This window comes from Anser anser (assembly GCF_964211835.1).
Source record: "Anser anser genome assembly, chromosome: 10".
NCBI classification, from domain to species: domain Eukaryota; kingdom Metazoa; phylum Chordata; class Aves; order Anseriformes; family Anatidae; genus Anser; species Anser anser.
This window is the reverse complement of record NC_139730.1, coordinates 17,282,301-18,193,982: the sequence shown is the minus strand read 5'-3', so window position 1 is coordinate 18,193,982 and position 911,682 is coordinate 17,282,301. Positions and strand designations below refer to the sequence as shown.

At 38.4% G+C, this 911,682-nt stretch overlaps 12 protein-coding genes and 3 long non-coding RNA genes across 59 annotated transcripts; 8 read left to right on the top strand and 7 right to left on the bottom strand.

Annotated features, from left to right (window-relative positions):
• The first annotated feature begins 3,011 nt into the window (after positions 1–3,011).
• On the top strand, positions 3,012–32,619 carry AQP9 (aquaporin 9). Of its 3 annotated transcripts, none has more exons than XM_083851188.1 (6): positions 3,012–3,345; positions 16,544–16,670; positions 20,267–20,404; positions 22,075–22,193; positions 23,890–24,107; positions 25,733–27,026. In XM_083851188.1, exons 1-6 carry the CDS (start codon positions 3,244–3,246, stop codon positions 25,752–25,754), a joined length of 726 nt encoding a protein of 241 aa, XP_083707314.1. In that variant the 5' UTR covers positions 3,012–3,243; the 3' UTR covers positions 25,755–27,026. The 3 variants fall into 3 exon arrangements, with proteins under 3 accessions (XP_083707314.1, XP_083707313.1, XP_083707312.1); XM_083851187.1 differs by lacking the exon at positions 25,733–27,026 and adding an exon at positions 28,889–32,619 and having other exon boundaries at positions 3,013–3,496; XM_083851186.1 differs by lacking the exon at positions 25,733–27,026 and adding an exon at positions 28,889–32,619 and having other exon boundaries at positions 3,014–3,345.
• Positions 4,735–133,744, bottom strand: LOC310905206. Of its 3 annotated transcripts, XR_014588859.1 has the most exons (8): positions 132,895–133,744; positions 131,184–131,274; positions 125,825–125,953; positions 71,980–72,164; positions 21,030–21,167; positions 16,177–16,295; positions 7,863–7,958; positions 4,735–7,019 (listed from the first exon to the last, which is right to left on the bottom strand). It is a non-coding gene; the product is annotated as an uncharacterized lncRNA (long non-coding RNA). The 3 variants fall into 3 exon arrangements; XR_014588858.1 differs by having other exon boundaries at positions 4,735–7,958; XR_014588860.1 differs by lacking the exons at positions 4,735–7,019; positions 7,863–7,958; positions 16,177–16,295; positions 21,030–21,167; positions 71,980–72,164 and adding an exon at positions 123,153–124,308.
• Positions 63,195–134,887, top strand: LIPC (lipase C, hepatic type). Its single transcript, XM_083851163.1, is given in 11 exon segments — positions 63,195–63,947; positions 63,949–63,994; positions 84,832–84,957; positions 118,591–118,778; positions 120,368–120,547; positions 123,029–123,146; positions 125,203–125,436; positions 126,895–127,137; positions 131,008–131,128; positions 131,825–132,043; positions 133,752–134,887. Coding segments are annotated over 11 exon segments (1,656 nt in total). The 5' UTR covers positions 63,195–63,869; the 3' UTR covers positions 133,855–134,887.
• A 3,482-nt stretch (positions 134,888–138,369) lies between these two features.
• ADAM10 (ADAM metallopeptidase domain 10) lies at positions 138,370–187,872 on the bottom strand. The gene is made up of 16 exons (XM_083851162.1): positions 187,554–187,872; positions 177,172–177,322; positions 164,417–164,535; positions 162,818–162,976; positions 154,887–154,990; positions 153,334–153,483; positions 152,127–152,219; positions 151,319–151,502; positions 149,032–149,195; positions 147,272–147,455; positions 146,204–146,354; positions 143,742–143,925; positions 142,418–142,526; positions 141,907–142,127; positions 141,072–141,198; positions 138,370–140,619 (listed from the first exon to the last, which is right to left on the bottom strand). The coding sequence occupies exons 1-16, from the start codon at positions 187,606–187,608 to the stop codon at positions 140,525–140,527; spliced, it is 2,250 nt and encodes a 749-aa protein (XP_083707288.1). The 5' UTR covers positions 187,609–187,872; the 3' UTR covers positions 138,370–140,524.
• Positions 179,391–187,545, bottom strand: LOC310905208. Its single transcript, XR_014588864.1, has 2 exons — positions 186,705–187,545; positions 179,391–185,980 (listed from the first exon to the last, which is right to left on the bottom strand). It is a non-coding gene; the product is annotated as an uncharacterized lncRNA (long non-coding RNA).
• A 1,331-nt stretch (positions 187,873–189,203) lies between the features above and the next one.
• Positions 189,204–223,139, top strand: MINDY2 (MINDY lysine 48 deubiquitinase 2). Its single transcript, XM_083851164.1, has 9 exons — positions 189,204–189,953; positions 197,733–197,790; positions 199,516–199,580; positions 201,853–202,011; positions 203,441–203,543; positions 204,679–204,821; positions 210,231–210,404; positions 211,741–211,914; positions 213,385–223,139. Exons 1-9 carry the CDS (start codon positions 189,309–189,311, stop codon positions 213,502–213,504), a joined length of 1,641 nt encoding a protein of 546 aa, XP_083707290.1. The 5' UTR covers positions 189,204–189,308; the 3' UTR covers positions 213,505–223,139.
• A 1,390-nt stretch (positions 223,140–224,529) lies between these two features.
• SLTM (SAFB like transcription modulator) lies at positions 224,530–250,829 on the bottom strand. 10 transcript variants are annotated; one of them, XM_083851124.1, is made up of 21 exons: positions 250,516–250,828; positions 249,665–249,752; positions 240,873–240,937; positions 240,362–240,547; positions 239,886–239,933; positions 238,930–238,957; positions 237,110–237,578; positions 236,496–236,545; positions 234,334–234,452; positions 232,567–232,716; positions 232,370–232,479; positions 232,203–232,282; positions 231,718–231,809; positions 231,330–231,493; positions 230,132–230,306; positions 229,411–229,535; positions 228,244–228,414; positions 227,057–227,371; positions 226,454–226,607; positions 225,529–225,686; positions 224,530–225,195 (listed from the first exon to the last, which is right to left on the bottom strand). In XM_083851124.1, the coding sequence occupies exons 1-21, from the start codon at positions 250,708–250,710 to the stop codon at positions 225,087–225,089; spliced, it is 3,051 nt and encodes a 1,016-aa protein (XP_083707250.1). In that variant the 5' UTR covers positions 250,711–250,828; the 3' UTR covers positions 224,530–225,086. The 10 variants fall into 10 exon arrangements, with proteins under 10 accessions (XP_083707250.1, XP_083707243.1, XP_083707248.1 ...); XM_083851117.1 differs by having other exon boundaries at positions 232,122–232,282; positions 250,516–250,827; XM_083851122.1 differs by having other exon boundaries at positions 232,122–232,282; positions 237,110–237,524; positions 250,516–250,827.
• Positions 250,830–250,875: 46 nt separating this feature from the next.
• On the top strand, positions 250,876–304,088 carry RNF111 (ring finger protein 111). Of its 8 annotated transcripts, none has more exons than XM_083851105.1 (14): positions 250,876–250,982; positions 268,531–269,426; positions 278,794–278,920; positions 281,686–281,849; positions 284,716–284,913; positions 285,819–286,132; positions 286,970–287,225; positions 287,978–288,329; positions 290,849–290,974; positions 291,721–291,847; positions 297,704–297,796; positions 298,744–298,839; positions 300,411–300,538; positions 301,192–304,088. In XM_083851105.1, the coding sequence occupies exons 1-14, from the start codon at positions 250,978–250,980 to the stop codon at positions 301,307–301,309; spliced, it is 3,000 nt and encodes a 999-aa protein (XP_083707231.1). In that variant the 5' UTR covers positions 250,876–250,977; the 3' UTR covers positions 301,310–304,088. The 8 variants fall into 8 exon arrangements, with proteins under 8 accessions (XP_083707231.1, XP_083707236.1, XP_083707235.1 ...); XM_083851109.1 differs by lacking the exon at positions 250,876–250,982 and adding an exon at positions 257,521–257,763 and having other exon boundaries at positions 300,435–300,538; XM_083851106.1 differs by lacking the exon at positions 250,876–250,982 and adding an exon at positions 257,521–257,763.
• A 1,304-nt stretch (positions 304,089–305,392) lies between these two features.
• On the top strand, positions 305,393–312,695 carry CCNB2 (cyclin B2). Its single transcript, XM_083851171.1, has 9 exons — positions 305,393–305,575; positions 306,573–306,701; positions 306,782–306,895; positions 307,296–307,466; positions 307,540–307,698; positions 309,811–310,047; positions 311,239–311,379; positions 311,957–312,067; positions 312,391–312,695. The coding sequence occupies exons 1-9, from the start codon at positions 305,408–305,410 to the stop codon at positions 312,490–312,492; spliced, it is 1,332 nt and encodes a 443-aa protein (XP_083707297.1). The 5' UTR covers positions 305,393–305,407; the 3' UTR covers positions 312,493–312,695.
• Positions 312,696–313,965: 1,270 nt separating this feature from the next.
• Positions 313,966–480,120, bottom strand: MYO1E (myosin IE). Of its 7 annotated transcripts, XM_083851096.1 has the most exons (31): positions 408,508–408,647; positions 407,474–407,597; positions 406,418–406,482; positions 405,833–405,933; positions 366,417–366,560; positions 363,612–363,701; positions 362,590–362,684; positions 355,275–355,362; positions 353,907–353,996; positions 352,776–352,907; positions 351,521–351,655; positions 350,151–350,283; positions 347,887–348,083; positions 346,774–346,854; positions 346,323–346,409; positions 345,034–345,120; positions 344,213–344,380; positions 343,401–343,486; positions 342,730–342,811; positions 341,454–341,560; positions 337,653–337,751; positions 334,527–334,671; positions 330,644–330,758; positions 329,970–330,139; positions 329,398–329,543; positions 324,664–324,810; positions 322,915–323,072; positions 321,752–321,844; positions 319,880–320,084; positions 315,523–315,692; positions 313,966–315,054 (listed from the first exon to the last, which is right to left on the bottom strand). In XM_083851096.1, exons 3-31 carry the CDS (start codon positions 406,449–406,451, stop codon positions 314,978–314,980), a joined length of 3,462 nt encoding a protein of 1,153 aa, XP_083707222.1. In that variant the 5' UTR covers positions 406,452–406,482; positions 407,474–407,597; positions 408,508–408,647; the 3' UTR covers positions 313,966–314,977. The 7 variants fall into 7 exon arrangements, with proteins under 7 accessions (XP_083707222.1, XP_083707223.1, XP_083707224.1 ...); XM_083851097.1 differs by lacking the exons at positions 406,418–406,482; positions 407,474–407,597; positions 408,508–408,647 and adding exons at positions 442,089–442,175; positions 480,004–480,120; XM_083851098.1 differs by lacking the exons at positions 406,418–406,482; positions 408,508–408,647.
• FAM81A (family with sequence similarity 81 member A) lies at positions 408,797–425,985 on the top strand. 4 transcript variants are annotated; one of them, XR_014588847.1, is made up of 11 exons: positions 408,800–408,981; positions 410,145–410,542; positions 411,892–411,957; positions 413,219–413,492; positions 414,236–414,354; positions 421,082–421,211; positions 422,378–422,484; positions 422,767–422,902; positions 423,253–423,448; positions 423,867–424,122; positions 425,298–425,985. XR_014588847.1 is itself a non-coding variant. In XM_083851177.1 (10 exons), exons 3-10 carry the CDS (start codon positions 411,911–411,913, stop codon positions 424,004–424,006), a joined length of 1,149 nt encoding a protein of 382 aa, XP_083707303.1. In that variant the 5' UTR covers positions 408,797–408,981; positions 410,149–410,542; positions 411,892–411,910; the 3' UTR covers positions 424,007–425,985. The 4 variants fall into 4 exon arrangements, 3 of the variants coding, with proteins under 3 accessions (XP_083707303.1, XP_083707302.1, XP_083707304.1); XM_083851177.1 differs by having other exon boundaries at positions 408,797–408,981; positions 410,149–410,542; positions 423,867–425,985; XM_083851176.1 differs by having other exon boundaries at positions 408,797–408,981; positions 423,867–425,985.
• Positions 430,075–439,455, top strand: LOC310905198 (uncharacterized protein). Of its 4 annotated transcripts, XM_083851173.1 has the most exons (8): positions 430,075–430,251; positions 430,568–430,616; positions 432,311–432,661; positions 433,617–434,027; positions 434,930–435,025; positions 435,129–435,156; positions 435,267–435,301; positions 436,138–439,455. In XM_083851173.1, the coding sequence occupies exons 1-8, from the start codon at positions 430,243–430,245 to the stop codon at positions 436,302–436,304; spliced, it is 1,146 nt and encodes a 381-aa protein (XP_083707299.1). In that variant the 5' UTR covers positions 430,075–430,242; the 3' UTR covers positions 436,305–439,455. The 4 variants fall into 4 exon arrangements, with proteins under 4 accessions (XP_083707299.1, XP_083707301.1, XP_083707298.1 ...); XM_083851175.1 differs by lacking the exon at positions 430,075–430,251 and having other exon boundaries at positions 430,263–430,616; positions 433,779–434,027; XM_083851172.1 differs by lacking the exon at positions 430,075–430,251 and having other exon boundaries at positions 430,265–430,616.
• CHRFAM7A (CHRNA7 (exons 5-10) and FAM7A (exons A-E) fusion) lies at positions 452,692–497,513 on the top strand. Of its 3 annotated transcripts, XM_083851166.1 has the most exons (10): positions 452,694–453,353; positions 454,376–454,515; positions 476,114–476,158; positions 479,982–480,091; positions 486,811–486,890; positions 488,063–488,230; positions 488,613–488,807; positions 490,205–490,291; positions 491,220–491,329; positions 493,419–497,513. In XM_083851166.1, exons 1-10 carry the CDS (start codon positions 453,299–453,301, stop codon positions 493,935–493,937), a joined length of 1,509 nt encoding a protein of 502 aa, XP_083707292.1. In that variant the 5' UTR covers positions 452,694–453,298; the 3' UTR covers positions 493,938–497,513. The 3 variants fall into 3 exon arrangements, with proteins under 3 accessions (XP_083707293.1, XP_083707292.1, XP_083707294.1); XM_083851167.1 differs by lacking the exon at positions 476,114–476,158 and having other exon boundaries at positions 452,692–453,353; XM_083851168.1 differs by lacking the exons at positions 452,694–453,353; positions 476,114–476,158; positions 479,982–480,091 and having other exon boundaries at positions 454,395–454,515.
• A 19,771-nt stretch (positions 497,514–517,284) lies between these two features.
• LOC310905207 lies at positions 517,285–570,417 on the bottom strand. Of its 3 annotated transcripts, none has more exons than XR_014588862.1 (3): positions 522,629–522,928; positions 520,442–520,549; positions 517,285–519,466 (listed from the first exon to the last, which is right to left on the bottom strand). It is a non-coding gene; the product is annotated as an uncharacterized lncRNA (long non-coding RNA). The 3 variants fall into 3 exon arrangements; XR_014588861.1 differs by lacking the exons at positions 517,285–519,466; positions 522,629–522,928 and adding exons at positions 569,079–569,158; positions 570,170–570,417 and having other exon boundaries at positions 520,441–520,549; XR_014588863.1 differs by lacking the exon at positions 517,285–519,466 and having other exon boundaries at positions 520,441–520,549.
• A 2,034-nt stretch (positions 570,418–572,451) lies between these two features.
• Positions 572,452–873,340, bottom strand: THSD4 (thrombospondin type 1 domain containing 4). Of its 9 annotated transcripts, none has more exons than XM_083851128.1 (18): positions 873,236–873,340; positions 846,930–847,034; positions 843,057–843,126; positions 827,645–828,090; positions 813,622–814,048; positions 793,927–794,029; positions 743,518–743,654; positions 637,939–638,143; positions 604,572–604,747; positions 601,305–601,401; positions 600,104–600,346; positions 597,761–597,890; positions 596,636–596,840; positions 594,001–594,174; positions 584,252–584,425; positions 581,468–581,647; positions 579,053–579,197; positions 572,452–577,511 (listed from the first exon to the last, which is right to left on the bottom strand). In XM_083851128.1, the coding sequence occupies exons 2-18, from the start codon at positions 846,956–846,958 to the stop codon at positions 577,369–577,371; spliced, it is 3,084 nt and encodes a 1,027-aa protein (XP_083707254.1). In that variant the 5' UTR covers positions 846,959–847,034; positions 873,236–873,340; the 3' UTR covers positions 572,452–577,368. The 9 variants fall into 9 exon arrangements, with proteins under 9 accessions (XP_083707254.1, XP_083707253.1, XP_083707255.1 ...); XM_083851127.1 differs by lacking the exon at positions 873,236–873,340 and adding an exon at positions 868,203–868,469; XM_083851129.1 differs by lacking the exon at positions 873,236–873,340 and adding an exon at positions 868,162–868,434.
• Between the last annotated feature and the right edge of the window lie 38,342 nt (positions 873,341–911,682).

Below are 911,682 nucleotides of genomic sequence, written 5' to 3'. Positions count from 1 at the left end.
CTTCCATTTTTGAAAGTTGTCCGCAATTTCTTCCCTCAGACTACACAGCTGTTCCTACTTAGAGGTGGCACAGCTATTATCCTTACCATTGTGACACTGGGAGCAGGGCCCAGGTAAGGGAGATTGGCAGAGAACAGTAATCACTGTGCTATTTTCTTTTCATTGTTCAGCCACGTTGTCCAAGTATTGTATGTGACAAAAAGGCAGTATCAGGGAACATGGATTAGTAATTAAGGTCAAAGATTTCCTGCATTTCTTTCATCTTTACATTTCTCTCAACTTTCACATAATGCCATGTAAATATTTATTAGATTTGGGAAGTGTCTTTAGAATCTCATTTTGAATATAATGAAAGGATATACTGAATTCAAATTTTATGCGTTGCCCCTTTTTTGCATTTGAAAAAAAAAATATTTAAAAGTGTAGTAGTGACTTTAAATTGCTGGTTGCCAAAAGCTGGAAAGATTTGCCAAATTATTGAAGAAAATCTGACAAAGGCAAATGTAAACGGTACATACTTGTGTCAGGAACATGGTTCTCCACCCTGTAAAGAAAAAAAAAAAATTATGGGAAAGGCAACATCATCTGGACAAATGAGTAGGGGATTCTGTCTCTGTCACTGACATGTTATTTTGATGTCGTTAGTTGAAAAATAGTTAATGCTTTCATACCTGTTATGAGACTAAACTAAGAGGTAGTTACATACTACTTTGTGAAGGAGACCTGCATCTGCACAAGAGAAAGATCTGCTATGGACAAACAACTAAAAATTGCTCTCATAAATGTATTTATTTATTTCTCATTTTCCTGGAAGAGAGGAAGCAGTTTATCTCATTCCTCCTGTAATGAATGGCCTCCTCAGGATCCTCCCTCAGCTCTGCTGTACCCATAATTCTGCAAGACAAATTCTCTCACAGACATAATAAACATATACTTTAACATCCTGTGATAATTAAGGTCCTGAAAAATCTTTGTTTTGCGGCTGTATGGGGTAAAGGTTTGAAAACTGCAGTACATAAGCTGTTTTCTGTGGCTTCCCAGAAGCAGCTTCAGCTGTCTCTGTGCAAGTGCAGACCTCCACTACAGAATAAACCTCTGCATCTGTGTGTGCCTGCTGCTGCACAGGTGCTCACCCAGCTCATGGAGCACCAGGACAGATGCAGTCTTCTTGCAATTCATCACCTATGTGGCTCTCTGCAGGCCAGCATTTTCTGAAGCAGCTAATGGCAAAGTGGTATTTGAATGCTGAGGCAGAGATAGCAAAAAGAACATGCAAAAAGGCTTAAGCATTAAAATTGGATAGTGAGGGTAAACTGGGTGGTAAGAGGGATGAAACTGGTGGTGGTAAAGAGGCTACAGCTGTAGTGAACATTCAACAAATCCTAGACTGAGAAAAAGATGAACACTGATGGGATTGTAGAAGTGACCCATTTGCCCAGTTCCATAAGTCTTTGTCCTGTTCACAGCTGAATAGGGCAGTACTGACGGACCTAAACACATTTGCCACCAAGGTAAAAAAAGGAAGAGGACAGATACAAACTGAGGCACTGGACATCTACAACACATGCTAAAATAACCTACCACAACTGGGCTCAGCTTTTGGTGTTAAGTCAAATGGCAGAAAATATTTGTAAATCAACCAGATGACATGTCAGTGAGGTTAGTATCACATCTGATTGTCCTGGTTCCAGTTAGGACAGAGTTAAGTAGCTCATAGTAGCTGGTAGGGTGCTATGTTTTGGATTAGGATGAGAAGAGCGCTGATAACATGCTGATGTTTTAATTGTTGCAGAGCAGTGTTTACACCAGGCCAAGGACTTTTCGGCTTCTTGCTCTGTCCTGCCAGCGAGCAGGCTGGGGGTGCAGCAGGAGCTGGGAGGGGACAGACCCAGGACAGCTGACCCAAACTGGCCAAAGGGGTATTCCATACCATCTGACGTCATGCTAAACAATATATAGGGGTGGCTGGCCGGGGTGGGGGGGCCGGCTGCTCGGGAATAGGCTGGGCATCGGTCAGCGGGTGGTGAGCAATTGCATTGTGCATCACTTGTTTTCTTACACATTATTATTGTTAATACTATTACCATTATCACTATTATTATTATTATTGTTATTATTATTTTCCTGTCTTAATAAACCGTCTTTATCTCAACTCACAGGCTTCACTTTCCCGTTTCTCTCCCCCCATCCCAGAGAGGGAGGGGGGAGGGTGAGCGAACGGCTGTGTGGTGTTTAGCTGCCAGCCGGGTTAAACCACAACACTGATAAAAGCATTCACAATGCATAAAAGATTAAAAGTGTAATATTTTTCTCTAAGAAGTCCAATTCTTTGAGATATTCACCAACTTCAGGTCTTAAGATAATGGCCAATAATAATATAATGCTTCATATTATAGCACCTATGCGCTTTTAAGCTAAATATAATTGGGAACATACAGTCATTCTCAGTGCTTCATTTGCCTATACTGCATTATAGAGAGCCACTGGACCAAAGCAGATTTCATTAAATGTTCCTAATTCATTCTGCCTCGTTGCTCTTTTGTAAACAGGGCAGGTCACTAGAGAGCAAGGCATTGAGTCCAAAAAGAGCATCGTGTGTGAATGTACAAATTCAACATACAACCAAGGTAAGATTCCTCATTAGCCGCTAAAATCCCTCAGAACTGACCAGGTAAGAGCTTTTATTTACAGGGTAGAGCATAGCATCCTCACAAGCATTCAATCTCTTTTACAACTTCCCCTTGAAAAGGTTTCAGACAGCCAATAGTAGCATGGCTTAAATCCCAATCTAGGTCAGAGTGAATTTTTCAACCATATTTTGGCTCCTTACTTTGTGGTTTCTCTTTTTGCCTTTCTTCTTGATCAGGGTGACAGGAACATTTTATCCATTTTTACCAGGAAGAAAAAAAAAAAAGTAATGTAGCCAGAAAGATAATGATTAATCCATTCTGCAAGAAAAAAAGAAAAGTTCTGATTGTAAACTTACTGGTATTATCTAACCAGTATAAATAGAAGCATACTCAGACAAGGCACAGGATGGAAAACTCATGATGAATTGTTAGGGCATGTTGTGTTGGTTCTGTCAATGCCTGCAGTCAGATGATTTCACTGGCTGTACAGGATGAAATCTCATATTTCAATGTATAAGTAAAAGTGTCAAAGTTCAGCTGAAGCAGGGACGATTACAGAGCAAATTTTGTGTGTATTTGTAACTAGGGCACCAGAGCAATAGAGGAAGCCAAAATGAGCCGGAAAAGCAAAAGGAGTTTAAAGGAGAAATTTGCCTTGAAGAACAGCTTGGTTAAAGAAGCCCTTTCAGAATTCCTGGGAACTTTTATATTGATAGTAAGTGTCAGCTGCTTTCCTTCCTTCCTACTAATTTAATGTTGGACAGTGCTTGTAGGGGGACATGTATGCTTTTTCTTGTACTATACCAGCAGCGTGGTTACTGCCTGAAAAACAATGCACACCCTTGAATGAATTGCTTCTATTTATGGTAAGTTTGTAATTCCTTTCTTCACCTGATGTAATTATCACTGGCTATTAAAAACTCATAGCTTTATATATTACAACTGATAAACGTTTGATTTTTATAGAAGCAGAATTTCGTTGAACAACTATGTTTTAAAACATCCAGATATACACAGTGAATATTAACAATACTCTCGTATTTGTTTTTTAAAAACTCAGCATTTTATTCTACTTTCACTTCTATGCACAACTTCCATTTGCTTTAAAAAACCTATTGTATTGCACATTTAAAAGAGAATTTTAGCTGAGTTATTTTCCTGTGCTACAGAGATTTAGCCATGTGACTTGTAGTGAATTTATTCAGTTACACTGCTGAATCTTCAGAGATTTTGTAAGCTAACTATTTTTGGTTTTGTTTTTAACTATATTACATAAATTATACATTTGCTTGGTTCTGTAGTGCTGTTACAATATTAGGTAAATAACAAAGCTCCATGTTTTCATATCCCCAAAGCTTTTTGACTTCATTTCTTGCTCAAGATTTCTGTGCATTTTGCACTGGGAAACAGAGCTGTCTGGTGATATACCAGGGTAGAGAGCAGGCTCAGTAGCAGAGCTGGAAGTCAAGCAGCTAGAATATTTATGCCAAACTCTCTTGCTCTTCTTAGTCTGAACAAGACCGTCTTGCTTATTGCTAAATATTTCATCATAGTGAAAGGGCAGAAAAAATAAAAATCGGGCATAGGAATGACATAGTGTATTTTATAACTGTAACTATATTAGCTAAATTTCAAGTAAGCCATCTAAAAAATTCCAGTAGCTCATAAAATACATGAAAATAATGGTCTTTACTACAATTCAGCCAACTGAAGTGCACAGGCACTAAAGTAACATTATTCTCAAATTTAATACGATCCATAAGACATTACAGTAAGGAGCACATTTAGAAGCAAGGAGCACAAAGCACTTTACAAACATTAATGAATTAAGTGTCACAACACCCTGGTAAGGAGGGGAAATGTCATTATCTTCATTTTATATATTAGCAAACCTGATTAGAGCAGACTGCACAGGAAGCCTGTTGCAGAACTCTGAATATAACCCAGATCACCTGACTTCCAGTCCTCTGTCCTCGCCACAAGATCATCCTCCTCTGTCCATTAATACAATTAAGCAAGTGAAGAAAACGTATTAAAGTGCAGATTAGATTGCAAATGCTATTATTTAATGTCCTGCTGCACAAGACTAGAAGGAAATGGAAACACAGAGTCCATTTTCTATTATATTCCCCATATGAATATAGTAGAAAATGAAGCTTTAAAATTGTTGTTGATAATTTGACTGAATTTCTTAATTCTATTTTACCCTTTCTAGTTTTAAGCTTGGCTTAAAGCAGAGAAGATCCTCACATGGATTAAACTGCAGCTTTCCAAGTGCTCAGATACCTCAATTTATTTTTAGACTGTGCAAGTTAGCAACAGTACAAAGTTTATTGGGAAGAAATGGACTTTTCTGCTGTTATTTATTGATACCGCTTTTAGGCTCTGTCAGCTAGTAAGTTGTTTCTCTTAAAGAGCAGACAAATATTAAACTTATTAACTTAAATTAGAGCTAATCAAAGGGGCACCCTGATAAGTCAGGAGGCAGAAATCCTTGAAAAACAGACTATGTATGCAAAAGAAGTGATAGCTTTCTTCCACTGTACTACAACTATGTTTTAATCCTGTTACAAACTGAAAGCAAGATGAGAGTTCACAGCCTACAGCGCTGTTCATTTGAATCTTTCCTGAAAGCCATTTTTTGCCACTGTGATGGGTTTTACAGCTTGTATGGAGGACCTGTGCCAGGGAGCAGGGCAGGGATGAGCCCTTCCATTATCCACAGGCTCTCTCTGGAAGTCAGTGTTAACCGATGGTACCTAAACCTGTGATCAGCCCAGTACCTCTAGAAGCCAGCTGGGTGAAACTCCATCCCCCCAAATCACCTATTTCTATTTCTTCTGGAGAACGTCACAGACCATGTACTATTAAGAGCTTAAGTTACCATCTTGGGTAACTCTCAAGTCTTGCAATATTATTTTCCAAACTGTAAAGTGTAAAATCTGTAAGATTAATTTCAGGACACCTAGAACATCAGGCAAATAACAAGCCTTCCCCTGGAGGTGAGAAGGGCTCCACCTGCAGAGCTGAACAGAATTGAGACGACAAGCCTTGAAAAAGTCCCTGGGTATAGAGTTTGGATAACATCTCTTGGTCATCTCTACTTAATATGCTGTGGTTTGCCTTGCAGCATAGTCTCAGAGCCTGCAAACTGAATTCTTTTCAGATGAAACTGAAGTGGAAGGAGAGCTCCAGAAGCACAGCAAAGGTGCTGACCGTTAATAGATGCTCAGCCACTGGATCAGACTAGAGATACGGCTAAGCAATCCCCACCCTGAGATGTCCATAGTTAGGTCCTCTAAACTGGCTGCTTCACAGATCTGCTTATATTGCACAGCATGCCTTGGTAATAAGGACTAGCCGCTGCCAGCCCCTTTCTCTGCTTACCAAAGCACCTGATTTGAGGCTTTCTGAGGGTTCAGTGAACAACACCATACCGTACAAATCTGGAAGTCCTCTGCTGTATAGGCAGATCCAATGGTATACAGAGCAGCTGCTGTTATCGCCTGGCTGGGTAATCCTGTTGGTGATTAGGCTACTTTACTCTTAGACCTATTCTTCCAGGGGAACAATATTTCTTTCAGTATCAGGCCGTGAATTATTCCCTAAGGCACTGCACAGCTTCTCCAGTTACATTCTGGGACAAGAATTGGAACAGTAGAAAACATACATTTTTCAGTCCATAACCAAATGCAAATTGCATGTGGTTTTGGTTATACTGAGCTTTTGGTTAGTGTCTTGAACTATATCACATCCACTTTATGAGGTTCCATCAAGCTGAGAAAATGTTGTGCTTAAACACATATGTGTTTTCTATTAAAAACAAAACAAAACAACAAACAGTGATGCATTTTTAATATAACTAAGTTACACTTGCAGCATAGGCAATGAGGAATGTGCATTAGGCTTGGTATTTCTGTTTTCACATTATTTGTGAGCTCCAGTCTATGCCTTGCATTTGCCTTGGTATGTCCCATGGCAAACCCCCAACCTGCAAAGTTTCATTGTGCCATTTGTAATTTAAAATGAATATCCTCACAAATACACAATCTGCCTATAAAGCTTTGAACAAACATTTGAAAAGGAAGACGCTTTCTATGAGCGGATATTGAGTATTGCAGTTTTTGCATAGTGTGTTTAGAACCAACTTCTGGGACAGGACCCTCCATCCCACACCTGTGCAACAGGTCCCGCAGGCAGGAGAATGCCAGCCCCTTTGTAGTGCGGTGGGCTCAGAGGCCAGTGCATACACACATCAGTCTCAGCCTCAGCCTTCTGTAGTTGGGGCTGTCCTGAGGCCTCCCTTGAGAAAGAGCACTCCGGGGAGCTTTTTGTTTTCCAGCATGTCTCCTGGTTCAGTATGTTTCCTCTCGGGGCTCCTGTGGGTTACTGTGGGAGGGACCAACTGGGTATCAGCACAAAAGAGTAAAGAAGCCATGCTGAATCAGATAGATGGCTTATGTGACTTTCCAGTGAGTCTGCCTGGAACTCAACTAGCCAACTGCCTCTGTGCTTTTAATCATGTTTCTCTCCATATTTCTCCTTTGGGACTTGGCTGCATTGCTCTCAAACAAAATGGGATTTATTCTGGCTTATGCCATTAAGTATATCTGAATTGGAATAGTTCCAAAAAGAGAAGCCAAATGGGCCATGTGGCTTCCTTTACCAGCTACTGCTCACCTAACATAGTTTGTATTTCATTTTCACTCTGAAGAGCATCTTACTAAACAGTTTCCCAGAAAGGAGCTGCACAACAGCCAGTGTCTCCTGAGTCCAGAGCAACGTACGTTTCTTTGATGAAACAGAACACAGGCTTCCATTTAGCATACAAAGACGAGTAGGCAGCATATTTGCAACTTTCCCTATCTATTGCTTCTCTAAGGACACAGTCAGATAAGTGAGTATGACCAACACTGAGCAAATTAAGACATCATCATCCTCAGTTGTTACTGTTGTACCAAGTGGAAAACTAAATGAATGTTCCCACAATTCTCACTGTGCATGGCCCCACCCAAAGTAAACAGGGACACAAAAGCCAGCTAGCAGTGAGAAGGATTCCTTTTCTATTCCAAAGCCCAGACCCCATCTGGAAGCAGGGAACCTCTTGCAAAACTCTCACTGAGGCAAATGTTTGTGTGTGCAGAGGCTGCAGTGCCTCAGCACCTGCATGAATTGAGTGCATGATATCGCCCACTGCAAACAATCCAACTAATTAGAAGAATGGCTATTTACCTGTTGCTCATCAAAATCTTTTTGTCTTGTTTTCATATTCTGACCACTTCATTATGTAAGTTATCATTTCTGCTTTCTTGGGGAGTTCAGTCTTGCCTGAAAAATTTTTAAGTATGACATTTCATGGATTTTTTCAGTCTAGAAGATTAAAATTTAAGCAACTGTTCAATATCTTTCTTTTTGTGGCCCTAGATTCCAGTGCATGTTACTTACAATACTGTACAGTAATATATATCCATTATTCCAAGCATGCATTAGAATCCTCATTACATATTATTACATGAAAGCAAATCTAGCTTTTCATCATTTACTCCTTAGGTAAGTGTTTAGCGTTTAATACAAAATTACTACTTAGAATTTTTACACAAAGAAAATAAATTCTTGTTCTAAATTTTTGTGAAATGGAGACTTTGTATAGAACGAAATGGCTTACAGCAATAGTAAGTAGGAGTAATCTCTAACAAATTTGTTTGAGATTAGCACTGACTTTCCTGCAGTACAGAATCTTATATAATTGCCTGTTAGACAATGAACTTAAGTTTGTCAAAGGTAGACAAAAAAGATTATTAAAACATTTATAATTGTGATATATCGCTCAACAGATTTTTAAATATTATACAGTGCTACAAATACCATGGGTCTCAGCCATGGCTGTACTCTGAAAAGTGGTTCATATTCCACAGAGATCCATAAATTAGGGTCTCTAGCAGTAATATTAGAGTTCAACCACTAAATAATTGAAGTCACTCATGAATCTGATGTCACAGAACTTAATCCTGAACTTCTAGACCAAAACCGCTCATTTTATGGGAATAAGAGGCTTCCTTTCCATGTCATCCCAAACTCAGAGTCCTTTCTGTTTCAGTTAATGTACTGGTTGTATATATTTTAAGACCTTACATTTTGCTAATGATTCTGTTGAAGATGTGCAAACTCTTCCACCTTCTTACAACTGTATAAGATTAGCATTGTAAACAGAAGTCAAAGTGGTAATAAAGATCCTCAGGTGGGCTCAGTTTAAGGAGGTGTTGTTGTACAGTGCTATTATTTCTATAATTTTACATTATCAAATTACTTTTTTTTTTTTTTCTAGAAAACACTTAGATCTCCCTGAAGTCATTCTTTAATTCAGCTAAATAGTTAGCAATGTGAAGGAACTGAAAGGAAGGTTACCCAACCATTCTTTTACACTGTGTGTTCATTACGGCAAATAATTCTGAAAAGTCACAGGAAATCCTTTGGTTTCAATACAAACTGAAGTGCAAAAATTGTGGTTATTTGTTTTTTTCCAGTATATGACATTTTAGACTTTCAGGTGACTCAGATGTTCTGTATTGCATGAAAGATTTAGGAGAGAGTTATCTTGAACTTTGCAATATCAGCCCTAACACATAACGGCTCTCATTGTTCAACCAAGAGGTTCCAGTAAATTGAACCTGATTTTGTGAGAAGTTTTTCTGTAGATGCTTTTTATTTTTTTCCCCCAGAAAGTCTGCATCTATAGAACTGAAGTGTAGGCACTCTCCCTTAGCCTCACAGAAGATTCACAGTTGGAATCTTTGAAGGAATGAGAGTGCAAAATGTCAGTTTAGGTTTTACAGGCAGAAATTTACAAGCTTTTTTTTCAAACCTTTGGCCAAATTAAAAAATAGTAATAAAAGTAATCACTTTTTAAAACTGTCATAAACTGTTGGAGAACAGAAGTGATAACAGATGTGGTTCATGCCATACAGTGAGTTTATGTCTCTGTGATCTCAGCACTTCAGATGAATGAACCACTCTGGCTAAAAATGCATTCTAGTGAGGTCTCCAGTCCATGGTCTGGTTTAAAGGAGAATTTGATTCAGTTCCTTCTAACCCATCCCTAAAAGGCTTCTTTACCAAAAAAGAGGAAGCGTTCAGCTCAAAGAAACATTTTTTTTTCCCCCAACAGAAAAGAACTTAGAAATAAAACATACTGAGTCTTTACTCGTAACCATGTCCCTTGAATATGAGGGCACAGCAAAGCTCCAGTTGCCCTGTTTCTGCACCCAAAGGAGAGTCAAAGAAAAGATATGTACCCTTATATTGTTAAGAGATGATAGGAAACCTCCTTTCTCATAAACGTCAAAGCATGCTCCTGTATTCTCCAAGCACCATTACGAAGACTAAACACATTTAATCCTAGTTTAGAGAGATTTTAATCTTTTCAGTTGGTGTAGGAAGCAAAGCAGAACAGCACACCTCAGATCAAGAGTAAGAGTAACCTGGGAGGGCAGCAGCACCTGACTATACTCCTTTTTTATGAGGCTGCTAGGTAAGATTTTCTTCCCTTGCCTCATCTTTGCTTCCTAGCCCCTTTGTAAGGGGCCATGTTTCACTCCTGACAGTTTGCATCTAAACATGAAATGTTTCATTTCCTTTCTCTCCTAAATTTCTAAAACTTAGTAAGAAAATAAAAACAATCTTCTCTCAAGAAATTGACTCAAGCCAGTTACCCTGTATAATTTAGGAAAGCATTTTAGCTTTTCAGGATGAAGAGTGCAATATTAATCATAATAAAATATAAGAGAATGCAGACCTTTGTATTTCAAGTGATTTCAAGCTTTTATTTGTCTCCTATTGCATGTGCAAAAGCAGTAATAAAAATTTAAAGGCATCAATTTATATAACGCAGCATAGTCTGTACCTCAATATTTTCACTATTTTTTTCCCACAGAGCAATTTGAGTCAAATCTTTGTTTTAAAAGCTTTATGTACACATTTCATCCAAAGCCTTATTAAATTTACATTCATGTCTCCAAGTAGTAATGCTTTCCGTCATTAAAAAAAGTTTCAAAATGGCAATCATTTGAAGGCTTATGTCTATAATATTTAATTAACTAAATGATATTTTTTTTTCAAACCTTTATTTTATTAAACAGTAAGTCTGAAAAAAATAAAGGGAAATCCATTTGAACCTAAGAGGATATTGGTTGTGTCCCAGGGGATCGTCAGGAGAACGGATGTAGTGATTTTTTTATTACTCCAAGTTTGATTAAATTGTAACGTACAAAAATCCCCCTGCCCCCACCAAAATATGTAATTAATGATAAAATAAAAGCCATGTGCTTTTAAACTATTTTAAAATTACTTGCCTGTTAAGCTCTATTTTTATCTCACCTTAAACTTTTTAAGTACTATCTGATTTAACAAAAGATGGCAAATATTAGACAAGAAATGAGATGAAGATTGCTTTTTCCTGGAAGAACAGGAATTTCTTCTGAGTTGAATTCTTGCAGAGCTCATGCCCTGAATTTCAGTAGATCTAATGCATCTCTGTTTTTGTTGCTGTTGGCATTATTACCTCTATTGAAAGAATGCTTAACAGCCCAGGCTGAATTAAGGCTATACATAATACACAAACATAGCAAAACCATGTCTCTGTATGTAAAGATTTTCTAATCCATGATAAAAAACCTTGTTATGAAATGCAAACAGATAAATTCTTAATCAGAATTGTTTTGTAAATAAAGAGATTAGAAATGAAAGTGAGTTCTAAAATACACTCCGAATTAGAGCCCTTTAGAAGGACACCATCAATTTAGTAATTGGACTTTCATCTGAAAAGTTTATTTACTACTTTTATAAGCAACACCCATTTGGGTGATCATGCATGGAAATATTAATGGGGCCAGAGGAAAAAACTGCGTAAGACTACAGAAAATCACAATCAACCCTCTAATGTTTTCATGGGCAGTTTTGGCCAGGGAGATCCCTACCTGACGTGAAGGGCAAATGCAACCACTTCTCCCAGCCCTCTCCCGTGTTCCTGTTTTAAGGGCCTAGATGCTCGGTGCTGAGCCTGGCTGTGTGGAGGACCTGTGGCAATCTCCCTTAGAAATGAAATGCCAGGGCTTGCTCTCATGTCCTCGAGTGTCCCAGCAGTACTGCTCTGCTTCTGCAGGCTCAGGACAGGTAATTTTGGGACAGCAGAAGAGTGCTTGCAGCAAGCACACAGCTTTAGCCTAACATGCTGAACAGCACCCGAGCCTGTCCCCTTCACAGCATGGCGCAGGAACCTAGCACGTGCGGCAGGACCCAGAGCAACGCTGCAGGCCCATCCAGTCTGGAAAAGGGGAGCAGCCAAGTCACTGACTAGCAGGAAATGCCTGTCTGGGGAATGGGGAGATTACAGGTGGGAGTGTGGCATGGGAAAGGGCAGGGTTACCGCCTTTCCTGAACAAAGGCATCCTTACAGAAAATTGTGAAGTGGTGGAGAGATCATTGGAGATTCTTCATGATTATCTGTAGCTGTTTAACTATGTCTTGAAAACTAACTAAAATGGAAATTCTGAAAGTATTTTTCTAATATTTCTCTATTGAAAGAGTACATCTTATAATTAAATTATTATTATTATTATTGTAACAGCTGACTCTGGATTCACTGTATCACACTGAATTCTTGTATTCTAGCAGAATATCATCAGTTGTGGAGTCACTGAGGCCATACTTTGCCTTCATGAACATCTATGCTACCCCACTGAAGGGATTTAACTCACCAGAGCTTGGCAACTGGTGATGTACAAGATAGAAAAAAACACACATCATTGCCTCCACACTGATAAAAAGCAGGAGACTTGGCTGCTTCTTTACTGTTACAGTAAGAGTGTATAGCTATGAATGCACATTACCAGTAGATATGTTTAATAAGAAGGGGTCTTTTTAATATAAACTTTATGCTTTAAGATGTCTAAGGCTTTACAGGCCATGTAGAAAATTAGATTCCCTAAAATTCTGGATTCCAATCTTGCAAGAAATCCTATTTACACTGAAAAATGCTATTTCACACATTTGTAAAATAAAAAATGAAAATAGTGCAGACAGAGGCACTGTGATCTTCAGTCTGAGTGGGATAAAGTTCTGCAAGCTGCCAGAGAATAACAAGACATTATGCTCACAAGAGGCCAGTTGTTTTCCTTTCTTAACATTAGCCTTCTTACCCAAGACAATGGGAACGATCTAATGTCCATGAAGCAACTTTTTTTGGCAGAGTTTGCAGACAGCTATTCCACACCCAGACATATTATTTATGACAGCAATCTAATTACTTTGTGAACAAAAAAGTCAGAACTGAAACTACTTCAGTAAATTTAAGATCAGGAGATAGACAACTGGTAAGATGAAAACCTGGTAACGTAAGACAAGATAAGATAAAGATACCTGACTATATTCTACTCTAAATTACAGTCCCATCAAATTTGTGTGCTTGGGTTTGTGTGGGTGCACTGATGGCTGAGCTTGGCCTAGAAACTTAGAATATTTAGTTACAACTTGATGATCAAGTTGGTCTTAACTCAGCCAAGCAGAGATTCACAGGGTATTAAATTGCTGCTCACGTAATTACATGATTAGGTGATAGCTTCCAGTTATGTCAGCCTAGTAGTAGTAAGTATGAGAAAAAAAAAGTCTTTCTCTCCTCCTTAAAATGACAGCAGATAAAGTATTTCTGTGACATGGTTCAGATTTGCAGGTTTAGTCCCCAGTTTCCTCAACTCCAAATGGGTACACACGGACTGTGCCTGCCTCATTGGTCATACATGAGCAGGCAGTCACTCACTAACACCCACTGAGCACAAAGCCAGTGCAGCTGTGCTCAGGCTGGCTTGTATGCCTTCTTGTTTGCAGATTCAGTTTTCTGAGACCAGTTAGGACAAAAATAGAGCATCTGCAGTTGCATATTTCCCTGTAATGTGTATAACAGTAGCTGTTATGCAAGAAGACTACACAGCTGTTTCTCTATGATTCTTCTTGGTTATGGTAATCAGGGAAGGGAGGCCACAGCCATCCTCTCTTATTTCCTTCCCTCTTCATGTGAATTTGCAGTTGATGTACATAGATATGGTTACTGTCCCTTATCCTTTTCTATAACCTTCTCTCCCACTCCTGTTCTCTTTTTTCATCACCCTTACAGTAAAGGTTGTTATTTTCAAAAGAATGGCCTTTTCTTTTGAATTTGCTAACTTTTGTCCATGCCATTTCAAAGCATAAGTACATACTTGTAGACCTAACTACTTCCCTAAAGGCAAACTGTACCCCAGCTCACACAGGGCTGCAGACCATCCCATACTGATCCTCCTCCATATCTGAGCCATACCTTTCACTAAATCTTGCTTGGGGCAATTCCTGGAATACTCCCTTTGAGAAGTCTGGAAAAATGAAAGCTGGAGAACGCTAATTCCGCCTCCTCTAGCCTTGTGCCATAATCTTAAACTTTATAAATTTCAGCACACCCATTCTTTCCATATTCATTAAACATATAAATATATGATGTGTAGAATTCTCATATGAAGTTTTAAAAAAACATGTAATTTCAGTTGTGAACAGCTGAAATGTTTTTTGTTTTGCTTTTATATCTGTATGTGCATTTGTGCTTAACATTGGAATAGTGAGGTATTAGATATGAACAGAAATGAGAGAATGCATAACATAGTCGTATGTCATCCATTCATTGCACAGCAGTTGACTACAGCTTTGAATGTCTTGTAACTTTCAATTATACAGTCCAATAAACTACTGCTATCTAACACCACCCTACCCTCACATATCCTGACAGCTGTAATACTTTGGCACCATACAGTTCTCTGTTTGCTCGCATCATTATAACCTCAAGGCACGAACTGCACCTGGGTATAACGACACATTCTTGGGGCACTTTTATAACAAACTCTGTCTGCATTGCAAAGCTGGTTGAGAGTAATTTTACTGAGAGTTTTCTCTATCGCATTTTGGAATTAGTTAAAACCTTGGGGAAATAATGGAAACAAAAGTTTGAGTTTGCCTGTTTAAATTGCATCTATTCTAGCAGGACTTGCTTGTTAAACTTCAATCACCAAATCTTTTTGGTATAGTCTATTTCTAAGGCAGGAGAGATTTTCCCATTACATTGTTTCTCATTACACGTTTCTGAATGGAACTGCCTCGCAACTAAAAGCAAGCCTTTCTCCAGCAAATGTATTTTAGGTATTCAAATATGCATAGTTAGGAAGGTCATTTACAACACAGTCATGGGTGACGTGCAGTAATGGCAGAATGCTAAAGTGAAGCAAGGAGATAGACCAAAGCAACTGCATTGGATAAGATGCAATACTTTTACGAGAAGGAAAAAAAACAAACAGATTCCCACGTACCATAAAAGGAGGAAAATAAATATCTAATTTAGCATCAAATTAATTAACATTGCTCAAGATAAATCTCATCACATCCCAGAAATGTTATGATTCAGATTGCTTATACCTGCGGAGGAGCAAATGACTTCAGATTACAGATATTATATGGTATCTTCCATTGAGTGTTGGGTCCTTATTCAGAAATAGGCGTGTATTTAAAAAGAAGATTTTTCAAAGAGACAAATTGATTTCTAGCAAACACAGACCACCTAGTCCATCCTAAACTAAAGGCCTTTTGTACCTTTGAAAATATTTCCTATTGACTTCAATACATACTTGAAGCTAAGCACGGTTTTTAGAACTGAATAAAGATTATCTTAAGCATACATTTAAATGTTTTGCTGAATTTCATTCTGGGAAGAACCAGCATAAAATGGAAGTTAGTTTAAATCTCTTGAGTACACTCCAACGTGGACTATTCAGGTATCCCCACTTGAATTGACTGTTCAAATGGCAAAGCCCATGAAATACCCTGAAGCTTCTTGACTCCTGTGCATTCTAGAACAGCACTGAACCAGCCAGATCCAGACTTTCACCTGTACTCCACAGCCAGAGCTCCTCTCCCTTTCCCTACAATATACCCTGCACTCAGCACTCGCAGAAAGCTAGCTGAGCACAGCAAGGGGAAAAATTATACCTCAGGAGTATAAGTAACCACTTACTTTTAAGTCTGTCCGAACTATGATGCTACAAACGTTATTTGTCTGATTTCACTATGATTTGCCCTAACTTGTCTTTTCTTTGCCTTGGTCCATAACAGCTCTTAGATTTTAATCTCTCTTGCCCTTAGTCTTGAATCTTCTTGCATGGCTCAGAGTCATACTACCTGTTCTGGCTTTCTCCCTCATTTATTGTCTTCATTTTAAAATCACTGACAGTAAGGTCTAGCAGTTCATGTTTTGACAGAGCAATATATGACATCAAGGCAGCGTAAGAGTAACACACTCTCTAATCTTCAGACAGCTGTCTCATTCCAGAGTTTCAGTATTAAACATTAAACATTTTTGGACTATTTTTCATGACTTTTATAGTAAGAGTCTTTTATAGTTTGTTTTTTGTTTTTTTTTTTTTTTTTTGTGTATGTGTGTGTCATTGCTTATAACTATAATCTGGAATTGGAAACTTACCACAAAGAAATAATTCCCTCTTCACTTTCAGATTCAGAGATTTGTTGTGGAGACTGTGAGATCTTTTCCAGGCTCCAAATTCAGAGTTGTATAACACCATTATAGTTGAAAAGTGTTTTCTGTAGAGAGACAGAGAGGTTCTTACTAGCAGACATTCTTTCTGGTCACAAAACAGGGGAAAATAAGAGCAAATGTTCATTGTGGTAAAGGCAACAACAGTACCCATGCCACTAATGGCAAATTCTAGCATTTTTTCAATACGTAAACAACATTTTCAGCTATACCTGGACATCAGCAAGAGCTGCAAACTAACCAATAACATTTGACAGACATGCTTAAGATTTCACACTTTTCTTTTAAAATACAGGCACTTGGATGTGGGTGTGTGGCGCAGGCCATCCTTAGCCGAGGAGCACATGGCGGGCCCATGACAGTCTCTGTTGGATTTGCAATGGCAGTCACCATAGCAGTGTACGTGTCTGGGGGGATTTCTGGTAAGTGACTTCTGTTTTCTGATATAGCATTTATTGCCACAATTTTAAGGCTACCTTATTATATTATTTCCAATTAATGGAATAAACAGTTATGTATCTATCAGTAACAAACACCATTACAACAGAATCTGCATCAGAGTTTTGCTAGTAATTATTTTGTGTTCTTGTTTCCTTCTATTTTTCTGTTTGATAACCAGTTCCAACAAATTCTAATCCGAACTACAATGTGGTAGTTCACACCCTTGGCACACCTCTGGCCTTTATGAGCAGTGGTCTGTGCAAACCAGAAATCTATTTGGTGTTGCTTTGAGAATTCTGTCAATAATAACCAGGAAAAGATTAGAGAGAATCCTGCATTCACCAAGTAAAATGGTTGCCAGCCAGGTAGGAGGTAGGACAACCCATGAAAGGGTATAAGCAGCAGAGTTCGCTTTAGAGAGTACAATTCAACTCTCCATGTCTTATAACGAGCAAGTCCTCTCCTTGCCCCAAATTTTAAAAGAAACTCGCTTTGTTTGTTCTCAGAAAAAACAGATTAGAGAAAGCAGAAACAGCAAAAAGATTCAGTACTTGAGATACATTCTGTGATACACTATCAGTGTACTGTCATTGTCCCTTTGTTTCTGCTTTAATGTTTCCTCTATATATTGGTCAGGAATCCTAAGAATGGCTAAGCCACAGGTGTCTTTGTGTGCTACATTTGACATGCCTTGCTTCTCTACTATTCTCTACTACCTCTACTATTCAATTTGACCCAGTTAATACCAGGAACATTGGTATAACTGCTTTAACATTTTAATCCTCCCTGTAAAACAGAAACTTATGAGTTGTAATAATACACGGTGTATGTATTATAATACATAATACTCTGTGTTGTATGTGGAGTTTATATTGCTCTTAGAGCAAATGGTTCCCTTGTACTCCAGTTCCCATAGAGGAATTTCTGACCATTCATGAGGGGGGTAAAATTCAGCTGGGCAGGTATCTGTAGGTATGTATAACTGGATCAATAAATAGCTGCCACAGCAGAAACTACTGCGGCAATCTCTCTTCTACAGAGATTACAATTTCTTTTACAAAGCAGCAGGCATGAGGAAGTTTCTAAGTTCCTATTAGAAAGTGCTTGAGGTACTGCAAAACGTGCAGTCTTGCTACTGTCATTGAAAGTGAGTAGAATGGTGCACTGATACCATGCAAAGTTAATTCAGCAGTACATTCCTATTGTCTGAACAACTTTAAGCTGCGGCTCTTGGTTTACACATAGGCAGGTAAAACCTTCTAATGCAGTATCATGAAAAAAATCTGTAAGGACACTAACCTTTCCTATATTTGCTTCTCTAAGGGCATTCATCTCTATTATAGAGAAAATTAGAGTTCAATTCTAGCAGGTCTCAGTGGTTGCAGAGGTTGCAGTATTGTGCTTCCTGAGTTTTTTTCCCACGACAAAGGATTCTGCATGCAGTGCATTTTCTCTATTAAAGAATAGGAACAAACACTTCAATAGGCTGGGACAACATCTGATTACTGGTAGACATTTTAGAATATCAGTTCCCATATATCCTTTTTAGCAAATTCCATGGCTCTTTGGCCATGAAGTCTCATGTTTACGTATTGGTAAAATATTTTGCATCAACTCTTTGTGGAATTCTAAACTCACAGTAACACAAAATATATTGTCTTCACTTGGTGAACTTGAGCTCTTTTATCTAGGTAAATTCCCTTTAAAGCTTTTTTCCATCTCATTTTCCTCAATCTCTATATAATTTCTCACCATTTTTTCAAATTTAGCATTTCAGACAAACTCATCATTGTGATCACTGTAACTAGAAAAAATGGGGAAGTTTCCAAAGCAGACTTTATTTATTTTTTAAATCAGGAGACTGCCAGTGGCACAGGAACCAAGAATCTTTTAAGTCCTCTATGTCAGCATGAGAGCCTTCAACAAGACTTTTCCTTTGCAGATTTAATGTTAATCAGACTGCTAATATTAATATGACTTGTCCTGACCATCATAATCACCCTGTATTATATACAGGTGGGGAACAGTATCAGGTGTTGAAAGAAAGTAAAATGATTCATTCCAGCCAGAGTAAAGAACAAAAGACAAGACAACAATTTATCAAAATTCACATGAAGGGCTGTTAAACAAGGTGCCATCCATCTATCTGCTCTGCACTGAAGAATTTGAAACACAGTGAGGAATTCAAAATTAATTCAAGACTGATGCTACCAGGTCAGAGTTTTGGAAATGATACAAAGAAGGTTTTATCCAGCTTGTTATCTGTGTTTGTCAGTTCTTTATGTATCAAAGGTGCCTGGATTTCAAAAGATAATGACTCAGTGACCTGAAGTGCAAGCAAACACAGAAACTGTACATAGAGGCCCTTTCTCCAACACTATCCTTTGACAGACAAAGGTCACTCTCTTTTATTTATTTTATTAAAGACAAAGGCCATTTTTTCTGATAGCAGTATGGACTGAAATGTGACTTTGCCTGGAAGGTAAGCAATGGACTTGCTACATCCTTGCAATGCTTGTGTTTTACTGTATTTTTACCATGGAATACATCTGTTTATTTATTTGGCAAGAAATTTGGATTTTTTAAGTATAAACTACATATTTGTGAAAACTGAAGTTTTCCAAAGGCATTCAACACTTTTTTTTCCCTATGTTGATAAAAGATATTGAGGAAAGTGACTAGCATGTAGTATGATAATAAATACATTTCAGAAATTAAAACCATCACAAAGACTTCCAGTGTTGCTGAAGTCTCCTATGTGTGAGTTCAGGTGTAGTTACTCCTAAACGTGAAGGAGGGAAATTGCAGAGGAATTCTCTGATTTGGTACAGGTGCCTTATCAGTTCCCTCATTGCAGAACCTCCTGCAGGGTGTAAGAGCTTGATGAAAATGTGTGATAAAGAATTATGCACTACTTTCCCCTCTCCCATCTGGGCATAGCTCACCAGCAGTCAGCATGAAGCTGGGCAGCCCTAATATTATTTTATGTTCACGAAAACAGAGGTAACCCCTTGCTGAAGAGAGGGACGTGAACATGACTTAGATCCATTTCTCTTGAGTGTAGTCAAGATCTAGCTCAAGATTCAGAATATGATCAAGTTGGTAATCGTCCTTACTTTCAATACATGACTGTTAAATTGAATCAATGTTTTGCTGCCCCAGTCCTCCCTTAAAAATGGATGAAAAGCCAAAGTCCTTGAGGAGAGAGAATACCTGCAGAGTGATGGACCCTCCCATCACAACCAATAGGACAGATTCAGGCTTTTTCTAGAAAAGTTATCTGTAGATTCATAGATTATATACTGCAGGACAGCATTCTGATACATAGCACAGTCTGCGAACATCAGTAGGGAAGCTCTTAGTGGATCTTCGGCTCCCTCCTCCTCCCCTCCTCCTCCCCCTCAGTTTCATCCAACTTATTTCAGTTTAATTGCAAACAGCATTTAGTCGCAAAATAACCTCTGGGAAACCATGTACATAGTCTCATGCTCAAAAGTGCCCATGTTTTTGCAAATCCTTCACCTATTCTCATGTATCTGAGTCATTCCTATGACTTACTTTGTGATTTATTTTTCAGGTGGTCACATAAACCCAGCCGTTTCATTAGCCATGTGCGTGACTGGAAGATTAAAATGGACCAAATTACCAATTTACATATTAGCACAACTCCTGGGAGCATTTGTTGGAGCAGCTGCTGTCTTTGGGATTTATTACGGTGAGTACACCTTAGACATGGTCATGGGACAAACTAGAGGTCAGGCTGTCTCTAAGGCCCCAGTTTTTCAATAAATGCCAAGCAGGCAGAGGACTGTTAACACAGAGCTAATGGCAGGACTGAGGCTGAAACCATAAAGAAGAAAGGAAGAAGTATAAAGAATTTGAAGAAAAAAAAAAAGGCTCAAACGTTCCAGATATCCTACAACTTTTCTGAAACACTAATACTGCAGGAAATGTTCTGAAATTTAGAAAAATTATTCATGGGAAATCAGATACTCTGAGATCATGTATTTCTCAGTAAGGATTTTAAATTACTTAATAGCCAGGATATAGGGCTATTCATCTTCCAGGCAAATTAGAAACATTAAAGACGTGATCCAAGTGCCTGTAGGCTAGTATCACCAATGCCATTCATTGAGGTTACAGGATATGAGATCAAGTCCCTCCTGACTAAACTGCAGACCACCCTAGACAGAGAACTCTCCAAGGCAATGAACTCCAGGTAGTGATGAAGGGGTCATACACTGGGGGTAGGCGGGAGAGATTACCCCTATCCTTTAGGCATGTTTCTATTTTATAGTGTGCCACAAAGGGAAAAACAACTCGGTAAATCTTTGACTTACATACACAGGTGTCCCTGAGTTGATGAATCCATGCAGTCAGATCAGTTCCTTTAATCACCTCCTCCAAAATTCTGCTTCTGCCCCAGCCTCCCTTCTCCAAAGCCCCTCTTACTGCATTGTGTCTCCAGAGTGCTGGGTCTGGATGCAAGAAAATAAAAAAATAAGAAAGGAAATGCCTACTGTAAATCAGTTAGGTGCTCAGTACCGATAGAAATAAGGAGCAGGGAAAAAAAAAAGAAGAAAAAAAAACAAGTTAGGAACTGTGGTTACTATTTTGGGCTTGGTGGTATTTTTTATTTGATTGTTTGGTTTTGGTTTTGTTTGTTTAAGGTTAGTGTTAGAGTTTGGGAACTTCAGGGCTTGCTATCAAATTATTCTGATGCAGAAGCCATATTATACTATTTAAAATAGACTTAAAATATATTAACATAGATGCATGTGGACTTACAAATACACTAACTTAAATAAACAATGAAGTGAAGTTTTGGGCTTAGCCCTTCCCTTCCCCTTGTGGACGACTAGCATAGCAGTTGGGTGTTAAGCTCATGCAGAGTGAAAAAATCAAACTTCTTTAGAAGAGGAGATCTCTCAGGAGAGCTCATGCCCAGAACAAGTCATTGCACAACTGTCAAAGAGAATAGCAGTAATTCCTCCTGGCTGGGAATTCCAAAAGTTTACAAAGTACAGTCAGGATGCTATGCATTTCTCAGGGCATTGTGCCAAATATTGCACCTCTTACAGAATAATGCAAATGTGCTCAGAATCAGAAAACTACCTTGCGCTGATTTTGGAGCAATGTGCAGGAGGGGAAAAAAAGCCCCATTTTGAAGGCTGTGGTACATAAAACAAGTCCTTCAATGCACGGGAGGAGAGATGAGACAGGAGGGAATGAGCACATCACCTCAAATCCATTGACTATGCTCCCAGATAAAATAAACATTTTCAGATGAGAATATGAAGTGCACACATCTATCAAATATATTCTAGTCCAAGAAAACCTAATGTTTATGGAGAAGTGCAACCAGGTAATTGCTGTTTTCTATAGACGCCTTTATGGAGTACAGCAACGGAACGCTTGAAGTCACAGGACCTAATGCCACAGCACATATCTTTGCAACATACCCAGCTCCATATCTATCCCTCATAAATGGATTTGCAGATCAGGTAAGTGCACTTGCTGTCTTGACTCTACAAATTAAACATACTGAAAACTATAAAACTAGGCAATAAAAAATACATAGCTCTTTAACGGGTCTGATGACTCTCACCATTTTGGTCATACATCACTATGTACAATAGCAATGAGAATGCAATGCTGTTTGCGGGGGTTACATTTTAGTCATATTTTACAAGCACGTTAATTTCAAGTTGTTCTTTCCACATACATCATATTAATTGTTGCACTCTACATGTGTTTAATGTGATACGTGTAAGAGGTTTTCCCCAGCATAAATCAGTGTTTCTCCATAAACTTCAGCAGCACTATGTCTATTTGCATCAACAGCCAGCTCATTTTGTGGATCTGTTATTCCTTAAGAAATGCTTAAACAGCCATGGTAACGTGAGTTTTCTGCTACCATAAGCCTCCTCTCCAACCTTCTCTTTGCAAATAGATTTGTGATATTTGTTATTCTTTCAAACCACTGAATCTCCAAAATTCTCTACTTCATTTCCAGTCTGTATCTTCTAGTCCCACTTACCAACAGTGAAAAATGCAGCTTCATATCTCCTAACTACTTCTAATTAATTTACCTGTTTTCTTCAGGCATACATGAAACAAATACTGTGCAACTGAGCTATGAAAAACTAGGGATTGCTAGAGCACAGGAATTCCTCGTGTAAAGGGCAGGACAATTGTGAAATCTGAACAAAAACAAACAAACAACAACAAACCTTAACACCTTTGTTGTGACTTTTTGTGACAATTTCTGAATTTTGTTTTGGAGCAGTCAGCAGATTTTTCTTTCCATTAAGATCCTTTTGCCAATGGATATTTTAAAATCAAAACCAGATGAAGTAAAAACAAACAAACAAACAAACAAAACAAAACCAAAAAAAAGCAAAAGAAAGCCCAAACTTGTCACTTTAAAATCAATGTAAAAATTGTATGTTTTGACATTGCTAAAACTTCTTTCTGTTTTTCCATAAAGTTAATTATTAGCAAAATCAGCATTTACAAAACATTTGATTTAAGCAGAGCAGCACTTCCATCAGAAAGTCATTCCAAGAAAATTTCTTTCACCAGCTCAATTAGTACATGCAATAGAGAGATCATGAGATCATGTTACAGTCACACATGCAACCTTAATGCAGGTGATTTGGGTAAGTTTTTAGCTGCTCAGTTTTGATGTTGTAGACTTCACTTTTTTCCCCTGTGCTATGAAGTGTCTGGATAAAGAGGTGCATATTTAGTCTGGTAATTTATTAGAATAAGCTACTGTCACGTAAAGCACTTTTTTATCAATGTAGTGGCAGAGCAGAACTACAAAAAAAAAAAAACAACAACAACAACCAAAAAAACCTGTTGAACTGAACAGAAAAAAGATGTGGAAACAAAGCATTAGACCTCACACAGGAAATACCTTTTAAATCCTCTGTTTTTCCACACCAGGTTGTTGGAGAGTTTTTGCTATCTACTGAGCACATTTCTTGTTCTTTTCTTTCATCACACATATCTAAATTTCTCATTACTGTGAACTAGAGAGACACCAGGTTCAAACTTCGATACTTTGTATAGTGGGATAGATCTAAATACCAGCTTTAAGCCACCACAATCCACAGAGATGTTGTAGCTCTTCTTTTCATTATTAGAAGCAACCTGCACATATTTATTCAATATTCTTTTCTTTGCATTGGCCAGGTGATGTCAACAGCTGTTCTTCTTCTGGCTATATTTGCTATTTTTGACACCAGAAATAACAGAGTACCAAAGGGCCTGGAGCCAATTGCAGTTGGACTTCTTATAATCGTTCTTACTTGCTCCCTGGGAATGAACAGTGGCTGTGCCATGAACCCAGCCAGGGACCTCGGCCCAAGGCTCTTCACAGCCATTGCGGGATGGGGAATGGAAGTATTCACGTAAGTAAGCCTGGATATGAAGTGAAATGCTTTTGGCTGAAATTGCTTCCTAGGAAAGTAGGATACTGATCCAACATGGTACCAAGTCATCCTTTATATACATATAGGTAATTCTTTGCATACCAGAAACTACTCATGCACTTTGTCAGACATGCTCTAGGTACTGGGCTTTAAAAAGGATTTCCTGCTTCTAGGGCAAATCAAGCACACATTATCTCTAATATCAATCATTGCTTCAAGTAGACCCTTCCCAAAATATTAGAAATTCTTAGAGGTCACTGAAAATATAAAATAAGTGCTTTCTTCTCTTCTCCTGCAGCTTTTGGAAAAAAAAGAAATCATGAGAGAGTTAGGTGGGAATATATACTGTGTGCTATATAAAAACACAGATGTATCAGACTGATTTAATCTGTTATTACTACTGACTTATTGCAGAAATATACAACAGCCTAAAAGCCTGACTTCCTGGCTGGGAGTGAAGGAGTAAATGAAAGAAAGCTCCCTTCATTTCCCCACATTTCAGAGCACGCTCTCAAATCCCTGTGCATGTGTGCACACAGGCACACACACACTCTTGGCTGGCCAAACACATAGCTAATTAGTTGCACATCAAATCCACAGTTTACACATATCCAGTGTAAAAGCCACTCTGGGAAATCTAAGTGAGAGTAATCTGTCATCAGTAGTTGAATCTTCTGGTTTATTTTTGTATGGTTTGTTTTTCCGGTTATTTACAAGTAAGAATCCCCAGAAGTACTGTACACTGCTACAGAACCCTACCTAATGGAGATTTCATTTTAGCTACTCCACTAAGTACAAATAATCTGTATTTATTTAGTATGACTTCCATCTACACAAATCATGTGCCTTGCTAGAGGAGTACAGTAGCAAGGCTTTTCTCTTACAAAAGAGCAAGACACACAGAACAGAGGAAACAGGCACAAAGTCATGCCATAGGCCAGCTGCAAGGCTGGGATGTAACACAGCTTTTGTGAGCCCAAGGCTGAAGTCTGCTCTCTAGCCCAGTTACCTCTGAACTTTTCCTCCTCAGCAGCTCTGACCACTGTGCCATTAGACTGCGCTTCTTAGAATGGCAGCCTGCAGAGTGATATCCCATACCAAGCATCCAATACCTCTTATTAGTTGTTTACTATAATATTAACTATAGCATTACGTCTTAGAATCTGTAACATATTATGAAGTTTGCTATTGCATTGCTGAAAAGTTTGAAAGCCTGATTGTACTGTGATCTAGTCACAGAATACCTGTGAACTGCACTCCTCTCCAAAAGTAACATCACATGACATTACAATTTACGGTACTTAAGAAATTACAAGGAAAGTCTACATCTATACCAACACGGTCTCTTCCCTAAATTAATTTTAGGATTTATATACAAGGCAGAAATGTATTCCCACTGTAAAAACCATACTAAGAAATCTAAAAATGGGAATATAATAAGCGAGATATGATATCTCTGGTCATGGCCAGAATAAACTTATAGCAGTCTCAGGGAAGTATGAATTGAGAAAGAAGTTTTCCTCTCTACCTTCAGTTAGAATCCTACAGCTCTAACCAATTTCAAGGGGGTGGTACAACACGAATATTTTCTCATCCATTTACAGAGCAAACCCGTATGGGACTTAGGAAGAACTCGAGCTTTGTTAGGTACCTGGAAGCCTTGGATCAGCTGCAGGCCACATGAGAAGTCTGTACAATCGTAGCTGGGATCCTGAGCCGCCTTGTGCTCTGCTGGCATCACATATGTACAAGGGACTTAAGTGATACAGCCAAAGTTGATAACTAAACCTTGGATGTCTCAGCTTAACCAGGATTCACAGCCTTGAGACGGGTGTTTAAGCTCTCTGGTAAAAGGCAGGAACTGAGACCTAAGCATGAAGCCTCTTCTGAGACATGAGGGAAGTGTTGCACAAACTGAGCAATAGGAAATACTGAAGAGACATTAAACACTGCCTGAAAGCATTTCACGAGGTGACTGAGTCACTCTGTCCAGGTCACTGAATGCTCAAGTGGTGTGTACAGAGTAGCCAGGGACCACCACTAAAGTATCACTTTGGACTAGGTTAAAGAAGGATGAGACTCTCTGACACCATGCTCCATACATTGAGATAATCAGTTCTCACAAGGAAAGTCCACTTTACCCTTTTTCATGCTTGACAGACCATTAAATTCTAGTTTTTATCTGGCAGAGAGCTGTGAGTGCACCGGAGGGAGTTCTCCCACTGGACCATGGTGTTGTCCAGAGGTTTGAGAGGCAGCTGAGATGGGGTCTATAAATGTTGCTGTTACTGGCACGCACACACCTGAAGGAGCAGTTTCCCCAACACCTGCTCCTAGGGACACAGGCTGTGGCATGGTTTCCCTAGCTTTAACCAGCCTAGCTTTGGTTAGAGGCTCCCTAAGAAGCTGTTCTGACTGGCTGCACCTGGATGGGTGTGGGTGTCCACACGGCCTGCTCTGCAGAGCTGTGGTCAGCACGGCGGCCTGATCCTGCGCAGGCTGCCCTGCTTGGTGGGTGCCTCAGAAGCACTGTCCCTGTCATGGGAGGCAACGGCAGGCTTTAGGGACCTGCACGTTTCTAGTGAATTGCCTTGTAACGACGGAGACAAACAGCAGTCTTCCTTAAGCACATACCTAATACTTGAATACGCTCAGAAAAACCCCACTTTTGGTTAGCGCAGTTTCGACTGTCGCGAGAGAGCCGCCGGAGCTGTGGGTACGAAGCCCCGGCCCGGATGGTGACGAAGGTATCACCGCGACGAGGCAGCGGGAGGGCGAGCGGCAGCCCCCGGCCGGCCGGGCCCTGTCAGGCGGCGGGGCGCGGAGCCGACGCGCGGGAACGCTGACACCTCGCGGCCGGCGGCGCTGCTCCAGGGAGCTCTGCTCACTGCTCTCTGTGCTCGTCACAGGGAGCTCTTGCGCCTGTTTCAGTGAAGGAGGGTTGAGGGTCACGGAAACTCGTAGCTCAGCCGTGCCCCGATCTCATTTCAGCTTTGGCATCACGCTCTGCAAAGGCTTTGCAGCCACCGTCTTAGCAGAGGATGTCTGAAGCGCAGCTGGGAGCAGCTGCTGCAAGCCTAGGCCGTGGTCTGCAGGTCAGGCAGGAGCCGACAAGGCACAAGTCAGGCCGTGGCACAAGCACAGAGAGAAACCTGCTGAGAAACACCTTCATTACACGCCTACACGTACACACATACACAGGGATTATATGCAGGTAGCTGATGTGGAGTGTGTTGTGCTGATTAATTCGGTAAGACCTTTGTCCATGCTTGTTCCAGAAACTCAGGGACTCAGCAAACATTCATGACTAAGCAACAAACAGATCTGTAAACTCAGTAGAACAATATCACGAGTTACATTATACCCACAGGGCAAAATTTAAGTAATTCTAAAGGCAAAATACGCACACATAAACGCACACAAGGCATTTTTACACAAGGAATAATAATATCATCAGTAATATCATCGGTAGGGCACTGTGAGATAAGCACTGCTCTGTTCTTGGATTGCAACAAACACATTTACTCTTGCATAAATCTATACAACTGAGTGCTGAATAATTATCCATACAGCTTCAAGATTTCCCTGGCAGGTTCCTGTAGAGTTCCTCTCAAATGAATTTGTGCCTTGGTATTTCTGTGAGGAAAAAAAAATTACTTCTCCATTTTCAATATGCATGAAATTGAGGCGGCTGGGTTTTCACTGAAGGCTCACACATTGAATTAATACAGCATGCTATTGAATCAAAACACCTTCATGCACCAGTACAGTTAAGAAAGCCTGTGCTCCAAAAGCGCTAGTCAGCAAGTTACTGTCTGAATGTGAGCCTCCAGGAAAGGGAGAGCAATTATGCAGAAGACTTGGGCTTGTTGAAAGAGGCTGTTATGTATTGATTTTATACCTTTTAATGGTGGACTTCTTTCTTAAAAAGTGTTTCTAAATCATAGAATGGTAGAATGGTTCTACGCATTTTGAAATAAATCTTATCAATTGCGCAAAGTGAATTTAAACATTTCATTGGAACCAATGTTATTCTGCTGGACTTTTTAACTGAACACAGCAATTTTATGAAAAGTCAATTTGTAGGTGTTTAAAACTTGTGAATACTTGTTTACCTCTTACCGAAAGACCCCATGGTTTAAACACAGAGAGAAGACACTACATCATGAAATTGAATCTTGACCATTCTAGTCAAGTATTTTTTTCAAGTACTTTACAGTCTGTGCATTTTATTACATTCCTCAAGGCAAATACATTGGAATCAAGTGTAATCTATTATAGGTTGTCAGGAGGAACACTGCACATACTATTGCAGGCCTGAACCTGCAGATCTCCATGCAGATGAGACAACCCATTACTGCAACATGCATTGCATTAATCACTTCTGAAAACCCATTCATGAGCATCTGGCAATAGCATCATTCAGGATTGCTGTGCAATAAATATGTCCCAGTTCATTTCATTGCAAGTCAATGAAGCCTGTTTTCCACAAGGGAGAAATTATCACCTGCCCCCAAAACAGCCATGCAGTAAAGAGGCCTTATTTTCTAAGGTGCGTGTACAGTACTTAGACCAGTGCCTCTGGTCGTTATTACTTAGTATTTCATTCACAATATGGACAGGACAGACAGGGATGTCATACGTTTAAAGATATGTGAGACAAAACAGAAAGGTCTATGGCATATTTCTTCACTGCCAAATAAAATGTAGGGCGTTAACTAAAGTAATGGATAATGATAATTCTTGTTTATTTCTTACAGGGCTGGAAATAATTGGTGGTGGGTCCCTGTAGTTGCACCTATGCTGGGAGGAGTACTTGGAGCTATTACCTATATCATTTTTATTGAAATTCATCACTCAGACGCTCATCCAGGAGAAGAAAATGACGTATACGATAAATATGAATTGACAAACATGTAGTAAGAAATGAAGAATTTTCTTTCTCATTTTGTTGTATTGTTTTTTGTGCAAATGATTGTTTGGACCGTTTTATAAAACCCATATGCCTCAATTAGATATTCACATTTCAAAACAGAAAATTTGTGTAGAAAACAAGTTCAAAACTGACTTCTTTTCATGAGACATAGGGCCGATCACATTCAGATCAGATAATTAAATTATGAAGGGAGGAATAAATTGTTGTTTCTTTCATACAGTTTTCAGATCCAGTTATCTCCTAGATGAAATTGTAGTGAGATGATACACTGACCTGTTAATTCAACACAGATGATCTTAATCATGCTGCCTAATTAACTGAAAATAGATGAGATTGTTATGAAACTGCGTGCAAAGGTAGTTAATTGGTTCAGTGCTGAATTAATGAATTAAGAGCACATCTCACTTCTTGTAGCCATTATTTAAGAATGCCTTGTCTGAAAATAAAAAAAAGCAATAAATAAAAAAAAGCAATGCCTGAATTGCCTAAACATCAATCGAAGTAGTTTTACTAAATCTTTATGCAGCCACTGGTTGAACAGTGAGGAGTCAGCTCATCAGCGATGAGGTTTAGTAATTCAAAATATGAACATGAAAGATTAAAAAAAAAAAAAAAGTGTTACAAGTTCAACACCAAAAAGATAAAGCTGTACTTCTGCACAGGTTCTTCGTGGCAATAACATCCAGTTATTTTAAAACAATTTACTTGACCTTTTTGTTATCCAATATTAAAACCTAACCTAGAATATTAGTCTGAATCTCTCCTGCTGTGCTTTCTGGGTAAGTTCCATTCCTGTGGAGATGGGCCAGCAACAGAGGCTTGTGCTGTGCATAAGTTAGCACATGGCCTGTGTCTGTACAAGCTTCTAAGAGGCCCTCTGCTGCTGCTGATCTATGTGGGGGGATTTCATCTGCTTACTGGGAGTAATTTTTATTTTGGTAGCAGTAATTAAAATTAGAAACTGGTCTCAGGCCTACTCCTAGATCTGAATTTCTCATCAAACGTCAGTTCCACATTAGATTTCTGAAGCATGGGTTCTCTCTGGCTAAACAGAAGTGGTTGGGCATATGCTGCTTCCTAAATACTTAGCTGATGCTATTTCAGGACTGTGGTCAAGCTTCAACTCTGAAAAATGAAATTATTTCTGCTTAATCATTGTGAATTGAATGCATCCAATAAATTCAAAGTTCATTTCTAATATACATACAAACGTATATACATACATGTGTGTGGTTGGTGGTGGTGATCATGAATAAATAGACATCCTATTCAATGATGCTCCTGAGCTATTTTCAAGGCAAAACTTCAAGGTAACTCTTCAATGCACTCATTTTAGGGTCCTATTCCCTTTGGATTCCTACAGTTCTGCTCCCTAGAATTCCACACTGTTTTCTGATCTCACTCCTGAAGGAAGGAACCCTTTGTGTTGTCAGTAACAGCCTGTGCACTTCAGTGAGGTATCCACAGAAGTGATTTGGAAGAATACTGTTGTCAGAATCAGCCGCAGCATTTGGGCAGGTCAGGCCTGCATCACTGTGTGTCTTTATCATGCTCCCTGGCGTGCCACACCGAATTCATGGCAGCAGAGGGATAGAATTAGCAGGTCAGGCAAAGCTTTGCTTGCTGCAGCTCTAAGTCAGATGATGCTGTATACTTGAGGGAGTATAATTTCCATTTTAATGATGTTTTTGAAGAAAACTTGCAGAACTGTAATGAATTTATGTTTCCCAGACACTGTATCAACCTTGTGCAAAATGCTGATTTGATTTACCCTTTCTCTGACATGGGTTAAAATTTATATAGCTATATAATGCAGCTGAATATGAAAGGGTAGGATTATTTGGAGAGCCACATCAACAAAAGGGGAAGGTCCACAGAATAAGTCCTCTATTTATCTGAGGATATCACACCGGAGAATCAAGACAATGCTGCAGTTATTCATAACTGTAGACTTTATATTGACAGCACAGACAAGCAGGTTCATCTCTCCTGTATACACTGCACTACGTAAAACCAATTGGTGTGTAAAAGTGATTCAGACCTGTTCTGTTGCAGACTGAAGCTCCTTTTACCCCCCATTGCAGAGGGCACTCTTGTGTGTTGGTGGTGTCTGACAGTAGCTGCCATAGGTGACTGCCAGCCACCTGTGTCTGAGCAGAGTTTATGAAGGTAGGAACAGCCAGAGGCTGCCCTGCATCTGAAAGGCCCTTGCTCTTCCACTAATGCCAGCACCTAACATGAAATATCTGTGCATGAAAATAAAAAGAGACAAATAGCCAATTAACCAGAAGAAACTGCCGACGTTGTTTTTTATCCAAAATGGTAGAGGCAGGTTTTATCACTTACTGTGCGAGAATTTTGCAGTGTCAGTAGGCTTCACATGCCTCACTGTATTGCTTCCTTTAATGCACCATGGAAAACAGCGAAAAACACGGTACAAGTCAGCAATGAGAAAGGGACAGTTTGTTTATACGACATACTGAGTGACCAGCCCACACTTGCTGTGTGGCTGTTGGCCGAGGTATATAAGTTCTACGTTTTCTCAAAGTCCTTCTGATTAGAACAGGTTCTGCCTGTAAATCAACAGTAAATCTTGTTTCTCCTACTTAGGCCATTCCTGTGCTGCAAATTACTGTACAAATTACATCTACTTATCTAAAATGATCAACATGCAAGTCATAAGTGGTGACACACTAGTAAAACAGCACAGCAATATCAAAAATATGCTCTGATCAAGTTGTTGTCAATTATGTTTGCTTAAAGAACTCATTTTAAAACTTTATCATCACATATGTTCAAAAATTCTTTGAAAATGCATGGTACCAATACTGCAGTTTGTATTGACTTCACAAAGGCCAGAATTTTATTCAGAAGAAGGTGTTACAGATCTACCTCAGAGGTGGTGATTTTCATTTTTAGCAATACAGATGAATTCCTGCTTCAGGGACGAAACTCAGCTGAGTCTTAACTATGGAGCCATGACCAGTATCTCCATAATAAAATGGGAACAATTATCATCTCATACTCTAAGCTTTTGCAGACATCAAGATCGGTTTTGTGCAAAGAAAAAAATGATTGTTAATTTGCATAAGCTATGCAATTTTCTAATATCGACTGATATTCAGTGGTCGCACTCATACTGAATCAATGTAACAGTTGGCAACAAGAAACAGTTTTTTCAGCTGTAATATATGCTGGTTAATGAACTAATAGTAATCAAACTTGATCATACTAATGTTGAAAAAAATCATTTTCAGAGCATTGCTCAATTTTCAGTTTGCATTTGTTCTTTTTTGGGCAACGTGTTTGTTCTCTAGAGCTAAACTTAGTACTGAAGTAATGTGGAGAGTGATCCTGCAAAGAGTACTGGGTTAAAGGTTGGCTACTGCATGTTTTTTCACAGAAGCCAGTGGAATTATTCACAACGGGAGGCAATATAGGTGTTTGGAGAATCAAACTTGGAGTATTGTGGAAACTGTACTTTCTTGTAGTTTTGACTGTGGATTTGGATGAATGTGTTGTTGTTCAAAATAAATACAGTCATTCCCTAATAAATGCATTCCAGTGCTATTTTTATTTTTGTAACCAAATAAATAAATAAATAAATAAAAATCCTCCCCTCTGGCATCTAAGGACATATTAAGAAATAAATAGCTGCCTGTTACGACCCACAATGTTTTACAGCCTCATGCTGCAAGAACACGTTGACTAACAAGCTGCATTCCCAAAGCACAGACCCCCTGTGGCAGATTTTGTGGGTCATAGCAGTGCCAAAGCACAGAAATGCTCACGAGTGAGTAATGGCCACCGCTGGGCCAGGAGGCACCCATGCAACTCCTCGCTTCTGGACCTTCTCCTGCTTCTGCCTGGGGGTGCCTCCTGCTACGGCTTTCCCACCGGTCTGACGACAGCCAGAGCCTAGGGGGCTATTTTGCTTAAGTCCCACTTCGGAGACTGCTTTTAAGGCACACATATATCACACCAAAATTTCGCCGACAGTGCTTACAAAATGCCCCAAGTTAATTTATCTGTTTTCTACTCTGTTAAGATTAATGTTTGTTACAGAGATGTGCTTTGCTCCTTTCATTTAAAAATAAAGTAAAATAATAATAATAATAAAAATAAAGCTGTTCTATGGGGGTGAAAGGAGAGAGAACAATTAAGGAGCTTCAAATTTACTCAGGAAGCCACAAAAGAAAAAAAATGAAGTGGCAACAGGCATTTTATCCTCTGTCCATCCTGAGGGCTCTTACCTTCCCAACAGTCCTTCTGATTTTCTACATTCTCCTCTCTTTTTCTGGCCAACACTGCCTGCTCTGCTCTCTCTATATACAGTAATCTCCAGAGATTTAAATACAGCATGCTTTTCTCAGCTACTTACGAATCTTAGAAAGTTCTCATGAGAGCAAATTCAAGTTTCACCTCACGTGCTTGGTTTTTGGCAATTGCTTGCATTTTTCCCCCACACTGTTCCCACCAGGCAACCTTATGCTGGAAAATACAACAATTAAGTGCAACTTCCAGTAACAGCTGCTCTTTTTCTGTTTAGCACAATTGTTATTGCATAATAGATCACTTGTTTCAAACGCGCTATTTTTAAGAGCAGTTTGAAAGAGGAAGGCTTTAAAAGTTGAACAAGATCATCCAGGAAATAAATATTCTGTGCAAACCAGTTAAAAGTTTGGATTTTTTATCTTATTGTTTGCACCTGCATCTTGTTATAAAAATTTACACTTATTGCACTATGAGTGTATTTCTGCTTATTTGCACACTCTTACAGCATAGCATCAGAGGAGAGGTAGTAGATAAATAGCCATTGGTGTTTCTTTATGTATTTAAATCAAATAGTAAAGAAATCCATGTGGTATAAAGCTAGACGTTAAACATGTATGTTATTTTTTCTCTCTTTTCTGAACCCCAGCTTCCTTCAAAGGATGTTACTAAGAGAGGGAATATGAATATTACAGCACCTTAAATCATCACCTTAAACCTTCCAGCCAAATGACCCAGCTAGCTCCTTTCCCATGACAGGGGAGGACAGATTAGTGCTGTCCCTCTGACCTGCCTAGAGGCTGAGCACCCTGCTTTAAATTGTTGGAAATTGAGCTTTCTTTCACATTACAAACATTGCTACAACCATCCAGAAATCAAGAGTGAGGATTCAATTAGACACTACACCAACCAATAGAGGGATAATAAAGGAGAAATAGAACTTCAAAAGCTGGTGAAATAAAGCAAGCCCTTTTGGGGAAAGATCATCCAAAAGGCTCATAATGCCTGGTTACTTCAGGAAATACTGAAGATTTTACTGGGGAACACCAAAGGAAAGAGACAACAACAGTATGAAGATCAGAAGATTGTCTCTTTGTTCACCTATCAGAAAACTTGTGTGTATCTTGAATAGAAATTCAGACATTCTCAGTATTATCAAAAGGACCAGTTTGGACTCATTAATACTATTATTTTCTCAGCATTTGGCACACAATAGTCTAACAGGTGAAGAATATTTTCCGTATCCTCAGAAATAACAGTACTCTCTTTCACTGCTTGACTCTTCTCATGAAACCTTGCCTGCTTTCCACATATTAACAGAGTTCTGAATGAAAAAGCAACAAAGCAAAGAATATATTAGGATTTGAGAAGTCAGCATTGAAATAGAAGGAACTGAACAGTATCAACCAAAACAGAACAGATGCAACACTTTCCATAGCATGACCGAGGCATCGAATAACAAACATAAAGCCAAAGAAGCAGCATGTGGTTGGCAGCAAACACTACTAAATTAGAGTTGGGTGTTTCATCAATACCTATTAAATGGACTTCAAAAATATGATATTTGAGAACAGGACTAAACTGTAATGATGTTGTATTCCATAGTAAAGGAGCAAAATGTATTTGAACATTTTCAGATTAGTGAAAAAATGACAACAAAAAACAACCCACAAACAAACAAAAAACAAATCTCAGTGGGAGAGAGGGAAATAGTAACTTCCCTGAATTAATTTCCAGCTCTGTGAACTCTGCTCCAACCCCTCAAAAGAGGCAGTAAGACTCTCTGCATCAGAACTGCACAGTACCAAACCCAAGATTGTTATATCTTCATTTCCAACAGGCAGGTGACAGCATTTTGAGTGCTGCTGTTTCAGATGTTCAAAATATTGGCAACTGATGCCTATACACTGCAGCAAACTTCTTTTACATAACCGTTCTGACATCTAAGGAAGAAAGCCCGTTTGGCTACAGTGCAGCAAGTATTTCATCTTATGTATGTGTAAATCCCCAGTGGTCTCATGTTTTTCAGGCTATAGAAACAACACAGGTTTTTGAAGATACTGGCACTGAAGAACAGCTATCAAATACAAGTAAACGAGGAGACGTGAATCCAGGTGCCAGACTGCCACGTAATCCCAGGGGATAAAGCAAGTGCAAGGGCTGCTCCTGCAAGTCGTCAAGAACGACAGACACCAACCTTGGCTCAGAAGCACAGTCTTCACACCTCCAGGCTGCTCACAGAAGAATACTTCAAAGACACGGGCCATTTACAAATGCATATGCAAACACCACTAGCACTTCTAAAGCTTCCAATCCAAGAAAAGAGAAATGAAAATATTATGGCTGAACAAAATAAGGATGTGAACACAGACATTTCAATCTGCTCTGTCACAAGACAATGCTAAAAGCCATGGGACACTGGAAGCCAGTATAATCCGCATTTGCTATTGCAGGTGCTTCTTTGAAATTATAGCAACACAAGAAACTGAACAGTACAGCTTTAAAACAAAGAACAAAAATCTACCTAAAATAGTTATCCTGCCTGCAAGTAGAGCTGTATCCTTTTCTTCTTCCTCCAAGTCTTTTATCTGGTTTTCTAGTACAACTGGCAGCAGGCCTCTTGTTCTGCCTCCATGGCTCCTGTCTCGAGTGTGTGCCACCAGTCTTTTGTACCACTTGAGCACCAGCCCTTACCCACAATGTTCTACTTCCATGAAGAAGAATGAAAAAAAAAATGGGGAGGAGGGATTTCAGGCATATTTCAAAATGCAAACAGTTCCATGCAATTTCCAAATGTACATTGCTAGTTAAATGGGCTTTCAGCAACTCATATGGCAATGACACTCTTTTTCCTTCCTTTTGATCAGCCATGTTGCGTACAGCAACCTGACAGGACAGTAATTATCTCCCTAAGGAACATCTAAACTACATAGGTCTGGACATCCCCCCAAGGTAGTCCCTAGAACAAGAGACCTACTCAGGTGTTGGTGGATTGTTATTTGGTATAGAGGATTGACCCTGAGAAACTGGAGTTAGCTACACTCTGCAGTCTCTGCCACAGGATAGGATGCATAAATTGGTAAGAACCAGCTTGTGTTCCAGATGCTGCATTGAGGTTGTTTAAGGTTAGCACAGTTCTTATTTGTACATCTTATTTCAGGTATTTTCACTAGAAAATGGAAAGCTAGAGACAAACATATATCCCAGATAAACAATAAAAAGTAATTTTTAGGGCACAGCCATTGTGAAAAAATATATCTTCAGATATAGAAACTTTACTCCATCCCCAAGTAGGAAATGGGTACAGTTTATAGAAAAGTTGTAAGAGAAGTCCTATGATCTAAGCCTTTTTGAAAGTGTTTTAACATTATCATGACCAAAATAACCATGCTCAAAAATACTTAAGTATTTTTTGCTTTAAAGTTTGCTTTGCTTTAAAAACTTATTTTTTCCTTAATGGCTTTGTAACATCTCAGCCTCTGGTTATAGATTTTTGTTTCTGTCATCACTTTTCTTGGTGCTCCTAGATGTGTTGAGCTCTGTTCCAAATCTTCAGATTTTTATTCTTTTTTTAATTTCTATTTATTGTTTGTAATAAATACAAATACAGTCCTTTTTTTGTTTGTGTGTGTTTTGTATTTTTTTTGTCTGATAATAAAGCAGCTTTGGTATATACATGGAAGCTCCTGATTCCATGCACATGGTGTCTAACCACAGAAGAGCAACCCATTATGCACTGGGCTTCTGAAAAACTGCAGGTGCTCAGTTAAGGAAGACCCTGAAGGCTTGATCCCACAAGCCTTATTACTGCTTCAGTGGTTTGGGCAAGATTTTCCCTGCCAAAACAGCCCTTTATTCTGTAGGACAGCTTTAACAGAAGCAAAAAAGCCTAACATAAAGGCCATAATGGTACCTCAGCGTCACCGTTGGGAAAGGAAGAGAATGGCCAGCCTACCTAAGAGGGTTGCAGTGTCCAGTTGTTCTGCAATAAGGATCAGATAAAAGCTGAGGCAGAAAAAAAATAATCTGTTATAACGAATATAACGTTGCTGATGACAGCACTGATGCATAAGGAGGTACTTCAGGCACATGATTCCTCTGCTGAGCACCTTTGACCAAGGGGTGTTACAAATGCAGGGACAAGGTGAATATAAGTTGCCGAGGCTGCTGCCATAAGCATTTACCTGGCAAAGAGCAGTTCCTGGCAGAAGGCAGCACCTTGAAGAGCCCATTCTTTTTCAGAACATCAGCACTGTAACAGCACCTGGAATACTTTGCCAGTTGTGTATCAAAAGCCACGGCTCTTCTAAACTTTAATAATCAGTCCCATACTCACTGGTGGATTAAACAAAAAAAAAATTCTTTTTAAAACAAGTTTTATTTTTATAGGACGCTCTTTCTCACCATTATTTACTATATAATTTTCTGAAGACTGTGACACAGTGATCTAAGTGCTGCAGAAATATATTATCTTGATGTAAAATATACACAGTAAGTGTGTATATCAAGATCACAATAATTTTTTAAAAATATTATTTAGCTGCCTGAGTCTTGAAATACATGGACCATATCTGACTTTATTAAGCTGTTTGCTTATTTGATTGTCTTAATTTGATCATTTTTCAAATGTTAACAGCTTGTTAAGAATTAATTTGTAAGAGCAAGATCAATTGATTCCACTGTTTTTACAGAGGTGGCTTCTGTAGTCAGCAGCAGTGTAAGTCTGAAACAAAGCAAGCAAATGTGAGGCAGATAGGAGATGCCAGACTTAGATCACTTAGATCCTCTCTGCCCAGATGGAAGACAATTATTAGACCTTAAGGTCTGGGCACAGACTTTTTTTGTTAGGTGTTTGTATGACGCCAAGCACAACGATGAGGCCCTATAGTACTGGAGATGATAATATGAAGTGCACCTTCTCCATGCTGTCCTGCAACAGGCCTCAACCCTGAACTCAGCAGCTTTTATTGTAGGGGAAGATAGCTTCCCCTACACCTTTTCTGCAATCCTTGACCTCTCTGCTGAGACTGCTAATAATCCAATGAATGCTGAGATTGGTGGCTGCTTTTTATGACTAGATAAGTTTCTAGTAAACTGAGATCACCATACTCTATGCACAGAGTTTCAGAGGCAGATTCTGGTCCTTTTTTTGCACAGAGAGAAATTCAGCACAAACCTACTAAAAGCAGAAATGAATTCTTTATATTTAGCAATGAAAACACAAAACTTATTTGTATCCAAAGGGAGAAGTCCCTTGCAATAATTGCATCAATAACTGCAGTATTTGACAGCTGTGGAATATGTGAAACAATGTTTTGAGCAGGACTTCTATGTTCATATTCCATCACCAAGCTCCAAGTGCCCTAAATTATATTGTTTGCATGAGGCAGAATGACATTATGCTACTCTCAGACAGTATGACTAGTATCTCTGGGGAGCATCATAGAAAGGTCATGTGTATCTCACAAGACTATTCCAAATCCCTAGATTTTTAATAAACACATTAATCCATCCTAAGTAGCTCACATTCCATCTACAGTTCTATTTTTAGGTTATTTGTTGTACTTATTTAAAAAAAAAAAAGTGTCACCAGTTCTGGAGGATTTTTTAAGATAGGAAATAACAGCTACCTTTTTATGTGAAAGGCTGCAGGGGGAGTGGGGTGCTTTCATTACAGCACAAGCTGCCAGCTGCTGGAGCTACAAAGGAACTGCTTATTATTGAAATAACAGGTTGGAATATCTCATGTCAGCAAGGATCTGATGTAGCAGCTTACTCCTTAGTCAACGTCTAAGACTTTCCTAAGGGATAACTATTTTTCCCCCTGTTGCAGTGTTAGAAGCTAAAATATTAAAGACAGGGATTTGCTCCAACAAAACAAAACAAAACATAGAGTAGCCCCTTAAAAAGACTTCAGTGTCCTGAATACTACAAAAACAAGCTCTCCGCAACAGGGTGGAGAAAGGTGCAGGCCATAGCTATGCCAGTGAGGGTTAGGCAATTTGTAATAATTGCAGACAAATTGCAAAGACATTCTGATTTTAGCATTCAAGTTCTGGAAGCCTACACACAACTCTTTTCCTCAAGATATTTATTGGAAAAAAAAATTTGATTATGAACCCTGGGTGATGTTTATATGTGTGCCCATATTCAGAAATAGATATAAAATAGTAAGGAAGCTTTGCAGGTATAAAACAAGCTGTTGGCATGAATGAAGTATATGGACGCATGACTGCTAAAATGATATTTATGCTAAAATTTTGGCATCAACTAGATGTGTGTTAAAACTGGGTCTTCATCTAAAATAACATTTTCTGATTTATTAGAAAGTTGCAGGATGAAAACAGTATTTTCCTGTTCAATTTTCAAAAATAGAATACTTTAAGTGTAACAACTTTGACTTTTCCTCTTTTCAGCCTTTTTTTTTTTTGGGGGGGGGGGGGAGGAGGGGGAGGGAGAACCACACATTTTTTTAACCTTTTCCTTCATTTAGTATTTTTTCCATTTATCATCTCTGTATCTTCTCAATATTGAAGAAGTTTTGCAACAGTAGAAGAAAATGTGACCAGTATATCATTGAGGACAAAAAGTTTCAAAAAGCAAATTCAGGAGACAAAGAATTGAATATCTTGACCAAGCAAAAGACAATAACTTGGAGAGATCAAATAAAATAAAAGTTATGTGAGACCTAGGCAATATGAAGAGAGAACTTGGGCTGTACATGGGCTGTACATTCTCTACCCTGGTAGAGAACACTGTTAGGAGCACCATGAAAATGAAAACTTATCAAAAGAGTTGATTACCCTACAAGCAAAAATAGGCTAATTGGATAGACTAATAGTGAAAGATCCATAAAATGTATAGTTTTAGTACATTGCCTAGTGATGCTACAAAATAACATTTGATCTTATGGGACCACAAATTTCTTGTCATTGTAATTTCTTTTATCAACTAATGAATTTTAATCAAAGCAATGTTTGCATGGTAGCATTTACCAATATCAAATTATGTATACATAAGCACATCATTATGAGAAACAGGATAGCAAGTTCATTGCTTAATTACTTAATATAAAATTTTGTTTAGACCAAAGATATAACGAGAAATTAATGAGTTCCCAGGATAGCTGAAAATAATATTAAAATACAATCTGCATATTTATGTTCCAGAAGTTCTTTTTGTTTTGCATAATGTTCAGAGAAAGGCTTAAAACTCAAATCAAATCACGCTCACACAAATCCATCTCAGCTTTAATAACAGTGAGTGAAAGCAAACTGATTCATGGTTTGAAGTACACATAAGAGTATGAAAACATACTCCAAAATTCCCTGAACTCTGTAAATGTATAAAAATAAACTTATTCACTGTTTGAAGTTCCCAGAAGAAAATGAAAACATACTTCAAAATGCTCTAAATCTTGAGTCACACCAAATGGACTGAGCACATTTCCAAATCCAAAACATAAATTGGAATTTTAATTCCTGAAAAATCTCCCCATTCATTTGGAACCTGTCAGGTGGTTGTGGTTTTGAACTGCTGTCCTGATTAATTGATGAGGTCCAGACTTGCTAGAGGAAGTAAAGCAGTGCATTAATTTAGGCCTTGATTCCCCCTGAAAGTGAGCCCTCTGATTTTAGTGAGTTTGGGATCAGGTTTTCTCTGTGGGCACAGCTAAACATATGTATCTCCTTTCTCCATCTCAACACTTATCAGGATAACTGCATTTTCTGAGGGATTCACATGTTTCATGGATGAGTAAGCAATCGTTTCACACTAGATTGTTTTGATTTGGCCATACATGTTGTCATCAATACTTATGTCATACATAGTCAATATTTAATGTTTTTATTTCACAATAATAACCAACACTGTCAGCAGTAAATAGGCCATTAGAGTAATGTGCTTCAGTCAAACTATTTGGAATTGTCCACTATTTAAAGGAGTTGCCTGCACTTCTATTAACAATCCGTATTTAGAAAATTATAAACAAAGGTAGACATTCTTTACCAGCTAACCCTTAGCAGATAGCTATTCTGAAAATAATTTATACCTTTAAAATAAACATTAATCCATAAAGATTTGGTGACTTGGTGTATTTATTCTCAGTGAAACATGTTGCAAATAATCTTGACACAGGTTTCTTATTCCCTCATATATATGTAAACCATACTTGATCTCCTCCAAGACACTTTCAAATACCATATTCATCTTCCCCCATCTGGAAGAATACACAATACTCTCAAGATTGTAATTTCATTATAATGTTCAGCTCCTTATGAGCACAAAACCAAAAGATGCACATATATTATAAAATCTTGGCAATTCAGTTTTGAGATACAAGTGATAAAAATTCCTATTTCTTTTCACAGTTTGAATTTCATTAAAAAATAAAAATAAAAAATTGGCCTGTAGTCTACTCTCAAATTCATCTGAAATCTAGGCCACCAAAAGCCTACTGCCTTTAAAATGAAAAATTCATCAAAAACTGGGATCAAGTCTTTAAATAACAACGAAGTAGTCCAGGTGCTGATTATTTTTCAAAAGGCATACCTTTTATCTGAGAGCATATCTGAGAAGACACCACAGATGTATCTCTTCAGTCTTGGGGCTGCCCATACTGTGGTAGGCAAGTCACAACAAGGACTCATGCCTCATAAAGTGAAAGTCCACAGGAATAGTGGAGAAAGATGGTTATCACTCAAATTGTGATTACTTATGATGAAATGGAACTCAAAAGCTGCCCAGTATTTTGGAAAAGCTCTTAGAGCATACAAATACAGTGAAACACAAGGCATTGCAGATGCCCTCATCAGATTTGGCAATTGTTTTATGAATACAGGAGACCTCCTCTCAGCTCTTTTAGAGCTGATCAGCCATGTGTACCAAAAGGCAAAGAAAGTAAGATGAGCTGTTGACCAAAAGGGTGTGAAACAAGTGTATGATTTGGAGAAAGGAAAAAAAAATCAAACAAACACAAAAACCCTCTGAAGTAGCAATGTTAGAGACTTTGAGTAGTTGATGGCTCCTGTGTCCTAGAACAGTTGATCAGGATTTGTTATCTTAGGAAGCTGCAGTTCTCCAAAGACCACACTTTCATGTATCTAATACAAGATAGCTGTGGGGGAGTTCTAGAAGGCATACAGACACATTAATGAGGCTTCAGTGCGGGCTCATTAACTTCACCTGATCCTGAAGTTAATTGGCCAAGGTGGAACACCATGCTGACACTACTGTTTTGCCCCACTTTGGGGGCTGGGCTACCCTGAGGTAACTTTTGTGTTCAAGAAGTAAGAACATGCTGTTACTTGTTGCTACTATTTCTAATTCTTGATAAAGCAACTGAAGGCTTAACCCTAATTACTGTCCTCTTGCATGTCGCACTTCTCAGCTATGCACCCATTTCACAACCAGGACCACAGAGCAAATGCCCTCTCGGCAAGCTTAGCTCATTTCCATGGAAGTTTCCTTCCCTGAAAACTAACATCTGCAGACTGCCATGGCAGTGCCTGCAATCAAAGAACAACCCACCTTCCTTGCTGCTATCACATGGCCTATTTAAGAGGAATGTTATGATACAAACACTAACTTAGGACCTCAGTCTTGGTTGTCTCAGGGAATCCTGTGATTCTCAAGCAATTCTGCTAGTGGAATGGGACATTACACGTGGGGCAGCTCAGTCCCCCAAATCCACTTGTAGTGGCTTGTTCTGTCCGAATTTCACTTGATCAAAACATGATGCTACCTACCAGTCTCATTGCACAGAAAGTTGGTTATCACTTTGGTTAAAGTGCACATCCATTAGAGCTTTTGTTGCCTGACCAAGCAGGCAAATAATATGTGAACTGTTAAACTTCAAATTGATGTAAGTAGCTGGCAAAAGTATGTCAATGTAGAATAAGCTATTTCACCCAAAGCATTTCATCAGAGGCAGAGAAAACACAGGCAAGTGATAGTTTCTAAATCCTCTGTATCCCTAGCCATGGTTACTTCGTGATGCTGCTATGCCGCTTTCTGGGCAAAGATGCTGGGCTGCATTATGCTGAATGTGAGTTCCAAGCAGAGAAATGCTTTGTCAAAGCTTTGCAAACCTGCAGTGGGGAAAACCATACACACTGTGCAAAAGAGAGCTGTCCTATTACAAAACCTGGGAGCAGTCTACAAAGCCTCGTGTCAGTATTAAACATCACTGAAACATTGCAGAGAGGCAGCAGGTCTGCATGGTGGATTGTCATTCCTTCAAAGAATCACATTCCACAGGCCAGAGACAAGTAAATCAGCACAGTATCTGCAGCATTCGATGTGGATTCTGGCCTCTGAATCTACTCAAAAATCTGGCCAAAGCTTCAAGTCAACAAGGTATAGCTTTAACTTTACATCAACCTGATTTAAAATGTTTACTTACAATTATTTGCTGAATAGGATTTGTCCTCAGGTTCAGCATAAAAGATTGAGCCCTTACCTACCATCTGAAGATTTCACAGGCTGGAAATCTGGAGAATGTCTTAGAAGAATTATAAAGATTAACAGTTCAGTATCAGGTTTGAAATATCTTGACCTAAGACACACAGAAACAGGCGTGAACACGGTCCCAGCAGAGTTTCTATGTTTCTAATTAACTTGATTTTGGAGCAATGGATGCTGTCCAAAGATTTACATAAATAACAAATACAGTGAAAAGTACAAATTTCCCAGGGTGTTTTAATTTAACGTTAACCAGATGCACTTGCAATAAAGGCTGAATTAAAAGTCTGTTGCCTTAAAGCAGGGAAACCATTTACAATGAGGAACTTCCTATCTAGAAGGAATACGCCCCAAGAGATTCATATGGCGGCTTGTAACTATTCAACACGGCCAATATTTTAAGTGCCCTTAGCCAGGTCAAGCCCTATGGTACCTTCATCAGTCATTGGTATGAAAATCTGGTTATTAGGTTCCCCAAGGAATATGTATATATTAAATGTTCACATTAGCATATCCTGCAGGACCTGCTCAGGCACAGTCTACTGATGCAAACAGAATTATTTCTGAATAAGGTTTCTTTCTCTCTAGGTAGCCACCGAGTATTCACATCATGCTTTTCCCTCACAAACCTCACAGTGCTTGGTGGGAAATGGGAAAGCACCCACAGAAGTAAGCTGAGTTGGTAACAGTTATACTGGGAGGGTCACCAGCAAGAGCAGGGCCTGGCAGAGAAGCTGTCAGGGCCCCGAGCTGTGGGATCATGCTGCCACACAAGGACGGAGGGAAGCCTATTTCAGTCAACGGGACTTCAGAGGGCAGAAGAGGAGCTGAATTTTTGTACTGATGGGTACAAATAGGCAGGTTTAGTCAGGGGTTGCTTTGAAGGTTCATCTTTCCCTTCACATCTCTGTATGTGATTACCATTTTGGCACCTCTTAAATTATTTCAAATCAGACTAGGCCTGTATTTTGCATGGAATATCAGGATGTATCCGGATACACTGAAGAAGTGACAGTGTATTTTTAATGAATTCATGTAATTAAGAACCAGTGAACCAGTTACTTGTCATGCAAAACAATCTCACTGAGCCTGCTTAAAACCTATGTTCTTTTTTCCTGCTTCCCTGTTCTCCATTTATTAACAACATCTGCATGACTGCAGTTTTGTGGTTTTTTTTTCCTTTTTTTTTTTTTCCTTGAGGTTCATTAGTTCCAATTGCTTCTCCTTCATCTGAAATCACAAGCTGCTGGCTGTGAAATCTCAACTCCTCATGATGAAAGAGAGAACTTTTGCAATACAACAATTAAAAGGAAGAATGTCTTATGCTGGAATGAAGAAGCAAATTTTCAAACAAAGTAAAATATTGCACTTAAAGGTATAAATGTTACATTTTATGGAGATTAAAAAAAAATAAAATGGATCTTTAACCAATGCAGGTATTTTCTGACACTTCCAAGGACTTTTTCTGCAGCTTACTGGGAAGTCCTTCCTCTGAAAATTTTCAAGAACTCCCAGTTTCTCTTTCTCCAAGTTCTTTCTAGGAATTCCACTTCTGTGGTTTAGCAATATTCCTGAAACTTTCTAGGAACACTTGCTACATTCTAGCAATTCTAGCAAAAAAAAATCCATGCTTCCCAGGAATTTTCCCAATACTTTCTAGGAATTCATCTTCTTCTTTCTAGCAATTAGTTCGCTGCTTTATAGCAATCTCCCTACAACTTTCTAGGGCTTCCCCATCTACACTCTAGAAATATTCCTGATACTTTTTATGTTCTTCCTACCTGTTCGTGGAACTCTCACAGGGCATTCTAGGAATTCACAGAGGTTGTCTGGGGATGTTCCTTATGCTTTCTAGTACTTTTCCCCTCGCTTTCCAGGATTATTTTTTTTTTTTAGTTTTCTGTAAATTCCCCTGTTCCTTTATAGGAATCTTTCCATTCTTTCCTGAAGTCACTGTCAGGTAGCAGGGCTGTTTGCTGAGGGAAGCTGTGAGCAACCACAGCCCAGACAGGACTGTGACCCATGGCACCTGGTTAGGGCAAACAGAGAAGGGCTGGGAGAGCGGCTGGTTGTGTCAACACCACAGCAAACATCAGACGAAGCCAAGGTAGAAAGTCGTGTCCAAAGTCAATGCAGGAAACCCAAATAAGAATTTAGGAACACCAGGGAACTGTGTTTGAAACAGATACATCTACCCAGTGTAACTCTGTCAGGGACATTTCTAGGATTAGGAAGCACCCTCATTGAATAATATCCGCATTCACTGTTTTGTAAAACAAACAACTAATTAGAAAATCTGTATCCCTAAACAAATGGTGAATCTTTATAGATTTGTAACATGAGAAATTATGAAATGTTTGTTTCACAATTTTCCATTTATAATCCATTAAAGGATTTATTTAATGGTGGCATTTAGGTAAAACAGAATCACAGAATCACAGAATCATCTAGGTTGGAAGAGACCTCCAAGATCACCTAGTGCAACCTCTGACCTAACACCAACAAGTCCTCCACTAAACCATATCACTAAGCTCTACATCTAAACATCTTTTAAAGACCTCCAGGGATGGTGACGCAACCACTTCCCTGGGCAGCCCATTCCAATGCCTAACAACCCTTTCCATAAAGAAGTTCTTTCTAATATCCAACCTAAACCTCCCCTGGCGCAACTTTAGCCCATTCCCCCTCGTCCTGTCACCAGGCACGTGGGAGAACAGACCAACCCCCACCTCGCTACAGCCTCCTTTAAGGTACCTGTAGAGACCGATAAGGTCGCCCCTGAGCCTCCTCTTCTCCAGGCTGAACAACCCCAGCTCCCTCAGCCGCTCCTCGTAAGACTTGTTCTCCAGACCCCTCACCAGCTTCGTTGCCCTTCTCTGGACTCTCTCGAGCACCTCCATGTCCTTCTTGTAGCCAGGGGCCCAAAACTGAACACAGTACTCGAGGTGCGGCCTCACCAGAGCTGAGTACAGGGGGACAATCACTTCCCTAGCCCTCCTGGCCACACTGCTTCTTATACAAGCCAGGATGGTGTTGGCCTTCTTGGCCACCTGAGCACACTGCTGGCTCATATTCAGCCGACTATCAACCAGTACTCCCAGGTCCTTCTCTGCCAGGCAGCTTTCCAGCCACTCATCTCCCAGCCTGTAGCTCTGCTTGGGGTTGTTGCGCCCCAGGTGCAGGACCCGGCACTTGGCCTTGTTGAACTTCATACAGTTGGCCTCAGCCCATCGGTCCAGCCTATCCAGATCCTCCTGCAGAGCCTTCCTGCCCTCGAGCAGATCGACACACGCACCTAACTTGGTGTCGTCTGCAAACTTACTGAGGGTGCACTCAATCCCCTCATCCAGATCATCGATAAAGATATTAAAGAGGACCGGCCCCAGCACTGAGCCCTGGGGGACTCCACTAGTGACCAGCCTCCAACTGGATTTGGCTCCATTCACCACAACTCTCTGGGCCCGGCCATCCAGCCAGTTTTAACCCAACAAAGCATATGCCAGTCCAAGCCACGAGCAGCCAGTTTCTCGAGGAGAATGCTGTGGGAAATGGTGTCAAAAGCCTTACTGAAGTCAAGGTAGACCACATCCACAGCCTTCCCCTCATCCACCAAGTGCGTCACTTTGTCATAGAAGGAGATCAGGTTCGTCAAGCAGGACCTGCCTTTCATAAACCCATGCTGACTGGGCCTGATCGCCTGGTTGCCCTGTAAGTGCCGCGTGATGACCCTCAAGATAATCTGCTCCATGAGCTTCCCTGGCACTGAGGTCAAACTAACAGGCCTATAGTTTCCCAGGTCTACCTTCTGGCCCTTGTAGATGGGCGTCACATTTGCTAGCCGCCAGTCGACTGGGACCTCCCCTGATAGCCAGGACTGCTGATAAATGATGGAAAGCGGCTTGGACAGTTCTTCTGCCAGTTCTTTCAGCACCCTCCTTCTTCCCTCTGGAAACATGTGAGAGTTTATTCTCATACAGAATGATTTAATCGTACATGTAACGTAAAGGTATGGTTTCTCTGATTGTTCTTCCTTCTCTTTACTACGTTGCCTACATATCGTACTGGTCCTATTCAACCCATGCACTACAACTTGTTTTCATCATTCCAGTTTAGTCCACGTGGTAGAAAATAATTGTTAGAATTCCCATCTACAGGATTCTTTTACTTGCTGAGGTTTACAGTTTGTTTGTACAAATATTTGATAGAGTTTTCATTACTGCTGAAACGTTATTCAGTTCCTTTGCTAATTATAAACAGCTGGCCAGCCAACAGCTTTCAAAATGTGTTTGGTGATTGATTTCAATGAATGCGCTTGGATTCACACACAGTCCAAGTTAATGTTCAGTGTGGGAGTGAAGATTAAATTTTAAGTCCTGTCCCAGTATTTTGGGTGTATCCTCATTGCATAATGAAATATGAGACACATATTATATACAAGCACACACTAAGAACTTTCATTAATGAGTATTTCACATTTAAAAGGTGGGAACCAGTATATATTTAGCATGCACACAGACAAGAGAACAAACCTTCCTACACATTGTTTGCCAGCTGCTACACAAGCTGTTGAAATACTCACACATATTTTCATTCCTCTTTGTCAGATGCTAAAGGTGGGACATTCCCCACTACAAAATCACTACAAAAGTAAGGTAGAGACAGAGTTCTCTCACAGAGAACAGAATTATTCACCGCTCTCTGAAATGAAATATACTGCAATCGCTCTTGCAACTCAAATGGTAAAGTGGAAACACGGACTCCATGAACTTACTGCTCCCCTCAGCCAGGTTAGTTGAGACATGCACTAAATCCATCTTAAAAGAATGTTTTCAGCTTGTTGAGAGCTCAGATCCCTTGAACAACCTAAGCTACATCTGAGCTCCCCCAAACAATGTTAAGATGTGAAACTGAATATTCTAATGAAGATTTTTTTTTCTGAAGTTTTGCACTGATGGAACTGTAAGTTTCTTTCAACCTCCAGTATAAAATGAATGTGGAGTTTCTCTTCAGGGTACGACATACATAGGAAAACATAAAAATGTAAATGTAGTGCACAGAAAGTACTGCTACTTTAAAAATACCTGTTTTGATCATTTTAATGCTATATTCTTGGAGCCAGTTTTTCACACAGGGAGCAATAGAAAGGTGTTTAAAGATGTTTATATAAAAATAGATCATGAGGCATTCTCACTAATTTTTGCTTCAGATGCTCAAAGAAAGAAAAAAAAAAAAAAGAGAGAGAAAATCCCTCCAATTCAGTACATCCTTATGGCCCTCCAGAAAACGATGGCATTGAAAACTTGTACTATTACCAGGCTTTTTCTGTATTTGCAAAGACAATTAAGAAAATTGCCTTTAGTAAATACAATTTCAAGTTTCTAATAAAACCTCAGTTCCGGCTCTTTATAGATCAGTTGTACTAGTGGACAGAAACCCAGATATACTGAAATCAGTCAAGGTGCCAAATAAGTTATGAAAAATGTCTGCAGGAAGTTGAGATGTTTTCATAGTGATCATTTCCTATTTTGCTGAGATTATGGCTCTCCAACTAAATCACTGACCTACCAAAAATAGTGAAAGTCCACAAGAGCATATAGACCTGATTTTGTTTTCATTTGCAATGTGGTAAACCAGGGGTAAGCTCAATGAAGGCATTAAGGTTGCACTACTATAAAACTAATGTAAGTGAATGGAAAATCAAGGCAAGATTTCTACTGAATTTGGTATTTTTCTCTTCTGATTGTTTACTGAGAAAGCTTTAAGTATGCGCTATGTATGTGTGGAGTATCTGTGATACTTAGTTTTTTAATTCTCTGATTTCACCTCCACACAATCAATCTACATTCTTACAACAGAATAAACTTCCACAAACACATGTGGGTATTTTCTGATGCAGAATTCAGAAAAAAAGAGAAGCAGACAAAACAATATTTTTGGTGTATGCCCATGCTTGCCAGGGTTCGGAAAGAAACATTTCCTTGCCAAGTTCTCCTCTGTTCCCAATTCAGAAGCAAACATCATAAAATAATTTAACATAACTGCCAAACAGATTCTCTTTTCAAATATAATTCATTCTTTGTGTTATAGCCCAAATCATTGCATTCAACATGTATCTTCTCATCCTCCCTCCATGTTTGATTACACAATGAGCTCCTGATTTAAAGACCATTGAAATCAAGAAGAATCAAAACACTCAATCCCATTACAAAAAAAAAAAACTTTTCCATTTAAATTACACAAATGGAGTAAGAAAATCTGATTCAGTATGGCCTCTTGTGGATTATGAGTGCAGCCCAGCCAGTGGCAGATCTCTGAAGGACTGGGTGCTACTTATTTTTGCCTATGTGACTTGGAGCAGGCCATCTCCTATTGCAAACAAGTTCTGGCTGTATTTGGAGAGTCAAAGGTACCTTTTGTTTGCTCTCCCTGTTTGTTCTGTAATTCACATAGAGGCCGGAAGATGGAGGGGTTTCTGTAGGCACTGGGAAATGTCATAAGCTACAGTTGTCTAAGGGCTTGCTCCCTGCACAGCACTCCATTCACTTAAATAAAATTGCACACACCTAACAGCAAGGGAGCTGAGCCTTCAGCTGCACCTTTCTAAATAAAACCCTTCCTCCCACACAGCATCAATCAGATGAATGGTGATGCAAAGAACTTTCCACGAGAAGTTAAATAAATGACTGTACCCTCTGAATTGCCTTTTTTCTTTTAAAGAATTACTTGAAATTCTGTTTACTGAAATGCATTCTGCTGTCCCTAAATTTTAAGACATTTGTGCAACCATTTTACCCTGATAAATGGATTTCTTAACAGCAAGCTAGGGAAATCTCACAGTCTATTTTTAATTAGCTAAATGTATTTTATATAGAACCTAGATTACCTTGAGCATCAGGTACTGCTTTAAAAAATAAAACAAAGCCCTATTGCCAGAATGGTTAAGAGCACCATAGTACTTATTTTGTCAGATTTTGCAAGGCAGAGTTACAGCTGCAAAACTCACAGAGCTGACCTTCCCAGGTAATCTTAAGGAGAGGAGACACTGCTCACCAGAATGGGAAATACATGCTTTGTATTTCAGAGAAAGGGTTTACCATGTATGCTGAAAAGATGAGATAAGAAAGTGTTCAGAGAGTTCTTTATAAAAAGTTCTTGAGAAAGGAACGTTGCTGGCAGCATGGCTTTGGCCTGTCCCACTTTACAGAGCAGGCTCCGATCTGCACTTTGGAGAACAAAAGTACAAGCAAAAAAATTACTAGTCATTTCAAACTCTGCTGGCTATAAAACCCTGAAAAGTCAAACAAGATGGACATACTTTTTTTCTTTTAGGACTAAAATTAACTTATCCACAATAGCAATTACACCCCTGTGATCATTAATGAGGTGTTTTATGTTTGGATTTGCCTCACAAGAAATGCTCAGCCATTTACAATTTCTCTTGTTTCCTCATTTTTCAAACAGGAAACATATGACCTCTCTTAAGAAAGGATGTTAGGGAAGTAAGCAATAGTGGGAAGGGTGAAGCCCATCAGTTTGTTCCCACAGAGGTGGCTTTTCACACGTAAAGCTGTTCTAATTTTAGGGCAGGGGAAAGAATTATGATAGACATAGCACACTTAAAATCATGGTTAATTTGCTGGACCTCCTGTTCCTCTCTCCCAGCAGTTGCTAATAAGCACTCTGTGATGCAGCACTCAGTGTCTGGGAAGGGTAGGTAAGCAGCAGCTGTTCCATCTGGGTACCTACACAGTGCCAACAAGGGGAGTGACTGAAGCACTTGCCATCTAGCTGTTAAATCAGTTGTCTTGGATGCTGATAGTAAGAGTGGCACAGGCCCTGTAAGCCTTTTGGGAAGCTCAGCAACTCATGTGGCTAACCTGTGTAAAAGCCTCACGATTCCTGAGTTTGCCATGCAGAAAGCTTGTGTGTGCTGTAGTCAAAGCTCCTCCCTGCAATGTAGCCAATCATTTGTGCTGCACATTACTATCATCACAGTCCAGAATGAGATTTTGGGAAGATTCCTGCGAGCTCCCAGTTCTCTTCCACTGGTTCAGCTTCCATTTAGGTGAGCTGATGCCACCAAAACCCATGAAAATAACTTGAACATTGACTTCCAGTACCAGTTAACATAAATTCAACTGTGTATAGTTTATTCGTGTACCTAAAATTTAATCTCTTTCAGTGGACCTATGACTGATGTGAAAACCTGAATAATTCTTGGGGCAATTTCTGGCTGAAGAGTTCACAGCTGGGCCAACTAGTGTCCTGAACCTTTCATTCCAGACAGCTTTTCCTGCTATAAAATTCATTGATAACACCTATCACTTTGTGAAGCATGTTCTATCTTACCGTTTTGCCTGTGGATGGATAAGTGTTTTGCCCAGTCTTACTCATCCTGAAGAAAGAAAAGCGTGACCATATTCTTCTATTTACAGCAACTTTCAAACTCTTGCATTAATTATACAAAGAGTGGATGTTATGCTTTCTACTGATCCATGATGAGCAGCGATAACTAGTATTCCATGCAAAGTATAGACTACTGAGGAAATTTCTCACAGAAGACAGCAGAAATGAACGGGCCTTTTAAAGGGATAGATTTAGAAGTTCAGAATGGCTGAAAAACACTCATGTCATAATGAATGAAGTGCAACTAAAAAAAAAAAACAACACAGAAAGATAAAAAATAAAGAGAGACTGAGAGAATCATATGCCTCAGAGAAAGCTTTATAAACAGAGTGGTGTCTGGAAAAGCAGGTTTAGAAGCATAAACAAGGGATCTCCCTGCTGTATTGAGGGGAACTGTGTTTTGCCTACATTTTTTGGTCAATTAAAAGGATTTAACCAACTATCTGGCTTCAGCACGGATTTCTTTTGGTAATGGAAACAGCTTGTAAAACCCTGAACATAAGGAGAGTGCCGACTGATGTCTACAAATTTCAATAAAATACTCAGTACTGTTATATTTGAGAACTGATAAAGACTGAATGCAATAAATTGGTTGTTCTTGTTTATGAGGGATAGTGAAGACTGGGTTGTGCAATGTCCTTATTTATCCTGTCTGGCAATTTCTCAGTTTGCCTGGAGTTCTTAACCCAGAAGTCATTGGTCTTCTGGTTTATAGAAAGTTCTTAGTTTACCACAAGTCTTTTAAATCTTACTCTTCTGTGTTTTCCAGCATTAAGTAATTCCCTGGCCACCACTACAGCATATTCTGTATGTAAGCTGTACAAACTGATTCTCCTGCCCTATTTTCATAACACTGATTAAAAGGGAATGACTCAGCTAACACCCCAATGTATCAAGCACTGGGCCAGAACCAAGGCATAATCCTGACCCAGACTTGAAGAATTGGACGCATCTCCATAGGCCCAACATGAAGCCTTTGTTTCTGTTTATAATCTGCACTGAATGAAAGAGGAGGGGCTGGGGAAGATGAAAACCAATGTGTGTCTTAGACTCACACTTGAAGACAAATTCAAAGCTGCTTGGATTCTCATTGCTGTGAAGTGGATGCTTCCTGCCCTGTTAAATTTCCTGATTCCTACAGTGTTCTCTCTAAAACCCCATGGATTCACAGGTGCACAAAACACTTCAACCTGAGTCAAAGTCTGAATTTAATTATGTAATTCAACATAGATTAATCCTGTATAAACACAGCCCCATCAGCCAGTTCTGAAGTGTCATCAGCTTTTTTTTTTTTTTTTTTTGCCTATCAGGAAACCAGTTGTCTGTCTATATAAAGACACAATTCCATTTTCTACCATTAGAGCTTACTTATTACCAAATCTTACTGATTCTCATTGAAACTTACTATTTAAAGTAAGTAAAGTCTTTAAAGTTTTTAAAGTAAGAGATGCATGAAGCCGGCAGAAATAAAGATCTAATCCTTAGTGTGCAAGCTTGTTTAACAACATTGTGCTGTCTAGGAAAAAAATATATGGGTTTTCTTATAGAAAGTACCTCCAAAAATTTTCAAGACAAAAATAGTTCTGTTATATATGTTTGGCAAATTTAGCAAGCTACAGTCATATTTTTAGTTGATTATATTTAAGAGCCCTGCATAAAACTGCTCTTAGCAACACAAATTTCAGTATTCCTGGCAAATGTGACTTACTAATAATAAGATGCCATTTCTGAAGACACACAAAGCTGATGAATGCACACAGAAAGACATAAAACTGATTAAAGACACTGTACATCCAACTAAGGAGCAACAGACTTTTCAGATATTGTTGAAATTTGTACTATTTCAGCATGTCATACTACCCAAATTTTACTTGCTGTTATATTGCCTCCAGTTGGACATGCGTTAAAAAAAAAACAAACCACTATTAATTGTTACAAAAATACAAAATTTACAAAAATACAAAATGAAAAAGGGAAGGAAACTTTGGTACACACAACAAATGTCACGAGTAGCAAAATTTATGCTAAAACCAAACCAAATTATAGATTTTCAATAAACCTAGGAGAAAACGTTTTCAGCAGAACACACAAATGGGAAGTCTTCCCCTTCCTGGCAGCATCAAACTGTTCTGCACATTTGGTGAGAGAAGAAGCACTATCATCCCACGTGTCTTTCAGAATAGCTGTGTCAGTTGATGTGTACAGTTGACGTGGTCCTGACTGATCAGATCTGCTGGGTGCTGTTCCTAATGTGTATAACCATGGAACTTGTGAAAACTGGACTTTGGCAATAGTTGCTGTCTGCAGCATAGGATAGCTCTATTGTACTGGTACACGGTGCATTAAATGCTTTAACTCCTGCATGCTGGTCATTTCAGTAAAGTTATGGAGCAAGATATCTGGCTATTCTGATTTAGAAAAAAAGCTACACAACACAGGTGTGTCAACTTTTAAAGGTGAGAAGTGTTGGCTGACCAATACCTTTTGTGCACATGGGACAGTGGTGAAATCAAAATTATCCCCTCTAAAATTTTCCAAATCCATCACTTCTGAGAGAGAAAGAAGAAATGAGACTGTTATAATACCTTTCTTCATTTTCTTCCCCTTTAATCAGAGCAGCATACAAGCTTCTCCGTTTCCTGTGCATGGTCAATTCAATTACCTGTCATTAGAAAACACTTTTCAAAAAGCATTACAATATTAAACTCTTTAGTAGAATTCTCCATCTGAAAATGGCAAAACATTTGGTAAGAACAGACCCAATAAAACGCTGCCAGAAAGCCATGCTGAAACAGTTTTTTCCCTGTGTTGTCTCTAGTTTGCAGATAAACAGAACCCAAGAGGAGTTAGATCACACAGTTGGGCAGTGTTAAATCTGGCATTAAAATCTGGGGTCAAAAATCCTTGCCCATTGAAGTCAATTTTAATATTTCACTGACTGCAACAGGACCCACTCAGCATATTAAAACAGGATTTGCCCTGTGCTCCAAGGATGCATTATGCTCTAAGAGAGAAGTGTTTAAAAACAGCAGAGCTTTTAAAAAGCCATGTTCAGGTATTTTTCTTTCAAAATTACGTAATATTTTCTTTTATTGCTGTACCTGTATTGGCTTGAACTGACAAAAAATAACATCAAATATCACAAGAACTACAGACCCAGGATCCTTTCTATGAAGTATTCCTACAGATCAGTACTAGTGCATAGGGGCAAACACAGCAACGTAACTGCAACTCCTTGGTCCCAGACTGGCTTAGATGCAAAGTACAGATGTTATGGCCAAAGGCTTTTTTCTAGTAGATGTTTACCCATCTTGTTCAAAAGGATGCAGGACAAAAGGAAGAATGCACAGACAAGGCAGAGGAACTGCACAAAATACTAAAAATGAACACAAAAAAGTGCAACCATACCTCTTCTGTACATTCAGTTGTAGTGTAACTGGAAATACAAATCAACACAGTTTGACCCACAGTTATGCTGGCTACTTCAATGCTCACAGAGCAAGTCACAATGAACTTCTTGGAAATTTGAAATCATTGACTGGTGACTTTGAAGTGATGGTGAAGAGGACGAGAAGCACTGATGTTTTAATGCTGCAGTAAATCTGCAGAGAAAGAGGTCCAGGCTAAGGCTCATGTAAAGGGTTTATCAATGATTTCTCGGAAAGCTCAGCCAAAACAATCAGAAGGCAGAAAACAACCAATGCAACCCAACCCAACAACAAAAACAGCTTCTCCTTGTTATAAATTGTGGCTATTTTCCCTCTGTGAATCCAGGTTCTCTTCAAGGCTGTACACAGTCTGATCTCAGGCAAACTTCTCCCAGGGTTTTAGCCATGTCTCTCTGTAGCCACTAGGTGTCACTTTATTAAGATTATTTTTCAAGTCTGTGGGCTTTATTCGTTACAGCACAAAACCTCTTAATTTCATTCCCTTTTTAAATCTTTTTCCTTTTTAAATGAACCGGTAATGCTGATGAATATTTTATCTAATTTAATAGTGATTATTATTCCATATTCCCAAATCTGAGCTCTCAAAACACAGTGGCAAATTGAAGGGGAAAAAAAAAAAAGTGAAATCATTCCCTTTATTCAGAAAAGTGTAAATGTCATCTAAATTTGGCTACCACATTTGCAGTTTGGGACCAGTATTTTAGCCCTACAAAATCACTTTTGCTTTGTTTTGTAATTCTGTCACAACTTAGAAAATTACAGGACTGGAAAACACTGGGCCCTTGGCATGGGCAGGCAGCACTGACAGATTGCGATTGTGTGGTGACTTTGAATGAAAAACATGAAGCCTGAGCTACCGGTTCTCATTTTTCTCTTGCTCAGTTCATACGATGAGTCAGAAATGATGCAGTGGAGAATGAAAAGCAGAGAAATGAACACACTGAGAAAAAAAGCAGTGTCACTTGCAGAGCAGATGGTATAATTTGGCCTACTGCAAGTAACAAAGAGGCTGTCAGGCACAGTGTTTATGGCTTAAAAGCTCCATGTATTTTATCCTGAAGGTGATAACTCTCAGCTTTCTGATGCTTTTGACTTTAAACTTGGACTAGAAGTTCACCACTGCTGAGTGTGACCCAGTTTGAAAATGGTTCTCCTGTACAGCCAGATGGAAAGCTTTGCAGTTTTGGTACCAGTATTAAGGAAAGCTGCTATCCAACCAGAAATAATAATCAGGGGAAGCGTGAGTCCATTTACAAGAGGAGCCTCTAACAGCTTCCTTGCTTGTCCAGCTAGTATGCTAGCTTTCTATAAATATATCAGGGTGAACAGTAAAAAATTGAGCAGAGAATAAGCTATAAAATGTTCCCAACAAAAAGGAGCTGGAAATCAGAAGGTTTTTAAATGATACCGTGAAAATCTGTATCAGCCTCCTGGGAGAGTGCAAGATGCAAGAAACTTAACTCATTATAAGGCAGACTGATACAATAGGTATAGGTAGGAGAGGGATAACACAACACGAATGTCTGTGCTGACCCAGGGGTATCCCCTCTAGTCTGTACCCTCAGTGGATGACAGCTTAGCCATGCCTATGCAGGAGAGCTGGCGCAGAGATTGATATTAAGCCCTGGGGCTGGCAGAGAACAGAAACATAAAATATCATGAGAAATTCCAAGGGCTATAGAATATTTAAAAGACATGCAGAATGAAGAGATCTTATGTTGCTTTTATGGTTTATTCCAAAACATTATGCACTTCAAAGTAATGACTGCTAACTCTCTTAGTATGTTAGTTCCACCCTAGCAGCTGTAAACTCTGTTCTAAAAAGTTAATTGTCTTGCGTGCCTCAGTTCAGCTGATTATTCCAGTTTCTAGTAATTAAGATTGCATTTCATGATTCTCAGCCTTATTAAATTAATGTTTACTGTTTTGTATGCTACAAAAATAATACTTGCCATTATTTTAATTAAATTATTCGCAAATGGCATTGGTTCCACTTCAGATGTATATATAATGAGAAAAGGACCAAGCAGATGCATCATTCATCATACATTTTTATGTAGTTTTTTTCTGTTAATTGGAGATACACAGACCATTCACATTAAATGCAAATCTTCCTAATTTATCTTACTGCTTTTTGAAAAAAAAAAATCTTTGAACTAAAACAAGGAAATCATTCTTTATTCATCTTTACACCTCATTTCAGGCAATTTTTTCCAGCCCTGCCATGGTTCTGAGAGTCTCCTTGCCCAGATGCCCTGGTGTGCTGCAAAACGCACCGAGAATAATGAGAGGATGTTTTTTTCTCCAGTACTGCCACACATATGTTCAGTACTGTAGAACAAAACAGGATTAAATCTGATATTCTATCCTGTTACAACCCCATCCAGAGCACATCCCAACTTATGTGAATTTCAATTTTATTTTTTTTAAATATTATTCCTTGCAGCCAGAAGACTGACTGTTTTAATAAGGTGAGGGGCCTAAACCAATGGGCAAAATTAAATTGTCCCACTGAGGCCAAGGGGCTTATCCAATTTATCCTGTTGTAACTGAGCCATTTCTGACTCACACCAGGGAAATGAAGCAGCATCTGGCCCAAAGTCCAAAAGGTAAAATTGTCTGGGGACATTTTCTGTCCTGTAAAATCATCATGTAGCTGGTGCAAAATGAGTTAATGAGGCTACATGTTCACTAAATCCCAGCCCACAATAGAGTCTGCTTTGGAGGACAGCAAAAGGGACTGTAGCAGTCAGCAGCTTAGGGTGACTTTGTCCCTTAGCTTGTAATTTGCTGAAGGACTGGGACAGAGAATCAGAAGAGCTTTCTCCTGCAGAGCCCGAATGTGATGTAGCAATTTACCGTTCCTTCAGATACAGGGGATGGCCTGTCATAGGCATGCACCAAAGTATGATCCAAATTTAAAATAACATGCAAAGCTGTGTCTTGAAAGGATGGATTTAAAATTGGGCTCTTCCCTTTCTGAGCACACAGTTAAATGCCTTCTGTTATGAATAAAAATACTAATCTTTATTTGCACTTCTTTTCTTAAATTCTCATTTCCAGTCTGATCTTTAATTTAGGACCAAGTAAAACTTAGCACAACCCAAAGGAACAATCCAACCAGATATCAGAGATCAGATTGTTGAGAGCTAAACTGAGCTTTGCTGTGGATTTAGTCAAAATTTTGCTGGCAGATTTCTTATAGCATGCAACAGTGTCCAGATACACTGAAGATGGGCTTTAGCACAATGTTAATATGCACACTGGATCAACAGATTTAACTTGCCCGTGTATCTAAGGTTCCATCTAAAATTCATACACCATAGTTGAGTTCCTTCATTAGAACTGACTATTTTCGTTGATTGTGGCTTGTTGAAAGGAGGAGAGGAGCGAGAATAACGGCCATCTCTGAGGAGTAAAGGTACATACACACTTACATGCCTTCTCTAAGAAGCTACAACATAAAGCAAAAAGAATCCACAAGTATCTACAAATTCTAGGTAACACAAAAATGTATGGCAGACTTTTCATCATCCTGCCACCAGATTATTGCCACAAGTGATGAATGAATTGTACCTTCTACAATGATAACTTATTCATTGCATACTTTTATCTCTGCAAAAGCTCATGAACCTGTCCATATAACTTCTTTCACTGTGCAGGGCAGATATTCTTTAACCAGCTCTCTCCATATGTTTCTGTGTCCAGTTAATTGTTAACCTTTGCTAATCCGCTTTCTTATTTGCTCATAATCACTGGGATCAAGGATGTTAGAAGCACCTAAGGCAATCTGCATAAAATTTAGCACAGGAGACTATATAGAACATCTGAGAGCACTCAGTGGAAAGGGGACAGGGGCTAACAATGGAAAGCACTGCTTCTAACATAGGAAATGAGAAATTTGCAAAAATTAGAGAGAACAAGGAGAAGAAGAGCTGTAAAATCTCTGCTTTTATAGCCAAGCATGTCAGATGTCTTCTTTTCTGATACATTTGGAAAGTACAGATCATTGTTATTTGCAAATCATATTTTTTCCAGGTTGGAAATCTGGGAGGGAGGTGCCAAAATCCAAGCTTCTTTCCACAAACCAGTCGTTATCAGATCACGGTCAAATAATTGCAGATTCATTTTTATGACTGTGAAAATGTTTCCTCAGTGATTAATTAGGCCTGCATACTGTAATCAGGGCATGCTGGGTAGTATTTTATTCTAGAACGGATGCACTGTTGAAAAATCATGACTCTTAGATAAAAGGGATATCTATTTTTTCACATTCTGTTACTAATTTCTAGGGAAATTCTACCAGCACCTTTTGCCTTTTCTTAAGAAGAATCTGGAAGTCAGAGCATGGGGTGTGTTGCCACAAACTTACCATGCCTTTTCCTTCCCGGAAAGCTGGAAGCACTCAGCCTGTTCACAGAGGCATTAGCCATTTTGTTCTGAGTTGCTAGAGCCTGTTACAGATCAGACTGGTTGCTCACAGAAAGTTACATTTGTTCTTTCTGCTTTCTTTGTTGTTCCCTTAGACCAAAAGTAGAAGGCTGTTATTTGTGTTTGCCGAAACAGAAGAGTGCCTGAACTGGAGGAAAAAGGCATTCACAAACAAGCAGGAAAGGACACAAGGAAGCATCCAAGGTCATGTGGCCTGACTGGCGTCATCCTATTTCAGTTTCACAACACTTATTTCTTTTATCCATTGTTTCTCCTGAGGTTTTTCTTCAGACCATATGCAGATGAACTCTCACCAGTTCGCTTCTCCTAGCAGAGGTCGGTATGAAATGGCTGCTCTGACCTGCTGTGGTCTGGATCTGTTCCCTCCTGTTATGTTTTGATGGTGGGAGAACAGCCTTCAATTTGACATGCAATGTAAGGTTTTTCTGGCAGTCCATGCTCTGCTACAGTCCACTTCTAAAATTATTTCTCTAGATAGGCTTATGGTAATTTGATGACCCATCAGTGCATGGAAAGTTCAAAATCTGGCTCCCAAAGTCTACAGTAATAACAGTTAATTCTTATATAGTGCATTGTAGCTATATAAGCACTTTATGAGGCAATTTTAGTATTATTATTCCCATGTCACAGACAGCAAAACAGACAGAGTGTCACCATGGCTGAACCAGGAAGAGAACCCAGAGCTCTGGCTGTTTGCCCTCTCCATGCTGCATTTTGGTATTAGTTAAGGCAGCGGTTAAAATAAAACACTGCCCAGCAAATCACTGATGTAGAAATATTTATGGGGCACAATTCAGTGTAAGCCAATGCATTGCCATCGACTTTATTATAGTGACATTTGCTTATACCCCAAGCAATTATTCTTGGAAAGCGAGGTCTGTACCTTGGCAGCAGTGTGGTGCAGTACAGTGAAGAGCATGAGGCAGAAAGGAGAGGTGACTTTGAGAGTCACGTAACCCTGTCTGTTCAAGAGAGGAAAATGGTCTGCAACACCACACACAGCCACAGCCAGTTGGCTCCAAGTGGCTGTAGTCAGACCTTGTTCAGACACAGCCCAGGGCGTGGGCACAAAATCACCCTGTGGTGACCGACAATGGTAAAATAAACAGTTGGCTCCTGCCAGTAGCGTGGGATTTTTTTATGCTTCTTGAAAGTTTACAGCTGTGCAAGGAGGTGAGTGTTGGAGACAAAAAATCTTCTCCAGGTCAGTGAAATGTATTCAGCACTGTCTGTAATTAGGGGGGTTTTAACTTCACCACGTTGTAGGAGTCATGACTGAAAGAGCTGCAGTCCCAGTACCCCCAAAGCCCTCAGCTCTCCGCTTGCTGTTTGACAGCAATCTAATTGTGCCAGTCGTGCCATTTGCTTGGAGTTACTGATCTCTGTGACACAAATGTCCGGCCCCTATGCACAGGACAGGAGCCACCAACTCATTTCACACAAGCCGCGCAAGAGTAACCAGGGTACAAATCCACAGGCTAAAGCAGGGCAACACACTGGCGTTTAGCTGACAGCAAGGCCTGCTGGCAGAGCACGCGGGCTGAGGATCAGGCTTACTGTTTGGATCAAACTACAACAGATTCTAATCTTCAGCAAGAGATTTTAGCCCAGAAGAGTAGCATTGGTTAAAATACCCCAAATTAAGCATCTGAATCCAAATGTCCAAAATCTGACGCCACTGACTTCACCCTGCTCCAAAACCCTTAGTGTCATTTTTTATGCTTCTGATCTGGAACTAAGGCCACACGAGGGCAGTACAGGGGGGAAATAAAATCCACAGATACGAATTTAACAATAAACCTGAGTTTCCTGTCTTGTCATGAAATCTAGAGAGGTAGAACAGTGTCTGCTTAGTAGAGTGGCCTGCATTTATCCCACTAACTCCAGATAAATATTTCCGTTCAGCCTCCTCTCTTTTTCTCTGTCTTTTTCTCCCTCCTTACTTTTTATTTCCTTCTCACCTGCGTGAATATTCTCTCTGCTAAAGCTTTAGCTGTGAAGCGCTTTAGAGATTGAGACTTCGGTGCACTTTGCTTTGCAAATACACAGTGATTGGGCTCCTAACAGGAGAAAAACTGTATGAGATGTGGAAAGTGATATGCCATGCCTGCAGTTTGGAGGGGTGAACATTTTGTGCTGGAGCAAAGTCTCCAGGACTGTGGTTAAACACTCATGGTTTCCATCATATAAACCAAAAATGCAAAATCCCCTCAGAAAGCAAACAAGAGCAATGACCTTGTGTTAGCCAAGCGTCATTTTTGCATTATTTCTCTAGACTAGGAAACATATTTTTCAGTACCTCTCAGCTAAGCCCTTTTCCCCCTCAGACCCTCAATAGGGTTCATTCCTCTAATTCACTGGGACAGCTGTTCAAGTACTTTTTTTAAGATGAAAGCAGCCACAATTCTTAAAATCCTCTAGTTTGGTTTTACTATGAACATGTTCTTAATACATGCAGTATGTATTTATACAAACTCAGGAGTACTAATTTAAGTTTGTGTGTATTGGAATTCACTGATCATCTTGCTCCACTATCATCTTTAAAAGATAAATCTCCTAGGATATATTTGCAATACTCCGCAATTTCTTCATATTCAATGTTGGTTTCATAAGCAATTGATTATTTTAAAATTGATATTGCCATCACATATAATTAGATGCAGTGATAAATGGAAGAGGTCTCTCTCAGATCCTTAAGGAAATGTCCCATTTTCTAATCATCACACTCAGCATCCTGTTCAAAGATGGATTTTTATCCATTACATGCTTTTTCTCCTGCTGTGCAATTCTTACTAAAGCAGAGAATCATATTTTATTTCAACATGCTCTGCATTACACCCCCTGTATCACCCATGCTAGCCACAGCTGTGACACTGTATCCTCTAAGAAAGCAAGAAAATTAATGTGGTAGAACATTTCTGTCTTTAAATCTAGGCTGATTGGCTTCCACAGAATTATGCTTTTCAGGGTATTCCTTAATGAGATCCTGCAAAATAACCTTACAATATTCGCAGTCACAATCGATGCTAAGGCAACAAAGACCACTCCAACTGTTTCTACATATCGTATAAGCCTTTCCTTGAGCAGTGGTTTTGTACCTATCCCTGTATCCAATCAATTAAATCCCATGTTAGGACTTCATTTTTATTTTTGCATCCTTCCAAATTCCTACCTGATTACACGGGCCTGTTTTACCATATGAGTTCCAGTGTATAGAAGACTACTGTGCATATTTGTTCTGCATACCAGCTAATGCATCTGTGGTCATAACAGGAAGTCTGATCTATCTCATACAGGGTTCCTGCACTCTGCTCTAAAGTCAGCTTCAAAGTAACTGTTTGTTATAGGCAAAATATCAGTCTCTTTTAAGGGAACGACAAATCAGCCTTTGACTTATAAATGGCCAGGATTTGGGCCTAAATCTTTTCTGTCTTCTGTCTCTGATAGTTTGGTATAATTTGAGAGTACCAGTTCTGCTGATTTTAGGTACACAAATGTTACGGTTTTCTTACAGAGAGAATGGCATTTAGCTCATAATAGAGGCCTGTATTTTTAAAGTTAAAAAGCCAATTCTGAGACCCTGTTCTGGATGCCTAAATGCATATGTGTCTTACTTATATAGGGGATGTGTATTTTGGCACATGAATGTAGTACACAATGATCTTATTTAGCAACATTTTTAAGAACATGCCAGTTTTGCAAAACCAAGCACTCAAATATGTGACAGAGTAGTGCCTTCTGTTGAAGAGGACATACAACTGAGAAATGTTAGCTTGTGATATCTATTCACTGTTCCTGAGGAGTGAATCTTCATTAAAGGCTTTTTTCAACTTTCATCTTACAAAAAAAGCTTATGTTAAAGTGGAACATATCATCAAGTAAGGCACAAGGTAAGCACTTTTTTTTTTTTTTTTAATGTAATGAGAAATACCTGGTGGTCTGGATTCTGTTCAGACTTGTTGGTTTACCAAGCTGCTTTTTTTTACAGAGATATTAGAAATGAAGGCTTAAAATTAGATTCCTTGTTATAAGATTCCTTGTCACATATGACTGAGAATATTTGTGAAAACACAAATTGATTCATATGAGAGGTTTAGGAATCTACTGTTGGTTTTAATTTCCAGGTTCAGTCATTCAAGTCAACAATCAACAATTGACTCACTCTCAGACCCATATATTGCAGGGTTTGCTGATTTTCCTATGTGATTAAGATGTCTATATTCTATTGAAAATCAAAACAAGAATCTGTAATTCTGCTGAAATTGTTAGTAATGTACTCACTGCGTTTACTAAGAGTTTTCTGTATTTTCTTTTAAAGTTATTTCCTGATAGATAAAGTAATAAAGTCCAAAATGAGAGAGAGGTAAATGCTGTTCAGGCACCATCCTAAAGATATTTTGTGATTTAAAATATTTAACATTGTGTTCTGCCATCAGTGGATGGATACTTGGCAAGATTGACTAAAATAATTGTTGAAACAGGAAAACCAGTAATCATTTAACAGTGCAAAAGGCTTCTAACGTGATTCAGAGCCTGTGGGAAATGTAATATGATTGGTTAATGCTGTGTCTGCCAATTAAACAAAGCTAGTCAAATTATCCCTAGCAAATAGTCTGCTGAAAAGTGAACCCCTTTTACCCATAGCAGACTATTCAAAGATGATTTTTATTTCTCTAAACACACTTTTTGTTCTGGTAAAGATTAGGAGACCATCCACAATGGTCTGCAGTCTCTCTGACTGCTAAAATGCACAGTATGTGTGATTTTTTGTTCATTGCAGTTCCAGGACCCTGTACTGGCAGTGCCACTGGATTACAGCACTGCGTCAAGACCTCACCAGCTTTCTGGAGAAGGTCCTATCTTCTTAGTTTTGCTAAGTACTAAACTGACTTTTATCCAATTAAAAATATATTTCAGTGGCAGCTTTGGTGCTGGAATAAATTTCATATTTTTCCTGACCATAAGCCTGCTACTCAGTGAAGGAGAAAGGAGCTGCTTACAGTTAGCAGAATGGAAGAATGGGAACCCAGCCCTGCTTTCTACTTGTTTAACTCAAGTTACTCAAGAAAAAAACCTCTCCAGCACAATCTCTACTTTCAGGCTATATGAGAAGATCAGCCAGTGCAGCCAGTGCTTCTACTCCCAACACAGAGACAAAAGTTAATGAAAGCAAGGTCTTTAGGTGAAAATCTGTTCCTTGCTGCCACTATAACCATTCTGTGAATTACCAGGAATGCTTTCTTTTGTTACATGGCTCTCGTACAATTTGAACAGGTTTACATAAATCATTTTTTCACTTCACTGTCTGTGTATAAACTATTCTGTTTTTAGTGTTGTATGAAGAAAAAGCGGGTAAAAGCCTCTTGTTGATATCTTACACTGTCTCAGTCTTTCCCTCACCTTCCAGGCAGAGTATGGATCTTTTTTTAAGAAGCTGCAACACAATCAGAAGAAAATATAGAACCTTAAGAAACAATGCATTGAATCTCTGAAAAAGTTTATCAGGTTTCTCAACTTTTTTTTTTTTCCTCTACTTCTGGAAACAAACAAAATGCAGCCTGCCAGCTAGCCTCATTTTACAGGAGCAGGCACCCCCAAAGCACTGAGCCTCCTATATCACGTAAATCTCCGTTCTCCTTTTGTTTCCCATATTGCTCCACAATTTTGCAATGCTTCTCAGTGAAAGCACCTTTCCATGACAATCAGTGGCCATCAGCTTCCCAGCCCATGGGCATACATTCTCAAATAGTAATAGTCTCTTTCCTTTATCCATCTGCATCACTGAATGCCAAGAGTTTCTCCTGTTCAGAGAACACATTTCAGCTCCCACACATTTTGGGTCTAAAATGATTTTTATGATAGTATTTATATTTACAGCATCTTTTGTCCCAAAGAACTTTAAACAAAGGAAAGATATGCAAGCTTTGTCCAGAGGTCATTTAATCCACCACAGCAATGCACCACCCACAGCTTGAAATACAGCAACTGTTAATAGTGCATAGCAATATAAAAGCAGTTTAGGTCAGCAAATTATGAACGCATTTGTTCCCTATGAAGCTGTTGCTGTAATTTAGGAAAGGAGTAAGCAGAATAATTACTCTGTTTGGAGTTTGGCCAGGAGACCAAAATTAACAGCATTCAGACTTTAGTAAAAGTATACAAGTTTTAAAATGGCCACAAATTACATGGACCTAAGATTTACATTTAATTTGAGAGATGAATGAGCAGGTCATTTTGCTGCCAATGGGTCTGTAACTGGTTTGCCTCCGAGCCTTTTAAGATAAGTTCTTTCTACTTCTTTGTTTAAGAAAGATTCTGCACTCAACATCTCTTTTCCTTCTATATTAAATGCCTTGCAATCCCTCAGTTATAAAACCCATGCAAAATTGTATGGCAAAAATGAAAAAAAAAAGTCATTATATTGTACTGTGTACACTGAAAAGCCTTAATTTGTTTTAATATAATTATCTTGTCTTATGCCCAAGAAGAAGAGCAACAGTTTTCTATTGAATTGTTTCAGGGCAAATTAGGCTTCTGCTAGGAGCTTTTACTTCTACTTGCTTACCAAGACAAAGATTAGAAAGAAAACCATCCTTTGCAATTTTAATTTGATGACTGACTGGGGTTCTGGATGCTCTAAGATGATTTGGGGTTATCCCAGGTGAGGCATTATTTCTATTCCTGCCTCATGTGGAATCAAGAGTCTTATGAAAATGTCCATCAAGATCCAATAGAAGGAAAGGAATTGGCAACTACGAGGATTTACTGTCCTGTCTTCAGGAGTATTGGATGAAGGTGTTCACCCACCAACCCACTGGAATGCAATGTAGTCAGCAAGGAGTTTATGCTCTTGAGAGAAAGTAAGTCACATATATTCATAGAGATTAGGAAGGAACTTTCACAGGAGGACCACGTGTTTTCTTCATAGCTGTTTAGATAGATCTTGGTAAAAGTTAGCATATACTTTCTACCAATTTATAGATAATATGAACCCCCCAAGCTGGTCCAGAATGGCCAAGATCTTACTCAAAGATGTCTGGAGCTTCAGGGACATAGCTGCTTTTCAGCTGTAGGCATACAGCTGGGAAGATATGCTTGAAGACTGGTGGGCAGCGAGCCTTGGAAAAGGAAAAAGAGCAGGAAATCCAACAGGCTGGATCACTTATTTAAAGGTCCTTACTACAATTTCTGATACCCATGCACAGGACTCTACCTGCTTATGTAATGCAGAATAATGCAGAATCCCAGCCTGACTACGCACAGCATGGTGATGGTAGCATGCCAGCTATTCCCCCTTTTCTGCTTCTCAGTCATACAGACAACAGGAAATCCTGGGCCTCCCCTGTCACTGCTCAACCCCTTCACCAGGGTATAGGGCAAGGGCTCAGCTTAGCCCTACTAGGCCATGAACTGAAGGCTAGGCTTCAGACCGTTTTGTGCCAGCACACCTTTATTGGGCAGCTGTTATCTAATGTGTGTAAGAAGCTTCTGAGTCAGAGCTGGTAAATAAATACTTTTGATACGAGAATGAACCAAACTGACATACAGTTATTTACATAAGCAAAAGCCCTAGTGCAGACACAGTTCTGTGGAGGTTGTTTTTTCTGGGAAGGCGGGGAGGGCGGGGGAAGAGCATCTCACCCACAGTAAACAGGAATGTGCTGCGTCCACATTTGTAACATGCTCTTTGCTAAGGGTAGCACACCAAGACTGGTGCACCAGCAAAGCTTCATGACTGCAGACGTAGCCAGGCCTATAATCTACATTTGATCTTGGCAGTAATCTCCCACTGACATAATTGATAGGTCTGGTCTTAGTCATGGATTTCACAGAGCCTACCATTTACACTCTGACCTATAATTATATTTAGACTATACACACATCTCTTCCTGCTCAGAGAATAAAAAGCTGCACAGTACATCTTTCAGGAAGACCATAGAGACTCCACACATCCATCTCTAAAGACAAAATCCCTTTTCAAAGCTTTCCATCATGTTGTGCAGTAGTTATTAATATGTAGCCAACATCCTATACGTATCATACACAGAAGACCAGGGACATAACTACGATATGATTTCATTATCCAGGTGAAAAATGTCCTTCCTTAAAGCAATCTGGTTATTGAGGAAGTACTGCACGTTATGAGATATGACCAAGATATTTCTTTCATCAAACATAATGAAGCTGGTGCAAGCAATGTGAGACTTAAAATCTCTGTGACTTTCTACCTCAGGAGGCCAATACAAAGCAGAAGGCTTTTTCAAGTCATTTTATTATAAAAGCGAGAGAGTGATATGCATGCTTAAAACGTGCGCTGAGGGAATGAGAGGCTGCAAAATATTAAAGTAACCCTAGATCACATTAGCATAGCTTTGATCGGCAAGAACAGTACTGGCAATAAACTTTAGCTTTGTACTAGTTATTTAAAATTTTACCACAGGTTCTTGTAATATCCTTTGTATACCTAATTTTAACTTCAAATTCAGCATGCAAATTGACCCATTTGTTTAAGTCTGGTCCTGATTTATATAGAAAACACATTCTGTTTCTTCAAAAGTTGACTGACTGAAGTCCAAGAACTGTAGTCAAAGGGTGCTATTTTTTCATTTAAAGTTAGCAGTTGAAGCTAAAAGATATGATGCATGTGTTGCCTAAAGTTAATATTGTTATACCATAGTAACCAGAAAGCTCACCATATAAAATCCCTAATAACTGTGTAATGAAAACATTATTTGTGGAATTTTTAAAAGGCCATCTAGTTTGCATCAGGAAAGGAAAAGGATCAGTATTTCTTCAGGTGAACCAGAGTGCCTGCCCAGGGAAAAGAATATACTCACCTCTGAATTTTTCCATTTTTCATAGATCTGAGTTTCTGTCACTCAAAAAAGCACAACAAATCTTGAAAGAAATGGAAAAATATACCTATTTCCCAGAAGGCATCATACTGACCACTGTAGCTCAGATATTTTAAATATTTTTATGGACTATATGTATTGCAGTAGTTCCTCCCTTGGCAGCCCAAATTTTTAAGGAATTTTATTCACTTTATTCTGGGACTGAAAATTATTTTCCTCATGATTCTTTCTGTTCCAGAAAAGGATCATAATGGCATTTTGGTGTTGCTTTAAAAGGAGGTGACTGGATCTCCACGCAATACCTATGTTATGAGCTGCATCCTCAGGGCCTGCCCTGGAGGTGCCACCAGCTCGAAGCCAGTGAGCACTGAGGTACTGCTCCGTCTGGCTGTATGCCATTACAGCTCGCGTCTCTAGCTGCCTGATTTGGTTCATTCCTTGTGAATGAAGCTCAACTCATGAAAAGTCAGGTTTTCAGTGAGCTTCCTTCCCTGCACCCACTAGTCTCAGTGCACCCATTTTGCCTGGGTGAAATCCAGAAACATCTTTCTTAACACCAGTCCTATTCATAGGCAACAGCAAAACTGAGCAGCCTTTTAGGGAACCACTTTCTTCCAGAAATGGTAGTATACGTGCCCATTTTACACTTTAGCTTTCCTTGATACATTAGGGAACTGTCCACATTGTACAATGTCAGCTGTTATCATGACCATAGTAACTGGGCCATGTAATTCATCACTAGTAGCTATCACTAGAAAGCCAAGTGCTTAATGTAAAATTGCTTGTGCAACTTTGATTTAGCTTATCACATGCACTGAAAGAATGAGGAAACATTGTCTAAATATTTATTTTCAAGTTATTGTTTAAATCCTTTTCTTCAAGTTATTACCTAAATTCTTTGTTGTCATATTCTGTTGTATTCATTTTGGTAAGTGTTTAATTTAACATCAGGTAATTTCTTTCTTCAAAGCAATGGGATCATCTTCTCCCAAAAGCAATTCCTTTTGCCTTCTATTTTGTTTTGTGTTGTTTTATAAAATAAAACCATCCCCACATAATCCAGACAGCTCCAGTAATAGCTCCCCAACAATGTGTCAGCAAAATAGAGGGATACATGGCTCAAAATGTAAGCCAATGCAAACCAGATACTCTATGTCCAAATCTTAGGTTGTCAAAATTCCGAATGAAGACTGTCTGTATGCGAAACACTCGATAACAGCACTGATAGCTCTCTAAGGACAACAGCAGTAGTCATCTACAGTGATATAGCCTAGATACGCTTTGTTCTGAGATCTAAGATGAATATACGTATATCCTGTAATTCCAAGTAAGAACTTAATTTCATCATGTATTTTGTTCCTCTCAAAGGGAATAAATATTACAATGCATGAAACAGAGTCTTGAAAAAGTGAAAAAATTTGTAAGGAAACTATATCTACATCAAAAAAGAATCAGGAAATGACACCAGTTCTTAAAGGTGAACCAACTTTGCCTAATTCTAAATGGAAAACAAAACTATATGTAATGGTGTATGTTTAAACTTAACCTTTAATCCTCCCAAGAAGAGCGATTACTCTGGAAGTTACCCAATTGCCCAAATTATTGTGTCCGCTAATTTTGAAATTGGTTATTTTTAGAGGAAAGGGACTGAAACTGCATTAAAATTGGGAATACTCAGAACCTTTGAAAGCCAGAACTGTGGGCATGCTTTAATATTAAAGAACTATTCATAAAATTGTGATTTTTTTTAAATGTTCAGGTTTTTTTCTGCTGGGAAATATTCTAAGATTAATTCATAACAAAAATTATCATAATCTAGCTGGAATCTCTAGGGACACTTCTAATGGCTTTTATGGAGATTTCTATTTTTTCTCTAAAACGAATTATAGAGAAATTCTGCACCCATTTAAAATTTTACATTGATATATGATCTATAAAGACATAATGGCATCCCAATTTCTTGATTTGAATTTCTTATTTCTGCAGGAAAAAGGAGTGGAAAAATATTATATCAAATATTCTGATCAGTGCTCAGCCTTAAACTTTGAGTAAATGACTCATTTAATTCCTTGTGTTAACTTATCTTTTCATACATACTACATGGGCAGGCAAAAATTGAGGTACCATTCTGAGGAATTTGCTGCTGCCATTTGGAGACTGTGATTTCAGAACAAGTGGAATTGAGTTTTTATCTTTTCGCATTTACAAAAACTGATGCATTTAAAGTGTAATAAATTTTGTAGGATTTCACATGGTAATTTCACTAATATGGAATAAACAGAGTGGAGGACAGAATTTTTTAAGAATCAGTATGCTATCTTGTAATTAGAAACACAGCAACTTCTTTCTCTAAAAAGAGAGAGAGAGGGGGAGAGAGAATAAAAATGGTCCTGTAGTTGTATAAAGAAAAAACTCCCAAATTTTTAGTTACAAATGGAGTTTTAAATATGTTTCAGATATCAGATTTTTGGTACTGAGCAATGATGCATCTTTATTAGGCCTTCTGTATCAAAATGAAATTACTATAAATATAATAAAGTATGCACTTGTGTAATGCACCAGTAACACAAAACCACGACATATTATGCAGTCTTATTGCACTTTTCATGATGCAGTTTCCCAGAGTTCATTACATGAGACATATATATGTAATTCAATGATATTTTAGGAACAGTATATTGAAGTAGGATGGTTTAACTAAATTCAGTAGAGAGTCTGACCTAACAAATTTACAATGCAAAGCATTTATCCAATACATTGCCAAAGTTTCGAAAATGTTTTATTTAGTGCAATGGTTTTCAATCTTTAACTTAGACTCCCGTCTTATTTTCTAGAGAAGGTGAAAGTCCTTGAATAGCAAGGGAATGAGCTTATTTTTCTCAGTAACCTTTTGTAACATTTTGTAAATTGCCCTAAATGTCTCCATAAGTGATGGTAGAAGGATCATTCTCTTTAAATGTGGTTTGTGTGCCATTGCATGCCTACAATTTCAGGTTATAGAACATAGCTGAGGTGCTTACCTGAAGCTGATCTAGACCTTGCATTTTCAAATGCGTGTTCCTGCACTGCCAGATTAACTAGCTGTCAGGCATACACTGCAGAGCAGATTGGACCATCTGTGAGGGAATGTGCCAAGAAAGGTTTCTATCCAATAGTCTGAGTTCTTTCTCTGCAGGAAATTTTGGTACAAGATGCCAAATGGAATCTGGAAATTAAAACAATAATAATAATAATTTTGAAGTTATAATTAGAACAGAGAAAAGAATGGAACACACAACAGGGCACTGAGCCCTGCTTGAGCTAAGCTAGACAAATCTTGGGAGGAAGAGGATAGCTATGTAGTTCTGTGCTGGTCCTAAAGGTGGTGGGAGGGCACTGCAAGTCAGCAGTAGCTGCTCTGAGCTTCATGTCACAGAATAGAGTGAAGGAATATGCAGACATCGGGGTACAGGTCCACATTGCCACAGCAAGTATGGGGTTAGAAAGGTTTGCATTCCGTGGATGAGGTCTTTGCTCATGGGCCTCTTCTTTTTCTCCAAGGTAAATGCATTTCAGACTGCTTTCCTATTCCCCTATCACCATAAGTCCATTGGGCAGCTTGATAATTTACCAGATCAACACCTGTGCTTTTTCTCCCAATTTATTCAACAAATAACATGCTACTTCTTATGGTTTTGAGAAGGACAACTATCATGTTCCTCAGTAAGAAGCCCTACAAAAAGAATCAGGAATCAGAGCAGACGCAGGGAGCCTGTGTGTGAAGCAGTTTGGGTTTGTCATTGATTGTAAGAGCAAAAGCCTCAGGTTATATGCAGCGGGCGATAGGGACGCAGACCCTCCTTGTGGGTGTCATCGTTTTGCTGTGAACAGAGCCACAGCACACCTCACCCTTCACTGCCAACAACCAGTCTTTATTTAAAGCCCACAGAAAGTTGATCAGCCCACCAGACTGCAAAAGATAGTCAACACATTTCTAGAGCTATTATCTTCCTCAGGAAGAAATGTGCAGGATCCCAACAGATATAGGTAGGTGGTGGGAGGGAGCAAGACCCCGCTGCAGAGGAGCAAAGCTGAGCAAACAGAGCGTGGCATGGCTGTTTGCCTCTGCACTGAGAGCCTGCCCTGGTAATGTGTGCAGTCTAAACCCAGTAACTTTAAAGCTTTTGATGTGGGAACATATAACTGTGTGGAAAAATGTATTCTGTTAACATTTATGTTCGTTTAACAGGCATTCACTTCAAAGTGAGTTCTGAGATACAAAAATAGCAGAAATATGCAAGGGAAAAAATGTTCCACGTTTTTCTTAAGCCTTACTCCCATCTGCTAGATTGAAGCGTTCATTTAGATACAGAACTATTGCTTTGACTTATATAGCACCTTTTCTCCAGAAAATACATTGTCATTTACAGAGGATTCATTCAACCTCACCACATTCTAGAAAAATAAATACTACTAAACTCCTCTTTTCCATGGGACATCCGAGCCAAAAGAAAGTTGAGTGCATTACCTATGAGCTAACAGGGAACTGGGAGACAGAAAGAACCCAGATCCAAACACCTGTTTCCTAATGGATTTTAAAGACTAGATATGATGTTATTGTTCATGATTTTAAGCAGAATATTTCAGAACTGTTTAAAGACATCTCTTAACAGGCAACAGAACAGTTTAGAAAAAAAACAGCTTGAGAAGCCAAAAAGCTATTTTTCCTTGCTTTTTTCTTTACAGTCTGTAAACAATATTAATGGTGGCATTAAACACATCTGCCTTGGGCACACTTTTTACCAGCTTTGCCTGATGCTGCAGAGGACATCGTACAATATTTTTATCAGTCAATTCCTCTTAACCTTTAAACAATGCTAGTGAGTGGGAGACATATACAGATGGCTTGGAAACCTCCTTCTCAGGAGAGCTTGAAATGTGTCTCACCTGTGCCAAGGAAGAAGTAAAGAATAAGGGAGAGAACTGCCAAGAGATAAGATGCAGACAGAAAGAGAGAAATAGTTCTCAGTGGCAGAGTATGGGAGACAGAACAAAAGCAAAGACAAAATAGCTGGAAACGACAATACTCACTGTCATGCTATTAGATTTTATCATTAATAAATATTTTTTAAAAATGCATAGAAACAGTCCTTGATGATCTGCTGTAGCTGGGCTGAAACTTTTAATGGTCTTTCTGGAGATCAAATCAGATTCCTCTTTCCCTTGCTATTTACTAGAAAGGTACAATAGCAGAGACTTTCAGCACCCTGCACCAGTGACTGTACCAGCACCAAATCACCCCATACCAGGAAAACACATCCATGGCTAGCCACAACAGCTTAATGACAACAGCATACAAAGTGACTAGGCAAAAAGGAATGAAGGAAATCCTCTCGGTACTACATCACAATCTGGGGCAATGCTGTCAGCATCGTGAATACAAATCCATCTGCCCTGGTGAAACAACTGAATTACTCTAGGGTACCTGAAAGCAGAATCTGTATCTCATAAATCGACCTTTACTGAGAAATCCTAAACCAGCAGATTTTAAGTATGTGCCTACTCTTAAGTAATTTAATTGAACTTTATAGAAATTGCTACATAATTAAAGTATTTGGATGACTCAAGTCCCTAAAGACCAAAAAAAGACTGAAAACGAAATGTCTCCAACCCTATCATTTCTCTAGCATCAGCCACAGTGATACTGCCATGGTCATACTCAGGGACACGTTCTTAGTGTTTGGAAAGTAAACATCTAAAATGCCAAACTAGTAGAAAAACAGAAACCAAAATCACAGTTAAGTGGTGATGAACATTTTGCAATTAAATCATGTCCTAGAGCTTTATTTCTCAGCCTTCGAGAACAGAAAATAAATTGTATTTACACAATTTTAACACTTGGAAGAATGGGAGGAGGATCAGTGAACTGCAGCTTACATGAGGGATTCAATTTCTTAATGTCTCTGAACACTGGTTGATGTGCTCAAGATGAGAGGAACCATTATAACAGCCTTGTCTGACTGCTGCAGAGTCCTCACTTGAACCAAGGTGGATGTGCTCAGAGCTAGTGAGGTTCTTCCCCCAGTGGATGGCAGGATCCTGGTATTCCCCTCACAGTAAAAAATGTGCAATTTTAGCATCAGGAATCTACTTCTTTCCTTGGTACTTGTAATTCTTGATCAACGCATTAAAATTATTTTCAAAAACTAAAACTATGTGGACGAACCTTCACAAGCATCTCTTTTACTTTGAAGAAAGTTTCTGAGATCTCAAGTCACTTTTACAGGACGCTGTACCCCTGTCTTTTAATATTATATCGGATCTTGTTCTGTCTCAGAAGGCATTATGGACTTCTGCAAATGGAATTCACTTTTCTGGTGCAAACTTAACACTGAAGGGTAGAAGAAAACAGAAGTTAAAATATAAGTAATCCCCAGATCCCTAAGCCTTTAAAGTCATACATCCAATGCCTATATCTATGTGGGTGAGAAAGGAAAGCTGACATTCAACACTGAATAAAAATGCCTGAAAGAGCCTTGAAAAGATGGTTTACACAATAAATTGTGTCTCTGTTTGCAATGCATGTTCTGGACAAAACTACTGTTATGCTTGGTGCTTTCTCTTTTATCTCCCCACCAAGTTACAGAAAGATGAGCTTTGCCATTTGAGTGGGTCTGTGGCAACCGCCTTGGTTATTGACCTGTGGTGTTCCTACAGCACTCACCCAATCACTCAGCAGTTTGCCTTCAGCCCTTTGCTCAGCTTCCTCTTCAAGCAAAAGCACTTCCCAAGCAGTTTGTTAAACAAAAGCTACTTAAAAACCGCAAGCACAGACCGGTCATTTGGCAAACAATACTATGGTTATGCAAAGGGCACAATCAGCCTTTCTCCATCATCACTTATGTATGTAGTATATGCTCAAAAGCTTGTTTGTGATGCACTGGGCTGCAATGTGTGACTCCCAGATGGAGAACTAGCTTTGTCTTATCCATGTTGCCCCCAAAAAGGATCCCATATACAGAACAAGGAACATCGTTAGAAAAATGGAAAGTGGAGGGAGAGAAAACACCCCAGTGGGTCTTCTTTTATATGTCTGCTTTTTTGTTCTATTCTGAAATCCTAGAAATTAATACCACAGATGGAGGGTGGATACTAAAGGCCTACCGAATACCAGAATTTTACTAATATGTTTTAACAGGAAACATCTGTGCTAAATTCAGTGTTTAATAGCTCTTTGCATTTCTCATCTCAGTTGTGGAACATCAGCACAGGATGCTACCAAAACTCGTTCGAATTCATAGCCACAGTCCCTTCAGGTATAACACTGATTTGTTGCCGTGAATCACTTCAACAAGTATGGACTTTGGAATATCAATACATTTAATCAATTATCCTGTGGTTAATCCAGCAGACAAAGATTTGCAGCTTCAGAAATAACAGAGAAACAAGAATTTCAATTCTTGCTGGTAGGCTATTTTCATTTGCACTTCAGTGAACAAAGTTATCAATGCTTTCACCATTCAGTAACACTAAACTTCCCAATCGCTGTCCCTTCAGTCCCTTCAGCAAGCTGATTTCAGCCTACATTTGTCACTGAAGTGAACAAGAAATCATTGAGCACTGAATTTTATTTATTACAACGTACAGGCAGAAATTTTCAAAAAGGGATAGCTGCTTCTAGGAAACTTATTTCTCATATGAACTCACTAAAATATCTACCATACCTCTCCACATAACCACTACTTACCTTCTTTTGCCTTGACAAGAAGAAGAATGAGGTACATGTTTTGCATACATTGTCCTTTCCCTTGTTAGGTGAGGTCTGGTTCCAGTAAAAAAAGCAAGCTGTTGTGGGACTGAAGGGAGCAGCAGCATTCCCCATCCAACAGGGAGGGAAGGAGAATGCAGGAAGCAAACTGACTGCATGAAGCTAGAAACTAGAAACTAGCTAGGAACTAGAAACTAGCTAGGCTAGAAACTAGTTGGAGCATTTTTCATTGTCTGAAGGGTTTTGTCTTTGGACTTCTCTGCCTTTTTAGCTGTTTTGTTGTGAACTGAACTGGAATTATTCTGACAAGATGTATGTGGGCAGATACCACCAGTCCACCCTCCTCCAGCTTGACTGGCTCTTCATTTTTGACATTGTGCTCACTCTTGTATATTGAGCATATGTATTACTCAGCCAGCCACGCAAATGATAGTTAACCATTACTATCTAGACATACATTTGGCCTTCTCATTTTAAGATGTCAACTTGTACTTTAAGTAGTTGGGGTGTATATATTTTTTAAATTTAAAATAATTTTGTTGCTCATGAAAGAGTCTGAGATTTATCAGTGTGAGAGAATAATGAGTGATCCATAGCTTACGCCTGGCAAAAGCTTTTCCTACACTTTCCCTTAGGTATCTAAAACATAATCTGCAGATATTGCTCTGCTTATTACAAGCTACAATCTAACAGTCATATTCTTTAATGGTGTTCATTTGCTGAAGACTTCTGGTCACTTGGGATGCCAGTCTTATAGCTGTACCTTTAGACATAAGACGACAGAAATTTTTAGATATGTTCATCTTACTATAAGAAATAAGCATAAGCTTGTGCCTTTTCCAGAAGAACTTGCAAACAATCATAACCTTTATAAAATCCAACCCCGTGGACCACATCTTCCATTGCCACAGCAGAAAGCAGACTGAAAAACCACAAGGTTGTTTCAAATTCCCTTGTTACACCTACAGAATAACCAAGGGAAAATAAAAAAATAAAATAAAAATAAAAAAAGCAAACAGCTGACAATACAATCTGCTGACATAAATCCCCTTAAAAATATCACATTGCTTGTCCCAAATCAATTAAGACTGGTCAAACTGATTCAAAAATATATGCCAAACAGAACATGAAACCGAGCTGAAATGTTAAGGCTCAAAAAGGTTAAATACTTCCAATATTGCTTTACTGCTTCATTCTTCTGTCTAGCTCCAGACATTTTGGAAAGGAAAAGCTCCTGAAAATATTTTCAGGCAGTTTTTCAGACCAGATTTTCAGAAAATTTGGAGAAGCTTTTAAATGTATGTTTATCCTAACTGATGCTTGAAGTATTTAAGGCTTTGCCATCCCTTAAGTAAGCCAATTTTCTATTCTGTAATCTTCTCTAATTTTGTAGAAATGTAGGAACTGCCACAATACATCAGGTCTAAGGGTCTATCCAATCCAGTATCTGACTTCTGGTAGAAGACTAGCAAAAGCTGTTTCAGGCCCCGGAGCAAACCAAGCATTTGGAATTAACCATCTCAGTCTGCTTACTGCCTATACTTTCTCATCCTACCAGTTCTTTACACTTGCTAATAAAAAGCCAAAGCGATGCTAGCTGCACTGAGTTAGAGCAAGGAAACAGTAGGGTGAGGAGAGAGTGGAAGCTCTTCAGAGTGAGGGAGGGTGATGAAGGATGTCTCAAGGAAAGCCCCCCCCCCCCTTTTTTTCTTTTTTTTTCTTTTCCTGATTTTGACCTTCAGTATTGTCCTTGGAGCTGCCCCCTTGCCCTGGTGGCCAGAACCACTTGTTACAGAGACGTGTTGAAAATGATGCAGTCAGTGGGTACAGGAGAAATGATTGCCTGGAAATGTTTTTTTACTACTGATTAGTCTGTCTATGCTATTAAGATTTGTATCCATTCAGATATCATTTTTTTTCTTCTCACTGTTTTTCCTTTTTTCCAAAGGGATTTTTCTTTCAGCATTCAGATTTATTTGTTCATATCTACTCTGTGTATGTAATTCCAATTCTTCTTCATTCACCTTTGTTGTTTGTTTGCTCTTCCCTTTTCATAAAGACTCAATTTCAGTGACAGCAACTCCACAGAGACATCCAGGTTTTGCTCTTGTAAGTGTGTTAACTCCTAAGAGTCATCATCAATCAGCACTTGAATGTTTAATGTCTTTCAAGTTCTTTTACTTTGGCATGGTTCTCTGCCTTTTATTTTAAGTGCTTTCAAGTGTATTCTCTTCAAATATGTTGCCTGCAATAACCCCTAGTTGTCTCGTTCTTGCTGTCCTCTTTATTCATAAGAGCCATCAATCAATTTGTGAAACAAGTCTGCTTTATATCTGTTATCTAAAAGTCTCCCTCGTTCTACGCACCGTAGTGGAAAGGGAAGGGGGAGCACATTGTTGTTTTTACCATGTATTCATCTCATTCAGTTGTGATGCTCTTTGATGTGAGGGAGGTGAACAAGTAAGGCAGCTTCAAAAGGCATTGCACTTGTGTTGTTTTTCCTTAAAACCATAAAGCTCAATCCCCAGGGGGGAAAAAAAAAAAAACAAAAAAAAAGGAATGAAATAGAGGAGGTTGGATTGGGTCTCAGTCTTCCAATGAGATTTGTCGCACAAGTTTAGCCATTTCATACACAGTCCAATGAAGAGAAATGTCCTGTCTACACACTTCTACGTACAGGCTTACAGCACTTTGCCATAAACAGAAGAAACAGTATCAGCAGCAGCCATGCCATGGTTACCAAAACCACATCTATTCTTTACAGCATGACACTGCAGTGCTGAATCACGGAAGCTTTCCTACATGTTAGAGATCACAGCTCTATGAAAATTTTGCTTTAACAATAATAAATTCAGTACAAAATTTTAGAGGCCACACAATCATCTCTGAGATAGGGAACTGACAGCAGTGAAAAACCAAATTAGATTGAATGCAGGTGGAGAAACATTTTGCAGCCTGGCTGGACAACCCTTTCCAGTAATGCATAACCATGCAGAAATTTAGCCCAGTATTTGTGAAGAGAAGAACTACTTGTAAAGAAAGTCGTTCAGCTCCTTACCTGTTTTAAGGCAGGAGTGTGCACAGAATATTCCACGCATAACACAAAAGTGTGGGCAGCCCACATTTATTGGGAGTTGTTGTCCCCTTTGTTCATCCAATCTGTGTTTTGCTGACTTGTGAAGCTTTCAGACATGCCCCAAGTGAACAGTGTAGCCATGAGGGAGAAAGGCAGCCACATAAGCCAAGAAATAGCATTCCTCTAAGGCAACTAAACAAGCCATGCATTGTTACAAAAAGTACTATACCAACAAGGAAGGAAATAAACTTTTTTTTTTTCCTTTAGTTGAAAGTAGGAGCACATGACCCATTTACCCCACAATTCTCTTTTTGCTTGGCAGATGCAGTTTGGTTCTCTGTTTACAGCTATTTCTAATACAAGGTATTCAGTGAAGCATATTTTAAAAATTATGAAAAGACACACTTATATAGAATATGTTAAACTTGCAAGAAAACTGAAAAATGCATGAACATAATTGTTAGTCCCAACCATGCTTTCAGGGAAAGTCAGACAATATTCTGGGTGATAAGTCCTGGAAGAAAGCTACTTTATCAGGGGCTACAGAGTATGGAATACATCTCATAAAAGAAATCCTTATTTCACGGGGCTATGTTTATGAAAACAAGTGGTTTTCTTCCATATCAGAGAACAAGGTTAGCTTATCAATTATTTAATTGTGAATTTAATACTGAAAAGTCTGATTGCTCAATAGATATTGCTGGAAAGGAAGTTTCAGATGCACAGAAACTGTTGTACATTTGACATAGGCCATGAATCCACACAGAATTCCATCTAAAAATGTCTTTTCAGAGTTATTTGATATTAAAAAATCTTAGGAATGATGAAACTGGCAGAATAAATTCTGGATTTAAAAATTGCATTAAAAATTCAACCACATAAAAATCTTCCTGCTCTATAACCTCAGATATATTAGTATAACCATTCACATGAATCTTTTTTCAGATGTCTGTGGGTAATTATAGGAACAGAGGGTGGATCCTGAACTTGTGAAAACTGTTATAGCTTCACAGAAGCCAATTTATGCCAGCTGAAGTTCTGGCCCATAAAATCTCTTCTAAACCTGAAAGAACATCTTGTACTACAATGCTATTGGTCTTCAGGTGATTGAAAGCCATCCTGATGAACAGTTTGATCTCAGGAAAATAAATAAATAAATAAAAGCTGTATGTCTGTCAAACTTCTGCTCTGTGTTCCTTTATTTAATTGGATTAAGAAGATATATTTAAGTAAAAAGCTTGCCTGGTACAATGCACCATTAGTCACGTGCTGCTTCTCAATAGTGAAACCATCAATTTTATTATAGATGTGAATAAGTGCAAGATGTCTGACTATAATTGGAACAGGAGCCAAGAAGCAGATGGGGATTCTGATTAAGAGCATACCTCCTGGGTGTATGTTGTACAAGCAGCATCTCTAGCAGAAGAGAGAAGGTTATCAAGCCATTTTACAATATATATATGCAAACCAGATACAAACACAGTAATATAAGCTTGAAGTTTATTTTTGGAAGCTGTGTGTTTAAGAAAAAGTTCTATTTCATGTAAAGTAGACAAGCATTTGCATCCACACAACATAAAATATGTTTTATCTGTTCCACAGAAGAAATGTGAAAAGAAGAACTATTTGGATGATCTGTTTTTGAATGTAGTATTAAAAAAATAAATAAGTAAAAATCCAGAACACTGCAGTAGGTATGAGTGACTTCACCACGGGAAATGAAGTAATGTGCAAATGCTGGGTGTTACAGAAAAAAAGAGATCAGATCTACTAATTTGGTAGAAGGATATCATTTTTTCTTAAATGGATCCTTTACATTTTATGGTTAACATATTTAAACCTTAAATTTAGGAATTTAATTTCAGACTGTTTTTTAGAAACAGGATTTTTGCAAATACAAAAATATGCCACTGCCTTACCCAGAGTGCTGGCAACAAACTCCCACTCAGAAGAATAAATCGTCCCCTCGCTCTTAGGACAGGCTAGGACACAGTATGACTTGCATGTTCACAGTGCCTTTTTCCTACATCACTCTTCCATCTTTCTTTATAGTTTCTATATATACTTTTTATATAGGAAACTAATTCCTAAAGCCAGCTTAAGTTATATATGTGTAGAATATTATATATACTATACAAACATAACCATTAACCAATAGGAGAGACAGCAGCTCAGGCAAAGTAGGTACCTTCCTCAAGTGACCAGATAAACATGTTGAAGTTGGTGAAGGTTATGATTTCAGTATTTGGATTCACAGAAAAATTATTTATCAGGAGTCTTCTACCTCTAATGGTCATTACATTGCAGGAGATGCATTCCTTTCTTTATGACTAGATAGTAATTGGAACTACTCATGTAAATCAAATAGAGAATAGATCTAGGGAAAAGAAACAGGCGCTAGGAAAGCACCTAGTGTAACAGCACTATAGAGGCCATCGTGAGCAGCTCCTTCCTCCAGAACACAATCACATCTGCTCTCTGTGGATTAATGTGCCATAGCATGCAATTTTGTGCTACATAAACTCATCTTGAATATACATTGTGGAATCTCTCATTCAAATACTGTACAATATTCCTGCAGCACTGCCTAGCTCTCTTATTGTTATTGCTGATATTCTGTCAAACCTGAGACGATAAATTAATACTAGCAACAACTGACGTAGGATCGCCAAATGAAGCGCTGCAGATAGCAGGGGGAAAGGCAGGTTCCTGGTTCCCCCTCCTTTTGTGACTCCTCCTTGTGCCAGCTTTCCTCTTACCACTTTAAGCAATCTTAGATCACCTAGGTTGGAAAAAATCTTCAAGATCATGAAGTCCAACCACCAGCTGATGAAGCCCAATTCTTCACAAGATGCTTGTAGTGCCATTTTGGTTTCTCAGATGGGTGCTGTAACGAGAAGTAAATCCAAGGACTGATCCCAACAGTCTCTTCCCAGGCAAGCTCCTCACAAAGATCCAACAGTTTGGTCAGTACCTGACACATCTATCACCCTGTTCCTGAACAATTCCTGTCTGCAGAAAAAATCATCTCCTAAGCTTTCTCCCCTCGGTACTCCCCTACTTTCTTGATTCCTGTTGTTCACTGCAAGGCTGTACTAAACCATACCAGTAATTTCCACCAATGCTAACTTTACTGAAATACACATTTCCCATCCAACATCACAGCCTAAATTCTTGTTGCAGATTCCCTGATGGCATCCAGAACATCTCTTCCCCTTCCCTCTCAAATCCAAATCAAAAGGGCCATCTTTCCAAGACCAATGGCAATTCCTTGTTCCAGCTCCAGGTTGGAGGCATTTTCCCAGGCCTTTTGTCTTCCCTAAGAACATTGCTTGTTCTTTTGCATCATTTAGCTCTCCTGAAATACTTCTGGAGACTCTCCCTAGTTTGCTGATGTTGGTACATTCAAGAAGGTCTGCAGGAAAGAAGATACAAGTTTCCGTAGAGAAAAATCTCAGGGCTGGGCAGCCCTGAACACCAACACATGCACACACTCAGCCTGCAAAACTCAATTTCCATGATAGCTTCAGGAACGTAGTGCCAAAGAAACAGCTGCACTTCCACCGTCCATATGGCAAGAACCTAGCTTAAAAGCAAATGCTTTATTTAGGAAAGAATATATTTAGACCTCCAGTGACACCAAGAAAGAACAAACTGAATGACCTATTCCTGTTTGTAAGAGGAGTACTTATAAAAGATTAAAACAGAGCCCTAGCAAAACTCTTTCAAATGCATGTAAACAAAATACTCTGGATCAGGCAGCCTAACAACAGAGATTTCTATTCTTCAAACTTTATTTTTCTAAGGCACTTTAACTTTCAGGAGAAAGTTCTGAAAAAAAAAGTTTTTCTTAACTTTGTATCACTGTATTTAGAAAACAACATTTTTGGCATAGGGAATGATTTCAGAACCTATGAGAAAATTTACTCTGTCAGAGGCCTCTTTCTAACGAAAATTTTGCAATGCTGTAAAGCATGGCAGCAAGGTATAGTATAGACCTCTCTGGCTAATTATATACTAGGAAAGGTATGCAGGTAGCAGTGGAAGTTGGCAACATTAACCCCTGTGGGCTGGTAACTCAACAATTAGTGGAAATGCAGGTTGATTTGCAATCTATGCTAAGGCCTGTGCTGCCACAGCTACATCATTATCGGCAGGTTGTTGGTTTAAAATGAGTGCAGGTATGTCTCAGGAACCCCGACCTACCTGGGAATACCGGGATGCTCCAGTCTGACGCTGACTGGGCCCTCAGGAGAGCATTTTGTCCTGCTCACGTGCAGTCCCACTTCATGGTAACACTTGCTGACTACCCGAGAGAATTTTTTCCCCATCCCACTTTGCATTTCACACCTGGTCACTGTGGCATTTAAAGACACTGCTTTAATTAAAATTCTGCTTTGATTTCCAGTACAATACTTTCTGTATTCATAGGCACCATTTCTCTGAAACTCCTATAGATATTACACACACTTGCACATGATTGTTTAACTGGCAGTGGAGAGAGATGTTGGCTAGTTGTGCTCCACTCGTCATTTTTTTATGTGATAAAAATTCGTTCACTTAATTTGAAACGTTTTGCAATTATCCAAAATCTGGTACTAACTTTACCACCGATAGAGAAGCTCTTCTTAAACAGAGAATTTTAGATGTTTCCCATACTGGGATTTGTCTACGTTAATGAAATATTTAGATTAACCTTCAGCTCTCATGGTTATTTTGCAATGTGTTCAGACTGAGCTGCTGACCAACCACATTTGAGTTAGCTACCCATGGCCTTTAGCAGGATTTCTGAGCACAAACACCCTCAAGTCTGCTGTGTTCAAAGCTGAACACTGTTGAGCAAGGTAAGAAGATCCAGTTCCAAATTATTTCCACTGCAAATGGCATAAAACAAAAAGGAAGAGGCTGGAAATAGGCAAATTCTGTTTTCTTTTCTATAAAAGGAAAGAATGGAGCAGTGAACAGGAGATTTCAAGGTTAATGATTAATGGGCAAAGGAATTCTTGCAAAGCATTGATAATTCTGTCCTTTCTTCCCATCTCTTGGCAGAATTTAGCACTGAATTTCCCAAATCTCGTTCAGAGAAAGAAGAAATGAAAAGTTTGCAACTTCTCTCTTTTTTGTTGCTTTCTTGTATCATCACCCCGGCAGATACATATGGAGGAAAGAAAAAAGGTAAATATCCTAAAAAAAAAAAAAAAGATATACTTTTTTGAAATGTTTATGTTATAAAAAAAATAAGTAGTATGGAATGTCTGGCAATCAGTATATTGGGGCTTGTGTTTTTTTTGTTTGTTTGTTATGTTCCCTTAAAATGTGATATTTATAACTGTCTGTGGTTATTGGAAAATGTAGTTATTTGCAATGAAAACAAACATTTCTCAGTGGAAATCTATACATTCGGAGACTATAGGCTTAAGGTAGTCTGACCTTTAACAAAACTTCCACTGAAGGCTAAATTAAAAATGTATTAGTTTGAAAATACACACTGAACTGGTAGCAGTTCAAATCTTCTTGGGGTGGAAGTATTCTTTTCAGTCTCCTACTAAGAACAAAAATTTCTAGCTATCTGACAGTGGTGAAGCTTTCATTTTCTGAGTTGCCTAGTGCAGGCTGCCTTTCACCTCAAGTGTGATGAATATCGTTGAGTGAAAGAGATAACTCTGCAGTGTGTTTTGTGAGAGAAGTACTGTGGAGGATCTTTATCATTTACACGGGGATACAACCATTTTCTCTGCATTTGTGACACTACACATTAAGTCTGTATTCGTGTGATTGTTGGAGTATGACAGTGCACCACAAAACTGCATTTCTTAAACCTCCAATGTGACTGACAAAGTCAATTTCATTTTTGCCCTCATGGCTAAGCTGTACATAGTGAACATTAGTTTTCCTCCTTATCTGACTGCATTTCTAATACTCTAAGTCTGGAGGGGATAAATGTAAATTTTGCCTTAGCTGGAAGTAAAGCAAGATAAGCACATTCACAGAAGTATGGCCTCTTTTAGTAGCTGTGTTTTGCACTTATGTTAATTCATATTGCTGGTTTTACAAGGAATTTGCTATAAAAATGCTTTATGCATAATAGGCGCAGACCACCTTTCTTTGATTCTGCACATTAAACTTCACCTTGTGTTTCATTTTGAACAATATAAAATCTTGAGGTAAATCACAACGAGAACTATAAATTTCAATTAACGTCGTAATAGCTTGGCTTACCAGGCAGCAAGGCCTGCACATCCTTTTAAGTTGCTAAATCTCAGCAAGCTATTTATAAACTTTCAACAGGTTCTATATTTTTAGGAGAACCAAAAATCAGAACTTTACTTTGAGGCTTTTCACTGCCTCAACTGTCCCAGCTTTGCCAAGACCCTTTCAGACTCCAAGTTTAGTTCACCTTAGACACAAACACAGGGCAGAGGCTGCACCCCTGTTCTTTTCCAGCCGCAGCTCTCATCTTATGCCAGCTCACGTTCTCCTGCCATCACTATCTGTGGCACCTTTTATAGCAAGGTCAGTCACTTCACTCTCTCCATCCCCCTTTCCTCTCATGACCTAGTACTCCTATGTCAATGGACTTCACTTGTTTGCTCATTGCTTCTGCAGCTTAAACCCCTGCTTGTGGGCTGCAAAAGACAGGTCACATGTCAACGTAGTGCTAGCAGATACACCTAGCTCATAGCACGTTGAGACGAGACTGTGGTTTAAGAAGCAGTTCAGGTGCATTTGGAAAACTTAAAGGAGAGGGGGAAAAAAAAAAAAGTCCGCTGTTTTTTCTTCTAGAGACTATCCAAAGCTTAAGTACCTTTGCTACAGAGAGTAGCTCCAAGCTTAAAGCCCTGATATTCCATTACACTGAACTTGGGCTCCTCTGAGTTTTGAAGCAGTACAATTCTAACTCAAACTATACATTAATGTATATTTCTGCAACTGGTACTCCCTCGTTGTCCTTCCCCAATCCAACCTTAGCCACACCAGCTTTGTGCCAAAGATAACGCAATGCTTTGTTCTCAAAGCTTTGCCTCGTTTCTGTTACCAATTGATCCGTTAGCACAACTCAGCTAGTTCTCTGACCAAACCAGTGCTGCTGTGGTGGCAAGACCTCGAGGAGCCTTCTTCCTCATTCCGCTCCTCAGTGAGGCAAATCTGTTTGCCATAGTGGCTGATAAAAATGTCAATAAAGCATTAATCCTCACTGAGGAAGGGCTGAGAAGTTTTTATCCTTGCGTGGGAGGCCTTTAAATACTTTGAAGTGAAGACAGCTTTCTGTGAGCGTAGTACATGTTGTACCTAAATACCCCTTCTACCTCGGAGCTTGCTTGTTCCTGCTTTAGCAAGAACTGCAGCAATGAACGGTGTAACTATAAGGAACTACAAGGCCTTCTCAAAGCTGAGCCTGGTATGTAATTTTAGCACGAGCAATTGCCTACAAGGGAACCATCCTCTGAAAGCACAAATAGTGTGTCAAGTTCTTCTCATTTATTTGTACTCAGAAAATAAACAACTCTGCTTCAATTTTCTCCGTATCAGTCTATCCACCTACACAGTGAAAGAAATTATATTACAAAAGATAATTTATATGAATTAGACTGCAGCAGCTAAAACTGTAGGTAGGTATATGCAAATCTTTCTCTTCAGACTAAGTGAGTTACGTTTAGACATATATACATATATTACAGGGTTTTATTTTAAAATTATGTAGAACAAGATGGACTGGGTTACCAAGCATACAAAACATCATATTTAAAACACACAGAAAGGTTATTTTAAAAACCCATAGAATGCTTCAGAAATGCCATGGTTTTCTTATATACTTACATAGCAGGAAAAAAGTTTCACATTTTTTGGCATACGTTCATTATCTAAACGTAGAATGCCATAAAAGACTAGAAATAACCACCTAAAAATAATATCCCTGAATTTGAGCCACGATGATTCTTTCTAGAAGTACGCAAAATATATTTTAACATAAGCTCTCATTTACTTTGATTCTTCTCCTAGAAATATAAAATTAAGTCACTAGGTATAAACATATTCCAGTTCTTTATATAAACTAGAAGAATTCAGTAACTGACACAGAAATGCCTATTGTTAAGCTACTGCTTTTTACTTGAGAGAGTCACAGCTGGCAATTTGGCTGGACTTTGACACCGGGAAGTGAAGGTAACATCTTTACGTTTATAACGTAGACCATGGAAATGGATTATGCTGAAACTGGAATAGCTGTTACTTTTTCTTTATTTTCCAATCATATTATAGTTAGAGACATAAAAGGTGTGTTAGGGATATCAAATTCTCCAAAGCCTATAAAAAATTCCTCAATAAAGTGCAGTGTACTTGGAGTATTTATCACATCTGAAAAATTCCCAAGATGATAGTTTTTACATGAAGCTTAAGAAATACTGGCAATATAAGAGACTTAGAGAAGATTAAAAAGCTAGTTAAGCTGCAGAGAGAGAGATCTAAAGTCTGCTAAGACGATGAGATGGTAACCTTTAACATTGAAGGTGATTATCACTTTCACTGTCTTACAGGTCTTTCAGTTTTCTACTGAAAACATAGAGAAATAATTATTTCCTTGAAGCATATTCAATGCAGTAATTTCACACTCAACTGGAACAGGCTTGGTCTTCCTCCCTCCTCACGCAGACAAATTAAGCGTGCAGTACCTACAGACCACGGTTTGATGGACGGCTGAATTCAAGACGAGCACTTTCATGACCAACAGATCAAATAATTATTTTAATTCCAGTCATGTCGATCCTATGTACCCTAAACTCATGTCCTCATCTCCAGCTGTTTCCATGACATTCCTATCCCAATGTTCTCAGTTCCTTCTCTACATTTCTACAGCACATCCATATTCCTGAATTGCCCCATGACACTCCCGTGGTACCCACAGGCCCCAACACACAGTCTCCATCACATACCATCACAGCCCTTGCTAGGACCCTCCTCAGTCTGAGACCCACCCCATAGTCCCCCTCCCAAACCCCGCCCTACTGTCACCTGCTTCTCATGTCTGCTACCTACTTTTTTTTGGCTTGCTCTGGATACATATTGTGACTGTTTCAGGGGTGTGCTTGTGTCCATGAACTAGCTAGTAACTGGCCCAGGGCTGCTCCCCGCACCACGTGGGCAGCTGGTGTTCTCCTGTGTTTGGTACTGGTGCTAAACAAGATCAGATTCCAGGGTCAAAATGTTTCGAGCTAATTGCACTCACAATGTCTGCATGAGTTGAACTCAAGTATAAGCCGGTCCTCTCTGAGTTTCCGTGTCTGATGAGCAGTTGGTTGTCTCCATATAACAGCCAGAGTACAAGGTGACAGGTAAGCTTTACGGATAATCAAGGTGCTAGCACTACATGTATATCTGAATCCCGAGTTAATGCAATAGCAAAAGTGTTGCTACAAGGGTCTCTCTTCTCTATCCAGCTGTTGATTTTGAGAAAACAAGTAGGAACTGAATATTTGAGACATCTTTCTCTACATAAAATTGGATTTAAATTGGCTCAAACATCCAAAAATCGCTGAAGAGATTGATTCTCTCTTCACATGCTTGAATACTCCATGATTACTGCCTATGGAAACAAGACTAAAAACCAGTAATATTTCTAATTTACTTCAACAGAGTTTGTGCATCACCAATGACCTTGACCAGGTCACTTCTATCTAAATTATTTAATCATGGATTCAGGAACTACATTTTATCGCATACAGAAATATTGGTCCAAGAATTCAGACTGTTTTCCTTATGGAAGTTGAAAGTCCCAATGTTGGGGTACTAACCAGTTACAGTAATGATCTGTGTTATGCTATTATTAGAAAAAGTGCTACAAATTCCTTTGCTGCCATTTTCTGAGTGGCTGTATTTCAGAAATGCTATCTGTGTACACAGCATTTGCAGTGTTCTCAGGAGTCTTGGGATTCTACCAAAATTCCTATAACCTAAAAGAGTTATTCTGCCTTTCAGGCCCTTATCTACAAATATATTTTTATAGCTATACAAATTTACAAATATAATTTCAGCAATACATTTCCACCACGGAGTCCAAACTATAACTGTAGTCTAACTAATTAAAGACCCTTTGCTTTTGATCATGGAAAGATACAATCATAGAAACTAGATCAACAAAGGAACTATCCATGCATAAAACAAGTTTCAATATTTCTACTAATGCAAGTGACTGAACATCTTAATGAGGAGCTTACATTCACCAGAGGTCTGTACTCTGTGTTCACTTGACTTTGGCATTACATTCTTCTGAATACTCCTGTATGAATAGTGGCTGAACTCCTCTGACACTTGAGAAACTTGTCCGTAAAAATCATTTCTTGACAATGTGGCAGTGCAATTTAATTGTCTAAGTCAGTTTCTTCCTTTCTCTGTCAAGTTAGAGGAGGTTACAATTCTATATATGCACTTATATGTAGTTTTATCAGAAAACAAGCCAATAAAACATTCATTATTAAAGAAATCATTTTTATTTCCTTATTTTGTTGTACACTCCAGGTTTATACTGCATGTTTCATTTTGAAAACTTGGTTATGCCTAATCCGTGTGGAGCTTTAGGGCTAGTAATAGGGTTGCATCAACGACAGTACATGACTGCTGATGTCGTTCTTAAGACCGTATGGTAACCTAGGGTGGCCTCAGCACAGTGACCGTTTTTCCTGTATGTTACCTAGAGCTAAGAGACTTCACTGGGGCTAAGTTGGACTCACAGAGTGGAATAGCTTGGCAGCAGGTGGATAGGCCAGCAGCCACTTCCAAGCAGCATGATTAAGATTTCCTGGCAACATAAGCAATAACTGGCAAAAGAGACAGAAGGGACCATCTATCTGCACATGCCAATACTGGGTGATAAAGTTTGCTGCTTTGGCAATAGGCCAAACAGGAATTAAAATTTTCTAAAAAAATGTTAATGTCTATGTTCCAAGTAAAAAAATTACCATGTTCATGCTCAGTAGCCTTTCTTCTAGAAAAAAAAAATAAAAAGTTATATTACTACCACATCATTCTCGTTAGTTCCTTTCATTTATTTTTTAAAAATTGTTACAATTGCTGATATTCTTGGGAAGCATTAACTGCACAGGACTGCATGCTTTTACGCACTCATGCTCTGTCCAGTAAATTCCATTTGAACCTGTCTTTTATCAACAGTAATGTTTATATTTAGGCTCCTATATGGCCTCCAGACGTCATGGTGTTACTCCAAGTGCAACAAATAGTTACCAGGAAAATAACTGAAAGGAAGGCACAAAACCTAAATCTAGATATACAGAGTATGGGTAAAGAAAGTATTTTATTACATGTAGCCCTCTGGAATAAAGCCAGCATGCCCTGTCTGAAAGATCAATTTTTATCAGAGAAACCCTCAAAACTTCTTCTATTTGATCCAAACATCATTTTTCCAATTTTGCATATTACTTCACCCAGTAAGTGAAACTGATGGAGACTACTTACAGGAGAAAGTACTGAACAGTGGGCAAAATGATGACAGAGCAGGTCCAAGGACAAAAAGAAGAATATACTCATATGTTTGATCTTGCTTTGCCTCTGGAATTGACAAACTCCAATAACATTCTGCTACTGTGGCATAATTTCTCACATTTTTACACAACTTTATAAACAAACTTAGAGAAACACTGCTGAGATGAAATTTTTCATTTTAAAATCTTGTGTATATTAAATCACCTGTAGCTCTACTTTATGTAGCTCTGTCTAAAAATAATCTGTAGTATCCAACTGAAAGATTTTATTCAGTATTTCAAGTGCCACTATTATCCCTTTCAGCCACAATGAGTCAATAAGGGGTGTTGATGGACATCCATTAATTCCATGTTTGCAAATCTTCACTTCCAGAATCCACTCAGATTAGGGATCCTGTCAAATCTGGGTTTCCTTAGTTATGTTCATTAAAAAACTATACTGAAAAACTAATAAAATATATTCTGATTTATTTACTAGGCAAATCATTGCCTAATTCTCTAAGTAATTATTTATTGTCCAAACAATTAGTTGTCATGACTTCAGACTAAAAGCTGTCCAGAACTGATTTTTGATTGAAATTTCACGTGACCTTATAAAAATACTAATAATTATATTTTACAGACTTTCAGGGGAAAAAAAAGAAAAAGAAAAAAAAACATGTTAATGAACACTTCTTATGATGTATGAGGGTAGTATTTTGGTTAGTTCTATTTCTAGTTGATTATTTTCTGTGTTGTGGTGATGTAGAATTGTTAGTTTTCACATTTATGCCACTTGCACTTTTAACTTTAGATGACTGTGCCAGTGCATTCAGGGTTCCTTTTTTAGTGGCTGGCAATGTGGCAAGGGGAAGAAGAGGAACATAAGAGAAATTCTGATCTTGTTTTAAGGGGGAATTGTTGTTTTGGCATTTTTTTATTCAACATAAACCAAATATTTGGAATGATATTATACTGGCAATGCTTTCACTCAATTTGCTGAGGATAGAGACCTTGACATCTGCAACTTTAGTAGCAGAAATGAATACAATTACTGCAGAGCTTCAGTTACACAGAGAGGAAAACAAAACAGAGTACGATATATTATTCCATCCAAGAGAAATCTTTGCACTGCCATTCTTCCAAACCTACTTCTGGAATTTTAGCAAATTCATAGGAGTTGCACTTTGGATTTGTTTGCTTTTTCTCTTGTGATTCTGTGTCCTTTTCTATCTTTCTAGTCCAGTTTATGAAGACTGTATATATCAGTCAAAAAAAAAAAACACAAACAAACCAAAAAACCACAAAACCCAGAAAAAAACACATTCACTTTAACATAACATTAAGAAGTGCAAGTGAATGAATTCTGATGAAGAATATGCATAGCCTTAAGATATATCTAGTCATTCACTTAAAGGAAATTTTACTTTTCTGAATACCATCAATAGCTGATATTTATGGCCATACCAGAACTATTGAAGTTACTGATTACTTTCGATCTGTGAAAGATCAATGTTTCTTCTTAAACTGGCTGAAATTAGAAAACTTTTCCAGCTTTGAATACTCTGAATATAATAATCCTGATGTGAAGAAAGGAACAAGAATTCTCAGACATCTGAGGGTAACAATGCTCAGGGACAGAGTACTCGAGAGGTCTTCTCACGATGTATGCATCAGATTAGCATTTAGTGCTTTGCAACCCCAGCAGGTCATTGCTACTGATACCCTCTTTAGTCATTCTGGACCAGCTCCAGAAAGATCTGAACAAATGAGTCTTGGGTCTTGGAATGCCCTTCAACAGTAAAATCAAAATGTGGCTAAGGATATCAGTTATGCCACATTAAGAACCTAACAAATATATTAAACTAATCAATATATATAAATAGTGAAGAAGGGCTGTCATTCCAAAACTGTCCACCTCTAAAGAAACCCAAAGCCTCAGATACTTGATTTTGTGTTTTTTATGTAACCTGTGTTCAGAGATGGCAGATGAATCTTCAGCACCTTTCAAAGTCAAAGGGAAAGGCTGTAGTTCATTATACATTTAGTGACATTAACAACTTATCAACCCTTGCCTCAGGCCACTGGTTGCAGTTAATTCATAAGCCTCTCCATTGTGCCAGTATAGCTGCTTGCAGCAAAACGGCTTGGAAACTGATCCAGGTGAAAACCTATCCTATTTTTCTCTGGTTATCCTACTTTTTAGCTGGATTAGTTCCCTGATTTTGTTCACTGTGCAACTAAGCAAACAGCTGTGTGGGGACAATGATGGGACACACAGGAGGTCAGGAGTGAGTGGGTGGCAGCAGGATGGGGATCTGCTTAGGGTTGCTCTGGCAGCACTGAAACCAGATGTCTAATCAGGAACTAAAGACCCTCATCATGGAGCCCTTCTTTTATTTTAAGTTTTCCTTCAGGAAAAGAAAGAAAAATCAGAAAACAAGCCTAATTTGTCATTCCAATAATAGCTCATAAAGGAAAGTAAATTTCTTTTTCTGGCTGGTGTTAATAATATTTACATTGGAAAGGTCTAGGGCAATCTCCTTGAAAATACATTTGTTTTCTGCACCATCCACAACCCATTAGTTAGATAAAATAAAAATCTCATAGCTCAGAGTTTTTTGGGTACTTGCTCAATTTAAAGCTTTGATTTCACTCAAACTCTTTGTACATAATTCAGCAAACTAACCATGAAAAATATACCAAAACTACAGAGAAAAGGGTTAACTATGAATAATTCAAATCCTATTCTAATTGCTTTCTTATTATTATTTCTAGTTTTAAGAAGACTATTTAGCTAACAGTACAAATCCCTCTAATAATGGTGTTCCGGTGTAGTATTTTTGAGAAATCTCTTTGCCTGTTCTTCCTCTTTGCTTCCTCAACATGACCCACTTCTCTTTCATCCACACATAAGCACCCACTTAGTTAATTGTGTGTGATCACTAAACACAGAAACATGAAGACATGAGCATCCTCAGCTAGCCATGTGCACAGAAACAAAATCTCTACCCTTCAAGGACAGAGTAAATTCTGCTAAGCATTTTAAAGCCAAGGCAGGTCATTGAAGTTATTATTAGCTCTAACTAGCACTCCCACAAGCTGTTGAATTCTTTACCTGCAGCCAAAGGGCATTCAATATGGTGCAGAATTTGCAAAGGTCTTTGAAAGAATCAGAGAAATAGCTCCTCTTTAGAAACACGGGTCTATTACATGTGAATAAACTTTTGGTAAAATGATATCTGATCTGTGTACCAAGTGATCTACAGAAGCAGAGATACGATAAAACTATTCCAAAATAAAAGAACTCTACAAATGTCTAAACAGAATCTTAATGGGAAAAGGAAGATGTGTGGCCTTACTAATTATAGTTGTGCTATATTTTATACTTACTAAGTATACACTAGAAGAAGGTTACAGACAAATAATTCATACCTCCATCTCAGTTACAATACTGTTCTTTCAAGTTAGTGATTTATGTAGCAAATTGAAGACAAGTCTGTATAAAAACTGAGTTCTTTCCTCTTGTGACCAGTCCCCACTCCCCCTGAGAATTGCAGAGATCTGAACTGAATCACAGGGCTCCAAAGAAAATGCTGATCCTAATTGTGAAATCAGTTGAGAACTGATAAAAGCTCAGTAAGCCATCACTTCTGTATGTTAGGCACATTTCTAACAAAGTACTATAACAGGGAAGCCTGGCAATTGCACTCATTAGTAAGAAGCACTGCTACTTTAAAGACAGAACACTAGAAGGATTTATTTGAAAGAGGGGAGAAAGAAAATGGGTTAAAATCAGCCATTTTGGGTCTACAAGATAATCCACAGTATGATCTACAGTCTAGAGATAAATTTTCTACAAAGAATAAGCAAAATTCTAACAGAAAAAGCAACATATAATGAAAAATTAGACTATAATATTTTTTTTCTCACCTAATATATTCCTACTTAATATGTAGGAACCTGGCACAGAAAGGATTAATCTCCAAAACAAATACATCACTATTCTCTAGAGCAAGAAGGAAGTCTGAAAAGATACAGACAAGACCTATCTCTAATTACTGTTACTTGCAAAAGTAAAAAGCAGAGAGCGAAAAACAGACCAAATGCTGCCATATTTGCAAAAGAGCCAAGGCCACAACTCCACCACAAGCTTCACTTGCCATTGTGCTTTCATATTCATTTTCATACCGCCAATGTCAAATCAGACAGCTGGGAACAAGGACCTGAAGATATGCAGCAATCACTCCTGCACGACGCAGCACACCAGGCTTTGGGGCTGCAGTGGTCAGTCAGCCCCTTTCGACTTTATGCCATCCTTAACGTGCCACCCCAAAATTTTAAAGAACAGTAACATAACTCCAAAGCACCTGTAATATTAATGGCCAGAGTTTTAGAGTGATCAGTATTATTATCTCTGCTTCTAGAGACACCAAAACAAAACAAAACAAAACAAAACAAAAAACACTAAATCAAGCTTTAGCTACTGTCAGGCAGTAAGTACTCGGTGCCAGGAGTGGAATCCATACCTTTAACCTCACAGGCCCATTCTTGAAGCCCCTACTTGCCATTTTCTTTGTTACTCTACAGACAGCAATGTATTTCCTCTAAAACTAATATACAGATAACGTCAAATACTGGCCTTATCCCCCAGTAACATTACCATTAGGAAGATGAATCAAGGCCAGTGTTGATGTAGGATACTACTTTTTGAATAGAAACTGCCAGAAACTGAAGCATGTGAGTAGCCGCCAAAGAAATCTCACTAATTTTCACTAATCTCACTGCCATTTTCACTAATGTGAGATGTGCATTTGTACTGTTTTCATTAGCTAGATACTTGATTTTCTGACACCAGGGCAAAGCTATACGGTATAGTTTTGGGAACGTGCTCAAATGAGTTTCTTCCTTCAGTATTATGCCACCAGCTGAAGGGTGAAATAATTGCCAGCAAGTGCATTGAGTGTTGCTAAACTAATTAGTATAATGGGAATCGTGGAACTAATTCCCCAGACATCTAACTAAAATCTTGGCTTTTAAACACCATGATAGAAATTATCATCAAATGCATCAGGAGCCCTTTCCTTCCTTGATGCAATAAGACAAACTCGTCTACAGGAACAAGCATTGCTGACCCAGAATCAACTCTCAGAAAGGAAAAAAAAAATATAGAGAGATAACTGATAGTAATGATCCTAACACAACTGGCTCATTGAAGTCATTACAAAGTTAAGTGAAGGTTGCCAAGCACTGATGGTGTAATAGGACCCTGGGATGCCGGGGCTCTGCGTTTAGCGAGTCATTTTACCAGATAAATAGAAGCTAGACACATTCAAAGAATGAGGATGGTGTTGTAGGAGACATAAAGATGGTTTCCAATTGAGCAAAATTTGAGCACTGAATACAAATACAGATATTCTTTCAGAAATCTCTAAATCTCCCTCTCTTTTTTTTTTTGTTTTGTTTTGTTTGTTAATGCCACTATTCTGTACTGAGAGATCATGGTTCTGGTATCTCAGGACTAGAAAGCATGTGTCCTACTGTGTTCACTGGACAACTTTAAAATGAAAATAATCAAATATATAATGCATATTTACAAGCAAAAAAAAGCTCAGCTAAATTGAATATGAGAATTGGTAAGTGTTTCACTCACAATTTCACTTATTAATGGTTATTTACCTTATCTCGAAATCATTTTCAATAAAGTAAGACAGCCATATTATAAGCTTGCCTTCAATACAACTTCCATGCTGTTCACACATCCTGCATGTTCAGCAGGTCACAGTAAGCCACTTCATTAACACTTCTTGGAAGCATCAGGAGATTACTTTTTGCTTATTAAAAATTTGCAAGATTTTTTAAATCAAATAAAGAGGCGTAGAAAACAGGCACTCACACAGCATTCAAAACTTTACGTTGAAACTGGGTTTAACAAAAAGCCCCTTATTTTATAGATTGTTAGTGAATAAGGCTTACCTTGTGAATTATGAGGAATATAACAATGGGTCTTGGAGAAGAAATTGAAATGGTACAAAAAAACCACGCACATAATCATTGTATTTGAAGATTCTTATAATTCACAAGCAACTTTATAAGGTCTCATAATTAAAGTGAATGGTTAACAGTCAGGCCTCCACATTTTTTAAACTATGCTATATCAAATCTATATGATAATGTTCCTTTTTAAGATTATATTTACAACGTGTAAACAAATTTTATATTCTGGTGGCTGACACACTTAAAACAAGTGGCAAGAAATTAGATACAATGCATTATTATATTTTTACTTTTAGTACTGTGAGACTGTATGAAATTTTGTTGACGAAATATCATTGTCAGAAAAACATTTTGTTCTAGTAACAACATAAATGTGCAAATTTTCTCTCTTTTTTTCCCCCTCTTCATGATGTGCCTAGAAAAATATTTATACAGAATCCTTTCCACCTCCTGGAAGGTACATCTTTGCTTGGGAAAGTTTCCCATTACCTTAGAAACACAACTGTCTCAAACCTGAGTTGTTTCACACCGAATCAGCCTCGTACCTCCCTTTGCCAGCTCCTCCTTGTTCCCACAACCTCCCTCTGCCAGGCACAGCCCGACTGCAGCTCGCGTTGCAAACCCCCCGCCCTGAACTCACCCCCACTGAAGAACATGCACTTGTCTTTCTAGGCAGGCTAGGCTTGACACTGCTGATGACAAATGGGAAGACAAAAGCTACACATTAATGTAGGGTGGATGAAACCACTCGATTCCTGCTGGCAGACAGCCCTCTGCCTGCTTTCCACATGACATGCTTCCTAACATAATTCCCTTTCATTGCGGGGCTCCGGAGAATACCTGGAACCGTAGGAAGAGCAAGACCAAGTCTTGACAGCCAGGATTTAGGCTCATTTAAAATATCTTTGAAACAGGGCCATATCCCTAAAAATCCATCTTTGATTTATTTTTTAATGAGTTCAATTCTTTCTAAACCTATTTATAAATTGGAACTCCTTCACATTATGCATGCTGAATATCTTGCTAGCTACATTTTATTTTTAGAAGACTCCTTTGCCTGACAATTTTGCAGATTCTACTCAACCAGTCTCTGATAAATTCAAATTAAAAACATGATAATTAAATACAGAGAAGTATTTCATCCTGTCATAATCTTTGGCTGTCTGGAACATCAGAAGCTGTTATAAAGAAACTGATTTGTTGCCATAGCAATAAGGAGAAAGATACCTAGAAGTTTGTCTGCGTTAATTAATCTGTTGTAAGATAGTTTTTAGTGGAAAGCTCAACCCAGCAGGCAAATTTTCAGCATTCTGCATAAAATTTGGTATTTGAAGAGATGCTTATTCTCTCATTCCAGCTCTACCATCGGTTCAGATTGCAGTTCTCTTGTTTCTGTGGCCCATTCCCTATTTTCTCCAATGCAGAGAAAATCCAGAGGTGACTGGCCTCAGGTAACAGATTCTGTGACACATGTCAAACAGTTGGTAGGATTTACAGCTAAAGTAAATCACAAACAGAAAAATACAACAGAGGGTTCTCCTAATGAAGCCCTTATTTCGTTGAGCAATACTTTATCTGAGATGCCATAAGTAACTTGAAGCTTTCCTGTGTCTCCAGACTTGAAAGCTCCATATTTCTTTCCCTACAAGACAGCCTGCCTTCATTTTTAGGAAATATATTCAGTCTGCAGTCTTGCTGAAAGGTAACTTTGCTTTCAAGTTGGCAAACAGACCAGCTACCGTGTCCTCTCTGAATACAGCTTTTATCAGGCAGGTCTAGCTCCCACTTTCAGTACCACACGCACAACCACTACAGCACTTTGTTAAATGGACGATGTTCGGTGAACATGCCTTGGGCATGTCTGGGCCAAAACCAACACAGCGGTAACAGGATTTAAACTTATAAGGGAAATTACACATATTCCAAGACTACATTGGCTTTTAATTTATGCCTCCGGACAATGTTATCTTTCGGAGTGGCACAGAGCAGAAAAAAGCACAACTCTACAAAGCCAAAAGCCCTGTAGGCGTGGGAGGGCCCCGAGGGCCCAGGACTGCTGCTGTAATGGATGCCAGTTGTCCTGGTTTCCCACATCAATACTGTGTCTTTGCACCAGCACCACACTTACGACACGTGGAACCGTGCTGGATTGTCCAAGCACGTTCCCTGCATTCTGGCCAAACGTTTTGCTTGCTGAAACGTTCACACCTTGCAGAGCCAAGGACAAGATTACGAAAACTCACTCAATTGTAATCTGTTGCCTAGGAGATCTCAGATACTTCAGTGCCAGAGAACAACTTTCTACCCTAGGCTGAAATGCTACAGTAAACTTACCTGTTTTACTGCCAAACTACATTCAACAGAACATAACGGTTATTTGACTGGAGGAATCAAGGAACTGAATTAGAAGCTATTTTGAAGTGTGGCTGCTGCTCACTGTATCTTTCTGTCCCGCACCTAGCCCTAGGCTCTACCCGTCTGGGATGATTTTGTGCTGCAGACACACTACTTGGTATGGTTCCTGTCCAGAGGAATATATGGGCCAAACAGAACTGACTATAGCAAGGTTATTACTTAGATTTTATGTTTTATTTATTAGGCATTGGAGAGAGAGAATGAGGAATCTCTGAAGACTTTTTATCCTTTTCCCACTTTTCATTCATTCCAGCCCCAGCACAGACTGTCCTGGGAACTGTTCTTAATCACAGTAGATAGCAGTAGCCCTTTAAAGGTCTAGGAACGAACCATGGACTATGCTGTTTCCACCTGGACTTCAGGATGGCAGAAACTCACATAGTTTGACAGACACCAACTGAAAATTTCTAGCCTACTAAAAGACTAACTTCTTTCACCTTTGTGCCAGGGACAAAAGAGATAGGTGAATGTGAACTAGAATTTTGTTTTCTAATTGCATGCTTTTATTCTCCACTTCTCATGCAATAAAAGAGGCTATTTTAATTCCGTCTAGAATTGGGAGGAAAATATTTAAGTAGCATTGTTCCTCTTCCATGAATATTTCAGGTATACATTTCAGACAAATAACTTTTCAGTATCTGAAATGCATCAGGAAATGCTGAGCTGGGAGAACTATATTAGGGACATAGAAATTCTTCAGCACACATGAAGCAAACTTATGAATCAGTTCCACTGGCGGCTGTCCTGCGGATGACAAAAGAATCTAACAGATAAAAAGCTACCAAAATGAAACTGGAATGTTGAGAACTTTGGACAATTTTGTTACTTCATTTCCACTTGATTCTAGCTAGAACTGCAAACATGCTGAAGCACCATGAGAAATGCAGCCCTTGTGATACCTCTTGCCTGATTTCTGGGAAGCTTCCAGTGCATTCCAAAGTTCACAGCCTGATGTACTGGGACATGCACACAAAAACGTGATGTGAAATTTCCAGATCAGTTCAGTGTGGCAGACTAGCAAAGTTCAGCTGGCAAAGGTGGGTGAACATCTCCTAGGATGGTTTTACAAAAAACGATTGTGAAGGAAGTATGCTTAATACAAAATGAATATTCATTTTAAGGAATGATTCTAACTACATTTCAGCAAACTTTTCCCAAAGGATGGCTACAGACACAGAGCATCAACTCAGGACTGCACAGCACTACTGAGGAAACATTTGTCGAAAAGCTAGAATAACTGCTGTATAAATTTAGAATTCAGAACACTGTAATTACATAACAGCATAATTGCATTTAATTACCTGAAAGCTTAGGAAAGAACTTCTGCAGAATAAAGGAAACTCTTCCTTCAGTTAATGGAAGGTTTTGCTAATAGGTTTGTTAGGTCTAGGTAGAAGAGAAGGTATTTTCTGTTTTAAAAACATCATGCTGTCTAAGTGAATCCATAGAGAGAATTCCGGGAGTTATTAAACTCACTGCAGAGGGGTAATAGATGGACCTAATTCAAAAGGAACCGAGTAGAGAGTGACTTTTCCTGCTTGCAATGCCAGTTGTTTAGTTTAGGCAGTCTCCCATAAATCTGAACAAAATCCATGACGCTGCTGCAAAATGCAATGTAAGAGGACAAATTGCTTCACTTTCTTTTCCCACAATTGACCCGCCCCCCGCCCCCCGGAAAAGGTTTGATATATCTCCAGCTGGTGGCTACAGGAGCCTGAGAAGCAAGCAATACCCACCAGTGCCCAGCACATGTGTATGCGGAATATCTATTATCAGGTACACACTTTTTCAAAAACAACAACAAAACAAAGAAATAAAAAAAATCCACCAAGAAAAATAACAGAATTTATTGTGCAACGACTTTGCTTACCTCCTATTTTCTTGTAAAATATACATTTCTTAAATTTGTCAAGTCAAATCAGTTCATTGCCTTTTATTAATCTGAACTTCTTGCTGGGAAGTAGCAGCTCTTGTTCCCAAATGTTATCATCAACAGTGAGAGTTACTACCTAGGTGTCCAGCTAGATAGTTGTATGTCCCTAATGTTTAAGTCAGGCTTACCTTCCTTATTTTCTTCACATACTTATTCCATCAAAATCAATATACTTATGAGTACACACAACACTCAACTTCTGCTAAAGTTTCTTATAGCTGAAGCTATCAGAATACTCTATTATGACAAAGTTCAATTTTTTAAATTTCCAAAAACCAGAGGCATGACATGCCACTAGAGAATTCTGCCTTGTAAAAGCCATCACTAAGGAGGATGTACAGTTAAAACTGGACTGGACAGGCAAATTGGTGCTTAGTGAAAGGGAACGCAGCAGCAGCCTTCCAAAGTTAGATTTCATTTCTGCTATGATCTATGGCTGAATCCACCTGTTCACTTAATACAAAGTGACTGACTAACCAAGATTTCCCCCTAGCTTCCTCCAAATCTATTGCCCAATAGTTTCAGTCTAGTAAGAACTATTTCAGTGATGAACCAGTTTTAAACATATCCTTTTTTTCCTTAGACTCTGCATGGAGAAAAATAAATTGTTCTACTGCCTGGTCACACAGTATAACAATTATTGCTAAAAATATTTTTCAATTTTTTTAAAGGATTCTACCAATCTTGATGAACATTTTCTCTAGCAATACTGAAACTCCTGAAATAAAATCTGATGCTCGCTTTTTAAGAAAACAAAACAGCACGCACAACTCCCGGACTGAAAACCATCCTTCTTTTTTTTCTTCTGTTATTAGAGAATAGAAAGAAAATGGTTAACACAATTGAGATGCATAGTGGGTACTGCAGAAGGAAGAAAATCCAGCAGCACACAGAAGTGTCCAACATGCTGAGCTAGGGAATGTGAACGCTTAGACCTTTGTTTCTCTGCTAATACACCATTAACTCTCACACTGTACAAGATATCAGTGTGAATGCACTTTATACATATCCCTCTTCCCATAACAATATAAAGATCACTAGAACAGTGAAGGACTGTTAGGGTATATTTCTGCTACCATCATTCCCTGTCAGTAAAGGGCAGAATACAGTGTTTGATGATTTCTTTAGCTAATAATTATATGGCAGACAAAATGTCCAAATGTCCATACTGTTTTTGTTAAATTTAGGAACTTTTGATAAACCCAAGCCAACTGGCACACTACTAGAATAGAAAGGTTTTCCCTACTTACTTTTCTGTGGTTTTCCACAGTGGTCTCCAAGGAGAACCTGAGAAGAACTGGATGGTGAATAGGTCTCAGTAGGTGTTCCCCTGCCAAAGTACTGTGGGATTCTTTCAGTAGCATTGACTAGTCTGCCACCAGCTGTAAGGAAATTTGGGTGCCATTAGTATGCTGAAGATGTTCAGCTTATTTTCTATTTTTTACCAGATCAGAAATGCCATTTTCAGCCAAAAGGCAGACAGGAATGAGAACAAACTTGGCTGAAGCTGGTTCTGCAGTGGACAGAAGCCATGCTGGCAGTGCAGCCTCTCTGCTTCATCTGGGAACTGATATCAGCATCTTTTGGCTGTTTCAATGTCAAGGTGCAGCTGACATTGAAACATTGACATCATTCCAGCCTGAAAAGCAGTCCCCAACCAGAGATCACTTCTCTTATCATGCACAACTATAATGACCAAGACAGGAGAGGCGACTTTAAAAATTTTATTCTTTTTTTTTTTTTTTTAATAGATGGGGACATGCAGGGAGACTGGAGTCTCTAGAACTTGCTTCAGTGACAGGATGTTTCCTACATGCAGCAGCATGCACAGCATCTTTTTGGATAAAACATATGGTACTGGTCTAATGTTTGGTTGCTTTGGTATAGGAGAGGGAAGAGTTCAATTGCATATCTGAGAATGTGGATTTGCTGAGTCCATACAAAACAACACAATACAATAGGAGGCTACAGCATTTTATAAAGTAAATATTAAACACAATGGTGTTTGTTTTTTCAAATAACGAGTAAACTGATATGAATGTTTACTGGATACGATCATAGCTCTGAAGAGATGGACCAAAGGGAAAAGGAAATTATGCAGTGAATTGAACAGAGAAAACAAGATGTTTTGTTCAGTGTGCATTATATCATCACCTTCTGTGGCCTATCTACATAAACTACAGTATATTATAGCTTGCTTTTTTTTTTTTTAATGTAAGACTTCAGCTCTGAGGATTCTAGGTTGAACTCGGGTATAATGGTGAATAACAAAGCGGGTAAATTCACTTGCTTTGTGTTCCAGGCATGACAGTCAGAAGCAAATAATTGTTTATCTGTGTAACCTTTTGACTATGCTACCAAGTTGGTCACTAGAGATGAATCACATGATGGTTTACAGAGACGAAAGAGCACATTGGGATCATTATAGAGCTTTCTGTAGTTTAACAACGGGGAACAATTCAAAATTACTTCTGGCCACAGAAATTTTATAAGTTTATGATGTTGCTTGCTGAGAATATGATAAAATACATAGATCCTGTCTATTTATACTTATTTTACATATCTATACTACAGTGAAAAGACTATATTGTCCACAGTAGGACCGAGTGAGCATTATACACAAGCCAATTTATCTGATCTACATTTCAAAATCCTAAGGAATTAAGAAATTCAATAAAGTGGTCTTCAGGAAGTTACCGAATCATTGCATGCACGTGTCTCAGGCTGTGAACAAACATCCTTTTTCACGTCAAGGGTAACTGCCTGCAGCATTCCCCCAGCTATTCATCATTTCCTGAAAGCTACCATTTTATGTAACTCATGCAATAGATCACTTCATGTAAGCATGCCCTCGTTTGTTTCAAACAAAATAAATTAGGTTAGTTTAAACAGTTAGAAAAGGTGATCTGAGGTAGTCCAGCTTATTTTGTTTGCAACAACTAGGCAGTGGTCCAACATCGAAGCAGTGGCAACAGAACAGTAAGGGTGGTGGTAATCTCTGTCTGGTGGGAGGTGATAAAAAGCTGGAGGTGGTAACCTCTTTGCTGGCACAGATAGATGCAGCCAAGGGTGTGTGTCCACTGTCATAATATGCTCCTTTATAATGGGTGTTAAAGTACTGGTTTTCCAGAGCAGAGTTATATACTCTGAAGCACATTCAGGTTCTTAGATACAAAGGAAACTCTGTATCCAAGTAGCTTTGTTTATACAGTTACAGGAGTTACAGGAAAAAAAAAAAAATGTTTTTAACTGCAAAGGGAAAATAAATATAGTAAAAGCAAAGAGCCATTCTGGAAGGAAGGACTTTAAAGGAAGAACTTTTAACTACAGTTTTATACAAGCTTTCTCCTATTTCGAGTCTTTAATTCTTTACACGTGGATAGCAGTCCCACTTTCTTTGCCCTACAAAATATGACAGATTCTAGATAAAATGTGCCAAACCAAATCAGGAACATGAGTTAGTGCTATATGTACCACCTATGTGGAAGACGGGAAAGAAACTTCTGACAAACTAGAGTAGTTAAGAGGACAATGCAAAATTGAAATCCTAGGCAGAAATTCTACTCTGCAAGGAGAGATAATCTCCGTATTTGCACATTCAGGGTTCCTTCTCTCCAGATCCTGTTACTTCCTCACTTTCCCAGAGAACTAAATGAAATTCTGATCTGCAACTGCATCCAGCTGTTGCTGTACCCTGTGGAGTACCCCTGCCTCTGCCCAGAGTACTGCAGAATCAAGCCCATGGCTCAGCCTCCCTTCTTACTGCATGTCCTAATGCAGCTACTTGGGCATGAGCATCCGAAGAGCAGCCATTAGGATTTTACTCATACAGCCGTTCTCATGGCCGATTGCGAGACAATTTTGATTGCACATCTTCTGATGCCTTTGTCACATCTATACTCTTCACAGAAAGGTTGGAAAGATGTCATTCTAACATTGTTCTAGTCCTTTCTGTATGCTTGCCACATTTACCAAGGGCAGCTGTTCACCAAGCAGCAAAAATGGCTATCTGGCTGTTGAGCTGAGACACTGATCACTCTTCTGGGCTTGTGAATGTAAGAGAGAGCAATTTCTGGATCCATAAACCATTCCTTTCTCCCACGTTGCATTCATAAGACATTTGGGCTCTGCTGTGTCCCCTCTCAAGCATTAAAGAGGGATGTGTTTCCAGATGTCTCACTAGATTCTCCCAGCCACTTCTATAAAGTTTCACATTGTTGCCCAAATAAGATTGGTCTGTAACTATTTGGAGAATTTTAAGTTCTGAGCCTACATACTTTGTGCTAGTTAACTGAATACAGAGATTATAAAAGCAGCTTTCCAGACACTTTCAAAGATACTTTTTCTTATGCTAATAGAAAAATAAGGGAAGATTTGAGCTGGCTACATTGATATTTTCCACAGAATAATCTTGAGTAAACTGAAATGTAAATTTTTCTGTAATCATTGCTGCTGGGAGACTTAAATGCTTTGTGCTAGTCTTCAGGAAACCTCTTTCAATCTTCTGTCATACCTCTGTTTTGAGTTTCATATGTGGAGTTTCAGGGAGTACTTGCCTGATCAGTTGTGTGATCCCATTTCTTTCTCACCCCTTATGATGACTTAGTACTCATCTGATTTCAGCACAAATTATTTTAGCTTCCTAAGTCAACGACAAGCTAATCCAGAGGAAAGAAAAGTGAATTTTCACATGTTGGCTGAGTGAACTGAATGAGTGCACGAGGCATAGCTGCACTGCTAAGGAACAGGGCAGTGGGACCTCTGAGCTCTCCTCCATGGATGTACAATTCCCAGGACCCCTTGGCAGCAGCGGGCTCCCTGTCACCAATACTGTACGTGTCTCAGTGAAGTCGTAAGGAGCTATTTCCCTACAGAGTATGACTGCACCTCCTGGCACCTAGGCAGAACACTGTCCCTGCCCAGCAAATCTCAGCAGGGATCCTCACCAGCTGAAAAATGTTAATGCAACCACCACCTAGTATCTCTACAAGTAGTAATTTCTAATTCTGAACGTCTCCACTCTCAGTGATATATGCCTTCTCACGTATTTTTTTTTTTTGGTACAATGTCTTGCATCTTTTTTTTTTTTTTTAAATTAGCTCCAATCTTTCAGCTGAATACATGAGATTATCTTAAGGCCATATAAAGTTGTTTTACTGGGACACAATATTTATAGACCTCAAAAGTGAGCCATAAGGATATGTCTCCAAGCTCCTAAAAGAAAATCTACTGAATCAATATAGTTCTCAGAGGAACACAAATCTGTTCCCCTAGTCTTCTCAGATGCATGGTAGCAATTGCCACAATGGGGCTCATATCCTGAATAGGCCTTTGAGTATAAATAGAATACAAATAATTTTCAGTTATTACATTCAGGGAAATTACTCCGCTGTACTAATTTGTATTTTACATGTATTATTTTTATAGGAGTCCAGAAAGACTTGTTAAATGAACAGCTTAAAATGCAAGTAGAATGTAGATAGCAATCTAATCATTTATACTTAAGAAAGAACAACACAGCATAAACACATCAATTTCATTTTACAATGGTTGCAATGTATTAAATTAAAATTATATCTTTTCTTTCCGCATTCCCTTCTTCCCAAACCACTGTGACACAGTTCTGCAAGGCTATAAGGGATTTCAGCAGTGATACTGTTCCTGACTTTTTCCAGTTAGCTAATGTGTTACCCTTTGGTGCATGACTATTTCTATGTAAGAAAACACTCAGAAGGACTGCAGACTATAGAATTTGGACACTAGACCCAAGCTATTGTTCTCTTGCAGTAAAGTCTCAGCAACAAAGTATTTTTTTTTCAAAGTCAAAAATTTTCCACAAGCCTATTTCATTTGCTACCAGATTTATTCCTTACCACTGCATCTATTAAACGGAATAAGTAGCTATCGCCTATATGTGAATTTTTCTCATATACATGATAAATTACAGGCATTCTTATGAATTTTATCTTCATATTATCTGAGCTGTTCACAAAGGTGACTAGTTTGTCACATAGAAGTGGCAGAATGCAATGCAGAGGCTACAGAGAGGTTAATGTTGACTTGGGAGAGGCTACTGTGCACGTCCATGACAAATAGAAAAATTAAATGAGTAACTTCACTGATCAGCTAATATCTTATCCACAAGCATACCCCACTGCTTCCTTCCCAAGAGGTAATGCTAATTACCGGGGTGCAAAGTTTACAGGTTCAGATGGTCAGCATACAGTGCTTTTAGCGATGGCATCTCATAAAATGCACTTTCTCAAGGCTCTGTGTCCTAACTCTACTCAGATGCTGATTTACTGAGATTTCAAGGCCACTATCACCTGTCTGCCTGTCCTTTTTCTCCTAAGCTATAGCCGGGATACTTACAAACTTGGTAAATCAGACTACTTATTAAGGAGCTGAGTTCATCATGATCAGATTCAGCATTTGTCATAGGGTCAAGTCTGCTATGAGCTAACTCCCCATGTGTATCCTACAGGAAAGCAACCACACACTGAGGTCCACTAATTAGCCAGCTGATTGTCATCCACTTTCCACCAAAGCAGCTGTAATTCAGTAATATCCTATGTACACATGCTGTGCAGGTCACGCATACTTCTTGGGCATGAAAGAAACTAAGAAATCTAAAACCTAACAACAGTTTAATGGTCAGAAGCTGTGTCACCGATCAGCCAGCCTCCTGTAAGAGGACTACAGTTTGTAGGGCACTGGGCACTGCAAGAGCAGAGAACTCCTGAGGGGAAAGTCCACAAACTCGCCACAACCTACGCAAGACACTAAGTACTCCCAGCTCCCACTGATTTCAAAAGGAAATCTGCAGGCCCTTTGTTAGCCTTGCTGCTGCGTGATCAACTCTGAACAACTTCCTTTTTCACCATCTGGCAACTGAACTCTTAATTCTTTGTTTGTGCTTTCCAGGCTGTCAGATTTAATATGTCCATTGGTTAATGATCCCATCCTCACCTTTAAGTTTATGGAGGATTTTTCTGTTCTAATCATAGCAAATATCACAACAAACATCCTTACATTTCTACTTCTTGAAGATGAGATCACATTAAGCAAAACGGACACTTCTTTTGGAAAAATTTCATATATCCAACTTACCGAGCCCATAAATTTAAACATTTACAGTAAAATTTAATATTTTTCATGCTCATTGGACCTTCTCCACTAAAACAGATCCATTTTGCTTTGTGAAACAAATCAGGCTTCAGCACACTTGCACTGTGCCGCCCTGTTGGATTCTGTCAAACAGCTCCTGGTGGCAGAACATGAGGCTGTTTCATTAACCATCCACCAGCAAATCTAATAACGTGAAAAATTTCAGCAGCTCATTCATTCATGGTTCAGTTAATTTATGTTAAATTTCTCCCTGGCGAAATATCACAAGCAAAGATCAAAGAAACTCAAGGGAACCATTTTTCTTCTCATATTCATACATTTGTGAAGTCTGGAGAGAATGAGCAAGAGCAGCTGATAAATTCAGACAGTTTGCACTTCCAACACAGGAAAGAGTTATAAAATAAAACCCCACCCCAGCTAGGAAAATATGACATGGGGAAAGTTAGTAACTTCGTTCAAAGTATGTTGTTTATTATCAGAAACTTGTTAACCAAAACAAAGCTTTCGCTGACTGGGAGACCGAAACTCTGCTCACATACCAAAAGCATCACAGCAACATAAGCATCCCTGAGCTGTTCTACCCCTGCAGCACCCTCTTTCTGTCTCTCCCTGGCTTTCAGTTCAGATTGTTCTGCTGACAGCTCCTGCTTAGGGCAAAGTATTGGGAGACACTTTTTAGATCGGGAACTTTTCCATTCCAAGCTTTCAAATAAGACTTGTGGTTCATATATTTATTTATTTTCCCAATTGTTTTGCAATAGGTTTTAGCAATCTATAATTAAAACATTACCTGAAAAAAATGTGAGTGCAGTCAGGTGTTCTAGAAAATAATTACATAATAATGGTACCATAATTCACTTTTGAATATAGTCCTGTTGTTAGCCAATTTCTATGCATTCAAAATATGGAAAGCAACTTCATTCATCAGTTTGGTTCATATCATTTTACAACTAATAAGCCACACATGTAAATAATAATCCAGATGAAGGTGAACAGTCTGACACATTATCGCCAAAGCCCAAACACTTCAGACTACTTAAGCGATCTAACAGATCAAACCAAAATTAAAGGTCTGGTCAGAGAGAAATTGATTAGAATAATTCTGTCTGGCTTTACAGGTCTAAGGGATATAACTCCTACTAAGAGTTTCATATGCTTTTAATCTTTTAATGAGTTTTTGCATTGTTCAGGGCACACTGTATTAAGAATTCTACAAAACAATATCGTGCATAGGAGTTTTCACAGGACACCTGCAATAGCCTGCAGAGCTCAGCTATAGCCCTGCCAATTTTGATAACTGCTCACCTCACTCACGCTAACAAATCTGTGTAGGACACCACTGTGAGATGACTATAAAATCGCTCTCTTTCTCTTAGTAAAAGAGAAATCAGTACTAGAGTGCTAGACAAAAGTACTCAATCTGTGAACTACAGCTCAAGTGATAGCAGTTGTTCTAATCAGGACCAAGTTCATCTGTACACAAAGTTGTAACAAAAATTGTATGACAGCAACAATAAGAACCCTAATAACAGGTTCACAATGCAAAATCTACTTCAAAATAGGTCCACAGTATATCTTCTTAAAGGCTCTTTTTTTTTCCCTGAATTTCCAGTCAATGTTTGATACAGAGTTTCATTTCTAGACCTTATTGCATGAAGATACTTTTGTAAACAGTGTGGTTTACACACTGAGAGGTTATTGCAGAGGTTTCAGAGGAACTACATGCAGCCATTATAAAATATGAGTTTGGAGAAACTCAGGATACACTTAAGTCTTTAAATACTGTACTAGTGAAAACATCAAGCTCTTGCTTAGATGAACACACCTAGTGATTCTCAAAGCAAACAGTTCCAACGTGCTGCAAAACCAGGATTTCCGCTCAGCTATTTTGGCTTAACTAAGGCTTTCATACAAAAACAGTGAAAACAAAACAACTCTGTATAAAAATATCAAAGGCACAATGAAAAAACAAAACAGGATCACATCTGAGAGGCAAGAGAAGAGGAAAGAAGAAAGGGAGAAGACTATTAAAGCAAAATATAACTCCTAAGAACATATCCTTTAATATTTTCCCATCATTTCTTTTGAATAGATTTCTTGGAAGTGCAAACATTTTGTGGGATCGGATGCCAAGTCACCAATTCTTAGACTGAGACCTTTGGATGCTTTGTCCTATCTGCTGCCATGAACAAAGACCACTTATACTGGGATTTAATTATACTCAAACTGGGCAGATTCCCCCACTGAACCAATGGGCTGCCTGGTGTTGACGTATTATTTCTTTGTAATTCTTACTTCAGCCCTAAGGAAAAAACTCATCCAAATTCTGTCCATTTTTCCTTTCCATTGCAACACTCAATCATCTTCCATGCACCGCTGACCTCTTTATTTCCCACTGCCATTCTGCAAACTCCGAGACAGACGTTTGTCTTATTTGGAGTATCAGAATGGTGCCAAGCATAAATATTCACAAGGGTACTTTGTGAGAGTAGCTAGTACCAAAAATTCATAAGTAAACCTAACAATTCACTAACTTCCCTGTTTGTGCAGACAAGGCTGGCTGTGCATATGAATACTGTGCCTCTGCCTGTGCCTGCCCCTGCCCACCAGCTCGGCTCTGCAGAGAACTGCCTTCCACCTCGCAGGGAGCAGAGCTATTACATAGCAGACTGCTCAGAGGCTGTCCCACGGCTCATCGAGTTTCACTCAATGATGCCCTCCTTTCCTAATAGTCTAAAGATTCTAATGCTTCTATCTTCTCATTCTTTCAAGTTCCCCATTATTTCTTCTGAGTTTCATGCGCTCATGCTGCATGAATTTCATTTCTCCTCATCCTACCAAATGCTGTGATCCAGAAATTATGCTGAATTTCTGACCTAGCAAGTTGGCACCAGAAAGTGACTTCACTGCAGGATCACACAGCAAAAAAAAAGTGAGGCCATAAGCAGAAAATGAACTCCCACTTCCAGCACAGTTCTCCTAAAAATACAACTCGGAGAACGTATTATCTCTTGCTAAGCTGTCCATTCCCCCCACCACTCTTCACTCAATTTACTTCTGCCATGACAGTGGCAGTATACATGAAATGTTTGCAAGGAAAATGAATATGAGCAATAGAGTTTTTTTTCTTGGTCCCTTGGAAATAAAATTGAAGAAAACCATGTTCTGAATCACGAAGTTATAAGCAAGATACATGCACAGTTTGAATCCTTCGACCTACATTTCCTATTTAGCTCCTGTCTACCTCTTCCAGGTTTAGAGCCGATTTGGCTTTTCAATGGAGCTGAACAGAAAAACATTTTCATATCCTAAGAACGTTTTCCAGCCCAAACTGGATATAAAAGCCAAAACATCAACAGCAACAAAACTGCAAATCAAAGCTCCAAGCATTTTGAAGTAAATTAGCCAAAATGTGCTGTTGATCAATTCTGATTTCAAGATTATTTAATTACAAAAAAAAGTACAAATATTTCCAGACAATTAATAATTTTGAACAGCAGCAGCAAATATGAACGCGGATAATGCGGATGTCAAGATGGAATGAAAGTTTTCAACTGAGATATTTTAAAGCCTGTTATTTTCCACAGGTTGTTCCTGTTTCAGAGATCTGCCAAAACCAAAGGTGATGGCAGGAAGCTCTATGTCAAGCATTACACAGTGGCTGTAGTGGATGAAACCAAAGGTCCACTTAGTTCAGCCACCTGCTGCTGTGGCCAAAAGCTGATGCTTGCTGAGCAGGGGAATTTTTCATATACATATAGCACTTCCAGCACGTACTCTCAGTCATCAACCTTTTGCAGTTTGAGGATCTTCTGAGTAAATGGTGGTGTTGATCCATTTAGTAATCCTCACTGGATTTCTCTTACGTAGACACATCCACTTTCCAACTGACCTTCCATAACTGCCTAATACCTGCATTACACCCAGCAGGTAATTCTACACATTAACTAGAGGACTTGTGGTGAACTGTTTCTTCTTTTATTGCTATCAAAATAACCCTACCAACTTGTACTAGAAGAGACTTAAATAACTGATCCCTCCTCTATTTTTTTCCATACAGGTTATGATTTTATAGACCTCTATACCGTATCACTCTCTTATTGTTTCATTTCCTGTCCTGATCTACTTAGCTTTACATTTGTCTTTATTCATTTGCTCTCCCCTCTATCTGATAACATTGTATGAAGGCATATGTATCCATATGTATCCAGGCAGTTTGTGACCATTTCTTCTTTTTGCTTTTAATGTCAAGGAAAAGGAAATGCAAACTCTAAATCAGGCATCTGAATATTTTGGCCGAAAACCTGGCCAAAAATTTAGTCATGCATATATTTGCAAACAAGCACTTCCATGAAGGAAGAAAAAACGGTACTGGAAAGAAAGACTGCAGATAACAAAAGGTCAAAGTAAACAAAGTTTAAGACTAGAACACATTGCAAGTGTTTTTTTCTTTTTACAGATTTACCTACTTTTAAATATTACTTGCAACTATGCAAGTTTTGGTTAGGTAACAGATGGAGTTTTATTTTTGTTGTTGTTAGCATTTATGTATAGTAACAATTTTAGATACATATTATGGGTTAGTCCAAACCATTCCTGGAAAGACCAATGATTCTAATGATTTCCCAGTATTTTGGTTCATAAAATTCAGATTAGGTCAGATGAAACCCTTGGGGTACTAATTTCAATTTAGCAATCATGCATCGTGCAAGCAGCACTTAAACGTTCATATTTAGAAGTGTTTTACTTTAGATGAGGAAACAAGGAGGACAGCATATTTGCTACTCCATAAATAATGCATGCTGCTTAATAGTTGTGTGGTTGGTGCATCCTTCTGCTCCCTTTTCAGGAGAGGAGACCAAGGGAGATTGTATGCATTGTTCTGCACAGGGCATCAGCCCAGAACCCAGGAGTTGACTTATAAACTCACAGACACTCCTCGTTTCTTTGTGCGCTGGTTTCCCTGCTCTTTGGAACAACTGCCTCACAAGTTTATTGATTATTGTACTCAAGATCACATTTTTACTGGTGAACAAACTAATATTTGTACATTACTTCACAATAAAAAAGAGGAGTGGGAAAAGTAATTTACCTTACTTAATGGGAAAAGAAAAATATTATCAAGTTTTTTACAATCAGCATTCTTTCAGTAAGTTTTCACCTGATACACAAAGGCAAAAGGACAGTTTGGGGGTGAGTGTTATCCCCTTATTTGCCTTGTTCTCCAATCATCACTCTGATACTCGATTCTAAATAAAAGAGATGTGGAAAATAAGTTTTGAAGTATCACATAGTAAAGAGAGGTCTTACAGGGAAGAAAAAAATTAGAAAAGTAACACAAGAACCAAAAAGATGTGATTCTTTTGAGTGTTTTGGGGCATCCAAGTATTCAAAACCAATGAGAGAAACAATTCAGCAAGAAAAGGAATAAAAATGCATGCTCCGATACTTGTAAATAATAAAGAATCAATTTAGAAGAAAGTAGAAAGAAAATCTGCTAATTTTTGTCTCTTGAAAGACAAGTTATACTTCATTTTACTCCTTCCTTTATTGAAACCATCAATAAATCTATTATTTGATTCACAACTGACTCATATAAGAGACACAACTGAATAGTTGAGGCAAACAGCAAGAGGAAATCAAACTATGATAACTACTTAATCTGTTTCATCATCTTTTCAAATACTTCTTAGTAAGACTTCTGCTTTGATGTTCTCATTTTTTCCCTCCAGATCCCCAAATACTGCCATTTAAGGCACTCTACAGAAGTAAGACTGTTTGTATCTATCTCTACCATCTGCCCAAATGCTTTCAAGAGAGGCAATTTTAAATAAACAGCAGCAGCAGGTACATAAGAATAGAATTTAAAAGGAACTGACAAGGGTCTTAGCAATTATATTTGATAAGCAATTTCTGAGAGTTATTTGCACTCCTTTATGTCTAAGGCCACCAAGCAAACAAATTGTACTAAACAATGATCTGCACTGAATATTCTGAACATATTTTACAGTTCTTGTATATGCCATAAATTCAGTGCTGGGCATTTTTTACAAATTACTTTTCCTTTGGAAAGTGTTCTGACTTTAAAGAAGAGAGAAAGACAGACTGAGACCTATTATTCTAGGTCTTAACTCCTTATTAACATGTTAGTAGCACTTTTAAAATCACAGTTCCATTACTACTGAACCAAACATTACATTTCCTGCTTTCTCCAATACCCTGCATGCCAGAAAATAAGTTAGAAAGGCAGTAACTAGAAAATTATAGGGATATGGGACTCTGCTGACAGTTATGCCTGTTCTGCTTCAATATATGGCTGTAAATCAGTAATATAAAAGCAAACAAATGCTCACTTAATGTTTCCAGTCCTATCCTATCATGTTTTTGGTTCAACACATTTTTGAAAGGCAGAAGTCCAGTCCTGATGCAGAATATCTATGATTATTGTGTGTTGTACCTTTGTATTTGTGTCAGCTATTGTACAGGAAACCTTGTTCAAAGAGATGCAAAATGCTTAGGTAAATACACACCTGATGAAACCTACCATTTCTTTACAGTTTATATAAAGTTGCTTAAATTTTGTACTACTTTCATGCTTGTTCTAAGAGCCTGTCATTTTCTTGTGGTGTTTTGTGTCAGATTTACCTAATGGATTTGCTTAGAAATCTCACAGTCTGGGGATTAGGACAGGTGCTTCTACAGAAAGTAAGGGGGGTTGGTGAAAAAGTTTTCTGATAGCCAACTGCAATGTGACAACTATGGTTCTAGCAAGAATAACTATAAGGGAAACATTTATCAAAATGAGGGACCTGAACACTTCCCTGTCATTAGCTTCTCTTCTAAGTGATTAAAAATAAATAAAAATCTGGCTATTGGAAGCGAGGCAGTGATAGAGTCCACTTGCCGTGGCCCAAAGAAAAATCACCAACATGCCAATGCCTTCACTCAATTTCTCCACAGAAATGCCTAATTCTTGGAATTGCAGTAGTTGTGTCAATTGTTCCTCAAATGTGTTGGAAAGTGGTCACATTGGAATACCATAATACATAAGCACTCTTTTGGAAACATTTTAATGCATGTAAAAGTGGCAAGCCACCTGAAAGATGACTATAGATTTCCTAAGGCTCAGACAAATCCCCTGACAAACATGAGGAGTGACTGCAGCAAGGGTCAGAAGGCAATTCAGAAAAATGTCGCGTCTAGGTAGTGGGGTGTGTATGTATGCTTACGTGTATGATTTTCAAGTATACTTAACATACCAGCAGCCCAAAGTTCAGCTTCCGTTCAGGTTTACTTAATTAATTTTTCAATTACCTATGGATTAGCTGAGTGCCATTGAGAAGTTCTCTTCAATCCTCTTCAGTGAGACCTTATTAAGAAACACTTCCTGCAGAATTCCATGACAGGAGGAAGGATGCTGAACCTCATTTTTCTCAGAAAAAAAATCACTTTCCTTAATTGGGAATGACAATTTAAATCAAAGGTTTTAATGCTGTACTGTGAGATTAATTTAAAACCTATGATTTAGCAACAATTAAAATTTTGCTCCTAACATTAAATAGTTCCACAGTATTTTGTCATTCTCATTCCCAAGACATCTTCAGGCAGATTTTGTGACATGAAACAGATATTTTAGTGTGGCATTTTTATGCCCATTTAAACATGACGCAGAAAGAAACTAATACTTAGATTCTGGATCTCTTCCCCCCAGAAAAGCATACAATATTTCACGGTTTCAAACCATTGCCAGTGTACAGACCTTTGCATACTTTCCAGTAAAGTATGCAAAAGTAGCACCAAAAATTCTGTAGTTAAGAAAAACATGTAACTTCTCTGCTGAGGTGATTCAATCCAAGTCAGAAATTGTTTCTTCACATTTACTAGCTTTCTTATTATTCTTCACATGGTCCTTTCATCTTAGTTTGGAGTTATTAGAAGCAGGACTGAAATCACCTAAGGCAATAAACTCTAATAATGGGAATAAAGTAGCGGGAAACAATAAATGAATTTATATCTTGCACATGCCAATGTGCATAGCATTCAGATGGCTACTAGAGCTACCACTACCAGGAACATAGGTCTCTTCTTTTTTTCTTCTCTTCTCTCTCTCTCTTTTTTTTTTTTTATAATCCCAGTTGATAAAAATGTTTTTGTTCAACTGGGAATCAGTCCTTTGGTTTCCTTTTAGCAAAAAAAAAAAAAAGCCAAACAAAAAAACAACATAATTGTTGGACTAAGATCTTCAGAGAACAAGGGAAGTCAGCCAGCAAGTCACTCAATCTAGATGCTTGGAGTTAGAGATGATCTTGGTACCCTCAGCTGCAACTAGTTCAGGAAAATTTTCAGCAGTTTTATTTTGCAGTTTTTGCAAACTGACCTATGAAACTTTGCAGCTCCCTTTGATCATGTCACTGAGTCACTGGCATGACATTTTTAGCTAAAGTGTTATACGAGCCAACCTCTTTAGACAATATTTCTTTCTCCAAGTCATTACATGGATTAATAGATTGAAGCAGTTCTTTGTCTAATAACAATAGATCCTACTGGAAATTTTCACTTTTGACAGCCATGAAGTTTAAACTGTATTTTTAATTCCCTCTCTCAGACTTACTTTGCTTTTGGCAAGCCAAAAGCTAATCCATTAAAGCAACAAAAACATTTTCACAGTGGATGTATAAAGAAAGCAGCTTTTTATGATTGTTTTCTGTAGTATGTACAAACAATAGAGAGTGACAAAATGTCTTAGCATTGTAACAAGCACTGAGAAAAGGTGAAAATAAGTCATAAACCAAAGAGAGGATGTGTACAAAGAAACAGACAAATTAGATAATTTTTATGTTTTTCTTTTTGTATTAAAAAATAGAGCACAATGCTTATTTTTGTGTAGACTACTCACCAAGCCCTGAAGTCATCAGAGGTTAAGACTACCAACATCATCAAACCTCTTTCCAATTTTCTGTTCTTCAGCTAGACCTTCACCTTCTCCTGATATTACTCTCATCAGAAGCAGTCCTCTCCCAGCAAAAAATACAATAGAAATGCTCTTAAATAGACTTTTTAACAGAGAAATTATCACTCTTAGTCCTAAATAGCTATCACAGAAGTGTCATTAAAGAAAAACATTAAACGCTGAAGCTAAGAATTTTCATGACCAAACCTTCACTAACTTTGAAGATTTTTCAATTCCAGCTCTTGTAGATGGCTGAAGAGATTTCTAACTTGGCTAAAAGGATTTTCTAATGTTTCCTAGCTACGAAACATAACATCGTCTGGAGTTACTTTGAATGTATAACAATTAGTGAGAGAAGGAAAACAGTGCACATCCAGTTCAGTTCAGTTCGGGAGCTTTATTACCAGGATAATTATTCACTGAACCAAATTAAATATGCTGCTTGGATCATGTTTTTCACTGTACCAAAATAAAAACTTGAATCAAGTTTCCAACAAGATTGACATGTGGCAAAAATAGTCCAATCTAAAACCAGAATGCTTTCATGTTAGGGTTCTTTGTACTGTATAAGATGCCACTACTGCAAATACATATAAATGGGAGTATCCCAATACCAAATGTGCTTGCAGAATAAAGGCTTATGTGCTTTTAAAAGAATAGTTTATTACGTTCTCTAATAGTTTAATTGTTATTGTTCAAATAGATGGACTTGGATGCACAGCTGGACCACCTCAAGCATCAAAAGAAAACACTTTTTAACCTAATGTACGGTTTAGGCCCATCTGGAGTAGGTAGCTATTATATGTAACTAGAGTTTCAATCTTACTAGTTTATGTTATAAACTGTCTCATTAGTAACTACTTCAGGTTTTAGATTCCATCCTATTCTGACTGTTATTATGAATTTCATTTCAGAGGCACTGGGATCACAGAGTGAGCACACTAGAACAAAGAAAGATCAGCAAAGCTTAGAAACCAAATTTCAGCTCTATACAGATACAACTGAAGAAGGATGTCAGATTTTGTTCAATCAGTTGGAGACTCTTGACAAATGCAGTTTCAATGCCTCTCTTCCTCTGGTGATGATAGTCCATGGCTGGTCGGTATGAACTCACATTTTATTTTTAATTCAAACTACACCTGATTTGATATACTTTCCTCTTCGTTATGCTAGTGCCAAAAGCAACTTCGGAAGAAAGACTGGGATCTGAAATATGGTGGATTTCCCTAGTAGCAATCATGGCTAGAAATAATACAAAGTGGATATTCCCCACTGAGATTCTGAAGGAACACTCAACAAGCAATTTTTCATTTGAGAGTCCAATGCCAGAAATTAGATTCATCCCTGGTTTAAAGCCAGAGTTCGAACAAGCAGCTGAATTAATGTGCTATGCCTCTGGAGGACTGAAATCCAGTTTCATTTCTCTGATATGTTTAGTGCCAAATATTTACAGACTTACTGAAAAAAGTGCACACAATCTCCCCACATCTTTCTCATAGGTACAGCTTTAAAGAGAACTTCTCTATAAGCCTTTTCAGCTGAAATCGAAGCCCTGAATGTCAATGAATTACCACTGAACTGCTTCAAGTTAAATGGTTAAAAAAATCCACCAAAAACCTTCTTCAAATGAACAGAATTGCTGTGCTACAGTGAATTTTTTTCTGATCTCAGCTGGAGAAGAAACAAAAGAAAAGAAAGGATAGGAAGTCATGTCATTTGAACAGATCTTTGATTCTCATAGAACCAATGTCATCACTTAAGATGGCAAAATACAACTGTGTCACTGCAAATACACAGTCAGAGAAAAGTTGAACAACACACTTGATGTGCATAACTCTCAATACGTGTAACAGCAGAGATGGAATATTGCCCAGATTAATTTAGACAAGCCTCCCAAACAAGAATTTGTTCAAAGCCTATACCCTTCTCAAAGAACTACGCAGCTGAGGCTGCTGCCATTGACACTCAATGTTCACATTAACTTAATCTACAGAAGTATTAGGCTCTTAGAGAAAGAAGTATGTTTGGAAACCCAAAGCTAACACATCCGAATTCTGTTAAAAGACCTGAAGAGATTATTATGTTCCATTAATTGATGAAATATGCGCAACCAGCTCTGCTTAAATCTGAGATTTATTAAACAGTAATTCTGGTCCCTCAAATTGGAATCAGTAAAGATGCTAGTAAAGAAAGTTTGATCCAGTCCTTGAAAAAAAGAATGACTCAAAGGAGAGGAAAAAAGAGGATTTCATAACAGAACAAATATAGAAGGCAAACACTCACAGGTCTGCAACACTCCAGCTTTCTTCACTCTCCCCTTCAGCTTAAATTTACAGGGACAGCTGCTCCTTAATGAAATCAGAAACTTCCTGGGCATTTCTGTCTTTCTTTTTAGTCACTAATACCAATTATCTCAGGATGCGTAATAATATTTAAGGAAGTAATTTCATCGATAAGAGCTCACATCTATCTACCTAAAATATTATACAGTTCATATAAATTCTTGATTTTTGTCCACCCAAAATCAAGGATTCTCAGTAATGAGGCATGTTGAAGCCCCTAAGATCTAGTTATCAGCACTAACTCACCTTGTTTATTTTATGTTTTACGTTTCCTTGAGCTTTTCACACAAAATATTTGTTAGACACTGCTTTTTCTTAAGACTCTTTTTTTTTTTTTTGAACAAAACAGGTGGACGGGATATTAGAAGACTGGATTTGGAAAATGGCAGCAGCTCTGAAGTCTCAGGATAAACAAATTAATGTGATCATTGCAGATTGGCTTACATTTGCTCACCAGCACTATCCCATTGCTGTACAGAACACCCGCCACATAGGACAGGAGATAGCAGACTTCCTGGAATGGCTGGAGGTAAGGGCGCCCAGGTCAAAATGTGCTTCTTTGGAAAAGACCTATTTACCTGTTCTTATGCTTCTACCACCTTTCTGAAATACTATGCTGGCTAATGCTGTTCATTGCAATCAGTTATGTTTCTTCAATACACTGTACATTTTTCTTCCATCAGTTTTCATTGGACTTCAAAAAAAATTGTCATTCAATAGAAAAAAAGCAAGTAGTCTTTTTTACTAGAATACTTTGATGTGTCTTTAGAGTTGAGATCATTTCATGCTACTTTAGTTTTTCAATTAGCATGTGTGCAGAGAGCTGGCATTCTTTGCATTATAAAGCTACTCAATATTTCAAGTTCAGAACTTGGTCAGTAGAAGAAAGTCAGAGCAAGTTCCACACTTTGCAAACAGGCACGTTGTCATTTGCAAGTAGCTAGTTCAGCACAAGGGGGTTATGTGTCCTATGTCTAATGCAGAATTCGAGCATGACATCACATCAGATTTTTGCTTTAGTTTCCCATAGATTATTCTAAAATAATAGTTGGTGATTGAGTGTAAAGGTAGACATTTTAGGAGGACAGATACGCATAGCAAAGCAGATGGCACAGAGGCAGTAATGAGTACAGAGCCATGCTAATCTAGTGACTACTCATCAAAACTCCCACTAGGTAGGAAGCAGAGGCCATGTCTTACAGCAGTTTTAGCTATACCTGCAGCTGCCAGACTGAAAATATTATAAAGGAGTCTGCAAGGGATCACTGGTCTCCAGCACGATTTTTGAAAACACAGAGAGCAAAACACTAGAAAGAGACTTGCACATATGAAGCATGTACCCTACGTAACTTGTATTTCACCTGTCTTCAGTACTATTTCAAGCTACCTGATTTGGAATGAATTTATATCTCTGTACCTTACAATGAAATTTTTAATACATTAATTTAAATATGGTGAGGTCTAGGGTAGATGGGAAATATGCTGCAAAGATGAAAGGTTTGCAGCAAATTCCGCTGAAGGACTAAGCTGCTTTCAACGGAAAAGACAGGGCTAGGAGTTACCAGACAATACAGCCAGTTAGGGACAGCAGGCACAAAGAAGGCAGAAGAGTCACCATTCTTCCTTGTGAGAAGAAAGCTTAGCTCTTGCTCAAATGTAGTCTAAGTTGCTAGAGACCTAAAATCATATTTTGAAACTGTTTAATTATTGAATGAATCAAAAGGTGGACTTTGTTCAGTTCCCAGGACATGCAACATTGTCAACAATAAAGACAGTCTGTGATTTCTCCAGTGTCAGCAAAAAATAAAATAAAATCGAGGCTTGAATAAGTGACTGTTTGCTATAGCATTGTAGGTATCTTCTCTTGTACCATGATATCTTCCAGGATTTATATATGCCATAACTTTTTACAGCATTCAACTGAGAGTGTTCAAGTAGTAAAGCTTCATTCAGTTGAGAAGCACCCCTTCATGTGTTTAAAAGTTAAAAAAAACAACCTCCTGCAACTATCTTTCCACTGTGCTTCAATCTGATTTGAAATGCCCTCAGTGGATGTAACAAAAGCTGCAGCACTGTGCAACATTTTAATTAAGAATAAAAATAAAGTAAATCTTAGCACTCCTAGTATAAGAGTAAACAGGGCATGATCAATAACAGTCTCAATAACAGCCATCTCAACATCTGCCAAGCAAGTCATTATGGATATTCTGATATCTAAGACGGTTGTCAGCTTTCACCTCATCTTCACAACAGATAGGTATCGAGACTGAAAAACCTCTCCACTGGGACAGGCAGTATCCACACTGAAATTAAAACAGAGGTTTGCCTTTCCTGCAAGAAAAATATTACACATTTTTCTTTACAAGCCAGAACAATTTTGAGCCTCACTGCTCAGGTGGACAGCTTAAGATCTAGACAGTATTGATTAGGTAGAAAGAAGGGCCTGAGGCCAATGCTTCTCAGGTTTCTTTCACAACAGATACCCAGTTTTGTAAAAATCAGTCAAAGAAATATCATCATCGTATCACTTAGCATGTCAGAACAATGTTGTGATACTTTGGCTTCTATTTTGGCATATATTAATATCTCAGGCAAAAGAAGCGATACACTTCATATAAAAGAGTGTTTTACACTGAAATTAAAAGATGGATATCCAGGTTATAGTCATAGGAAAGTCAAATGCTGCATACAAAAGGCAATGCACATTTGCATCATTTGCAACCAACAGCAATAAAAATCCTACTATTTCTGTTAATGGCTTTCCTGAGCATACCACATAAGTAGCGACGCCCAGATGCATTTTCCTGATGCATGAGAAGGAAGCAAGGAATAACACGCAGCCAGCAAAGAAATTTAGTGCATGATCCAAGCACCTCATTTCACCTCCAGCATCAACATACGTACTAATTTCTTGGGTTATAATTCATGGTATACCTGGCTTGTAGTAACTATTTTACTAGTTTACTTTTCACATTTTCTCCATCTAAATCAAGCTGCTGCTTTCTTCCAGGAATCCATTCAATTTTCCAGAAGCAATGTTCATCTAATTGGGTACAGCCTAGGAGCTCATGTTTCAGGGTTTGCCGGCAGTTATATCAGTGGTACAAGCAAGATTGGAAGAATTACAGGTAAAAAACAAAACCAAAAAAACTACTTACTTTAATAAGCTTAATAGTCAACTGATTTCTTTGCATACATTACACAGATATTTGGCATATCATAGTTTATATTAGAACTAAGAACTCCTCAATCCTGTTTTTATTAATCACACTGACAGTGTTACTTTTGCTGGAAATTTAACTATAGCTGCTGGCTAAAAGCTTGCATTTAATTTATAAAGTCTTTTTAGGCTCATGGCCCTAGCTAAATTAACGTATGTAGACACTTTTTCTAACAGCATCCTCTCCAAAGTTAAAATATTCACACGTATAGGCAACTTAATACACTTGCACAATATTTTAAAACCCAAGGAAACCATGCATTGAAAGCCATTTACAACTAACTTCATGCACTGTAAATACATACCACCTTGTGTGTGTTGCGAGAAAGCATTTAACGAGGATTGATTTTAATAAACAGAAGAAGGTAAACAACTCTACTGTTCCCTTAAAGATAGACTCACTGATTCATGATCTAATATTGGAAGAGACTAGAAATGCAGTATTTTAATTTGTACACAAGAAAATAAAAGAAAAAAACAATGGGGGGATAAACCAAAACAACAGAAAACCCACCATCAACAAAAACAAAACAAAAAGTCAGACCCAAGGTTTGGGTCAGACCAATAACCCCGAACTATCTGGAGAACAAGATCCTGAGCATCTTCCTGAAACAAAATCTCTTTCATGTTAATTTGCCTTAAGAACTTACAGTATCTGACATTGTGTCCCTGCACGACTAAGACATAATCCACACATCGTCTAAAGTCCAAATGCAAGTCCCTCTTGGGGTTTGCCATTACAATGAAAGATTTAGAGATAAGGTAACATCCACTTCAAGCTTCCACCCAACCTTGGCTACTCTCAGTAGTCCCACCTCCAGCTCAAGCTGCCTTCACCAGCCCTCTGTGTGCCACCTACCTCCCTTGGATAGTTGCAAGTCCCAGTTGTGATCTATGATTCACCATACCATAGTCAGTTCTATGTCAGTCAGCTCAGTCAGTTCTTGTGATGGTGCCTGCATGCCAAGAAGCTTATTTTACATGATGCGTCGTGATATTACACCTGTGTACGCGCTGAAGAACTTGAGATCATCAGCACTGATTGTTCAGACCATATTAGTACATGAAGCCTTAATAATGGATAAACAAAACCATTAATTTATTATTACAAATTTATGCATTTTTCATCCAAAATTATTCAGACTTGTAACAATAAGCTTAAAAAAAAATTCATACTGATTAAAGCTATTAAAAGGAAAAGCTGTGACTTTGGGGTGGCATCTCTACTTGTATCCTCTGCTATTAGTCTTGTCCAATTACATCAGTGCAAATACATTAGTCCATAATACCAGCTGAAGAATGTCAAATTTAATTGCTTGTTCTCAAAACTAAAAAGCAGCTTTAAACTATGCAGGAAGTCTTTTTCCACAAATCAGTTCCCAAAAAGGGCCCTGTACAGAAGCATCCAGTAAACTAAAATCAACGTCTCTAACTGGAATATTATTTTCCTGAACACTGTAATAATTTGAAATCTTTTAACACTGAGAAACTATTATAAACAGCATCTACCAGACAGAGCTCTTGAATCAACAAGTGAAGTTTTATAAAATTGCAAGTCTCAAATGTGGGCTAAAAGTCAACCTTGTTGTGGGACTGCTGTCTTCAAAGAGCCTCTGAAATGCATGACCTCTAGAGTATCAAAGAACAAAATTAAGTAAACATCCCTCAAAAGACAAAGCAGTAGCGAGCATGGTTTGTCTATAACAAACATATCTATCTCTGAGCCTGTGTCCTTGTGCATGCAGCAGTTACTGTTTATTACAGTGCCTGTGTTTATTTTACCTTTTGGTGTTACCGTGTACCCCCACAGTACAAGTGTTCCTACCATTGTTTTTGTCAGTGAAAGACCTTGTAAACTACCAGCGCTGTATGTTTTTAAATATATATAAGAGACTTTTCTCAAAACAGTATAGGAAAAATCCATCTGTACTACATCACAATCAGATTATTTGCATTTATTGCAGGCCTTGACCCTGCTGGTCCCTTGTTTGAAGGAATGTCACCAACAGACCGTTTATCTCCAGATGATGCAAACTTCGTAGATGCAATTCATACATTCACTAAACAGCACATGGGTCTCAGTGTTGGCATCAAACAGCCTGTGGCCCATTTTGACTTTTATCCCAACGGAGGCACCTTTCAGCCTGGCTGTCACATCATGCATGTCTACAACCACATTGCACAATACGGAATCACTGGTAAGAACCGACTGGGCAGTGAGGGAAGCAGCACTGTAGCTGGACTGACAGTATGTCAGGGAAACTGCATAGATCTGTGGTCTTAAAACAGTATCTAATGGGAGCATTGTCTTGCATTATATGCAAGGAAGTTTCTTTTCTAGAATTTGGTGATTTTTACATGTATTGAGTTCAAATTGTTCTAACTGACTGGTAACAAATGTGGCTGCCTAGAACTTCTGAAAATCAGGCAGTAAGCACCCTAGTGTCAAGCACTTTTGAATAATTTTCAAAAGGTATTTGTTGTGGTGGTAGAGGAAATGAAAAAACTTATTCTAATTAAGCCAGATTCATCTAGTGTGCAATTAATTATTTCAAATCAAACAAAACACAGGGCTGTACTACTCACCTTCTTTATTCACCTTTTCCCACGTCACTGTCCTTCAACTGCACAGCGGGTGATGCTTTTTCTGGGACTCAGCTGCCAGCGTTCCAGGTTTATAGGGTTTATATTTATAGAAGATTAGTTTCAAGGTACCTGAACATAAATGTACAGAGAAACTGATGCAACATACTGAAAAAAGATAAAGGTACTGATGTACTGTGACAAACAGAACTTTTCACTGAACAAAAAAAAAAATCAACAACAAAAAAGAGTACAACCAGCATACCAGACTGCAAAAATTTCTCAACTATCACACTATATAAAAGTAGACCATCTTAGAAAATAATTGACAGTAAATGTGAAAATCTAGAAAGCTTATCTGTGAAGACATGTATAAAAAGTCCACAGTGACATCCCAATCGCATAGAAGAAAGTAACTTTCATAATTTGATTTTTTTTCCATTTTTCACTTGATTTTTATTTTTTTTCAATTAAAAATGAACATTGAATTCTGTTTTGAAATCTTTTAAAAGTAAAATTTCCTTTTAGGAAAGGAGGAAAAAATATATTTGTCTTAAAAGCATATCTATGTACTTAATACATACAATGTATTTAATATATTTTTTGCTTTTTCCCCAGTAGTAGCAGCTAGCAAAATTCAACATTAGTCTGTCAATCTGATGAGGCCAAAATGACTTTACCATGTAAGCATCCAACAGTTACTATTCAATCATTCAGAATGAGACTGCTGCCTTTAATATAGTATGGTGAAAGACTGCATGTAGTCTCATATTGTATTTCATTAACTGAACAGCCATGACAATGAAATCAAGGCTCATATTTAGAGTCTTGTACAGGCAGACTAAAATTTAAGCAGCAAATTATTCAGTTTTATTAACATGTTGGTTCAGCCAAGCTATCTTTGCATGATCCCAGAAGTATGGTTGCTACATGTATGATTTCTGAGACAAATTCATGACATTTTAGTAAGCATGAAGGATGTGAGAAGAACAGTAATATATACGTACGGTTAGCTGCTCTGTAGTTGGAATGCTAAAAAGGGCATGCAGAATTACTGTTCATGTCTTTTTCAGGCATCACTCAAACCGTGAAATGTGCCCATGAGAGGTCAGTTCATTTGTTCATCGACTCTTTGCTTCACAACGACAAGCAAAGCACAGCATACTGGTGCAACGACATCAACACTTTTGACAAAGGAATGTGCCTCAGCTGTAGGAAGAACCGGTGCAACACACTGGGCTACAACATCCGGGAGGAACGGCTCCCAAAAAGTAGACGACTCTTTTTGAAAACAAGAGCACGTATGCCTTTCAAAGGTGCGTGGGAATACTTGTTGCAGTCTCCAGATTGATAACAAAATGGGATAATGAGCCTAGGCTTTGTGATCCTGTTTACTCATTTATTAAAGCTTACAAAATCTATGGTAATAATCAATTTGCTGAGCCAATTAAGAATCCCAGTAGGCCTTCCTGATGCCCTTTCATCAAGATCTTGACTCTTAATATTTTTACAGGAAAAAGCTTGCTGTGGCTCTGGGGCCTCAGAGCTGCTTAGGGCCCTGATCTACAGGATTTTCCTATAGCTGGCTTGCGCAAGTTTGTTACAGCATATGGAGGTGTACAGCCAAGTCAAAGAAGCACAATTGCTCTCAGAGGCCTGTAAAACCTCCTCTTCAACTTTGCCCAAATTTTATCTGTAGATGGTCTACAAGACTACACACAAATTATTACTTTTCAGACAATGGACAGACAGCAGAATAGCATGGACTTTAACAGGGCAGAACCGTGGCACTAAAAGTGACTGGTACTCCAGACTTTATCTCCATTAAATTATTTCATCAAGAGCACAATACCTATCTAAGCTCAAAGAGAGAATCCATACTGCCTGCATTATCAGATAGAGGGATGCAGTCTGACAGGGAAATGATGCCTATCTGCCCATCTCCTTACAAAATGGCCTGGGCCTGGCTGCAGGCCAGTTAACCCTCGGTTGTCAGGGAGCCCACCAGGCCACTCCTGCTGTTGAGCAGACGTCCACATACCACCGTGAGGTTTTACATACGTTTTAAAGCAGGACTGTGTGTGGCCAACGGCAGGACGCCTTTTTTCTAAGTTATTTTTGGTGCAGGGACTTTTGGCGTGTCGTACTTCCCCTCACCACCCTCCCTCCTCCCCTGGCTGTCATGAGGCTGAGGTGGGCGGCACAAAATGGTGCCGCCAGGCCCCTGGCCCGGGGCTCCCGCTCACAGCTCCAGGCCACCAGGCATGGAGGAGGCACCGCCTCGGCCCCTCGGGCCGGTGCCATCCCACAGCCTGCTCACCACCACAGCCCGTCTTCCTCAGGCTCCCCCAGCCCAGCCCCGCCAAACAGGGGTTCCTCTCAGCACCTCACACCCACGGAGGCCTGCCCCTTCAGCAGGGCACAGCCAGAAAGGGGGGCCCGGAGGGATCCTGAGGAGAAGTGTATAACAATCCTGCTTGTATTACACAGCTCGTTTCCCCACAGTGCCTGGTGCTCAACTGCAATACCACAGATTAAAATAAATAAAATTAATGTACTATTAAAATAATTTTAGAAGTCTTCCACATACAGCTGTGAACTACATGGTGATGACCACAGAGACATCTGCTCAGCCCTGACTGACACTCAGAGCAGCTGAACCTGCTGGATCTCCTTACACATTTTTTTATTTTTTTTTTTAATGCCACAGGAAGCTGCTTGTGGTAGATTTACATATTTTTAAAGGCTGTGTCTAGTTCTCAGTGTTATTTTGCTGCAGCACAGTTAAGTCACCGTCAGAATTGGGAAAGTGCATTGCTCTGACGACCCTGAATCCACCACCACACACACCTGGACACAGAAATACCATCTCTGCATTGTTTTTTTCTCTGGATGTGGAGATATGTATTTTGCCACAAGCTGCAACTGTATCTTGTTGGCATTGTTTTCCATTTCAAACATGTTTCATTTTTATGCTTGGAAATGGTTTTCCTTTAAGAAAAAAAGTTGTTGGCATGTACCCAGATACCAATAACCCCAGACAATAGTTTCCTTTCATAAAAGTTCCAAAACAAGGCAGCAACTGTGGAAGAATGTGTATAAAGTGATCTTTGTAACACCCTTAAAAAAAAAAAAAAAGTTTGAAGATCATGAGAGAGGCCCAAACAGAAGAAATTTGAGAAACTCAGCATTAAATCTCACAATGCTTTATATTTCTTCATGAAATCTGACATTTAATTTTTCAAGTTAATGGCATTATATTCTGAAGCATTCATTAATCCAGCTCAAACAAACAGACAAAAAAGCAGTTGTTACAAAAAAGTTAAAATTCATAATAAGGCCATGATTGCGACCCTGAGTCAACTAGAGTTTTTATACAAATACACTCACCTTTTTCCTTAGAGCAAGCATCATAATAACCACAGCAAAAGGCTAAGCTTTTATAAGGCATTAAGAACATATATTACAGCAATCAACTTTTACATGGATAGAAAACTCAGAGCAAGGCAGGATAGTAATAAGTGATCTATAAACAAGCATCTGCCCACTTTGTCCTCATCAGGTTTGCTTTTGTGGTTGCCAGCAAAGAACCATCCATTTTGCTTTCTGCAGAGTGGCACCTTCTCAAAAGAAAATACATTGTTCACTAACATGCAGTAACTATGAAACAATACAAAAACATAGTTTTTCTAGAGAACACCTTCCATTGTGAGAATTCAGAGCTCTACAAAAATCTGTGCATATACATGAAAAGATTATTCCCTTAGCAGGACAGCTGTGCCATTCAGAGCAGTAGCATCATCTGTGAAGCATGGAGTGGGTGAGAAGAAGAATTGAGGACAGAGCATCTTTCTTCTCAAAAACTACTGTGCTACAATGTTTAACAGAACAGTTTTCCATGTGTAGTTGGACTACAGTGCAACCTCTTAATTCTAACCAAGTACTCTCTGGTCTTTGTTAAATAAAAGTTACTTAGGGTTTCCTTCATTAACAAATAAATCCACCAGTTTTGTCAAGAAGGCAGTTGGCAGAGAGCAAAGCAACATTTCACTCTGCAGAAATGCTTTAGAGCTGACTAATGCCAATTTGCTTTAGAAATCTCCAATACAATGGAATGTCCAGCTTTATTTTTATACAAATAGTATATCCTGATAAATGGTGTGTAAAATAAAAGCATTGGTTGTTAATACTTTTATTTAGAAAATACTAGATCTGATGTTGGTGTCAAAACTAAATAAAGAGCCATCATGATTGGATATCTTCAAGATGAAAACACTGAAGTGCCATCCTCACCCAACAACTTTTCCATAGTAAATTTAAACAGTTACTGCCAAATCTTTTCTTTTGGTAAATAACCAGACAGAAGAGTGTTGGACCTTCAAATCTAGCTGACAATATTTGTATGCACATGGTCTCTAACTGTACGGTGTCTTTTTTTTTTCTTGTTTTTCTTGCTCATAATTTACTAAATGTCAAACCATTCATAATCAGTACACTGATGATTCCTTAGGCATTCTTTATTCTCAGAAGCATGTCGTTTTTTTTTTTTTCAGTTCAAAGACTTTCCTAAACACTATTCTTCTAGAAACCACCAAACCTCAAAGCACTAATGACAACTTTCTTATAATAACGTGCTTGAACAAAGTCATATTGTTGACAGATGCATGTTAAGCACAATATATCATTCTGCAGTCAAGAAAAGTTCATTAGCCCTCTGTTTTGCAGGGAGATTTTCTAGCTAGTCAGAGAAGAAGTCTGACAACATCACATGAGGTTTTCAATCTGTGCTGTATAATCCCTAATCAAGTCCAGTCATAAGTATTCTTTGCTAGCTGGATAGAGAGCTTGCCAGACATTCTAACAATTAAAGTTCAGAGAAGGTGAAATATTTCCCAAGGAAGAATGTTTTATTCTAAAAGAGAACTCTGCCTAGGTTTCCTCTTCCCCACCCTCCCCACCTCACCCTCCCCCCTTTTAAATAGAGCGATAGGGCCCCAAGACCCTAGGGGATAATGCAACACAGCAACAATCAAAAAACAATGTTTTAATTTTAACAAAATTGATTAAAAATAAAATGGAAGTATCAGTCAAGTTTCTGCATTGAAAGGCATAATTATTTTGTCTGAGAAATCTATTGCTTTTTTGACCATTTAACTCGTCACTGTCTAAATTCTTCCTTTCTATAGTCTATCATTATCAGTTCAAGATCCACTTCATCAATGAAATCCAAGGCAAGCAGATAGACCCAACTTTTAGCATCTCTCTGACAGGCACAAAGGAGGATGCTAAAAATCTGCCCATCACACTGTGAGTATTGATATTACATGCCACTGTACAAGTGAGATACAAGGTGCCAACTTACCATATTACTTGGATAATCAAGCTGTGAATGATCTGGTTTAGTACTGTTAATTGGAGATGAACGGGAAATCATCCTCTCTTCATCCACACCCCTTAAAAAACACAATTTTTGATTTACAAAAAATGCATGAATATTGTATAAGATCTCTATGAAACAGACCTTGTGATCTTGGAAGTTTCTTATAATGCTAGATATCCTGTCCACTTATGTTCAGTTGACCCCTTGGCTAACACAGGGCAGTAATCAATTAAAACATAAATAGGCAACTGTAATTAAGGTAAAGAATTTTGGATATTTCTCATGATGGAGACATTATTTGCATTAACAAATGAACAGGCAACAGTGTGGGCCAGCCTTTGCTCTAGCAGACAGAAGGCATAAAAAAAATACTATTGTGGATTACATTTTGTCTTGCCACTGGTGCTTCACCACTTGTCCAAGCTTTTTGTACTTTGCCTTTTTATTCTTTTAGCAAGTTGCCAAATTTCACCAGTAGAGGAAGAGTATGCTAGAGACAGTAATGTTACTCCTGGAGAAGAGAGAGGAAACAGTTCTTTCTTTGATTTCAAAGAGAATAGATTTTTTATTTTTTTTAATCCATATTAATTGAGATAGCATTATTCTGTTTTTGTTTTCTGCAGTGTTGAAGGAATTAATGGGAATAAAACCTACTCTTTTCTCATCACACTGGACACTGATATTGGTGAACTAATAATGATCAAATTCAAATGGGAAGGAACTGCAGTTTGGGAAAATATCTGGGACACAGTTCAAACCATAATACCATGGACAAAAGGCACCCGCCGACCAGGACTTATAGTGAAGACAATACGAGTGAAAGCAGGGGAAACACAGCAAAAGTAAGTGTAATGAAAACATCTTTTTTCAGTTTGTAATAATGCAGACATTTGGCAAACAAGCTATCCTAGTTCAAATACAATCATCTGAGTCCCCACACTCAAACCTATTAGTTTTTCCACACACCACCTCTGACATTTTCATTTTTTAATTTAATTTGTTTTTTTTTTTTTTTTTTTTTAATTTTATTGTCTCAGATTACACTGCATGATTTTAAGTGACTTATAAGAATTTCTTTGATCCAAGGTAAAAAAAAATAATAGTGGAAAACATTCTGAATTTAAACTGAATTTAAGGCATCAAACCTTGGGTGACAATTTTATTTATTCTTAGGAATAGAGGATAGAGGAGTTAGCAAACAGATACAAGGAAGAACTCAAGTTCCGCACTGCGATTTTTCTACACAATTGTTAACAATATCTGATCATCATATCCTATGCATAAATTGCTATCTCACTCCAGAAGGACATGAAATTTCAAAGAAACAGGATACAACAGAAGATAAATATTGATTTCAACACTAAGACCATGCAAATTCAAATTCCTGCTTGCAAAGTATGACAAATCTCAGTTATTTGCCTTTCAATATATACTTTTTTTTTAATATTCTGAAGGCAAAATAAACCGGTAGTTTCCTGCCCTGTCCCAGTTGCTTTGGAACTGTATCCACAAATTTGAGTGTGGTAGTGTTCTCTACATACTGCAGTGCTATTAACACTTTTGAAACTGCTTATTCAGAGAAATTTCAGTCGGAAGACAGAATAATAAAATTAATAATGATTCCAACTGCTTTAATCATTTGAGAATTTTTAACAGCATTTTAATTAAGGTGAATGAGAAAACTACGTGTTACCTTGTAAGTGTGGCTCAGCCTCAGATGGTGGTCTTTCCCTGGTGCAGTCTTTCTTATCAGCACCAGTTAAAACTACTGCAGACTTTCTGTGGAATGGTACTAATTGGCAGAGCTGCACCTCCTTGATGCTGGCAAAAAAGACAAATTAGACAATTTAAAGAGATTTTTATATGGTAATACATGTGTGTTGGGGTGGGAGGAAGGGCAGTGGAGGGATCATATTTTCTTAGGCTTTTTCCTCTCTGAAAATGTATTTTGTAGGTATTTTCCTCCTCCTAACTCAGCACTTTGCACATTTCTCTGCCATAAAAAGTAATTGTTTCTCTAACATCTCTTGCTGTTTTTAAAGTGATGATCCCAAATCAGTACTGACATAGCTGCCAAATGAAATTAAACATACTACACAGTGCAAATTAGAGAGCTGTTTTAAAACAGATTTTTTACCTTGATAAAAGTATGAAGGCTGTGAAAGGATTATGTCAGATATACTCACTTTTTTAACCAGGAAACTCCACTCCAATAGTACTGTGTCAATAACACAGAACAAGCCAATTACTACTGATGTACCACTTAGGAAATCCTGGAAAGACGTTAATTGATATGGGGAGTTCAGGCGGTATCTTCAGGAACCTATTGCTATTTAGAAGCTTTTTGCTGTAAGCAGAGGCAGGAGTTTTTGTCAAGGTTTTAATGGGTATTGCTTAAGTGATGTTTTCTTTCTGTGCAATCTGGGATGTCATGTGAAAGTAAACAAAGGATAAAGACAGTAAAAGTCAAAGTATTTAGAGAGCACACTTTTATACATATAGTATCCCTAGAAAGTAATATTATACTTACATTCTGCATTTTCTTTCTAGAATGACATTTTGTTCTCAAAGTATCGAAAACATTCACCTTTATCCAGCCCAAGAGAAAACATTTGTGAGATGTGAAGATCGCTTTCGGAGACAAGAAAAGTGAGCAAGAACAAAAAGAAACTACTTACCAAAACACACTCAAAATACCACACATCTAGTAAGATATTTTAAAAACACACAGCTATGTTAAGCATAAATTTAAATACCCTGATAGTTTCAGGGATAATGAAGAAAACACAAAAATGTAGATGTTGTGATACAACAGTAACTGAAATGCACTTTGTTCATCTGCTAGACTACTCTCAGTGATCGATGAGCAATTTCATCAACAGCAACTGTTAATTTTAAATTCTTTAAAGCTTTGAAAGAATGCCTGCTCATTAGAAATACAAAGGTTACTATTTGAAAGAAACATCTTTGAAAAAAGGAGCTTAATTTCCAATTAAATGCTTTGAAACATTAATAGTGACTACTATCAATTAAATCTTTCCTAAATTATTTCCTGGAGAAGGTGGAGCTAAGTAATTGTAAGCATACTCCCAAGTAGATAACATTATCAAAGATTTTGAACTTCTTACTTTGTAACCTTCATAAACTAGAAAACATCTAAACGTATAGAAAGCTTGAGCTATCCATTATAACTTGATGACAAGCAAAATAACAGTAACACCTAAAAAAAGATGTCCTATTGGAAAATGCTTTGCTGTTTAACCATTTTAGAGTACTAATTAAAATTACTAGTAATTTAACAATGCTTAGTGTACTGCACACAATTGTAGCACAACTAAGTTTTTAACTTTTGAATTAAAATCATATTGTTCATGTAATGCCTGAGATTTTTAGATTTTAAATCACTGTATAGCAGATTTTAGCATGATTTGGAACTGTATTAATAAATTAAAATGGTCAAAACTTTATCAGATATATTCAGTGCATATAAATTTAAAAAATTCAAATATACAAAATTCCATTGTTTCCTATGTCAGAATATAACTACATAAAGAAACACTATCATATCAGATTACTTATGCTTTATACTTCATACAATAGCATTAATAAATATGTACATCAAAGTATTTCATTTGTCACTTTATAATGGTAAGCACAAGATTAATTAAAATTATGTTTATGACTATTCTGAATGTAATTTATTTTAAATATTCTCTAAGTGGGAAACAAGTGTAAAATAGTCACAAGACCTGGAGCAAAGCATATTTTCCATATCAAGATACTGTAGGAAATTTGGAATGAAAATACACCTTACCAGGATTTAAATGATTGATTTGAAAATCATGACAAATGAATGAGTTGAGCTGAACTGGCAATCCTGCAAGCATGAACCATCATCAGATGGTGAATGCAGGCAACTTTGCCAACCATCCAGAATACTAACTTCCAACTTTTAAATGCTCTTTTCAATGGCTAGCTTCTATTTAAATAAACAGGAATATTAAATACAGAAACAGAAGGGCTGATTAAATACAATGGAAACTGAAGCATACTTTACACACGATAATGGTTGTGCTTCCGGAGGTGTAAATTTCAGAGGCTGATTTGATATTAGAAAATGGACACTTGAATAGCATCTTGATTATGAGAAATCCTTGTAGATTTAGGTACAAATTCCATGTAAAGAAAATCTTTAGATCTTCAAAGTAAGCTTTGTGCTTTCATAGATTTTGCTCAAAAAAGTGCTTCATTAACACCAACATATTTCAGCTTTCTATGTCAAAAATAGAATTTTTAAGCAAGGAATTCTGCGCCTTGTTATCCCCAATACTCCAATTTCCTAATAATAGCTTTGTTAAAGTTTTGTTTTGTTCCTTAATGTAAACACAGAACATATTACAGTCACTTTATTCAAAATCGTAGTACAGTAAACCAGAAAGTCAAATTAGGAAAGAGGGAAATTTCAGTACAAGTATTCCTGAACCAGCTATGTAAGCATTAGACTTGTTTTTAGATGGTTATAGCTACTATGAAGAACAAAATAAAACAAACAAACAACAAAAAAACACCGCCAACAAAAACAAAACCAAACCAGCCTTGAAAAGAGTTAATAGCTAGAAACCAAGTGACAGCATTTTAAGGTGAATGAAGTTAAGATGGACTCTGTCCCGAAGACAATAAAAAAAGCAAATTTCAATGTGGTCACTTCCGTGCGTAGCTAAAGGCATTTCAATTTTCCAAGAGCAGATCAGTAAAGCACAATGAAAAACAAGGTAGGGTGGGTGTTGGGGGCATGGGGTGAAGTGTGTCCAGATACCTCAAATTATGCCTCTCCTTAGATTGTTTGCAGAATTCAATTGTTTCTGGAATTCAGTTTTTGCTTCTGGGAAAAGGTAAAAAATCAGCCACTTTTACTTATCATGCTCAGAGTTATTATTTTTATTTATAAAATATTTTTCTATTTACAAGAGAATTGAAATACTGATGTTGGTAATTGCATCTACAACATTGGTTATCACCAACTTTCTAAAAGCTGTGATTTTTGTTAGCTTCTTGAACCAAATCCTGCCCCACTCCTCAAAGGCTTTGGTTCAGAAGATATTGAAGGATTACAGAGCAAGAGGCTACTCAGAAATGGCTTGTGCTTCCCTTTCAGTGCAGTTGTTAGCATTGCACTACACCAGAAAAAGCATTCAAGAGTTGATACAGCTTCTAAATTAATTTCTATGGTGTAACATATGCACATTCACAGACTTTCAAGTTGTGATTTTTCTGTAGCTACACACTCTAACACCTAAAAAATATTTTAGACAGTAAAGTTAGTATCACTTACTTGATAAGAAGGGATCTTAGCTGTAGGAAAAAAGTTTGAAAGCGTTAGTTGAGGTAAAGCAGGTGGGAAAAAAAAGGTCAAAGACATCTACAATGTGCTGAAACCCAAACAATGGGAATAGTGCAGCTTGGGGACTTTTAAAGTTTCTGAGGAAAAATATTCTCTAGCTCAACTGCAACAAGCCAATATATCCTCAGATAACACACTTTAAAAACTCCTCTACAGTCAAACAAAAATTAAGAGAACATTCAATATTTAAACTCTTGCTGATACAAATAAATTTATTCTGAGGTCTTTAGGTCTTTATTTTTATTTTTTTTTAGAAATTGTATGTCCAAATAAATTCTGTCCCAATTTTTTTGATAACCATTACACTAATTTCTGATATAAAATTGACATTAAGCCTATGTTGCAGCATACTTATAGTCTTACATAGCCAGAACATGATGTCAAGGTTATACCTCCAATTCCAAGTGGTTATAGTGGTGCCTTACTTTGTGCTCACTGGAATTACCCTGTATCACTCCAGAAACTGAACTGAGACCCTGAAAGCCATCAGAGGCCTACCTCTGTCAGCACAAGCACAGCTTAGAATGGCAAAGAATGCTGTGCTTTTAATCACCTCTGTGTAATAACAGGCATCCAATATTCTGAAGTAAAATCTGTGTGTGTTTGGTTTTTTTTCCCTGAAAGCAATATTGGAACATTTAATTAAAAGGCAAACTATTTCACTGACTTATAGTCTTTACAGTTCAAATAAAGTTTCATTCTTTAAGAGGACTTTGTGATGTGCTTCTCACATTCATTCAATTCTGACTATACGTGCTTCGACAACAAACAGAGATGTTTCATGAATAAAGCATTAAGAAATAAGATTAAGTGAATAGCTATAACTAGGAGCTATTAGGTCAAATATTAAACAACCATTTATGTTCTCATTGGTTTCCCCAAACACATTTAAAGAAATACACATATTTTGTGTTCTATATGCACAGGCGTTATTTCTATCCCTCTGGCTTGAAACCCAAGGTAAAACTTTAAATACAACCACAATCAAATCTATTGGGTATCTACGATACTGATATGCAGAAGGGATTTGGTCCAAGTGATTCTTTTAATACCTTTTGCCCTAACATTGCTATTTAGCTAAAAGGGGAAACGCTTCTATTAAAAACTCAGGGAAAACAAGTACTGTAAGGAAGGAACTCTGAATATGCTTTGATTAAATCAAAGCATATGCTGTCCTGTTAGGGAAACAGATGTCTGAGCAGGCTATTCTTAACAAACAGCTCTAAGAATGAAAGACTGCTTTTAAAATCCAAATTCTGTCAGCTCATCTTATCACTTAAATCAATGATACACTACAAAAGAAAAACACAGACCCAGCCTGGCAGTTTTAAAGCACCTTGAAGTTTTGATCCTTCAGAAAGTCTGATCCATTAACTGTGCATTCAAAACACTGTAGGTATGTCAGTTGAGGTATTCCTCCTCAACAATAAACTTATTTCACAAAGTATTATTCACTAGCTATGGTGCCAGGCTTGAATACCCCAACAGTCATGAGTTCCCATTTTAAAGATGAGAATAAAGCTTTATTTCTGTGATAATAGAAGTAATTTAAAGACATTCTAAGGGCTTTTCCATAAAAAGTTTACACAGAATATTTACTTTTGCATTTACCTTCAAGATTTGAAAACAGAGATGCACTTTGGGATTATACAGGTAGTGCAATGACTTCTCAGTGCACCTGCCCCTTTACAGTGAAAGACAAAAAACCAGAATCTGTATATTCCTTTTTGCTTTCAGGGTTCAAAAAGTAAATGGATCTTCAGAAGATGATTTCATCAAGTCTATTTATTAATGCATTTCAAGTTTCAAAAAACCTTACATATCTTTGCACAATACTTTTTTTTTTTTTGCAATTTTAGTAAAAATTTCCAAAGTGAACAAAAAAGATACTGTATAAAACACAGTGGACATGAAATTGACAGTAGTATTCCATTGCCTTGAACTTTTTTTTGATTTACCACATCTTGACTTGCAGTGGAGAGTTCAGTGCACATTTCTCTTTTCAGAAAACATTTAACTTAGACTCAAAATAAAATAGGGCAGCACTTCTCTGCCAAAACCCTACCACAGGATAACATTACAGGCAAAAAATTTACATGTTAAAGTCTACCACGCTCAAGAAGTTACTAAGAACTCTTGCTGAAGAAAAGTCACCATTTTAGAAATGCAAACCCACTTCCAATTTTTGCACAGTCTTAAAACAAATGTATTTAAAACGATTTAAAAGCAACTACATACACTTCTAACTAGTTAAGATCATTTAGAATTATTTATATAGTCTATTGGACTGGGGTTTCATGTACAAAATTTGTCTCTAAACCATGTACAAAAAGCTGTATTTTGAAAAAGTCACCACATACTGTACAAGTTTACAAGGAAGAGATCCCATTATATTCAGTAATATTTTTGGCCTTGCTGGCTTGCGTCACATTATGAGAATGATTGTGTAAACCTTATACTCTTAAGAAACAAAACAAAAACAAAAAACAAACAAAGGAAGCCTGTCCAACCCTTAGTAAATTTTCTCCTAAGCAAAGCCAGGAAAATTATAGCCATTTGCGCCTCTAATTAGCTGGGTGCTTTTGGAAAACAAGCAATAAATATATCACGAGCTTAAACATTTTGTTTGTAATGCCCCCTTTCATCTCCTGCATAGCAGTAAGCACCTTAAGACATCTTTTGTTTTCTCTTTTTAAAAAAGCCAATTATTTTACATTCGTAATACGAACTTTGGAATGGGACATTGTGCTGTTGAACTTCACTACTGTTATAAAATGTTTCTGAGAAAGTTGGTAGTCCTAACTACAATTTTAACTGCCACAATAGCTGGGCAAATCACTACTTTAGTGGTTATCACTCAACAGTATCATGCTGAAAAGTTATCCAAATATCTGATAAATTAAAAAAGAAAATAAACTACAGCTTTTCTTTCTTTCCACATCCCTCGGAATCATGAACTTAATTATCATACTGCAAGAATAGCTGAAGATCCGAAATGAACTGGTTGCAAATTTTAAAACAAGTTGAATAACAGGCAGAATTTTCTACTAAAGCATGGAAATATTACATCTAACTATTCATTATTTAACTGAATAATCAGACAAATTAAAAACATTTATGCTGAGCTACAAGAAATCATTTGTATAAAACAATTTTGAAACATTCTGGCATTAGCAAAGTTTGCACACCTGCTATATATCTCTAAAAGATCATTCAATCTTGTATGCTATCGCTTAGCAGCTGTTTGATAAAAGATGAAATGAGTGCTTGAAACAACTTCGATCATGATAAAAAGTTTGATTCACAATTGCTGTGTAAAGCATCACAGGATCCTTGACCATTACACACATCATCCTCTGTTATCCTGAGTATGTCAATTAAACAGTAATTTCTTCATTAATAGCGGAAAAGTTTTATAATACAAAGAAACATCCATATTGCAATTCTCTTGTTTACAATTGCACACAAGTACGGGTGTACGTAAGAAATACATGTCTGCATATAACAATGTATATACATTGGCAAGTAATGTCTCCAATGTTGAGGTGGTCTAGCTTCCTAGCCTTGTCTGGCAGTTGAAAAATATATATTTTTTTCAATTCTTGAATAGAAGTTTTACTACAGCCATATTTGCCTGCAAGTGAAGAAAATGCAGCAATGAAGAGCACAGAAGGGGGAAAGAACCATGATGCTCTAGGACTTTGTGCCACTAAATTAAAAGTATGCAAGAAAAACATTTTTCTTCTTTTTGAGCTGGAAGATTCACTCAAAAATTAACCATTTCCACTTGCTTTGAGGGGCATATCATGCCTTTTTCTTCAATTTCTCAGAGTTTGACTGGGGACAATGATTTATTAGGTTTTTCTTTGGAGTGAGTTTTCCCATTGTAGGCACTAGGAAGAACCAAGGCAAAAAGCTGCAGTCAATGTCTCATATGTCCCATCTGATAACTCTCTCGGGGCCTTTGCCGCTGTGGTGGCTGAGTGGTTTGTGGTGGTCTCCTCCTTTTTAAAGTGCCTGTTTCAAAGAAAGGCAAATTATTAAAACAAATACAAAGGAAGAAACAATCTCCAGAAAAGTTGCCCTGGCCACAGAGGTTAAATATAACCACTTTTCTGAAAAGCTTCAGATTTAGACCTGCAAGGTTCTAAATATATGATTAAATGCATGGAATATTTACAGAATACATTCTATTATCGCAATAGTAGTTCCTTCAACAGTAAAATTCTTACAAACGGTAGCATGAAATAAGAAATGCAAGGAACTCAGAATCAGAAAACCTTTTCAATGCTTTCTTTTGATATGTATTATAGGAAAATAAGGCAAGAGTTACATTTTTATGAATTCATGCCAGTAGAACAATTCCATTTCGAGTTTCATAGTGCTAGGCAATGAACTGCTGGTTGGGACACCAGAAATTTCCCCTTCAGAATAAAACAGTTGAGTTGATAAAACATTTCTCTGCTTACCTGGAAGTGGTTTATGAGGAGGCAACTTTGGATTACTGCTTGGAGTATGAACACTGCATATCTTAATGAAACCAGCCATTAACATGATCAGGGCAATTCCCATAAGCAATACTGCCCACCAATGAGCCTAAAAACATTTAAAAAATGTTTTTTTGTATGAAGGAAAGGCATGCATGCACATGAGACATGAGTCATTAAATACGGCTCTCCTTTGCCTTTAAAAAGTCATCGAAAAGCACCGAAACATCACCTAAAAGAGCCTAACATTTTAAAGAAAAGAAGTCGTCAAAGTTCTTACACACCAAAAAAACCCCTTAAGATTCATTCTGTTATCAGAAGAGTATCTCTCAGAAGGTACTTGCACTACAGTAGAGCTATATAAGCCTAAAACAATCAATAGTTTATATAACATTGACCTGGCAGCTATATGTTTCTTTACAGCTCCCCCACCCAATCTATTACTAGAAAAATGAATTATCAGAAATGCTAGAGGTCAATACACTCAGTTCCTTAAAAGAAAACAGAATATTCAAATATGAAGAGTTAAAATGGGAAAATACAGTGAGTTAAAAAATATGAACATTAACACAGAAACATAGTGGTTTGAATAGATGTATTAAGACAAAATATTTACTCAAGACACTTGTTTTCATTCCCTCCATCTGTTAAACAATTTGCTGCACTCAAGGTGCTTATAGAAAATATCAGTGAAAACTAGGACTGTTTATACTCTGAAGAATGCTGAAGTACTGCACATATATAGTGATACTTACCAGCTGTGAACACTGATTAGCAACAACATTTTATATTATACTGGCAAGACAAAAATACTTACCACAATCCATTCTGCAATATTTTCATAAAGCTCTGGATTAAATATCGCTTTCTTTAATCTAGCTAGAGGGCCATCAGCATCTACTAGCCGACATCTCATAAACACATCACAGTAGCCTTTGAAATCATTACAAGGAGATCCAGGTTGCAAAGTAATGGTTTTACGACCAAAATGTTTCTCCCACCGGTTAGACCCTGTACTTGCACAAGTACTTGGGTCCACTGCAAAGTGAATACAAATCAGATTAGTTCAAAACATTTAAAAACATATGTGCATGAATACGCTAGTGTTCAATTGTTCAAAATATTTACTTCTGAAAATTTTCAAGTTATTCTGTAAAACAAAATAGATTATTTCCTACAAAATACAAAGCAATGTCTACCCAAAAATAAGTATGAACCAAAACCATAGTATGATCTCATGCTAACAAGAACTATAAAAAAATCCTGTCAGAAAATTCCTCAGATACCTACTGCTATATTCATGCTTACACAATCCAGACAAATCTTACTTTTTCTCATGCAGCAGACATGACACAGTTCTCTATCGTCCTTGCCATCTGAACTAGCACACGTACATTCCTCCAAGCCATACTTCTCACAGATAGAGCCAGCACATTGCTGTTTGAGACAAAAGCAAGAGAACTGAAGAAATAAATTTCACTTTTAAGCAAACTGACATTAGGGAAGATACTAATTTTTAATAGCCGAAAGCATAATTGCAGAGATGCTAAAAAACAAAAACAACAAAAAAAAACAGCTTGAATTTTTTCTGAAGTTTATATAACAAAAAATGATTATAACTATCCAATTTCAATGTTTAGGCATACTTGAGAATTTTTAAAGGTGATTTAATTTTTTTTTTAACGCTATCTTCTTTTAGGGTACTCTGTAAAAGCTTCATAGCACTGGAATGCACCGTAATTCACATTCAAACATGATTACTCAAAACCTTGATTCATAAAACAAATCAAGAGCATGTCTTCAAAAATATTTTCCCTCAGAAAATAAGAATAAAAATTTTAGGGCGGGAAATATTGTGTATTCAATTACTGTGGGATGACTCTTCAAATAAACTTAAATTAAAAAATCAGTTTATTTACAAACTTGTTTCTAAATCAAGTAACTCTATGCAGCCAATTCCTCTATCTTCACAGTGACTCTTAAGTTTATAATAGATTTTTAGCTAATTATTTCATTAAAAAGTGAACTGTGAAAAATGAAGAGTTAGAACAACAGGATTTACAGCTCTTTAAAAGGATGACTTTTGCTTTTTTCCCCTTTCAAGTAAACACAGATCAACTTATAAAATATTTCCCATCCATTTTTAATAATAACTGCCATGGACTGTATAACCCAGGAAACTAATGGCAGTTCAGAGTAATTCCATATCCATGCACATGTGTTACGTGCACGTGGCAGGGAGGGAAGAACTGTATATTTTCATTAGGCCAAATTCAGCATGTCCCAGTAATATAACTAATTTTCTAAGGCAAGAAATTCCTTGATCAAGACTCAGGAAAAACGAGAAAATATCACTAGGAGGCAAAACATACTTTCGTATGCTTCATTTTCACAAAAACTTTAAATGGAACCTTCTCAAATAGTAAAGCTAGCTTGACACTTGTTAGCTGTTGCTTAATATTTGTCGTATCTTCACAGTTACCTTGACAGAAATCTATAAATAAAACATTCCTATTGAAAGAAGATTATTCTTACATTGTTCTCCATTAAATATTGAAACCATATAACTTCACAATGTAGTGCCTTGCAATAAACAACTGCAGAGTTACATATAATTGTAAAAAAACCTAACAAGTGAACAAAAAAACATACCCCATTTAGGCAAACTTGTGTACGTCTGTTGCAATCTGTGAAATTTGGTTTGGGCTCAGAGGCTGGACATAGAGCACTGAAACCATTACACATTCCTTCTCTCGCACAGTCAGAATCATTTCGACACTTATCAGTCTTTAGTTTGAAAATACAGTGTGCAGTACAGCAGGGACCTTGACTAGGGCTAGAAATAAACAAAATATGAATATAAAGAAAAAGTGAACTTTTATGAAGAAATATTCATCTTGAGACCTTCTCAGAGTAATTTATGATTTGTGCCAAGTAAAAGGTAAATTGAAAAATATTTTTCCTCCCTTGAGGTAACAAGGTTTCTGCACAGAATACCAACTTCTCCGTTCACGGCAGTAATCAAACCATTTGCAATGTATAAGAAAAATAGTACAAATGCATCTTAATTTAAGATATACAGAAAATAACAGCATCTCAAATCTTGTATATACAAAATGTTAAATTAAAAAGTTAATGAAATTAGTTCAGGAATAACTGATGAATTTGACAGTATCAGTTTCATTACAATCAATAAGTCAAGATTTATCTGTCACTGATGTAACATCCACAAGTATTTTTTTCTACTTTCTGCAGAAATACCACTTACACTGTTTAAATAAATGAGAAGAGGAAAGGAGACAGGTCAGAAGAGCTTATATCAGAAATCACAGGCAGCTTACAAAGTTTTTGTGAAGGAAAGACTTTTTGAAGAAGCCATACAGCTTAGGTTTCCCCAAAACTTTTTGGCACCAACATGAAGGTATCTGAGGGTCTTATAGCAAGGCCTACCAGCATATCATCCTACTCTACCTGATGCAACCACAGGAAAACCATTTCTTCCTGAAGCTATATTCAAGTACACATCATTACAAGTAGCAGAAGAGTGAGGGTTATAACACATATATAACTACTTGACTAAAGCACAGCCTCCTGGGTTCTCATTTCATAGTATTCTATAACTCACCACTCACAATGCACTTAATGGAATTCAGTGGACATTGGAAGATCGTGCAGACCTTCTGGAGGTCATTATCTCTATTTTAAAACTACGGTATGCCATAAAAATCACTCATGTCACACAGAAAAGACTTAAAGATACACAACACTATTGGATAGCTACCAACATTTTCCTAAAGTATTTAGTACTTTGACATGCAATTTATGTGACCCATTCTTACATTTGGATTTTGTTTTACAAGTCTTTGGAAACATCTTTGAACCACAAAGTTTTCTATCTCAAATAAAACTGGAAAAAGGAAATTCTAAAAGAAAAAGGATGCAGCAACTAATATTTAAGACTGTTTCAGCAGGGCTTAAAGCTAGACTATAGTCAGCTGAACATAAGATTTTTAGAAGACAGAAAAGAAAAGGTGGCAGCAGCACCTGGTGTACTCAGAAGCAGTCAGCTCCTCACTCACCAGATGCACGATATAAAAGAAAATCTTACAAACCAATGATAAAGCAATGTAAGGCTTTCCTCCTTCCCCAGAAGAAATTACAAGAATTTGCAAGGTGGAAAAAAAGGCATACAAAATTATTGTGACCACAAATTGTCCTTCTACCACGTCTACAGAATCAAATACATTTTCATAGCAGATGTTATTTCTACTTCCACTCACAGGACGACAAAGGTAATATTTTAAGGCAGGAAAGATTAATTAGAACACAACTCTGCATGTTGTATGATAAACTTGAGCTGTTTTAGACTTCAACAGTAACTTTCTCTTCATCTTTGGCTAACCAGATGTTATATTTTATGTCTGTCTCTGGAGAGGAACAAAAGCTCATGGGTGAAAAAAATCTAAGTTTTTAGATGAGGTCAAAATTTAACCTCTGTGTTAAGTTATGTAACCAAAAGATAGTAGTTGACTTGTACTTCACCTTCACCATAGCATCAAAGTCTTATAATCTTTAAAAGCTGCTCTTATAAATCACTGTGTGTAGAACATTGCAAAGATATGGGTGACTTAAAAACATAATTTCATCTATAGAACAAGCATAAAAAGAGAAAAACATTTGGTCATGTATAGCCTTAAATCATCTTCCAGTTAGGCAACACCGTAGAAATGGTACTAGGAAGGATCCAACTTCAGAATATCCTTCCATTATTATTTGAGAAATTAATGCTTTCTTGTACCTGTCTTAAAAACAGCACACTGGTCATGTTTTTCTGAACTATGCAGCTTTTGCAAAGACTTTTGTGCAACAAATTTCAAACAAAGACGACCAAGTTTCAACACACTTGTCTGTGCTGAGTATTAGGATATATTAGCATAGATACAACTCAGCATCATGTAAGTTTATAAAAACACTAGAAAACAGTCATTTGACTACCAAGGGAAAGCAAGCTACAATTAGCACCAAGAATTGTATACCATACTTGTGCTGATCAACTTCTCACTCGCTGTATGAGGTATTTTAAATAAAAGTACTACAATAGAAATGTACAATACCTGCAGGATTTGCCTGGTTTTAACTTGCATTTTTTATCTTCCGATTGGTTTGCATCATAACAGCACTCATCTTTACACTGGTCGCTATATCCACAATCACACTGTTCTCCTTGTTCCACCAGTCCATTACCACAGATTGGCTGACCAGACTCTGAAAAATGACAGTACATTTTGTATAAAGCAGTACAAAGAATATGAAAATAAGAAAATATTGACTTGCAACGGCATCCAACTAGGCAAGACTGAGAATATCTGCTCAAGTCGAACTTTGTGCAGACTAGGACTCAAGTAAGTCAACTTGCACTACTTGTTCACCACCCAGTTTAGTCATTCCTACAGTTCATACAATTTAAGCTTCTGAGTAAAAGGATTCTGCTGATAACAATGGGAGTTTCTTGTGCAGATAGGAAGCCAGGAGTGATAATAGGATGAAGCTGAAAGGCACTTCTGGAGGTTGTGTAGTCCAATCTTTCACTCAGAGAAGGGTCAACTACATCAGGTTGCCCAGGGCTTTGTCTAGATGGGTTTTGAGCATCTCCAAAGATGAAAAGATTTCACAACCTTCTGAGCAACCTGCTCCAGTGTTCAACCACCCTCACAGTAAAAAGAAAAGAAAACAAACATATGTAAAAACCCAAGCCATCACATATAAATAGGACTTCCTGTATTTTAATTTGTGCCTCTTTCCTCTTGTCCTTTCACTGGACACCAGTGAGCAGAGTCTGGATTGGTTTTATTTACTCCCTCCCACCAGAAATTTATACAGACAGACACAAGCCACCCCGTTCCCAGCCTTCTCTTCTCCAGCCTGAAGTCTCAGCTCTCTCAGTGTCTCCTCACATCATATGCTGCAATCCCTTAATCATATTTGTGGCCCTTTGCTGGACTCGCTCCAGTACATCCATGTGTTTTCTGTACTGGGGAGCCCAGAACTTGACACAAAACTACAGATCTCAAACTCAATTCTTTATTTACAGAATCCTTCAGTAATTAAAAAAAAATAAATTTCTTATTAAGCTTATTATTAACAACTTTGCTGTTCTGCTTTCAGGATGGCTAAATACATACCAACAAAGCAATTATTTCTCTTTTTCTCAAGAACTTGGCTGATATTTCGAATACTACAAATAGAGAACTTGTTGTTGTTAAGTTTGTCCCCAGATGTAGCTCTTGCATACATGATAAAATTGCCATTTTCTTTCTGTCCCAAGTTCTTGGATTCTCCTGGAGTGCACTCCATTCCAGAATCATGCTGCAAAATTAAAAAAAAAATAAAAATCATATTGCTACAGCTTCTCTAATTTCTTGCTTTTTCTACATGTGAACAAGGTACTTGATTTGCTAACTTTACAAAACTTTAATTCTCACTGTCTTAATCATAAAACGCCATCTTATACCGTAAGTATTTTCAGATCATAAAAAGGAAACAGAAAAAGGTTTTACTGACAATAGCAACAAGCAACTATTTTTTCAAGTTTTAGCTTATTTAAATTCTTGGGAATATACACCCCATATGCACGTACCATAAGGAAAACAGACTTGAAAAAAACTTGATATAAGAATGGCTTTATAGTCGGAAAAGGGTGAACTACTATGTGGAAGAAAAACTGAAACAGCAGTCCATCTTTTTGCTTGCTTTCAGGAAGGGGTAAAGAGAACTTTAGAATAGAGAAGAAATTGGTTTCTGTCCTCCAGTGACAAGCCTAATATTCAGTATGACACACTGAAAGCTAGCATACTAGCCATGAGACTGAAAAATAAATTGCAAAGATCAAGAGGAACTCCAATGCAGTTCTGATGTATCTAACTTTCCAGAAATGTAACCTATGTCTCTAAAAGTAGCAGGTATATGTTAAAACTAAAGATACTTGTGAGAACTGTGTAACTTAGAGTTTGGTAGAACCAAATGTGTACTTTTACATATTTCCTGGACTGAAATTGTTCTTTTTAATTTCACTGTAAATTGCATCTTACAAACTAATCCAAAAGATGTTTCACTCAGTAGGACTAACTTTTTCAGTTTCACATGCTCATATTTTCAATTATACTTGCAATACTTGTTCTTATTGTTCCCACTCAAAGTGGTTGTATTATGGATGTTCTCAAGGTACATGAAGTAAGCATACATATGCAAGCACCAGTTTCTAAACAACTCATTATTTCTGTCGTATCTTGATATCATATTACTTCCAAAAGTAGAAAGCCTATATACTTAAGTTAGAAACAAAAAAACAGGCCCCTGCCCCACAACCCCCAACAAAAAAACCCTCCACTTTGTTCTCAAGTCCAGCAAAATCACAAAAGCCTTTTGGTTTTGGTTTGTCACAAACAAATCATATCCCTAAATGAGGGGAGAATTTTGCTCTAAAATGCCATTCTAGTTATCTTAATCTCCTTCATTCATTTTTTTGTAATCCTGTAAGTAAAAATAATTGAACAAAAAAAGGCATTCCATTTTTCCTCGTTGAATAAAGTGTCATCTTAATCAATTTTGCATTGATTCTTCCTCCACTCTAGCATAAACCAAAATACATTTAAAAAATGTGTGCAACCCTAGTCTTCAATAAAAAAAAACATGAAAGTTTTAGGGAATAATATTACAGTTTATTTATAAGACATTGAACTAGTAGAAATGAACAATTCACAAAAATCAACTGGTGCAACAATGTTGTAAAATACTCACAGAAGGTCTTACTTCAGAAACCTATTGTTTTTTTTTTTAATGATCATATTTTCCTTACTTATAAGTAGTAAAAACTCCATTCACAAATCATACCAACCATGCATTTCAAAATTATTGAAAATAACAGATCAATAGTAATACTCACAGGTGAGCCAAAGTTATGTCCAACCTCATGAGCAAAAGTGATGTGAGAAACCTTGGGAGGAACATGAGAGCCATAGTTCTGAACAGTGATTATTCCAGTGTTCAAAGATTTCTTCTTACCATCAGAATACAGTTTGCTCTTTTCACATATTCCCCCAGAGCTCCCTGCATTTAGACCAAAGTATAACAGTCACTTAAACACTGTGTACTTTTCATCTGCCAGTTAAAACAAGAAACCACTCACTGCCTCATTGGATCCTTACAGACCAGGAGTTCTTTTGTGTAATTAATAATAACCCAACTTTGAAAGTAGATTAAGTTTATCCACGCTATTGCTCTCAGCACTGAATGAATACATTCACACAAGAAATCAGGTATTTCAGAATAGCTATTAGAACAGACTTATTTGGGGCTTTCACTGTGTGCACAAGCCCTGATTTTATCATACCCACAGTACAGGACTATCAGGGTGCAACATCCAATACAGGTGTTCTCAATCTACATCCCAATTGGATTTCACTGAGTTAAAAAAAAACAAACACAAACAGTACAATCACAGAAAATCATCTATCACAGCAAGAACAGTTATAAAAAATGCCTAAGATTAGCTATTTAGCCTTGTCAGCAGAAGTGACTCATTTTTCCACCATACAATTTAAAGCTGAAAATGGTTTTGATGTGTGGGTTATCCAGATCCTTATTTAGAAGGTCAATAATCAAGTACATCACACTTACTGTTTGAAATAGTTGTGAAATTATGACTTTAATTTCACCAAAATTTTCTGTAACTGAAGTTTGTACTGAGCCACTAAGAACATTCTAAAATTCAGCTATTATACTACTGCCAGAAGTGGTGTCAAAAAAACACCACTCTATAAAGGCCTTTCCTTACTTTCTGGAGTAAAATTTCATTTTAATGAAATATCCCATTTAACCTTTGTCAGTATGTGCATTAAGGATGAAAATGTATCAAAGCAACTTCACTTTTGCCAGTCAAATTCTTTTTTTGGAAAGAGGGTTTATGGAATATACACTCCAATTCATTCTGTGTTTGCTCATTCTATGTACTAGGCTAGACATCACAGACTCAGTTTCTTATTTATGTAGGTCACCTGTGTATTATGCTTCCTATGATTTTTCCACAGTCACTAAAATTAGTGACAATTAACATACCTACTCCACTCCAAATATTCTACTAACACTTATTTGAGTATTTTACTCTTCTAAAATGAAAGGCAGACTGTCATACCACATTTCTCCACATAGCTCCAGTGCTCTTTAGCTAATGTGCTTCAGAGGAAAATACAGCAGTGGATAAAGGGAGGTTATAATTTATATCTACATCTCTTGAAGGGCTTAATGTTTGCTTTTTTTTTCCCCACAAACTCTGTTTAAACTTTTAACTCTGTTAAAGCTCTTCATAATGTTCTCACAGAAGTATCTAGGCTCATGCAAAGTCTGAGATCTCTTATTTCTTCCATCAAGTGACTGCCATGTAATCAAGGATTAAGCTGTAGAACGAATGTACACTGATCATTCTGAATTTGATTTCTGTGAAGTTTCCACAACTTTGAATTTGTGCTGAATCATAATTATTTACTTGAATTTAAAGGTTAACAACTCTTAAATATACCGTTTTATAAAACTAATACATACATGACAAACATCTCAAGATCCTGCGCACATATAAACCATTACTTGGTTTTAATTTTTTTTTTCTTCAGCATAACTCAAAATACACAACTAGATTGAAACTAACGAGAAGCAGTTCAAGAACAGTGAATCTGGTATCTCCCAGAACAACATCTCACCGGTTTTACTTTTGGATAAAAATAAAGCAAATAGCTTCCAACACTACCTAGAAAAACTAAGGATTCTGCAGTGTTATTCTACCACAAAATGCAAGCTACATAGTTTTGAGCTCTGTTTGTATATAGCAGAAATACTTCTTTCTCTTTTGTCAATTTACTCATACCTGTCATAAATAAAAAGCTATCCAATATCACCTTTGTATACTAAAAGAAATATGCCTTTCCTTATTGTTGAGATACTGCTCATCAGAAAGACAGCACAACTAATTGAAGTGAGATTTGATATTCTGTTCCTATTATAACAAAAATCAAAGAACATCCAGCCAAAATTGTGAAAAGTCAGCTAGAGACTGGCTTCAGCTGTAAGAGACTTTGTCTACTTGCTGTCAACTTCAAGGACAGTTTCTACTTTTCTTCTTTGTATGTACCTACAATACTTTCTTAATCTCATAGTGCTGAAGGTTTGGATACAGTTACCTGAAGGGGCTCCAACCCAAGCCAGACCAAGGACTCCGTCATCAAAATCACGGTCTGTAAACACATAGGCCAAGCAATAATCATCATGGTTCTGTTCTGAGTTCAGTTCCAGAAACTTTTCCACACCAATGTTAGGAAATCGGAAGGGATTTGAAGAGTCCTTCTCATCTACAGTTGTGTTAATCTAAAAGTAAATCGAAACAAACTGTTACAAGTGATTCGTTTTCAATGGACTTGTAAATGCCAGCTAAGATGCTTACTGTTGTCAATACCTTATTATGTTAATAGTTAAAGATGCTGCTAAAGATTTACAGGCCATGACATATTACAACCCCAATATTTCAAAAAACGTTCTAAAAATAAAGAATTGCATTTGTGTAATATATCCTCACTCCTTTAATCACTCCTTTCTTTTTCCTTATCATCAGCATGCATAGGTTTATATTTATCCTCTTAAATCATCACTTCTAGAAGGAAATTTTACCTAAATAACAGCTACCTATTTTAGAACTAAAGTCCTTGGAGAGCAATACAGTATTTGCTGGGAGTCAATACTAGTAAAACCTAAGTTGATTCTTGTAAGAGTTGACTACAACTTAACAATAACATAGCATGCCTTTGACAATACAGACTAAAACCAAATCAAATAAAGGGGGTAGGGAACCATTTGCAAAAGAGACTCTCGTGTTACATATTTACTATCAGTAAATAGTAAAGCTAAACAGCCCTGGAAACGCAATAGGTCTTTTGAACAAATAGCACTTCCAAGCAAAAAGGTGAAGCTACAAGCATTGCCAGCACAACTTACTCTTATTCGTTTCACCATAAAGCTGATGTTACGGATTCCTGAGAAATCTGTTGACTGGTAAATTGTGTCAATTGCTTTAACATGGCTGGATATCTGTCAAAAACCAAAAAAGTACCCACAGTTCAAAGATCTATGCGCTATGCCCAACTAATCTTAAAGAACAACTGCACAGTCTATACTTTTACATAAAAGATATTGTGCCGTATAACTAACAGGCCTTCATAAGCAAATGATAATGGCAAGTACTGGAAATAAATCACTTCATAACCCTAGTATTTACATTGCTAACATGCCAGGTAAAAGCAAAATCTTTTGCAGTCAAGTTAAATTTCTTTTACATATTTATATTAACTAGAAATTCAGATACTTATTTGTGATACTCATTCAATTTATTGTTACTACAATATAGTACTGCAGTTAAAACTTAATTCAAAGCTTTGTATTAAAAAAATACTTTTTAGAGCTTTATTATTTCATTTCTGTTAGAAAACAAGTGTGAAAAAAATCATTTACCTTTTACAAGAGCATAAAAATGCTAACTCACTGAACTCCTGACTTTAGAAGGTGACTTCAGAGCTTTGGAAAATATTTCTCAACTGAACTGTGTATGTATAGTGCAATGAACAAACACTGTAAGTCAGATTTGCAAGCATGCTAAATGTGCTACGTATATTTTCAGTCACAAATGGTCAGCAACAAATGTTTTCCAGGTAATGGTATGCTGACAAATGAAAAGCATCTATCTTAAGTTACTGCTGCTATTCTGACCTTCCACTATAGCAGACTCTAGACGTATGGAAAATTCTGTGTTATGAACTCATAGTATTTTGTGCTAAAATTTCGAATGAAAGACTACAGGAGTGTTAACAGAAAGGCTGGGCAGGTTGTCAAACAGAACAAAAGTCTTCAGGAAGCATGTGTCTGAGTAAGAACTGAGAGAAGAAAAATCAGACAAGTCTTACTCAGAAGTGTTCAACAAACTACAGCCGTGATTATTAGCTAAAGGAAGCATAAATGCCCAGGACCTTTTTAACGGCATATCACATCCTTTTAGTGAAATAGGAAAAGCTGCTTCAATAATGCCAGGATCGCTGTAAGAAATGAAGCAACTCATTCTAAGCTAAATAAATAATAATATACACAATTTAATTAAATCTGTCAGAAATAAAGTAAAAGCAGATTATTTAAACAGAGGGCTTGGAAATACCTGTGCAATTACAGCTTCCCTTGTTCCATAGTGCTTATAGAAGAGATGATCAGTCTGAATATAGAGCTGACAAGTATTTTTTTCAGCCTGAGTGGCACGCTTTTTTCTTAAAAGCTGTGGACCATTGCTGTTAGGTTCTTCAAAAGGCTTCTACATATACACAAGAAACAAATATATTAGTTTTGCATGTCTACATACTGAACTAGATTATCTAAAAATAGCAATAGATTTTTCTAAACGCTCAAATAATATAAACAGATTTTCATTATTTTTTTAGACATAAAGTTTCATGAAACTTGAATTAAACTAAGTCTATTATAGCCAGTCTTCAAGTATGCCATCTATTTTTGATGATACCTCAGCCAAGCCTTTCATGCATTTCATGTTTTTTATTACAAAAGGCAATCAATGTGAAATAGATTTTTTCGTCCATGCAATCTTTGGAATTTTTCTTCCTCATAATCCTTTTCAAAAATGAACAGTTTGTAGGTTAAAAAACAGTGCTGTGGGATTTAAATGCATCCTCCCTAACACAGGTTACTTCATACTGTGATTACCTTAGTCAGCTACCTCAGCACACAGGGATACTTAAACACTTCAGCATAGAACAAAAGGTACACCAAACATTAAGTTAATATAATTCTCATTATTTACAGCAGTATCTTCTAATAGTTTTGCATTATGACATTCATTGGTTGATAGCGCACACACTCTTCATAAAATTTTTTGGGAAAGTATGTTATCAGTACCAACAATGAACTGAGTAATACTGTGGATAATCTCTGAAGTTACAGTATAAATACGGTAAGCTACTGATGCTATTTTATTAACTGTAGCGTGTCTTTTTGTTGGCATATACTTAACAATACAAAATGATGCCAAAAGTTCAAATAGTTCATAACAGACCTAAAACTAAGATGAACTCAATTTGGAAAGTGCTGAAAAATACCTAATGTCATGACAAGTGGTGCAACTCTGAAGACAAAAAAAAAAAAAAAGCAGGAATCTGAACAGATAAGCAAGTCCCTTCCATAGACAACTTACCTCCTCTCACAGGCAATTTGTAGTATGCCCTTCCATCTTTCAACATTGCTAGTAAGACCCTCGCACTCATACTGGCTTCATTTACCACTGAAAGCACTCAGATATTACATGAGTGTCACACTAACAGATCTTGAAAATCTGACAGTTAGTGCTTTTCAAGGACCAATATACTACTTAGAGACCAAGGGAACTTGAAACTCTTCCTTCTCCACTGCAATAAAGTATATTCCTTATCTCAAGCTTACTTAAAAATTCATCTGAAGTTGTGTCTAAAAATTTGAGACCATGTAGGATTCATCAAGACTATGAGCTAGCGTATCTAAGCTGTAGAAGCAAAGGGAAAAAAAATAGAAAAAATATTTTAAGAAATAACTAGAAATAATTTAGGTTATTGTCTCTCACAAAATAGAGAGATGATTGACCAAAAGTGAAAAAGAAAACATACAAGAAACAGGCAGATATTACACTAATTTCTAATCAACGTAATGTATTATAGCTTGGTTTTGTACCTCTGTTGTTGGTTCTTCTATACCAGTCATCTGGTACTTCTGCATTCTTTCAAATACCGAATGATCTGCACAACCTCCTTGTGGTCCATATTTATGAGGATATTCTAAAAAGAGGAAAGCCACGCTGAGGTTTTAAATTCAAATGTGTAAACGTTAATTCTATATTAAATATAGCTTTATCTCTGCAACTTTCTCAGTTTGTGTCCAATATTGCTCATGTAGTTTTTGAAGGAAGCATTCTTAGATTCAAGCAGCTGTCTTTCCACTCACCATTTCTACTAAGATACATTCTTAGCTTAACATGCCAAAATTGCGATGACTGCTTTTTAAAGTTTTCTTACAACTAGCAATAGAAATTAGGAAGCGAGCAACATATAATGTAAGGAGGAGAGTTGTTATCTAGGCATCTTTACATATTATCTTGAACTAATAGCAACATTAAAAAAAACTGAACTCATAGTGACAATTTGAGATCAACTACATCAAAGACAACTTGGATAAGAGATAGCTTGGATATTTGTTAAACTAAAACTATGAAATCTTGCTAACATTCTTATAGGATTCTATTACTTTAATTAATTCACCTTTCACAATTGTTTGTATTGTTAATGGCATGTTAACTGCCAATGCATTAGAACTGAAATTCAAATGATCCTTGGTTTCAAACTCAACTCTACTACTCTCAAACTCTTATCAGTTTGTTAACAATTTTGTTGACAAGGTGAATGCATGATTTCTATTCTGGAAAGTAAATGGCACAGGTTTCCATTTTGGAAAGTAAACAATAGTAATAGAGAAGGGTGTGTGCATGTACGTGTGTTGTTAAAAATTACAGAATTAGAGATTACAAAAATTGAAAACATAGGCAAACTAAAATGAGGCTGAAAAGAAACATTTTCATCACCTCTTTAGTATAGCTCGCTGTTTAAATTTTAGTAGCAAAACAGTAGTATTATCTGGGTACACATCAAAGTTAAATAAGCTGGGAAGTTAAACTAGCTCACTGAGAAGATTTTACAACAACTGGCTACTTACCCAGGGCAATTCTTTCAGTACTTGCCAATGCAGACCTCATCGCACACGTTAATGTGCTTAAGAAACACAGTCAGGTTTATCAACTTTGAATGTCAGTACCTACTGAAGATCTGTAAGCACACTGTACTTGCAGAAACTCCTTCCAGAGGTGAGAACTACCGAAGGGAAGAGGTCTTGCCCCTTCAGTTTCTCTACAGACTGGAACCCATCATAAATTGGTGCCCCAGTAACAAATAATAGAGGAAAGATTATGGGATGGTGATCCACATATACTAATACTTACAGAGCCAGTTTCTGTAGGACAAACTCTTTTTACCATCAGCACAACAGGGTGCAGGTTTTATCAAAAATGCATAAACTTCACCAAGATGCCTTTTTGTTGTTGTTGTTGCTGTTGTTGTACGTGCAAAGATCCAAAATCAGAGAGTAAATAGAACCATAGAATCGTTAAGGTTGGAAAAGACCTCCAAGAGCATCTGGTCCAACCGTCCCCCTACCACCAATATCCCCCACTAAACCATCCCTAAGCACCAGGTCCAACCTTTCCTTGAACACCTCCTGGGACGGTGACTCCATCACTTCCCTGGGCAACCCATTCCAATGCCTAAACACTCTGAGAAGAAATTTCTCCTGATTTCCAACCTGAACCTCCCCTGGTGCAACTTGAGGCTATTCCCTCTAGTCCTATCACTAGTCATCTGTGAGAAGAGGCTGACAACCAGCTCACCACAACCTCCTTTCAGGAAGATAGAACAGGCTTGTAGCAGTACAACTCTAAAGCCTAAGAGCTAGATCTTGAAAAGCTGATCTCCACATTATATGTATTTCAGGGGATTTTCCTAGGAAGTATATCTAGGCTGGTTCTGTGGAGTCAAACCCCACTAGCCATTACAGCACAGTACACGCACTGTTGTGTTATGTATTCCGGTTCAGCTTCATCTGAAAGTTGCCTTTAATTATCTTTGATTCTCATATATGTTTCCTGCATTCATACTATATGATATTGCTAAACTATTTCAATATACAAGCCCAACTTGTTTCAGATGTTCTCCCTAGATCATCAAGCTCTGAATTTCAAATTTCAATAATTAAAAGCTGGGGAAAATTAAATAGCAATAGGAATTAAAATATTGTATCCTTGGCATGCAGCCTTGGAGCTCTGAAAAAAAGCATTCCATACGAGTTTATGGTTCAAAATACCAACTAACAGTACAACAATATCCAACTGAAACAATGATAAGCTTAAAAGGACAAATAAATCAACAATTAAAGTAGCATTCCAACCTTCCTTCTTCCCAACCATATATATTTACAAACGTTTAACTGGTTATAAAAAAACATATGGCTTATTTAAAGATACATTAGGCCAATTTAAACATAGTTAACATCATTTTTTCAAATTGGATCCTTTACTAGCTACAAAATATTTTACTGTGATTGTAAACTTTGCATAGTAGGAAAGAACCTCTTAATAATCAAGCTTCTCTGCAAAGAAAATCTCAGCTTAAAGAGTAATTGAAAGCTTACAGTTGCATGCAAACAGTTACTCATTATCTCACTAGCAAATTAATTTTATCTATTATAACAATATCCAAGCACAGTATTGTATTTCAAAGTGTATTTTAAGTCTGAACTTTATAGAAGCTACTCTAACATGAAACAAAATCACTTTCTTCAGTCAACTTTCTTTTTTTCTTTTTCACTAGTGTTTGCCAATGAGATTATTAGCAAAATCTTGATTTTGCACAGAAGATAAATTTGTTTGGGTTCTATTAAGGATTCTAGTTTAAATTAAAAGAAAAAAAATAATCCTCAGAGGTAACTCTAGTAAGTGTGCATTAATTAGTATTTTGAAAAAAATCCTAGACTTATGAAAGAACTAGTACTGTCCTTTCACTATTTCATGCACGTGTTCATGAGTTGTAGTTATTAAAACCATGTAAATTTATTTAATGATTTTCTGTATATTTGTTTCCCATATTTCAATTTTTAACACACAAATACCATTTTTGAACAGTTGTCTCATTACATTCCTCCCAATATGGCTAGCCCTAGCACAGTGCCAGAGGAATGAAGAGACAAAAATGCTCATATTACAAGCCACTTCCTCCCTTCACCAATTTGATTAACAAGCTGGTGTAATATTGGCTTTGCTACAACCAAGATTGAACAAACAGCACTGCCCAGTCACTACCTTCTGCACTTCGTGGTACCCTGGCTACCATGACTATACTGGAATTATTAAGTACAAAGGATTATAGATGCAACTCTTCCCTTCTCCATTTCCATTGTAGAACAATTCTACTTTATTTAATCTGTGATTCTCATTGCCTGCTTTCACATCACTATTTATCCCTGTGACAAAGGCACGTTATACAAGGGCAGGAGTTAGAAGCTAATGGACAATACTGTCTCACCTTCAGCACACTTCATCTGTGTAAAGCTACCATAGCTTCAAAGCAATTGCAAGCGGCAACTGCAGGAATCTGCAGAAAGTAACTGGAAACATGACTGCACAGCATATTTTGCACCAGCACAAAACGCCATTTTATGTTATCACTACACTTCTATTCATTCTCTGGCATGATGACAATTGACAGTACAGTACTAGAAAAAAATGCTGTCAATGTATTACACAAAATAAGCAGTCTTCCCTCTGCATCTTTTTTCCCAAAGAGGTTAGGAAATCCCTTAATACATTTCTAAAATTGACTAACTGCAATTCAAGCAAATATTTATCACCTCAAAAAGTAGTAATTTGGTAAGAAACACTCTAAGTGTACGACCATTAAAATTGTACATTAAACAGTCTGCAACAACAATTGCCAACATTTAGCATATGCTGGGAAAAACAAATCCCAAGGACAGATTTGAATACACTCCACTAAAAACAGGAGGCAGGTAATAGTGGATAGTACGGCTTGGGAGCATGCCTTGTTTACAGAGAAGGTTACACACAAAGCTTTCTTTTGTTAAATAATGAATTACCCCTGAACTGTGAAGGCACTGTTCCCTGTTCATCTTCCAAGATTTATTTCCACCATCCCCTGCAGCAGTTCCATTGCTGAAGCTAGACAGGAGTTACATGGTGTCAGATGACTTGGACAACTTTGCCCCCCATCACAGCAGTCTGATCCACGTTCCTGTGATGCTTTTAAATGCTTTGAGAGGTACAACCTTCTGCTGGCTCTTTGGTATCACGAGCTTCTTGGCTTATCCCTACCACAACCCCACGAACCGATCACAAGAACACGTGCTTTTACCATCAAAATGGCTGCTTACAGTCAATGTTAAATTGAAAAACACTAGACGCCTACTCTCCACCACAGCCTATAAAAGAAGAATTTAATTACAGGATCAATTCTCTAACCAGGAAAAATCTTCAGGTAAAATAAATACTTGATTTCTCTATTGTTCAAAGTTTCTGTTTTCCCATTTCCATTTTGGTACAATCTGGCATGATGTTAAAATAAAAGTAGTAACAGTGATTAAAAAACAACAAAATCTTTTTCATTTCATTCTTATCTTATTCTAGGTAGATAGCAGAGAGGTATAAGTTATTAATGACATATACAACTATAGACACTCAAATGAAATAAAAGAATTTTTATCCTTTAAATACCTTTGGCAGGTATCCTTTACACCTGACAAAAGGAAAAAATGTGATGAAGAATCTTTGTCAGCAAATAGTATAATCTCTTAAGTATTTAGGTTAACTATGTAATGGATACTAGCTTTAGGCAGCAGGGGCAAGGACATGACAAGGTTCCACTGAAAATAACGAAGATTCAGTCCTTCAACAGCGATGGAGATCTGGCCAATACTACCAAAAGCAACAGTGTCAGAACAAAATCCAAATTTATGTAGATAGAATTAAAACTGTATTAAGTTTTTTTGTGTTGTTTTTATTATTATTATAGGCCGTCTGTCATACTGTGCTCCCATGACAAGTGCCAAGTAGACCTTCATTACAATATTGGCAACGATCATGCGAAAAAAAACAAGAAATCACGTTCTCAAATCATACATAGTCTGCAATCCTCACTCAGTTCAATCAGCAGATACTGCTTTCCGAAACTACAAAATCCTTTACTTTTCAGTTGTGGAGTTCTTCCCAGACCATAGAGAATTAAATGTCCACTTTCATTTCCTTGAAGTTCTGAACAGGATTTTCCTGTCTACTATTGATCTGAGGAAATATGCAACTGATTTTGTATTTTACTGTATGAACTCGGGGATACATTTGCAGCATACAGGATTTAAATACAGTAAATACAGCTCCAATGAAATCTTAACCCTTAAAAGAAAATAGCTTCCAAACATTTTAATGAAAATAGTAGTTTACATCTCTCTTGCACTAAATTATAAAATTGTTTGATCGGGAGTGGTTTAGAAACTAAAATCATTCAACTTGTGTTTCAAGTCGTGAATAGAAGGCTGCCTTCCACTGGTCACCACATCTACTGTAACACAAACAAAAGCAGCCTTAGAAAATTGACAATATAATTCCCATTTACAAAAAACACTTTTGTTTGAATACTGAAAAAGACCTCATTGAGATGCTAATCATATGTTACATTGTGATATCTGAAAGGCACTAAAAAGCATATTGTTTCAAAAGGCAGATATGTGAGTGACCAAAAAATATACCAAATTAAAGCAAAGATTTCTCCTCCCCCAGTCTCTCCTAAATTAGCTATGTGAGCATTTTTGTCGCCTTTGTCTTGTGTAAGATACTACAAGTTTGGCTCTATTTCACAAGAATTAGCTTAAGTTAATACAGTAACAGATTAGGGTTTGTTTTTATTTTTAAAGCTACTGTAAAGCCTACTTTTTTTTTTTTTAATTTGGAAATGCAGTTCAATTCAAAAATAGCTCTAAGGAGGTGCAAAAAAAAAATTAATCTCAAAAGCACTATTAAGAAAGCAACAGAAGCAGTTGTATACTTCAAGTATTTCAGACCACAGAAATCATAGAAGCATCAAGGATACCAATGAAAAAAGCATTAAACTGTACAATCATGAGGCATGCACATCAGACTCTGCCTTGTAAACAACAGGAGTGGTGCATTTTCAAATAGTGCTGCTTGGAATTAGCTTCATGATGGGCTATTTTCAACCATGCTGAGCAAGCTCCAAAGCTCACTCATTTCCAAATCACTCATTTGGTGATTTGGAAGCCGTATTTTACTGTTGCTTAGATGTGGCTCTCTGGAAAAGATTGAGACTATCCTCTCTGATAATCTGATTTTGTTTCTAGCTGATGACTGATGCACTAGATTCAAGAGCAAAAACAGTGTAAGCCAACATACTACCATCTAAATAAATAATTGAATATACATCCTACTCCTATTAAGTTTAATAGGACATTACTATGAACCAAGTTCATTGTTAGCTTTATCCAGCTCTCAACTGATCAATTTACTCCTACAACAGGGATTGCTTCTACAAGACAGCAATACTAATTTTCATAAAATCAAATCATTTGGTCCTTTAAGGTATAGTTCGATTTATTTCATTAGTTGATTTCAGTGAAGAGTATTTTTAATCCCCCCTATTGTTTACAGCACAAGGAACAGGGACAGATAATCTTCCTGCTTGCCTTGCTCCTTGGAAACAGGGAAAATCTCTTATGTCCCTTTAATTCCCGTCTCCCATTTCTACAACAAGGTTAATATAAACTCCTATGAAGCAGATAAGGACTTATTTACAGAAAGTGCTATGTAAGTGGTAGTCCAGTATTCCCATTATCAGGCAGTGAATTAATTTTTCAGTTATACTGAAAGAATTCAGAAGCATGTGCAAATTATTTACAGATAACTTGTTATAAAACTGTATCTTACAGTTTCAGTACAGGATTTTGTAGTTTTTTACTACTTTTCCCAACTACTCTTTTCATGTTACAGCAGAGAACCATGCAATACTCCAAGAACTGTTCTTGCCTGTTCAACAGTTGCCTTGTTCCAGCAAGGCAAAAGACCTGCTCGGACTTCCACCTGCAATGCTCTGTAAAGCCGAAAATTAAATTCATTTTGCAACTTCTGAGAGCCAAAATCAGTAAGTGAAACACTACCCTATGAGGTTACTTCATTCTCAAATATGGGTCTTGTAAAAAGCAGGAAGATGCACATTTAAGCAGTCAGAGAACAAGTGCCACTCACAACGTACATATGACTCAGTAACTGCATTAATTCAGAAGCTCTTTGAAATTATGCAAGTTGTATTTGTTTGTATTTCTGTCAGCTGAAGACTGATCATATATACAAAGGCAGGCAGACAGCAGAACTGATGCATCAGTTCTGAAGACATAGAAGTTCTCTATGGTACTTCACTGTCCTTCTGGACATTTACATCCAAAGCTAGACTTCTGAGGCTATACTCTTCAAGTAGTATTCCCTGTAGACTTAAGACAGAACTCCCGTCAGAGCTGTTTAAAACAGGACATACTGGGTGCCACCACATCTTTTAACAAGCTATCTGAAGATTGTTGTGACCTATACATGCAGGTGAAGCTTTCATTTTCCACAAACACCACCGTTACTAGTTGTTGGTAAGTGCATAGGGTCTTGAACTTTAATTACACTTTATTTTACAGATCGCAGGAAAGATCAGTCAGACCAGGGAGTGTTAAGAAGGCATTTTTCTAAAGAAATGTGTGTCCACTGAACAGAAAATACACTGCTTATATGTTAAGGATTGCTTAAAATGACAGAATAAGGAAAACTCAATTGGATTTGCCCTAAATCTTTTTCACACAAGTTTTAATCACGTTAGGACAGCACAATTCACATTGTCACACGCAAACCAAAGTCTCACTTGATGCATATAAATAGCTTACAGTTTTTGGCATTTAATAATAAAAATATTTCATCTGTAGCACAAAATGGAAGTACTCACTGATATCATCTTCATGATAGATGACAGAGTGGAACGGTAAAGTTTTGTCCTTAATGTATCTCTCTGCTGGTTCAATATAAAAGGTCCCACTATGAGTTTGGATGAACCCTTCAAATCTTCCATCAATAACAGATCCATGGCTAAGACTCCCTTGCTCACCTGTTAAGGAAAAAAGGTACTTTTTTAATACCTTCCTAAAAGCCTTCAGTCCTGTACAAACTTCAAGAATACACTCTACACAAGGTGTTAATCAGACAATGCTAAGACATGATACTTGCATAATTATCTTAATAGTGCAGCAGTTTCCAACTGCTAAAAACCTATTAATTATACAGTAGTAAGATTCTATATAATAGCAGTAAAACATTCTTGCAGCAAATTTGTGCCTGAACTCTGAAGACTAAGAATATTCAACAGTAAGACATGGTTGCCCAAAATCATAGTTCTTAGGTTCGATAGCTTCCAAAGCCTTCATTACAAATCAAGATACATACGTGACAGACTTAAAAAGCATACAATGAAGAATTCAACTCCATATTCCAGAATTGTCATGTATACAGCATTAAATCTTATAATCAAGTGCTGTCATTATGCACCTATTCATACAATTGTAAAAAAAATCATTGACTGTATATTGAATTCTGAAAGCTTTCTGAGGAAGATTTCCCGATATGCAAGACACCCATGTTTCTCTTCAGGCATAACCCTCTAAAAACTGTAGCTAGATTTAAATGTGGGATGAAATGATTATGTGTTTGAAACATTTACAATCTGGATAAGTACAACTGTCTACTACAATATGCAACATCCCCAGAATCCTTCTCCATAAAAAGCATAGAAGATTACTGAAAAACGTTTATACGCTTCTCCATTGAGGAGGGTTCAGAATCACACTATCGAATTATCAAAACTGTACTTCCAACTCCCATACCTCAAAAGCCATCTGACCTACTTAAGTCAACAAGCACGTTGGTCTACCTAGATGCATATTAAGCACTGTGTATACTTCTTTTTCCCCAGTTCAAAACTGTCACTTTAAGACTGCAGGACATTACTAATAGGGATCTTCAGGAGCCAGTTAGATTTCTTTCAGATCTGAGACAGACTGTACAGAGGGACAGAGAAAGTCTTAATCCTCCTCTTCATCTACTTTTAATTCCTTCATTCTCCTTCCTTTTTAATCAATTTTCTTCTATATTTACTGAAATAACAGAAATCAGGTATTTTACCCTTAATGGTGGCAGCTCTATAGTCGTTCAATTTCTTTAAACTAAGAACAGTATCTGATTTTACTTTTTTTTTTTGTTTAAATGCAGACAGCTTTTTCTTTTTTTAATGCATCAGACTTCTATAAAGAATAAGTTCATAAACTGAGTTGAGCCTCAAGTTTCATGGATGTATAAGAAATACCAAGTAAAAAAATCATTTAACTATCACTCATTTGAGAATAAAAGCAGGGGGAATTTCATTTAGATGCATTATTAAAGTTTAACAATGAAGGTAACCTAATCACATAGATATTCACTTCCTGCATGTACTTTTAAAAACTCCTGTTTTAAAATGACTGCACTTTAATCCATTTTAAAGTGTAGTACTTACCATAAATGTGTCCAGTGTAAATATGGGAGGTATCATAATCAATTACTTGATTTGATGTTTCTACTTTAAAATCCTCACTAAAAAGAGATGTATCTCTCTTCATTCGAAGGTTGAAATGCCTGAAGTGAAAAAAAACAGATGGTAAACTGGCTTTGAGCTTCAGTTACAAAAGCACTCAGTGAAGTACTTCTGACCAACACTGCCATGCAAACAATTTGCAAAATTGTAAAATTTACCTATAGAAAATGTTTATACTGTCCGAGAATTTGACCATAGCCTAGAAAGATTTCCTTAAGCAAGACTATTTAGATGCTTTTGATACAAGAAGCTAAATCTACAAGATTTAAGCCAGAACATAGGGTTAGACCTAAGTGCATACATCTAAAATGCTGACTCTGAGTTGTTCCCACTCTTCTAGAAGATGCAGATTTAACTATAGGAAAAATCAATTATTTCTGTGAGACAGATGAGAAGCAGAATAAATAAGAACCACTATCAGCTTATTTTACTTTCTTTGCCAAAATTTAAGTATAATGTGAATGAAATGTGGGTAAGCTAATTACTGTATCATCTGAAACTGAAACATTTGTATTGAAACAAATACTAAAACTGGTAGAGTTATGTGTGTAACTATGTAAACAACTCCACTCTTTTAATTACCTTGTCCAAATTACAACACTAAGTTCTTTGACAGAACTCCTACTGCTAGTCTTTGTATGAAACATATGACATTCTTATCTTTGTAAGAAAACAGAAGTTTGATTCAGTAGAGTCACTGTCATAATTTGAGTGTTATACATGAATTCACAGAATGTTAGGGATTGGAAGGGACCTTGAAAGATCATCTAGTCCAATCCCCCTGCTGGAGCAGGAACACCTAGATTAATTCATACCTGTGACATCCATTATTTCAGCATTTCATTTGTTATTTTCTTAAATTCTGTATCAATACATTGTTCAAATACAGATCAGTGAACTTATATTCTTGATTTTCTTAGATTTGCACAATCTTGAATTTGAAGAAATATTATAGTTATGTCACCAATTTGTTACATCAAGAGTAGCCTTGGTAAGTTGACTAGCTCTGTGTCAGAGTATTCATCCAAAAGGGCACGACCAGTCTCTCAATACACACTGTATACTAATGACGGAGCTGACTTTCCACAGGGAAAGCTTATGTCCATTTGTACTAACAGAAGAATAACCATAAAAATTAAGGACCACAGTGTAAGGTCAATTAGATACACTAGGAAGTAATTAGGCTTTATCCAAATTAAATACAGAATATCTTCAATTTTTGCTTGCATATTAGCTATTATAATGAAACTATAGGTATAAATATTTTGAAACTACTGTATGCTAAAATGTAAAATTCAAGATCAAAGCAAAAAGGCATGCCTACGCTTGAAAGGGCTCTATAGTGACTCATGTTGGCTATTCTATAATGCATACATTATGCTACAGTCAAACTATATTTATTATTGTCGCCACAGTGAAAATGAATCTTCAAAGCAACCACTATCCTCTGCTGATGCATGAGAGTTATCTCCTGTGAGGTTATAGGTTATGAAATTCTGAGCTATGGCTAATAGATGTGAAAGGTTAAACTTCAGCAGTTCACTGTGACACTCAGGGACACTCACAGCCAAGCCAGCCAGTGCTCGCGTTATTGTTTCAATATGGACGTAATATAGCTGGGCAGATTCTCCTCTTAAAATGAAGAAACAACTCACTACAGATGCACTTGAATATCTGTCACTGAAAAATGCACGTCAGTAAATAGTCACTAACTATCCACGCACAGATAGGACCCACATGTGGATGGTAACCATCCATGCGTGCTTTACAAAAGCTAGCTAGTACTTACACTATCATGGACAGACACAGTACGAGTTCTTCCCCTTTAAGTTAGTATCTTTACTAGCTCTAAAAAGCTGTCTTTTCATAACAGGATAATGATGATGATGAAATAACATGAATGAGCATCCCAGGAAAGCATCCTATACAAAATTATACAAGACATTATGGGTGGATGACACGACACTTTATTTTGTGCGGCTTTTCTGAGCAGAAGTTGGAAATGAACAGGCAGAAAAAAGACCAGGAATGATAAGAACTTGAAGATTTTCACTCACGTACTTCAAGAAGTTCTACTCACTTTGTAATACTTTGAACTTTAGTTTTGAATTTCCCCTGTGACCAAGTTCCCCATAGTTATTGACGATGGATAAGACTCTCTCCAAGTACATCTGAACTGAAGTTAAATGAGCAGAGACCCTCAGTACTTTAGAACAGCTCTCCTCCCATGTCTAACATATGATAAAGACTTCGTACTGTAATAATTCTATAATTTTGTCTGTGGTGAGTCAAAATTTCTACTAATCTCACCAAGATCATCTAATATGGCTAAAATGATGTTTTGTTTTGTTTTCTGGTGAAGAAAGTAAACTTCCAGAAAAAACAAACAGACAAAAAAAATATATTTGCTCAGAAGTACAAAACAAGAAGTACAAAACAATTACTTTCCAATTAAACATACACGAATACCACTAGAAAAATGTCAATTAAAAAGACACTGAAGAAACTGTTTCTAATAGCCAATTGCATCAGGAACTTCTATGCAGGTTTGAAATACACTTTGTAAGACAATGTAATACTTCTTACATGTTAACTCCTGTATATGCAGTAAGTGGAGCAGGAAAAATTTGGACTTCATCATAGAATGAAAGTGAATCATTTATCAATTTGAGCCTGAAATAACAAAGTAGGTAGATGAACAAGCCTTAGGCCTCGACTGGGAGTCATCCAAGCTATCCTTTCCTCAGTTACCAAGTCACCTAAGTTAGCATCTTACAAATTAGCATGACATTTAGTGTTGCACTTCTGGACTACCACTGCTGACTATCCTCTAACCACACGTTAGGGTCAGTTTTGAGTAGATGCCCTGCACTACAGCACTGTGCCTTTGGAAGGGCCAGGGGAAGCTGAGCACAGTTTATAGAAGCTGGAAATTGTTCTTCCTCCTGGGTGGCATCCCCTTCCCATCACTATTATGCTACCCGTCACTTCAACAGGGACTGTTAGAAGTTAGATGTACTAAATACAGTTTCACTGGTTTAAAACTAAGAAGCCTTTATTTCTTTTTTTTTTTTTTCCTTTTCATTTCTTCTTCTTTCTTCCTTTTGGCACTGGTATATAACACTAAATTGTAACTCAAATGCTAATTCAGTTATGCTGTCAATTATCTGACTATTAATATAATTAGCTCTCTTTGCAGGATTAGAGAACTTTTTCAAGTACAAAATAATGCAGATGTGTTTCATATGGACAATTCTCAACCATTTGATTTCTTAATTTAGCCAAACTATTAGATAACCCGAACACTTCAGAGCTATTTTTAAATAGGTCTTTTCTTGGTCAAACATGCTTGATGGTAACAGGATTATCTGTCTGGACTGCTGACCCTTCTCATTCTGAAAATGAAATGACTACTCTTCCCTTAATTCTCCCCCATCAAGAAAAGGAGGGAGAAGATAAGCAGTCAGGGAAAGCAAATAAACTACCAATTAGTCTCTACTTTCAAGAGTTAACAACTTTAACAAATTACCAAACTTTAAACAACAATAATCATAAAACTCCATGTATTACATGAAAGCTATAATAGGAAAAGTAAATTTCATTTTTATGGCTATGCAGAGACATGTTAGTGCGCTTCTTACAAGTGACACTGAAATTAATTGCACTGAAAGATGACAGCTTATAGCTGGGGAAACTCCAAATTGTAATGGCTGCATCAAACAAATGCATGGCTGGCAGGGACCCCAAATAATCCAGCTCATCCCACTTTACAAAGACAGAATTAAGAATGCTGCCACCAACTTCAGTAATGCATCTGATCTGTCAGTAAGAAATTTCCAAAGACCCTACAGAAAATCCATTTTGGTGTCTCACCTGATATAGAAGTTGATCTAACATTTACTATAGATTTCTTCTAAGTAAGTATTTCTTCCCCTTTCTTAAAGGGACTATGCACAAGACTCTGTCCTCAAAATTATATGGAAGAGAATGCATCTCTGTTTTCTTTCCTGGGTTAAATCTGGTAACATCATGAATTGTTCTGAGGACAGAAGACTCCAGAGAAGAGCAACTGATTTGTCTGTATCACTCATGGATATGGTTTCTAAACCCAGCCACAATGGAATAAGCAAGAAGCTTCAAGGTTGTTTTTGTTTGTTTTTGTTTTGTAATTACCATATCTGCAGCATGTGTAGAGTTCTCTGTGCTAGCACCTGTAGCAGCGTAGACTAAGCTATTTCCTAGGCTAATTACATACCAGGCAGAAGGTAATTATTTCCAGAAAAATAATGCTCATTTTATTTTCACACTTACTAACTTGCATAAGACATTTCTCAGCAGCAGGAGTGTCTAGAATAGGCATAAATCAATTAAGACCAAGATTTGACCTTGCTTACTGATTGCAGCTTCTGTCTTACACATACCTGGCAACTTAATTTAGTTACTGTGTGGCTGCTCATTTGACCGAAGCCAGAATTTTTAGTAAAACTGTTCACATTGTTACATAATCAGCTTTGTTAACAAATACATTTTCCCATGCCTTGCTCATTAACAGCAGTACCCTAAAGACCATCAAGAGGCAGATTTTGATTTTACCGTAGTTTACCTCCGGGAGACTATATCAGACTTGCAAATACATAATGCAGCAACCTGGTGATAATTGAATAAAAATACGTGATAGTGACATGTTTAGTTAAAAAACCACTAGTTTCCCATGGGCTCCAGTTATTTGAATCTTGTGCTCTAATCACAGAGCAAGCAGTTTTAAACAAAAAGCTGTGTGCATATGCTGACAGCACAAGACAAAAAGAACATTAAAGGTGCAAACGCAAGAATTAATGTTTAATCTATTATTCCATTTCTTTTCAGTATGAGTCTAGGGTCAATGATTTTGCCATGATGAAACATTCAAAACATTATGCTACTGACAAAATCTGCAGACTGTTTTCCAAAACTGGCAGAGAAAGATACTGTCAGCAGTATGCAGAAAAGGTACTCGGTGCTTTTTCTTCCCTATTTTTCCTCCATCAGATTCCCATTAGCAACCAGTGGCAGGCTAAGGATGCAGAATTACTCAGGGACCAGAGGAGATTGTTAACTAAAAAAAAATATGAAAAGAGGAAGATGGAGGAGTTACACCACACCTGGAAAAAGTGCCTGAGAAAAGGAAACAGAAAGTTATGGGCTTGCAGCAATATGCAGTGTGACAGGGAAGTCCATCTAAGGTTCACATTCTACTTCTTGGTAGGAATCAGATGCACAACAAATCTTTGCAGATGTGTTTCTGTGAGTCTCCTCACAAGGCAGGATCCAGAAGATACTACTCTGCTTGAGGTACAAGTCTTTTACCCTTACATTTTCCCATTTAAGAATTCAAAGACTCTCATCTCTGAGAAACTGAAAGTCTATTGCTGGAAAATAATTTGAGCCCCTCTTTCTACCTGCCCTCCACATGAGGCTTCACAAAATCTAAGTTCAACACCCACAGGCTGTTCGACTCATTCCAACCCTGAACTGTAATAAATAGGAGACAGCTTAACAACTGAATAGTGGGTTTAAACTACTTACAGGTGAAATCCACACTTAGGGACATTATTTTTTTACACTGTTTTTACATACTAGTAAGCCCACACAACATATCCATCATCATGTAACTGACAATTCCCAAGGTCCATCCACCTGCTCTAAAGAAAATGCATCTTTGAAACAGCAGGTGACAGCGTCTCCAGGTTTAGCGTTCTTTCTATTAACTACTTAGATGCAGGTAGACAATATCAGCCTCTAGTAGGTATTTATATAAAAACCAATCTCAACAGCATCAGTACACTGAGCAATCCCAACTAGAATGCTTGCAGCTAATGTTTGTTTGCCGTTGACACCCCCTACAGTGGCTTTTCTAATTGCTCAGAGACTTCTTTCCTGACCTTCAGAAGTCAGACCTGCCAAGCTTGTTATTCTAGAAGCACATAACTGAGGAGGTAGCCTTCACCTTAAACAATGTGCCACTGATTATTCTTCATATACCTAGCTGTAAACACATAAGCTGGCTCCGATAGCAGAAACCATCCAAGTAGGTTAACAAGTAGCTATGGGTTGTCCAGTGTACACTCCTAGAAAGCAGGTCAAGCATTTCTCTGTCCTCAGGAGTACAGTGCTCAGATTTTAAGAGCAGATAATCTTTATCCAGGGCTTTTTTTTTCCTTTCAGTACAAACTTTTAGTTAGGAGAGTTAGGTACAAACTCTATGCCACTTGGTTTCCTGTTCATCCAAAACAACCTTCCTATCTGTATTTACATAAGGTTTGAAAATGTGCCACTTTCTAACAGATTTCAAAAACAGGTGAGGAAAAAAAAACGCAAAACAAAACCCCAAAAAAACAGGTGAAGAAAAAAATGTAAGCTACTCCATTAATTCAACCTAAGAAACTAGTTTATAAAGAAGTTTCCTTAGTGAAACAAAGAAAGACATTAGGATAAATCTGCTAGCTGGTAGCATGGCATGAGTAGATAGAAAATGCATTCCCTAAGCACTTTCATTTAAGTCTATCGCTTTTCATTTGGCTACGTACACCAAAGCTTGCTGGCCAAAGAGTTCTAACACCTTAACACACCGGGAAGCTCTGCGCTGCAGCCGCACAGGCTCACCTCGATGCCAATAGACATTAGAGTGAGACTTGGGTTTTCCAGGCGAACTTGACTGAAATGCTAAATGCTTTTTTTCCCAAGTGCTAAACATACTCCAAGGTACTGTATTTAAACCCACAAAATGCAAGACATTTAACCCATAGATCAAACTTTTTTTTTCCTTTTTTTTTTTTTTTTTTTTTTTTTTTAATATCAGAGAAAACACATTAAGCCAGCAATGAGTAAGAACTTAGGTTCTTGCTTATCCAATCTCTGTAAGACAAATCTTTAGCCTACAGGTATTTTTCATCAAAATGGATGTAAAAAGGGAGACCTGATTCGTTGGTCTCTTGCCTAGGAAGTTATTTTTAAAGGTATTTAACTTAAAAGAAGTTATAATAGATACAGGATAATGGAAGAATGGCCACAGAGCATTGAATAATGCTGAAAAGGTTACAGTTTGGGGTAATTTGTTTTTCTTTTTAAATTCAGGACAGCCTAAAATGAATTGTAGGAGAAGAATCTTGGAAATAAATAAATCAATCAATCACAGAAGCCAGCCAGCCCTATTGGATGACCATTAAAACAGCTTACTTAAGAAATTAGTCTGTTTAGTTGGGATTTTAAGTACACATGGAACTGGAAAACAAAGACATGACAAATTTTTAGATTAGCCCAGTAACTAAGAATATGCTTTACCTTACCAGACTCGCAGAAAGTAGAAGACTAATTTCATGAATTATATCGTATGCAAAATTACAGGAGTACTTCAAAATAAATTAAAAGCTATAAAAAGAACATCTGATGTGAAATAAAAGCCAGCAGATGACAAAAAAGTCTTCTTTAATCCAAGAGAATCTAGCTCAGTTACTTCAGTCCATTTCCGACAGCATCTCAGAATGCCACTTTTGAGATTCAAGAGATCAGATGTGACTTCCTTGTGGGTAGCCTCCTTGACTCTTATAATCTGCTCATTCAACAACTGTCCTAAACACAATTAACAGCTCTGAATAATGAGGGCAATAAAATAGGTTACGAATTACAGAGCCAAGAATAAAAAAATTAACACTTGGAAGGAAGATTGAAATTGTGCTCCACTCCTGCCATTCACAACTGCACCAGAAATGTTGCATAGCTCATAGCATACAGCAAGCCTCCCAAAGCATTTATGCAGTGTTCTGAAATGTGAAATGATAGTCAGCAGATGACAGAGCAGAAGTACTTTTGAGTCCAGATGAACTGCATAAGGTGAAGGCTGAAGATCAGGTTAATCCAGTTGCACAAACTGACATAAAACCTTACAGTCTTTATGTCATTTTTTTCCTATATTGAGTTAGTTTTTAAGATTTGAAGATGTTGGGAATGGGTTTAGCTGCCATGACTTGTAAGCCCAAATTAAAGTAAAAACCTAAGAAAAATGGTTGTTAAATTGCAGAAGATCTGAAGGAAGCTCTTGGTGTACCTTTAATTTAGTAGTAAGGTGTTATGGGTTCAAATGCCTCTTGAAAAATTCTACTTGTTCACTCACTGAAGTTGCATAGGCAACTTTACCAAGCTAGAGTCATCAACTAATCCAGGTGAAAGAGTGAACGTGGGTGTGGACTGGTTATTAAGAGGACAAATGAGGAAAAAATTAGAAAGCATAAGTTATTAGGAAAGCATTAGGTAAAACGACTGACAGCACAGTTAAACACTACATAGCTGTAGTTCCTTTATTGCTCTGAATGTATCAGGCTCTCAGCAATTCACGGTTTCTAAGCTGAGAGATCACCAGAGGACAGGCAAGTTTTTGAAGTTCTGTCCTGAAAATGAAATCCCTAATAGAGAAGCATCCAGCATATGTTTGACATTCTCCAGTTGATAGGAGCTCAGTTTAAGATATTCTGCGATTAGTATATTGCAAACATCTATACTGAAAAAGTAAAGAAAACTTTCAAACTTCTCTGCATGGGAAGGGTTGTGCTCAGTAGGCAAATGAGTACACATTTTATGGTTTAGTAAGCCAAGACAAGTATAAAATACTATGTCAATTTCAGCGATGTTCCAACTTCATTCTCAAAATTGCTGACATTACCTTGACATGCAAAATAAAGTTATATCACATTAAACTACTTCACTGTATCTCAGCCTGGTGCCACAAGCATTGCTCTTCTATGAACCATCCCATTTGGGTGCTTTCTTTTAAAAAGCTAAAACATAACAGGAACTTAATTGGTTAATAGTAACACCATGCATTAATTAATTTTGTGTGAATCCTGCCTGTGCTCAAAGGACACCTTAAATTAATTCACACTAAAACATTCACTATAAAATGACACATTTGATACAGTATGATTCCTAACTATATTGTTTTAAACTTCAAATTCCTTCTGATTTCAAGCCTTTTAGAAACAAGCACATTCTGCACCACTGGTGAAGCAACAACGTCAACTCATCTAAACTACATGGGTTATGATTCAAAAGAATTCATAGCTTACTTTCAGCGATCTTAAGTTACCTATTAAGCTAGTGTTTTAGCATTGAATAGTGGCTGGTATGTTTTAATACAGGCATTAAACCTGACATAGCAAGTTGTATTTTAGATCACCTAACAACAAGAAGTTTGAAAAATGTGTTCTTAACAGACTTATTGTGTAACATTTAACTTTCAGGTGAAGATTAAATAAGGCAGGGTTTCTCAAACAACGGTGTGTTATACACCCATTTGCAGAACTACTTAGTCTGGTGTGAAGAATGATAGCTGTGGGTTTAGTTCTATCATTACAGTACCTATTGCACATTATTAAACAGTTACTAAGCCCATGGTTACACAGTCACTTGGTATTATTTCTCTTTTCTCTTTTTCAAAACAGTCCTGTGAAGTAGAGCTCTTAAACCTGAACAGTCTACTGAAAAGAAACAGATGCAACTTCCACAGAGAATACTTCTAGCTGCCAACCATTTTCTGGACAACAAACCCTTAATTTTGCTGAATACTATTCTGGCATACATCAGCACTGCCACTGAAAAAAGTAGTGTTGCATCATCCCTCTTATCACAGCTGCTTATTTCTGCACCCATTTTTATGACAGCAAGTTTGCTTACAGTGAATTGAATGAGCAATTAGCCAGGCTGATAAACACCCAGCCAAATCACTTCCCTATCTTGACCGGCGGTGTGATCAACAGGCCCTTCTGGCCCAAATAGGAAAATTAGGCTTACAAAGTTCAAACCGGTACCCGAAATACAGCATAAAAGCCATTGTGGTGCAGCTAGCTCCATTTGCTATTTCCAGCAGTGAAATGCTGTAGATATTAGGACAGCTTCTTCAGTGTTTCCTGTCCACATAAGACAAACAGTTCTTCAGAAGCCAACTCAAAACAGAGATTAGCATCAGGGTACTGACATAGGTAATAGCTGTGTACTATCTTTATTAAGTTAACTAGATGCAAGTTGGACAGCATTAGTAAATTATACAATCATTTAATTTTTCTAGACTGTACTCTAACAAAGTTTCAGAGAGCAAAGACTTATCATACAAATACTTCACACTGAGGTCTCAAAAGTGCTCTGGCTATATGCCAATAAATCACTGTACCTGCCCAAAGTCTTAATGAACTATTTAGTATAACATTAAAAAAAAATAGGGTCGAGTTTTCAGGAGCTCAAGCCTCATGTTGACTGAATGCTTTAACGTTTCATTGACTGTATTAAAATAAAAATACGCTTTGAGAGTCTATGGGCTAAATCAAAATGGTTTAAGTATTTTGCACAAGTGTTTTTCTACCTTATTACAAACTAATTACAATATCTGATAGAAAGGTTTTAATGTTGTCATGATGATACACATCACTTAAATAGTTTGTCACAATACTCCAATTTCAACTACAAAAAGGCAATCCTCTTCACGCTTTTTTCCAAACTGTCATTATACATTCTTCAAAAGTTACTAAACATACTGTACATATTAAAACATAATTCATTTGATCCTTCATAATTCACTTTTAAAGAAAAATGAAAACAATTTTTAAGAACACATTCAAATTCATTAGCAGGACTTTGTGGACTAAGTTTATATCTTGGCAACTATTCTCTCTTTGGCAGGAAGTGTTGCATGTATCACAGGAAACTACCAAAATCCTGATATATAGACTGGTTTCCCTTACATTATATTTCCATTCAGCCTCCTCCATTAATGGAAAATTTATCCCTCAGAGCACAGGGACTTAGAATCAGTTCCACATATAAAAATAAATACCAACAGCTTCCTTCATGAGTAACAGTAGCTATTCTCAAAATCTTTTTAGACCTGCTTGTCTATGGCCAGATGCAACTAAGATCCTGGAAGTGAAAGAAAAGAATTTTTAGACCTCGTTATTGCAGGTACTGTTAACTTTTTTTTGAGGATTTTCAGCCCACCTTATTAACACAGATAGGATGCACAGGCTATGCCAGGAGCTCTGTTTTACAAAGAGTGTTATGGAGTCTTTACCAATGACAAGATGAACCTGCTCAAGCAGACAGAAACGTGGACTGCTCCCAGCAAGAACAAGTCTGATCCTCCCTGCATTACCCTTTCAAGTCATACCGATCTTTTTTTGCCAAATAATTTTCAGCTCGATCAGTTCCCAGATACTATTCCCTGCATAGTTCTAAGACTACTTGTACTAGCACACAGAAGATGCTGGGAATGCTGTCAGGCCTGTTCCCCTCTGCAGCAGAACACACTTTGGTAAGCCTAAACAGCTGGCTGACGGTTAATTTAAGAGTGGCAGCACTACAATGAAACTTCACTGTCTTGTAACTTCCCTGGAGATTTAATTACAAAGTAGAGAGGTTTACATTATGAGGAGCCTTTGCAATATTCTACTCTGCAGTTTTGTTTATAAGAACAATTTAATAGCAAAGACTAATGATTACCTGTGAAGCTAAAGCAGAGGCAGCAGCCGTGCGACTCTCCTTTAAATAATAAAATTTCTTGGACTAAAATCACACCCAAAAATGTGGTTTTAAGGACAGGAATTTAGGATTTTGGTTGCTGTTCTACAGCAGTTGCAAATACAATGCTAACACTAACCTTTTGGGAACATGCACTAAAATTTAGTCATTACAACATACACCTCCAGTAGCAACACTTCATTCCCTGAAGAAATTACTTGCTGGCGCAGAAGGAACAAACACTCCAAACATGGATTTGGAAGACCTGGTTTTACCTTTGTTCTGTCAAACTTCCTATGTTTCTAGATATGGACAGCAATTATTTAGCAAGTGCTAATTATTTAAATTTTATTTGAAATCACTAAACAACCAAGGGCATTACATATTCCTAAAAAAAATGTTAAGACAGTGGTGCTGCACAGGATAGAGTTTGCACAGAAACAAAGATACAGACAAATATTTTAACTTACTTTCACTTCCTTCTTAATTATAAAAAAGAAAAAAAAAAAAAAGGAAGATCTCTCTATTTCAGAATTGCCTAGGTAAAATCTTCATATTATACTTCAGCTGCTCACACTGGATATCTAACTTCCCTACCTGAGAAGCTTCAGTCAGAAGTTAAATATAAGGCTAAGCAAATCTTGTAGCAGCAATCATGTTTTTCCCATGTCAAATAACTGCTAAATTCCACAGCTGCACAGAAAACAAATGCCATTTTACTACACATCAAGCAACACTTTGGGGGCCAATTTTGTAGTTTCAAATGCAATTTGAAAGTGTACTTTTCTTTAATTAAATTTGCTTAGGCAAGGTTTGGCATCTTTTTTGTAAGCCAATATGCCAAGGCTGCACTAGCAGCTCAGAATCATGTGCCACTCTGTTCCCAATATGTCTCTGTTTAACCTTTGAATTACATTAACAGTTACCACCAGAAGTTGAATGAGTGATTACAAGTAACGATTTCACATTTATACTGGAAACCAGAGCAAACACTCCATAGAAACTGCAAACATTGCATTTTAGTATATACTAGCTAACAATCTAGTGACTGTATTTCACCATTTATATATCACTATATAAGTTAAAAAAAAAAAAAACTTAAATATTTAAAACATGTACATGTTAAAAATACCACTAACCTTCCATGAGCATGAAAATCTAGGCGCAAGAACTGATCTTCATGCGATACTGCTCTTTTGGCACGCTGGTGTTTTTGGTGTAACAAATCCATATCATAAGATAATCCTTCATAATGTCTAATGTATTTATTTAGAGGATTTCCATACTGGCCTGAAAAGAGAAATAAGGAAAGTTTAGCATGTCTGAGAAATTATTAAGGTTACAACCACACTACAAAGCATGACACATCTGTGGAGCAAAATGGTGATGATGAAAACCTGACTCCCACACAACATACATTTTGGTTTTCTTTTTTACCCCCCCATATACCTCAGATTCATTCTACTGTGGTCCTACAGACTGAATGCATACTTGCAGCTGGAGTGCAATAGATGGACCTTGAAGGGCATCTTCCATTCTAATTTCAATCAAAACTACTCCAACAGTGCAAACTACATTGGGAATGCTTGAGATACATTTCAGAAACTCACTCCTGATCCAGACATGAGAAGTGTTAACAGCTTAGCATCTTTCTTCTGGTTCCCTAAAAGAATCATACTTCTGTTTTCACTCTACTCTCACAGCACTGAAACACCTGCTCAGGTTTATATTCTAGATGCCAGATACCCAGGAAAACTAAGAGCAAATCATGCCATCTAGCAATATGTTTTGAATTACATGGAACATTCTATCACCTGGAAGAGTTTTGTCAAAGATGTCATCACCAAAGATGTAAATTGAGTTCAGTCTATTTTGGATACTTCTTTTTAAGATAGGTTCATGGTTGGACTTGATGATCTTTTGGTCTTTTCCAACCTAAATGATTCTATGATCTTATTAGTTAACATAGCCCATGCGATCACAGAAACGTATGCACAGTAAATTGACAGTACAGCATGTATTCAATGTGAAGTGTACTTTCATACCCCAACAACAACCAAAGCCTCCATCCTCTGCTGCTGCACATCCGACTGTGCTTCTCTTCACAAGAACAACACTTGACTGCACTTCCATATCAAAGACCAGCTCTAGAACACCACGCATGGAAAATATTGCATCTGCTTGCCAAAAGTAAACACAGACTTGGGGAAGGAGCTGAGAGGAGGTGATTCATTAAATGTGGTCAGAGACCAAAAAGGTAGTTAAAAGTTCAAACAATAGAATATAATATGGGAAGAAAAAAAAAAAGTAGATCATTGTGGCTTTACAACAGAGGTATGCATATAGGATTTTTTGTTTGTTTTTACATGCTTTCTGAAAATATTTTAAAACCCTTTCAGTATTTAAAATATCCAATCATAAGAAGTTACTTAGATACCTATATCTAGAATCTACTACAGTCAAGAGCAAGATCGCTTCAGTGGTTCTGGTTTCAAAGCCAGACTATATGTGACCCAAATTGTATCCTGTTTCTTGATGTACTAAACACTGAAGCCTGGAAAGAATTAAGTGTATCAAGCAATGTATATTGTTTCAAACATTCAAAGCCTAGTTGTATGTTTTGGTATATAACTTTTATCAGTAGTTAGCATGCAAACATTCACCCTGTTTGAAACAAAGGCTAGCAGTATCCCTTCTATATACTTTATACAACTAACATAAAACTAACTTTTCTCTTGTAACTCCACAGAAACAACTGTTTCTGAAGAACAAATCAACAATTCATTACAGAAACTACTTTGTGGATCACATCACTCAAAGGTAAGTGTGCAGTTATCATGCAAAAGTATTTTTTTTAAGCAATCTGTAACAATACATTGACAAATTTATTTCTAGAAGGAACATTTTAGAACTGTTCATGTGCAGTAAAAATTTCTATACAAGTTCTTCCCTTTGCTAAAGCATATTCTAACTTTAGAAGGTGTTTTGCTGAACTATTTGTTTTTATTGAAACAAGTCAATTCTGTCCTTTTAATGCACTGAGATGTAATGTGGTGCTACAAACATAAAATGAGTACAGTAAACGCACTGTCATCGTTTTTACTAGTCATAGCACATTACCTTTCACAAAAAGGACACAATTTCAGTTGTCAACAACTTCATTTATGAAGAGATTGAGCTGACATAAGCCTGAATTGTCTATTGAAAGCTACAGTATAAAAACAGTCTTAACTACAATATAAAATTAGAGCATAGAACTTGTAAGTTGCTATTTTTTCAATTTCATGATTAGTCAGTAATCTTTAAACTTTTCCTGAATGCAAAGCATAGCATTTGTTTAAATATCATAGCATCTACATTGGTATAGCAGTATCTACTACCATGTTCTGAAGTTTGGGCAACCAAAAATCAATGGAATAACATTATGCACCAGTTTCTGCTTCAGGGTTGTATAATTTATTTTTTTTTCTTTTTCCTTTTTTTTTTTTTTTCCTTCTCATTTTCTGTGGTACTTTAGTCACTGAATGTTGTTCTTAGTTGAATGTATGCATTTGCCCCATTGTTCCTGGCTCCCCAGCTAGCTTCAAAGCCTTCCTTCCTTAATCTCCTACTTCAGGAAAAACAGCAATTCTTTAGTTTATGCTTGATTCAGGAACCTCACCCTTGAGCTATCTTTTTTTTTTTTCCTGAAGAAATATTGAAGTACAGAATCTGAGAGATCACATGAAGAGTCAAACCTCCGATTTGCTCCAGAACCATATAAAACAGTACATCTCATAATCAGTTAATGTCAGATAAACCTCAAAGTGAGAATTCTCAGAGATTCCATGCAATATTTCCCTTCAGATACGTATACTGACAAGGCCCAGGCATGCTCAGTGAAAGAAGCGTATCCCAAAACTTTGCCTCAGTAATATGGTACAAATAGTTACATTTTCACAAAGAAAAAAGTTATTATACTAATAGCACAATTTTGTAAGCAAAATATAAATTTACCTTTTCCTGTATTTATTATCATGAGGTCTTCTTTAAATTAATATAACGAATTTCTCAGCACCTCTGTTCCTTTTCAAGGGATTAGAATGTCTGATTTCCACGCACCTCAATGAGTGATACAGAAGATGACTAATTAAATGAATACTTCCAAATGTGTCACTTGCATTTAGTAGGAACGTGCACAACATGATACTGCCATCTCTCTTTAAAATTCAAGTAATGATATACTGCAGATAAACTCCACTCAAATTTCCTCCTGGTACTGAAGGCCTATGTATCTTACTCTTAGTCTCAGAAGTCTATTCTCATCTTGTTTACCAGAGGCTTCTTAAGTGCCTTTACCATTCACAAAATTTGTTATTTAAGCATGCCTACATTAGTTCTAATCCCAATAAGAAACTCTACAAAGCCAAAGTTTCACCAACCAGCATGAGGAATACTGAGGGTGAAGAATGTTGTCCATGTCTGATGTATCTCCTATCACTTTAGGTTTACTCCCACAAAACAAACCAGAAACACCTCCTAGTGCACAAGACTTCCGTACACCAAACACAATTAGCCCGGGCCCAGTTGTTAGATCAGACTGATGAACAACATGCATTTACCTGACTGCTGGTACATGCCTTCCAATTCCAGCTATGTGAGCCAAAAGCATCAACATTAGAGAAAAACTTCAGAATTAGCTGGCATAAATTACTGACATAATTACTGGCATAATTAACTGAAGTTTTAATTTTAAAATGAATGTAAATCAGGAATATGATATGAATACTCTTTGAAAACGTCAAAACTAAGGAGTTTGTATGCTGCAAAGCTGCATAACTCTGTGCTCTACCAACACAGGACTATTTAACAAGTTAAATTAAGTTAAATTATCTTCAACTTTTCTGTGGTAGGCAACTACTACTAACGCATTCTTTAAATTGCTATAGGCCATTTTTTTTCCTTCAGCATTGCAAGGTACTTTTTAAACAGCATCAGGCACCTAGAAAAAGGTTTCAAAGCAGGACAGCTTCCTGAAAGGCCCAAAAACACTTTGCACCTGTTCCAGGCCTCATGGTCACCTGGAAAGCTGAGGCTGCCCTCAGCTGAGTAACATAAAGAATAGTTTTAAAATGGGACAAGAGAGTGAAAGACTGTTGACATTAAAAAGCCTTACAATGTTCTTTCTGCTAAGCAAAAGTTAAAATAAAACAAAGAGAACCCTTCTGCTAAAGCAAAGTTACACACATTCTGTGATCACACAGAAACTTTCCCCAAAACTAAAAACAAACACACAAACAAAAACCCCAAACTCCACACCTCCTTTTAAGTGCCCTCATGGCAAGTACTTGCCACAAGCACTCTCCCCTCTTAAAAAACCAAAGCAGCTGCACGCCACCCAGGGCATGTGCCATTACAGAGCTTTTCTAAAGATGGATTTCAGACAGGGCTGAAAGCAAAGTTTCCAAATGAACGTTAACTTTCATTTCCAGAAGCATGCATAACGTTAACACCACAGTAGCGCCCAAAGTCTCAAATCAATTTGTGATCTCCTTTTAATAAAACCAGCTACAAATCAAAAGTGATTCTCTTCTTCACAAAGGTAGCTCAATAAGTAACTCAGCTTCTGTAAGGTACGAATTTATAGGATGCCAACGGCAAAAGTTGAGCTGGAAAGATGACTGTACTTCCCATGCAGTATCCGGTACAAGATGTCTCAGGTTCTTCTCTTGCCAGACTCAGTGTTTAAGCTGCGTATAAGCATCACCGCCAGAGGCACCGCAAACACACCCGCAGACACTTCAGTGCCCTTCCTTGCGGCCCATCGGGCAGGTACAGCTGGCTAGCTGCAGCTCCCCTAACTGGAACAGTCTGTGTCAGAAAGGAAGAAGCCTATCACAGCATCTGAGAGCCTTTCACCCCAAGAATCTCTTACAACTGCAAGCACACAGACCTAAAACTGCGACGAACTACTGTGATTACTTTGATGCCATCGAAAAACTGTTGTTTTTTGAATTGAGACTTCAAGACAGATCTATTAAAATAAGCACACAACCAGAAAACCTGCAAGAAGGAATACTGAACCACCTGCACCCAGATGAAGTTTAAGAGAACTGTTCTACAAATTTCATGTATCGTGTTGCCATCAGACAAACATCAAAGATGGCAGGACGCCTTTCTAGGCAACCTAGTGAAACAAGCCACTGTTGTACTTTGGGGAAATGCTAAGCCAGAGGACAGGAACACAGGATACAGATACCAGAGAGTAGCAGTGGGATGGCTTTTGAGGCTGACAGGAGATTGTTGTATGGACTTGCTAAACTAGATGTCGCTTTTCCCAAGAGAAAAAACCTCCAAGAACAAAGCTTTATTTTCAGGGATTATAAGTAAACACACGGAAGGACTTACTCTAAACAGGACTAGGCAGAACATTTAGGTAAATGTCTCAAGGCGATAGTCCCTGTAAAAATCCTTGTGTGTGAGGGTCTAGAGCTCTTCAGCAGCCTTTGAAAATTTTATTTTACTTCCCGAACAGCCACAACCCCACCGGACGCATAAGGTGTCTGAGGCATACCCTCTCAGCTCCTACCTAAGCTCCGCACATCATACAAAGGGTGAAACATACCAACCACTGGATTTGAGCTGTAAGCCTCTTGGCACACCTTGAGCAGCTATATATAACTGCTGTTTGGTGGTCTGTGCTAAATGGCTTTGCTGCTCATTCATGGTGTTTATTTTTTTTCAAAGATTATCAAAACTTTTTCTTAGACAAAACCTTTGCAGTCTGTGAGAGAGAAGCAGAAGAAATGCGTTAGGGAATGTGTAAACCACGAGGACGTACAGAAGTCCATGGAACTAGAAGGGCTGCATCCCAGAGCACTGAAGGAGCTGGCTGACGCCATTTTGAGGCTTTCTATCACCTTTGAGAGGTTATTGTGAGAGGGAGGTTCCTGACAACTGGCAGACAAACATCATGCCTGCGTTTAAGGAGAACTTGGAGATCTATATGCTGGTCAGACTAACCTCAGTATCTGCAAACACTGTGGAGGAAATTCACATAAAAGCTCACTCCATATGCACAAAGATTAGTAATAAGCAGTGCTAAAATTTAGCAACACAAGCAAGCATCTATTATGTGTATCTGTATCATGGTAAAAGAACATTTAACTGTCCTTTAAGTCGATAAATCCAGCACGCACTGTTCTAAAAGGTGAAGCATACATTAAGACGCTTAGATTAAGACTTCCACAAGAATGGCAAATAGTTCAAATACAACTCAAGTTTGTTAGTGGAAAAGAAACACATAAAATACAGCATGCTGGACTATCAGAAATTGTTCAGTGCTCAAGCTAACCTACTGGACAACTCTTTACTGCAAGCATCATAATTGATTTGCAGATTTGAAGTGCCAGCATGTGATAAACACCTTTAAGAGAATGATTATTAGTATTTTAATTTAGATAAAGATTATCAAAACAGGTTGTATTTTTTCAAGCTGTTTTAAATTTTTGGTTAATTCTCTTAAAAAAAAATGGTCCCTTCACATGGGACACTCATTGAAAAGTATACATAGCATTCAAATTTAGTATTTGTGTTGAAGCGCATCAAAAGCCAGTAATCCTAAAATCTATCTCCCAACAAGAATTTCACTGAAGAATTAATCTAGGCTGTGTTTTTGTGATTGCTAGCAGAAGGGCAGGTCCTGCCACCCTTTTTCATCCATCCTATTTCTGCTCTTCCCTTGTGCTGGCACTACAACCGATTGGGATGAAAAATATATGTTTTCTTCTGGTCAAGTTAGTTTTTGGTGGAAAAAAAAACACGTGCAAACAAAAGCCAAGTCAGGATCATTCCCCTTCACTGGAAACTTGCATTTAAGGCACAGTTAGTACAGCACCACCAGACTAACTGATGTCTGCTTTGAGGTGATATGTATGGCAGGAAAACAGTCACTGCTTTCATTTAAATTTGCAGGTTGAATTGGCTCCTCATGTCACCAAACACCAGAGGTGGTGAAGGACAGATGGGAATGCAAGGCCAGGGCAAGACAATGCAGCTCATGAGAGTGGCTCTGCCATACCGCAGAACTGAACTGTTTGAGCCTTCTAAAAGCAATGATGAAGTACTGTCTTAGGTTCCTAGGTGATGGTATTTCAAAGTTGCTATTTAAAAAAACTGATTTTAATTAATTACCATGGGTACTTCTGAAATAATCACCTGACAGCTGCCTTTACCAGACACTGCCTCATCCAGCCATATAAAGGTCTAAATGTTTTAATTTTAAATCCCAGATATGTGCTAGAGGCTGAGTGCCATTTTAATGAAGGGTAGTATTCTTCTCAATCTATAGCAAGGATGCAGACTTAATCTCTCTGATGGTGATAGCTCATATAAATACCTTCCTACAACTCCCCCATGTGTCCAGAAAAAAACAATTTCTCCCGTGCACAGTGGGAAATAGGTTGTTTGATATCCCGCAGCACAAGCCACTAAGACACAACTCAGAAGTCCCAACAACATAGAAGCGTGTGCTGTACCAGGAATTTGTCACAGATTTGCAATGATGTTCAGCATCTGATCAGCCTAGGCAAAGCACGACCATTTCTTAATTCCAAACTTTTTGGGGTCTCATTGCTTCTTTTCAGTATTTTCTAATACTATTTCCACACTTCTTTAAATCACCCTCAGATTTTATCAGTTATTTCCATTCCTCAAAGGACATTATAATAATTATGTAGCATTTAACATATTTGCATGCATTCCCATAACATTCAATGAAGCATGCTCCTAACAGTTGCAAAGAATATTGCCCCTAAGGACTGCTTTATAAATGTCAAAATTGCTAATAACATCAGTCAGTGAACAGATCCCTAAACTAAGCAACTCTGAAGGTATTGATGAAAATACTGAGATTCACTTTACCTTTTTTTTTTTTTTTAAGAAGTCTGAAAATTCAAGGCAGTATATGCTAGAAACTTAAGATATGCGTATCTACTTAAGGTGAGTTCTACCTTTCCCCAGTTTCTTAATAAAAAAAAGAAAATTGGCATGACTTTTCTTCTCACGTGATTGAAACTATGTTCAAAATGACCAGCTGGAATACCTGTTTTAGGAAGGTTGTATTTATTCATTGGTAGTAAAGAAATAAATTTCTAGAACAGCCCTAAAAGTTATCTAATATCAGAACCTGACCAAGCATGATCAGGTCCTATCAGAGTTAATCACTGCTAACTCTTCTGTCCTAACCATAAGCCATATAGACAGTTGTAAAGCATCATAATATAGACATTGCAGTACACTTCATTTGTACAGCAACACTAGTGATTGCTTTTGGTTTTGTTCCTTTTCTAGTTTAAATTTTTCTTAAAATTATGTAAATGTAAACAAATTCACAATCAATTGAAACAGATTTCATTTAGGCATTAAATTGTTCTTTCTCCTCAAATGAGCCATCAAATAAAACAGTACACAAGTAAACCATAAAAGTTGTATCTTAGTATTAAAACATACAAAAATCTTGACTTTGTGATCCATTATTAACTATGAACTGAAGCTGTAATCAGTTCTGTTAATCTACCATTATTTAACACTACCCCAAGAATACCACAATAGAGTACAAACAGGGTATACAGACATAAACCCTTAAGTACTTCTGAAAGAATTACTCTGGTATCCCAGAAAAACGTTCCACGCTCAGTCTCAATATACAGAAACACATTCAAAAAAGTACAAATTCACGTAATTTTCAAAATTATTACTATTTCATATGTATATAGCTTAAAACTATACATCTTTGAAGAACAATATTATTTGGCTTCTAGATCTGTGTAGAACTATTGAGCACAAGAGGCACCATACTCAAACGTAGCACAGGTAAATTGTGTTTTTCAGTTGTTTCCAGTTTGTATTGCTCTCGCAGTAACACTTAAGAATGATGAAGTTGCCTTTTCCACAGACGTTACTGTACTCCTAGAATATAAGCATTTAAATAAAGAACTTTATAGTTCAGCAAAAACATTTACAGTAGGTAAGAAATTCTAGAAATGTAAGTAGAAGTTAATAGATAATTCTATTATTAAAAAGTAATTCAAAAGCTAAAATATTTTTTTCATAATTATGTTTAGACTTTCAAAAAGAGGAAAAAGCTTCATAGGTTATTACTGACATGCGTATCAGCCAGCGTTCCCAGGTTCCTATCAAGCACTGTTAAGCTTTGTTTAAAGATTGATCTATATTGCTAAGCACTGTAAGTCACGTGCTTCTGTTACCCAAAGTGAGGAGCACTTCCTACTGCCGATAACATTGAAGGTGTCCATTTTTCTCTCAAAGAAAAAATTAAACATGAATTTCCAAAATACATTTAATGAACTTGTTTCTATGTACCCGGAGTATACATATGTTACCATGATTTGAGCTTGAAAGCGTACTTGCCTGCTCGAAATTAAACCGTGAAAACAACTCTCACAACTGGTTAATGAATCCCTTTGAATTAATTCCATGCCAGCACAGTTTAGTTTAGAAAACAAGAAGGCTTTGAAAAGTATGTCAATAGTTTTAGTCTGCGGTACCCTAATAACTGACTGGAATTCATGAGGTCAAAGTCACGAGCAAAATCTTGTGTGCATGTCTTGTAATCACACACAACGGGGTGAGTTCTGGCCATGTGCACCACTTTGTTTTTTATCACAGTTACCTCACAGCTCGGCCACAAGCACGACCCGCTCGAGTTCTCTCCTGCTTGGATGTTACTTTTTGACAACGCATAAAAGGCCGGGTTTGGGGCTAGATCCCTTGTTAATAAGCCTACGTATCGGCGTACACAGATGCGGGGCCGAGGTAAGTGCCAAAACGAAACAAGAAGCAAGCCCTTCATCGAGTGCTCCACGCATCCCTCCCTAGGAGCGGCGTCACAAGTCCACCTCCAGCGCTCGCCCCTGCGAAAGCGCGAAACTGTTTTCCTGCCTGCCCCGGCTGGTTGAACGCCGCCAGCCGGGCCGGGAAGCCCTCACAGCTGCCTCCCCCCCGCGGGGCTGCGGTCCCCCCGCCGCGAGGAGAAGCAGCAGGGTGTTTGCCCCCGGCCTAGGGAGCGGGCGGAACCCCCACCAAGCCGCTTTACCCCCCCCCCCCCCCCGGCGCTCGCGCTGCGTTTCCTGGAACCGAACGTCCCGGCCCGCGGCGCTTCCTGGTGCCGGGCACAGGGAAGGGCAGCTCTCGGGGAGGCTCCGGGAAGCTCTCGGGGAGGTTTCGGGCGAGGAAGGGAGAGAGGCGGCTGCCGGGACGCCGAGGAAAGTCCCGAGGAACGGCAGCCGCCGGGGCCGGGGCGGAGGAGAAGCGCTCCGCGGCGGGGAAAGTCCCGGGCCGGGCGCTGCGGGGAGAGGGCCCGGGCGCGGCCCCGGGCCGGGAGCGAGCGGGGGGAGGCGAGCCCCGGGGAGCGGCCCGGCCGAGGCCTGGCGCCGAGGCGCGGCGCCCCGGGGAGGGGAAAGGAAGGGAAGGGGGACCGGGGAGAGCCGTGGCCCCGGGCCGGGCCCCGTCCGCTCCTCACCTCCGGCGCCCGCCGCACAGGAGCACAGCAGGAGCAGCGTCCCCGCCAGGTCCATCTTCGCCGGGCCCAGGCCCCGCCGCCGCCGCCGCCGCCTACCCACGGCGCATCCGCCCCGGTCGGCGCCGGGATGGGGAGGGGCGAGCGCCGCGCCTCCCTCCGCTTTGTCCCCCGCCGCTCTGCAGGGCCGCTGCCACCCACGGATCGCCTGGCAGCGGCGGCTCGGTTCGGCTCGGCTCGGTTCGGCTCGGCTCGGCTCGGCCCGGCCCTGCCCGGCCCTGCCCGGCTGCCCCCGCCCCGCTCCGCTCCCTCCGCCCGCCCCCGCCCGACGCCGCCGGAGGGGCGGGGCCGCGGGGCTCGCCCAGGAACGCGCCGCGGCCTCGCCTCCTGCGTGCGGGAGGGGCGGGGCCAGGCGGCCGGGAGCGCGCGGCCCGCCTCGCAGGCACAGGGGCGCCCCCCGGCGGGAGAGAGGAGGGCGGGGGCGGCCGCGGGCTGTGCCGGGCAGGCCCCGCCTGAGGCGCGGCGGCTGCGACCCCTGGGGGGGGGCCGGGAGCTGCCCCCTGTGCCGTCACGTACCCTTTGCTCCGTGCCCCAGCTCACCGAGTTCCTCGCGTTTCGCGCTTTGCCCCAGGACCCCCGCCTCTCGCGATGCCCCCGTCTGTGGGGAAGCGCAGCACGCGGCCGCAGCGCGGGACCCCCGCCTGCCCTCACGGCCCCGCGCTGCCCCCGCAGAGACTCGCTTTAGATGTAAGGCTTTCTGACAAGTTCCGCTTCGCTGTCGTGCCCCTCTTTTGTTGTCCTCTCCCTGTAAAGATAAATCCCCGTTAACAGTATTAGTTGATTCCAAAAGTCCTTAACTTGATGATTTATTTGTTTATTTTATTAAATAAGCATCCTGCAGTGGTGTGGGGAATCAGCCTGGAGGTTTCTCTCCTCTGACCTCTGCTCTTCCAGGAAATGCGGGACACCACCCCTTTTACAACAGTCCAACTCCCACGCCGTGTTACTTTAGGAAGTTAGGAAAACAATAGCTTTTGGTAAACCATTGTTTTTACAGGAGAGCCTACCTTCGTGTCCAAACTCCCCCGAAAAGTTGTGCAAACACGTATGCAGAAAGCACCATGACAGTGAAGGCGCTTCAGATAAGGTTGCTGAAGTTGATGCAACAATTTACGAGGAACCAAATCGGAGAACCCTGAGAACGGAAGCGGTAAGGGAAGCCCTCACCATCCCCACGCTGCCCTCAAAACGCGTCACTGAGAGGTGAGGGGCAGAGGCACCGAACGCGTGCATCGGGGCAAAGCCCGGGTGACGGGGCTGCGTTCTTTCTCCCCGCCCCGCCCCGGACCACACACCCGTCCCGCAGACACCGCGCCTGCCGCCTCAAAACCCACCGGGGGCTGCCCGTGCCTGCCCCACCCGCGTTACTTCAGGCACAGCAGCCGGACAGGGCCGCTCGGACATCGGCCGGAGGGGGCCGGCAGGGGCCCGGCGCCGCCGCGCCGCGCCCGTTTCCCCTCACAACTCGCCCGTTTTCCCTCAGAGCCCCCTCCGCCGCCCGTCGCGCCCTCCGAGCCCCGCCACCGCCCTCCGGTGCCGCCCCGCCCTCGGGGCTCCCCCCTGCCCCCGGCGGCTCCAGCCCGCCGCCCGCCCCCACATCCCCGGCGGGGCGGAGCCGCCGCTGCTGTCATGGCGTCGCGGGCGCTGCTGGCCGAGGAGCGGCCGCTGCGGTGCCGATAGAGCGCGGAGGAGCCAGGCATGGAGGGCCTGGCGCAGCCCCCGCCGCCTCCGGGCTCGCCGCAGAGGGGTGGCGGGGGCGCCTCCGGCAAGCTCCTCCTGGAAGAGGCGGCGGCGGGCGGCGGCTGCGGGGACGGGCCCGCGGCGGCTGAGGCGGGCGGCGGGCAGCGCAGCCCTTCCCCTCGGCCGGACCCCGCGGCCCTCCGGCCGCCGTCTCCCCCGCGGGCCACGGAGGACGCGGCGCCGGAGGAGCCCGGGAGCCCCGGAGCGGCGGCCGGCTCGGAGAGCGGTCCCGCGGGGGCTGGCCCCGGGAGCAGCGGGGCTCCCAGCCCGCCGGGGGAGGAGTCCCGCAGCCTGGACTCGCTGGAGTCCTTCTCCAACCTGCACTCCGGCTGCCCCAGCAGCTCCGAGCTCAACAGCGACGCCGAGGAGGCGGCGGCGGCGGCGGAGGCCGCCCCGGGGGGCCCGGCCCCGGAGCCCGGCGGGGATAGGCCCGCGGCGGGCGCGCAGCTCCTGTCCTCCTCCAAGGAGCGTTTCCCGGGCCAGTCGGTGTACCACATCAAGTGGGTCCGCTGGAAGGAGGAGAACACGCCCGTCATCACCCAGAACGAGAACGGCCCCTGCCCCTTGCTGGCCATCATGAACGTGCTGCTCCTGGCTTGGAAGGTACCGGGGCTGCGGGCGCCGCCGTCGCGGGCCGGGCAGGCGCTGCCGCCCGGGGCTGGAGGGGGGAGGGCTCGGGGCGGCGGGCACCGGGGCCGGAAACTCGGCAGCACACCGCCGGGAACCTGTGCTAACTCACTTCTGCTCTGAAGCACGTAGAGAACTTGGAAAATAAATAACTGCTGGCGGGCTGTTGCCAATACACTACTTAGATGTCGCTGTTATACGGGGGCTTACTCTGTTGCCTTAATGTAGAAGTCAAAGCCTAGATGATGCTTTTCTAAACTGAACGATGTTTTGTTGGCAGACGTGTTGAGGTTTTTAGGAAATATTTCTATATATAGCATTGAAAACTTAGGCAATGTTTTTGGAAGATAGATTAATTCTGAAGCGAGACATATGCAGGATTTAACAAAATACAGATTTGCACAAATAGCTGCCTGAGTAATAGGGATGTGTTTGTACAGTTACGTGGCATGGATTGTAAATCAGGTCATGACCAAGTACTGCTTTGAGACCTGGAAGTTCTTGTGTTCTACATAACCATCGTGGATACAACTTCCTGTAGTCTTAGAATAACTTTTAAATATTTAAAATAGGCGACTTGAATGTAAAGCATAATAAAATTATTAGCATTTACAGGTAAAAGGAATATCAGTCAGAGAAGAGCTAGTGAGCTGCGTGTATTGCAAAACAAGAAGGGGTCCTTTTCAAAAAATACTTATAATTCGACCCCAAAATATTGATGAGATGATAGAATGAAGTCCTTAGGATAGGAAAGCTTTATGAGAGTAGTTCTTATGTTGTAGTATCAAGGGGAATAAATTTGGTATTGGAGGAGTAGGAGGCTGTTCACAGGTATAACAGGTGATAGAGAAGAAGGCCAAAATTAAAATAATAAGAAGAAATTTGTTCAGAGAGGTAATTTTTCAGAAGATTAGTGATGGAGTGTGTGTTTTGTTTTGTTTTTTGAGTTGATGTCCCTGTACGCATTCCTTAGCAGGATAGCTCATGCGTCAGGAGGAATGCTGTGGACTCAGATTCTGTAGTGATGATATTTAGACATTGGTGAAAGCAGTACAGGGGAGTCATGTGATTTTAAACTATCATCTTATACAGTAGTTCCTGCGAACCTCAAGAGGGTGTGAAGGTCTTCATAGACTTCCGTACTTAATGCTTTCTTCTTATGCTCCCTCTGTAATATGTAGAGATGAGTACAGGGCCTTGGAGAGCTTGTTCACTATCGTTAGTTGTGGTGGGGTTTTAAAAGAAGTGGCCGGTTTGAGGATTTACCTTTTTAACTGTCCATTTAATGAAAGGATGGATATAAATGGGACTGCACTGTCCTTGTTGTTTGCTCTTAATTTTTGAGAGGTTTTCTTCCTTAGTGTTCTTCCTTTCCTTCCATAATTATATAATAACTTTCTTCTGCTGTCCTCCATGCAGAATTCTATCTGACGGTCTGCTTTGATCAAATATTATGTTAGCAATAATAAATGTGATATCAAATTTTAGGAGTCGGTGGAAATCAAAATGCATCTTTGGAGTGTCCTTACACTTCTTGTTGCTAGGATTACAGAAAGGGTTTTCTACAATTTTATCAGTTTATATAAAACCTCAGCAGAATTTACATGATTTGCAGACAGACAGCAATTCACCAGTTTAGGTGAAACTGCCCATATGTGACTATTTATATGCTTCAGTGTTTTCTTGTTAGTTGGTTGTGTATTTCCCCTGCCTGTAATTGATTCTCCTAATTAGCGCCTCTCCAAATTAGCCTTTCTTTTCCCCAGTTTATAGTCAAGAACCATGTTGGCATTGTTTGGAGTGGCAAGCTTATTGGCAGCTCACCTGCACATCATTGACAGTAGCCAGCTACATACCAAGGCTGAGGATGGACATCCACATTCTTCTCACTTCTGAACCAAGATGAACACTAGATTGGGTCAGGTAATTATAATTTGGGAACAAGGGAGCAGACGAAGAGTTGAAAATAGGCAAAAGCAGAGTGAGAATACCATAGCGCGTGTTAGATGAAAAGGAATTAACGTGGCAGGGGAAAAACTGCAGTAAAAAAGGAGATGAGAATGGGGAGGAGGGGGAATAACTTGGACAGAGTATAACGATGTGAACAGTTACACTTCAGTGCCTCTTCCCTGTATCCACCGCTAACGTTCCTTCTTAGAACTTTGTCATGACAAGGTTGAGTGTTGTGGTCAAACTGTAGGTAAATATGGTCTCAAATAACTTCAGATAATGCATGGAAGTTCTCAGAGTTGAGAAGTGTTACAGTCAAAATGCTAGTTTTTGTTTTCATGAATATTTCCCTTTGGATGTCCAATTATATGCTTTGCTTATCCCAGAATGGGAGTGATAATTTTGAGATCCAGTACTACATGCAGTAGTGAAAGTTGAATTCGGATTTTTGTTTGTGATGAGTTGCACACAATCAATTTGTTTAGAACTAAAATTTACCTTTGCTTCTTAATAATGTAAACCATAATCATGGAAATATTTATACCTTAACCTCAAATATGTATTAAGGAGAACTCGCTTTTTCCAGATGTTTTAGTGCCTCAAAGTTCAAGCTTCTTACCCCTGTGCTAGATTATCATTTTAAAAGTTAGCAGTTTTGTGTTCTCCTGTCTGTGTCCCGATTGCCCTCCAATAAAACAGTTTTTTTTTGAGATAGCATCTCTTGACTGTGAGGGCAATAGGTACTATATTAATTTGCTTAAAGGACTGCAATAACTACAATACAGGAAGACCTAATAGGTATTATACCTTAAATGTGTCGTGTACTCAAAGTATTTCTTCCTAGTGGTTCTTGAAAATCTTGTTCATTAGTTGAGCAAGATTCTTCTCTGTTCCTAGTCACTATTCAGCTTTTACTATGTCTCAGGGGAGGTATTTTTGAGATTAGATTTAAGATCTTTATTTAATGATACAAGCATAAAGACTGCTTGAAAATAATTGAGTGTTACGCCTATATGTACTCAGCTGTGAGACAGTGGCTTGGCAATACCTGGGTTTTTGGAAACTCTGAAGTAGTAGCAAGGGGTCTGGATGCACAACTCTGAGGTGGCAGATTGTACAAGTTGTACTTTCAAATGTTACAATTATTATTGTTTTTCTTTTGTTTCTGCAGACTGCCTGTTTAGCCTTTAGGAGGTAGAGCTGAGGAGTTCTTAAAAAGAAGTTACAGAAATATTTAAAGCAAAGGAAAACAAAAGCAGTATGAGACCAACCTGAAAAAGTAACTGTTGTGCAAAACAATGTGGAAACCATTTAGGCTTCTGTGATGGAAATCATAGGATCGTGAATGAAAACAAAATGAAAAAATGACTTTTCATGAAAATCATTAAATGAAAATAAAAGTAGAGCATTGAAATAGGCATATAAAATGTATGTGGAAGCATGAGTTTTCTGATATAGAGCAGCTTTGGATACAGTCTTTCAGCTTGCTAAAAATTGCAGACTGCTCAGTTTTCCTTCAGGAGCGTGGCTTACTATGTACTTGAGCTAGCAATGCAAAGCTTGCTTTTCTAAGTACCTTTTGTGATATTTGTTAGATGTAGTCCACTCATTGCTTTCTGATAGCTTCTGGCATTGTATTAAACTGCAATTTTGTGTGGGGTTGTAGAATATCCCTTATTAAGATTTACCGTATGGTGATTGTTGGATGCTGAAAGCTTAGTAAATGTGCCATGTAGTTCTGTTGTGAGTTCCTCAGGTAGGATGTGATGTCATGTAGCCAATGAAGTCTATGAACTTTAACACAAAGCACAGAAACTACATATCTGAAATAGGCAACACAGAACACAAATCATATTGGAACATAAAATAAGCCTAAGGGAAAACATATTTAAATAGAAATATAAATAACTAATATTAATGAAGTCTCGGGAAGTGAATACATAAGGAGTATCTTGTTCTTACAAGTTTTTGTATAGGAGAATAATTCTAGTAGTATATATTGACATCATCTGTAAAAGTTTTGTAGATCACAGCTCTCTTAATAAATGGAAGGTTTTAAGAGCGACATTACCTGCATGCCTAGTTCTGCAAAACTGTTGGTAACTTTCAGAACTCCATGAACTACCTATTTAGATGACTATAACAGTTCTGTAAATGATATTATATAACCACTGATGCTTAGGTGTATCCAAACTGAGATGTAGAGAAGAGAGAGAGAGAGTAAAAAAAATTGCTAGTTAAAAATTTTTAGTTTTAAGTTCTTGTAAAAATGGCCTGTTTCTCAGAGGAGCTGAGTACAGTATGCTCCTGCTGATATCCATTTGGTTTGTTGGAATCTGCAGTGGCAGTGCCTAGTTTGAGGTCTGGCATTGGCTTTTTACATGTGTTCTGCTTTTCCTTTTTACTGAGCTAAACCTTCTTATGGCCAGAATTTGCACAGATTGCTCAGATGAACTTGCTCAGCTTCTAAGATGAGTTGCCAGTGAGTTTCTGATGAATACTCAGCAGAGGCCTTGGCAGCTTTCCTCTGCATCTGTGAGATGAGTTGAGCTTGCAGATCAATGGGCCTATACTTGTGCATTTTCCAGGACAGGAAGCCTATTCTAAGGGACTGAAGGAACCGTGTTTGAGAGGGGAGATGTGAGATTACCAGGCGATAACGCATACCATCAGGCTATGAGTTTACGAAGCTTTTCCTGCAAGGCGAGAGGTATGTGTTTGCAGGAGATACTCATCATCTCTTGCTGGCGCAGGTTGAAGTTACCCTTACCTCTTCCAGAACACTGAATTGAGAGAGTTGCATACTGTAAATAAGTATGTTTTGAGACTATGAATAATAGGCACTTAGAAATGTTTATGGTCCCTTTCTATATACATAGTATTTACAGAAGTGTTAGTTTCAGTGCAGAGCTATATTACTTATTTTTTTAGGCCCTTCTGAAGTGTTGGAGAATACAGTTGAAATTATCTCAAGTCAGTATTATTTCATTTTTCAGTTTGTAGTCTATTGCATAGAAACGGCATAGGTTTTGCCAAACAAACTGTTCAGTATGAAAATTTGTTTACCAACTATTTTAACTGCAAAAATGTCTCAACTGTACCTAACATAGTTGGTTAAGAAAGATTTTTTTTTTCCCCACATTGGAGGACTGGAAGGAAGCTAGAATGAAAACTGGACAGGTTTGAGGGAGAGATTAGGGAGGAAGACAAAGAAACAGCAGTAAAAGGGTACCGGAACTGGGTGGGAGCTGAGGAAATGCATTTTTCCTAAAATGTGAAAGTAATGTAAAATCTAGCAACAAAGCATTGGCATGTATTTGTAAGTTTTCTGTCCCTCCAAAGAACTGTTGCGGACAACAGCTTTCACTACTACTGCTTACATTGTTTTCTTCTGTTGATTTATGTGGAGAATGGCTGTGGTTCTGTGTGATTTTTTTTTTTTTGTCTCCCCACTTAAGTTTTAAGGTATTTTTCTTTCCTTTTTCCTCTTTGTTGTGTTGTATTTCCTGTAGTTTAAGCGCTTGCAGTGAAGCCCTAAACAGTTAGGAAATGTCGTGTTTTCTGTGTATCAAGACAGTTCTGTTCAGAAGTACTCATGACTGTTGGAACCCAATTAGCCCACTGTAAAGGTGTGATCGATGTCTCATGAAACATGCAATGCCTAAAATTATGCTCTAAACTAATCCATTATCTTTGTTTAGCATTTAATTAAGCAGTTCATTTTGGTATTTAACTTAAAACATCTGACTGGGAGATTCTGCAGATATGAGCAAAATTACTTTGATTCAGTTCTTCGGTTAAAAATTAAATAAATTCCTAACCACTACAGTTTGAGGGAAAGTTGAGATTTATTAACCAATGACACAAATACATCCTTTAATCCATAGTCTGAAACAGTAATATATTTATGCAGTGTTTAAATATGGGCAAACCAAGTAATTACGCTTTATAACTGCTGTTTGTAATGTAGGCATGCTTCTAGATTCTCAAAATTGACACAGAGCAGAAATCCCCAAGTAATGCTGGCTGAGCTGATGTGTATGTTTAAAAAACAAACAAGCTATCTTCAGTCCTGAAGGAATCATAACATTAGTCCTGCTAATAGTTGAAGTGGCATGATAATTTTTCTTGATGTGATGTTGATACAGCTGTACTGTTTGTAATCCCAAAACCATTTTGGGTTTAGGTAGTTTAATTCATTCTGTTCCGTGCTGTTAGATATGCCTTAGGAGCAGTAGTGACCCAGCCTCAGCTCAGGCTGCATCAGGGCTGTGCACAGCTAATAGTTGCTCGGGTTTAAATGCTGCCAGCTCAGAACTGGATGTGCAAGAATCAGCTTTTTAAGCCTTCAGTCCTGTTGTCTATGTGGCAAATTACTTTGCATTTATGTGCACACTCAATACACTCAATAGGAATATTATGAACAGGATCAAAGATTCTGGAAACCTTTAGCATACATAGTGTTAGTTAAACTTAGAAAAGTACAGGGAAGAGGTTAAGGCATTTTCCAAGTTACAATCAGTCGCTGCTCGTTCAAAAGATGCTTTCAAAAATTCATGCGCTTATGAATGCGTGACTGATTTTTTTTCTTCTTGTTTAATTCATGTACTTTTAAGGTGGTTTTTTTTTGTAAGTAGCAGAACTAATTAAACTTTCTTGCAAGCTTGTGCTCCACTAATTTCCTGCTTTACTAACAATTTATAGCCCCCTAGCCTCTAACTCCAATGCCTTCCATGTTCATACTTTTATTCTCATCCTTCCCCAGATCCCTGATAGTACTGTCAGCCTCTTTCTGGTGGAGAATGGTGATTAGTGTTGAGGAATTTGATTAATATGTATGTATGTGTGTATATACATCTCCTAATAGTCAAATACCAGACTTTCTTGACTTTCTCTAGTAAGATGTGGAAGAGAGGACGAGATGAAAAACTGATGAGAAAGTTTAAAAAACAAACAAAAAAACAGAAGAGTCCTGTGTTACTCCTTGACACTGCCAGAAGCATGGTTTTGTGTGAGTCTGTGCTTGGGCTTTTATTGCAGGGAAATATGTAAATGGGAGTGAGCAACCAAAGCATTTATTTACCCAGGATGCTGGATGGAGGAGATGACTATCTAAGAAGTTTTTGGTCCTGACAGCTGCCGGGGTGGTTAGTTGTAGTACATGATAGTGACAGGACTGGATCAGGGAGAATGGAAGCTTCACACTGAGTTGTATGTATTTGGTCTTTCTGTATGGCGTTAAACTGAACCCTTGAAACGTGAGCATGGGATGAGAGGCTGGGAGGTCATTTCCTCAAACCTGTGTGAGTCTTGTCTTCCCTGTCTCAGCAGCAGCTGCCCCCAGATTTTCTACAGCCTCATGTCTGTTCACTGGAACTTTTGAGTTAAGACCAGTTAAGAGATATAAAGAAGTAGAGTTGTTGTTTTTTGTTTTGTTTTTAAACTAAGTATGGCTACATTTCTCAGACTGTTCTTCCTGCATGCTTGCAGCTGAGCTATGGTGAACAGTGTAAACTCCTGTGAAGTTGAGGGGGATGCTGGTGAAAGGTTTTGATGGGAGAAGGGAGCACTAGGACAGAGCTGCAAGTGAAAGAGAGTACTGTGTGCATGTAGTTTCTCTAAAAACTGAAGTGTGACCTTATCCTTCTCATAGCTTTTCTTTTGTAGAAGTCCTGCTAGGCTAATGGTCTTAAAAGTTGGTGAGCCAAAGGTGATCAGAAGACTTCAGGCTAGAAATACCTTATTAATACTTCCTAATCTGCATTGTTCTGAAATTTTAAAGAGAATATACTTTTACTTTCACAGGTTAAGCTGCCACCAATGATGGAAATCATAACGGCTGAACAGCTGATGGAATACTTGGGTTAGTAATTACTCACAATAGATAGTTTTTGCTTACATGTTATACTTCTTAGTGAGTAGTAGGATAGGAGGACTGTGTTATTTACTAACATTTTTTTTATTCAGCTTTACTTGAATGCATATTTCAAGAAAATTACTCATGGTATTTAGTAACACATGTTTTTCCTCAACAGTTTTTAAGTCTTCTGTACTGTTTTCCTAAGTTGTTAGCCTAATGATGTGGTTTAGTATGCCAGTGTGTTGGTAGATTTAAACTTATTCATGTCTTTTAATGTTTTGTTACAGTCCACAGAATGGAACAAGTCAATTGTGCTTTTAATTGTCAGCAGTGACTATAATCCTTGACCCAATTAAGATAACATGAAAAATGAATTAAGTTGTCATGGTGACTGGGGTCTCATTTGTGGGCACTGTTCCATTACCAGATTCAGTCTTCGGCAAAACTGCAGCTGTTTCCATCTGACAAGTCTAACTTCAACAGCTCAGAGTGATCCAGATGTTACAAGTGCATTTGCCCTAGTTCTTAAGCTATACGCACCACAGTTCCTTGCCTTTGTAGCCTAACAAATGTAAAACATTTAAGCTTAATATACTAACTAGGTTTAGTATTCTGAAGCAGAAGAAAAACTTACTATATTTACTTTTTTCTGTTTGTAAAGAAAGCTTCTCAAAAGCCTGTTAATGAATATTCCAATAGCAGAAAAAGTAGTTAAGTAATTAACTTGGGGAAAAAAAAACAACACACCAACATCTTTTAAGAACTCTAATTTCCTGTGCCTAAACACTTTTTTTCTAATTGTATTGATAGAACAATGCTATCTGAACTCACTGCCTAATCACAGTTGGCTAAACATGTGCCTTGAAGTGTCTTCTGTCTTGAAGACATATTACCTTCTGGAATGATTTTATTAAATTGAATCTCAAAATCACTTTCTTAGATTGTTTAGATTCCTATTTAGTCAACAGGATTAGCAGTTGCCAAATTGTTCTCCTACAGCTTAAAAAGAACTAAAAAAAAGAAAAGCCCCTCAACCATATTGAACAATTTGAAGAGGTGATAAAATAAACCTATGATGATACTTTTATTAAATCTATAGAACTTCTTTGTGTAGAAACATAGTTTTTAGGAATGAAACAAGGGAATAAAAATGAAAAGCATAGAAATAAAATTGAAAATTCTGGGTGAAGCAGGTTATGGAGACTAAAATTTTTGGTCACCATTTTTGTGGTCACTAAAATTTTCGCGGATCTTGAACCCCTGTGTCTTGATTAACTGATTAATAACCTTTATGTTGCAAACACAGATGGAATACAGGCCTTTCAGAATTATTAGGGTATGGAAACATATTCCAAAATGTACATTATGTCAGTCAGGATGAGCAGTTGCAATTCTTAAATTGTATTATGCAATTACATGTTTTATTGTGAACAGTTTTGACTTTTTATGAATCAAGGCACAGAGGGAAGGTAAATAATTAAGAGGCTGGCATGATACTCTAAGTGATTATGGAATGCTGTTTTAGTAATGACATTTGAATTTCACTTCTCAATATATGACCTTAATATTTAAAATATATTTTTGTTTTACTTTGTACTTATAATTCAGGCTATAATACAATGGCATCTCATTTAATAGAAAGCTTAAATGGTTATATTTATGATCAGTTAGCTTCAGTCAGAAGTGTTCAAAGAAATGTTGAATAAACTATATTTTTGCTTTTTTTAGGAGATTATATTCTTGATGCAAAACCGAAAGAGATTTCTGAAATTCAGCGTCTAAATTATGAGCAGGTAAGAAGCTGCTCCTAAAATACAATTGCTTATGTAAGATACTAAAAGGTACTATTTTTTTTCCTCACTTAAGGTTTATTGATTTGTTAAGAACCAGAAGCATACTGTTACTAGTAGTTTTCCTTTTTCTCTAGGCTTGATGTAGAGTATTATTTGTAAGTGTTTCTTATTAGTGAAGAAAAAATTCTTATCTGTTAACACAAACTATTGCTTTTCTTCTTGCAATGAGTGTAACAAAAGAATATTTTCATATTGAGGAAGAATAACACGGAAGTACACATGGAAGCGTGTAACAGGGTGGTTGCTCTTTGAAGTCTTCTATTTTGCATTCTTCAGCATGCTCCATTCTGTGGTCTCTGCTAGTCTTTCACTGATGATACAGATGAAACGAGATCTGTTTTTAAGTGTTGATGGACAAAAAGAGGTTGATTCCATATTATACAAGGCAATATTATTTGCACTGACCACTGTTTTATCGCAGAAGTCTTTCTACATTAAAATAAAATGTTATTCTTTTCCAAAAATATTGATGTATATATGTATCTTGGAGCAAATGTTTCAAGCTCTGTGATCACAGCTGTTTCTTTTTGATTACTTGTGGGGGGAAAAAAGTGATTTGAATTTAAGTATTTCAAGCTAGTTCTCTTTATTGTTATGTCATCTTTTCTTGCTAATGTTCAGTGTTGAAAACCAAAGTATCTTGGGATGATTTAAATTAGAATGAAGATTGAATGGATTCTTTTAAGAATCTTCCAAAATACGCCTTGTGTCAAGTTACATGAATTATCCTTGTGATAACTGAATTAGCTATATTTCTTTTTCCCCACAAAATGCTACGCTGTTAAAGATTATAGCAGTAATCAAGTTACAGGAGGTTGAAGAAAATTATATACCTGGTAAAACTACAACCTCTGTGGCTTTCCTGTGCTAAATATATGTATTTACTAAGTAAATGTCACAAATCTTTTTGGTAGATGTTTAACTGTACAATTTTAAAGAAATCTCCCATTCTAGGAGTATTCTACATTCCATTCAAACATACCTGTAGATGCACTTGTGATACTACATGAGAGGGAAAAAGAAATTAGGTAACTGAGTCTTATAAAATTATTACATTTCAGAAGCATTGCAACTAAGTCTTGGTGTTACTCATAGTTTTGTGTTTATCATGTCACACAGTTAATACTCTGCCTAAAACAATAATTTTCTTCTTACAACATTGAAGAAATTTGTATATTCTTTAGAATATCAAGTTACAAGATGCATGGAGTGACTTCTTAAAAATACTAAGATCTGCCTTATGTTCTAATATACAAGCCTGTATTGGCATCCTGCCCTATTAATTATCAATCTGTTAATTTGTCTTTTAATGTGCTGCCAAAACAAATGTTCAAATCAATGTATTGATTAAGTTACTGTTTAATGAAGCCAGTTATTTGGAATTCAACAAATTGCTTCTGAAGTGATGAAATGTCATCTCTACATACCCCACTTACACCTTGTTAGCCTATCTAGCTCTTTATTAGTTTTCTCGTTATTCATCCAATATATAGTCATTTATTTACATTTTTGTCTTCCCTTATTGAGCCCATTAGTAGTTGTTTTGCCATTAACTGTCTTATTAAAAGAAGACAGAGGCAACTGTCTTTCACAAACAGTGGGCTTAGTCTGTGAATCTTGTCTCTGTTTCATTTCTGATCTGTATTTCTCTATTTTTGTTGTGCCTTTTTAACCATTGTTGCAATCCTGAATTCCTCTTAAGCAACAAACGTTGCAAAACCAAACAAACAGTAAACTCTGTTTCCCTGAATCTCTTGCAAACACTGAAGTACTTTCTGAAGATATTATTTGCGGATTCTTCTCACTTGGTAGAAAATACCGCAGCCTTCTAAGCTATGTCTTTTTTTTTTGTCCTTGTGGCAAGTGTGGCTTAGTGAGTGTGAACTTCATCATTTAGACACCAAAATTAGTGTTTTAGTCCGTGACCAGAGAGACACTATATACCGTGATGATACAAACAGCAACACTGCTTCCTTCCAAATAAGCATTTTATATACAAATGCAATTGGGTAAACTTACATTTAAGTGTGCACTTGCCAGTGGCATGAATAATGTGAATGTGTTGAAGCAGTTTTCTAGCTAATTTCTCCTTTTCTGTTTTTTTAAAGAAATATTGAGTTGATGAGCACTATGTGATGAAAGATTACAAGGGTAATTACCAAGTGTACAAAGCTCTAGTTGGTCATCTGTTTCCTTTTCTTTCTGTTGTCAGAATATGAGTGATGCAATGGCAATTCTACATAAGTTACAGACAGGTCTGGATGTCAATGTGAAATTTACAGGTGTACGAGTATTTGAATACACACCTGAATGCATAGTGTTTGATCTTCTTGATATCCCTTTGTACCATGGATGGTTAGTGGATCCCCAGGTAACCTTTTTTTTTTTTCTTCTTCCATATAACTCCAAGAGAAAATAAGTTACCCAAATTTTATTGGGGGTAGGAGAGATGTTTCAGAATTTTAACTGCAGTCAATAATAATGAATATGGTAATGGATGTTCTTAAATCTAGTATTAAAAAAAAAAAAGTATTTAAAAAAGTATTTTCCTTAGAGGAGTGAATCTAGACTATTTGTTTTTTACTACAGTAACTTTGCAGAGGGTAGGTATTTTTTGAAGCTAACATTCCAAACCCACTACACTGAAATCACAACAGTGTAAATGAGAGTTTTTGTTCTGAGGGACATAGGGAATTGCCAGATACAATGTACCAGTTACTGTTTTTGAAAGCTCAAGAGAGAACACTTGGAAGGAATGTGAGGTTACTTTCCTCTCCTGTTTATGTCTGATTTACATCTATCAGTACCAGCTTTTGAGAACTGAGGACTTTAGAACCAATTAAGGAGAACCGCATCTTTCAGAAATGTTAAACTTTTTTTTTAAAATTGTTCATGATATTCAGGTGTTATTTCAATAAACAGTAAAAATGATACTGTTTACTTAGGGTGAAACTGAGGAGTTTGTCTGGAATAATCTGCCTCTGAGATTTTTATTATTTTTCCTCACGCCTTGTTCATGAAAGCTACTATTCTCTTATTCCTCTTTCTTTATTGGAAAGTACTTTGTCCAAATTTAGCGTAATGGTGCCAATCAAGAAGAGATTGTTATAGGCAAATGGACTCTGTTCAAAGATGCATGATTGTGGTGTGACCTACATGGCTTATACCTTAGCAGATCACAATTTATAACTGTAGTTCTAAAACGCAGTGTATCAACAATGTCTTTTAATGATGCTTTATGTTAAGATCCACTGGGATTCCTAAATGATGGCTGTTCTTTTTGCAAAGATTATAAACTCACTGAAATTATAGTTATTTACATTTTTGTGTGGCTATTCATGAGGTGAAATCCTATAAAATCTGATTTCTAGAAGTACCCGTTTTTCTAATGAAGTACATGCTTACAAATAAAACAATATTGATGTGTATAACATATATTCAAGATGATAGCATTTACCTGAATCCTAGGGGGTTCTGTAACTTGAGCTGTAAACACCATAATGGAGAAGTAACTGGAAGGGAGAATGACTCTTCTACAAACTGCATCCCATACTCTCTTCCCTCCAGGTTAGCAACGGCTTTTGATGTTAAGTTTTATCTTTAGGGGTCCAAAATGGGATGTGAGACTGCAAGATGTTTAACAGTCTAGTGTAAAGCTTTTTGACCTACTATTCTTAGGGGGATAACATTCTCTATTTGTTGAAACTTTAAAAAAAATAATCTTATGAATAATTAGTCTAAGCTTACAATTTTGTTCTGTTCTTCACAAAGATAAGTTCTCCTGTTCCCTCCTGCTCCAGGTTGCTGATATAGTAAAAGCAGTTGGTAACTGCAGTTACAATCAGCTAGTGGAGAAGATAATTTCTTGTAAACAGTCTGACAACAGTGAACTGGTTAGTGAAGGTGGGTAACTTTTTTCTGTTCTTTATCTAATTATCTGCCCTACTGAATCTTAATTTCTTACTTTGAATGTAGGTCATAGTATGTAGCAATATAGGTGTGGTGAGCTGCATGTTATCTACTTCCCCTGGGCAGACAAACAGCACTGTGCTCATCTTAACTTTTCTGATGCAGTTTCTAAAACAAGGATCAACCTTGTTCTCTCGGTATATGAAATGTGCCTTTTAAAAAGATGGATATAACTTTCTTTTATAAAAACGTAATACAGGCAACATTCAGATTTCAACTTGGCTACATATCATCTCCTATAATTATTATATAATTATATACTACATGATGACAAGCAAAAACTCAGTGATACCAGAAGTGGATACGGCATTTCTAAACAGGAGAGGGTTATTTACAATGCACAGGTTTATTAATCTTTCTATTCATTTTCTTCTCTCTGAATGTGTTCCCCTAGATTTGTCGTAGTAAGGGGGCACCTTCGTAGGGAGGAAATTGGGGGGAGGGGGAATAATTTAATTGTTGCATTCAAATTTACACATAGGTAAGTTGATTGCAGGTTTTTACAAGTCAAAGGAGAGGATCTCCCCTTTTATTGTTACTCTATAGTTCAAGGATGTATGTCTTAGTTTTTGGAAGAATTCTTAGGGTTTTATTTGCTTGGCATATTATCCTAATGATATCTCTTGTATTATTTTTTGTTTGGCCCACTTTTACGGGGGTTATTTACTGAGCAGTGAATGCAGTCTCAGTATTCAGAACCACCTGCTTATCCAGTGCAGAGAGTTAGCAGTCTTGCAGTAGTGTGGTGAGGACAAAACACAGCCCCTTTTTTTTCCTGTATTTCTTGGCATTAGACCAACTGTATATAATGAACAGTGTCCACATTCCACTACCAGCATTATAACTCTGGGTCTCTAGGTTAAGCTTAGGTTAAACTTGCTTTTAACTCAACCTTAGCAAGACAAAACAGATAAAAATGAATTTGTAGGGTTTTCACTTTCTTTTTTTCTGTGTCATCACAGCAAATATTTTTGCTTACTTGACATAAAGCGGGTTAGAGAAGATTACCAAGTATTTATATGTTTAGAAGTATGTAACAGACCCATAACAGTATGTATTGCTTTTGTAGGATTTGTAGCTGAGCAATTTCTAAATAACACAGCTACACAGTTGACATACCATGGGCTGTGTGAATTGACTTCAGCTGTCCAGGAAGGAGAGCTCTGTGTGTTCTTCAGGAATAACCATTTTAGCACTATGACCAAATACAAGGTATATTCAATGTTTTCGTTGTTTTTAATTTTGTGAGTTTTGTTTGCATTTCAGAGGAAATCTTGGTTTTCCCTGTCTTGAAAAAGAAATAAATTCCAGTTTGTTCTTGTTAAGTAAGGATGGGCTGTGATGAATATAAGGTCTATCGTGAATGCTACTTGCAATGTATTGATTGCTGTCTTAGATACGAGGATCCATTATCACTTTAAATCTTACTGTAACTTTTCCCTTTACGTTCAGTTTGTTTCTTGTATTAACTCTTTTTGTGGTTATGTGTAATGATGTAATTTTTCTTATGTGGTTTAAATTTACGTGAGTATGTAATCGGCAAGGGTCAGGTTAATAGATTCGTTTAATTTTTTGTTCCTGAGGATATGGAATTTTCTCTTATTTGGACCAGGAGGTGAGTAGCTCCATACATGTATCCTGGTGTTCAGAATACTGAATATCTGGGGAAGTTGAGATGAGCCATAATATTGGTTCCCTTTGTTAGGGAAGTGATTGAGTCTGAAGATGAGGAGACAAAATGGTGAGAACTGTGGAAGGAGTACTGCAGAATGCTAAAAGCAGGTGACAATTTGAATGTTTCTGACACTCCTTTTTCCATGGACTGTAAAATCTGGCTTAGGCAAGTTTATAATCGCTTATGGAACATCTTTGTTTTTAACACAACTTTGCCTCTAAGGTGATTGTGTATTTCTACATATCTGAGTGTTAGGCAGAACAGGTTGCAATAAAACTGCCTCCTAAGATTTAATCATTCCCTTCTTTTCAGTGATAAAATCATGTATTTTGAAATAGATTTTTCATAGGATTACCATATAAAATCATACATGTAGTTAGATATTTCTCTCAAATGTAAATATAATGAGTTCTTACATTTGTATACAACTATTGAAATTATATGTTGGTTTGTTTTTTTTAAAATAAGACAAATTCCATGGACATTTAATAATGCTAACAAATGGGGGGGAAAAAGTATGTGCAGCATACAAAAATGCAGGGATTACTTTTTTTTAAACCATCTATTATTTGGTGACCTCATATGTGAAGGAAACTCTTCCATTTGGCAGTACTAGTCCTTTTTCCCCCCCAGGTGTTAAACTTGACTGTCATATGCTTATCTTTGGTATTTATAACTGAATAACTGCTCATAAACTGACCTAAAGATCTGACTCATGCTATTAAAGAGTGGATTAACTCTTCAAGGAAGTAACACAGCTGTCTTCTAATAACTTCTTAGAGCCATGCCTATAATTTGTTTTAAGTCAATGATGTTCTTGAAGCAATAAAAGTGGTAAAAGTATCTTTCTCTTCCCTTCCTTCCCCCTAACCAATTAAAAAATAAATTAAATATATATGTGTATATTTGTTTTGGGGCAAAACTATAGTTATGTTCCATGATGAAGAAGCTCATTTATGCTACAATTTTTAGAGTTACTGTTTTGCTTCTCTTTATTTTCCTATATCTGCCTTTTGGAATAATTGGTAGTAGTTCATCATGTGAGGCCATACAGGAAACTTTTTTTAATTTAGAGTATATTCCAGATAAAATACTTGTAAATCCTGGACTCAGATTTTTAAATGCTTCACTTTTGTACTGTAACTTTAAAATATAAAATATTCTTTGTATTAAATATGTTCAATGAATATCATGGTATATTTTACTTCTTCGAAGTTGCTATTGTTTTGTAACCCAATCTTCTCCATTTTGAGAAGTTTTAGACCTCTGATATGAGAAGTTTTGGAATATGGGTCAGAAATGTTTCCTCATCATTATGACCTCACTTGCAATTAGTGTTTAGTTTCCATGTTATCTACAGACTTCTAGTTTTTGGGGTTGTCATTTTCAAATGGTTGTTCAACTTTCCAATGATATCTGGTGTGTTGTATGTTACAGGATATAAGATATCAAGAAACTGTCTTAATAAAGACAAATTCTTCATTAATTTATTTTAAAAAGTTAACAGTAACCTTTCCATCTATTTCCTAGTTATTTGCAGTAGCTGTATGACTAACTATATTCTTGATTATCAAGGAAGTCAGAAAGGGATTTGACTTGGGCTTTTAGCCAAGATTAGCTATCCGAAATCTTTGTACTCCAGGATACTCATGAGTGCTAAATGCATTGTTGTCAGAGTTGAGATTTCTCAACTGCTTTACTCTTTTATTAGATTTAATGCTGGCTCTGTAGATTTTTAATGGGTTTGCTTTTATTTCAGAGTTCTAGCAGTAGTCAGCAGTAGCTGTGTTATGGAGAAATGCCCATCAATTATGAGAACTGAAGATGCAACATATGTCAAAAAAGCTGAAGACATAAAACTTTAGGGTAGGAACAAATAGGCTTTCTTCTGCTCTGTACTGGTGCCACATAACAATTATATGATTGTGATTGAGCAATTATTATTTGTGGTGCTGGGTTGAGCAATTTTTTTTAAGTTGCACATTAGTTTTTTCCACATCCTATCTGGTGAGATTGTTTTAGAGGTAATTAATGTTTTCTGTCTTTAAATTTATTATAATATGCATTTAGCTATAACTGCTCAATAAGGTATTATCTTGCAGATATTTTAATACAGGGATGTTGTATTGCAGATATTTTAATTGGGGAGTTGTAGACTCTGGTAACATCCTTTCTGCATATAATCAGAGCTTCCTAGTTCTTACATGTTTAGTTCAAAGAATTTGCAATATTTGTCATTATTTTACACATTATCAATTTAAAAACAGATTTACCAGCACTGCCAATACTTTACCCAATTATATACTGAGTTTAGAGGAGTATTGCACTGTCAGATTGAAGGATGTCTACCTTGCTGTTGGATTACTTACTTTAAAGGGCTATGTTACTGAAATGAGTTATGTGAAAACATGGAGAAACAGCCCAGTACCCTAAATTCCAAAATTTTTGCATGTATAGTAAAAGAATTTGTTCCATATAAGGAAGGGAAGTGGAGTGACTCCTTGCAAACTTTCTTTTTATTTTTTTTGCATTATTACTAACTTAACAGTAACAACATAGGTTTGAAATTCTCTTTTTTTTAATATTAAGTGCTTCTTGAAACATCAGAAATGTAATGTTTATATGTTCATAATAACAATTTTGAATACCTGCCATAGATTAGTAAAGTATGAGTGTCGTTTCATACTGTAAAACAATTTATTAACTCTAAAAATTTATTAACACTGGTAGCTGACCTGTAAAAGGTAATTCTATGCTAGTTATAGGGATGAAGATAATACTTTGGGCTTTGACATACACAATAGGTGAGAAGTTGTTTGTATGGGAATGCTTTTTGAAATATTTGTTATTTTATAAAGAATGTTTGGCTTACGAACAAGAGAATAAGTGAAAGGAAGAAAACTTTTTAATTTGGTCTGCTGCTTTATTAAAATATTTGTTATTTTGAAATATTCCTGTTCAATGCAACATACAGACACCTCTAAAATGTTAATCTTCAGGCAGGTAATGTGATTTTTTTACTTGGCTTTTTTTCCTCACTCGAGTGTCAAATGGAAAGGGTGCATTTAATAGTTTTTCAATTTTAGATGCATCATTCACTTAAATGGTGGAAGTTGAGTAATAAAGTAGCAATAATAGAATGGTGGCAGTGCATTCTTTCAGAAATTAATATAAAAAGTTTTGAAGAAATCTTCCTCTGAAGACTTCCGTTTCCTATTTTTAAAGCTACTGAGGTGATATTACAATGTAACTGAAGATTCACAGATTGTATTTCAGAATAGAGCATCAGTTCATTTATACACTTTAGGTTATTTAATATAGTCTTGGATAATTAATCCTTCACTATTGCTCTTTGAAGAGTTGAATGATAACTGCATGATACAATATGAAGTTGTCATTTCTAATTTGGAAAAGTTCAAGTACTATTTTGATATAAAATTGTGGCATTTTAAAAAAATCCATAATTTCATATAAGATAAAAGCAAATATGGCAAAGTATAGAAGGTGTTAATGGTAGTTCAGTTATAACAACAAAAGGGAATAAGTATCTGATTTATCCATTTGCCCAAGTACTCATTTAGTCTTTTTCCTGTCTCTTTAATTGGATATTAATAGTCTTGGCTCTTGTGATTATACAGTAATCATTTTCAGCAGTTAAAGGCTGTTGTTTTCTTTTTGCCTTTACTTTTCATAGCTACTAAATATGTCAAATGATAATTCCCTAGATCAAGGAAAAACAGGACTGTAAAGAGGGGATCAGTTTAAGAATGTCTTAGTTCAGTTGGAAAGTTTTTCCCACTGATGTGACTGTGATACAACCTGGCAGTTTTCTTCCTGAAAAGTGACAAGGGATTTGATTTTTTGAGTATGCATATTGCAATGATGCTCTCTAGGTTTATAAATAAATGTGGGATTTCTGTTTTGATACTCCACATGGGCTTTTGTTCAACTAGAAAATATATTTCGTAGCAAAACCTGCATTTTTTCCTTGGGGAAAAAGATGTCTGAGTTTGCCATAGTTAAAGCAAAATTGTTCTACAGAACAACCCAGTTAGTTCTTCCAGTTTGCACAAAAAAACTTCTGAAATACTAATAGATGCAGGCTGCAGGTGATACTACTTGTTACAAGGCCTCCTTTTCCTGTGTTAATTTCATGAGGAGATGAAGTGATTAAAAATAATGCTTTTAAACTACTTGTTCTGAGGCTAATTACCAAGTTTCCAGTGGTTTAGAAAACTGAAGAGGAAAGTCACACACTTGTCCAAGAGCTTCACATATGAAAGACAAACATTTTAAGCCTCATCCTTTAAGGACTTTAAGGTGTAAATGTTCTCTTGGACTTCTGGATCTGAACCTTTGGATTTTATGAAAGTATTTTATGTTGATGTGAATGTGTGTTATTATTTTGAGATTGATCTAATCTATCTGAATGTTTTAACTTCTCGAGATTTTATTATTATTTAAACTGACACCATTTGATTCAGAGTAAAACAGTGTTTACGCAGAACAAAAACTGTGCACTTACCATGAAAGGGGCTAAATATTTAAAAGTTTTTTAACAAGCTATATATATCTATATATATTGCCTTTAACTATGCCAAACTCAGACATCTTTTTTCCCGGGAAAGTACTTCAGGTTTGTTTCCAAGGAGTTATCAAGGTGTTATGTTCATTTCTTTATATTAAATTTTATTTAATATTCACTTTTGTATAATGAAAAAATAAGATGTACAGAAATTAAATGTAGTTAATTTAACAATGAATACTAATATCTGGTCTTCTAATGCTATATGTGGATTCATTTAAATTTAGAACTCACCAAAAAATCTAAATGAATGTTTTACTGGAATGCAACAGTTGCTAGGGGGTCATTTATCATAACTGTATATCAGACTGTGAAAAAGCATTTTCATAATTTTACAGGTTCTCTTTATTCTTCTGCATAGGGTCAACTTTACCTGCTGGTGACAGACCAGGGTTTTCTTACAGAAGAAAAAGTTGTTTGGGAAAGCTTACACAATGTGGATGGTGATGGAAATTTCTGTGATTCTGAATTCCACCTACGGCCTCCATCAGACCCTGAAACTGTCTACAGAGGGCAGCAGGATCAAATAGATCAAGTACTGGATTTCTGCCTCTCTATTGTATTTTTGTGTTCGCTGGTGATTATATGTAGTAAATACTGTTTATTTTTAGTCATATGTATATACAGATGTGTACTCATAAAAAATGACTAGAAAAAAATCTTCAGATACCTACATTGAGGTTTTCAAAAGTGCTCCTTTGAAATACTATCCCAACTTTAAGGGAGGAGAAGACTAAGACCAATTCTGAATAGTTTGAAAGGTCTGATTTTAATCTCTGAGAATCCCTGTCTCCAAAGAATTTACTCAGGTGAAATGTCACATCTGCTTTGTATATGGAAACAAGAACAGTACTGTGAAACTTCTCCTCATTTTATAGATTCATTTCAGCACGTTGATTGTCATAATGGAATTTTGTGTTCAGATGCCAACTTTTCTGACTGTAAGACAAGGGCCATAGTAGAATGCACGTGATGGTGGTAATGTTATTCCTAACTATAAGTAATAGTTTCTGGAATTCCAATTGGAGACAAGAACTATTTGTATTAATGCATAAGCATGTAGGAAGACCACTTGGAAATTCTGCTTGTTTAGAATGTAAGATTTATCTTTATAATCACTGTTATTTTTTTAATACTTTAAAATATATATATGAATAAGCAGATGCTTTAAATATATATATGAATAAGCAGATGCTTTAAAACAACAACAACAAAAAAAACAACCAACACCTCAAGCACTGTACATCTCTTTCAGTAGAATAAATAAAGTGGTAGAGGTAACAGAGCCAGTAAAATCTTGAGTTGCCACTGCTGTCTGTCTGTTTGGATATATCCCAAACTATCTTGATTATTTTCTCCTTGGTTTAGGAGTCAGTGTTCCTCATTGATTATCACCGATTATATACCTCATTGGTATCAACACAGCTCAGTGCAGTGGGAAAAGATGCTCTAATGAGCATAAATCCCATTTTTACTTAGAAATAGCAAATAACAATGAGACAGCATCAAAATTGTTACTTCTACCTTAAATGGGTATGAGCTGGGCACTATCTTTCTTTTGCTGCTGTCCAAGTAAGGGAATTTAAAACGGAAAGCCATTTTTTTAACTAGCTTTTGTGTTTTATATGCTGTGACATAGCTACAGTGAAGGGAAAAAGGCCAAAGTAGAGTTTTTGGCCTTTCTGTGGCTCAGGTTATGAACAGGTTCTGAAACAGAATTTCTGCTTGCTTCTTTGAGGTAGATGGATTTGAAGATGGAGGCTAGGGGAAAAGGGATGATACTGTGTAGCTGCCCTTGCTGAAAAATGTACTTGTTACGACTTGGCTCTTTTCTCTGTGAAAGAGCATTAATAAGCAAGTTTACTCTTTAGGATTATCTGATGGCTTTGTCTCTACAACAAGAGCAGCAAAATCAAGAAATTAACTGGGAACAGATACCGGAAGGAATTAGCGATCTAGAGCTAGCAAAGAAGCTTCAGGAAGAGGAGGACAGGCGAGCTTCTCAGTACTATCAAGAACAAGAACAAGCAGCTGCTCAGGTCCAGGTAAGAAAACATTACAGAAGATGATCACCAGTTTTAGTGAGTATTAACTTAATACTTAACACACACATCTACGTTTGTAAATGTTTCAGACAGTTAAGACTGATGCTGTTTACATTATAAACAGCAAGTAACAAGATGAATATAGGAATCTTAACAAATAGCGCTACAACTTTTGCAGTATGCATGCAGATATGACAGTTGCTGGCACTTAAATACTTCAAAGCATGTCTAACCTAAATCAAAGTTTCATTTATACTGTGTAAGTTGGAGTGATGGGATGAGTTACTACTTAAGATTGCAAAGATTGCATTAAAAATATTTTACATTAATTGCAAAATAGCATTCAAATAGGAGCTTTTCAACAGTAGTCAAAATTGTCTTTGTTTTGTGTTGTGGAAGTTTGTGGTTTTACCTTTCTACGTGTTTCAGTCATGATACTTTGTGAATCTATTTTGTCCTGTTCATCCTGAAATTAACAGCTACTGCTGGTATGCCTTCTCTGCTCCCCCTTAAAAAGCAGTTGTGTTCAGAATGCGTGGAAAATATGATTCATGCACATGTATATAAGAAGTTGCCATATAACTGATTTTTGTATGCCAGAGGCAATATTTAAGTTGTCCCGGATTCAGGGGGTTCTTTCCTGCTGGAGACTTTCAAAACACACACACACTCCACATATTTGTAAATAAAAGCAATCTGTGTGAAGGCCAAGTCTTTGGATTGCCTGTGTCAGTTCAGAACCCTTAACGGACACAGTTGTTAAAAGTGAAACAAGAAATTTCGATGGTTCCAAATTCTGTTATTTCTGCTGCTTATTGCTTACATACAATCATCGGTAACTACTTCTAAGACAAAGACGTGAACAGAGTGAAAGGGGATTTAATTTCTCCTGGTTGCAAAAAGTTGTTAAGCAGGTTCCTCAGTTCTTTCCAAGACTTAACAGCATCCTCTTTTGCAGCTATGAATGAATAGTAGCCAGAATAGATGGCGAATGTACAAACCTTCTGTTGCCTTCTGTCTACAACTCACCAAGTTCTTAAGCACTTCCTAGTCAGAAAAAAGTCTGCTTTACCGCATTTCAGCTGTCGAAAACCATACTTTCACTCACAACTTCTGAAATGTGGATTATGTTCTTATAAAAAGAAATTCGAAAAAAAAGGTACAGTAAATATAGTAGTGCCAGAAAATGTTTGAAGACAAATTCAGATCAGTTGCTTCAATAATAAAATACGTGAACACAATAGAAGAGACTCATAGGACTTTAAATATATTTTCAGTTAATTTTGTTTTTCAGAAATAAGTTTGCATGGAGGTTTTGGAAAATTTTCACTGAAAGACCTTCTACCTGAATTCTGCTGTTTGCGTTAAAGCTGAACTTCTGTGTACTTTAAACTAAATAACACTTCAAATTTTTACATCTACAATAACTTTTGCTTGTTTTATTCAAAATGCTATTTTTTTTCTACATAGCAGGTGCAAGGTGCTCCTTCTTTAGCAAGTGGAAGACAATCTGGGAGCAATGAACGCAAACGTAAAGAGCCTCGAGAGAAAGAGAGAGAAAAAGAGAAGAATAGCTGTGTTCTCTTGTAACAGAAAATGGATTTATTCTGGAGCCAAGTGCATGTCCTCAGAAGCAAAAGCAAGGAGTAAAAAGGAAGACAAACCCGTTACATGCCGCCTGTGCCTGATTACCCCACGGATTTTGTTCACGTTTCAGGAGAGGATGGGTGACTTTGTTACAATCATGCAGACTTTCTTCAAAGTCATAGTGTGTGCTGCTTGAGATGGAATTCCAAATCACAGTTGGATGCGGCTGTGCTTTGAGTTAGTCATAAGTTGTACTGCACCTTGTAGCTGAACACACAGATCATGGCAAGTTTTGTGTCATAGTGACATCCATTACTTATTACATCAGTTAGTAAGCTATTTTATCTTCTGCTCTAAACAAAGGAGGTAATTGGTTTTGTGTAAGACTTTTTTCCTGAAGTCTGTACACTAGCACAACAGAATCCTGTGTTACTTTAATGATAAGAAACTATATCTTAGGTTGGGTATAGTCTCCATAACACAAGAGCCCAAATAACAGATGGGCACTGCCTCCTCAATGTGTCCAGATATTCTCGCTTCTGGATTTAGTACATTTTTTTTTTTTGAACCCAGATTTATACTGCATTAGTGCTCTTGTTGCACCCCCTGGCCAGCTTTCTTGCCCCAAAAATATATGACTTGATTATACAAAAATTGTCATAGAAAATGGGGCATTTATTAATGAGCAAGATGAATATTGTTTGCTTTTCTTGCAGTTATAAACTGGGTATGGCAACTCAGATGTTATCAGGGTTAAACAAGTGATTTTATAGGTAATGTTTTTTTCTTTTAGTATTTTTTTCCTCTTGTAGGTAAACTGGACCAGATAATTTTTTATTTATTGACCTCTCTGTATGATAGGCGAATGATGAGAGGAAACTAAAGTCTATAATAATCCTTATTCTAAGAATGCAGAGTTAAAATAACTGTCTGCCTTTTTTTCCCAGAAGTACCTTTAACATGTCCACTTGCATATTTAATTTTTTGTTTCTAGGTCATATATCTTTAAAAAGCACACTTCCAAAGGGTGAGAGAAAAGCTAGGCTGTTCTCTGAGATTGTCTAGGAAGGTGGTCAGGTGTAATATTTTGTGTTTTAAATCACTAATTTAGTATTTTTGGAAACAATTTTCTAATTTATGGGAACCAAATAAACATGTTGCATCTTACAGTATTTATAGCATACAGAAACGGAATATTCACTGAATTATGAGGGAACCGCAAATCCTCCTCCATTTCCATTAAGTCAATAAGAATTACCTTCTTGCTGAACCTTTTTGATAAGATTTGTATTTCACAATTTGTAGATACTTTTGAAAAAGGCTGCTTCTCCTGGACAAGTTATGATTCATGCTCTAGGCCTGGGTAAGTGCATTAGTATACAATAGTCTAGGACAGCTAAGGCAGCTGAATAGAATATGACATTCCTGGTTTCAGGTGTTTGAAGAACGTCTGTAAGAGAGTGGGTGTTTAAACACAAGTCCACAGGTAAAAAGCTGCTTTACAGTTGCTTTAGGCAGACCTGCTGCAGTGATGGCAACCAGTAATTACATAAAATCTGTTATGAACTTAGAAGGAAAGTTAGACTTGTAAAGGAAGAATGTCTTACTAACTGAAGGGCCAGTTTATATCACCTTTTTCTTCCATGACAATTTTTTCTTTTGTTTTTCAATTTTGTTACACTTTTTTATAATAACAAAGTTATGAATGGTAGCTATCTAATATACAAATTGTAAATGTAAAGATTTCTCTATATTCTTTAGTAAAGTCATACCCAGAAAAGTCATTTTAACACATAATGTATGCAGTTGAGTTAACTGTCTAGGTCAAAGCAAAGGTTGACCTCTTTTTTCCTTTGCAGCAGCCTAACTTCTTCAAACTAATGTGATGGAGGATCACCAACATAATGACTTGTCTACTTTAATCAAATCAGAATATATTTCAATAGTGTCAATAACAAAGACTTTAAGCCAGAATGTTGTTTAAAAACATTCTGTTAATAAGATTTTTTCCAAATTTGTGTATTTACATTTATTTATTGCCCTTGAAAAATAAATATGTCGAGCTAAGTGTTTGTTATCTTATTATTTTTCACTGACAGTATTGCAGTATTGACAATTTAAATTATTATTTTTTAAACTTTAACTTGAGCAGGCATTGTGGCTATTCAGAGTATCTTTTTGCCTGAGATACTTGCTCGTATTAGAACAATTCATGTAGCATTTCAACTTTCAGACAGATGTGTCTGAAATCTAATATACTGTCGTGATGGTAATGTTATTTGGTCACAATGGAAGAAAAGTTAAATGTCAGTGCTCATCACAAAGTCTGGACTCCCCAGTAATTCAGTTTCCCTTTCAATAACAGGGTAAGGTTTTCAGGTTATTTGAGATGGCAGGCATGCTATTCAAACAGTTTTCTGTTTATATCCTTTTTTTTCTTTCCACATCTTGGAGCTTTGGGGGAAAAAAAAGATAAAGAATTCCTAAAATTTAGGGCATTGTTCTGCATGGGTTGAGCTTGATAGTGGCAAAAGTTATAAGCAGGTGAGCTTTTTAATATCCAATATGAAGTATGCCTGGAAGATTAATTAACGCCCCACTACAACTAACCATTTCAAAAGTAACTGTCACAGTTGGTGTATAAAATATCTGAAACTGAAAAAATATCAATATATAAAATATCAAAAATATCAAAATATAAAATATCAAAAACTGAATAGGACTGCTTTTATCTGTAGTAGTGAACTTGGAAAACAATGTCAAAGTAATCAGGGAGCACTAGTAAGATGATACATACTTCTGGCTCTATTTACTTCAATTAGTCTTTTTTTCAAATCTCTTTCTGGCAAAAGGTACAGATTTATATTTTAAATCTGTTTATACAATTTAGCATGCACGTGCTACAAATACCTATGTAACGTATATGAAAGTGTCAGCAAAGTAGAGTAGAACTTTGTTTTCCACTAGATAAAAGCTAGCACAAAAGACAGAATCATAGAATTTTTTGTTGTTGCATTACAGTCGTGAAATAAAGCTACAAGCACTGCCATAGTGTTAAATGTCTTTCTAAAAGGCACTTTGTAAATGCTCAAATCTACCACTTAAGTTACATTTATGTGTAATCTGAAGCCCAACAAAGCAGATCCAAATAAGGTTGTAACATGAGAAGAAATTAGCATTCCTGAAAAGTCACTTAAACACAATGCAAAAAAAAAATTTGTAGCAAGCCATCTACTTAATAGAATAAAGTATATGTTCAGATTGTCTTTACAGAGCTCTTCTTGTGGATCACAGACACACAAGTTGAAAGTGAACCATATGCTCTTCTGTATACACTTGCATTGAATTGCCAGTCAGTCTATGCACTTGCTTGATACTGCACATTATTGTCAAATGTTTCTTCAAACTTGTACACACAAGTTTGTGAAATTTTTTTCCAGTATGTAATAAAAGGCAATTCGACTTTATGAAATTGGATCTTCTGGTGTATTCAGCAGGAAATACTAAAGTAAAATGTGAAGCTGATATACTTTTAACTGTTCTTCTTTCCTGCTACAATAGATCTATAAGCCAAAGCTAACTTATTGCTTATGCTTAGATCAGCTTTATTGCTTATGCTTAGATTAGCTTTTTTTTTTTTTTTACTATTAGGATGCTTATCACGATTGATCACTGAAGTTTATACAAAGTAGATCTTTAAATACAACATAATGAATTAAGAACTGTATTCATTTTACAACCTTAAGAAGTCTACTTTTATGTAATCTTAAGCAGCAGATAAGTCAGCAAATGCAAGTTAATTGGTGTTCTTGATAGAAAGCATATAAGGAAAATGCAAAAATAAAAAGCCTTAGTTTGGTTGCACTATAATGCTCTTATTTCTCCATCCGTGCTGTGAGAGTAAGACCTTGGTAAAAGGAAAAAAAAATCTGACATTGAAAAGTGTTCATATAGTCCAATGACAACAAATGTCAATGCAGCAACTTAAACGTAGGCATTTTATTTCTTGATTTAGTGCAGTTACTTAACAGTCTTTTAAGCATAACCAGCACTAGACTGGTAGCAGTGTTATTTTGAATGCGAAGTTTCGGTGAGATGAATGACACTCATCCAAATTCATCTAAACAGAAATCTATTTGATGTTAATTTCCATAGTGTTTCCACATACTCCTCCTTGTTAACAGCTTGTTCTTACAGTTGTCCAGTAGAAAAGCAATGTATTTAAGCTCAACTGTCTCTTCCTCTGAAGTGGAAGAAGTGTGGTGGAGAAATGTAGAGAAGAGGCTGGAATATAAAAGGCCTCTATGCTGCCTACTTTTCTTGAGATTGTCTAGGGATTTGTCCTCAATTTTCATACAATCAGAATGGTTTGGGTTGGAAGGGACCTTTGAGATCATCTATTTCCAACCCTCTGCCACGGGAAGGGACATCTTCCACCAGACCAGGCTGCTCAAAGCCCCATCCAGCCTGACCTTGAACACTTCCAGGGATGGGGCACCCACAGCTTCTCTGGGCAACCTGTGCCAGTGCCTCACTGCCCTAATTTATTATGCTGTAGCATAGTAAATATGCTTTATGCAGCATTTATTATGCTGTAGCATAATAAATAGCTGTAGCCATAGCATGTACTGGCCAAACCTCACCTAAGTAAGGCCAGGCTTAATGCAGCTCTAGGCAGCCAGCTCTAGTGGTTGGCAACCCTACCCAGAGCAGGGGCATTGAAACTAGATGATCTTTGAGGTCCTTTTCAATGATTCTAAGTAATGACCAGCATACATGTTTTGTAATGGGTTGGCAGTGTCTGTCTCTGTACACCTTCTTCTTCACTCTCATAATGCTTCTAGGTTAAGACTAGCTGTTCTGACCCTCTTAAAAACTCAGAACATTTTTAATAAATGTCAGTTGTCTGCTGTTTAATTTTGGTCATTATGTCAGCTTTGTCACTGAGCTCTTTCTTTACTTGGAGAGTTACCTCTGGAGAACTTGCTGAAACATTAAAGTTCTTTACTGCCTTTAAAGTTACTCTTCTGGTTTGTAGGATTATTTGTGCTCATAGAGAAAATTCATATGTTGAAGTGAACAATTCATTGTGCTTTGAGGCTAAGAAATATAAACATCTAGTTAATTGTCTTTAGAAGTCAAAATACCATGTTTGCCTGCTTGACACAAAGAATTTTCAACGAAATGTTGTCAGGTTTGGGAAATCCATAGGAATATTTCAGATGAGCTTCAGTGCTCAAAAGTACAAACTTAGTTTAAACAGTATACTTTAAAAATAATTTGCTGTACCAATATGAAAATAAAGGAATCTGTTTCTCTAAATGTGTTGATGAAACATGAAATAAGGCACCCAGTGCTTTCAACACTAGTTGAGTCACACATTTAAGGAACCAGGTAGGGGTCTTGCTACAGTCTTGCTGGGGCCAAAAGTGAGTGAAATGTCATTGTCTGCTATAGTCAAACACTAAGCCAAATGCATATAAATCTTGGTAGTAGGTAGGGACATAAGATCTTTTGTAAGTTTATTTCTTTAATTAATCTTTTGAGAAAGTTAACATAGTGTTAACCTAATTTCAATTTAGGTCCCACCCAGTTTATGATACATACTGTGAAGCTCATAAATTTTGGGAAGTGATCTACCGGTGTCTCATGAGACAGTGCCTTTAGCTCACACAAACTCGGATTCTCCGTAGCAGAATCCAGAGCTCAGTACTAATAGTACTGAATCAATATGGGGAACATGACAATAGGGGCTTCACTGTGTAATAATATGTCTATTCCGAGTATGTAACTGTCATAAGTCCATAATTTATTACATGTACCAGCTATAATAGAGCTAGTATGATTATTTCAGTCTATGCTATAGTTGCAATTCCTTGCTGTGAAAGAATTAGAGAATTAGATGACTGCTTTTCTAATAGGCTTTGAAACTACCTTGAAATGTTCTTTGTAATACTGGATTTTTCAGTCTTGGGGTATTAAACAATGCATAAAAATTTCTGAATAAGAAATGTAATGATTTAACGCATAATATTTTTCTTCTTTTGTAGTATGTTTATAGGGAACGTAGTATTTAAAAATATGTATTTGATTTTGTATAAGAATGCTGTAATTACCTATATATGCTGCAATCACCTTCTAGAACTAACAAACTGCTACATCAGTAACAAGCCTATGTATGCTCTAGAAATTTCACTGGAAGAATTTAATAAATGTTAGGAACAGATTTATTTCTAAATAATATAACGATAAATTCTTTTTTCAACTATGGTTTCTACTGTGCATTCCTACAGCTAACAGTTCAGGGCTATCTTATAGTAACTAGTGGTGGCTAAATTATGTGTTAGGATACTTCTAAACTTCCTGAGCAGTATTGCAATGCTACTATCACTTGTCCTAATTTTTTTTAAATTAAATGTCTGTCCAATCCAACCTCATACTACAACACACAGGCATGAGAAAGAAATTAAAACATGGCATTTCGGTATAGGCTTATGCAAGCCAGTCATTTAATTTATTAAATTTTTGAAAAATCTTGGACAAAATAAGGAATCCAATTTTTTTCAAGGAAAACTACTGTTAGATTATCCTTTGCATTTTTTTCAACAAAAACAAGCTCAGTTTTAAATGTAACCATGTCTTATAGCTTTGTACAAAGCATGCACATTCAGCATTTTATGCCTATTTCCAAGACAACTTTAGTTTCTCTTCAGTATTTTGGTGCCAGGGCAACAACTGGTCTCTTAATTTTAAGGGTTTTATTATTGCAGGTTTACCAGAACCAGAAAGTGCTGTATAAATTGCTGTATAATATACAGTTGGGTTTTGGTGAAGTTCTTTAGATTGAAAGCTTTAAAACAGGTTGTATATGAGGGGAATAATGAACAGTATGCTTTTTTTGGCCAATTGCAGCCTTGTTAGACTTTACAATTGAGTTGTATTTACTGTAGGAAGAAAATTACTGCTTTGGAAACAAAATTCTTCTTTCACTTGTAAAAAATTTAATAGCTGATTGTATTAGACTATTGTAGATAGATACAGCGAACCAATGAACCTACCTGTGACTTTTTAAATTACTTTTTTCAGCAATTTGCATTTTTATCTCAAACAGTCGTAATAATTACATGTTCATATTTCATATAAGTTGACATCAGTATGCTTGCATTTCTGGATTTCTTACATGCTTTCTCTTTGAGCTTGACCTTTTAAGAATCCATTAAAAAAAGGGACCATAGGTAGCAAGTGTTTCTCCACCTATACTTGGCTAACTCTTGAAATGGCCAGTGCTGTTACGTTATGCTAAACTGTGACTAGTCAAATAATTACAGTATAGACATTCATTAAATAAGCAGGACTGTGCTTTTGGTACAGTTTGTACTTGCAAAATGAAAGCACTTAATAGTTGTTCCCAGATTGCTATCAGACCATATTTGACAAATATTCCCTTCTTGTACCTTTTTTCTCCTATACTGATATTTCTGCAGTGTATAATCACAGTTTACAGGTCGAGACTCAATAAATTTGTTAGTAATACTTAATACAAAAAGTATCTTGTCATTTTCTATAAAAATAACTTCTAAATCTGTTGCTACCTGCTCAGTACTAGGTCTTACATTAAAAAAAGTCACAATATGAATACATTATAAGAGATGATTACAGCTACTTTCTTCATAAGGCAGTGAAAAATACTATCAGTGTATGTTCTCCCCAGCCCCCCATTAAGTGATACATCTTTCCTGTTGAGTGACATGTTTTTGGTTCATCTTTCTTATTACAACTTTCAATTAAAGAAGTTCTTATCAAAGTTTTCCTAAATCTTGTCAATCTCTTATCAAGTGAACAGATGCATAGCTATTATACGTACAACCTTTGATAATCACCTTTAACATATGTAAGCTTGAAGTTAACTACATTTGAAACAAACTGATGAAATTCAAATGAGTCATACAGAAATTGCCCCTCACTCTCCAGCATTGACAAATATTTGCCATATTAACTGTCTGAATAGTATTACCAGGAAATTTAAAACTAGAAGTTATTTTAGAGAAGTTCAAAAAGATTTGCTTATTGAAGCAGATCAGTAATGTGTTCAAGATGATATGCTTAGACCCACCAGAATCATGCAATTGCTCAGCTGCGATAAATCAAAAGTTGAGTTGTAAGCCTGTTAATCACCTAAAGCTTATCTTGTATCTCCAAATCTAGTTTTAACAGGAAATACATATTAAAAAGGTAATAGCAGCTACTATAGATTTACTAGCAAATGGAAAAATTAAAATTCTAAAACCTGTGTTTTAGAAGCATGACATGATTAAATCTAGTCCTGCAGTATCATTTGTACCAAAGTGTATGATGGAAATCCTTTTCGTTATGATGCTAATTGTAATGGCATGTACAAGATCAACTACTGAATGTTTTGTGTTTTAAAGGCCTTAATTGTTTATATTGTATTTAAAGACTATAAGGAATTGACACTTTCCTTGTAAACTGTTAAAATACTTTTGAACACTTAGATCATTTTCAGAGAAGTCTAATTCTGTATTTTAATACCCCTTTTTGTTGTTGTTTTTTTTTTTTGTACAAGAAACGTTGCTAAATTCTGGTATCTTTAAAAAGAAGTCTGATTATCAACCTCTATAGTCTAAGGTCTTTACCCTTCTGAGATTTATTTTGGTTAATAGTCCTATGAAAGTCATCATCTGTGAAAAAATTTGAGCAAAGTGAAATAAACACTTCATTTAAGCATCTAAACTCTTTCATAATAACAACGGTTGGATGAAATAAAAAAGACTGGAGAAGGAAAGAATAGATTTCAATTGATCTAAATACTCTATAAACTCAAAGTTTCTGGTAATTTGTTTTCAATTAGATTTATCCCATTACTCCTGTTTCAGTACTTTCACTTATTTTTATTCAAGTGAAATATCTACACATGCACATTTTCTTTTAATTAAGCAAAAAAATGCCAAGAATTATTGTTAATGCCTTTAACAGTTGAAATGCACATCTAGACCTATTTACTTTAGGTACGACACAACTCTGGTTTTATTTTTATGACTGCCTGTAGCTTTGTCTTCTAAGACTATTAACTTTCATATTTCCCCTGTGATCTATCAGCTATCCTACAGCAAATATTTTGTATATTGTCACTTAAAAGCATGGATTACTGTCAAATTGCTTGTTTTTAAACATCCTCTAACCTGTTGATTTGTACTTTCTCTTATTAGAATCTGCTGCAAAAAAATCTTAGGGAAAAAAAATCAAGAAGTTCAAATTAGTAAGAGATGAAGATGTATTAAATCATCAAGATAACTTTATTAGAGAAAGGTGTCTTGGCACACTTGCTAAAATGGCGTATTTCTTTTGCTGAAATGTATTTGCTACTTTTGAATATTCACAAAGCATTACTTATAGAAAATACTGTTGTACCAGGTTTCTCTCTGTTCCCATCTTTCCTGAAAGTTTACTTACCAGAAAAATTTAACTCACTTTATTTCATTCCTCTGGAACATTCAAGATACTTAAGTTTTTCCATACAGCAGACTGTAACTTAGCATGATCTGTAACTGAACTTGATGCTTCTCTAAAAGAAGATAAAAGACAGTCTGGACCAATAAAGGCTTTCAGCCTTTATTCAAATACTTCTTTATAAACTCTTGAGTTTTATTTGCAAACTATGTATTTCTGTCCAGTATCCAGTTTTGTAAATACACAATTCAGTGTAGTGGATTAATTGGCTTTTAACTTGTTAAACGCCTAGGTTGTAATTATATGCTCATGCTGACCAGGTAACAGAGGTGTCTTGTACCTAATACTGCTGATAGGTTAAACCTTTCTTGACTGAGCCCCAAACCATTCAACATTAAACAAAAGAAAAATACGTCCTGCTTGACACCACACAAATGAGCAATTGTTGGTATACCTAACCAACACTGTGTATTTAGGACTCCTCAACCACTATAATTCAGTGTTAGTAATCCAGATTAAAATAAACTATCCAGGCCCTATTAAGGGTAACATTCTATCAGAGCTTTGCTATACAGAAAAAGCAGAAGTCTATAAATAGTTCTTTAGGCCTCCCCTGAGAGTTCAGTATTTTTTTGGTACTAATCTTTCTGGTGCTATTAAAGGCACTTCTGTTTTCAATTTAATAATAGTTAAGGAGGCAATGAAGGTAAAAGCTTTTTACAGTCAGTTACATGATGTTCATATAAAACTACTGTATTTTGGCTACGTAGATGTTGGAAATCATACTATTCTTAAAGCCCTTTATAATCCACCAGAATAAGGTAATCAATAGTCAGTACCTCTAGGACTCCGTCTACTCAAGTCACAGCAATGGTAAGATAACATGTATTTGTATGAAATACAAAGATCCTGTTGTCTCTTAGCTGTTAATTTTGTTAAATCACGTGCTACTGAATGCACGTATGAAAGCTCTTCATGAAAGTTTCTCTATTTTACAAGAAGCGTACTTAAGAGCATTTTCAAACTATGGTTTGGGTTGAAAAGTATACCTCAAAAAAGGTATCTGCTTATTTGCGCAAGACTACAGACCACTTAGTGTTAGAAGAAATTTGAGCAGCCAAACATTTTAGTTGCACTTTGAAGCAAACATTTTTGTTGGTAGACTTGTAATTGTAATCTCCTGTGCTCTTTAGCTATGTTCTCTAGAAGAGCTAGTACTAAGTAGTAGGGGAGGTCTTACTGTATGATTAGTTACTCCTTTATTAAATATATATTCCTATATAATATGTGTATGTTGGGGTCGATCTCTATTTAAAAATAGGCATGCTTTAAGGATAAGTAAAACATCTTTTGTAAAGCTTTTTTTTTTGCCAATTAGAAACTGAATTGTTATGATATAGTACAGCTGCAGCTTGACAATGTCTTCATTACAACAGAATGGTTTGGGAACTTTAAACACTCATGCTATTCAGAAGGGTTTGTCAATACTTTTTAATTTGCTATACTAACATGTCAGTTTAATATTCTCTTCCTTCCCAAAAGACTCTTTCAGAGACTTACTAGAAGCTATACAGAATATGAAGGTTTATTTCAAAAGAATACATTTGCAAGAATACACATAATGCACTCAATGTAACAGTACCTTCTGCAAAAATAGGTTACATAATACCCGGTAATGAAAGAACAATCGTATTTCTCTACAAATTAGAAAGCAGAGAGAATAGCCTGGATAACCTTCAAAATGGAGGTTATAGTTGTGTATGATGGTGTGATAAGTAGCTAACTTTAAAGCATGACACCACAGAGCTAATGTTGGTAAATCAAACTACTAGCACACAGCTGCAAACTACTCTTTTTGTACAGGATTAACAAATATTTTGGTTCCAATTTGTTTTTATACAGCTGTAGTGCCTCAAGGAAAATGCTTATCAAAGATACACAAAAACTATCCAAAATTACAACGTAACTATTAAAATGCCTCCAAAATTGAGAGGAAAGTAATCATGTTAAATTAAAAAAATTTAACCAGGACTTCCAGACAAGATTTCCTGTTTTTAATCAAAGAAAGTTTACAAGAGATTTCAATAAGTTATCTTGAAACCAAGCAGCTGTAGATCTTAGAATCTTCGTGGAGGTCCACCTTTAAACGGCTTAAATCCTGAGCCACTTCCCCTCTGCATGGAATTCCCTGTGATCTGTACAACTCTATTAATTGGTGAAGAATTACTGGAAACAAAGGTTTCAAAAAAAAAAAAGAGTTATCAAAAGTATCTATACTCTGGGCATACAGGTAAAAACATTTATCATATTACCTAACTGTTAAACTCAAGTCTCAAAAGACTTGAAACCACACAAGGAAAGGCTTTAACAGCACTACCACTAGCAATACAGGAACTGTGGAACCAGAAGCTGGCATGGAAAGAAGGATTATATATGATATACAGCAGCAAGCTATCCACAGAAAGTAACACTGATTGTACCGAGACTATTACACTTCCTAAACATAACAAGAGCTTTGAGGGATCGGAGGGGAGTGAGAAGAAGGAATATTTTCTGTACCTTGTGTGTGGAGACATCATGCCACCTCCTCCACGGCCATCTCCCATTCTCCTTGTGTCATGATACCCACTTCCTTGAGAACTAGGTCCATGCCATTCTTTCCTTGGTCCAGTTTCACGACTATGGCGTTCAACAACATGTCTGTCCTCGTTATAGTGCTAGCAAGAAAATGAATCATTTTCAGAAAGGCATTTTTCATTATCAAACACAAAGTTAGCTTTTCAATAAAGGTCTCTGTTAATACTATTCAAAAATCAAGTAGTTTTTAAGACTTTAGTCCGTAAGCAGCTACCCAATCCATGAAGTCTTGATAAAATAACTCTAGATAATAAAATGGAACAATTTTGCAGTAACGAGTGCATGGGTGCCCAGGGAATGAAGTTCCATGAGCTCATACTTTACTGCCAGTTCTGTGCTAATCTCTCAATCACTGACAAGCACATTCCATGTATATATGTAAACACACAGAAAGAGGAAAAAAAATGCTTCAGGATCTAGTAGCATGGAGCATTTAGTCTGTAGGCTTTAAAAACAAGTGATGCAGAATGTTTTTTTGGTGAGTAGTATGCTATAGCTTACAGTGACAAGCTGCACTAGAAGTAACATGCACTGTAAGATTAAGACCCATTAGATTAAGACCCCAAAAGCAGAATGACAAATTAGAAGTCTGATCAGCAACTCATTCACCTATTGTTCTGCTCCACCTTAAAGATGCTTGACATAAGTACTGTGTTTTCTGCAGATTTATTGGTTTATTAAAAAAAGCAAGACACATGCACCCTTTAAAATAAAAAAAGTAACTTGAAATTAGTCAGAATGCTTGTTATGATTTATGTGATGCTATGTAGAATCAAAGAATATGGTCAGCTTATTCTTCCAGTATTATTTTGTATTCTCCAACCCCAAACAGAAAGAAGTGACTTACTTGTCCTCCACCTCCTCTTTCTCCCATCACGCCTCGTTCTCCTTCCCTGCCTCCATACCCAGAAGCACTGCTACGGCTACCAGGAGGTGCACCTCTCACATGTCCAGACACTTCTCTTCCTGATCGGTCTGGCCTCTCACCTCTGTAAAAATTGCTTTCATCAAAATTCTGGTTTCAGTATAGTAGAATTGGTACCGAATCATAGTACGTATAGACTTTACATATCGACTTGTGGTTTTTAGTTTCCTAGCAACTTGCAGTTAGCTTCTTAGAAAAATTCTTTTAAATCGATATAGCTCTTTAAATAATTAAAGCTTGCATCTATTAGTTTATATCAGCAGTCTTACATAGATAGCCTCCTTACTGTATGTTGCCATGCATAATTAGGAATAAATTGCTGGGAGTGAGCATCAAGTTTATAGATGAGGTTTAGCATACTTGACAGCTGACAGTTTTTTCCTAATCTTTCTGGAAGGTGACTTTGCCACTCTTTAGGATGGGATCTGTTCTCTTTACACATCAGTTCCTGAGGAATTATTACTATGGATAGATTCTACAAGAATCAGTACTGTCACTAACTTCTTTATTATCCAGCAAGCTCACCTGCCATCCCGTTTATCTGTGCTTATGCTTCCCTCACTCTTCCAATTTGTTTGCCTAGGTGGATTTGAACCAGTCTCTCTTGGATGTCGACCATGTGGTATTTCAGGTCTGTCATGAATTATCACTGTTCTTCTTTCATCTCTGTCTCCTCGCACTTCCCGTCTGTCTGTATCTCGAAGTTCACTTCTTGGTTGTGGTGGTTCGTTTCTTCTAGAGTCACTGAAGTTCTTAGGATATCTCTCAAACCCTGGCTCTTCTCTTCGGGCTGTTGGGCGAGTCTTCTTTGCTTCACCTTGATTTACAAAACGTTCTCGCCTAAGTTGTTAAAGTAGGAAAAAGTAATTTGATTGTTTCCCATTACTCGCATTTCTCCATACATCTAAGCACAAGGGTTAGAAAATATTCATAAGTATTAACAGTATTTTCAAATGTAAATCTATGTGGTACATATCTCAAGGCCCTTCCCACACCAAGTTATATTTATTTTTACAGTTGTCCTTTTGAGCTTGAGTTCTTAAATCCAGCATAACATTTTTTAATGGATTTGTCTGCTTAGTTTTGGCAAGAATATTTCAACAAATACAGGACCTCCCTTTTACCTTCCTAGTATGAAGCACAGGGAATGCTAGATTTCTATTTCTTAAGTCAGCTAGAAAATATATTTCATGTACAATGCAGCATAGAAGTTGAAGTACAGAAGTCACAGCTATGTGGTCTTAAATTAACTGGTTATTGGAAATATTTAATGGAAACATTAAGTTGGTTCTGAAGTCAGTATCTACTGCAGAGTTGCACAGACTCTAGCCAGTGTGACTCATGCAAGTCTTCTTAATTCTCATTAGGTCAGTTGCTTTTAGCCTTATTTCCTAAGATGAATTTACCAAGCACAACAGATCTAATCCATTGGAACCCACTTATGACTAGACATTGAAGGAGGAGTAATTGCAAAATTTCTTTTGAAGTGTCATGAAAAAAAGACCACCAGTCAGCTAATTTGATGTCGCCAGAGAAAAGCAGATTAGATTTTATGCTATAAAGGGCAAGTCCCAAAATCATTTCAGGAAACTACTGCAATTCTATGCATTTATTGCATAATGCTTTTAGCACGACTTTAAATTTTGAGTAGTAAAAAGTGAAATCAGGAGAGATGTTGGCAGGTAAATACCTGCCCTATTACTTGAACTTACCTATCAAAAGAAGATGATGGAACGGAAGAACCTTCTGGATATCGTCCCCGTTCTCTGTGATCAAAATCATTAAACCTGTTCTGCTGGCGACTGTAATCTGAACCATGACTAAAACGTGCATCTGTATCAAGAGCCATCTTCTTATTCTCATTCCAGTAAGGATCATCTCTCCTTTAAGAGAAGCAAATGAATCCTTATCAGTTACATATATCCAAATCATGGCCTAACAGAAAACAGTTCAAGTTACCAGTTACTTGTCTGCTTTAAAGACATGTATTTAACCCGTGAAAAGCCTCTAACAGTCAGTCACTCTTTAAATAGTGAACAAAATCACTTAAGAACCCCCTCCCCTCACTCTGGTCTGCAAATTAAAGAGTTAGTATCAATAAACAGTAATAAAAATCTATGCCACAGTATACTGTCTTGGGCAGTTTAAGTAAACAAAACATTTTATGCCCCATCCATGCAAACGGAATCCATGCAAGATTTTGCCTTCAAAGCAGCCTTCTAGAGAAGCAAAAAATTCAGAACAGTGTTCTCCAGAAAGAACAGTGTGGGAAGTGTCACAGCCTTGTTAATTAGAAGTACGCAGGTACAGTCTTTATGATGAGAATGCAAGATACTGAAATATATACAAATGAAGCTGTCTTTACTCCCCTAATGAAGAAATTAGTGTTCTGCTACTATCTCTACCATGAGAACTTACACTTACATTCCACTGTACCTCTGTTAGGTAAATTTTATGGCTAACATCTCAGCCATGTGACTCAAACATCAAGTGATAGATGTCAGCTTCAGTAAAAATTAAAAGCCATCACATTGACTCTGAACCATTAATTTACCAGATATGTGAATTCTTTATGAAGTGGAAACTAGATGTTTCAACCATTTAAGGAGAATGAACAGCTTTTCTCAGCAAATGCACACAATTACATTATGCTCTTTTGGTACAGGAAGAATTTATTCATGGTATGCTTCTCTTATTTCAAAACCCTGTTTCATACTTGGCATAGCCTAATGTAAAAAACGTACCAGAAATTCAGTTCTTCTAGGAAGATTCATTTCAGGCACAAACACCTTTTCAGGTCTGACATGAAGGCTGTAGCTGTTTGTTTTTACTAAGCTGTTTGTTTTTACTCTAAAACAATGGTTTGAGAATTAGATTACCTGTGATCTACATCACGTGGACGTTTCAAAGAATTCCTCTTTTCCTGTTCATAACGAAGTTGTTGCTGTTGTCGACGAAGTTCTTCCCTTTCACGAGCAATACGCTCCGCTTCTTTTCGACGTTCCTACCATGAAAGGGTGAAAAAAACACAAACACAAGCTCTTACTAGGGAAACCTGTGAAACAGATAGCAAGCATACAGACCTAATACTTGATAGTTTTCTGCTAGAGGCTGTCTGATATATATCATCCGCATTAAAGAGCATAAGGAACACTTCTCTAAAGAGGAAGTGTTCTTCCTCTTTATATCTGGAAAAGCTATTGGCTATTAGGTACAAAAATCTCCAGGTGCTTCCTTATGTTGCTAATGCGTTCACTGCCCAGAAATGCATCTCATTAAGTTCGCTCTGCCACTGTTCTCTAGAAAAAAACAGTGAAGTTACTTAAGACTAGTATGGACAATGACCTAGTGAATTTCAGTATCAGTGTTTGTGACAGACACATACAGCTACTGTATAATCAGTAGCAAGAACTTGCCATCAATTTACAAGTTAAACAAGATAAAAGACTACAGTTGTTTTACATTGTGAATTGTTTGTTTTTACATTGGTTCTTTTAAGGCCTGGGTGGAAGGGTGAAGAGAGAAATTCATAGCAAGTGCAAACTGGGTTACAGTCCATTATGATAGGCATATTTGTATTGTTTGACTATAATGCAATACCTGTTCAATACGAACACGCTCTCTTTCCAAACGCTCACGTTCCATCCTTTCCCTCTCTAGTTTTTGCCTTTCAATTTCTAATCGTTCTCTTTCTCTCTGCAAGCATTCTTCTCGTTCGTGCATTATTCGTATACGTTCTCTCTCACGACGCTCCCTCTCCGCAATTTCTCTTCGCCTGAAAAGAAAAAGCAAAGGAGGTAGCAGAAACTCATCTGAAAATAATTCTCATCCAAAACTAACATCACCTCAGGCAGACATTGACAAACTATTGGAGAGGAGACTATTAAGAGAAGCCCTGGTATTAATAAGTCTACTCCTTCTAGCCCCAAGTAGCCAAACTGTCCTTAGCATATCCTGCAGAGCCATTTAAGCAGACAACTGATACTAGAAAAGTTTATGTTAAGAATCATCAATTTTATTTTTTGTGCTGCATTCATACTGCTGTGTTTATTATCCACCAGATAACAGTCTAGCAAAGTATATGATTTGGATCTTTAAAATACTTTCTATTTTAGCTCTTGCCCACTTCAAGCTAACGAAAGTTTACTTACTGCTTTCTGTCCAAAAATAAAGACAAAATAACATTGTCAATATTCATTCATAATTCTGACTTGCACAGGTTAGGTATACATGTGAACAACTTGATTTGGCTTTCTTCTTCCCACTTCCTATAGAACAGCTTACAAGAAGCAGGAAAGGCATTTTCTACTATAAAATTTATGCCTGCTGGGAGTTCCTTTGTTTAGGGAAATCCAGTCAACAACAGGTCACTTTATCCTTCGCAAGATTTTGGCCATATAAAGTGAGACAAATAGAACAGACCAACTATTTAGTCCTTTTATGTAGAGACAAGATGGTATTGTGCTTGATTTGTCATTTAGGCATACAATAGTTCTCTAAAAATCATTATTTTTGGCCACATCTCCTATTCAACTTCTCATATTTTCAAAAAGCAAACTAGCATGCAGTAACACCCCCTCTAACAAACACTAAGCTATGCGTGTACACACATGTGGCTATTAAAAGATTAAGCAAATTTTGGAGTCAGTTAATTTGTATAAAGATATTGTTAGGTAGAGTCCCAGACTTTAACATCTGAGTAAAAGGCTTGACAGAACACATTCTAATTAGATTTCTAAATATAGTATCTGATCAATTAATGTGTAAAAAAGCCTTTAGCAAAAAGTTGAATTACTACCTTCGGAGTTCAACAGCTCGTCGTATTCTTTCCAATCGAACCATGTGTTCTCGCAATCTCTGTTCCTTCATCTTTTCAAAAGGCAAGATATCCTTTCTACCCCTGTATTCCCTGAATTTCACTTTATCTTGAATAATACGCTCTTTGTTCCTCAATATCTGTGGCTATAGATAGAGATTACAATGGTTATTTCAGAAGTCTCATTCCTTAGGGAGATTTCTGGATGCTATGTTCAAATATCATTAACTACTTATCTATCCCAAAGCACATAGAGCTTCTATCTATGCTTAGCAGTGTGTGATAGTTTATTGACCCATCACAGTACAGATATCAACAGTATGGTAGCTTCAATTCAAATAAGGATTCTATCAAATCTATAGGTACTTACTTTTTCAAATCTTCCCCTTCTAACTGTCCTAGTGTGGCCTTGGTCTCCTTTTGTTTGGTCTAGAACTACAACTTGACCTGGGCTTTTACCACCTAGTGAAGGGGGAAAAAAAGGAGGGGTTTAAAACAAACACGTATCTCCATTTGCCTACTACAGATTTTTCTTTGGTGAAATTTATGAATCTCTAAACCAAACTGTTACTGGTAGAAGCATACCAGCACGTCTGTAGTTAAGTAGTAATATAAAATATGGAAGCTTTCACATCAGATATAATAGAAGTTACTGGAGTCTAAAAAAAAAAGCCAGGCGTTTAATTGCTTTGCTTCCACTACGAGCAGGAACATGCCCCCAAAATAAGTCAGACACACAGATTCAATAGGAGGAAACATGGCTATATTGCATACTTATTCTTTTCTTTTCTTCAGTTTTTTTAGCGGATTCTTGATTAGGGCCACTTGCTCCATTATCATTCTTCTCATCTTTACCTTCTGTTTTCTTGGCTTCTTTACTTTCTTTTTTTTCAGATTTCTCAGATTTCTTTTCTTCTTTTTTGGTTGATGGAGTTCTTGTTAGGAGAGATACAGAAACACAATGAGGAAGATTCAACTTAAAGGATTTTCACAACTTCAAAAGACACATAAGAAGTTCTTACTTGCTGGCTTTATCACTTGATGCAGTTTTCTTATCTCCCGTGCTTCTACCTGAACCAGATTTCTCATCACTTTCCTTCTTCAGCTCCTTTTTGGAGGGATCACCTTTCACCTACATTTTTTCCAAGAACAAAAAAGTTAGTACAGATTCTTGCATAAGATGGTCTATTCTAGGAAGTTTGCATCTTATTAAACCTACTTTCTCAACAGAAATTTGTTGTCCATGCAGCTCTGTTCGATGAAGGTGTGCAATACATCTAGCCACTTCCGTACTTGAAGACATGGTTACTATGCCATAACATTTTGCCCCTGGGCTTCGTGCATTTGTGACCACCTTTGCGCCAAGTACCTGCATAAACAGGTGAAATTTAGGGTTTTAGACATACATTTATAATAAGGAAGCGATGATATTACAACAGTATTTTTTACCCTAGTTTATATATAAAACAAAAACCTACACTCTACTAGGAGTGATGCTGCAAATTTTTAAAAGCATAGTTCACCTTTTTGAAAATTTTAAAATCATGACAAATTAATGCTTACATCATGTTTTGACCAATAAAAGCCTCACACACATTACCTAAACTCTTTTTTTGACAATTACCATCAAAAATTATTCACAAAAACACCACTGATCTAAATTTGGTGGTTCATCTCTGATGGATGAACACCCTCAAAAAAGTCAGCTGCTGCCAATTAATTACAGGAAGGTATAAGCATTATTATGCAGTAATTTAATGAGGCAGAAAATTCTTCAGAGGCAGCTAGCAAATGTGTCGGCTAAGTAGTTTCAGCAACCAGCTCTTTGACACCTTCATCTTGACAAAGCATTAAGCCTTGAGTTGCTGCTCCCTGTTAGAATTTCTTTAACTTCTGGAGCTAATCTTTTTGATCTAGTCTTGCTCTAATGCAAGAATTTAATCTTTCTAGCAGCCTGCAATGGTATAGTCATTTAGACATCAAGTATTTACCAATTTATTTAAATAAGGAATGTAAGTAAATACAGGTGCTGCCAAGCACCTCTACAGCAAAAGCAGACAAAGAATTAGAAATTTTAACAAAATATACTCTCAGGTTTCAATACCTGTGAAGGCATTAAATAAAAACACCTCCTTAATTTATTAGGAAAATCAGATTTCCAATAATCGGTACACATACTTATTAGCCACAGTGTGAAGTTTCTAACTAGTCCCAAAGATAAAACATTATAACTGCGTAAGTTTACACAGGTGCTATGTATTCACACAGTTAACAGTTAACTCCTTTGAGCAAGGAGAAAACAACTGTTTTCAGAATAATGCTCAGCTTATATGGATTTTTCAGTGTTCTATGCAATTCCCATGTTAAACCAAACCAAAATCCAGGAAAAATAAGTTGGTTTAAGCAACATGTAACAAAGCTCATAAAAATATTAAAAGACTCCTTGAAAGAACAGACATTAAAAGCTATCCTATTTTTTACCTATTTTTTTCATCATTCAGAAGCCCTCAGAACACTCTTTTTTTAAAAAAGAAAAGGTTTCCCAGTGCAGCAGATGCTATAAAGACTGCTTATTTTGCAATTTTACCTACTGGCAAATTATCTTACGCTAATGGTTATACATAGCTGTTGCAAAAGAACATGGCCATCATTATTTATTTTCCAAAATAAAAAAAATCAACAAGTTAAGCTCAAAGTCAGTCCTGACCAGTCATATTAGTGACATTTATTTTCTATCTTACCTCAAAATGAAGACAATTTTCATACAAAGTTAACTTATGGTTCTTCCTGTAAGCATAAACTCTTATTTTAGGTGCTGAAGGTATTGTGTTTTTGTGGGTTTTTTTTTTTTTTTTTTTGATTACACTGGTTAGACATTTCAACTCACTTGTGTTTAAATGAATTAATACTTAATTTCTGTATCTGAATAGAGGAGGGGTGGGGGAGGAGACGCACACAAAACACAATATCACACCACATGGAATACCTTTCCATATTTGCCAAAGAGATTTTTCAAGTCAGCAGCTTTTGTGTTGGAAGAGAGTCCGCTAACCCACAGGTTTCTAGTTGAACTTCCACTGCTACCACTAACACTGCTTGCACTTCCTGAAACAAGTTTTGCAAAACAGCCAAAAAATTAAGGAAACAAAAGGTATTATCAATATTGAACTAAACTGTTGCTGAAAAGAGAAACTTAGCCTGTTACCTTTAAGTAACTGTTTATCCGGTTACCTTTCTTGAAAAGACTTCTATATAAAAAAAATATACGCCATAAGATTTAATTCATTCACCCATGTATTGAGACCAACAGCTTGGCTAACTCATACCCAAAAGACAGAACTAGAAAATCATACAATCCTCTGTTTAAAACATGCTTTACACCTCATTTAGATACGTAAATTTAGCTTCAACTTTTTGATTCTTATTAAATAACTTCTATCCAAAAAGGAAAAGATTTTTTTAGTGCCCAACATTAATACTTCATCAGTATGTCTTTACACTAGTAATATTAGAGAGACAACTGAAAGGTAAACACAGAGGAGACAGTTAATCCTCATTATAGCTTATTTTTCCTAGCCCCAGAATGTGCCCGATTTCCACAACTTCATGAAGCATCTGCCCTCCATCCAGAGCAGCTTTTTAGAAGTACTGCTGGATGTAGCCCACCAAATATGATTTCACACATACTAGGAAAATACTAATAAAAGCAGGAAAAACATTAAATCTTTACATTAAATCTTTAAAAACACCCATACAAGCCAACAATACAAAACACCAGACAACAACACAAAAAACACCACTTACACGTATTAGCCATTTCTGTAGCAACACAGAACTAAGAACTCAAGGAAGTCATGTATAGGTGTTCTCAACATCTACTGTATTATTTTACTCAGTTTCTTGTTGTTTCCTGTTAAATGTTTGAACTGCTTCTGATTAAGGTAAATTATAGCTAGTCATACAGGCAAGACCAGAACTAGAGCTCCAGTTAAGCAGTTGGAAAAACCTGGTAGTATGTAGTCTTTAAAAGATAATTTAACCACCTTGTTAACAGGTAGTTCTCCTTCAATGCATTGGTTAATTAAAAGCAAAAGGTAACAAACCCACCATTATTTTCATCTAGGATTATCCCAATAGTTATTTTGATAATCCTAATTATCTTGATGAACTGCAATATGCTTAGAATATCCTTAAACAGCCACTATAGTGGCTTTGCATATGTATTTTAAGACAGCCTTATGATAGTTACTATTACAGTTATTGTATTTGCCACCCATAACATGAAAATAGATTTGCTGTATCTTTATTTAACTTCAAGTATAACTATCATGAACAGACAGGCATCTACAGAAGACAGTTATGTCTGTCACACAGATTTCCCCTCAAAAATTCATTTATCAGGTAGAGTTCTATTCATCCATTGTGATACGCTAGAGATTGTAACGAAGATTTTTGGCAGAGAGCTAATAGGCAGAATAAGGAGACACAAAGAATATATTTGTTTGGCTCTGAGACATCGGTATAACTGTTGACATTAACACACACTGGAGCTCCACTCTGAAGTTTTACATCATAATACCAAGTTTTATGGTAACAGAAGGAAACTTTAATGTATACAAATAGCTTCCAACTTTAACATACTAAATAATCACAAGTGCAATTTTGTTAGCTAGCATGCTAGCTGTTACATTGTAGTTGACAGTTCATTTTATTTAGAAGTGAGCTAGAATTAGTCTATGTAAGTAATTTTGTTGGTGTTATGTTTAAGTATTTGCAAGTGTTTTTTGCATTTTTTCTGTGTATATATATACACAACCATTTGGGTTTATGTTGAGTAGGCATATTTGAAAATTATACCAAATTCTCACAAAACAAACACCTGGGAGATGTTAAGTAGAATTTGCTTACAGTAATGTTTTGAAATAAAAGAACATTTTCCATAGAGTCCTTAGAATAAATATTTTATAAGGAATCCAATATAAGGAGAAATACAAACACATACAGAGCTAATGACTACTGCACCTCCAGCATAATTTACTACAGACAAATGAGTTCAATTATATAAGCCATTTTAGTGCATGGCAAGGAAGTTCTCAAATAGGAAGGCATTTACTCCAAGGCAATACTACCCTAGCTTGCAATAGTTACCTTTATCATCCTTTGATGTTGTCTTGCTTTCTTTAGATTCCTTAGTGGAGCTAGAGAAGCAAATTAAAAATCAGAAGAAAATTGAAAACACAGAATTTGTAAGTATTGCATTTTATACTACTAATACTAATAGACAAGTTAACATTTCAAAAAATAAAAATAAAAAGGGCTAGACTGTATATTTGAACAAATGATTCCCTTATGGATTCTTGCACTGATTTTCCCCAGGATGCCTGAAGATCTAGATTTTCTGACAACTCTATTCAGTGGATATATGGCAATCTTCTCCAGATTTCAGGACGGGGACTTGACTTCATTTTGTGTTCTTAGAACTGATAGCTGTTCATTACCATCATCACAAGGACATTTAAAAAACTCGTCAATTTGAAAAAAAACAAATAAATGCTGACAATTCGACAATGCAATCACAGTAGGACATAGTGTCTATACGAAGATCTTGAATTTTAAAAAGTAACTTATGGCGGTCAAAAAAATCTATAGGCAGGAGCATAGGATACTAATTATAAGATTCTTGCTGCTACCCCCTTAATGTAGAGTGATCTTATTGAATGCTGGTACTCAGTATCGTAAAGAACTGACATAGAAAAACAAACCTCTTTGCTTGACCAGAGGCCCCAGTAGACGAGGGACCTTTCTTCAAAGTATCCTTTTCTTTGTCTCCAGATTCTGCTTTCTTTGAACTTTCTCTGGCTTCCTTCTTGACAGGATCACCCTTCACGCAGTCTTCCTTCTTACCATCTTTATGGTTCTCAGTCATCTCATAGTCCTTGCTTTCCTTCTCCAGGCTCTGTGAAATGGTATCCTGCCCGTCCTTTGGCTTACTTGCTTCAGAATCTGTAATTTTCACATTTTTACCTGTTTCTAGGAGGTCATCACCATCAAAATCCAGAGTGATGGCATCTTCAGCCTGGATTGTAACCGATATGTTATCATCCTCAGCTTCTTTCACAGAGGTGTTAGCTTCCATCTCTTCATGAGCCGTGTGATCAGCCTCAGCTAGGCTTTCTTCTGAAGGAAGAGGTTTAGATACTTCTTGTGTACCATCACCAGAACCTGCTTTATCTAAGAGGATTTAACAGGAATAAATATGGCAAAACAAGAAGTTTAAACAATTTCATATGCATAAGCTAGAATAGGACCTAGAAAATACAAAGCCAGTTATTAGCACTGATGGAAGGTTAGGAAAAAAACACAAGGTGTATTAACACAAATATAAATCCTTTACCCAGGATCACTTATTCTTCATGGCAAAACACATTTTCTAGAGACAAATACCAAAACATTAGGAGTCAGAATATGGTTCCATCCTGGAGATACCCGTTCTTCATAAGAAGTATCCATTTTCCAGTTTAGGATTTAGCATGTCGTAAGAAAATAGTTGCTTTGGATGCTCACAGTTTGGATTAATCCATCTTTGAATCTTCCAGGTTTTAAGACTTCCAGACTTCCCAAATCCAAAAGAGTTACAGTCTTGGAGAATTTCAGTCAGTCTTCCATACTGGTTTTCTTAGGCTTTTCCTTTCCATGAGTTGTTTGGCAGTCAAGTTAGCTGTACAAGGTTGCTGCAGAAGACAGAGGATCGACCTTTAATCCAGAGTTCGTAGACGAAGGGTTCTCAGTCTTCATCCACTGGACAGATTTTCCATCTCAGTCCCACACTGGCATCTCCAACAATTCTTGGGTTTGCACTGAAGAGATACTTCAGTTGTAGGTCCCTCGTAAACAAGGAGTCTGCAGTTTTATTCTGTAACTTCAGTGTTTATTCCATCTTGTGTAAAGTGATGGTGTTCCATGTCCTTTCTAGTCCACAATATGTAGAATCCTTAAGACTTCTGTCCAGAAAGTCTGTTTGCCCAAATGCATTATATTCCTTCTATAGTTTCACTAATGAGCACAGCTTAAAAAAAGTAGCCACTCCATAGGTTTCCAAATACTTGTTTTACCATTCTATATACAACCAGTATTTCCAAGTGACAGTTAACTCAAGCATATGATGGTCCATACATATGTTGGGTGCTCAAGTTCAGTGTAAGAACGTATCATTTCCACTCAAGTAAACATCAGTTACTGCAGTGCAAGTTGGAAGCATTTGCATCAAGACTTACCGTATATTAAAATCAGAGTCCTTGAATACTATGTTTTTTTTATTCAGTTAAGATTCATAGTATTACAACTATTTTATACATCCACCACAGTAACTGATAAGTACTGTAATCAGCTCTTAAAAGTAAAGTAACTCTTAAGAGCGAAATAAACCCAATGACTGCAATGATTCCAGGTGCTGAACTTTAACAACTGATACTTAGTACTTGAGAGAAGACTACTATTAGTAAACAGACTGAAAGTTACAAGAGAAAATTGCTTGGTCTACCAGGCTAAAGACCTCTTAAACTCTATTAAACTTCAAACATACCTTTCTCATTTTCTTCATCTTCACCATCCTGCAAGAAAAGGAAGTCAAGACTAAATGTCTTCTATTTTAGAACTTAAAGTAGAACAGTTCATATTTTCCATAGAACTTCTATCATACGAAGGTAAATTAATGAACTATAAAAACATTTCCAAAGAAAAGATAATAAAACAAACCTTTTCAAATCACTGAAAATTTGTACTAAACTTCACTGGTATTTATCTACAATACTTGCAATCGGTTGCAACGTGTAGCTGTTTTCTCCCTCTGGACACCACCTTCCCTTAACAAGATGTTTCTAAACTGTCCCTTATCCTGCTAAAACCTCCAGAACAGATGTTACACTGAGTACTACTTTCAACAAAATGCAAGCAATCCATCATCAGCTTTGAAAGAAAAAGAAACTACCTAGTTTCAGAGAAGTCTGAAACTAGGTAGACTTCCTTCATTAACTATTTCTAAATGAAACAGCAATTCTAACATGTATTTATTTATCATTAACACTACTAATCTGTCCCTTTTCAGATGTCAGTTCTATGGAACGCAGAATGAATTTCTGATCTTAAAGATGTTACGAAAGTTAGTATTAACAAAAACATTCTCCAAAGGCAAAGTTAGAAAGTTAAAACAGAAGTTGTAGATGTATATCTAGAAGGCTGTATATACTTGGTTATATACTTTGTTATCATTTGTCATAGCCCTCTGAAGTATTTTTTAAGAGAGTTTAAAAAAATATACCTTACTAAGTCTATGCACTGAATACTCCTAAATTGTAGACAGGAGTTTGCATTTACACACACTTTTTTCTTACTAAAAAAAGCTTTCTATAATGTAATACAATAAAGGTAAGCAGTATCTGACTCTCTAAGATGCAAACTGGAACAGAAAGCAAGTGTAAAATGATCTTTTCCGAATTAACTGATATGAAAATCAGCTTATACAAATGATTTGGAACTTACATGGACACTTGGAAAAGTGTAATCTTCTATGTCTTGACCTTCATTTTCCTATGAAAACATAAAAAGGACTTGCTAAGCAAGCAAGCTATTTGTAACATACTTTAAAAACATTCAGAGTCAAGAAATTCAATTAATTCAGAAAACATTTTACACTCAAAGTGAACATCAATGAGTGCTTTTCCTAACTTGCATCTTAGATTTCAGTGTTAGGTTATGTATGTCATTATTAATAAAAGGGAAAAGAACCCCTTGGGAACTCAATTGTGGACTGTGGTACAGTTTTATCAACTAATACCACATTTGTTTCAGGACTATTCAGATATAGGCCAAGAAAAACAGGAAAAAAGAACTAACACATTATCTTTTGGAGATAAGCAAGCAAGACAAAGCAGAAAAACTAGTTCTTTACTTCCCATTAGTACAGACAAGAAAATAAGCACTTTGCTGATAAAGATGCACATAAAATACAAGAGTACCTGACTTTCAGAATCCTTTTCTACATCTTCTGTTGTCTCTGCTGGCTCCAAGTTGTGGTATCTTTTCTTTTCTGCAGATGGAAGTTCTTTAGAATTCAAGTTCTCATCTTCAACAGATTCTTTAAAGTCTTTTAATTCATCATTTCCGTCTTGATCACTTGCATCTTGAGTCTCCAATTCACTTTCCTTTTGATGTGAACAACAAATATTTGGTATGAGTATTAGCTATACTCTGAAAAAAAAATCACTGCCAGAATTGCTGTTTTTGCAAAATACTGTATCACAGCCATAATAAGAACTTAGTATGCTTCAAAAAAATCCCACACCTTCACACACTTCAGCATGACAGCTCTGAACACAGTAAAAAACAATGATCCAGATTTCCATGTAAATTAGTCCAGAGAAAACGGAGGTTTGTTTTTTTTTTGAAATAAAGCCAAACATTGAACTTAAATAGCAACTGGAATATTCTGCATTTTTTTTTTTTTGAAAAAATGCATACTTTTATTACCTTGACAAAGGAATCTTCTTCAACTGAAGCATCACCAGTTGATTCATCAGCTTCCTGCTTTTTACCTGAAATGACAGGATATGCTAACGATGAAAGCTGCTAAGCAGAGCAGGCTTTCTTCCAATACTGATTATGTGCTGGACTACAGTTTATTATTCTCTACATCCTCTAGAATATCTGAACTGTTCACTACTATATAGCCCTCCCAAAGTCTAGTGTTTTTGAGGTGGGGAGAAAAAAACATCACATGAGCTAATATGAACAATCAATGCTGTTTCATAAACAGTTACATCCAAGTTAGTGATTTTAATATCAACTCTTCTACTTTCAGAAATGAAAATGAAGAGAACACTACAGTGTATTTCTAGAATTACTGGAGCTAAACTATACTTTATAACTAAGATTTTGGAAAGGCCACTCTATAGGATAATTAGCAGCACAAAACAATTTAGGTTAGAAGGGACCTCAGAAGGTCTGCCCAGCCTCAGGCTCCAAAGAACGCTAACTTTCAAGTTATGATCAGATTGCTCAGGGTTTTATCTATGTTTTTGAGTATCTACAAGCATGTGAAGTCCACAGCTTCTACAAGCCTTCATTTTCCGCGCTTTTCATCACTAGAGGAACTAGCAGCAGAACTTAGATCAAGTACTGGCTTTTCTACATATTCTTTAGAGTACAGAGGGCATGTTCCATCAAAGAATTCTGTTCTTCCAGTGCACACATGCTTTTTTCCTAATAAATATGGCTCAGCAGAGATGACTAGACAGAGTTCCCTTTGGAACCCATTGCATTTCCTTAACCCGCTGCAAAAATAAGGCCAAAGAGGACTAGATGTAATATATCCATACAAACAAGCCCTTTTTAGAGCATTCTGTTTCATTTTATCAAAGATCAGCCTACGTGACAATTTTCAGTAGCTCAAGGTGAAAAAGCAGTTCAGTTGGGAAGGAGCTTTAGTATTTTCTGTTGAAACTCAGTATCAATTCAAGACATAAATGAGATGGCAGTCAGGATCAGCACTTAATGCTTTAGTTTTTGACCTCATCTCTCTGCTCATCGCTTCATCTTCAAACAAATGCTAAATTATCAATTTTATACTCTGAAGGAATAGAAAAGAAAAACCCAAGCTGAAGTTTGATGTAGCATGCACATTTCTGTGACTTGGAATAGTTTTTTTTTTTAAGTCAACAATTAATTTTTCATAGTCTTTCACACACAGCTCTTAAATTACATTTCAAAGTTAGAAACTGCTATACTACAGGATGAAAAAAGAGAGACTACTGTTTCCTTTCTACTTTGACTCCAATTGTTTTCCCTTTTTTCACTGAAAGGCAAAACTGACAGTACTCCTGTATACACCATTTTGCATGATGAGGTCAGAAATGCACTAGTCTCCAGGAAAAGATACACTGCAGAAGTCTTTGATTGCAAAACATGAGAAAGTTCAGATCTAAACGCACAGGAGAACCAACAACACATTCCCATTTTATATGTGGAATGCAATAGATTTGTGAGATTTTGGAGTAAAAACCCAGCAGCAGAGGTATACTTAGGGAAGCTTGGCTTCCCTCAAGGAGTTGTGGACTTATACTAGAAAGGACAGTTTTTGATATGCTTCACGCCTGATGTTTGAAAGACAGACTAACCCAAACTTTGTATTAACATTTCAGCATTCTGCAACAGAATCTATAACCACAGATATCTTCAATGTAAGAAGAAAGCAGTGAAACAGCATGGATTTTCTGTTTCAACCCTCTCATTTCAGTTCTTCAGTTTCTTAAAATTCAAAGTCCAAGTTCTTCCTGCATCTCATATCCAGAGAGGCATACACAGATAAGCAAATACAGCAGATGCTGGACATTTAGTAACTAGCTAGCATGTGCTGTTTTGAAAACTACTTTAATTCACTTGTTTTGTCTGAGGAAATTTGGCAGGTGAACTTCAGAGGGAATAGAAAAAAACAATTGACACAGCTGCCTCAAGTAAGTCCCATCATTCTGCAATGACAGAGAACTGCATTTTATTGACATGTCCTCATCAAAGGGAAGTTATACCTTTGCATAAAGAAGCCCTCTGTACTTTTTACTTTCTGCTAGAGTAAACGAGACAGGCATATATGTTTTCATTAGTCTGCCTTTGCAATAAAAGCCCAGTTTGCTCTGAGTATCAGAGGTATTCAAAGACATAAGGAAACCTGAATAATGACCTTTGCTTTGCAGCTTCTAGCCAGAAAGTGGTAGGAAGCTTACTTTCCCTGCTAGTTCTGTGTTTCAGGTTACTTTGACCTGGTTAGCATCACAGTACTTCAAAGGTCTGATACAAATAGTTTCCAGATGTTGGTATAGGTTTGTTAGTGACAGTAACTTGCTAAACCAAAAAAAAAACCACACCACCCCTGCATCGATGAAAATTCAAGACTTTTCTACACTGATACTCATTCACAATGGACTCTCATTTACTTGGCTCTCATTTCCACATAACTACTGTGAGATTACAACAAACATTTTCCAGAAACCGGTAGTATTTGTGAACATACTCCAGACCAGTCTCACTTTGAGGAAGATAACTGGGATTAAAAGGTATGTTAACAACTACAGTCAGAATAGCTGGGCCTTCTGCAGACAACAGGTGCAGTGGGTCTCAAGTCACACAAGCTTGCAACACAACAAAATTTCTCATGTGTACAGGTTATCCATGCAGTGGCTATTGAAAGTGTCAATGTTGTAAACAGTACTCACCACAAACCTGGGTCCCTGAGCTAACAACACAAATGCTAATTTACCTTGATGTGTTGGTACTCTTATAAGCTGCGCTCAATCACTTTTCTGGCTATGGCAATTGCTACACACCATGAAATTGCAAGAGTATTTACATAGAGAATGGGTAACCTCCTTAGAGGTAAGTAGAAGATTTGAAACATCTTTAAAGCATTGGTTTAATATTATGCAGGTTTACTTTCTCATTTACAAGTCTTACAGTAAGATAAGTTCATCATATCCATTCATTGTCCTCTACACAGGGAATTGAGACTACCCAACAGTTATCCATTAGAATTATCTAACAGTTTATTCCAGACAACTCAAACTAGAAACCTGCATCTCATGCAGAAGTAGAGTGACACTCATCACCAAGTTTTGGAAGAATTAGTGACTGCATCTCCTCTGGTATTCCTGGTGAACCCGCAACAATGTTCTCTCATAGCTGATGCTAAAGAATCATTAAAAACATGGGACAGGAAGTAAAGAGGAAGATGGGGAAAGACAACCCTTACAATGGAATAAACTATTTATAATATTAGAGGCCCACAACTGCTGCAACTTGAATAGGACCACTTGCCATAACATTAACAAAAGTCACCTTGTTACATTACTGTATTCTTAAATGGTATCATAGGGTACCAAGAATATTTAAGTTTTTTATAGCTTCTGCACAATACTGCTGTTACTCATTTATTTATTTATTTTTTTTAAGAAAGCATGCACTTTGCAAAACCAGGTATTCTCTAGATAATCACCAAGTTGCTCATAACATTTGCCATCATTTCTAATCATATGATTAAACATTCATAATGCTTCCTAGGGCAGCTCATTAGAGATATCACTCACTTGCACCTTAATGAAGTTACTTAGGAAGTATTTAGCAAGATTAGTTTTTCCTAACAAGTTTTCCAAGAGCAGATAAAAAGCTGTAGGTAAGACTTCTATACTATTTATATCTCACTTCAGTAAGGCTGATGTATCCCAACTCAAGTGATGTAAACAACTTTCTAACGTTGGAGCCACCTATGCAAAGCATTCCTAAGAGTAAGACTGTGTGCTATTTTTCAGGTGTTGATTGCAACTTACGATATCTTCAATTTCTAATCATCAGATCAGAACTGAGTTCAGGTATTTTAGCTTAAGAATTCCATTCCCCAAAGAAAGATTATTTTCTATATATCACTTACTGAATAAAAGGCAAGAATTCTACCTCCAAAGGAAAGTTCTCTTTACAAATAATTTAAGTACATCTTTCCTCAAAAGAGGAGAACAGAACTGCATTTATTATTTCCTTATGATGTACTTTATCTTGAGTAAAATACTTGGGAGAAAGGAGGGTCTCAACAGTTGGTTTAATATTGACAGAAATACTTCAAAGTTTGCAGAAATACTTTGATTGAATGCACCACCGCTCAGATACCTAGAAAAAAAATTAATTAATTGACTCACAAAGTAGGTTTGTTAAGACAGACATGACTTGCAATACTAACAGGCTTAGTTAGCTGACACTGCAGCAGTGCTGTGTGCAAGGGCAAGCCCCCCAAAAGCGCATTTGGAGAGGTCACTTTTCAGTCTGTACTACTTTATTCAGCAACTGTGAAACAGATCAACAGAACCGGCCAGCAAGGTCAAACAAGCTACTTGTTTGCCTCAATAAATACATAAAAAAACAATAATAAAAGCAGGTCAGCAAAGCTCAGGAAGATGACTAATTTGGAAAAAGTATTCTAAAAATATTTATTTAGAAAAAAATCGGGTTATTCACGATTAGAATTAAGACATTTGTACTAGCACCCAGCAGATTACATCACATACATAACAAACAGTTAAAATGAAGTTTACAGTCCCTGTCCTTTCCAATGCTAGTTCACTGGGCCAGAGAATTCTGATCTACTGCTGGGCACACTTCACCACACTCTGCAGTGTTTCAGAAGTCAAACCACAAAATTACCGTAACAGACGTTAACACCTTTAACAGGAGAAGAAATAATGGACAGCTTGCTAAAACAATTATTTTAATATTTCTGAAGGACAGATGACATCGCAACAGATCATTTTCCTCACTCCAGTTTCCTTTTAAAGGCCAACAACTTTACTTGGTTCTTTTAGTCACTTAACAGGTTTAACAAAGAAATCAAAATTATTCAGGCAATAGTATAAGCTAGACACTGTCAGGTATCAACATTTCATCTGAGAGTCAGTATTGTCAAGCTGGAAATAGATGGAAACCAGGAGGAGACTGAAGCTGCAAAATAATAGGTGACTAAGGGGCCTTAGAAACTTGAAAAGCATCAGAAAATATCTTTGCCCACATTAACAGTCTGAAGTTAAAATTGCTTAGTCCAAAATCTGTTCTTCATCTGCACTAAATGCAAAACTTGGCAGAAAAGTAATTTTCAATCACCGCATTACAATGTATCAATAAAATGCTACCATATTTTTGATTGCAGATACTTCAAAGGAATGTTCATATCACAAACTTTAAGAGGATTTAATACTAGCAGTAACTTGCTCTAAATTCTAGAATAAGCAACAGAACGTTCAAGCTTGAAAAGAATATCTTTTTTAAAAGCTGCCATATTTTTACAAAAATGAATTTTTCTTAGCAGCTGCTAAGTTCCAGGGAGTGGAGGCACAACTGAGGCAATTACAGTTGGTTCGATGGAACACCTGGTATTTATTCAATTTCAAGCTTTCAAACTTGAATCGTCAAAGCCAGCCAATCTCACCTATATAGCTCTTTTAATTAGTTGTTCTGCAGCTCTTCTTTACTCCACATAGTTAAATTAGCTTCAGGTAAGAAGTGTTATTTTGACTAACTTTAAATATAGAATTGATCAAGGATTTTGCTTGCATTACAGATTCCTTCTGCAAGTAGGAGTCTTGATGCAAAAACCTCTAACAGCATACTTACCTCATGAGTGGATCCACACGGCTCCCTGTGTTTTATCTACATGTTGGCAGGTCTGTAAATGCTCTGTTTTAAATAAAACTCCTTCTCCCCCCCCCCCCAGTATCACATGCTGCAGAACTGGTGAGGTACTGTTTGTAGAAGAAAGTCTATATTCAAGTCAGTTTAATTAAGACCTTATTCTTCTATTCATAGTAACTTTTACAGCCGTTTCTTCCCCATCTCGTAAAAGGCTGGTTTAGTAGCATCACTGTCAAAAGCTTGTCATAGTCTAGTAAAAATCTACAGTATACACTCAGCTGATAAATCAATTTATTGAGACGTTAAAAAATGCTGTCCTGCAAAACTAAGTCTCAATCTTAGCTTCATGCCTATTCTTGTCCATTTTTGTCAACACACACAAGGAGGCAATGAGAGGGAAAACAAATAAAGTACCCTCCCCCTTCCTCCCAACTCAACCTGCATCAATATTCTAGATTAAGTTTTTGTGACACTGCTATGAAATTAGCCACCTCGCTGTTTCCACAGATCTTAAGAGATGCAGTAGAACTAGCATCATTCAGATCTAAAACTGATGGCCACCTGACATGATTGATTCTCATGATGAAATGCCCTTCCTCCCCCCCATTCACCTCTCCCTGTCTGCTGAAAAAAGCTTTATCTATTACTCCCACTCCTTGGCCTTTTCTGAGGCTGTATTTTCTTTGTAACTCCAACAAATATCTAGTATTCCTACCTTCCTTTGTACAGCAGTGATAGCATGAAAAAATACTATAGAACCGGTAGCGTCATTTATTTTACTGCTAGGCAGCAGTAAAATAATTAAAATAAAAACTCACTAGAATTAGTCTGAAGCTATTGGGAGAGGGGTGTAAAGCATTAGCAAAAGGCTTGGAGCAATCTGTGAGCAAAATCAGTACAGGGCGCAACACTACTCATAGCAAAGACCATATACAAGTACAAGGAGGATCAAGATAGTTAATTTCAAGAGAAAATCCAGTTGATAGGCATGCATCTTCTACATGCCTTAGAAAGTTCCCTAGTGACATGGCTGGGAACAGATTTTTCTAAGTGCTAGATTTCCAAGTTTAGAGGGATAACTCTTGGTAACCAGTAATATATTTCAACAACAAGGATAGGAAGAGGGGAAGATAACATCAAAATCAGCAGTTAAGACCACAAGGGACAGCTGAAAAGAAAGAAAAGAACTTCTGTGGAACACCTTTCCTTCCAGCTCAAAGGTACTTAGCAGAAAGAACAGTTAGTAGTGATCCATTAAGATCCAGAAAGATTTTCCCTAGACAAATTAATGAGTTGTTCTTGTTCCTTACTTGGAAGATTAATGCTGCATAAACCTCTCAAAGTTTTGGCACAAACTTCGCTCATAAGACTTTTGTAATCTGAAAAGTAATGAGAAATTCTCAAGTTTACAGAGTGAGCTGATAAGAACTTCATGAAGGTCATATTTTGCTTTGAGTTGTAGCAAGGCTGTACATGTTGTACATGAGCCTTACAATTTAGTTCCATAGAAGAGGTGGCAGCACGCAGCTACTGAATGAAGCCTCGGCTCAGGCAGCAGCATCACTAGTAGGGAAGCTATCTTTGCAGAAGCGAAATAGCACAGCTACAGAAGAGGCCAGTTCAAACACATCATGCATGTCATGAATCTAGTTTGGAAAATAGGAGGATGAAAAACAGGAGATAAGGGAACAGCAGAACAAACAGCCATTTTGGTCTCTACATTAAAAATTGTGGAAGCGTTTCCTTTTTTAGCTTCCATATAGTTTTCTTCAGCATCAGTTACCTTTCCCAGAATAAGGAATAAAGCAATGCCACAGAGAATGAAACCACATTGGTAGCTTATTTTCCTCACAATTTTCTCGTGTGCTAAAAGCACAGACGAGTTATTACTCAAACTTCCTATACAGATATGTTTTATTAATAAATTCCCCATTCACAACACCAGACGAAAATGTTAATAACCATTTCCATCACAACACTCAGCCTAAGACAAATGACACTGTTATAAGGTTGATCATTTCCAAAACAGGTATCTATAGCATATGTATGAACATACCTAGCATATATGTTCAATGAAGAATGCTATGCATAAAACAGAAGTTTCCTTCCCCAGTATTACTTTGCAGGTTATAGATGTCCCCAGAAAAACAGAAAACAGTCGTTCCCCCAAAATATCTTTAAATAGTTATGCATAAGGAAACACAGCCAACACAACCATTGCCAAGTATGCCAGCTTAAAATCTAAAGAGTTATTTTTCACAACTTAAGAACTGAAATCTCTTCACTGGATGTTTCATTTCCCAGTAAGCCTTCAGATCATAATCAGGAAACTCTTACTTATAAATCTTGTCTTACTTCAGTAAAAAGTATGTTAATAAATCTGCACAACACAATACTGTTCAGGCTGTGACCCCTACCACAAACATCACTACTCTGGGTCCTTTCCCATGGCTAAACAACCTCTTCGTTTTCCCTCTGCCATTGCACAGATACTCAGTCACTACACTGATGTCCATGTCCAGCATCAGAGCTGCACGGCAGTTCCTACATCCATTTTACCTACGTTCAGGGTCTGATCCATGCTCAGGACCCCCAGTACACAGCATATTCCAGAAAAAATAAATAAATCTCACAGACCATCTGTACAGTCAGAGCACACACAGCAGAAGTCTCCAGGATCAGACCCAGTCAGAAGGCTGTACAGCCACTACCTCATAACACATCACCTACCCAACCCATTTTCCATATATGCCCAGCATCCCTATGCGCTGCAAGACCCCTTTAAGCCTCAACACATTTCTCCACACATCCCACACCCTCAAAGATAAGTAGATGTGTGACACTGAGAGACAGACATAGCAGTTTGCAGGAGAAGGAAACGAGCAGGTGAAACAGGTGGTGATGGGGGGGAGCGGAGATGGGGGAAAGAGAAGCAGTGACTGAAAGCGCGTAAGACAAGGTGTGTTACGTGACAGAAGTAATAAACAGTAAGGTCAGAACTGCAGCCATGCTACAGGCTACAATCATACACTCCTTCTTAAAGGCGATATATGCAACAAAAAGCTCTTTTAAATACATAATCTATATCAACAGATTTTAACCTTTGCCTTTAGTTGGTTTCTTGGTGGGTGTGTCAGCTGAAACAGTTATTTCAATATTATCTGGATCACCTCCTTCCTCTTCAATAGCCTGAATGAGACAAAAAAGGATAATTTTTAACTGAGTTCAATTGAAAGCTAGACAATTTGACTTCAGCAAGCGTCACTGAGCCAAATTATATATTTTTGAAACTATTAAGTATTTTAAGAATCACTCTAGGTTAAACCTTCCACTTAAAGCTGGGGGAGGCTGAGGAAAGGCCAGAGATAACGGCCACAGTTCAAGCTGTTGTAGTGACACTTTGAGAAGGACAGCTTATCGAGTATCAGCACGCTTCTCTCAGCAATCGCAACGCTAGAAGGCCACCACGACATACACGATGACATTAAGGGCCAGACAGTAACAGGAGAAATTTAAAAATAAATAAATAAATAAAGAGCCACCGCCACAGCAGCCCTACCGCAGGCACCACCCCCGGGGCTCGCCCCGGCGGCTGCCCGACGAGGCGGGCGGGCCGCAAGGCCGCGGGGCGAGCTCCACCGGCCGGCCCGGCCCGGCCTTCGCGCTCCGCAGCCCGGGCCAGGAGCCGCCGCCCCAGGCCAGCGGCCGAGCGGGGCGCGGTGCCCGCGGGGCTGCCGGGCGGAGCGGGGCCAGGCAGCGCAGCGCAGCCCCTCGCCCTCCGCCGGCAGGCAGCGGTCCCGCCCCCCTCGCACCAGGGCTGCCGCCGGGGACGCCGCCCCCAGAGCCGGTCGCCCCGCGGCCCCGGGCCGGGCCCCCTCGGCGGGCCGGGCCCCTCGGCGGGCCGGGCCGGGCAGGGCCGGTCGGCGGCGGGCCGCCCCCCGCGGCCTCTCACCTGCTTGAGCCGGGAGATGAGCACCGTCTTCACGCCGGTGATGTCCAGGTTGCGCCGCTTCAGCTCCGACTTGAGATCGATGACCCGCAGCTCCGCCAGCTTCTTGCTCTCGGAGGGAGGCGGCACCGCGGCCGCCGGGGCGCTGGGCGCCGCAGGAGCCCCCGCGGCGGCGGGAGAGGAGGCGGCGGCGGCCATTTTAGGGCGACTGAGCGCGGCAGCTGCACGCACAATGAGCCCCCCCGCCCGGCCGGCCGCGAGTACCCGGATGGAGGCCGCGGCCGACCTGGCGGCGCGGCGCAGGCGCGGTGCGGCTCACCTGGCCCCGGGACCTCCCCGCGAGAGGTGGGCGGCGGGCGGGCGGGGAGGGGGGACGCCGCTTCGGCCCCGCCGGGCCCGCCCAGGAAGGCCGGGCCGGGGCTCGGGGCCGGGCTCTCGCTGCGGCAGGGAGCGGCGCTCCGAGCCATGAGGTGCCCCGGGGCGGCGGGAGGCGCGGGGCCGCGTGCGGCGGGGAGGCCGGGCCGGGAGAGCGCCGCGTCAGGAAGCCCCGGGTCAAGGAGCCCCGGGATCGGGCTGGGCTCGCGTTGCGCCGCGTCTTGCGCGGGCCCGGTCGGGGACAGATAGCGGTGTGTCGGGCAGCGGCCGCGCGCCTTCGTTGGCGCGGGCGGTACCCGAGCGGGCGGCCGCGGGCCGGGCCCCTGTGCACCGGCCCCCTGCAGGCCCCGGCCCGGCCGTGGCGCTGGCGGGACGCGGGGGCTGTTGCTGAGGTGCCAGGAGAGTTGGTCCCTGCCGGTCACCGCTGCCCCTCGGGCCGCGTTAGCGGGCTGGGCGGTGCCTGCAGCCTTACCCTGGCCGGTGACTGGCCTGAGTTTAGGAAACGTGCTTAAGTGTTTGGTCCCGATTGTACCGATTTTACTCAGGTTAAGTAGCAGTTTCTTTAATCGGTGGCTCCAGTGGCTTTAAAACCCAGCGGGAGAACAACCCAGGGAGAATTAGATCTGTTTGCCTAGAACTTCTTTTGTGGAAGTACCCCAGCAGTACAATGCTAATGTTTGAAATCAAATTCTTCACAAACGGAGAACCTGTTGTGATTTTTTTACTTTGTGTTTGTACCACACAATGGGAGGTATTACCTTTTAGTTGTCATTTCATTCACTTCCCATGAGAAATGCTCACAGTAATTTTATCGATATTAGATTTTATAAATGCTATTAAATCTTCAAATAAGGAAGAATCTGTGAACTTGAATGCATCTGAAACCAGTTTGTCACAACAATCCTCTTGTTCTGTCTCTTCACTCAAAAATCACCTACTGATAAAATTGAAAGTGTTCATTTTATTTAATAAACCTTAGCTAAACCTTTTTTTTTTGGTGCAAAGTAAGTCCCAAATCCAGCAAAGGCCTGTAACGCCATCCTCTTTTTTGTTTTCAAAATGCAATTGAAGTATGTAAGAAATGCTTACATAGTTACCATTTAAAAAAGACTAATATCCAGATATGTAAAAGTCAAGCATGTAGTTAAGTCTAAAAGGAAACATAACTTGGACTGATGATTGCATGAGTGTTTTAAATGTGCAGTGGTGCTGCTCGATGCGGTAAAGATTTTATAAAAAGAACAATCTCAAGTAAGAAATCTGTATATGTTCTTGCTTATGCTGTCCTCTATGATAACATTTGCCTTGACATGAAATACATCAGGATTGCCTGTGAGGTTAACCAATTAACTCCTTAGCTTTACTGTAGACTATTGAAACAGATTTTGTGGGTGTTTGTGTAACATTTAAACAATACATAGAAAAGTCCTACAGTTATTTATTTACATACTGTTTTGAATTCAGGAATGTATCAAAATCTCAGTCAGGACTGAGCTTCTCAGTGGTAAACTCCTATACAAATACAGATAAAACCCACTGGTTAGGTTCTAATCTCTGTCTCAGGAAAGACACAAGTGTTTTATAGGGGTTGCTTGACTTACCTAAACTTCAAAATTTGTTGATGTCCTGTAGATGTCAAAGCTGTAGATTTAAAGAGCTAAAAGTGACCTCAAGACGTAACCTCAGTCATCCTGCCTTGAGGCACGATACACTATTATGAGAACAAACTTGATCGATGTTTGTCTAACCTGTTCTTGAAGCCTTAAATACAGATGCCACTCATTCCTCTGGCTGTCTAGTCTAGCCTTTAACTATCCTTTTTCAGATGTCTGAACTAAATCATTTTTGCTGCAGTTTAGCATTCTTATTCAAAGTGAATCTAAAGGACAGTATTCCCTTTGTCTTTGCAGCATCCTTTTACATAAATGAAGACTGTTAGCATATTTTTGTTTAGTCTTTCAGTTTCTGTATAAAAGCCCAGATTATTTCCTTTTTTAAACAGAGTTCTAGAACACATGACCTTTCTCTGTTGCACCTCTCTAGCTCTTGTCCAGTCTTTCCACAACTTCCTCAAGTTGTCTTGGTGACAGCCCTTCTGATTATGCATCTCAGTGGGCTGTATGCTTTTTTCAGCCTCACAAAGTTGTTGATATATATGGTTTGTGATCCACTCTACCTATTGGATTCTCTTCTGCAAGTACCCATTTCTCTGCAGGTGATTGTTTCTTGCTAAGTGCAGAACTTTGCACTTGTGTTTATAGAATTTCTGTATTCTTTCAGGTGATTTCAGACTATTGCTGATTTCTGCTCTGTGGTACCTGTCAACGTTGTATTAGCTGCAGGTTTATAAATACAATCTCTAACACCTTACCCAAATATATTAAAATATTGAAGTGTATGAGGGAATTTATATGATTAAAAACTTCTGTTTTGATATTAAACTACTAACAGTGATCCTCTGGTAACAAACAGTTTGGCACCACTTTTGTGCTTTCTATCCAGATCAAATTTCTTCATCATCCTTCCTATCCAGATCAAATTTCTTCATCATCCTTACTGCCCTTATGTCCTTACTGACAGTAAGTGTGAATGGAACAGAATGTCAAAAGCCTCAATAAAACTAAGATCTTCATTTTATTCATGTCTCTGGTAACATAACTGAAAATAAAGTTGTTTTGATAGGTTGCTGTAAGCAAGTCATGGTGGTTGGTATTTATCAATTTGTTATTTTCCAGGTATACCTGTTATTTTCAGGTATATTTTGGATTTGCTTAGGAATTTTAATTATGTTGGCTGGTTTCTAACTTCCTGGGGTATTTTGTTTGTTTTTAAGAAAAGTACTCTGACGTTTTGTGGTCTCTCAAAACATCTACTGGTCTTCAAGGAGAAGACTTCTATACAGTTAGGTTCTGAAATTTGCGGTAAAGTTTGATTAGGAAATAGCAATAGCCTTTCAAAGAGGAGAGAGAAATGGTTGACCCAGATATTGGTATTTAAATAACAGCAAAGACAGAAACCCAAAACTGTGCTCCCATAAACTAATTTTTGTCTACCTTATGTGAGACACGTGAAAGCTGTGAACGTCCTTAGATTTTATTTTTTTTTTCATGGCCTCTGTAATTCTGCATAGATAATCTCCGTCTTGATGGTGCTGGCTGGTCTATTTCCTGCCTCACACTGAAGCCTAACAGAGGATCAAACATTAGCTATTTTATCTTTTACGGCTTCATGTAGTTGGTGTACTCTGTGCAGTTCTAATGACTGGACTCTAAAACAGTATTATTCAATGACTTCAAAACACAGAGAGGAAGTTCCTGCTCTTTTTGTTTGTTTGATTAGTTCTTTAAGAAAGCCTTATGGCTAGAGCATTCACCTCCAGTAGAACAGTGTCCCAGATTTCTCCTCTTCACACAGGCACCTGTTTGTCAGTATGCCCTTCCAAAAAGAAGAGATGTTGGTTTAAGAACATGCAGAGGGGGAGATGCAGCTTAACAGGCTGTTCATTTAAAAACTCATTTTGGAGTACAAAGTTTCACTTCAGCTTTAGCCTTTTTTTTTTTCTTCAGAAACCTAAGTTTCTAATACAGTATTTTGGATACTATGGCTGCTAACTGCATCAGAGCTAGTTATTACAACAGTAAATGATGCAATGACTCAGTTCCTTCTTAGATCTTTTTTTTTATATAGGAGTGATTAACTGAAATCAACAGGAAGAGTCCATTTTACTTTGAAAGGCATTGACTCCCAGTTATTATGTTATATTGCTTAGTTACTACAACTTCAAATTCTGCTTTTAGTAATTCTGATGTCAAGCTGATTGTATTCAAACCTCCGACCAAGCTTTCAATGGGCAATTATCAGCTGGTGTGCTTGCGGCACCATTTCTCTCGGGGGGGGGGGGGGGGGGGGGGGGGGGGGCGGGCAAGGGAGGATAGTAACATTTGAGATATTTTCAGGGAATATCTGACAATAGATGCATTTTGAAATGAAGAATCACTGCTAATTTAATACACATCATTGCTAGAAAAACAGCTTTTTCCACTTCGGATGTAGAGTTTTCTTTTTGTTGTATTATTGATATACTATATGATGAGCAGTCAGGAGGCTGTACAAATGAGTTTTTGATCTGTAAGTCACTCACATTATCATTCCTCTACAGAACAGCAAGGCGGAGAACACAATGCGCTTGTAAATCAAGGACAAATATTCTCCTTTGTGTGACTGTTGAAAGTATATGTACTGGCTAGGAAGTGGCTATGGAATTTCCTCGTGTAAAATCAGATCCTTGAATTCAAGGAGTTTTTATTTGTTTTAAACCTAATTGCCCTAAAATAGTTGGTGATTCATAATTAAAATACATATATTTTTCCTCATTATTTTATAAGCACTGTAAGAATTTAAAGGAGTATCTCATGTTTCTGTTAATGGGTTGGTGGCATATATGTGTTTTGGTAAAAAATGAAACTTTTTTCCCCTATTTAAAAAGAAACAGCGACCTTGTTGACAGTATTTAAGAAATTATTTATACACACCTTTCAATTATGTGACAACTTAAATACTTAAAATATCTTGCTTAGACTATCTAACTGCTTGAGACCTTATTAGGGATTTGCGTGCTCTATGAAGTAATGTGTTGCAAAAACGTCTGACCTTTCAAAGCCTTATCACATTGTATAATATGAAGTGAAATGAGTGACTAGCGGGTCATTTCTGTTTTACTGTAATGTAGGATATTTTGCTTTTCCCTGTGTCTTAAAAAATGCAGTTACCTGGGTGGTGTGTGTTACTTTCCAGAGCTTTCAAATGCTCCCAGATGAATCACATTAATTCCTATAGTTATCCCTATGAAATATATAGCACAGAGCTTCAGAGTTTTATTTTTTGAATATGCAAGTGTGTCGCTCTTTTCTTGTTTCCTACCAGGAATTTTTCACTATATGGATTTTTAAGGGTTTATTTTACCATTGTCCCCGTCTATCCAGTTTTCATCATTTGGTAAGATCTTCATTTGAACTGGTGGGAGCTGTGGCAATTTGTATCATCTGAATATCAATTGCACAGATTTTGTGCTGCTTTTTCTGTCTCAGCCTCATAATGTTATCACAAGAGGCTATTTGTTAATGTTACTAGCAGTTGAGAATTGACTAACACTTAGAAACACCTAAACAGTTAAGGATGGTCCATTTTAAGTCTACACAGCTGCATACGATGTAAGTGTCAAGGAAGGGGGCTGCTTCATCTGGGTTAATACCCTGGCTGCAAGTCATTTTCAGCTCCTCCAGATGGTGATATTTGTGTATTTGTGACAGGAGATAAAGTGTATAGTATTCCCACCGTCCTGGACACTACCAGGCTTGCAGTTCACGCAGCTCCGAGCAAGGACACCTCTTTCTGACAGCACACACCTTGCATCTTGGCCGTGTGCCTGGTGGGACTAGGTTCCAAAAGCCGGTGTTTGCATCTGGAAGAAGCTGTGCCTAGCTTTCGTTTGTGGACACTCAGACAGAGACAGTGCTCCTGGGCTGCACAACCACATCCAACGACAAAGCCAAACTGCTGAAGGTGTCTCAGGATAGTGGTTGGTTTGATTTTTTTAAATTTATTCACTCCCCAAATATGAAGTGCAATCTCCTGCTGGTTGGCATTGTTTTGACCTTAGATGAGATGGTTTCTTCTCCGTCTTTAGTTCTGCCAGGCCCCGAGGTGTCCCTGGAATGGTTTTGTTTGGTGCCAGTTAGAAGCAGTTGAAGAGTTCAGTACAAATCGATGACACCGTGGCCTGCAATCTATTCTGAATTTTGAATTTTGAATTAGGCATTTAGAAATACCTGATTTAACTGTTTGGGTTTCTGTAGCTAAGAACTCTGAGAAGGAGTATCTTTTCATTATTATTCTTTTTATTCGTCAAGGAATGTCTTTCAGCTGGTGAGCACAGGGTGACTGTCCTTTTCTCTGCCAGGAAGTACCTTTCTGTCATCTCTGGCACCAGTGTTCAAAACGATTATTAAGTAAAAAGGTAAACGTGTAAACACACAACCAATTGGTATGTTTCTTTGCTGGTGTGAGGCTCTGACCAGCTTATGCAGAACTCCCCTCTGTCTCTTCTTAAGGTAATGCAGCCAAATTTATTTTACTTCCTCTCACGTTCCCTTGAGTGTCCTCTTAAGCTTAGACTCCATCTTCTCAGAATATATATCATTAAATAAAAAAGCTGTGTAAACTATTTTCGAGACTATATCTGCAATACTTTTTACGATAGCATTAAAACTTCTCTATGAAAAGCACTTCCACTAAAATATTCTAAGGACGTTTGCATTTTCTCAGCTCTCCATCGTGGTGCTGGCTGCTGCTCCTTGTCCGGACTGCGCAGTTCGGTGATGTCCTGCGCTCGTGTGTTGTGCCTGATACGTACCGAAACTTCAGTCACCGATATTAAAGGGCACAGCGTTTATATTTGCATTTAATGATTCTTTTTTTATTTTATTCATTTTTTTTTTTACCTTGCTCCTGTTAGTCTGGCCTTCAAGGTTAGTTGCGTTCAGTTGCTCCCCCCCGCCCCGCCTTTACTGAGCGGCCTCAGCCCGGCGGCCCCGCCCCGCGCGGCTGCGCTTTGCGGGCGGCTGTAAAGCAGCGCCGAGTGTCGCGCCGAGTGTCGCGCCGTGCCGCGCCTGCCCGCCCGGGGAGCGGCGGGGGCTGCGCAACAACAGAACCGCGCCCGCCTCCAGCCCGCGCACCGCGGCCGGGCGGCTCCGCGGAGGGCGGCGGAGGCCGGGCTGTGCCGTGCAGCGCTGCGGGGACCCTCCGGGGCCGTTTCCTCCCCGCCGGCCCTGGGTAGGGCGCCGGCGGCGGCCGCTCCCCCCTCGGCCTCGCTCTCAGGTACCGGGCGGCGGGCGGGGCACCGGCGGGTGGAAGGGTCGGGGGGGCGGCGGGCTGCTCCCTGCCCTTCTCTCCCCTCGCCGTTCCTCAGCTCCCTTCCTTCCGCTCCCCCGGCCCGGCCGGTAGCGGGGGCTGCCCGCGGCGGGGCCGGGCCGTTCGGGGCCGTTCGTCCCCTCGGGGCCGCCCCTTCGGAGCGGGGCCCGGCGGGCGGAGGTGGGGGCCCCGCTGAGGGCCTCACCAGGCGCCCCCCTGCCGCACGAGCCCTGCCGGGAGCCGCCGTGCTCTTCGGTCTCCTTGAAAATTTGTCACAGATTTTTCCCTTAGGGAAACGAGTTTTGTTTGCGTGCGTAATAATCATAACGTCATCTGGTTTGCTTGCGGAGTTGGTGTTCTGTGTCTTCAGCCGTTCGAAGCACCAAAAACCAGCCGGCTGCGTGCTGCCTGGTAAACAAGGAAGCTGTGCTCGTTCAGGGATGTAGGCCGGATCCTCCGAGATAAAGAGGTTTGGAACTCATGGAAATAGGTGGGTGTTAAGCGTGCTCTCCTTCAAGTGTCGATGTTTCAGGGATTAGAGCTGAGCATACGTTTGTGGAGTTCTTGTTTGGTTTGAGTAAGCTCCTCCGTGGCTTCAGATGGCTTTGTGAAACCATGAGTGAGGCCTGACTGCCTCGGCTGATCAAATGATACCTTTTATTCCTTCTACTGAGGTACACCTCTGAAAGAAGGTACTATGCAGAAGTTAGGATCTTGCTGTAATTGTAAAACCTTATTTGATTTTTGGTGGGATTACTTCAGAAATTAATATATAATAAAAGTAAAAGAATTGACTGCTGGGCAGGGGCACCTCTAGGTAACATCATGGCGCAATAGCAGTATTACAAACTAATAAAGAAAAACCAGGTTATCAGGTGGGGAAATAAGGCTTATGTTGCCTTTGTTGTAGCTAGTGAGAAATTCCAAAAATAGATTAATTGTATGTTTAGTGAAATATTTTATGAGGAGAATCACATGAAACGGAAACGAATTGGAATATTTTGTCAGTCTTAAAAATTAAAACTTCTAATAGTTGACATACCCGTAGCTCTTGCTGCCCAAGTAGCTTTACACCAATTTAAATGTTCTTATTCCTCCTTTTATGGGATAGAGGAACTTTACTGACCCCTCCCAAAAAAAAAAAGCTATTAGCCGGGATTACCTGCAGTTCAGGTTGTACTCTTGCTCGTGTGCCGGGCTTGATAGAGAAAGATGTGATTGATCTCCATGCTTGTGAATGTCTGGTCACCTGTCGTGCTCTCATCCACAGTAGAAAATGACCTCCTTTTGAATTCATAGGACAGGAAAGGCTGTGTGCACGTATTGTTTCATTTTTTTTTTTTAAGTAAAAGGATATAAGATACCAAGCTTCCTGTTTTAAAACTCTTGAAGTTATGCATATTGAAACTTTATTCACAGTTGAAGCCCCCACAGCTAGAGCTGCAGTTATGTCTAGTGTTGGGAGCCCGGGGGTGAACAGCAGCCCTAAGCATTTATGCGTATTTTACATGGCCTTTCAAAATCTGCATGAGAGCATTCTGACCTTTCAGAAGTGTCTTTCATGAAGCAGTGACTTTCGTAAAGTGTACCAAGAGTATATCGTGGTAGATCCATGAATTGCACTTTATCTTCAAATTAATAGTTTTGTACACCTCTATAAGCAGTTATAATAGCCTGGTCTTTCAGTGGAGGTGGCTGTGCTCCAATAACAGTTAGGTGACATCAGTTACAGTATTCTTTTCTTAAAGTCAAGAACCTTTCATCTCAGTTGTTACCATTTCCTCCAGTAGTGAAGACTTGAATTTGAGAAGATAAAGGTAATTGTGCCCCATCCTCAGCTGATGAAATCCAGAGGTCAAGGTGTTAGGCAGTTTAATAAATGGGGAAAAAGTACAGGGGTGCAGGGCATAGGGACCCTTTGATTCAGAGGTAAACAATGGGGTTAGCACAGGGAGAGATGGATTTGCCACAGGCAGATGTTATATAAAGATTTCCCAACAGCTTTACTAACGCATAACCTCTTTAAGGTCAATTTTATCACCAGGTCTGTAGTGCTTCAATTCTTTGCATGTCATTTAAAGAGATTTAGAATTTTGAGTAATGTTGGATAGGAAATATGCACAACATAAGAATAGGATAGTTATTCCCAGTCATAGTCACTAAAGATTTTTCAGTGTAAGTGGTAGTGATCAGCTGTTGCTGAAGTCTGCAGTGTTCTTAAAAGAAACAAAATGCATTGTTAGTTTTTACGCTAGTGAACTTCATTCAAAAAACAAGGCCTAGGTTTAGTGTTTGTTTTTTTTTTTTTTTGTGGTGATTTAATGTCAAGCCAAACAGAGACCCCTAATAGAGCAGGGGGGAAGAGAGAAGGGAATATGTTTCCTTCACTAACCCAGAATTTTTTAGTTCCAGCAATTTGGAAAAGTAATTGCTGTGACTTAGTGATATTTTCCTTAGTATCTACCAAATGAAACTTCTTTGGAGAAGGCTTGTCCAAAACTACCAGCAAGAGACTTCCTTCTGTATTTGGGTAGGGGAGGGAGGGTGGTGGCAATGAAGTGCCATCCTAATAATATCTGGCTGCTGTCAAGTAAAACGTTTGATTTTTACCCACAGCTGCTTTGCTCTAGTAGGTGAAAGGACTGGAGAAGTTGCATTCTCCTTCCTTCTTAACCTGGCATGTCTACTGGGTTTAGTGTCTGCAGGTTCTCCTACTTCTCACTAGCTTCCTAGAGAACAACGTAACCCTGCATTAATGCTTAATTTCTTAGTTCTCACCTGCAGGATTTTTGTTAGCAGTCATAGCAAAGATCGTGTCATACTTAGCTCCTTAGGGCTTTATCAAGAAGTGTTTGCAAAATGATACTGTATTAGGAACAGTTATGCATACCTGAAAGGTCAAAACTGCCAGAGGGACTAATAAATAAGTTGTTAAATTACTTTTGATGGCTGTGTAATTCAGAACTTCCCTAAGCATCTCTGGAAACAATTCTCTTAAAGTTGGCTGAAGCAGAATCCCCAGTTAAGATCTTAAGCTCTAGTAAAAGAGTAAGTGTATTTTTGTCATTCTTTTATAAAGCTGCATCTCCTTATTCCCAAATTCACTGCAGTTATGTTTGTCTTTGAGTTCACTGAAGCCAAAGCATTCCTGATTGCCAAATCATAATGCTTCTGTCTTAAAATAGTGATTTACATAGTGTTAGCGTAGTTAACAAAGTTTAAGCCTGTGACAAAGCAAAGAAATGTCTAGACTGAAGAATGTGCTCATGAGCACCATGTTTGTCAAATCACTTGCTTGCATCTGTTGTGCAAAGGCAAATGGTTTCCTTGCTCAAGTGGGTAAGTGCACGTTAATGCTTTGCTGATGCTTGATTTGGTACTTGGATTTCCATGGGTGCCTTAACCATCCTGGGCTGATTCATGGTGTATTGCAGGGAAACTTGCTTGTTATTCAGAGGGCTCTATGCAGAGTTGTTCCTAGCCTGCCAGCTCATCTAGCTGAGGTGCATCCAGCTGCGCATGCTCCTGTGCGCTCCCTCCATTCCAGCTGGAATCAGGCCATAGATCCATCCAGTCCTCGGGAAGAGCTCTTCTGCTGTAGCTGTCCTGTGCTGGATTCTACTTGAAGATGTAAGAGACAGTGCAGTGCTTTCAGTGGCCTCTTGAATAAAAATAATAAACAAAAATCCAATGGTAGTAAGAGTCAGAGGTGAATGCTAACATGGCATAACGGAGGCTTTCTGTACCTATTTTAAAGGTGCTTGCTTTACTGATATGAATTGACTACTGCATGAGGAAACAGACCTGGAAGGTCCCTGAAGAGTTTTTTTCAGGCATAAAATTAAGGAGTCTGCTGGTCCAGAGGCTGGTTTCTGTTGGTTACATGTACTGTGGTTTGACTTACCTTTGAGATGCCTTTGCAAGGTTAATAAGAGTAGTACTGTACTTAAAGTAGCATTGTTTCACTTGGAGAGTAGACTTTCCACATCAGCCATGGTTCCTAGAAGTGGCTGCATGGGGTAAGTAAGCCTGCCTGCTGTGCTGTGGCTCAGGTAAAACTGTAGCGCCCCTCTCCAGAGCACTGGCATTGTCTTCCATCAGGGCTGGGTGTAATGGAGCGTCTTTGGGAGACTGTCAGCAGGAACCTGTCTTCAGAACATTGTCATGCAGCTGATAACTAATGCTACACGTTATTCTGATATGCTGTGCCTTTATGTAGGGCAAACAGTAAGTTTTCTGCCTGGAGAATTCTCAGGTAGTTCTGTCACTCAAAAATCACGACATCCGTTATAGCTCCAGCTGTGTTAGAGCACAAAAAGGGAAATTGAGAGTGGTTGGGAAATTGGGAGTGATGCCACCTAACATCAAAGCAAACATAACAGAAATTCAGACCGGCTTTTGATTGTTGCTGTTTTGTAAAGGTGTGTAGATTTTAAACTATCAATTGTTTTATTTTCCAGCAAAGATTAAAAGACCAAAATACAGCATACTAAAAATTTGGTGTTAAACTCTAAAAGAGCACAGTTTCTCATTACATAGTGAAAATGAACATCAGTCAAAAGCAAGGCAAAGAGGCATAGTTCTGAAGTGATAGCTCTTGTTTTGCTGACAGTGGAACTGGATTTTGGATGTTTGTGTTCTCGCTACTCGACATTGTACAATTTCCTCTGCTTGACAGAGTTGAAATGAATAGGGCGTGACTGCCCCTTTGAGGCTTACAGGTGTTTTGTCCTGAGCTGCTTCAGTGAGCCCTTCAGTTTTGTTGAAGCAGGGCATGGTAGCACTGAGATTTGTTCTTTGTGGAATTGTAATAGCTTCTCAAATGGCTCCCAATCCCCTGTCAACCTCAGTTGGGTCAGGGTCGTGCGTTAATCAGTCTTGTTTGGCTCTCTGCCCTTGAGAAAGGGAAGTAGTAGTACTTAGGTTATCTTGCATTTGCCCAAGGACTCGTACAAATTTTAAAAGCTTAAGTTTAAGTTTACCCCTTCTCTGGTGTCTTGATCCATCTGATGGAAGAGCCTTGCTGAAAGAATAAAAATGTATCTTTTATTAACAGGACGAGAATGACTGTTGGTGTTCCAAGATGCCGTTTGTATTCTACTTTTATTCACTGGTCCATTCTTCAAGCTCTTGATAGCCCTGTTTGTCAGTGTGAAAAAATACTCTGGTAGGAACAGTATACAAAACAAGGTCTGTGTGTGTACCAGAGGCTAACAGAAGTTTTCTCATGAAGACAGCTGTACCAATGTTAGCTTACAGGTGTAAAAATAATGTTAAAAACAACTTTTAGAGAAGCCATTTTATAGTATTAAGGAAGGGAGTCATTTTTAAAATTGTAATAGTGAGTTCAGCATATGCAAAGAAAATACAAGTTAGGACTTAGTAAAGGATTTACATACGGAAAGTGGTAGAAACTTTCTTTCTGAAAGAATCTAAAATAGCTTCACTTGCCTGGTGTCATCGTATGCATGGGCAGCTGAGGTGGGTTCATAAATGGTCCAAGATACCACAGAATTCTTATGGAAATGAAATTGCTGCATTCTTTTGGGGTGATGATAGTGATATGTTCTGCAAGCTCTTGGTACTCTCCGGAGCCATCATATTTGGAAGAATTTTTCTCTGTATTGTCCTCTAGGTTCAACCCTGGTTACCTGAGTTACTTGTAAGTGCATTTAGGGTCTGTGTGGTGGGGAGTGCATAGAGGCAAGGGGAAATCACTGTAATGAGAGAGGAGAGGGAAACCGAAGATGAAGATTCGGTACCTAAAGGGGGATATAGGAAAGCTGGGGAGGGACTCTTTGTCAGGGGATGTAGTGATAGGACAAGGAGTAACAGCTTTAAACTAAAATAGGGCAGGTTTAGATTAGATACAGGGAAGAAATTCTTTACTATGAGGGTAGTGAGGCACTGGCCCAGGCTGCCCAGGGAAGCTGTGGATGCCCCATCCCTGGCAGTGCTCGAGGCCAGTTGGATGGGGCTTTGGGCAGCCTGGGCTGGTGGGAGGTGTCCAGTGGGATTGGAACCAGACAATATTCAAGGTCCCTTCCACCCCAAAGCATTCTGTGATCTAAGATGGGGAAATAGCTGATTCGTAATGAAGCTTTTTTTGTTTGCTGCTTTCCATCAAGCCTAGGAAGGCAGCCTTCCTAGAACTCTACCAAAATAGTTCAGCCAGGAAATACCTTTTATATGGCTCTCTGGGTTTAGGTGTGTATTACACTAACAAGACGGAGACCGGTAATTTGGGGTTATGTAAGAAGCCTGTTCTGAAGGTAAGCGGGAGTTCTACAGGGTGGTTGGCTGGTCATGTGTCAGAGCACGGTGTGCCTACTGTAGCTGACTTGAATTGATCAAGGTGCTTTTTGACACCTAAAAAGGAGGTTGTTTCTTGATGACAAAGGGAGCTGAGTATATTTTACAACCTACCTGAAAATACCTCTTCAAAAAATAATGATAGATTACATGTATTCATCAAATTTACATGAAAATTTGAGTTAATGTGTCATGAACTGTTTTCACTTTTTTATAGTGCTGACTTCAGTGCCATCATGCTTCTTGACTGTCAGTAGTGAAGTTAATTCTTAATGACACCTTGCTCTCTGATAACTCATGTGCTTTGCTCTTATGTGATCATAAACTTCTGTCTGATGTAAAGATCTCAAAACTTGCACTTGTGTTTTGACTGACAGAGCAGTTTCGAGGGACTTCCCCAATTTGCATGAGTTTTCTTGCAGTGCTGTATGGCTTGCAGTGACTGATATCGATTTCTTCAATTTGTGCAGTGAGTGGATAAAAGTCATGGATGGGCACTTCTCGATTCTGAATCGAGTCATACGCTTTAGAGAGGAGCTTAGATTTACGGTTTTCAGATAGCTCTGTTACCAGCTGTTCAAGTCTTTGCTTAAAATGGCATAAAAGATGTTACCTCCTTTTTCTTTCCTCTCAAAGTCTCGATTCCCTGAGTTAAAAAGGAAGAGGAGCACTTACTGCATCTTGTTGCTTTCTGAAAAAGCTTCTGAGGACTGTTTTTAGTGGGAGATTTTGTAGGATCTTCTAATAGTTTAACAGCAGATTATATTCTAATGAGTTTTAATTACTTGCATAATATTCTTGTAGTCACTCTTAAAGTTTTTCTTAAATTCCATGTAGAAGCATTGGACTTGTATGTAGTATGTATTTCTTATGCCTGAACACTGAAAATACTTAGGAGATTGGACTCCAGTTAAATAGTAAGTTCTTCTTGCTTCTGTCTCTTCTGCTGATTTTTTTTTTGTTCAAAGATTTCTAATAGCATTTCTAAATACTGAATGAGTAGGTTATTAGTAATTGTTGATTGCTGCCATTCACTTCAAAAATGTTTAAGCTGTTGTGTAATTTTTAAATGGAAGCCAGCAGATCTCACATGAGCAAGCAGTCCATCAGGATGTGTATTGACTAGCAAAAATGAAAGGTTCTTGATTATTTACTTAGTTGAGTTACTGCTGACTTTCCCTTGTTTTTAGTAGTGCAAATACACAAGGTATTTGGCTCTGAGTTACCTGGCTATAATATCTAGGCAGCTTACTGGAATAAAGCTAAGCTAGTAACTATTTCATGTGTGCTAGTTTTCACTGTGTGGTGGTTGAGGTGTTTTTGTCATCTTAGAGTAGTTTGAAGTTTCTCACAGTGTAAAGTTTCTCGCTTTATATTTTTGTTGTAACTTCAATACCTCTGTATTTTAGTGCAATGGCCTCTGTGCTGAAGTAAGCAGCTTACATAAGGGTGTATGTTTTGTGGTTGCATAATGAGAAAATTTGTTGTTGTTTTTGTTCAGGTTTCTGTCTTAAGAAAAGTTCAGAATTAAATCGAATTATTCCTTTAGTTTATCATATTAAAAGAACAGCAAACTTGTGAATAGGCTGGGAGTATAGTGTAATGTAAGTCGTGATCGTGTTCAAAGGGAGCAACCTCTCAAATTAATGTTTTCATTTGTTTACCAAATTTAAGTATTTTGTGGATTTTCTGAAAAAGTTACAGTGAAATATAGGGTTATTATGGGAGGGGCTGGCTTGCATTTGGATTGTGGAAAAGTTTGTGTTGTGTTTCTATGAAACGGTGCTGAAATAACAGACCAAAAGAGCTGCTTAAAGGTGACCTTGTAAGGATGAGAGAGACTTTGTATTCCTTCTAGAATAGAAGAGAATAGAATAGAATTCTAGAATATTCTAGAATAGAAACACACATAGAAAATTCTAGAATAGAAACACACATCTCTGTGTGTTTCTAACAGCTTTGAATTCCAATTTCATGTTCTTACTAGAAATAAATATTGTAAAATGGAAGTCTTGGGTTTCCGAGAGAGGTGGTACATGTATGGGGGTAAGCACATGTCAGCAGAGGAGCAAGTGAGAACTGGTGTTTTCCTTCAGGAGTTGTCAGGAGCAGAGAACAATTCCAGTGCTTTCATAGAGGCCTTTTTTTCATTTTTGTTTACTATGAAAACTTATACTCTCTTAATGTTTGTCCCCAGTTCGATTCCAATTTTGCGTCTTTATTCATTCCTAGAGAAGGAGGTAGCCTTTCAGCACATGCCACTAAACTGTATTGCAATAAATAAGAACATGTGTTGTCCAGGGTGCAGCAGCTCTGTTAAAACTTGTAAATAAGAAATACCTCCTACTGCCAGTTGTGTTTTGTTGAAGTGAAAGTACGAACCAGTCCTGCTGTATGTACTGACAGGAAGAGTTAGAGGTTTAACAGCTCTTAAATGCTTAGTCCGACTTGCGTGCAGTGAGCTTTCAACTTACAGCATATGGTTACATTTTCCATCAGTAATTCCGGTAGAAAACAGCAGTGCTTTCTTAGCTGGTACAGGGTATAGGTGTCACGTTTAACAGTAACTGTTAGAGATGTTTGTAGGATTCCTAGTGAGAAGACTTGAATGATCTTTTCAGCTGGGGTTCTGGGGTCTACAAGACTCTTGATCTCCAGGAAGATCCAGTGAACATCTTGGCTTCTCTAGGTCTTAGTACTGCAACGTTTATGCCTCGTGCACATTTTTTTTTCAGATTGCATCACTTGAAGAATTAGATGAGTTCCTTATGGCTGTGAGAAGAGCACAGGCTGACAGGGATAACACATACATTTAGACCTCTTGCCAACTCAGACAGGTCATTCTTGAGAATATTAACAGCAGCTGACTCACAGCTGCTCCTGAAAGCATCAATTCGTGGAACAATCTCAGAAATGTTAATTTGACTCTTTTGTAGTTTCAGTCTTGTATTGATTAATTCTATGACAGCGACAACATGTAAGAACATGTTAGCCTTCTGAAGACTTAATTTGGTGGTTCAGGCAGAAAATGCTGACCGGAGTAGGCAGTGCTACCTACCAGAGATCTAACCATTGCTGACTTAGTCTTTTCTTTGTGGCCTTGCGGACATACCAGATGTGTTGCTTGAGGAGCCTCATTTCCACACGAGGTACAATTACGCAGGTTTTTTTTTTTTTTTTTTGAAGCAGCCTCCTGGTTGTTCAGCATAGCCTGCTGTAAGCCAGGTACCACTGGTTATGTGTGTCAGGCTGGTGTCTGATCTGGCTGGGAAATCTTTCTCAGTTTGGTCAGCTCTGTAGTCTGTTTCAGTGTATTAACACTTCTGGCAGAAGAGCATGGGAGATGCTCTTCAAACGAGCTGGGGGGGTGGCAGTGAAGAGGGAGCACTTAGCTGCTTAAGTAGTACAAGTGTCAAATGTCTACAGGAGCCTTATTTATATGAGGTGCAAAAAAATATTACTTGCAGTAAAGAGTACTTCAGTGGTTATCACAGCAGGAACTAAATTATTTTGTCACTTCCTTTTGGGAATTTAAGCAGAAAGCAGAGGTGCCAGGTGAAGCAGGTAGAAGCTGAAGTATTACTGAGGTTATTGTTTTATTTGCCTCTCTGTAGTCATCTGGTACAAAAGGTTTTATTGGAAATAGTCTTTGAGGCCAACTTTGTATGTTACCAGCCTGGTATTTGACCTGGAGGGGAGCCTGCCTGGTGCTGACTATTAAGGGTACATGTGATAGATGCTGAATTTCTATTGCAGAATAGTACATGGGCTGAAAATAGCTTTGTATATACACTATACTATTAATGTGTGGTTGTTTATTTTTTTTAATAAACTAGTTTTCTATTACTTTACCTCAAAATGTCTCTGGTTTTATTCATTCCTGTGTCAGAAAGTAATCATGAATTCTAAGTAACTCATTTTTGTAGCTCAGTTGTCACCATGCTGTACTGTGTATTGTATGCAAGGCATTTAATACCTGTATATACAGTTTTAGGGGAAGATATAGGCCTTATTTAAGAATACAATTTAGTTGATGGTTAAATATCGGAGCTCTTTAGCTCAAGTTCATGCAACTTCTGTAAACAGTAGCCTGTAATACTCGTGCTTAACCATTGGTAAAACAGACATTCATGCGTTTTGCAGGCATATGTTGATATTTCCTCCGTGAAAGCGATAGTATTTTTGCTGTCTACAAGAATGTCTATTCAATGCAAGTTGTCTAAACAGTATTATAAATACTGCTTAACATGTAATTTTTAGTTATGAAACAGTTGTTTCATTTAATCCTGTTTTGTGTTTCCTGAGGGGTGGGGAGTCTTGTCAATAAACGATAAATGACTTTTCTTATTTTGGTTTTGTTCTTAAAAAAAAAAAAATCCAGTGCTTTCTTCTTTTCTAATGCATATCTGTTTTTATTTCTAGGCCTTTCTTAAAACTTTCCATGTCTAAATGGACTCCTGAATGTAATATAGTTTATACTCTAAAAGCGGATATGAAGAGTGAAGTTCCTTCTGATGCACCAAAGAGACAGGAGAGTCTGAAGGGGATCCTCTTGAACCCTGAGCCTATTGGGGCAGCCAAAAGCTTCCCTGCAGAAGTTGAGATGATTGCCAGTAAAGTAGGGAATGAGTTCTCTCACTTATGTGGTGATTCTCAAAAGCAGAAGGAAATGAATGGCAACCGTACAGACCCAGACAAAAGTATTGTGGTGCGAAAAAAACGCAAGAGCCAGCAGGCTGGTCCTTCATATACTCAAAATTGTCCTGATAAAGAAAACCAAGGCATCTTAGGATTAAGACAGCATCTAGAAACACAGAGTGAAGACAATGACTCTTCTTTTAGTGACTGTATCTCTTCACCTTCATCCAGCCTACATTTTGGAGACTCTGACACAGTAACGTCTGAAGAAGAAAAAGATGCTCCTGTAAGACACCCTCAGGCAGTGTTGAATACTACAAGTAGAACTCATAGTGCAAGGTCACAAAAGTGGCCTCGGACTGAGGCAGACTCTGTACCTGGGTTATTAATGAAAAGGCCCTGTTTTCACAGCAGTTCTTTGAGAAGACTTCCATATAGAAAGAGATTTGTGAAAACCAGTTCCTCACAGCGGACACAGAACCAAAAAGAACGAATTTTAATGCAGAGGAAAAAACGGGAAGTGTTAGCTCGAAGAAAGTATGCTTTACTACCCAGCTCTAGCAGTTCAAGTGAGAATGATCTCAGTAGTGAATCTTCTTCGAGTTCATCTACTGAAGGGGAGGAAGACTTATTTGTGTCAACTGGTGAAAACCACCAGAACAATACAGCTGTTCCTTCAGGTAAAACTGAATTCCTGAGGTGTTTTTTTTAACTTTTACTAATATTTTTGTTACTGAGTTTTCATTATGTGCAGTATGATTTTTTTCAATTTATAGGTGCTTTGGAGTGGTTGGTTTTGTGATTTTTATAGAAGTTATACTGCAGATAGACTTAGTATAATAGTAATTTGAACATTAGACCATAAATTCTCGGGAAATGCACATTGATAGCTTCCAGTAAAATTATAAATCTAGAATCCTTCAATGTAAAAGGTGAAGTTAATGGTCTAAACAAGGTGCTGGAAGGTTGTTGAATCTGATTAGTCACATGCCATGGAATTGTTCCATTTTAAAAATATTTTAAATAGCATTAAAGATGTTAGCTTTTACATTATAATTACAATGTTTAGCAATACAGCTTTGTTAACCAATTGTGGGAATGACAATTGGTTTCAGAAGGTAGGAAGAGGTATCTATAACACGTCTGCTAATACAATTAACAATGCTTGACAACTTTAAATGAAAAGACATGGTCACTGTGATAATAGTGTAAAATAGGATTCAGTGGAACATAGCTTTATTGCAATAATAAAAGAAAATTTTAAGGCCTGAAGTTGTGGAAAGCAGAGTATTGTATATATACAAATACTTAAAGTCACTGAATGATCTTGCAGTTGTTTATATAGATGCTTCTCTAATATGTCTTGATAGTTATTTATGGATATGCTTGAATATTATTTTTCTCCCCCTCTACCAATTGTCTTAGAATTCCTTTCTTCATAAACTTGCCAAGAGAAAGGCAGTTGCAAGACTGGGACCAGTGATATTCATGATGTTGCAGCTGTGCCTTCTGTGAATCATTTCAGCTTTTTGTCGAGTGTGGGGAGGTAGTTACACAGGACACTGCCTAGTGTTAGTCTGTGCTGCCATGTTTTATTTATCTGTTGTTCAATGACAAATGTGTTTTACAAAATGAAACCGTATCTTGGACTGAGCTGATCTTTATTTGAAGAAAAACTGACTGAAATTGGAAGTACAAGTTAAAAAATCTGTATGTTCATGTTAGGGCACAATTTATGCTAGAACAGAACCACAGTACTAAATAGATTATTACTTATTCATTGTTGCAGGAAATAATTTGCATGTTATTCTTTAATGTACTGTTTTAATACAAGAAGTAAAATTTGTAATGCAAAAATCTTACTCAAGCAGTGTTAGGACTGCATAAATAACTCTAAAATGGGAGGACTATTGTACAGGTTTAATTATCTCCATGCATATTTGTGGGGACAGAAATGCAATTTTTTAAGCTGTGAAAAGTTACGTTTCTGAAATGCATGTCCAAGCATATAGAAGGGTACAAGTTGTAAATAATTAAGGTAGGAGGATATGCATACATTCATACTAAAAACAAATTTGGGAAATTACTATGTCAACACTTCTATTTCCTGGTTAATCATTTCTTCTCATTTTCAGAGAGGATGAACTTTCTTGTAACTGTAGAATGATGTAGGACCATTAACAACGCTCTTTTCACATGCAAGCACACAGAGCGCACCAGGCAACAGTGAAACTAGTAAATGGATGAGGAAATGTAGGTTATGGCTTCTCAGGCAACCATCTATTTCTCTCCATAAATACACTTATCGTGGTTAGAACTTTCAGTTATTTTTTGATCTACTTGAACTGCTAAAACCTATTGCCCTTTTAAAATTAAAATTTAATTAACACCACGTCTGAACTTCTCTTTCCAGTGAAGGGTAGAACACAAGGATTTCTACAGCAGGGCTTTTCTTAGGTATTTGAAAAGAGTCTGTTAGAGAGCTCTTTAAAAATGGATGTAATAATCACTGAATATTCAAGCTGGTCAGGTAAATTGTAATAATTGTGTGATATTCTGATGGTTGGGAGACTGGAATTTGCAATTTGTTTCATGTAGTCTTGTGGAAAAGTAAATATATTGTCTGATAGCTTTATTTTTATACTTACTTTAAATGTGCATTGAAAAAGCACATTTAATTAATTTGAGGTAGTGTTTATTCTCATCATATTGATTAACTCTGCACCAGTTAATTTGAGATGAAATTACAGGTGTAAGTTGTAACTGAAATAAGTTACACTTAAAGAATATGTATTATGGTGGCTGTACTGCAGAATTAACACTTGCAGTGAGCTGAGAACTAATTCTGGGTTAGAAGATATGAATACTGTATTTCTTTTTCCAGTGAACACATTGATGGAAAGGCTTTGAGCATTTTATTTACGTGGACGATAGAATGGGAAGTTGAGCATGCTTCCTCTGTGCTAGTGCCCTATTTTTAGTAAGAGAAGGGCATGATTAACACTTTATGTAGCTTTTTGGTTATATAAGGTATTTCTAGTTATTGAGCTAATTGGGACAAAAATGGTGCTGACTGGGAAAATAGTATTTAGTTTCTCTATATAGTGAACAAGCATGATGATAGTTTTATATATATATATATATATATGGAGAGGATTGTATTGCTAGCAATGCTACCCTAGCCTGTTAATGTTTGGGAAGATTCCCCTCACCCCCCTCTAGATTGGCACATGAGGGTTGTGTATGCATCTGCTGAAAGTACACAATATATTGAAAGACAAAGATCTTCCACTATGATTATGAGGCCTGCAGCATATATTTAAAAGTACTAGAGGGTGGTCTTAGGAAAGGAGAAGAATAATCAGAAAAGAAAAAATACTGTTTTGAAAGATATGGTAGTAACTAAATGCCTAATAAGCTGTCAGCACAGTGATGTGACTATTATTGTGGCCTACTTGCTAGCAGTTTGTGTGAAGGATATGTCAAAAATACTTTTTTGTTTCAAATACTGATTTTTTTTTCTAAAGACAATGCATTTAAAGACTTGGCAATTTTGATTAACATATGCTGTTAATGAAAACATTTGAGTATTGCAAGAAATTAAAGTAACACATCTTTTGAGTCAACTAAGTAATACATGAGTTCCTGTAGGTAATGAAACTAACTTGCTTATTTTTGGAAAATGTTGTGAATGGAGGTCTGTGTTTTCTTTGTTATTCTTTTAATGATGCCTTTTATAAAATCTCTACCACCCCTGCACTCCAAAAAAAAAATCACAGCAACAGAAAAACACACCCAAAAAAAGCCAACACTTTATAGAGTTTTTCCTCCTTTTTCTTTTCTGTTACAGGGCTTCAGCTATTCTTCTGGTGGAATTTAGGTGCTTTGGGAATAGAAGGAGATTGAGCAAGTACCAAGTCAAGACACCTGGGATTGGATTAGGTTGTTTTACCAGCTGTTGGCCATAAAGGGCAGCTGTCCTCGTTAATTTGGATGTGACCACATGAGGCTTGTTCAGGGGAGGGAGGAGAGTTTGGGGGCATATGGACAATGTAAAAACAACTCTGTGCAGTTTAATGATATGGTTACACTTGAAATTGCAGTGCTACTAGGGCTATATATTCTAATCTATATGTTGCTCAGTTGATATTAATTGAAATGGGGGGCTCACAGTTAAAATGACTGCAAACAGCAACATTTTTACTGTAAAATGGGTATTTCATTGTGTTTTGTTAGGTAGCCCAGAAACTTTTCTCTCCTCCTTAGAGGGAGGACCTATGTAAACACCTGTAGAGAAAATCCTGTGGCTTTCCAGATTGTTACTGGAATTGGATCTCTGTAATGTTCTAATGAAACTTCTCTGATATGCTGGTACAGATATGATTTTCAGCTCGGATGTAAAATGGCTGGGGTTGTCGTTTGGAGACAGCCAGCACTTCAGAAAAAGCTAAAAGTGGAGCAGGTTTTAGCTTTATATACTCTCAGTTGGCAGTAAATCTGAACCACGAGTAATGGGAAGTGGTGGTGTTTAAAAAAAAAAAAGTATAATTTTGTATTGTTATAAATTGTTGGCTTGCAAGGAATCTTAAGGCCTATTAGGCCAGACTTTGTATTTTTTTGGTTGCTGGTGCTCGACAGGTATTGTCACTTTGCTTAGAATGTAATGCTGATGAGAAGCTGCTCCAGCTTTTGTTCAAAGCTGATTGGAACAAGCTTCTATTAAAAAAGAACGATGAGCCCGAATCCACTCACATATTTGTTGTGTGTCTTCCAAGAATGTTGAATGTAGACATCTGATATTTTAGAAGCCAGAGGCTGGTGAAAATGCTAATCTGAACAGGAAGTGCTACCCGTTTGTATTAACGGGTTTCTGTTAACAGTTCAAGATGAGCACATATGAAATGGAAATGAGCTGTCGTTTGTTAATGATTTTTCAGTTACTTAATTCCTCCTAGAATCACACTGTGCTCTTCTCTTCCTACAGTAACTGATGCAGGTCATAATTAAGAGCTTTTATCTCAGTAGTGAACAAGGAAGCGAATGTGTCCTTTCTACTGTGTTATTTAGTAGACGGACGCTAGGGAAGAGCTACTAGTAGTGAGGAAAGCAGCACCTGGCCGTGTGAACAGCCGACATTAGCTATTCTCACTGTACCTATCCAATGTGAATTGAAGCTTTAAATAACTGCGGTAATAACTTAGCTTGGGGATTCACTTCAGCACTTCACTGTAGCTGCTGCAGCTTTTTGTGCTGGAAATACATTACTTACAGTGCTGGTTTGCTATAGCATTGCTGATAGGACTAAGGCCTATGTGCTTGGTTACAATATAAGTAGAGTTTGGGATTAACCCACATCAGCATACCTCACAGTTGGATGAGATCCCCTAAATTCTGGTTGACTCCTTTTTCTGCTAGGGTGCAGAGTCCTAGGCAATTGCATGTTTTTGCAAATTTCTCCCATCTTGCACAGCTATTGAAAAGTATGTTCCATATAAGTCACATGTAGAACTCATTAACACTATTAGGATGATATTATCAATTTCAAGCGGAATTACTAACCAGGTAATTAACTTGAACTCATCATCACAAGGTGCTGCAGAGGCAGGTAGTACCAGCAAGTTCAGAAAGGCATTAGATGTTTACTGACAGCTGTCCATGAACAGCGAACAGGCAAGGATATGCCTTCTGGTGTTTGTAACATTGTTGTGGCTGTTCAGTGGTATGACAGATTTCAAGTAAAGGTTGTAGCCTGGATTTTCTACTTCCAGGGCATGGTTGTTTTTTTTTTTGTGTTGCAGCTGATAGAGAATATGGATCAGAACAGGCCCTAGGTCTGATCCAGTGAAAGCTTGGAACTCAAAATAAGTCATCTTTGTCAATGGAAATTGACTATTTATTTAAAGTATCTTTTGTTTTCACTTATGGCTTGGTCAGGCTGTCTCATTTGGAATTGTATGTTGTAAAAGTTGTTGACTATTTTACATGTAATATTTCATGTGATTAAAATCTAGCAACATAACCTCCAGGAAGGACAGTAGTTGGCCAACCATAACCTTGGATGTTATAGCAGTAATATTTGCGTCCTTTGTAGGAAATTGGTGTTAACTGGTGATTGCTAAATCTCTAAGCCATGCTATGGTGTGTCAAAGTGAAGTGATACTACTGTGTGTAACACCAAGCTTGTTTATAACTTCTGGGTTGTTGAAGCATTTAATATTAAAACTTGCTTCCCAGAACTGCTTGTGGTCTGTCAGCGGCACCTAGCAGATACACTTTTGACACCTTACAGTTTTCTGGGGAAAAGTTACGCTCATTTAAAGATCTTAATACTGGATGGCGGAGTGTTATTTAAGAGTTGTACTTGGCTCAGTAAATTAATCTGACAGATTTGCTGTCTTTGTGGCGTAGGGCCTGCGGTGGGGGTTGTTTTGCTTGTTAAGGTATGATTATCATTTGAGCCTGCTTGAATTTGGATTTATGCCGGTCTAGTTCATCCTTTCCCTTAGGCTGGCTGAGCACTAGGTTTTTAATATAAAGAAGGGTTTAAAAAGCTTCAATTATGTACAAAACCTAATTGCTAACTACTGCTAATAGGTCTAAGTTTGTAAGGATATGTGAAACTTACAAACTGAAATTTGGTGTCTTGTATGTGCTGTAAAATATAACTTGTGGATGTGGGTAGGGCAAATAAAAAAATAGTGGAAAATAATAAAATTTGTAATTTTCAGTAGAAGTTTTGGTTTTAACAAGATCATTTAAAAATGTTGAATGAATCCTTTAGCGGTAGCCCAAAGGCTAATTTTGTCACAAAACATAGCAAGCGAATTATTCTCCAGTTGTTTGTTACTCAGGACAGCAGAGAGTGGTGTATACCTACAGGAGGGTTGTTTTCTGCTTGCTACATGACCATAGGTACTATGCTGAGAGCAGGGGGCAGGGGAAACAACAAGACAAAAAAAACATAAGTCAGGATAATTATTTTGCTGCCATCAGTCCAATGACTATTCTTCATGAAGAATGAATAATTTCCAGTAGTACAGGATTGTTATAGTAACACTCATTGTACAAATTCAGCTGTTCTCTTGCAGGGTAGATCACTGAGATGATACATTGACGAGTGATGTATTAATATTTATAATTGAAGATCAAGTTTGTTAGAGTTCATTCCAGGAGAAGTTACTGGTTAGTGACTGGTACATCCATTAAAACAAATAATTGTGTACCTTGTGATGGCAAACTGTATAAAAACATCCTGTGTGGTGGACTGCGGGGTCAGAAATAATACTGAGGACAAAATGCAAGTATTTTCACACTTTGTGCATTGTTGGGTTTGGATATTTTCTGTTTTTGTTTTTCCCATTGGCTGTTGGTGTGTTTTATAAATTACAAAGTACATTAAAACTGGGTTTTATTGAAAATAATTGTCTCTACAGAAGAGGTGCTTCATAAGGATTATAAACATTACCTCAGTGGTGTTTGTTTCTGGAACTTTGCTGTTCAGCTGATCTTTTCAAAGTTATTGTTCAGATAGAAGTATGTAATGAAATTGGTTTATATTGGTAGATTGTTGAATTTTTATATGCCATTCTCCAAACAACTACAGTGTTCTTAAAATATCCAAGGTTCACATACACGCACTTTTCCTTTTGGTGTGCTTCTAATAAACCTTACGCAGAAGACCCTTTAATTTAAAAAGGGGTACAAAGTTTGTTGTATATGATCATAACTTAACATTCCTATCTTTTTTTCCCTAGGAATATAATCTTACAAATGTATGTAAGGCATTTATTGTAGCGTAGAGACTTTTTTTCTGCTAGTCTTCATTTTGCAGTGTATTACTGATTCATTGTGTAGTTGTTCTGAAAGTGCTCTGGCATGAAAACCCAATCGGTTTGTGCTCTTGACTTCGAGAGCCCAACTGGAAAGCATAAGCAGCAGGTAGGAAGGCAGAAGGTTGGAATATAGCCACACTGTATCCTATTTATAGTACCTTTTGACTATTTTCCTGAAGACTTCTTTTATTATTTTGGAGGTTATAAAACCTGTTCAGCCAGTAACAGTCCTGATGTTTTCTACAGTCTGACTCGTGTAGTCTGTAAAATCATGTCTTAGCTAAAGATTTGCTTAAAAAAAATAAAATCAACTTTAAAACTGTGGCAAAGGTGAGCATCTGAATTGCATGGATATTCAATTGAGAATTGCCTTTGTTTTTCATGAGAAGCTTGCTTCAGAACTCGTGCAGAGATGCACGCTTGAGTTACACAGCATATGGTTTTGGCCTCAGGGAGGTGCTGTTTGTTCTCAGAAATACTGAGATCACACTTCAGCCTAAATCTTCTTGCTTTTTGACCTGTCTTAAATTTAAATAATTACTGAATCTGAGGCCATTTGGACTCCCAGGAGTGCTTTCAAATTTACTGTACTTAAAGCAGTGCGTGTTTGGAAGCACGGAGATGGGGTGAAAAATAGTTAGGTGTTTTCTAACTGACCTTTCACTAGCTGCTTAGCTAGTTGTTTTTACCCAAGAAGTTCCTAAGACTGTTTTGTGTAAGGAAGCTGTTGTGCATTTGCCTGTGACTTGTAAGATGTCAGAAGCATGACATTTACTTTCTTCTGAACATGGTGACGACTTCAGCTGCAGTTCTTTCACTTTGAGTAAATGGCCTGTCTGTATTTTTCAGTTTTAGCGTCTTTGTTTTTGAGACGTTGTAATAATGTGCTCGGTTTCTGCCAAAATTTTCAAGAGTTTCGTGACTTAATTTTGTCACACACTACTTGTGCTCATGACATTTTGGTGAATAACAGGATTTGGAAGTATGGCTGTTTCCATCGTCAGGCACCAGTCTCTCTGGGATTAGTGTGACCAGAAACAAAGGAAAGCTGTTGGTTTTTCAAAACATAAAAATGCTGGTGCTTGGGGGGAATAAGAGGGAGGGTGGCCCACCCCCCACCCCTGAAATTCGTTAGTCTTTGCTGCTTCACTTATAACGGCACGGCTAAGAAGTTGCAGAGCTCTTGTGGATCTTTGCTACAGTAGGGCGTCCCTCTAGACCAGGGAGCTGTTGCGTGCTGTGAATGAATGAAGAAAGGAGCATACACCTTGTCATGGGGTAGAACAGTCCATACAGGACGGAATTATTGACTAGAGTGAGGCCAAATTCTTCAAGCACTTTTCTTAAAGAAATTCTCAGATCTTAAAATGGTAGGCTTTGTTGTTTCTAAGCTAGATAGCTCATTTATTAAATAAATTCCTTTATGCTCAGTGGCATTGGAACAGTGAATAAATTTATAGCTCAATTTAAGTATTCTAGGTATTCAAACTTGTCATTGCCACTATTTTAGCTACAGAGAAGGGTTTCCATATGTATGGGTGTTAGACTGGAACATTAACCACTCTTCCTAAAGCAGGAATTATTTTTGTCTCTGAGTTGATTTTGTGAGGTATTTGGTTGTTTATTTTTACCACTAATAGTTCCATTTTTAACTTTACCAGTCTAGTATATGATTGTGAATGCCACTGAAAGTATAGACTTAAAGATGTTATAAGCATCAATGCGTTTGTGGTCTTCAATTTGTTTTGGAAATGGATAACATTTCTTAGTTGGTACATCACTTTTCCTGTTGCTATTGTCTAGCCTTAAGGTTAGGTTTGAATACATATGAACATATGAAAAAAATAAAGCTATTAAATAATAATAAACCACTCCTGCTTTGCTAGTTTCAAAGCTTTTGTTTTCATATTAAATGACTGAATTTCATTGGTGTTACAGCTGATAAAATTCACCAGAATCACTTCCAATACACAGTAGAATGTAAACTTGCACATCTGTAGCTCCCCCCCCTTTGTCACCTTCCTTCTACACTTCAATATTTAAAGCAGAGTTGCTACCTCTCATAATTAGGTTGTGTGTTTGACAGTTGCACCTAGAGTTTTGACATAAACTATGAAATTCTGTACCTACATCTTAAGTCAAGGGGAAAAAGTCTCATAAATGACAGCTTTTAAAATTAAGTATGTGAACTTTCTTCTTCCTCTTTCCTCATTAGGGAGTATTGATGAAGATGTTGTTGTGATTGAAGCATCCTCCACTCCCCAGGTCACTGCTAATGAAGAAATAAATGTTACCTCAACAGATAGTGAAGTGGAGATCGTCACAGTTGGTGAGAGCTACAGGTGAGTGAGACTCGTGTCTCTTTGTATTAGTAAAATTTTGCTTGACTCAGTGTTTGTCACAAGGGTCTGTATCATTAAAAGTCCATAAGGTAATGTTACAGAAATTCTGTGCTACCAGGCCTAGTATGCATTTGTGATTCCAAAACAAAAGTCAAACCCCACAGCTTTGCTAAAGCTTGAAAATACAACTGATAGGGATTTGGTGAGGTGATTGTGGGTAGCGTGACTGAGAGAGAACTTTAGGGAAGCAAAGCTGCGTAGTGTGATCCTAGAGAGAACAAGCTTGCTCTGAAAGTGTCTTTCTTTGAAGCCGATGCCTCATGCTTTCCTGTTCTTCCATGCCCCTATGGAAATTTTATTCCATATCTGTCAAGTTCTGTAAAATCTAATAGAGGAGTTTCTTGAAGTGGAAGACTTGAAACTGTCATGTGCGTGGGACTGTTGGAGATGACTGCCAATTAAATATACTTGTTTGTTTGTGAACATGAGGACGAAACTGTGGAATATGAAGAATGGCCATCAACTTTTTATAAAATGACAAAGGAAAAATAGTAAAATATACAAACATCCCATGTGTTTCTCAGCAGATTGTGCTTTCATTAATGTAATTTTAAATTTAAAAAAGATAGATTTTCCTACAGACATCACTTCATTGGAATAAATGGCATTACCTAGCAAAACAATTTCATGGATTAGTCAGGTGCGTACATAATGAGGAGGGATTTCATGTGTGCTTCAAACAAGCTCCTTGGTATTTTTTTAAACTGGCACACACAAGATGTACTTATTTGGGTTACGTATTTTGTAGCAGGGAGAAAATGGAGAGGTGAGAGAAATCAACATCTTAAAAACGCATTTATTCAACAACGTGTTTCTTTGTTTCTTCATTTTTAAAGATGTAGAATAGTTTTTCAGTAAGAAAGCAAAAGCTGCAGAATCAACAGACGCTTTCTCTTGAGATGGTTAGAAATATGTTTCCAGAAATAGTTAATTTATCCATATGAATGTGTTGTTGAGAACAATTGTAAAACTTAAATATTTTTGCAAAGACTTGAGCTAGAGCTGGATCAAGTTTGTTTTAGCCTCTTAAAACTTCATGTGAAGCTCTAGGGGGTGTTAAAAATGAGGCTATATGAAACTGCTTGCAGAACATCGGTTGAAACCTGATTAAAGATGTATAAAATGCGTTTTAAAACTCAGGTTTCCTCTTCTCATCATTAATAGGAAATGTTTGCTGTAGTAGCTATAAAAGAAGATTACATGCAAAAAAATTACTACTTTCTACCTTACCTTCTGCAGTGGTACTGTCAAGAAAACCAACAGCAACACCACTCTCATTTTTATTGATGTCAATGGTGTCTTTAACTTCACTGAGGAAGAGGCTGAACCCAGGGTGTTTTCTGGTGTATTTAAATTTTGATCCATTCAGTTTGTTAGACCTTCTAACATGCAGACTTCTTAAATTAATTTTATTATTAAGTTAATAGTGGGATGGGCAAATAGTTTTTTTGCTGTTGAGCCTTTTATATACTTTCCCTCAAGAGTTGAGAAAAGATTTTACTCCAAAAATTTCATGAGAAGATAAGAAATAGTTTTGTTTTGTATTGGAAAATATGATTCTGTGTGAATAAAAAATACGGTACAAAAACAATTCCAGGAAGCTTGCTATGGCAAGGAAGAGTCTTAAATTCAAATTTTGATACCAAAATGTCAGGAAATGTCCCTTCCACACTAGTCTTTTATACTTCGAACGTTAATTACTACGCAGATTTTCCTGTGGCTCAAGAATATTAGTTTTGCCAAAGAACAATTTAAGGAACAAAGGCAGCTATTGGAAGTCTTAATGGTAGTTCAGGATAAAAATGTAAATGCTGTAAGTGAAGTGAACATTATGAAAATTATTTACCAAACTCCAAATACTGTTCAGAGCAAAATAAATGGTTTCCTTTATTGTCATGTAATTTGTGTACAGGCTTTTGCCTGTTTTAAATTGTAAAAATGTATTTTTGGTGGAAATAAAAAAAAATCAGAATAGCAAAAATTAAAATACTATTTCTGATGCTCTCTACTACTGAATAGAATGGGTGCTGTTATATTACAGAAACAAACCCATCCATTTCCTTAGGTATGGTACAGGCTTATGATTTCCTTTCCTCAGCTACGTTTCGCTCAAGCTTCATTAAGTGTTATACAAAGCTGTGCTCATTCCTAGATGGAAGTGAGGGAAATGTTTAGGAGGTAAATGTCCAAAGCAATCTCTGAACTTTAACATTAAAGTTTAGAAATTATCCTCTGAAAACACTTCATCGCAAATTAACACTCAGAAAAACTTAATATTTATGAATTTTTCTAATCTTTATGCTTCTTTCATTATTGATAGATCTGCTGTTTCAGACTGCATAGGAATAGCGTAGGATTCAGAGACTCATGTTCTACAACAAAGTTAAAACATAGTATTGATGTAATTGGTGCATGACTGATAGGGTTTCACAGTGTTTTTTTAAAACATAAATTACCTGTGTTTATTTCATAGAAACAAATATTAGAGTCTAAATTCTACCTGTTAGGTACGTGCTGTTACGTCATCTGTTAAAGGCTGCAATAATACTTAAATGCCCTGCCGCTCCATATTCACTAGATGTGTATTTCAGCATAACAAAATTCTATTCTATTATTGAAAAATAAAACAGCAGCCTCCCAAACAGTGAGGTGGGGAAAAAAAAGGCAAGATTTAGGTCAGTAGTTAAGCTAATACCTTTTTTAAGGTCTCGTTCAACGCTCGGGCACTCAAGATCCCACTGGGGACAAAGCTCTAGTTCTCATGCTGCACGGCCTCAAGAGCAGCGGAACCGCAGCAGGATTTCCACAGTCATACAGCCACTCAGGCAGAACGCAGCAGAAGTCGTGGACCTTACGGTGGATGAGGATGGTAAGTCATACTGGTCTGAGAAGTTTCTTCCTTTAAGGTGAGCTGCATTAATTGTATTAACTCTAGCATACTGTTTTGTGAAAAAGTCTGGTAGTGTGTCAGAAAATCTTCTTGCAGCTTTATTTTTAAAATTAAAAGTTTAGATATTTCAGTGGATCCACCACTTTTCTTAAAGCTGACTTGAGTGTGAGTCTGAAAGATGAGTCACCAGGCAGGAATTACAGACCAAGTTGGAACTACTGTTTTAAACCTGTATGTTAATTTCAGTACAACATTATAAAAGGAAAATCTCATGGTAGTGCTTTGGAGTAAAAATGAATAAAACAACAACAAAAAAATACTAGTAAAGCATGCTAGGTTTCTGAAACTGTGACCTTTCATTGCCTCTTCACGTTAAAACATACTGGCACTCAAACTTATTTCTGCTGAAAATCATAAGAATGATTTCCAATTATTGTTGGATGTTGCCAGAGGAAAGTCTTAAACTCATATGTGTTTTTGTTGGTGTTGCTGGTAGTCACTTTGAAGATTTTTTTTGGGTGCACACTACTGTTAAAGTTTAACAGAAGTTTTGCACTATTATAGTTCCATCTCTGTATGAAAGTTAGTGTATTATTCTTTAAGATGTCCTGATTTTTGGGGTGATTTGGATGGTTTGGAATTTTTTGGTTTGTTGATGGTTTTAAAGGAAGAAGATAGGTTGATTTACAGCTTTTTTTTTTGCTTTATAGTTTTACTATGAAATATCCCAACAGTTCTATCATTGGAGAGGAAATGGCATTTATTGATGTAACTTACATGTTTCACATACGAACTATTGTAAAAATAGAGACATTCTGAATTGAAACTGTTACAAGGCAACTATGTACTTATTCATAACTTTATGGATGTCTTCAAAGATACCAGTATTAAAACTTTGCTAATGACATGAGTGTAAAAGGGTCATCTTCCCACTTACCTTTGTGAATTAACACCTGGGAAGGGTATTTAAAAATAAGTTTTTCTTAGCTAGCATTTTGAGACTGACCAAGCCTACTGGCTGTTACTGGTTTTGTGTTTTTTTGGGGGGGTGGGGGGAGGTGGAGAGGGAACAGAACTGCTTGCATTATTGATAACAAATCAAAACAGTAACAGGCTAGTAGGATGATTGAGGCTAATAGAATAAGTTGCGTGACTGCAGGATTGCTTTTAGAATGCATTAGCATCCAGTCTAATGTACTATGTATTCACATACTGTGAGAAAAATCTCAATTTTCTTCAGACAGGATCTTCTGTGAAGCTATTTTATTTGCGATTGCAATGCTGGGAGTCCTGTCAATCAGGAGTGCATTTTAGTAAACAAATCATAACCTTTTATTCCCTATTACCCGATGCCTGATCACCTCCCCTGTTTCTTCATTGGCTGAGTACTACAGGTTCACAAGCTACTCAACGCTCCTCCATACCATATATGTACAATTTTTCTTTTTATCAACCCTTTAATTTCTCCTTTCTTATGTTTTGAGAACTTGTGATCTTTGTTTTACTGTTCTCACACTGCTCATCCTGTTTTTCTCAAGCTTTTACCTTATTTTGGAACAGTGAGGCCTTCAACTGTCCACTTATCTACTTAGCATTTCTCCTTATTATGACTACACAACTACCTTGGAATATAGAAAAGTAATTCTCTACTGCAAAAACACAACTTTGTTTCTCACACATACCAGTCTTAGGCTCTGTGTCCTGTTCCATGGTTGTTTTTTTGCCTGAATTCAAATGTACTTCCCAAAAATATTTTCTTTAATTAAAATCAATGTATCAGAACGCGACATTTATTTATTATTCCCTTTCTTGCTGAGTTGCTGATATGCCTATTAGATTTGGAGAGAAATCTTGAAAAAAAGTCAAATTTTACTTCAAGACTTTGTGCAGGAGAAGTATTTGAAGTATCTTAATGCTTTTTTATTATATCCATGCAGACTTTTTTTTTTACTAAAAAAAGCTGATCTGTTTCTGATCTTACCTTTTATGGTATCTTGTATTCCTAGTCATGTCATTGCCTTGTCAGTAGTTAGAGAGAAGTTTCAAATGTAGTCAAAAGCAGACTTTTTAAAACTGAATTTGAACCATGTCATCACTTATCCTTTTAAAACTAAAACTTAACCTGTTCACAGTTGTGTAGTAGAGAACAAAATCTATCAAGCGTGGTATATTTTCTCTAGGTCCAGTGAAACACACACACACCACACCACCCCCTCCCTTTATAATCCGCAAAATGAACTTGACGTCTCAAATACTGATTAATGAATCTGGTTAGTCTCAACGTCTACTGAGACTAGAAACCAAGTTTATCTCGTGGTGGCCTTTAAAAATGTACGTCTAGAATAGCTGAAGCCTGTGAAGTAAAGTAGCTCATCTAGTTTAGATGTTAACTGTGATGTTGGTTAGTTATCTAAAAATTTTCTTGTGCTTTGTAGGCATTAAAAGATGGTAAGGGTAATACTTAACCTTAGAATACTTTGCCTTTGAATTTATAGAAAACTTCAGCAAATACGTTAGCAACTGTTTTCATCATAAAGTACGAAAGTAATGCATTTAGTAAATAAAACTTGATATGGCTGATTTGTTTAGGGAAGTGATTTTGTATTTATAAAGTCTGAGTTAGTTTTAAAAATATGACTTTTTCCACATACAATTGAAACAACTTTTGTATTTTATACTCATCAGATTTTTGTGTTTGAACTTTCTCAGTATCTGGCAAGACCAGCATCAAGAATTTATTGTAGACTAATTAAAAATGTGCAAAACCAGCAATTTTCTTAAAAAAGGAAAAACGGAAAGCTTTTAAATCTTGAAGAACATGGAAACTTTTTTCTTCCCCTGCTAGAGCCGACAGTTGTGCCAACCACATCGGCTAGGGTGGAGCCCCAGGTTGTGAGTTCTGCTTCCAGTAACAGTTCTAGTACGTCTACCTCAGAGCAGGCCTCTGATGCAGCTCCAAACGTCTCCAACAGCCAGCCCTCTGCAGCACCAGAGACAACTTCTAGTCTTCCGAATAGCAGCATTGCTGGTTCTTCAGCTGGAGGTACAGAATATGAGAGCTTTCTAAACTGTTGTATTGCCTGCCAGTACAAAGGAGGTAGAGGAGGTTAATCAGCTTTCTCTAGCTTAAGTAGCTTGTGATCTTTTAGGACTGAAGATAGCAATAATAAGTTGAGATTGGTTAGATTGACTGTGTAAAGTTGAGAGGAAAGGAATCTGAAAAAGGTGATCAATTTTCTCCCAAAGATGAATGAGGTTGTGCAGGAGCATTCTGTGCTCACTTACTGGGAAGGTTCAATTATATCTAATCAATAACCATACCCTTAACTTCTGAGGAGGCACAATATAGTTCGCTGGGAGTGGAGTCCTCCATCACAGTGTTGTAGGGTTTTTTGTGTGTGTGGTATAAGGAAGTGAAGGATGTGAACCTGTAGATTGCTTCACTGGAAGCATGGCTATACAGTTCTATATAGATACAGACCTATAAGAGAGCTGTAAGTATGGGTAACACTTGCAACATCTCTGAGATGTGGGTGCGCTTTCACTTACTGCAAGTCAGGTGATGTACAAAAAAAACCTGAGCTGACCACACTGACAAAGGAATTTGAGGATACTGGATCAAAACAGGTCTGGGCATATTAGCCACAGGGACAGTCTTTCCTCCTTTCCCTGCTGATAATGTGTATTAAACTACTGGAATAATAAAGCAAGTCTCAGTTTAGTTCCACTAGTGGTTTTCATGTGTACATCTACTGAAACCATTCATTTTTTGCTTCATTTGGCAGGCATGGCTAAATCCTTTTTTATCCAGTTTTGGTTGTAGTCTAGATCTGTTTTCTGATCAGTTAGTTAATCATGAATTACTGTTTTTTAAATTTCAGACTCTGCTTTATGGTGTTTGGCTTTACTAATTTCTTCTGCTTTAATGTTAACTTCCTTAATTTAAAGATGATACAAGAAGAACTGCATCTAATACGACACTGGAAACTGGCCCTCCGGCCATGCCACGGTTACCATCTTGCTGCCCTCAGCATTCTCCATGTGGAGGATCTTCACAGAATCATCATGCATTGGGGCATCCGCATACAAGCTGCTTTCAGCAGCATGGCCACCACTTTCACCACCACCACCACCACAACCCTCACCCAGCTGTTCCACTGTCTCCTTCATTCAGTGACTCCAGCTGCCCTGTTGAAAGGCCTCCTCCAGTGCCTGCCCCTTGTGGAGCAAGCAGCAGTTCTGGCACCAGTTACCATGACCAGGCATGTTTAATTTTTGTAACTATTCCTTTGTGATTTCAAGTTGTGTTATAGGTATGGAAGGATAGAATAGAATGCTGAATTGTGGATTATTTTCATGTTCTGTAGCAGACACGATAAAAAACTAAATGGAAAATTTGAGTTAGCTTGCATTTTTGTGTCCATGTATTATAAGAAAAGTCATAACCTGACAAATAATCGTTGACAGCTGACATTATCTTGATGACTATAAGACTATTTTATGTTGATATTTGGTCAAAACAAACGTAAATATCTTGGTATACACTTTGCAGATCATAGTTCTGTGCATAACTGAGCTGCTTTAAGGGAAGAAAAATTAATGTTCAGTTTATAAAAAGGAAAGTTGCTTTTCTAAAGTCACTGCTTTTAGGACTTGTAACTAAAAATCACAGATCTAAAACAATACTGTTAAAAATCTAAGAACAATACTGATAGTTCTACATGCTGTAAGTTAAGTTTGCACAATCTGGTATATGTTTTAAGTGTAATACAGTAGACACAACTGAAAATGCTAAAGTTTGCCTGCAAATAATTCAAGGTGTGCAGCTTCCACATACTTGATGATTTATCCATCATAGTTGCATGTGTTTTTTTACATGGTACGGTATAGTTACTTTGGTCTCTTTCATCAGATTCAAGAATTTAGGAATAAGAGATGTTAATCGTATCTAAGGAATGTTCCAGAACCAAGCCTTAAAACTTAAAAACCTGGATCCCATATAGTATTTATTCTTATTTTTTAGCATATTATGTTTGAGGGTGACTTTGTTTTCAATGTCTGAAGAATTTTTTTGAAAAAAAGGTGGTTTGTTTATGCAGCAGGCATTGCCAGTAGACTTAAGCAGCAATGGCATAAGAAGTCATGGAAGTGGTGCTTTTCATGGAACGTCTGCTTTTGACCCCTGCTGTCCTGGTTCTTCATCTCGAACTGCAATTTATGGGCATCAGGCTGGTGCTGGCCCAAGCCAATCAATAACCATAGAAGGATATGGATCAAGTATGGTTGCACAGCCCCAGCCCCAACCTCCTCCTCAGGCATCACTTTCTTCCTGCCGGCATTATATGCATTCTCCCTGTAAGTACTGATAAGTTCTGGATATCTCTTGTGTTGGGGGAGGAGGAGGGAAGGATGACAAACAAGAAAACAGCTTCCCTGACAACATATGAAAACTTCTACTGTCTGCTTACTTTGATCGTAAAAAAGGCCTAGAAAAATGCATGCTAAGAAATGTATTTAAATGGTGAAGTTTATGTAGAGGAATTACACATAACCAAGGGGAAGTTAAAATATTTTCTTTTGGAAGAACTCATTTTTGAGTGGCAGCTCTTAATATTCAAACTTCAAAAAAAGTATTTACTATGAAAATATCTTTATCTTCTTTGTTTTTAGTAACACCTTTTCATTTTTTTCCTTCTATCTTCCCCTTCCATATATCTGCAATGAGTTCTGCTTTAGCAGGCTCAGAATCAACTAACTTGTTTGTGTTATTTCTTTTATTATGTCTACAGAATAGTGGACTTGAGGGGAAAAAGAGTATTTAAAAATAACCAAGTAAAACTTCTCACGTATATCCTTTTCAACATGCATCACAGATATGTACTTTTTACCAACCTGAGAAAGAAGAGTAGTGGCTGCAGGAAATGTGGGCTTGTGGGATATATCACTGGAATCACTTTATTGAGAAGCTGAATATACACAAATTCCCATGTTGCCACTGTCTATATTGGTATAATAACATTGAAGCACCTGTGTGAAGATACTGGTTTTTATAAATTTCATCCAGAAACTACTACTGACAAGATTAAAAGTATCTGTTTTCATTGCAGATGCTTCTTTGACCAGACCGCTTCACCATCAAGCTTCTGCATGTCCCCACTCTCATGGAAATCCTCCTCCACAGCCACAACCTCCACCTCAAGTAGATTATGTTATTCCTCATCCAGTGCATCCCTTCCATCCTTCAATCTCCTCTCATGCATCTTCTCATCCTGTTCCACCTCCACCACCAACTCATCCTTTAGCCAGTGCAGCTGCTCCGATTCCACAGCATCTTCCGGCAGCACATCAGCCTATCTCCCATCACATCCCTGCAACAGCACCTCCAGCACAGAGGCTACATCCTCATGAAGTCATCCAGAGGATGGAGGTCCAGAGAAGAAGAATGATGCAACATCCAACGTATGTCACAAATGTACTCAGAACATTATCTAAACATATAATTCGTTTCCCTCAGGTTTGTAAAATGTTGCATGTGGATCTCAAATTGTAATTGCATGGTTAGGAACTGTTAGCATTAAACCATGGTAGGAAGTGTCTTTACATACTGTAGCAGTTGAGTGAGCATTAAGACTGAACCTGTTCTTGTTACTACATTCATTGTTGTGTCCAGGTGAGGCAAGAAGTACAGTGAACGGGTTATGGAAGAGAAGTGAAGCTTATGTTTCTCTTGCCCATTAGTTATCCTTTAGATAACAGGCAGGAATTCCTTTTCAGGCTGGACAGCCTAAAAAGTACATCATAAGCTCCTTCCAAATGTTTCTTAAAAATGTCTTTTGCGTTGCTGATACTATTAAGATCCTTCTTACGTAACTAATGCTTTAAGATAAGATGGACTTCTCACAAGAGATGGCTTACCAGGCATAATGAAGATTTAATCTTAGATACCTGCCTAGCTTTACTACACCTTGGTCTTCAGCAGAGAAGAAAGAGACTGAATAATGCCTATAAGAATGTGACCAATGTTGAGATGTAGCTTTGGTGATAACGTTTAAGAGATACTGCTGTTGCTAAACTAGACCTGTGACACTAGTATCAAGAGAAATCAGGTCAGTATTGTCTTGGAATTCAATCATAACATAACTGAAGCTATTTTGTTTTGGAGATAATGCTTTTAGATATTTAAGAGCATTTCAAGCAAGAACTCTCTAGTTGTTTCTCATAACATTTTTATATAAATTCTACTGGTACCTAATATAAAACAGATTTAAATGTTAATGCTGAAACAAAAATTTGCTTTAACCACAACTTCTTAAGCAGTTTTCAGATACTTAAACAAAACAACCACAGAAGAACCCTATAGGTATTAACTCTGCTGACAGTGATACATGACAGATCTGTGTTTTTCTTTAGGGAAGTCATATATTTCTTTGCTTTCTCAGTCATGACAATTTTGATCTATTTGAACCTGGACCTGTTCTTTATCTGTTACGCAAATGGTATAACCTCTAAACACCCTGACTTCAGTGCACAAGGGTACTGGTTGTGTATGCCTGTGATTATGGAGTCATATACAAAAATCAATTTTGGAACGCTCAAGCCAGCTCAAGTGAGAGCCTGAATTTCAAGCAAAAACAGGAGTGATAGTGATCTTACTTGTTCTGGAAACTTTGTGATAGCAGAATTCTGATTCTTTCAGTTCCTTGTCTCAACATCTCAAGAGTGCTTAGGATGTTGTTTCATCCTTCATTTCTAGAAATAGCATATGGGATAGTCTTCCAGCTTGTATACCTTCTAGTGACACTCTTTCAAAATTGTAAGTAGAGTGGTTAGTATCCTCACTGTAATGTCTCAAACACTGGGTACAACAACTATATCTTTTGGATCTTGGGATTGGCAACAAAATGTGCAGAAGGCAGCATATGATGGTGCATTGCTTTTGTATACCATACAGTATTTATGTTTAAGATCTCTTTTAAAGTATGTTGTTCCAGATTTTTCCCATAGTTAATGAACTGAACAGAGGTGAGACTAGGAATAGGTTCTGCTGTGATAATTGTGTCCATGTTGGTACGTAACATTGCAGGAAACTAACACTTGTAACATAATTTATACAAGCTCAACATATTTCTCTGGAGAAGCATCAATTTGCAGTGGTTAGACTAGTATGCCATAAGTAATTTCCTATTTTTTTTAGATGTACGTAGATTACAAAGTGTACTAATCTGCTCTGCCTGGAAGTTTAAGGTGGGACTGAATGTGAAGGGAGTTTCCTACTCTTAGCAAAATCCAAGTCTCTAGGCTGAATAATAATAATAATAAAATAATTCTGCTTTGAATGCAACGGAAATAAAAACACTAACTTTTTTTGGTAAGTGGACGATGGTAAAGTAGCAGAAATCAGCCAGCAGGTTTTTGTGAAGATTTTGTCAAAAACTGTAGTTGTTCTGTACCAGCTGGAATGGAAGAAACTGTTCTCTTATTACTTGAGCTATGATGCAAACATGTTTCAAGGCAAATTACCTCCAATTAGTGTGTTTGTTTTTCCCTAATAATTTCTGATGGTATAATTTCACTGGAAATAGTTTATTTCCAGAATCATTCATGGCAATGCTACAGACTACATCCTTAATCGTGACATGACCATTATGTGCACTTTCATTGCTCTCCTGTTTTGCAGTTTGAGATTAGGATTAAACAGTGTCAGTCCCTTGATTGTGTCTGTCAGGTGAAGACCAGATCGCGGTAGCTGACGGTGTTTGCAGTATATCTCAGTATATTGCTATAAAGGCAACTATATGGTCAGTTTCATGTTTGAGTATGAAATTCTAGCTTTAGACATAAGTTGGAATTAAAACAGCATGGGGAAATTTTCTTTTTAATTTTAACTTGTTCCAGTAATTCAGCCTGTGACATTGATAATGAATTTTATTTTCTCCACCCTAATAAGTGTGTGGAATTAACTGTTGTTTTATTTTTAGACGTGCTCATGAGAGGCCTCCTCCGCATCCTCACAGAATGCACCCAAATTACGGTCATGGGCATCACATTCACGTGCCTCAGACAATGTCTTCCCATCCTCGACAAGCTCCAGAGAGGTCTGCCTGGTTAGTAATCAGATAACTATTTTAGTTCTTTGAGACTCAGTACAAAGGACCATAAGATGCGCTGATAATGCAGGCTGTTTTTAAAAAAAAAATGCTGTGTGCACCTGTAATTTAAAATTGGTATATCTTGATTTGGCTTTGAAATGTTGCTTTTAGCACTCCATGTATAAAGCATATTTCTAATTTTTATCCATTGATTTTTGAAAGGAGTTGAGGATCACTGACAGTAGGTAGTTATTTCAAGAACTGATTTTTTAAAATAGGCAAGTAAAATATTGCTGAAGACAATTCCTGTATTTGTTGTTTATAAAATAAGCTTATAAATCAAATCCAGACTTTATTTATTATCTCTTATGTATGTTTTAGCTTGCTTAAAATTGCATCAGACCACTTGTGAAGATTAGGTTTAAGTTCTGCTATGTATTTAATATCTCAAAAAAATTACTTTTGAGCCATCAGAGAAGAGGTTCATGGGTTATGGCTTCTGTTCCCATAGTGTGTGAACTAGTCAACACAACAAATACGTAGTTGTCTCTGCTGATTTATCGTACTGAATCTTCACAGCTTATTTAAAAGGTGCTTTTAGTTATGGTAGGATTAAGAAGATTTTCAGCAAAGTTTACATATATTTTAAAAAATAAGTGTTAAGATACTGTTGCTGTGGTTTATGCTGTCCAAAACAGTGGAATTGTATCTAGGAGGCAAGATGTACCATTACTGTAATGCTGCTTTCATTCATGTGACAGGGAACTCGGAATTGAAGCTGGTGTGACTGCAGCTACTTACCCTCCAGGGCCCTTGCATCCTCACTTGGCCCATTACCACGCACCTCCTCGACTTCATCACTTGCAAATAGGGGCTCTTCCCCTAATGGTAAGGAGATGGCTTGTGAAAAATCACAATAATTGGTCACTGTAATTATTTTGTTTGTTAGGAAAATTATTTGGGGGATTACTGTATTTGATTAGGCATGTATACCTTGTTGTAAAAGGTATTGGTTTAACTGAAGAAGAAAATAATCCGGTGCTTTTATGTTGTTCCCAGATACAGAGCTACACAAACAGACAGGCTCATGTCTAATGAGAAAAAATAGTTTAGGACACTAACATTTCTAACTTCAGCTCTTGTAAAATGAATCATATTTTAAATTGTCATGTGCATTGCAATGCATTGACCCTCTGCATCTGATTTCTAAAACTTGTGTTCTTTAATGAGCTTTAGTTTGTTAAAGGTACCAGCTTTCCACCCAGTGCATAAGGATTGGCACTGGTGCTTCATTTAATTTTAAGGTCCATATGTACAGCTAGAATTCTGTCTAGAGATTTGGTTGGTTTTGAATAATATTTGGTGTTCATCAACCTTATTCCATATGATAAAATACAATTTTGTAGCATGAAGCGTTACAAGCAGAATGAAGTGTGAAGGTTAGTCCCTTACCGAACACATTTTTAAATCTACAGTAGAAAAACAACGAGAATCTGCGTATCTTGTGACTTATACAGAATACTAGTTTTTGAAAGAATTTTTTGTATGGTTATGTAAAAATATTCTTAACTTTCAAGACATTTCAAGACAGAAATGTAGTTGAACTGAATGTTTACCATTTCTGTGTGGGTATTTTGTATGGCTAATCTGTTTCATTTAGCCCTCTAAAAGCTAGACCATCTAATCAAATGGTGGCCTCATCTAGTGACAGATGCTAAAACTGTAATTAAAAAAATCAACCTGCAAGTCGTGTCCATACAAGATTTCTGTATTAGAGGCCAGAAGTGACATCTAGAGATTGGATTATAAATTTATAACTAATACTGTAATAGCAGTCTCTTTGTAGTCTGTTCTTAAACTGCTTGATCCTTGCTACTTAACTAATGTAAAAATCCTCAGGTACTTCCCTGATGTCTGTAGGGTTGGCAATTCATTGTTGCACAGCTTTCATAGTTACCATATACCGTTCAGAGCACTCTTAAGAATTCAGTATTTTAGCATAGCCAATAAAATTATATAGCCTTATCCCTATGCATCATCTGTACAGATAATTTTTCTGCAGTCGTCTTCAGTTAGGTTTCTGTTTTTACAAGTGGACAAAAAATGTTTTTCACATTTCATGCAGTGTTCAGTAACAGGTAACATCAGTTGCTTTATGTTCTCTATGAGAAAGAGCCCTTCAATAAATAGGTCAGTGAACTGCAGTTGTATTAGGAGGCAGCAAGTTAAACGTGCCTATTTTATCTCACTATCAGGGCTAGTTAAGTCAATTATGAGACTTATTTCCACTGTTGCTGTGGAGCTTCTAGAAACTTGAGAGGTGAGCTCATCCTCGTGTTAATGTGTTGAGAAACTTACCTGTATTTTAACTTTCGCAGGGGTGTGCATACATCTAAAATGATACATGAATAAGTAGTTGGGACCCCCCTTTTTACCTTGTTAGCAGTAGAATGGAAAAAAACTGATAGAGAATATTTAGAAGTATTTGATGAATGTCTGATAAAATACTTTGGGGAGTCTTGCAAATAGCTGCTGTTAGGAACCGATATGTTAGATGAAGTAGGGTTCTTTAACTCTACAAAAACTTGTGCATGTGTTTGTGTAGGGCTATCTGATTGTTATAAGTCATTCATGAATCTCTGGATGAAGTGGAATTCAAGTTGTTTGTGTCAAGTTTTTGTACACATTGTCCTGACAAGCCGTTTTGCAGTGTACAGACATCTGTAAGCAGTAATTCCTTGAAAGTTTGGGATCTGTTTTGAACCCTGCTGAAATCAGACCGAGCGTTAGGCTTTGAAGCGGTGGTGTTCTGAGTAATTTGAATTGTATGCGGATTACGTGCACTAGAAGAACATAAAGACAGGTTAAAGCACTGCTAGCAGTCATATACAGAATGGGCTCAAAACCTTTTGATGGTTCTGCCCCTTCTATGGTGGTAATGAAAGCCAAAATTTTCCTTATTTACACGTATGTGAGAATATAGGAGATTTGTCAGCAAAAATGACTACTGAACATGGAACAAATCTGTGAAGTTTATGGAAAATAAATATTTGAATCTTAACCAAAAGTGCCATTGTATTAAAGAACAACAGATGTGATTGCTTCTGTCACCAAGGTCTTTTCATTGTAACTTTAGGAATTGCGGCAGGGAAGGAGAGGCTGAAATAACTAACCTTAGCAGAGGGACTCTAACTATAATGTTATGAGGAGTGCTTTCTTTTTCAGAAAACAGGGTGTACTGAGTAGCAATTTGCAAATTCATTAGTTGTATTCTTGATGCAGGTGTCATAAACTGCTGATGTTTTTTTTGTTTTTAAAAAGTCTTTTAAAGTAACTTATGCAGTAGCTCAACTGAATCATTTGTGTTTAATATATTTTCCAAAAACAGTGAATTGCCTGGTAGGTAGTGTGCATTTTTCTGTCTTTTTTGGAGTTACAAAAAACTCCTGGAAACTAATGTCTGATGTAAAGGGCATAATGGATTGTTAGGGCTAAAATGACATCAGTACTTTGATGTATCAATTTCAGATCTTAGTCGGATGCAGGTAATCTAATTTTCATCTAGTCTACTCAAACAGACTTGCAATTTCAATCCTCAGCAAGACAAGATAAGGATGCATTAGGGGATAGGAGTAGCATTCAGCAGCTTTGCCAGTCCAAATAGAAAAGGAGATTTTGTTTCCCCCACCCTCTTATTAGCTTGGTGGAGGCAATTTTCACTTGTTTAAGTGTTGCTTCAGGAGGAATCCTAGATTAAAAGCAGTTTAGAGAATTCTTCTTTCGTGCCTGCCTAGACAAGGATTAGTCTACTTCCCTCCTTGAGTTAATGCAATTACTTTGATCATTGTGACTCTGCCTTAGAGTAGTGTGTGTTCCCATCATTATTATTTCAGCGCCTTGCATATGGTGAGGGGAAAAAAGCTTCTGTCGAAGTGACTTCTGTGATGGATTCCATTCTGCGCAAAGAGCTACTCAGCAAACTTGAACAATGTTTTTCAGAAGAATCAACTAAAGGATCCATGTGTCACATAAATAATGCAGCACCACATGAGAGACACAGGAGATATAGGCTGTAAATGTTCCTCCGTAGTGTAGTTCAAGGTGCATGTTAGGGCTGAAATAAGTTTTAATTAACTGTAACAGATTTAACTGTGTTTTTCAAATAGGAAAAATGGAACTTTGTAATACAACTGATCCTTTTTTCTCCCATATAAACATGAATTTGTTTGTTTGCTTTTTAATAGAATATGGACTATTGAAGAGCATTTATTTTATGTTCCCCTTTGGCACAGATAGACCTAGGTCTTTAGCTATGCAACATATGTTAATTGTTCTTTCCCACAGTGTCTCTGAAAACTGCAACTTTTCCTTGTTTGAATTTGGCTTATTTAAGATAATTGATCAGCTTTATTTTTTTGAATATTGATGTGGATTTAAGCAGTTAACTGGATAAGTATATTGTTAAGATCCTTAATGTGAACTGTTGAATGGAAGGTTGGGATGGGGAAGATAAATAGTACAATTGGATGGAAAAATCACTGATGGCAGCTGAGAGGCAGAAGAATCCTGGAAATATGGAAGGTGTTGAAAGCAGGATAGCAAGGAAAACTATCTTTCTTGTAGGCTATTTCAAACTGTTTCAGAATGTTTATATTGTAAGTGGTTCAGACCTAAGCTTGAACTTGAATTTTTATTTTTGTTGGTAGTAGGAAACGTCATAAGGAAGCGCAAAACCAGAAACAAGTGATCCTTGTTCTACAGGAAACACAGTTCTTGGCAAGCGTGTACTGAACTTTGCGGATTCAGAGTATATTGCTTTAAATCGTATATTATTGTTTGACTATATCCAAAAAAGTAAATTACTTAACATAGACTGGCATTAGCTGTCTTTCCTTTCTTTTGCAGTTTCAAAACTTACTGAAAGTGCACTTCCATCTGTGCTTAACTTTTTTGAAGCTGTTTCAAGAGAGCAGAAATCTTCTCTTTGCAATTGGTGACAGTTAAATGGGTAGTAGTTAGGCTATTCTCTCTTGGGCATTATTGTTCTTTCTCTTGCCCATTGTTGTTTGTAGGCACAAATGTAATCAGTTAAAATTTTGCTGTGTTAGCACACTACTTATTCTGCAGGCATAAAAACTAATTGGTTCTTACAAAGATGGCTGTTTCAAGATAGTGTTTTTACTTGGCCAGAAATGTAAGCTGCTCTTCAAGAATATTCTGTAAAAGAGCCTGTATGTGCCACGTTCAGATAGTTGTATGGAGGTGCTATGTTTCCCATCAGGCTAATGTGAAGGCACGTTTATTACTGTGAAAATATCATGTCCTGCCCAGTGTTTCTGTTGTGTAAAGTCGGTTGGTTGTTTGTTGCAGTATGTGCTCTGAGAAATTCTTACTTGCTTTTGTGGTGGTGTTAGGTTTCTCAAATAGCTTCTAGTAACAGAATTCACTCTAGTTGGGAGACCTGACTGGCTACATGTCACTCCAGTTGGTAAGCTCTGACCTTCGAGGCAATGTTAAGTGTAATTACTGCATGTGCTAGGGAAATAAAATTGTTTAGAAATTTTTGCTATTCATGTCAGCTTTTAGCTACCAGACTGGATTTGAAAAATATAGAAAGTACTATATTGGTCTGTTAATGTTATGTGAGTAACTTTGTCTAGAACTGTGGCTTCTTACGATGCATTAACTCAGGTTTATGCCCTTACATACGTTAAGCATAGAAGCATTTGCTGGAAATCAAGGAAATCATGCAAGTATCTGACTTAAAGGATAATATCTGAGATGTCTAATTTGTTGATGGATTCACAAGATGAATTTTGAGCTGTGACGTACAGCAGCAGGGGCATTACTAGCTGACAGCACAGAAAGGAAGATAGCACTTCTAAAATACATTATGGTGTTTCCAAATGAATTGCTTCTTACAGTCCTTACATCAGTGTACACTCCGTGTTTAAAGTAAATTGAATCTGCTGATCGTTTTGTTTTTTTCACCTTTTTATTAAAAAATAAATAATTGCTGCTGGTATGTTTCTGACCAAAAGGCAGCATCATTATTCACTTGTCTTGTGGGGGCCAAAATGCAACTAAGAAGCTCCGCTATGAAGGCGATGCTTTGTATTTTAACTACCTTTCTGCTCTTCTGTATGAAAGCACTGGTGTTTGAAGTGCCTGCAGGGTAGTAAATCTTTGAATGCTGGTAATTTGCTCACTGCTTGTATCTCTTGATATGCAAGGAAGTCAGTGGATGCTTGAATATATAGTGTATATAGAGATGTCTATGATGTTAGATGATCAGATTTATTCAAGTGTTACTTTTATCTGCCTCTAAATGTGAAGGATGTCTAAAGATGTTCAGTTTTCTTGGGTAAGGTAAGGAAAAATGAGTTTTTCTGGTAACTTCATGCATAGTCTTAGGGTGTTTGTTTACAAATACAGGCAGATATATAGGGTGTGTTTATACAAAGCAGGTTGAAACTTTGAGAGCTGGCAAGTGACACCAAGAAATAGGTAATGCAGATATGGAGAGCTGATAATAGAGGATCTAGTCTCACTTCTGTTTTGTTCCTGGTTATATTCAGAGAGCTCAGAGTGGTGATAAGCTGTCAGTTATAATTGTGTACTCAAGCTGAGGAGTATAAATAAGTGATTCAATAAAAGCAAAAGGATCTTAAAATTTACAAAGTGAACAGTAAAATTCTGGAACTGTTCTGAATAGGTTTAACTTAACATCTGCTGTTTGAATAGGTACCAGACATGGCGGGCTATCCTCACATCCGTTACATTTCATCGGGATTGGATGGAACATCATTCAGAGGCCCTTTCAGGGGCAATTTTGAGGTTTGTAATAGAATAAAACTAGATCAATGCCAAAATATGTCATGAGGGAATATGGGGAGGGTGTATGGTAGAGCTAGTTTTATATGTAGATGTAAAAGAATCATAAAGAAAATATCTTTAATTCACAGAATGTCCTCACTGTCATGGACTGGGAATAGATGCTGAAAGCATCTTGAGTCAGTCAAGAAAAGGTGCCGTGGATAACATAGGTTTAGGTGGTTATTAACTGACAGTATATCTTGGTCTTCTCCTTCCCCTATGTAACATGTAATATTCACATGTCGCTGAATATCTGTGCCAGAATCCTCCTAGTGAGGGTGAAACTTGGCAGCTTTGACAGTGCTGTCCTGTTTATTATGTAGTGCAGGAGTTGAAGCTGTTTTTGTTTTGTTTTTTTAAAAAAATGTATTAATAAAAATTATCAGATGCAGAGAGTTAATGACCTAGTCCACTGAAAACATCTTCAGTGACATCTTATGTTTCTAGTAAACTCATTGCTGGAGAAAAAGAAATTGGTCATAGTATTCATTGTATTTCATCTTAAGAAACGTCTCCCCCTGCCTCCAAGCCTTAATGACTGTTAGAAAGCAAATACTTTCCTGGTACATTTTAATTGCTTTTTCCTCACTAGAAATACAAGTATGTGTAAATATACTGATAAACATTCCTAGCTGGCAAGCAATTTTTGATTCTCTCACTATTAAATGAGTGTTTCCCTGTAACTTAAAATACCAGGTAGTGTTGTGTTTAGGGGCTTTAGTTTGCTTTTTACATAAACCCATAACTTCTCCTATACACTATATCCTTTTTTACTTTTCTTGCAGTTGAATAACTAGGGAATTAACCCATTTGCAGATTGACAGACAAATTTTAGAATAAAAAATATATTTTTTCAAGGTAGTTGAACTATCAGTTCTTATGCTGTTTATTCCTTGATAATTTTTTAGGAGCTGATTCACTTGGAGGAACGATTAGGCAATGTAAACCGTGGAGCAACACAGGGAACTATAGAAAGATGCACATATCCCCATAAATACAAAAAGGTGAGGATTTTTTAAACTGGGGGCTGTTATATTTTCCCTAAAATGTAGTAACATTTGTATTTAGCAAATCTGCTGAAGTGTTGATTTCAAAGAGTGCATGTTTACCCTGTCTTGCAATTTCAAGGATTGTAAGCAAAGCATACAATCACACTTCCTTCATGAGGGCAATGTAAAAAACGTGGTTTGTAAATAGAGATCATTTGTAATGTGATAAACAATGTTTTGGTATTCATGTGTTTCTGAAACACAAACAGGTCAAAGCATAGCCTTATTTATTTTGTAGTGAATGCTTGCACATACAGATACCACCTTAAGATAAGGGTGATGAAGAGTATTCCTGGTCTTCACAGACTAAAAACTAGAAACAGGAAAACGTTCTTTCACAGACCAAGGGAAAAGGGAAAACAAGCTTAATGGGCCAAAAAGTTTAAATACATGGTTTTGACGAGATTCATAGCCAAATTCATACGCACGGTTTTGCTTGGGATGCTTGATAGGTCTGATCAGTCCCACGCTTTTCATTAGCACCATAAACCCACTATGAGGTGTTAATCTCCTCCTCCACCTACATTTCCATTTCATTCTGTATTTCTCTTCCAGATCAGTCAGAATGTTCTTTCAATTGTTAGATGATAACGTTACTGTGGTTTTGAACTGTGCATTTTGCATTGAAAACTGTATTTTGTAGAATACCTTAAGCAATGAGGGGGACAGGGAAGTAAGTGTTCTAAATGTAGATAGGGAGAAGAATGGGACAGCTGAAATTTTCAAGGTGGCTTCTTCAGTATTCAGAATAATTGAGTACTTAAGAGTGGAAATGTGCCTTCTCTCCTAAATGCCTCTCTTTGGGTAAGAAAGGAAATGGTAGGTTCAAATTTTGTTTCTTCCTGCATCCCAGCAGTGGCATTCAGATGCCATCTTCAGCCACATTACTTAATAATTTGTCCAGCAATTATGAATAGCCTTGTGAGCAATGAAATAGCTATTGGTAATAATTAAATAGCCAACAGGCTTCAGGGATAACTCATCAACATAACATCATCAGGCTTTATTTGAAGTTGAGTTGTAATAATTCGTTCACAACATTTACCAGCTTGATACTTAAAATGTTAACCTTCACCATGATCACACTAGGAAGACGGTCAAGTTTTGAGTCTGGTACAGAATTTTCACAACTTACGTTCTCTCTTAATTGGTTTAATATACCATAATACAGAATCCCACCCACATTTATGCAGTGTTCTTTATCACTTGATAAATATTGACTTTAAGATATTGTGTGTATATTTTTTTGCCTCATCGTGAATGAAATGAAGATACTTGCTTATAGACCACAAATGAAGGGACTGGTTGCAACAATACTAAATACATATATTAACAGTCCAGTCACAAGAATTAAAGTTGAACTATCTTGTGATTTTTTTCTACAAGTGATAATTCTTCAATTGGTTCAAACACATTCGAATAAGTAATACTTAAGAATATGAAATGTTTTAAAAGAAATGTGTGTTGAACTTGTATTAAAAACAGATTTTACTCAGTTTGTCAATAATGTCATCTCTACTAATAAGGTAACAACTGATTGGTTCTCACAGAGGAAACTGCACTGCAAGCAAGATGGGGAGGAAGGAACAGAAGAAGACACAGAGGAAAAGTGTACCATCTGCTTATCTATATTAGAGGAAGGTGAAGATGTCAGGTAAATAGTACCACTGAATATCATAATACTGTGCTAATATTCTGGATTTGAGACCATACTTGGATATGTTATGCTACACTTTGCAACACTACCTTGTTTAACTTTTACAGTTAATCATTATCTGTCCTCATAACCATTGTGTAAAACAAGCTTTAATGGGAAGCACTTATTGTTCATTCTGTGTTGTCTTTGGGTAGGATGTAGGTTCTCTTCTTATGGTCTTCCGTAAGTTGACTGTCTATCTTTTAACACAAGACCAAGATGATACTATTTAAAAAAAAGTTAGGGTATGGATGATAGTACTTCATTCAAATCATACTGTGCTCTCTGCTTTTGTATCTTGTGTAAGGAGTTAATCAGGTGAATTCCAGATTGTTAATTTCAACTTTTTTGGAGTAATAATGCTATTTAAGAGGTGTAACAGGTTTAAATTGTTGTAACACATTAGGAGCAACCTAGTACTTAACTTCATTGCCCATTCTTCTTGGAACTAGACAAAATGCAAGTCAACTGGAAAGGCTAGTGAAACTTGTGGGAAAACATACACATACAAAAAGAATACAGCGAGGTCCACATATCCATGGAAAAAAATGGCAATGTTGATATGAAAATGCTATATTAACACCAATGCATTTTTTCTGTTTTGATGACAGGCGACTTCCATGTATGCACCTTTTCCACCAAGTATGTGTAGATCAGTGGCTGATTACTAACAAGAAGTGCCCCATTTGCAGAGTGGACATTGAGGCTCAACTGCCAAGTGAAAGTTGACACCATTTTCCAGAACTGTTGTCCTCCTTCTTGCTCCCTCTCATCCTTCCTGGTACTGCAGTCAACCAAAGATGGCATGACTTACCTGCGCAGATTTGGAAGCATTGAACCTAGAGTGCTGGCTCTGCTATATGGTACAACTAATGCTAGACCTACAGTTTAGGTAGAAGACAGTTGAGTTTCAGTATATTTATAAAACTTTTTTTTAGGTTTTACATTTTTCTTTTGATTCATTACTGTATTTTTGCATGGTTCTTTGTATTGCATTTGTTTGCACATATTATGGGCTTTGTGACCCCAAACTTGCAGGCAAGATTAGCTGCTTTAGTAAGTAGAACTGTGTGGTCTCTTTTTTTGGTTTGTTTTACATAGTATCGAGCTTTGAAAGTATGATTTCACTCATTACTAACCTCGAATTCCTTAATTTAATCAATCATATATTTTAGTTTAATGTATAAAGATCATCTAGAAGAGGATAATAATATGTATTGAGACATTCCTTAATTAGGAAAAAATGGCTGCTGTATATTTACAATATCAGTTCTGAGTCAAATAACATCCTTAATAGTGGGAACAGAATATGAACTATATTCAGTTTGACTGATACATATAGCATACTCATCACCAGAGTTTTTGTCTGATCATATTTTTGTGTTTGTTTGAAGATTTCAGCACAATGCAGATATATTTGAATGTCAATATTAAACATTTAGACTGCTGTTCAGATTGTATTTATCACTTTCTTCCTATGTCTAGAAATTTGAATCCCTAACTTAATATTTGCTGCTGTGAAACAGCTCTCTAGTGAACACTAAATGTTGATTTCAGTTAGCTGGATTGTAGATACTTGCAAATTGAAAGAATTATTAGGGAAATGGAAAAATAGCTTAGAATCTTTGTTTGGTCTTCTAACTTAAGTTGAAGTATCTGCGCACATCAAGGTGGTTTGTTTTTTAATATAAAAACCATTCAGTCAGGATTTAGAGCTGCAGGGGTTTTGTTTCTTGTTTTTTTTGGTGTTTTTTGACAGATATACATGCATTCGTAGAACTTCTAAAGGTTCCAGGCTTGTCTTGGGATTTTTATTAGTTTTCAAGTTAATAAAATTAGCAAAATTCAGCTGTCTCTTGTTTTATTTTTCATTAGTAAATTGAAAGCCTGTAAATTTCTGTAGAAACTGAGACAAATTATGTGGTTACCTAGTTTTGCCTTGATCATAGATTCCCTCTATAAATTACCAACAGTCCATCACTGATTGAAATATTTTCTATAGTTAAGATTTGCTGCATAATATAGTGTATAGAATTAAGTTATAATGTACTAACATTTTGCCTTTGGAGGAGGTTTTAATCCACATCAGGTCTCAAGTTGCTCATCAACATTGTTTCACATATAATAGATTATAGTTTATTTAAATGTGCTCAACAGTTGCTGAAAATTGCAAAAACATTGAGACAGTATTACTGTCACATTGGAAAAGATGTTCCTAGGGGATCATATATGAACATGTCAATAAGCTTGCATTAAGCTACCTGCTTTGTAAGTGGATTGAATAATAAATACCTTCAGTTTCTCTTGTCTTTGTCTTTCATAATCAGATTAAGTGTAAAACAGTTTACAGTAAACCTAGAAAACAAAATGTTATGTTTACACTAAAAAAGTGATCCATTTATAAATATTACCTTATCTAATTTAATGCCTGTTTTTTGTCTGGTTAAAGCTGCTTCCCCTTTTGTCCTCTAATCTGTTAGGAGTAGCATTTCCCAAAGCAGTGTCTATTGCTGGCAACAAACTTTAACACCTCTGGCACTGAGGCATTAAGTGGGGAGAAATTTTTTTTCCAGCATGTGTGATAAATGAACGTTATCAAGCTTAATTGCATTGCTAAAACTGAACTTAAAACCACTTTGCTTGTACAATGGGGGATATGGGAGAGAGGCAACATGATTTGATTGCTTCAAAACCTGGCGTGGTTTTATGCTAACCTTCTTGAATATTATGGCTATAGGAAACGGAAAGTGAGTGTGAAATTGAAGCAACATTGTTTTTTTTAAAAAAGTGACTGGGAAGGACTGAACAGTAGACACTTCCTATTCTTCAGTGACTGTTGAAAAGGAGGGAAGTTAGTTGACCACTGATGCTTGAAGTTTGACAATAATCACTTTAAAAAGGTTTCCAAGAAGCTACTTGAGAGACTTGGGGCAAAAAAACAACAACTAGGGCCTGTGAAATAAATGAGACCCTAGGTATGCGATGTAATCTCTTTTGGATTTCTTAAAAGACAAAGAAGCACAGGTTTGGGGGATTTTTTTAGGGATTCTCTTAGGCACCTAGTCTGGGTGTCTGGTACTAGAGGTATTTTAGTGGCCCACGCGTTGACTTGTTTTATAACTGCTACTGATATTGTCTTGCTCTTAAATGTATGCATAACATTGTAATGTGATGTTGAACACTTAAGTATTTGCCAGGAATCACAGTGTTCTGATCGATATGCTATTGCAGGGGCTAATAAAGCTGCAGCCTATTTCTATTCCAGAAAGTTGTGACTTAACCATAATTTAAGGGAAGGAAAATGAATAGGCTTTTTGATTTTGAAAATTTCCACCACTTACTGTGCTTTACATGCTTAGATGCATTGCCTTAAGTTTTCTGCAGCATCTTTGACTTTGAAGATAAGATTCTCAACAGTATGCATTAAATTACTTTTCATATAAAGTTCCATTGTCAAAAGAAATCCTTTTGTATGCAATAAATAAAATGTTAGACTGGTATCATTCAAGATCTGTTTCTTATGCAAGTTTTTTTTCCTTCTGCCGTCCTTACTTTGCCTTTAAGTCTTGATCTGCAAAAATTCTCTTGTACGTATATTCTTACAGGTACTGACAAGGAAAAATTCTCTCAGTGAAGGATCAACCAACACTTAGCTGCAGTTCAATGTGATAATAAACAGTGTGTCATTTATCTGGAATTTAGGAATTCAAGAAGACTGATCTTACAAAGGCTATCAAAATGCTAGTGTGTGCATGTGAATAAACAAAGCCAGTCACTTTTGGGAGATTGTTAAGCAATTATTGTAAATAGACTTTTCTGTCTTGTTTTAGGCAACTACTCTAGTATCAAAACTCCTGAATCTCAGGAGCATGGTACAAAATGAATTTAAGAAAACTGAAAATTGCATCCTAAATACATATATATTACTGCTCTTTTGCAATTCAAGTGACTTGTGCCAGTTACATCTTCACTGTGTACAGGCTCCAAATTTAGAGCTTTGGAGGCTTTTACTGAATCTTCAGTACTGGTATGTTTTAAAATACCACAAGCAAGGTAAGATTTATATATTTAAAAAAAACAAAACCCTAACTGTAATAATATTGAAATGGGGAAGGTGAAGTGGGGAATTGGCAGCAACAGCAGTTGAGCAATCTTAAGGCTTTTTTTGGGGGGGGGGAGGGGTTTCTTGGTTATTTTTAGATAGCTTACTTGCAGGAGGAAATACAAGAGCCACACACCAGTGCTCGTTATGTAGAAGTGCTTGCTTTAGTAAGCTATAGTAAAAACCCTTGCGTTATGTGTTAGCTCTTTCTTTAATGAGAGGGGATGGGGGAAGAGGAGATCTTCCTGCAGAGCGCTACCCTCCTGTCCTACTTCCACTAGTACTAACTAGTTGCTTCTTGCGTTTTTGTTTGAGCTCTGATGCGTTCAGCCATGCGTGGGGCTAGCTCCGGGGCGCCGGGCCGCAGCCTGGCCCTGGTGCGGTGCAGGAGGGAGGAAGGCGGGCCGAGCTGCAGGCTCTCCCAGCAGCCAGTTTGATGGAACGTGGCTGGACGCCGCCTGATCAGCGGAGTTAGCAGCTTAAGCTGAAGCACATCTTAACCCTTCTCCTCAAGGCTCACTTATGGTAAAGCACAGCCCGCCCCGCGGCTGCGCTGTGCGCGCACCTCAACGCCGGGGCAACGCGGGGCGCCCGGGCCCCGCCCCGCCCCTCAGCGCCAGGCGCCTCGCGCGAGACTTTGTGGGGCGCGAGCCCCGCCCCCTCTGGAAGCGCCGGACGCGATTGAAACCGTTTCCTCTTTGGGCGGGGCCTCGAGGGGCGGGCCAATGGGGCGCGTGCATCGTACGAAGCTGCCCAATAGGAGCGCAAGAGAGAGTTTAAAGGGGAGCAGCGGGGACGCGAGGCAGCAGTTGGGGTCTCTGTCTGTGAGGAGCGGCGCGGGTGGTAGTGGCCTCCGAAATCTCTGTACCATGGCCGTAACGCGCCGCGCAGCCGTGAGTGCCGCTGGGCCGGGGGGCGGCCGGGCCCCGCTGTGAGGCGCTCAGCGAGCTCCCGGCAGCCGCAGGAGCGTGGGGCCCGCGGGCGGTGGGCGGGCGGGCGGGCAGGGTCTGGGGCTCCCAGCGCCGCGTGCCCTTGGGGGGGGGAGGGGGGAGCGGGGAGCGACGGGGGGAGGGGAGCCCCTGAGGGGAGCCCCTGAGGGGAGCCCCTGAGGGGAGCTCCGGGGGCACGGGGCCGGGAGCCTGCCCTGGCGGTTCCTCAGCTCGCACCTGGTCCCGGCCACCCGGTGCGCCAGGTGCCCGCCCCCGGCCTCCCGCTGCTAACGAGGGGCAGGGGTGGGCACGGCAGGGGGGAAATGCAGGCTGCTCAACGGCGAGCTGAGGGAAGGAAACGAAAAAAACAGATATTTTTTTTTCTGGAATAACTCTGCAAGGGTTAAAAACTTCATTAGTAGCTCTTGAAAAGTAGCGTGTGTTTGGTGTTGCTTTTGTTTTGTTGTTTTTGTTTTTTTTCCCCACGATAAACAGTGGACGCTTATCTCCATCTGTATAGCAATTTTTGTTACATGGAGTGGAATTGGGGGAATGGTTGGAACAGACGATCTTGGAGGTCTTTTCCAACCTTTACAATTCTGTGAACAAAAAGTGCCTTGCTCATCTTCATGGAATTACTGCTCTAGTTACTGAGTGGGGAAATACAGTAGATAGCTGGGTGGCAGGTAAGCGCTCTAACTTATTAAATGGAATTAAAAGGCTGTAAGGAAGAGTGAGATGGGGTGTGTTTTTCATGGTACTCTCTGTAATTTGCATGCTTGAGACTTCTTCCCTGAGCCCATGTGAATGTGTAGGAAATAAAAACTACTGCATTTGGTAGTAGATGGCATACATAGAGGTATACCAGTACAGTGGTGGTAAGTGCTATAAACGTAGTCGGGTATCTGAAAATTAAATGAAGTTAGTCTCTGACTTTTAAACTAAATTTTTGTTTTTTTAGGTTGCCAGGGGGTTGGAGAATGCTGTGACTGAACTTAATGGTAAAGCCAAAAGCCAAATGACTGCTAAAAGGGCTGCTTTGGAAGAAATAGGAAACAAAGTTACAACAAGAGGAACACGTGTAACTAAGGTAAAATAACATTTGAAATCCGTTGATAAGGAAAAGATGCATAACTAGCTCTATACTAATAATCGTTGATTTCACTATAGAAAACAGACTGCTTCAAATCATCCGTAAAGCCCAGTAAGATGACGAATACAATTATACCGCCTAAACCTCCAGCTGCTGTGAAACAAGTGCTCAAAGAAACTACTGTTCCAAAGGTAGGAAGTTATGATGCTAATGTGCTTCTTAGTCTCAGCTCTGTAAGTGAGAGCGTTAACATCAGATTTTATTTGTAGATGTATCCCATTTCCATACTGAAAAAGCAAAACCTTTGTACTGGGGTTTTGGTTCAATACATGTGCTTAAAGGCTAGTATTAAAGCAAAAGAATTAGTTGTTGAAGTACTACGGGGTGATGCCTACAGATTTCTCTTTCAGTGGGCAATAACTAAAAGGTCTGCTGATTCTGTCTGGCTGGCATGGGGGTGAAAGCTTGCCATACTAAGCAAATTCTGCTTCAATTTTATCTCAAGAAATTGTTACATTAGTAACTTGAAAACTGTGGGGATAAAGGAACATTGCCACTTTGTAGTTAAGTAAGCACTGACCTGTTCCTTAGGTTCTGTCTCCTGTCCCTATGGATGTATCTATGCAAGAAGAGGATTTGTGCCAAGCCTTCTCTGATGTGTTGCTCAACAACGTAGAAGACATTGATGCCGAGGACTGTGGGAATCCCCAGCTCTGTAGTGACTATGTAAAAGACATCTATCTGTATCTGAGACAGCTTGAGGTATGACATACCGAATCTGTGCTGCTGCAGCGTAGTGTTTATCTTGTTGCTCATGAAGCTCTTTCTCCAACAGCTGCAGCAGTCGGTGCGCCCACGTTACCTTGATGGGAAGACAGTCAATGGGCGTATGCGTGCAATTTTAGTTGACTGGCTTGTCCAGGTCCACTCAAGATTCCAGCTTCTGCAGGAAACACTGTACATGTGTGTCGCAATTATGGACCGCTTCTTACAAGTAAGTCTACAATGTTTATCAACGTGTTTGGATTACATGATTTGTTCAGTGACTGGAGATTAGTCAGACTTGTTAGTGTCACTGATAAGCACCAGCCTCAGGCAACGGGGAGATGAACAGCTTGTTCTTCTATCCACTATACAAATGTTGTGGATGGAGGTCTGCAAGCTTGGTAAGAGAGCTTGCTGAATGAGGGAGTCCTCTGTTGGTGGGATGGCCCTGTTCTTGTGACATAACAGAATCTCGAGGGCCACAGTGCTGGAGTGAAAACTTTTGCTTCATTATGTGTAAAATGAACAAAAAAAGTTAACGCCCCTGGATATGATAATGAGCTTAATGAGGTACATCCTAAACATATTATTACTGTAGTACTAAACTCTTCACCCAAATCGTGCTAAACATCACACCTGAGACGAAACAGTTGAAAAAGTTTGTGTTAGGGGGAAAAAAAAAAGTTATAGTGAGGAAGAAAGAAGAGCTTGGGGAAGAAAGAAGAAATTGGAAACCTGGAAGAGGCAGTTGATGGACTGGGCTTCTTCTCCTCTGCCAAGACAGGGACACCTTGGTAAGATCTGTGCCTTCACCTTTTGGTGAGGGATAGCATTTTGCTAGCACTATTACGTGTTAGTGCTATTGCAGTAAGTGTATTTATTCAATGGCAATTCCAAATCTGTCATATCTGTCACCTTATTAAATACATTCAACTTTGTGAAACTCTCTCAGTGAAAGCTCTTGGCAGGGCTGTGAAACAAGCAGACATTTGACTCTGTTCACTTTAATGCGACAGTAAAATTGGTGTACTCAGCAGGATTGCCATGGGTAAACTGCTGCAAAAATCTAAGTGCTCACCGTCCAAAGCAGGAATAGAATGGGCCCAAAAAATATGGAAAGATGAGGACAAAGTGACAGAGCGAGTAAAACAATCATGGAATCATTTAGGTTGGAAAAGACCTCTAAGATCATCTACTCCAGCCCTTAACCTAGCACTGCCAGGTCCACCATGTCACTAAGCTCTACATCTACATGTTTTTTGAAGACCTCCAGGGATAGTTACTCAATTACTTCCCTAGGCTTCACAATTCTTTCAGTGAAGAAACCTTTCCTAATATCCAACCTAAACTTCCCCTGGTGAAGCTTAAGGCCATTTTACTCATTTTATCACTTGGTGCTTGGGAGAAGGGATCAATCCCCACCTTGCTATAGCCTCCTTTAAGGTAGTTGTAGAGCACCATAAGGTCTCTCTGAGCCTCCTTTTCTCCAGGCTAAACAAACACAGCTCCCTCAGCCGCTCCTCATAAGATTTGTTCAGCGGAAGTGAGCAAAGATTTTGGAAAGGTAAAGGAATTATTTGTCCAGTATTGGGGGCTTGCTTGTCCTGTGTGCAAAAGGAAATTAAAGAATCTCCTCCCCCTGAAAGAACTGTGGATACGGAATGTGCTGCATTAGAATCAGAAAATGAAGTGCTGAAAACATCACTGTCCTTTGGAAAGGAAAACCAAGAGAAACCAGGGACAGAAATTAGGGAAATGCTATTGGTCTCAGCTGAAAGGTGAGGAAAAACAACTACAGGAAGAATTTGATCTCTTACTAAATCATGCTATCCTTGGTCTCTGCTAAACAAATCCACAAATTAATACACTGTGCAAATCCTGAGACACGGGATGGACATTGGTATGGTAATAATAGTAACAATTGGTGGGATCTTACGATCTTACCCCAGAACCAGTACTTACATGACCGTTAATCAAAACTGAAATTGCAAATGATAGAGATAACAATGTTCATACTACAGTATGAACCATCCCATGGTCTCTAGCTGAATTAGCGAAGTCACAGAAAAAGTACAAGATAATAACTATCCTTTTAAAGGAGTTTGATTAATCCTAAGAAGTCTGCTGCTCTTCATGTAAGAGTTCTGTAACACAACATCTTAACTCCAAAGCTGTGATTCTCTGAGCTTGTCATTATGGGGACACTTCTGACTCAAAAGTAGAAATTTTTTTTATGTCTTTAAGAATAAACACTGACATACTGGCATTTAAGCTGATGAATTTGAATCTGTGTCTAGAGTTCGATATTTTGGGTCTTACTTTTCAAATTCCTATATTGCAGACTCATTCAGTACCTCGTAAGAGACTTCAGTTGGTGGGTGTAACAGCGCTGCTTCTAGCTTCAAAATATGAAGAGATGTTCTCTCCTGATATAGCAGACTTTGTTTACATTACTGACAATGCTTACACTGGTGCTGAAGTTAGAGAAATGGAGATGACGATTCTTAAAGAGTTGAACTTTGATTTGGGACGGCCTCTTCCACTTCATTTCTTAAGAAGAGCATCAAAAGCTGGAGAGGTGGGTACTTGTCCTGATTGCCTAGAACCTTCCTGTGTATATATCATAGAACGGTTGAGGTTGGAAGGGAGCTTTGGAGGTCATTTCGTCCAATCCCCCTGCTTAAGCAGGGACATTTAGAGCTGCGTATCCAGGACTACGTCCAGGCAGCTTTTGAATATCCCCAAGAAGGGAGACTCCATAACCTCTGGGCAATGTGTTCCAGTTCCATCGCATGCACTGTAAAGAAGAGCTTCCTGCTGTTCAGACGGAACCTCCTGTGTTCCAGTTTGTGCCCATTGCCTCTCATCCTGGCATTTGGCACTGCTGACCCTGTCCCCATCCTCATTGCACCCTCCCTTCAGGTATTGATAAATACTGATATGAACACCCCTGACAGTCAAGACGGTGTAAAGACAATCATTATTGCTTTGGGTGTTATTATCTTGCTTGCTTTGTGCTATGTCAAAGAATGTTCAGTTATGAAACTCCAGGCAGAGGAATAAGACCTCACACTGTGGCAGCCAGTAGTGGTTTCATTTTTGTATTTACTGGGGCCTGTGTTCAGTCTTAATCGCAGTGAGTTTACTGTTACAGTAAACTGAACACACCTAGAGCAGAGCCCCAGTTTTCAGAGTAGCCTCTTGTCTGGTAATCAGGGTGTTTCTCATAAAAGGCAAGCAATATCAGTTCTTCATGATTCTTGGATGCAAATGCTGTATTATCTTAAGAATCAAAAGGTAAGCTTTCTGTTTGAGCTGAGTCTTCACTATTAGGAGGCTCTTACACTTAAGTAATCTGCCCGCACTTGAAGTGGGCTTCATTTACTTTAACAGACCACTAAGTAGTTCTTGAAGTTAGCTGATGCCTTAATGAAGATCTACTTAACGTATATTTCCCCCCACCTAATAGTGTGTTACAGAGGGAGCACTTGTAGTGCTTAGCTGGGCACAGCAGTGCCTGATGCTGCTGTTTTTCGGTTAAAATCTCTCACTTGCCTGTGTCTAAATGCCAAATGGCTGCTAGACTACACTGCTTTGGAATTTTGAGGTAACTGCTAATTAATATGGTCCTTAGGCCTTAATAAATATCTTCTTGGCAAAACAAGATTAGTCAACTTATTTGTAAGTTAATTAATAGAATAAGTAATTCTGAAGTATCTTGATGAGGTGAAGTGAAACTTTGTGTATTAACAAACTCTCAATCTGATAGGCTGATGCTGAGCAACATACACTAGCAAAATACCTGATGGAATTGACATTGATAGACTATGACATGGTGCACCATCATCCTTCAGAGATTGCAGCAGCTGCGTTATGCTTGTCTCAAAAGATTCTGGGACAGAACAAATGGGTAAGTGTTTTAATCAAACACATTGTGAGGTTTTTTCCTCCAGTCAATGGAATTGAACTGTTAAAACCACTACTGAAGGAAATTGTGTTTAGGTCAGTAATAATGTGAGGGATCAAATGACATCAGGACAGGCTGATGCACAGCTGAAGGTAGAATATGGAACATACCATTAAAAACAAAACTCTTTTTTTCTATATGAACACCATTATACAATGGGATTTTTCCTATGGAAGTGTTGAGTTACAGAAGACTACACTCTAAGTAGCTCAGGTAGAATAATGAAACCATGGACTGTGAATAGTGAATAGGAAATTGTAAATCAGCTACTGGTTACTCTTGCAAGGGTTGTTTCTTTTGTTTTCCGTGCAGTACGAAAACATGATTCTTGGTATTTATGCGTCCAGATTTCACTGCACACTAGATACGATTCTGAATCTGTCTTCTAAACTGACAGTACTACAACTTCTGGCACTCAAAATTAGTAGCTGAAGCTTGGGGCGCTGGCTACCTGAAGTGATTGTGCCGTAAGCAGAATCCTCACTTTGTAAATCTTAAATTTCTTACTGTTACGCTTTAGGGTACAAAGCAGCAGTACTACACTGGGTATGCAGAAGACAGTCTTGTGATGATTATGAAGCATATGGCCAAGAATGTGGTTAAAGTAAATGAGAACTTAACAAAATACACTGTAAGTATAACTACTTAAACTTTCTAATGTTTTAGAAATATCTTTGCTGCATATTGTGACTCCTTAGATAAATGTTCTGTGTATGTTACCTTAAAGTGTATGCTATTTAGACAAGCCTGTGAAAAAATATTCCATCAGTACTATCAATTACAAACATTTTAAGTATCAGTACTAACAATTACCAAACATTTTAAATAAAACTCTGCTCTTGCTATTCTGTATGCTGGTTCAAGTCTAACCTTTTGTTTTCAAAACAGACTAATTGAACAAAGTAAGGATTGCGTGTGTAGATCTTCTGTAACATTATTCCTCTGCCTCTGCAGGCTATAAAGAACAAGTATGCGAGTAGCAAACTCCTGAGGATCAGCACAATCCCTCAACTGAACTGCAAGACAATCAAGGACCTAGCATCATCACTCCTATGATAACCCTAGACAGATGTATCTGATGATATGCACTTTGTCCTTAGTTGTCTATTGAGGCAAAGCTACTGCTCTTTGTAAATAGCATTCCAGCCTTACCACAGACCTTTCAGACCCTCTGAAGGTGAAATTTTAAACTTGCTTTGTAATACAACTGTATGCTCAGAAATAAAGCTGTTTTCTTTAAAAAAAAAAAAGAACAATAACCCCCCCTCTGCAACTGTGAATCTTTAAGGCAATATCTAGAAGTGCCTGCAATTTGATGCTGAATTAGGACATTTGACAAAGTAGGTGACTGATACAATTTGCAGTTAGATATGTGTATTTTCTGTGGTTGTTCAGTATCTTTTGGCTTTGTATTTAGTAATTTGTTCACACTTTCAAAGAGCAGGACTTTCCTTGGTATACATTATGGGATAGTAAATACGGTGACATTTCAGTGACGTGTCTCAAAGAAGTCGTCAAGAACTTGTTTTTTTGTAGTTTGTTTACTTAAAGCTGGGAAAAGTAGGAGGCTGTAACAGATGCAGCCTTGTAAGGCTTTGTGTTTAGGCAACTGAGTGCAGATGAGATAATGTGTTGTCTGTCTTTGTATGCCTAAACAGAGAGCTGAGGCAGGAAACTCCTCTGTGTGCATTGGCTGTAGATGTAGAACTACAGGGATCAGACCTTTGTATCAGCTTACCTCTTAAAACCTACTCTACTTCTTAGACAAAAACAAAAAAACCCCTAGCTTCTCATTACCTGTTCTTTTCCCCCTTTTTATTTTTTTCAGCAAACCTCAATACCTGAGAGAATACACTACACTTACAGTTTTTGATTTCCTTTGTTATTTTTTTCTTCTAATAAGCATTTATAAAATTAAACAAGTATTTATTTGTATGCTCAGAGGAATACAAGCATGTAAGTACTGCAGCTCTTCTGCCTCACTTTATTTATGCTTATGTATTTAGTACTATAGTACTAATAGTGCTATAGTACTATGTATTTACTGTTGACTTGCAAACAGATAGTCTGTAAATTAGGCTGAACTCTGTGTCTCTTCTCTATGAGGGTGCGGGCTCTGATGTAGAAGGCAAGTCCGCAGTACTACAAAACTGTGCCTAGTCCTCAATGCCGTGCCTGCTGGAGGTTGAAGCTACAGGCTTTTATCTTTATGGCAGGAGACTTTTCTCCTATAGAATAAGATAAGTAAAGTCTAGCACTTAATGCAAATAGGTATTTTTGAAGGAGTCAAATCTCTTAATGGAGATGGAGTTTGTGTGCCTAAATGAAGCTTAGGCAGTGGCTTAGGAGGGACAGGATTCAACTCTTTAAAACAGAAAAAGCTCAGAGGAAAAAGTGTAGTGCATAGCTCTTCAGCTGGGCAGAGTGAAAACAATCAGAGCACAGTAGAGGGATTTTTTTTAAACAAGTGGTTGTTAAGAAACGTTAGTATGTATAATATCTGAAAACAAACTGCAGTGAACAGACCTGTTGAGTAAACTGCTGCTTGTTTTATTTTATGGAGGTTCACAAGGCAAAGCAATGAATGCTGATCACTGTATGGCAAGCAACAGTCACTCTGAATGGTGTGGGAGGCAATTAGACTTAAGCAGTAACACTTGCTTTTACCATTTAAAAGGAGTAGTGCATATCTGTAAGTACCTGGCATAAAAATTCTAGTAGAACTACTTTATGGTAAGAACAGTGGAATACTACATCATACATTCATACATGTTTCTACCATATTCAATTTTTATATACAGTATAGGATTCATTTCTATAAATGTACAGCTGTGCATAAAGACATTTCTTACAACAGGTAGAGCATTAAACAGAATTCCAACATGGGCCAGCCATATTCCAATATAAATCTTGAAGGCAACATTGTTTAGAATACAGTACTACATAGTTTTGTTTAAACTTTTTGTAGTGCCTGTTGGGAGTCCCTAAATACATCAGCAAATGCAAACCAATTCCATTACACCTCTGTACATAATTATTTAAATATACCATCGCAGTAGATTTTTAGATGGTAATATCCTAAATGACCCTAACTCTTTTAAACACATAGCAGCATACTTAACATGTTCCCCAGAATGATCTGCATTAGAGGAAATGTGCATTTAACATAATCTTCATCAGATAATTAAAAAGATTACTGATATTCAACTAAAGGCACTTATTAAATACACCTTAAAGTCCCTGGTGCCAGACTGCAAAGCACCTTTCTGTTTCAGAATGATGATAGGTTTGAGTATCTTCACTTACTAGGTGTTAACCAGGTTTTAAATGTAATAAATAATTTGTTAGTATGTCCATTGCTGTATGTTTCTGAGACAAATATCAAAGTCTCTGTTGTGGATAAGTTTCTTGTTCCTTGTATACAACTTCACTGGTGAAAAATGCTGAGAATAGCAGATCTCGGGAGAACAGTGTCCTGAAGGTAAGGGAAAACATCTTCAAACATTGTTAGCTTCATAGCATTTTCTTGTCTAACAGTCTTTTATATCTTGGTGACATAATTGTTAGGGAACAGACCTTGTTTCCCTCGTAGTCTTCCTGTCCACCAACCAGAAGGATCTGTGACAAAGAAAGTAAAGTAAGGATTGAGGTTTTGTATACCTTATTGTATACTTTCTGAGGCAGACTCACAAAGCTGTTCTACTTGCTGACAGCCTTCTCATGAAGGATGATGATAAATGAGTTGGAGAACTGAATTTGCTAATCACAGCAAATTCAGGTTAGGTTGCTTTGGGAGAAATCAAAGAGTTAGAGCTGGATTTACTTGGTTCTTGTGGATTAGGCTAACTTTCAGTCAGAACCTGAATAGTTACACTCTAAATTGACAGATCTACAGTAGCAAATAAAGTGAATAGCTTTCAACTGTCAACTCTGATATTTTAAAGTGCATAGGTGTGACTGTTGTGGATGTCTGCTCTCTGAGCTATCACAGAAATTTGCAAGCTTTATCAGGGAAGATAACTCTGGGGTAACCAAAAACCATGTCTTAACTATTAGTAGCAAAAGCTTTTTTCTATGTTTACGTACCTTCTTTGATTATATCGATCACGTCATTGGCATTAAAGCTAAGTTCATCTGTGTCCTGAGCATCGTATGCATACAGTGCCCTGCACTGTGGTACCTGAGGCTTCGGTTTTGGCTGTGGTTTAGGCCTTCCTCCAGCTGGTGGGGGCCGGTTTGTGGTCTGCCTGCGAACACTTAAGAGGATGGGAGGGAAACGTTAATGTGTTTCAAAGCTTATTATGACTTGAACCTAAGCTTTATCAACCCATCCCAATGAACAGATTGTAAAGAATATCATAGAAAAGGGAAAAATAGCTCTTAAATTTCACACCAATTAAAAATAGGCATATAAGACTTCCCTGTGAAAGGGTTAAGAGTTGCTGTTTACTTCATACTGAAAACGGATGAACAAGTACTTCCAAACAGCAGTTTAAATGCATAAGTGAAGATGGTGCTCAGACAAGAATGTAAATAAATGGGCACATGCAGTTCATGCATATCTTGGCAACTACATGGCTTAGTCTATCTCCTTCTATGCCCCAATTCAGCAGGAATTTAATTTCCAGTAGTAAAAACAAAGTTCTAGCTCACAGGTTTGCTACTTTACCATTCTTGTGACTAAGCTGTAAGAGAGACTGTCCTAGGTTGTCACAGATTCCAGGACCATCTATGGACTTGTTCTGTTATAGTCAACTCTGAAGCAGCAGGGGAGATGCTGCACAAAGTCTGTCACAGCTATGACCACTCCAAAGATTAGGAAAGGGAAAGGGAAGAAATGCGTTTTGCCAGCTCATCAGCTAATAAAGGCTGGAAGAAAGAACAGGTATTAGATACAATATGTCATTTTACTTGTTCATTGCACTTCCTATTGTAAAAGCTGTGATGGAGGGGTGGGGGAGCTGAACTGTGATAATGATACGTGATACCAGGACAATGCTACATAGCTCTTGCAGAAGAGGTTTCTAGTTACTTATTATAAGTCCTACACTTCATTTTTGTCAGTGTATTTCTAGCAAATTCTAGTTTAAGTTCCTGTAGTGAGCTGCATCACAGAATGAGCTGGGGTTGTCTTAAAGCGTGACTTAGCATTTTGGTACTAAATTTATCAAGTGGAGGGAGGATTGTTCTCCTGTTGTTAGGCTGCTGACTTTGCTTGGGATACAATACAGTGTGAAGCCTAGACCAACTAGACAGATGTGGAAATATGGTAAGCATAAGTGTCACAAAAGTAACAGCTTTTCTGGGCGTACATCAGAACAAGAACATCTTAAATGAAATGTCTTGATGGTGAGAGCATGGTGGGTTTTTGCCTTTTTTTTTAAAAAAATCAGACTTTATTAGATTGTTAGTAATGACTAGAAATTAAAGATGTGTTAATACAGAAACCTTGCTAAAGATAAAACTTAACTTGGTAAAAATAACTACCCTTAAAATGACATCTATAATGGCTGTGGTCTTAAAAGAGTAAATTCATAACTCCTCTAGCTCATGTCTTGTGTACAGGAAAACTAGAGGAAAAACCAAAAAAAAAAAATCGGGAAGCCGCTGCTGAATATAGCAATACCACTTCATTTTAGTAAATTAAGGACCTTAACACTTAGGAGGAAAAGCCTTGCAAACGTAACTTGTGTACTTCCTTTGTTCTGTTGCTTTTTGGGATATTTGTTTTTCATAGTGGCTGAATGTATCAGAGAAACTTATGGATAGGTACTATTGAAATGTCTGGCTATGCCACTGAACAGGTTCAGCTGAAAGGAAGAACAGGAAGAACCCCTCAGGTGTCCTTTCTGAACTCTGGCATACCTCATGCCTCCATTCCTTTGTGAGCCTGTCTCTTTTTTTCTTGTTTTTAAACTGTTTTTGGACTAACTGGGGGAGTGGTTATAGGTAGGAAATGATACGCTAGCTTGAAATGATGCGCTAGCTTGGTGAGATAGTGTTTGGATCGGTTGTGTCCCTAATCGTGCTGGCCAAGAGCGCAGGTAGTAAGAAGTGAGGTGATGAAAAGGAACAGAACTTGCATTGCTGGCTGTATGGGATCTTGAGGTATTATTGAGGTATTAGTATCAGGGAAATTAAAGCCTGAACTATATTGGTGCCTTATCATACTTCATTGCACAGATTTCAATGCAGCAACCCATGTGCACTAATCAGTGTAGTTCCCATGCAATGGCAAGGTTTTGAGGTTGCTGCCAGTCCCCAGGACTATATACAGGATTAGGAAAATAAATTACTAGGAAGAGAGGTGCCAGGTAAACTATTTGTTTAACATGTCTTCTGCTGGAAGATGAGCTACACCTGACATGTGCCTTAGCCTTTCTGCTGGAGTGGTGAGAGACACTTGTATTTGTCCAGGCTCTCTAAAAAAAAATGAATATACTGCCCCTTTGCAGCAGGAACAAAAAGCCAGGCAGTGCAGAACTCTGCTGTGCAGTGCGCTGTGTGGTCATATCAAGTTCCAGCAAAAAAACACTCACCTCCAGTCAGGTCTGCTCCTACTGACTGCGCGTGGCTTGAGCCACCCCAGGCTACCAGCAGGGTGCATGCGCACGCCTCAAGTGTAATACACGGCCCCTGGCTGCGGGGCACAGCCGGCCTGTGGACCAGCACGAGTACTGGGCAAAAAGGAGGCCAGCCTTTGCTGGAGCTAAGTTCCCAGAACTGCAGCTTTTTGACAATTTTGACTTATATTTAATATATTTGCTGTTTTCCCTCAGGACACGACTGTATTCTTATAATGGACCATTTGACAGTGTTGCAGCGTGCTTTTTCTGCTTGGAAACAAGATTATAAAATGGCTCTGGAAACACCTACTGAAATATGGCTCAGTAATGATTAGTACTGGTAGGGAGAACAAGGCTGTATTATTACTATTATGGCAGTTACAAATTGGACTTCTGAATGTATGCTCAGAGTTGGGTATTATTAGCATTAACACATTGAATACACAGTATCAGAATAAATCTGTCTTCTTCCTGTAGGCTTTACCACTGTATATTCACTCCAACAATATCCCAACACTTCCCAAAGCTGTAATGTAATGCCCACCTGAAATTATTATTTGGCTGTATTCTCCTCAGAGTGCAGCACCTCCCAACATTTTTGACCAAAATACTTGTTCCCCAAGCTGTATTTTACTGTATTTCAAAATGTGGAACAAACTATTTGGTGAAGTTGTGGGGATTACTACATAGCCAGCAACCTGTGTATTGGAATATTAAGGCCTAAGAAGTGACTTTGCTGGTTTTTTTGTTTTTGTTTTGTTTTTTAGAACAAGAACAATAAAAATCAATCCTCACTCTCTCCAACATCCTCTTCCTTCCTTGTTTTCTTCAGAATTGAGCAGTCTTTCTCTCATTTGTGGCTTCTTACAGAAAACTGACATCCATAAAATCAGAGAGGTGGATGGCTGATCCATACTTGTTCTAGTTGCAATTACTGCTGTAGCTGGTTGTGGGTTTAATTGCTGTTGTGGTTTTTTTCCTAGCTGTCTCAAGCATATACTGTTGTCAGTGCAAGCTAGGGCAGACAGTGAAGATGTCTGAGGTACTGTTTTTATTCTTGGTGAGCTATTTTAAATGGCAATTACAAGAAGTAGAAACTTTGATACATACTAATGATCCTTATAAACTGATGACTGAAAGAGATGGGTGTGTTGGTGTATACCCAGAGCATTAGGAACTATACAGTATGATGCAACTGATGTTTTTAACCCTGTGTGATAGCGTGACTAACATTACCTCATTAGGTACTTGATAGGTGCTACATTTTACAATAATAAATTTTATTCGCAATTGTCTGGTGGAAATCACAGTGGCTTTACCCTGCATATGGCTTACAGGTTTTGTTGCTGTTACATGAACTACTCTCAAGACAAAATAAGAACCTAACATTAGCAAAACACCTTTGCTCATTGTACGTCAATTTAATGAACTTCACTATTTTAAGGTTTTGAAGATGGAAGCATGCTTAAAAGTGTTAGCATCTGCTGAGGGTTTTGAAATTGTCAAAATTAGTAGTGGCTACAAATGATCAGAATACACTTGCAACTTTTTGTGGTTAGCATGTGGTTGATAGTTCCCAAGAAACAGCACATCTACTTTTTATTATCCCTAAACCAGAAGGGAAAGAAGGCCTACTATAAGTATTTTAATATCCTTAAGCAGAAGGCACCATGCAAGTTTAAGATATTTAACTGGAACTGGTTTACCTTCATTCCTAAAGCCCTACAACCTGTTAAGGAGCATGTGTTTCATAATCCTATGGAAGGTGAGTTGTCTGAGTGCAGCTTAATGGCCTAAGCTGGTCATCCATGATAACTTCATCACCCATGAACAGTTTGTGTATTAAACTGTTTACAGAAATTAACGTAGAAACTTACCCGGCTGCTCCTTGGTCAGGTACTTTCAGAAAATCCAGGCTTTCTGGTTGCTGTGAAATCTTGCCCGATCCTCCTGATAGTTGCCGTGGTAAAGTTGGTCGTGTCATATTTGTATACAGATTTTTCTGATTGGCCTGTTGATTTGCTGGAACTTGGGGATGTAGTACAAACTGTGAAGGATTTATTACTCCATTTTGCTGATGTCCTGGAAGTAAATGAAGTATGAACACATCCAGTCCAAACTATGGATATGTGTGCATTTGTATGTAGGCACACATGAAAAGTATACACAAACACATTGATACATAGATGTACATACGTGCAAATGTACAAACGCATGCACACAAGTATGCATGTGTATACAGATGCCCATGAACGTGTATGTGCACACATGTACAGACATACATGTGTGCACGCACACTGGTCTAGCTTCCTGTAAGTGTACATGTACCTTAAAAACTGATGTGACTGAATGAATGAGTGAATGAAAGACGTCTGCTCACCTTTTAAACAAGCTGTTTCAATGCCTATGGGTCAACACAGCAACTACTTAAGTTCAGTAGCTACATTTATCCTGCGTGAACACTGCAGCATAGTTTTACTGCTCTGTGATTTTCTACTTCAGTGCCACGGTAAAGTTAACCCAGTGTCTTGCTGAACACTGCATCAGATTCTTTTAATTAGGACTCTGTGACATGTCTGTTCAGCAGCTGTCATGAGCGCTGGGGCTAGGTGATGACAAAAGGCTGAATTGCAATTGTGTGTTGGCTATGCTTTGGACTTGAATGCAAAGAAAATCTACATCCAAACTTGCCTTATTGTAAGGCAAGTTTGAACTTGGTCTACAGTCATAAGACTTCTTTATTATTTTTTTTGTGTCTTTTTCCTGTAGCTGTGAAAGTGCTGAGTTTTTGAAAATGCAAGTGAAAGTAGCCCTCCCTTGCTTTATTTAATTCATTCTGTATGAGTATTTACTGCCTGTGTCCACGAACTGGTTAACTTCTTTAACTACAGTAATTTGCCACTTTACTAGAATAATATACAGTTCTTGTTGATCATGCAGTCCTTTGTTTGAGTCATATGGCTATGAGTTGTGTTTTTTTCCAACAGGATCGGGAGTTGGCATTTGGTAACCAAGACTGGTTGCACACTCGACTTACAGTCTTATCATTGTGCTTCTCAAAAAAAACAGCAGCTGACTGCAAGAGAACCTTTTGTTTAAATAAATAATTAAAAAAAACACTCTGGGAATGTAGAAAAAAGAACTACTTGGGAAGTTGTAGGTCAATGGGATATTGTTCTTTCCTCTGAGTTCACAGACTAAATTAATCATATCGCTCAAGGGCAGATGTGAAACACCCTAATTACATCAATCCCATACAGAAAAAAAAGCTACGCAACTTGCTGGCAGAGCTCATAGGGCTCAGTATTCAGTACACATGAAAGTTCTTATCTAACAGGGTAGGACAAAGAGACATAAATTGCATTCTCTTGTTTATGGCCCTGAAAGCAGTTTCATTAAAAAGTGTTGTCTATATCCTGATTAATGTGTATATTTTTCCCTAAAGAGGAAAATAGAGAGGCTATGGGGTTAGTTTTAAGATTCAGTGTCTTCTCCTCAGTGACTGAACACGCCAGCATCCCTAACAATCAAGCTGTCTCTGGTGGAATACCAGTTTGATTCCCATTAATCTCCCAATGACACACTTCAAAAATGCCTGCAATGTACGTTTAACTTAAGATAGTAAAATTTTAATATCCTCTTAATATGTATTTTTTTATGGAAAGGGAAAAAAAAAACACAGATGAAAAGAAAAAAGTGAAAGCCTAAATTTTGAATTTTGTTTTAAACTTGAGGCTAAGAAAACTTACCAGGAGGTGGAGGCGCAGCTCTCATAGGGTAAGTCTGAGTTTGAGACCTGTTAGAATACCCTCTAGTTTGTGTAACATTACGTCTAGTAGGACCTGAAAGAAACCAGCAACATTTTGTTACCCTTTTGTGATTACCTTCATTAGGTAGGGTTATGGCTACCAGGCCCCTCTGTGTTCAGAGAGGCTGATCTTAGGAGTAATCACTCTAATGTGCGGTGTTGTTGGCCATGTTCTGCTAAAGCTTTTGGTGAAACAAGGATGCCTTCGGCATATCCTCCCTTTTCAGCTGTAGGATTTAAGTTAGAGATGTCTCAAGACTGCAGTAAATTGAGCCTTAAAGACTATTAGCTTTAGGGACTAGTTTTAGAAACCACAGATAGCTGGCACAACAGTACTTTTTATACCATTTTCTGATCATCAATTTCTCTACCCATATAAGTAGACTTTTTCCAGTTCAGTGATACCAAGAAATCCCCCCCCAGTTTTATTGCACTGTCCTGTTTGATAGGAAAATGACAGGAAAACAATCTAGCAGTATGCTTCCAGGTCTGGTTAAAAGATAGGTGTTTTACTTTGAAAGAAGATTTAGTTTCTTCCTTCTTTCATCCTATAAGGTAGCTGTGCCAAAAAACTTTCCCTATTCTCCCCATAGAACCCTCTTAAGAGGTAGAAGCTTCACAGAAAGCATTTAATATGGCAAAAAGGTAAACACTTTTAGAGACTATTTTTTTTACAGACAGTACTATTTGGAGCTCAGTCTTTGGTGACGTACAAAGGTCACTTCCTTTCTGCATCAGCATGACTGTAAGAACTGCAGGAGCTCTGAGGAGACTGAAACACTCGGCTTCAAAATGCTTGTCTAATTGTGCTTGCTGTTTGTACTATGTCATGTAAGTTAACACCCTTATTTACTTTGCCACAAGGAAAAGAACCTCAGACACTTCAGAAGCATTCATTATATAGGGAAATAAAAATTTATAAATTGAAGCATTTATTAAATTCCAGAAAGACTGTAAAACAGTAGGGAAATTTGCTGCATCAGTACGACCTATAACTTGGATCTTCTTTTCAGTGTAACAGAGAAACAATGAAAATGCTGATGTGAGAGAGAGGCAAGGAGGGAAAGCAGGAGTCATTCATTTCTAAAGGAAAATCATACATACGGGAATTCTTTGGTAGCCCTGGTCCAATGCTGATCTGCAGTACTTTATTGCTTGGCTTGAGAATGGCTATATCTCCTTGGCCTTGCATAAATTGCACTTGTCGAGAACCACTACTGCTCCAGGGCCCCCAGCTCTCCTTTTTCAGCTTTACTTCAAGCCTAATATAAGCACATGAAAACAAGAAAAAAGAGAAAGGAAAAAAAAAAACACCAAAGAATTTACATGTCAAACCAGGACATTATCACTTGGCAGCAGATAACTTAGAGATCTAAAAATAAAAAGCTTAGGTTGAGAATCTTCTATTCAATGCGTGAATAATGATATAAAACACCTAATTATTTTTTTTTACATGTTCTACATAACTGACCTTTTGGCTTTCATAGTACAGGAAGGAAGTTTAAGACACTCTGGAGAGGATAAGAAGATAAATGAGCTTTGAGGAAAAACATGCAAAGGTCTGAGCAACAGATGTGTCTACCATAAAACAGATTCCACTAGAAGAAGACTCTACTAGTGCAAGCTAGTAAGTGCTCCATTCCTAAATGTTCTTCTGTATATACCATTAGGTGACCAATATGTGCTTCATGAGTGGGCCTTGTGCATATTTGGGGAGTGAACATTTTTGCACGCACTTTTCAATCTTTCTAATTATTTTCACATATATATGAAATATATAAATGACTATACATATATATATACACACACACTCTCTTTCCAGGTATTTCCATACTATCTGTCTGCTTCTGCTCTGTAATGCAATCAGATACAAGCTAAGAAAATCATGGTTTGGGGCAAGACCCAAGAACTATAACACACTACAACTGGCATGAACAAAAATTTTTATTCCTGGTACTGGATTATTAAAAATATTTATTCCTGGCTTTGAGTATAGGAGCATATGCTACAGGAATGTTCCAAACTTCAGTTGTCCTCCTATACCCTTTCAAACTAAAATAAGACTCTCCTGTTAACTTTCATAATTCTTGCACTTCTTTTAAGGAAATGAACATATGAAAAATCCAAGGCCTGCTGCTGCTAATCTACTTCAAGGGTAGGAGTATTAACAAAAACACATTTGTTGGGATAGTTTCCAGCACGCCCTTACAGCTAAAACACACATCAAACATTCAGTAGCGTTTCAGGCTTGTTTATAAGGAATGTTCCCAAAATAATTTACTTAACAAGCTCCTCCAGGAATTATCGTCTCACCTGGCAGACGCGACCTTATTTCAGATTATTATATTATGTCTCTGTAATTGTGTTCCAAATATCATAACGTTTCCACTACTGGGTCAAGGTTAAGGAGTTTGAAGAGGATGTTCCCTTCTCACGACGGGAAACAGCAGGCAGCAGAGAGATGGGAAAGCTTGCTCTATGGGTGCACATTAATTGTGCAGTGACTGGCCTGGCCCCTGCTGCGCAGCCACAGCACTGACAGCACAGAGTTGATCTGTGACAGGGCAAAGTTGCGGACCCTTGATCCTGATGCATGTTCAGGAGAATGAAAACAACTCACCTACGCACACAGACAGTGGAAAGTGGCAGACGGCCCAGATATAATCCCAATCTATTACTCTGATGAGCTAAAAAAACGTCTGGCTTCCTTACATTTTTATAGTGTACTGTCTCTTATTATTCTAAATCAAAGCACTAGGCAGGAGCTCAGCAAGCAGCTTTCACTCATCTGCCTTATCAGCAAGAACAATGATTATTTATTCTTTAAAAGCCCATTGAAAAAACGTAACTCACGTATTGCTAAATTTCAGAGGTAGTTTTCTTTGTGTTTTCTCTTCGTATCGTTTTGATAAAAGGCTTAAAAACTCAGTTTTGAAGACTGATTCAAGCAAGCTATCATATTCCTGTTCATGTAGAATGAAAATGTCATCCTGCATCGTGCTGAAAAGAAATCAGAGTATATACCACTCAGATTAAAATTTCAATAGCAAATAGAGCCAGCATTATAATGCAATTTGTACACATGGTTGATTTTTAAAAACACAAAGTCCAAAGAGCATGTACCTTACAGTCTTTCTTTATGAGAACACTTTTTTTGAGCAGTTGATAATGAAATACCTGAAAGAATCCTGTTTGAAACACAGGAAAGCTATTTGGTCATTTTACAGTAATCACTGTTTCATAAGAACATGTGCTATTGAAGTTAATATTAAAGTCCATTTCTTCAACAATGGCAAAATCTGTGATTAGAGATGAATTGGAAGCTTGAAAGTTACTAGTCATAAAGTAAGACTGAAAGTCAAAGCAAGCAAATTCTGAATGAAAGCTCTTAACTCTCCATCGTTTTTAGCTTAATGGTTATACAGTACACAAAGAACACACATGTTGGGATCTATTGCCATCAATGGATTGATTCCTGCTTACAGATGCTGCAAAATACTCCACAGAACATTATATCCACATCAGCAATTTACTTGGCTGATTTCTGCCGAGTCCCCACAGTTCCTTTGAGTTCCAGCTAGATTAGCGTTGTTTCAGCATGCTAATTTGTATATAAATGTATTGTTTTTCCTTTTAACAACATGCTGGCATACTTCCTCGCTATAACTACATTGGTGTCTCTCTGTTTCTGCATCCTCTCTAAAAAGCAATATAAATAACGCTTTACAAATAAAACAAGAACAAGGAAATAAGTGGGTTTTTGTTTGTTTTTTTAAACCTAATATAACATGATGTCTCTGTGAAACAAGATTTCACTTTGTCTAGCCATGACCCCCTCGCCTTGCTCCAACAAAGATGATTACAGGATTTTATTTTTTAAGAGAAGAAAGCTGAAAGCAAGGAAAAGAAGGCAAGTCATAAATATGGTCAGCAAGCTATCATAGTCACGACTGATAAAGATATTGTCAATACAATTTCTAGCAACTCCATCCACAGCTGCTGCACTTAAAAAAAACACCCTACAATTGTTACACTGAAAAGCTATTTACAGCAACGTTATTTACTGCAAGGAAGCAGCTGACCTCCCTTTCACAACAAGCTAAAATCTCACACAAATTTAAAATTAACCATATTAGTTGTGACTTTGTTATTTATTTGCTTCCAGCTAATCTTCATCTGCTTTTAGTAATATTAGAAAATATAATTGTAGCATAGCAATTTATTTCAATGCATTAGATGTCTCATAAGTGAAAAAGATGCTATCTGATTGTATTTCTTTCTGGAGAAATGAACCTTTCAAATCCTGGATATAAAAGGTTTGGATTTAGAATTAACATTTATTAGTAGTTTTCACACTTTCTTCTAAAACCAATATACTAAAAACTTACTTGCTAATGGCATAAAACTTGGCAGTGTCAATATCATCAGTGATTAAGGTTGTGGAAAACCAGGCAGGTGGCTTTGGCAGCCAAGTGAAGGGCAAGCCAAAGTTACATAACGAGCACTAAGGAAAAACGTCTTTAAATGGTTTGCATAACAATAAATCACACAGAGAAGGCATTGATATCCCATCTATGTATTATGCATTACTTCAAAGTTTCACAGTAAGTCAAAAAGTAAATTAAGTCTTGCAAATAAGGACCTTGAAATAACTTTCAGCTCAGAAAAGAAGTCCCTTCTCTTCCATCAGAGAGAAAATTAAATCTATTTTCCCTCATCACTCTTTTCTGATCCTAATTACCTAGCAATTAACAGCTTTCCACTTTAAGCATGCTCTTTCCTTTTCCTCTCACAGCTGGTTTGCCTGATTGCTGACTCTTTAGATACGAAGGTGGTAAACAGAGGTAGCTTTCTCATCATTTTTCATCTAGTTACTGAAGACTATGCCTCCCTCTAGAGACTGTGAGTAGCAATTTACTTCATGCAGAATTAAAAATAGTTTCATGCTATTGCTACAGATACTCTTGACTGTTAGATATGAAAATGTTTCTAACCTGACATGAAGAATAAGTCGTACCACTACCCATTTTTCTAAAAGTTTACCCGCTATTTCTGTATTCCATAATCTCCTTTCAAACTCTGAAATCTTTCCTATAGCTTATGAAAGTGTGTATGAAGCCACAAACTTACCTAATTACCTACCCCAGAGTACCTACTTAGTATTTAAAATAGCAGTAAGAAATGTAAGAAAATAAAGTAAAATCATGACCTCCCTTCCTACCATCAAGCAAACTTAAGAGTCTCAGCAGGGTTCTGAAAGAGACATGTAAGAAAAACCCCAGCACTATAGGAAATACTATCCAGCCAGTGGTCCTATTTTAGCTTGCTTGGCAAAGAGCCCGCCTTCGCAACACTGTTAGGATATCCTGCGTCACTGCTTATCAGATGAATTGTAAAATTCAGTTACTTACTGCTATTAAAAACACTAGCAGACTTCTATGAGTATTTGTCATACTCAATTCACAGAACAAACTACAAATTGGGTAGTTGTATTTTAAAGGGCAATTCCCTTAGTAATTGTTATGTGGTGTTACTTGATGTAAATATGTGTCAGTGGTGCTTGAATATTCTGCCCTCCTTGTCTGTAATACAGAACAAAGCTAAAATTCAGTCTGGATAAGCTCCTAAAAAGTGTCATTTCAATTATTTTCTTCCAAGGCAGAGGACTGAGATTCACTTCAAAACTGGTCAGAAGTCAATTACCTTACAGGTGTCAAAATTTAAAGTACAGGGAGTTTCCCTTCCTTTTTAGTTGAGAATTAAAATTTTCTTTAAAAATAAACTACAAACTAGAGTTTTGAAAATACATGAGACAATGCAAGCTAGAGAGCTAATGCAATTTTTGTTTTAAGACTGACCTCTGAAAAAATTATATTTCTTTCAAAAATACAACGGAGGCAATACTTGTACTGTGTAAAAGTTTCATTCTGGATTTATTAATTGAAGACCGTTAAATACTACAAGCTGCATCTCTGGTCACTGACACAAGATTATCACAGATTCTAGTGAAGCAGTTATTTGTGTAGCCTCTGCAGCCAGGGTATTGTATTACTAATAAACTGTATCAATACAGAGTTAAAATATTCCTTAAGTATGATCTGTTATGAACTCAGCCCATACTAACATGAAAACAGGAAAAGCTCTCCTGATCCTGTGTTTTCTAGGTAGCTTTGTTCTGGGGGGAATACCTGGATGGCTTGACAGTTTGTAATTCTGACACTATTTTTAGAATATACAAAGAATGGCTTTTCCAACAAAATAAATTCAATAAGCTAAGTTTAAAACATTATTAGACACAATGTAATATACATATTTCCTCTAAACTATGCACATCTTGTTTTCCTTCAAAACCTTCTGTGGAACTGTTATTTACTTGTGAGAAGAGTGTAACAGCTTTCGCTAACTTGGCAGGCAGCTGTGCTTTTAGCTGACTCAATGCAACTCTGCCTTTGGAATGCTACAGGCCCAATTCAGGTGTCTGGCTGAAATCTGTTTAATATTTGTACAGCACGCAGTTGAAACTTGGAACGCTAAATAGGCAAATTCCACTCTTTTAACCTGGATCTATTGTTGCTGCAGCTTTTGTTATAAAGATGTATGCTAAAATAAACCACAAGATTTGAAAATGGTATTGTAAAAGTGGACATTTCCCTAAGCTTGGAAAGATTTAATTTAGTCAAGAAATGCAGAAACGTGAAAACCTACTTTTTTTAGTACTGGATTATGTCTGTGGGAAGACTTCTGAATATCTTAACAGGAACAATGTTCTATAAGCATATTATAAAAAAACAAAACACCTTTGCAGTAGCTGTCAATACATAGTACTCAACTACAGAGTATTCTCTTAAAATACAAAATTTTAATATTTATAGAATTCTTGTTGGTCCATTAGGCTGGATCTGTATTCTTTTTTATTAAATTTAATTCTCAGCTGCCAGCTCTGATAAACTGCAATAACAAATGCAAAGATATTCAGAGACTTTTTTTTGTTCATCTTCAAGGGGATGAAGCGATACAGGCAAAAATCTATGGGTCTCATGGGCAGTTTCTTCCTGTTCTTACTTACTCACCTAACCAGGTTTCTCAGCTTTTTGTGGGCACCACCACTGATCTTTCCTGCAAGTTGGGACTGGTTTGATATTCAGTCATCAGAAGTGATGTGAAATCCAACTAGGAATAAAGGTTTTAACAGCTCACCACAGAGAACCACTCTTTAGGAAGCACTGGATACACACACGGTGTACTTACATATCCAAGATTTACTTCTCGGATACAAGCTTAAGCCAAAACTCACTAAACCTTCTTGAGCACGTTACGGTGCATATATGCTTCACAGAACACATTTTGGGTGACACCAGATAGGTGAGACTTAAACCAAGTGAACCATTTTAACAACTAGTCAGAAAATGTTTATTAACATAAACATCTGTTGTTATAACATACTAGGGCTATGAGTAAAAGTAAGTCCAGCTCGGTTTACAACATTCATTTAATACAGCTTATGGAATTCACCCTTCATCAATCAACTTATTTCATTCTGTTTTACACAAATTTCTGTCAGTGGAAAGATGTGTTCAAGATACTGACCTTAGAGAAACAGAAAGAATTCTCTCCACTTCCATTCTTCGCTTTAAGACTTCCTTAACTTGACCCTTTTCTGGACCCTGCTTTATCTTTTCACGCCCAATCAGGTATATGCACTTTGGAGTGAGGACAAGATCTCGCTTCACACTCTGAAACAGAATCATTTGAAAATATATAGTTATACAGAAATCAATGCATTTATGTCATGATGCTGTTCCAAAAATACGTAATGTACTGTGATTTGGGGCAAGGCTATCAGTCTTTGATTTGAATGTGTGCAGGGGAATCTGATGTGATAAATCACAACCTCAGAGTCAGATTGCACTGGACTAAAGTAGCTTTTCTTCCCTTTCTTAATTTAGCTTTCTGCCCAGCAAGTCCCATAAAGCAATTCCCTTTTGCCCTGGAACAAAAGGCTTGAAAATCTCAATGTTGAGAGTAAGAGCGGTCAAATACTATTTTCAAGCTACTATCCTAGAATTTTTTGACACATGGAGTTTGTTAAATGATCCTAGAGACATCAGTATAACTCCCTAGCAGAACTGATCATTAGCGGATCTTGTTCTTAAGCCTACCTTAAACCGCCTATCGTATTTAGTTACGGTGTCTGCAAAATCAATTTTCTCCCGTTTGCCCACAAACTGGCGTAGCTCTGGATGGTCCTCCATGCCTATGTAATCTCCCACAAAATTCCTGTTGATGCTGTTCCGTCTCCTCTCTTTTTTGTTCAGCAACAGATCTGATGCTTAAATACAAAAAATAGACATTGTGAATTTAGAAAATTTAGTATATAGTATTAATCAATGTGAAGGAGCATTAATGGTTTAAAGCAGAACTTTTGGGGAAGAAGTGATAACCAAATTGCTTCTAATAGGGAAAGAATAGTGAGGCACTGCTACTAATGCTTATGTAAGGATCCATGTGGTTATTAAATCCATTTCTATTGAAATACACTGATGGCAAGCTTGGCAGTCCTGACAAATCAGGAGCGCTTCTGGAACTACAGAAATTCTCTCCTACTCAGTCTGGCTTTGTTTTGAGACCAAAGTACTGGGTAGTCCAACAAAACCACACATACAGAACAGTCAACCTTATAAGTGGTACCTCAGGGGTCCAACAATTTCCAGTCATTCCTAGTCTGCAAAGCAATCATTTGCTTTATAGAGAGGGAGGTGTTTCCTTTATCTCTTGCACCATATTTTTTGTTCTTGGAATCATGTGAAATAAGTCATCAAAAGTTAGAACCTACCTTCTTCTCTCATCTGTACATATTTTTTCCTGGCTGCATACTTCCTCCATGCCTTCTGGATGGCCCTGGCATACCCATCATACTTCCTCTCTCTCATTTCTTCTAACAAAAAGAGCTGCACAAAAAGACATTGGGTAGGTCAAACGTTTTACAAGATAAGTTTCAGAAAAACACTTTACTTTCAACTTTTCAATGTATTTCATTCCGGACCCAAGCTGGTGCTTCTGCTATGACCAAGGATTCTTGGATCAGAATGGTAAGGTAGGAAGACATGAGAAGCTTTAGTGGTTCTGTGTTTTACCAGCTTACCTATTAACCTTGAAACCCGATTAGGAAGAAAAAGTAATATGGATTCTCCTGAAATACTACTGGTGCAACTTGAAGTTCTCCACTGGGCATCCATCCAGTCCCCTCTCCAGCCTGACATATTCTTTAAAATTAACATTTCTCCTGTCAATGTTAGAACGTCAATGGGCATCTGTACAATGTGTAACACAATAATGCACCATATTCATATGTAACTTACTTCCTCATCTAAATTTTACCCTGCTGTGTCCACTGGCTCCACTCTTCCTCAGCAGTGAAGTTGGCTGCAGGACTTATAACTAGAATATGATCTTATATTTCAGTATGCTATGATAAGACTAGTTTCTACAGTGTTGTCAGAAATCAAGAGGACATGCTGATTTATGAAAACTGAAATGGCAGGTGCATCTCCTTTCCAGGTCTCACTACAATATATGTGAATTTAATGCATTAGAAGAATTTCATAATTATTTAATGAGGATGGTATATTTTACTACAGTCTTTTTACATAAATTATTTTTTCTTGTCTCATCAGAAGCTCAACATTTGGCTAACAATTATAATATTAAATCAGTTCACTAACTCGGCTCTTGCTAATTACTTTCCTATACTGTGACTTAAATACACATAAGGACTTCTCTCCTAGCTCTCAAAAGTGAGAAAGTTAGTTTAAAAAAAACAAAACTACAAAACAAACAAACAAAAAAGGTATATCAAGAAGTGATCTTGGGCTATGGGATCCTTTATTAAATTTGCTGCTAAATGATGCAAATCTAGGAAAAGCATTGTTCATATTGATCTTAAAGGAAACTTGATCTAATGCAAACCATTTCTGCAAGACCTCACTTGTTCGTGTACAGAGTTATTTATTCAGGTGTTTGATGGAAACGTAAATAATGAAGCCTCATTTCTGCTACTCATAAAACCTTATTTTGCAGTTGGCAAATCTCCATCTACAGAAACTTATTTAAAAAAAAAATCTCTTCACAAACACAGAAGCATTAGATAGGGTTTCAGCACACAGGCATGAAACACACATGCTCCTGATGCAAAAACTTCCTAAGCTTCAGCAGGGGCATGATCAAGCCCTTGTCTAATTCAATTTACAGTAATCATTGATCTCTCATGAACATGTGATTTATTTCTCTAATAATGCTAACTGCAAAATATCAGTGTAAAATAGTCTGTCACCTGCAGTTGAAGGTCAGAGTCCCAATTAAGGAAGTTCACTGAAAACATCAAGTTAACTAATATTTTACCGAACCACATTATAAATTAAAAATATTGCATAATTTTTTTCTTAAAATATGTATTGTAAAGCCTCCCCTCACGCTCCCGAACAAATCAAATACTTTTTCATCCAATTAACTATAACGGTCACTTTCTTTAGTGGTGGAAGAAAATTTTTCATTTACTATGTCAGAAGTAATGACACTAGCCTTAAGTTTAGTAATTTCAGGGATGTTTCTTCAATACTTTAAAAAAAAGCTTTAGAATATTCACCTCACATTCTTTCAACTTAAAATGGAAGAGGCCCCAACTGTTTTAGTATTTTTAAAATTAACCTCATGACTTTTCAAAGAAAGACATTCTTAAAAGAAAAATATATAGTAATCAAAAGCACTACTTTAAATTAAAATTGCAATGCAACCCTAAAAGTTTTACTATTTTCAGTCACCCTCGTATTGTCTTATACTGCAGAACTGCCCTTCAATAAAACTCAGATATGCCTTTAAATGTCACTGAAATATAAACAGGACATATTACACAAATGGGAAGATGCTGCAAAACTGGAAACATTTTTTTTTCTGGGAAACAAAATAGTAGGATGTGATGTTGGGGTACAGAAGATTAAGGTTTTAGCTACTTCAGATTAGGCCACACTGGATGCATCAATCCTAAGTGACTAGTTGAACCATTTAGCTATTAAATAGAAGATGGGTACCAGCAAACATTTTCATTCCTTTCTTTGAAGATATGGCTGCTGGAAATCTGCTCTCTTATAAGGGGCAAGCATACCAAAGCTTAGGGTCTTTCAGCATTCAGGGAAGTTTAGTTCCTTAAGATTTATTATATAAAACAGAAAAACAGTTTAAAACTTTAAACTATCCTTTCCTGAAAATAGCATAACATCAAGAAAATGGCCTTTACACAAATTATTTTGGTTTCTGTATCTCCCAAACTGAGACTGCATTGGGTTTGCAACTTACTACAATGGATGCAAAATAATTTCAGTGAAAACAGGAAAAAACAATTTTCTACAGTGTAAGACAAACTGGAAGATACTGCTTAAATTACTAATTCTGGTCCCTTGTAATTACAAGCAACTAAGTAATCCGTATTACTCTAAAATGCTACTTGACCAGAATGGGTATTTGCCACTGCCCTATCATAAACTTGAAGTCATCAGCAAAGAATTGTAAGTCCCAACTTGTCACAAGAAGAGATATCAAAGACATCCACTGATGGCCAAGACTATCACGCCAACTTTGTAAGACTCACCAAAATCTTAATAAATAAATCATGACCTGTGCTACAGTGGAAGGCAAAGCTCATGCTTCTTTATAATCGGCTGGTTAAGGCTCATTGACTGCAATGATTAAGTGAAAATAATCCTCTACTAGAAATTCCTGCTCTGTCAACATGCATACAAGTATTCAGATACCCTATACACCTTGAGCACTACAATGCTTTATTATATAAACAGATGAGACTATCTTACCCTATTCATGGTAGAAACAATTTTGATTAAGACTTGGACAACTATTATTTTCCCTCTAAGCTTTTACCATGTGAATGGGCACAGCAGTCTACTGCCTGAATTTTTGCTACTATACAGAGCAAAACCAAGAATTTTCTGAAAAGGAAAATGACAGCAACAGAAATATTCTGCTCTTATTTTGATGTGTAACTTAAGGCAAAGCACCAAGAAGTCACCTGCTTCTAATAAATAAGGAACACAGGATGGTGAAGTGTGTACTTTTCTTCCTTGAAAAGTTTCCTGAATGATGTATGAGCAATTTAAAAGCCACAGGAAAAAAGCAGTCTTAATATGCCTACCTAATGTTCTTTCTGGATGGGATTTCAAGTTACAGTCATTCTGGGACATTGATTTACTCCATAATATATAACATATCCTTACTATATTTGTTGCTATTCTCTTATTTTCATCAGTAGTTCTTATACTGAGAAAAGGACCTGTTTTCTTGGACTAATGGCCACAGATATCTTCTCAAACCATCTTATTCCTTCATATGAGATACACTGATGGAACATCATATGTAACCTGACAAAGCATACAAAGCATCCTTATGTGTCCCATCTCTTCTTCCTGATGTATTTAATGCTCCTTGTGTGTCAAATTTATGCAGTGTCCTTATACTGTACCCATCACCGAAGTGACTAGAATCTCTACTGCACCCACAGACTTGAGGCATCTGTGACAGGCCTGCCCAGCCTGACTTATATTCTGATGTTTCTCCCACCCTAGCAGATACTATGTAAAACTTCTGAGTGGGCAGGCCTCTTATTTCAGCTAAAGTTTCATATTTATAGACTCATGTCCTGCCACACTTACAGACTCCGGAGCTTTGATGAAGACTTTGGATTTCCCGAGTTGGTATTGGTCAGGATCCATGTTGACGGACTGAAGCAGATGGAGAACTCCTTGCTTCTCTTCTCCTTTCCAGGAAGGCCAGGTTGCTTTGGTCAGAATGGCGTACCTTAACCACCAAGGAAAATAAGAGGTTAAAACAGCAAAGAGCAGCAGCAGAATACCACTGATTCTTAGTATTATTACCCAGGGGGTATACTGACCACCTTGGTAGGACTTACAGAAGCTCGGAGCACGGGAAGATGCAGAATATTAAGGTGTTCTTTGCTTAGCAAGACAAAACAGCTGCATTGAGAATGGCAAGTGTCCACAAGCCTCCCATTTCCAGATCCTAACTTAAGTATTTGGTAACTGCAGTAGTTAATTACAGAAAGTTCTGCGCTGCTCTCCTCTCCTTAAAGCCAGAACAAGGTTATTTACTAGCAAGGACTTACGGTACAAGTTTAAGTACCTCCATATCCTTAATATGCTAGATTTTTTCCCAAGTATGTGATCAATTTCCCACTCAAGCCTTTGTCTTCCTTATTTTTACAAAGGTCTTTTGTGTTTCTGAGCAAGCGGACAGCTCATGCTCCTAACCCACCTGTTAACAACAGCTGGTCCACATTTAGCAAGGAGCCAGTCTTGGCCTTACCCCAGAAAGCCTTTGGCTTGGCATGTGCTACAGGAGGGAAGATACTGTGATGTTGGTGCTATCTGGAGGGAACGTTGAGGTGAACTGACCATACAAACAGCTAGGAAAGGAGGCAGGGAAGTGCTTTGTCTCATAATACTCCCATGCTTATATTAGTAAAACTATTCAATTAATGAAAAAACTGATAGAGTATGGAGTTTAGTTTGTTGTAATTCCCAAATTCATGTTTCTTAGGAAGATTCAGGCAGCTTCTAATAAAATTTCTCAAAATCACACGAGTTGTTAGAAACCTAATTCAGGAAATGTTCATTTCTCTATCTTGTCATATCTAAATTGTTATCTAGCCAGAAGCAGAAACAGTGTCATGCAACTTAATACCACATAAAAATAACAAACTGTTAAAAAGTAGCATATCACAAAAAACACAATACCTCTAAATAGCATGTACATGAAAAGAAAAGGCTAACATAAATAATTCAGTAAGATTCAAAGGGCCTATACTGCTATCCTGTTGAAGTTAGTTATCAAATACTCAGACACTAGCATGATGTTATAACAAAAGTAGCTCTTATGACATCTTACAGATGTCCACTATACATAATCTGTTTAGAGACAGTATAACTTACTTATCAGTATTATGGGATAGATAGATGCGTAGTAGTAAGGAGGAGTTGTAAGTTAAACTAATTTCCAGCTTATTTAACAGCCTTTTTTGCAGGTTCATCATGTAACTCCAACAATCTAGTTGGATAATGAAGTCTGAATATAAAGGTGCTGAAGTTAATACAGGTAATGAAAGTTGTGCAGCCCCTCACGTAACATAATTAGACACTACATTTCAGCATGTTACAAATTCTTTCCTACATCTAAGCTATATAAAGGAGGGCATAGGGAAAATATGACTGAAGACCTTTTAATGTAAGTAAAGTTCTCAGGTACAGAATAAGAAAAGATTAGAAATTCTCCTTTTTCATAAACTTAGACTAGCTTCACATAATTTACTGTTGTGACAAGTCTAATGGGCAGAAAAAAACACCAACATATTATTCTGTAACATGCACCAACTGAGCATATCACAATTCTGGAATTTAGTATTTTATGTGCATCAATTCTATCATTGTCCACTGCTGTTTGGGAATGAATAGCACCTTCCTCCAATGTACTTCTGCATACTTCTCATTAAACTGGTCGTGTTGATATCCGTATATCTAGGTTTTGTGACTTTACATGTAATTTGGGCTCATGAGGGACTTCAGCACGCCTGTGTTCTTAAAATGCTGTGAAACAATTCCATAAAAAAAAAGACCAAAAATATTATCTATTACAGATTCACAGTAAGGAGTTAGGTCTTATCTCTGACTATGGAGTTCAGCTTTCAGATTGGTTATGCTTTGAAACACATAGGCCTTTTCAGTGACATTGGCTTTTTGCATGCAAATGTAAATTTCGTATATAATAGTCTATTCAGCCCCAAAATCTCTTCTTACATCAAGGTGCCAAGTAGCTCCCAATGAAAACAAATGTACAAGCATGCATTTCCTGACCATCCCATGCCTCAGCCCACTTTTACTCACACTGACTCATCGTGTCAGAACAGGTTGTTCTGGATATTAGGAACTGTGAATGGAAAGGTTGCAGGAAAAGGTTTACTCTTAAATTGTTAAATTTTACAAAACTGATTTGAAACAAATGGATGAATTCCACAGAGAATGGTTTCAGCTGCTTGTGAATCTCTGCACATGAAATGAAGTATAGAAATCTATTCACCTTCCAGAAACACCATGTGGCTTTCCTCTGTGCAGACCTCAGGCAGATTTCTAGACACAGCCCTCATAATCAGTGTTTGACAAATGTTAGGCTAGATTTCATACTCATTATTATCTGTTATTCTGTCTCAGCAGTAGCCTTCACATAAGGTTTTATACTCTGAAGCACATTCATGTTTATTACGTCTGGGCTTGAAGATAAAGAAAAAAATAGGATTAAAAATTATTTCATAATGAAAACGGAGTCCATACATTAAGGTATGAATTTGCACTGAAATGGCTGAATGGCAGGCACGTATTTCTTTGCCTATCCTGTCACTGGCAAAGAGCAGTTGGAGAGCTACCCTCAGATTCCAGAATACACAGCTCCTAACTAAGTTCTCTTGACTTCAGTTCTAACTTTCAGCAACCCTTTCAAAAGACTACAAAAAAACTGAATTCTTCAGCAAGTTTACAGGAAAGTGAAAAGACTTTCAAAGACAACAATAGACAATCTTTAAGACACATTTAAATCTCTGCATAGCCTAGATGAAGGTAAGTAGGAGAAAGGTAATATCGGTAAATAGGTCAACAAGGTAAATAGGAGAAAAGAAAAGTGGGACATGAGAAGCACTTGAAAATTGCAACTTCTTTTTTTCCTCATCATGTAAACAAATGTACTGTAATATTTCAAAATTAGTATTATCCTACCTCTGCAAAAACTTCTTGAAAACCCGCCTGTAGGCGTAGCCAGCTCTTCGTACTCGAATATTTTCTTTAAGACCTAAGTATTCCACTTGATGTTTTACCCTGTGGACAAAGCAAGATTTAAAATCTATTTTATTTTTAGAAGTAAAGAAAAGACTACTTGTAAAATGCATGCACATATGAAATAATAAAATTCATATATGAATCTATTTATTCTTGCATATTACCATGCACACTGCATGGCAGAACAACTACTCAGGGCAGGTAGACTACATTACCGAAATATATGCAGCAAATTTACCATAGCATTCCCTATTGTAGCCTAACTACCTACCTCCTAATTCATGTATAAATTTCTTCACTAATATTACCCATAAAAAGCCAAATAACTACCTACACAATTACATACCTGATATCCAAGGCAGTGGGAAATTGCATTCTTTTATTGTAGTTTTCACCTATGTTTTATATAGCTCAGACATTGACAATTGCGCACAGCTCATTTTTGGCTGTTCTGGAGAAGAACCATGTCTGAGGAGAGGAGAAAGGCCCAAATTCCAAACTTCCAGAACACAAAGAATCAGAAATAGGATACCTTGGACAGTATATTCATAAAAAGCTAGCACTGTTCTTGACTTTACCATATTGCAAAGGGAGGGTCTGAGGATAGGCACAAGACTTGCAGAAGTGTGCCTGGTAAGCTTGCTCATGGCATACTTTAATTCTAAACAAAAACTGAACTGGTACTAATCCAGCTGAAAGTGTTAATGGCTGTGGGGTGATTCTCCTGTACACACAAACTGAAACATCGTTATCCCAACACCATTACAGTTCCCTCATGCAAAACTCTCCCAGGTTCTAAACAAGGAACAAGTATTTCCCCATAAATCTTTTGGAACCTTTTCCTGTCTTTGGAGCTGTGGAACATATTTTAAGTTCTTTCTTACATATCCTGCTAGTCTGCTTTTTAATGCTTGGAGATTTGATTTGATTTGAGGAATTTCAGTTAACTTTGCTAACAATGTATGATTTGTGCTGTTTTCCTTTGTATTTCCGTATTTTTCTCATCTAAGTCATGTGGTTGAAAGAAGCAATGTCAGCTTTTAATTCTGAAATGTGGTGTTCAGGGGTTCTGTTGCTGTTTTTTTTATAGGGCAAATTATGCAAGCTTTAGCTTTCAGTCAGATGTAAGTTTTTAGTCCTGTAAGTTTAATAAACAGTATATAAAAATTCTTCACATATTTAAAAAAAAAGTGAGTCTGTAAGGAACCATTTAATTTTAATCCTTTTTAAAGTACCATTTCTCAGATTTTACAAATCAAGATATTTCAAATCTTGAAAACCCTCTAAGTTAATTTGGTGTTATTTCTTTAGGTATTTTGAAATGCTAAATTTCAATATAAATTTCATCACTTGTTGATATTTTTTTTTGGTAGAGACATTCTTTTCACATGACTCAGTATAAGGCGAAAAAAATTGAAATCTCATGCTACAAATGACAAAAGCCCTGTGGTTATTTCTTTTTAGAGCTTTTTATTAAAGAGAGACACCGCTCTTTTATCTTATAATAAAAAATACTGCACATCTTAAACTTGCTGTGTTCAAGGAATAAAGTATGTTTTGTACTTACTCTAAAAATTCTGGTACAGTAACAGTAGAAAATTGATAGACAAAAATACATTTTCCTGTTTATAGCTTTTCCCTCCTGTTCACATCTGGAATAATGCACTGCAGCAACAGTATTACTCCCTTTTTCTTACTGTCCTGCCAGTATTAGTGTCCAGCAACAGAGAATTTGAGACATTTTTCTGTTTTTCTTTTTCTTTCTGAGAAAAAGCACACTGAAAACCTCCCTCCAGACATCAACCTCAAGCAGGTCAGGGTCTGGGAATTCAGCTAATGCAGCAATTTTGAATACACGTCCAAGTGGCTGTGCCAGGATCTGAACAAAAACACATTTCAAGGAACACCCCAATTTTTTGAATAACTGAGGTATTATACAAGGTTTAGGTATTATACAAAGTCTATCTTAAAGTACAAAATAATCTGAAATTATTCAACAGCTGTAGAAGGCTGAAGTGACATGGGTTGTATGAGCATTAAGATGGGCTTTTGTGAAGTTTCTCCTTACTTGATAACACTTCCACTGTCTAGTAACATGCTACTAATAAGCAGATTAAATATACTATTCCCATCATATTTTTAAGTATGGCAGTATGTGTATGATACAAGACTAAATGATCACATAAGAAAACCAAAAACACTACTGCAACATTCAGAAAAATAACACATACTCAGTTGTGTTTTTGTTTCCCTCAACAGAACTTTCTCATGGTAAAATCATGAAACAAAATTAAACAAGCTGAAGTTTGAGTTGATATATGCATATAATTACATTTACTTTTCCTGCAAATTTCACTAAATGTTACAGCATATGTATACAATATGATGTCAGAATATATGAGAAATGGCTTGAAAAGCGAAAGAATGTTAGTATTTGTAAACAGGGATGAAGGATTATCATCCTAAGAACTAATTCTGTTTGTAATTGAGTTTGATACTATACAGTCATTTGTATTTCATTTATCTTAGCGTCACCAGTTGCTGCATTTGCTAAATACCATCCCTGTTGGGAGGGGGGAGAAATCTTACCCACTTTTATTCCGAAATGGGCTTCCTGAAAGCTGGCCTTTTGTCAGGATTAGTTTTTTTTGTTTTGTTTCATTGGTTTCCTAGCAACACTTCCCACAATAATAGGCCTGTTTTCCAATATGTAAATGATTGATTTTAAAAGTGCCCCCAATTCATATTTTTTGCTTTGCTACAACTTTTAGACATACTTTTACTAGAATAACTTTCCTCCTTCGGTCCCAGTGTGGGTGAGAAATTAAGTGCTGCATAGTAGGATTTTAAAAGGTGGGAAAAGCTAGAGAAAGAGGGTCTACGTTTACTGCCAAGACCTAAATGACGCTTTCAAGGGGCAGTCATGATTGTGGCTTCTGTAAGTGCTCTACATCTGCATGTAATTGTGCTAGTCTGTGTGCCAAATGGCAGGAAGTGAATTCTGGCATGCTGTTGATGTGGTCAAGAATATTCTTTATCAGACTTCACAAATCGTTTCACCGTGACAAAAATAACTAATTGCTATTATCACACTTCTACCAATACCAGAAGTACTTGGTATATAATTAAAAATGTTAAATACTGTACCTGACCTCAGTGCAAGAAAGAAACGTATCTTTTTTTTAGATACTATGAAGATGTTAAAAAATACCACATGGTTAAAGGTGACTTAAAACAGATGCAATAAACCGAATTAATGATTTAGGCATCTATTTAAGGTCTGTATGAATGATATTCTAGTTATTTCTCTTTAAAGAGCCGGCTAATGAAACTTAAATGTTGGAAATTTAAAAGAAACAACGAAACCTATATTCTTTGCTATAGACACTTTTTTCTGTTTTTCTTTTTCTTTTTTGTTTGATACATGACAGCAAATACAGATGTCGCTGGCTTTCAGCTATCTAATAGAAGCTGCTTTCAAAGCATAGAGCAAAAGTTAGAATTGATGTGTAATGCATTTAGTGTGCAAATTCCATATGAAAAACAAAGTCTTTAATATACTTATAGTTTTACTGCTACATATTCTGCAAAAACCTAAGAACTGCTTCTACTAACTGCTTTTTTAGATCTTGTGCCCAATTTATTGTCTGTAGGTTATAGGATTAAAAATTATGATTTTTTGGTGGCTGTTTTTTTTGGCTCAGTGCTGGTTCTCATCGCATCCTCTCCTTATTCACATACCTGCTCTCCTCCCAGTCTCGAGGTTTCTTTGTCTCATTTGGTTTGATACAGCGAATGTAATGGGGTGTACACTTCATCAGGGTGCCAACGAGATCATTTGCTTGTTTCTGTAAAAATCAAGGAAAAAATAATAGGATCTGACCTGAAGAGAGTAAATCCTCTGAGAGAGTTCTAAAAATATCAACCATCTACTGATGATCCAGTTGACTGGATCCAGTTGGGTTTGTTTCTTTTCTCCAGAACTCTCTTGGGATAATATATAGCAGTAGCAGACCTGCACTTTTAGCCTGGAAACAATCTACAGAAAAATTCATGTATTTGCGTGTATGTGTAAGGTAAGAGGGAGAAAGTAAAAACAAAACAAAAACACCTGTTAATACTAAAAACATCCAAAATTCAGGAAAGGATGCTATTATTTTTATATTACTGGAAATTTTTCTGCTCTTTGTTCCTGTGTTTTTGCAAATCACTTTTGCTTTATCAAATAATTCTATTCTTACTATTTAAAACTTACCCACGTTGGTCTCTATGAATATGTATGTAAAAGATGTATAAACACATCCACTAAGAAACTCAACACCTTCCACAAGTCTCTCACCTCAGGAAAACATTTTCAGTAAACAGAAGGCACTATTATCTCCAACCATGTAATATATTTAAACTACTATATAAAAACAGGGAGTGGGGAATGCATGTCATGGGGAATGTGTTAGGTGAACTTAACCATCAGAGTAAAATATACGGAAAGACACTGAAAAAATATTAATTTCCAAAGTCTTTAAGTATATCATCTAAGCATATATTTTACAACCAGTCTCAAAAAAAAAAAGACGCTTGCCTTCTAACACTTGTTGCTTTATTCAGCCCACACTATGGTCAATAGATAGACTTCTGTTAACTTCAGTGGGTGTAGGGTCAGGCCCTGCTGCATTTCTGCACTATAAAGAGACTAGTTATCTGTAGTTATTTGTAGGATATCAAGTGGCTGAGTGAAGGGGCTCATTCATTATGCACATGCAAGTAGTATTATCACTACCATCAATTGCTCATTTGGAAAATTCACTGCTGTAGAACGCAGATGAACAAAAGGTTTAATGAACAGTGATGCTGGGCAAAACATGATTCTAACAGCTGAAACAACGCGTTGCTTTGCAGTCAGAACACTCCACTGTCTATCTTTTAAAAATATCTGGATAATAAAAACAAGCAAAGACTACTATTTTTTTTTTTTTAACTTGCACAAACACACACTAATATAACAAAAATTTAGTCATACTTTGATTTTACTGCCTGCAGTGGTAGGGCGACCCTTCTTGTCCACTTGAAGATTTTCAGGAAACAGAGCCTTTATAAAAGGCCTAGAAAAGAATAAACAAAATAGCATTGGTATAGAAAGACAATTAAATGCTGGAATGTCAAGAAATACGCTGTTAAAGTTGATAGTTGAGTAGAATATAAAGAGCTATTTATGTTAACCCAGAGTTGTATCGAATCTATTTTAAGATTACTATTTTCCAAGAGCTTCATTCGTCATAGAGATCCCTCAGTATTTTAGTGAGCCTTGTAAGGACATGTGATAACAGGTTTCAAAACTCAAAGCAAAAAGCACTTCCTAAAAGTCCTCAGTTAGTTAAAATAAATAACAAAAAATGTTTATGTTAAAACAGTTCCTGTTCTGAGATAATGCCAAATCAGCGATGGCCTGCTTTGAGGCCAAAAAAATGTTTATCAATATACTACCTACACTTTGGTACTTTACATAATTACTGAGATTTGCAGAACATGAAGACTGAGTACAATGCAAGTGATGCTGTTTTTCTGTGATGGTTTACTTCCATTTTTATGCAAATCAGTTGACATGTTGTGAAGTAGTAGAGAAGGCAGGCCTTCTGCATCCATCTGAACTAGCACATTATTCCTAGCTTTAAGCAAGTTTTGCTTACGTACAAATCACTGCTCTGCATGAGTTCAATCAAGTCCATGAAAAGAACATCCCGATTTCTCTCGCAGAATCCATCCATATCATAAGATACCTGGGCCAAGGTGGAAATTGATTGTTTGTGGTAAGTTGAGAACCCAATAATTACAGAAAATTTATATCCTGTCCTCATCAGTAGCTGATCTGAACTTTGTGGTTAGTCTGGTATTACTTAAAGACAGTATAGCGATTAAAAAATTCTTGCATATATTAGTTAACTCTTTCACAACAAAGGAATTCAATCCATATACTTAAACTCAAAGAAAAAAATGGAACTAGTGAGTAGAATAAAATGCATGTGATTTCAATACTTTATAGAATAAAAATATTTAGCACAATAAGGGTTTGCTGTTATTGAATATAACAGCAGGAAATCATGAATAGTCTGAGAAATATGCCCAAGTAACTGCATATAGGATCTGTAAATATTTCTAATTTGACTAGTACATTAAGGATTATTTTTATGCCTGAATGCTTTAAACCTACTGCTATTATAACCGACAATGAAGATTGAGGTATTTATTACATTTAATACTAGGTTTTGTTTAGTACAGTTGACAGCAGCAAGGCCCAGACATCTATCCTAAGTAAGGGACCTATGTCAGGGCATGTGTGTTTTAAGTTCCATACGTTGTGAAAGGATGGCACTGTCTCCTGAGATAATCTGCCTATTTAAAATCAGAATAGCCCTCTAGTGGTAATACTTCCCCCTTCCCTTCATGCCTGTTCTTTTCTCTTATAAATGCATTATGCAGAATTCAGTGATGATTTTCCATACTACCTTTCCAGCATAATGATGAATGATAAATCCTTGGTTCCAGCTGTTGAAATGTTCATGAGTCCCAATCTGCATCTGGAGTTTTTGTAGCAGTGTTTGGTCAGCCCCTTCTCCCACTGCATGCATTGTGGCACATACGTCATCTAAAATGCTCATAATTCCAGGGGGATTCTAATGCATTTGAGGAAAACAACAAAGTGAGGGAAAAAAAAAAAGCTCAATGCCTACCCCCAAAAGAAAATTCTTTAGTACAAAAACACATGAGCAAAGTCACAGCAGGAAGAAATCTCCATCAATCTATACAGTTCATAGTAGAGGTTAATTTGTACACTAGCATGCAAACAGTTTAACGAGAGATACAAGTCCATGTAATGCTAGTGACAGAGTGGGAAATTATGCCTGTTTAATTAAGAACTTTTTAGAAAACTTTGCAAAGTAATCTTCTTTCTCGTTCCACCAAAAAATACCTATGTATATTACCAAAAATTACCTAATGTATACAGGAGCATATGTCATGAAATTGATGACAAATTTAGGTGGATGAAGTTGTAATTTCCAACCAGTGAATTTTTGAATCACGTTTATCAAACATGCTATCTTATGGTTCTCTTTTTGGCCAATATCTTAAATAACCTATCTTACAGCTCTTGTAAGATCTTATAAGATACCTTATGTAAGATTTATATATAGGCCTAGTATGACTCAGTTACTGAACAACAATATTTGCATTTTTCTCATGAATGTTCTTGACAGCAAAGCAGTTGCCCAAATATTTTAGACAAAATTCTTTTTGTTTTTTTTTCCCATTTATGCCAATTACTTACCACTTTGTTCTCTATGAGGTCACACACTATTTTGTTGTTAAAATAATCTATTGGAGTCCATCTGATTCCTTCTTGCACATATTCTTCCTGTTAAGTAAGAGGAAAAATGCAAATATTCCACGCACCATGGCTCTAGGGGTAGATCTACAATATACTACATATATATTCTATTTACGTTTCGAAAAACCTGTCAACTCTGTTTCTGGGTAAAGAAGAGGAATGACCCATATGATGATTAAATCCAGCTCTCTACTGCCTAAGAGCTGAATTGGGATCCTTCTCTGTGCTCCCCACGCATTCTTTTGTCTGTCATAGCCATTGAGTAGTCACTAAGACAAGCAGGAATATTTTGCCAGTGCATTTATTGTCAAACTCCTTTGCAAATAGCAACAAAGTGAGCTTTATGTTGACAATGCAATTAAGTATCCATGTTCTAAAGTATTTTACAAAATAAGTTTGTGACAGGCATATCAAGGATCAGGTCCTCAAAATAACACATTCAGAAATGGACATAAAATGGAGACAACTCTACTTTTTATTTCTGTATACAATTACTATGACCATAAGGATAGAGACTGGAAAAAAAAACATACTGAAATTTGATTAAATTGATTTGCTTGGTTGCATACATATGAATCTAGCTAGACACTTAGAAGGTTATTTGTGTGCTCAACTGCATTGATCAGTTACTTTTATACAAAGGCAATTGTGTATGTGCATTCTCGAAAACACTGTCCTAAAGTCGGTGCCAGGCCTGAGCTCATACTGTACGCAATTACTGTCTCAGCTGCATTATGTCTGCCCTCCCATGCAGAAGCTCCCATTCACATAAAGAGAGGTTTTTCAGTGAGACTGTGAGCAGAGAAATGCAAATACACTCAGAAGTATTTGTGCATTTGCCACAGGGATCTATTTTGTATACACAAAAAAAAAGAAACGGAGAGGGGAATGGGTGTGGAGGAAACTAAGAAAAGTATTCCCATTTTACTCTGTCACGTCCAATGAAAGCACAGGGATGGAATAGAACTGCAGTTTTCCATTCCTGTCAGTGAGTCAGAGCACACAGCAAGTCTAGGCAGTCATATGACTACATTAGTACACAGTATGACGGACTCGCTTGGTTTACATTTTTAGGGTTAGCCAACAGCAAAGATTTTGGTTTGGTTTGGTTTTTTGTTTCTTGCTTAACAAGGCAAATTTTATTGTTAACAGATGATGAAACCTTACTTTTTCTACCAACTGAGAAAGTGATAGCTCATTCTATGAAGTCAAAAATAATGTCTGGTTACCTGTTCTGCTTTCAGTGTCAGTTCAATAAAAATCTGCTGCAGTTTTTCATTAACGAAGTTGATACAGAACTGCTCAAAGCCATTTTTCTACAGAAAAAGAAACAAAATTATTCTCATGCAGTAATTCTTAGTTCTTATGTTGGCATTAGTAGGAGAAGCTTCATAGAAATATTGTCAATGATGGATAGGTTTCTGATTTTATAGGCGTTGTGTGTAATCTCAGATCTTTGTTTTAGGATCAATGACCCTCCAAAGTTTCTTTGAGCTTTTTTCAATATTTTGTGTTTACTAAGTGAGACATTAGCAGCAAGAACTTTACGTCCAAGAAGCTGTCTTTTTTTGGCTTCTATTCTGCCCCATTTTTTTTTTTCCTGTTAGATTTTTTCCCTTCTACGTAACAAAAAACTGTCAGGTCAGATCAGCTCAAATGCTGAATGTTGCACCGTCTCACCTGGAATATTTCAAAGCCGTAAATATCGAGGACACCAATATTATACTCTTCATGGTCCTTCTCCATAGCCTTATTAATGGACTAATAAAACAAACACAAAACATAAAACAAAGTGAAGCTTAAAATATTTAAATGGTATATTCATAAACCTTTATATAAACACAGAGTTTCTTCAGAAATAACATATTGGAATGGAATACATATGTATTTAATAGGGTACTTTACTTTTTAATAAAGTGTTATTAATATCTAGGAAATGAACATTATACTACCCTTTTTTCCAAGTCAGTGAGCCTTTGAATTTTCTGTTTGTAAAAATCTTCCTCCTTTGGAGCAACTGGCTCAGTGCAGTTGAAGAAAAAAGAGTGAACAAAAAAACAGACCAGCTTTAAGTCTGATATTTGATGCATTTTGCAGATAGTAACATGATTTTTTTCACCAATTTCTGTAGTCCCCTATTTCATATAGCAGGAATTTCAGAACTGTCATGAACAGGAAGGCTTCTGAGATACTAGCAGTGCCAACACAGAGCAGATGAGCAGACATCATTTAATCTAGCTAACATCTGTGACCAAAGGTAAGGTTTATCCCCTGCCAATTCAGCCTACAGTGTCATCCTGAACACTGAACACATCCAGCACTGCAGCATGGAGAGTGGAGTTTGAGCATTTGCTCAAATGCCACAGTATCAGGATGCTGAAGGAGATTCTCTGCAGGAGAATGGGGTAAGAGAACAGGGGACAAGTAACATAACCTATTTATTCTGCTCATTTGAAAATGCTCAATTCTGTAGGAGAAAAATAAGGCTGATTTCAGAGAAGTATGGATGGTGACAGGACGGAGATGTCAGAACATCATACAGGTCAGTTGTGGCAAGAGACTGAACAAATGCAGCGCTGAAAGCACAGCTCATTTGCTTCAAAGGAAGTGTAGCATTTGTAATATAATCAGTGCCTTGTATGTGGTCGTGTTCCCACTGTACTACTCAGTGCTGCTGCGAAGGCTTAGGCAAAGGAACATATACTGGGTGCAAAAAAGATGGAAAAGAAAAGCTCTGCAAGGAACATTCCCACTGTATCAATACTTCAACAGAATCAAGGAAATACAACTTACATCCACCAAGTAATCAAAAACACGGGCATGAAGGGCCTTGGCCAGTGCATCCCTGGTGTAGCAAGCTTGTTCCACGTTTAGTGTTACATTAATGGACTCAGATTTGCCTCCCCACTTGCTGTCCATCTGTCTGCTGGTCAGTTTTTCCTTTAGGCGGTCCTGGTTAATTCCCAGGAGGAAAGCAGGGAAAGCCAAAACTGTAAGAAAAATCAAGGTTGCTAGATTATGACTTATACACTGAATCAGTGCAGAATAAAAGAAAAAAAAGTAGCTGTATCACTAGTAACAAACAGCAGTAATAAACCTCATGGGGCATGCAGCTTTAAAAAAATAAATAGGTATTTATGTCTTAAAAATTCCTCTAAGCTTCCCAAGGAAATTTTCAGGTCCTTGCGTACATGGATTTCAATTAAGATAAACTACCTCAAAGTAAAATAGTCATCTATTTCTGTACCTTCAGTCCTTCAAACATGTAAGCTGTCTTAAGCCATAGTTTTGAACTATGCGGTTGATGGAATGGCTGGAGGAGATGGAAAGAAAAAACGAAGCTCACACATTAAGTAAAATTGAAGCAATTGAAAAAAAATTTGTAAATACATGAAACGTATAAAATATAATAAGGAAAGAGTACTATTGCTTCCTAAAATCCTTTCCCTTTCTTCCTCTAAGAATATTGCAAAAAGTCTTAAATTCCCTTCCATTTATTTGTTTTTTAAACCCTTATTCTGAAACTACAGGGAAAATTCTGGTTCCCCTTGTATAAAGGCAGAGCAGAAAAATACACAGATGTTAGCTGCAGGTGTCACACACCTTAAGGAATGGGAAAAGAGAAATTGCTTAAAAGCATATGGAAATAGCTCCCAAGGGTAGGTCTCTTGGAGTTACTATTGTACTTCCACTAAACCACATAATCCTCTAACAATGTTTCATCCATGTTCCATTGCTTTCAGATCTGCTCCACTGGTGTGAGGAGGATGTAAAATAATCACCAGGACAGCAGCCACTTGAGCTTCACACACCTGTAATATGACAGCATGATCTGGCTTCTTTAAACCCTTTACTACATTAATCCAAAAGTATTTTTAGAACTGTTAATAACTGCCAGCTTTCAGAATTCGAAAACTGTTTAAATTTACCCAAGGGTACTAGTAACCAAGGAACTATCCAAAGTTGAGTCTATAGCAGCATCTCTGATAACTCACTGAGAACATGAAAAGGTTAAACATCATATATTTTAAAAGGCAAGAGACTGTAGGGAAGTATAGACCAAATATGCTCACATATACTGTAAAGATTCCAGAATAAATATTTAGCCAACATTACTGTAAGGATTTATGAGGAAAGTAAAATGATAAGAGCCACATCAAAAATTCCTCCTTCACTGTGCTGACAATTTACTGTAAAGGAAGCAGAACCAAACATAATATAACTCTACACTCTTAACGCAGAATCATAGAATGGTTTGGGTTGGAAGGGGCCTTAAAGATCATCTAGTTCCAATGCTCTGCCTCAGGAAGGGACACCTGCCCTAGATCAGGTTTCTCAAAGCCCCATCCAGCCTGGCCTTGAGCACTTGCAGGGATGGGGGCATTCACAGTTCTCTGGGGAACTTGTTCCAGTGCCTCACCACCCTCTGATATAAAATAGCAGCAAGAGGCAAGAGCTGAAGGATGCCAGGTCAGTACATTACAAATAAGGAAATATTTCCAGGGTAGATGTATCTGATAACAAAGCATGGAATGAGAAATTTGAGACAAGGAAGATAACATTTGTAGTATGTAAATTCTGAGCTTCAATGCATTTTCAAGGCTACTGTGTTGGATGTGTGTACGTATGCCCAAGCGCTAACTGTGTACCTGAGACTAGAGATACTCTACAAGTTGATAGCTGCTTCCACATGAGGATGATGTCAGACAAACCATTAAGAAACTTTTTTTTTTATGAATGACTGTTGGTGCACTGAATGGAGAATACTTTTAAGTTTGCTTGAAAGACGTTTTCATAATTTCAATTATTTCATACTTAAGACTGGAAAAAGATTTCTTAAATTCAAAATTACATTTCTGTTAAAGTCAATGGCATTGTACTAGACAGAACAGGGGCCTCAGTACCATTATTGTTTTTGGAAAAACCTAAATTAGCAGCCTCACACTAAAAGAAATGATGCACTGTGTTTGGATAAGAAGCTCAAGATGGCAGTTCAGCTCATGCCATCTGGGTTTCAGCCCACTGCTAATTCTCCAACAGTTTCCAGAGGTACTTACACTCTTCACTTTCCACTCCTGCATAGTTGCCAACTTCTTTGAAGCTGATGTTTCCCAAATGAAGTATTCCAGCCACTATTTGTAGTACCAATGCCTGCTCTTCCGCAAAGATCCCAATCACACTCATTGCATGCTGGAAGAAAAAAAAGTCAACAAAACTGTTCAATTACTTTCACCATAAAAGCTTTTTTTAAATTTTTTATTTTAAAAATTTTAGTTTATGAAGAGTTCAAATACTTAATGCATCCAAATTACATTACAGCCTGAATTATCTAAAGGTACCAGATATCCTACCTGAGCATTTCTATTTTTTAATAATTATATACAGAAACATCTACACCATTTAGAACATGAGTTAGCAAAATAAATTCTGGAAAAAATGTAGTACTGAAATAGCACCTGCCCTTGAGTGTCACACTGAAAATAAATTGTTTACTGCAAAATGGGGAACAACGAACCTAAGAGACAATGATTTTCTTCCTTCTATGCATAGTTTTTCTACTGAGACTAACAATTGTGAAGAGGTACTAGATGACTCTCAACATTACAGTAGCACAGTCTGTCTGGTTTAGGCTATTTCAGCTATTTATTAGAAAGTGATCCAGCACAACATTGTGTGAGCCAGTCTAGAGTACATGACAACTTACAAAATGTCTTTTCAACTTACTCTTTTTCCAAAATACCCAATTAGCTAGAATGTAGAAGTAATGATTTTTTTTTTGAATGCATTTATAAGTGTGCTACAAATAGAAATAAGAAGACATGTTAATATGCTTATTTTAAGTAGTGATTTTCCAATAACAGGAAATCAGGAAGTTGATGTGACCTCCATAAATGTTACACAATGAACTGACAACAATATTGGGTAAAGATTTCTAATCTATGCTTTTTAGGTCCCTTTATCCAGCCTTTCAGTTGTGATGTTTTAAATAGGAACAGAAGATAAGGCACCACCAAGAATTCAGCTAAAAGGGTGCTCTTTTGTATTTTCTTCTAATGGAAATTCCTGAGTGTGTTTGCATTTTCACATTTTATACTGCAGATTCTAAATGTACAATTCATCTGCACACAATTCACAAAATTTTCACCCTTATGAGAAAGGACAAATGGAAAACAAAACACCTCCCTATCAAAAGACAGATTTGTAGCCATCTTCTCAAGATTCTTAGATTGGATCTCCTCAGATCTCCTGGATCTCCTCTTAGATAGGATCTCCCCTGGGTTAATACATAATCTTCTCCGGGTAAAATACCATTTAAGTTACCTCTATGTGAATTTCTCATTCCCACATTAATAACATCAATATCTTTGCAATGGGCAGTGAAGTGAACATACATCCACCACTACACAAATCAGCATCAAAAACCCACCAGTGTTTCTTGGAAATCAGATTTGTCATTGATGTCATCTACTTTGTAGGACCCAGATAGACTCAGATAGTAATAGTAATCCATAGTGGTAATGCCAAGACTGCTTTTTTGTTCTGAAGATGCCCCTTCGATCAGCTACAAAATAAAAATCCCAATATTAGGCATCATATAACAACCTTCAGCACAGATGAAGCTGGTCAGAAACAGGACTGAGTCTGAAATTATTAGGAAAGAAGAGTAATACTGTGCAAAGTTTGTAACCTTCCTATTTTTTGCTAAGTGAAAGACCAGATATTCCTTCCCCCCTCTCATAAATGGTTTGGTAAATGTCTTCTGTTATCTTTATCTCAAAGATTAGGCAAAGCTGGTTTTCCAGTCTTCAATGTTTTACCTAAATCCTCAGGAGAAACATATTTTCCATATTTATTGAAAGGCAGGCACAGTTGTGCAGACATACAGCTGCAATAGGAAGGAATGAACAAACTGATCTCAGAACAGAGTAGTCAAAACCCCAGAGTCTTCAAACTGCCTACATCAAAAAGCTTCTCCTAGACACAGAGGAAAATTCGCAGGGCACTGCAAACTGTTCGTATACCTCAGAAAAGGAGAGTACACAGTTCCTGGAGCAATTCCTGCTCCAACTCAGCTTTCCATCCTCACAACAACACTTCAACTTTATGTGATGCCGTTGACAGTCACTTACTATGTACTGTCTTTACTCTAGTTTTGTAGAGCTAGGTCAGCAGCACTTAAGCAGATAAGAAACTCTAAATAAAGGACCAGCGAAGGCTAGAAAAGCCTTTTGTAACATAAATTCAGAGGATTTTTGGAGAATTCACCATACTGATATAATCCTAAGTGTCCCACAAAATAGAATTAAATCTCTCTTTCACAGCTGAGCTACAGAATTTCAGAGCAGAAAGTAAAATTATATAAGCCAGTTTAAAAAGAAATTTGTTTGAAAGTTCTCATTTTCTATTATATTCTATTGCATTTTTCCATATGGGAGATCACACTGAATTTCCAAGTTCGGCCTCTGAAATATTGAAGTAATTTCTTTAGAGTTAAAAGGCAGCTATATAGGTCTATGTCAGATGGTGCCTTATGATGCTATAAAGTTTCCCAGTGATATCCAGATTATCCTTTTGAAAACGTGTTCAATAATCTCATTGGGTTGAGAATGACTTTTCAACCAAAAGGAATAACAGGTACAAGTTATTTTAAATAAATCATAAAAGAGCTGTAGGCTTCTGACCTGGTAAAAAATGTGAAAACTCCTCTCTCCAGGATTCCTCATTACAACTCGAGATTTTTCCAGTAGGAAATTGGAGATTTTTCCTCCATCTGGCTCTCCACCTGGGCTAAACTGGATTTCAAAGTATTTCCCCTGCAATAAATAAAGTTGTTGAATGACTAGTAAATAGTAAATCATGCACTACTTGTACTATATCTCAAGGAAGGTTAGTAGCATATTTAATCGTTATAGGTATTGTGACTCAGCTACCTCAAGATTTACCAAAGCTTAGAATCTTGAACTATCACATCTTTCCTTCTTTCTTCACTTATACAGTGCTAGACTAGGGATAATACGTCATGCAGTAATGCAAAGGTAGAGAGGAAGTGAGGGGCTTCTTTTTCATTGCTGAGACTCTTGCTTAGCATAAAGGAAACCATAATGCCCACCTGTACTGAAAGTAAATTTAACAGATTTATGACCAATGGCAAACGCAGTGTTCTGCTTGGAAGCAAGGTAAAGCAATTATTTTGTCCTTTTAGGGAGACATTAATCGTACTAACACTCATGTTGGCTTAGGAACAAATAGCAAATTTCTAAAGCCTATGTGTAACTTTTAAAAACAGAACCTACAGTATGTTAGCTAGTGAGCAGTTACTTCACAATAGTACCTTGAGTACTTTATAAGGACACACTGAAAATAATTCCTGCTTTCTGTACATACTAATAAAGGTATTTAATTCTCATCATATAACTCTAAGGATGCTTTTATGTATTACTAATATATATATATTATTGCATATATTTTACTAACCTGGATGGTTTGTTGCTGTTATTTGCTTACAGACTGAGAATTTTATAAATTTTGACCAGTACATATTGCAAGACTAACAAGTGTATAGTCTATACAGAATTAAAGAGGCCTCTCAACATATACTTTACGTTTTAAAACAGTCTATATTTAATATAGTTTTCCTTCATTTGTATTCATTTTATATTACACTCCTGAATAATTTTATTTATACTTTATATTTTATCCTGATATATATTTTATCATGAACAATATAAACAATTTTATATTAAACTACTGAATAATAATATAACACTATAGAAGTTGGAAGCATGAAGGAAATCTCTAAGAGACGGACTTACAAATCTGCTGGAGTTATTGTTCCGTACAGTTTTTGCATTCCCAAAGGCCTCTAGTAAAGGGTTGGACTGTAGAATTATATCTTTCACGTGCTAAAATTTGAGGAAACCAAAGAAATAGAGATTCAGAAATAATTTTTTTAACAGCCTTTTGTTTGCTTGTTTTAAGTTCTTAGAGTTTTTCTAGAAAACCATGACATCTAAATTATATATAAAAAAGTAATAAAGACCGTATCTGGAAAATATCCTCATGGATGCAATCTTTTTTCAGAGCTTTCATCTTTTTGAAGCTTCTTAGTTTCTGAAGAAAATCTTACAAAACTGAACAAAATGCCTGAGGCTGCAAACAACTGGTCCTTCTGTTCACAGTTGGGCAAAACAACACAGCCAATAAATTGATATGGTTTTGTTTTTTCTTTCATCATCTTGTTTTTCAGCAATTTCCTTTCTCCACATAAGCACTTAGATCACTTTGAGGGTCTGCAACCGCAATGTATGAAGTCAGAACATGAAATGTAGACTTCTCCAAGTATTTAAGCAACCTGTTTGAGGACCAGTGATGCTGCTACCTAGCTATCTTAGACAGCCATACAGTCTGTTACTATTGTTTCTGTATCTGATCCTAGGAGTTGGAAGTATGGTCTAGCTATTAGTTTCAGAAGAAACTTAATGCATGCTGGGCTGTATAAAGAAGATTGAATTTTATTTCAAGTGAAATTTCTCAAGGCAACTGGCTTTACTTCATGGGCTTCTTCTATAGATAGAGCAGACATTGGTAATACAGTTATTAAGAAAAGGAACTATTTGTTGTTTCAGATAGCTTTCAGATACTCTACTTTTGATTAGATAACCTGATGAAACAAGATGATGTTCCTGCTGTTGGCTCTCTAATGCATGCCTACAAATCAGAGACATAACAGAAGTAATAAAAACATGAAAAGCCAGTTCAGTTTTCAATGCAATACCAGTCCAGGAGGAAAAAAAAAAAATCACACCTACTAATAGAAGATTGCTTAACAAGGTTAAGAACGATAATTAAAGTAACTTTTACACCACCTTAACTAAACATATAAATATTTACGCTTTTAGACATAATTTAGTGTGAGAGCTAAAAAAAACTTAACAGAGATCATTCTAGTTTTGTGGGTTTTCTCCTCACACAGGTGGCCCAGAGACCCGCAAGCAAGCAGTTCAGTATTCTCTTCAGCTGACTCCCTACTGTTGAGGACTTGTATATACTTATAGCTGATCACAAGCTTCTGCAGTTAAGTGCCTACTGGCTGCCAGCATCTGCCAAGACTTTGCCATTCTACCTCTGCACTCAATCTTCAGACAATGCTTATGCTTCAGTACTGCCCTAAATCAACTCACCTGTACTTTAGGGCCACCTCCTGAAATTTTGGAGATATAGCTCATAATATATTTAGCAGCCACAGTCTTTCCAGCGCCACTTTCCCCGCTATGAAAAAAGGAACACAAAAATGTACCTGTTAGTTTTTAAATAACTCTAAGAATGGAGTAACTTATGTTTTATCTTTTTTAAGTATCTTAATATTGAATAATAATACCATAATAATGAATAATAATAAGTGTTTTACATCAGGAAAGTTGGTAACACAGACTGCAATACAGTGTTGTAGCATGGTTACTTGTATATTTTTATGAATAAATAATTCTGATTAAATCATCCTGCATGGATACCAGAATCTCTATGAGATTTCAAAGTCAGAATATAATGTAAATTGAGAAATAAATATACTTAAACCAATATGCTCAAAAGAGCACAAGTGTGTAAAGAACTCAATTCTCATTTAAATTTAACAGGATTTCAGATCTCAACACAAAAACTCATTTGAAAATCCAAGCCCTGAGTGGCATGCCAGATGCCTACTTCTTTTGTTTTAGGTGTTCCTGAATGAAATAATGAGACATTATTAATCACATCCTGAATGACGGAAGAACCACCTTCCGGTTCCTATGCCTCTTGACACAGGGTACAAGAAATCTTAATATTCCATACTAGCTTTAATAATTCCTTCCTTCCGTTTGAATATTTCACTTCAATGGTGAATACAGTTTACATTAGATTTGTTTTATTCTGATTATTAAGAGTTTCTTAAGATAGAAAGGAGATCCAATCCAACCTTAACTGTTTATTTCATACCTTAAAGCTAACCTCATTTCAACAGAATTTCTCCAGTCTTACATAAATCTTGCTGCAAATTAGCTTTGCCCTTAATGAATCTACCCTGACCTCAACAACTATAGGAATACAAAAAACAACATAAGGATGTCTGTTCAATGTCATAAAGATATCTGAAATACTTTTTTTTTTCCTTGTGTGAAAACCTGTGCCATCATTAGGCTCCTGAGTAATTTCTACGAATGTTGACTCTTCTGTCCTGCGCCTACTTGTTCCTGGATGTGGATCAACTGCACATCTTTTCCTGCACAAATTTTAGCTATGTTTGCCAGAGAAACATCAGCATGTCCTGCACAGGAAGAGGACTTGCTGAGAATGTCTACTCTTAGCTCCTTATCAGCATGACTAATGGAGGCATTTACAAAGGCTTAATTCTAAAAAAGCTTCCCAAAGCTTCCAAAAGGTACAGAAATACTGGCAGGAGTTTTCTTTTTCTTTTTTTTTTGGTCAGAAATATTTTCAGGTGTTTGTCTTCTCCTGACTGCAGTTTTACAGATCAAACAGGATACTTAAAAAGGTGAAAAAATACTTCTTGATCAAGTATGGATCATGACTTCTGTTATTAAGTCATCTTTTCCTAAACATCAAGGAGAAGAAAGCCTGTATTATTGGTATCTAGGACATTCACAGGAACAGACCAAGTTTGTTAGATAGCAAACCATATTTGGAAGTCTGTATCAACAGTATTTAAAGATGTTTTAGAAAAAAATATTTCTTCAAACCTAATTTGCTCAAAGTAATTTGCTTATCCTATTGCAGAACAGGACAGAGAAGCCAATCTACCCCAAAACATATTCTTGAGTTTATATACGCATTTTTCAACTGATTACAGACAAGGATCTGGGGTCAAACACTGAATAAATATGATCAGATGTTATTTAACAAGCAGTAAAAATGTAATACATTTCTTTAAGTTTTTATTTGATGCATAAATTATCCTTCTCTTTGTTCAAATTAAGTATGGTTTACATTACTCGTTCCATAGTGTCTGTCCTGAAAATCAATATGGAGGAATATAATTCCATTTTATTGTTACATCTCTGTTTCAGTATAAGTTATCCTTTATATTAAATGAATTTGGCCAAAAGACTGCCTTTCAGAGTTTGCTGTAGATTTATGCATGCATACACTTTTTCTCAGTTTTATAAGTTTACTGATCAGAGACCAGTAAACAGGTCCAATTAAACTACAGTTGAGCAGCATGAGACGTTCTTTATGAACTGAAGTAATTTTATCTGATGAGATGGTGTCTTTCCCCCAGTAAAGCACAGGTACTCTACTGCCATAGGAGAATTGTGGCATTCCTGGCAAATGATTCTCATGCAGAAGCTTTTTCACATACATTTTAGTGCTCTGTTGCTACTATTTAAGATGAGTTAAGAATCATTTTCTAGCTTGGTAGTTTTAAGTATGTTGGAAGTACAGTGGTTTTTAAAGGTTGAAAAAGTAACGATAATGGCTTAAAGTGAGAAGTGTATTATGGTACAATTTTCTCAGAAACTTTTCTTACTAAAAATAAATCATTATATAGTCTCTATCACTAAACAAAAAAGAACGCACTGAAAGGCATCATATTGTTTTTTTAGCACTATTTGCAATTCCAGAAAAGTTACATTATGTTCAGCAAAGTCAATTAACACTTAGCTGAAATCAGAATAAGAGGGAAAGTTTTTAGCTCCTTCCTTCCTCCCCAGAGGAAATATAATCCAGTGAGTATAGAAGCAAGACCCAATACAGAGCCTCATTCTTCTCTCTAAAATTAATTTGCTGAGTGACATTTAATATTGTCTCCCTGGCTATAAAACAATACTAGTTATCTACATAATCAGGACAAGGTGGAAATTCTAATAATAAATTTTTATAAAGAACACTTGGCTCTACCAGCAAAGAACACCACATATGTAAAATATTCTGTCATGTTTGAATAAGCTTTCTAGTTTGCTTAAATACAAAATTTACTTTCTCCAGTGATGTTCAGAGACCTCAGCAGCATAACAGCAGTGATATATTTTCCCCTCTGAAACAGAGAGCTTTTACCTAACTTTTTTTTACTACATTAGACTTGCATTTCTACTACTTCCTCATTAAAATTCAGCCATATTTCCAATTAGATTCTGTGTAGACGTTTTAGAACTATCAGACATTCGAGTCTTCTGGAAGTTTGAGGCACAAAAGCTGACTAGAAATCTCATATTAAATTTTTAACTTGGTAGACTTAAGATAGATAGATAGTTGTTTGCTATATCTCCTGGCAGAAATCACAGAAAGAAATGGAAAATATAGTCCTCAACTTCATAGAGAGGTAAAACCTTAAGAATAATCTGAAGAAATATTTATAGCTACACAATAGAAAAATACTTATCATAACCTCCACTCTCTTAACTAAAGGACGGTGATAGACCAGAAGGAATTAAAAGCCACAACAGACAATCCTTCTTAATTAAAATCTTGATTAGACAACTCATTGTTGCTCGTTTCGAAGGGCTGCCATTTCTAGTGAGGAAGAAATATGAACGGTCTGCTGTAGCAGACACAGATTTATCAGCTTGGTTCAGTAGAGGCTTCAATTAAGTATCACGCTTCAGTACAACATAAGCTCAGTAAGAAATCCAACTACAGCATAACTGCATTACTCGTATGAGCAATCTTCCTTTGTAATTCCGCCTGGTGCATACTAAACTAGGGAAGAAGCTTGCAGATGCTGCTCCCTCCTCCCACCATAGCACACACTGCACCTGCATTCAGCCCAGCCAGAATCCAGCCCAGGAATAACTTCATTGTTTACACTGTTAACAGCCATTCAAAATAACTCTCGGCTCCTCAGCTATAATTAGACATGTGTACATATAATTTTCTTAAAACATACACATATATACTGCAATTATTCCACTAATGAAACAGTCTTTCCCAGCCCTGGAATGGTTGGTCAGTGAGGATAATACTAATGAAAAAGAGAAAATCATGTAAAAAGATTATTTTTGGTTACTATCTATGCAGTCTTTCAGAGAATTGTATGTTCTTTTGGATCTGCCTTCTTAGTTAATTCAGTTGTTTTTTTTGAAGAGGAGGAACTTTTCCCATCAGTGTCCAAACGCATTAGTAAGAATCCTGGAACTCAATGTCCTGTGAAAAGGTTGAGTGGTCCCCACATACAGATAGGTTCCTGACCACAGTGGGGTGCTGCTGGGACCTTCCTTCACCTGCCTGGAAACCTACATCTGGTCCCCACAGTTTGAATGCATGACCCCTCCCAGGTCTGGAGGTGGATGCCACAGGTGCCCAAACCACATGCTGTGGAAAGACAGAGCTGTACAGCAACCCCATCCCCATCATTGTTTTGTCTCCACGTGCACCATAGGCCAGACTCAGCCCACTCTACACATGATTTTGTCCCTTCCCTCTTTGCAAACCTTTCTTTAAAAATGTTGACTGACATCTTGAGGATGGGGGAAAAAAAAGAAAAACAATGGACTTGTTTCTGTACTAGCTTGCTCTGTTTCTTTTGTTCCATTAGGGATTTCCAGTGAAGCCAATCCAACTTTAGACTGTTAGACTGGCTGCGAAGAAGAGAAGCAAATCAGTACCTCATTGCATTGCCATCATCACTCATTTCCCACAGGATAAATTTTTATGGAAAAAGTTATGGTTCACTGAAATGCAAAGGTTTGTATGAAGCTGCTTACATTCCACAGACTTCTGTGGAGCTGAAGACAAACAAATGGAGCTGTATCTCAGTTTTCTGACAATCAGCAGTTTGGGGACGGTAATGGTAAAATCCTTGGCAGCTATTAGGTGAAACTGATGCTGTGATAGTAGACACATAGCTAGCTAAAGCATCTGCTTAACTCAAGAGCTGCAGGATGTTGGGAACTTCTAGTCTGCTAGCAATTTCAGTGCTTTCTGGTCCATGAAATAACATAAAATGGAAGCAACAGAATGCCAAATTTCACAAAACTTCCCTTTTAAGCCAATCTAGTCATTAGAAATTTTGATGTCATTCTAATCGCAAAATATGGGATATAGCTAAACAATTTAAATGAACTGTGGTCAAAAGGATTAAAATATCATGCAAAACAAAATCAATTTTATGAAAGGCTCAGTTACCAATTTCACAGAAATTAACTGTGTCCCAAAAAAACAAATACTACCATGAAAACTACCTGTAAGTCTAGTCTGCAGTCTTTCCAGTGTTTGTAATAAGAAAAATCATAGGACAAATAAAAAATGTTGAGAGTAAGAGGAACTCTTTGAAATATCCCTGGAAAACATGATTTTTCTTGTTTCAGTTTTGCAGTATATTTTAATTAACTCCAGCATATTTTGAATAGTCTGTGCATATATTGAGAAAAAATTCACTCTGCACAGACACAACGCACACACTCTGAAGAGTGTACCATCCATCATTTACGCACAAGAATGCTCTCAAGAATTTAACCTGTGAATTCAAAAAGGCCTGTGACTCCACTCTGAAAATGTGACTCCTCTGTATACATTACTTTGAGGCATTAGCAACATACCAAAAATTGTGCTTTCTATTAACAGTCCACCACAGTTTAAGAATTTGCACTATAAATTTAGCTTAATATGAAATACTGAAGGTCTGGGATGTTATTTTGTACAAAAATCAAAATAAATCTCGATTTTACTCATTCCTAACAGGTCTGAATTTGACCAAATGGTACTAGTAACTTCATCATGGCAACAGGCATCAATTTTCCCCAAAAGATAACAGCTCAGGGATCAGTTTAGAAATATGAGAAGCAAGATATGAGCTTTGGGCTTTTTAAGTTATGTGGCACCATGTAACAGCAGCCTAGAAATAGGGAGGCCCTTGTAGGACAGCTCAGCATCACAAACTCTTAATGCCTGGCTGACCTTCCTGAATGTAAAACCAACAATTTCTGCATACCTACATGCACTTTTTACTAATACTAAGAGGGACACCTGTCGGTTTTTCTAGTGTAACCAACCTGTCACCCAGAAATGCTCTGCCTGGATGACCCCCAGGCATAAATCCAAATAACACAATGAATGTAACTTACAAACAATTATTCCTCACAAGCTCTCTAGGCAGCTCATTAGTGAGATATGTAAATATTATATCTGTTTTCACAATGAATCATTCAGTAGGGTATAAGAAAACTTGCACATGGAGCACCTCCACATGTAAGATCCACTCACTAAGCCCCTGTGCCTTTATATTACTGCTGTGAAACTGAAATTAGCAAGTGGCTGGGGAAAGGGCATTGAGGCTTAACATCAGTGACCCTTCACCATTTCCTGGCAGGTTCCAGCCAGCAGTAAGTTACACGGCATCAGATCGGATCACTGACATCCTGCCCCTTGGGGCTGTGACACTGCAAGGCACACAGCCACCCCAGGGAGAAGAGCAGGGAGGGTCCCCCAGACAAAGAAAAACACTCAAGTCTTGAAATCTCTTCTGTTAAATTCAGCAGCAGTTAAATTCATAGTGATGTCTCTCTGAGTGTTCTGAAGAAAAATGATAGAAAGCTTAAGAATGACTGTTAATAAAATAATCGCTGTTTAACTTAAGAGAATTTTTTTCCTTTTCTTTCTTTTCGCTGCTTCTTGACTGATACAATCCCACAGGCCAGTGATCTCCAAACTTTTTTTTGACTGTGCACCCAATCAGTAAGAAATTACTGAACACACACTCCCAATATATATAATTTAATTATTTGCAAAATATATAAATGTATTTGGACAACAGTGCCATATGCAAACTGCGGTTCCAGGTGAACTACAGTGAACCTCTTAAGTTTTCCATTCAAAAAGGAAAATATTTAAGAGGGATAGTGTATCAGATCAAATATCCTGCAGTTCTTGCTCTCTGCACATTTTCTTTTATCATAGACCATGTACAAACTCACAGATGAGACCAAAGCATACCTCTGTACCCAAAATTCACTGTCCCTGTGACTTAAGTAATGCCTATTATTAAACAAGCTCAGTAATAAATTCAAAGTGAATTCCCTCAGCCTAATAATTAAAATGGAATAATAGCGAGGACAAAATTAATTTGCTTGTATCTCTCTTCTCCTTTTGTCTCTGACTGAATACAAGGAAAACTATAAAATGAACAAAAGTGCATTTATTTTTAATGGGGAAAAAAAAGAAAGAAATAGAACTAAACCCAGAGTATGTTAATGTAGTCAATGTGAGCATTGGATTTTGCACTGCCTGTGGATGCTATAGCTGTTAATCTGTACCTCATGTAGTCATTCAAGCTATTGCAGATTTGATATCGGGCATGAAGCAGAGAGAAAGCAATTTTTTGTTAAGCTACCAGGATTCCACTGGAAAACAAAAGGGAGGATCAGAAAATACTTAGCTATCCTAGAAAACCCCAAAATATTCAGTGGTCATGGACACAGAAGGTTTTTATTAGTATAGTAAAAAATAAACTTTTCCATTTCTTGAAGTTAAAACAAAAAAAAATTTTTTTGCAGATCTTTTTCTTACCTAATAATGACGCACTGATTTTCTCTGTCAATAATCATGTTTCTGTACATGCTGTCTGCAAGAGCATAAATATGTGGCGGGTTTTCATATTGTGCCTAGAAAGGGAAACAGAGCATAGTTTTTTCAACACAGCATTAAGCAATGAAGCAAGAGCAATATAATTTTTTATTTAAATTGGAAGAACTATTTTCCTGAAAAAAAAAAAGGAAACAATTCTCTATCCCACTTTACACTGAAGATTCTGAGGATTTTTTTTTGCTTGTTTAATAAAAGCAAACCAAAGCCTCTACTTTTGTTACTGATCTTTCTCTCATCTATAATTTTCTCCTGAAGTATTGTAAACAGTCTGATCTAAAAATAGGCCGTGTTTGAAATACATTACTTGTCCAAGAGAAACTCATATAATTTAAGCCTATCCCACCAGTGGTCATATGCTAACAATAAACTACCTAAGCCACTACACAGAGCCTGGTGCTGTAACGGCCTCATTTTCATCCACTGCACCCACTCAAACCGAATGGTTTCCCTAGTCTTCTATCTGTGGGCATGTGAGCAGAGCAGGAAACTGCATTTTAACTCCCTAATGTCCTTGTGCTGCTCACTCTTCAAGCAGTATTTTCACAACTGGTATCTAATTTTGGAATCTTGATTTTCTTATTGTTCTTTTCGAGTCTGAGGGATCTCTTCCCATATTCTCCAAATCCACTATGGCCATTTTGTATTATGCACCACACTTTAAGCACCCAATAGCTTAAAAACTGCTTTTGCAGGGGGAGAGACCTATCAAGGGGAAAAGCCTGGTATGGATTAGAGTTAATCAATGCAAGTATTTTCTTGAGATACTAATTCTATGTTCTGGGGAATTCAATTTGAAGACTCAGTATATGGTAATGGATAACAGCCGATTTCTCCAATACAACGCACTACCAAAACCCAGAAACATGCTTTCAAGAGTTTAACCATGTAGAATAACATTTACATGCCTGCCAATACTGTAGTACATTAGAGACTGCTTTACTTACGGCTCCTTGGTACATCTCAATTTCCTTTTCCCCAAAATATGGCATTTGTTTGAAAGGATTCACAGAGATTAACACAGAGCCAATATATGTCTGTATTTAAAAGCAGTTAAGGTAACTACACTTTAAAAAGTATTATCTTACCTCTAGCGACTGCCAAAGAACCTTTCCATACATTACGCAGTAGTACATAGATTCAAGTAATACAATAAAAGAAACACAGCTTAAAACAATTATTAATAAAAATGAAATTAGAAGGCTTACAAGAATATAAAAATATCATTCAGGGGGATACTTTCATATTATCAAAACATGTATTTTACAACAAGCTAAGTACAGGAACATGTATTACAGGCCCAAATCCAATACTTCTTGAGTAAAAATACAGAAAGGAAATGGTATATTTGAACTGCTTTGCTCCTTTGCAACTGAGGAGATCGTGTTGCTAGTATTGAAAAGATTGTTTTGACCTTCGCAGAATGAGCTGTACTGACACATTCTGATCTCACAGAGATTGTGCTGAGCACGCAGACAGATGGAAACAGCCTGGACTGAGCTGAACTGGACAATTACTCAGCTGCATGTACAAGTCACAGAGCTAAGGGAATTAGGTAATTCAGTTATGTGGTGTTACTTTATGAACGTAACTATTAACAGTCCATACAAGTCATAATATCCTGCAGGCTGTATAAGAAGACAGTTCCTAGAAGTCTTATCCTGCAGGCTGCCCTATAAGACAACAATCAGTTACAAGCTATTATTATGCCCAGAAAGCTTTTTGCAACATTTTGAAGATTAGTGTTTCACAGTTCTGCACTGAGCTGTACATGTACCTATATTTAGAAAATACTTTAGAAACCTTTAATATTTGAATTGTTATATACATAAATGAAGCAACTGATACTGCTTTACAGGCAGGACTGGTTCATGAGTTAGGAGTTGACAGTGTAATAAGTCCAAAATACTGTACTGCTGGTTTCATTGAACAATCTGGGGTTGTTCAAGGACAAACTTACTATTTAAGCTTTCCATACAGAAGCAGGAAAATTAGAAATTTATCCTGCTGTGTTACCCTACAAAATAACCTACTGTCTTGGTGCCAGAGCACAAGACAGTATCACATTAGTTGGAGAAGAACTATAAATCAGTGAACATGACCTCTGTATTGTTAATTTACAATGTTTTCTTCATATATTTTTAAATTTAATTCAAAGAAGATTAACAACATCCGGGTCAAAACAAGCACTCACTGCATCAGTATAAACATCTGAAGTGATAGTTCTCTGTTGGTAAACAATACAAGCATTTTCTGGGAAGAATAGTTATCTCTGTGCAGAGTGGCACTGAGAAATATTCATTCATGGGGAGACATAAGAACAATTGAAAGGTTCAAGAGATGATCTCTAGAATAAAAATCCTGCACAGAACTGCAAAAGGATTCTTCTTCCCTACACAGAAGAATTATAATGCTTTTAAAAGAAGACTCTTAAGCCTCAGCGTGACCACCATTCCCCTTGGAAAACACACTTAATCCTGCTTCAGTAAAAAGACTATGTTACTTTCACTTTTTTGTAAGAAAAAAAGCATCAAATGGTTTCTTCAGCACTGAAGACTGTGAATGTAATGCATGGAAGATGCAGGGTTCCACAGGGACAGAAGTGTTCATTTTACTAATAGGATGAGAACTATAGGTTGCCCCAATGTTATCAGTTTGACAAATTTATCACATTTCTGTAATGCAAAATTATTAATGGTGTGGTAATTTATTGAACAGAGGATCCAAAACCATGAATGCACACCTATTAAAAACTTATACAGTTTGGGATGGAAATGTCAGCATAGCTGCAACATTACTTATCCTCTATCAGTCCTTGCTAAAGCAAGCTGCCACTTAGCTCTTACTATCTGAACATATAGAGTTAGCCAGGAGGTATTATATATTTATTTTTTTAGCAGAAAGGGAGAGAAAAAGTTAAATACTTCACGGAAACTGTTCACAAGATACTACTAGGAAGTATGAAAACTTGGCTCAAGCAGAAGTAACAGTATCATACGGACTAGAGTTTACAAAATTTCTTACTGTAGCTCATGTTATATTGTGAAAGCTAAAAATGAAACAGTGTCTAGTGTTTTGTCTCTAGGAAGTCTTTTCATACGAAATTTCAAAAAAAAGCAAATTTTTGGTGCTAAAATCTGTTTTTCTTGCTGGGTTATATGTTCAGGTACTTAAATCTTTCATGTTTTCATTAATCACAGTAAAAAAAAAAAGAATCGAAGTGCAAACACTTTAGATTTACAGATGTTCATATGGTCATCTGTTTCCATCAGTCCATGATCCACAGTATTAAGGATTCTAGAACAAGTTGTAAACAGGATTATGTCACAGAAGAAATGCTATTTTGAAACTGTCAGATTTTGATAGACAAAGACAACAGCAATCTCAAAACACATATATAACACTTAAACCTATTAATTCTTGATCGTCGAAGTAGCGTAATTGTACCTAGCTTCAGAGGTCACATGGATATATAAATACATGGAGCTACAGGCCTATCTTCAACAATGGCAAGAACACTACCATATACCAAAAAGAATACCATAAAAACATTTTTCAGATCTTAATTTCAAACCTTAAGATCTTATTTTCAAATTTCAAAATTTCATTTTCTGTACTCACAGGTGCACTGTCATATAAAATGCTCAGGATCCTTGACTAATCTACTTAAACAGAATACATACATACTACTAGTCTTGCATTGCCTCAGTAAGTCCACAGGGCCCAAATAAAAGTAGTAGTATAAAGGATACAAAAATATAGTCATCCATGTATCGCTTCTTAAGGTTCTCCACTATGGAATCCTCTGTGATTTTGGAAAGAAGGACCATATCATCCACTCCACTGTGCTTGACATTGTGGCTCTGCCAGTGGTATCTGTAGTGCCCTTTGCTGCCCTGCAGGAAAATACAAGAAGCATAAAAATGTTACTATATTTCTCACGAGCGTTAGGTAACTGAAAACAATCCATATAAATTCCAACTTCCAAAATAGATTGCACACATTGAATTCCATCCCTTAATCCAGGCATTACAGAAAAGTATACACAAATGATGTCACCTTACTCATCTCTGAATTATTAATTAAAGCATCACTGCCCTCAAAAATTAGAAGGTAATTTCATGGGGTTTTGTGAATGTCTGCACACTGAAGGGATTTCAGATGTCAGACATTTCTAAAACTAGCAGAAAAAAAAAATATTCCAACTGAGATGCAGTCACTGGAAGCTAAGGATGCTAAAATTAGTCTGCTACAGTGCAACTATTAGTCGTGAGGATAGTTAACCACCTGAACTACATTAAACAGGGATGCAGTGGATTCTCCCTCCTTTAACAGTCTTTTACGTCAAATGCGGACATGCGATGTTACTTAAATAGAAGCTCAGCCTGATGCAGAAAGCATTCAGTGATGTTCTGCAGATTATGCTGTGCAGCCTGACAAGCTGCATGTCTTAACAGTCCCTTTTGATCTGTTAGTCACCATGCTTAACTGACATCTAAATAGATATTCTCTCCCCACACTTAGAGACTATTTCAGGATGCTACTGAAAACTCGTGACATTTCAATTTGCAGCAGTTGAAATCAAAATCTGTTTTTTTCCAGCTGATTTGAACAGTAGTTGGGTTCTGTGGATGCACCCCTAAGCAGAATTAAATCCTGTCTAGATGCAATGCAGCTATAAATCTGTTCTTTAATCCCAAAACTACTCCTTGCAGCCTGGCAGGGAATTCTCATGGAGTTCAGCCCTCTTGCGTTTTTATACTTGAATTTTTGTTTGTACAATACTGATATTAGTAATACTAAAATTAATACATTTTACACTGATAAATTACCAGGTATGCTGTCAAGGAAGATGTAGCTAACAAAACAGCAATTTGGTGTACTCTTCCCATTTTCTAACATTACAATTCCAAATAATGAGATTTAGCTGTGCTGCTTTCATGTATTTTATGGGATCAAGTCATATTCATCAGAATACATGCAAGTTTTTATAAAGTGTTTCGCAGAATAAAATAATGCATAATCATACAGGGTAAGAAAGAAAATGTAGGTACTCCATATACTTTGGCCGCACTAGTATTTTGAAATGGGACATCAGCGACTGATAGATGTACAACTTTTGTGTGCACACTTCTATACCAGCAAAAGACCTATGCGATTGTACGAAGGTGCAGAATGGCTTCCTTGTGTCAATAGTCAAGCACTTGTACTAATACCAGGTATAGGAGTGGGAGCAACAAATGGAAGCAGGGGAACACAAGGTTCTTATTTTAAGCTGGGTTGGCTGCAAGTACTCATTAAACTAGTCTCAGAGTATGTTTTCCCACAAAATTCAGTGCATCAATTGTGAAAAAAACAGAACAGTAAAAACTAACAAAGACACAATTTAATGCATAATGTGCATAACGTACATTAGCAAGTGGAGTCAAGCCCGTAGGTTGGCCTCATCTCAGCTTGATTAACTGACATAAAAAACAAGGACCAACTGGATTTTTATCTCAAAATAAATTAGTGTGCTCTAAAAACAGACCCATTTTCCTACTGCAGACAGCACGGGACTTCTAGGCTTTGTGTGTGTATTTTATTAAGTCCCCAGCCATTGCTACCACTGATTCTGCTCTATCACTGCTAACAATACTAGAGAATATTTGTAGTCTTTAATGAAAAGAATGCTTTTAAATACAGGATAGCAAAGGACGATATGTCTGAAAGCACACAATCTCAGCAATTCTCCTGAACATAATAACCTTACACAAGCATAAACAAAATGATCTTCAAGATCTTTTAGTTTGTATAAGACTTGTCAGTTTTATATTTGCAAAATGGAAGCACTGATCTGGAAGCACTGAGAAAATGAAGGAACCAACTGATTTTTGGAAATTGTTATAAAACACATGACAGAAAAATAAGTTGAAGGTCAGGTTATTTGAGAAAACAGAAGTCCAGCAGAAATGCATAATTTCCTTCAGTGTACTCATCAACTATTTGTGATATTACACTTGGAAAAAGGGACTGGCAGCATGGACAAAAAAGGTGTAGTATAAAAATAAACACACAGAATGACATAAAGCTATGCAGAATGTGGTTTAGCATCAGAAAATCAAATAAGCTACAGAAAATAGAAATGAGATGGTGGGAGAAAACCTAGCTCCCATTGGAAATTCAGTGAGAAAAGGACAAAGCTCACAAAGCTCATTGGATGTATGGAAAATATGCACACAGTTCACACAACAGCAAGCTTTATAAAAGTCAGTGACTGTTGGTTGACTGTGAGTCACACACTACCAGGCCAAAAGCTTCTTTTTAAAAGCAATGCAAACCAGCAAAAGGCAATGCCAGGAAGGCTCAGCTTACCTCGAGAGCTGCTCTACCCAGTGCTTACGCTGATTTAATGTGCAGCTGTAATCAAATCTGACTCCTACAGTATCACACACAAACGGAAAAGGCAGCAGAGATGTAATAAAAAAGCAGCAGCCTAAATATCCAAGAAACCAATTGCACTGAAGACAGCCAACAGCGTTAGCACTAAGTAGTTCACAATAATATTGTATCACATTTTAAATAAGTTTCTATTGGTAATTTGGGACTATTTCTCCCTTAAGGCACAGCCTTACAGGAAACTATATGGAGAAGCAGCAAACCATTGGCAGACCTTTGTCAGATTTTTCCTGTGGATCTAGAAGTAAGTCCAAGCTTTAGCAGTAACTAATTTCATTTGTATGTTTAAGCTTTGTTTTCACCCTCTTTTTTTTTTCTGAGGAACCTAGCACCAGTAGGGTGGCCACATGTAGTGCTTAGCACCTCCTTGGTCTGGGCAACAAAACAGGGAGCGCTGTTCCTACAAGGCACCATCTACCCCCAAGTTCTTTCTTTTCCAAGCATGAATCATAGTATGGTGTTAGAGTCTGACCTGAATTTATCAACCTCAGCCCCTTCCAACTGGTACTATAACCACGTCCAGCTAACAGTTAATATTCTTCTATTGTTCTGAAATCCAAAAAAAAAAAAATCTTCCTGTCATAAATCAACCAAAGTCCACATCACAGCAGTTGTAAATGAACTCTTCACACCTCTCCAACACTGCACACTTCCTAGAGGTCAAGAATATATATTTAAAAATTATGATGTTTTTAATTGCATTTTCAAAACTTGTTCAAGAAGCAAATTATAGAAATGTACTTTAAATGTCTCTCCCAAAACACTATCATATGTGGAAGCCTTTCCATCTCAAAATTATACTTGATATGTTTGTAATAAACAACTCAGTTAAAACTGAAAAAAAAAAGTCATCTCTGAAGAAGTATAACTACAATTATTTTCAGATTCATAGAAATAATACTGTAATATATACACACACACACAATATAGACTTTTAAATGATGGCTTTGTGTGGTACAGTAAACCAAATTTGTAGAAAGCTGTACAGACTTAGCAAAACAGTAAGTAACCAGAAAAAGAACTTCATAGGCAAGGACGGTGATCCCTCATAAATTAATCCTAAGGAGTGATATTGTTCCCTTACAAATGAAGGGGCACAGGCAGTGGATGGAAAAGGATCTGCTCATGGAATGGAAAATTCTAAGGAGTGTGTTATCAGGCAGGAAAACTTAGCATGTCATCACATTATATAGTTAGCCTTGTCTTGCATTCTTTGAAGGAGTTACAAATAAACCAAGCGAGCTGAGCACACACATTGTAATAATAATAAAGAATATGGGTAGTAATGATTTTGGAACAGTGAAACACAGCAGGCAGGTACTAAAACTAAGAAAGAACATAGGTAGTAATGATCACAGAGCACTGATTCATAAAGTTGTAAGTGCTTTTCAGAGGCGGACAGAAACATTAACTCTGTCTGGCAGGAAGACAAACACTGATCAAACGTAGTCCAAAGTGAAATTTCTCATCTCTGATTCTGCTGCACTTCCAGGAGCCAGTATTTCTATATTATTTTAACTATGGAGAGAAGACCCAGACAAATTACACTTCAGAATATGGTCTTTCTTTGAGTTTCGATGCCACACAGATTTAATTTCTACAGCCTCTGCAGACCAAAGCAAACCAGCAGAATCATTTTTAAATAGGGGCTGTACTAATGTAGTTATTTCATTAGCCTAAATTTAGAATTTAGATTTAATCAGTGTCTACACTACCAAAAAGCATGTTTTTACTGTGAAATAACTACGTAGGTTTTGGTATTCCGTTGTAAAAATACAAGCAAAGTGAACTACGCTGAGCAGGGAAGGGATAGGGATTGCAATACATGACTTCTGGCCTCCCTCAGCTGGCACATTTCAAACACAAATGATTTGTTCTTGTTGCATATTTCTTGAGAATTTAACCTTTATTTTAGCTACAGCTTTCTATCATCCGCATAAAAATGCAATATTCTAATCTGGAGACACTTTAAATCCAAGCTACTTTCCTGGTGTCCACCTTAACTTGACCCTCCTCTGCAAGGAGGACCCAAACTAATTTAGCCAGCTGCTGATTGTCCTGTGCAGCCCTTCACACACCACACTCGGCCTCCACCCGCTCCCGAGAGAGGCCAGGTCTCCCACAGTTGACCTGGGAGAACAAGGGTGGCTGGAAATGCTCACCTCAGCACCAGTGAGGGCCCAGTAACTTGAGCAGAGCAGCACTGTGGCACGGTCAGATCCGGGCTAACACAGAGGCTCAGGGCTGTCTGTGGACCCCTGGGCTGAGCGGCACATTTAAAGGTCAGCAAACCACAACTCAGCCTCAGGTTTTCTTAGCAAAAGATGTGCTCAAACTGTACAATAAATTAGACAATACAAGTCTTTGTGTCAGCATTAACAATGTGTAATCAGCTGGAAAAAGACAAGCTTGGCAGATTAGAAAAAATACAAAAAGCCAAAACCTCAGTGGCCTGCAAAAAGCCCTCAGCACCTCTGCCTGGTGAAAAGCCCCAGCAGTGGAAACGCAAGCAGGCACGGAACAACCTGGCTGCCAAGGCTCCTCTGGGCTTCTCTGAGGGCTTCAAACCCCATGCTACAAGTTGCGCAGGGAACGAAGGCTGGGCTGGCAAAGTAGGAATTAAAGGCGTGTGCTGCACTGCTGTCAGCTGTTATTATTCATTTGGTTGCTGTGTCAGGCTCAAAATCAGATCTGCTTTGCAATCTGACAAGAATAACATTTATTGACTCACAAGATGACCCCGTGAGCCAAAAGCCTACTGTTTCAGAGCCGTACCACTTCAGGAGCTCATATCCACAGTCACAACTGGCTGGCAAACGAGGAGCACTGTCCTGCAGACCTCCACAATTTTACCACCTTCAGTAGCAAAACAATCAAGACTCTAAAGAGCCTAAAATGAATTCTACTGTCAATTTCCAAATTTCTCTTAACACCCACATGTTAACAGTTTAAGACAATTGCTACATTTACACAAAGAGATACAAACATTTTACTTAGCAAACAAGCAAACAGCACTAACCATCCATGTCCAGGGGATTTCATCACGTACTGCTACGGCAGTCCTGGAGATAAAAAACCTTCTTATGTGCTAACTATCTAAACCTTCTGTACTAATTTTGGTATGATATGGTTAAAGCACAGTATTATTTTGTTCAGAATGAATAATAATATTGATGAGACATCTATTTACAAAACTTCTGTTGCTGCCCTCCACCTTGCGTTACAATAGCAACTGTTGTTTTCTTATTTTTGCCTTTATTGTTGTTTATACATTTTTATATTATCCTAAGCAACACGTATTTGATGTAGCTATAAAAAGATTGAGTCATGCTGTGTCACAACAGGGTTTTCTTTTAACTGGAAAAAAGGCAAATATTTTTGTATTTCAAGCTGTTTAAAAATAGTATATCTAAAAATAAAGCGCTAAAAACAAGGGATCAGAAGACTGTATATTCTGCCCCGGAGAAAGTGCCTTGTTTCTCTCTCTCCTCCTCTCCCTCTCCATCAGCACTGCCTAAAGTACAACAACTTACATATGATTAAAAAAATCATTTCTTGGTTCCCACAAAGGGAAAAATTGCCAACCTGCACTCCTGACTGCTTTTTTCAGTAGCTAACACTCACCCTTCATCACGGTGCAGAAGGGACTCAGCCTCCATGAGGGAGTAAGAGTGTCAGATGATCACAAGCATGATCTTTTCTTTCCCTTTTCAGGTATTTTCTTTACCTATTCCAGACAGAGTGCTATTGCATAAAATCCTTGTAGTTTTGGAAGCATTCGTCTCTCCAGTATCATCAACACAGTTATCATCTTAACTCAGAATACTGAAAAAGCTGCACACCATTTACTCTACACCTGACATCAATGCTTCTGCCAATGGAGGCGTACCACTACTCTCATACATGCATAATTCATACTAGTTCTTCCATCTTACAAACAACAAACAAACAAAACAACAACAACAAAAACAACCAAAACACACTGCCAGCTTTTTGCAGTACCATCCACCAAAATAGTAAACTTTTAACAATCTAATGACAGGAATCTCTCATGTATTTCTAAGAAGTGAAACAGTCTGCCTTTCTCAGTAGAAAATATTTCATAAAAGCTTAACTTGAATTTTGGGTTTTGATTGGTATAATCAAAATTGAGAAGCCATAATAGACATGCGCATCAAAATAGCTCTTGTGTATGTAATGTTTGAGGAAACAGGGACATTGGCTGCTGTGATGCGACCACATTCCAGACACTAAATTAAAGGAAGACAGAAGCAGTAGCTAGATGGACAAAGATAAAACGCAAATGATTTAAATTAAATATGATGAAAACATTAAGGGAGAAAAAAGGCAGTACTTAAATATTTGAGAAAATAGCAAAGCAAAAATATTAAGCATCTAGTTGCAGGACAGACATTTTATACAAAGAATTAAAAATTCCAAAAATGTATTAAAGAACGGGAACTACGACCAGCTTAATATCCCAGAAAGACACACCTAGGGAAGTGAAGTATCAATAAAAAGATTTCTGAGGGGAAAAGAAGTCAATTCTCACAGTTTGTTGTAGGACAGGATTCAGCCTAGCATGGTTAGGACAGACTCCAGAGCTGGTGACACGCTGCTGGGATGTCCCACTTGCTCAAGCACTTGCTCCTCATCTGCTCCTGAGCTGCCCCTTTGCAGGACTTCAGAGGCAGCAGGGGTGGCCCTGGGACATGTCCCCACCACCCCACTGCTGCCTGCTGCTCTGGGCACTGGTTCCAGGGCATGGCTCTGCCCTCCTGGCAGCCAGCACCAGCACAGCCAGGGCAGCTGTGCTCAGGAGGAGAGCAAGGGACAAACTACAGCCTGCTCACCCGAACAGCAAATGCACACCTGAAACACAATACAAGCTATGGGAATATGAGATGTCTACAGGGTATATGCATTATGCTCATTTGTCGGAGTCGGGAAAGACATCAGCATTCTCATAAAAGCAGAACGTCACCAAAATAAAAATTACTTCAGTGTTTGACTATGGGAAACAGGTATTGCATCAGTATTTTTTTTAATTAAAAAAAAAGGTTATTTTTAAAACAGGTAAAGATACTCTGCAGAACAAATAAGGATATGAACGAACTTAAGAGCAGATGTGGTAGCATACATTAGTTTTTGATACAACTTACACAGAGAGAGAGTAGGCAGTCACCAAAAAGTGTCTAATGAACTGCAAATTCATGTTTGTCTATCCTACAGCTTTTTGGATGGCTGTGACCTAAAGTTCCAAGAAATAATCTTCTCAGGAAAATGCAATGCTGTTAAGTATTTAACATGGCTGATTTAGTCCTGAATATTCACTGCTTTACTTGACCTACTGAGCAACCCCCAGAGATGTTCTGTATTTCACCTGTACACCATGGCATAAATAGCTAAATCCCCTGTGACAGTGATGGATTACAGACAGGCCTTGCAATAGCAAAATTTAGTCAGGTTGTACATATCTGCCATTACAATCATCCGATCACTGAGCAGCATCCATTCACACTGACTCCCAATCTCTAAATTGTACATGCAGTTTGCACTGTATATAGTTATTATACAAGTTAAGAAAATGCAAGAGAACAATTACAGCAAACATGTTTCACTTTAGCTGTATTTGTCCTTTACAGATAATATTTTCTGTCCCTCTTTTCCATTTAAAATAAGTTTAAAGAGGTTTTGCGCAACCAACCATCTCAAATGCAATACTACAAAATACTGTATATTTTAATCAAAACTTGCTATCATGTTCCACAGAACAGAAATTCATTTTTTTAACTGTACAATATTAGGGTATCTATGCATACGTGAACTTTTTCTTACTTTCACTCTCATTACAAAAAAGGACAAGAGCTCATTCATTCTCCTGACATCTCCCTGGAAAAGGCATGTTCTGAGACTATTTCAGTATCACCTCTCGCAAAATACTATGTAACAACTGGGATCTCAGAGGCCAAAAATCACAAGATTTTCTATAGCTGGAATGCTTCCAAATGTTTCACCCCTTCTGGAACAAAACACTTTTTTTTTTCTTTATTTATTTCAAGCAACTGAAAACAATTTGTCTATAATGAATTTATTCCAAGTCTTCCTATGTGTGTCACATTAATGAAAATGTATTATGGTCTTTAATTGAAATACATAGTTTGAAAATCTCAATCAATAAATTTAGACAAAGTGCCACAGACTCTCCTTTAGCATCACACTGAAAATATTTTTCCTTGATCATCCTGAAACTAAATACAGAACTGAAGTCAAGTGGGAGCTTACCATCTGGTTTCCAGAGAGAAGACTCTCAGAACAGCATGACTCAGAAGCTCTACACATGGACCAGTGTCTTCCACATGCACTGCCAGAAGACAGCATTTTGACGGTGGTACATTACTGTATACCGGTGCCAGCTGAAGTTTTTGGAGAAAATAAAACCAGCGGCATATTGCAGTAACGCCATCACAAGCCTGTCCTGTTCTAGCTGATGTTACTGCTTGTTTCCCTTCCCCCATCTTCCAGTTTTTGGGATCTCAGGCCCTTAGCACCAAACCGTGTTCACAGGCCACAGCTCACTCCAGTGGATTCCCTTCTGCTCAGTCACTGCCCTATCTGTATATCTACAAACAGCAATCGGAAGTTGCTTTTGTTTTCCCCCTCCCATTGACCCTTTTGTTTCATGATAAAATCAAGGTATTTGTTTTTCTCACCAGACTAATACTGCTGAGACATTAACCTGAGACCTTAAAGCCAAAGCCTGTCCCCTAAGAGTGCCCACAGATGATGGCTTTGAGACAGAGGGTTTTATTAGGGAAGTGATTTCTCTGCAGCCTGTGGCCTTGGAGCCTCCAATTACCCTTTCACAATGAGAATACAAGGAGGGCTGTTCACATCAGCAGACTTGCTATCAACTGCGGCCCCATCAACCCTGCAGCTCCCTGGGCTACCTGGTGACAACTGTTCAGTGGCTGATTAGCCCGGACTCCACATACTGCCTCTCTCTACCACTGTTCTATTTTCTACAAAGACTACAGAGCTCCTCATGAGAGGATGATTCTAGCTTTTTCTCAGCTCTCATCACCTGGCGTACAGCCGTGCATTTAGTAACACAACCATTTAATATCTGTGGTAACGCACCTGAAGGCCTGCCTTTGCTACTTCACTACATTTCATTCCCATCAAGTATTTACACAATTAGTTCAACATTTTAGTTATAAACAGGAAAATACTATACCCTGAAAGAAAATAGTCACAATTTGTATTCTTAATTATGCAATTAAAGCGTGACTTATCCTTGAAAAACTTGTTCAAAAGCAACTCCACCAGTAATCATGAAGCATGACAAAATGAGGAAATGCCAAGCATTTATATTTTTGAATCTTTAATTACATTTAGTATAAAACTTTAACCATGTTATTGTCTTATAATAAAATATTTACTTTTCAGCAAATATTTTTATTGAGATAACATTGCCAAATGAAACTTTTACATAATAAAATGATAGTAAATCTCTTAACTAGTGTATTGGCACTGCATGAAAATATTATTTGTATTAAGAATTATGTGCCTATCAATATGACTTTTGCTTTCATTTTTCATTAAGATCATAATATTTCCCTAGACATTTTAATTCATTAGATATATTAAAAGTGAGGCATAAAACTATGCTCCCAGACCGATAAGGTTTTCAGGTGTTTTTTCCCCATTCTGCATCAGTACATACAAAAGGTATCTGCATTTTTTTTCATTAAAAATACTAAGACATTGAAAAGGCTTAATGAAATTAGAATAACCAAAATTCAGAAATTTGTTTTCACCCTGTAGACCACTACTTTTAGAAGATGAACAAAGGTTCCTGGGCAAGCTACCCTACGAGGCCCTGCTGGAGCAAGGGGGTTGGACCAGATGACCCCCACAGCTTCCTTCCAACCCCAACTATTCTGTGCAATCCTGTGAAAAAAAGTAATCTTTAAAACCTAATTATTTAGTAGCAAAGCAGTTCCTGCAAAAACTGTTAAGTGTCCCACAGCTTGAAAGCAAACGAAAACAACCAGCTGGGGAGAGAGGGCCCAGGGATCCCAGGAGCCCAGCCTGAGGGAGTCGCGCTGCCTGGGCCGCCGCCTGACCCCCTGTTGCACAAGCTCTGTCAGCTTTTCAGCTACTGTAATTCAGTTTGCTGAAAGCTTGCTGAAATAGGTGACCGGGAGGGGAGGGAAGGGGAGGGGAGGAGGTCTGCATAAATAACAATTCCAAAAGTCCCAAATAACTATTCACAACAGCCTTTCTAACCCTGCAGTGCTAGACCTGCAGTGCTTAGTCGGACATGCTGTTTTTAAAACTGCTCGGTGTAAGTCCTAGAGAAGGACAAACGATAACTGAAATTTAATAACCTGTGTTATTTTTTAACCTTTTTATGCATTCTAGTATTTTACCTCTACATGATTTTTGAAGGTTCTTGGGCACTGAACTCTGTTCTAAAAACTCACATTTTTACTACCTGAACACTCCGGTGAAAAATGCTCTTTAAAAATAAGGGTCTAATACAGTGTACTAGTGATATGCAAGTATGACAGAATAAAGTAAAAAAAAATAAAATACTATTTTAGGAAATAAAACCATCCTTCCCAAATTTGTAAAGAAACTGAAATAATCTCAATAAATGGATGACTTGGATGGCTTAGATATTTATTTTATTAAAAAAAAAAAAGATACCTGTGCCCCATCGTGCCTGTTTCATTAACTTAGAAATACACCGCCTATGAACACACTCTTAATTGCCCAGCATCCCAAAACTACCTTTTTTTTTTTCCTCATTTACTTAGCACATAGCCTTAAGACCTTTCTTTGGATACAAAACAACTCCAATGTGATGTACTAACACACTCAACCAATAATACATAACATTTCTACATGTAAAACAATATTGGTTTACTTTTCAATAAATTAGTCAACAGCTACAATTTTGTTGGGGGTATTTGTCCCCATTTCATAAACTGTTAATAAGAATCTAACAGGTTGTGCAAGTTACAGAAATTCGCATGGACCTTGTTTCATTACCCCTGTTTTTAATCAAAAATAACAAGCTAAATGTTTTTATGCCAACAGCTTCATCCAGTTGGGTAAACGTACGTGACAGTTCTGCAAAGGAAGACTAATGTATAAAATAAGCACACCTGCTAAGTCATCCCCCCAGAATCACATTTGGATTTAAAATCATGTTGAAAAACCATCCTCAAGGCTCTTTTGGTTTCTTCTTTTCCTTTTAGGTATAATAAAAACATGTATATATACGAATTTTTATTTACAAATCAAAGGAAAGAAATTTTTTTTTGCGACTTATGTAGTCTCCTATCCATGGTAGTTCAAGCTAAATAAAAACACCATTTTTTGTAATAGTCATGATAAATCAGCCAAAGTTGCAACGCAACAGATGATAACTGTAGCTAATGCTGGTGTTTGAACAGTACATACCAAAAAGCATCCTTGTGCTGATACCTCAAGACTTTATTAGTGTAATGCACTGCCAAGATGCCCAAAATAAAACATGCCAAATTAAATCTACTGCTGATTTATTAACGTGGGCACAGGAATGTTCAGTGGCTTCAAACCAACCTATTTTGAGATACTTACTCTGACCTTCCTGCCTGGTGTAATCAGGGCCTGCCCTCCTGTGTACACAGCCGATCCTGGTGGCATCACCAGCACGAGATAACCGCTGCCGCGCTGGTGCCCTGCGAAAAGGAACAGGCTTGCCAAAGGCCTGGCTGCAGTTCAACTTATCTGGGACTTTCCCCATCAGATGGCTGCAAGAATACCTGCTGTCATGTTGGATTGAGGAGTTGCATAATCTGTCCTTAGACTGTGCTCAGCTGTAGAGCTCAGGTCACTGTACTGGGGGGGAACCAAGAGCAAGCAGAGCCCCCAGCAGCACTGACAGCTGGGACACTGGGAGGCAGGATACACAGGGAAATCTCTTGATTCCTTGCTGAGGCAGGAGCAGTTCCCCCCTAACACTGACATGTCCCATGGGAGCAGTCAGCTCCTCTTTCTGAAGGCAGTGGCTGGAGGTGCTTGCTTGGGGTGGGCAGAAGAGGTTCCACAGCTGGGGAGGCTCTAATGTAAAAATTGCTTTCTATATTTGCTTTAATTTCACAGGGTGCTAAATAAACACACAATAAAGGTTCCAGGACTACAGCAGCTTCCTGTTTACCCCCACGCTACTGACTCAGTGCAACAGGGAGCAGCGTCCACCCCACCTACTGGGGAGCTGACACCAGGCTTGTAAGATGCATGTGGCTTAGCCCACAAATTCCCTTTTTATTAGCTTTCAAGTTTTGCTATCCATGTGCAGAAATCAGATTTGACTTCAGAGTGGAGTAGACTACTTGATAACACTGGTTAAGCCTTTATTGCAACCCTTCAGAATAATCCAACACTAATTTTTGTTTCAGTTCTTCCAAATACAAATTCTTGTTTAATTATTACACAAATATAAGCAAGGATTCCTTTGAGCATCCCACTTCAGAAATTAGTTCCATATATCTTTTCAAAGAACCAAGTCCTACATATTCACATCAGCTTTTAACCAAAAGAAGCAGGAAGAAGCAAAATCTTGGGAAAAGCTGCGTACATCAGACCTGACAAAGATCGTGCACCATGTAGGAGACTCTTTCTCAGACACTTCACTTTCTCAGCTGTACCTCCATACCTGGCCTGATCTGCAAAGAGCTTACTATTTGCTTCTGGCCTAAGGCTCAAAGACTGCTACACAACTAAGCTGCAGCTTAGGAGCATATGCTTTCTAGAGTTCACAGGAATGCCAGTAGAAAGCACATTCCCCTGCCAGCCTGAAGATACACCAAGGTTATTAAGATCCCATACAGAAAACTTTGCAGATCGATCACTCCAGGTTTTCAGACATGCACATAAGGACCTTACCTAATCATTCAGGAGGCAAAAGGATATTTCTCCTGCAAAGTACATGGTGACAGCAGGAAAAGTCTAAGCTACTCAAGGTAAACATACAAAAGTGGGAACTTAGTGACTGAATAATGAAAATACTTACCCGTTGCGACAATTTCCTGCACATCCTTTGTCAGGGACTGGTTTTCACTTGAACCAATAACTACGCTATGCCAAAGCAAGCAGGTCCCACTGAGTGTCTATAAATTAGAGATGCTCTCATAACCAGATCATCTTCCACATACCCATTATTCATATGGAAACTTAACATTTGCTGTTACACTAATTTTCTAAAATATTTTTGTTTATTCAGTCAACTCTGTGGTAAGAGCAGCTTCAGGAAGAAAGTACATAAAAAACAGCAAGTAATATTTTGGTTTTATAGAATACTTAGCTTCTTTTAATACCTTGTTTTTATTTCACTGGCTTTTATTAGTGTTTTCCTAGTCAACATGAAAAGCATGCTATTCTTTGAACGCTTTTCCAAATAACGCAGCCTGCTTAAGACTTCATAAGGCTGTCATATCTTCTTTCTGTCAGATCCCATGCTTTGAATTATTTACTGTACCTTTCATTAAGCTTTTATATCCACTCTACAGACTTTCACATTTGCATAATAATTCATAAGGCACTGAGAAAAATAAAGCTAAAAATGAATATACATGATCTCCATTGGCTAAGTACCTCGTATCATTCTGCCAGGAAAGCTGATGTCCCAAAAAGATGGAAGCATAGCAATGCATTCAGAATACGAAGAATTCATTCTACTCCAGTGGAACACCAGGGTTAGTAGCTGAATTAAAGGAAGTATCTGGCCCCATAATTTTTAATACAACCTTTTACAGCTAGGTGATTGGGTCTTCATGGTTATTATGTAGGTTGCAACAACGCATATGTATGATCCCGGAAACTGCAGTGTCTTCATTTTATGAACTGTGTGCAGAAGTTCACTTGGTAGGTCAAATGACAGTTCCTATTAGTCTACACCAAAGAGATCTTTTCACACAAACAGCTATTCTGCTCCCCAAGCTTTCTGTCTGTTTTTTTTTTTGTTGTTGTTGTTTGTTTCTTTTTTGGTTGGTTGGTCGGTTGTTTATTTGGGGAGGAGGGAGTGTGGGTCTTTTTAATTGCTGGAATGTTTCATGGAGATATTTAGCATTCAAATTACTGAAGCAAGAAAACTAATAGAAAGCTAGTTCAGACATCCAGCTACCTCCATAGCTACAGGTTTTTACCAGATGTGTTGACAACTGATTTCACTTCTAAACCAGCTTTCTTCATGTATCTGCTAGAGGAAACTGATACTATCAGGATACATATTAGATTCAGTTTTGCAGATGTTGTATTGGCATAATTATGTTTTAGGCAGAGATGCCAGCCAAACAAGCTCTGAATATATTCCAGTGGGTTTTTTAATGACTTCTAAAAGCTTGTTGTTTCACAAAGTCAGTAGCTTTTTCACCGATTTTGCAGAAATATGTAAAACACCAAAATTAAACATCTGTTATGACTTCTAATTCACTATCAGCATCATAAATATCTATCGGTTTCGAAGTAATTCTGTTAAAGGGAAATTGAATGGAAAGCTACTTATCAGCTTTGAAGAAAGAAATGTTGCATACCAATACAGGTAAGTTGCTCAAATTTTATTTAAAAACATCTCTGAAGTGGAGCAGTGTGATACTGCATATTCCTGTCCCCTTTATTGTTTCCATACCCATGTCTGACTCTGGCTTCCTGTCAGAAAATTATTAACATTTCCTTTGTTGAGGACACCTCATTTAACTGAAAGTTTGTTCTATTTGAACACTCAAGAACAGTGAAAAGATGGAAAGCATCCAAATTGAAACCCAATCCAAATAAATTACCCCCCTAACTGTATTGATGCAAATCTGTATTCAGCATTATCTTGAGTGTCATCACGCGGCACTTGCAGGGCAAGCAGGCGATCAGGCCCAGTCAGCATGGGTTTATGAAAGGCAGGTCCTGCTTGACGAACCTGATCTCCTTCTATGACCAAGTGACGCGCTTGGTGGATGAGGGAAAGGCTGTGGATGCGGTGTACCTTGACCTCAGTAAGGCTTTTGACACAGTTCCCCACAACATTCTCCTCAAGAAACTGGCTGCTCGGGGCTTGGACTGGCGTACGCTTCGCTGGGTTAGAAACTGGCTGGATGGCCGGGCCCAGAGAGTTGTGGTGAATGGAGTCAAATCTGGTTGGAGGCTGGTCACTAGTGGTGTCCCCCAGGGCTCAGTACTGGGGCCGGTCCTCTTTAATATCTTTATCGATGATCTGGATGAGGGCATCCAGTGCACCCTCAGTAAGTTTGCAGATGACACCAAGCTAAGTGTGTGTGTCGATCTGCTCGAGGGCAGGAAGGCTCTGCAGGAGGATCTGGATAGGCTGGAGCGATGGGCTGAGGCCAACTGTATGAAGTTCAACAAGGCCAAGTGCCGGGTCCTGCACCTGGGGCGCAACAACCCCAAGCAGAGCTACAGGCTGGGAGATGAGTGGCTGGAAAGCTGCCTGGCAGAGAAGGACCTGGGAGTATTGGTTGATAGTCGGCTGAATATGAGCCAGCAGTGTGCCCAGGTGGCCAAGAAGGCCAACAGCATCCTGGCCTGCATAAGAAGCAGTGTGGCCAGCAGGGCTAGGGAAGTGATTGTGCCCCTGTACTCAGCTCTGGTGAGGCCGCACCTCGAGTACTGTGTTCAGTTTTGGGCCCCTCACTACAAGAAGGACATGGACGTGCTCGAGCGAGTCCAGAGAAGGGCGACCAAGCTGGTGAGGGGTCTGGAGAACAAGTCTTACGAGGAGCGGCTGAGGGAGCTGGGCTTGTTCAGCCTGGAGAAGAGGAGGCTCAGGGGCGACCTTATCGCTCTCTACAGTTACCTTAAAGGAGGCTGTAAAGAGGTGGGGGTTGGTCTGTTCTCCTACGTGCCTGGTGACAGGACGAGGGGGAATGAGCGAAAGTTGCGACAGGGGAGTTTTAGGTTGGATGTTAGGAAGTACTTCTTTACCAAAAGGGTTATTAAGCATTGGAATGGGCTGCCCAGGGAGGTGGTGGAGTCACCATCCCTGGAGGTCTTTAAAAGACGTTTAGATGTAGAGCTTAGCGATATGGTTTAGTGGAGTACTTAGTGTTAGGTCGGAGGTTGGACTCAATGATCTTGAGGTCTCTTCCAACCTAGAAATCTGTGATACTGTGTGATTATTTCACATTCTACATTGTTCCCTTCTTCATCACTACCATCTGTATCCTTACCAAAATTAGTAGATCTTACTGTCTTCAAAGACCTCTTTTGTATAATTTTAAAACAATTTATCAACTACTTGTCTACATTTCTTAATGGTAAAAGAATTTGGCATCTTACCCTCAAAAGAGAAGGCTAGCTAGGTTTTATCTTAAGCATATGCTAAACTTCACAATGAAAACTCAGAACAGGTAAAATTCAAGCTAAACCACAAGTTACTTTCACTGAGGTTTCCAAATCTGAGAATTATCAAGAAAACACTTAAATTTCAGATATTAACTGTCTGATGACCTCAGCTTGCTGGACTTAAACATGAATTCATATTAAACTTAAATGCCTGGGATATACAGTGCTTTTAACTCTTGGGCTCATTCAAATTGAACTCCAAATTAAAACCCACATAAACTAAACAAACCAAAAAGAAGGAAAAAGTCATTGGAAATGTAAACTAAGACCAGCTGAGTTTCACACAGTACTCAGCAGCAAAAGTCTAGGTGTAATATTGACTTTCCATCTAAGCTCAGCACTGATTCACAAGAGACAGCTGTTAAGATGAGTACTCTTCCCCCCCCAACCTTCACACAACCTAGACATGAGATAAATGCTCGTTACCAATATCCTTTTTATTTGCTTTTAGCTTTTTAGCTGTCTCAATTCATTACACTCTGTTGAAGCCTTTTAAAGAAAGCTTTATGTTTTCCTACATTAAGTATTTAAGTCAAGATTAGTGGCCTTTTAAAATAAAGTTCTTGCTTAAAAAACAAGTTGTACTGAGGTAGTTTTTGCTCTAAGTTTGTGTGTCAGCTTGCTAAATATATTCCTCCTAACCCCACGAGGACCAGAGGACTGGCTTAGGTCTTTCAGCTGTGACATAAATGCTGCCTTTGACTCTACCTTGCTGAAAACAAATACCTTTTAAAGTGGTGTGCTAAGAATTTGACCCAAATACAACACCAGTAGCTGTAGTAGTAAGAGTGCATTCTGCCACATATACCTCAGCTGTTCATGTGCACCATCATCATGCAAGCAAGGCATGCAGATGGACAGGGAGAGCTATTTGGTTACTCGGTATCCATTAAACATAAGTGATTTCCACTTACCCTGCACAGGTCTATCATGAACTTTGACAAACCTTTCCACTGTATTTCTCCTTTCCACACCAGTTTCTTTTTACTCCTCACACCTGAGATAGAAACACTTGGACACAAATTGAACCAAGAAACAAAGGAGAAAGAATGCTAAGTGTTGGAGAGCATCCCAGAAGCAATACCTAAAAGAAACTTCTTAAGAAATATAGACACTTTTCTACAGACTCCCCTGATGCTGACTTTAAGGGTTCAACGTGCTCTATTAGCCTGTGAATAATACCAAACCTGCAGATCCATTGTCAGGGCTTCAGTCACTGGAATGCACGAAGAGCTTTACTCCATCTTCAGACTGTCAGAGGACAACCTCTAACTCTGCCACTACACAGTTGCCTGGTTTTGACCCTTTCTCTCTGTGAGTGCCTGAGCTGACCTTTGGTTTGCGAAGCAGATGTCCATAGCACATCTGGTTCTTGAGAAGGGTTCAGGTGAACAGGCAGCTCCAAGCCCTGGTTAAGAAACAGACTACTGTTTCTGCTACTTCAGAAAGTTAAGATAGAGCAACAGAGACGCTGCAGTTGACTGCAGACCACAACTACTGCCTGTTCTCTACTACTGCATATTCGGTGTTTTCCCTAAATTCCACAATAATATTATTATGTAAGATTCTTACGACAATCCAGAATTTAATTCAATGTCATGAACTTTTGGAGCACTGACCTATGATGTCTGAAAACACATGAGAAGATGCCAAGGCACTGATGGAGTACATGCTTCTACATTTATAAGTCTACATCCATAAAATTCTGTTTTCTTCCTTTGAAAAAAAATCTGGTTATGAGATTGCTAACAAGGGGTTCCCTGTAACTTCAAGCATGATTTCTTCCTCTGTCTAATCACAAACATTTCCTCGTGACCACTGTCAGACACTGGATTTGGTAACTATTTTACAAAAAAAGCAAGCTATTCCTTGATAGTATGCTAACCATCACTTTAGTGCAGTCTGAAGAAGTCAGTGCTCCGAAAGTTTCCTAAGGACAGAGACAGACACCCCTCTTTAGTCTCTATAAATAAACCTAACAAAACAGTCCAGCATAGCTCATTTTGGAGTGAGGCTGCTTGTACTTGGTGATAGCATCCACACAACCCTGAAAATAAAGAAAAGGACCCTTAAAAAAAAAAAGACTGGAAACAAAATGCGTCAGAACATTTGTCCATGGAATAAAAATAATCTAGAAAGGGAGGAAGATTTGGAGGGCCCTCATAACACAGTGCTAGGGCTACGCATAGTGCCAGTCTTCACATAAACATTTTGCCAAGACATTTTGAATTTAAATGTTATTAACCAGAGGTGAATAAAGGAAGGTGGTAAATTTTTTTTTTTTTAAACTGTTGCTTGAGGTTCTTTTTGGTGCCATAAACAGTGTGTAAACAAACTTTAACATAAATTATGCAACAGCTAAAGTACTGAAGCTCATTGAGGCTTCTGAAGAAACAATTCTTCTAATTATGTACACATAATTAAAAAAGAACAAAGAACCATGAAACATCCAGGTATTTGTAATAACTTGTCAACTCATTTTGCTGCTTAGTCTTTTTTTTTTTTTTTTTTAAAACTTAAAGAAAACTATCCTCACCTTGCTTACAAGAAAAATATTCAGGCGAATTACGAATGTTTGTCCTTGAAGGACTGGAAGTAAAGACAGTACTGAAGTACCCTATCCATTTTTATAGGCACTGCCCTCCCAAAGGAAAATAAAGGGAGGACCTCATCGACAAGTCATAAGGTTTCATCCACGTGTGCACATTTCAGAGAACTAGCTAAAAACTGAAGTTACAGATTCCATTTAATCTATCACTCTAAAGTGAAAGTCATTTTGTTGATCATAGAATTGGATCTTCAAATATCCTCCATGGTAAACCTTTCATGTGTATACACATTTTTATTTTTTTTAAATAAGCAAGGCTATAAAGGCTGTAACTACGGCAACTGAACAATTTTTTTTTTTTATTTTACTGCTGTAAGAACATAGCTTTTAGTATTTCAGACTCACTACATTGTTAATACATTCACAGTTAAGGAAAACCTATGCTTTTTTTTGTTGTTGTTCAGACTTTTCAGTATAAAAAGACAAGCTAGCACAAAGTGTTCTTCAGTATAATTTCTAGCCTGTTGTATTGTAAGTGATAAAATGAATCTTCTGTAGGTCATGTTGCATTTAAATGCAGTAATGTGTATCTAAAACCTGTGTGCACTGGAATGCCTCATTTAGTTAAGTTCTGAACTATGTAGATGAACAACTCACTTCACAATTCCCTATTAAGTGTTCCATACATGGTACTATTAAATCTCATTATCATTTCCGATGTCTATTGATTTCACTTTATTAAATTAAAGAAATGCTGGGTTTTAAACACCATATCTCCTCATATTACTGTAGCTGTACGCTAGGAGTGAATTTGGGCAAGAGTATACAGCTCACAGCCACTCTGCCATCTCCCACTACTGTTAACACTACTGGACACAGGCATGTGGTCATATGGAGTGGGCCATATGCCCCCACTGAGGTCACTTGAGGGTAGCATGCTATCCTGTCGCAGGACTTCAAGCACATAATAGAAAAGGTAAAGGTATGAGCTATGGAACACAACAACTGTTCCAGCAAATAAGCTGGGATTTGAAGCTGTAAGTGTGATCATTTGGTGACATCGGTTTGGGATTCACATGCTCACTCACATGCTGATGCCATTACATGATTTGGTCTATTTGAAGTATAACACTTGAGGAAAAGCTTGTTTTCTGCAAGGTTCCTTTACACACACAGTTCTCTGTGTCCTCTATGAAGCAATAGAGGAAAAATACACTGTACATCAGGCACATGATCTTTAACCAACACAGCCCTCCTCTGCCTGTGCATTTTTCTTTCTCTAACAAAATGTCATGTTTGTTCATATTAAGTATGAAGTATGCTGTGCAGCTAAGCATGCCTCATCCAATTAATGAAAGCACTACTTAAAATCTGTCGATTAAAGAAGTAAACCATTAGATACACAGATGTGCTTCTGCATACTCCTTGCGCAATGTCTGACTGCCAGAATTATTTTATTTCCACCAATTCACAGTGCAAAAGTACAGGAGGCAGCCTGCAGCTATCTTGCTTTGGAGTTTGCTCCTGTCAAATCTTGTAATGTTCAGCAAGGCTTGGTTTACCTAGCATTTGCATGGGAGAGCATCAGGTGAAGCCCAGGATTTTACAGAGAGCTACACCAGTAATTTAGTCATGGATGAGTCAGAAATGGCCCACTGGAGGTGCAGAAGGACCATCAAAGAGGAAAAGATCTTTCAAATAAATTGTTAAAGAGGTTTAAATTATTTGCAGTGATTAAAGGTGCAATTGAACATTTTGCAAGAACAGATTTATTTGCTCCGGAGTCCAGCCCTAAAGTAGTTGTATTGCTTTTAGATACTGCATTTCCAGCAGCTTGAAAAAGACATCGTGCATTTTAAGTTGTACAGTAATAGCCTTTTTGTGCTAGCATTATGGAAGGCTTTCCCATACCATTTGTTAACACTCAATTGTGGTCTGTGGTGTACAGGCAATATCTAACATCAACTACTCCATAGATTCCTATATTAGAGATCTTACCAGTGGTGTTTTGTCAATTTAGTGCTAGCACAGGACAAAGTAAGCGTTTTCATTTTAATCTACTGTAAAGACATTTCAGAATGAAGGCAGAAGTAATAATAGGACCTATTCATACAGCCAGCTTTGTGAATGGATATAATTGTACATCCATTTTCATCTCCACCACTTTATTGCAAACTACAAAACAAAACTTTGCCTTTATACCATGTGTTTTATTGTAAGTGTTCCTTTAGTATGCACTATATAGAAACCTTTTTAAAAGGAAACAGAAAAAAGCTCCAGTGTTTACACACACCATTTAAGAACTATTGACTGAGTAAGTCAACTACCAGCTGTTTGGAACTACCAGTAAAGGTGTAACTTACACATCGCATTATATAGAATTACAGATAACATTTAAGGCAAATCCAAAAATCACACAAAGCCTGTAATAAAGTGGGACGTGTCCTGTGGGATTTGCAGCAGAACACAGGAAGATGTGCGTAAAGGCTTACTACAAGTAAAAGATGTGAAAGGGAAAGTTGTGGAAGACAAATCAGAGAAGCCAAGGAATTAGCATTATGACCACACATTCAGGCTGAGTATTTTGAGGTCATACGGCTGATCAATAGGAGAGAGGACAAGCACAAGTTTCCTACATGAGGTTAGAATTACAGATGTTAGACTAAACCAGTTCCATCAGCAGCACTGAAGGCTCATAAACAGATGAGTTTAATGAGTTGATCAAAAGATGAGTATTAAGGTGGCACCAAAGGAGCAGAACTTCACAATGGGGCTGGACACAGTTTACCTGGATTAAACTAGGCTCCCACCATCTCTCTAGCCCAGACTGTTTTGCCATTCCCTCTTACATTTAATCCCATTATTCCCTTTCTTATTTGAGAAGGGAGGGTCTGCCACTCAGACTACTGCAGACCAAGTCATACCTCCCGTGACAGAAGGCACAGTGTGGTTTGGATACACCGTCTGTCAGAACCAGCATAGGACTCCAGTCCTCTCACGTGCTGCAGATTATTTAAGGTCCTAAAAGCTCCACAGCACAGAGGCTGTAGCAGCCATCAGGAATATGCCCCCTAGCTATATTCCCTAGGAATTATTAGAACAGCACCAGAACAAAACAACATCCAGAGAAGCAGTGATCACAGCTCTGGTACTTCACAGTAAGGTTCTTGCACATCACACTAGACTGAAAGACAGGAACAGGAATTAATAAAAATGCTATATATTTTATTACAGCTCCAATAGAAAATAGAAAGTACTCTCCCCCACCTACCAGTTCTGATATTCCGTTAAGACTTGTCTTAGCTGACCTAAAGAAGACTTTTACTCAGTTTTAGGTCTTGAGTATAATCCCAAGTTGTCAAAAATACCAATTAAAAATTAACGACTAAGCTTCTAATCAAGATATCATGCCAAGAAAGTAAATGGGTTCATTTAAGTGAGCTAGATTTCCAGCCCTGCACCCCCAACAAATTTCTATTGGCCTAAACTAAACGCAAAACAAGCCCTAAAAGGACACATTTAGCGACGGAACTTTAAAAAAAACACATTCTTCATTGTTCACCATATCCTGTTACCAGCTTGAACATAATTTTAGCTACTGAATTGATGCTTTTTTGTTTTGGTAATCAGATGATATTAGCTTCCCCTTTGTTTTTTCTTTTCCTGTGTGTACACCTGCACTTTGAGAGCACAGCAACAGGATTAGTGGTTTATAGTTAGCCTGCTACTCTGCATCTGTATAGAGCACAATGACAATACATTTTCAAAGACCTGGAGAGGGGTGTGTGTGGGAGAAATAAGTTGAGTTCTAACTTTAAGATCTAACTGTGGTCCTCATGTAAAATTATTATGAAATCAAACTGGATATCCTCCCTCCCAAAAGACTGGCCACTTCAAATGCAAAACTCATGACCTTGGCTACCTGACAAGAGGGAGTTAACACCCCAGTTCCTGACTCTGTGGCTACATTTTGAAGAGTAGGTGAGGAAGACGAGCTCTCCAAATTCGTAAGTGGATTCTAGAAGAGTAAAAAGTTACCATTAGTATTTTTAACTGAAGTCTTTTCCACCACACTAAATTACAAGCTATTTAACTGCTCCTGAGCATCAGGGACCCAGTACAAACTGTAACAGGCAGGCTGCAATCAAGCTGATATAAGCAGTTCAACTTGATTTGTCCCTTACAGTCCCAGGTTGGACTCTAGCCAGACAAAAAAATCGATTTATAGACACCAGGAAGAGCAGCTATTGATAGGTGTTCTGCAGGGCTTGAGGAATCTCCTGTTTTTTTGGGGAGCCATGCAGTTTTTGCCTGTTTCCCTATACAGGCAGAGACTGGCAACCCCTGTATTTGCTTGTAAAAAAAAAACATCCTAGGAGAAGAAAAAGCCTGCCAAGGTACTGTCAAGGAGGAGGCTATGAAGAGGATAACAGAACTGAGAAGTTAGTGGGCAGAGAACTCCAGCTACTGAAAGCTCACAAACCCTCAAAACAAAAGAGGCAAGAATCCTGCATCAGAGCTGCCAACAGCTTCAGTTGCTTACTAAGTGCCTATTAGCTACCTAAGCAGTAAAGCATTCACACATGTTTTGATGAACAGGACTAGTGGTAATTAAATCCATGCAGAAAAACAACATAAGCTTCTTTCTTCAATAACAATTTGTGTGATCTAACTGGAAAAAACAGTAGTATCAGCCTGCAGTTGTTGCTGTTATTTAACCTCCAAGCAGAAGGGTTACTCAACCAGAGCAGTGAGTAAGGACTACACACTACTTCAGTGTTCAAGCTACACAGACTCAGCACACAGAAATCATCCCGTACAGTAGCAGGGCATGCCAGCTAACTCCTTGTTCAATTTTAAATGTATTCTGGTCTAAGGACAGAAAAGACTGAAAGAGTCAAGCTACCTAATGACCTCATGTACAAAAATGCCTCCGCCTGTATCATTAAGAAATTATCTGAACAAAAGAAAACCAGGTTTCAGTAGGTGAACACTCTCGAGGTGTGTCAGACTAAATAGCTATCTATGATTAATTCATTAATTGTGGTAACATGCTTCTCTATCACATACAGGCTACCACCTCCAGATTCATCAGAACATCCTTAGTGACTGAAGAAGGTTTATGAGGTATCTGCCTATACACCCAAAGGTACAAGCTGTACTGTCAGCACTGCCCAAATATACTTGCTTCAGCATTTGCTTTCTTTCACATAGTTAAGATTGTTTTCAGAATAAACAGCGCTAAAATTCCTTTCCACAAAAGAAATTTTGAGGACTGACAAAGAGTTAGGCTAAGTTTATAGACTTATCCTATGTCTCTGAGACAGGGCTCATTTTGAGAGCTTTGTATTGTGTACTGCTTTTCTGGGTGGGTTTCAGACATTCCTTCCTTATCCTGGTCATTTTTAGTTCTCTCAAGAATGTATCCATAACAGTTTAATTTTGGTTAGTCTGACGCATGCAGCTGAATTTTAGTTAGTCTGAGTTTAAGTACTGATTGCAACACTTAACAAGAGCAGGTCAAGCTCAGGACTCCTAAACTAAAAACCAAAGTATGCTGTCACAGAACTAATTGGTATTTTTACAAATGAGTTACATGGGAGCAGGTAAAGCAGCCCGTGATGGCAGCAGGAAGCAGGGAGTATGTGTCTAGTGATTACGATGTTCTTCTGAAATACACTGTATTTGCTTCATTCTATTTTATTTTTAATTAGTGCCTGATTAAGAAACCAGGTTTAGGACTTGAGTTCCCCCCAACCCCAGATCTCTACTTGGAATACAGCAGATAACATGAACCCATCCGAGTACACATCAAGAAAAAAAACAAAACAAGGAGTAAGTTAGGAGATGTAGCTGACATTTATCTTCTATTTATTCTTTCCTCTTCCACCATCAGCAGTTAAAAGCTGAACATTTATTTCACTGTATTTTATAACATCCACTAATTCCAATTCTGTTTAACATAATCTTAAATATATCCCTATTAATGCCTAATACTAAGACAAACTCCCTTGTAGAACAAGGGCTTGTAACTATGTAAAAACAAGCTTTTATTGTTGCAAAAGATGCAAACATTTATCTTAATCCACTTCACTCTACTAGTGATACCTGACTGCTTAGCATCACCGTAACTCCCTGTAGAGAACTGCCCTGTATGCAACTACAAGGAAAATAAGCCTGACGTGACCTTGTCAAGATCAACCCATGGTTGTCACTGGAGGGCTGGATTTTTCAGAAACACTGTATCATCCATTTCTCAATGGAAGAAGGATATTCATTTTGTCTAGGGTGATACCAAATATGGGAATAAGCACCCACTGCTCATTTCCTCTCAAGCATTCCTAGAATGAACCAAGAATAAAAACACAAAGTGAACTACAGGAAGAAACCACTGTTGGTCATGAACTTTTTCTGCAAATTGAGATCGGGTCTCTGTGGACTGGGTGTGCTGGTATTTCAGGCATTAAAAGCCCTGGAATCAGAAATCCTATTTACCACTATAAAAGCTTTAAAGAGTAGTACTCATGGGAATAGCTCTAAGACTTCTGGAAAAGTCAGCTGGGTAACTGATGCTACAAACTGGTAAAGTAAATACTCCTTTCAGTATCAAAGCTGTCAGTTAACAGTAGTACTATCTACATGAAATAATCAATCCATTCTGTACTGTTGTGCGCCGCTTAAGTTTAACCACTTGCAATATGTTCAAGTACTTTGTTCAACTAACTTTTTCCTGAGACCGATGCCAAGGCCAGCGAGGACTGTGCTGAGCTCTGTCAGAGTGCACGTTCCTGTGTGTTTGACAGCAGCCTCAAGCTAGAGCCGACGAACCTTTGTTATTGTACGTACATTTTTTTTAAGCCATAACTATTGCAATTGTACAACATTTTAATTTCATTATCTGGCAAGCATCATATATGCTGATTTAATTGCTATTTAAAGCAAATACCAAACTGGGCAAATTTTCTCCAGTACGTTGGATCTAGTTGTTTGTCATACAGATGCAAGTGCTTACACAGTGCTATAAGACAGGAGTGACAGTTACAGACAAATATCTACAAGCAGTTTAAGACACCAGACTAACATTTTAGTTCCTAGAAGCAGTTGTCTGACTTCAAGAGACTCAACATACACCCTGAGTTTCACATATTGGATACTCAAGCACTGTCAGGTCTTTTTTTCGCTTGGGTAGGTAGGTATGCTCCTCATTTGACTTGCTCTGCTGAAGACCCATCCTTATCCTCCCATCTGAAAGCAATCACGTCTTGACCTCTGTGGTTGCAACCCAATGCCAAGATGAAGACAAGTGCAACATGGCCCAAAAGCAAAAGCAGTGGCCTCTGTCACAATGAAGCCACCTTGCCTTCCCCCTCTTTCCCCTCCCCATACAACCCTGCTTTAAATGGAAGTCAAGTTTTCGATTGTTAAAGGCTAAATCCTGAATGAGACCTCCACAGAAATACGCAGTGTCACACCAGAACCTCCATTTGACACAAGTAACACCTGAGTTCATTTTCTTCTTCATAACCATGTCAAGCCTAATTCAGGCTTAAAAAACAACACAGCCACACTACCCACAACAAATAGCACAGTCTATGGAAGTTATTGCAAATACAACTTGAAGAGTCAAGACTATTTGCTGATACTCCATTCCCATGAATAGGATCACCAACAGAACGGGACATGGATCCTTATGGTGTCCTGAGGCCGTTTCTGCAGGGACTTTGCCTTCAACTACTGCAAACAGAACTTAACACTGACCATCAAATATGAACCCTGAGGTTCTCTGCTGCTTAGCTGGAAAAAAAACCATTGGTTTCTCCTCACGCAAACACTGTGCACTAATGCCACCCCCAACCGCTGCAACTAGCATAGGCAGGCTCTAAGCATCTGTAATTAGGAGCTCTCCGGCACCTCAGGAAGGGGGAAGAGATGCCTCGCAGAGCCAACGGCCATTGCAGAGTGAGTGAAGGGCTAACAACATGGAGGCCATTCAGGATAGACTTTGACCCAATTTATGTATTTCTAGCACTTCTGCCACAAGCATCTCAGCAGGTTTAAGGAACTACTACATCGCAGCGGGCCCGTGCTTCCCCCACCCAGGCCAGTCAGCTACGAGAAGTCACCTTACTGCAGCCTGTTTGAGTTGTGCAGGTAGCACATAGAACAGCAAGGAGCCAAACTGCCCTACCCTAACAAGTTATTTTGACTTTTCCACTGCAAAGACCAGAATGGTTTTGTAGGAATCTTTGGTTTGCTGAATCTAGTAATTATTGACCAATATAGTAGTTTCCAGTGCATATTTAAAATTGAGGGGAAGCACTGAAAAAGGCTTTGGGAACTACCAACAAAACAGTATCAGGTCCTAGAAACACGACTGTGCATAAGGCCTAGTTTTTAAGGAGAGAGTGTGGGGCTGGAAATCTAGCTGAAGTAGTTCTGTACTTAGTGGAACTACTTTTGCTTTCTAATTGGCAAAGTCAAATATCTGTTCTCATGAATTAAAACAACTCAGGAACAAAAATTTACACAACAGTTGCAGCAGGATATTATATGGTCTGTAGCATAGAAGCTATATGTAACAAAATTATATACATCAGTTTCCACACTATCCAAAATTTTAATTCAAATTATGGCAGAAAATATCAGAAGTTTCTTGACAAGAATACTGTATCTAGTCTATAACTTACTTCCATAAAAACTGTAGTATCAAAAATCAAAGATCACAGAACAAAAAATGATACAACAATCTAATACAATGATAGAGTCCTGTGATTAATTAGTTTGTTCCCTAGACAATATAGTTCTATCACTAGCTCCTGCAAAAACATCAGATTTCCTGATCCATATTTAGGAGGCAATTTACAAGTGCCAAAAACAAGACAGAAAGAGAGCCAGTTAAACACGAATTTTTGCAATTATTAGATAGTGTAGAACTATTTCATAATTCAGACTGTGTACACCGCTAGTACCTATGTCAAAAAGTGAGAATGCATTGCTTTGTAGCTTTATATCCTTTCTGGAACGAATCTCATCAAATTTGAAACAGCCCACTTAAGCATACCTATACTGGAAAGGTGACTCCTCAAACACTTATTTGCATATTTGCCCTTTCTTTAGGTATATATGGAATACAACCGGGGTGCAGTACAGGAAAACAGATTCTTTCACAACGTGCAAACATACAAATAAAATTCTTCTCATACTGAAAGAAAACACAAGTACTCCAACCATGCACTTGTCTTTGAGTACCATGAAATGGCCATTAAGATTAGGTTTAATAAAGGAGTACTCCTTCAATGCAGCTTAAGAACACTGCTTTCTCTTAGCAAATGAAGTATATCAGTATATCACCAAAACATCTGCAATCAGTATTCCAAAAACTGAGCAATCAAAACGCATTCAGTGCATGTTGGAGAACTACAACAGCTCAAAAACTAATTAACAAAATTATGTAAATACACAAATATTTACAATATATAGGACAACCTTTTATCCTTGGACTCTTCCTACCAACCCACCTCACACAGAGTACTTTCATACCAAAAGAGCTATCAGTGCAGAGGGATTGCAACCTGATGGACTTGGTAGCATTACTTGTTGTAAGAAATAAAAATAAACTTTGTATTAGCGTATTTCTCTAGAATTAGGAGTGACAAAGGGTTAAGGGTTAACTGCAAAAGCAAATTTGGAAGCACTTCAGCATTGTACAGACTTGTATCCTTCAAGACAGGAAAAAAAAATGAGAAATTCTTGACTACCCCTTGGCAATGCAAATGTATTACTGACAAAAAGCCCCAATTTCCATCTTCCGTATTTATGTTATTAGCAATATACAACTCAAAGCACAGGAGAAGATATAAATCAGTACAAAAATAACAGCAAGAAATGGTAAACTGCCTAGAATGTAAAGCCTCACAAATGCTGTGGAATGTCAGATTGAAAACAGAAGACCGTCCTAGGTGCCGGATCAAACATCTGGCAGCATGTTATTTCATAAGACATAAGCATGAAAGATTTAAAATCCTGAGCGTTAAGAACATTTGCCAGAGCGTAGATGCCATAGTTTATAAGTGATATCAGGCTGCACTGTTCAGACTTGAACATTTCTTCAACACTTAAATTAGACAAGGCTGACAGAGAGCTGGTTGCAGACTCACACTCAGCTGACAAAGGTGATTCAGTGAGTGGTTCTGAGCTGGCAAAGAAAAAAATCCTCACACTTCCTGCTCAGGAACAAGTGCAGCCAGTCACTACAAAACTGCTAGCCCTGTCTGAAGAGTGCCAAAAAACTTTATTTAGACTTCAGACTGCTGAACAAAGCATCAAAATAGCTTTCAGAATCACATGTTTTTGTTTGAAGTACTTATGTTCATTTTCTTTGCTGAAGTCAGCTAAATAAATATATAGCTATCGTCCCACCCCGGGGGGTGTGCTGTCACCTTTTGCGTTGCTCCCCTGACAGACAGAAGCAGCTTTCACCATTTCTGGCATTTCTGGCAGCTGAAGAATCACCCAGCTGACAAGAAAGCAGAGTGCCGACCGTTTTACAGTCCTTTCTACACTTCCAGAAGCATGAAGCACGCTGAAGATCTGCTAACTGCTGTACTTTAACGTTCATTTAGTTGTTGAATTTGTTTAATTATGTTAGCAGGCAATTTCTCAGACTAGCACAGTTCCTCTTAACTACGCCTTCCAGTAAGCATCACTGCTACTGAGGCTGGGAACCCCTGACTCTTGCTCCAACCACCAACACACACTGTCAGCACCAACCTTGTCAGCTCTCCCCTGGCTTTGTTCAAAAGAACATTCGCAGTTTCAAGTAAAAGCTTTTAAACAAGTGGACAGTTTATGACCTCAACCCACCGATGGTTTTAATGGCAATTAAATGCCTCTGTCTTTGGAAATGGATACTCGACCACCCCCCTTGCTAGGCTATTTACATTAATCCTGAGCTTAGATGTAGCTGCTGTTGTACATGGAGCAGTAACTCGCTGGCTATGTACACATCTGGATGAGGTGTATTTTGTTACACAGGCTAATAACACCGGTGAGGTTCAGCACGTAGAAATGCGTTACCGTAGGTAAGAAACCTCTTTCCACCTGTAGCAATAGCTTAGAGAAGCAGAGCAGAGGGATTCCCCGCCCTGCCAGGACATGACTGCACACCTGGTCTCCCCAAGGGTATTTGCTTTTTCAAAGAGGTCGGGGGCAGGAGAAGGGGAGGAAGTCAGTAGGTGGAGGACAGGAGAGCTGGAAGATGAGGGTGAGTCAGGAGGTGAGCAACAGCCGCACTTCCTGGGCAGGTCAGGCATCGGGAGCCCAGAAGGCAACAGACGGCAGCAGGAGCGGGACGGGCTGCGAGGAGCCCAGGGAGGCACGACCGAAGGCACGCAGCTCCTCACGGCCCAGCCCCCTGGAGCGCAGGAGGCTGGGGAGCTTGCACAAGGGTCCCAACGACTGGGTGAGGTCAAGGCCTAAACAACTCCTCTGTGTAAGACTTCGTTCAGATCTTAAGATAAGGAGAAAATTCTTGTTTACTCTCGTGTTTCTCAGATATTTACGAATACCTTTATGCCCATATAGTAAAAACAATTGAAGCCGCACAACCTACAACAGCTAACAGAGCCTTTTGGTTACAGAAATGACTGAGCAGCCCACATATCTATAATACTTCTCCACTCCCAAGCAGTAAAAGACACTTCCACAGGGGTAATAACAATGCTGGTTATTTGCTTGTGACTAGCATCAGTCCGCCACGGAACTGTTCTGACAACAGGATAGTGGGGAAGTGACTGACGTCCAACAGATTAAAAAAAAAGTCTAAGAGAAACTTTACATGATTTTCCCCACAGGGCTTTTAGCCTTCCATGCTGATGTAAACCCCTGTTGCATATATTCAAGATAAGACTCTGATTAGATAGTACAAAGCAGCTTCATTCAGAAAGCTAACAATAGCACAAGCCAAGGCTTTCTTGCCAAAGCCTGTGGATGATTTCTGTTTGCAGAGGGACTGGCCTATTTTTCAAATACTTAGTTTTATAAAACAAACATACTCACTCTTCACAGTTCTGAGAACTGCTGCTTTGATTTTCTCCCTCTAGTTCTGAGCTGTTAACTCCCAGAACAACCGTTTTAATTAGGTACAAAATCCCCTTTAGCAGAGCTCTTAATACTTCCCAGTAGCAGCACACCATCTAGATCTACAGTCCGGGTTCAAAAAAAAAAAAAGCAGACTGATTTGTCATTTATAAGCCATGTGTTGCGGCAGCAACCAGAACCAAGGGGTAAGCAAAAAATCTGACAACTAATAAGCTGACACAGTAAGCCAGGTCACAGGCTCGTCTCACCAGCAGAACTATAGCAATTTATGTCAGAACCCTTGAAATTAACCCCAGTAACATTGTGCCTAGGGTTACCCAAGGTCCTTGGCAAAGCAACTACAAGAACCAGCAACTTTGCAAGCAAGACTACCTTTTACCTTTCTCTTCCCTTCCTCATCAGATGCAACAACTGAAACTAATTAGGTTTTACTGCTATAAAGGATTCTTTTGTAGCTCCAAAGATGTTTGTTTACATGTTCATTATATATACACTAGTAATACATGCGTACTGTATTAAATGCCAAACCTAAACACGCAGGCATTTCTGATTCCTTATACTGACATTGTGAGTAGAAAAATACAAAAAACTTCATTCTGAGCTGTAACTCGGATAAGGCGGTGCATGATCTTTTAGATCAATGTCATTTTTACACCATCTTTTAACTCATAGAAGCTGGGAAGAAATCAAATTGGTATTGCTGAAAGAAAATTAAATATTTAAAGTCATTACAGGAGTAGCTGAGAAAATTCTCTGAAGAGATGTGCAACTACTTAATGTTTCAAGTAAGACAACGTACTTCAAGATGAGGTTATTGCTAAGATTTTACTGAGAACTTTTTGGGAGCTGATGAATTCAGCTTGACAACCTTTCACTGGCCAACTGTCACAACAGCTCTAAAAAGATTGTTTCAACTTTCCCCTCACTCATATGCAGCAATGTTTAAAGACTAGGCAGTAAGACGAGGGCAAGTTACCTCGTACTTCAGGTTAAAAGAAGTGGCTGTAAGGAGCTTAGTTACAAAGTACTAACGGCGTTCTCACCCCATTTCTTTTACTATAAGGTAGTTATGCATGAACAAGAAAAAAAAAGTAATTCTGGAAAGTAAAAGACTTATGAGGAAAATGTTTAGGATGTACATAAATATACATTTACATGTTCAGTTTTTAATCAGCTGCAAAAGCCGCATTTGGGCAATGTTCCACCTACATTAATGTTGTCTGAAAAGTGCTCTAACATCCACAATATATCCACAAACCGTTCCAAAGGTCTAGACTAGAAAGAGGCAGAGAAAAGCATGCACTTGATGTAAACCCAAACAAAACACATCAAGTATGAATCACCAGTTTTGCTATTGAACATGCTACTGTGTTACTATATTTTATGTATATCCCAGACAGGAACACCATATAGCTGGAAGATTTTTCCACGAATGCACCTCTAGTCATAATGCAAAGCACATGCTGTTACTGTCTCTACTATTCCACTTTTGGCAGAGAGCAAGGTTTGAGCTTATGCTACTGTCTGCAGCACCAGACAGAAAACCACCCTTCTAACATAGAAACATCAGTGTCTTGCCTGTGAATTTCTTACAGGAAGGTGGCTTAAGACAGTATAAGGTCCCAGTTAACATCACACAAGCTCTTTTAGGCCAAATCCTAAAGCCTAGCAAGTCCACACAGTGTAATTGAGTCATTTTCATTTCTGCAGACCTTCATGAGCACTACACGTAACCAAGACATCCCCAACATCTTGCTGGATTGAACTATAAACATCCAACCTCTACTCATATCAAGCTATGTTGAACTTCTGTACAGAGAAACCTTTTTTTTTTTTAAATCACCCAGTTCTCCTTCCACCTTTGTTGAAGAGGTGGAAACAGGAAGCCACCAAACATGCCCAGAGAATGCACATTCTGACTGCAGCACAACAGCAAAATGCTTGTATTGAAAAGTTGATTAAAGGCTACATGTGAACACGTTTTTTGCTTGACATTATTGAAATTGAAAACCCTGTCTTGATTTTGATATCTTCTGCTCAAAGATACTCCAGATGCTGTTGAACCTGCTTTCTCTTGGAGCCCTCCCTTTTCATTCCCCTCAGTGACAAAGTGCTAACAGGTAACAAATTGGTACTACAGTAAAAGTAATGTATAACAGATCATACAAAAGCAAGCCAAGTTGATCACTGATCAGTTGCTGTTGGGACGTTTGTCTTTCACATAAATATGGTAGCAGTTTATGCCTTACCAACAGTATTATGTGATCTCATTAGTGTCCAACGTCTTACCCTTGAGAAAGCCAGGGCCAGATGGCAGTACTCGTGGGAATAGTCCATCATTGAAAGCTACGGAACTACTTTAAGTGCAATGTTTAAGATCAGACCTTAAAACACATTATGACAGGACTTTTAAAAAAATATTTTTGTAGCACAATTCAGATTCTCTGTGCAACTTGAAATAAGATCCTCTGGTAGGCTCTCCGATGCAACAGCATGAACTATCTAATTGCACTGTGACGGTCAAGTGAAAGTAATTCCAAATTCACAGCATAAAAGCAAAAGCCGCAGAAAGTTCACCTGATCTTATGTGCCATTTCAAGAAAGTTTCAGCTGAGGTTTGTTGAGAGGTTTCCCAAATATTAAGGATCTAGTCCATGACTGAACTGAGACAACTTTATGCTTAGCACAATATAGATTTTTGAAGTTACAGATAAACCATTGGAGGTTCTAGTTTCTTCACTCAGAGGGTGGTGAGGCCCTAGCCCAGGCTGCCCAGGGAAGCTGTGGCTGCCCCATCCCTGGCAGTGCTCAGGGCCAGGCTGAATGGGGCTTTGGGCAGCCTGGGCTGGTGGGAGATTTCCCTGCCCATGGCAGGGGGATGCAACCGGGTGATCTTTAAGGTCCCCTCCAACTCAAAGCATTCTATGATTCTGAATTAAAAAAAAATATATATAAAAAAGTAAAAAATAAATAAAAGGAATGCATTTCAAGATAAAAATCCCAACCGTTATCAATGTTCCTTAATGCTGTCAGCTTTAACACAGTTTTGCCCCATTCTTTCTCATTCCCACGTCATGTTGCAGTGTACGGTCACAAAACAGCTCACCCATTCCATGACTGCAGAACTCCTCCTGAAACCACACTGTTAACCGGATATAGATATTGACCTGGCTTAAAAATAAACCAGCAAAAAAGTGCATGCACATAGCTAAGCTGCATACAACTGCAGTCTTGCCAGCAGACCCAAGGAGGGCAATGCGCAATGGCAGAGGCTGAAAGAGAAGGAACATTTGCACTGGGGTCACCACCTTTGCGTACTCTGCTCTATCAAACTGCCTGAAAATCACCACGTGAAATAACTGCCACTGATGTCAGTGGTAACTTCTTCCCCTCCACACAAATCAAAATTGTCAAGGCAAAAATAAGAGAAACAACATTATTATTATTATTATTATTTTTTTATACAGCACAGAAAAGAGTGCAAAGTTACAGGACAGCAGTGTGATTCATGTTCATAAGCAGCCATTAGAAATCCTGTCAGACAGTCCTTCTGCCAGCTACGTTATAAAACACCACCTGCTAATGGATTATCAAACAATTGTTTGGGTATAGGTCTTAGAAAAAGCAGTGCTTTTAAAAACATCAATCTTTTCTGGCTTGATTGTAATGATTGCTTAGGGAGAACCATAAAAGTACTGTTCACGAGCCAGGCAAAAACTGCCTGCGTAGTTCGTAGAAGAGAATATCTTCTAATTAGAAGATATCTAAACTAATTCTCTCAGTTTGATAAAGTAACATTTGTTGAGTGTGTTACCACTTATTTGCATGCATTTACGAGAGCTATACTTTGATTAAAGCCCTTCATTAGAAAGGAATTAATGGCACCCGCTGCAGTTTGGCTGCAGACAGGCTGATCACAGGCAGACATCTCTGCGTGACCTGTGCTGCGGCTCCTACCTGCCTGGACAGATTATCAGCAGCCCAGGGAACGATACTCAGTTCCTACCAGGAAGTCCACAAGTGCCACAGGTATCCATGAGGTAAGGCACGCTGAGGAGCAAAGGTTACTTACTAACGACTGATTTGAATCACCTGGTTAAACACCCAGCTCACTGGGAGCACATGGGCTAATCCCACCCAGCATTACTCGCTCCCAAACGAGCGCCGCGAGGGGTGGGGGGATTCGTTACCCGGCGGTGTGGCGGAAACCTCGGCTCCATAGCCCCTGCAGCGCTTTACTTCACGACAAAAGCCAACCCAGCGGCCACCCCCCCGCCGGCTCCCGATCGCGCGGGGCTCGGGGCAGGCGCAGGTGCCTCCGGGCGCCAGGAGCTGCGCGAGGGGCTCGGGGGGAGCCGCGGCCGGGCCGGCAGAGCCCAGCGCCACCAGCGCCCGGAGCCAGCCGCGAGGCCGGGCCGGGTGGGAGCTCACGGCGCGTCCCAGCGCGGCTCGCCGGGGCCGGGGCCAAGCCCCTCCCGCCCTGCCCGCGTCCCGCCGGCCGTGTCACCCCTCGGCACGCCGCCGGCCGCGGCTCCCGGCGCCGCGGGACGAAGCCGCCGCCGGCCTCGCCTCAGGTGCGGCCGCCGCGCTCCCCCCGGCAGCGAGCGGGGACGGCCCCGACCCCGGCCCCTCCGCTCGCTCCGCGCTCCGTCTCCCGGACCCTCGCCCCCCCCCGCTCCCCGCCGCCCGGGCTGCAGCCCCCGGGCCAGCTCCCCTCCGTCCCCGCGCCTACCATCGCGGCTGCTCCGCGCTGCTGCGCTGCCCGGGGCTCCGCTGAGGCTCCGCTGAGCGCCGGCCCGGCCGCAGGAGGCAGGGGGCGGGCGGCAGGCAGCAGCAGCGAGCCCGCCCTCCCCTCCCTTCCCCTCCCCTCCCCTCCCGCGCGCGCAGCTCGCGGCTCGCTGCTGGGGCGGGGCGGGGCGGCCCCGCGAGCGCTGGGGCTCGCGCCGGCGGGGGCAGGGTGCGGGCGCGCGCCGGCGGCGGGCAGCGCGTAGCAACGGGTGCCCCACGCCGGCCGCGCGGGCGCTGTGTCCATAAATGGCGAAGTCTCCGCGGCGCAGCCAATCGCCGCGCGCCGCCCGCCCGTCATTCCCGGAGGGAATCCCGGCGCCGCCCGCGCCCCGCGGGCCCCCGCCCCAGCGCCTGCCGCTGCTGCCGCTCCGCTCCCGGGCCGCGGCGCCCCTCGGCCCGCCCGGCCCCGCGGCTCGCAGCGGCTCGCTGCCCGCCGCCCGGAGGAGAGCGGCGGCTGCACGGGCCCGCGGCCGGTGCGTGCCGCTCCGGGGACCGAGCCCCGTGAGGGGACGGGCCGGTAACCCGGTAACGTAACCCGGTAACGTAACCCGGTAACCCGGCGCGGCCCTGCCCGCAGCCTCCCTCCCTCCCTCCCCACGCTGCAGGCCTCGGTTCCGACCTCAGCCGGTCCCCGAACGCCGCTCCCGCTACACGTAACCCCGCCGCACCGGCACCGTCAGCCCCCTCCTCGGGCACTGACAGCGCTTCCGAGCCGCCCTGGAAGCACGCCCAGCGGGCACCTTTCCCCTCTCACTCCACGCTACAGGTTTCTGGTTAAGCTCTAATCAAACAGAAGTGCAGCTGTCAAGAAAAAGTAAGGAGGTTCTGTCCAGAACACCTTTCCTCAGAACTGACTGCTTATTCTCACAGCCAAAGACCGGCTTCCAAAAGCACCCGGAGACGAGCCGCGAGCGGCCCCACTGCTGCCTCGCAGAGCAGAGCCTGCTCCGGGCCAGGCGCTGGCTGCGCGCCCCAGCAGGGCCGTGCCGCCCCGCACAGCTGCGAGTGCCTCGGTGGGTCTGGCTGCAGCACCTGCGTGCTGCTCTGCACACCTCCAGCACTTGGTCAAGCGTTACAAATTCAGCCCCCCCGGTGTGTTCAACGCAGGAAGGGGACAAAACTTACGCTGTGTACCTGGCCCCTCTTTGGTCCCACAGACTGTGGTGTTTGGATGAAGCAGAACGGCCTCCTTGTATACGCTTCCTCCGCTGTTTTAAAGAGGATCAGAGCACCTTCTCAGCTCAACTGGGCTACGCTGTGATCATGGAAAGCTGGGCATTTCCTTACCAGATTGCTTAGACATAATTGATATCAATATGAGGGGGAAGGGAATATTTTCATTGAGAAAGTAGCTGCGTGGTAAACATGATCTGCAACTACCATTAAAACACAAATATATCTGAAAAGTGAGCAGAAACCAAGCAGGAACAGAGTTCCACGCTTCAATTCCCAACAGAAGGTAACAGCAGTTGCATTGTACTAGGACAAAAACAGTTTGCCTAATATTTCATTTAAAAATTGAAACATTACAGAAATTTGTAAGTCTAAGATGAAAAACAGAGAAAACTTGTAAAGAACCCACACAGCACATAGAGGACAGACACGACAAAGAGAATCTCCATAGGTTTTATAGGTTTTTTATTTGCTTTGGATGTGGATCTTTCTTAATGCCTAGGTTCACTTTCCTAAGACACATATCTTTACATGTATATGCGTTTACATACATACAAACAACTTTATAACAAGCTACAAAAAAAGCAGAGAACTCAGGTTGTGGAAAAAGATTAAAAAAGTGCATTTGCACTGCATAGCTAATAGAGAAACTAGTCCCAACTTCCCTGCATTTTACATGTGCTACTAGGGTCCATCTACTCTAGATGGACTACAAGATGACATTCAACAAAAAAATTTAGGGCCGAAAGCATCTGTGCTCTGCCTCTGTACTAATCTTTGCACAGTGTGTACCAAGCAGTCTAACTCACAATAAAGTCTTTTCATGCTTTTAAACATAGTGGTTTACTTCTGCTTATTTTAATGGTAAACATCGAATTCCCAAGCTGACTATATTAAGTGAATGATACTTATTCAACATCCATGCTCAGAAGCAGGGGAAGGCATTTCCCTTCCAATGTGAGTGGTGGTGTGCCTAAATGTTCTGCATGCCTGAGCTCCTCCAGCTAATCATGTGTAACAGTCATCTCTGAGGAAGGCAGAACCCACATTTTCATCTTAAGGAGCTCCAGCAGAGTAAAAAAAAGAAATCTGTGTACATTTAAAATGACGCACAAAATTTAGAAGTGGTGACATTTATATCATGAAATTCATATTGACAGGTTACCTATAAAAGACCTAATTTGAAAAGATGCAAGAATTCCCTGCATCAAGAACTTTCATCATTTTTTTTTCAGCAAGCTCATTCATGCATATATTGTCTGACAGTGTTGTGTTTGGTTAGTAATACTATTTCACGCAAGGAAGTGGTAACATCAAAAACTATCTTGAGGATATTTTTTGGATGCAAGCAGTTGCAGTGCTTGATCTTCCTGATATTGATCGCTATTGCTAAGCTTCAGGGGGACATTTAAGCTCAAGTTTCATTTCAGTGCCTGAGTAGGTTGATTGACTTAGAATAAGGGACTTGTTTCAGGGCTACAGGCATAGTGCCGATGGAGCCAATACAGCCTCTTTGCCATCATGCCATTTGGAGCCTGCACTGCACCAGTCAGTGCCACAAAGAGAGAAGCTGTTGCCTCCTCCATCGTGCAGCTGGTAACCCACACGTTTCTACCTACCCACAGCCTGGTTGACTGAGCCAGCACAGAACAGGAATCAGGCTGGTGCTAAAATGCATAAAGACTAAACTGTCTTCAAAAATACCGTATCACTTACCTCTGGAAACACCACAGAATACAATCGTCCCGTGCTCTTCATTCTAAAAAGAATGTACTGCGGCTTCAGAAAGAAGTAACTCTTATGAGCAGTCAGTGAATCTGGAAAAGATTAGAAATTTTAATGAAATAGGCACTGCCCTGACTGATTTTTAATTGGCTAAAACAGGCAGCAAAGAAAAAAAAAAAAAGCATTACTGCTTTTCTCTTACTCAGGAAATACATTTAGAATAAGTTTTCCAAGCCACATATTTGTGTTCTGTTGATCACAATCATTTCATTAATCATTTAACTAATGCCTGAAGGCCACTAAAATAAGGCTTAATACCCTTAACAAAATATCATACTTTCAGTTAGAAAACCACACAATCTAGTATTTCTTAGAAAGATGAAGGATTTGTATCACAGAAAAGCAAATGGTATTAAATTAAGGTCATTTTAAAAATTCAGTGCAGATATCTTTGCTGTATCTACTTTCCAAAGAATAAACGTACACTTCAGTAATCTTAACATTTTCTAAATGCTAAAATGCAGATGGTTACATTCTGCCCGCAGTTACACACAGTGAATGTAGAATCCTACTTACAGAAAATAAAGTAAGGATTCAGCAGTTTCTTCATGCGAAATGCAGGGAGAAATTAAATTATATATCTAGAACAAAACCAGAAGTTTATGACTTTAAATGCGGTGAAATCAATGATTAGGACAGGATCTCCATGTTGGATGACAGTACAATCAGTTTAACTCTTTCTTACTCCCTTTCTCTATATCTAACAAGACTCTCCTCCCTTCCTCCCTTTTGCTGGCCTTTAATTAGAGAAGCATACCTGTTCAGGAAAAATTCTTACTAACATGTTCGTCTAAAATATCACTAGAGTAAATGTACCGTAACAAAGTCAACAGCCTTCTTCACCCCCTGTTTTTCTGAGGAATACATGTGGCTCTTTTACTCTGGATCTGATTAAGAGAAGCCTCACACTTGAGATGCTCCAAATACACAGTGTTGAGTTCTTCTCCAACTGCAAACCGAAATGTATGAATAACGTTGTTATTCTTAAGGCTGCTATAGATATGGAAGAACTCCACAAGGACTTAGCAACCGAGAAGTTTTGTCTCCTGTATTCCTGTGGCTTCAGTTAAGCTATGTGGGATCACATCAACAAAAATACAAGGATTATATTTTTTCCTCAGAGGAAGATTTATTGAAACTCTACAGAAGTTTTTACGATAAAAACTTTATGTTTGGATGAGCAACCTGATCTAGCATCAATATTAACCCCTCTTTGAGTGGGGAGTTGGACCAGATTACCTCCTGAGGTCCCTTCAAACTTAAATTACTACATTCTGTAATTCTATGATTACTCAGAATGGGGCTCCACATGAGTGAGACAGTTGAGCAGTCTATATAAATGAAAATTATTGTTACTGCTGTGCCTTGATAGGGAAAGCAATCTGAATTTACCTTAAAGAAAATAAATCTGTTTATTATCAACTATACTGAAGATACAATTATATCAAATACAACAGTTTAGTACTGCTTCAGTTAGAAACATCAAGGGAGCAATATAAGTACAAAACCAATGATTTCTGGTAACACAAGCTGAACAGAATATCTACATGGGTCAAACCAAACATCACTCACCTTAACGTTCTGTTTTGGCCTGTATGAACATCTAGGGACGAGTGTAAGAACAGACAAACATTTCAGCATGACCATCACACCTCCCAGAGCCCGCTGGGGTAAACACTGTTACCAGAGCGAAGGCCTGAAGGGAGAACGCAGGCTGAGAGTGAGTCTGTGCATCGGTTTAACATTAATTGCAAGGCTACAACAGGAAATATAAATGTTGATCTGTTTTTAAAATAAAATAACCTTAATCAATTTGCTTCAAATAACAATTTGCTTTTAAGCCCACCTCCTGCAGCCATATCTATACTAGAAAACACTAACTATCCAAGCAGTTCTTTAACAATAAGAATCCCAAAACAGGTGTGTGAAAACCACACCTGTGCATGAACTTAGTTGAGGCACCAGTAGGTGAAGGAACACACCTGTGCACATTAACAAACCCGAGCAAGCTCAGCAGAGGATCACAAGGACTGGGGGCTGGAGGCCTGGTGAGAGGGGTTCGTGTGCCAGGTGGAGGCAGACTTTGGGGGACCCACCAGAAGCCCCCCTGATGAGGAGGCCATCAGGATGACAAAGCCAAGTTCTTCACAGCAATGCACAGTGGGAGGGCGATAACATAAACTGAAACAAGGGAGGTTCAGACTGGGTGTAAGGAAAATGTCTCCCCCCATCAACTGCTCAGAGAGACCGTGCGGTCTCCGTCCTTGGAGGCTTTCAGCGAGAGCAGGCCGTGTGAAACCCTGAGGGACTTTGGCTGGCCTAGCTGATGACCTTGCATAGTGCCAGTGGTTGGATAAATGGGGGTCCCTCTAGCCTTAGTCACCCTATAGTCCTGTGACACCAGGCGGGTTACTGCCCCATTTTGAAAGCATCTGTGGCACGTTTTGTTTCTCGCTCGATCCTCTCTTGTGAGAACTACTTTAAAATAAATGGGTCGATAAGGCACCAGTAAGGGGAGGGGGGGGGGGCTGTTTTACCCCGCACGGGAGCCAGCCCGCTGTCCCAGCGCCCATCTGCGCACCAAGCGCCGCTCCGGTTCCACTCACCTCTGCCCGCCCAAGGCCGCACCGGGGCCCGGCGGGCGGCACGGGCTGGCAGCGCGGCCCGGGCGGGGCGCTCCCCCGGCTGCGGGACGCCGAGCGGCACGGCGGGGAGGCGCCGCGCCCCGCCCGGAGCCCCCCGTCCCCGCCCGGCGCTGGGCTTCGCGGCCCGGGGCCCCGCGGCGCTGCCCCGGCTGCGGCACCGCGCCCCCGCCGCGCCGTTCCCATGGTGACGGCGTCCTGGCAACGGCGGCAGCTCCCGCAGCGCGGCCTGCGCCAAGGCCCGCGCCGCTCCTGCGCCCCGCTCCGCGCCAACGGCGGGCGGGCGGACGGGAGGACGGGCGGACGGGCGGGCGGACGGGCGGGCGGCCCGCGGGCGGGCACCCAGCCGCGCAGGCACGCAGCGCACCGAGGAGCGGGGCTCTGCCGGCCGCGGGGATGCCGGGGAGGAGAGGCGGGCGGCCCCGTCCCGCCGCAGTGGTGAGTCCCGGCCCCCGCTCCCCGCGACCCCTCCGGCCGAGCAGCGCCGCGCCGGGCCCGCGGGCTGCCCCTGTCCCTGCCCGCCCCCGCGCCGGGCGGAGCCCCCCGGACCCGCCGAGGCTCCCCCCGAGGTGCGGCGAGGCGCACGGCCGCGGGGCAGGGCGGCCAGCCCCAAGCCGGGGCGCGGCCCCGGGAGCGGCCCCGGCCTGCCGGGAGGGGCAGGGTCGCCTGAGCCCTCCAGCTCCTGCAAGGGGTGCTGGCGACTTCGGGAAACGGTGACCAAGTGGCTCGGGTCTGCACGGGACAGCTGCCCAGACCAACGAGGGCAGGGCTATTTCTGCGTGCCGTCAGGCGTGCCGCTTGGCGCCGGTAATATCTTTGTCCTGTCAATGTGACGAGCGCAGCCGGAACACTTGGTAAATTAAATAGATCACTCTAAATTTACTGCGCTAATATAGCACGGTTTAAATTGCCATAGCAATATCAAGCTGGAGACACCACCGCTTAGAACAACACTTAAACACACGAAGCCAGTGTTTCGACTGGTATCTATGTTATCTCAGCGCAGCACCGTTAAATCTGGAGCTACGTAACATTGCACTCCTCCGATTCTCGACATTAGAACACCTTATTTTTTCTTGTATTTGATATTGATTAGGCTAAATGGGCGTTTGTTAAATACACTGAGCAAGAGGGAATCCGTCATCAGTCCTGACACCCAGGTGTTCCTGACTGCTGCACGCACCTCACAAGTGCAGTGGAGCTCTGTGCAGCTGCTGAACAAGACCTTACCACAGAGCCCTGCGGGATGCTGCATCAGGTCAAGTCATCTGGTAATTGATTAGGAGGGATTTCAGTGATGAGTGACGTGCTTAAATTAAAAGAACGAGAAGTCCATCCATGTGCCTTTTGTTTCATGTGCACAATTTCTCCAGACACTTGCATTTAGCTGTAGTCTGGTAGAAAACAAAATTTTCAAGCAATCCTATGCTTATTCTACTCCAAAAATGTTTTTCAGTTGATATTAAGGCCATATGTTGATATGAAGGCCATAAGAAGAAAACACTTGAGTTAAGGACTTTTTATTTGGCTGTTTTTATAAGGAGTATTTTACTAAGATATTGCTAGATGTACAGACTTTAATGCTTTTTTTTTTTTTTTAGGTAGAATCCAGTGTTTTGCCTCAGTGATGCATAGCTCCACTCTCTAATCTGTGGGATATTCCTGTGTTCATAGTTAAATTGCACGTTCAAATGCTTCGCTGCATCAAGATCATTAAACTGTGGTACGGCGCAGAGCACCGGGAGTAAATGAGCTCCGGCCTACCACGGCCTCGGGCACCACCAGGCAGCTGTACAGCCCCCCGGGACAGCCAGGAGGGGCTCCCCAGGGACAGCGGCACCATTTGAAAAAACGTGGGGAACCACGTGTGCGAGGAGCAGACTGCAGGACTGGACATTCAGTGGCTGTGCAGAATTCCCAATGCCTCAGTCATCATAATGATACCCAGCTCTTATTCAGGGCTTGTTACTTGCAGGCATGTAAGAGCTTAAACGAAGAGGTAGGTACCATTATTTCTGTTTTCCATATAGAGAATTCGAGTCATTAGGCATGGAAATAACGTCCACAGCCATCAGGATCAGAGGTTGCGCAAGGAATTAACATCAGACCTTTGGAATTGCAGACTAGTGTCACTGCTGCTCAGCAACCCAGACTCTCTTAAAACTATTTTTTTTTCTAATTTGTAGTTTCTGAAGCACTGTGCTATAAATAGAACACACATACTGTGACAATGTTTGCTCTGTTTTTAGGCAGTGCTTTCATAAGTTTCTAAAGCACAAACATGCTTGGCATTTTGAAATCTCAGCGGACACTCCTATCACTTCTTTACAGTCAAAATTTTACAATTTTGTTTCAATAACCCTGTTTTCCTCTTTCTGTTTGTACAGCATATTGCACCAGGTTTCATCAGCAATTGCAAAATTCTCTTCATATGTAAGCCTTTTGTTTTCAGTGAGCATTTTAGGTTCCCAAGGAATTCAGGCTCAGGCTTCCAATAGGATAGCCATGCTCACTGCTGCCATCTTTGTAGGTTAAAATGTGTGTTTGTTTCATATGGGGTGGAACACTTGGATTTGATTGAGGCTACTGCTTTTTTATTGTTTTAATTTCTGTAACCAGAGGAAAGCTACTGTGCCAGGTACTGATCTCACAGTAAGATATCGAAAATGTCTTTTTGAAGCTATTACCAGAGCTACTCTGCTGCAATGTCTGTCACAGTCTGGCTCGCTATATCTAAAAACTAAGAACAAAACGTATAGTCTTCCTACATAAGAATTTACTACATAGTGTACTCTTTTAGATTTGAGAACAAATGGGTAAAATACACATTTTTGCTAAACCATACTGATCTCTAACATTCTATTTAGATTACCTGAAAAATACATTATCCCCAGTAACTTGCTGTCATGAAATACTTTCATTTCATTCTCTAGCCAATGCATTCTTAAGCTTTACTATAATCCCACATATCTCACTTTTGTATTTGCTAATTGATGCTGTCTGAGATCAGTAGACGTATTTGGGTCAAGAAGTTTGTTTGCCTCTGTCCTGCCAAACCAGTTCTGTGGGTCACAAGCAGATTTCGGTTGTGAAGTTGTCAACCCTGCCCTTTTCTAGAATACTGTTTTCACTATAAAAATACTTCCTATCAGGTTTTAGTTTGCATTCTTTTGTTCCTTTATATCAATTTTTAAATGCATCTATTCCATAAGCAATATTTAAGCTCCAAGATCAGACCTGTCAGCGTAATCTTAAACTCTTCTTGAAGGTTCACTTAAAGCAGAAGCATTGAATCATTTCATGCCAGATATAAACTATTAAATAATTCAATGTGTACTTTTTCAACAGACAAATTATTGACCAGAAAATGGCCCAGCGAAGCCCGATCTTCCCAACTCTTGCCCATTCTGAAAGGTACAGATGGAATGTAAAAAAAAAAAATAAAAAATCTTCATATTGTCGAGTATATGTCTCTCTTAATTCTCTCTTAATTGTCTAGTTATAGTAACGCTGTAACATGGAACTTCGGCATTTTATATGCAAAGCAAAATGAAATACCCTAGACTCATGCAAATCATGGCCCATATCACAATTCCTTACTCAGCTTTTACTTAACCCTTTCTGAACAAAATTAAATAGCTTAAACTGTAACTGACTAGAAGTCCAAGAACGCTATACTTAAGCCAAAGCCTTCTAAATACGGAATAAGTATGAAAACTCAAGGACAGATCTCACCTTTGTTAGAGTCCTTGTACATCTCTATCAGTGTTATAAGGGTGAAAGTAAATTGTCAGGTTGGTTCATTAACAGGAAACAACATGGACAATACACAGTAACTAACAGAGTTCCAAAAAAAAAAAAAAAAAGAATAACAACTCCTCTTTTGAGGGGGGTTCAACTTATGCTTCTGAAAATTTTCTTTACTCTTTACAGAACATAGCATCAGGAAATGATTACATGCATCCACAGTCTATGCAGTCAATTTTTTATTTATTTCTTTTACTTTGAGCATCCATGAGCTACCATTGCTTGTTCATGGAAGCTACATAACGCAGAGCTCTTGAAAAATCTAGACCTAAATATAAGGTGTGTGTTGTTTGTTTTTTTTTTTTTTAATTTGGCTTCTGAGACTGAGAAGCTTGTCATAACTTTGATCTCTCCTCACTTTTTACACCTGCATATGCTCCTGTCCCATTTGTGGGAGGACAAGCTTTTGTACAGTATTAGAAGATAGCTGTATAGACTGCAAGAAGGAAAGTACACAAGCTGCTCCTTTTTAATCTTGGTCTGGTCTTGTTTAGTTTGCAATATCTACCTTCTACAGTTTCTGCTTTGATTAAGCCTGAAGAAAGATGAAAGCTGTAGAGACAAGTAACATTACTTCTGAAACTCAGTAAGAGCATCTGGGTTTGTGTTCTTATTCCAATTATAGTTCTGAATTGTTACTTTTTATAATGCTAATGTTCTCTTCTTAAGATCCTATGCCTTGTAAGCTTCCTTAAAGAGTAGGAAAAAGAGCCTAACTTGCCTTTCTACAGGACAGATAGATGCAGTAGCAAGCAGCATCTGTTTATTTGCAGCAGTGTGCCCTCTCTGTAAGTCTTTTGGTGCTTCTCCCCAGTACTGCCAGTTTTGTGTGAGACCTTAATAATATCTGAATATTCTTCTTCACTAGACGGGTTCGAAACATACCGCTGCATAGCCAGGCGTTGACAGCGGTCCCGCTGGCATCTGCAAGCCTTGTGGATCAGCTGGAAGACAGAATCCTAAGCCATGAGAAAACCACGGCAGCGCTCGTGGAGCACGCTTTTCGCATTAAGGAGGACATTGTTTCCACTCTGCACAGAATGCAGAACAAAGGGGGGGGCGATCGGTTGGCTAGGCAACTCTTAGAAGAACATATCCGAAACATAACTGCAATAGTGAGGCAGCTTAATCGGGACATTGAGGTATGTTAGGAATTTTTCACAGGACTAACACTGTTTCAGCTACTTAGTCCTTCTCATTTAATAACAAAGTTTACCACAGGATGAGAAAGTTCAGACAAGGTCTGAAGATTCTGTAAGCTTATAAATTGTTTTTATAACTTGAAACACTGTTTGCAAATCATGCAGTTCCTTCAGCGGCTATGAAAATAGTACAGGATATTAGCATATAAACACAGAAACCTTTGTGGTACTAATAAGTTTGCTTTCAAAAGCAACACTGGAAAACCTTGAAAAAAATGAATTAACGTGACACTAATACCCAGCTCAACTTCAGTCCAAAGGCTGTGCCGAATAAACACTAGGAAGTGCCTTAGGTCTGTAATAAACTTTCTTTTATTTCTGACTCGCTGACAACACTAAGTAGCCAAACCCAACTGCTCATTTTTCTGACCTAATCATACGCAGATACATGACCTCTGCTCAATGAGCAACATGGGCGTGGTGGGAAAAACTGATGGATAAACGTTAATATTTAGAACTTTATTCCATTGTCAAGTTCTGCTTTATACAGATTATGGTAAGGACAGTACGAATAAGAAGTGACCTAGAGGTACCTCTTCTAGTATATATGAGATGAATCTTTTATTAAAGGCATGATAAAATGTATCTCTTTTTACTGAAATACTGAAAAATAATGAATGACATTTTAAATGTACATTAAATGTAACATTCTGAATTTGTATTTGCATATGAATACTTTGTAGATGCTGCAGGAACAGATACGTGTCAGAGACAATCTCAGCTATGGAACAAATTCTACCCTAAAGAGTCTGGAAATGCGGCAGCTTTCTGGTTTAGGAGATCTTCGGGGAAGAGTGGCAAGGTAAATGCCAATATGAAAGTATATTTTGGGGACTAGCTAATGTTGCTTTAATCTTGAAATATGAATGTAAATGCTAATGGGCTGAACTTTGGCAAAATTCCCAGGATAATTTTGCTTGGTGTTTTCCAGAAAATGAATAATAATCCTTTGCATTCCAGTATTACATATTAAACTTAACAACATGACCCTTAATTCCCCAAATTTGTTTTTAACAAATGACCTCAAATTCCATAGGAATCTGGATACAGTTCAGTTTTAAAAAGAATTATGGTTAGACTTTAAGACTAATTAGCACAATTACTATAAAGGAGGTATGGTATAATCTGCACTTGTAAAGAACTTAGTAGATGCACATTTTTGCATATATGTTAGAGGTAGAAATATGTGCATTAAATTATTGGTTAACCATATTAAAATCTACATAGGCTACCTGGCATGTAAGGAACAGAAAGCTATAAAACAATTGAGTTTTTACAGGCTACAGTTGTGCAACAACACAGACTTCAGGTTGTGCCATCGCTGACACATTTACAAACCAAAGTACAACAACATTTGTTTCAGTGTCTGTGAAGTGGAACATAAAAAACGGTTTTGTACAACTACAGAAAAAGGACCAAATCTGTCCTAAAATATCCTGGCTAATAACTTCACTGGAATTACACTTGTTCTGAATTTGACCTATTATCTATATTGTACAGGTAACTTTTATTTTTTCTTCTCCTTCAGCTGATTTAGTGATAACAGCCTACAAAGATATCCAGGGAGGGATTTTCCTTGAAGTAACATTTTCTCATGAATTCTTTGATTGTTTCAAGTTTCCACAGTAACTTAGCCCATTTTGTAAAGAATACTTTAGAGAGGTTTAAATACTCGTTATGTAACTTTTTAAAAAAGTTATGCTTTACTAAAGTTATTCTTTAGTAAACAGGAACAAACTAGACAAACTCATTTTGTCAAATGAAAAACTGATTGAAATATATATTGTTCTCTGAGAAATTTTATAGAATCATCGTAGAATGGCTTGGGTTGGAAGGGACCTTAAAGATCATCTGGTTCCACCCCACTGCCATGGGCAGGGACATCTCCCACCAGCCCAGGCTGCCCAAAGCCCCATCCAGCCTGGCCCTGAGCACTGCCAGGGATGGGGCAGCCACGGCTTCCCTGGGCAGCCTGGGCCAGTGCCTCACCGCCCTCTGAAGGAAGAATTTCTTCCTAATACCTGATCTGAATCTCCCATCTTTTAGTTTAAAGTCATCACCTCTTCTCCTATCACTACACCCCCTGAGTCCCTCCCCAGCTTTCCTGCAGCCCCCTTTAGGTAATGGAAGGCTGCTATAAGCTCTCCCTGGAGCCTTCTCTTCTCTAGGCTGAACAACCCCAGCTCCAGCTCTCTGGTCATCTTTGTGGCCCATGAGGATGGATGTGGCACATGTACATGCTTGGATCTTCCTGCTTTTTATATAAAATGTCCACTTTGAGATCCCACTACATCATAAGACTTGTCCTTATCTGGAGCAACACAGTTACTGACAGCTTGTGCAGCAAAGTAAAGTGCCTTTAGTTTCAGTAGAGAACTCACATGAATAAACATGTGCCAACATGAGCTTCTCCATGGGGCGCTGCCTGACTGAGTACTTGGTATGGGGAGCGGTGGTGGACTAGCTCAGTCTTTGCCAGGATTTCTTCCTTTATTTACTTAGGGCAACTCCCTTTTATTCTGCCTGGGTTGCAATCTATCTGATTATTTTAAGAGATTATACCTATCTGCCCTTATGTCAGCATGAACAATGAACGTTGGAAATTTGTATTCATTACCACAAGAGAATTAGTTTGTCTTTTAACTGTTACCTTCTACTCAGTATTATAACCTAAATTTTCTCTATGTGCAGAAGAAAATAAGCTTCCCTTTCACCAGAAATCAAGTTAAAGCAGTGGTCCACGAGAGAAGGTTATTTTCCTTCATCTACAAACATATTCTACTTCAAACTCCTGTGTTCCTGTGAATAATTATTATGGTATTCCTGGAGATTATGATCAAAATTGCTGTTTGTTGTGCTATACAGATACTTACCAGAAACTTTCCCTTGCATAAATATTTCCTGATTACTCTAGCCAATACATTACATAAAATAAGCCAAACTCGCCTAATATAATTTTACTTCAGCATCTGGTCTTACTAGCTCTCACATGAATTCAGAGAGTGAAACCTTAGAAACATGTTGAAGCTACTGTGGGTTACCAGCTCGGGTCCATCAGCTAACCTCTGCTCTCAGCCACAGCCAGGGTGCTGTGTGCAGCTCAGGCTGTAGTGACAGTAGGCTAATTTAACTCAAAGTACATCACATTTGCTCTAGGCTAGAAGAATACACGTGGGCTATTGCTGTGACTCAGTTTGTATATGCTGAGTGATGGTAAATCACCTGTGTCTGAGCCTTTGGATCCTGTAAGGATTTTCCTGTCAGTCTCAGGATCCTGGCCAAATTTCAAAGCCAGTAATTACATGCATACTAAATATCCTATTCAACTTCAGTATTGGAGAGAGTACTATTTATTTCCTAACACCAACTGTTCTGTAACATGTCAATATATCATTGAACAACTGTCTCATTAATTCTTGAGGGTTGCTGCTTTTAGCGGTGAGAACAGGGATCCCTACATGCACGTGCACTTGAGAGGCACAGCTCCAAACACCCCACAGCTCCGGAGGCGTGTGACTCGGGGAGACCTCAGGGCTGAGCTCACCTGCATCACAGCATCAGCTCATAGCCCTAGCAGGAGAGGATGGAACCCACAGAGCAGGTCATGTCTCTGGGCCATTTTTCATTAAGAATTATTGATGAATTTGTAAAGCATCATTACAGGGTTCAACACGAATAATGCTGCCCATATTCCTAAGAATCAGCATTATTATTAAGACAGAATTTACCTCTATTAAAAGCAGTGACACACTGAACAGGAAACTAGATAGATACTGATAGATCCATTAGTCCAGCCTCCTGTCCCTGATGTTGCTAGTTTTATATAACACAGCTTTACCATGTTTATTTCTAGTGATAAATTCATAAGACCATAAAATTCACGAGTGCTGCCTTATCATTTATTTACAGAATGTTTTGTGGACTATGACTACTTGTCTGGGAAGTTTAAATACAGCAGCCTTGTCAGAACAAGAGCAGTTGCTGTCTCTAGAGGTCGCCCTCTCCTGAAAACTCCAGAGAAATAGCAATTAACACGTGTTCACATTGCGCCTACTAAGCATATATAGTTGATTTTTATATACATTATAGATCTGACTCATTTCAGATGCCCTGGACTTAAAATATGTAGGCAGATTTTCCTACACTGAGTAGAAAATGAGTCTGATGCATCTGGGATGCACTGCATTTATGATCCCTGTAAGTAAAATAAATCTGCTGCACTCTGTCTACTGGTGGTGTACAAGACATACAGGGAAGACTGATCTGGCCTCCCAGGTGCAGGCCATGTAGTATCTACTAGCTCTGCTGTTCTGGCCCAGTGGATCCCCTGGATGCATCAACTTGTTTTTTTCACTACCTCTCTTACAGCTACCTGTTTTTCACTGAAGCATTGATATTTTAATCAAAACATCTCCAATTATTAAAAAAAAAAAAAAAAAAGAACGTTACCAACCTGTGCATGCCATTTTAGCATAACTTTATAGCATCCTGTTGCAGAGTATTGGCATAGTTCTCAGCTTTTTCTAGTCATTGATGATACTGCATAGAACAGCCATTGCAATTTGATTTCTTAGAGACGAAAGGCAATTAAAATATTCTTCAGTGTGCCAGAAAAGGAACTACCGCTTTTGCTTACTAACATTTGGAAGACTTATTATCAAATAAGATTATCAAATGATAATTTTGATTTGATAATCAAAAGATTATCAAATGACTATTTGATAATTTCACTGGTTTTATCAAATATTACAATTTTTTTTTTTGATTTATACCGGATTCTGAAACTCAGAATGCTTGGTACTACAAAGTCTTCTCTCCATTTACTCTTCCTATACTAATTTCATTTAAGTACACAGTTTGGTAATCATAACTTTTAGAAAATGTCCTCCAAAGTCAAATAACAGTACAACAAACTCATCCTAGTGCATCTTTGGCCCAAATTTCAACAGTGCATGTGTGCAACTGCAGCATGAAAAACTGCTGTGAATAGTTGGTATGGCCTACTCTCTTCATTCTAAGCATGAAGAGCTTTTTGTTGTGCATTTCTTTGTACAAAATGGTTTTCTATAAAATCTTAGGTGTTGCGTAAGCTGGAAGCATAGCTATTTTTTCAAATCAATTTTTTTATATCCTTATCCTCAGCTCTTACGTTTTTAAATTAGTATTCTTCCTATAAATCTTAATCTATTTCTCATTTTTTTCCTTGGGCTTTTAAGATGACCAGACCTCAAAAGTTGATTTCAACTTTTGTCTTTCTATCCATTGGCTTCATCTATAGTCTGATCTTACTATTAATTATATTAAATATTTCTGAACATTGGATTTAAATTGTACTTTAAAGAAGGATTTATTGTAATTTTAACATGAATCTATAAAGAAGTCAGAGCTTTCTGAGATATGGAAAATCGAGCAGGTATTGTAATGTGCCTCTTATCTGTAAACAAAGAAAAATTCCAAACTATAATGAACCATTTTTTTTTAGATTACCAATTTTCTTCCCATCCATCGTGCAGGAGGAAACCTAAATCAAAAGTGTTGGAAAGACCATGGTTTTCTGTATGTTCATCTTCGTACTGTTTAGTTTTTCTCTGCACTATTTGGAGGCTAGTGGAAGCATCAACTAAAATTATTTGTTATAAGTTTTAAACTCAAAATATATACTCACATAACTGGTATCAGGATCTCATTCCATGTATGTAGCATACTACTGTTCTTTTGCAGGTAAAAACTAATCCGGTGTTTGGCATTATGTACAACACATATAGCAAAGAGACTGCTTTGACCACTTAAACACTGAGAATATTGTTTTAAAAAATATCCCAGGATAAAAATGAAGTGCATTCCATAACTACATTGATATTTAAAATGTATTCCAACTTTTGTTTTAAAAGGGTGCTAATTATAGTATACCTGTAGAAATATTAAATAATACAATTAATACACACCAGATTGACACTAAATTAACAGTCAGAATTTTTAAATTTTCAGTTACCGTACAATTACATGACCCTTTTGATCATGTAACCCAGTTCCACAAAGAAGAGACGCCCTATGATTAAATCCATAATACTAATTTGCCTTAAAAGCAATTACAGATGCCTACTCTTTGCTTTTGGTACAGTAGTTTCAAAGCTGTTGCTTTTTATATTTTCTGTAATGCCTCAGAAAAACAAGACTTTTTTTTAATAATTTTTATTTTTATTTTTTGAGTTCACAGGCTTTTGGTGAATAGATTTGTCTTCTCTTGCCTTTCTAAAGGAACTGCTGGAACTACCTGATTCTAAGACCTGCAATTCACTGCTGTGTGCTATTCTGCTCTTTCTATAGATATTACTAATCAATCTTGTTATGCTGAACTGCTCAACTATAAATTACTTTCTACAAGTTTTCTAATTTGTGATATTTTGCTTTATTTATTATTTTTATATTGAAATTGTACTGTCATATTTATAGTAACAGTTGTTACTGTAACCAAGGTGATGAAAGCACATTTTGAAGTGAAAGCTTTCCAACTGAAACATGAGTTAAAAGAAGTTAAAATGTGTCATGGCTTTGCATAATGACTTAACCTGCCATAGTTTGTCCCATTTTACTGCCTTTTTCCCCTTTAAATTGTAACTGCTGTCTGTTCTTCATCAGTTTCAGAGATCAAATTTAGTAACTTTGATTATTATACATCTAAAATATATATATATATATACACGACTGATACTTTGCAGGGGTCTTACTCCTGAAATTACAGTACTTGTATTTGTACAGCTCAGTTAATGTTCTTATTGTATTACTGTAGATGAAATCCACCTGATTAAAATATTTTTGAAATGTTGTAGGAAATGCATGTATTCTATAGCACATTTGCCCTTAAAATGTTACAGCACTGAGAAATGTTCCAACGTGAAGAAAGGAAAGTAATTATTATGTGCCAGTACTGCATTTTGTAGTCTTTAGCAAGACAAAATTGGCATGGCTTTAAATGACAGCTTTACCTAAATACAGACTGTATTAACTAAACCATAACTTTTCCCCACATTGCTTACTACATAGATTGTGTACTATTATTTTGCAAAAGAAAATAAAAATAAGAATGTAAGACTCAGAGGAGCACAGCTACAGTAATGGAAAAGTCATCTTCAATTAGTTAGGCCTCTAACTATATAGGCCAAATCTTACAGGCCATGACAGATGTCTGCTGGAATATGACAAAAGTATGACACATTGAAATCCTGCATATCTTTGAAATTGTAATGTGATTACCCCAACTCTGATAACAACACAGTCTACCCATATTATGCCAGAGCCAAGAAAACGAGTGCATCAGGTGTTTGGTAGACTATTTAACTTCTATTCCCATTCAGGAGCAGTTTGATGGCTACTGTGAGATATATCAGCATTCTTACAGCCTCATAGGACAATGTTTTGCTAGACAGACATCACTTTCACAGAAATACCCAGTCTAAAATGGATATTTTTAAAAGCCTGGACCTTATGTTCTATTCAGCTGTTGCTTTGGTATTTATTTATTCAAACAGGTGTGATGCCGGGTTAGCCAGACTGTCTGCAGAACATAAAATTACATATGAAAGACTTCAGAGCCTAAGTAAAGACCAACACACCTCTAAGCTGATCTTAGAATCTAAAATCAAAGAGGCAGAAATACAGGTACAGTATTTAGACCCGAGTGATCCATGTATGGGTAAGAATTATAGTCTAATTCAAACACACACCATTACTGTTAATTATTTTCTTGGGAGTTCAGAGATTTAAAGATGGAGAGTTATATCTGCTCACAGTCCTTATTAGATTGAATATTGCTACATAGCTACATTACTGTATTGGTCTAACTGGAAAAAAAGTCCATAAATTGTTGCCTTTTGTATGCTGTACAGAAGGTCCTAGTGTTTAAAGGTACCTACAAAGTCTCCAGGAATGAACCACCATCAGTGACTGCTGATGTGAACAGTTTCTCGAGGTCAGAATGTTAAGGAGACATGGATGTTCTACAAAACCACCGTAACAATGCAAGCTTCAGTTTACCCTGTATGTTTTGGCCTTCCCAAAATTATTTTGTATACATTTGAACACTATTTTTGAAGGTCAGCAAAACAAAGCTGTTTTGTGGCTCTAAGAATCCCTTAACCTATCTGTTGGCTTTCTCTCCCATTGGGTATGAGAATGGAATTGAGCACTAAATAGAAGCAGAGTCTCGAGACATTGCAAAAAAGGGTTCTTCATAACTCTGTCTCAAACCCTTCTCATTTTCTTAGGTAACAACAATATTTTGCACCTTCACTTTGTGGTAGGTAAATGGCTAAAATTCACTTCACTTTTCTCAGAACACTCAGCATGCCAGGAATATATTGTCATGAATCTTGTAAACAGAACAGTATGTTTTGTACTGCCACGACTGCTTTTGTGAGAAATACTTTATGTTAGCAATAACCGATCCCCAGTTAAATCCAGCACTTGTATCACTGCAGTAGGTATTACACGAGAAGTGCTGAAGACTGTCACCCAGTCGCGGTGGAGGGTCTGCATAATTGACACCTGGTGATGTATGGATTGTGTAAATCCAGCTGCCTCAGAGCAGGACGATGCTTTCAAGGCAAGACTGTTCACTTTATTTGTGGCTGAAGGAATTATAGCTTTCATAGTGTTCCTACTTTTGTCTTGTGAGACAATATACTTTTCATGAGAAAGTAAAATGCAGAAACTCAATGATTTTGGAAACATCAGCAATACAGCTCTTCTACTGACACAAAAAACGTCCCAAATGAGACTGTGGCGAAATGCTGTTGAAAAGTAGTAAATTCTGAATTCTGTTTCAGATTTCTCATCTCCTGAGCAGAGTGGAGCAGTCAATAATGCAGCAAGAAGCAAAGCTGAAGGTTGCCTACAAGGAGAGCACGCAGCAGCTCCACCTGCTGGACACCAAGTGAGTGAACTGCCACCGGCCCGGAGAGCCGATCCCATTGTTTTCAGTGCCGCAAAGCATTGTGACATTTCATAAAAATACTTCTGTTTTGTTTTCACTATTTTCCAAAAGGATGTTGCCTGCCTTGTCCCATTTAGTAGCCTTAAAGCTTGAAGATTTGCCTTTATAGGGTGTCAAGAATAGAGTAATTATCATTAAATTTTTGTGATCATCATAAAAAAATGCTGCTGAATGACTGAAAATTCTGCTCTTTTTATCTCCTAATTCGTATCATACTTTTAGATTAAAAAACGCTATTGAGGAACTCAGCAGCCAGATTTTGTCTGCACGCAGCTGGTTGGAACAGGAACATGAAAGGATTGAAAAAGAACTTGTGCAAAAGCTGGACCAACTCTCATTGACTTTTAAGGAAACCACGGTAAGTTTCATTAGAGTCTCCTAATACTTCTCAGGAACTATTCAAAAGCATTATGAGTAACTGGGACTTTCAGACCTCACCAATATTTGTAGAACTCTTTTCACTGATGTCAAGCATAGCATTCCCACGGCCTGAGAGTCTTGAAATAAATCTGACCACTTTAAAAACGTCAGTATTTTAGCCTACTATCAAGTCAGTTTAACGTGTTTTCTAAAATAAATTTTAATTCCTTACGCCTTTAAATTCCACATAAGAAAAGATGATTAATCAATACCTATTGCATATCTGGGAAACACCACTCTAGTTTCATATACAAAAGAAACCATTAAAGTTATTTTTCCTGGCTCCAGGAAATGAGTGAAAGAGCTATAGAGATGAAATTCAACCAAATGTCAGAGAAAATTGACAAAATAGAAGAAATACAGAAGATAACCATGGAAGCACATGAAGCACAACAGACTGAAGAAAAGATAAATATTCGCATTGGCAAACTTCAAAATGAGATTAATGAAGACATAAAAGAAATGAAAGCTGAAGTTAATGCTGGTAGGACTATAATCAATCAAGATCTTTCTTCTGAATTGCAGTAACAATGACTGACCTTTAATACTCTTCAAAATGTCTTTGTACTAAAGTATTTTAAAGACACCGGGGCCAAATGTAGTGGTTGCATCTGTTCCATTTAAAAGGGCTTTCACTAAGTGTGAAGCTCACAGAAACAAGAGGTGACATCTTAATAGCTTAGAAGTGCTCCCCAGAATGTACATAAGCACAGTTTGGCTGCAATCAGGGGCATTATTGCCATCAGCACACCAGCATAATTAAAGTCTTAATTTTCTTCAGAACTTTTGCTATCTTTCTAGTGTAAAATTGAGTGTTATGGTAGGAGGCATATTCTGATATTAACTACATCATACTCTATTTCTTTATATTATAAACTAATTCAATTCTCATGTGCAATTAGGGTTTGCAGCTATCTATGAGAGCATTGGGTCTCTACGGCAAGTTCTAGAAGCGAAAATGAAGCTTGACAGAGATGAACTACAGAAGCAGATCCACCAAATGAAGCAGGAGATTCCAGCATGGGGAGAGGCTGGACCGTGACTGCAAGATTTTGTTTGAGATGAATATTTCCCTGGCTAATAGGCAGACTATAATCTTGTTCCAGTCTGTAATCCAAATGTAATGTATGTACCGAAGGACATGCTGCTGTTGCACAGGTTTGTATGTTTAAGTGGTAAATGCAAGCTTTTAATAGATCAACTGACAAGAAGCTTTTATGGGCTGAGGTGCTGATTTACCACTGCACTGCTCTAGTTGCTCTCAGGAGATTACCAACATAAAACTAGAGTAATATATTGGTGAAACTGGCACCTAATTTGCTAAAGGCATTTCAATGCTCCCCAGTTTTGTAGGCTTGACCTGGCAGTTATATGCTTATATGTATAAGCATCTCGATATATTCTTTTTTAAATAAGAAGTTGGTATAACTTGTTTATTATCAGTTCGGCAAGGTTCTCCACCTTGATACAAATTACTATGTTTGAAGTCACCACACATTTTTGCAGTGACCTTCTCTACTACTGACTCCCTGAGGAGACAGAATTGGCACCACACAGACCAATTTTCAAAACTTAGATACTGTCAGAAAACTTTTGTTTAGCTGTGCAAATATCCTGTGTGCGTGCGTACGCGTGTGTGTGGAAACTAAATAGTATTATATAATGTAGTTGTAGACTAAGATGATTCATGAACAATATAAGAAACAACTTGTGATCTTATGTATTGTGACCTTTTTAAATGAATAACCAAGTAGACTTGAGACAAGGTAAAAGATTTATATACAGTATTTTATAAGCTGGGCATGTGTTCCTGTGACTTGTTTCATTATATTACTATGAACTTTGAAAGGTTTGAAAACAAAAGAAAAAGTGACGATCTGGAGATAAAGTCTGGAGAATTTTGTGTAAAATAAAATGCAGTTTATGATCTGCTTAGCAATTTCTATTGAAGTAAAACAACTAACTCTTCAAATTTAAGTAGATTTTAATAATTTAGTAGGTTCGAACTGGTAATTCATGGTATTTCCAAATAATAATGGTGCTTATTTCCATTCCCGTAATAGTTTACACGCTGAAAATGAGCACCCATGCAGCATATTAATCTAGATGGGAAAAAATATATTTTGATTCTTTATCTTCATTCAGAGCTTGTTATTGCTTATGTTTTCAAATCACGCAGGATTAAGCAGTCATGAAGAATAACAGGCTTCATCCAGTATCCTATTAATTTATACAGTAAACAGTACTTCATGTGCAAAAATACCATTAATTTGTACAAGTGTTACTGCCAACTTGTACAAGTTGATACAATATCTTTCCATTGTCTTTAACAGGCCTTTCTTTTAGCCAATATTTCAAAACCATATTCCTGTTTGGACAACCAGTGGCAAACGTCTCATCACATCCATGAAACAAGGTTTGGCCCACACAGTCAACATATTAAAAAAATGCTCCAAAAACATATGTGCATTAAGTAGGACAGCGTATGGTGTAAAAACAGGAAAATATACATGTCTTTACAGGATTAGTGCCTAAGTTGATATTTACTTCCTATATAGTTGAAAGTATTTTAATGCATCAAAGATACCTGAGCTTTTTGCAACTCTGGCTTCTAGTGCTCTCTGATAACAATACTGCCTCTGTTATTCCTGTTTTGTATCATCCACATGCTATGGAGTATATTTACAATGGCAGCTAAAAGGTAAGCCCAGTTCTCTAAAGGGACACAATGAAATGCTTGCAGATACGCTTTAGGAATTGTCTTAATACTTCATTCTTTCTTCATTTCTGTATTCTCATCTGTTCTTAAATACTTAGCCAACTACAGTGGAAAAGCTATCACTGGTGTTTTGTAAACAAACAGACACACACCTTGAACACACAAGGAAGCAAAAAGAGATGAACAAAAACTCACTTTTTCTTCTGTAATTGCAAATCTGTACCTGAGAGAGTCTTGTAAATATGGAAGAGTTTACAGAGAAACAGTTTATGTATGACTAATAAAATGTTTCTCTTGTAAAATCTTGTGTGATTCATCACATATAAAAAAAATGTAGAACATTCTAGCTAATTCTACTTCTGCTGTTTTCCCTAAATTTCAGCTAAGGTAAATAACCAAACCAGAACAAAACAAAACACACACAACAACATTGAAATGTGAGCTCCTATCAAGCAATGTGTTCCAATTACAAAGAAGTGCTATTGGAGGAAGTTCTCTGCACAGACTAGGCCTACAAAATCTTGACTGCACCTTCTGTCAGGGAGTGTTTGTCTCTGGTAAATAACAGCTGAGTTCTTCAACGTAGAATTAGAGTCCCTACATCTTTCTATCTTCTAAAATTGTATAGCAAAAGCCTCTCATCAGGCAGAAACAGCCTGCCCCCAGGGGAATAACTATGAAGTCAGGAGGACAGTATTATGGATACTGTGTTCTAGGAAAGCTTGATTTTAAAAAGCAGAAACCAGTTCTAAACACTGACCTGCACAGATCCTGCAAAACTAAACAGAAGGACATACCTGTGCTTGAAAGTGGAGCTGCCCCTTTATTTTTCCTTTCCATGTTGGTCTCCACTGACATTCCTTTGTGTTAGGAGTGCTAATTTCATTCCTTCAGGAATGCAGAGGGCTTCTGATTGTTGAAGTAATATTTTCTCCACTCAACATAAGTACTTATGTTAGTACCTCCAGGAGTCACTATCTTTACAGCACCAAACTGGGCTGCCTTTTCTCTCCACAAAGGGAGAAAAGAAATGTAGTGAGAAGAGGCAGTGTTAGTCTGGGTAATTTTCAAGGTTATGTTGAATCTCTATTACCCCGAAGGAAAAACTGCTCCTTAACTCTTGCTCCTTTAAACTGAAATAGCCTTTGCTGGACATTGGTTTGTTCCACTTACTTGACTATGATCCCAACTTCCATAAAATGGGAGGTAATCACAGAATCACAGAATCGTCTAGGTTGGAAGAGACCTCCAAGATCACCTAGTGCAACCTCTGACCTAACACTAACAAGTCCTTCACTAAACCGTATCACTAAGCTCAACGTCTAAGCGTCTTTTAAAGACCTCCAGGGATAGTGACTCAACCACTTCCCTGGGCAGCCTATCCCAATGCCTAACAACCCTTTCAGTAAAGAAGTTCTTCCTAACATCCAACCTAAACCTCCCCTGGCGCAACTTTAGCCCATTCCCCCTCATCCTGTCACTAGGCACGTGGGAGAACAGACCAACCCCCACCTCGCTACAGCCTCCTTTAAGGTACCTGTAGAGAGCGATAAGGTCGCCCCTGAGCCTCCTCTTCTCCAGGCTGAACAATCCCAGCTCCTTCAGCCGCTCCTCGTAAGACTTGTTCTCCAGACCCCTCACCAGCTTCGTTGCCCTTCTCTGGACTCTCTCGAGCACCTCCATGTCCTTCTTGTAGCGAGGGGCCCAAAACTGAACACAGTACTCGAGGTGCGGCCTCACCAGAGCTGAGTACAGTACAGCTGAGTAAGACTTCAATGTCTTCAGAGCTTGTGCTCACTATAAAGCTTAAGCAATACAGAAACAAAAGTATGCAATGTTTTTCTTAGGGGATACAGAGCTTCTGAACAAAGAATAAAAAACAAAACAAAACACACCACTGCTCCCCCAAAAAACAAAAAAACAACCAACCAAAAAAAAACCTGAACAAAAACAAACAAAACCAAACAACACACAACCACAAAACAAACGGAAGAAAAAAAAAAAGGAAACGCAAAGACCCACTATCCCCTACCGCTAATGACTTCTAAACCAGCATGAGAACTTGAATCAGCAGGTCCAGCAATGGCCCCTAAAGGAAAACTCTCCTTTCTCAAAAGGTGTGGCACACTTAGTAGTTTAGCTGAGGTAGCAATTCATATCTCACTCAACGGGGAACTTCTTTGTGGAATACGCAAAGTACAGGAGGCAAGAATAATGACTACATTCTTCTGGACTGGCTGAGTTCTCCTTATGCAAACATTTACAGAACCAGGAATTTCCAGGGTATCTGCAACTCCAAACTGTGTATTTGTAGAGTGTCCCAGTTCTATAAATTTAAAACCAAATTTCATCACTGTAATGGCCTTTAGTAATATGAGATAAAGAGAGCAGATAGGATCTGCTGCAATGCACTACTTTAAATGCTGAAACATCCTTGTGACTGAAGCACAAGAGTTGCGTTTCCAAGAAAGTTTCTGAAATCAGAAGACTTTTTCCCTCCTCCTCTCCCCACAACTTTAAAGAAACTGCAGGTATACATGTTGATAACTGTGCAGCTGAAAGTGAGTACGAGGAGATTACATAGTGAATCAACAAACCCCAAAGCTCTAAACTCATAGATAAAATCACTCGGGTGGGATAGAAGAAAATTGACAAGTGATGCTAGTATTTTTTGATTTGCTTTTTAGGGAGCAATGCTTCCTTAAACTCACTAACAAACCTGAATATCTAGGCTCCAAATCTGGGTATTAAATTAAAATCAAATCAAACCAGGTGCCAAAGCAAACCCAAAGCAGAATGCTTTCTAATACAATAAAAAGAAATTATGTTGCATGAGGTGAATGGAAAGACTCTTGCTGGGGCATGGAAACCAGGAGTTCACATGGGAAGCTCAAGCTAAATTTGCCAAGGTTTCTTAAGCTGATCCCATTGCCTAAACAACTGGCCAGACTCAAATATGTTTCAGTGAATGCTTTTCAGTGAATGAGAAGTCAAGCAAGGATGTTACCTAGCATACACATGACTTACTCAGAGCTATTTATCAGGTTTGTCTTTCTAAAAAAACTAGCTTTCCAAGGAAATACAAACAGAAGGCCTACAGCTGGAAAAAAAAAAAGACATTTCCATAATCCAGTTTATGATTAAGCCTTTTAAATCTGAAAGGAGAAGAACAACAGGCTTTATGAAATCTTTTTGTACATATCCCTTATTTGCATACCCTGTGGCTCTTTCTTTATCTCCCTGATAAAAAGTGTGATCTGGCTTTATCCAACACTGGCCACAACAAGATTTGCATGCAGTAAAAATGTCACCACATCACACCATATGATACCAGCAGTGTCTTGATGCTTCCTATTTCTTCTTTTAACTTATTCACTTCTGCTTCTCACTCTGCACACTGTGGTTAATAAAAACCTAACAGGAACTAAGGTCATAATCAGAAACTTCTTGTAAAATGTACAGCTTTACTTCCTCTTAAGAAAAATTTCTTAAGCTGCTATTTAGTTCTCATCATAGCCTTTTATAAAATCATATTTTTTTCTGGGGAGTTTCATTCAAGTGATACACATGTATACTGCTATTTATCAACTAATAACCAAGACACAGGGACTAAGTGCCTCCTCAAGCCAGAGGTTCCCAACTTGTCTTTTAAATAGCTATAAATGAAGAGATAACACTTCTTATTCTTCACAGATACACATTTTCTATATAATTTTCATTACTTGCATCTCACACTGAGTTACTGTACTATGCCAGTACTGATATAAGAACTGTCTAGAGAAGGCGTGAACTTACGGGGAGGTTATTTCTGGAAAAAAGGGGGGGGGGGGCAAGAAATCTGGCAAAACCTATTGCAGACACATTTTTATGTATTTTATTCTTTAAGGAAGAGAAATATAAACACTTCTGAAGAACAGCAGCAAATGACCACAGAAATTTCTTATTTACTGATGCTGATCCCAACAGCTGCCTGTGGCCTAACTCCACTAACATCACTGCTCGGCAAGTTGGAGGGGGCAGCAGTGGCAGGAAAATGGCTGGAAGGTCTTAACATTAATGGCGCTGTTTAACACGTGTGCTTCAAACACCTGTTGAAATAAAACTGCACTTTCAAACCTGTTGCTGTGTGGGAAGGCGCGTTGTTTCTGTGATGCTGCTCTGGTGGCTCAGGTGCAGTTCTGGCCGCACATTCGAGCCGCGGTTCTCCTAGGAGCGCTCCCGAGCAGGGCCTCTGGCCAGGCATGGGCTGCCCTTGTTTGCCAGAGCTGCTGCTTGCTGGCACCTGCCTGCTGCAGTGTTGGCCCCGGCCAGTGACCTGGAGGAGATCCTGGCCACCATGGGCAGGGCAGGGATTTACTGGGCCCCCTCTGGCTGTCCTTTTTCTACCAAAGATTTCCTCATACTTCTTGGGAGTACACCTCTGCTGCTGACGCTCCTGTGAGGACAGACATGGACGAACAACCTTTAGGACCAGTGACAAGACTGCTGTGACATCCTGGTGCTTACCATGATGTGCAGCAGCCTCAAAGAGGCTGGGAAAGCACTCCAGGACAGCACACATGCTACTGGTAACTATGGCAGCACTTCACTGATACAGGGGCTCTCAGGTTTTAAAGTGAATTATGTCTATGCAGACAGTAGTACGGATCTCATCCCTGTGTTGGCCCTTCATTTCTTGTCACACAATTTCTTCTTGAGAAGAGGCTCTGTGGAAGATATGGTGAGGGAAGGGCATTTTGAGGGAGGAAAGGCTGCGGTTTTGCATGCTGTCAGCACTTCCTTTTCTTTCTACTTCTTTCCTCCCCATCCATCTTCCTGAGCACTATTTAGAGTTAAGAAGCAAGAGAACTGAAAAGGATGAAGGCTCTCTCCTCTTTTTTGCAGAAAGTAATAACCTTCCTGATGACCACGTCTTTTCTAGGAGAAATAACAGGTATGTTTTCTCTTCACATAAATCATTCAAATTTTCTCATTTCTCACTTCAGATACTTGTAAGTTTTTTTTTCTTTGTTGATTTAAGTACATTTGGTAGAAGTATCTGAATGCAGATACGAGTCCTCAGCTTGATCAAGCAAGTGGCTACGGCCATGCTTCCACCCCTGAAGGGCTGCGTTTAACAGCTGTCACAAGAGCACTTCCCTGTCTCATAGCAGCTCTGTGGGAAAGAACTGATGGGCTGATGGACAGGTGAATGGGGGAAGAGGAATGAGGGAAGGCTTTGAACAAGCTACAAAGTGACTTGGAAATGTCAGAGCACTGTTCATTACCCCCAGGGTCAGGGCTTTAGCAACTACCCTTTAGTACGTAGGAAACTGTAAGCAGCTGAGGCAGGATGTCAATAATAATATTTCTTCTTACATCTGTCTATCACTTCCTCCAGTTACTCCAATTGTTGATAAGTAGACATAATATTTATTGAGAGTTTTCCCAGCCAAAGGGACAGACAACTTGCAAACACTATCTTTTTTAATTGATTCATTTTCAGTCTTGCTTATTCTAGGGTATTACGAAGTATGTGACTGTAAAGGCCAATTACTTTGCCTCAACACATCCTGCCATTGTTGGTTATGCAGATCCAGCCCTATTAAGACTTTGCAGCTAACTGCAGGGACTTGACTTCAACGAGCTAGAATCCTCCAGTATATTAAAAAATTTTTAAAATATATATTGACATGCACTGTTGGCTATGTTTGATACCTGCTGCATAAAAATATCAAAGGTGGATTCTAGTTCTACATATGAGTAGTTTCATCTGCCTGCATTAAATGTTTGCAGAATCAGAGGCTTGCACTTATGCCCAGTAAGGTACAAACAGCAGGCTCAATCTGTCATGCAAAATGTAGTGGCTGATTGCTGCTGTTACTTCTCTAGTTAAACTATGTGGCCTTTTTAAAGTACAGAAATGTCTGTCTGTACCCTATTTTCATCTAGTGTCACTAATGTGTTCAGAAGCGTTCACAAAAACACTCTGTTCAGAAAAGCCTATATCTATGCCTGTACTGCATCATTTGGTCAGTGTTAATATTGCTTTTTTCCACTACATTGCTCACTCCAACCCAAGACTGTCAATGATGTTCAGAAGGCTTTATCCTAGAGAGTACTGCCAGGAGTGCAGGAAGAGCGAGAGCTCAGCGCTTGATGCTGGTGCTGGGAAGAAGCAGAACACACCCAAGGGGAACACAGCAGTATACCCTTCCTTGCAAGAAAGGATCCATCACTGCATTTGCAATACATTCTGTTGTCAAAAAAAAAAAAATGAACAAAACCATAATGTTGTATCCAAGTGATAAGACAAGGGGAAATGGCCTGAAATTGCACCAGAGGAAGCTTAGGGTGGATATTATGAGAAATTTCTTTAGTGAAAGTGTTGCGCAGCATTGGAATAGGCTGCCGAGGGTAGTGGTTGAGTCACCATCCCTGGAGGTCTTCAAGAAACGTCTAGATGTAGAACTCAGTAACATGGTTTAGTGGTGGACTTTTACTAGGTTAAAGGTTGGACTAGATGATCTCTAAGGTCTTTTCCAACCTGACTGATTCTAAGATTCTATGATCTCACTAAGGATTTTAACGATCAGAGCGTCTTTCCAGATCACTTTGCTTCACCAACCATTTAAATATGCTTCACAGGCGAAACTTTCTTTCATCGACAAGAACATGAAAATCTTGCACTTCAGTGCAATCAGCAAGCTGCTAAAGGAAAAGCAGAAATAGCTTGGTATATAGCAGACAACAATCTGCAGCAATTTAACTTAATTAACTGCTCTTCCAAGGAGTCTACTTTCTCATGTGGAAAAAAAGGGGGACCTTCAGGCTGCAATGATACCTTACAAGTGACCCACGTATCCCCTGAAGGAGGGCTGTTTGCATGTGGAGCAGTTCCTAATGGTGGAACACCAGCAACTTGCCCGCTGTTTCACAATATCTCTCACTGCAGGCACTACGACTTCTTTCTTACACAGACGATTTACTCCACACAAGGTGAGTGATGCTTTTTAAACAGTGTGTATTTCCATACTTCTCTTAGTAAGCCTGTCTTCAGCTCAGATGCCCACTAAGAGTATTGGTAAACTTGCATTAAAAAGGAGACAATTCCAAGAATGTTGCTCTGTGGCACTATCTAGGCCCCTTTTCTTACTGTATCTTAGATACAAAACCAGAGCTCTTTGGAGAAGATGCTTAGTAACAGGATATATAACCGCAACTTGTGACTCAAACAGAACACTGTAGGAGAACAGGAACCTAGGAAAAACTAAAGAAATCAATGGTTGAGAACTGTAAGAGAAGCTGCTGAAAACATTAAATACATATCAAAGAAAACTAGAAATAAGAAAGTCTAGTTGGTACGTTACACTTCTCAAAGTTTTATTGTTTCAGGTTTTTAAAAACATTTGCAATTAGACATGTGAAAGTTTTCTGAGGATAGGGTGTTGTGCCAGACTGGCACACTGGTGACATTAGGGAGTTCAGTTGATAACTCTCCAAGTTAACCCAGGAAAGCACAGATTTGCTATGTAACACCCCCAATGGTGAGAACAGTGTGACCAGAGACACACCACTGACAGCATATGCTACTGCATTAACAACAGAATACTTTGCTTTTCGTATGCTTTCTTAAATTATCAAAGCATCATCCTTTTTGAGGCAATACTGCCTAACAATGTATGTAGAAGCCAAGAGTTAGAATTATTACCAAGAACTCAGTTATCTCAGTGCCAGGTAGTTAGTTTTGTATTATTAATAATTATTTGTTATTCAGATGTAACAGAGCACAAGTATTTTAATTGAATTACAATTCACTGTGTAAAACACTGTTTAATCTGTGTCTGAGATTGCGCAGTTTTTCATGCAGTTTTCACACTTCAAAATATTGCCAGGTTAGACTCACTTGCAACATTTTTTGTGTTTGTTTTTCTGTTCATTTCCTCAATTTCAGAAAGCAAGTCCTTAGACAGTGTTCCTGAAACACCATACAGCAGCCTGGTATTTGAAGACAACATCACTTTGTCATGTGAATTTGAAACTACCTGCTCAGGAGAATGTTTTACTCTGTATTGGATCAGAGCTGCAAAAACAAGTGAATGCATTTTTTCTCTAGCAAATGAAGCTGGGACCTCACATTTGACTTACAATGAGCATTGCTGTATTGATGAAGACATCCATGGACGATTACTGAACAATACCGACTTCAGTTCAACTGACAAAAAAAGTAATGTGACTATTCTGAATGTTACTAGTTCTGACAGTGGAGAATATTTATGCATTGTTACTACCTGGATAAATGGCAAATATGTGTGGAGAGTTGCTAATAACCTGTCTGTGGAAGTTCGGAAAGACAAAACTACATGTAAGTTGAAACTGTATTCATAACAGACTAACTTGGAGAGGTGACATCTGTCTTAGTCCAAGAAATTGCACCTGGTTGTCATAGAAATATTGTATTCTAGCACTAGATTTAGTCATGCAAAATCCTACCTCCCAAAAATATGATCAAAAAAAACCCGAGAATTTTTCTTTTTAACAAGCAAATTGATTGTTCTTTAAATAACTTAAAAGAAAATAGAGCAACTCTGCATCAAGTAGCAGCATGTCACAGACCATTTGTCTGCTATTTCACACAGAATACTTTGTGGATGAATTATTAAATTGCATCACATAAAAATCAACTCCATATTTGTAATGGTTGTACGGACATGAAGAAAAATAGGAAAATGAATGACAATGTAAGTGGATGATTGGCTCACCATAATTTCTTTTATGATCCATGTTTGAATAGTGCCAAGCGTGAAAACAGTCTTTCACTATCGTATTAGTTGCTGCTGACCGCTGCCTAGATGTGCATTAGCATCATTCAGCCACCTTACTGCAGTAGAGCACTAAGCCTAAGGACCTGAGAAGTTATGGGAGCAGGATAGGCAGCATCCCATCTTCTTAAGGGAAGGCAGAAAATAGAAAGACCTTGCCTGCCTTCCTACTCATGGTGTGCTTTGAGAATACTGCAGTACCACTAAATATCAATAGTTTTGTTTGTTTTTTAAATGAAGGAAATTTGCCTAGAGAAATCAAGATATTTCCCAGCATACAATACCCTGGAGTCATCCAAAATGAGATTTATATGTAAGTTATTTTCACAGTAACTAAAGATCAAGTGATCACCTGTAAACCACTACAGATTACATTAAAAAAATCTATCTTGACCCAGAAGTCACTATCAGATCATGTTCTAAATAATATATCAATTTTATATAGATATACAGTGGTATATCGCCTCTGGAGCTATAGCTGGGATTATTTTTCTGTGTGTCATAACATGGCTAACCTATCTCAAGACAGCCAAATCAAAAGGTAAGGAACATGTTCTATTATTTTGTTGAATTAAAGCTACTAAGTATCATTTGTACAAATATTTTAATTACTGAAGTTTCATGATTTCTTTTATCTGTTTCAGGAAAAAAATCATCCACAGAATTTACCAGGTATTTCCTTGAAAACACTTATATCCCGGAATATTGAAAATTAATTTTGAAATTACTTACAATTTGAAAGACATGACTATAAACAGACCTTTTAATCCTTTTCATTTTAGATATTATGATGTTGTTGGAATGCCAGAAGATGAATGTAAGCAAGAAGTTTTGAACAACCTTCTAAGTGGTTACCTTCAAAGTAGATTTATCAGGGTTTATGTATACACAAGGGCTCAGGTGGAAGTTGCTTGCTGGCAGTTACAACAAAATTTATAGGATGCAGGCTCTTCAGCATTAGCTTCCTTACAACACACTCTGTCCCCATCTCCAACTCCCTGCAAGGATCATGTTTACATAGTGAATCCAAAGTGAATTTAAAGATGTTCTTGATGTAAAAAACAAGCATACACATGGGGGTTACTGCACAAAGAGCTATTCTTCAGTAGCTGTACACTGGTTCAAACTTATCCATGTACACAGGCACACTATTGTCTGTGTATATTTTTCAGTATCATGCTGTCAATTCTTCTTGGCAATTGAAACATACTAAGTGAACTAGGTTAAGTAAGCTGTAGATATTTGAGGAGGCCAGTATACACCAAATACTATAAGAAGCTCTGTTTCATAGAATGGTTTGGGTTGTATGGGAACTTGAAGAATTTTCTCATCATGTCTCTTTATTCATGATTTGTGATCTTGGTCAAGTTAAAATCTCCCCATCTTAGGCTTCTGTTCTCCAAATGAAAGAAGAATGCAAGCCCATTGTTTCATAAGGTGGGAAGACATACAAAAGTGCCAGTCAGTATACCGTAGCTGGTAAATCGCTTATCTCAATTCAGACTTAGAACAGAGTATGAATTAGCATTTGGTTGCAGGGCAGAATGGATTCTTATTTATTAATTTACTAAAGAGGACAAGTACTTTTTCTTTAAATATCAAAATAAGAAGTTTTAACCCTGTGAAATTCTTATATCCTTTTGTTTTTCACAGGTTCTCCATATGCAACAAGTTGTGTCAGTGACATGCAAAGAAGTGAGCACCTTTATTGCCACGTAACAGGGACTTACGCGAAAGTCTCTGCCACAGATAACAACAAGGCTTCTGGGACAGGACTGGAAGCAGATATACATACAGTATATGCATATGCTGATGAATAAGTAAGTTTCAGCTACATCAAGATTGGAAGTTGCAAGTATTTTTTTTTGCAAAACACATGGCAGACTAAATAACATCCTGGCTAGATGTGTACTAGCTTTACCACTAGAATGTTTGTATACTCACAGATCAATACATTTCCAATATGTGAATCACCAAATAAAACGTGTGTGTGTTTATTTATTTATTTAAACTATAGCAATATGGAAAAGGTGTTTCTTTCTTTCTGCCTCTTTTTCTACCAATAAAACTGTGGGTTATAGTTTCTGCTTCAGGCTGAAATGCCTGGCTAATATGGATGACTCATCCTCTGCAAACTTTACACTAGTAATGTGTATGAGCTAGATGGTCACTGAGCAAGACTGATGTTGTACACAAAACATGCAATATGGAAAGTGCAAGGAGCCATGCAGTGATCTTGCTCTATGTGCAACCTTGTCATCCTGCTAGGGCAGGAACTGTCCCTCCTAAGCACTTCTGGGGCACAAACTGAAACAAAATGGAAGTCTGTGGAGAAGGGTCCCTGGCTGGCCACATCCAGAAAAATGCAATGAGCACCTTTCACTGAGCTAGGAATCTATGAAGAGTCAGCGATTTGCTTCTTCATTCGTCTGGAAGCAATATTTTTTGGCAAATCCTGAGGTTGCTGAGTTGCAAATACTTCTGTAAAATGGTACAGATTTGCATACATTTTAGTAGTTGGGTTACATGAAAATATTTTCTGGGAAGTCTGAACATTTTAGAAAATACAAAACACATTTCTGATCTGTAGTTTGTGTTATGTTTTTTGTTTGTTTGTTTGTTTCAAGTTTGACCAAAGTTTTTCTAAAAGGCATCTTGTCTACTTGATAATAGGATAATATTAGATGGACCTGAATTGAGACTTCGAATGAATTTCACAAACTACTGAATAGACTTCACACATTTCTTTTTTCCTTACAATCTTAACCTATGTAAATCTACTACACAGATTTGTTATCAAGATTACATATGACAGGAGGTTCTAACTGTTCTTTGCTGTACGAGTGAAAGCTAAATAGTTTGCATTAGCCTGCTGGAAACCTGAAGTGTACGTAAAACTTTACTGCCCATACACCAAATTCTCACCTCTAAGGTTTAAAGACCTCTTTAGTCTCTAAGACTTAACTGGAAACAGAATTATGTGGGCAGTTACAGAATAATAATGTTACTTAGACTCATTAGGTAAGTTAATGATACAAATGAGAAGTTAAAAAGATTATCTTGACTTTGAAACCCGATCGTTTATGCAGTGCAGTTTTATATTGTGGATGTTTATTTTGCGTCCACTGGATTATATCAGTATGTCAAAACTGTAATCGCATTACAGAAAAAGTGTGAAAGAACACATACAGCAGTATACTTATATTACATCAATTTAATGTGAAATATAATCTTGTCTCAATTTCTACATTTTCCTGCTCTACCTTCTCAGGTTATTAGCCATCACGGGCAGAGAACACTTTCCTTGTGTCTGAATTAAAGTGCTCAAAAGACATATATTCCAATAGTGGAAAGGTCTAGTGAGAGACATGAAAAAAATTATGCCCTCATATTTGTAGGGAAGGGGTTCCTCCTGTGACCTTCCCTACGGCACAAGAAATTCAGAGGTCACGTGAAAGAAAAACACTCAGAAATTCAATGCAAGTCTGCTATTGAATTGGCCACAGGGTGTCACCATTACTCTTGCCAACGATAGGAAGATGCCTGTTAAACCTGTGATCTATAAATGCTCTAATACCGCTGAGATGGGAAGACGGGACTGCAAGCAATTTAAACAATATTACACATTCTGACAAAAAAATGCATTCCAAAGACATTGCTTCCTAAAGTTTCAATAAAGGCAGATGTTTCATTAATCACAGAATTATCTAGGTTGGAAGAGACCTCCAAGATCATCTAGTCCAACCTCTGACCTAACACTAACAAGTCCTCCACTAACCCATATCACTAAGCTCTACATCTAAACGTCTCTTAAAGACCTCCAGGGATGGTGACTCCACCACTTCCCTGGGCAGCCCATTCCAATGCCTAACAACCCTTTCAGTAAAGAAGTTCTTCCTAACATCCAACCTAAACCTCCCCTGTCGCAACTTTCGCCCATTCCCCCTCGTCCTGTCACCAGGCACGTGGGAGAACAGACCAACCCCCACCTCTCTACAGCCTCCTTTAAGGTACCTATAGAGAGCGATAAGGTCGCCCCTGAGCCTCCTCTTCTCCAGGCTGGACAATCCCAGCTCCCTCAGCCGCTCCTGGTAAGACTTCTTCTCATAAGACTTGTATCTTTTATAAACCATAACTTTCTAGGAAGGTGTAGCAAAATAGAACATTTAAAATGCAGGTAACTGAAAATGATAGAAGTTAAATATTTTATGCTATTGCCACATTTTGAAAAGGTAAATGCTAACTTGTTTACAACAATAATTAATAAACATTATTCAGCTCAAAGATCTTATGAGGGAATCAATCACTGTATTTTATACACTTGAATACATGAAGCACTGTGACCCAATTCCACACATGCTTTCCTTTCTGAGATTAATCTCACTAAAATGAATGTGGCAGCTTGCAGCATACAGTAAGCTGCTTGCTTACCTCTTTGCATATGGAATGTTTTATGTTGCAAAATAAAAGGGATCACTGGTTTCTGGTATGGTCTCCTGGCAAAAAAACCAACCACTATGTAACATTTTGGATTTCCAGTTACCATGGGCTAACAAGACAAAAGAACCACACATAATATTATCACCATTAATTTGTATTGATGTACCTCCCTTCTCCAGAGCAAGGGGAGACTAGGAAGATCCAGATAATACCGACACTGAGACAGAGCACAGTGCTGGACACTAGATCCCAGATTCATTTGGGCCCACAGTTTATAGCTTTGCGCCCTTTGTTTCAGTAAACTATCTAACAGCAAATCAATTATTTACATTCATTAAGTTGCTCTGGTTGTGGTGATTCCAGCACCACACTGAATTCAAAACATAATGAGAAAAACAAGTAGGAAGGAATTTGGCATTACTCTGCCCCTGAGGCTCTGCTGCCACCTGATGTCACCACTGCTCTTGTCGAGTCAAGGCAGGCAGCACGTCTGCATGAATTGGCAGCTCTGGAAGTGACTTGAGCAGGCAGGGAGCACTGAGGGAAATAATTCAAGTAATTTTGATAAGGCAAAATGACAACTGCTGTCCATAAGATACAAGACTAATTCATTAACAGAGACAAAAAATATAGAGATTTGGTTAAGTATGAGCCCCTCTGCGGTCTGCTGAGGGCAGGCTGGGACTGCTCAGTGTCTGTGCACAAACGGACAGGAACGCCACAGAGCAAACGCCAGACCAGAGAAAGAAGCCCTCCTCCACCTGCAGCATGATTCACAACAAGGCATAATGAAAAAGGAGAAACTCCATAAATAGGAAGACAAGTTATCCAATACAAAAAGACAAGCAGAGCCCAAAAACACTCACACATTTAATGATGACTGTGAAGCTTTTTCAGGGCCAGTGATGAGCAGGAAAGAGTCTTCAGCATGCTTGTAGAGCAACAAATGAGGATTTGAGGTAAGATCTAAACAAAGGGGCTAAGAGTGGAGTCATCTATATTGTTGCAAGGTAGTAACTTCACATAGTTAGAATATCATGGTATGAAGAAATGAACAGCATGATTTTCATAAAGATATTTTAATCATTCAGAAAGTTATGAAGGAGAAATAAAAGTTCACGGCTATGTTCACTTGAGCACCTCTCGCTATATAAGCATTCGGAGAAGCACATTAAGGCCCAGCAGAACAACATCTGGCTCTCAGGGTTCTCAGCCCAGAGGCATGGGGGCATTTATTGCAAGTGACAAACAAGCTCAACTGTTATTTATACTCTGCTCACAGAGGTAGGTAGTGGTTAATACTCGAACTTCTACACATACATTCATGTGGCACCTAAAACGTGTCTTAAATTTGGCATCTAAACAAGCCTGCTGCTTCAAGAATGATGAACTTGGTTTTCCCAAGAGTTCAACACATTTAAAATGCTTGACTCAGTGAAACCACAGTCTCAAAGATGTCTAATGCAATTACAATACTGGCCAACACCAGACTATCCCAGAACAGCTTGTACACATGCTAAGTCCTCTTGTAAAAGTTTACTATCCACTAAATCAATGTCTTTGCGTGAGGTTAAAAAAAAGTACAGAGAAGCATTAATGAAGTTAGTGCAAAAGAGAAAGAGAATGTGTAAACAACCAAAAGTAACACAATATCCTAGCTCTTGCAAACTGCAGCCAATTTTTGCTCCTAGCTCCAGGTAAGTAAAGTAAAAGTCTTTTTTCCTGTGCAGACTTCTCTTCACTCAAGACAATGAGTTAAATGTATTAATTAAGCTTGGTTAACTATCATCTTTAATTCACATACTACATAACTTGTTTTCACCCCCAAAAGCCAAAGAGTCCTTTGTAAATAGACATTCTTGCTGCACGTTAGCTAAGGCTAAGCACACTGATACCTTTTGTTGCTTGCAATAAGTATTATGACAATTCGAGTTATAGGAAATAGCACACTTAGTTTCAGTCCTCTCTCAATAGTATGCAGCAAGCCAGTAACAGCCTTTACCTTTCCTGCTTATCAGTTCCTGCTTATCTTCCTCAAACATCAAGCTTCAAATTATGCCACAGCAGCAAATAGATGTTATTTATACAAAGGTTGCTGCTCAAGTGTTCTATAAATGAGTATAGAGGAAGGGTTGTGCAATATCAACTCATAGTTAGTATTTAAATTTCTGCTCGTTTACACTTTAGGCAGGTTTCATTGTTGCTGTTTGCAGAGAATTTCAAAGCATAGAGTTCAGTGATTCACTTCAAGTGTTTTTATAAATAACACTGTTTTAAAAAAAAAAAGAGAGAAGTATTTGTCAAGGAAGTCTTCTGGGGAAGAATTTGTTTTTCAACACAGTATTTCTTTTTTAACCTATAGAAAGAACAGATTTTGGTCTGTCATAAACAGTTATTCAGGAAGCGAAACGTTCCTGTTCCAGTTGACTAGGCCTTACAGGCGTCCCTCAGAAATACTGGGAAAATTATTCCATTGAAGAAGATCTCCAGTTTAAAAGAACACGAGATATTACTACCTTAGATAAAATAGCACCATTTACTTCAATCAGTGGTAGTTTATGTCATACGTATAAACATGCCTTGTAATTAAGCCTCAATTCCACTAATAATACAAGCATCATTTTAAACAGACATTCTGATTTTCCTGAGGGAGTTTTGAATTATTTTTCATAAGGTATGTGAGACAGATAGAGCACACATGCCTTCAGCACAGAGGTAGGGAGAAGGACAATGTTTAAACCTTGTGTGTATTCCCAGTGTTTCATAGCCACTTCACCTTAGGTAGCTTTCTACCCAACACGCTGCTTTTCACAGAACCCACTCCAGGTTCTCCATATAGATTTAACAGACACCCAAATCAAAATTAGGAACCTTGCCTAGTTAGTGCTGCAGCCTTATCTAAACCTGGGCTCCTGTTGTTAGCTCCTGGTCATTAAAGCCCTAGAATTTCCATTACATAGCTCAAGTTAACATCGGAGAGATGCAATTAAGCCTTGCAGACCTCAGAAAGAAAAGAATCAGAATCAGAGCACTGCGGAATATTTTACCATACTAGATTTTAATCTTATTTTCTTAGAATTCATTGGAATTTTCCCCAAAAGAAAACTCTCTAGAATCACATTGCAAATTCACATAATGGCCAAAGAGAAAAATTGAAGACTTACCTGTCATCTTCATCTACCTTGTTTTGTGTCTCAGCTTCATCAGTCTAACAGTTATGCTCCTGTTTTTCCTCACAGGCTATGCAGTACCTATTGAAGAAAATGGATGCATGGAAAATACTTGAAAACTCCTTACTAGACTTAGAATTTACAGAAGTATATTTCTCAAATAATTAACCTAAATACATGCTAGCACCAACAACAAGATGCTCTACAAACTCACAAACTTCATTAAAAAGAAAAAAATTAAAAAGCCAGAAGTTCTACAAGCATTCATTTTCTTAACAAAAGAAATACCCTACTAAAACCTCGTCCAAAATTCAGTTAATTCTTCCCTAAAGGTAAGCTACATTAGCTAGGCAAATAACAGTTCACTTAAATAAATAAATAAATAAATTCAGAACAAACAAACAAAAAAAGCTACCACTCTAATAGAGCCAACATACTTAAAAGAGCATCTCTATCTTTCCTGTTCCTGTTCTTAACCCTAAAATACAGTCAATCTTCCTCAGGTGGGACTCTATCAGTGTCCTGCTCTTTATCACCTGGCAACTCCAAATTCACAGAACAAACATCCTTCCTCCTCCTCAAAGGAATCCTAACACGTTCTTAAAGTCGCCAATTCTTCCTAAAACTGGAAAATTTATACAATAATATTGGGATTTGGGGCTGAATTTGACAACATAATGCATGAATTAAAGAAGCTGTTATGCACAGACAAAGAAGCAGCAGAAAACACAGAGCAGCTCAGAACACATCAGAGAAATGAATGATTTACTGGAGTGACTCAACTTCAGGCCAGGTCAACAGTAAGGAAAAACGTGTTACTGCCAAACATCTGTTCAGTGAACTATCCAAATCGAGATCACGCTGACAAGGCAGTAATCAGTCCTGTGTCACAAAATACCCCAAAGCAATCAGCAGTAAGTTAACACCTTTGTTTGGCTTACATAAGACACATTCAGCTGATTCCCATTTTGCAAGAGACATTTGGGGAGATGGTATTTCTGCAACATGCTTATCTGGGGATTTCCGTGCTTTGACACTCAAAACTTTCAGAATCAACAGTTTAGATGAGTTCACTACACAATATTTTAACTTTAAAAAAATAAAAATTAATACAGGAGATACTCTAAAATCTTACAAAATGCTCAGGTGATTTATTAAAAACCACACTCCTAAGAATAAAATGCTTATAAAACCTACTCTTAGGCATATAACCTCATTGGATTCCCCTAAGACTTAAGATACCAGGTGATGAAGATCTCTTTAAGACATGGGCTCTAAATTACTGTAGCACTTTTGAAAATTGTACTATTATTAACATACTTTATATACTGATCATCATCATGTGAATACACTGAAATCTTTGGGTTATAAATACTACAGACAATGCATCAGCAAACTGATAGATTGAATTAAAATATTCAAGCCATCTCAGCTACTTACAAGCTATCCTTGCAGCCTGACATTAGCAATGTCATTATTCCCGCTGAGCTGCCACACCGCATTAACTTCATAATTAAGCAGGAATCCAGAATAACAGTCTTGACCGTGACAAAAAGACAGCCTTGAATTACAGCCATTAAGGAGATGTGCAGCATTTTTGTTTAGGCATCCTAGAGGATTTATTAGGAGCAAGAGCTTCAATTAAAAATTAAGTTTACTTATGTGAATTAGCAAAAGCAGGAACACTGTTTTACTTAGATATTCTATGTACACAGTAAGAATAGACAACTCCCTGAAAGCTTAGCTTCAATAAAGGAAGTCCAGGTATTCAAACATCTCTGGCTGAAAAATCAACTTGAAATATGACAACAGAAAGCTTTCAGTAAGCTCCCTTATGTTTCTTGCTTTATTTGCCTGGCCTAGAAAACCATGATAATTTTTCTTCTGCTCTTTTCTTGTATCAAATGAGTCAAGTTCAATACCAGTACCATTAAAAAACTAAGGATTTGGCTTCTTGTATCTGTGCTAGTAAGACATGCAGAAGAAGAGACTCCCAGAGCTGTATGAAGTGAGGTTATCTCTGAATGTAAGACATTCCTAGTACATTGTTCTAATTGCTAAACAAATTTTAGGTCTGTTTTTCATTCTATTTTGATCATTATCTTTTATTTTATAATTAGTCAGTAAAACAACCAGTGGTTTAAAATTCCTCCTGCAAACCAAATGCTATAGGAAATACCTGAAAGCCTACCCAAACTTGAAAAAAACCCTGCAACTTAACTAAAAAGCCTGAAAAAAACCAAGCAGTTTCTTCCTCTCTCTACTTCATGGCCTTACTCTCTTTTCATTTTTTTTTCATCCTGTCTGCCATATTAAAAGAAGTTTTGGAACAAATTTGTTCATAATAGCTGTAGGAACTAACTGTGCTGTTTTACATGTAATTCAAGCACACTGAAAGAAATTTTCATCCACTCATATGTAAAAACAAAAACAAAACTCTTAGTTTTATTGAAGAACAGAGAAGTTTTATTTATTTTTTATTAATTAATTAATTAATTAATTAATTTTATCACCTTAAAATCAAAGGCAGGTTTATTACTGGAAAGGTCTTTCCTTTGTACATGTGTCTGATTTCATTGCTACCAAACAGTTTGCTCATAAGGTAGTTACTTCAGATATCTGCTGGGAAAATTATTCAGTCATTTCTTCTGATAGGTGCTTGAGTGCTGAGGAGATGAGTCACATATGGCCAAGGGTTTTATTTTCTATGTATTAGTTAAACATCTGATTATAAGACACCATTCATATGAATACGCCATTCCCACTCTGGTGATCAACTCAGCTCTGTGGCACTTGCTGTTGTTCAGCAAGGCCTTGTTTTAGTCAAGCACCTCAGCACGTTCTTGAACAATGTGCAGGTAAGTGGGTCTTAAATATGTGCTTAAAATAAATACACGTGCTTTGCAAAACACACCAATCAAATCTTACATACCTCTAAAATCTTTTGAGACAGAACACTCGAGGTTATGAGAGGATACTACCCTGGATCACACACACTTCTCTTGCCAGCTCAGAAACATCAGGTATTCTTGCTATCTGCATCTGGCTTATTCAAAGTGTATACGGTGTTGTATAGTTATTTTCCAGGGATGATATGCGTCAAAACCCACCCCAATAATCCCTCAGGAGTATCATCAATAAACAATATTTGTTTATTGTCAATAAACAATAACGCTAGCTGTCAGTGAGTCATAACCCCCTCCCAGCTTTGTAAAACAGTCACAAGCCCTTCCTCCTCTGCAAGAAAAGAACTAGAAACCACTGGAGCTGAGCACTGGGAGAAGAAACCCAGTGCTTTAGACTCTCTTTTCCACTTCCACTTGCAACAGTCAGAACTGCTTTTGTGCACTCTTCTGCTTCATGATTTATGCTACCGACACTACACCCACATACAGTCCCTGGCTTCGCAGTCAGTGTGATGTGATGAGTAGACTGGCTGGTCTTCTTTGAAACCAAGAATGAGTAGGAGAAAGTCCCACACACTTTGTCACAAACAATAACATCAGAAATGAAGCTGGAAGAGGGACCCACTACTCCTACACACTTGGCTGTTTCCGAAAGTCCTAGGAGCCAGCGGATTGTTTCTGTTGGCCATGTTTGGAAAGTTGGAGCACGGTCCTGCTGTGCTGCCCACACAATAAAACCTCGCTGGCACTCCTGAATACAGCAAAACCCACGTCCCGTCTTCTTCAGCACTTTGGACGTGCTGTGCCTAGGTCCTCATTTCTGTATCTGAGGCATCCAGACAAAATGGATCACATCCAGTGGTTTGAATTATTTGCAGTGAATTTTCCATCAAAACACGTATCTACAGGAGTTTCAGCTCCTCCCTCAGGTACACAACAGCACCCACTTCCTATCGCACACCCTCAGTGTCTCTGACCTTAAGCTCAGCTAAATAATGCTTTACTCACTCTTCCCCTGTGGTACAGTCTGCACTCGGATGCACAGGGCATTTTATCAAGATGTATTATAACACTAATTAAGTACATTAAAAATAATAAAAATATACAGAGAAGGGATTGAAGAAATAGGCAGGCAGAATGAAGCAGCTGTCCAAGACAGGGAAAAAAATTCAGTCTGGCAGTGAACAGGCAACAGCAGATATTGACAAAGACATAACTGCTCAGCAAAGCATTTGCTTTGCTTAAGGTTGTACCTTATTTAAGCTGAAGAAAAGTTACTGCTAAATGTAGTCTCTTGATACTGAATGGCTATTTACTTCAGAGTCACAAGTCCTGATTTAAATGTGCTAGTGCTACAGAAATCTATCCTAATGCAAGCACAGCCTTCTGTATGTGTCACACAGGTTTTCAACAACGATCTTCAGATTAACAGTTGTACAGATGACAGGAAAACCAGTCTTTAGAGCTAGCCTCCTTCAGCAGGCACTTTCAAATAAAACTAAACTTTATGACTGACAACTAAGGTATTCAAGTATTTTTATGTGTAGCTGAGATGATCCAACAGACATCACTAAATGCACTGAAATGTACTCAGAACACTTACTATTTATAAGGTTGTAATTGCTGAGACTCCACTGATTGCTTAAGCAAACCCAACAGCTGTGATGTTTCGCTGGCCACTTCCCCAGCCAGAGCTCTGTAACTCCTCATCAGCAAAATGACCTGGCTTGAGAGTTCCTTTTTAGCCCAGTGAGGAATCCATTTTGAAAATCTCCCTGCCTCTGAAGGATCCACGGGCTCCAAACAAGCTCTATTCTGACAACAAAATTACTCATTTTTGTTTCCATTCTCTGAATGCTGCCCTTTGCAAGACTTTCCTTGAAGAAACTGCCACCATTTGGAGACAAAGAGCATTTTTCATTGAGGCATGGCTGGCAGCCATTCTAAAGAGCCGAGCAGGATGAACTCCACTGCTGTCCCTGGCAAATCACCGTGGCACTTGCCCCTTTGCAGACTTGTGATGACAGCAGTGTGCTGTGCTAGCACAGGGGATGCAGTTAGAGGGAAAGGACAAGATCTCATTTAAAACAGAAGGTGATACATGATGTCTGTTGTTCTGAATGCTTGAGAAGTATCAACTTCACCTTCAGCAGTGATTAATTAAAATCAAACCTACATGGACTGGACTGATTTATTTTAGGAGTGATACCAAGACTTTGTGGGAAAAGCTGAGAGAAGTACTGGGGAATGCTGGCTTTTTTACAAAATATGTATTGCACTTGCAAATTTGCAATCCTTGCATTCCGTGACAAAATACAGAGACCTGTAAACATAAAAAATTGTTCCTCCTCACAGCCATAGTAAAAGTGCATTTATTTGATGAACCTATGCTTAAGCAGTAGAATTCTAAAAACAAACAAACAAAAAAACCCAAAACAGCATTCTTTGCAGAGGAGAATATCCTGACTACTTTTTATTTTAGAAATCTTATCTGTACAAATTTGACTTTTTAAGACTGGTCTGTTTCCTTCCTGTCCCCTGCCTCATCTCTATCTCCAAAGTTTACATGAATTTGCACTCAGTTTTGATACAACATTACTTAGCATTTCTGCCTGGAAAAAAAAAGGCATGTTTCAAACATTTCCATCTTTGAAAGGATTAGAGCTTAGCTTTACGGTCAAAGGCCTAATTAGTATGGTCTTTACAGATAAAACCACCCTTTTTTTCCAGAATTCATGTCATTTAAATTTTACCAGATGGTAATTTTTTCAGCAAAGAAAAATTTGTAGTGTGTTGCTTTAGGACAAGATAGATAAGGTTGATTTTTAGATGCTTTTAGATGAGGAACTGTTAAAGCCGCAGGCCTAACATGCAGATTTCTTGTCAACTTTAATTAGCTTCTGTGAACCTTAAATTATGTAGTTATTTAAAATTAACCAGGGTGAAGAAAAACAGTTTTGCCAACTTTCCGCTGTTCACACTCATGCAAAAAGATGGCAAAGTAACTCTGTAATGCTGTGAACTCTGCGCCTGTGAGAAATGAATGCCAAGCCCTGGAATTACAAAATGACTCAAAAGAACTGAAAATGACAGCGGCTGAAATGAGAGGAACAAGTAATTCCTTATACAGAAAACAAAGTGGAAATGTGCTAAGCATGACATAAATAAAAATCTGCCAGTTTTCAACAGACAAAAAGCACCAGTAGGGTGGATATGCTGAGAAACCTCTGCAGTTGCCTGATGTGACACCTAGTGACTGAGACTGAGCCATTAGATCCAGGAGTATCCATACTTACGTAGCTTGAGCTCCAGTTACCAGAAGAGCCTAAAATTTCTTCTGGCACATTTTCATAGTGTTGATACTGCTGCTGCTTAATAACTATACTCAGACATAATGTGTGTGTATGCTAACAACAATAAGGGATGAGAATGAAATTTGAAAGGTGTTGGCATTATAGAAATGACCATGTGCCCTATTACAAAAATCACTAGTTACACAAATTCATTAGACAAATTTTACAAATCCTTATTCTTCACATTAGAGCACTGTTTAGACATGCTCTCTGTTTCTGCTTCTTGCAGAGTGGAAGTGCAGCAGCTTTGTTACTTTTACACAACAAAATAGTTTGTGCCCTTCTTTATCCTTTCCAACCACTGACCATTTGGGGCATATATTGTTTTCTGGAAATCACATACTGGGGTTGGAGCTAAGAATCTAGAAAGAGATTACCTTTGCAAACCTCTGTTTGAGATTGGATGTATAGAATATCAAGTTTAATTACAAAAATAACCAGACTTCAAATTTGTCCTTCAGTAGAAAAATCACTATCAAAGCTATCTGCTATCTCTTGGCAAAGAAGAAGCAATATATTATTTCAGGGCATTTTACAAAAAAAATTCAAGGCCTTCACTGATACATTTTCCATCACTGAGACTACTAGTTGTGCGAAATAAACCATAGAGAATAAATAATAGCATGAGACACCATTACTAACACTACATCAAAATTCAAAAATAAAGGTAACAATTCAAGAGGTAATTAATTAAGTTGCTTAACATTCAAATAAATGTTGGCATGTCTCACCTAACATATACTGTAAGTTACCATTTAAAATCCTAGCCTACTCTGAATCCTAGCCTACTCTGCCTTCTTCTCTAAAAGAAGGAAAGGCAGACTTTTTTGGACATGGAAGTCCTGGGGCACTGCAGTTGCACAATAATTAGATCAAAGTCAGAAAGTGCTGCAGGCACTTTCAAGTTGCATATAAGATGGTCACTTCTTCCAGCCCAGTCTCAGGACTGTCTTACCATCTTCTGTCACATTAGGCAGGTGAATGCTTTTGATCCCCCACAAGTCTGTATAGAGAGAAAATAAAGATATTCCTCATGCTTGGGGATATTATAATCCTTGGACAATTTCAACATCTTGTAATGACTGCACGAGTCGTTCTTAATGTCCTTCAATCCCTGGTTCTTTTAACTGACCAATGTACTAGTCAGCCTTATAAATGAAACTGGGAAACATGTTACAGTTATGAAGAGGGGCTTTTCTACAGACACTTTATTTCACAATTCCATGTCTGTTTCTGTGATAGCTCTGGGCCTCACTCAAATTCTTGAAGTAGCACTTGAGTGAAGACTTGTGCCTTTTGCACAAGGATGTATTTAATTCTTTGCTTGCCAGATAAAGGAGCAACAGGAAGCATGCTGACATTAAATAAATACTATTACCGAAATTATTTTCTTATGCCTGACCTTCTTGTGAAGATATGTGATTTGTGCATACTGTTGTCTCTGTGAATATATTGGCTATTCACAAATAAGACATGCACAATTGCCTTGCCTAATTATGTCCAATCTACATGACAAATGAACTGATGTTAAGGGGTTGTCCATATTCTGGCAATGAAGCGGGAGGTGGACTGGGAGACCCACAACAGCTTTTACAACCTATAATTGTGAAATGGATTTGCTCTCATCATTGTGTCTAAAAATGCATTACCTGGGGAGGGGTGATGGTTCCAAATCACCTGCCTGGATAATGTACTACAGAAAGAAAATTAAAGCCCATAGGAGAATGGGTCTTATCTCTGGTGGGCATTGGAGTCACAGAAAAGAGCCTCTGCTGGCCACAGACTGTACATCTTTCTTCCCAGTTGCATACAATGTACTTTTACAACAACAACATGTGCCGTAAGTGAAGGCTTTTAGAGGACTTAGTACAGTATGTGCTTATCTTTCTTTGCTAGTACATGTAAGTTTTTGTGAAATTAACTTCTGCTAGCCAGGATATCTACCAAAAGCAAACTCCAGCCTTTCCTGCTGTTCATGTGCATTCACATCAGCACCTTTGACTAGAAAGGAAAATCCTTTAGCAGGAATGCATCTGACTGAGCTGCCCGCTAGCACTTAAAGAACACAGTTTAATCAAGGTGTTTGGCTGCAGATTGCTATTATAGAATATCTACAGCGTGCAATTTCCAAAGTGCCTATAAAATTTAATTTGCTAACATGAAAAACAAATAAGACCGCCACAAACAGAAAAATAAGTCAAGATTTATCAAAGAAATAGTTATTAATTATTCATTCAGTCCTTCTATTACTGGAATTTGGGGTTTTGGCACCATCCCCTCAAGAGTTTACCTTTTTAATCTCTTCTAATTAGCAATTATATTTTTATTGATCTGTTCTCAAAAACAGAGTCAACTTTGTTTTTTTACAAGCAAACCTACTAAAGTCTAATAGATTTATTATTAAACGAGTAATAATTCAGAAGACATTATTCTGAACACAAGTGCCAGTGCGCAGGGGGAGACGCAAAGATCAGGTGCCAGGAGAACAAGAGAGGTCCCAGTGCCCCCTAGGTGAGCACAGGAGTACTTCCAGCTACAGAGGCTGCAAGCCCTGGCAGAGGGACACTCGGTGGTCTCCCTCCCTGCCACCACTCCACCTCCTGCTGACGGGCACCCAGCCAGGAGCTGCAGTGCTGAGAGGCATCTTCTATCCTATTTGCCTCCAGCAGGTTTCCAGAGCTAGTCGTATATGACAAAGACCAAAGACATTCAGAAACTTCTCAGCTTTCCTGAAACCATTCCAGAGACCATTCAGGCATTGCGAACTGCCTCTCTTTTCAGCCATTGCTTGGAGGAGGAAAGAGGTAGCCTCAGCAATACCTCTCAGAGTACTTCTACTCTGCTTTCCCAACTGCTGTAAGGTATGCAGACTCCTGAAGGGTTTCTGCCTAACCACAGTACCTCTCTCCCAGGCAGGCTGCTGCCAAGACAGCAAAGCCACTTCCTCATCCAGCACTGCCCAGCAATCCTGCCTTGTGCTCCTGCTACATGGAGAGATGGAAAAGGGGGCAAAGGTTTGGGGCTGTGTGGCCTAGAAGGAATGGGGATGCAAGAGGAGATGGAGGGGTCTGGTGCAAACAAGTCAGGAGATACAGGCTGGCATGGCCTAAAGGGAACGGCTGAGTCCCCTGACAGGTCGCTGAGGACCTTGGGCTGTGCAAGCTTCCACAGTGCTGCCTTCACCAGCTGGGGTGAGGCAGTTGTCAACAAAGCAATGTGCAGAGCGAAATGAGCCAACAGTAGAGGTCAGCCTTGAACTGTAAATTTCCTCTCCAAATTTGCTGTTTGAACAGTTGCTGCTGTTGACTGTCCACATAGAAATGCCTGAGGGACCTATGCCAAAGCAGCAGTGGACAGCAGGAGGAAGAGAAAAGGAGTTTCCTTCCAAAATGCGAAGACGCAAAATCTGGGTACTCAGAGCACTGCCATGTGAGGGTTTAATTACAAATGGTTAATAACACTTGGTTCCTCTGTGAATAACACAGAGATCCTAGTAACTTACTCCTGTCTGCTAGCTGTTCCAAAAGGGTCAAGATCTCATGGAACAAAAACACCTCAAAACAAAAAAGGGAAATAATAAAACTCAACCTAGATGGACTATTTCAAAATACTTGAGAATGTAATCAGTGTATGCTCCTATATTAGTTACATCCTGGCTTTAGGAGAGTTACCATTGCCCCTTGATGGCTTCCACTACCCCTTGGCAGAGCTGTCCAGCAAGTTGGTTCATCTGAAAGAGGAATGGCTCAGTCCTGCTGTATGTAACTGGCCGAACACCTGACGCAGGGATGTTCTGGGCTACTCATGTTGCCCTTTTTCATCTGGTCCTGCGCTCAATGTCTAAAAACATTTAAACGGTAGCTACATAAGTTAGGTCAGTGCTTTATACAAAACACACTACCTGGATTTTTAAAGCTGAAAATTAACACGGAGTGATGGACTGCTGTTTGCTGGGTGATGTGAAGAACAAGCATTTATATTTAGTTACCTCTTGCAAATGGGGAGATCCTACAATACCATCCTCCCTTAAATGCAGCTGCCTAGATATTCATTTAATGCAGCAACTGAAGGGCAGGGATTCGGACTGAAAGACATAACCCTTACGTGGTGTCAGAAACATGCTTAAAGTTGCAAATGGGAACCTGATGATCAACAAAAAATGCACTGAATTTTCTAGGCCTGCTTTCTAACTGCAGCGCATTACACCTACACCAGGCGGGCGCTCTGGCATCCTTTCACTCAGGCATGTGTTTGCCAAGCACTCAGCACCACGCAGCTCAACCACAGCCGGTTTTCCTGTATCTGAACGCAACATCCCACACCAGCGCCACTGGCCTCGCACCTCCGCTGGGGACTGAACAACCACACGTGCACCTACACCGTGTTGCCATCTCCATCCTCCCCAAAACGTGCCCGAAGCCGAGTTCCCACCAGGGCCCTGCGCTGGCTCCCACCTCGGCGCCCCCAGGCAGGGCTGTCCCGCCCGGGGCCCCGGGTGCCCTTCGGGCTGCTTCGTGCTTCTGGTGGAACAGCCGCCGCGGGCGGCGAGGGGCAGGTGCCGGGAGGAGGGAGGCTTGCCGCTGCCGGCTGCCGTTTCGGCTCGCCGGGGCGGGAGGTGCCAGCGGGCGGGGCTCGGCTGCCCGGCAGGGAGGGGGCTCCCCGCTCTCGCCTCTTTACCGGCGGAGCCGCTCCGCGCCGCATCCCCCGGCTGCAGCAGCCGCCCCCGGGCCGGGGCCGCGCCAGGCTGAGGGAAGCGGGGCTCTGTCCCAGCCCCAGCCCGAGCCGCCGCAGGGCGCAGGAAGGGGCCGAGCCGCCAGAGGTCCTCGGCGGCTCCCGGGGGTCGGCGGCGGGAGAAGCGCGCTGCTGCTGCTGCTGCTGCTGCTGCTGCTGGTGCTGCTGCTGCTGCTGCTGCTGCTATCGCTGTCGCCTTCCCTCCCTCGCCGCAATGGGCCTCCGGGAGCTGGTGCTGTGGCTGCTGGCGGCGGCGGGGCTGGTGCGCGGTGAGTGAGCCCCGCACGGGCGGCCCGGGGGGGTGGGCTGCTGCCTTGGGGGTGCCGCTGCCCTCCGCAGCTCTGGGCAGCGCGGCGAGGTGCCGGCCGGGGCTTGGGGGGTGCCCGGGGCGGTGGGGAGCGGGGAGAAGCCCCTCAAGGCACTTCAGCCGCAGCTGCTTGCGGACAAAGCGGTGCTGCTCTAGAGGGGGGAGTTGGCGACTAGGAAACGAGAGGGGAGAGCAAAGTCTGACTGGAGCGGGGACAGAGGCGGCTCACGTGCGGGGGACCTGTTCTGCCCTGACCCAGATTTCCTCTCCGTCTGAAAGTGCCGCTGTGCCTGGTCTGCTGTGCTCCATCCGTGCGGAGCTGCTCCCTCTCCCTCCATAGAAAATGGCAGAATAAAGATCCTCCCCGGATTCGATGTGTAAAAAGGATAGAAGTCCCTGAACGTTATCAGGTGCATTGATGTAACGCCTACCATCCCTGCCGGGGACCTGGTACCCACGCTTTGTAGACAGCTGCGTGAATAGAGAACAAAGCGGAGAGCACCTGCCCCAAAGAGTTCTGATCTGTAGCGCTCAGAGAGCATGGGTTGGTCCTAACCTGTAGCCATTTTTCTCCCGTTGTCTCGTTGATGCCCTCCGCTGTACCGCTCTGCTCTCCTGATTATAGCCATGCCCAGGCAGGTGTCACAACAGAGGTGGTGTATTTCCTCCTCACCGCCTCTCGCCGCTGGACCACGGCGTGCATGTGTTGACGAAGCATCACTACCCACTAGAGTTTGCCACTCCTGGCCAGCCAAAGAAGGAATCCCTCTTATAGGATGGGATGAAAGGAAAGGATGATAATACATTTGTGGTATGATTTTGCTACAGTAGCTGATGAACTATACGAATCCCAGTGGCATTTCTTATGCAGCATGTAGGATAACAGCTACATAATATCTGGTATAATGAGAAGAACATAACACTGTAGTTTTACTTTCCAGTGTAGAATCCCAATCATTTTTCTATTTATTCCTGTGCCCAAAGAGTCCCTGCAAGGAGAGTTCCAAAGGAAGCTTTATAAGGAGCTGCTGAAAAATTACAACCCTCTGGAACGACCGGTCGCAAATGATTCCCAGCCTCTCACTGTCTATTTCACTCTCAGCCTCATGCAGATCATGGATGTGGTGAGTCTGTAACCTCATAGGAAACTATTTCTTTAAAAGGATGAATTTTCCCTTCCCAGAACAAAGATATGTGATAGCAAAGGAAGACTGCAAGACCTTGGAAAGCACAAATAATTGAAGAGACAATGCCAAATTTTGACTGCCTTTTTTAAAAAAAAAGCAAATATAACAGTAAAGTTTGTCTCTTTCCTAGAGCTCTTGTCAATATTCCCCAATGTTCTTAGCAGTATGAAGTATTTAAAATGATGCTCAAACTTTATATTTTGCCTTTTGAATCCTTAATTGTACTCAAGTCCAACAAGAAGTGTAGTCTGTGGGGGAATATGCAACAACAAAGGTCTTGCTTACTGGTGGTCACTTGAGCTTCTTATTTGGGAGTGGAGGGAGGAAAGGGGTGTTCTGGCCAAAATCCAGATTATTTTTTATCTTATTTAAACAAGATTCTTAAATTCTCTGCTTACTTTTTAGCTGCTCTGTTTGCAACCACAGTTGGGTGGTATAGAAATGGATATTCTTGTGCATTGCTTTCTAGGCTTATAAAATGCTCTGTAGGATCTTCTGGGTTCAAATATGAGTAATTTAAGCTTCATTCTGTCACAGCTGCACAAAGATCAAACTCTACACATAAGCAGATTTACAGTATTTATTTTTACTGAACTCAACTAGCTATGGCTGCTAATAAAGAAGTTAATTACTTAAAGCTAGTAGTTAACCTCCAAACACCATCATCTTTCCATCAGAACCTTAAAGTGTGAGGCACAACAAAATTCAGAAAAGAAAAAGATGGGATTATTCATGACAAGTGGCTTGCTTTCTGTTCCCTTGGAAGCTGACAACTGCCAAAATCCAGACACTGTTCATTTATTATCTAAAGGTCAGCGCACACAGAGAACTCTGCAACTTTAAATGCTCATAGTTTCTATGCACATTTTTGCAAGTTTTAGGTTTATTAGACCTAGGGTGAACACTAGGATATGTATTTCCACTGTGATATTTCCTATTTGCTGAAGTGAGAATAGACAGTTGTAATCAGTGACTTGTTTCAGTGTCAGTGCCACTAAAGCCAGCAGGCAAAACACATCACACATCCTGTCTGTGGCAGATGAGCTTGCAATATGCAATACCAGACAGTCAAACAGAAGCTGTATGGGGTATGCCTACTGGAGTGAGGGCAAGGGAGGAATGTATGTTATGCAGAGTGCAACAGTTTGTAAAGGTGCTGCCAGGTTGCCTCATGCAGACTGGGGCTGTGCACGGACGCCTGGGAGCCAGCAGAGAACAGCCAGACATCAGACCAAACTCTGATGTGAGACAACAGCCCGTACCAGGGGCTTATAGCACAGATGACATGAACATCCCTTTCCCTGTAGGTGGGCATGCTTTTGTTATTAATGATACTGTGGGTGAGCTTAAGAAATTTTAAAAGAAGGGGATTTCCTCACACTGCGCACTCTGCAGATGCACACAGGAGGTGACTCCTGACACCAAGACTCATTCTGAGGAGACAAGTAAGCAAGAAAACCTTTGGAGTATCAGAGACAATAGAAAGAGCATAAAAATGAGGGACAACACAAAAACAGTAACTGATACCGTGTTAACCAGGGATATATTAATTTCACACTTCATCTTCTAATTGGATTCCTTTAGGGTGTATCAAGGTAAAAGCAAACAAAGAGGGATTTGAAGGGCAGGGGGAGTTGTGAGGACCGGGCCTGGATGGAGTGGAGTGAGAGAGGGAAGCTGAAGTGAGGAGAAAGAAGGGCAGCACAGACAGTGCTTCAAAGGTCTGAAGGCCTGACGGCCCCTGTTTGGGCCGCTGCTGCAGCTATTCCTGCTGGCTCAAACCTTCCCCAGTCTCTTGCCACGTACGGCAGGAATGTGGAGGACAGGGCAGAAATAACCACTAGGTCCTCTTGGCCCCACCTACTCTGTGGGCTGGAGTGTCAGTCTAGCTGCACTTTCCAGTGCAACAACAGCCCCTGTAGTGGCTTCTGCAGCAGCTCCTGCTGGCTGGAGTCTCCAGCTGTGGCCATGCCTTCCTACCTGCCTGCTTTTAGTTAGATTTGTATCTTCGGCAGTACTAGGCCAGTATGTCCCGGAAAGCTTAGCCAGTCTGAAGACCTGTTCAAACTGAGCGCTTTAACAGAACGTATTTTAATCATACTTCTGAAGATATCCCCACAACACACGGTGCCTCAAATGAATCTTGGACCAGGCTTCGATTAAAACCCTGTCCCAACCATGAACATACTTCTTAACACAGACTTCTTTACATCATCACCGAAAGCGTCCTGAATGGAATAAGCTGAACATCCATGAGACTTCATGAGACTTTCAAACTTCAATTGAATCTTTACTATAAAGGTTTCCCTTGCATTCTGCGTCAGTTAAGAGTGGGGCTTTCTCTTCCCCACACTCCTGACGCAGCTATAAGCATGACCTTGCCTACTGTACAGAGAGGTGGCTGCTGGGCAGACAGATGGCTAAAGGCCAGCAGTCAGTCAACTTCAGAGTTAAAAACTTATGGAGCTGTCAAATTTAATTAATAATAATAATAATAATAAAAAGTAGAACTGAAGGATTAAACTGCAAATATTCACAGATTGCTAGCCAATCTGGGTATAGTCAGTAACTGGCAGTCATGGCTAATATGATTCAAAAGGGAGTTTTTGATCCTATGTGCCTTCCAAAAAATCCCCTTCATTATCAGTAAGAAGCCACGGTTTTTGTATTGACAGTTTAGTTACAGCTCATTCTGCTTGCTATAAAACTGACTGCAATTATTTCTCAGAGGTCTGGGATTGACAGGCAAAGAAAGAAACAAACCATGAAGTAAATTAAGCTTCACACTATAAAACAAATGAGTTTTCTTCATTGTCAACAAGAAGCAAATGCTGGTGCGAAAGACAGCTACTTGCAATAACAATTACTGGTTTAACAAACTAGAAACAAAACATGTCACCATCATGCTATTCCTGCATTTTATATATCCACTTTAATGTCTTCAGCTAATACAAGATATACTGAGCGCTAGACCCATCCAGAGCAGATCTGTCAAGTCCCCGGCAGAACTCCAGCTGCTGATTTCCTTACTTGAACTCTCTTCCATTCCACTCTGACTTTGCCGATAGCAGAAGGGAGATAGCATATGAAACCCTTTCCCAACAAAGTGGACATTTCCTACTTCACATTTTTAGTTAATCCAGATTGCAGATATGCAATTACAAATATCTGCATAATTGCAGGTATGTTTTTCTTTTTATTAATATTTTATAATAATATGCATGCTAGTATCAGGACTACCTAATGAGGGACCTGTAAGTTCAAATTGCCCCACCTTAGTTTAGTCCAGTAGTAGAAAACAGCTAATGAACTGTCTAGTGAGAATGCAAACTGACAGCATGAATTATGCGAAGTGTTTCCAAGTGAGGAGGGAAAACAGGGGCAGCATATGAAAAATGCAATTTGGGAACACATTAAGGAAGAGGAGAGCTAGGAAATTGGGAAATGCTTAGAAAAGAGGTGGGAACACATGGTAGACCTGAGAGTTTGGAAGAATGGTGAACTTTAGGTGCATGAGGAGAGAGGGACAGAATGGAAAGAAGCCTGTTTGAAAGGGGTGGACTTTGAAAAAGCTTCTGTATCTAGTTAAGAAGCACTTTTAATAGAAAGATCCTAGGTATATTTTAGTTCACTTTATTCCTAGATTCCTTATAGAAAAATTGCTGCTCTTAAGCCTTGCAAACGATCTTACAATTAAATCATAAATCAGTGAAAACAAAGTAGAAACAGCCAGATAGCCAGAAGTGCTCTTCAAGGACATTTGAGATTTATAATATCAGAAGAAGAATAAGAGATTTCTTTTGCTTTTTGTAATTATTTGCTTCAATTTTCTTGAAATGAGAAACGCCAAGCAATTCAATAAAATAAATGAAAAATAACCTTCCTGTGTGATTTAATGAAGTCTTGTTTCAAAACTCCTTGCAGGAAAGCAATGTATATTGAACTAATAGACATAATAAACCTGTCTGGATCTGAGTTATAAAACATTTGGAGACGTCTGACTTAAGGAAGCTAAACAAAATTTAAGAATGAGCACAGAAGGAAAATCCTAACAGATGAATCCTAAGGGTATCTGCATGCCTTAGTGGCAGTAAAGGAGAAGGGATTAGTGGGTGGTCAGAGTTGCTCATGGTCACAGCTTCAGCACAGTGTTAAAAAAAAATTCAGGACAAGGTGTAGAGAAGCTACTTATTTTCTCTGCGTCTCACCTGATGGAAACCCCATTATCTCCACAAAAAGTCTGTGGCATCTGCCTATGTAATATTTCAGTGCTGGTGTGGAGTATGAACCTAGCCTATGCTTAGGGAAAACTTTCAACAGATACATTTTTGTGAAACAGATTCTTGAAATTTGCTGATATTGTATAATTTCGACACTGGATACAATTACAGCCATCACTTTCTTAAGCACTTTGTGGAGGCAAGCACTTAATATTCTTATTTCCTCCCGTAATATCCATCCCAACGACAATATCAGAGAATATCCAGCCTATTGGTTTAGAGTGAGCACTAGGAACAGACGCAGAAGCAGTGCTCTTCCTGCTCTGCTAAATCTTATGCAGAACAGGGAATGGCATAGAAAAACAAATATAGTGATAGTGAAGGTATTAATATTGTACCTAGCCTGACATTTTTACAAGACATATTCATATTTGCTGTTAGTGCAGTTAAGAGAAACACATCTGAGAGAATTCCATCCCCAAAAGTCAGAATATGAAACATTAGAAGTTAACACAAAATGATCATACATTTACACTGCAAATTACTGCTTAGAGACACAGAAGTGAAGATCTGGAATACACTGAGATATACAGTGATAGTTCAAATTTCAAGTTTACTGCTATCTAGACAAGCAGAAAAATCCAACACGTATTGCAGTTTGGAAGAGACCTCCAGAGGTCATCTAGTCCAACCCCCTGCTCCAAATATGTCTAAATAGATCCCCTTACTCAGGACTGTGTCCAGTCAAGTACCGAACACTTCCAAGGACACGGACTCCACAAGCTCCCCGGGGTAACTTGTTTCCAGTCTGTAACTGCCATCAGGGTAAGAATTTTCTCCTAACATTGGATCAGAATTTCCCATGTTCCATCTTGGAAACAACACTAAAAACTTTCTAGAAAAATAAGGTACACTTCCTTCTTCAACAAGATTGGGTACATAGCATAAAGATACTTCTAGTGAAGTATATCAGATTTCTTGACTATTTGCTGCAAAGTATGTATTTTGACTTTAATAAAGCCTTTCTGAATAACATTCTCAGAGAAAAATATGTAGAGAGTAAGGCCTTGGCAAACCCACATTGCAGAATGGGTTATAAAATCATGGAGTAGTTGTCAATGATTCACTGTCAAAACAGTGAGATTTAGTTACATGGTGAGATTCCCCAGGAACCTATCTTGACCTCAATTATTTTCATTAATGGAATAGCATAGGTGGAATAAGAGAATTTTTCATTAAATTAACAGATGACATAAGTTTGGGAGGGGCTTGCAGAATATTGAGGGAAAAAGTAGAATTTACCATTGTCTTGTAAAAGTAGAGTAAAGGAACTGGTATGACCCAATTTGATGCATGTTTTTTGCAAAGCCTAAATTATGTTAATTTTTGAGTACTATGTTTTAAGAAATATTTGGATGCAGTGGAAATAATCAGTGGAGGCTTTGCTTGGCTTGAATGAGTTTAATTTGATCCCTAGGTGCTTTCTTAACCAGAGCCAAAGATAGGTCAATACTGCCTTCAGATGAGGGCAGATATTTGTATTATCTTTATCATTCTAACGAGTATAAATTGTAGTCATGGTCCAGGCTTTCCCTGTGCTAGATGATATGTAAACACAGCAGAAAAGTTCATCTCTGTTTGTAAACACTTACAGACAAGTTATGTGTTGACAGACTAGATTTCTTTACCAGTAAAATCATTCATGTCACTGGAACTGTTGATGAAGCTCACATGACAGTGTTAGTCAAATAAAAATGCTAAAGTTAAGACCAGACAAACTATTGCACTGGGATCAGAACAATGGCTTTCTGATATTCATTCTCATTAATATGCCTTAGATTTTTCTAAGGACTTTCAGCAACAGTACTTTGCAACTGTTGACTACGTTACAGTGTTCTGGTGCTCTCTGGCTTGAATCTCGAATTTTCACCAGCTCTCTCTGTGGAACTCAGAACACCATTTTGTGAGTGTCCTAAGCTGGATGAAGCACGCTGCTGCTGAAAGAGGTGCTCTCAGTAGTCTCTGGCCTCATGTCCCTACCCCTCTGGCTTGCACTAGTGCCTCTGTGACTGAGTGGTGAGCTATAACAATGTTGTGCGTAGTCATTTCTTTAGATGACTTGTCTTTAGTTTAGAGTTAGATTAGCTTAAATTGCACACAAACCTCTACCCTTGGCTTTTTTACTTCTTTATTTAAAATATGTTATGTTTAGAAAACTCAGGTTAGTTCCATCTCTGTCAGAGCCATGTTTCTCAACCTGGGAAAGTGCTGGCTAAATACGCTTTTAGCTTGTGAGTTCTATAGCAAGACTTACAGTGACAAGCATTTGGTGGATATAAATGTGTCCATTTTGCTGAACTCTGATAGTTATTATTTTTTTCTTTTTACTAGCAGAAAAATCAGCATTAAGTCATTTATTTAAGGAAATTGGATTTAGTTATTAATCTCTATGAATATTCAAATTGTTACTTATGTTGCACAATATCATTTAGATTGGAATCTTCCATAGCTTCTCCAGACATTTCCTAGCTAATTAAATCTTTTAGTACATAAGCTTTCACTTATTTTCCTGTTTCTCCTGGTTCTTTTTTGAATTTCTAGTTGGGAGAAAGAAAAGTGCTGAACAATTTTTTTTTTTACCTAGTGAGCAATAGCAGAATCTCAAGAGAAATCCTGTTCCTTTAGGCTGTTCAATTCACTTGTGCAGACCAAAGAAAAAAATGAAAGCATGAAAACTTTTTTATGTTTATCTGAACTCAGTCAAAGTTTGCTCATTCTATATTGCCCTTGGTTACTTGTATGATTTAGAATTATATATTCAAGGGCTTTCATCCTTGTCTCATTTTACAAAGCATAAGTATACAGCTGACTTCAATGACTTACATACAGTGCTTAGAAAAGCCACTGCATAAGAATCTGCAGGCTCGGTATTTGCAATCAAATACTCTGGACCCACTGGGCAAGACAGTAATGTGAAATATTTGAAATTTTAAAAAGAAAATTATGCTATCATTCAGAGAAGCAGAACAGATTTTATAAAGAAACAGACTATAAAACAAACACCCCCTCAAAAAAAAACCAAAAAAATCCAAAAAACACGAGAAATTTAAATGTGGAAAGACAAATAAAACAACCAGATCAACAGGCTCATTGAAAAATGGTGCTAAAGAAGTTTTTAAGCTGTTTATCAAACCTCAGCAGCCGCTTTGTAAACAATGGTTGTGGCAGAAGCTCATCAAATCTGCATTATACTTTTAATTTTTTGCATTCATTTCGGTACACTAGAAAAAGTCTCTCCAAGCTTTATTTTTCTTTAGCTTGGCTGCTTCCCTCCATGCTGAAGGGAGAAAATATTTTCATTGTCATCTTGCAGCCATTTGCCATTCTACCGTGATTTATTCCTTAGAATTTAGAAAAGCAGAACAGCTGGGATATGATTTTCAATATTTTTAATTAGTTTAATACCTGTGGAAGTTACTGGATTATAACAAAAGTTTTCTGATTCCCCTCAAAATATGAAGACCAGATCTTCTCCAATAACAGCCTAAAATATTCTGATAATTGATGTATTTAAACAAGCAGCCAACACATCTCCAACCCTACTGTTGAGATTCAGATTTGCTAGGAGAAATTGCAGACTTATTTTTGTGGTATTTGTCAATTTTTCCTGTACTTTCAAATTCTTTTATTGAATATTTTCTGGCCTTTTGAACTAATTTTTTCATCAGTATCTTTCTTCTATCTTTGTATCTTTTACCAGTATCTAGTCTTCTCGGACAATGTTAGTTCAGGAAAGAGTAGATGTTTATTGTATGAGAACTTCAGGACTTTTTTTTTCTGGTTTCACAGGAGAGGTCTCCTGTTTAAACCACCTGGGAATTGTAATCCAGATCAGGTTTTGGGTTTGCTTGCTTGTTTTTAATATCATAGAATCATAGAATGGTTTGGATTGGAAAGGACCGTAAGGATCATCTGGTTCCAAACCCCTGCCATGGGCAGGGACACCTCCCACCGGACCAGGCTGCCCAAAGCCCCATACAGCCTGGCCTTGAACACCTCCAGGGATGCGGCACCCACAGCTTCCCTGGGCAACCTGTGCCAATGCCTCACCACCCCGAGTGAAGAATTTATTCCTAAAACACAAGAAAAGCAAAGTAGTTTCTTTTAACATTCCTCTCATCCCTTGAGATATAATCAGCCCTAATCATAAAAGCTTAGTACTTTGTTTTCTAAACACACTGGTGTGGATACTCCATTAACACAAGATGTGAGCAGATATCTAATGGTATGTGACTTGTGATGAAGGTTTTTATCCTTACTATGAAAAGTATGATTAAAGTCCTAGAAAGTAGATTCTGATGTGCTGTATTGCTGTAGAGCACAGGACGAAGAACACAAAGCTTACTAGAACAATGGAGTTTTCAAATCACCTAGAAATTATTACTAGTCCTCAGTAACTACAGCACAAGACATAGTTTCTGAGAGTCCTGTCTTTCTAACTAGCGCTTGTCCTTACACAAGGATTTAAATTCAGAGAAGTTTAGGGCCTGAAATGAATACACACCTTGTAATTTTAAGAGTTCCTCTTTTTATAAAGACTACAGTTAAAATTACAATATTTCTGTCGTATTCAAGTACTAGACAATATATCATGCTGTGGTTTTTATGTGCACATGGACTGATTACATGCTCTATAAATCTGGTGCTCCTCGGCAAAGCCTGTTTTACAGTGCATGTAAAGATGGCAGCTGACTTAATTCTTCCTGGATTTGATTTGCCTCTGAATGCACTGTGAACATGCACTGAGGAAAGAGTCCAGTGCAGGTGGTTGCCCCTGCTGGACCCATTTCTTGCCCAGGAAGGCTCCTGGAAGTGCTGTGGGAAGATGCTGTGGGCTGGATGAATTCTATGGGGAAAAGCAACCCCTGCCTAACCAGCACAGCCTCTGCCCCACTCCTGTAACATGACCTGTGTGGGTCCACAAGTTGGCAGGAGAAGTGCTGCAGCGATTTCAGGGCTGATGACAAGGGAAGCCAGTAACTGCTGCAAGCAATGCACCTAACCTCCAGTGCTGTCCTCGGGAGCCCCTGTGCTACCAGAGGAGCTTGGGGACTAGAGTAAAGCACCAGTGTTGGTTTAACAGTTCTAAATGTTAGTCCTGATGGGTATGACTCTTGAACAATGGAGTATGTGGTATTCTGTTTCATTTATGTCTGTATTCTCCGACCTGTGCAGATACAGTGATTGCTTTTCTCTCAGAAAAGCATACACTATAAAAAGTTTTCAGTAATTTGCAAACTAATAGTGCTGACAACAGTTGAACAAAGCATTGCCAAAGGATTGCAAGCAATTTTCTATCTATGAAGAGTATATTAACATAGAAACATTTAAATGTTAATTACTTCAAATTTAGATGATACAGATTTGAATTCTTCAGTTTCTGTAAACTCCTCACCATGCTTGACTGAATAGACTACTGAGCAATCCAACTGTTCCCAAGCTAAATATATCTCTGAGTTACAACAAAGTAAACAAAAAAAAAGGTGTGGGGGGAAGTATCACAATGGGTTGGCAGCAGGCAGCACACAGTGTATATGTACAAGCACGCATATAGAAAAATAAAATTTAAAATTCATTTACAATTTCAAACACTTAAACATTTATTTTCAGTGTGATTCAAAGATCGGAAGTCCAATTTCTTTAAGTGATATATTCTTTATTAGCAGCGCTGGATGCACAGGGGATCTCTCCGCCTGTCATGCATACCCGAAGTGAAAAGCCTTCCCAAATTTATACAGCAGAGTGATGAATATTTTATTAATGCCTATACATATTCATTATCTAACCCCGCCTACTCTCGCTTCTCATGCCAATTAGTTTTTTTGTGTCCTGCGTCTGCGCAGATCCTCTCGGTGGTCTTGGGCAGGGGTCGTCGGGCTGTGGTCGGTGGTCTCAGAGAGGAAGGCCATAAGTCTTCCTCACAGTGTACTTTTCACCCTTGGTCAGGATTCTGCTGAGTTAGCTTTCTTCCTAACCGCAAGGACTGGTTTTCGCCGATTCTCCTGCTTATTATTTTCTTATCTTGGATTCCAATGTCCTGTTCGAGATATATTGCCCGTACATGTCCTATTTCGAGATGCATTGTCTGTACATCTGTTTCCTGTCCTATACCTAATGTTCTGTTTTCCTCAAATATTTACATTTTTAACCCTTACTTATCTGGAATCGCCTCAGCTTCCTTAATCAAGTGTCAACTAATTTATTTTGAATTTTTAAGTTATTTAACATTAAAATAGATTGTTTTCCAAGAATAACTAGAAGAAGCCTAACGTACAGTTAAATTCAGATTTAACCTTCATTTATGATCGCATGTGCATGGCTGTTCACTGAAACCAGAATTTGATTTGTAAAGAAGAAAGGTTTCAATTTGTAAAGAAGAAAGGCTTCAACACTAGCTGTACTGGGAAGTGCATGGCATAAAAGATTTTATTGGCAGCAACATAAGAATATGAAATCTATCCAGTTTGTCCCTCCAAAATCCTCTAGCAGTGATGCGAAGCTGTATTTGCATGGCCTGTAAGCATATCCCTATGTTACATACATGATGATCAATAACCACGTGCAAAGTTGGTGGACCCATGCCCATGTTTATACAACACTACCCCTTGGGACTTTTATTGTTCTCTGTGTTCAGCTCTGAGTATTAAGAGATTTCTATTGTTGGTAGCCCCATAATTACTCTCAATAGCTATGCAGTTGTGTCAGTTGACTATCTGAGAAGAAAGAAGCAGACCTTTCACACCCCACCACCAAGAGTACAAAAGGCAAGAATGAAAACGATAAAAGTAATGAGCACTGCTAAGTTTGACTGAAACACTCACTGAGCTCAAGAAATTCAGATAAGCACAGATTTTATGGAATTTGTAGACTTTGCTCTATCTCTGACCCCATCAGCTGAAATGTTCATTTCATAGGAGAGAGTTTGCTCTTTTGTGTTGCCACAGACAGCAGCCTGAAGGACCATGTAGGTGTTCTGACGCTTGTTGCATTTGTGAAGAAAGACACACAGGTGATTTTCATCAACATGTTCCTCTCAGCCAAGCTCATTGATCAACATCTTTTTTTAGTGACTCTGTATAGACACTAAAGAGAAGTGAGGAACACATGGATTCTCAGGGAAATTTTAAAATGAAGACCCTGTAAAAGAAGACTGTTTCCGTGCATCTGCATTTCTCCCTTCCTTGCCTAACCTACTCTCCCCCTTCATTTCTGAATCTGGTGGTTAACTTGAAGTAACCTTGATAATGAAGAGAGGACGTGTAGACATCTAAGTTCCTACAGACTTCTTGAAAACACACAGTGAGGTAGTGGATGAAGAGAAATCACTGGGTGGGGGGGCTTACCATTAAGTCATTCATTTTGTCTCTTAATATAAGAGAAGTGATGTCAATTCTGTGTCTACTCAAAAGTAATGTGTAGCCATGATCTTCTTGCAACATAAATCTGAACAACAAAAAAATAATGGCACTAAAAGCGAGACATGGCACTAAGGGGCATGGTTTTGTGATGGGACTCAGTAGGTCAGGTTGATGGTTGGACTTGATGATCTTGCAGGTCTTTTCCAACCCAAATGGTTCTGTGATTCTATTCTGATTCTAAAACCTGTCCCTGACAAGATGTAGGGTGAGGAATACCTAGATTTATGCAATGCTGATTCATCCTCTCTTCCTGGGCGATTAAGGTGTCTTTGTAATACTTTGTGGACCACTGTGCCAAGAGCTGCAGAGACATCCAGCAGGATAAGCAATGTATTTCGTATTTCACCCTTCTCCAGGGTATTTTCTAATAGCCATGGTGATGTGTCTGTGCTGTATCCTGGATTGAACAGAGACCTTGAGACATCTAGAGACATCTACAGACATCTAGAATATTGGTTTATGTTTATTATTACAGAAATTTGGGGAGTTCTTGCTTAATTTGCCTACATTTCAAAAGTTGGAGGAAAAACAGCATAGCCGGAGAGACTGTCTGAGATGGGTGACGGCAGTTTGCTAACTGGTCCTCTGAAGCTGGCTTTAACTATGTCCATTTGCAGTGGACTGTTCCTCGTGGTTGTGGCCTGGTCAGATGCCTCTGTCTCTGTGGCTCTGGTGTGTGCCTCAGAGGTACTGCTGTTTTAGCATGTGCACTGATGCTACAACACGGCTGACATGCTCTGGTCAGCTGTGGAAATTTCTATTGCACAAACGAGCATAGAAGAATACTGACAACGGGCTGCTGCTGGAGCTGTATGCTCTGATCACATTGAGGGAGAGGAAGAGGCAGCTCTGTGTTCAGCTTCTAGTTCTACCACGAACCCTGTCTTCTCTCCTTGAAGACATCACTTGCATTCCTTCCACAATATTTTACTACATAAAAATGCTATAACAGCATTTCCCTGTGATTTTGAACATTTTGAGGAGGAAGACTTAATAACAAGTCATACGTGACTTAAAATTGATAAGCAAGAATAAAATATAGTTGAATCCCCTAGATATAAGTCTATCTTAGCATTACTGTTACATCAGGGTGTAACAAGCTGACCTTTCAACTTCTGTGTTTTGCAGCTCATCTCTAGGCAAATACATCAGCTTCAAAGGCTTCAATTCCCGTTTTAACTCTGTTTGGGGAGGAAGGCTATGGGAGCTCTTTTATTCCCTCTTAGTCTGGGGAACTGTCTGTACTTGCCAGATCCCAGCATGCGTTAGGAGCTGGCGTGCCTATCCGTGTCAAACTGGCAATGGTAACCACCACCTAGAGCCAGTACTGAACAGTAATGCAGGGTTCAGTCTTCTCAATGGGAGCGCCTTGGAATATAATTGAATCAAGACTTACTTGTAGAGAAGGTGACAGAATACAGTTATTACTTAGCATGTTTGCAGTAAATGCAACGACACTTTTAGGTCTATGCTATATTTAATAATTGAACTGAGTGAAACCTACAGTGAATCATGGGAATTCATAAGTTGAAATAAATTCACCCTCCCTCTCTTGCTCTTCAAAAGAATATTTTTTCCCACAAGATGTTCTGAAGTATGTTCCTAGCTATGCTGTACTCTGCTTATTTAATAAGCCTGATCCCTGCTTGTCTTTGCAAGGATGAATGTGTTCAAATCTAAATACAATCTCTTGTTAATAATGAAGTACTGAAAAAGAAAAATGACTGCTATTACAATTACATCTCCATGGTAACACAAATGGTACATCATGAGCCTGTTACACACGTCTGTAATCTCCACTTCTTTTCTGTGAAACTAGGTGGAAATAAGTCTCAAGTCCACTGCCAGGACAAAGCTCTGTTACAGTCAATGGCAGTCACAACTGTCAGGTGTTTTGTCAGGGTATAAATGGAATGGAAACACATTCCCATGTTTTAAGTAGGCTCAGATGCTCTGTCCAGAGTTAAGATGGCTCTTCTGTGCTCCTTCTCCAGCAGTTTGGCTGCTGTATAAGACTTGCATCAATCCAGAAGACCTGTACATTGTTTTGAACAAACTCTGCCTTTCTTTTAAAGCAGGACAAAGTAACTGGGGAGAGAGCACAGGCTGCTCCTTGAAAAAAGCATGTAAGACCAAATGGTATAAAGGAACCACTGGAGTTTTTCAGACTTGCAAAACAGAGCACATATGGGACAATTTCAAAAACAAATCAAAACACCAAAACCCAAAACCCTCAGAATTTTACTTGTAATTAAGGGCAGCTTTTTTCTTCCCCTTTATGTTCCCTAAAAACCTATTTCACATTATCAACTCTCCACATGGCTTTTTATTCCTACGCAAAAAAAAAAAAACAACAAATAATCCTTAATTCCATCCCAGGTTGCATTTTAATAAATCTTGCTTTTTAGCAGGGGAAATGTAGGCAATTCCTTAGGCTTTAGGGGTAACAAACATGCCCCACTAGGCAGCAGCCTCTATTACAGTCTTCAAGATCAAGACTTGCTACTGCCTCCACCTAAGGACTACAGGCAGTCCTTGGCAAGCAGCAGCAATTTTCATTTCAATGTCTCTGCAGAAGTGTTGGGCTGGCTTTTTTAAATAACTGATAGTTATCTTTATCCTCGAGATGGCAAAATTCAATTATGTAAGCGCTCCTAAGAAGTGGGCCACCTTTGACTTTAACACAGAAGTTTAGCACTAACCTCAGCACACAAAGACCAAAGAATTGCAAGTCTCTCCCGCATATTGATTTAATGTTAGAAAGAATGTGAGCTCACTGCGGTGCTTTCAGGCGGGCTCCAGGTAGGTGAGGCTGGACCACATGCTGCCCTGGCCTCTCCTGGGGGCTGGCCACGCAGGGTGCCACTGTGCACCAGCAGGATGTGCAGGAATGGGGAAGTCCAGCCCCTCCACTTCTCTCCATAAAGTTTTGAGGACTTCAGCTTCATCCTGTCGCTATGGCTGCCTAAAAGCATGCCTGCAGCTCCAACCATAAGATACATGAGCACCTTGCTGGCTTCAATGTCTTTATCCTTACATATAGCACAGAGCTGAGGAAGCATTATTGCCCGTTCTTTCAAACAGGAAAGTGAAGCACAGTGATAATCAGGTGTCCACCACTCAGAAGGACCATTTCAGGATAAGGAATTCCCCGTTCCCAGGCTTTTCTCTGACTTTTTCTTCCTTTCCAATTTCCTGCTACAGGAGCAGCTTGCTATGGAGCCCATCTAGGATCTGGCTTTGCTGGGGAGCTCATTCTATATCCTCTTTTATCCTCTTCCAAATTTATGGCACTGCTTCAATGCTGGGCTCTCAGATATGATCTTCAGCACATTGCTTATACAAGGGATTATGTCTGCTCTATCGTTAGGGCCCGATAGCTTCCGTGAATCTTAGCTCCACTTGACAGCAGCTTGATCTGACAGCATCAGAGAACTGCCAAAAGAAGCCAAAAGCTAGTAGTAGATGTATCTTTTGCCAACTGGCCATATGAGTGCTTAACTCACCCTCCAGGCCCTTCTCTCAGAATTAACACTCTAAGTATTCAGGCCTTTTCACTTTATACAGCGCTTAGTGTGTGACCCTAAAAAGGAAGAGGAAGAAAACCCCAAGCTGTGTTATGCAAAAATTCCATCACTAATTAAACATGGCAGGATTTTAAATGAGGTGGGATAAAACTTCATTAGGTGCTAGTACTTTGACAGAAGATGCTGAGAATATTTAATGAACAAGTGCTGAGACAGTGAGGTAACAGCTAATGAACTAATTAACCTTCTGGTTTTAAGAGGCTAACATTCAAGCAAACAGAAGTGAAAATCTATATTGGAAGTGCCTTACTAGTCTCTCACTGGCTGCCAGCCCATTCTTAATTTCAGACTGCAATTATGAACGTTGGTCTTGTGACGAGATGTTGGTCAGGAACCTAGCATTTTTGCTAATAATGAGGGATGTCTTAACATGTTTCTAGGAACTTTTATTAAGGTTCATAGTAACCGAAGTGCAGTTCAAAGAGGTGCTGAAGAAGGCTGGAAGCAAGCTGTGTCTCTAAAGCCTTATAATGCTGGTTCTTGAAATGCACAACAAGCTTTCTCTGAAATCATGGGGTGAAAACTTGACTCTGCTGCTATCAGGAGGAGTTCTGTTGCTTACTTTGCAGTTTGCACACTTGTGTTTAACTAACCTTAAGAGTTTTGCAGTATGCCACTACTATGCCAACTCATTCAGAGTTAAGGCTCTAAGCCAAATCATATTAACTGTGTTTCTATAGAAGCATTACATGAATTACCCTTCAACTGTGAAGGCAAAGACTGCTGATGCTAAAATTTTCATAGCCATGTAAGAGGCTTCTGGTTCTCAGATGTGAACAGTGGTACAATTTAAAAGTCCTTCTGAAAACTGAGGCCCTTTCACGTTGAATCAATAAATAAAGGTTTTTGGAATTACATATCTTTTATGAAAATTCTGATTTAGTTAAATATTTCTCAAAATGGAATTCAGGAACTTACTAACTTGTTTTTCAACAAAGCAAGTGATTTTTTTTTTTCTTTACAGCTGTATGTAATTATTTATCAAAACATTTAGAAGACTGATGCAGTCTGAAGAGTTAACATAGCTGTTTTTACAGAAAGAAAGGAGATTAACTGGTTTTAGGAAATGCTTTTATTAAAAATAAGCATTTAGGAAATGTGACTGTAGTCAGTCATTTCACTAGTTGAAAATCTTTAGCTTACTTATGGGGGAGAAAATACTAAACTCTTCTGAATGGGAATTTTCTTAGGAGTCTTGCAGAAAATGGACAAAACAGGGACAAGCATTGCCTGGAAAGATGAGGGAGCGGGAAGGGGAAAAGACTTTCTATAGAGAGTATGACAGTGCATATAAACACCAGGTCTCTCCTCAGACCCAAGGTGCCTACAGAGGAGCATTTTAATTGATGGACAGCAGCATTGCTTCCTCCTATGCCCAGAAATGTGCTATCTATCTTGGCCCTGAGAAACATAAATGATGAGTGAGCGTGTCTGGAGATTAGAACAGAAGGAGCTGAATAGACTCTAGCGTATGAGCAGTGACAAGCAAAAAAGCTTTCTGTGAAGCTTTCATTCTCTGAAAAAAAAAAGTCATTCCAGTCATCTGGAAGCAGTTTGCTAACTTGGACTGGATTTTGTTGAAAGGTTTTAATTATAAAACTGACATGGTTTGTGCTGATGGTTCTGTTGACCCTCAGTTTTCCACCAGCCCAATGCTCTGCAGTCCTATGACACTTCTTGTCATGCTTTCAGGTTCTCCTGTTCATGCTATTCTGTTTCAGAAATAAATAAATAAAATCTATGGAGCAGGAAGTAGATTCTGCATTTTTCACCATGCATGTTATTACCACACTAAAAAGTATTTTTTTTTTTTTGTTGTTGTCATTAAATAAATATTTAATTTCTTCTCTTCAAGAGGGAAGGGAATATGATGGCAGCCCCCTGGTAGCAGTATATTTTCGAAGAGGTGACACGGTAGGAGTGGCTGCTCCCTGACTACATCAACCATCTTCACCCAGGAACCCCAGACACAGCTGCAGTGCTGTGAATAAACTCTCTGGTGACATTAGCAACATAGCCCTCTTTCCTTAGGTCTTACTTTTTCTGTGATTTAGGTGACATTTAACCATGTAGAAATAAATGAAGAATTGAAGTGCAAGAGTTACTGCTAATAGATTTTAGTTAGGACATCATTTTATGCAAGTCTTCTGGGAAGCATTCATTTCTTGCTACTTGCACGTCACCACCTCCATGCCAGTCTACAGTCATGCAGGCTTACTTCGCTTTTCCCCTTGCTTTTTGCTGGATGGCTTTTCTAGTGTGGATGCTAAATAAGCTGACGTCCCTTTGAAAGTAAGCAGATAATGTCCCCTCCCTTACAAAGTTTATATTGCCCAGGCTAATGTCCTGCCCAAAGCATTGTCAAATTTCCACGTATCTTCTTTTGCATATTTTGTTGACCATAGAGTAAGGGTAGGGTAATGTGAGAATCTGATACTCTGCTTCCAAAGGTGATCAGTCTGACAGACTGTTTTAAAATGAAAAGGCAGACAAAATCAGACAAGAAATGGAAGAACAGAGACAGTGCAATTCCCTGCAAGAACTTACAGAAAATTTTGGTACCTCTAGCTTCAAAAATGAGTGAAGGACCATTCAAGTCTTCCTGATGCCAACTACTTTCCCTTCATTAATCATGCTACCATAAAACAATGTGATAATCAATCCAGTAGCAGCTGCCATCTGCCATCACAAATCATGACTACAATTATGAATTAAGCAGACCGAGGTAGCCTCCCACCAACTTCCCCCTGCACAAATGAAACCTAACTCCTTGTGAGCTGTGCCACTTGTCCAGTACCACCACCTGCACAGCACATAACCTAACATAGCTGGCATGGGAAAAAATACCATACCAGTCCAGACTACATTATATAGTTACTGGCCTCATTCTCTGACTAATTTTCCCAGCATTTGAGAATGTCTCAAGGTCTTTTCTTTGCCCCTTTATAGTAGAAAAGGTTTGTAACAGGAGCTGCCTCACCTTGGCATTCTACGCTTTTTACAAAGTGTTCATAAAATACTGCGATGCAACAAGAAATGGTGACATTCTGTGGAACATTTCAAGCCCACTCATCATTTTATGGAGAAGTACTGCACAACTCTGATGAAAAATGATAATAATGCAGTTTGCTGTAAAGCTTCTAAAACAGTATCCAAAAAAGTCCCCTAGACAGGGGAAACTCTGTAGAATGTCTTCTGCCCCACCTCCACCAGCTTCACTTGGGCCTGGAGAAAGGGACAAAGCCTTTAAATCAGAAGCTTTCCTCTAGCAATGGGTGAGTCAATCCAATAATGACTACAATTTTGGAAGCCATTTGCTCCTAGGATAAATGCTATAAACCAACTCACAGCATGCAACGAGTTCTTATAGCTGAGGAGCTGTGATAGGATTTACGATTCAAACACTGATGGATCCTGAAATATAGTGATCCTAGTGGGAGCTATTTTGATCAAACATACTCTTTAAGGCTCTAAACATTTAAAATACCAGAAAGAAACACCAGGAAAGCAGCATGGTCCATCTTCATCTAGGGCTTGTCTTCACCGTAAAAGTTATTTTTGAATTAGTACTCTCTAGATACTCAATTTCAGGTAGGTTTTGAATGAAAGATTATTGCTCAGAATAACTCTTGGCTTTCAGTGGCTGGATTAGTGCCCCAGAAAATGTCTGCAGAGTCTCCTGCAGGCAACCTGGGATGGCTCTGCCATGTGCCCAGCTGCAAGGCAGTGTGGCAGGCAGCTGAATAACTGCCAGCAGCACAGCTGGATTAAAGGGCTGCTGTTCTCTTCAGCTGGGCTAGTTTCACTGGTGAGTGCTAGCTTTCTACCCTGGTTCTGTGATGTGTGCTGGTTGATAGTAGAGCTCTTTTATGGTATTCCAGAAATAGTTCATCTGACTACGCTGTAGACTCAGGGCTTCAAAATAAATCCCCATGGCATATCATTAGCTTGAGCATCAGCAGCGCTCCAGCTTTAGTGCAGTCTTTTCCTGCTACTCAAAAGGGAACTTTTAAAACATCACTTATCTAAAGCTGGAGCCATTTGTGTGTAGAAAAAGATCACACTGGGAGTAAAATGTGAGTTTAACTCAGGATTTAACAGTGCAGGAGTACATGCCGTTTAGCTAATCGTCCTGAAACAAGTTTCCCACAACATAATGGATTCTGAATTGCCCTGCACCTTTGTGTAGCCAGTTAGACCTGTGCAGAGCAGCAAACCTACTGTGTCCTGTGGTGAAGCCACACAGCAGTGGTGCCCTTAGCTTTGCTTAGGTGCAATAGATCAGGCATCATGTCATAGGAACTTGGCATGTTCATCTGGGATGATACACAGAGCCTTGAGAAAATGATACTGAACTTTACATGCTGTTATCATTGGTGGTGTTTACGTCTGTCCTAAAATGATGAATAGAAATATATACAGGCTTTACATATCCCTTATTTGCAACACTTGTTTATAGACTTCAGTTCATGGTATGAATGATCTCTTAAGCATTGTTTCTTTCACTCATTAATTAAAGATCCCATGTAAATTAGTTTTATTTTGCTCTTATACCATATGAAGGTTACTCAGAGAGGCATCAAGTTAATGTTTGCATGGCTAGAGAATAACAGCTACTATTACAAATTAATTTCTACTTTGCCTGGCTGACATCTTCAGCAATGTCTTCAGCACGCTTAATAATGTATTTCTGGTACCAAAGAGTTAAAGAAGCCTGTTTCCCCAGGATGCCATTTAAATGAGTTGTTCACTTGAGATAAGATTCAGTGAAAAAGTAAGGTGCACGGAGGTGATGAAGCAGAAAATAGGAAAAGTGCTGAATCACTTCCTGTGGTCTGTGATTCCTTATATTTTTTATTTACTTTTTTATTTTAAATGAATGTAGGAATGTGCATTTGAGGGCAGACTTTATTGAATCACATTACTGATCTTTACCTAAATATTTTACTTGTCTCTATGTCATACATTTAGTTCAGATTACACACAACGTAGTAATGCTGGCATGCGCTTACCGATGCTGTTCCTCAAAAGGCTCCACTTGCTTTCAAAATACTGTTATCCCTTGCACTGTGTTTGATTTTGCATGCTGTGTAACTCTTTACTGTAGTGTTAATCTAATATCACTTAAATTAAACATCACTTGGAACTTTTGTTCAATTATAAGTCCACCAAGCAACAGCAAAAGAGTATTTATCTTTAGTAAAAAGTATTATCAAAAAGACAGCTGTTTTGGTATGAAATGTGATTAAATCTTTTTTTGGCCATATTGGGGCATTTAGGAACAAAATTTAAGTTCAAGAGAGAGAGATTTAAATTCAGAGGTCTAGATAGACAAGCGACTCTGACAGTTCCTGCTGTACAGGTGACCGAAACTTGCTATCTCACTTCCTTAGACTGCAAATGAAGCTCTGGCTGTTGCTGGGACAGGGATTGTGCATTCAGCTCAAAGGGTGGAACACAGACAGTATATGGTATATTCCATTCACTTCACACAACCCAGGTGGATGCAGATACAGTTTGAGGGATGAGTAATTGCTGGTACCTCCAGAGGAGTAAGATCACCAGCATTTCCCTGTGTCTGAGAAATGAAGAATTCATCCCCTTAGTTAACTGCAGCATTAAGATGCCAATTCTGTCACCTGAGCTTACATCAGACAGTCACAGGAGGTGAGCAGTAAGGCCTTCAAATTGTAACTTCCAGGCACAAAAATAATGTTCTGCCCCAACAACCCTTCTCAGGTAAAACTGGGATGGAACACTTCGATGTGTAGTTCCACTGAAACCAGTGGTGCTGCTTGCCTGTTAAGAAGCTACTCGATACAGCCTCAGTACCTGTCATCTGAGGTTAGTCACACGTCCTGTGTTCAATGTTGTTTCTATTAGCTGTGTATGTCTGGTGTGTAAGGTTAATTAGTGAGAGGGCTGCTCCTAAGCAAAGGTGAAATAGGCAACCTCTCTGATAATCTCTTTTGCCTTTTGAGATACTATTAAAGAAGGAGCCCCAGGAAAAAATCTGGCAGAAAGATACCCTCCAGTAACAGTTTGACTGACAGCAGTAATATGAAATACATTAAAAACTACCTGTGAAAACTTCCCATGCAGTTAGGCAGGGGCAATGATTCCTTTTGTTTTAAAAGGTACCTTAGCACAACTATTCCATAATAGTTGACTGTATTTACTAGTGTTAGCCACATGATACTAAGCTGTCATTTGTTTTTTTTTTCTCCCCTCCTTTCTTTCTTCCTTTCAGGATGAAAAGAATCAGGTATTAACAACAAATATCTGGCTACAAATGGTGAGTTCTGAGAAACGAAGCAAGATTTTCCTCCTTTGGTCTTCACATTTCATCTTGTGATGGTGTGAATTTTAGGAAGCTTTCAAGCTTTTGTTCTGTATCTCACCACACAGTATACAAAGCTGAAGTGAATGGCAAACTGCAAGGCTGAGATTTAGGACTTGATGTTGTTTCAGGTGTTTTTGAAAACTTTTATGAATTTGAGTCACCACAGCTAGATATGTCACAAACTTACTGGCCTTGATTTAGTCACTCTAAAAACTCTTGACCACCCTAAGATACCGATGTCCAGAGTTCCAGTAACCGTAGGTACAAGTTCCTTATCACCCATTTCAACAAATCCACTATTTGCTTTGCTTTCAGTCTATCTCTTTAGGAAACTGCAAGAGAATTTTAATTAAGATGGACATGCTATTTTCATGTTGTTCAAAATACTGCTTTTGTTAAACATCAATCATCATCAAAGATTAACCGTAAAGATGAGATTTTTTAAGGTTATTTCTCCAAATTCTGTTTCTCAGTTACATGACAAATATATATTGGAACACAGGTTCAGCTTCCTAATGTTCAGCTGCGAACACTATATTTTTATCCTGGTTTCCCTGTTTGTTTTGCATACATATGGTGTTTGTTTTTCAAGCAGTAGCTTTATTTTACCTTTTGATGCAATGTTTAGCTGCTACAGTTGTCACAGAATTTTCAGACCTTATTTCAGACTTAACATACCTCTGTTGCCACCACTAGATAGCACAGCAGAGAACTTTGCCCCCCATTAACTCAAGGATGACGTTACTGGGTAGGAGTAAGTGTCACGCACTTTTTAATAAATGGAACAGACAGTAGAACAGTCAAGAACGTTGTGAGAGTATTTTAAATTTCTTCTTTCTTTAAGTTTAACTAGAGAGAGAGCTGTCCCTAAGGCAAAGGAGCCTACACAGATTTATTCTGACTTGAATTTTTAACTAGTTTACCACTAAAATTTAGAATTAACAAGATGCCTCTTACCATGCTGACTACTGGGCTCCTAGTGCTGCCACAAAAAATTTCTTCCATAAACCCATGCTTTACAAAGATGGGGTGATGTGGGCAAATTTTCTCCATACTACAGTAGCTGGGATGAGAATTGGCATTTAATTCCCATCTGTATTGCAGAAACTAAACTGTTTGGGCTAAGTAAAGCTTTACAAGAGAGTTTTACTTTTCAAGACAATCATTCTGCTTCAACAGAAACTTTACACCTTTCAGTTTCTTTAATCAGCTCATTTGATCTAAATAGATTCTTTTTTCTTTGATTAGAGCATTTCTACAGAAGGCCTCTCCTGCACTGTGGAGGGCTTTAGGAAACAAATGAGAGATTGTTTGGATGACCCCTGGAAGGACAGCATGGCTATTCCATTTATTCATAAAGAGAAGTTGACATGGAAGAAGCATTTAGCTCATGCTGTTTTATAGGCTTGTTTTACAGCAGGGTTAAAACTGTCAAATATAATATGGTTTTGGCTTTGACAAAATGTTGCTATAATTTCTTACCAGGAAAATATATGACAATTCACACTCAAGAAGCTATCACTTATTTTTCCTCTCTTTATCCTAGTGTCCTTGTCCTTTTGGAGGTATTTTTCCCCAAGTAAATTTTTTGATTCTTTTATATATTCACTGTATTTCTTTTGATTTATTCACCTTAGTACATACTGTATGTGGAACATGTTAAGACCACAATGAGCAGATCACTTGAATACTACAAAAAATGCAGCCACTTTTCATAGCCTGTGTTTACATTAAAAAAAAAAAGTGTTTCTGTATTCACTGTTTATTCAGTGTATACTAGACAGATTCAAAGCATGATTGAGGCAACCATATGACATTTTATGACGCAATGGTCTGCATTGAGAAGTTTTTCCCTGTATGTCTGCCTCCACTCCCTTCCTTGATAAATCATATATATAATCAAAGATGTATCTTAAATATATTTTATCTAGTCATCAATGAAATACTTAAGTACAAAAAATAACCTGGGAGAAGGGCAAATAAAACTAGCATTTATCCAGACTCTTTGGTCATGAACTGTATCTCCATGGCAATACTGCTCAGCATCAGAATCTTAAATTCGATTGAAGTTACAGCAGGAGCCTTGCCTAGTCAAACAGGTAGTACTAAGCCAAGTACCCTTAGATGTTTGCTTTTCTAATCTGCATCAAACATACTTCAGCTACAGTGGAAACTGTAACTCCAAAGTTAAAACAAAATGAGACAGCTCATGTCCAGCTTGATGAGTAAACACTCTGTAAATGTGGCTAAAGAGAGCAACCACAATCTGCTTAGCATTATTTCTAATCCAGTCTTCAAAATTAAGTTTTCTATTAGACTTTTGACTGTCTTTACAGCATTCAGTGCCACCCTGTGCTACAACATGTTGGCTACAATACCTTGTAGAAGTTAGAATAAGAAATTCTTGGATACATTGGTATTATTTTAATGCTATTCAGATGGCAATCAGCCAGAGAGTCTGGGAGGCCAGTGAGCTCAGCAGCAGCTGCCCCATGGCCCTACAGTCCCAGCCATGTGCCTGCTAGTCAAAAAAGTGACTTATTCTGTCAGCTCTTGACAAAGAGTCACATAATGCAAACAAGGACCCACAGGTTTAAACACAACACCTCAAAACCACACTCCAATTGGTTTACGTTACTACACTCGGTAAATAAATAAATAAAATATCATGAGGATCTTGGTATGTCTAAATTCTACAAAAGATAAGTGGTAGAAAGTACAGTGAATTTTTGTCAATCAGGGAAGATCATATAATACAATTTACCATAAAAATGGAGTTAAAATCCTGAAATAAAAAGATGACAAGCAGTTGATCAGGTTATATAAGCTGTGTATAGATAAACGTGAGCAAGACACACAGTTTGTGATTAGAGAACTGTGAATGGAGCAGGAAGTGAAAAGAAAAAACTATTAACAGACATATTCTGATTTAAGATTCCTGTAAAAACAAAACAAAAACCAACTAGTATCTGTAGAGCAAAAGGAAAAAAGCAATATAAAACTCAGATCATTTGTCCAGGTGACAAAGAACTAAAAATTCTTAGTAAAAAATTAATGAGAAAAATATGGAAGCACATGCCAAGAAACACAGTTCTAAACCCTGTTGGTTTGACCACAACAGAACCCATGCCTATATTGGCAGTCACGGAATTGTTGTAAGGAGCCCAGAGAGCCGCCAGGGTGGCAGCTTCCAGTGCAGGAAGCGCCAGCCAGGAAGAAAGCTTCTGGAGCAGTACGGTGCTGCTGAGCACCTGCTTCAAAGGCTGGCTAACTTCAGGCCACAGGAGCTGCTAAGGCCTTCTGCTGCCAGTATTAACTGTTCTGCCATTTCAGTTGTTTTTCCTATCAGCAGAGACTGTTGGCTGCTCTACCACACACCAGTAATCAAGTTATTACAACCTAAGAATTTGCAACCACAGAAAACAAAGTTGTCTCTGATGAAAAAAAAAAGGTCATTGAAGTTAAGTATGAATTGTAAAACAAAATCTGTTCTATCCCAAACTGATACCTGAGCCAGCATGAACAATAAAATACAAGCATATCAGATCTTCTTTTATATGCTGTTATATGCATTGCAGTGTGAACTGAAAATGAGATTTTTATGCTTTCCAGTGAGCTCTTGGTAGCCTAATTCACCCTTTTCAAGCATTTTACTGTCTGAAGCTAAATAAGATCTCTAACAAGAAAACATGTATTGTTTCAAGCTATACAGTCCGGAGAACAAAATTAAAGCCATGGATGAGAAGAGCTAACATGTTCAGTTTGTATATTTTAGTACTGGACAGATCATTACTTACAGTGGAATGTGTCTGAATACCCTGGAGTGAAGAACGTCCGTTTTCCTGATGGACTGATTTGGAAGCCAGATATTCTTCTCTATAACAGGTGGACACGCTTTTTTTTTATTATTATTTTCCTGTGGGGAAGGAGAGAACATAAGACAAATGACAACCATTTCATTAAAATGCCTAGGTTTTGCAGATTTGGAATACTGGAAAATAACTACTTTACACAGTGGGAGGTCATATTTGCAAATACTTAGTAAATACTAACAGCTTCTCTATAATCAATTCTAGTTGGATTTTGTGTGATGATTAGAAAACTAAACTTTCCTGCCTGTGTTTAATGGTACAGGTAGTGATATTTTTCTCTGAAATTATTTGCTTGGTGTAAATATTTACTGGTGAATTCAATCAGCTGCAGAAACTTGGCTGACATGAGAGATTCTTTGGCTGAACCATTATATGCAGGTTCCCATTGTGGAATGTATTTAGTTTAAAAAGGTGGCATATTACTACTTCTTAGAAAGAACAAAAACTTAAGAGTCTGTAATAAAGTGTGGTTTTTTGGTAGTGTATGTAAAAGAGAGTAAATACAAGCGACTTCGAGTATATAAGATACAGAGAAAATGGGGGTGTTAAACAAGAAAACAGAACAAATGCTAATTGCTTGCTACCCTGTTCAGGAAAGGTATGTTCACTGGAGCTCTGAATCCTTCTGAAAGACTACGTGTAAGAAATTAGTGGCCCATTTTTTGGAGTATTCACAATAAACTTTAGGTGTGGAATCATACTGCTTTAGCAAGGTGTTGTAGTAAATCTCAGCTGAAATTGGATGCTAGTCTGTTTAAGGATTCAAAGTGTTATCTGTGAGCAAATTCACTGCAAACCCCAGATCTATTTAAAACAACAGCACATCAAAAATAAAAATAACATTGTTTATTAAGTAGAAACATTACTAGTGCTAATGGGAGTACAAAACCTAGGCATACAATTGCATGATACAGACTGTTTTAGTTAAGTACTATTCACAATACTTTTCCAATATATCACACGATTGTGACATCCCCTGCACTGTAGGTTTCTGTTATGAAAGCAATGCAGCTGCTGGATTTTATGTATAAAAAGTAAGTTTTTCTTCCATCTGTTGTGGTTTTAACCCAGCCGGCAGCTAAACACCACACAGCTATTCACTCACCCTTCCCCCTCCCTCTCTGGGATGGGGGAGAGAAACGAGAAAACTGAGGCCTGTGGGTTGAGATAGAGACAGTTTATTAGGACAGAAAATATAATAATAGTAATAATAATATGTACAAAACAAGTGATGCACAATGCAATTGCTCACCACCCGCTGACCGATGCCCAGCCTATCCCCGAGCCCCGAGCCAGCCCCCCCCACCCCGGCCAGCCACCCCTATATATTGTTTAGCATGACGTCAGATGGTATGGAATCCCCCTTTGGCCAGTTTGGGTCAGCTGTCCTGGGTCTGTCCCCTCCCAGCTCCTGCTGCACCCCCAGCCTGCCCGCTGGCAGGACAGAGCGAGAAGCCGAAAAGTCCTTGGCCTGGTGTAAACACTGCTCTGCAACAATTAAAACATCAGCATGTTATCAGCGCTCTTCTCATCCTAATCCAAAACATAGCACCCTACCAGCGACTAGGAGGAAAATTAACTCTATCCTAGCTAAAACCAGGACACTATCTTTCTATAGAATTCAAGTAACCAAATTCTTCCCTTAGATGCATACATGTAATATCTGTGCAGCTGTTGTTGGGGAATAAAAAAACAATTCCATCATACCAATGTTTTTCTCTGGGGGGGGGTGTGGAGGGAGCAGAAAGTACATGAACATCTTGAGATCAGTGCATGCATATACCTTTATGTAAACAAAATCATGTTTTCAGCCAGGTTTTCTATTCAATGGCATTATACAGAATTACACTACCCACTGATGAATTACTTCATAGTACTCTATGACAAAATGAAATATGAAAGAGAATATCCATATTGATAAGCTGTCATCTGCTCTATGCCTTTTCTCATTATTTCTTTGTCCATTTCACTGTTGAACAGTAACTAGACAAAAAAGTTCTTGGCAGCATTCTGAAGCTATATTTACCAAAAGAAAAAGAGTAAGAATATCAGCTTCAATTATTGAAAACCCTACATCTTTAGAAACTCGGTATCTTTAATTACCTTTAAGTAGAATCTTCCCTTAGTCTTACCATCTACTGAGTACAATGAAAAACTGGCAAACGCATCGTGTCCAGTGTTTCCTATAAAGTAAATCATTAAAGAATCTGTAGACAAAAATTTTCCTTATGCCCCCCCCCCCTCAATTAGGGAATTAATTGTTTACTTACAATCTAACTATTCATTCTGTGCTGCTAAGGAACAAGATCTGTGCCTGTACCTTCTAGAACAGTCTGAATTTTGAAGAGCAAATGGTCTTCCATTTGGGTAGCAGGAACAGCTATAGCCCAGCTTCGGTGTTGGAAAAAATGAGCATGAGACAGTGATAGTTACCATTGCTCCTTTCCTCACTAAAGCATCCAAGTTTTGTTGGTTGTTTGTTGGTTTGTTGTTGTAGTTTTTCTTCACTTATTCCATGTTAAGCAATTATAAGAAGAAACCCCAAAGAAGTACTAAGTTCTTTATCTCCAACAGTCCCGAGTTAAACTGAAGACCTGGCTATGCACACATTTCATTTCATACACATTTTCATAAAAAAACCTGTCTTGATGATACGCCAATTTCCATCTGTCTGTTGTGCTCAGCAAAGACTGTTTTTGCCTCTCACAGAGGCTCTTATAGGAGTACATTGAGCACATATAACAGTGCAGTTCCCCTCTCTGATTGCTCAAGCTACCCTTTATAGAGAGCATTTCTTTGGGAGTGAGGGTCTTCTTCTGTCTTTGGCATGGATATAACCACATACATCAAGGCAGTCCCACATAAAATAAACAGGGACCCTCTTCCAGCCTTCGGAATGGTCTCAAACTTGCTGTGGTGTAAGCTGACACGGTCACGGCTCTGTAGATGTATGGGAGCCTGCTCTGTGGCCGGTGCTGGCCTCCCTGCCTAGCGTGAGGCTTGGCCCGAGCAGCCTGTGGGGCTGTGACCCAGCTCTTTCATCAGCCATCGCTCTTCAGAATTCGTAGCTCCATAACAGAGGCTACCTGAGAGTCTCCTTTCCCATCAGAAGTGCCCTGTTAAAGCACTGGAAGATGTCTGTTCTTCTGCAGTTATTGTGGACCCGTGTGCAGTTCCCCAGCTAGTGGAAAGACCTTACATCTGCTTTGTACATCTTGCTCTGGTTGTTTTGTGGTAGACAAGGTACTTGGTGTTTTATTTGCCTGTGCAGGTGACACAAACCTTTTGTCTTCCTGATGGCTTTTTTCCTCAGTGTCTCTCCCATATGTCTACTAAGAAGACAGCCTTGCAGTGTGCATCCACCTGACGCCCCTCTCCACTGCCCTTTGTGGCAGCAACACCCATTCAATAGCTGTACCAATGTCAGCTGCAGCTATACTGTCCTTTTGCCACCTGCTCATCACCTTTATGATTAATGCCATTCTCACAGATGTTGTTGAATTGTAATGCTGTGGTGACAGCACACGGTGACAGCATTTGTCAGCTAGCTGAGTACTTCTCTCCAGGACCTACACACTGCTTATAGCACGCTTCCATGCTTCTCTCAGAGCTACAATTAACACTAAGTGATTTGAGGAGGTCTCTGCTAGACCTCACCACACTTACTGTAACTGCCTGCCAGGATTACTTCTTGTTTCTGGTTTAAGCATTGCAATTAGTGCTTCAGTTGTCCAGAAACCAGCCTAAAAATGCTCTGTACATAGAAATGTAAACATGCAACCTGAACAGGTATTTTTGCAACACTGATCTTGCTTAATGTATTTTTCATTACAAATTTGTTCTCTTGACCATCTTTTCCTACCTACCTTGATTTCATAAATGACAGAATTCTTGGGAAAGACCAACAAATCATTCATTCATTTCCATGTTCCTGCTGAATAACACACTAAGTATGCCATAAAATTGGTACTCTACAACAATGGTTTAGAGGTTTCCAAAAGAATGAATCATGACAATATTCTTCCTCACATGTACCACGTATCTGAGAGACTTTCAGTGCATCTGGAGATTTATGCTTATGTGTATCCAAAATTAAAGGATGATTTTAGCAATTTTCGACTATTCTTCATAATACCTGTACATCCACGCTAACTGTACCTGAAGCACATTACAGAATGAGAAGGATAACATAGTACCTGGACAAGTGGCAGCTGTATTAAATTTTACTACCAGTCTGTTGTAAAGAGACCGGGCCCAGTCCATCTGTAGTTTATCCAAGGGAGGAAAATGTTGGTCTACGTACAAATTACAGGACTGACTGTATTAGTGTTGTGTCTGGCTCTGTTCTACTTTGTTAGTTTTACTAGATTCATTAGAAGTGATTATTTTTGCTGGTATTACTTTCCAAATGGCCACATAGTGTTCATTAGCTCACGGAATAATACAAATTCTGGTAGTTAGGTCTCAGTTTCATATTTCCAGTTTCATAAACCTGAGATTCTCCAGATAGGTTCCAGTGGGATTATGTCTACTAAGTACAGCTTTGTCATCTCAACGTATTGCAATCAGTATTTGCTTTCAAGTGGCTATAACTTCAAGAAGAAACATAGCAGAGATGATTTTCTATCATTATATTTGAGTCCAAAATCTCATCAAACAAAGGCTTTCCTGCTTAGTGTAATCCCAATTGAAGCACTGCATTTCAAAAAACAATTAGAAGCACAGTGTAGGAAACCACATATGCTTCTTTTCCAGGAAAAAATATTTTCAAATTCGAGTCTAAGTATCTCTTGATATCCTTTTAAGAATATGTCTTATTAAAATCAAAACCACATGACAATGAAACAGATTCCTTGGTGACTTGTGTCAATCAAGTGATTGACATGTGATGCCTTTTGAAAATTTTATTTTTGCGAATGACCAGAAAGAACAGCAGGGTCTTAGAAGTGGCCTCCTGGTTCTTCACTGACCTCTGCTTGAGGGAGAGAAAACAGAAACTAGCCTAGGAAGCTAAGAATTTCGTTTTGAGTTATTGATTTCCACTTTACAAGCAATTTGTTCAGCATGGATATTTTCACATCCTAAATTTGACTACACTGCTTGAGTTTCCTAATGTAGCCCTAATGAGGCTACACTGAAGTCACTGCAATTACTTGCCTATGTCCAATATCGAAACCGGCTGCAGAACTTTAAGTCTGCTTTTCTAAGGAAACGAGACCTATGCAACTGGAGGGTGTGCGTGCCCACCTGTGAACGTACGTGTTTGTGTATGCGTCTTGCTGCATACAGCATACTTCTGCATACATACATACTTCTCCCAATATCCTTCGAATCTACTTCTGCAAAATTTGGCAGTGCAGTTAGGAGACATCTCAGCAGTATGAGTTCCTCACAAACGCCAGGAAAAAAGGCAGCCAAGATGAGGCAGAACAGTTAGTGCTCCATCTAGAAGAGAAGCTGCGACAAGAGCTCAGTCTGTTAACCAGCAGAGAATCCACCCATGAGCTGTGAAGCTGAAGGACAGCAGCCTGCATTACTTCAGCTGCCTTAGAGTTGAATTCCCTTTTTCCCTCCAAGTCCTAGAATCCACTCACACTACATATGCAATATTTAGACTCCTCAGCTTATCTTCAGAGTTCAAATTAAATAGTTGGAAAAACACTAGTGAGCGACTTTCAGCACTATGAGCATTCAACTCACCAGTGGAAAAAGTGCATCTCCAGGTGGGAGAGTAATTATTTGGATTTAATTTTTTCTTGTCTGCACATTTCACAGATCAGTCAGATACTTTTAAAATGTAATGTCTTTGAAATACATATGGGGAAAATAGAATGCAAAGTAACAAAGACTAAAATAAAAACTGCTTTATTTTAGCTTCTGAGATACACAATTTTTTATCAGAGTATGCCGAATTTCTTTCTTTTTTTTTTTTTTTTTTAAAGAATATTTCAATAGGAGCTATGCTGCTGGGAAAATGTACCCCTTATAATTTCTTTTATGCCAAAATTATGAATATTTCACTCTCTCCCCATCTCAGAGCCTTACTGTATTTTTCTGACAATGTTATAAAAGGTGATTAGAAAGCCATGAGATACTAAACCACTAATAGGCAGAGACACACCTGAGACTTGTGATTTTCAAATCACCCTAGAGATAACATGGTTTTTCTGATCAACGCAAGCACCGGCTACAGCAAGATGCCAGACCCTGCGGCTCCCGTGGCCTTTCCTGTGCCCGGAGCTGCTGGCACGGTGTTTAACTCGTGTTCCAGCCCATCCCCGCGAGGCGACCGTTCAGAAATTACAAACAATACAACAGAGTAGAGTAGTGTATGTCTCATTTTGCTTATCCCCTGCACAAATGAAAGCCCAAAAAGGAGCTGCTGTTTATGTAGACAGCAAGAGAACAGATTTCCCTGTACAATTGCTTCAGAAGTTTTTTAGAAGTGCTTACTATCCAAATGGGAATCAATAAAAAGCCGAGGCAATGTGGTGAATCTTGCAAGGTGGGTGAGCAGAGAGAATGACGTGGTTCGCCTCCACTTACAGTGTAATCAGGAACAAATCCGATACCATCAGGGCCGGTCACCCTGAGGCCACAAGAAACTGGTGCCAGAAGAAAAGCTGATGGGTTTTATTTTGGGGATAAATAATCCTTTTATGAAGAACAGATTCTTCTCAGGTATTTTGAGCCACAGAGTGTATAACTCATTTTCTTTTTTCCCTATTCTAGTGCTGATGAAAGATTTGATGCTACATTTCACACTAATGTTTTAGTCAATTCTTCAGGACATTGCCAGTATCTGCCACCAGGTAGGCTGTTTTCATGTCATAAATTCTTATAACTCAGACCACCTATATATGGTGCGGTTTCAAATTTGACATAAATTCCTTGGTATTTTATTTACGTAGCTAGCTGTCATCTGCTAGATATAAGCCTAGATGCATCATGAATTGCATGGTTAACACTTTTGTATGAAAACCATCACAGAAGATTTTTTTATTGCAATTATTTAAATTTTTCTGTCATAATGCACTATTACAATAGTGTGGAAGAATAAAAGAAGATAAAAAATAGAATCCCTTAGTATAAAAAGTTATTGTTTGTCAAAGGTAATGTCTCTAAATATAAATGAAATACTTTAGTGCTTTCTTCTATTAGTATGTTACTTTACAATGAGATGTTTAGGAACATCTTGGGACATCTCTTCAATTGAACCGATTCATTGAATGCTTCATCGAAAAATTTTTGACTCCTGAAAGGAATATAGTCTGTGTTTGGTATTTATTTGATATCAGAAGTATATCATTGAATCTCGGGTGTGGATCAGTGGAGTAGTTTCTGTTCCCTAATTCAATTACCACAGTTCCCAGAATTAACTCTTCCAAGAACCTGAATTTTAGAAAGTACGGTAATAGAGCCACGTGCTTTCCAAATTAGTTTTTCTACCTAAGATCTTTAGGGGTTTGCCTGTTCTCATGTAAGATGTTCCATTTAGTGTGCGGTTTTCAGTTCCATTCTCAAAGCTGCTAAATGACAGAGCCTGACTCAACAAGTGAAAATTAAGCTAGCCTTCCCGAATAAAACAAGATCATGTAAATCTAATAAGATAGCAAATAATCTTTCAAGATCTCTTATTTTATTCAGTAGCAGAAATAGGAGAAACAGGTTGCATATTCTGCTTCATTTCTTTCTGATATACAGTATCTAGAAATCTGTGCGCTTCTCTAAATCTTTATCTACTGTGTATCTAAATAGAAATGGGTAGAACAGTTTATAACATCAATACATAATTGATGCAGTTCTTTCCCATTTCTATAACTGACTTTTGCTTTTTACATCTCAAGACACAGCTGAGATTAACTGTGCTTTACAACTAAATGCCAAAGGGTGCAATGTGGAACAAGGTCCAGATACAAAATGGACATGAAATTATGTGGAACAAACATTTCAATTTGGTGTTCTTGTTTAAAATCCAACCTAGGCATATTTAAGAGCTCATGCTACATAGATGTGCGCTGGTTTCCATTTGATGTTCAGAAGTGTAACCTGAAGTTTGGGTCCTGGACATATGGAGGCTGGTCCTTAGACTTACAAATGCAAGAAGCAGATATATCTGGCTATATTTCAAATGGAGAGTGGGATCTAGTAGGTAAGCTCTTGATTTCTTATTTACACTCTGAACCTGCAGCCTTGACAGCACTTCACTGCTGAAATAGCTGAAATAATGATTGGGAAATTAAGAGAGAAACTAAATTAATAAATGACCTAGCTAGTGGTGCTTGAAACTCTGAGAACAGACATAAGATGAAAATCAACATAAAAAAGTCAGCTTGAAGTCAGTAAATATCTTTTATCTGATTTTCCATTATTATCTGGCAAAAGTGACTTAATTGGGAATTAAGCTTGAAGAAGCAGTTTTACCCATAGTAAAACTTAGAGAGCTACAACTATCCTTTTATAAAATAATCACTACATAATATAGAGTTTATTGACATTAATTTTGTGTTTTCTTCCTTTTCCCTCTTACACAGGAGTTCCTGGGAAGAGAACTGAGAGTTTTTATGAATGTTGTAAGGAACCTTACCCAGATGTGACATTCACAGTAACTATGAGACGCAGGACTCTCTATTATGGACTCAATCTTCTTATTCCCTGCGTACTGATATCGGCACTTGCCTTATTAGTTTTTCTGCTTCCAGCAGACTCAGGAGAAAAGATCTCACTAGGTAAATCTTCAGTAGGATATTGTTATTGTAAATATTACCAAACCAAAAAAAAGTTGTATTCTAAAATTTCTTTTTAAACAGTGTTTGGAGACAAGGAGGAATAGATTATGTGCCCTGGCTCATAAACTGTTTTTACTGTGTGATGCTGCAGCACAGGTGTCACTGTTAACCTTTGCTGTAAGCTTTAGGGGACAATGAAGCTGTGAAAGGGAGAAATTCTGGCCAGCCAAGTGGAAGCATGACAATTCCTAACCAGCCTCCTTCAGAAGCAGGGTTTCATTTTGTGATGTTTAATTGCTGAAAAAAAAAATCCATGTTCGCCGGGTAAAGCTTAAGCTCACAAATCTGCATTTGAGCACTTACATATGGAATTCTTGTTAATGTTTCCTTTTAATTATGACTCATATTAAGAGCCTAGCATTGCTTTTTGCCTTCTCAGAACGATTGATTCGATTTAACTGCTGCTATTACTATTTTTATAGCAATTTTAAACTAAATTATTGGCTTGTGAAACAAGTCTGATGAGTTTAAGTACTTGATCCTTAAGATGGTGGTTAAATATATAATGAAACTTTTTGCCCCATATAAATCTGCAAATACACTGGCTTCTACTAATTGAATGCAACTGTTAAATGTAGGAACATAATGAACATTTCTCCAGAAAGACATTCTCCAAGAACTCCCTCCCCATTTTTTTGAGTTCTGTGTTCCTAAATCCTTTTCTACCTGACAGTGACTCCCTATTTTTTTCACACTAATCCTGAGAAAAGAGCTGGACCTTGTTTCATAGAGATGGGAACTGATCACTGAGTAACAGAAGTCAAACTCCAAATATCAGCAGTCATGACTGCTTGAACATAGCCACACGCAGAACTCAACCGCTTTTATGAAGAAATATCAAAGTCTGTCCAATACAGCAAACTTGTTTTTCAGGAATCTTTTGCATTATACTGCCTGTAGCTTCTATGCCAATTAATCAAGTCTCATATGCTCAAATACTAAAAATCACACCATGTTTCTAAAGCAAACAAGCAGCAAGAAGTACTTTGTTTTACCTCAGCTAATTAGCAAGTGGTGATACATGCTGAATAGTTAACAAGGATCTAAAAATATATACATCTGTGCAAGTTCAGAAAACGCAGACCTACTCAACCCTTGTAATCTCTCTCCTATTCACGGCAGTCTCATGGACTAGTATTGGCACTAGTTTCACAGCACTGCCACCATGAACCTGAGGTAGCCCCAGAAAGGACTGGAGTCTGCCCAAACCTACCTCTCTGCTGGGGTGGGGGGTAACCACAGCAATACATTTGCCTCCTTCAGATTCATTCTCTGCCACTTATTGCCTTGCTATTACAACTACTGATCTAGTTTCATACTTCATGCTTATCTTTCAGGTATAACAGTTTTATTGTCTCTCACTGTCTTCATGTTACTTGTGGCTGAAATTATGCCAGCAACATCTGATTCTGTGCCCTTAATCGGTAAGCTAACTACAGCTTTTATTCACTTTTATTTTTTGCTAAATGAGAAGCAGTGACCTTGCATGAAAGCCAGCAGTAGAGCAAATTACATGTACAATTAAATTAGAAAACAATGTTCTGACTCGACTGTGTGAGCATATAGCAGTGACTTCCTGAGGAACGGAAGGTGCCCGACCCCTCTGCGTGGGGAACAGCACAGGCACAAGGCAGCAGATACAGGGAGGGAAGGAATGATGCCAGCAGCAAAGGCAGCTCCCCCAGGAGAGCTCGACAGGAAACCTCAGGGAGGGGGAGAGCAGGTGGGCTGAGACACCACAGGGCTGCATGAGGGGATTACAAGCCCTCCATGAGGGCTACCAAGTTGCCTTTGTTTCCTCAGTGCAAGGCAGCAAGTGTTGCCAATTGATGAGAGTCTCCCACGGGTGTGATCGCCTGTACAACCTCTGTGCTGTCTGGTCTGAACAAAATACAGAGAGAAGCTATGTGTCGTTTTGGGAAGGCATAGGGGAGTCAGTTTCCCACAGGAAGAGTTGCAGTTCAGACACAATTAGGACTACAGAACTAAACATGATTAAATCTTCCTATTGTAATTGCTCAAACAGAAGGAAAAGCTTTTCAAAAGAAATACCAGCCAATCTCTAAGATACTGGTGAAAGAAAATGAGAGGGCAAATTTTTTCAAGGTTGCTTAGAAAAAGTAGGTGCTCGTTTCCACTAAGACTTTTATTATTCAAATAATGGCTCTGAAAACAACAGCTGCACTGTCTGCTTTTGAGAAATCTTTCACAACTACCTAAAGTAGCATATGTAGCACTACACTGGAAAAATTAACTTCATATTACATTTACAGGGACATAAACGCTCCTTTTAACAGATACAAAACAGCATCAGTCAAAATATATCGCTATAATTAACTGTTTATTTTGCAGCTCAGTATTTTGCCAGCACTATGATTATTGTTGGCCTCTCTGTTGTTGTCACTGTTATTGTTCTACAATACCATCATCATGATCCAGATGGGGGAAAAATGCCTAAATGGGTAAGGTTTGATTTTAATACACTATCCGTTGCATAACTGTCCAGATCAGAGATGTGCCATAGCAGGTTGTGACTCATGTTTACTTTTTACCGTTAGAAAAATAAATTTCGTTATCTACATCTCTGTATAAATCCTTGCTAAACAGTTTGTTCTGAAAGGTAGTTTCACTAGAAATGGCACGTCCAGATACCTTTTTTTCTGAGAGAGTGAGAGTATATGAATTTTCTTCATCTTGGTTCTGTATTCAAAATCTCCTTCAAAACAGCTAGAAGTACCTCAGTGTTTTGCTAAAACCAAAATATATATAAGTGAGGTGATTTTCGAATAAGCTGTAGCCACCAGAAGTGAAGCAAGTAGAAGGAAAGAGCAGGGTACTGATGGAGATTATAAATGCATGAAATACACTAGCCTCAAGGTGAAACCGTGCAGCTGTTACATATTTAGGTGTTGTGCATACAGAAACATAAATAGCCTAAAGAGCACCTGCAAAAGATGGCTGTTGAAATGAAAGTAGCCTGGAAAATTCTGATCTTCACATCTCTGGTCAAGAGCATCTGTAAAGCGCAAAGAAAAAATGAAGTCTTTTTCTAAGAGCAGAGGACTTTATAACATACTTCTGTAAGTCTTTTTTTTTACAGAGAATATCAGTCTTGATATTGGAGTTACTAAATATTGATGAATACCATCAGGTAACTGTCCAGTCTTCCTGTCCAGCAACTCGTGACAGCCTGAGGCATTAGTGAAGATGGAAAGACCTTTCTCTTTTATCTTTCTAAAACAATGAGTTATTATTATCCTTACTAGCCAAAAAAGAAGTGCATACAGCAGCGCCCTGCAGATGAGAGTTAATGAGATATTCCCTGGCCCATCCGGGAGCAGTGGTTTTAAAATACATTTGAACGAAGAGAATAAAAGGTATATACCTCTAGAGTGACAACTGATGACCCTAAATGGGACAAATCTTCAGTACTGAGTTAAAAATCCTCAGAAAACTGAATACTGGAGGTTGAGGAGTAGGCTTTGGTGTTGAGAAGCTGAAGTCCATTGGAGTTTCCTTGGATACTGGTGAGTTTTGTATCAGGCTGTCAGTTAATAAAGTATTATCCTTCTAGGCAAAGCATGACAGTAGAGAAAGAGTAAGAAGGCAAGATCTATCTTTGATTGGGATGTCTGCTTGGATATAACATCTACTCTAAGTGGTAATCTGCACTCAGTAAATGGAGCAAATCTAATATTAATTACAGTGCAAGATTTTTGTATTATTTGAGACAATATTTCATTAGTGCTCTGGAAAAGAAACACTGGAATGAGCTCTTAAAATTTGATTGAAATAAATTATAGAAGCTTGCATCTGAACTGGAACAGTCTTCGACTTGCCTGCACTTTCTGTATGGCTGGAATAAGGCAATATGGAAAACAATAAAATGATACACAGAGATTAAACTTGAAGATTATTTTTTTTTAAAGTAAAAGTAATTTATCCACTTTTTCCTCTATGTTACATCCAGATTTGTTTTCTAAAATCTGGAATCAACTGTCATGAAAGTAATGTGATAACAGAGCCAAAACACTGTGAAGCTTAGTGGTCTATTCCAGTCCAGCATAGCATCTGTTTTAGCAGCCCCATCCAAGCAGTAATCCCATATGGATTTAATATCAAAGCACAAATATGAGTGAAAGAGATTTAATTTATTGACTACAATCTAAAGTAGAGCTACTAAGACTATTCAAAAATAATGCCTTTGGTAAGCATTTTTTTTCTCTTCCCGGTTTCTAGTAAGGGTAGAAAAGGCTGCCATGTTTCTGCTCAAGTGTAAGGAAAATTAAACACTATGGAGACTCCCAGTGGGGGGCACTCCCAACAGTGATAGTCAGCCTGAGGCAATCGACAGCACTGCTGGAGTAAGTAAGCAGCCTCAGTGACAAGCAAATTAATCAGTTGGAAAACTATTGCACCATTTTCTGAAACTTCTGTGCAGGCTAAGCAGAGACCATGGACCTGACACTCACCCAGGCTGTAAAAATACAAATAGTTGCGAAAGGCAGTGACTGTGTAAAGAGATGCTTATTCTCAGTAATTTTCTTCTAGACAAGAATCATCCTTCTGAACTGGTGTGCTTGGTTTCTGAGGATGAAGAGACCAGGGGAAGATAAAGTGCGTCCTGCCTGTCAACACAAACAGCGTCGATGTAGCCTATCGAGTGTGGAGATGAACACTGTGAGTGGACAACAGTCCAGTAATGGGAATATGCTGTACATTGGGTTTAGGGGGCTGGATGCTGTGCACTGCACACCTACCACTGATTCAGGAGTGATCTGCGGGAGGATGACCTGTTCACCAACAGAAGAAGAAAACCTTTTGCACAGCGGCCACCCCTCTGAAGGCGACCCAGATTTGGCTAAGATCTTGGAAGAGGTCAGGTACATTGCCAACAGATTCAGAGACCAGGATGAAGAGGAAGCCGTTTGCAATGAATGGAAGTTTGCAGCCTCTGTAGTGGATCGGCTCTGCTTGATGGCTTTTTCAGTCTTCACAATCATTTGTACAATTGGTATTTTGATGTCAGCACCAAACTTCGTAGAGGCTGTCTCTAAAGATTTTGCTTAACTATTAACTATGATTTGATTCTCTGAATTATAATATGTAGCAAATAAGAGTGTATTTTTTGTTTGATTGCTTGTTTTTAACAAGTATGCTGCTTCTCATTGTCCTTTTTCTTTTGTCCCCTCTGGCATCCCTCTCTGGTCCAGAGTTCCTGTCTGAAGAGTGGCACCATTTCAGAAGGGCTTTGTGCCAGCTCCTCTGAGCACACTTGAGCACTCTCAAGTGGGTGCAAGTCCCTTCAGAATGATGGTATTGCACCAGCATCTTTTAGGCATTTTGAACCGGCTTATTACAGAGTTATGGGTAGGCAATGCCAGAAACATAATTTCTTCCAGACTTTTTTTTTTTTTAAAGATAGAAGTTAGTCCATCTTAGCTACTTGAATAAGTGATGGGAAGCACTTAAGTTTAGGAAAGGATCAAATCCAGATGAATGGAAGCTCAAACAGCAGAGAAAAAAGGGAAAAAAATACCTTGCTTTTCAATGATTGGTTCTTACTGAGTTGAGGTATGGAGCTCTTTTGCTCACAACCAGTCAGACCCACAACTCCCTCAATGCATTTTACATAGAGCACAAGTGAGGATTCTGAATTTGCCTGGGACACCGGAAACATAAAAGTTAAGATGAAACAGCACATATCTTGTCTTTCTATATATTTCTGGACTTGACATAGAAGTTTGGCCGGAATTCTTAAAACAGGCTTCACAGTAATTGTTGTGGTGTTTACTACAACTTCCTTCTCCTAAGAAAGACATTCTTTCAACTGATAACTTCTGTCAGTCTTTAGCCTTAATGATGATATAAAGAAAATGAAGGATTATGGTGACTTCACTTTCAGCTGTTCATCACAGAAAAATCCACACACTTGTCTCTTTACTGTTAACTGGATTCCAACATGGAAAAAGTAAACGTCTTGTACAGGCTCCAGTATAAATGACAAGTCTAAAGCAAAAAAAGCTATTAAATCCTGAGATCAAGGTTTTAATTTCAAAATTAAATGTTTGATCTGTTGTTTGCTTAGCCTTCTATAGACCTCTTTCTGTTGAGTCACCATAACATGTCCTAACAAGGAAACTGCATCCTTTCTGCTCAGTTTATTATCCAAGGAGCACTAATGAATAATAAAACTTTTGGGGGTTCAATACAAACTATAAGCTGTACATATATATATATATATATAATAAACTGCATATATTTCCCTGGAAAGACTAAGACTTAAATACAAATTCTTTTTGTCTAGACAGGCATTTTCAAAGGCAAAACTAATAGTTCAGCACTTTATTTATATGTTATTTCTGATTCTGAAATTCTCCCATCAAATTATGATTTGTTTTCACGTGACTTCAGTGTATTAATGAACAGTGCTAACATGAGAATACAAAGACCTGAAATTCTGTGCTTGCAAAATAGCTAAGAATTAGTCTCACGACCAATAGCAGTATTCCTGACCAGTGCTATAAGTGATAAAAGATGTGGTGGAGGATTACTTTAGCATTGACTGCTTGCTTGATGCTGCAGAAACACAACTTTTTGGCTGAGGTAACAGACACACAAATAGAGGCCTGTTGTAGTACCATGTTTTTACTGTGAGATAAACTTGAGGCCTCAGTTTATCTCCCAAGATGGATTAAAATAGCCACTTAAATGCTTGCTCTCCCCTAGATATCAATTTATTTTCCAGACGCTGCTCCCCTGAATGCAGAAGAATCAAATTTCATGTAAACCAAGCCTAGAGTTACCGCAGGTACAGTCCATCACCTGAGTTAACCAGGTGACAGGGCAGGAGAAGTGAAAGGAAGCAGGTTATTTCTCACAGTTTTTGAGTTCTTTCTTCCTGAAGTTTCATTCAGAATCTCACACTATAAAGACCTGAGTAAAGAACTGAAGACCTTATTGAAATCTTGTCTTGAAACCTTGTCTCTGAAAGTTGTCTGTGAAGACTTTATTTTTTTCAGGAACAATTATTAAGAATTAGCCTTGCAATAATTCCTGCAAGTATTTTGTAGCCTGTAGATTGCATTTGAATAAGAAACCCGAGTCCAAAATCTGAAATGTGAGTTTTGTTCATTTTGTGACTAACATAGTGTGGCACATGCTGCTCTTCTGAGTAGCATTTCTAGAATAGGCTTCTTGATTCAAATGTTGGTTAGCATCAATATTTTTCCTTCTGTAAGTATCCCTAAATAGCTACACAGAATAACTCATTGAGTCTGTAAAGTTTTGGGGTCCTCTTGTATAAGAATGTTTAAAAAAAAAAAGATTTTGGGGGACTATAGTGTACAATGGGATGCAACAACTGCAATCATGTACTACATGACACATGTAATACAAGAAGCATGAGAATACCCCTCTTTCCACCAGAATCCATTTACACTATCTGTAGAAATCACCTTGCTATATATAGGAATTCTTTACAGAAGGAGGGAGAAAGCAATTTACAAATTGACAGTAAGCTTCATTAGCAACAACATACATGTCTGTGCTTAAAAGCTGGAGACTGGTAGTTGGCCTTCAGTGAAGTCCTGCTGAAGTTTGTAACGCTGGGATTATACTGTCAGCAAATACCACGTGCTAGACATATTAGTTGTAAGGCTCCAGCATCATGCCTACACTACTGCCTTTAATATCAGCAGGATTAATGAAGGGGGAAAGTGAATTCTCATTTTTCTGCTGTTAACACAACCTGTAAACATTTGGTAATAACATGGTTATAAATCTTAAACACAACAGTGACAGTCTCAGTTACATTATTTTGCATCTTTGAGTTAAGTTTTTGTGTAATTGAGCTGAGCAAAAGTGGTATATTTCTTGTCAAATTGTATATGTCAAATATTTGTGTATGCAATAAATGATATTTTGATCTAAATGCTAGGAAAATATTTACAATTCTGGACATAGAGATGGGAATTAAATATGGTATACAGTATGTCTATACAATATGATAGACTGCATATTGGTAGCAAGTATCTGTTATGATCTTACGAGTCCAGAAGATAGGGTAAGCAAGTGGTTCACCACAACTAAGCTATGACTTGTCTGACAAATTGAAAAGTTCGCTCTAGAGCTCAGCTGTCTTGTACAATACTATCTGTGAACAATGTATATTACTTTCTGTTTTTATATTGACTTGTATTGAATATTTAAAATTTTTTTAATATGTAAACATTTTTATTTAAGCATTAATGCCAAAAATGTTCCAAACAAAATTTTAAAAAGTTAGTTTTAAATACAGATAAATTATTTAAACAGTATTTAAAAATCATAAATTATTTTATATAAGAATTGATAATACTATATGATACTTTTTTTTAAAGGTTTCTTTAAAGTCTCTTTCCAATCTCTCTAGCTGCAGGATGTAATCTCAATTCACCTGTGACATTTCTGCTTTTCACTTTCTTTACCAAGAAATGAAGGTAAACCAACATTCTGCATTTTTTCCTTTTGTTATGCTACTTTTTACATTAAGTAATATTGCATAGAGGGCATTAGAAAGTGATGTTATATCTGTCAGGTTCCAATCGTTATATAAGCAATTCAATACCTTTTCAGTCCAGTACAAATAAAAGATTTAGATCGAGAATTTTTATTCTTTCTCATTTTGCTAAGATGGAAATGAAATCAAGCAGTGAAAAACATGAACAACCATGAAAGAGAGAAAAATCTCTTTGGAAATACCATTCTGTGATGACAAAGGTCTTTGATAATTAAAAATACATCACATCCTCCTAGCAAAGCAGTCCTACACCAAAGTTATATATTACTTCAGTCATGAACTGTCAAAGTTAACTGAGTAGGACTGAAATACCATATATACTTTGGGCTAGCCTCAATTAATTCACCTAAAGGTTTAGCACTGAAAAGATAAGAGAGGAGAAAAAAAAATCCATACCAGCTGAATAAACTGCTGATTTTGACAGCTGCAAAGTTTGCTTGTTGGCTACCCATGAAAAAGTATCTACTCAGAAGAATACCCCCAGATGGGGAAAAATACCAGGCAGTGTAGCTGCTTGTAGGCAGGTGTGCGCTGTATTGGCCACCTGCTGTGACAGCTTCCTAAGGAAAAGCTTGCTATCTTTACATCGTGCTGAGCATGCGTCAGTAGCAAGAATCAAGGGTTGCTGAAACACAAGCAACCCAAGACTTGATTCCCTCCTTGCTCTCCCAAGCTCGTACAGAACCACTGAGGAAGACTGGCGTGGTGGAGGCCAACACGCCCAGTCATACAGGCACGGAGCCAGTACTGAATCCACTCTGGGTTTGGATCAGAGCTGCCGTTGGTCACGAAGTCAGGTGCGCAGGTGAGGCTGATGCCAATGGCTGCTCACTCAACCGAGCCAAAGTCCATGCCCTCTCTTCCAGGGTGCTGACAAGCACTGACCTCAGACTTAACCCTATACTTGAGCTTGGTCACACAAGTTTAGCTCCGTACATGCCGTAGGCAGCTTCCTGGCCCTCTGTATACACCTATCATCACACACACTCCATCTCTGAAGCATTTAGGAATGGGGATTGATTTCACACTGCTAACTGCTACCGCTCTCAGGCATCTGGTCAACATACAGACTGCAAGGTGCTATGGCTTAGGAGCTGATACGCCAGCAGCTCCACTTCATTGCTCTGTGGGTGGTGACGGCCATCAGAGCACTGGGTCTTGTGGCTGCAGAGAGTAAGTGCCAGCCATCCTGTTTTAATCCTGTAACAACGATCAAAATACTTTTTCTCTTCAGCAAAAAGTGATTTCTTAGCCTAACCTCATGGTATTTTAATGTCAATATATCTCAAAAGGCTGCGAACAGAATCTGCACCTGCAATTACAGCAAATCTAACCTGGGAATCAAACGTGATCTTACCAGGACTACAAGCACAAATAAAAGCCTTTTGCTGGCACCTTTTTTAAAAAGGCTTCTACTGCTTAGGGGGAAAGCTTAATGTTTGTGTAACATGTATTTCTGCTATTAAGCAGTTTGCAGATAATGACATGGAGAGAGAATATGCAACAATCTCTCACATAAGCTCTCTCTTCCTGACTCAGAAAAGTCCCTCCATTCTTCTTCCTCCCTGTTCACTCCCATGACAACATTCAGAATTGCAATTTATTAACAGAGTACAAGTGAGAGTGTTCAAGGCCAAAATTTAATATCAGTGTCTTAGCTGTACCCTTGCTGTGAAGATATCACTAGAAAATCACTGCGTATTCAGAGCTGCAGTGACTTGTCCCTGTAAGTGAGCTATACTGCAACAGCAGCTTAAAATCCAAAGTAATTTGATCTGCATATTTTTATCTTAAAATAATAATTAACAGTCATGACATGATATAATACTACTTTGGGATATGCGTATATCAGAATAACATCCACAGAGATTTTCATCTTACCTAACCAGTTCAGGATATAATCCAGTGCCAGTAAAAGACCGAAAAATCTTTCTACCGAGTCCACAAGTCTTGGATTGGGACTATATTCAGTCCAACAAATCTCACAGTTATCATTTATGTATTACTCTGGTTCATGGTAGGCATGCAAATGTCTTAAGAATGAGCTAACTAATAAATATTTATATTAAATGGGCTTTAGGCTTAGAAACCTAAAATCTGGGATCTGCTCCCAAAGCAAGGTATATCCGCAACATCCTTCAAACAATATTATCTTATTTCACTGCATACGTGGATTACATACAGCTGCGAATCACTTCCATAACAGCTTTGTTACCATAAGGCATTCCTGTTTGAGGTTGCTTTTGCTGACACAACACGTGTGATGCTCCCTGTCTTTCTTATCTCCAATTTCTGGCCAAAAGAAATCTAATTATGAGACTACTTTGATCAGAAAAAAATGTTACAGGACCAATGTTCAGAGAGAGTATGCAAGTTTAACCCTTGACTCAAGAGAGACTAGTTACAAAATTTGACATTATCATGCCAACCTGTGCACTAGAAGGAATACGCTGCAATCGAGTATTCATGCCAACACTGCAGTGCGCATATGCCTGTCGCAGTGGAGGAAGCCTTCGTAGATGGCAGGGGCACAGCTGCAGCATGGAGCAGGCGAGCCAGGCCCTCTGTGGGGCATGTAAGGTGAATAAGTGTTTTTCTGGTTCTCCCAGCTATGCTCCATGCGTGGGTATAATGAGAATATACTGTCTTTACTGGCTAGCACTTAGCTCAGCTTGCAAGATATTTCTTGCTTGTGGCTAAGTAATGACAGACTTAGAAGTGATGGGCTGCAGTATGTAGCCCAACACAATCATAATTTGGCTAAGACCACTCAGGATTTGTTTTTCCATCTTGCTGCCTTCTATTCTGGGAGAGAGTACATTCTCTCAGCAATTAAAGAGATAAGGGAGACTACAGCGCAGGAGACTTTAGGAGTTCCTGTGTTTTTCTGCACTCCCTCTGCCTAGTTCTCTGGGAACTGCTGTTGTGGACCATCCTACTACTCCCACAGGTCCCATATGTTGTCCACACCAAATGTTTTCCGAAAGGATGGGGAAGGCTTTGCTGCTGAGAGATGCACATCAGCACCTTTGCTGTAGGGACTAGGCTCCCCCACTGCACTGCTGCTAGTAAACTCCACGTGAAACCTGGAGAGCTCCAATGTGATCCAGCCAAGCAGTGCTGAGCTCAAATGATGTTGTATGTTTGTCTTGAAAACTTCCACGGATGGAGACTGCACAGCCTCTGGCAATCTGCTCCCACATTTGCTTGCCCTTATGGAGAAACAGTTTCTCCTATCTAGCCTGCATCTTTCATCTCAACAAACAGCCATTATCTCTCATTCTCCTGTCACACACCACTGTGAAGAGCCTGGCTCTGTCTTCTGCTGACTTCCTCACAGATGGTCCAGGGCTGGAGGCCAGGCTCTGTGAGAAGAGGCTGGGGGAGCAGTGTTTGTTCAACATGGGGATGAGGAGGCTTTGGAGGGACCTAACAGGATGCCCCTGCTCCCCCAGCCTCTCTTCACAGGGCCTGGCCTCCAGCCATGGACCACCTCTGTGACCCTCTGCTGAACTTGCTCCAGTTTATCGAGGTCTCTCTTGTGCTGGAGGGGCCTCAAACTAGACACAACATTCCAGATGCTGTCTAATGAGTGCTAAGTTAAGAGCACGTCCCTCCAGCTCGAGGCTATGCTCCCTTTGATACAACTGAGCATACCACCAAATTCCTCTGCTGCCAGAGCACTGGGCTTGCTCATGTGCAGCCTGCAGCTACTGAAAGCCCTGTGGCCTTTTTCACAGAGCCACCCCCAGCCCCAGGCCTATATCATCACAGGGGGGGCTCTTTCTTCCCAGGTGTAGGACTTCCCATTTTTCCTTACTGAATTGCAGCAAGTCCTTGTCGGCCCGTTCCTCCAGGCTGTGTAGGTCTCTTGCTGTGACAGCCCTGCCATTGGTGATGCCCTCACTTTGGTGTCACTGAAAACTTGATGGAAGAGCCCTCTATCGCTTCCTCTAGACCACTGATAAAGACACTAAGCAAGTTCAGGATAGACCCCCTGCAGTAATCCATTTGTTTCCAAACGATAAGTATGACCCATTAACCAGGACAACCTGAGCCCAATCACCAAATGAGTTTTTTTTTCTCTTTTTTACCCATCTAGCTGTTACTTACAGTTTGACTTTTAAAAAATAATTTCCTTTTTTGTCTTTTTATTTTTCTTCCCTTAAGCAAGCCTTTGACATAGATCCAGGAATCCTTCATAACAACTTTTAAAGATAATGCTGCCAGCTCACAGAAAGTTAGTTAGACATGGCAGCATGAAGAAGTTGAACTGGCTGCAGAACAGAAAAGTTGTAGTTTGGATTAGGGTTTAATTGGCTACTGCAGAGGACAGTATGAACATCTTTGTCTTGTTTTTTTCTTGACTATCAGAAATGGGCTTAAACTGTACTAAACTGAAACCAGGCTAACAATATGCACAGTGTTTGTAGTTCTTTCTTCATTAAATCAATTTTAAAATCTATTGAAGGTGAACTGCTGCATCTTTTTTTTGCAGTCAAGGTTAATACTCTTTACCCTATCTGGAATTAGCAAAGACCTGCTGTAACGTTGATTAATGGACACTTTACACACTGTCCATGTTGTCTATAATAGAAAGTAACTTCCAGTGAAGAGACTAGAAACTCCTATAGGACAAGCTGCCAAAATGTCACCTTTTAAAACAAGCTATTAAAGGTAAAAGGGGGATATGAAGGACTGACAGAGAATGGGGGGAGGCACATTACATACCAACAATGAGGTGCAGCATACAGCACCAGTACCAGACCTGTACAACAGAGGCCACATAGCCCGCAGGCAGGTTCTTTGAACAGTACTTGCTGTTTGGGCCTGATGGAGCTGAGAGAGGGCAGGGCCACACGGACTAGGGGACAGACCAGCCACACTTCAATTTGGGTCCTTAACATACATGTGTAGAGCCTCCTTTGCGACAACTCATCTGAGCTGCATTTCATCTAATGATGTACGTACGCATCGATCTTGTTACAGCTTCAAACGTTGTCCCTTTTATCTAACTCTGAGAATATCTCCACTACTCTCCCCATTTCTGTGTGTTTATATAAAATCTGCCTCCTGAGGAAGACCAAGTTAAACAAAAGATACTGAAAGATGTAAATAAATGTTTATATAATGTTCTGAAAACTGTATACAGAGAAACTGTCTAAAATATGCTGTATATTAGCTCAAATCCAGTACAGCTGATATTGCTAAAAATATACTAGAATTCATAGCTTTCCAGTAGTTTTTCAGTTGCAGTAATATGCCAGGGCTTTGTGTATGCCAGCTGATAAATGGGACAGGGAGATGACCTTCTTGCTGAAATTTTCTAGCAATCTGTGTGGATTGAATGGTGTATAAGTGAAAACTCCGAAGGCCAGCACAGCTTTTAGCCCTAGCGCGCTATAGCCTGTCTTTTAAAAAAGCTCACTGTTCATTTTCAATCATTTAATGGATTGTTCCGTGCACCCAGTGGAAGCCAGCCCATAATGAATTGCACTGCAGAGATCTAAAGCATCCAACCTCGGTTCTGAAAGACAGGATTCATGCCCACTAAATACAGTAATAAAAGCCCATTCATTTTCTCATGCACTTTCCCTAATGCACTGGAAAATGTCCTATCTACTTGCAGCAATATAAAACCTGCACAGAGCAAATTCTGAGACTCACATCTCCAGGCATTGACTTTACCATATTTTAACAGTAACCCTACATCTGTGTAATTGATAGAAGACTTAGAGAGCAATATTATAACAAAACATCCCTGCTCCACAGCTTCTGCCAGTTCAAGCTCTTCTGCTCCATCCTACAAAGACCCCAAGAATAGTGGTATCATGTCTTTGCAGAGAAGACACAGTAATAACAACAGAAAGATGTTTTATCAGAGCTAAACCATGCCAGAACTTTTTGCATAACAACAGAGACTTTATGAATTGCAGTATTTGTCGCCTTTGATACAGAAACCTAGTTTAGGCCACTGGGGCTCAATATTAACTTATTATCCAGTTCTTTGAGATATCAGAGATGGCATTTTTAATGTCTGTTTTCTCATTTGTATGCAGAGTGTTTGGTCAAAGAGCTTGCATTACTGACAATTTTCACAAAGGGATCTCATGTCCAGTGAGGGTGGAGAACGTCTTCTCTTGAACAGAGTTAGAGTGTAAAACTACAGTAGTCTTTCTATAAAGCCAAAAACTGGATAATTGTTTTGGAAAAATTATCTGTGTTAGGGAGCATCATGAGGTTACAGGTAGTCCATAATACTTTTCTTCAGACAGCAGCACTGCTGATTTTCCCATTAAGTTGATAAAATAGGCATTTGGCATTCCATAGAATCCAGTATACATGGTAGCAGACCTCCGCTAGAAAGGCAGACATACTTAAAGAAGCTTGTAATGGAAGATGTAGCTTTCATCACGAGTAGTTCAAAGGAAAGTGTAAGGCAGTCAATTTTCAGTACCTGCACTGCAGAAAACTCAGTCTGCTATTTTGTGACTGAGCAGAGCATGAGCTCTTGCTGAGTCAGAAAGCTGCTGAAGATGTGTGAGCGTGGAAATGCTCGGTTGCAGGCAGGCACATTGAGTCATATCGCCATTTGATACCAGGCAAGTATCTGCAAGGAAGAGGGAGTACAACAACTCTTTGCAGGCAGAACTTCAGTGAGGGCAAACCTCTACAGGAAAGAAGTTCAACCTTTCCTCCAAGACTTGATCCTCTTTGCCTGTCTAGCTAACAAGAATGGAAACACAAATGAAGACTACTCTATTATTATAAAGTGTATTGGAAAGCTTTGTGTACAGACAAAATCTTTCTTTATACTCCCTTTTCAAATAAACAGAAATATGCACATACAACCATGCCAGAAAAAAACGTTTGTTTGTTATTTTCTAGATAAGATGTGAGCAGATTTTGTTTACCTGTAATTCACCGGCCCACTGGCTGCAGAGATTAAGGCAAGAGCCAGAGCTGAGGCAAATTTAGCTATTTAACATATGTCACTATCTACTAACTGAATCAAATCTTTCTCTTTTTTGTTGTTCATTTTGTTGTTATTTTTTAAAGTGTAAAAGTTTTAGGATTTTCGAACAATGGTCAGATGAGAATGGATGTACTTTGCTCTGAAGAATGTGGTAAGAAGTAAATGAAGGGGTGCTCTCTGGAAAAGAAAAATGGCTTCTCAGGGGACATGAAAAGCAACTTAGAAATCTTCAGAAATGAAAAGCATGACAAGAACTTACTATGGTGAGGATCGCCTGATGTTAGAGAGGCAGCAGAGCCACTGCCCTATATGATGTCTGGAATCTTTTAAGTACTATATCCATGTGAGTTATACATGGTTTCTATTACAAGTTCAGAATATTGTGAAGACCACAAGCCTTACAAAACTGATGTCCAACTACGGGTCAAACATATGATGGAACTTCTAGATCTCAATAGGTTTCCAAGAGTTCATGTTAGTAGGAGGAAGAGGGAGACAAAGGTAATGAAGGAGTACAGTAGATATCTGGAAATTAGGAAGGGTTCTTGGAAACAGATATACAACCTTCTGAAAAATAGTATCTGTACAAATGTTCAGCAAACCACCCAAATGAGCACAAGCTGCTGAAGAGTTAGAATTGGGCTGATGATAAGAACGATAGCATTGCCCCATGACAAAAAGCACAACATTGTTGGGAAAAAAACTCTGAAACTATTGGAAGACTTTTTTTTTTTTTTTTGGCAACACTTCTTTCAATTATTGCTTGTATGACTGTACCTAGAACTCATTCATTTTTGTGTTTTACTGAAAATCTTGCCTAATGTAAAAGGCAAGCTAACACACCTCTGACTGTACAGAGGCAACAAGTCAGTATCAAGAGATGTCCCCCCTTGAGGATACACCTGGGCAGCAAAAGGAACCCATGCTAACCAGCTTGTAAAGAATTATTGTTATACCTGTGTTGGTGGGTTTGGGGTAAGGAATACGTTCTGTCTGCCTTACAGTCCTCCTGCAGTGAGCACAGACAAGCTCTTCATAAATGAGTGATTCATGCTCTGACCTGGAGTATCTCTTCCTCCTCCTCCTGCAGCTTCAGTGATTGATAGGATTATATGGCCTAACATGACTGGCAGTTAAACACAGACTGGTAAGAAACCCACAAATTGTTCCTGGCAGTATTTATTAGCTCCTCATATTTCCTGTGCGAGTTACTGGCATCTATATTTAAAAGGGCAGCTGCTGGGCTATCAAACCTCCTACTTTCTATCTGCGAAAACACTTTGAATCACCAATGAGAATATCCTACTGAAATATACTATGTGTACTTATAAAAACAGAGTGTGTCTACCATTATACAAAAGAAAGGAATTGAGTCTGACTTCACGTAATGCTCTTGTGACTCCTGGCACACTGTTTACAGGAGGAACCCTACTTCCACAGAAGATATAAGGGACGATGTAGTTGGCAGAGACGGATTAATGCCTGGCTTCCAAATGCTACTGCATTATAAATAGCTTTATCTTAATGATAATAATTTATGATAAAAATTATAATTTACTATTGTAAGCTAAAGTGACATATGCCTAAACAGAAATTTACTCAGTTAAAGTTGGAGAAACCAGCTGATTTCAGCAGGAAAGGCTATGAGGTTGGGGATACTGTGAAACACCTCAAGGTAAAAATACAGACTGGGCACTAAATCCTGGTGCAATCATGCCATTTCTGTGTGGAATACCACACACTGCATACAAAGGAAAAATCACAAGGGTGGAACACTGTGGCACAAGCAAGTACAGTGTTATTAACCCAAAAATGTCTGTGAATACATATGCAAAATATTAGTATCACAAAGATATTTAAAACATACAGCATTACCTATAGGTTTGAAAAACTTTTGGTATGCACACGTGAATTCTATTTGGGCATTAATTGCTATTTTACTACTCTGTTAAAAATTCTCCCTATTCCTAGGAAGTAAATCAGAAAAAGGCTATGCAGTAAAAAGATCACTTCTCTGAAGATTCAATACTACACAGAGCCCTGTAAATACAAGTTCTGAGAATGCATTTAATTCACTTGATAGCTTATATATTGACTATAGCTATATGCATGTGCATTTTTACATAAAAGGCAACATTTTATCAAATTCTCAGTATCACAGCAACTTTCTAGACAAAATAATTGCCTTCTTTCAAACTCATGGTGGATACTGCAAGGATTATAACAAATAGTATTATCTTGAGATCTCCCTCCCCACACACCTTGGAAATTTATTTTTTAGCAAGTATTAAAAATCACTATACTTCTGAAGCTTTTTACTGCTAACCTCATTCTGTCTTCCAAAAGGGTATTTCCCTGGAAAATTGTATGATCTTTAATAACAGACTAAAAAAAGCAAGCCATGTAAAAATCTTTGGAGGGATTCAGTTCTTATATTATTCTAATTAATTTTTTTTCAAACAATTCAAGCAAAATGTATAGTGACTCTCAACTGACAGACTCACTTTGAAGATGCAAGATTTTTCAAAGATTGGAAATAAGACTGGTAAAAGGATTAGAGGGCACGAGGCAGAACTTAAACTTCAGTAGGGTTATAAAATTCACTATGGGGTTAAGATTAAATTTGCTTAAAACCATTAATGGTGAAGACTCCCACTGAGTGTAATGGAGTTTGGATCCTTCTCCGTGTAAGAAAGGGCAACTTCTTACTCAACAATTTCATTCTGAGGACATGCAATTTATCCTGTGTAGAGGTTCAAACCATTGGGAGCCATTTGCAAGAAGGCAGTAGTTGGCTCTTAACACGTCTGCTCATGCAGCAGTTGCAGTGGTGAACTTAAACAAGAGAGCATACAGTTTGACCAGATTTTTGTTTGGTAGGCAGAAAAAAAAATGTAACTCAATTCCACATTTACTGTCAAGATCCTCCAAATGACTAAGCATAGTCTTACTGGCTGTATGCTTCCATCTCCATCTTCCTATTATACACGTCAGAGCTTTGGTGCTGTTTTCCGTTTCGTCGTTACCTCTCTTTTTGTCAGTCTTCCAAGCAGGGCTGCTGATCCTGGTAACATTCCTTAGAAGAAGTCTTATGAAGGAGTACCACATTGAGACTTGATTTCTACTACATTCATTAAGGGGCTGGAAGAAGAAAACATGAGCAAAAGATAGAATAGGAAAAAACATGCAAGGGAGGGGCACCCTATTGTAATGCCAGGGTCTGAATTCTGCAGATCTACAGAAATCTAGATCAGGCTTCAAATATACTACTGAATGAAACGAGTGCTTTCCCTATAAAACTAAAACTACATGAAACTACATTTTTGTTCAGTGTCAAGCTTTGCAAATGCTGAATACTTATTTTCACCCTTAGCAAGTAATTGGTAATTTGCAATAGGCTTTTCTCTGGGCTGAAGAGAATCTCTGTATTCTCTAGACTAAGAGAAAACAGGATGTTAGCACAAAAGCATCCTTGACAAGGAAAATGAGGAAAAAAAAAAGCAAGACAATGTGCTGCTATGTTACCTTATTTTTCTATTTAAAAATGTGAAATCAAATTTACATTTAAGCTGTCTACAAAGTTGATATGTAATTACTCTTCTATCTCATTTTAAGTCTGGCTATGTGATAAAATATGTTGCTTTCTCCTGTATAATAGTATTCAGCTTCTCTGACTTGAGGCATCCAGAAGTGATTTGTTTAACAAGTTTTCCCTCAACTCATCTGCAGGGTTTGCAACCATGCTACAGCCTAAATAGTGCCACCTTTCATTCTGGTTAATATTCCCAGATATAATTTTGTGACAATTCGGTAGCAGCTACGTAAGCAATTGATTCCCTCCTACATTAGATCTCAAGAATGAAACATGCCCAACATTACAATGATGGCAAAACATCTCCCACGAAAAAGAAATTCAAATTTGCTTGGGTAGAAAGCCTTTAGATGTTTGAAAAACAAGAAGTATGAAAACAGCAATGTGTTTGACAGAATTACTGTAATAAATACAACATTAAGAGGTCCCATGAACAGACACTGAAGGAGAATTACAGTTGTGTGCCCATAAACTTACATTTTATTTTAAGACAGGTCTGTCCGTATTAGCTAGCTCTGCCTCTCTTCACACACATTAATGTATAGTACTAAATAATACGGTTACACACTTTTCTCAACTAATATAAAAATCATACAATAATAAGCAGATATAATCAACTAAATCACCATCTGCAGATAGAGATTTTCATGAGGGATATTAATTAACTATAATGTAATGCTAACTTCACTTGAAAGTTATCTCATGACTGTTGGAAGCTCATGGAGATTGATTATTTACAGAAGAGCCACAAGAAGGTTTATACACACCTATGGGACTTTTTCTTTTATTGCCAGATGGCATCACATGAAGGTATGTCCTCAGGCAGAAATGGATTAGAAGCCTATCTTTTTGCCTACTGCTTTCCTGTTGCTGTATTTACTGGCTCGCTAATCAAAACACAGAAATGGAGCACGGGAAAGGAGCCAGCAGCTGCCACTGGAGAGCTGGCATCACTGTGTGCGCTACTGGGTCACCTTTGTTTTCTCTTGCCTATAACAGTTTATGAAGACCCTAGCTGCACATAAATGAACTTACTTTTTTGGATACTACACATGAAAGAATATTATATGGAGAATCATGATTAAGTACATTTACTAAATACAGTCAAAAGACTGAGAAAAATACTAAAAGTAATGGTATGTTTTAAATTACAAAATCCTTTTCTCTGAAACAATCAAGCAAAAGCAGGGATAATAAAAAAGCCATCACACTAAGAAGGAAGTGGGGGTCATTGTTCATGTAGTAAACTTACAAACTTCAGTGGAAAATATTCCCTCGCATTAGCTAGATCCCTTACATGTTTTACTGACAAAGCTTCCTTGTTGTTATTACTGTGCATTAAAACGATACTTGGTACTATTAAAAGACATAATAAAATATTCATTAGTATTATTAACCTCAAGCTGGGGGGTTTCAAGTTTTCTATCAAGACCAAAGTTTTCAAGAACACTTTCAAGACTAAATGTGACACACAATACATGATTTCTGCTTGAGCCAAGAAATTATGACCAACTTGCCTGAGGTTAATTCTTGCTCACACAACGGCTGCATGAGGCTTGCTTACCTAACTCTTGCGCAGTCAAATATATCATAACTAGAGAAATGCAGCATTTCTGTCCACAGCATTAAGTGTCCACACAGCTTGAGCAAATATTTCCCTCTAAGAAACAGAGGGAAATCCTAGTTAGCCAACTACCAGCCTCTCTGATAACATTAAAATACTCTGAAAAGAATACCAAGAAATGGGGGAGACAGAACTACTTGGGAATTTGTTTACATAATATACTGGCAAGCTATATGAATAAAAAGAAAGCTATGTGTTCTCTCTTTGCCTGGGAATTGTTAAAAATTGAAAGTGAAAAATCTACCATTGGGTTTCACTCCTCAAACTTTGTTTTTCTGCTTATCACAGAACAGATTTTATTACAGATTTATTTCTAGAGAGCACCACTACAGTGCTGCCATGTGGAAAGGTCGGCTCGGTTTTAAACCAGGACACAAAACCAGCCTGTTAAGAAATATTTTGCAGCAGAATATTTACACCCTGATGACACCCATTACAAACAACAGCTGTAAAGCAGACACACTGTTGCTAACTTAGTGCCAACAACATTTTCATGAAAACGGTCTTCATATGTAAAAAAAAATCAGAAATAATCAAACGTTAACAAATTTTTTGGACTAACGTAAAGATTTCTAATACTCTTGCCAACCCTGCAGAGAATTACAAAGAAAGTTCCATGGGACCATGGAGACCACCCCTGTCTATATCTCCCATGGTACTTGCTGAAGATATACCCCCAGGTCTACTTGCTTAAGAATGTAAAGTCAAAAGCAAGTGATGCCAGAGATCTTTAAATTCACACAGTTGCTCTTTGTCATGGTTGTTTTCACGTAAGTTAGGAAAAAAATTAGGTTGGAAGGGACATCTGAAGAGACCTGATTCAACCCTCCACTCAGCAGAGCCAGCTCGTGTGCATAGAAGATTTGATGGCCTAAAAAGTTCAAGGAGATTCTCAGCAGGCAGAGAGCACCCAGGGGCTCCTAGACCACGCTCCCATACAGTTGCTAGGTGTCACTCTAGAAGGCAGTATTTTATAATTACAAAACAGATTACTGCATAAATCACATTTTCTCTATACTTCTTTTATTGTTTTTTATTCAATATGGGAGCAGACGACAATTCAGAGACCAGTGCAGGGTTTGAAAAACACAAGTTATTTAAAAGGAATATTTGAATGGCTCTGCAGCTACATTCAAGCCTTATTCATGATGACCAGCTCACAGAGGAACTCCCTGTAACTAGTTAAAATTGCACTTGTAAGTTGAAATAAATTATGCTCTGTCTTTAAATTCACCACATATTTGCTAAGGAATGCACATTATATAGGCAATGGGTGTTGTAGAAAGTGGACCAGAAAATATTAAAACACAAGGATTTGAAAGTGAGATGCTATGACAAATTGGATAGCTCCAAATAAAGTTCTTCCACCAAACAAGCCTTGCAGCTGTAGCAAATCACTGGACAGACTACCAAATGTAATGTGTATTTAAATTCAAACCTTCATGTGATAAGAAAAAGAAATCTAAGAAAGCTGTACCTGCAAGGTATTTAAGTACCAGTGACCAGAACCAAACACATGCTGCGCACCGCTGGCATCACACACAGGCCGTCAACTTCAGCATGGCTTCGAAACATAGTGTCTGCTTAGCTTCCCATTTCAATCAAATTATTTTGCTTTATGTCAGTGCAGTGTAAATAAGAACAGAACGCTGTATTTAATAGTGTAGTCACTGAGGGTAATTCTTTTATAGATAGTCTCTCTCTGCACCCCTCTTACCCTGCTCGTGTAGACAGACTGTAGATGAAGCCAGACAACAAACAGCACTCAAACAGTGTAACACCTTATGAGAAAAAACTGACAGTAAATCAGACCTGTCTGCCTTGCAATGAACCAACTGTTTTCAATCAGCAGAGTAAGACTTCATCTACCGTAGGGATGAATATAGAAAAACAACAACACCCTGAAATAAATAAATAAAAAAAAAATGAAACTCGACAAATTAGATCTCATGGTTCAGAAGCTAAAAATTCCAGAACAAATCAATATAAGAATGTTCCCTACAATGTAATTCCTACTCACAGCACCAGGCTGCCATTTGTTTCTTTTGGGTAATACTGAAATTGATTGGAACTGAGTGCAGGATGCTCTCACAATAATAAAATATTTGTAAACAAAAGATTTTTATTTCATTATAAAGCTGTTAGACCCGGAGCACTGGACAAATTCCAATCTGTGTAATTACATTCTGTCTACCTAAATTCTCTCTGTAGCCTTAATCAGAAATGATGTTTTTCTTCATTTCCTATCTTACATTATGGATCCATCACAGAAGTCCCTCCACTTGAATGAAATGACCTCTCATAGCCAGCACAAAGCACAATCTGGGATGCAACGGAGTTGTTACATTTGTAAAAGTGACATAAAACTTTGAAAATGGTTATGGTAAGGAACTTTCAGACTCTTCTCTTTGGTGGGGAAAAAAAACAGGAAAAAAGTAGGCTTCTATCGGTATGACTGGAGCCGGCTAAAGTTTCTTTGCAGGATCATAGGGTAATTCAGGCGGGAATGGATTTCTGGAGGAGCGTCACTCCAACTCCTGCTTAAAGCAGGGTCAAATATAAAATCAGACCAGGTTGCCCAGGGCCCTACCCAGCCTGCTGTTGGAAACTTCTAAGGATGCAGACTGCACAACCTCTCTGGGCAACCCGCTCCCATGATTGTTCCCCTTGATTGTTCTCAAGCAGGAAAATATTTTCTTCATTGAAAAGTCCCTAATAAGGACTTTGAATGTGTCCTTCCTGTAGCCATGTTGTGCCTTGCATATCATTCAGTGTAATATAAATAATTGAAGAAGCATTTCCCCACAATGCTTCTCTACTGTGAAAGTCACTCATGCATTGCAAGCAAACCCTGTACACACAGCGCAGCTACACAGGTCCGGCCTGAGGCCTGGAAAATGGGGATTTCACTCACATCTGTCACGTGTTAGCGACTGTGGAAAGAAGAGCTGGAGTAGTCAAGCCATCCTCCACAGCACCTTTCCCTGTGAATGAACCAGGCCTCTTGGGTATGGAAGAGCAGGACGGGGAAGGATTAAGATAGAGTTACTTGAAATAACAAGTCTAGTCTCCGCCCGCATTTCCTCCATAAAGGTCTTGCTCTAGCAAGTGCACAAATACTGTTTATCTGTGTAACACACGTAAATTCATACTCAGATTTTCAGATCAGGTTTGAGTTGAAGAAAATGATTGTCTTTAGAAAAAGCTCTCATAATATGTGGTGGAAAAGCTGTACACTCTATCTCCTATAAATTAGTAAAAAGCAGACGCCTTTTTCTTTGGAGAAGCACATAGAAGCATGTACTTCTCTATTCAGCTTTCTGGCCACAAATGCAGATATTGATTTTTTTTCAGAAGAGGGGCAGAGGGGACAGACAGCAGGGGAGCAAAGAGGATGAAATCTTTAACTCGCAATTTTGGTAATGAGATACTCCTTGAAAATACATATGAATACTTCCACAACCAACTGAATATATTGACCATAACTAAGCGAGCTACAGTGTATATGCCAACTCACATATGTATATAGAGATACACAGCTCCTATACTTCCACTGAAAATAGCAATGACCCTTTATATGTACAAAATAATAAATATTCAGAACTTACAGAACACAAATTAGCATTCAAACAATCCTGGCATCTAATAAATAGCATTTTATTTTAGACAGAGGATAACAAGATCCAACAGAGATCCAACAAACTGGAGTTCCCCAAACTAGCTACAGCCACCAACTTGAATTAGCTAGAAGTTGTCCTTCTGTACCTTGCCCCAGTGCTCTCCCCCACATTGAAGTGGATGGCCAAAGCACTAGTTTACTTGGCAGAAGTTATGCACAGAGACTGAAGACTGTCCTCACCACTACTACAGATTTTCAAAACTAACTTTTTTAGCCCTATTTGAAAAGAAACTATGGAAAATAAAGGTGAAGCTTTCCCATCTCCTGGTCGGAGGTTCCAGGAGTATATTCACATACGTAGTTTCTGAGATCCTATACTCCTTCTAAATCAAAAGCTGGTATCATTTACCCTTTCTAGGGAGTTCCACTGAGTGAAATAAGCTTCCAAACACTCCATAGGTATTTGCTCCCAGTCACCAAAATGTATTTGTATTCTCTGTTATTAATCTTGATGCATAATCATAAAGTACATACCTGCAACATATGTTCCATTTCAATCAATGCAGAACAGGGTTGTAAGGGATATATAAACATGGATATATGTAGTTAAATGTGGTTATATAAATAGGTTATATTTATCCATTATAAATCAACAGGCAGTACTGCACAGCAGAAAAACGTATTACACTATCACAGAGGATGTATACTTGTTTTACACTTGAATAATTACTACTATTCAAGCCATGAATAATATAAGCAAAAGTTCTTAGGTGAAAGCTGGAAGAAGGTTTTACAGCTCAGTGGGAAATATCATTTTAGTAAAAAAAAAAAAAAAAAAAAAAAGAAAAAAATGAGAGTCACTGTGTCTTGTATAAGATCTCATAGTGCTAAAAAATACACTTTAAGAAAATACTACACTGGTGATAACATTTTAAAAGAAACTGCCACATTATGATACATTAGGTGCTGCCATGCCCAAGCTGATGAAAAAAAACTAGAAGCAGAAGTCTCTCACTGCAGAAACGGCTACAATTCCATCATCATTACCATCATCATCTCTCACAGCCTTATTTATTGTCCAAGAAAGCAATGAGATATTTATTAAGATTGCATCATAAAAATGACAGAAGCTATAAATGAAAGCAAGCTTTAGTTTATTTTTTTTCAAGCTATTTCAGTAACTACTTCAAGCTAAATCTTTTTTCGAATGAACAGTCACAAAGGAAACTGACTAGCAAAGTCAGACTGACAAATGAAGAGACTTGCTTGTTTACTGAGACAAAACATAAATTTCCTTCAATTACTACCAAAAAGAGATAGGCAATAAAAATGCGTATGAGTAAGAATATGCTCACAATAATTATTAATCCAGCAAACAGTATTTTATCACTACCATGAAAAAGCTGATGCGTTGCTAAAGCTCTCTCTGGTCTTTTTCAGCCACTTGTTTTAACTGAAGCAGGTCAGACATTTAAGCAGCTGAGTTGACAGATCTGATGGGTGGCAAGTATCTGGGAGAGACAGAAGTGGTGACAAGCACTGCAGAAGAGGCTTTAGGAACAAGTTGTGAATAAAGTGAAGGAAAGAAAAGAGAACATTCTTACCATTTTATTTAACCATAGACACTAATTTTCAGTGGTGCTTATTGCTGCACAGACACCCATGAACAGTGTTCATTATGAACAAAAACTTAATTCTAGGTACTGGTTAATGCTCATATAGGATATCAAACCTCTGCACCAGGATGGGCCAACTTCTGTCTGGAAGGCAATGGGAGTCTTTGTTGTCAGGGTCCTTGCAGTGGCACCTTCCCCTGGATTGTAAAAGACTACCGAAACCGCTGTTCTGCTCAAATGTTACAATCCAGCTTGCCCAGCATCTTGCATGATCACTCCAGCACACACACGCACAATACATTGCTATTATCCTAACTATATACAAAACATTAACATTGCTATACCTTATTCTTAAATATGTTCACTATGTAGAAAAGTCTGTCCTAACTGACATTTCTGCATCTGCAGAAACAGTTTCTACAGATCACTTACAAATGTCTTGCTTATATTCCGTTTGACCAGTCCTGCAGCAGGTACTTTCTGGGAATCCCTGGGACATGCCATTGAGGGCGGTGGTTTAAGCATACAAATTGGATTAGATGCAGCAGAAGCTGCCTGGAAAAATCTTAAGAACTGTCCAAAATTTCCTCTTGGAAAGGTCCTGAAGCTACCAAATACTTCACCCTGAAGGTGCCTGGGAGTTCAGTCAGTCACCCAGATGCAAACTACTCCATTATCTCCTCTATGCAGAAGCTGAGCCAAGGAGATCCCCTAGATAATGAATTAATGACTTACATGTACTGAGTATGCATACAAGCACAGTCCTGATATCCAGTTACACCACTACTATAACTATAGAACAAACAATTTTCATATTTACAACACAAATCCCCCAGCTCTCGCCATGCCTACAATCTGCAGTTCCTATCGATTTCAGTCAGAGCTGATCTGATCTCTAATTGTCTGAAAGCCCCATAGAGAGGTGATTCAGCACACTCATTCTAAGATCAACCTACTGTGAGAAGTAAATAACATTTTAAGATACTTGATAACTTGATAAAATACACTTACTAACTCTAAGGCTTGCTGTATTGCAAATGACCTTGATTTTCTGCTAGATACCGAAATACACCCTTTATAGAAATAATCAGTGTTCCATCAGCCACAGAATAAATGCAAGTAACTGTAACGCAAAGGAGATTCTTTTGCTTGTGCTCAGATTAAGTCTTCATATTAATCCTAATGCTTATCAGAGAGAGATAGACCTCAGTGGCATTGGATGAGGGTTATCTTCCACAAAATAAAATCTCTCTCCCAAATAGAATAATAAAGAAAAAAAACAATGCTCTCAAGAACAAGAGTTATAGATTCTGAGATGACGAAAAGTCCACACATTATATACAGAAAACGCTATCTTTTTCTTTCCACCAGCTTCTTTCTTTCTCTTTTCCTTTCTTTCTTTCTTCTGTGAGAAATAAAATAAATGGCTGCTTCTTTGAGTTTAATGACATAGTTATGCTCTTCAAGAAGACACTCAAATTCATTGGATGAATGACAATAAACCCACGTCACAAAACAGTTTTTTTGCTTTCTAATAAAGCTGACACACAGTCCGGATGTATTTGAATTCCTGACCAGGAAAGCTTCTAAACTGTTTGCCTACCCACCTGGCTTTTTCTCCAGGCTTGCAGACTAACACACACAAGATTTAATAGAAATAGAAATATTAGAAATAGAAATATATATAGAATATATATTCTATATATAGAATATATAGAAATATATATAAATAGAAATATATATAATATATTAAATATATAAAATATATAATATAAACAGAAATATATATAGAAATTAGAAATAGAAATATTATAGAAATAGAAATAAATAAACAAAAATACCCTTTCTTTAGGCTCTCAGGCATTGTTAGAAAGCAAAACGCTGCTGATTGCAAATGAAGGGCCTGATATCAATCTCCTTCATGTATCACAACTATAAATCCCTTTACATGTAAAGAAATAATATGATTATTTTAATATATAGAAGAAAAAGTCAACTCCTAACAAGTTACTGAGTGCATACAGGGTGCAAAGTACATCCAGGGTAGATGGATGGAAAGGATATCCTCAAAGATTCCTGATAACATTTAGACACAGACTAAGCCTTAAATTTGCATTTTTTGTGTGCATTAGCTGCCATTACCAGCTGATTATAACCTAATTGTAGCATACTGCATTTTAATTAACAATATACAAATGTAAATTATAAATTAAATGAATAATTAAGGAATAATTACTATTCATCAGGAACATTTACTATTCTAATTCACTTGTCATCTGAGAAGTATTAAAAACGAATAGCTATCCAGCCTTGCAGGGTAGAAGTATCACAATTGCATTTCTAACTAACTCTTCCTTTCAGCCAGATTCACATTAGTAAAACCAAAGAAAACCTGAAGACACCTAGACTGAATTAACCTAGACCTGCACCAGTGGCAATGAAGCCAGTATTTAGCTTACTGTTTAACATGGAAGAACCGAAAGAAAGAACCGAAAGAAAGAACCGAAAGAAAGAAAAATAAAAAGGTTGGGTAGGTGTACAGTTCTACCCTCTGAAGCAATTCATCCACAAATTGGTTTGAAGAGAGAGACAGACACAATCACACAAAAATGATTTTAATTCCCTTTAAATACTTAGTTACCTCTGCTCAGAATGGCTGCCATTTGTTTTTACTGCAGAGACTTAAAATGTAAGCCATTCAGCTTATTATTTCTTGCTCCTTGATCTCAGTAAGAGCAGAGTTGTACTCTCTGCTTGGATACGCAGGGCAGCCAGGCTACCCAATTACTTACAGATGAGCATGCCAAAACCTGCTTGTTGCCTGCGGTCGTACACATTGCTCTCCCAGTCACAGACAGATATGCAAGATACAAATTTTAATACTGGACCTTAACCACAAATAACATTTCTGGTAGGTAGACATGATGCACAGATATCTAACAAAGGTTCATCGGTAAGTGATAATGATTTGATACATACTGAGAGATCACTGTCATGCTCTGTAAATCACCAACACAGTGATACAAAATGCACCGTTGGTAAGACCTAGCTGTGAGGAGTATTATCCTTAGAGCAAATAAGTACATTAAAAATACACTTTGACTTACTGGGAACAGTTATTTCCCTTTTTTATTTATTATTCAGAAAATGGTATATACCCGTGCATATACAACTCTTCAGAAAATGACTCTTCAGAAAAACATAGTGCAAGGAAGTAGCATATAGTCTGTAATTAGACCAGATACCTTTCCAAGTGAGAAAGCACAGATGTTTACATTTGAGTGTTTTCAAGATGATGTAGTACATTAAACTGAATAGGAAGAGACAATGAAATCTGTCAGCTAACACATAAGACTAGTTATTACAAAGGGTATATACCTGAAGGGGATAATTATCAATATATGTCAGTGATTCCCAGCACAGTTAAGTCACTTGTTTATTTAAACGTTTTTTTTTAATTGCACATTCAGTACTGGACTTTTTTTTTTCTTCTTTCTTAAGTGAAACCACTGTCTCATCTCATTTACATTATCCCTGGATTCCAGTGTGGAGACATTGTGTATGAAGACAATATGTGGCCTTTAGCACATTTAGCCTTCCTGACAGCAACAAAATCCCCTGATGATGAAAATAGACAGCTCTTTCTTGCATCTCTGGACTTCTTCAATATATTTCAGTGAGCTTTAAATGTACTTTTTTGATTACTTGAAGAAGAAACTACATATAAGAGACTGACATGGGGAATATGTAGTGTTTGTTCCTAAGCGACAGAAAAAAAACCAACTGTGTGCAGTTCTGAGCTCTCTAACCTTTCCTATAATCCACTTAAAAGACAGAAGCATGCCTTTGGCACACGTTATAGTCAGAACTGCAGTGGAGCAGACATAATGACACACAACCGAAATAGAGATTTTGCTTCTGTGGCAGCCGCAGCAATAGCTTTATGATTAGGAAGCTCTATTCACTTTTTAGTTTGCGTTAATCCTTTTCTATGCTAGGTTTAGTATTTCAGCAGTACTTACAATTTGTGACTACCTCTGCCCGCCTCATGCTATAGTTGGAACTACAGCCCATTCTCATGTGTACACGGATGATTATTAGCACAGTGGATGAAGCTGGCCTTTCCTTTGCACTGCCTCTCTCTGCTCCTCAGCACACTAGGGAAACCATTTGCATCAGGCTCTGTTCTGCTTTCTCCTGTTTGAGCTGCCCACACGTACTCTCCACAGAAAACTCCTTACAAGCATTTCAAAAATGACCTTACTGAATATATTCTTATAACCCTAATTTATATATAATTTGTACTACACTGATTTTCTCTCCCATTCTCAACCTCTATTACCTCAGATAACTGAGAGATGACTAAGTAATTGGGAAGTATATTAAATGTTTTGAACTGTTGCTATAAATAGGGTTCTTTAGCACTGGAAAAACTAAACACTTTCTAAGTTTTTTTGTTTGATGGGTACACTGTTTTAAAATACAAAAATGCTTTATCTGATACAAAGCCATGACAAGCAGATTTAGCACAGGACTGTCCAAAGCTGTCTTCCTTCACAACCACTGCAGCAGGAAGAACAGGAACATAAAGGCTCTCCAGCTGCACAGTTTCCTGCACAGGAGAGAATGGCTGGCAGATCAACATTGGTGATTTGCCCTACAAAAAACCTGCTTCCAGCAACCCACAATCAAATCAGCCATATTCACTAGGACTCAGTGTCACTTCAGTAGGACAGACTCCCAGACATTGTGGATCCTTTCCCATCTCAGGAGGAGGGTTTACTATCAAGACTGCTTAGTCCCCAACTGCAATCCCCAATGAATAGCCAATTCAAAAGAGAAAGCTGGTATTTAAAAAAAAAAATCACTTCTTTTCTAATAATCCATTAAATATTATGGCCATAGTTTACACAAGAAATGTATAATTGTTCATCAGTACTGTGGATATGTGGAAAATTCCACTGAAAAAGTGTAACTCTATGGTGTGAGAACAGACGTGACACAACAAAGTATTACCCTCCATAGTATAACTACAGTATGTCTTGTCAAGGAAAAACTTTATGCTCCTTTTACAATTTATACCAACTTGTCATCATTAAAGAGTGAAATATAAATAATCAGATTTTCTTTTAGAACTAAGTCTCATACAGTCTGAAAACTTTCCAGATGCTTTAGGATTGTATTTATGCAAAATTGCAGTGATTCTCCCAGGGCCTGTAGCTGCCACCTGCTATTTAATTTAAAGGCTCTCTGGATACTAGTATATGAAATGGTGGGAAATGAAACTCAAATTCAATGGATGTAATTCATTGGTGCATCTGTAGTCAGTTCTGTTTGTTCTTATTGCTGCTGTTTTTACTAAAATTGTAAAGCATCTCAAGTTGCCAAAAAATATAAATTCAAGTTATTTTAAAATAAAGCCTGATTAAGAGATTTTTAGAAAGTTATGTCCAGAATTACCCAGAATTACACAAAATTTGAGAGAGCAAATGAGGTCATGAATAAGCGCGACCATGCATCTGTCACTACAGGATATTAGATATACCTTCATAAATTACTCAAAACAAAAGACAAGCCTTACACCTACCTCTGTCTTGGCTGGAACGTAGATCCTTGTGTTCCCTAAGAACTGGCCTTTGTCACCATGTCATGATACGTCCTGAGAAGAGGTTGTGTTCTCACGAGCTCAAGTGACCTGAAAGAAGATTAAAAAAAACAGTTCAAGGTTAGATTTGTATTTGCCAAATTTTAACTACTGAAGTATTCTCTGCATTTAGCATAGAGATTTGGAGTTAAACGTATTTCAGTTAAAAAATCTTTTAAATTTGCATATTTTAAAAATCAACCATTTTGTTGTTAATAATCCCATACAAAAGCTACATTTATTTTTAATCTGCATAGTGTCAGAATAATTATTTTCTTCTGAATTAACTGGTGGCTTCTGGAGTATTCAGTTTCTAGAGATCCTTTCTACAGTTAGTTACTTAAAATTTTCCAAAGAAAAACTTATTAGTATAAGCTCGATGTATTTTCACAATTACAAAATTCTCTACTTGAGTAGAAATGAGTAGTATATTGGCATATAGTTTACAGACCTATAAGATAATAAATACTATAGTTACCACGTGACTTTGGTTATTTATGGACAGGAAGTGTTCCCAGAAGCAGTATTTCAAGATCAGGGATCCATTTAAATACCACCAGACTGAGTGACTCATTTCAAATACAAGTATCTGACACAATGGAATGAGCTGGTTCTTAGCTCTCACGGCTACGAGGAATATGGAATTTATACTCTTGAAATACACTTTAAACGTTGACATCACAAAGTTTAAAATAAGTTAACAATAGCTGACTATCGAAATGTATGTGTAGAATATAGTATCTCTAATAAATATAATTTCTGAAAGACTGTAGTATCGAGAGCATAAATACAATACAAAGATCACAGCCTATGGTGCTTATAAGGCTCCATCTAGGTCAAGAAAATGACAAAAGATGACTCAGGAAGGCATCTCAAGGTTTCTCCTTGTGAGTTAGACTTAGTGAAATAATCCCTTTGAACAATGATGTTACTTTACACCAGCGATTCAAGTTTATTTGAATTACATGCTCAAGGCTGATGACTAATATTATAGCACTTTTTATTTTTCTCTCAAAATTTTATTTCAGATTTTTATAGCACATTACACAGCATTCAATTGGACAACAGCACACAACTGAGCAGATGGATTTTAAATCACACAACTGAAATTAGAAAGGGAATGTTCCTCTGCAAGTATTACTACATCAACATGGAAACTTACAACACTGTAAATACAGTGGGTTCTCTCTACAAATAATATTCACTGTGCTGACTGTAGTTTTAAAGATATTTAACCACTTGCTTCATCGTTAAGTATACAGTAATAATTCAGAAAATTTCATTTTCTTTTGGTTTTATTTATTTTTAGTAAGCAAGATTTTCAATTTAATTGAAGCAAATTTTTAAATGCAAATAGAACTAATTTCACTAACACGTGAGAAGCAAAAGGTTTGTAGGTTCAGCTCCCCCTGAACCCAATGAAAACTACAATCACTTATTCTAGGGACATAGATTAGTAAATTCCATCACAGAAAAGATATCCCAAATTCTCAGAATTCTGTGTTCTATTTTAAATGAATAAATGTAATAGCATAGTGCCGAGGCCATAGACATGGTTTGAGTGCAAACCACTAAACATTCACAACAAACCAGATGGGCAAACAAGCAAGCAGAAGCTCCTTGCACAGCTTGGCAAGACTGTCCAACTTGAATGAACTAGAAAACCACTGCTATTGAAATCCAAGTCAATTTCTTCCACTGCAGCCAAGACACAAAGAAGTTGAATAAAAGTGAAACTTATGAAAGCATCAGCATAATTGACATAATTCCTGTCGAAGGGAGATCTATTGATTTCAACAACAGATAGATCACATTTTTTTGAGAAGAAACCCACGTAAAGGAAAGGCAAAGACAAGATTCCAATCCATTTTACCACATATATATTGTAATGCTAATGCCTTATCTCACCCTCTCAGCAATATTAGCATTGTCATGAGTTTATACCTGTAATCAAGGTGAATAGCACTTGCAGACTACATACAAGCATCATATAGTTTTAAGTAAGCCCCATATCTACATTAATGAGACCACAAAGGAAACTGTACTGTTAAGTACTGTACCCACACAGTTTATTGCTAGTACATCAGGACGCTAACAGTGTGAGTGACCTTGAAGCACATTAACACTCACCAGAACAGCAGTTAGCCAGTTTCTGTTGATACAAATATTTTGTCTTTGCTGAATATCCTTCCCTGCTGGTATTCAGAACAGTTATCATCAGGTCCTAAAGCAGTAATACTCCTTATTGAGATAAAGTATTGAGATAAAAATAGCTCTTAATAGCACAAAACATTTACACCCCTACTTAATGTGTGTAAGTATCACTAACACTCTCTTATCTCACATTAAGCCCAGAATGTTTTATGGAAAACTTCCTGAGGTATCTTAGCAAAGCTCTTCTCATCACCCTCCTCAGCTACCAGACCCCACACACACCTGCATGCAATCCAGCAGCTGATCTGAAAGCACGGGTCTGTCCCACAACCAGGGCTCATGTGCCACCTGTTTGAAGTCACGTGTAGCTGAAACAGAGACAGTTTATCTAGAGCAGGAAGTGCTGGCCATAAATCAATTGTATTCAGAGAAAAGTGAAAGTAGTATTGCCCTCCACTAAACATAAAATGACTGTTTTTTAAATGAATTTCTACAGAACACTGCTACAGGCTTTGTTTTTTTGTTCAATTATCTCTGTAAGGCCATTTCCCAGTTTCTTTTCCTCCCTCTACAAATTTAACTATTTAGCAATTAAGGTGACAAACACAAGAGTTCGTACCACACAAGTACATCATAATTAGTTTGCTACTTCTAATGCATGAATTATTATTCCAAACATAACCAATTCTGTTCTAGAGAGCTCATATTAGGAAATTACCTTGATTCAGAGCAGCACTTCTTACTTTATGCTGCTTTTTCATGAAGAAGCTGACAATAATACTCCAGGGGTTTTGGAACAAAAACCACATTGCCTTTCTGTCCTTAAGACCCTATGAAAGTTATGGGCCACTCAATGTAACAACAGTAGTTCTTTCACAATTGTAAGAGTGAACCATCTGAGCAAAACTTCTAAAAAGTGATTTTATACAGAAAGTTATGTATTTGATGGGGAAAAAAATCAATATTCCTCATAATACCCTTCACAATAGTTTTCATTTGTTTACTTAACTGTAGTCCTCTCAAACAAACTGAATCAGGCAAAAAGACATGCATAAGGGAGAAAAAGGAACAGAAAAGACAAATTGTTACCAGAAGTACTTCCCCCTCCCACACACATTTTTATCTGTCAGCACCAACACAAGATACAGCTGCTGTCCAGGCCTTCATGTGCTAGTGCAGCTTAGGCTGCCTTCTTTCACTGCTTACCATGTATGCTATGACACACACGAGCACACAAGAGCCCTTTTTGAGGTAAAGCTACCTTCTGCCCCAAGAAATCAAACTGATAAACACAGGGTACTGAAAATAAGTATTACGGTTATGAGACTAACACAAATACCAAGCTTCACTTCAGAATGCAACTTCATGAGCCTAAGGAAATTCAAACTACAAGCCTAAGAGAAAAGCAGAGAGCAGCAAGTAAATCTATGGATCTATTCTTGGTCTAGTTGTCCAAGTCACCAGGTCCCTGTGGATGGGAGAGTGCCATTCACCATGTGAGCTGCTTCCCACCCAGATTAGGATCAGTCGCACATTTGCTGAAATTATATCCTGCATCATTGTCCAGGTCACTGGAGATGTTTAATGATATGAGTTCCTGGGATACCTCTGGGGTTCCTATCACTGCTTCAGTGAACACTTAAATATACCATGTGAAACTGCTGCAACATGTGAGATCATAACTAACCTGCAGTGGAATCTGTTTGCCAAGCTATTCTTCAAAGAGACAGAAGACCCCAGTTGACATTCTTTCTATGGATCAGGTGATCCTGAACCTAAGGCTTTATGTCCTTTGCTTTCTGCTTTGGCCATTAAGGCATAAATCAGAAGCAGAGAACAGTTCGTCTTCAGCTTTTACATTCACTCCAGTTTTGCGCCCAATGAGAAAACTTGAAGCTAGTCAGTGAATTAGGCCTGGATTTGTGAAAAGCTTCTCACCAAGTGAAATCAGTAGCCAAAAAAAATAAACCCCAACAAAGAAAAATAACCTTTGCCCTAGCAAGACAAGAGCATGGATTAGTCAATTAGTTGATGCCCATTTGCAAAAGACTCCTCTAGTCTGTAATGGCTGAAGGGCAAGCTTCCATTGGACTGCACTTGAAATCCTGTAACGAAGGACACAACTAGGTAAAATGCATGCCAAACATATTTCAAGATAAAAATGTCCAGATTTCTTCATCTGCTGCTGCAATAAATGTTACAGACTTAGATTTCCATAGGCCTTGAATCTCATCTACTGATCTGGTGACCCCATCTTTGCATCGTTAATGCTGGTTACTCCCAACAGGATAAAGAAGAAAAAGAGAGTTTAGAGCATGAATTTCACATGTTAGGGAAAACATCTGAAGCTCCCTGACTGCTCAGAAGTATAAGTAAATAGACAGCAGAAATATATCTTAAAAGTCTTTCCCCATTTGCTGCATGAAATCTTTATAGCTGTTATTTCAGGATACTATTTGCCCCAAACAGCAAATTATGGCTTACACACTAGTCTGTCCCTCTGTTTCTGAAAAAGCTGGCCTTGCTTGGAGGTGCTACATGTTATTGGTGTGAACATGAGTAGAAACAAGAGATACATGCCTCTCTAACAGAACGATTAAGAGAGGATGGCTAAGGAACAAACATCACAGTGTAATTTTAGGATATAAAATATCATGAAGCGAACACTAACTGTTTTTACTTGTAAAAATTCAACAAATTCAATGACTCTTTCCAGCCTGCCAAGAAGGCACAGACGTTTTCATTAAAAATCAAAGCCACTGAGAACTCTTTCAGATAGCTTAATATGAAAACGTTTTGTTCTCATAACATTACCGTTAAAATATTCCTATATACATCCATAAAACACTGGTAAATGATCAAGGAAGTTAAACTGAAAGCTTCTTAATTTGAAGCTTTATAAATTTTTTACAGAAGATATCCAAACCATTTTTAACACACAAAGTTATTATTTCCACACTAAACATGGAAAAAGTAAAGCAGAAAAGTATTTTTATAATACTGATTTTTTAAACATTTTAAGTGCAAAGTATATTCATATGAGTATTTTGAGGTTAAGCTTTTGTCACTGACAGAAAGGAGATGAAAGAGAAGATGAAAGGATCCAACAAATCCAGCAAAGCCAACATAAGTTTGTACAGCAATAAAATATTTTTGGTGAAGCAGTGACTTAATGTGACACGGAGATGAAAAGACAACTTGTCATCCAGAGCATTTCTCTGAAAAATGCAAAACTGTCATTTTCCAATACAGATGTATCACTTTCTGGAGCAAATGAACCGCAATATAAATTGTACATCAATTGTAAGTGGATTACAAGACTTACAAGAATAAAATGCTAATAGAAAATATAACTCTTTTTTCGCACTAACCATGCAAGTATATTATGACAAATCACCGCATTTATTAGGTCTCCTAGTATAAGCGCACAGCACGCCAATTGATGTGCTTGGAAGTTGGGGAGATTTATTAAGAGAGTTTTGAGAGTTTAGAAAGGATACATGAATGAGCTCATATTTTGCACTTTCTTCTCCTTCTCATAGCTTTTCTCATTGTGCAGACTCATTTCATTTCCTCAGTGAATCCGTCTGATCTGTACTTTATACTGAACTGATACACATGAAATACTTTACTATCTTATGGTTCCACTTCAATAACTACTACATGCTGTTGGTAATCTCAGTTTTTGTTCATTCTGCTTTAATCCTGACTGTATTTCACCAACAGATAAAATACGAGTATTTGCTGTTTAACATTATTATCCTTTGAGTATCCTTTGACTTTCTTAATATAAAGCATCTCTCCCTCAACCCACTCAGTTATATTTGCTTGCATTACATTCATTACCATCTGTTGGAAAAAAAATCCTCTGGTTCAATAAAAAGCTTTTGGACAATTAAGATTAAAGCTAAAAGGAAACGTGTAGTTGAGTCAAAGACATAGGGAAAGAAATTACAAGGAACTGTGTATGTACTGTGATACAACACTGTAAATCCAGTTCTGAGTGGAACTCAATCCTTTCATACTGGAATGCATCAGAAGGCAACATCTCATGCTGCTTAATAACCACCCTAAACTTAGCTCAAATCTTCAAAATCTGGACATGGCACAATGCCTTATCACAGCTGAATAGAAGTGCCTTTGTGCTTATACAAATTTAAGCAGAAGTAGTGATATATACTTAACTTTTTAAAAAATTGAATGTAAAGGATTTCCTGCATTTGTTAAATAACTACTGCTATCTCTGTATCAAACCTCACTTCTTAACCTTCTATTTTTACTATTTACCTCATTATTTTGCTAGACATAAGAACAGCAGCAAATGCACGTAGTTTAACAGAAATGTGGTAATGAGTGCATATTTGGGCTACTGAATTAGCACCTTAGTTACCTCTTCTCAGTCTCCTGGTGCTACTTCACCTCTCAATTGTTAAAATGAGGCTGAGATTGGTGAGTTTATTACTGATATGATCTATATATTCCAAATAACCTAACATCTAAACAACAGCTCAAGGACATATAAAATTGTGCTAAGCTTTTTAAAGATTGTCCTTTATGAATATACAAGTGTTAAATTTGATGTAAATTAATTTATATGCTCCTGTAAGATGGAACTGTTTTTTAAGCTGTTTTGAGATAGCAATTTCTTTGTTTAGTGAAAACATTTTTCTACATTATGCTTTTGGAAAATTTTTAAATTTTATTTAGTCCATCTCCATCAGTTATTTTAATTTATTTATTCTTTTCAACAACTTTTCATATGACATGGCTCCTACAATGGATGCAGTATTTCCAACACTCTTCCACTGTTCCTAATGAGTCGTTCCTAATATTTCCTGAAGAACCTGAATTCTCCTTGTGGAAAACTGAGGAAACATATTTGACATATGAATAATTGCTCACTCTTCAAATCAAAACACATGCACCAACTTCACAGGAATTTCTTCCTCATTCTTAACTCCATCAGACCCTCCAAAGTTTATCCTTAATTCACTACTCATTATGTTACACAGCAGTTCCCTGAAGCCTGTTCACACCTCCCAGACTCTGTAGACATCTGCTCTTTTTAATGAGCACTGTGTGCCTGTATTGCCGTAGTCTTTCGATACCCTCCCACCCTCTATCTGTGAGCAGCTGGAACTGACCCCTTAGCACAGCTCCACAATCCAGTACACTGGAAAACTGGTAGCCTCACATCTCTTATTTCCCGTTGGCAAGTCTGCAGATCAGGATGGAGTACAGGGACTGCATTCATTTCTCACTTATGCATGAGCACTGGCTTGACAAACACTGGTACAAATACGTGTTATAATGATAGAGGAAGACAGGCAACATTTATTCTATCTTCTACATCCTGTCTTCAGTGAGGCAGGAAAATTCATTAAAGAGCTGTTCCCATTTATTCAGCTAAATTTTTGCTTTAAAGGGTGAAAGTTAAAAATTACTTTTTGAATGATGAATTTAAACAATATAAGGGTAGTAATTATTCAACACTACATGGAATTTGTATTCACATGAAAAATAAAACTGATCTCTATGACAAGACACAGTGTTGGAACCCTTGTAAGGCCTTCAGCTGAACACCAGTCTCACCACCATAGTAACTGTGCCATTTTTACCACAGTGGATGTACAGTGCCATGCAAGATCACACACCATCCTATAAAAGTTCAATTATTCCCAGTCGCAGGAATGCACATAGCAGCTGCCAAACAGGAAAGCATATCAAGGCAGAATACACTATGTTTCTACTTCTGATTTATCAGGCTGATTATGTTATATAACCAGATATTAGATATGTCAGCACCAAAAAGAAAGTAATAGCAAAACAGATGTCACTGTGTAACAGAACTGTTGTCCATTGCATATCAGAAAAACAAACATGTTGGGAGATGGTAGTCTGTGACATGAATTTCTTCTACATAATGAAAAATGACCTGTCTTAAATCCTCAAGAGTGTCTGTTTAGGGGCATCACTCTTACTATTTCGTTCTACCAGCTACTCAGGCTGCAAAACAGATTAACTCAACCAGCAGAAATTCTGTTCAGTGAGATTATTTGTGAAATATACACACAGTTCATGTAACTCTTCATCTATCATTTGAGGTTTCTCAAGCTGACAAATATGAAAGATAACATATCAAGAATTATTAGAATTAAATAATAAAAAGAGCCTAAAAATAAATAATGTCAAAAATAATAAGTGAGTAGATGCTGCTCAGCAGATCCTAAACTGAGATGTCTGCACCTATTAAGAAGTCACTAAACATGACTTCAACATACTTACTCTCACACTGTATTCTATTCATCTACTTTTATAAACGGAAAGCCGGGGCATGCAATATGGCTGCAGTGGAGACTTGGTTCTCAGTCTAAAGAAGTTTAAAGTAAGCCTTACTATATATTTTCTTCATTAGGGTATCTAGTATAAGCAGAAAACATGAACCTGTTTTAACACAGGATACCTGAAATATCCATTTTTTGGACATTTGAATTCCAGATGTCTTAAAGTACATTTTAGATTGCATCTGAGTATTACAGACTTAACAGTGATGAAGCACTAAATCCAAAAGTAGGCTCTAAGTAATATCCTAGTAAAGTCTTAATTGTCTTAAGAATTCTTTCACTTACTTCTCTTCACCTACCTTTGTATACATATACACTTGAAAGAGGCAGATATAAATAGACTAAAAGAGGAAAGCCTCAGAAATGTAGCTAAGGTAGCCATGTAAATGCTCAGTGAAGTTTTTGTCCATCCTTCTCTGAACTATCACGCAGCACAGTGCTCACTGTGTTCATCAGGTCACAGACACTTCAGATTTTGGTTGATAAACAAGTTAAGCCCTAAGGAAGGGCTGACTAAATTTCTCTTTGTGAGGCTTTCTGCAGGAGATATCTCTAATAAGGACAAACAGTCTTCTGGAGCACTACATCAATACTGCAAGGTTACAGAACTATGAGGGGGGTGGTGATGAAAATCTGCCTCAGGCTATGAGGTTTGTCATTACCTGCTGCAGGAGCTTATAATGTAACTCATCAGATGCTCAGCTCTACTTCAACTGTGAAAATGGCAAACAAAATCAGTAACACCAGAACATACTGTTTTAGCAAAACTGCACTGCTAAATTGGGAATGACTGTTTAATCAGATTGTACCTCTGCTTCTTAAGGCACGTTTTACAGAACTATAGAAAATGTTTATAGAAAAGCCTTATATCAGCTCTCACTCTGAAATGCAATGAGCTAAAATTAAAAAAAAAAGTTTAATTTATTCTTGCCACAGCCACACTGCAACCTGTCTTTTCTGCAGACTGCCAGTAATATCTTTACATAACTTCTATACATGCCATCTGCCAATAACTATCCGCAGACCTCTCATTTAATTCTAAAATTTCCAGTTAAATTTGACTCATGAATTAAAATGAGGGATTAAAGAACACTACGGAATAAACATTTGCCTTTAATATCATCTGAGTGGAAACTAACTGATGATTTTTTTGGTACGTTTTATTGTATTTTCCTGTATAAAAGCCCCAGAGTTTTAAGCCATAACTATGAAAATACTCAAGGTCTAACTTTATTTTTATGTTACCCTCCCATGTAAAACAAACAAAAAACCACTTCGTAAATTTTTCCATCTTCCAACTTCCAGTCTATAAAAGTTTTAAAAGAATTCCTATTGTCATGAGCTTTAGCAAATTAGCAGCAGTAAAAATGTCAGCTGCCAATACAGTCAACTCTTCTGATGTAAAGAAAATCCCCATATAATAGTATATAAATGCTTCAATTTTCTCAATGCTGTCAGCTGGGAAGTAGAAGATATAATTTAAAAGACAGAAAGAAATGACAGAAAGACATAACTGATGAACAGCATAGTCAAAAGGTCAAACATACACAGGTTTAACATACACAGATGTCAAAAGTGAGTTGTGAGTCTTGCTGTAGGGTTAACTTGACTTCAGAATAGTAAGCAAGGAAGGATGGATGACAAGTCAAGCTTGCTAACTTAAGAGCTACTCACATGTGCATTCTCAGATATCAAAATACTTCATTGTTAACTTGCCATACACATTTTCCTCCTTGAGAGCTGTAAGTCAACTCTATTCTGTGAGCAGTAACATTTTTGAGTGATTTGCTGAATCCCAATCTTTTATTTCTAACATCTTAAGCATCTTCCTACCTATGCCCGTCCCCCCCCCAATTAGCAAGAAGGCTCAAGGAATTACAAAAATAAAGAAAATTCAACCTTATTAAAATCTGTAAGACTTTGTGGCTGCTGAAGGCTAACAACCCAAGTTTGAATATATATTTTTTTTTTTCCTTAGAAGTCCTACTATGTGTTTTTGGCAGATGGTTTCCAAAATACAACAGCAGCTTAACTACTTGTATTCCAAAAGGAAGACTCACTAACAGCTAGGCTAACCACTCACAACCGGTTGTTTCTCATTGAGGCTAACAGACAATGGGCCCAGGTTGCAACACACATAGCGAGTTATATCACTAATAACTGATGTGATTAAATTTTAGTTTGCTTGCAACTTCAGTGTTAAATTAAAAGACTGATTGATCTTACCAGAAGACATCAAAAGACAGAATGCCATTATCTTATGGAAGAAGGATACCTAATGCAAGATAATTGTACTGTTATAGCCCTTTGGCAGTTTTCATTCTCTGGGAAAATTGCCTTCCTTTCATGATAGTGTAGAACCCCATCTGTTATTATTGCTCATTTGCATTTTAATTTTATGAGGAATGCCTTCCCCAAAACCAAACACGATAGTTTCTCTTGCTACAACAGGAACATGAGGCCTTAATTTCAGAAAATGCAAATGCCACTGATGGCCTGTTTGTATAAGCTACAGCACATTCAGCAAGTGTTGGGCAGCACTGCAGATCAGGACTATGAATGTGAAGATACAAGATGAGAACAGATTCCCAGCTATGTTTTCACTGCACAATACAATACTGAAGCAAGAGAATCACAGTTTAAGTTCGTATTTAACGCTGACTAGGTGATTAAGTAGCAACAAGCAAAAGTAGAACCACTCCTACTGTGGTCCCCTAGACTTACCTAGAGACCTTCCATCTGGACTATAAGCTACCACAGATGCCCACAGAGTAGCACAAATTGCAGAGGTAATCCCGAACTGCAAGAGCCTAGCCACATGCACCTTTCTTGTTCAGGCACCCCTTAATCCCTGCCACGTCTCCTCCATGTAAAAGGGAATTTATTCTGCCACTAACTCCCAATCTTCAGAGGCAGAAGCGGCCCTATTTAACCGGGATTCAGCATATGTGCTCCCACCTAACTCCCTTCTGCCCCACCTGTGTAGTTCTGCACATAGGCATTATGATTAGGCTGCTCTCTCCAAGCAGCCCTGAGATGGGCTATCAGATAGTGTTGGTCCTCTTCTGACAGGTACACTTAGGTTTAAAGGGTACGCATTGCTGTACACATCAATAACAGAAGGCAAACCAGGGAAAATGTGGGCCCACTACTGAATGGAGAGAGAACCCTGGCAACGGTGGACAGAGAAGGCAGAGATGCTGAATGCCTTCCTTGCTTCAGTCTGTACTGTCAAGGCCAGCCCTCAGGAATTCCTGACCCAGGAAAGCAGGAAGAAAGCTGGAGAAAGGAAGATCTTCCCTTGGTTGCCGAGGATCAGTTCAGATCATTTAGGCAAACCTGACATTCACAAGTGCATAGGCCCTGATGGGAGGTACCCATGAGTGGTGAGGGAGATGGCACACATCGCTGCTAGGCCACCCTTGATCATCTTTGAAAGGTTATGGCAATCAGGAGAGGTGCTTAAGCCAATGTCACCCCAGTCTTCAAAAAGGACATGAAAGAGGATCCAGGAAACTACAGGCCAGTCAGCCTCACCTCAGTCCCTGGAAAGGTGATGGAACAGCTCATCCTGGAGGCCATTTCTAAGCTTGTGGAAGACAAGAAGGCGATCAGGAGTAGTCATCATGAATCTGTGAAAGGGAAATCAGCCTTAATCAACCTGATTGTCTTCTACGATGGGATTGTCTTCTATCCTTACCCTCTCCTCAGCCCAGGTGAGGCCTCACCTGGAATGCTGTGCCCAGATCTGGGCTCCCTGGTACAAGAGAGACATGGAGCTCCCAGAGCAAGTCCAGCAAAGGATTACTAAAATGATGAAGGGACTGGAGCATCTCTCATAGGAAGAAAGGCTGAGGGAGCTGGGCCTGTCTAAAAATGACAAGAAAACAATCTTTTATGTACAATGACAGGAAGAAGACAATGTTTCCAGAACTACTTTAGCTGCAAACCCAAACGACTACCCAGGAAAAAACAACAGGTAAAGACAGTAGGAACCATGTTTTTCTGCCTCGCCTAGCCAGCTACACATCTGGTACTATTTTTCTTCTGCTATCTTACACACAAAGCAGCATGATGAACTGGTTCTCAACAGTTTTCTCTTAACTGCTTTTTTTTTTTTTTTTAAACCTGTGCTTAAGAAGGAAAACAGCCTGTTTATTGTATTTAGTAGCTATTGGATATACCTAAGAAATAAAATCATTCAGAATCACAGAATCATCTAGGTTGGAAGAGACCTCCAAGATCACCTAGTCCAACCTCTGACCTAAGACTAACAAGTCCTCCACTAAACCATATCACTAAGCTCTACATCTAAACATCTCTTAAAGACCTCCAGGGATGGTGACTCAACCACTTCCCTGGCCAGCCTATCCCAATGCCTAACAACCCTTTCAGTAAAGCAGTTCTTCCTGATATCCAAACTAAACCTCCCCTGGCGCAACTTTAGCCCATTCCCCTCCCCAACCCCCCCCCCCCCCCCCCCCCAAAAAAAAAAAAAAAGAAGCATTCACACAACCCCTGACAATCGGCAAGAGCTGTTTATTGCCGGGACATCTTGCAAGCAAGCCTGTGGGATGTCCGTAGTGTTTGGTGGCTCCAAGCTAATGCTTGTGATGGAGCCTGAGCAACAAGTAAGGGGCTCACCGGGCACTTTTGCGATGCTGTTGGTGCTCTTGGATGGCAGAGCACAAAGACGTGCCACAGTAGTCCCAGGTCTGTTCTGGCAGAGGTGGATCCACTTCCATCCATTCCTCCACATCTGGTGGATCCAGCTCCATAGGCTCCACGCTGTTGGGCAGAAGGCTAAGCCAGTCCTTGCCTGGGATTGCCCAAACGGGATGCCTTCCGTCCGGAATGTTCTCAGGCCAGGGTGCTGAACCACGGGGTTGTCCAGTTCCATGTCTTGGTCCCATGCCACTGTTGGGTTGATTTTCATGCATGGGTCCGACGCTGCTGTCTGGTTTACAGCCATTACTGGGTCCCGTACTGTGCTCTGGACTATGGGCACACCTCTGCTCCCTGCAGCTGTCTGTCTGATGCTCCCGCCTTCACCCCACATCACCATTGCTCCTATGGTAAGGCCCAGGCCCCCTGTCACTGGGTGTTTGAGGGGCCAGCCTGTTCCCCGCATCATTGTGGTGCCAATGATACCGCCTGTATCTGTCTGTGGGCTGGGCGCCAGAGGTCCCTTGGGCACTGGTATCTCTTGTGCCACCAGCGCTATCTATCCCTCCGCCCACGACACATCTCCTTCTGGTCAGGTGCATTCCTTCTTGGTGCCTCACTGGACTGCATCGCTGTCCTCGCACACCAAGGAGGCCTGCTGCTTACCTTGCTCTTCTAGTCTTCTTCATGCCACACAAGCTGGCAGTCAGAGGGCCCAGATGCTCAGCGAATGGTGGGCCAGCTACAGGGAGCCTCTTTTATATGGCCTGCAGCAAAGGCGGGGCAGTGGTGGCCACTGTGACCTCAGCAAGCCTCTGTGATGGAGTGGCCCACGCGTGGCCAAAGGTGGCTGTGTTGGGAGCGGCCTGGAAGATGCCCTCATGTGGACAAGGAGGAGGGTTGGGGGGGCCGAGGGCCCCTTTTCTGGGGCTGGCTCCCCTGGGCCATTTGGCTTTCCAGAGAGAAAGGCTGCCCCTCGGCCACAGGGACTGCCCTGCACCTCCCATCCTGTGCCCTGGGTTTATTTTTAACACTGGTTTTTAGGTAATTTCATTCTACTCTTTATAGAAAAGAACAGAATCAAGGTGTATCTTCAGCCCTAATTCCCATGTGTGCTTTGTGCTCCCAAAAATGTGTGCTTTTGTCAGCCTAAGTTCCTGACCTGTCTGCAATCTTCAGTAACTGAACAGTCCAACAAAAAAAAAAAGCCCATTGAAGTTGTTTCTGACATTTTTGATGCATTCGCTATGACAAATCTTCTGTGTACATCACTTTTTTTTGTTTTGCTTTGTTTCTTTTTATTTCCTTAGCAGTAACCACTGAAATGCAGTTTTCTTAGCAAAAAACAACTGGGACTTTGACAATGGAAAAAAACACAACACCAAAAACAAACAATACAAACAAACCAGGCAGTACTCCAGATGATTCATTGTATGACCTATCATACAATACCAATTTAAATCACTCCCATCAGTTTTTTCTCCCTTGGTGGAAATGAGGACATATACTACACTTTCAGAATATTAAGATTTATGATATTAGGATTGATTATTCTAGTGTACATTTCCTATATCTAACAACCTTGTTCTCCTGAAGTATTCTAGTCTTGCTACTGTGTTTAGAAGCATACATAGTACCCTATTCTCTGCTCATTTGCACAGGCCCCCAAGTTCTATTATACACTTTCAAATTACACAAGATTTGCTGCCATACTTACATTAAACAACAGAAGCAGCCACCCATATTTTTCTCTGCATATAACAGTATAAAACAGAGGATAATTTCATGCTTCCTTATCATTCATATTTAACATATGCCTTATATTCAGCTTGGCAGCTTTATGGTGCTTCTGTAGCAAGTTTTATAACCAGCTTTTATAAAATATTCTCATCTAATTGCAAATGCTTCCATGAGTCATGTAGCTTGCTACAGATGTTGTGAGAATGAGTCCCACCCTTCGTCAAGTCACTTAGTGCTGGGGGTTGGACAGAGCAAATTAACCACACCAGCTCACAACCACACAGTGACACTCCATGCAAATCCTATAGCTGTAGCCATAGCTTTTACATTCTGGTGTTTCATATGCTGTGGTGGATGTTCCCTAGCATTTGAGTTTTTTAGACATTTCTCCAATATGAGTTACTCTTGCGGCCAGCACTGCATCATGCTGTTTTTTGCATGTTCTGAGCAATATATATTTTAATTATAAACACATTATAGAAAACTGCTACTGGCACACAAGGTGCCCAAGTTACAGGAGTATGGCACATCTCCCTGTGTCACGAGGTTTGAGTAGATACTGCCCTTAAGCTTCTGAAAAAAGCATCTTTGAACCTTTTTCTTCTCTCTTTTTTTAAACTGTCCTCCCAGGTCACAGAACACGATTTCTTTTGAAACTGCTACCAAGAACTATCCAATTTGTACAGAAACAAAAGTAGGAGAGTTGCTTCAAAATGTGCGTCTTCTAATCTAATAATTCATCTCCTTCAAGGCAAAACAAAATTCTCTAAATTCAGTAAATCCATATGTCACAGAGAAGATAAAGCTATTTGGCAAAACAGCCAGAGCAGACTTATGATACTTGGAAAATGCACCCCATTTGGGGAAAGGAAATGGTTCAGAGAAAATTACACAGTAACGTGTTCAGACTATTGGCTTGTTTTATGATCATGACAAAACTTTCAGGGACAAAGTCACTGCATAAGCAAACAGTGAAAAAGTCAAATTATATCAGGCACCGTGAAATCTCTGGTCAAACCTATACTCACACTGTGTTATTGTATGAAATCTCATGCATTTACCTATCTTCATAGTTTCTATTCCATTCAGGACTGGTGTCAATTGCTGACATACATTCCAAAGTTTTAGAATAATCGCTTTTGGGACTAACTCAGACAGGAAAGAAGAAAACAATTGTATTTTAAAGGGTTTGTTAATCCTAAGGATTTCCCAGTGCTTAGCTTACTTAACTTTCTAATTATCTTTCTGATCTATTCTTGCCGTCTTTTAGCTAGAAATGTGGTTTAAAAAAAAACCACAAACCTCAAAAGCTATAAAAAATGAGAAAGCATTTTTCATATACCACCACTTTCATTTTATCTTTTCAATGAAATTAGAAATAATTCTGTTCAACTTACTTTTGGAGTTAAACTCCCACAAAGCCTTTTCAATGTTCTGTAATTTGAGAAAATATGAAAGTGCAGATAAAGGAATACATCCTCACATTTTCATAACTATATGCTGTTAGCTCCTAACATTTGTCTCCAATTTCCGTATGATTACTGTCTTGGGAAATATTAACATACAAACAATTTTTCTGTAACAATTGTGAAGCTGCAATGATACAGATCTTCAACTTTTGAAAGTCCTCTGCTTGCAAAATTATATTAGCATTACCAGAACATATGCCTTTTTGTATGATGCTTTCCAGTTGTTTAGAACAAAAGGAAAGATAGGTAAGCATTATCCCCATTTTACACAGAGAGACCACAAAAAAATTTGTCAACATCATCCGACAAAATAAACCTGAGAGAACAGGAAGTAATCTCCAAACATTTAATTTTTTAATATTTTGTTACATAACACAGTTCCTATATATGTCTAAGTATTATTGGATACAAAGTCAGAGCCTGAAAATCAATTCCAGGATATATATATATATATATATATGTTTAATTTAGCAATACATTTCCTACCTCCACTAACATAAAATTAGTTAAGCTATGGACAATTCCCATTTTTAAAATGAGCATTATGTCTGCCATTGCCTTGTTTGCAGAGGAAACAAAGTCTAATTTTAAGGAACAAGATTATTTGGCATTTAATAGTTTAAGAAAGTACATGGATTTTAGGAGAAAAATTAATTTGATGTTTCTGCAGTTCTATTTAAAAAGAAAATGACCTTGCTACATTGAAGTAATTCTTCTTTACATGTATCCACATGAAAGCAACTCAAATTTAGTTTGCATGTCATATTTGAGCATACGTATTAGTAAAGCATTAGATGTGGATATTCTGGCTATTCTCCTAAGGGTAATTAATGCCATGAACAGATGTTTTTAACTTGCCCCAAACATTTTATGGACAGCAAGAAGAGAGAATTTACGTTTTGGATTTGTCAGGTGTATCTCAGGGAACAGTTCTTAAAAATAATTTATGGGCAAATGTTTGACCCACATTGCCAAGTAATATGTCAATTACATGAGACATCTAATTTACAGTCTTACAATAGGTACTTCACTAAATTTTGCATTCATCTGTCACAGCTGTATTCAACAATTTGACCATGATTAAAATTCAGACAGTTCCCTTCTGTGACAATTCCCTTTGATATTATAATTTTAATTAAAAGAGGAATAAAACAGGAACATTCTAGACTCAATTGGTAAATAATACCAGTTGTCTGCAGACTCCTGCTACAAGAGAACGACACAAGTGCAGTTAACTCCCACAATAAGTGTCTGAGGAATGAGATAAAGAAGTCAGCAATATCCCCCTGTTCTGATCGCAAGATCACACAGAGCATTACAGACAAAAATAAATCAAGCTTTCAAACAACATCACAAGGAAAGAAATCTTCTAACCATACTGTGAGCCAAGATTGAGGAACTATGACTGATAAGGTAGTCTGGAACAACTAGACAGTCATTTCCAGAACGTGTGGAAACAGTGAGGTTCTTACTGCATTACAGAGTCTATCATAGCACCAGCAGAGAAGAAAATGGGAATGTAAGAACGTACAGTACCAACATTTATTTAGACATGCTGTGGCTGCCCAGTATTGGCGCCTGCATGAGTTATCTTTTGTTTGCTTGGTAGCGAACAAATGACTTGCAATCGCAGCCATGTAAGACATTAAAGGAGGAAAAAGTTCAAACCAATCTCTCCTCTCACATGGAAGCTTACAGCGCATGTTCAATTGCTACAAAAGCTTTGGCAAATGTCAGACTGCACAGAAATCTATAGGCTAAAGCTGTCAACTGATAGAAAAAAAGATTTTTTAAAATCAACAGTTGAGTATGAAAATAAAAAAAATCTCAAAAAGAAACAGAGGTTCATTGGAAATTGCCCTTCAGAGATAGTATTAGATGGACTCCTACTGCAAAAGCTCAGAACCATTAGTTGGCAACAGGCACAGATGCTTCCTAATGCAAGAAACAAATCCAGCATGGGTTCTTCAGGAAAAAGAAAAGATGGCAAATACATCTTTTCTTGATGATGAGACAAGATTTATGTTGAAAAAACTTTATACAGAAATATGTAATTGAGCAAAATTCCTCCATGGCAAGCTATTAGCATACCCCTCTGATGCAAAATATATATAGCTAAATAAGAGCATGGTGAAAACAGTGGTAACTGTGAGAAATACTGTCAAACAAGGCCAGAGACTATAAGACCTCTGAAACTTTTCAAATGCAGTGGGATAAAGGACTGTCAGTTTAAGAACTTCCACGTAAGCAAATTACTTTCCATACTCTTCAGTGAAGGACATGACGGAGATAAGTGCTTCTCACACCATCTTCAGAGAGAACAATTCATTGTAATTTAACAAGATCCTAGGTTGCTGCATCTTCCAACCCACAGCAGAAACATTAGTGCAGCCCAGCAAAGCTACAAAGAACAGCAGTACCAAGAAAACACAGCACATATGCTGAAGTTTGGATGAAAACTCCAACCACCCAGAGACATGGTCTTTGCAACGCCGTGTCAGTCGAAGCAGTCACACTGGCCAAGGGAGAAAATGAGAACTGCTTAACATGGATACAGCTGCTACCTCTTAGCATGCTCACAAAGAGGAACCCAGATGTAAGGGACTCTACAAGCACGACTGGCAGGAAGCTGGGCTCTAGTACAAAGCAAGGTGTTAGAGGCAATAACTGCCCTTAACTCTCAAAGGCAAAAGCACAGCTTTACCTATAAGCTACGGCAGAGCCCTGCCTGCCAGTGGAGAGAAGTCAGAAGCTATGCCAAATGTAAAGGTTGGATCTGGTTATCAAAACAGTACACAAATATACACATACTTGCTACCTTTCAAATAGCCTGTGTTTTGAGCTACTGGTTTTTAACATTCATTCCCTCTCAACACACACGTCTTTGAAGAACCCAGAATCACGTGAATTTATAATACTTAATCAAAAGAAGAAGCAACAGGTGTCTGTTGAAAATCCTACTTAAATTGCCATATCAATCACTAAATTCCAAGCCCTCCTAGAAAACTGCCGCTCTGAAGTTCACTAGAAAATTGCACAAAATAAACTGCTCAGGTTTGGGCTGCTCAGTAAAGAAAAATACTGACAGGGAGGAGAGACTCCAGCAGGGGCCTGCTATGACAGAGAGCACTGGAATACATCACACGGAAGGGGAGGGTGAGGAAGCAGGGCTGGGCTGGATGACACTGGCAGGGAACGCCACATAGGCTGCTGGCTGTCTTCACCTACGCAACAGAGGTTCCAGCAAAGACTTTGGTCTTTGAAAAGCAATGAACTTAAGCTGCAGCAAGGGAAATGCCAGCAGGATGTTGTTTTAAAAAGTTACAAATAGAATGGTTAATCACTGGGACAAGGTTGCCCACAGAGAATTTAGAGTGTCAGTCCTTGGCAATATTCAGAGACAACTGGACCAGGCTCTGAGCAACCTGATTTAACTTTGAAGTTGATTCTGCCTGGAACATGAGGCTGGGATAGACAGCCTCCAAGGGTCTCTGCAAATTGAAATTATTCTAAAGATACTAAAAATAACTTCATAATATTGCTTATTCCATTTTCAGTGTGCATCAGAACTTAGAAATGCTGCAAGTATAACTGGAAAAAGAAAAGTAAAGGAAATAGTGTATATTGGAACCATGGGCCTAAAAAACTAGTTGTGAACTAACAGAAGTGAGTCCCACAGCAGGAAGTAAGTCACAGTTTAATTATTCTCATGCCAAGAAAAACTTAGAAAAAGGTAAAGCTGAGAAAAGCTGAGGTATCAGGGCAATTGACAATGTAGCATGACATCCAAAATAAACAGTGTGACTTCTGGCTACCTCCATAGAGGAAAGAATGATGAATCTTGCACACATTAATGTTCTCCTGCACACAGGACATGTGACTGCCCCTGAGATACTGCATTCACATCAGAAAGAATCAGAGGAGGTGCAGTAACAAAGTGATTGGCAGCTAGAGACACTGATGTATGAAAGCTTAAGAGAATTAAGATACCAATGTGATTACTGACCAAGAACATCAACCTATAAATATTTACTTGGCATTGGGGATGTTTGGCTGTTAACAGGAAGACAAGCTAATAGCCTTCTTTCCCCATAATTCTTCAATTAAATAAAAATAGCCATAGAATTCTTAAACAGGAAAAGGGAACATCACTGTGACCAAATCGCTAATACCATTATAAATGCACAGTGCAAATACTATTACTTGCTGTACAACACATTTTTGATACTTAGATTCTTTTTTATTCCAGCACAGCATCAGTAACAGAAACATGATCAGCAAAGCCTTTGATGAACAGATTTGTTGAGTCCTTAGAGAAAAAGCAAAATACAGCATTTCAAAAAGGCAAGAAACATTCCTTCTTTCAGCAAATATCTAAAACAAAATTATTTTCCTTGACTGCACTCTGGGAAAAGATCAGATCCTCAGCTGACTAAAGACCTGTTGGTGTCCTTTAAACTTGACATTTAAAAGGTTCTTTTATGGGATTCCTTTCTTCTCTCCCCCCACCCTTGTACTTGCAGTGTTTGACTAGAACACTAGAGATCTCCATTATTTTTATTGATTTATGCATGTATTTACTAAATGATGCCTCTAGGCCTTTCCAAATAACACATAGGACATAAAGACAAAAGGAAGTTTGATGATCCCCATCCAACTGTTAATTGCCATTTCCATCAACAGCCACCATCAAGACAGGGAAAGCAAATTCCTTACTAAATTATTTCCACCAAAAATGTCAATTCCAGCAGATGCTAAGATTAATTACAGACCTCTGCCTCTAACTACATAGATCTCAAAAGAAGAAAAAAAGCAACATTATATCATACCTCTGCTAACAAAAGAAGGCGGGTACTAACTTGAGACAACCATTTTATGTTAAATCAGTGCAAAAAGCAGTTACTTAAGCCTAACTGCTGCTCACATCCTCCCATGATATTAAGAGATGGCTAACGCAAACTAACCACATTTGTGCTCCCAAATTCACAAGTAGGAAACAGCTTCTGAGGAGCTAACTTTGGAGGACATTCTTCTAAATCTTTGAATCCTGAGCAAGCTGCAACAATTACCCATAAATCCACTGCTAATAAGATGGGGTTTGGATGGCTGATACAATTTCTAAAAACAATTTAAGAACATTAAAGATGATTGTATATCAATTTGATACTACCTCTTCTAATTGTTTCAGAGTATCATGTATTCGTAAGTTTTTTTTACAGAAAAAAATCTTGGACAAAACCAAGAATTTATTTTTTTTTTAACTTATTCTGTAGCAACTAATGCCACATGTTTGTATTTCACTTACTGACATGGGAAGCAGACATACAAATATTTTTCATTTGCCACCTTTCCCAATTCTTGACATCAATCAGATTAACTCTGCTGATCAGACTATTCTAAGGCCAAGCAAAACAATAGTTTTTTAAATACAATCTAATCTCAAACAGAAAAAAAAACTCCTTCTTTTGTCCTTCCAAAAGCATCTTTATTTATAACTGTACCCCTTTGTTTGAACCACCTTCTTCTTGCACTTACAGTGGAAGAGTTTAAAAAAAATGACAGCACAATTAGTTTTTTTCCTAAGATGTAACTGCAGTTACTTCCACTTGCGTATCCATCCAGACTTTCTAGACCAACTCACAGGAATATTATGCAATATCTACTTTCTATATATAGATGAATTCCATTACCTAATTTCACCTGTGTTGGGTTCTGACCTAGGAATTTTACAATGCTGATTGCAAATTTTGCTATCTTGTATAATTGGACTTAATTTGGACTTTCTAACGTAAATAATATTCCCTATCAACACTTGATATCAACAAGGTGATTACATTTCAAAAAACAAAAACAACATAGAAGAAAGGGGTCATCATCCATATTGTTTTTCTGTTTAGTAACTAAAGACTGCTGAAATGTATGCAATTACCTTCACAAAATATTGATTATATATAAGCCTTAGGAGCTTGTTTAAACTTGTTTAAGTTATATTAAAATATTTCACATATTTAGAGCTTTAAAAGCAGCTGTTAAGAAATATCTTTTAGTTCTTACATATAAATTGCATTTTATTTAGATTTAGATTTGAGTATTGGCACCCCAAATGCTTTACCTCATTGCTATTTTCACCAGTTATTTTAGAAGTTGTGTGAAGTGTTTAAATCATAAGGTATTGCATCAAAATTATCTTCTCCCATGGTGAAATTTCAACTTTTACAAATACAATGTCAGTACTTTTCTATAAAATTTGAGTCTCCTTAAGAGAAAATTGCTTTTTAATCAAAAATTCTATGAAAACATCTCAGCAACTTATTAAGTTTTCTTTCGTTTTTTATACTCTGATTGTACAGAAACAGCAGTTCAAACAGACAGGTCTCTCATTTTATTTATGGACAACCATACAGCATACATATATGCTTTTAAAATACATAAATCTGTCTTGTCTCCTAAGATGTCATGCTTTTTTAAAAATGCTATGCAACACTAGATGCCATAAAAACTGCATGTTTTGGGCAACTAAAAAGTACAGAACAGCTCACATTCAATACCCAAATCACCTACCAGCTCTTCCTTGAAATAAAATGCATTCATGTGAAACAGGGACATAGTTCTTTACCAAAGACATTACAAAACAACTGGTTTCTTATGTCAATACTTGCAGATAGCTTCTGGGAAGTGAATTTTAAGACAGAAAGGTCATCTCAAAATGTAATTCACTCTAATAAAGCCTAGATCTTAAAGCAGAGATGCAATCATGGAGAGTTTGGTGGCTGAGTAGTAGCTGCCCACGTAGCTGAACCAAGTTCCAGCTTCTTACTTATTCTTGATAGAAACTAAGAGCCAAGAAGCTCCATGGCTTTCAAACGTCTCTCCCTTATATTTATTCTGCTATTTGTGGGTTAAAGCAAAGTCAACTCTCTCTCAAGTCCTTCTCTTCAAAAGGTAAGTGACCCATAACGGCTACACTTTTCTCAAATAACCTTGTAATACACACTTGAAAGAGAAAGATTTGTAGATGAGAGTAAAACATATTCATCCCTTCCTCCTCACATCAGAGGTGGCCCTGACAGGCCATTTGCTTTTGCTATTTATGAACTACTTCTATGAACCATGGAGGAATAAATGAGATTACACCATTCGTTAACTCTGTTGACTCATCCAGAATGGGAAGGTTATTACATTAATTTGGATTTACATCAACTAATATGAGTTTACCCCACCCCACTTGTGTCAGTATACCAAATGACAATGACTGGTTGTAAGCAGTCAGGCACACAAATGCAATTCTGTTTTCAGTTTAATTCTATTAATGAAACTAATGACAGCAGTAAACTCACTCTTGTTGCAGGTTTCCTACAGTTTGCCAAATTCTGAGCCCCCTGCCATTCAACACAGCCAATCATTATCATCTTCCTCAGCACAGCACATTTTTCATTACCTCTCTCCCTGCTCCCAATATCATAATAAGCAGTAAAACGTAATTGCCCTCAGAATTTCATTCACAAATAAAGAGAAAAATCACTTTTTCAGCAACAATTCCCTTGACTGTGCTTGGCCAAACAGGACTAATCAGCGGTAAAGTCATGCTGTGTCGTTAAGGGAAGAGAAGACATTCACAGAAGTATTCTCCACAGGCACAGCGCTGTGCTACATAAACTTGCCTACAGCTTAGTGCAGTGTGCCTCACACGCTCAGTCTGCAATGCTTATGCAGCTGTAACAGAGCAGGAACATAAGAACTATCTCAGTGATAATGTAACAGGAAAAGACTTGCATTTCACTCACACTTAGCTGTATTGGTCCCCCAGCGTTCGATATGAAGAGGTCAAAAAATATAAAAATCTTTAAAGTGCCCAAGGAATAGTCCTTGCACTATCAGCAAGTCAAAAAAAAGGTCACAGAGGGATTACACAGAACTGGCCACAGAACCCAGCATTTCATATAGAGGTATTTAATTGGCTTTCTTCTCTGCAGAAGCAGCTCAAGCTGTTCAAGTACTTAGCAATGTTAAATGGCAACTGTTGGCTTATTTGGAAAAGATCATTTACAAAGGTCCCAGGAGAGACATCATGCATTTCTACATGAAGAAAAACTCTTATTTTTAAAAATGGATGAAAAGAGTTCAAAGGTATCATTATTTTACGGATATTTAGTCAGAATGTCCCTCTATTTTTATCACTGTACTTGTATTGGTATCAGCTGTTTTGCTTTCGGTTTTCTCAAGCAATCAAAACTGAAAAGCAGATTTGTTGCCTCAGAAATGTACTATTACAGAAAGTGTGTTTGGCAAAATGCTTGAGAAAAAGAATTTGATCATAATTATTCCTACATTACTGATGCAAAATAAGCAAAAAGTGTATTACCTAGGAAAATATTAATTCCCTTGAAGATGTCAATGTACAAGGACCATTCCTCATCAAATTTCAGACTTCAATGAGAGCATAAGGCTTATGGCTTGGTTCCACTGCTTTCCAATTAACGTTGTTATGTTCATACATTCCCAAGAAGAAAGTGATAGCATTGTAAAAATATTACACATTACTTTTGCAAAACTCAGTTTGTTAGCCAAAAAAATTATCTATTTCATCTGTGCTCTAAACAAATGTCAACAACCTTTAGCTACTTACTCAGGGTACAATAAAGATTAGAAGTCATCATGCTGTATATATACAGATGGGGCTAACATCAATATGGCCCTCTACTTCCTGGCAAGGCACTGCTTGCACATTTACAAAAAAAATACCTCAGAAATGCAGGGTTCACTCCTTTCAGAGTGTTAAAGGGACATCTCTAATGGTTAATAAAGTTAAAGAAAACTTTCTTCGTTTAATTGTCCTTATCTGAATACACACTGCTTACACTGACTTCGTTGTGTGTCTCATGCACTGAGTTAAGCTGCTCAGGAAAATGCTTTCCTAGGATACCAGGATCTGCGTAATAGCACCACCTAGAGGCAACAGTTTCTGAAGTGACACTTAACGGTAAGTTATTTGTATAGAGCTATTTTTTTCAGCTTTATAATAATTACTTTATCACGAAGAAGTCTGAAGAACTTCTATTTCTTCCTTAAAACTCGTCCTGCCATCCTTTTCAGAGCATTGAAGGTTTGTTGAGTCATCTGTTTTTTGTTATTTTTGTTTTTTTTTTAAGGTTTTCCTTTTTCTGCTGTAAAACAAATCCTACAAGACAATCAACCAACAAATCAAACTGACAGAAGGAATATTAAGCCCACAAGTAAACAAACATTACTATAGTTAACACTTGTGATTGCCCTGTTATGTAATCACGATAATAGTTTTAAAATTTGATATTTCTGAAATCTAAATGCTGTAATAAAGATTGCATTTGAGAGGATTTTAGGAAAATTACTGTACCTCTTCCTTTAGTTATGGCAATACCATATTCCATACCAAAGGCACTGTTTCAACGCAGGAAATTAACTTAAACTACTACTACTATTCTGCTCGTCAGAATTTCCAATTTCACTAGTCCTCCTCCAAAGGCAAATTTCTCAAATAGCACACAAGTGATATTTCTTTTGAAAAAAGTAGCAAACTGTACTGATGATGTTGTAGACTGAAAAAGGATCAGATAAAAAGAAAAGAAAGAATAGCCTCCCCTATCTGTGCAGGTACTAAGATAGTACAGTGCCAAAGCCATTCATTACGCAAGACACCTATTAGTTTGGAAACAGATTTGGTAAATACTTGCTCCATTAAAAATAATCAGATCTTTTCTCACGTGAAAGGTTGTTTTTGCTCTGCAATACTGAAGATGATACAGGAATACCATCTTTCAACCTAGGAAGAATAGGAAGCGAAGCAGATATGGGTTGAGACATTTGTCTGCATCTTTAAAATGTTCCAGATAGTTGGAGCTTTCATTTTCTTCCCTCCTACTTCCACTTGGTCATTGATCTCACAGACATAGATGGTAAACAACTCCTTTTGTCTGAATGCAATTACCCAGTTGCTCAGCTCTCACAAATCCAACCAGGATCACAGTAACTGATGCCTCAGCAAATCATATCTTATATGTCTGTTACATGGTCAAAACAGACAATTTAAAGAGCTGTAACTTTCAAAACAACTCCTAGAATATTCATTTCATAAAACATTCTCTTGGTAGTACTTCTGCACATGTTTATACTCAAATGCCACTGACTCTCTGGCAAGGAAGAATTAAGGCACAGGAAACAGTGTTGTCTCTTGATGGGCTGAAAGGACAGAGAAACAGATCCCATTTATTTATTCTAATGCAATTCAAGGAGAAATATTGAGAAGTTTTACAAGAAGTAGTGTATTCACTTATAAAGCATATGAATTGATACCCTATTGTATTAGACTAGCAGCAAATCCTTTAGCTTCTCTAACTATTGCTCCATTTATTGATACACTTACCATCAGAGCAGGTATTTTATAAAGCGAGACATCAAAACATCTTTTGTGGATAAAGTCTAGAAATGGGGCAAGAATAACTAATGAAATGTTCAAAACACTGCATTTATGTTTTTTTGCAGTATTCTCTAAGAGCAGTTCAATCACGAATATCCATACTAATGGTGACAAATCATGCTGGTCTAAAGAAATTATTATGGTTAGGAACTAAGTGTTAAACATGCCTAAAAACATTATCTAAAGGCTTTTTAAAAAATGAAAAACAAAACAAAACAAAAATGGAGGCATTTAGCCACCAAAAGAAAAAGCAAAATTAAATGATCTCTTAATTATGCAATCCAAGTTATTTTGTATTACTAAACTCAACTAATATCTCTATTAAGTTCCTTGTAGGACTGTAAAGAAATAGAAAGGGACAGGTTAAAATAATAAAAACAGAGAGGGAGAAAAAGACACAGCCATGGTTAGACACAATAGCAATTGCTTTCTCAATCTGCAATTTCATAATTAACAAAGCCCATTAAAAACAAACAAACAGGTTTACATTCCAATGAAACTACTTCCCAGAAGACAGCGATTTGGTAATGAGTGGATTCACCCCATGTTTGGCAAATTACAGGCCAAACTTGCAACTTGCCACATTAAAGCTTGGATCCAGTATCTCACTTAACTGCCACAGGCAGGCTATTGCGAAGCCCCTCTCTGTACTGTATTATATCAGCTTGAACAGTGAGCCAAGAGATATGGGGATCATATCAGCCCTTAGAAGTACTCTAAACTTCTCAGCACTACAAGACTCTTATAAAATCTAAAATAAAATACAGGGATACTGTAACCTAGCTTCCTGTAGAGAATTCACATTTACTAAATGTTTACTGATGACTGCAATGACTTCTTTTTTTTAATTCAGAGTTACATTAGATTGACAGTTGAATATATGCATTGTATGTAGAACTACTCTGCACATGTATATCCTACCACATATGTAAAAGTAATACTAGTTTAAGTCCAATATTTTGCCTTTAGATTCAAAACTGTTGGAATTCTCTTAGAAGTGCTTCTAACACCCATTTTCTGCACACAGTTACACGATAACCATCATCTTCGCATATAAATGCAGTAGAGCTAATTTCTTTTATTAAAAAACATAAATTCATATGTAATAATGCACCCACTGAGAAATTCTATAACAAATCTATCTGCAATAATGAAAGCACCTCTGCCATATCATAAACTTACAGGGCATTCATACTCCCTTATTGTACTTGAAAAAGCACTAAAATGAACTTCACTTCCAAAAAGTAAATGAGAACTCAAACCCTGTACAATAACATACATATTTAAATGAGAGAAGAACTTTTTTCTCTAGTATTGCTGTATAATAAATGCAAAACAGATTTTTTCCTGAAAGGGTAAAATCTGCTATTGGTGACTATTAGCACAGACAAATAACAGCAAATGGTGGATTGAAAACATACAGCCATGCTCATACCACTATACTTCCTCAAAACGGTAAAAGCATTATAAATTCTAGTACTCATTTACTGAAGTCTTGTACTCTTTTGGTAAGCTCAATATTGCTTACACACCATGTTTCTTATTAAATAAACAGGAACTTATTGATTGAAGCATACAACTGCAAGCTACATGGGAGTAGACATTCAAATGCATTAGGGTAGGTAAGCAAAATAATGGCCTGTTCTCTTTTGATGCAACTTAATTTCACCTTGCTAGAGGAAAAATCAACATGTGTTTATTGAAGAAAAAACCAACATAGCAAACGAGTTAACTTAAGTAACCTGAGCTAACTGTAGAAAAGAGCTCATGCAGGAAAATCAATGGGAAAACCTGCAAGGTAATGAGCTCAGTTAAGTAACTTGTTAACTAAGCAGCTAAGTATTCCAACTCATGTAGCATCCACCTGATACATCAGCACCTACAAGTTAACTATGCCACTTCATTGTTTCAAACCAAGAAGACTGCAAGAAGGAAATTCTTTGAAAATAATAGTTTAGTACTTCACCCTTACAGAGGAAAGCCAGTAAGATCATTGTAACTCAGATTTGCATACCAAACCCATGTGTTTTAGCTGTGAGTATATAAAGACAGTCTGATCAGCATTTCTTGAACATAACCGTACTGTAAATCACTCCAGCCTCTTGCCCCCAACTCTCAGGTCACCCAGAACACCCTTGGCCTTGCCACAAGTGCCCTATGAAAGACAGAAACCTTTAAAAACCTAGCACATTATGAAGTATCGCATGGATCAGTGGAATTTATTGAACAACCGTAAAATTCACAGATTTTTTTTCTAGGTTGGAAGAGACCTCAAGATCATCGAGTCCAACCTCCGACCTAACACTAAGTACTCCACTAAACCATATCCCTAAGCTCTACATCTAAACGTCTTTTAAAGACCTCCAGGGATGGTGACTCCACCACCTCCCTGGGCAGCCCGTTCCAATGCTTAATAACCCTTTCAGTAAAGAAGTTCTTCCTAACATCCAACCTAAAACTCCCCTGTCGCAACTTTAGCCCATTCCCCCTCGTCCTGTCACCAGGCACGTGGGAGAATATACCAACCCCCACCTCTCTACAGCCTCCTTTCAGGTAACTGTAGAGAGCGATGAGGTCGCCCCTGAGCCTCCTCTTCTCCAGGCTGAACAAGCCCAGCTCCCTCAGCCGCTCCTCGTAAGACTTGTTCTCCAGACCCCTCACAAGCTTGGTCGCCCTTCTCTGGACTCGCTCGAGCACGTCCATGTCCTTCCTGTAGCGAGGGGCCCAAAACTGAACACAGTACTCGAGGTGCGGCCTCACCAGAGCCGAGTACAGGGGCACAATCACTTCCCTCGACCTGCTGGCCACACTGCTTCTTATACAGGCCAGGATGCCGTTGGCCTTCTTGGCCACCTGGGCACACTGCTGGCTCATATTCAGCCGACTATCCACCAATACTCCCAGGTCCTTCTCGGCCAGGCAGCTTTTCTGCCCCCACATCCTTTAGTAATAGAGTAATCCTATATTACTGTGTTAAATCACTCTGTGGAATGAACTAATTACAAAATACCTTTAATTGGGATAGGGAGCAGCATATGCAAATTAATGTTACAGTCATTCTTCCCTGCAAAAGAAAAGCACATTCTGCCCTTCTATTTACAGAGGCTTTATCACTGGAAAAAGGTACCCAACAGGGCAGGAGCTGCAGTTGGCGAAGATGCTGTTTGCACCACAAATTCACTCTGTTTGCTAACACTGCTGTCTTGTGTATTTTAATCGCCTTGGTCCAACAAATTAGTCTTAAAATATTAATAATTTATCCTAAAATGGAAGCAATTCCAAAATTTCACATGAAAATGTGCCTACCTCATTTCTGTAAATGATCTGGACCTCATGCTGACAAAAGCTCTGTCTGGGCAGCGTTCAATCAGTAGAAAGAGTGCCTAATATCCTTTTCCCTACCTGATTACCTCCACACTGAAAGATCAGACACCTCTCTACACCGTGCAAAAAAAAAAAAAAAATTTCACTGTGATTTGTGTAAAGACAATCTGTAGCAAATACATGAAAAGAAAAAAAGCTATTAAATAATAGTAATAATTCCACCACTAAAAGAGACATAGTATTCAAGTTTTTTTATTTTTTACATTACATTTTCTCCATTCTGTCTAAACCAAAAACATAGAAGTAAATTGGGCACAAATGGTTAACTGCAGCATTATCCTTGCAACAGCAAGGGAACAGGAGACAGCTGAACAATCCTCCCCTGAAGTTCTCAGATACTTCAGGAACTTGGCTATCAGCCTGCTTCCTCAGTCCTGGAAAGCCTGCAGCCCTATGATTGCTTGTGTTAATGCTCAGCGAATAACAACTTCCAATTTTCTGACATTCTGTAGTGCCTAAGAAGTCAGCTGCTTGGGAGCTAATTACTCATTCCTTTCCTCTGAAGGACAGTTTCTCTGACGCCCTTTCAACTACTACAGTAAGGTCACAGTTCTGCAGCACCTCTTTACAATCCCTTCTACAAGACTCTTCCCAATGTGGAGCCCAAGACAACTGACATGAGAACAGCAAAGTCACGTCTGAATGCAACTCTTTTTCTTCAGCAGTCTACAATAAGTGTCCCTGTTCTCTCCTACTTCATGCGGAAAATACCATGTACCTTTGAAAATAGCTTTGCACTGTAATCACTGTATCAAACATTTTGCCCATTGCACATGGTAGCAGTTGCCCTCTTCATTTGTGAATTGTCACAAGGCCTCAACAGATACCTGCTGCACAAAATCCTGTTCTCATTAGTATCAAACATACTTACCATGCATGTTTGTGAAAGTGTTCCTTTACTGTCAGGTAGAGAAAATCCATTAAAAAAAAAAAAGCATGCAGGCCCTGCAGCCACAATTCTTTTATCACGTCATGGTGAAAGAGAAACTTAGATACTACACTGATCATATTTTATGTCTGGAACAGCAAGAATCTCCTCCAACAGTTTCTGTTATTTACTGAGCTCCCCAGTTTTGTTTTGGGAAACCCGTTAGTTGTGGCCACCCCTGACACAGTTACTGACTGATGCCATCTAGCACATTCCACCTCTGGTGGCTCCTTCTTATCTACGACAACTCTTTTCCTAGTCCAGCGTTATTTATTACCTTGCATGGATTACAGTTATACAATTCTTTAATAGAATATTGTCAGTAGTTCTCTGTTCCTCAGTATATTTCCCATTTTATTTTTGGACAAGCATCTTATTCCAAAGCTAGGCATGGTTACGAGGAGCGATGAATATGGCTCTGAATGTACAAACACACCTTAACAGCCCTGGCCAGCCTCACCTCGGGCCTCCCTCCATACCCTCCGCAGACGGACCCAGAGGCTTAAACTGCAGCTCAGCCCTGAGCCTGTCGTAGCGCAGCCACTGTCTTGTCTGTGCCTGGCCATGGACCCCACGGAGCTGGATCCAGACCCGTGGGCTGATTTCCTGGACAGACCTGACTACGTCACCACATGGATCTGTCCGGTGATCACTGGGCCGTCTCTGGCTCTGGCCACCATCGCTGGGCCTGATCCTGATGTGACAACTAGCTTAACCTTGGAGACCTGCCCCATCACCAACTTCCCTGGTGATCTGACTCTTGGCTGAACCTAGCCCCCTCCCCAGGCCTGTGCCACCTGCCTTGCTTGGGTCCTGCAGGATGGAGCCCTGCTTGGCAGAGCCCCCTCGCTGCCAGCCAGCTGCTCGCACTCAGCTCCCCCTCCCTCGGGGCACAGCCGGCACTTGCTGCAACCTGACAGTGACAACTCCATGAAGGCAAAAATGGAAGTGAGAAGTGAAGATGACCTGACCACAAGTGCTACTAAGTTTCTTCCACAGGACCTTACCTCTGGTTTATGTTAGAAAGGAAATCAAATGTAGCCAGGTTAAGAGGTTTCTCTGAGGTTACTCTCAGCCACCACTGAAGCTGACTTGCAGTGTTGAATTCCCACCAAATTGCAGGGTTATCACAAGCGAGTCCAAGAAGCAACTTAAACAAAACCACAGGCTTTGATAGTAGCTAAACAAACAAGAAATAAAAAAAACAGCCAACCCTCAAACCCTCCAGCACTATATAAGATTAGGAAAGTCAGAGATAAAATACTGCTGAGGTCTAGATATGAAAAATGAGAACCACAGACTCGCAGATACTTGTAAATGCTTTGATGGAAGTCAAAATGATCTAACTAATCACTGTTCTAAAGAACTGTGAAGTGCACGACTTGACTTCATAAAAGTAACATGAATTCATTATTGTGTAATTTCACCGATCATCTGGTTTTCAGTTTCATCGGATCATGTTCCTCCCCATGTATTTATAATAACAGTCAAAATTAATAAGTGCCTTCAACAGAAACTAATCAATGTCAAGTCATACCACTGCTATTCAGGTTCTTAATAAGAGAATAATTCTACATTGTAGCTGATATGAATTTTTTATGTTCTGATATTCCTTTCTATGTTCATAGTTCATTTAGCATGTGCAAAAGATTTTTAAGCCTTTTTTAAAAGATTTTTTTAAATTAACTTTTATAAGTTTTATATATATATATGACAGTGTTTGCAAAATACATTATATATATAGGCACATACTCAAATATATATAGTCAAATTGCAAACACTGTCAAGGGATAGTTGATGATTCCCCAACGCTGAATTGATATACACAGATATATACAGATCTGCCTTGAGAATAAAAAAGACTTCTCTCCTATGTGGCACTGATGATACTGAATAAGGTACAGAACAGCCTGAAAAGATGCATCAGAGACAGAAGAATAACGTTCACTGAAGGAAGCTCACACTGTAAACAAGACACACACATTTCCAGTGCAATTTATACTCACTAGCAAGAAGGGCATCCGTTATTTCTGAATTCCTGAAACACATAAAATATCCATCTTGTATCATTTCTACTTTGAGTGTGAGAGATCTTTCTATTTTAGTCACATTCTGCAGAGCCATTAAGTGGCATACATCATTACTTGTTCACTGAGGCATTATACAGAGGAGAGAAGAACATTTGAAATGATTTAAACCAAACATAGAAAAAACCTTTGATGGCTTTTGAGTCTTTAGCTTACAGCAGGCTTCTCCCTGTAAAAAAATATATAAGGGAAGCCACCCTGGCTAAGTTATCTTGCACATCACTGATTTAGATAACTGTCTTCAAGACGGCAATTTTTAAGTCACTGCAGAAAGTTAAACTAAATTAAGGAAAAAATCCCCCTTAGCCTCTGCACACATCTTCATTGTAATGGTACCGTTCTATATCTTGCTGTTTGAGAACAATTCCAACTCATGTCCTAACTATAAAAGAAATTTTAACACCTGTTAAGCTTCTTACATTAGCAGACATTCATCTTTAGCCTGCAGAACCTTCACTAAACCTAAAGAAATCTTTGGTGCTGACCTATTACCATACACATGAACAGAAAAGTTTTTCAAAATTCAAGTACGTTTTTTGTCCTGAGAAACAAGGATGTGCAGTACATCACCTTATGCACAGTTTTCATGTCAATATACACCTATGAGTAATCATTAAAATGACAAGATGAAGATATCAAAAATTTGTGAAGTGTTTTTAAAATGCTTTGAGACTTTATAGATTATTTGGTTTTACATTTACTATTAGCATTCTGTGTGCTTTGGGATGAACTTCAGCCATAAATAAGGAACCTGATGTGCAAGGCATAAGAAAGAAAATAGAACAGAAAATATCTGCTCTACAACCAATTCTACACAGTGTAAGAAAAATATGTGGCAAAACACAGGCTGAGGGCAAACCAGAAAAACCAATGAATCACTGATTGCCAATCTCATCTCTCTAACCCCTAGAATCACTTTTAACTGTTTTGTTTGGTTTTGCTAAGCAACATGACCAACAACAGGTTTAAAAAGCAGGACCTGGGGATCTGAAATCTCACACAAATAGTCAGTTTAAGAAACGTGGCTTAAAAGATAAACCCTTAGTTTCTACAAAAAAAAAAATCAGCACAGATCCAACCAAATCTGATCATCAATGTCAATCTCCATCTAGGCAATAGTGTCTCATCATATTATAAATACCTAAGGATATAGTCAGGTGTGCCAAAAACTGCTTTTGTAGGAAAAAAAGCTCATGGTGCTGTATTGAGCTAATATCTTTCCTGGTGACCTCTGACAATATAGAGTAGAACTTCCTGTACTTAATCTTTATAAACTTCTTGATGGTAAATTTGCACTTTTGTTTCCTTATTACATAGTCTTTTACTGCAGGATGACTTCCATGCACCACCAACAGTAAATATGGAAGTTGTTTTAGTCCCCAGCTGTGCAAGAAGGTTTCACGAGCACGGAAAAAAGCAGCTGAATTACATCCTGAGCACCAGAAACTTACAACACAGCATCCAGCAGTACAATGCTAGTGAAATTTTCATAATCTGAGCTCTTCCTGCAGGTCTAGCATTTGATATGCTGAGACTTCTATTTGGCCTTTCACAGATCACAGCTGGAACTGCACAAAAAGCAATAAGGAAAATAACTTCCATATAATTCTCAGGTGTTACCACCCTGCAGAAGTAACTACATGGAAATGCAAAGGCACAGATGTAGAAAGTTATGGTGAACAGAGCTGGTTTCATCTCTGCTAGTAAGTTTTGAGAAGTTAAATGTGTCTTTCAACATAACTATAACTCAACATAACATAACTCAAGTTTTTCTATGAACAGAACTTTAAAGATACAAAACACTGGAAATTTTGAAACAACTCCTGCAACTGTTTAAAACTTTCTCTGACCCATAAAAACGTCTACACTTCTCAGTATATATTATTTCATGACTCTTTATTCTCCTCCTTTGTCTCAATGACTAATTAAGGCTTGTTGTACTGGTTAAGGTTTTGATCAGTATAGAGGTACATTTTTCTCAAAAAAAAAAAAAAAGTAAACCCCAACCCAAACAAACAAGCAGCCAAAAATATCCCACCACAGCCATGAACCATGCACCCTGAGCATTGCAGTATAAAAGCCATTTCTGTGGAAAAATGACAACTCCTAGCTATATGACTGAAATTAATAAAACTCACTGGAACCAACAGAGCCATGAACATTTCTACCAGCTGAGAGTCCACACAATGGCATTTTAACATTTTGCTCTTATTTTAAGAGACAGTAAATAGTGTATAGGGAAGTCCTTTTTTTTTCTTTTTTTCTTTTTTCTTTTTTTTTTCCCCCTAACCATGTGCAGTAAACTCTGAATTAATGTAGCCTGTGAGGGGGGAAAAAAAAAAAAAAGAATTAGATCATTTGCTCCCCACCTCCACCCACATCATTTAGAAAGAAACAGCTGCTGCCATTAATTCTGAAGACAGACTAGTTGGAGAGAAAGCAACAAGGGTTTTTCAATGCTTGGAGACTGCAATATTGAGAATTGGCAACTCCTACAGGAGATGGAAATATAGTAAAATAGGCCTCAATATCCTTGATATGCTTTAGGCAGCTCCAAACACAATGAAAGCTTTTCATCCACGTGAACAGAGTGAACGGATGCCTTAACTTGCCTATGGAATTCAGTCTGAGCAGATGCCTCCATTTTTGTAAGAGTTGTACCTTTCATGATGTTGGCTTTTGCACTACCGTGTGTCAAAAATGCAATGAGAATAAACCATTCGTGGCAATCCCAGATCACAATAATTAGCCACTGATTTCAAAGCTCCACGTAACACAGTAATAGAAAATGCCCCAGTCTACATATAGAGAAACTGAGGAAAAGGTGAACGAGAAACTTGAAATCACAGAGAAAAAACAAAGGGAATAAAGTCTGTTAAGCCTCAGCCTAGTATTCTTATCACATCACACTAACTGCAAAAAGTAAGATATTGAAGACTGAAAGAGATTCATCATGGCAATCAACTCCTAGAGTACATATTTACTGTTAATAAATTTTACTCGTATCATCTCTATATAGAGAATATTCTTTACAGAATGCAAATTTATCCTGAACTCAGGTAGATTTTACTGTTGTATACAATTTTAAGCACACGTAACTACTCAGTAGAGTTAAAAGATTCATATTGATAGATGTCCACACAGCTAACGCTTGGCTTACAATCTGTCCTTCTAAACAGAATTTCACAGTAAATCTTTTGAGAAAAAACAAAAATTATGTATTAAATCTAACTTCCAAACTAAAAAAAAAAAAAAAAGCTATTCCAATTACCTTCTATTAGGTTGGATTTGGATGTGCCCTCTGACCTAAAACCTCAGGTTGCAAAGCAACTCAAGTTTGCAGCATGATAAAACAGAGACGCGAACTCTTACAGAAGTTGCTTCTTGTGTCTGACAACAGAAAGGGCTGCCTCGCAGCTTCTGAGAAGCACTGCTCAGGCAAGCAGTTAATGAAGTTAGATCTCTCAACTGGATTACGTTCTAGAACCAGTAACAAAGCTGAACTGATACAAGATAATTCAAATAACTAGTTATAAATGAAAATAAGTACTATGGCAGGTGATTGCAGCGTAACTGTGGAACCTATACGCATATTCAGCCAACTGTTAAAGCATGCCACGATAATTGTCAATTCATAAGCTATTTGAAAAACTCCATGGCCCAAAGCCTTCTTAGGCCCTTCACCTAAAGTCAGATGTTATTGTTCAACACTTACAGACTCAACATGTACAGAACGAATTGTCTTGGCAAAGTTCTGTAAGTACAATCTGGTAACATGGATGTAAGATCCCAGAGAAGCTAAATAGTGTAAATACATAATAGCAAGAACATCTGCAGAATGATACCAAGGTTTATTTAATAAGGAGGATATTACCAGAATTCAGAAGCACGCATCTTGGCACAGAAGACTAATTTAATATCAGGCTGCTTTAAAACCTACTACCACATCATTTGTGCCACCGTTGTCTCCAAATGAAAGGATGGGATCTGTATTCAGCCACTCGGGTAGACTTCTGCCAAAGGAAACCACCTACAGTACCTCAAAACAATGCTCAGTTCCTCAGAGCACAAACCTTCTCAAAGCTCCTATCTGTGCAAACGTGGCTTAAAGACAACTTGTGATCTAAGATTTATGTAAATATTCATTTAGTTTAGGATAGAATATTCAATGTACCATTTTCCAATCACCACTTACTTCAGAAAATGCTGCAGAATCATCCAATTTACTCTTCCACCCCTAGAGATTCAGTGCTTAGTATTCTAGTCTTATACTTTCCAAATCCAGGATTGCTACTTACTTCAGTATGCAAATGTTAGGAGTCAAGAGGAAAAAATATCTGCATTAGCCACATCATTTTTGTTAATTATGTTTCCTGTTTACACACCCAACAACACAAAAAAGTGTTTTCACCAGTGATTCTGCAACTGTCAAATCAAAGATTTTCTTCCATAGATAACTTCCAGTTTATTCCGACTTCATTTTGCTTGCAAAGCTGGCCACTGCCCTCATCTATACTTTCAGAGATACTATTTAAATTCTGAGCCCTGCTTACACTCCGTCATTTAAAAGGAAATCACTTTGTGTTACACAGTTCTCCGATCCATTCCTTTCAGATAGGTTAAGCCCAGCAGTATGTGGATGAATGCCTTATTGTCATTCTTTAAATGGTTACTGATAACGACGTGATGGGAAAAACAGGTCATCCCCTCACACTCAAGCTCTTCATTCTTAAGACTCGGGTTTCATTGTTCATTCATCTAAGCCAATAGGCTTGAGTTGCTAGGATTACTGCAACATTTCTAGGCAATAAAAACAAAAACAAAAAAACACCACATTTGCTATTGCACTCTGCAAAGACAAAAAGGCCACTAAATTTGCTGAAAAAAGAGCATTTAAAGGGACATGAAGAAATATGCTCTAATTCAGCCAAACTACACGTTATGAAGACTGGAGATAGAGAAATGTACTTAGTACTAGCATGAAGCCCAATGCTGCAATAGCCATCTGGAATAAGGTAAAGAACCCTTGTAAATACCATTTAAAAAACAGACTAACAGAAGAAAACAGCGAAAACTGAGAAGCCCACCTTGCTGCTGTGTCATCCTCCCAAAACTCACAATAGCCTGCCTTATCACAAAAACCGGCACAAAATACCCACCTACAGCGTGTTACAAATATTATGGTGGCTTGGGCCTGGATTTTCCAAAACAGAGAATTCTAAGTAATTCAAAGTATTTAAACCTAAATGACTAATTGTATATAGACTAAATAACCTTAGCAGATCAGCTTATAAAGATGTTAGCATTTAGATTACTTTTTTCCCCTTCAGGATAGCTGCTTTTGGAAATTTTACTTTCACATAGGACGTTTGCTCATTTCATATAATTTCTGAAAAAGAAACTGTAAGAGCACTTATTTTGATAAAAATTGTTTTGTATGTCACAGGGACTTTCAGGTAACCGAGCTTGTCACTATAAATGCATTTCTCAACCTCTCAAGCTCTTACTTATTTTAAGTCATAACTGATTTTCTTCAAACAGGATTTGGTGATAAAATAGAAGGAAATCAAGGATAGCAAATAAGCTAGAACTCTACAAACACAATTCTTGTCATCCAGCACACATTAAAAATACAACTACATAACAAGAAAAATAAATTTAATCTTTGCACATCACAGACATCTTGACTGAACAGAAGAAGGGGAAAGATTAGCCATGAAAACATACAGAATCCCAGATTCTTTATGTCCTGAAAATATGGGCTGACACTTCCCCTAAAATCTATATGGCATCTAATATTTAATCTCACTCATGTTTTCACTTTGTAGAATTTCCCTAGCAGTGTTCACAATTTACAAATTTAATGGAAGATGAGGAGGGACCTGCTTGGGTTGGGCCAGACAGCACATGGACCCTCCCCCAGGATGCTCTGAATTGGGAGTGCTGACGTACTTTGGAAACTCATTGCCATACTGGTCTGTATCAAATTTAAATTTCTTTTCATATTTCTAATGTAGCTGCCTTCTAACCAAACCAAAATAACAGTATTATTCACACCAGAATGTTTTTCAGCCACAGGAGGTAATGGTACGTTTCTGTCCTTACAAGTTCTGCCACCACCTGCCCAGCCTGCTGTGCAGAGCTGGGGACAGAGCCAGCTGCTCGCCTAATCACACCGCCAGGCTTCCTCGGCTCAGGTGCCATGGAGAAGCACAGCACGCGGGTAAAACACAAAAGCCCACAGCTTCCACATGTACTTACTCTTAGCAGCAGCAGGACTAAGACAGAGTGGAAATCACTTCCACAGAGCACAGCAGCAATCTAGTGCTGGTGGTACTAACAGGAGACATGCTCACAGACTACTTGCAGAGATCAAGAACTTGACTGGGACATGTATCTATCCTGCACCAAACAATTCAATTCAGCATTGCTGCCCCTAAAAAACAATTGAGTTCTTTCAGTGAAATATGGGAACAGCAGCTGCTACTGTCTCCTAGAAAAGGAAAAGAATTAAATCCCTCAGTCCCCAAAGATGGGTAAGTGAGTTTAAATAGCACTGGAACACAATCCACTGAGAGAGACTGCTGATTCTTCTGGGCTACGGGATCTACCCCGACTGGTCAGCACTTTCAATACTACTACAAGAGGAAGCAAATCTAGCCTATATTTGTATATATAACTAATTCCCAAATCACTATCGCTAGGAAGTTTCAGAGTGTTTTGAACTTTTTTTTTTTTTAACGATTCTCATCAATGCATTCTAAACAGGGCAACTTCTACATCAAAAAAGAAGAAAAAAAAAAAAGCAAAAATGATAGACTAGGCCCAAAAGCACATTATTAACCGCAACTCCAGATCTGAAAAAAGATTGCCTACTCTGATTCTCTACAGATTCCCTACTCTGCAGAGCCTTTCCAACATGGTATGTGAAGACTGCTTGCTGTGGTACTTATGCTACAACAACAATGAACGCTTGCCTTCAACATGTTTGCAAGCCCTTCTGCTATAACCAGTGCTGCATCTTGATCTACTGATCCATAAAAGATGAAAAGATTAAGCCAAAAAAAAAGCAGAGAGCAAATATTTGAAAACAAGTTTCCTCAGGGACTTGATATGTAATTCAAATGCTTATAATCATCCCACGAAGAGCAGAAATTCCTCTTCTGTAAATACTTCAATTGTAGTATGTTGACACATTAACACTGCAGAATTTCCTTCAAAAGCTGTAATGATATACATGAGCAGAAAATTAAGCACTTAACTCTGCAAAAGATGGTGGCTTTTTCCGTCCTTAATACAACTCCTCATAACAACTGGACTTGGATGCCAATTATTTCTTTGAAAAAAGTTTGCTTCATATTAACAGTAAAAAGGCGTGTAACAGTGAAACCATCAGTGATGTTGATAAATTTTAGGCTCATTCAAAACAAATTCAGCTTTTGGAGAGATACTAGTACTTGTCTTTGACAGAAGACCTATTTTCTAGACTATCATCCAAATAAGAGACCAAGAAATAAAGAGCACATTCTTGCCTACATTCCTGTGAATGACGTATAGACATGAGCCAAAATGTCGCTAACAAGGTTAAATAAAAAATCAGTTAATTTCAGTTAATTCTAGAGAGGAAAATTACATGTAACTTGAACTCATCTGAAAAAAATACACAAGATTTCCACCAAGCTTTTTTTCATGTGTGTGTTTTTATAACAAAACAAAACAAAACACAACCAAGAAAAAAAACCTGCTCATGTGACGGTACACCTTTCAGGTTCATGAATTATTTATGTAGGCATCACAATGTCTCTTAAAATAATGGAACTCCTTCTCACAAATTTGCCAGAGGCAAATATGTGAGCCAATCTTCATCTCAAACGTTCATCTGCACTAACTGCTTTTTACTATAGCTCCATTCTTACTTCAGGTTTAATTTCCAGCACAGTTATTTGAGAGCAGTTCCAACATCTACTCACAAGTCCAATCCTCTAAAAAGAGCATTCTGACTTCTGTCTTTTAAAGACCACTTTATATTTTCTTCTCAGAAAGCAGGGGCCCGCACCTGCTCAGCAAGCTACAGATAATTAAATATCATAGTAACCTGCATTGTTAACAAGTTACCCCCGAAAAAAAGGAGGGATTTACTTATTTTACAAGGCTGTTTAGCCAGCTGCAACCCACGTCTGCTACTCAGTACATCTTTTACCACCAATCAGTCACTCCAAATTCCTGAGGAAATGCAAGGTAACAAGGATTAAGAAGGCTAAATTCTATCATTGCTACTGCTGCTTGCAACAAGGAGCCCTAAAAAAGCTATTTGGAACTTCTACTTCAAAGCAATATGCCTATTAACATAAATGACTAAGTCTGTCATGAGAAAAGAAGAGATGCATCAGACTGGGTTTGATTGCTCCTATTACCATCCTGCTTTTTTTTAAGATGTGCATACACAATTAATTTATTCATTTTAAAGAGAATACACAAAAATATGGTTGCTAGGCCCCAGCTAGCAGCCAAGCATCCACACAGCCACTTGTTTGCTCTTCCCCTACTGGGACAGGGGAGAAAACAGGAAAAACAAAAGCAAGAGGATTTGTGAGTCAAAACAAAGACTGGGAAATCATTCACCAATTACTGTTGCAAATAAACAAACCTAACTTGGGGAATTTAACTTAATTCCAATTAATATAATCATTTAATAACTGATTCAGGTACTGAGAAAACGAAGACGACAAATAGTTAAACACACACGGAAAATACTTTTTCACCCTTTCCCAGCCTCCAGACACACCTCTCCTTGACACCCCAGTCTCCACTCCCTTGTCATCACTGCAGGACCCCCTGCCCCTCAGCTCCACATCCTAACCTCAATCAGCTTTTAACCATTTACCAGCTTTCTGCCAAAGGCACGTACCACAAACACCCACAAAATCTCTTTTGTGGTAACTTCCCTGATTCACCGATCAGTTAGAGCACACATTTCACACTGACTCATTCTGCACCACTTTCTGGGCCACACTGCCAGCAGCCTGCAAGTAAACAAAGCCTTTTCAATAGCTGTGCAATAAAGGTAGAAAGGGTTCTCGGGACTGTTAGTGCTGCTGAGTGCTAGAGGAAAACACTGTGAAGAGCAGCTCTTGCCCCCAGCATCTGCTTTCTGACAGGCTCTATGCTCAAGGCAACATCTTACAAACCCTCACAACATGAGGCTGAGTGCGCAACCCACTCACACCCTCCAAGTGCATCTTCGCTTCCACCACATCCTTCTACGCCCTTCTATTCATTTTTCCTGCACACAACCATGTAAGTAGGAAAGTGATACCATTCCTAATCATTTTCCTATGAATATGAAAAATGGAAATGTATTTAAGAAAGGATAAAAAGGGATAATCCAGAAGTTTGGATTTTGTTATAGGTTCACTGCAATGGTACTCCTGTGTGACTGGCTGCAGTAAGTAATCTTACACACACATGAAGTCACTTATTTTTATACTAATTCCCAACTCCACCCTGTAAGTAAAGAAAGCAGAAGAAAAAGCTGTTAAATGCTGACAGCGGTCAGCTTGAACATAGCATGTTTCCCCTTTTCTTTCCAGAGAAACTGACACAGTCAGACCTCACTGATCGCATAGCCATTCGTTGACTTGTTGCCCGGCTTTTGCAGTGCTACAGCAATAATCAGATAATTAGATTTCCTAGTGCTCACATTACAAAGTTAATTGATGCCTTTTCCTAACTTCTCTCATCAATTCCCTTGTGCTGCTGGCAAGGCTGAGCAGAATCTGGTTGGGGATGAGCAACTGTATTTCATATCCTCTCAAACAGAACAGTCAGCTATTGAAGCTTTTTTTTAAATTTTGCTCTTATTATAAAATTATAAAAAATGTTGAAAAGAAAATTATGGAAACAAACTTGTTGCAGATGTGCATTTCAGACTTTTTTTTTTCATATAGCTTTTTTTATTAAGCAAAATAGCAAGACATACTTTTCTGGACCTGCTTGGCAAATAAAGCACGGACATATTGGTCCTTTCACGCTCTATCTCGTACTCTTGCAACAGGAATATAGCAAACCACACCAAAAGGCTTGCAGCCCAGTATCACATTTACAAACTCTGCCCATTCCAACCCCTTCTGCCCCAACAACAGAGAAGAACTGAAGGCAAAACATGGTGAGAAGCCACTGAAAGCAGCATCAAAAGACAAAGGGTACTCCCAGGTACTAAGTCTCTCTGAGCCAGGCTCCAGCTCCAGCCATTTGCAAGTCAGGGACTTTAGGAACCTGTTGCTGCGCTGGTTCCTTCAATAAATTCTTTTTCATGAATTTACTTAACCTTAAGTAGATTTTAGCATTTGCAGCATGCTTTGGGGAGAATTTAAGGTAAAAACACATTGAGATGCTCTGTTAGTAGCTAAGGTCTTCCTTAGAATTCATATTCATGAAAATCCACAAGCTTCTAAATATTTGCTTTTACTTAATTCTGAACATCTGGGCTCTTATGTGTTCCCTTTTACGAGGCAACATTAACTAGCAAGTTGTAGTTTATCTTTCACACTCAAATTAAGTGACAGAAGTATACAGGATATTGCTTCTATGGGAAGAACCTGATCATTACTGAACCTAAGGACTTGATTTAACTTAAGGTAAATATTCCTTCATGTCTTGCCATTGCAACTTAAAAATTCAAAAATGACTTTTTTTTCATGTGTTTAAGAAAATTAAGCTGGACATTCCAGCAGTGAAGCACATCATTTAATAAAACATGAAGCAGCTTGCCTGAGCACATTCACCCCCTCCTCACTACCTATACAAGCATCAGATGTGTAGAGTTGTTCAAGAAGCTGTGGAGGAACTTGCTTGAATGTCAAAGACTAAAAGGAAAAGAAAAAAATGCAGACCTCTGAAAAAATAAAGAACAAAAGCAACAAGCTTAAAGTCACTAGCTCATGCCACAAATTATTAGTGCTCCATTCAAGTAGGAAATAGGAGCAATTATAAGCAAGACATGCAACAAAAATATATCTGATTTTAATAGAAACACTAGTTACATGATTTTAGCAACAGTTTATGATTCATCAAGCACCTTATACTCTACTACATGCAGTGACATTTTTAGATGCCAACTGCCAGATTTGTTGAGCTGTTATACAACTCTCAATGAAACTAACTGCATTTCACTGTATGTCTTCTTCCCCTCGTGCAGTTGACTTGGATTAGACTTGTAACATACTGCTCTTTTAGCAGTATTTGAAATTAAATACTTATTTCCACCTGCACGTGCCTTAAGGAAACAAACTGTGAGTGCACAATTTCATTCTCTCTTATTCTTCACTACCTCGCAAATGCTAACATGGACAAGAATGCTCTCAGTCAGGAGTGTCAAGAACTTGCACTTTAAAAAGCAAGCTGAAATCCTGGAGTCATGACAAACCTTGAGGGCCTAGGGCTCTAAAGCAACACTCAAATATCTAGAGAATTGTGCATCCAAGTGGAAATAACATTTGTGCTGAGAGGTGTTAGGAAAGCGTAAATCTCCATTGTTACACCAGTCTGAATTTATCCCTTATATCAGCTACCGGATTTGAATCCCCTGAACAGCTGAGCCCTAAGTGAATATTTCTATTTTGCCAGCCACCGAAACCTTATGTTAATGGCACATAAAGGGGGAAAAAACAAAGCGCTTTCTACAGTATGTCTTAAGTGGATTTGACAAATATTATTCAGCATATGGAACAGAATTAGATTATTAGATTTCCTTATTTTAAAGAAAAGAAAGTATAAATAGTAACCTCTTTTTTTTTGTTTGTTTTTGTTTTGGAAACTAATTAAAGCACTCATTGCTCAAATAATTTCATGGCTTTTCTTTCAGCCTTGAAAAATCCTCAGAATATTTCTTACAAACAGAACTGAACACTCAATTCTTGTATAAATTGATTTTTATTGCCTACTGTTTCTATTAAGGCGATTTCTGTATGGAACACTGAGCTCTACTCCGTCTGACAAAGCCGTGTGTTTAGATGAAGATTACCCTGCACAGTTTGGCAAGGAAAACAACACCGAGCATAGAATAGTAGGCAACTGCATTTCAGTTCTCTGTGATATTTCATGTCCTCTTTTATACCACTTTGGTAAATATCATGATGAAACTCTCAGAGAAATGCACACATTTTCAAAGAGTTTGTTTTAGTTCATTTAACACACTATATACTAATAACCTTCTAGTATCATACAGCGCACTAGGATCAGAGCCAAGCCCGTTATAAGAATACAGAACACTAGGAAAGCATTTACAACCTCAATCTCCACCTGATGTATTCACAGAATTTTTAGCAGAATCTAGACCAAAGAAGGTTTTAGAGATAAAATGCTGAGTTGAAGGATTTCTCTTTTTTTTTTTTTAAAATATCTCATAAAGCAGTACTATTTCTGACACCATATTCATGCTTTTTTAAAGAAGGAAGGAAAAGTCTGAAAGGTTAACATATGCGTAAAAGCTAAAGGAGAGCAAAAGAAGAAAGCTAAGTCTGCTTATTCTTCCTCCCCCCCCAGATACACAACAGCACATTTCTTGTCCTCCTCCCACAATAGTTTTCTTTGTCCTTGCTCTCTCCTCCCATTACTATATCGCTCCCATAGTCATTACTGTGAGACTCAGAAACTGAAGCAAGACCTTGTCAAATGCCTTTCACTGCTGTAGATTTGCTTTTGCTTTTAGCCAAGCTCAGGTATACTTTGTTCTCTTGAAGCAAGGGACTTGAACATGATCTGTTTGCTGGCAACCTTCTGTCCTAGTTCTATGCAGTTAAACTCCAGTGGAATGTGTATGCCTAAATGGTACTTAAGCATTGGCAATTTTCTTCACAAGAAATAATAAAGACTACCCATTTCAACTGTGTTCAATTGGTTTAGGCTGCAATGGAAGCAAATCCTTCGTCCCATCCAGCAATGAGCATTAAATGCTTAATTAATCAAGCTTAATTACAACTATCAATCATTCAGTTGCTTAATCGCAACTATCATTCCTTTCTACTTTCCATTGCACTTATGAGGTTGGATATTGTTATGAATGACTTAAAGATGCTAAACCCTTTGCACACAAAACCTGCAAGTCTTTAAGGACAAGATATGCTATGGATAATGTGTATTTCAGGAGTTTAAAACCTTAGAGGTGTTACTTCAGCTGTCCTCTTTGCTAAATGAAAACGCTTGTTATTATTACTCTCCATTTACAAAGAAAAATCCTAACAATGCACTTTTTAGCTCTGTAGACAGTACCACAGCTGCAGCTCATGCCAATAAGAAAATGCAGGCATTAACATTTGGTAGCAACTCATCACCTGCAGGTAGCATGTTGGAATGAATACATAATTAGCTCAGTACCTTAGGAATATTTTTGTGAGCTCATTCAGATACTTGTCACCAATTGCATCTGCTTCTTAAAACTTAATCAAACATCATTAAAAAAAAATCTTCTTCCAAAAAAGCTCTGCTTGGACTATGAATTGTCCAGAACAACCTACAGAAAGAAATCATTTGAATTCTTTGAAATAAATGGCATGCATCCACCTGTTATACCTTACAGCCTGACACTTAAGATGTGCGATGAATTAAATGATTATGTGATGAATTACCACACCAAACCATAACATACCACACTGTGATATTTCTCAAGACCCTCAACAGTAACCAACAATCCAGACTCACATGTCAAGCTTCAAATCCATACGACTTTAGTAAGGGCCAAACATTTGTCCCATGTCAATCAAAAAGTCTCCAAAGCAAAATGCATCTTCTGGCACCTGTTCAGCAGTGAAGCACTGACTGGAAACACTGATGACAATTCCAGTTGATCTATACGTACTGTATCTCTCTTTTCATTTACAGTTGTTCCATATCATTTAAGCTTTTAGAAATCCATAGATTTCTAGTGTAATAGGAGAGTAATAATAAGAAGGGGGTTATGCTACAGGGTTTTTTTTTCCCTTTTTTTACAAATTACATATGGAAAAAACATTAAAAGTTCTACTGAACAATAATTTGTCCGTATTAACAACCACTAACACCATCTAGACTTAACTTAATTTGGCCATGCCTGCACATCACTGTGCAGGCAAGAATCCTTGCTTTTTAGAACCATTGGATTTAATGGGCCTGTTTTTCTTCCGGCAGTTGAAATAGAAATCAAGGTCCATTACAATTTTACTTATGTCTTATTTTCCTCAGCCATCTAGTGTATAAATGATCTGAGTTAGTTAAACATAAACGTGTTCTCAACCTTATTTAGAGAAGTATGTGCAAGATAAAAGCTCTATCAGAGAAAGTTCAGCACTTAGGTTTGCAAAGTAACTCCTGTAAAAGTCAGTAGCAACCAGCCACCTCATACAAGCCTCTCATGGTGTTACACACAAATGCAAAATTAGTAAGTACAGAAGAATTTTCAAAACCAGCAGCCCAAGGAGGATGTAATTTCCTTTGTTTTCTAGCAGCAACAAATCTAGCAGCAGGATTCAAAAGCAGACATCTTCTTGGAACATACTAGACTTGTTCATTTGCATCTAACCTGCTGCCTAGGGAAAGAGGGACTGCTGATACAGTGAAGGAGAACACACCTTGGAAACCAGGAAACAAGATCAAAACAAAGAGCTGCACCAATCTGCTCAAAACCATCTCTTTACACTTACCATTGCAATACAATGTATTTTTTTAATATAGCAGCATGGTGAATAGTAATATATTTAAACAAAAGATTATATAGCATAAACATGGTATCCATGTGTTTTTAACAAGGCCTCTGGGAAGTCACAATTCTTCTTTTTATTATTGTATATCCAATTATCTGTAACCAAAGTCTTGACTACCAGCATATGGCCAATTATAATGAGAAATATTAAATCAGTGGGATAAATTAAAAAAGAAACAGAGATACTAAAAAAGCTGAATGATTTCAGCACCTTCTTTCCCAGGCTGTTAAGTACATGTTTTAAGAACATCTTTTATAGATTTACTGCCTTAATTTTGGATCCTTTTTTCATCACTTAGTTGTGTGGTAGGTACAACAACAGTTTTTTTTTGTTTGTTTTAAAAAGTACTGCTTCCCACTAGCTGGATTTGATTATGTCATTACAGAGAAGGGTATCTTGTGTGTGCTGCTCCAACTGGTTCACTTAGGATATTAAGGTGTACGTCATCAGGATCAAGTACAAGGATCAATCTGAGCACAGGACACATGTAGACTTAGTGGAATGAGTCCAATGAAGGGTCACAAAGATAATTAAAGGACTGGAGCAGCTCACACACAAGTAGAGGCCAAGACACCTGGGACTGCTCTATGTGGAGAAGAGAAGGCTCAGGGGAGATCTTACCAATGTGAATGACTGGAGACAGCTGAGCCAGGCTCTTCTCAAGGGTGCCCCATGACAGGTCAAGAGGCAGTAGGCACAAACTGAAACAAAAGAAATCCCATTTGAAATTAAGAAAATGTTAAAAAAAAACAACAACCCACACACAAAAAAACCCCTGTGAGGGTGGTGGAACATTGGAACAGGTTGCCCAGGGATGCCTGTTGTAGAGTTTCAATTCTTGGAGATACTCAAAACCTGACTGAACACAGCCCTGGGCAACCTGCTGTAGCTAAGCCTGTTTGGTGCAGGGGGCTGAAGTAGATTATCTGTCTTCCAACCTCAACTGTTCAGTGAAGAACTTTAAACTTCTTTTATGGATAGGTGTTACAATACATTCTCAATCAATGCTCACATAAGTCTATTTATATTAGAAAATAGGTCAGGAAATACCACTGACTTTCTGTATTTGTTCCTTATTGGAACTTGCATCTGCAGAGAGCCAAAATTAAGTTTTTTTCTTTCTGCTTCTTTTAAGAGCAATTATTTGACTTTATGTTATGAATAATCCCTTGATGTTTTCCCTCAGTTCCCATTTCCTTGTACAAGTTTGTGGCTAGCTACAGTTACAGATGAGACAGGGTGTGGAGTCAGGCATTAAAGATCTGCACTTGGCATTCGACAACTCATCACTAGAGGGGTTAATCCCACAGTTTACCTAACTTTAACTTTTTTAATATTAATCTCAGGACAGGCAGCCATGCAATAGGTCTGCCCTTCACACAAGGTGTGGGACATGGAGAACCCCGTCTGTCTAGTGCCAGAAACAGGTACCACGTGAAAACATGAAACCTTCCTCACTACCCAGACCTGAAAGCCCTGACAGCCTTACCACACTTCAGGGTCACCTCATGGGGGCTGATGTACCGCTTCTGAACACGGATGAGAAAACAAGTACTGCATTTGCTCCTCTTACTATTTTTACTTTTATTTTTTACTTTAAACGTAAAGAACTTCTGGTAGAAACTCGAGTAATTAATTATCAAGGAAGCTTGTGGGTCAATAACCCAAGTTCTGTTTTTTTTTAACGAGACAAGTGTCCATCACGCACTTACAGAAACGAGCCTCAGCCCCTGCGGCGCCCAGAGGGGGAGAGGAGCGCCGCGTTTCCCAGCAGCCGTGACCGAACTCTGGCCGCTACGAGGCTCGCTCTGCCGGCAGGGTGGGCGGGAGGAAGGGAGGGAAGGAGGAACACCGCCCCGCTCCGCCCCGCCCCGCCGACACCGGCGGCCTCCCCGAACGCCCGCCCGGGGCGGGGGCTCCCGCCGGCCTCTCCACAGCGCGGGGCGGGGCCGCCTAACGGTCGCGCAACGGTCGCGCCGCCGCGTGCCCGCGCCTCGCCTGAGGGGGCGGCCTGGCGCGGTGGGGCCGGCCGCTGGGCGCCAAGGGCACGAGGCGGCCGCGGGGGCCCGCGGCTTCCCGCCGGTGCTGCCCGACCCGCTCCTGGGGCGCGGGGCTGCCTCGGTGGGCAGCGTTAAAGCCAAAGTTAACGTGCGCTTTGCCCCCTGGTAGAAAGGACAGTTGTTGATTTGCAATTGATTTTTTCACGGGCACGAAATTACTCAGGTTTTGTAGTGTAGAAGTGTTGTCCGTAGGCTACACGAACTTAGCTTGCAGTAATACTCCACACGTTTACGCTTCCCTCCTCAAAGAGTGGCAGCTTTTCAGTGCTCGTACCGCAGGCATTAAAAGCACCACAACGAGACGTGGGTGATTTCAGCCGGTGGGTAGGGAGGGTGAGACAGCTGCCCAACGCCTCCAGGAGAGAACTGCCTGGTTACAACCCAAGGCTTACTCCTTGCATTTGCTCCACACAGAAAACAGCAGTTGTTGCCTTCTAACAAAAACATCTTACCTCTGCATTTAATAAAAAAATTAAAATAGATAAATCCACTTTGCTTTTAGCTTTAGACTTTGCTGTGTCAATCTTGTGCAAGCCACGGGAGAGCTCCCTGTGCTCCAGAAGTCCAGTGCCTCAGGAAGCATGCATGGCTCTCTTCTGTATCCACAGTTACAGACACTGCTTTGGAAATACCTTGTTAAGATGTAAATTACAAACACAATTAAAGAGAATTTAATCCTCCAGCAAAAATGCTAACATTACTGACTAAACTGCATTACCAACTTCACTGTATGGTTTAAGCGATAAACTATATTGTTTAAATGAAGGCTGAGCAGAGGGAAAACACCTGGTGTGCCCTCAGATTGTACTGGTCTGTGATGACCGGTATTGTGTGATTGCTGCACTTAAAACTATGAAACGCTCTGACATATTAAAAGGTGAAAATTATTTATTTAGCCAGAAGCATCCAGTTCCAAGACATTGCATGTATTGCTGTATCATATGCATATCCTAACATTCTAACTCATTATTAACATCTATTGATGAATGAGCTTGGACATGGAACTTTCTAAAACAAACTACATCTTTCTCTGGCATGCTGACAGCATACAGTTCTTAATTTATTACTAAGGAGTACATCCCTTTTGTGCCTACCAAATTTGACCTTTTCTATTCATTAGTAATTTGGAATTCAGGAACAAAATCCAAACTCAAATAACTCAACAAATAATTTCCACTTTTCTTCAACTATACAGATTTTCTCACAACAGCAAAGAAGAAAGATGAAACAACTGATGATCTCTAGAAAGGTTTAGGTATAGTTTTTCCTCCCTTAGAATTTCACTAATTTATAGTGGAATTATAATAAAATTTGTAATGAGGTGTCTACACTACTAGTCTGCTTATGCCAAATCGGGAGGAAAAAACTATGATCTTTGAGCAGCTACCAACAGAGATTCTACCTACGCATTCACCCGCACATTCCCTCAGCACCCAGGATACTAGTTTTACAATGTATAACATCGTCTTATGTATGGTATGACTGCACCTCAGCTGCATCCAGGCTTGGATAATTTTGCAGTTACATTGATAATTTTTTACTGGTAAACCACTATGAGTCTAGACACGGAAGTGACAGAGCCTTATGCTACAAACACACAATATGGTTGAGAATACACTGGGAGGAAACCTGCAAGAAACTGCACAGGAGCTCCCAAAACACCAGGAAATGGCCTTCTTTCCCATTTCTAATATATGTGATTACCATTAGGGACAGTCTATCAGGATGTTGCAATCCCTTTTGCAAAGCTCTAACAAAGTTCTGGTTATGAACCTTTTTGCAGCATGGTTGTATTTTGTCCCCTCAATACATGAGCAAGGATTCCTTTAGTGCATTATACCTTTGTTGATACTTGTGCTTAGTTCTCCAGAAACAATGACCGTGGAAGAAATCAAACAAATCAACCAAATAATAAATAAATCATGTCACATAAATTCATCTTGAATTACTTTATTTTTCCAAATAATAAAAAATAAATTAGTCATAAACAAAAATAGTTAACATTTTTCCATCAAAGAGAAAATGCATACAATATGAAAAGGATGCTGTACAGTTCTGGTTCAGGTGCATTGCTATGGATACATATTCCTGAACGAGTCAGAAAGCAATTTGCTTCTACTCCTCCTTTAATTCACTCAAGGAACTGGCTAATCAGAAAGTTTAGAAAATTATATTACGGATTTCCAGTATGACATATATACAAAAATATATATGTAATACTTGTGCTATAAAATTCCATAAAAGCTGGGTTAGTATAATGAAAGAGCTGGACAAAATGTGAATGATATATGTAAATAAATACATATTAGGTCCCTTTTAATAAAAATCTGCCTATTCTAAATATTTGAATTATTTTGGTGCAGTGGCTTGTTCCATACACACAGCTCAGAATACATATTTCCCATAAACATCTTGTATTTACAAATAACAACAAAATAAGTTATAATAAAGTATATCCTTCTGCCAAAATCAATTATTAGGGTCAAGTAGACATTTTTTTTTAATATATAAAAGTTTTTTTTTCTTTTTTTTGTCACTTTTTGTCAGGTTTAAATATCCTTAGAGTTAAGGCTCCAGTCCCTCCTGATCCTCCACGTGGAGCCCAAGCGACTTCAATGTGGGGTTCACAAGCTTGTATGCACCCACCCTGCCAAGGCCATTGCAAGACTAGGTCTCACGAGACCCAAACACAACCTAGACGAAATAGTTCAGGGCAAGCAGCAATGACGGACTGTCACTGTGAGGTCACTGATTTCTCAAAATTAAGCTCCCCTCCTCTCCAAATATAGTGGTAGTTTGTTTTGTAATCCAGTAAAGTAAATGGTGTTATAGAAGATTAGGAACTTGCATTTGTAACTTTTGGTTGCTAAAAGCTGATAAGTAAAGAGCCAAGTTCAGGTCTGGTGTGAGTTCTCTTAAATGAAACTTTCTTCCTTCCACCAGGTCTGAATTTTACCCACCCTATTAAGATATTATAATGCTGAGAAGTTTCCTTTAAATTATACTAAAAACAATTACTGGATGATTTATCATTTGAGATATTAGGAGGTACAATTTTAATACATTTTCTAAGCAATAGCTAATATAGCTCCCACAAACATATTTTGTAACTGATGCTAAGAACAAAGGAAGTTTACTTTCAGTGTTCAAAATGTCATGTTTTGTGTTCCAAATACAGACACGCACATAAATAATCTGCCTAATACACCACATTGCTCTAAGAAAGAGATTAGTCAGACACTAAGTGTAGATCTCAAGAAAACCATGTAGACAAGTTTTTACTTTTTGAGCGTAAAGTTTTTTTCTTTGTTTGTTTGTTTTTTTAAATATATGTTAGATTTGAGAATAAAGGGCCAATACATACTTCAATAGTTGTGTAATCATAGGTTCATTGAACAGGAGCTCTTTCAGTAGTTATTTTGATATCATGCATTTAAAATTAGCCAACAAGAACACACAAAAATCACTGAACTGGCAGGAATATAGCTCTCTTCATAGCTGGGCTTATTTCTAACAGATTCTTAACCAAACCATTGAGGATTTTCAGTAATGCAGGCAAAATTTAAAATTGGCATCCAAAGCACAAAGGGATGGAGGTGAGATAGGAAGAGAAGAACACTTGTCAGTGTAAGAGAGGGACTGCAGGATGGAGATGAACTGGAAAGAAAAGCCATGGAGAGCACATTTTACTCTCACTTTACATATGGAGGTTCTACTAGCCATTAGCTGCTTCCACCTTCCTCCCTCAGTGGTGACCACTGGCACGTTCTAGGACTGAGACATAGGCAAATGCCACCTCTGATTTACAGTAAAATCATGAAATTAAAATCAGGGCCTCTGTAGGCATCATCCTAAATTGGTATACTGCTCTATTAAAACAAATGCTATAGTCACAATTTCAAAAGTGTACTTTGTGTGACAGTGAAATACTAGCATAGCACTTACTTTGTGTAGGTAATATTAGTTCTTCTACATCAAAGTGCTGAAAGAAAGGTTCATTAGTTCATATTTCAGGAACAAGTATTTTGATTATGCTGAAACATGAGAAGAGATGATAAATGATTAAGTTCAGCAAGACTTTAGTAGTTTCCTTATCACCAGATGTTCAGTTAGGTGATGCAATCTTTTTTTAACTGATATATCTGAAACCTGTCCTTTTACTAAAAAGAAATATATAGTTTCTATAAACATAATTCACTGCATGAAATTCACAAGGCTGTATAGCTTAGGAGTAATACAGGGTTATAGCACTACATGTATGTATAAATTCTTTCTTATTTAGCTCCCATGAATTGTTTACTTTAGTTGCAGCTTAATGGAGCCTACGTGATTATAATCCTTGTAAAATAACCCAATTGCCCTATATTCCAGAGCATAACAACAGATTTTATGGAAGACCAGGATCACCTGTCTACTTGCTAACTTGCTGTCTCACAGCCAAGAGTGTGTGCAAGCAGATTGTCTATGAATTGTTTGCAAACCTGATTACTTCTCTGTATTTCATTCTCCTCGTGGTTTTCAGTACAAGTATTTCACTCTAGCTCACAGGACACACTTCCTTGGCACAAAAGAGATAACAGCAAAAATTATGCACTCTATGTGAAGATTTGCTGCAATGAGATTTTGAGATGAAAATCTGTATTTACAAATACTGGATTCCAGAGTTGTTTGTGCTGTACTTTCCCTGTATCAGTCTTTGGTCAAGAATCTTAATGAATATAAAATATGACCACAAATTTTTAAATTATCTTCATGAATAAATTTTCATAATCCAAGGAAGTAGGACTGCAAAAACTTTGTGAACTAAAATCGAAGGTTTTCTAATTAGCATGTCTGTTTCTAAAGGGCTTACATCAATTAATTACAGTGAAAAAGCCCAAACCAAAGTATACAGAAACAGCCAATAACGTTAATGGTTTATAATCACAAATACTTCAAAGTTTAGGGGAAACACTTCTTAATTTCATTTAGCCAAACACTACAGTTCATCATGGCTGAAATACATTCTTCGTAAGTGACTGAATCAAAAAATCTAAGGTTTGTCTCAGTCCAAGGCAGACTTTAGACTAGAGGTGTTCTACCTTTCTGTGCCTGTAGCTTCCAGTACATGAACTGGTGTGACTAGTAAGTAGCATGCCCAGAAACCTTTGCCTCCCTGCGGCCCATTCTCTCTTCCGCATTGTCTCCACCCAAGCAGTAAGAACAAAATAAAAACAGATGAACACTTACAGATGGATCATCTGGGATGAGCTCTAGCACAAATCCAGAATGAAGTTCAAACATGCCTCTAATCATTAGCAGGACACATTAATCACTCTACTACCGCATCACTGGGAGTGGCTTAACATACATTATTAAAGCTGCTTTTCAATTCAGGCACCAAGCACCTTAGAAATAGATGCACAGTTAGATATCATGAACTTAAAAGCAATATGCTGTAATAAACAGTTGAATGAGCAGAGGTGTTTCTTTCTTCCCTCAGCCTTATTTACACATTTGAAAGACCTCACAGGTAAAACCTAGAGAATGTGCAGATAACGCAAAAGCTTTCTTCTGCCCTGCACAACGTGATCTATTTACCTTCAGCACATCCTAAGGCTGAGTCTAGTAATTGCAGAAATGAAAAATCACCACCTAACTTTAGGTCTAAGAAAAGCTATTCTTGAGTACTATAAAGGGAGTGGTATTAAAAGATCTGATGGATGAAACATGGAATGAAGCAAAAATGACAAATACGTGGTAGTAAGTGATCAGAACCTGAAGAACATCAACAGGTAAGATCTCCTTATAAATACTTGGCTACTACACTCACAAAGACTACTGACACCGAGAATAACAGACTACTATAAAGCAGAGAGGTCTGCATCTGTTGGTGGTTGCTTCAGAAACTGGTGATGTATCCAGACAAGGTCTGGACACAATACTTTTGTATGGTAGTTGTTAAAAAATAGTGCAGAGACAAGACATCAGGCAAGATATCAATTCACTGAAAAACTGCCCTACAGGAAAGAGACCTTGCCAGTGGAAACAATCACTCTGTGTATTTCTTTTTAAGTATCAGCAAAATCTCCTCACCTTCCTGGTAAATCTCACTGACAGCTGTAGTTATTAAAGGCTTAATTGGTTAGGCACTAATGGCACTCTGGTAGGTAATGTATTTTAAAAAACATACAGTAGAATAGTATAACTTCAAGAGTTTATGAATTAAATATGAAGGCACATTTTGGCAGTCAAGTGTGCATATATTTGCCACCTGAGGACGGGAAGTTAGCTAAAAGTATACGTGAAAAAGTTTAACCATTACTATAATTTATTATGAATGAAGTAATTAAAAATATACATTAGTGTGCTAAGAAACTGAACATGAATGAGTCTTCAAGGGGCTGGTTTCTCTGTAAAATAGTGCTTGTCATGTGCATGTTTCATTGATTTGGTCTATTACTTTAAGGCAGTCCAAAATACCAAGTAAGAGTTAAGCACTCAGAAAATAACTCAGCAGTTGCATCCACATTGGTAAAATATCTCCAGTAATTGCCTATGACTGATTTTTTTTTTTAACAATAATTTCACAATAGTAAGGCTGGTATATTTTTAAAATAATTATCCGATGAGCAGGTGCAAAGAATATTATCATTAAAAATTAATGCTTTAAAAAGATCATGGTTTTACAACAAACTTTTTAAAAAAGACATAACTGCACAATAAGTGTAACTGAAATGGTGCGGTGTCTTGATGCACACAGCAATACAAAAACCATCTCTTTAAGAAGCGAAAACCTGCTGTAGTCAAAACAGTAACACTGTTCAAGCTCCATCTGAAGACTGACATTGCTGCTTTGAGAAGAGTATTTGTTATCTGCGTCCTAGAAACCCTGATTGTCTATTTGCCACACGCGTACAGGATGCACAACAAGCTGTTTTGTAATAGGTGTAGACACAAAGCCGGGCCTGAACCACCACATTGCAATTGTAGTATTTATCTTTGCAGTTCTCATCTGTGGAGAAAAAGGAAGAGAAAAGAAACTGAAGAAAATAACAGTGGAATAACAGGCAACCAATCCCCTTTCCTTTACCGTGTAAAATCCTTTAACCTCTATTCAAACATTCATTGTCAGGTTAAAATAGGCTACCTATGCAAATTGATTGAAGATTTTCCACATTTAATCAAGATACACAAAAACACAGATTAAATGTACCTATCCCCATATACACTGTTCATTAATTTTTTTTTCCTTCTGAAAAATTTGGCTTAAATAAAGATGATCAGGAAATTTCTAGTATTTCCACTTAGGTACCTCTATCCACTTCATTTTTAGATTCCCAGATACTAAACTATTGCAGCAGTGTACAGATGGCACCAGAACCTGCAAATGTTAATTTTCAACTGCTAAATTAAAATAATCTACTGCTGAGTAAAACATCACCTTCGTTACAAATGTTGTGATTGGTTGAAATTAACCAGATAAAAACCAAACCAGATAAACAAAAAACAAAAAACAAAAAACAGTTGGTGTTCTTAACACTCCCCATTATCTTCTAAGCTGTTATAATATGGTCTGCTCACATTTTGAGGTTTTCCTTTACAACCAACAGGGTTAGAAACACTTTTTAAGTGACAGCTAGTATTTTCGTATGATCAGGTGACCACTGTCCACCACACACGTGTTAAGACAAAGACAAAATGTCAAAGTGCTAGGATCGGATGTAAAAATGAGCAGTTCTGAACAAGCGTGTTTTAAATAGAGAAGAAACAACAACAGTAGCACAATATAAGTATTTTTAATGCTACAGGTATACCAGCTTTTAAGATAATTATCTTAAATTATGTTAAAAATTATTCTAATTGTTAAAATAATTATTGTGGAATATGAGTTCAAATTGTTTCTAAATACTCGCATCTTCCTTTCCCTAGCATTCTCGTTACTGTTAAAATTAAATCTGGAGGAGAAGAACGATTAATTTCAATGCTTGATAATAAAATTTGATGTGTGTATATACCACATATAAAATACTATTTCTAAATTGCCCATAATGTCTTAGTTTAAGGCTTGAAAATCTTGAGGAAAAATGTTTAAGCCACACTGGAAGTTCATAATCAAGAAAAACAGTATTTTGCTATTTATGTTCTTATATTAAATATCCATAATGTTATTGTTTCTTATAGAAGCTGTTACCAAACACAGTATATGATGCATGACCTTTTTGTTGTTGTTTTTCAAAGACTCTGCCAAGAGAAACATTTCAGAATGCAAGGAGGCTGCTTAAAAACACCTCTATTTGTTGTTTTCACAGAAGCGGATTTCTCACATTCTCAGCAACTTCAAAAGTAAGCCACTTTCTTCAATGCTTCAAGGAAAACATTTTAAATCAGAAGTGGAAACCTACTTTCACATCACAGAAAAGAGCCATACTTTGTATTAAAACAAACCTCTGGACTTTAGAAAGAAAATAAACTCTAAAACTTGTGCATGATTATTAGGTATTTTATCCACTAGATGGAGTTCCATAGTTAAAACACAAAGTTTCTCTACCGTACCTATTTCAGGGATACAGTCTTGTGTGTTACATGGTTCTTTTTCTTCAGGTTTAAGCTGTGGATCACACTGAGTACTGGTTGTCATGTCATCTGATAGACATCGTACCTCTCGAACTCTAAATCCTCCTTCACAGGATTTGGAACACTGAAACACAAAAGCTGAAGTTCATGAAGACTGCATGCAATGTGCAAATATAGAGATAAAAACAGGGACCTGAAACCCAGATACAGATATAATCACTGCAGCCTTTTATCAACTTCACCACTGCTGTAGTTTTTTGTTTTTTAACTAGTCCTCAACATACAGGTGAAATTACCTTTGAAGGTTCAAAAACGTTCTTGTCTATAGGGGGAGCAACTGAACAAAGAAACATAATGGACTTCCACTGAAAGCATGCAAGAATCTTTCCCTTTCTGAACTTGTTAGCTTCTTGCTTCTCTAATTTGTGTTGTTGGTTAGTCTTGTTAGTCTAATTAGTCTTGTTTTCTTCTGCTTATTTATATATATCTCCCAAATCTACTCTTTCCACAGGGTTCACACATTTCTTATTTAAGAACTTCCTATACTGAACTTTGACTTGACTACTTGACTGCACCGGTCTCCACTGCCATTTTTACCTCCATTTATATACAATCAGGAATCATTTTAATTGCCTTTTGTCTAGTGCTCAATTATTTTCCAATTCTTTCAGCACAGCGATTTTAATAAGCATTATAGGTTTCCTTTAATTTCTGAAGAAAATATTTCTGTGTTCCTTGAAAATCTGTTCTGAAGCCAAAGACTTTTGTACTTGCTTGTCCTGGCATTTTCAAAATCAATTATTACACAGATTAACATTGAAGCAAATCCCCTGTTGACTTTAAAAATTTTTGCCTGAGTGAGGTCTTTCAGGCTCAGTGTCCAGTTTGACCTAAATGCTCACAAGCTTCATTAAACCTGGATCATTTATAATTATTGAAACTTTAATAACCCCAAAGTAATCAGAATGTTTTCAGACTTTTTTTTTGGCATATTTTTTTCCCTAACTTTATAAAAACAACTTATCACTAACATAAAAACAGATATTGTAGCAAACTAAAATATTGCCTATAATATAGTCTTGAATTATCCTTTGATTTTGGAGTACAACGCTTCTGCAATTCAGAAAAGACACAGACCTTCAGAAACAGTAATAAAACACTTAGTTTTTTTTTTTTTAATATAATTACTCATTACGTGCCTGTATAGAATATTGTAATTATCCCATATCTAACAATAAAACGTTCCATTCAGATCCGTAGAGATCTTAAGCACTTTAAATGGAACCAAGACAGAATTTAGAAGTTACATACAACATACTATATACAAAACCCAGCATTTTGCATTAGCCAACCATTAAATCTCCATGACTGAAGGGACTGTGCCATTTATTCTGGATCATATAAGAAGTCTGTCGAAGATAAGAACTGGAGAGTTTCAAAACCTAGTATAGAGGGCTCTGAACCTGCTATTCTGCTCACAACTAGTCTCCAAATCATTTCTTTTCATGTCAAACGGTAAGAAATACTACATACTCCATTAATAACAGTAACAGTATCAGAAAGACAACTGAAAAATGCTTAGAGTATGATCTCAGAAACCCTCGGCTACCATACGTATTTGCACAATGAAGAAGATGGTCACAAAGGCTTAGACCTTTAACGACTTTAAGACAATTCCTAGGAAGTAGGCACTTAAACAGTAGCCAGTGATCTCTAAATACCTATCAGATTCTGATTTTTAGCAGTTTCTTTCTTCCATGCCTGAAAAAGAGCAGATTCTTTCTGAAAGTGAAAATATATATATATGCTGTGTCCTGTGGATGTACGTCTGGATCTTTTGTGGTTACACACTAGCAGGTTCACATTTGAAAATGGGTTTCCTAATGAAAGTCATTTGAACTAAACTAACAGTAAAGAATTCAAAGAATTTCCAGCAACATCAAAGGAGATACTTCAATCTACATGGTTTTACCATGAGCATAATTTGGATCTTTGTTCTTCAAATAACTATCTATACACACCTGCAAAATAGGGAAGAAAAATCCGTTTTTTCTTCAGCTGATTTATTTTTGTTAAAAACACTCTACCTTCTTTTCTACTTTCTAGAGCTGCCATTGGGATAGTCAAATAACTGAGCAAGGAAAACAATAAAATTTCTATCTTTTATGTCACTTGAATGAAGATTTTCCCAAAGGTTCCTGACTAAGGGAACTCAAGATGAAGCATAAACTCCACTGGCTGCTGAAGAGTATGCTTTCCTTGCAGTATCACTCCTGTGAAAGATTAAGCCCTATTTCATGATCAACAGTTTTATCCAAATGGTGTTCCCTTTCAATATACATAGAAAAAGATGCATCAAACAAAACCAGATGTAGAAGAGCATGGTAGACTTACTGTGCTCCATTCTGTATGAAACCACTTAGATCCACACGGTTTGAGGTAGCAGGATTGCTGGCTGGGAGGTCTTTCCAAATATGAACATTCATAGGGGTTCAAAACATCAAAATGGCCTTCAGTTTTCCTAACACAAATTACTTCTCTCTGTTGAGTTCCACTGCCACATTCAATAGAGCACTGTATCAGAGAACAAAAAAATGGTGGAATTTGTTATTCTACTTAGGTTCTTCAACTTGGTTCTGAAGTAACTTATTTGTCCATGTTATTTGTTCCTAAAATAAAAGAACATTCATGCATACAGATGCATATACTTGCCCTTTAAATTAATACTCATCACCTAAATTTATAAAGCATTGTTTATTTGCTATTTTTGGATACATATTAAGACACCTTCAAACAAAATTTATTTCCTTCTTTTAATAGGCTCTTTCCTCAGTAAAGTTAACTATATCTTTCCTTCCATCTCTGGCATATGTATGACTTAAGGAGAAGGGCAAAGGGTAAAACATTCCTTTGGTACCTGCCGTAGGGTTTTTATCCCTCAGACCCAGAATAGTAGCCTAGATAATGCTTGGGTTGTTATTATATTTATGTAGTACTACCATAGTACCCAGAAGTGCCAGTTAGGAACTAGTACAAGAAAATGCTACAGGATATAGTAATGACTTAATTCATCAAGTGAATAATGACTATATGTTTTGGGTATTATACATTTAATTATAAATCTTAAAAATGCTTACAGTGTAAACTGTACTTCTATTCATTTTTATTCCAAATGGTACAAAAGACTGAAAATGCTTTTCTAATTATTGTTAAAAATAAGAGATATGACTACAACTGTGCTTTTAGAGAAATCTAGAACTTTCATCTACCTGTAGCTACAAAAGGAAATTGATTTTAATTTTTCTAATAAAAAGAGGAGCATAACTTACTTTCTCCATATACAGTGTTACTGCTTCTGACCGAAGCAGGATTGCATGCACTGAACCTTTGAGGTTATAAGGTTAGAGCACAGTTCTGCAGTTTTACAAATCCCCACATGGTGTGGTTTTTAGAAAATGCCTTGATCTGCCAGGGTGTTCTTTTTGTGTTTGCAAATATCGATGTGATGCAGTGTTGGTTCCAATTCCAAAAAGCAAATTTTACTCTCACAGACTCTTATTGCCCATTTAAAGGTTAAATGCACACATAACATTGTTACTGGCACTTTTAAAATGTTTTTTTAGAAGATTATTCCAGTGCTATATTGATTTCTATGTTGCATAAAGGGCCATGATTTTCAAAGGCTTATTCTAACCTAAAACAATCAAGTGTTATTATTACTATTTTTAATACTTTGTGTGGAATTTACAATCCCTTTACCAGATACCCATAAAAACTTTTGAGATGAATGAAAAACCTCAAGATGACTGCACCTAAATAAATTCTACAGTAAGTAATGTAACTCCATTTTCTTTAACACTGAACATCTCTGTCACTGCTCTCTTTTAGCACTTCTTCCAACAGACACTATCTTAACACTTAGCCTCAGCTCTAATGGAGCACAATGCAAAACGTCATCCACCAATGCTCCCTGCTTTGGTCTACTGACTGTCTGCTTTCATTATGGTATTTAAAGTCAGGATTTGGCTGGTAGAACAGACGTTGTCAGGCACTTCTTTCACATACTATACAGTGAACACTTTGTATAACTGGTATGCATCAAACAGAATGCAATCTCATACAAAGAAAGAAGGTGAATTAGGCTTAAAAGAACAGGAAATTGTAAAGGAAAGAAACTTTCTTATTCAGTACAGAATGGGGAGAGTTAGGATAACCTTAGTGTACATTTCTCTCTATGGTAATAGGGTACAAAGTTCCTATTCACCTGCATGGATAAGTGTAACTAACAAGGCCCAGACTTTACCAGTTATTAAAACTGCAGCAAAGTATGTTTTAAATCTGAATTTATTATTACTCTCATACAACACAAATAATTATCACTTACACTTGGAAGCATTTGCATGTAATCTCCATCTCAGCTGTACCAGTTTAATTTCCAACTCCTTACCAGCTGCAATCTGAAATGCAGTGAGTTAACAGCACAGCCAAGAGACTTTTCCCTAACAACCTGATGAAATGCTGGTATCAGCAGTCCAAAAGGCTCTCTGGGTTATGTTAGAGCCTACTTAAATTAGAGGGACATAAATGACTGGGCACCAGCTGACAGCTTCTGAAATTCCTTTGCTCCTGACAGCAGAAGTGTTTAGTAAGAATGAGAAAGAACATTGAGATGTGGATGAAGGAAATAATTTACCGTAAAGAAAGAGCACCAGGATACTGGCCACTAATTCATTTCACTTATCATCACAAACTTCAGCACAGCAAAACAGAAGCCAACTTTTGGTTTTAGCCACTGCTTTTGTCTTATTGTGCATCCTTTGGCTATTGCCTATACACATCCCACAGGTATCCATCACAAACGATCTAACTTAATAGGTGTAAATCTCTTACTTTTGCATTCCTTTGAATATGCTGGGCAGCTTTCTGATGTCTCTCATTTTATAAATATACTGGGTCAGTAGATGAGAAACAAAAATTAAGGTATAGAGGAAAAGAACCATCCTGAAACATTGAACATTATCTCAGTAAAATACAGAAGAAAAAAAAAACAAAACAAAAAACAACACTTATCCAAACATTCCACAGAGATGCAGAAATACCTTATGGCACAGATCTTCCTTGTATGGAAAGGATTAAAATGCCAACAGAAAACAAACGCGTGTTAGATGTGGAGCTTACCTGTGTCCAGCTCCCAGCAAACCACTCCACTTTACCAGCGCAGGGTCCATTGTTACAGGGAGTTGTTTCAGAGGGTCTGTTATTGCCACAGCCTTCCAGAGGCAAACTGCTGACATGGTTGGTCATACAAACCACTGAACGTGTACGGACCCCATCACCACATTCTGCAGAACACTGGGGAGCAGAAGACATAACAGGTGTTCACTAGTCCATCCTCCAGACTGCACAATGAAATGTGCAGTGAAACAACCATGGAAAATAGATGAATGCATGTAACGTCAATTATTTTCACTTGTAATTCAATTGTAGCAAATAATCTTATGGTTTCACACCTCTAAATACAGTACAAATAGTACCTGTCCTTCATAATCACAAATGAGAGAACCTGAATGATTAGGAAAGAAAGAAATTTCTTATAGGTTTTTAATAGCTTGTTTAGTTTTCCTTCCTTCTCCCTATCTGTTAATTCTTTCAATTTTAATTTTATTCATCTTTTGGCATACCAGTTAACGCATCTGAGAGGTGATAATTTCAACAAGAAGCTTTTCAGGGAGCAGTTATGTTTCGGCCTATGAATTGTTCTGTGAGTTTCCCCTCTGACTGTTCAAGCTGTTAGCCCGGTGAATTCTTACACTGGTTAAAAGGATGAGGTGAGGAAGATCTGAGGGCTACTGGCATTGAGTGCTGCTGATATTGGTAGCAAAATGACTGCATAGTGCATCCTGGAACTTTTCCATATAGGTTGCTGACAGAGTATGAGAGCACAATAAAGTAGAAAACAGGTAGTTTCCAGAGACTCGGGTAAATCCTCTACAAATAATTGTAATGGCCACTACTTATTGCTCTCCCTGTTTCAATTGTAAGTTCTTTACTATGGTTTTAGCAGCAGAGGTGGCCAGTAACTAATATTCATCTTTCTCAACTTTTCACTGCTAAATTATGAAAGCTTGTATTAAATAGTGATATGCAGAGTGTATGTCACATATTTGGAGATGGTATGCATATGACCCATAAATCATGCAGGATAAATTCCATTTATCATGACTCTTTGTGCCCTTATAGCTTGGTCATTCACCTACTTCAGTGGGAAAGTCTCACATTCCACTGTTCTGGGCAGCATCAAACTGTTGATATTTAAAAAGCAAACGTGCCTGGGAGATAAGCAATTCATGTGTTAACTGTTTTTTGTTGTTGTTGTTGTTCCTTCTTTCTTTCTTAATCTTCGTTTTCTTTTCTTTGAAAACACATTTGTCATTTCATCTCTAGACCATGAAAATAAAGAAAAAATGTGCAGCTTGCTGAAAGATACGTATATGTAATTGAATTTAGCAATTACAAGCAATTATATTACACATGTAAAGAAAACCACAAGTAAATATGCAGTATATGGGAGAAAAGATATATTTGATTGATGTTTCCATCTTATTTTTAACATACCAAGTAATAAGTTAGGAAAAGTTAGGCATAGTTAGGCATTACTTCCGTAATGAACAGAACATCCCTTGTGAATCAATGGGATCAATGTGAATGGAATCAATGTGAATCTGGGACGTTTTTATGTTTTAAATAAAAGAAAGAAAAATTTGAAGAGAACTGATAATGAGACACAGAACTGCCCACTGGCTTAAGCTGGCTTCCATTGGCAATTATAATATAAAGGTTTCCCATCCAATAGTTCAACTACAGAACAGCAGGTGCCACTATCAATAACAGGCCTAACCACTACAATTGCTCACCATCTCCCAGAGACACCAGGCACTGAATGTACAATTGGCTGCAAACCAGTCTTTAACCACACACCAAGGAATACTGGTTGTGTGAAATATGTAGTCATGTCATATTTATTCCACAGATACAGTATTGGAAAATAGTTTTCCTTCCACGAAGTCAGTTTCTTTCACAAGATATTCAATAGAAGAACAAACTCTTTGCTGAAATGGAATCCCTAGAAAGCCAAAAAGGTGATTAAGCTTTTTACATGTTTTACCTGTACAACTTGTACATTTTTTAACAAGATACAGTTCTGGAAATAACTAGGAGTTCAAAATTTAAAGCGTTGCTTATGTACTCCAATGGAGTAGTAAAAAACTGCACTTCCCCCATCTACAAGATCAAATAATTGAGTGTCTCTTAAATGATTCTTGTAAGTAGCACAATGAACCGCATGTTTTTTGTTGGTGGTGCACAACAAAATTTTCCACTTTCATATCAATGTGTGAAATAGACTCAGCTCCTCAGCAAACCACATTTGATGTCTGAGGAGGTCTTTTCAAAGTAAACGGACAGCATCTTGGAAATACCAAAATGATGTACATTGTGCTAAGTACTGAACATTTTCCTTTTATGTAAACTAAAACTAAACTAAACCGATTTCAAAATGTTCCACTCCTAGGTAAACTGTTTAACTGAGCCCCATAAATGGCTGCCTTTCAAACCCACTGTACTAAAATAAGTTTTCTGTCTGTTCATATTTTATCCCAGGGAAGTTCAATTACATTATGCATAGAGAAATATGCATATACTCTGCAAATACTTTTCTTATTTCTAAGTAATTTTCATTTGAGAATCTAATTTGTTTTCCTGCTTTGCAAACAAACAGAGCTGAGAACAAGTTTAGTCTATAAATTAATCCAGAAAATCTCCAGTCTTATGTTTTAAATGATTATGCATGAACGAGGCTTACATATCAAATAACAAAGGAAATTCCAAATGGGAAGGCATAGGGTAGTCCCACCCTCTGCTGCAAGATTTTACTACAGATTAACTACACTCAAAGGATTTACACAGCAAACCTAAATGTGAATGTTTCTGAGTTAAGTATTTGTTTTTTCTTTTTTTCTTCTTCCTTCAAGTAAAAATCTTCTGTGTGAAAGCCATGATTTCCAAAGCCCAAGGCAGGGAGTAGGGAGTGTTTGGATAATAAATCCTCTCCCTTCGGTTTCTGCAATTGACACACCCACTATTGTCAATTTTGTGCCTTTGATTTGTTACATTAATACACAGCAACTGCCATAACCTAACACTGTACGACATGTTTCCTTACAAAACCTGAAAGGAACTTCTATGATCTGCAACTTCTCTTTTCTGGTCCTATTATTAAAGATATTTTGTTTCATTTTCTTGTTTTAATTGGCACAAATTCCCTCAAAAATGTTAGTCTGCGGAACACCCTCCCTAATTTTAAGGAGTTTGTCATTTTCTCTCTTCTCGATGTCCGTTCCTCATCAGTTGAGTTTTAGAAGCTTTCCATTCCCATTAAAAAAAAAAAAAAAGGATAAAGAAAGAATCCAGTGTCAGAAAACAACTGTAACAGCAGCCCAGGAAAATAAGGCTAGTTCCTGCAAAATTGAAAAACTGCAAGTGAAAGCCTGAATTTTTGTCCCATCCACATGGAGTGGCAAAGCAAGTAAAACCCTTTAACTATGCCAGTTCCTTTTGAGTGATGTACCAGTACAAGTCTTTGCCTTCAACTGGGACTACAAGTACAGCTCATGGGAAAGAAGCAGCAACAATCCTACCAACCTAGTCCAGAGGTTTTTTTGCCCAGGTCTCAGCATCATTGCTAGCTTTAATAAAGTTTTTAAAAACCAGCCAAATTAGTTCTTGTAAAATGTTTCCCTATTTGTACAGGATTTGTCTGTCACACTTTATTTATTTTATCACACTTTATTTTATCTATTTATCTAAAACCCTATAGAGCACATCTGTGAAGAAAGTTAACAAGTCATCCTTAGCTATCCAAGTTCAAAGTCCAGGAGGAGATTACATATGTCACTGCAGGGATAGGCTTGAAAAATTGACCCTGATGAGAAAGCTTCCGGAGCTGGTTTTTACTCCCACTTTGGAGTGCTAGCAAAGCTAGTTCACCTGAGTGTATGGACAAACCTAACTTCCCTAGGAGATAAAAAAGAGAAGACATTAAATGTTTTCAAATGTATTCAATCACATTCAAAGAAGTGGGCTACAGGTGAAAAGCAAAGAGAGGGCTCTGTATGATGGCCCAGATTTGCCTGAATGAGGCTAGTTGGACAGCTAAGAGAAAATCTTGGTCACTGTACTACTAAAAGGCTGTGCGCTCCATACATTACATTTCCCAAAACTAGGAGAAGGCTTATGTGAGGCTTTTGATAGGTGAATAGAAATAGAGTGGTGGGCATAATAGAAATAATACAACAATAGTTTTTAAAGCATTCACCCTTGCAAATGGCAGTGTCTCCATACATGATCTGATTTAGTAAAAAAAATAAATAAATTACTTTCCAGAATTTGATTTCTGGGAGACCTGAAACAGTAGGTTACACACATATTGGGAAATATGTATTTTTAAGTAGCATTTGTGAACACTATTTATCTTTGTTCTTAATGTCATTGCTCTGTGATGAAATACTAGCATGCCCTACTGTAATTCTAATCTCTGTGCATAACTTCCAGTATTAAGTTGCCTGTCTTTCTTTTAAAACCAAAGATATGACAGAAGCGTGCACTCGCCAGAACTCTCCTATCTGCCTTTAAACAAACCAGTTTACTTTTGGCAGTTACATGTTGTTTATAAAGTCTAAAGCAGATGAATTGTGGCAAAGAGAGATCAGCTGGGGAGAAGAAAAAATAAATTATCTGTAGGTTTTGGCCATCCTATCCATGTCTTCTTCAAAACTCTCCTGGCTATACGTTTCATTGCAAATCATGAAGTTAGTTACAAATTTATGCACACAGAATGCAAAACTTCAACTTCCATATGATTTCCACATGAAAACCATGTAAAGGGATATTTTAAGTTGTTTTAAATTTTAAACTGGATAATCAAAAATAGCTAAAAATTGCACAAGCTCCATGGTGGTCTCTTTGCTTTTATCTGTTCAGGATCCAGGAGATTGTACTTGAGCTATCCAGATTTAAATAAAGACCAGTGAAAGAGGAGTGTGAGGTACAATACGCTTTTGTGGTTCCACACCTTTGACTGGTCAAGAAGCTGACCAGTACATGCTAGGAAATGTTTTAGGAGTGAGAGGAATAAAGCATTGATTTTTATGAAGCATACTGTAATTCTCTAATGAAAGCTACTATAGAAGCATTGCTGTTTCTCCTTTTAAAAATGACTGAAACCCAGAGCATGCATTTGATCAGTTCAGATTTTGTTCCCCGAGGTAGAACTTTTTTTTTCTTTCTTTCTTACATTTTATTTTGGCCTCAGAATCTCATTAATGTGTAACAATTGTTTGTATTTTGGCTTCTTTTCCAAATATGCTCTAAATCAAATGAGAAACAAATCAACAAAGTAGATGGCAATGAGGAATAAACAAAAATGCAAGAAGGGAATGCTCCGGATAGTTGGCAGAAAACATTGGTGAATTTCCCATTGCTGTAAATCAGGAGGATACAGTTTCCTGCTTCTGACCCATAGTAGAAGTAACCTTTCCAGCAATTAGAGCTATCAAAAAATCAGTTGTGAAATGTTTGCAAGGATCTCATCTACCCCCATCAATCCAATTTTGCTGCCGAGTTCAGTAAGGTTCACCAGGTTTACTCTGCTGATTAAAGGATGCAGTTTGGTGGCTCTGCAGTTTTAACCTGACTTCCTAAGTCAATTATGAGACAGGAAGCCATCTTTCCACAAATGCACTTTAGTACTTCACAGAATCACAGAATCATCTAGGTTGGAAGAGACCTCCAAGATCACCTAGTCCAACCTCTGACCTAACACTAACAAGTCCTACACTAAACCATATCACTAAGCTCTACATCTAAAAGTCTCTTAAAGACCTCCAGGGATGCCGACTCAACCACCTCCCTGGGCAGCCCATTCCAATGCCTAACAACCCTTTCAGTAAAGAAGTTCTTCCTAACATCCAACCTAAACCTCCCCAACTTTAGCCCATTCCCCCTCGTCCTGTCACCAGGCACGTGGGAGAACAGACCAACCCCCACCTCTCTACAGCCTCCTTTAAGGTACCTATAGAGAGCGATAAGGTCGCCCCTGAGCCTCCTCTTCTCCAGGCTGGACAACCCCAGCTCCCTCAGCCGCTCCTCGTCAGACTTGTTCTCCAGACCCCTCACCAGCTTGGTCGCCCTTCTCTGGACTCTCTCGAGCACCTCCATGTCCTTCTTGTAGCGAGGGGCCCAAAAGGAGGGTGGGAGCAGAGGAAGAGGTGACCACCCTGGGCGGGAATCGAACCCGTGCGGCGGCGGCGTTGGGCGTGCCGCACGTTAAGCAGTAGGCTACCCAGGGAGGTCTTCACAAAGGTTTGCCCAGATTGTTTAAAGGCAAAGGGTGTTAAGGATTGTGTACAAGACAAAGCCATGAAACTTAAATTAATTCTCTTCATTTGTACTGAAGACAGAGAAATAAATGTACATACGGGCACGTACAAAGTAAGATGAGCCTTACTCTGCTGCTAGAGACTTATAACCTCTACTCTTTCTTTCCCACTGAAAGGAGTAAAAAATGGTGTCTACAACTTCTTCAAAGCAGAACTTATAATTTTCAGAAAAATAACAGTTTGTTTCTTAAGGATAAATTGCTTTCCTTCCTTCCTTTACATGGTCCATTGGAAACATTACAGTGTGCACATGGTTAGCCGTGCAGCTCATAGGCTTTGCAGGTAAAACAGTGTGTATAACATACATACACTGGACTCCGATGCCCATTTGGTGAGAAGGCAGCCAAGTGTGCTTAATGGAGAAAAGCTACGCACAATTCTCCCTGGGAAGAAGACAGAACTGCTACACATAACTCTATATGTAGCCTGCAGTTTTTGGGTGCACATATACTATATTGTAGTTACATTTAGGATGTGTTAATTACAGAATCTTCCAATTTAGAACCCAAAACACTATTAATGAAGATGGGAACTAAAATGAGTTTGCATCAATTAAAACTTTGAAAGGTTTCCATAAAATAAGAAAAAAAATTCATTCACCAATCCTAAACCAGAGCCTGCCTTTTTCTTAAAACTCAGATATGACTATTCATCTCTTCTACTCTGTTTTAAAGAATACCTTTGTCACATTCTGCAGAAATATGTATCAGTTATTAAACTGTGAATTTTAACATGTCAGTAGTAAAGACAATTGTCGTTTTAATGTTACTGTACTGTTTTTCCTGATGTTTCGCTAATTGACCAAATCTATATTGAAATGCTCCATGTATCATATAAATCCGCATGTGGAAGTTTGATATATACCTTGCTGAAAGAGAAAGTATGGGCTTAACTGATCTTTGACAGATCTCTGGGATCTCTACTTGCTGCACATGCATCAGTAGACATCAAGTGTTAGCAAAATGGGTTCAGAAAAGTACAGATCAGGCCTTATGACTGTATGACTTCTCTTACGACTGTAATCGAGTTTGAACTCAACCATTTTAGAGTTCCAGCGTTCTCAAAAATTATGACAGGTTCTTTTTCTTCTTCCTAGCCACAGCTGAAATGTCAAAATACTATAGAAAAGACTGTTCTGTGGTATTTCCAGCTGGGGCGTGAAGTAGGCATGTAATAAATCTCACAAAGAAGACCTGTTCTTGTGAGATTTCCACCACAGTTTTGCAGACTCAAGAGGTTTGAACAAGTTTTCTTTAAGCATCTGAACTTCTGGCTGCTTATCTGAACCATTTGTGGGCCACCCATCACAGGTCTATGTTTATTGCTGAAATGTCGCTTGGCTTAAAGGATTTTTTTTTAAAGAATTGTTTGGGGAAATTGCACATAGAAAGCCCATACACCTGGGGTTGCCCATTTCCATTCCATGACAGAACGCTCCCCTTAAGTATCCTTCAACAGAAACATACTTCTATACAAAGAAAAAGGTCTGATTCTAGAAAACAGGCAGTAAGAGGTAGAGTCAGAAAGCTAATGGCCAAAGCCCTGCTACGCAATACTATTGATTATTCCCACATTCCGCTTTCATTGGAACCACTGCCATTAAAGGTCTCTGAACATCCTTGTTAGGTATGTATGAACCTTTGAAGATTCTGCACACTCCATTTGGAGTCTATTCCCCCCCCCGGCAAAATGACCTGTTCCTTTCACTCTCTTTGTGAATCAAACTCCAAACTGATTGCTGGCAGAAGTAATGGTGAATAATGCCAGTTACAGTAGCAAGCATTTGGAATTAATTAATTAGTTCACTTATAAAAGCTGAGAAGAAAAAAAACACCATTATTTACTCTCTGACCCTAAAACATTTGCAATAAGAAAAAAACTCCAACATTTTCCACATTACCTGCTTCACATCTATGTCTCATTTAACACACATAAGTAAGCATAATAACATTTTACAGTTCCAACATCCAGCTACAAAAAGTACTTTTAATTCTGCAGTTTACAAAATATCAGTGTAGGATGATGAAGAAAAAACTGATGCTATGGTCTTCACTGGAATATATCTGCTTTATCTGGTAGAACCCCACGAGCTGAGAGTAGCTGAAAATGGGGGTCTTTTTCTTTTCTTTGCCCAAGAAAGATCATCTTTGAGGATAGAATGCATTTTTCTTTCTCCCTTGTAAATAGCACTTTAATAGCACTGTAAAAAGAATGGCTCTAAAAGGTAAAAATAAAAGGCACTGCCATAAATACTACAGGAAAATCTTTGCCATTTGTACTAATATCTGTAATTCAACTGGTACCTTTCTGTCCATGCTGTGCAAGAATGTACACTGAGTACACAAAAACTGGGAAAAGAAAGTTTAAACGATAACAACAAAGACTTACTAGTGTATAAAGATTTTTTTTCTTCATAAAATCTACTTGAGTTGTCTGGAGGCTGAAAGTTTTACCAGCGTCTAACTGTAGCAAAGTTTGATCAGCCTTTTTAAAATTATGTGACATACCAGGTACTTGTCTGATTTGTTAAGTTCCTCCCCCCTTTTCTGCATATGAAACATAATGTAAATCTTTTCAGCACCCAAACTAGCATGTAACCTTTGAGCCAGACAATCCTAGTTGTCAAAGATGCATTTAAAGCATTTAAATAATGAATCAGTGAAGTTAAGAAATCTTACAGTTTCTATGATAAATGAGATTATTTGCCTGCCAAAACAACCAGTCAAAGAAAAGGGAAATATTACCAGTATATTATATAGACTGGAAGCTCACCTTGTCTATAGATTAAACCTGATACACAAGAATCCATGAGAGGGACCAAAATACCAGGCTTGTCTTAGCCCATGCATATGAATATCACCGTTGAACATACTCTCTGAGCCCAGTCATGAAACAAGGTAAATCACCACTCTTTTTATTGCTTTCATGCTGGGAATCAGACTCACTGGAATCAAAAAATACATTTGTGTTTGTGAAATACAGAAAATCTGAATCTACCTTGACTGAACTTGTGAAGTTGTTCCTCTGTTTTCACAGGTATAGGAAAATTGTTTTATGGTTTCAACTTAAAGCCAAACATCAGGCCTCAAACCTCCACCACTTAAAAAAAACAGTAGGGAAACTTTTAAAATCTGAAGCTTGAGACTCAGGGTTAAGCAAGGCAGAATAATAAATCTCAGCACACAGTATTTTGGGAAGTTCAGACACAGATCCAGTTCTAAATCCAGATGTTTGGCCATGCACCCAGAGTCTTGCCCAATGCCTGTGGGATCATTATTTTCTGTTTGCTCTTGCCTGTTTCACAGATCAAATGTAAACATGGAAAATAAGATCACTCCTTTTATACCTCTATATGTATGTATTTTTTAATTCTGATGCACCTAAGTTGTTTCGGAAGATTTGGCAGCACACGGAGATAATGGGAAGCCTTACCCTGTCACTCCATTCTGTAAGGAACCAGCTCTTAGCACAGGGTCCCATATCACAGTTCTCAATATCATTTGGCCGCAGCTTCATGTTACATTCCTCATCATCAACAATGTCTCCAAGGTTGCTGACACATTTCACATCTCGGGTCCTCTGCCCCACTCCACAAGGTACTGAACACTGTAACAAATGGTAGGTTGTATCAGGACTCTGGGCTGTAATTCTCACGGTTTTTTATGGAGCTGAAAATGTACAGCTCATTTATTCCTACTAACACATCCACAGAAGCTACAGAACTATTTTAGATTGTTAGGAATAGGGAATAAAAACATGTTAGTAGTTTCAAAACCATATTTTCAGTCTGTAGCATTCTACAGTATACTATGTAGATACATTTGGAAAACAAAAAAAGCAAATCCTATCATCAGTGAGCCATGCTGTACCTAATCAAATTGAACTGCTGGTATGTGAATAGCAGGCTGACATACTCTGCATAATTTTGATCTTGATCTATATACAGATATGAAGCAAGGGAAATGCAAAGAAAAACAACTTTTGAATCCCTCTTCAAAGTTCAGGCCTTATTCCCCTGCTCTCTTTTCGTCAATCTCAGAGAACACTGACAGGTATCAATGTCTCTGCCTGGGGACATGAAGCATCCGGATCTTCAAGAAAAAAAAGAGAACATTATTTTATATTCTGTGTATGCATGATATGTTTTGATGGGTCCTGTAAACACTCCAGAATTAATGTGGAAAAGTCTCTGGGAATCTGGAGATTAAAGACCTGAATACCTACGCACAAGGATAGTTAGTTGAGATTGCAAAGGCAACCTCATTGTTCTTCCTTTACTTTCAAATGCTTAAGCATGTCTACTATATTTACATGTCCAAGTTATTACATAAAATAGATTCCTTACAGCAAAATACCTTAAAGATCTTACCTTCAGCATGCAGTTACTTCTTCAACTGTTCACTCTAGAACACTTGCCAAAACCCAGACCAGATGCATGAAGCAAGTCATTACACAGGAAAATGCTATTAAAAACAACTACCCCGTTCTTTGTCAAAAAAGCGGTGATTTGACCAGGGGTTACTCTCAAAGTCTGGCCTTCAAACTTAAAATTGTTACAATGCTATTTCTTCATTTTGATCGAAGTTTTTTACATTTGTATGCCAGGAAAAATGGTCAGCACACTAAAATCTTAAGATGGGTTTACTTTTCAGATCACAGACCTGTCTCTAGAGCAAAAACCTAATTGTACTTCAACAAGAACAAACTAAAATAAATGTTCTGCTGAAAACACAGTTTCCAAATGCAATTGCTTCTTTCCTTATAAGTGAGTCTTCCACATGCCAAAAACTTTAATTCTACTTCCAAGAGGAAATTAATCACAGAATTTTACTGGGATTATTCCTATATTCAACCAGCTACAATTTCTAAAATATTTGTTTATGTTGATTCACTATAAGCAGTAAAGCTCTGAAGGCTGTCTGCACACTGAAATACTTCTCAAAATGTAATAACACATAAGCCATCTACTCTTTTCTTAGGGGCAACACAAAGGTAAAGTTTTGATTGTTTTCTTAAGAGCAGGTCTACTGTCCTTTAGCCCCAGACAAATTTTAAAACATGGTGAATACATAGCCTTACATTTGTCTGGCTACGTATTTATGTTTTTTATCTCTGAAATATCTCAACACATCACCAATATTTCATGACTCAGGGGTTAATAATGCCCCCATTAACCTCAGAAATGCAGAAATTTAAGGAATTAACCCATGCAGATCAAAGCCACATAAAGTCTGTGGCATGACTCCTTAGCCTACCATGACTGTGTGGACAGAAAGCTGTGCTTCTACTGGCAATGCAGCTAGCCCATGGATGCCACACGCATTCCAGCACATAACTGGGGAATTAGGAGCAATGAAGCTCTTAAATAGAAAGGAGAAAGAAGGTTTAGGTTTGGTGTTAAGCTGCAATTTTTCAAGTACTATCCACCCACATAATTCAGCACTTCTATGAATTTTTTTTTGCTTTGCTTTGTGGCTAACTGAAAAGAGACTTATTTATCACTACACCTAACACACCAGAATATTTCTTCTCTCTACACAATGGCTGTGAAAGTATCTAGGATGGTTGTCAGGTTGGCCAAAACTTTTGTAAACGACACAAAACCATACCATTCACATTTATCTGAAAGCCTTGGCATAACCTCAAACCAACTATAGCTACAGCAAATACTGACTATCTCTAAATTTAACACGTACATAAGGTTAAATCAGTCCTGTAACTAAACACCACATGCTAAGAAAAACAAGAAGTTTGCTACAATAGGCAAACCTCTTAGCTCTCTCCCAACTCTATTTCATATAGTACTTAAAAAAAAAAAAAATGTTGAGAAAGCTTGTGTGCTTCTGTACATACATATCTATGTGTTTTGTTCAATGCAATTGCTCTTTTTCACCTTCTGAAAACTAACAGTCACAACCATGCAGGGTATTTCTGAACTAAGATTCACTTACTTCCAAGGCTTTTCACATTCCAGTTCCACCAAATTTCATGTTTGATTAGTGATACCTGTAAGAAAATTCTTGTTCTCTTCTGAGGTTTATGCCCCAAATTAATCAATCATACTTACTGAAGTCCATTCTGTCCTAATCTGCCATTCACTGCAGATCTTCAGCTGGCAAGTGCTGGTTGTCTCTGGTTTCTCCAGGTGATGACAGCGGTATTGCTGAACTGTCAAGGTGCGATTGGCATATATTTGTCTGCATAAGATCTGTCGATGCTGCATACCAAGGCCACATGTTTTGCTGCACTCAGACCACTCCCCTATATCCCAGCTACAGAAAAGGGGGGAAAAAAAAGAAGTTAAAAAAAAAAAAAAAAAGAGGGCATCTCTTTCAGATCTCTTTCAGTGAAGATTCATCTAATACTACCTCACCAGAACTCTACGGACATGATTTTGATGCTGGTAAAGAATCTTAAAATAATACTTAAGCTTCTGCACGCAGAACTGAATCCTTTATGAAGAGAACATTATATACTTATAAATGATCTACCTGACACTACTAAGTATGCATTTATGCATTTGTATTTTAATAAATAATGTTTAAAATAAATATTTACACATCTCTGTTTACATTCTTGATATTGTCCTCTGTAAAATCAAAATAATTTTAAAAAATGAATTAATATGAATTGTTACAAAGAAAAAAAGGTGAGAAAAACACTTGGTGATAGAAAGTATCTCCAAGTAAAATACTCCAGAAGAGTTGCATCTGAGCCTGTGATACCAGCAGTTCTAGAAACAAGGTTTACCACTTTGGGATCCAAACTCCGAGTTAAAGAACTACTTAATTCCAGGAAAGAGAAGTCATGTTTATGAAGGGGTGCTGAGAGTGCTATCAGGCAAATCTCATCTTTAAGTATGACACCATGCAATGAACAGTTGGGTACTGCAGCACGCTTATCCAATGTGAGGTGATATAACCTACAGACCCCCTTCTTTAGACAAGCATTTGTGGAAGACTATCACTTGAAAAAAAGAGTTCCCATAGAGAGACCACAGGTACAGTGTGTGCCCCTGAACAATCACACAAACTTTGAGAAATTACTAGACTCACTTGCTGCTCACTTCATGACAGAAACACAAGTTTTGAACACAAGTTCAAACTAGTTTCATACTTAGGATATCTTCTTGCATGTGCAAAACTTCAATGACATTGGCTTATTTCAGTTGACTTAAACACTAATATCTTACAAAGCTGGACATGGGAAGAGGTTGCAGGCCTCCTCTTCTGGAATAGGCTTGGTGCTGCTGTCACAGTAACTCTCAGGAACCTCCTCATGAGTGATTCTGTTGACACAGTGGAAAATTGGGTACTGGGACCCTGAAATTAAAAAGAAAATTAGGTGATGCCTTGCAAAAGATACTGCAATATAAGCTGTTCATATCAATAGCATCAAAAAGCATAAGATAACAACAGGAAATCTAAGATTTTATCCAAAATTTCCAAACGTAAGTGAAAACTATATTGTTTACATTGTAATATTAAGAAAAGTGCTTAGTATATAGAAAGTACAGCATGGCATTGTATTAAAGGCTGAGAAAACGTGCTGCTTGGTCTGCATGAAATCATCATAGTGCAGAGATTACAAACATCAAGTATTCATGCAAGTGGAAAAATGCAGCCAAGCAGCCAGGCCAGAACACCTGCTTTAGAAAAGTAAAGATTTAGCAGTCATCCTGTTCTGCTTCTGGAAAGAGACTGAACCTCCACCCTTTAAAGTTATCTTGGAAGTGAACACATCCAAATACTACTCACTTCACCTTAGTTTTGAGACGATTTGTAAGATAAATCTTACAGGTGAAATATTACTGTAGACTGCAGACTTGTTAAATATTACAACTCTCCATACTTATTGCAGTGTACCAGCCCCTTCTCTCTCTGGACAACAGAGAGAGGGATAGTGTGCTAAAGATACCTCACTTCCCTGACAGGATTCAGTAGAAGTTTCCAGACCATTCTAGCACATCTATTTTCTCAGTCATCTTAAATGGAAATCTGGGACAAGAGTTGGTAGAAGTTCTCATGTGAAGCATTGTCACTTTTTAAAAATAGTAATAGCCTTCTTTTTTTCTCCAAGTAAAAATTTTAATAAAAAGTGCTTTGAAATCTCTCAGCTTTTCATCAAAACTTTTATCATTTCTTTTTCCTTATTTAACATAAAAATCTATTTTCTTTCCTTGTTTCTATTCCCATCTTAAAAATTCCTAAAGATACTTAACTCTGAAAGGTTTGTTTTGAGAAAAAAAAAAAGAGAGAGAGAAGAAAGACTGGGTATCATCTACATTTTTGTATTAAGAAATAATAAACTAGTAGAAAAAAAGAAAACATGGAAAAAGGAATGAAAAAAAGCAAAACAAGAAACTGCTCACACAAAATGAAAACAAAGCCTTAAACAGTACAAGATTTCTTTCTGATGATTTTCAATCAATTTTTTTATCAGCCCATATAACCTGGTTTGACTTTTCCTTCAGAGACATATACTTTCTGCTACCAGAAAAAAGTCTCTAGTATGTTTATAAACATTTATGCAATCAAGAAGCAATTTTGAGAGTTAATATTGATGTTTTGTTATTTTTTTTTAGCTCTACCTGTATCTGTAACATGGACACTCATCTGGCCTTGGACCATATTCACAAAGCATTCTATTACTACCTAAAGAAACTAATTAGGAAGTGAATGTTCTCAATGTAGATGAACTGGTGACAGCTGTCTTAGCTGAGTTCCCTCAATGGTAGGTCTTTTATTTCAAAGCTCTGTGATTTTTCAGAAGTGTTGATGGCTGGCCATGTATAGTAAGAACAAATTTCACTTTTAAGATACAAAACTCTACTTTTCCCAAAAACTGATTATGTCATGCATTACTGAATCTGTGGTCACTGTGAACATCTTATGGCAACGATTAACCTGGGAAGCCCAAAACAGGGAATCTATCACCTCCCAAAGGCTCACCGATTACCAGCCCCTTTCATTCTCTTCTTCCTTCTCACTTCTACCCAATGAAAATCCTAGTTTTCTAAAGGCACATTATTGCTGTTCCAGCAACACTCAAGGAGGTGAAGATATATCTGATGGAATCCCTGTGAAATCTTCCCATACAGATCAGAAAGCTGTTGACAAACACACAGAAAACATGGAGGTTGTATCAGACAAAGCTGGAGAGGCTAAATGGAAGGATAAAGAATGCCACAGAATGTTGAGGAAAGCAGCTGTGTATCAAGGGTGAGAGAGACAGCAGCTTGCCATAAAATCCTGAAATACTGCCCTTCAGAAGCAAACGCTGTATGTTCTCTTCTACTTTTTATATTTTATATTTTGAATTTTGTTATTTCTGGTGCTTTAAATAGATGCACACTTCATAGTACAGGTATGTCTTTTGCTCAAAAGATAGCAGAAAACACCAGGTCTAGCAATGGTTCGTACAGCAATGCTGCTGAATATTCAACGCTGCTTCTTCCCTCCATGTTTCTTCTCTCCCACACTGGAACCCTCCTGTGGGTCATCTATTTTCTGTGCATGCTGTATGAAGCACTTACCTTTCCCACATGTAGTGGTACACTCAGTTTTTCCAATCTGTTTCCAGTTGTGTTCTCGGTTTTGTCTTGGTGGCTGCACAGCAGGCACCTGGTTTTCTGGCTGATGAGAAGGAAATCTTCCTGGCTGAATAACTGGAAAAGTTCCAGCTGCCTGTCCAGTAAGAGTGTCCATCTCCCTGTGCAAATCCTCATCATCATGATTTGTACTTTCTGGCATTTCTAACTGACCATTCAAGGGCTCTCCTGATGATGGAAAAAAAAATAAATTAAAAAAAAAGTAACATAATTAGCCTCATGTGCTATTATCGGTCTATGTTTTCATTTACTAATACTCAGAACACTGCAGCATCATTAAACTGGAAAGCAGCTTTAATCTGCTATACAAAGACTTCCTAACAGTGCTCTGTGAAGACTGTGTTGTTTTAAATTAAGACAACCAAGTCTCAGCCAGCATTACAGAGAACATTAATACAATAAGAATTTAAGATCTTAATACGTTAAGAACTGAAGATTCTCCAGTCATACTATAGAATTAATGTGCACTGTCAAAATTTCCCAGAGCACTTTGTGTACCATGCTCTGTATTTTCTGCCTCCCCATATCACCGTACAGTTGCTCCTCTTTATGAATGGACTGCACAAACACTTAGAAATTTGTCAAAGCAAGTCATGAACAGTAAAAGCAGGACCAAAATCACTTGTACAATTTCTACTCTCCTTCAGAATTTCATATTGGTACACACAACACATTGCCATAGCACAGAATCAGGAACATGATCTGTCCAGATTCTAGCCTGGGGAGGTACCAATTTTGTGTTTGGTCCTCTCCAGGTGGGAGAGGAAAGAGAAACTGAGAAGGATTCTTTGAAATTAACTCAAGCTCTGAAGAGAAAAATCAAGCACGATTTCATTTCTGAGACATGATTACAACACTCCAGCTCAAGTAAAGCCATAGTTAAAATTTTAACAACAAAATTATTACTGAAAATATAAATATGTGACCAGATTCCCCACTACACAGGACAATATAAATTCACTTCAGTTAAGAGATCTATGCAGAGATCTCTTCCAATGAGTAGGGAGAATTCCGGGCCTCTCCCAGATCAATGGCAGCATTTACATTGAACTTAACAGTATGAATTTCTCCATCAGCTTACTGGGTAACAGAATGTACTTAGTAATAGGAAATAGTGGTATTTTACCTGGCCTCCTGTGAGCAAGCAACTGAGGACTAATGACATTGTCTCCTGGAATGATATACTCATAATGTATACCTGGGTTAGGCTGCTGATGTATCATCTAAAAAGAAAAACAGCCATACATTCACTTCTTCCACTTGTTATATTACTAATACTAAATATGTACTGAAACTGATCAACGGTGTAACATTATTTATCATTCGTCATGATAGAAATAAAGGTTGATGATAGTGTTTAAAAATGAAAAAACAAACAATTTGTTCCTGAAAAAGTAAGACAATACAGGTTACTATGTTTGCAAACTGAACTAGCCTGTGATGGCAGAGACACTGTTCCTCTAAATATTCCTTAAAAACTGTAAAGCTGACAGGCTCTGGGCGAGCGGGGCAGGGCCTGGCCTCTCACCAGCGGGGCAGTGGGGGCTGCCACCGGGCCTGGGCAGCAGGAAGAGATGGTCCTGAGGTCACCAAAATATTCTCTGACTGGAGGAGCTTGACAGATGACTGAGGAAACATGAGCAAGGAAGAAACAAGGCACAGAAAAATAGATACCACAGACACTGATCTGCAAATCAAGCTGCCTTTTTTAGGGTTTATCAGTTGTATATGAACAGAGCACCTGCAAATCCAACTGCTCCTTTCATCACTGTGCAGGTACCTCTGCACCACTCGGCGGAGACTCAACAACCAACTCTCAAGTCACTATTATGCTACTCTCACCATAAGCATTGCTCAACAAAGATGAAGTGAACAGGTTACAAAGGCTTGTTACAACAACTGAAGAGTGCCTGTGCAACCCTCCTGCATCTTTCCATGGTAGGTTTCAGCCAAATGAAAATGTAATGTACTTGCAGACAGACTCCACGTCTTTGCATATAGCCACAGCAACTCTTTGAAGTATTCCTTATGAACACAGGTGGGAACTTTAAACTTTTCTGGTTTAAGTACAAAAACAAAGCCGAGTGGTTTCAGAAGGCTGCGTGCTGCACAACCCCATAGGAATTGACATGAGCATGCCTCCAAGTCAGTTCTTCTATTTTCACCTAAGCAGACAGGGATCATAAACCCTGAGCAAGATATAATCTTATGAATGCTTTTAAAACTGTTAGCAGCATACTCTGTTCTCAGCAGTTTTTTGTGCTGCTGAGAGTCTGGAAACACTCACACTAGAAATGTAAGGATGCCATCAGCTGCTAACTTCACTAGTTTATCTCTGATTACTTCAGAACTGCTTCTACGGCTTCTGCTGCTTTAAAAGTCCTAAATTCTTTGTGGGGATTGGTCAGGCAGATGCCTCGAAGTACTCTAACTTGAAATAAGTTTAAAACAAAAAAACAAACAAAGAACAACAAAACAAAACAATAATAATAATAATAATAATAATAATAATAATAATAATAATAATAATACGCAAACAAACCCATGAAACACCAGAGCTTGCAGTAGTTCTCTGGTCCTGACAAACCACAGGCCAAAAAGAAAAGGGTCATGCTATGTACCTAGATATCTCTTTTCCTCCACATTTTGAAAGTGGAAAAAAAGACAGTATGATCTTAGGAAGAAGGAACAGAAAACCATTTGGAGCTCCCATCTGCAAATCTCTTCATTTTTCTACACAAAGAGTAAAGATTGAGACTACGGATGAAAATAGAATTGCATGATTCAGGAACCACAGGACAAAGACTGAAAAAAAGACATCCATATCCATATATGGCTGCAGATTTCAAACGCATAAAAGAATTTGTGTCACACTGATGCTCAATTTTCTTTCAGCTAGCACTGTCCATATTTATCTTTCCAATTGTACTAAAAAATACAAAGACACTATTCTGTCAGCTAATAATGAATTATAATATCCCTCATATCTACAAGAAACATCTCAGATAAGAGTCCAGTCAAATTAGATGTGACAATCCACAGTAGCAGCCCCAGAGCAAAGCTAATAAAGCTGTGTCCATCATACTAGCTTTATCATATTCATTGCAAAAGGGGGAGAAAAAAGAGACTAAGCATAAGCTAAAACATTAAGTTATTATATATTTAAGCTTAAGTCTTTTTATGATATTCCTTTGAAAATATCCGTTTAATGCATTTCTTGATTCTTTTCTCTCTGGGTCGTTGTGTATTAGGCATCTATCAGATGGCAATAAAAACTTCAAGAAAACCCCAGTTCACAGCATCATGTAAACACACCATGGCACACATATTTTATAAACCCAGAGTCTGCACTGCAGAGTCTAGGTACCCAGTCATTTAATCTTCCAGGTTTTAGCCAGTCTTACATTGCCACTAATCAGAAACTATCCAAAAAGAAGTAATGTTTGCATAATTATTATTTGTTTTAATAAGACATCACATAGCAGATGGGGAATGACTTTGCCAACATCTAACTTTTTCCATCTGAAGAATCAGGGTAGTTAGTATTTTTCTATGAAACAACACAGTACATTCACTTTTCCATCACTTACTGCACTTAATGGCAAAAAAGCCGTAGCTGGATGAAATAACCAGTATCACCATTCCATCTATTTTTTTCAACTACTGCATTTTCCTGTATGAAAAATATAACCTCAAAGCACATTATTTGTTTTAGAATAAGTTATAATCAGGTCCAATTACATTTTTATTTCAATATGATGCAATAAAAACCTGTCCCTGTTTTTTTACTGAAGTAAAATTACTGAAGTAAATAGATTTTTCACTACAGTCCTAGCCACAATTTGACTTCTCACTTACCTTATCTAACAGCTATTATATTTATAATCTTCATGTTACAGCTTCCTATTAGAGCTGTCCCACTTCAAATTACACGTTCTTTAGTTTTCTGGACCTACAAACCTACGTTTCTTTTAAAGAAAACTGAGATGGTATCACTCTGTGAGAGGCCTCATCTGATTAGGTATTTGCTTCGGTTCACTGTAAAATTAAACTATTCCAAATTTGCTTGAGTACCAAAGTAACCAGAGAAAATCCAGTCCCCCCAAAATACCCACATCTGTATGCTTTACTTTCATTTTACTGAGCAATTAAAATTGGTTTTACTAGATCAGTAAAGTCAGAGAGAAAGGCTTCACTGATACTTAGATTTCCTAGGATCTGGAGCAAACTGGGGTTAACAGGACACAATAGTAAAATATCCAAAATACTGTTTCAAGATTAAAGAAACAAAACAGTAACAAAGTATGGACAATGAATGCAATTACAGTGTTGCATGTTAACAACTAAAACAAATTTTCCATTAGGAAGATTAACCTAACTCCAGGAAACTTACATAGACATCAAGGACTTCATTTGTTGGACCATCAGCTAAAAATGACTCCCCTGCAGTGCTGGAGATTTCATTTGGGCGTTTATAAGTGAACATTGTCCCACCACCTTCATATCTTCCAGGTCGATCAATTGCCCAGTTTCCATTGATGATGGACCGTCCCGATCGACTCCGCAACGCTGTAGAGGATAGGGACAGAAACACAAGGACTTTGATCAGAGGAAATCACCTTCACGTACTGGTGTCCCTTCAAATTCCCAAACGTATGTTACACTGTTTTGTATTCTCTGATGTCAGGGGACAAAGTCGTGTGGCTGCTGAAAACAGAGTTAAATTCATAGTTATGAAAAAAAAAAGTCAAGTTTAGAAAGCTTTTCCTGAACACTCATAGTTTTATGCTTCAAGAAAAGAAAGAAAATTTAGAAGATAGCTTGGTAATCTTTTTCAGCAGTTTCTCAGAGGATGCCATGTGACTGAGCCAGCGGCATACACCGAGCACATGCAAATGCCAAGGAAGTAGTTTTCCTCACCTGCCTTTCCACTGAACCGACTATTTTACGAATTAGATACAATAGAATGCAGATACAGAAAACCACTACAATAGACAATGCAGAAGCACCAGACAATCAGTTTATGGACACATGAATGTCCTGGGTTGCCAAATATTCCAATTAGTCTTCGTGACGTTGTTTGGCTACTCTCTCCATTTCCTTTTCAAAACACTTTCTTTGCCAGAGCACCTGCAGAGCCCTTAGCTGCAGCACGGTGCGGAATGACAAGCTATCTGAAAATGCCATGAGGATCTCTTGCATAAGGAAAAGTGGCTTGTAAATCAGATACTAGGTGGGAAGCATAAAATCTGGATTCAATCACAGAATCATAGAATGGTTTGTCTTGGAAGGGACCTTTAAATATCATCTAGTCCACCCCCCAATTTCATTATTCTTTAGCACTCCTCTGTTGAAAGAAAACCTTTTGTACGAAGAGGAAGATTCTATAGTTACAAAGATGCAAACAAATATAAGCATACTGATTAAAAATCAATTATTAATACACAGCCTACATCGCAAATAGGGAAAGTAATTTTAAAATAAGGTTTGTAAATTCAAAGAGAATACTCTTCACACAATGCATCAAGAAGGCGTTGAGGTAAACACTTTAGTAAAATTCAAGAAAGGACTGGTAGATTTTTAAAAGATCTATACAAGTAAATAACTGCAAAGGAACACCCTGATATTTAAGGTTTGAACCTTATAATATCCTGTATATTAGGTTAAGGCCTCTAACTTGAGCAGATTATTTTTTATTTTCCAAATGCATATTCTTAACAGTATCTCATGAAATTTCACCGAATATCTGTTGGTCTCCACAAAATACATGGAACTCAACAAACTGCAGCTTAACCCACAGAACCATGCCTGTAACCCTACTAGAGGACTGAGCTGATATGCATGCCTAAAGAAAATCTGGCACAGAAGGAATCAGAACGTACCAGATGAAGGGACAGTGTCCTTTCTTGTTAAGTTGCACAGTTCAAAGTCTTTTTCCCCCATGGGAATAGTTGGTGCTGACTAAATTTGCATCACCTTGATGAAATTGTCTACAGAAGAAGACTGCTTAGTGTTTTTGAAAAATTTTGTAAATAGTGCTTAGATACAATCATGTATCTATGCCTCTTTTAAGTCCTTACTGCTATTTGTTAATGAAAAAGCAATGGTTGGAAATGGAAGACTTTATCAGTCTTCGAGCATTAGCCAGTTGCAATCTTAAGTCATGCTTGTTATTTGAAGTCAGCTTGCTTTAGTTTGTCTTATAATATATGCAGAAAATGAGATATAATCTAACTACTCCTAATTGCAATTACATGGGTGTTATCAATCCTCTCTGCACTAAACTGACATAGCCATGCCTCTAGAGATGCTAACAACCCAGCAACCTACTTTTCAAAGTGGGGTAACAAATTATATGAGAAGAACATGTGTGCAATCTGCAAACTTTAAATATAAATAAATTTAATTGTTAGTAGTATCCCAGTTTGTACAAGAAAAAGTGTAAGATCAAATATTCTTTTTCTTAAAAGAGAAACATGGTAGTAACTGAACAGAATAGATTTTGAAGTAGATAAATTAATTTAAGACTTTATATTACTACAGTGCCTTCTCTCTATACTGTAAAGAATGTATCTGGTTTCATGGTTCTGGATAAAATGTACGATGTAGAAAGGTTAAAGATTAAAGCAGTTGGCTACAGCCACTCCTGAATCTGTACGAAGCCCTTCTTGCGGTCAGTCAAAATTGCCATCTTTACTTTCAGGAAATGAATGGGACTGTCCCTGGATCACTAGTCCCTATAAAAAGTCCTAATTGCTGAAGTTTCAGACTTTTATTTCTCCCTCTGCAAAATAAATCAGTGGATTTTAGCAGTTGCACAGAGTTGCACCCACACAAGCTCAAAAGGCATGAGTCATGGTGGAGAACTTTCTGCCTTTTTGGACTCTTTTTGGACTTTTTTGAAGGAAAGCAAAGTAATTCTGTATCATTCCCAAAATGGCACTAAAACAAGTGGCATAACCAAGAATTTGGTACGTCTGGCTCACAATAAAAATACTGGTCACAATTTTATTCAGTTCAAAAATTTAAATGGCATTAATGGCTAAGGATCAGATTCTGTAAAAATGTATTCACATATTTTGATTATATTTATTTTTTCTAATGCTACATGTTTACTTTCCCAAGAGCTAACACTTGCTTCCCAGGTCTCATTTTCTTAACATTAATGAATTACCTCTGTCCTGTGGATATTACTTGAATTACTTTTTTTTTTTTTTCTTTTCTTTCCCTTCAGCCATGAAAATGGCATAATCATCATTCATATAGTGCTTGGAAGAAAAATTATGGCTCATCTATTACTGAATAGAGGTTAAATATGAGATCCATCCACACTTTACACACTATTTACGCTTGCTACATTTTAATTCAAACACTTGCAAAGTAATCTGTTACGAAAAATGTACTGGATACTAGTTTTATATATATATATTTAATATTGAACACTTGCATTAAAAGCTATACTTTATGATCTGCATATTATTTCTAACTGCTGCTAAAGAAATAAAACAAATGAGTTATCAAGTGCTCAGAAATAAGAAAGAATGCTGGCTAAGATTAAATTGTTGTTAATAATGAAGCTGTAGAAAGATGGCTGTCTGGGAAACTGTAAGCCCACAAAACTTTCATTTCAAATCCATCATATGACAGGTCTGAAGATATAAATCCTCTCCATATAAAGAGAAAACGTACCTCTTTTATGTTGTGATCACCCTGCAGTTACCACCTCAACTCTGCTCCCTGAAGAATTTTTATGGTGTTAATATTTTTAGCTGAAGCATGAGAGAGTATGAAAAGCTTTACCCTTGATTCCTCATGAGGAATTTTTCATTCCTTATACAGCCTATAGCTGATTTCATCTATTTTTTGTCTTGGATTAGCTTCTTAACTGAAACTGTGTTGTTTGCAGCGACCTTCAGTACTGCTTTGCACTAGAGAGGTGGAGTATTTCAGGCTACAAACTCTAAGCAACACTTCTGCTTGGGCTACCGTTCTATGGCAAAATCTCAATAGGCTATAAGTTAAGCCTTGCATTTCAAGTATCTGAAGAATACTAATTTCCTACAGTTCAGCTTACTGCTCTCCTTGCAAAGATGGTCTGCAGCTCCTGTCTTCCTGTTTATTGATTCTATGCAGCTTCCCCTGCAACTGCAAAAAACTTAGCAAGAGAAAATTTAAATCAAAGGTAGTTGATGAAGTGGTACTAAGGAGTGAGGCTCTGTAAACAATGACCTCATATCCGCTCTCAAGGTCAGTATTTCTGGTTAGAAGTTGATGTTTGACGGTTTCTAACTGTAGCTTTTGTAATCCTGATTTAAACTACACCATTGCAATCAGAAAAAAAAGGAAATAATTCAAATTTTCCAGTACTTCAAAGATAATTCCATTACTGTAATTCATTTTCCTGGCATTTTTCAATCTTGCCAGCTTTCTCAATTCTAGCTCATGACATGCTGAGTCTTCTTGAAACTCTGGCTTCTGAATGCTGGTAGCTACTTCATGATCTTGGATACACTTAAAAACAAAACAAAACAAAACAAAACAAAAAAACACTACAAAAAGGTTTGAACTAGAAAAGTATATGAAGATGTGAAATGAGCGTATGTAAAAATGAAGTAAAAAGAGCCCATTATTATTGTTGTGATCATCCAGCCAGCATCAAAACTTAATATAAAAGTTTTAACTCTGTAACAGCAAGTTAATAAGCTTATAAAGAAAAAAGGCAGTGTTCCTTAGCATTTACAAACCCATTTGTTCTGGGATAAATCAGTTACTATCTATTCCCTATTCCCAAAGGAAGAACACAGCAGAAGTCCCATTTGTGCTTCAGAAAAATGGAAATATCCTGATTCATATAACAATTTGATATATTTTGTAAACTTACTGCTGAATGACTCCTCTTTCTCTAACTGCTTCATACTGGAAAAGCTGGAGAGAAAAATGCTATGTGTGGGTCTAGTACCTAGCTAACTGCAGTAGATTTTCACCCAAAATTACAGTGTATAGGCAAAATACCAATTTTAAAAAAAAACAAACAAACATTTAAAAATAACTTCCTATCTCAAAAGAAACCTCTAAACCTGGCAGCAGTACTAATATTCAGAATAACATAGCATATTTATTTTCTGTCCTAAGGTCTTTATGTCTGGGAGAACAGTGTCCTAAATCCTACTTAATTGCTTTCCAAACCACATAGAGACTTCAGACAGACAGGACCAAAGTTATTTCCTGTATATTAAAACAATAATAAAGTGTCCCGACTCAAACGGAGAGAAGCAGAAAAACAATAAAGCAAAAACATGGCTACCCAACAGCAATGGGAGCAGCACTCCAGCATGACGAGGGACTTGCAAGCTCTGATATGAACATGCACAATGCCCACATGGAAGAGCAGTTCTCTTCTGGGAGCTGACTGCGTGCTGGCAGATGAGGTCAGTGGGAAATAAAGTGAAGACTTGTGCTGCTGAAGTTAATTGCAAATGTCCCACTGGTAATTTATTCTAGGGGACCTTGACAAGCTGCAGACACACTCAATATTCAAGTCAAGGAGTGATAAAACATGGTAAAAAATAAGGCGATAAACTTCTGTAACAGAGGCAGCTAGAAGAGGTGAGTGGGTCGGACGTATGGCGCTCCAAAGCCACATTTGTTTTGCAGCTGCCAATTAAACCAAAGTGTCTTACAGGGAAAGTGTAGCAACTGTCTTATTTTTTACAACCCACCACAATGACTTTCACTTGACTTGCCACATTCAGAGCACATTTTTCATATTTTACTTCAATAAGTATTTAAAAGTTTTCTCTTGCCATTTAAGTTGAATTAATGTTTTAGAATGTTTTGGCTACACTCGTTTTCTTTAGAAGCTAGCAAGGCCTTCCCAGCATCTTCAGAGAAATTGCCCAGAAACAGCTGCAGCAAATAATATGACCACTTCTGAATAAGCACTATGATGAAAGAAGCAAAAGAAACACACAGCTTCTACTATTTATTTTTCATGTAGGAAAATTGGTTACATGGAGCTTTCAGAGACAAATCTAAAATATTTACATACTGGATTAAAAAAAAAAAAAAAAAAAACAGGGCAGAATGGTGCATCTTGTACTACCAAACTGTAAAGATGCTCTTCAGTGAAATCACATGTGAAATACAAAAGTTAGTTTCATGGTAAAAACTGAAAAACAGTGCATAAATTGGCAGTGTGAAATGTAATTGTGAGAGAGACTGGGAAAAGTCCAACAGCTGGGCTGCATCGAGCTGCCCACTAACTCTGACCAGCACAAGTTTACAGCCTGCTGACCAGGTGCCATGCCGCAAGACTTCCAATATAACTCACTAAAATAACTCACTGCTTCTTAACGTGCACAGACTGTAAAACCACCTCTACAATAGTACTTGAAGACAACTTCAGATACAACTATTTGTTCTTTTTTTTTCTTTTTTTTTAATTTTAACTGCTCACTATTATAAAACATAGTGTGCTTTCATGGCTGTCAGACCTGCAGTACAGAATACACAATATATTTTACATAATTAAATAAACTTACCATATTTACCACAACCTAGAAATACCATAAGTCACAGTATACAGCAACTACATTACTTCCAATTCCTTCCAAGTTCCTTTACTTTTTGCTATTCATCTTGCTTGGCCACTTTTCTGCAATTCATCCGGAATAATTACTAAAAATACCACTGCCAGTTCTACTTCAGTTTCTGGGCAATTTCCTTTCCTGGATTTCGTGCCATCACCTAGTGCTGAGATGTTCAGAATTCAATTACTTTCAAGGACATAAATATATATAATGTTTTCAAAACACATTTGTTAAGGTAGTTCTTTAAGGCCTTCTCCTCCTGTCTTATTTATTTAATTTAACCTTGGTTTTAGTGAAAAATCATCTGACTAGTTTAAAATAGTTATGCTTCTCTGGGAATATTCTATAGTTTGAAAACCTCTTTTATTTTGTCTTTATGACTATGTTACAAGCAAATCCAACGCTAATGAATTAATAAAGCTAAACTACAAGGGCATTTTGTGCTTTGTCAGTTGTATGCTGTGATCAATCTACATTTCGATTCTGCATTACGCACTGAGATGTTTCAGCAACTTCAACAGCGCATTAATGGGACACAAATTATTGTCAACTTTTCCAAGCATTTGTTGCCTGAAGGAGAAGCACATTCTCCTGATTTTTCATTTTAGACTTTCTGACTAGCCTTTTGAGGTCCCTAGCTCAGTGTTAGAAGTGGTCTAAAACCAGACAACTGGTGGCTCTTTCTATACTATCTATGGCTGTACTAGGTATACTAGCTCAGCAAATAACAAAGCCAGACAATGAAATGGTTTGCTCTTGCTTTCAGAGCCTTAACATATCTGGTCTGATTCTGAAAAATGCTGATTGAATTTGAAATTTAATTGCATCAAAAATAGGACGTTGAAAATATTGTTTCATGAATGTCTGTTGCTTTCCTGAAAGAGCAGTGGCCACAAGTACTTCCCAAATTTGACACTGATACATAAATAGTTTTCATCCTGTCTCAGCCTGTTGTTGAACTTGCTACTTTTCAGTAGGTATTTCCCAAGTTTTCTTTACAATGGCAAGACAATTTGGTTCACTTGTATAATTTTCTTTTTTTTCTCTCTACATATCAGTTGATCAAAAAATGACTAAAGCAGTAGCAACAGTGAAGTGTCATACAAAAATACTGCTGTCAACACCAATTCTTTCTTTCATGACAGTTCTGAGTTTGTCCTCAGAGAGAGCAGTTTCATCTTGCTTTGAGTTCCTCATGTGCCTGTTCTCACAGCTCATCTCAGGCAACATCTCCAAGAAAAAAATCCTAATTTTTTCAACCTGCCAAAAGAAAATGGTACTTAGTTGCATAAAGGTAAAGGTTCCCAGTTAATTACTGTAAACAGAAATGCTCATTTTTTGCCATGGCAGCAATGAGTCATTTTCCCTTTGGAGTATTCATTAAACTGCTTAATTTTCCCCTGCTGATGCAGCTCCCTCTTCATTCAGTTATTTCTATTCCTTCACATTTCTGATTCCAAAAGCCATGCTGATGCATCAGCAACGAAAATGCTGGGGCAACAAAGCAGAAAATTAACTATTGATGCAATAAATTATACGGGCTTTGAGAAACAGAACTGATTTATCATATAGCCATATGTCTATTTCAGGCCCAGTCACTACAGCAGAATTCAGTCTCAAGAGCTTTCAGTAAAATCTTCAAACAAATTTCAGACCTAATCTGCATGTTACAGAAGGGTATTCATCTTTTGCTTCTATCCAAAGAGGCCAGAATATCTCCTTATATTTTTTATAGGGTCTTTCCTGACACATACTGGTAACAGTCAACTGAAACAAAAACACATTAGCAAGCCTACTCTTCCTCTTTTCTAAGTCTTTTTGATGAAATAAGAAGCAAAATGACTACACTATTCTCACACTTTAACCTCTGATACTCTGATGTGTGCAAGTTAATACAGAACATGCATACAGTGATATGGTGATTATATATACAAGGCCAGTGACTTGTATTCTATACTAAATGTAGAATTTACTGTGTTTCTATGTCATGATTGCTTTCACATACATCATACTTAATCCTCCTGAGGAAAACTATGCAATACTGAAAATCCAAGGACTTTCTGAAAACAGACAAAAATAGTAGTGTTGACTGATCAGAGGATTTTTTTCAAAAAATCTTATACTCACCCAGCTACTAAGAAAGATGGTAAAAATACGTCTATATATGAGATGCAACTTTTGAAATAGGGTGTTCATGAAACAGATTAGATGATGCAAGTAGGAAGGGAAATTAAAGCAGAATTTCACCATTTGGGCAATTCTTCAATGGCAAGGTGAAAGCACTCCTCATTTCATCTTGGGTTTAATTTTCAATTTTTATTCTACTATCGCTTCTCCTTTTTAAAATTGAATTAAGAAAAAGACTTTTCACATTTTTCAAACAGGTGCCCTTAATTTTTGAACAACTGATAACTTCTAATACTACTAGTCATAAGTATAGAATTAATAATGTTTACACGATCGCCATGCTTTCCACAGGAAGTAAGTTCCATGGATGCAAGACTATCCAATGTTGAGATATGACTCTAAATAACTTACACTGAGGATACAATGAGTTTCTAAAAGGCTTTCTTATAGAACATACTAATATTTTACTTGGGAAGCAAATGAAAGAATAAGATGAAACAAGAGGAATGAGATTTATCTTCATACTAGGGTAATGCTTACTAGGTCTTTAGCACAAACCCCCACCCATTTAGTCCTCTTTAGCATGATATGCATTACTGAAGTCAGGAAAGCAGGCAGATGTTTTTAAAGCTATGTTGTTAACTACATATGCAAATACTGACGTGTGTCAGGATCCCAAAAACCACTAGCACAATTAAAGACATGACAATATGATTCTCCATCAAGGTTGTTTTGATTTCCAGTTTGCATCATAGTGAATGGAATATAATGACTATAAATTATAAGACAAATGGCATCACTCCTAAACACTGTCATTATAATTTATGAGTAGTCTGTTTCAGCACTTTATGCTTGAGGGAATGTAGGAGACGGGTTATCAAAAGGCCAACACAGTATTTGGTGAAGGTAAGAGTCACAATAGTTGAAAATAGAATCATAGAATCATTTAGGTTAGAAAAGATCCTTAAGATCACCAAGTACAACTATCAGCCTAACAGTACCAAGTCACTAAACCATGGCCCTAAGCACCACACCCACACACCTCTTAAGTACCTTCAAGGATGGGGACTCCACCACTTCCTTAGGCAGCCTGTTCAGTGCCTAACCACCGCCGTTTCCATGAAGAAAGGGCACTCCCCTCAGCCTCGTGTTCTCCAGACCAAGCAGCCCCAGTTCCTTTGCCTGCTCCTCAGAAGTTCTGCTTTACAGTCCCTCACAGCTTCGTTGCTCTTCTCTGAACACATTCCAGCAACTCAGTATCTTTTGTGTAGGGAGGGGCCCAAAACTGAACACAGTTGGAGGCAGATTTCCTATCATTCTGTTAATGAGCTAAACTAAAAGGCTTACACAATTAACCTACACAATGACAATACATGATAAAGAATGTTGATACTTTCTTTTAGTTTTACCTAGCAATAATCCTTAACTATCAATCTCAAATACATTTTTGCTAAGTTCTATTAAAATAATCCATAAAAATATCGTTCTCTCTTGACTTACACAGTTATTTCTCTGGAGTTGAAAGGACAGGAGGAAATGACCAAATTCCCAATTCTACAAAAGTCAGTGTAAATATTATGCAGCTTTCAATGGCATATAATTTTACCATTTTTCAGGTCTGTTCTGAAAATACTGCAGAGGAAGGACAGAAGGGCTCGCACAAAGGTAGAGTGAATGAAATGGGGAGAAGATAAAGAACAGCACTGAAGAATAGAGGAATGGAGTAGGAATTATGCATGTTTTGTATCTATGAAGAAAATATATGAAATGCAGATGTAGTTGCAAATCTGAAATTCTGTTTTAGAAATACACTACCTCAAAGTAACTGTTGTCATTCTGAATAGCTTAAGAATTGATCAGCAGTATCACACACATGTAACTTGTAGTTGTGTTTTCTCATACTGTTATTTACACTTCTCTAATTTCTTTCTTTAAAGAAGGCAGGGCATAACTAAGACTGAAGTTTATAAGAGGCCATCACAGAACTTCAGCTGTTATAAGGCTTCACAAGAATTACAGTATCTTTTCCCGATGAAAAAGCACGGTTTGAATTTTTAGCAGCATATTTTCTACCATACCTCAGTAATGTCAGGAAGTACTCCTTACTGGTAATAGCTGTAAACCAAGAATTAAGAAATAACAGCAATAAGAAATAACAAACAACATTCAGGACTGGAAACTTGTAGTCTCCAGGAGGGATACATTTCCAGTGCAGCATGTGGTACTGTAACCATGCAACTTCCACAGAACCTACAGATTATGGTATTTGGCTAACTTGCATAATTTCAGTTAGAATCTGGTTCTTATATTTCAGAAGTTGATGGAACTGGCTGTTATTGTCTCTGAAAGTGATAGCTGAGCCTTCTGGCACAGCTCAGCTGCACATTAGTTAGTCCAGCATAGAAACTCAGCACACATTTGGCCCAAATCCTATGGGTGGATAAATGCAATTGCATTATCTTCTAATCTAGACACCACTTCAGTCAGAATGGCCAGATTAGTAAAAGGCACATGTGCAAATATCCCATTCTTTTCTCCAGCTGGCATAATGAGAAATGTTTTGTAAATCCTTGCACTCCTGACAATTGCCAAGAACTCAAATAGTTATGAGACAGCTAAGTGAAAACAGCAGATTGTGATATCTCTGGAGAAAAACTGCACTGTATCTCATGATAATCAAAAGTTGAAACAGAATTATAACTGCTTCTTTTGTTTGCTAAATAGTTTTAATTCCTAGCAATGAAAGCTGGAACTGATGAATATTTCTAAACTGTTTTGAATTTCAAGTGGAATTTTTCAAGAATTTTGGATACATTGTGTGGTAAAGTTGAATACTGTAACTCAAAACACATAGTTATGCGAGCTGCAAAGCGTTCTTGGGTGCCCTAGTTTAGAAGCATCTTCCTCTGGCTCAACATCTGTCAGTCCTTCTCCCTTGGGAGCTTCTACACCACCTACTGTCTGATTGCCAGCAAGCCTGACAAAGGTGCTGAGTCTCAAACGCAATAATATTTGAACAAATGCAGACAACTGGATAGAGCAGAGATCCAAAGTAGTTTTGTCCTACTGAAAAGCAGGTAACAGCGGGGTCCAAAAGCCCTCTGTAACACCAGGCCAGCCAGCCGGCCTCTCAGCGGACGCAGAGATGAGAACCAGGCCCAGCATGCAGGGCAGGTCTGAACAGGGCGCTGGGCACAGAGACCGAAGTTACCACACTGAAGTGAGAGATCAGAGGGTGGGAGAAGATAGGCTTTGATTCATTCAGTGGCCATTACCGTACGGATACTGGACACAGCCCAGACCAGACAGACCTTGTTCTGCTGCCTGTGGAACTGGTTCAGCCCTGTAGAAATGTTAAATTCTTCACTTGTTCTCCCTTCCAATACAAGCTGACAACAACGTAGTAAATCTCGGTCTTCAGCTTAAAACAACACTGATTTATTACAGACCCTCCCGAGTATTTGGCTCTTAGCAAAGAAAAATAATACATACATCAGTGGAAGGGTGTCTCCATTTACCTGAGAACACTTTGCCATAAGATGAATTCCTGGCACAATAAGCTGGGTGGACGGAGGAAAGCTGGAAATACAGCAAGTCAATTCAGCATTGGTATCCACTTTCTCATACACTATTTTCTGGCCACGAGGCTCAGGGCAGTTCTACATATGTTACTGTTTATGTCATCTCATAGGCAGTCAACACATTTGAACATAAAAAAAAAAAGATGCTCTGGGACTAAACTGATTTGACGTGTATTCAACAAAGCTATCAAACCATGTGATACACACAACTGACACATGGAGGGAAGCCCAGCAACCCATGGACATGGCAACAGTGGAAATCATCTCATTGTATTGATCAGTTTTATAGGTCCAAGAACAAGAAAGAATATGACTAAATTATTTCATGGAAAGCAGAGGTCTATGCCAAATACAAATCATTTCAGTGTATCACTTCTCATTCTATCATTGTTACTTATTCCTAAACTATAGAGCTAAGGAAGCAATTTTTTTCTCTGGTCAAACTTTAACCTCGTAGCATGGAAAATAGGAACTTGCAAGTTCTGAGTCCATCACTAAATAAGAACAGATAATTAATTGCAGTATTTTCTCTGCAGCATACATAAAGCAGTGGAGTCCAGATTCTGATTAGATAACAGAAGAAAATGATTTAAATATCATCAGTACAAACTATACAATTATTTTGCCATCAGGAACTACGCTGAAGTTTTTTAAAGCTTATGTGGGAAACGTAATACAGAATATATGGCTAAATAACAGGAAAGCTGCTTTTTCCTTCCTTTACCAAGGAGTTGTTTATTTTCTCCCACCTACACTGTGCAGGTAGATCTCTTGCAAAGTGTTCTGCAGTTATGCTGTTAGTATGCCCCAAGTGTGATCTTCTAGACCTTCCACTTCCAGTCCTATAGGTCTCCTGGTCAATGCATAGAGCAGAGATTGTTACACACATGGACTAACGCAGACCCAGATTGTCCAGAGCAGCTAGGGGAATCTCAGTAGCAACAACGGGCTAAGCATGTGCTCCTGAGCCAGGAAGCATGACCACAATGCATTTACCATGTTGAACACTAGGTATTCAACTTTTCAGAAACCAAATTCTTATTTCTCCTTTTTAACTGCACCTTAGAAAAGAAAAATATTATTTTTCTGTATGTCTCATTAATTTGGATTAAAGTTTGATAAACAGAATCTTCTCCAATAACACTTTTTCAGAAATATAAAAAATATCACTGAATCATAGAGTACTCTGGGATGGAAGGGACCCACAAGGATCATCAAGTCCAACTCCTGACTCCAGATGGGACTACCTAAAAATCACACCATGTGTCTGAGGGTATTACCCAAACGCTTCTTGAGCTCCTACAGGCTCAGTGCCGTGACCACTGCCCTGGGGAAGCTGGGTCAGTGCCCGACCACCCTCTCGGTGAAGAACCTTTTCCTAACACCCAGTCTGACCCTCCCCTACATCCTTCCAAGCCTACTCTAATACTGTACAACCAAAAAGTCTGGTGTTTTCTTTCAGTGTCTTGTGCTGTGTTTATCATGATTATTTAGAGCCCTCCTCTTGTTTAAACTTACAATTATATGACCTATCTTTTCTACGTTTCAGACAGCATTGTTCAGATTGCTTAGATTATTAGGGATTTTTTTTATCACTTTTTCACTTTATACTTTTTAAAATGTACGTCTAGCTTGATACTCAGCTGGGAACATCTTACCCATATTTGCTATAAATGTATCTTCTTAGGAATGTTGCCTATGGGTCAAGAGCTTGTTAAACATCTTCCTCCCAAAAGTCACATAAACTAGCATTCTGCTACAAACAAACAGACAAAGCAACTAACTACTGCAATGAGAGGTTAAACACGTCTAAAAAATATCTCGTACTACGAAATGACAGCATAAGTTTCTTAGCAGAGGACAAAGTTTTTAAGTTCTAAATGACCTGTCTCAATCTCATTTAAGATAAGAACAGAGGTTTTATCAGGGAGAAGGTGAATATAGGGAAATGAATCTTTTTAATCCAGACCTTTGTGGGCTAGACCATAATGACTACCATAAGTTAGACATTACATTCATAGGACTGGCCCAGGTTTGCAGGGCTGGGTTAGTTATAGAACAGTAAGGATTGAAGTTGAGATACGTTCATTCATTAAAGCTACTGCGTCATGTGTATTTTAAAAAATGCGTAAGTTCAAATAAATTATATGAACCCAAGAAGTCTTTATCGGCGATGATTATTACTAATCCAAGGAAGGAGCAATCCAGAGATATCTATTTCATGACTTCTGATAAATATGTAAATTGAGATTAAAATTCATCCTAGCAATTTAAAGAACACATTGGTAGAGTGAGATTCTGTTTGATTGGGTTTTGGTATTTCCCATTATTCTTCCTTTCAATTTGCAACTACTTTGCTTTCTCCGCTCCTTTTGTTTCTTCATTTTCTCATTTTTAAATTCTATGACTAGCTGCCAAAAATTTAAACTAAAGCACAAACCCTGCCCACCCCATCCAAAGAAACCAAAACCAGCTGATCCAATAACAGTATTTTTTCCACTCAAGCCAACAAAATCATTGCATACATTTGCAGTGACAGGCTCTTCTGCTGAAAAAAAAAAAAAAGAAAAGTTAAAGACATGGAATAATACTGGAAACCACTGCAATATAAATAGTGTACTGGCTGAGCAACACACATAACGGCTTTCACTGGCATAACACACATTGCCAAAAAGCAGCAAATACCGTTCTCTGAACAGAAAAGTTCCCTGATGCTCACTACTGCTGCCCAGCTAATCAGCTAGTGGAGTTTCTGTGAAAGGCAAAGTTCAACACTTATTTCAAATACATCATCCAAGCACACCATTTCTTCCCAATTCTAACTGCATTATGTGAAGAGAAAGACTGTGAGGCTCTGAAATGCCTTTTTCAGTCATGGAGAAATGATGGACGCTCGGAGCCTCAGCAAAACTGAGCTCAGTGTTAACCACTCTGGGACACAGATGTCTATCATCACTCTGAGTATGGCAGGAAGCTTGCACTTTATCCAGCAACTGATGCTGTAAGCAGCAAAGGATCGTCGGTGCCGATTCACAATCAATAATGTTTTCCAATGCTTATTCAGGCAGGGTGGGAATATTAAAGCAGCAGAAACAGGGCAACACACAACTGGATTAGATTTCTAGAGGATGAAGATCTTCTGTATGTATTGCCCAAACACTGCAGTTTCTCTTTTTGTGTGTGTTTTTGTACATACATGCATACATACAGGCATGGGAGCCGGTAATATATGCATGATAAAACCTGTTCAAAGACAAAAACAAAATTACTGCTTCCTGAGTTACCTACAAAGATTCCCACCATCACTCTGGTCACTACCAACCAAAAACCACAGAGGTAACAGTATGTTACTGCAAGCACAGCTTTACATAACATACAAAACATACCAGAGCAAGAGTTCTCCCTTCTTTTCAGCTTGTTTCTGTCTGCACTAAGTAGAAAGATACCACAAATCCAATACAATCAAGGTAAGATTCCTCACGTAGATTGGCAGACTGAAATAGTATTCACAGTCTTCAGTATGACATATTTATCTGCCTGCATTTAACCAAACTGTATTTCAGTATTTCCAAGTTCACAGACTACTTCGTTGACAATTATTTTCCTTCTAAACTGATTTCCTTCCAAACCTCCTTCCATCCTTCCATTATTTAAGGACTTTAACTTCTAGAGAAAATATCCGAGCATGAGTTGACAATGTATTATGCAAACTAAATATTAAAGATATTTCTGGGTGATATTGACATGCACATATTCCAAGTTCAGTGAGTTTCAAAGGTGCATTTTGTCACTTATAATCCTATCAAAGATCCACACAGAAACTTCAGTGGTTAACAGGATTTGTTGATTAACTTCAGTGAAGACAGAAACAAGCCCCACCCTAAATGCCAAAACACAAATTGGCTCCCTTTACAATGACTTATTGTCAGATACAGTTTAGAATACTGGTCACTCGAGAGAAGAAGGAATTTTTGGTAATTCAGTGGGAAGATAAAATATTTTCCATTTTCATACTACAGTATGCCCACAAACACTGATGACTTGTTTTGTTTTGACTTTCTTTTCCATTCATTTAATGTGTCTTTCTCTTGACTCTGTCTCACACAAAATCTATTCCATGTGTTTGCAAGTATATCTTCATTATAGGTATTATTACTATTATTATTAGGTTTTAAAGCTCTTTATTCAGATCAGGTGTTACTACATATTGCTTTACTTCCTAAGCAAAGAGCCAGGCCTTTCAGCTCGTCTAAGGCAGCACAGTTGCAATGAAATCAATGGCACCATTGTAATTTACAAGCTGCTGAGGATCTGCCCCTGCTTGTTTGAACAGCAGCTTTTTTACATCCACAAGCACATACGCATAAAAGTCTGCTGAAAGTTCAAAAGCATTTTTAATTTTTGTGCACTTCTTTTCAAACACTTCTAAAGTTTTTTGGGCAGTAGAGAAAACACTTTTATCCAGCTAGGCTCCAAAGGTGTTTAATACAGTTCATTGCAGTAGGAGTGCTTAATGGGCATTTACAGGCTGCTCCTTATCCTGCTCACAGGATCGTAAGGATCCAATTAATTAATGTCAGAAAAACACTTTGAAGATAAGAAGTACTTTCTGAGATGCTTTTCTCAAGGAACCAAGGAGCTTTTGTTTCAGCAGCCAAATTCTGGATGGAGGCATGAAATACAAACCCATACACCAGTGGATTTCAGTATAAAGCACCACAGAGAGAAGGTAAAGGAGGGCAGCCTTGCACAGCAAGGAGTTTTAATCATTGCTCTCACCTCCTCTCTGGAACTCTTTGCCATACTGAATGGATTGTAAGCACTAAACAACTACACTGATATTGATTATTAGTTTTAAAAGGCAGTGTCTTGAAATTCTTTTGGAACATCTTAATCTATTAAAGTCTGGGAGCCTTCTAAAGAATGAGAAACTGGGGCAGCTCTGCTTCCACTCAGAGGCAGCATGCATGCTAAGCCTTGCACAAGATTAAAGGTCTGGCCTCTTACTGCATTTCCTCAGAAGAAGATCAGTTCTAGGATTTTTCTCATACTGATTTGGACTCTGAGAAATCTGTTATCATGATGACAGTCGAGAGGTTCAAAATAAACATATAACCCAACTGAATCCGCCCTGTCATTTCTGCTGGGAATGCAAGCATGCAACCTTTGGTAGCACCTTCACTGTCATCTCGGTAATATAAGCAACGTTTTGTGAAACCCAGTACTTTGTAAAAGGTTGGTATAATTTCTCTCACGCACAACATGCAAAAACAGTACCCATACTTCAGACACTTAAGTACATTAGACCAATTAAAAACACCTCAAGTTGCCAGAGTTAGGACATATGCAGGACAACAAAACCCCACTATTGTGCACAGTGAGGTAGAGTAAAAGATTAACTCTTACAAGTGGTGTTACTGAGCTGCCTTACCAGGAAAGAAGAGAAAGACCTGAGAACTGCCACCTGGATGTTAAAAGCTGTTTTTCAGTAATTTTTATGGGGGGAGGGCCCTGGGACAGGCAGCTTTGTACTTGAGGAGGAAAGAAAAAAAAAACAACAGAAAAAACACAAAAAAGTAAAATGTAGTTTTTAGTCCTTGTTAAAATCTAAATCCAAAGAGAATTTTACTTTATGTATACAGCCTGCACCGATTTTAAGACCCGGGTATGCCAGAAGGAAGGAACACCAGATAATGACTCTTGTATGAGCAGATGCCATGTTCAGTGCTTACTGTTCAATCTTTTTAATTTATTCTGCCTCTAAGACGTGATGAAAACTCAGAGATACTAAATGAAAATTGCACAATTCAACCAAGTGAAAATAAGACAACAGTAGCTACATCTATGACTAATTACACCATGTTCACCAGGAAAATCTACATCCTCCAATACATAAAGTAAATATACTAAGGTAATAGTGAATAAATTATTAGGCCTCCTTACACAGTTACATACTATCTCCTCTGTAACAGTATTCATTTGTCTTTACTTGCAGCACTCTCTGTTGCAGATTATTTTACAATCTAAGAGATGATTTAGTAACTCCTAATACTAGGGAGATCTCTAAAATTCTTCAGAGTACTCATCAGCACCTGCAGATTAAGGCTAATGGAAATATACCTAACTGTAATTCCATGGCCTAGCTGAGTTCTGATATGCTGGATTGTGTGGATTTCATAGGAATCCTGATCACGTTACCACTGCTTTCTGCTTAAAAGAAGTGATAAAGACAACAGACTGCAAAAAGACATCAATTCACCTCCAGAGAAGGGTTAAGTTGCTATTACTTCATCCATATTAGGAGAGATGGAATTGAAACAAAACTCAAACGCTTACATCCCATTCCACAGTCCCTGTGTTTTGTCCTTCTGAGGCTTTAGAGAATCTCAAAGGTAGGTACCAAACTGTTCCATCTGATTTCAGATACTTCAAAAATATATGCAAGGAAGGAGGGATGCTAAGGACATAATATGCATTCTGAACTGAAAAACAACAGAGAACAATGGACATTAAGATTCCTTATTTGCCTCGTTTCTCAGTTTAACTCTCAGCTTCAGCCAACAAAATCTAACTAAGGAACATGACTGGCAGGATACAGTATCAAACATCGTAAGGTGTCAGACTCACCTGATTCTCAACAAATATTAAAAAAGTGTTCATGTTCCAAGGTGCATACAGAAAGTCACACTCTTCTTAAGTGTTTGAATTGCTGAAATAACTGTCTGGTTTTATTTTACGATAGCATTGTGTCCTTTTTAGTGTGCTTGTTTCAGAGTCTGTTAAGTAAAGATAAATAAAGGCAAATATCTTACTTTTGGCTGGATGGAGTTAATTTTCTTCCTAGGGGCTGGTGTGGTGCCGTGTTTTGGATTCAGGATGAGAACAATGCTGATAGCACACCGGCATTTCAGTTGTTGCTGAGCAGCGCTTGCACAGAGCCAAGGCCCTTCCTGCTCCTGGTGCTGCCCTGCCAGCGAGGGGCCTGGGGGTGCCCCAGCAGCTGGGGGGGACAGACCCAGGACAGCTGACCCAGGCTGCCCAAAGGGATGGCCCATGCCATGCGGCGTCCTGCTCTGCAATACAACGGGGGGAGTTGGCACTGCTCAGGGACAGGCTGGGCATCAGGCAGCAGGTGGTGGACAATTGCACTGTGCAGCACTTGCCCTGTATAGTCTTTTATCATTATTATTATTATACTCCCTTCCTTTTCCATCCTATTAAACTGTCTTTATCTCAAACCACGAGTTTTTATCATTCTCCCCCACCCTGATTCTCTCCCCCATCCCACTGTGTGTTGGGGACTGTGTGGTGCTGAGCTGCCCACCGGGTTAAACCACAACAGCAAAGAACAAAGACACAAGCTGCACCCCCCTAACAGCTTGTGAAAATGCTACTTCTCTTTGCTGTACAGTCAGTGGGCATACTTCTCCCTGGGTTATGGGTACACACTTCTCATGACACATGAACTACCACACGCAGTTTGTTGTAAAAAAAGCACTCGGAAGGGCCACCATCTGTACAATGCAATTCAAGATTAATTCAAACACATTAATAGAATGTTTTATCTTTTTAAATAAAACTACCTACCATGTTCATGGTATGTGCGTATATATAAATAAATATATATATATATAATTGGAAGAAACTGGTAAGTTCTTAGGGTAACATGCTTTTTTCCTATGACATTTGAAAGGTCTTGTAAATTCTACTTATGTTAAAAATATGACAGAAAATGGTGGTGGTGAAAAAGTTACAAACTCTTAACAAAAATTTAAGACTGCATCATGCTTTATTCTTTTTTCTTTTTTAAATAAGACAACCACTGAAAAGTATTATCTGCTTATAATGCAAATTGAAGCTCAAAGCAATCCTCCCAGCTTGTCCTTCCCCTGTATTAATTAGGTTTGGGGAAGGAATGAAATAGTATTTGGTACAAACAACAAAAAAATCAGAGCAAGTTATCATTCTGGATATATAAAAACCTCTCCTAGCTCTGCCAGACACTTAAGGAAAAATCAATCCCCCCAGCCTTCTGGAATATGAACCTAAAAGAGAATGATGAAGTGTTATGACAGAAATTCAACAGTAAACTTATAATTCCACTTATTGAAGGAATCTTTATTCTTCAGACTGACTGAACATCTGCAGACACATTATACACTAAGACATTGTTGCCTTAGGTCCTTACAAGCAATTTAGAAGAAAAATGACAGAGCCTCTTTTTGCCAATAAAAATGTATCCCTTCCCCAAGATTTCCAAAGCTCTGCTATTACTTCTCATAAATGTTCTCATGTTTTGGGTAGACTACTTCTGCTCAGTGAAGCAGCTGTTTACCTGGTATGTTTATTAGCACAAAGTGTGAGTGCGTGCGTATGTGGAGAGGGGGAAAGCTGCCTGAGTTACCCTTAGAAAAGAAGACAGATATCTAACTTAATAAACCAGAGATTCAAGTATGACTGTAATCCAAATATTGAGAAAAATAGTGCTCATTATGCCAAAGATAAACAATGTGATGTTTATGTGTAGATAACAAAAAAGATATTATGTACTACTTATCTGAGAGAGTTTAATATGCAGAGTTCGGTCCTGAAGGCATGTTCATTTGAAAAGATTATTACTTTGCTTACTTTTTGCCACAGCCTTTTTTTAATTGCTGTTTCCACAGAGCCCATCCCTGCTGACAGTGCAACCTGTTTGTCCATATCAAGTATTTCACTTAGCACTAAAATCTGATGATATTGCCCCAAAGAAAATCCTGCTGCTGTTTCAGTCCTTTCTTTAAAAAGCAAAACCCAAGCCATTTGGGTCTAATAACAAGTTTCATGAAAAAAATACTCTTCTACCATGACATGATTATTTCTTGAATCTGTGCTCTGGCCTCTACACCCCTCTGCTCCAGATTAAATTCAGTTTTGTCATCTGAGGACTCCACAAGCTCTGCACAAGTGTGTTTCTCCATCACTGACAGTTTCTGGCAGGGCCCTACATGCACCAATATGCCTTAACTATCCCAACCAGCCTCACTTGGGGCCTTCACCCCACCCCCTGCCACCCCAAGGGACCTAGGGCTCCATTTAAGTATAGGTGTCCCTCTGGCCAGCCCTGGCTGGTTTTCCTAGATGGTCCTGATCTGATGCTGTAGTACCTCTGGACCTTTCTCCTGACTGGGCCTCAGACGTACGTTGCACCCTCGTGTCTTGCCCTGCCTCTGGCCCTATCTCGCCGTTCTGACTGGTGTGCGGGGACAGCCCCCAGGCCTGACTCTTCACCTCAGTGTCTCCGGGACTCTGGGTAGGAATATCAGCATTGAGTCAGGGTTAAAACATTGACTGTTGCAAAGTGTTGCTTTCATGTGCTTTTTTGTGATTATTTTAAACAGAAGTTTCCTTCTTTCTTTCAGTGTTGATTGCTGTTTTATGACTAGATGCACTAGGACCAGGTGATATTCAAACTTTTCTATCCTGAGGCCCCTAAGCCATGCTCAGGTTAGTACTGCCAGCTGGTCACCTTTGCTAAGAAGCTCACTTAAAAATATCTAATCTCGCAGCAGACATTCACCAGACCCAGAATGCAGGCACACTATCAACATTTTTGGAATTACAGCAGTTTAATTATAATACATATATAAAATAAAAGGAGCCTTGACTGTGGGTAACTACCTCTACCATGGGTACAGACACAAAAGGACGATTGGATCTGTAAGGCCTTTAAATGCTAACATTTTTCTGACACAAAGCACTTGAAATAATACTCAGTAGAAAACAAAGAAACTGAGCAAGTTAAGAAATAAAGGATAAAGTTTAATCTCCCTTGACTAACTTAATCACACAGCCTATAAATCAAGTTTTAAATCCCCATATATACTGTGTATTAGGAAAGCCTTGGATTTCTTCTGGAATTTAATGCTGCAATGTAAAAATATTCTCTGCATATGAACTCTCTTTATTGGATACAACCATGAAACCACTAATCATGTAGAATTTCTACTGGCTGATTATTTTACTGAAAGAGATTTAAGAAAGGGCAAGAAACAAAAATGCTGAAACTCAGAAGTTCAAAGTAAAATCAGAGAAGCAACAACAACAATAAAAAAGATAAAAATGTTTCTTCTATAGAATCTATGATGTCAGAACATATTCTATCTGACTAGATCAAGGTACACTTAAGGAACAAAGAAAGAGGTGTTTTGCTATCCAAAAGAGAATTTTGCTCGGAATAAAATAAGATTAGAGAATCAAAGAATGCTGTACAGAAATGTCTAAGACAATTGAAACCAGGCTCCCAGACATTTTTTCTCAAGTTTTGTTCTGTAGCATTTAAACAACTATTTAAATAAGTAACAACGCCTCCTCTTGGCAAGAAAAAGAATATGTCTTGATATGATTTGGGAATTTGTCTATGGATAGCTTATGAATTTGGACTGGTCTTGTTCAGTCTTTATGTGCAGCTGGGTCTAAGTACAAAAGTCATTTTTAATTAAAATTTTTTAAGAAGGGGATAGTATTGTATCTAACACACAACTAGCAAGGTAAGATCACTACACTGTGATTACAACTTTAAAAAACAAGAACCTTAGGCACAGTCACGTTTACTCCAGGTAAGAGACAACTAAGCAACAGATAATTATTGAGGGACTTTGATCAACTCACAAAACTAATGATTTCCAAAGGACGTACAACAATCCAAAAGTGGTCCCTTGTTGGCCATCTTACAGCCAAAAGAAGAATGGAGTGAGAGCAGGAAGTCAGCTGCATTAGCGAGAGGAGAATCCATGTTCCAGGAAAAAAAAACCATATGCAAGAGGCAAGGACATAGATCCCCTTAACAGGCCTGACAGGAAGCCAAAGAGATCCCAGCAGTGGTGAAGACACTGACACAAGGAAGTATGTGCAGATGTTCTACTGTATATTACTTGCAGTGTCTATACTGAGGTGTAACTGTTATTAAGTAATACTGTTGTTAAGTTTTTAAAAGTTAATGTGTTCTGCACATGGACTACTGTAATCCCTAAGGAAGTAAACAAATTACAGTATACAAAACCATACCTCAAGAAATGAATGTGATTAAGTACAGTCACAACATGGAAGAAGAGAAAAGCTTTCTCTATTTCATGCTACTGTGAGAAATGAGCCTGTATTACGTCCAAATGGCGGAAAAAAACAAACACCAAAAACAAGCAGAAAAGGATGAAGCCTTCTGAAACACAGAGGACATTTCAAAGTCTTCCAGATGCTCCAGCACACAGAACCAAACAGAGCAACCTGATGGTCATCAACTAGAAAACAAAGACAAATATAAAGATTTGAGATCTATAAAGTTCAGATTAATTGGGTTCAGATAAATGAAAACTTGCTCTGTTGTTCAAGCTTCTTTGCCCATCTCTCATTTTTTCATGCATTTTCTTTGAAATGTTGCATCCAAGTTCCTTGGTTTTGTCCATAACTGGAAACATAAGTATAATCCAAACACTGCAAGAAAAGCTGAAATTAAAGATTTGGGGGTCTGACAAGAAGCAGGAAATACCAAAAGTCTTGCAACAGAGTTAGTTCTCCAGAGGCTTCCAGGCCAAGGGGGTTTGGAAAGTTATATAAGCAACCAGACTGCTGGGTGCTTTACAAGCCAAACTGAACAGCCAGCCTTTCTGAGTTTCACTATTTTGCATACTTCCCTTTATCCCTTTCCCTTCTGTTCGAAACAACCTTTCCATATTTCAAGGAAAGGAAAAAAACCACGACATATTCCTTTAATACAGAACTTATGAACCAAGCACCTCAGTGGGACTCATTGCTGCTGGCTGTCGTTCAGATGATGTATTTGCAGGGCAGATCATCAAAGCAACAGCAGGCTTCAGCTGGTGTGCTGCTGTAGCGATAGCTGGTTTTATAGGAACATTGCTTACAAACAAACGGGAGAAAAAAAATAACACCACTTCTGTCAAATGCTGACAGAACCAGGAAACACAGGAAACGAAAACACTATGAGTTCCAAGACTGGTCATAACTGCTGTCATCAGTGAGCAGGTATGAGCCAGAAAGCCTAGCCACTGGGTGCTAGGAAAAGATATTCCTATTCTTCAAGATGCAGAGTGAAAAGAGAACAAAAAGGCCACGAAGCTATGTACCTGTAAAAGAAGCAACACAGAGAACTCTCCTTGAGATTCAGGAGAAATGGAAAGCCACCAGTCACCCAGGTCAGGCACCCAGGCTTCTCCCTCGGCACCCCAGTTTAAGGGCTCTCTCCCAGTAGATCTCCTGCAATCAGCAAGCAAGAAGAAACTCCTGTAGAAGTCTGTATGAGAAAACACCAATGGCAAGGTACATGCAGAGGACTATTTTTTAAGACAGTGCTAGAAAGCTGTGCTACAGAGGTTAACTTAGCCATAAAACCTTAGCAACTTTCCTGAAGCCAGGGAAAAGAGTATTTCCCTTCACCCAGAGAAATAACATGGTCTGCCCTTTTTTAAGCTCTGCCACTTAACATATGAAAATGAATAAACTAGCTTTTAAGAATGCATTTCTTCTGTGTTTTCAAAATGAGCCTGGAACCCAACAGATCACTACATAGAGTGTTAGGTGTCAGCACGCTGTTTAATGAAGCCAGATGGGCAAAGGTCACCTTGGAACTTACTATAGTAAGATAACCTTGCCAGAAACACTAAAATGTAATTATTTAAGCGACACCAGTATTGAAAAAAATATATGGTCAGCGAAGAATAACATCCCAGATATATTCTGGTTCAACTACAGGTCATTAGGCTAGGTAAGATTCTTGAGCAACTTGAATTCAGTGGAGTTGAATTCATTAACACCAGGGTTGAATTTCATCCAAAGTCTTAACGACTTTGAGGGTTTTAGTAAGTGATCACCCTAGCCAAATACGACACACTGGCTACAATAAGACAAATATTCTAGTGAAAGAATCTCTCTCCACAGAAAATTGTTTTGAGACTATGTTAAGGACTGTAATTCAAAAATGCTTCTAAAATTCATACAGAATTGAACCTTTTGAGATGCTCCAAAATTGGTTAAGCTTCTATTATGTGTCCATTATGCAGAATCAGAAAATTTCTAACCAAAAGCAAAATCTGAAGCACTGCAGAAAAAAACATTAGCTTCAGAGTGGAGAGGAGCATAAAACAGAAGCAAATAAGCAGAAGTTATCAGTTGACATTACTATTACCATGATTTAAAGGAATGCTTGTTTTAGAAAATATTTTCTAAAAAAAGAGAGGTTTTCCTCTTTCTGTGTAGCAGTTCTGGACTCTTCAGTTCAATCTTCAGAAATAACTACAAAACACATTTGCTAGAATTCCTAATAATAAAAAGCGTATTTAAGGAATATTATTCAAAATGTCATGGTTAACTTTACAGAGAGATTTCAACTGCCTGTTCAGCTAATAATAATTTACTCCAAAATTTCCTTAAGGTTTGATCTTTCTGTGCTTACTTGCAGCATACTTAAGAAGTAATTCTTTACATCTTTTCTTCACAGTTTGGAGAAAATTTCCTTCATTTGTACAGCATAATGTCTTCGCTGTTTAACTCCAGCAGAGAACAGGCAAGGGAACCAAGGACAAAAGGTAAAAAAAACAGTTCTTCTAATCTAGATATTGTAGTTACATAGTTTATAAGTAATGCATACAGTAAGCTGTGAATGTGAGAAAGACACTCCAACTCTAACGCATCCACTGACACATATAGAGATGCACTCGATGAGGAACGTATACCACAATATAACATACAAGTCCCTGCGGGGAACTCACAAATCCATCACAATAAATGCACGTAATAGCATAGCTTTGGGTTGCTGTACTTTGTAAACTCAAAGAAGAAATAGCAAAATTTGTTTCTGCACAGAAATGGATGGATTATTAATAGCTCACTGGCAGCTGTCACTACTGATTTGGGACAGCCACTGAACCTAACACACACCAAAGCACTCTAATATAGAAGTTTTCTGTATGCTGATCTCTTTTATGTATGGTAACCAAGGAAAAAAACAACCAAACAAAACCTGTCCTCTTGCACATTCTTGCACGTTAACTCCTAACCCTGAGAATTCAAGTACATAACCTCTCTTCTCCGTATTACTGTAATGTATCTGTTGCAATGTTTTTGCACAGCAACCTCATTATTGTCTTGCAAAGTAGAACAACATAAGAATAATAATACCAAAATAATAATATTCAGTTAAGAGCAATTAAATAAAATCAATAATTAAGTGTAGCAATTGATCTAATTAGCACCACATCAAGCAAATCAATAGCTTTGTCATGAGCGATTATATACAAATAATAAAACGTTTCATATGACCACATGTGATACAATGGTGCCTCTAAAAATGCTTATGTTCTAAATTTTCTCCCCGTGTTCTAATCCAACTCCTTTATTTGCTGGCAATTTGAACCCCTAAACTGATTTCAAAATGTTATTTTAAGCTCAAGAGATGCTAACGGTATTCCATCATGAGACATACTGTTTGAATGTTATCTGTGCTGCAGGGGATTCTGAATCAAAATATTTTTCAGATAAGCTTTTCACAGTCCCTTTAGTATCAGCCACTGTTGTTTTCATATGACTAATTCCTTAAATCCATATTCAGGTTCAGACTAATATTCACAAGAACATCATTAAAATCTCTTGGTCTTCTGCTCAATCAAAAACCATCAAATAATAACGTATACCTCTTATTTCAGTCACGAATACTGTATCCTGGCATATGCTAAGAGGAGGTGCTAGAAAGCCAAGAATCATTTTTACAGAAAGCATGGAAAACAGATTAGATTCAAAGATATAATCTCATTTAATAAATGAAATTACTTAATGCCATAAAAAACAAAATCAAAATACACAATTACATACCATGAAGGAACCAAAAAGAGCTTTACAATTAGCAGTTATATAAATTTCCCCATAAAATATCTCTGCAGTAAACAGCATTCATGTATGGCACAAAATGTTACGAGACCTGCCAAAGCTCTAATGTATAAACTTTCCTTTCCATAAGGTCTCATAATTGTTTACTGCTAATGATGGCAAACAGTTGGTACTTTTCGAGAACTGCATTTCAGAGTCACATGTCCGCAGATTCAAAACTACCAGGTTCTTTCTGACCATAGTAAGTTCACTACACATGGTCAACGTATTTCCAAACACTTCATTTTCAACCACCATATCTCTCATTCTTTGATTAGGCTAATTTTCATTTTTTTACTATTTGTACCTCCTTCCCATTGTGTGCTCTTGCTGTTAAGGCTACAGATACGAGTAACAATCAGCATCTTTAAATTAGATTCTCAACACCCACCATACAAAAAAGCACTTTCTGAATAATGACAACAGATTCATGTTATTTGGATTTACATTTTTGCCATTGTCCCAAATATCAATCCCAAAGATGCTAGAATATTTATTCAAAAAATATGTTTTGCAGCATACATGCTGAAACTTACTGGTCCCACTTAAGGTATCATGATCCTACTTAACTTGATGGCAAACTTCCCATTTCAGTGTATGAGAACTGGCCAGCTGTTGATTACCAGTGGGATAAAAAGTATGTTTTTGTCTCTTTCCTATACAAGACTAGCATGTGACAGAAGTGCTTTGCCAATGGAAAAGCCTGTCTGAGGTCAGCAGTTGTTGCCCAAAGGTCTAACAGATCAGCCAAGAAGAAAATACTGCTGAAAACTACTTTGAGGAGCAAGTCATTCCGTACGTAGCTCAGAACTGTACAGTCTATAGCCTTGTTTATATGCTATGCAGTTTAAACCTACATCGTAATATGTAGCTTTTGCTTCAAACTACTAGAGTAAATAAACAGACTGATTAATGCATTATGAATAGTTGTTAATAGCTATTTTTTAGGCTGGTTAATACCAAAACTGGACAAACAAAAAATACAAGCTGTTTCCAGGGAAAAAATACTTCATCTAAAATAGCATAGGCCACTAGATGCACAGAAAATCTATGATTTGGTAGATTCTGTAAAACATCAGTTGTAAAGATACATGAAATATGCTTGAACCACTGAGACAGCCTGTTTCCATCATTTTCAGCATCATCACTAAAACTAGACTTTTTACAAGGGTCACAGGTTTTGCAACAATGACCAATGGATTACAAGAGGAAAGTTTACAAAAGCAGTATGAAGAAACTTTCAGGTGTTTAGATGACTCTTAGTTGAGTTTGAAACTCTAAAAACAAACAAACAAAAAACTTTCTTGTCTGCTTTTTCCAGCACCTCCTGATTTTACAGAAATCTGAAATACTTCCTAGTGAAAAACACACTTTCCTGGCTGCTTGCTTGCTTAGTACTTTCAACAAAGCAGTGAAGAGGTGTGGAACTGTGTAAAAAATGTTTAATGAAACCACATGGAACTCAGATGGTCTCGGAACAGAGACAAGCAGGATAACTCAGATTCCCAGGAACATCTGCTGACATCTTTCAAAAAAAATTTAAGTGACCTTGAGCTGATTCATGATTTTGCATAGAAGAAACCATGAAATGTAAAAAGTGAAAGGAAAAACAAACAAAAACAACTAAACTAATATTCTTCACAACAAGAAGCATACTGCTTACAAGCAGTTCTCATGGCTACAGTTGGACTATGATAGAACAGGGACCTGAAATTTCAGTTTTGCAAAGCACTCAAGTGCATACTTAAAGGAATGACTGCTTGGCTGATACTTTTGTTGTTGCTGCAGCATAAGGAAGAATTAAAGACTATTTACCATTTTTAAGATTCATGACTTCTGCTTATTACAATAAATATTGATAAACCAGTAAGTACCAGATTTGAGTTGTCAATTTTCCCAGCTGTACCAAGGTTTTGTGATCCATAAAACTGTCAACGCCTAAATTTTGAATGCTTTCATATCAGTGAGAAATGTGTGGCCACTAATATGTGGCCAAAACCACTATTTTCCAATTACCATTTAATTGCTACAATGGATTGCTTGGTAAACCTTTTTCTAGTTTCGGTTTTCTGATCCATGTTCATTCCTGTCCTGGAGCAACTACACCTGCCTTGATAAACTGAGTTTATAATGTTATAGAGTAAGCAGAGAGGCTGGAGTCCTTCTGGAAGGAACTGCAGCACCAAGAATCTGTAACAGGAGGGAGCTGGTAAATTTAGCAGACTAAGTCCATACCAGCAGCTTTAAAATGAAACATATATAATGGATAAAAAAAGAAAAAAAAAAAAAGACGATGGCATAAACAAAGAGCTCAGGGGATAAGGAGTAGCATGGGAAAGAAAAACCTTGGAACTTTCCCATACATGCCAACAGTCTTTATTTTTAAGCAAACGTTACTATTTTTCTGTCCTGCCAATTCCAAAAATGTTCATATGGCTCAGAACATTTTTAATATCGCTAAGGGAACTTTTCTGCCTGCTGTTTTTTAGATACTGACATGTAAATCTGTCAAAAAAATTATATTCAGTTTAATGATTTTATAGATCAGTAATGTAGCAACTTTCACTGGCCTGCCAAATAAGCTGCATTCTCACCCATTTGCTACCAAATACAGTGTCTGTAGAAGCTCTTTAGACAGAAAAAATGTTTGCTTTCATCATCCAAAAAGTTAGTGTTCACATGAAAAAATGAATGCTGATGTGTACAGGTGTATACTGTATCCAAAAGACATTTGAATGAAACCACAGCAAATCAGAACTGATAATGAGTTCACCCTACAAGTGGTCCTGAACTTTTGTCATTTGTGGACTGTGGGTAGCTTATATTATTTCTTCACTTCTGAAGGGTCAGATTTTTGGTAAATTTATGGAGTTTGCATTATAGTACACTCTGTTTCCCATAATAAACTCCCATCTACAGGCAGATGTTTCTGTAAAATCAACAGAAAGAGGAGAGGGAGAGGGAGAGGGAGAGAGAGAGGGAGAGGATTCAATAATGAGCACTTCACTGTCTTGTACTTGAGCAACTTGAGTTGTAGCCAAGATACTTAACAACCAGAAGTGAGATAAAGCAGCTGTCAAAAAGAATACTGGGATTTTAAACTTCCAGTACAGCTGGATAGTCCTAGTAAAAAGGACATGGAGCTTGCAATAGAGGCCTGGTGTAGCTACATTTTTATTATTTGCTATGGTAATCCTTAAAAGAGCTCTAAGGATGGACTAACAGATGAAAAGCAATTAAAGCGGTGGGGAGGGGGGAATTAAAAATCTGAACTGACTCTTTTCTCCCAGACCACTCAGCAGCTTTGTAAACTGGGAACATGGGAGGGTATAACAGGGAAACGGCACAGTTCACAAGTGCACACAAGACAGAAGTACATCTGCAGGAGTTTCCACAATCTCTAATTTGCAGCATGCTATACAGCTTGAGAAATACATCACAAGACACCATGATGTCACTGTAATATTCCAGGATCCTCTATGGTTTTGCATTAAGGACCTGCTTCAGAATAAACAACTGTATAAATAATCTTGTGTTCTGAGAATACCACCCCAAGGTCACGTTATCTCAATACAATTTCGGTATACTTTTCACATTAAAAGAACTGCCATTCTTAGGCAATCAGAAGATGCTCTTTTCTCCTCTAGGAACTTTGATATACTTCACATAAATGTGCATGCCCCTTTGCTGGATTCTTCTATGTTCACAGAATCACAGAACCATCTAGGTTGGCAGAGACCTCCAAGATCACCTAGTCCAACCTCTGACCTAACACTAACACGTCCTCCACTAAACCATATCACTAAGCTCTACATCTAAACATCTCTTAAAGACTTCCAGGGATGGTGACTCAACCACTTCCCTGGGCAGCCCATTCCAACGTCTAACAACCCTTTCCATAAAGAAGTTCTTTCTAATATCCAACCTAAACCTCCCCTGGTGCAACTTTAGCCCATTCCCCCTCGTCCTGTCACCAGGCACGTGGGAGAACAGACCAACCCCCACCTCGCTACAGCCTCCTTTAAGGTACCTGTAGAGTGCGATAAGGTCGCCCCTGAGCCTCCTCTTCTCCAGGCTGAACAACCCCAGCTCCCTCAGCCGCTCCTCGTAAGACTTGTTCTCCAGACCCCTCACCAGCTTGGTCGCCCTTCTCTGGACTCGCTCGAGCACCTCCATGTCCTTCTTGTAGTGAGGGGCCCAAAACTGAACACAGTACTCAAGGTGTGGCCTCACCAGAGCTGAGTACAGGGGGACAATCACCTCCCTAGCCCTGCTGGCCACACTGCTTCTTATACAGGCCAGGATGCTGTTGGCCTTCTTGGCCACCTGAGCACACTGCTGGCTCATATTCAGCCGACTATCAACCAATACTCCCAGGTCCTTCTCTGCCAGGCAGCTTTCCAGCCACTCATCTCCCAGCCTGTAGCGCTGCTTGGGGTTGTTGTGACCCAGGTGCAGGACCCAGCACTTGGCCTTGTTGAACTTCATACAGTTGACCTCAGCCCATCGCTCCAGCCTATCCAGATCCTCCTGCAGAGCCTTCCTGCCCTCGAGCAGATCGACACACGCACCTAACTTGGTGTCGTCTGCAAACTTCCTGAGGGTGCACTCAATCCCCTCATCCAGATCATCGATAAAGTTATTAAAGAGGACTGGCCCCAGTACCGAGCCCTGGGGGACACCACTAGTGACCGGCCTCCAACTGGATTTGACTCCATTCACCACAACTCTTTGGGCCCGGCTACCCAGCCAGTTTTTAACCCAACGAAGCGTACGCCAGTCCAAGCCATGAGCAGCCAGTTTCTTGAGGAGAATGTTGTGGGAAACGGTGTCAAAAGCCTTACTGAAGTCAAGGTAGACCACATCCACAGCCTTCCCCTCATCCACTAAGCGTGTCACTTTGTCATAGAAGGAGATCAGGTTCGTCAAGCAGGACCTGCCTTTCATAAACCCATGCTGACTGGGCCTGATCGCCTGCTCGCCCTGCAAGTGCCGCGTGATGACACTCAAGATAATCTGCTCCATGAGCTTCCCTGGCACTGAGGTCAAACTAACAGGCCTATAGTTCCCCGGGTCTACCCTCCGGCCCTTCTTGTAGATGGGCATCACGTTTGCTAGCCGCCAGTCGACTGGGACCTCCCCTGATAGCCAGGGCTGCTGATAAATGATGGAAAGAGGCTTGGCCAGCTCCTCTGCCAGTTCTCTCAGTACCCTCAGGTGGATCCCATCTGGCCCCATCGACTTGCGTACATCCAAGTGCTGTAGCAGGTTGCCAACCATTTCCTCGTGGATAGTGAGGGCCGCATCCTGCTCCCCATCCCCTTCCACCAGCTAGGTACTGGGTATCCAGAGAACAACTGGTTTTGCTGCTAAAGACTAAGGTAAAGAAGGCATTAAGCACCTCAGCTTTTTTTCCTCATCTTTTGTAACTAAGTTTCCCCTCGCATCCAGTAAAGGATGGAGATTCTCCTTAGTCCTCCTTTTTGTGTTGATGTACTTGTAAAAACATTTTTTGTTATCTTTAACGGCAGTAGCCAGATTGAGCTCCAGATGAGCTTTGGCCCTTCTAATTTTGTCCCTGCACAGCCTCGCAACATCCTTATAGTCCTCCTGAGTGGCCCGCCCTCTTCTCCAAAGATTATAAACCCTCTTTTTTCTCCTAAGCTCAAGCCACAACTCTCTGTTCAGCCAGGCCGGTCTTCTTCCGCGCCGGCTCGTCTTTGGGCACGTGGGGACAGACCGCTCCTGAGCCATTAAGATTTCCTTCTTGAAGAGTGCCCAGCCTTCCTGGACTCCTGTGCCCTTCAGAACCACCTCCCAAGGGACTCGGCCAACCAGTGTCCTGAACAGCTCAAAGTCAGCCCTCCGGAAGTCCAAGACAGCGGTTTTACTGGTCCCCCTCCTGACTTCACCAAGAATAGAGAACTCTACCATTTCGTGGTCACTCTGCCCAAGACAGCTCCCGACCACCACATCTCCCACCAGTCCGTCACTGTTTGTGAACAGAAAGTCTAGCGGGGCACCTCCCCTAGTAGGCTCTCTAACCAGCTGCGTCAGGAAGATATCTTCCACGCTCTCCAGAAACCTCCTAGACTGCTTTCTCTGGGCTGTGTTGTGCTTCCAGAATATGTCTGGGAAGTTGAAGTCCCCCACGAGAACGAGCCCTGACGATTTTGCAATTCTGCCAGCTGCCTGTAGAACTCCTCATCCTGGTTCGGCGGTCTATAACAGACCCCCACCAGGATGCTTACCTTGTTGGCCTTCCTGCTGACTAGGTTTACAATGTGAGGAGCATAATCACAACAGCAAGTCAACTAATAGGAAATGCCAAAACCAGTTCACATGGACAGGGAATGATGGTAACAGATCTATAGCGTCTGACATGCAAGTTCAAGACAGAATTATAAACTGTGAGTTAGTTCTGATCAAAACGCCCATTTAATAAGCTTCCTTTTCATTTTCTGACATCTGTTTCACACTGCTTAGAGCCCTCCACCCAGTTGCACTAGCTCACAAAGAATGTTTTGTTCACTGAGATACAACTTACCCAAATAGTTGTTGCTCTTTGACATCTCAGTAATGTTGATTTTAGTAGCTCCTTCAGGAATTTCCACTATCTTGTGATAGCCAAGATTTGTTAGCGTGTGTTTGAAAACTCCAGACACAACCTTGCAAGCGGTGTTGTCCCCTCCACATATTCCACACTTGTCAATCACCTTGTCTGAACCCAGATAGTCATCACAGCCAATGCTCTGCAAAATAAAATAAGATTTATTTTTCCAAGATCTTACAACTGCAGACTTCAGACATAACAACTGAGGACAGTATGACTTTTATAGAAGATTAAATCCTGAAGATTTTCTGAATTACTACTTCAGCAATTTCTTCCCTTGTTCTTCTGCGTGAAGAAAAGCAATAAAAAATAGAGGTTTCACAGACTCAGGGATTTCAAGTTAGCCTACTGTTTTTTACAATTTGTTACCAAAAATGCAAGAACACACTAAATATCACTAATGCATTTAACTTTCCTGATCACAACTGTCATACCAATAATCTCTTAACAATGCAGCTTCTGTAGCTACTAGTCAGGAAATAGATCAAGTAGAGCTGTAATTCCGTTATGACTCCAAATGTGCTTTTTTACACAAGTAGACCTACTTTATATACAGCGTCATCTTAATTTCCTCCAAAAATGAGTACTGAGACTATTCTCAACAGAAAAGATTTCTAGAAGTCGTTATACCGTGTCCAGACAGCGTAGAAGCTATTGTCCCATGCACTGAGAAGAGTGGCACAATCCAATCTTCAGCCAACTCAGTAACACCCAGTTGCACACATGCACAAGAACTTCTCATTTCCATTCAGATAAGAAAGAAATATCATATGAGCCAGAACAGAAGAACAGAAGCCTATCACATACTTCATGAAATGTAGTAACTTGATGGAAAATGTTCAATAACTGACAGTGTTGCTCTATTATTACAAATTCTCAACAATACTTGCAAATATTTGATGAAATAAAAAGGTTCGTTATTGTTTTATGGTCTTTCCTGTAAGCAAATAGCCAAGTAAGAAGGGGAAGAAAGAAAGTTTTTTGATACCACCAAGTTGTAATACAGGGAGTTTCTTGTGCCTTGACATCACTGTATTTCTTTCCATTCCCAATACTAACACTTGGCCCTTGCTGCAAAAAATGTTCTAAACTGAAAGCCAGAGTCTGTTTAGTTCCAACATAAATATTTAACACCCAAAAAGTTTTTTATGAGTATCCAAGAATCACAGATAAAACCATCTAACTCATCACTGCCAGGATCATACAGGGCTTGACAATGATGGTTGTCATAAAGCAAGAGTAAGACAATTCCCAAGCACTGCATTTCATGGTGGGATAACCTGATAACTCAGTACCTGGTGTATCCTATCAAATCTGCTGTGAGCAGATTGTTCCATGATTTCAAAGAGATTTTCGATTTAAAGAGAAACATTTGGTTTAACATGTTGTACTTGCCTTGCATGGCAGAAATCTTAGCATCATGAATGTCATTTTTGTGTTTTGCCTTAAAATGCATTTTCCCTACTAACAAAGTAACGTTTACTTAAACACAGGAATTACCACTGTCACTATACCAAATCATACAATATAATTTCAGACTTTCTAAAATAATCCAAAAAATGTGAGTGATATACATTAAAGACTGCTGCGCTTAATGACAGGTTAATTTCTATACTTGTTCTCCTGCAAAGGTATTTTGTTGAGAATACGTACAATTTCTCCACTACACATTTTTTGGATGGAAATGTACTGGTACTTACCATCAACCTATGTTACATAGTGGCTTTCAGGAAATTTCCACTGCCAGCAAGTTGTTTTATGGAGGAAATCCCTTCAAATATGAAGTGCTATTCAGCATGAATTGCTAGCATAAATGTTTAATGGTATTCTGCATCACTACTGAGTCCCATAAAGGTTAATATAATTTTCTTCCTTTTAGCAAATAAAAGAGAATAGAGAAAAATGTGTTTTATTCATTGAGAACATAATTCAGAACTACCATGGGGCACTGTGAACAGAACTACTTTTGACAGAAGGAATGCAACCAATCAGTACAAATGTGATTCCTTTGTAGGGAACAAATATCAAACCTGTTTCAAACTACATCGTTCTTAGTTAAGTATTAGCTGACGTACAAAACAGCTGTCATTCTTCAGCTGTACTACCTGGAATTCTTGCCATAGGGCACAATAAGGGCCTGCATTGCAAAAAGTGTCTGTGCTTTTTAAACACTCTTTCACAGAAGATGACTAAGAAAGATACAAAGAATGAATTACTGGAAACAAGAACCTAATAATTTGAAACCAGTAACTGGCAATGAGGGAACAGCCACAGAATCACAAGAAGGATATAAATAAACCATACACATTACACAGTGTGCACTCAGACATTTTATCTACCAACAGAGCAGGTATTCAGAAATAAATCATAGCTTTACAAAGAAAAGCTAAAAATCTTTACTGGGGTGCCTACCGAGACTTCTGTGGAAATGATGTGCTTTAAAGATGAGTATTGCAAAGATACCAGAAGGAAGATAGCTAAAATTAATACATTCTGGAAAACCTTGAGATTTGCTCAATACAGCTTAGGCAGGCATATAAAAATGACTGTGCACCTCTTTAATATTTCCAGATCTGGCAAGGGTATCCTATATCAAGTATCTGTCCCACATGCTCTATGGCAATCTCCCATTCTCCTAACTGTAAAAAACATAGATTTCTAGCACCGACAGGTCAAAAGGTACTGGATGAGACACCTGTCACTGGTCCAGGACTCAATATTTAATTGGTCTTGGGCCTTGGTCAAGAGTTAATTTTGGAAAGATGAAAGAAACACTTTTCTGACAAGCTGATTCTGTTTTCTTTCTGCTTTAAAAAAGCTGCTGGAAGCTGTTCAGAGATTTGGAATGGTAGTAGTCATCCTGGCAAAACAAGGCTGGTAAACAGAATGCAACCAAATCAACCAAAAATGTAGAATTCATGCAAAAGAAATGAAATTAACTATGGCCTCTCTGGGAACGATGAAATAGAAGAATAATTGTAAAATGAGGGGAAAAGCATTACGAATGCCTTCAAAATTAGTTTCATTTGGCTTTTCCCTAAACTCTAAAAAATTTCCCAAATATGTTTATTCAGCTCTATCCAAAAATGCTTGTTCAAACACAAAGAAATGATTCCCAAAATATGCAATTAAGCTAAGCTAAAAGTCAGAAAAGATGTCATAATAAACTAAAAATATAGCAACAATTGAAGAGAAAAAGGCAGAAACTAAGACTCTTAACATATATATATATGTATTAAAGGGAATATTAGAGCCATTTAGGATAAAGTTGAAAGGTGATAAAAGCATGTAAACAAGATTATTCTTCCATCATTTTTGGTCTTTTCTACCAAATGCTGGAGACTTAACTTTTTAACTAACCCCTGCTCTACACTGTTCATGGCTCTGCTGTTAAGAGTATCATTTGACCGTCCTTCATCCCCACTTAGACAAGCAGCTTCGTATATTCTAGCCAAATTTCTAAGGCAGCCTGAGCTTTTCTCACCATGCTATTTATCTTCTCCATATACAGCACACTGTTTTCGCTTCCCAAGCCTTTCAAACAGAAATGGAGACACGTTATCTCAGTAATTCAATCAGTAATGAAACAGAAAGTTGAATTTGCACCACAGAGATTCATTGTGGTGCCCAGAACACTTGGGTGAGGTATCCATTTGTAAAATACACAAAATAGCTTCCCAATACCTGAGATGCTAATTTGCAGACTTCCTCACTGATCAGGAATATAACTGTATTTTTACAAAAATAAAGCTGCTGTGTATTTTTGTAATAGTTTCATTTAAAAAACAACTTATCTAAAAGACAAATCAGCTTCTGTTTTGTGACAGAAAGCACTTCATCAGCAAGCCAAGGAAGAGATTTGATGTCCTGGAATTTTTGTACTGGTTATGGCCTGCATATAGCCTGGAGATAGTAGGAATTAGCGATTGCATGTGCACAAGCAGTTGGAATGGTTGGCAGCTAAACAGCATACAAACAAACTGCATGGTATTTGTTTCTAGAGTACAGGCTTGAATCTGAGTTGATAAGAGGGGAAGCTCCAGATGCTCTAGAGAAAAAATAAAGATAACCAGCAGATACTTAAAATACCTTGAATCCAATTATCTTTAAGTTTATAAAAAGCAGAAAAGAAGCTACATATAATTATAACCTCTTTATTCCTCAGAATAAAATCTGGTTTTGTGCAGAAAGCAGAGAAATGCATGAGTCGGTAGGGGGCTCGTTGTGCCTAGGCACTGGAGACCAGCTGCTCCACAAAGTCATGTAGACACATGGCATGGCTGGACCCACCCAGAGCCAAGAGATGTCACAACATCATCTCCCACAGCAGAATACAGCTGCCACAACCACAGGAAGCCTGAGGATGTCAGAGACAGAAAAGCCTACCACACATATATAGTCTTGCAGACAATGAAGCCACTGCCCAAAATACCACACTCCATTGTCACTTGCAACAATGCCCCAACCAACTTATGGAATGTGACTGAGCAATTTATGAGCTACAAATTCGTCACCCAGGGATGAGGTCAGGAGAAAAGGTGTAGAAGCAGCTTTTTAGATCTGAAAGGGTAAGATTGTTAGAACGACCTGCAGTCACACAGGAGGTCTGCGGCAGAGCCCCAGACTCCTTCCAGATACAAGTCCCAGTCCATGCCTTCATTCTACCACCATTTTTACCTGATTTCCTGCATCCACACTTAAGCTGCTACTGATGCCTCACTTCTCAAGATAATTGTTTTACAAGTGGAACCGAGCTAAAAACTATTGCTGTCTCATTTTCCCTAGCACTGTAGAGCCAACACAGCCGTAGGGACGTGAGACTAATTCCTTTCTGGTTTGTGCATCAGCTGAATTATTAATTAGACTTCCACTGTAGAACAATTACCTGTAGGAATGACACTTCAATAGCAGCCTAACTACATTTTTAAGGCTCTTCTAATAGCTAGTATTGCCTGCTTCTATGAACATGTGAGGATCAATATAAAACCCTCTGCTACAACTTGAACAAAAAACTTCTACAAATACTTTCTGAAAAGCATTCCTTCCAGTATTTAAAGTTAGGAATACGCAATAGAGATTTTAACTAAAGTTCACTGAAATCCATATGAATCTTTGCAGGTGAAAGAGGCCTTAGGCAGAGCAGCCACCTAATTCTATAAGCTTCTCTTCTCAGCGCTCACTTCTGGTATTACTCATTTTGCCACTTTTTATACTAAAAGCATGATCTTGTTTCTAACCACATCCCAGCAGAGAAAAATACCAATTCAATCCTAGTCATTCTCTTCTCCTACCATTATCAGCCCTCTCCTTGCTGTTTCTGCTCATCGATGTATTATTTACATTCTTAAGAAAACTGATGATTCAACAGCTTTTTTTCATTTTCTTCTCCTTCTTCTTTGGGCTAACATATGCTTCATTTTAAATGGATACAGAATAGAGGACTGATAAAGTTACCACAGTTTGGTAATGTTTTTGCACATGTTCGTGGTCATTTGTGATTACAGAAAATACTCAGATTCCACCATTCAAACTGGCTGCAAATGGTCAGAGAGATGGTTGGGGAAACATGGAGGAAGACAAAGAAAAAAAAACATAGAGGAGAGCCCAGACATAGGCTAATGGAACTGCAGTTTCTTCTTTGCAAAAGTAATTCTAATATTTGTTCAAGTCTAGGTGAAGCAGACAACATGATTTTATTCTGAGTTCCATTGGTGCAACTGAAGTAGTACTTTTAAAACTAGCAACTTTCCGCTCCCTTCCACTGTTTTTTTTTTTAAATTCACAACCATAAATGTTTCAGCAGATTATTGCAACTTAGCATAAATCAGTTTACTTTTCCTATACATACCATGCTTTTTGTACAGTTCATTCAAGACAGACAAGGCTTTCATTGTCTTGTTAAATCTTCACTTTAATTCCTAGTTAACATAATTTTGGTATTACTTAGAGGTGCTGTAATTTTTTTAGGAGGCATTATTTGGAAAGCCCACAATAGAGGAAACTAAAATGACTGGATTCAGCAACTCTACTTTTCAACGACCTCTCTTCCATGATTCTAGGACCATATACCGCTAAGCTTTTATTGCATTGCCATGATTGAATTTTATTTATTAGCTTTTGGACATACCAATGCTTCTGTTCTCTTGTACATATAAGCAAATGCTGAGAACCAAGGTTAGTTTGTTTAAACAGAGAGCTCTGCTTTACATATAAGCTCAACACTGAAACGTTATGTGCATGCCATGTCTGATTCTGAAATCCCACCTCTGTGACCTAACCGACACAAGACAGCCCTATGCATTTTCTGAGGCACTAATTTGTGGGTAGTGAGACCCACAAATTTCAGAATTTAAAAGCCTCTGGACAGGAGCACAATAGAAGTAAGAGTTGTTAAAAAGAAGAAAAAAAAAAAGCGTTTATATGTAACATAGCACAAACTGTTGATAATTAAAAATTACAAGTATTACTCCATGATACTGCCTAAATGACTGCCATCAAGCCACTTTCACACTGGGACACTTGGGGTTGCAATGTAAAGAGCCTGTCAAATTATCAGACATCTGAGATCTGACTCCTATGGCATTCCATGGATGTCTTACTCGGGAGAAGATGCCAGAAAACACAGCAGTCTCCCAGTTACAGATTTAGAAAGTACTCTGTCCTGCCCCTTTACAGGAATTCCTTGCTTTTACTCTTCAGTCCTTAAATAAACCCCTCTTTCACCTTCCTATCCAAAAACCATGCAGGAATTAAGTCAGCCACAGAATAAAGTTGCTCAGCTCCAAGCTTTGGTATTCCATTTTCTTACCAGCAGTCAGTTACAGTCATTTAAAAGATGATGTATTGCTTTCATATAAAATGTCTCACTTAGTGACCATGGTCTAGACACACGCAGCTGAGTGAATGTAGTGAGTTGTTGAGCCACTATATAGGCAGGGAACTTTGAAAGGTTTAATAAAAATGTTCTCCTCTGAACCTCTTCCAGCCCGCTCTACTCCCCGTTTTTTTAAAGCACAGAATATTTGCACCAGCAGTCCAGTCCTGATTTTGGTCAGATATTGCAAAGCTTGTCCAACAGTATCCACTTTGTGCAAAAATGCGTTTGTATTACATCAGTTGCTCTTGACCAAAATCCCACTGAAATCAGTGGAAAGGCTCCCTCTGAAATCAGTAGAGCTGGGCCAAGGAATATGTGTGAAAATGGGCATCTACTCTTGTCTCCAGCAAAGTGCCCTCTACAAAAGATACCAGTAAGTATAATTTACTGTTCCCGATTCACCAAGAATAGCTTGCTGAAATCTCAGTTTACCTCATGGTCCTTGCTAAGTGCAGAGAATTTTCACCTTCAAGTTGTGAGATTCATTGCAGCACAAACGTGCCGTGATTAACGGCCTGTCGGGGCCCTTGCACCTCAGACAGTAACTCAGGAGGTCCCCATGGGGATTACTCACTGCCAGTAACTCATCTTACAAAGGTCCTAAACTCTGAAGGATCGTAACATTGTTCATTTTCTCAGTTGGTTTATGATTCTATTCCTTGGTCTTCAAATTTCATCTTATATTAAGCAAGTGTCAGTCCACCAGGAGTACTACAAAAGGCTAGGCCACACAAAGAAACGAAGAAACGCTACCATTGCTGGCCTTTTTCACTCGGTGGTGCTTCATGAATACTCTTTTACACTTTTGCCGCTGGAGCTGATCACTGCCTTTATAGCCAGAAACAGCAGCGTTATCAATCCCAATTTACCTAGCAGGTGTACCCTTTGGTATGCCTCTCTCCTCTCCACGCAGGGAGGACCCTAGCTTTTCTGTTTTTTCCCCCAAGTGTAAGCATGGCTGCCTAAAGATGGTTTGGATGACCTTCTCCTCCTTAATATGTGAAGCTGAGGATAACAATCCAATTTTTCTTTGGCCACTGTTAAAACCTTTGACCTTCATACACGAACTTACTGACTGAAGCCCTATGGTTAGATAAATATTATTTCTTTTATTGCTATTTGTGACAGGTATTAGATGTTACAGGTTGTGACAGGTAATTAGATGTTAGTGAAGATGTTATGACTACTAGAGAGTAATAGCTAGTACATGTCAGTACATCCCACTCCTGGTGGGACTCCTGCTAAGTGTACAGCTCATTCACCTGAGCTGTTTGTAAATCAGAAGAATGATACAGATTTCCAGGAACTACTTTCCATTTTGCTGACCCCTGAGGGAGCCAAAGTGTATGTTCCTAACACTGTACAGCAAGCAAATTACACTGCACAGCCAGCTTTTTAGGGATTTTACTGCACGAGGTTCAGCAGTGCATACCCTTCAATGGAAACAAACAAGGTGTTCCAACACCAAGGAACCATGCCTTTAATTGTAAAGTGAGAGATGCCTCCCGAAAACTCCACAGGTAGAACACAACAAAGAGTACAACATGCTTATTTTACAGTCTCACATCTCTTCAAAGTTACTGCCTAACCTTCACTTGCTTTACAAATAAAAGGAGCAATGTTGAGAATTTACATTCAACCACAGCACAACAAACAATGTTCTAATGGCTCTCACTTGATTTGTGGTTAGCTATTACCATTATTTTTACCCAAACATTTGATCCTACTTTGGCTTTCAAATATTTCCTGCTGTCTACAGACCTAATACTCACAAATCTTTGATGCTATTTACAGCCCTCTACAAATAGATTGTGGTCACATCCACATGCCACTCACTGAATTAATCACAGATTTTCTACCTGCACGATAAATTTTTTCATTACCTATCCATGCTTTATGTTGGGCTTTGTTTTGTCAGATAATTTTCAGACAGCAAGAAGAAATGAACTATTCATTTTTGACAATCTTAAGAATCCAAATGACATTTATAGCATCTAGATATGCAGCAGTTTAATGAAAAAAGCTACTTACATAAAGACATATAAAGACCCTTTCACTACGACATTCAATGGTTTCTTGCCGGCTAGAGAATTACTAGAGAGAAGAAAGGTTTTATTCTTGTTACAGTGGAAAAAAGTAAAGCAATCCAGGAAAAGTAATCATGTGAAAAGATGTTCTTAAAGATAACACCTAATAACAGCTAATAAAAAATGATTTAAAAATATAAAGCATGCATCTCACACTGATACCTCTGACAGTTAGCAAAACACATTTCTCTCACATTGCTTTTGTTCTAAGAAAAGATAGCATAAATGGGACTTGTAGCTCCCCCATACACAGAAACATCTTATGGTGTTTGAAGCCAAGCTAATTGCAAGCAGTACTGCAGCAACAAAAGAACTGCAACTGAAGTAGATGCTTGCTGGCTAGAACTTCACCAAAGTAAAGATAGCTATTCAACTTTGTGACCTCTACTCTAGAAGTAGTTTATTGACGATGTTTGTTACTCAACTGTTTTTAAGCGACTATGTGTGTAGCATTTAAGAGAGAAGGAGATTAAGATGCCTAATCATCATATATACATTTCACTGGAAACAGGAAAATATATACTGAAGGTGAGGCCTTTTTCTTCATTTGATAGTATGCAATTCAGTCAGAATCAATTGTTTCTGGCTGAGTTAGAAGAAATCTGTCTTAACCATTCAGCAGACTCCAGGCACTGAAGGCAAGCACAAGCACACGACTAACACAGGGAGAGTACAGTTTCACCATGCCTGGACCCTAGGGTCAGCCTGTTCACATACAGCTCTGTTGTTGGAGCACTCAGAAGTACTCCTAGGCCACTGGGGCTTCAGTTTTGTGTCTTCACACCTGTGAAAGGATCATATGGCTCATATTTGTTAAGTACAGGAATACTGACACTGAAAAAAAAAAACAAAACACAAAAACTATCTGAAAGTTTGGATTTTTTTTTTTCATCTGAACAAAATGTCTGCACTTCTTGGTTCCAGCTGTAGACAGAAAACATCTCAAGAACAATTGCTTTTGCAGTATTATTTCCAACCCTTGTAGGATGGAAGTGTTCTGGGTATCAGCAGATTTACAACAGCATCTTGGAAACATTTGAGGACTGATGTAAGACCAATGGTGGGATATTTTTTCCACTGTACTTAGATGGATCACAGCCAGAACTCAGATGAGTACCTAATATTGGAGGTGTATTCAGAAGAAAAAACACAAACCACACTCTAAACTGAGACCTGCTCATAATTATTACAAACTGCAAAACAAACATGAAGATGGTGAATGCAATCAAGTGGAGCAATGTACAAGCCTCAGTCTTTGAATATATTAGGGATTTTCTCAAATCAAATGTTCCAAGGAATGCTGAAAATACCTTTAACTCAGACTGAGTTATTTCTGCATGTCTAATCTTCGCATCAAAAACTATATTCATATAAAATCTGTGTGCATCCCTATTTTGGAGTCTTTAGATCATGTTTATATTAATGACTTGGTTCACAGCAGTAGTGCAGTCTAAGTGACACTCAGTGTCTGCATTTAACATGCACTGGTTTAGCACAGAGAATAAACAAATTAGAAGCTCCATATCCAAAAGAAGCTCTATTGCTCATCAGGTAAAATAGGTTGCAAACAGTATACATCACCTCTAGAATGCACTAAATGCATTAGTACATTTAGTTCAAATGTAAAACCACACGGATAGCAAAGTTGCTACATCCATGAGACCAGACAAAATCTAATCTGAAATAAATATGCAAATCACATATAATGAAGCACTTGTGTCTGCCTGAATATACTGATCTGCTGCAAATATACCAAATTACTTCTTACCACAGCAGAAATAAGCCAACTTTATGCTTCTATTCACACAACTCAGCTGGAAAAGTGGAAAACTATTTCAATATCTAAGGTCAGATACAAACCTCCACAGTTCACAGTTCTTAAAGACGGCCATCTTGTTTCCCAAAATCTCTACACAAAGATGAAATGTAGGTTTACGATGTGGATCATATGGCTTCAAAAATGCACAGCATGGCTTAAATGTACAAACATGAATTCAGTGACAGTGCAGCCTAAAAACTCATGAAGCAGTTCTTAAAATCTCGCCTCATTTGCCCTTGTTGGAAATGTCAAGAAATGGCTAAGTAGTATGATTCAGTTGATGTCATTGTTGTTAACCCTCTGCCTTTTCATAACACTTCTTATTTAAGTGGCTCAAGCAAATACTTAAATTAGTACTGCCCTCACCACATCTCAGTATTATCAGAGGGCTGGAGCCCCTCTCCTACGACGAAAGACTGAGAGAGCTGGGGATGTTCACCCTGAAGAAGGCTTCAGGGAGACCACATTGCAGCCTTTCAGTACTTAAAAGGAGCTTATAAAAGAGATGAAGAGTGACTTTTTACATGGGCCGGTAGTGATAGGACAAGGAGGAATGGTTTAAAACTAAAAGAGGGAAGATTTAGATTAGAAATTAGGAGAAAAGTCTTCACTCAGAGGGCGGTGAGGCACTGGAAAAGTTGCCCAGAGACGCTGCGGATGCCCCATCCCTGGCAATGCTCAAGGCCAGGCTGGATGGGGCTTTGGGCAGCCTGGGCTGGTGGGAGGTGTCCCTGCCCATGGCAGGGGGTTGGAACTAGGTGGTGTTTAAGGTCCCTTCCAAACCAAGCCATTATATGATTCTATGATTACTGTTGGCAATGAACACTATGCCCATTCCAGAATTAAATGAAAGGTCTCTGCAATTCTCTTCAAAAGCTTGATACTTCAGAAAACAAGTCTAAAACACTACATAATATATTTAAAAGCATGGCTATTTCCCCAGTATAACATATCCACTCTTTAAAATCCAATCTTCTAGAGCCCATAGAGTTTTCTCCTGAACTTTTACAATACCTACCGTTCTTGCATCCTGGTTTGTGAACATCATAAAGAACACAAACAACAATATTGATGACAACATCAGGAAGAGAGCTGTAGAACACAAGTAGTCTCACTTCTGATTTAGGTTTAGGTTAGTCTCCTGAGCATTTACAGGCAAACATTCACATCTGTCCACATGGAATGAAAATCCTGCTTGCCACAGCAAGTATGTAATTATGTGAAAGAAGGTTCTACGTCATAATGCCCTTTTTATCGTGCTGTGTAGGAAAAGCAGGTAGAAAAAGGGACTGGTGGATTTTCCAGTTTGAATGATTGAGGAATACAGCCCTGTTCCTTCTGGAAAAATCAGCAGGGCAGCTGCTCCACAATACAGCAGACATCTCCAATGTCACAGCCAGGAGTGGAATCCTCCATTCAATACAGTTCTCTTTCCTTCATCCTTGGTGCTGAATAGCTATATAATATCATCCCAATTAATATGACTTTAAACACCAGAGAGAATACGTGGTTTTGCTAACAGAAACTGCATACTACAAAGAGCTGAGATACTTGAAAAGACATCTTTCAACCTTACAGATTCAAAATTTTTCCACTTAAAAAAAAAAAAAAAAAAGATTTTATCCTTGCAAAGCTCTGTTTGAACTTGTAGTCCTGAAGTACTGCATTCTGCCTGTCCTACAGAAAAGTGCAGTCCTTCAAGTTTGAAGTGGGGGTGGGGGCTACGGCAAACCCCCTGCAAGTCAATTGGAATCTAAACACTCTGGAGCTTTACATACTGCTGTTGACTCAAAGCTAGGAGAGGAAGCAGTGGACCATTGGTCTGTCACACAAGCAGAAAGCCCATTTAATTTTCAGCCATCTGTTATTTTGGCTGTACATCAGTGCTGAAGGGGAAAAAGATGTGTGAATCCAAAAGGGAGGAGACCACAAGAGCAGAGGATGTGATGGCATATAACAGCTGCTTCCAGCGCCTCACAAGTAGCAGAGACAGCAACACCCATTTGCAATGAATGCAAGCAATACCTGAGAAAATGTGCTGGTGGAAGACTCCACACAGCTACAGATCACTTCTCTTTGGGAACGCATGAGGCCCTGTGCATTTGTCAGACTTCTCAGTTTTGTCTTGAAAGATACAATCATTCTCTTTGCTGCCAGTAAGCACTAGATTTAAATATTGGTTGTTTCTCAATACAGTGTTAACTGGAAGAGCTGGGCCAAAGTACTGTGCTGAGATTCAGTCATTTTAGAATCTTTCATGAAGCAAGGTTCAAAATTATCCCTTCATGTAGATAATTATCCCTTGCCACATGATGAAAAGAAGTAAAATTTACTATCACATGAAACACTGGGACCAAATGGTTCCTGGGAAGACTATCTGTGTATGCTCTTTGCGACCTAACATGCTACAGGTCTGCAATAGATTCCTTGGCTCACATTCATTCACTCGTTATGTTATGGTTTCCAGGTTTAGGAGAACATAGCCCTAATAACTCCTTGCCTATACAGTACACTAAATACGTATTTCAAATACAACTGTTTTGCACAAGAGTGGGATGTTTCTTCTGTTTACAATCTTCACCTACTTCTGAAAAATTATCTGCAGAGAAGAGTTTCGTTTTTAGAACGTGGTTTTGCAGGAACAGATGTAGGATGACAGAGCAGCAGTACGCCTTTTCAGCGTGTAGATCCTCATGTCTGAGGATGCACAGGGCACATTTCTGGTAAAACACTTAACTAAAACTATTAGTTCATCTATACCAGAAAATATGATTTATATTAAAATAATGTTAATACAGAATACTGTAATTTTATGCAACAGCCCTACCTTTCCTTTGCTTAATAGACTGCTTACACAGTACTAATCAGCTTAGGTCATTACACACATTTTTCATGCTTTAATTAAGTATTTCAGAGTCTTCATGTTTTGAGTGATATTTCTGAGGCCAGAAACCAAAGAACTCAGTATGTCATAATTTACTGTTTGCTTCTTTGCTCTCTTCCAGTTCTTAGGATGTTGACTTTCTCCAATTCAGACACGGAGACCAAAATCCCTTTTACAGGCCGTTGAACCTGTCCAGCTAACAGTGAAACAATTTCTCACAGAAAATGTAAACTTAAGAATGGTCTTTCTGAAGAAAACAGAGAAAACAACATTGAAAATGCCAATTTCTTTTCTTGATTATCTCTCTATGTGAATTCATGGGGTTTACACACGGGTTAGATTTAGAAGCATGTCTGTATTATAAAGGAAATATTCTTATTAAAACCTAAATAATTTTTAAAGTCTATACTTAACTAAGCTGTTTTAACCACCTCAAAGGAGCCACGAAAAGGTAAGAAATACTGGAATTCACCTTGAGGAAACTTCTGTATTGCTAAAAATCTAAAATAACTACTCAGTAGCAACAAAACCTCTATTTGGAGGTAAACAGGCAACACTTGAAGTGTCCTGACAATACAGACTACATACAGATTTTCCACCTTTGTTTTTAAGTTCTTGAACAACCCTATGCCAGAGGGGCAGACGAGACTGCTGTCCTGACATTCAACCTTCTTCCCTTAGTGGGGCAACTTAAGGGTGGGAAACATAAGCAATACCTGACTACACAAGTAAAATTTCAACATGTTGAAGAAAGCAGCCTCTTGTCAGCTTGCACAAAGCACTTACAGTAAGGATCGAATTAGAACAAAAAGACTTTCTTAATGTTGTAAAAGAAGATAACTTGCAGTTAAGCAGACAAAATCCAGGTCTTAACTGAGCTTTGCCTGGTCCCCTTTCTCACTCTTGGCCACACCAGTGCTCAAAACAAAATGAAACCTGGCAGCCCAAGTAGATGCAGAGCAGTAAAATACAGCTTATTAACTCATTCTCGTGTGCTCGTCATTCCAGAATGCAATTTATTATGTTATGCAAGAAATTAACTGGTCCTTGCCTCCTGAGCTGTATAAATATACAGCATTATTAGGTCTAGAAGATACTGTGAATGGTTTCACTGACCACATGGTAAGCACTGGAACTGTTTATACTAACAGTCAGCCTTGAAACTTTCAACATAAAATTTTTAATTCCCTTCAAAATTTTCAACATTTTCTTATACTCTAACAGTTTCTTGATGTTTGCGGGATCCAGACTTACAGTTAGGCATAAAGGAAAACCTATATTTAATATTTTGACATATTTCAACACTACAAACTCTTAAGTATTTTTATTTCTGTTCATCAGAGAGAAAACATTCAAAACATCAGCCATGAGGTCCCTGAGTAATGGAAAACCGTATGCATTTCTTTGTTTAGATTGGCACAGAAAAAAGGAAAAAAATGGGGCCTAATTTCTGCCTCAGAAGAGTATGTTCAATTTCACCATCATGTCAATAATGACTTCATCCTTAATTTGCACTAGTGGTTCCTGATTCTTAGTATTTTCTTGCTAATAAATTCAGGTTAGCAAAAAAGCCTGACAGTATGAAGAGTTTCAGAAGTGACCAGGCCCTTTGAAGGACAGCACTCAATGACTATAACTCTTAAGCTATATAGTACAAGAACAGGGAAACATAAAAAAGCCATGCCAAGTCAGAAAAAAAAGTCCATTATTCAAAAGGATAAACAATGTAAGAAAGATCCTAAACCCAGGAAAAACATCGGCTATTTTGACAATTTACTTTGCCAGGCTGCATTTTCTGTTTGAGGCCCAAAGACTTCAAGAGTCAGGCACAGCATCTTTGGTATTACTTAGTAGTCCTCAACTGAAAATGCTCAGCTTTCTTGCTATTTTTTCGCAGCCATAATTCCAATGGCAGTGAGTTTCAATGTTTAACGGTTTATCTCCTATCCACAGGTAGAAATAAGAGGAAAAGGAGCAGGAGACTAGCAAGAGATGCTTCTGTCTACAGAAACTGCAGAACAGAGGAAAATTCAGTGTTTCTCAGTGAACACTGCCTTTTGAGAAGAAAATTGACTGGTTGTGATTGTAGGCCACCCAGAAAAAAAAAAAAAAGAAAGAAAGAAAGAAAAAAAGAAAAAAAAGGTATGTATCCCAATGATTGCATGCCGAAAACAATACATGTATCAAGTCAAAACCATTTCCAGCCACTGAACTACATTTTTATTTTTATAGCTACCTACTGCACACCATTCAGTGAATGAACGCCAAAGCAGGAGCATGATTTTTTTTCTACATTTTTTGTGTTGATGGCTAAGGAAAAACTGCAGTCCTTTTCCAGAAACAGAACAACAGGCACACAATTTATATCACACACTATCAGTATTCACAGGGATGTTATGTTCAGTCAGAACACGTTATTGAGGATTTTTGTTTTCCCACTCATAAAATGTGAAGGACTACTGAAATCATCCTGCAGGTTTATTCAGTTTTCATGCCTCTGCTTCAGAAATATGGCAGAAGTTAGACATAAGAACCTTTGGTTTTCCCCTGTCCATTGACAGCTAGAGCAAAACCTGTAACCACCTTCCTAGGTGAACACTGTCCATCTATAAATAAATATGTGCACGTGGCTAGACCAAGTGCTTGAAGCTAGCAACTGATCTTAGTGCGGTCCAAGGCAATGAAATTCTACTTCATTTCATACAGCTTGGTCCAGGCTTTCAATTCCTGAATGTTTTCTGAGTAAAAAAAATGAAAATCTTTTGATTAGTGCATCTTTTGATTCCAGAAGGGAAGGCATTGCTTGGATAAGATTCCTGTTCATCATCAGAGATGATTAGCTTAAGTTGGCAATCTTGAACTCAGTGAAGCTTTTGAAAACCTATCACTTCTGAGTACATTCATTACCTCCTTTTCAGGAGGTCTTGATCCCTTTTAAGTATTTACTAGGACAACAGCATGAAGATGCGTGTTGCAGCATCCCCCCCTTCCAAAGGTCAGACACGTTCCCGCCCTTTAAGAATAGAGGAGCATCCTTCCCTGAACCTTTTATTTCTGCCTTCCTCCTCGCTATGACCCTGAAAGCAGGTGGCTGCCAAGGATGTTTGCACTCCAGCTGAGTTTGCACGCACCATGGCCACACAATGCCAGCTAAATCTTCATGAGCTTAAAATTCTCTCCTCAGCAGAAGCCCACAATAGCTCTGCCAAAGGACTTTTCAGAGCTGCTGATGCACACACGGTCTGCTTGTGTTTCAAGTGTCTGTGCAGGCACTAACAAGTGTCTTTTATACACTTTGCTGGGGTTTCCGATACTTCTGGTGGGAACTCTCCACGCAGAAATGGTACTCCAGACATTTATTTTCTTTCATTTAACACAGATGGGGACTTTTTTTTCGCTTCTCCCCCATGTTTTGCAAACACACCCCTTACACAAGGAACACTATCAACTAGCATTTCACTGTGGTGACGGTATATATTACTGTTCAGCCCTACAGTTAATCTTACTGTTAAACTCATCCTCTTAAAACTAAAACAAAAAGGATGAAATACTGGAATAAGATAGGATGACAAGAAAGAGGGTCTTCTTTTGTAACACTAGTCATATTTTCAAGTTTTCAAAAACTAGATTCAATCAATGTGACTTGATAGTTAACTGTCATGGGGGGGGGGGGGGGGAGAAGGAAGAGACAAGGGGGAGTGAAAGCAAAGGAAATTACCTCCAAAAATAAATAAATAAAGATCAGAGGTTTGGATATATGCAAACATAACTTTTAAAAAGATGTTTAAAACAATAAAAAAGCTACTTCAAGTTGATGGGAGTTTTCCATTAACTAAGAAGGGGAAAAATATCATCCTTAATCCTCATGAAATTGTTTGGAAATAAGAACTAAAAGTAAAATATCTGATTATTGACCTCAACACAGCACCAGGAATAGTAGCAGTATGTCTTAGAAACTGTAGCACAAAGTGCAAAATTGCATTTGCTGTATCTACTGTGGAAAGTCCCTCCTTAAGCCCTTCTTAGTACTTGCTTTAAGATGTTTTCAGAAGCTAGCTCTCTCTGCCACTCCTTTTCTTCAAATCACTGACAAGTATTTCATTTCAACCACTACTTCCCCATGGTGCTATTTCTCAACATCCCTTTTCTTCTTTCTTGGATATCTTGACTGATCAAAACATAGGAAAACTGCAGGCAGTTTTACAAGGTGCAATCTTTCCCTAAAGCATCATGCGCTAGGAATGCTCTGTTTGGAATGCTCAGTAAAAGACACAGCCACAGCATTTGGATTCTTTTCTCATTTCTGAGGTAGCCAATGCAGTTCTCTTCCAAGAATGCCCAATTCAGAGTTACATTTAGGCTTACTCAATTCTTGCAGCGATTGTCATGCTATAGGAAAGATAAACAATAACCATTTTTGGAGCTACAAAATCCCATTCAATTTCTGTATTCAGATTGTAAATGATAAAGAATGCATAGGCTGTGGCACACAGTGACAGACCACGCCTGAATGAGAAACAGGATTTGAAATGATAATGGACTGTGTGAGATCACAAATTAAACCTCACATTTGATTTGGTATTCCAATTTTGTTAGTGAAAGGTGAGAATGAAGCTAGGTGCATCTGAAAACTACTCAGAATCTCCTTAAGGTAGACTCAACAGCTGTTCAAATACTCAAATCTGAGGCAAGCTAAGTTATGTCAAACTTCATCTGTATTTCAAACACAAAGATATCTTACTATGAAACAGAAAAACAGTTAAAAGGAATGCAATACTATGTCTCTTAGGTTACTAGGAAATAGATACATACACAACAAAGATCTGACTTCAGGAATTGGGCTTCTCTGTTTTTCATTGTCCATGGTTACCACATAAGAAAGTACTTGTTTGGTGGTTGTTTGAGCACTACTGTGATAAGAGTAATACAAGTCTCCATTCAGTACACAGTTAAAAGTTAGCTTCAGGAAAAAATTAATCCAGTCCACACTCAGCAAAGCAGTTAATGCATGCCTAAATTTCACTGTCTCATAAATTGCTTGTAAGCACTGTATTACAGGAATACATGAAGTTCTGCTAAATACAGTCAACAATACTTCGCATTTACAAAAACCTTCACCAACTGACTTCAAACTGACCTGCACATGTGGTCCATACTTCACATCATCTTTCAAGAAGCACTAAGGAGGAGAGAAGAACTCACAGCAGTATGGTGTCACTTTTTTGTTTCCTGAAGTGTCCTATATGGATGATTCTGAGTGGACTAAGTCATAGTAGACTTACTGCGACTTGTGACAGCTTGTGCCTCCTATGCATCTGTAACCACCTGTGCTGTGCGCTTCTCAGTCTGTGGACATTCTCCATAGGAACCTACAAGCTACGTCATAGCAATGTTTTTATTGACATAAGGACTTACTGCAAATCTGAAGAACTCTGTAAATGATTTTTTTTTTCTGAAGCGAGTTAGAAACATACAATGAACACAGTGAATCCAAAGAAAATAACATAAAGGCATTTCAATCAACTGCAAAGTAAAGCTAATCAGATCTGTAAGTAAATAATACCTCAAGGTGAATCTACAAGACATTTTCAAACAAAACCACCTAACTACTCATAGTATTTTTACTTCACCTATTGCCTTAAAAAAATAGGCACTGTACTGTATAAAAAATTATAGATAACAGAAAATAAAGATGTAAGCTTTATCTGCACTGCCTTAGCATTACTCTCTTGCATATATAATCTATTTCAATCCATACATACACAGGTCACTGTTTGAAGAAGCCTATACAATGAAATGACATTTCTCCTACGTGCAAACCATAGATCTCAAAATAAATGAGGAGTTCCCAAACTATATACCAAACTATAGAGGAACTAGTCGCTGTATGGGTTTCTTTTATTGGCAAAGGACATGTATGTAAATAAAACCTCTAATTCTCTACTCTAATGGCAATACAGTATTAACAGTGATGTTCTGCTAGGTTTCCACCATCTTCATGTTACATATATGTCAATTAGATAAGAAGTGCCACACACTCACTCTCAAATGCACATGAGTACTAGAAACGAGCAGAGAGAATAAGAATGCACATGTGTGCATATATAAACACAGCTGTATATTCTAATCAACACAATAAGTATAAAAGCATCCTTTTTTTTTTCCAATTTACATCCTTTCCATTATCAATTATTTTAGAAAACACACTGTGTGCATTTATAAATGCCTTTGTCCAAAGCAAATTACTCTATCAAGATTAGTCTCCCATTCCATTTCCTAGATTAATCATCAAGATGAGTTTGGTTTTGGAAAAACTGCACTATATGTGCTCGTTCTTTTGTTATGTTTGTTTAATTTACAAATACTATACGTGAGGCAACGCATGTGATCCCATGCACCTTCTTTTAATATTAAAGACTTCTCCAGCTCTGACTCTCAGGACCACACTGAAAATTCTCATCGCATTGCGACATGTCAGTCCACAGATGCATGTGTCCAATTTCACCCATGGAACTGGTTATACCCCCAGGGCTGATGGATACCCATCTGAACATGCCAGAACCCACATATCAGCAACCACACACCAATTACTTGAACAGTCAAGACTCATGGTTTGTACGTGGACTGCATGAAAAACATGGGGCCAGACCAAATGAATGACATATGCAAAAATTATCATCCAAGTTTTTGTCCTGATCATGTAATTAGATTTGTGCACAGTTCTCACCAAGTGCATCAGTTTCCAGGATTGAGGCAGCAGGGAGGCACCAGCTCATATGCACTTCATGTATCATTAACTCAGTGAGTTTAATGACTCCAACAGATGCTCCATATACCTCTTCAATTATTTTTTAACACCTTTGAAAATTTTGACATGATTAAAAAAAAAAAAAAGTAAAAATTGTACAACAGAAAGTTAGTCTAAAAGAGCTCTGTTTTTAAAGTTGATGCCTTGATCTTTTCATGAAAAAAAACATTGAAAACTACATTAAAATTGAGAAGCAAGATAAGACCTAGAATCATAGAATATCCTGAGTTGGAAGGGACCCATAAGGATCATCAAGTCCAACTCCTGGCACCGCACAGGTCTGCCCAAAAGTTTAGACCATGTGACTAAGTGCACAGTCCAATCTCTTCTTAAATTCAGACAGGCTTGGTGCAGTGACTACTTCACTGGGGAGCCTGTTCCAGTGTGCGACCACCCTCTCTGTGAAGAACCTCTTCCTGATGTCCAGCCTAAACTTCCCCTGCCTCAGCTTAACACCGTTCCCGTGGGTCCTGTCACTGGTGATAACGGAGAATAGGCCACCTGCCTCTCCACTCCCCCTCGCGAGGAAGTTGTAGACTGCGATGAGGTCCCCCCTCAGCCTCCTCTTCTCCAGGCTGAACAGGCCAAGTGACCTCAGCCGCTCCTCATACGTCTTCCCCTCTAGGCCCTTCACCATCTTCGTCGCCCTCCTCTGGACACTCTCCAACAGTTTCATGTCCTTTTTGTACTGTGGTGCCCAGAACTGCACACAGTACTCGGGGCGAGGCCGCACCAGCGCAGAGTAGAGCGGGACAATCACCTCCCTCGACCGACTAGCGATGCCGTGCTTGATGCACCCCAGCATATGGTTGGCCTTCCTGGCTGCCAGGGCACACTGCTGGCTCATATTCAACTTGCTGTCAACCACAACCCCCAGGTCCCTCTCTGCGGGGCTGCTCTCCAGCGTCTCGTCGCCCAGTCTACGTATAGCCAGGGATGCCCCATCCTAGGTGCAGGACCCGGCACTTGCCTTTGTTAAACTTCATGTGGTTGGTGATCGCCCAGCTCTCCAATCTGTCCAGATCTCTCTGCAAGGCCTTTCCACCCTCATCCGAGTCCAGAACTCCTCCAAGTTTGGTGTCATTGGCAAATTTGCTCAAAACACCTTCTAGTCCTACATACAAATCATTTATAAAAACATTGAAGCGGACTGGCCCTAAAATAGAGCCTTGAGGGACCCCACTAGTGACCATCCGCCAGCCAGATGTGGCCCCATTTACCACAACCCTTTGAGCCCTGCCCGTCAGCCAATTGCTCACCCATTGGATGATGTTTTTGTTTAGCTGTATGCTTGACATTTTGTCCAGTAGGATCCTATGGGAAACCGTGTCAAAAACTTTGCTGAAGTCCAAAAAGATCACATCAGCTGGTTTCCCTTGATCGACTAGATGGGTGATCTTATCATAAAAAGAAATCAAATTTGTTAGGCAGGACCTACCCCTCATGAACCCATGTTGGCTGGGACCAATGACTGCATTGTCCCCCAGGTGCGCCTCAATAACTTCAAGCATCATCTTCTCCATAATTTTACCAGGCACTGACGTGCGACTGACAGGCCTGTAATTGCTAGGGTCTTCTCTCTTACCCTTCTTGAAAACTGGGACATTTGCCAGCTTCCAGTCCAATGGGACTTCTCCAGATTCCCAAGATCGTTGAAAAATAATTGAGAGAGGTCCCGCGATGACGTCAGCCAGCTCTTTAAGCACCCTGGGATGAATCCCATCCGGAACCATGGACTTGTATGGATCCAGGTGGAGCAGCAAATCCCGCACACGTTCAGGATCGGTTGGGAGTTTGTCATCCCCACCGTCATGGTCCTCCCGCTCAGGGTACCTTGGGTCCCGAAGCCCGTCATCAGTGTTGAAGACAGAGGCGAAGAAAGCGTTAAACGTCTCTGCTTTGCCTATGTCATTGTCTGTAAGGAGACCCTCCCCATCCAGTAGCGGACCTATGTTTTCTTTGGTTCTCCTTTTTCTGTTCACATATCTAAAAAAAACTTTTTTATTGTCTACCACAGACATGGCCAGCTTCAACTCTGGTTGGGCTTTGGCCCCGCGAATTTTCTCCCTACAAACACAAACAGCATCCCTGTATTTCTTCCACGTCGCCTGACCCTCCTTCCAGCAGCTGTATACTTTCTTTTTTCACCTAAGCTCCAGTAGAAGATCCCTGGTCAGCCAGGCCAGCCTTCTGCCCCACTTGCCTGATTTCTGATATTTTGGAATCGCCTGATCTTGTGCTTTTAGGAGGCAGTGCTTAAAGACTGACCAGCACTGATGGACGCCAATGCCTTCAAAAGCAGTTTCCCAGGTGACCTTGCTGACTAGTTCCCTGAGCAGCCTGAAGTCTGCTTTCCCCATATCCAGGGCTGAAGTTTTGGTGGCAGTTTTCCTTCTGTCACCATAAATTCTAAACTCAACCACTTCATGGTCACTATGACCGAGACAGCCGCCAATTGCCACGTCTCCCACAAGACCCTCTCTGTTCTCCAGCAACAGATCAAGGAGGGCACCTTTCCTAGTTGGCTCTCTTAGCACCTGCACCAAGAAGTTATCATCTAGGTGCTTTATGAACCTCCTGGACTTGCTCGCGTCAGCTGTGTGGTGATCCCAGTTGACATCCGGCAAGTTGAAATCCCCCATTAGGGCAAGGGGAGTTGATCTTGAGGCATCTCTTAGTTCTGCAAAGAATAATTCATTGGCGTTGTCGTCCTGGCCAGGCGGTCTGTAATAGACTCCCACAGGGACATCCCCTTTATTTGTTCGTCCCTTAATCCTTACCCAGAGGCTCTCAACTTTGCCATTGCCAACTTGAAGTTCCACACAGTCCAGCCCATGCTTCCCATGCATCGCCATCCCCCCAACTCGTCTACCCTGCCTGTCCCTCCTGAAGAACCTGTAACCATCTATTGCAACCCACCAGCCACATGACTCATCCCACCAGGTTTCGCTTATGCCGATGATGTCGTAGCTGTGGGACTGGGCCAAGACTTCTAGCTCATCCATTTTATTCCTCATACTGCGTGCGTTTATGTAGAAGCACTTCAAATGCACCTCCCTACATGCAGCACCTTGTGTAGCCAACCGAAGGGCCTCACTGGCACACAGTCCTTCTGATTCTAGTGCACCATCCCTTAGCTCATCACCGGTATGCCTGGTTTTATCCCCTTCCCCCTTCGACTCTAGTTTAAAGCCCTATTTATCAGCCCTGCCAACTCCTGAGCAAAAATCCTCACCCCTCTCTGAGAGAGGCACATCCCATCTGGTGCCAACAGGCCCGGTGTCGTGTAGACCTTCCCGTGATCGAAAAACCCGAAATTCTGCCGGCTGCACCAGTCCCAAAGCCACGTGTTAATGGACAGCCACCTCCTGAAGTTGCTTTTGTCTCATTGTATATTTATAACTGTAATTTCTCATACATTTATTCTTTTTAAGGGTTGGAAAGAATATATGAAGCTGTTGTGGACAGAAGCAAAGAGGTGTCAGCATTTTTTCTGGATTTTCCTTTGGAGTGAATCGAAAGCTAGCACAACTGAAACAGTCTAGGGCAGTACCTATAGATTACTAATAATGATCAAATCTTAATCTTCACAAATCAGTGAAAGCTTACTCAGGTGAAATATACAGGTTAAGTATTACTAAACAGAATGACAAGATTAAAAAAAAAAAAACAACAACAAAAAAACATTGTTGAGGTTTGGAGGAGACATTGGCCTGAAGTTTACTGTGTAAGCTCATAGCTAGTTTTCATTTTATTTAGGTAGTCTGTGTTATAACACAGTGTCAATTCTTTAAGATTCATTACAGTCCACTCCATTATAAGTGGAGATAAATAAATGCCATAAATGCCAAAAGTTTCTCAAAGCAGTAGAATTCAGATTAAAAGTAAAATGCCTAGAGGCAAAACAAAGCACAGTCATTATGGACCTATGTCATTCTTCTCTGTTTTACCGAAGAACAAAATAAATATTAAACTACAATGATCTGTTCAAGCAGCAAATTTTATTTTGCTGTTTTAACAGACAACAATTTTGTTACCTCATGCAAGTATTTAGTCGATTCTACAAATCTAAAACCCCTGAAGCACATATTGTGCCACACACAAACAAATGTATGCCACCATTGCTCCCCAGAACACCCATACCCCAGCTTTCCAGGTCACTAACACCTCTCAACTGTCTTTGTTCTGTAACGTTAAGTAGCAGCTCTGCAAGCTTTACCTGCTTGCTATGTGCAAATAACTGTCCCCCACGGGTATACTGTGTTTAACAAACACTTGCATGTTTTGCAATTTTAAAGTTAAAAGAAATCTTTAGTATTTTCTGAAAAATAACACTGACCATAAATCAAAGTGGTCTAGTATAATATTTCTGTAAACCTCTGGCTCTTCCATACTTTTTAAGAAAACATGGAAGTAAAGGACAGACTGTATGAGCTACCTTTGAGATAGAGGAAGCTAGATTCACTCTCTTTCTAATAATTGCCAATATGAAGGAGACTCTGGCCACTGCCACTAGACTAGTCCCAACTGGCTTTAAACTAGGGTTATGTTTATTCAAGTGTTCTCCTTTATGAAGGAAACACTTGGCTTTATTTCAAGGTAAAGAAAAAACCTTCAAGCAGCAAAATATTTTAAGGACAGATGTCTGATCTTGAAACAGCAGCTAACATTGCCAGAATATATCTGTGCAATAAACACTTACTCATGAGTTCCCCACTTCAGCTGTATGTATTTCTTTTTATCCACCATGTTGCTCGCAAAAAAAAGTAGCACAGACAACAGTGTTCTCCATTATATCACAGAATTGCTTTAATTAATTCCTTTTATTCTAAGGAAATCTGAAATTCTATTATGAGTGTTGCTTTTTTTTTTTTTTCTTTTCCCTATTCCCCCTCTCCAGGGGCTTAATTATTCCTGTTACACCTGGAATGGTGCTACCAAGAACTACAAGGTGCATGGCCCAAACAGCAGCAACACCCAAGGAACTCGATGCACAGCGGCTTTCCTATGAACATGGCTGCTGCTTTGACCTTTGCTCACCCTGCTGCACTCACTGACACTCAGTGTATGTCTTAACTTCCTCTCCATCCTGGTGCACTCACTTTTGAGGATACTTGCACTGATGCAATTTCATCCCCAGCAATTTTTTTCATGCTATGATTTAGCTAAAAAACATAAAAGCAGAGCTGGTAACTATAGTAATGGCTAATATTTTCTAATGCTTTCCAATAATACATCTCTGTTGCTTTTAGATAGTTACAGCTCTGCCAAACCTTAAAAACTTAGACTGAAAATTTCCTTGCCAGGTACTTGAAACAAGCTGACTTTTTCTTTTCAAAAGGAAGAATAAAGTTTGCTTTTTCAAAAACTACAATTAAACAAAATTCAACATTTTATATATAGTTTTATAAAGAACTTTAAACTTTTTTACTCAGAAATTCTACTATTTTCTTGTTTAAAACCAGGGGCTCAAAACTGGCAAGGAAGCTGACACAGTATCATGGATGTGCTCTTTTCTCTTCTTGTGAAACAGTGTCCATGCCTAGTCAAGTTTTATAGCCTGTAAGTATCACCATGGCATCTGGTCAACACAGACATGTTAACAGTTTGGCAGCACTACATTAAAAAATATCCCAGCCATGCTGTGCACGCTGCAGAGTTTCAAGTAGGTTCAAAACTTGGCCTGCAATTGCTACTGTCATGAATGAAAGTGCATGAAAATAGCAAGAACAGCTCTTAGCCTGCTCTCATTGAAGCAATACGACAAAGCAGCTGAGAAACATTATATTTTACTGTATGTGACCAAGGAAGAGACAGTCAGTAGAGATATGTAGGGGAATAGAAGCTGTAGCCCAGCTTACAGAAAGAATATTCTCCAGGACCAGGACAAAAGAGAAGAGGGTGTGTAGTTCACAGCCAGAACTGGCTACAGCAAAAACTGTAGCAAAGGTTCCTGAGCCTTAGCACTCTGGCTGTTCAGCAAAAAGCTGATACCCGTGGCTTTTTATTTAGTGACTTTTAAAAACACACTGACCTCTATGATAGTCAAGGTGATTTCACGATGGACTCTGGAGTAGGTGCAGGGGTTTGCCATTTTCCATCTTAAAAAACTGAAGAAAGGTCACGTGACTGTTCCAAACAGAGGGAAGTGACAATATCAAAGGATCTATCATATGCTCTCAAACTGCCTTTATCCCCCCCCAAGTTCTGTACTAATTCCCAAGGTCACACTTCAAGAGCTAGAGGTGCTCTGGAACAGCGCTTGGAGACGTAGCCCAACACTGCACCTGCAGTGAGCTGCTGGGGTGGCAGCACCAGCTGCTGATGACATTTTCTCTTAGCAAGAAAACGGCACAGATTGTATTGACAGGTCTGGCTAACTTACATGGTTAGGGATTCACTAAATGCTCTTCTCTCCCAATATATGTTGACGGGGAATAGAGCACCAAGTCGAGGCCTCGGAGTCTAAGTTTTAAATCGGGCTGAGTGCAGGCTGGTAGTATTCTCAGTTTCTTCCTTCCTTCGCATTCTTGGCTGCTCCAAGCCCACTTACTTATGACAGGTTTTCACAGATGCCCCTGGACTTCTCTGAAGGCCTCACAGCCATGCTCCGGAGCGGCACAGGGCCTATACTTTACATGGAAGGCAGCTTATGGGTGCCTACTGAGGCCCCACCTCAGCCCTCAGCTGAATAGATAGATACTCCAGCTCTTTAAACACCAGAAAGTCATAAACAGACCATGGTAGGAAACAGGACTTATTTCAACATGATTTTACCTTATCTCTGTCTACAGATATCCAACATCTCTGTCCTCAGTGTGGTTTAATTAAGTCACAAATTGCATTACCAACCTGCAAAGCCATCCTGAGGGCAAGGGACTGAATCCAGCATTCTGCCTGCCCCGAGCTGGAAGTGGTACCACCAAAGTAAATTTTAACAAATAGTACCCTTATCCACTTTGATGGCACCCCAAAATCAGAGGGATTATCTAGCCCTGATGTGCTGCAGCAACAAGAGCTGAGCTGTTTATTCGAGAAATCCGTATTCATCAGTGGAGGTATCTTCCTAGCTTGACTTACACCCTGACAACTATTTTATTTATCCTGCTAAGAGCAAGGCACATAGACCTTTCTCCCAGTATTTCCATTCTTAAAGTTTACAATCCATCTGTTATTAAGTTAGTTTGGTCCCAGGGATTATGTAATATTCTCACTCACTCGTTTTATGGCATCTATTACACACAATCCCAGTTTCAGTTGTATTTTAGACATTACAAACGCTCTCACTCCAAACTACTGATTAACTCACTGATGTAATTATCACGTTTTTTGTCCCAAGACATGAAGATTAGGATTAACAACACAATCTGCCCATTCTTGACCCCCAGCAAATCACAAAAACAATTCCTGTTGGATGTTACTCTTAAGGCTCAGACTCACTACTCTGAGTGCCAGATAAAGTATGCTGTAAGTAGCCAAAGTTATACCACATTTCTTTTCAAGGCAGATACCGATTTAGGCTTTTGCTGGAAATAAATTCAGGTTTTGCTCTGGCCCTAAACTGCGGATTTTTTTTTTTCCAATTTAATTCCGCCCTTTCAAAAATATATTACTCTGCCAGTGAGTGCTTTTCAAATAGAAAACACTTGATTTCCTTCACTTAGCTCTACTGTATCTACTATGGCCTGAAGGCAAAAGCCTTACTTTGCTAGCTGCTGTAAAGAATTTAAATCCTATTCCTTTTTCAGTATTGCATGCTTTTCTCCAATCTACTTTATCACTCAAGTACCTGCATATTCATTTTGAGGAAAAAAAAGAAAAAAAAGAAAAAAAAAGCAGGAAACATGTTGTTAACCTTTTAAATAAACTTCTCTATTTACTGAATTCAATAGTAATTCTACTATTTTGGTTACTGAAAAAACAGATTTCTCAGTCAGTCAAACTCTGGGGAAAAAAAAAAAAAGTATCACTTTTCCATAATCTTATCCAGCAACAACTAATGAGATGTATATACCACCTACCTAGATTTCCTAATGTCTTTGGTCTGTGATTTATTGAACTGATCCTATGCAACCAGCTGGCACACTGCTTCATATATAGCTTGGTACAGCAATTCCAACTGTGCAATGAAAATACAAATGCCTGTCATAATATGAACAGTGGAAATTCTCTGACGTCCAGCCAGACAACCTAGACAACTGTTTTCCTCTCCCTGACCATTCTGCTTGCTCTGTCTTCCAGAAGGCCAAAGCTCAAAAACTCTGGAATCACTTTGATGCTATCCATCAAAAATGGAATTAAAATTCATTTTTAGCACAACTGTTAATCTAAGCTTTTATGGAGCATCCAGCTGAAGACAGAATCTAATTTCTGTATCCTGATCAGATTTTGTAGAATCTTGTAGGCAAGATTCACTTGCCTACAACTTCTCTCTGAATTTGAAATAACATTCAATTCTTTCCTTATAAATACTATGTGATTATGATTTTCCTGAAATTATAAATCTGCTCTAATGCCTGCCAAAATACTGTAACTGGTCAACTGTAAAGATACAAGATTAACAAGTATGAAGGAGAGATTTTTGATGTGTAAAACCATCCAAAAGTATAGGACAAACTTTCTTTGCACTAAAGAAACCTAGGAAGTGGCAATAATGAAGCCTTTCTGCTAAAGTCTTGCTTTAGACTAAGGCACATGAGACTTGCGCAATCCCAAATAAGAACCTTTCTGTTAAAAAGAAATAACAGTGAATTGCATCTTGTATTTTGTTACTTTAAATTAGCAGAAAAGGCAAATACAGGAATAAGACCGGTTTTACTTACATGGGAGTTAATACAATTTGCTGGGAATATGGTGGGAACTCCCTTTGCTTAGAAAAGCTCATTTCAGAAAATGTATTACATGTAAATAGAGGGGGGTTCAATTCTACCCCACATTATTCCTCTGACTGACAAAGAAATTCTTAACACCCAAATGCAAAATTAATCTATAGCTTGTGCAGTTCTCTAGAATCGGTTCAATTATAGGAATACCAGTATTTGTCAATGAGATTGTGTGTTTTCTTTTACAGCAGGCCAAACTGAAGAAGTATGTATGTTATGCCATGAAGACTTCAAATTTTGAACTACAGTGCATTTTGTAGGATACTAGTAGCAAACAAATGAAATTATTATGCTCTCTGTTCTCAAGTATTGTTTTTAAAATTGCAACAGAAATCCTGCTCTAGAGTGAATTGAGTTAAATACTGCAAATAAACTTTAACGTAGAAGCAAGCATACATATACCACCTCATCCTGGTTGTACAAGCTTAAATATCATTGTGCGCACACATCTGAAATGAAAAGTAAACCAGACTACCAAAAGGATAAGCTGCATAAAACAATATGTTAAAAGTTACCACTCTGCACAGCATAAAATAGATGGCAACTGCTAATAAAAAGCAGCACTCGTCTGTAAGTCATCTCACTGTATCCCACATATTGCAGGTGTTTTAACTGTTCCATACAGGAAAGCATATCAATGATTGCTCAATAATCACTGCTAAGCTATATTAGCTCCTATATGGTAATTGCCAAAATTCTGGTTACGTAGTCTGATAAGCTATAGCCAACTGGATAATTACACATACTTCTCTAATATGACAGAGAAAGAAACTTTTAGCTTTATGTCTATGTTGTCTTTGGGCAAGATAAGAAGCTCACCTGCACACACTTAGCATTTCTGCTGAGTGGAGATATACTCCACTCTTGCCAGGCCTATATGCTTACCTCACTCTGCATTTCCTAAGCAGCAGCCATTCCCCACCTATAACATACAAGGCTCACAAGAGATTCGAAACTGACCAGCTTCATCACCTTTTCAAGTGTCTGCTGCCTATATGCATCTATATTTTAGCTATTGCTTAAGAGTCTATGTAGATGAAAAACAGAAGTAATGAACAGAATGTTTTTGACTGTACAGCTTGTATATTGGTCTAAATTTTATGCTAGATTTTACTGTTCTGCAATTCAGCTTTTAATTGCATAGGTCATATATAAACTTGTGTATTATATATGAAGACAACTCAAAGATAATTAAAAGAAACTCGTTCTTTTATAATTTCTTCAATTTTTCTTATTTCACGTTGATAAAGCACAGCAGTGCTTGTGGTAATGACAGTTACAACACGATATATTTATCCTTCATTGTAAAATTCTTCCTGACAGCCTTAACATTCTCTGGCCTTGGCAGGGTCAGTGCAGGTGAGTTTTTGCCGTTGTCCCTCATGCTCAAGAAGTGAGGGTGAGTGGTGTTGTAGTGGGCACAATTGTACCTGTCAGACTACAAAGACAGAATGTCAGACAAGAAGGTTCCATATTCCACTATCGATGCTGAACAAATGGCCTACAGTGCAAATTAACATGAAGCAGGGCCAAACAGTTTCCACCACCCTGTGCTTTGTAGCATAAGACCAAATAGACATTCGAGCACATAGTTAATGGGACGGGAGGAAAAGTAGTTCTCTGCTTCTCCACTATACCGAGCAGATCACTGACCAGGAAATTCACAGAGTTTATGCAAGGAACAGAGACTTACAGAACATAGGATTGAGAACCTCTGTGAAGACTACAGAATTTAGCTCTTTATGTACCTACAGTATCACTTTTAAAATATTTTCTTTCTGAAGAATTTATCCCAGATTACAACCACCATTTCATATGAAGCTGTAAAAAAAAAAAATCAATATACGATGTTTCTTACTACCTGTTTATTCAAAAATCTTCATGTTCAAGTTACAATTCAAAGAAAGCATGACATAGGTTTGTTTACCTATATGTGAAGATTAATTTCCAACAGAACAATCTCTATTATTCTGGATATAAAGCATACTCAAATTCAGTATAAAAAAAGTTGTAGAGAATTTTGGAAACCTGATGCTAGAATTAAGAGCCTACATATTACATTCTGTACCCTAGAGCAAAACTAGCAGCACTTTGAAGTTCTGACACAAAATCTTCAAAGTCTGTGTAACAGTAACGAAGAGTTTTGGTTGAAGTACACTGTTTAAATGGGACTATGAAATCTGTAGGCCTGAATAATCTATCCTGGTTTAGGTCCAGCCCTTCTATCCCCTCCTTACAGTCCTGTGTGGCTCCAGACCTCCCTGGCAGACTTCCCTTCCTCCTAGCTTTGGCCACAGGATACACCACAGGATTTAGATCCAGAGGCAGGGTTTCAGGATGCCAGGGTTCAGCATGAGGTCTCATCAACTTTTCCTCATTCTGTTTCCACATTCCATTCTGCTCTCCAAAGCTATGCAGAAATACCACATATTACAGCTACCGTGGTACCTAATCTAACCACCAACAAAGAGAGGAGATAAACTGTTCCTGCAAAAGCAAACACTCCCGTGCAATTCCTATCAACCACCATCTTGGCCTACAGTAACATTTCAACAGGCCACATTTACGATGCACCCAATCTCTGTGAACATGAAAACACAAAAACTGATTTCACATGACAAACTCAGGCCTCGCATCCCATTCTGTATTAAACTTGCTGATTCTACCATACGAATAGCAAGGAAAATCCTACCGCTACATTACCGCTATGTAAGTACTCCAGGCTGGCTTTTCCACTACCCTACATTTTGCTTCTACACAGGCACCAGGGAAAAGTAGGTATAAAAGACTAACATCCTGATTTGGTAATATTTAAAACTTACTTTGCAGTGCTGTGTAAAAAACTATATGCTTACCTAGATACCTGGCTTGTATACACTGTGATGAGGAAAGCTATTCTAACTGCATTTTACTGGACAAGCTTTTAAAACAAGTTATAAGCAGTAAATTATTATAAGATGGACTTCTTGTATATTTACTGTATTGGGTAAATAACTAGACGTTTCCTGGACTTGGTTCAAGATTTTTATGTTTATGGGACACTTGCACAGGCAAGTCTTTGTTTTAAACTTAAAGCAAGAGAAAGCAAGTACACTGTTATATTTCACGGAACATCTATTCTGTTACCACGACAAAAGCACTGACCATACCAATACTTACTCTAATTCATTAAGGAGTATCTCCTTAAACTTGGCAGTAAACTACAAAGAATTCCAGAAGTAATTCTTAATGTCCCCAGCCCAGACACTGGCAGAGTTTAGAAGCCAGGCTTTCTCAGAAGGAATGCTTTTAACTTCAGCACTAACACGGCTAAAATTATTGTAGAAAGAAGTGTATTTCCTTTTTCCTTCAAACACCCACTGTCCTCCATGCAATTCAACCCAAGGTTGTTGAAAACTATATTCTAAGTTTGGTGATCCAAATCCTTCAGTCTTTACTTAGGCAAAACTCCCACTGAAGTCAGTGAAATCAGTGGGAGTTTTGCCTGGGTAAGAACTGCTGGGTTTGGCTCAGAACATACGTGACTCTGTAAGCTATGGAGAATGTGAGTGAAAGTCACTGCTGCATGTAAGCAGCTCATTTCCAACCATGAAAATCATAAAGTGCTTTAGAACTTACAAGTGAGCATCTGAGTGATTTCATATTACTTACATTACATTGTAGAATGCGTATGACAAAGGGAATAGAAAAGGCTTGTACAACTATAATAGAAATAAGTGACCAGGATGACAATAATTATTTGTGCAGTTACAGTTTCAGTACAATTTTCTTCACAATCATGAACAACAGATCTGGGACCTAGAGCAAAAACTCCTTTAGAAAAAGGCAGGCGGTGATTACTTAAATGTGCAGCTCTGCTTGCTTAGAGCTGGGCATCTCATGAATGGGAAGCTCTGCTTAAAGCTGTGTAAATCATCTTACCTGCGTCCTGTTGTAACCTGTGAGATACCGGTTTCTTCAGGGTGTCTCACAGCCCCACTAGAAAACTGGGTAGAATACCTGATGTATAGAAAGACTTAGGTTCAGAGAAGCACTTCACAGAAAACAACACTGTTACTTAATAGGTAGAGGATCACTGTTTTGACACGCCAGTGCTGGGTCTTCAAGGTGTCTTAACATGCTTGCACTTGCCTGCATAAGTATATTCTCTCTCACAGATAAGTATGTGCACCTCTGTGCATTCAGTATTGGTTTAAGATGGAAAATTGGTTCAAAATAAACTGAAGCAGAATGAAAAAATTTTACAATGTTGCATAAGTTTGATTAAACCAATTTCAGCCAACCTTCAATATTCCACAGAATTTTAAATTGCTTCTGTGTGCTTTTCTTCCCCTCCTTTCTCAGTTTCTTTTAAACTTGGACTCCAAGCCTGATAAAAGTCAACTTTTGATAAATTAAATAATTAAACTTTTTATTTTTTGCTAGCTTTGAGCACAAGGTGATAAGAACACATAACATACCATTATCAAAAAAGTTAATACCTGAAATTTTGCTTTTTGAAATTTTTAAGTCCTAACTTCTCTGTTCTGCCAGTATACATGTCAAAGAGCCCAATCTGCCACCTGAAAATAATTCTGTCACAGAGAGGTATACTTCTCCCTTCCTCCTTGAATGGAGATTAAAGTATTCAGTCTTTGCCCAGGCAGCAGAAGTTACAAAGTAATAGGAAATGGATACAAATTTCTTGCATACTAATTTTCTGCCTGTCCTCTTCTCTGTTTTGCACCCAGCTTGTAAGAAACTATGACAGACAAAGCCTCCTCACCTGTTTATCAACTACAGTAAGAATTTTTCCAAAGATTTATGTGAGCTGCAATGCTCTTCATACATATGATCTTTACAGAAATTAACTGGCTTGCTAACTGGTGGAAAGTCCCTAATTTGAGCCCAAATCCGAAGAAGTTATATCTACAGACCTCTAAAAGTTTTAAGAATATTTTTCCTATATTTCTTTATTTATTCTTTTATTCCTCCCCAGGAAAAGGGAGGCACCCCATCTATCTGGGTTTGTAAGAGTGCTTTCAGCTTTCCACTAGCTGTGCTTTCCGCCAAAGCTCCTCCTCTGATTAAGTGCCCAGGTGGGGGACAAGCACACAGGACCAAAGTTGTTGGTTGACTCCAGCAAAACAGAAGCCTGGGGAAGGTGAGAAAGATTCGCTGTAGGGGAGGGGCAACAAAAGCTTGCGCTCCAAATATCAAAAATTACATTAATGGACGAGCTGCCCAAACCAAAATCCTGTCTCACGATCACTCAGTCAGTGCTCTCCCCCTCCCAAGACCCAGGGCACAGGCTGCCTCCTGATCTCCTTCATTTCCCACAATATTCCATCTGCAAGTCCTTTATGACTCACAGGAAGGAAAAAAATCCAGCTTTGCCATCCAAATGGAATTCCTGTATCAGAACTGAAATTAATTATACTTAAGGAGAGAAAAAAAGATGCTAAGTCTTACAACAGGATGCAAAATCATACTTCCAGAAAAGCTCAGGTCTCTCATACAGGCATAGATTCTCATCACCCTCACACAAACACCGGTTTTCCGTGAACCAAAATCTCTCTATTTTGTACCCTTAATATTTTCAAGTAAAAGGAACAAAAAGGATTCTTTCCCTCAGATTTATCTGAAAGAAGCTTACAAACATTGACTTTCCATTTGGCAGGGAAGCACTTTTGGTAACCTGTTGTGATGCCACTGCTGTACTTGCCTAGGAAATCTGGCAAAAGTGGCCAGAACCTGTGAAGTCAGATGGTCCCACAAACAGACTACCACACTCTTGTACCATACACAAAAACAGTGAGGATGGATTTTGCCTGGGAGATCAGGATGGCAAGAAGGTACCAGCTTGTGCCAATTTACAAAGTCAGTGGATTTAAATTTTTGCGGTACTTTTTTCCTGTTCTGTCCGGCAGCAGTGCTGAGCTCTGCTGCAAGCAGGTATTCCCATCAGTTCTGTTTCCACCTGTATGTGTTCCACCCTTCCACGTTTTGGAAGGGACAAAGCTTACAGCAACTGGGAACAAGTCAGAGAACAAATAAGCATTACTACTTCATCCTCTTGCATAACTGGAAACCACTCACTCTTCAGATAAAAAAGATGCTATTCTACCAGGTTGCCATGACTGATCTTAGAAAGACGCAGTTTTATGGTCTTCTAAGTGTTCTTCACTGAAAGGGAAACTTGGAAGTAATAAAGCATTTTCTTACAACTGAAACCTGACTGCAACTGCTGCCTAACTGCAACAGCAAGCTGGCTCCAAGTATGTGGAGTCAGATGGTTTCAGCTCCACCACTACAGACAAACCAGCTCTGTAGCCTGGCACAATCACATTCTGGAAAGCTGCCATGATTGTGCATTGAGTTAAGCTCCAGACAGATTGCAAGGGCTGAACTTTAAACCATTTGTATTTTTAACATACACAAATAAATTTATAGCTGCATAAAAAATGTCATGCTTCAGGGATTAACCTCTAATAACCCCTCCTGCTATGTTAACAAAGACATTTAAAGTCTGCCTCTCCATGTTACACAGGACTCAGATTAATGAAGGCAATTCAAAAAGAAATTTTAGGGCCTCATTATATCTAAAAAGGGATTAGTGACACCAGCAATTTTTAAGACCATTTGTGGACACTTTGATGCTGCCCTTTGGCTTGGGACTCCGTTTTATGTCAAGATTCCCAAATGAAGGTAAGTTTGGCAAGATGAAGAGAATGTTGCAGAGGTAAGTGGCATATGACTTGAAAACTGAAACCATTTTCCGGATGTCATTACATACAACTGTCTTTGTAGGTACTCCACTAGGTAACAAGTCAGTGTTTTTTCTATTTAGCAGATGAAAAAAAAAAAAGTGTAGTTAATCAGGTAAAGCAAGCTGTCTTTGGATCATAGTTAAGCTCATGAAATGGAGTTTACCAATGAAGAATACATATGGCTAGGCAAAACCAAAAGTTCTTGTATTGCAGTGTATTTCACTCCTTCTGAAACTGTCATCTGCTCTGAGAGAGAATACGGAAACCTTACATTGCCTCATACATCTCTACTGCTCACAAATAATAACAGTCCTCTGAAAAGTACACATGCTGTTTCTTACCTATGAAAATTATTTCTTTCTTATGATTTTTTTTAAAGGCCATTTCAGTGTAAGAAAGCTACTGGAATTGAGGTCACATAACCTTGGTAGCAAGGCCAGGCAATAAACTTGTGGGACACGTCTAAGTCGCCCAGATATAATAAAGAGACACTTTACAAAAAGCTTCTTTCATTCAGCACTTATTGAATGGTCTTAACAATAGCTGACCCTACCTCAAACAACAAAAATCTCCGCCACGGGTGGAATGTGCAATGTCCTAGCCAGAAAGAAGTTAGACATCTGCAGAGAAATGTGACAGCAGGAAAGGTCAGGAGTTCAGCTTGTTTCACATGAATCTTAAAGATATTTCTTGGGCTTGAAGTCTGATTCATTTTTCCATATTGGAATACTATGAGACCTTCAATTCTGAATGTACCATTGTAGACAGAAATAACAATTTATGATTTTGCACCATCATTTGTTCCCATTTTTATCAGAATTTAAGTCCTAATGTGCTGAGCATTACTTAGGGGACTCTAGTCAGACACTATGAAGCATTTCCTACCTCTCAAGACCAAAAACTCCAGACAAGAAGCCTACAGTATATTAGGAACTAGTCAATAGTTCCTAATAGCTCTGACCAGTTTTACCACACTGAAAACTTTACTGGATTACCTTTACATTTGAGACAAGCACCACAGTTTTTGATAACAGGAGATAATGTAAAATAAAGTGATCCTCCTGGTGCTGCTTGTCAGAAGGCGGCGACAGGTGAGCTTCAATCTTACTTCTGTTAGTGAATCCACACAGAACTGAACTGTTCTGATTCTCACAACTTCAGAAGAGCTTCATTTGAAGTGTCTACCTAATTAGACAATAGAAGAGTGTAATGGGAAAGACCCCTTACATCAGGGTCAGACTGCACTATCAAAACTGAAACAGGTAACTAGAACCTAATGCACTGTCAGGAGGAAACTACAGCTTGCAAAACAATTCTGATGACATTCCAAATAAAAAAATAAATATATCAGAAGCTTGCCCTTTTGCCTACTTTCTATTTTAAAACTGTTTCCAAAATTATTCCAATTTTTAAATGGAAAACTCAAATGTCCTTGGACAGGTTTTCATGACGATGGATATTTTCTGTGAACTTGTCAACTACTCTGACTATCCAAGTTCCATAGTTTAATTTCAAAACATATGCATATTCCTAAATTTAACTACTTATCTCAGAACCTTAAAGGACAGAAAGCAAGAAAAAGGAACTATGATGGAACTTGTCAGATTTAGAAGAAACACCATAAGATAAGGTGGCCTGCAACAGAAAGTTGGACATGCTTACCCGCAAGGATAATTTTAATCCTACATTCCAACATGACCATTAATGCTTCTACTTTTTGTCCAGACAAAACAGTAAAAACACTTAAAAGTAAAAGAAAGAAAAATTAGTTACATTTTTTAGAGCTTCAAGGACATGAAGTTTATTTTGACCACTGACCATGAATTATAAGGTTTCCACAGTTTATATTTTATCTGAAAAAAATGAACAAATCCCTAGAGTAGCAACCATTCCACCGAATAGAGGTAGAAAAGAAAAACAAACCAAGAAAAAAGAGCAACAACAAAAACAAACAAATTTTAAAAAGCCAAAACCAAACCAAAACCAAAGCAATCCAAGAAAAAGAGAACTACTGAACTTCTAAAGCAATCAACTCATATGTCTGATAAGATTCAACAATTCTTGATGTGACTATCACAAACTGCTCTCTGTAGTTTGGTTTTTACACAACCTACACATACGCAAATGCACATCAAGTCTGCAGTTCATCAAAAATCGTGTATACCTGAGATGCAACATTACATTACTTTTACTGTCCAGAAGATGGTATAAAATACAACTGAAACCAGAAGTGCATGCTCCTATTCACTGGTGTCAGGGACACAATAAATACCAACAGCACATTGAGGATGCTTCATCAATAACAACTCATGGAAAAACGGGTGGAAAACAGCTTTTTTGTCTGAACGGTATGTTCTGATTAAAAGCAAAGAGACCACAAAAACACTAAATGCTAGCATTTATATGTACATCTAAATACATTGGTAAGATAGGTTTTCAATAGAAAAAGCTGTTACTCATTTTCTAGAATGACTGTATCACAATTACAATAATTCTTCACGGTTTAAACGTCTTCAAACTCAGAAGACCATTATTTGCACACAAAGTTACACAAAATGGAAAAATACATGAGGAAAGAATATCTCTAAGTAAACATCTCCATAGGCAAACATTCAAACAAAAGACCTCCAGCAAAATATGATCTGTTTGGATCAAATGAGTATGAGACTTCTTACATATATTAGTTGAGAAAAATTGCTAGGCTTATCTAAATATCACAGCATTACTTCACACTTTTAGGGCTTAATTGCTTGTGTGCATTCCAAGTACTTTAACTATTCTATTTAAAAGTAGATATAAATCAATAATCTGAACACAAATATCGTAAGTTTTACCAAATTTGACAAATGTAATAGACATTATCAGTACATACTTATAAAAGTGCTTCCATTATTAACCAGAACACATTCTATTCTAACCATGTACAAAACCTAGTTACATTTAATCTTCTCAGTACTATCTGAACCCTTAAAAAACACCCACCGAACTTCATTTGATTGATGTTACTAGGATCAACACATTACTTATGTTTATTTGAAGAATCTGTTTTGAAATAAATGATCAGGTATGATGCCTGACCACAACAGCCACATGCAAACAATACAAGAAAGCTGTAAGGATTGTGGCTCTCCTTTCTTTGTAGAGGATGATGCCTCCTGCTACGAGGAATCTCTGTTTAGCACTGTAGTAATCCATCTGTATGACGAATACATTCTAGGAAGAAAACAGCTACCCAAGTATAAAAAATACGAAGGCTTCATTTAATTTTCATTTACATATCCTATATTTCTAATGAAAACCATGCTGTTAGTAAATTAAAATGCAAAATTTTGATTCAAGCTTTAAGCAAATTTCACAGGAAGAAAAAAGCCACTGGTATTTATTGCACCAAAGAAAGTATCTCTGCAATTAGCCTGCTTGCCTATAAAACCATTAACAATGGAAAACTGAATCCAAAATTTTTAGGGAAGTAAACTGTATAAATTGAATATATGCCTAAATAAAATTCTTATTGGCTGAATAGTGCTCTGAATTTTGATACTTGTCCTCAGAAGATCTGAGTCTTAAAAAAATAATTCACCACAACTACAGAAGACTTTTTACTCCTTTTACATCATCACTGCAACCCTCTGAAGTGTCCAAGCAATGGGCTCTCAGAGGTCTGTAGTCATCAGATAATTACCATTCAAACATTTCTGATCTAATAAAACAAAACAAAACAAAAAAACTACATCTTCATATCTGTAAGTTTGAAAATTCAGTGAGTGAATAATATATTGACTTTGCTACTCAGATATCCCCTGGTCTCTAAGACACAGGCTTAATATTTTCATAGACATAAAGCAAGTCATTGAAAACTTCCCCCCTCCCTGGGAAGTGGTTGGGTGATATAAGAATAAAAGGAGTAATTTCATGACAGCAACAGTTATTTTACAATACTAAGATTATGAAGTTGAGGAAAGCTACCGGACAAATTCATGAAAAACATTCTATCCTGTTTATTTCTTTTTGGGGGCTAGATTTAAATTATCTATACTATCAGAAATTAACACTGGATGGGGAGCCAAAGAACATTGATTCCTGTATGGACAAACAGTTTTGCTTCTACTATGGACTGACAGTCGATGTATAAATAATTGTCAAAACAACAGAACTAATTAACCTTGTCTTCAGTTAGAACTTGATTATTTGATATTATTCATACTGAAATACTGAATTCTGATTGAATCATTTTTTCTCCCAAACATAAAATTTCAAGTAGCTTTGAGACAAAACTCTATTATTATTTGTATTATTTGGTGAGAAAACAAATAATTGTCTTTTATTTTCACTTAAACAAAAAAACATAGCAAAGCAACTAACCAACAACAACAACAAAAAAAGGGAGAACAGATGCAATGACTATTTTAAAACCTTACTATAAAGTCCATCTTAACAAAGTCCTCATTATTAATCTCAGCACTATTTAACTGCAAAAAATAAAATAAAATCCTGATATCTGATATCTTCCTGATATCTGCACCAGGAGGAACTTTTTATCTAAACCATTTTTCCAAAGCCTCACATGTCTGCAGATGTCATTTACCACAACATCTGGAACTTAAGACACTGTGTAAGAAATACACACATAGAAAATCCATCACTATCATGCTTGTAAGCCCTACCAACTCTTAGGAATTTTATTCCTAACTTTTCCATAGTTGCCAGTAACAGCGTGGTCTTAACACAGCTGGAAACAAGGCTGCATTACTTTGTGTAGAATTGCAATCATCTCCAGCAAAAAGCAACGCTTGCTATGGTCCGACCTGGGCAAGAAGCTCATGCATGTGATTTCAAGGGAACTTCTCACATGCCTGAAGCCCGGAACATGTTCAAGTACTTTGCTGAACAGGGCATGTCTCTGGTAAAAGGGTATCAAAACTTCAGGGGTATATTGTTTCATTTTTAATCACTGCTGATACTGAAAATTAAAAATGTTCATCTTCAGTAGTTACTCTAACTGTTCTGGCTACCTAACAGCAAGACCTTCAGAACACTGACACAATCTTTTCCTTTAAACATGCAGATCCTTTGCACGTTGGACAGAGATTAAAAAAAAAAAAAAATAGGTAAAAAGGTATTTCCAAAAAAGGAAAACAGGACTAATACTGTGGTAATTGCTGTAATGCCACAGAGTGCTAGGACATAATCACATATTTTTAATTTTCTTAAATGCAGACCTGGTAAATACTGCTTTTGCTCTTTGCCTTGGCCTGAGAGCCCCAGCTTTTACAAGCCCTTTGAAGCCAGACACAAAGACTTCATCACATACAGTATGGACAGAAGACGTGAACATTTACACTAACCACCAGTGATGGCACATACAGCAATTCAATTATATAACAATATTTAACATCTGGAAAAAGAGGCACAATAAAGCTGAAATAGCACTTTTCCCACGTGCAGTATTACTAATCAAATATTCATGCAGCTTACAACCTAACTCTCTGGGAGACTGGTTTCATGACTGAAACACGGGAGCCAGATTCTCCAGCCAGTTGGTGGAAGGCTGTTAGCCAGGCAGAGCCGTGCACGATTAACCGGCACACGGCACATGCCTGGACTCTCCTTGGATTACACACAGCCATTCACCAGTCTCCACCTTTTGACCGCGTTTTACAGTTAGACAGACATTTCAAAACTTGTTAGGCTAAAACACTATTATGAGTAGTGCTTTGAATAAAAAAGGGACTTCGTTGCTCCTGAATTTTAGCACTGCCATTCTAAATCTTAAAATGGCTTGCACAAAGCTTAGTTAGCTCTTTTTTGGATGCCAGCAGTAATATGCATCACACCAGATGTTTTTTCCTTCTTAATGTTGCAGGATACCTCATTTATTTCCAGATCCTCTCAACCAATGGATTTACAACTCAGCTGCTGTACATATAGTTTTACAGTGAATATAAGAAGATTTGCATCCGATCAAGGCAGGCAGGATCTTTCCTAAAATCTGAGTCACTTAGAATGAAACCTCATTATGACAGTTTTAAATCAGTGAAAATTTGGCTTTCACCATCTTCAGCTGAGCCAAGCCTTCACCTCAACATTCACAGTGTTGATCCTCCCCTTTTGCTGCCCAGCAATGTCTCCCTAATAGTCTCCAATAGGTTCCACAAGGCTGATTGGTTTTCATGTCCTTTCCTTTCTTTCCTACAGATTTCCTACAGATTCATAAATCCTCTTAATGCAAACAATGTTTTAAGCAACAGTCATTGTCCACTTCTTACTTTTGGAATTTTTGCTGTGTTGTTTCTGATAAAGTAGAAATTTCCTTCAGAGGCGAAGCAGTAATAGCATTTTATAGCAGCATTAGTCTGTTATCCAAGAAGTAACTTATCCTTTAAAGGGAAATGTGACAGTTCTACTAATTTTAACTTGCTTGCTAGATAATCCCAGCTTTCCCTTTAACAGAGAAAAAGCCAGTCCTGAAACTTGAGCAAAAGCAGCGCAATAGCGCTGTAAGCAATGAAATTCACTCTGTGAGTTCTGAAGTGCTTCTCCTTCACTAAAATACCGCTTCACCAGCTCTCTAGTGCTTATTTAGCAGCAGAAAACAGCTGCAGATGTTAACTTTTGATCTCATCTGCTCTCAATCAATTCCTGAAATGAACGGTTGCATGGACGGCTGGAACTACACCAACTGTCATTCTTTCCACGAACTAATGGACTTCTCTGCATCACAATACTGACTTCTGACAACATGGAAAAAAGTATTACATTTTTCCAAGTAACTCCTACTTTTTCAGTATCTTGTCTTGTAAATGTATTTCCAGATTCTTCTTTCCTAAAACTGCCTTTGGGAAAACGGTAATAGTATTAGATAGTTCTTTTTTCACAAGCAGAACATGCTGCAGTTATACTGATAAAATTAAAATTAGTGTATCAACTTCATGTATCAGCTACTAAAGCCAAAAACAAGCACACAAAACAACAACAACAACAAAACACAGCTTAACAAATGACATTTATTATCACCTTTAGACTAAATAAATAGTATGATCTTTTTACAGTTTGTTAGGAGTGAGAACAAAGAAGAAAGTAGAACAGTATTTAATAAGATTCCTGGCCTGATTCTCACTCAGATAAATGTTCCTTTAAAGCCTCGCTGTATTGACACAGCTATGTGAAGTTAGTACACGTAAAAGTAAGACCACTAACCTTCCAGTTCTTTTCTTAATAAATTCTTATGATTTTTTAGCTTTATTTGAACACTACACATTGCTTTGCTTATTTATTAGACATTTTTATGTGGCTAGGAATGGATTTCTATCATCACGAATAAAGAATCGTGTTATTCCTTGTCACTCGGTATTTCTGGCTCTCATCTGATAACTGAAAGTGGTAGTCATTCAGGAAGAAAAGACTGGACACAACCCAGTATCTGCCATCTTGGTCTTACTAGAGATAATCCCCAACAGTCATACTATGCCAGCTGCATGTATTAGGTATCTTCTTATTTCCACTCAGACCAGTCTGACAGTGTGGATCATTCTTAATTACTGGTTCCTTTGGTAATGCATCGATCTTCCAAGAGCCATCGTATCACCAGTAACCCAGCATCTCAACGAATACAACACGTTACCATTGCTTAGTGTGGTCTCTATCAGGCAGCCTAAAGGATAACGCTGAACAGTTAAAACTTGAAATAGTGAAGAATTCCCTGAGTACCTGAAAATTTCAGAAGGATGAGGTGCAGCCACAGAGTGAGTGACATTACCGTCACCTCCTCTGTAATCAGCAGGGTATGTATGCACTAACCTTAACTGCGTGGGGCTACAATGCCCCTTATTACTTCTCCTCCACAACACCAAGAACATGCTTGCCTGAGATGCTCAGTATCAAAATGTACAAGCAAATATTTAAAACTGTTTTCAGTTCAATAGACTGGCTTTACTGAATTTCTAGTATTTCAGCAAAAAAATTTCAATTTAATGAGGAAGTAAGAGATGTCATTTATATAGTTATTCTGTGTCCTTGTGCTTTCTAGAGGATATTGGCTCATAGCTAACATCAAAACAGTTGGTGCCCCTGGCTAGAATACTTCACTATCACCTGCTCATTCGAGCACTAAATAAATCTCAGCTTTCAAGTACTTACAAGCAAGAGTCCAGCACATGTTTCAAATGCTCTATTCATGTACAGATGTTAAAATACCCTCCATACACTGAATGCTTATGAAAGGTTTTTGTTGTCTCATCAGCAGTTAATTACTACTCATTTTGAAATTATACTGAAATTATTACATTAAAACAGTACAAGCAATGCAAAGTATCGTAACTGCTAACCTGTAAAACACCTCATGTCTCACAGCTTTAACTTGGACTGTATTTCCTCAATCTTTTTTTTTTTTTTTTTGGAGGGGTGGAAAGGAGGCAGGATGCAGGCATCATGGCATCACACAAGGGGTAAAAGAAAAACATACAATCTAAATTACAAAAGAAAAATTAGATCCTTAGAGGGGGTAAACTCTTCTGTTAAATCTATTAACTGCTTGGGATTAAAATGCAGCATTTCCACATGTTTTTGCCATTGCTTCTATAATTTCAACTTTCAAGGAGCAAGGCAGCAATTCTTGCTTTCTTTTTTTCCTGCTATATTATCCTTTATTTGCAGTGAATTACAAATTAGTCAATATCTTTTCAGAAAACAGTTATAAAAACCTTTTACACTTTCAGTGGAAGAAGTGGTTTCTAACTGATATATCTTAACAGCAAAAGGATTTACCTTTAAGTTCAAAATGTTAAAGCTTTCCTTTCCCCGCACCCCTACGCACCGGTATCTTGGGAAGAAATGACATGAAAAATGGAAGCAACCATTATGCTGTAGTCAAAAAGCAGTTATGGGTGGAAGGATTAATTTATTGACTCCAAATTCACCTCACTCCTCTGCGTCTGCCAAACAAGTGGGAGTGGAAATTTGTCAAAAAGTTCTGTCTCCTGATAAAACCTTCCTCACAACCCACACTCTGGGAAAATAATACTTCTAACCCATGAAGAAACAGACTGACAGCTTCAGGCAATCACATACACAGGCAAACCTTTAATTTAATAATCTCTCGTGCTCCACTTTCATGTATCTCATTTAGAAAGGGTCTTTAAACAGAAGCAATGTAGCTGCTGTCAGTGATATAATTGCTGTGTTGGTGCCTTTGGGTCCTTAAACACACTGGTGGATGATGTTTGATCCCTGCTCTTGCCCTTTTGGCAGTGATGAATAATAAGTGATATGCAAGGAACAATCAAGCAAGCCATAGATCAAGTAGGGATAGGGATATATGTCACAGATGCCAGGCCCTTTCTGTCCCATGTCTTTCAATCAAGCAGTGAAAATTTGCTTTAGGTTCCTGATCACTGCATAATTCCCTTCAACCCTTGACTCAGAGGCTCTGAGCACTGCTCTGTGAGCACTGCTAGTAATCTATCTGCAGCAGTATACCTGCAGGAAAGCTTGTAGCAAAATTACAGTCTTGACATTAACAGCAGGGAGTTTGTTTAGTTACTTAGCACAGCCTCTTTTGTGTGCCAGGTCTCATTTCCAGAAGAGTCATGATGGTAAGAGGCTGGGTAAATCTATTAATAAACTCGTCTCCTTAAAACGTGTACATCACCCACATGCAAAATGTAACAGTGCTGTACACAAATTGAAAGATAAACTCAGAGGCTGAAAAACAACAAAAAAAGTGTTTTAAGAAGTGATACTACTTAAAAGCAACCACCAGGAGTTTACAAGACCTTCCACTCTTTTAGTTAAAAATTTTATGAGTCTTGGAACACATTCCTGTGCACCTATTATACATTAGAGCATTTAAAAAAGAAATCAGAGCCTTACAACATTACCAAGAAGAGATAGGAAAACCAAAGAAGTCTTCTTTAGAAGAAAGAGCTATTTATACAATAACTGTTCTGACCTAAAAGCAATTACAAAGACTTATTTTACCTTGCTAGATTTTATTTCCCACACACACACACATTTTTTGAATACCTTTCAGTATATCCTAACATAAATTACCTGCCCCCTAAATTCATTGCTCCATTTATACAGTTAGCATGTTTGGAACAAATTTTAAAATTTGAAGAAATTCAAAATACACTGGCTATGCCTGAAAAAATAAATATATATTTCAGTGATAAAAATACTTTCATTACCATTCAATTTTAAGTGAATTATTACTTTACAAAGCAAAAGGTGATGAGAAAAATCTAAAGCAAGTAAATGAACAGAACTGATACTGATAATAAACTATGATAAAGGAAGTGTTTTGTACACTCTTAGTCCCTAGGCAAAACATTTTTTCCAGGCATAATATTCAAGATAAATGCTTGAAAATATATGTCTATCTAATAAGAATTCCAGCAAGTTTCTAGAACAGCTTTCCAGAAAGTGGTCTACAAACCTTGTGTAAGAAACAAATTAGCTCATCCGTCACACATAACCATTTATTTGCTAATGACTTATTTAATTTAGCTCAACTGTGGTAGGACTGAGCATGATGCAGGAACTAAAGTGGGAATTACTCTAGCCCTCTGTCTTTTAGATCAATCAAGCCCGTATATCCGGAACCAGAGCGCAAAGACTTTTAAAAGACTGTGGATCTAGGCCTACGATCTGCGAGTTGCTAAGGAGGTATCCTTACAGACCTCTACCAGTACCTACAACTGTTCATATTTCAGCCCATCTTTCCCACAGGAGTAGGTGAAAATGTGCAATATAGGAAGAACTAGAAGTCCTACAGGAATCTTGGGAAGACAACTGAAAGAGCATTTTTTCTCCATAATCACAAAGTGTGAAAGAGTACACTTAGTGACACTGTTGCCACAACGTAATTAACTTTCAAGAGAATGTCCTACTACACCAAGTTTACATCCAAGTTTTTAAAGCAAAATAGGGTTGTGTTACTACTACTGCAGCTGCAACCGAAATACAAAGCTAGCAAGACTGAGGCAAGTATGCCAGAGGTCAATTAAACTTGTTTTGTAGCACTTAGAGCTACAGCAATACTCGGAGCATATTCTTATAATTTGGCTATGTCTGTGGATATTTACTTGACAGGATTATTTTTCACCTACAAAACATCTCGCTTTCAGATGTTAAACTGGTGATGTCAGCAATTACTGCCATATGTAAATTACCATCTGTTTTTTCTAACTCAGCATAGTGTAATTTTAAAGTAAATCCAAGTAACAAACAACTATCCAAGTAGTTCGATCCCCCCTTAGTTACCAACCCACAAAGGCTCTCTAACATTCCCATGCTTCATAACAGAGGGGTTATGGGTGATTTTTATGGGAAAATGTTGTCAAAGTGACATATCAATTTCTCAGGAGAATCAGTGGAAGCCCTATTAATCCTGGCTTGCATTTGGGAATACTCAGGTACCAAGATGAGAAATGGTTTTTGTCAGCATGTGAGTGGGAGAAATTATGTTTGCTTTCTTACGTGCTGGCCCAATGAAAGTCAGAGATGGAAAAGCCTGTTTTATTGGGTCCTATAATGTGTTCCCTGCCTGTAACTGATGACGTTGTATAAGTAACTGCAGCCTGGTGACGGAGCAGATGTAGGTTAACTCATTCATTTCCATGCCATGGAGAGCTTCTTTTGGACACTGCTGAGATACACCACCACTGAGGATCTGGAAAGGTTGATTTGTCAAACATATCTGAAAGTTGTTCTTATTGAGAACGGCCTTGACCTCTAAAACCAAAAATGCACTAAAAATTCATCAGCTTGCTCTTGTTTGACTTACTGATTAACTGTCTCCCGATGCCCCTTCATGAGTACACACCATTTGCCACACACGCATGATGTTGTACCGTATGACGGCAGAAGGTTCCACCAAGTAAGGTAAGAAACTTTATTCCAACAAGTGAGAAGAAAGCAAGTTCTTCATTGGCAAGAACAAAATATTCAGGAAGCAGTGTCAAAAGGGCCATGACATCAAGTTGCTTTTTTTTTTTCCCCTTCTTGCTTAAGTGTATTTCTGACATCAGCAAGGAAAAGCTCTATCTGTACTCTGCTACATGGAAAGTAAGTAACAAAACAGGGATGTGCTTTTCTCCCCGGCCACCTCAGGAACAGGTCAGTCACTCAGGGAAGAATTCTAGATGCAGCTACACGTACGTACCCAGAAAGTTTCTTCTTCAATGCTCTATGAACGTGTTTTTTTTCCAGAGCCCGGTACAGCACAGAATTGTATACATGCATATATATACACATGCATGCACACAGAGTTTTAAAAGAAAAATCATAACTTCAAGTTTACAATGAGGATCACACGTCTTTAACAAAGTAGGAAAGATAATAATTAGGAATGGGAGAACTGGTTCAGGCCTAATAAGAATTCTCTTTAGTCTCTTCTGAAACCAAAACAATCTACCTATTATTAGGAAAGAATAAAAATCAGTTCACCTTTAAAGATAGTTTAAAAAATAATAATAATTTTCATGCAACTCATTAGTACATCTTCTTTGGGCCAGAAAGGGAACATCATCTACTGGTTGCAGGTGGGATTGTAGCTTGTGCATACAGTTCAGATTAATGCCTGAATTGAATCTTCTAAAGTTTGTCATTCATCTCTTTAACCAACTTTTCAGTTAAAAATCCTTTGGACTACTTAACTGTCCTGACATTTCTTGCAATGGGTTGAATTTCTGCAGTGGGTTGCATTTCTGACTATGATATCTGAACCTGTTCAGAAGTGAAGGCTCCTTTAAAATGCTGACAAATTCACTTTGCTTCTCTGATTTTGGCCAAGCTGCATACTGCAGAGTGGACAGTCACATCAAAGCCAAAATGGACATGAGCTCATGAGAACAGGGTCATTTGCATTTCTGTGTATTTATTCCTAGTCTTGCAACTTGGGACACTGTGTAAAACAGCACTATTTCAGGTATCAACCCATAGGACGCTAATCAGAACCAGCAGATTCTGAAGAATACAAAGATTCAGACTCAACTTACTCAGACTCCCTTATGCATTTTACCAGGTAGAACTTGATGTTTTCACTCTATGCCCAAATTCCAAAGGGAAGGATTTCATGTCTGTGATAAATAAAATGCTGCATTCACTGTTCACTTAAACTCACTGAAAGCTCTTTGTTTGTTCAAGTATCACGTATTTTTATGATCAGATTATGATTTTTTGCCACATTAAAAAACAGATCAACACTTACTTCACATGTGAGGCTACTTCCTTTTCATTATTTTTAGAATCCACATGCTTTGTCAGATAAACTGATTTTTTTTTTTTTAATGCTGCTGGCAAAGAATACAAACAAAACTCAATAATGTACAATTTGGCCCTGTTTTGGGGTAAGAGGATCTTGAAGAGGCCAGGCAGGTGACTTCAGTAGATTTGCATAGCTTCACCAACACCTACTGAAATAATATTACTAATTCAAGGCTAATATACACAAGCTTAAAAAAGCAACAACTCTACTACAGTGGGAAGAGAATTGAGTTGAAATAACTGAAATCTAAAGGAAAGTGAAATTCTCTTCTCAAAATACAGGTATCTATCAAGTATACTTAGAAAATAATATTTAAAAGGCTACCTGTGAGGAAATGAGTGAAGATTGATGATTTAAACCAAGTGTGATGTAACTGCTCATTCACTTGTGAGCTAAGAAACACAGAATATGCTAGGAATACACAGATTGGCTATTCCTCAGCAAGACTCTCCAGTTGCTCCAAGATTTATAAGATTCAATGAATCTATTTGAACCAATGATCTTCATGCTACAGACGACTCAAAACCACCAGATAAGAAGTGGGGAGGAGGAAACCTTCATTAAGTACTGTTTTGCAATTAGAAGTTAAGCCTTACACATTCTGCATAGTATTCCATTTGCCCTGCTTTATCTTTATTTTGAAATTCCTTATCACCCAGGTTTCCCATTTGATGCCAACTAAGCCTTAGCTCTTTCTCAGACACAAAAGACAGATGTACGATCTGCTGATGAAGACAACTGCTCCTGAACATCCCAGAGAGAAAGAAACTGGACTCTGACCATTTAGCAAGGTTGACCACAAAAGCAGATACCAGTTGGTGCTTCCAGCTATGGCTGAAGCAAGTCATGCTTATTTCCTAAAAAGCACATAAAAAAATTTCGCTGTCAGCCAGTGCAAACATGGGCTAACTTGTAAAGCCATACAACCGTATTTCCCTCCTAAACGGAAAAGTGATGCAATGCAGTTCCACTGACTTCATGCTAAGCCATTCATTAACTCAAAACCAAAAGAAAATCAAATAGAATTATACACACATTAGATCAAGTTTTGAGAATCATTAGGGTAAAAATTTAACATCTTCATTTTTGTAATTTTTTGTTTCCAGAATGGTTAATGTATATTAGCATTATATCAAGGAGAGAACAGGCTGGCAAGAAAAGCAACTTCTCAATGACTTTCTAATCTATCACAAACTGACACTTTTATGAGAACTTTAAAAACATAAACCTATAAATCCATTAAAATATTCAAAGAAGTAAATAGAACACTTCAAAGGATCACAAAACTACAATACATATTCCTTTTAAAAATGGCTTCTCACTTACTTTCCCTCTCCTCAGATCATTGCCTCTCCAGCACGGGAAAAATCCTAATTGAGTAATTTCCTACAGAAATAATATTTATGTAGCCAAGATTCTTCAGCTGACGCAGGGAAAAGCACAAGATTATCAGGTGGTCTCTTACAATACAGGACAAAGAATTACTGTATTAAAAGCAGACAGCATATTTTTTATTGTGTAATTTTCAAAATTAGCCATATGAACATAATAAAAGAAAATTTCTCACTATCTTTAGTAAATCCTACAATCTAAGATAAAGTAGTATGCCATTTCTCTATTCTGTCTGCTGTACGAGCTGAAATTCTAACAAGAACAGTACAGTTTAAACTACTTGGCATATGGATCACAGTGCTAAAGCATTCCACATTGCACTTTTACTGCAGAAATTCATTTCCAGGTAAGAACACAGCATTGCTTTTACTTTACTTGCTAACGAGGATAATTGGCAGGCAACACTGCTGCTGCTCTAGATTTTTTTCTTTATATGGATCTCTGAAGACCACATGTGCATGCAGTAGTGACAAATATTTTCCATATGAGCCACCACAAAATTTAAGGTCCCTCAGCCTGGACAAGGTGAGCCCATCTGTCATCTTCTGTGTTCAGTATCAACCAGGAAGTTAAAAACTTCAGTGACAACTAGAGGGCAATGATCAGCTTCCAGTCATTCTGATCATCAACAACTTTGAAGTCCCTGAGCCTCTGCTGAAAACATTTCCCTGCTCTCCTTTAAGTAGATCACAGTCGGCACAAGATTTCTTTAAAAGACATTTTTCTTGAATCATAACCATTACAACTCCACATTTTAGAACACCCTGAAAGCAAAATACAGCTTATGTCCAGGCATATGAGCTACAGAGAATGACAACCACACGGTGCCAGACAAGATGTTTTTTCCAGTTCACTTCCAATTTCTTCTACCAGGGAAAGTAATTGCTCTGGTCTTTATTAAGCTACCATAAACAGGTAGCCTAACAAAAGACAAGGCTAACAAAAGACAAAGCTCTAAAGCAACATAACTGTTTTCAGATTTACTTTGCAGTTTACTCCTTTGTAATGCTGTTGATATACTTAAGGAAGATATATTATGGAACAGAACTACCCAGTTATTCCTTCAAAATGCATAAATATACATAATATTTCAGTTGAAAGCATGAGGGAGAATGAATATCAAAGGTACTAGAAGTGTTTTCTGCCACTAACTTCATTAGATGGAATATTGCATATCTCATAGTAGTATGCTTGATGAATTATTTCCTAAATGACAAATGACTAGATGAATTTTTCTGCTTTGGTATGAAATAAGAACCTGTTGAAAAAAAGCCTGCTCTGATCAGAACAAAAATCTGGAAAACTGTTCTTTTAAATCAAGTAGCAACTTTTTAAGGTGTAGCAAGAGCTGTTCTATTCCATTACTTAAGATTTCTCATACAAATAATGCATAAAGTCTGTCTTTAAGGATATGGCAAACATAAAGAAAAAAAAAATGTTCTTCATGCCCTGCTAAAACAACAATACACATACTGAGTATTTGCACAAGAGTGTTACTAAAATAATGCAACGTGCAGTTTTTACATACATCCCCAAGATACACCCTAAGTAAAAACTTTTTCAATCATGCATGTTTTTTTTTTTTGTAGAAAATGTGAATTTAACACTACCATCTACTGCTGCAAAGAGTATCCTATTTCTCTGTTAGTAAAGAAAAATTCACACATTACAGTCATCTCACAGAAAACATATTATATATCAATTTAAAAGAATCTAACTTTCAAATTACTTTCCCTTAGTACCTACAGGCTTAAAAACCAACCAACCAACCAAAAAACACCACAAACAAACAAACAGTCCTTTTACATATCAAGCAAACAATGCAATTCTGAAGTCTCTACCAACATAAAAATAATTCACAACCTATTTGAATAGATAGGAAGAAAACTCTGTCGAGACGGTAATTTTTGACATACTTTGCTTACCTCTCCCCCAGGTCTTGCTAACACTGCTGTTTGAAAGTAGAGCAACATTAGTATCAGGTAGCTGACAAACATTATTACCCAAAGTTAGAGCTACCCTGGAGGAGAAAACCCTCTGCCAAGTACTAACAGCTAGCAGATGCACTTGTGTCTCAGTAACACAGCCTTCAGTTCTTCTAGGTACGACTCCTTCTCCCTCTCCCCCTTTCTCTCGCACTCACTGTACGACCAGGAGCTCTGCGCTCAGCCACTGCTCTGAAGACAACTGGTAAGTTGATCTCTTCATGTAATGACTTCTCCCTGCTGGGGGAGGGGGCTCAGCCCGCAAGGAGCTGGGGGGCTGCAGTCAGTATAAAGCAAAGAAGGGGAGGGACAGAAATGGTCACTGCCAAGTTATGCATCTGCTCTGATTCATGGAACAAGCTAAAAGGTAACCTTTAATGCACGAGGAGGTTTGGCAGTGCGTTATTGACTTAGGCAGGCATGATTGGAGAAACAGGCTAAAGCAGCTTGCAAAAGATGCCTGTTGATGGTTAGACTGCATGTGCTACTTAAAGGTACAGCACCTCCTTTTATCAAAGAAGTCTGTAATAAATAAATCATAAATTAAAACCTCATCAGGAACTAGCTTCTGGCTTTATGGTCAGCCCTACAGCAACACAATCCCGCACCCTGAACAGCCCAGTCCTGCTGGGCACTCAGTCCGAATCCTCTGGCTCCCACTGCTGGCCCGCAGGGACCCAAAGCGTCCACTCACTCTCAAGACGGACGACTGCTTCCTGAAATAGGCCCCCATCCTTTAGGATAATTTCGGAGCAGGATATTGATGCAATCTTTCTTCTTCGTACCATAGCTGAACAAAAGAAAGTGCTTTGACTAAGCCATCAGAACTGAGAGCCCTTGAAAACAGTATTTGGTATTAGAAGATGAGTAAGACCTACTTTTAAATAAAGAATAAAGCAGTATTGAAAGCATGATACAAAGCTGAATTACTAAATCTCCCAAGCAGACCAGCGAATGTCTCGGAAATGAGTAAAATTGCAAACAGAGCTATAAAAGTTGGAGGGCTTCCCTAAGCAGAGTACATTTGATTGTAATCTCTACGCAATAGACGTTTTGTTCTGTTAAACTAAGCAATACAAAAATGAAGAACTTCTGAACCCTAACAGTCTAAGTATACACATTGAACAAACGGAGAGAACTGTTTACAACATGCATGGGACCCTCCAGTCCTCTATCCCCTTTCCTATCCTACTTTTTAATTTCTTCCAACTTTACTGTTGCCAATTTATGTATTTTATCATGGGAACGTGAAGAGTTATGGTTTTCTTAAAGTTCCAGCTCCTCAAGTCAAGAAGTCGCATTAGATTCTTACCTTTCATGTAAATGTAATATTTCTTATCCTTACGGTTGCAGGGGAAATCTCAAAAATATGACCTGTGAATAACCTGGTCTCATATGTCAGAGAGTAAACCACATGAACTCAGCATACAGGTACTTTAAATGTCTTAAGAATTTAGAAGGTGGGTGGCAAGCAAAGATTTTCGTGAAACTGAGAAGCACATTACTAAGAATTAGATTTCTTTTGTAATTTGGTAAGCTTTGTATTAACAAGAAGTCACTGTCACTGCCTTCTCCCTCTCAGTCCCTTCCTTCTGTAGACTACTACCATCATCTAGACTACTACCATCATCTATGAAGAATATCATCTTTTCTCCTGCCAAGCTGGACTCACAGTGTCATGTCTCTCTCCCACACCTACAAAAGACCTGTCCCTTTCAGCCCCCAAACCGGCAGACCATCTTTCACAGCCCAGCCTCTTTCTTCCCTTCGCTCCCCAGCCTTGCAGCACTGCCACCAGGATGGGCTGACGGGGGCTACGGGGAGGGCAGGCCGGGCAGGAAGCAATGCTGTGGGCCAAGCAGGACTGTAAGGCTCAATGGCAGAAAGGTACACAAATAATCCCCTTCAGCTGACTCCTCTCAAGGGAATAGTACAAACTTAAGAGCGCTTAGAAAGGCAGAGTGAAAAAGATTCAGCACAGAGCTCATGAATGGCTCTTCTGAACGCTGGGGATGACCACAGGAAGATACCACAGCCACAGACAGAGGAGTTGTAAGAACAGCAACTGACAACCAGACCTGCAGTTTTTGAAAGCCTGGCAACATAACCTTAATGGTACATAAACCATCGAGAACCCTCTACTGCTATGCTGATCTCATGAATACAATGCTTCCCTTCAAAACCTAAATGAAGGAAGCATTTTTCCCTCTTTCAAATGGAGATGAAGGTTTGCAGTCTGTACTGCTTTGCTGACAGCTAGATGTAGAGCTGCCATTACAGATTCTGTGTACACCGGTTGCCTGTAGCAAACTCTCTGGACTGAAAACATAAAGGCAAATAAACTTAAGGAAATTTTCCATCAAACCCCTGTCAGGAAACCAACCTGTCCTTCCATATTTTTCTGAAATGTATATATGTACCACAAAAGGAAAAATGGAAATAAACAAACTGCCAACTAAACCAGAGTTCAAAAACACTTTCGTCATGAGAACTCCAACTGCAGTACTTTAAAGTAGGTTCATTCCTTGAAAAAGCTTTAAGAAAGAAACAACAAAAAAGAACAAAAAACCGCTACCATTTCAGATGTTGTAGCTTGTTATACAAATTCCAGCAATAAAAGCTTTTTCATGCTGATTGACTTGTTTCTATAAAACAAAGTTTTGCCTTTTTCCTCGGTTCTTCACAAAGTGAACTGAGTAAGCACATGGTTTTGGCACAAAACCACCATTCTTCCCTTTCTCTTTTTTTTAAATGGTAGGTAGAAAACCAAATTTCAAAACTTAGCAGTAACTGTGATTTTAGTCTTCTCTTTGCTGACCATTCTAGAAAGCAGCATATTGTCTGTAAACATTGATGAAGTCTAAATAACCATTATTGGAATGAGTTTCTGAGGCACAGAAAAATGTACTGCATTCCCTTTTAACTATTCATATAACTGATTCTTTCCATACTGATTTAATCTTTCCCCCTACAAAACCATACAGGCAGAATTCCCTGGAATCCAGAAGTTGTTATTCTGCTCTCCATATTAAATGAGATCTGTCTATACCTGCTACTACACTTCCATGATTTAATCAACTAAACTGGATAGAATGGTGCATGTTCACAACCACAACCTTTCTTTGCAGCACAAAGTAATGTGAAACTTAACACTACGCTGAACTTGCACTGTTGCAACCAAGATAAAAATTTCTATGAAAACCTCAGCAATCACTACACTAGATATTACAAAACTATCGATTCTATAGAGTCTGTTTATGACCGAAGAGCTATTTCAGGTACAAAGTTCTGCAAAACCAAAATACTTTATAATAATAAAGTGGAAGCACTAAAACATCTAATTATTTTCAACACAAAAGCATCCTTCTTTTTACTTAAAAACATACAAGCATACCAAAATTATACTGTAATTATTTTAGGCAGTTCATTTAAATCAAAATTCCCAAATCATTTTCCTATTTTTATGGAGAAAAGCATCAGAATATTTTGAGAAAGGTTCCTACCACTTACTCCTAGAAATGAAAACACAGAAAAGCAAAATATACAACAGATCTTTGGATATATAGCTTCATTAAAAATAGGGACTTTCCTTTGTGAAAAAGATTACCTGAGTTTGTAAATATCAATCAGTTTGTGAAGGTTGCTTACTGGCTGCCTCCTGAGACACCTAAATCCCAAACAAGCACAAGTTTGTTAAACTTCTCAAAAGCAAGCAATTTCTATTCCAGGTCTCTCAGCCTTCCCGTACCTCCACTTGAATTTATGAACAGTATGCTCGGGCAAAACCCTTCACTGTCACTTCCTTCTCCTAAGGTTGTATATGCTTAAAAAGCTGACCAAATTCCTAGTATCAAAGTAATAATAAAAGAAAATATAAAAAACAACATTTTTGTTATTTTCATGTATTTGGACTTCCTTTCTACTTCTTACAGCTTTATTGTTTGTAGAAATGAACTCACAAACACTTAAATCAAGACCACATGAAGTATATCCATATATATATTTCAAGCTGAAATATTCTATAACAAGACACTGAAAATTTCTGTGTATTTCAAAGTATTAACATGCAAGACTGAAAAACATTAATCCTCATGTTGTCACTACAGGGGAAATATCAATGCTGCTGAACTGGGGAGGAAACAGAGGGCTGACTGCAATATTCATTTGTATTCAGCATGTAAACCAATGAACTACCTAAAAAGAAGATAAAGGCTGAAAAGAACTGATGTCACAGCAGAATCCACAGGTTAATTTGCTTTGGCCAGACATCAGCTTCCTGGAATTACTGACGGGGAAAGGAAATTAAGCAGAAACTGCAAGCTCTGTTATAATTGTAAATGTTCAATGTAAGAATTTAACAGTGGAGAAAAAAGGCTGAACCTACCTGAGGCTACTTAAAAAAGGAACAAAAGTTTCACAGGGTCTTACATGCTAGGTAGATTTACGCATAAAGATGGTGCCATTTCAAACTGTCATATAGGCATTTCCAAAAATCCTCTCATCTCACTGTTTCCAGGAAGCATTGGCTTCTGAATTTATTACTTACATATTTTAAGGACAGAAGAAATGACTACTGTCCTTCAGCCTGAACTACTGAGAGACACTGAACATAAAAATTCACTCAACACTTCTTTTATGAGGCCCAGGATTTCTTGATAAAAAAAAGTTTCGTTAAACACTTGAAATTAAAGAGGAGTCTCTTGCTGCTCCAAGAACAGGCAGGAAATTTAGACTGTAAAAAGAATGTATTTTCCTTGAAGATAAATGGAGGACAAATTGCAAACAGAGGACAAATCTAGAAAAATGCCACCCCCTGCCCTGCCTCACTGGTTCAGGAAATACTGCCGCTAAACCGCAAAGGGAGTATTTTACCCCCATGGAGGCTCATACATCCACTTAACTGGTTTCTGCATTGCACTGGCCAGACAGGAAAGAAAGAGAGCAAGAGATTCTCCCCTAGTCTCCCCTCTACTACCTCCTTGCTATTGCTGTCCTTTTGAAAGAAACATGCTCATACTCACACAATCTGAATTTCATCTTGGTCCTTGACCAAGAACAGATGAAATAAAAATACATAAAGAAGTACATAGAAGGAGTATTTGGATTTTTATACACGCCATTAAATAAATAAAAACATACATACATAAATAAACAAATTTAGGAAGGAAGTCAAAGTGTGAGCTATGTATTACAGCCTAAAGGTTAAATATTTGCAGCCCTACTAGAACGAACCCCAGACACTAAGCACCTTTGAGGAAACCAGTCTCAGACTTTCTCATGTACTTCAGTGCAACTCAGCATCTCTTTCCTTGGTTATAAAGTTATAAGTCGATTTGAGTACTTCAGGAACTAACACTTTTCTAAGTAATTTCCAATGTCTTTAGATGTACCCTTCCACTCAAAATTTTTATTTAGAAAGCTGCTAACTTTACGTAATTTCTTTTCTGTTTATATTTCTTGATGGAAGAAAATAATTTGTCCAGAACTGTGAAATGCAGATTGGCTACCAAAATACACAGTAGCATAGGGCATCGTGCTTTCGACTGTTATCTGACATAACGGGGCTTAGGGAGATTCTTATCTCTTTCTGTATTTATTCACTTTTTTAATCCCACTGTGCAATTATTTAAAAGACAACAGGATGCTGTGGAAAAGAGAGATCTTTAAGAGTTCTAAGTAAATTATTCCATGTGGTCACTTTTTGTGCTTACTAATGCTTTCATTAGTTAACCACACTTCTCAAGTTACCTTTATCATATTTCTGTTTATTTCCCTTTCTAAATTTAACAATCCTAATTTTTTCCATTTGTTTCTCATCTAAAGTCACTCCAAGTTCTGGCTTTTCCTATTTCCCATCTTTTTCTGTTATAGGGAGGTGGATCTGACCAGACCAGTTTAGAAAGTACACCCTTAAAAAGGTGTTTCTTGCATCCTTTGGAAATAGCATTACAAAGTTAAGTTTCAAATATGCATTTGTATATATAATTATATAATTATATATTATTATATAAATTTTTAAAATATAATATATAATAATATGATATATAATATTATATATAATAATAAATTATTATATAATAATTATATATAATTATATAATTAGGACATCCCCATTCCATCACTGGAGGTTTGCCAGTTACTTCAGAAATAACAGAATGTTACTCTTCGCTATCATCCTCATATTCTCTTCTGACTACCACGGTATTGGCAGTGTATAGTGCTTCTAAGCTAAGCTCAAATGCTGAAAAGGAAATCTGAGCATTTCCTTCCCCTGCTCCCCACTTTTAAATTTTAAAGCTCAGACTTTCAGTTATGAAGCCAGACTGCTGAAAAGGCCCACCTTCAGAGAGCTGAGTATTAACCTCAACTTGATTTATCATCTTGAATCTTTCCCGCAGTACTAAATCTATTACCCCTTTCTGTTTTCTGGCATTATTATGTTAGAGGAAGGAAAAGGCCTTGGGTTCTCACCTGCCCAAGGTTAGGCTAGAAAGCATATTTTTCATGGCCATATTCCAATATTCTGTATTTTGATGATAGAATTCTGGTTTATGTTCCAGGTTCTCAAAGCACCTCTCTTTCTCTCCAGATAGTAGTTGCATAGTGCAAGTAGAATAAGACATTTATGAGGCATTTCTTCCTCTGTCCAATGCTACTTTCTGACTACAGAACAGGTGGACACCATGCTTTGAATTTCTAATTATAATGAATACCATTCATTTTGTGACAAAAGTTTTTCGTACAATCAGGAAAAAGGTGAGGCCCCTGTACTATGTATGTATACCTTGTTTTTAATTATAAAAATATACAACCATAGGTCCTGAGGAAGAAGCACCAAAGAATTACATGATGTAGTAGACCATGACCTATGCTATGAATGCTAGTATGAAATCTTAATTATAAAGGTAAAGCTTTTGTCACATCCAAAACTAAAATACATTATAATTAGATTTTAGAGATGACACACATTTTCCAGATTGTCCTGCTGGCAAATGACGGCTGTATCAGACAGTTAATTGGGATATGATGAGAGGAATCTGTTTCAAAGCAAAAAATAACAAATTAGGATTGTGAATATAATCATAATTTTTCAATTTTGCTTGAAAATGTTCTTGAAACTGTTTCAGAGGAAGAAAGACTTATAGAACATGTTTTCATGCATCACCTGTTCTGTTATTTTCCACAGTGGCAGAAATCTCAAGGCCGTAATGATACTCTCTTTTATGTGAGAAAATAGCTCTGGAAAGCAATCTGAAAGTCACTGTGAAACCTTCCCAGGAGTGAATTACTTACTAGTCCGGTGTGCAGGTGGAAAACTTGTAAACAACTACGGTGAAACATACATTTTCAAGAAATTAGCACCATCTCCTTCCAAGTAAGGATGAAAAGAAAGCTCTGCAAAAGCTGGCCAAGATTTCTCATGCTTACTATTAACTAAATCAGTAAAACAGTTACCAGTCAACCTACTGAAACTCTGTCAGGAAGCACCAACAGCTGTCTGCTCTCTAAGGGATGGGGAGCCAGGTGTCAAGCCTGACAACAGGGCCAGCAAGGCAGGGCCTCATCTGCCTGGGCCCCATCCCACCGACACCACGAGAGGGAGCAGGACAGATCGAGGAACAGCAGCCAGGGTCAAACAAGAGTCCAGATTACCACACAAGTCTGTGGTGACAAGGCAGGTCCAAGGTCAAGCCAAGAAGTGTGTCCACAGATCAGGATGCAAATTAAGATGTTCCCTGGCCAGGCACAGGCATGGCAGAGGCTGAGCTGGGGGCCAGCTTGGCTCAAAGGCAGCTCTGGACTGCAAGCCCAGGGCTGAGCTTAAGTGGGGCTACTGATCCCATGATCAGAGAGGTGTGGGAGGAGGCCCACCAAGCGTGAGGCTGCTCAGGGTCATTAAGGCTGATTAGCATAACAGGGTTCCTCTACGGAGTCAATGCCTATGCCAAAATGCACTTCTGTAACCATGTGTATACAGGATTAGGAACAGTAAAAAATCTGCCAAGCAAAATGAAGGAGGTTAAGAGATTGTACCAGACAGGGAGGGAACACTCTAGAAATAGTGGTAACCTTGAGAAAGGAGCCTGTAACACATATGTTACATACACTATTTGCAGGACAGGACTAGATCAGCACTTCTCCTAAGACTTAAAAAAAAAAAACGGAAGTAAATGTCCAACCAGGAGTCATACAGCTGGACCACCAGAGACCAGAGCTAAGGTGAATTCTTTAGCACAGGCAGCTCTGTTCTTTGATGCCCCAGGGGTCCTGAACCAGACCTTCCTCCAGATCCAAAAGAAGGGATAAAAAATCTCAGAAGACTTGCATTCACTATCAGACTGTATTTTCTGCAGTTTAGAGGAATCCAAGGTTTCTCCTGTCTTCTGACAGACAAAATGAAAATAGCTGCCATGCCACCAAAGAAAACGAATACCCTAGGCTAAAGACTTCAGATTTAATTGCAATACTGATCAAAACCCAATGGATTAAGCACTCATCCTGAAACCAAATACAGGAAAAAAAGGAAGACTTCCAAGGTGATTTCATTGTACAACCAAAAGGGAGCAGATAGAACTAACTTCATAGTGATATGACTTCTGCTTTGGGCAGCAATCACATCACAACTTTTCCCATCTAGTTAAAAAAGTTCTGAGCCAAAAATGCTGTTAATGCTTCCCAGAATCTCCTCATGTTCTGTTCAATTCATTCTTCCCAAGTCACCACCTCTTCCAACAAGATTGTCTAATCTAAGTTTACTTTATCATACATCCTGATCCTAATTACATTACATTGCAAATTAAAAGAATTTACACCAGCATAGGTCTCAAATCTACCCCATTAGTGAGTTAAAGGCTCATTTGTCATCACTCGTGGTCCATGCCAGGTCAAGAAAGCACAGCACCAACAGATCAGTTACACTGCTGGTGTAAATTAGGTACAAATTGGAAGCATAGCTGCAGTGCAGAAACAGTCCTTCTCTTTCTCTGCAGACGTATACCGTATAAAAAAGAATTATCTCCTTTTATTTGAAGAGAAACCATGTATCTTTACTGTCTTAATGAAAACAAAAATCTGAGAAACTCTTATTGCTTACATAATAGATTTTTGGACAGTTTAACTCATAAATGTGCTTATTTTTAAAGTAACCACATTAAACACATGTTGCCTATTAGAACCAAATGAACTACCAGAGTTTGTGGAGTCTTCCAGTAGTCCAGGCTCTGGACAGTGGTCCCACATGTTTAGAAGTTTCAGAAGCACACAGATAAAAAGAGATACTTTACTCTGTTTTTCTAGGTGTCTTGCAAGCACTCATGCCATTCAGAAAGATAAAATGGCTAATTCTTGTGTAACACGGGAAATTGAAAATACAAATAATAGAAATATAGATTGTTAAATCTTGAGCTTTATCTGGTTTATGAGTTCTAAGAACACCGCAGCTCAAACTAGATAATTAGTATCTGAAAATAACTATGCATTCTTGTGTCTCTTAAAGATTTCATTTACTATAGGATTAGCAACTCACAGAGCAGATAAATATTAGTGTAATTAACTGATAAGCCTGTGTACCTAGTGATAAACCAGTAAGTACAGCTATTAGTTAAATAGCTAAAACTCCAGTATACAGCATAAAATCTCTACATAATGGCACAAAATTTGGAAATACTGTTTGCTGATAACAAGATGTAAAGAAATATAATATGAACACGCTCGGGAAAAAAAAAGAACTACTTAAAAGGCAACAGAGAACAAAGGAAGTGAAGAAACATTCTCTGTGTATGTTTTGAAAGACACAAGTGGTGCTGATTACTTTATCCCCATACTCAGACTGTCTACGTGGGTTAAAGCTAGCAATAACACTAGTTCTAATCTTAAATGCCCGCAGAGAGACATAAAACTTGGCTGTTTGAGAAACCAGCTTGTAAAAGCACATCTGTGCAGCCAGCACCATCACACAGTAAGCAAACAAACAGAATTCCAACAAAATACAAGTGAACAAAAACATACAAAATTCCCTGAGTTTTGATGCATCAAGACCACTCGGAAGATTTCCTCCCCAGTTCCAAGTCTTTTCAATACAGTACCTTCTTATTTATATGGAACATGTCTCAAATCGTTTTCAGCCAAAGTTTCATGGAAGATTTCCTCACAATGAACTTTTTCTCACTGAATATACTTCTTCATTTTTTATATAGCTCTACATACTACCTCACGTTCAAGAAAATGAGTAATGGTACGCACCAGTTATTTTACTAGTGTAATAGCATTATAACCCTGCAGTTCCACTAGCAACATATTTTGTTTTGGCATCCAAAACAGATAAGAAAGCATTCTTAATTTCTCTCTCCTTTAACTTGCTTTTTCTCCCCCATCCTCTTTTTTTTTTTTTTTTTTTTTTTTTAAGCTCTCTTATTTCACTGAGAATATTAGCTAGAGTGGGATTTCTCAAGGGATCAGAAGTGACACTGTCTCCCACAATACAGATGTTCAGGTTATCCCAAGTCAGCTATTACAACTTAGAGCAGTTAAATTTCCCAAGAGAATTCATGAACTTCATTGCAACACATAGATTCCTACAGTTTTCAGGTCCAATGGATATGGTCCAAATTGTTAGTGACAGAAATTTGTCCAAATTACTTTAAACTCAGATTAATGATTAATTATTCAGCATTACCAACACATACATGATGGTATTCCCTGGAGACAGTTTGCTCCTCTTTCAGTAACTGTTTCTTTCATTTTTAGAATTGTAACACAGAAGAGTTTTTCTCTTCTTTCTTTTTACTGAAAATGAGAATGATATTCTTTTCTCTTATGAAATGTTTCATAGATCAAAAACTCACAGTGCACAGTTCTAGACCATATGCTTGAATAGAAGCCTAGGTCATACAAAATACATATTTTTAAAATTTTCAAATATATTATTTACAAGTAAATCAGAAGAATACTTCAGTATGTATGCTCAGGTGACAGAGTAAATAGCATTACACAAATTCAATCTGCTGTGGATCAATGATAACTACTTATCCAAAGTCAAAATAGTCAAAGATTAAATCAAGCATAGGTCTATGAAAAAGTATTAAAGTATTTATTATGAAGTATTTATCTTACAAAAACTTTTAAAATCTCATTCTTTAACTTTTCAAGCACTCCTTTTACATCAAACATGTTAATCTAAATGCAGCATTTTCCAGGAACTTTTTTTGCAGCTTTTTCAACCCTTCACCTCCATGTTCTCAGCCATCTTTCTTTCTGTGATGTCATTTTCAACTAGACTCCTCTGTTATCCCCACTGTACGTCCCTATTTTATCATGACCTCCCAGCTTGGTTGTTATCATCAAATAACAAAACAGCTACTTTGCCAGTATCTTTCACGGAAATAAAAATGACTATTTCTCCAGCAAGTATTTGCAAACAGCTTGACTCCTGGGGCATGGTCTTACCATTAAATACTAATTTTAAATGTAATACATTCAGTTTAAGTGCCACACATTGCTTATTTTTCCTCTCATTTTAACATCTTGTAGCATTGGCACAGTAGATTCAGCAGGCTTTATGTGAACTGATACTTTGCCAATTCCAAAGAATAGCCCTATTACTATTAGAATTTGTAGTTACATGAGAACAGAAACCAATGTATAGGTTTTGAATTGAAATCCAATATAACTTGCCAGGAAGACATATTCCAACAAATTTTAAAATGGAGAGAGTCTGTTGATGTCACCTGGTCATTTCTTATTAAAACAAAAAACACAACAACACAATGACAACAAACACCTAGAGACTTCAATATGTAAGCAAACATCCCACATCAGCACTACAGGCAGTGGCTCTAGAAAACTGTTATTTTTAATTTATTTTTAAAAACAGGTATAACATAGGCAATGTGGAAACTGCCCAATATATAACCAAAAACTAACATTCGGACATCCTTTCCCCAACATGTCTTCCCTAAGCATATGCTTATGTTGTGAACAGTCTAGCACATTGTTTTCATTAGATGGGTGGTTTTTAATCCAAAAGAGTGAATGTCCATGCTGCTTAATTTAATACTCCTCCTACAAACTGAAAAACAACAGAAAAGTTTGATGAGTTTTAGTGTGGCATGTCTTACACTAAAGGGACAGAGAACATTGTCACAACTATTGTTTTGAAAAAGAAAGTGCTGAAAGCAAAACATCCTCTTGCATTTATATACGTAAGAAAAAGTCGCTAAGAATTTGAAGCCTAACTCCTCAATGAAATTCCTAAAGCATAATGAGAAAAGACAGCAGATATTAGCTGCTGCGCAATGATGACTGCTTCCAGTTTATTGGAGATTATCAAAGTCGCCCACAGAGGTGTTTGGAAACATCATTTTAAGGTAACTTTCTTTTTATTTGGGTTTTAAGAAGACTACAGTGGACATTCTTGTAACTGTCAAACTTTTGAATGTATCACATGCTGATAATGCTCTTTGTCATTTGTCATAATGTCAAATGCTCTTTGTCATAATCTGTGCTTTATATGGTAAGTGACATTTGCAACAAATTTCTGAGCTGGCAGTAGCTTCTGAATTATTGTGCAGTTCAGAAAAGTGGATGAACTGCATTAATTAAATTCAACCATTCAGTTTTACACGAAATTAAGTACTATGAACATGTTCTACTAGACTTTTCTTATGCAGTATGAGATACATCCTGCACCTAATTCTGCAGTTTTGCCATAAATTTGGTCAGGCTTTAGCATACTCCCAGTTTAATATTGCTCTTACTACTCATATCAAATCACACAATGCCTAATCTACATATCTTTTCTTAAGAAAAAAGCGTCTGTAGGGACACTTTGTAATACAGAAATTCCCAAGAATAAATTGAGCAAGTGATCCCACCTATTTAAGGAGATTAAAGCCACTGCAACAGTAACAGAATGGAAACACTACTCTTCTGAAATAGACTGGTATTAATTTTTCCTATTTCTTGTATCACTTTTGTGTAAATGGCATTTTAAGATTTTTAGATTAGTTCCCTATCACTTCAGATAGCAGGCTCTGTAGCCTCAAAAATGCACCAAATTCTATCTCCATTTGGAAAAGAACAAAAAAAGCAAAATAAAATTATTGAAAATGATCTTGCATTCCCTCTTTGGACATCAGAAGCTGACCAGGGAACGATCTTTCTTTTTATTTCTAGAACTTTAATTAACTCAGAGTTAAAACAAGTATTCAAACTATTTTTGAGAAACAAAAAAAAAATCTTCAACTTCTATCTGTGATTAATTCTACTTTCTTCTAACAGACAATGTCAAGGACCTCCTTCCAATCTAAAACATATACTCAATTGCTTTGGTAAAGTCTATACTGCTTACTAGATACACACTCTGCACAAATTCTGTTCTTTAATTGATTGAAGTGTGCTAATTGTACCATAAGCCATGGGAAAACTGAAGTAAAAAGCGGAAATCATTATGATAAAGAACTTACTTAGCCTTTCAAAAGCCTCCACTTAAGATGTAGACTGCAACAGATACAGCTACCAAACCCAAATATCACAAGACTTGATACTCTGTCAGCAGAGGCCATACTGTGCCCATCATTTTTACAGCGATTCAGCACTGGCCTTCATTTTGTAGACATTAGTTCCAAATCTGACCATCTCTTTGGTTTGAAAGAACTGTAAATGCACAGCATCTCAGACTTCACATTTTATTTAACTGCAGACTACTGAACAGCTAGCTACTTGTCAATTCACAGAGGATATAACCAGACCTGATGCATTCTGGCAACCTCTATTGTCCCAAGCTTTCCTTTGGAAGACCTGTTTTACATCTCAAAGTGCCTTTTCCACACATTTGAAAAAAAGGCTCTTGTAACTTTGTACAATTCACTTGGTTGTAGCACTGGGCATACTGATACACATATGGATATCCTGGACAAATACACAAAAGCCTTAAAGTCTCCCAGGTTGACATTTCCAGGAAGAAAAAAAGGAGCTATTTTAGAAGAAAAAGATGAGGCCTGAACATATGGTTGCCATAACCAGTGCAGTATAAGTTAATACAGAAAGACTGAAGAGAATGATAGGGTAGCTTGTGCAATTTTTTTTTCATGACTGCAGTGAAGACACACCCATAGACACCATATAAACAAACCCAAATATCACAGGCATAGCAGGCCTAAAGAAAAAGAGAAAGAGAAGACCTTTGCTAATTTTCTTGCTTGCAGCAAGCATAATATCCTCCTTTGGAAAAAGAGCTGGAGGCCAGTGGCAATAAGGGAACAAATTAGCTTCATTGGCCTGGAAAGTTTATGATTAGCATGGGAGGTCTGAAGCCTGCTGATCACTACAAAAATAACATTTCACTTTGATGCATGTCTATCAACTCTCACTGCATTAAAATGTTTTCCTTTTTAAATGTGGGTTTCAGCTGCTGTGTCTGGCCACCATCTGATCTGAAAGTGAAGATCTTTAAACTATGTAACATTGTTTTTCTAATCAGTATTGTATACAAGAAAAATTAGCAAACACTGAATATTCAGTGCATTTCCAGCCATTTAAAAGGACTTCAAACAAATCTAAAATGCTTATCTTTGGAAATAGATATTGGAATAAGAAGCAGTGGTTTGCCACTAGAAGCAAGATATTTTATGACAAACTGAGTGGAGAGTTCTGTTTTTGTTGTGTTTGTTGTTTTTTTTTTTAATGAAACAACGGAACAATAAACAAAAATTTGACTACATGAAGTGTGTCAGTGTCTCACTGACATCACTGGATTAAAAATGCACAGCACAAATGTATAAACTACAGAACATTCATCATATATCCTCTGTCAGGCATGCTGGAAAGAATTAATGTGTGCAAGCAGGTGTAAAGCACCTTTAACTACTTTGTGCAATAAAAATGTAGCCAGACATAACAATCAGTAGACTACAGCAATCTTACAGAGGGTTTCCATACTTGTTATAAATGGATGTTATCATATAAGCTAAATCTCAGTGACTACGTTCAGTATTTTTCCAGCCAGAGGCAAACACCCCTATAAACTAAGCCATGTCAACCTCAGACTTGAGGATCTAGGACTAGCTTCCCTGAAACATGGGCTATCTTAATTTAGTTTTATGATAAGTAAGAAAGAACTGCAATTGTGCTGAGAACCAATTATATATATACATCTGTAGGAGGCAGGCATTTATGTAAGTGCTGGTAATACATAGCTTCACATTTTGTTGTTATACAGAATTTAAATTTCACTGTTTCCTCACCATTTTGCAGTCTGAGAAGGCTTAACAGTAGTCTTGTGACTACAGCAATAGTCAGACTCAGAAAAGTTAGTTTCAGTTCTTAGACCTGTATGAATGGAAATGAGCTGTCTGTGTTTCTAGATGGGTATAAATACAGTTTAAGATCAAGTTTAAATTTTATGGTTGGCATTAAACGAGGACAAAATTTCACAATTTTGGAGGAATTAGAGAGTTTAGAAGAAAATCTGAGAAATGTAGAGGAATATAACACAGATGAGAAACTACCAGGTTGCAGATGCAGTTCCAACCATTATTTCCAAAATGTTTATGATATTACCTCCAACATTCCTTCCAGCCAATCCCTAACTGAACAGAAATGAGAAACAGAACTGTTAAAATGTTTCCTAGATCACATACACAAGGACAGGTTCCCTCTTCTGTAGCCTCTGTGCAGTTGCTGCCAAGGAAATTACAGAAAGACCTTTTTCGGTCTTAGTGCTTATGCATCTGTCTTCCTAGAAAGCCATGCAAACAAACGTCCTTGTGACGTCCTTGTGCAGTATTCTTTCAGCTACTGAAAGCACTGGTCAAGTTATTACTGCAAAGTTTTGTAGCCCAAGAGTTATTTGCAGGCTATCACAACAGTAACAACTCTCCAAAGACTTTCAGAAAGTATGAAAAAAATTACATACCACTTAGAGGTATTTAGGAGGCTTTAAGTACAACCTGTCTGCAATATTTTTAGTAACTCTTCTAAAACACTTTTCCTGATTCACAGTTCTCTTCTTATGCAGACATGTCTTTAAACTTACACAGAAATTAATACAGGTTCCAAACACTCAAAGAAGACAGTTTATATGTGCCGAATAAAGCATTGGTTACAAAGCTGATTTGATCTCATAGCTGATGAGAGCATATACTATAAAAATCAGTAAGGCTGAATAGATTGTTTTAAAATTCAGATTAGATAGTTCAGGATAAGATTCTGCAAGAATTAGTTGTCAAGAAGAGCTAAACTGACCTACACATGCAGAGAAAGTGGAAGTTATTTTAGACTGCTTTCATTATGTAAACAAAACAAAATGGAAGTTAAATAGAATGTTCTTTGTCCCAGCTGAAAAAAAAAAGACAGGGCACTTTTCAAACAGAAATGTCACTGCATGTATGCTTTAAAGCTGCTTATACAAAAATAGCATTAACATTTTTGCCATTGACTTTAATGGGTAATTAAGTGGCCAAAGGGAATTCATTACTAACTTTTTGTTTGCCTCTATAGTCTTGTATTCATATTCTTCATTTCCTGTCTTCTGTTCTAGATTTTTGTATTCAGCACAAAATAAAGCCTGGCACAAACATCATTCTCTGATCAAGTAAAGAACACAAACTAGGCAATCTTTCAACTGAAATTAACAGGATTACCCAATGTCAACACAATGCTGAAATATTTGTTGATTTGATGGATGAAGCACAGCACTGTACATTTAAGATGCTTAACTTTCTTCGCTTCATGTGAGACTAAATTCAGTTGATTTGTTAAGTAGCAAAGAGCTCAGCCATGAAGATAAACACTTACATCAATCAGATTTCCACTTCTGGCTATTCAGATTTAACAGTTAGATGTGGTTTAACTAAATCTCCTACACGAGAAAATCAGAATTAGTATGGAACAGAGACAGAACGAGAGCAACCTAAAACAGTAAAGAGTGCCATAAACAAATTCAGGCCTATGTCTTACATCATTATGGCCCATAAGAACTGTAGGCATGCAAAAATGTTAAATATTTTCCAATTTTTTTTATGGAACTCTTAAACAGTGGGAAAGTTATTGTTGGTCTGAGCTGGTCATGAGCTAGTAAAATTTTTGCATTCTAATTAGGTGTGATCTAATCATTCTTCACTGCCACAGCCAAAAAGCAAATGCTTTATCCTTTCCAAAGCAACGTAGATTAAGACATTTTACAGACTCTTCACAGTCTTGCTTTTAAATGAACGGTCTAGCTATCTATATATAAATTATTTTTATTTTTTTAAACAACATCAGTACGTAAAAATCTGATCATGCAGGTATCCACTTTCCGTTCTCTGACACAATATGCCTTGAGACAGAAAACTAAATAGAGGGGACTTGGGATTCTGGAGAAAATATGGTGGTGTAGTTGTATTAGTTAGTTTGTAGATACAAACATTGCAACTGAATATAACTATGCAGAAAAAACGGTTAATAAAAATGGCAAAAGAAGGGATGATTTTACTATGTTCTTATTGCCTGCACAGCTTTCTTCTGTGTGGTCCTCTGCATAAATGAAAAACACTCATTTAGGACTCTCATAATCATAATGATGATGAATCAGGAATAAGGAGAGGCTTCAAGAGAACCGACTACTGAAGCAGGGGCTAACATTCTATTAGTAACATAAATACAGAGCTGATGTGGGAAAGGAAGAGGCTGATGATGGGAAGCTGCGTGTCAAATGGTAGGAGGTGAAGTCAGAATAATATTCATGATTAAACTCATCCAAGAAACATGAAGACAAGTTTGATGATGAAGTGAGAGAAGTGCATGGACTAAATGGTTTTAGGGTAGTGTTTATCAAGGCTTAAAGTGAGGACTTACTCTTCTCAGATGGCAACAAGCTTTTAAAGGAAAGCTAGGCTGTCCAGTCCTCTTCAACCTTCTCAATTCTTTTTAATCCAGACCAGTTATCCAACTATTTGTCACCACAGAAATAAAACTTCTCTTCCCTTCCAGCTATATTCCAGCAAAGAAACTTGAAGACAGAACAAATATGGCTCTGCCCATATAACCAAAACCTCTGCATACTATGAAACCAAAGAATAATCTGTTTGTAAAGGGAACATTAATATAGAGTGCCTGCCTGAAGGTTTGTGATATACATTGAAAGGATCCTGTGAAATAGGAACATAATATCCATTTGAATATTGAAACTGTGAGAAAGGCTCTTGGCTAACTAGAAACAACCAAAGCAAGGTTCTCTCTACTTACTGTTTATTTTTAAATAAAAATATAAATAATAAGGTCTCTCACTGTAAATTACAGAAGCACCATAACAGTGACATTTCGTTAACGTTATAATTGTGAGTGGCTTTGATCTGTACTGATTAAAAATGGTATGTTTTTTCCATTGTTTCCCTGAAATTTTAACCCTTTCCTAATGGAAACATCTGGGTGGCAACAACACTTTCCCCATGCAATAAGACAGAGATTGCAGTTACAACACCTACAGAAAAATGCATTCATAAATATACATCCACTCTCATACAAGTGCTTTCCTCTTTGGCAAGCGGATGCATATCAGTGATGATCAGAATCAGGACGTGCACTTTTGAATCACATAGCTACTGACAAAACCTCCTGCATAACCCTCCAGAGACTCTTCTACAAAAAAGCTTGCCAGTGACAACAAAGTTAAGAAAGGCTAGAAAACTGGAGCTCACACCAAGAGATTTGAGTCTTTTCAGTTCACTGAAAGATCTGCTCGTGAAACACTGCAGAATGTTTCCAAAGGCAAAATTTCATATTGAATTTCACACTGAAATTTTAATAATAAATCTTCTATACCTAGCAAACTTAAAAGTTGATTAAATCCATTTGGCCAAGAAGCCACTCTGCCCTTGGGGAAATTTTCAAAAAGTGTATCTAGTTCAACAGAACCACAGATCCTACTGCAAGTAAACGCATCTTGGGTATTTTCTTTCCCTCAGTGCTTTGAGAAATCTCCGCCATTAAGCATCAAGAACATAAAAATATCCCTAAAAGCATTCTTTCTGAAATGACTGTTCCCCATATTCAGCATTAGACTTCTGTTTCTAACAGTGCTACCACCTGTTTTCATTCAAGAACAAGCTTGGTTGGCATTTTAAATTAGAAATGTATTTTTACACTATTTTTCTAGCAAGCAATCAAGTAAAATATTTTTAAAATGGAACAAGCACTCAAGAGCATGTACTCAGAACACATTTTTTTAACAAGGTGGTAGTAACTTCAGGACCTTCTTCCTAGCTTGCTAAAGGCAAGCAGCAAATACTATGGGGGTCAAATGTTTGAAAAATATCAGGCTTTTTGTTTTCCAACATAGCCACCCTATGAGCAGGGTTCACAGCTTTCCTTAACAATGTTCTTAAAACTGAGAACATGAGCCAATTTCCTCCTTCTCTTGGGTAATTTTAGCCCCTAGAGGTTTTAAAGCTAGCCCTGTAAACAGCGATGTAGGTCACTGAGAGCCAAGTGCTGGAATTGTTCAACCTGAGCTCTTTGCAGCTGTACCCACTCTGGGATACATAATCCTGCTGTGCCAGGAGTCAGGTTTCCCCACACAAGGTTCACTGGCAACACTGCCAAGGAATTAACCAGAGACTCAAGTCACAGAGATTTTTTATATGATTCCAGAAAAAACAATCTGAACACAATAAACTGTAAACTACTAACTAAGGCTTGTAAACCTTATCGTCGAAATTATTTGCTCCTCAGTGGAAGGCTGGCATGCCAATTTTTTTTCAGAACCATAATGTTGTCTAGAAGATAGCTCCAAGAACAGCTGCTGAAACAGTAAGTCCATGATGCGAAAGCTCAGATTGACTGGTAAAAGCTTCCACAAAAGATTTGCATGAATTAGTGCACCCGCTCCACACAAACACCATACAGCATCATCCAAAGATATTTGCTTACAGTTCCCCACTATGTTGGCAGACAGCTGGCTTACAGCTAAAGATTATATGGTTTGCAATTTTTTTTTCCCACAAATTGTATTATTTCTAAAGAAATGTTTATATGAGTCTTTGCAGGCAGATACAACTCACTCTGTCCTCCTTCACTGACCAGACTCTGTACTTGATAGGCAAAGTGCTAAAAGTGTAAAGGTGTAACAGTGATTAACATGACTACATACCTTCCTGAAAGAAAGTACCAGGCAAGCTCAGGATCAGCATCATGTGGCTACAAAACTTCTGGATGGCTAGGAGCATGAGCTGAAAAAACCTTGCAGCTCTCTGCCACAGACTGTCAAAAGACCACTTCTGAGCAAGTTGGAAATTGACTATTCTAGCGTATCGAGGCTGTTGGCTAAAAACTTTTGACTGGATGTCATATCCATGTCTTGACCTCAGAGTGCTACTTTACTCTATCTATCACCTTTTAAAAGACTCAAGGAAAAGGGAAAAAAAAAAACTTCTGACTTTTCTGATGTGGATTTCTTTCTATTCTTCCAACATGATCCTGAAAATCCTAATCCTACAAATACCACAAAAGCATATCCACCCTGATAACTCCGCAGGTTCTCAGAAGGTTATAACTTGTTTCTCAGAAACAAATTCCAAAAGCTCTCTAGTGAGCACTGCTGGATCCCGTAATGCACATTCAGTAACACTGACTCTTAAGCAAGATGCAGATGTCAGCAATTAGCCTTCAGGACTGGCATGCCCAGGCAGAAGGAGCAAATACAGACATATGTTCTTCCCCTATGGCTAATCAGTGTAGCACAATTTCATATAAAACCAACAGTCAGCCCCATAGAAACACACATTTGTGTTCTCTGTTAGCTTGTAAAGAACTTATTTTCTGAAATGTGAAGTTACAGCACTGTATGCACTATTTTTTGCCGTTCAGGTACCCTCAGTCACCTAGCAATACTGCAAGGTATCATGTCCTTACTTATTGCGTTCACATCATTTCACTTTAGTTATTCAGAATCCATCACCTAGAGGTTGAATCTAAATTGAAAGGGCTTCCCAGGAAAGCAGGCCACCTGTACCTTTAGCATTGTTTTGAATAGAAGCTCTAACTTAATCATTCCTGTCAGCGCTACTTTGTGAGAGACTATGATATGCAGGCAATTTAAACTTTGTCAGGTGTAAACACAACCACATCGTGAATCTAAGTCCAGTTCAGGTCCTAGGGGTAAAAACAGAGGTATTTCCTTGACTTTAGTAGGCACTAGAACCATCTCCAAAATTACTTAAAAATGAAAACACAGGATATTTCCAATTAAGCTTCTTTAACAATTTTTAAAGAAATCTGGAATTTTCCAGACATTTACATTACGTTTGGGTTGGCTGATATCCAATACCGGTGTAAAAAATACCCCAGAAGAAAAGCAAAACATAAAATAAATTCACACACAAAAGCAACATTGAAAGAAAACTAAAGCTCTGGCTTAAACTTACAGAAGTACTTATGAAAAGAATAAAACTCTCAGTATTGAGTCATGCCAGGAAGTCATATTAGTGTTGATAAAATATATTAAAATATTTCACAAATATCAAACCTATGCCTCTCTCTATTATATTTTACTTTGTATTTCAGTGTTAGGACATATCTTTAATATATTCTTAATATTACTTCTATAACTTATCTAGCTATTTCAAAATATAAAATGATTCACTTTATTTTTCTATAGCTTTATATAAGTGTCAGTGCTATCGTTCTGTTTAACTTAGAACATCTGACCCATTGTTAATCAAAAAAAAAAATTCATCTTCAAGATTGTAGTAATCAATCTGTGGAGCTGACAAACATGATGTATTCAAGTAGGATATATTACTAATGATTTGAAATTGACATGTTCCAAAATGAATGCAAATCACAGACAAAAAGTCTTCTATTACAATGCTTCTGAAATATGTTTTCTTTTTCTCCACTTTTCTCCATTTAAATAACATAGAAATCCACATAGAATTATTTGTCCCTATGATTTTTTTTAATCCTTTACAGTAACTGGTTAAATCTTATCAAGTGTTTCCTGACAAAAATGTTTTAAAAAATGAACTTTGAAACCTCATGCATTTTTTACTGCATTGACCAGTCAACATTTACAAGCCAGCACACTTTAAGTTAAACAAAATTAGCATGATGATGATATTTTCAAGCAGAATGTATGCAAACTCAATTGCCACTCACAGATTTCAGCTCTCCTGAAAATACAATATAGAAGAAGTTCACGTCCAAATGCTTTTTCCAGAGTGCTGTTGAAGCTGCCTTTTTTCCAGATATACCTCCATATTTTCCTTCATTATGAAATTAATATAATTTCATAATTTCTAGTATTTTCTGGCGCTGTTGCTGTGATAGCTTTGCACGCTTCTGTTGAAATTCTTAATGATTTGAAAGGGGAAAAATAATAATATTTTACTCACTAGTCTTCTATCATACTTATGAACACACGTACATGTGCCTATATGCAGATGTACATGCACATATGTTCAGATAATGAAAATACTTGTAAACAAACATGATTTTTCTAGTTTTTGTTTTGTTTTGTTGTTTTTGTTGTTATTTTGTTTTTGTTTTTGTAAAAGGAAGCCCCAATTATTTATTACATATCGGATTTTGAAAATCACCATCACTATGCAGTAATGGACAATATTAAAAGACCCCTACATGCAAGCAAAAATGTCATGCTGCCATGTGCCATGCTACTTGTATGTGGTTTGATCTCTTGCTATTCTTTAACATTTCTCCCTTAACATTCAACAGGACTTCAGATTTCTTGCAGAGGACCCAATTGTAGTGGCTTTTTGTTGTTGTTTTTCTTGTTGTTTTTGGAAACACTAGTGGGTTATGTGCAACAGTTTAGGAAGCCTTGCAGTAGTTAAAGTGAAATCTACATGTAATTTCTGTGGAGTAATCTTTGAACCTAATAAAATGAGAAGCACTTATTTGAGACCTATTGCCAAAGCACTGCATGCTTTCTGAGTGTACTTATTCCTAACATAGTTGTATTCTCTTGGATGGACTTACTGGTGATACATTCTCTCTTCCATCTATTTCAGAGCTGCAAACTTATTTCTAGCTAGTGTATATATAATGTTTAAAAATGTTTCAGATGTAACTTGGTGAGATTAAATGGCACTTTGGAAAGCTGCAGAGCCTGCCAAAATGTTCCTCTGTCTACGTTTCTGAAGTGGGACTTTGTATATATAATTTATGAAACAGAACCTTTAAAAATAAATAAATAATAAAAAATTCTGCAAGTAATTAAACACAGTTAATTCCTTTTCAAATACAGAACAACCCTTCAAAGCCTGCTTAAATTGTGTGGAATATTAAAATAACTAACTCAGGAAAAAAAATGATCAGTTAATAACTGTTTTCAAAAAGCTTCAGCACTTGAAGTTAAAAACTTTTGCTGAAAGGTGATTTTGAAAGCCACACACAGCTTATAAAAATAATAACATTTGGCAGCTTGTGCTCACACTTCACACCTTAATCTTAGAATGTAGTCCCTGTTCCATTTTAGAAAACAAAATGTGGTCTAAGAAAATAAACTCGCATTTCCCATATTGTTTGCTGGAAACATCTAATGACCCCAGAAATGTAATTGCATAACTTGACCTCACATATACTGTTGAATAGAGCTAGTAACTGACTGCAGTCATACTCAGTACTTTGGATTGGAGAAACTTGTCAATTTTTCCTCTCTCTTCACAAAAGTATTAGAAAAAAAGCTGTTGTGAATAGCTGGTATTGTTTATCCCTGCTTATACACTCTAAAGGTCATAATGTGGAGCATAATTAATACATTAACAGCCAGAACTGTTAGTCGCAATGCCGCACTGTCAAAAATGAGCAATTAGCAAAACACATGCAATTGAGGAAACAAGGCTTTTTGGCTGGTTCGAAGGCTATTGACTTGGTTAAACCCAGCAAGTAATCATAATATTTCAAGGCAGATCTTCCAAGGCAGATCTTCCCACAGCATTTAAGGCTAATCACTGCCCTCAAGGACACAGTCACACTGCTTGAGAGATGTGCAGGAATCTAAAGGCAAAGTTCTTCCTTCAGCTACAAATTAAAAAAAAATTTAATATATGTCCCCATATGAATCAGCCAAGTAAGCCTGCAGACACCTGTATGCATTGAGATATACATATACATATATATATATGTATATATATAACTATTCTGAAAAATAACAAAATACTGTGTCTCAGTTACTCTTTGTTTTTCTTTAAAAACTTCCCCAAGAACAAGAAATGAACCACAGATACCCAACAATCAACCAACTGTGTCAGGACAGTGAATTTAGGCAAATATCAGCAATCACACTGCTTAAACTTGGCTCTCCTTGCTAAGGATTTACATCCACAGCGCTGGTTGGGATCGTGGGTAGCATCTAGAACATGGCTTGCAAGTAAGTAAGCCAAAGAATGTTGTGGAAAGAGAAAACTGTCCCAATACACAGAAGAAGCGTAGGGCAGTTCTGCAGGAACTTCAACATTTTGTACCTTACTGGTTTTCATCATTCCTGCATACACAACTTAAATATCCATCATTTCCTCAGATTACCACTTTCGTTGTAATGTTCATGAAAGAAAACCACCACCAACAACAAAAAAGGACCAGAAACCAAGGTTCTCTTTGCATGCATACATATATATACACACACAAATGAACATATACTTTGAATAAAACATCATCAGAAAACATTTTATATGACTGGATAGATTGATTTTTTTCTGTTTTAGCTCTAGATCCAAAATACTATATAGATTACAAAGTAGTAAAATTTCACATAAAGTATCTGAATGTATACAAACTGATGAGAATGTTCTCATAGCAACAGGAACCAAATACATTCTCTGCTGCGAGTTTCTTTCCTAACAAAGTTCCCCTTCCCCTAAGCAATAACAGACAAGGGGACTTGGAGAATTAGATCTTCGAAAAAATTGTGTTGAGAACAAACATGTTCAAATCTATTAAAGAAGCAGCCAGCACCATCTCTACAGTAAAATCCAGCCGTTTTACTCCAGCTAAACACAAGGGAATAGATCTGATATTTGAAGAGATCATTAATTCCAGCTTGGCCACAAAATTTAGATTTTGCTCACTTATATCTTCAGATAAAAGCTCTGATGCTAGAAATATTTTCTACTGGAGACCATTACATTACATAGTAAATGCTAAAACAGGCACTGGCTGATTGAATGAACTACCTGAGTGATGAACCTTTGGCACCTTGTAGCGCTGTCAATTCATTTTCAGGAATTGCATCAAATCTGGATCAGAGGGAACACAGTACCATACAAGAATGACTAGGGGGACTGTAGTATTTCAGCATTTTACAGCGAGCTCTGTGTGCCTCTACTGCATCATTTAGTTCTTTGATCTACCACATTTGGCGGGGGGAGGTAACTGAAATAAAACACACAGAAAAACTCTATGGCTAAAGAAACAAAACATTAACTGCCTACTAGGTGCATTCTCAGAACTAAACTGTATCAATAAAAAAAATGTATGGTTGTGCAAAGAAGAGAGTTTTATATCATATATCATATAATATGTATAAAGTTTTTCTTCATACACACAACCTGTAATATATACTGCAGCAAGCTACACGGCAAACAAAGCAAAGTGGCAGAACTGAATGGTGGTAGAAAAAAAAATGCAAAGCAGAAGACTTGGTGTGTTGTCACTACACCACAACTATTAACGCTTATTGTTTGTGGCCTATCTCCCTTAAAAGAGAGTTCTGTGTGAAAATTTTTTGCACTGTTTCTTGAAGTGTGATAAACATAAACATGATCCTGATTTGCTGTAGACATTAAAACTGTGGAAAACAATGATAATACATTCATAAGGTTTCATAATAAAATGGTTCATGTTCTTACTAACCAATAAATTTCTTTATAAGTGTGCTTACTTATATTTTACCTTTTATTTTAAATGGCATTTAAATAGCATAAAATCAATATCCACAACATATCCAGTTCTCTTCTAAAATCAACTAGAGTAGTAAATAGTACGTCGTGAAGCCAATTCAGTAACTTATTTAAAGCTCTGCTTGGAGGACCACATCTGTCACTGGGTCAGGGTGAACAACGTGCCTCACTTATCTCAAGAACTCTCCCTGGTCTGTCTGCAAAAGTCAACGAAGCCAACAGCAGTTTCCATGACTCCATTCCCCCTCGTAACCAGCCCGTATTCTTTAAAAATTAACCAAAACTCCATCACTCCGGGAGGAATTCTGCAGCTGTTGGTTTTGGATCTATAACTGCTATGTAAATTTCCAGCAGCAGCCTACATAGGGTTTTCCAGTGTATAACCTTTCCATTTAGATTTCTTCTGGCTTCTTAACAATAACTGCGTACAGAGACATAATGAAATTGGAAGGGAGCTTTAAAATAAGTTCATTACGCTAGGTCTTCTTTGTATCACTCCACAACACTAAAATGACATTACCAAGATGCCAACACACTTTGGATTTTCAAATATACTGCCCATTATTTGAAAATATGGAAGAACTTCCCCAAATATAAATTACCATATAAATATTCACTGATTCCAAAATTACAGTATAAAAATGTTTTTTGTCAAAAGCTGTTCAGTAATACTTTCAATAGTATGTTTAATGTAAGAAAAATATTCTAGCACATGTACACATATCACTGACTTCTGGTTTTTTATACCATCTACTGAATTACAGAGATTTTTAAAGTACAGAGGCCTACTACCAAGCTTACCAATCATACAGTATTGTTACACTTGTCCTCCCTTCTTCAACCTCAAAATGTTTTTAAAAAATGTTGTTGAAGTCAGGCACATCATAATATGGACTCCACCACACTAGACACAACTGATGTGCAGTACACGTATCTGATGATGGTTTTGAACTAAAGCTAACTAGAACCAAAAGATTGATTACAGGTTTTCTGATTTTTCATCAGAATTATTATGAACGATCAGTAAGCCTAAACATGCTGGTTCAAAAGAAAAGGCTACTGTCCCTGCAATTATTCAAATTGAATTATTGGAAAACTCAGAAGTCAGCAGATGAAGACAAGATACACTTAAAGAGACCAAAGAGCAACACTAACATAAAATTGCTCAATTACTGGTCCAAAACTATCAAAATCTTTCTCCTCCTGTCATTAGAACAAAAGGTAAAATGCTCTCTTTTACAGAGAAGGCATGAAGAAGCATAACGCACCAGCAGAGGAAAAAAAAGGTAGACAGATAAATAGCAGGACACAGCATACAAGTTCCTAAACCATTTCAAATACCACTGAAGGAAAGAAACCCAGGAGGAACAGATGACCACTTCTACACCACAGCAGGCCAAAACCTGGAATCAGCTCAAACAACAGGTCTGCCACTATTTAAAAAAAAAAAAAAAAAAAAGCCAAATGTTGAATTCTCATTGTAGGAGTTTCTGGGACAGGAAAGAAGTTGAATATTCTTCTCATAATTTGAGATTATCGTCTGGCTATAATGTGACTACTGCAAACACCGTGACATCTTCAAGATGCGAGAACCTGACTGAATCAAAATCAATCAGAGTACAGATAAAGCTTTGTAAGGCTAACTGTACTCATCTGTCACTGCAGTAACGCCCACTATGGAACTTGACCCTTACTGACATTAAATAAAAAAACATGACAGGTACCACCAACAGCGAGCATAAAACTTGACTGGATTAAACCAGGATAACGTTGGCCTTATAAAGGTGAAATTACATTGTGTTAAAGATATTACCAGAAATATAATCCAAAATAGTCAAAAAAGCTCCAAAGAACAAGAGTGGTATACACAGTCTGTCCTCACACAAATCAAGAAAATCTGCAGATGTAAATACATATTTTTCTATCATTTTTTTCTGCTCTGCTAGTTTTACAGCACAAATCCAGGGCACAAAATACCTAGGAGAATGTTATTGCATGCATCAGCTATATTTGAACACCAAAACCTAGATGATACACTATATTAAGATTTGTTGCTATTTAAACAATAATCGCAAACCCCACCATTTTGAATTCATCTCTGGCACAACGCTGTTGGAACATGCAGAAGGATTAATATCAGTCTATGGTGATACCCACACCTTTACAATTCTGCAAATATGAAGAAACACAATCCAAGAATTTTTAAGATACATCGTTTATGCTTTGTTGTACCTAAAATTAATGTTTCACTTTAAAATCCCAAAACTTCAATGTATTCATTTCCCCAAACTTCTCAAGTCCTCAGGACTAAACAAAACCAAAATAAAACCAAAACACATAAACACACATCAAACAAACAAAAAATCCCTGCAATCTCTGATACACATCTTTGTTCTCATAAACCTTAGTACTGACCAATTTATTCCCTAAGGAATAATTCAGTCAGAACACTGGCATAGAGCAATTAAACAGTATCAGAGCACTCAGTCCATTCGGGGTCATTAAGTTTCAACTGTTAAGTATTTTGTAACTGTTATTTGAAGTCTGAAACCAACTCTATGCCACAGCTGGAAAGTAACTTCCCTAGTTTGGGATCTGACAAGCATTCAATTACATAGTAATACCTGGCACTGTGCAAAGCAGATGTTCTCAACCTAGAGAGCACTGCTCCCTTAAGATTAGTAAAGGCCTTCAAAGATTAAGAAAAGTTCACCTGATTTCACAGTATTAAACACAGGTATAAAGACAAGATTTTAATCTTCATATGATCTACGATCTTAACAATACTGACTTTGATCATGACAGAGCAATGGAAAAAAAATCATATTCTCAACTTTACATAGGTAATATTTCTGTCTACAAGTAATCTTTATGACAATTGACTATTTACCTTTGTAACTGGTCAATGAAAACAGACAGATTTCATCTGTTACATGAGAAGGCAACTGAGAATAGGAGTTTAACTCACATGATGATTTGAGTCACCTCAAAACCAGTCTTTGTGCAGGCTGCTGTTGAAGGAACAGTCGTGCTGTGGCCCCATGTTTCTTTTCCTCCCAACTCAACTCCCACCCACACATTCTCTTTGCCCTCCTATGTGCAGAGTGGCAAGCTAGGTAAGAATCGATGCAGTTTCAAACCGTCAGTAAATAAACTAAATAGAAGTGGTTACTACGTGCAATCGTCTCATTTTACCCATGTGCATGGACATGTTACCACTCACATCAGTTTAAGGGTTGCACTAAGAACAAACAATTTGGTATGGGAAAGTATATGACTACCATTTTCAGTTTGATTTGTATTTAGATGAATAAACTGAACGTTTCCTACAATGCAAGAAACAAAGGACACTCAATGAAACTAGTAGATCAGTTTAAAACTGACAATATAAATTCTTTATGCAGTATGACTTCCACAAGCCACTGTCGGAAGTGGTGCTATAGGCAGACACTGTCAGCTAATTCAATAAATGATTCAAGAGATTCATAGACAACAGATACATAAATGGATACTAAAAGGATTGTGTGGGAACATGTCCTTTACAAATTCATTAATGCTACAACTGTGGATGCCAGGAAGTGCGAGGGGAACAGAAAAAGTGCTCCCTAAACACTAATGCTTGCTGCCACTGTTGGAAACAATACGGGGCTAAGCGGACCAGTAACCTGATCCAGCCAGGCATTTCTTACATACACAAGTGGGTTTCAAATGATACAGTAAACCCTGGTTCCATGGGGCCCGCCCTTAATTAAAATGTTGGTTTAAGCAAAATTTCCTCAACTGTGGTTAGCTTCTTAGCTTGCATGAACTCTCCTTCTGGTGGGAAACAGTCATGGCATTGCTTTGTTTGTCTGAAAGCAGACTTTTTGCTTTGGAATTACTGAAAAGCCAGAGAAAAGATTAACATTCATAAAGCAAGGTCACACAAGAAAACTGATAGTTTGCTGCAGTCCAGTAAAAATATGGTATCAAAAAAGTACCCCAAAGTCCCACGTGACTAAGCGCCAGCTCATAGAAGGATGCTGTTCTAAAGCTACTGCCACTGTAACCCTCCGGATTAGCTGCCTGCAATGAAGACCCACTGACAGTCACTAACAAAATGCAACATTTCAGTACAACAGTAATACTAAGTATTCCTTGAGGATTTTGTGTCGTTAATTACTACTTTTTTCTTGTAGTGTAACTTTATTTTCCTACTAGATATCAATTTCTGATTCTATCCATCTTAAGCATTATTATTAACATAGCTGTGCTTAGGGAAGCTTTTTTTTGTGTTATAATCCTGATTCAGTAAAGTTTCACTTCATGAAAGCACTTAGACCTGCACCTAACTCCAAATACACAAGTAATCCCGTTGACTTTAGTGGGACTTCTTTCTTGCTTAGTTAGGCATGTGCTTAAGAATCAAGGCCCATGTAAGCATAACTGTGCTCTTTGGCCTGGACCCAAGACCTTGAAAAGGAAAATAAGCAGAATGGAGAACAAATGTTCGGTAAAGCTGTAAGAAGGCACAGCAGCTTTCTAGGGAACATGCACAACATCAGAAACTATTTGTTTAACCATCTTTACAAAAAATCCTAATGACCAGGGTTAAATGTCAATCCAGTTATTGAACTCCACCAAGATACTTTCAACCCTAAAGTAAGCATTTTTAAAGTACACTTACTCAGTAAAGGTTTTGGAAATCATAAGTAGCAGAAAAGCTCACACGAGAGCATGCAAGTACTTCTCCAGGCTTGTTTATGCTGCTTCACACTAGTTAGCCAGTCACTAAGGACCATACTTGCCTAACATCGCTGGGCTCTGACACTCCCCCCTCTTTGTTATGGGTGGAACTTTAAAGGAACTTTTTAAAGGAATTTTAAAATAACGTATGTTAAGTCTAAATTTGGAATACAATTTCAACAAGATGCACTAATCAAAAATGTCACTCTTGCAGCTTAGACTTCTACAAGAAATCAGTATCTGAGTTTTATTCAAATGAAATCTTTAAATCCTTATGTGAACTATTTTTACAAATTTTGTCAAAAAACGGAAGTAATGCTAGATTCTGTGAAGCACTGCAAAGCAACGTGGAGTCACAAAGTACTAAGATATTACCTGATATGAGGGCTTAGAGCCACATGTATCAGCCTCTGCTCTGCTGGACAACAAAAATTACTCTACCACTCCTACCTGATTTGTTATTACAAGTTCTCTGCCTGTTCCACAGAAATGAAAAAAGAAAAACAGTTTAGATCAATTTAAAAAATAAGTATATTGCACTTTTCTCTTGGGAAAAGGACAAAAAAAAAAGGGGGGAGAGAGGGTCACACTAAAGCGCATTCCATTTGAGAACAGACATTACTTTTACTTCAGGTGCTTTAAAATAAGAAAGAATAAAAGGCTAGCTTAAAACAAAACAAACACACAAGCAAAACCACACATATTGGGATACTGGCAGTGATCTCCTGCTACTAGTCCTCAATGTCCAGACTAAGCGCATTCATCCAAGATGTGGAAGCTTCAAGATGTAGTGAGACCCACCAAAAATTTCAGAGTATGTTCTCAAGCAAATACAGCTGATCTGAATATGAGATGATGCTTTCAATTCTGCAGTGTTTTCTGTAGGAGTACCTCAGAGCTGAGGCAAAGAAGAAGACAGAGAAGGGTTCCACAGCTTTCTGTGGATATTTACCTAGAAGATAGGACCTACTTCAAGCAACAACTGTAACTTTTACTGGAAGCAGAACAGCTGCCACAGTACTGGTGGGTAACACCATTAACACCATGCCTGGTACATCAATGTGATAGGGCATAGCTCCAAATCCCTAAATCACTAAAATGTCAAAATTGGAAAAAATTTCAACCACCTTTTAAAGTTGGTTAAAGAAAAAGCAAAACACTCATGCAAGACACTTACAGAAAATACTGTTTTTTTAACATTTTCCAACAGAATGCCTTAAAACAGTTGTTATAACAAAAATTTGATTTAACTGGTATTTATTTGCAGTTTAAACACTACAGATGCTCAGAAGCGGCAATATTTTTTGCCAAAACAAGATGAGCTACAAAATATTATAAACAATATTTGTCATTTCTAAACACAGCCTCTCTCCTTGGAATCTGTTTTATTACAGGAACATCAAAGAAATGTATTTGAGAACATAAAAGGGATGCCTGGGAGACTCATCCAACATGAGACGATTTCACATCTGGTCCAATCTAGAAAACAGAGTTCTAAGAACAGCACAGAAAAAAAGGCTGTTACGTTCCATGCTTTTCTAACAGCAAAAACGCAATTCCTCCCATAACAAATGATCCATGAAACTCCTGAAACAACTATTACCAATCCAGTTTCATTCTTGCTGCTGAATGGCTACTGCAAAGCTAAACACAGGAAAACCTGAGAGCTGGAACACAATACGAGTAGTGAAACTGAGGATTTCTGACTTCCTCTCCGTTGCATCACCGGTATGCAAAAGGGAGTAGTGGCAAAAACAGCAGTAGCAATGATTTCATTTATATGATTAGGATTACTTGAAAATACTATACATAGAATCACAGAATCATTTAGGTTGGAAAAGATCATAAGTTCTTCAAGTCCAACCATCACGAAACACTACTACATCCACCACTAAACCATGTCCTGAAGCATGGATCCACCTTGTTAGAAAAGTTACCAGAAAGCTTAACATGAGAAGAACAGCTCTACAGAAAATATTTTCTGAAGGATGTAGTCTTGAGTTTCAATTATACTTTACTCAGCAAAGCTTCACTGCAGGAGAAAACAAATAAGATGAAACCATTTTTTAACAATGACTCACAGAGCAAAAATAGGCTGAAGCTTTTCATAAGTACTGTTTTCACCAGCTGCTTGATATCCCAGCACAGAATTTAAAACTAACACAAGTATAAAAACACTAGGTTTTAAGCTGATAATACTTTAGATTCACAGAAAGTACATCACAGTGGTTGTACTGGCTCCTGTACGATACAGAAATGTACACAGCTTTAAGAATCTGGTACAACTGAAAGGTTAAGCAACAACAACCAGAAGCTCACATTTTAGAAAGTACTGTGCAACAGAAGTTAGGCAGTTTATAGCCCATGAAGATCCAGTTGGTTACCTCTGCTGTTTATGATCAATTTTGGGGCTGTCTCAGTTGGTTCTGGCCAGTATCTGGTCTTGTGAACTATGTCTGTACCAGGACAATTAACAATGATAGTGAAGCATGCACGAGGTATACTGTCCACAAAATTACTTCTTCTAGAATCTAAGACAACTATATATCTGCAATTAATCAGTCAGATTGTTTTTCATGTTGTGTTCAGTAACACACAGGTCCTTCTTTCCTATTATGCCTATCAAACTATGCCTCCAGCTAACTCTCTTGTTTCATGAGAATTTAGTAAAATTTCTTCAGCTCAAACAAATACAGTTCATCAATATTCCAGGGATGTTTAAATTTGCTTTGCCATACATCTTGGGGGATTTCTAAACACAAAACTGACATTACCAAGTGAACTTCTGATGTTGCTGATCACAAATCTCAAATAATTGCAACACAGAATTCAATCTCAGAAGTTCACTGCACACTAAACATGTACATTCATTGTTCAGTTAGGTTGGTACTTAGAACTAGTTTGGCTTGCCTGTAGTAACAGCAGCTTTTAAGACAAGGTGATGCATGCATTTGTAATGTGCCCTCGAGGGGGCAGAAATCATATGAAGACCAGAACAAAGAATGAACAGGTAATATATATGGAAAACAGAAAGAGTGATAATAGAAGCAGTTTCATCCAATTTGATTTTGTTGCTGAAGACAACAATGATCACAGCACTGTATGGAAGGTGGAAGAAAATCACAATGTATAAATATTGCTTACAAAACAATAACCTTTTCTTTTAAATGTCTTGCTCCCCTAGAGAATGAAAAATTAAGCTAGATAACTACATGGAGCAGGGGGTTGAACTACAGAAGCAATTCCAAGCTCCAATCTAGCCTTATTAGCTGCACAAATTCATTAGTGTCCATAACAGAGGTGAATGACCTTCGAGCAGTGTAAGAGTCCACTACAAACATTCCAGAGTTCAGAAGTCATGTCCGTCACTGTGACTTTGTGTTGGCGAAGGGGCTTAACAAATCCCAGGCATAGAAGATAAACTGCATCTGCCCACATACAGCAAACTCTAAACAAACAAATCTCACAACAATAAAATCTATTTGTTTTAATAAAATTCTACAGGCTGTAAAAACAATATCCTTGTACAGGTAGGATTTCCACAGGTCAAGCACTTTTCAGACATGCACCATTTCTTGAAACACAAGCAGAAATTGGAGTAATTCCTTTAAAATAAAGGCTTGTCTTGGTAGGAGACAGAGACACTATAAAAATATAACAACTATTTTCCAGTTTTAAAGAACGCAGATACTTTAGGCTGCTTCCAGGCAGCCCACTGTACCTAGGCATGGGTTTACATGCTGGGAATTCAGACACTAGCATAGTTTTGGTGCAAACATAATTTTTCCACTCAATACAGGAATAAACACATGGAAAAAAAATCACGTTTCCTTACAATACCTGAGAGTTGCACAAGGCTACCTGAACCTATTTTAAAAGGTGTTTGTTGCCTCACAGCAAACAAAGATGAACATTTGAAAATTAAGCTGTTGTCCACACCAAAATTTAGTGTCCAGTTTGCCTGTGTTCATATTTTATTAGGGAATGCATCATCCCTCAAATCTCTCAATGTCACATTCAGCCCTTCTCCAATTTTACTACTGATGATACTTTAAGGCACACTTTTCTCTAAATGAACTGTTTATGAACTCATTATGAAGTCATGAAGCAAAAATATTTACTAACTGAAGAAATGTATAAACTGTTATTAAAAGAGCAAAAGATTAGCCAATTCTTCTTCAGCTTTAGCTACAGACCCAACTTTTATTGGACTTCAAAAAATACAATAAAATGAAATTTGGTCTATCAGCATAAACCCCAAAAGATTTTCTGCAGTGGCTGAGATAAATTCAAATATATTTAAATTTAAGAACAGAAAATTATAAAATATACAATAATACATTTTTTAAAAATCACAAAAAAAGGCATCAAACCTTTTACTCACTGAACAAAGCCTAGTAACAAAGCACAATAAGAAGAAAAAGCATGTTTGAATTTTAAAATCCAATTTACCTTCAAAAATAAAAAAAAAACATTGCATATATGCACATAGTATATCTGCCTTGAATAACTTGAAGAAAAATGTTCAAAAAGAAAAAAATGTAGAATTTTTTACATCAAGATGATTCAAGTGCCGATCAAAAAGCTTAATGTGGTCCCAAAAATATAAAAATATACCTAAGCAATGGAAAATCATTAAAATCAAGCAAAAACAAAAGCAGGGAATAAGGTGAGAAGAGGCACAGAAACCCACACCTAATCCATATAATGTTTTCCATGAATGTTTACTGCACTGAATTCAAAGGCATGATTCGTATTTATTCATCTATGTAGAACTACTGGTAGGTCTCAGAGCTAGTTACTGTTTTATCAGAGAAAAAGAGTAACTGATGTCTTCTTCAGCAAAGCCACATTCACCGCTTTGCTAAAAAGTTGCTAGCTTCTAAAGAAGGTGTTGAGAAGGAAAACAATTCTCCATTTACTGCATCCCAAAAGGGGCGCGCACACACACGCACACACACAAAAAAAGCTTTTCCAATATTTTCAATTTGTTACAATGAGTATTCTTACTGAGCTGACTCTTCTGAAAAGGAAACAGAAAAGACCTTCTCAATTCTGACGGATGAACTGGAGAAATCAGAGATCCAAGCTATTTTTCTAATTCCCTCTGGAAGATCACCGTCTGAACCGCCAGCATGGAAGTGTACTTAACTAATTCATTTTTGCCTAAAACAGCATTCAACAGTAATGAAGTTGCTAAAAATTGGTAAGTTTCCTACTGAAGTTGTTGAGATTCAGGCCCAAAACTTGGCAAATACAAGATGATTTAAAACCATGTTTTATTTAAGCTGTTTGTTGTACTGTGTAAGTATGTGAAATGCACACGTTTCCTCCTCATTTTACCCAAGCTTCGTGATACCTCGGAGTCCTGTGTTATATCCTCACAGAATGTTCTCTTACTAGTGTCACTGCAAAACTGATGCATCTCCAGCAGAATGATCTAGGTTTGGTCATGCTCTGAGTATCATTAATAAAAGTATCAATTAAGCTACAACTAGAGAATCCCATTTGTGTCTTTCCTCATACTTTCCATCCTACTGGGCTAAGCAGAACTGTGTATATGCTAAAGAGAACAAATTGGTGATAAAGTATGGTGCAAAACAACCCATTCTAGCTAAGCAAGACTACAGTAATTTATTGTAATCAGATGCCAAGAACAGTGTTGAGGAAGAAGCATCTGCTTTGTAAGAACATGTATTGAACACTATAGCTGGAACTTAGTCTCTAAAAAAGTTATACCAAGCAATTCTTCCACCTTTGTTTTTATAAAATATCACCAACGTATTCTTGAATTATCTGTATAAATTCATTAGGCTTTTGTGTCAAGGCTCACATATCTATGGAAAACAGCTCTGGAGACTTCAAAAGGGAATAAATATGGACAAGAAGGGAAATAAAATACCTCTCATACACATTCAGGAATATGATTTTATTCATAACCATTTTAAAGGTGATCACTAGTACTCTGCAAATATTTCTTATACTTACATGAAGAACTAAGCTTAAATGCACACTTCCACTTCTGTCATAGTTCTTTGTGTGTTCTTGAACTTGAGAAGAAAAAATCAGACCACACACACACATGGCATCAACAACAGCCCAACATCAGTAAACATTGGTAAATCAAATGACCGAACAAGTCTCTGCCATTTCTAATTTCTGTAAGGTCAGCATCCCAGCAAAAACAGTTATTGAAATTATAGGCACAGCTCTAGAATGGAAAGAGAAAGATGATGTCTGTAAAAACATTCTGTTTTCTTAAATAAAAATTCAGATTTTTCTTTTAAAGTCATCTTTCTCTGGTACAATACATACATACTTATGTTTCTAATTTCCACTACACAGGGTTTGTTGAAACTACACACAAGCCAAACTACACTAAAATACTGCCAGTGAACTATTAGGATCGTTTGACTGTAGGTACAACAACTTTAACCTGGGCCAAGCTTTCATTTCATGAAGTGCACTTAGGTGCCAGGTTAAGCTGCCTCAAACTACAAAGCTAACCATGTCATGTGGCTGACATTATTGATATATTTAAATGCACCATAATTTAAAAAGAAAATCTATCAAATTTAATGCATGTGCTCCAGCAGATTTTTATAAGGGGCTTTGAACAGATCAGGTGTCACCGCTATAAAGAGGGAACAGGAAGTTATTCACAAGCATTTTGACGACTTCTCTGTTGAGCAGCATATACGAATGCTCTTGTTCAAAGATAACCACATTGTCAGAATTCCAGGAAATTGCATTTTCTCATCATCAGTAACAACATAGTATATTCCTCTGCTTGCACAGAAGTTGTAGCCAAAAAAAGGACTAAAAACGTCAATCACATGTAACAACATCATATTTGTTCTGTTTTATTCAAGTTTTGCCAACAGTGCTGTCATAAACTATTGACTGTTAAAAACCTGTTGTTACAGTAATATAAAATGTTTGGGGCCCCAAAATAGGGCACAGATTCGTGCATCAAGAAACCCTTTAACAAGTATTTGAACTCTCCTCGTTAACTTTACGATGTTTGAAATTTTTGTGTATAATCTAGTCATTTCTTTTAATTTTATTTCTCTCAGCAACCATAGAAGCTGGAAACTTACATTACTTTAAATGAAAACCTATGTTATGATACATTCATTTGACTCCAGGCTGCAGGACTTTAAGAACAGTCAAATACCATGGCACTTGTGAAAAAAATATGAGAACTGTCAATGCTGAGATTCCAGTTTCACTGCATAGCCACAAGAAAGTCTGGCTAATTTCAGGTTCTGTTAAAAAATTAATTTCAAACCAGTTTGATCAAGCTCATTTTGATCTATAAGTACACTGTTTTACAATCTCTGTTCTAATCTTATTAAAGTTCAGATACCTCACAAACTAAGGTGGTAACAGATGACATACAGAATTCTTTCCTATTCTGAGCAATTGAAAGAAGTTCAAAAACTTTATAGGAAAACTTAAACAATGTGAAATTGAAACTGACAGGAACTCTGCATAGACTCCTGTGAAACTAAATTGTCTTGTAAACATCTTGTAAATGCAAGCTTCTGCATCAAAATTGAAGCTCTGGTCTCAACAAAGAATTATGACTCACGTTTTAGTTCTCCCTGAGAATATGCTCCCACACCTTTGCTCGAGGGCAGAACACAACTTCCTGCAGATCAGTGTGGTCAAAGCAAAAAGTACATGAGACACATTCTGTTACAGTGAAGTGCCACACTTACATTAATCCAGTCCCTATGTATATTTCACCACCATAATGCCTCCCAGATCGTATTTATCCTATAAAATACTGTTCCCATTTTAGAGAGGAAGAGCTGAGGCATTATAAGCATAGTTTGGACAAAGATGCATCATGTAGAGGATGCAGGAACCAGTTCCTAGCAAGCCACCCAAAGGAGGGAAATCACAACACTCTTGGGTTCTACCTCAGTAAACAGGGAGGGGGGGAGGGGAGGGGAGGGGAGGGGAGGGGAGGGGAGGGGAGGGGAGGGGGGAAGAAAAAAGAAAAAAATAAAAATAAAGGGCTACAGAGTGAAAAAAGAGCTTTGAGTTCTAGTTTGCACATTCAGCACATTTTGAGGTATCCTCACACAAACTAACTATAACCAAAGAGGTTAAATGAAATATCCAAGACCAGACAGAACATCTACAGCAGAACAGCCCTATTTGTTTGGCTAGAACAGAGATCTGAACCCACGCTAGCTCTCTGAGGCACATGACCAGCCAATCTACATATCCTGGCAATTTCAACACTCTCTCTGCTAGATGCTGATTAGGCTTCAAGTTTTCTGCTTTTCAAGTGTCTCTTCTTTTACACGTACACTACAGCAAATTTAATGCCTGTATTCCTAACAGGGTAGTACTTTTTTAATGGCTTTCATTCAACATTTAACACAATAACGTCTGGTCTGTGTGTGTCTATCTGTATGCATGTACCTGCATAAAAGCAAAATATGTGCACATACCAAACTACTGTCTATATACCTTCCTCCCAAGGGTTTATTTATTTATGTTGACAAATTGGTCCAAACCAGTGTACCAAAGTCGTAATTTGTGTTTTATTAAAAGTGCCTAAAAACATACTGGACCTTTTCCAGGCTCTGAAGTAATATTATAATATAGTTAAATGAAAACAAAGCCTAAATACTTAATTTCCTGCAGACCAGAAAGATTTCCAAGATTGCCGTTCCAGTTTCCTGATTAAATAATAGATATTTTAGAATATACTGTTACAGTTCTTATTATTTTCAATTTGTTCCCAAGAATTCTTGAAACAAAATTAAGCCTTTACTTACCATTTGGCTCCTTAGTATAAAACAGCTTAGCTGAGACAGCATTTTGGTGCACTGTCATCACTTTCTAAATAATTTCCTATTTTCATTAAGACCTCTCTTGTACTGGTTCCTGATAGCTTACTCTAATTCCTTAGTAGTTTTGCAGTTAACTTCAGCAGCCCCTAAATTCTAAAATTTCTGACGATTCAATTGCAGTAAAAATTCCACCTTATTAATAACTTAATCGCTAGTAACAGTAATTAAGATACTGCTAGTATTAACTTGCCACTATCTGGTATACTAATACTGTAAAAGATGAGCAGAACGTTAGCAACAAATACACTTTCCTATGGTATCTTTAGTAACTCTGTCTCGATGATGAGTTCTGAAATACCACTAGTCAACTTCATAATTGCTAACAATGCATTATCACAGAGACACTGCCACAAACCAGCACAGTTATCCACCTGCAAACAAACAAAAACGGCTGATCTCTGCACCGCAGACACCGCAGGAGACAGTGTTGATTCAAACTGACAGAGAAAGGAAAAAGAAAAAAATCAAGACAACAATGAAATACTAATTCCATTTATTGTTTCAATGACTTTTTTGGCACTAACCTCATAAACCCTCACTTCCCCCTTCTCCCCCATATGTTCATAGAATAAAACTATGTAAATTCAAATCTACCCATGCTACCTCTTCTTGCACACAGCAACAGCATATACGTGTTTGCACAATGACCTCCCCCCTACTTCATGGCCCCATTAACCATGTGGACATTTCTATCTGCCAATCTGCAAACAGACTGCCTCCGGCATACTGCTCACCAAGTAAGATGAATCTTGTGCCAATGCACCACAGCAGCAGTGTACTTTCTGGCACAGCAACTCCTTCCATGGAGTTCCTGCAGAACACATTAACACATTCGCCATTTCAGCAGCCTCTCCAAGCAACCTGACCAGTGGCACCCAGGACAAGCCTCCCTTACACAAACCGACACACCGAAATGCCTGCCCTTTTACGCGTGGGGTCTCATATGCTGAGCTTCTTGTCAAGGTGCTATCTCTACGCATCCAGCAGAGAGGAACCTATAAGCCCTTTTGGGGAGTCCCAACCACGTCACTATAATTATATATTGAAAGTCAAACAGTTTTAAAGCTCTGATCTTTAACATAAAAAACAATCCAGTGAATCGGCAAATTCTGGAACTAAGATAAGTTTTTCTATGGTATCATAACGTAGGAATAACTGCAAAGTTTTGATCCATGTAGTAGAATGAGAATGAGTATTTATGCAGTCAGTCCCCTTTTTAATAACTTTCTCTCCATTGCTTACTTGTCCAGGTGTTAAACAGAGCCCTTGCATCTGAGTTACAGAACAGTATTTCTCCTGCAGCCTTGTTTCTTTGCAATAAAAGCTAAATGACTTCGTTTCCTTTGGCTATTTAACCTCAGAAGAGGGGTCTTGCACTAACTACATGATTCTCTTTTACAATCCCTTTCCTGTCTCTTTCAAATGAATTTCAAATGGTTGTTGGGGTTTTCTGTTGGTTTTTTGTTGTTGTTTTTTTTTTTTTTTTTGGGGGGGGGGGTTGGTGGGGGTAGGGGGGGAAAAGGAAGGGAAGGGAACTGCTGAACTGCCATGTTTTGGTCATTCTGATTTAAGGTAATATGAAACAGATTTGGTTCTCTTGTTTACTTAAAAGGCATTAACCATAAATTTGCAGTTCCTGCATAAGAAACAATCACTTCCTTCTCAGCCATTGTACAGAGTACACCGTTCATCATTTTGCCTCTTTTGTGAATGCAGCACAAGGTGTCTTTCTATAGGTTATCACAGCTTTTTTTGTTAGAATATATCCACGAAAACTCTGGAAAGAAACTGAGAAAGAGGAGTGGATTTGAGATCACATTTATTTTGTATTTTTACCTACACCTTAAATTTTTACCTTAAAATTAATTTCTGTATAATGGCAGAAGAATAGTAATTCAGAAACAAAACCAATGGTCAAGAGCTCAGACTTGTTTATGAACAACTGACTGGTGTGTCACTGATTATTTCTTCCTAAATGCTTTCAGATAGCATCCTTTGATAATAGCACATTATCTCTTAAGTACTCACTCAAAAAGTTGTACAGGATTTTATCTTGCTTCTTTAAAAGCATCTTTGGTGCAGAACATGACTCTACTGTGAGGATTACTAAATGGCATGCCCTGCTGTTTGTACTGTGAACTCAAAACAATCATGTTCATCTCTTTTACTTCCTACCCAGCAAATATTGCCAGCTCTGGGTCTCAAAAAGATGTACTTAGAATTACTAACATATCAAAAACTTCAAGAAGAGAAACTTCAGAAAAAGTCAAAACTGAAGGGACTGTTATTAAAAAACAAAACCAAACAAAAATCCTCTACGCTAGACAGCTGAATAAAAGGTCTAAAAGATCGGAAAAGAAAAGAAATGGCTGGCAGGGAATTATCGAGAAGGTTTGTTTATTCTTCAGATGCTAGAATTGCCAGTTGCCTTGATATCAGAGACTGAAGAAGAGAGTTCTTGACTCAGTGCTAGACACATACAGTCAGTAGCACACAGGAGGGATCATTTGATTATTTCAACCTGGGAAATACTGCCAGATTAACAAACAAACCCATCTTCATTTGTAGCCTGATCTGTTTAATCAGGAAAAAAACAACAAAGCCCTACAGTATACAATATTTGTATTTTCTAGTCCATTAGCATCTCCAGCATTCTTAAAACTCTGTTGTTGTTTTTTTGAGTTTTGCTGTGGATTTTTTTTAAATGTATTGTTTTGAAACTAAGAGAGAAAAGTGTCTCTAATGTAGTAAGATTGCCTGTGTCACTTACTCGGAGATAACAGCCTTTTACTTTCAGGACTCTTACAGTGATACAATTAAGCTCAAAGCTAGTATGTATTTTCTGACACTGTTAGACAGAAGAGTTCTCTGCAGACTAAGAATTACACTTGGTCTTTTTTGAAAGGCATCTCAACCTGCAAAATCATTGTTAAAGAACTGCAGAAATAACAAATTAAAAGCTACACACGACTCCTTTACCTCTTTATGTCTCAAGCTGTTTCAGATAGATTGTTTAAGTATTACTGACCACATCTGACAGGAAAAGAAACAGAGACACAAAGTAGAGCAGAAAAATAATCACAATTTGAATAAGCCATTCTATGGGGTACTTCTGCATATATTTTTCTTCCAAACTGAAGTAAAACAGCCATTTTCCAAACCATATGCTATGCAGAATATTTAAAAGCCATTTAAAAACATTTTAGAATGTTTTAACATACAGTGATAACATTTTTCTCCAGTATTTAGAACTGTAAGCTAATTTTTAATGTTACTGAACTATACTGTACCTTTTCACAAGTCTTGTTAGGCAAAAGTTCAAGAAAACAGTGAAATCTTCCTTTAGGGTTCCAAGTATTGAACCAAAAATATGTTATGTCCACAAATACAATATGCAAATTTTACATGAATTCATTCTCATTAAGTGAAATTTAGTCAGAAATGTCATACCTGCTTAAGGTTACGTCGGAAGGGTTTATGCTGTATCTACACTGTTCTAAGTTAAAGTGATCAAGTATAGTTTGTCCCACTGTAACTGGCATAAAAATGAAAAAAGATCAAAACACAACAGCACTAGCACAAATGCTGCATCATATGATCTGAATAAGTACACTGAATGTCATTATAAGCAATGTCTGATCCGGATCACATCTTTATTACTGAGTGATTTGTAAGGAGACTATAGACTGCATCACAGCACATCCAGATAGCAGCTTCACCTAAGAGTTGGGAGCGCTGTCCTTTGAATTATGAGGTCTTTCTTAGGACAAGAGGTTGTTAGACAAGGGGAGAAGAATGACTGTATCTTATCTGACTTGAATGCTTTGCTGTTCACAATTTCCCATCATCTGATTTCGCATCAGTTTTACCTCAGTTCAAAAGTACTAAAGTTATCCCTTCCAAACTTTTTATATGCAGTGGTCACACCTGCTGTATATTAGTTATCAGAAGCAACTGAAATCAGGTCATGGCCGAAGATCATATACCAAAAAAATTTATAGTGTTGTTTTACAAATGGAGGAAGGCAGAAAGACTTTTTGTACAGTGAGGTCAAGAAACTTCAGAGGCTTGCTCACTCTCTCTGTAAAACACTTAACAGAAAACTATGCAAACGAAGGAAAAAACTGGCAAAGGAGTTATTTCGTAGCTCCCAGGAACCTGTTTCTTCCATTAACACCTTATTAATGCCAGGCAGGTGTTTCCCAGTGCAATGCTTGGCATTAATAAGTCATTATGAAGAGAAGCAATGAAGAGTCGTATTTCCAACACCCAAGAAATCACAATGGTATATACGAAAAGGCACAGAGAAGGAAAGCACTTTCTATATCTGTTATTGTAACTATATTTTACTCCACTTTTATGGTATCTTTTATAGATCAACTATTTTTTCCTGAAAGAAAAAGCCTCCATCAGCGGCTGTATACAGAAATAACAACAAAACTAAATAAAGATGTGGCAACTGCTGTTTTTGCCTCACGGAATTTACCGTTTCCTTTACCTATTCCTTTAAAAAGGTCTTGAGTTCAGAGCAGTGTGTCCTTGGCTACTATTGGTAGAATCCAAAAAAAATAAGAAAGAAAACAAAAAAAGCCCCGAGTATTAACAAACAGATTTAATTTTTAATTTTTCATTTGATTCTGAAATGTATTTCACCATTTGAATGCTATTAGGCTCCATAACCTAGTTCTCTACACTTCCATGGAGCATGCTGTGTGGGCAGCCCTATCCTGGGCAAAGTCTTGATGGCAATCTGTAGCATGCAAGTTCTTAACATGGTGGCTCCCTGGGGGAGAACAACATAAGTAATTCACTATTTCAAGGCCCACTTTTAGAAGAAAGTCAGATAACTAGAAACACTCCATTAAATTGATCCTCCTCAAATGCAAACAATACTTGACACCAATCTTCAACTGCCTTTGTGCTGGTTAGGCTAATTTTAAAGTGCTGAGAGCCACAATGTGCTATTGATGCACAAGGTAATATTTCATTTAGTACAGTTCCTCAGGCTGTTTTCGAAGTTTTTGTATCCCAAGACAGAGATTTGCAATGTTATGGTGTGCTGATGAATATACCTCACTCTTCTGAGCAACCAAGGAAGATAAACAATCAACCAAAAGCCTTTTCTGTAATTTGGCTGAAGCACAGATACAGATATACATGTGCTCTTTATACTATTCTACTGTATTAATCCAGATATTAGGTTTTTCCTTAGGTTTTATGAATTATTACAAACTAAACAGAGAATAGAGAAAGGGGGTAAGTCTGGCTCCAACTTTAAGAAAGCCCAACAAAAATTAAAATAAAATCCATCCTAGACTCCTTTTCTCAGAGTAAACAATCACCATTCCACAAATTGAGATTCCTACAGAAAACAGATTCTTTACCCTTACAAGAATACCCAGTCATAGCCTTATAGGACTGCTCTATATTACAACACTTACAAGTTATGAGAACAACCCTAACTTACAGAAGGAACATAGTTCTCATCATTCTAATCTGTTACTCCGATCCTACAGTCATTAAGAGTTCCCTACCAAAGCAAGGATGCAGCCTACAGTTTTGCTACCTGGACACTGGTGCATATCGGCAGAGTTCTTCCAAATGGGAACTCCCTGAGTAACAAAGTTTTTATATGGGGATATTGCACACTTTGTTATGCTTCCTATAGCCAATTTAAGATACCTTCGTATAAAGTTTGTAAGAATTTCAACATCTGATGCAAATTATTTTTTAAAGGGCAAGTAAAATCTCTATTGCCAGTCATTTTGCTACTGAAGTTACTTACTATGGGCATTTGAAAAATACTCAGGTATTTTTCAGGAGATAACTGGGAGATTAAAAAACTAAAATGCAAGGAAAAATTGAATACAAAAATGCCTTCAGAAGATACCTAGAATTCCCACCCAAATCAAGTTTTACGTGAAGTACTAAGTAGTACTTTTGTAAAGTGCGCCACTGCGTGGTAACTAATATCTCTGCAAAGCCAATTAATTGCTTTACAGGTAACAAATAACCCTCACTCTTTCTCCAAAATTACAGTAAGTCAGTGCTTACAACTTTCACGGAACTGAGAACAACTTCTTGCATCAGAAGTCTCCTAGTTATGTGCAACACACACACGCAACATATCTCCATATACGTAAATTTAGTAAAATATGGTCAAGTCCAAAATTATTAACAGCATTTGTATTGACATTTCACTTTATTTATTAAAACCACCTCAGTATTCCACTTCCATTTTTCTTCAAAAATTAAGTTACTGAGCAGGATCATCCCACTGGCTCCAGAAGATTTAAAACAAGCAGAAAAATCATCTCAAAGCAAGCAAGCCCACACTTCTGGCTGAATAGCAAATTGAAGAAACTGCATTCAAAGACGTTCTCAAATTTAATAACACTGAAAAAAATTAGAGTGAAGACAGAAGTAGCAAATGTATTAAATGTATTAAAACAATCCACTAAAACAAATAACACATACCCAATATACTGAAATATGGCATATGTATATGTATGGCATATGTATAAACACCTATTGTCTGTGAGACTAAGTATAAATTCTGTAAAAAAGCGAAAGTTGGTAGGATCATCAATGAAAAAAGGCTCCAAAATTCATCAGAATGAACTCTGCTCAGATGTGCAATAGAGATCTTTTTTTTTTTTTTTTTTTAACAGAAATCATAAAACTCAGGACCACTGTTATACTTCTGTGTTTCTGCATGGGCAGAATATCAAGTAATTCATATTTTCTCTAGTTTTACTTTAAAAAAATATTTAATTGCTTTAAAATTCTGGTTTCATTAGAATTCAGAGGCTAGCCTACACCAGGAAGTACATGATCATTTAGACAATGGGTGAGCTTTTTTGCAGTACTTAAAATACTTTTTGACAGATATCGCAATATCACAGAAAAGTAAGAAAGTAAGAAAAAAAAAGAAAAAAAAGGATAATTTGATCAGAATAATATACACATAAGTTTTGTTACAAGGACCACATCTGAAAAACGAGTTTTAACATCCCTCTTCTACTTGACAAGTTAGGAAGCCTTTACTTCCGTCTCTGGGGGCCAGCTGAACAAAAGAACAGCAAAAAGTAAAAAATAGGTGTTCTATAAAAAGAAGGAAATATGTACTGAGATGCTGTTCAGAGGTACTCAAGCAGGTAGTATTGTTCCAACCCTCTGCATGACTCTGCAATGGCCCCAACAACCAGGCTTTAAGATGGACTTTTGTACAGGCTACTATTTTTAAAATCTCTTCTGTTATGCTAAAGTGTAGCTTGACTGCTAAGATTAAGCACTGTTTCCGTTTTATAAGGCCATTCTATCTAATATTGGTTAGCAATTCAGAAAAAGAAATAATGTATTGAACGCTGTTAATAAACATCTGTGTAACGAATTTTCATTATAATGGGTATGACTGCATTTTATATACTGAGAACTTCTGTTACTTGTGGTTGCCTTATGTAACATTTTAAATCATTAACAAGTGAGAAACACCTTAATTCATACATGTTTAATTTTTATTTCCAATGAAGGCACAGCTGTCTTTATCATACTCTTTATTCTGTTTTTCCAGCAGTAATTTTTACTACAGCAATATTTTCTGCCTTCTGTTTCAAAAAGGAAGGTAAACTGAAAATACTAGTCAGAAACAGTATTTCTGGGGACCAACAGATGTTTTTTTACAGGATATTGTTTCTGGTAATGAAGCAAGATGTCCAACAGAGGGTGATAGAGACCACAAATTATCTGATTTTAAAAATAAGATAATGTGGCATTAAGGAAAAGCTACATATTACAAACATTTGAATAAGCTTCATTACTTGAGAAACATTTTCAGTTAGCTGTAAATACTGACAGCTTCTCAGAAAAAAAATTCTCTTACGCATGACAGTCCAAAACCTAAATTAGTTCTCTACTACATCCTTCAGCTACATTCATATTTGCTCAACAGTGTATAATATCTATGATAAATAAAATTATTTTATTTATTTTAAATAGTTTGGTGCTTCCTGATCATGTGGAACAAAAAAAATCTCAGAGTCCATGGAGACAGGAAACATATTCAATAATACTCATTTTCTTTGTCAGACTTATGCATTAATAAATCACTTGGAATGCAAAATTTGATATATGGCACAAGCGAAACACAATAATTAATTTTAATACACATCAATCTATCCTGAAATGTATAGTACTTTCAAGAGGAAGAATGAAGCACATCTCATATGACATTATTCTATCAACTTCCCTCAAACACAAACATACTGTTGAATAGTTTCACTGAAGACTTTGTACTGACTTCCTATTCCTGAACCAGAAAATAAAATAAAATAAAATAAAAAGAGTGAGTTAATAATTATAGTGTTTCTAAGCAGCATGAAGCTGTAATAGTATACTGTCCTTTAATGTGACGTGTATCTCAATACTCCCTCAAATACTAACTCAAAAGTTTGAAACAAAAATAAGAGTATGGTTTACACACAAATTCTCAACATAACTACTGCATGGTTGAATGGATGAAGTTGGGAATTCAAGTTCTTTACATGTAGAACACACAAGAATTCTCAAGTTACTTCATGAGCTCTAGTTTACTTCATTGTTACACATTAAATGTACTCTGTGACATCCGTAATGCATCATACACAAAATTGTGGCTGATGATCTTTCCCTATATATGACTATCATGTTTATATCAAACTTATATATAAGAGGATACAGCAGTATCTGTAAATTCTTGAAAACCTGGATTTGTAACTGTATAATTGTGGTAAATCTCTTGCCAAGAGCAAATGTTTCTAGGGAAACTGTGATCAGTGAGCATCCTCTGTACATACTGCAAGATGAAATAGAAACTGATCACAAAACTTTTCAAACTGTTTTCTTAGAAATTCATTAACATTTTCTTTTACTTATAGAAAGGCACATAATAAAATTTTAATAAAAGTAACCTGAAAGAAATAGTAATGGCTCCCATTTTCTTTAAACTTCACCTGCTTTCCTCAATTAGATCAGAGAAACAAGATTTTGAGAGCTCCCCCTTCCCTAAGTTGTGTAAAAAGTCAGGAGCCTATCAATAGATGTAGCAAGTCAGACTGCTAGTATTCAGGAAGAATTTCAAGAATTTCAAGAAATATAAATACTGCTGGAAGACAAGTATTAACAGTCAACAGAGACCAAAAAAAAAAAAAAAAAGGGAAAAAACAGAACTCTTTACTGAGTCCTGAAAGCACAAAGCTTGCTTCTGGCCTGTGCTGTAACTTTGATTTAGTTGTGCCCTTGTATAAAGAGGTGAATGGACTACATCCTATTCTTTTTTTCAAGGGTATTACTCCTGAATATCACAGTTAATTACGATTAAAGAACTTGTCCTGAATTAGTAATGATTGTGGATCACAACACAGTAGCAGTTGCTGTTCCACAACTCTAATATTCTCTAACAGAAGTCCTGTTAATGCAGACAATGTGAAAAATTTGTGTGCCAGATCTGTACATTCAATCTTTTTATAGTCTATTGAAAAAATAAATACTTTTTTTCTTTCACAGTCCCTGTAAAGAAGTTAATTAGTCAATTCCTTGAAGCAAAACAGCCTTGTTCCAATTTGACCTTGACCACTTGAATTCCATTACCACCACAAGATTGGTACCTTCAGTGCAATGTAGATATGAACCTTAAGAAAATATTTGAGTTACTTTAAAGCATCATATTTGGCATAAATTCTTGATACCTTTCAACTTCTCTCAGAAACAGCCTCCTGCAACCAAAGTTTTTGCAGAAAGACAGAACTTAAATTGTATACTGAAAATAACCAGAAAACATCTGTGCTTTCAAACAGATGTACAGTATTTGCGAAAGCAATGGAGTACCAGAGGATTGTTCCTATCTACTTCCTCATTGCATGTTAAAGATGAGGTAAGCTTATCTTACTTGCTACCATATTAAGGAAGCCAAAAACTTATGCATGTTTTTCACAATATAATGTTTGTGTCTGTGGAGAAAGAATGAAAAATATAGACAGTGATTACTTCACTATCCTATAGAGAGAAAGTCATTTCAGCTGGACAATTAGGAGTCCATTCTCCTCACTTTGGAGCTGGTGACAGGACATTTTGAAGGAACACAAGAAAGACTGAACATGTGATTTTCCTTTCTGATATGAAGGAAAGAGCCAAATATATTCTCGCATTCTTGTTCTCCTGTTGTACAAACATTTACAGACCCAAGTGATAAATGGAGCTGCTTCACACTTATGTCCTGAGGGTCACTCACCTAAACTGCAACTGCCAATGATGTGATTAGGACTGAAATAAGTACCAGCAAATGAACAAAACGCATATATGTCTATGGGAGGAGAATAAAAGAAATAGGACAAATACAAAAAATAACAAGCTAGAAGAAATAATACCAGAGAGAAGGAAGGGAGGAACTATAACACCCTGACAGTATTTTTCCACTAATAAAACAGAGGGGGGAAAAAAAGCACAGAACTGTAGAACAGATTAGGCTATTAGGCTATTCTTGATAACACATTTAGCAATTTAAGTATTAAGTATTTAAGCTCATTGTTTTGTAGAATGGTGTCACTAAATATTAAGTGATCATACAGAATCATTGTCCTCTGTACTTTTCAAAGACTTGCAAATGCAGATGCAATGAAGAGATGTTTATGCAAAGGAAGGAAGGAAGAAAATATCCCGAATAGAATCAGAATCTTTCCATAAACTCACAAAGTCAAAAGAAAAAAAATGTTAAGATTGGGGTTGGATTAGAAATATAATAAATAGGTTTAAAATACAGCATTTTATCCAACCAAACTATAACTCACTACACAGGCACATACAGAATGTCATGTTCAATTTAGGACAAATTCTTAAAGCTCAACATGCTCGACATAATGTGAGGCTTGTGAATGCACAACTGCTGTGAACTTCCATTACGGATTGAAGGGTGGCTTTTGTTTTTATACCATGGACTTAACTGAGGCTATTAAGCATCTATGAATAGAAGCTCTCATATATTGCTTAATAAGGCACTTAAACATACATACATGAGAATTAAATAATTCTCTTAACCTGTAAATATTTGCATGAGGTACTTTTTTTTTTTTTGATTCTACGTTTACGTTTTGACCCGTTAGTGACTGAAGTTCCTCTTCAGAAGAAAAATACTAACCTTTCAATATTTTACCTAAATATGTCTTCCGAAGCCTCCAAAGTTCAGCTTACTTCTGCACAAGTGCAGTTAATACTACTGCATACGAGGACTTGGTCAACTCTCTCAGCTCCTCCTAGCTTACTCTTTCATTGCGCATAGCCATAGCGAGAACCACAATAAAGTGGATAAAACATGGAGAGCCTTTACCTGCTTTATCTTGGCTTGCTCACAATAATTTGTTGGTTCTAAGGCACTGAGCACCAATACAAAACAGATTCTATTTCAACTCTCTAGGTTACACCAATTAATGAAGCATTACTGAGGAACAGTTTACATAGGCACAGAGATTTTGATTTCTAGGTCTATTTTCAACAACATAGGGGGGAAAACGGGACTAAAGCCTAGGGATCCCTAGCCTTAAGAGAAGGCTAAGGGAAGATTTCACTGCTGTTTATACTTAATGAGAGTGTAACAGATCACACAGAGCAAGATTATTTTCAGAGGTAAGCAGTGCTAGGTTGACAGACAAAGGGCACAAGTTGCAATATGGGGAATTTCAGTCAAATATGAGGAAAAAGATTCCACCACGATGATGCTCTAACACTGGACCGGGTTCAAAACTCAGCCTGGAAAAGGCCATGACAGCTATCTCATACAGCTGGCCCTGTTCTGAGTAGAGTGATGAACTACATGACCTCCACAGGTCCCTTCCAACCTGAATTGTTTGATGATTATATGAATCCAAGATACATACTCACAGTAAGCATTTATAGTGTATGGTTTGCTTCTATGCAGCTTTACGAAGTGGCACTCTATACACACGATGCCTGATTTTCAAAACTCATAACACTATTTCCCAGTAGGTTGCCAAACACGCTGCCTTTCCTTGCTAAGCCAGACCTCCAACACAAATGTATCAGTATACACTTTTTCATTTGCACAGTACTTGGAAAACAGCTGGTATACTATACCTATTATTCAGTTTTCCAAGTCATGGATCAGAACAGTAATTAAGAAAAAGTCCTGGCCCTTTCAGATTTGGTTTGAGATCAAGAGACACTTTAAAGAATGATCAACTTCACAAAGATCTATCATCTACAAAGGAAAGTCAAAGCTATGGCTTTGCGTGCGCTGCTGAGAACAGAAACATACACAGCATTGTCCAAATGTGTACAAGAGGAATTTAGACGTGCCTAAGAAAAGGCTGTAGTCATAAGACACTTCCTCTGGCAAACCAACTATTTAAACTGAACTTGACCTTTTGCCATTTGAGTTCATGAGTCACATCTGACCCACTTCTGCTTCTTTTGCCAATGTACATGGAAAACATCATCCAAGCATCAAATGCCACTTGCTGGCAATTTATGTCATACATATTTTCACTAATCTTACTTCACCAAAAATTACAAATAAACATTTTTTCAAAGACCATAGCATTGTCTTTAAGATTGCTACCATCTTGCAGAAAAAGAACAGTGTATTTATTCATTACAAGGGGAAGACAGACAGCAGGCTGCAAAAAGTCAATGCAGTAGCTCCTTCTGAACCCTTGAAAGTTTGTCATTCACTTCAGTATATTCTAAGAGAACATCACTACTGAGTAAATGGACAGCCAGTAAGACTTGAATCTCAAAAATGGCAAACACAGGCCAAACAGAAAACTAACTCCAGCTAAAATGCCATCAAAATAATTTGGTTATTCAGTTACCTGTTTATGTTGCAGACTCAAAAAAATACCTCCACACTGAAGTTTACTAAAAGAAAGATATTATATTTCTTTCTTATTTATGTTTCCAATGTTTTCATTTTGATTCTTCCATAGAATCTCTTCTAAAAGAACTAAAGCTAAACATATGGAAAAGCTCACCAAAAGTCACCTTAATTGTGGCCAGAACACCTTCTGAATCAAGCCTTTCAGGATTCCATAGTTTGCTCTCAGTAGACAGAAAAAATAGTATGAAAATAAAACCTGTAATAATAGAAGTTAGCATTTCTGAAATCTGCTAAAGCCTAAGAAAGAAGTTGAAGACATCATTCCACAGGTGAAGCATCAACCTGTTATAGACATTAAGAATGGCACAGACAGTCTACAGGCCAATTTGCTAAAGACGGTAGCCTTACCTTGCACTGCCCTGCCACGCAGATTGAAGTTCCGTTTTGGTCACAGGGTGTCCCATCTATCACTTTTTCAGCTTGTCTCACGTAGAATCGGTAGCCTATGGCACGGCAATTCAGCTCACACTTCTGACTTCCCTTCACTAGAGAAAAAGAAAAAAAAACTGTTAGAAAGGCCACAGCATCAGTTTTAAAAAAGAAAAGCATATACAACTAATGCTGCAGCTTGTAAGAACGCAACGTGAATCACTGTATTAAATGAATGCTGAACAAGAAAGCAACTCCATGATAAGCATTTAAACATACTTCATGAAAATTCAACCTGTAACTCAGCTTTCAAAGACAGATATTTTCCTAGATGACCAAGAGAATCTTTAGTTTTAGAAAAATCTTTCCAAATTTGGTCTTCTCGCAATACAGTGATTATGACACATTACGGTATTTCATGAAACCTAGATGTTAGCAAAATTACACTGTAATCAAAAAGATATGCCTCAAATTAGGCTCATGTACTTACTAACTGGTTAGTTTACCTCAAACAAATATACTAATATTTTGTATTAAGAAATGCTTAAAACAACATAGATGCAAATTAAAAAAAAAAAAATCTGAATCCTTTTCCTCTTCATTTTTAAAAGTTGCATTTTTGTGACTATTCCTTAGTTCAAGACAAAATTAAAAGAACAAAAATTCTATGAGATTTAAAATATATAAACACATCATTGTTCAAAAGCTCATCCCAAATAAAACCTCCAGAACCAACACATCTAAGTGATCTCTGTTGATACACAAGAGCCAGAAGGAAATCAAGACCACTGAACTCTGGGTGAGCAGAACACAGAAGACAAGAAACCGTCGTCACCGTCCATGAAAAGCTATTATTTAAAGAGATCAGTCCACCACACCATGTACCTGATGCTATCAAGTTTGTTAATATATGCGTAGTCATTCTACTGCAAATTATCTGTCATGTTAAAGTTGCATATAGTTAATTACCCGTATTTGCCAACTGAAAAAACAATACCTTCAGGTTCTTTCCAACTAAGAGTCATGGTGGCTGTGAGGTACAAAAAAATTATTTTGACAACAACAATTTCCTTGCTGCCATAATCAAAGAAAAAAAATTCCACTGACTTCACAAAGCTTCAACTCATACGCTACAGCGTAACCGAAATTCACTGCAATTTCATCTGTCAGAGGAAGGCTATATACCTTAGTTAGCTAATATGTAATATTCCCAAGACGTTCTGCTTGACTAACAGTATATTTTTGTATCTTCACCTAAAGCATGACAATCAACCAAAATAAATACATGCAATAATTTCACATACATATTTAAAACCTATCTTCTGTAAGAGGAACAAACTTTCAGCTCAACTTTAGTTACACCTTATGTGGACATAGGACTAGTGCAGCAGACCAATTTTGAAATTTCAGCTGTGTGATGAGAAATATACTAAACTTTAATTGCTGCTCATGTATGTCATCAACTGTGTCTCACAATCTTTTGTTAACATCCACAAAAACCTCTACTATTTTGAAGACAGGTCAATGACTTGTTTGCCTGCTTTCCTTTTTGCGAATGGTATGCACACTATGCTCAAGTAGGTCATTCTTCCACTGGCTACTTCGTTAACACAGGTTCACTATCTTATCATTCCAAGGACTTCATTTAATTCTCATATAAAATAAAATTAAAAAGTGAGATATTTCCTGCAGTCCAGTTCCCAAGTATAACAGGCAGTTATGATAAACTGAGTATTATTCTTATCAGCTCAGATGCTCCACACACAATCACTTTCAGAATTTTCATATGAATGTAATCCAACTTCAATGATCCATTACAATTGAAATCAACTTGTCCTTTTCTGTCTCTGAAAGTGTCCTATTTTTACAACCTGTAGCATTAGCTATCAATCAGCATCTATGCAGTATACATTTTCTTATCTTTCCATTCCCTGAAACCAAGTCAAACTACCATTTAGGGTTTCTTATATGTCCATATTTTCAATGCTATTTCCCTGTAGTTCAAGTATCCTGAAGAGTCACATTACTGTCCTCTTCCTCCTCCTAATGTCTCTCATTTGGTTTTGATCCTTTAAAATACTTATTTAAATTATCAGTTTGCCTGTTAGACTCTGACAGAAGTCTTGTGCTAATTAGAAAGCTGAGTAAGTTAAATGTTGAACCATGTAATTTTTCCCTGGACTTTCTTTTTCCTTTTCTTTTCTTTTCTTTTCTTTTCTTTTCTTTTCTTTTCTTTTCTTTTCTTTTCTTTTCTTTTCTTTTCTTTCCTTTCCTTTCCTTTCCTTTCCTTTCCTTTCCTTTCCTTTCCTTTCCTTTCCTTTCCTTTCCTTTCCTTTCCTTTCCTTTCCTTTCCTTTCTTTTCTTTTCTTTTCTTTTCTTTTCTTTTCTTTTCTTTTCTTTTCTTTTCTTTTCTTTTCTTTTCTTTTCTTTTCTTTTCTCTTTTTTCTTTTCTTTTTTTGATAATTTGATATGTTAGAGTACTACATTGCTAATTTAGCATATTGCCAATGATGCTAAGGCTGATTTTACTTGCTCTATAAAGTGAGATACTTATCTCTTAGCTTTTGTCTTTCAGTCTTTTAATTAGGAACTGTTCCAGCTCAAACGAAATATATTAGAAGAACCACTGGTTTTGAACAGTCAAAATAAATAAAAAAAATAAAAATCAAACCTTAACAAAGGGTTAGAGACTCATCCTCTAATACCTTGGCCTTCAGAACTCAGATTCTCTGGATGAGAAAAGCCAAGGCACTGCCTCAGTCAGCCATGTATCAATTACTAATACTTTGACATGATGTTCCCAGATTTCAAAGATCTACAAAATTTGTGAATGTCTAAGAGAGCTCAAGTGTATGGCTCCTACTGAATGAGAGGCATTTTGTATAGGAACGGTGTATTTGCGATGCATAAATTGCAATAGAGCAAACATATTTTAGAACTTGCTTTGTAAAACAAGACACCAAACTAGTAAAAAAATACTCCATTGCCAATTAACCTTCTATGTATCTTGACACCCTCTCCTACCCAGTATTTTGCCACAGCTCTTGTGTTTTTAATTCCATGTCAAACTGCACTATTGGCTTGGCAACCGTACATTAAATGTCAATTAAACAATGAGCTGTGAAGCGATTGATTCCACACAGGCAATGTATTTTAGTACTATGTCATACGATCCCAGACTTTACAAAAGCAGCTATCTGACCTCAGGGAATAGACTAAGGCTACAAGCTGAAGACCTGCCAAGCCGGCTGGCAGCAAGATGCACTTCCACTCAAAATGGGCTCTTTTTGGAAGTGTGACACAGTTAGTGAGATAGCTCACTATACAGGTACTGTTTCACATGTCTTCCTAATTTCTGGTCTTTGCTTTTCATTCTCAGGCCTACCTGAATACAACCAAGTCTTTGTGGAAAGTCTCACTTTATCCATTTAAACTACTTTATTAAACAGTGAACTTTGGTGAAATGTAACACTACTGCAAAAGGTCTGCCAGAAATATTCATTATTGACTTAAATGAAAGAGAATAGTACTTCAGTAAACAATCCTGGTAACACATATCATCTGGATTTCTTTTTACAGACTGAGAACATAATCTAAACTGAAAAACTCACTACATTTCTTACAATGTTCTTGCCAAACTAGCCTTGAGTACTTCAGGGCTATCCTGGGCATGTCTCATCTGGCAGACCTGGGAGCCCTTCCCATGTCTCGTGTCAAAACTTACCTTCCACCTTTCTGCACAAGGAACTGAGAGAGGCAAGGCAAGCAAGCAAAAACAGGACCGCAGCGTGGTTCTTCCACCTCCCAATTCTGTGGTAATGGTACTGAGACCCCAAGACTAATTACAAACTGCACTTCTTTTGCATCACCAAGATGATACTGCAGCGAAAACTTTCCACCATAAATTCTTTCACGTTTTCTACCAGGACACAGAAACCCTGTACATAGGCACCAGTTTAGAAATTATTAACCTTCCACACACCTCATATTGGAAATCTGCCATAGCAGCAGTAAAGTCATTAAGTGCATAAACTAACCTGCTTTGCAATTCATGTCATATTCACTGATGCACTAAAATACACACAGAGCTTTTTAAGACTGTGTATATACTGATAAGTATGTGTAACTTAGAGAAGAGGAAAAGTGGATTTCTAAAATCCTATCCACCAAACTCTCACACAGAAATACAAGGGAACTATAATGAATGCAAGAACAGATGAGTTTGGGCAGCCCAACAGGAACCTGTGGTTGCTTTTACTCTAAGGGTATTTTGATTGATCAAAACAAAGTCACAATTAAGTATCAACACATTTCATTTCCCCTAAACACTCTGTTGAAATGCAATCTTCAGTGTATAGGTCTGAGAAAAAAACTTCAGCTGTGCACCCCACCCAAGCATCTTCCAAGGGGACCAGGCAGGACCGTACGTCACCACACCACAGCCCACGGCTGGCGCTCCAGCAGGGCCTGGGGAGCCGTTCCAGGCCGAGGCCCCACGGCTCCCCTTGGGGTGTCAATACCAGCGCATGTGGAAGCAAAACCAAGCCAAGCCCGCTCCCTCCCTCGGGCTGCCAGGCCCACGCTCACACAGCGACCCCAGCCCTTTTTACCCCCACCCGGGGCGCCGCCGCACAGGACAGGCCGGGCCGCTGTGGGGACGGGCCGGGTCCCGAGCCCGAGCCCGGTCACAGGGCGCTCCCTCAGGGAGGCCTTGGGCAGGGCTGGGCACCCCTCACGGCCCCGGCCCCGACCCCGGCCCGCAGGCGGCGCCGAAGGCGAGGGGGCGCTGCCGCTGCGCTCGCGACCGTTCCCGCCTCCCGCCCTCGGTTCCTCGGCCCCGGTGCGCGAGATGGCCGCGACCGCTCCGGCCTCATCCCGCGCGGATCTCGGCCGTCACTGGTTTAATAAACTGATGTCCTCCAAAAATACCCAAATCTAGAACGTGTGCACATTTAAAGCATCAAGAAGTGTCATTCTGGAACCATTCCTATTTGCGGATGCTTCTGAATAAATCAAGAAAGAGTATTTCCAAATGTTAAAACCCTTCTGAAAGGGATTTCTCCAGGCAAATTATGCGCACTGGTGCTTATGCCATGCTGAGGCATGCCCTGAAAGAGCATGGCTTGCAGCACAGAGGCCCCACAGTCCCCAAATTAAACTCCTCTTCCCTCAGCGATGGTCAAGGGTGACAGCCCTTAGAGAGAAGCTGAGGCATTTGGCGTTACTGTTTGTATCTGTTCCCGTTACATCCTCCGGAGAACTGAAACCAACCCCGGCAGCTTCCCCATCAGCCTCCCCCTGCTAAGGCCTTCCTCCTTCCTTCTGGTCTCCTATCCTCCTGTCCCTGTGCAGAGGACCCAGGAGGAATTCCTCTCCCCGAAACAAGCAGCTCCACACCACCAGCATGTGCAGAGGGTGCTTTTGGACTTCACACCAACTATGCCCTTCCTGCAGCTTCCTCCTTCAATGTTTTCTGCCCTGGTCACCAGCTTGTTGCCCAAGGACGTGCTCAATAATTGGTGACAGGGAGGAAAATGGACACCAAGGCTAAGCAGGCCAGGCTGGTGGTGGAGCAGCTCAGCAGTAAGCTTGAAGAGATAAGGAGAGAGCTGAACAGGCAGCTTGCCAATGCAAGGAATTTCAATCTAATGATATTCTTAGGAAAAAATGTTACAAGCAAGAGCATTCCAACTCTAATACATTTGCTAAATAATGTATTCAGATGTTCAAAGGGAAATTAAAAATAGCCAAGGAAAAAAAATAATGTGCAAATGAAATCAAAATGCAACTGATCAGTAAGCTAATGAAATAAATCTATCATTGTGCACAACTGCACACTGATTACCCTTATGAAACATAGTAAGTTCCTCCTTTCTGTTTCAGCTCCTAAAAGTGCAAGCTGCTTGGAACATGCGCCATGTCCCACTGCACGCACATTAAATCTACCGCCACCGACAACGCTAGCTGTAGGTGCAACCAGAGTAAATAAATGATAGAACAAAGAACTGTCACATTCCACATGCTGTGAGGTAGGGACTGGAACGTACAAACTCTCACTGATGGTTCCTCAGTCCAAATCCTAATTCAATGTGAGACCCAAACTCCCTGTTGTTATCTATGTGGCAGTACTAGTTACCGAATGCTTTCACCATTTGTCAGTTTTTGTAAGTTTGCCTAAAGATCTAAAAATAGTTACTAACAAGCTCTGCAAGTTAAGAAACATGCCTTGAGGGTGCCCACAGAGAAGTGGCATGCACACTCTTGGCAAGCAAATGTCACGTTCACACTAATATTACATTATGGGATTAAGCAAATTTAAATTAGGCTTCATTTTGTGTGCACACTGCCTTGTAAAGTCAACTTCAGTGCTTTTCCATTACTGAGCCAAGATGCACTCATCCAGGAGGTGTCAGAAGCGATTGTTCCAGCAACAAGTTGTCTCCACACAACTCCACTATTTTCAGAGAGGCTCGCCACGGGCTGCAATCAGTGCTTACAATACAAGTTATGAATCTGCTTTACAGGAAGTGTAATGGGGCACAGCTGACACTGGAAAAGACTCTTAAGAGATTTGCTCATGTCTGTCCACGTAACACTGATTTTAGGTAAAGTCTATCAACGCTGAGGGAGTTCAGCTGCAGACCTGCAGGCTGAGCTTCAGACTGACCGACAGACACCCTTGGTTATCCCACAGCAGCCCGCAGGGCAGAGAGGGAAGGAGTAAGGTAAGGAGTCTGGCAAGTCTCTGGCTTCTGCATCCACTGTACTTGTTAGTAAAGTTAGTAAAGCTAACTGACAGCTACATTGCAGACTTCGAGTGGTACACCATGCCAGACAGATGTAAACGTGACAGTTCCAAACTAAAAAGCATCTATTAGTGACTACCTGCAGAGCTCTGAATGGATGAAAAGTGTTGCTGTTGTACTAAATACAGGCAACTTTGTTTATGCCGCTTCCTATACAAAGAAGGAGGAAAATGTGTAGGCTTAGTTAGCAGTAATGGAACATTACCGCGAGTTTTGCAATTTAACGACTGAAGTTCTATCAGGTCAATGACATGAACCTGAATCTGAACCAAGGTGGTTTTCCATTGACTGACAGTTACAAGCTTTTGGAAGTAGCCTGAAAGAATTATGTTTTGTTTTGTTTTACCACACAGTTACCTGTTGCCAAATTTCTAAGTAACAATACACAAATGTATTCTAAGAACTACTTATCACGTAATTATATTTGTTCTTCTCAACAGAAAGACTGCTGTAGAGTGATCTCCTTTACTTGAGTCTCTTTTGATACTTTCTCCTTTTTAGGTTTGCAAACATCTTTTGACAATAACCTGAAAGAATTGTGTTTATTTTTTACTTTGTCCCTTTCAGTTTTGTTAACTGTTAGTTCTGTTATAAACTTTTACTACTCTGGCTCAGATTTTTTTTTTTCCAAAAATCATTTTCCATTTTTCATTCCAGTAGACATTTTTTTACTTCCACTTCTCCTTTCCTCATATAATGAAGTTGTTTATTATTTCATCTGGTCTCAATAACTCAATATACATTTAAAATATGTTGTATCAGATTTTAAATATTAAGACAAAAATACATATATTCACACTTTTCTAAAGAGTATGCAAGTACATTTTAACGAATCTGAATCCAAACAAGGAAGGTATCATTTACAAAAACTCTTCATCTTTACCTGGATATACCAGAGTTTGTTCCACTCCCAAGTCTGGTAAGTTCTACATTAAATAGTCATGAGGAACTTTGAGACTTCCACTGTATAGAAGGCATCACCCTTAATTCAAAGCACAGTAACCTATGTGCCACTGAACTATACGAAGAATGTTACTGGGATCAATGAGGCAAGCAGGAAACTCCTTTATGGCACAGAGAGCTCAGTCAGGGTGACAGCCTCTGAGCTGCAGCACCTTTGCAGCTTTTTCAGGACCTCTGTACTCAGGCATATGTGGGCTGACGAGCTGAGACCCTGCGATACCTTGTTAGGTGAAGCAGCTCCTTCCCAGCATGCGCAGCTTGCTGGGCTCTGCAATGCAGGGCCGGCCAGGCCAGCTGTGCTCTGTTGAGAATTTACAGCTATGTGAAATACCGGGCTGGGGACAGGTTCTGGCTGCTAAGCTCATTGCTAAAATGAGAACTGAAAACAGGCCATACTGTAACTCACTAAATGTAGCAGGAGTCTATCCATTAACTCCCATGAAGTTGAACTGGAGCCCAAACAACCTATCCTAAAGATTATGGGACCAATGACTTCATTATTTTGATTATTTAACAAAGTCAATTTTACCATGAGAACATATTCTTCACCACCTATTGCTTGTTAGTTGCATACGTGACCTGTGAAAGGTCTTTTATTTTAGTAGCTAGCCAAAATACAGAATCACGGTATAGTTTGGGTTGGAAAAGGCCTTAAAGATCATGTAATTCCAACCCCCCTGCCATGGGCAGGGACACCTCCCACCAGCTCAGGCTGCCCAAAGCCCCATCCAGCCTGGCCCTGAGCACTGCCAGGGATGGGGCATCCCCAGCTTCTCTGGGCAGCCTGGGCCAGTGCCTCACCGCCCTCTGAAGGAAGAATTTCTTCCTAATGTCTAATCTAAATCTCCCCTCTTTCAGTTTAAAACCATTCCCCCCTGTCCTAAGACTAAGCTATTTGATGAAGAGCCCCTTCCCAGCTTTCCTGCAGCCCCCTTTAGGTACTGAAGGCCACTATAAGTTCTCCCTGGAGCCTTCTCTTCTCCAGGCTAAACAACCCCAAATCCCTCAGCCTGTCTTCAGAGGAGAAAAACCTTAAATGCCTTTGTAACTAAATCACCAAGGTACATAAAAGAAAGTTTTATTTACAGTATTACTTGAAGTAGGCAGTGTTACATATTGGATCCTAAAATAGTAAGATGTACAACAGACATTTTGGTTTAAATATACATTCTAAAAATACTATATTTGTCCAAGCTTTCTGATCAATAAATGCTCTATATTATGCATACCATCCTCGTTTTAACTCTTCTTTGCAATGTAATTCCAGAAGCCTATGTAACTGAAGGAACTCAAGCATCTTGCTAGCTTTTCCATGCCTCTTCCCTCTCCTTCCATCTGTATGAGATTCTACAGGTCAGGCATTGCTAGCTAGTTCCTTCTCAGTTCTTTCAGCAACGGGATGGTTGTACCTTTTAGGAGCTAGACTAGAAGTTCCCTTGGGAATATTTGTATCATTTGCTACATTCAGATGCCTCTCCCTTCTTTCTTTGGATTAGGTTATGTTAGATCAGCAGATGCAAGCATCAGATTTAATTGGGAACTGAATAGGAGAGAAAAAACATACTACAGAGTAGCTTCAGCAAAGATTTTTGTTCAGTGAGGAGAAATATTTCTGAAAGGCTCTGATTTTCCACAATCTTTTACTCATATTTAGTGTTTATGGCAATAAGCAGCTTGCAAACATTATCATTTATTCCAGTTTTTCTGGTTTCTCCATTCCTCCCAAACCCCTTTGTCATTAAAAAACCATTAGTGATACCTTATGGATTTGCTGCCATCCGTTAAAAATAGCCAAAAAGTTGATCATTGTTCCCCAATGAAATTAAAAGGATCCAACTGGAAATAAGTCATTCATAAATGCACACACACACACAAGCCTCTCTTGACCAGCTGGACATCTGGAAATCAGCAAAAGGTATAAATTCGATGTGCCTTTATGAAATCTTTTTTGTTTCTGCCTAAACATTTGTCTAAGTGTAGTATGAATGTTGTACCTGGGTCCCCATGTAAAAGAAGAGGAATTTAGGTACACGAGAAGCTGTGATGTTTAATAAAAGCTGCAGAAATACCCACCATGAGCTTTGTCATGTCTGCCATCTTGCTTTACATCTAAAAGAGGAAGCAATCCGAGCAGCTTACCAATCCACACAGCTGTTGCTTTTTCTCTTTTCTACAGTATGTAGAAATAGTGATAACTCATGCAAGGAGCGGTTTTGCACAGTAACAGCAGTGGAACTGCTCTATGACATACCCATCAGGCATTTACACTATGAAGGGCAGGGGACGGTTATCAGAACACGTACTCTTCTGCTCCAGTTACAACTTTTATAAACATTAGGGAAATCGTACAAAAGTCATTATTGAGCCAGAATGAAATAAAGCACCTAAAACCAACCGTGTCTGCCTCAAATCTCTGCATACTGCAAGTTGACCAGTCTTTCCAAGATAAGGCTATTTCTATTTCCTCACATCACTGTCAAATTCCACTTAACAGCTTCAGGCAGCTAGAACACAATTCACAATACCTTGTCTTTGCCATTTATTTGATAACAATAATGGTCTTCAATCAGTGTTCAAAACAGAGTTTTGCATTTCAAGTTTAGATCAGTACACACACATTTGTCTACCAAAACCGTAAGATTTTTGCTTGCTCTAAAGATTTTAAATCTAAACTGTAGATGTCAAGGTGCTACCAGCCCCGGTTCAGCAAAGCACTCAATGGGGTGGTTTGCATGAGTACCTGAGCAGCAAGTACTGCTGGCTTCAGTACAACTGCCACAAGTCATATGGCCACCAGTGGCTCAGGGCCAGTAGCCCTTTAAATGACATTACCAGGCACTGTCCTTTCTTCTACAGACATCAGCTTTTACTGTGTTGCATTTGGAACTCTTTTCTAAATTAAAAAATAATAATAATAAAAATCCCCAAAATGACTGTTCTCACATCAGCCTTTCAAGTCAGGCAGCCAAAATGCAATTTGTCAGCCATTGAAGAAATTGGCCACTGGATGTCTCCACTGCCCCATGCAAACGGAGATTCTCCATGCAAACAGAGATTAAAGTGCTCCTCTGGCAGAGAAAAGCAGGCATTCGTCTCTATTTACAAGCCACCGCTGATACTTCGCATGCAGTGCTCAGCAGCCACGCAGACTTGTACTCTCTGGCCTTCAGAGCAGCCAGAGGATGACAGTTTCACATGGAATTCACTTCTGGTGAACCTCTGAATAACAGCTCCCAGTGTGTAGAATCAAACTTAGGGAAAAGTCGGATAAGTAGAAGAAATACAGACAGCAGATGCTTAAACTCAAAACTTTTGTTTCCCTTTACATCCAGAAATAGCTAATATTGTTTCAGTAAGACCCTCATAAATAAGATGGTGGCCCAAGCATGGGTGCCTCTAAAAGGCAATGAAAAAATCTCCTAAAAGTTTTTCTATTTTGCTGGCATAACATGCTATCCATATAAAGCTGATTAAATCAACCATTTAATAATTGTATGGTCTGACATACCGCAGAAACTGTTTGCAGAAGATAGACTACGAGGATTTCATGGAAGATACCTTCTCTTGCAGAGACATGGTACAGAATTCATTAAAAATAGAATGAAAATATTTAGAGAGCATACAAGCAAAGCCCAAACTAAGGTCAGAGATAGAAATTAAAACCAACCAAACACACTAATTAACTAACTAATCTAAACAATCTCTGTTATCCACACAGGTTTTTGGTTTTGCATTTGTTTTAAATTCTGGCACCAATCAGAGAAGAAAACCTGCAACAGGCAGTGCGGTTTCTCATCTGGGAAATCCCATAAGGAGCTCTATCCCATGAAGGGCTGACCACTTCCTGAGGGAGGCTGAGTATCAGTCCCAGCTGCTGTGAGTCTGGGATTTTCTAGAAGGTGCTTAATACTGCTTTCTGTCGGTCTTTAAAATCTGAAAGAACCGAATATTTCTATTTGATTCCATTAGAATCTTATTGGCCTCTGAAATCTCAGCTTCCATCCCGATCTCCATTTTGACATAAAATTCTCTATCAACACATGAGCAGCCCCCAAATATCTGCAAAGTAAAATCACATTAAATTGTTCTCAGAAATCAATACTTTGGCAGTACTAGTAAATATACGTCCAAAGCCTGTCTTCAGACTTTCCAGAGTTCTTGGCCATTTTTATTAAAAGCAATTCTACTAAATACGGTCTTCATGTCACACCTCAGAATAATAAGTGCAAAAGGTAGGTGGGTAGCAAGGAGATTCAAGTTTAGGCTTGTGAAGCCCCCAGCAACATTCCAGACAAAAGCTTTCAGACATCTCTTACAGGAATATATTTAAGCTCACAAAGTTAAATGACTTAGAAGTCTAAGTCTCTGTATTACACCGATCACCAGTGTGTAACTGGTGAAAATATAAGTATGTATATGCTGAACTCATTTTTACTTATATACAAGTGAGCTGTTTTCCTGTTCTGTGCCCTAGAGAAAGCCGCTCCATAAGTGATTAAACGCACTGCATGCAGCACAGACTGCCACTGAGCACTCGCACCACAGTCTTGCCATGGAAAGGACTGAGATTCCCACCTTCACAGCTAAGGAGAGAAGTTCGAGCTTGTGCTAAATGTGTTTAGTTTTGTTTTGTGGTGTTTTTCTTTTATTTTTCTTTTTTACATATTCATCTATTTTTATAGATACACCTATTTTTATACTCTCTATACCATGCATGTACCAATGGGCAAAGCCACAGAGGCGACTAAAGCCTTTGGCAAGGGCTTGTATGTGAGCAGTCTCTGCTCTGGAACAGCACCAAGAAATCACCACCTTGGAGCCACTGAAGACAGAACACAGTCGGAAGCAAGCGGCAGGTGGAAGTCAACCCCACAGCGACTGACACTGTCCCTGAGGAAGTACATGTCAATAGGTTGTGACCGAGCCTCATACACTGAAGGCTTGACTGAAGTTAAATTAAAAAAAGAAAAAAAAAAAAGCAACACAACTGTTACAGGGTGCTGAGCTTTTCTGAAATACTAGAAGAGACTTCTGCTTATTTAAATATTAATATAGCTATTATTGGGTCTAAAATGTCCTAAGTATGTTTCTCTGGCTGCCTGCCACAGCCCTTTAATAGGCAAATAAAATCTTAAGAATTAGTTAAAACATTGTGCTTTTATTTACATAGTCAAAGATATATATTTCCAAATTCTCATAAACATTAGTTAAAAATGAATGTTCCTTAAAACAATGTTTTCAACAAGATGCCAGTGAGCTGGAACTCAATGAGTTAATTTTAAAGCTGCTTTCCCTCTGGTAACAGATAAAATCCCAAACATTCAGTGTTTGGAGATTTGGTTTCACGTTACATTTCTTTTTAAAACTATTGTTATATAAAAGGCTGTAATGATCATCGCTGAGACTCAAGATTTCTTAGCAGCTTTGCTTCTAATTTTTCCTTCTCTTTTCTTCAGGTTTCCCAAGTCTTCACATTCTGATCACTAGATGTTACGGTCAGTCCCCACAGAAAACTGAAAGGTGCCACCTCAGTGAGCCGGGGTCTGGGGAAGTCTCCCTGGAAGGCAGTGGGGAGCCACAGCTTGCTCCCGGAATGAAAAAAGAGCTTTTTCACACTGGAGAGGTTTGCCCCACGAGAATAGGATCGGTCTCCTTCACACTCCTCGGTGGAATCCCCCTGAAGCCCCTGGCACCCAAGCCCAGCACACAGGGCACAGGACCAGACAGAGGAACGGCCAGCAGAGCCTCGTGCTGCGCACCACAGTGCTTTCCAGTTACCTGGTCCCTTCTGGCTACAAATTTAGCTAGGTTACCGCTGTATACAATGAACAGAACCACATATTCTAAACCAAGAGTGTAGCACCTCCCTTCTCTTATCCCCCTTGTTCTCCCCAGGAGTTTGCTTTCTTTGACACACGGCGGGGGAGCTGACGACGCAGGTTTGGCCAGCAGACCTTCACGTGGTCACACGACGAGACGTTACACAGCAAGGGCCTAGGAGAACCCCGCAACAGAGCTGAGGTGCCCGGAGCACCCCAGGGCGCTTGCTGAAATGGCGGAAGCAATCCCAGAGCAGTTGTCACCCCTGAGAATTATGGAGCAGGTGGCAGATGACAGAAAAGGAGAAAGGGACAAAGTTTTCAACTCAAGAGGTGCAGAAGGAGAGGCTGAGAAATGCCGAACAAGTAACTCAGTTTAATTTCCTGAAAAAACTCTGCAAGAACTCAAACCCTCTATTCACAAGCACCCATAGCCAGGGCAGCGGTAGCAACCAATATGGATTTGTCAAGATAAAAATCTTGTCAAACCCATTTAATTTCCTTCTGCAAACAGGCTCTGTGTGCAGGGGAAGCAGAAGCTGTGATTTCACTTGGCATTATTAAAGTCTTTGACACTGTTCCTTCAAGCTAGAAAAATCCCATCTAGAAGAAATTGATACAAGAGAAGTGCAAAATTGGTTCAAAAACGATGCTCGGTAGGTCTTGGTAACTGGCTGGATTGTGGTATCTGTAAGTATTATGTCTGGTTAAGTGTGGTGTAAGTCTGGTTCCACCGTATGTTTTCAGGAACAAAGCAGATGATGGGATAGAGATGATATTCTCAGGTAACACCAAGCTGGGAAAGGCAGCAAGAATACTGGAGGGAAGGATTAAAGAAAAGACGTTGACAGTCTGGGGAAGGGTCAGAAGAGGCAGGATGAAACGTAATAGGGACTGGTGCAATATCCTACAGTTATGACAGAACAACCACCTGCACAAACACAGGCTGAGTAACTAATGGAGAAGCAGGAACGGAAACAAGGAATTTGGAGCTGTGGATCTCATTTACCATGAGACACCAAAGGGGTGAACGTAAATAAAAACATAAATAAAATAATAAGCAAGTATTGCAACAGTAGGTCTAAACCAGAAGGTAGTCTGCAAATCACCTGAACAGCTCCAAATTTTGGCCCGAGCGCTGCATCCACTTCGGGACATGGGCTCACATGGAGACAGTCCAGGGGACAGCGTGACCATGAGCAGAGCTCTACAAAATACGACCAAAGGGGCAGGACTCAGGTCATGGTGCTGCTTTACAAAAACACAGGGGCTGACAGTCTCTAGGACATAAAAGAAAGTATAGAAGGGAATAAAATGTTCCTGTGTGCCCTGTGAAGTGAACAGGAGATAATGGGCCAGAGTGGTGGCAAGGAAGACTTCTGTTATACTTCACAGAAAGATTTGCACTGGAAGGAATAATGAAGCACTCCAGTTACTTCTGGAGACTTACAGAGTCTCCACTACTGGGGAGATCTGGGACTGGGATGAACTGGATCAAGTCCCTGTGCTCTTCTAAAGGGTCTGGTTTCCTAAAGTAGGATACCACAGAGTGCACAAACCTTCCTGTATTTATGGATCGACTTCGCCCTTGTTCCATAGTGACAAGTTATAACAGATGCAGCAGCAGCCTTCATTCAAAACATTTTTGCTACCATACAGTAAACTTCAAGATGCTATTGTTTACCATTAAGGAAATTTACCATTCACACAAACAGTTCATGGCAGTTTCTGCATGAATAAGCCTCACACTGTATTCTCTCCCCGAAGAAATGTAAATATTCACATCCAGTCAGAGACACACATATGTTCTGAGTTCAAAATGAAAGAGGAGGAAGATTTTCTTGCACCTGGCCGGATTCCGTTATGGAGCATTGCACCGAGAAATATTAGCCTTTAATTGTAAAAATACTTCTGAGAGGTCAGTTTTTGTCTCTGGAAGGCAGTAAATTTTGAAATTTCACAGTCTTGCAAATCCTACCTCTAGCTCTGGGCTCAAGAAAGCGTAACTAAAATACATATCTTTCTGTCACCAAAAGTGTATATAGAAAGCATCTTCAGCCTGATCAGTGTACAGCTGTGACTCCAACAGAGTAGGAGCAATGTAAGTGCTAATACTCAAAAATCATTCTCAAAACATTACCACCTTTATGCCAAAAACAACCAGTAAAGTAATTGCTGCTTCAAACGTCTTGATAACATCAAATATATATATTTGGGTTTGAGGCTGTTGATTTAAGGGTTGCTGATCAGAATTTTCTTAGTTTATGAGAAAATTACTCTTAAATAATTAAATACGCTGCTACTACTTCAAGCCTTACATACACTAAAACATCTTCGTCTCTATCAGCCTTGGATTCATTTGGTCTAAATGTCGTAATAGGACACTGAAGGTTAAACTGAATCTAATAACAGAAGTATCAGAATGATCACCTGGCAGCTAAGTACACTCTTCATAACTAGAAAATCCTTCTCTTGAATCATAACAAAACATATATCAATATGGGGGGGTACCACATTTTCTAAAGCTTCACATGCCACATGTTAACTCCATACCCCAGCAGCCAACCATTACCTACGTACATCAGAACCTTTCCAAAGATCTGAAACAACACAATTTCTCACTTTTGTGACATGTCGTTTTAAGGTGTTTAAGCCACTGTTTATAATCACCTTGCAATGAATGTGTAAGGCTGACAAGCCTATTGCTTTGTGGCCATGCTGCCAGGCTACAAAACAATACAGAATTTAGTGGAGATGAGACATTTCAAAATTGTTTCCAAACCCCCAAGAAAGCAAAGTTAAGAAACCGTGTCCAGTCTAGTTAAATTCATTCTTCCCAAAGCAATTGGAAGGAGAGGGAAAGGAATGGACGTTTAAATGTGCAAGTCATTTTTACATGTCTGCACCAATTAATACTTGTTAAGATAGCATAGAAAGAGGGACACACATTAACAAAGCTCCCTTAAAATTCCCTAAAGCTGTTCTCCCCACCCCTGCCTCAAGCTGGAGTCAATGCAACAGCAATCTTTTCAAGTCTGGCAGTAAGATTGCTGCCAAATATATAAACTATTCACAAATGCTGTCCAAAAAGAGAGGGCAAGCACATTTTGTGATGTTGGGTTCACCTGGTACAGACCTTATGGAGGAAGACATTGAAATAGCAGAGGTAGCTTTACTAACTGTAAAGAATTCAAGGGGAAAGGAAGGGGCAACCAGCAACATATTATTGTGAAAAATAATGAATCACACTCACAGACTTCAAATATAAACTACCTCCCTTTTAGCCAAAAAGCAGCTGTACAAAAGCTGATGCTAACCATTATCCATTTTCCATTGAAACCATTCTGTACTGGCTCAAACACTTTAAAAATACATATACATATATGCTTTCAGCAGCTCACCCTCCCCCTTCCTGAATTACTGCCTGCTCTTCTGGTGAAAATAAGCTTGTGTAAGTCCTTTAAGCAGCCTTCTCAATGTGATGCCCAATCCATGCCGAGTAATTAAGGATTTGGGAGAAAAAAATCCACTGCTTCTCTTAAAGAAGCACGAGAGGGTTGTATGCTGTTATTCAATAGCCAGACTAATAAAAATAATTAAATATCCCCCCTCACTCAATACTCTCTTTTATTTGGCGTTGTCCTAAATTCTAAACTACTCTACAGTGAAATAGGAGACTGTCATGACTAGGAGACATGAGCTGGCACTATGCTGTCATTGCAAGGGCGCAGCAAAATTCTAACAAGTGTAATGACTGTCTTTAAAGGAAAACAGAGGAAAGCCAGAGAAAAATAAAGGAGCTCTCAAGTTGCAATAGCTGCTCTTCTTCTGGAATTAATAATTACTGGACAAGAGATGCTGCCAAGCAAATGAACTATTCAAATTCTGAGAAGAAGGAGATTACTGATGAAATAAATATTTTAAAATTTGTGGCTCTCTAAAACATCAGTTTTAGGGCTTCTGTTACAATATGCCAGAGAATATTGAGCCTACAAACTATTCACACTAGATAAACCTTACATATGCTAACACTTCAGCTATTCCAAAGCTTATTCCCTATATGTATATTGACCAGCTTATACACAACATGGATGTAGAGCAAAATCAAACATTAAATTAATAGCATACTCTAAGAACTCCAGTGAAGACGCAAGAGAATTCAAAACATATGGAGGCATTTTCCTTGACTATGGAACATATTGAATGGGAAGACATATCAGTTACAACTGGGAACTACTGTAGACTGGTATCTGCCACAGACATACTGCATGATATTTAGCAAGTTAAAATACTTACAGTGTGCATGAGGACCTGATCCAGAAATGTGCACTGCCCTGCGTTGTACAGATGCATCAGGGAAAGTGTTTCAGTTTCTACATTTGAAAGACAGCCCTTATCCTGACTAGATCACCTTCCAAGCTTAAAGTTAAGCTGCTATGTAAATGACATAGAGAGGCCCACCTTGCTGTGTGGGACAGAGGAGCAGTAAGAGACAGCTCTGGTGCTCTTGCATTTATTTCTTACACCAGACTTGTTCTCTAACATAAGTTTTAGCTAGATTTTGGTTCCTGTACCCTGCTTGTACAGCAGAGAAGACTCATACCTAGGCTGTCTCTCCATTTCCAAAAATAGTCTTTATAGTAACAAGCTTACTGACAGTGACTGCAACAAATGTCAGTTTCAAAAGAGGAGATGAGATCACAGATGGAAGGGCCCATAGTCAGCCATAGCTCTAAAAACTCCAGAAACAAATAAAACTGGTAGAAGATCACAAGCAAAGGTGTAGACATGTTTTATAATACATGCAGGCACCTGAACTGCTTTATCTTCTAGATCTTTTCCATCTCTCTGGAATCTCCAGTCTGTATATGTTTGGTCAGATTCTTTCACAGACACTAGGTGCCCGTTCCATTTACAAACATCTCTTTAGGTACAAAGACATGATCCCACTCTGCAACGGGTGGCAAATAAAGTCACAGAATGTTCCCGCTGAATCTCTTCATGTTGGCTGCAAGGCCTTCAAAAGACAAAAGGATGGGAATGAGATGTGAACGAAATGCATTTCAACTGAGCTAAGCACGTCAGAAGACAACTGGAGTCAGAAAATAATTGTTGATTTAATATTTTATTTCCACTGAAAGGCAATCACTTCCATTTTGGTGGTGACTGTGGGCAGAGTGGTGATGGTACTGACATGTGGTTTGGCACAATAAAGCAATACTAGAAATGGGAAGAAGAATGCATGTTGGTCTTATAACCTCAGTTTCAAATTGACTAGCTAGCAGCACAGATAAACAATTAACAACTTCTTTTTTTCTTTTGTATTTACACTAAAAGCAATTGAAAGGGTTTCACAATCACTTCCAAAAGGCTTACAACATTGGTAAGATGGAAGTCTTTCTTGTCAGTGTTTCCACTGAAAACTCATTTATAGCTGTAAGAGTTAAATTAATCATAATATTTAATTTCTCCTTTAATGGCATCAAGAATGATGGATAAGAATAGAATAAATAGTATTTTAGGTAGGATACTTCCTATTAGGTCCTGCCATAGCTAAACCTTGTTTTATGGCATTGTGCAAATTACTAATCAAGCATGTTCTATAAATTCAAGCCACAAAATCAGGATAAAACTTCCCTTCTCACAGAAGTACTATGGGAACAAAATCAAACAATTACTGAGCTGTTCACATAGTTCTGTGATGAAAGCTAAACAACTACCCAGACAGGTAGAGTCTGTTGCTCCCTAACACTGGGTAATATCAGATTTGACAAGATACCACTTTGATCAAAATAGATTTATGTTTAAAGTGAAATAGCTCTCAGATGAAGAAAGTATGACAAAATTGGCATCTGGGTCTTCAAAACAGGAGTAGCTTTTAAAAGCAACAGCTCCTGAGAAGGAGCACTGCACGCAAATCTTCATCTTCATGAAGCAGAAAGAGCATCAGTTCCATCTGCAGCTGGCTTAGGCAGGAAAAACTAACCCCACGGTTTGGATACTATTCCAAGGATAATCTGACCTCATTTTAAACTGGGTTTTATCCAGTGTTCCTGCAATGCTCCAAGGAGACTTGATCCAGTGATGACTTCTAAGGTGATTTTCATAGAACAGAACTAACATTTTTCAAATATCTTCTTTCATTTCACAGTGACTAATGTAGTGTTTCCACCAATACAGTGTTTTATTCTAGTTTTAAAAAAATAAGCTTTTCATTTAGTTAGTTCACCTTCTTCCCACCTATGCTGCATCTTCTCTCTGTTCACAACTCCCACCCAAACAAAAACAGAACTCGAGTCGTAGAAGGGCTGAACGTGTCAACCCAGCTAACCGTAAGAACTTTCCATCTTGCCAGATGCAGATTTATGCAGCAAAAGCTGCTGTTCCCAGACTATAGGACCTTTGACATTTTTAAGTTAAACTTTCCAACTTAGCTATCATCATTTGGAAAATGTTTTAAACTTCTATTTAAAAAGAGAACACTCCAAAAGTGCTGGAAAAAATGAAACATTTTTTCTAGATAACTACCACTGATTTTAACAGGAGCTGCTCAAATTCCATTGTCATGGATAATCTGCTCAGCACACGTACACATACATGAAAACAAACATGCCTTTTTTTATATACTCAGACACATGCATACCTTCAGTATTTAAATATTGCTTTGCTGACTAACTAACTCGTGATCCTGTACAGCTCTTAACAGAACTTGGTACTTCTTCATGTTTCATTTTCCTCACACCTTCCCTGTGCTCCTTCCCTGGAACAGGAACCCAGTCCCTGTGCGTATCTCCCCTGCGCTGCCAAAAGGCTGTCCATTGCCAAGACACTTCATCTAGCCACCACCCTCCATAAAGACAACCCAGTTTGAAACCCTCTCCCTTCCTACACAGACTCGATGCAAGGACAACCACAGTTCTGCACAGCCACCCCATCCTCTGCAGGACAGGAAAGGAGGCGACAAAACGAGGGTCGGTCAGCCTGTCCCACTCCCCCAAGCGAGCAGCAGCAGCCAAAGGAGTTCTGTCCCTCCCATTGCTGCCTGTCAGGACACTAACTGAATAAACAAATAAATACATGCTGCAGAACAATCTTATTGAAAACCCTCCAAATTTCAGGGCAGCAACAATCTCTCGATATTGTTTGAACACAAACCAGAGATTGAATGTTCTGCAATAAAATTTGTCAGTGACGCTAACAAAAATATTAAATTTCAGCAATATGCTGACTTTTTAAAAGTGGACATCTGTTTACATTTAGGTTCTTCATGTGATTGTATTCAACAACAATGAAAGGATGACAGCATTCCTTCCCCCACATCCCTCCAAAACTGGAGGGTGAATATACTGATTAAACTGAGAAAATAGCAGTAAAGGAAATCAAACTATGCAGTCCTTGTTTGGGGAAAACACGCCCACTGAAGTTAAAGGGGGAAAATCTGAAGTTTAAGTAACCGAAGTGACTCGACATGAATATGGATTGCCAGATTTGACACAGGATCTGTAGGGGATCCTAGACTATCCCTTGATGCCTCTCCGTCCTTGTCTGCTGAAACCTGCCTGTGCCCGAGGCTTCACCAGCTAAACGATGTTGCATCAAAGCTTGGAAGTATGTAAAAGCAGCACCTTACTGCGGTTGAGAAAGTCTGGTTTCACCCAGGAATTACAGAAAACAAACCATGAAAACAGACAGTAGTGTACCTATCATCAGTGCTACCCCACCAACCTTGAGATGCTGGGTTGTCACTGCTGTAACCCGTTTCAGTGGGTGACTGAATATTTTTGTTCTAATGGAAATTTTTAAAGGATTTGCTGTCATTAGAAACGGAGGCGGCCAGGTCACTGCTTCAGGTCACACAGGACGCTGTTGCAGGGTGCTTGAACTAGGAAATGAGGAAGAGACACAGACAGATGTGGAGCATTAGGTCTGCCTGGGAACAAACAAGAAGTATGAACACGGCCGGTCATTCCCATTAAGAAGCTGGTATTGGCTTGTTTATTGTTACTGACCTCTTATTTCTCACGGTTATTTCCGTAGAGATAAACAAGGACAGTAAATTTTCATAGCAATATGAATAAGCTATACATCAAAATAATATGTTTTCACAAGTATCAACAAAATAATTCTTAACAACGAAGGGAATTTATGCAGACTATTTAGTACTATCAAAAATAAAGTATTTCTGGAAATGATTAAGATTTCCATGCCCTTGAAATTTCAGGAAATGGAGAAAAAGTTGATGATATCGGATTTTTTCATCTTGTTATGCAAGTATAAAACCAAACTATTTACACTGAAGTTTTGAAGTGCTTGAGCATTAAGAAGCTGGTTTCACAATTTCAAAGCGAAGAGACGAGACTAAGTTAGATAACAGTTCATATAATCAACCTTATACGCTGAATACATGCTAGAGGTTAAAAAACAACTAATAACAATGCAAAATTGTAGGTGCTTTTACTATATGTTTTTTTACTTGCTGCATTCCTAGATTACCATTTAAACAAGCTGCACAGAAAACTGTTAACTTAATCTCTCTCTTTAAAGCCAAGTTTTCTTAAAGAACTAAAAAGGCAAATGCAATTGTTTTCCTTGGTTAAAAAAGCATGAGGATTATACACTTCCACTAAACTAGATGATACCCTAATACCGTGCTTTCAAAAAAAAAAAAAAAAGCTAGATTTCTTGTACTGCCACTTAGTTAAAATCTTCAACAGTTCCATAAGCCCATTTTCAGAGATGTATGTTAATGGTCTGCTGCATTTTGCTGCTGGCTGGCAGATGCCCTACAATGCTAACCCTTTGCACCCACACCAATGAAGGACTAGCTCTCCCAGCCTGTGTTCTGTACAGAATCACAGCCTCACACACGCTACCTCTCCAGAAGATGTACAAATCCAGGAATTATAAATAATAATCCTCCACCATCACATGCAAAAGGGTAGAAGAGTAAAATTCCCACTGACTACCATGAAATCAGGACTTCAGCCGTGAAGCTTTTCAACATATGTCTATTAGATATTTGCCATTGCAGAAATAAAATTGTAATGGTAGGACCAACAGCAATCACACCGAGCAGTTTATTTTGCACTGTAGGATGAATGAACTTTTCATGATATGTAGCAGCTTTCATAATGCTGCTGTAATATACTAACAATAGCAGAGCCTCCCATATCATAAGCATATACAGTGGATTTCACAGGCAAGACACTTGCAAAATCCCAAAATGTAGTGGATTTAAAATGATGCATTGGGCACTGCATGGACAGAAAAAGCAGAGAGAACAATTTTTCTGGGATCTACCATCTGCTCAGTTTAGACGCTGAATGTTTAAACTAGGTTGGGTGAGGAGTACAGACTTATTTGGGGGAGTTAGCCTTTACTCCCTCCACACATTTGTCTTGGTCTCACTTTGTAACAACGGGGGAGTGCCATTTCAGGAAACATGAGATTATCTTGAAACAGTCTCATGTTTGTTAAGCTTTAGTTTTTGCACATTATGCTGCTCCCAAGGATGCTGTTACGTGATTGTTCGTGATGAAGTCAGCTTTGGAGGCTCCCATCTTATCACGTTCTCCCCCACCTCTTGTCATTTGTTGCTGTCTGACCAATGCCCTTTGCAGTGCCCTTGGCTGTGTCATCAGACGTGTTTGTGACAATAAATCTCTTCCTTGGAATGGTCACTCAGATTAACTTGCTCAGTTTACAAGACAGACTGGCAAACAGCTGTATTTACACAATGCAGGAGGCTGTGAACTGCAGGGGGAGGTGGGAACAAGCACCAGGAGACGGCATCATCTTCATCTGGTGGCACTGCCTAAGCCAAGGAACTAAGCCAAGATGATCAGACTCCATGGGGGAAGAATGGGTAGAAACTCTACAGCAAGCCAAAGACAAGGATGCTTCCTGGCTGTCTAACGTGGAGTAAAACAGTCCAGAATGAGGCAATTACCTGAGGAAAAAATCTTTATGAAAATACAGAAAACTTCAGCCATCTGCCACTAAATCTCAGTAAATGCAAAACAAAGCAATAAGATGACATTACTTCAGGATTGTGGTTGTGATGCTTATCTCTTCCCTCAGCCTTGGAAAGGTAAATTTAAGTGTAAAACATTAGCAATAATGCTACTGCCTCTGATTTTGATCGTTGATGGATTTGATACTTGGCAGGGCCTACCTTCCCAGATTTCCATTTTGGACTCTGCATCCTGACTTCTCCTGATGGCACGCTGATAAGCTGGCATGCTTAGCCAGTGCACAAGCACAGACTACTAACCAAGAACAACCACAGGAAAAGCCATTAAAACAATCAAACAAGGTGGCAGCAAAGCTTATTCTCTTCATTTCATTTTTGCTGATTCCCTCTCTGAAATGACTACCAAGACTTTTTTTGCGAATCAGAATAGGGCACATCACTGTTCAGATACCAGCTTTTATGCAAGTCGCGACTCCAATTATTGCAGTGACTAAAGTTCAGAAAGCCTGCATGTTGAAAAGTATTTCCAGTCAGCCAGTAATCAAGTCTGTGGATATTTATGGAGACATTTGATGGTATGGGTTAGTCCCAATTTGGGAGTTCTGTTTTTCCATGCAAGCCTGTAGACCTCACATCTGGTTACTGGGAGCAGTCAACAAAAAATCCTAAAGTAAACAGCACTCTGATTTATTTGCTGCTTCATTTTTAGACTTTGATTCTGTAAACATACTTATACGTGCTTACATCTAGAACATTAACAGTCTCTCATTTATTTGGAATATTTACCTGACTAAAGTGAAGTACAGAGGAGGTTAACAAGAAACATTTTCATTCAGTGGCTCTTGTTTTTACGGTTGGAATGCTGGAAGGCTCAGTTTTCTTCTCTTTTCTTTTTGGTAGATTACTGCAGAAATTGCGGTTAAGTTACAGCATAGTGCTTGAGCTTGCTTTTTGCCTATTTCCATTTAGTGAAGCACGCAGAGATTGAGTTGATTGTCCAAGGTCATGAAGGGAGCAAGCAGCCCCATTAGGATTACAGCCCCAACTCCACTCCCTCATGTTCCTGCAGCTCTTTAGACTAAACCACGTGGCAAAGTTAAATCTTCCTCTCTGAAAGCTTGCTCAATTTCTCTCTCATTCTTCTATTTTACATCGTTTCATTGCTTCTCTAGAGCTAGAAAACAATGATTTTCTTCTTCCATTGTATTTCTCCGTAATAAGAGTAACTGCACAATTAAAGAAACATCTTTGAGTATTTAGTTTCTTTTCTTTAAGCACTGCCCCTTTGCAACAGTCTTTGGAAGCCTGAGAAGAAACTGCTTTTCTCAACCAGTCATTTCCTTTTAAAAAGGCTGTTTTTTTGTTTCTTTGTTGTTTGTTTTTTCCCACTGAACTAATTTGATTTCTGTATTTGTGGAGTAGTTTCATCACGGCAGGTTCAGCTGGGACTAGCAGCTAACTTCTAGAGCAGAAAGAACAGGGGCTCGTACCTGTTCTCATAAATGATTTATTATATACAGCCCCTAAAAGGATATCTATATTAAAAGCCTTCACACGCACTTACTGACAAGGCATTCTGCACAATGTTTGCTGCTCGCAGCGCACATTCTTAGACTGTGATCCCATCATCACTTGTATTCGGGTCATTCATCTCACAGAAGCTTCTATCCTGCCATTTGAATTGGTTCCTTTGAAGAAGATCTATGGATGCATACGGAAACACAGCAGCCCAGCCACGAGACTGTCACTGACAGTCCGCTGACAGCATGCCGGGCGCATACCCTGGCTTTCACACCCACAAGTCAAAAAGCTCCTCTACTCCCTGCGCTGTGTGCAGCTGGTAAATAGGGGCTCCTTTGTACACTGGCAGTGCTGCCTCTCTCACACACCCTATGAGGGAGCATTGTGACCAGAAAGATTCTGAGAGCAGAACACATTTCTGCCACTGTCCATGCTCCCCAGACTGAGACAGCCATCCCAGGTTAGACACCGCAGCCCTTAGATCCAGAAGGAGAAGCCACCAAAGGGCCTGCTCAGGGCTGGTTCCGCTCCCCTCGTCCCTCAGCTCTGCTCTGCTGTGCGAAGATGAAGGTGACAGGGAGCAACCTCACAGCCAGATGACTACTCAGCAGAAAAATACTACAGCCTCAGAACTAGATGAATACTCATCTGGCCTTTGTGGCAGAAATGTTCATGGGTAATCTAGCAATTCAGAAAGCCTTCCAGCCCACTGGAAATACTTCCAAATTCAGAACTAGTGAGGCAACTCTTGGAAGAAGCAGCAATGAGCGATTCGCATCTTTCTATGAGGCAAACTAGTCACTTCAACTAGTGATTTATTATAAGTATTAAAGGGAAGCTATTAAAATCTCCAGTCTCTGGATCTAAAACAAGCTCATATTCAGCAGAGAATCCACATGCTCAGTAACTTTGTGTAACCTCCTAGATAGCACGGCAAGTCCTAATAATTGTAACCATACTGATATGAAGTGAAAGGTTAAAAAGATACAATAGGAGAGCATGAGGCATACCTTACTGCCTTCTTGTTACTCGTGGGAAACAAAAAATATCACTATCTCCTTCCTTCAAGATAGCCAGACCACATATTTTCTCTGACATTCAAAAGAATGGACAAGACTTTCCCGGTCTTGATAACAGGAGACAAAGGAATGATTTGTATGAATGCTGGAGTTAGTTTGTGGTGCTTCGGAAAATCACTTTCAAATGGCAGGTGCAAAATTGTCTACCCTATGGAGCTCCCATTTCCAAGGTTATCTGAAGACAGATTACATTCCCAAGGGAGTTAAGCTTCATCATCTTCGGTGCGCTGTCTTCATGAGCTTCTGTTCCAACAGCATGGTAACAGGCACAACTCCAGTCTGAATAGTAAAGTTTTTAGTTATTATGCATCTGAATTTTTAAGGCCTGATTCTGATGCCATTGCACTCATCATGAGTTTTATAGTCAACTTAGACAGAAGCAGTTGGGTCTTCATTGAGTTTACATGGGAAAGAGATTTTTATTTTTTTTTTAATCACCACAAAAAAAATGTGTAATATTGGGCAAATACTATTAGATGTAGAGGGCCTAAAAAGGCAGGTTTTCACCTGTTCCAGCTGTCTGAAAAAATAGCCAGAAGTTTTTATTTCCTTCTCTTTTCTTTTTTTTAATAAATATTTTATTTATTTTTCCTAAGGATTTTTAGGTCATATTTTAATTAAAATAATTTTCTTGGGGTGGCTTCTTCCTGGCCCAGGAGAGAGCTGAGGAACTGTGTGCTAAGAGAAGCAAGCATCCTGCCACCTCACCCCTCCCCTGCAACGTCCCCTGGTTAAAGACTCGCCCCTGTTAGGTTACATTCTAACCCTATTCGTTTCTTATTCTTGTTACTCCTAAACCCTGTGCTGTCTGACAAGTGACTGCCCCTGTATTACCCTTTATGATGTAAGAAAGTTTCAGGAGTAGCTCATCAGAAAGATGAATGAAAGCTTTGCCACCAGATTCAAGGCTGCATGAAACCAACTGAGTTACAGGGTTTGGAAGAAATACAAATCGTATTTTACAGTAAGGAAATTGTCTGATATGTGGGACCACACCTAAAACCTGCAGCTGTCACATCTGCAAGATCCTAACGAGCAATTCAACTGCAACTTCTGGCTTCGTTTTTGAACTTCCAGGTACATTCCATTCAAAAATATTGTGGGGACTGAAGACACACAAATCAAAAGCAAAAGGATGGGAAAAATTTCCTGATGCCCCTCAGAACAGGAACACCAGTTTTTAACCTGTGCTCCCTCTGGGAACTGCGCAATCACATCAGCTGACACATGCAAGTTCTCTCTCTGAAACATACTCAGTTTTAAGGCTCTGAATGTGCAGTGTGGAACCCAGCTAGACTTCTAAATGGCTGGGTAATGATTTTAAAATATGTACTTGCCCGATGGAGTTATTAAGATATTTAAGGGTGATACATGTTTGCTACTCAGGTATGCACCGCTAATAAAATTTCTTATAAAAATGTTTTTAACAAATAACTGCTGCTTGAGTGCAGAGCTACTTTTCAAGCATTAAGAGATCACCTACTTGCGGTGTTAAAAATCAGCTGTGTTTTTATTCTAAGACACACAGGGGATCTGTAATTTCCTGGATCCGTTACTTCAGACATGACTGGATACCGTCTTGGGCAGCCCACTGTAGCTGACCCTGCTCGAGCAGCGGCTTGGACAAGATCTCCAGAGCTCCTTTCCAACCTCAACTCTTCTGTGATTTACAGCTGCCTTTATTTCCACCCAAAGACTCCAATTTCAATTAGCTGATGTCTTCTTTCATATTTCCCCTTAAGACTAGACATTTCTACCGCTTATCATATATGTTCTAATTTCTATGGATTTTTATCACCAATGTGACTTTCTGAACCAAAAGCAGACAGTGATGCTTTCCCAGCCATTTGGATTTTATCTTAAATCTCACAATATTTGCTACTTTTATTAAAGCTACAGATAAAAATATTACAAGACAAAATACAAATATTACAACTACAATTAAAAGTAACTCTACTAATGGCCTCAAATACAAAAAATGAGCAAAAATCCCTCCAAAAATGTGACTTTTTTATGAGGCTTTGCTGTTTCAGTGCAGCTTTCATGTTTTTCAGTGATGTAGATTGACTATGTATATCGAAAACAATTATCCACATGACAGAGAGTGGACTGCAAGAAGCTTGATGAAAAAAAAAAAATATTGAGCCTGAAAACGGAAAAAAAAAATACTTTTTTTGTTCTGAAAAGAAAATTTATACTTCTCCGTGCTGTAGTACACTGAGCACAGTCCACAGGACATGCATCGACACATACTCTAAATACTCTGCATACCTTCCCCACCCTTATTCGCAGAAAGGCAGTCCTCCAACTCATGAGCTCATGCAAGCCAAACAGTTCTAATGTTTCTAATGCACTTTGGATAATGAGCAGAACACTCCACAGCATGTGATGCTCTACTTCCCTTCCTGCATCTGCACACTCCCACACACAATCCGTGTCCCAGAGGAGCTTTTATAGACACATCTCTACCCTGTCCCAAAACATTCTACCCCAATGCATTTCAGGATTATTTCCACAGATTCTTACTATTTTTTTTTTCAATTTATAGATTCAGTTCATCACTTAAAAATGCTTTTAATGGTGCTGCTACTTTTTCTGTTGCTGAGTTTCTGTTCATCCCTAAAACTATATGAGGACTTGTAGGCATCAAGTCTGCCTTCTCTTCCTGTTGAGCAGGAATCTTCTCCCTATCCAGAACCAAAGCTCGTGAGCTGTCTTCAACTCTGTTTATTTACCTATTTTCCCATTTATATTTATAAGGGTATCTTCCAACCTTTTTCCAAATAATTACAGTTCTAGAGAAAAGAAAATACATTGTGTAAGCTTTGGCCAAACTAAACTCTGAAATCACAGGCTCAGAATCTTGAGGTACGCCTTTACACCTCTTGGACAAAGAATTACCTAATTCTCTGAGTGGGTTCCTCATTATGAACTCAGAAGATAACATAATTCATTTATAATAACAAATATATAATCGGTGTATCTGTCAGTAATGAAATATGGCATCTTCTCAGGACTAGTTTCTGAGGACTTGTCAGAAATAGGTTCTGATTGGGATCCTACAGCTTTCCTTACAATAGGTAAATTTAGGAGTTGCAGCTGACCTGTACCTGCAAAACTACTATCAGATTCCACCCTACAAGTCTGTTGGTGAACTCATCTTCCTTTCATGTCATAATCAAGTCCTCTTCTCCTTCCCACAAGTTTGGCATTCTTTTGGACTTTCCTGCAGTACAGACTGTAAGCAAGCACTACAAGCGCAAGGGGTCAGGCTTTCACATAACACATAATTGTTCCCTACATTTCAATTAAATGTACTTGAAAATATATTATAAAATTGAAGAAAATGTCAAATCCAAATCAGATGAATGAATCATTTTTTTAATGTTGTTAATATTAAATATATTGTTTGTTTTTGATTGTGTTTTTTTTTTTTTAGGGTAACTTTAAATAACCAAAATACATCAGTATCATAGTATTGCCCTTTTTCACCGCAGAAGTTATAGATGAAGAAGTTTGACCTCTCTAGCATAGCTTTGTGCTTCTCTAGCACCCAAAGTCACACAGATGAAAGACGGGGGACAGACTTCCAGACTTCCTTCCAGACAGTACAAAAGGAGAAACAGCCCACGCACAAGTCTGCTTTTTAACAGCATTCCCTACAAGAGCCCATTGTTTCCTCCTCATTTCCCAAGAGAATTCACCTGTCAAGGCGTCACAGCCCATTCCCCTGTGACTATCGGCCACCCAGAGTTAAACCCTTCTGTGCCAAAGGATTGCCTTCAGCCAAGGGCCCAATGCAGAGCTCAGCCTGGGTGATCGGCCAAGTACTTGTTCACTTGGGCTGCAGCTGTCAGCGATGGCTGGCCAGGAGCTTTCTCCAGCAAGCTGCTCTTCTGACTGAGCTAATGAAATGAAATGGACATTTCTCTACACCACCACGTACAGTTTAAATACTAATAAATATCACAGATGCGTCTACGTTATCATTTTAGTTTGGATAAGGAATTTCCCTTCTATGTAAACTCCCTCCAAATCCATACTAGCCATTTTCAGTCCCCATTGCCAAGCACTCTCGAAGCATGCAAGCTGGACTCCTTGCCAATAAATCTGGAAGACACTGTCCTTCTGGCAACTTGCATTCAGTTCATGGGATCAGACCCAGGAACTACTCCCAAAATGCACACACCATGAATACTGGGTCCTCAGCATAACCATTTTTCTCTACAAAATTAATGCTACCATTCCATGTAGACAAAGCCAACATCATTATAGCATTACTTCATACAGAAATTAAAGTATTCTCTGTTAAAACGAGCAACACAGCTCTTTACCAGATCTGTTTTCCTATGTTCTTGGACTTTTAAGAATAGATATAAGAAAACAGGAAATTCCCACCACAGTTTGAAATAATAATTTTTTAAAAAAGAATGAATCAATCTCCAAACTATATGTACTGGTATATCAGTCTTGCTAATACGGTTGGAAACAGCAGTGAAGACAAATGTACACATATTTTAAGCTGTCTGTGGGTGGTAGGTGTATATGCCAGTTGCCAACACAGGAAAGTGCTCAGGTCACCACATTTATCATCGCACCTGATGCCCACACTAGCAAGATCAGACTATTACAAGCATGGTAATGTTTGCTATTTTTGCCTTTGCATTCCAAATCTGATATCCAGCCATAATTGTGATCAAAATACAATATAAACAGGTGCTTTGGTCAATAAAAAGTCATCTTATATAGGAATGCAATAAATATTTCAATATTTACTGAATAATATACATTTCAATTAACATTTATGCAATAAATATTTATTGAAATATTGAAGTTACTGCAGCACTGCAATAATTTATTGAAATATTTAAATAATTAAAACACTAATAAATATCTTAATACATATTGCAGCCCAGTTTCACATATCAAACCGACTAAAATCTAGAGTATATGAGATATACATACATACAGGATTTCCTTCCTACAAACAACACACAAGCCTGCACACACAGTTCTTCAGTGAAACACTGGGGGTGGATTTACCAGGGCATAAGTAAGACGCTAACTGCTAGTAGGCTTAGCCACAGTTTTAAAACTCGTTTGTGCACAGGTCAGTGAACTAAAAAACATTATTTCAGTGCTGACTACTGGTAACTGTCTCTTTGTAAACATTCATGCTATGAAAATCAAACTTGTATAAACAGATAGATTAGAAGTACACTTCATGCAAAGGCTTATTTGTGCAAATGCTTTTGCGTGCAAGAGCCTGCACACACTGGGCAATTTTCATAGGACTTGCAAAGTCAGAGTGCAAGCCTGATTTTGAAATTAAAAATACTTGTGAAGTCTTCCATCATAGTTTTTGTTATGATTTTGATTAATTGAAACTGCTACAACTGATCTGTACATTATCGGGCTGATTTTAAACTCTAAGGCACAGTAAAATTACTTAGTAGCATGGTTTAGTGGTGGACTTGTCAGTGCTAGGTTAAAGACTAGACTTGATGATCTTAGAGGACTTTCCAATCTGAATGATTCTATGAGTTTATGTTAGTTATTTTTTTCACTTTGTTTATGCTGAATTGAAATCTGCACTTGTTCAATTCTAACTCACCATTCCCATTACTTCATTCAGAAAGCTCAAACGTGTCATCCCTGAGAACTTCAATAATTTCTGGTGACTGGCAGGAGTGGTAAAAACACTGATCTAAAGTTATTGTTGGATGAGCCAGAGCTGACTTCAGACAATTGTATGTATTAGAAAAAGGGCCAAAAGTAATCCTATATTAAAAGACCATTCTGAGCACCAAAATTTCCTGAAGGATAACGCTAAGGGTTTACTTGAAATTTAAATTTTACTCCAGGCTATACAGTAAGAGCAGGCATATTTTCACGTACAGTACACAGGATCACATTTCCTCTGTCTCAGCCATGTAGGGCTGATGCTAGGCATGCTTAGTGATTAATTCTCCATGCTTTATAGTATTTAGTACATGAACAATATTCTAAAACCCAAGACAAACTGCTAATACTTTTTACAGGTGTCATCTTTTTGATGCTGTCCTCCTTACAAAATTTGGTAAGAGCTGTTATCTTCTAGTAGAGAATTTTTAAATCAGATACTAGTGAAATGCACTGGAAACAGGCTGTACAAACATATGGGAAGCCGGCTGGTCCTGCCCAACTTGCTCTGTGAATGAGCAACACATTGTGTACTGGCTCTAGGATGTATCTTTGTATTTGAAATAGAGGAGACTAAGGGACTAACAGTATAAAAGAAGAAGTAAGAGAGAGAGAGAAAGAAGAGGGAAGAAGTTCAATGTAGCAAGGAATTAGTAAACCGTCCTGCTGTCTACTAACAGTTCTACCCATGGTGCTAGAAAAACAACACTGAAACATTATAAACAGTCACTAGAGAAAGCCAAACTTCATCAAATTCACAGCAAACAAGCTTGGAATTCACAACGTATTTGTTTATTTACCAGGAAGTTTGTTCTTTGGTTACCTGGTGATTATTTCTTTGTGTTTTAAATTTCTTAGATTCACCCTCTTTTGAGATTGAACTGTAGCATGAATGAAAGCGGTCACTTGGAATAATGAACTTTGTATTAGTGACTGTTTATTCTGTATTGTTTTTTAATTTAACTCATTATTAGAATAAATAACAATACGTCACCGAGTATGGGTAATCTATGCAGCACCTTCCCTGACAAAAAAAGGCTTTAAAACATTTCACTCTTCTAACCGTAAATCCAGAATATGCAGCTATTTTTAAACCACAAGTGAAATTTCTCCATATTAGCTACAAATATCCTGTATATAGATACCACATATTCTAGACTGGCACCGATGATTGGAGTTCCATACAGAGCTAAATCTAACAGGAAAGTAAATGTGCATAAAATAAACTATAACTTCCAGGACCATCTTGCAGGTTTGCAGGTTTTCCTCTCTTTCAGGCAGTTTCTCACTGATCAAGGAAGATACTGAAAATCAATCTTTCATCAGAAGTAAAAAGATCCACCTTCCAGGATGGTTCCAGAAACACTGAATTTCATTTATAGTTGTCAAACCAACCAAAGGTTGCAGGTTGAAGCACGCTCTGAGAAAGCAAAAATGGACAGCTCAAGCCCAGCCCTCAGCTCTTTTGTAGAGCATCCTTTTCCTGCCGATGTGCCAAATATGTGCACTCAGCAATTATTTCATCCCTCTCATCTTTGATTTCCTCCAGCCCACATGCTCAAGGAGCAGAGGGATTTTGATGTTAAAAGTTCCTACTCTTCCTTTTCAGCAACTGTGTTTTAACAAGATGAACATGAAAGTAAACACAGGCTTTCACCATGTAACAGCTGAGTAAATGTTGGCCAAGTATTTTAAGCAGTTCTTGACGCAGAAGAAGAGTTCTGCATTTTTAGAAGTCTTAGACCCAGATCCTCCTTTCATAAATGATGAAAGAAATGACCAATCTTTCTCTCCAATTATTTTTAAGTTAAACATATACAGTGTCAGTAACAAGTCACACAAGTACTGCAAAAACACCTGAAAATACTGCAAGTACATAAAAAAGGATTAAGAATTTTCAGTAAAGTTTATATGGGTTTTAGAAGAAGTAAGCTCACTATAAAACCCCCAAACCCAAGCCCAGAATCTACCTCATAAAAAAAAAAAAAAAAAAGACAGCAAGATCTATTAAATAATGGAAAATTCTCCTGAGACTTAAGAGCATTTAAGCCAGAAAATAAAGAATAAAGTTCTAAAAATATAATGAAACAGAGGATGGGTAAATTAGACTATCCAGCACATATTTCTGACTCTTTTCCCTAACAACGTTCTGCATGTTCATGGCAATAAAATTAATGGTGATTCTATAAGCCTGCTGTTGAAATTCAGGTTTGGTTAGCAGATGACCACTAGCAATTACATTCTCTTACATGTTCTTTGAACTTCATTGCAACTACTTCTGTGGCAAGCAACAACTGCCCTGTTGCAATAGTCCACTCTGCAGATCATTTCAAAGAATCACATCATCATTCAGGTTGGAAAAGACCTTTAAGGTCACCCATTCCAACCTTTAACCTAGCACTGCCAAGCCCACCATTAAACCACATCACTAAGCTCTACACCTACACGTTTTTTTGAAGACTTCCAGGGTTGGTGACTCAACCACTTCCCTGGACAGCCTGTTCCAATGATTCACAACCCTTTCAGTGAAGAAATTTCTTTAAGCATGCTCTGCTTGACCTAAGGAGGAAAAAGGATACAAAAAATCACGTTCCTCTTCTGGCCTGCTCTTAACTGCCACAGCCAATGCTGCCTATAGCTGGTTAAGTAAAGCCAGCCCCTTTACTGAGCCACATTCCACCACAACTGAATTTGCCACTCTGTTTATAGACAGCAAAAACAACCACGCCATATAAAAAGTGCAGAATAAGAAAATGGGTGGTATTTTTCCTTTCCCACAACAGTTTCTGGTGTGGTATATAAAACAAAAGGAATTTTCTTGGGTTACTCTGGACCCTTAGACTCACAGACATGGTCATGTTTTTCAAACCTGTACTCAGGGTAGTTCTTGGGTACTTCCTTACAGTGATATCAAAGACCATAAGGCAGATCTTCAGCTGGTAGAAACTACTATTGTACCATCAAATTACAACAGTGTAGAACCAGCTGAATTTCTGCCATCACAAACCATTAGTGGAGTTTGATTTTTCTTTCTTATGACATATCAATGCAGATTACCCAGACTTAATAATGCACCATATATACTTAATATACACCATTAAGCATAACATTGGCATTATCAAGCAAAACATAAAGAATGAAATACCCCAGAATACACAGCAACATGCTTACATGAGCAAGAAACCTAAACTAGACTTTATGACCACTTACAAAGCAATTCAGTTAAAAGTTTTTCATGCTAAAACACGTTTTGAACAAGAGCACTTCATCAACTAAACAGAGGGACATTGATGGAAGACCTTCTGGCCATCTAACTAAGCAGAGTGCATTTTCCAAGGTCTAAGATTACACATTCTACAAATGCAGTATTTGAAGGAGGAAAAGCTGGGGGAACAAACCACAAAATACTGCAAGGGAACTGGTGGAGCTGACCCTACAGTGCCAGTATAATTTGCTTTTGAGGAAAAAAGAGAAACTATGCCAAACATCACAGTGAATTACTCTCCATGTTATTTAACAAGTGCTTTGGAAGACTGGAAGATGGTGGCAGTTAAAATGTAACCTCAACTGAACTATACCCTACAGCTGGTAAGTGGCTTGTTTTACCTTCTTGTGGTGCCCATTTCATCAGTTTGGAATCAGACTTCTTTTCAAGTGATTTGGCAATGTGCAAGAACATTTCAGAAATGATCGGAGTTTAGAAATCTAGTTTATAGTTTATATAGTTTATAATCATTGTTTATATATTGTCTGTCACTATCATTGAAAGATCTTTTGATCTTGGTCTGAGCTGCTTCTGCCCAAAACACAACCCACCCACAGACCCCTGTAAAAAAAATCCCCCCAAAAGCCAGAAATCCCTCAACCCTTGCCACCAAGCCTAGCCACTTGGATTCACTGTGCACAGTGTTTCTACTTAGCTTATGGCTTTTGGAATGCCTCAGACAATTGATACACCAACCAACTACGAACTTTGCCTTGCTATTGTTGTTTGCGAGCATCTCTAGACTTACAAGCTTCTCTTTAAGCCCTAGAGATAGGGCATCAGGAAATGCCTCGTGCTGCACCTATTTGCTTCTTACCAAATCACACTGAATGAGGTACAGGAGAGACCACAATACTAAATGCTTTGAAAAGCACTTACCACCTTACAGGAGAAGGAGAAAAGATTTAGCAGCAATTAGTCCAACAGTAAGTTTCTGGGGGATCCAAAGATCATTTTTTGGAACTTGTTGTTGAAGGAATACTTGATTTACCACTGGAAGAATGTAACCAGTGGCATTAACAGAGGTATCAAAAACCAAATTACCTTCATTCTGAAAGACACATCATCAATTCACACAGAAAAATGCATTTCCTAAGGGCTACAATTGTACAAGCTGCAGTATGCAGACAGCAGGATCAAGTGATAACACTGGACCTTTAAGGGGTACGATAGCCATAAATCTTTGAATCTGAGGTTAAGAAAAAACGCTGGATTAAAAATTGGTATTTGGAAAATTACCTTGAATTCATTGTGGTTAGTAACTTCAGCTGTGCCACAGAAAGAGAAAATGACAATAAGAAACAAAAATGTTTTTCTCCTTATGCCCTTGACATACAAAGGCAGGGACTGCTACAGTCCAGAGATCGGGTTTTAACCAGCTCAGACCAAAGAGCCAACTCCGAGGGACATTCACTGCCCCACATCCTTCCCGAGGAGACTGGTCGCACCTCCACGGCATGCTGGCACCCACCTTTACCAAACACTCCTACCAGAGCACTTGGGCTTCCCAAAACAAAAGTATTCCTGAGATCCTCACACTAACTCAGATTCCTTTAGCTGATAATGCTTACTGTGATATGAAAACAGGGTTTTTGTTTCTGTTCTTTTTTAGGATGTCACATAGCTACAGTAAAACACTCCTTTGCAATTAACATGCATTGTGTATGTAGATTTCTTTGGAAAGTTCTGCATTCTTGTCTCCACACAGATTTTTATCTACAGTTAACTTTTGTATATTAACACACAGTATTGTGCCCAGAAGTAGTTAGTTTCCATGACAACATTTCATAATGAAGAGTTGACATTTCTCAGACTTACTGGCTCAGTTAAAATCAAAAAGAAAAATCAGCACTTTAAAAGGAGGTATTTCAGTGTCTTCCAATCTCACAGTACTAACAATAGAACTATCTTCCAGGGAATCTTGTGCTCTGCGAGTTAAGCAGAATGACCTAGCCCACGCTTTGTTAATATACATCCCAGTTACATAAGTCGAAGCCTTTTTTGGTACTTTTACATGACTCTGAGGCAGTTTCATTTCAATGACGAAACACTTAATGCACTGATTTTTTTTAAAAGAAGTGTTAGTAATATTACAAACTTTTTTTTTTCTTAACTTTCATTGTTACTGGCCCTAAATAATTTGATACTTAAAAACAACAGTCTGGTCAATACATTTCTGGAAAGTTTTCCCATTTTCAGTTTTTGTTCACATTTGGAATGAAAACAAGTAGGCAAACAACTCAAAGTGACCCTTCTCATAAGACATACAGAGCAGAAACTGATAAAGTCACAAAGCAGATAAATACTAAGCATTATTACAATTCATACCAAATTTTGCTTAAGCATTGCTCTGTTGTTTGTTTACAGATGTTTCAGCTCTTCTGAGTAAAGTTAAAGCACCTCATATGCATTACAGAAAGACCATGAAAGATAAAAGGACATTTTAAGCTGAATTTTAGTGTCAGGGTCTGGACAGAAAGATTAAATAACTTTCTCTGTAAAACAACTTTTTCTTGTTAGATAGGAAATCTATGTCAGCCAGAAATCTGGTTCCCACTCCCAGCCCACCTCTCAGAAGCCCAGTGCCAGTGCCATAAGCCACACCACCATTAGCAATAGCTCTCTCTCAGCTTAGATCCACTAGCACTGCTCTGCCTTTCACCAGATCTGCATTTGGTACATTATTTATATTTTTATTACTTCTGTTGATCAAAGTAATGGACTAGATGTTGACTTTTTAGATGTTCTGGCAGCATTGTTGGAGGAACTTGAAATTATTAAGCAGATGTTCTGCAACATAACTGGGGGCTTGTTTTGCTCTAATGAGATACAGTATTTGTTACAATGAAGGAAATTGCTTGTGGATTTGCCGTAATGCATTTTACATACACTGGGTACCAGTTATATTGGAGCAATGAAAAAGAAAATACAGTAAAAATCTATATTAGTTTTCAGATCTGATGATGTCACCAGACTCATATTATTGTATTAGAAAAAAAATAAAAATCAGGCTTGAATTTTTGAGGTCTGTTTTTACACTTGCTATCCACCTCCCTGGTGTAATGGATCCAAACAGTTAGCTCTTTGTGATCACTCTCTGGAGGGATCCCAGTACTGTTTCAGCAGAACAGACCACAGCAGGCTGCACCTCAGTGCTTTTTAGGACTTAGAACAAAATTATTCAGAAAGAGATCTTCTCTATTTGCAGATATATGAGTGAATTTAATGCACAGTTTCTCTGGTTCTTTCAAACTTAATTTTAAACTTGTGGTATTTGGATTTAAGTTCACAGTTATACAGTGCAATATGGAAAGCAAATTAACAAATTCACAAGTACATTCTTGTGGACAGATGCCAGTGCTTTTTATCTATCTGGGTGTAAGATGGAGGACTAATCCAGAAAAATATTAGCAAGAACTGTCTCTCCTTTTTAACTGACCTCAAACTGTGGCTTAGATATTTATTATGCACCGTGCTTATAAAACTTCCAAGATGTCTAATGGAAACGGAGCACAATAGAAGCCAGTTCTGCTTTTCATTTTAAATACTACCACTGGGAATCTCTCTCTTCTGATGTTCATCCATACTATAAGCTTTTCTTTCACAGTGGGTAAGATTTTCCTTGCTTTGAAAATAGTAATTCATCATAACAAATGGGAATATCAAGTGTATATGAATGCCAGTCCAACTACTTATGCTGGCTAAATTGGCATGATCATTTTAATTCCCTTTGTAACACCCTGCACTACCAAACATTTCCATACAAAACATTAACACAGCACTCCAGAAACACTGGAATGTCAATGTTTAAATAATAATATGCAGCACAGACACCCAAATTCATATTAATAAGTAACTTCATTTTTCTAGTGAACAGTTACACCAGAGTTGTAAGCTCTATGCTCCTTTGAAATACTGTGGGATGAAGTTGGAAACTGGCTTTTGAAGGAATGCCATCTTAAAAAATACACTGTAATACTTGATCGTTATGAAGCCTCAATAGTAATGTCTCTTTGCAGCCTCCTGTCCTTCCCTGACTCTCCAAAACCTGCACAGTGACTACAGGCCAAGGCTCAGCTCCCTGAGTCTCCGTGCTCAGCTTGAGCCACAGGGACAAACCTTGCTGGCTTTCACGATACACTACAAAACATAACATCTTCTCACTCAAATCCCACAGAAAGAGGTTTCACCAGAACAAAAGAGGCTCAAACAAGTATCTTCCACTTTGAGCTTGCCACAGACTGAGTACAGATATTACCAGCCAGCGTTTCTGGGGACATGCTGCAGTTAGGCAGCAGTAACTCCTAAGTGCGCCTCACACCCTACAGTCTGCTTAGGTGCTAATTTCCACAACTTGCATGATGTCACACAAAGTACTTTAGGAAAATATGATTTCACACCTAAATGTTCCAGACAGCAGAAGTGCAGGTTCTGCTGCTGAGAGTGTGCACGAACAGTACGTCGAGTACACAAATGGAAACTCAGAACATAAATGTTTAGATTCTCATCTGACTCCTTCTGAACCTAATGGTATCTTTCCCTTTGCATCAGTTGATACTGGAACAGTCTCAAAATTAACAGACCATAAAGGAAAACTATCTTTATATGTAATTCTTTCAGCATAATGAAAAATATTCAGAAGAAGGCAGTCTCCCAAAGTAGCTGGGAAATAGTCTCTATTTAATAGGCTTGCTTTTGTAGTTAGTTCCTCCAAGAGTTACTTCAGCATACGGAGGCTTTTTGAACTAAGATTGCATATTCTGTTCTGTTTTGTAAACAGAATAGTTCAGTTGGAAGGGGCCTGCAAAGATCATCGAGTCCAACTGCCTGAGCACCTCAAGGCTAACCAAAAGTTAAAGCACGTTCATGTGGGCACTGTCCAAACACCCCTTGGGCACTGACAGGCATGGGGCACCAGCCACCTCTCTAGGAAGCCTGTTCAGTGTCTGACCATCTCATGGCACAGAAATGCGTCCTCATGCCCAGGCTGAGCCTTCCCTGGTGCAGCTCGGTGCTGTCCCCAGTTCCCAGGAGCAGAGCCAGATGCCTGCCTCTGCACTTCCCCTGCTCAGGGCGCTGCAGGGAGCAGCCAGGTCGCCCTGAGCCTCCTCTTCCGCAGGCTGGGCAGCACAGGGGTCCTCAGCCTCTCCTCACAGGCTGTCTTCCAGCCTCAGCCTCTCCTGAGGGGCACTGTCAGTGCTTCAAAGGGTCAACAGTAGCGTGAATGTTTTTTGCAATAGTCAATTTTTAATTGCTCAGGAACACATGCAGTGAAACAAAAGGCAGATTTGGGGGAGTGTCGAATATGGAAGTAATTTGTTCTCCGAGACGGTTCAAAAAAACCTTATTTGTTTACTTTGAATTCTTCACAGAATGAAATAAAACCCTGAACCCGATGTTCACACACATTCACAGACTGCTGCTTTCCGAGTCCCTGTCCGTACACTTGCCCAGCAGAAGCGGGGCTGGACTCAGCAAAGGCTCCAGGAACACCAGAACTTTGAACCGAGTATGACCCACACGGGAATGCTTTAAACTGAGCCATCTTTTTTTCAAAGAAATGGAAAATTTCTCTAGTGAGGTCCTGACCCTCCAAGGAATTAGGTACACACCCAATCCTCTGAATGCACAGAAACCTGGGCATTATCAACCTTCAATAGAGTTTTGCCGCATCATACATCAGGTCTGTTCACGTTTTTAGTTACATAGCCAATTTTTTTCTAAATGACTCTGCAACTTCAACCTCATCCATAAGCCACTGAAGTGAATGGAAAAACAACCCCACTAACCTCAACAATTCTTGGACCATTAGGACCTATAAAAAGCCATCCTTATCCTGCGTTCCTTCAGCTTCAGCAGCACTGTCTGGGAGCTCCACAGTCTGCTACGCACGCAGCAGTGGGTTTAGGACAATCACTGCTGACTGCAGGAGATAAAGAACTTTTATCTAAAGATATGAGAACTTTTATGAAATCAAACATATGGAAAATGTTATGAAACTATTTAAAACCTTTTGAAATACACAACTTAATCAACAAAAAACTATTTCCATGCGTAAACTGAGGCACAGATACTAATTTTAAAAATCTATCATAGCTTGATAAGTAGCTTTAAGCAGGGAGCCTCTTTCCCACTTCTCTTCCCAAGCTCACTTTATGTGTTTTCTCTCTGTGTCTCAGTTGTTCATTTCTTGTTAAAAATGGAAAGAATATTCACCAGGCATTTTTCAGTTTTGCTTTCTAAGTTAAACAAGCCACGCTGCAAAGAAGAAAGTGTTTAAAAGCAAGAATACGTACTGCCAAAACCTGAAAATGATACCAGATATATGTTGAATAAACATTTCATACATTTAACAACAAAGATGGAACACATGTTGATAATCCTTCGCTTAGTTGTTGCCCTGTTTATTCAGTATTCCCCAAAGTTAACGTATAACACATGTTAAAATGATTACACTGTTTTGACCTTGCAGCTCCTATTCTATTCTCCAGACTATTTCACGGATCTGGAAGATATGACAGGATCACTGGGGTTTGTGCAGGAATTGCACACCTGCAAAATACTGTGAGCCCAACGTTTTCAATTTTATTAAATATTACAATATCATCTCAAAATAGTCTAAAGCATCCCAAAACACTTACTCTATAATTGTATACAGTAATGACACCAATGCCAGCAGCACTAAATAGTGGGATGAAAGCTTGCTTTTGATGAGACAAGTTGAGATATTTCATTTGCCCCTGTTCTCTCCCTTATCTTGACAAACTCAACATACAAAAGGACCTAATGAAACGAAATGGAGATTCAAAAAGATTATAGTTCTACCACCGTACAATGGTGCCACTTAACCCTTGATTCCTCTTTTCCATCAATTCTAGCAGAATTATTTTTAAATCATAATAGCAGAGGTTTGGGCTGTGAGAAAGCTATTCTTGGCAGAAGAACCACATCAGAGGACACACAGAAAATGAAGACCAATCCCTGACATTGCCTGAGGCTGAGGAAACTTCAGGGGAATGTTCATTTACACAACCCTGCTCTGTGCCAATCTGTACTACTGGATGAGCACCTCCATCACAACACCCTCTGACTCCTAGCAGGACTCACGCTTCTAGGGTATCCCCAGGCTCACCTTTATAGGATCCGGGCTGCTCCCCAAACCAGAAGGATCAACTCCCCACTTATCAACTTGAAGCAAGCTTCAGACCACTCTGTGCACCCACTGGGCACTATGACGCTCTATAAGCAATACAGATCTTGTCCAAAGACTGTTACAGACTATGTGAGGTCATATACTATTTGTTCATCTCGCCCTGCTTATTACAGATTTTGCCTGACAGCTAAGTCAGACATTGAGAAAGCTGTGATGAAGATAATTTTTTTTTTACACCACTAGGCTGGTTTTTTTTGCAAAGTATTCCACTGAATCTGCTTTTGTAAGAGGTTTAGGATAACTTTTTTTTTTTTTTTTAAGTATTTTTCTTGCATGACTTGACAAATTATTAGAGAAATAATTTTGTTAGATGGGCAGCCCCGTGGTTTCCAACACCAGGTTTTGTCAAGAGCTTGCTTAATGCTAGGATTCAAAGTTAATTTCTTCTACATTTTTAAAGAAATGAAGACAGATGAAATATGGTACTCAGAGGTTAAATTTTGCTTTAATATGTTGTTGTCATATTGGAGGTCAGTTCAAGTAATGTTAATTTTATTAAATTTCAATAGAAGTAAAACTAAAAACGAAACAAAACAACAACAACAACAAAAAAACACAAAACACTAGTAGTATCTCTCCGGTAGCTTGGAATCTCAACTTTACTGCACAACTCCAGGTACAGAAGAACAAATAAAGTACAACAACATTTCAGTAGGGAAAGCACTGTGGGCTCTTCTATATTTTTTTTTCAGTTCAAATCATGAATATATGCATTTGCACAGCATTTCTCAGGAATGCTTTCACAGCCTCACAGTAATCTGATGATACAACAGCAGACATGAATACTGACCTGAACCCCTGGCAGTCTTGCCATTGGTAGCAATGGGACGGAGTTGAGACTTATATTATCAAAGTAGGCCTAACAGGGTCTATGCCAATCACTTCCATGGGTGCTTTGCAAAAATCAAATCATCTTTCCACATTCTGTTCCAGCCTAATCATCTTTGTTACCACACAATCTGGATACAATTTTGTTTCTAAATTTGAGCCTGAAAGCCACAACATCTGTCCCTAACATTCTGCTCCCACCAAAGGAACCTAAGATGCGTGCTTTGAAATGAGGGCAAAATTCTTCCAGAGATGTTTCCACAACTCATGACTAACGCATCCAGTCAGGTGAGGTGTTCTAGAACAAAGCAGCAAGTATTGGTTACCTGGATTCAGAAGGCAATGTCTTGTCTACACAAAGCTAGGCTAAATTTATCCAAACCTGCAAGAGTACGAACAGCTACGGCTTGTCAGTTTGTCTCAAATCTCTCCCTTTGCTGTCTTCTTAAAAATACATTCAGTTTACATGGTGTATGTTTACATCACCCTTGGGATGTATGAGTTTACTCCTGAATGATATCATTCAATGGATGTCATTTCCCATACTGCACTAACAACCCTTTCCAATTCTGGAGGCTCATCCAGGTATCTGTCTATAAACACTGCTTGCTCTGATTCCTCTTAATCCATTTTTCCCTCCAAATAGCAAGTAGAACAGCAGGGAAATTGAGGTACACACAAGTAACTAGAAATATTACAACATGCGGTGCATGTGGCCTACTAAGGGAAAACGGTGAACTTCATGTACTATATTAGCATCCCCACTTAACGCAGTACATTCAACAGTACACGTGCGTTATGATTTGAACAAGCCATCGAATCCCACAAAAAAGCCAGGCTCTGATATTGTTAATCTTTCTACAAATACAAATCAAAACATGTATATCAATAAATACATCAAGAATAATTATAAAAGGTAAGTTGCCACATTGAAGCATTACGTTTCCATATATGCGAGTATCTAAACACTTTTTATTAAAGCTTTCTATAGAAGTAGTTACATATTTCAGTAATACACAGGATATTTACAATTTCCAGGTCAAGCTCAACACAACAGATGTTCAGGAAGTAAATTTATTGATGAAGTCAAAGAAATGCCTCAGATACTTTAGCAGAACCATACTTTTAAAGTTTTGCTAGCTTCCATCTGCTTTCTCTAGTGATCCACTCACAAGTCAGGATTAAATAAAGGGAAGAAAGGGTCATAATATAAATTAACTTCATGTTTGATTGTATTTGAATAAATTCCAGTTTCATAAGCCAGCAACATTTCCAAGAGATTTAAGTTAAAATGAAATAGAATTTTTGGTAACACACGAAAAAATGATACTTCATTGTCTTGGATAGGATTTTCAATGAGTTTAAAGGAAATTGGAGCTCAAATTTCAACAAAATTCCAGAGAAATTATATACCTTATATATGGTACTTAAGATCCTGTCAATAATTTCAGATATATGCTTCAGGATGTCTGATCTTGTACTAATCTACTATTGGTTTACTGTTCAGTTTAACGTCATTCCTTTGCTAAGCAACTGTTCCTGATCAGCTAGAGATTAAGACCAATCCAATATAAAGTAGCCAAACAGATCATAGAAAAGGCCAAGCAAAGCAAATTGCAGGATGTTTCATATATCAGCTCACGCAGTTGTTGAAGACCTAAAGCCGTGAGTTCTCATAAAATACAAAACAAAATAATTTTTTCAAAAGTTTTTCCTAAATTTATTTCCTACATCTCAAATTTTTACGATAGATCATAAATATACATGTGAACAGCACGTAGAAGGCAAATATATCAACACAGTTATTTAACACTTAATTTAAATGATAAGCATAGGCAGACTTTTGGTTTGCAGAAAGGAACTGAGACCAAATCCTAGACAGTTCCTTTCTACATACAAACGGGAAAAAAGCAGGGGGGAATTTATTTTTTTGTGTGTGTGATGAAATGTAAGAATGCCAGTTCTGTTATTACCCATATGCTGATTACCATTAGAGCTGTGTGCGCTATTTGAGTTGTAGCTAATCAATAAATAAAACATCTTATAGTCATTGCATTTCAAAACCCTCAAAACTGTTGCCTGTTCAATGAATGTGTCTGGCAACAGCAGTTCATATAAAAAAGGAATAGAAAAAAAGTCATAGAAAATACAGTGCATGCAATTAAAGTACAAGCTTCAAGGACAAGTAACCACAAAATGTCATAAAAGCAATCAAGAACATTTCTAACAGGTGGAGGCAAAAAGCAGAGAAGTGCGGTGTATTGCCATGAGAAATGAAGACTTTCATTTTCAAATGAAGAAATGAAGCAGCTGCCTCATTGAATATAATACCCTGCAGCTGGATGAATTGCAGCACAGCTGGAATATTTCTTGAGATATTCTGTATATATACAAACATCTGTGTATCCACTAACCAGAAGTATTTTACCAGAGGAATTATAAATAATACAATAGGACTTTTTCGCTGAAAAATTAGGTTCTCAAAGTATTGCACCAAAACCTACAAGGACACTAGTTTGGCATAGCATATCCTCAGTCACAATGAGCTGGCAGTAACAAATCGGGAAAGACCAACAATTCATAAACTGGGACTACGTTACCTTTGTTCCTGAAGGACAGCACTCCTCTAGTCAAGAAATCACAGGCATCCAGGTAACATACCTACATCAGGACCTACCTTAATAATCTTACTCAAGGATGAATTCTATAATTACTCTAAAGTTCCACTACCAATTAACCTAAAGTGATGACACTTAACCCTATGTTTCTCTGTATATATCAAATTTTACAACGTTACTAAAATAGTTTTATATTAAGCCATCCAACAATGAAATCAATGAATGCTTGCAGTAATAATGTGCATATAAACTATACGCATATATAATAAGTTGTTTATATACATATAAACAGGGGAAAAAAAGCCAACACAATAAACCACTGAAAAATGGTATAATACATTCAGGGTTGGCCCAGAACGTTCATTGATTTGCAACAACACCCAAGAGGCCACATTTATATCTGGCCCCAAAACTTTCTGCAAAATTACCTGTGCATATTTGGTAGCTATATGCAAATAGTCACACATAATAACAGAAAACTTACAGGCAACATCTGGAAATCTGACAGGACAACAAAAGTGTTACTTGGCAGAATTTTGGCATTCATCCAGCAGACTCTCAAACACTCCCATAAAGGATTTTCCTGAGGTTTGGAGGATGATTTCTGTTGATCAGCTGAATGGACGATGCTCAACAAAACATCTTTTAATGAGGCCAGTACTGAATGAACAGTTTCCTCACAAGCCTACATATCCTTGTCTGCACAATGCCTGAGGAAATGAGCCAAACCCTCCCAAACTCTGAAACATCAGCAAGACTGCTCTGTGCCTACAGCTGGCTGAGTGTCTGCAGGTAGTGTCTGCACCGTCCTTGCAACTACACTCCCTGTAAAAACTCTCTGAAGTCACTCCTCTCTGACCTCTGCGTGCTCCCATTCCAGAAGTGCTTAATGCAATTCTCCATAACTGAAAATGATTTTTAAATGAACAATCAGGCTTTTCTTCAATGTTATACTTACATGATATTAATCAAAGCTCATTCAGAGCCTACAGTGTCATCAATTACCAGCAGACTGGAGAAGTTTCCTAGCAACTTGGCATTTTATATTGGGGCCTCCATTTTGATCTCCTATAAGAAGCTACTTTGTCATGAAAACCAAGTCAAATTTGTTGGTACAAATCCAGCAACACAACACACAAATAAATAAATGTAGCAGCATCAGTCTTCAGTCTCCATCCTAATAGCAAAGGTGAATTCAGTCTAAATCGTAAGCGCCTCTATTCTGACACAAAATACTGAAGTTGCAGTATTTGCTAGACAGCTGTGGAAGAGAGAGGCTTAATTTTCTTTAGAGCTTATATTTCACACAGCTGTAACTGAGAAGCACCTGTAGCTAGATGCCAGGTTACTAGAAGGTATTTTAAACGAAAAGTGAACTCAAAAAGGATTTTACAGCATGCACAGATCTTCTGCATCTACAGTGAGTTCTCCTCTGAATGCAAGTCAGGCCTCAGGATAGAGCACTGACACAAAACGTCTTTTAGGGGAAGAGTACCAGGAAGTCCAAACAGAACTCAAAGCAAGAAGGCCTGCAGTTGTTCAGGATTTTCTGTGGCCATTGATTTGAAATACTATATTTCACAATTTATTTTGGATGCGTAAGATATCCTAGATATCTTCACAGAGATGAAGCATCAGACAGATTTTTCTGGAGAGGACTTTATTTCTTCTTTAAACTTATACGGGATTTCTGTCAATAAATCTTCAGTTATCTCCCTCCTCTCAAAAATGCAGCTGTTCGTCACTAAGAGAGAGACTCCTGTGGTCAGATTTTCATTGAATTGCACTTATCAAGGAAACAATATTTTTTCTCCTTGAAATATACTCTTTGCATATAGCGATCAAAATATTGAATGCTTTTCTTTAGGTTAAGTTTTTTTTTTTTTACACAATTAAAAATAAAGCTGAAACAAAGAGTTCAAATTTGAAGAGGTGAATTATCTGAATCACTCAAGCATTTATTGCTTTTGTAGATTTAAATTTCCTTACAGGTTTTACGATCATATCAGTGTGATGTTTTCCCTCTGTCACATCTGGATCTTCCTCTCAAATCCTGCCCTTGAAGTCATTCTGTGCTAGTGGTTCTCCAACACAAACTAGTTTGCTTTTTTTCATTAGACACTCTAAATTCATGGAGTTTATAGTCTCTTTAATATGGCTTTTTTAATAAGACAGAAGTTTGTGTTGGAGTAGTAGCAGATAAAACGGGGGGTTAGAAATGCAGCTGCACCAATCTGATCAAGGGAGAAATAAAAATATGCTATTTTTCAAAAATAATAATTTTTATACTTAACTCACCATCAAGAAAGAGCTGTAAATTACAATTTAGCTGCCCTTATTGATCCAACACAAATATTAGGAGCAAGCTGTGCTGTGCAGGGGAGGGGAAAAAAGAGATGATTGTGGCGTGTTTTAAATCCCTTGAGTCATCCATCTTTCCTGGCACAGGGCAGCGTGAGTCAAAGCTGCTGTGCAGGAAGCGAGGAGACAGAGGTGAGCTGAGCTGGCTCAGCATTGGCTGCGCTTTGCCAATGGCAGTTGGAAAAGGGATGCTTCGAAGCTAAGATATCTTAAGTCTTCAAGGCCAAGTTGTAAGAGAAGTCATTTTGTCTGCAATGTCTTCAGCCCTCTGCTTGCTGGAGTACTGAGCTCTTTTTTCTGCTTACAGGCACGGTACAAAGTGCCAAAATTTTACAGCTCTGTAACTTCCTTTTGGGGAGAACTTCACAATGCCTAACATGACTTTAATTAACAGAGCATACACTGAATGGTCATACTTTGAGATAAAGATGCATAGCTCTGCAACTCTTCCATATACCCACACCAGGTACAACCAGGACTGAGGCATGACTACATTAGAAATAAACATGTGATCAACTGGGAATCAGATATTAAACAGCTCGCGCTGTCTTCCAGCTGACTCATCCAGCTGCAGCTTTAATCCTGATGTGCTTTTCACTGCTGACACTTTGAAACCTACTAGCAGGCTTTATATACACTGGGGTACACGACTTCACTGTATTAATGACCAAAAATCACCAGTAACTATCACCCTTTTCTCCTTCTGTTAGGATAAATGGAGGAGAAATACAAATATAACACCCAGCTCTGCAAAAGGAATCTCCCCATCATGAATGGAATTCTCCCATTCCTTTTACATACCTCATCCTACTTTGCCTCCATTTTGGACCTGGGAAAGCAACTTGGCATGATGAGTTCAAGACAGAAAGCAAGCCAAACATACACGGAATCCTGGTAGCCCTAGAGTAAATCACTGATGCTGAAGACACATAATTGAGAAATTCATGCCAATGTATAAGTTTTAGGAAATATGGGGCAGGGTGTCAACATTAAGATAAACCACAGTACACATTTATTTGTAATGAAGTCTCCTGTAAAGAGAAATCCCTGTAAACACTGACAGTAAGACATTAAAAGCCATGACATAACTTATTACTTGTGTTGACTTGTATTATCTGTAGCTACTTGCACAGAAGGCAATAAAAGTGATATTCAAGACAGAATTCAAAAAATAGAGATCAGTTCTCCTTCTTCTTTGTTCTTCTCAAATACAGAAGGGATAAGTAGTTGGACCTATATCCTCTATTTTTAAATTTCAAGGTGGGATTCTGTGCCCCTATTCGGAAGGGAAACCATAGGAGAGAATGCACAGTGCAGAGCACACACAGCCTGTTAGTAAGGGTATCTCATAAAGGTAACCATAACAGTGATTCATGCCAAGCAACAGATCGGTGCGGCAATAATGAAGGTAGCTATTGCACAGTATGTATACATATTTCTGTGTAATTCCTCTGTGGTCCTTTTCGTAGAAAACAACCTTTTAAAAACGTTATTTTAAAAACTAAGACAAACTAGATTCTGCTGAATCCAGCCATGAAACATATTTTAAGATTAAGTTATTTACCTCACAAATAATTGCAAATCTCAGCTGAGGCAGGCCCAGCTCTTGCTTACAGAAAGGCAAATGAAACAAGTAATTATTTCACAAAACATGTTTCCAGGAAAAGGTTATAGCCCACAAATTACTGAGTTTTTATTCTTCAAATTTTAGGGCTCTGACGGTGTGGCAGGCCCCTACTAGAGCTGCTGCTTTGTGTTCCAGAACAATCAGTTCAACATGCAGCTGGGCAAGTCCATAGCACAGGTACCAGTCACCATCCCAACTGTCAAACACTTAGAAAATTTATATACAACCAGAGAGTCCTGAAATGAACGCATCAGGACCTCAAGTCACATGCTAAACTGGGATTAAAAAATTTGACTCCATTTACCAAAATAGACCTATACTAAGCCTTTGTAATCAAACAAATACATAGAAGACATTTAACAGTGATGTAGCTGAAATACTCTTGCAACACTGTATAGGTGCAAAAGTATACCAGTCAAAGTAGGACTTGCATGCTTTCATTCTTGTAAAATACCCCCCAAAAAAAAGAGCTATTTATTTACTTGTTGACCAATGAATAAACTCTACAGATGAACAAAGCAGAATCAGCAAGACTCAGTCAAAGTCCCATGGCTTCCACTAGCTGAAAAGTGCTTTCGCTTTTCCAAAACACAGTCAGTATAATAAAAGTAAAAACAAGGTGTCTTCCCTTACCTTCTGCAAAAGGTTCCCATTCATAAAATCGACCCATAAATGGCTTGTTGTTGTACGATGCACACTGCACCTCTCTAATATTTCTGCTGCTTTCAGGACACATCTATTTAAATAAAGAACACATTTATATTATAATCAATATTAATATAATTACTGATTTCTTATTAATTAAATTTAGAAGGTCAATGAAGGCTTTGCCTAATTCTAATCCATCAGTTGTCTTCTTTAAATCAGATAACCAATAGTGTGCTTTTAAGTGACAGTATCAAAAGTGCCTGTAGAAAAAGAATGTATTAGCTTTGTGGAGTTAATGGAGTAACAGTTCTACAAAATAAGCAAATTCTTTAGTGAGCTGTCATTTCTCTCAGAATAAAACAAAGAAAGAAAAAAAAGGATATTTCAAGATAAATTAAATAAAGTAGATCTAAATCATTTCCTTTCCACAATAGCTTCACATTTCTCATTATTAATTTTCTGGGCTCAGATTCAACGTAGTTGAAACACTTAACATATATGCTTCCATAACTTATTACAAGCTGGCAACACCAGCTTCTCATTCTCATCCTATGCTTCAATATATTACCACTTTTTCTTTTTTATTCCTACTTGCTACTGTGACAGCCATAACATTACTTTGTATTTTAACTTGTGCCTTCAAATGCTAGCTTCAGAGTGCTTGAAGTAATGGGAACAACATTTTATATAAGCACGCACACGTGCACACATTGAGGCAGGGCAAGTTTTACAGATAGAAGTAACGTCTTTTATTAGGTCACCTGCAATGCAAGCCTTGGCAGAAAAACCTTGTTCAGATCTGAAGCAGATTCCAAAAGCAAGTACAAGTTAAATACTTAATTACTTTGTTATGCCTTTGTCCTCGCAGTATAGCAGTTACAGCAAAAGACTGCTCTGTGTGTGGGCACATGCAAAGGGGAGCAAGACTTCTGGAAAAGGGGGTTTTAATTAGAACAATTCCTATGCTTGGAAAAAACAGACGAGCTTTGGTCACACATGCATTTTTTCAAGTGGCCTTCAGAGGATCAAAATGCCACTAAAAACACTGTTCCACAGCAGTAATCACATGAAGAACTAGACTAGAACAGCAGAATCAGTTTTTCTATAGGAGACAGTTTTCAAGGAAACAGCAGATACAAAATTATATAAAAGCAACATGGATAAGTGACTACATTTGAAAGAAACAGTAAGAAGAGATCTTATGGCAACTGCAAGTCAGTTCTGTGGAGGGGGAAAGACGGGTTGTCATTGCAGCGAGGGCCGATGCACCAGAGGTCCCAGATGAAGCTCTCCCCAGAGGAGTTCTGGCTTTGTATCCCCCATCTATGTATAAAGATGCTTGTAGCTGATTCAGTGAGACCAAAGCCAAGAGTTTTAAAAGAGGGGTATGAATTGAACCAAAGACATGGCTGGGGGGAGGCTCACAGACTGCTTTATCTTCTATTAGAATCACGGTAACAACTCTTCTGGAATAAACACTGCTCCTGGCCAAACAGCCATCTGTGCTTAGTTCATCCCCCATCTGAAATCTCCAAGTCCATGTATATGCTGTTTTCCTCAACAAGCCAGCCATCAGAAAACAAGCAAACAAAGTCAGGAAACAAAAAAGAACTAAGCAAACAAAAAAAAAGCTTCACAACAAACCACCAGAGTATATTGGACGGGTGAGACCAAAACTCTTTCTAGTGCCTAATACAGAGATCAAAGCTGTACTCCTACCCCTGAAATCACACATCCTTCAATCTGCAACACAGCAGAGCAGCAAGAGACAATTCTGACACAATAAACATCGAGGCTCAGAACCTTAAATTTTTCGTGGAAACTAATCACACCATGTATCCCAAAAGTGAGGGGCAGAGCATGAGCTGGCATAAATTAAGGTCCTTATGTTAAACTACAGCAGAACAAAGTCAGTCTGCACCAGCAAAGAACCCAGCCTGAAGGGTTTCTTTTTGGAACACATTTCCCTTTTCTTTTTTCTTTTTTGGCACATGTGTTCTGACAGTCTGTTGCAAAGTTTTGTTGTTTCTTGTTTCTCCTTCTCTGAGCCTTGAGCTCATGCTCTTGTGTACCACTATTTCTGGCTCATAGACCATTTCCTGTGCACCCTGTTCCTACCAACTGCAGACAATGTAAGAATAAAAAGATCAAAATATTCATTGCTGTTGCCAAAAAAAAAAAAAAAAAAAGTGCTCCCCTCCCTCTTCTAAGATCATTTTTCTATAGCTACAGTTTCTGTTTTTAAACTTACTGAAAGTTGCCCACAGGACAGAGGCCCCATTACTTTAAAGGAGGACAGAGGACTGCCAAGTACACTAAACATGCTGTCTGAATCAAGACTAAGTCAGAGGAAGAAAAGACTAACTCAGTAACGTCCCTGCTACTTTAAAAGTCCCAACTCAGATATCCTCCCTCCATTTCTTTCAGCATCGTGTAGTTACAATATACATTTTTGCATGAAAATTGGCGAGTGAGAGCTGGTCAGCGAAAACTCCTTACTTTATTCTTTATACAGATTATACCCACTTTTGTTTTTCAATGCTTAAACAAAAAATCAAAGGATTACGTGGAAGGTACAACAAGTCACACTACGCACAGTTCATGAATCACCAAGGCTTAAGGCAGTTATACTGTACAAGCACACTGGTTAACATCTATTCATCATTTATTAGCCCCTGCAACATTCTTAATGCCCAGCTGAACAAAATGACATTTTAATGCCACCTACTGCTCAGCCCCCTTCCAAATGAAATCCTTAAGCACTCCTCAGAAGAACTCAGAGTGTCGGGCACTTGATCTTGGCCCTGTTGGCTTTTCAGACATCTGAGGCAGAAAATGGTGCTATTGCTAAAAGGGAAAACCCTAACCCTGCACAATCAAAAGCAAAACTTTAGCACAGGTTTTGATTTATTCTCTGAGAGAACAACCAATTTTTATACCTTTAGTTACTACTTCTGTCATAAATCCATAGAGCTTGACTGCAGAACTCCCCGAGGACGGCAACGAGCATCTGGGACTGAGAGAAGGCGATCCCAGAGGAAGCGAATATTTGCAGTGTCTAAAGGCTGTACCTCACAGAGCTTCGCAGCCCTCAGTTCGCTTCTCAGTGCTCAGGCAGGGCCGGGAGGCGCTGGAGGCCTGCGGAGGAGGCCTGAGGAGGCCAACGCCAGGCCTTCCAGGAGCACCGGCCCGCGGCGGGAGGAAGGCAGCAGGCAGCGGGCTGCATCTGGGCTGTCTTCACACTCTGTCAGAGGCCCTGTGCTCTTCCTGGCCCTTTGCCAAACGAATATCAATTTTACTTCAAAAAGCAGGCGTGTTTACAGATGAAGAATGTTTCCGTGGTTAAGCCACAGAACTAGCATTTAAATGACCTGGATCTCTTTCCTAAATCTTCCAGAGGCTTTCGGTGTGTACTTGGCGAAAGTATTTAGCCTTCGCGTGTGATTCTCCCTCAGCTTCTTCCCCTCTGGGACAAGAGTGCTCTGGAATTGTGTTGCCTCATAGGGATTTGAAAACAAACCTTTTGAAAACTAAATGTTGACCTTGATTCTTTTTTTGTTGTAGTTGTTAGCAACAGATTTGGAATTTCTTCTTTTTTTTTTTTCTCCTCATGAACATCATTCTCTTTTGTGATAACTGAGGGAGTTAGCTAAAGTTTTTCTTAGAGATGTTGATGCGAAAACAGGATGACATCTTTGGATGTTTGTCAAACAAAACAAAAAAAAAGAATTATTAAAGCAGGTATGTGGAAGCCAGATCAGCAAAACATTCAATGCACCTAATATAAAACTCAAATTCTGTTGTGTAGATGCAGATATAAATTACCTAGAAAACTAGATTCTATGCTGGGAGACATTTTTTTTTTTTTTAATTATTCTTTCGGTCATGCACTGCAAAATTAGAAACAGGATCACGGACCCATAATTTTGTATGGTTTTAGATGGTGTCTCCCCTACTCAGAGTATGCTTGTAAGAAAAACACCAAAGCTGTAAATCAGTTGTGCGGGTCCTCCTTCAGCCACGCACCGTCAGAGCACCAGACAGTGTCACACAATGTAAGAGGCTTTCAGAGCTTCTTTCCACTGACACATTTCGACGCAGCTATTTCAATGAATACGATGTCTCAGCCAACTTTTCTTCTCGTACTTTCAGAACATGACATTAGAACAGCAGCAGCACAGCACTGTGCTGATGGAGCAGTGAGTGTTTAGGATGGAATATTTTAGAAGTATCCCTTTGTATTTGGAGATATTAGGACAAATTCCTTGAAATGCACTGTGTCTGAAGATGACATTGCATTTCTGAAAGAGTTACCCTTATCTATGCCTCAATTTCACCTGAGATACGCAGGCATGAAATATTTGGAGGGATGGCGTCACGCAGTACTTCTCTTTGCCTGCTACCACCACAGTTTTCTTAAAATTAACTGCTAGTGAAGCTAAGTCCGTAAAGCAAAGAAACCACCCTACACACTTTTGGAAAACACTTGAAAAACACGTTTTTAACAAATCTTTGACACTTCAGTAAATTAACGAAGCATTGGCAATACACCAGGAAATTATCAGCCTGCCAGCTGATGCACGCTCACACTGGCTGCACGCCTGCCATGAGCAAACCGCTTCATTGCTGGGCTGAGATAATGCATTTCTGGAAAAGCATAAATGGCTCATTTTGATACTGAAACCACCTTTAAAGGCAATTAAAACATTGACTTAGATTCTTGGCACCATTTTGTTCCTGTGACCTACAGTAACTGACCAGCTGTTTTTCCAAGGCCCCCAAGTCCTTCTGGATTCTCCAGGCTCAAGCATAATTCATAATTAATATTTTCTATGTGCACATTGCATTAAATAAAGTCGAAGTAATCTAGTTATACTTTTTTTTTTTCATTTCTGCAGTGGTTCTATCTAATCTTATTAATCCTTTTACATTGCAAAGGATAAACACACCTCCAAAGGAAAACAATTCAAATATTTGTTTCTGAAGCAGTATGCTGAAGATTCTTCTTTCATTTTCAGAATATACTCTTTACATAACAATCCACCATTGCAGTGAAACACTGCCCAAGCTTTATTCCTTCCGAACATATGGAAGTTACATGGCCATGTCTGACAGCAGAATCTGGCCTTGCAAATTTTAATTCATCTAAGTTACTTCTCTTTACACTGCCAAGGAACATGTACACACCTGGTATCAGTGCTACCTAGAATCAAGGTAACCTTCTTTTCTTCAGCTGATTCAAAGTCAGCAACAGAGCAATTTATACAACTGGAGACTCTTTTTATTTCCTAGTAATTTTAACTTTTAAAAATTAGAACATAAATACAATTGTCTGCCAATGAAAAAAAAAAAAAAAAGGTATAGCAAATGTGCCAAGATATCACTGGCACAAAATATTTGATGGATTTTTATTATTATTATTAAAATGGAATTGATGTTTATAAAAAAATAGGCAAGAAAAGTAAAATTTTAAATGCAAAAATTCTAAAATTTATGTGAAGAACAGCCTTTCAATAAAAACAGCACTAGCCAGCTCAAGTTACAGTCCATGACCGCAGACAGTACACTATAAATGTCTGGCTTGACACACAATGAAAATGAACATCTGTGAACACAGTGGTATCTGGACAAGTTTAGGAGGAATAAGCACCTGTCATGCCTAAGTCTCAGCACTGCCTCAAGCGATGCATTTGCACCTATGTGTCTGTTGCAATGGAAATCATGCTTCGTTAGGGGAGGCATCATCAACTGACTTCATCTTCCTCTGCTAACCAAAGAGGGACTCAGAGGCGAGGCAGAGTCCAAGAGTGCATGTAGTACATGGTACCAGCCTTTCTCTTTTCCCTCCCTGATTCCAAGGGGCTGCTTCCCACAAACAGAAAAAACCTTGGGCATGTACACAACACGACATCATTGTAGTCCTGCAGGCAACAACCTTGCATTTGGGACAAGGAAGATGGTGGAAAGCAGAGCTGCACGTGTAGTGGGTTTACGTGTCAAGGTTTTGGTAGCAGGGGGCCATAGGGGTGGCTTCTGCGAGAAGGATCTAAAAGCTGCCCCATGTTTGGTAAGGGCCCCACTGCTGACCAGAGCTGAGCCAGTAAGTGATGTTGTTTTGCACCTCTGTGAGAGCATATTTAAGTCAGGGAAAAAAAAAACGCTGTGCCACACAGCAGCTGGGAGAGTGAGAGGAGTGAGGAACAGCCTTGCAGGCACCAAGGTCAGTGGAGAAGGAGGGGGAGAGGTGCTCCAGGCACCGGAGCAGAAGTCCCCTGCGGCCTGTGGTGAGGACCATGGTGAAGCAGGCTGTCCCCCTGCAGCCCATGGAGTACCGCGGTGGAGCAGGGTTCCACACTGCAGCCCACGGAGGAGACCACAGTGGAGCAGGTGGACCTGTACTGACGGAGGCTGTGGCCTGTGGAAGACCCCTGCCGGAGCAGATTCAGGGGCAGACCTGTAGCCTGTGGAGAGGAGACCACGCAGGAGCAGGTGACCTGGCAGGAGCTGCTGCCCGTGGGGGACCCAGGTTGGAGCAGTTTGCTCCTAAGGGATGGACCCTGTGGTACAGACCCATATCTGGAGCAGTTCTTGAAGAGCTGCTGCCTGTGGGCAGCCCACGCCAGATCAGTTCAGCAAGGACTGCATCCCGTGGGAGGGACCCCACAGCACAGGGAACGAGAGTGGCCAAGAAGGAGCGGCAGGGAAGAAGCGCTACAGACTGACCATAACCCCCATTCCCCCCTTCCCCTGCGCCACTTGGGGGGAGGAGGTGGAAGAGGGTGGATGGGGGGGAAGGTGCTTTTGGCTTCTTTCCTTTGTTTCTCACTTCTCTAGCTTGTTAGTAATTAGCAATAAATCTTACTATCTCCCTATGCTGAGTCTGTTTTGCCCATCGCGATAATTTCTGTGCGATCTCCTCGTCCTTATCTCAACCCTTGAGCCCTTTTCATCGTATTTTCTCCCCATTCCTCTTTGAGGATGGGGAGTGAGTGAGCAGTTGTGGTGGAGCTTGGCTGCCCACCCCAGTAAAACCACCATAGCACGCTGGGCCGCTGGCTATGCCGGTGGGATGTGTGGGCCCCCACTGCCCCGGTTCAGGGCACAGCACATATCTGCATAGCTCTTGGCATGAGGAGCAGCACCCTCTGCCAGGCTGAGAGACCTGCGCAGCTGGGGTGCCCACGCTGGAGGAGAACACAAACTCCAGCTTCACAAAACCTCACCAACTCGAAATACTAAGCTAATATCATCCCATTCACTTGGGCATTTCCACAATACCTGCTTCACTTATTTATTCAGCCAGAAACTGCTCTCCAGATTCACTTGAGCCAGAATGGGTGTTATTCCTCGGCACTAAACCCATGTTTATCACTGAAGCTATTTTTCTTTGCTAAACGTTTTTTTTGTTGAAAACAAAAACCAATCACCACCACCACAACGAACATATATGCATACATTTGGGTAGCTGACTCCTTGAGGCCTGCCCAAATGATCCTAGAGGTTTCTTCCAATTTCATATAACAGTTCTGTAAAGTTTTATTAAGCAACTAACGTAGCTGAAGTTGACCACAATATTTTAATTAATTCTCCCAAAAAATAAACCGGCAAGAGTCCCAGTCAAGCTGTGGCTCTGTCTGGTAGGTTATGCCATTAAACTGATGGGTTCCCCGCACTTCTTGCGGTGCTGGTGATTTTCCATCGGCCCATGCAGCACTGGAGCAAAACCCTCACCAAAATCCAGCTGTTAGCTGCAGAGGGCTTACCCATCAAAATCAAACACTGCCAAAATTTCTACAGATCTTCGGTGGCACCACCTCATGTTATTAACCCACCAGGTGTCTTTTTTACCCAAGTTTTCACAATTCTGCTTCCAATACACATTGTGATACCTTCTTTGATACCAAAGCCAAATCAGGGAAGCCTCCAATTTGGAAAAATGTCATTTTCTTTTTAAAAAATACTGCTCCATACTGACTACGTATTTGACTACCAAGTCACCTCTTCTAGTTCCAAACATATAAAATGTTTGGGTGTCAGAAAGGTTTAACCATTTCCTTTGCTAATACTTCTAAAAACCACCGAGTGCATCTCATCCTGCCCTCCTGATACATGTATGTTTATCTTTCCCAAGTAATCCCTCCACCATCACTTTGTAGCTAGCTTATCTTTCCTCCTTTTCTTTTCACCTTCTGCCAGTCCCATTACATCGTTAGCATTCTTCTGAGCTATAATAAAATTAACAGATCATGATGAATGTCTGAATACAATCAGGCTAATGGCCTTGGTACAAGCAAAACACCACCAGCATTTTTAGGAGCACAGCTGGAACATAAAACATTTTTCCCATTGCTGATTTCACCTTTGCACCACAAATTCCTCTGAATTTATCTAGGAGAGCCTTTGAAGTGTCACCTGAGCATAACTTTGATTAACTTTGAAATGTATCAGTCAAATAAGCCATTAATGCATAATGTGGTAGCTATTAGTGCATTACCTTTCTTCCCTTCAACAGCACTTTAGTATGCCTAATAATGGGGGAGAAAGATCAGCCCAATAGAAAAATAAGCAACTCTTCCCAACTTTACAGATTTGTGGCTATTTTGAATTCTGACAGATCTGATTAGACTAAAATAACTTATTTTACTTCAGATTTTCAACAACTTGTAGAAGATTCACATCCAGCTTCAGCTTTAAATTAAATTTGAGTGACTCACCCATCCCATACAAAGCACCCACACTGATCTAATGTATCTGACCAGAAACGTCTGGCACCATTAGCGTAGGAGGCTCTCACCAAAGGGCTATAGGAGGCAAACTAACAGTACAGTTCCTCAGTAGTACCAAAAATGTGTTAAGAAAATCATCCATTTCTGGTTATTGCTAAATTTTAAAATGTTATTCCAAATAATAATAATAATACGAAAAACAGTAATTGGATTCTAAAACATTCAAGTTTAACAAATAGAAAATGGAAAACAAATACTGAAAACAGATCCCACTGGAAGAGATCATCATCTGGTGTAAAGTGATACACAAGTATGCTATGGAAGCCAGTGCTACGTCAATTCACACCTGCCAACAATCTAGCCAGTTGACTGTTGCTAGTCTTTTTTGATCCAGCACCAGACCAGATGACTATTGACCCATTCTAAAGCCATTTTTTCAAAACACAGTTATTATTTTACTGTCCCAAATTTCTTTTATTGCCTATTTCCCCGAGCAAAGTACTTCAGTATTGAGACTGGAGCACACAGAGGATATTCTTTACATGATCCTAATCAAGCATTAAAAACTTGGCATTTGCAACAAAAATCTTAACTACTCTGTACAACAGCTGTTCAACAGTGGTATCGTTTTTTCTATATAACTATGATGCATTAAAAAAATCCACCAAATACAAGATTCCTTCCATTCAAATATCTATTTATAGAAACACTACATAATGCTCAAGGTGCTTAAACTGCACACTACTGCCTCGTTTAATGGGAAATCAATTAAAAACAATAATTTCCATTTGACAAAACCTGGCTCAAAGTCTGAGGAATGGCTTAGCATGGAAGCTTTCAGCCTTGCTTCTGATCCAGTGTCTCATCTGTCTTCGTTGTTGAAATACATCTTAGGAACAGCACGTTTTTATAGTCCTCAGAAAATGTGAGGTTTATGTATTAAGGATAGTTGCTTTAATCAAATAATAACCATGGCTAAAAACAAGTCAAACTTTTCTAATAGATTTTTTTTTATAAAGTATTTCTTTAAATTAGAAAAATGAGTCACTCCAAAACCCTTTTTGAAAGGCGCCATGCCTACCAGCTTTGAAAGACCCTGAGCCAAGCGCTCATGTAGCACAGCTCTGGTGAAAACAACAAAGAAGGTGGAGGTGAGATACTTAGTTCTTGCAGTTTCTAGAAAATTATGCCAAATTAATAAAAACACCTACTGCGGTTTCAAGCAATATTTCACTTCATTTTAAAACGCATTTTTCTTTCTTTCTTTCTTTCTCATTTTCCATTCTTTCTGGGATGTAGCCTGTGTGTCACATAGGTTTCATTACTTTATTCTTTTATTCTACACCAGCACCATCAGTATGTGGAAATAATCCTCAACCAGTTTTCTCCACGAAATCCTGATCAATTTAAATGGAAATTCAATTGTACGCATTCCATTTAAATAAGCGGCCTCTGTGTGGGATGAGGGATTACCTGAATAGGTCCAGCAGAAGGACTAAAAGTTTAGGAAAGTTTTTGATTTGTATTACCACAATACTCCACATCTTAATTTAAACAAAAACAAAAACACCTCATTATGGTAAATAATCAGTGTTCTTAGCAAAAAACTTCTATTTTACATGACAATCAGGGAACAGAAATGTTTAGAGGAGTTTTGTGAAGCACAAATGTACAGTTATGTCATCTAGGGTGATTCTGGTAAATCCATTGAGAGTAAGCTTTTTTTTTTTATTTTTATTTTTTTTTTTAAAGATGACCCACCTTTATTTTTCTGGAACGTTTGTCTTCCACACAAAGTGAACAGTTGTAGAGCACCATACACATAGCTTACACTTGGCTCCTGCAACCTCTTAATCACTTGTAACAAAAAGTGCAGTATTATTCGTATGTTAGTTTTCTTGTTTCCATCAAAAATCACATCCACAAACAGTTTCTGATACAAGACATTCTTAATCTGATTAACTACTTCTGCAATGCGTTTTGTATTTTACCCCAATTTATACGTCTAAAAAAAAAAAAAAAAAAGTGCCACTTTAAATTAGCAGATACATTTACCATATATTATAATGCTTTGGTACTACTACAGCTGGTAGCACTGTCTGTTTACTTATGAGTTCATCCAACTTTAACCGTCCAGGCTAAAATTTTCCACTCCTGGTATCTGTCTTAATCTCATTTTTTTTGACTGAAGTATTTCATCCAAGAATGAGTCTAAAGGAAAACAAGAGGGGATAAGTGTTTTATTTTTTTCTCATGCTTCAAATAGTCTGATTTTTTTTTTCCCCAAAATGTAAGTGTCTGTCTCCTTTTAATGAGTGAAACGGAGCCAGCCAGGAAAGTGCTTTTTGTCAAGAACGGATCTTCTGCCTTTTATATGGAAATTTATCCAAATATAGCCAAGCCACAAGCTTTTGAAAAAAAAATACTGATAATCATACTTTGCACATGCGCAGTAAAAACTTTAACAAAGTTTCACAGCTAATGTACTGGAACAGTCTGTTTACAAGAGACATGATCCAACTGAGACTCACAGAGCTCGATCAGTTTTCCAGCAATTACTGGTACGTGCTCCTGAGGTCCATTCTGGGGGCAGGCACTAGGAACGAACACAGGACATGTCTCTCTTCCGTTTTCAAGAGTGACCTTGATCCTGTTGCAGGCACCATGGACGATACAAAGAAGTGGCCTAATACAAAAACCTGTCCCTAGAATGTATGGAATACCTTGCAAAAACATGACTAAAACTTTGGATAGGGATTCAAGAAATGACAGTGGATGAGCAAATTGTCCAGAGAAGTGAAACTAGAAGAAATTGGTGAGAAGGCAGGGAACCTAAGCAAAAAGGAGTGGGATTGTAGGCAGAAGAAATGGGGAGATGAGATGGAAAATATCAGACAAGGTACTAAGAAAGTGAAAACTGACTGCTTCTGCTAGAAGGTAAGGAGCACAGATGGGATGCACTTGGAAGAATGGCTGAAACACCTGTGTTAAAAAAAAATAAAGTGAACGCCATGACAAAGCATTTTCATTGCCCTATAGTACTAGTAAAGGGTGAACTCCTACCACTGGCTCAACTGCAATGACCCAATCAGTCCTGTGAATACTGACCCATCATGGGACAGAATTCTGGTTTTAAAGGCTTCTTCTTTTTTGTTTTGAAACTATAAAGTTCCATACAGTACACTACAGGACATTAAAAGAACGCTTAACCTCAACTTAGAAGACACCAAATTGCCCTTGCAAATTACTATATAATTTGGTTTTTTTTTTGTGCCTAAGAGGCCCATTCTCATCTGTATGATTACACTGTTTTTCCATATGACCTCTGAGTCATTCATTTTGCAGGATGGAATTACTCCGGGGATGAAACAGGAATGTTTAGTTCGAAGTTACTTATGTAATCACTGTCTCATTAACTATAGAACCTAGGAGGTATACAATGGATGTGCACAATAAAGATGGTCTGCAACTTCTGGAAGCGGGCACTCTGCCACTTTGGGGAAAAAGTTCACCTATTTTTTTCACCAATTTGCTTAGTCCAATCCTTCCTCGGTTTGTGAATAACTAGGTATTTTCCAAGACAATTAGTATGCTTGCTATCTTTAGCAAATGATAATGCAACCAAAAATACAGAAAAAGAAAACAATACATTGCTTGGCTAGGACATTATTGCAGCTAAAAACAGAAGATAGATGGCAGGGAGGGGTACATGCTATTTCCCTGGCTTCTACCCACCACAGATCACCCATTGCCTCACTAACAGTGCAGGGACAAATAAAAGAAATATGAGATTGGCTTTTCCACAACTATAAGTCAAGAGTTGAAAGATCAACAGCCTTACCAACCTATCACTAGAAAGAAACTCTGCTTCATTAATTAAACTTGCATATCTCTGCGTGTGCAATATGGTGTCTGGAAAGGTGTTATTTCTTGGCATACACATAGCAGTCTTGACAAAGTGCTTTGACAAAGTACTAGCAAAGCAGAGACAGAGCATCACTGCCTGATTTTTATGTATTTAAGTATCACCACTGCTTTAATTACTTCTGGGTTTTGCACTGTTCTGTATGCAGTTAGCTCTTCATATGGGGAAGAAAAAAAAATATCATATTTAACTCTTTTGAGCACCACACAGCATGTAGTGCCAAGTTCCTATTTTCAGCACTTTTGAGGGAAAGGGTTGGTACTACCATCCTCCAACACAGCTACTTCCTTGTCAGGCAAGGGAACACCTTCTTGCTAGTTGTAATCTTATGTTTGTTTCCTAACTTTCTACATGAATTTTTGTTTGCAGATTCAGAGTCCTGGTTTAAAAAAAAAAAAAAACAACACTAGAAACAGCATTGCTGACGGACCACCTTATCCTTCAGCAACCTTAGCTTAATTTTTGGCAGCTTCTGTATTTCCTTCTTCCTCCACTCACCTCGGTCAGTACAAGCAAAGATTGGGAGTGTACTGATGGGCACTTTCTCTGCAAATTCCTGCCATTATGTAATTAATGTTCTTGGAAATGCATAGTACGTTACTATCATCAGTACTGAAATAATCCAGTAAAAATACCAGAAAAAAATTACTCTTTTCACATACTAAAGAAGATAGTGTCATCTGATAGGAGGTGTTTTCTATGCCTGTAATTAAAGGGAATAGTTAACAAATGTTCAGAAAGGCAACATTTTAAAAAATACATATTTTTAAAATTAATTCAAGGGATTTCCCTTCAACAGTTTCTAGACATCTGCAGTTTCCCCTGCTTCTAAAGCCTGTATACAATTAAACTAACATATGAACAAAAAGCAAAATTCTTCCTTGAATTATAGGAGTATTGAATAATTATGCACCAGAATTTCAGACAAACACTTTTGTCAATATCACTTGACACCAACAAGCAAAGTCAGGCTGGAATGCCATAAAATATCTCCCGCAACACTTGTCCATATTGATAAAAAAACAACTACTCAAATTTACAGTACTCTATTAAACCAATCTACAGATACGTCAGGAATGCAACCAGCTGACTTCAGATGGTTGAAATTCCGAACTCCCAATTTTCACTGATTAGTTTCCTCTTCAAAACTTGGCACAGAGGTTTGAGTGATGGCAAGGCAATGCACCACTCAGTCACTCCACAGTAATGTTTCACTGTGGGGGAAAAAAGTGACTCAGTTCAACAGATATTAGAAAAAAGTTTCCAAATCACTCTACAGTATTTTTAAATGCTAATGCTGTTATTCACACAACTGATGAAGTGATTGGATACAGTGGATCTTTTTCCCTCTTCCTCTCCTCTGTAATATATGCATTCCATTCACTCTTTTTCAAAATAAAAGTGACATCTCAGACAATCCCAATTGTCAAATCAAACCTCCCACTCCTAGACTGCTGAATAGTTAGGAAACAAATGATACACATTTTGTTTTTAATTTTGAGACAGTTATATGAATTAACGTTTTTATATCACGCTATTACTAGACATAAATGAGGGTCTGAATCTTCAGCAATCCTTAGACATATCCTGCACCATCCAACTTCAAACAGTACATAGATGTCTCAAATACTTTATTTATATATTACTAAATTGTCTTTGGAAAAAGATAAAATCTCATGATTTCTGTATGATGAGGTTATCATGAGAACATTACAGATCCTACTGATCATTTCTCCCTGGCCCAGAGAATACAGGCTATGCCTGTAGCCATATATACATTTGCACATTTTTATGTGGCACCTAGCTTTTTAAGTCCATGTTTTCACAGTTCTTTGCACAACAGGGTATTAGAGCATGACCCTTGGACTCCTAGATGCTAGATTAGTTTAAAATAACTTATAAGATTATCTTGCAAGTAACTGAATTTTAATTAAAAATCATAAGCCCCTGGACATAAAAAAAAATATATATAAATTTTATGATTATTGCCATGTTACATATGTTTAACTAGATTAATAAATAATTAATCTAGTAATAATTACTTGATGTAGAAGAGTTGACTTTGTGTACACAGCACGCTCGTGGAATAAAACTGTTACAGAAAGCTTCTGAAATTACACCAACCTATTTTTCCTCATGATTTAAGTCATCCACTTTCACATAATTTATTCAAATTCTAATAAGTACATCATAATACTTTTTTTTTTTTTCCTATTGTAGTCTTCAGTTGTTGAAGGGAGTTTCATAAAGTAGAGAGAGATGCAGAGGAAACAACTGTGGTCCAAGAGCTCCATCAAAGATGTCTCTATGCAACTCTTTTGAACACGAGGGACAATTGACCAAACTAAGTAGGATGTTTTACAAGCGATATCTCTGTGCCACTGCCTGGTAAGGTAAGTCTATCAGTGATAATGCATTCTGTATTAATATTTATGAAGTTCTGCTGCAAATATCAACATTCAAAGAAATGTCAGTACAACCCAAAGTAATGTAAACCCACATAAGCTTTTAATAAGTTTCCTATATAGCCACAGAATGTCAGAGTACCAAACGTACAAGCAATCCCACATTGTTCGAAGGGAAAATTCCTGACATAAAGTCAAGGTTGTTTCCTCAGGAAGAGGTAAGCCATCATAACCCAGCTTTTCCACTTATGTCAAAAACCTACTCTACACAAATCTCAAAAAGAGAATAAACAAACCACACAGTAGCTCTTTGGGAATAAAAAGGGGCTTTTCAGTTGGAAAAAAATAAAGTTACCTTAAAAATACATAGCCATCTATTTGTCATTTTCTCATTATCTGAGCATCCCAACTACATTCAAGAATGCACACTTCCTTGCAGCTTTTGTGAAAAGGCCTTCAGGGAATTACATCTTCTTTTAAACACAAAATTAAACATTTCCACTTACACCTCTGTTAAAAATTGGAACATGGGAAATACTTCAATGGAAAAGTATGGATGTAGAGGAAAACACCAAAAACTCTTGGGCAGAATGCCAACAAGCTGGTGACTCAGCCCGAGATCCCATACAGCAAGGGAACCTGCCAATGCCTACCTATGTGATTAGGTGACAGAGCACGTCAGTTTTAAATGGACTCAACACAATCCTGCGGAATATTTCATTCCTATTTAATTAGAATAAATTAGAATTCTGCATCAAAAAAAGCCTTCCACTGGAAAGTTGGACTGACTCATACCAGTCAAAATTAGCATCATCACCATTAATATTCTGTAGGCACTGAAGTGAATGGAACAATTTACCCCATCATGATAGAGCTAGGGATTGGCCGTAAGCCTCTTACCTAACCTCAGCTTAGTCTTCTATATGTTTTGGCTTGTTTTTTTGCAAATTCATACAAAAGCAAAAATATAAACTTTATCAAGAACATACCTCAGTCAATAGCTAAAGACAATTTAGGCTGTATGTGCATTTTGTGTTGCTCTGCATGGTGAAACTTGTATATGAATTCCTCTATTTTTTCCATGCTTTTTGCTATATTGTAATTGAATCACAAAACAGTCACCATCTTACTTTACAAGTTCCATAACCAGAGCATGTATTTGGTCACGGTTACCGTGTGCCTGCAGACCGAACCACATGGGTGCAACCTGGGAAGCGAGGACTGCAGAACGAGAAAGGGAGCGAGCTGTCAGGCAAGCAGGGCCTTCTTGCCTGCACTCCCCCCAAGGACAGCATACTGAGTGTTACATGTCCTTACCAACAAGCCACAACTCACTCTGTGTCTTACAAAAATTATATTAAATTAGATAAAATTGACTTTTTAAAGGGTTACTCTGCCTTACCAAATTCACGCTGCACAAGCAGGCTTGAACATCCAGAGCCCTGAAAGTTGCCTTGTGAACACTCCTCAAACAACCCTCAGCCTGAAGTTAATTTACAAACACGCTCACACATTCAGCCACTCACAAAGAGCTAGCGACTTGGCAGTGCTTGTGAGAATCAGTAACAAAAAGGGTTCAGTAAATAAATGTTCCATTTCAGTTGTTTCCTCTGTTCTGGTGACAAAACGCAAACAAGTTGGCATTCAAACTCTACTTTACTCACGCGCCCATGTAATTCTCTTTCCTCTAATGCAGGAGGAAGTAACAAAGATTTACATCGATCCTTCATTTTGGAGGAACTTAAGACTACACTGGGAGAATCTTACCGCATTACAAACAGCTTATGGTCTCAGTAAGATCCAACAGTACTGCCCCTTTGTAAGGGACAGATGCTTATTGCTTGTTTCCTGCATGAAGAGGTGCCAGGCAGCTGTGCATTCAGGGGTGGGCATGCACAAAGCGTGGACGCGAGGCACTGAGGAGAGGAAGCTACTGGTACAATGAGAAAATGGGTTTAATGAAACTGCCAAACCACTTGAGCAAATATAAGCACTTCCTAGGTTCTCTCTAACCAGAATGCCTAAGGTTAACTTTTATGAACCGAGCTGTCAGTCATGTAAAATGAGTTCAGCTATTAATGAAAAAAACAATAAATGTACAATAATGAGGAAATGACCTAATGGACCAAGGCACATTGACTTAATTTGTTATTAATTAACTGCCCTTAGGAGAAACTGTAGAAGGAGTGCCTAAACACCAGGATAACTTAACAGATTATTTTCCTCTCCATAAACGAGATTTTCTGTTTTGCTATGCTCCGGAAAGAATTAAAAAAGAAAAAGTATAAATAAAAAAAAAAAGAGAGAGAGAGACTGTTCTCTGCATGCTGTCAAGGCCTCTGGTACATGTCACTGCTGATAAATTAAATTAAAACCTATGTGCAGAAGCATTTAATCAGGACGAACAAGCAAACAAGATGAAACACTATCAGCCTTGTCTTGCTTTCATCCTGGCATTTATAGCTAAAACGGTTCTTAGCAACTTCTTTTTTATAGTTATATTAATTACCACATTCTAGAGAGAAAAATAGCCTCCAAAGTAGTCATGGCTTCTCTGAGGGGAATAGAAATTCCATTAAATAAAAGCCATCACTATGTAGAGTTCCACGCCTAGGAGGAGCTACATCATCTACAATTTCTCTTTATTAAAACTCTCAGGTAATATTAACAACTTCTTTATAACTGCATTTATACATGCAACCGTGGCAAAGATGAAGTAACAGTATGCTCACCTATTTGGTTTCCAGAATTAACGTGAAAATATTTTCACTTACGTTCGCCTACTACCAACAAAAAATCTGGAATGGCCAGACCGCTCATCATACTGAACAGCACTTCTTGTCACTGCCTAATTCACAAGCTCCCAGCCCTCATCTCTCCATCCTGCTTGTCATTCTCAACCAGTTTTCTCTACGAACCTTCCTTATCCACCACCTAGGCCACCTGGGATTATCTGGAATTACTTCTTTCCTCCAGCTCATTTCTAACTTCCTCACCTATCAGCTTTTGCTCTCTGAAGAGATCTTTCCCGGAAATCTTTTTGTTATATTTCGTAAATCATGCAGAATATAGCCCCACTTTTTGCCTTGATGCAGTAAGGGACAAAATAGATATGGATTACCACAAGGAGATGCGATATATTGAAAAGGAACATGGATCCCAAACAAAGGCTTATCACATGGTAGTAAAAACCCCTAGAGAGTAATTCAAAGCAATACACAAGTGTTGGGTACCATCGTAATGAAAGGTTTACTAGAGAACAGCAGAGTTCACATGTTGGCCACTGAAGTATTTGTGTATCACTTTTAACGCAAGTGAGCAAATTCAGCACCGCTGACTTAACAAATTAATGCCCACTAAGCAAGTTTATTTCCCTTTCCCTTAAAATAAAAATAAGAAAAAAAAAATCCAAACAGCATTGTGTAACGGGGACTATACTCAGAGGCTCAAAGCAACTCTTTCACGCTTTCTCTTTCAGAAAAACACACTAAACCAACTTTCTTGACATTGGGTCTCTTCAATCAACTTCTCTAGGCTCAATCAATGGACTTCATTCATAAATAAAGCAAATGCAATAACCACTAGACTACCAGGCAAAAAGACACTCGTCTGACCTGCTTAAGTTAGTTTTTTGTTATCCTGATCGTATGTTCTCTTGCTACATCTCCACTGTGCAGCCTTTCACTAAATGCGACAGGATTTCAAACACGCAGAAGAATCACACATTCACTCAGACATACATGGCCTAATGTGTCAGCACACTGACAGCACGCTTGAGCACCCTGCTTCTAATAACCACAGAGGAGCTTCTTGACATTTGCCACATGACGTTACATTCGTGGCCCCAGTAAGACACAAATATTAAGATGAGATACTTTAGGAAATACTTAAGTGACACAGCCAGAAACAGAATATTTTAGCATGGTAGAAATTACTTGTGTGGAGAAATACTAAAACCTCACTAGCTTCCCACATACAATGGGAGACTGCCCCAGAGCATAGAGCTACACCCAGCCGAACATTTTTGAATGAAGCAATAACACACTAAGTTTTATTTTAAAATTAACGCAGAACAGATTTTCTCTCCAATAAGCTAGAAGGCCAAAATCAAAGCACTGAGTTTGGATGCTAATAAAAGTAGCATCTACTCCAGAATGCACACAGCACCATGGAAAGATACTTAAGTGATCAAAGCTACCGGGTACTGGCTCTAATGCTATTTAGATCCTAAGCAGCCCTCCCAGAATGATAGCCTTATCTTAGGGGACTAAGAAGTAGGAAGCCTTCATAATACTGTATATTTCAATGCCATTTTTTTTATTTCTTGCATCGAAAAAAAAAGTTCAGCGTTCCTGTGACTTGGTTTCTCTGTCTATCAAATCAGAATTGCACACACTGGTAGATTTAACAACTGCTTTAAATCCTTTAAGTTACGTTTTTAGATAACTACTATATTATACATCTACTTTTAGTATTCACCAAGACACTTTTAAAGTAAGTACATGAAAAGTACTCAAAAAATTAAAAAACAGTGCTCAACTTAACTTCTTGACTATATGAACATCTAGCACATTAGGGAAAACCAACAGTTGTCCAAAATTAAATATAAGAAATTCAGACTTACATTTGTGTTGCAGAGTTTATATTGCTTGTAGGTGCCAATGCATACAATAGCTGCAGCCCTTTGAGGCTGGGGCTGACCCTGGACTGCCTGATGGGATGCAGACCCATGATGGCTTAAGTCACTGCTATGAAACAAGTTTTGAGAGACTGGAAATGAAGATGACTGATAAACTGAGGGTCCCAGGACTTGGTGTCCAGCTTGAGGCCCACCTTCTTGATAAAGATTCCCATGTTGAAGTGAAGGGCTAGCTGACTGGCTGTAAGAGTTCATGAGACTTGGACTTTGATGAAACGCATGGTTCCTTGATGACTGTCGCTGCCTCCGAAGTTTCTGCGGCTGCTGACCAGTATCAGTTTGTAAAGGCAAAATGTATGGCACTTTTCCATATCCATACTTTCCTGGACCAATAGGATTTCTGTTTCTGCTTCTAAAAACAGGGAGAGAGAGAAAACAGTTACTGAATTAGTAAGTGAATGAGCTCTTGGATACTTACATAACTTGCTATTTGTCTAAGTTACTCAGTGCAAAGCAACAGTGGGGCGGTAACGTTGGTGTTCCTTTAATCTGTAGGACTCTCCTTTAAGATGGAAATTCTGAGAATCAAAGCCGTATTCCTGAAATTCATAACCATGTTTCTGAGGAGCTTGAGATGTATAACAGCAGGGAATCCCTACTGTGGATTTGGGTAATGACAGAGGAACATTTGAATGCAGTATGGCAAAGATCATTAAACACTTTCTATCAGTTTAAAAGGCCTCCTGTGGTTCTGCCTCATTTGCTACTCAAATATAAACAGAGAGAAAAAGGATGGAGAAGATCAAAATATTACTAAAACATATCTGGAAAGGATGACAAATACAGGAAAATATTCTAATTATGGTACAGAGCGTATTTTTTCCTCCCTCTTTGGCGAGCAGATTTAAATTTTACTTTTTTGTTTTTGTTTTCTTTAAAGATACACAAGGTATGGATTAGCAACACATTTAATTAATAATTCATGACCTGCCAATTTATGTTTTCAAGATAAAAGCCCACCTTTCATGGTACATTACTAAAACATTATATGAAAGTTTGACAGAAACAGAAGTTTGAGGCCTGCTCTCTTGAACACTATTCTTTTCACTTACTGAAGACCGCATGTTTTGGACCATATTAAGCATGCATAAAACCACATAAGAGAAATATAGGAAGTCATGGGGTAAGGAAAAACTGAAGGCACGAGAGCTGTATTCGAGGAGAGCGTGTCTCCCAGGAGATGTCCTCATCTGCTGTCCTCAATGCTGAGGTCGCTCCCCTGCCTGAGCACGCGTTGTACAACGCACAGCTAGGACAACAGCTTGAGAGTTTGCTGACCAGCACCCAGGACCCAAGGAGTTTCGTTCACTCCTAATGGATAGTGATGGACAAACTCAGGCACAGGACTTGAAACCAGCATCATACAGCGATGCTGTCCGGCAACGTACGTGCCCCACCTCTGGGCACAGAGCTCTGAGCCAGCCGGGAGGTGCTCACTGGAAAGTAGCTCTGTCTCCCACACACCCACAGAAACTCAGTGGACTCAGTCTAGAAACACCCCTCCAAATTACAAATGAAATGAATAATACGACATTTGGGTCATAGTATTGAAGAGGATTAATCCTGGAATTTTATCTGCAAGCAACAGGCCCACTTGCACTCGTTTTCCTTGCCATCCTGTGCAGCTCAGCGTCCCACCAGGTCTTGTTCTACTGCAGCAGTCTGAAGAAAAAAGTTCACAAAAATATTTCTCCCAGTTGAGAGCAATCTGTGAATACAGCTGTTCTGTTTAACCTTTGCAGCTCAGGAAGGGAGACACACTTTAGAAAAGGTCATTTGCCTTCTGTCCATAAAATATATTTATATACTTTAATATATATAAAATAATAGACTTGAATCGCAGTGAAAAACAGAGGTGATAAATTGACATTCTTATTTTCTAGAAACTGCAATGTTATAGGTATCAGACAGCCACCAGATCAAAGACTTTTCATTGGGTTTGTTTTTTTCTTGTGTTTGTTTTCCTCCTCAGTCTTACATTCTCCCCAGACTCTTGTTACATGGAAACCGTGGAAGTCCTTTACTTAACATTCTAGCTTTGGGGCCACGTGGGGCTTTTAATTAATCTTCCTGGCTCAAGGATGTGTGAACAAGAGTGTTGATTTACCCTGGCAGATAAGCGGCCAGCACTCTCGAGCTGTTTATACCAGTTAATCTGCTCTGTGACCGTGATGGTCATTGCTGAGGTGGGTTTTCGGTGGTTACAGTAGAGAAAAGCAGTACGAGGGTTTCTGGTATTAAGCGAGGGAAAAACTAGCTTCCCGTAAGGAGACAGGAGAAGAAATATAAAGAAATTATGAATGGCAATTAGTTCAGAAGATGAGACTAAAAACAACCGGATTTAAATGAGCACAGTTTTGCGTGTATGTTGTTTGCTTCTTTGTTTATTTGTAAATGGCCAAATCAATTGACTTCTCCTACATTGCTGCGATTTCTCATTTTTAACATCACCCTTCATTTCCAAGCAAGAGTAATATCAAGTTAAAAAAAAAAAAAAAAAGAAGTCCTCCTTTCTTGAGATTTCTGGTCATATTTTGTCACTCTGGAAAAACTTCGGTATTAGAATTCTTGCAATGCACCTGAGATTTTGGAGCAAAGTGGTTCATCTTGGAAAATAGATTCAAGTCCTTATTTTCACTGGCCCCAGTCTCTAAGGAGTCTGACCAACAGCAGTTTTCTCGTCAAGCCGACCACACCAAATCTGAAGAGTCCAAGATCCAAAATTCAGCAGCAGCTCCTGGCACGGAGGAAGGTAACATTTCATTGGAGGGAGCACAGACTACGTGGGCTGCTGTTCCAAAGCGCACGACGGCCTTCTTCATGCCAGTGCCCTGGCAGGGACAGACAGAGGCTGCCAGGTCTGTTGCAATTAGCTCTTGAAATTGACGATCTAATTAGGTTGCTTGTATTTGGCATTAGCAGGGGGAGAAAGCTGAGAATAACAGCAATAAGCCATTTGCAGGCCAGTAGGAGGGTAGGAATATGCTTCTGTCTCAGCCTTCTAAATGCCAAATTTATTGCAGCAACAAACACTAGAATCTTCCACAGAGGAACGGCTGGACATGTCTAACCTACCTGGAGGAAGTGCTGCCTGGCAATCTTGAAGAGGTCAAGCAAGAGGTCAGAAATGAGACTGATGTTTGACTGTTCATCTCCAGTTCAGGGTCATGAATAAGAACTGAAAAGAACTGAAGGATATGTAAGAAATTGCAGGCAAACTAGGACTCCCCAGCCTGGAATAAGACAATGAAATGCACAAATCCCACTCTTAAATATTGCATAAATATTATATGAAAGACAGACCCATTGTTGAGGGCACGAAGTGTCCAAAAGCTGCTGCAATCTCATCAAATTATTTGCAGAAACTAGGAAAAACTGATTTTGAAGGAAGACATTTTCTTGTAAAATGGTTGATTGCTGCCACAATCATTCAACAACAGCTTCTAAGAAGTGAAAGCAGTAACAACATTCTTACTGTTAGTTATTATTTCATCTTGACTACTTCTTCTACACTGTAACCAGGAAATGGTGTTGAAGTCCCCACTGATGAAGAAATGAGGCACCATTTCTGGTATCTTAAGACACCAGCACCCTTATGATGACATGACTGGTTGCATCAAGGCTCACCCAGGGTGAGTCCTCTCCTTTGCCTCTTCCCCATCACAGCTAGGGCCAGTATAACCCAACTACAACTGCAGTGTACTGCTGAATACAAGTTTCATTCTGCTCAGGTGGTGCAGTAATTATGGTCTGGAATTTTCATTGGAACACCCTTCCTATGAAATGGAAGGTTAACTGCTTGTAGCTGGGAATATCACATTTCTTTCAACATACAAACTGCTGGAAACAAAGTGGAATACTCAATGTCTAATTATTAACATTTTTATTAGTGTTTATGCACTCATTTAAACCAGTATTGCCTAGATGGAAACTATTCTTAGCTCTGTCTGTTTTGCCTTAAAGCACCTTTCCTTCACACTTGGCAACATCCTTAAAAATTAGGAATGTAGTTTGTTGCAATGTAATTAAGAAGATTATAAAAATAGCTTGGTGGTAATTAGCTTTTATATTTCTCAGGGTAGAAACTTCATAATCAGAATTGAACTAACCTTGTTGTCACTGTTAGATTTATGCTAATTCAAACCAGCTCTGATCTGCTGGTAGACGGAGGTAGGCGAAGCCCTGATGGCTCTTTGGGAGTTTTCAGTTGACTGCAGGACTTATACTTATCAATTCCTTCTCATGACCCACATTATTCACTCCTCCTCAAAACATGGTTTGGAAAGCTCCTCTTTATTGTTCTTTTTTTTTTTTCCTCTTTTTTTTTCCCATTTTTTTTTAATTCTTTAAAACAAACAAGCAAACCAAGCAAGCAACCAACCATCATCACAACTCAGGTCAGAGCTGGGCTGCATTCTCATTTACTGCAACAAGTAAAGGAAGAAAAAAGAATCAACAAGTAACAGTATCCCCTAAACCTTGTGTCTTATCCAGACCTAAGCTAGACCGACATTTTAAAGCTGGAGACTATGCATATCTAGGTATGCTAAAAACCAACAGACTCATCTTTCTTAATGTAACAATGGTTAAGAAGAGCATGAGTAGGATGTTGAGGATGTACTGCCACTGAAGTGAAGTTTAATAACTACAGCCAACATCTCCCAGGCAAACACTGAAAACCCAGTATGAGCAAGATCTGAGCTTTAAACAACTCTGACAAAGCTTTTCCTATGGAAAACCAGAGGGGAAAAATGCCACCAAGAACAGAGTTATCATCTAAAGGCAAATTATTGCTGTAGAGAAAATACATGTTGAAAAGCAAGTAACAGCACAAAGTGTTTCATGTCAGACCATAGCCAGCAGACATCTCTGATCTACTGTGTTTATCTCGAGGAGAGGCATAACAGCTGTTTACTGCCGATCCGGCAATCTTGTTAGGCATAATTCCCACATACACACACACCCCCCTGATAGTTCAGACAAATCTGTTTAGCACTTTGAAAAACAAAGTGATAAGCACCTTTAAACTTAAGCCAACCTAAATATATTCTTGATTTCAAAAACACATTTGCCTGGACAAGTACAAGAAATCAGTCTTTGAGCTGTTAGTGTAAGGACTGTAGCAAATATATGTTAAAATAAGTATTACTGGCTAGTATTCTTATCGGTCTCATTATTTGCAATTTATCTCATGTTAGGGACAAGTCAGCTGAGAATACCAAGAACTTTTACAGCACATTTTGAGCAACAAAAAGGGAATTTGTTGCAGTAGCTTTTCCTAACTGTAGCCCCACACATACATGTCCCTCAACAGGCAAATAAATGCATTATCATTGCCTCAGAGCTTACGAACTAAGAACAATGCTTTGAACCTCAAGTGTTCTTGAGGTTCACTAAGAATGAAGTACTTCCTGAGCTGGTGGGAGGGTTATTTATATTGATAGAAACCCTCTTTGAACCAAGGATACGTAACATCTTTAAAATACACAAGTAACATTACAGATTTCCTAGGCTTTTACCTGCTCTCTGAAGTGCTCTTCACAAAGCCACTCTCATACATATCTTTTTCATTCTTCCCCTTTTTTCATCACTTCATTTCTCCTTATACTTCTCCCATAGTTCTCCAAACAGAGGTTTCCTGGCTCACTTCCATCTGAAGCATAACTTGATTTCTTTCTCCTCTGATGTCAGACAAAGTAAGGAATGCATTTTACATGAGCTTTGCAGCAAATCCTTCAACTTATCTCTCTATCAGAATAATTCTCTTGTAAATGAAGAACTGCAAGGTTGAACATTAGCAAACATCTTGTTGATGACACCACAAAAGACTTGTCCTACGGTTGAAATGATGTCTAAAACGAACCCAAAGAAACTGCTAACTCCCTCCCTTTCCAGTTACCAACTTTTTGCTCAGTTTTTCAGGGAACAACGTAATAATAATTTTCTTAGGATTTCTGCTCCCTAAGGCAATTCCCCTGAGCCACCAGTTTCACCAGGCCTGAGGAGGAAAAACTGCACACCAACCACAGGCTTTGTGGTGTTTCATTTTTCCAGATTTACTCATTCCTACTGAAAGGCAATATTCTGTAAACCATGACAGACAATTTCCTTGCCTGGATGCCCAGCCACAACCACCACCATTACGGAAAGCTACAGCAGCTCATCACAGAGCATTCAGATAGATGCAAAACAAACACTTGGCACCTTCTTTTAATTTTGTTGACATTTTGGTCAAGATTTTTGGCTCAGCCATCTGCACCCACAGCCTGATGCTGCTTTGGGTGCCCAGAAACCAGGCATGCTTTGGGCTCCTCTTTCTTCTTCTCACTTGGGGATTAAGCATCTTCTTATAATCTGATCTCTGAACTGCTCCTACGACACAGTCATCAAGCCACAGCTAGCACCTACTCAGGCTGAGCTGAGTGCCCATCTATCATCAGAAACAGTTTCTATGGGCACGAGGAAAGTGAGAGTAAACAGACTTAAAAGAAAGCGTACAAATAAGACTTACAGTTTCTTTTTCCCAAACAATACTCCACATTATGAACCACTGCAAAATGTCTTTTACATTATTCTGATTTGTGCTTCTGATTGTACAATTCTTTTTCATTTTCTGTTTGTAAATGAAATATTCCAAAAGTATGTGTCTCTGATTCCCACTAGAAATTCAGTCCTAAAGGAGCTCAACCCCTTTAGAGCCTTATCAAAGCCTTACATTTCAGTTCCTACTACCCTGAGTGATTTTAAAAGGACTGTAGGCATGCTTAAATCAGTAGGTCAAATCCTCTTCACCTAAATCAGTTACATATATTCTAACTTCAATCTGCGGATAAGCATAGCAAGATTTAACCTAATATCTTGGAACACAGCAAAATATCTATCTAGGAGCACACATTACTATAACTGACAACTTTTAAAGGACACTACCCATTTGCATTCAGTTCAAGTATTTAATAAGTTAGAGTTGCATTGATCTTGTTTCTGAAGAAAAGTGACTTATTTGCTATTCCTATTAGCAGTCAAATTATTAAAATTTTGTTCCAACACATGAAATGTAATTAAACAAAAAATAAATGGAGAGCAAGAAGTCTTTGCGGACATGAAACTTCAAGTTTAAATGGAGGGGAAAAAAAAAAAAAAAGAGATCCTAGTTACACAAGTTTCTGTTACAGGCCAAGTGTGGGTATATATATTTTTAAATGCACTTTATTATTTTTATTATTCCTAAAATAGTATCCTTAAAATTTTCAGATACTCCGTTTTTCCTTCATATGTGAAATCCATAACTGACCTACAACTGTCCTACTCAATCATTTGCTTTCTAGCCCTCCTACTGCTTTCAATTTTCTTTCACGTTTTAAACGTTCTTAGACACACAGCTAATAAGGTTTATTTTAAGAAGACTGCCCACCCCACATTTTTGGCTGCCTTTTCTTAAGTCACAAAATAAACTGTCTTATCCTAGTTGGTACCTCATAGTACTTTTGCAGATTCTTTCACAGGTATCATTAAAAATGAGAATGACATACTGGTGCTGGGGAATGTATTTCCCTCTGCTCAGAAGGCGAAGCTCTCAACAATCAGGTTGATCCACACGAAAACCCACTGTGTATCACCTCTCAGTACTGTACCACAGCGCTGTGCAGTTTTGCATATACTCACTTTTCACCAGCTCTAAATCAATCTGGAGAAAATCACTTCAACATGAATGAAAGAAGGGAGACCTTTGACTCTGTTTTATGTTACAAAAACGCACGCCTATCTGCTCACTGACCTAGAAAATAGCCTTAAAGTGGTGAGCAGTTATCTTTGCCACATGTCTGGTCACAAGAGAGTTAAACCACCCCTGCTGAGAATAATATCACACATTAGAAAGTGGAGCCATCATCACCAAATTTGTTTGCCACATTATACCATATTATTCACACCTCATCAACATATTTCATTGCAATTAAATTGGTGCAGGCATTCCTTTTACTCTGATTTTCATTATCGAGGTAACTAAAACAATGTAACTAAGTAGTTTGGTTTACACCTCCTGTAACCACAGCATGATTTCTGGATATTCACTATCCTCCCACTCCCCCCAAAATCACAAAACCAAGTTGGTTTAATTTTGTGTAGGAGTCAAAAAAGGAAAAAAGGGATTTCAGAAATTGATGTTATACAATCTGTTTTTAAAGAGTTATCCTTAAATCCATTATGATTATAAAAACACGCGTTGTGTTTGAGTGTACTGTGTATGCATGTGAGTATTAAAACTGTTGTGAGTATATTTGACTGGGATGATTCTTCTGTCATTTCTGTATAGTATTATAGACAAAAATATTTTTCCTGATAGAATAATGAAAAACGTTGCTAGGTAAATTGTCTCTTGGGAGCAGGTCTCAACAGCTTGAATTAATACAAGACAGATACACATGGACCATCACAAATGATTTTTTCCATCCTCAGAGATCATGACTAATAGCCCTACATAGCACAGAGGTAATTTATTAGTACACAAACTTCCCACCTTGGCTTTTGCATATCTCCCAGCAAGTGCTATGTAACCTCATCTGTATCATGTCAGGACTCCATAACTTGAACCCAGATCCTACGGTCTTCTTTTTCTATGACCAGAGTAATGCCTCTGATCACATGAAATTTTCATTGCAAGTCTACAGATTCTGCCCCTTAGCTTTGTCTTCAAGTTTTGACTGAATAACATCACCATTATCAATGCAAGTAAGCACATAACCCTGTTGAGATGTATCAAAACCGTGATGGGAGCTTTGTTGCATTTCTACCGCTTTCTGACCTCTCAGTAATTCACTGGAAAACTGCTACTGTCGCATGCCTGACGGTACACAAACAGCATTCTCGCTTCCCCTCCTCTCCTCCAGCACCCCACTTCAGGAAAGCTTGAAATGTTCAGCAGTAGGAGTAAGAAAGTTTCAGGGCTGGCTTGCAATAATAATATCATGTTAGGTTTTCAGTTTTGGTAATACCACTCAAAGTATGCTCACAGTAGCATAATAAAAACTGATACTAATTAGGTAATAATAAGCGAGACCCAGAGCCTATTGTGGGGATTAATAACCAGATGAGAGGTGGGACAGCACGAAGTCAACCTGAGGTCACAACAGCTTCAGTTTGCTATTCGTTTTGCCAGGAAATTCCTCACAGGGAGCTCTTTATTGCCATTAGAAGCTGTTTGGAATTTTATTCAGAAGGAAAATAAACATCTTTCTCATATGGCTTTAAACCCCCCCCAAGTGCCACCAAAATGAATTCTTTGATTACTACTGTTGCTCTTAGATTTTTCTGGAAAATTTATCCTCAGAACAGGATCAAATCCTTCTCTGCCTTCCTCCTGCACACACATCAACCCCCAATAAGCTTTTATAACCGTAGTGGGTTTGGGCTAAAGTGCATCACGTTTTCTTTCTGTTAGGAAAATAACGAAAGGAGAGGTGGCTAAGTACTTGAGCTGGGGTTTCTAGTCCAAATATGAAAACGACCTAACACCCACGCCAATAAATATAAAGCCTGAGAACCTGAGAAAATACTATGTTCTTGAAACTGAGGGTCAACTTTTGTCCACCTCCACCAATTGGAGCTGACTAGAACAGGTCACAAAAATTACACCAGAACATGCAGCTAACGATGCTTACATTGGTTAAGGAAATAACAACCAAATTATGCCTTCAGAGGTTAACTTTGGACCTGCCGACCAAATGACCCACATTTGCCTGGTCAAAGCATCCATGAAAGGAGCTTCCTTCATAAGGAAACTGCTTTGACATTAAACAATACGCTCTTCCTTTCCATTGCCCACAGACCTAGAAACGCAAGCTGGCCTACGCAGGGTACAAGGTAGGACAGCAGACTTTCATGTCAGCAGCTGGCAGCAGAATAAAGACCACAGAGCTACAGCCGTGTACAAACTTGATGATTTTTGGATTATATCCTCAGTGCAAATCTTTCCTCTCTATCCTCTTCCAAATACAAAAAGAGCTTTAGGGAAACCCTTTCCTTAATAACATATTTCTTTAAACATGCGCTATTTATCTAAACCTACTTATTTCATTATTCTGTTGATAAACCTAATATGAATGTCATTTTTTCTTTCTGCCAGTAAGAACCACATATGTTGGTGTTTAACCCAGCACAAAGCACCCTCAGCACTTATAGATGGACACAGGGGTTTTGCTTCTCTACCATGAAAATCCACTTGCAGAGAAAGTATAGGCGGCAGTTGCAAAGCATCCTAACAGCTGCTTGAGATAGCTAAAAAATGGAAAATAAGCAAGTCCAGCTGCCTCTTAATGCTCTAATCCAAGTATTTTTAATGCTGGTAAGTAGCTGACAATTCAAACTGCCCTTTGAGGGTCTGTGTGCATGATGGATGCTCTATGGGTGAGCCCCACACTAAAACAACGTGGAGCCAAGCACAGTCAGCAAGTGCATGTAGAGAAGAGAAACCAACAATTCTCTCACCAAAAAAGAGACTTAGAAATGCAACATTTAAGAAGTACTAAAACCTAGTCCATGAATGATATTTCCTTTCAAGATGTGTTTTCGCTCTTAAACCATTTGTCATCCTTTGGCATGCCCTTATTACTTTTCCATAAGTGTCTCTCTTTAAAGATGCCTAAATACTTTCATATTTTTACATTATCTTCTCATTCGTGTTTTTTTCTCATTGTACAGTATGCTCCACACATTTTGTCCAGAAGAAGTACAAAACAAGGCTGTGCTAATGGGAACTCCACTCTTCAAAGCTGAGAAGAGCTCCCCTCCTTTGCCAGTGGATAACCCAGAGAACCATCAGCTTCTTTCTGTGTTTCCATCCTCATTCCAATGACTCTCATATTTTCTAACACATTTCAGTTATGCAAGAACTCCATTTACAGCACAACGATAACGAGGAGAACGCTTAAACTTTACATGCTTTACATGCTTCTAGGTAGGCTGTAGGTACCTCAAATCCGAGCTTCATGTGGAGCCGTGGTTTCTAAAGCCTAACTTAAACACACATGAACTAGCTTTCAAAAACTGAAAATGTGAATATCCTTCTTCACAGACAAGGTACTTTACAGTTTATGATACATAAATTATATGTTGAGTTTTGCTAAAGGAACTGAACAGTTCTTTGTCAGCTGCCTGGAAGTAGGCAGAGAACTTTTCCACTTGTTGCTAAATGATACAAATATATTTGGCTGCTCTGAAGGACTGCTGTTAAAATGTGTTTACCTTGGAAGCCATCCCATTTCATTTTACCACGCTGTCAAGTGTGAGCTTATCTCAGTCACAAACGTTCATCTCTCTTTTATTGTTTTATGAAAGTCTCCTAAAATTACAGCTTTCATATAGTCCAAGACAGCAAATAGAAATATCCCTGAAAGTTTTCCCTGACTGTATACACTGTGAAAACAGATTTTTTTTTCTAATAGCCTGATGTCATTTTCCATTATCAACCATTCAGTGAACATTTAACACTGTTCTACAGTAAGAAAATCCTATCTAAAGTAACTTACATTTCGAAATTCATTTTCCTTATCACCAACAGGACCAGCAATCTTCTTTGTAAAGAAGGTTTGTCCTCTGGACTTCGTAAATTAAGGGAAACTGCTAGGTTTGTCATTCCTACAATTTCATTTTCAAGTAACATTTCTGTTCTCATTCTGTTTTCATAGTCACCACCAAAGAATCTGAAAGTTATGCAATACTGCAGCCTTTAAAGCCACCAGGGACCCTCCTAATACAAGATGGAAATAACTTATTACGCAAATAAGATTAAAACACCGACCTTAAATCCACAGTCTTTTGCCAAGGGGCAGTGTAAGGGCAGTGGGGGTGGATATCTGGAGCGGTACAGAAGCTTGCATTGTGCTTAGGAAAGCACTGCAATTTTCAAAACCAAAGACCTCCATCATGCAGGAAAGTGGAGCCGTAACAGTCATTAAAATCATTTTAATATTTCGTATTGCAAGGCATTTACTAGGAAATAGCTTCACTTCTGCGAGTAGTCAAAATTATTTTCTGCTCATTGTCCTCTCATTTTCCGGCCGTAACTGCAGCAGTTGTTTCAAACCGTTGCAGTCTCTCCTGGCCTGCAGAGGCCACCAGAGCAGCAAGGCAGAGCCCAAAGGGAGGGAAGCCCAGCTGTGCCCGCAGCCTGGCAGGTCTGCTGCAGAGGCCAGGCCAGCTGGGATTTCCTTGGAGACAGAAAGTGCCAAGGGGCTGGAGCAAACAGGCTTTGAATGACTTTGTGCCGATGGTTCAAGGCCAAGCTTCCAACATTAGTAATAACTCAGCTATGTACTACAACCTGTATCTGTTACGCTGTGCAGCTCCGAACAGAAATGCATTATACTAAACGATTAAGTAGGAAAACAGAAAAAAGAAAATACGACTTTTTTCTCAATTTGGTCTCGTTAACACTGCTCACGGAAGTCCACCCCTGGCATTCTCCGAGTTCTTGTAAGATCACCTGTGCAATATTAAAGTTATTCACAGAACTTCGAGGCTATCCGCCTGCATGGCTTTGAAAGAAAGAGCAGTGATTAAAGGAAATGGCCAACACCTAGGATGATCAACATCTGAACATCTGGTCCCACTCTTTGAAATTTAAGTTTCACTGAGACAAACGGAAAACAGCTTAATTTCCAATTTCAAATATTCTTTTAGACAGAGAGAGTTTCTTGCAGGGGCCGAGGATGTCTTTATCACCAGAAATGAAGAGTCATGCTGTCTTAATTGCATCAGGCTAGAATATTGCCTCAAGGTAACATTGCTTTTTTTGGCTAGGGCCTGTAAGAGGTCTTTAAAAAGGAGAGGGAATTACGGTTGACTGCTTCACCTAAGAATCCTAAAGCAGCAGATAAGAAAGAGGTTTTGTATGCTTGTTTTTTTGTTGTTGTTGTTGTTGTTTTTTTTTTTAAAAAAAAAGTACCACCACACACACACAAAAAAAAATCACTCCACACATCTCCCAGAAGAGGGCTGAGAAGGAAAGAAGCAGAGAACTTCCACCTGCTTGAATACATAATCTGAGGAAAGACAGAATACAGAAGTTTCAGGAACACTCCCTCCCAGGGGATCTTCCATGCCTGTTCTCCTCAGTTTCCAAACTGGAAACACATCTGTTTTCTTTTCATACACATATATAAAAACCTGATAGTTTTAGCTGCAACAAATGGCAGACTGGTATCTAAGAAGAGAACAAAGCGTTTTTCCAGAAAGGAGAGATTGTTGAAATCAATTGTATCAGCACAGTTCCATCCAGCCTTAAAGACTGAACAGCAAAACTAAAAAGTTGATAGCAACAGGTAGATTGTTTAAAATATTTTATGTATTAAAACCCACTCCCCCTCCCCCCCCCCCCCCCCCCTTTTTTGTTGTTTCAAACAGGAAATTTTGCTAAAAGAGGTGGTAGAAAACAACAAAAGGAAACAGAAAGCCCAAAACAGAAACTTTATGGGAAAAAAAAAAAGGCAAAACAAAAACACAGTTTTGATTAGAAAAAGTGGACAGGTGGCCATTCTTCCCAAAATGTTTCACAAAAATTTTTTTCAATCAATTAAAATTAGAATGGATCTTGAAGTTTAGAATCTAATGATAAAGCTACTACTTAAGACTTTTATTATTACGAAGGAGATGGAAGCATCAAATAAGTAACAAAAAGGAAAAATATCTCAGTAAACCAAATTTTAAAGAGAAATAAAGTAAGCTGCTTAGCACAACTGTAGAATTATTATATATGCCCTTGGGTGTTATCATATCAGTAATCAACATAGATTGATTACTGCCTTTCACAGAAGATGGCAAACATTATAAAAGTCGGCCTTAATCTTTAATGACTTTTCCATAGGTATTAAAAAAATATTGACTCCACTCTGATATGCCAGTCTTCATATATGTCATTCATAGCAAGAATAAAACGTGTGCATAGACACTGTACCTCTTTTCTGCCTTGGTGTTATGCCTCTGGGACTGAGAATGCCGGCTGCCTCTCAGAGCTCCCCTGCTCAGATGGCTGGTATTGTGGCCTCCTGAAGGAACAGAGGCCCGAAGGCCAGCCCAAAGCTGCTGCTCTTCATTCCTGTGAAGCGGCACAGACGTACGGATGGCAGAAACGACATGGCCAGGATAAGCAGTCAGTGAGTCCTCCCGATGGCGGGGATTCGGATGAGCAAGAGTTCTCTCCGAGGCCGGGTACTGCCGCCCTGGCCGTCGGTAGCCCCTTTCGCGGTAATATGCTGGGAGGCAGGGCCGCGTTTGCTCCATCACACCGCCACTGCAGCTCCTAGAGCAGGCAGACCAGGGGCCCCAACTTCCCCACATGCCTGGGATTCCTGCACTGCTATCTTCAGAGGCATCGCTTTGCTCTTCTATCCTCTGGGGAACCTGTAGACACAACAGATTGACTTAGGAACAACAATTGACAGTGTAACATGAAGATAGTACTGATATCTTTTCTAAGCCATTCACTCCGCATCACATAATGGAACTGAACTACATAGGAAGTGACTTGTCTTATTCATTTCCTGACAGTGGCTGCCTCCTCTGTTAGTACAGTAGGTCTCCTACAGCCGTCATCCATTCAGATGAATGGATATGGTTGGGGACTAGCTGGATAGTATAGGTTTTCTTTAGTCCTCAGCAATGGAAAACATTGTGCAATGCAAAGCCTGGAGACTTTGCATTGAAAACGGTGTCGATATTAGCAAAAATCAGGAGGTAACGTCATCTTTGGTGACAACTTAGGTCAAGAAATACTGACTGCTCTCTTCCACTCTGATGGCTGAACAATGGAAATTGCTACTGGCAAACTCAGGCTGCAAAAATATTTCAGGAACTCCCTTCTAATGTGGAACTTTTTAGGAAAGCAGTAACGTAAGAGGACAGGCTGACTGCCAACCAGGCAAAAATATTGCAATAGTTAACTCTTATACCACCATTTCCCTTCAACCCTCAATAGTAATTCATGCTCTTCCCAGAATACCTCAAGGAAAAGAACTACTTAAGATGACATGCCCAAACCCACATTCACAGAAATCCCTATCAAACTCAATAAGCAGAAAGACAAGACAAACTGTTGGTCTCAGGCATTCAGTGCTATTTAGCCTGTGCACACCATTCAGCAGCACATGGACAGGGAAACAAAGAGCCCCCAAAAGAGGGCGTTTTGCTCATTGATACGGCTATGAAGGATAATGAACGAGAATCACAGAATCAGAGAATCATCTAGGTTGGAAGAGACCTCCAAGATCACCTAGTCCAACCTCTGACCTAACACTACCAAGTCCTCCACTAAACCATATCACTAAGTGCTACATCTAAAATGAGGGTGGAGCCAGGCTCTTCTCAGAGATATCCAGTGCCAGGACAAGAGGCAATGGGCACAAAATGGAACACGAAGGCTCCATCTGAACATCAGGAAACACTTCGCTGTGCAGTGGCTGAGCACTGGCAGAGGTCATCCAGAAAGGCTGTGGGGTCTCCTCTTTGGAGATCTCCAGAAGTTGCCTGGGCAGGGTCCTGGGCAAGGTGTTCTGGGTGCCGTGCTTGGGCAGGGGCTGGGCTGGATGGGCTCCTGAGCTCCCTGCTGACCTCCACCAGTCTATGATTAGGAATGGCACAGGCTGTTGCTGTAAGGAGAGTTAACCCTTCCAGCTGTGGTCAAGTATTTAAACAACCTGACTTTGATGTTGGCAATGTATCAGCACAGCCTACAACTTACAAGCACCCATCTCCCCGTGAACTTGTGCCCCGGGTTTCACACATTTCTGGAGCTAGATGTAGTCAGGATTTCTTTGTGTTTCACAGTGGGTAGAGTGTTTAACTTTCTCGCGCAGAAAATAAAGCCATTTTGCATTAAATGCACAGTTGTCGTCTCCCTTCTCCAACTGGTTAAATCACTGGTTTTCAAAGCAGGCTTCCAATGCCTGATTCTCACAATTGTTAATATGCACAGCATTCTTTTAAATTAGCATCCTTTAAGCATTTACTTATACTCCAAATAACCTTTGATCAACAAGCACACATGCCTATCTTTTCAATTATGAGATAAGAAAGGCACTAATCACAACCACTTGCTTGCCATACCTGTACAGCCCCATTCAAGTGTCTGGCTACCTCAAAATGAGCTTTGGAGAAACAGCCATGTCCCTCTGCATGGCACTTCTCCCCACTTTAAAGGATGACCTTCTAAAACATAGCTTCCATTAATAATTTTGGCTCAAACATTATTGTATAGCACTAAAAGATTAACATCTACATAGTTTGCCTCTAGTCACAGATAACACGCGCAGTCACTAACTGAACTGCAAACCACCCATGCCAGTCAGCACACGTTACTGATCAGCTTGCTATTAACATGGCAGGCTTTGGTGGAATGCGGTTTGCAAACATGGGTTGAATATACCATTACAATATGAAAAGCCAAGCCAGCGTAGGGTTTGTGGTGCTGCTGTGTAATAGTCAGTTGTGGTCTACATAATCTGAAACATTTCCCCCCTCTGAGGTTGCTCTCGCTCTTTCATCACCAACCACAGAAAAAACTGCATTTAATTATAACTTCTGAATAATAAAAAGCATCTGCAATAGTGTGATGTGCTCCCCATTTCACTAGTGTTATTTGAAAACAGGAGCAGATGTCTCTGTATTTAATGTCTTTTTTTTTTTTTTTTCCTGTGGGCACCCTATTTGGCATCAACCTTTTAAATCCAATAGCCTGTACAATCTAATAACCACATAATGTCAAAATTATGAATAACATGAAACAAGGTCTTGGTTTCTGGCTGTTATATTTGCAGTCATATCCAATAACAGAACATCACTGGCTTACAATATGACCAACTAAATAAGCTGTTCTTCAGTTAGCTATTTTTTCAGTCAATATTCACAGTTCACACATACGTTATACATTAATGTAGCCCTACCACAGATACAAAATGATAACTCTTATATGGAGACACTCTTCTGGTCTGAGCCCAGTTTGCAGTCAAATTTACTTATTGTAAAACCAATAGTTCATTGGTTTCAGACAAGGCACATTTCATTTGTCTGGACTACATCATAATCATTTCTATGATGGTTCAGTGCACTTTTTTTTTTCTTTTGAAGCCAAAGGCATTTATATAGGCACCGACTAAAATCCATTAGTCTGAAAGCAAGTCAAATCAGCACTAAAATAAGAATTATTTCATTAATCAGAAATAGAAATTAATATAATAGCCACAAGTGTTGACCTGTTGCAGAGAGAACTTCCTGGCTACCATACTTCATTGCAACAAGAATTGTTCCATATAAAATGATACTTCAAATGACTGAAGGCAATATAATGTCATTTCACGCCACTTAATCTTCACAGTAAAATAGTTCTAGACATAACACAAGAAAGTTTAATCTAGCTACTTAAATCAGAATGTAATAATCAAACTAACAAAAAATAACAACATAATGTCTTATATTGATATGCAAATATTTACTTTTAAGGTCTTAGAATCTTACTGCTAGGTTGTAGTAAAAATTCTAAGAAAGGGATTTTCAGTAGCAAAGTGGGTTATGTACTTTTTTTAATTAAGGTCTCTATTTTTTAACTTTGAGAAAGATAGGGGCCAATAATGAATCTTTAGAGAACAATACAAGTGGTTAGTGGTAAAATCTACTCAGTAAAACCTACTAAGACGACTAACTAAATTGAAGCTGTTTAGCTTATGGAACAGAAAACTTAGGGGGCAATAATTAGACTTACCAACAGTTTAAATTAAACAAACAAAACTATTCATCTTCTCTTTGCAGCAAGTTGTTCTCCACGTCTATAAACTTTATGACAAGGAACAGTGGATTTAAATTTTAGCAGAGGTGATCCAAACTAGTAGGAAGAAGTACTTAGCAGAAAAGGCAAATGAAGCATGAGGACTGAATACCTGAGGAGATTCCAGTACCACTGCCTTGCAGGCCAGTCTCAAACCTCTGTCGAGAACAACCAAGCTAGCACTGACCTTCCCTGGGGCAGAGCGGAGCACCTGGCCCACAGGACTCACAGGTCTCTGCCCACCCTTAGGTCCTATGATTTCCAAGTTACCTTGCAGCCAGCAATGAATTCGCACAGTGCCCTACGATACAGCCACGAAATTACAGGTAGCTAAGGGAGACAGCAGAAGTATTCCAAAATACCTCCGAAACACCACAGACTGCAGGATTCCTGACTCTAAGTCTCCCCTCCCTTTAAAAATGACCCAAACAGCACAGTTTCTCAAGGGAAGAGTTTGAGCCCGCACAGGGGATAAGCGAAAAACATACTGAATTTTCCTTGCTGAGCTAAATCATGAAAGCAATTTCTTTAACAGAACAACACAGCCCACAAAAGAGAGATCAACTAAGCCATTTCATCTACTTTCCCATAGTTCATGATTGATTGCTCCTTCAGGAGACAGAGTAATAGCCTTTCCACCCAAGTACCATCAAAAAGATGTCTATCTACTGCAAGTTAATCAACCACCAAGGGGTTTATTCTATACATTCAATCTATTTTCACCCCATAATTATAGCCCTTTCTTTCCTGTGCATTCTTCAATTATTTGGCAGCACAAGGCTTGTACGTAGAAGCAGCAACTTCTTGTTTGTTTATAAATCAGCTTGTTGTACAAGACCTGTAAGAGTGCTTGTGATTTAACTTTCTGTTTGGGAACACCAAACAGAGCCAGTTAACAAACCTATTAAGACAGCAGAAGCCAACAAAGCAGTGAGGAAGATTTTTATGCACGTGACAGATAAGAAAACACATTCTATTTCCTCTTCTTTCCCTAATTTTCCCCAGGTCCATGCAACATGCATCATATTCATTTCTTTGAGTTAACTAACGAAGTCAAGAATGATAATTAAAAACACATCACCAAAATCTTCTCTCAGAAAAAATGTGTGCAAGTCCCATGGACTTAAATGCTAATTATGCATTTGTTGTGTTCTGCATACACAACCTTCAATTCTAGTTCTGTGCAAAGCTAAATAAACGCACAGGGAATATTAAAATCCATGGAATTGGATCCTATACGCAGAACTACATCCATAACTAGCAATCAATATTATCATGAAATGTGGAGGTGCTACAGTGCAATTAAGTTTGACTTCAAATAGTTTCACATACGCATTTTCACTTACTTTCAAGACAGCAGGCATGAGTGTGTAGATAACACAGTTACAAAAACTCGGTATATCATGAGTAACAAACTGAAAAACTCAAAAGCAGAATACGTTAGAGTACTCTGTCTCTTGTTTCCTTAACAACGTTCACCATTTTTTTTTTTACACACCTAAAAAATCAGACTTTACTAATGTGCACACACTTGCAGCAATGACAGTTCGGTATAATGGAAAGTCCTGCCAGTAGGTGCCAGGGCCCTTCAGGAACAACTCCTGCTTTTGCCATTTCTAAAAAGAGTCCCACCTCACTTTTAAGCTGTTTTTTCTGCATAACCCACAACATCCCTCATTTGCTTGGGCTGCTCAGACCTCTCTTCTATTCTCATTCAAATTGCTTTTAAAGACCTACTTAGTCCTTTTGCTGTGCTTCCAACAGAAAGTCTCTAGTGATTTAAGAAAAAGAAGGAATTGGCAATCGTTTCCTTTCTCCTAATTGTCTGCCTGTTTGCTTACCCTGTAAACCCAGGGGGCCAGAATTCACTTTTTGTCTTCCTCTCTCTGGAATGTCTACTATATCAGTGACAATTGCAGATATATAATTTGAATAATCCAGTCTTATCTTTAACACTCCTCTTTTTGAAACAGGTAATTTTCTCCTCTATTGCACAGTACTTCAAGATTACAAAAACTTTACAGAAAAAAAATTATCACTACTGCATTATCAAGATTTCTTGCTGACAAATCAGTCCCAGAGTAAAATTTAATCCTGGAAGTTTTTTCAGACTTGGTTCTAAATTTAGCATCTGGTGGGATGAAGGCCTAATCTGAAGCCAGTCTGAAGTTTAATTACCAGCATGTTGAGATCTTTTCAACAGATTCATCCAGGCTAAGTTCTCAAAACACAGTAGAGCAGGAGTGAGGGAAGAAAAGAACTACATAGCAGTAATATTGTTCCTCAATTACAATCCCCTTTGAGACCTTTTAGATCTTTCCCGTGACCAGGATAGCCGCTATTTGGATTCTTGAGATACGTTAGGTGCCTTTGCAGCAAATAACGAGACCCAGCCCTAGGTGACTTGTTCTTACCGTTCTGTTTTTGAATGCAATGCATAAGATTTTTTTTATATAAGTACAACTCTGAATTTATGATATATACACCACAATTGAGCATATTAGTAAGTCTTGCAAGGTTTCATTTAATCTGGAAACAGTGACTCCTTAATTGAATGCTTTATTTACTTTATAACTTCAAGAGTATGTTGGACAGCTTGCATCCTCGTCGTGCAAGTATTCAGAAGAGAAGAAAACTGGTGTTGCAGCTACTGCAGCTTATAAGCTTTGCAAGTTTCACTGTGGAATTTGTCAGTTACTTCTACAACAGCAGTTGGTTTATGTACTCAGCATGTACTGAGGAGAGACTGTAAATTTATCTGGAGCTAAGAAGTTTGCGGCATCAGAGAGCAGCTGTCAGATCTTTGTAAGATCCACTAACTTCACCTACTTTTACAGCATTATATTTTACAGCATCAGCATTTCAGCTTGCTTATTTCCCTAGCCTGCACCAGCGGTTGTCTGCAACATATAAGTAACTATTTACAGACACACAGTTAAACACATGAGCATGGAAGTGTTCTTCTACAAAACCTCCTCTGCCGGAGAGTCATAACAAGCCCATGTAAAATATGAATATATTTTTATCAGATATAACACCTTGCTCATTCAGTAATGTTCAGCACTCCACAAGAGTAGAAGTAAGAAAAGAACATGATGTGAAGTAAGAAAAGAACACAAAGTGAGAGGACAGCAAGAGAAAACATCATGTTCTGAAGCTGAGAAATTCAGCTGTCTGGGCTTGTTAAATCCATTAGTCATCACTTTGTACCTACAATAAAATAGAAACAACTGAAATGACAAAACCTTATAAATTTCACCTTCACCCTCTCAATCACAGGATGAAGATTTCACAAATCACTTACAGATATTTCTTTCTAATGCATTTGAATTTACACAAGAAGACAACGTGAAGATTGAACAAAGTGATACAGTTTACATGCACAGAAGGAAAGAATTGAGTAGGTCTATTGGTCACTTTCTTACTTACAAATTTTAAGGATTTTAGAAATGTAAAGTTGTCCTATAGAACGTTAACATCCTTAGTAGCTTTTAGGTAGACTAATTCTCCATTAAATCACTGCCAAATGCCATTTTTGTCATTCTTGTAGCTTTAGTCCCATGACAAGCATGGAGCTTTCCCTTACCTTTAGTGTATTAGAACCTTAGTGTTACTGAATTCAGTATGCCACCCTGTCACAGACTACATCTTACATAGAAAAAGTTTCCTTGAATTCATACAATGCAGTCATCACTCTGATCCTGAATCAAACATTTCAGAAAAAACTAGCAGTACACATGGCATTGAAATACAATGGAAATCTTTAGTACTGCCTCCATGAGAAAAGTCAGAAATAAGATCCATATCTTGGGATTTCAGCAGCAATTTTTGAAACTATACTATGCAAGAACATCCCTGAAGAGGAACTATCACTTGAGCTGAAAGCCACAGACATTTCATACGCAACTAGTTGTGCATGAAGATGACGACTGACAATGCAGTACTTATTTGACAAACACTGATTTTAAATACTATAGGATAGTTTGTCCTATTAAACCAGCATACACACAAATTAAGCGTGCAGAGAAGTAGAAAACAGCGGATAAATTGGAGGCCCATTTAACTCAGTATTATGTTCTGTTTTTGGAGTAAAAGGAAAAGTTCAGGGAACAGCATAAGGACCAGGACACATATAGAGAGACGTGCACAGACCCCTCTACTTCCAGCGGATCAGTAATTTAAGGGCCACCCTCAGCTAAACACCAAATTCAAGTTGTTGTGTTTAATAGCCATGGACATAACATCCATGAATAAAACTAATACCTTTCTTAGTCTATTTATAGTTTTGGCTTCCAAAATATCCCACGTTTTACAATTCAGTTATCCATTGTTCCTTGAAAAAGTGCTGCTTCTTCCACTGGTTAAGCATAAAGCCTGATAATTTCACTGCGTACCTCCACATTTTTTCATTATGATAACCAACAAGTGTTCATTCTGTCTTTCACCATGCCACAATGTTTGATTTGAAACCACTAATACAATCCCACTCAGTGATCTCTCTCTGAAAATCATCAGCCCTATTCTGTTCTGTCTCCCTTTGTAAAGGAGTAAAGCAAGAATTCGGATTATCCTCTTTCTCAGTACTTTTTCCAGTGTGCAATGCTGCACATAGTACTCCAAAGGAGCTAACGATACTTTCACAGTAATAATGATCATAATGCTTGGTGACAGTATATACCTTTTAATCAGCTACCTAATTAAGCAAGTTGCTATAGCCACAGCCAATGTTACTAGAAATTTTGCAGATACTCAGCATCTTATATAATCCCAAATTCAAAACTATAAAGGGATAAAAGACAATCTTTAGATCTAGAGCTATCTAAACCAAATCAGACGTTGCTGGTTTTCCCCAATTTTACTTTACGTAAAATAATATTATATTTCCTTTCTAACATGTTATCCAGAAATTCTTTTTTTCTGGTTAAACACTCTGAATCCCAATGGATTCATGAAGAAATTAACTACATCATACTCCTAGTTATACATGCGAAAGGCATATAAACAGACACGAATATCTGTTTTGCAAAGCTTTATGGAATTATTTTTTACCCAAAGACAAAGAAATTGTATCCAGAGGGGCATTTTATCACCTGCTCAGAACACCACCACCAATGTTACTCACTCAGTAAACTCATGTCTGTGTGCTGGATGCAAAGTGGAATTAACAGAAGCTTGCATACCTTTGGGGTATTTTTTTGTTTTAATTCTAAACTATTATCATATTTGTCCTCTGCTTCCCAGAACAAGGAGCTCTAATCCTATTAATATTTCTCAAAGCCCCTCAGGCTATAAGCATTTTTAAATCGTCCCTTCCATGGACCCCCTTCTCATTACACCACACCTGATGACCCATGCTATGAGGCCAAACCATTGCCATCATTATTAGAGGAGTGTCAAGGCACTTGGAAAACTTGACTTTGCCCTATTTTTTGTATTACCCGAGTGCTGCCCCTCCTTTATTTCATAGTTCTTCTGACTGAAGATTCTGTTAGGGCACAATCTGTCACAAAAGATGTCCACGCAGCTTTTAATGCAACCAGGTCCAGCCTGGCTAAGGATTCAAAACACTAGTATAATAAATACATTGTCGTTATTAAAAAAAAATCTGTATGTCTTATTCAGGATGAGATTCGGTATTCTTCATGAACGTTTATCATCTTATTGTATAGCTGGTCAATGGTCTGTCCCCACAAAAGAAAAGCTAGTCTCTGTCCTGCTAAAATTTCAAGAGTGTACAAAGAAAAGCAGGCTGACTCACAGAAACTAGAACTGAACTAAGGTTCAGAGCAGAGCATGCCAAATTTTGAATGGGCTGAGGAAATTATAGTTTAGTTTTAGAGCCTGTTCAAGTGTAACATTATAGTATTTCCCTGCCAGCATTGTAAACACATCTATGGAACTGATTTAATTCTTTCACCAGTCAAAGCATCTTAAAGGAATATTCTTCCAATATTAGTTCAGCTGATTTCCAATAAAGACCATACCTATATAGCCATGACAATTTCCCAGCAGAAAGTCTTTACAGTCCATTTTACAGCCATACATTTGGAACGGCTATATTTTAAATGCCTCTTACAAGAAACATGTGGCACACTGGTGGTTTGATAAAAAGTAATCTACCAAAACCCCCCTGAAACTTGTAGATAACAACTTCTCAGATCTCTCAAGGCTAGCAGAAAAATGGAGCAGAGGCCAAGCAAAATATCATCACACAATGTGTATATGTCTGCCTGGTTAGTATGCTCTTCAGTGCATTTTGGAAGCCTTTAATCAGAGATGTAGTAAACCGTTTGAATTTTACAGTACATGGTAAGTGTAAATACTACCAGCTTAAACGATTTGGGTTTCCGCTCTTTGTATAAAAACTCTATCCGAACATCTGTGCCTGTGAAGATTAAAGGGCTAAAAAGCCTGGAAATAGAAGACCTTTGTATTCACAAATCACCGAAGAAAGCTACAATGCCTGGAAAGCTTAACTGCCCCTTCAACCAACTTTGACCACATCTGAAGAGACTTGAACATTATTTAAATAGCCTAGAAAGTAAACAGCTCTCAACAAATTCAGAACAGTTTTTGTGCCAGAGCTTGAAGCTTCCTCTATGTTTGAATAATTTTTTTCACACCAAGACCTCCTCCATCGCATTCTGTGAGCTTACTGTGTTAAGGTAGTGGTTTCTTTCCATTCTGCTGAGAAACCAGTAAGTACTTTCAAGTAAACAGACGGCTCACTCCTAACCTCGCCTCCAGCAGTTGTATATAATCACTCCTTATCTGGAGTGGGATTGCTTCTGATTTACAGTAACAGAGAGATGATAAGCATCAGGACCTCATTATACCAGAAATTAGGCTTCTTTATTTTAATAAACTATTTCCTCATCACTGATTACCACCTGTGATCTAAGTCACTCAGCTTGTGCTGCTACCCCAGGCCTTCTTGCAGGTCGATCATCTTCAGCTGTGCCAAAGCTGTTGCTATTCTGTTGTATTTCCACACTTAGTGAAATTCTTTGGGGTCCACATGTGGTGTAAACATTCACTTGATTTAAAAAAGATTTTTAAAAAAGCTTGCCTATCACCTTGCAAGTTCACCTTCTCTGGAAAACAACTGGAGAAAAGACCCTGTCATTTTTCCCAAAGAAATACAGAACAAGCTTTAAGCCCCTGGTGCCCCATGCTTAAGAAACCCAGTACTTTTAATGAAAAAAATAATAATAATTTTCAAAGTTCCATTATAAAGCAGGTTAAAAATAATGAAACCATTGGGCCTTGATTTTCAAAGGTGTATTTGCACAAAATAATGTTTTGACTCCCTCTCCAGCAGGAAGAATTTTATTACCTAAAGCATGTTAACCCACAGCACGGACAGGGAATTGGTTACAACACTGGGAGAGCAGCAACCTTCCTACAGGTGGTGTTCTGGACACACTGTTGCATTAAAAGGGTAAGTTTAACGGAAATACCTTTGCACAGTCTGTATCACCAGTTTCCTAAAAAACCCTGCTAATTACAATATAAACACTGATAGCCAGAAAGGCTCTATTTCCCCACAGTTACAGTGAGTGCAACAGCACGTATATCTACACAGTTAAAGTCAAGCACCTGCGCTGAAGGCATGTGAATATGCTGACCTGTAGAACACTGCAAGAGGAGTATGAACTACATTTCAGTTTTATGGAACTGATGTATACGGAAATGTAGCAGCAATGCACAACAGGTATCTTATAAACCAGGAATACATTACAGAAAAATGAGCAGCACCAGCAAATCCCTGTAAGCAACACATACACACCAGCTGTGCACACGCGCACAGACAGTAAGCTGCCCCAGCAAAACCCTGCGGAGTGCTTGCAGCCCAGCAGGACAGAGCCACAGTAACTCCATAGCAGGCCTGTTAGCAAGAGCTGGTTTGCAGCTTAGCAAGTCCTGACAAGTTGCAGATTTCACTCCCTGCTGACCTTAGGGGGGAGCTTCGCCCTACCTGGATTCCAAGGAAGGATTACACAGGGCTATCTGTTACCAAGCTCCCATTGCTCAGCCTAGGTAGAAGCAAGGTGGTGACCAGCTGCTGTGGAGATCCCACGGCACTCCTTAGAACTGTTAGGCATTAGCTCTGATGCCTAACAGTTCTGATGCCTTGGCCAAAAGCCAAGCACAGATACTAACTACTTTGTCTAACTTCAATTTCCCCCAGTTTCAAGGACAGAGTAGATTAGCTTCATGCTTCACATTTTACATTGTTACGGTGTGTTCAGATGCATTAGGCAGCCCTATCCTTTTCAGTTAGCAGAACAATGACTTTTACAGGGTGTGGGAGGGTAAACGAACAATAGACATTAAGAAACTGCCACTCACTGTCACTATCACAACATAAATGCAGGTGTAGGACCGCATTTATACACAGATTTTCCTATATGAATCTTAAAATTGATATAATTGTCAGAAGTAGTAACCAAATTCCTATCATCTGAAATAGCACATGAAGCTATTGTACTATCTGTACACTCTCCCTCTACATTCACACTTAGATCTCCATTTTCCTCATTTTACAGCCCAGCAGAAGGGATCGTTCCTAACACCGTAAGCCCTTTGCAGTAGTGTAGTGGAACAAGCAAGCAAGCCTGCCACAGAAAACAAAAATGGAAGACAAAGATGGAAAGAAATAAAGAACCCATTCATTCCTTGACTTCTTTACAGACAAAGGAGAGCAAGACAAAAACTCATCTCCTCGCTTTTACCCCTCAAAGTATGTTGGCCAATTCATCGAAGAATATGGCAGAATTCCTTTAAGTCTTAGTGTTTCATTTTACTTGTCATATATAACGTTCATAGGACAAACTTCAGGGAGGTATATGACTGCCCAGAAAAAGGTCTATCCAACCACACAAACGTAGGTGTTCAGCAACTTTAAAACTCTAGATAGAGGGATAGGGGCATGGGGCAAGGCAAGCAGAGGCAATGCATTATTTCTAATCATCTTGTCCTGAAGCAAATGGGAAGCTCATAGATCCCCATGGTCAGTCCACAGTGACAGACTGATTTGATTAACAGAAGTTCTGAGAGGCTCCTAACTCTACTTCTTGTGTTCTGCCAACACAATCAACACAGTGCTATTGTGTGGTGGATTTAAGGAGAAAAGAGAAAACAGAGGTGACTCAGAAATTAATCCTAGAAGCAAAACTTCTGTGTCTACTGAAAATAAACAAAATACCAACACCAACCCCTAAAACTCTAGCCAAAACAGAAAAACTTAACCTTGCGAAAAAACAAGATACTATAGATAGGGAAATAACATCTGAAGTAGCTGTTAAGTGTAGAAATTTCCTCTCATGAACAGAAGTGCTATTTGAGTAATGATGGGTTTTGGCCATTACATTGCAGTGCTACTCAGGCTACATCTCCATAGGTAACTCAACTGATCTAACAGCTCACCACAGCAAAGCAGAGGGATCTCGCTCATCTCATTTAAGTACTTCAAAAATATTGCAATGCCCCAATGAAAAGCTTGTAAAAGCAAACTGTGACACTTCTTCCATGCATTGAAAATAAGTTGGATAATATACTATACTTCCATTAAAGTCAATAGCAATATACAATTGGGTGACAAAAAGATGCACGTAAATTCAAAGAAACTACACTGCTTCAATGCTACTACTTAATAACAGAAGCAAGAAGTTAACACAAAGCAATATTTACACCAGAATTTTTTTTTTTTGGACAATCTTTACTACTGCATACGCTACCAATTACACTAAAATAAGCAAAGTACAGCTATAACTACAGCTTACTGTTTTAATACAGCAACATAAGATCAGTTAACAATCCACCCATGGATGACTTCTGAAAAGCTGGGAATACAGACTCCAGTGTTTGTCCAGGAAGAGGACTGTTACGTTTCATAGTTTAACCTTTAGTTCATCACAGCATGGCACTTTACAGAAAAGGTTAAATAACATTTATTCAATAAAATAAGTGTGGGGAGAGAAAATAGAGAGCTTGACTGCATGATGAGCAGCAGGAGGGCTCTTCATATGTCCAGTACTGATGGACAAGAGAAGTTAGTTGCTCAAATATTAAGAAAAGATTTCAGTTTAAACAGTTTGAGACAGCTTGGATGATTTTTAAACACATATGGTGATTGTTTGGTTTCACGCAAAATTTCCTCCTCCTTTTGCTAATACTGATAAATACTCTGGCCTCACTGAAGAGGATAGTTGATATTTAGAAATTATATTCTATGAATGTAAGTTCAAAATAAGTTAGATAAGAAAAAACAACATCCTAGAAACTACTGACCAACACTACAACCTTTGTATTCCAGGAGAAACCATAAAAACCTTTTGCATAGTAATTTTTGTTTCCACCTAATGAACTTATCAAGTTTAATATATTTGCATTATTCACCAAACCTGTGCGATGTACGTTACTTGACATTTTTTATTTATTAATTTATTGGGTTTGAGTAGCAATTAAGAAATGAAATAGATATAAGATCACAAACTACACAGAGACAGAAGAGCACTCAAAGGGTCTCTCCCTCATGTCTCTGGCAGAATCAGCAATACCTACACATCATTCCTGGCAAATATCTGTCCAACATATTCTCCAAGCCTCCATCGTGGAAATGCTAAAAGTTGTCCAGTAAATGTGACCTATTATTCATTATATCCTTATTGTGGGAAATTTTTTCTAATAATCAAACCCAAACTTCCCCTGCCAATTTCAATCCTTTTCTTCTCATCTACTCTACCACAGAGGTAAAGAATAGACCTCTCTTTGGCACTTGAGAGTATCTGGAGATTATATCTGCTCCTCCCCCTCAGTCTTCTCTTTAGACTAAACAACCCAAATTCGTTCAAACTCCCCTCAGAGGGGAAATTGTAAAACCTCCCGAGGATAATCACTGCTGCCCTCTGTTTCCAAATCATCCGCTACTTTCCTGAAAAGCCATGCAAAAATCTAAATTAAGTTTTCCAGCTGAGGCCTCACTAATATTGAGCAGGATAGAAGGGTCCTCTATACCGCGTGCTGGCTGCATGCCTTCTTAGATGTGCATGTGAACTTTTCACAAGAGTACAAGAAAAAAGTTTTACAGTTTCCAGCTCCAGTCTCTAGCAACTTCAGTCTAGCACCTGAGTGTGGTTTGGGTCCAGCATCTGCTTCAGATGCCTACAGATCTCTGTAAGAGAAAGTGCTACCTATGAGCAACTGTATGCTTCTGCTAATCACTCCATATTTGAGTGCTGCTCTCACTGACATGAATTATTTCTCCCATTTGTCTTACATGATGAAAATGTTCTAAATTTTAACTAAGCTGTCACAGCTATATTTATGACCTACAACACGCCATACACTTTCTTTATATCTGTTTATAACACTCACCTGATTAACTATGACGGGGCTCTTTTAAAAACATATATTAATATAAAAACATACACATAACAAAGCTACATTATTCCCAGATCTTTATCTAGATTGCATCACTTCACGCATCTTCCTCTGTTTTCAATGTTTACCTTTAAGTACACAATATCCAAATATTTCTAATGCTTACCTTTCTGTGTTCAATTGAAGGCTGTGGGATGACAAACTGAAATCCCAGCACTGCTAGTGAACTGAGAAGTCTGAAAAAACAAATAGAGAAACAGAATACATCATTGCCACTAATCCAAACCACACACACCTATAATCCATTAAAGGGCTTGACACTGCGAGGAGTTATTTACACACTTGAACACCATTACTAACCAAAGCAGACTCGCTAAACTGTGTGAAACGTTCTTATGATATCCTCTTCACTACACAGCAGGCAGAAACAGGTACATACTTTTATCTATAAAGCAAAAGTGCACCAAGTAGAGTCCACTAACAGCATTTCATGTAACATTATGTTTAAATTAAAATAGTTTAAATTAAAATATCTTTTGAAGTGCATACTTTTACACCTCAGCATTTGGTGATTAAATTGACATATGCTCCACACTTTTTCTAAAGTGTTAGGTAAGAGTTCGGCCATATGTGGACTGAGTCTGTTTCTAACTCTAGTTCCTCATTTTGCAGATGTGCACTCCACATCCAGCACACAGGAAACATGCAAAGAACCTCCATGATTTTGCAGAATGTAGGTTCTTCCCCAGCTGCCTAACACTTATGGAAATTGAATAACCTAATGGGCACAGAAGATGGAAAGTAGCGGACACAGCTCACCAGAGACTCAGGATAAGCAGCCAAGCATCACCCCAGTCCCCACATCTTCAATCTGAAAGGAGTCATAATGGGAAGCAAGCCCAAACAAACTTTGTTCTGTCAAGCCTCACCACTGTAATGACTCCTAAGAGCCTGTTACAAGCTAGGTTCAGTTAGCTCACTCTTTTGTTTGCTACAACTTGAATCGGGGACTGGTTTGCATCCTCCTAGAAAGCCCTTCATCAGAAAACCCAAAAAGGTAAGAAAGAGAGAAAATTAAGATATCTTTATTTCTACTGGGAGTGTGACTTCTCAGTTTACAAAGGGAATCTTTTGGACCCCCCATGAAGGAGAAAGCTGCTAATGATTTGCTGAATTTCAATGCAGAAATAAAACTGATGGATTTGGACACAAAATCCATCTGCAAACTAATGGACCAGACAAAATCCAGCTGTGCTTCCTACTCACAGCCCCTTCCTTTGCTTACTATGCAGTAATCCTTTAAATATTTCACATTGTTTCAGGTATTTTCAGAGAAAGACCAACTAAACTAAAACAGGTGGGGGTTTTTGTTTTTGTTTTACAAAGCATTTGATTACTGCAAATAGATATATTCTTCTACTAGGGAGAATGTTTTTATTGAGTTTTCTGTTTTCTATATTTCTTGCTAACAAACCACAAGAGGAACTGCTAGGTAAGCATTTATTGCACATGGCTTTTCATCACTTCATCACCATAGTCTATGCCCCTCTCAAAGTAAATAAAAACAAAAACATTTAAAGGAGAAAAAAAAACATTCCTTACTGCCACAAATTTAGAAAAAAAGAAGTGAAAACACTTCAAAGGTCCATTAGAGAGAAGTATTTTATTTTACATAGCTATCATTTGTGATAAAGGAAAATACAAAGGAAGCAGATGAAATTGGAGCCCGTGTAAGATGTTGCAAAGAAACTACAGTAAGAGCCCAGACATGCAGTTCAGAGCAAGGCTCAAATAAGACAGTGGTGGAAAGAAGGCAAATGCATGACTGAAGAAACTGATTTGACAATCACACCCAAAATCAAAGGTAGAAAAAGAAACAGAACTCAGACCTCCAGCTGCAGTGATCTCCTAACTATTCTCAATGAAAATATGACAAATTTTAAAGAAGGCAGAGCTCAGTCTTTGACAGGCCCAACCTACATCCTCTGCAAGTTATATTTAACTTCCTTTTCAGAAACTTCCTATCCATTATCTACTCTCCTTTATGGCTTCTACTCCCTATATTCCCCCAGAGCACCTGAAAGAAAGGTCAAAATTTGCATAAGACAATGAATGCCTTCATCCACAAGAAAAACACTGGGTTTTTCTGATCAGTTAAGAAGGACTAAAGACTTCCATGAATTAATTCTACTGAAATAATGCACAAGGTTGGTAGTTCTGAACTGAGTGAGAACTGTAATCTTCAAAGCAAATCGCTTAAAGAATTCAGTTCTAAACTTCAAACTTCTAGTGTATGTGTCAAGCTTTTCCTAACCATTCTATAACGAGGTTGCATTACAAGTGACATCTGTATGTATGTACTCAAGAACAATGAAGTTGGTTTTTAAGTTTACTTCTGCACTTGGATCTCCCAGAAACACTGGCATAAACCTGTTGTTTCAAACACATGGCAAAACTGGCAGGAATACTTAAGCCAGCCTGAGGTAAGCCTCTAGCTTCAAATCAGTATGTGTCGATTTAATTTTGTAAACGTTATTGCTCTCAGTAGCTTTTTTTTTTTTTTTGTCAGTCATGCCAGACTAATATTAGGCCTTCCAAACTACAAAAACAGGCTTCTCCAATTTCAGCTTGCTTCAGGTATTCTTACTTAGCACTAAAGCCAAAAAGAACAAGTGCTCCTCAAAATAAGGCAAAACTTTTCAAGGACACATGAACATCTACAAATTGCTGATTGATGACTGTTTAACTCAGGCTTCTGAGTAAGGACCTTGCTGGTAAAGCCCATGCTTTCATGGTTATGATATTATTTGCAGCCAAGCAGCTAGTTTAAGGCAAAATCAGGGATCTTTCCAAGTTGCACAACATTAGCTCAAAGTGCAAACATGCTCACTTTCTTTTACTGACTATACCCAATACCTGTTTAACTGAGGGGAAAAATGAAAGCTATAGTAGCTCTCTACTTTAGGAGTGGAAAAAAAGGTTTGCTATCCAATTCCTCATTAGGAACACCTCTCACAGTTCCTCTCCCATTGCAGTGAACAGTAGCTCTCAGTGAATGAAGCTGGAGGGTACCAAAGTAGATTTCTTTTATAGTTACTGTCCCTTATTAGTTGTACTTTTAAGCAGGGCTATCATGACCAGCTGTGGATTGTCCAGTCAGGAGTGAAAGCATTTTAGCCATGTGATTAGCTGCATTTCAGCTCTTGTCCCATATTCCTGTCTTCCTCCCCAAGTAAAAGTCTGCAGGACAAGCCTAAGTCTGGGACAGCTTTGGGGAGATATGTAGGGATAAGTCTCAGCAGGAAAGATAAAACAAATAGTGTCAGTAATATAGGACACCCATTCTGATGAGGAAACTAGAGGGTGCCAGAATTCAAATTCAAAGACTGATGTCTGAAATTCACAACGCAGAACTTTAGATCAGAGGTGTAACTGACAGTACCTCCATACAAATGAAAGAGTATGTGGTTCACTAGTCTGCAGCTCTCATTCCTAGCAGAGGTTCCTGTAGCATCACAGCTGCGTGCTTTCTCTCAATCTGCTTGCCCAACTACAGAACTGGACAGACGAGCTTAATAAAAGGTTAGTGCTTGCCTTGTCAGAAAAACTGTTCAGAAGGTATTTCCCATATTATCCCACTGTCAAACTGTTTCTGGAATGCATAATATAAATCTTAAACTGAATTGCAGCACAGGTACTAAAACATGCAAATCTATTATTTAAAGCCAGTGACAGTAATCACACGGCCTCATAAAAATAATAAAAAGCTTTCCAATAAAATATTCTTTCACAATGGCACACAAAAGAGATGCTCTAAGCAGAAACAAACAATGAGAACTTTCTCTTTTTACTATCAGCAAGGAATACTATGCCTAGGATACACGTACGTGATTATTTTGTCTTTGGACGGGATTTTTATTTATCCTCCTATTATCCAAATACTTATAACACAAAAGCAAGAGTCCAGGACATTAATATTTCCTGCAATCTGTTACAAACATATTAAATCAGATTTAAAATGTTTTGTTGCATCACTTACCTCAAAGAAACTATTAAACTGTCTACCATGATCCTTTAATGCAAAGTGTCTTGCAGGGAAAAATACTCTTCACTGTAGTAAAGCACAATGCAGGTCAAACAAATCCTAAAGAAAGAAAGAGAAAAACATGTAATGCTGCTTATTCAGTATTTTTTGGGATGTCTAAGAAACTGGATACAGACCAGCGTTAGTCATTTCTACCTGAATTCAGGGATGTTACGACAATTCAAACTGTAAAACCAATGAGTAGACTGGACGCACCCCATTTGGGGTGACAAGACAAACTGCGCCAAAGTGCTTGGCTGAAAAAACATGGAATGCCAAATCTTGATCTGATTCCCATGGGTGCAGAACTGATGTTTAACGTACTTGCCTTTCTGTCTCACATCCCTGGTAAGTCAGCTGTATGATGTTAAGCCTCTTTTGCCACTATACTGGGGATTTTATTTATTTAATTGCAAGTATTGCAATTGGACTCTGATTGGACAGCAATCCCAGCCTGGCCCCTAGTCACGCATGAGATCTGGGGTTAAACAGTATTCTGAATCCAAATTCAACTGATCCTTATTTCTTTCTGAGTATTATCATTGATTCACAATCATTGCAAACACGGAGAAGCCCTACCAGCCCTTGAAAGAGTTACTACCTAGATACACTCTCATTTGTTTGGGAGTGTTCTCAACTGTTCAGACACCTGGGAGTTTTTATTTTGGTAAAGTTTCAATTATACATTTGACACCTAAAATGAAGCGCTTGAATTAGACAGGAAAGCAGGAAAGGTCTCTGTAGTACGGAGATCCAATATAAACTGGGGGAGAGATGGATTTGAGGGAGGGAATGGAAAGAGGAAATAAAACACTATTAGGACTAAACGCATATCCATAAATTTAAGAACTTTGTCAACCACTGTCTGTATCTTGCCATTTACAAGCGGTTACATGTTGAAATGCTGTGGAGTGCACAGAAACAAGAGAACATTGCTGTTCACAGATAAAAAGCTCTCAATTTCTGTCAGGCAGCCAGGTAATTAATACCTGCCTAAAGAGGGAAAAGACATTGAGAACTTAAAAAAAATGCACAGTTAGATAAACTACTGATCCTGTGCTAGAAAATGGGGATTGTTTAGAGGTAACTGGGCAAGCTGAATAAAAAATAAAATAAAAATAAAATAAAAATAAAAATAAAATAAAAATAAAATAGGGTTTAAGAACTCACAAAATATTTCTAACAACTTGAAAAGACAATTCCTTTTATGGTCTCAGTTCACTTGTTTGTTTGTTTTTATACGGAAGCCATTAACAGCTGGACACTTGGAAAAGTATCATGACAAAAGTCCTGCACCTAACAGGTTAGTCGTGAAGAGGAAAGCTCTAGGACCCAGCTAAACTCCATCTTTCCTTTCTGCAATTCCATGCTTGTCAGTAGATCTACGAGGCTTTCTCAAATTTATTCACCAGTTTCACTGCTTAATATCATACTTATTTTGTTGTTGGGTAGTTTTTTGTTGGTTTTGTTTGTTTGTTTTTAAGGAGATGGGGAACACTTCAGAAACCAGATTTTTAGTCCGTACTAAAGCTACACATGTAAATATTAAGTCCATACATACAGCACTAACACAAAGAACATAGACATATCCCCTCAGAAACTATTTACTAACAGACATTCTGAATTATGAAGGAAACAAATGTCTCACTTCCTGCAACCTGCCTGATTGAAAACGGAGAATATGTATGGAACATGGATTGTCACCAACAAGGCTTCAAGTTCTCATCATTCTGTTTTTTTGTTTTGTTTCGTTTTCCCCAGATTTACTTTCTTGTTCTGTTTTTTCATTCTACAAGAATCTTTTTATCCCACATCCTTGTGTGGAGGGACACAATCCCAACAGCACGTTGTTACATGATACAAACAGAAGAAATGTGCACCCTCCTAACCCACACTGCAAATTACACCTCATTTGAAAAGCAGAAAATGTATTGTTAGCAAACTAGCTTTGCTAAGAGGCTGGGAAAAAAAAAAAAAAAAAACCACAAAATCAAACCTTCAGTGTCTCTGGAGATTATTCTCAAAAAGAATACCTAAAGTCTTGGCATAGTTTTACCATTTTTTTCAGTTCATCTCTATCTTTACTGTCATTGGCAGTTCGCATTACAAACTCAAATTCCAGCAGCATTTCCATGCATTTTTCAAAGCACTTCTGACTGCAACTCATATGTGCATTTCTTTTGAAATTGCAATTGTTACACTGTGTGCTGCAAATGGTAAGCACCTAAGCAACTTAAGAGCTTGCTTTCAAAATGACTTAAGTGCATAAGTGTTTAGAGCATATTGAAAGCAATGTCATTTTGACACGGGTGGTTTTGATATGAAAATGTGCAAACATGGCAATTATGTTCCCTCCCAAAGATCCAGGGCAAAATGAACACCTGAAATGGCTAGACAGTTAACACTAGGATCGAATTTTGGCATGACAACTTTCAAAAGCCTGGTGAGGTGTAAAATGTGTCAGTTGCTGCAATAAGTCAAGCTACCACAAGGGGCTTAAAAGTACTATAGACCTATCTGGCAAAAAGACTTTCTACTACCCATATTTATAGCAGAATAGAACACATCACCTCAACTGGAACAAACCACATTCCTGTACTGCAGCAGAGTTAGCAAGAGTTTCCCCACTGCATTAAAATATTTGACATTTCAACAATCTTCCCCATTTCACCCCAAAGTGGGACAAAACTAAATCCGTGAAACTCAGTAGGGAAAAAAAAACCACAGCACCAGACAGGATGGGACAGAATTAACACCTCCTCTCCAGAGCACCCATGGCCTGACAATCCAAAGGGAAAGGTGTTCCACTGCATATAATAAAACTTGCATCAGGTCATGGAAAATGAGATTGGCTAAATAGATCCCGATTCATGTTTCCTCCCTCCCCTTTTGCACTGCAGGTGAGCGATTCTAACACCTTCCAAAGGCTACCAGTCTCATCAGTTATACTGTCAAGTGGTGAACTAATCATAACAATCTTTCCTTTTGATATTTACTGAAATTAACACTCTCAACACTACCCGCAGAGTGTCTTTAATCACCTCAGCCTCACCTGCAGCCAGCAGCCAGACACTGCAGCCCTTTGTCAGCAGGGCTCAGACAAGAGCCTAAGTGAAATTACAAAATGAAAACACTGATTTGTAATGGAGATTTCAAAAAAGAGGAAGAGATGGAGAATGGGAGTAACTTTTTTTTAAAAAAAAAAGGGGGAATCTATTAGGGTCATAGGCAAGCTCAGAAGTTTGCTGAGACAGACACAACTAGATGTCTCAAAGAATTAAAAGATGCAATATACAGAATTATCAGGACAGACACCTGGGACACTGTAAGAAAGTTAAATGAAGAAAGTCTACTGGGAAGTCAACAGTAATATTTTCTCCTTGCCTAATTAACCAAAAAAACACTTCTTCCAATGAGGTGGCTTGCAAAAAGCTAATGAATCAGTTACCTTAACCTCTTAAATACTGCAGGACTACTCACACGCAATTTTTCCAGTGACTATACCCTTTGTGTATCGTAGGTGGATGTTATTCCACTTGCATGAATTACAATGTAATGCTAGCATCAACCTATACTTCTTAAGTCCTGCCATGTGTATATATCCACATTCATCTGTGCACTGACTACAACAGAAAATTCCTAGTAATTGCACATGTACGCACACATACTGAAACGACCAAAGACCAACCCTTCTAACTCACAGCAGTGATGTGCGGTACTTCATGTGCAAACACACACAACCTCAGTTCAGTTCAGAACTGCTCTGAGCTGTATAGCCTACTTTATCTTGTTGACTTAAATATATGGCAAGCCAAGTTAAATTTCCTTCAATGTTTATCTTCCTGGTTAGATTATATATCTTGCCAGCTATTGACAGCAGGAACTTGAAGTAGCTATGAAACTGAAGCATCATTCCAAAGTTGTTTCTGCTGATGTGCAAAGCTCTGTTTTTATATTATTTAGCAAATAGCGTTAACAAATAATATTTAGAACTACTTAAATCAAAAAAGTATATATACCTTTTAAGATTGCCTTTGAATCCGTTCCCTTGCACAACGGTAAAGCGTGGTGTATTTATCAGTTTAGTTATTCACATCTATTAAATGATGTTAAATGAAAATCCTTTGGCTGGCATCCAAAAGTCTCTACATTCACAAGACTTGGACAGAGCACCTTGCAGTGTACCAAATTTACCTAGCTCCATAATTTGTGTGTATATCCAATAGCTTGTACCGTAACTGATGACACCTACCAGCAGAGTTTTAATCTCTTCAAATATTCATTAATTACCTTAAAAGATACAGTTGTCGCTGAAAGCTGCGTGACAAAGTCAGCGTTAGACCTGAGGGAAGGTTCTGATGCTCAAATGGAGTGTACATTTTTGTTAAATCAGAAACTGCAAGTTACTCCGCCTAACCCTGAAGGTACCTCTCTGTTTCAGTTTAAAAACTTTAAAGTTCTCCTTCTGGGTGTGTCCAGAACTACTGCAGTCCAAGAAAGCTCTGTGCCTGTCTCCAATCTATTCTTGATCAAGATCCAGACGTTTTCATTCCTTTACCTAAAACCTCTCTCACACACAAAAAAAAACCACACAGTCCAGTAAACATACTGCACAAACAGAGGCACGATCAAGCTTCGTAAATTCACAGGTGCAACTGCCAATGGCTTTGGAGGGTGGGACAGGCCCTGCACTGGCGGAGGGGCACAGCCTGGCAGGAGCTGGGGTGAAGGTGCCAGGTGCTCCAAAGTCGTGCTACTACAATGCAGGAGATGCACGAGAGTCCCTGAAACAACAACCCCAAATAAAACACTAACTGTGAGGTTGAGGGCAGTCCTGGAATAGTCTGAAATTTTAGTCCCATTTCTAGAGCTGGTCTTTTTTTTTTTTTTTTTTTTTTTAATTCCTGTAAATCTCAACTCTTCAAAAAACATTTTCAGCCATGTCAGTAGAATTCAGCAGAAAACCATGTAACCTGATTGTGTGGCAACCAAAAACATTTAGTTCTTTAAAACACTGGTAGACAATCTCAAAGTTGGGGAAATCCAATAGTGACCATATACCCAATGCCTTTACCGTATCTAGCCCAAAATACCCATGCACAACATGCATATTGTTGCCTGTAAAATACTGTCATGCTGGAAGACAACAATTCAGCCATTTTTGCTTTGGTCTTTATTAAATTATATATGATTTAATTAAAAATCTAACAGGTTGTGACATTAAGCTTGAAAATAAAGGGGGAAACTATAATAACAGGCACTCATTTTATACCTTGTAAGATAGTCATAATATGTATGGCAAGTAGGACCGGTTTCTTCAATATTTCTTTAGATTTCTTAATTTTTGTTACCATTGGTTATGTAGAATTAATGTAGTATTTGCTGAACACATATTATTAAGTAAAAAATATAAAAGTAAAAATATAATATCGAACCTGAGGCCAGAAAACCCAAAATCAAATCAGACATCAGAAAAATTGAATTATTCTTCAATTCTTTGAAATAATCCAGAAAAATGTCTGTTGTTCAAGACTGAGGCTGAACCAAGATTGCCATTTTAACTGCCTCTTTCACCTTTTGAAAATACTAGCTAATCTTCGCAAACATTGTATTTTACGTCCTCATGCGTGGTTTCTAGGCAAAAAACAAATATGTAAAAGGTAAAATGAATCACAGAAATGAGATCATAAATCTCTCTAAATTGGCAGGGAGATTCTTGGGATGTAACTCTGTGTGGAAACTATTGCAAACCTATCTCAAGTTCATTTCACGTTGACAGGCTGTGTAATTTTGGCCAAATCCCTGGCATTTTTTATTTTTTTTAACTGTGCTTAGTAACTACAATTTTTTTTACAAGAATGATCTCTTACGATGACAATTAATTTTGCTCTCCTTTAACATAACTTCTTTTCTACAACCTGAATATTCCAAAGCAAAGACGAAGAAGGGAATGCATATGTAAGAGGAAGGTAGAGGGATCCAGATTATATGTTAAAGACCATTTTCATAAAAACAATCTTCCTTAACTTTTCCATAAACCTGATCAACATTCATCTGACTCCTGGTAATGAACTAAAGAAATAGAAGCAGAAATGGTTAACAGCTTAAAAAGTCAGGTGGTTACCTGACACCTCTCTAAGCACCAGCTCAAAATACAGGTGAATCCTTTGGTATGACAAGCAAGAGAAATGGGCTTGTGGGAACTTTAGTATGAGGAAATATCTGCGGTCCTGCCTGCAAAACGAGTAGCGAGAGCACCAACTGATTTTCAACAAGATGCTATTCTAAATACTTTTCTACCAAGTACAAGTAGCTGAAGTGGTGCTTTAGATGCACAGTTCATGCACTGCTTCCAGACCCTGTCCTTGCTTTGGAGACTCCAGTATAATTCCTGCTGTGACTGGTAGTTAAAATGCTCTAGCCAGTCATATTTAATTGAGAGAAGTACCATAAGCAGAATTTTAGACTCCAAGTTTATTTATTTAGTAAAAGTCAGAACAATACAGAACAATACTACAGCTAAATAAAAACATCATACGATGGGTGAGCAATTGGCTAACGGGCAGGGCCCAAAGGGTTACGGTAAATGGGGCTGCGTCAGGCTGGCGGGCGGTCACCAGTGGGGTCCCTCAAGGCTCCATTTTAGGGCCGGTACTTTTCAATATTTTTATAAATGATCTGGATGTAGGAATAGAAGGTATTGTGAGCAAGTTTGCTGATGACACCAAACTTGGAGGAGTTGTGGACTCGAATGAGGGTGGAAAGGCCTTGCAGAGGGATCTGGATAGGTTGGAGAGCTGGGCGATCACCAACCGCATGAAGTTCAATAAGAGCAAGTGCCGGGTCCTGCACCTGGGACAGGGAAACCCTGGCTGCACGTACAGACTGGGCGATGAGACGCTGGAGAGCAGCCTAGAAGAGAGGGATCTGGGGGTCGTGGTATACAGCAAGTTGAATATGAGCCAGCAGTGTGCCCTGGCGGCCAGGAGGGCCAACCGTGTCCTGGGGTGCATCAAGCACGGCATCGCTAGTAGGTCAAGGGAGGTGATTGTCCCGCTCTACTCTGCGCTGGTGTGGCCTCACCTCGAGTACTGTGTGCAGTTCTGGGCACCACAGTCTAAAAAGGACATGAAACTGTTGGACAGTGTACAGAGGAGGGCTACGAAGATGGTGAAAGGCCTGGAGGGGAAGACATACGAGGAACGGCTGAGGTCACTGGGCCTGTTCAGCCTGGAGAAGAGGAGGCTGAGGGGAGACCTCATCACAGTCTACAACTTCCTCGTAAGGGGGTGTCGAGAGGCAGGAGACCTTTTCTCCATTAACACCAGTGACAGGACCCGCGGGAACGGGGTTAAGCTGAGGCAGGGGAAATTTAGGCTTGACATCAGGAGGGGGTTCTTCACAGAGAGGGTGGTTGCACACTGGAACAGGCTCCCCAGGGAAGTGGTCACTGCACCGAGCCTGTCTGAATTTAAGAAGAGATTGGACTGTGCACTTAGTCACATGGTCTGAACTTTTGGGTAGACCTGTGCGGTGTCAAGAGTTGGACTTGATGATCCTTAAGGGTCCCTTCCAACTCAGGATATTCTATGATTCTATGAATATTGATATTTCAAAGTACAGGAGTGCATTTCGGAGCTATTAGCAATATTAGTCTCCACTAATCTCTTCACTGATAACTAAGTCAAAGAAAATGAGATTTTCGTGAAGTAAGTCATGAAAGGAGAATAAGAAAGTTTTTTTCAGAACACAAGGTGTCTGAAATCAAAGGAAGTCTTCCAACTCTCCACCGAGTTTAGTTTGAGATTCCTCAAAAACATAGGCTTGCAACAGCATTTTATTGCAGTTTACATGAAGAGGTAATGACGGCTCTCAGAGGACCTAACACCTTTTGGATGAAAACCAAAGACCCACCAGCCTCGCTCAGAGTTATAATACATACTGCTTGAAAAACTCATAGGAAGCAAATCTTTCTGTATAGCTAATTGAAGACACACGTACAGTGTATTTCATCAGTATAAGCAGTTATTTCTAAGGAACACAGCTGGGAGACACCTCTCTCACAAAGTAAAAACCATGTTTGTTCTATGATTATTGTGCAGGTAGAAGATACCTGCCTTTTATAGCGAGGAAACATTATTTTCTAGCCAACTGTTTAAGAAGAACTTCTGTATAGCAGAACACAACTCATATTTTCAATTTTTAAACGATTGACCATGAGAATTAAGCTTTCAAACTGTTCAATAAACATAGCAAACACATGCTCAAACATCAACATCCTCTACACTGAAAAAAAAGGAACAAATTTAGAAGACCGTACTTCAGAGAATAATTTTTTGGTGGCCTGAGCATCAGGCACCATTCAGCAGCATACATCGGTAAAGATCAAGTGTCCCTCCTTGTGACGACACCTTTTGAGATCTTTCATTGACTAGCATATACAAGCGCGCATCATTAACCTACCTCACCTAACTTTCTGCATGACTCCAACGCAAACAAAAAGCCTGATGTGAAACTACCCATTCTCTAAAGTAGGGCTGATCCATACTAACACGACAACAGGAAGAGCCAGCAGTGCTCTGAACACACACACGCATGTCCAACAGTCAAAACCCTGAACTTCATAGCTGTGATTTTCAAAGGAAGAAATTAAATAGCAGCTGAATGCTCAGATTTACCACTGTCCTCACAAAAAAAAAAATAAATCGTGTGCCTGTCAAGACAGTACCTGAACACATGCAATGTCAACATACTAACTTTCACAATGTTCCTCCTCCTCCTCTTCTGCTTTGAGAATTCCACAGGTGTTTGGGGCACCAGTGATCGCACACAACAGGGGGAAGAGTATGTGACAGAGACTTGAAATCTTTGCTTGCTTATTCAGAAAAAAATCTTTTCTTTGGAGTACCAGTGGAGGAGACATCACTGTGCAGAAGTAATGCCTCCAAATAACAATGCTTTCTAGTAATACTTATACTTCGTTCCAAAGCAGACAAGTGATAAAGCTGGATCTGTAGAGGGACACACCAGTAATCACATCAAGCCACTTTTCAAGCTCGCTAGGCAACCCCAAATGGAATCCTTCCTAGTCCCTGAAAGGGATTGCTATAGATCACCCGAGTGAGCACAATGAGCAGAGCTTTGTCAAAGCTGACTAAATATTTCTCTTCTGCATAGCTATTCAAGTCCCTTATTGCCAGAGATGCTTAATTTTCTACCATAAAACCTCATGCAGCAGAACAGAAACTGACTGGAATACGCATCTGTAAACATAACACAGGCATCCACTGAAATTACCATTGAGATCCTTGGGGCTCATTTCCACATTTAGGTTACAACTCCAAGAACTTCTGTAGCATTACTCTCTGTGTATGGAGCTATAAAATGGGATAAAAGTCATCCCGGGAGATTTCAGAGATTTCTCTGCTTTGTATGTAACACTCTTGTGTGGGTTACACATTCTAAAGAAAGGCTGGATTTCCCTCCAGAATCGAGCAGGACTTCAACACACAACTCCTTTACTACAGAAGAACAAATTAAAAAATATATATTTTTTTCAGTATGGGTAAAAGTAACGTAATTCAGCATCAGTTTATTAGCCCGTCTACTTGCAGACAAAGAAAATACGGATATCAAGGCTACAGCCAAATGAGTATCTTGCTCCAACACATTCCAGCTGCTAGGGCAAAGGAAAAGGTGTTGGTAGTCTGACAAGTATACTGCTGTGACTCGATGCAGCGCTGCACTGCAGAGCACTGGCTTCCTGTACTCCCTCTGATGGAGATTAATGTGGGCGCACATCCCAAAATAACTCATCGAATCCTCTTCTACACAAGTTTTCAAGGACAAGTGTTTTAACATACATTTCAATACTGCCATAACTGAAGGGAAAAACAACACTGGCTATCTACTGACGTACATTTTGTACTAACTCACGTCCAAAAAAGTGATGAGGGCTTTTGTAACAAACACTGAACACGAAGAATGTCTTCTTCCTTTTGGTCCTCTCCTGCAGTCAACAAACCTGACTGCTTTATGTTGGCAAAAAGATGAGATTTCTTTTTTCCTTCATGCAATTCCCACCTGAATCGAGCGCCCCTTGAAGTGACCACCACTGCTCAGGCACCAGCACTGCTGCAGCCCAGCTGCCATGGAAGAACCAGGCAATGCCTTTTAGCCATTGCAGTGCCTGGGGGGGTGCACAGATGGAGGAGTACCATCTTCTCAGGAGCTCAAAGATTCAGGGAGACTGTCCTCTAACATTTGGGAGAATCTGGATACTGAATATCTTCTGAATAGGTGCAGTATATGAGAGCAACGTCTGTTTCAACTAGCTACTGGCCAGATGCAAGGATGTAGAAGCTTTGCAGGCACCTACATGGGGATATGTTTTAGGGACCACTGAAAAACAAGTGACATATGTCCAGAGCAAGTAGTGCTGTGATACTACAGAATTCAGAGAAATTCTACACATACCTTTGCTGAATAAAACATAGGTCAACTGCTCGGGTCTGTTCTGAAGGAGATTCCATATACCTAGTAGCAAGACTTGCGTGCCAAGCTTTATTTCTAAGAGTCAGTACAGATAACGATTGCTAGATCATGGACAGAAGCACAGCTCACCATCTTGCATAGGACACTTCAGAGACTATGCTCTTGAAACATCTTAAGTAACATTTTTATTAATTAGTTCATTTCAAGTTATTTTGTTATTATATAACGCTACAAGAGTGATGAGATTCTAACTTCGCATTAAAACCCTCTCAGATCTGAAGCTCCCCACATACAGGTATGGAAATGCAACAGTCAAATTCAACGATTTATTGCTTTCCTTTATGTTCCTACATAATGACGAATAACAGGTCTAAAGAGAGGTCTTAAGAGACCACTGCGAAACTAAGTATTTCTCTCAAAATTTTGAAACAATACCTGAGAATTTAAAGCCAACATGAAATTGTAAACTATCAATGGATCTCTGAAAGTCAACTACAATAATGGCAATAAGAAGTATTGTAGATCTTTTGCAAATATTAAATTCTGCATGTAAATAAGCAATATAGGTGTAACACAGAGAAACCACTGAGGAACTGTCCCACGGGCTTTTATTTAGCTTTCTCCCACAATGAAATCAAGAAGAGGGACACAGCATAAAACCAACAGACATCAATAACCTTATCCTCTGAATTTGTTTTAAATGTCTTACAAAAAGTCCACTGTTGCAAAAACAAGGTAGGCAACCAAGAAAGTAGCATCAAATTCCAATTGTTTTATGCTTTTACCATTTAAAGAGGCACATTTGCAGAGGTGCAGCTCTTCTTTACGTGAAGATGTTAGTGAAGATGAAAAGCAAAACACCAAGTAGCCAAACTTTAACAAGAATTAGGGATGACAAACAGCAGTATCATTGTATCTTTAAGAAAGTGAAATAAAGACACAACACAACTAATAACAGCAGAAGATACGTAAAATCCATGTGTTCAGAAACCCAGAAAAAATTATGTTCTCAGTTATATCCCTTGAGAATGAAGTCACTGAATGTAATTCTCCTCAAGCCTTTATTCAGATCAGGTTCGGTGCAGGCGTCTAGAAAATTCCTAATGTTTGCACCAATCATACCTCCATGTGGTGAATCCTCCTGCCTCCTGCATTTGAGAAGTGAACTGCAAGATCCTTTGAGGGTGGGAAGCGGGAGCTGTTCATTCTTACCCTGTCCATTTGAGAGGGATTATAGACATCCTACAAACCTTGTCCTGCTGCTATGCCTCATGTGCTCTGGTGGTCCACATGACAGTTAGTATTTCAGTCCATTTAATGTAAACTGCATAAACTGTTACGCTCCTACAGGAGATATCAGGCCGTGACAGAAAACTCTAATACAATCATACATTCATATAATCTTAGGTTATCAATCACTGAGCAGCAAAATTGAAATATCTTACTAGCTGCAGATTAAAAAGCTGCCTATCAGTAAAGGAATAGTTTGGCAGATGCCATGCAGTGGTCTGTGAAGAATGAGTTTAGGGTTGACAGATAAAAGATACTAACCTCACAAAATCCGCAACAACCATTGTCACCCTTGCTAACAGCATTAATACATAAAAATAATGAGTCAGGAAAACTGTATTCCTCTGACTTGCAGCCATCCTTTCCACGTCAGGTTTCAGCCTTGACTTTTTCCCAGCCTATCAATAAACCTGCTACATTTTTTTCAAGAGGGTTTTTTTTGATAGTAGGTCTAAGACTGAACTGCATAATCTGACTATGAAAGAAATGAACTGACTTTGCCATTTCTAAAATCATTTGCTGGATCTGAAGCATGAGTACCCACTCTCACATCTGCAAAAGAAATGTGGGTTGAAGAGAAAAATCAATAAGAAGCATAGACTTGCAAAGAGAGGTTGAAGGAAATCTCCCTTTTAACAAACCAGCTGCAGGGTTCAGTCACAGCACAGTGCAAGTGTTACTGTAACCTGCTTCCCCACTTACTAGCCATACACAACTTCATTTAGCTGAAGCTAATCTCTTAGCAACCCCACTTTGAAACACAGCAGTTTGAGCAAAATTGTTACACTTAGTTTTAAGGGACCCTTCATCTCTCAACTCAAGAGCACACCTTGATTAGGAGGATACCAACAGGGGGAAAGCACAAATACCACTGTAGTTACCCACTGACAGTATACACAGCCTTCTGGCAGTCTGTAAAGCCAGTGATGATTTCACACTGAAGTATTTCTTTATGCCTATATACAAAAAGTGTTTTAATGCATAAGCACCTTTGCGCACTATCTCCATTGATCAGGTGTAGCTTAAAACTGATACCTACTATTTGTAGTTTCAGACTCAGTAGTGATGCAAGTCACAACAAATTCCACTCTCACCTTTTACCTCTTTTCTGACCACAATAAATGCAGTTTCCAAAACTCATCTACAACACAGAAGCCTCTGCCATCACCATACCATGCTTCAGGAACTTTTGTAACCCTCTTTGCCCAAGCAAACCTATTCAAGTGGCTGGGACTTTGCCTAAGTAAAGTAGGAATGAAGAATTCTGAACAGAGCCTTCATTGTGTCAGGTAAAAAGAAATCAAAGGTCATCTCTTGGCAGTAGGGCCTGAACTTATTTGTGCTGGAGGGCAGGTTAGTAGAGTGCACTGACCTTCATCTGACATCACTTGAAGCTTCAGGAAAAATATCCAAGTGCCTACAAAACTGAAAAACAGGGATGCAAAATGTGAGAAAGAGATTTCTTGGCTTTTCTTGAAAACAAGCACAGCCAATTGCAAACTGCTGGGAAAGAAAACAGAATAACTCCTTCAACAGCATGGACTTCAGATGCTGCTTTAAACATTCCCTATGCAGAGAGTTTAACAGGCAGAGCATGAAAGATCAGTGAGGATTTCAAAAAAAAAATAATAAAAGAGAGACTGAGTTTTATATTATTTTTTAAGTCAGCAGTTAGCATTCACTGCTGTTTAGCATATTGCTTAAAGTCAGAAAACGTCAGGTTTTATACAGTGACCTGAGATCTTCTAATGGAGTATCAGCTGCTGGAGATAGAGAGAAAACTTGCTGAAAGGAATGCAACCCAAGTGTAATCTCTCTCTAGGCGGTACTTGACACAGGGGTTCCTGGTTAAGCGTAAAATCTGTATGGTCTGAGTACATGGGAATTCTGAAAAGGCCTTGTAACATAACTTTAGAAAAAAGGCAAATCAAAAAGCAGAAACACACCAACCAAGCCCACCTTTCTGAACCTGCAATTGCCAGCAAGATACATTTGGAAACTGTTTCTCCCCCTCTTCCATTTCAAAGCAACAGAAACAAATCACAATTTAATCACAAGCAGCATGGTTCAAAAGAAGTCAGCTCATTTTCTGGCCAATTCTAACAGTATTAAAGCAGCAACGATATTTCAGACCTTTCATGCCTTCATCATTCAAAAACTGCATTTTTTTTCTTGTTGCAATTTATTATTAATTATAATTATTTAAGTTTCAAACACGCTTACATGTTACACATTCACTCCGGTGTAATGAATTTGGCCAGCAACAAATACAAGAAACTTTACAACGACAATTACAGCAGCACTGGCAGTGCCTAAGTAATACATCTGAGCTTGAGTATGAAAAATTTTAAATATTCTTCTGAGAAGCAACCAAAGTACTTCAAACTTCTTAATGCCAATGCGAGTAAAAGCCTGAACTACAAGTAGGAGGGGGAAAAAAAAAAAAGAGAGAAAGTCTTTCTGCTGTGCAATATTGTGTTAATTAGTACAAACGATATCTGAAGTACAAGAATATAGGAAATTATATTTTTAATGTCTGGTTATCACAACAAAAATCAAAACAGACATCCAGCCTTAACCCCTGCGTTTCAACATGTGAACAGTATTTTCTGGGCTGTCAAAGCTGAACAATACTAACAGTTAATGGTTAACACACCATTCTTTCAAATCCTTATTCTTCTGCTGTTCTAGTTAAGCGTTTAAATTCCACACACCAGTCCTGAAGATCTGCAAGGCGATTTGCTCGCTGTTCCACATTCACTTCCCTAGTGGATGTAGCTTCACGGAACTACAGGAACATGAGACAGCCTTCACTGCTGCCAGATTAAGTTATTGCATCCATTCCATGTAATTTATCATCCTTTTGGTCAGCTTGTGTCCTGGGATGTCATTTTGTTGTAATTAAGCAGGGTGGGATTGGACTGGCTCTTGCTTCCCTTTGCCAATCTGATAAGCAAAATCATTTCTTCTTTTTACTTTCGTAGAAACTAAATTTACCAAACAAAAACCCAAGTATAACATACAACCAACTGCTAGAAGTATGACCTTACCAAACCAGGACTAGAGCAATCACCTTTACCATGGGAAGAAAAATTCAGGACATCTGTAAACTTTCCAAGTCAACATTTACTCACAGACTACTGTCAACAGTTTTGCTGAATTTGCCATCTAGAGAGAGAATTTTCCTTCCACGCACTTCTCGCCAGCTAATCCAAATGGAGTCACAGGGGAATCTGCCTGATTCAGGATTACAGATTTTAGTCATACCGTACTTGAGAATCTAAGTGACGTCTTTCTCCTGGGGGAGCAGTATTCTTCCATGCTCACACAGATCCAAGTGCTGATCCAGCGGGGCCTGGCACAACAGATGTTTTTTCATGAGGATGTGGCTTTCATGAAGAAGAGCATTTAAAAGGGGCTTCTTTATCTGGCCTCTTCCCAAAAACAAGAACAGAGATATCACGGTTCAGCATGGACATCGTGACCCACATAGAAAGCAACTGGCAGGAAACCACTTTACTTCTGCACGGGGCTCCAGGCAGCATCCTCCAGGCTCACAGCACCCTTACTTTCAGCCAGTCTTCTGTTCCTGTAGCTCACACCAGGTGACGCAGTCAAAAAAGACAGCAAGGTCCAAGCAAGCAAGGTCCAAGGTGTCAGCACGCCCAGCAGCATCCCTGCCAGCTACACTGACACAGACAAATTTGGCAAGATTCTGCTCATGACCAGGTTTCTCTGGTCAACTTCGTCTCTGTACAGCAGAGGTCAATACAGCCCCTCGGAGACGGAATAGGAAAGTTCAGAAGTTGAAAATCCCGTCACCACAACAGCCATGCCTTTGAATTTAAGACAAAGGGAATATTCTTTTCTTATTTACTGCAATATTTTAAGAAGTCTGGGTTTAGAAAAAAAGCACTAATTAAGTAAGTAAGTGAAATCAACAAAAATGCAGTAAAAAAACATAGCTTTCTGAATTGCTCTCTACACTTAATCACAGATGTATAAAATGCAAGACATAGCAGTCTTACAAGAAAGGGAAACAGAATCACAGAATTAGTGAATAAGCCTTTTGCTGATCCTCTGTAAAGGACTGAACTTCTACCAAGTCCTGTATTTAAATATGATTATTTTGTATCCAGAGAGTCCCCTGAAGGCCCCAGTTCGGGGAACTGACTGTATGACAAGCACTACTCCCATTAAAAGAACAAGTTACTAGCTCTTGCACTGGCAAAGAAAAGACTGCAAATGTAAACTCTGGAGAGCTCAGAAAACATGAAGTCAGATATATTCATTTTAGAATGACAGGATTTGTAAACCTACCTCATGATTCTCGGGCAAATCTACCTCTACTTTCCTAAATGCTACGTGAAGCAGTACTGCCCACTAACAGGCTGCCAGGGGGCCAGCAGTTGCAGCTTCTGGGACCCAGCTACCTGTTATCACCCGACTAGCAAAATGAATTTCCAGAGCTCCGAAGACATTTCTTCTTCCAAATCAGATGAAGACATTGGGTGGATCTGCGCTGATAAAGCCTTCCTCCTTGCTCCTTTTATAAATAAGTTGTAACTTGTCTATTTGTTTCAGTGTTCCTCAGAATTCACAATTATTATGTTGTAGGACATTCGCTGTTCCTGGTGAAACAAAATTTCGTTTTGATTTCTGTTTCACAGACAGTTCTGCTGAAGTGATGATACGGAAAAACATTTGAGGGAAGAAGGGCTCCACACATTAGGCAGGGCTAACCTCCAAGACTGCAGTCATACCAACACTTGAAAATACCCATGCTTAACACTAATTGATTCATGCAAGTTGGGAATATGAGCCGAAGCCCGAGAAGACAGTTGCATTCATGCATTCTGCCAATTCATTTTTCACCAGCTACAGAGGTAATCAGAGAATAAGAGTTTATCACAATTCAGACACAGCATTAGACCCACTGGAGAAATAGAGTGCTGCTTGCTTGTAGGACCTGGAGATGCGCAGACTTAGCTCCTTACGTGTGAATGCAAGTATATCAACAGATGGGCTTTAAAGATATTCTGAAACGATCCTTTAAAGTGCCACTGCAATTTCAAAACATTCTTTCCAATGGCAAGAGCACATCACATGGGAATGCCTTGATCCAAAAGCCATCGAAAATACTGATAACCTTTTCCTTGACTTTATTGGCCCTTGGATCAGAGTTTTAAAGAAAACAGATAGCGGTTCTTATACTTACTGAGAAAAGAATCCACAGAATCAATGGAAAAAAGTCCCTTTTAAAACCAATTTTTCCATATAAGGAGTATGGAATCTTCCTGTGAAGGGAAATTCCAAAACCAGGACCAAAATAAATACTGAAGTGGGATGCCAAGAAGTAGCTGCACAGGACTGATGTGAAATAGCCCATGAGCAAGTCCTTGAGCTGCAATTTGAAGAAACACAGCAATAAACCTTGGAGACACATGCTACATCATTTGTTTTTGTTCCTATCCAATAGATGTTTTTATTCCAGTGCCTTTTTTCTTTTTTTTTCCTTTTTTTTTTTTGTGGTTGTTTTGCTTTGTTTTTAAAAAGCTTAAAGCTATTTGCATGAGAATTTTACCTTCTGGAAATCTAACAGTCAGCCAATATCCTGTGATCATCTTACCTTGTTCAGAGATAAAGGAAAAGGAGAAAGATGCCGGTAAGACCTGATCAGCAGCCCAGCAGGTCACAGAAACCCATCTTCTGGCGATTCACAAACATATCACCCGATCAACAGATAAAGCTACTTCTCTTGCACAAGGATCAGATCCAGATCCTATTAGACCTGGAATATTTCTAGTGCAAGAACAGTTCCTGCCAAGCAGCCCCACATCTGCCCTTTGGTACTGCCATTTGGAAGAATGTAACGGATGTCAGGAGATGGTGTTGACAAGCGCTGACTGCTTAACAGCAACCAAAGCTATGAACACTGACCCATCTCTGGGAATGCCCTAACCCTGCAGGGAGAAGCTACACAAATGAGATGTGTGACATGACACTCACAAGTCCCCAAGAGAAAACTGGGTGGGACAGAACATTCCACTAGGAGACAACCGAGTTGTTTCAAATTACAGGATTTATATCTGCTATTGCCAACTAACACAAAGAACACAACAACAGCAAAATCAGGCAACTCTGAAGCATGCAGTTTCAGCTACAGTCCCTTTATACAGGGTAAGATATGAGGCCAAATTCAGTGACCATCAAATCGCTCTGCTAAGTGATTTTTTGTCTTTCTTATTTACATCTGCTTACTACCTCCCTAACTAGCCTTTTAAATTAAATACATGCATTCTCCCTAAAAATGTAATGCACATAAACTGAAATTTCTAGTGAAATGTACTATTCTGAATTCAACAGGAGTTACTTAAATGCAAAACACACAACAATCAACTCTTACGTAACCTAATACAGATTAGCAATGCACAGTCGTGTCCTTTGGTCACATATTTAAACCACATAAATTCATAACCAAATTAACTTTCTTATTAACCTGATTCATCCTCCAAACTGCATTATCACCACATTACGCTGATTTCTAAACTGAAATGAAGCGATAAGTGAATTGTGTATGCACCTGGTAAAGAGAACAAGATTCTTCACTGGATATGTTTTCCAGCTAGGTAAGGGAGAGGAGAGCACTGTGATCGTGGGAAGTGTTTCACAACTAAGAGTTACAAAATGTTTTGCCTATCTACAGAGACAGAAGTGACACCGTCAGGTCCAGGATACTGACTACACAAAAGTTGGTCTGATCCAGTAAGTCTTCTCCTCTTACCTTTTTCCTACTTGGAAAAAAACTAAAGCCTTCTACAATTGAAGCCTGTTACCATAATACAACACTACAGGGGACAAAGTTAATATTTTTATGCATGGTTGACTTTCGAGTTTTCTGAATTTTTAAGTGCTTAACCATCAAGCCTTAATGTTCTCTAAGGGAATAACTCAGAGTCCATAGGAGTCTCTACATGGACTGCACTTAAATTTAGACCGTAAACCAATTTTTAAACTAAAAAAAAAAATAATCCTAACACCAACTGTCTGGCTGAATATTATTCACGTCTGTTTTCAACAATTGTCTCTGTCAATGCTCTGAATATCACACATCTGATTTAACATCACAGACTGCCATGCTGAAAATCTGTTTTTCTGCTGTCATTGCACAGAATCGCAACTCTCAGGCCAATTTAAGTCTTCAAGATGATTCAGTTCATTTTTGTTTAGTTTTCAGGCTTAGTTTAACGCAGGTTTGCCTAGCACAGTTACTCATGTTATTCTACAGCAAGAGCAAAGGTTTTATACTGCAGTCATAAAACTCATCATTACATACCAGCAACCTAATTAATTTTCTGCAATTAAGTCTGCTGGAGCTCTGAAAGAACCTGTTGTATGTAGTGTGACAGGAAAAAAAATCTTGCACCATGCAACACCTCGTAGTCCAAGTGCTTCCAAGAGTCAGAGTCGTGAAAGAGAAGTAACACCCCGGATCCCAATGGAACTGTTCCAGATTAGAGTGACCAGGGATTAGCCCTGCTCCAAAACAAAACCTGACAAGCTCTGTTTGGGACAGAGTTAGGACAAATAACCTAAGCTTCTTGCCTACGTTCACTTCAAAGGCCTCTCTATATATAACTCAAAACAGCAGATCTCCTACTTCTAGCATTACTAAATATTTTCGTTTTCTAGCACTTTTCTCCTCAAAAGGCACTCTTTCTTCCTAGCCTACCTAGATCCGCTGTCCCACCAGAATCCTTGGGAGAAAAGTGATGGAAGAGAAACCAAGAATCACAACTGTCTAATGAACTTGAGCAATACCAAGCTTCATTTTAAATCCCTGATAATATTGAATGGGTGGAAATTGCATCAACCAGGAGATTACTTCTAGTCGTTTGCCAGAAAGAAGTCCGATTTGGCAAGCTGCATCTGGACAGACTAGGTTGTTAGAGTGCATTGGCAGCTCCACAAACTGCACTGAACTCAGATAAATTTTGGGCCATTTTCAGGTCTTGGTCTTACCACAGAACAGGAAAGGATGACAGAAGAAACAAGCACAGCATATTGACAGAGTATTAATCACCCATTAGGAGACTATTTCATCCATGGCATTACACCCTTGTATTAAGCTACAAACAACCAGTTACTTACATAGTAGTTTCTGATTAAAAATAAATAAATCACACTGATTCATCAACTGATGACCACACAGTGAGTTGCAAATATTTCTGCTGCTTTTGTTGGCTCTTCACATAATTGATGCGCCTACTTAAATTTGTCACGTCTGCTAGCAGAAATCAGCATGCTGCTGTGTAACCCACACTGCGCTGAGGTCTTCAGTATCACTTAGTTTTGCTGATCCCTTGATCAAAAGGAAAAATAAATGAAAGAATGAAAACACAAGGAAAAGGTGCTGTCACTGGCAGGAGATACGGAAAAACTCCCATACAAGAAGTAACTAAAAAGCTAAGAATGCTTTATTTTGAGACTAAGTTGGAGAAATAAGAACGTAGTCCTGAAGAGGGCACAAAGACAGCAGTAGAGAAGGAGTATAATTTGTTTTATAAGGAATGAACAGTATGAGGCAGTAGATTTGAAATAAGTCAAAGGAAGCAGTTTTCCACACAACACGTTAATCTGCGGAACACGCTGCTGCCAGGTTTTCTGAACAGTTCAGGCTTCTAACAAGAGGGGAAAAAAGGAGAGAAATTAATGGGAAGTCCATCGAGGGCCATTAAGCACACAAGCGTGGATAGTGACAGATGAAAAATCCTAAAGCTATCAAGGTACTCTGAGATCACCTCCCTGTGCTGCGTCGCGCACCCTGCAGCCTACCCGCCTCACCATCCCTCCCTCAAGCGCTGCTTGAACCTAAGCGCAGGGCAGAGCCTAACAAAGCCAGGGCAGCGTGAGGAGAACTACACAACGCCAAACGCACTTCACGCTCTGCGCGCTGTGTTTAGATATACCAGAAGACCTGGCCCAAAGCAAGAAAAAAAATTGCGACATACGTTCTTCATGAGAAAAGTTACTTTCTTCTCGTACTCCCTCGCAGAAGCCGTGCTGGATGCGGCTCGGACTACGAGCGGGGAACTCGGGGGGACGCCGAGGGGACACGGAGCCGCCCCTCACGCAACCGCGATGCAGCCTCTGGAGACGGGCAGCGCGACGAAGGCGGCTGCGGGACGGCTCCTTACGCGGTCAAAATACAACCAAAACGCGAGGCACCGGCGCTGGGCAGCGCACACCAGCGAGCTCTGGCAGCCGGGGAAGGCTGCGAGCCCCCCGGGCTGGGGCTGTGCCCGAACAGCCGGGGAGGAGAAGGCAGCGGGCAGCCGCGCCGAGCCCCAGACCCCCGGGCACTGCCCGCGTCCCCGCGGGACACCGAGCGCGGCCACCCCACCTGGCGCGGGGCTCGCCCCTCAGGGCCTCGCCTCGCCTCACCTCAGGGCGCTGGCGTCCCCGGCGGCGCAGGTCCCGTCCGGCCGCCCCGGGGCGAAGGCGCTGCGTCCTGCGGGGGCGGGAGGCTGGCACCCCAGCGGCCTCCGGCGCATGGGAAGCGGCGCCCGCTCCGCCGGGAACCTGCCTCGGGTCCCGCGGCCGCGCTCCGGCGTTCCCGGGGCTGAGGGACAGCCTCTGGCCGCCGCGCCTCTCCCCTCGCTCCCGGCTGCCTCCGGCGCCAACGGGAACGGCGGCGCCGCCCGCTCCTTGCTGCCACCTGGCGGCCGCGCCGCCCGCCGGCACCCCGCCGGGGCGCGCCCCGACCCGCCCCGAGGCGCGGAGCGGCCTGGCCGCGCTCCGGGAACCGGCCAGGGGCAGGGCGGCCGCCGCCGCCTGAGGGAGCGGGGCCGCTGCGCCGACGTGCCGGGGGGGAGGCCGGGCATGGCGGGGGGCGCGCTGGGCTGCGCCGGCCTCTGCCCTGCCTCCGCCGCGGTACCGCCGCGTACACGGCCCAGCGCCTCAGGAAACGTGAGGGCGGCTGCTGCCCCCCTCGGTGCCGGGTGAAGGCTGGCTGCCTCGGGCTACACCGCTCGGCACCTGGTAACACCTCGCTCTTGCCCCTCTTTGGCCGAAGGGCTGAGACCTGAAACCAAGCCCGTCGTCAGTGTTACACTGGCTACCTCTTAGAAGCGTAGATGAGAATCTATTTTGCTAACATTTCAGTCAGCATCGGAAGAAAAAGGTGGTTTTGTCTCTCTGGTCCTGCTTTATATTAAGTATACCAAACCTAAAATCCCTCAGGGTATGTTTATTGAGCAGCACAGTAAAGCATGCAGCACGAGCTGTGACCTTAGAACCAGATAGTCATCGGCAATATTTTTAACGACAAAATCTATTATTCTTGTGCTGGAATTGACCAAGCAAGGTGAACCCATTTGCTTTAAAACACACCCAAATAGATTGTTTTTCCTTGGCAACACTTAGGGCTCAATTACAGTTGAATCCAGGCAAACCACTAAAAGACGAAGTGTTGACTGTGCTATTCATTGCAAATAAATAAATAGATAGATAGATTTTAAAAAAATCAATTTCCTAGCCCATGTATAGCAACAGGCACTCAGCAAAAGATCAGCTGTGGAAAATGCACTTTCCCTTGTATGTTCACCAGGCACTTGCTACAGCGCAGCACTCCCAAGAAGTTTCAGATGCCCCGTGGGCACCACAGCAGATCTTGGTTGTAAAAAGACAGCTGTAGACAGCTGTATGTTAAAGATTTGCAGGGCTTTCTCACAAGAAAAAAAAAAAAAGGCTGTATTATAATGCTAAGAAAAGGGTAGTTATGCTACCTCCGAGAGATAGAGGTCTCACCTCTAGTAGGTAAATGGGTCTGGAAACCACAGGACTAGAGAGAATTCTTCCAGTCCCTCCTGAGCAACGCTGTGGCTCGGTAACAGGTAACCTGTACCTGCACTTCAGAAGCTAGGCTGGAGCCTGTTTGGCAGTAGTAGACCGCAGGAAGCAAATGCTGCGCTGCTCTGGCCATGATATAATGCAATACATAAATTATTGACTCACTACTAAGCCAGGTAGCATGTGAGCAAGAATGGCTCTGGCAGCTTACAGTACTTTAGTTCTAATCTCTGCTACAGATTAGATGTTCCACTTCATCTGCTCCACCAATTACACAACTACTGTTTGTTACAGGGAGAGACACAACTGCAGCCACAGGGACTAGAGGCAAGGGTTTCTTTTCAGGAGCAAAGACCTAAGAACTTAGGTATTAATAAATTAACAAGTATATTCATTTAACACACTGGGATTGCTCTACCTGAGGCAGTTCCTAACTCTTGATACTGGGGAAAGATTATTTAAACTGTACCAGTTGAAAATTAGCTACCTAGCTGTATCAGCCCTCAGGGAGGAGGACTCGCTTCTCTGTGAAGGGAAGCTGAACAACATTAGCCTGCACACTGGCAGTCCCAGAGGCCTGCTCTGCTGGATGCTAATAGTATTCAGTAGAGTTGGAGTCTGACATGCATCATCTTATTATATTAAAGCACAGGGCACAAGGAGACCTTCTGACAAGCCGAGGAACATAGACTCACCACTGTTTTCCCTTCCTCTTGTAGGATGCCTTTATTCTCATTTCCCTAATATCTCTGTTGTTTTCTGTTTGGCTTTTGGAATGATTGTTCCCTCCCAATAGCTAATGCAGTGTCCTCTCTCACCCCTCCACCTCCTCCTCCCTTTTTGCCTGATGAACTGCTCAGAAGAGCACACATCGTGTTTTCCCAGCAGTGTAAGAGGAAGTTGTTGTCATGCTGCTGTGGGGGAGACGAGCAGTTCTTCCCACACCTTATCTGTGCATCAGAGCAGCTGATGCTAAATTTGTTCTTAACAATTGCAGAGCTAGGAGTCTCATTAGACTGCAATGTTATCTGAAGTCTTTCATAGTTTACATAACAAATGTGGCTATGTACAAAAAATCAATGTGAACACACACACATTCAGGCTATGTCTGCTATTTTCTTCCAGATGGACCTAAAGGGCATTGTGAAATAGCATCATTACTCCTAAAAGAGAGCAAAACATGAATGCTTGGAAGAAAAGAGGATCCACAAGGAGTTTAAATTATTATTTTTTTCCTGCAGTAATCCACAAAGGAAATGCTTCTTTAAAGCTTTAATTTATTATCACAAGATGTAGAAAGTAATGCATTTGATGAAAATCACAGAATCGTCTAGGTTGGAAGAGACCTCCAAGATCTTCTAGTCCAACTTCTGACCTAACACTAACAAGTCCTCCACTAAACCATATCACTAAGCTCTACATCTAAACATCTCTTAAAGACTTCCAGGGATGGTGACTCAACCACTTCCCTGGGCAGCCTATCCCAATGCCTAACAACCCTTTCAGTAAAGAAGTTGTTCTTAATATCCAACCTAAACCTCCCCTGTCGCAACTTTAGCCCATTCCCCCTCATCCTGTCACTAGGCACGTGGGAGAACAGACCAACCCCCACCTTGCTACAGCCTCCTTTAAGGTACCTATAGAGAGCGATAAGGTCGCCCCTGAGCCTCCTCCAGGCTGAACAAGCCCAGCTCCCTCAGCCGCTCCTCGTAAGACTTGTTCTCCAGACCCCTCACCAGCTTCGTCGCCCTTCTCTGGACTCTCTCGAGCACCTCCATGTCCTTCTTGTAGCGAGGGGCCCAAAACTGAACACAGTACTCGAGGTGCGGCCTCACCAGAGCCGAGTACAGGGGGACAATCACCTCCCTAGCCCTGCTGGCCACACTGCTTCTTATGCAAGCCAGGATGCTGTTGGCCTTCTTGGCCACCTGAGCACACTGCTGGCTCACATTCAGCCGACTATCAACCAGTACTCCCAGGTCCTTCTCTGCCAGGCAGCTTTCCAACCACTCATCTCCCAGCCTGTAGCTCTGCTTGGGGTTGTTATGCCCCAGGTGCAGGACCCGGCACTTGGCCTTGTTGAACTTCATGCAGTTGACCTCAGCCCATCGGTCCAGCCTATCCAGATCCTCCTGCAGAGCCTTCCTGCCCTCGAGCAGATCGACACACACACCTAACTTGGTGTCGTCTGCAAACTTCCTGAGGGTGCACTCAATCCCCTCATCCAGGTCATCGATAAAGATATTGAAGAGGACCGGCCCCAGTACCGAGCCCTGGGGGACACCACTAGTGACCGGCCTCCAACTGGATTTGACTCCATTCACCACAACTCTCTGGGCCCGGCCATCCAGCCAGTTTTAACCCAACAAAGCATACGCCAGTCCAAGCCACGAGCAGCCAGTTTCTTGAGGAGAATGTTGTGGGAAACGGTGTCAAAAGCCTTACTGAAGTCAAGGTAGACCACATCCACAGCCTTTCCCTCATCCACCAAGCGCGTCACTTGGTCATAGAAGGAGATCAGGTTCGTCAAGCAGGACCTACCTTTCATAAACCCATGCTGACTGGGCCTGATCGCCTGGTTGCCCTGCAAGTGCCGCGTGATGACACTCAAGATAATCTGCTCCATGAGCTTTCCTGGCACTGAGGTCAAACTAACAGGCCTATAGTTCCCCGGGTCTACCCTCCGACCCTTCTTGTAGATGGGCGTCACGTTTGCTAGCCGCCAGTCGACTGGGACCTCCCCTGATAGCCAGGACTGCCGATAAATGATGGAAAGCGGCTTGGCCAGCTCCTCCGCCAGTTCTCTCAGTACCCTCGGGTGGATCCCATCCGGCCCCATCGACTTGCGTATATCCAAGTGCTGTAGCAGGTCGCCAACCATTTCCTCGTGGATAGTGAGGGCCACATCCTGCTCCCCATCCCCTTCCACCAACTCAGGGTACTGGGTATCCAGAGAACAACTGGTTTTGCTGCTAAAGACTGAGGTAAAGAAGGCATTGAGCACCTCAGCCTTTTCCTCATCTTTTGTAACTAAGTTTCCCCCCAGCATCCAGTAAAGGATGGAGACTCTCCTTAGTCCTCCTTTTTGTGTTGATGTATTTGTAAAAACATTTTTTGTTATCTTTAATGGCAGTAGCCAGATTGAGCTCCAGATGAGCTTTGGCCCTTCTAATTTTGTCCCTGCACAGCCTCGCAACAGCCTTGTAGTCCTCCTGAGTGGCCCACCCTCTTCTCCAAAGATTGTAAACCATTTTTTTTCTCCTAAGCTCGAGCCACAACTCTCTGTTCAGCCAGGCCGGTCTTCTTCCGCGCCGGCTCGTCTTTGGGCACGTGGGGACAGACCACTCCTGAGCCATTAAGATTTCCTTCTTGAAGAGTGCCCATCCCTCCTGGACTCCTCTGCCCTCCAGAACCACCTCCCAAGGGACTCTGCCAACCAGTGTCCTGAACAGCTCAAAGTCAGCCCTCCGGAAGTCTAAAATGTAGGACAAATCCAAATCACCAAGCAAAGAAAAATCTGGGTGAGGACAGGAATGAACTTATTTGATCATTTGTTCAGTATGTGGTGATTAAACCACATCTTGTCTCCCAGTGTGTAGGCAAAGATAGCCACCAGCTCCACTTACCCAGCAAGCTGCAAAGGTTTGAGATGCAAGGGATATCGGAGTATTTTTTACTTCTAAAGCTGCAAGACTTCTCTGCTCAGGAGCCAGTTCTTTGGCCAGCTGCCACTGTAAAAGAATAGGAAAATATTTCAGTTGGTTTAATTAGGTAGTGCTACTTTGAAAATTCAGATAGATTACAGCATAAAATGATAAAACTGGCAGGCAGATAATACAGAACAAGAGTCTCCGTCCTGTAGAACTCAACTGCCTCTCACTAGTCATGAAGAAGAATCTCACACTAATAATGGGAATGACTGTGCATAAAATTCCCCATTTAGATGAGGAAGGAGAGAACTTAAGAAAGATCAGATTGTAGTAGAGCAGGAAGTAACATTTCCCTTCCTTGACTTGTTTCAGCCACTTATTTGTTTCAATACTTCTCTGTGAGCCACTGATTGTTGCAGTGAGATCTTTCTGCTTCATTTCCTTCTCTTTGTGAGAGCAGGTGTCAAACACTGCAAAGAGTTAGAAATCTGCTGCCTAGTATATGGAAGACAACGTCACATTTGCAACAGGTCCAGCACAGGTCAGTGGTGCAGTTAAGGCATGGAAAGTACCTATTACACAAGCTTTAGATTCTGAGATAGAAGGGGGGAGGGAGGGAAGCAACCAGCAACAGGAAAGAAAGAAAACAAACACGTACAAAATAAAAATAACAATAAAAAAAAATACTTGGAGACATCAGTTACCTGGTGGCTTGGAGAAAAGCAGTGTAATTTTACAAAATTTTCTCTCCACCCCTAGATCAGTTTCTCTTTAAGCAGGAGCACTTAAAAGAGTGCATGACACCAAAGGAATAGTAAGTAACTCAGTTGCATCTTAGATATGACGAACCGCAGTAGTTTTGTAATTCACACCCAGAAACTGTGTTCAGAAAAGCCTCCGTTTTATGTCCCCTATCTATGCCTTTCCCCAATAGCAGGAGGTCCTCCTGCCTGTCAGATCCTTGTCTGAGAACAGAGATGCACAAAAAATGTAAAGCTTTTCAGCCAGTCTGTCACGCTACAGAAACAGGAGAACATACCTGATTTACATTTATTTTACTTCACCTGAGGGGATGAGTTCCAGGAATGGCACTTCCCTGTGAGCTGCAGCTCTGCTGGGCTGCAGTAGCACTGACTCACTCAAGGAAAACTCCATGAGAGCACAGCAGAGCAAGTTAACTTTCAAGCCATACAAAAAAAAAAAAAAAAAAGGACTTCCTGCTTCCTCCTCAACACTTTTTGGTCACACCAGAGGACTTCTCCAGGTTCTGGATAAGCACCAGCTACGCAGAGCATATCACTTGCTCTTACTACCATGCTATGTATAAATAACTCAGTACAGTTTTCTTACGGGGACTTACTCACTAGCTTTTTCTATTGCCTTTTGCTAAACACCATCTTTTGTCCCTTTGAGCTAGTATTACAAAGTTTGTGTCAAATAACCTGTCTACACATGTTTCCTGCTTAAGCCTTCCTTTTAGAACACCTTCCTCATAGCAGGAAATACAAGCAGAAGGATACACAGATTTAGGTGAAGCAATAACACGCATTTAGAAAACATGAGAATCATTCAACTGAGTGGCCTTTTCTGTTTGTATTTCTTATCTTTATCTAATTGTAAGACTGTAGACCTACAGCACACAGCACGTGCTGTTCTACATTTATTTTCCTTTGTTGTTTCTCAGCCGTACAATTTAAACTTTCTTTTATTGTATCTGTAACTATAACACATTCTAACATTTACACATGGAGAGAGACTTGGCACAATAGTGGGTGCAGTCTGTCTGCTGTCAGAGAAGCATTCTCCAGCTGAGTCTACCCGCTTCAAGAGCTGGGAAATCTGCATTGCCTTTTTTACAGCTTAGCTTCCTCTGAGAAGAGCTGTGCACAGCTCTAGGGCTATTGATAACTATTAAATAACTGGAGGGTTAGGCCGCAATGTTGGAGCAGCATTAGAAACCTGCTCATAAGCGACTAGAGATCCCACAGTAAGTGGGTGCAAAGGGGGCCCAAGCAACAAAGAAACAAAGCAGCGGGGAAACAAGAAGCCCCTGGGCTAGGCAGCTGTGCCCACAGGCACTTAATAGTGCCGTGGAGAAGTTAGAGCACAGGCCTTGGACCTTAGAAGTAATCACAGACTTTGGCATCCTTCACAAGCTAGAAGCTGCAGATGCCCGCTCACCACCAATTTTTGCCTAAGGCATCTTTGTTTCCTCTGTATGCAAAGGGAGAGTTACAAAGACCTTAGGATAAGATTCAAAACATCCCGCATGCTAAGCGAAAAGCAGCGACAAAAGAAATACTGAGCAGAAGAGTGGTTGTAAACTCCCAACTCCCTCAAGATGCTCTTAAATCAGGTCTGTTGGTGGGAAGGTACAGACAGCCCTGCTTGTAGTGCACACGTGTAGTACCGCTGGCCACAATGGGCAGCAAGTGGCTAGAAGCTTCCAGTAAAGAAGCTCTGCAGGCAAGATACCCACCTCTGGTAGGCACCATGGAGATGGTTGTGGCAGAATCCATTCACCAGTTCTCCTTGCTCTGCTCCTCACTCACCACAAGTGCTGGAGCTCTACAACTGAGCCTTCTAGCTCGTGTGAGAGTATCTGAATGATAGCGAGGAAGTGGCTCTCCAGCATGAGTTTGGACCCTTCTGGGTAGAGAATGCGAGACACATGGTCCGGACGAGTCTCTGGCACATTAGCTGCCTTTGTGAAGTTATTTGCTGATTCAGAGGTGTGAAGATTCTAAAAAACACTGTGGAGGCAATGGCACTGCTTGTGGTACTGAAACAGCATGGACTCCTCCCGGGTCGATATGACTTCATAAATATTGACTTTGGATAAAGCTTCTGACACAATTTTGGTGTTGGGTTTTGTTTTATTTTTTTTTTTCCTCTCCTTTTTCCTTCCAAGTGGGTTCCCAGAGCTAATTTGCTTAAGGCAACATACATGACACAAGAATAAGCCCTTTGAACAGTGATGCAAGTGCTTGGTGATGAAATGAAAAAAGGCTGGATTATTGTTAGTTGGGATTTCATGCTTTGTTTGATTTACTCTGGATTCTTTGTCACCTCACTGCTATTCTTGCCAACACATCTCAGAGGGCTACTGATTAAGGGCCAACATACTGTTTTCAAGGCTTTTCTGACTTTTACGCTTATCAGTCGTTGTTTTCTCCCCTCTCCACAGAAGCAATACACTTTTACCCATCAATCTTTTTACTCAGCAAATCATCTAAGCAACAACTAACCATATTCTAGGCCCGATTCTTTTCTCATTTGCAGCAGCATGAAAATTAAAGCAATGTAACTTCCTTCAGTGAAATGATTCCTATGCAGTTATTAGGTGTAGCATACGCCAGAAAGGTATTGCTTTCCTCTCTGTAACGTGAATATAATTGTCTTAGTGTGCTAGTACATGAGTTCACAGCCACAAAAACACACCCAACCAACACCAACACATGGTTCACCCAGTGTATGCACAGGAAAGCCCTGATCCAGTACGAAAGTGATAGGAGGTTACAGGTGAAGACAAGTACACCAAAGAACTGTTTTCTTGCTTTAGAGGGAAGTCAGGCACTTTTTCCCCTAGAAAAGCACTTCAGAATTGCCTTAGTGTTGAACACGCCTAGGTGTTTTGCTGAATCAGGCACAAGTTTCTACTCCTTTATTCTCAACAGAGCAGGACTAAACCAAGAGAAGAAGAGGGCAGGCAATAACTACAATAACGACATCTGAGAAGACAAGAGACTAAATGCAAAATAAGGAACATAGCTATGCTCTTCTTTGGCAAGGGCCAAGGTAGCGTGCTAGACTCCAAGCAGTATTTCCAGGAACGCAAGAGTCAAGCGTTTAATATTCAATTTGTACTCATTATTCCTTGCCCCTGCATTTCAGTGCACATCACTGCACCTATGTCAGACACACACACACTCCCCAGACCGAACTTGCTTTTCCATTTTGGAATAGAGGCTGTTTCCATAAAGCTTTTATCCACAACATTACCCACTTTTTTGATTTACTGATTCTTAACAGAACTTAAAGTTCTCTGAAAACCACTGCCGCTGAGAAAAGATTTAATATCCATACCCAAACACTCGCTGAACGTCTAACCTGGAGATCAATATCTATAGATTCAGGTTGTGTGATGTGGCTCTGATGAGACACTTGAATACAAGTCATTGGCAAGAGCGCTCCTGTCATCATTTTTTGTCATGCTGTCAGCTGGCAACTTGATGCTAAATAGTTTAACATTTGTATCAGCAATTCAGTCAGGACATTAATTCGAAGCAGAAGAGAGTTGTTTACAAAAAATAAATAAAAGGCTTATGGATGATGTAAGTGCTGAGCTATGGGCTTTCTTCCCCATGCAGTGAACATGCCTAGATGTTTTTCCCCTGATTCATGAAAACAGTTGGACCATAAGCAACCTGTGTACTGATCTGCAGGCAAATCTTATGTCAAAACAGTGGTCTATCCCCAAAACATTTTCAGTACTTGAGGAACAGCATGAAACAAAAGCGTTGTTGCCCCCTTCCCTGTACCTCCTGAGCATTAACAGGTCTGCATCATCTTTTACTCTCACTGGAGGGTGTTAACCCTCATCCCGTCACACTTTCCATTCTGCACTGAGAAGAATAATAGTGCAATTGAACACTGTGTACTGTCTGAATTAAAAGGTTATTAAAAAGAGAAAGAGAGAAGACAGTGGAAAATGGACGTGTGTTCGATTTCACATTCTAAAGAGAAGGGTTTTTAAGGATGAGGCATGTGCCTACAGCAGTTCACGAAGGGTATGTACAAATCATCCTTCTACATAAACGGTCATGGCCAAGACTATCCAGCTGCTTTGTAACATACTTCTACTCTGAAAAGTTGTATTTACAGCCAAAATGCTCTGAGCATAATGTGAACAAGATTTTACCCTGTCCACTGCAGAAAGAGGGAGTTGTTTTGGGCCAAAATACCAAGACATTCCACATAACTCACAAACACTATTCCCTCATCTAATAAGCCTGCCCCGGTAAAGATTCTTAAACCAGAGATTCCTACCCATTTGTTCTTAAAAAGACTACGAGTGCAGTAACTAGAAGTCCTAACACAGTTGAATATTTTCTATGCTAGAGATTCAGACTGTACGTTTAGGAATTTATATCAGCAGTACATAATTTAGCAACTCTAGGACCCACAATTTCTAACTGCCTAACATGCAACAGTTTAATCAAGTCTGGTTAACCAGAAGTGACAAACAATTCTTGTACAAAACACAGACTTCCTTTTATTTCAGTTCAGGCTATTAAGAAATATTAAGCTGTAATGAATTGTTAAAATCCTGCTTTTTCTCTTTATTCAGCTTCAGAGGTGCAAAATAGGTTGCCAGTACAGTTTTCTTATCTTCCTCCAAAAATCTCACACAAATAGCAGATATTTCATAGCAGGAAGAATCTTTTCCCTGAGATAGAACAGCATAGCTGAGCTGCTCTAGCAATGCTGAGAGGCACAGTCCCTCCAGCCACACCGTGTTTCTTTCCTATCTTGCAGAGCCCCATCTATCTCCAGCCTGTCCCCTACCCATGCATGGCACAAGGAGAAGCTGTCAGCGTGAAACTTGCCCCAAAGCTGGACTCCAGTCAGAGCCGGACTCCACACAGCCAAGGGCTGAGCACCAATGAGAGCCCTCCCAACAAGCGCTTGTGCAACAGACAGTTAACTGCCTCTTCTCCCCTCTTCTCTAAAAAATAAAAAATTATCCGACCTCATAAAAGCTGTAGCTTCTAAACCTTGAATCATCTGTGACAGTGAAATAAAGAGAGAAACAAAGGGTATGGGGAGGAGACAGATAAGATTTTGCTTCATTTGAAGAATAACATGAGGATAAATTAGCCAGCTAGAATTCATCTGTTGTCTTCCTTTGTGCATAAGGTAAACAGAATTCAGTTCCCTTCAAGTAGATGGTCTGTAGATTCCAAGAACTTTAAACGGGGGATGAGCACAGGCAAGCACAACTGGATGAGGAGATCGGGCCTTTTTTTTTTTTTTTTTTTAAATCATCTCAGTTGTTAGGGCTAATGTGTATTACATAGCACACAATAAAACACCCAAACTCTGCTTCACTGATCTACCTTCCCATAAAAACCTAATTTACACAGTATCAACATCTGTTTAGCAGAAGGACAATTATACAAGTATGTGTGTATACATATGTGGACACACACAGGATCCCATTAGTTTCTCATAAGTTTTAAAGAAGTGAATAGAAGTAATTAAACATTTAAGTATTGTTTTGGAAGGCATTCTGCTCATCTTGGAGGAGCACTTTAGAGATGTTTAGAGAGTAAATGTTAGCCTCTTCACTACCAAATATCTCTAATTGCCAAATTCCTTGAAGTAGGCACTGCTATTTTTTCTCGGGAAAAATATTTCGTTATGCATTTCAGCTGCACAGAGAAGAAAATAAGTTTACATGTAGCTTTGAACAGACGTTTATAGACACAAAAGACGAAAAATAACTTTAGAGCTATGTAGCGATTTTTCTATTTATAGTATTTCTGCATGTTAAGTTTACAGTTCCTGTAGTTTATTGCAGTTTTGTGGGATTAAAGTCCTCCTACAAAATCAGATAAACAAGAGAAATGGGGGGAGAGAAACTGTGTGCTTTATGTACTGTTTATTCGTCTTCAATGAAGTCTGTCCCATGTATACAATCAAACATCTGTGGAAAGTCTGCATTTTGACCAAAGCAATCATTCTCTGCATTCCAGTTTTGGTAGCTGGTTCTTTTACTTGCATGTGTTGTGTATTGTGTGCATGCACACATATGTGGTTTGGGCATACTTCTCACAAATGAAAGGAAAAAGTGAGACAGTTTACATGACATTTTGTTAACATAAAAGCCAAAAAAACTTCGGTCCATACCACATAGACAATTAATGTTTTAGAAACTTCCACTCTGAGATTCTATAGGAATTAAGTAGCCTTTGTAAGTCATATGTCATAGCTACCTTGATGTGAGAACAAATAATCACCTAGATCATATTTACCCCCTACATTTGTGTAGAAGCTTCCAACACATGAGATGATCCAAATGCAATGAAATCAATTAAGAAATACAATGTGAATTTCAGCCAGCTGGACCAGAGCCTTACACTGTGAGCAAGAAGCAACTTATATTCAATTATTATTATATATATATATTTTTTTTTTTTTTTTAAACGGAAAGATTGGCCTTTGATTACCTAACAGCTAATATTCCTCAGGGCTCTAAAGAAGAGCACAGTTTGTTTCCCAGTTGATTTAAATCCATCTGTCATGAAGTTATTCATTTTGGTAACTTACTTACATGTTTCTCTTTCTGATGGAATAAGGCGTTTCACTCCTCTCAGGTACAACCTGCAAGAGACAGAATACAGAATAGCACCAATAAACTCTGAATGAAACCCCACAAGCAACATCCTTGCCTTAGGACTTTGAGACCAGTGAGATGAAGTAAATGTTTCAGGTCAACTTCACTACTGAGTTAAGAGAATCACACCAATAAAGAAGGGAAATCTTCTGGCTGAGAAAAAAAAAGGAGTCTGCCTAGTCCTCCATCTGTTCTACAGACAGACATATAGAGCTGCAACGAATTCTACCTGTTCTGGTCTCATTTCTCAAATTTGAGTTGTGTCCACATGGATGGCAAGAATTCCACATCTACATTCAGTGCACATCACTACATTGTGGTAAACAGAACAGAGTAAAACATCTTCACTGAACAAGTATCCATGTGCAAGTCAGTTGTGCAGTTTAAAAGGTAGGCAGCATATAAAAGAATGTGAAAAGTTTATAGTAACATCAAATTAGCTATTTGTATAACACATTTTAGATACTTCTACCTGAATAAAATATATTTTTCTTGTAATTTAGAACAGAACATAGATTTTTTTTATTTGAAATTTTAAAGATTATTTTTGATGTCATTCTGCAAAAAGATGTTGCAATTCCTTTGATCTTGTACGAGACTACCGCATTCTAAAAAGATGCCATAACCAGTAAAAGAATCTGCCTCTACTAACGATCTGTTTCTACAGTAACAGAAATAACAGTTCTCCAGTCTACCATCTCAGTACCAAAAATACCATGTATTATCTTACATAACTACCAAGTAGATTGCAGTAAAACAGACTGTTTAAATGCGTATTAAAATAGCTCCAAGTGATTTGGGTATTACTTTCCATTATTATGTAATTTACTTCCACTCTTTCTTTAGCAATCACTGCATCTCTTGGAACATTGTGCAGCTCAGAGCCAGAAACACAACTGGATCAACACCCTAACTTCTATACTGCACCACAGAAGCATCTATAGGTCTTGCCTACCTTATGAAGTATTCTTCCAAGGCTCAATGTTCGTCTATTAAGAAAACAGTATAGTTCCATTTATTTTTCTTCAATAGGCTTCCTTTTGAAAGTTTAACATTTTATACTAAAATTATGGATACAATTTCAACTTTGAGAAAGCTAGAGAAAAACCTATATATATATATATATATATTATACACGCTGTCTGCACAGTGAGTCAGAGCCCAAGCACAGCTTGTCAACACAAGTACCTAGAGCCAAGTCATAACCTCCACTTTAAGGTGTGGATTAGATGAAAGGATTAGAAAACATATTACAATGTCCAGAAATCTGTCAGAGGGAGGGAGAGATCTTCAATCTTAAGTAGCACTATGCTCTGCTTCCTAAGTTCCTAGGGTATTGTGCATTTGTGGAATCCAGGTTACAATGGGACGTCAGCTGGAGCAGAATAGTTGATGGAGATCCCAGGTCTGCATGTTTTTGATGCATCCATAGAAATGCTCTGCAGAAGCAACTCAGTAAGCTACAATGCTTTTTTTTTTTTTTTTTCCTACCTGCCCACACTCACAGCCGCCTGGTATGCGCAGTGAAGAAAATTAAGCTGCTCAGCCAATGCACTGTATTTTGGATGGGACAATCCCATGCATACTTTGAGACCTAGAGAATTTCCTGACAGATTATGAAATAATTAGTTGGCCAGAGATCCAGCCCTGGGCCCATTCTGTAGGCAAACTTTATTCCCTCACAATGTCTGACCAAAGCTGGGTAGAAAAGCTGTTTTCTTTCCCCTTAGGGAAACTTGATAGTTTTGAGATTGTGGGGTTTCCAATTTTTTATTTTTTTATTTTTTATTTTTCAAGTTAAAGTGAAACTTAAGTTCCCTATTTGTTTATTCAATATTTCTCTTGTTTTCTCACTTTTGTCCTACAATTTCCTACAGGAAGGAGTCAGGGGGAAGAAAGGTTGGGAAAGGAAGAGAGAACGACAGCAATCCTCCAACTCCCACCAATCTTCAAGTATTTCTTAAAAATTGTTTAATAGGAGAAAAGGTGGAGATTAGTAAGAAAATGTGTAAGTAAAAAAAATGCCTTTTTCTAATTGCTAAAATAACCCAAACGTAACCCAGAAGAGAATGAAGATTCAAACTGTAAAGTCCAATCCATCAAAGTCATGAAATGCAAATAATTACACAGAGGTTTTGGAATTCCAAGATTACTGTTAGTACAAGGTTAAACCAAGCTCCAAAAGAACTTCTTTAGCAGCAGGTGGAAGAAAACTTATCAAAAAACTTTCAGTAACCTGAAAAAATAATGAGGCCTTTTCAACTTTGCTGACACCAGATAGAAATGTTTTGGAGAAGAAAAAAAGGAAAAAGGCTGACACGATTTAGAAGTAATTCTTCTTTATGGTCACAGTAGACTGATGCAGCATGTATTATAGTGTCTTAAGGGATCAGAACTTCAAGCAATGAAAAAGCAATGGAATTGCAGTGTTCTGAAATTATAAGACTTGAAGCAGAAGGATTAAATAGAATTTGTGACAGAACTGGTTTTAAAAGACATTGTTGAGGAAAAAGAAAAGACTTTCAGGATGTAGTACATTGTCTTTTAGACCTATTCCAAAAACACTGATGACATTTTGTGCCTAAAAGAAGCTGAAAAGTTACTTCTGTGGTGACTAATGTAAAAAAGAAGCAGAAGACTAAAGGTGGGGCAAATAAGTGGAGTCAGATGCAGGCACTTTCATGGTAGGTGCAGTGACTTTTAGATTCTTTTAATCAGATTCATTCTGATTGATATTGGTTTGGGCGTCAATATCAAGTTACCTTAGAAAGCTCAATTGTAAGAAGTGCTAAAATCACTACTGTTAAAAATTGAGAATACTGAACTTCAATTGCTAAAAAGGTCTGACACCTCCCAAAGAAAAATCCCCAGTATCTTGCAAAATTAGGCATTTCAGTGGATATATATAATTTTTTCAAATATGCGAAGATGAGGTGTTTTTTGCCTGGTGATAAATGAAGTTCCATACAACTTCTACTTTTGAGAGATCAAGACATGAAATCAAGAGCTACTGATCTAGGTAATGAAAGGCATGTCAGGCTGCAAGCTTGCTTTCTGCATGTATTCTGTGAGGCACAGAGAAAAAAAATCCTTCTTGAATAAAACTGTAACTAGCCTTTGTTAAATATCTTATTTTTACGGGGTATTGTATGATGACAAGGAAATTGTTTATTAGTGTGATTTGTGATATACAAGTAAGGACCTCTTGCCATGGCCTGCCTGCTTGTTTTCTCTGTCAGAAGCTTCTGCACCTTGCTGAGTTTTGCACAATAGTATGCTTGGCATTGTTCAAAATTGATTCAAGATTAATTCAATCTCAGCAGTGATTTATCTGTTGAGAGCATCTTTTTTTTTGCCAGGAAGTACAATAGACTAGTACTTCAAAAGCATTTATCTTGGGAGTGTTCTGTGTATACGTTGGTCAGAAGTGAGTATTGCCTAAACATTCAGAAAACTGTACAAGCAAAGACAGTTGTTCTTCATCAGGTTCCACAGGACACCCAGCCCATCTATGGAGTACAGTACAGGTTCTTGAAGACTGCCTGCTCTCCTAGTGCACCAAGTTCCTGTCCAGAAAGATGGGTCTTTTAATCATACAGATATGGGCAACCAGAAACAAAGAACACGAATCAGAGCAACACTTTCATGATATTGTACCTTGCTGGGTCCAACTGTAGCAATATCACCTGGGAAAAGGTCACTGCTCAGGTACGGCAATAACTCAAAGCCCACGTACTGCCTTCTCACTTGCTTCACCATGAAGTTACAGGAAAACCCAGCAAAGACCATCTGCCCATCCTTGCTCAGGGCAGATTAAGGTTATGATCATGTACTGACATCTTCCTTATATATTTCATAGTTGTTCAGACAAGAAATAAAACATGGACCTCAACCTGCTATAAGAGACCCTTCAACAGCACACAACTTCTTTTTGTAGCCTAGAATAGTTTACAAAATACACAATCTTGATATTATTACTGTTCTGTCTTACCAGACAAGATTTGGAACATGTTACAGTTAGAAGCAAATACCTTTGTAATGGAAAGAGGAAGAGATATCTGTCTGTGTCTGTTTTTACAAAGAGAATGGCTATTGTCTGAACATGGTTATAGACTTTGAAAACTATTAGTATTCTTTGATGGGGAGATCTGATACAAAGAACCTATAGAAAAAAAAGAACATAAGCCTTAACACTAGCTGTTAAGAACATTTCAGGGAATAATAACTGCAGGAGATAAGGAAGCCTAAAATAAACACCAAAATCTGTAGTGCATCTAGGAACATCCCTCACCACAGGAAAAAGAAGAAAAAATAATCAAACGATCTCACGAGTGGATTTTTTGACAAGGTGGAAGAACCATCTCTTCCTGGAGTGACCTTGAACTGATCCCAAACGCTGCTCAGTTTGGCTGTCCAAGGATGGTTCATTTATGAATGAACTCTAGGAAATATGAGGTACACACCATCCAAGGCTATCATAATTCTGCACTTTCAAGGCTGCTGTGAGACTGAGGGAGCTCGTGGATCATGACAGAAAGTCAACACAAAATAGAGTCAGCATATAAGTTCATCAGATTTACTTCATCAGGTTTTTGACTCTCCCTTAGAAACATTTCCCTACACAGAATCCAAAAGCATTCTAGATACTCTTCTGTTTTGTTTTTCCTGGTAGCCTGGCCTGTGGAGCCATCAGTACCACTAGGAAGGGCACCTTAGCTCAAAAGAGAGCAAGAGAACTTTTCCATGGTATTCTGAGGAGTAGCTAATATCTGTTACATTCACAACACAATTAGTAACTTTTATAAACACACAAAATCTGACATTTTAAATCCTTAAGGCAATGCACAGGGTTGTGAGAATCCCACGTTGACACTAAGCACTCTCACGCTTCTCTTCATGACAGGATAACAAGGCCAGGAATATTTATCAAAGGGCTTTTTTCTATTGAGGAAGATAGAAGAGCTGAAAGTGACAGCAGATGGAGTGAGAAGAAAGAAGTCTCCCCTAGACTAAGTAACATAAAAAAGATTCTTCTACTCCCTTCTATAACATAGAAGGCTACAAAGGTGTCCTATTGAAGACATTCACACCTGCCTACACCATTTTGCTTGGCTCAAAGCACATAGCAGCATGTCATGGGAAAAACGAGCACTTACAAAGCCCAGCTGTAGTGTAACAAGGTGAGTCATGATCCAGATATGTATCGATGACAACCACACACCTCTGTCTCCAGAAATGCCAGAGCACCAAGAAGTAGATGAGAACTGCAGTCCCCTAAGTGCTGAAGGATAAATTAAACAGTAAGTCAATCAAACATATGTGACAGAACAAATCTGTAGCAGCCTCTTCCCCTACTTCATTTCCCATGTACACATTTTCGTCCAAGGTCTGATGCTGCCTAGAAAGCTTCTGCCAGCTCATCTTGAGCAACAACCACCCAGTTTGACATAGGGAAAAAAATAAGTTCCTAGATGTTGAAAGCTTTCCAGGGCACCAACATTAATGGTTAACTCTTGCTGAAGCAGTCCCCATTTCTTACTCCTACGTTTCCTTATGCTTTTTTCAATGTCTACTTTCTCATGAAGGAAAATGCTTTAAGAAAAATAAAATGTATTCATACATATTTAACACACATGCACACACATACACACTACTCCTAATCTTGCCATTGCTGCAACTCTTTTAGTTTTGGAAAAAGGGAGCCTGGACTTATTTTATCATGAAAAGCTGATTAGATAAATCTGGGCTGTTTTGTTGTTTACATGATAAACTGCTGCAACATTTTCACCCACTATGGTACGTTGCCAGTGCTGGCCCACAAAATGAATATGAGTGCCAACTCTAGCTCACTCACACTCCCTTCTCTATATTTACTCAAATAGTCATTCCTTTACCCTCCCTGTTCTCCTCATGGCTGTGAGCGCTCACTCTCATATGACTCAGAAACATGAAAACTTTTGAGTCTACAATTCTTGCGATTTTACAGTGTTGTTGTTGTTTTCTTTTTTGTGTGTGTTTTCTTTTTCATTGTTTTATGTAACGTAAGTAAATAAAAAATACTTTTAAAACCTGCTGTTGTCAGTAACTACATTTCACCAGGTCTGTTTCCAAATCCAACTCTCTGGTTTTGGTGCCAGTACACTGCTTTACCAGTCAATAATGTGCTCATTTAACTCCTAATGAATGGTGACAGAAAAGTTGAACAATCAAGGCAGAAGCAGCATCACCTATCCTTTAGTCACAGCTACGATGTAATAGGAGATACGGAGCTTGTTGTCAAGTCCCACAGCTCTAATGAGACTTTCAAAAGCATTGGCCAAGTATGCAAGTCACCCATTTTTCATGTACCATGACTTGTTATCAAAGTTATGATGTGTGAAGATAAAGCTGATCAAAAATAGCATGGACTTTATGTTCAAGCCAGAAATTCTTTCTCAAGTCCTCTAATACAAAAATAATACCCTTTGAAGATTGTTATATAACAAACTACACCCTGAAATGTGATCTGAGAGAATATATATATATATATATATATCTTTTTTGCAACATCCCCAAAGAGCAATAACACTACAGGAGCTTAAGTCACCAAGCTGTCCTCTCAGTACCACTGTAAATTGTGCAGCATTATGCCCGACTCAGGCACATAATAAAAGTCACTGACAGAAAAGAGTGATGGAGGTAGGCCGTTCCTCTGCCCACACAAATTGCTTCTCTACAGCATATTATTTTTAAGTCTCAGAGAACAGGAGTAACCTTTTAATTTTGCCTGTAAAACTACCCCACATTTTAGGCTGACTGACTCTTTTCCTCATCTTCAACAGATGCTCAATTCATGTCCAAATTCACCTCCTTCCAGGAATTTGTCTAGATGTCATTAATCTAAGGAGAGAAGTTTGTCACAGCTGGAGTTAGTAAGCATCAGCTGTGGACGGCAAAAAGAAGTAACAACTCCAAAGCTTACGTGCAGACATTCTGGCACCTAAACGCAGACTAAACTATTTCTACGCTGTCCTTACAATCACACTGTATTTCTTATATTTAATTAAAATGGCTATAACTCTTTTAATCTCCTTACGTTTATGATTACTTCTCTCTCCAGTGTCTTCACTTGCCCCTATGTTATTAAATCATCCAATAATTCTGCTTCAAAAATAGGTTGAGTGAACAAATCCAAAGAAACCATGAATCTTGTAATCCCAGAATCACAGAAAATACTAAGGGCAGGGACTCTAGGGGCTTCTCGTCTTCTGCCCCCCAGCAAGATCAGATCTACCTGACAGATCCCTGTTAGGATTATTCTTAAAATCAAAACTGATAGAGGTTTTACAGTCTCCCAGCTGTACATTATCCCTAACCAGGCATTAGCCAATTCTAAACAGAATTTCTCTTATTGCAATTAGAGTCCTTTAATTCTTTTCCTGCCTATCAAAATGGGAAAATACGATATTCTTTTCTATTTTGCAATAGTCTTCTAGGTATTTGAAAGCATTATTGAAGGATAGAATTTTTGTTCCCTCTCAGAGAATTTAGCTTTTTGAGAAAGCACCTTAACTATTAGATGATGAAAGAAACATATTTAGACCTTATAGAAACTCCAAAATATTGGTTTATTTCCTTACACATTTAACATGGCTTTTTCCTATCTTAGTATTGAGTAGTTACCAAATAAGAACGACATACGTGATTGTGATCACACCAGAATTTTAGAAAAAATTACACATTGACCCTTTTTATTCTGTGACACTGAGAAATAAATAACTTGTAGTATGTTCTTATTTTGGCTTACTCATGTTCCTTTTGCCCAAGTCAGAAAAACATACTGTGTGACAGCATTGCAGAGTTTCTGAAGCAGCTAAGAGCAAGAGAAGCTATAAACATATCTTATTTCATTTACCTCCTCTCCTTTTAATTTTGGCCAACGTAAGAAGCACGACAGGGCAACCACGGACACCAGGGAACTTTGTGCTGCCCATCAGAACACAAATCCAACTGCCTGTGGAGAGCACTGGCACTTTATTGCTTTGGCACACTTTGCAACTGGAACTTAACATACATCAGTGAATGATGACAAATACATACCCATGTTTTTTTCACCTCTAATCTTGCTATGCTGATTTATAATACATGCAATTCTAGGAATGTTAATGGTCTCAAGCCTTTCAAGAACCTAAGCAGCAAAGAATCCTTACCCTGACTGTCTGTAATTCAACCCAGCAAATGACAGCTTTCTGTCAATAATATGCTCTCGCTGTATCTGTGAACGCGTACACCAAGCAGGGAGGAAAACTGTTCAACTCTGAAACAAGCTGAAGTCAGATACTATATCCCACAAACCTCTAATAAATACAGTCTTTAGCCTCCACTTCACTCTAGCAGGAGTGAACAGAAATCATTTTCCTCACAGAACCCTTACAAAAAATAAAAATCAACACCGTCTTAATAAATTGCAACCAAACACCCACATTGATCAGTACGCTTAGCACCAGTGAATCAAATCCCGGTGCCTGGAAATTAGTGCAAGTTTCTCAATAGCAGAGCCAACCTAGTTGAAGCAATAGTGCTTCAGAGGAGGGCTCAAAAATTCAGCAGTTCTTTTGGCCTCACTAACATCTGATGGTGACGAGTTTTATTGGTTCATTGTTTTACTGTTTCACTGCTTCATATTGAGTAGGTAATTTCATTGAGTCGTTTACAATGATATTTAGTCTTTTTCCTGAGCTTTACAGTGAATTTATGACTGGCTGGCTGAAATTATTCCTTCAGTAGCATGATACTGAGCATTTGACCAGCAGTCCGTCTGTCATCATGTTGCCTGAGCCTGTGACTTCACTTTCTTTACCGAGGTCTTTTGCAGTCCTCTCTAGTACTGTGAATTTCACAAAGCGTTTTTAAAGCCTATAAGCCAAATGTCAACCCTCTGCCCATTCAATTTTCTTCCATCAATTTCTTCACAATGTCCACAGAAATCAAGTTCAAAACAGCCATCAAACCTAATCTTGATATATTCCTTCAAACATCAGTTATTCAATTCACTGTCATTTGCCTGCATCCTGTACCCTAGATCTTCATTTTATCATACAATGCAGCATTTACGAAAAGTAATGTTCTGCTCAGGTTTACACTCAGATTGTCAAAACATATTTCCATTCCTGACAAACTGAACATTTAAAGGAAGTCTCAATATGATTATTTTAACACTTTAGAGAAATAAATTTTGCTTCCACAGAAGGTATAATGGCAATCACTCCCTCAGCAGCTGCTTCACTGGTTTCCTGTTAGGCAACAGGACTATGAAATTGCTCTGCAGATGCATTAACAAATGTCTTGCTTTACCCCTTGGATTTCAGGTGACTTTCTTGTTCGTGGTATTTTCTGATAGGTCTCTCTATCCTAGGTCACATTGGAGAAACTATTTATTGCTGGTTCAGAGTGTAGAACTGCATGTAAGCACAAGCTAACTGCAGAACATGCCAGATTAATGTCAGTTCCCAAATGGTTCTGAACAGACTTTGTCCTTGAGTATGCTGGCAGCTAACCCACATGCACCCGTGATTCAGCTGCAGTATTGCTGACACTTAATATCAGCAAGAGATAATTTTCCTAGTATAGATTTTTTTTTCTTGCCAAATATTAAGCTTGTGTAATTCGTAAATACCAGGCAAAGTCATTTTGCCATGGAACTTTCTGGAATAATTTCCACTGGAAGTCATTGTGTCTCTCAAAGGTTTGAAAAGAGGTGAATGAAACACAAGGCCAGATTTCTGAATAGTCTAGATTTATATATTTTTGCTGATGGTGATGATATGGCCTACGCAAGCTCATGAAGCATATTTTAAACTCACATTTTTCCCTTCCTTTCGTTAATGTCATATGTTCTGGTTATGTTCATGCTAACATGGTATGGAAAAGCCTTTGAAATTAGAATTTAAAGCCCCATGAGCAGGCAAACCTTCTGAGAATTTGTACTTAGACACAAGCCAATCTGCATTCACAATCAAAGATCATTTTGTGTCGTACACTGCTTGGCATGGGCTCTGACTATCGTTCTGGATGTGATCACAACAATTATTAAACAACAACAATGAAACAACCAGACTCTCCTCCCAGCTAAACTCAGCAGGTTATTACGTGCACCCCACATGCTATATATCAGCAAGCCAGGGCCCGATAGCTGGCAGCCATCTGGCAGAAGCAGCTATTTCTAATGCTGGTTATATATATTAATTCTCATGCAAATGCATGTGCCTGGTTTCAGGGAGCTAAATCCTAAACCTAGCACCAGTATATTCCTTTCAGTATTTCTTTCATGACTTTTTCATTTACAGTTTTCAGCTTTCCTGAATACAAGTCAGAGACACATGCAAGCCCTACAGTTCCCTTATCTGAAATAGTGATATATTTGGCTTGTCTTCTGACTTATCACTCACCTGCATGTCTGTGACTGAACAGAGATCTGTATATACATCCGTTACAAATTTTCAGAGGCCGGTATTTGTGTAAGGACTCTGTACCCAAGCAATCCAGTAAATGTTTCAAGAGGACCTCTTCAATGTTAAATGTTTCAGGAAGACCTCTTTCAGATATCCAGAGAAATTAACAAAAACCCTGAGAAATCTGCATACATCTGAATAATAAAACACTATTATTTCAAAGAACCGAAGTTTCACAGACCTTTGTTCCTCCATTTCAGGTGGTCCCCAGGGTGACAGTTGAGGTATGTGGGCAGAAATCATGAGAATGCCTAAAAGCACCCACCCACTCAGATCCTATTCCAGCAGCAGGGAGTTGTAAGAGAGGTGGACACTACAATTAATACATTGGCAGTGTCCCTGGCCTCTCTGCTTTAATCCTGCACATTACAGCTATGGCTTTTGAATTTCAGCTATGGATATAAATTCAGAGGGTGACGTGGGTTTTGTGGTGTCATGTGCAATGGCCATGTGGAGTAGATGTTCTAGATCTCTTTCTAGACTATGTCTTTTATACATTTTTCTACAATTGCAGAGATTGAGTTTGAGGATCTAGTGTGTCTTTCCTCCTAACATTTCTATGTACACCCATGTTTCTAATCAAGAAACGACGAGACAGAGTATGATCACATCAGGATTACTGAGATAGGCACACCAGAAATTGCTTCCTGCAAAAGCCAAGAGAAAAGCCTCTGTTCCCCATGCCAAGAGGTGAAAAAAAAAACACACACACACACCACAGAACACAGAAATAACTGTGGAAAAACCCTGCTTAAGAATAGTTCGGTGGTAAGAGAGACACATAAAAGAAATAAATCCCACCCAAATGCTTTTCCAACACCTTCAGCAAAAATCCAAAGGAACCCTGGATCTTCACATAAAGACTTACTTTACAAATTGTAACATGTTACACTGGGAAAAAAAAAATCTTTTCCAAACTTTGAAGAAAATATCAGTGAACACAGTAGATTGAGCAAAGATAAGCATTCACTGTCAAGTACAGAAACACTCTGGATCTCTGATCAATTCTTATACAGTTTTGATTCCAACAATTTCATTTTGCCCCAGAACATCCACTAATTCATCTACTGAGTTTATCCAAAATGTATAACAGCCTATTACAGAATAATTCTTTTTAGTACACCAAGTCACAACACATTCATAAAGCCCTCCACATCCTGCAGAACTGCAAGTTTGTACCAGAGTCATCTTACTTCGTTTTTCCCAGAATAAAAAAACTTTGCTACAAATCTAGTCAAAGTATCTCTGTCAGCTGCTGGATCAAGGATACATGACATTTTACGGTGACTTAACATGCTACAGGATTATATGTTCAGAATGCACAACTACATTCATCAGACTAAGGGACATTTCTCTTGTATTAACCTTTAGAAAATACACTGGTTTCTGTCCTTTTCCAAGGTTTCACTCTGCTGTTAAGAGGTCAAACACAATTTTTCCTTATGTATGTAACCAGGAAGAGGATGCTTATATCTTGCTTAGCTGATGAAACTGCTAGGGAAAGAGTCCAGTTGGCAGAGACAGACTTTCCAAGAGAGAGACATCTGTTCACTAACTGGAATGCAATCAGACATTTTCTTCAGATGTTTCTGACCTGTAAGCAATCAGTAAAAAAGCTACACAACCAGATATTCTACATTAGCTCAAGTTTTTGGAGAACTTTTAAAAAATTAGAAGTAGTGGTAGTGTAACAGCAGCTCCTAGGAGCCCTGAGAAAGACCACCAAGACCTGTAATGCCAGACCAGTACCAAAAGAAAAGTGAAAAATGGAGTCTCTAACAGCTGATAGCCCAGGGTAAGCTAAGTAGAAAGAGCCTCAGGCAGGATATTCTTACTCTTCTTAAGTCTAGGAAAACATGGCACAGAAAGACTGAACAGTGCACCTAACTCTCTGGAAGGTGAACCTGGGTGACTCAAGATTTAGGTGATCACCATAACCAATCATCATCCTTTTCACACAGTTTTCACCAAACCAAACAGCACAAAGCATTCTGTAATTTTATTTTTCAGTTGTTCCAGGACAACTTATTACTTCCCTTTGGAAGGCAGGGTGCAAGAGGAGCCACCAGGCAAACAACTTTCCCCAAAGGGCTCTGCAGAGCCCCCAGGACCATGCCTGCCTCCCCATGGCCCAGCCACAACAGCTCAGCCCCAGCTGGCAAAGCAGTGGTCCAGGGACAGCTTTTGCACCTCCTGCTGACCCATGGCTTTTCCCTAGGTTTCTAAAGCAGTGTGTTTTAACACCAGAATTAATTTTGTGCCCCCAAAATGGACACAAGTTTTGTTTTGTTTTGATTTGATTTGGCAGGGGGAAGAGAATCAAAACAAAGATCAGATCATATATCCAATTAGCCACAACATGGAATTATTCCCCCATGTTTCAATGTGAGAAAAACGGAAGTTGATTTTTGGCTTTCACAACCTGACAAAGGTGTTTCCCCTGCCCCACTCTTGTAGTTTTATAGTGGAGGATTTGCAGGAGTGTTCACTCCACAGTTTCTTGGAGCCTTAGATTTCCTGTTACTGCACCGAGTCCCTGCCCTGCAAGAACACTCTCTCCACTAGGGAAACTTTCTAAGGAATCCCATACATTTCTAAGACTGCTGCTGTGATTCTACAAGAAAAGCACTGTAGACAAGCATCCTATGATCAGAGTAATTACTATTTCTGTCTCTCTTCTCCTAGTAGATTCTAAACAAGCTTAATTGACACTGAAAAAAAGCTCCCAACTAAGAACTTCTCAGGTACGCAGTACCACAGTGGTGACAGCTTTAGCAGAATCAGGACATCTCAAGTGATGATAAGCTTGCACCTGAAATGAATACATTGCTGTGTCCCAAAACTTTCAAAAAGTGTTTCTATTAGAAAGTAAGTCAAACTTGTCCTGTTCCTTGGTATTTTGCTCAATGAAAACATTGACTGGTAGTTTTAAAGAAACTGTTGACTTGCAAGAGCATGAAACCTACAATCCTAAATTATCACTGGGAGTATGTAGCAACCAGAAAACCTGAAGCCAGTTCAAGCTTCAAGCTTGATGTGGATTTTCTCTTCTTATAAAGCTTTCTCTCTTCAGCACATGGCATTGTATGAAACAAGTGTACCATGACAAATAATAAATAAAAAAAAACCAGCACACACTGAAGTTAGAACACACATGGAGAATGAAGGAATGCCAAATTAGCTTCCTTACCCAAATCTGTCACAGCTGCTTGGCTATTTTCAAGTACAGTGACAACAGTAACGAAAAAACCATGGTGAAATTAATGAAATTGAGATAGTGATTATTCATACATTTTAAAAATCCACTAGTGATAGGTAAGTTATTCTGGGGGAATGCAAGCAGGAAGAACTTTTACTGCAAGATTTAAAAAAAAAAAAAAAAGAGGTTTTGAATTGCTTAACCTCTTTTTTTACATCAGCTTAAGTCTTGAAAGTGATTGACTAGAAAGACTAATAACAGGGATTTTAAGACAGGAAAATACAAGTGGGAATCTAATTCTGCTCCTCCTGACAATACAGAGTAATTTAGAGACCTCAGGAGATCATCTAATTCAACACCTGTTCTGGGCATGGCTCACTCACACTGGATGAGGTTGCTCAGGGCCCTGTCACTGAGTCAGCAGAAAAAAAATAGTATCTGATACTAAAATTAAATTCATTCAGTTGAGTCTTGAGAATAAGCCTAACTCAAGCAAGTTCATTCCAGTTTTGCTGTCACACTTGAATTAGTACTTCCTCAGAATGGGAAAAAAAAAACAACTTTATCTAGCTGATCCAGACTACGAGTATAAGGAATTTTTTTTTTTAGACATTATTCTTAAATGATTAGCTTGTTTCACTAAGTATTATCACATCTTTGTGAATTGTACCAGCAGTAGTAAATACTGGTATCTCTATAAAAGATCAAGTAGAATTCTATGTGAAGAACTGCCTGTTTTGACAAAGATGAAGATTTCATAATTATTGGCAACTGCATGTAAGGTTTGAGTATGGAACAACAGCCACATAATTATCTTGAACAACAAGTTTATTTAAAAGTAATTCTCCGAGTCTGGACTTGAAAGTCTAAATATTGTAATACTTCAGGTGTAAGACAACTGGAACTGTAGGATATGGATGGACAGCTGAAGTTACCTTACAGGCAAGTCACAAGTATCTCATGAGCATAGCTTCTGGAATGCCTCATGCTAACACTTGCAGCAGTCATAGCAGTTTACTCTTGACTTACAGTCTCCACATGCTCACTTTACTACTATTCCTCTAAAACTAGTAGGAGATTATCATGAGCATTACCAACATTTAAAGTACAAATTCTACCATTAGGAGAGACTGGATTCAGCTCTCACATCTCACTTCAATAAGATACTCTAAATACAAGAAAATCGTTTATATTCTCTACCTTCTTGTGCATCTCTTGCAGGAGAATGCCAGATTCAAACAGTGATTTTTTTTGCCTCTCTTCATTTCATCTCTGATGTTGGTCCAATCTTTGTCCTATCTCAACCAACAAGAATAGTAGTTGCAATAGGACTCTTGGTGTTAGGAACAACTGTCACTATACATGAGAATAACAATAATAATCTACTACCCAGTGCCAAGAAAAACGCTCTGTAAATCTTTGGCAGTTACCTGAAATATTGCTTGGCTCTGAGCAATACAATGTTTTGTTGAAAAAAGAAAAAAGTTACCACTAAATTTTTAATTGCACATAAGTCTCCCACATAATTTATTTTCCATTTCCTTGGTTCTTACTGAGATTAGTGGTCTGAGTCATATTTCATCCCCAAGTCTAGCATTTGGAGCGTTCAAGCCCTTCCAAAGAAGAGTTCCAAAAGCTTACTGATGTTTTGCTCCCATATGTTCATAGACTGCCTTTAGCCCTGCTCCCAGTGCTCTTGGACAGCTTCCTCCTGAATGGAATCAAGATTTTCAGAGAACCTGCCATGGCCTAGGCAGCAGGCAGTGAAATCACACAGACGTGCATGCTGTTGAACAAAACGTTCCAAGCATGTAAAAAATAAAAAATAAAAAATAAAAAGCTTTTTACTTAGTTCCTTACTCCCCCCACCCCAGTAAAAAATCTCAAGTTTTATAAGACAGCAGAACTTATAAAAAGACATGGAAAAGACATTAATATAGTACCATTAAACACACCACAATGTCTGTTCTCTTTAAAAGCGCATTAATACATGTGAAAAGCTAAAAGAATATTTTAAGAGTCAAGGGGAAAATATTTTTAACTTCTTAGAATCAAATCAAATTCCATTTCTTACCAAATCTGGACTTATCTACACACAACTTCTCCCCCCCCCACACACACTTTCTTCTTTCTTTGCTTCACTTAAAACAAACAAACAAAACAAAACCAAACCAAAACAAAACCAAAACAAAAACGCAACCACAATAACAAAAAACTAGAGAACATTCTGAAGGTTCCCTAAGACACAAAGAAAACAAATGGAACAGAATTCTCCAAACCCTGTGAACTTTTGCTCTTTGTAAGTGACAGCAAACAAGTGAGCAATTTTTGAATGAAGGAACAAAATAAAAAATAAAATGAAGATACATTTATCTAGTATAGTAAATTTCATGTCTAGCAACAGGAAAAATGCAGCAGGGTTTACCTGAAACTTACGACTGCAGAGAACAGGAAACAATGGATGAAAACAATGAAGTGGGAAGGGCAGGTCATACTCCTTGTCACATTTCAGCTGACAAAGCAGGACAGCACATCCACAGTGCTGCAAAGAGGTTAGTTTATGTCAATGAGTTTAAAATCTATGGAACTGTCCTCAGTATTTCAGAACTGACAATCTATTTTTAGTTCACATCAAATATCTAATCTTGCAGTCTTTGCAAAGATGAACTTGTTGTTTTACTCTTGGGGCAGGGCCCTTAAGAAGATCACATGTGTTCATGTACACGTGTAGTTACAGGTTTTTAAGTTACCGTGCTGCTGATGTACCTGCTACTTCAAGAACTGGAGATATTACTCAGTTACTAGTTGTCCAAATGGACAGTATATGAATCTAATTAATTTTTGAAGCTTCCTGTAAAACTACACATACATTTCTTAAACATTTTCTCTTTGAAAATTTGCTTGGAACTTTTCAGGTAAGAGTTCTGGAACGAAAAATACCAGGAAGTTAAAAATCAACAAAGAACTGAGGGAGATACTGCTAAGCAAATCAACCTGAAGACAAAAATTTACAAGGTCCTGTATTTTTCACCCAGCTACCAGCCTTAAACAAGTGAAACACAGTGATCAGATGCACAGACTTCATTTTTTTGTGTGCCCTAATTTGTGGTTTCATGGAAGACATTGCTACAAATTTGGTGATGGATTTTCAAGAGAGATTCACAAAGTACGCTGGAGCAAAAAGGGATGACAAATAGAAGGGCTTCTTATCCAAAGAGAATAAACAGTAGAATGATGCAAGTCTACACATTAAAATCCTCATACTTGTCTGCAAGAAAACTGTGATGGCTTCAGCAGAGTACACACCATCATCTTTCTGTTGTGTGGTTTCACGTGACACGGCAAAACTAGTTTTCCTCATTCTTTCAGCTCATGCTCTGGTTTTCTGAGTTTATTCCAATGTCCTAAAAAGCCTTTCATATGTCTGTTTAACAACCCTGTATTAGCTTATTAAACTCTGCAATTGATTGGCCCCTGGTTCTAAACACAAATGTTTCGCCTTCCACTGCGAGTAGATTTAGGAAATGGAGCGCACTCCAATACCACCAAGGAAGAGAATGTTTCCACTTCCGTGGTTTCAAATTTGAAAATAAGTAGAAGAAATCTATACACCCTCCCCACCTGGAAAGGGTGAAGAACGCAACCATAATCTCACTGATGGAAAAGACTAAATTCTTACCACTATCACTAGCAAGGTCCTATCACAAAAACACATACAACATCAGGCTCAGTGATAAGGACTTACTGCAGTATTTAAGCATGTGCTTGACCAACATTCGCATGCATCCTTTGCTGGAATGTGACCCAAGTATAAACAGATGCGTTATATTAATATTTACAGCAACATTTCATTTAGCACTTACTTCTGTGAAAAACAATAGTGACAAAAATGGGGGAAGATTTATTATTTAAAATAGAATTCTACAGTAATTTCAACAATGTATTTAAAAAGCAATTATACTGACATTTGAAGAATAAATAGAACTTAATGGAGTATACTTCCCATCAGACAATTTCACAATATCCTCATAGATATCAGGGACAGAGAATATCTCTAGGGTGAAATGTATTTTTTGTCAGTACTAGAATTTATCACTTTAGGAAAAATAAAGTATAGACTACAGAAATTAAATGTTATAGAAATAATTATGTTTGTAGGATTTTTCCTTACAAAAATTGTAAAATGGCATTTAATGAAACAGTAAAAGGGTTATTATTCCTAATTGTAGGTAAACAACAGTAAAACATGAAAGCCCCCTCAGATCTGTGTTTAAAAAAAATGCACTCGTTATATTTCTACTTGTCAATGAAAAAAGTAAACAGAAATGTTTATAATTGATGTATATAAAATACCAGACACAACCAGCTCTGGCTGATTCATAAAATCATAAGATGAAGTTCCAATGCTTCTACCTAATAAAAGATTAGTGATGCCTACTAAACAATTAAGTGTCCAGCGAAGATTTCTGGTATGAGATGAATTGTTTAGCATTGTGACCTACTTCTTTATAAGACAGACCCAGGTTGCCCTAGAATGTGTGACACCAGGAAACATACAACTGCAGTTCCTTTTTGTTGCCGACTACTGCTTCTTATAATTATTTGAGATATAGGTTAAAGAAAATTATGAATGTGCAAACACCTACGAGATAAGTATTAATCTCTCAGTTTCTGAGAGAAGGAAGACAGAAGGACCTTTTTGTCACCTTCTCAATTTCTATGCTAAAATCTAGTCTTTCTAGCTTAAAGATTTTCTCTCTCTAGCTCTTTTAAATGTAGAGGCTTCATGCCTGAAGAGACAAATAAAAATTGGATTTAAAAAACAACAACAAAACCAAACAGATTTCAGCCTGAATTTTCACCATTTTGAAATGTGATCTTTCACTTAAAAATTGTGGGCGTGTGGACCATTTTATAGTTTCCTCCTACACAGCAGTTCTTGTTCTTACAGGGACAGTTTCAATGTGAGACTGATCCAAAGGTGACTTCAGAATGACTGCATTTATCCAATACATAAAACAAGCGTATAGGTAGTCGACTCTTAACAAATATGATCAAAGCACAGCAGTTGCTGCAGTAGATAATGCAGGGTAAATGTCCTTTGTTCAGATTTTTTAGTTTGCAAGGCTTCTGATAAATATTACATACTGAGAAAGGCCATGGAGTGAGACAAAACTATATGCACAAAATGAAACACTTAATAAAAACAGAGAATGAGATTCAGGGAAGTACATTTATGCACTTTAACATATTTGCTTCTAGAAAAGTAAAACGCAAAAAAAGCACCACACAAACGTAAGGAGCTAACTAGTTTGTACAGCTATGGAAATCACCCGCAGACTACTCTATGGGTAGGAACAGCTTTGGTGTGGTAAGTAGTGTATAACGTATAAAACTTTAAAATAATATTTTAAGGATTCAGATAAAGTTATATGTAATTCTGCAAAATATAAAACAACCAATTTTCAGGAAATGTGAAATTAAGTATTTGTTGGGCTTGATTTGTGAGCATCTTTAGAACAGTTATGACTCCCAACACTAGAAAAATGCTGTTATTCCAAACGCGATGGATGACAGGTAAGCAATGTTATTTGTTCTGCTTTTTAACACTTCTAATTGACTAATGCTGTTGTGCTCCTAGTAATAGAACACTAACTCTGTAGCATGTTGCAGAAACCAAGGTTTACAAAGGTACCTAACCCCTACTTTATAGTTAAAATACATTGCTGACCTTCAAACCCTGCTTTGGGTGAGCAGCTTTTTGGAGAATGCACGTGCATATAACACAGTATGGCCCTAAACTGCTACATGGCTGTTTGTTTTTAAATTAACACTACCAACAGAACTCTTCCAATATTAAAGTATATATATATATATACACATCCCCCCAAAATTGAACACTTCCACTGAAACATCCACTGAGTCATTAACTCACTGAAGTTAAAGAATCCCCTGCAGCACAGGACCCAAACGAAGTGGTAAAGTGACGTGGGTGAAATTTTTCCTTCCTGAAAAAGCTTGTTTTCACATTCTCACCTCCTATATCCACTGTCTGGTGAGTGTAGTCCTGTTCGCTCCGGTTCAAAACAGAGTTTATTAACAGAAAAAGGACTGAGGAAGATGATAGACACAAAGGTGGAAAAACAAACAAACCAGGAAGTGCTCAGGAAGGAGTGGCTTCATTTTGGAAATGTTTTAGTGCTTTCCTGCTTAATGTTAGTCATAGTATGAACAGAGATGAAGGATGGTAGGATTTCCACCTACAGGATAAACTACACTTCTGAGAGCTGCCAAAACTCTAGCAGCCATGCTTTTTGTTCTCATTCCTCCATGGCTTATTGATGGACTTCTAAAGCTTGGTGTTTTTCATGTTTTTGTTGTTGTTATTGCTGTTGTTTAAAACAAACAAACAAAAAAAAACTTGGACAAGCAGAAGCCTCTCTGGCCTCTTGTCTTTTTTTCTAACATAAGAAATGAAGTACTTAATATACACAATTAGACACCACTGCTGAATATTTGAACTAACACCCAATAGAGATAAAGGCAGCAGTTCACACCTCCCATTGTTATTATTACAAGCTCTGTGCAGACTTGTGTCTGCATCCCCTACATTCAACTTCACATTTTTGAGGTTTTCTCTGCTACTAAAACAGCTAAGGCCTAAGTTTCTTTAAAGAAAGAGTATCAAAGCTGAGACTCAGGGGAACATCATGGAAGTCTCAGAGATTTATCTATATGGAAACATCCTGGCTCTTTTCAATTGCAGATCATAGATAAAGAAAACGAGACACTGACAGTAAGGAATTTTCTGCAGTATTGTCTATGCACAAGTTTTTCTGAGAGTAAGAATTATTTTTATTACTTGCACCTCCACTAATAATAAAAGCAGAAGCACTAGCAGTGCTGTATTTTTATCATGATGTTTCATGAAGCATCCAAGAAAGACTGGATGCTGCTGGTAAGTCAGCCAACTTTTAGCAATGCAAAAACCAGCTGCATTCCCCAGCAGTACAGTTTTAAAGACAGAGCTTTGCAGAATCAAAGACAGCTGCAACGTGATTTAAGTAACTATTCCTAATGCCATTCCCTCTTGCATGCAGGTACATTAGAGGAATTAGGATTAATGTTGCTACTTGTTGGACATTGATTTAGTTGCAGCTCCAGAAAAGAAGAGCTAACAGAGGTCAAAGCCAATGAATTAGCATCTAAATACTTAGTGTTGGAAACTGCCAAAAAACTTGAGACAAAACACCTATAACATATTGCAAGGACAACCCCATGCTTCAGGATGAAAATATGCACCTCTTACTAGCTTGGTTAACCAATACTAAAGATTTTTGTCTCTGTATCAAGACTGTTGGCCAGACCACACTGAAATATGAGTAGATGTTGATGAGAGTCTAAAAGAATCAATCAAAAAAAAAAAAAAGCTTAGTTGAAGAAAAAAAAAAAAAAAGAGGCCAGAAAAATGTTTCAACCTGTTTGATCTACAGTCTAAAGCTCAGGTCCTGCCAGAGAAAATACGTTTAATTTTTGGTTTTCTTAAAAATCTGGGAGAGGCATAATGGAGTAACAGTACCATTTTCTGTAAAGTAAATGGTCCATTTAAGAGATATTTTAGGCCAGTTTGAGGATTCTGTGCATGTTGGTATTTGATTTTTCAAGCCACTTCTACCTGAATGACTGTTTAGGAGTCTTCTCAGATCTGAGATGCTGTCTCCAGTTCTGACCTTTGACTTGCACAGATTCTGCAAACATGTCCTCTTAAATCCCACTTATGAGGAAGACAATGAGCCCTGGTCTACTGGCAGGTTAGAAAATGATCTACCAGGCAACATTAAAAGATGAGTTGTCCGTTGAAAGATGAGAGATTTTTGAACTAGGACTGGGGGTATATTATCTTAGCTGACATCCTGTAGCTTTGTAGAAGTGATCTGCCACCTTTCCAACAAAGGCAGCAGATGAGAATAAGCTGCCCCAACAGAACAATTCATGTACCTTGAATTTCTCTTGAGCTTATCTGCTGTAACACAGAATAGTTCTGTGAAAAAGTTTTTCAAGAAACGTGTTAACCTTTTGATGCTATTGAGCAAATAACTGCTCCCTCTAGAGAAAAGAAAAAAAAAAAAGATAAAAAAAAGATGAAAAAAAGATGACTAGTGCCAAAGAAATGTATGAAAATTTGCACTATTACTGGCTTTCATACGACATGATGTTGGCAATGTTTCTGGCAGAGTAGCAAGAAAGAGACATCATACAGAAAAGATTATCAACACTGCTCAGAAAGTATCTGTAAAGGGTTCTCTTAGGTTTGAAGCTCCGGCCTACCTTTTCTGCACTGAGACAGAAATTTGTATGATTCAGCAACTCTTTACAATTTCATAAAGTGATTACTAATAGTTCCTAGAGTGAATAAAATAGTAGAAAATACTCACAAGAGACCTAAATCACTGACCCGACACATGGCAGAGGCATCCTGTTTTAATACATAGTCTGCAGAAACCCGCCTTCTGGAATGAATTGGGAGAGCTACCAAAGAGAACAGTTAAAAGAATGTTATGAGAAAAAGATGAACATTCATTGAGGTTGGGGTACACATATTTCCCACCGAAAATTACTGAGACCTGCCAAGCTGTTCAGGTCTGAAATCAAACTTGCAGTCCTTGCTCACAACTCACTCTTCCTTGTGTCTAGCCCACTATTTCACTCAATTGCAGTGCATTCCCCAGGCATTCCCCAGGTCCACAGCCCAATGTACCAGAGGCAGCTGATTTGCCCAATTCCCCACGTTCCAAGGAGCCCTTCTAAAAAGCTTATTTCTCAACTTCAGATTATCATCATAGTCCCTCCCAGTTTCATAGCTTGCACTCCTCCATTTTTGCCACTCTTCCAATCTTGTTCCCCTTCCCAAAACAATTGCAAAGAGGTGAAACCAGGAAGACCTAAACTACAGATTTTGAGCTGGTTTGCTCCTGATCTCCATTCCAGGAAAAAAAAAAAATCCCTAGTTCCTTCATCTGCATGTGATCAAAGGTGAGCGTAACCTTCCAGATGCACTGCAAGCATCCAAGGCCTTTCCAAGTACCTCTTGGGAACAATGATAATATTTGCTACTAATGCAGTCACTTAGATCTGGAAGTAGATGCAAATTCTCCATCAATCCCAGTAATTTAAGGTGTATTTCACTTCCGTTTGCTTTGTCCTGGTCAAGTAAAAGCGAGCAAACACATGTCCACAGCATACAGCTACAGCCCCACATCCAGCCTTTGATTTGTGACAACATTATAGTACAGGAATCAACAGTTCAACTGTTCTAAAATAAGACTTTAGTTAAGCTAAGTAAAAATCACTAAAAATTTCCAAAAAGCAGCTTGAATTTTCTGAAAACTATTTGTGAAATGTCTGCCACCCAATTCACAGCTTAAGTTTACATGGAGTTAACTTCAACACACTTTAGTTCAAAGCTTCCCTCCTTCAAAAAACAAACAAACAAAAAACAAAACAACAACAACAACAAAAAATCTTATTGGCCCACGGTAAACAAACTACACACGAGACATATCTGCTCAGTTCTGCTGTGTACAATTAACCGGTATTCTTGGCTTGTAGTAGATCACCCTCGTAAGACACAGTTTGATATAGCCAAATTATGATCCCAATATTCCTGGCAGATTCCTGCCAGACAGATGTCGTACCTTCAAGCTCTAATGTGAAGACAGATTTCACACAATGCTAGAATGAATGAAAGCCAAAAAGCATCTGAGATTATGATAGTTTAACTTAAAACTAAAAAAAGAAAAAAGAAAAAAAAAACATAAACAGTTATACTCACTGAGTTAATCTCCAGAATGATCTGTAAGTCTTTCTGAGAAAAGTACACCTTACAGAAGAACTAGCCTTAAGCACGTAACAAAACTGTCTTTTGAACGGTAAAGGAAATAATTCCTTTAGAGCTTTGTCATAAATAGGTGAAAATTCTTGGATGAAATTTTGAAATAATTTTTAATTGAGCTGGTAAAGGCAACATTCCAAGAACATAAAGTTTTCCAAGATTTTTAGCTACATTGTAAATTGCCATAAAAAATAAAATACTGCAAGACCAAAAGCCAAGGACTTGGCAATCCTGTTCTAGATTTCCAAATGCTTCTGATTAGGAATCACTGAATCAATTGCATTTTGAAACAAAAGTGGGCTGAAAATGAAAACCCCAAATGTGTACGAAAGAACACACAGCCAAGGACTCCTCTACATCAGCAAACATTTCAAATAAATGTTAAATATTCAGCCCATAAGCACACAAATACCTACTTACAGTGCATTTTATTTATTGAAAATTCCTCTCATTCTATAGACACGGTGAGCAATAAAGAAAGAGGCATGAATCCTCCCTAGAACATAAAACAGACTAGTTTAAAAATGAATGTACAAAATCCAGGCAATCCTTGACCTGTGACTGTTACAGGTGAAAGTGCTAGTTAATTAAGTTTTCATTTGTGCCTGCCAAGTACACCTCCCTTTGCAAGGGGACAGTGCCAGGAGGAGAAAAAAAAAAATCCAATTGAACCTACATGTGCTAGAACTATTTCACTCCACATTGTTAGGTGTCCCTACCCCAAGGCTTTATTCTTCTTGGCCACTAGACTCCCTCTGTATGATAGGGAAAAGGAAAAATTTGCCTGTGCCTGCCTTCTGTTGGACAAAGCACTGAAGGTTACAAGCAGTGTTGACAATATTTTCCTTAAATAACAGAATACACTGGAGCTTGAAAATAAAGTGTAGGGAATGTGAAAGCCCCCAAAGGGGAGTATAGCAAGTGAAATGAATAATCTGGCTTAACCATAACAATTCTCACGCATCTAAAAATACATAAGGCTGCCTTGCTCTCCATAGCTGCCCAACACTTAACATACACTGCAGATGAGATGCACGACACCTGGCTGCCTTAACACCTTTGTTAGCTCATTACCAGATATCTAATGCAAGCATTTTTGTTGTGCTTTTGCTGTTGCTAAGATTTAGGCCATCAGGGGATGATCCTCTCCAAAGCACTGCTTTTTATCCTATGGCCTTATTTAAATATCATTTTGGATAAGTTTGATGAACACATTTTATGATCCCAGGTATCTCTGGAATAAAAAATGAGAGCCAGTCAGTAGTGAGTCAGCACATATATCTCAGTATTCCTTAATACGAGAAGCTTCAAAACTGAAACTCATCTGTTATGCTGGAAGACCTCAAACACATTCATAGATCGCATACTGAGATATGCATTGTTGGAACATCACTTTGTTCCTGCAACACAACAAAGCTTGTCAAAGTGAGGCATTAATGGAAGATGGGAAAATAAATGATTAATTATAGATAGACAATATATGTTGATCAAATCCGGAAACTGCCCTGAGCACAACTACATCAATTAAATTATTTTTCTGGTACAGCTACTCAGGCCTCTAATCCCTGAGAGTGAGCCTACAGCTGGCAGCATCAAGCAAAGGAAAAGTTCAGTACCAACAAAGAAAGAGCAAATCATCAATACAACTTTCTCAGAAAACCTTTTGTTGTGGTTCCTTTTTTCATCTCTTCTCCACCCAGCAATGAGATCAAGACTCATGCAATTTAAAAATTTGTAACAACAAAGCTGAAGTGTCCTAAGCATCTCTGAAGTCATTTTTAACCAATGTAACCCACTGTGTCTACAGACGCAGACCACTTAATTTTTCTTTCATTTCAAACTTAAAATACTGTGAATAGCACTCCGGAGAATATACAAAAAATTCTTTTCAGTAATTCGGAAAATACTGGTACTGGTATTATCTGCAAATGTCTTACTTCCTTTGTAGTTGCCCAGCAACAATTATATATGAGAGAGCAGCTGTCTTGCAACCCATCAGCTCACCACCAGAGAAAAGGGACAACTTCAGAAAGATAAATTTATGGCAAAACAGCAAATACAACCCATGCATTCCTAGCTTGTCACCCAGCACTTTTAATATACTTCGGAACACTTTTTTATTCACATCTGTATATTCTTGTAGTGACCCAAGTGAAGAAACAGTTAGCTACTACCTATATGTACCCTAATTCACATTCTTCTCCTCAATCCACCAGGAAAGTAACCATGACATTGTCCTTTCTTTGGCAATATACGTATTCCGAAATCACAAAGGACAGAACCTGTGTGCCAGACCTTGGGGCCACTTCCAAGTGACAAAAGTACCTACTGGTCTAGATTTCACTGAAGTCTAGCATGACTCGGAGTACACACCTCATGTTAGAAATCCAGAACACTGAAATTTTAACCTAAATCAAAGTGAGCAGATGCTTGTTAATTATGAAGTGAGCTGCTGCTATCATGTAAGAAAACATTGGTTTTATTTGTATGAAAGGGATGCATACAACAGCTGGTAGTGACACAACACTTCTGCAGGCATTGACATCTGGATAAACGCCTAAATTATCTTCATAGAGGAGGAAAAAAATAACAAAGTGCTTTACAGAGAAGGACACCTAAAACAAATCAAATGTTTCACACTGTAGAATTGTCTGTTTTCTTTTAACTACTGCAGAATCTGTCTGACTAACTGAGGCATGGATGTTATCACCATAGATATAAAATATTAGGTTAGAACAACTCACATCTTGCATACAAGGCCATGAGAGAACATCTAGTCACTCAAATCAGTGGGAATGTTGCAACAACTTCAACAGAACCATGACTTCCTCTCACACAAGTTAACCAGTTTAGATACTGCTTTTTTGATTATGGACCCTACATAAGAACATAAATTAATACAAATACCTTTTAGGATTTCCAGGAGCCCACCAGCTCGCATTTAAATCTTGCATCTGAAAAAGAGATGTATGAAAACACTGAAATAATACAAAATAATTAAAACTTCATAAACAACTCCATGGATCATGGAAACTGCTAGTCCTCTATAAATTCAATCTACAAATACAATGAATAGCATTTGGATTCTATTCGCAGCATCTTTAATATTAAGTGCAGTTCACAGCTGCACTGGAGAAGGGTGGAGACCTACATCACTCACTTTTCAATTAAGAAAAAAAAAACCAAAACCGTATCTTCATTAACCAATCAATTTCCATTTTTATTTCCACCCTTATATTTTGCCTCCTTGTGACTTCAGATGTTTACTAGTGCTTAGGAATATTCCAGTACTCTAAAAAGTACTCCACTTTGCATTTCATCATCAAAGATTGAATAGCATATTGCAGAGACCTTCATTATTGTAGGAGATTAAATTGCTCATGTTAAGAACAGATCATAATTTACAGTAATAGATGAAAATAATTTATAAGTAAGAATGCCTTTGACTTCAAATGCTTGGAACAATTCAAATGTAACTCTGGTTACATCACGATTTGTCTCAGACAATACACTCATTACAATTAAACCCATAATAGTAGGTTTCAAAATAAGATTAAAAAAGGATCTGATCCAAAGTAATAAACTTAAGCTTAATTAATATATTGTCTTTAACCTTATGCTTCTTGTTTCAGGCCAAAAATGAAAGGTGTTTCTAGCTATCATGAGTCATAGTCTAGGAAAATCCTAATGAAAAATGGAAATATTCGCATACGCGATTAAGAACTAAGCATGTTCTAAAGTGCTTAGCTGTATAATGGTAATATGCAATAGATGGAGTTAAGCATCAATAATTATATTTTGACAATTCACATAGGAAAATGGCTATAAATTTCCAGATTTATGCACAATAGTAAATACTGAGTATCTTGTTTTAAAAAGCAAGAGGGAATAAAAATAAGCATTTTGCTTTGCTGATTACTTCTTAATCTAGACACACATCCTCAGGATAATGAAGGACTCAACTGTAGTAAACCAATTAGCATTTTTATAACTGTGGAATGTACAGTATACATTTCTGCTCATGTAGTCATCAGATAATTACTCATGACAAAAAAAGAAATAAAACCTCTGAAGACATGTTGAAAAAATGAAATATAGCCTTTTAGTTGTTCAGTGCTGTCTTGGTTTTGACTGGAATAGAGTTAATGTTCTCTGTAGAGGCTCATATAAAGGTGTTTTGGATTTTTGATGAAAACAGTGGTGACAACACACCAACGTTTCAGTTGTTGCTGAGCAGCGAGCCAAGGCCTTTCCTGCTCCTGGTACTGCCCTGCCAGGGAGGGGCCTGGGGGTGCCCCAGCAGCCGGGAGGGGACAGACCCAGGACAGCTGAACCAGGCTGCCCAAAGGGATGGCCCATGCCATGCGGTGTCCTGCTCTGCAATACAACAGAAATGGGACAGAAGGGGGGACATTTGGAGGCGTTTGGGATGGCGTTTGTCTACCCAAACACGTGTAACTATTACGCCTGGTGGACCCTGCTTTCCTGGAAATGGTTAAACACCTGTCTGCTGTTGGCATGTAGCAAATGAATTCCTGATTTTGTTTTGCTTGCACGCGCAGCTTTTGCTTTACCTAGTAAACTGTCTCCATCTCAACCCACAAATTTTCTCACTTTTACTTGTCTGATTCTCTCCCCCATGGCACGTGGGGAGAGTGAGTGAGCAGCTATGTGGGGCTGAGCTGCCTGCTAGGGTTAAATCACAACAATTGCAATGTCAAAAAATTATTAGGTTTGTTCATTTGGTTGTTTTAAACCAAGAGATTGACACAACATCAGATAGAGGCTTTCACGCTCATGTCTTTAAGGGAATGGTTATTTCTGTTGCTATGTCTTCATATATTCCAATTTCTATGCGTTCATGCAGTCTCCGGCACACAAAAATCATTTTAACAAATATTCTCTACACTATTTGGTCTTTAATCCAACTGCACTTACCACAACCTTCCTTTCCCTTCAGTATTTCCTCAGATATTCTCTTCTCTAAGCTGAGAAGTCAGCCCACACTCTCTTAGATTATAAAACAGAATGTTTACGTTTTATTGCAGTTAACGTCTTTGGAATTTAAGTAACATTTCACTAGAGACTATCTTTTGTAGACTTGCACAAAAGCTTCATAGTCAAATGACACTGACAGCTTTAACATACTTTATTCAGGATATGACAGTTGGAGGAAAATTAATATTGCATTTTCAGTGCTGAGTTAGGAAGTGGAAGAAAGCTATACTCTATGCTCTCTGCTTCTTTCATAACTCTTCAGTGTTATTTCTTTACTTCACTAGAAAAGATAGGTCACTGGAACCTAATGCAAACAGCCTGCAAACGTGCTACACACCCATATACAACACAAACCCATGCACTGTCTCCCAATTTAATTTCTAAGTGTACCGTACTAGCTAATCAATTTTTTATTACTGGAAAGTAATGGCTTCCCTACATACAGCTATGATTTCCTTCACTAAGTGTAAATTATTTCAATACCACCGCTCCTCGCAAAACTGTGTAAGGTGTCTAGACTGTGTGCTAGTAATGCAAATGACAAGTTCATAGTCCCCATTTCTCCACCACTGTAGTTTGAATTAACTTTACAATCTCTTGTCTAATGGTATACTATAAACAGATGGAAACCATATGTGATTCCAGGCTATCTTCTCCCATGCTTAAGCGTTAAATGTTCAATACTACATATAAATGCATCAAGTTTTTGTTACCTTGATTCTTTAGTTATCATTCTCACTCCTTTGAAAAGGTTAGCGCTGTTTGTGTTATCCATGTCTAGTATTCCAGAAAGAATAAACTTGTCTGTGGTCTGGTTCATGTAAAATTCTAGACCTGTTAGGTATAAAATGAAGTACTGCTAACAACAGCATTTCAACTTTTGATTGTCTAATATGGACATCCCAAAGTGAAAGGAATAGCTTGTTTCAAACCAGAAGTGACACATTTACAGATGTAGCATTATACTAGATAATAAAACTTCCAATAACACATCTATAATCATGTATTAGATGGACTGACATGCACACATGATATAATGAGAATAAAGATCACATACAAGATTTTCCCTTAGTATGGAGGCATCTGCCTAATGAGGGAGACAGCAACTAGGGGTTGCAATTAAGCATTGCAATCCTGTTAACCAACAGTTTACAGCACCAAGAAACCTCATCTTGCTAGCTTCATCACAATATTTTATACTGTTATATCAACAAGCAATCATGAAGCCATTGGTTTATATCTTCCAAAAAGTTGGAAACAATATTTATGTGTAAAGGTTTCCTCAAGTCAACACATTAAGGAATATAGGGGCTGCTTTGTACAAACACATTTAATAGGGACATGGATATTTGTAACACTGGATTTGGTATAAATATTCTAACCTGCAGTTTTCTGCTTTCCTATGCTCAGTGTACTTTTGTCAATCAAGTATGTTTCCACTTGCAATACAGCCATCCATCTATAACTGAAAAAAAAAGTACAATATATACACAAGTATGGCATATGAAGTCCAGTACACAGCTTGTAGACAAAGGCTGTTTTCAGCACAGTAAGAGAGAAGAGTTTCTCCAGATAAGCTTATCTTTTTTCCCCTGATAGTAGAAGCCTAGCAAAGCTGGCCAACAATGAATCCTCAGATTGCATAAATAGCCCTATAGATTTCATTTTAGCTCAGGTACAAGAAAATTCAGTCCTGAAGTGATGTCTGTAGTTATGCCTAAGCAAATACTAACTAGCCTTTTGTAAGAATGTCTTAGGTGTGTGTAACCTACACTCTCTATGTTCTAGTGTACAAAACCAGCTTATATTCACTTCTGAATAAAAACAATTTTATCACACCATAGAGCTAAGTGATAGCTATTCTCTTCTCTTCCCACTCCTTGTGTGTAACAAAGCACCAAGTCTTACAAATCCCCAGAAGACTGATGGCACCACTTTGAACTAAAGAGGAAATTTCACTGAAATTGAACTTCAAGACGAAGTTTGTGATTTGGGAACAGAAATATTCATGTAGCCTGTAGAACCTAAACAAATTGCAGTTACTTTGATTTTGAATATGACTGCCAACCTCTCAATCTAAATTACATCTTCGTGCATGTTGCTTAATATGAACTAGCAAGCATTTGCTTCAGCTTCTTTAAATAAACTAGCTAAACAAAAGCAGTTAATTGTGTTGTTACTATGATAAATAGCAGCAACAGAAAGCATCAATGTTGGTCATTTTTACAGCTGACAGCTCTGATAAGAGAAAAAATAGTCCTAAATTTGCAGACTGTATGCATAAAACTGTGGACTCACTGATGTTTGCAGATCATCCTAACTTAATTTGCAGATGATCACTGTTTAAACAGGTTAACCTTATCATCACTGATATTATTAGAGTTTACATGATAAAAGTATAGCTCTTTGTAGCAGTAGAACAAGATACTTGACTTTTTTTTTTTT

Coding starts and splice junctions, on each gene's coding strand:
- AQP9 (XM_083851186.1), top strand. CDS start 3,244: ATGAGCCGGAAAAGCAAAAGGAGTTTAAAGGAGAAATTTGCCTTGAAG. Junction 20,405..22,074: donor TGTCTTTGGGATTTATTACG/GTGAGTACACCT, acceptor TGTTTTCTATAG/ACGCCTTTATGGAGTACAGC. Junction 22,194..23,889: donor TAAATGGATTTGCAGATCAG/GTAAGTGCACTT, acceptor TGCATTGGCCAG/GTGATGTCAACAGCTGTTCT.
- FAM81A (XM_083851177.1), top strand. CDS start 411,911: ATGGCCCAGCGAAGCCCGATCTTCCCAACTCTTGCCCATTCTGAAAG. Junction 414,355..421,081: donor CTTCGGGGAAGAGTGGCAAG/GTAAATGCCAAT, acceptor TTATTCAAACAG/GTGTGATGCCGGGTTAGCCA. Junction 422,903..423,252: donor TGACTTTTAAGGAAACCACG/GTAAGTTTCATT, acceptor TCCTGGCTCCAG/GAAATGAGTGAAAGAGCTAT.
- CCNB2 (XM_083851171.1), top strand. CDS start 305,408: ATGGGGCGCGTGCATCGTACGAAGCTGCCCAATAGGAGCGCAAGAGAG. Junction 307,467..307,539: donor TGTATCTGAGACAGCTTGAG/GTATGACATACC, acceptor TTTCTCCAACAG/CTGCAGCAGTCGGTGCGCCC. Junction 311,380..311,956: donor TTCTGGGACAGAACAAATGG/GTAAGTGTTTTA, acceptor GTTACGCTTTAG/GGTACAAAGCAGCAGTACTA.
- LOC310905198 (XM_083851172.1), top strand. CDS start 430,541: ATGAAGGCTCTCTCCTCTTTTTTGCAGAAAGTAATAACCTTCCTGATG. Junction 432,662..433,616: donor GACGATTTACTCCACACAAG/GTGAGTGATGCT, acceptor CCTCAATTTCAG/AAAGCAAGTCCTTAGACAGT. Junction 435,026..435,128: donor CAAGACAGCCAAATCAAAAG/GTAAGGAACATG, acceptor TATCTGTTTCAG/GAAAAAAATCATCCACAGAA.
- MYO1E (XM_083851096.1), bottom strand. CDS start 406,451: ATGAAGAAACTGCTGAATCCTTACTTTATTTTCT. Junction 348,084..350,150: donor AGGAGTGGAAAGTGAAGAGT/GTAAGTACCTCT, acceptor TTTTTCTTACAG/TTTTGGCTTTCCCTGCTTTC. Junction 320,085..321,751: donor AGCTGCGCCTCCACCTCCTG/GTAAGTTTTCTT, acceptor ATTTACTTCCAG/GACATCAGCAAAATGGAGTA.
- CHRFAM7A (XM_083851166.1), top strand. CDS start 453,299: ATGGGCCTCCGGGAGCTGGTGCTGTGGCTGCTGGCGGCGGCGGGGCTG. Junction 476,159..479,981: donor CAAATATCTGGCTACAAATG/GTGAGTTCTGAG, acceptor TGTATATTTTAG/TACTGGACAGATCATTACTT. Junction 480,092..486,810: donor GATATTCTTCTCTATAACAG/GTGGACACGCTT, acceptor TCCCTATTCTAG/TGCTGATGAAAGATTTGATG.
- RNF111 (XM_083851105.1), top strand. Junction 288,330..290,848: donor AGAATGATGCAACATCCAAC/GTATGTCACAAA, acceptor TTTTATTTTTAG/ACGTGCTCATGAGAGGCCTC. Junction 300,539..301,191: donor GAGGAAGGTGAAGATGTCAG/GTAAATAGTACC, acceptor TTTTGATGACAG/GCGACTTCCATGTATGCACC.
- MINDY2 (XM_083851164.1), top strand. CDS start 189,309: ATGGAGGGCCTGGCGCAGCCCCCGCCGCCTCCGGGCTCGCCGCAGAGG. Junction 202,012..203,440: donor GATGGTTAGTGGATCCCCAG/GTAACCTTTTTT, acceptor CTCCTGCTCCAG/GTTGCTGATATAGTAAAAGC. Junction 204,822..210,230: donor GCACTATGACCAAATACAAG/GTATATTCAATG, acceptor TCTTCTGCATAG/GGTCAACTTTACCTGCTGGT.
- ADAM10 (XM_083851162.1), bottom strand. CDS start 187,608: ATGGACCTGGCGGGGACGCTGCTCCTGCTGTGCTCCTGTGCGGCGGGC. Junction 153,484..154,886: donor TAGAAGAACCAACAACAGAG/GTACAAAACCAA, acceptor GTGTATATGTAG/AAGCCTTTTGAAGAACCTAA. Junction 141,199..141,906: donor ATATTGCAGAATGGATTGTG/GTAAGTATTTTT, acceptor AAATGTTTTTAG/GCTCATTGGTGGGCAGTATT.
- SLTM (XM_083851117.1), bottom strand. CDS start 250,710: ATGGCCGCCGCCGCCTCCTCTCCCGCCGCCGCGGGGGCTCCTGCGGCG. Junction 232,717..234,333: donor TCTTTGGCAAATATGGAAAG/GTATTCCATGTG, acceptor CTGTTTATGCAG/GTACTTGGCGCAAAGGTGGT. Junction 225,687..226,453: donor AAAGAGGAGGTGGAGGACAA/GTAAGTCACTTC, acceptor TTTTCTTGCTAG/CACTATAACGAGGACAGACA.
- THSD4 (XM_083851128.1), bottom strand. CDS start 846,958: ATGGTAGACAGTTTAATAGTTTCTTTGAG. Junction 597,891..600,103: donor TACCACTACATGTGGGAAAG/GTAAGTGCTTCA, acceptor TTTTAATTTCAG/GGTCCCAGTACCCAATTTTC. Junction 596,841..597,760: donor CTCTTCCCATGTCCAGCTTT/GTAAGATATTAG, acceptor CCTTTTCTGTAG/CTGGGATATAGGGGAGTGGT.